Genomic DNA, 1,153,433 nt, shown 5'->3' on the forward strand with positions numbered 1-1,153,433 from the left:
AAGTCTTCCAAAAAATAGAAGAGGAGGGAATACTCCCAAACTCATTCTATGAAGCCAACATCACCCTAATACCAAAACCAGGCAAAGACCCCACCAAAAAAGAAAATTACAGACCAATATCCCTGATGAATATAGATGCAAAAATACTCAATAAAGTATTAGCAAACCGAATTCAAAAATACATCAAAAGGATCATACACCACGACCAAGTGGGATTCATCCCAGGGATGCAAGGATGGTACAACATTCCAAAGTCCATCAACATCATCCACCACATCAACAAAAAGAAAGACAAAAACCACATGATCATCTCCATAGATGCTGAAAAAGCATGTGACAAAATTCAACATCCATTCATGATAAAAAGTCTCAGCAAAATGGGTATAGAGGGCAAGTACCTCAACATAATAAAGGCCATATATGACAAACACACAGCAAACATCATACTGAACAGCGAGAAGCTGAAAGCTTTTCCTCTGAGATCGGGAACAAGACAGGGATGCCCACTCTCCTCACTGTTATTTAACATAGTACTGGAGGTCCTACCCACGGCAATTAGACAAAACAAAGAAATACAAGGAATCCAGATTAGTAAAGAAGAAGTTAAACTGTCACTTTTTGCAGATGACATGATATTGTACATAAAAACCCTAAAGACTCCACTCCAAAACTACTAGAACTGATATCGGAATACAGCAAAGTTGCAGGATACAAAATTAACACACAGAAATCTGAGGCTTTCCTATACACTAACAATGAGCCAATAGAAAGAGAAATCAGGTAAACAATTCCATTCAAAATTGCATCAATAAGAATAAAATACCTAGGAATAAACCTAACCAAAGAAGTGAAATACCTATACCCTGAAAATATAAGACACTCTTATGAGAAGTTAAAGGGGACACCAACAAATGGAAACTCATCCCATGCTCTTGGCTAGGAAGAATTAATATCATCAAAATGCCCGTCCTGCCCAAAGCAATATACAGATTTGATGCAATCCCTATCAAATTACCAACAACATTATTCAATGAACTGGAACAAATAGTTCAAAAATTCATATGGAAACACCAAAGACCCCAAATAGCCAAAGCAATCCTGAGAAAGAAGAATAAAGTGGGGGGGATCTCACTCCCCAACTTCAAGCTCTACTACAAAGCCATAGTAATCAAGACAATTTGGTACTGGCACAAGAACAGAGCCACAGACCAATGGAACAGAATAGAGACTCCAGACATTAACCCAAACATATATGGTCAATTAATATTCGATAAAGGAGCCATGGACATACAATGGGGAAATGACAGTCTCTTCAACAGATGTTGCTGGCAGAACTGGACAGCTACATGTAGGAGAATGAAACTGGTTCACTGTCTAACCCCATACACACAAGTAAATTCGAAATGGATCAAAGACCTGAATGTAAGTCATGAAACCATAAAACTCTTAGAAAAAAACATAGGCAAAAATCTCTTGGATGTGAATATTAGCGACTTCTTCATGAACATATCTCCCTGGGCAAGGGAAACAAAAGCAAAAATGAACAAGTGGGACTATATCAAGCTGAAAAGTTTCTGTACAGCAAAGGACACCATCAATAGAACAAAAAGGTATCCTACAGTATGGGAGAATATTTTCGTAAATGACAGATCCGATAAAGGCTTGACATCCAAAATATATAAAGAGCTCACACACCTCAACAAAAAAAAAGCAAATAATACAATTAAAAAATGGGCAGAGAAGCTGAACAGACAGTTCTCCAATGAAGAAATTCAGATGGCCAAAGACACTTGGAAAGATGCTCCACGTTGCTAGTTATCAGAGAAATGCAAATTAAAACCACAATGAGATATCACCTCACACCAGTAAGGATGGCCACCATACAAAAGACAAACAACAACAAATGTTGGCAAGATTGTGGAGAAAGGGGAACCCTCCTACACTGCTGGTGGGAATGTAAATTAGTTCAACCATTGTGGAAAGCAGTATGGAGGTTCCTCAAAATGCTCAAAGTAGACTTACCATTAGACCCTGGAATTCCACTTCTAGGAGTTTACCCTAAGGATGCAGCACTCCAGTTTGTAAAAGACAGATGCACCCCTATGTTTATCACAGCACTATTTGCAATAGCCAAGAAATGGAAGCAACCTAAGTGTCCATCAGTAGATGAATGGATAAAGAATATGTGGTACATATATACAATGGAATATTATTCAGCCATAAGAAGAAAACAAATCCTACCATTTGCAACAACATGGATGGAGCTAGAGGTTATTATGCTCAGTGAAATAAGCCAAGCAGAGAAAAACAAATACCAAATGATTTCACTCATCTGTGGAGTATAAGAACAAAAGAAAAACTGAAGGAACAAAACAGCAGCAGAATCACAGAACCCAAGAATGGACTAACAGTTACCAAAGGGAAAGAGACTGGGGAAAATGGGAGGGTGGGGTGGTATAAGGGCGGGAAAGAAGAAAGGGGTATTATGATTAGAATGTATAATGTGGGGGGTGGGGAAAAGGGAGGGCTTTGCAACACAGAGAAGACAAGTAGTGATTCTACAACATCTTACAATTAAAAAAATGTTAATAGGTAATAGTTGTAGCCACGGGAGTGGTTAATATTTCCTCTAGGGAATACAAAGGTGAGAATGAAAGATGTCCTAGGATTTTGCCCTGAGGAGCTCTAGCATTTAAAGCTTATATAGAGGAGATGAAACAAGAAATAAAAATGAGAAAGCACAATTAGAAAGGTAGGAGAAACACTGTGCCATCACAAACCATAGTGGAAGAAAATGTTTTCTGAAAAAAAGAAATAGTCTGATTGCTGTTGAAAGGCCAAGTAAGATGTGAGAATAGTAGCCATTGTAGATAGGCAAGCAGAAGATGTATTTTACATTATCAAGAGCAGATCAGAGGTGCTCTGGAGGTGGCAGCTAGAATGGGGTAGACCACATTTTAATTAAGGGCAAGAAATAAAGTGAGCAAGTGTAGATTACAGCCTGACAAGTTTTTCTAGGAAGGGAAAGAATATGAATATAAAATTATGATTTCCACTATAGAAATCTTATATAACTCCTGGAATATCTTTTTTTCCCTTTATCACATCAAGTAGTAAAATATCTAGATGTGGAATCGCTGGCCCTGAGTTTGACTCTTAGCCCCATGCATCACTAGTTATTTTATTTAACCTTTAAATTGTTAAATAAAATATGTAAAAATGGGCGTAATATTACCAAATTTACCGATGTCCACAAGTGTAAAATATATTATTCATGAGAGTATGACTGACTAGAGGAGATGCTTCAGAAGAATTTGATCCTGAAAGAGTAAACTTTAGAGAAAATATAAAAAAAGCACACTTTGTCAAATTGAGGGCCTTTTATGGTATTTAAATTTTTTTTCTTTTCTTTAAATTTCATACTTTCATTCTATACTTTGCTTTTCTGTGATAGTATTGTCATTTTTTTTTCTTATTGTTGCAATTCCCAAATCTAAACGTTCTAAAAACCATATATTTCTAAATTAATTTTCTGGCAGTAGAAACTTGACCTTTACATGATTTAGTCCAAGGGCTTAAGATGGCAGTCATATCAAGGGAAAGCTTTTGTTTGGACAGGGAGACCCAAAAGCGTTTGCAGGCAGCAGAGCAGTTGTTCATAGGAAAAAAGAAAATACATTATTTTGACACAGATATATTTACCTGTATCTTTTTCTACTTGACATTATGCTAGGTTCTGAGTATACAGCGATGAACTCAACATAGTCTTAGGCCTCATGAAGTTGATATTCTGCAGAGAAGGATCCCTGATAGAACAGATTTCAGAGGAGGCCAGAGGAGATGAGGCCTAAGCAGTATGATCCCTGCGGTCCCTGACAGCAGCATTACCATCTCCAGGGAGCTTGGAAGAAATGCACATTCCCAGGCCCTCCCTCAGGCCTACTGCATCAGAGTCTCTATCAGCGAGTACTTGGAATCTGTGCTAAGTCACTTTTTAGCTGATTCCTATGCACACTCACATGGGAAAACCACTGGTCGAGAGCACACATAGAGGAATGAGCCTTGTTGAGGAGGAAGGAGTGGATAGGTAAAGGCATTGAAGTTCTGATGTATGGTGAGATGAGACAAGGTAAATTTCACCAGAAGACCTTCGCTTTTCACTGGAATAGGAGTGAGGTCACTGATGAGCACAGGCTACATGCTTTTGGTCCCTCTGAAGTTCTATCTCCCACTCTGTCCCTACATAATCTCCACTGGAACCAGCATCTCCCAATACACCAAGCACCTGTCTATCTCTTAGCCTTTCTCGTTTACCTGAAGTGCCTTCCTGCGCCTCTGAATGTATTACAGTCACCCCTTCCCACAAGCCCACCTTGAGTCAGTGTAGCCTTCTCCTGGACGTGTCTTCCAGTGAATTCTTGTTGTAGCCTGTAGCAGTACAGGTACATATGAGACAAACTCTGGAGCCAGGTGACTGGATTGATATCAGCTCTACAACTTAGCATGTGATTTTGGGGAAAGTTACTTAAGTTTTTTAAACTTTAGTTTCTTCCTTGTAAATTGCAGATGATAATAGTATCTACCCCATAGGTACACTTGAATATGATAATAAGCACTCTTCAAATGTTAATATTTATTGTTTATGACCTACTCTGCTCTCCTTCAGCATATGTTGCCTATATAGTTATTTTCTTTATATCTATACTTATATACAAATATATATTTATGTAATACATATATATGTATGTATATATATATATATGCACCACATAAATGCATGTATACACATGGATTCTCTTCTTATTTGAAAGCAAGGGCTGAATCTTAATTGCTCAACTCCATCTATCCCCAGATAGCTGTTGGGGGACTTAATAAGTGTGTTGAATAAACGATGATGTAATAGTTCTCACTTTCATGCTTTCTGTTTTGAGTCCTGGGCCCCACCATCCTGCTTAATGTATCCTATACAGTATCTCAAAGCTGTGTTCGTGATTAGCCTCAGAGGAGAAAACAGTGGTGTGATAAGAACAATGAGCCTAGAGTGTGAATATCTGTACTTCAGGGTTTTCCAAGTTCAGCACTATTGGTGTTTTGAGCTGGGAAATTATTTATCATGGGCTGTATTGCAGGATGCTTTGCGTATCCCCGGCCTCTACATGCTGGATGCTGTTAGTGCCCCAGTCCAGTTGTGAAAAATATGAAATGTCTCCAGACATTTGCAGATGCCCCTGAAGGGTAAAATTGCTCTGAGTTGAAAACAACTGATCTACCACTGATCCCTTTATTTAAACTTTATCACTTTTTGGCTATATGCAATCTTGCTTCATTGACTGCAGTATGCTAAGCCTCAGATACCTCACCTATAAACTGTGTATAATAATGGCTACTGCACAGGACCATTACAAAGACTAAATGAGAGGCTGTATCGCAGAGCCTTGCACAGAATATATCAATATACAACTTGAAGTTGAACTTCAGAAGTCCCCATTGTTTATCTAGGCAGAACAATAGAAAATGCCAGAATGCCTCCAAAAGGATGGAGAAAGATCATGCCCGTTTCTCACTCTCCTACCTCTCTCCCACTGTGGTATCACTTTCCACTCGATTTGACCCATGTTTTCTGTGGAGCTAAAACTGGCACTGTTTTAAGAAACCTTCATGAACCATCTGCCCCTCTGGCAGCCTGAACATAAAGACAGACAGGTCAGAAGTGGAAGGCGAAACAACCAACAAGCAAAACACCAGCAGACAAGAGTAGATGGGATTCTGCAGTTAGAGAGAACACATTCTTTGTCTTTCAGGAATACAACACGTACCCTGGGGGGCTTCACACAATTCACATACCTAGACCAAATTTGAGGGATACTGTTTCTGATAGGCAAAAACAAAAATATTCCTTCATTAGATAAAATAATCATTATTATATAAAGTAGACTATTAAATATATTCCTTTTATTGCTTGGTGGATTAATGAAACAGCTATCCATGTAAAGTGAAGTTATTCTTAAGAAATTGTTTGATTCAGCAAACCCAATTCTATCTTCTTATTGGTATTAAAACTATAAATAAAACATTATAATTAGTGAAATAATTACAAATGCCTTAGAATGTAAAACCAAAATTAAATATATCAAAGGACACAGATACGGAGTTCTTTCCCAAAGGATGTGGTAACTCTTGGATGTAATGAAAAAGTTAATAGACTAATAATGTTTTTGTAGATTGAGTTATTCTGTTTAGCCTTAATTTTCTTTCTTTTTCTGTGGTTTTCAACAATTTTCGCATTGCTGTAAAAATATATTTGTGCATTTTCCTGCCTTTAGTAGCAAAGCAGCCTGACTTTCCTTGCCAATACATGTTCTTGAAATGCTTCAGGGGTCTGCCTTCTCATGAAGAACAAACAGTGAAGAGGTAGAAAACATACCCAGAAAACTGTTTTTAGCATTAAGCTCCAGTCTCACTGTTTTCTTATATGCATCTCTGTTTGATAGAAGCCAAGCACAAAAAAAAAAACCTACAAAGCTTAGAGTTTATTCTAGTAAAATGATTTTATCAGAAAGCATAATTTAAAATCACTGAGGTCATAAATCTCTGGCTTGATATTAAAAGATTTGTCTACTTAACTACAAACAGCCTTAAATTCCTGAGGGATTCTTGTTAAAAGATGTCACAACTGTTCTTTAACTTTCCCTTTCCTTCATTCTTTTTCCCTCCCTTCTATCCTTCCTTCTTCCTCTCTTCTTTCCTTTCTCTCTTCCTTCAGCTTTTTGAAAATCCAACAAATATTTATTGATTATTTAACTGATCCCATGGTAAATTTGATTACTATTGATAAACAGTAGGTTACCCACAAGCCTAGCTGCCTCTAGGAAGTAATTCATCTTATCACTAAAAAATAATGTCTTTGACACTAAATGTGTTATAGAAAGTAAGTGTGTATTTTATAGCTACCAGATATCTAAACATTATTATCATTCACTTCAGAATTGAAACTGTTTTATTCTGTTTGATTTTCCCTACATCTGCCTTTCTTGACTTCAAATGAATTAGAAGGAGAGAAAGAAAAAAATAACATCATGGCTTATAAATGGCAGGTAAATTGCCACCCTGCCCTATACATACACACATATGTAAATGAACATATGCAAATAAACATACATGATCCTCCACTTTGTGCATATGCTGGTTTGTTACATAAGGATTTATTAAAATAGGTTATTGCTCTGATGGAATACTTTACTTAATAGAGAAAGCATATTGTTTATTTGTGACTTAAAAAGAACTTTCATCCAGTGGTTTAACTAATTATTTGTAATTAATGTTCTCTGATTCCAACTATTTGTTATTTTTATTTAATTGTGAACTTATAATTGCTTCTCTGAGATTGCTCTGGGACTACAATTTCTTTGACCTTTGAGAAACAAAAGGTGACTAATTTTGCTTAATATTCCTTCCTTACATACATCTTTCTGAAATTAATAAGAAAACTTGCTCAGACTATATATCATAGAATTAATAAGAAATTAAATAGGAATGGCCTTGGCCTTTCCCATGACTGTTCCATATGGAAAATATACTTAATTTACTCTCATTTAATGAGGATAATTGTAAATATTTCTAAGATCTACTTAAATTATTTCATACACACACATGAACACACAGAGGCATCATGAAAATTCTAACTTAAGGATTTATACTTCTATACATTCTTACCTAATGTATATTTATACCCTCTGTGTTTGTGTGTATATGCATAAATGCACACAATTTTATGTTATATATTTGCAACAATGTATTTGCAATTATACGTATTTGAAATTTTTATATTGTATATAAATATATAATTCTATATATGTTTGCTTATATATTTGCAATTTGTAGTTTTTAGTACATTTTATGTATTTTAAATAATTTTTTGCATTAGATTTAAATCAAAATCTCAAAATATTTTCTCTCTGCTTGACAAACAGATAAACAGAACCCAATTTGCTTAAGTAGCTTACTTATGGTCATCTAATCAAGCAATGGCCAATCTGAGCCCTCTGTTACCTAGCCTAGCAAACTTTCTGCTACGTCTTTTTGTTGGATGGCGATATTACAACTCTTGTGTGGGCAGAACTCATGACACTGACTTGTTGGAGCTCAATGAGGTGCATTGGAAATGATCAATGTATAACAGTATAACCCTGACTAAGTTAAGTTAATAGAACACTATTAACTTAAATTTCATTTCGTGACTGTCTTGCCAAGCAACATGCAAGCAAATTTTTTCTTGCTACGTAACTACTATTTTTCAGATTTTAAGTCTGTTTTCCCTCTCTGTTCTCATTATGGCCCCAGGCTCACGTATCCTTCTGCCTCCCATTGCTTGCTTGCGTTGGGGTGTGTACATAGGTGTGTGTATGCATTCACGGCTGACCGTGTGTAGGCATATGTTGCTTTTTGTTTATCGTGAGGTGGTGCATCCCACATTCTATTTTTGAGTGGAGTGCTTTATAAATTGTTGTTCATGTTCTCATTAAAACTCTTTACAAATAGAATGTGGTACTCAAGCATCCTACCTGCCACAAAACAGGTAGACAGGGAGGCTAATTATTTGTCTTTGCATTTCTAATCTTCCTCAAGAAAAAAAATAAAAGAGGTGTGAGTTTAGAAAACACAGACAAGATGAATACAAAACGCCTGCTATTCTGAGACAGATGCCAGTGAATCAACTCATTCAAGAATAGCTATGAAATATTCAGAGAGCTTTTGTGCTGGGAAAGCAGAACAAACATGGTCATGCATAACAATTTGAAAAAAGCTGTTTCATATACAAATCTGCTATCGTTCCTACATCCTAGACATAAACTTGGATAATTTGAAATGTGATCTTGAAAATGGGAAAGGAAAAAAAACCTCTAAAAGTAGGGTTCATTTTTTTTCCTTTTATTTCACTTAGTAAGACCAGTTTTCATAACTTGCTGAACAAACTCTAAACTCAATGGGAAATATCACTTAACTTCTCTAACTTGTGTGACATTCAAAAACAAAGCTGTGCCATTTGTGTGACTAACATACTCCGGAACTGTTGATGGTGAATGTCCCAATTTGGACTTTGGGGGTCATATGTTGGGGTGTAGCACACACCCAAATTTTTGATTCATACTATTTCAGAGAAATGTGTGTTTCCTGTGATATTAATGTGCCAGGAGTTTTAATATAAATCAGTAATCATAAGATGTAGCTTTAGTAATATGGCTGATTATTTTAATAAAAAATAGTATCCTGTAAAATGTCTGGAGAATTATTATATTAAACTTTTTTCTTAATGTTCTCAATATCATCAATATGATACATTTACACTGTATTTTCTAAATCTTGCCTAAACTTTCAGGAAAATACAAATACAGACCCTATGAGTAATGTTATTGGACACCCCCAGCTGGGAATATCTAGTATTCACAAAAGCTTTCCAAACATTTTTTTTAGTAATTTTTTCTTGCACTTATTCACTTTCTAATGACTTGAATTCAAGGAGGAAAATGAAAAACTGGCCACCAAACATCAACTTGTTTTCTGGACATAAAACCAATATATCATTTAATTTCAAGGAACATAAAGTAGAACTTCTATTTCTTAGCCTGACTACTTCTAAGCATGACAAGTATGAACAAGGTAATGAATGATCTTCTAACTAGTCTTGAGATGGACTGCATGAAGCAAGAGGAGAAGTAATTAAATTACACTATATATATTGCAATGAAGTAGCTCATTTGTTATTTTCCAGTTTCTTACTTCCTATCAGAGTAGTCATAGCATCAAGAATTACTCTGACCATGGGAGTCTGATAGGTTATCCTGGCCTCACAGAGATGCCCCCTGTGACTAGCCTAAACTCTGGTGAATTAACTCAACAAAAAACTGGGGTACATTTAATTTATGCCCAGCCCTGAGTGGGAACTCACAGCCAGAGCTGCTGTTGAAGCGACACTGCAGAAAGCAAAATAAAAAGAAGTAATTGCCTTATATGTAGTAGGTAGACTTTTGAGAATTGATGTCCCTCACCCAGCCTATTTCAAAAAGTGATGAGCCATTGCCTCTTCTAAACTGCTGGGAACCTCATTCTGCGTAAACTACACTGAACACAAACTGTGGGAAGCATCCTTGTGAGCAACTAGGGAATTCTAGTTCCTCAGGGGAGCTACATCTGCTTGCTCATTTGCATCTTTATTTTACATATCATTTCCATTATTTATTTATAATCTGTTCATAAACCAAAGTGAAAGCAATTTACTCTAGTTGTGAATACCCTTATTTCAACAGACACTCTGAATGATGAACTAGATCTCTGTGGTTCATTTTGTGAATATGCAAGAACATGGATTCTAAATGGAAGAACTTAATCTTTGACACTAGTAGTTCAGTTTAAATCCAAAGATTTTATTTTGATCAATTAAATGAAAAGCAGGACGTTTTTATTGAATTAACTGACTCTAGTTGATATGGGATTAATTACATGTGAATTTTAAGTATAGGAGTCCTATATATACACTTCTGAGCTTTGCCTTTTAATTCTACATGATTTCTTCTTTAAAACCACAGTAGAATCAAGACGCCATATATAATCAAGCTCTTCTGGTTCATATTTTTTTATATTTTAGATGGCATATTATGTATAACAAACAGAAGCTTTTAATTTGGAGCCTATTTTTTTTAACTAATTGCTTCCTGTTTGATCTTTAAATACAAATTATTTAAAGTGTAAAAGGGAGTTAGTATACTACATGCATAGCTGGTGAATGCCTTCCACCTTTGGAGAATGCGCAGTGTCTCATCTGTTATTGCCTAATCTGGAATATAAGAGTTAAATTATTTGCCCAAGATAATAGAAAGGCCATCAACCTAGTCTAGATTATAAATGAAAAGTCTCACAAATATATAGATTTACCAAGAAAACATAAAATTCTAAAAACAGAAATTCAGAAATTTAAATACTTAAAGGTACGTAAAGCAGTATCGACATTTGACTTTGCATCAAATTCTTTATACTCTTTCTTTGAAAGTCCTGGAGATGTTTAGAGTAATTATTTTATGTAAGCAGGTGTTTTCTTGGTTAAATGCTGGTCTTTAATTTATCCAAGGCAAGGCTAGAACTGTCTGGTATCTTTGTGCAGAGAAAAAGTGCCTTACTCTGGGCGACTGATTAGGAAAAGAATCTCCCTTTTGGCAGATGTGCTCTCCCGTGAGTGTGGTGCTTGGTGAGCTGAGGGCTGGCTAGATTTGGGTCTCCACTCACATTCCAGCTGGTGGCTCTGTGCAGTGTCCTGTATGCATGGTGGCCCTTTTTTGCCCTCCGCTAGGTGATCATTATCTACATTCTCACTTGTTAAAAATTCCCTCCTTCAGTTCAATAACCTTGTCCTTTCATAAGAAACATCAATTGACCAATGGATTCCTTACCATATAATTTTAAATCTTTGCAGCCTGGAATCTAGTTTTAAACATCCTTGGATTTGTTAAGAAAATAATAGCAGCAAAAAGACAAAGCTAAACTCCCTAAGAGATAGCTTATTAAAACGTGGAAGTTTAAAGAGAATAAAAACACAGAAATTATCAGTGAGACCAAACAACTGAGACTTTTAAAAGTTTCAGCTTAAATTCAATCCCTTGAGGGCATCCATGAAATATTTATACTCTAATGTCCCTGAAGTAGTTTAATCTGATCTGCCAGGCCACAGCCACAGCAGAACACTGTGTCTCAGGGTCAGGCCATGTGCTGGCCTCAGCAGGACAGGCCCAGTTTCCACAGCCAAAAATATATGTCCTACAGGCTTTGGTGAAAAGGCTGTAGCTTAACATGTCTTCCAATGCTCAGCAATGAGTTCCCCTTAGAAATGGTAAAGAATTTTCTGTTTAGATCTCTTGACTTACTATTTCTTAATTGATATTATGAATGGAAGAGTCAGTATTTGCAGAACTGGTATGCAAGTAGCACACACACACACCCAAATAAGGTATTAACCAACTGTGAACAATTTCAAAGAATCATTTATAATTAAAGTTATCAAGTTGCTTCAGAAATTTAAATGCTGTTGAGCAATGAGAAGCATTTGTTAAAATGGAGGGATGGTGGAATTAATCAATCTTAATTCACTTATCAGCTACTCAGAATAACACCATGATAAACAATTATCACCTCAACATGGCTGGTTGTACCATTTTCTTTGAAGCGATATTTATGACATCTTATCAGTGTACACAACTTAAAAGCTTACACATGTTTTTCTCATCCTTGTAATCTAATCGAAGGTGCAAATCCTGGATCACTGCCAGTAAAAGCCTTCCTTGTTTCATGGTTGCAGCCTGCACCATCCATCTGGAGTTGCTGGTCTGCTTGATGTCACATGACAGATCTGACTGGCATGGAAGATGAAAGGATGTTCGGGCCACGTGCCTGGGGATGACAGTTTTCTTTGTGATGAACCACAGAGTCACAGCTTGTTAAATAAGCCTGTGACAGTGATAAAAGACAAAGCCATCAGTTTATAGCAGAATATGGCCTATCTACCCATGACAAACCATGCTATCTTTATTCACACACACTGACATTTCATAAAGCATTCCCACAAGTGGTGGCTAGAAATAGTCTCTGAAGACAGCTCCAAAAGAGAGTAATAGCTCGCTGCTTATCTTTGAGCCAATGAATGGAAAAAACCTGGAGTGCACAATGTAGTTCTCTTAGCCTCACAGATAAAGGTGTCTTTCTACTTAGGACATTTTCTATGGTAGGCCTATTTCACATAACATTAAAATCTTCAGCAGTGACATAAAGATGACCATGAAGTCCCTGTTTTCAAAGACATGCTCATTTTGAATTCTGCTATTATTTCATAAGTCCATAGGCCACTTAATGAGATAGTTTCTGTTTATTCATAAACAATATGTCTGTAAACCAAATAATAATAAAATCTATCACCTAGTCAATGGTCACAGCACATTAGGTGTAGTGTTAATCACACACTATATATTTCAATGAATCCTTATAAATATATCATCTAAACACAACTGGATGTACCATTTCCTTTCAAGTAATAGGACTATTTTACCAACTTCACAAATGAGGAAACTGAGACTGAGAGAAATAATTTATCCAGGTCACTCAATGGATGAATCAGAAATTGGGTCAAGCTCCTGCTTTACCACATCCTCTCTACCATAATAGTAACAAATATAGTGGGGAACATTATAGAAATGAATGTTTCCATATAGGAACTAAATGAATGTTCCTAGTTTCTTTCTAGCCACCTTATTTTCATGACCTCCTTTATTTTTATCTGATTCACTCAGACCTTATACTATCCATGGTGCCTTTGAACTTTGGTCCCTTCTCTTCCTGATCAGCCGTTTTACACACACACACACACGTTCTATTTAATTATAAGATGTTTTCACATAGTTCCATAATTGTTTTATATACAGGCTCTCTACTCTCTCTTCTCAACAAATTTCTTGAGAATGTAAATGGGTCAGACATTTCTCTTGTTATTTATATCAGACTTTGCAGAGTCCTAGACAACTGGAAGACACTCAGTGAATGGTTATTCTGCTGAAGTGCTTCTCTCAGCTAGTGGTTTCAGACACCAAAGAGGAGACTGGACCCTTAATATAAAGGAACAATACTGCTTGACAAATCCAGATTTTGAATGAGCAGCTCAATAGCAATAGAAGTTTGCTTTGAAAAAACAGACCTTTTCTAGTTCAGTAAAACTGAAAAAAAGTCCTTTCAGTACACCGGTTCCTACTCTTCTGAAGGGTCTGGCTAAACTATCTTGCTATTTTGGTTTTGATGGGCACTTTTCTAAGCCTATCATGATAAACCTTTAATAGAATTTGCAGACAAATCAGGGTGAAAATTAATACTGAAAACCACTGTTTTAATTATAAAATAAGAAAATGAGAAGTTTCAGGCTAGAATTGAATTTTTAAGTTCAATTAACTGATTGATCTTTATCTGTTTTCGACTCTGCATATTTGCATCGACCAAATTATACATGTGTGTGTGTATATACATATATAATTTTACATATTCATATTTATAATCTTCATATATATATATCCATGTTTATAATATATCATACATATAAATGAATGTGCTGTCTCTACAAATTTTTATTAAGGTAGGACTTAAAGTACCAAGGCATTTAAAAAAATATGTTCAGGTGATTCTGATGTGTATTCCTAGTAAACCAGTGGTATAGTTTAACCACAGATTTGTCCTAGGGTCTCTTCTATAACACCCGTTCTCAAGATCATGCAACCTATTTTTTTAACACCTTCAAATGGCAGAGCAGTATCAGTGTAGAAAATCACTCTAGTAAACTGAAAGACTTGTGGTCACTTGCAAAATGCATTATTAACAACCAGAGAAGATGCAACTCAATTCTGATGAAAACACACAAGGTTCTTAGATCTTAAAGTTCATGTGTTTTGTGAAATCAAGGAGAAAATTGTTAAGGGGAGGCCAGGGAGAAATTCTCATAGAGAAAGCAACAAAAAAGGGAGAACAAGAGATTAAGTTGGAAAAAGAATCATTACCTTAGCCATATCCTTTGCTTAATTTTCAGATGCAAGTCACAGGATAATACTAGAAATCAAATTATTTGTGCATGTGTGTGTGTTGTTTTATCACTCAAGAACATTGGTAGACTTGGTAGGAGAATATCAAAACGCACTATCAGGTGAGTCAATCAACATGTGCTGAACATCTCTTATATGAAAAGACTGCTAGAATCAGGACTGAGAGACAGGAGGACTAGCCAGGACCCGGGTAATTAGGCAGGCTTACTGCACTAGACCAGCCAGGTTTGAAAGAGACCAGAAGGAGCCTGAAGATGGAGACAGGTAGAAAAACTGACAATATCTGAGGGGAATGAGGAAATCAGGAAAGAGTGATTCTATGTGAGATGAGCTCAGTTTCCTATAGGAAACGAACAAGGTTGTTAGAAATTAATTGCCCAACTAGGAAGGTAAACTTCTGAATGCTTTGACGGTATTGATCTAATGATTTAAGACTCTATCTCCCTCCAGACTAAGAATTATATTTATAACACCCAAGTTGAAGTTTAAAGAAAGAATGGGAAGGATGATATTGTAAGTGAAGGGCAGGTAAATTTCAGCTGTAGTTATTTGAAGTTTACAAAGACATGCACCAAGGAGATCATCACAGACACTCTGCTATATATAATCAAAGATATTTTGGGGGTTAAAGTATTCTCTTCTCTCCAACAAATTCATAAGGAGATGATAAGAAACAACAGAATGAAGTTCAAATATAATAATAGAAGTGGTGTCATGAGATTATAGAAGATTAATGGCACAATGAAAATCATATCAGGTAATAATGGCTCTAAAAGCCCCAAAAGAGGAGCAGATCCCTTCATTCTGAAAGGCTAAGGAAATCTGGAGAGGATTGTGAGTGGGTTTAAATAGAAAGAAACATCCCAAGAGAGAAACATTCTGCCATTAAATGCTGAAATGCAGGATTTTAAGATAGTGATGTTAAATAATTGACTTGTTAGGAGTGGAATTTTTGGAAAGGATAGATAGGTTTAGGTACTTGAACACATAGTTTGGGATTATTTTGTAAACACTGGGAACTGACTAAAGGTTTGTACAGGAGTTATTTATAGTCATAATAGTGTTAAGGAACATTGACTTGATAGTTTCTACAGAATGGATTGGAGGGGAGAGAAACTGGAGGAATGAAGAACAGTAGGGAAATGATCTCAATAAAGACATGAAGCAATAAAGGTCTGAATTTAGATCATGCCAATGGAATTGAAAGAAAAGTTCCTATGCAGTAGTTATTCTAAATAAAGATCTGAGAAGATGTGACAACTACTTCTTATAACTTTAACACTGAGATCATTTAACTGTGATCAGAAGTCTCAGATAAGTTGATTTGGTGAAATACTAGCCCAGTTGAAATGTGTGATAATTTACCACTTAAAGGTCGCACAAATCAAACCCAAAAGCTTTCTCATTTGGATATAATTATTCAAACATCATTCGGAAACAGCAATGTGCTGCCTACCAAAATCTAGCCAGTTCCTTCAGTTAGACCTTTCATCTGTGAAATTTATCCAAGACAACAATGATCCTTGGCCTCTGATATTCATTCCAGATCTTATCTGACAGGGAAGAACCATCTATCTGTACCGAAGAAAGGAAATAACGTTACGTTCTAAGGTTCATTATCATTGAAAAGGAAATTTAAAAACACAGAGGTTATGATTTTGACCATACAGAAGCTCCATTTAGCTCGTCGGTCCTTTAGATGATGCTGTTCTGAGAGGTCAGCTTTGTAAGGGGCAAATTGGTAACAACAAAAACAAAACTTCAAAAGTACTTAAAACATAAAAATTAAAAAAAGAAAACACTATTTCACTACAAGTGAAATAAGCCAGGCAGAGAAAGACAAATGCGATGTGATTTTACCTGTATGTGGAATATAAAGCAAACAAACAAACCAGAAACAAACTCACTGACACTGAGGAGAGACTAGTGGCTGCCATGGGGGAGGGGCTAGGGTGGGTGGGTGAAACAGCCGAAGGGGATAAAAAGGCACAAAGTCTCAATTATAATATAAATTAGTCACAGGGATGAAAGTATAGCTTAGAGAATATAGTTAATAATATTGTAATAGTTTTCTATACTAACAGTGACATCACTTATTGGGGTAAGCATTTAATAATGTAGAAGATTAAAAAAAACACTATTGCATATCAGGATTTTTCAAGTTGAGTATTTTATCAGTAATTCTGTTTATGGGTAATAATTGAATAATCAAAAATTTGTTCCTTACCTAAAATGCATGAACTTTGAGAAGCATCTACCTCCTAAATATCTCCTAGAGATCTATTGTTATATGATGTAGATGGAGTCTTTAGTTTTGTTATTTTTGCCCTGTATTTTTTGAAAAGCCCCAGATATACAGGTGATACATTTATCTGTCTTATTTGTCAGTGATACACTCTGTAATTTGTTCTATGCAGAACATTCTAGGTTTATGCAGGCATGTTCAGCACATCTTGAGATGCTAATATGTCATAGAATCATGATATCTTAAATTTGAAAGACTTAGGGAATTACATAGTCAACTTCCCTCTTAATATAGAAATACCGTCTCTGAAAAGGATATTCTTCAGTGATCTCATCACCCAGACTGAATGTTTTGCAAGTATTCCATTCTGTAGCTTCTACTACCAAAAAGAATGTCTTTCTTCTATATACTTATACAAGGCATTGTAAAATTGTTGAAAAATCAAAGGCAAATCAAAGGTATATAGTACCAGGACCCATCAAAAATACCACCAGTCCTTGTTTTTATATTTGACCTCATCTTACCATCTTGCACACAATGACATGAAATTATAAGACCTAAGTTATTAGATATTTTTGAAGTGTTTTTCAAGAGTGAAGTAGGCACTCCATCTAGGGCATTCTCATCTGCCAGAGGAAATTCAATTAAGAGGGCATGACTTGTTCTATGTGAGTCCATGATGCCTTGTAGTCATGACTACTTTATTGTCAAAGTACTTACAAATGAACTATTTAATAATATTTTTGGAATTCTCCCAGGGCTTAATAATAAATTCATCAGAGTATATAGTTGTGGTACAATTTATTTATTGATCTATTCAGTTTAACAAATAGTCATTAAGAACCTACATTATACTAGATACTAGTATCTATGTTCTAGTAATGTGATAGTAAATATATTCTCTAAATTCCAGGAGCTTATGACCTAATGAGGAAAACAGAAAAGAAAACAGACAGGTGAACATTGTTTTAAATGATATTAAAGCAAAGAAGAAGAAACAGAAAGACTTTTGATAGTACATTGGAGGGGCATTTACTGAGGCTTTTAGGTTTTCCAGAGGATTTTAGATCTCAGATGAAACATAATCAATCAGTAGGAGTTGAGTAAAAGCAAGGATAAGCAATGTGGAGGAATCAGCATGTTTGGAGGGCCCAGTGATAGGCTTCATTTCAGTGAAGAAGTCCATAGCATATAGAGGTTATGGGGTTAGACTGGGGAAAAGGTGGTAATGAGCCTACAGCAAGAAATGAGACGAAAGGGGACAGTATCTGGAGGAGCCCTAACATCCTAGGAGATATATACTATGTATATGTGCATGTGTGTGTTTAAAAGACACACTGAGGTACAAGAATCACAAAGGTAGAAGAAAAACTAAAAGAATATGGTGGTATGAATGCCAAAGGAAGACCATTTTTCAAGCAGGAGTCAATTATACTTTATCTATGTTAAGAAATCAAATAGGCTTAAACTGAGACGTGTTTACTGAATGTAGCAACAAATAGGTGATGTGGCTAATTTCAGTAGGTTGGATGTGCTCCATCCAAATGGTTATAGATTGAGGAGTAACTGCAAGGGACAAAAGTGAATATGAGTATGGAGAACCCTATGGGTAACTTCACTGAGAATAGAGGGTTAATACATTACAATAGTTAAGCTAGGATATTACAAAGGAAAAAAATATCAAGAATTTTTTTAAGCATGGAGATTTAGAGTTAAAAAATGCTAAAATATAGAGTAGCTATAAAGAAAGAAAAGATTTATAAAGCTGAAGTGTCTGGAGAGAATACAAGCAAAATCAAATGGCAAAAATCACCATAGATAAGAGAAGAGACACTTCATCCCTTGCCTGGGAGGACATAGCCAGAAAAACATTAGTAACCTTGATGTTCAAGAGTGTAGTGCCTATGTTTTCTTCTCAGAGTTTTATAGTTTCAGGTCTTATATGTATTGGTCTTTAATTTAAAAAAGAAAAGAAATATCAAGTGTTGGTGAGGACGTGAAGAAAAAGGAAGCCTCCTACACTATAGGGAATGTAAATTGGTACAGCCACTATAGAAAGCAGTATGGAGGTTCCTCAGAAAATTAAAAACAGAAATATCATACAACCCAGTATAATTCCAATTCCACCTCAGAATTTATCTAAAGAAAACAAATCACTAATTCAAAAAGATATGTTCTTATGTTTATTGCAGCATTATTCACAATAGTCAAGATATGAAAACAACTTAGTCCATTGATAGGTGAATGGGTTAAGAAGATGTGATACATACATACAATGGAACATTACTTAGCCATAAAAAGGAATAAAATCTTGCCATTTGGGACAACATGGATGGTTCTGGAGGGTATTATGCTAAGTGAAGTAAACCAAAGATAAATACTATATGATATAATTTATATATAGGATCAAAGACAAAAAACAAATAAACAAACTTATGAACACAGAATAAGCAGGTTTTTGCCATAGGGGAGGAGGGAGCAGAGATGGGCAAACTAGGTGAAAAGGGGATAACGAGTACACATTTCCAGTTAAAAAACCAATTAGCTATGAGGATGAATGTACAGAATAAGAAATATAGTGAATAACATTGTAATAACTTTGTAAATTGACAGATGGTAACTACACTCATAATGGTGTGCATTTCAAAATGTATATAATTGACAAATCACTGTGTTGTACACCTGAAACCAATATAATATTGCATATCAACTATTTTAATCAAACAAAATAATAATAAAAATAATTTTGAAAAGGAAGAGGGGAGAACAAGATGAATGTATATTGTAGGTAAATCTGTAAATTTGATCATAGCTATTGAAAATCAAGGTAATGCTCATTGTATATCTTACTTTCTCTGTAAGACCAACAGTTTCCATGGAAACAGATGTTTAAATCAAATGTTTAAAAGCATGGAGAAGGTTTTGCAATGAAGAGGGCTGGAGATTAGAATGGTTTCTGAGAAATACCAAGTATTGAAAATTTTAAAAGTATTATCTGGTGTAATAGGGAACCCATCTGGGTATGATAACCATAAAGACATAATTTATGCAGTTTTGTAGAATTTATCCATCAATGGTATCTGATAGAGATGGGGGAAAAAAGCAAACACTAGATGAAAATGTCCAAGAAACTTTGACTAAAGTGGAATGATGGTCTGGTTTATTGGAGTTAAGATCAAAATACTAGCAGACTGGCAGCTGAAATGGCTTGATATTATTCACCCCCAAAGGATGACAGTTCCAAAGAAATAGAGACATAATGGCTTGGAATCAGCCCTGTGAATCTTGGCAGTCATGCACCTTGACTGTGTGGATGTGGGAAAAATAACAGATTACTCTTGAGGGATCTGCAGTGATTACATTTTACCCTATTTTAAAATTTAGAAATTGGAGCTGCAACTCCAATCTATGGTATCTCTGTGATTGAGCAAAGATAAATGATAAGGAATTTGCAAGGTGGCTAAGGTGTCCAGTTCCACAGAGTTGTGATTGCTAAACCATTATGAGTGATGGTTTAACCACCACCAGCAGGTTTTGCTCCATTCCACATTAGAGAATATTCCTGGTCACGTAACGGACAAGTCAGACCACATACTTGTGATATTGACTGAAAAATGATTATTTCTCACTACCGATCCAATAAAAGAGCATATCACCCTGCCCACTTATCAAGACTGTCATGTACCCTCAAGTCTCTTAAAAAAAATAACCATTTTGCATCAGTGAGTCTTTACTATGTGCAGCCACTTGATATGCTTTCATCAACTCCCTGAGAATCCTTATTAATATATTGTATTCTTATTAAATTATTGCAATGAAAACAAAACTTAGAGTCAGCAAATTACCCAAGTTCACAGAGTTGATTGGCTCCAAACCTCATGCCTTCTGTGACCATGAACCAATTTTCCTTTGTATCGGACTTTCCCAATTTCCACTTATTAGCTGCCTAGTCACCTTGTCTTTTGCTGGAAATTTTAAGTTCATGTGATTAGTTGTTCAATCTATCCATATTTAAATACTCCCCTTTGAAATTAATGTTCTATATATCCACCCTGTCTTTGTCTCTATAGATTTGCTTTTCAGTTCATTTCCCAGTCTGCCCATTCCTTAAATGTCCAGTTGATACCTTAGCTCCTACATGTCTCAACATGTGGCTTCAGCTTTCATCATATCCTTGTATTGCCTTACCATAATATCTGTCATTCCCTAGACCCCTGAACCTTGCTTTCAGCCACTATACTAGTACTAAGTGCCTTAATATGGAGCAGAAATAGAAGATGACTTCACTGCTCTTCAAGGACATTAGAAACCTAGCAGAAGGCTAAACAGATCTTCTCAAAGGCTCTCTGATCTAGAATCTTATAACAAGACAACTGGATTAAAAAAAAAATTGATGGTGTGGTAAAATGTGCTAACTTCCATTTACATGTCTTTAAAAACCTTGAAACTCCATGATTATGCAATCTAAATTTAGGGCAAGCACAATCTTGTTCTCCAAGATTCTCCAGACAATTACGAATTTAACAAATTCTAATTCCTAGAATATAAACTTGGAATTAAACCTTTTGGGCTTATAGGGCCAGAAAATCTACAACCCTTTGAGGCTGATTGCATTTTGCAAGACTGCAGAGGTTCATAGGCAAGTTATTCTATATGTCCATAGGCAAAACTTACTTGGACATAAAGTAAACATTTTTATGTCCACAGGAAAAGAAAACTTTCTGCACCCCAAGGGGACAACTTACTTAAACCTTTTACTTCATTCATTCATTCATTCATTCATTCATATTATATGTAATTTTAAATGATTACTATTAGCAAGGAAGTTAGAGAGTACAAAAAAGAATGCCACTCAAAGGGAACTATAAAGGTGATCTTTCCCCCATAAGAAAGTGTAGATATGAATGCAAATAACTGTGACTTGTAAAAAATATTAAAAAGGCTTTTAAGAGTCTCAGTGTAAATTTAGCTAGGATATTTAATGCTACCTATAAGGATTATAATTACTATTCCCAATTTTTTATATATTGATGGATACAAAAAACTGGCATTAATTCTTGTGAGGTGATAGGCTGTTTGGGGGGTGTATAGGAGGAGAATAGAAGAATGTGTACCAGTTGCTCTGTGGGTGGGAGGCATAAATACTTTTTTAAAAGCTTCCAAGGGATTAGGATATAATACCTTCCCCAGCTCCAGGCACAAATGCACATCATTTGAGGACTTCTGTGCTTTAATTTTAAAAAGGCTAAACTGAGATGTTTCTTCACTCACGGTTAGGGAGTAGTCTCTGATGGCTGAGAAATTTTTGTTGAGTTTAGTAGCTTAATAAGATTTGGAGTTTACTGCTTATTATTTCTCTAGTGAGTCCCCACACTAGAAAATATATTTAATTAAACAATAATTAAGGGATCATTTTAATAACAAATACTTTTGTTCCAGTTTTTTTTGTTACAAAAATTTTTTTAATGGATTCTGGGTAGAGTGGGGAAATTGACTTGAATTTCAGGTTAAAAATGTATAATAAGTTTATATAAACATAAACTGAAGAAAAGGTTAAGAACAGAAAACAACTAGACCTTCTCAGTGAATATGTTGAATTTTATGGATAAAGAACCAAAAACCCTACTAGTTTCAAGGTGCCGATTGCCATGAATTTAATGAGAGGAAATGTCTATCTACTGTATTAGCCTTATTAGTTCAGTGAAGAATAGGATGCTGATGAAATGCTCAACTTGATTAAGGGGACAGCTGTCTAATGAAGAGACTGGTGTAGCAAAAAGTGGAGAGAGCTTTCTCCTTGAAGCTCCAATTATCAATTATTTAGCAGAAGAGCCTTGTATTCTAGAGGGATGTTTGTCTGTCTTTAATAGTCATGTTGCAGACATAGGCATGTAGCATTAAATGGACAAGGATTTCTATACTTGCTATGATTTTAAGAGTACAGAAAATGTTTGGAGATTCTCTTTCCCATTCACCTCTATGTGACAGAACAAAGCAAATCCACAATTTCCAATACAATTATCAACCAACAAAAATGACCCTTCCTACTTACGGGCTTTGTTACCCTCTTTTCTTTCCTTCAATCTTTCTCTTGCTTTTTTATCTTTTATCTTAATCCAATACTGTCAGTCTCATCTACCAGATCTACAAAGTCCGCTTAGCTTAAGCCATATAGTTTATGACAAAAGACAAGGACAAAGAAAAATTGGGTTCATAAAAATACATACATATGCAACACAAAGTAATATGACAAAAATTAAATTCAGGAGAAGCATAAAGTGAAAAATATCAGTACTTAGAAATATAATGAAATGTATTCCATTTACAACAACAAAAATATAATTCATCTAGCAATAAACATATGAATACTATAGATTTATCATAAAATAAAAAATGAGTAAAATGAAACAAACTTTACTATGGCATATAAAATAAAACTTGACTTAATGGAGGTTATTAATAAATGCTATTGAATTGGAAATTTCAAAATTGTAAAGATGTTAATATCTCAGACACTGATCTGTAAATTGAATAAATTAGTGAATCCCCATACAAGTATTAGTTGTGCCATTTTTAATAACGGCAAGAACAAATTTTCCCTTTTCTTTTTTTAAATTTTTCTTAGATTTTTTTTGCATGTTGTATTTAATAATTTTTAAGATTATTTCATCAAATCACTAAGCAAATGGCCAACTTACTTGGTAGAAAATTATGCAGGATGCATGAATGTAGAATATAAAGAAAAAGAAAATAAATAAAAATGGCCAATTAATAGTTGTAAGGTAAATATGTAACTTCTGTAAAATATAAAACACACACAAAAAAGGATATAATACATTTTTTTCACTTCATATTAACATTACAATACTCTGTGGGTGAGGATGTGAGGAAGTGGGTAGTCTCTTGTACTGCTGATACAAACATAAGGTCCTAAATTAAAAAATCCTGAATGTGAAATGTAGTTACCCCCTTCCCTTTCCCTGTACATCAGCAATTCACATTCCCAGAATTAATCTGAAGGGCCTAATTGAACTAAAAAAAAAGATATATCTATGAAAATATTCTTTGGAGTGCAATACTCCACAGAAGATAGGTCATCAGTCAACATTGTAATTGATTAGCATGATTCACAACAAGTTACTTAATTTCCTGAATCTCTACGAACTTTTGAAATGGGATAGAAATTCCTCGCACTCTAAGATTATTGTTATGAGAAAATTGTGACAATGTATGTAAAACACAAAGCTTATTCCGTACATGGGAAGCAGTGCTTGATAAAGGCAGTTATAAGAAAAAGATACATGAATACATAATCTATACATACATGAAAAGTAAATATTTCTGTGTGTATAGATTTTTTTCAACCAACTATATTTTTTATTTCTTTTCTATTCAAATATAGTTTTTAACAATTGTAGATTGCTGACTTTTTTCTACCTAAATAAGACTGCTGGAAAAGTAGCTATGTTCCAGTCCATAAACCTTTTGCTGTGTAGGTTGAAACATCTTAATGATGGTGTGGAGAAAATGAAACTCTTGAATATTTAACTTTCCCTGCAGCCTTCCAAACCGCCACCTCCCATCACACTCACAGACTCACACATTGTGCTGAGAGATATGATCATGTTTAGTTTTATGCTCTACAACTTAATGCTTACTATTTCATAAGCTTCCCCCGAATCATCAGATGTACCCTTGTAATTGCAATATTTTTTAAATTTTTTATCTTTTAGGGGAGGCCCAAACATTTTTACTTGCTGTGGAGGAAATGGTTCATCATCAGCACGTCATGTTGAGTGCCAGGCAGGGCTCCAGTCACCTTCTCCGCCTGGGGGGAGCAGGAGGAGGAGGAACACAGCCCAGGGGAGGGGCCGCGTGCCAGGGTCTGAGCGACATGCTTTCCTTACACTATCTAATTTAATCCTTTCAACACCCCTTAGGATGTAGGTGTAATTGACTATTTCTTAAATTATTTATGGTTTTATATCTACAAAACACATCAATTAAATATCAGACTTCATTAGAATCCATTTTAATACGTTTTCTCCCTCCCGCCATAAAATTACTATAAGTACATTGCTTAAAAAACAAACAAACCATGAACCAATGTTTTGGTTTCCTCTCACTCAACTAATATGTATGTTAGGAAAAGCAGTTTGTAAGTCAGTAAGACAATAGGCTGAAGACTGAGGTTCAAAATATTTCCCATTTAACAGTGCTAACGAGTTTTGGAGCCTTCTCTTTCTATGCCTCTCCTATCCATATCTTATCATATGTACAACATTTACATAACAGGAAATGGAGGCTTATAGAAGCTATCACTTGCCTTACTCAACTCACACAGCTGGCAAAAGTTGGAATCCAGATTCAAATCCCAGGTCTGACTTCATAACCTTACCCTTAGAACTTTGCTATATTAGTTCCATAGAAAATTAAAATTCATTAAGCCTCCTCTAGCCTAAACTTTTTTTTAATTGAGATTTTCAGCCTCTTTATCCCTTCACCTATTTTACTCAACTACCCCAATCCCACTCCCATGGTAACCAATAGTCACTTCTCAGTGTCTGTGAGTCTACTGATGTTTTGTTTGCTTTGCTTTATTTTAGATTCCACAAATAAGTGAAATCATATGGTATTTGTTTTTCTCTACCTGGTTTATTTCACTGAACAAATTACCCTCTAGGTCCATCCATGTTATTGCTAATGGCAAGATTATTTTCTTTTTCATGGCTGAATAATATTCCATTGTGTATATGTACCACATTTTCTTTATCCATTCATTTATTGATGGCCACTTTGGTTGCTTCCATATCTTGGCTATTGTAAATAATGTGGCAATAAACATAGAGGTGCATATATCTTTCTGAATCAGGGATTTTGTTTTCTTAGGGTAAATTCCTAGAAGTGGCATTACTGAGTCATATGGTATTTCTATTTTTAGTTTTTTGAGGAATCTTCATACTGCTTTCCATAGTGGCTGCACCAATTTACATTCCCACCAACAATGTAGGAGTTTCCTTTACTCTACAACCATTTATTGTTTTTTATCTTTTAGATAGTGGCCACTGACTGGTGTGAGGTTGTATCTCATGGATTTGATTTTTATTTCCCTAATGATTAATGATGTGTTGCATCTTCTTATGTGCCTGCTAGCCATCTGTGTGTCTTCTTTGGAAAAATGTCTATTGAGGTCCTCTGCCCATTTTTTAACTGGGTTATTTGTGTTTTTTGGTGTTGAGTCATATAAGTTCTTTATATTTTTTAGATGTTAGCCCCTTACTGGATACATAATTTGGAAATAACGATATTCAGATATACCCTTACAATTGCATTTATACCTAAGACATTGAATGCATGTACTGCCACTGCTTTGGAGCAAAAATTACAGACTATGACTAAAAACTGACTGCTTCAAGAACAGGTGTACTGTTGTCTCTTCTGTTACATTTCTTTGTGTTCTTGGCAGAGCTGCTTACCTCACATAGCAACCTAGTATTTTTTATTGTTTATACATAAATCTCATTTTAGTTTCTTAAAAACTATACCAAAGTCACAGAGAGCAGCACACAGTGAATTGCGCCATTCTCAAGTGTCAGAACACAGGGTAATGCGGGAGCGAGACTACTTGAAGGAGAACTCTATTTAAGCTCGTGAGGACAGCCAAAAGTAGGTTGTACATTTCTGTTAACACAACCCAAAGAAGGTATCAACATCTCTATAAACTCTATTATTTTAAAATCTTTCAACAGCTTGCTTTATTTTAATCTAGAAATGATGCAATCCAGGTGTGAGCACTATATCTCTTTTACAGTTGCTTCAAATATATAATTTTTGTATAATCTGTTAAGACACAAATTGAAAAAAGAAGAAAAAGTGATTTTGAGTTGACGCAAAATGTTCTCAAATTTCTTATTAGCCAACCTAGACTATTTCTTAACGAATTTATGAGATACAAAATTTCTAAAGTTGCACCTTCAAGCCACCTTATCGTGAGTGACTAAGTCCTTCCTGATTATTCTAGTCTTCTCCAGACTGAAATGTAAACAATCTGCTGTTCTATTTCCAGTGTGAAGGTGGGATTCGTTTGGGTCTTGGTTCTCTAAGCTAGAAAGTTGGTCAAAATGGCCAGAAGTTCTTGCCCTGGCCTACATGGAAAATCCTCTTGGCTATTTGATCTGCAAAATATAAGGTTGATGATCTAAGGAACTGAACAGAGATCAGCAGGACAAGGCAAGGAATTGGGGTGTTCCCTAGAGTCTCCAGAAGGGAACACAGCTCTGTTGAAACCTTGATTTTAACTCGGTAAGGCTCAAGTCCAATTTCTTACCTACAGAACTTTAAGATAATAAGTTTGTTCAGTTTTAAGTTATTAACTTGATAAGGATTTATTACATCAGCCATAGGTAACTAATACTACAGAAATATAAGCTTCTATATATATTGTGCTTGCAGATCTAGTTGGTTCATTCTCATTGCTTCATAAAATTTCATTATATGAGTATTTTAAAATTGACTTAACCTTCAACTTTTGAGCACTGGTTGATTTTCTTTCTGAGATTATTAAAAACAATGCTGTCTTAAGCATTCTTGTAAATGTCTTTCATGAACATATATCAATATTTTTATGTCTATACCAAAGAAGGGAATTGCTGAATCATGGAGTGTATCTATCATGGAGTGTATGTACATTCAATATTAGTGTATGCTACAGTTTATCAAAGTTTTTGTACCCATTTTCACTCCTATCAGCAATGTATGAGACATTCCAATACAGTACATCTTCTCCAACAATTGGTATTTTTGTTCTTTTTAATTTTTTTTTTTTTAGATAATTATTTTTTTTATTGAAGGGTAGTTGACACACAGTATTACATTAGTTTCAGGTGTACAACACAGTGATTCAACATTTATATACATGATAATTCTAGGTACCAGCTATCACAATACCAAGTTGTTACAATATTTTGACTATATTCCTTATGCTATACATTACATCCCGGTTACTTATTTACTTTACAATTGGAAGTGTGTACTTTTTTTTTTTTTTTTTGTGAGGGCATCTCTCATATTTATTGATCAAATGGTTGTTAACAATAAAATTCTGTATAGGGGAGTCAATGCTCAATGCACAATCATTAATCCACCCCAAGCCTAATTTTCGTCAGTCTCCAATGTTCTGAAGCATAACGAACAAGTTCTTACATGGAGAACAAATTCTTACATAGTGAATAAGTTACATGGTGAACATTACAAGGGCAGTCATCACAGAAACTTTCGGTTTTGCTCATGCATTATGAACTATAAACAGTCAGCTCAAATATGAATACTCATTTGATTTTTTTTTTTGAGAGGGCATATCTTATATTTATTGATCAAATGGTTCTTAACAACAATAAAATTCTGTATAGGGGACTCAATGCACAATGATTAATCAACCCCAAGCCTAATTCTCAACAGTCTCCAATCTTCTAAAGTATAATGAACAAGTTCTTACATGGTGAACAGTGCAAGGGCAGTCATCACAGAAACTTTCGGTTTTGATCACGCATTATGAACCATAAACAATCAGGTCAAATATGAATATTCGTTTGATTTTTATACTTGATTTATATGTGGATCCCACATTTCTCCCTTTATTATTATTATTATTTTTTTTTAAATAAAATTCTGAAGTGGTAGGTAGATACAAGATAAAGGTAGAAAACATAGTTTAGTGTTGTAAGAGAGCAAATGTAGATGATCAGGTGTGTGCCTGTAGACTGTGTGTTAATCCAAGCTAGACAAGGGCAACAAAACATCCACGGATGCAGAAGATTTCTCTCAGAACAGGGGGGGTGAGGTTCTAAGCCTCACCTCTGTTGATCCCCAATTTCTCACCTGATGGCACCCCTGCGACTGTGCCTGTCTTAGGTTGTTCCTCCCTTGAGGAATCTTACCCGTCTCTGGCTAACCAGTCATCTTCCGGGGCCATACAGGGAAATGTAAAGTTGGTAAGTGAGAGAGAAGCCATATTGTTTGAAAAGGTTAGCTTTTTACTTCTATGCAGATTTATGCCCTGTGGCTTCTATGCCCAGCATTTGTCTTGAGATATCTTTAGCACTTGGAGGAATTATGATACTTGGTAAATTCGATATGAGGCACGAATTCTATTTAAGGGTTGTAATTAGGAAGGAAGAAGAAAAGCTATAGAGGTAGCAGATGGAAGAAAACATGGGGAGATTGATTATTTCTTTGACATATCTTCTTGTAGAGTAATTTAAGCATGTATAGGTTTTAAACTACTAATTAAATTGCACACATACATTAACATAACAGGAATACAGTTACATAACCAAAGCAGATCTATAAGTACCAGCCATCTCCGGTGAGGCCAAGAAAACCAGTTAGGCATCCTAGGCATTTGTGAAAATTTGTCTATGATATGATGGATATTGTCCAACTGTACTTGAACAGTCTGAGAGAAATCAGACAAATTGAAACAGCCCATTCCTGGGAATTGTTCACATCCCATATGTTCTTTTAACAGTAGATAGTCTATAGTCGCAAGATTTTGGAGCGCTGCAACTTGCACTTCTCCTAATTCTTGGTTGAGTTCCGACAGTATAAATCCAGTCAAATTTGTTGTTTTACTGTATGCACAGGCCAGCTTAGATATCTCCTTCTTCATTCCCATGGCAAGTCCAGGAACGAGTGGGATGAATGCAGCTACAACTGCAGCATCGCCTGGATCTTTGTTGAGGTTTTTTGATGATCATCTTCTGGTATGACTCTTCCAGAGAGTGCTCATGTTGGAAGTTCTTCATATCGTATCTTAGTTCATTTTCTGGGTAGCCAAATTAGGCTTTGATCCTCTGTATAAATACAAACAGACCCTTTGCCCACACTTTGATCTGCCCTTTATACCACTGTGTAGAACTCATTGGAGGTCACCACACAGAAACTGCTTTTTTTTTTAAGAGAAAAGAATATTATCAGAAAAGTATACCTCCATAGCCGATCATCTGACACCCTTTAAGTGATCAAAGTTAAGGATATTTAAAGCATGCATTAATCGTTGATTTACAGTTAGTTTTATCCTATCATGGAGTAATCCCCCTTTTCTTTCTTTTCTTTTTTTTTCTTTTTGTTATCTTTAATCTACACTTACATGAAGAATATTATGTTTACTAGGCTCTCCCCTATACCAGGTCCCCGCTATAAACCCCTTTACAGTCACTGTCCATCAGCATAGCTAAATGTTGTAGAATCACTACTTATCTTCTCTGTGTTGTACAGCCCTCCCCTTTCTCCCAACCCCCCAATGCATGCGGATCTTAATACCCCCCTTCTTCCTACCCTCCCTTATCCTTCCCTACCCACCCATCCTCCCCAGTCCCTTTCCCTTTTGTACCTGTTAGTCCATTCTTGGGTTCTGTGATTCCACTGCTGTTTTGTTCCTTCAGTTTTTCCTTTGTTCTTATATTCCACAGATGAGTGAAATCATTTGGTATTTCTCTTTCTCCACTTGGCTTATTTCACTGAGCATAATACCCTCCAGCTCCATCCATGTTGCTGCAAATGGTAGGATTTGCCCTCTTCTTATGGCTGAGTAGTATTCCATTGTGTATATGTACCACTTCTTCTTTATCCATTCATCTACCGATGGACATTTAGGTTGCTTCCAATTCTTGGCTATTGTAAATAGTACTGCAATAAACATAGGGGTGCACTGGTCTTTCTCAAACTTGATTGCTGTGTCCTTAGGGTAAATTCCTAGGAGTGGAATTCCTGGGTCAAATGGTAAGTCTGTTTTGAGCATTTTGATAAACCTCCATACTGCTTTCCACAATGGTTGAACTAATTTACATTCCCACCAGCAGTGTAGGAGGGTTCCCCTTTCTCCACAGCCTCGCCAACATTTGTTGTTGTTTATCTTTTGGATGGCAGCCATCCTAACTGGTGTGAGGTGATACCTCATTGTAGTTTTAATTTGCATTTCTCTGATAATTAGCGATGTGGAGCATCTTTTCATGTGTCTGTTGGCCATCTGTATTTCTGTTTTGGAGAACCGTCTGTTCAGTTCCTCTGCTCATTTTTTTATTGGGTTATTTGTTTTTTGTTTGTTGAGGTGTGTGAGCGCTTTATATATTCTGGACGTCAAGCCTTTATCGGATGTGTCATTTTCAAATATATTCTCCCATACTGTAGGATTCCTTTTTGTTATATTGATGGTGTCTTTTGCTGTACAGAAGCTTTTCAGCTTAATATAGTCCCACTTGTTCATTTTTGCTGTTGTTTTCCTTGCCCGGGGAGATATGTTCAAGAAGAGGTCACTCATGTTTATGTCTAAGAGGTTTTTGTCTATGTTTTTTTCCACGAGTTTAATGGTTTCATGGCTTACATTCAGGTCTTTGATCCATTTTGAGTTTACTTTTGTATATGGGGTTAGATAATGGTCCAGTTTCATTCTCCTACATGTAGCTGTCCAGTTTTGCCAGCACCACCTGTTGAAGAGACTGTCATTTCGCCATTGTATGTCCATGGCTCCTTTATCAAATATTAATTGACCATATATGTCTGGGTTAATGTCTGGAGTCTCTAGTCTGTTCCACTGGTCCGTGGCTCTGTTCTTGTGCCAGTACCAAATTGTCTTGATTACTATGGCTTTATAGTAGAGCTTGAAATTGGGGAGTGAGATCCCCCCTACTTTATTCTTCTTATTCAGGATTGCTTTGTCTATTCGGGGTCTTTGGTGGTTCCATATGAATTTTTGAATTATTTGTTCCAGTTCATATAAGAATGTTGCTGGTAATTTGATAGGGATTGCATCAAATCTGTATATTGCTTTCGGCAGGATGGCCATTTTTACGATATTAATTCTTCCTAGCCAAGAGCATGGGATGAGTTTCCATCTGTTAGTGTCCCCTTTAATTTCTCTTAAGAGTGACTTGTAGCTTTCAGAGTATAGGTCATTCACTTCTTTGGTTAGATTTATTCCTAGGTATTTTATTCTTTTTGATGTAATTGTGAATGGAATTGTTTTCCTGATTTCTCTTTCTATTGCTTCATTGTTAGTGTATAGTAAAGCTACAGATTTCTGTGTGTTAATTTTGTATCCTGCAACTTTGCTGTATTCCGATATCAGTTCTAGTAGTTTTGGTGTGGAGTCTTTAGGGTTTTTTATGTACAATATCATGTCATCTGCAAATAGTGACAGTTTAACTTCTTCTTTACCAATCTGGATTCCTTGTATTTCTTTGTTTTGTCTGATTGCCGTGGCTAGGACCTCCAGTACTATGTTAAATAGCAGTGGGGAGAGTGGGCATCCCTCTCTTGTTCCTGATCTCAGAGGAAAAGCTTTCAGCTTCTCACTGTTCAGTATAATGTTGGCTGTGGGTTTATGATATATAGCCTTTATTATGTTGAGGTTCTTGCCCTCTATTCCCATTATGCTGAGAGTTTTTATCATTAATGGATGCTAAATTTTGTCCAATGTTTTTCAGCATCTATGGAGATGATCATGTGGTTTTTGTCTTTCTTTCTGTTGATGTGGTGGATGATGTTGATGGACTTTCGAATGTTGTATCATCCTTGCATCCCTGGGATGAATCCCACTTGGTCATGGTGTATGATCCATTTGATATACTTTTGTATTCAGTTTGCTAATATTTTTTTAAGTATTTTTGCATCTACATTCATCAAGGATATTGGTCTGTAATTTTCTTTTTTGGTGGGGTCTTTGCCTGGTTTTTGTATTAGGGTGATGTTGGCTTCATAGAATGAGTTTGGGAGTATTCCCTCCTCTTCAATTTTTTGGAAAACTTTAAGGAGAATGGGTATTATGTCTTCTCTGTGTGTCTGATAAAATTCCGAGGTAAATCCATCCGGCTCAGGTGTTTTGTTCTTGGGTAGTTTTTTGATTACCGTTTCAATTTCTTTGCTCGTAATTGGTTTGTTAAACTTTTGTGTTTCTTCCTTGGTCAGTCTTGGAAGGTTGTATTTTTCTAGGAAGTTGTCCATTTCTTTTAGGTTTTCCAGCTTGTTGGCATATAGATTTTCATAGTAGTCTTTAATAATTCTTTGTGTTTCTGTGGAGTCTGTCGTGATTTTTCTGTTCTCATTTGTGAGTCTGTTGATTTGTGTTGATTCTCTTTTTCTCTTAATAAGTTTGGCTAGAGGCTTATCAATTTTGTTTATTTTCTCAAAGAACCAGCTCTTGGTTTCATTGATTTTTGCTATTGTTTTATTCTTCTCAATTTTATTTCTTCTCTGATCTTTATTATGTCCCTCCTTTTGCATACTTTAGGCCTCATTTGTTCTTCTTTTTCCAATTTCGATAATTGTGATGTTTGACTATTCATTTGGGATTATTCTTGCTTCTTCAAGTGTGCCTGGATCGCTATATACTTTCCTCTTAAGACTGCTTTTGCTGCATCCCACAGAAGTTGGGGCTTTGTGTTATTGTTGTCATTCGTTTCTATATATTCCTTGATCTCTATTTTAATTTGTTCATTGATCCATTGATTATTTAGGAGCATGTTGTTAAGCCTCCATGTGTTTGTGAGCCTTTTTGTTTTCTTTGTGGAATTTATTTCTAGTTTTATACCTTTGTGGTCTGAAAAGTTGGTTGGAAGAATTTCAATATTTTGAATTTTGCTGAGGCTCTTTTTGTGGGCTAGTATGTGGTCTATTCTGGAGAATGTTCCATGTGCACTTGAGAAGAATGTATATCCTGTTGCTTTTGGATGTAGAGTTCTATAGATGTCTATTAGGTCCATCTGCTCTACTGTGTTGTTCAGTGCTTCCGTGTTCTTACTTATTTTCTGCCCGGTGGATCTATCCTTTGGGGTGAGTGGTGTGTTGAACTCTCCTAGAATGAATGCATTGCAGTCTATTTCCCCCTTTAGTTCTGTTAGTATTTGTTTCACATATGCTGGAGCTCCTGTGTTGGGTGCATTTATATTTAGAATGGTTATATCCTCTTGTTTGACTGAGCCCTTTATCATTATGTAGTGTCCTTCCTTATCTCTTGTTACTTTCTTTGTTTTGAAGTCTATTTTGTCTGATATTGGTACTGCAACCCCTGCTTTCTTCTCGCTGTTGTTTGCCTGAAATATGTTTTTCCATCCCTTGACTTTTAGTCTGTACATGTCTTTGCGTTTGAGGTGAGTTTCTTGTAAGCAGCATATAGATGGGTCTTGCTTTTTTATCCATTCTATTACTCTGTGTCTTTCGATTGGTGCATGCAGTCCATTTACATTTAGGGTTACTATTGAAAGATGTGTACTTATTGCCATTGCAGGCTTTAAATTCGTGGTTACCAAAGGTTCAAGGTTAGCCTCTTTAGTATCTTACTGCCTACCTTAGCTCGCTTATTGAGCTGTTATATACACTGTCTGGAGATTCTTTTCTTCTCTCCCTTCTTATTCCTCCTCCTCGATTCTTCATATGTTGGGTGTTTTGTGCTGTGCTCTTTCTAGGAGTGCTCCCATCTAGAGCAGTCCCTGTAAGATGTCTTGTAGAGGTGGTTTGTGGGAAGCAAATTCCCTCAGCTTTTGTTTGTCTGGGAATTGTTTAATCCCACCATCATATTTAAATGATAGTCGTGCTGGATACAGTATCCTTGGTTCAAGGCCCTTCTGTTTCATTGCATTAAATATATCTTGCCATTCTCTTCTGGCCTGTAGGGTTTCTGTCGAGAAGTCTGATGTTAGCCTGATGGGTTTTCCTTTATAGGTGACCTTTTTCTCTCTAGCTGCCTTTAAAACTCTTTCCTTGTCCTTGATCTTTGCCATTTTAATTATTATGTGTCTTGGTGTTGTCCTCCTTGGATCCTTTCTATTGGGGGTTATGTGTATTTCCGTGGTCTGTTCGATTATTTCCTCCCCCAGTTTGGGGAAGTTTTCAGCAATTATTTCTTCCAAGATACTTTCCATCCCTTTTCCTCTCTCTTCTTCTTCTGGGACCCCTATAATACTGATATTGTTCCTTTTGGATTGGTCACACAGTTCTCTTAATATTGTTTCATTCCTGGAGATCCTTTTATCTCTGTCTGTGTCAGCTTCTATGTGTTCCTGTTCTCTGGTTTCAATTCCATCAATGGCCTCTTGCATCCTATCCATTCTGCTTATAAACCCTTCCAGAGTTTGTTTCATTTCTGCGATCTCCTTTCTAGCATCTGTGATCTCCCTCCAGACTTCATTCCATTTCTCTTGTGTATTTCTCTGCATCTCTGTCAGCATGTTTATGATTTTTATTTTGAATTCTTTGTCAGGAAGACTGGTTAGGTCTGTCTCCTTCTCTGGTGTTGTCTCTGTGATCTTTGTCTGCCTGTAGTTTTGCCTTTTCATGGTGATAGGAATAGTTTGCAGAGCTGGAACTAGTGACAGCTGGAAGAACTTCCCTTCTTGTTGGTTTGTGGCCCTCCTCTCCTGGGAGAACAGCGGCCTCTAGTGGCTTGTGCTGCGCAGCTGCGCGCAGACAGGGTTTCTGCTTCCTGCCCGGCTGCTATGGAGTTAATCTCCGCTGTTGCTGAGGGCGTGGCCTGGCTCGGGCAGCTGCTCCAAAGTGGTGGAGTTGCGTTGTAGGGGGAGCGGCTGAGAGTCTATTTATCTCCGTAAGGGGCCCCCGTGCTCCCTGCAGCCCAGGGGATTAGGGTGCCCATAGATCCCCGAATTCCCTACCTCTGGATTAAGTGTCCCACTCTGTCCCTTTAAGACTTCCAAAAAGCACCCGCCAAAACAAAACAACGACCACACACACACACACACACACACACAAAAAAAATTTAAATAAACAAATAAATAAATGAAAAATGGCCTCTCGTTTTTCTTTATTCTCCGGCGCCAGCCTCAGGCATCTGCTCACCGGTCTTGCTGCCCTGTTTCCCTAGTATTGGGGTCCCTATCCCTTTAAGACTTCCAAAAAGCGCTCGCCAAAACAAAACAGGAAAAAAAAAAAAAGTGGCCACTCGCTTTTCTTATGTCCTCTGGCGCCAGGCCTCCGGTACCCGCTCACTGTTCTTGCTGCCCTGTTTCCTTAGTATCCAGGGCCCCCTGCGCACACACTGTGTCTGCGCTCTGGCCCGGATGGCGGGGGCTGGGTGCTCGGCAGTCCTGGGCTCCGTCTCCCTCCTGCTCTGCCTGCTCTTCTCCCGCCAGGAGCTGGGGGGAGGGGCGCTTGTCTCCCGCGGGGCCGGGGCTTGTATCTTACCCCCTTCGCGAGGCGCTGGGTTCTCTCAGGTGCGGATGTGGTCTGGATATTGTCCTGTGTCCTCTGGTCTCTATTCTAGGAAGGGTTGTCTTTGTTATATTTTCATAGATATATGTGGTTTTGGGTGGAGATTTCCGCTGCTCTACTCACGCCGCCATCTTGGCTCCACCTCCTGGTCTTTTTAATTTTATCCATTCTTGTGTGTGGTGATCTTACATTGTGGTTTTAATTTGTATTTTCTCATTATTAAGTCTTAGTTTACTGTTTCTTTAAAATGAATAGGTGTTGAATTTTTCCAAATTACTTTTCTGCTTCTATTGAGATAACCATATAATTTTTCTCTTACTCTTTTATTAAGGTAGTGGATTACAACAATGGATTTGCAATTGTAAATATACCCTTTATTTGCTGTAGGATAAACTCTGCCTAGTCATAGAGGGTTCCTTTTTTAAAAATACAGCTGAGTTCCATTTTCTAATAATTTATTTAGGATATTTGAGTTAAAATGATGAGAGATATCAGCCAGTAAGTTTCCTTTCTTCTCATTCTCTTTGTAGGGTTTTCAAGGTTATGTAAGCTCCATATGAGAAGGTAGAAATGTCCCCTTTTATCTGTTCTCTGGAAGGTTCTCTGTAATATTGGTATTTAGAAGGATTCATAAGTTAACCTATTATGGCCTAGAATTATCATTTTCAGAAGTTTTTAAAAATGGAATTAATTTCTTTAAGAGAGATAAGACTTCATATTTTAAATTTCTTACTATGCCTGTTTGGTAATTTGGGTTTTTAGAGATTTTTTTTCCCATTTCATTCAAATTGTCAAATTCGTTGGCTTTTTTCATATTTAATCATTATAGTTTTAATATTTGGATGATTTATATTTATGCCTCCTGCTATATTCCTGATATAGGTAATTTTCAGTTTTAATCAGATGTGCTAGGAGTTTTTTAATCTTACTAAAAGTTAAATAAAAACAATATTTTTTGCTGATTTTCCCTATTGTATATTTATTTTGTGTTTCACTGATTTTTCAATCTTCTCCTTATTATTTGATTCCTCCTTCATTCTTATTGGTTAATATGCTGTTGATTTTTTTCTTTTTTGTTCTCTTGGGATGGATTTTTGGTTATTTTTTAATATTTCTTCTTTTCTATGATATGCACTTACGACTCTACATTGTATTTTAAGTACTGCTTCAGCTCTGTCTGGCAAGATTTTATGTGTTGTGTCTTTGTTATTATTTAGTTCATAACATTCTCTAATTTCCATTGTGATTTCTTCTTTGTTATATTAATTGGAATTTCCAAGCATATGGAGTTATTATAGTTTTCTTTTTATTTTTCAGTTTTATCTAAATTCGATTATGATGAAGGAATATGCTCTAAATGATTTCTGTCCTTTGACATCATTAAGGAAATTTTTGATGCCTTAACACATGATTAATTTGTTTAATGTTTCTGTGCACTTCAAAAAATATAAATGATATTTTTTGAATATCAGTGTCAGGTGCAGTGTTAGGTATATTTGAATTTGGTCAAGTTTTGTTACTTTTGTTGTTTAGATTATATCCTTACTGTCTTTTCTATCAATTATAGAGAAAATTCTGTCAGTTCTTCCTCACAATTGTGGAATTATATGTTGTCTGCTTAGATCTCAGAAAATACATATATATATTTTTAATAATATAGAGAATCTGTTATTATGCTTTATTTCATATATATGAAGGATTGTGATATTTTCCTAGTTGATTGAGCTCTTCATGGTTTTAAAATGTCTGTTAGTAGTGCTTCTTGCCTTAAAGCCTACATTCCATTGGTATAAACTTACCAGTATTCTCTTTATTAGTATTTTTATGTTAATCAGTTTCCATCTTTTGATTTTCATTTTGTGTGCTTATATTAAAAATGTTTATCTTCTAGCAGAAGAGTTATCCTTTATTTAAATCTAACAAGTGTAGTATCTTAATTAAAATATCCATTCCATTTACCTTTAATATAATTACTGATTAATTAATTGATATAATTTGATTTAAATCTACCATTTTACTATTAATTTTCCTTCTGTTTCTGTCTCTTTTAGTCCTTTGTTTTTCCCTCTAAGTTTTCTTTTGGATTTGCACAATATTTTTATCATTCCATTTTCCCTCTCTATGACCTTGTGAATTATACATCCTTTTCTTGTTCTTTTAGTGCTTACTGATTAAAAATTTATCATTGACTTATTACCATGTAATAGAAGTTATCAATAATTTCATTTCCCTGCAATGTTGGCATCTTAGAACACTTTATTTTCAATAATTCACCTCCCATTTTTGCATTATTGTTGTAATGCATTTTAAGTCTATATTTATATTATAAATTTCATAAAATATTATAATTATTATTCTATATAATCAATATGTTTACCCACATTTTTTACCATTTCCAGTAGTCTGAATTCCTTTATTCATTCTACTTATTTACTTCAGTATAAGAATTCCTTTTATGTGTCCTCTAATGCCTGTTGATGATGTACTGCTTTTGTTCGCTGAGAGTATCTTTATTTCATGTTTGTTTTGAACATTTTTATGAGGTATAAGATTCTTGATGAACAATTATTTTAACATTTTAAAAATATCAACCTATTATTTTCCAGCTTCCTTTGTTTCTGATGAGAAGTCATCTGTTAGTCTTGTTTTTGTTCTTTTGAAAATAATATTGCTTTTTTTAAACTGATTGCCAGTTGTGAGACTTTCTGCTTCTCTTTGGTGATCAACAATTTGACTATAATATTCATAGTTATATTTTTAAAAATCTTGATTTTGTTTTGCTGAGCTTCTTTTATCTATGGGTTGATACTGTTTCTGTTTTTAAAAATTCTCATCAAACATTTCTTTAAAAATATCTTCCTTTGTCTCCCATTTACATGTATGTGAGACTTCTTGTTAGAGTCACTCACCTGTACTATATTTTTTTGTTGTTATTCTGTGCTTCAGGTTGGATATTTCCTACTGATCTAATTTATCTAAATTTCTGTGAAAAACATTATTTTCTTAATTTCAGATGCAGTGTTTTTGTTTCTAAAATATTCATTTTATTCTTATAGTATGGAACCTCTCCATGTTACCATTTTTTCCATCTTTATTCTAATTTCTTGACTATATTAGTTATAGTCATTTTTAAGTCATCACCTCCTGATCCTAACATCAGATTCACCTGAAAGTCTCATTCTGTTGCATATTCTTCCTCTTGATTGTTGATCATATGATCATATGTATGCTTGATTATTTTTATATAATTATGAACCTGATGTACATAAAAACTATAAAGGTTCATATTATATATGCTGGGGTTTTTTTTCACCAGAAAGGTGCTAAGAAATAAAATGGAAGACAATTACTTTAATTCAATCAGAAATGGAGCCATGTCACAACTGCATGGAGTTTGGTCAAGACTCATTCTGTTTCTACTTTGTCTTTATTCTGAGGATGTGCCCACTATGAGTTAATTAATGGCCCAGAAAGAATTTTTCTTCTCACATCTGAGATATGTTTGGAATTTCTGCTCCACTTTTTAGAGAGTTTTAGATTAGTCTTGTCCTGTGCAGCTTTTGAATAGCAATTGTTTTATGAGGAAGTCTGGCTGTATATTTCACTGCCAAAACTTATGCTTATTGTTTAGTTTCCCCAAAACTCTGTGCCCCTAGTTATCTTCATAATTAGCCAATATTCCCAGAATGGAAAGATACTGATAAAATATCAGTGTCGGTTCATCACTCTCTCCAGCGCCATCAAAATAGTTTTGTATTGCTCTATCCTCTGGCGTAGAGACTTCAGTGTTCAGTAAAATAGAAAAATGTCTAGCTTCGTTCTTTAACCACTCACTCTGCCCATCTATATACTAAGTCACTATGCTCTTATGAGATAAACTGGTCATGCGTTTGAGGCAATTTAAGTCTCTAGCTCTGGATGACTGCTGAAAGTTCTGCTGGCTTATTAGTGCCTTCTCAGTGGTTTTCATTCTGAAGAAGCCCTGGTCCTCCCGTTTTAGATCACAGTCCAAATTATTGCATATGCCTAGGGAAAAGACAGCTGAAAATCCTGGGCTTCCCTCTGAATAATTTTATGAATATTTTCTCTAAAAGTTTAGTTCTTCTAATCTTAATTACATCCACAGCTCTCTGATGTCTTTAAAAATAAGATTTTTATACTTTAACTGGTGTCCCTAGGTGTTCACATTGGGCATGTTAGCCTCCTAAAAATTACTTCATCTTGCTTGTAGGTGAAAGTCTCCATAGATAATTCTTCGTTTTGATTTTGATATCATGAAGGAAGGCCAGTACTCTCCAGTTTCTCAAAGGTTTTACAAGTCTCTATTGTCCAAAAACACATCTTATACACTGCAGAGCAAGTTTTTGACCACTATGCAAAAGAAACTATAATTTTTCATATCCCCTGCTGCCCAGGTCTCACCAGTTTTTTATGGTTCAATTCAAGCCAAATTCCTCTGAGACATCTTCCCTGACTGGCAAGAGTTGACTACTTTCAATAAATTCTGTGGCACTGTTTTACTCAACAATAAATATCTGCAAAAAGCTTGTGTGTCTGTTTCATCTCACCCTTATAATTGAAAAGTTGTTTTAAACGACTAATAGTTATAGATTGCATGGAAGAAAAGCTAGTAATTTTTGAAAGAACCAGCTCTTGAACTACTTCGGAATATATATTTTCTAGGTCTCCCCAGTGCTTTGCTATTTGTGAAAACTGAACACAAAATGAAAAATAGAAGAAAAAATTGGTCTCGGTCAGCTGCCCCTGATAGCAGCATCAGATGTATCCCACTGAATCTGACTGTTAAGATGATCACTTAAATATTCTGCTTCTGACTATATATAAAATCTAAACCTTCAGAGTTGGGTGAAAAAGCCCGCTCTACTACTAATGAATTTTATTGTCCTAGTTTAGGTAGTAGGATCCCTCTGGGCCCCAGTGGCAATCAGCCAGTGCCCTGAAGCATGTAATTTAAATATAGTTATTAATGTTAATAAAATGTAAAAGTCATTTTGAGAAATGGCTTATACATAGCAGTATTGGTGATATTCCAGCAGCACTATTTGAAAGTGCAACCTTAATACCTTGATATTAAATTCTGTAGATTCAGTAGTATACATTTATCAATGCGCACAACACATGATTTATTCATACCACTCACCCAGTGTCTTCCATCATTGATCTGAAGACTGTTTTTTTAGCTTTATAATGAAACTTTAGAGCTTGAAATCCTATCAAGTGTCTTCATTACATTAAATCAGAAATACAGACTTAGGAGTTAAGGTAGGCGAGGCTCCTTTTGGTCGCATAATAAAATCTTGCCCAAATCTAATACTAAGAAAAGGGGGAAAGTGTTTCAGTGAATCAGACTTGCTGTCATCCTACCATTATCAGCATAGATTGGGTTCATCTTTCTGAGCCATGTGCTCCAAATATGAAAAAAAATGGTAATAAATGTCATTGTTCTAATGAGTAAGAGATGGTGTTTAACCAGGATGTATTTTTGGAAATATACTTTTAATAGAAAATAAACAAAAATTAATGAAAATACTGTCTAAAGTGAGGTTTTTATAATATGCTTCACAAGATAATGCATAAAATATAAACATATTTATAGGAAATATAAAACATAAATATATTTAGTATATAGTTAAACTGTAGACGTAAAAAACATTCATAAACAGGATATCTTATAATGATGAAACATAATTTCTGATTAATTAATTCCAGATGTCATAACATTTTCATCAAGATTAGGAAACACTAATAATCTTGAACTATATTTCATTAGTTAATGTTATGTTTGGAATTATAATCCAGAAAAATGTATGAGTTAAATCAGAGAAGCAGAATCAGTGGGAAATACAAGTTAAGATTTTGGCAGGAGACTGGTTTACCATTTGGGGGACTGGCTAAGAATATCTGAAATTTGCAGGGCAGGCCACAAGGAGGACCGGATGGCACTTTCAGGCACAGGGAGAAGTTGCTGTGCATAGAATTTATTCTTATGGAAACCTGGACCCTGCTTTTAACCCCTTTCAACTGATTGAATCAGGTTTACCAGACTATCTAAAATTATCTCTATTACTTAAAGTCAACTGATTATGGATTTTAATCTCACCTACAAAAACTTCACAGTAACATCTAGAATAGTCTTTGAAAGAATAATGGGACTAGCCAAATCAACACATCAAAAAGACACCATAGTAATATGGAGAGAATTTGAAAATCTAACCAAAATGACACATCATATACAGAATTTTCAAATGTAAGTATTGACTGATTTCCCCGAATCTCAAAGAGTATTGAAGATTACCCATTTGAAATTCAAACACTGCTTTCTTTAAAAAATGGTTATAAAAATATGGTACATATTATATCTCTGCTCTTTTCTTCTTATCTGGGTTTTATGGGAATAAAATTACATAAAAGTTCAAATCTTTACTATAAATTTTTGTGTCAATTTCTATAAATGGGGTAAAGAAGGTGTTTCTGGATAAAGAGTTTCCTATAACAGAGTGTCGCAGAACACACCTTTCCACCATCCCTCTTTAAAAAAAATAAAATAAAAATTAGGAGGGATAATTTTGTACTTATTCCATTTTGTTATTGTTTTCTGGCTGTTTTTATAGTTGTTCCTTTTTTCTTCTCTCTTCTCTTGTGCTTTGATAATTTTTTTAGTGTTATATTTACATTCTTTTTTCATTTTATTTTCTGTATTTACCATAGGTTTTTGCTTTGTTGTTAAGCATGAGGTTCACATAAATCTTCTTACACATATGTGTCTATTTCTTAAGTTGATAGCAACTTAAATTTGAACACATTAAAAATCTCTATATATCCCCCATCATATTTTAAGTTTTTAATGTCACTTTTTACATCGATTTTATTTATTCCTTAACTAATTATGGTAGTTTTAGTTATTTTACTACTTTTTAACTTTCATACTCTCCTTCAGTTCTGAGTGATAACCTTGATGGGTAATGTATTCTTGGTTGGAAACTTTTTTGTCTGTTATGTATTTTGTTTTCCCTTTTAGGACTTTGAATATATCATGTACTCCCTTCTGCTTCCAAAGTTTCTCCTGAAAAATCTGCTGGTAAACTTATGGAGTTTCCTTGTATGTAAAATTTGTCTTTCTCTTGCTGCTTTTAGGATTCTATCTGTATCTTTAACTCATGACATTTTAATTACAGTATACCTTGGTGTGGCTTTCCTTGGATTCATTTTATTTGGGATATTTTTGGATTCCTGGTCATGCATGTCTGTTTCTTTCTGTAGGTTAGGAATTTCAGTCATTATTTCTTCAAATATGTTTTCTGGTTTTCTCTCTCTCTTTTCTTCTCCAGGGACCCCTCTAATGTGAATTTCATTCCACTTGATGTTGTCTCATAGATCCCTTAAGTTATCGTAATTCTTTCAAAGTTCTTTTTTTACTTTTTGCTTCTCTATCTGGATGAATTCCATTGCTTTCTCTTCCAACTCACTGATCCATTATTCTGCTTTGTCCGATCTGCTGTTGAACCTCTCCAGTGTATTTTTTCAGTTCAGTTACAGTATTCTTCAGCTCTATGACTTCTCTTTCATCCTTTCTTATATTTTCTGTCTCTATGAATGCTTTCTCTGTAGTGAAGGTCTTTGGCTGAGGTTTGTCTAGTTATTTCAGTTGGAACATCATTATCTATTTCTTCATTTTGCTTGTGTTCAGTTCTGTGTATTAGGCAAAACAGCTACCTGTCTGTCTTGAAGAAGTGGTCTTGTGTATGTGATGAACCTTTTCATTTAACCTTGCCTTAGTGCTTAGTTTTCTCTGACACATTTTTGATGATCTAAACTACCTGATTTATTCTTGGTAAGTCCTCACTTTTTAGGATGTGCTAAGACCTATCGGTGTTCCAAGAGGAAGAATCTCACTTAGCACCTAGTTTCAGGACTATAAGCCACACCCTCAGGCAGTAGTTTTTAAAATATGCAAATAGATACAATCCTACAGAGCTGCACTTGTAGTCCCTGCTGCCTCTAGACAGGAGATCTGGAGGTGTCTTCCTAAGCCACAGTTGCAAAAATTGTGGCTCCAGGTGAGCATAAAAGCTTCTTTCTGTAGTGAGGCCAAGGGACAGTGCAAGCATGGTGTTTTCCTGCTCGTGTTCTCTGGGGGGCGGCTCCTTAGCCTCTACATGTGCGGGATCCTGAAGCCTGTTCTTGAGGCTGAAGCTCCAGGCTAAATAAATAGACATTTTTTTTTCCACAGGAAGACTTTTTGTTTCAGTCTGCTATTTGTGCAGTACCCTGTTTGGGAGTTGCAGGGGTTTGGGGGTGGCTGTGAGCTGTCTTTCCACTTGTCACATTCCCATGGAGCTCAGGAATTCCAGCCTCCTTGGCCACCAGAGGCAGGAAATCAAGAGGTGCCCCTGTGTGGACTGTGCATACCTACTGGCATTAGGTAGGCAGCTAGAGAATGTAGACAGCAGGGCATGCTTCCCATGAGCCTCAGAAAGGCAGTGGGAAAATGTCTTGACTGCATACATCCATGAGCTTCAGGAATACACCAGGGTATTGGCTTTTCTGTACACTTTCCAACTGGAGGCTGGGGGTGGGTGGGTGCCATGATCATTTGCATTTGCTGGCCCAAACCAGGACCAACTCCCCACACTCACCAACTTTAGCTGGGGAGAAGGAGAATGTCCTGACCATTCATGCTATTCATGCTTGCCTGTCCCACCAGGGAATGGGGCAGTGCTGCAACTGCCGATGCTCTCAGGTTTCAGCAAGGCAGTGGGCTCATGCCCCAGTCACTCACCCACCAGCAGCCCTAGCAAGGCAGTGGGAGGGCACTGTGGCTGAGCTCTCCCACCGGTGCTAGCAGAGCAGATGGAGAGTTTGTAAATGGAATCCCCTCGCATCTCTGTCTTTAGGGAGAGCTCCAGCTGTTTCCTATCCCTCTGGCAGGTGCTGTTAGGGTAACAAATGAATGTCCTTTACATATAGTCTAGGCGCTTTTGAAACTGCTGTTTTCATTGGGTCTCTGGGAGTGTGAGATCACATGTGAACACTTTCAGAGAGGATCTCGGTTTTCTATAGCAGTTTGGGGCCTTTGAATGTCAGCCTATTGGCTTTTTAAGCCAGATGTTTCAGGGCTCAGCTCTCCAGTTCAGATCCTGGGGTGGGGGAGTTGCCAGATGTGGGCACCACCCTTGCTCCTCTTGAAGAAGTGCTGTCCTGGTGCGAGCCCTCTCTTTTGTGTGTGGCTCACGGGGGTACTTTGGTAAGACCATGTTTCTGCCCCCTACCCTTCTCGATGTGGTCTTTTATCCTTTTTAGAGGAGAAGCAGTTTGTCTAATTGTCAGATCTTTGTTCAGAGGGAAATGATCCATATCTGTATAGCTATAGAATTGTTTTGTTCATGGAAGGAGACGGGTTCAAAATCTTCTTATGCTATCATGTTGTGGAAATTGTCTTTGAGTTAACTATTCTATAAGGAGTAAGTTTGAGGTTTAGTTTTCTTTTTAACTATGGATGTCAAGTTTTTCAACACAAGTTATTTAAAGGGTTACTCTTTCCATATTAAATTACCTGTATACCTTTGCAAAATTAATTGACAGTTCTTTGGGCCTTTTGCTGAAATCTGTGTGGCGGCCTTAGTATGTGTCTATTCCCTCCCCACTATCACACCGATACAATTACTGTAGCCTTATTTTAAGTCTTGACATAGTATGAATCCTCCAAATTTCTTCTTCTTTTCCCCCAAACTGTTTTAGCTATTCTACACACCTTGACAATTGATATAAAGCTTATAATCCAAATGTCTATGTCTATAAAAAATATTATTGGGATTTTTATAGGACTACACATCCAGTTGAGGAGAGTATCTTAAACACATGTGTTTTTAAATCTACGTATACTATTTATGTCTTGAATGTCATACTATTTCACTTGAATGTCACTGGTTGACTGTGTTACCAGGTGACTCACACCTGGTATGTCTTCTTTGAATTCTTTCATATGCATTCTGTAATTTTTCAGGATAGAGATCCTGTTTTTAAAGATTCGTGGGACCGCAGTTTCCATCCCATTTCCCTTCCCACTCCTCGCACCAGAAGCCAGAGGTCCTCCTTTGGCAGCCCTTCTACCTGCACAGAGTGAGCAGTTACAGGGCTTAGGTTTCCTCAGAGTCCAGCCTCGCAGCCAATAAAAGAAAAATAAAATGGGAAACTCCCTTCCAATTTAGTGGTACTTCAGATTCTGGTTTCTCCAATCTACCTACTCCCGTTATTTTTCAAAGGGCTCAGAGCGCATTTTCTGCATGCATTGAGATTTTAGTTGCATTTATGGGAAAAACAGAGTGGGATGTTCTTACCCCATCTTACCCAGAACCATAATGACACAGTTTTTGGGCAAACCCAGTAAATAAAGTAACCTTCATGCTCCTGAATAGAATATATTTACTGTTATGACTTTACCTTAAAATGCATTTGATGTTCCAAAGTGAAGATGGTGATTCCTCTGTGTGGTTGAATTGTAGAGATTCTTATTTGCAAACCTTAGTCCTCAGAAATTACAGTAGAAAAGAAAAGAATATCATATATTTCTAAATAAGAATCAAACATCTATCAGTTGGATTACATATATAACAAAAAATATCTGACTACTAGGTAATTTAGGATTTTGAAAATAATTGCATTTCCCTGAATTCTCATTAATAAGAAATGTTTCTTTTTAGGAACAGCTTTATGAGTCTGTCCTCAGATGCAGCGCATCGTGTGGCCTTGTATGACTTCTATCTACTTTTCCTTAGCGTATGATTTTCAGCAAGGTTGGAGCTTCTGCACTGCCGGCATCTCAGCTCTCTATGGGGGTGGGTAGGAGAGTGATGGTGAAAGAAGCAGTATGTTTGGAGTGTGAGCAGACACGCAGACTTGAGTTTTCCCCTTGAAAGGAGTTATTTCTCATCTGGCACCTTTTAGCTAAAAATATTAGAGGCTTGTTTTGACTGTTACTTCTGTTGCTGAACCTTGAGTGAAGAAAAACGAAAAGTTAGGTGTCTGTAAGTTGGAGGATTTCTAGGTTCATCTAAAGAACTGCTGCCTGGTGAGTTCCCAGGGAGCTACGGGCAGCCTGAAGAACTGTGTGACATGCCTGTGCCTAAATTGTCCAGGATCTACAGTATGCCCATGAGCAGGATTTCCTGGATTGAGTGGCACAGAACTGGACAGAGAACAGGACAGAAAAGCTGGAACATCTGGTGTTCTCTGCAGGGTCTCACCCTAAAGCAATGCCTCACCTCTCTATAGTGGATGTGAGTTTCCTAACACTTGAACTCCCATTGTCTTCTTTGCTCTGTCCAACCCTGCTGTCAGCAGCAAGCGCTCATTATTTTCCCAGTTCTAGGGATGAGAAACAAAGACTCAAAGTGGTTAAGACCTTCTGGCCTCTGTTACTCCAAGATTCTTTTCGCTTGAATGTCACTGGTTGACTGTGTTATCAGGAGATTCAGTTTCTTGATCTGTAAAATGAAAGATTTTCACTCCATTTTCACTCAAGTTCTCTTCAAGTTCAGTCTAGTCACATTCACTCATTGTAGACACCTATTAACCATAATCAGTTACTTTAAAAATCTTAGGAAATTTTTCACAATTATTCAGTCTAAAATATAGTTTCATATATTCTGTCACTAAAATATCAAGCATTTCTGATTACACTCCAGTGCCTAAGTCCTGGCTGTGGATAATAGCAGCATATATCTTAACACAGCTGAATAGCATCTGCGAGCTCATTGTGTTTATAGAATTATTTAATTTGGGCACTGTAATGTATTTTAAAGCCTATTAAATTTTGTTGATTCCAGTCACTCACCCAAATTCTCTTAATCTCATTTGTCTCCTTTAAAACACCCAATAGAAAGGCAAAGGATATGAATTGACTATTCATTGAAAGGATATATAATTAGACAAGATATATACAATTGATTCACTAAAAGCCAAGTAAATGCAAATTTAAATAATGAAAAACAATTTTTCATACATCAAACTGGAAAATTTTTTAAAGATTAACAAGACCGTGATGGTAAGGATATATGAAAATAAGAAACCTCATATACTGGATTATATTAGTTAATATTTACTAAGCCTCTTATAGAGTTCTGGCATATGGTAAGCACTTAAAATTGCTTAAAAGTTGATCAATATATTAAATAATTAAACTGTTAGTGCAAGTTTGAATTGCTTCACAATGTTTAGAAACTTTTCTGGAAATATCATAAACATTAAAGTTGCACTTAACCTTTGAATGCACATTGCTACTTTTGATAAATATCTTACAGAAACAAGAGCACTAGTATTTAAGAATATATGTAGAAGGATCTTTATTTCAGCAAAAATGCTGAAAATAAACTGAATGTTCATCACCAGGGGAACAATGGAATAATTTTATCAGAGTCCCAAGGAAACAGATGTCATGATAATTTGGGGAGAGTATATTCACAGAGGAAGGGTTTCAATGTATGAGCAGTATGTAGGGAATCCACAAGAATGCTTTCGATAGCCCAATTTTAATAGGAGTGGAGCTGTTACCCTGCCTGAACCTAAAGAGAGGAATCTGTGACCAAAGTTCAGAAGAAAATAGAGTACAGGAGGAGACCGTGAGAGAAGTGGCCTTCAGTTGGGGGACACAGCCAGGCTGAGGCAAATTGCATGAAAGGAGCCAGGGCATAAATATTCTGCCCTCAGCCTTCTTTCTTCCTTTAATCTCCCAGGACTCCCTATTTGTCAACCCAATCAGAACCAGAGGACAAGGGAAGCCATAAAAGTCTGCATAAGTGATTTACCAAAATCAGGATAGACATGGTGGAGAAAAGGATCTGGGTGGTCAAGCAGAAGACACCTAACCCAACACACATACAACATAGACATGAAGGAATAATACACAGCTTTGGAAAATAATTATGAACATGAGACAGATGGTCAATATCCGTGTATTATAACCTATTTCAGAAAAAGTGGAGTGTAAAGCTTTGAATATGATTCAATTTTTAAAAGAAATAATTGTGGGTAGGTATATGTGTGTAAATGTATAAACATGTCTACATATAAACATGTATGAAAAAATTTCCTTCTATTTTAATGTTTCTCCAAAGTCCTTTCATACACTTTAGGATGGCAGGTGTCATAAAGATTGTCCTAAATGCATTTTACATGTTCACTGCAGGTGACTGAGAATAGAGAATGACTGGCTAAGGTGGCTGAAATATACTATGTTTGTAATTTGCATGAACTAAATTTTGCTTTGTAATATGAGTAGACAAAATAGTGTGCAGATAAATGAACCTTCAGAAAGGGATGGTTCCAATTCTCTTTTTTTCTCATATCCACATAGTTAGAATTTAAATGGTGCAAAGCACACTGGGATCTGACCTACTTTTGAGTCAGAGAAAAATAACAATCATTTGCAGGCAACTCCAATGTGAAGGAATTCAAGGGGTCCCTGCTTTGCAGCAACATCTCAAAGTCAAAAAGTCACCCTAAAGTCTGGAACATTTGTTAGATGTTATCTGCTAACAGATCTGATTTCTTCTCTTCAATTAGGAGTCCCTAAATATTTGGGAAATTTTCTTATTTAGTGAAGGATGTTATATAAATATTTCTCCTTCATTTTTAATATATGCTTCTGTTTATGATACATGTTTTCCATTTTTGAGGTATTTTCAAATGTCATTGACTTTCAAATATCACCTTTTCACAAAGCAGCTTGCAGACCTTGTTGTCTTAAAAAACACATGCCAGACTTGGACTTGCTACAGATAACACACCACACTTGCACAGCGGTTTCACCAGCCTTACCTGGGATCATTTGCTAAATTCCAAGGCAAGACAGGAGCCCCACAACCAAATGCCTGGAACATAGCCAGTCTCACAGCACTGAGTCAGTGTGACGCAGACAAGAAGACAAAGCTACAATGTGAGTCTACAAGACACCAAACAACTCTGTTCTCTCTCTCTTTCTTCTGTCTCTATTTTAATCTCTTTCTTTCTCTAAAAGAAATACAGATGCACTAACACTATGGACACAGAGTATGTTGGGAAAAGTCCCTAAGAGAGCAACAAACTTTATGTATGAGTTCTGGGGGAAGGAACCTAAGTCACACTTGGATCTTTCCAGACGAGGCTGCCAGTGTGAACAGCATTAGCCATCAACAATGCCAGCTTTGTCTGTGAAAGGCAGCAATTATATGACTACCTTTTAAAAGGGGTAATTCAGGTGTGTCAGAGAATTTTCTAAAAGGATGTTAAAATATATGACTCTTACTTTTAACCCATAGGAGAAGAGTTTATCAATTAGGACATTTTGCTAGGACTTAAGCAATGGACTTGTGCACGTTAGTATGAGGAGCAACACTGTTGGGTATAAATTCTGATCTATAAATTAAAAATAAATTATCTACCAGATAGGAATTACACCCTTGACATTGTAGAATGATAACTTGAACTAAATAGCTCATTATTAACAAAATAATGCTTTTAAGATCATAAATTCCACACAGCAAGCTAGACAATGGTAATATTGAACCAGCTAATCAATAATTCCTTGCTCTGTTTCCACGATTCATCTTTGTAACTCTGGGTGCCTGAAGGTAGTAGTATAAGGAGAGGTTCATAAATGTGTTGCTTGGTTTCACAACATAGAAGAAACAGGTGATTATTACTGAAAAACTGGTGTAAAGCAGATCAAACTTTATGTATCTTAAATGTCTTCTCATACCTGAAATCCCTACTATGTTAGCACATAGGAGGCTTCTGTGCTGGGAGGAATTGAAACAGAAAGCAAACAGAGCAATAAAAAGTTAAGTGAAAAAAATAACCAGCCAGGTGAATCAAAGACTACTATTTTGTGGTGGGAGGGAAGACAGAACAAACTGCTACCAAACGAAATGACAGACTTATGAAATAAGCTCAAAAGCAGGATTCCAGGTTAATACCACAGGTGGGATGCTGGTAAAGGGGTCTTTACCTGAATAATAATCTTTCCTACTTCCTCTCTGTCCATGATTTTCTTTATTCCCACTGTTCCCTAGTGCAGAGACTATAGCAGGTAACAGTTGCAACAGTCATGTCACAGTATGTTTGCAGACTGAAACCTACTGAAAATACCTATTGAGCTAATGTTACATTATTACTGGCAGTCCATGACCCAATAATAATCATAGATAAAAATGTCTGTTATTGTCCCTGCTGCCTCTCAACACCACTGATTGTCTCTCCCTGTCACCTGCCCTTTCCCCACTCCTCCCTGCTGTGGTAGCTCTTAAGGAAAAACTAAAACTTTGCTACCCACTGGGGGTCTGTGAAACTGTGAAATCAGAAGCAGAGGAATACCTGAAGAAGTGAGAAAGCAAAAAAAAACAGATATTTTAGGGGAAGTGGAGTGTGGAGTTTCATACCTCCAGACGGGGCTGATATGCCTATTCAGTGACCCACTGCCAAAAAGGAACTTCTTCATGAGCTATGTGTATTTGTCACTTAGCTTCCAATTGAGTCAAAGGTCAAAACCCTTTGTTAGGTTTCAAAAATTAGCACAAGTGTTTAATATCTGTTGAGTGACTGCTAAGAAACAAACATTTTGATAGCCACGTTCTCATAATCACCGGTGAGCTATGATGCTATTAATCCAATTGAAGATATGAGCAAGCAAAAGCTCAGGAAAAGGTCAGGTAATTTACCAAAACCAGGGTGATGGAACCAAATTCAAAGACAGATGTCAAGCCCCGGAGCATCTCCTCTGTCTTCTGCTGTTGCACCCTGCCTTCTGCATTGCTATGAGTGCTTCATATTTTAATGTGATTTAAGGGCAGGATTCAACAAGCACTTGTTGAACACTGTGTGAGGTACTGTGTTACCTCCTGAAGCCTCTTGAATCAGGTACACTGGGAAGCTAAGTTTGGTATGGGGTCTGTCAGGGGGTTGCATGTTGATTAATTAAACAAGCATAGAGAGGGAGGGCCCCTAGAGGCTTTGTGGGCTAAGAATTGGAAAAGAACTAGATATCAGAAGGTTAAAAGGTGATAACTAGTTTTACACCTTTTAAAAATATAACTAGATTTGAAAACTTTTAATGTATCCATATGTCCAGGTTGAACCAGATTTCCCCAAATCCCCTGCATGTTCCTGGTTAGATGGGTAACAAGAACTATTTTCATGAGAGATTTGGAAGGCAAGAGTGAGGCAGCAATTTTATCTTCATGCCCAGGTTGGCAGGTGCATCTGTGGTTCATGCGTGTTGTCATCCACTGACTCACCTCGGCAGGGGGCAGTAGCCAGGCCTCCACTGCGCCACCTTCCCCTGATCCTCCTTCAGTTTCTCTGAATCATGAGACAGGTATGTTTAGCTCCGTAACAAAGGGTACCAGCTTCTCCTGCAGGAGGACACTCGTTTCATCAAGGTCGGAGGCAGCTCCACTCTGTCCTCATTAAGTTACAGCCAACTGGTGCTCAAAGGTATCACCCTGTCATTGTGCTCCCCACTTTCCACCCATCTTCCCTTCCTGACTGTCTCTGATGATCCAGCATCAGAAACAAGGGCAATAATCCTATAATCCTACTGACACTTTTTAACCAACTTCCACGTTGTGTGAAGCCAAATTCCTCTATCAAACCCTGCTTTCCTGATTGAACTCTGATACACTAGGCAAGGAGAGATCTAAATGGTTTCCCTCCCCACCTCTACATTACATCACATAACTGTACATAATACTCTGAATCTCAAATGTATATGTGCCTCAGGGATTGAACACCTCTTCTTTTTGGTCCATGCTATAGACCTAATTCTATATTCCACAAGATTCTTATGTTGAAGCCCAATCCTCAATATGATAGAATTGGGAAGAGGGCCCTCTGGGAGATGATTGGTTTACAAGGGTAGAACCTTGATGAATGGGATTCAGTGCCCTTAAAAAAGAAATACCAGAGGGCTCATTTGCTGCCTCCACCGTGGGAGTTATAGTTCAGAGATGGGCTTCCATGAGCCAGGAATTGGGCTCTCACCAGCCATTGAATCTGTCAGTGATCACATCCGAGCCTCCAAACTGTGAGAAACCAGTTTCTGTTGTTTATTGGTCACCCAGTCTATAGTATTTTGTTATCGCAGTTTGGGTGGTATTTTGGCTATATTTTGTTATACCAAATGTACTAAGACAGTCCACGTTCCCCTGGACCGTCTCATACTCTGCATGTGTCCACATACCAGCTCGAAGTCCCTGTCAGTTAACTAGTACCCCTCTGTATTGGCAGGCCACATTTTTCTTTTAAACTTAAGCTTGTATGTTGTGTTGCCTATTGAAAAAGCCCATGTAGATGTACTACATACAAAGTAGAATTTAGTTTGTTCAATATCAAACTTATTTTATATCATTCAACTTATATTCTGAAAAACAAATGAACTAAAAGACAAGCAAATGCCCCTAATGCTCTCCATTTTTTTATCAGAACAACCATTGAGTGCTTAAGCTAGAATGCTAGTTTTCTTTCATTCCTCACTATTCTATTCACAACCAATCACTCAGCTATAAATTCCCTAAGCATCTATCAAATCCATTCATTTCTCTCCCTACTCACAGCCACTATCTCAGCTCAAGCTAGCTGTTCTCCAAGAGATGGTCATTGTTAATAAATGTGTATAAGAAACATGCAATATGTATATTTTCTGCATATATACATTATAAGTTATATTTATAGGCAATATGTACTCTATATTCATATATGTGAGATAATATTACACATACTTTCATGAAACTTGCTTCTTTACTTAATATTTTCTAAAGTCTAAATGATAAATGTATCATTATTTACTTAAATTATACAAGTAATATATGCACATAGTCAAGAAGGCATGCAGAAAGCTATGAAATATAGAATAAAACTTGTCTTTCCCATGACCTAATTTCCAATCTGCTATTGCAATCACTTCTAAAAGTTCATTATATTACTCACACTGAGTTTAATATTACAACTTTATATCCTGTGCTGTACCTCTACTTCTTGATTTGTCAGCATCAAATAATAACTAGTCACTCCCTTAAAGGATGAGAATTCACTGTATTTAGACCATTTTCTATTCTCTTGCTACAAATTAGACATTTTCTCCTGATTTATTTTTAGTTTTTCACATAGTAATTTTAACTACAAGCTATATTCTTAAGCTTTTATTTCTTCTTTCATCAACGTAACAATATCTATTGATTTTCCTCTATGAAAGATAAGGAAATTAATTAACCCACTGACCCTTTGCTAGGTCTTCCGTATTTTCCCCTACCCCATGCCTCAGTTTCAGTCAGCCATAGCATGGTTTTTACAACATCTAGATTAATAATATTTATTAGACTAGAATGTTCAGTTCCGTCACCATGGTTAAGTACCCTCCTTTATTTCTAGGTTTGCTCTCAAGGGTGCAAACCAATAAATTACTCTTGTTATGCCCACACTTAAATATACCTATTTACTATACAGCCAAATACAGTATTTTGTCCATGAAAAGAGAAATACCATCCTATGTAACTGATGCTTCCAAAAGGTGAGGACTAGTGGCTTCTCGTTTTTTTTTCTTTTCCAGTGTTCTTCATTTCTTCTGGGTCATTTTCACATATGTGTCTCTTGTAGCCTATTTAATACTTCCTTAGATCACCAGGAACATATCTACAGGTGAACAAGTTAGGTTTTCACTTGTTATAGCAGGAAAACATGTCAATGGGAGTTGGAGGGCATCTCAGGAAGAGGGTGTTAGAATGAACTATTGACGATTTGGGTTTGGATTAGATGATTTAGGGAAGAGTCTAAATTTAAGTAGGGCTGTGCTTTAGATTGCATGCCCTCAGGAAGTGAGAGTGAATCTATGGTTGGCTGTCTTAGTAAATTGTTTCTGTAAGGAGAGACTGTTAGATGGAGATTAAAGCTGTAATTGATGTGGAAGCAACGATTACTCTTATTAGTCAGGATAGGAGGATATGGATCATTGTTGTTGTTTGGACAGCGTTCATGTTCTCTTCAAACAGGATTATGTAATGGTCTTAATTTGTCTTATTTCATCATATGGTCACAGAGCAGCTGTCTTGCCAATGGGTTTCAGCCCTGGGTAAGTTTGCTATGGATTCAATGTGACCAAAGAAATTGGCAGCAAAATGTTCTTGCGGTGAAAGGGTTATACTCAACTTTATTTCCAGGTGACAGGTCAGTCACTAAAATCCCGTTCACTCAGAGTGAGTCTGCATGCAGCAAGCCGGTCTCTGCCTCTAGGCTCCTCTGCCCACACAGCCATCCTCTGGGCCTCTCTGTCTGCACAGCCGTCCTCTGGGCCTCTCTGCACAGCTGTCCTCTGGGCCTCTCTGCACAGTTGTCCCCCTCAGCCATCCTTTGGGCCTCTCTGCCTGCATAGCTGTCCCACACAGCCGTCCTCCGGGCCTCTCTACACAGCCATCCCGCACAGCCGTCCTCTGGGCCTCTGTTCTCAGCACTGCCACCACTCCAGCCTCTGCTCTGCTCTCCTGCAGCCTTGCAGCCCTGCCACCATGTCACACCCAGAGCACTGGGTGGAGCTCTTCATACAGAGTCAACAGCCATGTATTGCCCACAGGTGTGCAGTGAGCTAGTCAACCAGGGCCAGGTGAGGATCCTGGCCACAGGAACTCTCATTTTATCGACAGTAGCCTTGTCTGATGTTGATATTCTCTGAAATTGTTCATGTTTATATTCATCGGTAGAAACCAAAGCCTGGCGATGATGGCCAGGCTAATTTACAGCAACACCAAGACTTATCTGATAATACCAGGCCACCTGAATGTTAGGGGAGTTGGTATCTATCTATTATCTAATCTTTTTATATATTATGTATATATAAAATCTTAGGTATATACACATATGTGTATGTATGTGTATATATATATATGTATATCAACATATTACATATATGTTTGTATGCTTCTTTTTTGTATTTGTGTATATGTATACATACATACATACACACATATATATACATAAAGATAGCAGTGATTCCTAGCTGGGGGGATTATGCCCCCCACTCTCCCACTGGTCAGGGAAGCTTCTAAATATCCTATAGCACATGTGATAAATCTTCACATCAAAGATCTATCTGGTCAAAAACATCAGAAGTGCTGAGGTTGAGCAACTCTGATATATACATATAAGTATGTGTGTAGGGGTATAAAAGAACATATATATATTTGTATGTATATGTGCATGGTATAATAGATGAGAAATCTTCTAGCTCCTGCCTGTACTCAATGTTTATTTTCTTCTCACACTCGATTAATAATTTGGCTAAGTAAAGAACTGTGGGCTAAGGATTTGAAAATAATTACTCCATTATCTTCTGTTATTCAGTATTGTTGATACAGAGGCTGAGGTAAATGTGGTTTTCATTTCTGGATACATGATTTTTACTAATCTTCCTTCCCTTGAATCTTTCAGGATTTATCTGGGCTTGGGTACTTCTCTATTTTTTCCATTAATTCCTTGGGTCTAGTCAACATAAATACACTATTCTTCAGTTTACAAAATTTTCTATTGGTTCTTAAATGTTTTCTCTTTGCCATTAACCATTTTCTTTACCTTTTGAGTCTATCCTCCACATTTGTACCTTTTCTTATATACTTTCTTGAACTTTATCTTTTTATTGTATAGCCTAGGAAACTTCTTTAATTTGGATCACTTTCTTGGTTTTCAGCCATGTTAATTTTATTCATTAGATAATTCATTATTTCTGTTTTTGAAAATCATATTAAAATTTTTGAGAATTTTTAATTTTGCTTTGATTTGCTCTTCTAGCATGTCATCCTGGTTTTATTTTAGAAACACAGTACCGTTTGAAAATCTCTGAAGTTACTAATTATATACTTTACCTTTCTCCCCCTAATGATTTGTTTCCTAGGCAGTTTTATTATTGCTATCAGTCATGATGTTGATTATCCTCAACTCTCTGCTTAGGCTTGATGGCCCATTATTAATTAATTGAATGCCGAGATTGATTAATATAAGCAGGGAGCCTGGAGACCCACACAACTGCCAAAAGAAAGATTGACTCAGAGATGGAGTCGAATAAGTTATTTCCCTCAAGGGAAGATTGTATTTTCTAGGTTCCCCCAACTTCTCTGCTATGGCAGTCAAAACTTGTTTAAAACTCCAGCGTGCTTCTGTCATAGGACCTTAAACCATTCTCAGATTAAAGATTTTCTTTAATTTGTGTGAGGGTTTTTAGCCTGAGGGAAAAATCCCTTCAAGTCAGCTGCTCAGTTTTCTTGCAGAAAGGAAGGGGTTACTCTCCCAGCTATTTTGAAATCAATTATTCAATGAGTTTTGCTGATGGCTCTGAGGCCACCTCTGCTCTGAGGGATTCGGTGGCTTTTATTTGGCACTCCTTTAGGAATCATTTGGGAAAACTGCTCCCTGGTACCTTGGGCTTCGGTCTCCAGGGCCTGTCTGGATGTGTGTGCAGGATAAACACTGCACAAGTCTGTGTGAATGGAGGCCCCCTAAAGTTGTGCAGTGCACAGCTTGAGCGCTATAGCTCTAGTATTTCATCTCGTTTGATTTCTCTAGCTTCTGAAATGTCTCTGAATTCTTATCTTCATGGTTTCCCAAATGATTTCATTTTTTTTCTTAAAAATATTAAGTATTTTACTATGACTTTGGAAGAAAGATAAAAAATGTATTCTTAGCCCAATGACTTGAGTCAAAAAGCATGCATTATCTTTAGTTTTATTATCTCCTCCAGTTATCTCTAATTAGATTAATCCCCTAAATATTATCACTCCAAAACTCACAGAAGGGGAGAAATAATAGACATTTTTGTATAAAATTTTCTATTTTATTTAGAAAAAACGATAATTTCCTTAGAATAATACAAAGGTCATTGAGAAATTTCCTGGGAACTGTCTTTATCAGCCTCTGATACTTTAGACATAGAAATCTATTAAATAAAGATATATGTACATAAGTGAGAGATAGTCATAAGGATAGAAATAATCTTTAAAAATAAATGATAATATTTATGTCTACAAGTTCCTCTACTTAAACAAATTTCAGGTAAAAAGTATTACATGGGCTTGAAACTTCTAGTTTAAGAAGAAGAAAATAGAGATAAAAGGAAGATTGATTAGCTCTTCCTTGCCTTTTGTAAACAATGGAAACAGTTGTGTCCTTGTCTTAATATTTGTCAACCAAAGAGGGATAATATAATGTGCCACAGGTGGGATTACCTGAGAAGATGATTCTGAGATGCATCTCTGCATGCAGGATATTTATGAGGAAGACTCAGGATCCACACCTATGTAAGGAAGGAAAAGGAAGCAGAACATAGTTTAACTAGGATGCAGTCTCAACCAGGATCTCAGATTGCCCCACAAGGAATATTTCAGAATGTCTCAAATAAGGATACAGGAGCTGAGACTTTATACACCCAGATTGATCAGCCATTCCATATAGGCACCCCTGAAAAGGTGTGATCTGGCTCAAGTAGTTTTCTTCTACTGAGGAGTGGATACTGATAGTTGACATCTGTGTATAAAATGAAAGTTCCTGTGGCCAGGCTTCTCACCTGGCTCTGGTTAGTAGCTCACTACACAGGTGTGGACAATACATTGTTATTGAGCCTATAGAAAGAGCTCTGCCCGACATGGTGGCATGGCTGCAAGGCTTCAGGAGAGCAGAGCAGAGGCTGGAGTGGTGGCAGCACCAAGGGTAGAGAGGCCCAGAGGCAGAGACCAGCTTGCTGCGTGCAGACTCACTCTGAGTGGACAGGATTCTAGTGACTGACCTGCCACCATGGAAGGTCATAAATAATAAAGTTGGGCACAACCCTTTCACCCCAAGAACATTCTGCTGTCATTTGTTTGGTCACATTGAATCCATGGTGAACTTGTCCAGGGCTGAAACCCATTGGCAAGACAATTGGCAACAGTCAGCAGGGTTCACTGTTGACCAAGAAAAAGGCTGCCCTCCTGGAAGGGGTGTTTCAGCGGTTGCCCCTATGGACGAGGAGACACTCGAGTGTCCCCCAGTGGACATGGGGTACTGGGAAGGGGTGGAGGACTGGGGTCCACCCCAAGAGAAAATTTGTTGCTGATTGAAATGGCGTCACCACGAAGGGCTGTGGAAATAGTAAAGGATGTCGTGGTGGCCCGAGAAGCAGCAGCAAGAGAGTGCGGGCTGCCAGGACCCGCGGGGCCGGTGGAGGAAGAGGCCCAAGAAGGGGCAGCACGCGGGCTGCCAGGACCCGCGGGGCTGGTGCAGGAAGAGGCCCGAGAAGGAGCAGCACGCGGGCGGCCAGGTGCGGTCGCAGGTGGAGAAAGAGCCGGAGAAGCAGCGGCCCGAGAGCGCAGGCAGCCAGGGGCCGCGGGGCAGGTGGAGGGTGTAGTGCAGCCGTCAGCCCCGGGAAAGGAGGGGCGGAGGCCCTGCCCGTGCCGGAGGCATCGGCCCCTCCTGGGTGGCGACCCCACCCGGCTGAGAGCTAGCGGAGAGACGGAAGGACTTGGCGACCGCGGGATCCCCCAGGAGAGGGGCAGCCCCCCTCGGGTGTGGCGCCCTCCAGGCCCCGCTTCTGCCCTCAGGCTCACGCGCAAAAGGGACGCGGTCTGCTTCTCGAAGGGAGAATTTAAAGGGCCCCGTGCAGGTGGCGAGGACCCAGGAGTGGGTTGGCCTGAAAACGCAGGCGCAGACGGAAGGACATTGGATGGCTGGAGCTGTGGCAGCGATTGGGACCGGAGCGGCGGTTCCGGGAGCTGAGGGCTGAGCAGAGGCAGAGGTAAAGCAACAAGACCGGCCTGTGTGTCTGCACGACTGTTTGCTGGAGAGGCTGGAGAAGGTGGGTATTGCAAGGCCCACCCGTGGTCCTTCGGGCTAACTCCTTTGAGTAGAACTGGTGTGAATACAGCCAGGGTGACCACTTGATGGCAATGGACCTCCTCAGGCTTGAGGGTTATTATAATTTGTTGTAATTTTTGTTATTGTATATTATCGTAGCCTCTGTTGTTATGGAATTTGGTTATAATGCTCCAGTTTTCTAGCATAGGGACCATTGCAGAGGATTGAGGCAACATAGATCGAGAGGAGAGAATCCTGGAGGGGCGGAGTGTGGATAAATGAAGGCTCCTGTGGCCAGGATTCTCACCCGGCCCTGGTTGGCTAGCTCACTACCTAGGTGTGGGCAATGTGTTGTTATTAACTATATAAAGAGCCCTGCCCAGTGCTCTGGGTGACATGGTGGCATGGCTGTAGGAGAGCAGAGCAGGGGCTAGAGTGGTGGCAGCGCTGAGGACAGAGGCCCATGGGACACCTGTGTATGTAGAGCGGCCCAGAGGCAGAGACCAGCTTGCTGCATGCAGACTCGCTCTGAGTGAACGGGATTTTAGTGATTGACCTGCCACCATGGGAATAATAAACTTGGGTATAACCCTTTCACCCCAAGAACATTCTACTGTCATTTCTTTGGTCACATTGAATCCATAGTGAACTTGCCTGGGGTCAGAACCCATTGGCAAGACAACATCTATCCTCTGACATCACACCCAACAGCCAGAAAAATAATAGATCCTTTATTCCTGAAAAGAGATCTAAGCAGCACATCATAAATCAACCATAACCCATACTTTCTACCACTTGGATGCATTTATTACAGATTCTATGAGTATCTTCCTTTTCTTGGGGGAAGGGGGACTTAAAAGAAGGTTAGCAGACAAACTAGCTCCAGCAGTAGCCCCAGTCGCAACAGCACACCAGATGATTCTCAGACACCATAAATACTAACTACCGATGCAACAGTCTTGCTGCAGAACCTTAGAAGTCTGCACGATACTCTCCTGCTAGGGCTTGCCATCAAGTCCATGTGGTGGTGTTTCCTACCACTAACATCTCTAATACCACAGAGACCTCTGGGTTGTGTGACCACTCCTCCAGCAGCATACTTGTTTACACAACACCTGAAATAGCTACAGGGCCCTTGCCTGCTCTGGGACCCACTCATTGCTGCCGGCTTTGCAGGCATCAGCTCTCTCCCCAGGTGTGAAATATGCTGCCTCCACACTGACCAGCCATTAGGTCTCATTCTTCGTGGTGGGAGGCACAAGATGTAACAGTTTTTCCTTTACTTGGAAAAATAATATTCTAGCATGCTGAAACCCTAAAATTTTTATTAATGTGGTGGGCCCCTGAGTCGTCATAGGTTGTATTTCATACTCTCTGGAGCACCTATGGCTTTCCAAGACTTTCGTCATGCTAGCCACTTCTTGCTCCTCCACTCCATTAGAATAATGTCATTTGTATAGAATGACCATCTGTGAGATGGTCAGACAGCCTGGATTTCTTCAAACTGTTATGACAGAAGACAGAATAGCTACCATAGCCCTAGAGCAAAACTGTAAATATATTCTGTTGTCTGTTGTTTTCTTCTGACAGAATTATAGAAGAAAACATTCACCAGAGCAAATCAAAGGCCACTTACCAAGCTCCTGAGGTCATTCTAATCTGTTCTAGCGAATGCACCACTCTGGCACCACGGCAATAATGGGAACTACTGTTTTCTTGACTTTGCAGTAATCCACTTTATCCTGCAAATTTGTTTTACGGTTTGTGTGTTTTTTCAGGGACCAGAAGTGTATTCAACAGAGTTCGGAGGATGTCTGTCACCCTGCATCTTTTAGGTATTTAAGGGTTATGCTAGTTTCTGCCATTCCTACATTGGGATATTCTGTCTTATTTACTATCTTAGGAAGGAGTGTGGGTGGAGCTGTTTCAGAGATTTCCACTGGGCCTTAATAGCTCCTCCACCACAGGCCAAGAACCCAGTGTGTGGGAAGGTGCCTGGTAAAAAATATAACCCTTTTCCATTTGTGAACTCTGGAAATAACCATTGGATGAGTCTGCAAATCCAGTGGACTCACTGCAAACTAAGTGTGGGCCAGAACCCTGTTTATTATCTATCCTTATGTGATCTCACTATAAAAGGGGGGCCATGATGGGCTTCAGTTCTCAGAAAATCACATCATCTCAGACCTGAGTCCAACAGTTCTTGAATTGTTTAAGATAGTCCTCTTTGCTCAGTGTGTAGCTACCTTAGTAAATACCTGAAGGTCCCTTTGGGACAGGACTTAGTAATTACAGCCGTAAAGCTCTTTCTTCTGTTGAGCTAATCCTTTTTCAAGTCAGTGGATTTGAGGTTTAAAACCTGGATCTGAGATGGAAACTGGGTAAAACATTGTAACTTCTTATCAGAAGATTTACCTTTACTCTCAGCTTCCTGATTTTTTATCACTGATTGCATCAATTGAGTAATATACTTTTGATTACTTATTATTCCCCTGGGGATACTATATTCTATTAACCATCTCTGTAACTGTGAATCGGGCTTCCTTGGCCCCTTGAATTCATTTCAGTTTTAATGCTCTTTACGGTAATGGCACCCCTCCACCCTCTGTTGGTTAAGTGCTGCTTAACTCTCATCCCCATTGCTATCAGCAATCTCAGTTCTGTAATGGTATTACCTGGCCCAAAGAGGAGAGCTAGAGATGGTCTCCTCGGCGACGTTGGGACCAGCCTCACCAGTTCATTATTGTTTTGGTAAATGGTGTATCCCATTGGCCTTCCCACGGAACAGCACTTCCTCTCTAACATACCTGTATCCCTGAGACTTTCATCTCTTCCTCCAGTACCTGCTATGGTTATTCCAAATTGTCACCTTACTTAGAATGGTAGTAGATGCCATCCTAGCTGTATGTTCACATCATTTCACAGGGTCTTCACCAGGGTAGTACATTCTATATTCTCGACAGACACTGCTTCAACATATTTTCCACCCTCCCCTGGGTCCAGAACCCTAAGAATCCAGTTGCAAGTACACTCTACCACCTCATGCTGGTACATGCTGGTCAAGTCCCAGTGTTCCTTTGAGACTTAATCCCTTCTTTTCCCTGAGTAGGCCTAGCACTTCCCTGTCTGGGCTGTTGTGAAATTTTTCCTAAATGATTGTCCTGGTGGCCAGAAGACAGGGAGATCCTGAAGACATGTTTCCTCTTACAGGAAGGGCCTCTGCATTTTGTTTAGGCAAAGAGGAATTGTTGATCCCGATACGGTTGATTGGGCCATTTCTTCAAGCTGGCAGAGTTTGGGAGCATCTGGAGACCCAAGGTTTGCAGTTGTAGCACCTCGGGTGTACCCGTTCCGGGCATCAGTGCCTCGTTCTTTGCAAACAAAGACACTGACCTTAGCATGGCACATCTACCTTGGTTGAGAATTAATCTTATTTCAGAGCCTGGAACTCTTACAACAGTTTGAAGCCCGGTTCTTGTCTTTCTCTGCCTTCTTGCTTTAGTAGATGAGAGACTCTTTCCTCTAAGGAGGCACTCTAGCTTTTGCACTGAGATTTAATTGCTTACTAATCATTCTTAGTTGGTTATTTTTTTGTTTTGTTCTGTTTTTGTTTTTTCTTCCTAAAGGGTCATAGAGCTTAGCAAGAGCAGCCTAATTCCATTGTCCTTAGAGTTACCATTTCCGCAGTAATTCTCAAATATCTAATCACTGTGCAAGCTAATGTGCTCTCCTCTACACTATGGCATTTCAGTTTGCCCCTGGTGAAAGTCTTAACAATCACACTGCTACCCTGTGCTCAGAGGCTATCTGTCCTTCCTCACCTACTACCAGTCATGGGCTCCTTATTTCCATCACCAGACAGGGACAGGTGATCCAGCTTCAATATCCCAGTCAGTGTCTTGTTTCTCTGACTGCTGCTAGCACAGTGGATTGGTTTTCCTGAGAAGCTTATTCCGAGACAAGAGATCAATGTCACGAGCAGATTGGTTAAGGAGCGCCCTGAAGATCAACACTGTGGAGGTAGGAACAGCAAAGAAAGTGATTAGGCAAAGGGAGAAGTAGAGCTGGAATGAAGTCCCAGCAGAGGTCTAGCTAGACCTACAGGGAGTTCTAGAAATCCAATGGCCCGCCAGTCATATTAACTTGGGATAAAGGAATCTTTTTATGCCCTTGTTGATAAGTCTTTGTATGCAAGCTTCCCCTCGAAGGAAGCTTGAAGTTGAATGAAGCAGTTTTCTTCAGCTGAGGCAATTCTAAAACAGGACTGAAGTCTCAAGGAATCTTCCAGCAGCTGGGGAGAATATCCTTCACTTGAAAGGGTCATCTGGATGACACATCCTTGCATCCATTCTGTGACATGATCCATTTTAGTTAAGGTAACATCTTTCAAACCAAAGATGAAAACAAAAATTTAAAAAAACTGGGGGAAAATAATTCCCGTGATCCACAGTCCCTGTTCTTGTTTTCAAAATGTGACTAGAAGAAGTAAACCATTAAAACAGGAAAGAAGCTCATCTGTTATTCACCCATTTCTTTAAAAATGTTATTTAATAAGGAAAAACTTATTTTAGGCACTTGTTGAGTTTCAGCTGTGAATAAGATAAAAGTCCTACTTTTATGAAGATGACATTCTATGAGAAGGGACAGATATTACATACGTAAGCAAGTAAATATATCAGAAAATTTAGTAATGATTACAAGTTATGTGGAAAATTTAGTATATCGGGGCTCAACCCCATGCATATTTTAAATAGTGGGTGGAACACCGAAAATAATATGTTCTGCCTGTTAATCAAACAAGAAGGCCATTGGACTGATGTGGCTGTGATGTCATGGCAGCCTGCCTAAAGCAAACTGACATCTAAGCTTGGTAAATGCCTCAAAGTCACTAAATCAAAACACTAAGGACATCCAGTCACAAAGAGCCTACTAGGTTTTAATCTATAGCCAATCAAATGATTTCTTTCTTTGCTCCTGCACTTTCTCTCCCCTAAATCTTTGCCCTGACTTCTGTCTGTGAAGCACTCCTAGCCATGCTAGTTTGGCATGTTCAATTTGAATAGATTTCTGTTCATATAAACTCTTAAAATATTTAATAGGCCTCAGTTTATCTTTTAACACCTCAATGAATTCAAAGTCTTATTGGGGCAAAGAGGCAAAAGGAAAATCTGCAAACTATGAATTACTGTGATTAAGATTCAAAGAAATGGGCCAGATAACTGCTATGTGATATTTCAAAAAGCATTATCACAGGTCTGCCGGAGTCTAAATTAAGTGTAGCTTTTGTTAAAAATTTAGGTTCTAGGGGCCTACCTCTGACTTACTGATTCAGAATTGCCAGGTCAGAGCCTGGGAATATTCATTTTATAATCATTGCAGATAATACTGATGTACAGATGTTTGAGAGGACTTATGAAAATGGCTCCTAAGGAGTTAAAATAATTGTCTGCAGAATGCATTAAAGATCCAAGGAGCTACCTGTCCTGAGAAGAATCATGAAAATAGTTGGAATTTAGATTGATGAAGAGGGGAGAATGTGTTTTAGAGAGGGGGATCTGAATCCTAGAGATGAATAAACGAGTAAGAGACATTTGAGATATTAAATTGATTGTACAGACTATAATGATGTACAAATTGGAGAACAACAGGAAATGAAGCTGGAAATAGAATTTGCATCAGGTGTTGGAGAAGTCTGAATGATGGATTTGGGAATTTTTACTCTATTTTGAAAACAATAGGGAGTACTTATTTATGTCAAAAGAGAGTATTGATACTCTGAGAACATTAACCTGCTGGCCGTGTGTAGGTAGGGTAGGATAGCCAGAAGTGAAGAAAGAATGTAAACAAGATCTCAGTGAAAAGACCACTGAGATAATCAAGATATTATGATTAGAGAGTGAAAGTGGGAGAGACAGGTGGGTATTAGAGAGATTAAAGAAAGACTACTTCACTTTTGTTCTTCACGAAAGCCAACATTTATTACTTGAAGGATGCAGAGAAGCTTAATAAGTATCTCACTTGCTAAACAGTAGTGCATGTCACATGCCTGGACTAGTCACTGGCACAGGACTGAGACTCAGGAATGCCAGCTCTAATCCTGATTCTTCATCTGTGAACTGTTGGGAATGGACAACTGATTATAGTTAGCAGTTCTGGGTTCAAACACTGGCAAAATCCTGCTTTACTGCTAGGCTTTTGCTGTTTCATCTAGCTTATGCAGAGAGTTATGCAAGTATCTCTAAGGTCCTTTAACATTGTGAAATTCTATGATTTTAAGAAATGATAAGCTAATATATGTTATAATAAACATCTTATGTATGAATATGTGTCATATGCCCATATAAATCATAGCATTGTTTGACTATCCTCTAGGCAGAGATAATTCTCTTCTTCTCACATCATTTTTTTAAATTCCTTTATTTATGCTATTTCAGTACATAACATAGCATTTGATCCTGAAGAAAATAATTTTATTTAGACTTTAAATAATAACTGAATTTTAGTGTTTCGTGAAGGAAAATAAAGAGTGTGGTATTAGAACTGGGAACCTTCATTTGTCTAGACTTTTAAGAACACTTATGGGAATCATTTTTAAAATTTTGTTTCAAAGAAAAAAGGTACAGAAACATTAAAGAATTTACAGATGAACTTCCAAATCTGAGAAACTGTAGAATACCATCTCTGCAAGCTAAGTTGAATAACTAAGAAATATGACTGTGAAATATCTATTTCACAATTACAAAGTGATTTGGACCTGACTTGCCTTATTGAGAAGTATATACTGCAAAGACAAAGTGCAAGTAATTCTGAATTTAGAAAAAAAAAAATTACTTTCTTCATCTTTGGTTTAAAATAAAGACAACTTACTTTCAGTGATATAATCTCTCCAGCAAAAAAAAACCAAAATTAAAGTGACGGTGGGGTGTGTGTGGCTGGAATCGTGTGCCTTGTAATGTAGTTTTATACAAGCTAATGAAAAAGCAACTTTAAAATAAATCAGGTTTACTATGTAGCACCCATCATAACTATCAAAAATTTTGCCGTCAACAAAGATTTTTTTAAATATATTTATTTTTTACTAAAAGGTACTCTTCCTGATGCATAATTAATAGATTAAGAAGAGATTCAATTACCCCAAACGTATTTTGTATTCATTTTTAAGGTTCACATTAATTGAGTTTATATATACCTGTATATTGAGTCCTATGCATTGAATCTTAGATATTTCAAGTCACTGCCTGGAATTTATCAAAGTTAATGAGCCCTGATCTTATGCACCAGTGCCTGCCAGGAAAATAAATAGATAAATATTTATTTATTATATTCGTAATATTATGGCATTTGTCTTGTTTCAAATCAGTTTTAAGATTCTTAGAATAGCTGTTTCTTCTATTCTTTTTTTCAACTTTTATTTTGTGTCTTTAAGTGCCTCAGTGATATAAGTTCAAGCTGTAATCATTATGAAATATGAAGAGGCATTTGGGATATGTAATTTTATCATCAGGTTTGTCTCTCAAACTCACTCTAACAGGACTGATCGGCAGTGAGAGATGAGGAAGTACCAGGTCTGCTATGTAGTCACAGGTGGGCAGGGGCTGGGAGGCACCACTGGTATAGAGACCTGTAAACAGATCACAGAGCCCTTCCAGCAGGACACAGAAGCTTCCAGGAATCACAGGCAGGATTTAGGCGAGGAGCCCTCTGTTCTCCTAGGGGTATCTTACAGGTACTATAAGGACCCTGTGACTAAGACACTTAGATTTTTCAGACCTTGAAATGTATAGGTTTCCCACACATTTCCCTCCAGTCCCACTTAGGATGAATTACTCCCCATTGATATTCTTTTGAGAAGAGAAAGGGAAAATGGCGGGAGAAATTTTAGTAACAAGTCAAGCAGGTTTTGAATTTAGAAGGCATGTGCCAGAACTAAATACTCACGTTAACCCCATAACTATGAAAAGCAATTCCTAAAAGAACAGTTTGAGATGTCAGAGGATTTATCGAATGATTTTGAATTTTCAGACCAAGCTTGATAATTTTTCCAGCAATGTTCATACCCACATGAGTATTTGACAAGGTAGGGGAAGGGGAGCAGAAAGCTGTCTTATTTGCATTTTTCTTTTTCAAGAAAATAAAGCTAAGAAACAATGGAAAAGTGACAGTAAAGAGCAGGAAATCTGGGCAAGACATAAATGCACAATGATAAATACCTGAATATGTTTAAATTATAGCATTCTGAATAAGTAAAGAAAAGTTGCTGAATTGTCAACTTGCTTTTGCTGAAGCTTTAATTTGTTTCAATTTGAGATCCTAATTTTTTAAATGCTCTGCTACAAATTGAGAGTGTTATTTTACTGCATTGGCTTAATTAGAGAAATAAGCCCATTGATAGTCAAGATGAAGAGGAAAACAAATATTCACAGTCATTTATTAAGATAACTTTGGTTACTTCTGTTTTCTTTCCTAGTTTCCAGCCCAGGGAATTCACTGTGCCCTGAATTGCACTTTTCTTGATTTTATTTTGTCGAATTTTATCTGTTTAATTCTTAAGTTCTCCCAGTTCAGGGAACAAGTGTTGTATAAATATGCACCATCTCTATTCAACACAGATCCTTGAGGCATGATGAGCAGATTATCTTCAATCCTATAGAGTGGAACTAGGCTTTTATGTTCTAGTAGCTGAGGCAGCATAACAAAATGTACTTCCTGTGCAAACAGGCAATCCATGTTTCAGCCCCTTGTTTCTGATGAAACAACCACATTCTCTTGCATGTAAGATCCATGGTCAACAAATTGCCACTCCTTAACTAGGCTGGCTAATGCCTGCCAGCCCCTAACTCCTCTTATTCCAGCTAACCTCCAAAAATCATCAAGTCAGGGAAAGGTTGCATCTGTTCAAGGCAGGATCACTGCTAGAAAAACAATCAAAACACGTGCCCGGCTGACAGTAGCCTGGCAGTGATATCTTTTCACAAACAATGCCACATATTTGTCTATTACTGCTCTGAATTCCATATTCAAATATTAAACTCATTCAAATTAGTGTGAGGATATACAAGAAAGAAGGGATTTGGAGGACAGTCAAGTGTATAACTCTCCAAATCTGGTTTTTAAGAAAAACTCATATTATCAATTTTAAGAGTTGTTTTTCTGTTGTTTTGTTTCTGTAAAGCCCTTCTGGATTGGGATCATGTACATTTAATTCATTGTTTACATTAGTCTCACAATTACCCCTAGAAGAAAGAAGGCATAAGTTTTGAAAGAGTCACTTCTACCTGCAAGACTTTCCTCTTCCCTATTAGCATCCTTCCTAGATCATCCGAAACAAACTCCCAGGTTCCAGTTGATGAATCCCTCAAGACCCATCTGGGCCACCCAATCTAAATTAAATCCCATCATAACGTCCTTTTTCCTTTCTTCCTCCCAACACCTTCCTAAATGTTCCACATCTTTTAACTTAGGTCCCGTCAGAATATAATTTCCAGGAGGACAGGAACCTAATATGTCTTGCTTAAAATTTTATCTTCAGTCTGATATCTACAATTTAAGCAGCACATTTTTTTTTTTGATAAGTAACTCATTCACCGCAACCAGTTTGAGCTTGTCATTAGAGTAAATACCTGATTCGGCTCATTTCTAACAGTATCTCATATTTGATAATAAATGACACTTCATAGGTATAGGAATCACTACAATGGGGTCTTGCAGTGGGACAGAAATTGGACTCAATTCTGAATGCAACAAGGAAAAGTGGGACTTTATAGCCAAGGAGAAGGGTTGGGGTGCGTGGGTAGAAAATTATTAAGAGGGAACATGAGGGATTCTGTCTGAAGCGACCTAACAGGATTCTTGAGAAAAGCAGGCCAGAGTGATAAGACATCACCTGGGGGATGGTAGAAGATGAAGAACCCGATTAGATATTGAAGGTGATCAGATATGGAGCATGGGAGCAGGGGGCATTCTGGCTAAACTGACTTAGCGGGATTCCTGCTATGTCTGGACAATGCAGAGATGAGCACAGAAGTCCAAAGGTCATGGTCTAGTTGAAAAAGCTCAAAGTCTGAGTAGTTTGGTTGAGGAAAGAATCTTTGTCAAAAGTCATTTCTAGACAAGAGTCAGCTAAGTCATGGTCTAAATTCTACAGTGGAAATTACAGTAGCATTTCGAGGTTTGCTTGACTTTTTGCCTAATGGTTTCACATTTTGACAGTATTTACTATCAACAGACTAGTTTGAGTTTTCATCTTTCTTGCTTATCCAGAACTATCAATTTATATACTTTTAGGGCTAGCTTGCCTGCCTTACTCTAGTATTAAGCCTTTCAAATAGCAAGATTAAAGCATATAAACTATCTACACTGCCTTTAACACTTAATATATTTCACTTACAACCAGAAGTCCAGAATTTGAGTCTGAAAGATTCACCAAGAATGTAGCAGTTCTTGACTCCTGCTTGTGACTATTAAATACCTAACCCAACCTGTGTGGATGATTTGGGGTGTTACATCAAAATATTACCATGATACAATGTTCCCCTGTGTGTGCTTAAACATTGGTAAAAATGAGGGAGAGATGTGTATAAACAAATCAGAAGTTTTACTGTTGATCCTGTATGGGAATCTCTCCAATTTTTCTGCTCTTACTTTGATTACGTATAAAGCATGTATTTTTCTATCAGGTGGTAGATAGTAAATCTAATGACTTAAACAATTCATTTGAAATTAAAAGGAGTATCAGAAAAGTCCTTGATTTTTTTTTTTCACATTGAGATGAATGCAAGCTTCCTGAGAGTTGGTGAGCAATTAAATGTAGGAAAGAGAAGCTGTGAGGTGAGAGAGGAGAATGTGCTGGTGTCCCAGGGCTCTGATAACAGAGGATCCCAAGGTGGTGGCTTCAAACAACAGAACTTGATTCTCTCAGAGCTCTGCAGGCCAGAAGTCTGAAATCAAGGTGTCCGTAGGGCCGTGCTCCTTCTGAGACCCTGACTAGAATCTTTTTTTGCCTCTTCCTCGCTTCTGGTGGTGGCCCTTGGTCCTTGGCCATCCTGGGCTTGTAGCAGCCTTACTCCTATCTTGGCCTCTGTCATCACATGGCATTCCCCCTGGGGGCCTCTGTCCAAACCTCTCTCTGCTTATAAGGACACCAGTCATAACGGATTAGCACCCACCATAAAGACTTCATTTTAATTTGATTACATCTGCAGAGACGCCAAATAAGGCCACATTCTGAGGTATTAGGAGCTGGGGCTTCCCCACAACAAAAAAGTGCAACGTAGTTTTGGACAACTGACATGTTAGTAAAGCAACTAATGTAAACTGAGAGTCTAGGAAGAAGGTGGGCTTGGGATAAAAGAAAGTGCAGGGAATGAACAAGTCTATAGGTGGTGATTTTGGTGCTATTACTTGTGCTTGCTGGAGGAAATATGGAGGCTTTCACTGGCCTGTGGGTTAACAATATTTTAATGCAGAAGAGGAGACAGAGAAGGAAGCCGAGCAAGAGAAGACAAAAATCTTTGGGAGGGAAATTAGGTGTATAAATTGAAACAGAATAGAATTTTAAAAAAGGAGAGTGATTGGTCAGACTGAGGTGTTTGTTCTACCTGGGGAGGAAATTCTAAAACTCAGCACAGCTTTGTTCCAAACATATAATAGATCATAAATAGACATTTTTTTTTAATTTAAATTACAATGAAATGGTCCTCCATAAAATCTGAAGCCATATGCAGACATCAGTTCAACTGAGTAAATTTCTAATCTTACCATCACCATACTTGTTGCCTTTACTATTCAATATAAGGTGGTTGGAATACAAATATTGAGACAAGCTGTGTTTGTGTGTGTTCATGAACACGTGGGCTGCTGTGTGGTAATTCAATAACAATCTAGCCAAGCCTGGACACAGACAAACTGGCCTCTGCCTCAGCCTGCCCTGTGGTCCTCACCTGGAGCAATGTGGCCCATGCAGATCGTGTCACAAAAATGGAGCCCAGAGTAATGATGTTCATGAGATGAGTTGGTCCTATAATTATAATGGAAGTTGCTAACTGGTCTTAAGATTGCAATTATAACCTAGAATTTTCTGGGCTTTGTTCTTTTAGTGAGGCCAACATTTAGAAGGCCAAAGCCATTACGTGTTAAGAAAATAGGCCATTCAGTAACCCTTCCACCACTGTGCCTCTTTACAAATTGAATCTGGGCTTCTTTTGCTTTTCATCTAAAATTATTAATAAACAAAACTTTGTAATCCATTGTGTGGCTTCCCGTTTACATTGAGGGAATAGAGTGTGGTGCAATTAACAGTGGGGTGGGAGTTAGCAATCCTGGGGTATGGTTCCGGCTCCACAAGTCACTCCCTGCATAAGTAATAATTATTCACTTACTTCTAACCCTAGTTTTCCTCATTTGCCAAAAAGAAAAAGAAAAAAAATGTGCTTTCAAATAAAAACTTCAAGAATATAAAATTATTCTTATGATGAGATAGATTGTCGAGGAAGTCAGGGAAATGATTATCAAACTTTATTAAACATGGACAGCTTATCCCCAGAGAGATTTGATATACCTTTACATTTGCATGAGTTGTTAAACAATTTTGAGGCTACTGCTAACAAAAAAGTGAAAAATACTTTATATTGACTTGATGACTTTTGTATCCAAGAACATGAAATCATTTTAGAAACTTTTTAGGAAGTTATGACCAGGAGACCAGGTTTTAAATGGTTTGGTAAGAAAGTCATTATATCTTGCCATCACAGGAAGCAAATTGAAAACATAAAATTTCCCAACTTACGGGGTAGTAGGAGTCAAAAAAAAGAGAAATGCAAAAATCCTGTCAATTAATATGGAGACACAGTTATACCAGCAGGAAGTAATTAAAAATGTATTTGATAAATACTGACAACTGATTGTTGATTACCACAGGGAAGGGAATGGGGAATGAGTGAAGAGGTGAAGGGGATAAAGAAGTACAAACTTCAAATTATAAAATAAATTAGTCATAGGAATGGAAGTACAACATAGAGTATATAACCAACAATATTGTAATATCTTGGTATGGTAAGAGAAGGTAACTACACTTACTGTGTTGAGCATTTATTTATGTATATAATTACTGAGTCTGCTATACATGTAAAACCAATATAATATTTTTATATCAACTATATTGCAATAAAAAAAGTCTTTGAATAGAACAGGAAATAGCAGGTGGTAAATTTAATAGTAAAATGCATCAAGAGTTAATAGAATTGTTCCCACCAAAACAGTTATGGAGTTTTGAACAAACACAAATATTAAAACCATTCATTCATTCATCCAACTTAAAATGATTTATTGAAATCTTCTGTATGCCTACTACCACTTTCAGTACTAGGGATAAGAAAGTGAACAAGCAGAAAGCATCTTTGCTCTTGTAAAGACTACATCCCAGTGGGGTGAAATAATAAATAATAAATGAGCAAATAAATGATACAAGATCTTTCAGAGAATGACTTAAGATTTGAAAAACTTATACTACAGGGCTGAAGCACAGAGTGACTGGTGATGTGGGTGAGATGATTTTATTGTGGAGGTGATATTTTTTTGAGATCCAAATGATGGGAATGAATGGTGTGGTAAACAAAACAGTGGCCCTGAGAGCTGTGCATGGTCCAATCTTCACAGCCTGTGAATATGTCACCATGCATGGTAAAAGGGACTTTGCATATGTGATTAAATTTGAGGACTTTGAGATGGAGAGACTATCCTGGATTTTTGAATGGAACCAGTGATATCCTATGAGTCCTGAAAACTATAAGAGGAGGGCAGGAGAGTGGGTCAGAGGGATGAGATGTGACAAGGAATCAACCTGCCACTGTTGATGAAGGCGGAGAAAGAGGGTCAAGAGTGTAACCATTGAGCAGCCTCCTGAAGCTAAAAATAGCTCTCAGTTCACAGGCTACAAAAGAAAAAAAAATGGGGACCTTGGTTATATAATAGTTATAAGAAGCCGAATTTTGTCAACATTACAAATGACCTGGAAGCAGATTCTCTCCTACAACTGCCAGAAAAGGAATATGGCCTATTCATATCTTGGTTGTATTCCAGTGAGACCTATACAAGACTTGTAACCTACCGAGCTGTGAGATAATAAACTAGTATTCTTTTAAGCCACTAAGTCAATTATTAGTTTGTCATGGCAATGTTAGAAAACCAACACTGCTAAGAGTCTTATTCCACTCAGGTTGCTCTAACAAAATACTATAGGCTAGGTAGTTTATAGAAAATTTATTTCTCACAGTCTGGAACCTGGAGTTCTGAGATCAGGGTGTAAGTGTGGTCAAGTGAGAGCCCCCTTTTGGGTCTATCTTCTAACTTCTTGCTCTCTCCTCACCTGGCGGAAGGAGCTGGGCAGCTGTCAGGGGCTCTTTCATGAAAGCACTAATCCTATTCAGGAGGGCGCCACCTCATCACCTAGGCACCTGTAAAAGCCCCACCCTTTCACGCTATCACATTGAAGATTAGGTTTCAACCTATGAATTTGAGGGGATGGGGGGGGCGGGATGCAAATATTCAGACTGTAGCATCTCCTTTGGTAAAAATGAAGTTAAATCCAAGAGAAGAGTGTCCCATGCAGAAGGAACAGTGAATTTCGAGGTCTCACAGTAGGAATGAGTTTGCTATGTCTGATCATCAGAACACACACAAATGCAAGTTGAGAACAGCTGAAGAAAGAGGAGTTTGGGGAGAGTGAAAATCAAGGAGGTAGACAGGGACAGGGTTCAAGGGCTTTACCGACTCTGGTACAGAGATCAGATGTGTTCGAAGTGAAATTCAAAGATATCAGAAGGCTTTACATTAAAGTATAACCTGATATCATTTATTTAAAAAATATTATTAGCCTGGCTGCTGTGTGATAAATAGATTATAGTAGGTAAGACTGGAAGTGCCAAGGACCACTAGGAAATACTTCAATTGTCTTTGTGAGATGATGGTGTGGCAGGAAAGGGCCACAGACACAGAAAACATAGGTGAACTTAGTATGTTCAGAAGTAGAGTCAGCAACATGAGCTGGTGGTTAAGAGGCAGGAAGTCAGTAAAGGAAAGAAAGATCAAGAATGACATGGATTTGCTTAATGGAATTGTCTGGTTGGCAAAGCTATATTTTTATATGGAAGAAACTGGAGAGGAATATATAGTCCCCACTGACTATTGATAATGATCAGGAAGATGGAATATCTAACACAAATTAACTAAAAGTAGTCTGGGAATATTTGGATATCATATTTTATTCCTCAGGGACTGTAGGAGTCTCTTCTTTCTCCTTCTCCAGCACCTTGGTGAAACTTCAGGACATTTATGCAAGTGTGAGTTCCATAGAATTCAGCTGAATCCCTTCAAGCATCACTGACAATACGGCAGCCAGAGCCTCTCGGGAGCCCGTATGCTGTGATACTCTTTACCCCCAGCAGCTATGGAATATACCTTACCTGGGGATTTGTTATACTAGCGGGTTTCTATTTTTCAGGGACTTGCTTTTAGACATGCTATTATTAGGATGAAAACAGAACTGGCAAGGTGGATTTAAAAATGATTGTCAACTATGCTTTCGGAAAAGAGCTAGAAATGATACTTAAAATAATAGTTATAATTTTTTTAGATCTTCTGTGTACCGAGCACTGCATTAAGTGTTTGATGCTTGCTTTATAACTGAGGTACATACTACATTTAATTCATTTGCTATATACAGCACTACACTTCAGGGAGGTCAGGTAATGTGAGGTCACGGAACTAGGAAGGGTGGGACTGTGATCAAACGCAGGCTTACCGCTCCTCATATTTCACATTCTTAACCCCACACTAAATATTTTTTCTTCCCTATATCTCCCTTATAAATGCCTAAAATTCTACCATTTCGTGTAACATTTTTACACACATACACAACCTCAAGTAAACATCGTAGCATTCTGTAAGGGAAGTATTATTATTTTACTCTATTTGATAAAGAAAGTGAAGTTTAGAGGTCCTACTATACTTTTCTAAGCTCACAGAGCTACATTTGGAGCTGCTGGGATTTGTTTAATTCTGAATCTCAATCCCAGTTTGTTTTCTTATTTCTCTAATGTAAAAGGTAATAAAAAATATTTCTATTCAAAAACATGACTTAGTGTTTATTATATGCAAGCACTCTTCCAAGAACTTGCACATAATAATCTTTTAAAAAATCAAACTCCTGAGACATTTGCTTCTTACCGTGATGACTAAGTAATTGGTACCAGATTTACCTTCCTGTCCTGAGCAATCCATGACTGGACAAAATTAAGAAGTCCATTGTTTGAGGTGCTGAATATCAGAAAGCACAGTACTGTGATCCCTCAGAGAGGAGAAACACACAAAGTGAGCCCTAGGTTCTTCCAAGTTTCTGCCTGGGAGAATTTTCTGGACCACAAAACAGGATTGATGAGCCCAAGAAGACAGTAGAGGTGTTAGGAAGTTGAGGAGTCAGAGTTTAGACTCACTGAAGTGTCTGGAGTTCGTGCAACAGGGCAATGGGAGAGAGGGGAGCACCAGGGATGGGTACAGAAGCCTGTCTGTGGTTTTCCTGTGATCCTGGATGAGGGCTTGGTTGTATACAAGCAGCACAAAACTCACTGTGACATACTAGAGAGCATATGTTGCACAACTGAAACCCGAATATGAGTATCAGAGATCATGCCAGGCTGAGGCTGCTGAAACTCTGTTTCAACCAAAGTGGAGACACTTTACTGAATACCTTCATTGAGACCCCAGAAAGACTGGACTTTTGGACTCTACCCTAGAATAAAGATGACACCCTAAGACTAAGGACAGAATTGAAACAGCCCTAAAACATTAAAAACAACAAAAAAAGGAAACCTGACAGTTTCAAGAGCATCTCCCATCATTTATCTATATGCCAGAACAGAACACCGCATCTTCTAGATCAATAGTATTGAGATTGTCTACAATACTACCTACAGTCTCTAGCATTAAATTAAAAAATGACTAATGTGAGGGGCCCAGAAAGTGTGACAAATAATGACAAAGAAAAATCAATAGAGATTGAGATGATCCATATGTTGAAATTCAGACAAGAACTTTGTAGTAGTTATTTTTAAAATATCTAAGGACCTAAAGGAAAAACCTAGATCAAGTGAAAAGATAAGTATTCTTAATAGAGATGTGGAAATTATGGGGGACAGGAGAGTTCTTTCTCTTCCCCAAGCTTATTGTCAAGGGAGACTGTTTCTCTAAAGGGGAAAGATATGCCTTCAGCATATCTTATCCCCCCCCCACTAGCCATCTGTATATCTTCTTCAGAAAAGTATCTATTCAGGTATGTATATATATATATATATATATATATATATACACACACATAATGAAATCTAGTCAGCCATAAAAAAGAATGAAATCTTACCCTTTGAAACAACATGCATGGACCTGAGGGCATATACTAGGTAAAATAAGCCAGACAGAGAAAGAAAGACAACTATATAATTTCACTTACATGTGAAATATAAAAGACAAAATCAATAAACAAAATAAAACAGAAGTAGACTCACAGACACAGGAAATAAACTATTGGTTACCAAAGTGGAGAAGGGTTGGGGGGGATGGGTAAAATAGATGAAGTGGATTAAGAGGTACTTCCAGTTATAAAATAAATAAGTCGTGGATGTGTAATGTGCAGCATAGGGACTACAGTCAATAATACTCTAATAACTGCATGGTGACAGATGATAACTAGACTTACAGGGATCATAACATAATGTATAAAATATTCAATAATTATGTACACCTGAAACTAATAGGATATTGTACATTGATTATACTTCAATTAAAAAAATATTATAAACCAACAAGACCTAACAGATATCTATAGAACACTTAAAAATAGCAGAATACACATTCTTCTCAAGTACACATGGATCTTCTTTAGGATAGATCTATGCTAGCCCCTTAAAGAAGCCGTAGTGAATTTATAAGGATTGAAAGCATACAAAGTATGTACTTTGACCATAATAGGATAAAATCAGAAATCAATAACAGAAATTTGGAAAAATCGCAAATATTTGGAAATTAAATATGTGCCTAAATAGTGGGCCTAAGAATAAATCCCATAGCTTATAAAATACTTTAAAATGATTAAAAATTATGAGATAACATAGCCAGCATATGACATGTAGCTAAAACATTTTGAGCATGTTGTAGAAGGGAATTTAGAGCTGTAAAAGTCTATATTAGAAATGAAGGAAATATCAAATAGTTACCAAATACTTCAATTTAAGATTATAAAAAAAGAGCAAACTAACAGGAAACAAGCAGAAACAAGGAAAGGAAAGATTAAAGTAGAAATTAGTGAAAAGGATAATAGGTAAATAGAGAAAATCAATAAAACCAAAAGTTAGTTCTTTGGAAAGATCATCACAATGACAAAACTTTAGCTAGACTGACTAACATAAAATAAAGAAGACTTAAAAATTAGAATCAGGAATAAAAGAAAGGATATTACTATCAATGTTATAGAAACAAAAAGGATTATAAAGAAATTTTATGGATAACTTCATGGCAATGAATTAGATAACAGACTAAGTAGATAAATTCCTAGAAAGACACAAACTATCACAGCCAACTTAAGAAGCAGACAGTCTAAAAAGATCTATAACAAATAAAAAGAATGAAAGAGTAATTAAAAAAATAAAATTTCCCACAAAGAAAACCCCAAACCTAGAGGATTTCACTGGTGAATTCAAACATTTAAAGAAGAATAAATATCAATTATTCACACACTCTTCCAAAACATAGAAGAGGAGAACACACATACTTTCTATGGGGAGAGTATTTCCTTGATATCAAAAACTATTCTATGTCTGCCAGTATTGCTCTATGAGGCCAGTATTACTCTGATTTCAAAACCAGATAAAGACATTACAAGAAAACTACAGACCAATATCTCCTGTGAATACTAATATAAAAATCCTCAGCAAAATACTGGAAAACTGAACCTAGCAACATATATATATTCCAGCCTTACTACTTTTACTGGCTTTGTATTGGACATTCTAGCCAGGGCAATTAGGCAAGAAAAAAAATAAATTCAGATTAGAAGAGAAGCAGCAAAACTATTTAATTTGAGATGATATGATCTTGTATATAGAAAATCCTAAAGAATCAACCAAAACTGTAATAGAAATAATAAAAGAGTTGTAGGATATAAGGTCAACATAGGAAAATGTATTACATTTCTATACACTTGCAATAAACAATCCAAAAATGATAAGAAAAAAGAGTTTCATGTCAATAGAACAACAATAAAAAAAATCTAAAGACTAAATTTTATGTAAGAAGTGTAAGACACATACAGTGGAGCTAACAAAACATCATTGAGAGTAATTTTTAAAAACCTAAATAAATTGAACTGTATCCTGTGTTCTTGGATTGGAAAACTTAATATTGTTATGAAGCAAATTCACCCACAAACTGATCTGTGGATTTGATACAGATAATATCAAAATCCCAGATTGCTTTTTTGCATAAATTGATAACCTGATCCTAAAATCCTTATAGAAATTCAAAGAAACCAAAATAGCCAACCAATTCTGACAAAGAATGTATTTCAAAATCTACTACTAAACTGCAGCCATAAAAGGAGCATAATACTGGCATAAAGATTGATAGAATAGAATTGAGAATCCAAAAATAAACCCTAACATTTGTGATCATTCTGGATAACCAGATATCCACATGCAAAAAAATGAAGCCAGATCCCTTGCTCACCCTTTATACAAAAATGAAATAAAAATCAATCATGCTTGTAATGAGATGGCCATGTGAAGACAAACATACACAGAAGAAAGGCAACATAAAGGCACACAAGGAAGAGACGGCCATATGATTGGAGTGGCATAGATTTCTCTGTAAGAAATATATGGCTCCAGAATTTATTTCAATTTATCCATGGATTTATATTTAAAATGCCTCTCTTATAAATTGTACATTTTTTTTCTTTTTCTCCCCAGTGTCATATAATCTCTACCTTTTATTAGAGTGCGTGGTCCATTTACATTTAATGTGATTATTGATATTATGATTTTAGTCAGCCATATTGTTCTGTTTCTCTTCATCTGCTTTTAGTTCTTCTGTAGTGTTAGAAGCTATTGATTATAACTTGGTTCATTATATTCTAATTCTATGATTAGTATTTATTTTTATCTATTCCCTAATATATCAACCAATGGGGGTTCATTTGCTTGCTTGCCTTTTTTATTTTTTTGAAACCTACAAACTCACATATTTAAATATATCAGAAGAATGTCAATCCATTGTAGTTATTATCCTCCATATATTATCCTTATTGATGCACAAATCATCCCATCTTCAGCCATAGGAAGCTTCTCAAGTTGGTTCCTGATTATTTTTACATGACCTCAGCATTTTTTGATAGCTTCCTTGTTTTCTGGTATGGTGAAATATCCAGGCCTATCTCAACATTTTCTGCCCTAGACCTAGCTTTATCCATTTGTAAAAGGAATTTTGATTAGGTTCAGTGGTAAATAGTATTTAGAAGCTACAATCTAGGCATTAGACATATTCATTGCTATTGGATTGATCACTTTTTCTAGACCTTTTAGTAAATAAAGGAAAATTTTACTCTCATTTTTGTGTAAAATAAAATATATCACAAGTTCATACTTATACTTGCAATTCAAATTCAGAACACTTTATATGAACTCATCAAGTTCTCTCCATTAGCTATTCTCTGTTATACTGAAATTTGTTTTCTGTAATATGCACATAAGAGCTTAGAGTGACAATAACTGTACTACCATGAAACATAACAATTACATTTAGTTTGAATTTCCTATGCAGTCCTTTTGTCCCAAGTCTATGTCCCACATACAATCAAAAGACTATGTGCTAATGTTTTATGGAATAAATCCTTTGATTAGATCATCAATTCAAAAGATAGGTTCATTTGTTTCATTTTTGTTTTCAGTTTTTAATGTTGCCTTAATAAAGTTAATTTGAACTTATAATTACATAAAATATTCATTTAGTTCCAAAGTCAAACACAGTGTATTCAGAGACATATAACTTCAATCCATGTGTCCTCAACCCCATTCTTTCTTTTCCTTTCAATAAATGTTTAAAACTTTTTTTTTTGGTTTATTGTATTTTTAAAAAACAAGCAAGCACATATATACTTTTGTAACCTCCCTTTCTTAAACAAATGGTGTCATAATACACACATTTTTCTTCCTTACTTATGTCCCTTAATATACCTTATAGATCACTCCATAGTCATATATAGAATTATTGCTCATTTCATTTTACAGTTGCATAATATTCCATTTTGGATATATCACAGATCATTCAGCCAGTCTTCTACTAATGGACTTTTATTTTTGTTTACAATCCTTTTTTGTATTATAGATCATGCTCTTTAACTGCATTAGAAGAAAAAGTTTACTGATATAAATTTAATTATATAATCTGAGTTTATAATCAAATTATCAACTTTAAATGTTATTAATGTCTGTATAAATGTGTTTTTGCATTTGGTTCTGAAACTAAGATAATTTTTCTTCCTTTCATAGCTGAACTTTGATAAATTTTAAAAGCTTTATAAAGGCCATAAAAGATTTGAAAGTACTTTGATGTTTGAAAAAAATCGATTGTTTCGCTTATGTTGTCAGCAGTCGTTCATCAGATAGATACTTTAAAGAATAAAAATCACCACAGAATGAGCTGTACAGTCATATACTGATTATAGAAACATCAGTTTCTACATAAAACCTAGGATAGTTGAATTAAATACGGGGATTAAGTAACATTTTTCTCCCCTGATTGTAACCTAATATATGCCTCTAAGGTATAGTTATTTAATAATGTAGTGAACATTATACATTATTTTAGTAAAAATATGCACACATACATGTGCACATGAATACATACACAAAATCGCTTACAATTTCAAAGTGAGAAGCAAAACACTGAAATCCTTTCTGGACTCTGGTTGAAGAATCTACCTGAAAGTGAACAGTACACAGAAATGAAACAGCTGCTGTGCATGGCACGAATTTCTCTGCATAAAGGTTAGCTTCATAACTGAAGCCACGTGCTTTCCTATAGAAATTATAGAGAATAGTTTACCCCTAAAGATAGATTTGGTTTTCTGTCGAAACGACATTTTTACCTTTCCAAAGGAATTTTGTAAAATTCCATCAAGTAAAAATGGAGAGGGAATTGCAGTTTTTCACCTTGTACTGTGAAGAGCAGTTACTATTAGTCAAACACATTTGTTCCCCAAACCCACATTATTACAATTTGTATTTCCAGTGATTGAAATGCTCACCCATTTTTTAAAACAAATATACATGTGTACATGTATGTGTAAGTGTGTGTATGTATATAGTGATGCTAGATGTGCTGCAGAATAAATGCTTATCAAAACTAGATTATTTTCTGCCACGTGGAGTTTAAAATGTACTGATATAGATATATATTAATTAAAAGCTCATTAAAATAATAACTGGATTGAGGAGTACAGTACTCTGAGGAGGGCTTACACTGGGGAAATCTGACCTAATCTAAGGCAGTAAAGTCTTCCTTTTAAAAAGAAAAGTACTAATTGAGTTGAGATAAAAAACAAAGAGAAATTACATAGATAAAGGGGAGAGAAAACATATTTACCAAAATCGAATCCTTCTATAAATGTTCCATGGCTAGAAGGACTATGGAATTGAAATCTTTCACACATTTCTTATTCTTTATGTATATAAAGTGCCAAATGGCAATTAACAAACCTTGTTTGAGTACTGTGTCTACAGATGGATCATTGTTCTTTGCTCAGGGTAATCTTGGTTACAAGCACAATATGTTACTATTAGTGCCCCTTTCATTTCCAGAAGTGTCCATGTCTATAACAAATGTCGTAGAAATCTATACCTCTTCTTTTGAGTACCTGGGCGCATTTACAAGTCTAGATCTTTGTTCTTTACGACTCTCTTTAGCTTTAAATACTATGGCAATAGTTTTGATAGCCATGAATTTCTGCCTATTTCTGTTTCCTTGTATTTCAAAAGTAGTTTATTCTTTTCATTGTTAATATGTTCATTGACAATGATTCTATTGTCTAAATAAGAGTAAACTATCTTGTCATGCTTCTGTGTGTGTTCATCCATGCATTTCTGCATACGTGATTGTATGTATAACTTAATGACCTTTTTGTATTACCTGAGCATCCTTGTATTAACAACCTGGCCTTGATGATTAATTCAGTGGTATCCTCAGTCCCTTCTTTTGCCATTTCATACTAAAATGTGAAAATTTACATGGTAAACCTTATGTGTTGTCTCACTGCCACCTGGTGGCAAGCGTATAGAAAAGGCAGCAAAACTAAGATGGATGACTGACCAGGGGGGTCATTTTCCCACAGCATAAAAATCACAGACTTTCCTCAAATGCCCCCTGGTAGAAGAATTTTCCATACCTAAGCTTTGTCTCTTTCAGTAAACTGTATACAAAGCCCTAAGAAATAGGAAGGAATGAAATCATCAATATATTTTTATTGAAGAAAATATGAAAATAGTTAGATACTAAGATGTGCTTTATGGAAGGATAACTTAAGAAGTACACATTCTTCAAGTCAAAAAAAATCGCAAGGATAAACTTCCTTAAGAGTTTTTGTTTTGTATGGCTTCACTCTTTGTAGTAAAGGAAATCAAACTTCCCAATATTTGGAAATATACCATAATATATAAATTTTTGAAATCAAATAGACATGACTCAGGACCTCCTTTTGTAGCTTAAACTAAAATCCCAAGGCTGAAATCTCTGGTTTGAGCATAAGTGTCTAGTCCTCATTATTAGCTACTCCCTTTACTATGTTCTTTACATCATGCTAGAGACAGAGGTAGACCGGTATTGTTCAATGTCTACAAATTTCATTATATCTTATGAAAAATATGTATTTAAGAAAAGGGCAACACTGAATACCCTTTTGGCTCTTGCTGTGCACATTTTTCTACTTCATTATGCTTTAAACGAATGAATCTCATGGGATACCAATGTTGACTTCTGTAATCTACTTCTTCTATTTCAGGAAATTTCTGAATTCAGGCTTCCACAGTTGTCACAACTGTACATATGTGTCAGTGTAACACAGATATCTTATTTGAGGTTTTCATGTATAGCATAATGTATTTCTGTATTAGAACTGAGTCTACATGTGTGTGTGCATTTAGTATCAAATTAGTTCTTTGTATTTTTTCCAGCTTTATTTAGGTATAATTAATATATAACATTGTGTAAGTTTAAGGTGTACAGTGTAACGATTTGATACACATGTGTGTTGCAAAATGTTCACCCCAGCATTCTTCACCTCATAAAATTACCATTTTGTTGTTGTTAAAGATGACATTAAAGCTCTAGTGTCATAGCAACTTCCATATTTCTTTCTAATTTTTTTAAAATGTTCTACTGCACTGGGTTCTCAAAAAAAACTTGTGAGGGAAAGAGGAAGGAAATTAGGATTAATTCTCCCTATTTCATAAATAAGAAAATAGAAACATAAATTAGATGAATAAGGAATTTTTGAACCTAGGAATTCTGCTGTCAACTCCAGAACTTGTTTCAATACATAACAACAAATAATGAGGCAATTCCTTGTATTTTGATGGTCCACTGAAATCTACCATCACTAAGGGAATTTGGCATGCTCCTGAACATACTCCCAAGGAGCTGGGAAAGAGTCAAAGACCGTCACCTTGGGTTTAACTAGATGTATGGCTTGGCTTCAGCTGAAAATTAGAATGATAACGCATTTCTCTCCAGTTCCATAAGAGGATTAGAGTTAATTTAGGCAAATTATAGTACAATACCAGGCATACAGTAGGTGTGTCAAACAGCTGTTATTAAGAAGAAAACATGAAGCTCATAAGATTGTTGAGGATCATCACACTTGCACTGAAGACAGGCCCTCTCAGATAAACTAAACTGACAGTGGATGACCTAAATGAGCTGCCAGATATTACTCCTGAATTACAAGGTCACATCATCTCCTGTTTGGTGCCTTGCAGAACTTTATCACTGCCGTATTTACACTAATCGAGAAGAATATATCAGTTATTAATGTTTGCACATTTAGTTTACTTATCTAGAGCCACATATAATTACAGTTAGTTTGGTTCCATCCAACCAGTACATGGGGCACATCTTAATCCTAGCGCTGGGCAACCGAGGTTTAATAAAACAAACGAGCAAGCAAGCAAATGAAACTCAGGGCTCTACCAAACTGAATATATCCAAGTAACATGGGAGAGAGTAAATTAATGCAGCAAATGAGAACTCGGTCTCATAATTATTTGATCATTCTGGATATGGTGTGTATGTTTGTGTGTGGGTGTGCATGTGTGTGTGTGTTTTCTAATGAAACAGAATACATGCCCTGAGCACATAAGCAAAGTCACACCAGGTGACGTATATTGCTTGCTTGCAGGCAAGGAAAGTGAGTGGGTTTTGGCCAGCACTTAGAACTGAGAAGACACTGCCAGCTGCCAAGAGATGCTAACCAATTCAGTATCTAAGAAAAGAAGGTTAGAGGGGGCAATAAATGGCCTGGGAAGGAAAACAGAAAGTATCACCTAGTAACCACTTTATAGTAACATGCTGAGGCCATAATATTCTCAAGAGTGCAGTGCCTTATGCAAAAACAGAAAAGGAACTTGTTGGAAAAAAAGACAAGGTAGGCCGGAGACAAATCTCCCATCAAATAGTAACCAGGTCCACCCCTGCTTAGCTTCAGAGATCAGACAAGATGGGGCGCATTCAGGATCGTCTGGCCATAGACTAGAATAATCTTTTAGAGAGGGAATCGGAGTAAAATGGAGCACTTGCATAATAGATACAAGAGAATCTGATAAATGACTAAGTTGTTCTTGAAAATCCAGGAAGTGCTTAATGTAATGGAAACAAACTTCCAATGTCTATGCACATATTGAAGTGGTGCATATTTCAGTTTATTACTTAAAAATCTCATAAACACATATAACTATTTTTAATCAAATATATAATATAGAAATTACAAAAAAAAATATGCATTTGGAGATCATTGTTTTCTTTGTATAACAAATCACTGAGCATTTCCTTTCCAAAGTAAGTGCTACATGTGCATTTAAGTTTAATTTTCAAAAGATGGTGAATTACAATTATGGTTGTGGCACACAGCGGAAGTTCTACCAGAGTCTCAGGCATAAGAATTATAATAAAGTAAAACTGCACACTTAGATTATGGCGTAAGTATCACAGAAGTCAAGCATTGTAGTAAATGGTCTACAAGTTAGACGAGGAAATTGCCTTGCTGAAAGGAGAATATAATACATCTCCAGGCTGAAAGAAAGATGAAGAAAAGTGAAAAGATTCAGGCTTGGGGAAGCTGAGTCATCAAATGTTGAATTGTTGGGCTATGATTCTTCTCTGATTCCATAACACAGAGACAGGAGTATTCAGTTCCTACTCAAAATTGATCTTCAGAGAAAAATAAACTACCAGAAGATTGAACAGAGACCTCTATAGTCTACTTATCAGGAAAAAAGACTCAGAAAAGAAGTGCATAAATCTATGAGAGAAAAGGACACCTACTTGTAACTTAACCTAAAAATACCGAGAATGATAAGGTGTGCAAATAAAAATTAACTCATAAAAAAGAAGTTTGACTTTAATGAATGATTTTTTTTATTTTAAGACAAAATATAGTGAGCAGAAGTGGTGGTTGTGTATTCCTTCTACAACTGTAATTTTTTTTTCCTACTCTGGCTTTACATTGTATCACCTGGACCACCTGGGGAGCATTTAAAAGAGAGATGCTATGCCTCACTCTAAAATAACTAAATCCAGTCTCTGGAGGTGGAACCTGGGCAGGTTTTAAAAGTCCTCCTGATGACAATATGATGCAGCATGGATAACAGTGACCAGCATCAAAAATCAGCAATAGTTCGGTCAGTATGTGTCGGGCACTCTTACCTAGTTAACTTCTGTGCTTTCACTGATCTTCACAACAGTGCTAGGGGGTTAGTATGACTTTAATTTCCTTTTACTAAAGAGTAAACTGATGCTTTAGAGAAATTAGGTAACTTGCTGCTAAAGTACAGGTATTGGAAAGGAGGATAAAAAAGGGTTTTTATCTGATTTCAGGAACTTACAACCTACTTGTATGACCAAATCTACAAATGTATTCAATTATTCACTCATTAATTCAATCATTAATGTAGCCAACAGCTATATATTGAGTGCCTATTGCATATTATAATTTGGAGATATGGACTGTCACTATGTCCTTGGGGATTCATTCATATAAGATTCCTAGCTTTTATGCCTAAAATGTGTGTGACTTTGATGTCCTTACACGTCTCATGTGTATGTTTCCCATCTGTCTTTAGCAGCTCTTCAGATAAGAATTTCACAGCAGCCGTACAAAGGAATTTTAAGTTGGTACATGTGTAGCATTCTCTGCTGGGACCTTGTAATGGTAAAGCATTGGTAGGTTATTGCCTGGCTAATCCTTAGTAGAAAGTTAGGTTTGAATGGGTTGAATTGCCCTTCCAAAGAGGATTATTTGGCATCTGTATCAGTTGGACATACCTGCTAACATTTAAATCCACAGTACCACAGCTCCTACCTAGCATATAATAGCTACCGAATAACTTTATTTCATTGAAGTAAACCAAATTGAATGCCAGTCTGAGTTACTGAAGGATTCAGAATTTTAGATTTCTTTTTCCTCTACAAGCTTAAACTTTCTGCTCCCAGACTTCTGCTAATGATGCCGGACAATTACATGAGGAATTCTGAAGGCAGAAGGCCTTATTTAGATAAATGGCAATTCAGTTTTGTGTCTTCTGGGGGATCTATTGATTCTCATGATTTGGTCCAAATTTGGACATTCACTAGGATGAGAGGTTTATAAAAGTACCCTGCCGCCATGTACCCTACCGTTCATTAAATATTAAGCAGATATTAATGGAATTAAACATTAAACTTACTTCAGAAAATTAAAATAAGCAAAGTCATCATTTGGTGGCCAAGATTTTGTACTTTAATGTTCATATATACAATTACAGGAAAGACTTTGGGCCATGAAAGCTTTTAACTTTGGGAGAGAAGAACTTGTTGTGAAGTCTCTGATGTAAGACAGAAATGTTTCCTCATAGAATGTGCACATCAACTCTTGGGATTTAAATGCTGTATTTTGATTTCTGTCTACAGCTATCAGTGAGGGCTTTTCTCCAACTAGACAAAAGCTGAAAGATAATAATATCTCTTTCATGAACTTACTTTTCAGGTCCTTTTCTCTAGGATTCAAATGAGGGGAAGAGCCTGAAAAGGAAACTTAACCTTTTATATTTGCATAAAAATACTGTTTCACATTTTTACATAGCAAAGTATGAGTGAAGGGAAAAAAGTTCATCTAAGCCATTCTCATTTGCACAGACCTTATCTGAGCAGCTAGCATCAATGGTGAAAAGCTGTCAGAATTTTCAGATCTGATAGCAAGGACTGGCTACAAGCCTTAACGGGCGATGAACCGGGCAGCACATTCAATTTTAATTAAGTGCCTGCAGGAAAGAAGGCTATGGGGAAAGCATGCGTTAGGAATGCCATGTGTTCATGGAGCTGCTCTATATTCATGGAACCATTTGAAATGATTGCAGCTGGTGTGGACATTTAACTGACCAATTAAAATAATTGTATCCTTTGACTCCTGCCAAACCCTTGACGTAACTGCAAAATGATCTTTGAATTATGCACACCTTGATGGCTGCTTGTTCTCCTGGGAGGTGAGGCTTACATCCAGCATTGCTGTCTCTGCTGAATTCAGGCCAGCTCTTCCTCTTTTAGTTCCCTGTCACAAGTAATAAAGGGAAAACAAACCATTCCATTCTTCTTGCAGAAACACCAAGGACTCAGAAGTAATGTTTTTACCCCAATTTCAAAGAAGCAGAGGAGGCCAGTTACAGCTGTCGATGGCAAGCTGGACTCCGTTGTTGCAGGTAATAAGATCTGCCTGACACTCACCATCTGCACCTTTGTAGCACCAGTTGCTATCAAATTACATTTCCCGTAAAGAAATTAAAGAAAAATTGAATCACACACCATATGTAGACCCATGTCCCCTGGTGTTATTTACATTCTCCTTTGCCATAGCGACTATTAGGGGAAAGGACGTTTGTGACCTGCTCTACTACTCGATTACAGCTGGATGACTCTCCCACAGAGGGTACGGCCCCATGCCGGTAATGCCCTTTCCACAGATCATGCTGACGTCTTACCAGTTACCTTAGGGACAGGGAACTAGAGTTTCAGTGAGCCATTTTTCCTCATTCGGGAGGGCAAAAGAAGATTGCTTAAAAGAACAAAAAGAAAAAAGTAAAGAAAGAAAAGAAATACATGCAAGTTGGGAGTCCTATCAGAAGTCTCCTTTTTATGCCAAAAGTTGGTACTATGGATAAAGAATGGGACTGACAAGGAATAGTTTTTCTTTAACAGCACTGAAAAGACTCAGAAAATGTCTTTTTTTTGGCTATGAGGCTGTGCTTTACATTGTGCATCAAGGAGAGGAGAGCAAGCAAGGGTGTGTGTAAATTCAGAAGGAGCTTAAAATCAAGGCTAATCTCTTCATTGTCACTAGTTATCTCATTTGCAGATCTTTAACCTCTTCCAGTGCATTGCCTCTTTCCCAAGCTATGTTTTCATGCTGCAATTCCTTCTGTCTTAATAAGAAGTTCTCAGGTCACGGCCGGCGCTGGGTCTGCTGTTGTGTTGTGCCTCTTCTCACCTTCACCATGACGGGTTTGAAAGTCTCCACGCCAGTGCCCCTTCCCATTTATCCTCAGCAGCTCATTAACTGGAGCACCCCAGTTCCATGCACACCTTTCAGCCAGTCATGCTCTCATGATCTGCCCCACTAGCATCTCCTGCTCTTACTCTATCAAACTCTAGCCCTCTTTACTGCCTCATCCATACTCTTCCCTGGACTTCCTACAACCTCTGCGGTCTCCTCTTCTTGACCCATCAAGTCCATCTTCTTTTCTCACTCCCACTGTGATCTTAGTGCAGGACCTTATCATTTTTATCTCTATTACCTCAAAACTCTCCAAATGAGTATCCTTCCACTGGTTTGCTGAACTTGTGATCCTTCTTTCTGCCTCGCCTATAGTTTCGTCCCGACATTCACTTCTTTGCCCCTTGCCTTATCCTGCGATGGTCATTAGGATAAAACCCAAACTTCTTATTGCGTCCTGGGTCTGTGCTCTCCAGCTCCACCCGATATTCACCTACAAATACGAAGCTGTACCAGACTGTTTGCGAGTCACCTGACTGCTCCATCCTCCTTAAATCTCCTACTCCACCTCCTAGTAAAGCCCTTATTCTACTTTTTCACCTGGCTCACTTCTGCCCATATTTCATGACATATTTCAAATGTTATCTCCTAAAATCAACCCAGACACCATATGCAGACAGTCCAACGTCCCTCTTCATTGCTTTCCTTGCCCTCTGCGCATGCCTCTGTAGTCACTCAGCATAAGGTTTGCAGTGGTCGGTGTCCTTCCATTAGACTCACCTCCTTCTAGTTGTGGACTGTGTTTTTTATTGATGTATCCCTACTACATAGAAGAGTTCCAGATACTAGTTACTCAATAGTTAGAAGAATGCAAAGAAGTAAAAGAGAAAAGAGGGAAAGGAATGAAGAGGAAAGGAGGAAGGAAGGAAGGAAGGAAGGAAGGAAGGAAGGAAGGAAGGAAGGAAGGAAGGAAGGAAGGAAGGGAGGGAGGAGGGGAGGGAGGGAGGTAGAGAGGGAGAAGTATGTGCTTTGTGCTAGCCCAGTATCCATCTATTTGTGCATCTATACTTCTGGTGGTAGGTTCCCTAGGAACCACCCTCTTCTATTCTTACCCCATGTAATTCAGGTAGTTATTTCATATTCAGCTTCAAGTTTGCACATACAGATTTTGAAAATATAGCTATTAACTTTGCCTGCCAATTCTGAATGTGAAAGCTTTGAAAACTCAAATATTTCAGAAATAAAAAGTTATAGTCTATAGTTTCCAAAAATATGTCAGATTGGAAGTGAAATTGCATACTCCTTTAGCATACATATCAACAAAGCTAAGATGTCTACTAAATATCCAGCAGGTATTATATCCCAAAAGTCTAACCTATGAATGAGCTCATTACCTTCAGTGATCCATAGAGTCTTTTATCCATGTAAATGAGTCCTTGGATGCAAGTTTACAGACTGCTTGTGAAAACTTCCTTGAACTTTTGCCCAGAATATCCTTATACATATCCTATATGTTGATATTGTTTTGCTGTTCATGGCAGAACAGCTGTTTTTTAATCATTTTTTCTCCTTTAATCAGCCATAAAATCCTTCTTCTGAGATATCTCAGGAATTCTATATTTCCTTTCCATCTCCAAAGTTCTGATTCACTATCATCTTACTTAGTTCTCCATGGTATCAGCTTTGGAGAAAAGCAAGGCACACCTACCTCTTCACACCCTCTTTACCCACCAACATAGAAGTGTCAAGTTGACAAAGCCAGAAACTGTACTCAGCCCACAGATGTGTTTTTTAAAAGCCAAATTATAACAGTCTGAAGACTTAACATGAAATTCCAACTTCTCTGGAAAAGCAATTATCTGAACCTCGAACCCAACTTCTTGCATGGTAACTGTTGAGGGTTGAATTGTGTCCCCTCAAAAGATACAAATAAAGTCCTAAATTCTGATACTTACGCATGTGACCTTATTTGGAAACAAGAGACTTGCAGATGTGAGTTAGGGTGAGGTAAAATGGGATTAAAGTGGGTCTCAATCCAATGACTGGTGTCCTTTAAGATGAGGAAAACTTGGGCAGAGACAAAGGCACACAGAGAGAACACCATATAAATACACACAGGCAAAGGGAGAATACCATTATGACAGAGATTGGAGTGACGCGTCTATAATCAAGGAATGACAGGGATTGCTGGCTATGAAAAGACAAGAAAGAATTCTCTCCTAGAGCTTTCAGAGAGTGCATAACTTTGCCAACACCCTTATTTAGAACTTCTAGCTTCCAGAACTGTGAGATAGCAAATTTCTGTTGTGTAAACCACACAGTTTTTGGTACTTTGTTATGCAGCCTAGGATACTAACATAGGAACATTGAGCTAAAAATGAACAAAGGCTGCTCTCTTTAGGTGGCGCTTCTTTAGATCTTCCACTCCAGGAGTTAAGGGTGGTCCCTACCCTGCCCTATGGTTGCTGTGTCACCAAGGCTAAGTGTTGATTGTCATCTGTCAACTTACATTCAGCCAGTTTCCCTTACTGACAGTATGTCATTGGTCTCTGTAAGGCTTTGAGTTTGTGATCTCTTATTGTTTGTATATTAATACATTTTTTATTTCAATCTGTGTATTTTCTTTAATACAACTCTCAACAATGTCATTTTGTTATTGTTGTGAAAGCTGCTGTCCTTGGTATAGTTGTTGACATTTTAGATATTGACTTCATCTTGACAAAAAAAGGAAGAGAAATATCTAGGTCTTCACCTAGATACTAATACTTTGGGCTGGATAATGCTTTGTTTTGGGGGTAGTCCTGTGCCTTGTAAGGTATTTATTGGGGTCTGGAGCCTCTACTCACTAGATGTCATAGGCATCCCTGTGGTTGTGACTAGAGCCCAAAATGACTCCAGACATTCAAATGTTCTTGAGGGGAGGAGAGTAAGATGGACAGGGGGCATCGTGGAGTGACAAAATTGCCCTCTCTGAGAACCACTGTCCTAAGCTGTTTTTCCTATCCTGTCTCATAAAAATAAATAAACACAGTAGCACACAATAACAAATATTTCAACATAACAAATGCCTCTCAGAAAATACTGCACATGGCTCAATGAAGCCAGCACACTTTTGTATTGCCACCTCTGTCCATCTAGCTGTAAGAATTCTTTCTTTAGTTTGTGAAAAAGAAGCTTAGTTCCTTCCCAGCATTCCTTTGGCTAGCCTGTCTTAATTAGGACACTGCTATTTATCTAGGCACGTTGCCATGAAGCTGAACAATTACGTCCCTTAGCTGAGGGTGACCAATCAGAACATCTGAATAGATGTTGACCACTGAGATCTGAGTGGAAGGGAGATATAAAACTTTCAGGAAGTGCTTTTAAAGAAGAGCTCACTTTATTCTGTTATTTGTTTCCTGCTGCCTGGAATTTTCAGATAATGGTTAAGTCTCTGGCAGCCATTCCAAGGTAAATCACTAGAAACAGAGGAGAAACAAAGTAGAAGCCCCCCTGCCAAATCATTTCAGGACTGCCTCCCTTAGGACTTCAATTCAGGAGAGAAAAATAAAAATTTACCTTGTTGACATCACTTTTATTTCAGGTTTCCTGTCACATGGGATGCAGTCTACTTCTAGTTATTACATAACCCTTTCTAATCGTAAGAAACTCTCTCAAAGTTTATTGGAAGAACATTTGCACTATTTCAATATTGGCTCATACATAGCTCTCTTCAAAGTTACAAGATTGCCAAAGTGTTGTTTTGTAATATGGCAGTAATAGTATAGATCTTGGAAGAGTATGTTTTGGATTAGCAATCACGTCTATAAAGCACCTAACACCCTGCCTGAGTGATGGGTCGGTTGCTATAATTAACCATAAGGACAATTATAATCATTGTGATTATTATTAGATCTAAGAGTGTCTCATTTTGCATTCCTATTACCTAAGTAAATGATTCCAATGGTCCTTGCAGAGTCTTCTTTGGGAGGCTAGGATACCTGGCTGGCTGAAATTTGTTTAACTATCTACTTTTGTATCACAGTCAGTACAATATTAAACTCACAAATCAACATTTAAAAACTTGTTTCCATTGCCACCAAAATGTTATAATATTTAGTCTTTTAAATTCAAACACAGTTATTACCTTTAAACCACTAGATCTGAAATTTGACATCACCAATAGTATTTGAGAACTAACAGCTTCCTGGGTACCACTCCTAGAGATACTGATTTAATTACTATGGCATACAGCCAAAAACTCAGGGCTACTTCTCGAGCTCCCCAGTTGATTAAAATCCACAGGAAATTTGAGAACCACTGCTTTAAACAGTAGTCAAGGCAGATAATTTCCTTACTCTTTGCTACAGTTGTCAGAAACCAGGGGGCTGACACACAGAAGAGGGGAGCAAATTCTAGCTCTCCAGGTTGCCTGGGTGCTGATCAAATAATTACAAGATTTCCTTAATTTTTTTCACCATATTCTTCTTTTCTGATAGCCTTCTCTCTCTGTCAATCATTGGCCATTCTAAGATAGGAGATGGATTTAGTATGTAATTTTAAAAAAAGCTGTATATGAATCCTCAGAGTAACCATTGAAAAGAAGAGAGAATCAGAATGGCTTGGCATCAGAATGGATTCCTCTGGCAACTTCTAACCCATCGCTTTGCTTTTCTCTGGTATTGACTTTTGTCCCCACCACCACCACTGTTTGTTTCACAATAAACTGAAGGGTAAATAGGAAAGCAATAAAATACATTTTCTTTTTTCAAAGCAGAAACTGCCTTCCAACAAGTTACAAGATAAAATAAAGCCATAGAATAAGGGAAAATATCCTGTTTTCTAAAGTCACTTGATACTTCTTCATATCCATTTTCTATGAGAAAGTCATTTATCAAACTATTCCAACTCCTTAAAAACTCAACTTGCCAAAAGATTACAGCTTATAAGAAGTAAAATCCAATTCTTATGCCTAGAGGTTGATTTTAAAATACACAGAAAGCATATTATCACTTGAGCTAAGTGGATATTGTGGTATAGGATTTAAAATGAAGCATTGCGTATATACAATTGCTGATGTCTAACGGGTTTTCAAGTGGTTCAGCTCAATGAGAGAAAATAGGATTTGAAAATTGAACACAAATATTTTTATGTGGAAGGTCAAATAGATTTTTAACTTGTTGGTAAAAACATTTTTACCTTGGGGGGAAACTCTCATAAAAAGTGCATTAAGTGAGGTTGTTTATAACAGGGAAATATCCATGTTAACACTCTCACAGGTCAAGAAAATTGAACATTGACAGCACCCAGAGCCCCCTCCTGTCATTTGTCAATCTCTACTCTTTCCTCCTGCAGAAGATAACCACCATCCTGAACTTTATGGTAAATTTTTTTTTTACTTTTCTTTATAGATTTACTAACTAAACATGTATCTATAAACATTATAATTACTTCTGACTTATAAAATTTATGTATGTGTTTGTAATTTATGTAAATGTTTATAAATTTTATATAAATGAAACTATGAAATATGTGACCTTTTGAGTCCATCCTCTTTCAGTCTATGTTAAGTTTGTGGGATTCATTCAGATGGTTTCCTTTTGCTGTCAATCACTTAAGATTGCTACATATTATCCCATTGTGTTAATGGCCACAGTTTATTCATCCATTTTACCCTGAATATACATTTGATTGTATTCAGTTTGGGGATATGATAAATAGGACTCCTATGAACATTCTTGAACATGTTTTTTGAAATGCCCAAGAGAGGGTGGTATGACAATTTAAGAGCCTGACCTGTGGGGAGATATGGAGATGATTAATTAATGGATGGGAAGTTAACAAGAATATTGCTTAATTTATACAAAGATGAATGTCCAGGAGATTGAACACAGTTCTCCCACCTCCCAATATCCTTATATATTCATAGATTCTGAGGATTAGGATGTGGATATTTAGGGAGGTCCACCTTCTGCCAGCCACACTCATTCTCTCTCTCTCCTGGTAGAGACCATAGATGTAACCAACAGAGAGGTTTTGGAGCAACAGTGATACATGGTATGAGATGTAGATCACATGACCATGCAGGTTATGTGCGCTCTTCACCCTTAATCTGTCTGATTTGAAATGAACCACTTTCCCTATGTGGGTTTTCTATGATGGATCATTGCTGGTTCCACTTGATTTTGTGACTTAATGTGTCTGTTAGAACTCAGCCAATTGGTTGCTCAATGGCCCGTAGTCAGACACACCTTCTCTACCAAGGCTAGTATCACACCAGGAGCTGCTTTTCAATTGGTGTATACTTTTCTACTTTCTCCAGCACCCCAGGAATGTATGTGTAATTTTCCTACGGGAGCTTGCCATAAACTCTACTCAGCATCTTTTCTCATCACAGGAGCCTGTTACATCAGAGGGCTCTATATGTCTAAAGTGGCAGTTCACGTGTTGTTTCAGTCTCCAGTGTATCTGCCTCTTTTGTTCATTTGGTCTGATGAATTGATCTTATTACTGTGGTGGACCAAATCGCACGTGGAGTGTCCAAGGAGTCCAGGTCTCTTTGCACAATATTATGATGAAGACTGAGGATATTAACGTAGCCCTGTGCAAGAATAATAAACAAATATTTTATTGATTCCATGTGAATGTAAACTATTTCTGGTTGTCCTTTCCCATAGACATGAAAAAGAGTGCATTTGTCAGATCATTGGCTGTATTGCTAAGACTATGTTAATCAATTCACTAAAATACTACATATGGCATCACAGTTGTAAATAAGCTGTTAGTTGGTCAAGTTTGGGGTAACTGACTATATCATCCTGGAGCTGTGTGTTCATGTAAGGGTCAGACTAGAAAATTAAATGGGTATATGGTGGGGACATTACCAGTGTTACGGCTCTGCCAGTGGCTGTGTGCTGTGTCTTACAGTTATATATTCAGGAGTATAAGGATGATTACCAGTTCAGTCTGTGGATAGTGTCCCCTAAAAAATTCTTGTCCACCCAGAACTTCAAAATACAGAAACAAAATCCTTGCATATATAATTAAGGCAAGGATCAAGATGAGGTAATATTGACTTAGCGTAGGCCTTAAATCTAATGAAAGTGTCCTCGTGAAAGACAGAAAAGGACAAACAGTAATACAGAGAAAAAGGTGAGGTAAAACTGAAGGCAGAGATTTTTAGAGATTCACCTATGAACCAAAGACTATCAAGGATTGCCAGCAACCACCTGAAGGTAGGTAGAAAACTTCTGGACTCTTAAAGTGGGAAAGTAAATTTCTGTGGGTTTAAGTCATCCAGTTTTTGGCAATTTGTCTTGGGAGCCCTAGAAAATTAATACACATAGCAAACAGGAATTAAGGCTGTAAATGGAATTAAGGTTGCTACTCAGCTGTCCATGAGGCAGACAGATCATCGTGGGTTGTCCAGGTGGCCCAGTGCCATCACAGGGATCCTTAAATGTGAAGGAGGGTGGCAGAAGACAGACATCTCTCTGGTTGAAAGACAACGCTTTCTCAAATTTCCTATAATATTAAGAGTCTATATTACATAAGCTAATATACTCATATATTTGTATTACATACTACTGATTAATGTATGCTAAGCTTGTCTTCCTATCTAAGTTTCAAGCTACATCAGAGTCCTAATCAGACACAGATGGTAATGGAACACACCAAATAGGATAATATGAGTAGGGTTTACTTGCAAAGGGACTACTAACAAAGATGTGGGTATAGGTGAGGTCTGAGTTACTGTGGGATAACCTGGGTATAGTAACAGCAAGTTAATACCATCCTCCGTAGGCAAGAAGATGTAAGAGATGAAGAACAGACACCAGAGCTCACAAAGAGAGACAGTAACTTATAGTTTGCTGCCTTGAGAGAAGCAGTGACCATTGTTTTGAGGGAGGCAGACAGCTTTGCAAGAAGCGTTGCTGGGGAATAAATATCTTGGTCTCACTCTCATTGACAAACCCAGGAAAAAATCATAAGGAAGGGGGTCCTGTTAATACAGTCCCTGTGGTTCAGCCTCTGGGGACAAAGAACAGGGTGGAAAATATTGGAGAATGGATCCATAGAAGCTAAGAGAATAAGGGCTTTACTATCATTCAAAGCATGATATGGTCCTTTGGTCCTGTCAGGACTGACTGTAGGAATACTGTATGTAAATATACATCTTCTAAGTATTTGCTAATTGTATTTAATTTAATACAAGAAAATTAAGCTGTGTGAATTATTAATTAAATTAATGTTTTGAAATACTTATCACGTGGTAGGCAATCTTTAAGCCCTGAGGATATAGTAATAAACACAATAGAAAGAGAAAAAAAAACAGCTTCGTGGAGATTTCACATGTCATATACCACACATACATGATAGCACTGTGAAATACTTTGTTATATGTTAATGAGGTACTCAAAAAGATTTCAAACCTCGTAACCAAAACTTTCATCTTAATAGTTGATTGATTTACCAAAGGTCACTTATGGGACAAACTAGATAATACATTTCTTTAGAAGTTGTACGTGGAAGTAAAAAAAAAATTAATGCTAAAAAGTGGTAGTAAATGATTTGTTAAACAATGTCATTGTTTGGTTGAATCCCTATTTTGTTTGCTTAATACTAGATGAACATGTACAGATTTCATCTGTAGATTAGGGCCCTCAACCCTGAAACTCAAGTGAGTATGAGTGTACTTTGATAAAAATACGTTCCACATACGCAAAGTATTCCAGCTGTCAACTCAACTCCAGCCAAACTTCAGCTGATTTAGCTCCATACATGAATTACCGCTTTGATGAGGATCTTTTTGCTGAGAAAATTAGGTATTAAATCCCTCAGTTTTAATGTTCAACATAGTCTCTTTAGGTTGTTCCATGATAGACCAATCGCTCCAATGGGAAGTGTAAAGGTTTTCAAATGTTAAATATGAGCATTGCATTAATTTAGCTACCATTTCAAATGTTAATTTTTATGTTATGATAAATATTTGTTAGCTCCATTTATCAAACCCAGTGAACTCTTCATTTCCCTATAAGTTTCCCCAAACCCTCTTTATCAAGATTCAGGGTCAGTAGGTATTTATTAATCAGAATGTCCAACATTCAGAACAAAAAGACCCCTAAGGACCTAGACTGAATCTTCATGGACAGGACCTTAATCACTTGCATTCATTATCAGTTATTTTCACACAGTCAGTCTAATTCCTGTTATTGTGTGCTAACTGTCTAAAGAGCACTATGTTAGGCACTGTGAGCAAAAAATGATGTATAGGGGATAGAAAATGCCCTTAAGTCTCTAATCTAGTTCTGGTTGAAACATGGGGTAGGGGAAAGAGAGAACTCTAACTCGAGGCAAAATGTAATTCTGAGGCCCCTAAATGCTGAAATTTTTTTTTTAACCTTTGGAATTTAAAAAGATACTAACTGTACATAAACAAGAAATTGCTTGCAGAGAAATGACAAACATCTAAGCTGATCCCTGCAGAATGAGGTTTTGTTTGTTTCTGTTTGTGTTTGTCTAAGATAGGAGAAGGTAACACTTCAGGAAGAGAAAGATAACCGAGCAGGAAAGCAGGTATTAGGAAGTATGGAGGCCTTTGATCACCCAAATTTTTTGCTCAGACAAATACATTTTTGTTTTTTGTCCATTAGAAAGATAACATGAAATTTTCCAGGACCACTTCTCCTCTATGTATCTGGAGGTATTTATATTATTCGCAGCCAAAATAATCACATCTGGTTGCTTCTTCTTAAAAGCAAATCATAGGTTGCAAGGTCAGTGGTTTGAAGCAATTAAATGTAATTAAGAAATTCATGAAGTATCAAATGTTAGCTATTTAATCAGTCATAAAACCTTTCCCCTTCTCTGCTCATCATCCTTTACGTATTTCCCCATCTGCAGACCAGAACTTCCCTAGCCTTACTTTGTATTTGTATGTGTTTCTGTGTCAAATAACCACATGATATATTAACTTTAGAATTTACACCCAATTAATATTGGTTTATCTTGAAATATTGAATTGTCTATCAAATGATAAAAATTATATGGCAGGTCATATTTGCCATTTTCCTTTGAATACCCAAAAGCATAAAGCTAACTTTGGTGCTCTATCACAGGAATTACATTAAGCTTTATAACCAGTGTATTTGTTTCTCCTTTCATTTAGATGCATTTATATATTGTAAGGACATCAGAATGTGTACTCACTTGTCACATGTATTTTAACACCATTATTCTATTTTTACTGTAGTCTTTCTCAAACACCTGAAAAAAATATAAATAATAAATTGCTTAAAATTTTATTTACATTTTGAAATACACTGATGCTTGTCAAATGTCCTAAATGCAAGAATGTCTTCCATGAATAATTTCTGCACATTTATGAACTGTTCTTTCTTAAGTAATGTAGCTACAAAGTAGTTAAAAATTATGACCCAACAAAATAAAATACAAAAAAAGAGGTAGAAGCAGAGAAAACTAATTGTTGAAACATACAGCTTTGTAAAAATTATAACTTAAATTAACAAATTGCCGTGACAAGCTGCCTATTTAGTTTCTCCCAACAACTCACTGTAGGAATTTACAAATATGTTTTATAACTTTAATTGAATTTTTACTCACTGCAAAAGTAATGGCTCTTAAAGCTATACAGTTTAATAGCCAAAGAGGTTTATGTACAATTACAGATGGTCTAAACATTTGCACACACAGACATATTTTATTCCCCATTTCCTATGTTATGTTCATGGACTATATACAGTCATGGTCAGTTTGTAGCATGATTGAAAAAGCAGCAAAAATACTGGTCATATCAACTGAGTCACCATGTAGTTGACCTTTAGTTGATTAATTTTTGACATTGAGTTTTTGTGAGAACAGTAGAGCAGCATTATGCTACCCTTTATACACAGTGAAAGACACAGTGAAAGAACTGGAAATCACGAGTCAGGTAGGAGGCAGTTCTGTGCATGTGCTGTTGTGTCTGTTAATACGATTTGAGACTTAAGGTGACAGAATTTGTGGGCCATTAAAAAATGATTTCCTCCAAATGATTTCCTATTATATCCTTTAAATTTTGCTTTTAGCAATTAAGTTTTTGATTTAAATATTGGAAATCTAAGTGCTTCTGAAATGTATTGTTTTAAACATCTTATAAAAATGTGTTTGTCAGAATAATGGGAAGAGCATAGAATGAGGATATCTATAACCTGAGCAAGTACAGGCTTTCTTGGGGCCTTTGCATTTGACAAAGAAAAGAAACTGTGATAGAAATTTCAGGTATCAAGCACAATTTGTTAAAGAATCTCTTTCTAGTCACCTTTCAGTTGAGGGTGGCCATTACGCATAGTTAGCTCAAGGAGTCCTAAGGGACGGTTTGCTAGGTGGGCTTTCTGAGGCTATGGAGGCTTTTTCAATTAAAAAGGGAAGGCAGATTCATCTGGCAAAACTCTTCTGCCTTTTTTTTTTTTACTTGTCTCTTTTTTTCTTCTTGCCCTAACTCATCTTACCTGGAATACTAATTAGAGATAATTTCTCAGCCATGAGGAACATGAGAAGAAGAATAAAGCGTAAGATGAGATAACTGTGCCTCTAATGGCTTATGCCGGAGCTGTCCTGCCCAGAACTCCCTAACAAGACTTTTCATGGCATAAGACTAATAGCCCTCTTCCTGAGTCGAGCACATGCAGATAGTTGCTTGCAGCTAAGTGCACTTCTTACAGATCCATGTGCAATCATACCATGCAGAGAACTGCTTCCTCCATCGCTTACTAAACTTGTTGCAATGCCAAAGCACTGAGGTAGCCTGAACTTCCCCTGAATGTCACATTGGCATTCCCCTGACACCAATGTTAGAAAGTCTTTGTAAAGGTGAAGGAGTCTAGAACTAACCTGAATGATTATTGTAGAACGTAACATAAAAAAATGCCACACATGAACAAAATAATACCCAGTGTGCTTTCACGGACTATTTAAACAATTATGTAGAGCAAAGAATTTCCATCTGCATAATGTCTTTTTTCTCCTAGTTGTATTCCTAGCATGTTTCATAATGTACAGTCTGCCAAGATAAGGTAGAAGAAACCTTATTTTGGCCTATAATGGTACATGATAAAAATATCATGAAACAAAAGTAGAAAAAAAAAAAGTGGAAAAAGAATTTCTTGACCTGAATTTATTCTTTAGATTATGTTTGACAGCATAATGAGAAATGACAGTGAAAAGTGATCTGCCAGGAAAAAGATGTGGTATTATTTGCTGCAATGTGGCATTGTGCTATGAAATAATAATCCCTATTACAAAATGGGAAGGAATTAAATCTCTAAAAATACAGTAGGAAGAATGTATTTAGTGGATGAGAATTTCCAGTGTTTATTTCTATCCAGAGCTAACAATGTTAGTGACTAATTCAATAGAACCAGTTTTGTTACTTAGGTTAACTCCCTATATAAGACACATTAACAGTATTTAGCAAAAGAATTTAATGCATAATTTTTGAAATAAAATATTACAGTTTCATAATTGTGTTTTGTCCAATAGGAGACAGAATATCCAGTCAGGACAAATTAGAGAAAGAGAAATGTAACTTTTTCTTTGAAAAGATTAAATATGTCCACATTGGATAAAAGCATCTCAAAGAATTTCAGGACCCAAAGTGCTGTAAAACATTACTAAAATGTGCTTGAATGTTCAGTATGACTTAGATATGCAGTGTTGGTTAAAAAGAAACATTCAAATTAGTATCAAATTTAGAAATTTAACAGATTTGGAAGAGGGAGTCTGTTTTAACAGTTAGTGAGGGTATGAGATTCATGTATTAGTTACAAGGCTGACAAATGAACTGAACTGAACTCACTGTGTGACCTAAAGCAAATCTTTGGATCTCAGCTGCCTTAGCTGGGGAACGGAGCTGAGACAACAGTCCTTGTTCCCTTACCCTTCTCACTCCATAGGCAGGAAGTTCCCTTCAGAGACAGAGCAGGGAAGGTTGAAGAGGAGAGGATACCAAAAACAAACATTAATGCCCATCCAATTGCTTTTATAAACTCTAGATTATACTGCTATGGTAACTTGCAACTATGATTATCTTTGATTTATATTCAAGCACAGCTACTTAGTTGCAAATATATCTTTTTTCATTTAGCAATTTCAAGGGGGAATTGATTTTCTATTGCCCATAAGTATTTTACTTTTCTTATGCACATGTTTATTCTTCTTCATAATGTTGTTAAAATGGATGTCAATTTGTAGTAAATTCTTTCTAGACATCTTTATAGTAGCAACCATATGATATAATTGTATATCAACCCGAATGAAATATGTTTATGTTTATTTAGAAATAGGATCTTATTGATACTTGGAAACAAGATAGTTCTTTCATGTCACGGGGGATGCACTGTTGTGAATTTTTTGGTGGTGCTGTTTTTAAATGGTCATTGGATTGTGTAGTGATAAGCATGGCCATTTTCCAGAAAAGATGGGGTGGGTTTGTGATTTGTGATTTCCTTCTTTCCTTCCACTCTCCCCTTCTCCTTCCTTCCCTCGTCTCTCTTCTTTCTCTCTTTCCTTCTCTCCATTATTCCTTCTTTTGTCCACCCCTCCTTTCTTTTCACTGTACCTGCACTTTTCCTTTCTCCTTCTCTCTCTTTGAATTTGTCCCCAGCTCTCTGCCTCCATCCCTTCTATCTTCCTTGCCTCCTCCTCCATCCCTTCCTTTTTCTTCCCCCCCGTTACCTTTTCCTCTTCTCTCCTTCCTATCTCCATTTGCTCCTGCTTTCCTTTTTCTTTCTTATCTACCCTGACTACTTTCCATCCACCCATTCATATTTTATCCTGTATGCTTTCCTTCCTTCTTTCTTACAACAAAAGTTTATTGGGTACTTACTCTGTTGCAGATGGCATGCCCAATGTCAGGAATCCTGAATTACAAGGAGGAAAGAGAAATTTAAAATGTATTAGTAAAATCATATAGAAGACTATGTAGAAAGAGATAGAGGGTGGAAAAGTAAGGATCGTGCACAGTGTTCCCTGTCTACCCCTGCTTTAAGAGACCTCTTGGACATGTCTAGGGCAGCTAGTAAGCTCCGCCCCCACCGCGATGCACTGTTAGATGTTATCACAACTATTAGGAATTGCTCTCCCTGCAGATCTTAGTTCTTTCTTTCAAGAGCCCATCATGTTGTCCTAAGTTCATTCTGAAAAGACCTTAGATTAGTCAAGCACCAGAGACCACCTACTAGGGCTTCTCAAACTCCATACATTCTCAAGAAAGGACTGTCTTGAGGACTGGCCCTTGGTTTAGCTCCTGGAAATTGACCTCAGAGTATTTGGAATATCCTGCCTACCTGAGGCCTCTGGCCATGCTGTATCAGTTTGACATCTGTGGGTGCTGGAGACGGAGCAGCTGAGGTCAATCACATGAGCATTGCCTGTCTATGTGACTGATCAGTGAGAACCTTGGTGGTCACATGTTGCTTTGGTAAAATTAAGCATGTCTCCATGTGGCTCCCCTGGGCAGGAACACCTGGAAGCTTGTACCTATTCTCTGGACTTCACCCATGTGCCTTTTTGTTTGCTGATTTTAATCTGTATCTTTTCACTGTAATAAACTGTAACAACTTTATGAGTCCTGGAAGTCCTTCTAGTGAATCACAGAGCCTGAGGGTGGTCTTGGGCTAACATGCCAATATGTACCTGCCCCCTTTACTATACTCTCTGCAGACCACACATTGTACTCAAGTTATGCAGGATACCACTGGGATCTACTGGGTGAAGGTGTGTGGGATCCCTGTGTTTTGTTTTTACAACCATGTGTGTTGAGTCTACATGTAGAATTGTCTCAAAATAAAACTTTTAAAAAACAACTCTTTAAACCAGACTCTTGAAATGGGCGCATTTTATCTTATGCTAATTATAATTCAAAAAATCTGATTTTAAAATTTTTGTATTCTGACATAAATATTCTAAGAACTAGGAGAACATGCCACCACTATCAATAAGAAATTAAGATGAAGAAAAAGCTCTAAATTGCCTTATTACAAGATTGTGGTCTTTGCTTTCCATATAATAGCCAAAAACACGTATTCCCTTGTTGTTGTTTTTTATTATAAAATCTTTTCATGCTATTCATTTAGGCTTAATGTTTTCCCAACAGGTTTCTGTCCCTCCCACAAGTAGGCTTTTATAGGATCTTTTGTCATGTTAAGGAAATTCTCTTCTATTCATAACTTAATTTGATAATTTTTTCTTAAATGCTAAATTGATATTTTATATTGTCATTTTTTTCTACATGTATTGAAAAGATCACTTTTTTCTTTTTATGTCAATGTTGAATTACAATGATTTTTAAATATCAAACGAACTAAATTTTTGAGAAAATTACTTAGTTTTCTATAACTTCAATAGGGGATGTTTGCCTCTATGTTCATGAGGGAGAGAGTTCTAAGATTTCATAAAATTTCTTCTCTGGTTGCAATATCTTATTGCTCTTTCATGATTTGGTAAATTTCTCCTTTCTTTCCTGTAAATGTTTCTTTTGAATTGGTATTACCCTTTCCACAAGTGTTGGGTAGAATTCACTAATGAAGTCATCTGAAATTGGAATTTTCTTTTGAGGAATGCTTAGCTACAAATTCAATAAATTTTCTCTGTAGATTTCTGTTTTCTATTTTATTACTTCTGCTCTTTATTATTTCCCCCTTAGGCACAATTTTTATATCTTCTTTTTGTGGTGGTGGTGTTTTTTTTCTAAGTGGAACACTTAGGTTATTGATTTAATAGCTTTCTTTTAAAAAAATGAGCATTTAATTCCATGAACTTCCCTATCTTCCCTGCCTTAGTTGCATGTCACAAATTTTGATATGTGATTTTTCTTTTTTCAACCAGTTGAAACAATACTCTAATTTTACTTGTAATTTCTTCTTGACTGTTTCAGGAAGGGTCCTATGAGGAAAACAGGGAGGAAGATAGAGATAGACAGATAGATAGATAGATAGATAGATAGATAGATAGATAGATAGATAGATAGATAATAGATAGATAGATAGATAGATAGATAGATAGATAGATAGATAGATAGATAGATAGATAAATATAGAAAGAATATTGCAAGGTAAAGGAATTGACTTCTGTGGTTGTGATGGCTGGCTAGGCAAGTCCTACATCTGTAGGGCAGGCCATCAGGAAAAGCAAGCTGAAACTCTCGGGCATGGACTAAAGCTGCAGGCAACAGATGGAATTCCTTCTTCTGCATGGAAGCCTCAGTTCTGCTTTATAGCCTCTTAAATAAGGCCTACTCTTGTTCTATAGGGTAATCTTCCTTACTTAAAGCAAACTGATTATAGACTTTAATTACATCTATTCAAATTCCTCCACAGCAACTCCTAAATCAGTTGTTTCATGGAATAACTGGGAATTATAGTCTAGCAAAGTTGATACATTACATTGACACAATAGTTACATAGAGGTATATTTTTTAACTTGTAAATATTGGGATTTTTAAAATATCTTTTGTATTCTAATTTAATTACATTTTTTCAGGGAACATACTTTGTATGATTTAAATATTTTGGGATTTATAGAGCTTATTTTGGTGATTTTTCCATGACTGCTTGAAAACAATGTGATTTCTGTTTTTCTGTGGTGGAGGGACCAATTAGTGTCAAATAGCTTAAATTGGTTGATAAGTGTGTTTAAGTCTTCTAAATCCTTACTAAAATTTCATTTATCTTTTATTGAAAGAGGAGTGTTTAAACGTCAGTGATAGACTTCTCTATTCCTCCTTTTATCAATTTTTGTTTAAAATTTTGTAATATGTTTTACTGAGATATAATTCACATACAATAAGATTTATCCTTTTAAAGTGTGCAATTCAGTGTATTATTGATATATTCACAGGGTTGCTTGTTATCAGCAATCTAATTTCAGAACATTTTTACCACTTCAAAAAAAGCTTTAAACCAATTAGAAATCACTTCCCATTCCTCCCTCTGCTACCCCTTGTAACCACTAATCTATCATGACTCTTGCAATTTGCCTATTCCAGATATGTCACAAAAATGGAACCACACAACATGTGGCTTTATGTATCTGGCTTCTTGCACTTACCGTAATGGTTTCAATGTTCGTTCATGTTATAGCATATATCAGAATTTCATTGTTTTTATGGCCTGATACTATCCATTGTATGAATGTATCACTTCTATTAGGCATGGATTCTGTGTGTTAGAACTCATTATAAGTGCATACATACTTAAGATTTTTATGTTCTCTTTATGAATTAATGTTTATTTCATTATAAAATGTCCTTCACTATCCCTGATAATGGTTCTTGTTCTGGAATTCATTTTGTCTGATATTAATATAGTAACTTAAGCTTTTTAAAAAAGAGTTTGCATGCTGTGTCTTTTTCTGTTCTTTGACTTTAAGCCTCTTTACATCTGTATACTTAAAGTGGATTTTTTGTAAATAACAATAGTTAGTCTTGATTTCAGGACAATAACCACTGCCTTTTAAATAGAATGTTTAGGTTAGTTACATTTAATATAATGACTGGCATAATTGGGTTAAATGTATTACATAGCTATTTTTCTTCCTTTCTTCTTTTACATTTGTTTGAACTGTTTTTTATGATTCTATTTTATCTCTACTCTTGGCAAATTAGCTAAACATTTTTTATTATTTTTTACAGTGGTTGCCTTAGGGTTTACAATATACATCTTAACTTATTACAATATAAGTTCACATAATAAAATCTTAGAGATAAATTATAAGAAACTTGTTAAGAGAATATTTTCATTTCCCCATGTTGTCCTTTGTTTTGTTGTGGTGTTATTATTATTTACTTCTATATTGTTATACACCTCTCAGTTGTTATTTTTGTTTTTATTTACTGAAGTATAGTTGATATACAATATTATGTTTGCTTCAAGTATACAACACAGTGGTTCAACAGTTACCCATATTATTAAATTCTCACCCGCACTAGTGCAGTTACATAGAAAGTTACATCTTTCTGTCAACATAGAAAGATATTACAGAATCGCTAGCTACATTCTCCATGCTACACTTCTAACCCTGTGAGCAACTTACATTATGATTGAAATTTCTGTGCCCTTTATCCCCATCACCCTCCCTGACCACCCACAACAGCCTCTTGCTCATGGTAACCCACAGTCACTTCTCAGTGTTGCTCAATGTACTGCTGTTTTGTTCATTTTGTTTTGTTTTTAGATTCTACAAATAAGAGAAGTCATATGATATTTGTCTTTCTTTGCCTGGCTTATTAATTTAAACATTAAATTATCTTATTTACATGTTTTCAAAATTATGGAGAAAGGCTTTTATTTTATTCTCAGATTTACCAGTTCTTGAGATCTTTGATTGGTTCTGAGCTTGGTGCATCAGTTCTACATAGGTCTACTTTCATATCTCTGTTAATGCAGTAAGTTCCTGAAGAGTCTAATCTGTATTTAAGGTATGAGAACAAATGTTTTCTGCTTTAGATGGTGGCATGTCCTATGTGAGCTTTGGCAATTGTTCTGTCAAATCCATTCCTTAGTTTTTTCCTCTATTCTTGGGTAGTTTAGTCACACACTTGTCCAAATCATACTCAGATGAAGACTTGAGTTGACCCCTATGGAGATACCTGAACTTCCTCCTCTCCATGATTCTGCTCTTGTAAACTTAAGCTTTGATTTCCCTGAATTCCAAACCTTGTCTCTTCAGTTCAGTCCGTAGAGGTCTGCTTGGTTTTCCAGTCCATGCGCCGTAGTCTGGAAATTCTCTTTAGCTGGTAAGCTGAGCAATCCTAGGGCTCACCTTGATTTTGCCCTTTTTTCAGGACACAGTCTCCTATACTTCTTGTCTCCAATATCTGGACACTGTTGTTTTCTGTATGTTGTCCAACTTCATAATTGTTAAAAGATATTAAATCCTTAACCCATTACTTCATAATGAGCAGATGTGGAAGCCCAAAACATAGCTTCCAAATTATCTGTACAGGAAAATGCTGCTTCCCAGTGTACAGAGTTGTTAAATATTAAGAATTTCTATATAGAGTAAACCTATCCAAAGATATAGAGACCATTTTTAAATAACTAAAATGAATTTATTCCAGAAAAGAAACAATGCAATTTAGCATAATTCTAGGAAAAAAATATGCATTTCCTCAAGGTGCAAAAAACAATCAAAGTAGACTTAATGTATACAAAAAATAACTGGTCTGGATAATGATAAGAGTTCATTTGTCAACTAAGAAGTAACTTTAAGTTCTACTGATATAAAGTAAATTTCTTACACTTAGTATTCAAAAAGTTATCATGTGTAACAATTGACCCAATTTGACCTCATTTGATAAATTACTTATAAATTGAGTAAAGAAATCATCTTCTAAAACAAACTTGCCAATGTATCCAATCAAATCTCCACCTAGAATACTATTCAAATTTTTATTTAACAAACTCAGATTTCATAAATTATAAGTGCTCAGTTACATCTGTATTTCATATGTCAATTATTGATGAATGTATTAACAATACAAATATGAACAGTTTCTTTCCTGCAAGAATAGGTGAAAGGTTTTAGAGAAATGTCTACCAATACCAATTCCTCACAGAGGAGACCTTGTTCTTACATATAAGAAGGTCTTTTATGTAATATTCACATGTACTCAATGAAATTAAGGCAAATATTTACCACCTGGATAAAAGAGTACAATGTGAAGTATGTTATTACAAAGTATCTCAGGTGAAGTAATAGCTATTGGAATAAAAACCGACATAAAGTATGTTATCAGAAGAGCATCTAAATTTTCAACATACTATAAATACTAAATGACTTGATTTTAAAGCAACTGGGACAATGAAGTAATTTTAAGAATATATCTGAATCTATTCTGTATCTTTGATTGATTGTGCTGAGTGTTAAACTGTACACTTGGTAGGATGTCAACAGTGGGGTTTATGTGCTTTGTTCAGTATTTGGACTTCCAAAGAAAAAGTACCAAAATACTAAAAACTTATGCAACCTGGACTTAGCACAAAGTCTAATGTTTTCTTTTTTAGAAGGTGGGAATGAAGGGAGGGGTAAATTTCCAGCCAGCGAGCAGGCATGATTACCATTCTCTGGTTTGATTCTATTATTGGCTGAATATAGATTGATGTACTTGTCTCCACTGTACCAATGTATAATGCATGAACACGATTACTAGGGTAATTTAGAAACAGGATGCCTTTAATCTTCTGCTCAGGTCAATCAATTACAATACATAGGTTATAGAATGTCCTATGATCTTACACTGAGTCCTTAATAGAACCAATCCTAGAGTTAAATGAGGTTGGGAAAAATGTGAAGCCCACAGAGATTACTAATATGAACACAGACAATGGAACTTTAACCATCACATGTTTAATTACCCAGAACAAACAAACAGAAACCACTCTGAAGGTTGTAGAGAAAGGAAGAATACTTCAGGGAGCAAAAAGCTACTTTTTCCTGTTGAAAAAGACCTTTTTTCCACCCTTAAGAGGAATTCAAGGGTTTAGAGACATAATAAATTTAGTATCAAACTCATAACTAGAGACATTATGCATTGTTACCTTCTGCATGTCAATGTATCTTGTTAGATGACAGATAAATGCTGTTTCAAACTACATTTGGAAATGTCTATTTCCCTTTAAAGCAATATTCACTACTGAATTTACATGTGGTTTAAAAAAAATTTTCCGTAAGACTTTGCCATAACTTACTATTGTGTCATTATGTCTTTATAATGTACATGAAATCTTAATTACAATCCATACAATTAGTTTATTCAGTTTTCTCTGGAGTCCTTGATGAATTTTGAGAGGAATGCATTTGAGCTTGGATTTAGTTAAAAAGCTAAGTAGTAGAAGAAGAAGGTGTTTCAGACTTAGGATGCAAATAGCATTCCGTGTTTCTGTGGGTATCTGGCGAAGACAAGCACTACTTGTGAATGTATCAGGGCCACTTGCCTGAGTTTGCAGTTCTATTGTCTGTGGCTGGATGTAGGCAGAGAGCAGTTGCGAACGGCAAGTCAGACTCAGCACCATGGATAGCTCCACACGTTTAGCACCTGGGAGAGAAACTCTCATTTCCAAGCCCAGCTGCAGCTAGGGAACAGAATGACAGAATGATCTACTTATACTGAAAAAAGGCAAAAAATAAAGCCATACACTGGGGGAGCGTGCCTTTTTATATTTGAGAGATGAAACTGTACAGACTGAGGAAAGCTCAAGCTACCATAAAAGCCTAAGGGTTGTCATAAATTGCTTCCTTTTAAGTAAAGCTAATTAACCAGAAAATTCAACATTCCCAGGCTATGTCTGGCATTTCTGATTCATTTTCATTACTCTGATATGAAAGTGTAAGAATTGCTTAGGTTCTTGTGTTTGTATTTTTCTTTTCTTGGCTTGTGTTTTCTGGAATGCAAAATGAAGTTGTCATGTTTATTTCCTCATAATTTATTACAGTACACATAGTTCACCTTCCTAATTTAACCCTCTCTCTTGTCCCTTCTCAGTTCCATCCTCATTTGTTTTACTTGAGGTTGTAACAGAAAATAGGAACACGACTGACTCAAGGCACAGGCAAAGCAGGTTAATGAGCTGCTAGAACCCACCCCTCCCCCAACTCTATCATGCATCCCCATGCTTTGATAAAAAGCTCTGAATCCTTATTATTGCCAACTGGAAACAAGCTATTTGTTGGTATTCCTCTTTCTGTAGGTTGTAGTGGTGGTAGATTCCATTTAGAGAAAGGGGTGTGGAGAGGGGCTGACTCTTAGGTTAAAGAGAGAGATAACATGAATGAAGGGAAGAAACAAGAAAAACTAGAAAAGCAACTTAGAAAACACTCTCTCCTGGCATGGCTTGTCACATTTGATTTCCTAATTCTCTACGAGGACTATTTGGATGGAAGTGCATGTATACCATGAGATTCCGCATTGGCAGGCTCCGGGGAGCAAGAACAAGAGGACTCTATTCTTTGACCCCTGTCCCATCCTAAACCAGACCATTCCTTTGAAACAGAGGAACATTGCAGAAGATGTGCCCAGTGTGTTCCGGGAATGAGTGGCATGGGAGGTCACAACACGGCTAGTAACTGTTAGCCCCACCCATCTTTTGTTCCTTCCCCCTACGCGCCCAGCCTTGCCCATTTCAAACTCTTTTCCCGTTTTTGTACCAGTTGCTCTCACAGTCTTTGGCCTTTTACGTTTCTCGCAGCCTTCAGTACCTAGAGACCCAATCACCCACCAGCCTTGCAACTCCTCAGGGGTTCAAGCAGTGAAACTGAGCACGCTCAGCGGCTGCACCACCAGCCTCGAGTCTTGGGAAAGAACCGCTCAGCACTCCTCAGCACTCCTGGGCCAACTCAGCCCGCGATTCGGCGCCCACCTCCGCCGAGCCCAGGGGTCAGAGCTGCACCCTGAGACCAAACCTCTGTCCTCAAACTCCTGAACGCCACCAGAGCTTGGAAACAGTCCTCAATGAGAGACTATTTTCCCACCTGTCTTTTCTTTGCAGCTAAGGGTGTTTTAGCTACTGCGGCGTGAGGAGCTCAGGGATGAAGCTCTGTGGCTGGTGGCCGTGGAGATCACCTTCCCAGAGTAGCTGTTCGTCACTGAGTTTTGGAGATTTCTTGGCTGGCTTTCGCTAAAAGCGCGCTTGAGTAATCCGAGCTGTGGCAGCGCCCCAGCTCTCAGGATAAAGGGAGTGAGTGAGTGTGAGTGTGAGTGTGAGTGTGTGTGTGTGTGTGTGTGTGTGTGTGTGTGTGTGTAAAGGGAGAGGGCGGGGATAGAAACGTCAACTACCCCCCCCCCCGCCCCAGTCGTCCAAGCCTCCTCTTCTTTCTCGCCTCCTGCAAAAGCCGCACAAGTCTTCCATCCCCCCTCGGGCAGCCTCGCAGCTCTGGGCAACCGCCAGGTTAAGCCCATTTGCACTGGGAAATTGGCGCTGCTCGGGAGAAGGGAAACGGATCGATTGCCCTTGTGACTCCCCGCCCCCTCCCCACCCACCCCGCCGCTCCCTCCTCCGCCCGGCCCGCCCCCTGCCCTCACCCCGCCTCCCAGCCTCTCCCCACCCCCACCCCCGCTCACCCGCGGCAGTCCGGCGCGAGGCCCCTCCGGAAGGCGCGGGGAATGGGGAGGACTCCGCCGGGGAGAGCGGGTGTCTCCAAGTGGTGCTAATGGGAAGACGCTGCTGGTTTCCAAAGAGGATGCTCTGCCACAAAGAGCGGCCGGCGCGCGGGCCTGGGCTCTAGCGGAGAGACACCCCGGGAGAACTCCAGAGCTCGCGGGGAGCGCTCCTCCGGACCCCGGGGCCAACATGCCTGTCCGCAGGGGGCATGTGGCACCCCAGAACACGTTTTTGGGGACCATCATTCGGAAATTTGAAGGGCAAAGTAAGTTCATCTGTTCTCTCCTGCCTCCCTCGCTTTCTGCTCTGACAGCGCGCCTGGCGCCCGCCGCGTACAAGCCGAGCAGACGGCAACTCCGGGCCGCGGCAAGTTAGAGGCTGTGAAACCGAGCCAGGAGCCTCGGGTGGCAGCGGGAGCGGTCCCCCTCCGATATTAATTTTGATTTACATTTTAGATTATGGTCTCCATTACGGGAGGCAATTTGATCCTCCTCTCCCACTGCTCCATTATCTGCCTTGCTACTTAATGCCCTACCCTTCTACTATCTTAAAGGGAACGTATTAGCATAACGGGTTTATGTTTTGTGGCTGTTTTATGGTAGACTTTTTCAAAGTCAGGAGCAGGGCAGAGCGTACTGCCGGAACAGGAGAATGTAAATGCTGGCAGCGCTGGATATGGCTATGCAAACTCTCTTTTACCTTGGTTAAATCGCAGGGCTGTGATATGACAGGGATGCTTGCTTGCGGTTAGTTTATAGAAGCTAAACTTTGCATTGAATCAATGCAAATATATCCCAAGCGGGATAATATGGAAAAAAGCAATATCTGATCTATGCTGGTTCCCAACACAAGCAGTTTGTTATTCAAAAGAGCATTTCTGCCCTTTTATTATCCCCTTAAATTTCCATTTAGAAATTTAAAAGTTGAAGTGTAATATAGTAAATCCCACAAAGGCTGAATGCAGAACAATTTAATATTCTCATGTGAACTAAGTGTAAGGGGTGAATGATTGTTATATAATATAATAAGTTTAAATCCTATACTTCTTAATTTATATATGACATTTCCTTGAAACTACATTAACACACATTTATGTTGTACATTTTGCAGTTATTTTAGCTCTGCATTTGGTGACATGAAGATATAATACTTTGTGTACAAGATAAATTTTATATCCTGATTCACATTCTATGTGGAAATAGTAAATATGATCTGTGATCAAAATTAATAAACCCTTTGTATTAAAGGCCCTACTGCCTCACACAAAAAATTCAAGGTTCTCCCAAAGTAAAAGTGAAAAGGTGTTATCAGTAAATAACATGAGATTTACTGCATGTGTGTGTGTTTTTATCCCGTGGAAAATAGGTATCATGAAAGGTGAAACTTTGTATTATTGAACTTCTTATTAATGTGAAATAGTTTTGTTGCTAATAGTTTCATGTTTTTTTTTAAATGATCAGTATGTAGTATGCCTCAGAAGGATAGAAAAAAGCAAAATCCAAGAATAATAACTACTTTGAGAAAGTTCTACTCTGAGGGCCAAGGTTGAAGTGACACATCTGACAGCTACAGGATGTTTCTCTGTCTTGGCTTTGAAAATATTTACCTTGCAATTAAATAGTATTCTGGAAATATCGATTGGCCAGCTGCTTCTGGGGTGTGCATTAGGACCCCCGGGAGTTAAAGGGCTTGACAACTAGACTATCTGGAAATTACATCGTTGAAATTCGTAGAGTAGTTCCTTCATACTTTTGTTAAAACTACTTCTTAAGACTATTATTAATTTCACATTTAAGGTTTTTGTGCGTTTTTTTTTCCCTCTTAAAAGCCTGGGCAGTTAGCAATTTCAGAAGCACCTGCATTTCAGATATCCTATTATGCAACAAATTGCTCCAGTGTTTATAAGAATCTCATGGGAGCTTTTTAAAAAATGCCTTACTATCTTCTTATTACAGATAAAAAATTTATCATCGCAAATGCCAGAGTGCAAAACTGTGCCATCATCTACTGCAACGATGGGTTCTGTGAGATGACTGGTTTCTCCAGGCCAGATGTCATGCAAAAGCCTTGCACCTGCGACTTTCTCCATGGGCCTGAGACCAAGAGGCATGATATTGCTCAAATTGCCCAGGCATTGCTGGGGTCAGAGGAGAGAAAAGTGGAGGTCACCTACTATCACAAAAATGGTAAAGTTTATCTACTTAGGATTTCTTGTATTTGATTCCATTGAGATGAAATTTTGACAACTTATTTCTGCAAGTTCATATGCAGAGAAGCCCTGAATATTCAGTTGTAGATATATGCTTTGCTTATAGTGTTACAGGATTCAAGAAATATGGATACTTTATTAGTGGACTAGTAGGACCAATTTCTTTCTTGAATAAGGGTACCCTGTACTCTTCAATAGGGCAGTAACTTAAAGTCACTGAGGACAAAATGCCACAAATTGGTCTTATACTCTCCCCTTTCTAAGGAATAATATAAAGGTCAATAATTCACCAGTTGCATTGATAGGTATTTTGTGGGAGAGAAATACAGTTTCATTTGCTTGAATGTGAAACTATTTCACAAAGCAAAGTCTTGTTGAAAGCTGTGTATCTGAAACTAAAACTATTGTAGTTATAAGTTCTTCAGCTTTATTTGATAGGCAGCACCTCTTGTTTCCTTTGCTCCTTTTTCACACAGTTATGGAGATATTTAGGAACTTCTGAAACTGGTCTAGTAAACCTATGTATATTCAAATATTAAAGGCTGTTCATGTATTCAAGATCTGTCCTAAAATAAGAAATGGGAAAAAGGAACTATGGTACTGTGGAGGTTTTGGTGTTCATTTTTACAGCTGCACCAAAACTGACATCTCAAATTTAAGGTCATACCTCAACTTCAAGGGCACTCCTTCTTCTTTGAAGCTTGCTATGGAAGCACAGTATGTTAAACCTATAATAGTTATCAAAAACAACCCCACACATTTAATGGACATGCATTCATTAATATACTATATATATATATATATATTAACTCACATATATGAATATTCAGATATACCCATTTAAAAGTATACTCATTCCCAAATGTGCACACTTCAATGATATTTGACAACTCAGGGCTTAAATAAGGTAAGTCATTTTAAAAATGCACATTGTCATTACTTTTGTTGATATTGCATTTCATTTTTTTTTCCATTGACAGAAGTTGGTGGGCAGCGGGATACTTAGTCAGATTTTTAGGTAACTCCTAAGTTTTGTAAATGAGTAAATGGGTGATGTGCTATAGCTTATATCATATGGTGACTAATCATTTGGTAAAATGCAGAGAACACATTCTAGCAAGGAAAAGGTTTAGCTCTTCCTCTTATTTACTTACAATTAAATGCTTTATGATAGAAAATTTAATTTTTCATTACTGGATTTTCCTTAACATCCACTGACAAGTGTGTATGCGTAACAAAGTATGATTGGAAAAGCAGGTTTGTATAACTTTGGATTAATCTATAAGGACAACAATTATATGACAATTATATGACTATCAACCAACATAGAGATTGTTTTTAAAGTTCTCATTCCCCCCGACACTTTTCAATCCATAGTGTCAGCATACTAGAAATAGCTTAATTGCTCTGTTGTCTTGAAAGCGTATTTTGGACTGAGGCTCTCACCACCCAAATGCAACTCATCTTTTTTTGTGTGTGTGTCTGATGCCAGCGATTTGGGCTTTTGGAATAATTTGAAGTCTGACTTTTTTCACATCTGCATATTCATCATGTCACTATGACATGTTGGTCCACATTTGGTCATTGTGTTTTCTAGGACACTTTCAACTTGTAGAATTTAAGTATAAAATGAATCTGACTGTCAGGATCACTTAAGTAACTAACTATATTTTTTCGGACAGTGTTTTCAAATAGAAGTTTTTACACTGCAAGTAGAATGGTGATATTTAAAAGCTGTATTAACTTGTACAATGTAAGTGTGTAAAATTATTTCACAATACTTAAAAAAGCAATTTAATGTGGAATCACAAGCATGAATTGACAAATTTCTACAGTACATTGAAGATGCTAGTACATTGAATAATGCAGATATTCCTATCCAAGTGATTTGGTTGGTTATAAGAATTAAAATTTCCCTGTTGTAAGCAAGGAATCTTTATTTGGAAGTTTCTTTAGGTGTATAAATAACAACCTTTGGTGAAGATTTTGATTCTGTTGGCTACATTTTCAGATGTGACCAGTCTACAAGGTCTTGAGTATTTTTGATGACAAATGCTGCCTATTTTGCTTTTATTGATATGAAAAACACGAGGTGACAGGCCAAGCTTTTTCCTTTTAATTCCAAAGAAAAAGGTTACATCGATGACCTTTTTAGATTGTGAAGACACACAGTTGGACTATTTGCTCTGAATGTAATCAACTTGTGTTTTTGCTACTAGTTCAGATACTTTTGAACAGATTCTTCACAGTGTTTTGCTTTCATTCACATGGCAAATACAAAATCAGTTGGAGCTTGTGAAGTTTAAATGCTTTGAAAATCTTGCCTCTTAAGGACCTGCCAGCGACGCTACATTTATAAAAGCAGGAAGGGACAGAATAACCAACATTTTCATTGGTTGTTTCTCAAAGTTTCCTATTTCTTTATTATTGAGGTCATTTAGTTTTGAGAGGTTCTTGGTTTCTCAAGTATATGCAGTAATTGCTTCCTTTACTTATTCTTTAATTAGCATTTCACAGGAATATGAACAGTAATGTAGTAGTACAATGAGCAAATTAACAGAAAATTGATATATTCTGTTTCCACTTTGTCCATTCACTCATACTAGAGTAGCAAAACTATGAGCATGGTATTATTTCCAAAAGCTTGTTTTCCAGAATAGCCAGAGGCTTTATAAGCAGTTTAAGCCTGTGATCTATGCAATGAGCTCACACCGATGCAGTGCATGATCACCACTGTGCAGCAGCATGTCCTACCATCCTACTTTATGCACTCTTACTAGGTACAATTGGACTTGCTGTTTACCAGACTATCAATTTTTAAAAACCTAGTTATTTGCAGTAGGACTATTTGACAGCCCTTCCTTTGAGGATTCTATTTTACAGTTTAAGTCATTATTGTATAAATCATTCTTGGCAGGTGTGAAATATTGCTTGAGGTGATAAAGCTATAAATCTTTTGACATGGAACTCTAATTATACAAAACTATAATTACATTGAGGCGTACCGGATGGGCATGTATTTTAATAGTATAATACATTCACTCTAAAAACATCTTCCTTTTAGCATCAGGTATGGAGAAATAGCAAACACTTCAGTTTATTAATTAGTGCATAGTTTAAAGATGATGTTGATAGTCAGGAAACAGAATTGTTCATCAGATTTGCTGTGTGTCATGGAAATGTTGAACAACTTCAGGCATCCTTAGATACGGCATATTTACCTTAAATTACCAAGCAGCCCTAAATATTTGGAAACTCAAAGTAAATTTCTCCAGGAGAAATAATGGTCTTAACACAGGACAACAGGACTTAAAATGCATTATTTTTAGAGGTCAGAGTGTTCCTATATTTTTGCTTTGTGCTTTCAGACATAGTACAATAGCAATTTTGTTCACAAATCAGAAGTGTCCCTGTCCTTGTTATTGCTTTTAAAGAACTAAAGGGTAAGGGGAAAATGAGGAAAGTTCCAGAGGCAGCATTTGATTCTCTAAACTCAAGAGGTTTTGGTTTGATAACATGGAATCTGCCATCTCTAAGAGTTATTCGGCAAGACCTTATACAGAGCGTTGGGCTGCTGTGAGTAAAGGTGAGGACGTGCACCAAGCACCACCTCTCCCTAAGATAATGTTTCAGGCACTAGAGCAACAAAGGAGAGGGAAAGGGGAGTACGGACTGATTTCTGCTTTCAGGATCTTCATATTACAGAGCAACTGATGTTCATTTCTATCTTCTAAACCTCAAAATGTTTTTATAAAATCATTTTTCAAGGAATAAAAGAATATATAGACTATGAAGTGAAGAAGTTTTAAATAGATGGATAACAGAAGTTAGGGTTGATCACCACTCTTCCTCTCTTCCCCAACTGTAAATAAACTCATCTGTTTCTTGTCACCTCTTCTCATTTACATGTAGTATTAACTTACTTAGTTAAAATGTTAGTAGCTGGAAAGAAAATTTTATAAAAGTTTCTGTAAGTTATATGGCATGTAAAATATTCAGCTGTCCTCATTCCTGAGCTGTGTAGTAGAGATATACAGAAGGTAGTTCTTAGAGAATGGAAGTATATTTTATGTGTGTGAAATGCAAGCAATAAGAAAACTCTCCAGAGAGTGTCAGTCTGTTTTGGTGATCATTTTATCTTTCTCTTCATACAATCTCATGTTCCCTCTAATAGAATATTGTAAAAACAGTGATCTTAAAATACATTTTCTTTTACATACCTAAACTTGATACTGTCTCATGAACTCTGGATATTATACAGAACTTAGATTTAATCAGTTGTCCTTGTTGATAAAATAATAATTTTCAAGAGATAGTGCTTACAGTTTAAAAACTATTTCAGCATTGCCCCAAGTGAAAATAAAATGTCCTAAAATTGTATGTTCATCAATCTCTTTTCATCACCCTCTGGCACCATACCTGTAAGCAGTTCTGGTGCTAAAAAGAAGCTGTGTTGTTTACCAGCTTGAGAGAGAACCACTCTATTATTTTCATATCCAAAGGGCTTGAGATCAGGGTCAGTTCAGGGCCATAGACATAGGCTAGACTTAGTGGGAGGAACCGGCTTCTCTGGCTTCTATTGGCTTCCAATGTTGTTCGTATTTTTTATTTTTTCTCTATAAATAGGCACTAAATCAGTTACTGGCAGTCAGCAGCTAGGAGACTCCTAGGATAATTGATTCCACAAGGAAGTAGTAATTGGAGTATGAATGCTAAGACATCAGCATTCATCTGACCATCTGAACTACAAACCTGGGGGCGTTTTCTGTTTCTCTCTTTCTCTTTCCTCCCTAAGGCCGCATGGTCACCAATACCTTTCAGTATTTACAGCTGGACTATGTCTCAGTGTTACCTCTGCTTTTCCATTACCGCCAGGTGCCTGAGGTGAAGCCCTCTTCGTCCTTCCAGGGTCCTGAGGGCTGCAGTGTCTCTCCCTCTGCAATTCGTTCTCCACAATGCTGTCAGAGAGCCATTTCTGAAACAAGAATCACATACACTGGTGACTTATTGGAGCCAAGCAGCACTGTAAATGAATTTCATGTATTTGGTAATGAGCATAACAATCCCATAATATACATACTCTTATTATCTCCATTTTATGAGCAGAGCACTGAGGCCCGCAGAGATTGAGTGATTTGCCGCATCACACATGACTCATAAGTGGTGATGCCTGGGCCCTTAACAGCTTCTCCTCATTTGCTCTTTAATGCATTTATGTCATACCTTGGCTTATAAACTCACCTCAACTCATTAAAACTCTCAGGATAAAGCTCTAGACTCTGTTAGGATGTCAGAGCTGAAATCACTTGGTGGGGCATCTTTAGAGGAACCAGTTGCTTTCCCAGTTCTGACAATAGCAAGGTGAACTTGACCAAGTTTGCCTTCTTGATGCCACAGCTTCCTTTTCTGACATTATGTGAAGAATAACATCTACTCTGTTAGTCTGATTGAATGTGTTATATAGAATAAAGGACAGAGCATTATTTCTAACAAGGTTTTTCTTCCCCGTAAGATGTGCTCTGTAAATACCAATTAGTCGAAAATCTTGCCAACTCCCTTTCTTTTACAAATTGTAAATTTCAATAATGCTTGAATCCTCCGTTTCTCAAGTGAGCCATATGCACTTTTATTTCACCAAGGCTTTGCTCTCCCTTCGGCAGTTTTCCTTTCTCTATAATAAACAGTGTAAAGTCTGTCTGAATGGATTGCGTTTCCCTCAGCTTCTCACCCTAAAGAAACCGTTATCAATCTTCCAGAAACAGATCAGAGACTTCTCTGCAAAGTCCTTCTTGATGCTTCCACTGGCTGCTTTCAGAACATTAATTTAACATTTTTTTGTGTCTGTACAACAGTTGGTTCTCTACTCCAGCGTAACACTAGGAGTGTGCTACACATCATTGCATATTATTGTAGTTAATTTTATCTGTGTTTTTAGCTCATTCAGGGACAATCCCAAGTCTTACTAATTTCTATGCCCAGAATGTATGGAAGAGTGCCTGTGTGAAGTACACGCTCAGTTAACATTCACATGAGTGACGAGAGGCTGAGCAATGGTACCACAGAGCTGGGGAAACAAGAAACTGATTGAGATCAGGAGATCTTGAGGAATGTGACTTATAAGGAAAATGTGACGTTTTGATTTTGTCTTATTTCTTAACACTTCCAAAATGTTAAGAATAATTTTCATCTTGATTTTATTGTTGGGCCTATTTCTTTGTTTAATAGGCTATGATACCATATAATCTTAATAGCTTGTAACTATGCAAAGCATTAGAAAAAAATAATAGAGTGAGAAAGAAGCTATTAACGACAAGTTATTATTTGGTTACTCAAGTATCACTCACTTGCCACTACATCAAAATGAGTCTCAGAGGTCTAACGGTCCCTCTGCAGTAGCCACCCCAAGGTTCTTGTCCATTCTCTCCTGACTTGAATTCATTGCTGTGTTTGCCGATTGCTGTTGTACTGACTATCTGTCAGACAGTATTGACATTGTATATCTAGTGCAATATTTTATCCTCAGTGTTTTCCTGAAAATTCTTAACTGTCCATGAAGCTTGATCTCAGGGTCACTCAATGAGAGTGTTCAATCTAAAATAATTAAGTTAGTGTATTAATAATATAAATAATAATTACTAAATAGTATCATCTAATGATGGTTTTTCTCTCTTTACTGTGCTGTCTGCATTTAGAAAAAATTCTGAACTACTGAGAAGCAATAGGATCATCCAGCAATAAGATATTAATCACCATAGTGAGGAAATGTGTCCTATTACTAAACAAGTAAAAGGACAAATTGCCACTTGTCACAGGTGGGTTATAAGAAAACTGAGTACCAGGCTAATATTGCCATTACTGTACATTCCATAGCTTCCTCTGGCTTCTATAATTTATAGGAAATACCTAATTTAAGAAAAACTACTCTTGCTGCGGACAGCTCCAGTGGTGGCTGGGGCAGCCACCTGGGCCCTTTCCTCAGTTAAATAGATCTGTGGGTAAACAAACTCTCCTTTTCATGGTTGGTACTATTTTGCATAACGTCTCACCCCAGTTTTTACTTCAAAACATATAAAAGCCTTTACTGATGCTTGGTGGGTAAGAATTGGGGAGAAGGAGTGGGAGAGGACTGTGGGTGCATTTCTGCCCTTGTAAAATAATCTCACACTACACTGTGCTGGGTGGGGCCAGGCTCGGCTGCCCAAGCCACACGGCTCCCGTTTCTGTGCCGATGCCTCTGGGACGACCAGTCACAAGACCTTGCAACAATTTACAAAAATGTTAGAGCTGTGCAACATGATATATTACACAAGTCATTTTTAATCAGGTACTCATTTACTTCTCTTAGCTGAATTAGCTAAAATTTTTTCTCATTTTGCTAGAAAATTACTATGTACACCATCCATTTTTAAAACATTTTTGCATTAAGGTGCATACAACAAAACATACAAAGCTTAGTGTACAGCTTGATGAATTTTGACTCATGTAAACATCCATTTTCCTTAATAGTGTAAATCAGTTATCTTTAGCTATACATTTAGGTCTTTTATACACAAGAATGTACTGTCCAGGTTTTAATTCCTGTGGTTGTAGTTCATAGACCATAGCCCTCCACCCAGTTTAGATCTTCTCTCAAAGGACTAATGTTAATTGAGTTCCAGTTCTGTTGCTGGCTCCATATAAATTACTTTATCTGATTTTCATTGCAGCTTTCAGAGTAGATATTACCCCATTTTACAGATTGAATTGAAGTTCAAAGAAGTTAAGTAAATGACTGATGATCGTAGAGCCAGGTGGAGATGAAGCTTAAAATCTTGATTCATCAATGCTTATAAACTTTATTACCTCTAAATGACACACTTTTTAAGCCTCACGCTACCCAATCATATATGTCGTAATTGTTGCTCTTAATCATAGATGCTTATTGGTTATCTGAGGTATGAATCTGATTAATTTAATTTACACCAAAGGGTGAAAGAAGCAATATTTATTCTAGGTATTTGTATTTTAAACAGAGCTATATCATTCGAAATGAACATCTGGCAGGACATTCAATTTCAGTAGAATGAGGAAAATTAATATGTGCCTCTAATCTATTAATGGCACTCTTTTTTTCCTCTTAAAAGTCCCCATTTTGGACTATAAAATAAGGTCAATTTAGATTTTGGAGACATTTTTAGTTAAGGGCATTTCGCTAGTACTATGTCTAGTCCTTATCCAGGTAGTCTAGAAGAAAATTCAAATAGTGTGATTTAGTAGTAAAAGCTCTATTGTGTTCTTATGCTCTCTGTTTCCCACAATGATGAAGTTACATAATTTGAAAGAATTCACCCAGAGTATTTAAAAGAGAAATCATAAATTAACTGGTGTGAAGAGTCTGGTTTATTTGAAATACTTCCAGTTTTCTTCATCTGTGTCCAAATGTGACTCAGTTCCTGCTATCCACCCTACTGTCTTGTGTCTCTGAGCTCCTTGCAGAGGCTGGCATCCTCTACTTTGCACGGACTTCTCTGAATCCCTCTATAAACTTGTCCACATTTCTTAATATTTATTTCCTGTCTCTATTAGAATTCATGAAATTATCTTGTAACAATCTGTTTCTATGCCTATCTCTCCCACTCAATGTTGAACTCTGAAGAGACTTATTAAGGCACTTATTTAAAAGGAGGAAATGGGAGAGAGTAAAAAAATAAGTTTAAAAGAATCCAGGAATATACCTGTTTACTAATGAAAATGTCAGGTGGCATACAGAGAAGTCTCATTCATTCGTTCATTCAACAGCCTGTGTCAGTCATTTGGTAGATATGAGAACTGTAAAATTTAACAACTTTCATTGTTTAATTAATTGAGTTTCTTAGTAACTTTCTGTTATATCGTTTATATATTACAAAGCAATTTATTGTAATACTTAATAACCTATAGCTCTTTCTAAAAAGACAGAATAACTAATCATCCTTCTTCAGTTATCCTGGAAGGAAAGAGATGAGGATCAGGACAGTCCAGATAGATCCTTAATGCCTACACGGAGAACTGATTTTGATTGGGCATCTATAAAAGAAAGACTATGTCTACATGTAAGAAACCTATATGTTCTTTTAATAATATATGTAAGTTTGGAAGCCATCCCTGCCCCCCATGGATCTCTTTGGTTGAATGTACATGATAAAACACTTCTATACCCTTGAAATTATTCTGATGTCTTTTAGGTCTTCCACCCTACAATGAGAACAGTCTCATACATACATTAGTTTCCCAACAGATTTCATTCTTTTTCCCAAACCTAGTGTGATGGGTTGAGATTATAAGGTCTGTTTGGTATCAGCAGACACTTCATCAGTCACAATCCTGATAGCGGATTTCACCACTTCAAAAAGGACTTCACATCTCTACTCTCTCAAAGTGATTTAACTCCACTGTTGAAAAATTAGAAAATACAGAGAACAGATAGAAAAAAAAGACCTATAATCTGGAACCTAAGAAATAACCACTGTTAAAAAATTATGGCATGTATTCTGTCTGTATTCTTCTACTCAAATACACACACACACACACACACACACACACTATTTTTTATTTTATTACAAGACTGGAATAGCAGTATATATACCAAACTGTAGCCTGTTTTCCTCCCTGAGAAATTTATCCTGAACATGTATATGTTTTAATGATTATATAATATTTAACATATGGACAGTCTGTAATTATTTTAATATCCACCCAAGTATTAGTTTAAAGAAAATAAAACATTACCGACAATACCTTATCACTGAACACTTTATTATTTCCAACTTTTCAGAATTGTAAAAACATACAAAGAGTCTGCACTACCATCTTGGACACCTGCCCTATGGTTCTCTTTAGTGTGTACTCTTAAGGGTATAATTGCTGGGTAAAACTGTATGTGTGTCTTTATAAACTTTTGGTACCTCTTTTCAAATTATACCCCAAAAGATAGTGTACTTATTCACACATTTACTGTGGGTAATAAAACTGACATTCTTTAAAACTTTTTGAGCCATTAAAAATAGCATCTTATCATCTGATCATTGAATTTAACCCTCAATCTTTATTGAGAAACACATGTAGAAAATATTCGAGGTTATGTTCTTATTTAAATAAAACAGTGCTCAGTATTACCAAACCATAGGGAGCAATGGGACACTCTCTCAGATAGCTGAATGTCTAGGCTGCATACCTGACTTCACACCATGGTCAGTCTTCCAAAAACCTCTTCACAGTCACGTTTTCATTCCAGTAATTTTCTGGCTGCTTTCCAAGCCTCAGATTTAGAAACTAGTACCAGTTATCGACTACTTAGCAGCATTCTGTGAACTTTTTCTCCTTTCTATTTGGGATAAGTTGTATTTTATTTTCAGTATTTCTTATTCTCTGTAAACTTTGGTGAAAATTTTGGTAGTGAAAGGACGTTTTATTTGGTAGTTTGTATTTGAAAATATATACACACACACACATACATATATATATATATGTATATTTAAATATTTATAGTTTTGCTTAGATTCAAAGTGATAGGCATAAATGTTAATCTGCTCATGATAAATAAAATACCCATTTAGCTAGGATACCATATACCAGAAATGAAATGTATTTACAAAACTTAAATGATATCACATGCTCAAATTACACAATAATGTGTAGGAAATCTATAAGCAACAGAGACTCAACATTACATCAGATAAACCACAAACTTCACCTTGGTAATACCATTGAAATGACTGCAAAGGAAGGTCTTTCTCTTCCTAGGCTGCTTTACTTAACCAAGCCATGCAGAGCTCAGGTAGATAATCTGTTTCTAGCTGTGACTCAGTTCTCCGGTCTTCCCTTCAGGTGTTCTTTATAATGAATGTCACTTAACCATACACTCTCAGTAAGATTTATGGATTTTCAGATTGCTGTTCTCAGAATTTGCTCCCCAAATGGACCACACAAAAATTCCAGTAATGATGCACCTCAACTGTCTTGTGAGCTGCCTTCTATTCAGTTCTCACTCTGAAACTGTGGGACTCATTTCTTTGTAGGTCATATTTCCAGAGTGAGCAGAAGGTGTCCTGAAATTTCATACCCACCAACATTCATTATTTTAAATATAGTCGTAACAGTGTGAACGCAGTGTGAGTTACACAGCATTTTGTTTTAATTATTGGCCTCTTTGAGGAAGCCAGTAACTCCAATGATGAATCTCTCTCTGGAGATTACTTCCTTTAAAAGAGCTGTGTTAGTACTTTTTGTTATTAATCTACATTTTCTTTTTGAAAATGTGAAGGATATTGATTATGTTCTCTTAATCTTTGCCAAGTGAGTTTTATAACATCATTCTTAATTTTTCTTCAATATTAGAAAATAAAGCTAAATGTCTGATTGCGCTATAGCTCAGCTACAAAAATGAAAATTAATCTCAAGTGTAAAAGAATAGGAAAGAGCATTTTCATAAATACATGGTTTTCAAAAAATCACTGGAAAATTTAATTTTTTTATAGAAGAGAAGGCTTAGAGATTTTAGTTAGCATATCTGATGCTATAGAATTTGAAACTTACAATATAAAGAATGAAGATGAAACTTGGATTTTTAACTATATTTTACCTGCATGTTGGAATACCTGGAAAAGCCAAACGAGAAACCCCAAGCATTTCATTTTCTTCTTTTAAATTTATTTTATTTTTATTAAGGTATCATAGATATATACTCTTATGAAGGTTTCACATGAAAAACACTGTGGTTACTACATTCAGCCATATTATCAAGTTCCCCCCCCATACCCCACTGCAGTCACTGCCCATCAGCATAGTAAGATGCCACAGAGTCCCTACTTGTCTTCTCTGTGCTGCACTGTCCTCCTTGTGACCCCCACCACACACCTTGTGTGCCAGTCATAATACCCCTTAGTTCCCTTCTCCCTCCCTCCCTACCCACCCTCCCCCACACCTCCCCTTGGTAACTGCTAGCCCCTTCCCAAGCATTTCATTTTCATTCTAGCAGAGGTTATATGTACTAACTTCTGTTAAAGGTTCCAAGAAACATGGGGTAATTTTTTATTTTTTAAATAATGGCATTGTAATATAATGAGGCAGGGCTTCCTTGCTACCAATCTTATTGTTCCAGAATTGGAATCATGACTTCCTCCCTATCCCACACCTAGCTAAGTATAACTGAAGTGAAAAATTAGATCCTGGAATGATATTCTTTTTGTTGATTTTAGTTTATCTACATCTGTGCTTACTGGTGTCTTGCTAATGTGTTCAAAGACTGGGCTTGTTAAATTATCAGTGTGTATGGCAACATTTTTTAATGTTATTGTGTAACTGGGATGGATTAAATAAGAGTGTGGTTTCAATCACTTTACATATTATTAATCACTCTCATACCCTGAGCACTTGCATTGTGCTAGTATTCTTCTAAAATCTCTTTTTATTCCAGTCCTCACAACGTCCCATAAAGTAGATATTTGATTGTTCCCATTTTACAGATTGAAAAGATGAAGTCCATAAACATTCCCAAGGCTACTCGAGCAGTTTGTAACAAAGCTTTGGTTTAAATGCAGGCTGTCTTCTTTCCAAGCCGGTGTCCTCAGAACTCTTACTGGACCACCCAGGCATAGCTCCTCTCCACAGAGGGACCCTGACACATACAGGGGATGCAGAGGTAAAAATCAAGTCCCATCTTGACAGACAGAAAAGTGTGAATTGTTTTTAAATTTTAGGCATTTAAGTGTTTGAAAATTGGATGCTTCTAATCTTCTTCTCTTAAATTCAATTAGACAAACACTTGCCTCTGATCTTTTAGAAATTAAGTCAAATTAACCTGTTTTCCTAGTGCCTAATTCCATGCCTTGCAAAAAATAGCTGCTCAACAAATATTTTTTTTAAATAAGTGAATAAATTAAAACCTGAGACAAACTCTCTTACGCATTTGATGTGTCAGTGACTTCAATAAAGTGGAAGTCATCTCTTGCCTATTTGAAAGGGATGATAAAAAGGGAGATAGCATAGTGGCTAATTTACCTACCCTGCCCTCAGGTTCATCATCAGTGAAATGGGACTTATGATAATAATACAACTTGTCTGACATGTTTTGCAAAGACTGAATGTGTTTATATTTGTCAAAGCTTTTACGACAGCTCCTGGTACCTAGTAAGTGTAATGTAAATGTTAATAAATAAAATAGTATGAAAAGACAAAAATATGTGAAAAGGAATTGGGTTAAAAATACATATTAAATTGGTATGTTCACTGAGTGTTGTACTCAAAAAGGAAGTTTGGAGCTCTGCATGTGTGACTGAGTAAAACATGTGAATTAGTTTGACATTGGTGGGTGAAAGAAGAAATCAGCAGTATTTCTTAAAAACATCAAGTGTGAAATCCCAGGGACTTTATCCTTGAGATACTGGCCTCAATCAAATTCTGCACAATTAAATTTATCTTTAGGCCTTTTTTTTTTTAATGCTGAAACCCATGTTAAGTGTGGTTGCCTTGAAATGGTTAGCAGTCTGGGCAGTTGGGATCTTAGAATTTTTCTGAGCACAGCAGTCTTTCAGCTGCATTGCAGCCAATTCCAGTAATGGCCTTCCAGAAACCAGCGTGTCTTTAAAGTGAGAGTTCTTCGAGTGACAATGAGGTGTAAGCCCAGTTCACCTCTTCTCCCCCTAGAATTTAGTGGGAATTGAGATAAATCTTAAATTTAAGACAAAGATGTTGAATAAATTGAAGCCCATTGATTTGGAGAAGATATGTAGATAAAAATATCCAAATATAGCTAAGCTAGCCATATCATTAATTATCCAAAGCAGGACTTCTTTTAAAGCAAGGGGGGAAGCAATCAATAATTATACTAGGAGAACAGGAAAAATCCATGACTGTCCAGACGAACAGGATGTATGTACACTTTAAATACAACCCATATCTGGGCCTGTGTGTCAGGTTTTTCCAAATGTGTAACATTCTATCGTATAGACTTTTCATGAATGTTTTTTTAGGTTCCTGAAACTGGTGAGTTTAAAAATGTAGCCACTCATTCTTGCAATGCCTAAAATGCTTACCATGTGGACAAAGACAGTATCTTGCAATCTGGAGAAATGAGTCAGAATTCCTCTGAAGAATATATTGCACCTGCTGACCTCTTTGAAATAAGACTACAAATGAATCTTTCTATAAATACCACGATGAAGTTTCTTAGTAAAGGAATTAACCTCTACCACTGTGAACCACAGTGAGTCATGAAAGCAGAACGGACTAAAGGTAAAGAGACTGAGTCATTGCTGAATGCCAACAGTCCTTTACAGGCTATCTTTGACTCTCAAAACTCCTATAATGGATCTTTATCTTGGAATCTTTAAAGCAAGGGTGTTCATGGTGTGTGTGGATAGCCATCTATTCCCCAGTTGCTCTATCACATTTTAATTGAATGTGCTAGTCTATTTGTAATCCTCTGATAAAATTAGCCTTCCTCTGTGTAATATTTGTTGTCAAAAGGTTGGGTGTAAGGAGAAACACTCTGGAAAAGTTGGGACAGACAGCATTAAAGCAGAAAGTTATCAACATTCTAATAAAAACTATTTAAAATTAATTAATTAATTCAGATTTTCAATACACAGTAAACTTACTAGTTCTCATGAGGTTACATGGAAATTGGGCTCTCCAAATTTAAAGTGAAAATGCAATTATCAAGCAACCAAAACTAAGGAGTAAGACACTGTTTTTCAGAGGAAAGTTAACTGAAAGTGATACAGCTGGTATTCTAGGATTTTTTATGTTTTTCTAGATCCAATACAAGCATAAAGGAAATCATCTTTGGGAAAATTGGGCTTTAAACAAATTTAGCTTGTCCAGTGCTACAATCCAAAAAGGAAAAAAAAAGCTATGAATAACAATATTTATAAAAATTCTTCTTCCCTTCCAAATTCAATTAACTCTTCCATTTAAATTACCCCTAGTTGTTGAAGTCACTACCAGAAAGATGTGGGAAAAAGAAATGGAGGCATGAGAAAATTCACCTTCCACACTTACCTGTTTTCCTGTTGATGTATGGTGTCCCGTTTACTTTATATTTGCTAAATAAATGTTCATGGAATAAGCAAATACCTGATAAATATATTGAAGAATGTATATGGTATGCAGAGCTGGAAGTTGCACTGTTGTGGATGGTCATGTTTTTGGTTGAAAATGTTTATGCCTCTTAAAGGAACTAGGATGGAAGAAACATGCACAAGCTCTCAGCATTATTTTCAGGTTAGCTTTAATGAAAAGTTGATCATAGAAAAAAGCAGCATATGTTCTTGGTTAAGGAGTGTTTCTTCTTGTCCCTTACTCTGAATTTTTCTTCAACTTCTTACTCCCTGAAAAGATTGCCCTGCTTCCAAACAAAGCATAGTGAGCTAGACATAGTAAAATCTTTGGCAGTTCAAAAGCAAATTTTACACTGTCTTTCCAGTGGCAACCAGATTAGCATTATTCTTGAAATACTACAAAGTTAATCTGTATGTCTAACTGCTATTATCACAGTAATTAAAAATTTTATTTGGAAAAATAGACCTACAGAAGAGTTGCAAAATACTATAATAAATCTCAAATTGCTTTATTAATACAGATCCAGCTATTGTTTCCAAGTTGCCACCTTTGCTTTATCTCTCTACATTTCCTCTATAACATTTCCTCAATGCCATTTTATGTCTATTTATGTATTTTGCTGAGCCGTTTGAAAATTGTTTGCACAGATCATGACCTTCATCCTTAAAGATTCAATGTTATATCTACTACTAAGAAGGAAATCCATTTATGAAACTGTAGCTTAATTATCAAATTCAGGAAACTCTACACTGATTCAACAATATTACCTAATATACCCTTTCTTCACATTTTGTCAGTTGTCCCTATACTGTCTTAATTTGTTTTAACAGCTCAGGATTTAAGCCAGTAGCATGCATTGCAGTTTGTTGTCACATCTCTTTAGTCTCCTGTAATCTAGGTGACTTCCTCACAGCCTTTCTTGTCTTTCATGACACTGATGTTCTTTAAAGATCTAGCTCATTGTTTTGTAGAATGTTCAGTTTGGGTTGCTTGACAAATTCTCATACTTGATCCAAATCGTGGAGTTTTGTCATGTATAATATATAAATGATGTCTCCTTGTCAGAACATTACCAGAGGCACTTACTGCCAGTTTGTCCCATTAGTGGTGATGTTGCCTTTCATCAGGTGTCTTGCCATTTTTTTGCAGGATATGACAAAAAAATTGGGTAATGGAATTTAAAAACAACCTTAAAATGAGCAGCAATATAAGAAATTTAACAAAAACATGAGACAGCTACACTAAAATGCTCACAAATATTATTAAGAGATGTTAAGGAGCAAATATGTCAATGGAGAGATATTCCATGTCCATGAATTGGAAGTCTCAATATTGTAAAGATGTCTAGTCTTTCCAAACTGACCTGTAATTCTCACCAAAATTATAATAAATTGTTTTGATATATAACAAGCTAAATCGAAAATGTATATAAAAATGCAAAGAATATATAATAGCAAAAAAAGAAAATTAGAGAAAAGAAAAAAGTAGAAGAACTCTTAACCACTTGATTTTAAGAAGAATTACGAAGCTACAATAATCATGACAGTGGAGCATTGACATAGATACAGATAAATATATCAATAGGACAGAATAATCCATAACTAGGTTCTCACATATAGAGTTAATTAATTTTTGATAAAGGCACCAAGGTAATTCAATGGGGGAAAGGCCAGTCTTTTCCACAAGTGAGCTGCTAGATTAGCTGGAAAAATACATGGGAAAAAGTGGATCTTGACCAATATGTTATGCTAGGCACAAATATTAATTTGACATGGTGTGTAGACCTAAACATAAAGGCTAAAATTATAAAATTTCTAGAAATAAGTGGCAGAAAAACCTTTGTAACTTGGAGTGGGCAAATATTTCCAAGACAGTATCCAAAAGATACATACATGGTGCTCATGTGGTCAGAGGCATCTCTTCACTGAAATACTGAAATCTCAAATGACAGAGCTTTCTTTGAAGATTGAAAGAAAGCATGTTTAAATGTTTATAAAAGTCAATATGGCTGCTCTGGAGAGATGGAATTGGTAAAATTTGTAAATATATCTGAACAGAACAGTTTATTTGTGGTTTCTAGAGCTCAAACAGACGTGTTTGAGATGCAAACTTAACATATTGACTTTGACACTAACGCAAAGGACAACTCGGTTTCCTAGTGATATCCCTTTGTGCTTCCTTTACTTTCCTGTGTGTGTAACCCGTCAGGGTGTTCTGACCCAAGAATTGTGTTTCTCTCTTTTATTATTCTTTATGTTTAGTAGCTTAAAATCAACTCAAAACCACACCTGAAACCTAATGTACATGCATTGCATTACTTGATAAGATTTTTTCTAATAAAGAATGTTTGCTCACATTTATCATAATAAGAGTTGAACTATATCTTAATTATATGAACACATATTTATATCTCTTTTGGGAAAAATTCATATGTCTCCTTTTTTAATATCATTCTGATTACTTCTGTAAGTTTGGAATCCTTAAAACTGCTATTTTAAGCAGAGGCTTCATTTTGAGACCTCTGTTTCTCTAATTATAAACTGGACTAGCATGTTTAGAATAAGTTGGGTGATAAGATATAGTTCTTCTGTCATTGTAGTAAAAAATAGAGGTCTGTTCTCTTTAAATTTGAAAGATTTCGAGAGATTCGTTTCTGTGAAAAAATAATGATTTTCAGAGGATAAAACACAAAGTTCATATTTGCTACTCAGATATTCAAAGATGAAAAAAATGGAGAGGCAGAAAAGAAGAGAGAAGGTTCAAATTCAGAGAAACAAAAGTGTGAAGTGCAGAAAAAGGCATATGGGCATATATATATAAGAGACGGTTGCTTTCTCCCCTCAAAAGAAAACATGCCATTGAAATCTCTGACAGGCACAAGTTCAGGAGGGTTATCTGAGACTGGACAACATGATCCTCAAAGAATGAATACTTCAGGGTGAAGAATATTTATTCCTTAGCTCTGTTTACTGCTCTATTTGGAGCTAAGGCAGAGTGATGAATAATGGATAACAGGACACCCGAATTGCTTCTGTAACAAAGGCAGGCGTGCTGGAATTCATTACATCTTATTGTGTGATGACCGTATATTGACAGTTATACAGATGAAAGTATTTCCCCTCTACAGAGAGCAGGTCTTTGCTTCAAACAACAGACTGACTCTTCCAGAAGTAGAAGCTGATACTTGGGGCTTATTTTGCCTTCCACACCTCATCTCTTTGACAGAGTAACTAGATTACACTTCATGGAAAATGAAATAATAATGATAATGGCATTTCCATCTTGGAGTCAATTTAAGACAGTATTTGCTAGAGATGAAATGCTGTAGAATCACAAAATTTTAAGATGGCAACGAACTGGGGTCACCCACTAAGAAATGTGCAAATGGTTCCTGGTGCAGAGGAGCTGCCCTCAAAATGCTAACTAGCTAGCTTCCGGCCTGCCTACTTCACTGACTCTTTCTCTTTCTTTCTTTTTCATCCATCCCTACCTCCTTCTCTTCCTTCTTTTTTCAGCAACCTTCAAATATACAGGCCAAAGGCCAAGCAGCGTGTCCAGGCTCACTTGGCTTGAGGACCAGGGCGTGCATATTCCAATTTCTAAACAGGGCTGGATTTCCCATTTATATAGTGAAAACATTGTCTTCTTGCTTATGCTCACAAACAAGCAATATTCTTACAAGTATAGATAAGGGTTCGGGCTTTCTTGAAGATGAAGAGCATTTGCCAGAATTTCAAGCCAGCGTTTCTCACTGAGTTTAGGCAATCACACAACTTTGTATTTTCTCACTTAGCATTTCATTTGCTCTTTTGGTGCTTTTTAAACAACCTTCCATGACACTTTTTTCCCAATATAATCCAGGAAGTGTATGAATCAATAAATTGATTGAAGCCCTGGGAGAAGGGATGATGCTATTCATACTGCATAGTAAAATAAAAAGGCATCACTATTTGCCATAAAAGGGTATTGTAATATTCTTTAAGGGGAAACTCAGATCTCATAGAACATCTTCAGGGAGATTAGAAATGAAACAGAAAGCAGATCTGTTTGAGTCAGTGAATCTGATTTATTCTGCTTGATGAGCTCTTGCAGGTAGTTTTGGGTAGTGAGCTGTTGCGGATGGTCTTGGGGAATGTTTGTATTTGTGTCCATAAGAAATGCTAACATCATCTAGACTTATCTATGCCATGAAGACAGTTCATGTTCACCAGGGAGAATAAAGTTAAATGAGGACAATACATTCTAGTTATAGCTAGACTTGGAGTTTGTGTGTTTTTGTGTCTTTTTCTGAGTACAGTTTCAGAAATTTAATACAATCCTTAGGAATTGCTCTGTACCCAGAGCAGCACCTTCCTGAAAACTGTGACTGTCCAGTGCCCTTCTGGCTCCCAGCTGTGCCTAAGAAGGCACTGGTGGCAGGACAATTATAGAAACCCTAGTTAATGATATTTTCTTCCTGCGTGCTCTGCCCTGCTGACTGCACTCTTAATTTGCCCAATTGTGGAAAATAACAAAACATTCAATGTTTTTAAACTCCATTTTTTGAGAGGATAAGTGTTTTGGTCAGAGTTTTGAAAATATACAATTCCGGTCACTGTTGCCTTCGTTTGTTAGATAATGTTTCTGTTCCTGTGACATTTTAATTGTGTGTATGTTCTGTTGAGGTTTTTCTGCCTCGACGTGTAAAAAAAAGAATAAATAATACTATTGAGAGCCATGTTATCTATTTCATTGAAAGTTTTAGGTGTCTGTGGCCTGCTTGTTTCCCAATATTTTTTCTTAAATTCCTAAATAGTAATCAGAGGAGGAAACTTTTATAATATATCAATAATCTACTCTTTTTCTTATTCATTCTTGGTGTTAAAGTACAAAGTGTTTGGGAAATCTAAACATACGAGGAGATCATTATCGAAGAAGCTTTCAATACAAATCACGTTACTCATTTTCACTAGAAACCAATTAAAACTCAGTATAATGGCCAGTAAAAGGAATGCATAGTATTTCAGAAGATAGAAGATTGTAAAGCTCGGGATCATAATAGTGATCTGACTTTTTTTTTTAGTTATATGAGAAGAGGAATGAAATATTAATTGGCCTGTAAGATGTGGGCTTAGACCCAAAAGATCACCAGTCAGAAAGGACTACTTCCCAGAAAGGTAGCGAGCCAACCCGAGTAAGCTGGAGCAGGTCCCTGGAGGCCTCTGGTGTGCCAGGAATAACCTTGTACCATCTGCATCACCTCGTGGTCTGTGGGAACCGGTGCATCCAAGATAGGGTGGGCAGCATACAAAGAGCCCTAATTTCATGGCTGTTTACCAAAGTATACAGAGGTACTCTGGAATTTCATTAACAAGAATAACTGTACTGGATGTAATTACCGATTATCATATATGCATATATCATCTACATGTATTACCTATGACTTACTGTTCTGTACCATTTATTATATATATTTTTTTCTCAGTATGAACACTATTACTAAGTTTCTCAGTGTTAACAGTACAAGCCTACTTGGTTTAAGTCTATAATGAGAAGAAACTATTACTTGTTAGCTAAGTCTAACATTACCTCCTAACAGTCATTAGAATTCTGGTATTACAACGTTTTCAAAATTCCTTGAAATGGAGACTACTAGTGGCTACATGGTGTTTAGCGATTTTTCACTATTGAATGCAAGCTTCCATTAGCAAAGCTTGGCATGGTAAATTTCTTACTCTCCTTCTATAGGAAATTCATTAGAGTAGTCATGTGGGGGAGTTAGGTAGTTAAAGAACAACAGGTTTTTGCATTTAAAATTCTTTGTTATCAAGAATGTATTGATGGCATGGTTCACAAGTTCTTTTATTGCAGCTTAATTGTTAAGCACACCTCAGTTTGTCTCTGTATCAGCTATTCAATAAAAACAATTGGAATTTTTCTGAGTCACTCTATCATGTCTGCTTAGAGAATTCTTAGTCAATGAAGTTTAGAAGATATTAGAGCAGATTTGGAAGAGATAGAGAGTACAGATGGACTGATAAGACAATTCACTACAAATCTGCTTTCTTCCAAAGTCCTAAATAATGTTAGCTCATGGCTTATTAAATACTTCCTTATATTTGATGTGCAAAAAATGTAAAAGAGAATACAAATATTAAAATCAAACTTTCCTAATGACAAGACTTAAGAGAAAGTCAGGACAGCTGTTAAATTTGTAAAGCTGTGTGAGCCATGGTTGAGGTAGATAGGAAATAATTAAGTCTCTCGGTGCCTTTATAGCTTTTCCCATCAACAATTGGGAGATAGTGAATGATGGACATAAAGTGCTGATCTAAAGGTTTTAGAAGTTTCACCAAGTTTTAATGAGCCTCACCAATCACCCTGATGGCAGCCTGATAGTTTACAGCCCCTCTAATAATGTTTTCTTCCCTAATGTTCAGTGATACTATCGTGTATATGAACCTCTAGGAATGTACCCAATGAAGGAGACTGTTCTAGCAGAGTGCCAGACTTGGCAAATGTGGCTTTGATTTCATCCATGATTGTCTTACCTTTCTTTGAATTGAAGTTTAGTGTGTGTCAGTTATCCCTGGGCCTGCTTGGGTGCTGGAGAGAAAAGCAATCTAACGTTAACTATCTAGGCTGCATGTTTTCTGACCTATCCTCTCACCTTCAACAGTTCCAACTCCCTGTCTCTGGGATTTTTGTCCTGCCTGACTTTGAACATGCAAAGACATCGCTTAAGTTTCAGAGAAGAGGAGATCCATTATCTTCTCTTTGATTATTCTCTGCTTCCTGTCTCTATTTTTTCACATAAAAAATTCTTAAATCTTTTTCTTTCTACCTTCTCTCTCTGCAGTTCATCACCACCCTCTCCATTCCTGAGTCACAGAAATCTTTGAATCCCAGAAATTCTAGTGAAGCTGCATTCTCAAAGGTCATTAAGGATATTTTCACAGCAAAGTCAGCCTGCCCTTCTTCATTGCACACTCCAGACAACTTTCTTTTCTCATCTTTCTTGATATCGCCATGTCCTTCTTGTCTGATTATTTCTTTGATTCTCATCTCCTACTGTCTTTGGATCTTTATTCTTTGTTATTATTGTTGATATTTCATCTGTGGTTTGACTTCTCGATTCCTACCTGTAGACCTGTTTCTTCACTCTAATCAAGTTCCATGCTTATTTCAATTTCATTCCCATTATTCTATATTTCACAGTCTGAAATCTCGACACTGTTTTCATTGTGTCATTTATTTTCAAGATATTCAAGGACCTCCCATTTCTTTGTGGTTCCAGCCTGAAGTCTCTGTTGATATGTTCAGTTTCAGTTTCTCCCAGAAATTAACTTTATTTTGCAACTTGGTGTTTTTCAAGTTTTTTTAACTATGTCAAGAAAAAAACAAATTTTATATTGCCACCTGGCATGTGTACGCATTTGCGCCCTCATAAACACACACACACGCACACGCTGACTGCTGTACACTCAGGTAAAGAGAACAAGTTTCCTGAAAGGATTTCCTCGTACAATTTACTTTGATTTATCTATTGTGTTTCCTTTAAAATGTGAAGCTTGTGAGTCCCTAAAGTAACTTCCTGTCATTATCCCATAGTTAGAAGTGGTCCAGCTTCTCAGATTTTTCGCCTTTTTCCACTGTACCCCCTCAACTCTCTCTAGAAGAGTCTTCCCTGCCCTCTGAGCCCAAGCATGCAGGTTTCTGAGTTTTCAGTCAAGTTTTTCCAGGTGAGCCTTCTAATCTCTGCCAGGTTCAGCTCTTGAAAATCCCCAGTTCCTCTGAAAGACAACATTTCTAAACTGTCTTACACAGAATAACCCATAGTCATCTGCTAATTTTTATAATGGTTTTATAATAGCAAATTTTATTTTTTCTATCTAGTCTGTAAACGCATAAGAATTGTACTATGTTCCCTATAGCACTTACTTTAAGTGGTCAAAACAAAGCAACTAGGTTATTTTTTAATTGACAGCATAATGAGATTGTAATTAATTCATTTTTCAAACTCTGGATTTATGCAATGATATAAAAATAACTGAATTTCTGAGGTCTAGGTACAAACCTGAGCTCTACTATTTATGAGCCATGTGATCTTGGGCAAAATTCTTAACATTTCCATCTCAGTTGTCAAACAGGAACACTAGATTCTGCCTCAGAAAACTGCTGAAAGAATGAAATGGGGATGCTTGTGTAAACCCCTGGCATATACTAGATGCTCAATGAATGTTTGTGGTTAGATATGCTGTCCTGACATACAACCATTTTATCACGTTTCTTGCTTGGTTTTCTTTCTGTTTATTTATATTTGCAAATAGAATCCTGCCTCCAGTCTCTATGCCAGTTATGTACACATTTTTGAAATGTTATGCTTGAGACAAAGTCTAATGAAAAATAAATGGGAAAGTATGCATCCCTTCAGGTTCTTGTCACTCCTTGTAGTACAATACATGACTTTCTGATGTTCTAGAGAAAAAAAGGTACAACCAGCTTCTATATTATATTTTCTTTGCAGAAGAGTCTTCATCATATTTCATGAAGTGTATATAAAACTTTTGCTGCCACTAACTCTGAGGGTTCATTATACCAAATTATTTTTTAAATGTTTTATTTAAAGATTAAATCAAAGCTTACAAAATATAAGAGGACATTTTTTTAGTGCATTCTTCATTTTGGAAAGGTAGTTGGTGTTCTGGCCTTTAGCAGATCTCGTTATTTGACCAATTAGAGAGGCTATTCTTGTTTAATTTGTGAAAGGGAGGTTTTTGTATTCTAAGATAAACTAGGACACCAAGTTTTAGAGGCACATATTGCATCAGATTTTAGAACTAAATTTAAATTCATTTTCAACTTTCTGTGCTATGAGATATGCAGATTAAAAGGAAAGTGACACACATAAAACCATGTCTGTTAAGCATTTTAAATTTAAAAAATAGTTTTTTACTCACCAAGTCTTCCAAGAGTGGAACTTGCTGGCATAAATTATCTAGCATCAGTTAGATGGCATAAGGCAATAGAGACTGATAGCAGATATAAAAGCTAAAGATGAGTGAGATAAACAAACATGAATTTAGACCTAACATTCCTGTTACTATTAGTTTACCTCTACCTTCAAATTAAATTCAGTGCAAAATATTTATCTTTCCTATTTCATTTGGTTTTTGTTATGTGTGGTAAGCATGGAACCGGTGATATCAAGACAAATTTATGACAGATTTTCTGCCCAACACCCGTTTCATTTCCTGATTTCCTTACCTGCATTTCTATTTTAGAAATGTAGTCCTAGCATAATAAAGTTATTCTGTATCAATCTGTTACAAGCATAACTTCTGTTGCATATATTTACCTGTAATGCGAATATTATAGTAGATATGTTTTATAGGTGTTAATTGTAGATGTATATTATTTTGAGAGTAGCTGAGAATGCATGATTTATGAATTTAAAAAAATCTGTATCAATCAAAATACTATAAAAACTGTTAGAAAATCAAATCAGTTAACGTTATTCTAGCTCCCACGTACCTCTGCTCATCTCAATTACTTTGGAAAATTTGAAAATTATCTTTTGCTTAAATATTTACTACTCTAAGGACATATAGAAATGTTTATGTATGTGTATGTGAAATAAAACGGTTAGACCTGGGTTATCTTTGGTTATCCTAAAAGATACATTTATAAAGGTTTAATTCATCTAAGATCCAGTGATCTTATCATGTTCCCCAAAATATTTCCAGCAAAATTTGCTTCTGATGTACAAGTCTGACATTTGTTTCTTAGCAATGAGTAATGATAGTTATAGGAGTCATAAGTACTAAATAAAGCTTTACCTTCAATGAAGTTAAGTTACATACAAATAAAGTTTTGACCTTATCTAGGAAGAAGTGAACAAGAATTTTAAAATGTCATTCCGATATCTTGTAGCGTTGCAAGTTAAAGGAATAGCATCTTGTGAAAAATCTAGTTCTTAATAAATTCATATCACAAAAAAACAGGAAGCTAAAGAACGTCAAAAGACCTGTAACTTAAGCTGACATACATTTTTAACTCCTTATTCAAATTGCCTGAAGAAAAGGTTGGAGATAGTTGCCAGGTAAATTGTTTTCTTTGAACTTTCTCTTTCTTATAACACAAGGCTTAATAATGATTTAGTTTCATATCATTAGTCAATGATAATAATCATCTTTAAGTTAAACTAACTCTCAGTTGATGGGTCTCAAAAATGACTCCTAGATTTAAATCTTGATTCTGTCTGTGGAATTCAATTGTTAGTGGGCTAGAAAAATCTACCAGGAGATCCTGGCTGATCACTAATATGCACAGAGAAGCCCACTCCAAGTGCTAAGGCTCTCGGAGCAAGCAGTAGACCATCCAATTCAGGACTAGTGGGATGGCTTATCTCAGACAAAATTCAGGTACCAGCTGCCTAGTCCTTCATGAACTAGAACCTTTCTCCCTATTGTTTTCCATTGTATGGCTGCTTGGACTGGAAACTAATTCGAAAAGTATATTATGAAAAATGCAATTAAGGTTCTTTCATTTTATATTTGTATGTATACCTATAAATATGCACATGCATGCATATACATATGTGTGTGCACATGTGTATGTTTCATACATTTCAAAATGGAAGTTATCAAGAGAAATATATGTAAGTATAAGACAGTGGGTCACATTTTCAAACTTAACTTGAAGTTGTATTCCATTGTTATAGTTCTTCTTGACCTGGTTTTCACAAGGGAATTGACAAATTCCAAGTTAAAAAATAAATGATTTTTTTAAAAATCATAAAATTTTGGTTTAAAAAGAAGTCCAAGCTGACTATATAGTAAAAGTAAGGGTCTATGTCCTTTTAAAATTCAGCCTTATTCCTCGAAGTTGAACTCATTTTAGCCAACTCCGTGTGAATTCCTTCCATACTAAAAGCTCTGTGGAGTAAAGATTATCACCATAGATTCAGAGCCTCACAGTGTCTAGCACATTCTAGGCATTCACCGAATGTTTGTTAAAAGGAAATACTGAATGCAAATAAGAACTAAATAAATGGAGAGAGGGTTCATGTTCATAGATAGGAAGGCTCAATATTGTCAATATGTCAATTCTTCCAAACTGAATCTATAGATTTAATGTACCTCCAATCAAAATCTCAGCAAATTATTTTGTGCATATCAACAAAGCAACCCAAAATTTTGTGGAGAGTCAAAAAGCCCAGAATAGCTAACACTACATTGAAGAACAAAGACGACTGACACTACCTGACTTCATGGCTTACTATAAAGCTACAGTAATTAAGATAGCATAGTATTGGCAAAATAATAGATCAATGGAATAGAATAAAAACCTCCGAAATAGACTAACATATATATAACTAATGGATCTTTGACAAAAGAGCAAAAACAATTTAATGGAGAAAAGATAGTCTTTTCAACAAATGGTGCTGGAACTGAACATCAACATTTAAAAAAATATGAATCCAAACACAGACACTGAGGTAGTTTTTGTGAAGGATTCACAAAACTGCCTCAGACTGAATCACAGATCTAAATGTAAAACAACAAAAACAAACAAAAACCCCATAGAACTTCTGGAAGATATTATTGGAGAAAATCTAGATGCCCTTAGGTTTGACATTGACTTTTATGTGCAACACAAGCAGATGATCCAAGAAAGAACTGATAAACTGGACCTCATTAAAATCAAAAAGTTTTTCCTGTGAAAAAGAAACAATAGAATGAAAAGACAAACCATGGACTGGGAGAAGAAAACTTACATAGGACTGTTTTCCAAAACATACAAAGAACTCTTAAAACTCTAGGAGAACAATCCAATTAAAAAAATGGGCCAAAGACCTTTAGCATACACCTTGCCAAAGAGGATAAACAGATAGAAAATACGGGAAACACAAAATAAAATAATAACAAGATACTAATATACATCTATTCAAATGGTCACACTGGAACACTGGCAACACTAAATGCTGGTGGGCATGTGAGTCAACAAGAGCTGTCAGTCATAGCTGGTGAGAAAACCAAATGGTACAAAAACTGAAAGACAGTTTGGCAGTTTCTTACAAAGTTAAACATGCTCCTACATATGATTCAGCAATTGTACCCATTGGTATTTGGCCAAAGGCGTTGAAAACTTATGTCTACAGAAAAAAACTGTACATGAGTGTTTGTAGTAGGTTTATTAATAATTATCAAAAATTGGAAGCAACCAAGATGCCTTTCAGTAGGGGAATGGGTAAATGAATGGTGATACATCTGTACAATGGAATGTTATTCAGAGTTAAAAAGAAACGAGCTATGAATCGATGAAAAGATATGGAGAAACCATAGTACATATTACTCAGTCAAAGAAGCCAATCCAAGGAGACTACATACCATGTGATCTCAACCACACGACATTCTGGAAAAAGCAACCCTATGGAGGCATTAAAAAGATCAGTGGTTGCTCGGGATTCATGGGAAGAGAAGGTGGAATAGTCAGAGCAAGGAGGACCTTTAGGGCAGTGAAAATATTGTTTTATATTATAGTGGTGATGCACGTCATTTTACATTTGTCTGAATCCATAGAATGTACAACACCATGAATGAACCTTAATGTTAACTATGGACCATGGGTGATAATGATGTGTCAATGTTCAGTTATAACAAATGTGCCACTCTGCTGCAGGGTGTTGATAGTGGGGGCGGGTATGCATGTATGGGGGAAAAGGATATATAGGAAATCTCTGTACCTTCCACTCAGTTTTGCTGTGAACCTAACATTGCTGTAAAAATAAAGCCTATTTAAATACATAAACAAATAAATAAATGGGAAAAAGAGTAATTGAATGAATGCAATAAAATAAATAGCAAATGGTTTCAAGGTCCATGGTATATAAATTATTGAAGCACTTTTCCACTTCATGTCTTATTTTTCTTTTTAACCTGCAGCGAAATGCTAGACTTGAGGTTTTACAAATGCAAATAAACCACAAGCTTGTTTTCAGAATCTCCACTTCCTATTAAGATTAATACTTGAGGTAAATATTTTTAGATTTTCTTTTTTGTTTTGTTTTGTTTGCATTAAGAGCACTTAGTGTTCGTCCATTACATTTCTATTACTATAGTTTTCTTGTTTTCTGTTTTTATTTCTATACAATTCTATTTCTATTATTATACTTTCCATTTCTGTGCTACAATTCCCATTTCTAATACTGTAGTTCCTTATTTTAATGATTTCCTATGTCGTCATTTTGAACACATAGGTTATATAGTGATTTATTTTATGGTCAATGCCAGATAATTTAGGTAATACTTTTAGTTTGTTTTAAGAGTTACTTTAGTTACTAATTATAATTTTTTCATTCCTTGTTTCAATATCATTAAAAAATAATACTTGTTACTCCTACAACTTCAATTTTACTGAAACCACAAATATCTAGTATTGCCAGTGGTGTGAATGCCTAATGGAATTCAAAATATAATTGCTTTGTTAGGACAACTTATATTGTCTCAGACTACTAGTATATATTCCTTTGATGACTTTAAGAGAATGCCCTAAAGTGCAATGCAAAGTGTAATATTGACTAGCAGAATTTGAGGATTCAAAGGCCAAATCATTTCCTTTTTTATTAACAGTAATGATGGTAATTGCCTGCTTTCTACCCATGAATTACTGAGATAAGGAAATCTATAAACTACAGTAACAATTTGTGTCAGTTACAATTCAGAGGCATTTGTTCTTTTCTAGTGTCACAGAACAGGGCACTTAGTAAGAACTCAGTAAGTAATGGGGTATAAATCACATTTTACTATCTTCATCCAAAAGCCTCTCTATTTTAGATGATGTATGGACAGACAAGCTGTTATTCCTAACACTGAGTTACCTAACCTTCAAATTAGTTTACAGTGGTTTTATAAATTTACATAATTTTGATTTGGTGATATTAGAAAATTCAGTGTCTATCAATTTAAGTATTTCCATTCTCATATTCATAGAAATATTATAACTGAAGGTGAGGGAGATGAAAACAAAATGAGGTCACTTTGATTTTAAAATAATTTTGGAGGAAAATTCCTTGATTTTTTGGAGATAATTGGAGACACCCCAGCAAATGTGTCATTGCCGTTGGGTCCTATAATGAAGGAATAAAGACAGAGGACGTGAGGAAAGAGAGCACCGTGGTCTGAAGAGCAACTTCAGTTTAGGTCCTAGTTCAAGTAAATTCCTCTGTTCATTTATTGCTCTAAGCATTGCGTTTTGAATCATACACCAAAGTAAAAACTGTTCTCTCCAGGCACTAAGATCCCAGAGGTGGTTCTATGGTTAGAATGAAATAGATGCCAATAATTTTGGTTCTCAGATTATTGGCCTATGAATAATAGACTTCACAAAATGAAATTCTATATTATCTTATGCTGCCAGAGTCTTACGGTAGAAAGAGCTTAGTCTACTCCGTGAACAGAAAAGGACTGTTTACTGGTTGTGTAACCTTGGGAATTTGACATAATCTCTATCACTTTCCTCATCGAAAAGAAGGAGGATAACCCTGTACGGGAGGAGAATTAAACGCAATGTAATAATTAAAATATCTCACAGAGGTAGATCAATAAAAATGCCTTAAATTTATTGTAAACATATTCGTTTATCAATGTAAGCTACTCCAGAATGATTTTTAAATTCCTACTTTTTCCTCTTATCTACTTCCAAAATGAATTTAATGGAAGTAAATTTATCATTAATGGAGTTGATCTAAAACTGAAATACATTTTAAATAATTCAACTGTTCCTTCTGGAGAAGTCTGTAGAAAGGTTTAGAATAATTTTATTTGTAAATAAATTTGCCATCTCACTAGAGATGTTTGAATTGTAAAATTCTGGATAATTTTCATTGGATTTAACTGTCCTCTCATATAGGATGTAGGCCTTCCAAGGTCTCCTACCAAAAGAAAAGGATCTGTCGTGTTAAATGTGTAGAGTTGTGCTGTCTTTTATGGTAGTCCATATGTAGCTAGGAGAAATTTGAAATGAATATCAGACTAGTATGGTTGAGAAATTCCTTTTTCTTTTCTGTTTCTCTGAATTCTTTTTACATTCCTTTAAATTTAATTAAATTGAAATAAAAATCTTGAAGCAGTCTAAATATTTTTCTGTTCAACAAAACTGTTGTTTTTTTTTAAAACTGCATTTTAATTTAAACCACTGAAAACTTAGCATCTGAATTGAGATATGCTTTAGGTATAAAATTGGTACCAAATTTCAGAGATTGAATATAAATATGTAAAATATCACAGTAGCAATTTTTATGTATTGTTACATGTTACAGTGACACTATTTTTTATTTATTGGGTCTAACAATAAAATACATTGTTAAAATTTCTTTCATCTGTTTCTTTGTACTTTTGGTTTCCTGTAGCTCCTAGAAAATGTAAAATTACACTTGTGGCAACCATCCTGTTTCTATTGGACAATGCTGGGATAGAGAGATAGCTGAAGTAAAAATACCCACTGCAAATTACATGTAAGCCTGAGATGAGTCAAATTAGGAGTAGAATGTGACCTGGGAGAGGAAGGGTAGCTTGTGGCAGAAGGAACAAAAGTCGTCTGTTCTTACAGATTCTAATTTAGAAACTGCTGTCGAGTTTAGTCTTAGCAACTAGTATATAAAACTCCTTTTGCTATAGTACTACTGACAACTTTATCTAATCTATAATTGCTTAGGTTTTCCCAATTCTCTTGAGTATTGGAAAACTTCTGATGATGCTCTGTTGCTCTTTAGAAACTAAACCAGAAGAGTAGTATTTTTCAAAATGGTCCTAAAACCAACAGTGTCAGCACACCTGGCAATCTTATTACAAAGGCACGTTCTCCAGCCCCACTCCAGATACACCAAATCAGCAAGTCTGGGCGTGTGGTCCAGAAATTCTGATGTAAGGCCTCAGGATGATTCTGATGCACACTAAGGTTTGCAGACCACTGAAATGGAATTTTCTTGTACTGGAATATAACATTCTTACTAATTGATGAATAAAATTCACTAATAGGATGAGATACCAATAAGTCTACAAGTATTTAGTACATAACTAACGGTGGGATATGATTAAGTACTGAGGCTGTACAGGACTCATTGTAGCATTATCATGACTTCCTCGTCAAACAACTTCTTGTATTACATCATTAATTTTCGGGATGACCTCTAGGTATAGATTTTCCTGGTTTAGTGTTTAGTTAATATTAACAATTGTCCTAATGGAGTTTACTATCATTCTGAAACAACTACTGGATTATTATGTGGCAAGAAAGTCTAATCTACCTCAATGCTTTTACTTCACATAATGTGCACAGAATTGCTGACTGGGATAATATATGAGCTTTAAGGCATCCCCCTATGCTTCATCCATTTTGATGAAAAATGATTGTGTTGCCTTTTAAGAATGTCAGAATGATTATGTAACTTTTATGGTGCTAAATTATTGTGGGTATGACATTCTTGGTAGGGGAAAAAAGGTGTTTCAAGAAAGTACTTCAGAATCTTACCATTTTTTAAAATTCCAGATTCTGCTTGAGTAAATTAAAAAGAAAATTACTTTGTTGAGAACTGCCATCCCTGATAATTTAACACTATTAATATTTAAATTTAAATATTTAAGAAGGGAAAGTTTGTCTTTTTTTGTATTTAAAATTCTCAGTAATACATTTTCTCCTTTATTACTGAATTTTTTTTAAATTTTAAGATGGTTTTATGTATCTGTTTCTAATCATATTTATCCCCTTCAAGTTAGTTCCAAATACATCAAAATGAGTTTTTTCTTCTTTTAAAAATGGACAACCATTGCCTCTATCCTCACATAAACCTAAATATGAATTTAAAAGAAGTAAAACATGAATTTCACATTAAAATGTGAAATTAAAAAGTCAATATATGCATGTACTATTTGAGTACATTTTCCCTTTCTTACAAGAATAAAAAAGCCAGCAAGAAAATCTGTTAACTGATGTCACCTTAAAGTATGCCTTTCCATACACATACCCATGAGGTACAATACAAAATGTTTAAATAAACAGGACAAGCATAAAAGAACACAGGATTACTTTTCCTCTAAAGTGAGGAGTTCTAAGAGCTTTAAACATCATGAATGTATCAAAGCCCCAGCACTTGGGCATGCAGCATGCATGTCAACACTGATGACTATTGTGTTTCACAAACTAAAGCACAAGGAATAATAAAAGCCATTGCAGCATTTCTCTTTGTTAGGATTAACAAGTGCTATTCTTGTTCTGCACAGGACTAGTGCCTTCTTAAAATGTAGTAATTTGACCCAAGAAGGCTCTATTCTATTATGAATGGGTAGTAAGGAAATAATATTCTTTACTGTGATAAGTGCGCTTAGTGTTTCAAAGGGCACTTAATGGAGTGTTTGGAATTAGGGTTTAAGGTATACTGGAATTAAACTGTTTTACTCAAAGGTTTTAAATTGGATAGGATGGATGGAAACAAACTAATTAACATAGGATAGCATATACAATAACGATTTAAAAATCCTAATGTTAATCATGACTTTCAGTAGAATGACCAGGCAAAGCCCTAGGCAAGCTATTTACTTTCATCGTCTACAGTGCAGCACCTGGTCACTTTTCTAAGCTGGTTTCAGTTCTTTTAGCAGCAGTCCTTTCTTCCTTCCACAGGGCTCAGTGTATGCCCTCAGGCTCCAGCCTTTGTTCGTTGTGATGATGGGTAGATAAGCCATTTCTCTTGTGAACTATAAAATATGTGTATTTATATTTTCTTGCATTCAGGGGCTTTGAGTTGGTCCCTCCCATTCTGAGTAGTTATCCATGCTGTGCGTGTTTGTACACATACAGATCTGTGTATAGATGTAAAACAAAATATTTTAGATTTTTAATACAAACCCTTCTCTCTTACACTTAGATAAGCACTGGGAGTAGCAGAAATACATGAAAGCCTAATGCATAATTGATGATGCCCTGGTCTTTCTAAAGTTTTGAAATGAAAACTAGGCATGCATATTGTTTCACCAGAAATGAAAATGTCCTCTTGTATGACTGCGGTTTGTTTCACTCATGCCTATTCTTTGCTATGATTCACAGACTGGTTGAAATTTGGCCCTTGGCATCCTTTCAGCCTCAAAATGTTTTAAATATTCTAGGGGAAAAAAAGGGACTTCAGCATTTATATAATCTTACATCTGATTTTAGATGAATTTTAACTTTATGAATATAAGATCATTTTTAATACAAATATTTGATGAAATAGGACAGATTACTTATAATTGTGATAGCACACAAAACAGTCTTCTTAGAGTTTAAGAGCTGGGTTATAATTGATGAAATCAATATTCAATCAATATTCATCTAATCTTCAAAAAATTAATTGATTATTACACAAGGAATATATAACTGCTTTATCAGACATGTACACTATTCAGTAATAAAATATTCTTTCCTGAAATTAAAACAGGATTTTACTCTTACTAAAAATTAAGTGGAAAATTTATAGAGGGAAAAAAATAACAAAATATATAGAGCACTCAGGCCCCACAATTGCTATTTTTAAACATTGAATTTGGCACTGAATTTCTTGACAGCTTAGGGAATATGCAGAAAGGGCCAGTTAAAAAGGATAAAACATCTGTTTCTCAAGGGAAGCAAAGCTCTCTGTAGTACTTAAAAAATAAAAGTAATTTCTTCAGTGGGTCTTCACCCAGAAGGTCTTTGGCTATGGATATTTAACTGACTATGTTCAAATTCCACTCAAGAGAAAATCTGACGAGAAAGCTCATTTCTAACAGGGCCCATCAATGAAAATCATCAGCAAAGCATTAAAAGCCTACTCATTGTTTTATTTTAAGAACCAAGCTTAAAATTTCTAGTGAAAATGTCTTTCCAAAAATCTTCTGTTATTCCCATTTCTTTCAGATGTATTTTTGCTGAATTAGAGACAGTTGAAAAATCTTTTATCTGGCCAGAATTAGAGATACAGGAAACCTCCCTCATTGATTAGGAACCAGATTTTTTTTTTAATAAAGAAAGTAAGACAAGAATATTGGTCACTTTCAAAAATTAAAAAAAATAACAAATGCTGGTAAGGATGTGGAGAAATTGGAACCCTTGTGCACTATTGATGACAATGTAAAATGGTACAGGTACAATGTTAAGCTCTATAGATGTTCCTCAAAAAATTAAAAATGGAACTACATATGATCCAGCAATCCCATTTCTGGGTATTTATCCAAAAAGAACTGAAATCAAGATCTTGAAGAGATATTAGCATTCTCATGTTTACTACAGCATTATTCACAATAGCCAAGCTGTGGGAAAGCCTAAATACCCACCATCAGATGAATGAATAAAAAAATGTGCCATATAACCTTTAAAAAGAATATGCGAAGTATTCTTGCAAGCATGTGGAACAACATGAACTAACCCCGAGGACATTATGCTAAGTGAAATACAACAGTCATAGAGAGACAAATACTATGTGATTCTGCTTTATGAGATACCTAAAATAGTCAAACTCCCAGAAAGGAGAATGATAGTTGCCAGAACTCGGCTCAGGGTGGAGAGGGAAATGGGGTATTGCTATTAATGGATATGAAGTTTCAATTATGCAAAATGAATAAGTTCTAGATATTTGCTGTACATCATGCCTGTAGTTAACAATACCACATTGAGCACTTAAAAATTTACAAGAGGATAGATCACACTTTAAATGTGCTTTACTACAATTAAAAAAATAGTATGTATCAGTGTTTATCCCATATGACCACTCAGAATTTGTAAGTGTCTATGATTATTATCTGTAAGTAGCAGATCCAACTCACATGGCCTGTTAGAGGAAAGAGGATGTCTGGTTTCCCACAGCAACTTTGTAATTATTGTTTATATTTCTATCACTGCTCTTGAACTGTGAGCTCCTCTGGGTGGGGACCATTTTCATTCTCAGTGTGGTGCCTGGCATGTGTTAAACCCTTGATAAGGAAAAGATATAGTGTTAAGATTGTTATAGCTCTTCCATCAGCAATTCTATGGGACATTTTTCTATTGTCAAGTCTTAAAAATATCATCACTTTAAGATAATATTTTTAAAAACATTTGAAAGAAGGATTTATTCATACTGCCTATTTTTTTAGGAAGTGACAGAATCAAATATAGACATAAGGAGTTCAATATAGAGTGTTGGTTATTTAGGTTAGAGCCAAAACTTTACCTATTATGCATTTGGGCTACTGTCATTATATTCCTATATAATATATTCCCTATATCAGGGAAAGAAAAAATTATTAGAAAAATGAATCCTAGAAGGTTGTTTGATAGTCTGTCATACAGTATGTAGAATGTGCAATGTAGACTTCAGGACATCTATCTATGTATAATTTTCTAAAATTCACATGTGTCTCTCTAGAATCTTACCATTATTTGTACAATTACAATGCGAATTCGGAAACCTTTGACCAAATTTATCTTGTTTGAAGTTCTTTTCAAAAGTGTTAACGCCATAATACTTCCTCTAGTAAATAAATGGGGCAGAAAATTCACAGGGAAAAAGTATAAATTTTATAAAGCCTTAGGGCCAACCGTTTTCATTTTCTTGTTAAAACACACTTTCTAGAAGGGAAGTTTCTTCTAAGAAAATGGAAAAGTGCTATCAACTATATATCTGTATCTATACATAGCATATGTGGGACACAAAGGGATAAATCTTTTTACCTTTTTCCTATACTGAAAGCAGATAAATTGACATTTTCTTAAAGATTACTTGAATTCATATAATAAATAGTATTATTATTATTATTGCCATTACTCACTTTTGTTTATTCTACCAAGTAGGAAGAAGGATCAGAATTAGTCTAGCTTTTAATTCAGTAGGGGTGGCAAATGCAACAGTATGTACTTCCGTTTCATAATGTTATACATTTGATTGATTTGCATAAACCCAGACTGTCTCCCTCTAAACTTCGCTGAATATCCAGAGATATAATTTGGCCTGCCCGTCTTGTTAAGAGCCTTAGTGTAGTCAGGCCCTACGTTGGGCAACACGGTGAACTTGCCACAGTGCTCACAGCTCTGCTAAGGAAGCTCTTAGGGCCAGTGCTGCCCAGTGAGCTCTCACATTTAAAGATCTGTGGTGCAACCTCATTGTCATTCCTTTAACGTTTATGTCACAGACAAGGGGCTGGCGAACAGTGGCCCATGGGCTAGAAAAGGTCCAGAGATTCCTTTAGTTTGCTTTCATTTAGTTCCTGACGGTGTTTCATCTGAATACCCTTGAGTCGGTTCTGCTGTCGCCCCCTCCAGCCAGCCCTTCTTTGTTTGCAGTTCCAGCCCATGAGACTCATTTATAAAGATCACGTGGTCTCCAAGCTCTGTGAGTTCTTCATCCCTATGGCAACTCTTGCTTTCTGCTGAGTGATGTTATAGACTTCCTTTTTCAAATAACGAATGTTAATATCCTAATAATTACTAATGAATGAATCCAATCTCTTAGGTAAATTGTGTGTTTTCCAGCAAGAATCCTGAGCATCATAATCTAGGGACACTAAATAGATTATCCACTCTGATCAAATGTTGTTTTGACAGAGCATCATTTTGGGAAGATCTGTGAGAACAATCCAAGTTCATAGGGAAGGACTGTAGTTATCAGCAACCACAGGCTGTGAGAGCTTAGAGTTTATCAAAGTTCTGTAGTTCCTATAGAGAAGAATTTACCATATTATGCCTTATAATTATGTGCTTACCATATTGCCCCACCATCCTTGAACTCGATGTAATCCAACTAGGTAAGTATGCATCCTAAACATATGTATCCTTGTGACACCTATTTCAGAACTTTATGCATGAAGGCTGGAATGAAATTAAGCCAGGCCAAATAAGATGTTTTCTGATGCCCATCTCCTGCTGCACCTTTACATTCAAAGGGATGCAAAATTAAAAATAAAACGTGATTAGGCAAATACAAGTTTTGAAAGAATCCCGAGTGATGACTATTACACAGATATACATACAGCTTATTTTTTTAAAGCTCCAGCTCCTTACAGATACCCTACAGTTGCTGGCGCATAGGAATCATGGCTTATTAAATGTTTACATATGTGCTCTGCTGAGCATAATGCAGAATGTGTTGTATATGGCTAAGGAAACACAGGTGGTACCTGTCCTTGGAAATATTTTCCTGATAATAAGGGATGTGAAATACCAAGGTGCATTTTACATTGTCTAAAACAAGCTGGGTAGTGTATGAGCACAGATCAGTTGTATTGCCTGGATTTATAAGGAAAAACCATTAAACTTGCTATCATTAGGAAATACTCCAGCCTACCAAGTCACCTGAGGCAGATGGTTGAGCCTCTCGCTGGACAAAATAATACAATCCCAATGGACTCTGTTCTCTCAATATCAATGGCCAGTTCTTCTTGTTAAATAGTGTTGGCTTGCAGCCTATTATGTACCGGACTCTGTCTTGGCACCTTACATACATTATCACATGCAATCCTCTCAAGACCCCTTTGAGGTTCAGATTGTTATATCCATCGTACAGATAAGAAACTAAGATTAGAGAAATTAAGTAACTTCCCAATGTCGTGAAGCTGATCAGTGGTAGGTACCCGATTCAGATCCAGGCCTCTGATTTCCAGAGCCCGCGCTCTTTCTTTGTTGCCATTCATGGTGTATATAAACATCTTTCCATTTAAGTAAAGCATAGATGTTATGGTAGGGGACAAACTTATTCTAGAATTTCAGATTTCCTGTTTGTTTGCTCATTGGGCCTGATTGTGTTTGTCTTCAGATTTATTTTTTGAGTCAGCATTCTTGCTCTGTGCTCATTTTTGTTTCCTTTTTTTTTTACTCCTCTTTCCTTTACTTACAGACGTCTGTCTGTGATTCTGTGTACGAAGCACATGCATAACCCTGTGCACTTAGACTTGCTCATAGGAAAGACACAGGGTGCTTTCCTCTCTCACTGTAGAAATGGAACCGGTCAGAGCAAGGTGTTTATAATGGTTATCTTAAATTGTTTATGAATCTCACAGGCACACACACTCCTATTGTGGTCCCATCTCAAGATAAGATGAAGAAACAATGGTCCCTATCCTATGGAGAAGGTTTCATGATGCATCTCAGTGTGACCAGAGGAGCCCTCAGAGTCAGAATCTGAAGGCATATACATGGACCTCTTTCACAGCTTCTTTAACATTCTCCTCATTTGCTAGGTTTGCAATCATAGATTTTGCAGAGCTAATAGGGACTCTCAAAGTGTGGGTCCTGAAGATAGAACCTAAGAGCTGCTAGGATCCAGTGGTGGGGGCTTACCCTCAGGACAGCCTTGCTACTTTAACCAGATGACTGCCATGTGAGGGAGATGTCCTTTGGATAAAAAAAGGTGTCCCTGGGACCAAAAAGAAAACGAAAGAAATTTGAACCACACAGTGTAGTCTAAATTCCTCATAATTGCTGCTGCTCCTCATTGTCTGTTCTTGTCTCTCCCCCTTCACCAACGAACTCTCCTGAAAGTATAAAGCTTCAAACAATTTCATTCCAATTTATTTGCTAAATTTCATGGTGATAAAAAAGATTTTAATAGAAAGTCATTGTATTATCTAATTAGTGAATCATATGACATTAAATCATTGATAATATGCATGAAAAACCCTAATCTACAACTAATTAATGAACCCCTTTCTCTCTATGAGAAAACTATCCAAGAAACAGATTTTGTGGTTACTTATTCATTATAATGATATTAAAAACTAAAGCATGTTCTTAATTGCTGATTATCTAGGCAAAATAGTTAATAGTGCAATGAATAGCTTAGAAAGGAAAACCTACATAGTGTAATTGCACCGACTCTGATATGTATTTTACTCAAGGTCATGAATCAGAACTTTAAAAATTATTGAAACTGCAGGATATCAAGAAATAAAATTAATGTGTTTCTATACATACTAATAAGGTCATTTTTCCACGTCAAGTTCTTCTAGGACTTAAGCCAAATTATAGTTTGAAGTTTTGAAGGCATTATCATGTATGAATAATAGGGACACATACAGGGTACATTAAAAACTGCTTGACAAGCCTAGATAGTAGGGTGGCTTTAGATAATTCATTCAAGTAAAATCCCTCTGAGACTTTCTTTTCTCACATGGCCAACAGAAGTAGGCTTAAGACTAGAAGTGTATCGATGTGTGTTATGTATGCAAGGAAAGGAGAAAGAGTAAATGTTATAAGGACGGTGGATGTGGAATACTGGAGGTCATTTTGGCCCTTACGTGTGACTACCGTATTGAATATGCAGAAGCCACAACTAATTTCTTCTCCAGTGTTTCTCGTAACCTTCTTGTTGCCCAGCCCTGCGTGCAGCTGTGGTTGAGAGGAAGGTGATGCTGTCTGCATGTACCTGTTGCTTATGAGCAAGAACGGGGAGTGATTTGGCAGGTACAGACCCCAGGTATATGATACGTCTGAGTTAGTCCCTGACACATCAAGTGATCAAACCCTTCCCTTTTCTTCCCTTCCCTTCTTCCCTTTTTCTTTCATCTAGTTGGCTGTACATCCAACTGTATCTACTTATTTTGCCACAGAATTACCATCAGGTATGAAGACCTTAAAGTTCTGAAAATATCCCTGCAAAATTCTGAAAGGAGAAACAAGTACATTTTTTTCCCATCGTTCAGCTTAAAAAGTTGAACATCTAGATAATTCTCAAAATTAACATACTTTATGTTCTGTAAATTCAAGTGCACTTCTGTTGGACAGCTAATATGTAGACTGCTTGCTTAAAATGAAAACAATAATTCAAAAATACTTTATTTAAAATATATTTAAAGTTTCAAAAGCATTTTGAAAGACACTACACCAGCATTTCTTCAAACAGTCTGTAAAACCAACCAGGCTTAAACTTTTGTTATGAATAGAAGTAAGAGCTCTGAAGCCACACTCCTAGGGTCCAAAATCCTGGCTCTGTGACTTCCTCCTTATGTCCCCTTAGATAGGTGTGCCTGTTCCCCTGTTTATAGAATGGAAGCTATACTGCCTACCTGCTGGAGTTGTAGTAAAAAGAACTTGGTTTGTATATCAAGCTCGTAGAATAGTACCCAGCACATAGTAAGTACTCTGTGGATGTGGGTTCATATAAGTGGGTTCAAAAGAAGTTTCCAGGACCGTTAACATGGAAAGTTCATTAAGTAATTGGAAATTAATAGCCCAATAAAAGTAGTACAGTCACAACTCAATGTCCATTTTCAAGGGGTTCTAAGCAGCACTGGTCTCAAACTCTTTCCTAGGAAAGTTGTCCCAAAATACATGCACAACAACAAGCAAAAGTGAGAACAAAAACAAAAATCCCACCCGGTCCCTACCCACCTCAAAAAAATACAATCACAACGACACAAACACATGCACAAAACAAAACAAAACAAAGCAGAGAAACTCCCCCTGCACCCTGAGGAGGGGGTGTGCAGTGGGGGCCAGAGGAAAAGAGAGCCAAAGCCCAGAATGGCTTCCTTTGCAGGCTACTCACTTGAAGGGCTAAAGCAAGTCTGGTTTAAGTAACTGCAAAAACTCTGATGAAGCAAGTCAGGATATCGAATAGCAGATCATGATCATGTATCCATAAATCAGTGAAATGTTGAAAAGCTTTTGATGTAAAATACTAAGTGGTAATGATATACTAAAAATCACCACATTAAGCAATAGCTGTAAGAATAGAGTAAGAATTGGAAAGTGAGGGTTTTATTAAAGTGTTATATTTAAGACTATCAATCTTAAGAACAGACATTGCTAACTGGTGTATTTATCTCCAGCTAAATGTGATTTAGAGCAGTGAAAGCGACTGATATTTCTTGGTTTACGCTGTTTCATGACAAGCTAATATTTTCTTTCAAAAGTGACATGTATGTATACGATGACAACATTTTAGGTGGATTTTTAAAAATAAAATTAAGAAAGAGTGCAGGCGCTTTGCCTAGCAGGGTCCATCTTTATCAGGCCCGTGTGAGTGGTTACTCGCAGATGCAGAGCCCAGCTGGAAGAGGTCTAGGAGTTATGAGTCTCCGATACAACCTCACCGCCTCTCCCTTCCCCATTTCTCCCCTCGTGGCCTGGTCATACACCGTGGGGATTAACCAGCAGTTAAAAGGCACTATATCCCACTGGCCCAGACTTTATTCTAAATTAAAAGCTTCTGAGATATATTGCTGTAGGTAACATGGGACAATTTTGTCAAAGATTCCCTTTTCCCTTAATTATTTGCTGAAATTATCCAAAACTATAATGGATCCCAATTAGTGCTGCCTTCTGAAATCTTTAGGAAAGGAAGGGAATCTAATGTTTATTGAGTATCTGACTGCATTTGACTGTCACTCCATCCTAGGGGTGAGGCGATGTGTCTGTTATTTTTGTGGATGAGAACAGTGATGCTTAGAAAGTCATTTGCCTGGTGTTGCCAAGTTTGCAGGGGGTGGTTCTGGAGCCCTCTGGCTTTATGTTCTCTCCCCTGCCTGACGGAATTAGAAAGAAAATTTAAGTAAAATTTAGCATAAAACCACTCAACTAGAAGTTAATTCTTTAGTGCTTGTGTCAGTGGCCACAGAATTTATGATTAGGGGAATTAATGCATCTACGGGGAAGGTTAAATGAGAAATGAGTAGAATAGTGGGCTTGTTACAAGAGAACATGGGAGGCCCTAGGCCCTGGGCCTCCATCACAGTGGAGGGTTCCTGACTACATGCAGGGTACAAACCAGATGTGTGCCTGGTACAGCATGAGGTGGATTCATTAAGACATAGAAGGTACAAATTGTACAGGGAAGCAGAGTGGACTACTCCGTAGGCAGGCAGCCCCTCCCTGGTGTCTTGTTAGTGCCTTTATTGGAAATATGATATATAAAGTAGGGGGTGTAATGGTCATGATTTCTCTGGGAAGAGTCTAAGAAGGGGGGTCTTTTCCTTATTAGGTCTCTTCTGGGGTTGTCATGACAATTGTAAACTGGCTTAGGGCTGATGGGTGTGATTTTTACTAGGGAAATGTGATTTTAATGAAATTAGAGGTCTATTCCCAGTCAAACCGGATGCCATCTTGGTTTGCTCTAGTTCCAGCCAGTTTCTGTCCCAACTTGTTTATCAGTCTCAGGCTGTTAAACAGTATAATTAGACAGTATCCCTGTTGCTCCTGTATCTAGCTAGTCAAACTAGCTCAGACTCTTGTCTGCTTCACCCGGCCATTCCCTTCCCACCCCAGGCTCAGTATTATTCGTTACCTAACATTACAGAGATTGAAGGAAAGAGCGCTGATTTGTATTCAGTATGTCAGGGGACGCACAGTAGCTCTGCCCCTCACTGGTGCTAAGAACATGGGCAAATGATCTCATCTGTCAGAGTCTCCATATTCTGGAAAACCAGCCCACAGAATGGTCAAGAGGATTAAATACAACCGTGTAATAGAGAATCTCTAATATGTATTAGCTCAATAATTGCTGTTGACTTTGAATCAATAGTATTGAGTGAACTTTTAAAAAAAAATCTTTCCTGAAGGCGTTTGCCGTCCTACAGCCAGTCTGCCTTTCACAAAATCCAAATGCTGGATTGTAGCAACAACATAAATTCAGATTAGATGGGAGTTTGGCTTGAATAAAACTCAAGGGAATTCCTCACAATTCTTGCCCTTTTTTTTCAAAGAATATGTATCTGTCTTTTACAAACATACCTGTTATCTGCTCTTTGAGTTGCAACTAGAATGCACTGAATACATTTAGAAAGGAGAAACACTGAAGGCCGGATCCCTGACGAACAAATCGGACATTCATTTACATTTCAAACTGAAACTGGCAGAAAGGTTCCCTTTCATGTGTGTATCTTTTGTTTGAAGCTGTGGTATTAAAGTACAGAAACTTTGCTGAGTTTTAATGACAATTATCCTTCTGTATTCATCTTAGAGATGTCTTAGGGGATATAGCTAGAAAAATTGGTAAAATAAATTGAAGAAAGGATATTTATTTAATCTAATCTCATGATATCTTTCCTTCAGAGAGTTTGCCAAGGCATCAGACTAGCAAACACATCTCTGTCAACATAGCCTCGCGTTTTCAAATTGACATTGACAGCTTCGGAATCAGAAGTTGGGCTTAGGTGTAATTTTTAAATCTTGGATCAGGCTATAAAACCACATTCTGTCCGCTACAGAAAAGCCTTCCTGGAAACATCTCAACACTTTTTTGGTTTGAGGCAAACAGGTCCTGCAGAGGACTTACGTTTATAATTTTCCAGAATTTGTGAATATATGCTACATCTATCAAATGTTAAAGCAAATGGACAGCTTTCCATAAATAGACTGGATCAGGCAAGTTACTAATGAGTGTTATGGGATAAAGAATATAGCATAGAAATTAGACTGTAAGCAATTGTGGATGGAACCGCGGAAGGGAAGGTCAGAAATGACAGTGGGATGATCAGAGAAGCGGTCAGTCAGAGAAACCACGCCCTCTGGACTGCCAAAGGGAAGTCTGCATAAGTTAGACTGATAAGTTACTACCGCTGTGGTTCCGGAGTGAAAGCCTGGTTGTAGCCCCGGCCACTGCTGGATACCAGGCCCCGCGCCTGGGAAGGTGCTGGATGCAGAACGGGGCCTTCCAGGAGCCGCTGCCCCACCTGTCACCGCATCTGACCCTCGTGCAGCAGTGACCGCTGCGCTCTGCTCCCCTTCGGGTCAGCTGTATTTGGCGATCATACAGGAAGAAGTTTGTGAAACACAGTTTCCAGCCTACCCAGGTACACAGTGCAAAACCACCCCATGCTCCGTAGTTTATGGGGTGGGTGTCCATTCCATTCTGGCCTTGGGGAAGGTCAGTCAGTCTCCTTTTGAAGAGATACGACTTTATTCTATTCTCAGCATAATGCAACAGGAACACATTTGGAATAATTGATTTTCTGACTCCTTGAATGTTTTCGTCGCCAGACCTCTCCAGGGGCTTCCTGTTTTGCCCTCGGTGGTAAAGCTGAAGTCCTTACAATGCCCTAGAAAGGTTGTGAAGATTGCACTCCCCAAATCCTCCCCGATCTCGTCTCTGAGCCTTCTCCCTTCCCCTGTCTCAGCTCCAGCTATCCTGGCCCCTCATCTTTCCTTGACAATAGCAGACATGACCCTGCCTGGTGCCTGGGCATTTGATGCTCCTGGAATGCTTTTCTCTGAAATGTCCACGACTCATTTCTGGTCTTCCAATATCAACTTCTCAGAAAAGCCTTTCATTGCTATTATATTTAAAACTGTACCCCTGACTCCCTGTTTGTCTTTGCTGACTTATTTTTCCCCATTGTCCTGTCCCTTTCATTAGCTAACAGACCACATATACTCCATATGTGTTTTGCATGCTATCTTTTATCACACGCTAGAATGTAAGTCCCATGAGGGCAGGAATTTTTGTCTATTTTGTCTACTGCTCTGCCTGGCACATAATGAACTGGTAGGACAGTAGTAACCCCACAAGTGTTTGTTGAATCCGTTCAATGAAATAATCAGAGTGACAAAATGGTTTGGTCTACCCATGAGAATCGTCAAGGGGTTTTGTGTTATGAGTGCAAGGAGTAATATTAAATGCCCGTTAATTTCAAAATTAACAACAGTAGGAAAAAAATCAAATTCCAATTAGTTTTTCATTCTGACTTGCATCTCACTGAGGATGAGACTTGCAACATGAAGGAATACGTGTTGAAATTTGCCTAGCTCTCTAAATTTCTACCTGTGCAGAGTTTTGAAACAGCCAGTCACCAAAGGAGATGTTCTCAGTCATGGGAAAACATTTGCTCTCCTCTGGAAGCCCTCAAGTGGTCACTTTTCTAACTGATGCCCCTGAACTCTTAAGGGCTTTAACAATTAAGGGGAGGATAGTTCAAATCAAAGTATCCAGATTTGCCTGTTGATTTCTTACATTTGTCTCTGTAGCCGCTAATCCTTAAGAAGCCTATGCTCAAAAAGTGTTTCTGAAAAATAAGTATAACTAAATCCTAAAACACCTTTAACTACCTATTAATACCATCATTCTCTTCCCTCCCGCAACTCCTTTCATCTTCTCCATTTTCAAGCCAAATTTTTATCTTCCTCACTATCTTCAGCCACATTTAGTTATTTCCTTTCTCTTAGGTCATAAGATCATGTGTAAAAATGTTGAGAGTTAATAAACATGGATTTAGTTATAAACATAGGGATGATAAATTAGAGAATTAGGATTAATAAAAAATCTGCACTCAGTCTTTATCTTAGAATTTACTACAGCCTCTCATTGTTAAAATGTTTTATTTTTCTAAGCCTCATCAGTTTAAATAATAATAGATAAGAATAGACTATCTTTATGAGGATGAGATGAGTAAATACACATAAGACATTTAACACAATGCTGAAGACATAGCTCACATTAAACCCATGTTATTGGTATTATCTACAAATATGAATATACACCTTATAAATACTACTTCATCTCACTGTAATCTCCTGTTCAGTTATAAAATTCTGAGTCTATAATACAAAGATTATGTGTGTAAATGGGCATGTTTGGATAAATAAGCATGATATAAATTCTGTTGAATTCTCAAATTAAACAGTGATGGTAATGGAATATATCACACCATCATACGAGTTTATTGCATTCATTATACATGACTAATAGCTATCCTAACAGTTAACCCTTTTGTAAAGGAATCAAATCATATTAATTCAAGGTTCTACACTTCTCAAAGTGTGTATAAGTAGTTAATAACTAATTAAAATAATGTTTCCTGCAGGAGAGCCTATCCTTACATATGCATTCCACCCCCAAAATTATACATCAATGCGAATTCCAAAACCTTTTGCGTAGGCGCAAGGTTAGATATGGAGGCCACATTTCTCTTTCCTTACAAAGAAGTTAGTTCAGTTAGGATAAATGTGTAGATGAAAATGGTTTTTCAGAGTCTGCAAAATGTTTTTAGATATTGTCACAAAACTTAGGATACTAGTTTTTAATCTTTATTTCATCTCAAAATGCTAATATGGTCTGCCCTTACTCTTAGCGCTCAGTGACTGTTCCTAGGCGTTCATTATACAATCCGCACACTGCACAATGCATCATTTTTTGTAGTCGCAAAAGATCAGGGAAAAAAACCCTTCCGTGGATAACTTGTTACATAAATGAAGCATGACCATATAGTGAAATACTGTGCAGCCCTTAGAAAGGATGAGGCAGCTCTTTGTGTACTTATATGAGGACATCACCAAGATATGCACAGAAAGGTCTGAATAATAAACTGTGTTTTTTGTGGAGAAAACAATATTTCTATGAGTATATCTGGAGTACTACTAACTATTATTACAGCTAAGGAAGGGAATTACTTTTCTGGAAACAAGGAGGGAAGAGAGGGAGACTTATTTTTGCTTTTTCTTATCAAAATGAATTCATAAGTACATAGTTTCACTTTGTAGTTTCCATCTCCTTGGATGCATTTTTACCACTAGCACTCTTGGTATACTAATCAACTATACACCAGAAGGTTTTTGTTTGAACAGAAGATTGTCACAGAGAGAAAACAGACATACACGTTGAGGAAATGGAGGCAACTGAGAGGCGAAGAGGAGGCAGGTTTAAAAGTTCACATGAGTCCATTGAGAAAGAGATTATTTACAGTTCAATTAATTAAGATGTAGACCAAAAGGAACCAGGAAAACAATGACACAGGATTATGCAGAATTTCTGATGGAAGAGACTGTCGGGGACCATGGCTGGGTCACACAGTTTTTTGCCAGCAGGTGGCATCATCAACCCAAGACAGTTTTGATGCTATGCCTTAGCCAGGGTTTCTGTGGGTGAGTGAGTTAGTAGACTGGGATAAAATGAAATGGCTTTTGGATTAATACATGGAAAGCAGTATATAAGCAATCAGTAAGAGGTTATTATAGCAAAAAATGCACACATAACAACTTAGTTCTTATACCAATAGTACATCTTATACCAATAGTACAAATTGTATCCATTTATTCTCCATCAACTCTGTATACATGATTTAAGCGATCAGTCAGAGGTTATTATAGCAAAAAATGCACACATAACAGCTTAGTTCTTATACCAATAGCACATCTTAGGAAAAAGTAATACCATGGGTATGTGTATAAAACTGTTTTATTTAAGACTTGATTCTAGCTATTGTTTTCCTTAATGTTAAAATTCATATTACAGCATTGGGAAAAAGAATTTTTCTCTGTAAATTTTTTCAGCAAAAATGAAACAAAGGGAATTGTGTATTAAAACTGAGTTGACCTAAGTAAAAAGAGGGCAACAGAGGTTTTGAGTTGTACTAAAATTTGAGTTGAATGACCTAAAGCTAAATCCTCCAAAAGGAGAAAAAAATACTGGACTTGTCTCTGAAAAGGTGTCAGGCTCATTGAGTCAGTAACTGACCTAGTAGTAAATGCACATAATCACCAGATAAATTTTCTACAGTAGATATGTGGGCCAGTTTTACACGATGTAAGTGAATTGTAATCCACTTATTCTCCATCAGCTGTATATACATGATTTAATAATTTTAAAGTATTTAGAGCATATTATAAAATATATTTTTTTGAAATCTATTCTGTGTAGTTACCTAATTGTGAAGTTATTTATTCAGAATACGTCATGGTTACCTACCCTGTGTCAAGTTCTCTGCATTCACTGATAACAATTTAAAGAAGAAATATACATAGATCCAACGTTCATGGTATGTGATTATGAAGAAGTAAAGGATTTGGAGTTTGACCTGACCAGTATTCCAACACATTGCTTGCTGATGGTGTTATGCCGACAAATTAATTAGCTTCTCTAAATCTCCACTTATTCAAAAAATATTCATGGAGCATCTCCCATGTGCCTACTAGAGTTGAAGGTGCTGGGCAAACAGGAGTGAATAAAACAGATAAAAAATCCTTGACTTTTAGGAACTTTTTTTATCCACATGGTATATTTATTACAAATGGTTGTTCTAGTTAAACAGGTTGTAATGAATAAAATATAATGCCCTTGGCTTAAAAAAAAAATACTTGTTTTGGGATGAAATCCTAATGATGCTATGATGAATTTTTTTTTACTGGATTGTATGGTATTTCATTTTTTTTTTTATTAAGGTATTGTTGATATACACTCCTGTTCCGTGAGGTCTATTCTTTTCTCCAGGTGTATGCAGTCAGGTGCAACCCTCTTTCCTGTTGCTCTTTCAGGATTAGTTGTATTAATTATATTTTCGTATTATATGCGGTTTTAGGAGGAGGCCTCTGTCTTACCTCTCACGCCGCCATCTTTAATCCTGTCTTGACCTTTAGAACTTAAATATGAGTTTCTTCATCAGATAAATAACATAATAATAATAATTTCATATAAATAAGATTGAGTAAAAAAAAAAACATATCTGCAGAGTACAAGATCAGTTCTAGGAAACAAACTGGCTCCCAACAAAGACCAACTCTCTTCTCCTTCAATCAATTCATGGCTCTTCCGTTAATCTTTTCTCCAAACCATCTTTTTGTGGGAAGAGAGAGTCTCTGTCTTTCCCGTCTTTGTATTCACAATAGGAGCTCAATCAAAGTTTATCAAACTGTTGTTATTTTTATTCAGAAAAATGTCTAACACTGGAAGGTTAGACAAGGGGCAGAACTAAGGAGTCTAAACTCCGTTCTGTGAGCAGTGAGGGATCACTGAAGGGTTTTAATCCAAGATGTTAGAGTTCATGTCACAGCTAAGAAAAATAACTATGTCAGCAGTTAAAATCAAGGAAGAAAAGAGAGGAGGCAAGGAAGAACTTAGGCTTCTGGGGGAAAAAAGACCAGTTCATGACTGGAAGACTTTTTGACCTCAAAGTTCTGGGAGTAGGTAATTTTGCTCAGCCAAATCTTGTAGAATGAGAGGAGATGTAGGTGAGGGACAGAACCCAGGGTGTATCGAGAAGTTGATACAATTCCATTATATAAATGCTCATTGAGTATCTGCTGTGTGCCAGATACTTTTCTAAGTACTGGAGAAATAGTGGTGAATGGGTGGTTGAGATACACATTCTGGAGGAGGGAGATAATAAACAAAGGAACAGGGAAATACCAGAAGAAAATATCAGGTAGTGACAAGGATTATACAGAGAGTTGAAAGAGGCTGATGTGAGAGTGAGGGAGTGTAGGGCCCACATGGGTCGGGTGATCCCAGAGGCCCTTCTGGGAGGTGATGGTTAAGGTCTGTGTAGTAAGAAGGGTCCAGGTCTGGGAAAATCAAGACAGCTGATGAAAAGGACTGAGAAAGAGCAGTCAGAGGGCTAAAGGTCAATGCTGTCTAAGATGAGGGAGGCTAGAGTTCAAAGAAAGAGTGTTCCCCATTGTTGAGTCAGAAAAATCAAGTTTAAAAAAGCTAATAAGCTGCCAATTAGGTTTGTCAATTGGTGGCTTTAGTGAGAGGAAAGAAAAGAGGGAACTCACATGTACTGTCCACTGCAATATATGTGTAGCAATATATATGTAAAATAAAATGTTACTTTGCATTTTATATAATTGGGTTTTTTGATACTCACAATGGCAATCGTATTACTCTATTCATTTTACAGATGTGAAGACCTAGAATCAAAGATGTTTAAATATGTTACCCAAGGGCAAACTGCTAATAAGCTTGTATATGGACCCCGTTCCGTCTAACTCCAAAACTCTCAGTGTCTCCGACATGAGTGGTGGCAGAAGTCATAGGATGTGCTTTGGAGGAGTGGGGATCAGGCAGAGAGAAACTGAATGTTAGTGTGTGTGATTCTCTGATGAAATTTGACCCTGAGAGAAAAACTATAGAGTACTGAGACAGTGAGCGATCTGACTTGCTGAATTGTTTCATTAGCTAAATTTCATTTCTTTTCTTTATTAATTTGTAAAGGGCCTTGAATAAATAAGTAGAGTTCTTATTTTTATTTTACCCTCTACCAAGGGTTAATAAACTGTATAGACTGTGTTTTTCTAGGGTATAATTTTACTGGACAGTGACCACACTCACATGAGTTTGTGACGCTTATTTACATATCGTCTATGGCTATGTTTGCGCTAAATCGATGAAGATGAATAGGTGCAAAAGAGATGAAGTGTCCTGCACAGCCTAAAATATCTTCTATCTGCCTTTTTACAGAAAAAAAAAGTTTGCCAACCCCATCTTACTGGGAAAAAATGGAGTTGTATAAAGCTGTTAGCAAAATGAAATAGGTTATATGGAACATATCAAATGGTACATGTATAAACAAGATGAAGGTGGTGGTTTGTGCAGGGTACATTTAAAGGAAATGATGTTACTGTTCCAGGAAGGAAGTGACAGAACCTCACCAAGGCAGGAATAGGCCAGAAAGGACAGATGTGGACTCGGGAGCTAACTGAATTCGGGAGTGGTGGGAAAACATTAAAGTCTGATCCAGAGAAACTTGGTAAATGAATGCAGAATTAGGAAAGTCAAAAAAGGAAAACAGTATAGGGGAAGATGGAGAAATTTAATTGAGAAATGTATAATGCATTCAATGTGGTATTGTAGAAAGAACATAGACTTCAGATCTGAGAGATCTGGGCTTGAGCCCCAGATCCCCCAACTGTGTATGTGTGGCGTTGGGAAATAATCTTTTCCAGCCTGTATCCTTGCCTGTAACTAGGGACAGTTATGTCTGCCCTTGAGCTTTTTGGTGACGTCAAAATGAGAGGCCATGTACTTAGCACTGTGCTCAGGACATAGGTAACTGTAGCAAAAATAAGATATTGTTGTCGTTCACAGAGTGGTTGTATTTTTAAAAAACTATAGAAATTAGGTCATCAGTATAAATATTACATTATGTTAAAGTAGATTTCATTTTCATTTGTGTCAAAAATGAAAAGTTAGCCTAACTTTGGCCTATTTCTTCATATTATTCAATCTTTTTTTATACTTCCTTGATAGACAATTTGTCATGGACGATCCCAAGTAGGAAACTTTATAGCATAACATCAATTTCCTTGGTATTAAATAATAAATTAAAATTATTCATTAACATTACAGAATTATTTGTTGTAACTGGTATAATTTTAATGGAATTATAAGATATGATCACATAATTCTCTTCTGAAAACAGTATTGCAATGTCACCTTTATTTTGATTTTTAATAAATGCTTCAACCTCACTAGTTGACTTTCTACAGCTGTCCTGGGGCATAATTAAATAGGCATAGCTACCTGTGTAGTCATCAAAGAATTCCTCCAAATAAATTTTTTCCACCTTTTTGCCATTCTAATCCTTACTGATCATTCTATATGGTTTTTATATATTACCCACAAAATAAAATATTAAAAACAAAATTAAAGCAAAACAACTCCTTTGTAATATAAATATCAATGAAGAGGCCTTATGCATAAATGAATGGTCATAATGTACAGTAAAAACTTGTTAGATACACACACAGACACACACATATACACACACACACACACACACACTATCAGTGTGAAAGTGACAAAGAAGAATACCTTTTCTTCCCTACCTGATTTAGAAACTAATTGAGAATTAGATACAGAGGTCAAATAGTGGGTCAGTTTTATTACTGATGAAAACTAAGTTTGGCAAATTGGGCTTAGATGTGAGTAAATGGACCTTATAATACTCCTTGTTAAACTGAACATTAAGCATTGCCACTTAAGGGAGGAGTGAAGGGCCAAGGGTGTTAATCTAGCAAAAGTTTATCTGTGTGGAAACATTAGGAGTAGGGAGTAAAATGTTTACCCATAGCACCCATTTCTTCACAACTCTTTCTTACACTTAGATGTATGTGACTAAAGAGTAGATAGTTACGGGCCCTAAGGTTATTTTGAGGAAAAGAGACAAAATGTTTATTCCAATCTATTTTGATATCGTTTCCCTCAAAATTTTAATTTTTGTTAACGTTCTTTTATCGTGTCTCCTGTGACACATAAATGCCTTTGCTTCAATTATTTTCAGTTGTGAATTCTGATGTTTCACCACACCACTAACACTGGTATTTATTTTATTACTAATCTTTTATCCCTCATGCAAATATGATTTGACTCAGTGTGATTTCACCTTGATGGGCAAATGCTCTGGGGACTCACCAAGCATTCATAGTCTTGCTGTACGTGTCTTTAGTGCACTGTGATTCATCTTTTTAAGCATTTGGCACTGGGTTTAACTTACTGCTGAACTCTTTGTTAACTTCAAAATCATTCCTAGTGCCCATTTGGTTTATATTTAATGATGCATTTACCTAACACATACCAGAAGGGATTATTATTATATGTCATATTATTATTATATGTAGTTTTCTTTTTATTTTAACAAATAACAATAACCAGTCTTAGAAAAATGATACTTGTGTTTTACAGTGTGCTTCAACTTAGTATTGTACTCAGTATGAGAACACAATCATTAGTTCAGTTTATGTCACTAGCCTACCTTGTTTCTCTCAAGGAACCAAATAAACCGTCTGGCGCTGTCTTCTCCAAGGCATCCTGTTGTAAATTTACTCAGAGCCATGTATTTAATCTCTGGTTAAAATCTTGGCTCTGTACTGGCCACTGCTAAGTTGCTTCACTTCATTAAGTCAGTTTTCTTCTTTATAAAATGAGGCTGATACAAACCTCACAAGGTAGCTGGAGAATAAAATTAAATATAGGTAATATGGATGAAGTACTTAGGAGAAGCCTTAGCTTATAAAAGACATGTTCATCACATATTTATCTCCTCAAATTCAAGATTTACTCTCCCACTTTTAATGCCACTAGACAAGAGTACCATATTGGTGATGCTTGTTTAGTGAGCAGCAGAATGACCCTAAAGATTCCAGGACCCCCTTACGTGATGAGTCACTCAGCCTATATGCACAGAGTCTGGGTCTGGGATGATGAGTGCACCTGGGCCCCAAGTACCAACTCCAACTACCGAGGACTGAGAAAAGTAAAAGAGGGACAGAAAATAATAGTTGGAGGGGAGAGTTTACATAGAACTTCTTGTAGAACAGCTGGAGCCATGCCCATACTCTACTAAAGCTAGGAAGTGATTTCATATCCATCTGCTTTGCATTGCTTTAGCTAAAGCTCTTTAAGGAATGAGAAACAAAACCGTGGCTTGATATCTTCAGTAAAAATGAGAGTGGAACAGCAGCAGATATTATAAGGATATGAGAGCAAATCAACATTATGAAGCAAAAATACAGTCATACCCATGGAAAAGGAAATTAGGAATTAAGTCCTACACTGACGTGCTCTCTCTTTCAGTGGCTACATGGTCTCAAACTTCTGTACCCTCTTCTTTCTCTTCTCTTTCCCAGACCACCCTCTGCAGCCCTTCTCTCTCCTTCTCTTTCTTTTCTCTCATCTTCTCTTCTCTCTCCTTTACCTCTTACTCTTCTCTCTCTTCCCCCTTCCCCATCCAACACTTTTCGCTTGTACTTGGTTCAAAATGCCCCTTCAAATCAATTGATCCTTTGGGTTCATCACCCAAAGATAGTCGGCTGAGCCTTTCTCTATTTTACCCTTCCCAGCAAGGACCTGGTTTGGCCCCATCACCTGTATCAGCCCACAGATCGGCTTCCCTGCGTGGGAAGTCTGGGTTTGTGCATGTGATGTCTATCTTAGGCCTCCTTTCCAGAAGCTATAAGAACAGGTTCACTAGGAAGGTATCAGTTACTTTCCTATCACTTCACACAGGATCTGGAATGTAGTATGTACTTAATAAATGTCTGCTGAATAAACAAATGATAATACTAAATCCATAGCTTATTTTAGTCAAAAACTCTGCTTTACTAATAATTGATAGCTAGTGTGTGCCAAGTATTTACCATTAGCCAAGCATTGTTTGATGCACATCCCATGTGTTCACTCTGTATTCTCACAACTGTCCTATGAGATGTATTTCATGATAAATTCCCTGAATTTACTCTCAAAAAAAAAGGAAATTACTACAGCATACATAGGAACTAAGAAGTTCAACTAAAATAGCATATTATTGTTTTCAATGAAAATGGTTTGCAACCAGAAGAAAAATGCTTAGAAATATTTGTGTTTTGAAACTAAATTATTAGAGTTGGCAAAAGGCATGATAAACATTTTTTTGTATTTGTATTTTTTAAAGAAAGACAACCCACTGCTTATCACATCATTTTATTATGAAAAACAATATGAATAATAGTAGGGTTTTAAACATTTGTAGACTACTGATACTTCTCAGAATTTGGTTTATCTTAAGTACTGTTTTGTAATGACACTGATCAGATAAAATAAAGTTTGATTTTAGCTACAAAATGCAGAGTTACTTAATAGTAAAGAACAAAGTCAAGTTTATACATAGGCACTATACCCCAGAACACAAATTTTTGATGACTCTCTAAAGGATAAAATGTGTATAGAAAGTAAGGTATGGTAGATGATAAAAGGAAAGCCTTTTGTGTAACAAAAAAGTCCCAATGACAATTTAATCTCAAAAACTCAAAACATGATGTAAGATGAAAGAAAATGAAACAAAAGCAAAAGGACAATATAGTTCAAGTTGAAATCAGACTTACTGTTAATCAAATAAAAACAGATTTTTTTCATTTTACTAAGCTAGTATACTTCAAAAAATATTTCCTGTTGTAGAAGAGGCATGTATTTGGAGAGCAGCATATTTCTATTGAACAATACACTGATGTGCAGTTAGGGCTTTAAAATATTCATTCATTCTTCTTTCAAAAATTATGTTCTAAGGCAATTATTTCAAGGGTGTCGTGTTTTTGTGTGCAACACTGCTCATTACTCTTATAGTCATACAAATTAAGCCTGGTGAGAATTTAAATGAGGAAATGTAGAGGTCAAATGTATAAATTATGATGCTACTATAAATTAGTACCATTGTTAAATGCTATTGAAGTGATGTTTATAAAAAATTATTCTGAAGTTGTACATAAATGCAGAAACATACACATTCACAAACAAGAAGAGACTCGAAGGAAATGCACCAAGATATTTGTAGTATTTCCCTCAGGGTAGTAGACTTATACATAATTCTTCTTTTCTATATATTTTGACACTCCAAATTTTCTATCATAAGCAGGTTGGTATGAGGGCAGTGTTCTTCCATTAAGTTGGTGTTGAAAGGAGTCTCCTTACTGCCTTACTTCTCACTGCACGCAAGCCTAGAGCATGCACTTGCCAAGCCATCTAGAAATCAGGCTTGCTTTTGGTACATTTGACCCCAAATCTATCATTCTAACATTCAAAGAAATCTGAGGCTGCCCACAGTGCATGTAGGAAAAGGGTGGTGAAATATTAGCCAATACTACCACTGAGATAAGCCTTTTCCCAAAATGAAATTCTTTGAGTTGACAGCTGTTTAGGAAAAACCTCAACTTTTCCTTTTCTATTCAGGGAAAAACACAGTTCTTCACTTCTGATGCTTCTGGTCACCAAAAGTGTGGAGGTTTTTTCCTCACAAAAAATTCTCTGTGGCAGCAGTTGAGTGTCCTACAATTTAACTCAATTCTGACACCATCCGTGCAGAGACAGAGGTAGATCCCACAGGTTAAGGGCTAAGGGCTCACTCCCACAAGACATCCCCTTCTGTCACAGACACACATACACACACTTCAGATACCAGTTGCAAGCCCAGGTTGTCACCTGTGAATCTGATTGACTGACTGTAGGTCAGGGATTCCCATGACCCCTTCTTGGGTTCAGTTAATTTGCTAAAGCAGCTCACAGAACTCAGGGAAAAACTTATGTTCACCAGTTCATTAAGGGATTTGCTAAAGGATACAGATGAACAGCCAGGTAGAGAGGTACATAGGGTGAGGTCTGGGATCATTCTAGGAGCAGGAACTTCTGTCCCTGAGGCCCTGGACGCATGCCCCTCCTGGTGTTTGCCCACTTCTCACCTGGAAGCTCTCAGAACCCCATGTTATTGGGATTTTCTGCAGGTTTCCTCATGTAGGCATAATCAATTATCAATGACATTTCCAGCCCCTCCCTCCTCCTTGGAGAATGAGGGATTGGGCTGAAAATTCCAAGCTTCCAAACATGGTTTGGTCTTTCCAGTGACTGGCCCCCATTCAGGAGCTACCCGGAAGCCCACTCAGAGTCACCACATTAGAACCAAAGATGTTCCTAGTGCTCTGTCCCTTAGAAATGTACCAGGGTTTAGGAGGCCTGTGGGGAGGAAGGACTGAGGGGGTTGGGCAACAGGGTTGCAGACCAATATGCATTTTCTTTTGTCTCGTAGCAGCATAGACACCAATGTATCCATCCAACCACCTCACTCTGCCCCTTCCCTGTTGAGGATAAGAGATCTCTCCACTTTTGATCCTTGTTTTACTGATCATTATAAAATCAAGTAATAAAATCAGTACAATATAAGATAAAAAAAAGAAAAGACAAGAAATCAGTACAAGTTTAAAGTAAGCATAAAGTAAAAAGTGAGTATAAAATGAGAAAATATTTTAAATAATGATTTTAAATGAGGAAATTAGAAGAAAGATAGGAAGTTTCTCTTTTTTATCTGAAATGCTGTAGATTAATGTATTTCACGATAAATTCCCCAAATTTACTCTCAAAAAAAAGGAAATTACTACACCATACATAGGAACTAAGAAGTTCAACTAAAACAGCATATTATTGTTTTCAATGAAAACGATTTGCAACCAGAAGAAAAATGCTTAGAAATGTTTGCATTTTGAAACTATATTATTAGAGTTGGCAAAAGGAGTGATAAACATTTTATTGTATTTGTATTTTTTAAAGAAAGACAACCCACTGCTTATCACATCATTTTATTATTATGAAAAACAATACAGATAATAGTAGGGTTTTAAACATTTGTAGACTACTGATACTTCTCAGAATTTGGTTTATCTTAAGTACTGTTTTGTAATGACACTGATCAGATAAAATAAAGTTTGATTTTAGCTACAAAATGAAGAGTTACTTCACAGGTATAAAAACCTTGATTTCTAAACTTTTATGTTCTTGTTTTCGCTATAAAAGTTTTTTTAAATTTCTGTTTCTCAATATTCTTTCTGCTTTGTTGTACTTTTGAGTCATAAATTAACACAATTCTTACTGCTTCTTTTTAACTGTCACTTTCCAACACCTTTAGTTCAGGTTGACAATTTCCTAAAATGTTATTGGTCTGCATACAGATGTATCCAAAGTATTCAGAGTAATATTTTTGTGTGTGTGTGACTGCTGTGTTCAAGGGCTTTTAGTTTGATATTGACTGAACTATTTCAGTCTGTAACCTTCTTTATATATATATACCTTTTTGGCCACTGAAAATTGTCCATCTGATTAAACTTGCCCTTGTCAGTTACTAATAATGAGACCCAGAGAAAAAAGTGGCTAAAGTGTCCACCAAAAATTTATTTAGAAATCTTCCCTTAATATGAGAAGAATTATTTGTTCTGCAAGTTTATATATAAATTCCTGAGGCCTAGTATTCATTTTTTGTCTTTAACCCAATGCCTACTTAACAAATGTACATTGAATACATTAATGAAATTCCAGATGCATATTATTGCAAGAGCATCATACTTACAGTTTCTGCATGAATTTATATGTATTGTCTTAATGGAGTCTCTCAGAAACCTGTCCCAAAGTATGAGCATCACTGTTTTAGTTTGTGAAACTGATCCTCAGAGGTTACACAATTTGCCCCAAATTCAAGCAGTCAGAAAGCAGAGAAACCAGAATACTTGTGCTTATTTTTGGATTTAAAATCTCACCTGTAGGAATTTATAATAAACTGAAGTTAGTACAAAATCTTTGGATTCAAAAACATCATTATTAAATAATTGAAATAGTTGTTTACATATGAGATCCAGTAGTAGTGGTTAGGAATTCTGTATTTAAATAATCTAAACATCTTTACATTCTAGATTTTGAATCAATTTGATTCCTTCCTTGATTCTAGATTTTGAATCAATTTGTTCATTCAGATTTTATGCTGTATCAGGATAAAAGGAGTGGGTTGTTGTGGTGCTTCTCAGGAAAATATATAATCAAATAGCCATGAACTGAAGCTTCAGATGTAGCACCTGTAAATGCGTGCACTTGCCAAATTGAATCAACCAAATACTTCATGGAAAATTCAAAGTTTAAAAGCCTCCTCATTAGTCAAATAATGAGTAAATTTTAATTGAAAAAGAATAGCATCACTTTGCTTTCACATTGCACTTTTCCAAAATCCCAAAGGGTTAGAAACACAATAGTACAACTGTGTTCAATATTGGTTTGTTTATAAGGACATCTGTGCCTTCTGCTTTGCTTATTTGCATCATAAGTTTGTGTATTTACAAAATTTGACTATTCAACCAGCAGATGCCATTTTTAATAATGATTTGTTTAAAAGTTCTTAACTCCTTGGGTTTCTACTTTATGCCATGTACTTACATATATAGATACACACGTATACAATATGTGGATATGTGTATGTTGGTAGGAACTTTGTACCTTAAAATGTAACCATATTGTTCTTTACCTTTCCCTTGAAATGGCCCTTCTCTACTAAGGTCTGTAGAAAATTTGAATAGCTGGATGTAATTGCAGTATATGGGCAAAAGGGCTGTTAATTCAGTGAATGTTATTAGTTTATGAATATTCATTAAATTTGTTTTTAAGCAGCAATACAACTTTGCAAATGGTTGCAGCCAGAAAAAGCTCTAATTAGTGGAATTAATTAGAACTTGGAAAGGTGAGCAGGGATTTGTGGGCATTTGAAAGGGTTATTTTTCTCCTGTTAAGAAAAATAGCTCCTAAGGAGCTTGCAGGACAGTTTGCATGTATACCAGGTAGAAAGAGAACAGGGAGTTTCAAGTCTTAAGGGCACAGGAGGGTGGAGGGCTGTTGTTCAAGTTAGCGGAAGGTAACTTGCCAATCAGAGCACACCTAGGTCTTTCTTGGTGTTTACCTTTTAAAAGATCTTGTTACCAACTTTCAGACTCCACATGTAACCCTCACGTTAGCTTAAACTCAGTTAAACAACAATAAACTGACTATGGAAACTATCTTCCATGGACAGAGTGGTGCTTTTCTCCCCCTTCAGTTACCGCCGGACTATCCCTGCCACCAGAAACCCCAAGGAAGCAGCTGTTGTGAATATGTACAAACAAAAGAAGCTGTTACTATAGCAACCACCCAACTCTGTGCAAGAGCTCTCCTTTTAACACTAGCCAGTCTTCCTCTCCACCCCTCCTTTTCCCTTTGTGCACCAGTCCAGACTGCCCTTGGGAAGAAATGGTGACTGGTGACTTGACTGCACCTGGGGGGCCGGGGGCTCAGTGAACACCTCAGCTTGCACTTACCCTTGCAAGAGCCGGAAGACTTGCCTGTAGCCTAAGCTCATGAAAAAGGCTGCAGAAATTGACACTATGAAGCACTTGGTTGCATGATTACCTAACTTCTCTTTCTCCTCCTTTAAAAAATACTACTGACCTTTCTCCCTTTCTGTTCAATGAAGGAATCATGTCTCTTTCACCTCTGCCTTTTATTTCAGTTGTTCTCCCTAACACCCACATATCCACGCCCATGAACCAAACCTAGCATGGCTGAATTGAATCAAATACCACAGTTGCTATTGAATTGATAGTACAGTTCTGACGTCAGAGATAAATGGATGGTGCCAGGGGCTCCAGGTAGGCCTGGTGTTTCTCCAGATGGTAGAAAACACAGGCATGATTTATCAAGATTAAACCCAGCTTTGGAAAACCTGTCCCAAATAATTAAACTTCTAGTCATCTCAAACTTAATGTCTTGTGAAGTTTTGTTTGAATTAATATACAATATCTTTCATTTAGTTTTATATCTCTTGGTAGTCAGCCTTCAATTTACTAATTGCTTATACTCCCAAATTAGTTCTGAAATCAGTAATCTAGGTGCTCCAAATTAGTTCTTAAATCAGTAATATAAAACCTAGAACATATCTTGATGTGGCTGCTATCTGTTAACACAAAGCATGACTATCTTGCTAATGCAAATATATTTATCCCTCACATCACTTGCTACTTTAACTAGGCAAAGAGATGTTATAGGATACTATTTTACTTTTGAATGAATAGCATGGCCTTTTATAAGTAAACCTTGAGGTCCCACAACACCTTGAAGTAGGCTTTCTAACTGAGGCTAACTCTGCTGTAATTTGTTCACATTAAAATTAAAATTCTGAATTTAAAAGGTAAAGAGTCTTATCAGTTATTAAAACATATTTTAAAACTTTATAGGTAAAACTATGATGACAGGTCCATGGGTCAAGATAAAAAACCTTGGGAGAAGACACAATTATTTATGAGGTTTTAGTATATAAGAGAGGTGGCTTTCCAAGCCTGGGAAACAGATGGATTCATCATTAACAAATGGTATGTGCATCATTTTAGCAGCCACATGGGGGAAAAAAAAGAGATGTGCATCTGATACATAAAAAGCTCCAGAAATTGGAGTTCTCTGAAATAAAAGGGTTTATTGAGCTCTTACAGATGCAGCCAGAATAAGCAGTAAGTCCTGGGATGGTAGGCTTCTGCTTCATCAGCAACAAGGCCAGTTCACATAAACAACTTGTCCACCAGACTCAAGAAACAGGGCACATATATGAGGGGGCTCAAGGGAAGAAATCAGCTTAAATTCACATTGGCCTTAGAAAAGGAAGGTGGGTTAACGTGAAGTTGGGAAAGCCCTGGGGATGGGTGGCTAGCCCTGAGAGAAAACTCATACATTGGTTGTTGATGATGATCAGACACCAGTCACCTAAAAAGGGTCTGCAGTGGTGCTGGGGACCTTCAAGGTGATTGTTGAAATGATCGTCCAGGAACGTGGAGTTTCTGGTTACCTACGGCCCATGGCTAGTGACTGATGGCCTTCTCTTGTCTCTCTCCCTCATTCTCAGGCCCTTGATAGGTCACTTAATTTAGGGCATTTCAGAATTTTTCCTTCTCACATCTTAAATCTCATAGTAAATTCTGAAATGGAAAATTGTTAAATATAAAACAAACTATAATCATAGTGTTGGGGAGGAAAATTTTCCTTTACTTGTCAAGGTTCTTGTACAGATTAATGTGAGAAAAATCTAATTTGATTACATGTGTCGAGGAACTCCATACAGACATAAAATTCTAAAGACAATCAGTCAAAATGAGGCATAAATGTCATCCAGAACTAGGGAGAAGTGGGTAGGGTTTGAGACTTCAAAGAGAAGGAAAGTGATTCACAGGAAGATGAGAAAGAGTAAATAAGTGTTTGGCAAATGACTGTTTGCTGGGCCACACAGAAACGATGGAACATAGAGAGGAACAAACAGACTTTGCTTAATTCTCCCTGCTGCCACCCCCAGTACATGGTATCCTGTAATTATCTGTGATGGTAGCTTTCTTCCTGGAGCAGGTCCTCCATTTAAATCACTTTAATGCAGTTAAGAGGAAGGTCAAAGGCTCTTTTTGTGTGTCTGTCTTTAGGGCTTTGCTTATTTTCATCTCAACATAATCATGTCAAAGTGGTACATATTGGAGCAACCTGCCCTTGGCCCCGACAATAGCAAGACCGTGAGAGAAAGATCTTCAGAACACTGGAAAACCATTTTTCACCTTTCACATTGATATATATGATTGAGTATATATATTTCAAATACATATATGATTACAAGCAGTGTTGATGAAGGTGTGGGGACCAAACGTTCTTACCCATTGCTGTTGGGAGTATAAATAGGTAAACCTTTTGTGAAGGATAATTCAAGTATACCTTTTGAAATCTCAAATATATATACCCTTTAAATGAGTAATTTCAATTCTAAAACAGTTTCCTGAAGGTACAGTTAGACACATTAGGTGACAGGAGTACGTGTTTATTCATTGCAACAAAAGATCAGAAATGGACATTCTATTTGTGTCTAGAATATGTTGTGGGTTAAATAAATTCTTTTACAGCCATTTGGTAGGCTAAGAGGAAGCCATTAGAGACACAGAGAGAGAAAGATGGGGAGAATAAGAGGGAGAAGCTCTTCATAAACTCTTATAGACAGAGAACAATCTCAGAGATCAACTGTTAATTGTTAAAAAGCAAAGTGAAGAATGCTGTATAGAGCATTATATCTTCTGCGCAAAAATAAAAGTGATGTCATCATATGCGTGTGTTTGAGTGTCTAATTTGGTTAGCACATCTCTGAAAGGGCACACACATGCAAACACACTAGAAACACCAGAAGTCTCTAGAGAGGTATCTGGGTATCTGGGTAACATGGGTGGGAGGGAAACTTCATTTTATACCTTTTGTACCTTTTAAAACTTTTGACGTTACTCATTCAAACACGAGTATATTCAAAATGGCCTGAAAACTATTGCTTTCCAATCTTTGTTGCTGAAATCTTGGGCAGAAAACTGAAAGGAGACAGCAGTGAGAGGGATCAAAATTAAAGTCAATGATAGGGCTTCCCTCTTTCCTCTTCAACTGGGCTTTGCCTGACATACCCTCTTCCCATTTTCTTATTGTTTCCATGTCTCATTGATCTTGGGGGTAAAGACAGGGAAGAAATTACATTTGTAAAAGATGAAAATCTTTTCCAGATTTCCTCCAGAAAATATGAGACCACTCTGGGTCAGAGAATAAATGTGTGTAATCTAGAAAGACTCCCTCTACAGATGGATTTGTGACAATATGTATTTCTTCTTTATTCATGGGTGGAAAGACATGAAATGTGTTAAAGGCTACCACACATGTAAGTAGGCATTGATATGATCACCTGAATCTTACCCCTCACCTTTGAGGCATGTCTGCTGTAAGACAAATATCATTTAGTACAATGTATGTAGTACTAACTCAACAAATATTCACTGATACTGAGGATCATAAATAAACCTGCTGTGCAGCCAGCATGACTCAGATCTATATAAAGCAGACAAGTTGTCACTTCTAGGGTCTTTTCCCTGAAAAATATGTGATTAAACTTTCTAAGTTACTAGATACAGGATCAAACATAAAACTGTGTGTCATGATTTTTTTTGGTTCTTTCTAGACAGAACCCTATGGTTCGAAATCATTAATCTTTAGATGAGTTTAATATGCACAGCTAAGGAGGTAATATTTTTAAAACCAATAAAAAATATAGAGATATGAATAGCAAAGCCAACTAAAATATGAGAAGGAGCCAAACTTAAACAAGTTCTGGTGATCAACCTTTTTCATTTTGCTGTTGAGGAACTCATTGATTTTTCTGATCAGTTCTGGAACTTGGACATATGAAAAATATATTTTGACAACAAAGAGAAGGTAGACAGATTTGAAAAGTTGGCAAAAGGGATTCTGTTTCCATGTTCTAGACTTTAATTTTACTAATAATCAAGACATGCATAAATTCACAAGCCCTTTCTGCTACTTGGATTTTTGATTTGTTTCCTTTTATGTAAACTTTTGTTCCATGTCAAAGTAACAGGGCAAGATGAAAGAAGAGTAGCCTGAACAGACTGTTGGTTAGTGTTGAAAGTCAACTTCCCAATCAATAAGGGGTGCAGATAATTTCAAGCCTTCTGGCCTTTTGTGTCACACACATCAACATACAAACGAACACAAATATTTTTAAAAGAAAGAAAAATAATACAGGAAAGTAAATGAAATATTAAGATTAAAAAAATAAAGTGGAGGAAGAAAGGAAAGAAGTTATGAAAAGCAGAACATTTACACAAAAGAAAAAAAATGGAGAATTTTATCATCAGGGTAAAGATACATGAAATCCATTTGTTACATTTTTCATTTTATATTCATTTCTCATTATAGATTGGACCAGCTTGATGAAAAGCAGTAATATGACCACTTCTCCTTTGTAGTAATCACATCCTCCATTATATTCAATAAACTTTTTCCTCACCTTTATAAACATCCATTGTTAGGAAAACAGTGTGGTGTCAACATAGTGAGACATATCACCTGCAGCCCCTATGAAAATGACCCTCAAGTGCATAGCAAAGACTTACTATATATTAGAAGCCCCACAAAACTGGAAAAATTAAAACCCAACAAGAACAACTATAACAGGGTGAGGTTTAAGTTCCACACCCTCAACCTTTGCAGTCTCAGTTATCATTCTTAAATATAATTTCAGAAGCAAGCTGGTGGTCATTTATACTTAGATAGTTAAGAAGATACAAGTGTAGTTTTTGGACTTGTACACATACCAGGATTCAAGTAAATATCATATCATATTGACAACTATATCTCTTATTAATTTTCCTCTTCCTGCACCTTGAATTCAGATCTGTTCAGTCTATCTCTTCTTCCACCTTGCCCTCTGAAGAGAAAATTATTGTTGAATGTTGGCATTAAGAGCAAACTGGTATATTTTCTGCTCACCTATGTTCTTTTCCCTCCTTCCATATCCTTTTCCTAGTAACACCAAACAAAATAAATAGCCAGTGTAAACATTCATGTCAGCCTCATGACATTTTAATAGTTTTTGAATTTCTTTTTATGGCTCTATTTGATGTTTATATGGTTATATATGTCTCACAATTTAAAAATATAACAGCTTTAAAAAATTATGTTTGCTAACCAGAACATGTTGGCTCAGCTTTCTTTGTCTATTTAACATAAATTTATTTTGGCTGGAGTAAAACCTATATATGATGTTTTGTAACAGGCTAAAATATCATGAATTTGGGAAAATAAATTTTAACTTGAAACTGCAATCTGTTTACATTGGATAAATGCCTTTAGTTTTTGAAAAATAACTCATAAATTGATTTTTTTTAGGTCTCTATATCCAAGCCTGTGTTGCTTATCCCCTGCCAGTTTTGTTCGAGCTATTGTACTCAATAGCTCACAGTAATTTGTAGAAGGAGTGAGTACGCCTGGGTGTAATTCAAGTGGAATGATCAGTCTGTTTTGTTCATTGTTTTTTTTTAAAGTTATGTATCATTTTGCTTTTTTATCAGTTTCCAATGATACCGAAGAAGAATCTTGTTTGTGCAAGATTTTATAAACTTTATCAACATATAGATAATTAGTGAAGAAAATACACATACTGTCAAGTTATAAGATGTTATAAAGGAGGCTGCATGGAGAAAAATGTTCCTTTGTAAAGGATTTACTTCTTAATATTTATATATAATATTGCGACCATGTGCCTTGAATTTTTATTGTCATACCAGCCATAAAATCAGAGCATCACCAGTTTTTATAGATGCTGATATTTTTCTTTTAAAAATGAAACTTCCTAAGATATCATAGTGACTGTAGATTTTCCAGTTATTGACTTACAGTTGGTTGTCTGACTTGAGAGTTACATGTAACCTTAGGGAATTTTACAGTTCTTGTAATATTTTACTGAAAAATATTTACTCATTTCTGATGTAAAAAAGTACAAGCAAAGGAAAAAGCTAATACTTGGAAAGAAAAAATACTAGAAAGAAAGATGTTCACAAACACCATCTACTCATATAAACCCTTTCCATCAGGTAGAGCATCTCCTTCTCTCCCCCACCCCTGCCCGACACACACACACACACACACACAGACACCTAAACCCTAAGGCATCTTTATTATGCTCTCCTTCATCCACTGTAGCACTTCTCACATTGTTTACACATCTGTCTAATTAAAAACAAGCTATATTTTATCCTTAGAGACTGCTGTGGTAGTTGACACACAGTAGGCACTGAATAAATATGTAATGAATGAAGGAGCTACTTTATTATACTACTTACAATGCGCAAGTAGCATGAAACACTCCTGTGGCAAAAGGTTCCTTCAGGGTAAATTTCCATGAGATGATCAACCCAACTCAGGCATAATTACCAGCCCTTGATGTCCCCTGATCATTCATCTCCACTAACCAATTTCTAAGACCTCCTTTCTTTTCCTTGTTAATTCAGAAGAAAACATTTACTATCTGCTGAGGCCTCAAGCTTTGCCCACTATTTCATACCAATTTTGGAATTTTTCTGATCACTTTAAGTATCAGTGTGGTGTTAGAAACTAGAAAGAGGCATATTGTATATCTTTCAATGTGGAATTTGCAATTTTAGGTCATACACATCCGCAGTGTATGGATGCTACTTGCATTGAACAAACCCTATCTACTTAGCTAATCATAAATAGGGAGCAAAATGGCATCGTGGTAATTGATAGAAGAATGAATATGGATACAAGATTTTTCTTTAAAATACTGACCAATTAAAAAATGACTCAGAAATAACATTTTTAGTGTTTATCGAGTACTTAGAATGATGCTTAATGAACTATGGTCACTGTCTTAAAGGAACATGTATTCTCTCATGTAAGTCAACTTACACAATTCAGACAAAGTTATGGAAGTCTAAAGAAATGTGTCCATTGAAGGGGATCTTGGGATACAGTTCCTGAACTACAGTTAGAAGGGTGGATAAAAAATTGGAAAGACAAAGGAATTATACTAGCAGTGATGGATCGTATCATCTCTGCCCTATCCATCATACAATAAAAGCCTTTCAAGATGTCATAAAGAACCTGTTATTTTAGTGGCTAAATGTCCTTCTTTCCTCTAAGCCAAGCTGAAAATAACTGCTGAGATAATAGTGTCTTAAGTGCGTAGAATATATTGAGTGTGTATTCTGGATAAAACAAAGGTTAAGAACCACATCTGCTATATTTAATTGTATCTTCATAGTTTTCTAAGCATAATCAGTGTTGTACACCTGAAACCAATATAATTTTCATATGAACTATATTTCAATAAAAAATGCCAATCTGAAAAAAAATATACTCATATTAATTTTATAACTTTATATCTCATGATTTTATAAAGTGGACAGGCCAGGAGTTAATATACTTATTGCATAAACAATGAGTATGAGACACAGAAATACTATGTCTAAAATCCAGTTCTCATGGCTCCAGCAAGCTTTCTTCAGACTCCCTCAAAGGAACCCAAACTTTCCTAAGTAACAAAATACAAATGCTGGAGACATTAGAATAAGTTCTAAATGAGTGATCTGTACAATACTGCTAATATTGAGAGAAGCATCCCAATTTGTACTGTAGGATGGTCTTTATCTATTCCTCTTTTGCTAATTGGACCAAACTTCTAAAAACACTCTGTTTCTCCCCAGTCCTCCAGAGAGCATAATGCTTCTCCCCGTATGTCCCACCCTTTCCCCTTGGTACTTGGACTTCCCTCCCCTCTAACAATATTTCATTAGCTCAAGGTATTTGCTGCTCAGGTGTTATAACAAGGACTCATCCATGCGTGTGTTATTTCATGATCCATTTAAACGAAATCATATAGTATGTAGAGGGGAAAACACTCTGAGCAAAGAGAAAAGTCTTAGCCTTGGGATGTAAAATGTTCACATGGGGGAAACCAGCAGAGAGGGATATCATAGATGATACATAGATAGGTGATAGACAGATGATAGATGGATAGATAATACTGATAAAGAGAGGGAGAGAAGGGAGAGAGAGAGAGAGAGACAGAGTATCTAAAGGAGACAGAGGGATGCAGCAAGAAAGGGGACCTGACTGCCCTTGGGAAGCGGAGAGGGCAGCACGTGATCGTGGCCTCCCAAATCCTTTATCCGTTCCCGAGGGACTTGCCGGTGTCTTCCCTTGGAGTATCAACAACCCAACTCAAAATACTTCAAGTGAAAGAAAAATAAAAAAGTTAAGACCTACTAAAAGAATGAAAGATTCTGACTGAATTAAAAGAATGTTTAAATGGTGGGAAGGGCAGAGTCAGATTTCTTCCCACTGGTAGGAAGAGAATGTACTGTGAAAAGTTTCAAGATTGACATCAGACCGCCTGACTTCAAACACCAGACCGTCACTCATTTGCACTAAGGTTTGGTTGACAGCTCTGACCTGCAGGATCCGCACTTATATGATGTGGGGACTAATGATGGGGTTGTTGTAAAACACTCAAAGTGTTTTGTACATTGACTGAACCCAACAAATACCAATTGTTGTTGTTGGTGGTGGTGGTGATGGTGACATTGAAATAGATATTTTGGCTTTGGGAACACAGTTCTTGTAGTGCTATTGACTGAGAGAAACTGTCTTCCTTAGGTTCTTTGAAAAACAAAGTCGCCAAATATCCTAGGTATGATCATGGGTTCAGACTGTAAGGATACAGGGACTTTGGAGCTACAAGTTTGAAGTGGGAAGGGCAGGGACATTTTCAGAGCAAGAGATGGAAGGGGTGCTGAGCAGGTCCAGTAATAGATGCTCACCCGAGGTGGAGGTGCACAATATCTGTCCTATGCTTACACTAAATCTCCCTTCATTAGTGAGTCACTAACTGAATGCTTGATATAGATATTCATGTAAATATAGTTATAAAAGTAAATGAAGACAAATAGAGACATAGGTAGATTATATAACTATTATATGGTCCAAAGATAATTGTTTTGTGAGTTTTTATAGGATAACAAAATCAAGCAAATGTTGCTACAATGTATCTGATTCTTACATGGAGAACTATTAGAAGGTACACACACTTAGAAGTCACTGCCAAGCAACGTGAATGATCTCTAAATTAAAATTAGCTGCTATTCTACATGTAAATAATGTGCTGTAAATAACTGAAAGAATAACACTCCAGGCTAATCTTTCTAAGGAAGTTTGATTAGCATGTATAGCTTCAGACGTTCAAAGTATGCTGTTCAAAAGACCATATTTATGTATGCAATAAAGTGTATATTTAAATGGGAAATCCTTGTTGAGCAGATGCTGTAATGAAATAAATGCAGTGAAATAGAATACTGAAGCTGAGCTTATTTGTATGCATACCAGACACTTAACATTTGTGGTATAATTAGGTTTTAAGGACAAATGATTCACTGCTTTTAATTACATTAAAACACTATCTACAACTCAGGAGATATACCATTTAGGGACTAATGGACCCTAAATTAATATACACTTAGCCCCAAGTCAAAATTTATAATATTTTATATTTTTGAATGTAACTAAATAATTATACTTTTTCAAACCTAAGGATCACAGACCCTAAATAGAGAATTATTATAAATCCATAAGAGAAATAATATTCAACATGAAGAATGAATAAAAGACATGACTTCTGCACATGTGAAATCTAATAAAAGAAGAAATTGTTGACATTGATAAAAATGTAAATTAGTTACTGAATAATGGTTTGGGGCACTAATTATGTCTTTAATCAGTGTAAATCAGAAAAAATTTATGTGTGAATCTGAGATTTTTTTTAATATGTAAAGCTTTTTAAAACTGGAAAATGTTTGAAGTCCGTGCTTTACATTCTCACTGAAAAATGTCATATTTCTAAACTATGTCAATCTATTGCTGAAGAAAAATAAATTTTCTGCCTAATATCAAAAACTATTTTACTTTATAGCATTAACAAATTACCTGCTGCATGGTTCACCATTGTGAAAATACTAAGACAGTTTCCACTGAAGCTACCTTGTTCTCTCCCATTTTCAATAAGCACATTATACACAAAGTGACCACATACTGATTCTTCAGGACTTTGTGTCTTTTGAATGTTTTAACAATTGGATTCTGGAGCCTAATTTGACAATATTAGCAAAGTTGAAAACAATTAATGGAAACAAATACTCATTATCATCTAGAAAGTAATTACTGATACATTTTAACAGGTTTAAATTGTTTAGAGAGTCTCTGGTTTTAAGAATTCTAAACATTTTCCTTTCTCTGCTCTTTTTTTCTTGTCTTTTCTTTACATTTTTCTCTCTTTCTTCCTTCCTTCCTTCATCCCTTTTCCTCCTCTTGTTTTCTCTTTTTCCCTCCTTCCCTTCCTCCTTCCCTTCCTCTTTTCTTTCTTTCTTTCCTAAATTTGTTCCTTAATCTAATTGAACCTCATTTCCAACTTCTTTCCAGTCCATGTCAATTGTAAGTCAAGAGCAAATGCTTAGTGCACCCATACTTTTTGGGCCAATTCAGTTCACTCCTCCAGCCTGGGCAACTTCCCTTAATTTACTTTCTTTTGTAGGTAAATTCACTTTCTATCCACTTTCTTATGTAAGTAAATAAAGTTTAATCATCCCTTCAGAGATCTAACTTTTCCATAACAAAGGACTATTGCTTCTTGGAGGTAAAAGAAGCCTAGATCCAATCCTTACCTACATCTTTAGGAAAGGGTGGGAAAGTACTTCTTTACTAAAGAGGCAAAATTTTCTTAGGTCACTCAGCAAGGAATTTTCACTGGATCATCCCTTTGCACTCTATTTGAGTATTTTTCATTGTCATCCTTTGCTTCCTTAAATAATTACCTACATTTCCTTTATATTTTGGCCTCAAAATTAGTTCCCAATGATAACCTTAAAAAAAATTTCCTCCTGTGCATAGCAAATCGTGACTTCAAAGTTTATCTAAAGGCAATAGAGTTTTTATTGCTTATTTGCTTTCAGTTATTTATTGAAACTTCTGTAAATTGAGTCACATTTTAAGAATACAGGATGAGTCTATGTGGGGATCCAATGGTAAAGTGTTTGGTGTAGGAAATAATTCCTTCTAAATGTAATGCTTTATCAGAGTTACTTGCATATATTTTGGAGTCAAAGCATTCACTACTATGAAAATATATTTTTCAGCAAACTAAAATTAAGTTACTACTTAAAGCTAAAGAGTTTCTCCAAATTTTGGGCCTGCTGTTAGAAAAATACTTTTTTTTTCAGTTTGATAAAACAATACATTCACTAGTACCAATACAACCTTGCTGCTTGCACTGGATCCTGCCCAGTCTTTAATGCCTGTCCAGTAGCTCAAACTATCCCCCTCCAGATAAAAGTGAAGTCTTAATCAGACTGCTGATGAACTAATACTGTGTTATTGCTAGAACTGAAATTTGCAAGAATGTGATTATCCTGACTTTCCCTTATCTCATGTATGCCCCATGTCTCCTTGTACAAACTCAGTAGACATCTATGCTTATTCAACAAAGGTTTACTAAACTCCTACTCTGTTCAAGGCACAATTGGTCTCATGGAAACAGAGATAAAATAGATTATTGACCCTTTTCTCCTGGTGTTAACAGACTAGATAGACATATAAAATCTCCAGTCTTATTTACTGTACCAACTTAGCTTTGGTTCTGCCGAAATAGAGAGCTCACTGAAAATAAGGACTCCTAGTAGCCAATGGTCCAAACTCACATGGATTGAATGGCTGAATGCAGGAAAATACAGTACATAATTATTGTGTGTCTGATAAATGCTAAGTTATTGGAAAAACTGTGTAACTTGACAACTGTCCCAAGAAACAGGCTCTTTGGCTGCCATTTGCTTGTACTAGAAGTGCATATACTAGTTACTACCTTGTGAAAAATCTAGGGTCTGATACCATGCTCCCAGAACATGGGGTGGGGATGGGGAGTTCCTCTGACATCTTTATTTTTAGCATGTTGTGAGCTCTGAAGAAATAATCAATTTTGCACTGCAGTTCCTTTATTTAGAAATCGTGGTAACCTAAGTACCTTTGTGATCAAAAGCTTCTAGGAATATACATTTTCAGGGGTAAGATGTTGGCTAAGTGCATAGTCCTTTCGGGAGATTTTAGTCTGTTTTTTGTTTCTTGCCAGATGTAAATTTTAGCAATAAAGGTGTATCATTTCATCAGTAGTCTGATCAAGATTATGCTTTTGGAAAAGAAAAAATGCATTAAATAGACTAATTGGGGAACCTTAAGGGTAGTCATTAAAATCAGCTGTCTTTTCAGTACGTGCTGAGGATTTATTTAGGAGCCTTTCTTTTAAATGATACTATTTCAATCATGCCTAACATTTAAATCTCTAAACACTGATATTCACATTTTAATTTTAGCTGGCACCAGAAGGAAATGGTAAAACAGCAGATGATTACTTCAATAATTTATTCCACATTTTCTAACAGCTTTACAGATTCAAATAAAAAATAATAATCTAAAAATGAAAAATACCCAACTAAAATTAAACATAGGATAATATTCTTAAACCAAGAGGTTTTTTTTTTTCCTTCATACTCTCCCAAATGGTGGAAAGTAAATGCCACAGTGAAATGTAAACAGGACCTGATTTTACCACTGGTTATGTTCTGATAACTAACTTGGACTTAAAAAAAAGATACAGATTTAAATTGTGTGATTATTTAGCTAAAAGATGAGTTGGTGTTTGGTTTTGAATTTGCATTATCTAAGAGCAAATCCCACTTTAGAAACATCCTATATAAATTAAATTAAAATGCTCTTTAAAACAAGCCCTCTGTTTTGATTTAGTTCAGTTAACAATTTCAACTGAAAGCAACAGAGATTTTCCTCAGATTTATTAGGAATGAGACTGTAGCTGAAGTGTCACTTCCAAAACAAGCATTTATTGAGAGTATAACCTATACCAGGATTTGTCCTAGATTCTGAATACAGCAGCGAACAAATGGGAGGCTCGCTGCTCTCACGTAATTTACATTCAAACATATGACTTACTAAAATTGGAACCTTACTAAGTCATTCTACCTCTTCTGGTTGTTTCTCTAAGTAATATTGACCTCCCATTTAATTCATACCATTGAAATTTTTATTTATCTTGAAATATAAATTTCAAGATTATATAAATTTCCAAATATAAAATTTTATCAGTTTCTTGAAGTCTACTGGGTAATAAAACTAATATTCTTTTTCTGTTTATTTTCTGATGACTCATTTCTGATGATTAAATTACGAAAACCCAAATAGAATTCTTTATTTAGTAAACAGAATAGAGCATATCCCTTGAAATAAAATATAAAACATTGAATTTAAAAATGTCCCTTGCTTCTTTTACTACTTCTTTTAACTTAGTATTTTGTTAATACTAAAATCTCAATTTACCTAATTCAACAAAGAATCTGATGTAAATAGTCCTAGTGCTCTGGTTTTAGAGCGCACCACTTGTAGATTTCTTTAAGATTGTCACTTAGAGTGACCAACTATAGGCCCATGATTTTAATTCCCCAAATCCAAGTCAATTGCAGCTCATGATTGGTATTTCCTGTCTTAGCATAATAGTATAGTAAAGGTTTTCACAAATCAATAATGAAATAGTGATATCTGTTTGGATGAATCTGTAAGTGAACCGTAATTTCTGTCATTACATCTGAAAGTAGATACACTGTGGTTCCTCCCCATGTGTTTGATTAGAAACTGTTCGCTGTGACCATTTTCACATTCAAATCTACATTCACACAGTACCCTAAGGGTTCTAACTAAACACTCCTGAGAAAAACTGCATTAAATTACGTTAAATGAAGCATATTGTGAAGTTTGGGCTTTTACTATAAATTGACATGTATTTAAAACATCAACTACATAGGAAATATCTTCTGTTCAAATGAAGGTAGACTCATTTGAAAACAGATTAATTTTATTACTATTTTTCTAGACTAAAAGTAATGACAGAGAATCCTAAATATCAACAGGAAGAATCCTATGAAGTAAGAAATATTTCTGATAAGACAGCGATTATAGCAGTCATTCAATACAGAGTGGAGTAGTAGATTTTCAGCCCAATGTAGGCCTTAGTAGCCGAGCAATTCACATATTTGTTTTGGGCCAAAATGAATTCCTTGCAAAGTGACTTCTGTTCTTAATATTCTGCCAAAGCTGTTTTCCAGTTTCCAGAAGTTTGCTAAATGCTAAATCCAATTGCTTCTTCATTGCTTGATTTTGTTTTCTTTGCATTTTATTCATTTGGATTTGAAGGAATTATATTCTTTTGCTTTGATTCTTCTGAATAGCTTTTAATCTTCCTTTCCACCTACTATTCTATCCATCTCTTAAATCTCCTGAGGTCTTAAAAGTAAATGTACAGGTACATGTAAATTCCCCCAAGATTTTATCTCTGGACTTAACTCTTCTTATTTTAGCAGTTATAGCTATTATATAATTTATAAACTTATAGACCCCCCCCCACCCCGATCTTTCCACCTGTCACTTGGATATCTCACAGGAGAAGCCTACTAGCACCACATTCTCTCCTTGTGTTGAATTCTGCACTAATTATTTTGATGATTTACTCAAACATTTTTTGTCTTAATTTCATTTCTGCTAGAATTTTTTTTTACACTTTCCACACCTTCTCCACACCTCATGAAATTAGTCGCCAAAGTTGTCAATTATTCACTCTGTGATCTTTCTTTTTCCTCCCCTTTCCTTTTTTGCCTTTTTTTCATTTCCAGTACCTGTGTACACTTTAAGAATTTTGTCAACTGATCTATTGCAACAGTTTCCTTTCTCTCCTCCCTGTTTTCAAATTCTGCCTTCTCAAATTTATCCTTTATTATTACAACAGTGATTGGGCTGGTTTAAGGTATGCACTCTGGGAAATAAAAGGCTATTTCTAAGGATATTGTACTGTAAATAATAAATACGACTATCATGTAATAAGTAATCAATATCATTCTCTCGTATCTTATCCTGTTGAAATGCTTTTATATACATAACCTATATAGGTTATCCTAAAGAATAAAGGCAAGCAATGTTATGTGATATAATGTTCAATAAGTTGAAAGTCATGGGGAATTATAAATGATTAACATATAACACAGGTTAGTTCATATACTTGTAAGGGAAGAAAATTACTTTTCTCTCTATCATTCTAGGTTCTTTGCTGAGATACCTCTGTAATAAAAAGTAAATTACAGGAGGAAAACAGAAATTTAGCATATACCTCCTGTGTATATGGGAGATACCCAGGAAAACTGAGTTAACTCCCCAAAATGGTCCAGGGGACCACCTTAAGTACCATCTCCAGTGAAAGACAAAAGAAATTGGGAGTTGAGGGAGCCAGTTTTCAGGCAAAACACAGTAAACAAGGGTGTGTTGTTGATGCAGATTTACTTCCATGCCTTCTCCATTGATAGATTCTAGTTCAGTCATCTCCCTCTTCCTGGTACAGAGAGGGAAACACCCTTACGAACTGAGGTTTACCTTATCAGTGTAAATTTCTACTACAAAAGGGTAATTTCTGCTGTTTTCAGAGCATTCCCTGTACCTGCACTTTCTTAAAAATAACCAGCTCAAGATAATCCTTATCTAGAAAAGCATATTTTGGGGTAGCAAATTCTGCTCCCCTTCACTGTGCAAATAGGTCTTTACCATTTGACAAAGTACCAAATACATAAGTTTGTTAAATTTGTAGAGAGGAAGAGGAAGTACAAAGACAAACTAAGAGGAAGGAGAAATGATTCTTAAACCCAAAGTCATTCATCTAAGAAATTTTATTAGCAAAGAAGTGTGAGCAGCTTGCTCCAAACTAATTTAAAAATTACAAAGTGAACTAGTCCCATCTGCAGCAGTTCGTCCTGGATGCCAACTGAGAGATGATAGAATTAGCATTTTGGTATGAGAAGAAATTCACTGCAAGAATATTAAGGTCTTGCCAGCTCTAAAGCTGAATTCATTTTAACAGCACTGTTTGGGTAGAATAGAACACCCAATGTTTTCTGACTCTCCCCTCTGCTCACAGTTCAGAATCTAGGGAATGAGCATTTTAATGGTCTGGTTTGACTCATAATCCCTAATCTGTTCTTATGAACATCTGCAGAATTGCAAGGTACATTTCAAATAAAGAAAATAATTATGACAGAAACTGTTGAAGGAAACTGAAATTGTTTCTGCACACTTTCCACATCTAAATGACCAAATTAAACAAAGAAACCAAAAAACAGTATTTGGAATGTTTGGGATGATACAAGAAAACAAGGAGGGCCCCAAAATTTTTTATCCATCTTCTAATGAATAAAGAAGCAAGAGAAAAACAGAGGTCAGGACCACATTATAAGCATTTGTAAAATTCTAGGTGGCCCTTGAATGGTTAAATGTATTCTTGATGGAGTTCAAAGAATTTCTTTAGAATCAAACTAAATGGACTGTTATCAGTCAGGGTTTAGTGTTCTGTTGTTCCATATACCTCTTTGGCATTCTGATGATGTCTGTTAAGCCCAACTTAGAATAATGTTCCAAATCCAAAATAAGTAAAATGTATAGGTAACTAAAGTTATTTAAACGGTTTCAAAAATATGGAATTTATGGTATATAAGTATATTTTTTTCTTCAATAACCTACTAAGTGAGAAGACCAAAGGCAATGAGTATAAAAAAATAGTTTAAGATACAACATTGTAGTTGATATGAAACAATCTTTACTTTCTATTGGTAACAAGGTGGAAGAGATTTTTAATTATGTCACTAGGTGACATTTTTTTCCTCTCCAACTTAATGGACTTCCTGAATCACAGGTAAAAGTCCCTGACATGGAATAATTTCAAAGTATAATTCTGTTCTCAGAGATGAGTCCTTGGTCTTTTCTCAAAGAAGAATTCAAGAATGGACACAAAAAATGGTTGAGAATTTATTTGGAGAGTAGCAATTTTTTAAAAAGGAGAGTACACACTTGAATGTTAAACATGGGCAGACACAGAGGGGGTTGCCTCGAGGAACAGTTGGGGGGGCTTTATTATGTAAAGAGAAATGAACATTCACTAAGTGGGGTAGGTTTCAAAGGCAATAGGCAGGGTGTTCTTGGAGGTCGGCTTGCTTCATCCTCAGGGATGGAGGATTTTTTTGACTATCTTTGGTTGTCATCATAACTGTAATGATGTGGGGAGGTATGCTTTTTACTGTTTTAATGATGGAGGGGCATGTTTCTTACTATGTTAATGAGTGTATAATGTATTTTGGGGAGAAGTTTGGGTCAACTGAGCCAGCTGGTTTGAGCTGGTCTGTTATCTACATACTCACTCCTCACACCCTATGAGAACAGCTTATGTGGACTGTACTGAATGTAGGCATCCAGGTGAATGTAGACACCAGCCAACTGTAAACTCTGGCTGAAGTCCCCACCCCCCTACCTGCTCATGACTGTCCATCTGCCTAGTCTAGCAGTCCTATCTGAGCACAAAGAAATTATTTAAGTGACTTGTGCTTGGTTACTTAACACTAGGTTTCCAGGTGAAAAGTGACTTACTTAAAAGTCAATAAGAGGAAATCATTAGAGAAAAATAGGAAGAACATTAGCTGACTTGTTTGCTTGTTTGTTTGTTTAAAATACAAGATGTAAACTAGAAAGCCAGAAAATACTTGAGAAAAAAATGAGTTGTATTTTCTTCTTGAAAATCCTTCTCTAGTTCTTCATGATCTTGAGTAGTTAGACATTGTTTTTGATTAGTCCTAAGAGAGATATTTCACCTTATATTAGCATTAAAAAATATTACTGATTTCTACTTAAAGTTCATTTGGTTATAGGAGTACTTTCCTTTTAATATTTTTGAGGTAATGTCTTATATAGTAGATTATTTTCACAATCACCATCCATCTTGGGTAAATATAACCATCGATGGCTTACTTGACATGTATACAATACAAATTATGGTAAGAAAGAGATATCAGAAGAAAAGTTAATACAGGATTTAATATAAACAAGAAAAAGTAAATAATTTTTCTCCAATTGTTTTTGCTAACCATTTTTATACATCATTCTTCTTATAGCACATTAAATGATGATATAATACTTCAGTGGAACACAGCTGTATAAAGCATATCATGAATTTCTATTTCCATTTTAACTCATTCTTTGGAAAATATGAATGCCTTCCTTTTAGGAGAAGGTGTGGGTTAAATTGCAGTATTTCCAGAATCTCTTGCCTGGCCTTAGTGCATCTCCATATCAATAGGTGTTTCCAAGGGGTGGAGAGAAGTAGTCCATCTCTGTATCAGTAGGTGATTACATGGGGGAGGGAGGGCGTATCTGGAGCAGAGAGGCTGGGTGGGGCCTCTTTTTCGGCAGCCTGGTTGAGAGAGAGACCCTGGAGGACTCCCTTGTAAGAAATAAACTGATTTCTCCCACTTCATTTCTCCCTTTGACTGATTTTGGTTTCAAAGGTACTTTGCCCCAGAATTTTACCCCTGGAGTTACAGAAGGTTAAACATAATGTTATATAGGATAAGAAACCTACGATATCCATAAGTTAGGAGGGACTCTTTTTCTGAGACCATATTATACTTGCAATTAGGAGTTGGCTCTTTTTCTGAGACCATATTATACTTGCAGTAAAAGAATTTTAGGGAAGAATCATGAGCTTAGGAAATAATTGGTTGTCCATGAACTTGTCTTTTTTTTTAAATGTTTTTTAACATGGCCTAGAAGTTGTATATAAGGAGACCAAATATTCACAAGTTCAAACATACAAACAAAAACTAGGCCAGTTAAATTTTGTAAATGAAGATGTAAAAATATGTATTACTCATAGCATAAAAGAAAGAGATACAGATTTTCAATGAGATGCTTTCAGATTTGGCTTTTTTTTTCCATAAAAATATTGGAAAGCATAACTTTTCTTTTCCTTCTTGTTCTCATGCAAGAGAACTAGAGCAAAAAATTATACCAAGGTGATACATTCTTATACCCTGTTGGGGAGGAAGAATTTTCCTCTGCCCTTCAAGGTTCTTCTAGTTGGTCTAAGAATCAAATTGATATGATATAGATTAACAGGGAGAAAACACAAAGTTTAATTACGAATGTATGGGGAATCCATAAATATCAATTCCAAAAACAGGGACAATGAGTCAATGTCCCATTGGTTCATACATACGTCAACCTGAGCCAAGGAGAAGGGAGCATGGGTTTGAGACTTCAAAGGAAAAGGGAAGCAAAAAAGAATTATGAAATATCATATGTTTGCTAAACAAAATACTTGATGGGCCACACAGAAACCATGGGTCAGAGAGGAATTCTGACAGACAGTAACATCCCTCCCTGTCTATCACACCTAGTTTTCATTATAATGTAGTTATCAATGATGATAATTCTCTTAGAGCAGTTCCTCCGCCTTAATTATCTTTAGATAGTTGTGAGCTGGGAGGGAGATCAAAGTGTCTTAGTCTTGGGACTTGACTGTTTTCGGCTCACATTTCACAGTAGAACATTTTGGGGCAGCCTGCCCTTGGCCCCTAGAGTCCCCAAAACCTAAGTCAAACAAAATTCAAATTCTGATGAAAATTATATAACTCAAACTGTCCTACAATGCTAAATATATTTATTCACCTGCCTTTTTAACTTTTATAAGTTGCTTAATGTACTTCTTGTACTTCTAAATCATCTCTAGTATATCATACAAGCTTGTCTCATTAAATATAACTTTAACTTAGAAAATATTCCATAAGTTATACTGTCTCTATTGCAAACACTTTATGGGTTATAATAATTATCTGAACTCTATAACCATTTTATTCATTTTCCTATGAAGTTATCCAATATTAAGTATCATTTTATTATTTTTAAAGCCTATCAAGAATTGCTGAGTCTCATATTTCTTTTACTACATAAGCCAAAATTTATTGAACAGTTTTTGTTTGCTCATGCAATTTTTGTTTTTCCTTTGTGAGATTAAAAATTAAATTCAAAGGCACTCTGTCAATCTCTGTATTTCCATCCAGATCATAGCAAGACTTGTGCTTCTCTCTTTGTATGCTATTGTACTGCCACCTCCTTCCTGGGGAACAACCTTGAAGATAAGGCCCCAGTGCTTTCTGTTAACTTCCTTGCTATACAAAGGCTGACTTGATGCCATTAACGATTTTAAAGTTTTCATCCTTATGCCTCTGTGTTAATGGGTTGAAGCCAAATTTGTCATTCCTTTTAATTAATCTGATTAACCTTCCTAGGCTCACGTAAGTCCCCAGTGTAAGGTTCGTGTTTGGAAGCAGAGAAATCCCACTTTGAAGGTCTTTCCAGGTCACCAGTAGGATAAAATTAAGTTTACTCATTAAAAAGACTTACTCACTCCTATCACAGAACTTACTTCTTTCTACCTTAAAACTTCACCCAACTCTCAGCATGAATGTTCCCTTCCCTTCATTCAATCTTTATTATCATCTTTAAATTCTAATTACTTCTATATTATGCATTCCTTTAGCACTCATAGATACCCACAAAAAATTCTACTGATTTGTTCTTTGAGATAAATTACCTTTTGGTATTTTCTGTCATTTTTAGTCTATCTATGTGTTTCCTGCCCAACTGCATAATTCAAGTGTCTTGGAGATCATCTAACTTGAGGACTGGCTGACCCCTTCAAGTCTTGGCTCCAATTTCACTTTCTAAAAAGGCTTATTGTTTAAAATTTCTATTTGCTCCTCACCCACCTCATCACACTTGTCATTCCCACATTCCTGAGCCCTCTAGCCTCTAAATGTTTCACACATTACTCATCATATTCCATAGCTTATATTGTAAAATTCACTTACATATCATCTTTATTATGTTTACAATCTCCCTTTATTACTAGGAGATAAACCCCATAAAGATGGGTATTTTTTATTACTGTGTTCACTAATATCTCCTATGAACCTAAAGGAGTACCTGATATATAATATGTGTTCCAGAAATAGTTGTTGAATGAATGAATAACATCAGTCTTCTGCATTATGTCCTGTTCCTATGCCCTGTAGTACATAGTGCGTCGTATTTCAAAAAGAGTGGTTTTGAATTAGATAGTAGCCAGTTTTTTTTAAAAAAAGATAAAAGATTAAATAGATGCCTGTTGACTTAAGTAGTGCTTTGTTAGTCACATATCTCCATTGCTTACTGTCACATTTCCCTAATTCTTAGGAGTCTTTTGAAAGTTATTTTAAAATGAGTAGAGCCAGTTGTATACTAGTATTAGAGGGTGTTTATATGCTGGCAAGATAAAATTTGAAAAGAAAAATGCAGATTTATGAGGGAGGCAGATGATGCTTGTCTAGCTAGCCAGATATCTAAATCATTGAGACTTATATTTCGACAACCCTCATGCATGAAAAGTCTTCTATTTTCTTTTCACCGTCAATGCCTTGGCATAGGTAGTCAATATTTCACATGCACATTATAGGACTGTTCATTTAATGGCTTGACTAGGCTGAAAAATAAGTTAAATGAATCTGGTGAAGAGCTTAAAAAGAGAGTGTATCTCTTCTCAGAAAAAGGACTATTGTTCTAGCTGCAAAAGATATGAAACATGAACAATTAAATTTGGATAGCCCTGGCTAGTGTGCGAAATTTTACAACTACAATGATGACACTAAGGACACATTTCACAGAAGCCATCACAATACTTTATGGTATAAGGAATCCTATAATGTGCTCTGAGCAGTGTGGTCCCATAGAATTTCCTTGAGGACTATCAAATAATGAGGCCACAAGGGCATTTGCATTTCCTTTGGGAAAGTCTACATAGACGTTGTTTAGTGTTTTTTGAAGACTTTTCAGGGAAAAGTGTTTTTTGTTGACATCCAAACATTATCATTTCAAGGTTCACTATTTACTTTGACTCCCAGGCAGCCACTCCAACCACATTATCTCTAAGCTACAGAAGAGCTATTAAGAAAGAAAAGAGTGAAAAATCAGAAGTGTTTGGGCACAGGGAAGATAGACATCATGATACAAATTGCTCCATCTTTTTTTCCTGGGCCACTGTAGTAAAAGGGCTTTAAGCAGTTCTTAATAAGAGTCGTGAAGTCATGGCATAAAAAATCACCTATCTCAAAAAAATGAATGATCTGAATAGTGAATGCATTTGAATATCAAGAATTCAATTGTACACTAGAAGTTATAAACATCAAACTCCATGGTTAGTTTTGATCTATTTCTATCATCCTAGGGTAGTCCATTTTCTGGGAAGTCTTTAAAATTAGTTCAACTGTTGGGTGAGCTCAATTAGCACGCCGCTCTACCATCTTGAACTAGCATGTTGGGTGGGATATTGAGTTTAGTTTTGCCCACACATTTGCTGTCACTCCACAAAATCCCAGCTGCTCAACCCACACCCAGCTAGAATGTACAAACAATACTTTTTAAATACATCAACAAAAAGCAATAAAAACACAAGCACTTTGTTCTCAACCACAAAAAGAAGAGAAGATGTACTTGCTTTTGAAAATTCTTAGAAATAATTCCCAGGAACTAAGATATTGGCTTCTGTCCTTTCCAGTGCTAATGAATCAACATTCTTGATGGTTTCACTTATTATTATTTTTAACTCTTATCGATGTTAAACCCTCCGAATGTAACCCCCATTTAAATAAAGCCTCTTTAAAGATTCTCAGTTTTCTTATGCAATTGCTGTTCACACCAGAGGGCTTTTTTGCTCCCTTACTTAATTTTTTTTTATTTTTATGACACTGTCCAGCTCCTGCTTCATGCAGTGGTATATTCAATCAGGCACCCTCTGGAGTTAAAGTTGAAAATTTTGAAAATAAATGCATTAAGGATATTTTTATAAGCAGTTTTTAATATCTATATCTAACAAAATGATTACGAATTCTCATACTTTTTTCATTTTTGCTACTTTGCCCCTGTTATTCCAGAAAAAGCTAAATTGTTAATTATTAATGGCTGATGACAGGATCATTTGGAACTTCATGGTAATCCAAGAAAGTTGAAGTAGAGAGCCTTTGCTTTTTTTCCTCCCATTTCTTTTATTCTGACATGACTATTTAAACAAGTTCCATGAATAACTTCAAGTTTTTAATATTGAAAATGTTTTTTAAATTTCCCATGTTAATTATCTGTGCTGCCCATATACATAGTCTGTAGAAATCATGATGAGCAAAAATCATCTACTTACCTGTTTTAGGTTTATAGCAAGGTTTATTAACATTTTAGGATGTTAGTGATTTCATGAAATTGGAGTTTTGCACAAATCTGGGCTGAATTTCAAGTTTTATTTATTTCAGGCACAAATCATGTAAAGTTTGGCAGTGTGAGTTGAGTTTTGAATTTAAGTTTTCTGGTTCATTTAAACCTATATCTCAAAGAAATCCCCAAGGGATAAGAGCCCACAGGAACTGAAGCCAAATTCACTGTAAATATGTTCAGGATAAAAATACTTTCTGACCTCTAATTCAAATTCCTTTATATATTAATATTCATAATGTTACTTTCCAAATCAGTCATCTTTTTACAGGCTGAGATGACAAATTACTGTTTGAAGACCATAAATTTTTACTGTAACATTATTAGGAATGATTCAGCTGAAATGCAGAGTCAGTGCAAGTTTGAAATTATTAAACCCATTTCCCAGAAATATTAATTACCATATGTATAATGCAGTGTTAACTTGAAAACCTGAAAAACAACATATCATAGAAAAGGGAGTTGAAGGGAAATAATTGTTATACCTATTGTAAAAGATATCAAGATATAGGAATTAGAATAGCAACTCTTTACCTTGGAAAATAACAAGCTCATGAATTTGTTTTGTAAACTCTACATACGTGAAAACAATAGTCTTTATAAAGTTACACATTGGCTCCAAGTATCCATGTGTTAACAGAACTGGGAGGTGGCAGACTGGTTTATAAGAAAAGAAATCGCACTTATGTGCTCTTTAATAACCTTTTCATACTTAAAAGAACAGATAAAAAGTAGAAAGCTTTTTTTTTTAAGGAAAAAAACTAAGAAAAAGACAATCGTAGAAGAAAAATACTTCTTACCACATTTTTTTGAGGGGGTCTTTTTGAGTTGTGATTAAAGACACTTCAGAAATACAAAATGGTATCTTGTTATCTATTATTTTATTCTATGTTTAATATGTAGTTAGTCCCACTGGAAAATACCTTCTGTGGGAATGTTGCTTTTTCAAGGAATATTCTGTTAAAGTAGAAGTCATACTCACTATGTTTTTGTTTAAAGAGACTTTAAAAATAATTGCCTGGTCAGATTCTTATTTTTAAACTAAAGGAAAATCTCAATTAGGAGGTTTAACCTACATCACTTTCTAGATATCCTAGCTAATATTCTTGCTCATTCATTCACTCTAAGTAATGGGCTCTTTACTTAAAACAAAATGCTTTTAGATAGTGATGCTTTCCTTTTGTCAGGTTGTAATTATAAAAGATAGGGTGAGTAGAGGTAAGTCAGCCTCATTAGGGTAAATGAAACTTAAAACAGAATGAAGACTGAACTGACAAATGACGATGTAAAATTCCTTATATTTCATGCCTGTTGACAAGACCCCTAGGTGTCATTTCTGTCTATAAGAGGCCTTGAAGCTCTACTAGTCAAGTTCAAATAAAGTCAAGGAGTTGTACAAGAATATTCTCAAATTTCAATGTTGTAATAGCTTCTAGGGACAAGGCATCTTTGAGCATTTTGACTATTTGAATGTCAAAAAGTAAATAGGTGAAAATCAATGAGCGTGTTGCTCCACGTACTCTTGCAAAGTGCTTAGTGACTGTGGGCACCAATCAGAAAGCTGAAGAGGGGTCTGGGTATCAGCAGGATTCTAGAATCATAGGTTATTGGAGTAATTAAAACTTCTGTAAATTAGAATAAAACTATACATGTGGAATTAAAATTGTCAGGACAGAGCTAGTGAAAATGTGGTGATTAGAGCTGGGAGGGACTGGGAATACCTGCCTGGTAGGGAAGCTTGTTTGCCTGAGGAGAGCTTAATTACAGTGAATTCAGGAAAATACCTGAATCATGAGGGAGAAAAAGGCTGTTGCTTAATCTGAAAAGGTTGTCCTGGCAGCAGTTAAGGTATCTTAGAGAAACTATCCAGAATTAGCGTTTGTTTAATACAATAAAAATGACATCATGTTTTCCATGGCAATTTGTAATTTGGAACTCTGAATAATGCTTTTACTAAGTAGACCTTTATGGTGTTTTAAATCCTCTGTGATTTGGGCTATGAGTACCTGGATGTGTTTGTTGGTTTTTTCATAACTGACAAATGGATATGTTCATGAAGATGACTTTTTTATTATCTCTTTATTAATTTCTCTGCCTCCTTAATGACTTCTAGATTATTAACATTTGGGTAATATGGGTGAACCCAAGAATTATGTAGAAATTGTAGTAAAAAAAGCATTCTCTTTGTGTTTGTAAAATACCTTGAAATAAATCCATTTCACCAGAATTTAGATGAATGAAAAGGTTTTCATATAATTTTGTGGCAGGGGCATCATCCTTCCTACACACTAGTACTATATATGAAGAAATGTGAAATATGTTATTTTTTCTTTAGATATACTTCTTGATAATAGGTCTTAATTCTCGTTCTGTGATTAAGGTTTTTATAAATGGCCCAGGCTCTGGCATTCCAGAGTGGCATCATGTAAATTCTAAGGACCTCTTTAGAATCAGTCTTATCTTATTTTTGCAGTCATTGTTGACTGTTTGCTCTAGATTACCAAAATTCTGGGCTCTAGTAATGTCGATTGGTTTACAGGGTCATTGCAGTAAAACATTTTACATATTTCTAATTTTTAATAACAGAAATATGATGTCTGGTATTCCAGTTTTTGAGCCTGCCTGCTGATTTCAGGTCTTAACCAAGTTTTACTTACATTAGTAAGTTAGTGTTCTGTCATTTTCCCATTTTTCTGCTAATATTCTATATCATATGGCATCATTTTTTATTTTGAAAATAGTGTGTTTTGCTTTCCTTTGTACTCTTAGATGTATTCATCATCATTTTACCATCTTTCCCTTTTTTCCCTCCATTTTCCTTCTTGTGATGTTATCACTTAGGAATTGCTCTCTTTAGAGTGTCTTTTAAATTATTCATTTATTACATTTTTTGAATAAATACACACCAAAGTTCAAAATGCCGGAAACAGTACACCAAGTAAAGGCTTTCATCTCTGACACCTTAGCCATCCAGTATTACCTGCCGGAAGTGACCACCTGTAAACAGTTATAGAAAGTTACGAAGAAAATAGACTCTGTCACATGAGTGATGTAGTGCTGAGCAGGCAGAGGGAGAGGAGCGTGAAGTATGGCAGTTCACTGGAACAATAACGGGAATAGGAAGATGCAGCAACTAGACAGAGAATCACAGAAGGAGAATTTGGATCCTAAATACAGCAGACAGCTAGCGTTCCCCCGGGCCATCTGAGCCCGTGGCGGATTACCAAAAGTGAGGAATAATATTCAGTTCACCTAAAGCCTGAATGTAATACTTCTGAGACATTTCTTACTTTTGCATATCATATCCTGATAATAAACTTCCATTACTTCTGAGGTAATTGGAGCATCGCTCTAATTCTGACTGCGAGAGCCTCTAACATATGTCACACACCAGAGATGTGGATGATAAATTTTGAGGGCACCATCAGCCATCACTCTCAATTTCTCTTATTCTCTTCCATAGCAGCAAGTTAATTCAGGGTGCAGTGTTGTGATGAATGGACTGAAACCTAAAATGAAAACATCTGTGCTGTTTTAGAATTGCAAAGAATTTGTCTAAAATATTATTCTTTTCTCCCTAAAAAAATATTTTAAAAACTTTTAGTTCTTGAGAGGAAAAAGGAAAGAAGAAAAAATAAAGCCTTCCTTTCTTACCAAGGAATGAAATATGAAGAGTATAATGTGCTGAAAAGTATATAAATAAAAAAGGAATAAGTATGCAAAGTATATTTGTATAATCAATAGATCCAAGTCAATATTTAACTTCTAAAAATAAGAAAAATTTTTGTTTCTGTTTTATCGTTAATAAAGAAATAAGAGGACAAACTTAAGTAATCTATGAAAATATAGAAATCACGTGAAAGGGAGCCCATTTTGCTTTCATTCCAGTAACAAATACAGGATCAAAGTTAAAAGATCAGTTAAACCAATTCCCTCTGTCACTCTTATCACATGCATTGTTATGGACCACTTTCAAGTCACCTGGATCTTCATTACTAATACCACTCCCAGTTCTGGGTTCTTTCATTCCTTGAAACTGTCTCTGCAACATAAATATCTGGAGATGTGGCTTTTGTGCTCAGAACTTCTGTCATAATTCTGACTTAAAGTCACCTGGTCTTAAAGACAACCTTTGGAATTCTCTGAGCAATCATTTTGAACATTGATTATCCCATCACAAGTGTTAAAATATATTTTCAGAACAAAGCATGAAGATAAATCCAACTGTCCTCTCCATCCATAAATCTCTTCACAAGCAACACAATTCCTTTAAAGAAGATAAATTACCTTAACTTTAAGAAAACAAGACTTTGAGCCTTTAAACTGAGCTTTAGCATCTTACATATATCTCACATTGCTTCATAAAAATGGAATGATATTTTGTAAATGGAGCAAATATATAAGAGTGCCTTGAGAAATGTAAACTTTTATAGAAATCTATATAAATTTAAACACCATTAGTTTTATGTTATGACCTGCTAGTTATCCTATTTCTTAAGAGGGGTACAATAAAGATTATGAAAGTTGAGATTTTCATACTTAAAATTTAATACATTTTCAAAACTTTAAAAGCTGAAATAACACTGCTGATTAACATTGTATTATAATCATCCATGAGGAGGTTAGTAAAACAGTGATGATACATAGATTAAATATACAATATATAACAGCTAATGTGTAATGTATAGCATATATTATAAGGTTTATAATGTTGTGTAATATTATGTAATGACTATAACATAATATAATAATATAAATTATATCACAATCCTATTTCATACATAACATAAAAATATAGAACAACTCTGTTACAAAAGTGGTTTTGCTTTTTCATTTTTTAACTTAACATGAAAATAACATATGTTAATATGTATAGTGCTAGTATACCAGTATGCCATAATACCAAACAATACTCCCCTGAAACATTGCTTGAATTTTATCTTGAGAAGACAAACTGGCTTGTGTCTGGATATACATTAAACCAATTGGTCATCAAATATTTCTGAAGTCGGTATCATATGTGAAGTTTTAAATTAAGATTCAGAGAGAACTCCAAAGAAATAATTTAAAAAATTCTGTCCCCTTGAGATGGTTACAATCTGCCATCTATAGCAAACTAACAATTCTAGGAAGTCCAGAAAAGTGCTTTACAGATACACTCTAACCGTAAGAGCTGTAGCTATAGCATTCTGATGTTACCTTGGGAAGGTAACAGAAAGAGGAAAGGACACCGCAGGTGAGGGGCTAGAGCAAAGTCACGGAGGTGGAAACAGCAGATAGTTCGAGGGGCTGTCTAGATGTTGGAAGGTCACTTCTAGAGATCTGGCCAGGAACTGAGAGGCCTGGGATCTATCATATGTTTGACAGGCTGGAGATACCAGTTTCAAGATTCAAATATCCCTAGTGAGGCATTGTCAAAGTCAATGAGCAAGTGTGCGACTGTGATAGTATTTCCTGTATCCTGTGCCTTTCTCTTTAATTGTGTGTGCTCTTGAATCCTGCCTACAGACCCACATTCACTTCCCTCCAGTCTGGGAGGAAGGTCAGCAACCTCACTCTCTCCGTCTGGTGCTACTCGGAGTCCAACTATGCTACCAAGCTCGTCAGTGCCTGATGTGCCTGGGACATGCCCTGGGATCACTTTGGCCTTCATTCACAATGCTTCCTTAACCCATTTGTCTGTTTTGTCAGCTACCTAAGGCCTAAGGTTTACCTAAGATTGGGACATTGCTCCAAACCCATTTTTATAGTAAGTCTTTTCTTCTCTGATCATTTGGCTCCTACTTTCTCTTTATTCCTCTCCCTTAAAACACATACACCTGCTCCCCAGTTCCTGGATGGGGTCCTGACATAAATGAATAGCTCTCTAGAAATGATGACTTGACATTACCATTTGTCCTTGATTTATCACTGCTTTCGTGTACCATCCACTGAACTGGAATCACTCACCCTTCATTCCAGGTACTGACCTGCCAAAACTTGTTGAGCCCCCTCCTGAGGTAGTAGCCCTTTGGGATTCCGGGCCTTGGAGTGCCTGGCTCCCCTTGTCTAAATTAGTTTTTGCTCTCCAGTTAACCCTTCCCACGTGTAGTGCTGTGATGAATGGGCACTTCTGGGGTCAATTCAACCCCAGGCTTCTTCACCCACTCACCGATTCCTTAATGTGCCCTACTTCGTAGCTGTGTCTGTTCTCATTATGTCCGGGTGCTCATGTCTGGGGATGTGGCTACTGATCTTACATTCCCTGTAGTAGAATGGGCAGGAGGGAATAGTTGGGGACCTGATATTCTTACCACTCCTTGAAACCAGAGCAAGCCACATGGAGAAATACTTATTGAGGAGGTATTCCCAATCACAAGACCTCAACAGGACCATGGCAGGCCTAGAGCGCCCGCATCACCATTCTTCCAAAAGAGACACAGAAATTATTTAGGGAAGGTCATCTGATGGCTGAGCTCCATGCACTACCTAGTGCACAATATCATACTCACATACACTAACCCTGGGGGTTGAAATTTAAACTAACAGCTAGAAAACACATGGTGTCCCAGATAGCAAGGCAAAAAAGAAAGCATCCACGTGCGTATGGCTAGTCAGCAAGGTGATCAAGACAAAGTAAAAATATGTCAGACATGGTGATAAAGCATCTAAGGATCTGTGGCTACAGCGCAGACATGGTGGTGGACAGCTGGCCGTGGAGATGAATCGTCTGGGAGGTGGACCTTAGCCATTCAGCAGGAATCTGAAACATGGTTCCATAGCCCTTTAGACAGGAAGTGGGGTGAGCACAGTGAGAAGAGTCAAGAGTAGAGCACCTGTACAGAGGAGGTTTTGAGAAGGGGACTTGAAAATAAGCATCACAGCAGAAGTGTGTTTAAAAGAAGAAGCACACAGGGGCTGAGGAGGTCTGAGACTCCCAAGCAGATGGGCATCTGTATTTCAGAAGGGTTTGAATGGTATCAGGTACTGGGGAAAGTCGATGGTGTGCACGAATGTGGGTTAGTATCTGGAAGCAGAGGCAGAACTCAGTCTCTCAGAGCAGGAATCCAGTGGGGTGGGGGGGGATCATGGACTAGGATTCAGGCTGGGCCCAGTCTAGACCCAAGGAAAGTGATGTTCTGCTTTTACCAAATTTATGTTGCAGTGGAGTTCAGCATAGGTTGGGGTGAAGGCAGTCATGCTGCTTGGTTGTCTAGGTCTTAACAAGAGGGGATGGCAATTAAGATGCATTAAATGCTGCTTTATATTTGTTATTTAATGTGGTAGATGTTACCTTCATTTTATGGGTTAGCTCAGTAAGGCTAAGAAATTGCTTAGTAGTTAAATACCAGAAAATAGGGTGCACAGGGCTCTGAGGTTAGTGTCTGAACATTTCTCCAATCTGCTTTGTCGGCATTGACTCAGTTCCAGTGTTTCCTCTATGATTCTTGTTCCCTGGGAGGAACTGGGTCAGATTAGGCAGCATTCAGCCTGAAGCTACAGAGTTCAGAGACCTCCTGACTGAGGTGGAAAGACTTGGTCAGCAAGTTCTACAGAACCCTGATTAATTTAAAACCACCAAGGTGAACTTCTCCTTTGGGAAATGTGGGAAATATCAAATTAGGGCACTGATCACCTTAAAATATGAGGGCTGTGCTTCTCTGTGCTGAAGAACACTGGGTGGGCAGACCACTTGGCCATCAACAAGGGAGGGTCATCAAGACCTCACTCAACTAGAGGTCATATCCACAGAGGGAGTAGGGCTTTGGCAAATGAGGACTATAAGCGTATGTATGTGCACATACATACATAGGTACTTATACATACACACATGCACACACAATGGCTTGACTACTAGCCTTTAAAATTAGAATTTTAAAAGGAGTTTATCATAAAATTGTGTTTCACTGTAGCAAGAAGAAAGTAGAGCTGTTCTCTTCTTACAACTATTTTCACAAGCCAAGCCAGTATCATCCTGTGTTCAACCTTTTTGACCTTACAGCAGGAGAATGCAGTTAATGGTAAAGAGAGCAAAATATCTGAGATTCCATAAAGTTCCAGACTGCATTTGTGATTGATTCAGAGTATTATTATAAATGTTGCAGTTTCTATTCCTTAGCATCATTTTCCTTCAATATAGTATGTAATTTTGAAGGCCTTATTTTCAAATAGTACTTTTTTTAGTCTTCATGCATATTTTCCCCCCAATATAAGACCCAATGTGTTGTATATCATAGATCCCTATTTGCCCTGACTGAGCTAATTCTTCTAGGATGGCCAAAAATTTCTCCCTCACATTTCTACCTTATTCTTCAATCACTTTATCTTTAATCCTAGAATATTTATGCAAAAATCATCTAATATCTATCCGACCAAAATTATCCAATAACCTACCTTAATCTTTTCTCTTACCCCTTCTCTGCTTGTGATAAAAGTAATTTATTAGTTCTAAAAGACTCAGGGGGTCTTATATAATTAAATATATGTAGTCTAAATATCTACATTTAATCTGTTCTTTGAATGACAAAAGAACCTTGACACCTCCTTCTAATATTTCTGAGAATTCTTGGGAGACTCACATTTTCACAATGCCCCTGCAGCCATGTCTCATTGCCTTCTTCCTCCTTGCGTGATCTCTCCTTGTCGTGTGCCAGTTACAAGGCTGTACCCTCTCACCGTTTGGATCTGGGAACGCAAACAGTGTTGTGTCCAAATCCATTAACAATTGCTTCTCTAGGGGCTCACAAGCTGCTCTGGTCTCCACAGCGCTCAGGCACGAGACCCAACTCATACAGACCAAGAAGACAACCAACCTCTCACTCAACGGTAGTTCAGAACTGATTACCTTCCTTTCCCAGATGCCTTTGATGAACTCAAAGGAACATACCAAACCCGTCTGAATCATTTCTTGGCTCGCTTCACAAAATACCACATTCTCACAAGTAATGTGAAGATATTAGCTGTCCAAATTTTGGCAGTCCCAAACAAAAACCGTATTCTCCAAAACACTACATTTTTCTTGCTAAAAACTGTAAAGACAGTTTCCTCTCGCAAGATTTCAAAGTTTTATATCATTCCATGTCAAGGTATAAATCAATACAGGATGGTGGAAATGGGCTTCCTGGTTTATTGGGAAGTTGCATATGGTTGTCTTACTGTTAAGTAGATCAAATTTTCGGTTCATTGCTGATTTTCTGTGAGACTCCTTCTCCCCAGGCTGCAGAATTTGTGGCATTGTCTTTCTAGAACTACAGTACTGGTTTTTTTTTGTGTGTGTGTATGTGTGTTTTTTCCTTAGATATCTGGATCTGTGAATATAACTGGGTCATGAAAAGGCTATATACCTCCCCAGCAAAGCTACCTTAGTTGCTGAAATTTAGAATAAGGTCATGAGTCTTTGTTAAAAAGTGTTGAATTGCCAACCACTATGAGGAAACACAATATGTTAATGGAGAAATACCAGAATTCCTACAGAGTCTTCTTCCAGCAATGGCTCTATCTTGTGCCTCTTTCCTTTGGGGAAGCCCAATGCAACTTGCTGTCATTCTTAGAATTCTGAGGACACTTCTTGATGCCTCTGCCACTGTCCAACACACGCATTTCCCCTTCTGTGTCTTTGGTTATGTTAGAAATTTTAAAAGTCCCTCTTACCAGAGAATGGCAATCATCATCTAGGACAGAGAGCTGTTTAAATGTGTCTTTGCCATAAATGGATCATTTTACTTTCTGAGTAACTTTCAATTGGAAACTTCCTTCTTCGTCTATAGCCTTCATCTTTGCTCTGTAAGGGCAAATCATCTTGAGTCATTTGTTGTCAGGACACTATTCCTTAAAGCTTCTATTTGGATGTAAATCATAACTGATAGAGACCACAAAGACATAGGCATCAAAAACCCTAAGTTCTCAGATGGCGGGGGGGTTATGTGTAATGGGTAAAAAAGTTACGACTTCTGAAAATGACACATTCAAAAAGTGACTTTATTTTCTAAATTGAAATTAATTTTGATGATGGGCTCCATTCTACTCAATCACCAGCTCATGGCATTAGGGTTTTCTTGGTCCGCTAAGGATCTCTACTCAGTGCAGGATTCCCTCCCTTCTTCTGGGGCTGTGCCAGTGGACTCAGTAGGGGAAGGCCGGCCCTGAGTCCTCCATCCCCTGCCCAAGCAGGCATCTTGGCCAGATAGAGTTATAGAGTTTACACTGTTTTGTCTTATCAACATCAATCCCAACAGACATCTGCTCAAAATGTCCATTCCTTCTATGATTAAGTCATTGGCCATCACAAGTCACTCAGCATCCTTCTTATCCTGACCACAGTGCCCTTCAGATCTGTCGGTCTTTTCTCAGTACTCCAAGCCCTTCTCAAGGAAGGTTCTACAGGTGGTGAAATGATTTCTGGAGTGCTCTGTGAGGCCTTGCTTGCCTGGATATGTCTCAGCCATTTCTTGCTACTTCACACCCCATGAGAGTGACTGTGAAGCTTGCCATGTCCCGGGGATGGAGGCACATGTTCTGTTAGCTTTAAGACTCCCCAAAATCATCTGTTGGATTTTAGATCCACAAACACCAGGCTTGGAGACAAGGTCATAAGTGTTAAGAATACGATTCAAAGCTCCTTTTCAAAGACTTGCATCAACACCTGAATCTGTTGCTTGTGTGTGGGATGCTCTTGAACACCACTCTCTGCTGTCCCTAGTTTTATTTGTAAATTTAAAAAGGATTGGTAATCATAACTGACTCCAACTAATCATAGGTTTTACTATGACTGTGGCTTATGAGACATGCTTTATGCCTTGTGTTCTACTGAGCTCAAAAAACAAGCCATAATTTTAAGACTAAAAACAAAATTGCTCTTAAATTATCTATGCCATGAGTTTTAAAAGTCCCTTTAGAAACTCAAAACATTCCATTTCTGTTTAAATTATCTTTCCCTGAAGCAAAGAGTGCCTAATGCCTAGTTTTCACAGGGGAAAGGACTTTCATATTAAAAAGGATGGGGGGGATGGACATCATTTTATCATGTTTCAAAATACATCCTACCACACATGGACAGGACAATTGTAATAATAAAAAAATGTGAGGGCTGATATTGTGGTGAATTAATGTTCTCAATAAAGACATTATACAAAATCAACATCTATGGACAATATTTCTTACAGAAAAAAGCATTTTTGCCATAAAAAACATATGAATGTCATAATCTAAAAATAAAGGGCAGCCCTTTCTTTATGGATGATATGAAGTATTATGAAAAAAAACACTGTATTTTTCTCTTTATCTCATTTATCCCTACCTGGAAGGGGGGGGTAATAAAACTTTGTCATAAATGTCACAGATGCATGATGGAATCATTGTCTCTATTCAAAAGTCAGGTAAAATTTAAATGCTGCTATGTTGCTGTATAGAGCTTTTTAAATAAGGCTTCCTAGGATCTACACATTGAAGAATGCAGTAAATTTTGGAGGAAAAAAACACAAACTTAAGACTAAAGATAAACACATTCAAATACAGTCACATCCAAATTTTGGAGAGGCTATTTATGTGAGAACTGGGAAGAACAGTAAATAGATATTATTCAAGCAATATTGATTGATCATTTAAAATGAGATAAAGATGAAAAACACCTGGCATGTTTGGGAAGGATGGTGGGACCTCAGTTAATATTAATTTACATCCATTTCATTCTAAATTATAAAACCAGAAAGGAAATATGTACCCCATTTTATACAACTGGATATTTCTACTATGCTTTATACTCCCCTTTCTCAAAAATTTCATTTAGATCACTGGATCAAATGCTGGTTTTCTTTTTAGTCAGGCAAGAGATTGCTTCTGACTCAGGTGCCTTGAGGAGCTAGAAGGACGTGTGGGTTAGTTAGCTTTGGTAGAGTATGACATCGCAGAGGCTCACAATGACAATCACGTATTTTTACTCTATATGCTAAATATGCATCGTGAGTCTGCTTCCGTTCTGTGTCTCCTTATCATTTTCCTTCTGGGACTAGACTCAAGCTGCAGCCCCCATCTGGGGAAATCCTCATCTTTTGGCTGAGGGAAAAAGGCAGAAGGCAGAGCCACATGATGTCCCTTAAAGCCTCTGCTTGGAAATGGCATATGTCCCAGTTCATTGGCCAAAGTAAGTCATGTGGCCAATCCTGATGTTAATGGATTGAGGAGGAATAACCTTGCAGTAGGTTAACATGGCAACTATTTTGAATGATGATACAATCTGACAAAATGAGTAAAAGCAGTTGAGTGTAAAGTAAACAAGATATAAACAACAGAAAACAGTAGGCACTATTGGCAGCTAACTGTTCAGCTCCAGATTATTTGCTGCCATGCTGGTGCAGACCTAGTGCTGGCAGATTTGTATTTTCAGAAGAAGCTGGGGACTGTGTCCATTCATGGTCATCAAAGCTTGTTCTGCACCAGATCCAGCATCTGGGTGGATCCTGCCCCTATAGGACTCTACTACTGGGTGTCATGTAAGATTATACCAGGGCTGGACACCCACTGTTGCTTAACATGCCAGATTGTCAAGACAAGCAGGGAATCTTGAATTTTATTTGAAATCTTTATATTTACTAATAATATCAGTGAATTCAAGTATTTTAAAAACATAATGACAGACTAACAAAAACATGGTTTGGGCAAAATCTGGCTCACTGACCACAGTTTCTGAGTAATGATGGTGGTATGGCTAGAGATCCTTCTACTTTCCTGAATTGGCCGCTTCTGAGAGGCACTCATCAAGCAAGTTCTTAAATGCTACCTGGGAAATGGGTAGACCGTTTTTTTCCCCGTTGTCTGGGGACACGAGCTTCTAAGGAAGCCATTGTGTGTGTGTGTGTGTGTGTGTGTGTGTAAAATGTTTAGAATATTTAGGTGGAAAGCAAAGGATTTATTCTAACACAAAAATCATTTACAGTGATAGGATTAGACACCGTATAATAAAAATGAACAATGATCAAGTGGTATTTTAAGTCCTTTCTCAATTTGAATTTGTTAATGTCCATAAAGCCATACTACAATGGAAATCTTCAAAATTTTGAAATTAATAATATGTGTGGCTTCATCATTAATGCAGCTTTATATTTAATACACTGTAAAAATCATGGCAGAAAGATATATTACCTGGATGTAAAATTCAGGTTACAGAACAATTAAACAGAGGCTTATAGCTATGTTAGGAAATCACTAACAGCAAATTAAAATAATCTAATTGAACTTTATTTTTCCTTCTATATTTAAAGACTTTTCACTTTCTTGGGCACATGGGGGAGAAGATCTCCCCTTCCTCTACATCTGTCTGTTCAGTATCCTAACCCTTGCATAGTCTAGAATTACTGTCACAGGGCCATATTTGAGGTTTATGAGCATTTAGGTAAAACGAAGATACCATATTTTATCTTTCTATCTTCATCACCTAGCAGAGTGTGTGATACAAAAATAGGTGCTCAATCTCCTGTTGAATGAATTAACATGCAAGATATTATAGATTTTCTATCAAATAATTGCCCCCCCCAGTTGATAATCTAATGATTTAGCAACTAGATACTTGAGAGCAAGGATACATTCCCAGATTTTATAACCTTCCTCTACATTACCTTCCCAGAGTTAATCTACTCTCCTGAATTTGATAATAGATTGTTTCCATAAATATTTATGTACTTTTTTTCATAGCAGATATCCATAAAAATAGTAAGGCATTGCTTTGCATGCTTTATACAGCATTATAAAATGTTTCTACCTCCTGCACTATACAGTTCTTTGTTCAATATTATGATTATTTATCTGTATTGGTACATGTAGCACAAGTTCATTTATTTTAATCGCCATATAAGATTCAATAGAATGAATATACCAGAATTTCTTAGCCAATATTCTGTTCCTGGTCATTTAGATGTTCCTTTCCTGTCCTGTGCTCCCTTTCCTTTCCTTTATTTTCCTTTCTTTTAAATCACTATTTCAAGCCAAGTTACAGGAGTAGCTCTTTGCGCACATGTGCAAGAATTTTATAATGTATATATTATAATTTTATGATATATATAAATTAGAAATAACATTGGTGCATTAAAAATATATACACCTTTAACTTTACTAAAGAATGCCAAATTACTCCAAATGGGTGCACCCAGTTCACCTTTCTTTCAGAAGCATATAAAAATGACACATTGCTTCACAGCCTCAGCAGTGTTTATTAGTATTAGATTTTTTAGTTTGTTCAATATGATTGGTACACACTTATATCTCATTAATGAGTATGAATTTATTTTTGTGTTTACTTGCCAGTTGGGTTTCCTCTTTGGGGAATTGTTTATTCATATCTTTGTGCAATATGGGGAAGATTATCACTTGTATTGATTTCTAAGGGCTCTTTATATATGTGCAGGACAGAAGGTCTTTAACATGCATTAGACCAACAGTCTCCTCAGGCTTTTCCTCCCCCCCCCCATTGTTTATGTTGGATTTATTTTTTTTTCTGTTTCTGAAATAGTAATCTCCAATCCTGATTGTCAGTTTTTACCCATTGTTTCTTTTATGTTTTGCATCTTATTTAAGAAACTCTCTTTGTTCTGAGGTAATGTAGATACTTGTCTTATTCTTTATTGTAAAGTTTAATCATCTCATCAGCTAATAATTCGCTGCAGTTAATTATGTGTAAGGATAGATTCCTTCCTTTCTGTTTTTCCTCCTCTCTTCCTCTCTTCCCTCCTTCCTTGTTTTTATAACCAGTTCCAACACCTTTAATTTTGTTTAGAATGTTTTTCATCCATGTTCATAAATGACAGGAATATCTTCCTTTTTCCTACTGTCTTTGTCAAGTTATGGTATCAGGTTTATATTAGACTAATTAAATGAGTTTATTTCTAGTTTTTGTCATACTTTATGTAAGATGATACAGACTGCCTATAAAACTGTATGATAATCATTGAAAAACTGGATGAGGGGTATTTGGGGAGAAATGAAAAGTTTTTAACCTATGTATTCAGTTGTTTTGATTGAATTAATCAAGTTTTTAATTCATTAGTCACATTCAAATGTAAATATAGAAATTGAGTATTCTCTTATGATTTATTAAATTGCTATAACTTTAGTTTTGTTACTTCCATTTCTAATACTGTTTATTTGTGCCTTTCCTAGTTTCCTTGATTATGATCAGAGTTCTACTTACTTTATTAGTTTTTAAAAGAATCAGTAATTGGTTTTATTATTGTTTCTTCATAGTCTAGCTCATTAGTTTCTTCTTTTCACTTTAATTTTTAAATTCATTTTTAGAAATTTCATCAGGTTTTCTGTAGTTCTTTTCCCAATGTTTGTGTTGCAAGCATAGTTAATTTATAGTTTATGATTCTCTAATGCAAGAATTTAGAGCTATAAATTTTCCTCTTAAGGACATTTTAGTTAGAATGCACGAGATTTCATTCCATAAATTTACTATGTATTAATCTTTTTAAAGATTTAAATATATTTAAATTTATTTCTAACTTCTGGTATGACTTCTGTTTTCACCTATGAGGTATTTAAAAGCACTTTCATTTTGTAAAATTTTCATATGTATTTTTCCTAGTTACCTTTCCATTATTATTTCCAGTGTAATTACAAGTGGTTAATGAATGCAGCTTGTATGGTATTAGTTCTTTAGCTATGAGATTTTTGTTGTAGTAGTCAAATAAGTTGTTATAATAGTAAATTCTTGACACATTATAACTTTTTAAAACCTATGGTTGCTTATTTGGCAATCTTTGCTTTTTCTGAAATGTTTGTTCTATACATCTTGAGGCTTTTAATATTAGTTGAATTTAAGTTAAACCTATAATTTTGGTAAATTTTTCTTCTTGGCATTATGTATTGGTGCTCTTTTATCCTTACTATCTTTTGCTTTTAAACAAATTTTGTCTGATGTTACTGTTGCCATAACCACTAGTTCCTCTTTATTGTATGTACCTGATATATATTTTACCATTCATTTACCTTTCATTTTAAATGTTTTTGAGTTTTTAATTTGCCTTTTGTAAATAGCATATAGATAATTTATACGTCTGTGTGGATGTAAGATAAGCTGTACTGTGGTGTTTTTAAATAAGTAAGCTTATTTCATATACATGTATTATGACCTGATGCATTTGGGTTCATTTCAGTTATCCTTTTCTGAGTGTTTCTTTTCTTGCCTTCTGCACTTACCCACTTTCTATCATAAGGGGAGTATCTTTTTTAATCCCCATTTAGGGAATAAAATTTTATAACAAAGTATCTAACTGTGTATTTGTTACTAATATTGTTTCAAACTTACTATATTTATAGACTTGGGATTCATGTTTTCACAAAATCTGGAAAACTTTTGACTAGAGTCATTTTCAATATTGACTCATTCTCCATTTTCTTTCTAGAAATATTAGAGTCATTTGGATTCATAATTTTCACTTTCTCTTTCATATTTTCCATTCAGAATCTTTCAGCTCCCCAATTTAGCTATGTCTGCTAAGATGTTTAAACCATACTTTTAGTTTCTTATTTTAGGGACTGTAATTCAATTTACACAAATTGTATTTAGTTATTTGTATTAAGAAGCAATCTTTCCAAGTTCAAATTGTCTTACTCTTTTCTTGTATTTTCAATTTCCTATTCCACATCTAATACATTTAAGTCTACTTATTTAATATACTTAAATCAAATATATTTAAGTGTTATAACATTCTTGTTAAATAATATTTTACAAATGTTATTTTATAGATGTTATTTTATAGATGGTACTTTATAACATTTTAGTTAGAAATGTCTTTATAAACTTAATTTTATTGCTAAAAAGTTAAACCATCTGATCATCTCAATGATGCAGAACTTTGAACAAAAGAATTCAACATTCATCCAGGATAAAAGCCAAAAGAAAACTACCAAAAGAATTTTCCCAAACTTAAGGACAACTAAGAAAAACAACCTATAAATAACATTATACTTAATGATAAAAGACTGAACGCTTTCCTAAATTGAAAATAATACAGGACACCCACTCTCATTACCTATATTCAACATTGTACTGAAGGTGTTATTTAGTTCAAGAAAGCATAGAAAAGAAATAGAAAATATGCACCGAAGAAATAAGACTGCAAATATGGAGGACAAAAATGTTACTGCAACTAATTAGTAAGATCTTGTGACTACAAGATCATTTTTAAAAATCTGTTATATTTCTTCATACTAGGAAAAAGCAATTAAAATTGAAATTATATCATAAAAGTATGAAATATTTTGGAGTGAATTTAGCAAAATATGTGCAAGAATAGTTCACTGCAAAATACAAAAGATTGAAAGATGCAATATTGTTATGTTGCTCATTTGTTTCAAACTGAGCTGTAGAGTCTATACAATCCTAATCAAAATCTGAATAAGCACTTTCAAAGAAATGGAGAAGCTGACTCTAGCATACATGGAAATGCAAAGGACCTAGCATAGCCAAAACAACTTTGAAAAAGGAAAAAAACCTTAAAAAGAACAAAATCAAAAGACTTCAAAACTTCCTATAAAAACTATAATAAACAAGACAGGGAATATTGATATAGGATATATGTAATAATCATATAGATTACAGGAACAGTATGAAGTTGGCAAATAGACCTGCATGTATATGACCAATTGATTTTTTTGACAAATGTGCCAAGGTAATTCAATGGGAAAGATGTTTTTTTAAGCAAATGGTGCTGTCAAGATTAGATATCCATCAAAAACAAAACAAAACAAAATAAAATAAAACCTTGAACTTTACTTCACACCATACAAAAAAAAACCATCTTGAAATAGATTATTGACCTAAATATATGAGGTCAAAAAAAATCTTCATAACTTTGGTTAAGGAAAGATTTTTAAGATAAGACCACCTTTAAAAAAATAACAAAACAAGAACAATTAAATAAAAAATGTGATAAATTGGGTTTCACCAAAATTTAAAATTTTTGCTCTTTGAAAGACACTGTTAAGAAAATAAAAAGTCAAGCCACCTGGTGATAGAAAATATTTGGGAAAATATAATTCTGATAAAATATTTAAACCCAGAAAATATGAAGACACTCGCAGCTCAAATTCATTTGAAAATAATGAAAAGCTTTGTACAGACATTTCATCAAAAAAGATATACAAATGGCAAAGTAGCACATGGAAATATTTTCAAGACCATTAGTCATTAAGGAAATGCACCTTGAAGCCCAATGAGATACCATCTTCAAAATGTCTAAAAATTTAAGTGTGTATATAAGTGTGTATTTCTAAAAATTTAAGTATGTAGACTAATTTTTAAGTCTAAGTATTGTAAAGTCTGTCAGTTAGACCTCTCATGTATTGCTAATGGGAAGAGAAAACAACTTTTGGAAGATTTTGGTACATAAATACCTCTCCTGGGTATTTTTCAAAGAGAAATGAAATCATATATACTCACAAAAATTTGCACATGATGTTCATAGTGATTTATTCATAATAGCCAAAACCTTGGCAACAACCAAGGTAGACTCTATCAGCAAGAAAATGGATAAACAAAAAAAATGCTTATAGTTATATAATTGAATATTCAGTTACTAAAAGATTAACAATCATGGACTAATTTCAGAAACATTATGCTACAGTGAGAATTTAGACAAAAAGAAATAATATATTATTCCATGTATATTACATTCTTAAAAAGATACAATTACAGTAACAGAAACCATATCAATGGATATTTGGGACCATGGATGGGCAGGGGGAAGATTGCCTGTAAAGAGATATAAAGGAAATTTTGTGGTGATAGAATTGGTCTTTATCTTGATTATGGCAGAGTATATACCATTGTCAGGCTAAACACTTAAAATGGTTGATATTGTTGCATTATTATACTTCAATAAGGAAGATTTTAAAAACATACTTAAGTTTGCTATACATCCTTAGTAGGCTATACCCTAAGACAAAATATATATATGTTTAAACTTTGAAGTAACCATATTTTTGTTCATAGTACTATCATTATTATTCTAAGAATTTTACAGGTGCACCGTGGAATAAAATATATAAATAATTTTGTTATCTTTGGAAACCAGGATTATTGATGGAAGGAAGGGGAGAAATAAAAGAAAGAAAACCTTACCTTCTTCCTTTTAGTGGCCTTATGCCTGAATAACCTCTGAGTGTATTTGTTGTTCTAGAATAGTGACATCAAATGAAGGAGGCAAAGGGATTTCAGCTTCAGATAATATCAGGTACTTTTTGTGCAAAGACTGCATGAATGTGCTTTGAATGCATTTTGGATGTATTTCCAGAGTGCTTGTGGTTATCCTCTGATTATTGCCATTTATAATTACTTTTTAAAGATATATTCTGCCCCAAAGAATATTCATTATAAATCTGTAAGCAAAGTTGATAATACCTGTTTCTTTCTAAATTTAAATACAATTTGGAAAAAAGCATTAAGGAAGACTTTTATGTCAATGTGATTTCACTTATACTATATATTCAACTATTGCAGCAGGAAGTAATAATCAATGTGAATGAATATTACCAATAATGCAATGTATTTTCATTATTAACATTGTTAACTAAATCTTCTCATGTTATCAAAAGCAGTTGAAATAATCTTATCTATATACAGTCGAATTGAGAAAAACAGAGTTATGGTTAAAATTAGGTTTATGAGCTTTCTTTTTCAAATTACAGAAATGTTCATCAGCAAGCTGTTGGGTGAAGTAACCCTAGCTTTTCAGAAGACATTCCAAGAATAAAACACACTTTTAGTGAGTCATGAAAAAAAACAAGTATTTTCCGGGGGATGGTATATGGGATTTAAAAGAAATAACCCTTTCTTTTGATGTAGTCAATTGCCATTATATCTATTTGACTATGTTCATTTCAGTGCGATGTGGCAAACACACACACAAGAGTAGATTTAAGTATGTTGACAGGTCTTGCAAACCATTTTTCTCAAAAAGGGTATTATTACACAGACAGAGTTTACTATACTTTATCATGACCTAAATACTCCAAAATACTTGATTTGATATATCTCTTTTTCCAACTCCATAATTTAAACTAGACTTATTAGGAAACTTTCATTCTAACTTTTCAACCGAATCTTTATCTTTCCAGTAAAACTTGATTAGGAATCTGTTTGAAACTGTGTAAATTGGTCCTTAGTTACTATTCATGATTCTAACCTCAGAACTAAAGTATTAATGTGCTTTTCTGTACTCTGTACTTTTTAAAGAAGTCCTTTTCCACACATGGATCACAAAATATTCTTCTATATTATCTTTTCATAACTATATTATACCTCTTACATTTGGGTTTTTCGGTCTATATGAAGTTCACTCCTGCATGTGTGGGAATTTTTTTTTCTCCATTCCGTGAACTTGTTTTAATAAGACCACCTACCATTCTTTTTCTGTCCCACTGATTTGTGGAGACGTTGCAAATTAAGTTCGCATTTAAAGATATATTTGGGCATATCTCTGTAATTTCTTTCTTTCCCATTGGTCTACTTGTTGATTTATGTGTCATTATCATACTGTCTTTATTGCTACAGTTTTAAGTATTTTTTACAATGCAGTAAAACAAGTCCCTCTCGGTTCTTTTTCAGACTTAATTTAGCTATTCATTGATATTTCTATACATTTTTAAATGTTTATTAAATTATTTAAAAAATATAACCAGAATTTCAGATTGAGATTTGGTGTTGCATTGAATATATAGATTAATTTAGTTGGTATTATATCTTGCTTTTATTAGAGGTGCCCTAATCAAAACCATGAAATGTTTCTCCATTGTTCAGAATTTGTTTGATGTTCTTAATAGAATTTTAACATTCTAAATGGGTATTGAATATTCATTGTTAAACTAGTTTCGACATATGTTAAGGATTGTTTTTTCTTACCAATTTTGAATGCCATCTTTCTCTCTCTTTTTTAAATGATACTCTTCTAAGAGATATATTATTTTTGTAAAATTTAACAATCTAGCAACTTTGCTAACCTATTTGACAGTCTGTAATTGTCAATTCTGTTGTGTTTTTTTCCTACATGATCGTGTCATTTACAAATCCTAATTTTAATTACCTTTCAATCTGAATACTTCCATTTCTTTTTCTTTTTTGGTATTTATATCTTGTATTTCCTATACATTAAACTAATAGTAGAGTTTTGGTATATGATCTTTAAAAATCACACTAAGAAAGTTCACTTCTAGTTCTAGAATACTAAATGTTTTATTTCCTTTTATGCTGTTACGTATAGAAATATATCAAATAACATTATAAACTGCTGGATTCAGTTAGCTAATATTTTATTTAGGATTTTTATATATATGCCTATGAGTGAAATGCCTTACGGTATTCTTCCATTTTATTGTTACCTAGTTTTGCAACTGAGATTACATGAACCTGATTTTTTACCCAGTTTTATCTTTATTTTTTGTTTTAATTTAACCTTTCTATATTCTTTCTATATGTCTCTTTTAACCAACATGCTGTTAAATATTTCTTATGCAATCTGAAAATCTCCTTTAGTTGGTTAGTTACACCCATTTATTTTACTCTTATTTCTGCCGTTTTATTTAATTTACTTTATTTCCTTGGGCTACCATATACATGTTTCTGTTTCAACTGTTTAGGTCAAGTTTTATTCAACTTATTTAAAAGTTAATAGTTCTACTTTTATTCATACGGTGGTTATATTTAAGACCCAAATTGGTATTTAGCCCTGTAGATTTTTTAAATGTATCACGAGTCATCCTCCTCTAATAAAGCACATATTTTAATATGCTCTCATCTCTCTCATGTTTCTCCCCGTCTCAGCCCCCAATTGGGCAATGTTTATATTGCCTAAAATTAAAATTTTGGTGTTTTATTAATGTACTTTTGATATGTTACTTCTTTGCTGTCTCCTATTTTAGAAAATAATAAACTTAATTTACTTCTTTTACTTTTAGTGTTCTCCTATATTTACTTTCTTTCTCACTGGATACTTATTCCAAGACAGTTTTAAAAATTAATCTTAATGGGGCAAATATTTTTCTGATACTTTCAGTATGAGAATATCATTATCCCTTTCATTTAAATGGTAATTTGGCTGGATATAAAGCCAGTCTTTTTTTTTTTCCATTTTTAAGCCCTAAAATTATTGCTCCATTTTTTTTTTCTTGTTTACAGTGTTTTTGTTAAAGAAAAAGATCTAATTAGCCTAATTTCTGGCTTTGTAGTTAATATGCTCCATTTTTCTAAATATTTTACAATTTTTTATTTTATTTTCTTACTTTATTTTATGAAGGTCTGATTACTTCAATTAGATGGACATTCTCAGAATCTTATCAATCAAAATCAGTTCATCTGTTTTTAATTCTTAGAAATTTAATATTATTTTTTAAATCTCCTTTTGGAATTTGTATTATCTGGGATGGCATTTCCTATCCTATCCTCTGCTTCTCTTAGCTTTTCTTTTAAATCTATTTCTTTATTACTATCTCTCTGTCTTATGTTGTGTTATCTCAATTTGATCTTTCAGGTCACTAATTTATTCTTTGGCTTTATCTGTCCTTCAGTTTACTGGTCTACTTTAGTATGTATTTCAACAATTGGGTTTTTTTATCCCTAAAATTATTCTTGAATCTTCTTTATGACTTCTTGTTCGTGTGTCATCCTTGTATCTTCTTCAAACTATTTTAGTATATTTATTACAGTTATTTTAACATCAATTTCTCTTTTCTAATAATTTGGCCTCATTTGGTAAATGAAAGTATGTGCTTATTTTGTCCCTTGGCTATCAGTTCTTACAGCAGTAATATGTTCTGGTGAAAGGCTGATGGCTGGCCTCCAAAGTCATCATAAAGAATAATATCGTGGGTAGGAATATATACATAGTAAAAATAAAATAGAGCATTAAAATTACTAAAAGTAACTCTTTTCTGTAAACACTTTAGTTCTTGCAACTTCACTTTTTCTTAGATTTCAATTATGTATAATTACTTACGTGTGTGCAAAATTATTCAGCTACCGGTTTTCTTACATTGTTGTCATACTGTTTTTTTTTCAATAAAAATAACCAAATACTTGAAAATTCTTAATCCTACTTCCTAATACTTTACATTGTTTTTACTTCCTTAAATGATACTGGGGGCCTTCTGGTATCTTTGTAGTCAATGTGAAAAATTTTACTTTTCAGAGCACTGGAAGTACAAAATAATTAAAGCATATTAATTACATGCTGTGAAATTTAGCTCATGAGAAGGAACGGCTAAGGCAGCGGAGTGGCTAATCCAAGCATAACTGGGCATGATTCCATTCTATTTTTCTCACCTTCCCTGCTGTGTTTAGATCAAATAGTATAGAATCGCTGAGGAGAGAGAGTGACCTGAGGGAGAATGACTGCAATGTGACTGGAGGAATTATATTAGTGTCTGGGTGTCTTTAACTTATGCAGATATTGGGGTAAGTAAGGGAAGGTGGTGTGTTTCAGACGTCTTTCCCTACATGTTGTGATATGCTGGCACCAGCTTGACCAATTCACTGGAGCTGACTTTTAAATTTTCAGGAATTGTGTGAGCCAGTTGTTAAAAGTCATTAAAAATTGTTGAAAGTCAAGGCCATTGTTCAATGCCAGCCATTATGAAAAATAAACTTACACAAACTCATAATTTAAAAATACATTCAAAGCAAAGGTAATCTTCAAAACTCATCAGTCACCCATTATTTTAATGCATTTGACTATTATCTATGCCCTTGAGGTTATTTATATCCACTGTATGAATGGTGGACTTACCATACAAAGGTGTGCTGCCAGGCAACTCTTCCCAGTTCACCTTTCTGACCTCATGCTAGTCGCTTGAAATAGGTCATCGTGTTAGTATTTACACTTCGGAATTCAGCCCACACTACAAACCTGGACTTTATTGTTTTGTTGATTGTCTTAATTTAAGAAAGTGATAGGGAAAATGCTCATAATTCAGATTATAGGTAAAAGTGTGTAGTGCTTGTAGTCATTGTATGTCCTTAACTCAAAAAAAATTGAGGAAATGTTCTTACAACATTCACAAACTAGTATCCAATTCAGCAGTCATGTTACAAACAAGCAAAGTTCCTACTCACATCTTCGCTTTCATCTTAGTCACTAACTGAAGGGAAAATGTCTATGAACATTTGAGTTGGAGCCATACTTATTCATCAGGTGTAAGCATATTTTGCCTATGGATACCAGGAGTCAGCAACATTCAACTAAAATATTCTGGGAGTCAGTTGGTTATATGGAATTTACACTAAAGTATCACTTACTGTGTTACTATTTTTACAGCATGTACTATTCAAACTTTACATCAGTAAAAGTATAGTCAATTTATGTATGTATACATATACACACTCTTTTGTTGTTGTTGTTGTAGAGCTGATAGTGAAATGCCTGTAAACCTGCCACTGCTCACACAGATTAAGTCAGGTAATTCCAGAAGACCTGATTTCTCCACATCATGTTTATTCTTTTTTCTTTTCTTTTCTTTTTTTTCTTTTTCTTCTTTTCTTTCTCATCTCTTCTCTTACCTTTTATTTTCCTGTCCTGTCCTTTTCTTTTTTTATTAAAAAAACACAAACATCACAGGCTTTTTAAGAACAGGGGAGGAAGGAAGGAAGGCTTTTAGAGAATTTGGGATTTTAGTTGATCCCCTGTGCTTGACTGAAAAAGACATTTTTTCCTTAGGGCTAAACAAAGACTAGCATTTCAGCAAACAGTTGCTGTAGAGATGCCAAACATTGTCCACCAAGGTGCAAGGAAAATACTTGATTCCTAGGCTTCTCGATAAAACATGATTCAAGGAAACATTGAGAGCCATGAATTTGTGACCATTATCTACATAGTGGTAAGGCAATAGAAACCTGGATTGACACGTTTTGGGGGCTTTATTTGTTTCTTGGCCATAACTAACAGCTCCTGGTATTTTACACATAGCTACAAATGAAGACCATATTATAAATAATCCATCAGGGAACGATACAAATATTGTTAATATGAAAGGAGAGGTGTGGTAAGTCAGAATGGCAAATTCAGGTAGAACTTTGTCTGTCTTGGGAGTTGTTTGTTTGTTTGTTTTTTCTTGATCCTGAGCATGTTGATTGAAAATAGCAAATGATTTAGGATACTGTGTAGGTTGAAGTCATCATGTTGTATTTAGTTTCTAGCCCACATATTCCTATTTAAAAACGAGGTTGCAAAAATTAGGGCTTTCACTCCATCTGTTTAAAGCTGGAATTTGCATAGTCGGGGAGTTCTTTTTTAATATCATAAAATTCTTCTTGCTAAAACATGATGAGACTTTTATTCCTAAGAAAATGGAGATACTTTTGTGGATATTAGAAAAAAGATCACAGGTCAGTTCACTTCCAGACAATTCCTCTCATAAATACCATTTGTTGTTTAGCAATTTGGCATTTCAACATTTTAGAACACGTTTGGATTGATAATATCTCCCTTATTGAGAACAAAGAAAGAAAAATCTGTGCAGCTTACACATTTAACATGTGCGTATTAAAAATAAACTATGTGACTTTACCGTGTTTCATGCAGTTACTACGTTTTCCTACAAAGGATGAAGTAACAATAAATATTAGCTTTACAGGATAACTTTACAGTAAGATTCTTTGAAATAACAAGCTCGCATTAATGCACTGGGTAAAAGACTAGCTAGGACTGGAAACGGTTTTAGTGAGTCATCCAGCACTCACATCCACACAGTGGGAACTGATGCCCAGAATACTTCTCTGTATCTTGTCTGAGACCTACAGCTGGTTTATTCCCAATTTGGGACAAGAACATGTGTCTTCTGGTGTCCCTTCTTTTAGAGGACGTGATATTACCCCTGAATTTGAAGACAGATGGGGAATCATCTACCAAGTTTTTTTCCTTCTTTTTTTAATTCTGAATATTTTTATTTATTCTAAATATTGGGGGAAAGGAATGTTCAGATTAACTGACTGTCACCAGCCATTTCAAATATATACATATATATAATATATATAAATATACACATATGTAAATATGTATATTTACAATTTATGTCATATGCAAAACCATATATTTTTTATAAAATATGTATTATATATAATAAATTTATGAAAAATTAGAATAAAATATGTTTTACATAAAACCATGAGGAACTAAATTTAATCTTTTTTTAATGATTTAGAGAGCACTTGAGTAACTTGCAGTCCTAAGACATTGTTATAAATGTAAGTTAAAAATTTAAATTCATTGTATATAAAATTTGTAAAGAATTAGACTGAACCTCGCCAATTGTGTGGCGTTCCCTGTAAGTCTTATATGAGAGAAAAGAATGAACATACAATTTGAACAGTAGGGAAAGGAATAAAGTAAAATACAAAATTCGACTGTAAACAACCCTAGCTTCCAACCTACTCTTTAGAAGTAACTATATTTTCTTAGGTGTCATTCTACATATTTTTTATGTTTTTAGAGCAGTTTTAGGTTCACAGCAAAATTAAGGGAGCAGTTAGGAGATGTCCCGAATACTCCCTGCCTCCACACTCTCGTGGCCTCCCTGTACCACCGGGCTCCGCTAGAGCGGTGCCGTTGTTGCAAGTGCAGAACCCACACTGACTCATCGTAATCACTCCAAGTCCACAGTTTACATTAGAGTTCACTCCTGGTGGTGTACATTCTCTGGGTTTGGACAAATATATCATGCCGTGTGTCTATCATTATAGTATCATAAAGAGTAGTGTCACTGCCCTAAAAATCCTGTGTTCCACCTGTGCATCCCTCCACCTCTCTTCCCAATCCCTGGCATCTACAGATCTTCCCCATCTTATGATGGAGTTATGTCCTGATAACCTCATCATTAGGTGAAAATGTCATAAGTCAAAAATGCATTTAATAGACCTAACCTACTGGACATATCATAGCTTAGGTTAGCCTAACTTAACCATGCCTAGGATGCTTCGACTAGTCCAAGGTTGGGCAAAATAATGTAAAACAAAGCCTATTTTATAATAAAGTAGTGAACAGCTCATATAATTTATTGGGTACTGTACTGAAAGTGAAAAACATAAACAGTAAAAAACCAGAATGGTTGTATGGATACAGCATGGTTGTGAGAGTATCAGTTTATCCTCGTGATGGTATGGCTGACAGAGGTGTGCTGGCTGTCGCTGCTCTGCATTACCAGAGAAGATTGGACTGTATATTGCTAGCCAGGGAGAAGATCCAAATTCAAACTTTGAAGTATGTTTTCTGCTGACTGCATTTTGCTTTTGCACCATTGTTAAGTAAGAGAATTGTAAGTCAAAGCAATGTAAGTTGGGGACCATCTGTACTGATCTTTTTACTGTCTCAATAGTTGCCTTTACCAGAATGAATTTCTTTTCTGCATTTTAAATTTTATAACACTGTTAAAACTAGGTTGCTTACAGCATGTCAGAAACACATCCATTGGGCAAAATGAGGTTTATCCACCTACCTAGTTAGTATAATTTTATAGAGAGCAACTAAAAAGATACCCATCTGTAGCATCAGAGCATTTGAAATTGAAGGTTATATGGAGACTGGAGAGAAAATGTTTTATTTTAAATTCTGTATGTGTTAACTATAAAGTGGATTGAAAATTTTAAAACACAAGTGGAATATATTGTAATTTAAACATCCAAATGAGTGTTGTTCCATCCAAAGTGTTGGCTGGGGACTCAGTGCCAGGGCTACTGTTGATGCTGTGACATTCAAAATGAGTCTCACAATCCAATTTTGAAAGTTGTTCCAGAACCACCGTATGAGTTGTCAGTGAAAAGGAGAGTCTCATTATGTTCTTGCCACATCGCTTTTTGATGAAAAATTCATGAAGTCTACTTACTATGTTCCTACCACGTTTCCCACCATGGGCTTTACATAACTTAGGGCTTTTTTTCAAGGCCAAGTCCACCCTTAATAGATAAAATATACCCATTACTGAGTATATTGAGTTAAATTTTCATAAATTCTGAGGTAAAGACCAAGAGTTCTTGCAATAAACATGTTTGGACAATGGTAGAGTCATTGGGGTCACTGCACTGCCTACCAAGCATTGGTTTTGAGGTGAAAACACGACCTAGAGTTGCACACCCTGGTATGTTCCCTTTAACAAGTCACATTGCTGCTCAGGTACACAGTGGATTTCATTAAATGTGGCATGAAGTTTAAAAATCAAATATGGGTGTCCAGAGTTTCTAGAGCTTCTTTTAGATGCAGCTAAGGAATTTCATTTCTTAGGTATCATTTTATAATTGTTCTCTTCAGGTAATACCAAATTCATTTTCCGCACACAGCTAGTATCTCGTTCACCTATTCATTCCGATGCTGGGAATATATCTGTGAACAAAACAGGTGCTTACCTTCTAGAGGAGGAAATTGACAACAAACATCTGAGTGAATGAGGCAAAGAAAGGTGGTAAGAAGAGCTCTGGGGGAAAATGAAGCAGGGTAAGGGTAGGGTGTGTTCCGGGACACCATTTCAGTCAGTGTGATCAGAAAGGTTTCTTTGAAAGGCCGAAAAAATGGTCACATGATCTGATTCCAACTGTATGGTTGGAGCGTTTCCCTACCAGAGGGAACAGATGCAAAGATCCTGAGTATTTTGAGGAACAGCATGACGCCAGTGAGGCTGAAGAGGACTGAACAGGGGCTGGTGGTAAGAGAGGCGGACCCTTTTTCAGAATGGTATACAGGAAACCAGTTAATGTCCAAGGCCTACAAATTAGCTTCATCAATTTTTATTTGTGTGCAGTTTACTTAACCTCTCCACATCTTGGGTCTCGAGCTGCCAAATGGGACCATCAGCAGCACCACCTCATAGGTGTGGCAGGGAAGATAACACGTGTGCAGCACTTGACATAATGCCGTCAGTGATGAAGTATTGATGAAGGAAGAGAGAGTGGAGGCATGAAATTGTGTCTTTCCAAAAAAGAAAAGGTTTCATTATCTGTTAACATATTACAAGGGGAAACCTTAAAAAATGAGCTTTCTAGCTGTAGCTAATGATTAAGGGTTCCCATGCAGCTGTTTCTCTCAATACCTCTCAGTTAGTTGCTTTTTTAAAAATTTACTTTTAGATTTATATATTTACTTACAAGTTTAGCTCCTATAAAGCAGCATTCCATCTTTTCAAGATCTTTATAGAAACACAACTTAAATAACATTTTATGCCTTTTTTCAAATCATAAATGTATTCCTTGGTTGTTAAATGAAAAAATATTTAAAAGCACAAAATTATAAATATTAGAAAATAATATACATTATGGCTCTAAATCAGAGAGTATCTTTCCATGTAATCAGAGATCAGTAATTTGAAACATTTCCAGTGATTCTCTATTATAGTAAATATTTGGCCATATCTCATGACTTCATTTTTTACATTGAATTTTCTAGTTTATCTCAATTTAATTTGATATCTGTTACAGTGGGGACCTAACTTTGCTTTCCCTCGAAGGCAAAACTTACCTCTTCATCAAATTGAAGTACAATATCTGTCAAATTCTAAATGTATAAAAATTTCTAAGGCCTGTTGACCTTGAAGTGTCCTTTCCCGAGCCAGCTGACATTATTTTATTAATTTTATATTAAAATTATTACATTACATATATAATAATATTATAAACATTAAATATCTAGTAGGGAAATTTATTATGTATCACTACTCGTTAACACAATTTTATTGTCTACTCTTAGTCTCTTACACCTCCAGATAAGGTTTATATTAGTTCTGCCAAGTTTTTTAAAAAAGTATTTTTAATGGCAATTGTATTAAATTTATAGATGAATTTGGGAGATCAGACATTTTTAGACATCTCATCTGGGAATATGTCATGTCTCTTTCTGTGAGTATGTGCACTCTTTTACCAAAACTCATATTTAAAGGGAATTCTTTATTGCGTAACTTACTTCCTCCACTTCAGCATCATCAGCTTGTAGGAAAATGTAAATTAAAACCACAATGAGTTGTCACTATGCCTATAAATTATATATGTATATATATATATAGAAAGCTAATTTAGAAAAAAAGAAGTTACACTATGAAAGGTTGGCAAAAATGTGGAGAAACTGAATCACTCATACATTGCTGATGTGAATGTAAAATGGTACATCCATTCTGGAAAACAGTTTGCTGATTAAAAAAAAAAAAAACAGAAAAACTAAACATGAAGCTATCATATTACCTAATGATTGCCTTCCTGGTCATTTATCCCAGACAAATGAAAACTTATTTTCACAGAAAAAAAACCTGTACAGGAATTTTGTAGCAGCTTTATACATAATAGCTAAAAATTGGAAACAGTTTAATTACCTGTCAATGGTTAAATGGTGAAACAGACTGGGGTTAATCTATAACATGGAATACTACTCAGCAATGAAAAGGAAAAAACCTATTTATTGCTATAACAACTGGGATGAAGTTTCAGTGAATTGTGCCGAGTGAAAAAAGTCAGTCCCAAAAGGCTACATACCGCCTGATCCTTTATATAACATTCTTGATATGAAATAATTATAGAAATGGAGAATAGATTAGTGTTTGCCAGGGATGAAGGGCAGAGTATGGATGTGAGCAAGTGGATGTGACTAAAAAGGACAACATGACAGATGCTGTGGTGGTGGAAATGTTTGGTATCTTGACTGTAATGCTGTCAATATACTGATTGTGATAAAGTGCTATAGTTTTGCAAGTTGTTTCCTTTGGAGGAAATTAGGTAATTAGGCTGTGAAGGATCTATGTAAAAACAAAAATAAATACATGAAAAAATTTTTAAATATGTTCTTATAATTAATTTTGATTAAAATTTGTTAAATTTATAGATTTGTTACTTGAGATTTTTGCAGTAGGGCATCTTAGGGCATCTCTCACTGTGTGTGTGTGTTTAACAAATCTTAGTAATTAAAAAAATTATTTTAAAGCAATTATGTTATTCCTCAACTTTTTTTCCTCCACTTCTGTGCTTTTAATTGTAGAAGTTTCAAAGAAGAATATTTATCTAGATAAAACAGGTCTAAAAAAGCTGAATTTCCACATGTTTAGTCCTTATTTCTGCTAATATTATCTCATCCAGTGTCCAAAATGAATCTTCTTAAATTCTGATTGGCCACAGACTTCAAAATTTTGTTGGTCCATGACTACTGGTCAGCCCATGATGTAATCCCAGCCAAAAATTATTGGCCTATTTGAAGTCCAGTCAAGTGACTAATATTTATTCTGTTAATAAGGGTATTTTCCTCAAAAACAGAAAAAGCACTGTATTAGGTTTCAAATTTGTGTTCTATGCTTTTTAATAGATTATATCTTCTCATAGTCCAGTTTTCTTGTCTGTAATATGGAAGATAATTTCTATGTGTTCTTTCATCTCTAGGATTTCTAGATTGCTAGGTATTTTACATTTTTATAGTCTAGTCATAAATCTCTAGGCAGCTAAAATAGTGCTGTAACTATGTCTTATGGTAGAGCATCTGAAATTATTAGCGCTTCTTAATATGTAAAGAAATCATTGTTTTTTCAGCCCTTTCTAAAGCTTTTTTGCATTCTAACATCCAGACCATTTTGTGCTGTCAACCTTGTAAAAAAGAAGGGACACAAGCTTGGGAGGGGACCAGTAAGGTTCAAAGCACAGTGCCACCATTTACTGGGAGGATTACTACTCTTTAAAGGTCACTGAACTCTTCTAAGCCTCAGGTTCCTCATCCCAAAATGGGGACTTGAGGGTTACAGATACATGTATGTGCCTGACAAACAGATCTTCATAAGTTATTAATTACTATTCGATGATGATGATGATGTTTATTCTTCAGGGATAACCTAGTTACTGTCCCAAAAGAAAGGTAAATCTCATATAGTTTCCTTATGATCCCCAAGTGAACTGTATGCCCTTGTTGCTGTCTAAAACATCTATGTAATATCACATAGTTATAAAACTATTTTAAAATGAAATAGTTATAAAACTATTTTAAAACTCTGTATTCAAAATGAGCCCATATTATCACTTGGTATATATTACTTTCACATAAGAGTTATCAGAGTTGTCTCAGATAAATTTTTATACCCCAGAACACTTAAAAAGCTATTATCAATCCTTTGGCGAGAGGCAGTGTTCAATCTAAGAAGTAGGTGTGCAGACCTTGTTCAATGCTATTGGTGGACTTTGGTTCTTTATATAATACAATTTGCATGAAGCATTGCTCTAAAACAATATTTGAGGTAAAAGTTTATAATATATCACTTTGGAGCATAGAAGTTAGAGTAGAATTGATCATGAAATTTAAATCTCTATAATCTAAGCAGAATTTATTTGAAAGGCCAAAAGGCTTGAATAAGATCTGATTTCACAATATTTAAGGTTAAGACTCATTTCTGAATCTCTTAACACATTCCCATTAACTCCTTAGGGGAATAGCTGAATTAGATTGTTACCTCTTATGTAAGAGTATGTATGAGTAAGTAAGTCTATACAGTTTGCTTTGAAAATATTTGTCAATCTATTACATGTAAATGTAGATCTTTAAGAAATAATTCTAGTTCTCTTCACTTGCTTCATTGTATATTCTTCTAAATAGTCACCATGCTTGCCTCTTGTATCTTATTAGTTTCTGTGCTTCTTTCAATTTTAGAATTTCAATTAAAGAACTTATGTTCTGATTCTAACTGTGCCAAGTACTAACTCTGTGGCTCTGGGAACACTTAGAAATTAGAGTTTTGAAAAAATTCTTCTTAGAAATTCTTCCAAATTTCTGAATTTTAGAACTTTTCACAAATCCTACTCAGATCCTGCCTGAATTTTATCTTTTTGTAAAGTAAACAAAAATACCTACCTTACTATAGCAGTTATGTATTGTCACAGTAATAACCCTTAATAAACAGACATAAAATTCAAGTTGCATACAGTTGTAAACATTTGTTTAACTCACAAAGAAAGGTCAGATGATCTTGGATTAACTTACTCATGTGCCTGGAACCAGCTATGCACTGGCAAAGTGACTGCTGTCTTTGCTGGTGTCCTCACATACTGAGCACTTGGTTGTTGACTGAACTAGGATGGCCTCAGTTGGGGCTATGGGAGTCTCAGGTCCGCGGTGTGTGTGTGTATTTTATCACGCCATTTTAAGAGCAGTTTTAGGTTCACAGCCAAAGTAAGAGGAAGATTTAGAGATTTCCTATACACCTCCTACCCCCATACATGTATAGCTTCCCCCATTTTAACATCACTCACCAGAACAGTATATTTTTTTTTTAACCAAGGATGAACCTATATTGCCTCACCATGATCACTCGAAGATCATAGTTCATCTAAGGGTTCATTCTTCTTCTTGTACATTCAGTAAGTTTGAACAAATATGTAATAACACATATCCATTATTATAACATCCTACAGAGTATTTTCACTGCCCTGAGAATCCTTGGTATTCTCCCCATGTATCTCTCTCCTCCCCATCCCACCCTTCCTGGCAACCATCAATTTTATTTTTTATTGTCTCTATAATTTTGCCTTTCTCAGAATTTCATATAGTTGGAATTATACAGTATGCTGCCTCTTAGATTGGCTTTTTTTTACCTAGTAATATGCATTTAAGATCCCTCCATGTCTTTTCATGGCTTGATAGCTCATTTCTCTTAAGCACTGAAGAATATTCCATTGTCTAGGTGCACCACTGTTTTTTTATCCATTCACTTACTGAAGGACAAATTTTCCAAATTTGGCAATTATTAATAAAATTGCAATAAACATTTGTGTGTGGATTTTTTATGCAGGTAAGTTTTTAGCTCCTTTCAGTAAATACCAAGAATGCAATTGTGGATTATGTAAGAATATGTTTAGTTTTATAAGAAACTTCTAAAACTATCTTCCAAAATGGCCATACCATTTTTCATTCCCACTGGTAATGAATGAGAGTTCCTATTGCATCAATACTTATGGATTTGGTGTTGTTAGTTTTCCAGATTTTGGCCATTCTAGTAGGTGTGTAGTGGTATCTCAGTGTTTTTTTAATTTGTATTTCCTTGATGACAGATGAAAAACATCTTTTCATATATTTATTTGCCATCTGTATCTCTTTTTTGGTGAGTTGTCTGTTAAGGTCTTTGCCCATTTTTTAATCAGGTTCTTTGTTTTCTTCTTGTTGAGAGTTCTTTGCATATTTTGGATAACAGTCCTTTATCAAATGTGCTGTTTCCAAGTATTTTCTCCTAGTCTGTGGCTTGTCTTTTCATTCTCTTGACTTTGCCTTTCACAGAGCAGAAATATTTCACTTAAACTAACTCTAGCTTATTAATTATTTTGTTCATGGATAGTGCTTGTATTTAAAAAGTCATCATCACACAAAAGATCATCATCTAGGTTTCCTTCAGTGTTATCTTCCAGGAATGTTATAATTTTGCTGGTATATTTAAGTCTGTGATCCATTTTGTGTTAATTTTTGTGAAGGGTGCAAAGTTTGTGTCTAATTCATTTTACTGCATGTGGATGTCCAGTGGTTTCAGTATCATTTGTTGAAAAGAGTACCTTTGTTACATAAAATTGTCTTTGCTTTTTTGCCAGAAATCAGTTGACTATGTATTTTGGTATATTGCTGGGCTCTCTCTGCTGTTCTCTTTATTTATTTGTCTATTCTTTCACCAAATACCACACTGGTTTGAATTTCTGTAGCTTTATAGTAGGTCTTGAAGTCAAACAATGTCATTCCTCCATCTTTGTTGTTCTCCTTTAATATTGTGTTGGCTATTGTGGGTCTTTTGCTTTTCTATATTTTAGAGTTAGTGTGTCAGTGTCCACAGATGTGTTTGGGATTTCATTTAATCTGTAGATCCAGTTTGAGAGAACTGACATCTTGACAATATTGAGTCTCTCTATCCATGAACATGGAATATCTCACCATTTATTTAGTTATTCGGCTTTGTTCATCAGTTCCATGTTTGTTTGTTTTTTTATTCTTCAGCCCACTACCTCCAGCATGTTCTTATATTAACATTAAGGGATAAGCACTAAGCAGAAACACTCAAGCATTTTTTAAGTTTCTGTTTGGGTCACAATTGCTAATATACCATTGGCCAAAGTAAATCACATAGCTGAATTCAGAATAAGGTACAGTGGAATATACTCCAAATTTATGCTGTTAGAAACTTCAAAGCCAGACAATGGGCATGGATACAGGGAGAACTGAAATGAGGGACCATTAATCTACCATATCAATTTATCACATAGGATTGTTGTAAGGATGAAATAATGTACTTAAAACCCTTAGTAAATTATAATGCATTTTTCACATTCTGTTTTAGTCAACATTCTCATTGTTACCACAGTGTTTATAATAAAGCTATATTGGCTGGCATAACTTTAGAATAGGTGTTAGCAAACTTTGGCTCACGGGCCGCCTTTGTCCTATGGCCTATTTTTATACACTCCATAAGCTAAGAATGGGTTTATATTTTTAAGTGTTTGGAAAAAATACAACTTTAAAGAATAACATTTTGGGTTCAAATTTCAATGCTTATAAAGAAAGTTTTATTGAAACACAGCCATGCTTATTAATTTACATATTGTCTATAGCTGTTTTTGCACTACAACGGCAGAGCTGAGTAGTTGTAACACAAACTGTGTGGATCACAGCAGCTAAAATATTTATTATCTGGCTCTGTATAGCAAAAATGTACTGACCCCTTGTTGTAGAATATTTATTTGGACTGTAGAAGTCTAGTATGGTTCTGTGAGTCACTTCCCTGAGTTCCTTGAGTGAATATTTAGAAGATTGAGGAGTGACAGGCAGTCCTGACAATATACTTTTGTGTCAGCTTATTCTCTTAACTCACTGCTCTTTTGCTTTATTTAGTCTTCCAATTGCACACTAGCTAGCTATCCCTCTGCAGTGTCCTTGCATCACAGGTTTGAACAATTAGATATGAGTCTCAGTGACCAGTTGTTCCCTGTAAAGTTCATCTCAAGGAGAAGTCCAGTTCTGGAAGCACCCTGCCAATACTCCCATCTGTCAGAAGCAGCAAGAATTGTAACCCCACAGCTGCTGGCTGTAACCTAACACTCTGGACTCCAACTAAACAGAATCCCTCAGAAATAAGCGGATAATTAGTAAAGGAACAGCATGGAGAACTCAGATATTCTGACTTTAAATATAGAGTAGTGCTATATCATCCTACAGGTACATTTAATTAGATGTTTAGCTCACATTACATTTTCCACTTTGACTTATTTAAGACGTTAAATATTAATGTTTTGTTAAATAATTACATACCAGAATTAAAACCCTACAGTGAAGCATGACATTATGCTTGCACCTACTTCCTTCCAATTTTTAACTGCCTTTACTGATCTATGCATTTGATTTTATGAGTAGTCACTAAATTCACATGAGTAAGTTTACATAATACTGCTTTTATCCTCACACTTGATTATAAAGTTCCTTTCTAACTCATCTCCATTTCTTACTTTGGAATTAGCTCCTTCTCAATGTTAACATAAGGTTCTAGGTGTTCAGCCCATTTTCGGATCAAAATACCACCAATTTTGCCTACAGCTCCCTGCCACAAGGCATGTTCTCTGCCTATCAGAGATTATCTGGGTCAGACAGCAGTTTTCTTAGCTCTTCTTTGTCGCAGAATTCACCTTGCAGTCACTCTCTCTCAACCAGTAAAACAGAAGTTTCCATCATATTCCTTCTCTTAACAGTGAATGCCTTGTCTATGACTACTTTCTGCAATCATAAGGAATTGTCATTCCAACATCCTGAATCAGTTATGTGAACTCTATACACATCTTTCCTTCTGGATACTGAAAAAGAGATTACAGCCAGTTACCTACATCTTGCAACAACATTCAGCTGGTATTTCACAATCAAAATGTGAATCAACATTTTCCCCCTTTACTTTAAGTAAAGTAAGACACATCTTCCTTCTACATGGTAAAATTCAATGAACTGTTCTGATAAGTGAAGCTTGAAATGTAAATGCTGATGTCAGCTTCTAATACTTTTTAAATTGTCATTTCAATCATGAGTTTTGGAAACTGACTGCAAACAGGTTAGTAGAAGGTAAGAACAAAGCATTCATGTGCTATAAAATACAAATATTTTTAGAAACTCTAACCTATGTCAAGAAAATTTTGAGAAGAGTTTATTCATTTAATCCATTATCTTCCTTTGTTTTCAAATCACTCTGACATTCTGAGTGTGGTTGAGTAAATCTATCTCAACTGCTCAAACCTGACGCAGCAGAAAGACAGTTGCTTGCTCCTGAAAATCGACAGCAGTGAGCGGACGATGCTGCAGAGATGGACTGTTGTAGAGCCCTTGCAGTACCAGAGAGGTGCATTACTGCGTTGGGTGGAGGTGGGATTTAGAGACTGATAACGAAGTAGAAGGGGAGGCATACTCACAAAGAACACCAACATGTGTGCGTAGAACTGTGGAGGAAAGAGTGTGTGTGGCTCAAAAGCATTATTCTGTGATTCCCCAAATCTGCCTTTGTTCAGCTGACAATAAAATTGCTCATTCTGTTCTGTAATTCTCAAGATGCCAACAATTCACAGGCTAAAAAATTTGATGAGAAAAGACTTACTACAGTAAAAAATTTAGCCAGTTAAAGTGCTGAGTAAAAAGTCTTGTACCTGAGAGCGAAGCCCTCTTTGATTAAAGTCCTCGGGTCCTGTTGGGATGCTGTGAGGAGAAAGTGCAGCATCCATCCTACATCAACAACAATGGAAAAGGGCAAAGGCAGCCAGGAAGAGGGTGAGCAGGCGGGTCTCCTTTTGTTGTCTCCTCACCCTTTACCCTTTCATTCTGGTTGCCTTTCGCCTGTTTGTTTGTGTGTTTGGGTCCTTCTCCTGTTTCCCTTTCTTTTCCCTCTCTGGAAGGTGATGGCTATTATAAAACTGCTTCGCTGCAGGAACTGAGGCTTCTGCTGTGTGCTCCTTCTTTTATGGGAACAAAACACATTTACTGTGTGAAGCCTTCAGAACGTATTCTGGCGCTCTCGCTTCCAAGTTGAGAGCATATTTTACCCTTTCCAATTTTTGAGTTACATTAACTGCCGAAGAGAAGCATGACTTTTGGTCCTGAAAAGGTCCTGTGAGGTTGTGTGAACACACAATGGCTCCAAAGTCATTCTTTTAATGAAAAGAAGATGAATTAAATTCCCTTTGAAGTCTGTTACTGAAAATGCAGGATGTAGGTGGAAGTGGGGCAATATTTGGGGACTTTTGCCGAGCAACACACGTTGTAAAAGCCTTTTAAATGTATAGCCTGTTTCCCTGCTTCTCCCATTTATACTTTATCAAAGTATTGCTGTTCAGAGACTATTTTCATAGCACCTTCCTGGGGAAGGCAGAGACTTATAGATTAATGGTGGCAATAGCAGTCTCAGTGAAAGAGTTCTAAAAATACAGTACCTTTCAAAATCTCTGCTGATACAGAAGATGCAGAGATGATATCTGGATTATTGTTTTAGGAAAAGTAACTCAGACCAGAGGGCATGTACTGAATGAAACAGAGGCGAGAATATCATGCAATCTACATTTCCCCTGCAAAACTCCTCTTTCTTGCCTCTTAGTTTTCACATAACATTTCAAAGCCTTTGCTGTTATTTTTAGATAAGGATTTTTTTAGACATGTGGAAGTATACTATAAAGAGTATAATGGTTATTTTAAAACATCTTACAAGTACAAATTTTCTAGGGAGTTATTGAATTGAAGTGTCAGTGAATAGGATCATCATGGGAATTGAAAGCTAAAATTGCAAAATAGTTGTTTGCAGGTCATACATATCAGGACCTCATATGTATTCAGTTTGATCCGTATTATTTTAGAAGAATTTGAGTCAACTTTTAGAATCTTTAATTTACCATTAAGGAGTGGGGGTTCCCAGATTCTCCTGAAAATGTGAAAGATCTGGCTACACTAGACCTATATTCTCAAATGGCAAAATTGGCTGGAGATAGGTAAATAATGGCTCTCAAAGGGTAGCTCTGGCCAGTGTTCCCCATCTTTACACAAAGCTTGTGTGTACCTGCCCTCTTCCCACTGCACTCAGGCTTGCTCCCGGACTAGAAGACTTCTGAGTGTATGATCTTTGTTCCAGTAAAACACTAGCATCAAAGTGTGTCTTCTCCTAAATATTAATGGCTAATAGCGCAAACATGCTTGTACTTTCTGAGTATGGTTATGTAAACACTGGTTTATGGTGACACTCTGAACAATGCTACCTCAAATTTCCCCATAGTGTTAGTACCAAAAGACTGATAGCGGGCATGGGTTATCAGCAAATCAGAAGGAATAAAAATAGAATGTTCTGAATTTATCTAAAATTTTGGCCACAAATATCTAGAAATAAACTAGTCTACCTTTATCAGACATGCATGTTTTATATTTTAAAGGTTTTTGTTTCAATTACTTTGGTGGTCTCCATAGTCATTTTAGTGCTGCAGCATTCATAAAGTGTTTATTGAACTAATTCTGAGAGCAACTGGCTTCCAAAGCTCTTTTTGAGTCTAGGAGTTTTGGGTGTCAGGTTTATGTCATGTGCCTATGGAGCAAAGCTATTTCAGCCTTTGACCATCTCTGCTTGTATGGTTGCCAAATTCTAGGCTCTCAATCTTAGAAACTAGTGCATTCCTACTCATTCTCTTCTGTCTTTTTGCTGGCTGACTGATTCCCCTATAGGTGCATAGGTCAAATTCCCACTACCCATAAAAGCCACTCATCTCTTCCGTAGTAGTTCTGTTTTGTACTTTATTGAACAGCTATTCCAATCTTCTGCCTCCCAGACGTCCCCGGTTTCTGCCCCTACCTCCTTCATTCTTAGTAAATGTCCTTGGAACAGATGAGCTCCACTCTTCAACATTCACAAGTCCCTCTTCATTCTCACTTATCTCTCACCTCCTTTGATCCTGTTTTGAGGGATGAGATGTTCCCTAGAGAGGGAGCTAATGGCTCTATGTAAGCTTGTTCTTTTAATACTTTGAGGGCTTTGATCCTCCAGTTTCCTTTTTATAAATTTTTATTTCTTTCTCTGGTCCCTACTTCATATTCCTTGGCTTAAAAATGTGTTGAAACCTACCTTAGATTTTTAGTAAACCAAGAATTCTTTGGACCCGGGTAATACTCTAGCTACTACCCTAAATCTTACTTTTTTCTTTTTTGCTAAGGACCTCCACCCTAAGCCAGTCACTGCTTCGTTTATTTATTCAGCAAAAACTGCTGAGCACCTACTTTATCTGGAGAACTATTCCAACTTGTAGTAAATTAACTGTAAACAAAATAAAAGTCTTTGCCTCTGTGGCTTTTAGATGGAGACAAATAATATATAAATAAGAAAATATTATAGAATGTTTGAAAATGAGAGCTAAAAAAGAAAAATAAGGTAGGCAAAGGTGATAGGAAGTGGGTAGGGACCTTGTAATTTTAAATAGGAGAATGAGAGACGGTATCATTGAGACCTACTGTTTGAGGAAAATTTAGGTGAAAGTGAGAGAGCAAGACTCATGCATATCTGGGCAAAGAAGAAAGCAAGTGCAAAGGCCCCAAGAACACTTCTTTCCTTAGGAAGCCACAGGGAGGTTAGTCAGCCTGGAACAGAGTAAGTGAGGGGGAGAATAATAGGACATGATGTCAGATGATGTCACTTACCTGCTTCTACTGTATCCCACTCTCTTTTTTTACCCTTTGAGTACTCTTTTAAATTCCAAAGCTATTTATACACATGCCCTGTGTCCTCTATTTGAGCATCACCTTTGCAGCAGCAAGGTGTGATCTTGCTCATTGCTGTATCCCTCCCAGACCCTACTTCTGTTCTTTTGATACAATAGAGGTATTTGATCAATGTTTCTTTATTGAAATTAAATGAAAACAAATGATGACTTTAAAAATGAAGCATTTCTTTGTAAACATATTTAAAACTATTTCAAATAAATTTTTTTCAGATGACAGTTGGGTGCTTAGCTACATAGTTTATGATAAAGACTCTAAATCACATTGTCCTGTTTTAAGCAGAATAATATCTAAATTTGGTCATTATAGATTGATGTCAGAGCCATCTCCCTTAAAGGTTAATGACGCAAGTTATTTTTATCTTTTCTGAATTTATGAATTCTCTGCCTGCTCTTTTAAATTTGAAGGAGTATCAAATGTAACCTCAAAGTTACAGCCACGATTTAAAAACCTAAACAAAAATGGAGTCAGTTAAATGTTTTTTATAGTCACATGGATTTGGATTCTCTTGCTTCGACTTCCAAATGCAAGTAGAAGAAATGACATTCTCTAAATATGAACCTCTTAGGGGACGAAATATGGACTGTCAGAAGATGTGTTAATAAGTTGTGTCCTTGCGCTTAAGGGCTCAAGTGCACGCCTATCCCAGGGCGTGTGAGGGAACACGGAGAAACCGGGGATGTTCCGTGGCTCTCAGCGATAGAAAGCTTCCCCGCCCCAGCTGTCTCATTAAAGCTCTCAGTAACACACGCTGTAAAAAATAAAGTGTTGGTTTAAATGGCCAAGCCAACCTCCAAACTGTGGTTAGTACCTTCTCAAGTACGAGATGCAATTTCAAGCAGTTTTCATTTCCTATGTGGCCAAGCATTATTCTAAGTCTCTTCCCTCCTTACAAGCAGCTGCATTTCAGAGGCTGCTCACATGACTTCCCTGTGACTGGAGACAATTAGAGGCAAATAGTTTATCAAGAGCTCTAAAACTTCTGAAATAAAAATATTGCAGAGTATACCAGATAGTACGTTTTTCAGAGGAGTTCAAAGACCCTTGGTTATGTAAAATGGCAGGACGATTATGGGTAAAAACTTTGTAGAAAGTCATATCTAAGCTCCTAACTGCGCTCAGGCACATGCTTGCTGTTGTGTGATCTTACCAGGTGACCGAACATTTCTGAACTTCAGTCTTCCCTTCTGTAAACTCAGGACAAAAGGACTGCATACTGTAGAGTTTTTACGAAGAATGACTAATTCACCAGAAGAACACAGCAGACGTTATTGAGAACTGTTCTATCATCGTCATCAACAAAATATCGCCACCATCATCTGTATAATTACTAAAGCCATTTTTAAGGAGATTATAGTTTTTTCCCTCTCAGGTTTTCAGTTTTGAAAAGTTCTTGGTATCTTAATGTTCGGGTAGGTTCAAAGGTGAACTTTAAACATCGCCGTGCTTTGCTAGGTTAGAGGCGTCATCCGAACTGCACCGGAACATCAGGATTTCCTGCAGGGCCCCCGAAGCCCTCCTGTCCTTGGGTCATGGAACACAAAAGATTTTTCATTTAGCAGATAAGTGTTCTGCTGTGACTCGAGAGCGTACCTCTGTGGGCATGCACAGCAGAAACTCAGCTGATGTATCAGAAACTTTGAAATGTAAAGTCTGACTTTTAAATGAAGTACATTTGTGTAGAGTGCGTTTTCCTTCCAATGTTCTAATTTTATTGCATCATGAATGCTCCAGCTGGGAGCCCTGGCTGACAGTTGGTGTAGGGTGTTCTAACTTCATTTTTAACACATTTTTAGGACTTCTGCAATTTGTTTCCCAACATTCATTGATAAGAAAGGGATTTTCTGACTTCATTACTGCATACCAACTTTTGCTGAATGCTCTCAGCAAAGTTTAATTTGAAGTCTGAAATAGTTGGGGCTTGCTAATCATTCATAATACAGGATTGTCTGTTTCATCAACCCAAGGATAACAATGGGTATCTTTAACTGGGCAAATCCCTGAGCACCAGTTTAGTGCATTTTCACAACTTAACACTATAACAAATTTGTACCAGACTAGGCACATAGTCCAAACATAATTCCCCTTAAGGCATGAGGCAAACAATTTAAATCCACCTTATTGTTTCAATGCTCTGCAGAAGCAAATGTTTAATGTTACAGTCTTCCCAAAAGTGAGGAGGATAGTTCATAATCGGTCTTATCTGTGTGAGCGGGACCCTAGTGATAATAAAATTGCCAATATACTTTAGTTCCTTAAATTTGCTATTTTTAAAATGCTTTAAAAATATGTCACTTTATACCTGCTTTCACTTAAACAGATTATTATCTCTAGTTTCTAGATAAAGAAATAGACATAGAGAAAGTGCCCATGTTTCCAATACAACCATGTTTTTGAATATGTTATTTGATTGGCATGTAAATTCCATAATATACACCTCAAGTTTTAGTTATTAGATTACTCGGGGGTAAATTTCCTAATTGTTATGAAATGTTTTTATCAGTTTTCTCTTGATTCTTGTATCATTTAATGATTTCCCTATAGGTTGAATTTTTAAATAGACTGTATGATAATAGTAATGAATTGTGATTTATAAATATGGTTTATAAAAAAAATCCATGACAAACTATTTAAAAGTGCTAAGAAATTTAACTCGATTATTTTATGTTTTACCTATCTTAATTTTGCCAATCCTTAGATTTTCAAAAATATGAGAACCTTTCTTGCTATCAGCCCTTTTCCCCAGAATTTCTCTCCCTTACCTCCAAATCTACTTCAAATCAGACTTTAGGAGGATAGAGCGGAAACATTCGTGTATGTTTCTGTTATCTTTGTATGTTCTGTCTGACCATAAAGCCATTTTGCCTTCAATCACTTAAAGATGCCAAGTAAGGGTCATGATTTCAGAAACAGCTGGTTAATACTCAAGCTCAGAGCAGCAGGGAACTAGGAAGGGGGACTGAGAAAAAAATTCCCAGTAGATTCTTTTACTGTCTTATGGAGCTGGAAAGAGAAAAACTGTAGCAGGATGAGGCTATGGATTTATTTTTGAGTCAAGTATTTAAAAGTAATAACTCTTCCAAAAGACAAAGATTTCTGAAACTGGACCCTTACTTTCATTCTGAACCAAGGCATACAACTCATAAAATACAGGCTATAATCTCTGTACAACCAAATGTTCCACTTTAATTCAGTCTAAACTCACAGGAAAAAAAAAATAATGTCCATAATGTATTTCCCTGAGATTTCAGTAACTTGGTTACTTCTCTAATTCACTTTTTTATTGAACATATTAAAGTGAGAATAATGCTTTGCCATTTATCTTTTAATTTTCAAATTTATCAATACCTGCTTACCACGGAAACAGGTACATTTCTCTAGGGGGAGAAAAGTGCAGGAAACATTATGTGATTTAGTTGAGGTCAAACATAATTTCCGTGACTAGGGAAGCATAACAGGATATCTAAGACTATTTCTACTCTGGAAAGTATTATTCCAATACTTTTCACGAAAACAAATTTTGATAGTTATTTGCTAATATTACAGTTTTCAGTGTAACCCTTTAAAATATATTTGGAAAGCAGAGTCACAGTATTGCTATAAACTGATATTTTGCACCTTTATGTTTTTCCATGTTAATAACAAACTTTCTATTATTCATTTTTCTGCTTTTCCTCAAGAAATTCACATACCATTTTTGAACAGTTGGCAGGTTGATTACATGATTGAAGCACCTTCTACTGTTTCTGTCATTTTCTTAAGATCATATATGGCACTGCAGAAGCGCTACAAGTGACAGCTGGAAGGTCATTGATTCACCATTTCAAATGACTTCCGTTAACCTTCTAGGACCATGATGGCTATGGTGACAGGTGATTCCTGTCTAGAAAAATTCAGTGTTAGTCCTAAGCCAAACTGTGAGGCAGTTACATTTAAGTTTTATACTTCTTTATTTCTTCTGTCAGGTTTAAAAAAAGCACCTGTTCCTTAAAAGAGATTGCTATCATATGGACATTCCATATATGGTGTAAAATTACCTGTTTTTATATAGGGATGTCATTTGAAATTATTTTTAATGCAAAAATTTACTATAAAATATGAATGGGAAACGTTTATATCCAAACTGTTTCCTCCTCTGATGGTTTATATTTCTGTCAGTTGTATTCTTTCAAGTATACATGTTTAAATCCTTGAATTTACTCAAGTTGTAATTTAAGTGCCTTCTATGTAGGGTTAGACAATGGTAGCCACTTCATGGACTGTTGTGGGGATCATATGAGGTATCACATAATGCATGGAGTATGGCGATATCTATGATCTGTTCTTAGCAGCTACTATTATTTCCCTCAACTACTGTACATAATTATCAAAAAACTTTTTAGTATCTATTACATGCAACATTATTTTTTTTTTTATCATTCATACAACCCTGATAGTAGTTCATATCCTTGCTACCCTTCTGAATGACTACTACATAGTGTTCTTTATGTAGTAGCATTCTTTAAATTCCTACAAAGATCCAGGGCATTTTGGGAACCCTAGACTTCCAAAGAGGAATCAAACACTGCCCCTCAAGAAACAATCAGGCTAATTCACAAGAAAGAAAGTAGGCAGAGACTTACAGTTAATATGGCTAAAAAGATTTCAAAAACTAATCTGGTAAAAAAGAAACAGGAGAGGGTACTCCAGACACAGAGATCAGTTTGTTGTAAGGACTAGAGCGCGAAGAAAGAAAGGAAAATTAGAGATGTAGTGCTTTAAATGCATGAATAATAATTTAACTGGGAATTTGACTTCTTTTCCTTAAAATATTGTAACACATGTCTTGAGTTCTCTCGTATCATATCTACAATACATTGACAGATTACCATGGGATAATTGTTGCAATTATTTTTAGAATATTTTAAGCAATTCAGGCAAATGATGAGTAATATCATTTGAGGCACAGATTTCAGTGATTGCACTGAAGTGATAGCACATTATCTTCAAGTGGGAATCAAATGTCTCTACCTGATGGTGTGTCATTTATTTGACAAAACAAAATGATATCAGACAACTTATTACTTTTACTTACAACTTTTGCTACTGTAATTAATCTAGGCAAAATATAGTGTAATAGCTTCAGAATTTCAATACTCTGTCAAGAAAGAAGGAGATACTGAATATAGTTCCAGCTTTATCTGATTTCCAAAGAATATTGTGCTTATCATAATCAATAATAACTATGATGATGATAATATGTTGAATGTTTTTTATAATACATGCTGACTGATATTTCTCTGTTCTCACTTTTAAAGGACTTAATCATTTTGAAAACAATATTTCATCTCCTTTTAATGACCTTTAGAAATTGAAATTGGTAGAGCACCAAGATAGAATATTTAATTTGATCTTAACTGTTTGAGGTTAAACTATAACCCTTAAGCCTAGTTTTAATTATCTAGTTAGTGATATTTAGAGGTGTTTTTAAGAGTTTATGAGATTATATTTTGAAAACAATATTTTGTATGCCCAGAACAGCCATTTCTAGCAAAATACAGCATATCTATATTTTGGTGCTAAAAATAGTAAGTACAATTATCTTAAAAAGAGGAAAATGCTATGTAAATAGATGTCAACCAGGGTAAAATTTTTGAAATGCCCTATAAGCATGTGTTGAGAATTTCTAACCTATAAAATAGACTATTGTAAATATATATATATATGTAAATATAGTTATTCCTCAGGGAACTCATCAATGATATACCACTAGCAAAATTTTTATTATGCATGTCTTACAAGAAAAATTTTTCAGATGTTTACACTAGATAAGCCTATAAGTAAAATCTAAACTACAGGAATGAGAATTATTTATATCTCATAATTATTTATGTCTGGCAATATTCAAAATGGCCTTATTTATCTTGTTCCTCAATGAATCATACACAACCATTATATTTTGACAAAGTCTTTAGTAACAATTCATTGACTGTATTATAATAGTTCTGAAGGGGCCAGAAGTACAATGCACATGTTATTCCCTATTAACAGAGCATCTGATTATGTGAAGAACTGCTGCTCCAGTCAGTTATGAAACCAGTATCCTGACACACAGGGCAAACACAAGAATAATTCCATTTCTAAGAACAACCCCCAGCCTTAAAGAGAGCAACCAATATTTAACTATTTTAATAAGCCAAAACTCTGATTTTAAAGACACCAAAACAGATTTGTTGTATCATGTTCATCCAAGAAAAAAAAATGCAACTGAATGAGCAACAATCTTCTAATTTGTTAAAAGCCTTTGACAGACTCAAAAAAGAAACAGATTCTTAAATGTTAAGGAAAAAACTGAGAGCAACAGTTTTTAAACCTCTGACACAATCACTAAGAAACAGATTCTGTTAGCTTCAAAGAAGTTGGAAAGGATCTTTATTTTTCAAATATGCTGACAGTCATAAAGTAATGGATTTTTTTTTTTTTAAAGAAGAGACTCCTTGCAAACATTTACATTTTCATATGTAGAATTCGGGAGTGGTTGTCTAGTAGAGCAAGGGATGGTAGTTTTGCGATATTTAATTAAGCCCTTTTTCCTTCCTCATGCACACCAAAAATATGTATTTCAAATCATGTTCCTCATAGATTAGAAACTTTCCTACTGAAAGGAAAGCAGAGAAGAGGGTCAACAGGGATCTCTCACCTCCTCTTCGCGAGGTTGGTCAGCTTGCAGCATGAGCAGGTATTCAGGGTAGCGTCTCATGGCTCCATAGCAAAACTGTAAATGGGTGGAAAGTGTTTGATTTTGGTCTTGCCCTAGAGTGATATTCAAAATGTCTCTTCTCTTCTCTTCCTCCTGGCTGGGGCCCCAGGAGATGGCATACCCCATTGTGCCTTGACCCCCAAAACTCACCACTTGTCACCTCTACCATCACAATGCCTGCTCCAGCCAGTGGGTAGTTAGTCTCACCATTTAATATATTTGCATATTCATTGAGAACTCTGAAAAGAAATTTTTTTGACAAGGAAAGGAAATATGTGGAGATTTTTATTGATTTGAGGATCCTTTCCACCACCCCTGAAATCATACTTCATAGAGAGATGCCGACTTGAAAGACTGGTAATAGTCACAAGGTATCACAGTTGCTTTTAATGGAAAAAATATTATATATGTATGTGTATGTGTGTATTTCTCTTTTCTTGGTTTCCTAGGTTACGTTGTTTGCTGTCCTTTCTTTCCCTTGTCACTTACACTAGAAAAATGGGCAACGGTAGTGTGGACACACTCTTAGAGATAATACAGCTGAGTGGTTCTATTTGTGCAATTCAAAGGGGTGTCTCTCATTTTATGAGATGTTTTGAGAGAGGAACGTTATGATAGAGGAAGCTGTGTTTGCCAGCTTTGGGAAACTATTTTTTTAAGTTGTTAAAGGTGATTACTGCCCATCCATTTGTCACTTATCCCTTGCTGAATTAAAAGAAAATAAAGAGGCCATCAAATTTCAAGCGGATCACAAATGTAGGAAATTACAAAATAGAAGTGTTTGAAAGAATAATCTGAAATAAAGAAAAGAATCCATCACTTGGGGATGTAGATTGTAGATTACTAAATACATATCTAATGTGGCTCTACTATGTCTTTTTTTGATCAAGACAAACTTATTGGAGAGTGAGTATAAGAAGTTTTTAAACTGTAAACATGCCTGGCCAAAGAAAATAACTTCCCCCCTAGTAACTACTTCAGAATTAAATCTACTCTAGCATAATACATAAACTGGAGAACATAATACTTAGGTAAGGTAGAATAATCATCATTTTGACAGTATCCAAAATGCATCTGAAATTTTAGATGTATCTTCTCATTTAACTTTTATAGCAACCCTACTGATGTTGGTCTTATGTTCTCCATTTTATAGATGAAGAAATTGAAGCTCATGGAGATAAAGTAATTTCCCCTCTAAGTAAATGCAGAACCTGGGAATGAAACACAGATCTGTTTGACTCAAAACTAGTGCTATTTTTGGTATCCAGGTCTTTGAATTTTTTTTCAAATATAATTGATTGTTAAAGATCTCTAATTTTGAACTATTATAAAAAAAAAAGAAAAAGCTTTGGGAAGATTAATTTATGCAAAAAAAGTAAAAATGGGGTAGATTACAGTTATCTTACAAAACAAAAACTTAGATTCACTGACAGAGAAAAGAAACACAAGTAGAAAGAAACTAAAAGGGAGATTTAATGCTCACCAGGTGTCATGGTTTTCAGTGCATCATCTTCAGTGCTGGAGTACATACTAGTTCTAGGCAGAGGCATTGATTTAACAGGATAAAAACCTCTTTCACTCATTGCCTTCTTAGTATTCCATTCATGTGTGTAAAATGGCATAATCTTGTAGGAATTACATCTTGTTTGGGAATGAAGTAAAAACAGCATAGAACAGGCTCAAGGGCTGAGGAACGGGGATTAAGATGAGCTAGAGGCTATGGTTTTCAGTTCAACTGTCCACAGTGTGTAAGCTCTGAGTCTAATCTGTAAGTGCTATGAAAACTATGAAAATAACGGGGTGCTGTTCATTTTAGGAAACCTAATACCTTACAACCAAACCATTAATAATCTACCTTGGGAAAATTAATGTTCGTATTTTCCATGCCCAGATAATTGAGACACAAATAATATGAACTTCCTTTTCTTGGAATGTGAGAGTTAAAGATTAAAAGTAGAAAGAACAAGGATAAAAGATAAGGCAGCTGGGGTAGGTCAATACTAACCATCCACTCATGAACTCTTTTCAGCAATAGATTGACAGTTGCTTATTATTTTTTTTATTTTTAAGTATTTTATTATAAATAAAGCACAGACACAGACTATACAAATGTATAGCATTATGAGTTATTATAAGACAGATATTCTTCTATCCCCACCCAAGTCAAGAAATATAACCATATCATCTGTCCCAGGAGTCCTAGCCATACCCTCAAACAATATCAACCCCTTCCTTCACCTCCCTACTAAATATTACAATCCTTAGTAAACATTATTCCTAGAATTTCTTTTTAGATTTATCATCCAAGTGTGTATCTTCAGAAATCATAATTTACTTGGCTTGCCCATTCTTTTTCAACTTAAAGTGTGTTTCAATCTATAGGTTCTAGCAGCCCTTGGTTTTTATTATCGTTTATTTATAAGTAAACTTTTGACTTTTATCATTCCCACAGTCTATCTTTTGCTGAATGCGTACTCCTGGTATAGTACAACATGATGTTCTGTCCTCTGTATTTCCTGCCAGTTGGCAGTTGGATTCAGACGCTGGATCAGACACAGCTCCATCCCTTTAGTGAGAGCATGGGTGGCGGTGAATTCCTTTCTCAGTAGGTATGTGAAGTCTGGTTGCCTCTCGGTCATTGATGCTCAATGTTTGATCTCTTAATTTATTGACAGTCATAATTTCTCACATTTCTTTTTTCATTTATTAATTTAAATAGCTTTACAGACACTTGGCCTCATCTTTTCTTAGTTAGCCAGTGGTACAGTTCATATAGAGAAGACTAACTAACTAAACAAGATTGGTTCTTTCCACTTATTTACCAGTTTTTAAAATAAAATGAATCAGTTTCCTGTCATCATTAAAGGCCAATTACTTAACATAATTCCCTCAAGTAGTTCCATCCATGTTGTCACAAATGGCATGACTAACATTACATTTTATATGTATATCACAACTTCTTTATCCATTCACCCATCGATAGACCCTTAAGTTGCTTCTATGTTTTGGCTATTGTAAATAATGCTGTTATGAACAAGAGGGTGCATATATCTTCTCAAGTTAGTATTTTCATTTCCTTTGGATATATTTCCAGAAGTGGAATTGCTGGGTCATATGGTAGGCCTCTTTTTTTGATGGTAGGACTTTAATTTTAATACTTCTAATTATGTACGGAACCTCGATACTATTTTCCATCATGGCTGCACCAATTTATACTCACATCAGTAGTACACAAGGGTTTCCTTCCCCCCATATCCTCTCCAACACTTGTTATTTCTTGTCTTTTTGATGTTAGCCACTCCGACTGGTGTGAGATATCTCACTGTGGGTCTGATTTGCATTTCCCTGATGATTAATGGTGTTGAGCATCTTTCCATGTACCTGTTGATCATCTCTATGTCTTCTCTGGAAAACGTCACTTCAGATCATCTGCCCATTTTTTAATCATATTGTTCATTTTTTCTACTGAGTTGTATGAATTATTTTCTATATTTTGGGTATTAACCCCTTATCAGATATATGACTTGCAAATATTTTCTCCCATTCAGTACGTTGTCTTTTCATTTTGTTGATAATTTCTTTGAGGTACAGAACCTTTCTAGTATGATATAGTCCCACTTACTTATTTTTTGCTTTTGTTGCTTTTGTTTTTGGTGCCAGATTTAAAAAATCATCTCTTTTCAGGGAACTTACTGCCTGTGTTTTCTCCTAGAAGTTCTATGGTTTCGAATCATATACTTAAGCCTTTAATACATGTGGAGTTAAATTTGTGTGTGGTGTAACATAGTGGTCGAACTTCATTCTTTTGCATGTGGCTGTCTAGTTTCCCAACATCATTTATTGAAAAGACATAAAGTAGATGCCTGCTACTCAGGCATAGCTTTGATATGAACAGGTGGGCCTCCTTCACTTTAAGTCTGGGCATGATTGGCTGCCTCTAAGCTGGACCGTGGGGAGAGTAACTCTGACCAGGCAAACCCTTTAAGAGCTTTCTTCCAAATTGCCAAGATCTCGTGGGTCTCAAGTTGCAAATCCCTGTTGGTTTTCAAGAAGATATGTTTGGAGACTTGTCTCTAGGTGCAGACCTAAAAGTTGAACTGCCCAGTATGAGTCTGAACCTTTTAATCCTTGGAGAGAAGCTCCAGGTTTTGAGTTTTCTCCCAGCTCTGGACTGCTGCAACAGGCATGGGGTTTCTGGAGAGATTGTGTCCTAACTTCTCTTACTTGCCTTAAAGTGGTTTTCTTCTCTTTTGTCCAATGTGTAGTCATCAGTCTGCAAGAATTTAGAATTTTTTAAAGAGGAAATTTTCCCATATTTGCTGCAGACTCAAATGTTTCTATGGGAAGAGGTGAGTTCAGGTTCCTCCTACATCACCATATTGAACTGGCACCTCCAGATTGTTAAAATATGGTTATGAACTTATGAATTTGAACAGATTTGAAGGGCTTCAATCAATCACAATTATTATTCATTTTGAATCTGAAATAGTCCCAGTTTTGGTGGAGGGAGCATCTTTACTTTGGCTCCTGAGTTCTCCTGACATGACCCTAGTGGTCGTTGCTAGTTTCCGCTGTATCCGATATGCCACGATTTCTCAGGCTCTTTTATACTATCACTACCCCAGACCTGAACCAGCTTTGTCCTTTGTGAGAAAGGGTATTTCAAGACCACAACCTGGGTGCAAGGGATGCTCACTGCATTGGTTGTTGTTTCCAGACCTCTTCGGTAGACATCACTAGAAAATATATCTGAAATGAAAGACCTCAGGAATTTCTATGGGTGCTTCCCATTCATATCAGGACTCTAAGATGTGTTATTATTCTTAATTATTTAAATGCTTATGTACAGATGTACAGTCCTCATTAAAAATTCTAGTTATAAAGGACTCAGGGATGATAGAATTACAATTCCCTATAATTACTTATTTAGTTTATACCACATTATACATGGAAAAGACTCAGAATAACAGTACTAAATATATATATATATATACTTTCCAAATATATACATACATGTAACTGTAATTATATTTGTTAAAGACATTTATAGAACCTTTTTAAACATATTGTTTACCCCTCCCTTTTTAATAATATCATATGTACATTACATAAATATGTAGCCTCTGCTGCCCTTTGTAGTTCTCACTGAGTCTTAGTTGTACAAGCAACCATGTGCTTAATGATTATCTCTGCCATTTTTTGCCTCCTTTAGTCTTTTGACTTGTTTGAAGATCATTCTGTGTGAGATTCCTAAAGAACAGCTTATGTGAACAATATTCTTTTATGTGAAATTTGTCTTTGTGAATCTTTAGCAAGAGATAAAGTCAAGGTATCTTTTCTAACTATAAAGAACCTAATTTTTGTTGCTTTTTTTTATATGATCCAAAAAATATGGCGGTTTGCTTTCCAGGAATTCCCAGAGCTGTTCCTGTCACCTTCTGTTACATGGGCCTTCTCTCTCCTTAGTCCCTTTTGCAAATAGCCAGTCTGATGTGATTCTTCTCCAATAGTTGCCCCCTAGAATGGAGTCCTGGGATGTCAGTTTTAGGACATATAGGGCCTGAACTGCTGTGGCCTCTTGGGCTCTGAAGACATACCTGGCTTAGGTCTCTTACACTCACTATTTTACTTGGCAAAACCATTTCCAGTTTCAACTGCCATTCTCAAGTTGGCCCACGGTGCTTTCCAGTTAAAGCCTCTTGACTGTTTTGGGTTTCTCAGAACCAAAACACACCCCATTACTTCCTCCTGCTTATTTCACAAAGACTCAACTAACCCTTGCCCATGACTGGCAGTAAGTTTGTCCTCAGAAAATTTATTTTGGGGTTCATGGGAATATCTTCTCACGTGGTTTTGTTTTCAATGTTGTCCGTAGGTTTTTGGTTTTGCTGTCTTGTTAATGTGTTTTGGTTTGGGATTCAGAAAAATCTGAAAACTGTGCTGTTACTGCTCATGTCACCATCCTCCCCAAATCCAATAACTGGTTATTATTGAATAGAGATGTAAGAACACTCCAGTTAATCGCAAAAAAGGAAAATTAATAGACTTACGCAAATAACACAGGCAACGAGATCACAAGTTTCTTCCTTGGGAAAAAGATGAAAGTTTATTCCTTCAAATATCATGATTATCCAAAACATTGCAAAGTAAGGTTATCTAGATTTAGTAAAACTCTTCTCCACTAATTGAGAAAATAATGACATTGAAAATTAGGTTTTTAAAAAATTATTTGGTTTTATGTTTATTCTAAGCTAGCTGGGAGTTATGTTGCAGGCAATCTCTAGGCTGTAAGGAATACTTCTTCTTTCCTAGCTCCTCTTAGGTATTTTGTCAGAACTCGTCCTCCATTCCTGGGAAGTGTCTCCTAGAACGAGCAGTAACCCATGATAAAGACTCTGATTTTGCATCCTTATTCTGGTTCTCTGAGTGTCCCACACTGTAAAGATCTAGGGACGTCCACTGCCTGGCTGCCAGAATGAAATAACCCTACTGACAGCTAGACTGGTAGGCCGGATAAATGAATCTGGGTTCAAGGTTAATGCATCAATGACCCATCGTAGATATCCTTCTCAGTGACATCAGACACCTTTTTGTTCAGTTGAGAAAAACAAGTCTCCAAATTATAGTAGAAGTCTGTTTGCTATTTCCCCAGTTCTGATGTGTGGATGAGAGTTCTTCGTAATACACTGTTTGCATTGTTGAAAGATAAGAGAATTAAAGTGGAGGCGATTAATTACAGGTCCTCAAATATGTTTTCAGGATGAGAATATATATCATTAAAATGTCAACACTTGTTAATAGTTAGAATTTATGCTTGTATAACACCTTTCTCTAAGGGACTTTGAAAACATTATCTCACTAATCCTCACAGGCTTTAATTAAATTATGAAATCACTGCACCATTCAAACTTAGCAGCAATAGAAACTGTTTCTTTTACCCATTATATGTTGACTGACCCCTTATCATCTGTAATATCCTCTGAGATAAACAGCGGATCTCTCTTTTTTTCTATATTTTTTAACATGAGAAAAGTCTAATATTTGTGTTCAGTCATTTTTACCACATATGTTTCAGAGATTTAGAAATTATCCTTATTCTTTTTATTCATTAAATCAGAAATGTCATTTTCCTTGAAAGACAAAGAAAGGCCTTTGTGCCATAGTTTCTTATGCACATGCTCAACAGTCCCCTACCCCTCAGCCACCTTTTTTTCCTAAGTTGTATTGCCAATACCTCCTGAGTACCATGCAGCCTTCTACCTCCTGCCAGCAGTGGTTTTTCTTTTCCTTAACTATTCTGATTTGCACTGAGAAGTACGTGACCATGTCATAACACATTGCACATTGAAAATGACCTTCCATTGATCTGATGCTGTTCAAACATAGTATAATAAATAAGTCAATGTTACTTTACCTGTTTTTAATACTTCCTGAATATATGGCATTCTTGTGATGTGTGATTAGAACTGATCTGAAGAAAACACAAACCTCAAGGTATCCTTGAAAACTACTGATTTAGCTTGACTCACCATATCCCTATTGGAAATGTAGCCACCTCCTTTCTTTTATAACACTTTTTGTCTTTAAGCAATTTCTAAGTATTAGAGATGCATGTGTGCTAAATGTGGTCATTTTTCTGTATGTGTGTCCAGTGTACTCAAAACCTTCTTTAAAATGAAAAATCATAGTAAAGCTTAAGGGCTCTGGATGTGTTTTTCAATTTGCAATTTTAACAAGTAAAATGCCATTAGCAAATAGTTCATGTAGATAAACGACTTACAGTCCCTTCCTCCAAAAACATCTTTTTCTCACTTGAGCATACTTGTATGTCTACTGTTTGGCATTCTTACATATGTAAATATCTAAATCTGATCATTTACCTTGTTACAAATTAAAATAAAGGACCATTCAGTTTTTCTTTCATGTACTTATTTAGTTCTTTTCTCTGGATTATTTGAAAGTTGCCTTTGGACCTCTAACCCTTCCCACCTTATCCATATCTGTCTTTCCCACTTTCTTTTGTTGGATTGCCTGCCATGTTCTGGCTACTTTACAATGTTTCCTTTTATTGGATTACGTTTATTTTTAAAGTAGCTTCCAAAATCCCAGTCGCCCTGAATTCTTGAACACCAATATTTGTTTTCTTTCCCAGTGATTGAAAATAGCAGACAAACATGAACTTTTCTTAACCCTTACCTCTTGACCTCCATTACTGCTTTTGTCCTTAATGGCCTTATGCCACCCTATACCACAAAATATTAATAGAGAGAAAGATAAAATTATCCAGAGACTCCCTTGTACCTGCTGGGCTTGTCAGTAGAAAATAAAGCAATAAACAATCTGTTCCCTGCTGTCACACAGTCTTTTCAACATTTGTTATGCTATATTTTTATTTAAGTACTCAAACACTTCAACTGGAATTCAGATGCAAAAATGTGTGTGTGTGTGTGTGTGTGTGTGTGTGGTGTATGGGTATGCACGTGTGTATGCATGTGCATACACTAGGGGATTTTGTTTTGATAAGTCTGACATGGATTCTAAAATTCACAATTCATTGTAACCATGGTGTAACTTTGATTATGAAATATAATGTTCACATTAACATTAATCTCCCTTAGACAATGATGTCACAGTTTTGGTGATGAGTAGGCACAATTATCCTATTAGCAGAACTAAACACGATTGGTCATGTCATGAGTCCAATAGATTAGCAGTAGAAGAAGTCAGAGGGGACAAGAGGTGAGGTTTTTCTTTAAAATTATTAAAAGAATATTATTCAGTGTCAACAACCTGAGAGCCGTTGTTGTTTGACATCTTCCTCAAAGGCCAGAATTGTTTTGCAATCTTGCAAATGGATGGTATCATTTTTTAATTAATTGATTTAAAAAGTTATAGAATAGCAATATTTAATTTGAAAAAATTTGAGACTATCTGTTAAAAAAAGGTATTTTTGGAGGTAATCATCAAATTGTACCACAGTCTTGGTTTTCTATTCAGTTAAAGGGTGGGTGAAGGAAATATAGGACCAAGAAACAGTTTTTAGCCTTATTGCAATGGAATTTTAAAATGGACCTCACACAAATGTGGAAAACAGAACTCTCTAGTCTGCTGTTTCCACAGTAACTATATGATAACTAGTCATAATACTCCTGAACTTGCTATAGTGGACTGACTCCAGTTGTAAAGAGTTACATGTAAAATATTTATTATTTTTTGCATAACACATCATTTTTGAGAGTTTGCTACTGTAAAAACTTTCATGGGAGAACAAATTTAGTGAGATTCCTGCAGATAAAAGCCTCAGCAGAAATGGGGACAGAACTCTTACCCTGCCTGCTGAACAACGCCCCTTGATCTATTTTCAAACTGAGCTTAGAGGTCAAAATTTACTCAACCTAAGGTCTCTACAGGTTAGAACAAAAAGACTAACTACAGGCCTAGAATGTTAACAAATAGAATATAAAACTTGAAAACTAAATAGCAATGATCTAAGAGGTAAATTACTAATATTGATCCTAGAAGCATAAAAAACACAATTTGAGATAGTCTAGAGGAAACTCCCAGTTCATCTTCTCTCTGAATTTTGGCACATCAACATGCTTTTTATTATGGTTAAGATGTTTTCACTGAATCTCAAGCTTGATACTTAAAGCAATTTAAAATCTATTGTTGTGTAATTTAATAGTGTGTCTCTATCATTCATGGTTAGAAATAACACGACTGAGTAAGTCTGTGGCCAGGAGAAGCAGGTGAATCTCTCTGTATCTCCACTGACAATGAGAAGCAAGATACCTACCTAAGGAGTGAAAACAACCAACTAGGAAATTCTAGAACATGGATAGTACAGAAAATAGGATAGCTGATAGGCTTCTTGTGTTGAAATAGTAAGCAGACTTTCCTGTGAAATTTTCCTCTCTCTAAATAAAAGTTAAAATGCCAATTATTTGAAAAGATATATTGGCTGAATTCTTTGTTTATAGACAGACATTGCTTCCTTCCATCTCTTCCCCCCTTGTTGTGTTATACAAAAAAAAAAATGCCTCGGATGCTTGTGGAAGGTACATTGTTCATCGAGCCACTGCTTATGAATTAAATAGCAATGCTTATTCTCATACTCCGTATTTTCCTTATCCTCAAATATATTTCTCTGAAAGTCAGGTTGAAATGTTTGCTCATTTCCTCTAGAAAATAGAGAACATTTAATTTTAGATGTCACAATCCTAGAAAAATGCGTGATGGATAAACACCATTGTTTCCTTTACTTGAGTCAATAAGGCCCTACAATATACATTTTAATTGGACACAATTCAAGCAGATTCAGCTGAACCTTGCATATTGTAATTCTTGAAATGAATTTCTTTTACTAGGCTTTATGTTCATCTTTTCAGAAGAAAATAGGTTTTTAAGATTTTTTTGCTACTGAATAAAAGAGAAGCCTAAATAACCATAATAATTAAATCTAATACAATAATTATTGATTTAGTATCACAGGAGTATAATAATAGATACTATTTATGTAAAATGAACTGTGTTCCTGGCACACATTTGGGAAGTTGAGGAGACTTATTGCATCATTACTTAAGTTTACAACTCTGGCAAGATAGCCAGTGATATGCCCATTTCACAGGTAAGAAAAATGAGTCTCAAAAGTTACACAGCTATTAAGTGGAAAAGAAAGGGTTCTTCCAGCTTCTTCTGATTCCATCTCTAGGTTCTTTGCACTGTAGCAGCTTATAAAACTGGGAGACAAATTACCTGCACCCACCAGTTGAATGGCTTTGAAATGCAGCATGTCATTAAACAGCAATGCAGGCAACAAGACCAAAAACAAAACAAAACAAAAAACAGGGTAGGAGAGGAGAGGTTAGTACATGAAGAGACAATGGTATAGAAACAGAGAATTACCTACAAAATACCTATATCTGGTTTAAAACGTATACCAGCAGAAGGATGAGGTGCACTAAATTGCTTGATAAGTCATAACTCCATTGCAAAATTGTGAATTCACTTTAAATGGAGTGTCCTGAACAGACTTAGTCCTATATTCCTATTAACTGCAGTAAAACAGTTTGGTAGGAGCGATTAACATCCTAATTGCTTAATGAGTATTATTTCATTCTCAAAACTTTAACACTAGCACTATAGTAAATTTGCTTTTTTATTGTCCCCCTATGCAGTGAAAAATTTGTTTCTGATGAAATGTTTGATTAAAGTAACTCAGGTCATGGACACAAGTAGTTGTTATTTACTAGGTAGGTTCCTGAGCCACTTCACTTAGAAACCCATCTTTCAAATGTACTCTTCTAAGAGTTTGTCTTAAAAACTGGTCTGGATCTATAAGACATAGACACGTTTTCAAAAGGGTGGAAAATGAAAAACATAGGGGATTACAGAAGGGATTTAAGGAAACATTTCACAGGAAAAATCTCACGATTGTTCTTTGAATGCATGCAGTCATGTTCAGGTGTTTAGATAACCCTCTCCCAGACTTTCCAAAGCCTAAACTGATCTGCATCTCTTACAGAGTGAGATTTACAAAAGGTCACCCATGTTGTCACCCTGGGTCCCTCCGGGTCCCTCCTGTGATCACACCATGGCTCACATTCACAGCACGACTAGCCAAGGTTGGTAATATTATCTCCGGCAATGACACAGAGTAGAGCTTGCACACACTAATCCTGGCTAATACAAATTATTATTATTTGTTTGGGAGGTAATATTAGCAAAACTCAGGATTAAAAATTAACTAATATGTTTACTCCTCTGGTTAGCATAGAAGTTAACCAGCTTGGATAATTCTTCTTTTTTTAACCCCAGCTAAAGAAGAAAGCCAACATGCTCTTAAGTTTGGGTTTTGAAATTGTGAGATTACTTTTAATGTTTTAGTGCTTAATTCCTTTGCTATAAAAGAGGAGTATATAGAGCAACAACAAAATCATGTAAGATCATTTGTATGCCCGTCAGAAGGTAAAGCCACTGCCTTCCCATACACTAAACTTTTCCCAGTGTCCTGATGAGCATACTTTTCCGCTTTATGCTTAGTATCCTGAACATAAGGGTGGCCCTGGGTGGCTTTCCATTAAACCTAGCTTACTATCTGGGCAGGAATGTCAGAGAACAATTGCTAAATTTAAGACTTGTTTTTATTCCCGTATAGTCAGATTATTGGTCACCTGATTAGAAAAAGAAAAGGCTAAGATTCAGTGAGCTGACTTCGCATGTTAGCATGGGGCATCTGTTTATTGCTCTGTTTTATCTTCCCTGACTGGATGAATGACAATAAATCATTATTAAGGTTTAAGTACGTTGATCTGTTTTCATGTCCTATCCAATGTTTCTTTCCCTTGATTTTTAGTTTTGTCCCTTTCCTTGGGTTTTGGGGCCACATCTTCGAATGACTTCATTTGCCCCATATGCGTCTCCAACTTGACATTCTGACCTCATCTTGCTTGTCTCAGTACATCTGAAATGTCCCTTCCCACCATGCACCTCTATCGCCGCGCCCCAACCTTTGCTCTACGTCCTTGCTAGTATAAGCTTTACACCTTGTCGCTCTGCCAGTCTCCCAGCCCCTGCACAACTCCAGCTTCACCACAGTTTTCCTGTGTTTCTTTCTGCCCAGCCATAACAAGTCATTTTCTTCTCAGCATCTGTCCCTAGAATATATTTCGTGGGACTTTGGTTCTATATTATATTATATATACCAGTTTTCTAATTATACATTTTATCAATATGTTTCTAATCTCCCTCAAAGTATGGTCCAAAAATTTTTATAATGATCTTACTAATAATTTTCTAGGTGTCCTGCAGGTAATAAAAAAGTTACTTGTTGATACCAGAAAGTACTATGATCGAGTTAGAGAAATATTATATCTAAATGAATTAGACATGCAGGGAAGGTCTTTTCATAGTAGGGAATTAGTTTCCTAAAGAAACCTCATGCCTCTCGTTAGAAATGCCTCCACTGTGTCCATATTTGTGAATTCCGACATACTGGTTATAGTTTACCAGAAAGCTTAAGTTGCTGTCAATGAGCCACATGAGATTGAGATTGGATTAAAGATGACTTTAAATGCATAAATAAAAATAAGTTGCCAAAATGGCATATTGGAAGCAGTTGGTTGAACGTTTAAGAATCATTTTAGATAAAACTTAACAGAAAGATTAACCAGGCTAAGCATAGGAGAACTAGGTTCAAGAGGGGACTCTGCCCTTTACTACTTAGGTACCTTTGAATGAGCCACCTAATTTCTCCATGGTCACTGCCTTCATATCAAAAATTAGGAAATTGTAGTTGTTGAATTCAAAGGCTATTTTCAGCCCTAAAATACCATAATTTCTCAGTGTAACATTTTTCTGAATGAGGAATGTTTGCCTTGAAGATCCAAAGATAAAATCACTTTTTAAAATATCTGTACTGAGTAAGGAATTGTATGCTTTTTTGAATAACAAAGGATAGATAAAAATTTAAGAAATGTGATGCTCTGATTTGCTTCACCAAGATGGATGTAAATCTCTACATCCTAAAATTCAATGTGTCTCTGTCTAAATAAATAGACACCATTATCTTTTCATGCTCTGTAATGGAGAGTTCTGCTTTGTTCAGCAGGAAATCCATTTCTATATTATACTTCCTCCTAACAACAATGCTCAAAGTTTCAACCATGTACATCAACACTTCTTATTCCATCCTTCTTCTGTGCCTATTTTATGATCCATACCCTTGAGAAGAGGAATGTAAAAATAATCTATACTTTCATTGATCAAGCAAGCCAAATTCAGGACAAGGCGCTATGTAAGCAAGTCTTTTTAAGCCAAAATGTATTGATTGGAAAAACATTCTTCATCTGGATATTTCCAGAAAGAACATTCAGGAAATAATGGTTCTCAGTGATTCTACCTAAACTTTGTGATAATGGTCATGACAGGTACAAGGAGGTCTGTTAGCACATTTTAAAATTTAGCTTCAAGGTCTATAATTTACAATTTACTGTTTCTCTATGATTACAAAAACAGTGAACGTCTCTTTATTTAAAATCATAACTTACAGAAAGTACAAAGAAAAAAGTAAAAGCATATATAGCCCCACTACACAGAAATAACCATGGATAACATTCTTTTGAACATTCTTCCAGGGTTTGATGTTACAATATCTATGTCTTTTGAAAAATAAATAAATATCACTTTATCAACCCAAAGCTATTGCCACAGCCCTGAAATACAGATTGACTAAACTATGACCCTGACATAGTAGGCCTAAGAATTTTGTCACAAAATTTCCCAAATTATTACAGTTGTTCTTCCCCACTCAGAACAACTAGACTTATTAATAAATCAGTTCTTACAATTGGCAGGAATGGGATGATAGCAACAGCCAGGCTTTATGCTTCTGAAAATGGTCCTTAAGTAACAGATTTCCATTGCTATGTCACAACACATGCATGTAGTACTCTCCTTTGCTTAGAATAGTAACCGACACCTATTGGCACTCAGATAAATATTTCTTCAATGAATGCATACATGCTGAATCGGAAGAAAGGGAGGTCTGACTACTCCATTCTGGCTCCATGGAATCCCTGAGCATTGGTGTTTTACTGTTACCTAAGTTCTAACTCATCACTTAGCAGGGTCAGAAATACACTTTCATGACTTCACCTTTCTGAATAAATCATGGGGGTCAATTCATTCCAAACAATCCCTGTAAAAAGAAAATTCGTTTTGAAAGAAAAAGGAAAAAAATTAATTACCAGTAACAGGAAGTAAATGATAAGTGCTATAGAGTTAAGATTTTCAGAACTTTCTTTATCTCCCATGTCTTTTGTTTTTTAAAGCCATTTTCTCCTGAGGCTATCAAAGTAAATTAGTAAGGGGTCCTTTTAAAGGAAAAGAAAATTGCAGTCCTCAGTTGAACTATCTTTATGTTATTAAATGTGCATACATTTAAAACTATTTGCAGACTCCTGCTTTTAGATTGCATTATATCTAAATTTACATTAACTCCAAACGAAACTGCAAAGCTAGCAACATTTCACTCAGCAACACTACTGGGTGATTTTTTTTGTGTCCAAAGTCAGTCACTTTCATAGCATGTAGAACATTAACATGGTGCTGCTTACTAAGGCATGAGTATTTAGCGAGGACCCAAGGGAGGAGTCTGCACCCTCTTTATTTTTCACTTAAGTTACCATATTTGTTATAATATACATAGAGAAAAGTATACAGATCAGAAGGGTACACCTACCTGCATTATCACAAAATGAACATGCCCACATAATCATCACCCAGATCAAGAATTAGAGTATTACCATCAACCCAGACACCTCCCTTGTGCCCCCTTCCCAAATGCTATGCCCACCCTCCTTCCCAAAGACCACCTGATACTAGTTTGTGTGTGTGGCATGTTTATACTACTGCATTCCCCATGATTATGCAACGTCTACCCTCTTTTCTCTTTGAATTGCAGGTTTTCCCTGCTGTCCAAAAATAGAGTGTTCCTGCAGAACCTTTCATAAACTGAAGTGACATAGAGTGAAGCACTTACCATTAATTTATATGGAAATTGTTTTGAGTTTCCCAGAACCCCAAAATAACTTCTCTTTGTCTCTTCTGATACTTCAGGACACATCCTGCTAACAGATGCACAAAATAAGTTGAGATAAAGCAAGATGCTCAGACACAGTTCAGAGCAATGAGGGCTCGAAGCTGAGATACTGAGTGTAGTGCCTGCGGAAGGGGCTTGAGGGAACCACTCTCACTGTTTGAGATGCGCGCTCTTCCCTAAAGGGTCACTGCAAAACAAATGCTGAATGCTATTTTTTTGCCTTTCATCTTCTTTTTGGAAAAGCGAAAATCCTGTTCAGGTTTCTTTTGCTTAGTGAAAACATATTATCGTAGGTCTTTCAGAAAAGCAAAGAAAGGTGGAAGGTACCTGTATTATGAAGCCTTTGTTTTTATAGCACTCTGTGATACCATTTGGCTTTTTATTTTGACACAAATTTTTAAATTTATGTGTTAAGTACTCATGTTTCCCATTAATAATGATAGTTAACATTTATTACATGCTTTGTGCTGAACACTATTCTGAGTATTTAACCTGGAATAAATTTACCTGTTCTTCAAATAGGCTTATGAAGCAGGTTACCACTATTATTTTCCTTTTTTAAATGAAGAAATAGAGGCGTGCAGATAGTAATTGGCCCAAGGTCATACAGCACATAAATTTGTGGTTCCAGGATTTAAGCTCAAGAGGTCAGCTCCACAGTCAACCTTTCCTTTGTGTCATTATCTTTATTTCATATCCATTCAGTAACACAGGAGTCATTTGAAAAATATTTCATAGTGTTTTTATAGTAAACTTTTTTACAAGTAAAAACACTTCCAGTGTCCATGTCCTTAGTTACCTCCTCTGCTATACCATTTTGAAATTTAAAGATTTTCAAAAGTACCATGTGGCCCTAACTTCGTGTAGAACCTGAACATAATAAGTATCCCCTGGCAGTACCAGCTATAAAGTGGTGATCCACATGATTTAGTAGAGACCTGTTTTAACTTTTTGATTGTCATTGAAATTCAGGCAGTTTTAGAAAACGTTCTAATACAGAAATTTTGGAAGCTATTCCCCGTATGTACACAAGTATATCTGTGCCCCTCGTGACCTGCCCTCTCTCCACTCCACAGCTCTACCATTGACCTCTTCTCTCTCAGGCTCCTAAGCTCCAGCCACACCCTCATATTTCAGGTTCAAGCCCCCTTGCTTAGGACCTTCACTGAAGTCCTCTGGGCTGAGCTTTTTACATTTCCTATCCTCTTTGTTTACCTCTCTTTCATCTCTTGATGACATTTTAAAAAATAGATATTGTATGTTCATTTTCAGAAATTAGAACTATTCAGAGATGAATACTACAGTGAAAGTTCCCCATAATCCTACACCACAGAGTAACAGACAAGTCTTCAGTTATCTTCCTTTCTTTAACTTTTCTAGGCATCGTTTTAAAACATTATGTATAAAGGAATCGATAAATACGAAGGAATAGAAGGAATATAAATCAGCATAAAAACCATCCTTCGTGGTCCGCTACACAGCCCATGCCAAGTACCAGTCAGTCCCACGGTTCAATGGCCTTGGCTGTTAACCATCCCCCAGCGCCCCTTGTTCAGAGTGCTGTCTCTGTAATTGTTACAGAAATTTTGTTAAGTAGATACTAGTATTCTAGTAATTTAAAGTGAGTACACAAAGGCTAAGAAGGTTTAAAATCCAAGAGCCACATAACCGGAAACCAAACCCGGGACTCTGACTCCAGAGCTCTGGCTCTTAACCATTATTCCACAGAGCTTTTCCTGGACTCCCACCCCTGATTTGAAGTCCTGATAAATGCTGTCATGGCATCTAGACCTTTACCTTCATAGAAGGATCATGACTATAATTACATAATTATTTGTCTACCTCTAAGCATACTGGCAGGTTCCTGCTCTCTGGTATGCCCGATTCAGCTAGAACACAAATGTGTCATAATCATTTTAATCCCGTTGCTGGAGGCCAGTATATATTTAGTGAATGGATGGGTAGATGGACCGGGCTCTGATTACTTATGTGGTTACTAACTTCATAGATGTCCAGCCAGTGCTATGGAAAAAATAAATAAATAAATAAATAAAGACTGAGTTTCTCTGGTACTATATACAAAATACATGTAATATATATATTATTTATATAATACCAGGAAAATCTAACTCCTTTCACGCCTCCCAGCTCTGCTCATTTCACCAGTGAGCAGCCTGTCCAGCAACTGCATCTTTGATTTCTGGTTTCTCATATTTTTCAGTTTGTAAGTTGCCCTTTTCATTACGTCGTCTTCTCCTCCTCCTCAGACTTTCAGACTTCTTTAACATGAGTGAATATATTGTTGGCGAGAGGATGGCCACCCTGCCTTCCATTTCCACATGGAAACAGCTGTGGTACAATTCTGGTGACAAGGGCGATTTTCAGGTTTGATCCTTAACAGTGAATCAGCACAAATAGAGAGAGTATACTGTTGAATACCGTATGTCCACTGAAATTCCATAATGTCAGTTAGGTACATAATGCCATTCTTTATCAACCAGGATGCTATATTCTTTATTGATTTTGTTTCCACAGTAGGTTTAAATATGGGCATGTTTTCTACTTCTATAAATAAAACATTAATTTTCTGTACTCTTAAATTATGCAAATTCCAAAGATACTATATACTTTAAAAGTTCTCAAATATGTTTTTAAAATGGGTTTTCAAAAGTAAATTAAATCAAATTCAGAAAGATATTTCAGAAGGTCATGAAAACTGAGAAGTGTGGGGTACAGACATAAATAAGGCATAATACATTAATTAACACAAATCTGAACCCTGCCTCGGTTTTCACCCTGAAAGGAAGATAATTAAAAACACTGTAAAGTATTTTTCAAATGGCTCCTGGGTTACTGAATGGAAATGAAATAAAGATAATAATATAACGAAAAAGTTGAATTTGAGACTCAGCATAAAAGCAAGAAAATGCATGATTTGCTGTTACTGTCTGTAGTCAACTCTCTAAATTACTCTTACATTTTAAACAACTGCTCAGAGTGTTTCAGTAATTAGCACATCAGGGATGCATTAATATAGAATAATGGTCTTAACTCTGGGAGATTTTTCAGCTATTGTAATCCCCCTACCCCAAAGCATAACATGCAAATAATTTAAATTGAAACAGTATGTCTCAATCATCTAACAACATACTCTACTATGTTAAATACATAATTAAACATTAACTTACACATGCAAATTGGAAAATATTGCAATATTACTAGCTGATCATTTCTCTGAATTGGCTAAATGTATGGCTACATGATAACTTCTTTCCACTCAGAACTGTGTAAAAAAGACTATTGCTCTGGGAAACTGCCATTTGCCAATCCTGTTGTCTTGGCTCTTTGCTTTCCTTTACAACTTAAGGGCATCTTATCAACTTGGCTAAGAAATGGTCATTCTGTTTCTGAAACCTTGCACTCCAGGATAATCTCTATGCTGCTGTTTCCAATTTCATATCTGTGCAGGTGTTACCTCAGCATGTATTTATACTTCTTAAAGTCGATGTTGAATTATTAAACTCCGGGACTCAAATACAATGCAAAGAAATCCAGTACCTATTGAATTCACTTCAAACTCCTTAGTCAATTGTCAAGTGAATTTGTAATCCCCCTCTTCATTAAATTTCAAGGCTACAGACTTTTCTCACTCTACATTTGGATAAATATCCTATATATCCTAATATTGCTCCTATCCCCAAATATGCCCACTACTTGCTAGGAAAATATGCCCTACCCCAAGAACTTTGAAAGAGTTTCTTAACTGTGATCAATAGGGAATGAGGTCACTCAACTCAAACATATCTCCAGTTTCTATTAACCCTAAGGGTTAAAGTTTCTTGCTTCCTAAGGCTGTAAAGCAAAATCCACACAGACAAAGCCCCCAGGATATACTCATTGAGTTTGCTATGTTGTGTAATGATGCCAGTGAAGCCGTAACCCTGAAGCTGCCAAGCCTTTCCAGAGCATTCTGAGGTTATTGGTAGCTTTCCAACATTGCCACTTCTCCCCAGCATGTGCAGAGTTAACGATGAAGAGACTTTTTTTTTTTTTTGGAAACAGTTCTCCATTGTTGATGAAAATCTTAGATCCAGTACAATTTGTCCTTCCTCTGGTTGAATACTGAGCTCCATCTCATTGAGGGGTGTCATCATTCCTTAGCAATGTTCTCAATACTCCAAACTCAAGTTAAATAATTAATTATAGTAAGAGCAGCTATCATTTACTGAGCTTGTACAACATGCCATATCCTCTTCTGGGGAACTTACATATATAGTCTCTCATTTTCACAAAAGGAATGTTGTTAGGCAAACAACACATTGGGAAAACTCACAGCCTTCATTCGATCCAGAAAGCTGCAGTCTTCCAGCATATGTGTATTCATATTGGAATGTGTAAATGTATAATTAATTAGTAATAAAAATGCTTTACATTTAACGCTTTCAAATTTATAAGGATCTTTCATTTATAGTGCCTTGTTTTATTCTCGAAATAACTTGATGACAATCCAATAAAAAGATGAGCCAGAAAACTTAAACAGGCATCTGAAAAAAGATATCTGAACAGCCAATAAATGAAGAGATACCACGACAAGCAAATTAAAACTTGAAGTGATACCACAACACACCCACCAGAATGGCTAAACTTAAAAGACAGAAGTTACCAAGCACTGATGAGAGTGTGGAACAAGTAGAACTCCCACAAACTACTGGTGTGACTGTAAACTGGCACAACTTGGTTAGAAAACTGTTTGCAGTCTCTATTCAGCAAAGTACATATGTACCTTGTGACCCAGTAATTCCACTAAAACACTTAATATGTTTGTCAAAAAGAAACATACAAGAATGCTCACACCGGTATCATTCATAATGATTCTGAACCAGGAACTCACATATATTCATCAAGAAGAGAACAGATAAACATGTTGTGGTATATACTGTAGAATATTACACAAAAATAAGAATGGACAAATTACAACTCCATGCAACAATACCGATGGCTCTCACAAATGTAATCTTGAGGGAAAGAAGAAGCAAAAGACACCAAAGAACATCTAGGGGGAAGGTATCTTGAAAGGATATGCTTTTGTAATGGTGGTAACAATCTTTCTTAATTTGGGTTGGTAAAATGGGTATGTTCAGTTTGTGAAAAGTCATTAGATTGTGCACTTATAGTTTGCTCACTCTTCTGCATTATACATTTCAATATAATGTAAGAACCAACATGATGGCATTGCCAATGTGAGCACTTATTACTTAATTAATGACCAAACAGTTAGGTAAACATTTTCAGAGTACATATTCACACACTGCTATACTTTCTGCTATACAATCTGTCAAAATTCACAAGAATTATGGATCATAATGATTTCAGTTATTTCTCTAATATTTTTACATTCAGTTAACCAACCAAGATGTATGGCACAATTGAACAAGTTGAGGTTAAAATAATAATTTTGTGTTACAGAATAATATTTTAGGAAATTTTGCACATTTAGATGAAAAATATTTTTCCTGTCTTCAAGCAACAGTACCAAATAATTTTTTTAAATAAATGATACCCTTGCACATAATTTAAACATAGGTAATTTTTCTGAAGGAAACATCAGGTGCATGAAACAAGAGTGAGCATCCCATCCCAAAATGAAACCTTATGTGATAGTACAGAAGAGGGAAAGTTTTCTGTGAAGTTCCTTTGGAAAACTTCATTTTTATTTCAAATTTAAAACTTACAACAGTAGAAACTACTGGAATTTTCCAAGATACTTCTATGTGCACCATTCAGTTCTGGATTTCTTTAAAATTCCTTCAGAAGCCCTAGGGGATGTCACCTGTAGCAGCTGCACACCTCCTGGACAAAAACAGAAAGCAGAAGTGGCTTGTTACTAGTGAAAGTTCAGTTGTGTTCTTTTCTGATTCATCTCTTTTTTGGTATTCAATATTGACTTATGCAACTATGTAAAGGGAGCAGAGGAACTGGAGCATTGGCATTTCTTTTGGTTGGTTTCCTGAGTCAGACATCCTAAATGCCCAGAAATTGATAACTATTTCATAAGTGGCTAAGAACATGAAAAACACCCATTTTACTGTAAGACGGCTTTCTGTGTAAGTCTAACAGAGATTTGGAAGTGGCTTCAATGAGATTTTCTATTGGATTACATGATAGGTTCCATTGTTGTCTCCAAAATCTTAAGAATTTCTTTCCAAATATTAACATGCTTTCCTATAAGTGGAACAGAGTCTTGGTGATAAACGTTCCTGCCTAAATGGAAGATAGCCTTTTAGCAGCATCACTACTATCAGATATGCAAGACAACACTATGTCTACTTTTAGGCACAGAAGTCAATTTACAATTTGGAGAGGGAGTGTTTAGGAAAGGATACTGGAGTTAAGCACAAGAAGATTAAATACTGGTAATGGAATCCTGGTAGTGAACAAGTACACTTTCAAAGAATTGATTAATAAATGCCATTGAGTCTGAAACTGCATGCTACCCTCATAATTTCTGCCCATATAAGACTTTGCTTAACTTTTAGTTTTATTGTTTCATTAAATGTATAAAATAATATATTATCTTAAACTGCAAGTTATCAAGAATAATAATAAACACCCAAGTATCCAAAACTCAGTTTAAGAAATAGAACATTTGAAATCCACTTAAATGTATCCTGTCTTCCCCGCCATAATATCACTATGTTTATCATTCTTTTCTTTTCCTTTGAAGTTATAAGATATCAGTAAACCAAATGGTAATATGTTCTGGACGTTTTTGAATTTTGTAGTAGTGAAAATATACCGTATCTTTTTATATTCACAGTTTTCACTCAAAATTATGACTGTTAAATTTGTCTTGTATTGATACATTTATCATAGTTTATTCCTTTCACCACCAAGTGGAATACCTTTGAATGAATGTGCTACAATTCATTTATCCAACATTCATTTCATATACATTTTTTTCTTAGTTTTCTTGCTATTGGTAACAATCTTGCAAGTTTTAATTTTATTAGATAGTTCAAATTATTTTTCCAACTTGTTGTATTGATTTATACTTCCTTTAAGATTCTAAAGGCTTCCTGTAGGTCTACATACTATCAGTACTTGTCACTATCTAACTTCTTAATTTTTGTCAATTTAATGAGTAGAAAAAGCTAAGTTGTAGCTCTGATTTTCATCCCATTTATTACTAATTGTGCTGATCATCTCTTAGTACCTTAATATATCTTCCATTGTATATCTTCCATATGTCTTTATATATCAAGTATCCTGTTCTGTAAAATAATCTGCTCTTTTTTGCCTATATTTTAAAATTAGGCTGTTTATTGTAGTCTTCCTAATCCAGTGTATATTCTGCAATCTAATGTTTTGTTAGTTATTTGCTATCTTTTTTCCAATTTTTAAGTTGTCTTTTTTAATTTCTTTGTTATCTTTTGATAAATAGAAGGCCTATATTATGTAAACAGATGGATCAATATTTTCTTTATGATTAATGCCTTTAGGTTCTTGGCAAATAAATCTTTCCTTATTGCAAGTTCATAAAGTTTTTTTTCCTGAAATTATCTTTTAAATGTTTTACAGTTTGCTTAGAATATGTAATCTTTAATCTACTTAGAATTGATTTTTAAGTGTACATTGAAGTTGATTCACGTATTTTTCCCAGTAACATGATCTGCTGTTTCACTCACCGATCTGCCACCCTTTTTCTGTTCTATAGGAATTTTATTCAAGTCTGCTAATGTTTCTGCAATTTCGACTTTTCTGAATTGCTGTTTGTCTAGCCTTCTGCTGATATCACATCTTTTAATCAGTATATCTGTGCAGTGAATATTGATGCCTGATGGAAAGAGTCCCCAGGTTTATTATTCTTCATTGGTGTCCAAGCCATTCTTAGGCTTTTGCATTTATACAGAAATTTAAAATCAGTATTTTTAATTCCATAAAGAATATATGTAAGGATTTTTATTGCACTTACGTAGATTCTGTACTTAAATTTAGGTAGAAAACATTTTGAGGATATTGACTTTTCCTATCCAAGAACCTAACTTATTGTTCCATTTACTTAGATCTTAAATGTCTTCCATTAAAGTTTAAAAATTTTCTCCATAAGTATCACATACATAACTCATTAGATTAGTATCAATTTTGTTGCTATTATTTTTGCTATATTTCCTAATGCCTTTTTTCCTGCTATATATAAGCTTAGCTGATTTTTATATTAATTTGTATCCAACAGAGTTGTTTAACTCTCATTAATTCTAAATATTGATCAGTACTTTCTTTGAATTTTCTTTCTACACAGCTATTGTGTTTGTAGATTCTTATTTTCCAACTTTTTTATGTTCAGTGCATTTTCCTTGCCTTACTGTTAGGGCTAGTTGGTCCGTTGTCATGTTTACTAGAAATGGTAATAGTGGACATTGTTTTCTTGTGCCCATCTTAATGATAAAGTAGGGAATATTTCATCATTAAAAAGTGTCAAATACTTTATATGAGACTTTTGGCAGATAAGCTTAAAGGATTTTCTTTAATTTCTAACTTAAGATTTTTAAAAATTATATGTGGATCTATTCTTTTAAGTTGTTTTTCTTCCTTAACTGGAGATTAACACAGGGTTTTGCTTCTTTTAGCAAACAGTATCTTTCTGGCATAACAAAAATATTTATTTCTTCCTGTGAGTGCTATGGGTCAAACACATATTGATTGAATTTCAAATTTCATCACTTTTCCAGAGCCCTATTGAATAGGCAACTTCTCTCTGGAACTAGATATTTTCATGGCAGAGAGCAAAAATGCAAGGGAGAAAGCAAAATCATACAAGTACGTTTAAACCTTCCTCTCAGACATGGTATATCATCTCTTCACAGTCTATCAGCCACAATAAATGGTATAGCCAATTCCTAGACCCTGGAGTGAGCTATGGCAGAACAGGGAGGAAATAAATAATTGTGAATAGATAATACAGTCTACTATAGTATATTAATATGATGAATTATAATTATTTTTTAATGTTGAACTGACTTTGCAGGGATGAAGCAAACTGATAATGTTGTTTTATCTTTTTCATACATTGTCAAATGTGATTTGCTATATTTGATATGTAATTATTAAGTATGTATGTGTGAGTGATATTGGTCTGTAATTTTACTCTCTGCTGCTGTCCCTGTCTCAATTTGATATCAATGTTATTGTAGCTTAGAAAAATGGGCATTTTATTAACCCTGCTTTAGAATTCTCTGATAGAATTTTTCAAATATTGCAATTATCAGTTCTTTAAGGGTCAGAAGAATTGTTTATGAAACATTCTTGATTGCATGTGGAATTATTGTAAAATTTTGAAACAATACTTTAATAATTAGTCTTGTCTTTTCTGCATTTCTTCTTCAGTCAATTTGAGTAAGCTATATTTTACTAGCAATTAGTTCAATATACATGAATTTGCATTTTGTTCTCAAAATGCTGTTTGGTGTCTCTCCTTATAATTTAGACCATTGCACCAGTACTATTGCACTGCTTTTCATTTCTACTTCTGTGTATTATGTTCTTTAGTTCTTGAACTAGTCAATCAAAATTTGTCAATTTTATTGTATTAATTTTGAAGAATCTTTTATTTTTATTTTAAAAATGTAATTGAAATATAATTTTTATGCAATATTATATTGGTTTCAGATGAACAACCGAGTGATTCAACATTTAGATGCATTACTAAATATTCACCATGATAAGTATAGTTACCATCTGTCCCCACACAAAGATATTACAATATTATGAGCTGTATTCCCTATGCTGTACTTCCATCGCTGTGACTAAATTATTTTATAATTTGGAGTTTGTACCTCTTTATCTTCCTCACCAATTTCACCTACCCACCCCCCTCCCATGGTAACCAATCATCTGTTCTCTGTGTTTATGAGTCTATATCTGTCCTGTTTGTTTGTGAAGAATCTTTTAGTTTATTGTTGCTATGCATATATATTTATATTCCATTTAATAATTTATCACACAACTGGTATGAGGAATTTAAAGTTAATAAAAATAAAAGACTTAGTACAATGTCCAACATACATCAGTATATGAAAGTTAGCTAATATTAGTATTTCTATTTTTTTCTTCTTTTTATTTCATTCACATCTGTTGTACTTCCATAAATTCTTGATTATATGCTGGGTTCATTAGTCTTTTTGTTTAATAAAAGGATATAGGGCTATAACTTTCTCCTCTAAATACTACTTTAGCTCTATTCCTCTCACTTTTAAATATTTTTGATATTACACATTTCTAAGTAAGTGTTCTTTTTCAACCATGAGTTATAGCTAGAAGTCACTTTCTGAAATTTTCAAATATATGAATATCTTCAAGTTATCTCCTTACTAATGACTACTGTAATCAGAAGATGTTGTATACAAAACCGCAACCTCCTGAAATTTGGCGAGACTTATTTTACACCTACTGTTTAGTCACATTTTAAAATATCTCAGGTGTCCTTGAAAGGGATATGTGCAATATTTTATACATTTCATTACATCAAGCTTGTTTTTTGATCAATGATTTTTTTCTTAGCATTTTTGTCTGCTTGATGTATTAATACCATTTATTAAAATCTTCCACAATGATAAAAGATTAATCAAATCTTTCTTCAAGTTCTGTTAATCTTGATTTTCTGTTAACTACATAACATTAATGCCATATAATTTTCTTCCTAGAGTTCTATAAATGTTTGCTTTATGTTTATTGGGCTATATTATTCATTAAATGTACATTTATAACCGCCTAATCCAAATTTTAAACATGTGTGTTGATAATTTTTAGATTTCTAATATTTAAAAATAGTTTTGTATATTAAGTATTGCTTGTGATGATATAGCTGTATCAGTTGTCTTTTCATTGATTTTATTTAGTTTGTATTTTTATCCTTTTAATTTCATTTGTACTTTTATTTGTATATCAGTCTAACAAACATGTCTTTAAGTATGTGTTTATCATGATAACTGTTATATTCAGTTTAGCTCCTTCATTTTACTTTATGCTTTTGATTTTTTCCATCCTTTTGGATGACTTTTCCTCTTTTATGTGTTTTAAGTAAGTATCTTTTGTCTTATTTTAATTGTTTTCTACATTAGCTTTCAGAATTAATCATCTACTGATTAGCCTAGGAAAAGTAACATGTATACATAATTTGATGCCGTATATCTCAAATCAACCTCTCACCTGCCTCCTGAACAAGAACAAGACATGGATAGCTAATTAATCCCTAATTTATGTGCTGATCATTTCCAGTAATTTAGTTTTATTATTTTACCCCATGAATTATTATTTGTACAATCAATATTTATGACTCCTGCCTTTTCTAATAATCTTTCTTGCATTGTAGGCATTCTTTCGGGAGTCCTTTTCCCTTCTTTCTTAAGCAAATATTTCAACATTACTTTAGTGCCGGATTTCTCATTCTCAAAATTGTTGACTGTTGGGACCAAATAATTCTTTGTTGTGGAGCCTGTCCTGTGCGACACAGGATGTTTAGCAGTTGCCTGGCTTCTACCTGCTAGATTCCGGTAACACCCTCCAGTTATGTGATCATAAATGCTCCAGATACACCAAATATTCCCAAGTGGTGAAGAACTGCAGAGGGGACCAAAAATCACTCCAGACTGAGAACCACTGCTTTGGAAGTGTCTTTGACATTCAAGTTTAAAATTTTGTTTTTCTGCAAGAGTTTCATTTTACCCTTGCTCTTGAAAGAGCTGATTGTACACTGTTGAGTCTACAGTTCTAGACTGCAGGTTACAGATACATTCCATGAACTTTTGGCTTTTATAGCAGCTTTTGAAACTTTTGTCATTCTCGGGAAGATAATACAATGGCTGCTGTGGTTTTGTGTCCTCTTTTGGCTACGATGTGTCTAGGTGTGGGTTTCTTTATATTTTCCCTACATTCGATTAATTTTTACTTTTTAATTTAAACAGTCATATCACTGCTACTAGAAAATCCTTCAAATATGATCTCTTTAATCACTTCCTACTCATTTTTCTTTATGATGTCCTACTGGATATATGGTTAAATATATATGATAACTTCTCACTCTAGGCTCAGCCTCTATAATTCTTAATCCTTTTTTCAGACTTCAAATCTCTCTAACCTGTTGTTTATCTTTTGTTACATGTTTCACATCTGTAGTCTATTTTTTAAAATATTTTCTTTAGCTACCTAAAATCTGCTTTTGAACACATCTGTGTTTTTACTTTCACATATCACATTTTGAATTTCTGTAAGACATACTTAAAATTTGCCAGTCATTTTTAAGGTCTGGATCTTCATATGTTTTTATTATGCTGTCTCTCCTTTTTTACATAATAATTATTGCTTTATAGTTTTGTCCAATGATACCAAGATTTAATATATCTGAAAAGGTAAATATTCTGTCATTTTTTTCTACTGCTTCTCATTCATTATACCTAGTTCTTATGTGTGTCCTGTGATTTTATTGTGCACTCATGGTCAATAGAAGTTTATCTTTGAGAACATTATATATGAGGCCCTGGTAGAAGATTTATATTCTTTTCCAAAGAGAAATGTCTCCTTATGTCAAGTACTTGAGAAAACTACAAACTTTGGATTATTGTAATTCTATACTTCAAGGTTTGCAGATAACTCAGATAGCTATAATTGGGGTCCAACCCTATATCGAGGATGGCTTGTGGTTTTAAAATCTCAATGAAATTCTCTTCTCTCCCTACCAACTAGAGCAAGTTTAAGACAAAGTTCTTTATTGTTGAATCACATTTGCCTCTACTTCGACTTAGTAGGTTTTACTGGAAGTGCAGTCCTTTGAGGTTCTGCATTCCATCTGTCAGATATTTAAAGCTTGGGAAACCCTAGACTATGTCTCTGGTTCTCTACACACTTAGTCAATGTTAAAACTGAAGCCCACTATCAACAGGATTGGTAGATACCTTGAAGGCAGCTGTTAGCTTTAGATAATAATTGCCTTTCTGGATTTTTTGCATTCCCTTATTTTGGCTTCCTGATATTTTTCCTGCTTTTTTTGCAGCTCAGCAATAAAATTAAATGTACATTCAATAACTTAGTAAAAACTTTTAGTTATTTTGAAGAGCAAATGTTAATCAGAGGGTTTTTCTGATATATGCTGATTTTTTTATTTTTGTTTTTAAGTATTAGTTTCTGAATGAACCTGTGTTTATATAAATAAACCCCAGCCTAAGAATGCTATCCACTCAGTTCATCCAATAAACATTTATTGAGCATGTACACCATTCTAATCACTGTTTTTAGCACTACAGATAAAATGTGAGTAGAACAGAATCCATACCTTCAGGTAAATTATTCCATTCCAGTGGGAGGAAAAAGATAATAAACACAAGCCAAATTCGTAAGAAGAAACTTTGGGTACCAATGAGTGCTATGAAGAAAATGAAATAGGATGATAAGATAGAGTTATGTGGGCTAAGGGGCCTGATTTATCTAGGGATTGGAACCAGTTGCTCTGAGGAGGTAAAATGTAAGTTGAGGCCTACTTGATGAGAACTAGATACTCTTTCAAAGGTGAATGATGTTCCAAGCAGAGGGAATAGCAATTGCAAAGGTCCTGAGATGGAAATGAGCTTGAGCGTTTGAAGAAATTAGGACAGCCAATGTAACTAAGCACAGAAGATGAGGAGATGAGTAGAGAGAGACAAGTTCAAAAATAAAGATACATGGCAAATAATAAAATTCATAGGCCATGGCCAGGAATTTGGATATTTTACTTTTAGTTGTTTTGAATGTTGAACAATTGGAGAGCTTTCTGCATGGGAGGGACATGATCTGATTTATACTTCTCCTGGCTACTGTATAAGGAATGGACCGAAGGGTACAAGAATAAAGGTGAATTTCTATGAATGTTTTTGTCATTCACACAAGGTCATATCAAACCTTGCATTAGGGTTGCAGAAGAGGTGATGTTAAGAAGCATTGGCCTGATATACATGTGGAATTAAAACTAATAGGTTATGTGTATGTGTAAGTAACTAATAGATTATGTGCCATTTAGATCTATAAAGGAAGCAGTTGCATGGTCCAGAAGTAGGAAGTCTAAGATGGAGATACAATTTGAGAGTCATTAAACTTTCATGTTTTAAGCCATTGAATTGGGTGAAATTTCTTACAGAGAATGAGTATAGGGAAGGGAAGAGAACTGACTACAAAGAGCAGGAATAGTTTAGGGATCACCGATCTGGTAGAGAAGAAAATGCCAGTAAAAGTAAATGAGGAAGAAAACGAGCTGGGGAGTGTACTTTTCAGATGAGTGTTCATAAAATTGAAGTGAGTCCAGTCAATCTAATTGCATAATTTCTCCAGCAATTTTCAGCTTCAGTGGTATACCTACAAGTGAAGTGTAAGCAGGTAATTGGATTAACCAGAATTGGAGTTTTATTAGGCAATTTTGATAGTAGTAGAAAGGAATTAGGTATTTATGATGTTTGCAAAAGGTGTTATAGTACTTACCATGAAATCTAGTCTAGATAAGGAAGCGTTTTTAGGAAGTAGGGTCACAGGTTGGGAAGTTACTATGCTCAGAGAATTGGTGGATTGGATGAGGTAGAGAAGAAGGCCTGGAAGGAGAGGAATGATTGTCAGTGGGAGGGATATCAAAGCCTACATATGAAAGGATGTGCCACTGTTAGAAAGAAGACAAGATAGAGGGTGTGGATCTACTAAAAGACTGGGATGGCTGAAATGTTGGAGGTAAATGAGATAGGATGAGACTCAACCTGAAAGTCAGGGGATATGGTAACGACAAGAGATCAAAGTAGAAAAAAAAATGACATTGTTTTCAAGAACTAAAGGAACTAAGAGGCCTAGTTTGGGATAGATCTTAATGACAACAAAAATCCCCAAGAACAGTGGAGAAGTCAGGAGCTAGTTGCTGACATCATCAGTAAATGATATAAAATGACCAGAAGTTTGATAGACGACAATAAAGAAGAGAGGTAAAGGATGGTAAGGTTTGATGATGTGCTTTAAAGGAGTTGAGGTTTTTTAAGAAGGAAGCAGTAGAGGCAGAGAGCAGCAATAGGAAGCAAAAAAGGCACCCAGTGTAGCTCCAGGGCCTAAGGCATGAGGCATGGAAAGAAAGAGGGAAAAATAACTGGATTTTATTTGAATATGTCAGGGAAATAATGTCTTCAGGAAAGAGTGAGGTTCATTAAGAAAAGGAGGTGAAGGAAACCATAGACGACTTTAAAGGAGAGAAATGCCTTTTGGACATCTCATGCAGTGAAAATTATAAAATGCATAGTGGGGTAGTTACAGGAATGAAGGACAGGAATTAGTAGGGATTATTCAGAGCATTCAGAAGATTTGGAAGGTGATCATCAATAAGGTGTGAGAGACTGAGAGGGCTGGGTTTCTGCTGCTGTTAGAGGTGAACACAAGAAAGAGGCATGATGCCATAAGTGCTGGAAGTCACGGCACACAGTGGTGACTGAAAACCAAGAATTAGCTCCCCTCCCTATTGGGCTTGTCTAGTTGTCCCCTGGAGCACAAGACAATGGAGAATCTTGGGGTAGCTGGTCATCCTAAACTCTATCTAAGCCTCATTTACATGGAAGAAAATGCTGATGTGATAATGCTTGCGCTTTTTTTAATCTACACTAAAATAAAGGTAAAATATCAAAAAGAAAAGTGATACTATACCTCATATATACCATTAGGTGTTACCTACATACCATACTTTGAGAAACACTGATTTCCACATTCATGTTCATGTTTTTAGGCAGCAAATCCCATGAAATAAAGGGAGAGTAAGGACATCAGTTAAAACTAGAGTGAAAAGTATGTAAACCAGTGAAGGCTGCCTGCATGTTACATTTTAACTGAATCAGAATAAAAAGAAATTATCAGGAAATGGGAACCAGGTAGAGAAACACTTGATTCTTGAATCATTGTATCATACCAACTAGAGGGGGAAACAGGTAAAAGATTTTCTTAGTAACAACTCAAAAATGAGTTACTTCCAGATAAAATACTAGGTTAGAAATGGCTCCGTTTTTTTAGTTTGCAACAGTCTCAGTGAGCATTTGGAATATTTTTCTTACATCAATTTTTTTAAAAGATTAAAAAATGGACTATTTTTTTAAGATAAATAATTCAGTTTTCCCATAATTCAACTTTATGTTGAGCCAGTCAAACATAACTTTTCATAAAAAGACATGAATAATACTGTATATGGACTAAGCCCACACAAACTCCAGTTAATCACCATTAAGTCTTTGGTATTTTGCTTTTTCTTCTCTGTGTCTCATTCTTCTTCTCCTCACCAAGTGTCCCAAGGCAGTGGGTGTAGTGGGAAAAGCACATATATAGAATTTGACTTGGATTCACATTCCAATTCCACTATAAATGAATTGTAATCTTGGACAAATCATTAACTTCTTTACCATTCAACTGCACCTTCTGTGAAATGCTGTTCATGAAGCTGGTGACAAAAAAATAGAATAGAAGGCATCTAGCAGAGCATCTGGTCCATGACAGTTTCTCAATAAATGGCAACCACTGCTACTGCTCTGAGAATTGGAAGGAGGCTGCTAAAGCAGTTGTTCTTTACCTGGGGTTTCTCCATGGTTGAGCCTTAGGCTGTCTGAGAATTCCTTAAAATTGTAAGCAAAACAGGTTGTATGGGCGTATACATTCCTCTGGGGAAAAGGGTCACAGCATTTGTTAGATCCTTAAAGAATTTAAAAAACAGTTTGAGATTATTAGAATTTAAAACAGTTAAGAAGAAAAAGTGATTGAAGAAAAGTTGGCAGAAAAAGGAGAAGGAATGGTATGAAAAGGGAAAACATGAATAGGGAGTAAGGACAGGAACTAAACAGGGACTCATAACTTTAAACAGGGAACCAATAATGGAGAATTTTCAAAGAAAGAAGACTATAGCATTGATATGATCTTGAGGAGTAGGTGGACGTGGCAGAAATGAGTAGATGAGTCAGACAGAATTAATAAAGCTGGGGAGAAAACACTTCAGCTTTGTGATGCGGTCTGTAGTAAGGGTAGCGATTCTGAAGATTCCTGGGAAGCTATTATATTTCACATTGCTTCTGTTTTATCTTTTCTTATTATTCAAAACCATTTACATACCTCAGTTGACTGTTTTACTTGTTTTATATTGATGTTTCTCCCCAATTTTGAGACATTTAAGCTATCTCATCACTATTATATTATCATGTTGTCTGATGTTACTTATTCTCAGCAACCCATATTAGGGGTTGATGAAACTTATTCAGAAAGCTCTTCCCTACACAGGTTAAATGTTTAGATTTGCATTTCAATTTCAGTTCTCTCTGGCAGTTGATCATCTGATTCTCTTGAACATTTTCAGAGTGGGAAAAGAAATAATGTTGGTTTTCTGGAAGAGCAAGTGTATCAGTTCTCTATTAAAAAGGAGAATTTAGTGATAATCAAAATTACGTGTTAATCTGAGAGGAAGGTAAATAAGAGAAGTTCTACTTGAATTTATTATCATTAGTAAATCATTAAAAGTTGCTATCGAAACATATATTAGGATAAGACTAAATATGGAAAGAAAAAGAAATACTGATGAAACCATAACAAGCAAAATTTTTGCAAATCCAAATTATTTTCTTAAAAATATAACATGAAGCTTTATGAGGAGTCCCGGAATCGGTATTAGAGAATATACCTTCTGAAAATGCATACTTGCTTCTCATTTCCTTTCTAAATCTGCAGTACCCCCTTCTCAGTGATACATAACCTTTATCCTATAAAATGTATGAACTTTTCATAACCTGAAATAGCTTCTTAGAGTTGTTTTGCTCTATTACAATTCACAGTTCCCTGTCTTTAACATAGAGATTGAGCTCCACCATATCAACAATCAACACTCATAGTTTACCCAGAAATTAATGATTTGGATGAATGGAGATGTTTAGATTCACAAATAAGCTTTGATTCTATACAATGACCTTTTCTGTTCTTTAACACAAAAAACATTATCTGAAAAAGTTAAATTTTCCCAGCCATATTTATTTCTGAATTGAATTTTGTTAAAGATGCCATACTCCAGTTTCTATTACAACTGTTTTATCTTTTATGACCTTTCTTTTTCTTTACTATTTTTATTCTGTTTGAATTTTCTACCTTTTCAAGTTCATATCTCAAAGACCAACTTTTAGCATTTTGGTAACCTTCTGCAAATATAGGGCATAAAAATTGATTTTGCTTTTGCTAACAGGTAAAGACTGATAGTTTCCATTCATGGAATTTTCCACATTTCTCTGTGCAAGCAGAAGGTAGCAACTGGACCATAACACTGTATGTTTGGGAAAACAAGATTATAGTATTGTTGTATTCCATCTTGCCTGTGGAAAATGTATTTATTCAAAGCATGTTGGAATAAATTTAATTTGTGATAGTTTCTTCATCATATCAACAAGTCAAACTATTTTAATAATTCTCTAAGATAGATCTCTTTTTCAAAGAAAAGTACTACATTATTATACACAACTTTTTGAGAATCAATGGAAACCAGTCAAGACTGAGGCTCTCCTGGTGACTAATGAACCAAGTTCTTGTCTCAGTCTTTCCATCAAATAGTTGCAGGACATACAGATTTTTACCTTCTCTTGGCCTTAAATTCTACATACACAATATGAAAGATTGTGTTAGTTTAAATCCACACTGTAATGTTTCACAGAATCTGTTTTTGGCTTGCCATTGTGTAAAAAATAAATGAATTAATTTCTAAAGTGAAAAATTGGGAGTTTTTTGATAGATGTGGCAGGCAGAAAATCAGGAAGGACATAGTTAACTTACCAGCATCACCAATCAATTGGGCGTAATAGGTATCCACAGAATGCTTCATCCTACAGCAGCAGAATACATATTTTTCGCAAGCTTACATGAGCAATCACTAAGATAGACCACATTGTAAACAATAAAAAACAGTTTAAAATTTTTAAAATAATAGGAATCATGTAATGTCTGCTCTTAGACTACACGTAATTAACATAAAAATCAAGAGAAGAAAATACCAAATCCCCAGATACTTGGAGATTAAATAACTCATGTTTCAAAGAAAAAATCTCAAGAAATAAAAACTAGTTTGAACTAAATGAAAATATTACCTCAAAATTTATGATTCAGAAAAACAAATGTTCAGAGGGATATTTATACCACTAAATCCATATGTTAAAAAGAAGAAGAATCTAAAATGAATAATTTAAGCTTCCATCTTAGGAAACTAGAGAAAGAATCAAATGCAAAGTAAGCAGAAGAAAAGAAATAATAAAATTTAGAGCACACATTAATGAAATAGAAAAAATGAAGTCAATAGACAATATTAACAAAGCCAAAAGCTGGTTTTTTGAAAGATCAATAAAATCAACAAACCTTTAACCAAAATACCTAAGAAATAAAAAGACAGAAAAGACTTAAATTACTACTAGCAGAAATGAAAAAGGAGACATCACTATAGATCCTATGGAAACATAAAGGATCATAAATGAGTAAATGAACATCTCTATGCTAACAAATCTGTTAACCTTGATGAAATGGGCCTATTCCTTGAAAGATAAAACCTACCAAAGCTCACACAGGAGAAATAAACAATAGGCTTACAGCTATTAAATAAATTGAATAAATAATTTAATAAACTTCCAAAATAGAAAATACTAGGTACAGATGGATTCACTGGTGAATTTTACCAAACACTTAATGAATAAATTATGCCAATTCTCTAAAATATCTTCCAGGAGATAGAAATAGAAGGAATACTTCCTAACTTGTTCTATGAGTCCAGTATTATCCTAATACCAAACTACATAAAGATATAAGACAAGAAAACCAAACACCAATATCACTCATGAACAGAGATGCAAAAATCCTCAACAAAATACAAGCATATCAAATTTGACAATGTGCACAAATGTTTATACTCCAACTAGCTGAGATTTACTCCAGGTATGCAAGGCTAGTTCAAAAATTGAAAATTGATTACTGCAAATCTATCATATTAACAGGTTAAAAAGAAAAAATTCACAATAATATCCATAACTATAGAAGAAAAAACATTTGGCAAAATCCAACACCCATTCATGATAAAAAGTCTCATGTAAGTTATCTATAAAATACCTACAGCTAACATTATACTCAATGGTGAGAAACTCAACACTTCCTGCTAAGATCATAACAAGCAAGGATGTCCCCTGTCAATACTTCTTTTAAATATCATATGAGAGGTCCTAGTAGATGCAATAAAACAAAAATAGGAAGCAAAAGGTATACTGATTAGAAAGGAAGAAATAAAACTGTCTTTGCCAATAACATGGTTTTCTATGTAGAAAATTCAAGCAAGTTGACCAAAAAAGCCTCTTATAACTAAGTGATTATAGTAAGGTAGATAGAAAATCAACATATAAAATCAATCATTACCTATATACTGTCAATGAACAATAGGAATTTGAACTGAAAACACAATGCCATTTATGTTGTCACTCCCCCAAAATGAAAAACTTAAGTATAAATCTTAAAAATATGCATAACATCTATAAAAGGAAAACTGTAATTCTCTGATGAAAGATACCAAAGAAGAACTAACTAAATGGATGATTTTCTAACGTTACGGATAGGAAGACTTTCCAACTCATTCTATGGATTCAACATATCCCAGTAAAATCTACCAACTTATTTTGTGGCTATCAATAAGCTCATTCTAAAGTTTATATGGAAAAGCAGAAGACTCAAGAGATCCAACCAAATATAGAAGGAAAACAAAGTTTGAGGCTAGAAGCTACCCAACTTCAAGATTTTCTATAAAGCTATAGTAATCAAGACAGTGCCATATTAGCAAAAGAATACAAAAAAATAGATCAATTGAATAGAAAAGAGAGCCCAGAATTAGATCTACACAAATATAATCAGCTGATCTTTGAAAAAGAAACTAAAGCAATTGAATGGAGAAATGATAGTCTTTTCACAAATGGTGCTGAAACAACTGACATCAACATGCAAAAACTGAATCTAGACACAGATTTTACACCCTTCACAAAAAATTAACAAAAATATATCACAGACATAAATGTAAAACGAAAAACAATAAAATTCCCAGAAGAAAGGAGAAAGTCTAGATGACCTTGTGTTTGGTGATGACTTTTTAGATAAAACACCAAAGGCATGATGCCTGAAAGAAATAATTGATTAGTTGGACTTTATTAAAAATAAAACCTTCTCTGTGAAAGGCATTGTCAAGAGAATAAAGAGGCCACATACTGGGAGAAAATATTTGCAAAAGAAATACCTACAAAAGAAATACCTGTTAAAAAACTATTATCTGCAATGTATGAGGAAGTCTGAAAACTCAACAGCGAAAAACAAATGGCCCAATTAAAAAATGGGCAAAGGATCTGGATGGGCACCTCATCAAAGAAAATATGGAGATACCAAGTAAGCAAATAAAAAGTCCTCCACATCATGTAGCATTAGGATATTGCAAATTGAAGCCACACACAAAAAAAGTACAACTATACCCTTAATAAAATGGTGACAATCCAAGACACTGATAACAACATATGCTGGTGAGAATGTGGAGCAACAGGAATTTTCATTTATTGATGGAGGGAATACACAGTTACACAGCCACTTTAGAAGACAGTGTGGCAGTTTCTTACAAAACTAAACATACTATTACCATATGATTCAGTAATCACACTCTTTGGTATTTATCCAAATAAATTTGAAATATGTTTACACAGAAACCCACACATGGATGTTTCTAAGTAGCCAAGATGTCCTTCAATAGGTGAGTTGATAAATAAACTGTAGTATATCTATGCAACAGAATATTATTCAGTGCTAAAAAGAAATGGGCTATCAAATCATGAAAAGACATGAAAGAATCTTAAATGCATATTACTAAGTGAAAAGGCTAGCTTAAAAAGCTCACATACTATATGATTCCAACTATATGACATTCTGGAAAAGACAAAACTATGGATAAAGGAAAGATCAGGGGCTGCCAGAGGCTCATGGGGATGGAGGGATAAGGCACAGCACAGAGAATTTTTAGTACAGTAAAACTATTATGCATTATTCTATAACAGTCAGTTTGTCATTATATATTTGTCAAAATACATAAAATATACAACACTAAGAATGAACTCTAATATAAACTATGGACCTTGGAAAATAATCTGTCAATGTAGATTCATAGATTGTCCTACAAATGTACTGCTCTGCATGGGATTTTAATAATAGACAAGGCTGTGTGCATGTGGGTGTAGAGGGTATATGAGAACTCTATGTACTTTCTGCTCGATTTTGTTGTGAACCTAAAACATCTATAATGAATACGGTATACTTTGAAAAATAGGAAGTTTTACACCAGAATCTCCTTTTCCGGCAGTGATGTGTTAAAGCTGCCTGATACCTTTAGAGAGGACACGTGCTTTCCAAATCACCAGTCCTTCCCAGGTTCCCCATTTTCCTCATCTGTAGTCATTTGTGTTTTCAACCCTTGAGCTTCATGATTAATCATCTCCAATATTCAGACTTTTTAAAAGCTGGATATAGCCATACAAATCACTGCATTTTTCCTGCCTGTTTTTCTACCCTCTCTTTTGATGCTCCTTAATGCACACCTACATGCTTCACCATGGATTTAATCTAATCATTTATTGATTTTCTGCCATAAAACCAAATGTACCAAACAAAACGCAGGGTCCTGCTAACAGGCCTAGACCCAGTCTCAGAGAAATGGAAAGGGGAAGAGATCATCTGCGGCCCTTGTGTTCATTCATTATCACTGAAGTAAAGTAATGCCTTTTCACCTGCTTACGTTTGCCCTGAACACTTTTAGTTTATGATTTCTTTTCTCATAAAAATGATGGATAAGAAGAAAGGGGAAGTCAAGCAGGAAGAGCAAAAGAGAACTGTATTCAAAGACCTACCTCTAAACACTCACTCCTCATATGTCATTTCAATTATGTACATATAGATTATGTTATATTCTGTATAGACTGTTTTATGGTCTATACAGACCTTATATGTAATTTTCATAAAACAATGGACACTAAGGTGGCATAGATACCTGAGTCAGTGGGTTTGTTTGTGTTTCTGTGTCTCCAGAGTAAATTTGTCATGGACAAAACAGGCACGATTTTGGGCTTCCAAAAGTGTGTTTACAAACGACAAAACTATCCACACAGGCTTTACAAATTCCAAGAAGGAATATATAAAATGTGTTGAAGTCTTCTATCTTAAGAACTGTATGTACAGCACAACAGAATCCCTTTTGAAGGGCTTTTTGCCTAAAGTTATTTTAAGTGATTGTAGATATACATAGTTGTATCTTTTTGTAGGTTTTATACTGTTATTTATGCCAATACATAGTCATAAAATTGTCCTATTAAAATATATACTATAATTCCCATCATATTATCACTGTAAAGTCAAACATTTATTGAGAATTATGTGTGTGTCAGTCACTATGTTAAAATTTTAAATACAGTATTTCAATAATATTTGCAATAACTCCAAACTAGACTTTATTACCCTCATTTTACAGAAAGAGCTTTAGATATCCAAGGTTTCATAACAAATAGTTGGAAGAGCTTGGTTTATAACCTTGTATATTGGACCTTTAGGATTTCAAATCCTGATACTTTGAAAATATTAAAATTCCACCAATAACTTCTGTTGAGTTCCACAGAGTACCTGTGAAAATATACCAACAGCAGCCACATGTGTTTAAGTTGCATAGCTTTACTAGGTCTACTATGCTACATTCTAAACCCAGAGCTTTAGGCTTTATGCCTGCCTGAAGTCAACTAAAACTAGGTTAAGGTCTGTGACGTCAGAGTCAGGCTTTTTCCTTAAGCCTCAGTTTCTCTCGAGTGAAATTATAACTCTGGGTTTTTTTGTTTTTTATTTTGGATTAAATGAAATAAAGTGAAGCCCTTGGCACACAGGGAATCACTCAGTGATACCTACAGTTACTTTAGTTCCAATGACACAAAGAAATTCCTGCCATGTAGATCCAGATTCCTTCAAATAGTCTATACATTTTAAGAAACTTAAAACCATGTGTTTGTTGTAAACAGAAAAGCAACTTTTGAGGTTTATTGTTATGAAAGTATTTAAAATTGGAATTCGTATTTATAAAGTATCTGTAGTACAGGTATTTTCTCCAAAATATCTCATTTAATCCTTGTAATAGTCTTGCTAAATGGTATTATTATTTTCATTTTGAGAATGAGAAGTTAAAGGTTTAGAAGTTTGGGAGAATTGCCCAAGAATCCAGGTGGTTTCAGACTCACTCAGATAGATTGTAAAGTCTCAGTTTTGTCACCACATCAAAAGCTTGAAGTTCACTACTGTTGCATTTTCCAAATCAAAACTGGAGATAACTATGAAGTGCTAGAAAGCAGAACATTTTCATTTGCTTAAGAGTTTGTAAAAAAAATCATACACTAAACTATTTATTTCTCTCCCACATTTTGTACATATTCATATTTCAGAATTAATCTTGAGCATACAGAAAAAAAATGCCATGGCTTACTTTTTAGTGAAGTCAAATGGTCAGTGCACATTAGGGCAATGTTATTCTTCCAAAAAGTTTCCAAAACTTAGCAAATCTTCTTCAATATGAAAACATGCATTTTTTAAAGATGATAAGTAGTTATTTGTATTTTTTTAATATACTTTCATCGAATACTATTTATGGTGTGGTTCTTTGCAGACTGGTTTGGGGAAGGGGGACAGCCTTAGTTACATGTACCTATCAGCTAAGTGATGGAGGCTTGGTTGCATCTTTACGTGCTCCTCTGTCAATTTATTCTAATTCATTGAATATTGGTGGAGGACCTTCCCCATACCAGATATTATGCTAAGAGAGTGAATACAAGAGAAGAGCATACATGGCCCCTGTCCTGGAGCAGGCATTACATAACTAATTATACTGAAATAATGAAAACTGCTGATTGAGATAAGTTAATGGAGGGTGAGATATAGATGCTACCATGAGAGGACCTGACAGGAGAATTGCACCTGGTAGGGAAGGTTGGAGAAGGTTTTGCTGAAGAGGTGACATTTGAACTGCGTTTTGAGGAATGAATAGGAGTTCTCCAAGTGAAGAGGGAAGAAAAGAGTCTCCCTTATGGTAGCATATTCCAAGGTTTCCTTGTTCGCTTCTTTCATACTTAATAGATATCATATACTGAAACATAGCCTTCAAGAATATAACTGAACACCCGGGCTCTGAATTTTGAAAACGATCCACTCAAGTGTTATAAATGAATTGCTGAAAGTCATTAAAAAGTCTTTATTTCATACTTATCTTTACACACACACACACACACACAGAGGATTTTTTTTTACCCTATCATAGGAACAATTGTGAAGCATTTCCATTGACATATGACATAACTATACTATTTGCTTAATGATTGTGGACAAATGTGCACAAGTTACAGCCGTGTGAAATTCATAAAGACCACACAAATTACCACAATGAGCCAGGAATTGTGCTAGGTTTTAGAGTCTCAAAGAAATACAAGATAATGTCTCTGTGTTCTGGCAGCCCATAATCAAACCAAAGATCCAGAAGAACAATGAGCAAAATATCATCTAATCATGCTGAAGTCAAACTCTCTAGTTTATTTAAATGCTCTCAGTACATAAAGGTGGGAGCAATTACTTTTTATTTCCTTTACTATGTACTGCATTGTTTGGCTTTACCTAAAATCCCAATATATTAGAAATATATTAAATATATGAGTAAACATGCAATCAAATAACCCTGGGTCATTAACGTATGACATATTGTTGTTGCTGTGTAATTGTAAAGGTGAATGCAAATAGCTGTATTTAATTTTGCTCCATTAACCAACAAAGAGCAGAATCACCTTTCAATTTGAAGTAAATTTTCTGAGTTGCAAATAACATCCGAAGATTCCACCTTCTCTTCTGTTTTTGGTACAAATATGTGATGGCAAAATATCATCAAAGAAGCCTTCAATGCAGAACTGGGAAATGAAGACCCATGATTTGTTCTCCGTTTCTGCCCTGTCTCATTGAGTTCTCATAAAGGTACCTCCTCATGTGTGTGGTCCCCAAAACAAGAAAACACGTGCAAAGTGACTTCTCACTCACTCCTCATGTGAACTTCCCTTCAGTGAATATTTTTAAAAATCTATTGAATGCAAAATAGTTGTATTACAAACCTAAAAGTAAAAATAATTTTCAAGTTTTTCTGGCAACTTTGATTCTCTAACAATTTACTATTTGTGTAGATTTGAGCCTTTCTCAAAACAAAAGCCTTGCAACATAATTATTTAAGTATAAGCTCTAAGAAATCTTCAGCATACCAAAAAAAAAAAAAAAAAGATTTGGGGCTTTTTATTTCAAAATCCACTTAGGCACAACAAGGAATATGCTCTTCCTCTGAGGTTTTGTCTTGACTAGGTTAGGAAGAGAAAACACTCAGGTGAATTTATTTAATAATTAATAGTGGAACTAGTGTCTTAATGAAATTTCCATCTTCCTGAAACGTGAACTCGGTATTTATTACTTTTATTATTGCCTAATACTGATGTGTGTGGTTACCTGACACAGCCTAGCTGAAACTCCAATTAGCAATATAAAGTATTTATGTTGGAAAATTTTTACAAGCACTGGCCTCTCTCCGTTAATCTCAAATAAAACCATATAAGCAGTGATGAAGAGAAGTCTCATGATAGAAGCATGTATTTATGCCCAACACACTTTAATTTAAACAAATATTTGTTTTTCAGTTTCAGAGACTGGACACTATTAATATTATTTCATTGAAACAAATTATTCTTGTGGGTATTCTGTGGAAGCTTCTAAATTCAAAACCACCACCCTGAAAGGGGTTAAATTATACTTTCATTAAATAAAATTCACAAAATAATCATTATTAGAATCATAACATTTGGAAAAGATTCTCAAAGGTTAGGGCCACTCCCATGCCAACACCTTTTATTAGACTAATCTGAAGATACTCAAGCTCAGAAAGAAATGAACTTCAATTGCCCAATGTTCTAGAACCACTAAATCAGAGACTATAAAAAATGAGCAGTGTCCTTAACAGCCCATCATCCCAATAAAGTTAACAACCCAGCATGCCAGACAAGTGACCATCTGGTATCTGCTGGAATTCTGCCACCGACCAGGAACCCCAAACTGCTCCCAAATTGTCCATTCCATTTTTGAACAATGCTTTATAATTTTTATTTGTAATTTTATAGTTTTTATTTATTGGTCCCTATTCTGCCCTCTGGAATCATACTAATTCTTTCCTCTTTTCTACAACTGTCTTTCAGCTCTGTTTGTAGCACTCATGGCCCTTTGGGAATTTTCTCTCCTTCCCATTCTTAATACTATAAGCCAAGCCTCATATGCTCCTTCCTGCAAACTGTAAATCATCCATTGCCCCTTTCTCAGAGGCGTTCATTCTATCAATTTCTCTTCCAGAATGTGACATGAAGATTGGAAGAATATAAGAGACTGATTATGATCTATTTAAACACTACAGAGTTCAGTGAGGCTATGACTATTCTTAGTATAGCCACTAAAATTTATATTATAAAATTGATGTAAAATTACATAATCTTATTTCAGTGTTATCTTATTTGTAAGTAAGGCTGATGTTACTTTAAAATATGATTATTAATGATACTATCCACATGATTAGCACATTTTATAAAACTCATATTCTGGGGATTTGGGACATTTGCAATGATCTAGAATGGATAAATTTAGGAAAAGTAACCCATTAACTACTTTAAGGATTGTAGTATTTTAAAATAATTGGAATCATTCTGTAGCAATGTATGAAGTAACAATTATGTGATTTCCACAGTCCAGAGAAACAGAGACTTTTTAAGGGCAAGATTATTGGAGCTTCCTTCCTAATAAGTAGGTCAGACATTAGCTGGAGGCATCTCAAATGCTGTTAAGCATTCATTAACATCATGTGATAACACTGCTGCTATAAGAAAACCATACATTTCTAAAGAATGTACCAGTATCTGTTAGCAGATTACTTAAGAAGGACTACTCTCTCCTCATCAGGGAAGTTTTAAAATGCTGATAAATAAAACTAATTGAGTGTTTACAGACACAATGCCAAGTCCTCTACATGTATTACTCTTTACTTCTCACAGTGTTTTGAATAAGATACTATTATTTAACCCATTTTACAGATGATGACAACATAAGGCTTATAGAAAATGTTTTGCCAAAGATCATAATTCTAGTTGATGACAAAGACAGGACTTGAACTATGTGTATCTGACATCCAAGCTCTTAACTACATTGCCATCATCCTTCCATTACTTCGTTATATCGATCAGGGCAGCTGGCTGGCTCAGAGCATCCCTAATTGATGATCATTCAGACTATTGATTTTGTGTTAGACACCGCACTGAGCATTTTATCAGAACCAATTTGCATCAATAGATACAGAGAGGGTTCAGTTGTGGCTTCCCAGAGTTGAGAGACTGCTGGTCCCAAGTAAAAAAAAGGTGGAAAATGTCAGTCGATGTGTCTATCTGATGGCATATGGGCCATGTGAATTAGTTAAACAACTCCTGGTCCAAGCAGCTGAGAGGATTGTAGTTCCTTAACTTGGTTCCAGTCTCCTAACTCCCTTCTTAACCAGGACTCTGACGTGTGTGTGTTGTTGTGAGCATGTATTTGAATGTGTTTTGGAGGCATAGATATATGTAATACATACAGTAAAATGTTGTGATTCTTATTTGATTGATACAGTAAGTTTGGAAAGTAAGCTGGTTTAGCATTATTTGATTTAAAAAAAAGCCATAAAGACACTGGGAGAGCAGTTCTAAGGGTCATTAAAATATTTCAAAGGAAGAAATCCCATTAACTCAGGGGTACCTCTCAGTAATAGCTTCGGCTGTGTATGGTTTCAAGTTTTAATTGCACAAATATTTCTATTTTCTCTCCATTGTATTACATAAAGTATTTTTAAAATTCTCAAACCATAAGCGTTCTTTCATCTACACTTACCCAAATGCCCATAATTTGACCACTATACCTTCCCTTGTTAAATTGTTTCAGCATAACTGTAAACACGTATTGAAATCTTTGGTACTTGGTGCTTGTCTGGTCACTTAGTGCTACTCCAGGCTCCTGTTTATCTACTCTCCATCCTGTAAGAACAGCAAGAAAACAACTGCATGTTGATGTGGAGTTCAAGTTAAGCAAGTGTCACTGCAACCCAAAGCACCTCTGTGGCCCCAGCAGACATGTGCAGGTGCTTCTGTTGACAAGTATCTTGTGCTCCTAGCAGTCAGTGATACAAATGAAAGAAGCATTCTGGCAGCAGAAATGATCCTGACTAAATCATTCAAATATTGCAAAACAAAACACTCTTCAATAACCCACAGTGCCTGCTAGGTCTTTCTTGAGAAAATACTGTAAAAAGCTCAACTGAGAATCTTAAATTCAATCACATAATTTAAAATATATGCTGTATGCCTGCTGCACATAAAACATTGTCATAGGGTCATGGTGGATACACAGACGAGATTCAGAGACAAGAATGCACCTGAAGGGCCTTACAAACATCTATTTTTTTTAAGCATGTGCAAATGAAAATTAAATACCATAAAAATTAGAATATAAGATAGCAATGCAAAACGTACTGTGTTCTAGTGCAGCACCTTACATATAGAGGCTAGTCAATATGATTTTGCTGCTATAGTTAATATACTAGCTGAGTTGTGCAGATAATTGAGTACTTTAAGGTTCAGACAGGAGCCATCAGGTACATCATTCATGTACAAGTTTGGTGTGAACATAAGTCTTCATTTATCTAGGATAAACTCCCAGGAATTCAGCTGTTTTATCACATGATAGTTAAATGCTTATTTCTAAGAAACTGCCAAGCTGTTTTTCAGAGTGGCTATGCCATTTAATATCCCCACCAGCAATGTATGAGTGATACAGTTTCTCTAAATCACTAGCATTTGGTTTTCTCCATGTTTTATTTTGTTTTAATTTTAGCTATTTTGAAAAATGTGCAAAGATTTTTCACTGTGGTTTTTAACTTGCGTTTTCCTAACAGTCAATAATATTAAACATCTCTTCATCTGATTATTTGCCATTTCTATATCCTTTCAATGTACCATCTCTGAATGCCCTTTGTCTATTTTTTAACTGAGTTGTTTCTTTTAATGTTGAGCTTTGAGACTTCCTTATAGATAGTAGATACCAGTCCTTTGCTGGATATGTGGTTTGCAAATATTTTCTCACACTCTGTAGACTGTCTTTTTTATCAATTTTTTTTTTAGTTTTGATGAAGTCAGAATTACCATTTTTTTCCTTTTATGTATCATGATTTTGGTGTCAAGTCTAATAACTGTCTAGTTTAGATCTTGAGGAATTTCTCTGATATTTTTTCTAAAATTTTCATAGACTTATATTTTATGTTAAAGACTGTAATACATTTTGAATTAGTTCTTGTGTTAAGTTGTGAGATTTATATAGAAAAAACAGATTTTCCCTTTTTTTTTTTTTTTTTTTGCCTATGGCTGGAATGTCCAGTTGCATCAGCTCCAATTGTTAAAAATCTTATCTTTCTTCCACTGAATTGTTTTTGTACTCTTGTAAAAAATCAGTAGGACTTAGTTCTGTGCTTTTGTATCTGAGTTCCCTCCCTGTTTCATTGATTTATGCATCTATACCTCTATTAATATCACATGTTCTTTATAAGTACATATCACATAGCTATGCAATAAGTTTTGAAATCATGTAGATTGATGTTTTCCACTTCATTCTTTTTCTAAGTTGTTTTAACTATTCTACTTCTTTTGCCATTACATATAAATTTTTGAATAAATATACCTATATCTACTTTAAAAAGTCTTCCTAGGATTTAGATAGCAATTATGTTAAACCTGTATCAATTTGGGAGGAATTGAAATCATTACTCTTGAGTCTTTGAATGCATGAACATAGAGGTATCTTGATTTATTTGTAAACATTTATAAAAATTATAAATATTTATAACTATAAATTTATACTTACATTTATAGTTATAAATCGTATTTGATTTCTTTCATCAGAATCACATCACTTCAAAATACAAGTCCTGTATGTGTTATATTTTCACTTAAGTATTACATTTTTTGTGTGTGATTACAAATGGCATTGTATTTTTAATTTTGGTTCATTGCTAATACATAAAAATATAATTGATTGTTTGCATTTATCTTGTATCCTGTAACCTTTCTTAGCTCACTTATTAATTCTTGGGATGTTTTATGTAGACAACTGTATCATCTATAAATAGGGACAATTTTATTTTCCTTTTCCAATGTAGATGACTTTTATTTCCTTTTCTTATTTCAGTGGCTAGAACTTCTAGCAGTATGTTAAACAACAACTATGTGAGTGGACATCTTTGCCTTGATCTCAGTCTTAAGAAAGCAATGTCTTTCAGACACTCTGATATTTAAATCTTAGCATTACAATTAGCTTTTATGTCAGTTGTTTGTTTTCATTATAGATTAAGTAAAGTAAAGGAATTTACCAGTGAATTCCCATCCCCTCTTTAACTCTTGGCCAGAACTACCTTCCCCATGATACCTTCTTTGGTTGCCTCCCTCAAATTCAGATCTGCCCTCTGTCACCATTTTACTAATACATTAATTTATACTCCTAGATCTAATTGGTATGCCAGTCAGAGAGTGAAGGTTTACAGTCAGAGACTGCGTATTTTGGGGGAGTCGCTCCACTTTTCTAGTACACATTGCTGATAGTCATCAAATGCATTTAATAACTCTTCCTTGACTTTGCGTTTTTGGTCTTGAATTCTGGTTACTTTAAAATCATGCTTTCCTTTATGCCTACTTCAGTAACTCCTCAGAGTTAATGATGTGGCATATTGTCTACCAATAAGATTCAGTAGCAGCACTAGAAAATTGCTCTTGTTTGTTTTCGATATAGATTAAGTAAAGTTGGTGTTCAAAGATCTTGTAATTCTGTGCTTGGATGCACAGACTTTAAAGTTAGATTAAAAATGCAAAAACCTACTTTGCTATATGCTCAAGTGATTATTATATTCTGTTAGACTTACTTCAAAAAACAATGTATGTAAAGTGATTTCATCTTGATAGGCAAATCAACACTTGAAAAATGGCCTCAAGATTGGTAGAAAAACTTTCAGTTGATGATTGAATACCAATCATTTCCCAGTGGTACTAATCTGAAACAGAATCTGAATTTATATACATCTAGGGACTATTTTGGTCTCCTGGGAGGTTGTTCCACTGACCATCAGCACTTTTACATCATAAACCCTAGATTTTGAAGGTGAAGCTGGAAACTTTCAGGTTCTACCTCCAGATTGTGTTGAAATGACCACCTCAGTTATCAAAAATAAACTAGCTAAGAATATTATCCTTAAGTTTCATACTAATAGCTGGAGTGTGGTTCTCTCGGAATGGTCAAATTTGAGAGATACACTCTATTCCAAAAAAGTTCTTCCACAAGCCTGCCACTGAGTCTCAATTCCCTTCATCATTATAACCTCTTTGAATTTAGACATTATGTTTCTTGTGTGAGACTATCAAAAAATAAATGCAAATATGAGCAAGAAGAGATGACACATTACAGTGGCTGCACCAATTTACATTCCCACCAATGGTGTAGGAGGGTTCTCTTTTTTTCAAATGGCCTTAATTAGATGGTGGAATCATTTGCTGAAAGGTGGGGGGTTGAGAGTTAAATTGCCAGTGACAAACACAAGCTCTGTTTTCCTGTACATGCGTCAGGGTGGCCTTGCAAGAGCGCAGTGCAGGACTGGGGCCTTTGGGGGAAAACAAAATGAGTAGCTTTGTTGCTTGCCTTCAAAGAGTGTATAGGCTGATCCAGTGGGGTTTTGTGGCTCCATTCATGTCCCTTGGATATATTGCTTCCATTTATACAAAGAAAGCAAATATCTCAAAAGCCTGACAATGGTTGGTTGATTAAAAACTGCACTGTGATGTGACATCCATAATAGATGATGATTTTATCATGTCACTGAACTTTCATGTTCCATCATTTGCTTGGCATTAAAATACTGGTTCTCTGTATCATCTAGGCCTGGAAACAAAAGAGAAAGCTTTTGTCTAGACAGTAAGGAAAAGAGAACATGAGAAACTAGCCAAAGGTGATTTTGCGTGGACTAGGAAAGCCAGTGAGTGTCCGGTAACTGGCAGGAAGCAGCAGTCAACGTGACACTGGCACTTGGGTTGACAGTACCTGGCAGCAGCTGTATTGAATGGCCTAAGCAGATGATGCAGGTAAAAGCTGGACGACATCCAGTGACAAATCTCATTACAGAGGAAGATGAATATTACAGATACATTTAATCATTTCTTTTCCATTGCTCTATTTGGCTAAGATTCTAATTTATCCCATATTTGATAGTGCTAATTTTAGTCTATCTTCATGAAATAATGTCATCCCATAACGTGTTCTTGTTGCCAAATAGGAAAATGTGCCAAATAAATACTACTAAACATCGATTTGGAAAAAAGACATTTTATGCACGGATTCTAAAATACTCAAAATAAAAGTAGGTGCCAGCTAGGTCTAATGAAATGGACAAGGCTTGTCCAACAATGATAAAATGGGTTTGTTATATTTTTTATAGTGAGAAACAAAATTGCCCTTATTAACTGGGGGTAAAGAGAGGGCCCACATAAAGGGCATATTGATAGCTTTTTGGCAGCAAGGTACTTCTAGAAACTCCTCTGGCTTGTGGATGAAAATTCATAGGAAAGCCAAGCTTTCTCTCACACACTGGGAGAACAGGGTTTTCCAACAGTATCACAAATAAGAAACTTCAAATGTCTTATTGTAAAGAATTGGACTGTTTTGCAATCATTTTATCAGTATTTATTTTGTACAAGATGAAATGGGGAGAATTCTAGGTCAAGATATCCTATTTTTATTAGGTAACAAAGACAAGATGTGAATAGATTACTCTTGACAACAAAGTTATTAGCTAAAAAAAAAAATAGTAGAAATCATGATTCAGATGCATGCTGCCAAGACAGCAGTTTTGGGCTTGTGTGGGTGGATTCAAAATCAGCACTAAGATTTGCAAACCTTTAAGGTCAAAAATCAGGACTAAACTTATAGAACCATAGGGCGATAGATAATTCAAAGCATCCCATTTCAATCTGGAATAGGAACAAATTATACACCTGTGCAGGGAAAGAGAGCAGAAAAAGTACAGTAATCTCTTTTGGACCTATTACTTATGATTCCCAAGAATGGCGGTTTTATTGCATCTGTCTCCCACTGGATCTTGGGAAACCTAAGGAAAGAGACTGTGTTTCCTGTTTTTATAAATCAATGCCTAGCTGATGTCATGGCCCATAGTGCATGTTAAATATTCACCAAGAAAATGAAATTGTACAGCAACTCCAGAAAATGATCTCTGGTTTGGAAATGTTAAAACAACACTGTTCAATAGAGTTTTCTGTGATGGAAATTTTGAGCATTGCCCAATTTGATAGCTACTAGCCTCAAGTAGCTATTAAACACTTGAAATGCGACTAGTACAGCTGAGGAATTGCATTATTAATTTTATTTAATTTTAAATCATTTAAATGTAAAATGAAGCAGCTACATGTTGGTGCTACATTTTGCAGGAGAGTTAAGGGGATTAAGGGTATTGGTTTTGTAGCCTGTTATTTGAATACTATTTGACTACACTATCTTCTCTTCTCAATGTATCATCCTTCATCAAGTAAAAAATCCAAAAGAAAAAAGAAATAGTCTCATATCTCAGGTTGCTTAAAAGTGACCAGTCTTTTCCTTGTTAACCAGCAGTGACCAAATATCACTCATCCATCTCATAATCCTTGACTGTGTCTACAGCAGAACGTAATAGAAGAGCACTGAGCATGCAGACCTGTTGGAATCCTGGGTTTGTTAAGTCTGCAGAGTATCTGTGGGTACGTTCCTTAAACCCTCTGAACCTCAGTTTCCCTATCAGTGAAATGGGGATTGTAATACCCACCTGATAGATTGTTGGTAGGATTAATGACATTCTTCTTAGTCCCTGTTGCAATGCCTGATGCATAAAGGATAGTAGACGATAGCTGCTACTACTGTAGTCATTGTTGAGGGTAGGATGATGTGCTAAGTGCTGTGAGGATATTGGAAGGATATAGTTTAGTCCCTGGCTTTTTAGAGCGATTTTCTGAAAATTTTCTTTTAGTCTATGTAGGTACCAATAATTTTTCTGTCCCTATCAATATGTCACTCATCCTAGCCTCTCACATAAATATTTCAGGTACTTCTGCCTGCCCTGCATGCCCTTGAGGAAGAGATTCCTGTCTTACCTGTACCTTCATGCTCCTAGAACAGAACCTATAAGTCAGTGCATAAAAATGACTAATGGATTTGATATAAAATACACTCTTCACTGCTGCTGCTAAAGGAGAACAATGTACTTATAATACTCAGCAACCAGCAATAGCAACAAATAGAAGATACAATAGAACAGATAATATCCCATTAACTATAGTAATATTCACTTTAAATGCAACTTCTGTGTCTTGTACAAACAGGAAAATAAGTGATCTAGGAAAATAGTTAATAATAGAAGGATCTATAGGAAGAAAGTTATCACATTTATAAAAGTTTGTATAAATTATCAAATATATATATATATATAAAGAAGATATGAATTAATGCAAAGGCATATCTTATTCTTAGATGAGAAGAGTGAATAATGTAGAAAAGCATAATCTTTTTCAAAACCAAAGGTTTGTGGAGAACTTACAGGAAATTTTTGAAACATAAGAATAATGAGCTGCTCTTTCAAGTATTAAAATATATAGAGTTTCAATAATAACAGAGGTAATAGAGGTACAAGAATAGACACATAATAAGTGAAATAAAGTGAATAAATTTGAAGTGGCCCCTAATAAAAATAAGAGTTTAACATGGAAGGGTCGCCTGCATAGGAAAAAAATTAGTTTAGCATCTCACCTCAGACTATATACCATATAAATCCTAGATGGATTAAGGGGTTATATGAAATGACACCAAGAAACAAGAAGAATATATTTTTCAGGGAAAGCATACTAGACATGCAAAGAAGTAGTTGCATAGATAATACTTGTATGTCCATAGACTTTTTCAACTACTTACTTAAATAAACATATGAACAAATTAAATTATAAACCAAAACCATGAAAAGTTTTCAAAGCACTATCAATAAGAAACTTGTAGAGTTAGAAATTTAATGCTCGCTGGGCACATGTAACTATGCAACCTCAGGCTGGTTATTTAATCCAAACTTATGTTTTCTTACTTTTAAAGTTAAAATGTGAAATAATGTACCTCTAAAGATTAACATGACAAATTTGAAAATGTGTAAAACATCAGTGCTTTTCATAAAGCATAGTAAAATGCTCAATAAATGGTAATCTTAAAATAACATGAGTTAATATCTTTGCTATGTAGTTTTATAGATCATGAATGTTAATATTACATTTTATCTGATATGAATTCTCAAAGATTTTTCCAGGATAGCTATTTGCTTTGACTTTTATTTTTCCTGTCTTTTGTAGAGAAATTTTTCAGTTTTATTTAGTCAAATCTATTAGGTTTTTCCTTCATGGCTCTGACTTAGGAAGTCTTTCCCTTCTTTTCAATTTCTTCCACATGATTATAAAATTAATTTCCTGTATTTTTATCTAGTATTTGGGGTGTTAATCCACATAAAATTTGTTAGCATAAGGCACTGTAAATGATCTAATTTTGTTTCATTTTAAATGACGAGCTGATTGTCACAATGCTATCTATTGAATAGTCAAAACTTTAAAAAAAGTTTTAAATGTCATTTATTCAACCGAAATTAGTATTTACTTAGAGATCTTTTTCTGGACTCCCATCTTTTCCATTGTCCTGTTTACTCCTCAGATAACCTCCCTGTTTTAATTATTATATGCTTTGATCTCTCTTAGGATTCTTAATTAAACATTTCTATTCTTGAATATTTTAACATTAATTTTAGAATAGCTACCAGGTTTTACAAATAGATGTTTAGATCTTGATTGGAATTGCTTTAGATATATAGATTAATTTGAGGAAAATATACATCCTAAAAAACTGAGTTTTTAAATCTGGAACTTGATATATTTCTCTAATTATTAAGTTATTTTTAGCACCACATATTCCATAAGCTTTGACCTCTCTTCTCATCATCATCACACATTCCCTTTTCAATTCATTGTCAAGCATTTTGTTTGGTTGTTGTTTCTGTTATTATAAATGATCTTCTTTTCCCATTAAACTTGCTAATTAGGTAGTCTTGACTTACAGAAAAGCTGTTGAGTTTGGTGACCTATCTTCCTGAAAAATTTTATTACTTTCAGTAACTTTCAGTTGATTCATATGGATTTTCCTGATAGATAATTTTATCATCAGCAAATATTAAAAGCTGTGTCCCTTCCCTTCCAATATTTACACCTTCATTTACTTATCTTTCTTTTTTCTTTAAATGATACCACCTACGTATGATGTTGACCATTAGTTTTGTCTCTGACATTTATTCGTAGGAATGTTTCTAATATTTAACCATTAAGTACATTTTTGGTGTTTTTTTTCTAAAAACAATCTTCATTAGGATTAGGAACCCCCTTCCCTTCTATCCCTTTTCACAACCACCCTGGATCTATTCAGGTGGAGAAAGGGATATTACAGTTTTTGCTTGGGAGATAAATGCCTGAAAAATCGGAGGAATAGGTGGTGGAAAAGAGAAGAACTCTGCTCAATGGTTTTATTCAAACAAACAAAAAAAAAAGAACAAAAAAGGAGCACTGTGTTGTTTTCATTATTTTAATTAATGATACTTTGCAACAGAATTCCTTGTAATGCTTTCATTTTATATTTCTCTTTTCAAATTTACATGTATATTCTTCTTCATCCTCTGTTAGTTTCCATTCTCTCTGACTTGAAATTCTTTCCTCTCAAAGGGCTATTAATTTTTTTTCTTTCTGTGATTCATTGTGATCTAGAATTTTTTCTTATACTTCCTCTTACTTCCCTAATGTTTCAGATACTTTTGGGGTATTGTGCTATCATTACGAATTCATTTGAAACTGAAATGAACTCATGTTAATTTGTGTTTTAAAAAATAAGTTTGTTTTTTTCCTTTGCACATTTTTCTATAGCGAATTCAACACTTTAAACAAAACCTTTTAAATTAAAATTAAAGAATATTATTTTATGAATCTATTTCAACTTCACTCTTATTCAGGAGTTAGATATTACATCTATCCATTGAAAAGAAACAGTTCAGATACAATTTTTTCCCCAATTTTTATGAGTCTGTTATTTTAATTTCCTTAGTTTTCTTGTGTTTTGTTAGAACAGCTTCTAAAATGAACACTCCATATCTTACCTCCTTCTGTTACACACCATTATCACAGGGAAATGTGCTTTGCTAGAAAGATACCCAGAGACACAGGGAAAAATTGAATTTCCTCAATGTGGAGAAATAACAAAAATTAATGTAATTGAGTAACATAGTGGCACCTACAATGGGGTGGGGGTGGGAGTAACTTCTCAGCCTACGAGTCCCCCTCAAGTGCTAGAGCAGCGAAACCCTGTCACAACACAGGTAGCAGCCCACAAAATTCAATTGTCTCAAATGCGCTTGTTGGAGGTAAATAAATATTGAGACAAACCTACTGAGTCCGGCAGTCTGGTGGTCTTGAGACCCAGCTATGAAACCTCAGCCTGCGTGCCCCAGCTGCCGGTGGTGTCCCCACGCAGCGGGCCTTCACTCAGGGTTTAATATGGACGGGGATGAGTCAGGGCCCGGGCAGGCAGGATCTTAGGAACAGGATCCTGATCTGGGAAATTAGGCTGACTGAACACCAAGAGACAGTTGCCCCCCTAAATCTGTACCTCTTCCTTCAAGAATATTAAAACTTTAGCCCAGGTCCATCCCTGATGGGAGACTTCAACTTTTAAACATCATTTTCCCACAGGTGCCATTATCCCCGATAATCCCAGATTCTAAGCCACAGCAGAACATATGCTTCCCTTCATCTGACAGCTGAGGCAGTGGGGCGGGAGGGGAATCCACCCACAAGCGACCGCACAGCACTGGCACACTGGTCACTTCTCGGCGGTGTCCTCACCCAGTCCGGTCCCTGCCATGGGCCACTTTCCGCCCCTGACTGTGTTACGTGACTCTCTCTCTGTGTTTCTACTAGAGTATCTCAGCCATGGTCTAGTGGCAGTGATCTAATGGAAGCAGAACCACATGGAGACACTCACCAGAGCCCTTGTGTGAGACCATTTTCCTTTTTAGGCAGCCCTTTGGTACCATGGGCACGTCAGCATTGGCCCAGCCACCTTCCCTAAGCCTATGGGGGAAATGTGTACCCCTCCACATCACCACACCACCATTCAGTTCCTGGCTCTACAGAAACTGTGTGTGTAATAGAGGTCTAGGCAGGGAGGGGGTGGCGGTTATTGGTTTCTACCTGGCTCCCCTCTTCATGCTGCAATGGTATATTACTGCTGGCCTTACCCACCCCCAAGAGGGATGAAAACTGTGTATGTTCCTCCATTCATCAACCTGGAGGTCAACAGTGTATACTCGCCCCCATGCTCAGAAATACCTGCCAACTGCTGTAAGGGCGTCTCTTTGGGAATAAAGATTCCTCATAAGGAGAGAGGATGAGTGTTCCCCACCCTACACAGAGGAAGGATGGCATGTAGAAAGGATAGGAGACCTCAACTTTCAAAGATCATTTTCCCACAGGTGCCATTGGTTGGGGAAAGTAAACAATCACAAAACCGTTTGGCCTGAAAACATTCTTGATATTTTTTATTAATATTACTTCTCTTCCTGGAGCAAGAGAAGGATGGAAACCTGCTCTCCTGTGGCTTCAGTAATCTAATTTCTTTGTTCCATGTGATCCTAGTAGGACACATCAAAGAGAAGGAAATTTTCTTTCTGTGCACCATATTTCAAAAACCCTTGTTACAATGCAATGCTTGCCAATTAAGAGAAAATAAATTCATTTTCCTCTTAATGTCAATACTCTCACAAAGAGATTATCTATCTACCTATCCGTCTGTCTACCCACCTATCATCTTAAATTTGGAAGCCGAAAGGAATATGTGTGTGTATATATATATTTATGAGTCTTGATTTTAAAACAACTCTATCATTCTTTATTGTTATAAAATTGATGCTTTTAATAGAAACTGCAAAGACAATATATATTTATCATATGATTTCCTTAAATTATATAGCTGATAAATCGTTCTTTTGATTAACAATTTCTGAGTTTGCATTATGTAGAAGTCACTACCATATTCTGAAACTAAAGAGGGAAAAAGATACAGTTTCTGCTCTCAAAGATGTTATTCACTAGAAAAAATTAAATATTGTCTGTGTCACTCATTCAGGTAATGACAGATATTCTGATCACATTATTCTAAAGTCCAGGCCAACCACTAAACCATCCCAAGTTCCTTAGTAGTAGTAAGTCAAGTATCAATAATAGTTCCAAGTCAAATATTAAAAGTTCATTGTACAAATGAGATGTGAAAACCACTGGCAGTTTCATATCCTTCAGTTTTTGCTTCATGAAAAAATATTTATCCATGTATTTTATAACATTTCTATAGAGCATATATTGTCTAAGTACGTATTACTTGTAATTAAAATTTTCAATTATCTCAAAATGTTTGCTTGAATACATGTTTAGAAATAGTTTATTTAAGGAAATAACATATTAATTTAGCTTCAATATACATGGATTTTATATTTTTCATATATTGAACTATAACACTGATAATGTAAGGAATGCTCACCTTGGTCAGACACGCTGTTTTATTCACCATCTTACCTTCTCTGTTATACCAGTTACAATACAGAGAGATGAAGATATCAGCTGCCAATCACAGACCTGTGCACTTACCCGAATCTGAAGCCCTGAGCAAATCTAGATTACAATGTACTCTCAAAATTCTTAGGTGCTGGAGAAATCAAGTCTGGATGTCTCTGGTAAATGTGAGAGGATAGACTTTGATTTCCTCATAGATGTAAAAGAATGCGGAAGTTTCAAAAGCTTCTCTTGGGACTATGAGAGAATTCATTCACTATTTCAACAAATATCTTTATTTGAGTGCATTCTAGGAGCATGATCTTTCAAACTGCCACAATGCAGGAACTCGATGGCAATGTATCTTTAAAATTCTCTTTCATTAGAACCAGACAGGGTAAGAATGAGGTTTTGGAGAAAAACTCCAGCATAAAAAATTGAAGTTCCTTCAGTTTATTTCCCCTCTATTTCCTATGTTGATAATTGACTTTTTAACTAATTGCCATTATGTCTATAACTGGGATTAATTCTCATTTTTTGAAAAGTTTATAATGACATAACTCTTTAATAATAATCCATAATGGATATAGAATGAACTTGCCTATGCAGTGATAAATAGCACCTACTCCTAATGACAGTATTGCTGGCTTACGTTCAGAAAAATCAGTATATTAATCTCAGCTCAGATATTATGACTAAATTTGTTACATCACAGAATCCATTACTCATTGAACTGTATTTAGATTACCATGTATCACACATGCCAATTACTTATTTCTGTAGGTAAAAAAAATTGGGGATCATCAATCACAGCAAGTATACCAGCCTATCTGACATCAGAATTCCAGTTTCCTCTAGTTATGCTACTCCTCTTTTCTACAAAACACAGCATGTGCCATTTCTAAAATTTGTTTTGTGATTAATATTAGTATTATAAGTATCTTACGAGACATCAGGCACAGCTAAGTATTACAAAGGCTATATAAAACTAAGTGTTTCTATAAAGCTTTTATCCAAAAATGTCAAAGCTTTCTGTGGCTACTCTGGGCCTCTAAATACTTATTATCTGAATTAACAAATGGCTTGTGTTTGCTGACATTTTTGCCCAGTTGTTTTTCCCACAATTAAAGTTGTGTATTTTAGAGTATAATTGAAATTGCGTACCATATGCATAATATATTTCTATGGAAAATTGAGATAAACAATCACAGATTCATATAAATTTTCCCCATATCCATAACACTCCACAGCTAAGAACAACTACACCAAAAATGTAACCAGAATGTTGACTAGATTGTCCCAAGTTCCCAGCCCTGTGGCAGGATGACATGCACATGAGCTCCACATGATCCACAAGAGGTTTTTGTTTGTTTTTGTTTTTAATTTTAGATTCATCCTAAGGTTCCCACAGGGAGAGTTTTCAGAAGCCCCCTTCCTCCAGGTCCCAGTCTCTTCTCCTCTCCCTCCTTCTCTACAACCCAGTCTACACCCTTTTATTTCAGCTCTTACCCCTCCTTTTCTTGATAAATTCTTTCCATTGTTATAGCTTTTCCTCTTTCCAGTGTAAACTACCCTGTGTGTCATCCCCAACTTTGCAGCTATTTCTACTTATTATCCTAATGCATAACAGGATACTAGAAAGCTAAGCAATAAAACTATGTGGGGTGTGTGGACTTAAAGTATTCTTATATTAATTTTTTTCCAGTTACCCAGTTCCATTTTTTTTAGTCATGTAGTAACTACAGACCATCCTTTTCTTTAAAAGGGATCTTGCTGCCTGTGGTGTTATTCTGCCTAAAGCAGTTGTAGCTCTAAAATTCTTCATTCACCGCTAATCACCTCACCCCCTACTATTCCTACCAGCCTAAAATGAGAAAATAAAAATGGGCACCATTTGTTGAAAACTTCTCATGTGGCAGGTAAAGTTCTAAGTGCTTTGCCTGTACTTCTTTCAATCTGCACAGCAGTGATATGAGGCAGGAACCCTTTTCTTTAATTTTTTCTGTCCTTTTTTTAATAGATGAGAAAATGGAAGCCCCAAGGAGTTAAGTAAATTGCCCAAGGTCGTAGGAAGTAACAGAGCCAGGGGTTTAACCCAGGGAGTTAGACTGAAGAGTTACACATTCAACCACCAGGCTACTTAAAGCCACCTGAAATTTTGGTACATTATTAGTGGTATAATGAATCGTTAGATTACTGATGATGGAAATAGAGAATAGGAGAGAAGTTTTAGAAATTGGTGAAGGAAATGGCACAGTTATATAAGGTGTTACTAAAAATAATTACAACTCCTTATTCTGGGAAGATGTGTATGATAGCAATCCGTAAAATCACAGATGATAGAGTTAAAATAAATAAGGATTTATCTATTAATTTTGGAATATCGAAATTTAAGAGGCTCTTGGAAATTTAGAGATGCGAGACTGTGTAAATAAAGGAGGGCATTGCACAGAAGCCAATGATGGACCAGACTCTGCACTGTATTATTATAGGCATTAGAGCTTCACATTTTTCAAATGAGGAAACAGATTTACAATTCACCTATGATCAACACAATTTCAACTGCACAGGTCCATCTACATGTGGATTTTTTTCTGAAAAATGTTTTGGGGATTCATGACAATGTGAAAAAAATTTTTTCTTTTTTCTAGCTTTATTAAAGGAACACTATATATAATACATAAAATATACAGTTTGCATGTTAATGATTGTTTATATTATTAGCAAGGCTTTTGGTCAAAAGTAGGCTATTAGTAGTTAAGTTTGGGGCAGTCAAAAGTTATACATTACAGAATTTCAATGGCACAGGGGGTGGTGCCCCTAACCCCCACATCGTTCAAGGGTCAACTGTATTATCGGTTAAGAACTCAAATATGAATTTCTCTGATTGTACACCCCTTTCTATTAATCCATGTTTTATGCTGCCACTTAAAGAGTCCTCAAATTATTGAGTCAAAAGATCATGATATATTGTCTGAACTAGATGTAATACATACATGGTATGAACTAGACGTATTCACTATTCAAAGAATTTTATAAATGTTAGCTCATTTAATATTTATCACAAACCCATAAGGTAATATTATGTCCATTTTATAGGAAACTGAGAGGTTATATAATTTGAAAAAAATTATATGGATGATTCACAATGCTAGGCTTTGAACCCAGTAGTTTATCTCTGAAATTCATGTTCCTAGCCTATACACTAAATCACAGTGAAAGGAATTTTAATTAGATTTGCGCTTTTCAATGTGTGCCCACATTATTAATAGACCACATACAAAACCCAGTTCTGTAGGCAAGCCATTTTATTTTTGTTGACATATCAGATACTTCAATAAGAAAATGGGTAATATAAACCTTGCTCAGTATGAATTATCACCATTACTTCAAACTATATGAAATTGCTAATATTCAACAATTTTAGACCTTCAAAAATGCCAGTAAGAAAGAGATGATGATATGCAGTTATCTCTAAGCAAATTGTTCAGTGAAATACAAACATTTTTAGAAACTAATGCAACAAGCTGTAAGTGATCGACAAATATTTGCTTCTAAAACAAATCCTAGAAATATGAGAAGACATCTTCAACTTTTCTGGGTTAATGCTGTGTGAACTCACCATGCCCCAGTACAAATCACTCCTTATCAAATGCAGAATGCAAAGCCAGATGAAAGTAGGTAAATGAGATGACAAGGTTATAGCATAAGGCATTATTAAAAATTATTACAATTCCGTATTCCAATCCATGAAGATTTTAACAGATGGCTTTGTGTTTTATAATGTGAAGGCAGTTTTTGAGCACAAAAAAAACACTATCTAAACATGTTATGTATTCTACCCATCTCAGCTATAAATTTGAAGTAGAAGATTACTTGCTCTTTTCCATCTTTAAAGATTGTTATTGCTGATGATTAGGATCACTGAAGAGGAATGTGAAATACTCTCCTAGTGCCCCTCCATTTTAAAGAATAGAAATCTCTGGAACAAAGAACAAAAATCTGTGAAACAATGAATAAGAGGTAAAGCCAAGAGCCAAAACACACATTCTATACCAGTCTTTCTTGTTTCCTGATCACATCCCCAATGGCTTTTGATTCTCTGGGCATCTGTAATCAGAAGTCTTTATTTTTTTGGAGCTCTACAACCAGATTTTGTGACCAGTTACAACTGGGCTTTTAGCATCACATACATAAATGTAAGTTGGAGAATTTACTACTGCGTTCCAGAAGTCTAGGTGTTCAAAGGCAACATTTTAGACCTAGAAGCAAACTTAGAGATCGATCCCTTCTTTTACCCCATCCCTAATAAAGGATGAAATTGAAACCGAGGGAGTCAGTAAGTGTTCCTTTGGCACATAGGTATTTAACAATAACTATTATGTGTTAAGAGTAAGCTGATTTAACCTCATTTGACATCTGCCAGCCTTGAAGGACCTGTTTGATGGTACTTGCTGTTGATTTGCAATAAAAGAATGACCAATATAGTTATGTTAGACCAAAAAAACCATTCTATTCAGTATGGTCCATTGTGATCAGGTAGCCAGTAGCCTTTTCCTGGTCCTTCACTGCTCATAGAAGCACAGCCTGACTATCATCATCTGAAGGGATGGTGCTGACTCACTTTTGCTACTCCCTCCTGTAATGTTTTATATGAATGTAGAGCTGATCACACTCATCAGCATGGCACGACTCCTATGAGCAGCCGACACAGGAGTGTTGTATATTTGATAAGTATACGTAAGGATGGCAGTTAATTTCTTTAGGAATTTAATTTAGGCCTTTCTGCAGTTTCTAAAAGTAAGTGGGGGAATGAATAGAACAGAATGTTCTCATTTTGCAGAAATAGAATTGCAAACTATATAGCAAGAGAGAAATTAGATGGAATATTCTTTAAAAAGACAACATGAGAAGTGGCAAGAGGAAAATACCTCTTAATAGCAATTTTGTCTTTTGGTATTTTGGTGATTTTTCTCATAAAAGAAATATTTATGCTACACATGTAACTATGATGATACAGAGAATAATGCAAACTGATTCTTGAACAAATACAGCTAAGTAAACTTCTGTTTTGCTAAAACAAAAGTTAATGGCTACTTTGTATACTGAACAACCTCTTATGTAAAGGAGGTTTTACATAAGATTTCAGCCTCTGGAGAAATTTAACAGGCTGATAAATATTTAATCCTTTTGCTCTTTCTATACATATACCCACAGGACAGAGTAGATACTGAATATATATTTATTGAATTGTTCTGAAGTCTGTGATTTAAATATATTATTAGATCATAATTCTGTGCTATTTTATCCAGCCACACACTTAATAGCATATAATCAGTTGTCAAGACAAGTTAAGGACAAGTTATTTGCAAAACTCTAGAGAACTATGTATGGAGGGGGAGGGGCAATACCTGTAAAAAGGTTCCAACCCTCTTCTCCACTTTGGAACACAAAGTGAGATAAGTTTGTATTTACTGACTTTAATGCTGATTTTACCCAGGATTTTTGAAGAAGAAAAACAAGAAATCAGAAAATAAAATTGTAGAATTGCCTCTACAGAAGCTACAAGACTCAAAATTAGTGATGTACTGTGGGGGTAACTAAAAATAATTGCCTACCTAATACAGTACACACACACAGAGTATGTGTGAAATAGAAGACAGCAGGGGACAAGCTAATTTGTGGAGGCATTTGGAAGTTAGGGAAAGATTTGAATCATTTCTGTTTAGAGTGATCATATGTCCAAGTAACTGGGGACATTCCCAGTTTATGCCTTTTATTTCAGAGTAATATCTAGTTCAAATAATATATTATGCTCATGCTAAATATTAGAGATTTCATGTATATTGCTGAGCAAAGGAATTATGTAACAGAGAATCTGTGACAAGAAGGCTATTCTGTGATTTCTTGGCATCCAGAATAAAGGGAGGCAGGAAAAACTTGTGGGAGACTTTAGCATTTGTATATATATAAGGTGACTGTTACTTAGTGATTAAGACACAAATAATGTGGAAGTTCCACGAGACCTCAGAGAGGTGTAATTGAAAGAATTTTTACACAATTTAAAAAATAATATGATGGATAAAGGATCTCAAAAGTAGACATATGTTGTAAATCTAGGAAACCTAAGAAGTAGCATTGTCAAAAACAGGGAGGAAATATTTAAAGAAAAATATTTTAAAGAAAAGAATAATGAGCCCTCTATCTAAAATATCATTTTCAGAGGTCAAAATAGGCAAGCCAAGGAAGTTGTGCCATCCTATAATAATTGACAAGTAATAGTCTAAAGAAGCAGGAAATACACATTTGAAATCATCAGCATAAAGGTAATTTTGCAGGTCTTAAAATTTCTAGTGGACATTCATATTTCTAGAAGGCACCTTAGTATTTATGTAGTCCAGTCTCTTAACTGATAGTGTCCAACATGGAGCCCGATATTGCTACCTGTATATCTTTACCCATATATCTCAATATTTCTCTACCTATTTCTCTATCTACTTATCTATCTATCATCTATCACCTATCTATAGAGAGAGACAAAGAGAGAAAATGATTCAATGCAAGATCAACAAACTAAAAAGCAATGGATCTGGGGACTGACCACAGGCCTCCCAGTACTTTGTACTCACCATTCCATTATAATTCAGCTGTCTTCATAGAACAGCTTGTCATAAACTCCCAAAATCTTAAAGAGTGGTAAATATTAGACTTAGTTTAGATGTTTATGCAAAGTTCTTACGTGCTTTGTTATAATAGAGCATAATGGTAAATAAAAATGAGTAAGTTAGATTGCAAGCTATATGCCCTGGAACAAAATCTCTGGGCCAAGGAAAGTTTAATTACTGTGAAGCATCTCTCAGGATGTGGAGATTAATTTGCAATTGTCAACAAAGTCTTTAGTTGTCAGCAAATACTTAAGTGAAAAGAGAATTATTTAATCGATGGTAGGGATATATCCTGGCTTATCTATAAAAAGGATCCCTTTGCGGGAAGGACATAATTGTCTTGTATTTTGTTTTCAGGTTGTGTTGTCACAGAGAGAAACGTTAATAAATCAACTATCACCTGGCATTGATTTTGGGAGATTTTCTAGATCGAGACAGGAAAAGGGATTTGGCTTTTTGGAAGAATTGAGTATTCTAGACCAAAGGACTAATTTTGTTTGTTGTTCCATCTTACTGAGAATGGAACAAGTACTGAGAGGGGAATTAATTGAAAGATTTAATTAATTCCCCTCAAAGACATCTCAATATTACCCTGGTCTTTTGTCCTGACTGCCCGTAGGATATACCCAATTAATGAAACTTTGATATTTTTTCTAATTCTTTCCTTATTCTCTTAGCAATATCTCATTCTTTGTTTGGGACATATCTTAATGAAGTGGAAGATATATTTATTAAAGCTGATGATTATTTTCTTAATTAATAACTTTGTACTTTCCATGGTTAATGAGAGAATGGCCTAGTGCAGCTGTTGACACACAAAAGTTGAGGAAGTTTAACTGAATGAATTAATAAATGAATCAGTAGACAGATAAGGTGTACATTCAGCAAAAGCTGGCCAAGATTATAATATCCTTAAGGAGAGGTATGTTTGCCTTTCATCTCTGTATTCTTAACAGTGTCTTGAAGAGAGATTTGCTCAGGCCAGAATTTTAACAGATGTGTGCTGGAAGAATGAATCAACACTTATATGAATGAATATGTTAATGAGTGAAAGCCAACTGCCTGGCCTAATGCCTCCTAAGTTAGCTCCTCTACTCTTTTGCATACCATTTAATTAATGGATATAATAATGTGACTTAAAATCAGTTTCCTGTGTTGGATAGTTTTCCACACCTCCTCTAGTGCACACAGAAAAGAACCAGAGACATTTATTAATATTTACTAACTACGTCAGTGAGTTTAAGAGCAGATTCAACTGATTCATCAATTCATTAACATCTGCAACTGTAAACTCATAGACTTACACACATCACAAGTAATGAAATAGAAAATACAAAGTAATTTTTATACCAAATGTGGCAGTTTATAAAATATTAGAGTTTCAAAAGTAAGATTTCATCTTTCCAAAATAGAATTAGATATGGTTTTATTTCCAAATCAGTCCTTGAGTTCGTTTTGTTAACTAATGATTTCTTTGTGTACATTTAAACTAAAATTCCGTGTAAACTTGTGTGTGTGTGTTTGGTTCCTCTAAAATATCTTTAAGATGCAGATTTGATAATAGCTTATTTAATGTATTAAAATCTATGTTATAAGTTTCAGTATTAGGGATTTAGGGAAGGAAAAAGTTTTCTTTGGCCCTCTTAGGATCCCCTACTGGGTCTGAAAAGTAGAATGATAAAGACAGAGTACCAGGGGAAAAAAGCCTATATATGTACTTAATGTAAGTTTAGATGACAGGGGAGCCTTCATAATGAAATGAAGAACAGAAGAAATGGTTAAATTGCATGTTTTTATGCTAGGTTTGATGACTAGTGGAAAGATGTGATAAGACAAAGTGTATGAATTAAGTATGGTAAATGGGGAAACTTAGTAAGGCCTGTTCATTCATATTTCTTTGTCTCTTTGTCTTCAAAGATAAAGATGCTCCTTCCCTCCAGGTATGGGGAAGCCACCTTTCACATGAGGGTTTTATGAGCAGCTTCAGGAAAAGGTCAGAAAGTCCTTCCTGCACGTGCCATTTCTCAAATTCCTTCAGCTTGAAGTCCTCACTATGCCAAGAAGCCATATTTTGGGGAAGCGTCCTGTCAGTGATGAGGAGAGTGTTTTGGTTTTATCCTTCCCAGTCATACTGCCTCTGAGAGCAACAGGCCATTTCTCATTTACCATATAAAGTGACCTGAGACTAAATAATAGGGGAAAGAAGTAGTTAAATCTCTAATAGCTGCAATAATCTATGATTATGAGACTTTATAATCATTTTTTTTACTATTCTTATGCAGCATTTACATAGAAAAACATAATCTTTTTTCCTTCGTTATCCTGCCTGATAGGATAAATTAATAATATACATCTCTTTACTAAACTTAGGTTTAAGTGGAAATATTATCATTAATTTCTTTTCTTTATTTATTGTAAATATAAACACAAATGATAAGAAAGCTCCCTAAATTTTAAGTTTGTGATTATCAGAATTAAGGAAGTGAGAGTCGTAAGCTCCAATCTCTAAGCTTCGCATAAGAACTTCAAGAGAAAAAATGTTAGATAAAAAATTCTAAATGGCATACCATTTTAATGAATGCAGCTTTTCTCCTTGTTTATAAATTTGATTTTATAGTTATTTTTTCAGGTTTTATTTAGAACTCATTCAGGTTGAATTCTAATAACTTCTGATTATTTTGTACATGGAAAACCCATTGAATCCACTAGAAATATTAGACAAACAGTGGCTGCCAAGCCAGTGCCCTCCAAACAATTTCTGTATATCTGACTTGAGATCAGCATTATCTCTACCAAAAATCCTAACTTCAGCTCAGCTTTACAGGCATGGCTTTGCTCTGTGGTTTTTCTCAGTGTTGTCCTTCATTCCTCAATCACCTGCCCCAGCTGAGCCTCTGTTGGAGAACCTGTTGCTTTGGTTTTCCTGAATTCTTTTTTTATTTTTTTTATTTATTTTATTTTTTATTTTTTTTATTATTGAAGGGTAGTTGACAACAGTATTGCATTACATTAGTTTCAGGTGTACAACACAGTGATTCAACATTTATATACATGATAATTCTAGGTACCAGCTATCACCATACCAAGTTGTTACAATATTTTGACTATATTCCTTATGATATACATTACATCCCGGTTACTTATTTATTTTACAATTGGAAGTGTGTTTATATATATATATATTCTATATATATTTTGTGAGGGCTTCTCTCATATTTATTGATCAAATAGTTGTTAACCACAATAAATTTCTGTATAGGGGGGTCAATACTCAATGCACAATCATTAATCCACCCCAAGCCTAATTTTCGTCAGTCTCCAATCTTCTGATGCATAACGAACAAATTCTTACATGGAGCACAAATTCTTACATAGTGAATAAGTTACATGGTGAACAGTGCAAGGGCAGTCATCACAGAAGCTTTCGGTTTTGTTCCTGCATTATGAACTATACACAGTCAGTTCAAATATGAATACTCATTTGATTTTTAAACTTGATTTATATATGGATACCACATTTCTCTATTATTATTATTTTTAATAAAATGCTGAAGTAGGTAGATACGAGATAAAGGTAGAAAACAGAGTTTAGTGTTGTAAGAGAGCAAATGTAGATGATCAGGTGTGTGCCTGTAGACTATGTGTTAATCCGAGCTAGACGGGGGCAGTAAACATCCATGTATGCAGAAGATTTCTCTCAGAACATGAGGGGGGAGGTTCTAAGCCTCCCCTCTGCTGCTCCCCATTTTCTCACCACATGGCCCCCTGCGACTGTGCCTGTCTTAGGTTGTTCCTCCCTTGAGGAATCTTACCCATCTCTGGCTAACCAGTCATCTTCCGGGGCCATACAGGGAAATGTTAGGTTGGTAAGTGAGAGAGAAGCCTTATTGTTTGAAAAGGTTAGCTTTTTACTTCTTTGCATATTTATGCCCTGTGGCTTCTATGCCCAGCATTTGTCTTGAGGTGTCTTTACCACTTGGAAGAATTATGATACTCGGTAAATTCGACATGTGGCACGAGTTCTATTTAAAGGTTGTGATTAGGTAGGAAGAAGAAAAGCTATAGAAGTAGCAGGCAGAGGAAAACCTGGGAAGATTTATTATTTCTTTGACATATCTTCTTGTAGAGTAACTTCAGCATGGATAGGTTTTAAACTACTAATTAAATTGTGCACACACATTAACATAATAGGAATATAGTTACCTAACCAAAGCATACCTGTAATTACCAGCCATCTCCAGTGAAACCAAGAAAACCAGTTAGGCACCTTAGGCATTTGTGAAAACTTATCTATGATATGGTGGATATTGTCTGACTGAACTTAAACAGTCTGAGAGATTTCAGATAAACTAGAACAACCCATTCCTGGGGACTGTTCATATCCCATATGTTCTTTTAACGATAAATAGTCTGTGGTTGTAAGATTTTGGAGTGCTACAATTTGCACTTCTCCTAATTCTTGGTTGAGTTCCAACAGTATAGATCCAGTCCAATTTTTGTTTTACTGTATGCACAGGCCAGCTTAGATATCTCCTTCCTCATTCCCATGGCAAGTCCAGGAACTGGTGGGATGAGTGCATCTACACCTGTGACAGTGCGTGGATCTTTGTTGGAGTTTTTTTTTTTTTTGCTGATCGTCTTCTGTCATGAGTCTTCCCGAGAGTGCTGATGTTGGAAGTTCTTTTTCATATCGTATCTTAGTTCATTTTTGGGGTAGCCAAATTAGGCTTTGATCCTCTGTATAAACACAAGCAGACACTTTGCCTACACTTTTATATGCCCTTTATATCATTGTGTAGAACTCATTAGAGGTCACCACATAGGAACTGCTTTTTTTTTTTTTTTTTTTTAATCCTTAATCTACACTTACATGACGAATACTTTGTTTACTAGGCTCTCCCCTATACCAGGTCCCCCCTATATACTCCTTTACAGTCACTGTCCATCAGCGTAGCAAACTGTTGTAGAATCACTACTTGTCTTCTCTGTGTTGTACAGCCCTCCCCTTTCTCCCACCCCGCTATGGATGCTAATCTTAATACCCCTCTTTTTCTGCCCCCCCTTATCCCTCCCTACCCACCCATCCTCCCCAGTCCCTTTCCCTTTGGTACCTGTTAGTCAATTCTTGAGTTCTGTGATTCTGTTGCTGTTTTGTTCCTTCAGTTTTTCCTTTGTTCTTATATTCCACAGATGAGTGAAATCATTTGGTATTTCTCTTTCTCTGCTTGGCTTGTTTCACTGAGCATAATACCCTCCAGCTCCATCCATGTTGCTGCAAATGGTTGGATTTGCCCTTTTCTTATGGCTGAGTAGTATTCCATTGTGTATATGTACCACATCTTCTTTATCCATTCATCTATCGATGGACATTTAGGTTGCTTCCAATTCTTGGCTATTGTAAATAGTGCTGCGATAAACATAGGGGTGCACTGGTCTTTCTCATACTTGATTGCTGCATTCTTAGGTTAAATTCCTAGGAGTGCAATTCCTGGGTCAAATGGTATGTCTGTTTTGAGCATTTTGATGTACCTCCATACTGCTTTCCACAATGGTTGAACTAACTTACATTCCCACCAGCAGTGTAGGAGGGTTCCCCTTTCTCCACAGCCTCGCCAACATTTGTTGTTGTTTGTCTTTTGGATGGCAGCCATCCTTACTGGTGTGAGGTGATACCTCATTGTAGTTTTAATTTGCATTTCTCTGATAATTAGCGATGTGGAGCATCTTTTCATGTGTCTGTTGGCCATCTGTATTTCTTTTTTGGAGAACCGTCTGTTCAGTTCCTTTGCCCATTTTTTAATTGGGTTATTCGTTTTTTGTTTGTTGAGGCATGTGAGCTCTTTATATATTCTGGACGTCAAGCCTTTATCGGATGTGTCATTTTCAAATATATTCTCCCATACTGTAGGGTTCCTTTTTGTTCTATTGATGGTGTCTTTTGCTGTACAGAAGCTTTTCAGCTTAATATAGTCCCACTTACTCATTTTTGCTGTTGTTTTCCTTGCCCGGGGAGATATGTTCAAGAAGAGGTCACTCATGTTTATGTCTAAGAGGTTTTCGCCTATGTTTTCTTCCAAGAGTTTAATGGTTTCATGGCTTACATTCAGGTCTTTAATCCATTTTGAGTTTACTTTTGTATATGGGGTTAGACAATGGTCCAGTTTCATTCTCCTACATGTAGCTGTCCAGTTTTGCCAGCACCATCTGTTGAACAGACTGTCATTTCGCCATTGTATGTCCATGGCTCCTTTATCAAATATTAATTGGCCATATATGTCTGGGTTAATGTCTGGATTGTCTAGTCTGTTCCATTGGTCTGTGGCTCTGCTCTTGTGCCAGTACCAAATTGTCTTGATAACTATGGCTTTATAATAGAGCTTGAAGTTGGTGAGTGAGATCCCCCCTACTTTATTCTTCTTTCTCAGGATTGCTTTGGCTATTCGGGGTCTTTGGTGGTTCCATATGAATTTTTGAATTATTTGTTCCAGTTCATTGAAGAATGTTGCTGGTAGTTTCATAGGGATTGCATCAAATCTGTATATTGCTTTGGGCAGGATGGCCATTTTGACGATATTAATTCTTCCTAGCCATGAGCATGGGATGCGTTTCCATCTGTTAGTGTCCCCTTTAATTTCTTTTAAGAGTGACTTGTAGTTTTCAGAATATAAGTCTTTCACTTCTTTGGTTAGGTTTATTCCTAGGTATTTTATTTTTTTTGATGCAATTGTGAATGTAGTTGTTTTCCTGATTTCTCTTTCTGTTGGTTCATTGTTGGTATATAGGAAAGCCACAGATTTCTGTGTGTTGATTTTGTATCCTGCAACTTTGCTGTATTCCGATATCAGTTCTAGTAGTTCTGGGGTGGAGTCTTTAGGGTTTTTTATGTACAGTATCATGTCATCTGCAAATAGTGACAGTTTGACTTCTTCTTTGCCAATTTGGATTCCTTGTATTTTTTTGTTTTGTCTGATTGCCATGGCTAGGACCTCCAGTACTATGTTAAATAACAGTGGGGAGAGTGGGCATCCCTGTCTAGTTCCCGATCTCAGCGGAAATGCTTTCAGCTTCTCACTATTCAATATAATGTTGGCTGTGGGTTTTTCATAGATGGCCTTTATTATGTTGAGGTACTTGCCCTCTATTCCCATTTTGCTGAGAGTTTTTATCATGAATGGATGTTGAACTTTGTCAAATGCTTTTTCAGCATCTATGGAGATGATCATGTGGTTTTTGTCTTTCTTTTTGTTGATGTGGTGGATGATATTGATGGACTTTCGAATGTTGTGCCATCCTTGCATCCCTGGGATGAATCCCACTTGGTCATGGTGTACGATGGTTTTGATGTATTTTTGAATTCGGTTTGCTAAAATTTTGTTGAGTATTTTTGCGTCTACGTTCATCAGGGATATTGGTCTATAGTTTTCTTTTTTGGTGGTGTCTTTGCCTGGTTTTGGTATTAGGGTGATGTTAGCTTCATAGAATGAGTTTGGGAGTATCCCCTCCTCTTCTATTTCTTGGAAAACTTTAAGGAGAATGGGTATTATGTCTTCCCTGTATGTCTGATAAAATTCCGAGGTAAATCCATCTGGCCCGGGGGTTTTGTTGTTTGGTAGTTTTTTGATTACCGCTTCAATTTCGTTGCTGGTAATTGGTCTGTTTAGATTTTCTGTTTCTTTTTGGGTCAGTCTTGGAAGGTTGTATTTTTCTAGGAAGTTGTCCATTTCTCCTAGGTTTCCCAGCTTGTTAGCATATAGGTTTTCATAGTAGTCTCTAATAATTCTTTGTATTTCTGCGGGATCTGTTGTGATTTTTCCTTTCTCATTTCTGATACTGTTGATTTGTGTTGACTCTCTTTTCCTCTTAATAAGTCTGGCTAGAGGCTTATCTATTTTGTTTATTTTCTCGAAGAACCAGCTCTTGGTTTCATTGATTTTTGCTATTGTTTTATTCTTCTCAATTTTATTTATTTCTTCTCTGATCTTTATTATGTCCCTCCTTCTGCTGACCTTAGGCCTCATTTGTTCTTCTTTTTCCAATTTCGATAGTTGTGACATTAGACCGTTCATTTGGGATTGCTCTTCCTTTTTTAAATATGCTTGGATTGCTATATACTTTCCTCTTAAGACTGCTTTTGCTGTGTCCCACAGAAGTTGGGGCTTAGTGTTGTTGTTGTCATTTGTTTCCATATATTGCTGGATCTCCATTTTGATTTGGTCATTGATCCATTGATTATTTAGGAGCGTGTTGTTTAGCCTCCATGTGTTTGTGAGCCTTTTTGCTTTCTTTGAACAGTTTATTTCTAGTTTAATGCCTTTGTGATCTGAAAAGATGGTTGGTAGGATTTCAATCTTTTGGAATTTACTGAGGCTCTTTTTGTGGCCTAGTATGTGGTCTGTTCTGGAGAATGTTCCATGTGCACTTGAGAAGAATGTGTATCCTGTTGCTTTTGGATGTAGAGTTCTGTAGATGTCTATTAAGTCCATCTGTTCTAATGTGTTGTTCAGTGCCTCTGTGTCCTTACTTATTTTCTGTCTGGTGGATCTGTCCTTTGGAGTGAGTGGTGTGTTGAAGTCTCCTAGAATGAATGCATTGCATTCTATTTCCTCCTTTAGTTCTATTAATATTTGTTTCAGGTATGTTGGTGCTCCTGTATTGGGTGCATATATATTTATAATGGTTATATCCTCTTGATGGACTGAGCCCTTTATCATTATGTAATGTCCTTCTTTGTCTTTTGTTACTTTCTTTATTTTGAAGTCTGTTTTGTCTGATACCAGAATTGCAACACCTGCTTTCTTCTCTCTGTTGTTTGCTTGAAATATCTTTTTCCATCCCTTGACTTTAAGTCTGTGCGCGTCTTTGGGTTTGAGGTGAGTCTCTTGTAAGCAGCATATGGATGGATCTTGCTTTTTTATCCATTCTATTACTCTGTGTCTTTTGATTGGTGCATTCAGTCCATTTACATTTAGGGTGATTATTGAAAGGTATGAATTTATTGCCATTGCAGGCTTTAAGTTTGTGGTTACCAAAGGTTTAGGGTTAGCTTCTTTACTATCTTACTGTCTAACTTAACTCGCTTGTTGAGCTATTATAAACACAATCTGATGATTCTTTATTTCTCTCCCTTCTTATTCCTCCTCCTCCCTTCTTCATATGTTGGGTGTTTTGTTGTGTGCTCTTTTTAGGAGTGCTCCCATCTAGAGCAGTCCCTGTAGGATGCCCTGTAGAGGTGGTTTGTGGGAGGCAAATTCCCTCAACTTTTGCTTGTCTGGGAATTGTTTAATCCCTCCTTCATATTTAAATGATATTCGTGCTGGATACAGTAGTCTTGGTTCGAGGCCCTTCTGTTTCATTGCATTAAGTATATCATGCCATTCTCTTCTTGCCTGTAGGGTTTCTGTTGAGAAGTCTGATGATAGCCTGATGGGTTTTCCTTTGTAGGTAACCTTTTTTTTCTCTCTGGCTGCCTGTAATAGTTTGTCCTTGTCTTTGATCTTTGCCATTTTAATTATTATGTGTCTTGGTGTTGCCCTCCTTGGATCCCTTGTCATGGGAGTTCTGTGTACCTCTGTGGTCTGAGAGGCCATTTCTTCCCCTAGTTTGGGGAAATTTTCAGCAATTATTTCTTCAAAGACATTTTCTATCCCCTCTTCTCTCTCTACTTCTTCTGGAATACCTATGATTCTTATATTGTTCCTTTTCGATTGGTCACTCAGCTCTCTTAAAATTCTTTCATTCCTGGAGATCCTTTTATCTCTCTCTGCATCAGCTTCTCTGCGTTCCTGTTCTCTGTTTTCTAGTCCATTAATGGTCTCTTGCATCTCGTCCATTCTGTTTTGAAGTCCTTCCAGAGCTTGTTTTATTTCTGAATTCTCCTTCCTTAGTTCTTGCATATTTCTCTGCAAGTCCATCAGCATGGTTATGACTTTTGTTTTGAATTCTTTTTCAGGAAGACTGGCTAAATCTATCTCCCCAGATTCCTTCTCAGGGGAAGATGTAGCAGATGCCGAAGCTGTCTGGGTAGTCTTGTCTGGATCATATTTTTTTGCCTTTTCATGTTGACAGGTGCTATTGACAGCTGGGAGGGCCAAAATTTTCACTTGCTACTGGCCTTTCTTTACTGGGACAACTGCGACCCCTAGTGGCTTGTGTTGGGTAATTGCGTGTAGACTGGGTCTTTGTGTCTTGCCCGGCCGGAAGGGAGGAATTTCCCTTTCTGTGGGCGGAATTTGTCTCAGGCTGCTTCTCTACTTTCGCAGCGCCCGGTGGGGTGATGGATGGGGGGGCTGCTTGACTGTTTGCCTCCGTGAGGGGTCTCAGAGCTGTTGCCCAGGGGGTTAGTGCACCCGGTTTTCCTTGTAATTTCCAGGTGCTGTACTGTGACCTGGGTTGTTTCCGTCAAGCTGTTAAGTCCCTGTCCCTTTAAGACTTTCAAAAAGCCCCCGCTTTTCTTTGTCACAGGGGCATCAGCTTCAGCACCCGCTCAGAGGTCTTACTCCCTGTTCCCCCAGTATCCAGGGCCCCCTGGGCATGTACTGTGTCTGCGCTCTGGCCCGGATGGCTGGGGCTGGGTGTTCGGCAGTCCTGGGCTCCGTCTCCCTCCCGCTCTGCCTATTCTTCTCCCGCCGGGAGCTGGGGGGAGGGGCGCTCGGGTCCCGCCGGGCCGGGGCTTGTATCTTACCCCTTTCACCAGTCGCTGGGTTCTCGCTGGTGTAGCTGCAGTCTGGCCACTGTCCTGCGTCTTCTGGTCTCTCTTTTAGGGCTAGTTGTGTTTGTTGTATTTTCAAAAGTATATATGTTTTTGGGAGGAGATTCCCACTGTCCTACTCACGCCGCCATGTTGGCTCCGCCTCCGTTTTCCTGAATTCTTAAAGCCAAGATGACAGTCTCTGCTGTGCTTCTTTCTCACCCTGGCTTTTCCAGTCAACACTGTTAACGGATTCACTGGCTCTCAAATCCACTGCTTTCCAACCTTAAGCTTCACCTTTCGGGGCTACCATTATATGTTGACTCTGAGAAACACACAAAAATATGAAAAACAGCACGCATGTCAGATTGGCAGCCATGTGCAGGCTGAGAGTACTGAATAGATGATATTACTGGATTTTCCTCTTTACTATCAATCTCTCTCTATACTTTTAGCATTAAAGTAAGTGACATTTTGGAAAAAAAATAGGGTACAAATTTTCTTTGTGATATAATTGCACCAATGTTTTCCATCAGTAGGCATTTTCCTCATTTCAAAGAGAAACCCCATGATAGAGGTTATCTCTACAGACTCTCACAGAGTTTGTTTTTCTGTGATGCTTCCTTTTTATCTTGCCACCCACACCAAGCTGGTATAAAGCTGAGACTGAGGCCAAGGACAAATCCTGTAGAAGGACAACGAGGCCAGGAAAACTGGTGGTATGGGAAGGATGGAAGAGAATTTAAACATCATACAATCTGATTTGCTCCTTCTGCAGACGAGGAAACCAAGACCTGGGAAGGTTAAAAGTGGTGCTAGTTTGGTGACACACAAGGACAATAATCCCAGTTTCTTAGCTCCAGGTTATTCTCTTCTCCACCAGATACGAAACAACTATGTGATTATTTTTTCACTTAAGAGATTTAGCATTCCCAACTCCTGTCTTCACTGAAAGCCTTCAAGAGTCCAGACGAAGAAGGCTATGTCATCCCCTCCATTTCAGCCACCACTTATATTAGATATAAAGAACGTAGGCTTTATGTAATATATATGAGTGAAAACTGAATTGAGTGTAATTGCTTTTCACTCATTAATTCCCATGAGTCATTAAAGCAAACTTTGGAAATGGAGGTCAGATCAAACTAATGTGGAAAAATTCAGTGATAGGCCATGCCAGAGTGACATGTCACAACCAGTACACAAGCAGAGTCTCTGGCATTTTTAAAGAAATTTGCCTGATTCCACTTGAGCAACACTTTGCATTTGAAAGCACTTTAGGAAACCATAGTATTAGAAACTCATCTCAGCAACTTTCCTATCTTTAATTCAGTAGCTTCAAATTTAGTGCAAAATAGGAAATCATTTTGTTAATTACTTTAAAACTAACTTATAAGCAATCTAGAAAGAAGTTGTACTTTTTTTTTTTGCCTGCGTATTTAAAGTATGGGTCATTTGTACATTTTTGCATGTGCATTCATAATTATAATTGCATTCATAAACATACTCCCACAGCCAAAACTTTTAGCTGATTGCAATCTTTAAAAAAAAGACAGTAAAGCAAAGAGAGATTTTAATAACCTGATTGTTTCACTACCTTCACAATAAATAAAACATCTCTAACTTACTCTACATTAAAAGAGTGCTGCATAAATGATAAGTAATTACTAATTAAAAGTAACCATTGCTTGGTTATATTTCCTGTGTGTGCAAAGCAGTAATACGATGCTTAAGGTAGGATTATGACTTTGCCTTGATACCTAATATCTGAGAACCTAAATAAAATTTTTAAACCTCAGGAGAATCTAACAAATAATGCACAATTCACCCCGACCACTGAGGCAAATCCTCACTAGTTTTAAGTTGTTAATTGAGTCCCTCGAGTGATATATTTTTAATATCTTTTCTTTTGTGTAAACAGTCAGAGTAAGGCAAGTGGACAATGTTTGAAGTGCTGAATAAGAAAATGAAAAGCATATAGTAGTTAAGCTTAGGTGGGAAGCACAGTGCTATTGCATGTTTATCAGAATCTTCTTGTAAAATCTCCTCTGATGGCCTCCATGCTGCCTGCACACTGGTGCCTAGAAAACACTTGCTTCAAGTAGGCATGAGTCAGGACAAGTAGGGTTAAGTGACCAGAAGCTACAGGTGATATACTCATGTTAGCTTGAAATAGTGACAGCGCACAATTTGAAGTTCTGTAAACTGTGAAAAACAAAATTCTACAAGTATGTTAAAGAATGGCAGACATCAATGATTGCTGACATTTAAACCATATGGCTATAATTTTTAACTCTCAATTTAAGAAATATTTTTATCATTGCATCTTTTTTCTTTTTTAATTATGAAATGTTTCAAACGTACTAAAAGATACAATGAATATAATCAACACACTTGAACTGTTATTCAGCTGAAGTACAATGATACAAATAGAGTTCAAGAATCTTCTCCAATAGCATTTTCTTCCTTCCCACCATCTACCAAGAAATAGTAACTATCCCAAATTTGTTGTTTATCATTCTTAGGCATGTTTTTATGATTCAATACAAATATGTGTATTCCTCATGAAAACATTAGCATCAGTTTGTATTATTAAATACTATCATACAAGATGTGTTTTTCTGCAAATTCTTTTTCCACTCAAATTATGTTTTTTAAAAATATTTATCCACTTTGATAGATTTACTTCTAGGTCATTCACTTACTTTACTAAATATTATTAGGTACATGAATATTCCACAATTTATGTAGTCATTCTTTGGGGAGCATTTATCTAGTTTGTTTTGTTTTGCTATTACAGGCAGTGCTGTTGTGATTACACTGGTATATTTCTCCCTATGTATGTGTTGAATACTTTGTATGGGCAATGTTGTTCAAAGTGTGGTGTGGACTAGTGTCAATCAGTGAATTACTAATTATCTACGATGAAGCAAGTACAGCCACCAAGAGAAGGCATTTGAAAATGTTCAGAGCAACTTGACATTGCTACATCTGTGTCTCTGATTTTGTGCTTTGCAAAATTATTGTTCTGCAGTGGATTACACATTTAAAATTTTGTTTTAGTCATAGATAGCCATAGATACTATTGCTCGAGTCTATGCATCTTGGGATAGAATTGTTTTGTCATGGGGTAGGCATGACTTAATCTTTAAGACATTGCCAATTATTTTTCAGCATACCTGTGCTGATTTAGATTCACACTGGAAGTGAAGAAAAGTCTTTTTTCCCATGTGCTCTATTTGCTCTGTTTTGTCTAAGCTTATGTTTAAAGCTTTCTTTCAGTGGAGGGATTTTTCAGTTTCTATTTCATTTCCCCTCTATGGTAGAAGTTAAATACCCTATTTTCATTCCTTTAGTGATAACCCTTCAAAAAAATAACCTGTATACTTACCTACAATCATTCTCACCTCTCTCACGTTATTTTTATCTTGTCTATTCTTTCATCTCATTTTTTGCCACTTGAATTAATAGTTATTATTGTTTTATGTCATCAATTGTTAGGAGCACCTAAATGTAACCAATTTTTACTTCAATACTTTTTGAGTTTCTTATCCTCCTTTTATAATTTTATCCTTAGTAACTAAGAAGTTTTAGTCCTCTAAAACTTTTTCCATTCACCAAAGGTGTGTTGATGGCAAATTCTTACTGCTGTTTTGACTAGAATACATATTCATCACTTGAATAAAATTCTATTCAACAGTATTTTCTCTTAGTACATGGAAGAATTGTTCTATTGTCTTCTCATTTCTAATGACACGATTGAGATGTTTACAGTCACTCTAATTGTAGTCTTTTGGAGAAAATGTGCCTTTCAGGCTGCTTTTGAAATATTTTTATTGTACTTAGTGTTCTGCAGTTTTGCTATGACATGACATGATGTATCTAGCTACGGATTCCTTTTTATTTACTTGAGATTTATTAGCTCCCGTGATCTGAAGACTTATGATTTTCAACTCTAGAAAACATCTCTGTTTTTTCCCTGTCTTACATTTATCTAATTATATAACATCTCTTCACCAGAAGCCTAATTAGATATATACTAAATCTTTTCATTTAGTCCTCCAAGCCCCTTAAATTATCTGTCATATTTTTCGTCTTATGTCTGTGTGCTAAGTTCTAGGTAAATATTTTGATACATATTACTTAATTATTACTTATCCCTTTGGCTGGTGTCTGAATAGTCTGTTATTTAAGCTTTCCATTGGATTTTTAATTTGAATTATTTTTTATTTCTAAAAGTGTTTTTTAAAATTATGACTATCTTTTAAAAAGATGTCATCTTTTTCTGTTTTAACTTGTTCTCTAAGCACATTAAATATATGTATTTGCATTATATATTCAATAACTAAATTAATTGATGTTCTTGTGGATCTCAGTTTAATTAAGCACTTTGCTGATTCTTCCTCATTTATTTTATAATTTACTTTAACTGTCCGACTTGAGTTCATGTTTGGTTGGGCTTTATCTCTGGGAATCCTGACAAGTGCCATTTCCTTCTGCCAGATGTCCTGGTAGAGTATCAATCAATACCAATTACTTATGGCATTTTTCTATTTGGGGTCTCCAAGATTACCTACAGACCATAAGTTTGATGTTAAACCCATGTGAATGTAGCTATGATTACAGATTTTCAAGAGGAGACTTTTTTTCCCTCCATTCAGCTTCAGGTCAAGATAAATGAGTTGACTTTTTTCCAAGTCCACCTCTCACCAGTGGCGTCCTCTTGCACGGGTCCTGGCTTTGTGTGGCGCTCTCTGTTTACACCTGCATAACCACTGATACTGAATCCACTTAGTCAGCCAAGATTGGAAAACCCTTTCAAGGCAGCCATGATGTCTACACCAGCTTCCACTCTGGATTTTAATGTATTTTTCACTTTTGATGCCTCACTGTTTCCCTTCATCTCTTGGAGGCTCAGTTCTGAGTCTAAAATGAATGTTTGCTGTATTTTCCCCAACATTTCTTGGGATTTTATATTCACCATGCTTTTCAGATTATCTCATATGCCATAATGTGAAAATGGAAGTGAAATTCTGTGCTTTCTATTAGCAACCTTGTCTGTGCGCCTGATTGCCCAGCTCTGTTTCAAATGTCCTCTCTTCCTGCAGTGACTTCCGCCATTTTCCAAAGTCCTGTGCATAAGATTCAGCTGAATTTCTGCCTCCCTTATAAAGCATCCCGTGATGATCCCACCCCTGGGTGAACCTTGCTACCTGGGATTAGAGTCAGGCATCAGTGAAGCAATAACATCTAGATTCCTACTCAATTTTAAGTGTCTCCAGAGAGGAAATAAGTGCTACTCTTTTTTATTATATATCTGGTACATTGCTGTGAGGTAAAATTGCAGGTTTAACTCTCACTATGCTCAATGTGCAAATATTTCTCCCAGTATGAATGATGCTTTTCGCCCCAACTTCAAGTACATCTTAGCCTTAGATAATAACTTGATGCTTAATCCATTCAGTCTTTTTAAAATCTTCTGCTTTAATTAGTCCCTTTAAATAATGTTCACTCTCTCTAAGAAAATATCTTTTAATATCTCATATTTCTTAGTTCATTATCCATTTCTCAGTTCCTGCTTAGAATGGCATCAGAGTATTGGAAAGCAGAGCATCTCTTGTACAACCTTGTACCAGAGAACAAAAGTCGAAGTCTAGAGGTGTGGTGCTATCTGGCCATTCATGTCACTAAACAAGATCTCTTATTCATTTGATGCCATTTTCTCTGCTAGAACTCTTAGATAATGAATAAGGACTGTGTAACTCAAGATATTTTCTCTTTTGACTCTGGTTGGGCACCTCTGCAACACGGCCACAACTTCCATTTGCCCCTTACCCTGGCAGCCCACCCACTGCCACCACTGCGAGCCCCATGGCTGGCCACCATGCTGACTCTCAAACTCCCACCAATGCCGAGTGTGACTGAAGGTGGTTGGAAAAGGGCCTCAGGGCCGTCAAATCTATTTTCTTATGCTGAACCCATAATCATAATTAATAAGGGACAAGGTGTTCCTCTTTGGGGTCCCTCCTCTATGGAGCAGGATTACCTCATTTTTCCCATATTGGCCAATACCATGTTTTCACGGAACCTGTCTTTCACATACACTCTCTCACAGCACAGTCTTTTCTGTTTGTTATTTAATACCTTCCCTAACAATCCTACTTCTTAGCACATTTCTCACTGCCTACCTTGAGGGAAACAAAGTGAAGGTCTAGTACTTAGAAGGCAAAAGAAAAAACACAGTACTGATTTTTTAGGATATTAACCCAATTATTATTTCGATAGCTTCTCAGAGGCAAGGTGAAATAAACATAAAAAGAGCTCAATCACCAGTCTTATGTTTTGTTTGCATGATATTGGCAGAAAATGGACTAGGAAAGTGGAAGATATTTTAATAAATTTTAGATCACGTATAAGATAACAAAATTAGGGAATCTTTGTTGCCTCCAGAAATATACCTATAAAAACAATTCTCTACCTGCTTGTATTTTCTGTCTTAGTGGCAGCATAGCCTTAATAGTTAGTGAATTGGGATAATCTCCCTGTATCCTAAACTTTGAGAAAACAGCACTCCATAGAGGCAAGGTTTCTTGAAAATGATGGGGGTAGCCAGACCTAGTGGGAAAGAGAACTCATTAGCTGTTCCCTAAAGGAACTGTGGTACATAAAATAAAAACATAAATGCCTTCCTAGGCAATCAGTTGAGGTTTGCTTGCTTAGGTTCTCTAGCCTCTCGAGTTATATTGCTATAATGTACTTCTGAAAAAGTTAAGAACAGTGCTCTAGTATGACATTGAACGGCATTGCACAAAAATGCTAGTGTGAGAGAGACACGCAGTGACCGTGCTCATCCCTGAGCGCTCCCTTCTAAGGACAGCTTAGAATTGAGGCGCTCCTAGGCATGGCCCCCTTGGCCTGAATTAGACTGAATTAGCTTGGATTCAAACTCTTCCGCACTGTGACCTCCTGGCAGGTTTGTCCCAGGGTCCAGCCAGCCCCCAAAGATGATAGCGCTGTGACACCTGCCCTGCGACCCTCCAACTCCTTTTAATCCTTGACTCTCTCAGAGTCATTGTTAGTGTCTGGCTCTCTTTTGGGAGCTGCTAGTCCACCTCCCAATTCTCCCCTCCCTTACCTTCACTTTCTGCCAAATCTCCCTTCAAAAGGAGGAAAAAACAGCAAGAAGTTTGCCTTAACTTCATTTATGCATTCTTAGCACTTTCTTTCTTAAATAACTCATCTTGCCTGGGGGCCAAAATACCTAAAATACCTCCAGAGTGGAATCCAAAGGAAATATCAACGAGAAGGTTGGACTAAGTGATCTCAGAGGGCCCTTCTAGAGAAGAGTTCTGTGACTTCATATGAGGACAACAATGCAATGGAAAAATCCAATGCAGCCCTTTAAAAAAATCCTATAACTATTGAAAATGCATTATGTGTGAAATGCTGAGTGAAAGCACACACAACAGAAATGAAAGAGAAGCCTCAACAACCCTAAAACCTCATTATCAATATAGAAGACCTACATGAAAGAAAAGTTAAATAACATTTGAGAAGTTCACTCATTTATTCATTCATTCACTTATTCACAAATGGTAAAGGAACTCACAGTTCTGTGGGACTTTGCTTACAGACAATAAAGTAAGCAATTCCAGGGGCCCAGAGGAGAAGCAGAAGAAACCTGGAGTTCATAGCACCCGACCACCTCCCACGCAGGGAGGTAGAAATGCATGGAATCTTCAGGGGACTGTAGCTAAGCCCGCTTGATTAAAGTTGGGGCACGAAAAGGAATTCACTGGGCAATATTTGCCACCTCCAAATATAACATGCTTTCTTCTTATTGCTAAATAAAGAGAATTTTGATAGCTCCACAGAGCCCCCCCACTTGTTCCCTGGGAGGAATGGGCAATTACACTAATTTATAAAATCAGAAGGCAATGACTTCTGAGTGTAGAATCGTGGTCACATTATGCACAGATCCCAGCCATACTGAAGGTTCCCTTGCTAGAGAATAGAGTTAAGCATCATCCTGTGCCTGTAGTAAGAACTTGAACACTTCTGCAAATTCCTTTGGAGGTAAATGTACCTAATCAGGCTGGCTGTGCATTTCTGGTCAGCTAATCTTGCCACTGACCGCCCACATAGAGTCCCTGTCTGCTCGGTGCCCAAGTGCTGTTCCACTGGCTCAGCCTACATAGAGATATGGTCAACACAAGAAAACCGAATTCTACCTGCAAAATATGACTTCTTTGTAAGCACACAGTACAACCCCAAATACTAACTAGATTTGGCACCTTACATAATGGAATGAACCTGTCTAAGAAGTACAGGTATGGAATATTTATTAGGTTTAGAAACATGTCAAGGAATAAACCAGATTCTGTAAACTAAGAAGCCTTGTAAGTCAGCAGAGTCCAGATTTAACACATGTTGCAGTTACATTCATATCATCAAGCTGGCTGAATGTGTTAGGTTTGGAGGAGAACAAAATGTTATTTTTTTTGTAAAATTTAGCACTTTAAAATATTATATTTTGATTCAAATATATGTGATGTATGTTCAGGAAATAATCTGTATCAACTATAATGTGTTTAGAATTTTCATTCAACTTAAAGATATACTTAAGGGTATTGAAATATTGTTAATAAAAAGAATAATTTCACAGTTTAAATTATTATTCATTAATGCCCAACTGATAATTCAAGATATTTTCTCTTTATTCCAAACAAGTTTTTACTCTCTCAAAATTTAATTTATATCTCAACTGAGGAGCCAGCTTGTTTTCTATTAATATATAAGCCATAATTCTACTAATTTTTGAAAAGGATTGATTTCCCTAATTATAAAATGAGTGTATGTTCATAGGCAAATAAAGACGTGAAGAAAACATAATTTGTAATCTCCCACCTATAAATAATCACTATCCATAATTGGACATATTCATTTCTAGTCTTATCTTTAATCTATATTTTAAAAATTAGGGTCCTTATGTATGCATGTTGTATCATCCTCTTCTTGTATCATTGTTTTTGAACATCATTCCATGTCAACAGGTACTATGGGCTAGCACCAGCTTCAGTAGTATCAGAATATTCCACGCTATGAATGCACCATCATTTATTTATTCATTCTCTGATTGCCATACATTCAGACTGTTCTTAGCATTTGTCATATTAGAAGTAATATTTTAATGGAGATATTTATTTAAATCCTTTAAGATTCTGGTTGGTTTAATAAGATAGATTTCCAGAATTACTGAATTCCAAATATATGAACTTTAAATATCATTTTACCACATCTTTTTCTCAGGAAGTTTTCATTTTTAAAACTAATGTATGATTAGGGATATATACTCAACAGCATGATGTTTTTATCTTGGTTGTCATGATAGGCAGAAAATGGTCATCTGCTCAAGTTTACCCTGAGCATTGATATGATCAATAGTAAAGTGGAATGTTTTTCACATTTGTAAGCCATTTATATTGCTTCTGTTAACTGTACATATCCTCTATTACATTTCCATCAGTTTCCAATTAATTGAAGAGAATTCAGGATTTAAAACAGCGAGTTAAAAAAATAATTTAAAAAATGATAACAGTAAATGTCACCTTGTAATTAAAGGAATACTTAAAAATTAATCAACTTTTAATTTACTGCCAGTTAACTCAATGAGAATTTTAATTAACACAATAATTTTTAACTTGATTCATCTTTTTTTTTTTTAAGCTTGGCTTTTACTTTTGAATTCCTAAATCAGGTTTCTCACTGAAGACTTGTACATTGTCACAGATTTCTTTCATTACTGCATGCTTTTCTCCCAGGCCATGGATCCTATGCCATATGTTCAAACTTATTTCTTACTGGCAGCCATAAAGGATCTGGAAAAATAAAAATTGATGGCCCCAAGAAAGAAATATTTAATGATAGAATTTGAAGGTGGTAAGGGAGATTTATTTACACACAAAGGGATCTTCTACTGTATAGTTTGCCATTGCTTATAAAAATCTGCCCTGAATAGCATATTAATCTTTCTAGCACAATTAAAATAAAATAAAATAAAATACTATGCTTGGCTTTTACTAAGAAGGCATACAATGTGACCTAATATGCTAACAGAGAAGTATAAAACACCTTGGTAAATTGGAGTAAACCTTAAATAGTATCCTGAATCCTAGTTGTATCTAAGGTATAAGTGGAGCCCCAGATTTTTTGACCTACAGAAGTTATGGAATTTTTCTCACTGGCTTTGTCAAGGGTCTACATCAGTATCAAGGAAAGCTCATGTCAACTTCAGTAACAGGGATGGTGCAAGCTCTCAGAGAGAAAGGGTCAAAGCCAAAAAGTGAAACTTGAAATAACCACACCATTTTCTTACATTTGGAGTATTTTCCATCAGAGAAATGATAACTGTGGGATTCACATTAAAGCAGAATTTTCATGCTCACATCTGTCCCCTTTGAGGAATATAGAAATCACAAGGAAATCCTTTCAAGAGAACGGTTTTATTATTTTCTAAAGATTTCAAAAATAAAAATGCATTCTGTATTCTTCTCACAAAGATTTCTATTTGTAACTCTCTAAGTGTCTGTTTATTGCTGGCCAATGGACCATTTTAAGTTTGATGGTTTCCAGAACAAGAATTCTAATCAGATTTAACAAATCTCCTCTGAAATGAGATATGTTGTCATAGCTCCAGAGCAGACTTAATTGAAAAGCAAAATTAATCTGCCTCTATAAAGGTGAACTCTAGCCTATCATGTAGTCTGTGACAGCAATTAATGCTGCTTTATCTTTCTTTGCATGCTCTCAGCCCAAGAAACCTAGTAATAACTTAGGTACGTAGAAAACCTGTGTTGAATTTCATTCATTTCAGCCACACAGAAGGAGGAGAGATGGTATGTTTACACACTTTCGATCTCTCCCAGAAAAGAAGCTTCTGATGGGTATTTCCTTTTTGCAATTTTCATGTGAGATTAGATACTTTTCTATTTTCTAGTATGAAAAAGAGAATTGACCAGGAACCTCTCTGGTAACTTGTAAAAATGCTGATAATTTGATATTTTAGGACTAATTTATAAAATATTTAATAAGTTTTTGAGGTTATTTTCTCCTGTGCACTAACACAGATAGGTAAAATCTTTGTAGCTGCTCAAGCAGTATTCAGTTCTCATATACCACTCCTGAAACACAGCTTTTAATATCAAAAGTTAGGGTGAGGGGATCTTTTTATTTTTGGACATAGTTTTTTTCTTACTTTACAGGTCAAGTGATAACTATTTTCCTTTGGTAAGGCACAATCACTTTCTGCATCTTCCAATAAACCTTTGAAAATATACAATAGAAAGAAATATTTGGCCATATAAATAATAAAAGTACAACATTTATACAAAAACAAAAACCAGTCTTCCAGATATATAATAAATCAAAGAACAAAATGAGAACTTGAGAGCACCATCAATGTCCCTACTAAGTAGAGACTTTGAAAAAGTAAACAATAAAAACCACCTGTTTCACTTAGTAGGTCATATTTATCTTCTTGCAATCTATAGATCCCCAAAGCATCGTACAGTCAAATTGTAACTGGCATACATTTTATACTGGCAATGTCTATAGTATACTTCGGTGGTAGTTGGGATTCCTAAAATTCAGCAGAAATGAAAAATAAGAAGACTCTATACTTTAAACTCTCAGAGTTGCCACCAAAACTCAGTCTCACACTCGCAAGCCCTGCCTGTTCTTTCCTTCTGAGCGTGGTGATGCGCTAGTCCAGCGCTGTGTCCTTACCTGGTTCCGATTTGAACTCAGTGCGGTTCTACAGGAACACAAAGCACAGGGGAGGCCAGCTTCTCCTCCTCACGCTTCAGTCTTCTGAAAGTCTTGACGCATCTCCTCCGCTTCATGACATTTCGTTGGGCTTTTGTCATGCTCAGCTTTTATCCTCACTGCTTATTTCTCGTTTTCTGGCCTCTTTGTCCATTCAGTCAGATAAAACATAATTTCATACAACACCAAATGGTGACAAGAGTTACCAAAAAACCTACCAATCCAGAGTAATGGAATAAATAATATTGGAATATTTTAGATAGAGTGGTCAGGGAGGGTCTTCGTGAAAAACAGAATTTGAACAGAGGCTTGAATAAAGTGAAGGAATGATTCAAGTAAAATCATAGGCAGAGGGAATATAAAAGTGTAAAGGTCCTGTGATGACAATGTTTCTGTATGTTTAAGAATAGAGAGAAGACTGGACTTCAGTGAGTGAGGAGAAAAGCAGAGAATAAGTTTGTAAAGGTAACCAGAGGCCAGGTCATTTAGGGTGTTGTAGGCCGTGGGAGGAGGGACTTGGTATTTACCACCTACCTCATATGTATTAGCTTGCAGCAATTTCAGACATGGTTTGGATTTTCCCACCAGAGCTCAGCTGGGCCCTCAAACTGTACCCCTTCTCCTGCTTACCTGTTAGGGTTTGGCAAGTTTCTTTCCAGGCCTCCTACTTTTATCCCTAATCTAACTTACCAGACCATGTTCCTCACCCATTTGGAAATAAGAACTAAAATAAAATGAAATTGCATTTTATTCCAAAATATTGTAATAGATTCTCCCATTTGTGCCCCTGCCACTAATCCCCCGAGACCTTTCCTCTGCAACAACCATCACACCCCAGTGGACATTTCTAGTTGTAGTTCCTTTCTGAGTTAGACTCAAGAGCATTTAATTTTTCATGTTTGGTTTATATTCTGGAATAGAATCTTTTTTTTTAACTCACAACTAAACTGTTCTCGCTTTTCTTAACCTTGACATCAATGTATTTGTTAGGGAATGTGAATTCAAAAAAATGCTGCAGACTTCATTCCTTTCAAGTGAAAGAGGTGCATGTCATGAAAATGTTATTAGGAAAATAAAATGCAGTCCATGCACACATGAAAGGGAGCGTTCACACGCCCGTGTTCACAATACTTAATGTAACTTGGTAAAGTCTTCCACAGTCTTAAAGTTGATCAGTTGTGATTGAGTGCATCCTGTATGGCACAGATAACTGTATGAATTATTAACCTTCAAAGAAGACAAGTTAAAATAAACTTTACCATTGATGGGCCACACAAAAAGTTAAGAAGATTAATTGTATCATTTGTTAGAGAATGTGACATCAAGTACAAATCGAATAAAAGATCATTAAAGGTCACCTGTGCCCTGATTTGGATGTTCAGCTTGAGATATGTTATTTAAAAAAAGTGATTTTTTTGTTTTTTAATTGAGAAGTCAGCACAGATGCAATAGGACAAAGAGGTTAGAGATGAATGCCCAGGACTTGGAAAGGTAGACTCATAGCCTAACGTTAAAGGGAGCGACCTCTGGTCTACTGATACCATTTTCCCTGATCTTCAAACCACTGGCCACATCTTTTTACTGGATTATATCGAACACAGATATTCTTCTCCAACTAGCTAGACGAGCAGAATTCCAACTAGGAACTCTTCCCCCAGGAGGATCAATGTGAACAATAGACATTATCTTTTTCTTTTTTCTTTCCATTTGACTATGTTCTCACTGAATCTTATAGCAAAAGAAGACTTCTAAAATCATCTAATTCTGGGATAATAAATAGCATGCATAGTGCCTCCTCCCTCTTTTTCTCTCCCCAGTGAAGACATCGCTATTCCATGGCATGTTCTTTCTCATGAGACATAGAATCCACCTCACAATTGCCAGGAGAGTACATAAGGCAGACATTACCAGCCAGTTGGCACTCCAGGGAAAAAAAAACACCTGCCACACTGGATCTAGTCCAAATTTCCATTTCACAGTTAAGGAGACTCAGAACTCACTCACAACTGGGCTAGAGATCCAGCCTCTCATCTTGGAATGGAGCTTTTCCCTGTTGAAAGTAAGTTGATCCAGACAATAAGTAAAACTTTAATCTCCTTTGCCCCATATTCCAAGTTCCTAAACCAAAGCTTACACATGGAACTGTTCACCACGGGCCTGCCTCCTTCTTTACCATTTCTACTTCACACAAAAGTAATAGAGCATTCAGGGAACTGTCAACTGAAACCAGTTCTCTTTGTATGGACAAAATAAAATTTTCCTACATAGTGGGCAACACGCTGCTTGTCTTGCAATCAAAAGGACAGTAAATCTAGCAGAGGCAAAACCTTCCACCCTCAAATTATCTGGTTTGTCCATGAAATGATGTCAAGGCAGCATGCCATAATTTGCAAAGTGCTCTGAGGGAAGATGCCACCTAAGGGTGATCACCTTTCTGTATCTATTTGGTTTCTTTTAACTCAGTGAGACATCTATTTGTCTTTCTCTGAGACTCAGTGTGGAGAATAAGGCAATCACCAGAGTTTAAAAATAACACAAGGCAGAACGCTTGCCCCTATGCCCGTAACAGGTGATGTTCTGCAGAAAGAAGTCCTGGATGCGTTTAACATCTCTGTGTGTGATTGATTACAAGCTGGAGAGAGTAGTCATTAAATTCGCAGGGTACATAATATCATCAGGATGGGTGAGCACCTTGGAAGACAAGATTTGAATTAAAAATGACCTTGACAGTTTGAAAAATGATTACAAGCAAATGAAATTGAGTTCCCTAGAATCAGCTCTGTGGCAACATACTTACTAAAGATACTTCCGACTGCACAAATTCAAGTTTGAAATGGATGAATTGAGCAGATATTAGTTGTTATCTCCTGGGTCATAAACTATACTTTTGTCAGCATTATTTTGCCGATTAGAAAGTACGTATCATTTGGGATTGTACAACTTAAAAAGAGCAGAGTAGTATGTACTTCATAAAATGTATAATCTAGTATTTGATTAAATATAGTTTATACTTTTGTTAATGACCTAATGAATATGCAGATTGATCGTTAAATAGTATCTTAAAGTTCATTTATGAAGTATATAAATTAAGAAAGTCTTGGAAACCCTGGAAAAAAATTCAGAAGCCTAGAATGGAAATAATAACAAGGAAAGCAGAAAAAGTTGAGAAAGTTTTAAAAGAAGTTAAGAAAGTTAGAAAAAAAAGTTTAAAAAAGAAGTTAGATAAATTATATGTTAGCAAAGGGATTTAGAAATATTGAGAGTGCAAAGCTGGTCAATGTCCAAAGAGAAATGAAGAGAAAAACATGTTGAATGATATTATAAAGACTTTAGACTTAAGTAAAATAAAAAGATCTGGAGTGTTAAAGCCCTGATTTGATTTTGGAATATTATTTCATAGAGATAGTATTGATCTAGGCTGTTAACTTACAGCTTTGTCTGAATCCAGTAGCATGAAAGAACTAGGATTCTGTCATCTTGTGAGGCTATAATATTGATGTGGAATATTAATTTGTCTCCTTGGAGATACGCTCATTTGTGAGAATAGTTTGAGTACATAGCCTTTCATAATAAGTGATTAGAACATCATGATTTCAACTAGAGAAATTATAAAATTCTCTCAAAACTCTTTCATAAAATATTTAATAATATTTGCTATGGAACTCCATAAAGAATATGTGACATGCCTGATAATGCTTTCAACAATATATTTATTGTGTTCAACAAGAAAAACTAAAATAGTTTGCCATCTTCTGTTCCCCATGAAACTTTAAAGCTAGAAAGGACTTTTGACCTAATCCCATTAATCACTTCATACGGCAAATTTAATGTAGCAACACCTCTAGTAATTATAAATACCTGAAGTTATAGCCACACAGTACTCTTCAGTGTGCAGTAGCATTTTATTAATTGACCAAACCACTAAGTAAAAGCTCCTTCAAAATTGTTTAAAAGCACATTAAAATATATAGTCTATATGCTGCTTTATAGCTGCCACTGTGGTTTTAAAATATTGCACTTCTTAAATATCTAGAGGGATTTGTTTTGCCACATGTAATACTGAAAGAATTTCAGCTGTTTTAAAAGACTATTTATGCATATGGATATCTATAGCTTCTATTCACATTTAACATCCTTCAGATGCATCTTTGTATCATTAAAGATATTTTTGTTACTGTTTTCTTAATTTGAAGCAAATGTCACTTTTTTGCAAGATTCCATCTCTGTTGCTATATCCTCAGCTTATAAACAAACAAAACTGTATGATAACTTCTGCATTAACCTTATAGATCTTCCAAGAATTATCTAGTGTCTTTAACACACAGGTAGATTCTGAACAGTTTAACATGTGTGGACAGTGTTGGTTTCAGACCCTTCTTTACCGTAAGAGAAACACTGGTTTCTGTGGAACTGTCTGTGCCTGAGCCATAGGGGTAAGAAGAGAGAGGGAACAAAAGAGCAAACACTGGAACAGGGAGAATAAACAGGCTGGAGGGTAGCTGGAAGTACTGGTACTTGGGGGTAGAAATGTCCTCTAGGAAGCAATGCACAAACAGAATTCTAACTGGGAATTCATGACAGACATACCTGAAAATGTTCCCATTTCTGATTACTACAAAAAAAAAATGGATTTTACACAATGTTAATCCAGCTTGGCTACATTTCCTTTTCCTTGCCCCCAAATCAGTGCCCACTGCCAGTAAGAAACCTTCTTGGGTTGAGGAGGAGTGAAGTATGAGGGAGAAAGAAGAGAGATTAACAAAGACTAGTAGTGGCTGAAGCAACTGCACGAAGCCTGTTTCCAAGAGGAATAATCACCGGTTATAAACCAGCATGTCTGTGAGAAGGACTAGAATGTTCTCAAAGACACTGATGGTGATGTGCCCTTTTCCACCCCAAATTCACAAGGTCTTCACCAAATTACAAGTCTAATTTGGAATGTGTTTGATAGAATGATTTTCATCTCTTTTTCTTTTCCCCTGCTTTCAGTCCAAATCTTCAGTCTTGGTAACTAATAATGACAACAATAGGGCTGTGTGCATACTTGACATTTTTGTTTGCAGAGTTCTCATTTCTAAATGAAAATGAGGTGACTTACAAGTCTAATTTGGAATGTCATGGGCTAGATGTACACTACACAGCTAGAAAAATTGCCACCAGATGAGAGAAAACTGTCCCCAAAGATTATGGGACAAAGGACATCATGCTCAAAATGTTCTACCAAGGCCATAGTCCTTCCCTCATCCTTCATGCATTGAATTAGCCAGTCAAGTGCAACTGCAGGACAGGAAAGATACCACTAGAATGAGCAGATGCAACATTTGAATGAAAGCGTGCAATATCTGAGTGCTTGTCTGTGGATATATTGAGGTAATAAATACATAAATTGGTCTGCTTTGAAGATAATTTGATTAAACTATCAGGGGGTTGAATCTTTGACAAGTATTATTAAAAACAAAAACACAGAGAAATCATCTTCATTTTCATTTAGAAATGAGAACTCTGCAAACAAAAATGTCAAGTATGCACACAGCCCTATTGTTGTCATTATTAGTTACCAAGACTGAAGATCTGGACTGAAAGCAGGGGAAAAAAGAGAAATGAAAATCATTTTATCACAGATGAGAAGTGGTGATTCTTATCTCTGCCCAACCTAGTCCAATTTAAGCATCACAAAAACTATATTGAAGATGGCATTTCAGAATTACAGAGGGTGCCTTTTCTGGAAACAAAAAAAATAGTTACCAATGATATATTGGGTCACATTTTTTCTAAGATTGTACTAGAGTAGACTAAGATTGACTTCACTACTGTGGGTATTAGAAGTGCCTAGTATCCCTACTCTCCAAGTGAGCCATCTCCCTCATAATACAGAATATCTGTCAATTCTGTCTGCTTACATTATTATCCCCCTTATGCTGAAGAGGAAAAGTGAGGCTATTTGGCTGAAGCAAAGCAAATGCTAGAGCATAATTTCCATTACTTATTCCGAGGGTCAGCAAATTAAGACCCGAGGGCCAAATTCACAGGCAGCCTTTCTTACACAGCCCTAGAACTAAGAATCATTTTTACATTTTTAAAGGATTGTTCAAAAGGAAAGATTATGCAGTGACAGGGAACTTTTGTGGTCCACAGAACCTAAAGTATTTACTATTTGGCCCCCATATTCATAATATCCTTTAAATGTAACTTAAGTGCTTGATTTTTAGTAAATGTAATGATTTGGGTAAAAATGGAATGTCTGTCTAAACCTAGAAAATAAAAATAAGGTGCAGACCCTCTTATTTCATTTACAAAATGCTCTGATATGCTTCTTGTACAGTTAGTTGATAAGATGTCAAAAACACATGTTTATTTTGATATCAAGAAGAAAGAAGCTTTTGTATTTGTAAATATGGCCAGTTCCACAGAAGATAAATAACTTGAGATGATGAACCTTTGCCATTAGAGTCAAATCATAGGAGTCATAAAATAAAATAATATACATGTAAATAAACATATATATGAATACAATATGCATCATATATAGCTTATTAACATTACTACAGTAACACAGACATACAAACAAGGTAGTGCTATATTTTCCTGTAAGTAAATAAAGGCTCTGAGGGTCACTGCAGGGGGAAATTGTAAGCATTAGCAGGTGCCCATTTCTGTAGCTTTCATCTGTCCCTGTTGAACGAGATCACTTAACTCTTGACACATGTTCCTGCTTTCAAATTCCTAAGGTTGCCCATTGCCCTTGGCCAAGAGTCCATTTCCCCACAGCACTCCAAATTTTGTGGAAAGACCCATAGGGAAGAACCGTTAAAACAAATATGCTCACTGTTTTTCCGTTCTCCCGCTCACACGCCTGGGGACTGTGTTTACTAGGCTGGACTCTTCTGATACTTAGTGATGTCCCGCCTGCGTCTAATGGCTTCCACCTCTTTCCCTGCCGATGTACTTAGAAATCCATCAGCCTCCTCTCCTTAATATAACTCCAGCGCTGATTGCAGATTGTGGGTGAAACCTTTGTCTGTCAGGAGACTAGGAATAGATCAGGAAACTCAGCACAGCTCTGAATCCAGTAACCTCTCAGCTGTGGGAGACTTGAATCACCCCACCAACCTTGCACACTATTCTTAACTGTTTCTTTGTCAGTGTTTTTGCTAAATGGAAGAGGATGAGACGACCTCTCTCCCTCTCCCTCTCTCGTCAGGGTAGTAGAAGGAAAAACTAAAAGTGAACTGAAATGCCTTGATTCTGCATGGAACTTTGACCATCACCTAAACATTCTTAAGTCTTGAACGTTTCTCACAAAGTTACGAACAGGTTATATGTAACCAGCTGCCTCAGAACACTGGGACTGGGAGCGTAATCTGTGAGAAGAGAAAGGAGTGCTGACAGGAATAACATGCCTTTAAATTGAATAGAAAAGAAACTATTACCAATGAGGGATCAAATTTCAAAAATAAAAAATCATCAATACTTCTGTAATATGAAAAAAGGTTCCCACCACGATTTTCAGGGTAAAAACTATTTTATAAATTGTAAGTCAACCACTTTAGATAATGGCATGACAGAACTATGAGGCCCAAGTCACTTGATGACTCGCATAGAGTTCGTTGTTCAGCCACTTACCAGCAGGTACATGTGGGTGTGTTCATGGCACCACTGTGAAGACCAGCTGTTACTTTTCATATCACTCATGGTTTCTATTTTGCTTTGCATGTCTTCCATAAAATATAGGTGGCTATTTAATTCTGGGGGAAAATTACCTTTGTAAAGTTGGAATTCTAAATAGGAACAGCTAGAGGTTTTTTAAAAATAATTCTTGAGCTCTTGTTATGTGCTTATAACATTTTGGACACAGTTTAAGGTCTATGGAGACACATGTGAAGAAGATCCTCACCTTGCTGAAATCACTTTCTAATGTGAGAAGACAGATCAAAAAAGAAAAAGAAAAGAAAAGTATAATTTCAGATAATATTATGAAGCACATAATACATTGGGTGATACAGAAAGAAAATAACCTTGTTAGGGGAGGTGGATTGGTTGGTTGTTCCAAGATCTCCCTGAGAAGATGATAGTCTGAGCCCTGGAGATGGAGCGGGGATCCAGCCATTGAAGAGCTGGGGAAATGCACTCAAAGAAGAGGGACCAGTCAGTACCCACGGGCCTGACCTGGGGTTGGGCATGTTGCAGGAAAAGAAAATGTACTGTGACTGAAATAGTGAGGATGGCAGTGATTGAGATGAGGTAAATGGTAGGCAAGGGCCAGAACATGACCCTTACAGGCTGGAGTCAGGAGATGACTTTTGGTTCATTGGGGAGCCATTATAGAGCTTTAATGACATGCTCTGATTTATATATTTTAAAAATTGCTCTGACAAATGTATAAGAAATATAAGTTAAATAAGAGTAGAAGGGGGACTATTACAGTCATCCAGCCTACAGAGGGCTGTCGCTAGAGTAATAACAGTGAAAATGGAGATCAACAGATGGAGTTCATATGTATTTTAGGAATATAACCTAGAAGGCTTGTTGCTGAGAGATTAGATAATTTTGTTCTGATAATCTGGGTGCTAGGAAATGAAAAAAATTGGACTGAACAATGTTTGCACTGAGCATGAGGAAGACTAGAAAACAGCCTTGTGTTTGTGTTCCTTTGCTATTTTTCTGGATATATGTCCCCTGTGACATGCTTCTCTGTCACCTTCCAGTCCAAGTCAGGTTGGGCATTGATGCATCAAGATCTCCGTAACTCTAGTCTTTTTCCTATTTAGAGGTAAACATGAATTTCAAAGGCACTTTCTGTTTTAAACTCCAATTGCAGTTTTTAAAATATTTGCACGAGCTCTTTGCTGTTTGCAGCTACTGCACTTGCCAGGACTTCAGGAGGAGCAGGCCTGCTCCCACTCAGATGCTCTAGGGTAGATGCCCCAGCACAAGGTGTATTCTTTCCTGCCACACTGTGCTTGGGAATTTTCGAAATCTAGGTGGGACAAAACTATTTTCAAGTGTATTTCTCCGTATAAGGCTCTCAAAGTCCATTTTTCTACAGCTGCTTCCAGGTTCTATCAATGAATATCTCCTTTCCTTCCCCTACTCCCACCTTTTATTCAAAACTACACATTTAGTGTCCAGCAGGGGTTTTATCACTTAACTAGTGTCTTCTGCATTGAATAAGCTAATCTAGTTTTCCACAGCACCTGTGTGGGGTTTTTTTTCTTTATTTTGCATTCTATTTCCCTCCATTCATTCCTCAAGGTATGAGTTTTACTTAAAATACAAATACTTCTACAACCATGCTGCATTTTTAATGGATTTTGTGTGCCCACGAAGAAACCACAGATAAATAATAGAGATAAAACAGTAATGGTACATTATAAAGCGTCCTTGTTATCCTTCTTCTCAAAGACCACCCAAATATGAAATCTGAATCTTTAGTTTCTTTTTATGTTAAATTCGTGGTTTTAAAATGTATTAGTGGAATTGTTCCTCATGCAGAATCATATGTGGAAGCCCAACCTCCAATATGTAAAACAGACAAGAACATAGCTGCTCTGTAGGAAGAGAAAGGTCAGTCACTCTTGGAGTCTCTTCCTACCCTACAATAATGCTGGAGGCATTTTTTTCTGTATGAAACCTTGTGCTCTACAAAGCACAATTTGAAACCTCCATGCTAAAATATTATTCTGGATCTGTTTCTTTAAAATGTCAGATTTTGGAGCTTTCCTAACTTATTCTTTGTTAGGACTGTAACCCCCTAATCCTGACACTGAGTGTCACACACAGGTCTTAATCCTGGGATCATGGTGATGCACCCAGTCCACCAAGAATATTCTATTACCTGCTTCTTGATAAATGTCAAAAAGATTGCTTTCCTCAGAAATAAAGTTTTGTTCAGTAAATAATGAGGCCAGCTTTCTGGGCCCTCCCCACCACTCTCCTGATTCATACGGTTTGTAAGACACTCTAGGAATTGTTTGGCTCAAAAAGATATAGAGTGCCATGGACACACTGCCCCTCTTCACTCAGAATTTTTGATGCTTTTACTTTTTTATCAGCCTTGTGAGGTAGATAGGGATGAAGTCTTTGGCACAGGTCAACACATGAAGAGCTAAGACCACATTTAGGGAGCCAGACTGACTCTCCACAATACCTACTCATGACAATGTGACGGGGGCAGGGTGTCAGAAAACCACATGGCCTGTCATGGGGGTCCTGGTTATCCAAGCTTTACTCCTTGACTGTGATAACCCACTTTCAGGACTACACTTGCAGTGATCACACAAGAGAGAGACAGGGGGATAGACGGGTTAACTAACAATTCATCATAATTATTGGAGAAATGAATCTAGAACATATCTAAATAAGTAATGGCGTAAGCAAGCCAACTTTGATTTCAACAAGAGGTTTGTAAATTTATTACACATTTCCCAATCTGACAAACACCCAACTTTTGTCCTCAGAGGTGTGTGGGAAAGACCATAGTAGTAGTAGAGTATTAGTTAATTGACCAGTTAACTTATAGTAACAAATTCATAAACACTTATACCTGCATCACATTAAATATGATAATGAAGCTACCTTGATCTATGCCAAACAGATGGCTCATTGAGTGACGACACTATAAAACTACATTGTCTTGTTTATTTTTTTCAGAAAAGTAACTAAATTCAGACTTGGTCCATTTTTTACTGTTTTCCTTAACTTTTCTTCCAAAAGTCACTTATCATAATTTGGGTGACCTTCAGAGGTAGGAAGGTTAGGAACTCAGTCGTTGTCACCAAACCTCTCCTCACATGAGACAGTGCTTTAGTTGTCTAATCTGTTGTCTGCATTCCGTGGTCTTTTAATAGCTTGTTCAGTGCCGGTTCAGTGGGAGGGAGAAGGGACAGTGCGCCAGTGGCACCACTGCTGCTCTTAAATAGTACGACCAGTTTCCTTGTCTTGGCAGCAAGGACAGATGTAAAGCTGCTGCCCGGGAAATGCGCTTTTTGGTACATGCAGCGCAACTTCTAAGTAGAACTCAGCTGCGCCATCCTGCTTTGCTATATATACTGACTCCTCATGTGTTCTTAGGGTGTGAAGGAACGTAAAGACATTGATAAATGAATTTGTATCTTCTGGGTACAAAGGCAAAACAAATGAAAGGTAATATATATTGTGATAAGAGGCGAATTTTTGAATATCAAAACCAGTTGCTACAGGGCAAAAAGGGACATGCTTTTTATTTGCTACTTATCCTTGCACATCACAATACCGGGAAAAGGAAACCTTATGAACCAAAACAGTCTCACAGGAACACAGAGAGTGGTGACACAGCATATTGTGTATGTAACTAAAAGTAAAAGTGTTTTTCTTGCTGCTTCTGCTATCTTATATTTCTAAAGAGATTCTACATGCCATAAAGACAAAACATTTGCCATAAAATTGATGTTACAGTCTCAGCAACTTTTTTTTTAACATGGACCATGTATTAGTTCTTTTCACAGCAAGCTTGTGATAGTTTGGGGAAGTATGGTATATAATAACCTAGAGGAGGTAAAAACACAACTTTCAAAGGAAACATTGTCACACTGTGTTCTAAAAGGTTTGTTTGGGTCTAACATCTCAATGACAGTGTCCCAGAAAAAAATAATATCTAGACCTTAAAATACCTCCCATCTAAAAAACTGGTATAGTCAAGGTATTTGATGAAGCCTATACAAATTTCCCTAATGACACTGATGGATCACTCATAAATACAAAGTAAAGAACATAATAAATAAGCAAAAAATTAAACACATGAATTACAGGCAAAAAATTACAGCCCCACCATGACAGTATTCATGTATATTAATTCATTTAATACCAACTGAAAGCTCTACTTACAAGTAACATTTCAGTAATAGAATTTAAGATAGACGGGCATGAGGATACTCCTTGCACTGCGGTGGGGGAAATGTGTTTGTAGTGTATGAATCAGGGCGTAAATTAGACATGTAATCTTCACTAAATTTGGTTGTGATGATGAGAAACATATGCATAACTAGGTATAGTAGAGATGACTCTTTAAAGTTAATGTGAATGTTTCTTATTTTCATTTAAAATTTTTAATGGGCCTCTAGGATATGGTGAAAATAATTTGTACCAATAAATCCATACACATCACTCTATTTCTAATTTCAAGTTAACTTACAACTTTGGCTTTGTATTGATTTCAAAGCCCTGCTTTTTATTTCTAGGGGGAAAATGAAAACAGAAAAGAAACTATTATCATTGCATTAGTTATTGAAATCATCAGTGATGTAGGCATTTCAAACCATCTCAGATTTAGTGCCTTAAAGCAAAACCTATGTATTCACTCATAATTCTGCAATTTGGGCTCAGTTCAGCTGGGCGGTTCTGTGGTTGGACTCACCTGGCATCTCTCAGAGTTACAGCCGTCAAATCAATTGGCTGGGAATGGGATGGCTAACATGGCTCCTGGTCTGAGGCTTAGCAGCTCGGAGGCCTCAGCTGGGGTGGCTAGAATGTTCCGGGAGGCTGAGCCTTCCTTCATCCCAGACTTCTCAGATCCAATGCTCGCAGAGTTCCAAAAGAGTAAAGCAGAAATTATGAGGTCTTTTGAGGTCTCGTCTCAAAAATTGCAGTGTCACCTCCTGCACATTCTATTAGTCAAAGCAAGGTGCTAAGCAGATTCAAGGGGCAGAGGTGGGAAAGAGACTACCTTGATGGGTACAATAGGGATGGCACTTTGCAAATGGGCATGCAAATAAGGAGGAAGTTACGACCATATTTTGCAATCTACCACAACCACCAAATTAAAAGAAGACTAATACTTTGATGAATTAATAGTAAATCAATCATGAATAAATAGGAAAAAAAGTCTGAAAACTTAAAATTTTATTTGAACACAAAATCTTCTATTGTGTAAAATAGAGTGATAAAAGTAGTCTGAGATTCTGGACAAATCAGTCTGTAGCTTTATGAATTCACACATTTGTTGTCTTCCTCTATTGTAATATGATTCCTTCCTTTCAAATAATTATAAATAAGATTTGTCAACATGATCAATTCCAGCACAATTTTAACTTGATTAATACTAACCTAGCAACTTTACTGAAAATCTTACTCTAAGTTCGGGCCAATGAGATATGACACAGAAAATTGTGCATTATTTAATCATTTACCCAGTTCTGTATTTTTATTGAATCATTAATCCAGTTTTGTCCACTTATATTGGAGAGTAACTATCTTTCACATGCACATTAGAAGATATTTAAGAAACTTATTAATATTATCAAAAGATTAATTTAACCTTGATTTTCTCCCAACATCTCTGAATTACTAGAATAAAAACTTACATGTGAGTAGATGTGTCCAAGTTTGGAAAATGTGGATTTTTAGATATCTTCCATTTTTAAAGGCCATATATGTTTCATTATATTATAATTTATTAAACAGAGACAGTTACTCAACTGTTGCTTTCTGCAAAGCAATTGGCCCACCATGGGACAGGAGTAAGACTATGAGATACAAATAATGAATAAACAGATGCTGACCAGAAGCGTATATAGTCTACCAGTGCACACAAAAACTGTAAATAAGTTCACCAAAATAGAAATCAAGAAACACATGCACTGCAAAGTAGTCATATTTATGTTGCCTGTCAGTGACTTTTAAGTTTCCCAGCTGAGTGAAGTAAGCTGATGAGGGAAAGAGCAGTTGACTCGGCATCATCTGGAGCCTCAGAGCACAGGCCAGCCGGAGGACTCCGGTCTCTGTTGGTGCCCAGAGGTGTGCTGGTTGGTAAGTATTCACTTAGATTCTCACAGTGCATCTCTTCTGGCAAAGCCCTTCCATGTACACCCAAACTCTCAGTAAACCATATGACACTCAGAGAGACAGGTAGAGCCCTTAGCAGATCAAAGAACAGGCGATGACTTAGGGAAAGTGACTTGCCCAGAGCTAAACACAAAATTAAAATGAGACAGAATTAGGGCAAAACCTAGGCCTCGTGCTCACTCCACTGCTTTTTTCTTTCTATATAGAGCGAACTGGAAACATAATTTGTGGGCAAAAACTTAATGTTGCTGTATCATTTATTCATTCATAAACACAGCAAAATGCAGTGGCTCTGAGATACAACACTGTGTGCCCTTGGAGTCTGGGTTCTTCAGCTCTAAGTTTCTGTGAGATAATGTGCCTAATACCCAAATGATGGGTCCTAGCATCTGGTATCTTCTCGAATACCTCCATCTTCACCTTCCATAACTCTAAGGTTCAGGTCACAAGATCAGCTCTCAAAAAGCTTTGTAATAGGTTATTGTTTTGGTATTTCAAGAGCTAAACCACTTTATGTGGTTTCTGAGGTCTACGTACTTGGTTTTCAAATGTATTAGATCTGGGTTCATTTCTCAAACTAGTGTCTGAGGTTTCTGAAATTTCCAGGACATTTCTTGATGAGCAGCAAATGCTCTACAAGAATTATTTTAACTGTATAGAAATTAATTTTAACTATATAGAAAGGATGGACTGTAGATTCTGCAAATAAATTTTTTTTAAATGGAGATGAACTTAGTATTAATATGATGTTTCCATCCCATGAAAACTGAAAGATTTCACATGGCGCTGTGTGAAAGAAGGTTTTACAGAATGTAAAAAAAAAAACTTACAAGCATATTGTAGTAAAGGCCTATGGACCTATATCCACAAATGTAGTAAGTTCTGAAAGTCAAAAAAAGGTAATATAAAAACTTTGACTCATTTGGTAGCAAGCTTGATCTGTTTGACTGTGAGGCTACTAATAGATTTTGTCTATTTTGCTGTGAACATGTTTGTATTCATATATTATAATGCAAAGAGATTAACATGCTTGATTATTGGGTCTTGCCCCTTTCTAAAATCTGAAAGACTTTAAATTCTGAAACAGACCTTGTCCCAGTGGCTTCAAAGGATGGATTGTAGATTCTACAAAGAAATTTACATCAGATGGCTAGTGTGGTAGGTAGTCTTTATTTTTTTATTTTTATTTTTATTTTTTTTTAACAGTGGGAAAATAACTTTATTTTGTTTGGGGCAGTGGGCAGGTGTCCGGTCTCAGAACTTCTGGAATTGCTTCTTGGTGCCAGCGGCCTTGGTGACCTTGAGCACGTTGAAGCGCACGGTCTTGCTCAGGGGCCGGCACTCGCCCACCGTGACAATGTCGCCAATCTGGACGTCCCTGAAGCAGGGGGACAGGTGCACAGACATGTTCTTGTGGCGCTTCTCAAAGCGGTTGTATTTTCGGATGTAGTGGAGGTAGTCCCGGCGGATGACAATGGTCCTCTGCATTTTCATCTTGGTCACTACGCCAGACAAGATCCGCCCTCGGATGGACACATTACCAGTAAAGGGACATTTCTTGTCAATGTAGGTGCCCTCAATGGCCTCCTTGGGTGTCTTGAAACCCAGACCGATGTTCTTGTAATATCGGGGGAGTTTCTCTTTGCCAGTTTCTCCAAGCAGAACCCTCTTCTTATTTTGAAAGATGGTTGGCTGCTTTTGGTAGGCGCGCTCAGTCTGAATGTCCGCCATCTTTCCGGCTGCCTGAAAAAAAGGGTAGTCTTTATTTTTAATGACAGCTTTACTGAAACATTAGTGCCTGTCCTTATTGATCTGTTAGTTCCACAAAGCAATACCAACCATCATATTAAATTACTAGTATTTGTTTTGTGTGGGTTTTTTTTTGTTTTGTTTTATGTTTACTAAACTTGTAAATGCATATTCATTGTAAATGTGTTAAGAATTGTGGATGTTTCAAAATAATCCTGAATCTTATGTTCTTAGTGCAAGTAAATTAATCACAGTTGAGAAACTTTGCCAAACATTGTACTTAGTAACTAGAACATGGATAACAAAGCGATGGTTTACGGTGACTTTCAATCTTTTAAAACTTTGTCTACTGACAAAATTACTCTGAGAAAGGTAGCTATAGCCTAAAATATGATAGTTTGCTATGTATCAGGGAAAACAGTTCAGAGTATCTAAGCTTTTCCCCTCACGGTTGGCATGACGACAATCCCCATCTCCTTACTCTAGGAAATGTGCTTCTGCGCTTTGCAACAAATAGCCAGCCTGTCTTTGCTACTAACCATCTGCTCACTTACCTGAAACATCTGTAGATTCTGGGAAATGAGAATTTTTCTAAATATATATAACTAATTACAAACAATTTCGAACTATTAGTCAATCAGCCTTGTTTAAATGAATGGGATGCTTTAAAGGTTCAAAACCTCAACCAGGGTTGCAATTTTGAAATTTAGCACTCATCACGGAGGTTGCCTCCATTGTTTATGCCAAAAATAGATAATAAATATCTCAGTCTTAATAAGCAACTAAAATGTAACATTTAGAATGTTACTCCGAGTGGCAAGACTTATGAGCAAACAGTTACAGCAAACTCCCAATGGAGTTGTTGCTAGTTTTACTTTCTGTCACCCAGTATCTAAGGCAATAATCATAGAACAATCGTTCAATCCCTTTGATTTGAGAAGGAAAATGAGATTTCTAGAGACTCATACGTTGTTCACTATCATGCAGCTCATTAGTACCAGAGCCTGGTCCCCTCATGTTGAGTTCAGTTGTTTCAACAGTTTTGTTACCACTTGAAACACTGTGCTCTAAATCTAAGTGGAGAGTGACCTTATCTGCCCCCAAAGCTTGCAAATCAGTTATCTCAGAGTGCCAAGGCTGTAGTGGAGCCCAGGAACAAAGAGCATGACTCAGCCAGACCCTCTTCAGCAGGCTGGCTTCTAAGGTGAGTCACTGAAAATTAGATTGCAGAGTAAAGGTGCTGTGTTCCTGGCCTTGTCAGTAAGCCTCAACCAAAATGGGAAACGGGGGAGTTTCTTTAAGGAGGCTTCCTGCCACTCCTAAAGTGTTTGTTTTGTGTTTTATCCCTGCTAATCCTTACTAAGGGTTAAATGCTGAAGTATCACATCACATAAGAGAGTTATGGGTAATGCTTCCACGTTTATTATTTTGATAAGTGACTCCAAAAGACTCTCTTCAATCCTAAGAAAACATGGCAGGTGTTTGAAGGAGCAAATCTCAGGCTAACATTCCCCAAAACCAAACCACAGGGGCAGCTAACTACATTTGGAGCCGAATGGAATCTTGCATCCTATCCCAGCAGAGATCCCCTTGGCCCTTTAAAATTACCTTCCTCATAAATCTCAGACTGCAAGGACAGTATTGTACGGCCGTACTTATCCAGCCCTCTCTAAATGTCCTGTCACTTTATCCTGCCCCTTTTCCTTTGCAAGCTGGCTTGTACATAGAAATCTCCCCATTCTTTAAAAAAACAAAACAAAACACTGTGCTTATCATCTTCAAATGAGAACCCTGAGGGGGGAACATAGGAGATTCCAACTCAGAAGTTGATTTACAATGAGTGTCTCATCTCATCACTGCTTTCCATTACTCTGGTCAGGGGGTTCCTTTTATAGTAGAAAGGTTTGAGGCATCTTTCCAGATTATTGCAGTTTTCTTAATTATACATCAAACCAAGTCCAATCAATTAAGATTTATGATATTACATTTGCATTTTTGCTCCTGTTATTTGACATTAATTTTTTCCCTGATAATTTTAAGTATCACTCAACCAAATAAATATTAACTTTCAATCAGTCTAGTGATCTAACAAGAAACCATTAAGTGAAACTAAGTTTGCACTTTGGGAAAAAAAACCTGTGTTTAAATATACTTTAAAAAACTGAAAGAGTTGCAATAAAACAAAATGTAACTTTCCATGGTTAGAAAGGACAGTCAGGGGATATGACCTGCAATGCCTCTTCTTATAATAAGGCAGAATAAGCTCTCACTTCCAAGAGAATGTGCCCCAAATACCTTGGTAATGGATTTAATAAAACAACGATTCTATTTTTGCTAAGCTGTTAGAGTACTGACCATTGTATTGTTCAGTCATTTACATATTCATGCATTTCTGAAAATAGCTATCCATTGTTGTTTGACTTATTTAAGTCTGTTTCATCACTTATGGTTACAAAAGAGCAATTAGCAAAGTAAACAGTACAGTGTGCTCTGCTGGGTATTGGAACTTAAAAAACAAAATAGGTTTTAAAGTTCGGGTTCATTGTGCCTATTGACTTGAATCTTTCATAAATAATGATCATAACCCTATTATTTGAAATCAAAACGGGAGTTCTTCTATTTGTAAATCAAGGACATATCCAGGGATTTACCACATTTCACTTGCCTAAAGCCTGCCCCCACTACCCGTCACAGTAACTCCACATTCTTCAAAACTTGGGAAAATCATGTTGTTGTATATCCTTTTTTTCCCTCACTATTAATTCTACTGAAATTAGAATCAGGAAACAGTCTCTGACTCTCATTGTGCCAGTGAATATAAAAAAATTCCGTGATTTAAAAACAAGATCTGTTAATCCCACTCTCTCCTTGCTCTATAAGAATATCACCCAGGCATCTTGACATCCTGAGACCTTTTCTGTACAGGAATCTTGGAGTTTTCTAAGGAGTTCTTTGTTGAGGCTGTGCTCTCTGCTTTCTTCCCCAAACCAAGCTCTCTTCGTCCTCCCTGGTTCCGCTCTAATTCTCCTATGTCGTCTCTGATGGTGACGTGGTTAGATCTCCTCTCTAAGTGGGTCCTCTTTCTCTCACCCAAGTCATTCATTGCTTTTCCAGGATGCGTGGCATTCACAGAGGGGACTTCCTTTCTACAACAACATGTGAAAACTCCTGCTGTATTTAAAGATTGTTGAGTTGAGTTCTGCCAAGTAAAACTGAAGTGAATTAAGTGACTTGAGTGCCACGTAATGGATTGGACTAAGATGGGAGAGACTGGAATGGGGTATTTTGGGGCTGGGTCCCTCCTCTTTGAAACCTCCTGTTAGAGAGCCCGACGTTCACTTCTTGGGATGATAGCTCCTTCCATGTTTTGGATTTATTTACACCCATTTTTATTAAAAATAACACTCATGAAATATTATATCTTCCTGAAGGATGGTAATTGGGTCCTAGTCATTTCCTGTAGACACTTACTTAGCAATTTTTTTTTGTCTAAAAATCAACTGATACCATTTCCAAGTGATGGATGTGGACAGGGATCCCATAAATAATGCAAACAAGTGAGCAGTGCCAGAGGACAAGAGTTCAGTTACGACCTAGAAAGACCTTCCTGGCTTTGAACCATGACGTCTATAACATAAGCCAGGAGAGGTCACAGGGTTGCATTATCTGAATACTTCTAAGCAAATAGCTTGGAAAACATGTGACCTGATCACTGTCTGTCTGCTTTGAATGAAGGTGGAGAACTAGTGCTACAAAGCAACACCAGCTCCTCCGGGGGTACCTTTTTTATTCATCCACAGAAAGCTAGTTTTACTTTTCCATAAAGAATTTAAAAATCATTATCAGAGTATTTCGCTAAGAAATCACTGTCTCTATGATAATCTTTTCTTTTTTCACATTACATTTCCTAAACTTTCTTGAGAAAAAGCATTTTCTATGATCAAATATTTTAACCACTGTGTATCTGTCTTGGCTCAGGTTCCTCACTAAACGACAGCCTCTGTGGCCGTGACAGGAGACACAGACCTTTGGGAAGGCTTGTACATGTTTCAGATCTGAAACACCCCACTGTGAGGGCTGAGCTGAGCAGGGCCAGTCTATCTGCCCCCATCCCTGACCTTGGCCCCTAACTGTTCCACGGCACCAAGGACACGAAGCCCTACAGGTTTCTGTGCTGCAGCTGCTATGCCAGGCCCTAGAGAATTTAAAGTGTCTCCAAGCTGTTTCTTGAAACCAGGGAAAACAGAACTTTGATGTTGACATAGCAGAGGCACAGGAAGGACATTACTTCCTTGGAAATGCACTGGTTTATTCCAGACACTTCCATCAGCCAAGAAATACTGCATCTCCCTCTACAGGAAGTAAAGTTGAACACATTCGCACGCAGGCTGATATTCTCTATTTCCCAGGATGGTGTAGAGTGGTTGAAGCCCACAAAAGGAGCCAGTGATGGGTGAATGTGGTCCTGGTTTTTCCTTTAAGGGCACTGTGTCCTTCGGTTCCAAGGAGTATTTACACAACTGCCGATGCTACAATATATACCAAGTCAAATGTGCCTGCAGAGATTCAATTCATTTTCTACAAATCATGTTCCTATGGCATCTCCAAAGCATGACACTCATTGGATATTCTCTTCTTCCGTCCTTTTCACTGATTTATTTGGGGGGTGATGAGCTTCATATGCAGAAGCAGTCAAATACCCCTCCTGACTCCATTTCCCCCCATTCAGCACAAATAAAAAATGTCTTGACTCTCTGTTCCAATAATTTATATGACTCTTACAGACTCATACAGCCCCCATAAGCATCATAAATGAACCCAGGAAAAACAAACCTAACATATATATATTTTTTATGCTGTGGCTGGATTTCACTAATAAATAGAATTATTTTATTACCCAATCATTCTGAGGGCAGGCATTTCAGGAAACAGGCAGACATAACATAAAAGTGATTACCTTGCCATACATAAAAATCTCATAAAGCTGAATGAAATCTTAAATTTTGTTTTGGTAGAATTGAAAATAATAATCATTGGGTAAGATCATGATTCTAAGAAGTCCATTTATTTTCCCAGGGACAGCAAAAGATTCCCATCAAGAGATGTAGGTCCCATTTCCACAGCCAGAAATTATTTTTTCTGTCTTCCATCTGTAAATGGGTCTATTCCGGCCCTCAGTTCCTGTGCCGTGAAGGAGACAGCATGACCTCTTTGGGTGCCTTCTTCAAAGTCACCCAAGAGAAACCCCTGAAGCAGGCAAAGTTCCCCAGTTTCTTCTTTCACCATCATCTAACTCAGCCTCAGGCCTGGCTTCCTCAAGTCCCAAGGGCACAGCCCTTGTCTGCCCAACTTGGGCAGTGAATTGACCCCAGACCCTGGCGAGAACCCAAACCTGGGGATCAGGCTTGGTTGTGTCCCCAGCCGGGTTTGTCGTATTGGCCATGTCATTGCCCTCAAATTGGGAGCAATACTTTACAGGGCCACGACGAAACCTTAAATATGTATGTAGAAACACATGAATGCTTAAAGCACAAGATAAACATAAATATTTAAACACCTTGAAATAACTTAATTACCTATCTCAATAGATACTCATTTCCTAAAAAAAAGTGATTGTTTAATAAACGTTACGTTCATCTCTCCCCCTTTGCTATCACCTCAGCTAGTGTGGAAGGGCCCACTGTTTTCTAAAAATCCCCCACATACATGCATGCATGCACACACATTACTTGAAAGCTCTCTTCTACTTTTTTGATTCATGAAATTCTTTGATCCAAAGATGAATTATTTCAGGCCAAATGATAGATAATGAATATTTCCAGGGCAGGGTTGCTTAACAACTGGATTTCTTCCCACTAAGATATAAACAATTAAAAACAGATGCCTTATGACATCAGTTCTGAAAGGATGAGATCAAAAGAGAGAAAAACCTAAAGGGAGAGGAGTGCAGACTGGATCCTGGACAAAAGATTTTAAAATGATGCTTGCCTTCTTGATAATTTTGTGAAAAAACCTAGCCCACCCTTTGCAAAAATGTTTCTGCCTTCTGTGCTGGTCTGCTCCCAATCTTTATTCCACTCAGTGTTGGTAGATGATCTGAGTCTGCAGAAATAAATCAGCAAAAAGGACTGAAGAGGAGAATATCCAATGAGCATCAGCCTTTAGAGATGCCACAGGATCACGTTTTGTGGAAAATGACTTGAATCTCTGCAGGCCCATTTGACTTGGGTATATATTGTAGCACAGGTGCTTGTCTAAATATTCCCTGGAACCGAAGGGCATGGCACCCTTAATGGAAAAACTCCAGTTAAGCTCTCTTGGAATCATAGCTCAGCCACTTAGCAACGCTGTGACCTTGAGCAGGTGACTTAATCTCATTAGGCTCTATTTCTTCAGCTGTGAAATGGAAACAGCAATGCCTATGTGGAAAGAATGTGACACTGGTAATATACATATATGATTTTTAAATTTATATAATGGGGATTATTTTTCATTTATATAATGGGGAACTTGCAGAAAATTCTAAATACTATAATCTTTTAAATAAAATTGTACTACCTTAGTGAGGATTAGGCAAATAAAATAAGTGAAGTATTTTCTGTTTATACAGACTTTTGTAGTATGTAAAATACTCTTTCTAGAAACCTTACTCCTCTAGGTTAATATCACTCTGTGAGGAAAGGAACAAATTATTCTTTTAATTTTAAAGAAGTACCAAAAATTGATTACATGCCTTAGCAAAAGTTTTAGGAAAATTCATATGAATGAGAAAGCTGGGTCCAGAGTCCAAAGCTCAATGCTCAAGGCTTTTAACCCAAAACCCTTTATTCCTTTTGCCCTATTAGGACAACTTGCAGCAAAATTTCCAGAGCATCAAACTTCAGGTTTTTCAGTATATGACCGTTCCCGCTGTCTTCCCTACCTACAAAACTAAAGATGTCAAATATCATTTTATGTGGCCTTCAGTGAGGGAGAATTAGGACAGAAATCGCAAGAGGCGCTTACAATAAGTCATCCTGATTGAAGGAGCTTCTGTTCTTCCGAGTTCTCCCAAATCAAATCCAAACTGACTTTTTCTTTCTTTTTCCATCTCTTACATCTTCATCTCTCTTACTTGCAATACTCTTTGGTCATCTTCATAGAATTTTACCAGCTCTAAAAATCTATTTCTCACCAGTTTTTGTTTTTATTCACTCTTGCAAAGAAGAAAAAGAAATTCTCAAAGTATTTTTTAGTTGTGGTGGACTTTTGTGGGTGGGGGGAGCAGGGGGAGACACCTTGCTGAGGAAAAATCACTTAGGTGGAGATGGGAAAAAGTTGAGACTAGAGAAAATGAAGAAGAGGCCGGTTTCAGTAACTCTTCTGGGTCTTCTTGTCTTCCGCCTTTAAGGAGCAGATTCCGGTAAGGGATGGGTTTCCTTCCAGATGGTTTGCTGACTTCTCATCTCTTGGTGTGAGGGAGTCAGAAGACATGGCACCTTCTCCCTTCTCACTGCACCCAAGTCCCCAGTTTTACAGACTGAGAAAACGCAAGCCACAGTGGCCACATAACTCAAACAAAGATGCCGCTAAGTTAAAGAAACAACCATTTTTCTTGTCTTTTGCCTCAAGAATGCCCAACTCTTGATCTCAAATAGTGTGAGACAAAAAGGCTTAACAAACCGTTGGTAAAGTCACAGAGAAAATTCCATGAGAGAATTTGAATTCTTTGATTAAGGGGAACAGAAAGTTACATGGTGTGCATCCATGACCTCTCTCCATGCAAAGAATGAATGTGCTCTTAGAAAAATGAGTGTTTGCCAAACTCAGACCTCTTCCAAAACTGATGGGTTCAATTTTAAATCACACCCAAATTATGTGGGTTTGATTTAGACCCAGACACCTAAAGCTGTTTATGCATGGCAAAACCCCATTTCCTGAAAGTGAGTCGGCTACCTGGAAGATCATTCATAATGCTTCAAGAACCACAAAAATAATTGTTTGGTTTAAATTAATTTTACAGTTCTATGGATAACTGAGAATGTCCATTGTAAATGATCTCTGTGATCCACTTTTGTTATGTTTTTTAACTAGAGCAGTGATTTTGTTTTAGAGGTTTTATTGGTTTTTAAAATATATACCATTATTTCTTACATTTCAACTCACATAAGCATAATCTTCATAGTTCTAAGGTAAAACATTTTACTCCCAGTTAAGGAAAAAGTAAGTTCTATTGTTTAAAACATAAAAAAGAAAATATTTGGAAATGCCCTTTGGTATGTACTCAGAGAGTGTAGTTACCTGCAGAAGACAGGGCCAGACAGCTGTGGCCAGAACTTGACAGTTCGTCTCTTCCCAGGGAAAGTCAGTTTCCAGGGTGTCAGATGTAGCTCTGGTGCTGGGAGCAAGTCTAGCCCATAATAGACTATGGCATGTGGGAATAATATACTATGACGTGACTGGAGGCAAAAGCTGACTGTCCAGGGTGTCATTTGGCATGAGGAGATCCAACAGAGGTTCAGAGAGCAACCCGACAGGCAGCAGAGCCCAGTGCCAGGAATTCCAGGCAGGCAGGTGGGCCGTTAGTCCCAGGCAGACCTGTCTACAAAGAGCAGAGTCCCAGACAATAGAGGCAGGTCCCCTGTGGAAGGAGTATCCTAGCAGAGCAGAGACCAAAGCAAGTGTGGATAAAATGAGAGTTCCTGTGGCCAGGATCCTCACCTGGCCCTGGTTGACTAGCTCACTGCACACCTGTGGGCAATACATGGCTGTTGACTCTGTATAAAGAGCTCCGCCCAGTGCTCTGGGCATGACACGGTGGCAGGGCTGCAAGGCTGCAGGAGAGCAGAGCAGAGGCTGGAGTGGTGGCAGCGCCGAGGACAGAGGCCCAGAGGACAGCTGTGTGGGATGACTGTTCAGAGAGGCTGGGAGGACAGTTGCGCGGGACCGCTGTGCGGACAGAGGGGCCCAGAGGCAGAGACCGGCTTGCTGCATGCAGACTCACTCTGAGTGAATGGGAGTTTAGTGACTGACCTGCCACCTGGAAATAGAGTTGGGTCTAACCCTTCCACCCCAAGAACGTTTTGCTGTCATTTTATTTGGTCACACTGAATCCATAGCGAACTTGCCCTGGACTGAAACCCATTGGCAAGACATCAAGTTACAAAGCCTGGGGTTTAGATGAGAAAGCAGGAGAAAATGTGGGAAGGAAGCCAGAGATGAGGAATAAAGCAGAAAGCCGTTTCTCTACTTGATCTTCAAGGTCAGGAGTAAACTTGCAGCAGGTGTGATTTGATCCTATGTCTGCAAATAGAAGGCTTTATGTGCTCTAAACCCTCCCACGTGTGGTCAGATCCCCAGCTCTGGATCCTGGGCTAAGCCTGCGTGCCTCGTGACTTAGCTAGAGGGATGGGGGCTGGGCTGTACAGAGGCAGTGCCTCCCATGAGCACTACAGTTTTGCCGCAGTAACTGAAAAATCAAGGGAGTGAAAGCCTCAGATGTCCAACACTTCCACTGGCATTTGATACTGTGTGCCAGGGATAGCTCATACAGTATTCACCATTTTCATCTACCTGAGCATTTAGCATGCTCAAAAAAAAAAAAAAAAACTGATCATGAGAAGAGACAATGGTTAATGATTTACTTTTGTAAACCCCGCCTGATAATACTCTGCAGAGGAAAGAGCATGGACCTGAGTCTGTAAGGAGCAGGCTTTAGCTCACGGACCTGCTGGGGCTGCCTGTGGTGGAAGCCGCCTCCGGGCTATGTCCTCATCGTGTGCACTGGCGGGATGAACTCAGGTTCCATTCAGCTTCGGCTCTCCATGTTTTCATTCCAAAACTCCAAGGGATAAACACTGCTAAAGTACCCAGGGACTTTTCTCCTAGAAAAGACAATAGCAATCAAAGCACTGCATGAAAAACAAACAAAAAAGGCACTTTGCCCTCAGTAGCTTCAGAAAGTCATTACAATCTACTAAGTAAATAGCTTACTTTCCAAGTGCATCTAGACAACTGTATTGAGACCATAATAAAGGAATATTACCGTGCTGCTGCACCAGGTCTCTTCCAGGTCGGGGTTGAGTTTTTGTCCCTCTAGTTTTGTTTTACAAAGACAAGAAATGAAGACCAAAAAAAAGCTATGTTGAAGTTATAAAAAGTCCATTAAAACACTGAAATAATGAGCTGAACCAGGCTCTTCTGTCAGCCTGAAGAATGACTAAATGGAGAGTCAGAACCCGCAGCCCAAACTTTCTCAAGAAGCCACATTTGTGTGAAACATGCATGTTTATTAATCATTAGTGTATATAGTTTGTAATGTCCAATGAAATACATAAATACCCATGCCATAGAGATACGAAATAGACCTGTGTTTTGTAGACTTGTTCAATGCAGTCAGTGAATTATGTGATTGAAGATAATTAAATACCAATATTTAAGATTAATTTCAAATTCTTAAAAACACCCACTTAAGAGTAAGAGATTTGATGGTAATTTGAATAAATGAAAATTTAAGATCCACAAAATTGCTTATTATGTTTTTCATAACATCCATATGTACACAGCAATCCATTCTCACAGGCATTTTTTTTCCTGTTGAATATATGCAGATGTGTACTTGAATATGCATTAAACTATGATACAAATATCTCTTTACATTTTCCTTAAAAAGTTGAAACAGAAGCTGCCTGTCAATAAGATCCATAGCAATATTTCTGTAAAACATTTATCATATATAAATGATAACATGTTGAACAATTCTCCCAAAGAAGGCCCTAGAATAAATTTGCTAATTTAGATTTACACAATGCAAACAAAGTGAAGGGTGACAGAAATACTTTTCTCTAATGGGCTGAAAAAAATAATCTTCTCTGAAGATATATTAAAATAAAAACCATTTTATAACACTTCCGTGAACACATAGTAAATACATTTTTTGTACTTTCCCAAGCAAAGTAATTACATAGTTTGCTATTTTCTAAGGTATTTCAGCTTAAATCTCTAGGTCAGATTTTTACTCCTATATAATTAAAAGTGCCTTTACTAAATATTAAATAGAAACTTTCATTCATTCTTGCATTTGTTTCTTCAATAAATGTTTACTAAGCTCCTCATTTTGAGCATTGTAAGGACTAGATACTGCCACAATACAGATAAATGAGCTATGATTCCTACCCATGAGGGTCTATCACCCAGTCATGGCTTGATGTCAAAATTCCTCCGTTGCCTATCGCAGTATCCCTTTGACCTTTCTATATCTGATACCATTTAACATATTCAACTTAGTTTATATAAAGATTTTTCCCTACCATTTCAGTGTTTCTTGAAGGGATTAGTTTCAGGGTATAAGGGAATCCAGTTTTCAAACTATTAGGCTATATTTGTATTTTTATAACAATTATATTCAGAACACAAAATTACGGCTTCTTTTGAAATTATAGTTGTATTTATATCATATGTGCAATATCCAAAAAAAACTATAAAGATATTAAAGAAGCCAAAAAATATTTTTTAAAGTATCTCATACTGCTTAGGTTGTTTATACTTGATTCTGTTTAAAGTCATTTTTGTAGAAGTCCCTAAAATTTTTAAATTTTTCTCACTACTTTCTAGCTTGACTTTTTTCTTTTATGTATTTCTTATATACTTTTAGATCTTCTTTTTTATTTCTATTTTCCTAAATAATTCGTTTTCATTCTTTGATCCAGACATACCTAAAACATTGACTTTGCTCATCGTGCAATCCAATAACTTTCAAACAAAGAAAAGATGCTTATTAAAATGTCACTAACCTTTGCTTCATTATAATATTTGTTATTTCATCAGCTAGAAAGAAAATTATGCAAACTGTCTAATTTAATACCTTAGAAGTTAAAAAGTTTTGAAAGTGGGTGGGTAAAATAAGGGAAGGGGATAAAGATGTACAAAATCTTAATCATCTATAAATTAGTCATGGAGATGAAATTACAGCATAGAGAATATAGTTAATAATTCTGTAACATCTTTCTATGTTGATACATAGTAACTACAGTAGTTGGGGTGAGCATTTAGTGATGTAGATAACAGTCAAATCATTATGTTGTACACTTGAAACCAATAATACATTTTATATCAACTATACTTCAATACAAAAAACTAAAAAGTTTTAAAATAAATGACTTTGTTTCATACATATATTTATATTGTCCAAATCATTGTTTTCATTTTTCTTAATTTGAAAGTTATTTATTGAGATCTTATTGTGTGCCAGGCACTATTGTAGTCAGTGAATAAAAGTAAAAAAAAACCAAAAACCCTATAAAGGCTTACATTCTAGAGAAGAGATCAACAGAAACAATAAGTTATCAATAAATAATTAATTACCACTAAACTGCCTTATAAGAAATGTTAAAAGGACTCCTTTAAACTGAAAAGAAAGGGTGCTGATTGGTAACAAGAAAATGTATGAAAGAATAAATTTCATTGGAAAACAAATATATTGTGAAGGTGTTGATTAATCACTTGTAAAGCTAGTATGGAGATTAAAAGAAAAAAATTAGTAAAAGTAACTATGATTACAAAATTAGCTAAGGGATACACAATTAAAATTGGCACTAAAAATACAAAATGAAGGTGAAAATAAAAATCTTGAACTTCAAAATGGGCTCAAACTTAAGTTGTTATCAACTTATAGTAGACTGTTATAGATATGTTGTTATATGTAAGCCATGTGGAAACCACAAAGTAAAAATCTATAGTAAATAAACAAAAGTTAACAGAAAAGAATATAAGTACACCATTAAAGAAAGTCATCAAACTGCAAAGTAAGATAGCAAAAGAAGAAAGCTACATGGAAGAATTATAAAAGCAACCAGTAAACAATTAACAAGATAGCATTAAGTACACACCTATCAATAATTACTTCAAAAGTGAATGGATTAAATTATCCAATCAGAAGACATAGCCTAACTGAATGGATAAAAAAAAACAAGACCCACCTATATCCTATATGCTATGCTGCCTACAAGAAACCCACTTTATTTATTTAATTGACATACAGTTGATATTAAATATTATATTGGTGTCAGGTGTACAACATAATGATTCAACAACTATATATATTATGAAATTCTCACCATGGTAAGTGTAGTTACCTGTGTTAACATACAAAGTTATTATAATACTATTGACTATATTTCCTATGCTATACTTTTCATCCCACAACTTATTTATAATTAGAAGTTTAAATCTCTTTTTCCTTTTCACCTATTTCACCCATTTCCCCACACCTCTCCCCTACTGCAAACCTCAATTTGTTCTCTGGTATTACGAACCTGTTTGTATTTTGTTTGTTTGTTCATTTGTTTTATGCATTCTGATTCTGCATATAAGTGGTATCACATGATATTTGTCTTTCTCTGTCTATTTCACTTAGCCTAACACCCTCTAGATCCATCCATGTTTTCACAAGTGACAAGGTTTTCCTTTTTATGGCCAAGTAATATTCCATTGTATATATGTGTCATGTCTTCTTTGTCCATTCATCCGCTGATGGACACTTAGGTTGCTTCCATATCTTGGCTATTGTAAATAATACTACAGTAAAGATAGGGGTGCACATATCTTTTCAAATTAGCAATTTTGTTTTCCTTAGGTAAATACCCGGATGTGGAATTACTGGATCATATGGTGTTTCTATTTTTGGATTTTTGAGGAACCTCCATAGTACTTTCCATAGTGGCTGCACCAATTTATATTCCCACCAACAGTGCACAAGTGTTCCCTTTCTCTCACATACTTGCCAACACTTGTTACTTCTTGTCTTTTTGATACAAACTAGTCTGACTGGTATGAGATGATATCTCACTGTGGTTTTAATTTGCATTTCTCTGATGATTAGTGATGGAGAAAATTTTACCTAAGAAACATAGGAAGTCAATAGAGACTGTAAGACTAAGGACTAAAGGAACTATACACAGGCACTATACTATAGTTAATAAAGTTGTTTCCCATGGGAGTATAGGTTAACAGTTCTAATGCCACTGTACACATATACTGGGATTTAGCGAAGAAGCAAATATCTGATGGATAATGGTTAAAAAAAAGAAAAAACTAAAAAATAAATGGAAATAACTATATATTGAGCCTTTCCTTTATAAATAAAATAGATAGATAAACAGATAAATAAGTAAAACTGACAGTGTGTATACATATAGAATTTCCTACCATAATCATGTGAATGTGCTACTTAAGCCATACATGTTTTTAGCTGTATTTGGGTAGGGTGGGTGGGGAGGAAGCCTAGGAAAACTTGCCATCAGGGAAGATACAAACAGATAACATGTAGGATAGTGATTATACCTTCTATTTCTATTTTTACTGAACTTCAACCTCCAGTTTTATATGGATGCCTATCTTTCTTAGCCTCACCTAATGGCTTTTGGACTGAGTTATTCAGAAAGGAAGGAAAGAAGAAAGGAGGGCTGAGAGGAGGCATCTCATGTGTCCCCAACCCAAATTTAAATTCCAGGTGTACTAGGAAAAGATCGTTTTGACTTCAGAGAATAATTATTTTGGAGTATCATACCTACATAAAGTGACAACTTTATAATTACCATCTTCCCTAGGGAATGATCATATTTTTCAGTTATTTTTTTTCATGTATTGAGTTCCTGCCATATACAGATGTAATAATAGTTCTGCTTTTGGTGAAAGATTAAACTATTGACATGGCATCAGTTGACGATATCCTTTGAATACCTTAGTCCTCCCATCCCCATCCACCTGGTCAAATAATAGTCATCTTTTAGGACTAGGCTCTCCAAAGGTTATTTGAACAATGAAGGCACTTCTGATAGTCACTACCTGGTAGAAATGTTTTACTTTCTCTTGGGGTACACTTGTGCTCAATATATCATTCTCTCATGGCTGCTGAAACAAAAATATTACACTTCGGTGTATATAGATTCGATCTCTCCCTGCCCCTCACCTTTGCTCACCAGAAGGAAAACACTTCAATGGGAATGACTCTCATCTGTGTTGGCAGCTTCAACCATAAATTATCTGGTCTTTATTAGATACTTAATAAATATGTCCTGATTAAATAATGAATTAATGTTGTTTACATGAGGCGGTCAATTATTTTTCCTTTCATGTACTTAATTATTATATGTTCCAGACAGCAAGTTCAGTTTAGGCAGACGGTTTGTAACAACAGGGTGGGCCATAAGGAGCTGAGTCTGTGAGGAGACTTTACTCTCATCTTATTATAAATACATTAGCACTGAAAATGGTGATGAAGCCTTTGTTGAGCGCCTGTAAATCCCCAAACAGTATGCTATCCCTAAATAAAACTGGACTATTGCAAGGTGACCATACTTTACACAAAAATATATATATATACTTAGAAAAGACATTAAACCCAGGTAAGTGTCCTGACTGTGAGACTGGTGAACTCCATGAAACATGATGGAAAGGAAGAACATGAAACAGCACTGAGAGACTCCTGTTTTGAGAAGGGAAGGGTTAGTGCTAGTCGACTCCCCAGAAGGCACTGACTTCTTATGTTGAGTTGTTTCAAAGACGTTTAGTCCTCCACTGTGAGCATTAACTGGGCAGGGCATGGTTCCCAGACAGACAGAAGTGACCTGTAAGTATGTTAAGGGAATACATAACAAGCTAACATTTAGTTAGTATTTAGTATACCAAATGATTTATAACCATTATTTTAATTATTCCTACAAAAACCCATTGTTATCCTTATGTTTATAGATGAAGAAACAGAAGCACAAAAGGCTTAGTAATTTGTCCCAGGTCATACACCTCAGAATAAAGAAACTAATATTTGAATCTGAGATGTCAGGACATTCCTCACCACTATCCTATTCCCAACACATCGAGAAAACTCTTCAGATGGTGAAATGTTATTAATACACTTTAATATCCTTTGTAACAATCTTGGGAGACCAAGCATTGACTTCAGATTTGCAATATTCTAGCAGGTTCTTAGAATCAATCAAGGGAGCAAGTCTCCACTCTACAGCATCATCAGGATAGCTAAATCACCACTCAGCAAGCGACAGTTTTAATGGGACAAGTTGAGATCTTTCACACAACATAATACTGACTTTTTCCATCTTCTTATATCATTCACTAAAAATTTATATCTTTGGTACTTCTTACCAAAACATTTTTGTACACTACTAATTTTTCTCAACATTTAATATGTAAAACAGACCTAGTGGGAGAATATACTAAATTATTAGAAATCTATTTAAATAGCTTATGTTACCTAACTTACAGAAATAGATTTATTTCCTAGGGCTAGTTTTTTCTTTCAAAGTCGTTTATTTACACACGTTATTTAAATAAGTGCTGATCAGGCAGAAACATATCTTATGTTGCTTTAGACTAAGTATCATGTAGAAAATGAGAAAAAAACATGGCAGCTGAAGGAGGCTGAAAATCATTACTCATTCACAAGGGCAACATTCAGATATGGGTATCAGGCATTATGCCAGTCTAGCAGATGGACATACTGAAACCCTTACTTGTCAGTATGAAATATTAATAGTGAGGGCATGATTCCAAGCTGAGAACATAAAAACAAATTACTTTGGAGGTTAAGGGGATATGCCATCACTAATCCATTGCTGAGCTGAATTAGCCTTCAGAAATAAAAATGCCTCCCAATAACATGTCTAATCTAATGCTAAACTTATTTTAACCAGATGGGGTTTTGGAGAAACTGTAGAAAGCTATTACGAATTTTCCAAGCTCATGAAATAGAGAATAAGAAGTTCAGCACAGAAGAAGCTATATTGACCTAGGGATATGGCATCTAATGAACTCAGAAGTACAATCATGTAGTAATTTTACAGATGTAAAAATACTATGTTGCACTTCCTTCATCCCAAATCAATAACCCTTCTCATTCTTAATGTTACAAAGAATTAGTGGTCAAGGTCACCCATAAAATATTCTGCAATTTATAATAAGGGAAAACAAACTGTGTAAATGTGTCTTTCAATTTACCACCAAGGGTCTGCCCAAGGTTTTCTAAGAAAGAAAAGCAGAACAAATCAATTGTATAAGTAATTTAAGGGTTAGTGAATTCTCTTTCACCTCCTTGGACCTCAATTTCCTCAGGGGTACATGGCCTTCTTTATGCTGGCAGAGCTAAGAAAATTCACTGAGAAGAATTCTGCAAATATAACATTCTCTTTCAAGGTTTGCACTAATGTTTTTCATGGAATTCAGCACCTATGAAAAGTCCACATTGTTCCTTAACCTTGGTGATGTCATTTAAACTCTCTGGGTCATATCTTTAAATCAGGCAGAAAAATATACAGGTCCTAACCATGCTACACATGGATTCTGCAAAGGAAGATTTAGAAAAAAAAACAAGTTGGAAACGGAGTTGGGAAAGCAGGATCAAAGAAGCAACATATATGTAGTAATAATTGTTTTTAAATGAATTATGTGGAGAGGAGGATAGAAGAAAAAAGTTTACTGCAGATGTTTTAAGTTTTGAGAGAAAGTAATTTTGAATTTTACTAGTTTATTGCTGTTAGGAAATGAATGCCCAATGAAAATTTTATACTAGATAAAGCCTCTGATTAGAATAGCTGTGAGTTTTATGGGAAAATATTTCCTAAATAAGTCCACAATAAATCCTTGCATTAAACACCAGGCAAAAGAGAATATTAAGGGGAAAAGAGAACTAAGAATTAATGCTTTTTTGTAAACTGACAGATTGCTAGATTCAGACACTGTCTATAACCATAAGGGGACAGTGCCACGAAGTTACCACTTAATATCTAAAAACATCTCATTTGCAGAACTTTAATTATATGTTTGCACCCAGTCAACATGCAGACTTCGTTCTTCCAGCTCACCCTTTATAAACTTTGAACTCAGTTTTCACTTCTTTTTTTTTTTTTAATAGTAGGAAAGCAGTCATATCTGAAAATTTAAGAACACAAGAAGTTGTTGAATCTGCAGAGGCATGCTTTTCTGTGACAGATTTTCTCTATTTCATCCTGGATTTACTATTAGCTAGAAAAAAGCATAAGTGTGTTTGTTCCAAGCCATGCAAATAAAATCACCGCTGAGAAGGTGCATGTGTGTGTGTGTAAATTTCCATTTTGTATTAATCAAGAAATACAAGATGGAGTAATTAAAATGTAAATGCCTGCATGCCTTAGAACTGTTAGCAGTTCTATGCTGCTTACTAAAGAGTACCATTGATGAGTCTAGCACTTTCATGTAAGTCATTAGACGCTTTTGTGATGAAAACCACCCACAAGGGAGTTACTGTTACCTGAGTTTCCCAGATGAAGAAAGTGAGTTTCCACAGACAGTGACAGAGATGAACTCAAATACTTGGCCATCCTTCCTGCCTGGGAGGTGCTCGTTATTGCACCTTTAACTCAGTGAAGATGCCGTCTTTCATTTAGTGGCAGTTACTTAAATTACAAGGGTTGAAAATAGTTACCCTATGAAAAGTGACCTTGTGCTTATGAGTCAGATAACTGACAGTTTGCAGAAAGACTAAAGCCCGACCCTCTTCCTCAAATATTAGCACTAACAGCAGGATCTCCCCAGGGCAAGCATTCTTCCCTGCTGCCATGACCACACTGGGCTCTGTGGCCAAGTGTGGATACCCAACTCAAAGGTGGATTCTAGGAGAGCTGAGTTCATGCTAGAACATTTAAATCAGACTTTGCTAAGGGCCCAGGAAGAGCAACGTGGGCAAGACAAAGAAAGTAAATAATGTTAAAAAAGAAAGACCCAGTTTGCAAGATCCATTTGCGTTTGGGATCCCCAGCAAGCTACTTCTCTTTAGCGGAAGCTGCCCTTCCCTGACCAACGGGCAGCACCCTTTGTTTCCTCAAAGCCCAACCCAAGTAAGCAGGGCACAGAGAGAGACGAGGCTAGCATCTGAGCTGCAGATTGACCTCTTTTCCATGGGTGGCCGACACGAGAAATACCTACTCCCTATGCTTTTGCTTTCACTGCCGGGACTCATCCCAAAGCCTCTGCTTAGCCAGTTGAGAATAATACACAGGACACTCCATCTCCATATAAGAAATAGGAGCAGTTTTCACACAGTGGTAAATGTGTACGTAGAAGGAACTGTCGGTTATACTGCTGCACCCATATCCTTACAGCTATAGCTAGTTGTATCCTCACAATTGCCTGAGTTACCTAACTCTTTAATTCTATATGAGCAATAGTTTCATAACATTTTTCTGTATTATAAATCAATAATAAATGTTAATTAAAAATTGGATTAAAATGTTGTGTATTGCAAGGAAAAAACAGTTTCCATTTTCACCTAAAAAAAAAAAATTGTTGTAAATGAGATGCTGATTCTTTTCAGCAACAATAACAACTGTTATTATTACTTGATAGTGGAAGTAACAGCCAGAGAAAAAATATAAATAAAAATAAAGGACGGAGAAAAAGGAAGCATACACATGAAGGGTGACACACATTTAAAGTATGAACTCTTAAAAGGAAAAAAGAAAAGAAGCGTACATGTTATACATGATGGATTTTCATTATAAATTAGATGCATAATTATGGTCTTTCTAGAATATAAATAAAAATTACAGGTCTGAGAGAAATCTGAGCAAAAGTTTTGATGCTAGAAAATCCACTACTCAGTGGAAACAGTATTTCCAGAAAAAAATGTTAACCCAGTTCACTATTTTAAGGATGAAGCTAGCCTACCACCCTGGTTCTATAGAAGAATCCTTCCAATTTGACAACAGAACCCTTGCAGAGACTAACTGGAAACACGGCTTGTACTTGGTTATTTCAGGAAGGGTGAATCATGGAATGAGCTATGGCCTGAAGAGTCACCTTTTAAAGAGTCTGATTACAACTCCTTTAATCTTCTCTAACTTTGCAATATTTCTATCTTGAACAAGCAACTCATGAAAGCACATTTGTTTTACCTGGCTTTTCTTTGGTTTCATTGTTAGAAGTATGATATAGACATTAAAGTGGATATTCCAAAAACTTCAAATTCCTTTCATACTGGCCCGGCTTCACTAGTTCAAAGGTGTAACACTTTTACCCTTGAATACTGAGGGTGTCCTTTTATACACAAAGGTTAAGCAGTCCAAGCTGGGTCATGACACATTCTCATCTGTCCCTCTGTCCCCTCTTTCATCCTGGTTGCTGGCCACCTGCTGATTCCTCGCTGTCCCCAGCCTGGCTAAGTGGGCCCTTCCCTTGCACCTATGACTTTTCCTTTCCCCAGAATTTTCCTTGAGATTTTTTTTTTTGGCTTCCACTCTAATGTTGTGGTTTTACGTTAGTGACTTGCAGGCAAGTTAAAAAGAGCTTTTCTGCACAGGCATCTCTAGAACCAGAGTCTTACACTCACAGGAAACTTTGAAATAGCATAGAAATGCTTCAGAAATGTGAACTTCCAAACACAAAGAGCTGATTCCCAATTCATGAATTTTGTAGCCATGCAATTTGGCATTTCTGTTATTGCATTTTGGGAACACGATGTTCTGGCTAGTTGTTCCATGGGAATTACTTTTACAGTTGGTGTCCTCATTACTTTTTGGCGTTTACCCCTCACTACTTTGGAGTTCACAGCCAAACATTTGAGTCATTATATGTCAGAAAACAATTATTTTAGAAAGCTATAACTACTGCTCACAGTGGGTGTTTCTAAAGATGAGAACAAATTTTACCCTGTTTTGTTACTAATAAACGTATGTGATCCAGCTCTACTGTTGTAAATTGTGTTCACATAATTCAGAGCTTCATTCATTAAATATAATTTGTGACAGTCATACCTCAGGCACACAATCACACCCTCTACCTGCCCAGACCACGTAGATACAACCACAGCTCAGCTATACAGTCTAGGCACACACATTTTGCCGGGCTACCTGACCTTGTCAATATAGATACCATTCTCATTTCACTGGTTCTGATTGCTTTCTTGTCATAGCCTATATTTATACCTAAAGCTTCCATTTTAAAATGGTTACAACAAAGACTGGTAATGGCAATGACTCTATAAAGAACCAATTGGGCAATTTGGAAGTATTATAAAAAGGTTATGGGTGTCTTGGATGCATAGTGTGAACTCAAAGAAATGGTAAACTGAGATTAGCTTTTGTTTTTTATGTACTTGCTTTAAACTTTCTAAAGTAATATATCTTTGCAAATTATAATATCAGCACTAAGATTAACAGTAAACATTGAGAACATTTTATTCAGTTTCTGGCAAAATTCAGCACTTTCTTTGTTACTAATTTTGCCGTTACTGATCATAGCTGCCTCTCACATTGATTTTCCTCCAAATGATTCATTGGGATTCTTTGATATAGAGTCCTTTAAACATGGTCTTGTAATTGAGTTCTTTGAAAATTGTCTCTTACTCTGGAGTCTCGCTTCCTAAATTGTTAAGTCCTAAATTGTTAAGTTCTTTGACTCAGATTGCTCATCTGTTAATAGAGGAGTTTAAACTTGATGAGTTTTAAAATGCTATGGTTCTATGACTTCTAAACCATTTGGTATCAAAAGATGTGTATGCCTTTCCCACCTGTAGAACATCTCCTTATTCTCTTATACCGGTAAAAGACTTAGAAAAGACTTTATTTTGCATTTTTGTTTTGCATCACACTTCATATACTTTATTCTGATTCCCTGCACATTTTTTTAGTGTATCAAAGCAGCAGGAAAAAGTTCAGGATTGGGTGTGAATTCCCCAAACAAGCATATTTGTGTGACTGTTTTTATCCTCATTTGTAAATACCCTACCACAATACTATTCACTTCTTTTGATTATTTATTTTATGTTGTAGACAAACTAAAATTCATCTAAAATAACTCACGACCATAATATCTATAAAGTGTTTCCTTTAACAGAGCTCAAAAGTTATAAGAATTTCAAAGCAAATTTTATTTTTAAAAACACTCAATTTGAGCACGACACATAGGACACAGTAGAGACACACTTAAAATGCAAATTTAAGTAGGACTTTAAAAATATTTATTTTGCTATTAATCATACTTTGTACATTGCAACATATAACTAGTTTGATTAATATAGTGTGGTACAGTTCTTCTTCACATGTTTGGTTGTAAACTCAAAACAAACATTGGTACCATAGCCCACTGTATTTGTGCTTTATGTGCTTAAAGCTGCAGTGGATAATTGCATTTTGAGGGTAAAAGTGAGGTACTTCTGATGATCACCTCAATTGGGTTTCACTATAGGTCTAGGGGAGGTGGTCAGAGAGGCAGAAAAAAGTTGAAGTCCTTAAAAAAATGCAGTGGAATGTAGACAGGTAACTCAGATCAAGAACACTGTGGGAGCAAATGGAAGTTCCTATGGCCAGGATCCTCACCTGACCCTAAACTACGTGATGATGTAATTCACCTGCTGCTAGGCTACTGCTCCCACACCCACAAGAATAAGCTATTACTGACTGAGTCACTAAGTAAAGAGCTCCGCCCAGTGCTCTGGGTGGAGGCAGAGATGGCAGTGGGTGACAGATGCAAATATGATTCTAGTGCTCAACCTACCCCCGGGAAAATAAAGCCAGGTATAAACCCTTTCACGCCAAGAACATTCTGTTATCCTTTCTTGGTCTCACTGAATCCATAGTGAACTTGCCCAGGGCTGAAACACTCAGGCAAGACAACTGCCATGTTGGTGAAGAAATGGAGGAGCCAGCTGGGAAGATGAACACCCAACTCAAGCAGTCTGGGGAGAAAAAGAGCCCCAGTCAGCTGCTGAGGAGCAGAGAGCCCCTGGGTGGCATGCGCACTCGGGTGCCCCTAGGATCACTGCCCTCAGCACAGGCCTCACTTGGCCATTTGACTATTGGGAGGAGGTAAACTTACTGTTGTATTTTGCTTACATATATTTCCAAAATTATTCTGTGGTATATGAGGGGAAAACATTTATTTTAAGAGCACTGATAAACTTCCCAAAATGACAGCCTAAGTCATTAACATCAAGTCATAATAATTTTAAAAACCATTGTTTGTGCTACTTTTTATTGTTAAAAAATCAAATGTGTCAATTTGTCATAGAAACAGATCCCACAGTTAAAACAATAAGCCACTTTTAAGAATGCTCTTTAAATGTAAAACTTTTGCCAGGGACATGATACATCTTTTGCGATTTTTTAATAACTTATTAGGCAATTTAAATATCAAAAACCCCATCTGTTTCATGTAACAGGTGGTTAATTAGGAAGATATTTTGGAAACTATAATTTAATTATTAATTATATTCAATATTTGCTTAATGCTTAAAGTTAGGTTTGGAAATATTCCTTTTGTTTCCACCAGTACCCACTCTGCACCCTCATTAGTGTCTAGATATCTCATTTCTTGGGTATGTAGCTGAGATATATATTGTTATGTTAATATAAGAAAGGGAAATGGAAAGTTCTTGAATATGGTCTCTTTGCAGAAGAAGGTGCTAATTACAGCACTATATGTTATTCTGCACACACATATGTCTTATCAAAATAATTTAGCATTTAAAATCTAGTCACAAGATGATGTAAAGTTGGAAGCTTGAACTCTAACACCTTGTGTATAAATGAATATGTTTTAAATAGTTGTTTCCCACATAATGTAAAGATAATATTGCTCATGATTTAGGAGGCCTCTTGACATCTGTGTACAATGCTACCTCCTATTTTTAAGCACATTAGAAAAATTTACCATGTTCTTTAGACTAGACAGATTATTCAAAGAATGTTCAAAGAATTAATTATAAAATAATTAATACTTGCACACAGACATACATCATACATTCCCCACTCTAGTCTGGACACTTAAAATCAAAACAAACTAATCTGCAAGACTTGTCACTATAAAACTTACTATGGACCAGATTAAGTGTTCCTACACCTCATGAAGAACAAGAGCTACCCCTGAATCTTATTCATCTTTAAATACTTTGTTCATTTCCTGGCATATAGAAACCTCTAATAGCCTGTTTGTTTAATGAGTGAATTAACTACTTTAACTTGACCTAATTGCCTGTAATAGCTTACTTTCCTTCATTATGATTGCAATCATATAAAGGACACCTTATTTATTTTCTGATTATGTTGGAATACACATCTAGATTAACAACAGAAATTTTAATTTTAATCATTACTTCAATTTGTAGTATGGGGAGATACAGGGTCACAGTGTTGCTGCATCTTTACCTATATCATGAACTCACCAATTAATATTTAATGAAATCCTACAGTGTATGAAGTTGTATGCTAGGCAGTGAGAAAGAAATATTTTTAAATATCTCAGATACTTCCTTTGCCTCCAGGAACTTTCAGTCTGACAGCCACATGATTCCTGTCTTGGACTGCAATAACTATTTTATTCTTTCTATTTATTTAATCATCTTCCTGTAAGAGAATTAAGCATTCTTGCACAGGGATGTCAAGCTTAACCATACCATACCTTGGGTTAATGCAGTGTGAGTATGACATATATCACATGTGAGTAAAACTTTTAAGAGCCATTATGTGGTTCAGTCATTGCATTTCCCTTTTGCCATAAGAACAGTGTGTCCCAAATAGTGACATCCCCTTACCCTGGATCCTGGACTAAGGGAGGGTCTTGAAGCAGAGTCACAGACAACCCACAGCTGCCTTAGTCTACATTTAACAGGAGCAAAAGATAAGCTATTTTTGGAGTAGGCCAATGAGATTTGGAAAGCTGCTTTTTCTATAATGTAGTCTTCCGAAGATGACTAATATACATCCAAATTCAACAGTTTCCCTGGCAATTTTAGTAACAGAAAGGTATTCTCACTAAATGGCTTTTTTTTAACCAATTACATTGAAATAAAAAACTAGATCACTCTGACTCCATACTTTGTAATGTACCATATTGTCTTTCTAATGTAATGTTAATGTAGCTGCCATAGTAGGAGTGTCAGATAACATCTATCAGAGGCCTCTCTTCAACTTTATTACACTTTCCAATTTCATCTTCCCAACAGTTATACAAGGCACGCCCTATTACTATCATCTCTATTATATTTATTGTCCAGTTAAAAAGGTCAAGTAGCTTGTCCAAAATTACATAGCTGTCTTTGCTTTTACCCACTGACACTTTCCATCCTTGTTTCTTCACCTGCTTTTTAAACAGAAATGTCTATAAAGGTGCTGTGATGCAAAAGGCAGGCTCCTGAAGACAGAAGACCTTCATTTCAATCCCCATTCCTAGCTATGTGACTTGAAGGACATCACCTAACTTATTTATCCCTCAGTTTCTTGATCCATACAAATTTGTTGCATCTCCAAACATGAAATATATAGGAAAGTTCTTTATAAATTACATTGTGCAAAATGTATATTACTCTAATTATATGGAAAGAATGATCTTCCCTCTATTTTTAGAATAATAGCAATTATCCTCAAACTTCTTTTAGGATTTTATGGTTTCTCTCTGTGGATTCACTCTACTGCAAACTCCATTCCCACTCTGTGCATCTATATTTCCCAACTTCCAACAATCAAAAAAAAAAGCAACAGAGATGGAAAAATAGACAGTCAGAAATATAAAGTGCATATCTAACATTATTTATAATAATCACTAGCAATGGGAGAGAGATCACTTGTGGTATCCAGGATGGATAACCCTTTCTGGTCAATGGCATAGTACGTTTTTTACATCAAATATAATTTGCGAAGTGTAGGTGAAGTTGGCTTTTTAATTAAATGCAGCATGTTGCATTTTCCAGACACACCTGCACCAGTATTCCGCCCCCCCCCCCACTCCCTTCTCTTGAACTGTTGCCTCAAGAGGGGGAGTCTGTTTCTCTAATCCCTTGAATACAGGCGGGTCCCTGGCCTCTTTGACCAATAGAATATGAAGGAAGTGATGTTATGCTGGTTCTGGACTTGGCAGTAATTGACCTGGCAGCTTCTACTCTGTACCCCTTCTAAATTTCACAATAACTGAATGCTCGTTTGGGGGATGCTTCCTCTAGAAACCAAGGCACCATTCTCTGAGAAACCCATGCCACTTGGAGAAGACGTATGTAAGCATACCAGTTTATAGCTCTACTTAAACTCCCAGCCGTCAGCCAGCTTCAACTGCTCGTCATGTGAAGTATGCCATCTTGTATATCCAATCCAGTCTAGCCTCCAGATGACTGCAGCCACAATCAAAATCCAACCGCAGCGACATGAGGGAATCTAAGTTAGAGCCACCCAGCTCAGAACTTAACCTACAGAACCATGCACAGTAATAATAGTCATTTTAAGCTACTAGTTACTGAGGTGGTTAAATACTAGTTACAGCAACAGATAACGAGAACACCAACAGATCTGAGGGTGTATGACTTGTCCTTCGTTTCTTCCCATGAATCCATTAACACAATTTGAGTAAAACCAACATGATTTTTAAACAAATCCTTTAGTGGTTTCATCATACTTATGCTATGTTTTTCAAAATTCGGTAAACTATTTTTAAAGTGAAGATATCATTTTATATGTTTTGCAGCTCATGAAAATTAATTTTTAGGACAAGATGGAATTTGCATGCAAACACAAACTATCATTGAATTTTTATTCAGTTATTTGTGGGGATTTTAGGATCTGTTTGAATTTATTTTTCAAAAGTATGAATTTTAAAGAGTCAGAGTTTTCACGTATCTGTTTCCTTACATTTTTAGTAATACATCATGTCAGGTGTTTGCTACAGGTTTCTTCTTTTGTGGAAATTGGTTCTTTTCTTGAATGAAAAGTACCAGCCTTCTTTTTCGTACTTGTAGAAATAATACACACTCATTACTGAGAATTTCAGCATAGACTGTGAACAAATGAGACGTAAGTGTCCTTCGAATATTCACATCCCAAAGATAGTGTTGGATAACCAAGTGTCTTTGGCAACTTCTTTAATCTCTTTGTGATTTGCTTTCACTTATACAACCAAGACAATAATAATAATTCATAGGCTTCCTGTGGGATTATGTAAAATGATACAAGCATAGCATTTAGAACAGAGCCTGGAATATAGTAAGTATTGAATATGTTAGTGTTAATTAGTAACAGTTTGATGTATACGTGTGTTTCCTTCCAGATTCTATTCTAAGCACACATAATTATATATATATATTTTTAGCAAAAATTTTTGGAATCATAAATGTTCAGTTTCCAAGCTGACTTTTGAATTCTTTACTGTAGCATGTGAACATGGTTTCATAACAAAACATAGAAATGTGCCTCATTCCTTTTTATAACCATATTATATTCTAATTAATGAACAACACAATATATGTGAAAAATGACCTAGGATTCTATTCGATATTTTTTTTAACAAATTAAGGTAGCATCCAAAACACTGCAATGAACATCCTTCTTTTTAAATTTATCTTACACAGACGATACTGTAAACAAGAAAACTAGAAAAATAACTATCCTAAAATGTATGGAAATTTTTACACAAATAGATTAAAATATTTTACGACTGTATAGCAAGTGCTTTATTAGATCTAAATCCTTATAGATACCATGAGACTGCTAATCTATATGCAGATAATAAATACTGATGAAACCAATATACAAAGGCCGCAACAACTAGAAAACCCTAAAACCTAAAATTCCTATAAAATTCCTATAAAAATCATGATTAAGCCTCCTATAAATCAACTTTCATGTAAAAGTCTGGATGCCTGCATCAAGGTTAAGCTCAGCATATCACAAAGAGAATTTTTGCCTTGTTATGCCATATAAAATTCTAATCAAAGGCTAAGTAAATCTCAAGTATACATGAACATCTGAAGACAGAAAGTGGATAAAGGTATCAAATCACAGATCCTGAGAAGCTGAGGTACACTGGCATTCTGTCATTGAGTTGACCTAATGGATAAAATGAAACTGTCAAAGAGAGTAGGACTTATCTGATCAGTGTTAACCCATGTAAAGTCCACACAGTGGGACAAGCTGCCTATCTTGTTTCTTGTTCTTCGTTCCTGTAAGCAGGATTTTCTAACGCTGGCAGTGGTAGACAAGGGTTTAGCTTGATGGGGGACAGATAGGGAAGAATTTTACAGTAGTTTCATTAGTCCTTGACCTCAGCCTGCCCACAGATAAACATAAAATCCATGTAAAAATATCAAGCTTGCTATGAAAACACAATTGGAAGTTGCCTAGCCTTCTCCTTCCAGTCAAGTTGCCACCCCTATGCTCCTCTCAATTGGCAATTCTGGGGTCCCCAGTGGCCGCTAGCTGTTTTGCTAACTTGCACAATGTATCTTTCACATGGAGTCATGCAGATGCACATTCAAAATGTCTTACCAGAAAATTCTCAATGTCATATGAAGTCTTTTCTTTTAAGAGTATTTTGGACAAAAATAAAGAAAATATGTGACCTGTGGTAGGATGAATAATAGTCCTAGAAAGAGATCCATGTCCTGAATTCAAGAACCTGTGAATATATTACTTTACATGACAGCATGAGCTCTTCAAATGTGATAGTTAAGTATCTGGAGAGGATGAGATTCTCCTGGATTTTCCATGTGGGCCAGCACAATCCCAAGTGTCCTTATAAAGTGGAGGCAGGTGCTATAACTCCAGAAGATGAAGGAGGAAACATGATGTGATGACAGAAGCAATGCTCATAGAGAGAAATTTGAAGATGTTACATTACTTACTTGAAAACAGAGGAAGAGGCCATGAACTGAGGACTGCAGGTGACTTCTAGAAGCTTCTGGAGGCAAAACAATGGATGCATCCTCAGGTCTTCCAGAATACGGCCCTGCCAACCCATTTTGAATTTTTGACCTTCAGAATTGGAAGATAATAAATTAATGTTGGTTTAACCTACCATGTGTATAGGATCTGTTATAGCAGCAATAGGAAGCTAAAACACTCCCAATGAGGTATATTTTGATGAATTAATAGCTCATTACTTCCTAATAAGTAGCCAAATATGTAAAGTTTGATAAGGAGAGTGTGACTAGCTAGAAACACCTGTCATACAAATATTCGCAATGTGTTAAGTTCTGATGAAAACACAAATGTGATTGATTGTAATTTCTACCTCTCTTTATAAATCTCACCCTCACTGGTTTCCCTCTCTTCCTGCAGAAGCTTTCATTCCAGTTGTATCCTTCCAAAATGGTACAAAGTTTACAGAGTAAATTCTACCTTCTTTATATTGCCTTTTTGTACTAATGATTTTGAACTCCCTGTGTGACTATTCCAAGGATGAAGTGCCTTGTTTCTTGAAGCCAGGGTCGCTAAGTCACTGATAATGACCCAATACTCCCTAAACAGCAAGAGGAAGTAAACCTGGGGTGTGTAGGCAGATGCGACAACATGGGTACTTGAGGTCTGAGCCCAGTATGAATCACAGCCATGTAGTTTCTGTTAGGACCCACTAGGGGAAGTTTATCTGTTCATTAAACTTGAATCAAAACCTTTTAGAGAGTTATGTGGTTCCAGTAAACTAAATAAACAAAAGAAGGAGAATAACTTCATCTTACACATAAACCGGCAAGTTAACTTATATTCAAATACAATTAAAAAAGCCTACAAAATAGACCATCAATGTATAATGGTATAATATAACTAAATACAGTGCAGGTACCTCTTAAAAGTGCTAAGGAGAGCAGAGAAAAGGGTAATTAGAGTCCTTTGGAACTGTCCAATAAATTGCTCTCAACTCCTTTAAATTCCTGCAGAGGAAAAAAATGCAACAGCTCTTACACTGTTTCCTCAATGAAGGCAGCATATTCCTTTCTCCCTGCTAAGTCCCGGGAACGATGATAACGAGATGTCTACCATGGCCACCTCCTCAGGGTCTTCGATTTAGATCTCCTTTTGTCATTGTCTTATTGGGAGTTTTGTGTTTAAAGGTCAGTTACTCTTTGTCATATGTTTCCTGTGGTTGAAGTGCTCATAACAACTCATAGGCGAATCATGAAATGGAAATCCACAGTATGTATCAAGAATTTGGTAATTAAAACCTGAATTCTAAAGTTAGTAGTGAATAAAGGAAAAACTCAAGAGAACTAGGATTGCAAATCTTTCTCGTTGAGGCTGAAAGGTAATTTTTATGCTTCACATATTGACACTAAAAATCTTTCCAACGGTGAAAATCTCTTTGAGTGTCAAATGCCACATGGGTTTAGACTGTTGCATGACTAATGAGCAAACAAATTAAAATATATCAGGGATTCTACACAAAATGACATAATAACCCAGTTATATGACCTCAAAAATGTGGGGATGTATCCAGAGCTTCAATCCTTTTCAAATTTAGATTCATTAAACAATTCTTGAAGTCCTTTGTAATCTCATCCAGTACAACTTCTTGAAGTAATAAGCTTCTTAAAGGTATTATCAATTGTGAATAAAACTATGCTTTTAGTTTCGATTTTTAGAATTCTTTGTAACATTAGGAGGAGCTACTGAGTTCTGTTAGGACCTTTAAGGAGACCCAGGAAATAGCACTTTTTCCCTACACACACCAAACTTTAAACTAGTAGGAAAATAAAACCAAAAACTGTGATTTCTGGAGCACCACTTCCCTTTTATTACTGAAAAAAGGCTAGGATGGAGTTTATGGCTTGTATTTTTGAGCTTAGACTTCTTCATACTAAGCCTCAGAATAAGAGAGACTTTACCCAGTTAGAGACATGCAGAGGAGGAAATGTGCTCTCTGTGGTCAGGTTTCTCCTTAAGAAAAAAAGAAGAGCTGAGTGAAGCATGCCCAATATATCATCCCAATTTTACCAACCAGATAAATCACACTGCCTTCCTATGGCCAAAGGGATGAATAGGGGTTGGGAGTATTATCCTAATTTAACTTCCTGAAAACATCCAGACAAGGAAAGAAAAAGCCTCCTTCACCACTAACTGGGCTTTCAGATTGCTGCCAATGCACTTCTTAATTTTTATAAACTTTGAGAATAATTCCTCAATCTTTAATTCTCCAGGTAAAGAACATTTGTAAAATGTACTTCCTAAGAAAGTTTGACCTGTTGCTTGTTTTAGTTGCTTATCCAGGAACTTTCTCTATCAGTTATGCATTTTCTGAAGTCTAGGTAAGAAGGGTAACTCTTCCCATTATACCGGGAAAGGGATGACCATATTTTTTCCCAGACCTTTTGTTTCAGTTTTAGCACCCTTCCTGAGGATGTACAGAAATGCTAGTCATCACACAAGTAGCACGTTGAGCCCATGTCTACAGGGAACAATGAAAATGCTCACTGTAACTCTTTAATGAATCACAGGTGCTGGTTAGGACCCATCCATCATCTTGCAAATATCACCTAGATTAATTCTTCCTAAAATGTCTTACCTTAAGCCCACACTGAACCTTCTGCCATTTCACACAGTCAACACAGCTCAATCTCCATTCAGTGCATTCCCCAAAGATCAAATGTTTACTCTATGTCAAGCTTTCCATAATTTTACTGTTCAGTCACCTGAACTTTTTGTAAAAATGTCAGAGAAGAAAATTCTAGAAGGAGTTCTCACTGTGTAATGGTTTTCTATAGCTGCATGATAAAATACTACAAATTAGCATTTTAAAACTGGGTTCCCTGCTCAGGGACTTCAAGGCTGAAATCAAGCTCTCACTCCAGGGCTGTGGTTCTTATCCAGGCTCCGGTCCTCTTCCAGTGCACTGGCTGATGGCACAATTCATTTCCTGCTAGCTGTCAGTTGAGCACTGCATTTAGTTTTTGAGGGCTTCCCCTCTCAGCTGTTCAAACATAGGTGGTGTTGCTTTCCTCCAGGACAGCAGTCAAAGACGGCTTCCCCCCCTGTAACCACCCAGAAAATAAATCTCTTCTCTTAAAAAGGCCTCACCTGCTTGTGTTAGCTTCAGCCGGATAATCTCCCTCTTAAAATCAACTGCGCCACATGACATAAACTAATTGTGAAAGGTGGATCCATCATATTCAGTCTTTAGAATTATGCAGGGTATGTACACCAGAGGCAGAAAGTCTTGGGGACTCTCTTAGAATTCTGCCTAGCAAACACTGTTAATGAGTCCCAGGCATAGAAATACCTAATGGTTCCTATCCTCTCTTCCTTCTTATTTTTGAATCAGCTTCTTATCTTTGCAAAATTCTGTCCAAATCAGATTGTCATTAACTTTCTAAAATCTCTGATAAATACCTGTCAAAAAATTTTTTTAAGTCTAAATAAAATTGCTAAAGGAAACAGGGTACTTAGAATCAGACAGACCTGGGGAGGAGTCTGGACTATACTTCTTCACAGCAATTCAACCTTAGTCAGCTAGTGATGTAATTATGGAGCCCTTTTAGTCTGCTTCCTTTTGTAAAATGGAGACAATAATTCTTACCCCTGGAACACTGTCAGTATTTAATGTGTGTGCTAAAATTCTTACCACAGTGTTAGGTCTAGAGTGGCCAGCTAGCAATTTCTTTCCTACTCTTTTGTTTTACTTCTCTTTTCTTTTCATTTTGGTTCTACTTGGTTTTTATTTAAACTCTAAAATCCCCAACAGAATACATTTTGCCTTGCAGAAAAATGTTACCTTTCTACCAACACATTATTCTCAACAGGGTTTCAGTATCCTACAATTGATTACCATTGTCAACAGCTGCCCGGCATGGAAGCCCTGCTCTAATCTGTCGATCCCTCTTAAATCCTTATCAGAGGAGTCACACTGACCAGCCCACTGATCATCAAAGTAATAAATAACATAATTCAGGAGCCAGCATCACACCTTGAATACTTTAAATATCAATCATGGGAGGTGATTTATTTATATTGTTTTTGTACAATAGATTTAATGCATTCTACCTATATAATGTGGTTCTAGAACTCCTACATATTTCAGGAAATAATTTTCAGCTGATTTTCGCTTTCTGCGCTGCATATGCCTTTAGTAATCAAGTTTGTTCCCCAGTTCATCTCCTGTTTTAATCTTCTAATAAGTTATTTAACTTAATCTTCTAAGAACTTATTTAACTTAATTAATTGCTTAGGAATTCTTTGCAGATGCCCCTCAAATTATTCTTGGCTTAATTTTTTTACACTGACCTTCAACTTTCACTAGGATGCCTGATTCTCTTTCACAGTTTTTTCTTCATTTTCTTGTTTGTTTTCTTCACCCGAGGGTATAGTTTGCCACTTCATCATGGAAGTCTTGTAGTCATGTTATTTTCTTGGAAATACATTGTGCTTATAAACGACTGAAAGGTTTCTCCTGGTATATTGATAAGGGCTTTTAAAAATATTTTAAATCTTCTGGCAGTTTTTGCTCTTTCTTTGTTTTCATTTATATCAGTAATCACTCTTCCAATAAGTATTTTTAGTTTTCTTCACTTTCACTAAAATGAATTTGATCATGTTATTACCACTTTGTAACTTGCCATTCTTTTGACCACTGCTCAGAAGGAAATCTATTATATTTCATTCCCCTTGAAATTCTAAAGGAATTTAATCTCAGTAAGTCATTTATCTTATCCAAATACATGACACTTAACATTTTGTCCTGATTAAGATTTCTACCAATCTCTATGGGGACAAATTAGGCCAAAAATAATTTGAGGGGCATCTGCAAAGAATATCTATGCAATTAATTATCTGGCCTAATTTTTTAGACTCTTTCTGTCTTATCTAACATATCCAACTGATTCTCATTATCCCAGTATTTTACTACATTCTTCATTCTTTAAACATGGAATATCTGTTTAACAAGTTTCTGCTGACTTTCTTTGTCCAGTAATATTTTTATCCTGTTTTTGGAACACTCACATTGGATAATGAAAGAACAATGTACAGAAGTGCAGGTAGGATTTACAAGAAGCCACCAGACATGGTTGGTGTCTCTGTCTTAGTAACAGTAAAGAGCAACCAGACAGGGCGAGCAGCAGGCATGATAATTACTGGAACCCTAGGATGGCACTGTCTGTTGAGCACGGACAGGAACTGTGAAGTTTAGTGAGAATGCATCCAAAACTATAACCCAGCCACGGATCCTAGGAAAAAATCCCCCATCCTCTCCTTCCTCCTCCCCATCTCTTGTTGAAAATTGCCACTGGATAAAAACCAAGAAGATAGGGGGATTCTTTTAGCATCTTATCTCCATTCTGAGCAGGGGGAGAAGGATGGAGAGTGAGGCTGGAAGGGCAAACTGAACAAACCCAGCAGGAATAACACCACTCCTTACACTCCCATCTCAGCACTGTCCCAGAGAGGGTGTGGTTTAGGAGCAGCATATGCCACTGTTCCATTATTTTTCCTCCAGCAAGTCTCTGAAACACCATTTACTGTCTATGTATGTGCCAAGCATTCTACATCAACTTGGCTTCAGAAATGAGTTTGGAAATATTTATTCATTCTCCATTAAAATGCACCTTGATGTCACCTCTCTGGGAAGCTTTCCATACAATCCACATGGAGACGCTTTGAAATACTGACTTCTTCTTAGGTGCAGTTCTTAGAAGGAGGAGTATTTTAAAGAATATCAATGAAATCAATTTAGTCTCCTCTTGTCATCTGAGATTGGGGGACAGGGCCTTCTGTTTTTCCATTGATGTTAGTAGATGACCAAACGTGGGCTCCTTCCTCATTCTTGTTCGTGTTAATGCCATGTAGTAGTGCCTGGTTGCCTTGTCACTGCCAATTTACAGTGGCAGGTGGGGATGGGGATCTAGGAAATTAATTATTTTCATCTTAAAAGTTTCAATCCCTTTCTTCTCATGTATAATACATAATAGATCAGCCTTGCTAGTGATGTTGTAAGTTCTACTGAAATCTTACCAGTGTGTTCCATAGGATTTTGTTTTCAATTCTTTACCATTCGAGTAGTGATAAACGGGTCCATCGCTTCCAAAATGTCTCTCCCATTGGTTCACCATAGTACCTGACATTTCTATCATCAGAGAAACTTCTCTGATATAGGACTTTCTCTCCAGAAAGTTCCTATCAAGTTGGCTTAGATTAATGAGGAGAGGTAATATGCTGCTACGGAGTCACTGACCGGCTTCAACGTTATCAGGCAGCAGGAAGGACCCATTGGTATTTTGATGGAAGATCCTGTTTAGAGAAGCTAAAGGTTTAAGCTTCATCTGATGAAATTAACCCCAGCTTCTATGTCCAATATATTTCTAGTCATGGATAAAACCAAATGAGCATAAGGCTCGTCTGCCAAAAATTTTCAGACACCAGAAATGAGATTTATTCCCTTATCTGAATATTAGACCCCATGTATATCTGTTAACAAGTGCTTAGGCAAGACTCTGAAATAAATACATAGAATGATAAATATTATTATTTTTTATTAAGGTGTCATTGATATACAATCTTATTCTCAGGTTTCACATGAGCAACGTTGTGGTTACTACATTCCCCCCTATTATCAAGTCCCCACCACATACCCCATTACAGTTACTGTCCATGAGCAAAGTAAGATGCTGTAGAGTCACTACTTGTCTTCTCTGTGCTATACTACCTTCCTTGTGCCCCCCCTGTATTATGTGCACTAATCATAATACCCCTTAATCCCCTTATCCCTCCCTTCGAACCCACCCTCCCAAACCCTTTCCCTTTGGTAACTGCTAGTCCATTCTTGGGTTCTGTGAGTCTGCTGCTATTTTGTTCCTTCAGTATTTGCTTTGTTGTTATACTCCACAGATCAGTGAAATCATTTGGTACTTGTCTTTCTCCGCCTGGCTTATTTCACTGAGTATTAATATCCTCTAGCTCCATCCATGTTGTTGCAAATGGTAGGATTTGTTTTCTTCTTATGGCTGAATTATATTCCATTGTGTATACATACCACATCTTCTTTAGCAATTCATTCTACTGATGGACACTTAGGTTGCTTCCATTTCTTGGCTATTGTAAATAGTGCTGCAGTAAACATAGGGGTGCATATGTCTTTTTCAAACTGGGCTCCTGCTTTCTTAGGGTAAATTCCTAGGTGGAATTCCTTAGTCAAATGGTATTTCTATTTTTAGTTTTTTGAGGAACCTCCATATTGCTTTCCACAATGGTTGAATTAGTTTACATTCCCACCAGCAGTGTAGGAGGGTTCCCCTTTCTCCGCATCCTTGCTAGCATTTGTTGTTCCTTGTCTTTTTGATGTTGGCCATCCTAACTGGTGTGAGGTGATATTTCATTGTGGTTTTAATTTGCATTTCCCTGATAATTAGTGATGTGGAGCATCTTTCCATGTGCCTGTTGGCCATCTGAATTTCTTCTTTGGAGAAGTCTCTGTTCAGATCCTCTGCCCATTTTTTAATCAGGTTATTTGCTTTTTGGTTGTTGAGGCACGTGAGCTCTTTATGTATTTTGGATGTCAAGCCCTTATCATATATGTCATTTATGAATATATTCTCCCATACTGTAGGATGCCTTTTTGTTCTACTGATGGTGTCCTTTACTTTACTGAAGCCTTTTAGTTTGACAAAGTCCCACTTGTTCATTGTAGCTTTTGTTTCCCTTGCCCAAGGAGATATGTTCAAGAAAAGTTGCTCATGTTTATATTCAAGAGAGTTTTGCCTATGTTTTCTTCTAAGAGTTTAATGATTTCATGACTTACATTCAGGTCTTTGATCCATTTCAAATTTACTTTTGTTTATAGAGTTAGACAGTAATCCAGTTTCATTCTCTTGCATGTACCTATCCAGTTTTGCCAACACCAGCTGTTAAAGAGGCTGTCATTTCTCCATTGTATGTCCATGGCTCCTTTATCATATATTAATTGGCCATTTATATGTGGGTTTATATCTAGGCTCTCTATTCTATTCCATTGATCTATGGCTCTGTTCTTGTGCCAGTACCAAATTATCTTGATTACTGTGGCTTTGTAGTAGAGCTTGAAGTTGGGGAGCATAATCCCCCCACTTTATTCTTCTTTCTAAGGATTGTTTCAGCTATTTAGAGTCTTTTGTGGTTCCCTATGACTTTTAGGACTATTTGCTCTAGTTTGTTGAAGAATGCTGTCAGTATTTTGATAGGGATTGCATTGAATCTGTAGATTGCTTTAAGCTGGCCATTTTCACAATATTAATTCTTCCTACCCAAGAGCATGGGATGTATTTCCATTTATTAGCATCCTCTTTAATTTCTCTCAAGAGTGTCTTGTAGTTTTCAGGGTATAGGTCTTTCACCTCCTTAGTTAGGTTTACTCCTAGGTACTTTATTCTTTTTAATGCAATTGAACAGTAAATTTTTATAAGGAATAAGACCCAGGAGAAGTTTAGAACTGGAGGCAAGGAAGAGGCAATGTCTTGGGAGGCAACTGCATGGTTAGAAGCCAAAAGGACCAGAAATATGGGTGCTCATAAGGGAAATGGATATACTACAAGCACATATTGTCCGCCCTCCACCCACCACAGTTTATTTTTTAAAAATCTCAGGCTCCATTTTTCAGTCAATCACTTGCTGTCTACAAAACTCAAAATTATTCCTTGGTAATTCCTTTATGATAATAATAACAGAGTTTTTTGCAAAATACAAGGCTGTGCTTTAAGCTTGATGCAGGTAATTGGCTCATCTAGTCCTCACAGTGACTCCATAAAGTGGCTGACCATTATTAGCCACTCCATAAATCCCTATTTTACAGATGGGAAAACCGAGTCTCACATCAGTTAAATAACTTATTCCAAGATCAAACACTGAAAAGTGGCAGATCCTTGAATTAACCCTTAGCAATCGATGCATGGACTTTAGGCTTAACCACTATACTAGGCAGCCTTTCACGGACTCAGGAAGTACATCCTGCTCCTCAGCTAAAGTATGTTGCCGTGTACCCAGATCGGGTCATCCCCATGTGCATCCGTCTCCGTCGTCTCCGTCTTCAGCTAGACCTCAGCAGCCATCACTCTGATACCTTGGAAGAGCTCTAGGCTGGGCCTGGAATCCTGGGATGGCTAAAACACGAAATCAGCAAGAAATGTCCCACTCAATTTGAAATAAAACATCCTTCCCTCTTGCTGTTCAACCATATTTGGAAAAAATATATCCACAGCAAGATGAACAACGATGAAGAATGCCTGCCATGAGGTGCCTGCTGCAGGGCCATGCCTCCCGCAGCGTTTGGAAGCAGACAACCTCTTAGGAGCTACGTGCCCCAAAAGCCTAGGGTCAAAGCCTAGGAGAGGGTGTCCCTCACTAACACTGCCGATGGGCAGGAAAGGCCCTGTCGTCGCTAGTTTCCAGGACATCCTTTCTGCTTCCTCTGCTCTTCTGTAAAAATAGTGTACACATTTAAAAAATAAAAATGAAAATCCTAAGTCATAGTGGTCAAACAAAAAAGACATTTTTGTGACAAGAAAGAAGGACTGTTACCTGGGGAAATACCTTCAATTTCACTCTTCTCTGCATCTGGTGTCCCAGACAGGCCCTCAGAGCCTAATTTTAACCCCGTCAAGTTCTGTACTCACGGCAAAGGACTCTCAGAGGAGCCGAGCCACTCTCCATGATTTGTTTGTTGTTTTAAATGCACCTTTTCCGGTGTTGGATGAAGTAGAAGTATCTCTGAGAATCCTGACAATGTGTGCTGAAGGTGAAACCTTAAATTCAACCAGAAGTTGGAAAAACATAGAGGTCAGTGTGGCTGGAGTCATTTATATCACCCCAAATAAGTAGAAACAAAGGCCTCATTATGCTGCGTGAAGACCATGGCATGCGTTAGATCATGTAGATTGGCATCCTGCTCTCCCACCGACCACCTGCGTTGCGTGACTTGGGGAGTTCCTTTTTCTTCTGTGTGTCAAGATCCTCTTCTATGAAATGAGGCTATTGAGCATAGTACTTCATTAAGGTTCTTATGAATATTAAATAAGATAGAGTATGTAAAGAACTCATCCTAATAACTAGCACATAACAGTTGCTTAATAAAAGTCTGTTTTTGTTTTTATCAAAACCAGAAATACCAGGCATAAGAGTAATTAAATTGGTTGCCCCTGAAGGGCCACACACCACTCAGTTTGCCCTAGAGTCACTACATTCCTCCGTCGCTCATATTTTTCCCTCAAGTTGAGATGCCTACCCCTCAATTTCTACCTATCATAATCATTTAAGACCCAGCTTAACTGATTCTTCCTCCAGGAAACCGTCCACATCCTGGAGCAGAATGACTTGCTCCCTTCCGAGGCACTCCAGCACACTGTCGTGAGAGGATTCTTCTTTTCACGAAGGGTCCCTGTTTTATCCCTGTTTATAACTCTTACAGTTTGTGGTGTGGTAACTTGAGCACATTAGGTACCTAACATGCTTGTGAAAGCTTATTTATTTAAAATATATTTTACTCAAACTCACATTACTTACAACTTCTCTTCCCACTCCAAAGTTGCAAACATAGCAAAAGCAATCAAAGTATAATTATTTTCAACAATCACAGATATGCCATGAGCATCATAGCGTACTACCCGTCCGGCCATGGAAAGCCCTAGTTTGCAATGACATCCACACAGTGGTGGCTGACCTCAGGATTCTAATTGTATTGAGTGTGGACATACCAGGGTGATGTGCACATTTACTCGTATTCTGTGTCAGTCCAGTAGATTCAGTGTTAGTACAGTTTTACTGAACAAATAGCAGTTTAGTGGGGTGGGCTTGCTATAGGCACATTTGAGGCTTGGTAACATGAATGTGTCTTATGAAAAACAAAATGACCCCAATAACCAAATATTTGCTTGAGTATAAAAGCCACAATCTTAAAAATTGTTACAAATATGTCCCAAAGTTCCTGATTACAAATACAGACCCAATTTGCCTGGATACTAAGAATAGCCTGTAAATCAGCCTCAGCTTGCTCTAATACCCGTATGTTCCAATACACTAATTTCAATCTCAAAAGCTCCAAATGAAACTGGAACTGGGGCTGGGAGGTGGGAAATCACAGTAGTACATTTTAAGAGATAATCTGATTCATAAATCAGACAAAGTGTAAGAGTTTTCCTTTCTAATTTCAATCTCCAAATAATTTATTAGTAGTTCATCAAGCATAGAAAAACAAATGAACTTGCTTTTTTCAACACTCAAGTTTATAAATATGGAGATAACCTAACACTTAAGCAAAAATGTTAACAGAAAATGTGTTAGTGGGAAGGAGGGAGAGTCAGTAAATAATTATAAGTTCACATATGCCTACATTTTGAGAATGAAGGGGAAGGACTCCTGAGGAAATACAGTGAGAATATCTCCTTGTAGGTGTCAGAATCATCTCATGCAGTTTTTGAGGGAGGAGAGGAATGGATTATTGAGTTAGGTCTTTTACATCCTAAAACCTGATCTCCATCAAATAGTATGAACAGGATCTAGGATGTGAAACAACCGATTGTATTTTAGTTAGTGATAACCTTGCAACTTAGAGCTAGCTTATGGAGAAATCATTGCTGCAAGATATGTGACCAAATATGATAATGCCATTTTAGTTGGGTTTCTGAGATCTCAGATCAGTGCTCATACCAAGCAAAATATATTGAGGAGGTGACACTGGCCTTTGCCATCATCTTCCCCCTCCTGCCTGGCTTATGTTCCTGTAACTCCTCTCTCTCTCCAATACGCATCTTGGCCACCCCTGATATTTGCTTTGCTTCTTCTCAGAAGGGTGTCTTTGAAACAGAGAAGGAGTGTAACACAACTCAGCATTTTCCATGACATTCCAAGAAGCTAGACTGCAAATTTCTCTAAAATAGGATTTCAGAGTCAAATAAATTTGGAAAGTGCTGCATTAAACAAAGTAACTATTTTTATTTATGCAGAATGTCTCAAAACCTCTGAAACAATAATGTGCACTGAGCATCTCCTAGAGGAGGAAACTTCCAAACTGGATTAATTACAGAAAGCCTTTTCCAGTAACATTTCACTGTTTGGGAAACACTGATGTGGGAGAAATAAGGAAAGCTGGACAGGTCCGAGTTCAAACCCTGGCGCTGCTCTACTTGAGAAACTTCTCTAAAATAATGGTTTATTATGCAAAACACGTGGTGCATGGAAAACATTCAGAAAACGGCAGTCATAGTATAATTCTGTAACTGTGAATAGTAGTATTTAAGATAATATATAGGCATTGAGGGAGCAGAGTAGAGCACCTTTATTCTTAGAAATCCCAAAGCTGATGAAATGGAAGGTCGATAGAAACTGTTAGGAGGCAGTATAGGACTGAAGAGGTGAAAATGAAATGCAGGATTGGGGCGGGTTGAGTGAATACATGGTGACTTGCTGCCTGCCAGGTGGTGGGAGAAGGGAATGGTGCTTAAGCATAAAGGAATGCTGCAGAAATGTGCAAGACTGAAAAAAGAAGTAGGAAGAATTTTAGTTATCAGGACTTTATTTATAAGAGACAAATCTTCATAGAATACACCGGATTGAAAAATCATGGAATTTAGGGTCTTAGTACAATGAAGGAATTGGAATCTAGACATTCTGCCCCAATCATGGAAAGGGGAAGAAGTGACCCAAGATCAAGGCAAAGGAGAAATTGTGCATGGCTTGCTTTTCATCTACATCATAGAGATGGTAATGGTGCCATCATCATTGGGCTTTTGTGAAGACGCAAATGATATTAAAGCATGTAAAGCCATTAGAATGGAGGCTGACCCTGATAAATGTTAGCTGTTATTATGACCCTTCTTCCTAAAATGTGCTGTCAAAGACTGATTGTGGTGCCCTAGAGCAAAACCAGAAGTCAGATCGTTTCATACATTTCTACTATATACCAAATTCCACTGACTGTGGAGCTTGCCGAAAGAGGCGGATTTCTGCTATCATTAAAGTTACCAAGTATATGGTGTAGTTTTTAAAGGTAACAAGACAAACCTCAGGGACCAGAGAAATATAGGAAGTAAACCAATGGCCTTATCACTGCAAAATTATGGAGACATATTTTAAGCCACTAGATGATAGAAGCTGCTTCTTTCTACTGAGCCCCTACCCCATTCAAATCACTGTTTTGATGCATTTTTGAAGACAAGATGCACAAAAGTTTGATGTGCTTTTGAGACCAGGAAACTAAGCCAATGAGTCCATCTCTGAAATTTCTTAAAAGTTGAATGGCTCAATTTTATCATTGAACCTTTGAAACAAGGTTAACCACCATTTCGAGCTGAGAAATTGATTTTTTTCCACCCCAGCTCATAAGAGTAACACTCATTAATTGCCCGGTTACTATCCACCAGGTTTCACTCTAAGGACTTTGCATGTATTATCAAATTTCACCTTCCCAACAACACTATGAAATGGAGGGCTCTCTCTTCCTTTCCTCTTTTTACAGATGAGGAATCTGAGTTTTAGGGAGATTGGAACCTGCCCAAGGTCTCAGGGAATAAAGCAGAGTCAGGTCTGGCCAATTCCAGAGGCTACAGAGCTACATATGTAGGAAATTTACTGCTCCGCCTCACCATTTCCTGAGCACTTAAAATTGTTTGGAATAAAAAGTAATTAAAAATAAATAATGCATGCTGCTGACATCTCACACAGTGCTAATAGTACCACACAGAATGTGACAACAAGGTTTGTGTCAATCAGGTTAGTTCTTAATTTTTCAAAGGAGATGTTTATACATAAGCTCTTCTGAAAATTCTGGAAGGATGTGTCTAGCCCCATCAGCTACATCAACTATCTGACATGCTCACAACTCTCGTAATTTGATTATGTCTGTGATTGTTGTGTCAAATGTACATACGTTGGTGATTATTACCTTAAGGTTGTTTCTTCAGACTGACTGTACTATCAGAAGGACTGGCAATTTTTTGTCAGCTCCGTCCTTTTGTTAATAATGCTTCTGTATAAAATGTTTTTATTATCTCACATGACTCCCTACTATTTGCTTTCACTAGATTCATTTAGGCTGGTGAAATAAAAGAAATGGACAGTATTAAAATACTAACCTCCCATAAACAATCAAGTTTGCTCTGATCCACAAAGTTAAACAGATCATATGTGCTCAATGGAACAGATGTACCATTTATTCTTGTCGATATGATATGAGTTAATAGTCTTTCTAAATGTCTCAGAAATGCCTCTGTCTCTTCAAATAAATAGTTCCTAAAGCTTTAGAACTAACTTCTCTAAGACATCACTAGTACTTAAAACAGCCCATGTGCTAAGTCTGTATGTTAAAATACTTCTTCTGAAGATACCTTCATGCTTAAAACAAACCATTGTATCCTCAACACTGAAAGACTGAATTATAAGAAAATAGAAGATCGTCAGGAAATGACCTCCTGCTCCTCAGTCCTCATCCGTCGCTTCCCAATTACAGTCCACACTCTAGTACACTGTTGGTCTGCTGAAATCAAATTGCTTAACCAACTAACAAAGCGTATCTGTGTCTATGTCTTCACAGAAGCCAGAGCCTAAAAATTGCCTCTCTCAATCCATCCAGTGGCTTCCCTTTGTTAGCCCAGGACATGGCAATGCTCACAAAGGGCTAGTTCCTCGGCCACCCTCCCCACTCCGCCTCGCTGCTGCTTCTCTGGCCGGGGTCTCCTGTTGCTTTCCCCTAAGCTTAATCTTGAGCTTTCCCCTCAGTTTTAGCCATGCTGGCAGCCTGTCCTGGCATGTGTTTCAGCCTGTCTTAGCTTGGGCTGCCATAGACTAGAGGGCTTTAATAACAGAAACATATTTGCCCATGTTTCTGAAGGCTCAAAGTCCATGATCAAGGTGCTGGCCAGGGTGGTTCCTGGTGAAAACTCCACGTGGGCTTCAGACGGCCACCTTGGCACCGAGTCCTCTCACGGCCTTTCCTCTGTGCGTGTAGACTCCTGGTCGCTCCTCCTCTTCGTGTAAGAGCACTAGACCCACCAGATTAGGGGCCCCCGTTATGACCTCATTTAACTTTATTTACCTCTGGTCACAGTGGGAATTAGGGCTTCAACAGATTTGGAAGACACAATTCAGCCCCAAAAGAGGGCTTTTCCTTGTGCTGTTACCTCTTTCCCAGATATCCTCATGACTCATGCCCAGTCTTCCTCAATTCCTCACGGAAACATGACCTTTTCAGGGAGGTCTTTCTCATTCTGCTAAAAGTTACAAGCATTCCCCTACTCCTGGCACTTAACTATCCCCTTTCTCTATTTTCTCCATGGTATTCTACACCATCTCCAGTTAACCTACTCTGTATTTTACTTATTTCTGGCTCCCCCAGCTCCACTAGATTGTAACTACACATTGGCAAGGATTTAAGCCAGTTCGATTCCCTGTTGAACCTATAGTACCTAGAACAGTGCCCAGCATGTAGTGGTTTCTGAATAAGTAGTTGTTAAAGTAGAATGGGTTTGAATTGTGCATGTGTTTCTTGTCCATGGAACTCCCATTATCTGTAACCTTACTCCTGCTCAGCCTTAAAAACTTAGGGCTAGCACTTCCTGGTCTCTTACAAGAGTAATACTTTGGGCATATCCATTTTCTACATCTACCTATTACATTAAAATGTCCCATTTCCATAAGCTACCATTTATTGAATGTCTATTATGTATTAGGCACATTCCAAATGTATCCTCTCATTTAGTGCTCAAACTTTAAAGGATAGATACTATTTGACCTAAATCTACAGAAAAAGAAGCCAGAACACAGAGAAGCTAAATAATTTGTCAAGTTTAGGAGCCAGGTCTCTAACTCCAAAATCCATCTTAAGACTACAGGCTACTATACCCACCACAGGCACAAATGCTGTCTGTTCTGGCTCAGAGGTCACCTCCTGTTGACAGCTTTTCATGAATCATCTCACTGTCAGAGAGGCAAAAGGAGTCATTATTAATTCAGCAGATATCTATTGGTTCTCATCATGTGTTGATAGGCTGATAACATCTTGTCTTTGGGGAGCTTATAGTCTGGTTATAAATGTGCTGTGAATGGAATATTTTCACTGCTCTGTTATTCTACAAACCTTGGGATGACTTCTGGAAGTGGATTATGAGTGAGGACGAAGTCCCTGCTGTGTTTATTTCTCTTTTCAGGACTGGGCTAATATCTGTTAAAAAATAATCAAATAGCTAAACAATATCAGACCCACTCTCCAATCATAGAAATTTCTTCCAGTTCTGTTCCAAGGCCCTGTCATGATCCTCTCCTGTTCTTTGGGCCACAGTTTATTCAAGAGTGACATCGATATCAGCATGCAGTTACTTACATGGTACAAATTAAGGACTATCTGGAAGGTCTTATCCACATAACCAAACTATTTCTTCTACATAGAGACTATAATTAGAGTTTATCTTGGGTTAATTGTTTTTCACTGCTCTCCTTAAAAACTTCTGAGAGTGGTAATCCATTATGTCATTAACAGTTCAACAAGAAAGTCATGTATGTTGTGATGTTCCTCCTTGATAAGAGGAAGTTCATAATATTTCACCTTGGAAGCCTGAAGAGAGCAGAAGAAGAAGGGAACAGTGCTGAAAGAAAGAAAGGAAACAGTAGATGCAGAAAAGAGAAGCACAATATTACTTGCTTCATTGTGGATCCACATTAAGTCATTCATGGCTGGGTAACTTTCTCCAAGGAGACATACCAGTCCCGTTGCATTTTTAATAAGATTTTCAATTCAAGATGAGCAATGCTGCCTCTGTGACGAGGCATTTGTATTCTGATTGCTTTATTTTTCTTCTAGGGTAGATCTCTAGTGGTATTTTTTCATCTTCAAAGGGCACCACAGTCTACTAGAAAGAAATGAATTAAAAACTGCTGGGTATTCACTAAACCAATCAGCTCAGAGAAAAATAATCTCCGCTTAGTGCCCCAGAATGCCAACCAGCAGTGGAACATGTGGTTCCAAGACTGGCAGAGCGTTGGAGGAAATTACAGAGAGAAGCATGAGAGTCGAGAGGCCCCTCTGGAGACCCTCCAACAAGAGGCCAAAGTAACAGCTCTAATTATTGAATTTCACTCCATGCCAAGTACTGTTCTAAGAGCCCTACACCTGCTTGAGTTCTACTCGACAGTGTGAAGCTCAGCCTGTGAAAAAAGGCAGCTTGTTTGTGTTTTTGTCCTCCCATTAAACTGTATTCTCCTGAGTAACCGACCACTGTCTTTAGACAGTGATTGGGCAGATCCTTCCCTCCCAGCAACTTCCAATTATAAAAACAGTGTCAGTTCTAAAATGCCAATCCGAACCTGCCTCAGGTCAGAATGCAGTGGGGACCCAGCTACATGCCCTTGACCTTCTCCACAGACTGGCTGCTGTTTCTTTCCTCCAGGTGGAAGGTGAGAGGGCTTAGGTTTTAGAGCAGTAGAATACAAACAGTGGCATAAAACATCTTTAAAGTAGATGAAAAGGAGCACGCCTGGCCTTTTATTTTAAAATGCAGCTAGAAGTATGCCACCAATTCATGGATAAGTGACGAATCATTCAGATTACCCTGAGTGTGCTCATTCTGTGGCTATAGTTAAAAATTAATATTCCGGACATTTTATTAAAATGAGCACTGTTCCTCCTAAGCAGGCTTTCCACCTTGGGAATGTTTTCACTCAGTACACAAAACATGCCAATGAACCTAAGTCTAACTATATATTATTACTATAACTGCATGATAATTTTATAATTATTAGATGATCTCATAGCAGATAAGCTTCTTCTTAACAAGCATTATTAATTTCATTTGAATACATGATCTGTCCTAACAAGGCCTGAATTTTTTATTTCTATATTTGGATGGATCTCTTATTTATACATTATTGAATGTGTCTAGTTTTTTCATTGCTATTTTTGCTGGATTATATTTCCATTTCCCTTGTCCCCAGTGTTGCATTCAAGAAAAATATTAAGGAGCACATGGTAATGACTTGTTAGGGTTATGTCACTTCATAAAAGTAGTATCTTGACAGAATTTGGAGTTTGTAAAGTTACACAGCTAAAAATATGTTTTTGTTCTGTGCAATATATTTGATTCTCCTCCTCTTCTAAATTCCATGTATCTCCTCTCAATATCTGCTTTCCAGCAGCTATGCAAGATTGATAGTGACATAAAACCCAAATACTAAAAGAGGAAAAAAATGTAAATGTGAGTCTTCAGTTAACTTTAGAGGAGATATATTGCTTAATAGAAACATGCAGGAAACAATAACAGTGGGCAGTAAATCCCAGATTAATTATGCTTATTCAATATGCTAACAAGCCAATGCTATAGCTGAACTTTTTTATAAAGCCCTATAATTTTATGACTTTTAGCCCTAGACAGTAAATTTACAAGCATTAGTATTGAAAGACATGATTCTGCTCTATTACAGACCTATTGGCTCTCCATCATCACAACTGTTTTTATGGATTTTTCCAAAATCTGTGCTTTATGTTTTGTTATACAATCAGTGATATGCTTCAATTGTTCAAAGATTTGAAACCACTAAATAACAAATCTGTAAATTGGCAATGATATTCTAAATGATCCAGGAAATGTCATTTTAAGTGGTAATATCAATATGTATTTTCATTCATTAGCAAAATACATAATGGCTATTTCCAGCATTTCCTCCGATTCTCCGTTTAGCCAGTTTGTATTGAGATGTCTGGTCTGAAGCAATTCTATTTTTAGTTCTAATGGAACAGCCTTAAATTGCTTATTTTCTGTTTACTAAAGTCATCCTGTTTGTTACCATGGAAACTATGACAAGTGCTCTAGCTAACTATTTTATAAAATGACTCGCAGAGATATCTGAAGACTGTGAAAGTGCCGCATGTCATTCCTAAAACATCCATTCCAACATCTGTAAAGCCATGGTCACATTTATAGAAAATCTGAAGTTAATTATAAATAATGTCTTCTATATTTCAAATCTGGGAGGCTATCCACATTTGAAAATTCAAATCATAACTAGCATGTAGGCATCCCCAACTTACAAAGAGTCAAATGTTCTAAAAGTACATTTGTAAATCAGCTTTAAAAATTATAATATGTTCACCCACAGAAATAGTTTCATAAGTAATAATTAGATCTCCAGGTCCACACCCTTCAACCTGTGATGTTTCAATCTGTAACAGTATTAGCAATCGTCTTTGTTCTCATTTCTGGTAGAAGGAGCCTTCCTTGTTATGCAGGCATGAGAAGAAAAAGTTTTCTCACATTTATTTTGTCTTTAATAGGACATAAATACAACACACCGTTTTTGGAACAGAAGGACCAGTTGGCCTTGGCAGATGCTGGGGACCCAACTACATTCTTCTGCTGTTTGCTCTAGTCTCTGTCCCTAGTCTCTTGATGTCATCTCACTTTCGCACATCTTCCTCTGAAATCCCATGCCAAACCCTTCTTGCTCCCAACCTTCTCCTGCCTCTGCCTTGAACCATCACTTTCCTCAAGATTCCACATGGTCCCAGCCAGATTTTAAAAGAATACCATAGAAATACACTGTACAGCCTGAGAAATTAAGAACTCTCCCTGAAGTTTTTGCATTTTAAAAACACAATAATTTTGACCCCAAACAAATGCTTAACCTGTGAGATTTCCATCGCCATGACTAGGGAAAATATTCCAAAGATAAAGATGTGAGGAAAGTGCTTTGAGGAAATACTCAGTTCTATAAGTCAGTCCAAGAAGTCAGTCAGAAGTCAGTTGATTTTTAAAAGTCAACATCTGGACTGTATTCTTTGAACCTTGAACCTGGGGTCATCTGTTCAAGGGTGTGTGGTGGCAATTAATTATAAATGAATCATTCCTATGTTCATTTCATTTCTAGAAGATTCTACTACAGTGTATCTTGTATGCCCTATAATTGTGCTTTTAAAATTTATCTTCTTGGTTGAAGGGATCAAATTAACACAATCACATAGACAGAATTTTGTTCTTATCTTCTAACATCACAAACCAAACAAAACGATTATAATGTGGGCATTGTGAACTTTGTACAGCAAAGGAAAGAATTATTGGAATACTTTTAAAACAGTCATTAAGTCACTATTTTATATTCAAGGTATTGAAGGAGAAAAAGTAAATGATTTTCTTAACACTAAAATCTAGATGACACAAAAAGTATGTGTTTATACAGCTATATTTTACATGGATTCAGAATTAATCGAAATAGAAAGGAAAGTCTAAGAGTTACATCTAGAAAGTTAAAGTATGTGTCTTTTTGTTTTTTGTACTAATTATTATAGTAGTGGGTGTGAAAACAAATGAGATTTGATATTCTGCTTTTCTATAATCTAGTGACTGAATCTGTAAAGTCTTTCTGGCAAAATTTGTGCATTTTTTAGATAAATTTATGTACAACAAAATATAAAATAAAAAATTTTAATTGAATTTCAGTGGTCATGTAAGGTAGAAAATTTTAAAGGGAATTACTACCGACACTTCAAAATGAAGGTGTACTTTTGACCTAATATTCATTTTTCACCTCCACAGGGTCCACTTTCATTTGTAATACTCACATAATTCCAGTGAAAAACCAAGAGGGCGTCGCCATGATGTTCATCATTAATTTTGAATATGTGACAGATGAGGAAAACGCTGCCTCTCCAGAAAGAGTAAACCCAATACTACCGATCAAAACTGTAAACCGTAAGTAAAAGGCAGTATACATAATGCTCTTGATATTCTGGTATGGTAGTAATTTTAATGTATTCCTTATTTTGATTCAGGTCTCAGAATATGTTTGCATATAAAATACTTTCATGTTAAAAAAAAGTCGTAGTAGATGTTACCCCTTCGTGCCTTACAGTATTGATCAGCTGCTCTCAAAGCCATCTGAGTTGCTTATACCATAGCTAATTCAACCAGTCCCTTATTGATGTGCATTTAGGTTGTTTCCAAAGTTTGACTATTACAAATAATGTCAGAGAGAATTGTGCACATGTATTTTTATATTTGTATGTGCATATCCTTGAACAAGTATCTTCCAAGTGAATTTCTGTAAGTGGAATTCCTGGGTCAAAAGATCAATGGTTACGTTAATCTTTTTGATATTACCAAATGCCCCCCCCTTATATTTTGAACCACTTTATATTAACCACCAGCAATCTATTAGATCTTTTCCCCAAAGCCATGCTACCAGAATAAGTTAGTTTTGCCCATTTTTGTCACTATGATAGGTAAGAAGTAGTGCACCACCCAATTGGTCTTAGTTCATATTTCTCTTATTATGAGTGAGGCTCATATATTTAAGCATTATGGACAATTTTTGTTCTGTCAACTGGGCATTTCTCACATGTTTTCAAATTTTCTGTCCTTTTCTTCAAATTGTAGGATATGTGGCAAATCATATTCTCAGAAAATAATTCATCTTTTATCTTTTTGCTGCTTTTTGTTGATTCTGGGTTTTTGAGTCATAATTAGAAAAGCACTCACCATTCCAAGGTTGCAAATAAATTCTTTTTTTTTCTAGAACTTGTATGGATTTTTTTTTTTTTGGAATCTCTGCTCTATTTTAATTTTAACTTGGCTTATAGTGTAAGTTTCTCATTTTATGAAGGGCTCTCCAATTGTTCTATCACTTACTAGAAAGTCAATCTTTTCACCAGTATTTGGAGATACCACCTTTATCACATACTAAACTTGCTTGTGTGCTTATGTGTATTTCTAGACTTTCTCTTCTATTCTATTTGTCATTCAGATTCATACTGCTTTAAATACAGTTAATCTTTGATATGATATGCTTCTTTTGATAATAATTTTCAGCGATTTGAGATTATTTCTTACTGAATATTTCATATTAAATTTAGAAACAAGTTGTCTTCTGGTATTTTTATTGGATTCACATTAACTTAACAAATCAACTTGAGGAAAATTAGCATCTTTATGAGGTTGGGTCATTCCATACAAAAATATTATTATGTATGTTAATGTTTCAAGTTTTATTTTTATGTCTTTCAAGAATAGATAAACATTTTCCTCCTTGTTTGGTTTGCTACTTCACATTTAACTTTTTTGTTTTTGCTGCTATTATAAATAGGATATTCTCTTTCATTGTATTTTCTGATTATTTTTAAGGCTACTGTTTTTTGCTGAGTATATGAATTTTGTATTTTATTACACTAGTGAGTTTTCTTAGTTCACAGTGGTTTTTTACATTGGCTGTCATGAGTTTTTCCAATGCTCTTATCATATCATATCAAGATTGTTTTACATTTTCCTTTCCAATTACTATATACATCTAATGGTTTTCTCTTGTCTAATTGAATGGCAATTACCTCCAAAATGTACCATTAAAAAAGAAATTGATGGTGAACATCATGCCTTGTTCCTGATTTTTCTGTGACTACCACCTGTGGTCCCCATTAATTCAAATGATGGCATGTAGGTTAAGTTGTGTGTGTTTTATAATTTTAAGAAGTTTCCACTGGCATATTCATTAAGAATGGGTGTTGAGATTTGTAAATTGCCTTTTAAACATCTGTGGAATTGAGTGTGCTATTCTGTTTCCTTGTTTATATGGTACATTTTCTTAATAGAGTTACTAACTAGAATGGAACCATTCTTGCAGCCCTGGAAGAAGCCACCGTTGAACTTGTTGTATTTCATTTTGTAATAAGCCGCTTGGTTCTTTTTATCTAAAATTAATTTAGGATTTTTGCATCAATATTCATTAGGGAAACTAATCTCTAAGTTTTGTGTTCATGTGTAATTCCATCAGGTATTGATACCAATGTGAAATAGTATGAGGATTATCTGGGCTTTAAAAGTTAAATGTGTTTCCCCTGCAGTATCATCTAGGCCTGGTACTCATCTGTGGTGTAGCTTTTGGCAACTGTTTTATAATTTTCTACTATTAGGGAATTTTTTCTGTATTTCCTTGTATCTCTGTTAATTTCTGTTTTATGAATATTGCTGCTGTCTTACTTATTTCATAGATACTCATCTAAATAATTTTATATTATACTATATGTTAACCTGTAGCCTCTAAGGTATCTCCTTTTTTTTTTTTTGGTATGGGTTTTTAAATTTTTATTGAGTTTTAGTTGATATACAATATTATATTGGTTTCAAGTATAAGACACAGTGATTCAACAGTTACACACATTATTAGATCCTCACCCCAACCAGTGCAGTTACTATCTGTCAACACTGAAAGATGTTACAGAATAATTGGCTATATTCTCCATGCTGCACTTGCATCCCTGTGACCAACTTATATTATGATTGAGACTTTTGTACCTTTTTACCCCCCTTACCCTCCCCATCCTCTCACCCCAACCCCTCCCCTATGATAACCACCAGTTCACTTGTTAGTGTCTGAGTCTACTGCTGTTTTGTTCACTCTGTTTTGTTTTGTTTTTAGATTCCACAAGTAAGTGAAAGCATATAGTATTTGTCTTGCTCCATCTGACTTATTTCATTTACCACAATACCCTCTACATCCATCTATGTTGTCACAACTGTCAGGATTTCTTTTTTTATGGCTGAATAATTCTTTTTTATTTAATAATTTTCCATCTAAAGTCTACTTATCTTAAATCATGACACACAATTTTTTTTTCCATTTTGTTGTTATAGCTTTAAACCACCTTCTATTCTTTCTTTGTTTTAGCTGTGTCTTTTTTATACATTGTGGAGTCTTTTTTTCCCTTGTCTCTTATAAGAAAAAATAGTATTTCTCTTTTAATTTATTACTATCACAGCTATTTACATTTATTGATATAACTAATATGTTTTTTCTTAGTACTAACATGTTCTATATTAAATACACCCTCTTAAAATACTTCGTGTCATTTTTTTTTTGCTTTTTTTAACTGTGTTCTTTGGTTTGTTTTGTCCTGTTTTTGCTTTTATTTTTGTATTTTGGAATATTTATATTTTTTATAGTAGTTTACCCTCATAAGAAAATTTTACATAACGTTATTAATCCTTCTCCCTTTTTCCTCAGACACTGTATTTTCATTTCTTACTATGAAAAAGAATAAAATTAGCTTGCAATTCTTTTCCTCCCCTTTCCACCTGCAATATTAGTTAATATCATTTCTCTTAATGCTAATCTTTGCAGTAAGTATGCTTGGTTTATTTGTCCTACTAATTTGTTTGTTTAAATTATATCATTTGATGCCCAGTTTTTACCAACAAGTCACCCAATGAGTTTCTTTTATATTATCTTCTTTCTCGTTCTCCCATTTTGTTTGTTTGTGTTTTTCTGGCTTGTCAGAGCATATGATGATTAAATACTTCTCCCTTCTGATTAGATATTTAATTTCTAGGGAAAAGTATTCAGTACTCAGCACTAACATTTTTGTCAAAATTTCCTCAAACATAACTTCTTGGGTAAAGTTCATCCTGTTGAAAATGTTCATAGGTTAAACTGTTTCCAGAGTTCTTTCATGTTCAACATTATTTTTCTGTAGACTTGATCCTTGAAGGAGAGCCTGGGTAGATATAACCTATTTGGCCCACACTTTATTGCCCCATGAACCTTGTAGATCTTGTTTTACTCTTGCATCCATTGTTGCTAATGGGAAGTCTGATGCTCACTTACTCGAGTGCCCTTTGTAATGATAATGAATCTCAGAAAATTTCAAAAATAAATAATAGGAGACCTTAATACTCCTTCTTCAAACCAAAATAGACTTAAAGTATAAAGTTATAATTTGTCCTTTAAAATGTATGACACTTCCTGGCTTTGTTTGTGTGTTTGCTTTTTGTCTTCTGACCCTTATATTCTCTCTCATATCAGAAAGGGGATCTTATATTCATCTGCTTCCTTATTTCCCCATTTTCAAGGGACAGTTCTACCTTGGAAGTACCCTCTACCTCTTCAAGAGTTCTTCCCAGTGCTCTGTCCATTCACGTCACAGACCCACTCTCGTTATTTCTTACCGAGTGTGGAGACCTCTTCTTCTAAGGATAAACCGCATTTGATATGTGTTCCATCACTGCAAGGAGGATTTGTCCTCCCCCTTTTTTCACTGACTTGCTGACTACTGCAGCGTGTTCTCCTGAGCCAATTCTTAGGCATTTATTCCCCGCTGACATAGAAATTAAATTTTGTAATTTCTCTTTCTGTAATTACTTTGTAAGCATAGTTTGTACATATTATTGACCTCCCTTCTTGATCTCCATGGTCTTTAGGAAGATCTGTGAAGAAACTGGAATTTAGGTATCTGTCATTGTCTGTAAGAAGACAAAAGCTTTATCAAAATGTTAATATTTGAAAAAAAGATATACCGTATATAAATTCTGATATATGTAAAATTAAAAAACAGAGTCCCAAAGCCTATGGCATAAACTCAAGTATAATACTAAATCAAATGTACACCAGCTGATAATTTTTCATAGGTATGTCTAAATGATAGTACAATATTCTGTTCAAGCAATATTGTGACAAAAATATTAATGAATATGAGTCTAATATTCTGAATATTTTACTGTGAACAATAGCACACTTGGGAAAAACTATCAAAATCACCAATTTGTCAGTCTCCCAGGTGACATACTTAAAAGCAAAATTGATGTACTATAAAAATCTATTGTAATACCAAAGTCTTGTTCCTTTAAGTTGATAAGTGTTTTGATTTCTTTATATTTTCCACTAACAAATTCAGTCACTACTGAATGATTCCTGAGAGTATACTTCAGGTAATGTCAGCCTGTGTTTTGGTCATAAATGTCAATAAAATAATTTGTTGTAGGGGGATGCCTAGTTTTGTTTCTTCATTGTCTTCACAAATTCTTTATTTCTCCCAGAGCATAGCTGCCTTGCATGTTCCATCAGGTCGCATGGAGGTGATAAAGGGAATGGGTGTCAGCAGCATGGCAAAAAGAGGGTTTTTTCTTTTTTAAATAAACTATTCATTTCAAACAAATATAAGTGGAGAATAGAAACTTTGATTTATTGGATGGAAGATATTCTGTACATAGCCTCCCAGGAAATTATACATAATATATGCAACTTTACACTGTGATTAAAATAGCATCTCATGTGTAAGTCATAGCAAATTAAGTAGAGATTATATCTTATTTTATGAACATGAGTGCAGCTGTCATTCCTATAGGGAATCACTGGAGAGAGTACAAATATGCAGATGCAACTGTTCCCAGAGCGTCACAGAAGCCTGTTATTTACAACCAGTATATTGGTTTTGATTATACCCTCTGTCATTATATCCTCCAAAGTTTCCTTTTTTGGTGTCAACTTTTGAAGAGTTGATTGAAATCGAACAGAAAAGTTAAAGACAAACAAATTATATTTAGTCACTTCTGATACCATCCAATTTCCCCTATGATCTTTGGCAAACTCCTGATGATTTTTTTTCCTTTAAGTGTAATTTAAAAAATAACAATGTTGGCCATTTCAAACACGGTTGGGCCCATGGTGGCCACTAAAACAAACAAACAAAAACAAAGAGATAAAAGAAAGTAAAATCTCAATACACCTTTTCTTTTTTTACAGAAACTTCTTGACCTTAAAAATGCTTAAGTTTTATTTAAATAAGGGGTGTGTAAGTGTGAGGTAGTGTGTGTGTATGTGCCCCCGAGTGATAAAATTTAAGTGAGAGTAGTAAGGAAAAGGCAACTGTCTGTTTGAGAAGATGTGGGTGTCTGTAATTTTAGCTGTCTCTTCTGAAATGTAGTCAAAATAAAAGAAAAAATATGTGAAGTCACACACAGGAAATGCAGATGAAAAAGAAGAGAAGAGAAGTAATAGAAAAAGAGCTAGATACACAATAGAAAAGATGGATCATAAAAAGGACTATGATAAATTGGGCTGAGTAAATCGGGGAAACCTGGAGATTTGTTTTGTAGTGAATGAAGTGGTGGATCATTTCTCAGTACACATGTCTAGTTTCTGGTTCAGATACAAAACAACAAAGCAAGAGTGAGCAACTTTCTCTGGGAAGAACTAATGTGTAGCAAATTGATGCTCAAAGATACAGGACCAGCCACAAGTACAAGAAGAGAATATTAATGTGATAGGTCTAACTATGAAATGGGTAAATACTGAACAAGTCGGTCAATTAATTGCTGCATAATAAATACAAATACCAAATGAAAGATAGAATTAAGTTTTTTCTCATTGATGGTTTCTGTAAAAATTCTGCGATATGGAAAATGGGAATAATACCAAGTGGAAGAGAAAATGTACATTTACTGCCAACTAAAAGGGGGCCGCATCTAAAGGAACTAAATGCAATGGGAAAATGTATTTTCTTTTTTTCTGCTCTAATATACATTGTTATGAAGTATTTGCTCATTGTTGAAGATAACAAAATTATGTGTTCTTGCTTGCACTGCTTAATTCTCATCGTCTAAGAGACTTTTGCTTTTATTATTTTTAATTATTTTACGTTTTAAATTATTTACAAGTATATTTGAGTTTTATACTTCTTCTATTTTATAGCAGGAATCTAAGATCACCAGTCTGGTGCACACACACACACATTTTAATTTGCTAAAAATTTCTCAAGGGGATTAGGGGAACCTGAATTAAACAAAATTATTGATTTAACAATATACATCCGAACAAAAAAATGAATGCATTCTATGTTTTTATCATGTTTTAAAGTCAAATATTCAATTGGAGTCAATATATAAAAGTTGACCTTACTTAAACTCATATCCTTGATTAAATTTTAACTAATAACAAGTAAACTCCTCTTATCAATTTGAAATAGCTTTTGCTTAAATTTAAGTCTACTTAATCTACCATCATTATCAAATATATATGAAGTATTCTCATTTTACTAAACTTGAAACACTTCCCAACAAGAAAACAGGCCAATGTTGCTTGCTTTACTCACAGGAAAATAATGAATTTTATCAGTTATTAATTTATAAACAATTATACTGCATTGTCAAAACTACACAAAAGATCCTAAATTTTTTTCCCAGATACTTCACCTCTTTCCCTCAACAGCATTTCAAGCTTTCACCAGGCTCCTCATGACCCTTACATCAAATCCATTCTTTTGTGTCCACAGATAACTTCAACTCCCACACCTCAAAGCAAAGAGGGCATGGGAGGCAGGGTGCGCAAACCTCCTTTAATCAGCCCATGATCAAAAAGTATAACCCAACCCCCGGTGACAAATCTTACCTGAAGCTCAAATCTGCACCTGAAAGCCATTCCCTCCTCAGTCCCTTGGGAACCTGGCCTACCCAATACCCCCTCACCAACGCTTTCTATTGGCTCTTTCCCTTTTGCTCATACTCATGGTAAGCGAAGATGAATTCAACAGACTTCAACAGACATACTCTGTTTATATCATGTATTTTCTCAAAGTTTACATTAGTTGAATTTGTTGCCAACACTTAAAAATTGAAAGACTACTTATAAAATTGAGACATCTGGCTTACTTCGAAAAAATATGAGTATCTGTCCACACGTCTGGAACAGGACACTGGCCACACCTTTAGATGGGGTGTGCACACTCTACTTGCTGCAGCCCTCAGCTCTCCTTTCTGTTTATTCCGGGCTTTCTTCATTCATGTTACTTGTCGCTTCCTATAGGCATTTGCATTTGCCACACCAGCTCATTCGTTCCCTCGTCTCCTTCATTCTTCTGCCCACTGTAATTAAGCTCTATGTTGTACTCTCTACGTAGCTCTCTGGGTTGAATGTACCTTATAAAGTTTGACTCCCCTCTCTCCCTTCTTTTACATTCCATGATATACACTCACTTCTTCTAATGTCTGTGACAGCTATTTTAATACCATTTTCTTGTTTCTCTTACTACTCTTAAACATGATTTGTTTACCCCCTAGCAGTTGCTTTTAGTATCCCTCTCTTCTTAGGCATCTTCTCTCTACACCTGCTTGGGTAAACTCATCCATGACCTACAGGGTACAACCCCCTCCCAGATCAGTGTCTCCAGCTCATACCTTTCTCTAGACTCTAGAGACTTCATATATCCAACTGCCCACTGTACATCTCCTTTGGAAGATTTTAGCATTTCTGGGTGATTCAGCATTTCAAGCTAAGTCTTATCTTTCCATCTCCAGCCACCATCCACCCCATACCATCAAAAACTCTTACTCTTCATGCACCGTAAAAGGTGTCATCTTCCATGCCACCTGAGCCAGAAACCTGGGCATTAAGTTCTCCTTTTCTCTAATCCCCCTTTCTCCCAACCAAAGAGTGGTCAAATTCTGTCAAACATGTCTTTCAGATATCTTATACAGCCTACTATAATTGCCTACTCAGACTCTCAACACATCTTTCTTGGGCTGATGAAATGGTCTTATAGTTGGAATCTCTTCTCTCAGACCCTTTTCCTCAGGACTGTGCATCCTACTACTGCACCCCAGGTCAGAGTATCCTACTGTTTATATCCTTTACAGAGGTTCTGGATGCCTATCATCATACAACTCCAAAGCCCTGTGCATCATACAGAAGACCCATTGTGGTACTGCCTCAGAAACTTCTTCCGCCTCATCCCCCATCACAGCTGCCCCCATCACATCCCAGATCTCAGTGTGGTCCCTTGAAATCACTGTACACTTTATACTACCTGGTTTGCATGACCTGGTGCCCCCTCGGCTACAGTGCCTTCATTCCTCTAGAATACCTCCTCCAGAGGACCCCTCGCCTCTGGAGCATGTCTAACTCACCCAGATTTACCTGCCCTGTGACTGGTCTTTACTACCACATTGTCACTTCTGCTGACCTAGTTGACAAGGAACATGAGTGACTGAAAAAGGCTCAGAACAAAAGAGGGAGGTGTGGGCTATGGAAAGCTAGAGAACACCTACCTTATTTACAGTAGCCAGGAACCCCTTCAGCTCCAGCTCCCAGCAGGGCTATTTGTATTTTCTTCCATGCATCCCCAAAATTTTGCAAATAATAATATTCATACTTTTTTCTACAATATATAATTAAATGTTAATTTTACATGAGTAGTTATTTTTTCCCTCTTGAGTGTTCATTAGCCAGACTGTCTAAATCAGAGATCATCAGCATCACTTTCAACATGTTTGAAGTGCAAGTTCTTTGATCTTACACCAGAACAACTGATTAGAAACAAAGAAATTCAACACTCTGTGTTTTAACAAACCCTTCAGATCATTCTAATACCCACTATATTTTGAGAACGACAGGCCTAAGTTGATTAATGCTTAGATGAAAGTATAAAGATAGATTTTAAGTGGAACTAAATGAAAAAATGTAATAAAAAGTAAAATTTCTATAGTATTTTATTCTCACAGTTATTTTCAAAAGTGAACTTTTTATTTAATCTTATTAAGGCACTATAAAGGAGATTCCATTATCTTTGAGATTATTTAAGTTATGGTCTCTAAATCAGAAGAGAATTTTTACTTCTATGCTTACTAAAATAAAAATTTGAGTTGCTTTAAAACCTTTGGCTGAAGATAAGTCCATACACACAAAATGCAGTTGGTAATTTAGGCAAATATAAACCTAAATTAAGCCACCAAAAATGTATTCATGTACTTTGGTCCTAATATTCTGAATAATTGACACATAAAACATATAGTTGCCTAAATAGCTACATTACTCCCTCAAATTTGTAATCTCAGTGTTTAAGCCTCAAGCTAAAAACAAAGAAATTTGCTGTGTATTCTAAAAGGGCATTCACAGTGCTTTTACTATTCTCCATTGGAGCTGAAAGTCATTCTTTAACTCAAAAACGGAAAGCTTCAGTAGTAATATAGAGTTTTCCATTCTGCAAGCATGACTTCAGAAACAGTCTATTGTTCAGATGAATTTAATTAAAGGCTTTACAATGTAACTAATGTTTACTATTATCATGCATTTGGAAGTTACCTCATTTTAAAGATTAAATTTGATATAGAAAAAGGAACCATGACATGCTTGCTAAAAGAAGTCTGGGAAAATTTCAGACTGCAGTCAGCTTTATATCATGTTCCTCCCCCACCCCCCAGGATTTGGGCAAAATACATATTTCTAATATCAAGAAAATTACTGATAATTGAAAAATATTGTGCTTTATTGCTTCATTAACAGTGAATGTTAATGACCACGTAAATTGGCGTATCCACACCAGAGAGTCCTCATGTGACTATCATTTGGAAGAATTTGTTACCTAGCAACACCCAAATCAGGGACAGTTCCTATGCATAAAAGCACTGGGTAACTGGCGTCTGTACCATTTGCGGTTAGAATACCTTTAAGAAAGGTCCTGTCAATGAAATGACTACATCCTGAGTCAATCTAAGTTAAGATACTATTTCTTTCTACTTTCATGGACGCTTTAACTTGGCATTTGGAAAAGTAAGAAATCTATCAAAGAGAAACAAAATAACAGTATTAGCAAATCATGCATGGATTTATTAAGCAGTTATCACAGAGACACCTAATTAGGTACATGTAATACCAATGTGATTGCTTTCATTTCCAAAGCCTCCTCACTGAGGAGTTTACCGGTGGGTGGCTAAAAGCAGTCCACTGCCTGTCTTGTTTCTGTCTTATCTCCCTTATCCCAAACCTGTGTTTTCTACTTCTTTGCTCCCATGAGGACACGGCCAGGTTGGAAGCAGTGTCTCAGACGTCGTCAGCCTTGGTGAACCTGTTCCAGAAGGTCTCTGCTGCTGCAGCTACGGTGATCACTCTCACCCCGCTGCATGCCTACTGAACCCAAAATTCAGGGCAACTTCTGGGCCTGTACTTACTGACTTATTGTAAGACATTGCTTTGCCTCTGGGGTCTCTTGCCCTAAGAAATGTCCCAGGAGTTTTAGTCTTTCGAGGCATTACTGACCACATCTTCTCCTTTCAAGAGTCCTAAATTTAGTTTCAGGTTGACTGGGTTGGTGTGCTCCCTGGTGATCTTTTGTTGTCACTACCAGGACTGCACTGACTGCCCCGCCCCGTTTGTCATCCTCTAAGCAGGCTCCCAGGTCAGTACTGAGTTCACTTGAATGGTCCTTGTTCCCAGCCTAACTGCCAAGTACTGCCTTTTGTGACAATATCATGAACTATCATCATATACTCCTTACCAATTAGAGAAGAAAAGACACATCTCCTTGCAGGGCGCCTCTATGGAAATTTCTCCCTAAAAAGAAGACAGATATGTCAATTATCTTCCCTGTTTCTCCCATCAGATTTGATCTGTTGCGCTCTCTGACTCAGAGATTAAAGTCACGTTTCTCCACACATCCAGAGCTATTTGGCTGGAGGTAAAGTTCTCACAGTGATTTTAAGGCTTCCAATTTAAGTGTCAGACTTAAGTGAATACCCTGATTTTAGAAAGGTGAATTGACACTAATTCACAAATCCTTATGCTGTGTGATAATAGCTGATTGTAGACCTAATTCAGATCAGTTTTTTTTTTTCAAACCAAGTGCTGACTGTCCTTCCGCCTCTGTACTGTGGACAGACACTGTGTCACTCAGTCAGACACCGTCCTCAGGCAGGGGCAACCCGGCCCCTAGAAATGGCTGCTGGGGGTGCACAGCTCCTCCTCCTCTCGCTGAGAATTGTAGTCAAAGGCAGGGAACGGTCCTACCCAAGGTTTGGCCTTTCCCATGGAATGGCTGTAGCCAGTGACTGGTGAGTGGGGGGCCAAGGCCAGATACTCTGACATCCATTTAGCCTAACTTTGAAAGGCTATTCTGCTCCAGAGCTCCCTGGAGGACTGACTGGAGCTTCAGTGCATTTGTATAACAGTTGAACTTCTGTTCAGTCCTGCCCTTCTCCCTTCCATGCCTATATATCTCCTGCAAACACTCCCCATAGACATTTTGCAGTCTTTTTTGCAGGGATCCAATCCGAGATACCACGCACCACCCCTAACCCTTTGTGCGGTGAAATATCTCCACTCATGGCCTTCACAACACTTACCCCACCTCTGCCCATACGTCCTCTCTTGACCCCACTATGTTCTCTAGTTTTCATGACCGATCTTAAGTTTCTTTCTACTTTTCGGCCCATAATTCAACAAAAGCAGAACCAAAAAAGGGCAAAATACCAGTAATTTATATTTAACTGGGTTTTAGGTAGTAAAATCATTAGATAATCAAAGTTCTAAGAGTTTGTAGAAGTGATTAGAAATTGAACCAAGGGAATGATTGGGAATTTGTGGTTGTGAGGAAATTCAATGATTAGGATGGTATGGAGCATATTTCAGAACTATTTGTTTTTATTCAAGAAATATTATTATTTGTAATATTCCTAGGTATATTCCTAAATTAGAAAAGGTGATTGAGGTCAAAATTGGCACAATAGTTTTCTTCCAAACTCTAGTAAATGAGAACCAGCTCCCAGAGAGGGAGAGAGAGCAGGAAAGAGAAGAGGGGAGGAATAACCCTTCAGACTAATGAGGTCTTCTCAATTTGGAAGTTCAGAAGAACCATTTACTATAATCTCATTTCCACTGAGATAGGGTAGAAATGTAGCAGTGATCATTACAATTTTGTGAGAACTGTGATTTAGCATAAACATATAAGTGAACAAACTCAAAACTGGAAAGAATATTAAAAGCCAGTGAATACTAGGGGATCCTAGGAGAGGTTAATGGAAGGCTGTTGACTGGGGGAAGCAATTTTGTTTTTCAACCTGTGAGATCATAAGCTAAATTGTGTGTATGTATTTATCTACATTTATTTGGAAGACAGATATGATTCTCGCTAGATTCTCTTATAAATCTTTATGGCCCAAGAAAATATAATATCTTAGGTAAAACTGAAACTAGGTATCAAGGAACCTGCTGTTTTATTCTGACTTTATTCTTATCTCCTATTTGACTTTGGGCCTAGTATTTAACATCTTTGCAAATACAGGTTGGAGTCATGATTCTACTTTTTAAAGAGAAAGATGATGGGATTATCTGTGTGCCTGATTGGTTGAGAAGTAAAAAGCTTTTAGTTAAATAGACACAGGATACATGGAGATGCAGTTTCCAAACTTATATTCAGTAGATTCACAGAAATGACATGTCCTGAGAAAGACACTTCAGTAGTCTGAATTATAAATGCACATATGTTAGAAACTATATGTCCTCTTAGTAAAAATGGTATATTTAAACAAAATCATGTTCATGCAAGGAGTTTATCAGTACTTATTATTGTTTGGGAGAATGTATAAAAAATCTTGTTATTGTTTTCTCATATTTATTGAACACTTTAGGAGATAATAGGCTAAATGTTATCTATTTTAGTTATTCAAGTCAGAAAACAAATACAGTCAACTATGGAGATCTAACTTATCAAGGGTGTTTATCAGTGTTAAGAACTGTAACAGGATTATACTCATCTATGTTTTATATTTTGTGCCTGAAAGTGCTTGCATTGAACAAAATTCTCAATATGTTTTCTCTCTGGGTGAACAACAGTTAGACAACTAAATCTGTAATGCAGTATAACATGGTCATATTAACCTAGTGATGCAGAAAAGACCATCTGTACCACTTTGGATATGACTAAACTATAGGAGAAAACTAAATGTCTGTGCAGTCATTAATTTAAGGAAGGCAGTGAATTGTTTTTAAAGGAGGAGGGTAATGTAGTTGATAAAGAATGAATAAAAGTAGGCACTGACCTTCAGTGCACTGTAATAAGCTTGCAGAATTGATTTGTAAACTGCTTTATAAGTCAATTCTGGGTGCATTAAAAACTAATCAGATGACTTTGATGCAGTTCACTGACTTTTAACTTGGCAATTCACTTGAGCCTTTAAAAGTTGTTAGTAGAATTATGTAAGAATGCTTACAAGACAGTTACCCTGATGCACTGTTATTTGATTTATTTGCACAGATTTGTTACTCTCATCTCCATTTTATTAATCCAGAGTTTCATGTTGAATGTACTTGGACTTCGTGTGCTGTGTCATGTCTTTCATCAGAAAAATTCATTTTATTTCAATTATATTTAACACTGTTAACTACTACCCACAAATGAAAGCTTATAGTAATAAATTAGCCTGCTTAATTGTAAAAACGGAGGTCTTATGTAAAATTCACTAGATGATGAGGAGTCTGGAAAAACATCTGTGTATTGCTAGAATCAGAATGGTAACAATTAGTAATTTCTGAAAAAAGATGAAACAATAGAAGTTGTGTCAAGTATATATTACCTAGTAGAGTTCATCATTTCCATCATCTGTAAGTTCTACTCAGTCAATCACTTTTGGTGAACAAGGCCAATACAATTCTAAGAGGCTACAATTCTCTAAGTTGGTCAAGGCAATTAAGTATTCTGTTATTCCGTAGTCAAAATCGAAGCACATTGTCAATTCAGAATCAGCTCATGGACGTTCAGATACCATGCTCGGGCATTCTGTCAGAGCTGGGATTTGAAGAGCAAAACAGACAGAGGCCCCATCCTTATGAGGCTTACAGTCCACTAAGAGAGAAAAATATTAATCAGAAAACCAACAAGTGTATAACTATATATTAACTGTGGTGAAAGCTATGTAGTCGGGGCTAATCCAGTTCAGAAGGAATGAAAAGCTCCTCAAAGGAAATGACTCTGGAGCCAAAATCCAAAGGATGTGGTAAGTTTAAGGGTAAAATGTATCAAATACAAGGAAACTGAATCTGAAAGAAGCACAAGACTGCAGAAAAATGAAAAAGTCTGTATGGCTGGGTCCTAGAAAGTAAGGGAGAAAAGATGGAGCTGCAGAGAATGGAGGTAGTGTTGTCTTCATTCCCGAAGCAGGAAGGTTCTGGGGGCCGTGAATGATTAAACAGTAGCCTACGTGATCAGATGTGAACTTTTTAAAAGATAAACGTTGTTTTAAAGGATAGTCAGTATGATTCAACCATGGAAAGTGCTGGTATCCTACTGCAAGAAATGAGGTGAACCGTGATGGTAGCTTACACGAAAGTGAAAGCAGTGGAGATAAAAGAGGTAAAACCATTAAAAAGATACTCAGGAGGTGAACACAATGAATGGATTAATCTAATATGGGGGATGGAGATGAGAGATAGAACAGTAGCAGCTAGAATTGCCCTCAAGTCTCAGGCTGATACAACTAGATAGATTGTGTGGCAATCACCAAAAAGCAGGGTTGGGCTTGGAAGGATAAAACATGAGATTGGATTTGATATGAGATTTTGGGGTATCTTTTAAACTTCTAAGTGAGGTAGTTGATGAGGACATTAGATATCCATGTTTGGAACTAAGAAGAGGTCTGGGCTGGAGACAGAAATTTATGAGTCATTGGATTAAAGATGGAATTGAAAATAATGTGTGTAGATAAGACTATCTACTGGAAGAGTATACTCAATTAAAATGCAGAAATGTTCATGAGTTTTGAGAGTGTTCTTCCATGTTTTAAAATTGACTTCAGTGTATGGAGGGAAAGTTCATAGTGAATATATTAAAGATAATGTTGCCCGTGACACTTAAAGAATATAAAAAGGTGATTGTGTAACCCCAAAACAACAACTTTCTGATTAGAATGGCAACATGTAATTATAAAACTATGGGGTGTTGTGGACCAGGGCTACTGTGCTGGCTTTAGCAATTAGAAACTGCATTTTCTTATAGAAAATACTTGGAAAGCTTTGAATTATGCAATATTGTTTGGATGCTTTCTCTCATCTTTTCATTTCTTTGAGGGATAGAAGCCTTCACAAGACTATATCAATGATACCTTGATTTTTTAAAAAATGGGAATACATAGTTTAGGTAATACACAGTAGAAATATGTAAAGAAGCATGTGATACATTATACTTCCCACACTTCTAAACCCACTTAGCCAATCAACATTAAAAGTTTAGAGTATATTCTTCCACATCTTTATCTACTGCCCTACAACTTAGAAATATACAGGTTTCTATTATTTTTAGTGAAATAATATCATCATAAACAAAGTAAGCTGAAACTTGCTTGTTCATTTACACTGTATTTGAATAACCTTCTGATCAAAACATATGCATATTTTTGTTTTTTAAAGAACATTGTAAGATTCCAAAGTATAAAAATGCCATACTCTGTTCAGCCATTCTCCTTCTAATGAATATTCAGATTGTGTCTAAGTTTTGTGCCTTTATAATATCCAAAAATGGGATCACTGAGTCAAGGGAAGTTTATTTTTTTTCATTTTAATAGATTTTATAAGATGACTTTCCAAAGAATTTGTAGCAATTTGCAACCCCACGAGCAAAGTGTCAGAATGTTCTCCAGCATTCTTTTCCAGCACTAGATGCTACAGTTCTTTTTTTTGTTTACTGCTAAACTGAAGAGAAGAGTGGAAAATACTATCCTCTTATTTTGATTTGCATCTTTGCTAAAGTGAGTTTATGTGTTTATTAGCTAGTATTCTAATTTTTAATGTCCACCTTTTAGTGTTTATATTTACTTCCCCTTCCAAGCATTATCCACTCTGAGATACATATAACATTTCATGCCATATTCTCAGATTTTGGAATTTTTAAAAAATCAGGATAAAGAAATTCTTATGTTTTCATCTTTGTGATCACAAGTCTGATTACGTGCTCAAGTGGTTGAAATGCAAGGAGAAAGCTCTCAAAAGACCAAAGAAAAGACCCAGAAATGCCGTATGAGACATGAGGGTTTACGGGACTTACCTACAGGGAGTCCAGGAGCAGCCAGCTGGATAGAGTAGGGCATTTTTATAGTTTGATCAGAATGTTATTCAAGGTTGTGCACCACTATTGTGGACAGGGAGGGAACTGCTTATATAGGGTGAGAAGACAAAGACTACATGTGTGCCAAGGGAGAGGGGACAGAGACTATGACATGCTTTGCTAAAACAAATCATTCTTGTGTGACCATTGCCCAGAGGGGCCTGCCTCCTAATAAGATGTTTCCATGGAGAAGGAGGGCCTGGATTTGGCCAACTCTAGCCCATCAAGGTACCATGTACTTAGCATGCGGCCTGAAGGAGAGAGCCATGTGGACACATGGTTATTCTGGGACAAAAGGTTGTAAGCAGGTAGTGCTTGTCCCCACAACATCCCTCTTTGGAACCAAAAGCATTTCAAGGATTCCAAATAGAATGAGAAATGTCTCATACACAGTTGACCCCACTTTTTCCAACCACACTTGACTCACAATATTATCCAATACAAACCTTCTAGAATAGTCTGGCCAACTCTTTCCCCTCCCCTTCCCTTCTACTTCTAATACAGTACCAGCCCCTCACACACACACAGACACACACACACACACACACACACACACACACACACACAGGCATACACTATAATTTTTTTCTGTGTCTAACCCTTTTATATATGATGCCCCATTCCTTCTTTTCCTTTCTACTGTTTTCCACCCTTCAAATTTCCTTAAAAAATGGATGTAGAGTAGATATATGTTTTTAATTTATTAAAACAAAAAACCTCATGTTACCCAAATAATGCTTTCATGTCACTTGAGTGAGCATCAGAAATATGATAAAGTTATTTTACTATTTTCTTACTGCTTATATGATAATTCATTTTGGTCTTGGAGAAGTTTTCTCTACTATCCCTCATTCGAACTGTAAACAACTTCATTAATATTGATTAATAATTCTTTTTACGTGGCATGTAAATATGAGTCAACAATGTCTGTTTTAAAGGATGTACCCTTTATCTTGTAATAGTGCTCTTTCTTGTCTCTCTTTGTAGGGAAGCTTTTTGGGTTCAAGTTCCCTGGTCTGAGAGTTCTCACTTACAGAAAGCAGTCCTTACCACAAGAAGACCCTGATGTGGTAGTAATCGATTCATCTAAACACAGCGATGATTCAGTAGCCATGAAGCACTTTAAGTCCCCTACGAAAGAGAGCTGCAGCCCCTCCGAAGCAGACGATACAAAAGCTTTGATACAACCCAGCAAATGTTCCCCCTTGGTGAATATATCTGGACCTCTTGACCATTCCTCTCCCAAACGGCAATGGGACCGACTTTACCCTGACATGCTGCAGTCAAGTTCCCAACTGACTCATTCCAGATCGAAAGAAAGCATCTGTAGTATCCGGAGGGCTTCCTCAGTTCATGACATAGAAGGCCTCAGTGTCCACCCCAAGAACGTATTTAGAGACCGACATGCCAGTGAAGGTAGGTTTATTTTAAATATGGAAATATATATATTAATGGGTAATGAAAGGTAATCTCCATATTGTTTTTAATTTTGACATTAATCTTTATTTGTTCAGGGAAGAAATGTGAGTAAAGGCTATTACAAATATGAATTCTGTATTCAGAGCTGTTACTGATTTCCACTTTAAATCCTAGTCAAATTTGGTTTCTTCTGGCTTCTTTATCTGTGTTTCTGAAATTGTACATAACCATCATCTGCCTACCTTATGGAGGGGTAACTATTCAGTGCCTCCTGTAAGATGCACTAGATGATGACGCCATCAGCCTTAGCATAACTAATCTTGCTGCATTTGACAAATAGTCAAGCCCTGGGCTGGAAGAACACTGTGCCAGCACAGGGCTATTTCATTGACCAACTCTTTCCAAAGGAAGAGATGTATGAAATGTGGTGTACTCAGTGATCAGAAAGCTATAAACTGATTGGGGGTGGGGAGGAGACAGGTAAGGGGAGGGGAGAAGGTTTAGAGGGGAAAAAAGCCTTAAATTCTTGATCTCAGCCAAAACCAACTTGAATTCATTTACTTCTCTTTGGCCTCTTCACATTCACATTCTTATATTAGCCAGTGGCGAAGAGCATGTTTAAAGGGCGGTGATAAAAACAATTCATCATTAACATGATAATGGATAACATTTGTTGATTATTTACTATGTATGAGGCTATGTATATGCTAGATATATATTCACTTTCATTTCATTCTTATAGCAACCCTGTGAGTTAGGAGCCATTATTAAGCTCCATTTTATAGATGAGGTTGCTGAGGCTTAGATGTGTGAAATAAATCAGTGGCCCAAGATTACGGAGTGCCAGAGCTGGCCTTCAAACCCATGAGCCTGCCTCCAGCCTCCACCATCCATCCATGCAATGCTCTTTCCCCGCACCCCTGCCCTGTGAAAGTTGCCATTAGAGGGGGTCTGCTGACTCATGAAACTTTTCCCAGGGGCTCCAGAGATTCAGAGTACCTGTTGCATGCATATGTCAGTCCCACTTCTATGAAGCCCATAGACTTGGGCTCTTGAGAGGCCCACTGTCCCATCCGTGGCACTCACTCCGTGAACGCCCATCCTCTCTGATGCTGCTGCTAGTCCTCCTTTTAAAACATAGATCTGATCAAGGCTCCATAATGCAGGGTCCCAGGCGCTTTGCCAGCTGGACGCAGCTGTTTTTCAAGACTCATTTCTGTCCCCTGCAAGACTCCTTCCTGTACTATGCGCTCTATTCTAAACCTGCCAAAGATAATCGCTTTTTCCCAAAAATGTAACACCCATTTTCTCACTTCCTTAGTGTGTTCTGGCAGGAATACTCACTTTGGCCCTCTTCACACTACGACTTATAGCCAGAAGGACCCATTTTCCCTTCCCAAATCAGAAGAATTAAATGATTTCACACCTGAGTGTGCACAGTGGTGTTTACATATATTATAGTATTTGTTACATTCTCTATTTAGTCCATATGTCTGTCTGTCATTCCTGTTAAATATACAAGCAAATAACACATTGCTGAGAGCTACCCGAGGATGGGAGCCCTGGCATAGCTGGCTTTGCACAACTTAGTATTTTGCACAACTGCCTGTTTCATGGCAGGAACTCAATAAATGTTGATGGGAAACTGAGGGGATCTTGTTCATGAATCATATTACAAAAACACACACATCAGGAACGGATGAGCTATCTACTCCATAATACTCTGAAATTAACCCAGAATCTTAGGGTTGAATCATGTGAAGGATCTTTATTAAGGGCACAGTGAAGTGGAGAAGGTAGAAGGGGTAAAAGAAAATGAATTGGCAGGAACTTTTGAAGAAAAATAAATCAATTTCACAAAAAAGAGAAGGAACAGTTTTCTATACAAAATAGTTGAGAAACTGTATATAGTGTAGGAGCAATTAGCACTTCCATTTTAATCTTTAGTCCAAAGAAAGTAGAAAGGGAAATAAATCAAGGACAGTTCCTAAACTGGATAATCATAAAGGCCCTATGCCATCTAGTGATGGCCTGCTCAGCATCCCCTGACTGAATGAAACCCCCAAAAAATGGAGCCTGTGAATGAACAACAAAAAGTTCAACACGATAATTCAAATGACCAACATCCATTTCAGTTAGTGAGCCCAGTCAGCATCCTCATCTTTAGGAATCATACTGATTTTTCAGGGATTGGTCTATTGCCTAGAGCCCAAATTACAGTATAATAACGTTCAGAAACAGTAAATTTGAATATTAAATGATTAATCAGTGCTTGCTAAAGACTCAGCCTGTTTTTTAACAGTGGCACTGAATAGGTTAGATCAGATTTCATGATTCAACTTCATTGTTTTCAATTTCACATAATCTCCATTTAGAAAGGATAATTTAATACTTTTGGATTTTTCAGTACAGGTTCTATATATGGAGGCTTGGTGTTAAGATCATTCTTAATTTTATTCCCCCACTCAAGCTATGTTATTTAAAAAGAAAAAAGTATCACTTTCTTGCCAATGCTACAGTCAATGTCTGGCTATTGATTGATAAATTCTGAGGGTATTTTTACAGCTTCAGAGCAATTTTAGCTACAAAATCACTTATCATAGAAGCTACACTTCCTAAGGCTACAGAATTTGATGTGTTTTAGAAAGGGAACCACTTATAAGTGAAGATGGAATACTTTGAAACTGATTTTAGTTTCATGAATCCATGTAACTAGTTAATCAGTTAAATCCCATGTGCTCTATATTTTGAATTTAGATTGTTGTCTCCTCATTCAGGAGAGAAGTTAGCCCCTCTATAGGATATCTTTATAGAACTTTAAATAATTTGAAAATATATTAATGCATAATGTTTTACATTATCCTTTCATTTAATCTACATTACCAGTATCTCAGAATTGTACTTTTCAAACCATTTGTAGGTGAAAGACCAGAATCTTTTTCTAATGTGTCATGGACCAACACATTTGTAAATACAATAAAAATGCACTACTAGAGAAATGAAGTTAAAAACACAAAGCAGGCATGAAAAATGTAAACCTCATTTGTTTTATTATTAGATTGAACAGACATAAAATTATTCTGTCAAATTGCAACAGAATTCTAAATTCTTACTTTAATTTGTGCACTATATTGTCATGGAAAAATAACAAGAAGATCTCAGCTAACACCAGACCTCATGTTCTACCTTAGTATGTGAAAGCAACATTAACCATTTAACTTTTGGTCAGGTTTTTTGAAATTTGCAAATATTTATGTATAATTTCAAGGTTTGATAAGAAGTTATAATTTTTAATCACTTGCAAGCGTTACTTTACTAATGATTTTGAGGACTAGCACCTGATGGAAATAATTAATCCTATGTAATCAAGGTCTCTTCCACTATCCCTATTTGCTTTTCATGGTTCCTTAAAGGGCATAGACAGTTGTCAAGTAAGGTCACAATTTTATTTGTGTTTCTCTGTCTGAGGCAGTGTCTGTGCTAACAATACAATATGCTTCATTATTGAAATTGCTTCAGTTTAAACTTTGAAAAAAATCACAATATATCCCAAGATTTTAAATATGCACACTTTAGAATAGATGTCCACAAGTGTGGAACAGATTTTTCAAATTGGGTATATTTGGATGGTTTTGACATGACTTCATTTATTTTAAGCTTGTTTGTTTCAAAACTAGTAAGGCATATTTTGTTAGTAGCAAATACGCAACAGAGTCAGATTGCTAATCTCAAAACAATTCTGAAAACATTCCACTCAGAGATTGGAATAAAAGCCTATTTTAATATACATGATTTTCCTGAATACTGTGCTTTTACACTAAGTGCACTGTAACAACATAAAGTTAAAAATCTCTTGTTATCTCAAAGAGTCAAATCTTTCACTGAGTTCCTTACAACTATTTTTGGCTGAGAATCACTCTTTGAGCACTCTTTAGTATTTTCTAAATATATATTGAAGAACATTTGTGGGAGGGGTAGTTAATGAAATTGTAATTAATAACACAAGTTGGTTTAAGGTAAATTGTCTTAGAAACATGTTTCCTTATTCACATACTAGGTTAAATTATATGAAAAAAGTTACTTCAAGTTACATGCAAAATGTGTGTAGTCTTTCTTTATAAACAATGGTTGAAATGACACTAAAAATTGTCTTCTGACAAGGTTGAAAATTTTTATCACAACTGAAGGCAGCTGGGGATCTCTTTCTCCAAACTATTCTAACTATAAAGAGGTGTCTTAGAGTTCATTTAAGTTAAGATAAATGTATCACCTAGTTGAACATGAATGCTTAAGATGGCAGGTATTTTTGATCGATGCATATAACTTGGTTGACTAGTACAAAATGTTAATTTTGAAGATAAATTTCCAATCATTACATCCTGTTTTCTCTGATTGTTTTTACAGAGATAATTCAGTGTACATAATTTTAGTCTTCTTTTTATATTTCTCTCTTTTTTATCCTTGTGTGCTCAAAACAGACAATGGTCGCAATGTCAAAGGTAATGTACGAACTCAAATTTCATCATGTGATGCTCCAAGCACCCCTTTACGCAGCATGTTAACTTGCCTGCTGTATGCCCTGTTCAGTGCATCATGCTGACCTTAGCTAGTCCAAGTGCCTGGTGGAGACATCACGGCTTGATTTTGCTGGAGACATTGTTACTTTCTTGGCTTGTTGCCCAAGTGATTATGAACTCCTTTTCCTGCAAGAAGGAGAAGTCTAGGTTGACAATGAACACTTCCTAGATATTTAAGCCATTTGGAAAGAAACAAATATTGTGTTAAATATATTCCCGGGTGAAAGAGGCACATTAGCCTATTTCAGCCAAAAAAAAAAAAAGTTTTTGAATACAAGATTAAATAATCAAAGTGCTACATGACAGCATCACTTCACTTGTTCCTCTTTTGTTTCCTTAAAACTAGTTTCACGTTCCTGGATGGCAGGGGGTATGGTTTTAAGCTTACTGTAGTAGTAAACTGTACATGCATGAGAGTCATCTTCTATTTTTCTATATTACATTTCAGTCATTTTAAATTGTGTCCTATAATAGTCTAAAAATCACTGGCATGACCTACAGCTACTGTAGGGTAATGTCTTAGGGGGCAATCCCTCTGGATAAATCTGGATTCAGCTAAAAATTTGAAATTTACCTGTTTTTCTACAATGTTGTCATAGATACAAGGAATCATAACATTATAATAATCATGTTATTCTCATCAAATTGAAAATTTGGGGGCTTTGTCTTAACATAGCAATGCATGCTGCTGTGGTTGTGCACATATGGTGACAGTGACTCATGTGTGCTTGTGTGTTGCATGAACACGTCTCCACCAGTAACCATTGTTATTTTAAAGTCATTGTTTGGGCCTCTTCTGTGTGTCACTGCTACTCTGATCACTCTGAAGTTTTTATATTGATTTATTTCTCAATTGCTTCCCTAATTAATTCAGAACTAGTGACAGTTATGAATTAATAGCACTAGAAACTAAAGATGTTTTCTGGTCAGCAGCCCAGGGTAATTTGTATGTAAGGGAAATTGTGGCAGCTCCTTTCCATCCCAATTTTATTTTGTAAGCACTTCATAAAGAATCCGTGCAAGTGACTTCCAGTAGTGGGATGCGATTTCATTGACATGATTATTCTCTCCTTGGCCTGTCCACTGTGATTTCTAAAAGGGAACAAATTAGTGTCAGCTGTGGTGGCGGTTTCGGTGTAATTCAGAATATAACCTCAAGAAACATAATACAGAGAGCTCTTGCCAAGTTGCCTGTGTGAAATATGACTGGCTTTGGCATTTAGCTATTAGATATAAAGCATTAGACATTAATTTCCCCATGATCTTTTAAATGCAGTGAGAAACAAATCTGATTTTTCTTAATAAATAGACATTGAGCTGGCTTAGCTTCCAAACTAGTAGTTCACATAGTTGTCATTCAAACTACATTAATATTTTTGTCTCATAAACTAATCCATTTAATCTCCTATCCTTTTCCCTCAATGACTCATTTTTTAATAGCAACAGTCTTAGAATAAAAATGAATCATCAAAGTCAGAATTTGGGATTAGGAAATTCTAAACCACTGTAGAAAGCTTTAACGTATTAGAATTTATGAAGTTAAACCCCCAAATAATTAGATAAACATGTACAAATTTAATACACACTTAATGTAAATGTGTCCTCCAATGTCTTCATTATTTATTTGTTCAGGTTCTGGTTTTGAAAACATTAAAAAATATTTGACTGGGTCGTTAAGATTTTTATAGAACAGTTATATCAATTAGATATGGACAAATACATTAAGTGTGCTTTAAAAAATTTTTTTTGGCTTTGTTTCTAAATCACATTTAAATTTAAAAGATTTAAAACAAAAGATGAATTTCTTCACTTTATTGAAGAAAGAAATATAAATGCATAATTACAGTTGTTTTTCAAGAACTAACTCAACCAAAAATAAATTTTTTTACCAAAATAAAATAAGTAATTGAGGCACACATATGAAAGACCTTCAAGATCATCTGGTTTATTACCTTCAGACCAGTGTGTGGGCTAAATCTCTTGCCCAGGTGGTGAGTGAATCTGTATTTCTAGAGGAGCCCATTTTTTAACTTTCTTGGGAAATCTATTTTACTTCTTTTTACACAAAAAGCTAACCTAAATCCTTCTTGCAGAAATGTGCATTTTTTTTTCCTTCATCTGTCCTCAGTGGACAGATTCTAGCTGGCTACTTCCAATCTTGATGTGATATTACAGTATAAAAACAGCAAATTGGTGCTCAGTCTTTTCTCCTAAAACAGAATAGTTTCCATTTAGCCTTCTTTCTTAAGATCACCTCTGTTTCCCTTTAATAAATTCCCTTAGCACTCTGACACTGAAATGTCAGAGATCTAAAAATATAGCCTATTATCGAAGAGTAAAAAAGTTAATTCAAGTAAATTTCATATACTATTTATATGTGTGTGTACATAATATTTTTTAACAATTTCTCTAACATGGGAGAGGTGAACCTTTTCCTACTTTAATCTCTCATAAACTGATTTTCACCTCAAATTTCATGGTTTCTCTGCCTATCTACTCTCCAAGTCATCAATAAAAATTAACCCCACTTGTCCTACCTAGTAAGTAAATCATTAGTGTAATTTCACTGTTCTCTTTTTTCAACCTCCTTACTATCCCAAGTAACTCTGTATCTCACCAACAATGGTTTATTGAGTTTCCAACTTGTCTATGAATCTACTTTATGAGCCAGAAACAAAACTATTCTCAAGAATTATTACAGGTTTCACCTCCTCTCTAGCTACAAAGCCTATCAGATTCGAAAAGCAAATCAGTTGATCTGATACAACATATTTCTCATAAAGTACATTGGCCATTACCGAATATTTGTAATCTTATAAGAACTTGCAAATTGATTTTCAAAGGTGAGAGTTTTCTTCTGTAAAGTGTATATCATGCATTGAAACACAATATGGATATTGATTACATATAATTTCATGATTACTTCTTATATATCTTTCTGTTAAACTGGTTGCCTTATGCTTACTGGCAGTGTTTCTCACAAAATCCAATTACTAAACACTGAATTTGCATTTCCTTTAATGGTAAATCATACCAGCAATTTCACTTGTATTAACTTTAGCCAAATAAACTCTGTGCCCTAAAAGATATTGTATAAAGACCTGATGATTTGGCAACAACTCAATCTTTTTGCTTCCCTCTGTCTTGTCTCATTTGGTCCTCAAGAGAAATTATCTTAAGAAAAGAAGCATTACTTTTTGAAAAAATTATCAGATATCCTTTCTATATTTCCAGTACCATCTAAGAGAGATCATATTCTCTTTTAGCATCTTGTAACTCATGATAAATTCAAGTAGCCCTATCATAAAAATTTTAAATACCTTTAATCTCAAATTCTTCACAGTTGTTTTAGCCTCTAGCTTGATCTCTAAATGCAGAACATTCCTTTGTAGCTGGGACTTGGCCTAATTTATATTTAATCAAACACTTGTAACACATTAGAGATTTACCCAGCTGTTGGCTGAGTCCACTTGGTCACCTGTTTTCTACCTCCTCCCAGTATATTGGAACATGTAATCTGGTCATCCATTTGGCAAAGGTTTCTCTAAAGAACATCAGGTCCTCTTATATACTTTTGCATCTATTGGTTACTTTCTATTAAATCTATTATTTCCCTTAATTTCTGTCCATTTATATTTTTTAAATTCATTTACTTTGTTTTTCAGGTTATTCTCTTTTCTTTCATTAGAATCCTAAATCCCCTCTGTTCGTGATCACTCTCAGGGAGGCTGGCTTTCACCTTAAAATCCTCAACCAAGGCCTCTCTGAATATAGACCTGGGAGGCAGGAAACCCTGTATTCTGATTTCTAGTCCTTGATTCTTATTCCCTTTTAGCCTCATATTCTGTCTGCTAAGGTTTACAATTGGTAAAATGAGCAAAGTGTTAGTACCTCTCTTAATTAAAGTGTTGGGAAGTTTTTTCATCAGAATGTGGACAGGTTTTAGAGGAACCTAAGCCAAAACGAATCAATCTTGCAGACACTAACAGACTTCCACATATGGACATCTGCTTCAAAATTGGCAGAAAAGAGCATGATGATCTCTGTTATGCAGGGTGAAATAGACTGTAAATGTCTTATCTAAGTAGTATGCATGAATTATTTCAAGTTCTGCTGAATTCTTTAAATGTATGGATTTAAAAGAAAAACTAGATTAAATATCTAACACTAAGAGCTTTAAAAAAAAATGTGGAGTAACAGTTTGGAAAGGTTTTCTACCAGTAAAGGAAAGAACCTAAAATATGGACTGTAATGAATGTGTAATATTCTGAGGCCAAATCTGAGCAGGACCAATGTCTTCTCAGCCCTGTCAGACCAAGTATCCTCTTGCTTTGTTATACTCATTTTACTATCCTGACAACATTCTGAGATAATTTAACCTATTTCTAAAAGATCAACATGACTCCTTACCTGTACTATAAAGAAGAAACAAAGGAAAACAGTTTATAATAAAATGATATTTCTCTTAATATGCTAATGTTCAAATACAACTACACTAGCAAACATAATACAATAATCAGACATAAGAAAAATAATTTGTATTAAGAGCATTAAAGACATGAAAAAACTGTCCCAAGTACTGTATAAAATGACAGAGCAGGAATATGGGTGGATAATAACAAAAACCATTATTGGAATAAATAATAATAGATCATACTTGTTTATACATGAATTTTTAAAGTAGGAAATAACCATAGTTGAATTATAAATACTATGCCAAGATAAACTGGGGAGCAGATGAGGAAGTACGACATTCTCACAAATGAGCTGGCCCTTGCTTTTAAGTGTAATGCCAAAACGATTCCTTTTGTGATAACAGGCAATAGTAATGAGCTGTACAGAAGAAAGAAATCCCACTAGATGTCAGGGCATATATTCACCCTTCACACTTCAAAAAAACCTTGTGAACCGTAATCCGTCATAAGCAATGAGAATTAGACGACGCACTGCAAGTACAAATGGCAATCAAGCCATTGTGGAGAAGGGGTGGCAGATGTCTAGGGGGTCATTAGGATGAGATTTGAAACCAACAGGCAATCCTAGAAAAAATCATTTCGAGTATTTAGTTTTTACCCCATGGAATTATTTCATATCCCTTTACAAGTGCAGGAGAACAATATGAGACATTTTTAAAAGAGATTTTATTAATAGTTTTTAATGTGTTTCCTGTAATTTCTCTACAAATTTAATAACATTTGGTTCCAACACTGTTAGAAAAAAGACCCAAATCTCTTCACTTGCATATTTTCACATGGCAGGTACCATCATGGTCTATAACGTGATGTCTGCAATTTCTCATTGCAACCCAACAGTCACAAGTAGTGGAGCTCCGAGTGATGTTATTTTCCAAAATGAACAGCTTTTGGTAATGTTCTGAACAAAACAATGTAAAAATCTTTACATGGTAGCTGTCGCTGTGGAAAGTTCAATGCATATTAAAATCATGTTAAAAGCACATTGTACTCTTTGAAATGGTTAGGTTGAGGACTGAGATTATTATGAACTGGCTTTTCACCTACATGAGTGCTCACTGGGATATAAGGGGAACTTTTCAAGGTGAGGGAATAGCCACCTCCCATCATTGTGACAAACAAAAATGCCCCCACTAATACCACTATGGAGATGTACTCTCTGAGACTATTTGCTTATCAGTGCGGCCAATTCAGTGGAGATTATTGGAAATGGTCATAATGACAAGCAAAGTATATTGAACAGCACCTTACTACCATGACGACATAGAGATCCCTGCTTTTACCCGATTTTTAAAACAACTCTGCAGACAGTCTGCTATAGAAGTCCAACATAAAAGATGATAGAGAATGAAAATGGAAAACTAAGCTTTAGTGTTTTAAACACAATTTAACTATCTATGTGGGCTCCATCTCCTGTAATCTCTTGTAAGGATCCCCATGTGCAGTAAAATTACCTAAGGAGTGAAAATATGACATTAGAGTTCCTATCTAAGAAAGCTGAAGTCCTGGAATGTTTTATAAATTTTAAATATTAAGATATAGGCCTGGAATGTAGCCATAAATGACACCGAAAAGGAAACACTCTCCAGGATGTCACAACAGCAAATTAATAGCGTGAGGTAGAGACTTGTACAAAGACCTGGAGAACGGAGCTTCTGTCAGAGATGTAGCTGAAGGCTAGGTGAATGTTGTACCACTTTGGCTTTTATTTCTCTCCTTGTCATATAAATAGAAAACAGTGAGAATCTATATGCAAATGAGAATATACTGGGCATTAAATGCCCAGAGAACTCAACGATATTTTTCACTTACATGGACTCTGTTTGCATCATGGATTAAAACCCAGGGAAAGAACAAAAATATACCTAAGGAAACACATGGTATTTGCTATGTAGATAAAAATCCTCTTAAAATCACTTTAAACTTTTATAATACCGAAACATAAACTTTCATAAATAAAAATAGTGTGATTTTTCTCCAAGGTAACTATGAACTAAGTGATGGATAATTTTCTTCTCAGCATTATATTTGACCTGAACCGACTGATCTCATTTCCAAGGGTTTATACCCCACTTGGAGCGTAAAGTACATTTTGATCACTAAATGCGATAGCTTCATTCTGAACAGGAAAAAAAATAACGAAAGGCAAAATGTGCTCACCAAGTTCATTCTTGTGGTTTGCATGTTTTAAACACTCTCTGAGGCAGAAATGATAACATCTGTACAACACTTGCGGGCTGAGGATATTTATAAAATTCTTCCTGATGCAACATATCGGTTAAAGTAATATCACTTATTGTGCAAGAAACTGTTTGGAGCATTTCCCTGACTCCATAAGCAACTGACAATCAGTTCATCTCAAAGGCTGTTGTTGCTTAGAGAACTCACCCTCAGTAGGGGCCCAGGGGTCCTGGCGCTCTGCCAAATTATGTTAGGAAAGCAATGTGAGAAGTGACTGGAGTTGGTCACTGGTCAAAGGGAACTACTTCCAGCTCCATGATGAGGAAATTCTAAGGAGCTAATGTACAATGTGTTTTCTAAAAAATAAGAAAAGGAAGTAACCAGGTCCTACCATGTCTAGGCATGTCCTATTAGCCAGCTATGGTCACTTCAATTGTAAGTTGTATTTGCCAAAGCATTCTTCTGGGATGGTTTTTATAGAAGCTTTTCTTTTCTTCTTCTTCTGAAAAAGTAGTCTTCAACCTAAATTTAAGAAAAAAAGAAGAAAGTAAAGGATAAAAGAAAGTAAAAGAGATAGTAAAGGCTTTACTATCCCGCACAGGATCCTAGAATCTTCCACAGTGTTCACCAAAAAAGAAATGACATTCACCTTCTCAGGCTTACCTGAAATGCTTCTGTCTGGGTTTAACTCTCCTAGAAACTCTGTGGACTGTCCCATGCAGGTAACAGAAACAGATGAAGAACCCAGCTGGTTTGTCAGTTGGTATGGCACAGAGAGGGCGATAATACAAATTGGAGCAGAGTAGACAGCCATGCCAACATAATTTTAACCATAGGCAAGTCCTTCCTTGAATAACCCTGGGATTATAAAAAGAAATTCTTGAGAAACTTTGAAGGTAGAATGTGGCCAGCAATAGGAAGTGGAGGTTTTTCTTTTATTCCAGCCATTAATGAATGATGCGAAGTAAGGGCTAAAGACTCAGTCTGCTCTCTGGCTGCACGCCGAGGACCCATCTTATCCACGGATATGCGTACACTGCTCCCACGTGGCAGATGGTGACCCTAACTCCTGTCAGGTATCAGCTGGTTGCATTCAGTCACTCTTGAATCAGAGTCAGATCAGTCACGGATTACCAGCAGGTCATTCAGGACCCATCTCTCTCTCCTGTTTCTTCTGCTCTGCTTTCACGAATGCTTTCCAATTTTTTTAGGGCCTTTTAATCATATCAAGTCAAGCCTCCTGGGATCCACATCGGATTCAAACCTCAACAAGTACAGCACCATTAACAAGATTCCACAGCTCACTCTGAATTTTTCAGATGTCAAAACTGAAAAAAAGAACACATCCCCTCCTTCTTCAGATAAAACCATTATTGCACCCAAGGTTAAAGACCGAACACACAATGTGACAGAGAAAGTTACACAGGTAGGACACAGTTTTGCTGTCAATTTCAACTGTTTTCAAGGTTCTTTTCTGCACCATAAAACACATTCTTTTTCCTCTGAATGACTATCAAGAGAGGTAAGCCATTTATTGCACTCCAGTTTATCTTGAGATCTTGGATGACCCTCAAATGTAACAGATAAATAAAACTATAGACTGTGATTTTATCTATTACAAGACTAAGCAAAAATCAGCTAACTTGGTGTTGTTCCCTTCATTGCAGAGGTGGTTAACCTGCTATTCATCATGAGTGGACGTTTATTGTTTTACTGCCAACTCTTGCATTATTAAAGCTTTATGTCTTAATATAATGGATGTGTTTGTTGGAGATTTAGGAGACTAATTGGAATATACTCTTAAATGTGGCCTCCTTTTTTTTGTACTTTACTAAGTAGACTCAGATATAAGGTAGTGGACATGGGGAAAAGAGCTGAGACGTAGAAACATCAGAGTAAATAATATATTTCACATGAACAGTATTTTATTATTTTGCAATTTATTGCAATATTTTATTGCAACTTGAACTAGAGTGAAGAAGTACTAGCAGGAGTCCTGCTTTAAAGAATAAATTACAATAACTTGTACTTATTTTATCAAAATACCAACCTAAGCCATACTGGACTTTTGGCTTACAATGCATTTATAGTGTTGTGAATTCATGACTCTAAAATTTGTGTCAAGTAAATAGTTCTTTTTCAATTTACTTACTATATTGGCTTAGCAAATCTTTTCATAAACTGTCAAAATTATAAAGGTAAACTTGGCCCCAATCTCTATCTCAAACATTGGAGGCTTTGAATTAATAAAGTTTTTTTTCTGTAACTATTATCACCACCAACAGCACTATAGTACCATTAATAACCTTTTATGTGTGAGCTGAAATAACTATGGAAAGACCATGAGTCAGCTGTAAATATACCTAGCAGTCGACATTTATTTGAAATGAGAAATCATATATGCCACACCCCAGTATATATTTTGATATTTATGTAGTAATGAGGTTTTCCAGCCTTGGTATTTTGCTTTTCTTAACCTATTTTTAGTAAACTGGGCTTAATAGTGGTAAATGAATAGTCTACTGTTATTCATGAATTGACACTGTGTTGACAGCTTGAATTTTTTTTTTTTTGGTGTCATTAATGTACAATCACATGCGCAACATTGTGGTTACTAGATTCCCCCATTATCAAGTCCCCACCACATACCCCATTACAGTCACTGTCTATCAGCGTAGTAAGATGCTATAGAATCACTACTTGTCTTCTCTGAGCTGTACTGCCTTCCCTGTGCCCTGCCCCCCATGTTATGTGTGCTAATTGTAATGACAGCTTGAATTTTAATTGCAATTATTTTTACCTTGGAGACAAGTGCTATTTATTGTGGGCCATTGAGGCAAGTTTTAGGGATGACAAAAATTATTTCTCAGCGCTGATGTAAGAAATAAATAGAATGATGTGTGGTAAGTGCTCATCAGTGCTAAGTTCATAACAAGCATTTTGTTCTGTTTATTAATCTTCTTGTGTGACTGCCTCCCTGCCCTCCTCACCATCTCTGCAGGATCCTTTTATCCCTACGTTGCCAGGGCCCAGTAGAAGATCATGACAGAGTGGGGATCATGAAATGTTTACTGAAGGAAGAAAGAAAGGGAGAGAGGACAGGAAGTAGAAAAGAGAAGTTGGCCAGTTGGACAAGGGAAGGGTGAGAATCCTGGGTAGAGAAAACAGCAAGAACAAATCTGTGGAGGCACAGAAGTCCATGTGTCTTCTGCGAACAAGTGGTTTCCTGGGCCAGGCAGAGACTAGACGGGGCAGGAGCTTGTTACAGGTGGACGTTTCCAGATGGTTTTTCACCACCTGTTTCATATTAAGTGCCTTGGGTGTCTGAGTAAAATGCAACCACTGCCTCAAAAGTCTGGCATTTGTTTAAGGTTTCGTACTTCCTCTTTAAAATCCCTGTGATTTTTATTTTTAGCTCCATAATATTACAGTATTTGTTACAACATTTTAAAAAGTGTTTTTCACTGCTCACCGCTTGGGGAATCTGAGGCCCACCAAAAGGACCCATAGTTTTCTTAGAACTGCTCATACTTCACCTGATTTGTCAAGCACCCCTCTCCACAATCTCCAAAGTACCCCAGTTGGAGAAATATGATGCAGGAGAAAAAGAATCAGTTTTTCTTTTTTCTTTTGAAAGATACAATGATAGGAAAAAGATTCTGGAAGCGGATAGAAAACTTAAACAACTGTGTTTTCTTGCCAGAAATGATGAGGGACTAGATAAAGCTTGAGACTGGTAATTAGAAGAGGATAAGGAAGAAGACTCTTATCTTCTTTTTAGTGCCACCTTTAGCTCTCAGTAACCAACCCTTCAGTTGTCTACATGTCAAACCAAACAAGGTAGAAATAACATGTTAAGGATTTCCTCCTGTAGACATAGTCTCTGGAAATTTTGTTTAATAAAATCCTTGAAAGCAGGGCAATCCTGTAACTCTTTTCTCACTTGGTATGTGTAAAGTTTCCTGGTCATACCTGTCTCTGGGATTCCCATATTCACAACATATAACCTCACTTGTGCCCTAGTCACTAAAAATAACGTGGCAATAACCCAAAGATTTGGCTGTGTGGAAATTATCCTTGTCAATATATTCTCACAGCAGTGGTAGTTGGGGGTGGAATATTCTCACAATATTTGCTATAGGCAGCCAACAGTAGTTTCTTTATCTATTGTTTTTATTTGTTTTACATCATTAATAGATTTGTATGGTAATTATATCATCAGAAAATATCAGAGTTTTATTTATAGGTCATTCAACAGTGAGTTTAAATACTGCTCTGAACACAAACAGTAAAGCAGATATTAAGAAAAAAAACATAATGAAAGGAATGACTAATCTCTCATGTTATGATCTCTTATCATTTGGATCTTATCTCTATTATACACTAATTTCTAATTAACCATTAGCTATTTGCCTTCTCAGCTAGAGTGAGAATCTTCAGAACAGGGACCTAGATGTTCATTCATTCATGCATGCATTCATGCATTTGCATTTGTACACTCAACAAGCATTTATTGAGAGTTAGTATGTACAGTGCAAGATTCTGGGAATTCATGGGAAATGTTAAATTCTCTGCCTTCAAGAAAAGAGGGAGATAAGTACATGTTGTTACAGTGTAGTATGAAGGATTAAACGCAGGGTGCAGAGGGTGCTGGGAGAGGAAACATTACCTATATTGAGAATTTGGGGTAGTGGTTGCAGAGTATAAACTCTTAGATGAGTTTTGAAGCTCGAGAAGTTTGTGAGGTTAGGAATTAGTATCTCAAGTGGGCACTGTGAGTACCAGTAAATGAATGGAGCAGGATGTGTCTGCATCACTAGTGCCTGCCATAGTATACAACACATAAGAAAAATATTAAAAGACTCAGAAATGGACCACTGAAGGTACTGGACAGAATAAAGTAAGAGTAAATCTGGGGGACAGAAACCCCCCAAAGCAAATGCTTGCCTCCTAAATTCTCCCCTCAGGCAAAATTCTGATTCTTGCTGTTGTTTCAGGTCCAGAGATTCCTTTTACTGGCTGGTCTCAGGCCAAACCTCTGGACTGATGCAGCTCTTTATGTCATATTCTATCTGATCTACTCCACTCATTGGAGAATACAGAAAATAACTGTCAGAAGGAGTGGGTCTTTTTTTTCCTTAACTTACAATCCAACTGGTACAGGTTGATATGTAATAGGGTCCACTTTGGAGGGGCAGGGCCTTGGTTAGCTAATTCCTACCAAATTCTAGTACAGTAGTGGGAAGAAAACAATGTATTGAAAGATAAGTTGGGTAGGTAAAGAACAAAGAATGTCTTTTACCATGCAAAATAGTGATTCTCAGTTGAGGATCAGATTCTTGGCTATATGTGCCCCCTTTTAAATAAAGGTAAACCAGACTTTTGAACTGTTGTCCATCCTTCCACAAGGCCAGTTCTAGTTCAAATGTTATGTTAATTTTCAGGATAACATGTATCATTTTGTTGTCATATTCAGCTTTTACCAGTTTTGTATTAACTCATTCCCTGGACATTCATAAACGTGTCAGGAGGGTTTAAGAAGATGGCACTGTGGGTTCCAAATCAGTTATCAGCCAGTCACATGAGACTTTATCAGCTAGTATGGTAACAGAATGCAAGTAACAGAAGCCCAACTGAAACCATCTTCAGCAAAGGATGAAAGGAGGTGGGGCAGTTTACTGGGGGTGGGGAGTAACATGACCTGAAAGTGTAAGAGCACATTTGCTTTGGGCGGTGGCTGCATTCATTGTTTGGAGAGATGATAGCATTCTCTCACTGTCTCAGCCATGCTTTCTTCTCTGCTGATTTCACTCCACATTCGATGGAAGCAAGGCCCTGAGACTCTTCTGTCCCATATAATGTTCACAGGTGATGATCTGGTGAACAGAGCCTTCTATCCTCTAGTGTCCAAATCATTCCCAAGGTGGACTATGGTTGGCCAATTTGAGTCCTTCGCTCATCCTTGAGGTGGAAGCATAGCCCTGTGACTGATGACCACGCCAGAAAAATGCAGCGGGGAAGGGCTAGAAGGTTCTAAGGAAAGAGAACAAAGCACGGTGGCCCATTACAAGATCAAGATAGTAATTCAGACTATGCATCAGTCATGCACATGCACATACACGCACATATGCAAGCACACTTATTAATATGCATTATATGCTGGATAGGCAGTAGAGACACAGAGGTAGAAAACTTAGTACCATACTCAAGGGGTTATAAACTTGGAGAAATACTATATAACAATATATAATACTAGCATTTACAAGTGTTAATATAATAAATGCTGGAAATAATAAGGTTTATTATAAAACTAAGATAGTTTGTATTTCCTTTACACTCAGTACTGCTCAAATTATGACCAAATTGTTCTACGTCTTATTACTTGATTACTTAAGGGGACTGTCTGGTAAGTTTAATAGAAACCCTTATGATCATAACAAATAAGATATGTGAAGGGCTAAATGAACCAATAGACTTTAATCTAGAGAGAAGATGATGGGGAGGAGAATTGCTGACAGTCCACAAGTATAATTCCCTATAGCTCCACAAGGACAGAACTCAAGAAAATAGTTTAGGAGTAATTGCAGAGACTTAGGTCATAAGAAAAAAGTTTCTGAATGTTTAAATGGCCATAAAAATCTTGAAATCTGCATAGAACTCTAAAGCCAGAATAGATTCTCATTTTTTAGGATTCATTTAAGCATATTATTGGCATGAAAATAGAATTATGAAGACTTAAGAATAGCTGACATTGATTGAACATTTACTATCTGCCAGGTTCTGTGCTACTTGTGGTTTAATGGATTATGACTTGGTACTATTATTATCACCTCCATTTCATAGAGGAGGAATCAGACTTAGAAAGAGGAAGCAACTTGTCTAGATTACATAGGAAATGGTGAAAGTAGCCTCTAAACCAAGGTCATCTGACTCCCAAAGAGAAGTTACTAGTCGCTTATGCATGCCTGTCTGTGATTCTGTTCTGTTGCCCTATTTGTTCCCTCAATCTACTCAGAAATTAGCAGGGCATTTGGATATACCTGTAACATTTGTCTGTATAGCCAAAATCTTAAATCTTGAATCTACAGAAATAGGGAAGAAAATGTGGTAGATTTTCTCCAGGCCTCCTCAAACTCCAAAAAGCCAAAGTAAACAATCCTTAACAGGGGAGCTTCATTTCAGCATTAGCTCTTGTGTTGAGATCTAATTTTTCTTATGCTAATTTTACATCAGGATAAAGAACTTTGTTTTTTGTTGGTGGAATGCCACTCAGTTGCAGGAAAGGAGAATTACACCGATAATACTGACATAAGAAGAGCTCAAGGATTATGGCTTTTTATTTTCCACTTTGATCCTCTCTAAATATGCTCATTATCTCTTCATGTGATTCAATGACTCTCATTTTATACATACTTTCACAAGAAATCCAAAACACTATTTATAATTCAATACTTCTTTAGAAATGGAGATTAATCTATAATGAAGAGAGAACATAGATTTCATTTTATTAGGTAATGTTTAAAATTATAAATGTGTACAATTTTTGTATATCAGTTATGCTCCAATAAAATTAAGAAATTATTTATCAGCTCAAGCTTAATAATAAAGAATTTCTTAACACTTTCCATAGTTTCCCTCATACTGGATAAATTTAGTCCTGAACTTTCTTCGATGATAGTATTAACAAATATCTTCCAGACACAACTACAAATTAAAAGTGGCTCTAAGTAGAGCAAGACTTTTCAATAATGATGTCGTCACAACACTGAGTCCAATTCAGAGTCTGACACCAGCTGGGTCTCCCAAAATTCAGCTCAGATCTGACGCTTCTACCTGGAGGTAACATCAGATTCCACAGGTTAAGGGCTCCATCCCGCAAAACTGTCCCCCACTTCAGAGGCCATTCGCAAGTCCAGGTTGTCATCTGTGCTACTGACCCACCGGCTACAGGCTGGAGGTTCCCATGACCCTCTTCTTGGGTCTGATTAATGTGTTAGAGTGCCTCACAGAACTCAGAGAAACAGTTATTTATGTTTATCAGATTATTATAAAAATACGTAATTCAGGAATGGCCAAGTGGAAGAGATGCATAAGACAAAGTATGGGGAAAGGGGTGGGGAGCCTTCATGCCCACTCTTAGCCCATCACTCTCCCAGCAAACCAACCTGCTTGGTTCCTCCTGAGGTGACCTTAGGTGACCTAGGGGCTTTCCCAAGTCACCTCATTAACATACCAAGGACACCCTTCTGGTTCTCATCACTTAGAAAATTCCTAGGATTTAAGAGCTCTGTGCTAGCAACAGGAAGACCAAATATATATTTATTATGAATCAAAATTAACACAATTATGATTGAAAAATTACACTTGATTGAAACTTCTATTTTCAACAGCTATTTTTATAAATCCTCATTGATGCTTTGCTCTTGAAATTTCAAAAAACAAAATTCACAGTATTACTTCAGTGTGTTTCAAGTATTTTCCTAAACTTCACTGCTTGCCTAAACTAATGCAAACATCCTGCTAACCTCAATAAAACTGTACAGATCATCTTGAACTGCCAGAAATAGTAATAATCACAAAATTCCAAATTAAACTTGAAATGCGATACCGGAGTCCAAAATTGCCTCTGAACACTTCCAGTTTAACATGACATTAGTTTTGCCTTCATTACCATACTGTGATTTGTGAAATAAGTAAACTATAACACTTGGATCAGCAAAATAGAAATCCCCACCCAATGTTTCTCCCATATTGTGGGTTTGATTTCAGTCAATACATGTAAATTGAAATGAAAAACAATATATGTAGATGCGGCCAGTAGGAATAAAGCACATTAATCAGGATAATTATAGATTCAGTATTTGTGAGGGCTTACTAAATGTAAGTCAAAATGTTATGTACAATGTTGTAACTCTGGGGACGGGGGGGAAATCCGGAGGCAAAATACCTTTGAAACTGAAATCAGTCAAAGGGAGAAATAAAGTGGGAGAAATCTATTTATTTCTTACAAGTACTCATCCATCCACTTCTGCTCCCCCATGTCTCTCAAGACCTGGCTGCAGAAAAAGGGGCTCCACCCAACCTCTCTGGTCCAGATGTTCCCTACTGGCCCTTGTAATTACCTATAGATACAGAGTCGGGCTACTTCTCTTCACCCCTTGGAAACACCTATTGATATGGTGATATACTAAGGCCAGGAGAGAGATTCTGGAAATATTGCAATTTTACCCACAAATGGTGGTACAAAACTGTGTAAGTCAAGGTTCTTGCCTTCAAGGGCCTTATACTGAATGCAAAGCTTTGATCTTCGAGATCTTTTGATCTTTGAGATTATGTTGTCTAGTTTTCTCTGGGCAAGTAAATATATTTTATAATCTAGTCAATGATGATGGAAAAATAGAAAGTAACTATAAGATAGTTAAGTAGCAATTGGTTACACCAAGAATGCTATACATCATATACATATTAAATATAAAATAAGGATGTTCATTATTTTGAAAAGAGAAATGTGTAATTTACAAAAGCAACAAATTTATTTTCTATTTTCACTAAATACTATATGCATATCAAAACCGATCATTTGCTTTGCTTACATTCTAAATTAAAATAAAATTTCATTTCAGTGTGAAACACCTTAACTAGCTCTAAAGTCATGCTTCTCCACACTCTAGCTGATGAAGAAATAACATCCATATAAAACCCTGGTAGACACTGATTAAAAGCCATAGGTTGTAGAGCAAGCTTTTATGTGCAGTTGCTTTCAAAAGCAGCTGTTCGGTTGTGTAGATTCATCTCACGTCTTAAAATGAAGGGAGGAAAATAATATCGCCTTCTTTAAAAGTTCTGTCAGCCAAAGAAACCAGGTTGAAAATAGATGCTTGAAGTAAAGAAGTAAAATAACAGTGGTCAGAAAAGACAGGTAAAAATAATTTAGCTTAGCATACATAGCAATAGCCGGGTTGCTATGGCAGCAGAGATGCATGAAGATTGTAGATATCTGCTGCCAAGATGGTTCAGTTTTTATCCCCCAACTTAGTGTGAGCTTTGGGCTAAAATCAGACCCAGAGACAGAAAGGAAGCACTAAAGGGAGATTTCCTTTGCTCATTTGCCCTCACGGCCTTGAGGTTGGGACAAGCATAAGTTTTTCATGTTTCACAGCATAAGAAATAGGGCAAGGATTTTTTATCAGTATGGAAATTCCAGAGCAGACATGGCGTATTTACGTACCCAGGGAGTCCGAGGTGTGGTGATGTTAAAAGACTGCGAACTATTTTCCCTGCGTTAGGAAATGAATTCAACCATGGAACCTTATTTAGAAAATAAGAGATAAGAAAGTGAAATAAAATAAAATACAATAAAAGGTTCCCACTGTTTATCTAGGTGGTGAAATTTTGGGTCAGATATTTTCCCTTCTAGCTCTACTTCTCCATATTGTGCAAATCACACTTATAAATGGAAAATACATAGATAATCAACCCTTTGAAACTCAATTGCTTGAAAGAGTTCATTAAAAAGCAGCTAATCATCAAAGAATTTTAAAATTCAAAGGAACCTTAGATATCATCTTCCCCAGGTTTTTTTTCAATACTTCCTTATCAATGGAATCATCTGGAACATCTCTCTCTCTCTCTCTCTCTCTCTCTCTCTCTCTTTCTCTCTCTCTCTTCCTCTCCCTTCCTATTTCTATGTCTATCTCTTTCTGCCCCTTCACTCCCTGGAAATTCAGGAAGTTTCAAAGAAGCCTGAAGATTCTGAATTTTTAACCATCTCCATTCCATTTTCAACCTCTACTTGCATATTATTAAGATCAGGCAAATTTGGGAAAAATGGATTGGCCCAATCCTTTCATTCTATAATTAAAGAAGTTAAAAAGAGATCCCAGTAGAAACCTAGGGTTTTTTTTCCTTTGTTATTATTGTATATTGTATCTCTTTCTGTAGATTTCTTAATAAGATAACTGGTTCAGTTATATATTCTTGTGATGTTTTAATTACAATATTTTTGTTGAAAAAGCATGTTAATTCCTATTTACACAATTCATATTGGAGAAGCAGGCTTACTTGCATGGGAGGACAACTGATTTCAAAGGGATCTGCTGCCATTTTGAAGTCGTGTGCAAGCCCTCTAAGAAACAATCTCCATGTAAAAGAATTCACCTAGTCTGGAGTGCTCCAAAGTGATTTCTCCAGAACATAGGTCTCATAAGTGTTTCCAAGACAAAAACTTTTCTTAGTCAAATAATACCATCCCCACCCAATTCACACAGCAAATGAGTATATTAAAATCTCTGAGAAGTCCTGAATTAAATCTAAAAAACTTTACCCAATATTCCTTGAACTTTTTTGAGGACAGACCCATTCTTAATTGTCTATTTATAAGTAACATCTATTGATATCCTGAGGAATTCATATTTGAGGGGAGATTCTTCAGGAAATACTAGCATAGACAAATGCTTTTTCACAGAGAACCATGAGCACTATAGTTCAGCCCAAATATGGATGTGTTAGAAATGTTTAAATAGGCATGAAGCACCGGCGGTGGGAAGGGGGCAGTACATAATGGGAAATACCCTTATCCTCCTTGTTTTAATGAAGTCCACTTAGGTTTCTTTCCAACCATGTACTAAATATAGAACTTAGAGAAGCTGGAGAAAATGCCATCTGTATTTTGTTCTCTGTTTTAAATACCATCTATAGTTCCTTGTCTGTTTTAAATATATCTGTTATAAATACACCTGTATTTTGAAGTGACTTAGAGTCACTTAGGTAGAAATAGAAAAATATTGCATGTAGATCATGGAGAAGAGAATTAAAAAGTATTGAAGTCTTTCTTCTAAGAGCAACAGAGTTAAATTCAACCTTCTTCTGTATCTTAGTGGCCATAAGTTGAGACTGGAGAACCCTCTTTTTCTGCCCCTTGTCCCAATATCCCGAGGTTATTGTTGGAGCTAAGCACATCAATTTAATGGTGGGGACAGAGGTGAAGTGGTCTGGGGTGTGAAGTGACCCAGGCCAGTGCTAGTTTCCACACGTCCTTGGCTCCTTTATGTTCTGTTGTTCTGTCAGTTCTCCTTTACAGCTTTAGCAGAAAATACTAAAAAATGGTCTGCAGCCAGGTCTAGTTCCTGGTGCCCATTGATCCTTCTCACATTGAACATGAAAAATCAGGCTGGCAAATCACCATGCCGTTTTGGGGAAGACAGTGTTAATTTTTAGTTCATGGCAACAAGGCTCGGTGAAATAGAATGAAGTCAAAGGAAAAGAAGAATTTAATAAAATAGTACTCTGGTGCTGTTTCTTGTTTGAAGGGTAGCTGTCAGTTGAGCTGTATCTCCTGTTTCAGGTGAAAAGCTATCATTTGTAAATTATGCCCATAGCCATCTCCATTATTCATGGGTTGGTAATAGAAAGTAGTGATTTCAGGCCCTTAAATTTTCTTACCTGTAGGCACTTGAACTCCTTCAGAAACTGATGACTATATTACTTCTCATGCCCTCTTGCTTTTTTTTTCGCCTCCCATCAGATCCCACCAGCCCACTTTGTGTCTCAAATGATGCATAGAAATGAGTGAATAAATCCTGATGAACAGAGTGCTTTAATTCCAGTAAATGGGCTACTGCATGCATGAAGTCTCAGATAAAGTTAACTGAAAAGACAAAAGTCTTTTGCAAAGGACAGGTATTATTGTCTTTTCCAAATAGCCTTTACCTGAAAGGGAGTAAAAACTAAGGCATTAACCTCTTGGATATTAAAAACAGATCACCATCACATTTTTACATTTTAGAATTATTTTATATTACTTACATAATAAAATAACCCCTCAGCTTGGACTCCAGCTAGTCATTTTAAGATTTTTGAGTATGTTATCTTACACAGATTCCCCCAAATTTGTCTGCAAGTCAAAGCTAAATTACACCTTTAGAAATCACTACAGTAGAGAGGAAAATAATCAGTCTTCAGGGAAGTTGAAGGAATCTCACCTTGGAGGCATTTTTGTTCCTTTCTGAACTTCCAAACACCTCCACACACATACACTTAAGGTCAGGGAAAATACCAGAGACACAGATTCCTTGGTTCCTATTTCATTTCCATGCAGTCATCTTCTCTGATACATCAAACTGCCAAAGATCAAACCGCACACTGTATGGACAGATGAGGGCTCGTCCTGACGGTTGGGGCTCCCCTGGTTTCTTCACTGTGTTATTGCTATAGCAATACAGAGAGAAAGAAGGTAAGAGAGAGTACTACTCTAGTGCTACTTGGAGATAATCTTTACAAAATATAAAACTGCCTTCATGCGATTGTTCCAGTAGTTTTGAAATTTGTGTTCAGTAAGAGTACCAGGTGCTGATTAGCACGTGAGAACCCCAAGGGGGTGGAGCCCCCATCCCACGCAGCACTGGGTCCTCCACCCGATGTCCAGATGCAGTCAGGCCAGCTGCATCCTATGTACTTTAGATAATGACTTTCTCTTAAGATTGTGTGTGTGAGCATGTGTGTGTGTTTTGAAGAATTTTTAATCAACCTTGGTGTAGTTCTGCTATTTATTTTGTGCTTTCTTCTATCTAAACTGCTTAGGCTTTTTCACTGATTCTGAATACCAAGTCTTTATTTTATAGAAAATGTTGAATTCAGTGAATTGTTCAGAGTCCCAAAAATTGTTAACTGCACACCCAAGACTAGAACCGTGGAGTTCGAGGGTCTTTCCCCTCCCTACTCCCACTCAGTGGCAGGGCCCTTTTAATTCATATATTCTTTCTTTTCAATCTAAACTGCCAGCATCCCAGAATCCCATCAGCCTCCTGGTCCAGCTACTACACCAATCCTCTTTTTTACAAGATAATTGGCTCAAAAAGTACAGAATCATTACCAGAAGTGAGTTTTCATAGCTGGGTAAATTCAAGTGATCAAATAGGCTATTTATTTTCAACTTGAATATTCTATTCTCTGCCTCAGGAATAGGACAGAAAATTAACTCTGTGGGAAAGCAAACAACTTTTTTTAACCCAGTCACTAAAATGTAGACTGTTATTACTCATTTGTTCTGAAGATATTCACAGAAAAAAAGAATCTGATGCTAGTTTTGTGCCAGTAGGTTCAAACATAGAATTGATCTTCATTGTCAAGAAGAGACACAGTATGTGAGAACATTAATAAAAAATGCAGTAAAGAAACAGGGAATTTCTGTTCCTTAAATTATGTTTAGTCATCTTATCATGAATAATAGGATTCCTAAGTGTTGTCAAGTATAGTTATTCCGCATTGCTGAACACCTCTTTTGGTGGATGTAAAATTGAGATCCATATCATAAGATTATGTAGCAAAATACAGAAATATATGCCCCATGGGTAGAAGAAATAACCTGAAAGTTTCAGGTTATTTCAGGATGGCTTCTTGTCCACACTGTTAGAAGAGCTTGAAATGTAAACTTTTGAAATTATTTGTTTTAAGGTAAGACTTTTAAAAATATTTCCTATGTATTTAATACATACATCTCTGTTTTCCACCCATATAGAGTACTAAGTTAGCTATTTTAAAATGTATGAAATTCAAGAATGAGATTTGAGAACATATTAAGATCAGAAATATGTTTTATTATTTATTATGCATCCTTTTTTATTTCCATAGCTTACGGAGAGTCTTTGCCCATCTTCAGCCCTTCAGAAAATACTCAGGACACAATTACTGGTGTATAACAGTTCCAGGAATTTTCAGTTACAACATGTGAAAATTAATCTGCTAATAGGATATAATTATATTTAGTTGGCATTTGACATTCACTCTGTGTTCCAGAAAACATTAAGAATAGACTCTGGAGTTTGCAGGGAAACATTTATTTTGGTATAGGTATCCAGTAGAGGAAAGAAAGATTCCTGATTAATCTGTAAAGATTAGGAGAACCTGCTTTTGCAACATTTTCAATTCCCCAAACTTCCGTAGCTGTAGAAAGCAGCAGACATCAATATCATTTTCTTCTCTTGCTTTGGCTTAATGCTTACCCTGAGTGATCTGCGGCACACCTTGCTTCTATTGCAACCAGTGAGCTTAATGTAGCTATTTAAAAGTATTGGCATTGTTTGAAATAGCTATTCCCAGCACTGCCTTAGAGAGAAAACTTTATTTTAATGGGTTAATTTATTTTTTTTTACATATGAACTCACTTTAATAAATACTTTGCAATCAACTTCCATCTTGTGATAAGACCTGGAGGTTTGCAGGCAGCAACCCTTAGACTTTCAAGAGGTCAAAGCCTCTTCTCTTTATATAAAATCTTACCCATTTCTAAAATCCTATGATCTTGAGGTAGCTTCAGGCTTCATGGTTCGTGTTCACCTCATCCTTAAACTCTAAGTCACTTGGTCTGTTTCCACACAACTAAATTTATTTCCATGCTTCTTTGTTTCTCTTGGGTGATGGACAGATTAGAAATAGGTAGGCAAGGAGGTAGGTAGGTTATTGTCTTCCTTGTTGTAAGCTCTCATAAATCTCCTAGTGCAGGTTCGGGGCAAGACCACAAATGATGCTCTCCTTGTCCAGATAGATATGGAGTGCCTACTCTGAACAGGGCACAGTGTTAGAAGGTCTGGTTACAATGGTAACACATCCCTGCCATCTAGTCAAGGGAACAAAGAAAGATTAATAGAACTCATAAACAAGTGAGATAAAGGTTACAGACTGGATTAAGGGGGGATCTGGGAGCAGAGATAGGGCATCTAACCCTGTCTGGAGAGGTCAGAGTGACATGCCTACACTAAAACATGAAGGAAGTGAGAAGGTAGAGGATGTTAGCCACCTAGAAACATGGGCAGTTAGGGTGCAATACACACAAAACACAAACATGGAGGTTTTGAAGCCAAGTGAACCTGGGAGGCAAAGTTCCAGAAGCTGCTTTGGGCTGAGTAGAATAAGATAGCTTCTGTTTCTGAACCGCCATTCTATTGCTCGCTCCTCTTCCTTGACCGTCTTGCACCTACTCACCTCTTGCCCTATAAGGTCAACCATTCTACCTGGCCTGCATTCTACACCATAAGGCTCCCTCTGTATCACGGATGACTATTTGATAGACTCTCCAAGTGTTTTAAAGTAATATACAAAATTATAAATAGAGTTTGGTTAAAAGGAAATTCCCTCAGTCCTTTTCATTGTGATAAAAATCCATGTTTTCTGAATGTTGCTAATTTGATTAGAGTAATTCATATGAAAAGCTACATGAAAGATTGGGAGTTGTGTTCGCATTGGGCTGTATTTGCATCTAGAAGGAGAAACTCGTTAACTCAAATGAATCTTTTCCTGATGGAAACATGAGGCAGGAGGAGAAGGGATGACAGGCGAGAGAAAAAATATTTTTAAGGAGCAGGTTTTCTGGTTCTGTCTGTACCTCCCCAGCTCCCTGACACTTCACCTTCCTCAAATGACATCTGACCCCCTGCCATCACCATGCCCCTTTCTTCACCTTACAAGGGGTTAGGGGCTCAGTAAAACAGTCTTCTCTTGATAAGTAAGTGTTAATCGTGATTCAATATGAAGTTTTGAATGTGGTGGGCTTCCTGTGTTTACTGTGGACTAGACCATCCGTATCTAGTGATTGGTCAGGAAAATTAAGAAAAATACATGCACCACAAGGTATCTATTAAAAATAGTATTTCAATAAACCTACATTTTTCTAAAAAACAGAATTCTTACATTAACTAATCAGAACTCAGGTTTTTTTTTTTTGGCTCAATCTAATGCCTGCCTTCAACTGCAGATTTTCTTTCCTCTTGTAAGATCTTGAAATAGCTTTGCTAAACCCTTGAGAAATTATGGTCTCCTTGGCAAAATCACTCTTCACAGAATATCAGGTTACATTTGAAATACCCTCAAATACAATCTAAGATGACATTGTCATATAGTAGAAATTAAAATAAAGTCTGTCCCTCTATCCTGAGAATCAGCCTGCACTTCTTTTCATTCTAAGATGAAAAGTCAGGAGTTAATAGAACTTTAAAAAGGGCTTAGGGATTCTTTAAAAGCCTCTCCAAAGGCATCCCATGTGGGGAAATTACTTTTTTTCTTCAGCTCTTAAGATCTGATTCCAGTCTGTACTTCTGTCATCACACTTAGTAGGTTAGGTACACATATACACACACAATTCCTTGATGTTATATCTCAAGTTTAATTCTGCTGCCTCTATACTTTGCAGACATTATTTGTACCTCTGACACATAAGACTCTACCTACTGTGCACAGTGACTTCCTTTGATGAGTTTAGTAGGGAACACTCTTTATCATATATGGTATCATTAGAAAATATACTATAGAGTTGTATATAATTAAAGGGTAACATGTATGGGCCAGACTGTGTCTGCATTTAGCATTCAGTTAAAGGTTATATCTGCATGGTCAGGAGAAGCATCCTGGAAAAGAGAGGGTTTGTTCTGGTCCTTGAGGGATGAGCAGCATGGGGAAAAGTGCAGAGGGTGTTACAGACATGAGGATGCAGTTGCACCAAGGTCCAGTATATAAGTGCAATTTCCATTTCTGATCTATACAAATTTAACAAGGAGCAAAATATGTATTATTATTACTGGATTCACACTTAAATTGTGAGAGCTAATTGCTCATTCCGTTGCATTTTTACTTTGGGTACTAGCCATTTGCTCTCATCAATAAATAATTATGCTTGCTTGGAACCCATAAGAATATATAAAGTTCATAAGCCTTCCACTTCACCAGAAATCTAAGCTCTGATAGTCCTGTAACATCAATAAGACCTTTGATCAATGCTTAAGAGTGTTTTTTAGCTAACAAATAATTAGCATTAGCTTTAAAAGATAAATAATTTATATTCAATGTATCAGTAAATATTCTATATAAATTAAAGATACTGAGTGACCTTTTATATAATTTAAAAGAAGGCTTTTAGCTAAATTCCCATATTCCCCATTCCTGGTAGGGAAAGTTGACATTTTCCAGTAATTGAGCCATCCCCCTTTACCTGCCTCTCTCCCCTCCCTCGTGATTTCTGTGAACAGATCTGAAGCTTACAAAATAAAAATTCCCCACATGTTTTATTTGTATCCGTTCTGCTTCCTTCTCAAAAGCACCAGGAAAGCCCCAGGAGTTATAATGATTAATGAACTGTTCTAGAGTCTAACCTGCTTTATAATGTTCTGCATTCCAGAGCATAAAAGGAACTCTGAAGTAGGTCAGGAACTTAAACTGCCCAAGGGCCTACCTGAGACCAAAGGCAAGCAAATTTGGAATTAAATTTGCCCCAGAAATTGCAATGACTCATGATTTGGTGGATTCATATTGGAATGGAAGATGGGGAACTACAATGTGAAATAAAGCCTTCAAAACCTAATTCATTCAGACTTATGCAATTCTGAATTTGAATTAATTCAGAAGATGACCTGGTTCCAAATAGTTTTGTGCATTCTCTAAAGAGGGTTGAATTGGGGTGGTAGGGAGAATTTGCAAAAGGAATTAAAGAAATATTTAGCCTGTGAGAGTGGAGGCCAACAAAATAAGTTTAAGGGTTACTTCAGAAGAGCCACAGACCGAATATGCTAATTACAAAGGATCTCATTAAACTTAAAATGTTTATACCAAACAAGTAGATCAAATCTACAAGATGTTCACCACTAGGTCACACGTGATGCTCTGTGGCTGTAAGCAGGTCACAGTTGCTTTCTGGACAATCTGTTGGCTCACTTCTATCTCCAATAGACCACAGTACTCCGATCCGTGTGGGCAAAGCACCAAAGCTCCCAAAGCTGTAAAGAACAACTAAGTGGGAAGAGATGGAGTGTTGGTGGGAGATGGAGATAGCTTCTTACCCGAGAAGCCGGGATTCCTGGGTCCAGGGAATGACTGGGAGCCTCAGGGCAGTTCCTCCAGGTGAGCCCTGCCTGTCTGTAGTCTCACCCCCATTGCCTACCACCATGTGTAGCCCTCTTCAGATTAAATACCATTTCCTCAAGGATGCCTTCCTTAACAACCCCCACCCTCACTAGACTCAGTTAAATTCGTCCCGTTCACATTCTAATTGTATCTCCTTTCTGTTATTTAGTACATATATCACAATTATAGTCAATCTTTATTATGGAGTTATCTGTGTCGTACCTGCCTTCCCCCACTAATATATAAGCTCAGTGAAGATAGGGGCTGTGTTTTTTCTCTTTCTAATGGCTTTCCTAGTGTCTGATACATTGTAGGTGTTCAGTAAACATCTGATGGATGGATGGATGGATGGATGGCTATATAGAAAGATGTTTGAGGATACAAGGTGGAACCAGATTCCTACCAAGCCCCCTCCTAAATCTATAATCATATTTAGCTTTCTAGGAGTTGAATATTTCATCCAGTAATATAAAGAGACTGCAAATAAGGAGACAGAGAACAAAGTATTTTGTCAGAGAGTTTATAACATTTTTGCTTCACATGTACATCAGTATTCCTGTGAAGGCAGAAATGACAGACTGCTTTTTATTAGCGCCTGCCAACTGTGGGAAGAAAAGTAAAACTTACCCCATTTAAAATCTTTCCTTCTCTATCCTCTCTGAAGTCTACAAGGAAGATCCTGTTGATTTTTTTTCTCAAGTCTGCTAGTCCAGGAAGATAGAACTGGTTTTGGAAAAAGAGTCAAAGTATTAAGAATGTGTCTGGTGAGGCCGCCAGGCAGCTTTGTACTCCACAAACCCCGGGTCTTGGCTTTTTTGCCTGTTGCCCCTCCCACACCCCACACCCCACCCCGCCCCCACCGCCCCCACGGCCTCTTTACTCTCTGTGAAGCTCTGAACACTTATGATGCCTGCGGAGTCTTAGTCTCCTACTGGGTGAGTCCAAACCAGGAGGTGAGAACTCTCAACCCCAAAGAAATATCATGGCAGGAAAATCTGGAGAATGGTCATAGCCCCTGAACGTTCAAGATGCTGCCTTTAATTGTTACCAAGTCCCAGAGTTTCACACTTCTCTTTTACTCTTCTTTCTCTTCTCATTGCAACCATAAGATAAATCTTATGGTTGCAATCATAAGTCAAAAACAGATTGTTACAAAGAAATCTGAATTCCTCGGGTCTTTCTTGGCAGTTAGAGGTAGGTACATCCTTAAGAAATGGGTTTTAACAGGTGTTAATGAATGCCAGAGTTGATACGCCTAACCCAAGTGTTAGATGTCCAATTTCCTAACTCCTGGAGTAAATGAAACATAGATGATGTTCAGGGGTTCATCTGTTTCCGACTAATGCATATTTTGATTGCTATGTTACAAGCTTCTATTGCAAATGTGGGACTTAATCATATGCACAGCCTCTTTTAATATCTGAGAAGCTATGTTTCTACTATAGGTAATAACGGGACCGTATTTTTTAAGCTTCAAATTTGCAAATCTTCTCTGGAAGGGCATTCTTTCTTCCACTCATAAGGGAACCACAAAATCTTTTCTGCCATTGTCATTAACTACAGATAGTGTAGGGGCTAACTTCTGTTTCACTGATTATCTCAAAATTAGTTGCATTTAAAGATGTTTTTTAAATGTATTAATAAAATGTACTAACTAATCTATAATCTTAAAGATACAGAGCAAATGATATATAGCTTAGCAAAATGGAACTAATTTGAAATGAACTTGTAAGAAAATTCTTCATTCATTTAAGATTTATAACCTTGATTTTAAATACATATTATGTTAAATGTATAAAATCTACTATAAAAATCACCTAATTTCAACATCTGTCATCATGACAAGGTAAATGATTCCTTCAAGATGATGAGTTTTTCTGAATTACTGAATGTATAAAGGTGCTTTCTGTGAGGTATTCTTATCTGACAGTAATCTAAGCAAATAATATGTTGAAAAAGCCTCTGGTATAATGAATATGTCTTGGAAGATTAGCACTAGAAGTTAGCTCTGTATATAAAATCCCAGTGTAATTTTGACCAGAAAGTTTTAAGGACATTATTTCAGTAGGTTACTCTGAGAAAGCCAAGGACTGATAGATTGAATTTCATTAATGGGCACCAGACTCCTTTAATGAGATGCCAAGCTTCAGGAGCTTTCTCCAGGTTCTCAGTATGAGGGACAAGGCTTGCCAGTTTGCTCTGCTGAAGGCACAGAATTCCCCCACAAAAAGGTCTTCTCCATTTGCAGTTTTCTGGGTTAATGTATTCTAGGCTGCATTATCCCACCCAGTGATTGCTGCCCTGGGAATTTCAGTGTTCGTGCAAACTAACAAACATCTACCAGACAAGCACCAGCAATGCCCAGCTGGCTCTTTGTCCCCCATGGGAAATTTTCTCAGTCAGAGCCTGGTAATTGTGCAGTGCAGCTGCTGCACTTTCAAGGATGCCAGCTCATCCGAGCCAACTGTGTGCACACAGCCCATGACTCACACGACTCAGAAAGTGCACAGCACGGGTGGAGGGGGGGCCTTCAAGGACTCCATTTTAAATTTGCCCTCTTTGTCAACTATTTCGGAGAGAATACATAATTAAAGGCAGTTATTTAAGGGTTATAAATATCCCATATAGTCATGAAATTCAGCCATAGGATTGCATAGTAATCTCATCTTTATCAATGTGCATCTGCCATGTATCTCAGCAGTCACTAACTTGGCCATACTGTACGTATTACAATATAAATATTACATATAACTATACACCCAGATGTGGGATCAAGAGCCGGCTTAGTTTCCAGGGTGCAGGGCAATTGCGGTGGAGGCTGGGGATGCAAGCACATTGTCTGGTCTTACACCATGCTAACTGACATGAGGATTCACTGTCAGATCTTCCAAAATTACTAGAAATACCCAAAATACATTTTGTTACAAAAGTAGACAAAAACAGGTTATTACAAAGAAATCTGAACTCCTCGGGTCTTTCTTGTCAATTAGAGGTAGTAATATCCTCTTGGAAAAATCCACCTACATAATATATTCTGTGCATAAATGGCATCATTAAACAGTGTCAACCTGCCACATCGATAGCAAGTGTCTCCAGAAGCTTGTGGTATATAAGATGATTATGGTGAGAGTCCCTGACATATTAGTTATCTGTTGCTGAGAAACAAATTACAAAATCTTAATGACCGAAAACATTTATTATCTCATAGTTTCTGTGGGTCAGGAATCAAGGTGAGGCTTAGCTAGGTGGTCTGCTCAGGGTCTTTCACAAGACTGCAAAAAAGTGACAGTCATGGCTGCAGGCATCTCAAGGCTAGACCAGGAAGGAAATCTGCTCCCAAGCTTTCTCATGAGGGCTGACGACTGGCCTCAGAAGAGCTGCCTCTGAGCTAACTCACGTGGGTCTCCCTCCAGGGCTCTCTCATACATGACAGCTGGTTCCTCTAAAGCAGAAGTCCAGGAGAGTGAGAGACTGAAGCCTCAGTCTTTTTATAATCTAACACTGAGAGAGATATGTATATTCCATCATATCTGCCATAGTCAGTGCATTAGACATAAGTCAGTAAGTCCTACAATCAAGGGGAAGGAATTACACTAGGACATTGACTACTGGGAGGCAGAAATCACGTCATAGGTGCTGTCTACCATACTGAAGGACTATCTTAATTCAAGACCCCAACATTTCTTTCTGAAATTGTAACAACCACTTCTAATTAGTCTCAGAGGTTACTTTTGATCCCCTCCAATCAAACTACCCTTGCTACAACAAAGCAGTCTTTAAACACTGCAAATCTCAATATCTCTAGCAACTCCTAATCGTCCTCAGAAAAATGTCTAAGATCTTAATGTGACAAACAAGACCCTTTATAAACAGTGTTTAAGGCAATATTAGGTGGTCTCTCAAGTCATGGGCTGTAAAATCAGGCTGCCTGGGTTCTAATCCTGGCTCCACAATTTCTCACTTTTATGCCCTTGGGCCAGAAATTATGAACCTCATCAGGCCTCAGTTTCATCACTGAAACCTGAAATAATAATAATACCTATTTTATAAAATTATTGTGAGGATTAAATAAGGCAATCCTTGTATAGCTCTTAGCACAGAGTCTAGCACATAGTAAGACCTCAAAAGGATAGGTTTTATTATAACTCCACCAATTTATCTGAATCCATTTCACATAATGTAGTGCAACTAACTACAACAGCCTACAGTGAGGAGGCCATTTTGGCCCCTTACAAGGCTGTTCCCTTTGCTTGGAGAGCCTTTTCCCATTCTTCTTTATCTGAAGAACTTTCATTTATGCTTAAATACTCAATTCAGGAGTTCATATTTCCTCCAGGAAACCTTCACAAATACACACACACACAATTCTGTGTTAGGTGGCCCTTCTTGTACTTCCTCAGCTCTCATGACTGTGTTATGGTTCTTAACCCATTGTTTATTTCTCTATGGCCCTATTGTGTGAGATTCTCAAAGGGAAGAATGAATCTTACATTTCTACATCTGCAGAGCAATAACAGGCACATAGCTAGTCCCTAACACGTGGGTTGAATGATTTAATGAATTAGGGAGGTGAGAGATTTCTAATGCAGTCTCTCTCCTTCTCCATTTCTTGATACTACTTCTCATCCTCACTAACTCATCCCTTCACCCACAGGTTCTGGTTCCATTAGAATATTTCAACTATGGCTTTGAAGAAACTATGGCCCAAACAAGAGTTTAGATCAAAGAACCTCCTTCCCTTCACTTGCAGTTATTAAAACATAATTTAGGTAAAAGGCAACATTTCTTTCATCGACTTCCTATTTCTTGAGGTTTTGAAGCTTACGGCTTCATAATAACTGCATCGCTCCATAAGCCAAACTCCTCAGCAAGGCATTTAAAACACACAGTCTTCTCCCCACAGACCTGCTCATCTGTGCCATCTCCGTGTTCCTTTCTTCCTTTTCATGCACTCAGACACACACACAGATAAACATATATATATATATACTAAATACATATGCAAGCATACACACAGACACATCCACAAACACAAATATTTACACAGGAGATGCTTGTTGAAATCCAGATTCCTCAGTTTCACCTTGACTCAGAGAACCAGCCTCTTAGCAAGCTTCCAAGGTAGTCTTCATACACAGAAAGGCTTGAAAGCCACAGCCTTTAGCCCACTGAGTGATTTTGATGAGCATTGTCTCCAAGCTTTACTAGTGCTGTGACCTCTTTCTGAAAAGGCTTCTGATTTCCAACTGAGAAAAAAATCCCAGTTACCCTTTAAGATTTACTGAAATAGCACCCTTATCCAGCATCCCTAGGTGGCCCCGTAGCAGTTGATGGATCCCGTTTGCCTGGCCCTTGGCTTTTATTATAATAATTATTAGTTGCAAATTCACTCCCCGGGTCATTTCAAGAGCAACTTGAGAGCAAGGACAACCTCAGAAGGTACATTTGGTACAAAGTCAAAAATAATCATTGCTTAGTCAGCCTTTCCTGAAATTTTAGCTATTACATTAAAATATGTTTTTTATCTTAAAAGTGTTGTCTTGTGTGAATCCGTAAGATTTTACTTTTTTCAATACAAAAATATCATAACAGTATTTAGCCATTACATTGCCACCTTAACTTTTCAAGTACATTATAATGCAGAATAAGTAACTTGCTCAATATATAATAGCAGGAAATTAAATTCTTATGCCGAGATATTTTGTTAACAGTCTTGCATGATTTGGAAGAGCTATCTGCAAACTAGATAATGTACAAATAATCTTATCTCCCTTAGTGCAAAGGCATAAGACAGATTGTGTTGACATTTTTATTTATATTTTATTGTCCTGATTATTTTAATGCTTTGAGATTGGTACTGAATTTTTCTTCTCTAATTAGAACGTGGAGTGTATCAGGTGGCCAGTAATCAAACTCCTCCAACTTAAGGTAAACAGTTGCCAGGATTCATAACCAAACATATTTAAGTGAAGTCACTGCTGAGCCCACTACCACCAGGATGGCTACTCCAGGACAGAGGGGACCAATGAGTAGGGGCTTCAGAACCCCTGAGCAGCTGACAGAGTGGCTCCTGGCACATTAGTGTACAAGTTCACCAACTGATCAAGCAAGGGGGATTACATTTAGAATTCAATTAGCACATTGATTTCTCAACCTTGGTCAAAGAATCGCTTTCCTCTTCTCTGTGACATGATGACTTCTGCTGACTACACTCTTCCCTAAAGATAGGTAATTTGCATAGCTTTCCAGTCCTCAGACCCTGTGGGGTCCTCTGTCTTTTAATATCCTTTGAATTCCCTGAGCAAAGCCTCCCGCTATCGTAGGAAGGAACTCAAATCTATCCTGAAGTCAATACAGAATTATTTGGAAATGATATGATGGTTATGGTAATCCACGTCTTTCTCTCACAAGTGGATATAAGAAAAGGTTGGAAAAGCAATGCTTCTCCTCCACTTGTAAGTGATTCTTTTTCTCTTTAAAACATTCACTATTACCCTGTTTTACATTTAATATATTAAAATCACCTCTCCTCATTCCGCAATTTATTTATAATGTTAGTGCTCAGTTAAATTGTCCCAGAATTTCCTGCAATCACACAATTTTGAGTATTTTATGTATAATTAGTTGAGCAGCAATCCCTTAAAGCCTATTATGAGTCCTCACCCTGAAGGAGGGTCCAAACTAGTTACCAGTGAATACTGTTCAAGATGGCATGTGAGCTGCCACCTGTTTTACTAGAGAATTAACCTTTCCTAATCTACAACGTGGATAGTTAATCATAGAAATGTGTTTTCTCATATGTTCTAAGTTTTTTTCATGATACAATACTGTCAGGTAAGAGTTTCCTAGAACATTTAACATGTAGTTTCTCTCTCTTGCTATTCTCTAATGAACATCTCAACATTGATAGGTATATGTATACACAAACACACGCACACATACTCATTTGCAACACAGTTATAACCTGACACCCTAAGCACTGAGCTAGGAAGGTGCATTCAGTTACACAGAGAGAGAGAGAAGACAGCACACAAATGAGATGTTAAGTTTGATTTCATGCAATGCTGGTAAGTTCTGATTATCTTCAGAGGTTGAGTTTAGTTCAAAGGAACACTCTATAAAAAGAAATATTGAAGATGGATTTGAAAAATAATTGAATGATGATAGCCAGTCTGTCATCTAGGAAAATAGATTCCTCCTCTTGATCTGTAGCTACGTAAAAAAAAGATGAAAAGGTAAAGAGATGTGTGAGTACCTGGCATGATACACATTTATGTGATACTTCATGGATTTGGGGGTAAAGGTATAAAGCTCACATACACAGTTAACTATAGTCAGGTCCTGCTGATACCCTCAGCAAGAACACAGTGCACACCATTACTCAGCAAAACTCACCAAATTATACTGGCACAGAATAACATCCTTGTGACCAAAATGATTGATCAGAGGCAGCTTTCACTCTGGGATAGTTGACTTAAACACAAAATAAACTTGAACAGAAATCTGAGTACTCAGTAGCCTGCCACTGTTAAGTCCTGCACTAACACAGTAATTGCCTCTCTATTAGTGTCTAGGATACAACTTTATGCCTAAAAAAATTACATTTATATATTGGAAATCTTCCATTTTACAATGAAGTTTGAATTCAATATCATCAAAACAGTAATGGCTCTTTACCAGTAATTTACAGTACAAAAAGTACAGTAACAATCAGAAACGTAGAGCATGTTAGGGCTGGAAGGGATTTTAGAGATCACTTAATTCAACCCACATATGTTATAATTGAGATAATTTGCATGACAATGTTTCCAAACCCTGGTCTACAGAACAGCGCTTGCTGATGACAAAGTTTATACTGTCCAGAACCAAATCAGAAAAATGAAAGAGTATAGTAAGGTTTACATAAAGCAGAATTTACTCACTTAAATTAATTGCCTTTTATTCTAAGATTTTGCCCTCCCTGATTCTTTGTATTAGCATACTTACATGAAGTGATGGTGATAAAAAAAGATAGTTGCTTTTCCTAACCTTTGTAACCAAATAAAAATCTGGCGATCCTGTGGTATACCCCATTTCTTTTTTATTTTACCAGACTATGAAATCCAAGAATTGGGGAACCATTGATACAGATGCCAATTAAATCCACTGACTATTCTAAATAGGAGAAGCTTAAACTTTTGAATAAAGCAAAATTATTAAGACACATTATTTATGAAATAAGTTATGTTAAAGGACATTGCACCTATCTACCTTGTAAAACTTAACCAAGTTTTCAAAGAAAAAATACATGTCACTTGCTATTCATGTCTCAGACAAGAGAACAAATGTAACAGTTTTTAGCTGTATTTGAAAAATATGGCATATTTTATCTACCAACAAGGTGTAAAAACTGCAGGAATAAAGAAACCAAGGAGATTGAAGTGTGGACATAATCATATTGTTACACATTTATTAGAATAGAGGTTGTGGAGATGGTGGCACTTGCCATCAGGGAACATAAATGGCTTGATTTTCATTTGTCCAGTGTGACTTGAATATTGCTTCTTGCTACAGACAGGTGTTTTCAGATTCATCCTCCCCCCACCCCAGGATATATGGGAAGGAGTCAAAAATCTTAGTAGGTTTTCTTTTTCCAAACTGTCAGAGTAAAAGATTTCTAATGAGATATAAAGTATAATATCAGCCAAGTGGAATTCAAGACCATTTAGAATCAGGATAAATTACCTCCTAAGAAGTTATTCCTGCCAGATATGTTGCACAAAAATAGGAAGCTAATGAATTGTGGTACAAAGTTATGCTTTTACATAAAGTCTTCTGAATAAGCAAGAATGCTGCATTTATTTCTTTTTTTTTTTAAACTTAATGTCCAAGAATGTTTTATCAGAAAACGATCAGACAAAATTTTGTCTTTTTTAACACCATACCATTCTAAATTTAGACACATTCTAAACATGTGTCCATTTTCTGTATTCCCCTTATTCAAATTAAAACTGTTTTTAACCATATAACTTAGTATATAATAGCAGTTATATTTCTAAAACTTGAATTAACTCCTGATATAAAAAGGAGAGTGCTGCTATTTGTCTATTTATACTCTTGAGGATATTAAAACAAAGTATGTTGTTCTATAGTTTTAGATCCAAAGTTTTGCAAACTCACAGTAAAGTATGTAAATTATGTTACATAGTAATTACATAAATATGCCTCACTAGTACACCAAGCAGTACTCTTAAACAGTAAAAGTAAGAAATTCCTCCAGTCTTATTTAATATCTGCACAAAAGAATCCTACATGGGCTGTTTATGGGTCCTATTTTTAAAATATTTATGTGAAAACTATAAGCTACCAATTTTTTTCTATGTCCATTTGGCAGGTTAATAGAAACACTATTTTTCAAACTTTTGTTGAAAATGAGCTTCATGAGGACCAAGGTTTTTTTGCTTTTTTGTTTTGTTTTTGAGGTAGAGTTGACATGCAATATATTAGTTTCAGGTGGACAGCATAGTGATTTGACATTTGTGTACATTGCAAAATGATCACCAAAAGTCTAATTACTATCTGTCACCATGTAAATTTATACAATATTATTGACTATACACCCCATGCTGTACATTACATTCCCATGATTTATTTATTTATTTTATAACTGGAACTTTTACGTCTTTATCCCTTTCACCTGCTTTGCTCTACCACCCTCATCAACAACCCTCCCCTCTGGTAACCACCAATCTGTTTTCCATAAGTCTTGGTTTTACTTTGTTTTATTTTGGGGAATTCCACATACAAGTAAAATCATACAGGATTTTTCTTTCTTCATCTGACTTATTTCACTTAGCATAAAATCCTCAAGGACCATCTGTATTGTCGCAGATGGTAACATTTCATTATTTTTTATGCCTGAGAAGCATTCCCATTCATACATATACCACATCTACTTTATCCATTCATCGATCAATGCATACGTAGGTTGTTTCCATATTTTGGCTGTGGTGAATAATGCTGCAAAAAAACATAGGGGAGTATATATCTTTTTTAATTAGTGTTTTCATTTTCTTTGGTTAGATACCCAATAAAGGAAATGTTGGATCATATGGTAGTTCTATTTTTAATTTTTTGAGAAAACTTGCTACTGTGATCTATAGTGGCTGCACCAATTTACATTCCTGCCAACAGTGCACGAGGGTTCCTTGTCTCCACATCCTCATCAAGGCTTGTTACTTTTAGTCTTTTTGATACTATCCATTCTGAGAGGTGTGAGATGATATCTCATTTTGGTTTTGATTTGTATTTCCATGATTATTGATGTTGAGCATCTTGTCTTATTGGCCATATGTATGTCTTATTTGGAGAAAATGTCTATTCAGATCCTCTGCCCATTTTTAATCACACTTTTTTATTGTTGCTAATGAGTTGTATGAGTTCTTTATATATTTTGGATAATAACCCCTTGTCAGATATGTGATTTGCAAGTGGATTTTCCCATTCAGTAGTTGCTTTTTCATTTTGTAGCTGGTTTCCTTTGCTGTGCAGAAGCTTTGTACTGTGGTATAGTTCCACCTGTTTATCTTTGCTTTTCCTTTGGAGTGAGATCCAAAAAATCATTTCAAATACTGATGCCAAGGCCTTTACCACCTTGAGTTTTCTTCTACAAGTTTTATAGTTTCAGATCTTACATTCGAGTCTTTAATCCATTTTGAGTTATTTTTTATATGGTGTAAAATATGGTCTAGTTTCATTCTTTTGCATGTAGCTTCCCAGTACCACCTATTGAAGAGACTATCCTTAACTGAATTTATATGCTTGCCTCCTTTTTGTAAATTAGTTGACCCAATACATGTGGGTTTATTTATAGGCTCTATCCTGTTGCATTGATCCAGATGTCTTTTTTTTATGTCAGTACCATACTTTTTTGATTACTATAGGCTTTATAGTATAGCTGGGAATCAAGGAGCATAATACTTCCAACTTTGTTCTTTTTTTCAGTATCGTTTTGGCTATTCAGAGTCTTTTGTGGTTCCATATACATTTTAGAATTACTTGTGATGTGATACATCTGTTAAAAATGCCTTTGGTATTTTGATGGGGACTGCATTGAATATGAAGATTACTTTGGCTAGTATGGACCTTTAAACAATATTAATTCTTCCAATATATGAGCACGGAATGTATTTTTTATTTGTGTCTTCTTCAATTTCTTCCAGCAATGTCTCATATTTTTCAGTGTATAGTCTTGCATTTCCTTGGTTAAATTTATTCCTGGGTATTTTAATCTTTTGATGTAATTGTAAATGGGTTTCCTTGATTTCTTTTTCTGATAGTTCATTACTAATGTATAGAAACCCAGCAGATTTTTGTACATTAATTTTATATCCAACAACTTTACTGAATTCATTTATTCATTCTAAAAGTATTTTGGGTATAGTCTAGGATTTTCTATGTATAGTATCATGTCATCTACAAATAGTGACAGTTTTAATTCTTTTCCTATTTAGATGCCTTTTATCACTTTTATTCTCTAACTGTTCTGGCTAGGATTTCCAATACCAAGTTGAATAAAAGTGGGGAGAGAAGGGATCCTTGGCTTGTTCCTGATCTTGGAGGTTTCAGCTTTTCATCATTGAGTGTATTTGCTGTGGGTTTGATATATATCGTCTTTATTATGTCGTGATACCCATTTTGTTGAGAGGTGTTTTTTTTATCATAAATGGGTATTGAATTTTGTTAATGCCTTTTCTACATCCATTGAGATGATCATGTGATTTTTGTCTTTCATTTTGTTAATGTGGTATATCATGTTGATTGATTTGCAAATATGGAACCATTTTTGCACCATGGAATAAATTCCACTTGATTATGGTATAAGGTTCTTTTCAAATATTGTTGAATTTGGTTTGCTAATATTTTGTTGAGGATTTGGGGATTTATATTGATCAAGGATATTAGCCTGTAATTTTCTTGTTGCAATCCTGTCTGGTTTTAGTACTAGAGTAATGCTGACCTCATACAGTTTAGAAGCCATCGGCTTCTTCAATTTTTTTTGGAAGAGTTTGAAAAGGTAGGCATTGATATAAGTGGGGTGTTAAAGCCCCCTACTCTTATTGCATTGTTGTCAACTTCTCCATTTAGATCTGCTAATATGTGCTTCTTTGAATGTTTGGTAGAATTCATCAGTGAAGCCATCTGGTTCAAGTATTTTCTTGGGAGATTTTTTATTATTGATTCAATCTTCTTACTAGCAATCCAGTCTATTCAGATTTTCTATATCTTGACAATTCAGTCTGGGAAGACCGTAAATTCCCAGGAAATTATACATTTTTTTCTAAGTTGTCCGATTTGTTGGCCTATAATTGTTCATTGCAGTTTCCTATAATCTTTTTGTATTATTTTGGTATTAGTTGTAATTTCTCTTTCATTTCCAGTTTCAGTTATTTGAGCCCTCTCTTTTTCTTGGTGAGTCTAGCTAAAGGTTTGTCAAATTTTCCTTTTCTTTTTCCAAAGAATCAGCTCTTAATTTCTTTGATCTTTTCCCTTGTCTTTTTATTCTCTATTTCATTTATTTACTCTTTACTCTTTATTATTTTCTTCCTTCTGCCAACTGTGGGCTTCATTTGCTCTTTTTCTAATCCTGCAGGTGTAAAGTTAAATTGCTTATTTGAGATTTCTTTTGTTTCCTGAGGTAGGCTGGTATTGCTATGAAATTTCCTGTTAGAACAACTTTTGCTGCACCCAGACATTTTGATATATCACATTTCTGTTTTTATTTGTCTCTAGGTATTTTTTAAATTTCTCCTTTGATTTCTTCCATGCTTCAGTAGTTGTTCAATAGCATGTAAGTTAATCTCAATATGTTCATTGTGCTTCCAGTTTTCTTCTTGTAATTGATTTCTAGTTTCATACCATCATGGTCAGATAAGATGGTTGATATGATTTGACTCATCCTAAATTCATGTGGCCTAACGTAAGATCTATTCTAGAGAATGTTCCATGTGTACTTGAGAAGAAGTGTACTTTGCTGATTTTGGGGTGGGATGTTCTGTATATATCTATTAAGTCCATCTAGTCTAATGTATCATTTGAGACTTATGTTTCCTTAATGATTTTCCTTCTGGATGATCTATCCATTGATATATGAAGGGTGTTAAAGTCCCCTACTATTATTGTATTGTTGTCAACTTCTCCCTTTAGGTCTGTTAATATGTGCCTTCTATATTTAGAAATGTCCTACCTTCTTGCTGGATTGACTCCCTTATTACTTTATAATAGTTTTCTTTTTATCTTTTGTTATAGCTTTTGTTTCAAGCCAGTTTTTTTGATGCAAGTATACCCACACCAACTTTATTTTCATTTCCATTTGCATGATATACCTTTTTTCATCCCATCAGTCTGTGTGTGTCCCTTCTGAGGAGAGTCTCTGGTAAGTGGTATAGAGGTGTGTCTGTTTTTTTTTCATCCATTCAGCCCTTTATGTCTTTTGATTGGAGTATTTAGTCCAATTACATTTAAAGTAATTATTGATTAGTATGTACTTATTGCAGTTTGTTAATTGTTTTCTGGTTGTTTTTGTAGTTCCTCTCTTCTCACTTCCCTTCTGGTTTCATCACTTCCTTTACTGTTATGTTTAGATCCCTTTCGCATTTTCTTTTGTGTATTTACTATAAGTCTTCACTTTGTGGTTACTTGAGGTAACCACACATATTATCATCTTATATATACATAAAAATCTATTTTAAGTTGGTAGCAACTTAAATTTGAACACATTCCAAAACTATACATTTTTATTCCTCATCATGTTTTATATTTTTATGTCACAGTTTACACCTTTTTATTTTATGTATCACTTAATTAATTATTGTAGTTTTAGTTAATTTTACTACTTTTGTCTTTTAACCTTCAGAGTAGCTTTATAAGTGAAGTTAAGTGATTGATCCACTACCTTTATTATGTATTTACCTTTTCCAGTGAGACTTTTTACTTTTATATATTTCTTATTATTAGTTAGTGCATTTTTTTTCCAGCTTAAAGAAGTCACTTCAACATTTCTTGTAAAGCCAGTTTAGTAGTGCTGAATTCCCTTAACCTTTGCTTGTCTGGTAAACTCTCTCTCTCTCCTTTAATTCTGAATGATAATCTTGCGAGGTAAAGTATTATTGGTTGGAAGTTTTTACTTTCAGCACTTTGAATATGTCATGTCTTTCCCTTCTGGCCTGCAAAGTTTCTGCTGAGAAATCTGCTGACATCCTGATGGGGTTTCCCTTGTATATAAAAATTTGTTTTTCTCTTGCTGCTTTTAAGATTCTCCATCCTTAACATTTGATATTTTAATTAGAATGTGTCTTGGTGTGGATTTCTTTGCATTCATCTTATTTGGAACTCTGGGCTTTCTGGATCTGGATGTCTGTTTCCTTTCCTAGATTAGGGAAATTTAAGCCATTATTTCTTCAAATAAGTTTTCTGCCCCTTACCCTCTTCTTCCAGGACTCCTGTAATGCAAATATTATTTTGCTTGATGTCCTATATGTCCTGAAGTTATGTTCATTTTTTTAAAATTACTTTTTCTTTTTGCTGCTCTGTCTGGGTAAGTTCCATTGCCTTGTCTTTCAGCTTGCAGATCCATTCTTCAGCTTTACCCAGTCTGCTGTTAAACCCCTCTAGTGAATTTTTCTGTTTGGTCATTGTACTCTTCAGCTCTGTGAATTTTCTTTGGTACTTTCTTATATTTGTCTACCTTTTACTTGAAGTTCCCACTGTATTTAGCATTATTCTGCCAAGCTTGATGAGCATATTTATGACCATTACTTTGAAGTCTTTAAATGGTAAATTATTTATCTCCATATCACTAAGGTTTTTTTTTCCTGAGGATTTTTTCTTGTTCTTTTGTTTATAACACCTATCTCTGTTTTTTCCTTTTGCTCAATTCTCTGTGTTTGTGTCTGTGAATTAGGTGAAGTAGCTATCTCTCTGTATCATGAAGGAGTGACCTGTGTAGATGATGAAATTTTTTGTTCAACCTTGCCCTAGCTCTTGGTTGTCTCTTGAATCTTTGTGATAGTCTATATTGCCTGATTTATTCTCAACATGTCCCCATTGTTGAGGGCGTGCCAGGACCTGTCAGTGTTCCAAGGGAAGGAATCTCATTTAGTACCAAGTTTCAAGCTGATTATAAGCTAGACCCTCAAGCAGCAGCTTTTAAAGTGTGCAAATATATGCAGTCCTTTGGGACCACATCATTATCCCTGCTGGTCTCCAAACCAAGAAATCTGGAGGTATCCCCTTGATGACACTGCAAAAACAGGAGCTCCACATGAGTGTGTATTTCTCCTTTCTGTGAAGTCTTGTTAAGCTATAGCAAGGCCTTTTTAACAGGAAAAGTAGGGTTCTGTTACAGTCTGCTGCCTGTGCAGTGCCCTGGGAGAGGAGGGAGGTGGCCCACCAAGAACTGTCTTTGCAATTGTTAAATTCCTGTGGAGCTCAGCAATGCCAGTCCCCTTGGCCACCAGGTCCAGGCAATCAGGGGGCATGCCTGTGGACACTACATGCACCTGCTGACTTTAGCTAGGCAGATGGAGAGTATAGGGGACAGGGCATGCTACTGGCTTCAGAATGGCATCAGGAAATTTCTTGACCATACACCCCCAGAGGCATCAGAAAAGGGCCTGGTCTGTGCATGCACCCTGGCTTTTGGCTGGAAGTGGAAGAATACTGCAACTGCTCACGACCAGGGACAGACCCAGTCAGGAAGTGGGGGAGCATCACAGTTGCCCAGATGTCACTGATTTCATTCAGCTAGAGAGCAGGAGAATGCTGCAGCCATCCAGCTTCAGCAAGGTGTGGGATGCCTCTGTGGCTGCTCACGCTGCCTATCCTAGCAAGGAGTGGGAGAGTGCTGCACCCCTCAGGGCTTGCCCTGGGTAAGTGCCAGTTGAGTGAGTGGCCTACACAGAATGGCATCCACCAGTGCCTCCATATTCAGGGAGAGTTGCACCTGTCCACCGCCCCGCCAGATGCTTTTAGATTAAGAAATAAATCTCATTCATATATAATCTAGGCACTTTTCCAACTGCTGTTTCTGCACTGAGAATCTGGGCGAGTGAGACCACATGAGCTCTAAGAATGGGGATCTCAGTTTCCTGTAGCACTTTGAGTCCCTTGTTTGGGTCCGTTGGATGTCAGCCCCTTTAGTTTTCCAGGCCAGACATTTTGGGGGTTCATCGCTCCAATGTAGATCCCATGAGTTGGGGTTCCTGATGTGGGACACCAACCCCTGCTCCTCTGGGAAAGCTGCTGGACTGGTGAGATTCCTTCCTATTGTCTGTTGTCACACTGGTGGTGGTTTTTGGCAAGACCACGTCTCTACCTCTCCTTCCCAATTCAATCTTCTTTTTTTCCCTTTGTTGTGGAGAAATAATTCATCTAATTTTCAGATCTTTTTCATAGAATAATGATCCACATATAGCTGTAGATTAGATGTGTCTGTGGGGATGGGTCAGTTCCTTCACTGACGTCTTACAGAAATCTCTCCCCATATTTATTTATTTTTATGTATTTTAGATTATTTTGAAAGCTACTTAAAAGATAAAAAGTGATTATTTTGAACACTCATCTACATGACTTTGAGACTTTGATAAGTTGGTTATCAAAGAGTCCAGAAGTTACCTTGTTGACCCTTCTAGCCATCATTTATGTATAAATCTTTCTTGACTATAATTGAATCAGCCTCAGATTTAATTCCAAGATCCATCAAGGCTTTCAGTAGAATATTTGGTTTGTTTTCTCTCTTAGAAGAACAGATAATATATCGAAATTAAAATCTAACATTATTTTCAAATTTTCCCTTATTGTGCATGCTTATTTAGTAATTTTTTAATACAGATTTTTTTTTACTTTTGTTGTTTGTTTGTTATTATTTTATTAACATGAAGAAGACATTCAGATTTTTAGTAATTGAATTGCCCATATCATATTTGGGGACTTGTTCTGAATCCTAGCAGGACATTTTGCATAGGACCTTTCAAACTTAAAACAAATAATAAGGAAGGAAGTAGGGGAGAAGAAAGAAAGAAAGTGAGGGTGAAAAAAGAGAAAACAGATGATTTAACACCTGATTCTGTAGACATTCTGATGTTTTCTATTCATTGATCTTCTGGGTCCCTAATAACCTTCAACTCCACAAGTCCAGGAGGCAAATAATAGCCTTCCAAGAGTTTATTATTGAAGTAAATGACTTGAGGGGGTCCCTGAGATGAGAGTCAGGTTTTTAAAAACTCTTAACTGACTCTTAATAATGAAATATGGCCCAAACAGGTAAAACTCGTCAACTAGAAATGTGGTGGGCATGTCACACTTGCTAAGGCTACTTAGTAATTGAATGTACTCAATCCTTGACCGGAAGATGTTTCTCATTTGGAAATTTAGCAGGAATTGGAAATTGTCCCTGAAGCCAAGTTATTTAAAAGCAAAGCATAGGGCTGAGAATTAGCAGACCATTATCTTGTAAATACTCAGAAAATTTTTATCAATAATGGGGAAACAATTTACCTGTGCTTCAGTCAAGATGCCACCCCTTAATTTCACTGTGGCTTGGAGACTTTCCTATTTCCTGCTGGTGTCATCCCATTGCCTTATGCTTCATCTACTCTTTAAACATTTCTTTTTCTTACTCTTTTGTCTCCTTCTCTCCATCTCTCTCTCACTTGATTATTATCAATGTATTTGTGGCCTTAAGGGATTCAGAGACCCATAGAAGTTCCTGGCCTAAGTCAAGGTTTTTAATTATTTACCTGTAGATCACAGATGACTGAGAATCCAATAAAGGACATGAACACATATTCCCTGAGACGTAAATAGCACCACACATCTTACATTCTTTTAGGATATTTCAGGAGCTCACAAAGCCCAGTGGTACATCCCAGGATAAAGCACTGTGGTTGATAATTATGTGCTTGTTCACATGCACATACACATATTTATATTTCCTCATCATCCCAGAATTTTCATGAAGAGTGTTTCTGATTTATTTTTTTTAATTACATTAATTTTTGACCTGTAGATGATGCAAACACAGTAAAATCTCACTAATTTAGTGTAACTGAGTAAAGAACTGTGTTAGATAAGGAAAAAATAGAATTGCAGAATCTCAGAGATCATCTATACTGGTTTTGTTATCTATATAATTCTACAGGATCTTCGGAAAGTATATTCAAATTTTAACTGATAGGGACTCTGTAAATACTGAATTCATTTTGAAGAAATACATTTCATTACTTGCAGCAAAATAGAGAAATCAATACACTCTCCAAAGATGCTGAAAAGTAATTTTCCCCAACCACCCCACCCATCAGATATTCAATTCTTTATAAGAATTTCAACCAGACCAAGTCAATGTTCCCTAAGTCCAGGACAAATGCTTTTATGAGGAAATATGCTACCGTTTGCTTAAACTGGTTCTTTTCAAAGTCTATGAAGGCTTTTAAAAAAGAATTGAGTCCCTAACTCACCATTTTACACAGAGCCCACAGCCCAATACAGCATAGCTGAGATGTTCATAAACAAAGAAAAATTGTTATATTACCAGCACAACCAAGAATTCTAACCATTTATCTTCTGCTGTCTCTATCTTTGAATAAATTGACTTGCTACAGGGCTCACTCAGAGAACTGGGTTCAGTCAATATTTATAATTGACACTGAATGTTATTTATAATTTAATTTTGACTTGTTCAAGGTAAATATGCCACATTTATAGTAACACTAACTTATTGGTTGCCTACGGTGAGACAAGGATTATCTGTGGAACTTCATATACACGTCTGACTGTGCAGTTCCCTATTGGGTAGATATTGCTGTCCTAATTTTGCTGCTAAGGAATTTGGTATTCAGGAAGATTATTTTTAAATGACCATGGCACAGTTGGGATATAAAGCAGGGCCATTTCGGTCCCCAGCCTGGCCTATTCAGCCATATTTGACAGATTATGGGTTTCCAACTAGTGGAAATGATATTCATTTTTATTTTTGGTGCCCATCATCACCATCTGACGTTTTTGTTGTGTTCTTGCTGTATCTTACACATGTGTGCCCATCCAAACAAGGGCCACGTAGGTTCTTGGCAAGAAGTGGTCCTGCATATTCTCTTTATTCACTATTTTGCCTAGGGAATTAGAATTTTATGAAAAGCATTTGATAACTATGGAAATGTTCACACAAACCCTTTAAAAATGTCTTCTGGAAACAGCATGTATAGTAAGAAAATATAGACTTTATCCCCATGAAGAAGTGAACTGAACATTCGTATGCTGCTAAGGAGAAAAGCACAGGCCCTGTGACACCAGACAGTCCTAGAAAGTTAGCTGACCTTGGTTTTCACATCTGTACAGTGAAATAAACAATAACGCCATTTCAGTTCTCTGGGCTGCCTTTCAAATTACCATAAATTAGGTTGCTTAAAATAACAGATGTTTATTCTTTCACAGTTCTGGAGACGAAAATTCTGAAATCAAGGTGTCAGCAGGGGCAAGTTCTCTCTCTGAAGGCTCTGGGGGGAAATCTGTTCCCTGTCTTTGTCTTAGCTTCTTTGTTGCTGGCAGTCCTGGCATTCCTTGGTTGATAGATGCATCACTCTGATATCTACCTCCGTTGTCACGTGGTGTGCCTCCTATGTGTCTTTCTCTTCCCCTCTTTTTATAAGGATAACCAGCCACATTGGATTAGGACCTACCTCAGTCCAGTAGGACCTCATTTTAAATTGATTATATCTATGAAAATCATATTTCGCAATAAAGCCACCTTCACTGATGCTGGAGGTAAGACCTTGAGTATATATTTTGGGAGGCCACAATTCAACCCACAGCAAGCATTGTAAAATTTTAACATTCAAATGAGATAATGCACACCAAGCCTTCAGTAAATAATAGATATTCACTAAGCTTCGGGAATATTATGCTTGATGATACCATAGTTGGCTCTGAGACCTCAGGTAAATTATTTAACCTCTCTGAGTCAATTTCCTTGTCTATAAAAATGGAGATAATAATGCTTACCTCAAAGAGCTGTTGAGAGAATTGAATGCCATAATTCAGTACTGGGCCTGGTAACTAACATAAAGGACACTTGGTTTTAACTATCCTCATTCTCCAAGACCAAGGATTGAGGAGCTGAGCAGGCGCTCTCTCGGGAATCGCAGTGTCATCATATGTACCATATTTCAAGGAGAAAGTTCATGTATTAGGGTAATGACAGCTGCTGGAACTTCTAACCCCCATAATACTGTGGTTTTACCCAGTTTTCTATTTCATTGTCAAGCAGTAGCAGAAGCTGGTATTCCTGTACAAAGGGCGATTTTCCTCCTCTTGGTAATTTGGTGACCCAGGTTTTCTACCTTTTAAGGCTCCACTGCCCCATAGGACTTAAGTGCCTGAGGCTTTGTAAGCACCTGGGTTACCAAGTAGAAGGAAAAAGGAAGCAGGGCAAGATTTACCCGCTTCTTGAAAGCTTTCAGCAGACACAGGGCCATACATACAAATGGGGCGGGGCATTGGTTCTAGGCTGGGCAGACACCTTCTAACAGCTCTACTCCACGGCAGGGAGAACACCACATTTGGGGGCACACCAGCTGTCTCTACCATAATCCTTTCCCTCAGGAGTCTTCTGTCTTTCCATGTCCATTGTCTCTTTTCCTTTAAGTTACAAACATGCCCATTGTACTTACTAGGTACATTCCAGGTGCTATGCTAAGCCCCAGGAATACTGGCTATGTATTTTTTTCTCAAGCCCACATTTTAGCAACTCCCAGTGTGTTCCTCTCTGTTTACAGTCTCTTGGCAAATAAATACACTTTCCAGAACTTGAGTCACTGCCTCTGCAGGAAGAAATCTCAAGTTCCAGTCCCCTTGGAAACTTTCCATATGTCAGGCCCCTCTTCCTAGTGGCACCTGGCTCACCAACCCCAAAGTGTCCTAGCCAAGCCTTCATTTTCCTCTCCCATCTCTAAGCCCATTCCTCGCTTATCTGTGCTTTTGAAAAACATTTTTGAAAGGCTTACTTACCAACTAGTGTGCTAAAGATAAAGGAAATGGAGAGAAGAATGCATGTGTACAGTTTCCATGAGAAAGGAAACTTGGAAGAAGCAAAGAGGTAAACATTAGGCCAGAGGGCAACTGGTATCAGCAACAAGATGCTGCTGCAAGTTCCTCAGGGGTGTCTGGCACAGGGCGGGGAGGCCAGAAAGCAGGGCCACTGTCCAGCTGGTCACTGGCATGGAAGCTAAGCGTTTACAGTTTACAGTAATTATGGTTTCCCGTAATTCTTAATATGACTATATTTGAAGTAATTTATGCATATTGTAAGTGTTTAACATATTATCTAACCTATGTCTCTCATATTCTGAGTAACATATTTTAAGAAGCAGCTATTTTTCATATTAGTCTATACTTCACAGCACATACAAAACACAACCTGACACAGCTGAACCTAGGTGACTCTGATTTTTTGCAAAATCCTACAATCATCCCAACTCGATCCAACACTCACACAAGCACACACATGTATGCACGCGCACACATGGTTAAATGTCGACTTTAAACTAAGTCTTAGGAGATTCTTTGAATACAGAATGCTACAATAATTCTCTACCTAATTTTAATATATCAGTTATTTTAAAAATCTTTTTATGTGTCAGGTTTCTTTAACTGTGTGAATGCGTTTCATCTTTTGATTTCTGTATCAAGGTAATCACCAATGGAGGTGCCTCTTTCAGTGAAAATTATTCAGGATTCGCTGTATTTCTCAAATCATTTGCTGAAAAAGCCAGGGGAGTTTAGATCTTTCCTGATGCTATATAATCTATCTGATTCACTTTGTTACAGACGACTCTTCCCGATAGATAAAAATACAACTAGCCTATTAGTTAACTGCAAGTCCCGAGTAAAGGATAAATAACAGATGAACAGTCTCTAAAAACACCTCAGCATGGCATTGAATTAGCTGCCAAAAGTACTGTATAATCTTTTGGAAGGCTTAATCGTTCCCTATTGCACTTTTCAAAAGAGAAGAGTAATTATTAATCCTGGTGTTCGCACAAAATTTTCACAGCAGATCTTCATTGAATAAATAGTGCTGTTTTATATAAAGAATGTGGTTTTATATAACACTTAGCTGTGAAAAGTTAAACAAATAGCAATGTGCTAGCAAGAAGAAAAACTGTATTTGCTAAAGAAAACCGTATTTTGGTCTGTATTAAACTGTACATTTAATTGGTGGTTTGAATGAAAATAGAAGTGTCTTTCTGGAGACCGTGGAGTTCCCCTTTTTTATATGGTGAGGTTTTTGTCCCCTCTTTTCTTTCCTTCTTAAAAGAAAATCCTTATAATAGTTCAATTAATCATGTTTTGTCTTTCTAAAGTATGTTATTTCTCAAATGTGTGGGACAAGTTGGCTCTCCTAAGGAAACCTAATAGACTGGTTAGCAACTGGGTTTTGTTTTTTTTGTTTTTTTAGTCACTGGCCCCTTAGAATCCTACTCACATTTTTAAAACAAATATTTACCTATCTAATATTTCATTTCTAACAGAATGGCTCCATAGTACTTTCATCATGAATTTTAACTTGCTTGTGACATATGACTTATATATTTATCCTATTTCCAAAGGAGTATGAGGAAACATTATAAAAGATTCGCATTTAGGCCATGAAAATGGAAATAGAGCGAGTAGAACACAGTAAGGGAAAGTAGAAATAATTGCACTGAAATTATAAACTCAGTGTTCTGCAGGAAGGCAAAAGGGACTATAATTAATGAAATAATTCTTATCACTTTATGAAACGAAAAATAGGTGAAACCTTTTGATTCTTCAAGGCAGATTAATTGTTTTCTGGAAATGAATTATAAAAGGAATATAGAAAGCAACATTTACCAAAATGACATTAAACAGCCTAAGTGTTGCATTTAGTGATAGTTTTATGGAGGGAGGGAGAGGAAATGCAAAAACATATCAATCCAGAATGAAAGCTTGAAGTTTGAGTATGACATGCCAACAAAGTTTTTAATAAGAGGTCTCACCTAATGAGTCTCTGAAAAGTGGTGGTATTTTAATCTAACTTGATGAGTAATGTAAATATACTCAGAGGATAAGCACCCTCACCTTTAGCATGTCTATCTTCTCTGTAAGGATTTGTCCCAGCTACCGATTTGACAGAAATTTGAAGGCAAACAGTTCAAGGCTGGGCAGAGTTGGTGTTGTGTGATGTCTGTGTGGCTGAATGGAGGTCAACATAATATGAATTAAATGTGCAGGGAGCAAAGTAAACATTCTGTTGTATAAAACAGTAATCAGAAGTTGCCTGATAAGGAACAAACTGAATTCTGATTCAGTGAACCCCTGTGATGTGTGTAGACTCAGATCTTTTCTCCACCAGGAAATTACACCTTCAAATGGCCGAGATCTTTCTGGGTGAAGTTTTAGAGATTTTTTTCTTTTTTGCTTTTTATTGTGAACCATCTTAAATATATTATAAAAATAGAGGAAATAATATATATTCATCACCCAGTTTCAACAAAGATCAGCATACAGCGGACATGGCATACAACCAGACTTTCTCTCCCCGTTCCATCCCACTCTGAATTGCTGTGTTCCCCATATACCTGTGGCTTCACTTTCTGGGGTTTCAGTTACCCCACAGTCAGCTGCAGTCTGGAAGCAGAATTGATCCTCTTTCTGACAATTGTCAAGAGGTCTGTAGTTGCCTAATGTTGTCATGAAGCCTAAGTCACCTCACGTAGGCATTTTATCATCTCCCGTCATCCCAAGGAGAAGGTTGAGTCAATAAGATGTCTGAGAGAGAGACCACGTCCACATAACTTTTATCGTGGCATATTGTTATAGCTGTCCTATTTTATTTTCAGTTGTTATTAGCTGTTAATCATTTACTGTGCCTAATTTATAAGCTAAACTTTATCATAGGTATGTATGTATAGGAAAAGCATAGTATATATAGGGTTCAGTACTATCCAGAGGTTTCAGGTGGGGTCCTGGACTGTATCTTCCATGGATAAGGAGGGACTGCTGTATATTGAAGCAAACCCCAAATACTATGACATTTTATCCATAAATATTTCACTCTGTACCCCTAAAAGGTAAGAGCTATGTTTTAAAAACATAACCGCAGTATCATCAAATAATAGTACTAATAATTGAAATAACTAAAAGAATTGTTAATAATTCCTGTGATAGCTTGTCTCTTAGATGACCACAGTTGATTCTTTCCCTCCCACATGCCTGCCACTCCCTGTCAAAAGGTGAACACTATCTGTCCGCTTTCTTGAGTCTAGGCTGGCCTGACTGCTTTGGCAGAAGAATATGGCAGAAGAGATGCTGTCCTAGATCCAGCCCTTAACTTGAAGACAACTGGATGTTTCCACTTATTTCCTGGGAGCACTGAGTTTCCACAGCAGACATCTTACAACCCTGCAATATGGGACAATATGGGGGACTCCAGGGGAATGGACTATATGGAGAAGTTAAATACAGAAACTATATAATATATATACATATATATATATGAGAGAGAGAGTTACAGATTATATCTATAGCTATAATTATAGTTCCAGTAAAATATGATATTTTTATACATATTATATATACATATATATCTACATACAGATGTAGATACATATTTTTAAATTATATTATATATCTGTATCTGTCTATATAGAGAGAAGGAGAGAAAGATAAAGACCCAGTTGTTCTAGCATCCTGATGAACTCAGTCTTCCAACTGTCCCCACTAAGTTACTAGACATGGGAGTAAAGCCTTCCTGGATTCTCCACCCAAGCTTAGTCACCAACTGAATATCACTGAGTGACCCCAGGTGACATTGTGGAGCAGAAGAATGGCCCAGCTGAGCCCGTTCTAAATCTCTCATCCATAGAACATGGAATAATAAAAGGACTATTGTTTTAAGCCATGATGTTTTGGCTCAGTTTATTCCAATGAGTGGATGACTGAAACAATTCCTTAATATTATCACTATATATTTAGGCTCTGTTCAACTTCCCCAACTGGCTCATAAATGTTTTGGTTATAGTTGGTTTGTTTGAATCAGGATTTAAGTAAGTAACACTAGAACTCTAAACAATAATGAAATTATTCTATGTAACTATTTCCCATTTTATCAGCTATGTTTATAGAAAGTATCTGATGGGACTTGATAGGTCTGTATAGATAGATGATCTGAGCAAAGATTATTATCACCATTACACAGATAAAAAAACTGAGATACAAGAGATTAAATAACTTATCATAAAAATTGTATCTGGAACTCAAACCCAGGCCTTTCAATTTGAAGTCTTGGGCTCTTTCCCTTATTCCAAATGTGGTTGAGCCTTCAGAGATTTGTATTACTAAGACTGCCTCTAATGAGACTCATTATTAGAACCATAAAGAAACAAACGTTTCTCTGCTCTCCATCCTCACACTGAGATGTATTTATTCCTCAGCTGTGTCCCCCTCTCCATCTCCGCCACCTGCCCTACTATACAGGCTTTCCTGGCCTCTTTTTATTCCCCTTTCTTTCTTAGCACCAAAGTCCTAATTATGTTGAAGCCCCTGGTCCTGCTCCCTCTGGTTTCTCCTCCCTTCCACTGCCAGATGCATTTACCTAAAACTAAACTTGGCCACCTTACCTTCTCTTCCTGGTACCCTGCGGCAATTCTCAAACCAGTATCCATGGCAAGAAACATTCTCAAACAGCCAGGAGTTCTCCTGGGAAATCTCACAAATTCCTGAGTCTTGGTGAAAACCTTACACAGTATAATAATCTTCCAAATGAATGATGCAATCACTTAATAAAAGAATACTGTCACCTATCTGACTCCAGTGCCTACGAATGCATTTGGATTCATAGTGAGAACTCGTGATACTAAAGCAGGCCATAAAGCAAGTTTTTGAAGTCCTCTGGTTAGTAAGATTTATGAGAGTTGAGTGATCATACTATACAGACAGAGGCACGCAGAAGTCAAAAGAACTTGTACCATAATGTTTGGCCCAAACCAATCACTTCAAATGCATTGTCAATACACACTCCATATTGTAAATACCAAATTTCAGTGGTTCAGTATTAACAAATTAATTACCTTTATGAACCCAATTCCAGAGATAATTTGATTAAATAACCACTTAATGTAGAATACAATAATCCCCCAAAGTTAATCTGAACTTGAAGTAGACAAAAACTTTTATACAGTATCAGGTAACACCACTTAAATGAGATTCTTAAGCCTAGTAGAAGAAAAATTTGAATTAAGGTTTAGATTGCCCTAAGACAGTCATAAAATCTGTAAGGATTGTGTTACTTTTTTAACAAGATACTTCTACAAAAAGGCATTGGGGTTAGAATAGAGGAAAATATTTTGCCTATTAGATCAAATCACATGAATAGCCATATCATTTTTGACATAACATATGTGTCAGTGATGAGAGTTTGAATTCAGTAGTTTTGCACATATTTTAATAACTTGTTGTCACTTTCTGTCATTGCATTAGTTTCCTGGGGCTGTCAAAACAAAATACCAAAAAATGGTGGCTTAAAACACGGAAGGCATTCTTTCACAATTCTGGGGTCTGGTACTCCAAAATCAAGGTATTGGCAAGATGGGTTTCTTCTGGTGGGTCTGAGTTAAAATGCATTCCATGCTTCTCTTCTGGGCTCTGCTGCCTGCCACCAGCCCTTGGTGTTCTTTGGCTTGTAGCTGTATCTGCCTTCATTGTCACATGGCAGTCCCTCTGTGTGTCTTTGTGTCTCTGTACTTAAATGTTCCTCTTTTTATAAGGACACCTGTTGTAGCATCAAGGTCAACCCCAATCCATTGTGACTTCATCTTTACTTGGTTACATCTACAAATAGGGTCATATTCACAGGTACCAAAGATTAGAACTTCAACATATCTTTTTGGGGTACACAATTCAATCCACAACAGTCATATTAAGAGGTATAAAGCATAAGAAGTTTTGACCTAGATTTTTTGTACATATTAACCTAACATTATAAGTAAAAATAATATAAATCATAACTGGGGTTCTGCAATAACTAATTTTCCCTTAAAAGAAGTCAGTATCTTATTCAAGTATGAGACACTCCGACCTAAAGGAAAAAGCCTGTGAATCCTATCACGTCACATTGGATTTCCCACAGCCTGTCGCTTCCCCTCTCCACTGCCCTCCCCCGTCACTATATCCCTTGCTTTTTATCCATCAGCAATGGAAGACAGCTTGTAATTCTTGAACACACATCATTTCTTGCCTCCCTACCTTTGTTCTTTCTGTTCTCTACCTCTACTGTTTTTTCCTTTCCAGTTTCTTCAGTCCCAGGTGCATTCTTTTCTGTCTCCTACTCAAAGTTTCAGTTCAAGTGCCATCTCTTCCCAAAAGTCCTCAGTGGAGACCTCCCCCTCATCAGTGCCATCACTTAAACCAGAGACAGTGCCCGAGCTCCGCAGGGCTCTCATTTTCCTTCATATCTGTCTCTTCTAATAGACCATGAACTCCATGATGTCAGCATTGTCTTCCCTATTTTTCTGTCTCCACCTCTTTGCCCAGTACTCATCCAACTGGTAAATGACTGTTGCATAGGTAGGATGGAACAAGTTCCATCTACAGTTTTTCCTTCTCAGAGGAAGTCCCGTGGTGCTGTATGCATTCTAACTTAAACTTCTGCTAAAAAACAAGTATGCAGTTTGCCCCATGTAAGAAGTTGGCATCAGAAGCATGTCACTTAGCACGGAGCAAGCTCAGATAAACAACCTCCTTTAAAAATGACTTTTATGTTGTTCTCTTTGGATATCTACATTCCCTTTTTTAATTAGATAAATGTATCAATTTAGGTACTTAGGAAGATTTCAGCAGCTCAAAAATGTTGGTCATGTCTTGCCAGAGTACACTGCATGCATAGAGGAAGCTAATGGGAGAAGGAGCTAGAAAGACTGCATATGTCCCTATTTTAGAAGACTTTGAAGGCCAAAATAATGTTTTGGATTTTACTTTCTATATTCTGAGTAGTGCTTGGTTTTTGAGAATGGAATATTATATAATGACATAATGACACCTTTAGAGACGATTCATTCTTTCTAGACTAAAATATCACCCACTCATTTTGTGTACTAAGCATAAGAGGACTGGAGTTCTATCAGTCTGTGCTTATCAAGTGACAAATTAGCCAAACATCATTCCTATTTGGATCTTGGAAGTCAGATACAAATATAGGTATGGATATAGGTATAGATACAGATTTTGGACTCTGAGGATTTTTAGTATTTCATAAGTAATAAAATCACTTTATTTTTCAGATTTCTATTTTACTAATAATTAATTCCTGTCATTCCTCGTAATAGCTTAAAATACAGCCCTGTATCCTCCATATACTGGCAGTTCACATTTACTGTGGGCCGAAAAACTGGCTAGATTCTCTATTATTTTCTTTTTCAAAGCTAATAAAATCAGTTTGCTGTTATCTAAAAACAGCTTTCCCTATTTTAACTGAACTCTTGGTACCTTTAAAAGTCATGTTGTACCTCATTTGAGGCTGTTATTTGATTTCTCAAGTTCTTTTTAAAATAGGAACGGTAACATTTTATGTGGGAAAAAAGGTATGAACTATGACTATGAAAATAAGATTTAAAATAGAAATTTGTCTGAGGTAATTTATTGTTATAACCAAGTTAAAACCTACATGGATAGAATTACGAAGAACACAGAAATAACACACTTTGACTAATCAATGTAGGTTTGCCTGAGATCCATGCTGCAAAGCTAATGTATCAACTGTGCTTAGAAGAATTTAGTCTCAAGAAAATTTATGTAATGAAATTAACTGAAATAGGGCCACTGCAGAGATATTCACAATATGAGATTGTAAACCACCCCTCCCTTTAAAAAAATGCTTCCATGTGCCATTTGTGGAGTGATTAAGATTTTTAAATTACTTAAAACTCATATATTAAAACTAATTACATTTCCTGGGTAGCTAGATACCTTTCTGTTTTGATCTTTATTCTTGAAACTTGGTCTAACATCATCACCTCATGAACTATTTTATTGGGTCACAGCAACTCAAGTTTAGCTCTCATTTTTTCAGATAAACTGGGACTATAAAAGGTGAACTATTTCACTACCCAACACCTTACTCTGTAGAATAAATTTTAGAGTTTAAATACTCCTCAGTGGCTAAGAATCTTGCAACATTTCCAGATTAAAATTCTGAGCATTTTCTGGTCCCATTCTCTCTTCATGATTCTCTAAATGTGATGGAGAAGTTGGAGTGAAAGTGTATTTGTCCCAGAAAAAAAAAGGGCTTTGTGTTTATTTTAATCTCATGTGCCTTTTTTTTCTAATGCTAAAAACAGATTGCAGGTGAGAAATTTTTAATTAAAGATTTGAATGAGTTGGGTTTAATTTATCAAAGTTTAATTATAAATTAAATACATGTAAATTAAATATGACCATGGATCCAAGTAGACTGCTTCAATTCATTATAGCCAATCCTTTTTTAGGTTTGAAAACAGAATTACTCATGTATCAAACTGATTTTATTATTTTCTAAAAACAGCTACAAATTTGTTTCCTGAGTAGTAGTATGTTTCAAAGTATCCAGTAACCATTCCTTGGTATCTCAGTGACAATATTCATTTTTCAGTGGAAGTCATATTTGTCAAGAAATGCCAGGGTCAAATACACTATATACTTGGGATGTTTATGGGTTCCTTTATATAGTGTGCTTTTCATGCATACTTCAAAACGACATGAAATTTTCTAGTACATTTTTCTGTATAAGAACTTTAATATTTATATAGGCTTGGAAATTAAATAATGGCATTTTTATGTACTGTAAGATTCTCTTTTATCTGTTCAGGTTCTCTCTTTAGGAGCAGATGTCCTGCCAGAATATAAACTGCAGACGCCGCGCATCAACAAGTTTACAATATTACACTACAGTCCTTTCAAGGCCGTCTGGGATTGGCTTATTCTGCTGCTGGTCATATACACGGCTATATTCACCCCGTACTCTGCAGCCTTTCTCCTCAATGACAGAGAAGAACAGAAAAGACGAGAATGTGGCTATTCTTGCAGCCCTTTGAACGTGGTAGACTTGATTGTGGATATTATGTTTATCATAGATATTCTAATCAACTTCAGAACAACATATGTAAATCAGAACGAAGAAGTGGTAAGTGATCCAGCCAAAATAGCAATACACTACTTCAAAGGCTGGTTCCTGATTGACATGGTTGCAGCGATTCCTTTTGACTTACTGATTTTTGGATCTGGTTCTGATGAGGTAAGAGCTGCTTAAGATGCTTAAGAATATTATTTTCTGAAAGATTGCAATTATGAAAGTGAATCTGCTATAACTGCAAAGAAAAAAAGGCATGGTTGCTTCATAGACTTCCTGTATCTCACAGATGAAATTCATTTTCAGTTGGATATACTATAAAATGAAATATGGAACCATTTTGCCATTGGAAATAACTCACAATTCTCTTTTTTGCTAAGAGTTACTAAAGACTATCCATTAGCCAACAAAATAAACCTTGAGACAAGTTGAATTTTGAAATTCAAGGTCCTTTTCTACCTAAAAACCCCTTACCCTCTCACCATTTTTTTTTCCAAAAGGAAATCAAATATCAAAAATGTTTTCTGCAGATGTCTTCTGCAAATGGTTGCTCCTTGATCAATTAATGCTTCAGGACAAAAGAATCTTCCTCCGCCAAGGGGAAGAATAGGTTTAGAAGTAAGTTTTTCCCTACAAAATATGTCCGTCAAACTGTGAGTCAGTTAAAAGCAAGGCACGGAACAATGTCTTCTTCCTGGATTCTACAACTTTAGACAAAAGTTTAAACCTGACTCTCACCTGTAAGGATGGTATTAACTTCCTGTCTTAAGCTGTTTTTTTTTAAACTTGATACTCCAATGAGATAATATGTGAGAAACTTTTAGCAAAATAGGTTTTTTTTCAAGTCAGCCGTTGTTAAATTAGTTGAACGTTTAATGTTAGAAACTCCTAACTTTGGTATTAATTAAAAGAAAGGAAAGCAAAGTACCTCTTTTTTGACATTGATCCTTATGAGTTTCTTACAATGGGTGATACACGTAATCACATCAGATAAGTCCTTACTGATAAACAATGGATAAACAATTGTATAACGTCACTCTTCCAAATTTTGAAATATATACACCAACAACAAATTAAATTTCATCTTAGTGAAATGAAAGAATGAACAAATAAATAGGCAAATAGCATTGTTGAGGGAAGTTGATTTACTGCTGATATTTAATTAACAACAGTCAAACTAGTGAGATTTAGATTTGCTGATTATAGCCATTAAGGTAGAATTTCTAGGCTGCAACACTTGATTAGTTTAATTTCATTTACTGTATCACTTGAAAATAATAAAATTCATTAAAATATGTAATTTAGATAAGCCCTATGAGAGACAGCAAGCACTTCAAGTGAGCTGAAGCAAGAGAATATTTGTGTGATTCACGTTAGTATGGCTTAAAATGGTCTTGGGATAAAATGGCGTACAGATCACCTTTCTCATGTAGCATCAAAGAAGAGGGGAAGTTTGCCACAGAGAAAGGAATGCCCACTGACCTCTCCAATATGAGTTCATAGATTCCACATGTTCCCCAAACTGCTTCTCACTCTTTTAAGATATGTTGTGATATGAAAAAGATCTGGCTTTGGAATCAGACAGACCTGGGTTTGATTCTCCTTTGTGCCTCTTAATTGCTGTATTCCGGTCAGAGATCTAACTCTAATAATTCATTTTTTTTCTGTAAAACTGTGAGAGTAGGTCCTTCTGATTTTTAAATATAAGGCAGTGTGTATGAAGAAACTAGCCCAGTACCAGGTACACAGTAATTGCATACCAAAGATAACTTCACTTTTCCTTCTCACCCCTAGATTACAGCCCCTGTTTGTTAATGAAGTCTTCCCTTAAAAACTTACATCTTACCACATTAACCCATAAATGCCTCGATTACTCACAATTGATTTACTCCACAGCACTGACTATAACTATATCCTATCAAACAAATAAGAATAAAATGACAATTTGACAATACAAAACAGATAACTCTCCTATTAATCATTATTCAACAAATAGCTATTGAGTGTTCATTACCTTACAGTAGTTATTGATTAGCCTAGTTAAAGCTAGGAATCCTGAAGAAATGGAAAATGGAAAAGAAGTATTTTAAGGATGGTTATTGGGTTACAAAGCACAGGAGCATGGGGTATGTGGTGGGGAAAGTATGTCAGCATGTAGGATGTGTCAAATAGAGGGGGATCTGGAAGGGCTGAGACTGGGCTGAGTCAGCTGTGAAGGGAACAAGACCATCAATGGATGGGACCACTTCATACATCGACAGGAGTGACAATGAAGATATTCTGCTTATATACAAACTATATTATATAGCTATTTACATATATATATATATATAGAAAGAGAGAGAGTCAGATGTTTTAGGACATAGTGATGTTTCAAAATAATAATTTTCCAAAAATGTATAATGTGTCACATAATAAATAAGAGTACTAAAAATATTCAGCATCCATGTTTGTTTGAGGCAAAAAAAAAAAAAAATGGAAATGCTTCCAGGGAAAGGAAATTTTATATTCAAATAGCCTAAGTTGGAAAGTTCTATTATATGAATATGAAAAAATATAACACCGTGTGCTTTTTACTCCAAGATGAACTGGCAAATCCTAAAGTCATTAAGCTAGAGATCACCTGGATGAACAGTCACCTAGCCCAGTGTTTTCCAAGCTGGGTTTTCACCGAGGTGCTCTGAACACTGTGGCCTGAGCTGGGAGTCCCTCAAGGATCCATAGCAGGACAGGCTGATGACACTCAGCCATCCACCTCCATTGCAAAAAGAGTAGCTTGCTTTTTCTGTTTAACTGATTAGAAGTCCATGCATATTTTCTCAAATGTTAATGAGAATTGACTTAATTCATTTTGCTGTTTCCAGAAAAGGCTTATGAGAATCCCCTCCTTAAGCAGATTCATTCATTCTATATGCATTTATTGGGAACTTACTGTGTGTCAGTGTGCTAGACACTAGGCTTGGAGAAGAAAGTAAGATGAGGACCCCACTATCTGGGAGCTTGCAGTCTAGAATGGGAGAAAATCAAATAAGCAGATAGAGTGCTATCTGAACAATGATCCATAGTCCGATGTGAAAGTGGACATGTGAGCATGGAAGGGGGGTCCTGATTACTAGTTTTTCAGCAAAGGGTAGGAAGATCAGGCAAGTTAGGGGGGAACTCATTAGAGGCATGAACCTATAAAGTGTTGCTTTCTAGTCCTATCAGACCCAATTTAAGAAATATTTTATACTGCTCCCTTTTAATATGGTTAAAGAAAAGTCATAGATAATATAGCCTTTTTACACGCATAATTTCCCAAGTAAGATATATGATGACTACACTTAATATAAAGAAGAAATAAATATTCATAATAAAATAGCTGATTGAATATATAAATGTTTCAGGCATGCCTACATTAAATGATATAATGAAGTTTTCAGATGAGGAAGTTTATATTTAAACAGTAAATTCAGTATTAAACTGAATGTGGTGTTTTCTTTACATTTTCATTTAAACACAAGAGTTGGGTATATATTGTATGTGTGTGCTTGTGTATATATATATATATGTGTGTGTATACACATACACAGGTAGATATGTACATATGCACATATGTGCATATATTAACATTTATACATGCCTACAGACCCTGTGACTGTAAGATCCACAAATGTAGACTGATACAGTCATGTTGTATACCACACAGTATACAGATATCATATGACCTGTTGTCACTGAAGATGTAATTTTATGAAACAGTGAACAACTCTTAGTGAAGGTACAAACTAAACAAGTTAATCATCTCTTAATTTACATGGTAGCTAAATTCCTGGAAAATGTAATGAATATTAAAGAATGCAAACATGAACTTCTGTTTATATATAAAACCCAGCTTTAAGGCTCATTAAGTATAAATGTGTTTTCTGCCTATAAAGATGAATGTGGGTCATTGAAAATTTATATAGGACACAAGACAATTTTTTGTTGCTGTTAAAGCTTACTCTGGGCATTATAGGACTTTTAGCTACCTCACTTTACCTGTAAGTAAAGGAAAATTCAAGAAGGTATCAAATAGTATAAAGACATAACGATGAGGGCTGAAAATAAGTCATTAGGTTTGTATGTGTTGGTATTAATCGAATCAGATGTTGGCCACTAGCCAAACTGAAATAGCTTCAGATATTAACAGGAAGTGAATAGGGTCTCCTCTTGCTAGGATCTTGGTAATAAACAGAAGGGAAAAGGGCAGTGATTAGAAAGCTACACATGGTGAAGGAATGGGTTATTGTTTTGATTTTGTTTTCCCTCTTAAAATGTTTGTGAGCTAACAAGAGCCATGTGATGCAGAATGACTTGGCTGGGTGGCTGATTTGGATGGGAACTGTAGGAAAGACCTCTGAGGAGGTGCCATTTGAGTTGAGACTTGCCCAGAAGAAACCAGTCTCATGAAACCACAAAGGGAGCATTTTGGGCAAAAGAAAACACTAGCGAAAATGGTTCAGCTGGTGAATAGCTTGATTCTGTTAGAAGAACAGAAAGCCAGTGTCAGGCAGGCTGAACCACAGTGAGTGAGGGGTGGAATGCAAAGATAGGAGGATGCAGAGACAGGGTCCAAATCGCTTGGAGCTGTCAGACTAGAGTTTATGCTGGTTATAGTGGGGCCTGCGGGGAGGGAATGATCTAACCAACAGATGGTTTTTAGTCAGAGTAGAACCAGGATAACCACTTCAGAGCTTTTGCTATAATGTAAGAGAGACAAACCAACATCTTGGACTATGTGGACTACAATAGAGATGAAGAGAAATAGAAACATTTGGAATATGTTAGAGGGGAGCTGTTAGGGCTTGTTGACTGACGAAATATTGTTAGAGGAGTAAGAGAAAAAGCAGGATTAATGATGGTCCAGAGATTTTGTTGTTTTTTTCTTGTTCTAAACATTATTTCAGCCAAGGGCAAGGGGACTTAAATAACCTTTATAAATGGTCATGCATTTATCCAGATGGGAAAAACCTGGGAAGAGGGAGGTGTATTATGGGGGTGAATCTCTGTTTGGAGCATGTTAAGTTTGAGATGCCTTTTAATCATATGAATCCAGATGTCACATAGGCAAGTAGAAAGACATATTATGTGAATATAAGAAAAAGAAATGAGATTCATAATTATAAATTAGATAAAATCATACCAAAAGTTGGTTTGGGTCAATGTTTCTACACCAAGACCATACACTCATATCCAAGTGGAATTTGTAAAAGAGTCTGAAGATTCATATTTCGTAGGTATGAAGTAAAATCTCGAACCCTGCATTTTTAAGAGTGGCAGGAATGATTCTGCTATTTAGATAAATGAGATCTGGTGGCCTTATCAGGGACAAAGAGGAAGTCCAGGAGAGAGAGGGCTTTCATGTGCACACAGATGAACATTTGTACAAAATGAATAAGTGAAGGAGTGATTTTTCAACTAAATAAAAGGACAGTCATGATTTCTTAACTGTTTAATTTAAACTGAATTATTAAAATGTTTTCTTCCATGCATCTCAGCATCACGGGTGACCTTAGAGAAACAACTTTGTCAATGTCAATTAAACATTAATGCTTTTCTTGCCAATTTCCCTAAACAGTTAGCTACTGTAACATTTTAGTTTTATTTATATTCACTCTGGAAAAGAAAAACCGTTTGAATTGTGGGTCTATATTATTTTATCTACAAAACATGTATGTGAACAGAATAGCTTAGCACATACATTTTTACTAAAGCTGACATATGAGCAGAATTGTTTATTATGTTAAAATAATCATTTCATTTTTTAGCTTAAGTATTGCAAATCACCTACTAATAACTATAGGATCTTCTATAATGTTCAAAAAAAACATGTTGAAGAAAATGAATATTGGCAATAACTAGGCTTGCCTATGTCATTAATAAATATCTTCCTGATGTTAATTCCATCCAGATAGACCAAGGAAAAGATTTTCTATTTTTCTTAATTTTTGCATCATCAAGCATCATGCCATCCATAGCAAATTACCTCAATATCATTGATTCAGAGGACTAATATTATTGGCTCAGTCTCCCAGAAGGTCAACTTTTCAGTATCTGCCTGAAATTTTCCCATATTTTGCTTATCTGTGGCAAATACTACTTTTAGAGATGTTAATGGAATCTAGAGCACTCTATTTAGTTAATACCTCCTTCAGAACATCTTCCTCCTCTGAAAATAAGTATTCTTTTGATTAATTACTTGCTTATCAACCTCTCTCTTTTCATACCTATTTTTCAAGAATCATGAATACAGGCAAAGCCTCTGAAATACAGTACTCTTTGAGAGAAAGTTCTGATTGAAAAGGGAAGGTTCTGATCACATTGATGTGTTTGCTTTACTAGTCTGGTAAATGAATCATCGAATGGGTACAAGGAAAAACTTAGCAGGCAGTCACATAGAACTCTGATCATCTGTCAGCATTCTTTTTTTAATCTGGTATCTACAATAGTTGTCATTAGTTTGTTGAAAGGAAATTCTAAAACATGAGACATACTCATGTTCAAATATAATTTACAAAGACCTGTATGCATCTATGTACAGAGTATGTACAGAGTAACTGTCTCTAGGTAGTTCTTGGGAGTTAAGGCAGAAGTTTCCATTCGCTTATGTTTGAGGCTGTTGATTATGACTCCAAAAGTCTGTGGCATGACCAGAGAGGCATGAGATCCCCAATGGAATAATTTTCTAACTGAAGCACATTCCACAAAAAAAAAGTTTTTTCATTAAGTTGATTATGTATATGGGATCTATTGACTACCATTTGCTAGAGATGGCATAAGATATAATTTCTGGTTAAACATTTCTCAGAACAAGTCAAATTCCCATTTTAAAAATATAATACCCCATAGTTGTTTATTTACTGTAACATTGCCTACTACTATTTAGAACCATTTGATGACCCCTTTTCCATGTTATATCACCAACATTTAAATCATTTGACAGCCAGTTTTCCACGTTATTGTAAATAAAGAAAGAAGGTGAGTTTAAATTGCAGCAAAACAAAATGCTAATTATAAACAAAAGTAAAAACATCTCAACAGTAAATGCTGTTCAGTATTGGAGTGAGTTTCCCAGAGAGATTGTAAAATCTACCCTTTAAAAGCCACAGTTTGTGGAGAACTTGTGAGGTTTGGTATGAATAAAGAAAGGATAAGCGAGGTGATTCCCCAAGGATTTTTATTAGAAATATTGAAGTAGTGTGACTCAAGTTGCACAAAAGACTTGAAACTAGTTGCAAAAGTATTGAGTTTTATTGGGTAAGTAATCCACTGAATGGCGTGGGCAAGTCCCAGAGCTTAGAGGGAAGGGAAATGAAACCTAAAGCAAAACACGAGTGTGCAGTTACAAAATGCAGTCCTCACTAAGTGTTCTCATTTCCCTACTTATTCCCAAATATCTCTTGACAAACAGGGCAGAATGATGGATTAGGTAGAAAGTTTCAGTGATAATTCATTCTATCAACCCAGTAGATAAAACCAAAGATCTCATACTTGTATTTTCTTACTATACAAGAATAATTCTATGCACTTCCTGTTGGCAAATCTTTTAAGTGTAAACCTCTGAAATGATACATTTTAAATGTAAAAGTCGAAAGTGCTTATTATAATGAAAGTAGAATTATTTTCAAAATTATTTTAGAAAAAATTTGATTAGATTTTCTCTTATTGATGATGCTTTCTCAGTTGAACTGTAGCCAAATTTACTCCTGCATAGAGTTTGCCTAATACTCCTCCAAAGTCACCTATTCTAATTTCAGGCCTTCAAAAAGAATTCCACTTATGTTAAGAAAAAATATTGCCTCATCTCTTATAAAATGTCTAGTTAAAAAAAAAAATCACGTGGTTTTCTTGAGTCTGGGTCCAGTATCTAAAATGTTTACAAAATTGTAGTTGTTTATAGTATATATTTTTAAAATAAAGTCTAGGAAGAAAGTTGTACTTAATAAAGGAAACTAACTTCTCCATCAGGATAAGAAAGCATCAAGGGCTTTAATAGCTATGAAAGTAGGTATGTTCTTTAAAAAATGAAATTGATGATATTCATCAGTCACCTAGAAATTTGAAAAATTGAGTCCAGGAGAAGAGTCATTTTGCATTAAAAAAGTTTCTGCCAAAATGTGCTAGAAATGAAAGTTTTAAATAGGTAGATTTTCTTTATTGTGGTATTCAAACAAAACATAAAAGTGTTTGAAATATCATTCAATCACAGTGAAGGAGCTGAGTTCTGGCCCCGACAAAGTGGAGACTAGACTTGCTTCCTTTGCTCCGTGCTTCATAGGCAGGATTAGCAAAGGACCTTGCTTCCGTCTACTTCAAAATGAGTCACCTCTTTCTATATCTTATTTATTATCATGATGTCTTTGTATTTCATAATAATAATCACACACTTACCTCTAGTGAGCCTTTATGCTTTTTAAGTTTCTACCAAAAGTAACAATAAGCAGACAGTATATTTCTAACACCAGTGAACATGCTAGAAAGAACATCTAAGAGAAAATTCTTTACCCCAACTATTTTTAAAATTGTTGTGATGGGTTTAAGGTAGTTTTATTTCTATTTTCAAAAATTGGAAAAATATCCCACAAAGGTAGATTTCCATGCTATGCCTGGATATTACGTGAAATTAGATATACTGTGAGATGACCATGCATTCTGAACACATTCTACTCAGCCAAATTCTGATGTTAACACAACTATATTATAAAGGGGCTGTTGGTCCCATTTTCCACTTGCAAATAATATGATAGCACGTTGAACTAAACAGTGGGGTCCAAGAGTCTCTAACAAGTCATCAAGAAGAAATTGATTATTCTTTAGTCTACTCTTTCTGAGATTTGGAGGCAATCACTTCTCTCTATTGTGTAATCTTGGGTAAAACACCTTTTATCTTTAAAGAGATGTTTACAGAAGAAGCAAAGAGTTATTGCAATCCTAAATGTCATCTACAAGGTGTGCTATACACAATTATAGCTGAGGAAGAATGCCCAGGTATATTAGTAGCATCTTGATAACAACAGAAAAAAAGGCAAAGTCATTTGTTACATTGTCAAACTAGCATATGCAGTTATGCTTGGATACATGTGTGGAATCACAAGAGAATGTCTTTATTGAAATCAACACTCACTCGTCCTTACAATGCTTAGTAGTGTCATCTCCTGTCTCTCTGTCTCTGTTTCTCTGTCTCTCTAAGTTATTTTGTATGAGTAATGTCAATTGGGTTGACACTTCATCATGTACATATTTCTCAAGCTTTCTTTGTCCAGAAAACACATCACTTGTGTGTTATTGTATTAGTTATATCCATTTATCTGCTTAAAGGACATACTGTCATCGAGGTTCTACCTTATTTTGATCTAAACCTAGAAGAAACATCAGAGGTTTCTTTGGGGGGTGGGCAAAAGAAAGGAGGTGGCATGCACAGCAGATCGGATTCCTTTTCTTTTCATAGCCTCATTTTTACTCTACCATCTTTGCAGCCAGAAGAGTCATTATTATTACAATATAATATTGAAACAGCTCATTTATTTTGAAGCATTTCATTTCATTAAACAAATACTTAGAGAATTTTCATTGTATTTCATTTATTTTGAGGTTCCAAGAGAAATTCGGTTCCAATGACAAGAAATTTTGAACAATAATCCTCAAATATTTCTGATTTTTCCACACAAGAAAATAGGGAACAGAGTTAGGAGACAAAGTAAACACACACACTTAAGCTGTGAAGTGCAGAAAGCTAGACTGAACCAGGATGGTTCCTGGGTCCAGAGTGTGAGTGGTCAGCACATCTAGATGATGTTCTTGTCTTTGAAATTCCTGTCATTTCCTGAGGTGGCTAAAGGGCTCATGCTGACAGGCCTCCTCTTGGAATTCCACATGTCTAAGCAATGCCTTTGGAAAATACGTAATTTCTACCAAGCTCCTAATGATAAAGTTCTGAGTTACTGATGGAAACAACAGTATATGGAATATTCAAATAGAGACACAAAGAGCTACTATTTACTGGCTATTATTTACAGCCCTCTGAGGAGACATTAATAATGCCCATCTGCAGATGAAGAGATTGATGCATAGGGATTAAATAAATAACCTGAGGTGACATACTGATGTGAATGCATAATTTGAACATAAGTTTGTTCCAAACCAGTAGAACACAATTGCTAAGCTAGAATATTGATAATACAAATAGTGTAAAGTTGGCTCTCTCCCCAGAACTGCCTAATACTTAGACTCTCCATTTATTCATTGAGAAGAGATATAATTTTAAACTTGTGAAGAAAAAAAAGAATAATGTTTCCTTCATTGCACCCTAAAGAATAATACCTCAGCATTGGAAACAGAGAAGAGCTACTCCTCCACCTACCCCTAAATGTGCAAAGGCCAGAGTTCAACTGTGATAAGCACATCTCATCTCCACTACAAGCCCCTCTCATCTCTGGAGGGTTCCAGTACTAACTGGGAAGAATTCAGGGGGCCTGGGGATTCTCCCTTCCCTGTGACCACTCTAGCACAAGAAGAGAAAACTGTAACACTTATTACACAGAAGTTTAATGAAAAGATTTTTCTTGATATTTCATGGTCTTTTTTATCAAGTCAGTATGAATAGATATAGGGTGAGAGTTATGCCATGTGCTCTGTCCTTAATTAAAATATGTGTTGTTAATTCACTTGGATGTACTTTGTGAAATAAACACCAACAATGAACATGAAATGACTCAATAATTGATTGGTAAACACCATGTTACTATGGAATAATTATATGCCCTGTGAATTATATAGTACTTATAGTTGACATTATTGAGGAAACCTAAGAAATGAACTTGTAATTTGTACTTATCAGATTTCAAATCCAAACAACCAGTTAAGTATCCTGTTATTATATGGAAGTGTCCTATCATTAGATACCTGGTCAGTAATAATCATACAATTAGTTACACATATCACACCCCAAAGCAAAATATATACTATCATTGGATATCAAGAAATAATTTACCAGTTTAACCCATTTGGGAAGGAAAAATGAATTTAAATATAGTGCCTAATGCATGCATGCAGCCATCCAAAAAGTGTCCCAGTCAGCTGCTTGACCGGCTCCTTCTCGCTACGCAGGACTTTCCCGACTTGGCTGCCAGTGCCTGTGGGCCTTCCTTTCGCAGGCTGTCCCCACCCCAACCCTTGCCCCCAAACCTCCTCTATCATATTACTCTGTTTTATCATCATCATCATCACACTTTTCACTCTCTGAAATGATCTCATTATTTATTTTGAAAATATCCATCTATCCCCAACAAACAGTGGATCTTATTTCTCTTCATTAGAGAAGACACTGTGTCTAGTAAATAACTGCCTCTTTCTATTGGAAACAGAGCATGTCTGTTTGTTCAACACCATAATGCCAGTGTTAGGCACAACCATAATACACTGGACCAATTGTTGATGAAGGAACGACCTATCGAGTACCCTTCATGTGCAAGGTACTTGGTTAAAGCATAAATAAAATAGAGTCTGTGTCCCATGGGTCTTGCATGTCACACTTTCAAAGTATTTTCCAAAGCAGGTGTAAAACACAAAAAAAACTAATAGTTAATTCGAATATATAGCTATCTTCAGTGCTGCCATATTGTTTTAGCTTTTTCTATTTACTTTGCTGCATGGGAACATTGCCCTCTGTTTCTGACCATGCACATTTATTTCCACAGACAACGACATTAATTGGTCTTTTGAAGACAGCTCGACTTCTTCGTCTTGTGCGAGTGGCCCGAAAACTTGATCGCTATTCGGAATATGGTGCTGCTGTTTTAATGCTCTTAATGTGCATATTTGCCCTGATTGCTCACTGGCTGGCTTGCATATGGTATGCAATTGGGAATGTAGAGAGGCCCTACCTGACTGACAAAATCGGATGGTTGGATTCCTTAGGACAACAAATTGGGAAACGTTACAATGACAGTGATTCAAGTTCTGGACCATCCATTAAGGACAAATATGTCACAGCACTTTATTTTACCTTCAGCAGTCTAACCAGTGTAGGATTCGGGAATGTGTCTCCTAACACCAATTCGGAGAAAATCTTTTCAATTTGTGTCATGTTGATTGGCTGTAAGTAAACTTCTCTTTTGTTATCTACTAGGATACAATAATATCACAAAATTGACATCTCTAGAACATTTAGCTTAAGGCAAAGAAAAAGTTATGGAAAATTGCAGAGATAATGGGATTACCTGTATGAGTAGTGTATTCTCTCAAATTGGGTTCTCTCATGAAGATGAGGCACCAAAGGTCTTTCAAGATCTTGGAAAACTACGAGCAAAAAACTGGAGTGACATGGGTGGTAGGATTCAGGAGCTGAAACGAGAAGTTCACTTTTGCTGCTGCAGAAAGGCTTCTGTCATTTATTATCAATGGTTATTTTTTATTTCAACCTGAGACCAGGTGAGAATGGGAAGATTAGCTTTCATTACACTACTAGGTAGATAGATATAAATATATTTCACCAGTACTAATTATAATGTAAATTATATTCAACTATACATTAAATTATAATGCAAGCTAATCTTCTGTATGTAAATATTTTCCTGTCATTGGCTAAAAATGATTTTCCCTGTGACATTATGCCAAGGCCTACACGATTCTGCTTTACCCTGTTATGGGGTATTAACATTAGCATCATTTATAAGGTATATACTTTAGAATAAGAAAAAAAGTCTGTGTTAAACTAATGTTTTAATGTTAATTTTTTTTTTAAATCACACCATGCTACCACTAAAGATAACCTTACTGATACCATGCAGCAATTGACAAAGTATGATGGAGTTTCAAAGCTTAAAAAAGAGCATCATCATTAGATTGCTAACAAATTTGAAAACAAATTCAGAAAACTGATTTTTAAATGTTAATATATTGACTACTGAAATGTGCTCAGATAAGCTTCATTTACAAAACTTAAATAGATTCACCCAGTTTACTGTTCACCGCATTTCAAATTTACTTTTCATATGTATCTCTTAGTGTTTTGATTTTAGTAAGATTTGAATAGACACATAACATTTTAAAAATTCAAGATATTCTATCAATTTGGGCTAAGTCTTGACTATAAACACAAAAGTAACATTATACCCAGAAGGAAATAGATGTGGAACCTACTGGAAAAAATAGAAAAACATTCCAAGAGACTGAATCTCTCAGAGAAAGTACAGTCTCAGAGAAAATACAATCTCTCAGAGAAAATACAGTCTCAGAGAAAATACAGATTATAGAGGTTACCAATTTTAATGGAATAGGTAAAGAAAAGAAAAAATGTTTTAAATCATTTAAATGCTTGTGTAGAAAAAATATGTATACATTTAAGAAAACAAAACCTCCTTGAAACAGAATTTGCCAAAAAAATTGAAGTTCACAGAAGTTTAACCTGTTCAACACTTAGAAATCCTTACCATTTGTGAGCATTGTGAGCTTTAAGTGAAATATATAGCACTGTTTATCATGTGAACTATTTTAAATTAAAGAAAACTCAGTTCTTTTCTAGCTCTATACCCAATGTCTAATTCCTAAATCAGAAGACAATTGGTAGTTTTTTTTCTTCCTCTTCTTCCTTCTTTCTTCTCTCCCTTCCTCCCTTCCTTCCTTCTTTTTTAAATGTAGCACTAGACTGTTTCCATTGAATCTTTAAGAAAAATACTTATTTACTGCAGAGGAATTTCACCTTTTAAGAAGAGAAAACAATCTAGTTAATTGGGTAGTGTAAGATACATCCACATTCCACATAATATCTTTTATTTAAATAGTAGACGTGGTTCTACAATCAAAATGGATAATGCAAAGCTTAATCTCTCCCAGGAAAAAGTTTATAAATATTCATAGAAATTCCATCATGGCCTATTATACCATAAATAAAGAAAAAAGGTGAAATTAGACTTAAAACTTAACAATAATAAGGATGCCCTAAAATTTGCTTAGTTGTTTGACGTTTATGGGCATATCCACAGGAAAATTTAAGCAGCTATTAAATAAGTGTAAATATAAGTTACACTCATTTATTTATATCTATGTGTTCTAATATGTCACATGTTTATTCAAATATTATCAATATAGTATAAACATTTAATTTTAAGACATACACACCAGTAAATAAAGGCAAATATTTCAGATACTGAGAAACAAACAATAGGGAAGTTTGATCCCAGAGAGAAAGAAAGCAAACAAAATGGGCCCCATGATATCCACAGCTTCCTGCCTGGGCCCCTTGTTGAAGTATTGTGAGGAGAGGCAGCCCAAGTAGACAGCAGCGGTCTCACTGCATCAAGAAAACAAGGTCAGAGGTCATGGAGGCTGAGGTGCTAAAATCAGCAAGACAGCCTGGCAGCTATGACAAAAGAAACCTCCAGAAACCTATATAAGTATCCCCTTGAGTCTAAAGATGAACACTAAGTTGCAAGTACATAAGGTAAAACTCTTCAAGTGCTGGCAAATAAATACAGAAGCACTGTAAGCTACAACATTTCCAGAGCTCATACAGGGGTGGGAGATACTCAACCTTCTGCCCCCAGAGTGGAAATCCTTCATTGAATATTGAGGGTATTCAATAGAAATCTCAGAAAAGTAGCACCATAGTATTAGTGCTAGTCTAGCTCTAAAAAATTAAACCTCAAAAGGAACTACTCTACAAGTAGTTCAACTATCTGCAAGAACACCATCTGACATTTCTAAAGGAAGATTAAAGATATACATAATGAAAATGTTAACTTTACAATGCCCAGCATACATTAAAAAATTAATAGATATGCTAGGAAATAGGAAAATGTGATGCATAAGCAGGAGAAAACCCCTTTTTTTAAAAACCTAGACCAATAAAGAAGAAGTAGTGTGTGAGATAGTGTGTGTGTGTGTATATATAGATATATATTGCATAATTATATATAAACTATAGTCACCATGCTATACCTTACGTCCTCCATAAATTATTTATTTTATAAATGGAAATTTGTACCTTTGACTCCCTTCACCCATTTCACCCACTCTCCACTCCCCACCTCAAGAAACCACCAATCTACACACATATATAAATATATGCATATATTTTTGTGGTTGAAATATATATGTATATTTCAACCATAAAAAGGAATGAAATCTTGCTATTGGTAACAACTGGATGGACATTGAGGGCTTTATGCCAAGTGAAGTAAGTCAGAGAAAGACAAATACCATATAATCTCACTTATGTGTAGAATCTAAAAAAAAAAGCCAAGCTTGTAGATACATAAAGATTGGTTGCCTGAGATGGGGTGTGGAGAGTGAGTGAAATGGGTAAAGGGAGTCATAGGTACAAATTTCCACCTATAAATAACTCATGGGGATGTAATATACAGCATGGTGGCTATAGTTAATAGTACTGTGTTTCATATTTTAAAGTTGTTAAGAAGAGTAAATCTTAAAAGTTCCCATCACAAGAAAAACTGTAACAATATATGGTGATGAATGTTAGTTAGACTTAGTGTGGTGATCATTCTGCAATATATACAAGTATCAAATAATTCTGTTGTGCACCTGAAACTAATAGAATGTTGCATGTCAATTACACCTTTAAAAACACAACAGACAAACAAATAAGCCCAGAAGTGGAATGACAGAGATGATGGAACTAGCAGGCAACAGGAAGTATTTGAACAAATGTGTATGTGAACTCCCAAAAAGTGGGAGAGGAAAGCAGAAAAAAAAAGTTTTAGCAGATGAAAATTTTCCAAAATTGAGGAAAACTATAGACCACGGATCCAAGAAGTTCAGTGAATCCCAAATAGGCTACACACACACACACACACACACACACACACACACACACACACACACACACACACACACACACACACACACACACACCAAGGCACATCATAGTCAAATCGCTGAAAACTAACAAAAAAGAGAAAAAAATCTTAAAAGCAACTAGAGGATCAAAGAAGGCACATCATGTACAAGGGGAAAACATCAGGTTGGTAGCATATTTCAATGCAGTTACAGAACACACATTCTTTTGTAGCATATGCAGAGCATTCACTAAGAGAGACAATACACTGGACTACAAAACAAATCACAAAGACAGATTGGATTCTGGACCAAAAATAAATCTCAATAAATCTAAAATATTTAATCATACAGAGTATTTCTCTGACAAGAGAAACCAGAAATTAGTAAGAAAAAAAATTAAAGGGATAGAGAAAAGAAAGAGCAACAGATAGATACAGTTGGAAATTAAGTAACACAAATCTGAATGCCCTAGTTTTAAAGAAAAAATACCACAAGGAAAATTAGAAAACAGTTTGAACTCAGTGACAATAAAATGTATCAAAATTTGTAAGAGGCTTTTAAAAAAGATCAATAAAATTGATAAACCTCCAACTAGACTAAAGAGAGAATAAGAAGGCAAATCTCCTACATGACAGAAAAGCTTTACTCTTCATTCTCAAGACATAAAAAGGATAAGAGAGTAATATCATAAATTACTTTATGGTAACAAATAGGATAATTTAGAAGTAATGGACAAATTCTTTGAAAAATACAAATTACCAAAACAATCCTGAGCCATAAAATAAGAAATGATAAACTGGATTTCATTAAACTTTGTAACGAATTTTTCAAAGGACACTGATAAAAGGAACAGACAAATGATAAACTGGAAGCAGATACCCTCAATACTCAGATCTGAGAAAGGACTTGTATCCAGAATATATCATGAATTCTCACAACTTCCTAATAAGAAGACAATTTAAAAATGAGCAAAAGATTTAAACAGACATTTCACAAAAGAAGATGTATGAATGGCTAATAAGTACATGGAAAGGTGTTCTCAGCCATCAGGGAAATGGAAATTAAAGCCCTCCTGCAATGTCCATCCACTGTGAGGTTAAAAGGAAAGGCTGACAATACCCACGTCAGAGAGGCTGTGGAGCAACTGATATTCTCATTTGTTGCTGGTGGGAGTGTGAAATGACACACTTGAAGAAATAGTTTGGCAATTTCTTTTAAAGTTAAACATATCACACAACTCAGGAATTCCACTCCTAGATAGTTAAAAAGGAAATGAAAATATATGCCCATGCACAAAGATTTGTACCCAAATGTCCATGGCAGTTTTGTTCATAACAGCCAAAGGCTAGAAACAATATTTCTGTCAACAGAGAGATAGGTAAACTGGTAGAGCCAGGCAATGCAAATCTACTCAATGATAAAAAAGAACAGATTACTGAAACATACAGCAACAGAAGTAACTTCAAGAATAACTATGCTGAGCAAGAAAAATCAGACAAATGAATATGTACATTAGGAGTCCACTGAGATGAAATCCTAAGAAATGCAAACTAATGTGTAATTCCATAAAGGAGCTCAGTGGTTGTCTAGGATCTGACATCAGTGGGCAGCCCTCCAAGGGACACAAGGGAACCTTGGGGTGACAGAAATGTTCTGTATCTTGTGTTCACAGGGATATGCTTTTGTCAAAATTAACTGAATTACACACTTAAAATGGATTCTTTTCATTATATGTAAATTACACATCAATAAAATGTATTGTTTAAGTTACAATGTTTTTTAAAGCTTAAATAATAGGTAGGAAAGCAAATGTATTTGTTCTATTACCTGTTTCAGCTAACACCCAATGACCAATTAAATTCATTAGTTTGGTTAGTATACCAAATTTTGGGTTTGGTATGCTGAAGGAAGTTTTTAAGATATACCTGTTTTATTCTATAATATCTAAGCCTAAAGCAAATCACTTTAATGAAATAAGAACTCTATTAAGGAAAGCTAAATAAAATATTGACTCAAGGAGAGAAATGCTTACATATGGTCGGCCAACGTGCTTTCAACTCATATTTTATGTCAGCTAATGGGCAGTAACTAAATAATCATACAAAATATAATCATTTTGTGCTTCTGTCTTGATTACATCCTTTAGTTCCATCTGCTTCCTAAAAAAATAGAAAAAAATTAACGCCTTCATTCATTCATCAAAAAAGATTCATGCCATCAGCATAGAATTTAAGAGAAATACATGTCATTCATGTATTCAATTATGTACTTATAAGATAGATTTTGTCATCTTGTCAATGAGTGAAAAAAAAGTGTTTATGACCCAAACTAATGTTTTGGTTCATTTTTATGGCAGTTTGAAAGTAAAACCCAGTGTATTTATTAAAAATGGAATAAGAATGTTTTCCCTGAATCTTCTCTGAGTAACTATGTGGTTTAGTTAAAATAACTAACATTGACTATGTGTCCTCTGATTAAATCATGTGAACTTAATGTGAATTAACTAAACTATAACCTGAGAACATGGCAGATGCTTTGGAAACATAACAGCATGCATAAATATTTCCAACACTAAAATTAGGAAAAGTAAAATAGTTTTCACATGAATCTCCTTAAGTACAGGAATCAGTTTCAGGCAAGTATTCCTCTTACTCTCCTCTTAATTAACTATTAATGTACTCAAATTTGGCTTGTGCCTTTTTTCTGTAGAAGATACAACCTGAACAACTTGTCTATTTTACTGAAAGTCACTGTCTTTCACATATTGCAATACATCTCACTACAGATCTCCCCAACTTTTATCCCTTCAAAGAGATAAAAACAAAGGGCCACCCCTTTCTCTGGAACATTCTTTCTTGGGACATCTATGGTAAACGAGGACCATAGAGACAAAGAGACAAAGATAAGCAAATGAACAAGAAGATAAGTTCTTTTAAAATACTTAGCCAAAATTGGGCCAGAATCTTCTTTAAGAATGATTAAGTGGTTTATAGAGGTAATGATTTATAAAATGCACTGTGGGGAAAAAAAATGGGTTGGTTGAATACAGTTGAGGCACACACTTCAAGCTGTTTTTCCCCCACCTTCCTGGTATGTTGCGGTTTCGGTGCCTTAAACATGTTACATCCTCTCTAAGGTCATGACACAGGCCCAAAGATCAAAATATACACTGGTTACGTGGTGTGACTTTCTGGACAAAATAGTTTTTAAGGACTATTATAAATTGAATACAAATCTAAAAGGAAAGAGAAGTTGCTTAAAAAGCTTAAATCATAAATATTTAGCCCCAGGAGCACTAAAAATGATATTTCACCTAAATACTAGATATACGGCAGGGTTTGTCATGGCAGTTTCATTCTTCCCACAGATGAAAGAACAAAATGTATTCTATTTTTCTCTATAAAAATAAAACTATATTCTCATATTCTAAGCCAGAGTATGTTTATCATGTAGAAACACTGGAAAATTGAATTTTGATAGATTAAAAATTATATATTCCAAGGAATCTGTGAGTTGTTTAAAACAATTTATCATTCCTTAGAAAAATCTGAAGTATTCAAAATAATCTTAAGGTTTATAATAATTTTATAAGGTTAGGTTTAAGGCTAAGAGGCAGAGATGTCCCAATTTAAAATTCAACCTTTTAATGCCTATTCCAGAAAAACAATCTGCTGTAACCCCATGACAGACCTTCTTAGTATATTACAAACAAAATATGATTGTCAGTGCATTTTATCTCTAGTCAGCCTTCTAGGTCACAGGCTGATACTGTAAATACTCCGAGTTTTTACTCTAGTTGAGAATCCATGGTGAATTTGGATACTGTCCCCATCCAGGTTTGTCATCAAAGTTCTGACATGTACAACAGTATTGGCTTGCCTTCGTTTTTCCACATGGACCAGTGGTAAAGCCTCACAACTGGAATTAAGATCATCAAAAACCTACAGACTTGAGAGTCTAACAAGATATAATATGCCCACGTGCAGTCTGCCCCCATAACTTTGTTTCTTATCCAATCCAGCCCTAATGTACGCAAGCATTTTTGGGAACGTGTCTGCAATTATCCAAAGACTATATTCGGGAACTGCCAGGTACCACATGCAGATGCTGCGAGTAAAAGAGTTCATTCGCTTTCACCAAATCCCCAACCCTCTGAGGCAACGGCTTGAAGAGTACTTCCAGCACGCGTGGACATACACCAATGGCATTGACATGAACATGGTATGTATTTCTGTTTTCCAAAACGGACGTGACACAGGCATTAGAGCTGCAGCCAGAACGGAAAAGCCGGTCTCACCAGCTTTGACCCCTTGCTTTTGTTTTCCTCTCTCAGATGTTTATTTTCTACCCTGGAGATAGTCTCTCATTTTCAATTCATGGCATTGCATGATGTTGTATCTAGTTATACTGTGTGGCAAAGGCATTATAACGTGATGCAAACTGATATAACTGTGTGTGTAGACCTCCCACTTCTCATTAGAGAGAGCATTGCTCAGCTGGGACTTGGGCTGTCACCACATGGCCCGCTGTCAGCACCCACAAAAATAGTTGGACCCATGTGCATGAAGATATGGCAAGTAAGCAGTAACAACTATAAAGCCCCAGACAGAAATCCAATATGAACAGTCTTTTAAAAACACAGGATGCTCTAAAGGTTTATTAGGGAGCTTAGGTACTTAAGCCATAAACATTTTATGATAGGAAATGTCATGCTTCTGTTTAAGGATCTTTCTATATTTTAAGCAATTAACGATGTGCCCTTTTATTGTATCTGGTTTAATGCATCTTTCCTTTCAAGGGGGAAATATGGATTGCTTCATAACTTTTAAGCAAACTTCTAAGCATAACTCTTCCAACCTCTGTCAATGCTCAAAAATCAACACAACATGACTGTGGTCTGAAGAGCTCTTTCTATTATTGGCATAAATGCACACATTCTTTTGACCTATCTGTTCACCTATTGAGATGGATTACTAAAGATAAATTTTGTGATAGATTCAAATTCTATGGCAAATCACAGACCTATTGAAAAGAGATAAAAAATATGATGCCCTACCACCTTGCTATTCCTTCACTGGGCAAGGACCTGTTTCTAAGAATTTCTCAGAAAATAAAACCACTCGCATTTAATGACATCAAAAATATAATATAATTTTTGCCTAAGTGAGCCTGTACAATTTAGTTTGTCATTTTTTTCTATTTAATCAGTAACATTCAAGCAAAAAACCAAAAGTTCAAAACTAGCAATCAAAATGCAGAAAGCATGGCAAATATTGCCTAATTTGGAAGACATTTTTATCTATGGATGTTTATCAAAGCTCTGTGTGATTTGTTTGACTGAGAAATAAGGACACGCCATTATAAAATTTTTATTTTACGAGCTAATCAGTAAGCACATTTCATATAAAACTGTGACTGAATTCCATGAGTTATTTCTAATTATCCCAAAAGTAGTTGTGGAAATTCATTTTATAGATGGTTCTCATAAAGATAACACTTAAATCTCATAAGAAAGGACCTGCAAATTGATCACTTCTATATATTCCCATCCATATGATTGTTTAACAAAGATATCAGCATTCAGAAATTGTTGGGGATTCTCTCATGCTGGGTTGACTCAAGCAGTGTGAAGAATTTTTAATCAAAACACATTGTGACTCAATTTTGTTGTTCCAAACTGCAGATTATTTCAATAACAGTAGAAAACAATTATTTATTGTACATCCCCTCTCTGTATAACTCTAGTTTTGTGGCCATTTTTTGTGATAAAGTCTATTTTCTGACAACTATTTACCTTTCATTGTTTGACTCTATTACCTATTAATATGGTTTATATACCACTTGCTATTTACAATGTACTTATGAAAGATTTATCTCTTTCCTGTCTGCTTCACACCTTAATACATGGAATCACAACACCCACCGGTAAGAACAGGAGGTATTTATATCCAATTTAATTCTCGTGTAAATTGTGGAGAACACTCTTGTTATCTGTCAGGTTTAGAGCTTGTTAAATGATTTCCAATGCTAGTTCTGATCTTTTTTGCATGATGTAGCAGAGGAAATACAAAGCAAGAAACTGGGGAAGACAACCTGGAAGTGGCCAAGTACAGAACAGAAATTCTTAACTTTAAAAATATCTTGACCTCTAGTAATATTTGTATACAGTTTCCCCATCCCACAAACAGCCACTTACCCGCTCCTTCCTCCACTCTGGTAAAGGTTATGGGTATACGGTTTGCATTAGATAATTGTCATAAAGAAAATGTCATTCTCTTTCATCATCCTCTATTTTCATGATGTAGGTGCTTTTCTTTCCTCTCATCTGCATGCCTGTCTTACATGACCCTGGAGTGTGTGAGCTCTAAACCATGTGCCACTGAGTCTTGCATGTGGTTTCCAGAGCTTGACTTTGCACGAACTTCTTGTTTGTACACAGTGTCTACATTTCTCATCTTGTGACTGCAAAGTGAGTAAAAAATTAAAGTGCAAGATAACTCAAAAACTCAGCAAATGGAAGATGCTTGCTTATTGAGCACGGTGTGCAAAACAAAACAAAGTTGATTAGGAAAAAGCAACTGTACTCTTAGACTATTGAGAGGTAAAAAAACAAAGTGGATTTTTTACCTCCAAAACCACATTGTTAAAATACCTGTGTCTCGTTAGTTTATTTTTAACTAATTTGTAATTTAATAATAATTTAAAGTTATTGTGATACATAAAAATACATCAAACTGTTGTATTTTACATCAACATTCCACACTATTTCATTTAAGTATAACCTTAAGTATTAATTTCTCATGAAACATTTCAGGTCATTTTTGCTGTTCAGCCACGTCAAAAGGAGGTACAAGGTTTCTAATCACATTGTATTCATTGACCTAAAGTTAATATTCATAACCCAAAACATCTGATTCCTTGATAGATCATAAAACATAGGAAAGAATTTATCTAAAATGTGCAGCCATATTCTTTATTCCCTAAATCTTTTGCTTTTGTGAAACAGCTATTGCCAGAATGTTCCAGAACCAAAAGCATTCTGGGAACACTTATGCACTTTCAGTTGAAATAAATGGTTCAGAGTTCAAACAGAAAAGGATCAGGATAATGAAGGTAGTGAAGGAAGATGTTCTTTTGTCTCTGGTGTCAGGCTTAGAAATAGCAAAAATTATCTCAACAATGTCCATAAGATCAATTCTGGAAAACTCTCTTCTACTCCCTGAAATTTGACTAATTAGGAAGGAGAAGATAGTTTCTCAGATTAGGATTTAGGTATCTCAAGGAATTTCCTCAAATCAAAGCTGTCTTCTGGCACAATCTGAAGCTTGCCATTATTCCAACTTTGTTTTTAGTTACAACATTGCCAAGAACTGAAAATCATCTTCCAGATCAGAGTAGAATCAAGTCTCTTCACATCACACACAAAAGACTGGCTTGAATGAAGAAGACCCCAGTAACCATGGCCTGTGCATCATTCTGAATGGAGAAAACTAAATATTTTATGACAGAAACCACTCAATAACTTAAAATTATATTGGTATGAGGAAAAAAAAAGAGCCTTTATGACCATTTAATGAAAAATTTTGTTACCTAAAAATGTCCCCTTTGTAATGCTTAAGTAATATAAATGAAATATGGAAAATCAATTCAGAAGACCCAAGAATTAGCTCTCTATCTGCCACTAATCTTGAACAAGTCACTTAACCTTTCTGCAATATTTTTAAAACACCAGAACCAAATATGTTAAATGTGTAAACAGTTATTACGGCAGTTTTTCTGCTTGAGGATGGAGAATCTAACTTACCTGCTGCCCACTGTCTTACTCCCTGTAGTGGGCCTCTATGTCTCTTCCGTGGAACATCTGCTTCCACATAGAGTATTATGAAAAAAACCACTGGAACCAAGCGGGTGGTAAAATTGTTGATAGCAGAGAATGGCAGGGGACCATTTCAGGAAAAAACTAGGACAGTAGAAGCTCATATTTGGGAGAGCATAAGGCAGAATTGAGGCAGGGTGTCCAGAGACAATTTTGTTTGACTTATTTTAGGAAGAAAGGGGAACAATTCAATATAATTTTTAGCCTGAGGCATTAATGGAGAAAATTTTGAGAGACAGACATAGAAAGGAGTTGGAATAAGCACCTAGGAAGAAGGGTGAATTGTTCAGCTAGGTACATAGACAGGTTTTCCTTAAAGACAGCCAGGAAAGAAAAGAGAAAGGTTTAAAGGCATTGGCTTTCAGGAGTAAAGGGGAAAGGGAACTCGATGGCATCTGCACTACTTGGTTCAGTTTTCTTTGTCAACCAGAGAGTAAATTAAGTCCCTGAAAAGGAAGAGATATAGAAGAGGAGTTGAAGACAGGGAGAATTTTTAGAGATTTCAATCCATAGTTAACCCAGTAAGCTAAGAAGGCTTAGAATCACAGTGGGATTCTGATGAAAAAGCATCATCTATAATAAACCCAATAAACAAGGCCAACTAAAATGGAGAAGAAAATGACAAAAATGACATATTGTTTAATAGAAGTTCTTACTTCTTGGGGCTGATGTGATTTCTAAGGAACATTTTATAATGAAAATCTGGTTTCCTCTCCTTCCACTACCCTTTTCCAGCTCCTCTGTCACCTGCCAGTATAGCCTCTGCTAATGCTAACACTGACCCTATTACTTACTGCTATTACTACTTACTACTAAGTACTGCCTACTTAACTGCAAACTACTGATGACATTATTTCTGCATCCATGATCTAACTCTACTCCATTAAAACTTTGCTGCATGCATTTCTCTACTCATATTTAAATGACTTCATCTGCGCTAGACCTTCACATTCAAAGATATTCTACTTATGGACTGTTTTGATACACCGTAGTGAAATATAATGATGAGCTCTTGCAGTCATGTCCAGGGCAGTGACTCAGATAAAAACAATCCTTGTCACATTAAACACCATTGGAAATACAAAGCAAAATTTATGAAATAGCATGGCTTGTTTTCACCATTATTGTTTTTATCCCCCTTACCTTTTTCTAATCATCCTTTATACACTGAACTTGACATATATGGTCAATGAGAAACCTTCGACTGAACAGAATCATAGAACTACAGTAAAATGACTAAAATATGGTGTCCTCATATTTGACTTCCTTTCTACTGGGCAAGGATCCAATTTCTGAGAATTCTTCAGAAAACAAAAACTCTCACATTTAAAGATATCAACAGCATAATACAATTTTTACATGGGTGAGCTTGTACAGTTTAGATTGTTATTTTTTGTTGGACCAGTAAAATTCTAACAAAAAGCATAGGTTCAAAATTAGTAGCCCATGTGCAGAAAGGATTGCAAATATTCCCTAATTTGAAAGAGATATGGTCATTCTCTACACTTAGATCCAAGTGACCAACAAGTAAATCCACACATTTAGAAATGGGAGCGTGGAGAGTGTCAAAAGCCTACATTTAAGTGATAGTGGACGTCAGGACTGGTGACATCTTTTAGCTCTCTGTTAAGAAATACCTAGTTACCATTTAGGAGTTGAGTTAAAACAACAATTGTCTATAATCTACTTTAAAAGATGTTTCATCTGCATGTAGATTAGTTGACAGGAATTTCCTCACTCTGCAGACACTGGCAGGTAGTAAAATGTTGCACTAGCAAGCATTCTACTTAGCTGGTGCCTGAACAGCAGGTGCTTAAGAAAAGGCAAGGTCCAAGCCCTTCCTATTTTTTTACCATGGTTATTTACCCTAAACTCTCAAAAGTAGCACAGAGTACAATAAATACCATCTGGAGCTCCCTGACATGAACAATATAAAACTAATCTTAAGACAGGCATCTGGTATTTTCAGGTCACAAATGGTATATTCTCAATCATGGTTCACAAATGATTAATGGCCACTTCTTCCTGGTTTCCAACCATCAGCAAGGACTTTTTCATACCTGCCACCAGGATGCCTCCGAGGGAATTTGTCAGAAGTGGGATCTAATCTTTAGCAGGTCCTGAGCCAAGCAATGTAATGACAGCATGGCCTGGGGCTTTACACATGAGAGACAGTCATTGCAGAAAGACCACACTGAGACTGTGAACACACGTCCATGCTTCAGCTTCTCCATTTATTAATAATGTTCCTCCTTCAGTGGTATGAAAATGGAAATGATGTCTCAAATTATTTTTTATCTCTTTAAAGTAATGGTACTATTCAAACGGGACTCTAGAGTGCAATTTCTTAGGCTGAAGAGTGAGTTGTGTTTCCAGATACTTTCCTTGCAGTGACGGGACTACGCAAGTAATTCAAACTCAATTCAAGTTAAGATCACTTAATATTCAACTCAGATTTAGGCACTAATAAAAAATAGAGAGAGATATCAAGGTTCAGTTTCAGAATATTCTTTGGAAGTAATGACTTTAAGTTCATTTTAATTAGAGTACTCACCCCATTTATCAAACTTAATGGAATCAAACCAATTTCTCCCAAAATAAAAGTCCAATGTTTTCTGTAGGGGACGCATTGTCTGAGACATTCCCAATGGCCTGAGAATTTATACTGAAAATGGATGTGTAAGTGCTCCACCCGATAGGTCAGATTTTTTAAATCATTTTTAAGAGTGAAAATAAGCATAAGCCAGTTGATCCTGCTGCCCTAAGGCAGCAAGAAAGTTGCATATATTTTAATGGTTTTCCTTGGTGTAGACATTTTGTTATCCATGGGGATGAGTGTGGATGGAAAAATATATATATAATTACTTCTTTCGTGCAGAATGTTCCTAAAGAACCTCTTTTAGATTGTGTCATGGGCTCCTATTGATTAGGTGAGCCACCCCGGTAGAAGTCTACCCTCAATTTAGGGACCACCTGATAATCTTCCTTATTCAGGGTCCAGCAACTCACAGGGTACATTTTAATACTCCGGAGCTATGCTAAACCATTTGCACATATGCTGCAGTTCATTTTTCCCACTCCACTGTTAATCTTCTGAGATCGGAATGCTCTACAAAACACATGGAACTGAAACATATCAGTAGTTAGAAACATCTACCACAGTGGAAAGATAAGCCACACACTCACTCTACACCAGTAAAATAATCGTATTTGAGTCACAGACACCTTTTTCCAGCCATCGTCTAGTTCTGACCATGAATAACAACATGTGTATGCAGGGGAAATGGGGCCTTAGTGTTATCTAAGATGGGAGTTTTAGCACTGAATCTAATTCTAATTTTATCTGCTTTATTTATATATGTGCTTAATATTTAAGAGTAGGTAACACCAGCACTGCGATCAGAGCATTATAATAAAGCAATTATGGTTCATTAAGACATTTCTTCTGTGACTTACCCATTCACAACATTTCTGCATAGCTTATGGTTGCCTTTTTCTTCTCATTTTATAAGAAAGCTTTGTGAATTATAGATATTGATGCTTTTATCAGTCATCCATATTGCAGTTTGTTCCTAATCACATCTCAGAATGTTGGTTTTGTCTAAGATATCTATCTATTGGATTTGTTTTTTACTTTTTAATATGGTCTAATTAGTCAACTTTTCTTGTGTAGTTCAGAGATCTTACCCTGTTTTTCAAAGGTCCACTAAACCCATGTACTAATATGTAGTTTCCTAGATTTTCTTGTAAGTTTGTTATATAATTAGAAAATTGTGTAATGTGTTCACAAGGTAGCTTTGTAAGGTATTGTCTTCACATGAATAGAGGATAGTACCTGTATAATTTAAATAAGTCATTTTTTGTGTATTGATTTAAATACTCTTATTTATATAATAAGTTATCAAACATAATTAGGATACATATCTTTACTCTCAAACTGGCTGTATTTGTCCATTCCTATGGCAATATAATAAGTTTTTGTACTTGGTGGCTTTATACCATGCTTTAATATCTGACAAGGTAGGTCAACCCTTACTAATCTTGTTTTTCTTATTTTTCTTGATGACTTGAGAGAACTCATTCTTCTATATAAAGCACATGACTATTTTTGTTCAGATACAAGAAACCCCATGTTGGCTTTTGACATAACCCAAAGATCAGATTGTCAACTCTGACTTACAAGAATCAGAAATTTTAACCGGTATCAACATTTACTAAAAATTTCAGGAATATTTGTAATCATAAGGCATAAGCAAAATGTGGAGAGCCTCTCTTGCCATATTAGTATGTGTTTCAACTCAGATTTAGCATAGGCTGTCCCTAAACAGTGTATGTGATGACACGACCCTTAGGCAGAATGGAACTCTCTTGGCCATTAAACATGCGCACTTCATAGTCAGGAAGTTACATAATGTACATGACAGTTTCCAGAAAACTGTATCCTATAAATCTACTGATGGAACGTTCACTTACCATAAGCAATTTATAGTAGATACATCCTGCTAAAGACACTCCATAGACGGGAACAACCCCATGCTCTAAGTGTTTTTAGCCAGAAGCAAGTCACTAAGATGTGCCACTAAGCTGTCATTAGCTGGTGACTTTTCTTTCCAGATGTTCCTTATGTAAGACAGAGTATGGATTGTAAGCTGGATGCTAACCCTTTCCTTCCTATGACTTGTGTATTAATTTTAACCTATTAAAATCATCTGAAATATGTTTAACCAATTCAGCACTTCAGTCCCACCCTACAGCAATTAAATCAGAATTGCTGAGCATCAGTGTTTTTATATGTCAATTCTGAAATGCAACTAGAACTGAGAACCACTGGTTTGCATCTTAAAAAAGAAAGTCCCCTTCAGTAAGATTTTATAATTTTCTGCTTAGAAATTCCTATTTCTGTTATTTAATTTATTCTTCAATTACAGTTTAGTCGATCAAACAAATGAAATATATTACATATTTCCATTTTTACCTGCTTAAAGATAATATGCAGTGAAACTATATATAGCCACCTTAACAAATTCTCTGCCTCATTCTGATAGTACTTTTTCTTTTGTTTGGTTTAATTTGGTTTTGGGAGATAGTTCCTTGAGGATTTACTCTAAGTATGCAATCATATAAGCAACCAAAACAGATACATCCGTTATCTTTTTTTAAATGTTATTTATTGTGATTGTGAGTCCACTAAAATCTCCAATTTTGATTAGTAACAGCTGATTTTTATGAAAGTAGCTTCACAGTTACGACTGATATTTTTTAAATTTCCTTGCATTCCTGAAATCAATCCTACTTGGTCAAAACTCTTTTCAATACTTTGTTGATTTTTATTGGCTAGTAAGTTATTTAGAATTTCTCATCTATTTTATAATGACATTGGTCAACAGTTTTATGTTCTTTAGGTGTTGGAAAGAAATCATCTGTAAAACCATATAGTCCCAGTGATTTTAATAGTAAATCTCTAATCACCATTTCAACTCTACTATGGTAATTATTCTATTTCTTCCTTGGTCAGTATTGGCAATTTATATTTCATGATTAATTCATCCATTTCTCCTAGCCTTTCAAAGCTGTAATAAAATTGCATGTAAGATTCTCTCCTAATTGATTTGGTCTTTTCTGTACCAGCAGCTGGATCTGCTTTCTCATTCCTAAACTTGTATATTTTTATACTCCCCTTATTTAGAAAGGCCTTTGAAAGATTTATAAATTTCATTGGATTTCTTTCAGGGAACTAACCTTTGGATTAATTTATCCTTGCTACTATTTATCTTCATTAATTTTCATATCCTTGGGTTGTCTTATTATTCTTATCATTTGTTTTAAGGTAATTTGTTGTTTTGAGTCTTTCTTCTATAATAACAAAAGCATTAAGACTGTATGTTTTCCTTCCAGTGCAAGTTTTCTGTAGTTCCATGGGTTTCTGTATGAAGTGTCCTTTTACTGCTTTCTAAATCATTTCTTTTTTTGATCCAAAGGTTATCATAGGGTATGGTCCTTAATTTCCATATACTTCTGATTTTCTGGTCACTTTTTAATAATCTTTTCCTTATTTTTTTCAGATTATAATCAGAGTTAATGGAGTATATAACATTTCTACTTTTATAAATGTGTAAGGACCACATCTAATGCAAAAGCAATCTGTGGTTACATTTTTTAAACAATTCAATGTTTTTTTATAAAATCATTTTCATTTAAGTTTCTAAAGCATTTAGCTCTCTTTTCCTGGGGATTGAGAAAGAGCTGCTCTCTTTCTTTACAAGATTTTATTATTTGAGCACAATATGATTGAGTTTTACAATTGCACTAAAAAGTACAACTGGCATAAATAAATTTCAGAACATACACAACTGGTTTGTAACTCTATTGGCCGAAGTGGAAATGTGCAGGAATGCAACAGTACTGGACTGTGCCAGACAACAAGGATCATTACATTTTACACAAGAGGAATCTCATTAGTGGAAGAAAACTTCTATTAATTTGAGAGCTTTGGCTATTTTGCAAAAAGTTACGTATTTTCTGATACATCCATCACTTTCCCTAGAAAACAACCGAGTTTTTGTCTGGCCTTAATCTTTTCTGACACTGGTACAAAGTGAAAATGACATTTATACTACATTTCTATTACGTTTTACTTACTGATAAAACCAATTAATAAAATGAATGGGAAACGTTTTTACCTTATGATATTGGGTGCAACTTTACAAATCCAATCTGATGGACCACTGTGGCGAGTCTTACTAGGTGGATGAATCCTGGACTAAATTTGGCAACTTAATTACTCCGCAAATAAAATCACTTAATGCATTTCTATTTCAGCTTTCACATACGAAAAATGAGGTAATCATAATTTTATATTCCTTATATAAAGTTAATAAGTCATTCAAAAAATTTGATTCTAAAATTTGATTCTACATGAAAAGTGTTTCGGAAACATAAAACAAAATCTAAGTTCAAAATGGTGTTTAAATCATTCTTTTCATCATCTGGCAGATTGCACCTCCCTTTTCCTTACTTTGTAAGCAAATTCACATCATCTACAATCATCCATTTAGGAAGAAGTATTTGCAAAGTACCCAGTAGATGCCACTATAGTTATATTTTGTTCAGGCCTTCCTCACTCCCTCTCTTCAGTAATTAGGGAGTTGAGGGCAAGTCCTGAAACTGCTTCTTGGGATGCAGATCTCCCTCCTGTTACCTTCAGAAACACTAATGGGTTCCAATGTTTCCCCCTGAGACCTTACTTTAGAAATTCTAATACAACTTTTAAAGTCAACCTTTTGCTGAATTAGCAGAAAGACTCCAGAATCTGGGTATCAAGGGCATGTATGTAAAAGCGATAAATCCCTTCTGCCTACACATCATCACCCACGCTGCAACTCACCCTTCGCCCTGGCTTCAATTAAGTAGGTTAAAGTTTGAGTGTCCTTCTGAAAGCAAAGAAACGTCTCATAGTTTTGTTGTTGACTAGGGGCAGGAGCTTCAGGAGAGGGAAGGGAAAGAGGCAGAGGGGAGGACTGTGTTTCATTGTTCAAGGAACCTTCACTGGAACCAAAACTGGTCCAGGATTTATGAATTCTTTTCCGCGTCTGTGTGTTGCAAGTTTTTGTTGTGCTCATCTTTTTCCATAAATGATGTAACCATATGATAAATGTTGAAATGTCACATGCAGAAAATTAATTAATTTCCCCATGGCTTATGAAAGCTCCTAGTCATAGATTCCATAATCCTGTGCTTTGTCAATAATATGGCAAGATATGACAGCCTTAGAGAATAAAATAATTCCTTATTCTCATCAGCTACTCGAAGGGAAAATTAAGTAGGTGGCAAATCAGTTTCAACTTCAGACTAATGTTATATATATTTGTAAGTTTAAAACTACTTAAGGAATCCACCTGTCATGATCAGTAGTTAAATATGGAGTATTAAATATGTAATCACCAAAGAAACGTGAAAAATATGTATTTCCTGGTCCTTAATGACAAATCATAACCACAGAAATAATATAATCTGGGATAACCTCAAAGCTAGAAAATCCATTAAGGAAGGACTTTGGTTTCTGGAAATGACAAAAGGCAAGGTTCAGTATCTTACAAGTGGTAAAGATTTATCAAACACTGAGTAGCCCACATGGCAAACAACGATTCCACAAGAATCAGAAAAATGCTATAAAATATTATGACTATATTATAGGTCAGAGACTTAAGATTTAATATATTGCTTGCACCATCTATTTGATAATCACACTTGAGATTTAGTGTTTCACAGGGAGTGTTAATTTGTGTTTTTATTAATCCTAATATGTTGATATTTAAATGTATTAATGGCCCAGAGAATTTCCCGAGAAAATTTCCTAAGTCAGTTATCACAGTTACTGAGGTCATTCTTATGATTAATATGCTGTTTAGGGGAACCATTTGCCACACTCAGACTGTCTTTCTCAATGTATCTTTTTCAGCCTGCCTTTAGGAATACCCTTTTCTGCAGCTACACCGAAAAAAACAAATCAAAAACCATTCATTACAACATAGATCAACACTCCAATACTATCTGAGTAGGGGTGTCTATTAGAAAATTCTCGACAATTCTATTAGAATGTTTTGAAAGCAAATGCAAGGGTTCAAAACACTGTAGAAGGAATCTGGAAGGAGTCTTGGTAAAAACTCAGTTGTTGAAGCTCTTCCCACAGAACCCTGAAGGTGTACCCACCATAAGAAAGTACTTTGCAATCCAGGCTAAGAAACAGCAAACACTGAATTTTGTGTCTTGAATTTGAGAAGGAATAATAGAGTTTATTGTCAATATATTATGAATATTTAACTTCATTTGGGCCCAGCAGCCAGGCAAAAGCTGAACAGGGAAAAAGTGTCTCTCCTGCAATCCTTTCTTTTCCTTGATCACATGGACATGATGAACATGTCTGGCAGCACAGAGACTGTGTCACAGGAACAAAGGGAGACCTTCCATCCTCTGGTGGGAGAAGAGAATCATGGTTGTAAGGCTGTAAATCACCTCTCCTAGCCACATGAATATAGTTACTATGAAAAAGACAAAATTATATTGAAATTTGACTATAAAAGAATTATTCCAAGAGGAAAATTCAATATAAGGCAGGCCTTACCTTAAATGGTGACATAACGTGTCACATTAAAAAAGAGAAAAATCTTCATTGATTAGGATCTTCCTCTACTCAGATGCCACTGACTGAAGCCAAGGACACATTTTTCTACTTGTGATCTACCATAGACCTGAGCCAAACTTTTTCATGTAAGGCCCAGTACATTAAATGCATGGTATAATTGCTTTATTATGTAAATTTAAATTTAAAAAGTTAATAGACTACTGTCATTTTGATGAGCACACATATATCAAATCAGAAGTTGCAGGTTTACATTATGAAAAATGTCAAATCACTATGATATACATCGGAGACTAACAGAATATTGTATGACAATTATACCTCATTTTAAAAAGTCAGAGGCTAATGTTAACTTCAGCATCCATTCATTTCTAGATGAAATTGCGCAATATAGGGAAAATTTGAATTCACACACCACATAATTGTAGACATTAACAATAGTGTAATATTTATCCCATTAGGTGCTGTATTAGCAAATATACATTTGAGGGATATTAACATAAAGTTGAATACTCCTCAATTAATGTCTGATCATATTTGATAGATGCTAACTATAGAATAGTTCATTATTTACATTTCTGCTCTTCATATTTTTGAAATATGAATACTTTTGAAAGAGTTTACTTTAATTTAATACTCTCTTGTTTTGTAGTTATTGGATTGTTCTTGGTTGAATGTCCTTAAACTTTGGGTCCTCTAGCACGAAGCTACCAGGTTGATTTCTTTTAACAATCACAGAAAATATTTCATTTAAAAGGACAAATGTCTCGTTTGTCTTGCATAATTTGAGAGACCCAAAGAGCTTTATCTAGATACATTCAAGTAAAGGGAAGTTAACCTCACATTGTAAAATAGTCCAGTGACCTTATACAATAAAAAAGACATGGGATTTTTAAATGTCTTGAAACATTTTTCAGGAACTTCAGGAAGTTTTAAAAATCTGCTCCCTTAAAAGCCAACATCAGGAAAGTGCAATTAGAACTTTCTATTCACCTTCAATTAACTGTTACATTAAAGATTCATTTGAACAGCCATTATTATAAATGTCCACACTTGGCATGAAAAGCAAAATGTGGGAGATTCTGGTTAAATTTATAATTTTTTTAAAATCTGGGAATCTATAGAAAGAGCCGGTATATTTGCAGAATATGTTTTATTCATTATTATGCTCCCATGCCTAGCATAGCTTCTGATATTAGAGTAGATAATTTATTACAGACTTGCTGAAAGACCAAGGGTTACTTTTCCAAGTGTCAGGCCATGCAAGTGATTCTGGGTGATGCTCCTTGGTCTTTGAAATCATACTAACTCCATAAACAATGGCTCTGGATGCACAGTGAAAGGTGCTATCTGTGCTCAGGGCTCCAGAGCCTGACAGGAAGGCCATAGAGAGCAGAGGGGAAATGACCGTCACCAAAGCAGCTGGTGACCAGGTCTGTACTCGCCTACTTGACATAGCTACGCTTTGCATTGAGATACACTAGATCCAGTAAAATGCCAATATTTGAGTGCTAAATGAGACAGTTCCAAGTCAGGTAATTTTGCAGAGGCACCAAACCTTTTTTTTTTTTTTAAGTACAATAATTGGGAAGCAAGGAAGGAAACACAGCTGAGACCAATGGAATGGGGTGTTGGGATAAATATTTACTTAATCCTACCGCCTTCTTGCCACTCTTTGCAATGTTCGCCCACCTCTTCTCCACTACAGCTCCCTCTCTTTCAACTTCCTTTTTCAAGTCCCATTACTGACGCATATCTCAGATTCCAAAGCTTCTGACTTATTTAGAACGTCTAAACCTCAGAGCTAGTAGGACATTCAATTATTGAATATTAACTTCTGAGGCTTATTTGAGTGATCTATGCACCTGACTCAGGGAAACTAAGAAAGTCAGTTATGGGCTAACACCACAGGAGAATTCCTTCATCTAGACAAGTCCTACATGCCAAGATCTGTGCACCTTCCCCCTGTGCAAACAAATAGCTCTCCATGAACCTGTATGGTTACCTCCAAGTTGGGGTCATTCCTTCTAACGGGTGTCCCGTCTAATAGAATGAATGTTAGGAAATCACATTTAACACGGACACTTGAGAATGATGTTGAGAACTTTCCCAAGTGCCTTCTAAGGTTTTGTGAGTGATTGTAAGACTACTGGAATTCCAAGAACGTGTTTGTAAATTCATTTAGTAACTGCCCACATTCAAAAAGGATTTAAGACAACTCACAGTGAAAACCTAAGTAAAATAAGCCAAAACATTTAATAAAAGTCAGAAACGGGAATCAAAAGTTAAAGAGATGAGTGGTAACGAAATTGTTAAATTCTTTTGAGGTAATGGAGCACAGAATATTTAGACTCTGTTGAGGCAAATGGAACACAAAACTTACTGGTGAATTTCTATTCACCAAAGAGACCAAAGAGAAGAACACCATGGATCTTGTATCTCTCAATTTCTAACTAAAGAGAACATACCAGTTCTTTAGGAATACCAGATATGTCTGACAATCAAGTGACAACAAAAAAAGCCAACAGAAAAAGTCAGAATTAAACCATCTATTGATAGATATCAAAAATGCATGGAATGATTTACACACATTATCACACTTAATTGTGGGAAAGACCTGGGAAGTAGATATTACTAATTATTTCTGCAATAGAAAAGAACTGAATTTCCCCGGTAATTGACTCAACCAAAGTCACAACTAGTAAGTGATGGGAACCAGGACTTCAACTTATGCCTATCTGATTCCACAGCTCATATAAAACACTCAGAATAATAATGAATGATGCCAAACCTCTATCTTATCTTCTTCATCCAACTCAAAGTGCATACCCACTCATGTGTGCACACACACATGCACACATGTGCACAATTTCTCCTTCTATAACCAGGCTATAACCAGTACTCAGAAAGTATTACTGAGAAACTTCAGGAAAAGGTCAGAAATAGCACCTACAAACTCAGTGTTCCCACCCCAGCTACGATGATGGTAGAAATATGGTAGCAGTATCTCCCCCCTTGATGGGAAATATAAAATCTTTTTGTACATTGTTACAGCCAAATCTTAAGAAACAAATAAGCATATCTAATTTGTTACTTGATTTAATGCCTTTACATTTTTCTCTCTATGGGGATGTCTAAGAGTTATGCTGAGACCACAATTGTGGGCTCCAGGGAGTACATGTAAGTCATATATGCAAGGAGGCCAGTGAACTGTTTGTTTGTTTCCTACTTTAAAGTGGCCCCATTTCAGAAAATAGTGTCCAAACCTAGTTTCTGACTCCCTTGTCAAAGAATCCAGTGTGAGAGTTCAGATGCGTAGAAGGGATCAGCGACCTAGACGGTTGGTTCCATGGAAGGAGCTGAATTGTTTGGGGTCCCCCCAAAAAAGCGGGAAAAGAACCACCAGCCCATAAAGTCAAGAAGGGACAAGAACTAGGAAAGCTGTCCTTTTGGAGAGGTCTTCAGTCCAAGTTGGAAACCTGACAGGGGTGCAGTCATGTATAGGAAGGCTGGTAGTTACAGATGGAGGGTTTCAGAGGAATGCCCAGGAACTCAGAAAACGGGGAGGCACTTGTAAGTCTGAGCCAGGCAGTGCAGAAACTTCAGGACCAGAGTCAGTTCCTAGAGCTGGGAGGAGTGGGGTGAGCAGTGTCTGACAATTGGCACACTATTTATTGGTGACTTATGACAAATTTCAATATTGTAAAGGCACTTTTTCAGTGAAAGAAACACAGACGGCTGAAGTGACTTGCACAAGTACCAACTTGTGGCAAACCCATGACTGGAACTCATGTTCTGTAGGTTGTCTTCTGAAACACCCTTGACTCGTTTCTGCGAGTGACAATAAAATAAAGGAAACAAGATCAGAAATAGTGGCTGTTATATTTCATGTCTTTGTCTAATTGACCTTTTTGTATTGGATCAGCCTGACCAATTGCATCACACAGTGTTCCTGCGGAAGCAGGATCCCTGTGGCTGCTTTAGGATTTAAAATTGAAAAATTTAAGATAGCGAGCTTGATCCAAAAAGGTAGGAAATCCTAAAATTGCATTATTAGGCACTTATATAAGGCCTCTTCCCTGTACCTCAAACTCATACTTAAATGGACATATTTTTACTGACAGAGGGAAGTCCTCATGGGAATTAAAATCTGTATATGACTCCCAAAATAGCTAAGACACATATAGAGAAGAAAGACTGGAGTGTCTTTGAGCCATTGCATACTGGGAATTTTATAAAATAACTTTTTAAAAAAAAATTATTTTGAAAAATAAAATTTTATTCAGTTTAAATTGAGTACCACTTGTCACAGGCAATTGTTTAATCTCTTCTGCAACGAATCAGTTGTCAAAACAGTAACACTGTTAGAAGCGTTATGTATGCACTGTAAATTGTGGCACAGAGGCCATTTCTGAAAACGGAACTGTACTTTTATAATTCTGCCCTATTTTCAGTGCTTATCAGAATATCAGAATACTTAGTATTGATAATCTACCTACAAAACACAAATACTCCAAGTATTGTTAGGTAAGAGCATTCTCTGGTATGACATTTACAAATACCATGACTATTTCGGGACCATCCTCTTTACTAATTATACTATGATGTTTACCAATCCAAATTGAGTTGAGATTCCTTCAGAAGTTTGTCTTTCTAGTTGTACCACCTTCCGTTAGTTGCGTCTTATTTATTGTCACATTGCGTCATATCCGTGCACAGGGTGCCGGTTACCTAACATAAGGCAGGGAATGAGACGCAGTGTGAAACGTCGTAGTCATTCCATTTTAATGAGACAGCATTTGTGTTGAGCCTGAGTGCCTGCAATTAATGCAGAGAGCAAGTATTTGAGTTAAAATTCTGACATGTTTAACAAACCAAGTGTCCTATTTAGGGGAGGCGAGGTAGAAGCATTGTAAGGACTCTTGCGTGACAGTTACTCTACTGCGGTTCTGTGAGCAAGAAATGCACTGTGTTTCACGTGGAAGTACTCTGTGCGCTGGTAGTATGAAACTCTGTATTTTTTTCTTCAGGTCCTAAAGGGTTTCCCAGAATGTTTACAAGCTGACATTTGTCTGCATCTCAACCAGACTTTGCTGCAAAACTGCAAAGCCTTCCGGGGGGCAAGTAAAGGTTGCCTCCGAGCTCTAGCAATGAAGTTCAAGACCACCCACGCACCTCCGGGAGACACCCTGGTTCACTGCGGTGATGTCCTCACTGCACTTTATTTCTTATCCAGAGGCTCCATCGAAATCCTCAAAGAGGACATTGTGGTAGCTATTCTGGGTGAGTGTTTTAACCTGGATGGTGACAAATTCAGTTATTAGCTGTTGCAGTGCATAGTTTAAATCCCCGAAAAAAAGGACTGATCTGTGTATTTATGAGCACTACTTTAAGACTGACAGGTAATTTTAAAGCTTTACTTAAAATTCCATTCAAATCATATTAACCTTGAAGAAAATATGTTTTCTTGACTCTCTCACTTTTTCTTAAATGTGTAAACGCTTCCATGACACTTCAGTTCTTGGCAGCTACTTACGCATTTGACGCCAAATATATAAAGATAGTCAGCATTTTCCTTTCATGTTAGAGGATCTTGGATTCATGCTTGATCTCTTAACACTTTAAATAAAATGTATACATTGTTAGCATACTTGCTGTGCCGGTGCCCTGTCATGAACTCAGTGTATGTTTTGATAAATTTCATTTATTTGCCATGTACTTTTACCTGCTGTGTCCCATCAAATGGAATTACTTGAGTCCTTACCTAGGTAATACAGAGCTGTGAACATAACACCTGGGGATAAAGGGGTTGAGATTGAAATTTGTAATAAATTTGTTTGGGTGCCAAAGAAAGTCCATCTGTCCAATCTGTCTCTTCAAAAATAAATTTAGTCAGTGTGAACGTGTAGGATTTGTTTGGAATATTAGGACAATGGGGAAGAACAAGGGAGGAGAGAGCAACGAGATCAGTTCTTTCCTACCACCTAGCCAGTAGGTTTAAGCCTCAGTCTCCCCACGAGAACACCTATCCTCAATGTCTGTGAACTCCTGCAAGTCTTTTTGTTTCCTGCGGATTAAATCCAAGTCCATTTAAATAGCAAACATGTAATTCAATGATTTCCTTTCACTGGGCTCCAAATGTTAACATCCCAAAGGACAAGGACATGCCTGGTCTCTTTGCTGCTGTGGGGACCCAGGTGATGATACAGCACAGAATCCAATACATGAACAAAGATGTTTGAGTGATCCCTATATATATTTTGATAATTTTATTATGTACAGTTTTTTTTATGATTTCCAAGATTTATAAGATGTGCAACTTGGTTTACAATCAATAAGAAGGCAAACAATAAAGACATATTCTACATCCTTAGCGGCTACACAATAAAGTTGGATTTTCACCATATTTAGCCTTAGTACTCTGGTCTATTGTGAGGACCAAAGCATTCTGCATTGCGTTCTGGTCTTCAAATCATCCAGCCCTCGCTTCTACAGGAAGGTAACAAGCCTTAGCTTTATAAAATAGCAATTCTGGAGTGTAGTTAAGCTCTACACAGTGACTTGCTTACTTTTTGTTCATGTACAGTCACATCAGCTAATTAAAATACAAAGCCTATGCTGAATTAGGTCTGAACTTCTCTTCGCTAATATCTATACTGAAGTATTAACTGTAAAGTGTTTCAAGAGATTCTCCTTTTCCATCCTCATTTCCATGTAAATCCCACCTGAAATCCTCAAAAATTTGTGAAATCCTCACAAATTACAATTATTCATTCTATTTTTAAAGATAAGTATTTATTTAAATTTAGTATATTCTCTCCACTATTAATTTTTCTTATAAAGATATAGTACCTGATTTCTCCCCATGAAATTCACATTTAAAATAAAACATTACAGCATTTTTCTTGACTAGTTAGAACTTACTGTTTACAAGTCTTTGATAATTTCCATAGTTTGAGCTTGTCTACCAAGAACTAATTTAACAGATCTAAGGAATTTTTTCTAAATCTGAAAAGAAGCTTCAGAATGTATGTAAGTAAGTACTATTTCACACTGCCACTCATGATCTTTAAAAGTTGTACAATCAATAATCTTTCGGTAGTTATTAAGCATGTACTACATGGGTAGAATTTTTAAGAGTCTCAATGTTCAGAGACAGAAATATCTAAGTGACCATAACATCCAAGGAAAATATTGAGAGGAGATTAAATACATCAGGTGTAAAGATTTTTACTTGAGTCAGAATTCATTGGATTTAATCAAAGCTACTCACTTCCTCTCTTCACTTCACCCAACTAGGAAGGTAACCTTGACCTAATCAGTTTGCCTTTTTAATCCTCTTTCCATATTCATAAAATTTGGATATAATTAATAATTTCTTCATGAGGCTATTTTAGGGATTAAATGAGATAATGCACCTAAGCATTTGATACAATGCCTAGCATGTACTTAGTCCTCAGTATTTGTTGTGGCTCTCATTATCCTCATCACTGAACAAGGCCTGGAACAGCAGGTGGCATGTGGCTAAGCAGAGGGGAGGATGGGGGGGTGCGGCGGGAGAGGTGCCCATCAGAAGCCAGACACTGAAATGACCCCAGGTTTGGCAAGAAAACAAGAAGGACATACTTTTAGAATAAAGCCCATATGACAAAAAAGCATGACTGCATATGTTACGAAACTACAACTAGATTTATTTAACAGTTGCGCAAATCCATTAAGGACAAATCCGAAAGGGGTTACTAAAGAAAACAGTATGTTCAAATTGTACCCCGGGTCCTCTAAGTGTTGAAAGTAGTCCACCAGACCCCCATGCCTGTCAGCTCCTCCGGAGACCATCCTCAGGCAGAAAGTTTGTGAATCTGACTCCCTGCAGCCTTTCTCAATATTCCTGCATTGACAAAATTAGACCATATCTATTATGTGGCAAGACCCTTTCCTAGCAATGTGGGGTATAGCTGACTTAAACCATGGTTGCTGCATTCTAGACACATAAAAAGAAAGAAAACTTAAGTTCAGATTCCTTTTACATCCTCATTTTTTTCTTTCTTTTTTTTTTCTTTTAGGAAAAAATGATATATTTGGAGAAATGGTTCATCTTTATGCCAAACCTGGGAAATCTAATGCAGACGTAAGAGCACTCACGTACTGTGACTTGCATAAGATCCAGAGAGAAGACTTGTTAGAGGTTTTGGACATGTATCCCGAGTTTTCAGATCACTTTCTCACAAATTTAGAGTTGACTTTCAACCTAAGGCATGAGAGTGCAAAGGTATATGTTAACCCCTTGCTTATTTTTTTAATACATTTTTTTATTAAGATATCCTTGATATACACTCTCATGAAGGTTTCACAAGAAAAACAGTGTTATTACATTCCCCCTTGCTTAGTTTTATACTTCTGATATTTTTCCTCTGAAAGATCAAGCAAAATAATGCAGCAAAACTTTACCAATTTTGAATATTTGGAAGGGAAAACCCACTTAATACCAGAACTTCTAAATTATAGAGAGGAAATTCAGTCTAATGACTTAAATATATTGAATAACAATTAAATTTGACCTTTTTAGGAACTCTTAGGTGACATACTTGTTTTAAAAAATTGCCTTGGTTTATACTTAGTGTGCCAATTATTTGTAAGATATGGGTGATTCTAGGCTATTGAAAATCCCCTAAAAGAGTTTATCTTACATAGAGGTTGAAATATTCCCTCAGCTATTATTTACACCATACTTTGGGTAGCAATCTTTTCAATAATAATTAAAAAATTAAACTCAGTCAAGTTAATATATTTGTCCATATTTAACACAATTTCTAAATCACAGAAAGATAAATTGATCAGGCTTATACCTGAGTCAAAATTAGTGCTGTAGAATGAATAACATATGGTCTACTAGAAATATTATTTTAACAGATTCTACATATAATTTGGCTACAATGAATTTTGAGTTTGTAGCACTATACTCTTCACTCTCTTCTGCTAGGAAAATATGTCCTTATGACCTGCCTGTATTCTAAGAATATAGAACTTAGGCTGCAGCCCACAATTTATTACTTATTTCTCCATTTCCTTGCCCCCCAAAAACCAGAACCCCAACTCCAATTCTAAATATTTTTTCCCATAAATCAAATGTTGAGCTTTTGACACATGCCGTTGTATTTTATTGCTACTAATGGACTCTCAGGAAAAAGGATCCTCAATAGTTAGGTAAAAGGTGCCAAATTCAATTCTCCCTGGAGTCACAGTCATTCCCAGGTACTGTGAGAGACTTAGAAAGATCAACTTTTAAGGTACCAGGGTTAAACGTTTAAGGTCACCCTCTTCATAACCTGAAGCACCAAACAATTATGTCTTTTCAAAACATTAAAATGTTGAAAAATATTTAGATGGCAAGAGGTTCAAGTTATCAAGAGCATGTTTTTTTATAATGGGTTTAATTTGGTACTTTATCAAATTCCAGTTTAATGTCACTAACCTCATTCTGATTTTGTCTTGAAAAATACGAACATCTACCTAAGGTAACTTCTTCACATAAAAAGTGAAGCAACCAAATAAATAAAGCAGGAGCTTCCATTTGTTCCCTGTATTTTGGAGCTTCTATTTTTATTTAAAAGGCTGATAATATTTTACAGAGTGAACCAGACAGGAAGGAAAGAGGAACTGGGAACAAAAAACAATAAAGGGCTCAAAGCATCGTGTTTATTGAATTCAACCTCATATTTATTGTTGTGAAATTTAACCTTGCAATCATTACCATGTAATTTAAACATCATAGCTAATTACAATTAGTTTATACTTTTTTCTTTTCAGTAATACAGATTCTGCAGTGTTTTTAAATTATTGTTATTTTTACTTTAACTTTACCAAGATACATAAAATACACTCTACTGGAAGGAATATGTTGTTTCTACACATTGACAAGATCATCCCCAAAATTTCTGATAAATTACTTCTATAACTATGATTTCCCCATCACATAGTGAAGCTACTAAAATTATTCTATCAGTTTATTTTATAATAAAGAGACACCATTAAGCAAAGTAATGTAGCTATTTGACTACAATCTAATAATTAAATCTCAAAATGGTTGAAATTATGAGATAGTAAAGAGTTTACCAATAATACATTATGTTCAAATTGAATGATCTTCCATTTCATCCTCATTAACAAAGACTGTTCTCTTAATACCATCACAGTCCATGAATGACTCTGAAGGAGACAACTGTAAACTCCGAAGAAGGAAATTATCATTTGACAGTGAAGGAGAGAAAGGTAATTCACTCTTTTTCTAAAGTTTAAATGTAGAGCGTATGGTTATTAGCTCTTCTTACTCATTATGCTTCAGATTTGAAGAGTAAACTTCTTTCAGGTTTTAGGAAGGTAAATCTTTCGTTTTTTTCAGTAGCTAGTGATAGGGTTTCTGATTGATAGCCCTTGGTGATGTCATTCACAAATCCAGCGGACAGCTACCAGGACAACACAGATAGAGAAACAGAGTAAGTTGGCTTAAGATTTTTAAAAAGTGGGCCAATTAATAGCAGGTGAATAACTATGTCTCCAAGGTTGAGCAGAGAGTTCTGGAGGGAGGGTTCTGGTTACAGCCTGAATTCTCAGTCCTCTCACACGTGTGGATGACGTGGATGAAGGTGTGAGGCCTCTTTATCCTCTTGCTCTCCACAGTTCTCGCCACTTCTCCTCTCTAGGTTTTTCTGCCCCTCTATTCTTTGTGTTTCATTTATTCCACAAATATTTCTTTCACACTTCACATTTTTAAAGAGCTACTCAATTTGTGAGAAATAAATTGTGTAAAACAGCCCCTGCCCTCCCTGGGAAGGGAAATGGTTATCATTTCATATACAAATAGGTAGTGCTGTAGCAAGAATAAGCACCCCTCAGTGGAAACCCAGAGAGGGTACATTTAATTGTGTCTGGCCAGATGCCACAAGGCTTCCCAAGGCAGCCTCCACTTTTGCCTCAGCTGATGCAGCAAACATTCTCATCTGCCTGTTTTCTCTCAGCAGAATCTGACTCTGAATCAATTCCCCTCTTTCCCTTGAATACTGTTGGCATCCTGACACTGTACTCTTCCTATTTTCCTCCTACTTCCTCTAATTCCCTGCAGATAATTGCAGGATCATTTTCTAATAAGCCAGTTATTAGAATTTCTCGAGGTACGACCCTCGGCCTTCTCTTCTCATTTTGTAACATATTCTTCCCTGGGGGAAATCATTTATGGCCATAGTTTAATTTTATTCTCACATAGATGTGTATATTTTCATTCTAAATCCCAAATCATCTGAGCTTCCATCTCAGATAGCTAACCACCTATTAAACCATCTACTTGAAATCTCAAATGCTGTTCAAGCTCAGTATTTCCTACATTGAACTCATAATGTTCCTCTGGAAACCTGTCTCTCCATCAGTTGCTGTGCCTCAAAATGTCACCATCATCCAATCAATTGCACAAACTAGTATCCAGCTAGGAACCAGCCCCTCCATTATGTCTGGCAACAAGTCTTGTTATTGTCACCTTCAATACATTTCCACTTAGTCTTTGAAATAGGTCCCTTTTGGTTTGTCTCTATCTTCACAGCCACAACTCTGGGCCAAAACTATCATCATCTGTCACTCACCTTTACCACATCCAACTTGCCCCTCTCTCATCTACTCTCCGTACTGGTGATTATTTTTTAATGCAATCATGTTATGTCATCCACATATTTAAAGCCCTCTAAGGACTTAATGTTTCCTAAATCCTTAGTAGGTGGATTTATGCCTATTCTGCAGTCTTCTCCACACTACCCTCTGCTTAACTTCCCTAATCTGGCCTTCCCCCAGCAGCTCCTCTCTTTTGCAGCATTTATTTTTTCTGTTCATTTGCATCATTATTTAATCAGCGTTGTCTCTTAGATCATAGGCTCCATAGAGGTGAGAAATACTCGGTCATCTATAACTACAGTGCCTGCCTGTAGCAGATTCTCAACCCAATATGTGTTGAAAGAACGGATTAATTAAATGAAATAGAATTCGAGCATTTTTCTTCTGATTTTCTTCCTCCTTCCACCTTCTTAACCCAAGTTTTTTTCTTGGCCCTCTATGCCCTCCTCTTTTCTCTCAATTCTCTCGATAGGGGAGCTCAACTACTAGCTTCAACTTGCTCTACACTTCAAGTGAACTAAAGTGCTCTCTCTTCCATGTAAATTGTTTTTTGTGTCTTTCTCATATCATTTCCCTAATTGGAATTTACCTTCCATCCTCAAATACACATACATGCAACCACGCCATACCACTTTCTCATCCACTAAAAGTACAGTATTTTGGTCATAGTTAATCTAGAATGACATATTCAACATGAACTTTTTTCTTGATTTCCTCAAACGTATAGGTTTTCTTCCTCTTATGAATTCCTAAGTCACTTTTCTTTTGTATATTGTGAAAATCTGCTCTGTACAGTGGTTATTGGTGTGTTTGTTCTTTTCTTCTACCAAACTGTGAATTCTTTTAGTCAAGAATGGTTGAAAATATTTGTTAAATTGGGCTAATTGTTCAATCATCTGGCTGATTGTGGAACAATAAGCCACTCACAGATAGGTGATAATTTATTTCTGCAATGTCGTTCTTTATTCCCTTGGTGACTTTTTCTAAAATCAGAACCATTATTGTTAAGCTGTTCTTCCCTAGACTTAAGCTAAATCCCTTATCCTGAAGTTAATCTCTTATTTTGATTGCACTGGAAATGAAGAACAGCTTGACAAGTTGTCTACTTAATAATGTCCCCCATACAGTTGAAGATTTATTAAATCCCCTTTCAATCTTCAGTTTCCTCATTCTCAAGCTAAATAATCTAATGTTTCTATCTCCTGATAAGGCCCTGAGAGCATGTCACCATTTATATTGTGCTCATGCAAGTAGACATTTCTATTGATTCTGAAAACTTTTCCTTTAATCACAGCCTTGGTCTGTGAGACCTATTTTATATAAAGTATAGATGGTAAGGGATTTGTCTGCCTGCCTACAGCTTGTTAAAGTTTCCTGGTATGTCAGTAAGTGAGTATGATTCCCTTGATGTGAAAATAAAATTAACTCCAATTATCCAGAGCCTGAGAGCCTATTCCAGTCTTCAGGACTCCAGGGAGGTATAGGTGCATATAAAATTTGCTGAAAGCAATTTAGTTCCCACCACTCCAATCTAATAATCTGAAGGTGGCTACTCATTCTATACTTCTTGATGTAGAATCAATAACTAGGAGAAAAACACACACAGAAGTTCTGTATAAAGCGCAGAGAGCTTTCAGAAGATGCTAAATGATATGGGAATACATAAACTGAAAGCTTCCCATGAAATGCACTGATTATTTAAGTTAGATCACGGCTCCTGTGAAACAGCGCCTTGAAGGCAGACAGACATCCACGAGCGCCGACTGTGAATCCGGCAGCAGAAGCATCCGCACCAGAGGGAAGAACACGTTCCTGAGCCCTGGAGATGGAGGCTGAGCTCTGCATCGCCCCTCACTACCTGCATATCAAGGCCCTGGAACTCTCCAGACTTGAGTCCCCACCACCCCATTCCCCTTCCAGTCATGCTAGCCACATGGTGCTAAGCATTCAAAAAGATTCACTGTAAAAGATACATGGACTATCTGGCAAGTTAACTTGAACAAAATAGAAACTTAGCATTGAATCACCTCTCTTTTATAATCAGTTTACTAATGAAAGTGGTTTATCCTCATCGATTTCACATTTCTTCTGAGGAAATAAACCCACTTCCCAACAGTATACAGTTGTCAATTTAGGAATGAATTTGAAGATATCTTGACTTTTTTGAAGGATCTTTAAGTAGTTCTCATTCCTTCCTAAAATTCTAGCCTGGATATGCCCAGGACCTCCCCAACTTGACTAAGGTCATTGTAGGAAAAATTGTTACAGTTCCTGAGATGGAAATAAAGCTATTGCTACAGAAAGTGAAGAACAAAACTGCTGTTTTAATGGTCTTTTTAGTGAATATGAGCATTGTTAAGATGGTTGGACAAAAATAAATGATGTATAGCTATTTGGAACAGCCATTGTTGCAAAATAGGCTCTATTCAAGTAGTCTTCAGAATCGGGTTGTGCTTACTTCAGAGTACGCCAATATGATTCATTGGGTGATGGAATAGTTCTTTTAAAATTTTATGTTGTGTGCTATGTATAATATATTCAAGTAGCATGCATAATAGCACACGAGAAATGCACACATAAACATACACGCACACAAATGTGTATTTTTTTACGGATAGGGTTTTGTGATCAAACATTTGGAATATTCTGCTCAATTCCCTAGAGACAGAAAATGCAATATCCAAGTACCTACTAATGGCTAATTTGGGGGCCCAGTGATCTTTTAGCAGAGAATAATCTAACTAGAACAGCAATATAACAGGCAAAAAAAAAAAAACAGGGAAAAATTTAAATAGTGTTATAGATGTGAGTGTGCCGGGCAAAGGGGTGATAATCAAGGCAAAAAATGTTTAGCATCCTCTTTCCACTGGACTTGGATGGAGTCACACATGTTATAAAAAACAGGGACCCATTTTAAGAGATATATACATCCTAAGAGTAGGGAAGAAAGACCAAAATTTTCTTGTTGCATTAACCATATAATTTTAATTAAAATGAGCACTTCTATATATTTCACTGGAAAATCTAATATTCCAGAAAGTAAGAGTGGAAATGTCTTGAACTCATTGCACATTGCATTTCAAAGGACAGCAATAAGCTTTATCTCTTTGTAATATTAGTTTAATGATTTCACAGTGTCATTCAAAAATCAGTATTTTGAAAATGTTTCTCCAAAACAACTTCTATAGAATATATTGAAGTCAGGAATAAATACATCATTCTTAAATTTATTCCTGTAGAAAGAAGTAGTCTAATTCTAATTTTATTAAATGAATACTTTAAATATGTTGATATTATACTTTGGCATCTCTTTGCAGTTACCTTCTCTAATAACAAATAATGATAGCTTCTTTTTTTTAACCCATTTTAGCAATATATAACTGCATCTTCCTTTATTTAATTTTTATGATAGTTCAAATATTTTTATCTTCTATTTGAAAAGAAAAATCACACTAGTCACCTTTCAGCAGTCTTTGAAGCTAAAAAGGAACGAAGGTACTTGAAATCAAATGAAGAAATTTATTTTAGACCCTAATTTTCCAATGAAATTAATTTTTAAATGCATCTGGCTGGAAAATGCTCAGCTTGTCTCAAAATTGTTACCAGTAGGAAATCTAAAATTCAAATGCTGAAAGATCACAATCAATGCTTCTCTTTGACCAAAAATTGGATCTACCTGTTGGGTCTTACAAATAAAAATAGTAATTGATCTGAGAGAGAGACTCCATAAAAGATGAGCAAGCACAAGCTTTTGTTCCCAGATTGTTTGAAAAAGAAGAATTTTATAGTATCATTCTTAAGATGGATGGGTCAGCCACTCCACCAGGACACTCTTATTCTGTGCTCTTGAATTGCTTCTGAACCCAGAGATAGGTCCCTATGACAAATCACAAGGGCTTTAGAACTGTGTCTTATGAGAAAAAGGGAGGAAATGAACTGTTAGCCCAAAAAAATAAGGCATAAAGAAAAAAAGGTTTTCAGTCATCTACATCAGAAGGAAAATTTGATGTTTAATTAAACAGGAAAAATTTTTCTTTGTAAAATGGTGATTATAGGAGTGATTATGTATCTCACTTCTAGTGCAAGGGAAAATGTAAAACTCCCTCAGATTACTGCCCTCAGAATACAATTTCTACACAAAATAAGAGTAGGATTAAGAAGAAAGAATGGCACTGAGAAAGAAATAGTACCTAATACTATATAATAGCTATCAAATAAACCAGTTAGCTAGAGAAAAGCAGAAATGGAACAGGCTATCAAAATCTAGAGGTATCTGGAGGCTAATTATAATGGACTTCGGTTCAATTTCATGTATTCCATCAGCCAGCCTCAAACCTAAACTTGAGCAGTTTCCATTTTTAACCCCCGAATAGATTGTCATTTCAACTGTCATTTTGTATGATAGACTATGATTTATCTTGTAAGGAGGAGAAAAAATATTGTTGCACTGGGGCTGCCTCAAAGAAACTGTTCCAGTGGTCTGGGTTCCAGGAAGCAGAAGACTGATTATCTGATGGCAATGAGCACAGAAATACATGTACAGTAATTCCCTTTACAGGTTGAAAAAAATTCAAGGATCTCAAACCTTCTCTTCTTTCATGATTTTCTTTTTACCTGGAATATTTGCACAAGGATTTAGATACCACATGTATGAAGTCATATGCTCCATTTTCACTATCATCCTAAATTATAATCACTCATGCATCACATTTTGTGAGTACCCGTCCTAAGTTAAAATCAGCAAGTAATCATTCAATTTAATAATATATATTAACTGATGAATTTGTGTCTCAGCCTCCAAAATCAGCCATAGTTACAAAGACCAAGGCCTGTAGTAGGTGGGACAGGGCATTTTACCGTGTGTGGGGATTTAAAAACCTACAGAGAACTCATAAGACCTCTCAAGTCAAAAGGACAAAATGGTTTAATAATTTATAATGCACATTCATTGCAAATATCCACGTTAGCATTGTCCGTGCTTAGATCGGATGTATGTGACTTAATGGTTAGTTCAGTTGACATTTTAATCTGCTAGAAAAGACTTCATGAAAAAGTTTAAAAGACACTTTGGGGAACCGAGAAGCCCAAAATGATCCAAATTCCCCTGGGACCCACACTGCACAAAGGCTTACTTAAGAGCAGCAAACAGGTGTAATTCGCCAAGCAGGTATAAGGATATTTTAGAAAAATGAGGCTTTCTTTTTTTTTTTTTTGACTCATTTACTAGCATAAAATTGGAAACTACTATTTTCAGGGGAATGAAATATTGTTGAACAAATTTTCAGGAGTTAAAAATCAAAACAGAGGGAAGAAGGGATGACAAGAATGAAAATGTAGAGGCTGAAGGTAGACTATCAGTGACAGTGTAGAGGAAAGGAAGAGCTGATATAAGTATCTGTAACCAATTAGGTTAGTGCTTAGTGGAGAAACACAAGTGGTACCAAGTTGTCAGTGATGGCTAGAATACTTGAAATTGGAAAATTTCTCATCCTCTTAGCAATGATGAAATCATTGAGCAAGTCTGAAATATTAAAGGAAATTAAGCACTCCACTTATGCTATATTTACCTTTCATTGACAGAATGTAAACTCTTTTTTTAATTTTATTTTGGTATCATTAATCTACAATTGCATGAAGGACATTATGTTCACTAGGCTCCCCCCTTCACCAAGTACCCCCCACATACCCGTTCACAGTCACTGTCCATCAGCATAGTAAGATGCTGTAAAATCACTACTTGTCTTCTCTGTGTTGCACAGTCCTCCCTGTAGCCCCCACACACTATACATGCTAATCATAATGCCCCCTTTCTTTTTTCCCGCCCTTATCCCTCCCTTCCCACCCGTCCTCCCCAGTCCCTTTCCCTTTGGTAACTGTTAGTCCATTCTTGGGTTCTGTGCTGCTGCTGCTGTTTTGTTCCTTCAGTTTTCTTTGTTCTTATACTCCACATATGAGTGAAATCATTTGGTACTTGTCTTTCTCCGCCTGGCTTATTTCACTGAGCATAATACCCTCTAGCTCCATCCATGTTGTTGCGAATGGTAGGATCTGTTTTTTTCTTATAGCTGAGTAATGTTCCATTGTGTGTGTATATGTACCACATCTTCTTTATCCATTCATCTACTGATGGACATTTAGGTTGCTTCCATATCTTGGCTATTGTAAATAGTGCTGCGATAAACATAGGGGTGCATCTGTCCTTTTCAAACTGGAGTGATGCATTCTTGGGGTAAATTCCTAGAAGTGGAATTCCTGGGTCAAATGGTAAGTCTATTTTGAGCATTTTGAGGAACCTCCATACTGCTTTCCACAATGGTTGAACTAATTTACATTCCCACCAGCAGTGTAGGAGGGTTCCCCTTTCTCCACAACCTCGCCAACATTTGTTGCTGTTTGTCTTTTGGATGGTGGCCATCTTTACTGGTGTGAGATGATATCTCATTGTGGTTTTAATTTGCATTTCTCTGATGACAAGCTATGTGGAGCATCTTTTCATGTGTCTGTTGGCCATCTGAATTTCTTCTTTAGAGAACTGTCTATTCAGCTCCTCTGCCCATTTTTTAATTGGATTATTTGCTTTTTGTTTCTTGAGGTGCGTGAACTCTTTATATATTTTGGATGTCAACCCTTTATCGGATCTGTCATTTATGAATATATTCTCCCATACTGTAGGATACCTTTTTGTTCTATTGATGGCGTCCTTTGCTGTACAGAAGCTTTTCAGCTTGATATAGTCCCATTTGTTCATTTTTGTGTTTGTTTCCCTTGCCTGGGGAGATATGTTCAAGAAGAGGTCACTCATGTTTATGTCTAAGAGGTTTTTGCCTATGTTTTCTTCCAAGAGTTTAATGGTTTCATGACTTACATTCACGTCTTTGATCCATTTCGAATTTACTTTTGTGTATGGGGTTAGACAGTGATCCAGTTTCATTCTCCTACATGTAGCTGTCCAGTTTTGCCAGTACCATCTGTTGAAGAGACTGTCATTTCCCCATTGTATGTCCATGGCCCCTTTATCGAACATTAGTTGACCATATATGTTTGGGTTAATGTCTGGAGTCTCTATTCTGTTCCATTGGTCTGTGGCTCTGTTCTTGTGCCAGTATCAAATTGTCTTGATTACTGTGGCTTTGTAGTAGAGCTTGAAGTTGGAGAGAGAGATTCCCCCCCACCCACTTTATTCTTCCTTCTCAGGATTGCTTTACCTATTCAGGGTCTTTGGTGTTTCCATATGAATTTTTGAACTATTTGTTCCTGTTCATTGAAGAATGCTGTTGGTAATTTGATAGGGATTGCATCAAATCTGTATATTGCTTTGGGCAGGATGGCCATTTTGACGATATTAATTCTTCCTAGCCACGAGCATGGGATGAGTTTCCATTTGTTAATGACCTCTTTAATTTCTCTTAAGAGTGTCTTATAGTTTTCAGGGTATAGTTCTTTCACTTCCTTGGTTAGGTTTATTCCTATGTATTTTATTCCTTTTTATTCTATTGTGAATGGAGTTGTTTTCCTGATTTCTCTTTCTATTAGTTCATTGTTAGTGTATAGGAAAGCCACAGATTTCTGTGTGTTAATTTTGTATCCTGCAACTTTGCTGAATTTCGATATTAGCTCTAGTAGTTTAGGAGTGGAGTTTTTAGGGTTTTTTATGTACAATATCATGTCATCTGCAAATAGTGACAGTTTAACTTCTTCTTTACCAATATGGATTCCTTGTATTTTTTTGTTTTGTTTAATTGCCTTGGCTAGGACCTCCAGTACTATGTTAAATAACAGTGGGGAGAGTGGGCATCCCTGTCTAGTTCCCGATCGCAGAGGAAAAGCTTTCAGCTTCTCGCTGTTCAGTGTGATGTTGGCTGTGGGTTTATTGTATATGGCCTTTATTATGTTGAGGTACTTGCCCTCCATACCCATTTTGTTGAGAGTTTTTATCATGAATGTGTGTTGAATTTTGTCGAATGCTTTTTCAGCATCTATGGAGATGATCATGTGGTTTTGGTCTTTCTTTTTGTTGATGTGGTGGATGATGTTGATGGATTTTCGTACCATCCTTGTATCCCTGGGATGAATCCCACTTGGTCATGGTGTATGATCCTTTTGATGTATTTTTGAATTCGGTTTGCTAATATTTTGTTGAGTATTTTTGCATCTACGTTCATCAGGGATATTGGTGTGTAGTTTTCTTTTTTGTTGGGGTCTTTGCCTGGTTTTGGTATTAGGGTGATGTTGGCTTCATAGAATGAGTCTGGGAGTATTCCCTCCTCTTCTATTTTTTGGAAAACTTTAAGGAGACAGGGTATTATGTCTTCTCTGTATGTCTGATAAAATTTTGAGGTAAATCCATCTGGCCCAGGGGTTTTGTTCTTTGGTAGTTTTTTGATTACCGCTTCAATTTCGTTGCTGTTAATTGGTCTGTTTAGATTTTCTGTTTCTTTCTGGGTCAGTCTTGGAAGGTTGTATTTTTCTAGGAAGTTGTCCATTTCTCCTAGGTTTCCCAGCTTGTTAGCATATAGGTTTTCATAGTATTCTCTAATAATTCTTTGTATTTCTGTGGGGTCCGTCGTGATTTTTCCTTTCTCGTTTCTGATACTGTTGATTTGTGTTGACTCTCTTTTCCTCTTAATAAGTCTGACTAGAGGCTTATCTATTTTGTTTATTTTCTCGAAGAACCAGCTCTTGGTTTCATTGATTTTTGCTATTGTTTTATTCTTCTCAATTTTATTTGTTTATTCTCTGATCTTTATTATGTCCCTCCTGCTGCTGACCTTAGGTCTCATTTGTTCTTCTTTTTCCAATTTTGATAATTGTGACATTAGACCATTCATTTGGGATAGTTCTTCCTTCTTTAAATATGCCTGGATTGCTATATACTTTCCTCTTAAGACTGCTTTTGCTGTATCCCACAGTAGTTAGGGCTTTGTGTTGTTGTCATTTGTTTCCATATATTGCTGGATCTCCATTTTGATTTGGTCATTGATCCATTGATTATTTAGGATTGTGTTGTTAAGCCTCCATGTGTTTGTGAGCCTTTTTGCTTTCTTTGTACAATTTATTTCTAGTTTTATGCCTTTGTAGTCTGAAAAGTTGGTTGGTAGGATTTCAATCTATTGGAATTTACTGAGGCTCTTTTTGTGTCCTAGTATGTGGTCTATTCTGGAGAATGTTCCATGTGCACTTGAGAAAAATGTGTATCCTGTTGCTTTTGGATGTAGACTTCTATAGACGTCTATTAGGTCCATCTGTTCTAGTGTGTTGTTCAGTGCCTCTGTGTCCTTACTTATTTTCTGTCTGGTGGATCTGTCCTTTGGAGTGAGTGGTGTGTTGAAGTCTCCCAAAATGAATGCATTGCAGTCTATTTCCTCCTTTAGTGCTGTTAGTATTTGTTTCACATATGCTGGTGCTCCTATGTTGGGTGCATATATATTTATAATGGTTATATCCTCTTGTTGGACTGAGCCCTTTATCATTATGTAATGTCCTTCTTTATCTTTTGTTACTTTCTTTATTTTGAAGTCTATTTTGTCTGATACTAGTATTGCAACACCTGCTATTTTTTCTCTGTTGTTTGCATGAAATATCTTTTTCCATCCCTTGACTTTAAGTCTGTGCATGTCTTTGGGTTTGAGGTGAGTTTCTTGTAAGCAGCATATGGATGGGTCTTGCTTTTTTATCTATTCTATTACTCTGTGTCTTTTGATTGGTACATTCAGTCCATTTACATTTAGGGTGATTTTTGAAAGGTATGTACTTATTGGCATTGCAGGCTTTAAGTTTGTCATTAGCAAAGGTTCAAGGTTAGCTTCTTTACTATCTTACTGTCTAACTTAACTCACTTATTGAGCTATTATAAACACGGTCTAATGATTCTTTATTTCTCTCCCTTCTTATTCCTCCTCCTCCATTCTTCATATGTTGGTGTTTTGTTTTGTGCTCTTTTTAGGAGTGCTCCCATCTAGAGCAGTCCTTGTAAGATGCCCTGTTGAGGTGGTTTGTGGGAGGAAAATTCCCTCAACTTTTGCTTGTCTGGGAATTGTTTAATCCCTCCTTCATATTTAAATGATAATCGTGCTGGATACAGTATTCTTGGTTCAAGGCCCTTCTGTTTCATTGCATTAAGTATATCATGCCATTCTCTTCTGGCCTGTTAGGTTTCTGTTGAGAAGTCTGATGATAGTCTGATGGGTTTTCCTTTGTAGGTGACCTTTTTTTTCTCTCTGGCTGCCTTTAATACTCTGTCCTTGTCTTTGATCTTTGCCATTTTAATTATGTGTCTTGGTGTTGCCCTCCTTGGATCCCTTGTCATGGGAGTTCTGTGTACCTCTGTGGTCTGAGAGGCCATTTCCTCCCCTAGTTTGGGGAAGTTTTCAGCAATTATCTCTTCAAAGACACTTTCTATCCCTTTTTCTCTCTCTTCTTCTTCTTCTGGTACCCCTTAATGCAGATATTGTTCCATTTCAATTGGTCACACAGTTCTCTTAATATTCTTTCATTCTTGGAGATACTTTTCTCTCTCTCTGCATCAGCTTCTCTGCATTCCTGTTCTCTGTTTTCTAGTCCATTAATGGTGTCTTGCATCTCGTCCATTCTGCTTTGCAGTCCTTCCAGAGCTTGTTTTATTTCTGTATTCTCCCTCCTTAGTTCTTGCATATTTCTCTACAAGTCCATCAGCATGGTTATGACTTTTGTTTTGAATTCTTTTTCAGGAAGATTCGTTAAATCTATCTCCCCAGGTTCCTTCTCAGGGTAAGATGTAGAAGATGTCGAAGATGTCTGGGTTAATCTTGTCCAGATCAAATTTTTTTGCCTTTTCATGTTGATAGGTGCTATTGACTCGTCTGTCAGCTGGGACAGCCAAGACTGTTTCCACTTGCTCCTGGCCTTTCTTTACTGGGACAACTGCGACCCCTAGTGGCTTGTGTTGGGCAAGTGCATGTAGACTGGGTCTCTGTATCTTGCCCGGCTGGTATGGAGGAAGCTCCCTTGCTGTGGGCGTGGCCAGCCTCAGGCTGCTGCTCTGCTAGGGCGGGGCCCCGGAGGGGTAATGGATGGGGGCCTGTTTGGCTGTTTACCTCCGTGAGGGGTCTCAGAGCTGTTGCCCAGGGGGTTAGTCCACCCAGAGTTCACTGGAATTTCCAGCTGCTGGACTGTGACCCGGGATGCTTCTGTCCAGTCGTGGGGTCCCTGTCCCTTTAAGACTTTCAAAAAGCACTCGCTTTTCTTTGTCACAGGGGCACCGGCTTTGGGAGTCGCTCACAGGTCTTACTGTCCTGCTTCCGGCACCCCACGCATGCACTGTGTCTGTGCTCTGGCCCGGATGGCTGGGGCTGGGTGTTCGGCAGTCCTGGGCTCCGTCTCCCTCTCCCTCCGACTCCTCTCCTCCCGCCCGGACCTGGGGGGAGGGGCGCTCGGCTCCCGCGGGGCCGGGGCTTGTATCTTACCCCCTTCGCGAGGTGCTGGGTTCTCGCAGGTGTGGATGTGGTCTGGCTGTTGTCCTGTGTCTTCTGGTCTCTCTTTTAGGGATAGTTGTATTTGCTGTATTTTCAAAATTATGTGTGTTTTTGGGAGCCGATTCCCACTGTCCTACTCATGCCGCCATCTTGGCTCTGCCTCCCAGAATGTAAACTCTTTGATAACAATTTTACATGAAGCTGATTTTTAAATCCTATCCATTTTTTTACCTTGGGCCGCTTTCTGGTTTCTTATATTTTAAATTATGATTTTATTGAATGAAGGAAAAAAATGTTTAATTTTGATGGTATTTGGGAATTTTATAAAAATGTAAGGTTCTCTGGCGTGGCCTTAAATCAGTTCACGTGGTCTTTTATAAGTAACAATGTAAGCACAACCAGGCATAGGGTAGTTGGGGACACTGCTTTAACCACTTCTTTAGAAAATGATATACCTTTTAGAGTTGATTGGTTAGTTATTAGCAGTAACCAGATGGAGAATTATCCTGTCTCCCCAGGACACTAATGGAAACAAGTTCTAGGATTTGTCTCTGAGTTTTGCCTGCTAAAATATACTCTCACACAACCTTTAGGGCTGAAATTATTCTGATATTTCAGCATAAAGCAGCCAAAATATGCACTGCTGGCTGTAATGTAATTAGGTAAACCTACCTTAATTATTATATTTAAGCTATATATTCTTTGCAATACGCTAAGCTGCCTGGAATCTCAAGGTCATTACATGCCTTGAACTAAGGTTGAAATTCAGCCTGTCAGTCCTTACTATGAGAAAGCTTCCAGTTTTGACCTTTGTAATGTGTAAATGGCCTCCACAGATGAGAGGGCATGAAGGTTAAAATAAACAAACAACGAACTGCACAGTGGTGATATTTTAGAACTGGGACACGTTTTCTCTCCCTTTTTCATTTCTTTAAAGAGTGCATCGGATTTTAAGAATAGAAATAATTGTTGAACATGTATAAATAAGGTTGTAAGGTATAGATTTTTTTTCCTCAGATACAAATTTCATTACTATTGCATATATTCTTTTAATTTTGAAAAGAATCATGTATTTCATTATAATCTAATGTCCCTCGAATTCAGGAAAGAAATCTCCTTAAGTAGTTACATTTTCAATTGGAAAAAGAAAGAACAGCTTTTCTGGTGGTTTTATAGAAAATCCTATGTTAAAGTGATTCCAGAAACATCACTACCAAAAATGTACTTTATACATAGCTAGGTAGTGTAATATGCATTGAGTCTCACCTTTGATTATCTTCTATAAAATAAATTTTCTTTGATAGATTTTGGCAGAGGAAACAGTACGAATGGTCCTGAAGACTCCATAGATGCTCTAAGACATTATCAGAGTTCCCAGAAACACTTTGAAGAGAAAAAAAGCAGATCTTCGTCTTTCATCTCATCCATTGACGATGAACAAAAGCCTCTCTTCTCAGGAGTAGTAGATTCTCCTCTGGGAATAGGAAAAGCAACTGGCCTCAATTTTGAAGAAACAGTGCCCACCTCAGGAAGAATTCACATAGAGAAAAGAAGTCGCTCTTGCAAAGGTAACCAAGTTTCTCAGGAATCAGGTAATCTTTCTTTGAGGTTCATCATAAAATGGTGGCTTTTCACAAATGAGGAACTGTACTAGCAAATGTTAAGATTTTACGATTTCATGAAATGTTTGCAGTTCAGCTCTCAGATCACCTACAAAGTGCACAATTCTGAAACAGTGGTAATTATTCCCAAACAAACATAGCAGAAAAGGTTTTTTGTAGCCAGACTAAACGTAATGTCACATAGAACATCGTGGGAATATCTCTTTTAGTAATTCCAATAGAAATAGGGCACTACTGAGTATTTTAAGAGAACCAGTCGATTCTTATGTATATCTCCTGTACCCTTCCTTATCCCTACTCAGTCATTTTACGGTATGAAAGACCAATACAATGACACTGTACAAATGTGAGAAAGAATTTCAGTTTACTGGGAATCATGAGGAAATGGGGAGAAATATCCCTAAATAAAGTATGCTCTTTATCTACCTCATTTGAACACATATATTGAACATGTCTGCCAAAAGAAATACCCAAATACATGGGTTTTGTTGTAAAAACATATGCATGAGATGGATAATAATGTTTGATTAACATACACATATTTGATGCCAAAGGATGGTGATCTTGGGTAAATGGGAACTCTTACAAGGAACAACAATTAACTTGGCATAACAGGAGCTAGATGCACAGATCTAGTTAAATTTAGGCATTAAGTGGGTGCAAGAGCAGGTGTGAGCAGACCGCTTGGCTTCTAGCCACGACTACCTTCATCTCTTCACTTGCTCACTTGCTCCCTTTGTGTCTTTGAATAAATGACTTAACAGACCCCACTATGACTCAGTTTGCACATCTGTAAAGTAGGAATAATATTTCCTAACTAACTAGTTGGTTGTATTAAACAAGATAACATGCATAAATTACCCTCTCTGAAATAAAACCCCAATTCAGTTTAGTATTTTCTCACATGTTTTGTTTCTAACCCTTTAATCATTAAATACAGCTCTGTATCTGTAGAGATGAAGAAGGCATAGCAAATAACCAAAAGAATATAAAAGAAATTTTAAAAAACAGAATGTTCTTATCCTAGCGGGATAGAAAATTACAGCACAGAGTAAATAAATATTACCCATCATCATCACCATTATTCAAAGTGCTACATCTCATAACAAACGTTTTATGAATTCTAGGCTGTTTAGGCTTTAAATTTTTCCAGTTACTTTCCCTATCTTAAGCTAAGAATATATGCAGATGTTCTCTGGACAATGTAAAATCTTGATGTAGTGAGTGAAAATAGTACCTCATTTATCATCAAGGAAGAATGGAATATTAGATGTGATTAACAAATGTCCTACTTTAGTTATTTATGAAAACGGATTCTGGGAAGTACTAAAAAATAGAAAAAGGTTGTATCACGGAAGTCAGAAGTTCTGAAGAGCCTGCCGAACCATCCCTGCTTCTCCAAAAGTCAGCATATTGTAGGCCTGATTTTTTTAAAAAATGCTTTCTGTTGTTTTCATCTTGAGTCTCAGAATCTCAAGTGACACGTCATTAAAGATGCATTTTGGGGATTTTATTTGAATTTATAATGACTCAGTGACAGTGAATTCTCATGCCCTTCATCTTGTATTTTTCTTTGCCACTTCTTCCAATTACTTTAAATTCACAATTCTACATGCACAATGTAAAATCATATTCTAATAAATAATTTTAACATCTACAAATTTTTAATTATCAAAAATTTGCAGTGCAATCTCTATTCAAAGAAATAATTACCCTGAAAATGCATAACCAAACATTCATGTCAATTGAATAAAATAATTGATGTCATATAGCATCAATGAGTGTGACATATGGTTAACTCGATTAGTTAATATAATTAACCAATGGAAAGTTCTAAAATTTCTCACTGCAAATTTCATTTCCTAATAATTTTTTAAGGTGAAGTCCCCTGGGATGTTTAAGAATGTATAATATGTAAGGATTAGCTATAACTGCTATAGTTTGAAGTACTAAGTCACCACAATTTTAGTTTTATCAATAAAAAGAAATTTATTTCACTAACATTGCTGGCACTTGTCATGCTGAAGCCAACAGAAGAGTACCTTTAGGCAAATCTAAAAAGACAAAAAAAGTTTTAAATGGACTCTGACCCTACGTAGATTGAGGTCAAAATTTGACTCCAGAAAAATTGTGTACCCGGAGCAAAGAGAAAGTTTACTTTCTCTTTATCCATTTCCAGAAATGTGTCTTGCAACTATAGCAACATTTTCCAAGGCAACCAAGTGCAGATTCCTTCCGAGCTATATTTAGAAAGTGTCTACAAGGATGTTCATTTCGATTAAGACCACTAACTGGGATTTCCCCTCTAAGTCCCCTTTTTTCATATTGCTGTTAAAACAAGTTAATCACACATATCCAGATTTTAACAAAAAAGTAAATTATAATCAAGGAAGCCTCTGTTTAATAGTTTTCATTTTATTCATTTCTGCTGAGAGAAGATAATCAGTTTTTGTCTTGAGTACTGAAGAAAAAATATAATCCTACATAATTTATTGTGTGATTCACCATTGTTATTTAAAAATCAGTTTATTGTATATGATTTGAGAATGAGAGAGCTGTTAAGCAAAGGCAGAAATTCTGTAAGCCTTTTCTTGACACAAAACTTCAGAGCATAGTTTTGTAACTTCCGTCCTGTCGGTTCTTACCGTCTAGTGGCCAAACAGGGCCAGCATGGAATCTTTGTGTGGTATTGCTGCTCCAAAACTGAAAGCTTGGGATACTAAGATATTATATTATTGCTTTTCATTTTAAATAAACTCATGTCTGAAAATAATAAATCATACTTTTCAGTAAAAATCAGGATCCCATAGGCTAAGGAAGCCCTAATCACAGAGAAGAGTTCTGGAATTGATAGCATCTCTATGAAGTCTGTTAAGCCATTTCAGAAGAACAAGGAGTCTTGACCACATATTTTTCTAATGCTGATTTTGGATATGCTACTGGGCTGTGTTTGTTCTCTTCAGTTCTTGTCCTTGCTGAAACAAAGAATTGAAAGGCAGAGTCACAATAGTGAAGCCAAGCGTTAAGTTTTATTTGAATACACTCCAACGCAGGAGCAGGTCAGAGTCAAGGTAGACAAAGGCCTTCACCCAGTGGGCACGAGGCAGGAGGCCTTTATATTATATTCTGGCTGGGAGGCCCCCCTTTGATTGACAAGGGGGCGTCATTTGATTGACAGGTCCATCTGTACAGCCGTCCTTCTGAGTGCACATGCCCTGTGCACTCAGGTGTGGTTTGGGCAGTTCTTAGTTTTGTTCCATTGTACCCACATTGGGACCTGTTTGGGACAGGTTTGGCCTGGTCCCAATAGGCAAGGAAGTTCTCTCCCTTCAAAGCTTTGTTTGTTCTTTTTTTTAAAATAGCCACGGATATAAATTCCTTAACTTTACATAACTTTTGTCCATGTTTAATCATAGCTACTTGTCCAAACAAAAAAAAAAAGTCAATCAAACCAAATCACTTTCTGTAATTCAAATGTATTCCCATGTGAAAAAGACCAGTTTTAGATCCCCTTTTCCTCCTACCAGCTTTCCTAGTGAGGAAGAGATGTTGCCCTTTCTTTTCTCTGAAATAAACTCCCAAATCCACTAGTATTTTTTTATGGGCTTTGTTTTCTAGCCCTTTAGTCATTTCAAGTTCTTCTCTGGACATGTAAATATGATAGAGGATAAAAAATATAGCACAAGCCATCAAAAGTATATGACAAAATAAGAGGAAAGATATTATATTTGCCCTCAAATACTGATAACTTGCAAATACAGATTACAGGAAAAACAGCAAATTAAAAGAAGCTCAGAAGGTGAATTTCTGTATGAAAGATGATAAAAAGCTTGCTAGATTGACTTCTTCAAGTATGGGGTCTATGTCTTCTTTGCCTTTAATTCCCCCACATTTAGCAGAGTGTCTGGCACATTAACAGACATGCAGAGCATTTGAAAAGTGAACTTGAACAGATAACCAATATGTTTTAAAGTGTAGCGACATTAAAATAATCTAAATAAAAGAGCTACCAGAAAACATATTGGAAATGAATGTGAATATATTAAAGCGCAGTTCAGGAGCTGCAAGGAAACATAAAAACAAGAAACTATGTCTTAGGGCTAGAGGACCTTTTCATTTTTAATGGCTTGTGGGTCCTTGGCTCTACCTTGGGTTGGGTGGGCCTGAGGGAATTCTCTGGAAGATTAGCAGTTCCCCAGGGCTCTTGCCTTGGGCCCACCCTGGATCCTGAAGTATGAAAATTACCCTGAGGGAACAACCCTAAAATCTTAAACCCAATATGAAGAAGTGCAAACAAAATGTGCTGTTTCTATTCAAATGTAAAAGTTGTGGTTGACAATCTATGTTTCCTTTTAACACAGAGGACAAAATCATGTTCAAGATTCAAGACCTGCTATGAGTTTTTACACCTGTGCAAGAGGGCAGGGGAGGGATCAAGCAGGGTCAAAGTGGGACTCAGCTACTGATTGGCTGTGGCCCCTATGCAGGTCTCTGCATCTCTGGATTATACTCAAGTTCCCTTCTGCTCATCTTGCAGATGTCTCTCTGTGTTATGATGCAAAGAACCATTCAGAGAAGCTGACATTCATCTTGGCTGTTTCCCACAGATACTGCTGATGCAAGAAGCTGGGAACAAGAAAATGTCGGAACTCAGGCTGACGAATCCAGCCCCTCAGCTCTTCAGCGAGCTGCCTGGGGAATTTCTGAAACGGAGAGTGACCTCACGTGTGGGGAAGTGGAGCAAAGATTAGATTTGCTTCAAGAACAACTAAACAGGTATAAGCAGAGAGAGAGAGCATAACCAAGCTTTTAGCTGGGTCTAGCCTTACTCCTTGTAAACAGCAAATTCCTACTATCATAATGTCATTTTTTCTTTATACCCTTGCTTATTTAAAATAAGACTAGAAATTGACAGATTTATTAATCTGTGTTGCAAGGAGCATTTATTTAGAACACTTCATACTCAGGCAGTATACATCCTATTTTTTTCGTTACTTGTCATAAAATTGGGATACCCACACCAGCTGCTTAAGAAAACTCCTTTTCTTTCCTCAAAACAATTCATACTGAGTCTGTTGACTAGCACCCTTCCTCATTTAAATTCTTCTTTTATGCCTATTTAAACATCTAGTTATTCAGCCTTGTTAAAAATGTGATTGAACTGAAAACCCAACTCAAACAGAGTTGAAGCCCAGATCTTCTTCTCTGTCTTCCCTCCATCTTTGATTCTATACCCTTTTAAGATGAGGAATACATTTTGGTTTTAGGGAAAATGGAACTCCTTAACCCAAATGCATGGATTCCTTAAAATTAAACTAGTCAATAAGACTCAGAAAGAAAAATACATGAATAGTATGACATAGCTTCTTTAGTGGTGTTTCATGTGGGGATTGACATGGATCAAGTTCAGCCTCTGGGTACACCACCAAGGATGGTATTCCAGTGGTTCCAGAAGGAAAACTGCATGGATTAAACTATAATGTTCAAATAGCAGGAATTGCTAAATCAATTTAAAACATGCAATGAGAGATGAGGAGAGCCAGATGGAGCGATTCATACTTTTCTAACAAGCGGAAAGCAGGGTTCAAGGACCATGCTACCTGAATCATAAGTTACACAATGTGTAAATGCTGCGCCACCCTACCCTGTCAGGGTGACTACTAGGATCAGAGGTGAGGCTTGCACGAAAGGGTTTACAGACAAAGAAAAGAAATCCTATGCCAATGACACACATGTGCCTGTTCACAGATGTGTAAGAACAAGTAGAGCTGGTTACAGCTCTGGCTCTACAGTTAGCCTGCTCAAAAGCCAGGTGTTTTATTGCCCTTTTGTAGGTAAAGAACATGTGGAGCCAAAATGAGCCTAAATCGTATGTCACTAGTGGGTGACCAAATTTGAGGGTGACAGCTGTCTGCCCGGAAGTGACATGAGAATAACCTGTTCTTCCCATTTCTCTGTGCAAGCCACAGTCCAGTTTGTTACATCATACTTCTATTTTACCTTTGGCATATATTACAGGTTACTAGCATGCTGTCTATATTTTTTACAGCTGATGAATTCTGCCCGTGCTGAAGCAACTTGTTTACTCATTATCTATACTTAACTCATGCTATGATTTTTGCCTATACCACATGCTACTGGTTTACTTCATATCTTAACATTTCTTATGTGTTTTATCCATGCTGTTTGTTGTTTTATTGTTTTTTTTAATGTTTATGTCAGCATAGAATAGTGTCAAAGAATACAGTAATTGCATTAAAACATGTGCACACAAAATACCTTATCATGAAAGATGAATTAGGAATTAAGACAGGGAAAAAGAATTAGAAAACTTACACATTTTAAATTGAAATAAATTTGTATGCCTTAATTTCAAACAAAAGTGTGAAAATATTGCATGAACTGAAGATTTAATTTTATATTTTATTTTTTTCATGTTAGTTAATTGAATTTAAAGTCTCCTGGTGCTAAGATCTGTATCCCATTCCCAAATGTCAAATGCAAGTCTTATGAAATTGAAACATACCTGAGAAAATTAAAACAGACTATCATTTACTCAGAACCAGTAATCCTTAATTAAAGTGTAAGAACTTGGCATGATAATACTTATTATTGGTCAGAGAAGCATAGTTTACTTGACTAATACATTTATTTTTTCTCTCACTATTTATGCCAAGCCATACTGATCTTTTAACCATAGCATATATAAAAATATATACTATACATACATAAGAATTAATATGTGTAATCTCTGAACCTAAACTTCTATTGCTCTTAAAGAGAGAAAAATAACTGCCCATTTCTTTACTGCCAGGACATATGGTATGTATTCAGTGTATTGAGTAAATTAAAAAAGCAGTGAATGAATGGGTGAATGACAGAGATTGCAGTGAAATCTTTAGCACAATACTTGCACAGCACTTGCAATTGGTTGGTCTAGATTAAAGTCATAACTCTGCTACTTAACTACTTACAGAATGGCTGGATTAAATCATTCAGATTCAGTTTCTTTCTTTGATTCATACCTCCCTGTAGTGTTGTTGTAAAGACTAATACAATAGCTGTGGGACTGTGTATGCTGTACAAAATGGGAGGTGTTGTTCTTGCAGCCAGATAAAGTCTGATTAATGCTGAACTTCACTTCTTTTATTAGCATTTCTCTGAGTGAGTTCTACTTTACATATATTTACTGATTTGGACCTTTTTTCAGGACTAAAATGGAAATTTTAGGGTCCCTTGTTGCCTTGCCATAGGTACCAATCACTGCTGCTACGATAAATCAATGATTACTGAGAACTTATGTTTTCAATGTGTCCCAGGGCTGAAAGTTCCCTGGGAAACATTTAAGGGCCCATACAACAAGGACCTAGATGCAAACAACTGCCCTTCATAATTATAATTGTTATTGCTATTTTAATGCCTTAGTTGTTATTATTATCACATGAAACTTTTCCAACTCCAAAGTGCAATTCAAACTTTTTGACATCTTTTGACTTGTTCCCAGCACCTGTATGTCCTTTGATATACTTCTTCTCACTTTGACTAACTCATATTTATCTCTGATATTTTCACAAACATTTTATTGCCTAACTCCTTAGCCACTTTTGGACTGAAAACCTAAAACATTGCATTTCCACTGCACCGCCATCTCCAACAACATCTTTCCTCCACTTTACTCTAAGAAGGCAAAAGTGTGGAAGACAAGTTTGAAGAAGGGAGCGCCATCTAGACTTTGACTTTGCAGGGTGAGAATCCTGGGACCCTTTCTGGAGTTGGCTCTATCCCCCTGCTTCACTTTAGCGTTCTGTTCAAATATAGAACTGTGAATCCCTATCCCGTTTGTCTCATCTCCATATGCAATGTATTAAAAATGAACACAAATGGTCTACTTTGAATCAACTTTGCTGCTATGCTGCTGTTTTTCTGCTTTACCAGCAATTAAACTTCATGTAGAGTTAAAGATTTACATAAGAAATGTTCTTACCAGCAATTAAACTTCATGTAGAGTTAAAGATTTACATAAGAAATGTTCTTATATTTAATATTATTTCTATTATTTTATCATTTATATTAATATCAATGGAATATATATGTATATATTAATATATCTGAAACTAATACTGATATTGATATACTATGCCTAGATGTACACTTAGGGAAATCATTGACATGTGATCCTAAACTGGTGGCTTCTCAAATTTTAATGTGCATTGAAATCATCTGGGGATTTTGTGAGAATGCAGATTCTAAGTCTGGTAGGTCTGGAGTCTGCAGAGATTCTGCCCACATAATAACAAGCTCCCAGTTTTTTTTTTAATGTATATTTTTTAATTTTGTTATCATTAATCTACAATTACACGAAGAACATTATGTTTACTAGGCTCTCCCCTACCCCAAGTGCCCCCACAAACCCCATTACAGTCACTGTCCATCAGCATAGTAAGATGTTGTAGAATCACTACTTGTCTTCTCTGTGTTGCAAAGACCTCCCCTTTCCCCCACCCCCTACATTATACATGCTAATCGTAATACCCCCTTTCTTTTTCCCAGCCCTTATCCCTCCCTACCCTCCCATTCTTCCCAGTCTCTTCCCCTTTGGTAACTGTTAGTCCATTCTTGGCTTCTATGATTCTGCTGCTGTTTTGTTCCTTCAGTTTTTCTTTTGTTCTTATACTCCACAGATGAGTGAAATCATTTGATATTTGTCTTTCTCTGCTTGATTTATTTCACTGAGCATAATACCCTCTAGCTCCATCCATGTTGTTGGGAATGGTAGGATTTGTTTTCTTCTTATGGCTGAGTAATATTCCATTGTGTATATGTACCACATCTTCTTTATCCATTCATCTACTGATGGACATTTAGGTTGCTTCCATTTCTTGGCTATTGTAAATAGTGCTGCGATAAACATAGGGGTGCATCTGTCTTTTTCAAACTGGAGTGCTGCATTCTTAGGGTAAATTCCTAGAAGTGAAATTCCTGGGTCAAATGGTATTTCTATTTTTAGCATTTTGAGGAACCTCCATACTGCTTTCCACAATGGTTGAACTAATTTACATTCCCACCAGCAGTGTAGGAGGGTTCCCCTTTCTCCACAACTACACCAACATTTGTTGTTGTTTGTCTTTTGGATGGCACCCATCCTTACTGTTGTGAGGTGATATCTCATTGTGGTTTTAATTTGCATTTCTCTGATAACTAGCGATGTGGAGCATCTTTTCATGTGTCTCTTGGCCATCTGATTTTCCTCTTTGGAGAACTGTCTGTTCAGCTCCTCTGCCCATTTTTAAATTGGATTATTTGCTTTTTGTTTGTTGAGGAGTGTGAGCTCTTTATATATTTTGGATGTCAAGCCTTTATTGGATCTGTCATTTACGAATATATTCTCCCATACTGTAGGGTACCTTTTTGTTCTCTTGATGGTGTCCTTTGCTGTGCAGAAGCTTTTCAGCTTGATATAGTCCCACTTGTTCTTTTTGGTTTTGTTTTCCTTGCCTGGGGAGATATGTTCATGAAGAAGTCGCTAATGTTTGTGTCCAAGAGATTTTTGCCTATGTTTTTTTCTAAGAGTTTTATGGTTTCATGACTTACATTCAGGTCTCTAATCCATTTTGAATTTACATTTGTGTATGGGGTTAGACAGTGATCCAGTTTCATTCTCTTACATGTAGCTGTCCAGTTCTGCCAGCACCATCTGTTGAAGAGACTGTCATTTCCCCATTGTATGTCCATGGCTCCATTATCGAGTATTAATTGACCATATATGTTTGGGTTAATGTCTGGAGTCTCTAATCTGTTCCACTGGTCTGTGGCTCTGTTCTTGTGCCAGTACCAAATTGTCTGGATTACTATGGCTTTGTAGTAGAGCTTGAAGTTGGGGAGTGAGATCCCCGCCACTTTATTCTTCTTTCTCAGGATTGCTTTGGCTATTTGGGGTCTTTGGTGTTCCCATATGAATTTTTGAACTATTTGTCCCAGTTCGTTGAAGAATGTTGTTGGTAATTTGATAGGGATTGCATCAAATCTGTATATTGCTTTGGGCAGGATGGGCATTTTGATGATATTAATTCTTCCTAGCCAGGAGCATGGGATGAGTTTCCATTTGCTAGTATCCTCTTTAATTTCTCTTAAGAGTGTCTTATAGTTTTCAGGGTATAGGTCTTTCACTTCTTTGGTTAGGTTTATTCCTTTTGATGCAATTGTGAATGGAATTCCTTTCCTGATTTCTCTTTCTATTGGCTCATTGTTAGTGTATAGGAAAGCTACAGATTTCTGTGTGTTAATTTTGTATCCTGCAACTTTTCTGTATTCCAATATCAGTTCTAGTAGTTTTGGAGTGGAGTCTTTAGGGTTTTTTATGTACAATATCATGTCATCTGCAAATAGTGACAGTTTAACTTCTTCTTTACCAATATGGATTCCTTGTATTTCTTTGTTTTGTTTAATTGCCTTGGCTAGGACCTCCAGTACTATGTTAAATAACAGTGGGGAGACTGGGCATCCCTGTCTAGTTCCCGATCTCAGAGGAAAAGCTTTCAGCTTCTTGCTGTTCAGTGTGATGTTGGCTGTGGGTTTATTGTATATGGCCTTTATTATGTTGAGGTACTTGCCCTCTATACCCATTTTGCTGAGAGTTTTTGTCATGAATGGATGTTGAATTTTGTCACATGCTTTTTCAGCATCTATGGAGATGATCATGTGGTTTTTGTCTTTCTTTTTGTTGATGTGGTGGATGATGTGGATGGATTTTCTAATGTTGTACCATCCTTGCATCCCTGGGATGAATCCCACTTCGTCGTGGTGTATGATCCTTTTGATATATTTTTGAGTTCGGTTTGCTAATAATTTGTTGAGTATTTTTGCATCTACATTCATCAGGGATATTGGTCTGTAGTTTTCTTTTTTGGTGGGGTCTTTGCCTGGTTTTGGTATTAGGGTGATGTTGGCTTCATAGAATGAGTTTGGGAGTATTCCCTCCTCTTCTATTTTTTGGGAAACTTTAAGGAGAATGGGTATTATGTCTTCTCTTTATGTCTGATAAAATTCTGAGGTAAATCCATCTGGCCCAGGGTTTTTTTTCTTGGGTAGTTTTTTTATTACCGCTTCAATTTCTTTGCTGGTAATTGGTTTGTTTAGATTTTCTGTTTCTTCCTTGATCAGTTTTGGAAGGTTGTATTTTTCTAGGAAGTTGTCCATTTCTTCTAGGTTTTCCAGCTTCTTAGCATATAGGTTTTCATAGTAGTCTCTAATAATTCTTTGTATTTCTGTGGGGTCTGTCATGATGTTTCCCTTCTCATTCCTGATTCTGTTGATGTGTGTTGATTCTCTTTTTCTCTTAATAAGTCTGGCTAGAGGCTTATCTATTTTGTTTATTTTCTCGAAGAACCAGCTCTTGGTTTCATTGTTTTTTTCTATTGTTTTATTCTTCTCAATTTTGTTTAGTTCTTCTCTGATCTTTATTATGTCCCTCCTTCTGCTGACTTTAGGCCTCATTTGTTCTTCTTTTTCCAATTTTGATAATTGCCACATTAGACTATTCATTTGGGTTTGTTCTTCCTTCTTTAAATATGCCTGGATTGCTATATACTTTCCTCTTAAGATTGCTTTTGCTGCATCCCACAGAAGTTGGGGCTTTGTGTTGTTGTTGTCATTTATTTCCGTATATTGCTGCATCTCCATTTTAATTTGGTCATTGATCCATTGACTATTTAGGAGCGTGTTGTTAAGCCTCCATGTGTTTGTGAGCCTTTTTGCTTTCTTGGTACAATTTATTTCTAGTTTATACCTTTGTGGTCTGAAAAGTTGGTTGGTAGGATTTCAATCTTTTGGAATTTACTGAGGCTCTTTTTGTGGCCTAGTATGTGGTCTGTTCTGGAGAATGTTCCATGTGCACTTGAGAAGAATTTGTAACCTGTTGCTTTTGGATGTAGAGTTCTGTAGATGTCTATTAGGTCCATCTGTTCTAGTGTGTTGTTCAGTGCCTCTGTGTCCTTACTTATTTTCTGTCTGGTGGATCTGTCCTTTGGAGTGAATGGTGTTCTTAAGTCTCCTAAAATGAATGCATTGCAGTCTATTTCATCCTTTAGTTCTGTTAGTATTTGTTTCACATATGCTGGTGCTCCTATGTTGGGTGCATATATATTTATAATGGTTATATCCTCTTGTTGGACTGAGCCCTTTATCATTATGTAATGTCCTTCTTTATCTTTTGTTACTTTCTTTGTTTTGAAGTCTATTTTGTCTGATACTAGTACTGCAACACCTGCTATTTTCTCCCTATTGTTTTCATGAAATATCTTTTTCCATCCCTTGACTTTTAGTCTGTGCATGTCTTTCGGTTTGAGGTGAGTCTCTTGTAAGCAGCATATAGATGGGTTTTGTTGTTTTATCCATTCAGTGACTCTATGTCTTTTGATTGGTGCATTCAGTCCATTTACATTTAGGGTGATTATCGATAGGTATGTACTTATTGACATTTCAGGCTTTAGATTCGTGGTTACCAAAGGTTCCAGGTTACTTTCTTTACTATCTAAGAGTCTAAATTAACTCACTTAGTATGCTCTAAAGGTTCTTTTCTATTTCTCCTCCTTTTTCTTCCTCCTTCATTCTTTATATATTAGGTATCAAATTCTGTACTTTTTGTCTATCCCTTGATTGACTTTTGGGGATAGTCAATTTAATTTTGCATTTGCCTAGCAATCAGCTGCTCCACCCTCCCTACCATGATTTTACTACCTCTGGTGACAGCTATCCAACCCTCGGAACACTTCCATCTATAGCAGTCCCTCCAGAATATGCAGAGATGTTTTGTGGGAGGTAAACTCTCTCAGCTTTTGCTTATCTGGAAATTGTTTAATCCCTCCTTCAAATTTAAATGATAATCTCGCTGGATAAAGTAATCTTGGTTCCAGGCCCTTCTGCCTCATGGCATTAAATACATCATGCCACTCCCTTCTGGCCTGTAAGGTTTCTGCTGAGAAGTTTGATGTTAGTCTGATGGGCTTTCCTTTGTATGTGATCTTATTTCTGCCTCCGGCTGCTTTTAACAGTCTGTCCTTATCCTTGATCTTTCCCATTTTAATTACTATGTGTCTTGCTGTTGTCTTCCTTGGGTCCCTTGTGTAGGGGGATCTGTGGATCTCCATGGCCTGAGAGACTATCTCCTTCCCCAGATTGGGGAAGTTTTCAGCAACTACCTCCTCAAAGACACTTTCTATCCCTTTCTCTCTCTCTTCTTCTTCTGGTATCCGTATAATGCGAATATTGCTCTGCTTGGATTGGTCACACAGTTCTCTCAATATTCTTTCATTTTTAGAGATCCTTTTTTCTCTCTGTGCCTCAGCTTCTTTGTATTCCTCTTCTCTAGTTTCTATTTCATTTATTGTCTCCTCCACCGTATCCAACCTGCTTTTAATACCCTCCATCGTGTTCTTTAACGATTGGATCTCTGACCTGAATTCATTCCTGAGTTCTTGGATGTCTTTCCTTACCTCCATTAGGATGTTGATTATTTTTATTTTGAACTCCCTTTCAGGAAGACTCATGAGGTCCATATCATTTAAATCTTTCTCGGGAGTTGTATTAACAATTTTACTCTGGACAAGGTTCCTTTGGCGTTTCATGTTTGTATATGGCGCCCTCTAGTGTCCAGAAGCTCTATTCTGGAGCTGCTGAGCCCCTGAAGCAATGTAGGGGGTCGCAGGGGAGCAGTACTGGGGGGAGGAAAGAGCTGTTCCCCGCCTCATGGCTCCCGTGCCTGTCTTCACTGCCTGAGCCAGTGGGCAGGTCACACAGGTATAAGTTTTTGTCCCAGAGCAGCCGGATATGGATCCCTGCTTTCCACAAGCAGCCAGAATCCCAGTCTCCCCAGGAACTCTGCCTGTATTAACTTTCCAACCCCGTAGTCATGCGAGTCTCATGAAAGCACCATGAAATGTAGGTTTGTGCTCCCAGAGCAGATCTCCGGAGCTAGGTATTCAGCAGTCCCAGGCCTTCCACTCCCTTCCTGCTCCGTTTGTCTTCCTCCCGCTGGCGAGCTGGGGTGGGGGAGGGGCTCGGGTCCTGTGGAGTCACAGCTCTGATACGTTACCCCGTTCGCTGAGGTCTGCTCTTTGCTCCAGGTGTGTGCAGTCTGACGCGTCCTCTTTCCTGTTGCTCTCTCAGGATTAGTTGCGCCAGTAAAATTTTCTAATTGTATCAACTCTTCGGAGGAAGCCTCTGTCTCTCCTCTCACGCCGCCATCTTTAATCCTCTCTCAACAAGCTCCCAGTTTTGACCACACTTTGAGTTGGGAAGCCCTAGAGAATGTAAAAGCTTTTAGCAATGATTCCATCCCTTGCAGAACACCCAGAGCAATTTATCAATGCTTTTACTCTGGCATTGAACACTGGATTCACCTGACATTATAGGTATTTATGCATTTCCTCCATTTTTCCTTCCTGTGAGGTCAGCACTGTCAGCATTTGAGACCAGATTCCATAGTTATTCATCACCACTTTCTCTCCTCTCCTACCAACACCATGCCTATTACATTGTGGGTCTTTGAACAAGTGAATGAAAATACACATTTTACACAGTTGTATAGCTATGCTGATGTAAAGGAAGAAAAACAGTTTTCCCACTCCCCTTCCGAGTTTTGCCTGAGACCCCTGTAATAAAGAACAGATTAACAAGAGAAAAACAAAGAGAAATGTATTAATACATACACCTCATGGGAGATACCCAGGGGGAAACGAATAACTTCCAGAAGTAACTTAGAATTCAAGATTAAACATCATCTTCATAGGGGAAAGGGTGAGGGAATGTAGGCCTCTTAGGGGAGGGAGAATAAATGAGGTTTAGGGAAGATGAGCAGCCCCTTAGAAAAATACATAGGAAACATGAGAGTTTGTGACATTGTCTGCCTGAGATTGGTGTCAATTCTGGTCTCCTTTACTTTGACAACAGTCAATCTTCCCTGGTTGATGAGATTCCCAGGGAGGCGACTGATGACAATTGAGTTCCTTTTGGAAGATATGTGTTTAGGCAGATAAGGAGAATCCAGAAAAGTTCTCTCTCTGCATTTGTTGCTTTTGCTTTTCAAGTACCTCCAGGTCAAAAGACTCAATATGGCAAAGTAGCATATTTTGGGGTGGCATATTTAAATACTCTTTACTGACCAAAAAAAAAAAACAGTTATAAAACTCGGTTATTCTTTTCCCTTTTAAAAACCAAGCTGGATTTGTTTTTTAATTCTCTGTAGTGCATTCTGAGTAAAGCAGATTATTTGTTCTCAGTGGAAGAGTCTATTCCAATTAAGCCAACAGACCCTACTCATAAAACAGGAAAATGTAAGTGATGCATAGTAAAGAAATTCTTCACTAGAGCTCCCCTTTGTTGAATGTCTTAGTCTGTTCAGGCTGCTGTACTGAAAATACCATAAACTGGGTGGCTTATAAACAACAGAGATTTATTTCTCATGACTTTGGGGGCCAGGAATTCCTAGGTCAAGTTACCAGCAGTTCAATATCTGGTGAGAGCAGCTTCCTGATTCATAGATGGCTGTCTTCTCACTACATCTTCACAAGCAGAGGAAGGAAGAAAGCTCCCAGGTCTCTTTTATAAGGGCACTAATCTCATTCATGAGGCCCCACCCTCATGTCTCGTCACCTCTCAAAGGCCCCACCTCTTATACCATCACATTGAGGTTAGGATTTCAACATAGGACTTTTGGAGGGACATGGCCTTTCAATCCATGGCACCTAAGTATCCAAAATATCAGATGACCAGTTAATAAACCTAAGTATTCAAAATCACTGCAGCAAGTTTGACCACCACCTTAACAGAGTCTAAGTGGTGTCTCAGAAGGGAAAGTAAGAAGTAGGATATTTATAGGATTTCAGAATCTGGGCTTTTCAGGGTGGGGAACTCATTGGAATTGGGCAAAGTTCATGACATAATAGTTCAGGACTGATGGACACAGTGAGGTGAGGATCTTGGAGAAAGTCCAGATCAATAACATTTGTTTGAGAAACAAGCAATTTGCTCACATGAACAGACTGCTGTCTCCAATGAGTTGATCTGTAAAAAATGCCTGAAAGAGTGAAATTATTTTTTGTTTAGTCTTACTTTTTTCCAGGTGAAGTTTCCCTGGAACACACAATAAAGTCATGTTGACACAGATGGTCTCAGTTCTCACCTGTACCAGCCCCCTCACCTGCACAAGACATGTGGGTGAGCCCCACTCATGACAGCATGTGGCACTTACTGAAGCCCCACCTTCCAATAGATTTTTTCTTCACGGACACTATTCAAATAGATGGAATCCATGATTCTGGGAGATCACTGCTGTTTGACAAAGGCTTTACAGGACTTGAAAACAGTATTATGATTTTTGAGTCTTAATTGGGTCTTGAATCCTATGAATAGATGGAAGTTTTATTCTATCCCTTACCCTAACTCCCTGAATCCTTTTACATTCAAGGTGATAAACATTGTGTGAGCTATCCACTAAATATTAAATGCTGTTAAAGGTAGAAAAATTTGTACAAACATATTTACAATGAAATCTGAATGTAGGGTTTTCTTTGAAGACTCAGAGGAGAGAGAAATTAATTCTGAACTGGTCAAAGAAGGGGAGATTTTGGGTGCAAATAAAATTTGAGCTGAACCTTGAAGAACAAAAGGAAAATGTGATGTATAACAAGTCTGCTCAGTTTAGTTGGTGCCATAAACAAGTAGCTAAGTAAACTAATTGATAACTCAGTTTTTTGCTTTTCAGTGTGTGTTTTTGGTATTTGCAAGCTGCAATCATGTATAATTTATAGCTATTGGTTTAGAAGACAGAACACTATATGGCTATATATGCCAAATATAGAAAACCTGAAAAAAAAATGTTCTTATGATACACAGAAGGAAAATTTGTAGTGTCAAGTAAAAACTAAAAAGAGAAAAAATTATCTTTTCTCATGTTTTCCAGGTTTACACTGTTCTTTTTCAAATTAAAGGCTAAGTTCTCTCCACTTTGAATTCCACAAATACAGTATGTATATAATTGGGCACAATTAGTTGTATGATTTTAACTTTTTTTAAGATTTACCTTTCTTTGCATTTTCCATGCAGGGACAAAAAATAAGCACAAATATGTAAGGAGTTAAAATAAGGTTTTCTGAAGATTTTCTGGTCTTATGTTCACAAAATCTCTTTTTAAATGTTAACACATGCAAAGAAGGGAAATTAGGCCTATTGTATTTTGCTATTTTCTCTTGAATTTTAATTTAAAATGAGAATGATATTAACAGGACAGGTGAGCTTTGAGGAAAAAATCATTAGACTGGTATTTTGCAAGCCAGACAGCTCATAAAAGCAAGTGAACTTACACATTTGGCCTGTTTTTTAAATATCAAAGACCTTGAACTATAGATGGCAAAAGAATTTAGCTTTTAACAGCACTTAGCATGAAACAAAGAATGCAATGAAAAATACGTGGAATTTGTGAACCAGGAGAGAGGCAAGGTAAAATAAAGGTAATTTAAATTTCGAACACTTAAGAAATTATCCAGTGGCTGCGACTGTGAAAGAAATGAGCTAGCAAATCTCTTTTTTAAAGAGTAAATAAAATGCTCACAAGAAACTGAGCAAAGCCTGATTAAAAAGCAAAGCAAAGTACTGATTAAACACAGACTGCTAGTGTGTTTTACATTTAGAAATCAATAAAGGTTAGTAAATATGTGCGTATTCCATTCAGCTGTTTTCTGCTACGATCTATTACATGAGCTGGAAGGCGATGGTTTTTATCAGAATCATCAGACACAGAAAGTGAGCATCAGCTGGACAGAATCTCCCAGCTCCCTCTCCTGTCCTTCTTGTTTAAAGCAGGGTTAGTGGTGCTGAAATTTTCTCCAATGTTCTGCAATCCTGCGCTGCTTTAGGACTGTCTTCCCCCATTTCTGTCTGTCCTGCAGACTTGAATCCCAAATGACAGCTGACATCCAGACCATCTTACAGCTGCTGCAGAAACAAACCACCGTGGTCCCCCCAGCCTACAGTATGGTAACCGCAGGAGCCGAGTACCAGAGACCCGTCCTCCGCCTGATGAGAGCCAGTCATCCGTCAGCATCCATCAAGACAGACCGAAGTTTCAGTCCTTCCTCACAAGTGAGTACAGTGTACTCCTCACAGTCCTTCCTCACAAGTGAGTGAGACACTCAGCCGAGTGTCTCTCAGTGTTCCCAGGGCCCCCCCCAGAGTCAGAATCCCCTGGGCCGCTGTAGAAAATAAAGACCCACATCCCCATCTCTATTCCTGCACAATTAGTGTTTTATGGACTGACCCTTCCATCTGCATTTCAACAGGCTTCAAAACACTATATTTTATTTATTTGTTTTTAAGAAAAGGTTCTTTTTGAGAATCGATTTACTTACATTTCTGTATGATAGAGCCTTAAAATCTAATAACCCTGGGTCCAAAAAGTATTTCAGACAAAGGCCTGTAGTTTGCTATGGCTGACAAGAGGCCATGTCAGGAAGTGAACGGACATAGCAGCTGTCCAGAGAAGCCCGGAGTCCCAGGGCAGGCCAACTAGCAATCTGGTCTGTACCCCACCCATCACGAGATCCCTAAACTTTCCTCACTTTGATGACAAGGTAAGAGGAGGAATGTGTAAGTGTCCTTTTTCCTGCCTCTGAAGTCCTTGAGGCCCTTTTGAATTATGTTCATCTGAAAAGTCTAACTCCCTTGGAATTTTGTTTAGGAAATATTCTTAATAACTTACACGCTATAGCAAAACTGTGCCTAAAAACAATGATTTGAATAAGGATTTACAGAACGATTTTGTAAAACTTTTCTAGAAGTTTGGGAATTCAACGAAAAATGTTCTGGGAACAGAAACTACATTAATAACGGGAAGAAATGTACAGAAGGAAAATAATGCAGTCTTCCTGAAATACGAAAGTAGAAATTTATTTATTCCTAACTAGCTTGGAATGTCTGGGAAACAAGCAAAAGCATGTACTGTGTTTTCAGGGGATTTAGATAATATATTCTAGTTAGAAATGGTGATTTTCCTTCCTTTTTCTTTTATCTCCATCTTGTACTCTCTATTCAACGGATGACCCACATTTCCAATGCCAGTTTTGTCTTAAATGTTGAAAAAGATGTGAAGATTAGTTAATACCACTAATCAAATACAGGTTAATGGGCAAACAAACCATATTTAGATTTCATGAGTGTAGTTTTTGAAATCTGTTCAAATGAATTATAAAACATGTTTTCTCTTTTCCTATCAGTGTCCTGAATTTCTAGACCTTGAAAAATCTAAACTTAAATCCAAAGAATCTCTCTCAAGTGGGGTGCATCTCAACACAGCTTCGGAAGACAACTTGACTTCACTTTTAAAACAAGACAGTGATCTCTCTTTAGAGCTTCACCCACGGCAAAGAAAAACTTCCCTTCATCCACTTAGGCACCCTTCTTTGACAGAGTCATCCCTAAGCACTGTAGGAATCTTGGGTCTTCATAGGCATGTTTCTGATCCTGGTCTTCCAGGGAAATAATTATTTTGTACTATTTACTCCACATACAATGTAAGTGCTTTTAATGGCTGTTTTCCTTTTTGTATTTCAATCCTCTCTACTTGACTCAGGGGCTCACAAGGTACCATTATATGCAAAAGTACTGTATATTTTCCTAAATTGAAGCTTGTAAGGTAAAATTGAGCAGTTAGGTTGTAAATATACATATGAATTCTTCTGTTTCAAATGTTACAACTGCCAGCATCTCAAGGCACCTATTTTTTATTTTTATTTTTTAAATCATGTGCATGTTAGGAAACTCCACTTTCTCTTGCATGGAGACTCCTATTTATTGCTTTTACTAAATCAGTACTTTGTTATGAAAATGCCTTCCACGCAAGTAAGAAACCAAGGGATAAACTGTTCATGGATGAAACTCAGATGATTCTCAAGTTCAAGGGAGAGAAAGGGAACTCGGTCACTTTTGAGAACAGATACCCTTCTCCATCAAGATGTTTATAATTAATAACATCCATGCCACCACACTGAAAAAAAAAATACACTTTTAGAGTTACACATCTCTGACAATACAGAAAGCTATCTCCAGATGCATGAACACAGGGCCAGCTCTAATGGAATGGAGACAAAAAGGCCTATTTTAAATTCTATCTCTAACCGCCCTCACAAACTACCTAAAATACTTTCCACTGGCAATTTCCTCGAATGCTTAGAAACCAGTTTCTCTAATTTTTCTTTTTGAGGGGAGGTGGGCAGGAAGGAAGTCTCCTTAAGAACTGTGAATGTGTGATTGACACAAAGTAGTATCTTCAGCTTTCTCCTGGCTCATTTTTAGATTAATCCTGAATTTGATCAACAGACTAGATGCACATAGTTTTCTTTTCAAAAAATGCAGTCTGAGTGAGTCTGCATGGCAATACCAGCTTCCATTAAGTCTATGTTGTTCTATGGCTTTCTAATCCCAGCTATGGAGAAAACAATGGCATTTGCCTGCCTATACAGAACATGCACACACCAGCAGTGAAGTTTCGTTTGGCTATTCAGACACGTTTGCTAATTGAAGATTAAATAAAAATCTGTTATGTAGAGATTGTGCTGAATATATGTCAACCCCAGAATATCAAACATACAATGGAATATATTTTAATATATTCAACTGTTTGGTTTTGGGGGTGGGGTAGGGTATATGCCTCTCATAAAATCGGGGTTCAGAAAATATTGCAACTTATTTTATGATTCTGATTAGTCAATTCTAGTTATAAAGTTTTATTTTACAATTCATTTGAGTACAGTTTTAAACTTATTATGGACTGATCCTTTATAGCCTTTCCCTTGAACAATATTTTGAAATTCTTTGGAAGTTCTTCATTTCTTACACTCACATATATTTTTAAAGAAACATATCTGTGTACATTATTGAATGGATTGATTTCTAGCCCTTCAGGTTAGAAATATAAGCAATTGACTTACCTTTACATGTGACACTAATATGTTAGTTTCAAATACAAGCAGTTTATTTAAATCTACAAAAACTGTTGCACTATTTAAAATATGATTAAAGTGACCTTAAATCCCTCCCTATATATTTTTAAATGGTCACATAAATTAATAATCTGGGTGGGAGGCATGTTTTTCTCCCCATTTAGTTTTTGAGAAATGAAGACATAAGCAATCAAGTATGTATGACAAAATGACTAATCAATTCAATACAAGTATAATCATTTGAACCAGCTTCCAAGCCATTTGGTGCAATGCAGATACACATTTAGGGACTGATACTTTTCTTTCCTCATTAAAAACATTGATGGGTACCTTGCAGGGTAGAGAGAAATGGCTAACTGTGATTCACAGGACAATTTAGGGATTTTATGACCATATTTAGGCATATTTTTGCAGCTGCAACAAATTTCAGAAGGATTGCTGGCCTAAATTCCAGGGAAATACAAAATGAATTCACCAGAGACGGTTATTTGTAGGGAGAGGATTTAGCAGGTGAGAAATTTAGATCTGATTGTTTGATTAGTGAATGCTTCAGCTGCAACATTTGATACGACATGCATAAAACTCAGCCTTTCACATCAAGCCTTGAATACTTCTTTATAAAAATTGAGCATTAAGGAATGGGAAGAGGAGAATGGTGTGCAAGCATCCAGCTAATTTAAATTCTAGCATAACACAAACCTTTTTTATTCTTAATTTCTTGATGCAAAATAATTGCTTGATATTAAAATATAAATCTCAAGAGAGTTGGACAGGATTAGGAAAGTCCCCTCCTACAGGATCTTAGCTTAATAAAAACCTGAGCAATATAAAGATGCAGGAGACTTTATGTTGCTTTAAATGTCAGAAGACTCAATGGTTAAAATGACTTATACATGATCAAAACAATTACCTTAATTTACAAAATGAAGTTCCTTGTCCCAGCCAAAGATCTAAAGCCTAAAATCACTGTCACTTTCCCCAGGGGCTGTATCAAAAACAGTCTGACCCATCCATCTTGGAATCCTGATGAGAGTTTTAACTGCTGCAGCCAATAATAATCCCGTATAACAACTGCTCAGTTTCTAGGTAATTAAAAGCACTAACATAACACCTTCTGCTTTCCTTCTAAAAGTGTTACCTGGTCCCCAGGCCTAAATAAAATGCCATCTAAAATCTAAAGTTGATTCGGGCTGGATGTTTTCATGCTGCTATTAATTGCTGGGTGGAGAGCTGAAAGTTAGACTTAACATTTTACCCTAAAGGGGACTCCCATACTCTAATTAGCTGATGAAAAAAACCTAGGAATGAAAAATGCTGAAGCAAGGTTCTTGCAGAGTTTTTAAATTAACAATCACTCAGCAAACATGAAGGCCAGGGCAGAATTGGGACAGCACCGTTTCTTAAATCCGTATCATGGGTTGGTCATCAGAGCTGAATTTTCCAACTCATTTGGACAGAAGATATGGAAACTAAGTCAGGACATAGCAACATTTGGTGTCAGGTTGAATATGTGTGTTTAAGGGTTGCTTATAAAATCTTTTTTGGAGGTTGATCTTTAGCAATGGTTCCAAAATGCCTAAAAGAACAATGGCCTTGTCCAAATGTCATTTAAAATCCCATCATATATTACCAAAGGATAAATTCTATCACCTCATCAGCATATCTAAAATTTTAACAATCTTTTTCCTCTAAATGCTTTTCATGGTTAAAAAAAGGAATTTGTAGCTCTAGTTATAAAAAATGAACTGCAACATTGACTAATTTATAATATAGTATCTTTAAATTGCTTATCCAAATTTAAAACCAAAAGTAGATCAATATATTTAAGTAGACTTCTTGCTGCAAATCAAAATTTTTTGCAAATTATAAAAACAGTTCAAATATTGTTAGGTTTCTAATCCTATTTTTGCGGGAAAACAAATGTGCCCATCAAGTGAGTCCATAGAAGCACTTGGATGTCAAGATGATGGGTGTCCCCCAGTGTGGTCCTATAATAAGCAGCACTAACACCACCTGGGAACTTGTTAGAAATGTGTATTTTGGGCTCCACTCAATGAGAAACTCTAGGGTGGGATTCTACTATCATCCTTTAACAAACCCTCCTGCTTATGATCCTGATGCACACAAAGATTTGAGAACCACCAATGTAGAGCACCAGCTCTGTGCTTAAACCAGCTGGGGTCTCAGTATGAGTTCTTTCATTACTAACTGTGTGACAGTGAGCAAGTTCATTAACTTCTGAGTCTTTTTCCTGCATCTGTAAAAATGAGATGCTGGTCTCTGCTTCAAAGAAGCTTGAGGAGGAAATGAGATAGCAAAGTGGCTGGCACATAGTAGGTGCTCAAAAAAATACTGGATTCTTCAGTTGTCAACTAGGAATGTGACATTAAAAACAATCAGGAGAAAAACAATTTCCCACAATTTAGCTTTTCATTATAGGCTATGAGTCCAACTAAATAAATAGCTGTTGCCAAGACTAAAGTTTTTGATTCAGAAAAAGCAAGTGGACCTGTTTTCTCTCCCTTAATTGTATTTTGCACTGTTAGGTTTATAGCTTTAAGGTAGTACTTATTTATAATAATAACAGAGTATGAATCTCGTTACAAACATATCTACTCTGAATCCCCATGAAATGCCGAGTATGCAGAGGTGATCTGAGATTCAGCACCATGAGAACGTGCTCTGCACAGGCTGGCTCCCTGTGGAAACCCCTCTTTAGACTCATGATGGAGTTCCCAAATGGATCTTTGAAAACACATTTTCAAAATACAATTTTTATAGAAAATACACCTTCTATTTTTTTCCAGAAAAAGACTTTTACAGTGATAATGATTCTCTTCAGGCGTCTAAACCCACTCCTTCATTGCACAGATACATTATAAGACTTAGACTGCCTCAGCTCTAGTGTGCAAGGATGGAAATGGGATGATTCAACGTGGTAAACCTGAATTTAAATCCTACCTTCTCCACTTACTCTCAAAACAAACCCTCAGTGAGCCCTAGTATGCAAAACTATAAAAATGGGGGTTACATCTTAAGTATCCTGAGGGGGTATTGAGAACCCTCTTCAGTTATACATGTGCAAATGCTTTGCAAACCATCAAGCAACACATAGCTGTAAGGTCATCATGCAACTTGTGCATCATCAAAAAGATGGTATTTGGTGGCAGTGCACTTCCACGGCCCTTTCCCCTACCCAACCCTGACTGTATTTACCCTCTGGGACAAAAATCTATACAGTGATTCCTACACAACTCTCAAAGACCCATTTGCTCAGAATAGGAGAATACCAGTAGGGAAGCTTCCTGTGCTGTAGCATACCAAAATTTGTCAAATATCAACTTCATCCTACATGCATAATTATAAATTTGCATCACAGTTGTTTTCTAGGTCTGCAATGGCTTCCCCCTCTCCCTCTTTTTTTTTATTAAGGTATCATTGATATACACTCTTATGAAGGTTTCACAAGAAAAACAATGTGGTTATTAAATTCACCTTTATCAACAAGTCTCCCCCCCATGCCCCATTGCAGTCACCGTCCATCAGTGCAGTAAGATGCCACAGAGTCCCTATTTGTCTTTGAGGTACACTGTCTTCCCCATAACCCCACACACACCATGTGCACCAATTATGATACCCCACAATTCCCTTCTCTCTCCCTCCTCACCCACACCCCCTCACCCCTTCACCCCTCCCCTTTGGTAACCACTATTCTCTTCTTGGAGTCTGTGAGTCTGCTGCTATTTTGTTCCTTCAGCTTTGCTTCATTGTTATATTCCACAAATGTGGGAAATCATTTGGTATTTGTCTTTCTCCGCCTGACATTTCACTGAGCATAATACCCTCTAGCTCCATCCATGTTGTTGCAAATGGTAGGATTTGTTTCTTTCTTATGGCTGAATAGTATTCCATCGTGTATATGTACCACATCTTCTTTATCCATTCATCTACTGATGGACACTTAGGTTGCTTCTATATCTTGACTCCCTCATTTCTTAAGAATTCTCATTCAAAGCTGTTTTCTTACGGTTCTACTTAACTTACAAAGGAGTGATATTAACATTTTAAAAACTGAAAGGATCGTGCATTAAAATTCTTTATAAAATATTAGGTATTGTCATTGATCAGTGCTCATGCTTAGAATAATTCATTAAATGCTCTATACTTTGCTTTAAGAATTTGCAATACAGAAAAGAAAATTCACAGTAAGACTTGAATTATTAGTAACCGAAAGCACAAAAAGAAATGATCACAAGACATGTATGTAAACTATTAAGTGTAGGTTGAGAGAGATTAACAAGAAAGCTTATTAAAAATAACTCATTACTATAAATAGAATAAAACATCTATAGAAATGCAATGTTAGGAAAACAGAACCAATCAATGACCAAGCTCATTGTCAAACTTTTTAAAGAATAGCAATGTTATTACAGAAATGCTCCCAATAAAATATTTGTATAGTAAGAACTGACACTATTAATGTGGTTATTCTTGAAAAGCTAATATCAAAACTTAGTTGAACTGCTAAATTGTAGTCATGATATCTTGACTTCCATTAGTTAATTTATATTTTGAGAGAAAATAATTTGGTATACCTGTGAGTTTTAAAGCATTCTATACATTTAACCTATATTCTTTGTATGTCCTCTGTATTTATTTTTAAATGAAAATAATCACAACTGTTACCTTTTAAACTATTTTTTTCTCATACTGACATTATATTAAGTGTTTGAGTATATAAGAACACTCCACATCATTCCATCATCCTTATTTAGGAATAAAATGTAAGGATCAATAATCTTATAATTAATTCTTCCATATAGTCTCATCAAAATGCCCCTATAATTAGAATAGCATTGAAATGATTTGGTACCCTTTATTCCAAATAAGATAAGAATAGTGAGGATTCTCTAGTTTTTAATCTCCTAGATACCTGATTTTAATTAAAGGCACATTACCTCTTTTTAGCTGAAATTTGCATTCCATAATTTTGTTTAGGAAAATGTGTATCAGAATGTTTACAGTTAAAGAATACCGCATTTCAAAAAATAATATGTAATCACTTTGAAATGTCAGTCATCTGATATAAAGAAGCTCATTCACACTGGTTAAGTAGTTTAACAGCTTGGAATGCTTTAAACATAATGAAACAATCTACCAAAACACTTTTTTCCTAGTCTTTATGCACATAATGTAGCATGAAATCATGATGCTTTTGAAATACTTTGTGCAGAAATATTTATTTTTTAGCAAATATTTTCTTCAAAGATCTTTAGGTGGTATTGACAGTGTCATCTACTTGCACAACTAGTTTTGCAATAACCTACAAATAACTGTAAATAAGAAAAATGTAAATATCATGTACAAATGGTTGCAAATTTTTGGTAGCTCAAAATGTACAAGTTAAATTGAAAATAATAGTATATATACATAATTTAAAAATGAAGCATATAATTTCTGATCTATTTATACATGAAAATTCAAGAATTTGTAAACAAAATTATTTTGGGGAAAACGAAAGTAAATCTCATTAGCTAGTTAGGATACTTTTATTAGAGAAGCCAACTATTTCCAACACTTTACTAAGTGCAATACTAAATATAGGCATGGTGGTGCTGTCGTATTTCACAAAGTCACATTACTTTAACAGTGCTACCACATTGCTGAGTTCCACCAGGACACTAGTTAAGCTGGATTGAGTGGCAGAAAGCATTATATCTAAAATCAAACAAACATAAAAACATTTCACTTTTATTATTGCCTGGCAAGAACACAATGGCAATTTACTAAATCATCTATTGTTTGATTACTTAAAATTTCTGGTGGCTAAACAGGCGCTAACTTACATCTAAGAACTTTTAAAATAATGTATGCTTTTTTTGCAAGAATGAGAATATCCAGATAACATTATTTTCATTGATCTAAATTTCATACTGTCTTAATTCCTCCCCTAGGATCATTTCTCTCTTATTTAAGAAGAAAAATCCAAACTATCTTCAAAGAACACTTGTAAGTAAGCTATTGGTCATAATATGACTTCTCTAAGCTAAAGACTATTTAGTCTGTTCAGTGGTTTAGATTCCCCTCCATTTTTAAGGTTTGAAAAACCAGAACCAAGAGTACATTGCCCTGTGTAATAAATGAAACACCAAACCAAATACAGATTAACAGAAAGCACTGTATTGGTAGCTATAAGAGAGGCTGTTCAAAAAATGAGAAAGTATGAACAAGCTTTGGGAAATTAAGTACACATCCAAAAGTTCCATTATTCCTAAAGTTGTTTTAAAATGGCCTGACATTTTCAAAAGAATATGGATTTTTAATTAGTCTGTTTCTTAAATACACTAGCACTGTTCAGGTTATCCTTTGAAATTTCAGTAATCACAGTAAGATAAAATGTGACTAAATAGTCACTTAAAATACAAGAGATTGTATCTATTTGTAAAGTATACTGTGTATATTTTAATGCTTGAGGGATAAGGTTGAGACAGACACCCCAGTCTCCAGCCCCAAAGCACACACACACACACAATGTATCAGAAGGTACTAATTCCTAGCATACTTGTCTCTGACTATAGATATTAAATAATGACCTAGCCCAGTTCTTCTCACTCCTGCAAACTTTCCAAATTGCCAACATCTCTGAGGTTGCAGAATAGAACACCTGAAAACACACATAGCATACAGGCAAGGACTCTACTCATCCCCCGACTGTATGGCACATGTAATATCAGAGAAGTGCTGCCAGTGTCTACTTCTTATATATTCAGATAGACAGAAGCACCCCTAGTTTTGAATGCCTGCAAAATAAAACACAAAGCTGCGTACTACCAAGTTACCTGGGTAAAGGAATGTTAAGTAATATAAGATTTTCTTTACTGCCAGTGAAACATGTTTTTTTAAAAAGCAAGCAGGGAAGACATGGCAAGAAACAATTAAAAGCAGAGATTTCCAAGGATTCAAATAATGAGCTGATAGTGAGTCAGATGAGAAATTTTTCTTAAGTTTCCCAATGTTTTGCTGGAAAGTACTTTTGTGCTCAGTATTCTAAATTACAAGAGAAGTTTAAATTTAATAGATGGACATATTTGATGTTATGACCTTAGTCTAGGCTACAAATTATTTGAACAGTATTCATTTAAAATTCTGTCTGCATTCATCACTACAATAACAGAAGGTCTAAATTTTCATTTTTTTCTTTATATCATGTATTATTATGAAGTCTAGACATACTCTTAGACACCTTAACATTTTACATTTGTTTCACAGTGCTTGCATAATTTACTATGTAAATGATTAAGACCAAAAAAATATGATTTTTAATATGTTTCAACGTAATAAGACACTCACGGTTTCATTTTAAAATTTAAGAGGAAAAAAACGCTAACACAAAGAAATCTTTACTCAATAGATTTGATTTATCCTGTTTTTACAAACTTAATTCTATTAATTTCACCAAAAATGGCTACAAATAGAAAACATATCATCTATGAGTTTGTCAAACATAAAAGGACAAAGAAAAGCACATTTCTGACAAATAGTATTTATTTTGTTTGTCCAGTTCAGTTATGCCATAAGATTACAAGTGAACTTCATTTGTTTTATTTAAAAAAATAATCACAAATTGATGTTTTGTCACTTAATTACACAGACCTTAAGCTACTTTAATAAATTCTTTCTTCCAGGGTAAATGTCTTTTCTGGAAATAAACATATCACTTGAGATTGATTTTTATTACTTTTTGTTTCTGAATGCATGCTTAAATAGATCAAATGAGCACATCCTTGAAATTATATTTGAAGTGGACCAAATTAAGATTTCAATCGTATTGATTTCCCCTTGATATAATTCAAAATGTGTAAACTGCCACTTGAAATAGAAGGGCAATACCTGACATTTAAGCCTTTGGTAGTTTTTTTAGGCATAGATGAATTACTGCACTGTTATTTGAACTGAAGCATCTCAAAATATATATGTGACAGATTTTGTATGATGAAAATCTTTACAGCAAGCTATTTGAATGTTTATTAAAAAAATCTCAAAATGACATGGAAACATGTTTATGGTATAAATAAAAGCACTTAAACACTGAGTGTACATTATTCAATAATTTACATCATAAGAAAACTGGGTGTGAGTTAACCAATACAAACCACCATACAATATTCATATTCCAGTGATATGTCATAAAACTATTTAATTATACCATAGTAAGGGGTGTCTGTTTACAATTATCTTAAAAGCATCAAAAACTGAACTGCATTTCAGTATAAAAAACCCAGTAAAATATTCTCTAGGCTTAATGTATTTAATAAGATTATCTATTTAATACAAAGGATAAAAGAACTGTCTAACAAATAAGTTGGATTGGCATTGTTAAAAAACAGCAAAATTCAACCCAGTAAATTTGAAAATATAATTGGCTTTATTAAGTAATTCATGAATCTGACAACATCTCATTTAGCAAGTAGAGATGCTCTGATAACTGCAGAAAAGGAAAGGTTTTTAAAAGTAGAGAGGGAGCAGAAAAAATGGAAATTAGCAGTAGATAATCCATTGTTCTAAGCCAGGTCACCCTCCTAGGGGGAATAAAAGGTGTCTATCAGGAAATTTTCTAGTGCTGACAAGGGAAGTCCAAGTTGACTAATTAAAAGTTGTATGTCTGGTGACTGGGGTGGGGGTTCTGAGACTTCAGCTGGGTTAGATACTCAGTCTTGGTTTGCTGACATAGGGATATTAACATATGTGACTGTGTCTTTGGGCCTGTAGTTTTCCTTTTAATATCATGGAACATTAGTATGCTAGAGAAAGGAGTTTTCTGGTCAAAAGTTTGGGAAAAACTGGGTCAAAAAAAATTAAGCAGGAGTTTATGTACAGTAGGATTTATCAAGCTTCCTGAGGAAGATTAGAATTTCCCATATATGTTTGGCCATGGACTCCTTCTTCATAGATCTTTTATGACCAGAAGTCATGAGAACACTTTCGGAAAAAGATGAGTTAGAGAATTGTGTACAGTTCTAATACAAAGTGTCGTTTGGCAGAAACATATGAATAATACCATATGTCATTTTTAAAGTTTTACCCCAACCATGAACACCTCCAAGTAAGAAAAACTATAACTGATATCAGAACAGTATAGTAACTCAACTACCTATAAGCTGAATGTTAAGGTTCCAGTCTGCTGAGTCACATTATCAGCCTTATTCAACATGAGCAATAGTGTTTATGTTAGCTTTTTCCTATAACACTTCTAATTAGAATTCTCTATTTTTTTATGGCTGCTAATGTCCTCTCACATTATCAAATATATGTTCATGAAAAAAATTAGTAGCCAGAGGACCAAATTATACGGATTATTTATTCACACATTTTTATGAAGCTGACCAATGAATTCAAAAGCTAATTAAATAAAATTATCAATGTCAAAATGGTTACACATTTCTTTCTTTCCAGGACTGTTAAAAGTGAAAATTGATTTAAAATTCTTTAAGTTTATAAAAGACTTTTTTCAAGATACTTCTATTTATCCTCCATCTTTTAAAAAACATGGAATTTTATAAAAAGCATGTATTATTTGGTCACCAGCCATACTATAATTATATTTTGTATTCACCTTTAAGCTGAAGACACTCAGATAAAGTGTAAGAAAAATATGTGATTTATTAAATCTTCATTAAGAAAGACTTAGAGTGTTTGCCAATTACAACAGCTTATATCAGGGATCTTAAATGCTAAGGACCTGGTGACTCGACTTTGCAATTTCCATAGTAACACCACTTAGAAATTGTTGCTGTGGTGTCCACTCTACTCAGGACCCACATACATAGATGGGTTCAAAAGACTGGTTCAAAAAAAATGCCCAAACCCCCAGCTAATGCTGTCAACAAAGTAAAACTTAGAGTTTCTGAATATTTAAACAAAGTGGTAGATTACTTGATTTTTAAACTTTATACGCAGTTGCCATTATGTGTGAACAACAAGGTACTTAAGAGAACAAACCTGAAAGTTGACATTTCAAAAATGTATCATTCCCAAAGAATCAAGACTTAGCAGAAGATGCTATTTTAGGTTATCTATGTCTCCATTAACAAAATGAGGTACAGAGGGAAAGTCATGTTTATTTAAGAACTTCTTTTCCACAAAAGACAACAAACCACATCAAAGAAAAATACACAATTTGTAAAAAATAAAAAAGGAAAAATAATAGCTCCTGTAAGTCTTATTTCACTACAGATTAATTTATAGTCTACCTAAAGTGATTTAAGATAAATCTAGGACAGACAATTTTCTTCTACAGAGGAAAAAACCTGTTAGTTTCTGTTCTCTAATTATGTACTTAAGGAATAAGCCCTATTTCAAATATGGTACAAAATCCAGGCTCCCCTTCTAGCTCATTCTACCAACAAAAACCAACTACCAACAAAATTTCAAAGTATAATTTGCAATCCACACAATCATAAATTAGTTTTAGTGAGGCTTTGATTATTTGACTTCTTATATAATCTATCTTGTAAGTACATTCCTCTAGGGTTATAATGTTAAAAATTAAGAGATATTTACATCAATTAATCACATAATATTTTGTCACTATGCACATATCAGGAAAGTCATTACGTTTTTAAAAGAAATAATATCCCAAATACAAAAACATTTCTTATATTGCTTTGAACTGTGCACTAACATAAAAGCATACAGAAAGGAAAGAGAGTTTAACAAGTAGAAACATGCTTAAAGCCCCAAAAAGTTTAATTCAAATTAGTCCAGTTCATTTCTTCCAGGTAAAAATATTCACAGTATCTCTTCATCTTTCAAATTCTAGACATTTAAATCGCCATCGTACCCTGCAAAAACTAATATATAAGCAATATCATCAGCTGGTAATAATAAAATGTTTTTTTTTATTAGTACTATTTTTAATACTCCATAAAAGCATTTTCACAAGAGGGGAAATTTAAGTCTCCAAAGTGTAATTCAAACCAACATATCCTAAAACTTTCACATAACAACAAAAAAAAACCTTGAAACACTAAAGCACATGCGAAACATAATTTTCCTATAGCTTCAACTAAAAAAAATGGAATCATCAACTTTGAAATGAGAAATGAATAGCTTGTTAACCTATCATAGATGAAAATTTCCTGTCTCTCTTAGAAGACCAGCAAAAGCAAACTACTTTTTATGAAAAAGGTATTTTTACCTTAACAAATCATTTTGAAGATGAACTGCCAAAACTGTTCATAAAATTTATGCATATTTTCATGTTTAATATGAAGTCAAGATTGGTATTTGTACCTATATTGAATCTTACATATATGCATTCAGCTGAAAAATACAAGAAAGGAATAATGGTCTGTAAAATATACTATTCCCAGTGTTGGTACCAGAGAGCATTTACAAATTGTTGACAACTATGAACACATCAGAACACTGTAAATACCAAATGTTAACTCAGAATACTCACATCATCATACATGAAATTCACAACTCCTTGCTGCAAGTGATCTCTTCTCCTAAAGAAATCTTTAAACAAAAAAGGTACTTTTTTATTATGATTTAAAATCTATAGTTTCAAATACTTGGTGTTCCCAGGTACTAAAAAATGACTAATTTCATACTCAATTACATTTTAAGTGATTCCATGTCCCAGGCAACTGAGACATGAAGAGAACTGCAAAACTGAGCTATAACAATTTTTCACTATTTATATAATCCTAAATTTTTAAAGCCGTAAAACTCTGATTAGGTCTAATGGTGAATAAAGGGGGAAGATACATAATATAAACTTGGTGAAGGAAATGAGAGACACTATTCAGAAAAGTAGCTATACAATACTGTACTCATTTTAAAAAGGTCATTACCGGTCAATGCTCGAAGCTTCACACAGCAAGCAACATAATCATCAAAGAAGATTCTGCCATTCTTACTATACCGTTTAACAATAGCAGTTAATGTTTGAGGACTCAACCTATAACCTAGAAAAAGAGATGGGTAGATTAAAACTTCTAAAACTAAGTACCATAAGAACACCATTAACACAATTCATTTTTAAAAAATCATAATTTTTCAAAATTCATTCCACACATATACTAGAAACAAAACACACACAGAAATGATCACAGTCTTCATTATTAATAGTTAAGTGTTACATAAATATCACAATACTAATTTTATAATAAAGAAGCTAAGGAGGAAATTATTAACTTTTTGTGTTTTCAAGATGTATTTTGATTGAAATAATGTCTAGAGTATTTCACACATTTTAGTGCTTCAAATTTTCAATTCTGTAATTTTATAGTTCTTTAATGAATATCAAGAATTAATAGTGATCTTTACTATCATTTAAAGCCTACATTTCCCCCTTTTTTAATAGATGTATAATTGACATATTAGTGTCACATGTACAACAAAATGATTCAATACTGTACATATTGCAAAATGATGACCATGATAAATCTAGTTAACATCCATCACCACACAGTTAAAATTTTTTTTTCTTATGAGGTGAACTGAGATCTACTCTCTTAGCAACTTCTATATATGTATACACTTCACTGTAAAAATATTGACCTAGAATTATTGTCTTATATATTAATGGATGAGATTTGGAAAAAAGATAGTAATCCATTCAGAGTGGAAAACAACAATAATAAACATAATAGGAAAAAATTCTGTGTGTAGCTATAATTAAAATATAATCCAGGAAACTTACTATAAGTAAATAAAAGGCATAAATTAATAGAAGTAGCAACTAAAACATGCAAACTGATACAATTATATGTAAATGGTACTGATAAAATTCTTAAGATTTCCCACAGAATTCTCAGCAAAATACCTTGAGTATTTTTAAATACAGCTGAAGAGCTTAAATTTGAATAACATACAATGCTTCTTTGTTACATTCAACTGCCTATGTGAACTCTTTGGTAGCTTTTTTGGCAAAAGGTTATATTTATTTTCCAATGTTATGCTGAATTAAGAAGCAAGTTTAATTCACTAGGTATTAATGCTCTATAACTGAGCTACACATGATATAGCCAGGATTGTCACTAAAATGACCATCTATTAAGCTAAAATGTCTAATTATAAGATAAAACAAACCATTAGTTTTAACTTCTTTAAGTTGGAATTTGAGATAACTTGCACTGGGTTCAGATTTTAACTTCCAAGAGTTTTATTTTCTTACAAATATATTTTGTTTAGAAACGAATGTAAATAATATCACAAGGGTAAACAATTAAGAAAATGACATAAAACTATATTAACTGTAAACAAGTTAAACACCATTTTATATTATCACTTTTTGAAAGAAAGTAGACTGAGAACATTAGTTTATCAGAAATATGATTTTTAAAAGTTGTTCTTTAAAAATATTATAAAATGCAGACTTCCCACTCTGAGGCATTTTGGAGTCTACAGTGTATTCCACACTACATAACAAGAAGAGGAAAAATGAAAAATATGGTTTTTATTGCTGAAAAGCTAGACTACGATATGGAAACCTGTACTTGATTTAGGTAAGCTTTTCTTGTCAAATTAGAGATCTCACTAAGTTGCAAAAGAATGCAACACTAGTGGTGAGTACTAGCAATGAAAGTAATAAATTTAAATATACTCAACAGAGGAAATGCAGAAATTATTTTATTAATCAGAATGTATAACAGATCATCTTTTGAAAAATCATAAAGTGGTTTTTTTAAAGATCTTTAGTCAGAATTTATAATCTTCAACTTAACAGCTGGTGAAATAATGTATCTTTTTTTAGTTATCAAATTTAAACAGTCACGATTCATCTGATCATGTGGATTCTAAAGAATTTTAATATTCTTACCCATAGCAGCAATGGCTTGGTTCAATTCATGATGCTCTACTGTGCCACTCTGGTCTTGATCAATAGTTATGAAGTTCTGCTTCCAGGCATTAAGAGCTGCCCAAAGTTCTTTGAATTCATTAAATCCCATTTTTCCTGTGTAATCTCTCTGATAGTTTTATTAACAAAAATTAATTTTGATACCAAAAAGAACTGACCCAACCCAAAACTCCAAATAACTGACTAAAAATTTGTTAGTATGTTTCTGCAAGAGGTAGCCAAATTTAGCATGAGTAGATTTCTATGTAGAATGAGAATATGGAATTCAAACAGGATCTCACAAACTATGTTTAAACTCTCAGGTTTACTATGGTCATTTATAATCAAAATTGCCTTAATATTCAGAAGGCAATTATTCTATATTCTCCTATTTTCTATTTTTATTCAAGGATACATCCAACATGGCAATCATAATTCTGCAGGTTTCCAGACTGAAGGCTGTAAAACATATTTATTACTTGAATTGGAGTCTGACCAAGTAAAATTATGACAATTTCTATTTTATAAAACAAAACATTTAAAAACTGCCCAAAATACGCAACCACCCCAACCAACAAACTTTCATTGTTTATTAAGTGTCCATGGTAAAAAAAAAAAAAAAGTTACTAAAATAAAAATTACTACCTTCAAACTACTCACTTCTCATAAAAAAGACCTCATAATTTAATATGTGATTATAAAAGCAAAACCAACAGGGGGAAAAGGAGGACTTAAGTCTTCCTAACACAAAAGACAAGATGGGTTTTGGCTGAAGTTACGGAGTCAGGGATTTGGCTAAAGCTCGGGGTGAAGAACTGGTATGTGATGACATCAGAAAGGCAGATGAGGACCAGATCATGGAAGTCTTCAATGCCACCCTAAGATTCAGAGCAATGGAAGTCACTGAGAAGTTTCACTAAGTAGAGGGGCAATTCTAAAATCTCCATTTTAAAACATTCATTCACAATCAACAAAATACAAAGTAAGATGAAACTGGATGTTTCATTCCTCAACTTGCAATAAGAAAAGTTGAGAAGAAATCTAGTTATCCTAGACCCCAAACATTGAAGAATTAGCAGTACTTCTGAAAATGGGTGTGAACGTAGAGATCTGAGTGAAGGTTGAATATTTAGGAAGAATTTAAAGCCCCAAATCCCCTCCGTGTCTCAGCTCCGTGGGTGCTACCATGCTATTCCCACACCCAGTACAAGTCTGGGGCCTTATTCTCCGGAGAGGTCTCTGGACTGCAGGATAGCAGGCACGACTGAGAACAGGGCTGTCTACTAAAAACAAGGCAATTAAATGACAATTTACAACAGACTGAGAACGCTGCTGAGTCCTCACTCCTTCTTCCCAGACACAAGATCAAGTGGACAACCCGCCCCAAAGGAAATCCCTAAAGATACCGATACCAGAGCTGAACAACAACTGCCTGGCCAAACCGCCAGACACTGAAGTTACCATCAGCACCTAAGCACAGCCTCAGGGCTTCCAGCCAGCCTTTGAGTTGAACATGAGCAGCTGAGGATCATCAGACCCCTGAGAAAAAAGCATCTAATAAGAAAGACAATCAAACAAATGGGGGTGGGGGAGGTAGGGGGCGGATCTGGAGATAGCAGAAATTTCCCCAAAAGTAGAGAGGAAAACAAGACACAGAAAAGAAAAGGTAAGAAAAGTGATGCCGTCCAAATGATAGGCATTCCAGAAAGAGGAAAGTGCACGCAACATCACAACGATGTTCCCAGAACTTAAACAAATGAGTTCCCAGGCTGGGCGTGCCCACTGAGTCCCCACGCAACACAGCCCGGCACAGTACTGTGAAATTTCAGACTAGGGGCAAAGAGGAGACCTCACAAGCCTCCAGAAAGGGAAACAAGTGACACACAGGCAGGAAACAGAAAAATAAGGCAATAATGGAAGCTAGAAACAATAATTGAAGCTAATGTGAAGGCACAATACCTTCAAAGTTCTAAGTGAAAATGATTTGTAATCTAGCTTTCTATACCTGGCCAATCACTTAATTCTGAGCATAGAATAAAAGCATTTTCAGATGAAGACTCAGAAAATTTACCTCTCATGCACTCTTTTATTAACAAGCTAATGAATGTTATATTTTATTGAATTAAAAAAGATGGCAAGAGATGAATTAAAGGGGGGATCTAATTCAAAAGAGAGGGGATAGATGGTTCCAGAATGAAGGTGAAGGCAGGCCAGTAGGACAGCTATGCAAAGTAGAGCACAACCAAAAGATCCAGGATGGTGATTAATTTCAGGAAAAGCAAAAAGCCACACCTAAAAAGGAAAATCAGTCATACATTATCACAAGATACAGAAAGAGCATTTTGATAGTAATAAGGCAAATACTGATTACTGACCTATTTACTGAAATTACTACCTAGCGACATTGGATGGACGGGAGGATGGGATTTGTTCCTGTGTGGAGTGCAGGGACAGCATTGAGTTAAATAATGAAAAATAGTTAAATCTTTATCTTCCAAATCAGGACATCAACTGAGAATCATTCAAAATGAAAATCAATAGTTAAAAAAAAAAGAGAAAGCATGCTATTTTGAGATCAGGTGGGAACTTTCACAAGAATCCTCTGAATTGAAAAAGCACAAGAGATTTTCCCCTATAAGTAGTTCACACTGGAGGGAGAGGAACGCACAATGAGCAGTTGTTTCTTGTTTTTTTAAACAAGCCTTGCAGAATCTTTTGACTCTTTAAACTATGTGCATGTATATCTGTGACTTAAAATTTTTTAAAGTATTTTAAGTATGGGATCAAAAAGCTAGACAATGTATTTCCAATTCCAATTTCAAGGGGCAGGGGAGGGAGGGGAGAAGATCTCACGAGAATAAGATCCACTAATTCCAGACTGGGTCAAACATTTTTGAAGTTCTTCAGCATCCACTTCACCATCCTGTTAAAAAATAATTATAACCTGGTGTAATGCACAGTTGTGTAAAAGCATATTAAAACACTAATTGGCTATCCTAGGCCAATCAATAAATATGTATTCTTCAAAATATTACTCTATTATCAACTATAAAATTATAGAGAGAATTATTGACAGAAAAGGCACATTACAGATCATACAACACGAGTAATTTTTTCACAAATTATAGTCTATTAATTTTTCAAGTATTTCAAATAAAATTTTTTGTTTCTGAAAAATAGCATAATCACTTTTTCTTATAATAGCTCAAAATACTATCTTGCAAGAATCATTGTATTTCTATTTAAAATAGTTAGAAATGCCCAAAATGTGTTCAGAAAAGTGTCAAAAAATGTTTCCGTCATGTTCATTTTGGGGGAAATTATTTCTAAAGAATACTGAAGCTTTTTTAACTGAGAGGAAAAATTATCTTTTTCCCCCCAGCATTACCTCCAGCAAACTTTAGAGTCCCTTGCATTTTGTTACTATTCTTCAGATTATCACCCAAACATTCTTGTGTGAACTTCTTATGGGAAATAAAATTTTTAACAAACAAGAAATCACAATAGAAGTGAAACAGGTTGAATATTCTCATTATATTTCAGTACTTCATCTTATTTTCTACAAAAATACAGAGTAATTTACTTGGAAGCATCACAAACATTATCACAAATGTAAAACAGTAGCTCTGAGAAAGGATCAAGAAGGCAAATTTAAAATGAGCTTTGTAAGAGCCCCAAGAAATAAAAATAACTTTTACAAACTATTTCTAAGGAACACTCTAAATGTTCATATTCTAATAGATCTTTAGCAAAGAATTCACTGTAACAAAACTTCCAGTGGTTCTAACAGGAATAAATACTGAGAAGCCCTCTTCTCAATAGACTATCCATGTAGTTTTCCCTACATGGGTACATATTTGGGAGATTTTGCTTATGAAATTTTTAATTCAGTAGTTAGAAAATTAGACTTTAAAAAAAAAACTACAGATATTTTTAGATAGGGAGCTAGGTTAGAAATTTTTTCTCTGATACTTTTTTCAATTTCCCTCCAATTACTATATTTCAAGATAATGAAAAACTATGAGCATATTTCTAATGTCACCCAAAAAGGAATTATGGATTAAAAAAAAAAGACCAATCAATGAAGTCTACAGATACCAGTGTCAACAATATCTCAGTGAAATGATGACACAAATGCCAGGTCACTGTCAATTAGAGTAAATTTTAAAGGACAATCTTTTATAAATTATTAAAATAGAAGTAGAGGTAGAAAATGATTTTCTTTCTTTTAATTAAAAAAAAATGTTTCCAGTCTGCTAGTACACTGAAAATAATATAATTTTTTCTTTAACCTTTCTTAAGTGGGAAGATGGTATTCTGCTTGAGAATTACTATGCTTCATTGATTGTTATCTCAATTATAAGAATAATATACTGTGCAAACAAAAGGCTCAAATTTGAAGCTTTCTAGAAAAGAGAAATTCGAATTTACTAAAAATCTGTGCCAATCCAATTAAAATAAAGGGAAATCAATCCTATGTGGTCTGATAATATCTGTTCTAGTAAGAGTTTCTTCTATGTTTTCTACAAAAGTCCACTTAGTGCACAGAAGACCTCTCTCTAAATTCTCTTTCCAGAGACAAAGAAGGAACCTTGAAGAAAGAGTATGGAAGTTCTTTTGTAGAGAAAGAACCAAGTTTATAGAGAAGCAAAACTGAAAAGTTTTAGGCTTAAGAAATACACATCAAAGGTCAGTATAAATTCAATTTGAATTAAAGAATATGAAATTATTTAGCCATTGTTAACCCTTTTGGAATGGAACGAAACTGAGAAAATCTTATTATTTCCCCTCCCACAAAATAAAAAAGAGTTTTAAACTTCATTTGTCAAATTTCTCCTTGCTCCTTTACGTGCAAGGCCCACATGTCCTTTCCCCCGCTTCTCGGTCCTGTGACAAGGTGGCTGACAGTCTGTTTATATGTCTCGTACTACAGACATGATTGTGTCATTTTTTCATGAAAAACTAAGTTTATTATTTTATCAGACTCGAGAACTAAATGCTGTAAAACTCAGGAAATTTTCCATTAAATTCATGAAAACATCCCAGAGCAACATAAGTTCTTATCTTTTATAAACTCTTCATCTTACAAAACTTTTTTAAGTCACTGAAATATAAAATCCTTTACCTTACATTGTTCTAATAAATATTTGGGCTTGTCTTCCAAGAACAAGCAGATTAAAACATAAGTAAACTGGTATATATATGCATATCTTACACATACAAAATTGTTATATAAGTCGGACAGGCTTTACAGACTTAAACAGGGTCAATATCAAGGGGCAGCAACTGAGTTGAGTGCTACATCCTTAATTTAAAAATTGGATATCTATTCATCATAGACTTTTTGCCACTAATATTATGTTTTTTAAAAAGTAATGCTATTTTATATAAATGCTTAAGGAATGCCTCACTGATAAGGTATGTTTTGAGAAAGATATGAAGAAAGTAAAGGAGCAGACGTCTGAGGGAAAGAGTTCTAAGCCTGGGTTGTCCAATTTAGCCACCATTAACGATTATGTTCCACTGAGCACTTAAATGTGACTAGTGAGAACTGAGAGGTTCTGTAAGTGAAAAATACACACAGATTTTCAAGACTTAGTAACAAAAAAAGTAAAATATTTTGTAAGTTTTATATTGATTTCATATTTATATGCTAGTATTTTTTTATATATTGGGTTCAATATATCAAATTATTATTAAAGTTAATTTCACCTATTTTTTTTTTTTTTTTACTTTTTAAAATGTACTACTTGAGACTTTAAGCCTACATATGTGGCTTGCACTGGGGGTTCATATTATATTCATTTTGGACATTGTTGTTCTAGGCAAAGAGAGTAAGTATAAAGATCAGAGTATGTTCTTGGTGTTGCTATAATCTTTATCCGTTCACCTTTTACCATTTCTTTACCTATGTCATTTTCATTTCATACGTGTCAATCCCTCTGAGTAGAGAGATCTTTGTAAATTTCATTCATCTTTGCATCCTCTGGTCCTGGTACAAAATTGTTGCTCAGTAGAATGGAGACAATTACCATCGGTTCTTGGGTTAAACTATAGACATTTTTTACAGTCTGTGGCCATGTTCATTTACTATTCCAAAAGGTTGAAAAGATTAAAATTTTTCATTGAAGTGTGGATTTAATTAAAAAATCTAAAATCTAATTAGTTAATTAAATTCTATTTTACATGTGCTTTCTATAGAATTTTTGGAGTCAGAAAAACAACCTGAACAGCTTTGCCAAAAGTTATCACCATCAGAAAGCATTCTCCTAGCACACTACTTCATACTAACATTTCATACATTTTATGAAAACTTGTTATCTTAGTTGACTGACAAATAAGAAATGTCTTCCTAAACTTTATGGAGAAAATCCAAGTGATAGTTTTGGATTTCTTTACCTACAGTTTGAGCTGATGTTCATGATCAACTGTATACCCTCAACTGAATCACACAGCATTAGTGGTAGAAAACAGGATTTTCTAATTAAATAATAAGAGCTTTAGGTAGATCACTATTAAAAAAATCAATTGTCATTGGTTAGCTTAACTAATAGGAAGATTTTGAGAGGATATTCAAGTGTAAGTCCCATTTTTTCAGTTACTCAATCTTAATCACCACTTATTCCCTATATTAATTCCTATCTGATCTACCTCACAGAGCTGCTTTGTGGAAAAGTAGAGGCAGCATGCATACTAGAGTTATAGTTGTTAGTACTACTGACATGCACATGTGTGTATTTATATGGGGTACAAAACAGAATTTCCCCTAATCAACTAGTGACTGAATCACTACTGTTCAGAAAACATCATCCCATAAAAAGGAACACTGCAGAAACCTTTAAGTGGATATTTGTCATAGAGCATCATTATTCATGAGGCCGATCAAAAAGACTCCAGTTGCAGAGAAGAGTTAGTAATTGGGCTCTAGGACCATAATGTCTGTAGGTCTGGTATTATACCTAATCTTTTAAAGCTAGGCAAAATTCAACATATGAAATCTACATATGTAGACTAAAAATTGAAAATGAGATAGTTTATGCATCTATTTGACACACTGAATGACAAATATATTTCTAGTGCCTACTTGATAAGGGGGACTATGACAAAGGCTAAGTCCTCATGGAATTTAATTACTCAAAAGCACAAGACTGTAGATAATTTAAGAAAAGTGTCAAACAGTAAAAACATAGCAAGTTGTTGTTGACAGCTGTAACAGATGTCAGATATGTCTCTGAATATGCATGTCCAGTTACTTTTAAGTTGTAATCTCATAAAACAGATTTATTTTACTGTCAGTAAATAGGTAGACCTATTCCCAGTATTCTACTACTTACGAATTCCTTACAGATAAAAATAGTATAATGTAACAGGACTGCATTTAGCTGCGAACAGAAGAAAATGCTATTAAGGACAATAGCATTTATTGTTTAATGCAAGATGTCTGGGGCTAGGCGGAACAAGACTGTATGGCACTTTAATGATGCAATCAACCTCTTCACATTTTTCTACATTTCCTATCTATGAGTCTTTATCTCAAGCTTGTTGCCTTAAGGTCACTACCTCCAAGTCTCCTTTCTAGGCAGGAAGAATGAAGGAACACAAAGGACAACACTAATTTCCATGGTTTTTCTCATTTGGAAAAGGAAAGCATCCCAAAGAAATTGCATCTACATCTCAATAGCCAGGCCTATGGCACATGGCTACCTTTACTAGTTACAAAGGGGTCTGGGACGGTGAGTGTTAGGGCTTTCTAACCTCTGCTACAGAAGAGAAGGAAAAAGAAGGTTATGAATGAAATTGGGGTCACAAAAACAAAGTGTCTGCACACATATATTAATTCTGTGTCTATCATCTGTTTCTAGCAAAGCATATGGGACCTAGTGAATGCTTAAGTGAATGAATAATGAATGAAAAATGTTATCAAAGTTCTATGAGATTCAAAACGCAATAAATTTTTCGTGAACAGTATAAAAGAAAGGAGATATGGAATGTGACTAAGACTCAAGTGTGAATCTGGCTCTGCTGATTAGTCCGATATTTGAACCTCCATTCTGCCCTGTTGTCTTTACCTGCTCCTGATGTACTCTACTATCAATCCTCTCCCAGAACCATCCACAATTTATATGTCGCCCTTTTGATACTCTGCCTAGCTTCCTCAAGATTTTTATCTTGAGATCTCTGTTTTCCAGATCGTCTCTGACTCCGTTTCCTCTTTTAGTGCAATGAATAATGCGTCATGGATCATACTAACAGACTCTTAAAACTGAAATAATCTCACCACCCTTATCTCTGATCTCAGGAAGAAGATTAGTCTGGATCAGTTTATAATACAAATTGCGTACATATTTAAAATGATACCCTAAATAAAAGAGTTGATATTTCTTTTAAACAGCAATCATTTTTTTCAAACTGATATTTGTGCATTACACTGAGAATCTCACCTGCCCGGCAATAGCAGAGAAATACGTCCACATGGGGTCTCCTGCTGCGGAATAACTGTCTGAATATGCAGGGTACCCAGAGCACGCACCAGGGAGTAAGATAGGCCCTGGCAGCGGCTGTCCCCTCTGCATCTGCATTCCTGCCACATAACCGCTAAAGTTTCCAAACTGTAAGAGTGAAAAAGGAGAAATCTAGTAATTACAAATATTATAAAATTTACACAAATATAAATGCAAATTATTACCTATAACCCACCAAAGTCAGTTTAAAAGAAAACATTTATGAGGAGTACACTGAAAAGCAGGAAAAATTATCAGCTACCAAATTCACTATCCCAAAAGCTGTTACCTACAAAATGCTAGATATCCTACATGAAGACATAATTCAGGACATTAATATGTTACCCAGCATCAAAAGAAGTATAAAAGAAAAAAAAAACCCTCTAGCCTCTAAAAACTTCATCTAATAGATGAATATGAGGCACAATTTAAAAAGAGTTTGCCATCGTATCATTAGGGAAAAAGTAAAAAAAAAAAAAAAAAAAAATTTCACCTGCAGTGAAACTAATAAGTAATGTATCTCAAGACACATACATAAAAGAATCAATGGTAAATGCAATATGCAATGAAATTGTGAATTAATCATGGGAAACTGCATAAGCTTGAAACACTCTCTCTACTAGAAAATACTCATTTTTTAAAAAGCAAGACGCCAAAAACAGATCATTAAAGTGATAATTCCAGCAACAGTCCTCTTCAAAACCAGTAAGCATAGAACAACAAAAATACCAACAATAATAATATGCAGCTAATATTTACTGAGAGCTTTATATATCCCAGTACTATTCTAAGTACTTTTCATCTATTATGTGATATATTTTCCAACAACTCTATGATGTATGTAAGTATTATGTCCTTTTTGCAATTGAGGACCTGAAACTTCAGGTTTCCTGACCTGTTAAGGTCAAATAACTAGTAAGGAGATCACTGTTCACATATAGTCTGACCCCAGAGGCCACATACTGTTTGTCTCCTGCTATGGCTATGGGCCTCTCTTATTTTCTTCTTCACTTTGGAACGTTGTATACGTATTTAATACCTTAGAAAGGCATTTTACTCAGCATTTTTATGAGTCTGAAGGAGGAATTAGTATCGTGATTGTTCATTATTCCATTTGGAACAAAATCTTGACCTGCATCCTCGAAGGATGAGCAGAGATTTCCAAAAGGCAAAAACGGAAAAGAATTCTAAGTATGAGGTTAGGAAAGGACAAAGAGTAAGAGACTACAAGTAGTTTGAACAGCTGCGGTGCGGGATGTGTTAAGGGCAAAGGCATGCAAGAAGTATGGGAGCTCCAGGAAATGCATTCAAGGAGGTAGTTAAAAACTGGATTATGATGCAATGAAGGACAAAAAAGGAAACAGTAAACATTAAGAGAATGGATTAAAAACATAAAAAATAGATGTGATGGTTAATCTTGATTTTTGAAAAGCGGAGACCATCAAAGGATCTGTCACCTTCAAAAATAGAGTATATAACCACAAATTACAATTTCCAACTTTCAAAAGAGATGCAGAATAAACAGGTATGTAAAAAAGAGTAACCCTACCCCAGCCAAAGAAAAAAAAAAAAAGGTCTAGGGGAACAGACTGCCTTTGGACAGAAAAAAAGAAGTGGTCAAAAAATTCGGAAAGAGGATGTCTACAAAGCTAACGGCAGGGGGCGGGGGGATGGAGGAACCACAAAAGATTACTGGAACAAGAAAAGGGTGCTTTGTTCCCCCAGTCCAGGAAGGAAATTTCTAATAACACACTACATCGCTGGCCCAATAAGGACGCGTCTAAGCGGCCCTGAGGGATCGGAACCCCTGCGGCTCTCCGTGGGATCCCCGGGCTGCTCCGTACGGAGGCGGGCGACGGGAGCAGGGGCGGAGGGCGGGCCCGGCGTGTAGGCACCGCCCGCGGGGGCGGGGGCGCAGGACGCGACGAAGCGGACAGGACTCACCCCTCCTCCGTATCCCGGGTATGCCATGACAAGCCGAGCGAGCGTCACCGTCACCCGCCACCCGTCACCCTTCGAGTCAGCGCACGCCTCGCTGGCACAAAGGCTCAGATGCAAACAGGCGCAGGTGCAAGGTGAGGCGGAAAGACGCGCCGGCCGCGCCGTGTGCTTCCCCGGGACCGCCCCCTCCCGGGCAAACCCCGCCCTGCCCGGCTCCTATTGGCCGAGTCCCGCCCTACGGAGTTCACCCGGTCGAATCCTGACCCTACCCTGCGTCCAGTCCCACCCTCCTGTCTCTAATTGGCCTCCAGAGCCCAGCCCCTTCCTCCTCGGTTCCTATAGGTTCCTTCAGGTCTCGCGCGCTCTCCGCACTAAAACGCGAAGGAGCCTTTGCTTCGGTGATTTCCACCTGGGAAAGGCTCCCAGGGCCAAAGTTTCTCTTCTTCTGCGGGAACCCCCAAAACCAGCCCTTCCATGACTTCTGTTAACCTACTCCTCTACTCTTTTCAGCGGGAGTTCCAAATACATGTGTGTAAGTTTCAAGACTTAGCAGTTACTCAGATTTATATTTGCGTAAGTTGATGTCACATTATCAGAAACTTTGAAGCCTTGACTTCTGCTCCAAGGTGAGTGCTTCTGAGCTAAAACCAACTTGATGCCAGTTTTTCCCAAAGGGTTATTTGTATTTTGGTAGGTAAGTGGTGACTAGAGTTGCCAGATTTAGCAAATAAAAATACCAAATGTCTAGTTATATTTAATTTTCAAGTAAACAATGATTTTTCTTTTAATGTAGGTATGCCCCAAATATCGCAGGAGACACGCACTTACACTAAAAAATTATTCGCTGGTTTTCGTTGGTAATATACAGGGGGCAACCCTACCACTGACTCAACCTTTGGGCAAAGTCATGAAGATGTTCCTCCCAATTATATCCCCCTGGAGGAATAACAGCTCAGTGAGAAGTTAAATGCTCAATTATTTTAATGTATTAGGCAATAGTAATGGACAATTCTGCTTTTCTCTGGAACTCAAATGAATTGTATACCTCTCTCTGGCTTTGAAAAAAACAGGACAGCAGTAGCTTTACCTTAAAATAAGGAAAGATGAGGGTGGTGTTATTCTGGGATATCTCTGAAGAATATGCCAACCACTAAAACATTTCTTAAAAATAAGAATGTGGACAAAAAAGTGTTAACTATCTATTAGTAGGGGAAGTCAGCCTTGCAAAGCTGAGTAACAATTGCTTGGGTACTTGCAGAGGAGGAACACGTTAAACCTTGTGAAACCTAACTATCAGGAAGAGGCACACAGAAAGGAAGATTGCTAATCTACAAGCTACTCTGGAGAAAATGTGCATTCGTTCCCTTAACATCAGATGATACCACATCCTTCACAGTTCCTGGCAGTGTATCTTGCTTAGAGAAGGAGCTACCCAAGGAGTTGCTACTGAACAGCTGCAGAATATACCATCCCCAAAACACTTTGGCCTAAGGGTTATTTTGAATTGAAGGCAGTGAGAAGCAGCAGCAGCAAAAAAAAAGGCTCTGCTCTCCCTCTGTCTGCCTAAAAGCAGGAAATTTATGAAAGTGTCCCTCTTCCCCTCTCTGCCGGGAAGGACAAAGATTATTGCTCTGAGGCAACTAGACCCTTATCCATGAAGACTGCACACACATTTGGGTCGGCATAACAAACCTCGCACTTGTTCACACCGCTTTTCCTGGTAACCTGCCCATAGCTCTTCTGCCCAACCCCTTTCTCCCTTTTCTCTTTTGCTGAAGATGGTATCTAAACTGGGGTTCTAAGCCATTTAGAGTTTTAGTCATTTCTCCCTGAGTACTTAACCAGGTATACATGAAAATACATGTTCATAAACTTCTGGGTTTTTTCTCTTATTAATCTGTTTTTTGTGACGGGGGTCTCAGCCAAGAATTCAGAAGGGTGAAGGGAAAATTATTTCACCTCCTGAGCACAACCGTGTACCGTGAGATACAGAGAGGGATTTCAGCACCACAGTCTGCAGCACCTCTCTCTCTAAACCTAGTATTTCAAATTATAAATTATCTATTGTAGGAATTTAAAAATTCAAATGAGCCTATACAGAGTTAAAAAAAAATAATAGTAATGAAAATTTGCCTTTTGACTCAAGTAGTATTGTATGAAGAACATCATTTTATGAAACTACTGTATAAAAATAAATTTTTAATTATATATTTTTCTTTTCCATTATTATAAAAAATATTCCATTATTCCATAAAAATAGATATTTATGGACTGACAGTGATGTAACAGGCACGGTATGTTGTGAGGTGCTATTCTCCCCAACACTACCGTCAGGTATATACAATTACTATTTCCATTTTAAAGGGTGAAAATGTTGGTAGTTGCATGTCTCTTACCCATCGTTGCATAGTTGTTAGCAAAGCTGAGATATTTACCCAGTGTGGCTGAATAATATGGTCTCTTAAACACTGCATTTCCTCTTCCCTCCCCACCCCCAACCATACTATTTCCAAAAGAGAATAAATATAATTTACATGATGAGAGGAAAGGGTTTAAAGAGTACAAAAATAACACCAGAAACTAGATGAATAAACAAGAAAATGCATTGTTTTTACTAAGTTTTGCCAATCACATTATTGATTTTACACAAGATACATGTTTTCTGGTGACTGTGAAGCCTTCATGATTATGTCTACTCATGGTATTTCTTCCGAACTTTGGTGGCCTTTGATCTTATCATAAATTTAGATAACTAGCTCCATTTACCAGCATAATATAAACAATTAATTATGTTTTCCTTTCCTGTTCCACCTCGTTTCCTCTTTCCCTCCTTATAGAATGGCAGTGGAGGTGGGGAGGGAAGAGCCATGAGAGGACTTGAGACAAGAGTAAAGATTTCACTGCTCAGCAAACCTCCTTTCCAGAGCCAGAGCCTACCTCTGTCTTGGAATTTGTTCATATGCTAAATACAATAACTAAATAAATAAGTAAGCACACTAACTACTGAAAAACAACATTGATAGAGCTTATTTTATATCACTAAGAAATTGCACTTAGAGTAATGCATTTACTCAACAAATATTTATTAAATCTCTGTGATGTAGTTTAGAAGGAAAAAAAAAATACCAAGGTGGGGGGAATGTCGTTGCCTTTCTGGAGTATACATTCTAGCAGGGGGAACAGACAATAATAAGTAAAGATAATGAATAAATAAAGTGTATGGCCTCTTAGATAATGCTGTGGAACAAAAGGAAAATGAATGCAGGGATAAGGGTAGGGAGGTGAAAGGGTAGGTCACAGTACTAAATGGGATGTTCAAGGTGACCTCTTTAAAAAGATGAGGTTTGAGCAAAGACTTAAAGGACATGAGGGAGTTAAACGTAATTATCTATAGGAAGAATATTCCAGGCAGAACTAGTGCTACAGTCCTAAGGCGGAAGCCTACTAACCTGTTTAGAGAACAAGTGGAGGCCAGTGAGTCCGGTGTGGACTGAGCAAGAGGGAAAGTCATGTCGTGAGGGTGGTTACAGATCAGGGACGTTGGGACAGATCCCACTGGGCCTATGTAGGCCAGTGGAAGGACTTTCTTTTATACTCTGGGTGCGATAAGGAACATTGAAGGGCCTGGAGCCTTAGGGAGATATGATGTGACTTAATTTTTAAAGGACCACTCTTTCAGCTAAGTTGACGATAGACCAAAGGAGGTCAGTTAGCAATCTGTTGGTAACTTGGAGATGATGGTGACTTACCAGGGGCATGCCGTAGATATGGTGAGAAGTGGTGAGATTTTTAAGGTACAGCCCTCAGGACATTACTGATGTTTTGGATTTGCCCTTTAATGACATGGTGACAAAGGTTCTCTCCTTGACCAAACTCTAGCCAGGTTCTCCTGATCCCTCTTCTTGACTAGGCCTTAATCCTGGCCTATAAACCACTTGAGAAATGCTCATACAGATAATGACAGCTCATGGCTGCCTCCCTAGGATGCCTCTAGCTCCTTTTAAAGGGCCTATGTGAGAAAACCGAGAAAACCCGAGACCACCACAAGAATGGCTCTGAGGAGGCAGGGGGCCTGGAGAGGGTTCACAGGGACTAAATCCCTCTTCCTGCTTTTTGTCATTTTTCTCTTCCCTGACTCCACACAGAGAGCTTCTACTTCTCTCCCTCTTTATTCCCTCATTCTCCCTTTAAAAATGTCTAGTCACCTCTGTACAAATCAAAGTTGAGTTCGGTTCATGCTGGAATCTTTTCTCTATCATTATTATTATTATTTCCTTATTATTAGTGGTATATTACCAATGAAAATCAATCTTGCCACCTTAGTATCCAGCTTTGTTTATCTTTGCCAATGGTGGAGACTGGGGGGAGAGCTGTTGGGACGGCCAGATCAATGTCCGTGGTGGACATGTTGCTCTGAGACGACTATGAAACTAAGTGACAGTGTCGGGTAGGCTGTTGATAAGAGGCTGGCTGGAGTGAACAGCTTAGCTAGTGAGGAAATCAACCAACCACCCATAATCTGCATCTTAATAAGCCTTGTTATTCTCCACTTGATACGTATACAGCAACTGTTGAGAAATATGGAAGAACTCAGTGGGAGGCAGAGGGTGTCCTCCAAACTGGCCCTAAAATGAAAATTAATTGCTAATTCCAGTAATGAAAGTGAGAGGGGCCAAAGATTAATGCCTCTTTGATATCATTGTCTGTAAAGAGTAATAAGTAATAGAAATAGCTTTCATGGATTAAAGATGCAGTTTATTATGCATGCATAATGATTCTGGTAACCTTTAAATCCATGTAGCTTGAGAAACTACGCACACATATACAACATCTTAGTCAGCTCCTGCTGCCTTAACAAAATACCCTAGGCTGGATGGCTGAAACAACAGGAATTTATTTCTCACAGTTCAGAAGACTGAGAATCCTAGATCAAGGCGCCAGTAGAGTTGGTGTCTGGTGAGGCCGCTCTCCTTGGGCTGCAGATGGCTGCCTTCTCCCTGCCTCCTCATATGGACCTTCCTCCATGCATGTGGGTGGAGAGGGACAGAGGTGCAGCTCTGTGTGGTCTCTTCTTATAAGGACACTAATCGTGAAGGTCACTCCTTCTTAACCAGATGTATATCTCATTACCATCCAATGACACCCATCTCCAAATACCATCACACTGGGGGCTGGGGTTTCAACAAGTAAGTTTTAGGGAGACACAGTTAAGTCTATAGCACACAAAATCTGAAAGGTGAAGAACAGGAGACATTTAGAACATCTACTATTGTCCCCTAGGATCCTCCCTATTTTTTATCTACTTCATGGTAAGATGTATAGCCATAGTTTTAATTGATATACGTGCAATAATTATCATACTTTTTCCAGAAATTATTGACTGTGTTTTTAATATGGAATAATGAACTATCTGTATGTGTTATTTATATAAAGCATAAAAATATGACAGTATAAAATGAAGCCATCAGTAATAATTTCATTTTAAGTCCAAGACTGTTTCAGCAACTTCCCAAGGGTTGCTGCCCACTAGTGAGGAGAGGACAGAGAAATACTAAGCTTCCCAAGTAAGACAAAGGTAAATATCATTTGCCATTTATTACCGAGACCAACCACTTGACAAAATGACCTTATTTGGCTAAGCTTTCAACAACACTATTTTCTGTTTCTAATTTTTGTAATATTAAGTACTCTCTTGTCAGAAGCATAAACTGAAAAGCAGTTTAATAGTAGTAATGCATATATGAAAACTGTCAACAAGGCTCTTCAGAAAGGTGGGGAATGATAGTTTCTGAATATATACTTCCTCACTTGGATTGTTAAGCCCTATTAAATAATTTGGATTCAATACAAACATTTTTAGAAAAGCTATATATATATATATATATATATATATATATATAGGATATATATATATATATAATATGTTGACCACAGTATGTGTCCACAACTATTGTTCTATAAAAACAGCACCACTATGATTAATAGGCTCAATAAAATACTCTGTTACTCAGGCAATACTGAAAAATTACTGGAAATTTTAAATCCGGGTGTCATGCTTATAAATATCAATTAGGCTCAATATTGATAATGTAGTATCCTACACTCACGAAACTGATTTTCTAGAAAGATACAAATGAAATAATGTTGACTGAATACTTTTTGTGCTGATGCTTATCCCTTTGGTTCATAACTTGCTTACCTATAATGTGAGTTAAGTTAGAGTAGTCTTGTTAAAAAAACTAAAAATATTTTAATCAAAAACATAAAAGTGGACCGTAGCTTCAATAGACTATGGACTGGCTAAAAGCTAAGATCATTTCATATCCACACTAATCCTCAAGTGTTTTGCATATGTATGAAGATAAGATTACCCACCCACATGTCAATGTAAACCTATTGGTGGGAATAAGACTTGGTAATAAAAATGAAAAATTTTAAATCTATTTATTTATGCATCACTTGATGGTCTTCACAGCTGTTTTGCACATTACTACATTTGAGCTTCACAAAAATTTTGTGAAATAATAACACCAATTGCATTTTAAAAGGAAACTAAGATAGAAATAAGTTGTACTATGGATGTAGACCCAAATCAGAATAGTTGCAAAATATAACAAAACATGACCTGACTAATTTTCATACTTGGAAAATGACAACCTACAAGGCCTCTGTAGTTCTGAATGAACGAATGAAGTCCCATGCTTAGAATCTTTTAAGTTGCTTAAAATTTAAGAAAAATCTTTGAAAAGCTATTAAAAAAATCTAAGAAATCTAAGAAAAGCTGTCTGCATTTCATTGCTTGAGATACTTCAAATTAAAAATTGAAGTAAAAGAAGATGAAACAAGTTTGGCATTCTGTTTATAAGGTCCCCAAGGGTAGGAATCATGACATATATGACATAGATGAGGATGCATGATCAGTGATGGTGCCAGTGGCAACCTGGGTGGGCGTTTTCAGCCTAGTTAATGCCCCATCCAAGACCTGCTCGGTTTAGCCTACCTTGCACACTTTGCTTTTTGACCGTTAGCCATAAACCTCAGCTGTTGCCACATCCGCCAGGAAAAAAATGAGGTAGCACACTCCAGCTCCGTAACCGAGGGGCTGTAGTAGGTCATTATTTACCAAGGTGTTGACACAATTAAGAAGCACCAGTAAAAGACTATTCAGCATCTGAGTACAAGCCACAGTGACGGTCTGTTACCACCCGTAGGCTGAGGGGCAAGGCGAGGAGGTAGTTACGGAATCCTAGAGAGAGCAGCTGTGTGCGGAGTCGGGCCTGACATACGACCTTCAGTGGAGGATGCACAATGATCTGGATGGAATGGAGCTGGGGGCACATCTACTACCACCTCACTCTCTGCCCCTGACTCTGATCTGCTGGTGCTTCTATTGGCTGATCCCAATTAGAACCCAAAGGAAAAAAGAGTTCATGGATGTAGTCCACAGAGGTCAGCCTCCCGGGGCACTCTGGATCTTCAGGGGGAAGGGGCAAATACCAAACACAGCGAAGAAGAAGTTCCACAACTTACACTTACAGTCTTGCCATGTACTTAATCCATGTAATGTTTCTGTAAGATAAGAGGGAAATACAGGTAAAATGCATAAAGTCAATATTTATAGAATAATTGTATTGAATGACGAACCTTTAATTAAATATAAATACTTGATTGAGCAAGTAGGCTATATAGAAAAGAAAGAGAGAGAACCTAGGTTTCTTATTCAGCTATCATGATCCCAATAAGGGCTTGTACTACCCGTTATAAGAGGCACTATGGCAACCAGGCTGAAAAGGGGTGGAGAAAGGAGAGGCAGCACGGTCTTGAGGCTGCAGTGTACTCACATATTGTCAAAAATGTAGTTAGTGGTATCAGAAAACATAGTTAAATAAAGAGACGGTACCCAAAAGGGGTGGGTGGGGAAATAGCGAGTATCTAGGTATATGGGTAAGGAAGATCAAAATATTTATTTAAATTAAAATTTTGATGTGAAATGTCTTCCTGTATACTTTTTAAATAAATTTATGCATAAAGTAAAAACTGAAGGAAACAAAGTAGATTTCTATTGGAAAAGCATGTATCTAAAATGTAGCTTTTTCAATATAAATTTGAAAAATCAAGTGACTATGCTGTCAAGCTTGAAACAAAAGTATGCCCCTATAATAGGTTTTCAATACTAAAGAAGACAATTGATAATTAGATCAATTTTTATATTTCCTCCTGATTAATATTTGGGACACATTCAACCAGATAATAAATTAAAACCAACATTAGAGTTAGGCCAATTTCTCTTTAGTAGTCCTACTGAATTCATTTATTCACACACACATTATGAATTCAAGAGAATATGTTAATGGGTGTGTTAACTGTGTTTTCTTATTTCCTATAGTCTGATGCTCTGGCCTCTGGGCCCTCTCTGACTGGGGAGAATCTGTCCCTCCCAGGACCAGCTAATTCTTAGAGACAGCAGATGACTCACCTTTCATGCGCAAACTAGCCAGTCCACAGTCCTTGTTCTGCACAACTGCCTCTCTCTGGCTGTTTAGGAATGTTTCTCTGCACTACACTCCCCAGGGTCGGATACCACTAGGCAACTAGGGACAGCCTCTATGCCTCAGAGCCCAGGGATTATTTAAACTAGCCAATTATTCTTTTTAATTTTTTCTATTGAAGTATAGTTGATATACAATATTCTGTTGGTTTCAAGTATACAATGTAGTGATTCAACAGTTACCTACATCATGGAGCCAATTCTGACGTTGCCTCCCCTGCCCTGCCTTGCCCTTGGAAACCCTGATAAAGGCCCATGCCCGTGCTTTGCCCATGCTCCTGCTGCCTTCTGACTGGCCCTGGGGCTTCTCTGTGTGGCCCTGAGCAGTGTGGTGCGCCCCCTCCTCTTGGGCACTGTAGCAAACAATTTTTTCAGTGATAATCACCTCCTGATCTGTTGACCTCACCATACTGGAAAAATAATGAAATGTGCATGCTAAACAATTGATTCTAGACATTATTGTCTAACTCTTGAAGGACTGTGTAATAAAAATTTTAGAGAATGCAGATTGACTCTGAATTCATGTGCTGGCTGTGTGACATTTGGCAATTTAATACAGCTTCCATGAATCTTGGTACCTTCTTTGCAGAATGGGATATTCCCTAGTAGATCAATTTGTCCTCTTTATGTTGCTTTCTGCATTTATAAAATACAGTGCTTTAAGTTTATACTAAATTATAGCCACAGTTTTATCTTCCCATTGGGAAATACAGATGACTTCCCTTTTCTGTTACCCGTTCACAAATCTGTAATGGTACATAGTTACAGTGTTGCTTACTTTATACCAGCCAAACCAGTTCTGATGCAGTTAGGAGTTGACAGTGAAAATGCCACAAGGTGGCGGCAGAGTCAACACCATCCTGGGCGGGTAGTACAGACACGTCTGAGGAAGGAAGCAAGCGACTTCCCCACTGAACACCCTTTCTGAGATCGGCGTGGGTGCCGCTGAAGGTCTAGCACTTGGCCTGCGCTGCCTTGTGACTGCTGGCTCCTCAGAGGAGACACATTGCCATGAGGTTCCAGGGAACACAGTGAGCCACAGGCAGCTGTTGAGAACCTGGGTCAGCTTTCAGAATTCATTTTGTCGGGAAGCACTGGTTTTCTTTACAGTTCACTGTGGCATTCCACAAATACTAAATCTATTCCTGAAAATCAAAACATTTCTGAAATATGTAAAAATCAATATCACTCACAGTCTACGCTTGCAACCTTATTTACACTCATACCTCTATTAAAATAATAAATCTTTCATCTTGAAGTATTTTTAGATAGATCATTTGTAGCAATGAAGTCACTGGGACCACCATTCTTATAATTAAAACAAAATCTTCCGCATAGCACAGTATGTCCCTCTTGAGGTTTTCACTGCATTTGAGGGAGAAAGAATCAGTGAATGAAACCATCTGTGCTAAACTCTAAAATTTTGTTCCAGTTCTAAGGGTTGGGAAGGACTATACAAGCTGCCCCAGAGCTGCTGAATTCTAACATGCTCGACACAGATATGAATATAGACACAGAAATGCAGCACATACACACACATTCTAAATGAGAATTCAGAGGAGAAAAAATTAAGTTCTTTTAGAAGTAATCAGGAAATATTTTATTAAAATTATCTTAAAATATTTTAAAATTCAATTCCATTTTCCTTATAACAAATGAAAATTTTAGTATAATACTACTTTACATAATGTGGGAAAATTTGTAGCCTCAATAACTTGGTGTGTCATGCTTCCATTCATTTACTGATTTTACTTAATGTATTCTTTCATTTATAACAGCAGCATAATGTAATCAAAGTCCCTTTGCCTCCCTCAAAAATATGGTATACTGGTTCCAGAATTTGCCCAATTATTCTGATGTTTGGTTCTATGAGAAATGATGGAGGAAATACTGGTTCCAGAATTTGCCCAATTATTCTGATGTTTGGTTCTATGAGAAATGATGGAGGGAAGGCAGCTGCCTAGCCTGAAATCTTACCTTTTCCTTGTTGGGGGTATATCCATATGAGATAGTTTAAGAAGGCTCTGATACAATATTTCTGTTTTTGTAAGAATTCTTTATATATCATGTTCTCATCTCTTATCACAGGGATCCTCAAATACCTTTACGAAAATATGGAATAATATGACAATTCTTGTCCTGACAATTTTATGTTTATTTAAGAAAAATGAGTCCCTTGATTTAGTCAAAGCCTTGGGGCATAGGGTATTAGCCACTGTCCTATTCAAAATGATGCATTTATTCAGGGCAAATCTTAATTTACCTTGTCTTCCTCAGATGAAGGAGCCACAAGAATGCCTAAAAGAGGGAGTGATGTCCATTTAAAACACCTTTACTGCAACTTGATTCCTTGAGCCAAAGGAAGATCCTTAACTCTAGTTGATGGTACAAGCAGATCTTCTCAGGTACTGTTTCCAGGTGTCACTGCCAGACTCCCTGCCACCACCAGAGTGTTCTTCTCCCTCCAAATGCACCTGCAATCTCAGCCCCCAAATATAAAGCCAGTGGAAGCCAACCTGCTCTCTTTGGAGTGGGGGACAGATGGGCCCAGAACCGCCCATTGAGCTGCTCTCCATTCCCTTGGCAGGTTTCACTGAGTCACACTAAGGGTCCTCAAAACACAGTTTGAATCTTAGTCACCTAGGGTATGATAAACTTGCAATAAAAGTGGCTCCACTGTGGAGCTTATTTTGCATGGAACTTGAGTTTCCTGTTAATATTCCTAAATTCCCTTCTCATGGTTAGAAAATGTATAGGGAACACCAATTACTGTAAGCAGGACAGCGCTTTGGGTGACATAGGAGATACCCTCTCTCTTCCTCATCCTCACATCCTCTTGCTGAACCAACAAGTCGGAGAACTACCAGGGACCTAGGTAACAGGCATAGGATGAGCAAAACTTCTTCTGAAGCTACTCAGATTCTGATGTCCTGCACTTGTTACTGTGTTAAGTTTACAGATGTCATATGCTGACTTTTTAGTTGAATTCATACATGATCCAAGTTTTCCAAATTAAGGTGAAGATTTTTCATTATGAAGTGTTCAGGGTGCTACTGCCATGAAAGTATGTATTTTCTAGGACACATAAAACCATCTAAGCAAATACCTGACAGTGCCCAGGTCAGCAGATTTGGCTGATGAATGTCACAAGTCAAAAATTCTCAGGTTGTAGATTGCTGAAAATGTGTGTCCATTTCTGTCATAGCTTTAGCTAAACTGAATCAGTACGAATGATTCAGGAATATGTTTACAAAGCACAATCAGGTTTTCCATATTCTCCTGGTTAGACCAGACATTTATCTACTCATTAAAATGCATTTGTAACACCAAATCATGACTTCCGGTGCTTGCATGGTCCTTTGTGGATGTGTGCAGAGCACTTGGAGTTGCCTGATTCGCATGTTCCTAGAGGAACTCAAACAAGGCGAAGTTCTGCCTTCTTGTTTTAGTTCTCATACTGTAAACAGGGATCCTTTCCAGAGTTATTTAGTGCCAGTTTTTCACATTTTTTTGTGATTTTTATAATGGTTTCACTATTTGAAATGGCCCCCAAGCACAGACTTGAAGTGTTACCTAGTGTTTCTAAGCACAGGAAAACTGTGATGCATCTCACAGAAAATATGTGTTAGGAAAGCTTTGTTCAGGGATGACATGTTAATGAATCAGTGTAGTAAGTAAGGTGTTTTTAAACAGAGACACACACAAAACGAGGTCATGTATTGATTGGTTTTAGAAATGTGATCAGAGGCTCGCAGGAACCTAATCCTGTATTTCCCCAGGGGCAGTGGTTCACTATTTGCTAATTTAGTGCATCTTTATAGTGCATAACTATTGCAAATAATGAGACTCACCTATGCACTCCCTTGGCCCTAGTTCTCAACATTGGCTGGAGAGTGGACTCACCAGTGGAGTTGAAAAATAACTGACACTGAAGTTCCAATGTAGGAGATGCTTATAATTCCACATATACATCATCCCACATGAGTCTAATATGCAGGTGGGCTTGAGAACAACTCCCTAGCTTGCTCTGTGACCACCACAAGGGATTGAATGCCTGCTTACACTTCCTTAGTGGAGACACTCTTCACAGGCAGTGTGTGTTCTCAGGTAGGGAAAACACTGGGAAATCGAGTTTATCAGTCTTCCTTAGGTTGGCTTTGTATTTCAATATTTAAATGAAGTGGCTTGAGCTCCTATAGCAAACAATGCCTTACTATTAGATATCAGAATTTCTTAATGTCTTGAGCAGATACCACTTTATTTCAGAAGGGGTGGTGGTCACAACCCAGTTCTAGCTAATAAGGTATATGAGAAATTCTGCTGGGGCCCTCGGAGACAATTTTTTTCCTTCATTGTTGGGAAGAAGCAAGTGGGAGAAACTCTGCTCCACTCCGTTACAGCCTGGTTTTAACTGAAGTTTGAGGAAGTAATGATATTTGTAGCCAATAGTTGAAGTCAGTTTGCATCTGTGAGAGAAAACCAGGAAAATTACAGGGTATACATCCCAGAGTTCTGACCAGCCCCTCCAGCTGAGTCACACCGACTCAGGAATTCTTTACCTTGCAGCTGAAAGCATGCCCACTGAGCTGGCCCTCCCCTCCCCACAGAGCACTGGTAGGTCTGGCACAATTCCTAAAACATTTGACAGTTTCTCGAGGGCTTGTGCTCTCTTGGTCTCCCTTGTGTGGAATTCACAGTTGGTGCTCCCATGTCAGTTTCCACAGATGCGCTTTCTTTCTACACAGCTCCTGTCCCACCAGATGGGGCCACTGCCTCCCCTGTGTTAACCAGAGCACCACAGCCCAAACCTGGTATATGTGGCCGACTTGTATGAGAGATCTGGGATCAAGAAGGGTCAGCACAACTTGTGCTACACAGGAATAAACTTGTTTGTTCCTCAAAACTAGGCACTGCTGCCTGCACATCCTGGCCATCCCTGCTTTAGGGGATCACTCAAAGGTTCTCTTGGGTATCAACTCCCTTTGGAGATCCCTTCTTTAGAGATCTCATCCTCGTGGCTGAGACATCTCAGGTCCACTGTCTGCTGAATGGATGTTGAATGTGTGCACTCATGTGCACAGAACATGTACATACACATATATTTACACAAAATATTGGTAATATACTTAATATAATAGTTTAAGTATTAACAATTCCTATTTCTGGGTGGTAGGATTGCAAAAAATTCATATGATCTTCAATATTATGTGTTTTCCTCCCAGAATTTCTACAATGAACAAATTATTTTAAAATAATTAATTGTATTAAAATATTCTGTCATGCATGATTTCAAGGAAAAAACACTGGCATTCTAGTTGTATTTGACTGTAGTTTGCTCTTCAACATTTATTTTAAAGTAAAGTGAAAGAAACATGGCTAATCTATGCCTTTGAGGTAAAGGTGCTGCTTTAGCAAAAACATGTGCAAGTAACTGTTTTTTGAAAGATCCTAAGTATGGAGGAAGCATTTGAAGAAATAGATGTTTGGAAAACTTTTGAGTGACACCTGATTTTTTTTCCCCAAACCGTTATGTAGACTTTTATATACTTAAAACACACTAAAAACTAAGACTTTACAACTGATTTGGTGGAAGTAATTAAGAAATGAGTATTTTAACACTTATCTAATACACTAGCCAAAATTTCTTTTTGTATTTAGACCTACTTATGCTTTTTGAACTATAAAGCTATGATAGTATCCTTTCAATAAACTTTTTTGCTAAATCAGACTATCAGCTTCTGCTTCTTGTCAAAAGCAATCCAATCTAAAAACTCAATTACACGGCTAGTTATTATAAAGTATTTCTGTATGTAACTAGCTTCGTTCTCTATTAATTGTGCATTCTTTGAGACCTAGTACTATGTCTTACTCAATGTATGAGAATGCTGGCAGTCACTTCTTAGACATATAATATGCCAGGTCTGGTGCTAAGTGCTTTGTCTTGTAGTCCATACTTGGCACAGCCTTAAGACATGGCATTGGTATCATTCTCATTTAAGTGAGAAATCTGAGGTGATTTTCCTAAAATCACACTGCAATCAAGAGGCAGTACTGAGATGTGAATCTTGACATCTTGAGCTCCAGTCTCTATGCTTAATCCCAACTCTGTTTTCCTAGGTTAAGGGCATATAACTTTACAGAGTAGGCTCTTTACTGATGCAATATAGTAAACAAATGTAGGAACAGAATAACAATTCTAGAAGATTCCCTCATCAAACTAAACTCATCATTTTCTTTGGAAAAGACCTTCCTGCCATGTGTGGCCATTAAATTGTAGTTAAAATTTGCCAAAAAATGGCAGCTATGATTTTTACTACTTTTTAATTATAGAAAAAGCAAAAGAAAAGTTGGATAACAGCAGGAGTCTGTTATCTCTTATCTTCCTGAATTCCTATTTAAAGAATAGGTTGCTAAAAGGTGACTTTAAAACTGATGGAGACAAAAATGTTTCTTTTGAGTTTAAAAAGAAAAGGCACGTCTGGAAAAAAGGAAAAGATAAAGGTCAACAAAATTTCCTACTTCAAAGAGAAAGGAAACAGAAACTTACATTTGGAAAATAATGATGGTGAAAATGAAAGTTACTAGAAGAAACTTGGCAGACGAAAACATCTATTCAAACAAAAACCAGAAAATAAACTAAGTCATTATGCAAAACTGTAAGGAAAAAGAGGTTAAAGGATACATTTTGAGAGATGGTGGCTTGGCTTTTTTGCCCTTAACCTCCTTCCTCCAGAAGGGGTCCCATCAAGATTATGGTATATTCCTTAAAAAAAGATTCCTTTTAATTTTCCTTCAAGTGCTCCCACCTATGCTCTGTCCTTATCACTCAGTGCTCACCCAGCAAAGTTACGCTTGCTTGAGAGTAAATGTAAATTGTTATTGATGGATATATTATGTGATGGTAACTGTCAGGATAAGGAAAGGATATCTACATGGAAAAACACCAGAGAAACTATAATGTGCATTGTTATCTAGATCTCACCAAGATCAGGAACAAGACAAGGGTGCCTACCCTTCCCACTTCTATTCAGCACAGTGCTGGAAGTTTTGACCAGAGCAATCAGACAAGGAAAAAAAAAAATCAGAATTGGAAAGGAAGAAGTAAAATTGTCTCTATTTTCAGATTACATAATTTTATACATAGAACCCTATAGACTCCACCAAAATCTAGATCTGAGCAATGAATTCGGTAAAGTTGTCAGATATAAAGCCAACACACAAAACTCAATAGTGTTTGTATACAGTAATAATGAATTATCTGAAAGAAATAAAATGATCCTATTTACAATAGCATAAAAAACAATAAAATACTTAGGAATTGAACTTATAGTCTTCATACCATTTATCCTTATCTGGAACATTGATTCTTTCTAATGGTTTTTTTTTTTCTATTATCTGTCTTCCTATTCCCATTAAAGTACGAGCTCCATAAAAGTAGGAACTTTGTTCAGTTTTAACAACTGCACTAGAGCAGTGCTGGTCAGAGAGTAGCTCCTTAATAAATATTTCTTCGAATGAATGACATAATCTGAATACTAAACTTTTAAACGTTTACTTTTGACCCTCTCTCACCATTCCCATGGTGTTAAGAAGATGACATCGTTTCCCCATATTGAACCAGCAATCCCTTCTTATTCCCCTGCATTTGAAACTGCAAGACAGAAGGGTGGGTATCGGGGACAGTGTTTTTTTGGTTTGTTTTATCTGTTTTTGCTTTAACAATGAAACCCGCTGACACCTGAGGAGTTGAAGGTTGGGGACTTTCTGGTAATAGCTCTAAAGATACATTTGTAGACCCAGTAACTACAATTAATAATGTGAATATTTCTGTTGAAATATCTAATTTGTCTTTTTCTACCTAGGCACAGGGTCAATTCCCAAAATTAAGTAAAGAAACAACGGTGTTTTTTGAAGAAACAACAAGAACAACTATGCAAATCAGGCCCACCTACAAGACCAAGGTTTCCTTTCACTTCAGGAATTTTCACTGTGTTTGGTATTAGACCAGCTGCTAGAGTCAAGGTAAATAAAATTCCCATTCAGGGGGAAAATCATCAAGGGCCTACTGTTTTGATTTTACTGGTTACTATGTAAATATGTCCTCTCTTCATGCAGCTTACAATCCTGCTGGGAAGAAAAAGGTTTAGCTTCATAATTACAGCATAAAATTAGACAACATGCTATAAAGTGCTCGATTGGATATTTTATATGCCTCTAGTAAATGCTCACAGACTGTATTTCTTTTACCCTGTGGAAAACATGACCAGGCTTCCCTGGCCAATGCAAACGTCATTGAATGTGCTTTGCTAGTAGATGACTTTTCCTAACTATCTTTTTGATAACCTAAATAACTCCTCTATCTTCTGTATAATTCTGGACAGTCAGGTTCTAATTATGAAGCATATATATTACCACCCACAGTTACCAAGGGCCACAGGATGTGAATGAGTAACAACCTGAAGGATTCACATTTATGTGGCTTCTGTACTGAACTGAAGCTGCCATTTTTCAGTGTGTTTTTCCCTCATGACATAGACAAATGTTGATGTTTACTACAAGTTGGTACATTAGTTGCTAATTAAGTTCCTAGCTGCTTCAGCCAAAACTTGCTGTACTGAATCCAAGAAAAGAATGGCAGCTATGTAAAAAATAAGTTGTTAGGGATTTTGTTTTGTTTTATTAAAGGGAAGTTGTATATTAAAGAATATGGAGAACTTACACACCAGGAGATAGGAATCCTTAAGTCTTGGCTTCCTCCTCCTAAGCTGAGTTGTGTATCTGTCACTTTTCCCTGGTCAAAGCGAAATAAATACTACAGTCTGTACTTAAGGCAGTAAAGTTAACTGTTTATCATTACTCACTCTTTTCACACCCACAACTTCCAAGAGGAAAGTGTTCTTGGGGGCTGGGAGGAGGTCAGTTTCATGCTGGAAGGAGTGCAGACGTTACTTTACCTTGGGGTCCTGTGCTTACGCGCCTCTGCAAAGATGTCTTCATCTCTCTACCTGTCTGTCCCCTGGCAGTCTTCCCGCCCTGGGGGCCAGAACCTGCCAGCATTGACAGTCTAGGGTGACTTCTTCCTGCTGGCAGCAGGGTCCGGCAGTTTCACTCCAGTTCTGGACCGGGGAAGTCCCAAATAACGCGCTTTCACGCCGTCCACATTTTTGCCGACAAGGGGTGATGCGAGGCGGCTGCGAGTAGGAAGCCTGATTTTTGAGGCAGCACCTGGGAGGAAAACAAAATACCCGCAGCAGGGACATTGCTGGAGCGTTGCCGGAGCATCGCTGCCCTGCTCGCTGGGAAAGAGAATCCGCCCTCCTTTCTGTTTCCCACGGGGCCCTGAACCAAAGGACTCTCCCCGACAGGCCCGACCGAAGGGGGCCTCCCCCGCCCCCCGACAGAACAGACGCTCCCAGCCCGGGGATAACGTTTGGCAAGTCCTGAAGAAGAGAATGGAAACGCGAGCCAAAGCCAGCCAACTACAGGAACTGCCTGGCGGAGGGCCGGCCTCAGCTTCCCCGGAGTGTTCGGGAGTGCGCATCGCCGGCCCCGAGGCCCCAGGCCACCTGCCACCTGCCCGGGCGCGACAGCGCCCCCGCGCGCCGACCTGGGGCTCCGCGAGCGGCCCGGTGATCAGGCACGTGGCTGCGGAGCCTCCCTCCCTCTCCAGGGCGGCGATGGCCGCACACATCCCTCCTGCCGAGCGGCCATCAGCCACCTGTCGGTCCACCTGGGAGAATCCTCTCCCTTTGCTGAGAACCAGCGAAAGATGTTGAACGCATATTCCGCAGACAAGTTTCCGCTCTCCCATCTCGTGCTTCACACCCGGAGGTAACAGGGACATCCAGGCGGAGCCTGTGCTGGACTTCCTGGGCTTTCTGCCTGCAGAAATGAGGGAGCCATTCAGAGGCCGGCTGCCCCCGCTGGGAACCTGTGCGCGGTTGAACAGCTCCTGAGCACCTTGGAGAACGGGGTCTGGCCCCTGGGCTGGACCAGGAAATTTGTGGAGGCCCTGGAGAGAACAGGGAGCCGTTTAGCCGCCCGCTGCGTGAACCCTGAGCTCGTCTCCGTCCTTTGGGAACACTCATGATGAGTGTCCCCAGCTGATGAGCCGCCTTCAGCCCACTCTGGTGGACACACTTGAGGTCAGAGACGTTGTGGATAAACGTGCGGAGGAGGACCTGTGAGCAACTGAAGACAGAAACCGGGTAGGTGTCAGTTTGGTTGGAACTGGGCCTTTAGGCAGATTTTGCAACTCAGGGTTGATCCTTCATTTACCCCATTCTCGACGTTCTCTGACATGTTTGAGTAAATTTGGTTCCCTCCTACCTTGAGAAGAAAATATTTAGACACTTAAAAACATAACTTAAAAAATTAAAACGCAAAGGGCTATTTTTTTAATCCCTTCCCTGGAACAGTCTACAGAGGAGTTAACTCTAGAATAATAATTGATAACATTTATTGAATAACTTAATATGTGCAATTACACTTACAAAATGTATTATCAGAGTTCCTGCTCACAATAATCCATTCAGGTTTTTGATGTCATTAACTCTGTTTTACAAATAAAAAACTGAGGCAGGTTAAATAATTTGCCCATAGTTTCTCAGGAAAGCAGTGACAGACCTAGTGATTTAAGTCCTGATGGTATGCAATTTTATGTCTCCTTTTATATAGTTCCAAACAACAGAGGCCAGCAAACCGTTACCCATGGGCTAGGTCCAGTCTGCTACTGGCTTTTGCAGACCCAAAAACTAAGAGTGGTTTTTAGATTTTTCAGTTTTAAGTGTTCATAAAGACAATTTTATTAGAGCACAGATGTACTCATTCATGTACATATTATGACTGTTTTCTGCTTTAAAAACAGTTGGACAGACCATATAGATCACAAAGCCTGAAACATTTGTTATCTGGCCTTTAGAGAAAAAAATTTGCCAATCGATAGCCTATATTATACATTATGCCATTTAATCTTGGTCCAAATAGTGAAACTATTAAAACACACACACACAAACACACATACACTTTTTTTTAAATGAAATTTTCAACATTTTCTGGGAATCAAAAGTTGGAAATAATTCATTGAAAAAAAGATTGCCAGTTGCAGTTTTTCATATTAGTAAAGAAATAGTGGATTTTTTAGGTAGCATTTTGACAGGGTGATTTTTACAGGTGACTTTACACAATGTAATGTTCTATTGTTCCTTGTTTACTGATGAGTGAGAATGTACTGTGAAGTATAGGAATGCTGACCTATTTGAATCTGACTTACTCAGGGTGGTAAGTCAAAAACATCTTACTTTGAAAGGCATACAGGCAAATAAACCCATGACTGAAAAGTCAAAGGCTTTGTCTAAAATGCTGTGATTTTGATGCTTCCTTCCTTCCTTCCTTCCTTCCTTCTTTCCTTTCTTCCTTCCTTCCTTCCTTCCTTCCTTCCTTCCTTCCTTCCTTCCTTCCTTCCTTCCTTCCTTCCTTCCTTCCTTCCTTCCTTCCTTCCTTCCTTCCTTCCTTTCTTCCTTCCTTCCTTCCTTCCTTCCTTCCTTCCTTCCTTTCTTTTTCTTTCTTTTCTATTCATGAATTTATTGTATCCTCATTAAAAGTTCTGGGCATTGGTCTCACATCAGCCTATGAAGTGACTTGGTTTTTAGTGCCTATAAAGTTAATGCCCCTTTGTAAACTCGACAGCCATAGGGTGTGTCCAAAGACCCAAGCATGCATCTAATTTTGACAGCTGGTTTCCCAACAAGTAAATTACTTTACACTGTTGTCTGTAATGTCTATGTAGTTTTGTGTATTGAGAACCAGCTAGAACGCATTATAGTAGTCCAGCTGGATATGACAAATGTGTACATCACTGTGGCAGAATCTTAATTTGGAAGACAGTATGCAGCCTTCAAGCCAGCTGGAGATAGAAGATGGCATTTCCAGCCACAGTAGCTGTTAGGAAGTCCAGAAGCAACAGAGTCCAGTAACACCACAAAGCTGTTTGTGTTTGGTGGGGATGATGTCCCGATTGCCAGCAACACAGCACTTCTTCTTGTTTACTCTAAATACTTCTGCCTATCAGCATCACTTTTGTCTTGCCTGGATTGAATTTCCGCCAGCTAGATTTTATCCAAGTTCTTGATTCTGGCAAGCTTGGAGGCAGCTAGCAGTAATGCAAGGGATTTGACACAAAGAAGATACAGAGTAAAGGGACATTTGTGTACTGGTAGCAGTTCAGACCAGAGCAGCCCAAACTCTCCCTCAGATTCATATTTCAGAGGAGGCTCTGAAAGTTGGAGGATCCATGTATTTGAGGATCTCTAAAGATGAATAGTATCTCTGTGAGATTCTGGAATAATTTTTGTACACATCATTTTACATGTATCATCAGTCTCAAAAATAAGCTATGGTAGGTGATGGGAAGGAAGTGGTAGGTTTAGAAGAATCTATTTTGATAAGGGTCATCAATGAAATTTTATCTGTAACAGCAAGTGTAAGGAGCCAAACATGGGAATTTGGAATATGAAGACCCACATTTGAGGTATGTATTTCATACTATATGTGTTACTTTGGGCTAAGTTATTTAAGTTCCTCGATCCTAACTTTACCTAGGAAAATGGACATAATTTTTCCTCTCACAGTATTTTAGTGTATATGAATGAGAAATCATGATTATAAAATAGTTTTATAAATAATAGCTATTTTGATATAATGATGACTGTTATTATCATTCATTTGGTCATATTTCCTTGTGAATTCAAAGTTTAAGGGTTTCAAGTGAATCTCCCAGGTTGAAATTGAGATCTGCTTCTTAAAGTCCTTGGATTAAATTGTTATTCAAAGGAAAATCTATGTCTTTCATCTCTAAGAACCTTGCCAGGACTAGGTTTAGGGTTGACACTCAATAAGTATTGATTGATTGGGTTGATTTCCAAAAAGTCTGAGATGAGAGATGAGGACACATGGTTCAATGAATTGCCCTGCCAGGTACTAGGAAATGAGCGGATGATGGACAGAAGATCCTCAAATTTACTTTTTTGACAGCTTAAAGTAGTATTTAATCAAGAAACCAGGGCTTCTAAAAAAATTATTTTAATTCTTTTCCTGTTTTCCATTAGACATTTTCTACTTATTTTCATTTAGGATTGCCACATCCCTTCCCCTCAAACCTTGCCCCCCATACATTAGAGCTTCTGAACATGATCTTAGATAGTTTTGTGTCTACCAAGTATCCAATGAACTTACTTAACTGATTGATTATTAATTCATTTGGTTTAAATTTAAGGAGTGATATCACCTCTAGACACCATGCTAGTAGTGAAAAGATTAGATAGCAATACAGATATGGTCAGTGCTTTCATGGGCCTTATGTTGTAGTGTTGATCAGTGTTCATTCTTCTAACAAATAAAGAATGTCTAGTTGTATGCAAGGCACTATTGGAGTTACTGGAGACTCAGCAATAAATACAAGAATCCCTTTATAGATCATTGTAATATGATCCTTAACAAGTCTGTACTGGCCTGGTTCTATTTCAGGATGCCTGTTGACATCTTGACACATTCATTAGCTTAGACAGCCATGAACTCTGGAAAAGAAGTGATCATTTAAACATTCCCACAGTGTCTTAATATCAATCTGAACAGCTGAAGAGAGATTCATGTTTCAGCCCTGGTCAGTTCAAAGCATTAAACATCTATAGTCCTAGAAGACCCCATACACCCTTAATTTACATAGGAGAACCAGAGATACTATGATCAGTCCAGCTAGAAACTGAATCTAGTTTCCCTACTTGAAGTTGAGTACTTGAGTTCATCTCCCCCATATCATTGTATAAGAATAAGAATTTTATCAGCAAGAAAAAGTACTTCTTAAAGTCCTTGGATTAAATTGTTATTCAAAGGAAAATCTATGTCTTTCATCTCTAAGAACCTTGCCAGGACTAGGGTTAGGGTTGACACTTAATAAGGACTGATTGATTGGGTTGATTTCCATGCTGTATGCTTCTGTAGTAAGTGGGGTCCATTGATGAAATGTCTACCCAATGTAGAATGAATTTATATTGGCACCTTCTTCAGGGTTTCTGGTTTCATATATACAAAACTGACTTTTTATGGGGAACTAGCTCTTTAAAATTCTTTGTTTTCAATGTACCAGCTGTGCTTCCTGACTTAAAATTACTGAGAGTTGAGCTCTGCTGTATTAAAAAATCAGTATTATATTTAACTAGCTATCTAACGTCGTTAAGAGGGAGAATAAGCATTTTTATCAAACTTTGCAATTGTGTTGGCAAACCATTGCTTAATGGAAATATCACTGGTTTCTTCACTGGTTTTTGTTGGAAAGAACAAACATAGATCAAAGAATTTAGAATATGAAAGCATTGAATTACATTACCCACACATTCATATTTATTTTGTATTCCATAAATTAGCTATCTAAGGTCATTAAATGTGCATAGACATTTTTAACTTCATTTTCAGAGGAAGTAGGGGAGGAACATGAGTGGAAAATCATTGTATGTCCTGTTGCAGTCTCAGGTCTAAATAGTCACCTCTCAAGAATTTCAGTAATCGAGTTTATATATTGGGATCTAATATCTTTACTATGTTTTAGGAGAACAAATTAAGTATGAAAAAAAAATATGGCTGTTTCAAAGGGAATTGGTCTACTTTCTAGCACCAAACCTGGGAAGACTTCTTAAAAATTCAGACTCCTGATGAAGCTGCTAAAATTGCATAGGTATTATATGAAGTTCCACGTTCAAATAAAATACTCCCAGGAAATAATGGCATACTGGTCCTCAAACTTGAGCTCATAAGAACAAAGCAAACTCAACAAATGGAATTCTACAGTAAAAAATAAATCAACTATTAATAGTTGAAGAAAATCTAGTGGATATAATATGCTTAGGTATTTAATAAAATATTCATTATAGTGCCTCACTTTTTAGAGAAATTCTTCCTGATTAATTCTGTCAGGTAAATTTACAGCTGAATCAAGGACGGAATTGGTTGAATTAAAAGTAGGTGCTCAAACCAGTTTTACTTAATATCTTTAGCAAGTATCGCCTAAATTAGCAGATAATACTAAAGATGCTACAAACACCAGAGCAGACAAAGAATTTCCGTTACAAGATTAATAGAGTTAGAGAAAAGGGAGGAAATAAGCAAGAATCTGCTTAGAAAATGGTGTCGGAGAAGTAGATGGAAATCACCTGAATTTTATTAAGTCAAATTGTCATTTTAATGACTTTTTGCCAGAATGTGAACTTAAAGTTGGAGACAGTTATTACCTATAATTATAACTCAGGAAGGTGGTGATAGCTCTGAAGCCAACTGCCTGAGATCAAATTTATCTCTGCCATTTACTAGCTTTGTGGCCTTAGCGATGTAACTGGACTTCCCTGCACCTTGCATTTCTGATTTGTAGAATGAATTTATATTGGCACCTTCTTCAGGGTTTCTGGTTTCGTATATACAAAGCCTTTATAACAACATTATTAACTATTAGCTAATATGACTAATATGCATTGGGTAGAGGTCATGCTGTACACTTGTGTAGTAAGTGGGGTCCATTGGTGAAATGTCTACAAATGTAGATACTTTCCCAAGTCACCCGTAACAGCTAACACTGAATTTGTAAAGTGTTCCCAACATTGTTCCAAAAAATGAAAAATTCCTGACCCTAAAAGGTTATGGGATATATTGATAGGACTAGAAAATACACATATTTTATAGAAAACAATTAATCTAGCTAAACCATCCAGAGTACACCTGAGAAGACAGATGGATGTTGACAAAGACCTTTGAGAGTAGGTAAGTCAGTATTTCTCATCGAAGTTGCCGGTTAGAATCATGAGATGCTTTCAGAAAATTTTCTGGTTTCCCAATATAGACAAGTCATAATCTTTGAAGGTAAGTCCCAGTATTTTTTAAAGCTACCCAGGTTAGTCTAATGTGCAGCTAGAGAAACCTTGGAATTTCTTTTCATTTGCCTCATTTGACACATGTAGAAACTGAGGCCTGGAGAGGTGCAGTGGCTTGTGCCATTAACACAGCAAGCTGATAATGTCCTAATTTCTTTCTTGTCTGTATGTGGCTTATATTAGTCTTTTCTCCAAATATTTGGTGCTATATTAGAAACTGGGGAGATGCACTTGATAATGATTATACAAATGATCCACAGTTAAAAATACTTGCTGGATCAATCTAAAAGGGAAATTAAATAAAGGTTAAAGATTATAATGAATGGACAGAAATAATTCTTCCACATACTTTAAAAAAGGAATAGATACAGATACAAAGTTGCCTTATAATTTAAATAAATACAAACTTAAGAGAAAAATATTATAGTAATAATAAATGTTGCAGATACTAAATAGGCAAGAACATAAATTTTGTGATAGTAATTACTTCATAATGGTAATTATGAAGAAAGAGGAGTTGGATAAGAAATGTTTCATTTCCTATTTGTAGACTCCATGGGTTGAAAAGAAATAGCAAGCCTCAGGCATACAGAAAGAAATTGATGCAAACAGACATGACATAGCTGGGGAGTAAAGACGCTTTCTCTTGTACCCCTTATTCAGGACTTCTGAGGTTAAATTTATTTCCTAAGTGTCAGGTTTGACTATCTCAATGGCTTTAAAAATGGGTACATATTTAAAAGGGGGCTTGAACCAGATATTTTCTTCTCCCTTCAATCCCTCTTATTATCATGAGGGCATCCTATTTTCTTTAGTGTTTGAATATATGCCTTACTTAATATTTATGCTTAATTGCTCAATTTTTCTAAAGGCTAGTTCCTGTTTAAATGTGTTCAGGAGATGTTTGATATTCTTTAATTCTACTTTTCTCTTAAAACAGATTGTTGCTGCAGAAAACATTGGAAATGAATCAGGTATAAGAGAGTTACTGAAAAGGATCATGGAGAAACAAAACTGGTTTTCTACGTTTCTGACTATTCTACATTTCTAAACGGGATATGATGGGCTTGTCCAAGAGCTAACAGGCCCCAGTTGCTTTGAAAGCAATGCAGGTATTTCTAATTTTGCTAAAGAAGAGAATGTACATTTTGCCTCATGATTGGGAGTTCAATGAAACCTGTAGACACAATGCCAAACACTAAGATAATTTAGAGTAAAAATTTCAGAACTGGACATGATTTGAGAGATCACCATTTCATCCCCTTCACAAATGAGGAAGCTCTACCTGGGAAAAGATTAATTTACCAAAGATTACAAAACTCAGCAAACTGGCTCAAACGCTGACTGCTGACCCCTAGTCCAACACTATTTCCACTACCCGTCTTATTTTGGAAACAAGGTAATTGCCTGATATTTTGTCAAGGTAACTTTAACATGGAATAGACACTAACTGGAAGAAAATATTTTAAAGGTATTACAACTCTGTTGCATAATATCCTGGACATTCATACAAATTTTAAGGAATTTATTAACAGTTGCTAAAGGACTTGTAATTGTAACACATCTCAATATTTCTTCTGTGACTTTTTAAAATTCAATTATGATAAAAGTAACATTGTATAGCCCTTTCACATACATTATTTACAAAACTAATGTAAACTGCCATTTTATTTTTCTTTATGGAGTCTGTACCCTATGTTTTCAAAAATACTGTAGGTACGGCAAATTGAATGTTAATTGGCGATGAATGACTTAGATGAATTACAATCATTTCAAGCTTACTTCACTTCTATTCATTCAGTCATTCAGTCAGTCATTCAATATGTAATAAGTGCCAATGATGTGCCTGACATTGTTGTAGGTGCTGGAGATACCAACTTAATTGAGACATATAAAGTCCCTATCCCCATATATCATGCTGTCTAATAGAAGAAGATACACAGTTGACAATTTTGTAGTTACTTATGCAAAATGAAAAGTTACTAAATTATTAAACAACACATTATGTTTTTATGCTGTATTATTTAAGAAATAGGTTAATTTTGCCCAGTACTTAGGAATATACATACATATATATATATGTGAGAGAGAGAGAGGAAGTAAGAGTCGAGTATTTTTACTATGAGATATTAAAAAGTTCTAATGACTTCTAAAATGGCATTAATGGACCTGTGTGCAAATGAACTGTGGGAAGTGAAGTATAGTCAAGATATGTAGGCAAGGTCTTTTGACTTCACCCCAAAGCAAATGCTGTACAGTATCATCTGGTCGAGACCACCACGATGAGATACACCCAAGAGGCCTCGCAGCTCTCCCTTCTCTCTGGAATCATCTAAGGGTTTAGGGAAAGGGGATGCTGACTCAGTCAGAAGTGGCTAATCCCACTTCTAAAAGCCTGGCAGTAATTCCATGATCTCTACCAGCAAGTTCCATTGTTTCTACTGTCATTGCTTTGTGTCTACAGCCAAGTCTAACTATATAAAAAGTCCTTCTCAGTTGTAAGCATCTTCATTTTGCTTCAGTCTCTGGAGGGGCCTCAGCAGTGCCACTGACTTGTAACATCAAGGTTCTGGTTTTTTGTGCTTATACATTATGGCCCAGCCGTTGTCTCCATAGCATAACTCTAAGGTCAGGTTGCTGAGTCTGAAGAGACTTCCGGCCAATGTTACAAACAATGATGGGGCCAGATTGCTTCTGCACACTACAAGGATGAGCTGGACGCAGTCAATGGAACTGTCATGACGAGTTCCCTTTCAAGACTTCGTGGGAAAGACCATGTCCACCCCTAACAAACAGGCTAGGACTCAAACTTCGAAGAGAAATGGCTGCCATCTAGACCTTTTTATTTCCCATGGAATTTTTGTCCTCAGTGTGTCAAGGGATATTAGAGCAGCCATTTGGATCACAAAAGACCTCATACCCATCTCCCAAATCAGGGAATACCTACTCATTTTACAGTCATGTGCAGTGGCACACTTGCTTAGGAAAGAATCCAGGAGATTGGCTCTCTAGTGTCTTCTAGATTCTCCTGACATAGACAATGTCTGGCCGTATTTCTTTATATTTTTAAGTTCCGTTTTAAAAGGTGACTTATTAGAAGTTTAATGTAAATTTTGAAATTATGTTTTTGAACAATAGCAATCTAGGCAGAGTATATATAGTAAATCCCATGTGATATCTGTGTTATAACACACCTCATTACATAGATCTTCCACTTTTCTTTATTATATGCCATAACTTTGTATTTTGATTAAGCTCTTAGGTGTCTGTTTCAGAATGACATAGGGACTAGAATATCCAAATTCTCCCAGCTCACACACATATCCTGGCTGGCCAAGGCCAAGCACTTTATGGAAGGGGGAAAAGCCTTGTGAAAAGAAACAGTGTGACACAAATTATTCATCACCCTCTTCGCCCTCCCCATCCCCCATCAGGATCCTCTCATAGCTGGGGCTTCTCCCTCGTTCAGCCAAACTGGGTGATGACGGAGGGTGACTGACTCAGCTGTGTGGGCTTTTACAAGGGCAGGAGCAGAGTACAAAGGGGGCTGTGACCTTCCTTTGAGTGTTGGATGGAAAGTGGCAATCTCTCTGTGGGGCTCAGCATTCTTACATTCGAACATGCCATCAGGTGGTTCCTGACCAACTCATCCAAAATCAGTAAGGTTTACTTTTCATCTCCTCAGAAAATTCCATCAGAGGAGGTGGGGGGTGAAGTTTTGCTTGCTGAGCTGTACATCTTATTATGGGACTCTGAGCATTTTCGGGCAGGCCTTGGTGAGCAGAACAAAGCTAGCTGTTATTATTCTTGTGGTTAGAAGCTGCCGTGGACTGATTATTTCCCCCAAAATTCATATATTGAGGCTCTAAGCCCCACTCTCCCCACTGTGGCTGTTCCCAGAGATGGGGCCTGCTAGGAGGTAATGAGGGTTGAATGAGGTCAGAGGGGTGGGCCCTAATCTGATAGGACTGTGGCTATGTAAGAAGAGGAAGAGAGACCTCTATTTTTCATTCTCTCTACCATGTGAGGATATAGTGAGAGCTGGCCTTCTGCAGCTCAAGGAGAGAGCTGTCACCGGACAGCAGCTCTGCCGGCACATTGATCTTAGGATTCCAATCTCCAAAACTGTGAGAAAATAAAATTCTTGCTTAAGTTGCTTAAGCTACTTAGTCTATAGGATTTTGTTATGGTGGCCCGAGCTGACAGACACGGGAGCATAGGCTGTGGATCCTGATGTTTATTGAATCTGGGCTCCTTCACTCCTCTGGATGTGTGGCTTTGGCCAACGATTCTCCTCTCTAGGTCTCAGTTTACCCCTCTGTGAATGAGGATAATATAACATTTCTTAGGGTTATTTTGAGGATTAAATTTAACGTTTGTAAAGCGCTTATATGGTAGGCACAAAATAAGTACAAAATAAGACACTCGTGATTATAAACCCCAAACATACTAAATAGGTACTTGCAAACATTGTCATGCTGTCCAAAAACAAAGTCCGAAGTCACAGTGGTTTTCTTCAGGAAATTCTCCATACACAGGACATATTTCCCCTTATTCGTTAAATGGACTAACCCAAAATGATACTTCAAGACATTTCTTTATAGCATCAGTCTTGTCCGACTGACTGTAACTTCAGAAGGACAGAAACTCTTGTTCTTTGTAACCCACATTGTTCCTTAAGAAAACATTTCAATATATGTTGGTTGAAGGAAGAAAGGCGGAGAGGAGAAACGGAGGGAAGGCGGGAGGAAGGGTACAGAATATTTCATGGAATTTCTAAAAAATCTCCAGAAATTTAGAATACATGAATTTAGGCTGACATTAAAGCATATGTACATCTCATGTGGAACGCACAGCGAGGGAATGAAATGGCGAGAGCACAAGCTAAAGAAAAAACACCACCAAATTTGCATTTTCATTAATTCAGCCTTAAATCACCTTTGCATTACTAATAAGTGGCTTACTTCCCAAAGGTGATGGTCAGATAGGAAATCATTGCATTTTTCTTGTGATTAGCATAAACCTTATTGTTTTTTAGATAACATGTAATCGTTACAAAGGAATTACTCACTGTGTCCATATTAAAAATAAAAATATTGTGTCATAGCAAAAAACAGGGTCCAAGCCTTTTAAAATGTCAAAGTATTAAAATTCATTCTACTAGGGACCCCTACTTGGTTTTCAAAATAACAGTAACAGTCATTGCACTGTATAAAATTTTACATTGCACTTCTGTTTATATTGTAATACTTTTGTTCATAGAAACTGAGAATTTATCACAAGATGGTCCTGAAGTTAAGGAGTCACATCTTTTAGCCACAGTTCAGCCAAGTCCAGAGAAAGAAGCCTGGGACGTGGAGAATAACCCCCTGGAATCATCTTTTATGGATTCTTCTATAGTTTCAGGTACTTGGAATACATACATACTTTACATACACTAATTACTACTTCTGGAAAAATCAATTCATTGGTGACATCAGGACCTGTTAAACAGAGAGAGAAGATATGCACTTTGGGGTTTTGTGAGTATTTTTCATTAAAATAATACATCTAGAAGAGATTAAATAAAAATAGTTCTCTGTGACTAAAAATGTTTCCAAAACTAATGCGATATTAATCTATTATGAATACGAACACACTTGGTTCTAATTATACTTTTTAAGATATTCATGTTCCTTGTAATGTAGTATCAGAAGCATGCTCTGTATTTCATCTACTTTCAAGTATATTAATTAGTTTGATTCATAAAAAGCTATGAGAATTAAATAAATTCAAAATACCTTTTCTCTCTTTTACATACTGGTATGTCTAAGAAAGATTCAGCTAGGTCATAGAGATCAAACCTAAGGCTGTAGAAAGAAAGGTGAACATGTGCTCAACTGGGCTGGCTTGAATTGCAGTAACTAATTGGTGTGAGAACTAGATATGTACCACCAGAATATCAAGCATACCTGAAATAATCAAATGATTTAACTATGCTCCCCTCTATAATTTGCTCATGATAGGAAAATTCTTCTCTTTACCCCCTTCCCCGCTAAAGGGCCAAATTCTATTCTCACAAGAAATAGCTCTATAAAAGAAATCGTTATTTAAATCTTTAAAACCTTGTGTATGCTAGTAAATGTTTAACAAGTAGCTTTCTGGGGAAAAGAAAAAAAAAAAGCCCTGATTTGTAGCATTTGCCAATTGCTATGATGTAAATATTCCCACTAAAGCTGATTTCAAACCTGCAGCATATCACTGAACACAAAGTTGGGAAGAGACGTGCAGTAGCATTTCAACCATACAGCTACAATGGACATAAAAATAACCTCAATAGCACAGATGTTAGTACAATACAGGCAGTTGTCTAACAATTTATGGGTTTCAAGTAATTATGACATTTGTTTTAATATAATTTATTTAGCTGTAAGTTTATATAACTTAGTTTTTTAGAACGGCTATGCTTAACAATTGACACAAAATTCCTGAACTTTTAACAATTGGCTCTTGTGAGCCACCTCCATCACACCACTGTGAAGTTTACTATTTTCTAATCAGAAAAATCATATAGCTGCACTAGGAAATTTGCAAACATAGAAACCTACAAAGAAAAATATCACTGATTATCCCACAGTATAGATAGATATATTACTCTTAACATTTGGGTATCCACCCTTCTGGTCTTTTTATATATCTGGATGTTTATATATGATGGCATTTCTCCAGTATTCACTAGATACTCTTCTACATCGTGTTTTTTAACAAGTGAATAATAGTCCCACCCACTGGCTGCTGTATAATTAATAAACCAATTATTGAACATTTAGGATGTTTCCACATGTTTCTACCAGGTGAATAATGCTGCAATAACTTTCTTTGTATTTATGTCTCAGTTTAATTTTTATAAACATTGTTTTATACCTGGAATATCTGGATCAAAAGATTTCCACATCTAAGACATTTCATACTTATTCACTCCAGGATCTTTTACCAATTTTCATGACCTCTAACATACAGAAAAGTGTCTATTGCCCTCAAGTCTCTTCTGAAGAAGATACATTTCTACAAAATATAACTTTCAAACTTTGTCAATTTGGCATTTTTCTCCTTAAATCTAAATTTTTTTATTTCTAATGAAAAACACATTTACAAGATTATCCTTGTGATGTTGCTACTTATCTCTTTTTCTGTTGAAGTATTCGTATTCTTCTTGCTGGCTTATATGAACTATTTAGATATATAAGATAGCAATCGTTTGTCATAAATAATATCAATATTTTTTATAGTTTGCTTGCTGTTGAGCCTTGTTTATGGTGCTTGACTTTTTTTTTAAACTACAATGCTTCTGAAGCTTTCATACACCTGTGAATCACCCGAGGAGAGGTCTTATTAAAATGCAGATAAATTCAGTAGGTCCTCTGCTGGTCTGAGAGTCTGCCTTTCTCCCAAGTTTACAGGTGAGGCTGCTTTTACTGGCCCTGGGCCACATTTTAGAAGCAGGGTTCAATGCATTAGAATAGCAAAGCTTTCTGAATTCTAACCTGAATTCTACAGAATTTTGTTTTTTTCATTTGAGCAGTTGTACTTTTTTTTCAGAAATCGTGATTTTTATTGGAATGTAAAAATCTACTGTCTGCGTGTGGGTTTTTCACATTTTGAGATAACTTCCTTGGTAGACTATCTCACATCTCTATGGGTTGCTGGCTATTTTCTAAATCCACACTAGAAGGAACTGAAGAGGGACTGAGGGTGGGAGATGATCCTGCATATCAAATGAGGGTTTTTCACCCAAGGTTTTTCAGCTTGCTAAGGTTAGGCACCCAGGGTTGCTTGATGCATTGTGTCAGCCTGTAGTTTGTCTATCTGGAGGAATCTGAGTTGAAAGTGGACTCAAGTGAAAGCAAACTAAAAAATTTGTATTTTCTTACTATTTAATGTACAGCTTAAAGCTGCTTCTTAGGATAAAAAATCTGGATCTTACCGGCCTTAGGGGACAAAAAGGGGTGTTTTATTCTTGGGTTCCCTTTTACCCTCCTTCCCTTTACTTCTTTCATTTAACAAATATTTATTAAACTCCTGTCAAGTGCTAGGCATGTACTGCACAGTGTTCAGCTCTGTCAATGCAGGGGGGGAGCATAACAGAGGCAGTGTCAGCCCCCATGAAGCTTTCAACTGAGGGGCCTGTCAGCCAAACCATAGTTGCTATACAGCTACACAGCAAGTGCTATGCAGGAAAAGTACAGGCTATTGCAATACAAACTAGTCTGAGAACAAATGAGAGCGTAGCAAACTACTGAAGTCTAAGTACCCCATCCAATTCCTAGATTTTAACTAGTCTGCAGAATCTTTGTGAGGTCTGGACTTCTCATGAGGATTTGGGAGCATGTTGGTCCAATCCATTCTGGCCTTTGCAGAACAGTGAAGGGTGACATATTTGTGAAAATGTAATGCCTTTACGCTAGGCCTTACACTGCTACTGATAGATGCTATGGATCATTCCAAGTTTTCTTATTGCTCTTCAGAACCCAGAATTATTTATATAAATAACTTGTGAAGTACCATTAGCCCAAAGAAGTTATTGGAGTTCTTTTGATTGAAGTGTTTGTTGCAAAGTGTACCATAGAAGGATTTTGCCTACATTATCATGCTTTGATAGAGTTAACAATCAAAATAAATGTGAAAATATTCCATAGTCCCTACTAAGAATTGCATGGTTTTGTTTTATGTATCTTATCCAAATTGATAAGATATAATCTTTATTTTGAATTCTAATATATTGGGCTAAGAGTTCAAGTATAATTACCAAAGTAGCATGGAAAGAAACATATTATGGAAACTGCACACATTCTATATATATGAATTTTCCTGTGCAGAAAGAAAATAGTGTCACTCAAATTATTTCTAATTTTAAGTTAAAATATCTCTTAACTTTTATTTTTGAACCAGTTTCTAAATTTTTTTTTTCAGTGCATAGTCGCCTTGGTGCATACAAATGTTAATTATTTATGGTTTTAATGAAATGTTTCTTTATATATTGCTTTTTAACCTTTCTTCACTCCTTAATATACCTTATGGGTAAGACACACTACCGTTAGTAACAGTGGCCCACCCTGAAACCAACTTTGACCTCTCTATCCTTCACCCTGGGAGTGATAGATCAGAATTCCCTTATGCATCATTCTGGAGAGTGATTTTGTCAAACCTCCACAGTGGGGGCTGGCATTTCTTCATCCTCCCTCCTTCCAACTGCTTCCCATGAGACAGTGGTTAATAATTAAGATATACCAAAATTTTTTTGGTTAATTTGCCTTCCAAATGTACACAATAATTTCTAAGAGATGGTTGAATAGTTGTCAGATTACCAGTGGAATTTTCATGCTGGGTATTATCACTCTGTCTTCTGAAGTCACTGGTCATCTTATAACAAGAAAATATTGGAACACTTCTGGTGTTTCTCTAGACCACACTTCCCTAGTAAACATCAGAGGGACACAAAGCCCACATTCATCTTCTTCTATTAAAAATATCTTAATTATAGCCAACTCACAATAATATGGATTATTGTAATGCTATATGCTGACAGCAAAAATGGGTTGTAGAATCATTTTTAATGATCGGCTGTTGTGCTTTGTCAAAATAAGTGAATAGTTATTTTACATTGACCTTAATTTTTATTATACTATTTTAAGAATTAATTCTCTATTGTAAAATAAAAGTAAAGTAAATGAGATTAAAAACAAAATGCAATTTATTATATCTGGAATGAACTTACTTTTACACAGAGTTCCGCAGAAAATCCCCCCAAATTCTTTTATCTTTCTATGCTGGAACCTTCCCTTTATGAAACTAGAACATTCAAATACCTCAGGACCTCCAGCAGAGGGCGCTTTCACCTTTATAAAGAGAATGGAATGTCGCTGTTGAGTGTGAAAGATTATAATGTAAGTGTAGAGTTTATGTGGGAATATACAGTGCGCATGACTGTGAATGCATGTGTATATTTTGATTTATATATTCGTTCACGTGAAGATTTTAAAATTCCACCCCAGCTAATGAGCTTACCAACCTGCTTGTTTTCAGACTTTAATACCTTCTTTTTCATATTCCCCCATATGTTCCACTCTTTAGGTTTATCCGGTGACATTATGCTTTGGAATATATTGTGGATATATTTTGCATAGATCATGTTCTGTAGGAGGGGTTTAAAAATTGACCTTTATAAAACAGCCTCCTTCTCCCTTGCCCAATCTGTTTTAGCACTTTTTTGTTGTTGTTTTCTTTTGCCTTTTTATAGACCAAAGTCCAATCTTAGATTTGGTCTATACTGATTTCTGTAAAAATGCCACAAAATTTATCCTTGCACTTGCAGACCAGAAAAACATTTTGTAGCACTAACCTCTAGAAATCTAGAGATTTTTAGAATCTCTAGAAATAAGTACCTATAGGACTTGAAACTTTAGTAGAAAAGATAATTGATGCAGCAGTGCACAATAATACTGTTTCAGATTCATGCACGGTTTGAATTAAGATAGCTCTTTATCTGTATTTTCTAAATGTAGTTACATTGATTATTGGGATCCAGAATATTTATCATTGAGGCAGTCAAAAAAGGAAAACCTTAATTTTAACTGAGAAAGCATAAGAGAGCGAGCTGCTACTCCTGATGTGGCTATTGGTGTTTGTTAAAGGATAATCTAGATTTGGGTTCCATTTGAAACCTACCAGGAGCCACCTATTTCACTTCAACTGTATAATTGTTTTCTGGGAAGCTTAGGGTTCAGATCTCAGGAATGAGGACATCTGTATTTTGATGGAAAGAAATCTCCCTAGCATGCAGCTAATACATGCTGGGTTTATTTTCATGACATCCTTTTATGGCTGCCTCCTTAGAACTTTTTATAGCAGTTTAACAAATGTGATTAATTTAATTTCAATTTGATTATTAGACCTTCCCTTCTCTATTTTGGCTAGTGAATGAGGACTAGAAGTCAGAGGTTAAGTTAGCCCGCTCATATTATTGAGAGAACCAAGTACTGAGGTATTATCCTCACCTTCAAAGCATTTATAATGTAGTCCAGGAAAACAAGTTATGTGTCCCCAAAGAGAAGCAGCAATCTATCTAGAGCAAAAGAGAAAGTATTGAAGTATGCGGAGTGAAGAATTGGAAGGAAGACTTGGAGAAAGCTTTCCAGAGGGGGCATAGGAGACATTTCATGTGAGCCTTGAAGGGCCTGTGTTAGATTTGTAAACAAAAGGGGAAGGCAGCATTTCAGACTGCATGGACATCATGAGGGAAAGTGCAGGCATAGGAAAGTTAAAGATACGTTCAGTGTGGGGGATGTTGATAATGGGGAAGGCTATGCTTCTTGGGGGGAAAGGAGGTATATGGGAAATCTGTGCACCTTCCATCCATTTAATTTTGCTGTGAGCCAAAAACTGTTCTAAAAAATAAAGTATAAAAGATCAATCCAGCTATAATAAACACATCAAATTCTGGCTCTAATAAACACAGCAAAATTCCGTAAAAGAATTTGTGTAGGGGAGCCATTTAATTAGAAGAGAACATTTATGGAGGAGGTCAGTGAGAGATAAGACTTGTGGGACCAATGAGAGTTAATGGGTTTCTCAAACTATGATTTTTTACAAGTGCTTTTCCTAAGGCAAAAACAAAACAAAACCCCAAAAACCATGCTCTTAAAAGTGTATCATTCGTTATTTAGATGACTGTGAAACACTAGCTCAGTGCATGTGTGATTGTGTCAGGTGTTTGCAGGCAAGTCCTGAGTTAGACAGATGTGGCTGCTGGGGTGCTGGAACTGGCTTGTACTGGTTTGCAGGAGCCAAATGTGCAAATCTTTTCCCATCTCCACTCAGTGATGTCCCACTGGTAACTCGAAATCAGCCATGGGGGAAGTATTTACACCATTGAAACTAGCAAATACTTTTGTGTTTCCCCCACCAAAGAGCTGATTACTGAACATTTACCAGGATACCCTTAAATGTATCTCTCCCAGTACTGTACTAATGTTTGCTTAAATCTGCTTGACTCAAATTATGTTCTTGAAGGATGCCTATCAACCAAAGTTTCCAGTTCATTCTTTCCTATTTTGCCATTCCCAAACCTTACTGTTACTAAGACTTACTTCCCATGTGGTCATCTGCCTTATCACTCATAACTGATTCTGCTCGGGCACTTTTTGCCTCTGGTCCTGGCAGTCACAGGTCGTTCTAGTGGGCACGGTTATCCGCACCACCCTGTACTCGAGACCCAAGTCCCAGTGCTAAAGGGCACAGATGATTCAATTTGAGCTGACAGCATTACACACAATTAAAATTTATATTTGATTGAAACATTTCAGCAGTATAAATTCTACAAACAGGTGCAAGGAGCTCCGTGGATAGCTATGTGGGCCTGTGGCTCTCGGAGAGATTTTTCTCTTTGGGGAACTCATTTCCTAGAAGCTTGGATCCAGGAGAGAATATGCAAGGTGGGTGGAGGTGGCTTCTCTCCATTCTGCGGGAACACATGTTCCCTGGCACAGAGAGCAGAATCTGACAGACCAAAATGTGAGCGCGTGTGTGTGCGCGCGCACACGCAAATCCATATACATAGAGCTGAAAATAAAAGTCATCTATTTCCTCTCAAAAAAGATTAAGAATAAGTTATTTTAAAAGAAAAGGAGTGTCTGAGCGTTAGGATATTTTGCATTTTAGAAAAAAAAAAGACAAGAGGTCTCAACAACGTGTCTGATCCAATTTCTGAGCCCACAGAAAAGCACAAGAAAGGTTCAAAGGAGTCTGAAATGACAGAAGAGCCCAGAGTAACTTTACTGGTGATCTTGAAGAGCTGGGCTAATACACCTCATAGTATGAAATTAAGCACACTTACGAAGCCCATGCAGTCTTTGGCCTGCATATGTGCACGTGGGTTTGAAGCCTTAGGGATGGTCTCTCACATCCCAGGCTGTGGGGATTTTGAAACTGGAGGGAAGGTGGGAATAACCAAAGAGGTGAAGCTACACTGCATCAAGAGCTCAGAACTGGAATAAACATAATACTACCATGACAAGTGAAATTAGACTATTTGCCAGCCTTGAGCTTTGCCTCTCTAGAGCATGGGAACTGTTGGTGCCCTTCGTTCCTAAGGCGAACAGAGGCCCGACTCCCGGTACTGCTTCCTGCTGTAATGGAAAACCACTTTTCCACAAAGAGGATGCATGAGGCAAGGGGTGAAAAAGGAGAAATCTTCTTGGGGTGAGAACTACATCTAGGCTGAGAAGGAGGGACACTCGTTGGCAGGAATAGAATAACCCGTTTATACTGGCTCCTTGGGCTGAATAAACAATGTACTTATCAATTAACTGTTATAATAGCATTTTCCAGCAGAGGGCATACTTACATTGAAATAGATCTAAAAAGGTCTGCAAGAGGTTTTTTTCCTTTGGAATTTTTTTTAACTTCAATATTTTTGGTTTCTACATGGTTTAAAAATATTTCAAAGTATTTAAGGTCCAGAGGATGTTAAATATGAAATTTCTCAAATTCCAGTTAATATTTCTTCCTTATTGGTAAGATGTGATTGCTAAATGAGGCAATTTTCCCATGGCTTATAGACAGGTCTTAGGCATTTACTATTATTGTAAGCAAAGCAGTTTTTTTTGTTGTTTACAAAATTATTGGAAAATACTACCTTTTAGGATGAGTATTGTTTTCTGTCATTCCAGTAGAGTTTGATACAAGTTACAGCTTTTCTTTAACAGTGAGAAATTACCAGTATTGTCTAATCTGTTTCATAGCTAGCTTTGTTAATTTTCCTAGAGGAAATGGCACCTATATAAGTTAACTAAACTTATTATATAATATAACCTCAGTATTCAAAGTCCATTTAAGCAGCAACTTCATGAGACTTTAAGATTTGTCTCTCGTCCAGATATATTTCCTAGATCTAACAATCAGGGAATTATTATTTTCACAATAAATAAGAGGGTAGACACTATTATCTATATTAATTTTTTTTTAAAAAAGGTTAAGTCCCTTGTTAGCAGTGGCTGAGCTCAAATCTGGAGACTGATTTGTTTGACACCATAGTACATGTTCTTTCCCCGCCTCCAATTGACTCTTTTATCACATCTGCTTTAAAATCATAGACTTTATTCATCAGGACGTAAGTCCAGATTGACAAACTGTGAAAAGTACAAAAAATGTAACAAAGTAATGCTATATAAACCAATTGCAGGAATTCTTGGCTTATAAACTCAATAAGTTGATTTAATTTTGGCATCATGTAATCACTTTATGTGGCTTTTTGGTATGTGTGTAAACCATGATTTCTTTAAGTGAATGCAGAAAGAAAAATCTCTGGGGAAGAAATTCTCAATGTTAGGGGAGATACAATGTATTTCATTTTATTATTAAAGTTGTCTCCTTTAGTGCTTCTCTTTCTATGGAGTCAGAAAAAATATATCAAATGCATAAAAATTTGCTGCCTAGGAAACAAATTTATTTTTGTGTTGAGAAACTGGAGATTTATACATCCTTAAAATTACAAAGAAATAGACCTCTATATATTCACTTTCATTTTCATAATGATCTCTAGAAGAAGTATTCCAATTAATTTTGTTCTATAAGGATATGTGTTCTTGTTTTATTTGTGTACAGAAAGAAAAGTTTCAAAATAAGTGAGGATGTTTAAATGTAAATGAAATTCTATTGATGAAATAAGGCATGTTAGTAAAATAAAACAATCCTCACTTTTTATCTTGAGAATATTAACTGCTTCAAGATTGATAGATAATTTAACATTGCAATGAAAATGTCTATATGCTTTAAAAAAAAGCCCCAACTTTCATGTCACTTAACACTGTGGATACAGGATACTTTGATTGTTTACCAAGTTTCACACAGACCATCACCACGCTTGGTATTGAGTAAAAAGCACTGCAGTATTAGACAAGAATTCAGAATATAGGACTCTTAGGTCTGCCTCATTCTAACTGTGTGATCTGGATACATCATTTAACCTCTCTGAGCCTTGGTTTCTCATCTGTAAAATGGAGGTGATAATGGGTAGCCAAGGATATTAAGAGCTTAAAATGTAATTTACATCACATCTGTGAAGCCACTGCATTCAGTGTCTTCCTGATGCACTGCAGATTTGCTTGTTAGATCAAAATAATCCAGATAATAAGCTTAATTGGCAACACCCTATTTTGGTAGCAACTTTCTTTAATATTCATAAATTGTTTGTGCACATTGCCTTAACTAGCTCCCCCAAACCTTATATATGTTAGAACAAAGCTTGGGGAAAATCACGGAGTAGGTTTAAGATTATGGTTTAACTGCTAGTGATTAGGATATGAAATGAAAATCAAATATAATTTCCCTTTGTATTATACTTAATGGGAGACTTAAAGATACAGTGTTAGATTTTAGATAATATTTACTGGTATTTTTCAGTATTTTTGGTATTGTCTTCACTTCTCAATACCACATTTAAAACAAAAGTAAAGCATGTCAAAATTTACTTTTTTACCTCAGAAATCTTGGTCTGTATTTCTAGATCTGCAATCACTCTTGCAATGACATTTTCCCCATCTCATTTTACACCTTGCCTTTTCCTTACAAATCATATTCTCTTTTCATCAGTACATCTGCCCAAAACGCTCTTTACTTGACAGTTCTATCCCACACTCGCCTCTGAGCTCCCAACAAGGCACCTTTGGGAATTGTCAAGTGCCATGTTTAAAATCTCTCAGTGAGATATGCAGGTTTTCCCGTGTGATCATGAGGGATTCCTCAAATCTGAGTTTTAGAGCTAATCTACAACAACTGATAAGCACAGTATTTTCACATTAGTATATTTATGTTGTGCTAATATACTTAAACAGTATGTCTGTCCATTGAGAATTTTTCTACAAATTTCTTATCAGCTTTCTTTTAACTTTTAAGAAAGATAATCATACATACTTGATTGGCATTGGCTGTAATTCTATTATATTTCCCAAGCTGCGTAGGCTTCTCCAAGTTGGAAGGGAGATAGTGTAGATGTCACAGATGCCCAATGGAATACTAGTTGGCAATAAAAAGGAACGAATTACTGATGTAAACAACAATGTGGATGCATCGCGAACGTCTTATGCTAAGTTAAAGAAGCCAAACGTAAAGGCTACATATTGCATGAATCCATTTGTATGACATTCTGGGGAGGCAACACTGTAAGGATGGAAACCAAATCATGACTGCCAGGGCACAGCAGGAGGGAAATAACAAAAGGGGCTTGAGGGGTCCCCTTTTATCTGAGGTGATGGAAAAATCTTGATTGTGAGGGTGGTTATGAAACTGCATATATTTGTCAAACTACCTAAAAAGATGATTTTTACAGTATGTAAATTAACCCTCAGTACACTTAAAAAAATGCAACGGGTTAAACAAAAACAAGATGCTTGAAGTTTTGAGTTGTATATTGTCTTTTTTCCAGAGTCTTATTGATAACATACCATGTATGCTTTTCACCCATTTCTATTTCCAGCCCTAAATGTGTGATGCTCACATTAGCTAAAGGCTACTTTTAACATAACTTATTAGTACATTTGGGAACTTTAGCATGATATAGCAATCATGCAGCAAATATTATGAAATGTTATTGATTGTAAGGACATTATTAAATGGAACTCTTGCCTGGATAATATGCCAATACTTGATTTTTATTTCACTTTCCAATTAATCTGCAATGCTAAGAGCTTATTGTACCTAATATTTCTTAATGATTGCTAGTTCCTGTGAGGTGAATTGTACTACCCCCGTTTTAAATAAGGGGAAGTTACACTCAGAGCAACAGCAATGGCAACTATCACAAGTCCTTCTGGTTCCGAAGCCAACGTTTGTAACGTTGTTTCATTTATTTTTACCAGTTTAGCAGCAGTTCGGATCCTTGAGGGTGGGATTGCACAAATCCTTGGAGATACACTGTAAGGAGGGAAGTGTTCTCCTGAGGGGAAGAAGGCTCACAGAAGACACTGATACTTAGTACTGCAAACAGAAAATTGGGATTAACAAGAAAAGGATATACCCTTGCATCTTACCTTAACTGTAACTCCTTGATGGAAGCTTAGTTTATTTACAATAAAGAAACAAAGTTTATTTCCATCCTCACATAAGCTTCTGGTACAACTGCAATGCTAGGCTTTGATAATATTCTTTTTGAGATTTTAAAATTACGTTTATCACTGAACTGTTATTTTCATAACTGACCGAACCATGTACTTTATTAATATTTTTTATACTTTATTAATTCCCTGCCACTTTACATGAAGATAACTCAGTGGTTTCTGTAGGATACTTTTTCTTTACATGACATTAGCAAACCTAGGTCATTTTTTGGACACAATTTATATGTAGAGGAATGACAAAAGTGATAAACCCCTACAATTTTCGTTAGCTCTCACATTGGACAGTGGTACTTTAAGTAGGTATATGTTTTTGATTCCCTCCGTGGCAGCTGCTCATCCATAGTGGAGTTTTTAAAGGTCGCTTGCCAGAAACTTTTACCTTTTATTCCTAACTGTCTGGGTGTGCCTTCCCCACTTGCGTTGAACTGTATGTATGTGCTGTGTACTGTAGAGGTGTGCAGTTAAAATACGTTTATTCTCAGAAATATTTTTAAAATATTTTAAAATGTTTTCCTTTGCAGAATCAGACACAAGTTTGGCAGAAGGAAGTGTCAGCTGCTTAGATGAAAGTCTTGGACATAACAGCAACATGGGCAGTGATTCAGGCACCGCGGGAAGTGATTCAGGTACTGCCTGACTGTTGTGTAAACCTTAAAAAGTGTGAAGTAAGACGCCATATAGTGGAAAGCGTGGGGGCTGTTCATACCCTCCCTAATGTATTTATGCAATTAAAGCAATTCTTTTCTACAGTTGAACTAGTTTTGGAACTTTGCCATTCACTTTCTTTAAAAGTACAACTTACAAAAGTCTTAGAATCAAGCTCTCTCGTTTTGATCCAATATTTGTCTTTTTGGTCTGGCATATGCCACGTTCCATAGAATCATGTTATCTGTTTTATTTATGCTATCTTTTTCAATTAGTTTGACTGCATTCAAATTATGTATTCAACTTGGTACGTGTATTCCCTACTTTTTTAAATTAAAATACAGTTCAAATAAAAATTATACTATCAATGAGTGTGACTCTGTAGATAACTGCAGATAACAAGAGTCCCTCTTAAAAGAAAGAGCTAGAAATCACCCATATAATTAATAGTTCCATTTGTATAAATATCTTTTGCATAGAAGTAGAGTTTGAAAATATTTTTGTCATTTAGTAACAACTTTATTAGGTGTTTCCCAAATTGCTTTGCCTATTAGTTGACTATCTGACCAATAACAAATGAGAGTGCCTCTTCTCAATTCCACACTTCAGCAATACTCCCCACTATCAGACTTCTGAACTTCTGTCAGTCTGATTTCTAATCGCTTCCTTCTGTTCTTGGTGCATTTCCATGATCACGTCTGAGCTAAACTGTTAACATCTTTTAGGAATGGGTGATGAGTCCTTGGATATCTATCATATACCTTGCTGTACTTGTCTGTATGTTTGAAATACTTCAGAATTAAAATGGATAAATTACAAACAAAAAATGCTTTGCAGTGTGATCAGCTCAGGATAGGTAAAAAGTTGGCAAATTAAAAAACACAAGTACACAAATTACTTTATTCCTCATTTCTCCTGTTATTAAGTTGTAGAAAACACTTAGAAAATATTGTGTACTTCGATTTATCCTACACTGTCAGATAATTATAAAAATTTAGATTTACAGTACATCTAAAGGGGCAGAATAATTTACATAAGATGGTCATCTGCCCTAAAAACTTTCCAAGCTTTTAATAGGTTAATTCACCTTCTGTTCAATTCTGTTAGTGTTTATTAAGTTCTTACCCTGTGCTTACAATTTCTGTGGATTGTATTTGTTTTTTCTATGCTTGTTATACAATTGTTAAATTTAATAGTTAGCATTTCTATTAAATGATATTGAGCCTAACACTCAGAATACACTCTAGCTAATATTTAACATCTTTACAGTTGTTTTAAACTTCTAGACCTCATCATAATTTTTGTTTGTCTAAGTAAGGGCTTTTCAACAATATTCATTCATTCAACAAACATTTAATGGGTATCCTTTATGTGTAGGGCGTTTTGTCTATTTAGAGCTGTTAGCAAATGTAGCTACTTAACTGATTTTCAGTTCTCAATGTGGCATGAAAGACGATAAGTCTTTTTGCAACCTACTTTTTAAAAGCAAATACACTTTCAAAGGCAAATACATTTAAAGACAAACACATTTTCAAAGGGCACCCATTGATGTTCTCTATGGGGTCAGTGCTTAGAAACAAAGAATTACTTTGCACAGTGGGTACTAAAATTCTGAAATTATAAAATTATGAAATTCCTTTCCCTCAGGTGCATGATATAGATGAAATAGCAATCAATTAAAAGGGGGCTTATATAAATTGTGAGTTGTTAAACATATTGAATTGAGAAAAGCATTACAATGTTTGAGATTACAGAGTTTGAGGTTGACATCAAAGGGACCTTATTCCACATGTCCTTTGTCCACCTCCAAAAATTACATAATGGTCCATAAGGATCACAGACATGACCCAAAGCCATAGCATTATGTTCCTTTGTGGAAGTATTTTGCTGTGGAAAAACATAATTAGTGGTTCTCTTACAGTTTAAATATTCTAATTACACTACGGAAGGCTTTTTGTTTTTCTGTCTCTCATTTTCAGAGGGATATACTGCACAAAGTGGCCATATTTTTGGCAATACATCTTGGCCTGATATGTAGAAAGTGTTTCCTTACTATTTCGAGGTAATACCTATTAATATTTGTCCAGCTGGAATGGCGTATTTTTCTGTGGTTACAGACTATAGGTAAAAGAATACTTTGTCGATTCCAAACACATGCAGTGACAGACCTTTTCTCTCCAAGAATAACTCAGCTGTCAAAATCAATGTGAGAATGAAATTTGCCACATGGTGTAGTTCCAATAAAATGTTATTATTTAAGCCCTATTTGATTTCATTTTTGACCATTTATATGGAAGAGTATAATTTTAAGGTCTTTAATCAGTATTTGTTGTAGAGGAAGGTTACAATATTGTTCAAAGCCTGTGCATATTTTAAATAACGTTTTCATTATTGCATTTCATTGATTTTGCTTTTCGAAGAGAGCTAAAAAGACACAACAAACAAACAAAAACCCAAACATTTCTTTTATAAGGGAAGTTGGCTCCTGGCTCATTGACACCAGCCCAGTTCTCTCCTTCTGGTACACAGAAGAGAAAATTCTCTTTTCATTGCTATGTGGATAAATTCTCCCATCCCTATGTCAGAGGATGTGATAAGGCAAGAATCAGGCTGAATATTTAGCACTCACCCAGTTCTTTTTCTTTGGATGCTATTCTCACAATGAATCCAACTCTTAATTTTTTTTTCCATATTCACTCTGTACTTGTCTTTTAAACTTGGGGCTACCCATCAGGTTTCCTAGACTTGACAGGAAAATAAGGAACCGTATTGAACTATCTATCTAATATCTAGATAATTTTAGTGACAGCAGTACAGTACCTTAGACTCTGAAGTCCTTGAGGATAAGGGGTGTATTCTTGGGAGTGCATGGCATATAATAGGTACCCCATAAGTATTTACTGCAGAATGAGTTAGTGGCACATGATTAGTTAAGCAGCAGTAAAAATCATAACTTTAGTTCTAGAATTAAGTTTTGAACACAATAACCCTTTCAACTTGTTAACTCATTTTAAGTTTATTAGCACAATAAATATCTAATATGCATAAGTGGCATTGATGTTTTACTCATTTGACTTAGTTTTAGATTCCTAGTAAAAACACTTAGAAAATTTCTCTTTATATTGTGTTACCCAAGGATATAGTAGCAAGCATGAAATACGAAGTGGGAAAATGATTCTTTTTAAGAAGTGCATGCAATTACTATAAGCAGAACTTTATTATTTGATTAAAATCTGTGCAAAAATCTTCCTAGAATGAAATTAAACAAAGAGAATTTGTTAATGTCTTTTAACAAATAGATCAAATAGCAGTTTAGCAAAAGGAAATTCCTGGATTTTCAAATGAAAATATTTATCCCTTTGCAAATATGCTGGCTCCTTTGGAAAAGTTAGATGACAAATGCTTGTAATATTAGTGGAATATTAGGATTTTGATCACCTAAAAAATCCACTTAGCAGAGAAGTTACAATATTCTTAAATAAATTTGAACCTTGCATGAATATAATAGAAGATAAGTGATTATAACTGTTATAGAGTTCAAAACAAGTATAAAAAGAAAACTTGTAAGTGTGTACTTTTGAGTGCTGGTAATCTTGAATGAGTTTTTCCTGAAAATCGTATTAAGTGAATCAGCAGATGATCCAATGATCCCTTAAATGTATTGTGCCTGTACTTACTCATCCAGACAGAAGGCAAATTTCCTGTCAAGTCAGTAGGCAACTCTTACTAAGTGGTATTTGGTGTGAATTTTCCTACCTGTTCAGATAGTCCTATCACAAGTTAAAAACGCAGTTAAATAGAAGTATCCAGTGGCTGAAATGGAAACGTCAGCAACTTTTTTGAAGTTAATGGAATTATGTTAGTTTAGTTTTATTACAGTCGTTGATAAGAGAAAGAACACTTGCTTCATGTGTAATGAAATAGTGATAAGTGCTGTCATTTCATTTTTTATGATTACATAAAGCATAGGATGGGCTTTTAAATTGATATGATATTTATTTTAGTGCATTCCACATAATAAGTTATACATTTTTAGATCTTTTCCTCCTGGCTAATATAGATAAATATGGCCATTCTAAACAAAATATATTTAAACCAAGATATGTTATAATGATTTGATTCTAATGTTCATAAAATTAATGTATCTTAGTATTTACTTTATCAGTATTTTAAATTTAGAAAACTAGGTTAATTGGAAATATTTTACTATACTGTGCTTTGAGTTTTAGGAAAATATGAATACATGGAAACATACATGTAAGGACATCATAAAGATTACAGTTCAAAACTAAGTGGCAAAATAGTCACAATTCAGGTTCAACCAACAAAATTGTCTTCATCTGTCAATGAAAACAAATCACTTAGAGGCTAGAATGGGACGAGTGTTTCCCCTTCTCCCTAAATATGATTTCTATTTAATCTGTTTGCCTCAAATGGCAAAAATGGGACTTTAGGGGTTATTTTTAGATATTTGAGATACGTAGACAGGTAGGTAGAGATTTATGCTCTTGGATATTAGATCGTCACTTTTTCAAATGAAGGGAAATAGCATTAGCTATAATATCTTCATTGCAATAAAAAAAAGGAGGATACAGAATGAGGGGGACTGACTCCCACTTTCCCAATCCCTGTTGATTTGTAGGTGGAAGGACTAAGAGAAAGAAGTAGAATATAGTGGCTCAACAAAGAAATAGAGAGTCTGATGTGTTCAGCACCATTACTGCCAATTCTTCACCACTGACTGTTCTGTAATTTCCCCTTGGTTTGCCCACTCTGAAAAGACTGCCCCATGTTGCCCCCCAAGTTGTGCATCCTGTTCCTTCACTCCCTCTGCACCCCCACAACCCCAGACCGCTTCCATGAATCAGCACCTGGCTTATTTCCTGCCAATGCAAGCAGAGAGCTGGCATCCATTTGGTGAGAAAACAGAAAATGGTTGGTTTGGACCACACATGAAAAGGAATTTAAAGCACAAGAGGCCTATGTTCAGCGTCAGATGGCTTCCCAGCCTTAGTTATGTTGTTTCCCATTCCCTTATTTTTCCTTCTTATAACTTCCTTCCGTTGAGGAGAATATGCCAGGAAGGTCATCTCCTGAGCCAGAACTGCCTCTCGGGCCTTACCAAATGGAAGTGGCCTACCAGCCTTGGAGGAGAAAAATACCATCATATGCCTCCTCCCTACAGGGAGCGGGAAAACCAGAGTGGCTACATGGCCAAGGATCACTTGGACAAGAGGAAAAAGCATCTGAGCCTGGGAAAGTCATGGTCCTGGTCAACAAGGTATTCTAATGCCACATAGTATAAAATTGTCTGTTTTTTCTATTTTATTATTCTGAAACATTGGTATAATGACATATGTAGCAATGGGTCACCCAGATTTAGCTTAATCAGGAGGAATATCAAAATAAGTAATTTATTTTATTTTATTTTTCCAGTTATGTGTAATATCTGTTATTAGCCTTTGAAGCAAATTTTCCATGAAACCAGAGTATTAAATCAAATAGCTATAATCGATGTATATTTATCCAGGTACTCTTTAAGATTAACTGCTACAAATTCAAGTTTTCATTGTCTGTGGACATGAATGGCCTCAAAGTATCACTGGAATCTATGATCAAATACTGTCTCTCAGAGGCTAACTGTTGACCCTTAATCAAAGTTGACAAGTCTATCCAAAATATATAATTCAATTTGAAGATAAAGAGAAAATTAAGTGATTATTTGGCTGATCTTTGGCAAGTTAAATATAAAAATAATTAACTTTCAAATATCATATCAGAATATATATATAATATATGTCACAGAACTATATAGATATACATGTTACATTAAATACAACTGAGGTTTCCTTTGTTAGTTCATATTTTGGAGTATTTGAAGACCAGTCTTCATAAACAGGTATAATTCTCTTTTGCTGTAAAACAAAATCTAGTTATTTGAGCTTTATTTATATAAATGAGTTTATTCACTTATAAATTAGAGATACAACCTTTACTTTTATGGAGTAAAATTGAGTATACTTTTCCATGACCAGAAATAATCTTTTTTCCATTACTTATAGTAACTAGATTCTCATCTTTTCCTTTGTAGAAAATATAGTAATAGACTATAGAACTTTCCTATACTATTTGGATTTCCATTATGCTAAAAGTTTTAGTTGCAACTTGCTTTTCAGTACTAAAGAAACATTCTCAGAATCCATGATCTGAATAATTTCCATTATATAGTTCCAAATGCATTTTGTATGTATCTACTAAGTCTAAAGACTGAATTCACCTTTATACTTACGTGCCTACTATTAGAATAGTTTTATTTCTTTGTGATAATGGTGATACATTAGAATTTAATTGTTCATAGCCTTTCATATATTCCCATTATTGAGGGTATTATTTTTTGGAATAAGAGAAATCTAGTTTTGAATACTCTTTCTACCTGACAATAGTCTGACCTTGGACAAATTGCTAGTCCTGTCATTTTAGTTCTGTCATTTGTAAAATGAACAAAAGAGTGTTACGCTATACAATTGCCCTGAAGTTTTTAAGTTAGATAATCTGTCATAAGCCTAGTATGACCCAATACATTTTAATTATTTCTACCACTCCTTCTTCTTCACCTTTTAAACTAATTAAATGGAATTCCTTAACCAGAGAACAGGATCGTAAGTGCCAGGTCCAGAGAAAAGAACAAAGTTATGTGATTTGAAGCTACTTAAGCTGATGTTCTTGATATCATTCGAATGTTCTGCAATTTCCTCAAACTCAGCCTCATTCTCTACCCTCCAAAAAGATTCTCACTCCCTACTTAACAGTATTTCTGTTTGTTGTACCACCTCTTCCAAAGCATGTCACCTGAAAACCTAGGAGTTGTTTTTGTTTCATCTGCTTCCTTTACTTCTCCTATCAGGTCACAGGATCATGGACTAACAGAGCTGAAAGAGGACTTCAAGGTCAAGCTTTAAACCATTGCAGGATAGTCCTCTCACTCCACTGAGTAACTTCCAATATCAAGGAGGGCTCCCTTCTAACAAGACAACTCAAGCCATGTTCTGAACAACTGAAACTGTTGGAAAATCCTAACAAAATCTTTTTCTCTGAAATCTACACTCATTGGTTAGAGTTCTTTCCTTTGTGATTATGCAGAATAAGTCTTAATTCTCCTGCCTTATAAGAGCCCTTCACATAAAGAAGGCAGCCTCATGTGGCTCCTACGTTATTTTTCTTTCTGTTCTCTGGGAAACATATTCCCAGTTCCTTGAACTGTTTTTCATATAACAAGGTTTCTAGACTTTTCATCATCCTGAGTGTTCATACTTTTTGAGACATTTATTTAGGACCTTCTAAAATACAGTGTGTGCGGAGCTTGACAAAATATCATAGACATGGTCTGATCAGTGCAGAATGTCGGAGAAATGAGATGTGATCCTTAGCCCATGACTGGACTTGCCTGTGTCACCAGGCTGGCAAACACAGATTCACCGGGAGGTGCCATAAACTAAAACCCTCAGTTCCTTTTCATTCATCTGAGTATCTATTAAACTAGATCTCGTTTAAGTTATTTTTGTGCAATTAATTTTTGAGCCTAAATGCAAAACTTTTATTTACTTCTTAGTATCATTCATGTCAGTTGATCGTTTCAGGGCCCATGTTTTTGCGTGCATCTGATGGACCTTCCTTTCTGTAATTCCTTCTCCTCTTAGTGCTGTGTTCTAGTCACAATCTTTACCCGGTCAGATCTGGATGATTCTTAAGAATCCACATTTGAAGCTATGTTTAAATGTTAAATTATCCTCATTAGTTATTCTGCTTTGTTTTATAGACATTTAAGGACGTAAATCTAATTTATGATCTGTTTTCCTGTTGTTTTTCCCCAAGAATTACTAGAAATCCCTCTGCTAGTTCTTCCATCTATGTCATAACTGTTTACTTTATTATCCCATTTCTTTAAATTTTAAAGTAAGTCAGCTTTAATTCTTTTCGATTGAGTCAGAAAATCTCTGGCCCGACTTTGACTGTAAGTCAATATAACGCATTTTGTGTTCAGCCCAATAGCAAGGTATTATAACCCTTGATCTAGAAACAAGAAATCCTGTGCCCTGACACCGTTTAGTTTCATCTCCCTTCCTCCATCCTTTCCGAAGTTATCGCCTTCAAATGCAGGGAGAAATGAAAACACCACCTGTGTTCCCAGACTTTCTATTTCCTATCTAGGGTTTCAACATCACGAGAGAGAAATCCCAGGTTCCTTCAGATGCTGTAAGGCAGCCCCATATGATTCAGCAGAAGTGGGTAGCAGTTGGGTTTGATTAGTCTTGGCAGGCACTGTGTCACATCTCAGGAAAAGGCTCCAAGAGGACCCCACACCTCCCAATTAGCCATGTCACACTTGCATCTGGCTTTCTCTGTGTCCTTCAGTAGGAAGTCAACGCCGCCCAGAGTGAGAATCAGGATTTCCAGGGCCTGCTACCCCCTGTGACAACTTCTTTTTGTTCTGTAGACCAGAAGATGTTGCTTGTTTGGAGGCTCTTGACTCACTCCTGTGGCCAGAACCCCATGTTGTGATGTTTCTCCATGGCATGGAGATTCTTAAATCATGCAACAGCATGAGGGTATGTAAAGATAAATAAAATGCAGATCTTTTCCTCAGGAATCTACAGTCTAAGAAATAAGCTAAATGTGTTTAATAATACTGTGTTTTTATGTGTATTAATATGTAAAGTTCAATGCAATATTAACTATTTTTATTGTACCTCATTAAGTCCACACAGCTACTCTATGAAGTAACTATAATTATCCCCATTTTACCCATCAGAAAACTGAGGCTGGACGACTTTTAATTGGCCCATCAGAGATCATCTAGCCACTAAGCAGCAGAGCTGGGGCTTGAACCCTTATTTTTCTGAAGTCAAATGGTCTTTTTCCACTATACTCTACTGATAGAATAAAAAGATACATAAAATACCAGGGAGGTTTTCTAAGTATTGAAGATGTCAGCCTCTATTTCATATAATTTTTTACAACTACCCTACCATAGGTTAACATTAAGGTAGAAATTGAGATGATTGAGATGGTTCAATAACTTGTCCAAGGTCATATAATAAGCAAGTAGCTGGAGTAGCTATTTTCAGAGCTGACTTTTTCCTCTGGGTCATGTAATCTCTTTCCAATAAATTTAATTTTTCTTTCCCTTTCTTACTATCTTTCTGACTTCACCCTTAGATTATATCCTCTGTCTTGTGTAAGCAGAATGAAAATAATAGTTCTAGAGAAAAATATGTCCAAAATGACTTTGTGGAAGAGAAGAAAGAGTTGTGGTTCTCACATTTCAAAGACAATCTCAAATAAGAAGTTTCATAAAAGCATAGGGGCCAAGCCTCTGGCCCAGAGGTGGTCCCTAGATTTAGTAGTTCCTGAGTAGGACCCACGAGTCTCCATTTTCCAGGTCTCTCAAGTGATTTGTGCTAGGTAGACCAGAGACTTCACTTATGCAACACTAACTGAAAGTTTCTCTTCTTATTCTTTGCCCTGTGTTATTTTCCTTCACTTGCCAAACTTGCTTATTGATTTTAGGTCCACTTTGCTTGTCTGGGATTCATGGATTCCATCGCACCCTCCCCACCTCCACATTCGCTCTTAGAAAACGACATTATTTTTATTAAATAATGGCACAAAGCAGTATTCTTCATACACTGTTCTCCTTAGCCAACCCTCCTTTTACACATAAGTGGGGCTCAACTCAAATAAAAAGATGAATAGCATACCTTGCAGACCAGTGGAAAGATAACCACTGATCACATTACTGGGTAATTGCATTATGAGAAATAAAATGCATATTCTTTGATAATTGCTCTTGAAACTCTTCTTGCCAACTGTCTTTTTGCCACATTGTACACCTCTGGGCTTCCACTGTATAAATTTTCCTAGGATATTACTTTCAACATGTCCTGGTTGTTCCTTTCCCCAAATCCAGGAGGTATTCTGAATGACTGGTACTGTTTAACATTGAGGTGTCAACTCACCTAGCTTCAGCAGATACTATGACATATAGTAGCCAGCTGAAAAGGAGTCTTTTTTTGGTACCATGCAATAAAACTTAACATTTTGAACAGGTTCACCTGTTACTGAAACTGGTAATTTTGAAACTTCAACTGAGGCAAAAGGGTATAGTGTGGACTCATGCCATTAATGGCCACTGCGAACACAGGCTAGAAAATTAACAGCAGCCTCTCAGTCAGAAGACCAGGCCTAGGGTCGACTCTTCCCCAGTAATGACGTGTCTGAGCGTGGCCATCTCCCAGTGGCTTGCCTGCACAAGAGAGCCTTTGCTGGTGAGGCGGGTATCCTCTCTGTTCTGGACTTCATGGTATCGCTGAGTGCATCGCCAAGCGATGGTCTTGCAGGTCAGGGTCTTCACAAAGATTTGCATTTGACCTGATACAAAATGTGAAGATACTCCGACTTGCCAGTCGAGTTTTCATCTCAGCACAAGCACGTTCTCACTCGGCAGTGCCAGTTGTCTGGAAGAGTTTCTGCCTCTTTTGCCAAGCCTGTTTGCTATTTTCCCAGCCACCAAAGCTGTCCCAGCAGCACCTCTCCTCCACTCCCCTGGGCAATGCCTTATTACCTCCTCACTTTTGGTTCTCTGCTCCCTCCAATCCTTTAAGCATGTTGCCTCTGGCCTGACCCCAAGAGAAACAGTAATAAATCAACTTGACAACACAACTCACAAGTGTCCTGTGAACTGTTACACTACATTTAGAAAACTGTGCATAGCCTGGCCCTGCTCTACAAATTCAAAATCTATTTCCTATCCAGCCTTAGTGTTAACTTATCTGTTCCCGGACCCATGGCTTAGGAAATTACAGTTCTTTCTGAACTCTTCTTTTGAGCAGTCAGGTGCTTCTTCCTCTTTGTTATCACTTTGTATGTGTTTCTATGGGAGAATTAATATATTGTGCTGTAATCATTTGTTTTATTTTATTTAGTCTTGGTCTCTGTGCTCAGGTAGACTGAATTCCTCAAAATTGTCAACTGTATCTTAAACGTGTTAATGTCCCAGATACACTGTCTACACCTAATAGGCATCAGTCCATGCTTACTGACAGATGAATGAATGGAATGATGGGTAGGTTGTTCGACCTAATTAGCTGATAATGTAAATACCTCTGACAGTGCTCGGCACACGGTAGGCCTTTCACCAGTACTCCTTCGGCTTTGCTTATGCTCCCTTTGTCTCTTTTTAATTTCAGCATTTTTAAGTACCATTAGTTAAACAGCTCTTCCGCAAAGAGTTCAAACCCTTTTTTAAAAAATGGTATCAAGTTACAGGATTAAGCGGTGATACCCGACTGAAAATATCATTTCCAGAAGTTGTCAAGTCCTGTGATGTTATTATCAGTGCAGCTCAAATCCTCAAAAACTCACTTTTAAACCCAGAAAATAGAGAAGATACTGGTGTCCAGTTTTCAGGTTGGTTGAAGTGTTTATTTATGAAAAAATAAGAATTAGTAGCAATATTAGTGATAGTAGCAGAGGCTGTATTAGTTAAATAATTTTTGAAAATTGATTGAGATTAATTTTGGTTTAGATCATCTTTCATTGCTTATGTTTTCATTAAAATCTTGTACTTCCTTGGGAAACAGACAAAAGATTTGATAAGTTTTTATTAAATCACTTTATTTTGCATAAGAAAACACTATTAAATCAGGCACTCACTGGATTTTTGCTTATTTCTAGCTACTAACAAGTTATTTTTATATGCTTATGGGTCCTATTAGATCTGCCTTTTCTCTATACAATAAAAACAGAATCCTTTCTATTTTGTGGGGGATGAGAAGAAAAGGTAGAAGACAGGAAGGAAAAGAAGCATAAATAACCATAATATCAAAATACAGTGCTAAAACATGGCAAAATTATCCCTCTTTAAATAAGTGGTTTTCATTGATGTAATAAAAATATAATTCAACAACTTAAAATTAAATATTTTATCAAAGAAAAAAACTGTAATCTGGAGAGTTTTGGGGAATAGACAGGGTTTCAATTCTTTCCCGTAACACTTCTTAGCTCTGTAAACTTTCTGAAACTACCTTGTAAGCCAGGATAATATTTTACAAGGGTGGTTTCATTATTAATGTACATGAACTTGTGTAAATACAGGTGACTCGCATAGTTACATTTCCCTCTTAATAACTGAAAGAGGCCTGTGCCAGTATTCTTCCCAAGAAAAGACATCCCATGGTGGCTCAGTTTATGAGCTTAAAGGTTCTTTTTTCCCCCTTACCTTGTGGGTAAAAACAAATGAACCATTTGAATTTTCTTTTAAGACTTTTCCCTTATTATCATTGATGAATGCCACCACACCAAGAAGGAAGACGTCTATAACAACGTCATGAGATGTTATTTGAAACAGAAGTTGAAAAACAATAGACTCAAGGAAGAAAACAAACCAGTGATTCCTTTCCCTCAGATACGGGGCCTAACAGTGTCACCAGGTGTGGGAGGGCCACAAAGCAAGCCCAAGCCAAAGAACATATTTTAAAAGTAAGTGATCCACTTTTTGTACAACCAAAAAAAAACCAAAGCTAAAGGACATGCCAGGGCTTCTTGGGCTTTTTAAGGTTAGGCCCAAGTACCATGGAGCCCAGGACGGAAGGTATTCCACAATCACTGATTAAGTGAAATCTACATGCTTTAGTTCAATTAAATATCCTCAGTCTTCTACAAAACTCATAGGCCTTAATAAATAACTATGGCATGAAACAACACTAAAAATGATTGAGAGCAGATATTTACAAAAAAATGAGACAAGTAAAATATCCTCTTCTAAATGTCTGCTCATTTTGTTAAACTTACTTCTCTGATACAGGAATATGCTTAAACAATGAAAGGTTCTAATTTTCATATGTACTCCATGGGTTTCAAAATTGCGTCTCTTCTTCTGTGCCTCTTTTGTGTAACTCTCAGAATCTGGGTAATTCAAATTAGATGGGAAAATGGAGATAGGGGAATCTTCAATTAAAGATGTACTACCTTCAGCCGCCCCCAAATGGCAGTACCACATAAATCTCTGTTACTGTTCTCAAGTAGTAAATGAATTCAGAGTAACCCAAGAAGTATGTTGATACCAAGGCAATTGGACTTGTGTTCTGAGTCCCTTACTTGAAGTTGAATTCAGTAAAAATCATGTAGAGTAGACAGGCACGATTAATGATTCCAAGATATAATCTATTACTGGGATTAAAGACTAACACTAATGTAGATCCAGACACATGGGCTTCTGCTGTTTCCAGCTTTACAATGTCCTCCGTGAGTGTAGAAGGGGGTGGAAATAGAATCCATGAATGTCAAGTCTACCTTTATAAAGCCTCATGCACTAAGGTCATCTTTGAACCATTATTGGCTGTCTCTGCAACTTGCTTTATTCTTTCCATGTCAGTTTTCCCATCTGGAAAATGGAACTTAAGAAATGAAAATAAGTGTACTTCTTTTCTGGAATTATCAATAAGCATAATTTAGAAGCCCCTTCTTATTCTCTCAGGATAAATGTTATCGGTTAATCAAATCCACAGTAAAGCAATACTGAAAGGGTATGTTTAGCAAGCCATGCTACCTATCTCTTACATGAAAAAGAATTCTACACTGAATTAATAGAAAGGGAAAAGTAATTATTTGAATATTGAAAAATGTCTCTTTTTCAGATATGTACTTATCTTGATGCATTTACCATTAAAACTATGAAAGAAAATATTGAGCAACTCAAAGACCAAATAAAGGAGCCATGCAAAAAGTTTGTGATCTCAGATGACACCAGAGAAGTGAGTGCTTAAAAGTCTACATTTACTTGATAGGTGATGTCATACTCAACTAAGAGGTGCAAAGATGATTTTATACTGACCATATGAAAAATATTATTTAAAAATTTTAACAAAAGAAGTTATAGTGTTTTTTTTCCATTGGTATTAGGCAATAAGACACTGCTGTGAATTCTCTTTCATCATTTTTATTTTCTAGTTTAAATGAGGAAAACTCAGTAGTTGGTTGACGACATATGAGCCATGAAGGGTGAGGATAGGGAGGGTTGTATAGCTAAACTAGAGGGATTACCATAGTTCATTTTATTCTCTTTCTTTTTTGGTGAATTACTTCCAGGGTTAGTTTTCTGACATTTCACAGAGCCATTTTGTGGTTTCCAGATTGCAGTTAGCAATGACATTGAGAATTCTACCTAATTTGTATATTTTCTTTCTTAGGAAAACACTGAAATAGTAAAGGAGTGAAATATTTACTTTAATGGTGCTTTTGTGAGACATATTTTAGCTGATTATAAAAGCCAACCAAGCCATTTTGGGCATTATGACCAGCCTGTTATGTCAATACTTTCTTTTGTAAAATATAAAAAGCATGATAAATTTTAGCTATTATGTATTTAATAATAAGTACAATCATTGAAAACTACCTCATAAGGAAGTTAGAAATAAATGATATGAAATAGGCATAATAGATAATATTGTATTTAGAATTCAGTAGAACCAAACCCACATTTGTGACCAGTCTCCATAGATCAGTGTTTTTGGCAATTCTGGAAAAGAGTACTGCCTGTTCCGGCTGAACTGGCACATTTGAATGGACTTGGTTTTCCTTCACTTCTTGTTAATTATTCAGTTTTACTGACCAGTTTCTCTTTATTTACATGTGTCTACTCATAATCATTAAAAAATAAAAACCCACAACATCCTCAGGATATATTTTAAAAGGAATTTGCCATCTAATTTTTTAACTTACTTACCTGTGGTATACTTTTTATTGAAGTGTAACACATGCACAGAAAAAGTACAAACTCATAAGTATACAGATTACTGAATTTTCATAAACCGAACACACCTGTATAAGCAAAACCCAGATCAAGAGACAAAGCATTGCCAGCTCCCCGAAAACCCTCATTCCCCTTACCAGTCTCTATCCTCCAAGGATAACTACTATCCGGAGTTCTAACACAAAGATGGGTTTTGACTGATTTTGAACTTCATGTAAATGAAATCATATAGTATGACCTCTTCTGTGTCTGACTTTTTTCAAAACTCTACCTCTTAATTTTTTATTTTGGTAGAAATAATACTGATGCCAGTTCTTTGAAAAGGAATGGTTCTTAAATTAGACTGCAGGCTTTCTACATAATTGGGGCATTACTTTAATATATATTTTAAAATTATTATTAGCACTCAAGGTGTATGTCATGCATTAATTTTACTTCAGAAAGACCTTTAAATTGGAAATTCCAGCAGGGTACATGGTGTTGGTATGCGTGGGACTTAAGGCAAAAGAGAATCTGATGAAAAATAAATGTAGAAAGAGGTGGTCAGAGATAAAATGGTTACTTTGTCTAGACAAAGATTCTGAATCAATTTTATTATAACATGGAATTATTTTAACAAAGATAATATTCCTTTAACAGTATAAACATGTAAAATAAAAGTATAATTTACTTTTAGGATCAATTTAAAGATAAAATTATAGCAATAATGACAAGTATTCAAAGTTTTTGCCAAGTGTGTCCAATGCCAGGTTTTGGAACTCAACCTTATGAGCAATGTGGCATTCAAATGGAAAAAAAAAGTAATTTGGTTTTTGACCTAACACTTAGTTTATCATGTGTTTAGCCAAGATTTCAGGTGATATATCACATATTCCCAAGCAAAATGAAAGCAAATGTGTTTTCAAATGGAATTTCTGTGTTCTGAATAGGACAAGGATAAACATGTTCTAATCCCTAATCTAAAGAAAGAGGCACCAATTCACTCATTTTCTCTTTATCTCCTGTTTTTCACTTATTGTATATTTAAACTGTTAAGGTAAATATTAACATTTCTATCTTCAAATGCAAACTCTGGTAATGTGTTTTTCATGGCGTTTCTGAGTCAGCATGATCAGGGATGTGTTCCTGCCAACACAGAACTCATGCAGCAAGTCTATGGGTTGGCAAGCTTGCCACTTGTAGAGCTCATGGCACATTTTGAGCCTAAATGTCCCCATTTCAAGAACAAGGTGAAAGCCCAATTCGGAATCAGTATCATAAACACATTCAGGTCCACAGCACAACTTTAGGGGGTGTCTTCTACCATTATTTCCCTGTACGTGTATTCTTTCGTAGCTGCCAAAGAAGGAAACCACAAAGACCGTGTGTGTGCAGAGCATTTGAGGAAGTACAATGAGGCCTTACAAATTAACGGTACAATCCGAATGATTGATGCATATCGTCACCTTGAAACTTTCTATAATGATGAAAAGGAAAAGAGTGGTGACAGTGGTGGCAACGGCGATGAAGGGGAGGGTGACAAAAAGAAAGCTTTGAAACTGGATGGGGCAGATGATTTTCTCATGAATTCATTTCTTGGTAAGAGTCAATATAACATTTATTGTGCAGTCTCATGCATTTACGTCCTTGTCCTGAGCCCACTGCTGCTCAAGAGCTCTTCAGAAGACCCTCTGATGAAAATCTCGTTTGGAAGAAGAAATCCGACTCATAGTGAGACAGTTTCTCATTGATGTGATCAGATTAGCCGTGAGTTATATGACCACAATCGATCGTTTGACTACCTGGTTTTATTGTCAAGATGCCTGCAGTACCTTTATTTACTAAACTAATCTGGTCATTAGGTATAGCCCAAGATGAATTGTATTGATCTACAGGTCAGTGCATCATTACATAAAATCTTTTTAATGTTAATTTTTCATTAAATTTTATGTAATCATTCACGTATTTTACTAACTTTAACTAATTTTTTCTTAAAGATAATAAGAAAACATTGAAAAAGCTGGGCAGCAAACCCAGAACATGAAAATGAGAAGCTGACCAAATTAAGAAGCACTATCGTGGGACAGAGCGCAAGGACTGAGGAATCAGCCTGAGGAATAATTTTCACAAAAAACATGACAGAGTGTGTATGCTCTTTCCCAGCGGATCACTGAACTCAACAAATTTGCTGAAGTAGGTGTCAAGGCCCAGCACCTGATTGGAGCTGCACACAGCAGTGAGTTCAAGCCCGTGACTCAGGTAGAAACAGCCTTTGGGATTTCTTACACTGTCATTCCTCTTCTCAAATGAGTTGCAGCAGTAGTCTTTTTTTTTTTTTTTTTTTTTTTTTTTTTTTTAGATAATTATTTTTTATTGAAGGGTAGTTGACACACAGTATTACATTACATTAGTTTCAGGTGTACAACACAGTGATTCAACATTTATATACATGATAATTCTAAGTACCAGCTATCACCATACCAAGTTGTTACAATATTTTGACTATATTCCTTATGCTATACATTACATCCCGGTTGCTTATTTATTTTACAATTGGAAGTGTGTACTTTTTCTTGGTTGTTGTTGTTAGGGCATCTCTCATATTTATTGATCAAATGGTTGTTAACAACAATAAAATTCTGTATAGGGGAGTCAATGCTCAATGCACAATCATTAATCCACCCCAAGCCTAATTTTCGTCAGTCTCCAATCTTCTGAGGCATAACAAACAAGTTCTTACATGGAGAACAAATTCTTACATAGTGAATAAGTTACATGGTGAACAGTACAAGGGCAGTCATCACAGAAACTTTTGGTTTTGCTCATGCATTATGAACTATAAACAGTCAGTTCAAATATGAATACACATTTGATTTTTATACTTGATTTATATGTGGATACCACATTTCTCTCTTTATTATTTTTAATAAGATGCTGAAGTGGTAGGTAGATACAACATAAAGGTAGAAAACATAGTTTAGTGTTGTAAGAGAGCAAATGTAGATGATCAGGTGTGTGCCTGTAGACTATGTGTTAATCCAAGCTAGACAAGGGCAATAAAACATCCACATATGCAGAAGATTTCTCTCAGAACAGGGGGGGTGAGGTTCTAAGCCTCACCTCTGTTGATCCCCAATTTCTCACCTGATGACCCCCCTGCGACTGTGCCTGTCTTAGGTTGTTCCTCCCTTGAGGAATCTTACCCGTCTCTGGCTAACCAGTCATCTTCCGGGGCCATACAGGGAAATGTTAAGTTGGTAAGTGAGAGAGAAGCCTTATTGTTTGAAATGGTTAGCTTTTTATTTCTTTGCATATTTATGCCCTGTGGCTTCTATGCCCAGCATTTGTCTTGAGGTATCTTTACCACTTGGAGGAGTTATGATACTCGGTAAATTTGATATGAGGCACGAATTCTATTTAAGAATTCGTTGTAATTAGGAAGAAAGAAGAAAAGCTATAGAAGTAGCAGGCGGGAGAAAACATGGGAAGATTGATTATTTCTTTGACATATCTTCTTGTAGAGTAACTTCAGCATGTATAGATTTTAAGCTACTACTTAAATTGCGCACACACATTAACATAATAGGAGTATAGTTACATAACCAAAGCATACCTGTAATTACCAGCCATCTCCAGTGAAACCAAGAAAACCAGTTAGGCACCCTAGGCATTTGTGAAAACTTATCAATGATATGATGGTTATTATCTAACTGAATTTGAGTAGTTTGAGAAAAATCAGACAAATTAAAACAACCCATTCCTGGGCACTGTTCACATCCCATATGTTCTTTTAACAGTAAATAGTCTGTAGTTGTAAGATTTTGGAGCGCTACAATTTGCACTTCTCCTAATTCTTGGTTGAGTTCCAACAGTATAGATCCAGTCAAATTTGTTGTTTTACTGTATGCACAGGCCAGCTTAGATATCTCCTTCATTCCCATGGCAAGTCCAGGAGCTGGTGGGATGAGTGCATCTACAGCTGTAGCAGTGCGTGGATCTTTGTTGGGGTTTTTTGATGATCATCTTCTGGCATGAGTCTTCCCGAGAGTGCTGATGTTGGAAGTTCTCTTTCATATCGTATCTTAGTTCATTTTCGGGGTAGCCAAATTAGGCTTTGATCCTCTGTATAAACACAAACAGACCCTTTGCCTACACTTTTATATGTCCTTTATATCATTGTGTAGAACTCATTAGAGGTCACCACATAGGAACTGCATTTTTTTTTTTTAATCATTAATCTACACTTACATGACGAATACTTTGTTTACTAGGCTCTCCCCTATACCAGGTCCCCCCTATATACTCCTTTACAGTCACTGTCCATCAGCGTAGCAACCTGTTGTAGAATCACTACTTGTCTTCTCTGTGTTGTACAGCCCTCCCCTTTCTCCCACCCCGCTATGGATGCTAATCTTAATACCCCCCTACTTCTCCCCCCCTTATCCCTCCCTACCCACCCATCCTCCCCAGTCCCTTTCCCTTTGGTACCTGTTAGTCCATTCTTGAGTTCTGTGATTCTGCTGCTGTTTTGTTCCTTCAGTTTTTCCTTTGTTCTTATATTCCACAGATGAGTGAAATCATTTGGTATTTCTCTTTCTCTGCTTGGCTTGTTTCACTGAGCAAAATACCCTCCAGCTCCATCCATGTTGCTGCAAATGGTTGGATTTGCCCTTTTCTTATGGCTGAGTAGTATTCCATTGTGTATATGTACCACATCTTCTTTATCCATTCATCTATCGATGGACATTTAGGTTGCTTCCAATTCTTGGCTATTGTAAATAGTGCTGCGATAAACATAGGGGTGCACTGATCTTTCTCATACTTGATTGCTGCATTCTTAGGGTAAATTCCTAGGAGTGCAATTCCTGGGTCAAATGGTAAGTCTGTTTTGAGCATTTTGATGTACCTCCATACTGCTTTCCACAATGGTTGAACAAGTTTACATTCCCACCAGCAGTGTAGGAGGGTTCCCCTTTCTCCACAGCCTCGCCAACATTTGTTGTTGTTTGTCTTTTGGATGGCAGCCATCCTTACTGGTGTGAGGTGATACCTCATTGTAGTTTTAATTTGCATTTCTCTGATAATTAGCGATGTGGAGCATCTTTTCATGTGTCTGTTGGCCATCTGTATTTCTTTTTTGGAGAACCGTCTGTTCAGTTCCTTTGCCCATTTTTTAATTGGGTTATTTGTTTTTTGTTTGTTGAGGCGTGTGAGCTCTTTATATATTCTGGACGTCAAGCCTTTATCGGATGTGTCATTTTCAAAGATATTCTCCCATACTGTAGGGTTTCTTTTTGTTCTATTGATGGTGTCTTTTGCTGTACAGAAGCTTTTCAGCTTAATATAGTCCCACTTGTTCATTTTTGCTGTTGTTTTCCTTGCCCGGGGAGATATGTTCAAGAAGAGGTCACTCATGTTTATGTCTAAGAGGTTTGTGCCTATGTTTTCTTCCAAGAGTTTAATGGTTTCATGACTTACATTCAGGTCTTTGATCCATTTTGAGTTTACTTTTGTATATGGGGTTAGACGATGGTCCAGTTTCATTCTCCTACATGTAGCTGTCCAGTTTTGCCAGCACCATCTGTTGAAGAGACTGTCATTTCGCCATTGTATGTCCATGGCTCCTTTATCAAATATTAATTGACCATATATGTCTGAGTTAATGTCTGGATTCTCTAGTCTGTTCCATTGGTCTGTGGCTCTGTTCTTGTGCCAGTACCAAATTGTCTTGATTACTATGGCTTTATAATAGAGCTTGAAGTTGGGGAGTGAGATCCCCCCTACTTTATTCTTCTTTCTCAGGATTGCTTTGGCTATTCGAGGTCTTTGGTGTTTCCATATGAATTTTTGAATTATTTGATCCAGTTCATTGAAGAATGTTGCTGGTAGTTTCATAGGGATTGCATCAAATCTGTATATTGCTTTGGGCAGGATGGCCATTTTGACGATATTAATTCTTCCTAGCCATGAGCATGGGATGCGTTTCCATCTGTTAGTGTCCCCTTTAATTTCTTTTAAGAGTGACTTGTAGTTTTCAGAATATAAGTCTTTCACTTCTTTGGTTAGGTTTATTCCTAGGTATTTTATTTTTTTTGATGCAATTGTGAATGGAGTTGTTTTCCTGATTTCTCTTTCTGTTGGTTCATTGTTGGTATATAGGAAAGCCACAGATTTCTGTGTGTTGATTTTGTATCCTGCAACTTTGCTGTATTCCGATATCAGTTCTAGTAGTTCTGGGGTGGAGTCTTTAGGGTTTTTTATGTACAGTATCATGTCATCTGCAAATAGTGACAGTTTGACTTCTTCTTTGCCAATCTGGATTCCTTGTATTTTTTTGTTTTGTCTGATTGCCGTGGCTAGGACCTCTAGTACAATGTTAAATAACAGTGGGGAGAGTGGGCATCCCTGTCTAGTTCCCGATCTCAGCGGAAATGCTTTCAGCTTCTCGCTATTCAATATAATGTTGGCTGTGGGTTTTTCATAGATGGCCTTTATTATGTTGAGGTACTTGCCCTCTATTCCCATTTTGCTGAGAGTTTTTATCATGAATGGATGTTGAACTTTGTCAAATGCTTTTTCAGCATCTATGGAAATGATCATGTGGTTTTTGTCTTTCTTTTTGTTGATGTGGTGGATGATATTGATGGACTTTCGAATGTTGTGCCATCCTTGCATCCCTGGGATGAATCCCACTTGGTCATGGTGTACGATGGTTTTGATGTATTTTTGAATTCGGTTTGCTAAAATTTTGTTGAGTATTTTTGCGTCTACGTTCATCAGGGATATTGGTCTATAGTTTTCTTTTTTGGTGGTGTCTTTGCCTGGTTTTGGTATTAGGGTGATGTTAGCTTCATAGAATGAGTTTGGGAGTATCCCCTCCTCTTCTATTTCTTGGAAAACTTTAAGGAGAATGGGTATTATGTCTTCCCTGTATGTCTGATAAAATTCCGAGGTAAATCCGTCTGGCCCGGGGGTTTTGTTCTTTGGTAGTTTTTTGATTACCGCTTCAATTTCGTTGCTGGTAATTGGTCTGTTTAGATTTTCTGTTTCTTTTTGGGTCAGTCTTGGAAGGTTGTATTTTTCTAGGAAGTTGTCCATTTCTCCTAGGTTTCCCAGCTTGTTAGCATATAGGTTTTCATAGTAGTCTCTAATAATTCTTTGTATTTCTGCGGGATCTGTTGTGATTTTTCCTTTCTCATTTCTGATACTGTTGATTTGTGTTGACTCTCTTTTCCTCTTAATAAGTCTGGCTAGAGGCTTATCTATTTTGTTAATTTTCTCGAAGAACCAGCTCTTGGTTTCATTGATTTTTGCTATTGTTTTATTCTTCTCAATTTTATTTATTTCTTCTCTGATCTTTATTATGTCCCTCCTTCTGCTGACCTTAGGCCTCATTTGTTCTTCTTTTTCCAATTTTGATAGTTGTGACATTAGACCGTTCATTTGGGATTGCTCTTCCTTTTTTAAATATGCTTGGAGTGCTATATACTTTCCTCTTAAGACTGCTTTTGCTGCGTCCCACAGCAGTTGGGGCTTAGTGTTGTTGTTGTCATTTGTTTCCATATATTGCTGGATCTCCATTTTGATTTGGTCATTGATCCATTGATTATTTAGGAGCGTGTTGTTTAGCCTCCATGTGTTTGTGAGCCTTTTTGCTTTCTTTGAACAGTTTATTTCTAGTTTAATGCCTTTGTGGTCTGAAAAGTTGGTTGGTAGGATTTCAATCTTTTGGAATTTACTGAGGCTCTTTTTGTGTCCTAGTATGTGGTCTATTCTGGAGAATGTTCCATGTGTACTTGAGAAGAACGTGTATCCTGTTGCTTTTGGATGTAGAGTTCTGTAGATGTCTATTAGGTCCATCTGTTCTAGTGTGTTGTTCAGTGCCTCTGTGTCCTTACTTATTTTCTGTCTGGTGGATCTGTCCTTTGGAGTGAGTGGTGTGTTGAAGTCTCCTAGAATGAATGCATTGCATTCTATTTCCTCCTTTAGTTCTGTTAATATTTGTTTCAGGTATGTTGGTGCTCCTGTATTGGGTGCATATATATTTATAATGGTTATATCCTCTTGATGGACTGAGCCCTTTATCATTATGTAATGTCCTTCTTTGTCTTTTGTTACTTTCTTTATTTTGAAGTCTGTTTTGTCTGATACCAGAATTGCAACACCTGCTTTCTTCTCTCTGTTGTTTGCTTGAAATATCTTTTTCCATCCCTTGACTTTAAGTCTGTGCGCGTCTTTGGGTTTGAGGTGAGTCTCTTGTAAGCAGCATATGGATGGATCTTGCTTTTTTATCCATTCTATTACTCTGTGTCTTTTGATTGGTGCATTCAGTCCATTTACATTTAGGGTGATTATTGAAAGGTATGAATTTATTGCCATTGCAGGCTTTAAGTTTGTGGTTACCAAAGGTTTAGGGTTAGCTTCTTTACTGTCTTACTGTCTAACTTAACTCGCTTGTTGAGCTATTATAAACACAATCTGATGATTCTTTATTTCTCTCCCTTCTTATTCCTCCTCCTCCCTTCTTCATATGTTGGGTGTTTTGTTGTGTGCTCTTTTTAGGAGTGCTCCCATCTAGAGCAGTCCCTGTAGGATGCCCTGTAGAGGTGGTTTGTGGGAGGCAAATTCCCTCAACTTTTGCTTGTCTGGGAATTGTTTAATCCCTCCTTCATATTTAAATGATATTCGTGCTGGATACAGTAGTCTTGGTTCGAGGCCCTTCTGTTTCATTGCATTAAGTATATCATGCCATTCTCTTCTGGCCTGTAGGGTTTCTGTTGAGAAGTCTGATGATAGCCTGATGGGTTTTCCTTTGTAGGTAACCTTTTTTTTCTCTCTGGCTGCTTGTAATACTTTGTCCTTGTCTTTGATCTTTGCCATTTTAATTATTATGTGTCTTGGTGTTGCCCTCCTTGGATCCCTTGTCATGGGAGTTCTGTGTACCTCTGTGGTCTGAGAGGCCATTTCTTCCCCTAGTTTGGGGAAATTTTCAGCAATTATTTCTTCAAAGACATTTTCTATCCCCTTTTCTCTCTCTACTTCTTCTGGAATGCCTATGATTCTTATATTATTTCTTTTATATTGATCACTCAGCTCTCTTAAAATTCTTTCATTCCTGGAGATCCTTTTATCTCTCTCTGCATCAGCTTCTCTGCGTTCCTGTTCTCTGTTTTCTAGTCCATTAATGGTCTCTTGCATCTCGTCCATTCTGTTTTGAAGTCCTTCCAGAGCTTGTTTTATTTCTGAATTCTCCTTCCTTAGTTCTTGCATATTTCTCTGCAAGTCCATCAGCATGGTTATGACTTTTGTTTTGAATTCTTTTTCAGGTAGACTGGCTAAATCTATCTCCCCAGATTCCTTCTCAGGGGAAGATGTAGCAGATGCCGAAGCTGTCTGGGTTAGTCTTGTCTGGATCATATTTTTTTGCCTTTTCATGTTGACAGGTGCTATTGACTGTCAGCTGGGAGGGCCAAAATTTTCACTTACTACTGGCCTTTCTTTACTGGGGCAACTGCGACCCCTAGTGGCTTGTGTTGGGTAATTGCGTGTAGACTGGGTCTTTGTGTCTTGCCTGGCCGGGAGGGAGAAATTTCCCTTTCTGTGGGCGGAATTTGTCTCAGGCTGCTTCTCTGCTTTCGCAGCGCCCGGTGGGGTGATGGATGGGGGGGCTGCTTGACTGTTTGCCTCCGTGAGGGGTCTCAGAGCTGTTGCCCAGGGGGTTAGTGCACCCGGTTTTCCCTGTAATTTCCAGCTGCTGTACTGTGACCTGGGTTTTTTCCGTCAAGCTGTTAAGTCCCTGTCCCTTTAGACTTTCAAAAAGCCCCCGCTTTTCTTTGTCACAGGGGCATCAGCTTCAGCACCCGCTCAGAGGTCTTACTCCCTGTTCTCCCAGTATCCAGGGCCCCCTGGGCATATACTGTGTCTGCGCTCTGGCCCGGATGGCTGGGGCTGGGTGTTCAGCAGTCCTGGGCTCCGTCTCCCTCCCGCTCTGCCTATTGTTCTCCCGCCGGGAGCTGGGGGGAGGGGCGCTCAGGTCCCGCAGGGCCGGGGCTTGTATCTTACCCCTTTCACCAGTCGCTGGGTTCTCGCTGGTGTAGCTGCAGTCTGGCCACTGTCCTGCGTCTTCTGGTCTCTCTTTTAGGGCTAGTTGTGTTTGTTGTATTTTCAAAAGCATATATGTTTTTGGGAGGAGATTCCCACTGTCCTACTCACGCCGCCATGTTGGCTCCGCCCTCCCAGCAGTAGTCTTTTTTCATTGATTCTCTCACCATTCCACAAATAATTTTACAGAATGAAACACTTGTTCTTAAAAAAGTATATGTGAGTTCAAGAGCAATCTAATCTGTAGTATTTGATGGGCTAAGCCATGTTCTAGGAGTCATTTTTTTTTTCACCCACGTGGAGGAACTTTCAAAATTGACTTTCCTTTGGAAAAATTGATGGACACTTAAGCTTGCTAACGACATGAGAAAATGGTTAATGGATAAGTGGAAATATTAAGTGGAAAAATCAAATCCCACAAAAAGGTGTGCACTGACATTAGAAGTTTGTAAAATAAGTGTGCATAGATGAGATGTGTAAGGGAACTTGGAACACTTAAGGCATTTTATGTGTTAGAGATTTGGGACTATGAGATATTTTCTTTTCCTTTTTGAGACTTTTGTTTTGTTTTCATTTCATTATACTAATTTTGTGCACAGGAAGAACACTTGGTAATGAGAAAAAAAGGCACTTATAGGTATTATAAGCATAGGTGAAGCAATGATGGCTTGTTAGAGTAAAATGTTCTTCTGAAGCCATATTGATCTGGTGTCTTGCTAGACAAGGGGACATTTCAGTTCTATTATGCTCATCACCATTTGAAGAAAATTAAATGTTTCCCTGTTTCCTGAAAAAAAGTAGTTCTTGAAATTGCCCATTTTAACTCTTAATATACTCTCTACATGTACTCCTGTTAAAGTTACCTCTAAAATTTATGCCACAGAAAGCATTGTTTTCCTTCAGTAAAGAGTTTACTTCCTCCTTTGTGATGAGAGCTAGTAACATGTTTCCCTTTTTGCCTTAGCTTCCAGGAAGCTCATAGGCAAAACAGAAGTTCTGTGTCACAGCCTCTGAGTTAATCCTTACAAGTAGTACATCTATTCTCTTTCACTTTTGGTCCTGTTTTTAAGTTTCTATTATAGTAGTTTTAGTTTTGTGACTTTGATAGTATGTGGCCTCAGCTCCTCTTTGAAAAGAGATGGGGTACAAATGGAAAATGTGTTTTCAAGGTACTTTTTGCTCCTTATCCATTTAAAACTTGGGTGCTGCATGTCAAAATATAGAACATTTCCCAATCCTTACTTGCCACATGCTCACTGACAATAAACTGAGTTGGACTTACTCTTTGGGAGAGGGAGTCGGCATCTACTTGATGTGATTAGAGGGTCTGACTCTGTCTGAATTTTCATTATTAAAGTTATTCCTTTCAATTAAGGCACAGACATCTTCATCTAAAGTCCAAAATCATGTAAGTTTTTATCAGTGGACATGAGTGCAAGAGGGAGAAATTATTAAAGAAGACTGGAGAGACACTTTTCTGCAAGATTCCCCAGCAGTTAGGAGTCACATAAAGACACATGGTGTCTCAGAGAAGAAGGGAAGGGGATGGGAGAGCGTGCTGTTGGTCTCATGTGCTTGTTTTTATTTTGCATACAGAGGCAAAAGATAGTATGAATGTGCACCAAAGGCCAACTGGGCCAACAGCTTTGACGACAGTGATTATGAAAATAAAACGACACTGCTTGTGTCTGGCTAGTTTGTGCTTGTCTGTTCCTCCTATGCAAGGCCCAGAGTGCATATTTAATTTCTTTACTTACATTAACTTTCAAAATTCAGATTTTTTTCATTTAAATACAATTTTTAAAAAGTGTGTTTTTAATGATGTATTCTTTCACTGTGATTCATATCACCCCTTTGAACAGATAGTATATTTACCCGTTTCAGAGGAGTAAGGCACAGGGCATACCACTGTCCTCCAGCCTTCCACCACCTCCCTCCCTGGAGGCAGCCAGTGTTTTCAGTTTCTCCCATGTCCTTCCAAAAATGTCCCATATACATTTCTTCCTGTGTAAGTCTTAAAGTGACCAAACATGGTATGCAGGGTATATTTTCTCTGTGACTCAAAACTCAATAGTCTTTAAAAGTGTCACTGCATCTTATTCTCTGCATGTTAAAGATTTTGAAGGTAATGTTGTGAAAAGCAAAGCCCATTTTAGTTTCTCATTGCCTTATCCTTTTCCTAACTGCAAACATCTCATCCTCCCTGCCTCCCAAGCCGCCCATCAGTTTATTTCCTTGGCATAAATGATGGTCTTCCCACCTCCAGACTGGAGGATGGAAATATTTTTGTTATTGTGTGGTAATCCCAGATTGGAAATCAAATGTTGTCTCACCATCATGTCTTTGTTCAATGCCAAAAGCAGATGGCAGTGAATCCGTGTATGATCTAATTCTTTGATTTACACTGACCAGTTGCAATTTATTATTTCTTCTCCTAATTAGAAGATTTTAATGTGTTTAGCATCACAAAATTTAATTTATTAAAATGTTTCTACAGAATGAACAAAAAGAAGTCATTAGTAAATTTCACACAGGAAAAATAAATCTGCTTATCGCTACCGCAGTGGCTGAAGAAGATCTGGATATTAAAGAATGTAATATCGTTAGCCATTACGGTCTCACCACAGGTGAAACAGCCCTGGTCCAGGTACATTCAAATACCTCTAATATGTTAACTTTTGGTTTTGTGTTATTTTAATTGTTTTATTTTAGTAAAACAGCACAATTTAAAAAAATATACCTGTTTTCCTACCAAAAGACAAATCATTTCACAATGCATACAACTATCAAATCATTGTGTTGCACCCCTGAGACCAATATAATGGTATGCCAGTTATACCTCGGTAAGAAAAAGAGAAGAGACTGTCTTTTATATTGTTATTTAATTCAGATGACAGCCAGATACCTGTTGTGCTTTTAAACAACAACTCTTCTGCGGTTGCCGTTTCTATGTCCCGAGACTTCTCAGGAACATGACACAGGCCCTTTACTCCTGGAGTGTATGTGGACCAGGAATGTCTGATACGTCTGATAAAGGAACACATCCACACCTCAGGGATCCCTACTGTTTTTGCATGTTTCTTCCTTACTCTTTCAGTTTTTCTTTTTGTTTGAAAATTTTCCACAACAAAATGTGGGCGGTCTTACATATGCAAAAACAGAAAAAAATAGTGAGATGTCCTGGTTTTCATGCAATTTCACTTTATCTTTTACCCATTCTGTGTTTACAATGTAACTGCTACCTTCTGTTGTGTATGTTCTCAGCTGTGCTGGTTAATAGATAGAATATATTCTTTCTTTAAAATTAACCAGAGTTACCTTTTAATAATCTAAATCACATCCTGAAATGGAAGGCAACTCATGGAAGACTAAGATAACCAGACTGCTACTAAATTAGGAATTAATGGCATTTCAGGAGTTGATTTGTAAGTCAGTGGTTTATTGCCTAGAATGCATTTTTCATGTGGATAATACTACAGTTGATAGCTAGGTTCCTGGGCCAGGCTGCAACACCCTCAAAATGTACCTAAATGTCGTTTTATAAAAAGGAATACAGAAATCGATCACCATGTTGAGCATTTTTCATGGGTCAAAGCCCTCCAGTGCCCTGAGGTGCCAGGAACGGAGCTGCACTCCCAACTGCCCCGGGGTCAAGGTCAGAGATGCTCCGCCCACTCATCCTTCCTCCCCAGTCCAAGTCACAGTTGACAGTTTCCAGAGTTTGAGGGGTCTAGGGGACAAAACTCCTGGTCAGGATGGTGTTGTGGAATTGAGATTTTGAGGCTAGGTCAGGGGACCTAACTGTCTTCATTCTAGAACATTGTTTCTGCATGAAAGTCCATTTTGAATTTCCAGTAACTAACTTGCAAAGAATAGATAATAACCAACTTTATAGACAATAGATAACTCGTTTGAGGGGACACTGAATAGTGAATACATTCCAGGCCCAAACTGGGAGAGTTCTCAGCAAGGCATAGCCCTTTGTTAACTGATTTCCCTGTGTCCTCAGGCCCGAGGTCGAGCCAGGGCAGAGGAGAACACCTAAGTCCTGGCAGGCCACAGCGGCTCAGGAGTTTTTGAACTTGAGACGGTTAATGATTTCCAAGAGAAAATGACATATAAAGCCGTAGACCATGTTCAAAATATGAAACCAGATGAGTATGCTCATAAGGTATTGTTTTTGGCCTCTCTGAAGTTGGTTTTCACTTTAAAATAGCTGCACATGGTTGCCATTGATATTTTTGTGGCTAAGTCTCCAGACAGAAATTGTACTGAATTTGAAGCTCCAGTTTGGTGAGCTGTGCTTCATCCAGACTCACATACAAAGAATCAAGATCCGTGGTTAGCAGAGATTGTCAGGCAACCATTCCAGAGCAACCAGCCATGAAGTCCGATAAAATTAATTTAGCCTGCCCTTGATTCAGGAAGGCCAATGCAACTGTCCCATTTAAACCAGCTTCGTAATTTTGGTTTCATCCACTCTGTTTGTATAGACACAAATTGCTCATTCCAGAAATATTATGAAATGCCTACTACATGCCGGGTAACGTTCTAGAAACAGAGAGCAAGGTGACAACACAATCACCTGCTGCCTGAAGCTTATATTCTAGTTTGTAAATGGTGATATTTGAGGAAAAGAAATAATAGAACATAAACAAAGCAAGAAATACATCACATAGAGATAGATACTGGAGAATTAGAATAGGGTGATGTGAAACACGTCACTAGATGGGTACTGTAGATGTAGTGATTGGGGAAGACTTGCCAGCCCCATCTAAGTTGGGGGGTAACATTGAGGCCAGATCTGAGTAATAAGAAAATACATACCATGTCATCCAGCCTCATCGCAGTTCACTAAAGTAGGGTTATTTGGGTTGTGAGAGGAAGGCAGTGAAGGAAGAATGCATTTCTACAATATTCCAGGAAATCCCCCATACCACTGAATTAAAGACTGTAACTACTATAATAGCAAACAATCCATTTAGAAGAAAATTCACACCCTTGCATATGGGTGTGAATGTTAGTTTCTTAACATTGGAATTGGCTCTACCCTAAATAGGCTTTCATGAAAGCAATGCCTTTACATTGGTGTGCTTTGCTATAACCAACTCCGTTTCCTGGCCAGGTTTCTACACAAACTTATATTTTAAAACCCCTTTAAATGTAAGGCAAACCAAACATTTTTTAGTGTCAAATCAAACTTCTGTGGTCAAATAATGCCACTAGAGAGTTATTGCCTTACATTTAATGTCCTAGATGAATGAATCAAGTGGGTGTTTTCAAAGATTGATGTTTTAACACCAGTTTTTTGGAGTAAACTGTAGGGCAGTCTTTGGCTTTTATGAGTCAGATTTTTACCAGATAATCTCTAGAACAAGACACAATCCCTTTGGGAGCCCCAGAATGGACTATCTTTTAGGTCTCCTTTGGCTAAAGACCTGCCTTGCTTAAACTTCCCTAAGCAGTAATGGCTACGGTGTGGGGGTACATTCTACCACTGCTTTGTTCAATGCCCCCAGGAGACACTGCTGCAGGGTCACAGCACTCCTTTCTTCTGAGTTGAGAGTCCTCAACACAGTGTTCAAGAAACCACTAATGAATGGTGAGAGTCAACACACAAAGTGAGATCATGTGCAGAGTTTATGCATAATTGAAATCTTCCTAAATCAGACTTCTAGGAGCAAGTTGAAGATCTTTAACATTTTCCTTGGCATTGACCCAACAACTTTTGCTGCATTATTTCAGTTTATTGGATGTAGACTGATTATAGTTGAGCTTCCTTGTATATTTACTCTGATTTTTTTTTCTCTTCTTTTCTTTTCCTTTCTTTTCCCCTTCTAATTATTTCATATTCCTTACTATTTTAGAACTAATCTTTTACTTTCCAGTGTCCTGGTTACATTTCTGGACACTGACCTTGGTTTTATTTGTATTTGTTTTTGTTGCATTCATTACGTGTTTCTTAATTGCCCATACAAATCTTTTAATCAGCTTGCTGAACCATAAATACATTGCAAGAACTACCTAATTAAGCCTTCAGGAAACAGAATACTTCAATTTATTATATTTATCATTTATATAGGAAGTTATTCTTTGTACTTGTCCGACTAAACTATCCCACAGCCCGCAGGTTTCCTTGCAAGGTTTTGTTCTCTTTTCTGTGCTAAATAAAAGCCAAAAACACAGATGGGAGAGCCAAAGGGGAGGGCTGCTTAGCTTTGTTGGTCAGCATTGATGATTCACTTTTACTGAAAAATTCCCTTTGGTCTTAAGAAAAGGAATGGCTTTTTCCACAGTTTAATGTGAATTCGTCATCTATGAGAGGTTCGGTTTGGAGTTAAATTGTTTAGGAACTATATTTTTCTACTGTGGAGTTGCCTAGGTGAGAGAACTGGCCAGTCCCTATTTCAAGTTTGCACCTCTCACAAACTACACCGTTTCTGCTATGAACTAAGGTCCGCTGCTAGTCGCAGAGCTGGAAGACAGGGCACTGGGGCTTATGCTTGCACGTAAAGAATGTGGGCAATCTAGACTCAAACCATAGCTCCATGATGTCATGAGGAAGTCAAAACCCCTCTTTCCTCTGCCCTTTACTACATGGCTTCCATTGCTGAGGTCAAAGATAGTTTTAGAATTTCAGCTGCCACATTCTCATCTTTGACAGGAAGGAGGAAGAAGATGGGAGAGGCCAAAAGTGCACATGGCAGCTACCTGATCCCCAAGGATCCTTTCTGGAAATCCTGCTTGAACTCTTCTTATATCTCATTGGCCACTAGCTTGGAAATGTAGTCATTTAGCTAGCAAATTTCCACCCAGAATAAAATTATAGTTCTGTTTCTAGGAAGAATGGACACTGGGTAGCAAACTAGTAGTTTCTGCCACAAACATGCAAAGAAGAGATTGACCAAGATAGTGGAGAGCCTGGCAATTCTAACAGGAGGGAAGATGGAAGAAACTGGGGCCTTATTACGGATAAGAGAAGACTGGGTAATGTGATCATAGTGCTTAGTTCTTTAAAGCCATTCCATATGGAAGAAGGTTTAGACTTATTTTATGAGACAGAATTAAACCTAATGGGCAAGGGGAGGTTAGAGGGAGAGATTTGTTGTTGTTGTTGAATGTTGCTAAGGATTTTCTCACAATAGAACTTTTCTGAAATTGAAGAGGCTGTTTTATGAACAACCGAGAGTCCCACGTATCCACGATTACAGAAGATTATATACTAAATTCTTTAAGGACTATTGCCTCATTTTTTTTACTTCTAGACTATGGGTCAAGTGTATATTTTCATAACAACCTAAGATCTCTAAATTCCAAGAGACTTACTTCAGTGAAATATGAAAAACAATTAAGTATTTTTTCTTGATGCAGATTTTGGAAGTACAGATGCGAAGTATAATGGAAAAGAAAATCAAAATCAAAAGAAGTATGGCAAAGCAATACAGGGATAAGCCATCATTAATAAGTTGCCTCTGCAAAATCTGCAGTGTGCTGACCTGATCTAGTGAGGGTATCCACATAATTGAGAGGATGCACCAAAGCCACATGACAGCAGAATTCAAGTAAGACCAGAAAGGCTCAATTTTAAGTTTCTTTATAAAGGGTGAAGCAGGTTGTATTGTAAATGTCCTTCCAAAACAGTACAAAGGAGGTTCATTATTTTTCAGAACTTCCCCTCCATTAGTCTACAAATTATATTCCTATTCCAAATGTCAGTTTTTCAAATATATTGCACTCAGGCAGGGAGGGAGAAGTATAAGACCCAAAGCCATTTTGGCCCAAGGTTCATTGGTTTGGTGTATCCTCAAATTTCTGAACAACTTAAACCTGGTTAAAATAATCAACAGACTTGAAAGAAGCCGCAGAAGGCAGCATGCCCCTCAAGAGGCATGCATGTGGACAGGGGACACCTGTCTGCTGACCTGGGGAGGCAGGAGGGAGAGGGGCCTGAGCTGTGGCATGATGCCTGCATGTGGCTGAACTTCAGGGCCGCTAGCACGTGCCTTTGGGCTGCATATCGGTCCTTTGCAAATTCTCAGGGATGTTCCTTCCTCCTTGATAATTTTAGGGAGCTCTACGTCGTGAGAGAAAACAAAGCACTGAAAAAGAAGTTTGCACACTGTCAAGCAAATGGTGAGATTATCTGCACAAAATGTCGCCGAGTGAGTAACTGGCTGTTGGCTTCTTTTCACTTTGGCCTAAAGGAATTTTTAATTGAATGTGCATCTAATTTTTTCCTCCCACTCTCTCTTTTGTTTTCCAGGCTTGGGGAACAATGATGGTGCACAAAGGCTTAGATTTGCCTTTTCTCAAAATAAGAATTTTGTAATGGTTTTCAAAAATAACAAACCAAAGAAACAATACAAAAAGCGGGTAGAATTACCTGTCATATTCCCTGGTCTTGAGTATTCACTGTATTGTTTGCTTAGTGATGAGGATTGACATTTAATTCAAGATTCTTTGAAAATATCATCAATTTAACATTTAATATGATTTTGATTAATGTTTTCATTGTACTCCAGAACTGATGTAAAAATTAAAATAATCGCTTTATTCTGCATTGGGCTGTATAGAGGAAGACAGTATATTATGCTTTCAGTCATCTATCTTGTTAGTGGATATCTGTAAAGAAAATCTACCAGTGTCACTTATTACTGTGGAGCATTAGAGTACTATGGGAAGAATGCTGGAGTATAAATGAGGATCCAGATTACCAGTCTTAGTCCTTAATGGTGAGAGTTATCACATTATCTGCTTTCGCTTTTATCTAGTTTCCTATTGCTGCATAACAAATTACCAGAAACTCAGTGGCTTAAAACCACACTCGTTTATTCTTGCACATGTTCCGTGGGTCAGAGGCCTGGGCCAGGGCCTGTGCTCAGGGTCTCAGGAATCAAGGAATCAGACAGATGATGTTTTTACCTGGGTACTCAGGGAAGCAATCACTGCCAAATTTTTCAGGTTGTTGGGGGGCCATTCCTTGAAACTGAAGACTGGGATTCTGGTTTTCTTGCTGGCTGCCCACTGGGGCTCACTCTGAGCTCCTGGGGCCACCCTTACCACATGTCCCATTCACAGGGCCTTCTGTAGCCCAGCTATGTGGTGTTCAAGGCCTGCAGAAGAGTCTCTGCCTTACATCTGTTAAGATGAAGTCCTAACTGCTAGAATGAAGATGAAGTGACTGTCTCATCACATTCCTAGGTGCTGCCCACACTCCAGCGAGGGCATTGTTCAGGGTATGTACACCAGCAGGCGGAAATCTTGGAGGCCATCTTAGAATTCCATCTCTCTCACTGCACCAGTTTTTGTGATTTAGGGATATACGTGTACATAAGAAAGTACTTCAAAAAATATGAAGCTCCTTAAAAGGGAAGGTATTATTAGGCAGTAGCATCAGGTAGCTGAAGACTTACCTCCTCAGCATGCCCTCCATGAATGTAACAGCATGCTCAAAACTGCCTAACAACGGGAATGGTGGTTAAATCCTGACTAGTTATTAATATCTACAAGATGACCTGTATCCATGGAGATGTCCAGGGTTCACATAGGATTTATCCATGGATAGGGATTTATTTATTTAGGGAGCAGATACTGGACATTATTAAGGAATAAAGAGGAACTATCTACCTCCATCCGTCCCTAGTCCCAGGCAGAAGAGTAAGTCTGTGGCTGTGACATTTTCAGCGTTTCTGAACTGAGTGTGATCTTTTGGAGATGGACACGGGGCCCAGCACTTCCAAACATTCTCCCAGTAGACTAGCAGCCTGTTTTTGCACGGAAGAGTTACACGACTGAGACAGAGCCACAGCTGACCGTTGTAACCACACTTACTGATCCAGTCTCACCGATGGTCTGCTCCACGGAAAGAGTTACCTCCTATGGCTAAGGAGAAAAAAGTTATTAGAGGGAGTAAAAACAAAACTTTTCTGTGGTTTTGATAGATCAATTAAATTCAATATAACAGTAGCCTTGAATTTTTTCTTGATAAGACCTAAGAATTAAGGTGAATACTAACCAATCAGAGCTCTTGGAAAGCAAGAGCACAAAAAGATTGTGGTTTTTCTGAAAATATTTTTAAAACTCCAGCTGACTCCATTTAAAGTACTGTTGTCTTCTAGAACATTTTGGAAACTATGCAAGAAACCAAATGCATAAAATAGCTAAATGTACTACTGTAACTTATATAGACTCTTTGAGGTATCAACAAATATCAGATTTTTTCATCTATGTTTTCCAGACATTTTTTTTTCAATAAAGAAGTGTCATTTCTACTTCAAAGTTTTAAAATACATGCTTCAAATGGTACAAACTTTAATAGGAGGTGGTACCTGAAAACTCAAACTATGGTGCATGTATTTCATTCAAAAACAGTTGCAATAGCCCTAACATTTTGATGGACTGTTACTGAACAATTTAACACTTACTGTATTTTAGAGTCATTTACAGAATACGTCCATGACATGGAGATACCAGCCTGGAGTTAGAATGCCCAAGTTTTAGTCCCCACAAAATTTTCAGTTAGTTAGGTAACTTTGAGAACTTTATCTCACAAGTCCTGTGTTCTCCTAGAAAATGAGAGATAGGATTAAATGATATCAAATGTCACTTACTGTTCTAGCTTTCTTTTTTTTTTTTCTAGGTTTCTTATAATCCATGCTTTGAATGTCCAGGCTGCTTTCATTTTAAGACCTTGTCCAGTGACTGGTTATAATATCAGCTGTGGGCTAAATATCTGCTAAATACATATTTAAAGGTAGCTCATATCTGCCAAAGGATGTTGCAAGCATCTCATAAAACAGGTACACTGGCTAAAGGCATGTGTCTCAAGGCAGGTTTAAAAGGCCTGTAAGTATTAGGAATTTTAGAACAAGTTTTTCCAAAACGGTAGATCATTGGCCAACTTTGTACATGAGAAATGTAAGGTTTATGCCAGAAGTTTGAGATCATTTCAAATCATGTAAAATTAAAATACAGTAAATTGTAGTTTATATAAATACCTTGAATGTAAGGCATTGAGGCAACACAAAATGAGTAACAAATGGTTCCAAAGGACAGTTAGTCCATATCACAGGCAATTGTTAAAAGTGAAAAATGCTATCAGAGAGGTAAATATTTCCTCTCTGCAATTTAATAGTCTCTACATCTGAGTATTAAGCCTTAGGGGAAAAGAGGCTTTTGGTGGTGTGTTTTTTTCAGTTCAGTTGAACATACAGCCAAAGAGGATTTGGAGTTTCTGGTAGGAATTGTTGCTTTTAAGATGTAAAACAATCAAATATACTTATGCGCTGATAGGAAAGAACAATAGAAAGTGAGAAAATGCTAGCAACGTTCTACCCCAAAGTAAATTGCTTATTGGGTATTGTTGATATTTTCTACCAAATACTCTTGCTACAGTCTTTTCTCATCACCCTGATCCTCCCTCAAATGTGTGCCTTTGCAGTGGCTAGAAGCCCTTCCTCTCCACCTCTTCGGCAGACATCCTTCATGTTCTCCAAAGAAAAAGCTCATGTGTCCCTCCCCAGCCTCAGTGCCCGCCCGTCAGGTTTTCAGAACTTAAGGGAGAGATACACAGGGAAAGCAAGCATCACTCACCCTGAGCGTGACAAAGTGCTCCTTTCCCAAAGCTGCTAAACAATGGCATGAGTCACGGCAATAAAGAGAAAAACAAGAGAAGTATTTTGTTTCTTTCTAAGAGTTATGAAGTTAATTTGAAACACAATAAGCTTCAGTCTTCTCCCATTTGTGAATTCCTCTTTAATTAGTTGTACAGGATACGCCATTTTTTTAATGAAAGTATCGTTAATATACACTCTGATGATGGTTTCAAATGTTCGTCACAGTGGTTCAACAGTCCCCATGATCAACTTATATTGTGATTGCAAGTTATTGTGCCCTTTTTCCCCCCTCCCCCACTACCCACCCCAGCCCCTCCTCCTTGGTAACCACCAGTCACTTCTCAGTGGCTGTGAGTCTGCTGCTGTTTGTTCCTTCTGTTTTGCTTTGTTTTTATATTCCACAAGTAAGTGAAATCGTATGGTATTTGTCTTTCTCCGCCTCGCTTATTTCACTGAGCATCACATCTTTGTTTTTATGGGGAGAGCGTGGAGCAAGAAAAACTGGGGTTCGGATCCTCACTAGTTTTGTGACTTGAGCAATTCACTTAATCGCTCTTGGACTACAGGGAATTAATACCAACCTTGAGGTACTGTCATGAGAATTTGGGTATTGTTGGCACTTAGAAGGAATTAATGTATAGAATACAGTAGCAGGGGCTGCTGGTAAAGTAGCAGCACTTGTAGATTAGCTGAAAGTGTAGCACAATAGCAAACTGCAGACCAGTGTTTGCTGATAAGCAGGACATATACAGAATTGGAGCCCCCACATCCAATGTTTAATCTAAGCAGGGCTTAATCCAAGAAGTAGCAGATTTAATGAAGCATAGTTTATATGAATATGCTATTCAGTGTAGCTAGAGGGAAGGTATGAAGTCCATGTCTTCTGTATGTGCAACAGAGATGGGTAATAATATAAATATAGAGCTCAACACTTATTTATCAAGTTGATTATAGGACCTTACTAGGTCTGTTATGTAAATACAATTTTAGTTATATTCTGTCTTCATCTTCAAGACTAATATAATAATGTTGTTGTACGCCACCCAGTCAGAAATGCCATGAAAAAGAAAGAGAGATTGGGTTGTAACACCTAAACATTAATTATTGACCAAAAGAGTGGTGGTGGTTTTTATTTGTTCTAAATCCCTGAACTTTTTTCTCAGGTCATAGGTTATAAAATATGAAAGACATATAGAAAGCATTGAAGACATCATTTGTAATTTTTAGATATATTCCAGAGTATTACCAATCCCTTTTTAAATGAAATTATTCATTCCATAAACATCTCATTTGCAGATGAAATTGAACAGTGATGAGCTCTATTAGTTCATAATTTTTAAACCAAATTAAAGGCCATACCCTAGGTGGGGCCATGGGAAGAGGAACAGACTATTTATAGGCAATAGTTTTTAACCATGCAGTTGTTAGAATATGGATGGTACTCTATTTAAGATGTATTATTTGATGAAGTATAAAGTGTATTATTTTTTATATACTAATTTCAAAAGTTGACATTTTGACATTTATGAAAAAAATTTAAATGTTTAATTCAGTTATGTATGTATAGAGTAATGAACCAAAGATGAGTATTTTTTCAACTGAAATATCCGTTTCAAACCCTGTCTTCTGCTGTCCTTTATGTATTTTATTGTATACACATAGGATCAATGAACTGTTGAATGGTTAGTTCTTCCATTTTGAATCCCTTCACAAAGTTGGAAATGATCATGATTCAAGCTATAAAAATCTGTATAATACTAAATTACCAAAACAAATGATACAGTGTTACATTGACTAGGGCTGTCCACCGGAGATTAGTATTAATTCAATACCACACCAAGGTTTCTACTACCAAATTTACTTTTTTCCTTGGTATTTGACTTAGGTTTATAATTTCATGACTTTACTTTGCGTAATTCATGATAAATAACCTGTTGAGTTCGAAATTGCAACTTACCATAACCTTCAAAGTATTTATCTCATTTGACAAGTAAATCCCAAATTCTTCCCTAAAACATGATGTTTCTTGTGTTTAATTAGACCAAATAGTTTTTTCTGTTGAAAGCCATTAACCTCATGGAGAAAGATAAGGCCTTACATAAACAGCTTAATTCAGTGTTTTGATTTCTATCACTCATTTATTTTGAGATAAAATGTGAATCTCAAATAACTATAACAAACATATTTTCAAAAGTTTCATTTCATGTAAAATGTTATGCTCTGTTCAAGAGAGGAAAAAGAGAAAATGAAGGTAAGAAAGGGAATAAATAGATAAAAAGGGATAGACACAAAGAGAATAAAAAGATAGCCACACTAAAACATATAGACAAAGAAATGAGGAGGGAAGAAGGAAAAATAAAATATACTTAACTGAGACATGTATTTATACATACACCTTATAATACACCTTATAAATGACCAATTCTTTCTTTAGCTATTAAGTATTTTTAAATCTTACATTTTTAAGATGCCATATTTTAGGCATAGAGACTAGTGAGTAAAATAATGATCTTACTCACAAAATCTCTTGCCCAATAGTGAGGATCTTTTACTCAATAATGAGTAAAATAAGAATGTTGCTTTTAGGATTCACTTGTAGAGATTAGCCATGCTCAAAAGTATCAATAGCATATGGAAGACAGTGATCAATAACATAAGAGAAGGGAAGGAGAGAGATTGAATTGGATTGTGGAGTGTCCAGGAACTTTCTCAATGTGTTTTTGGGGTTATCCCATTTGTAGGTGGAAGTGTTGAATATGGAGAGTGTGGACATAAGAAAAAAGGAAAACATGTGACAATCCATAAGGGAGAATTTTACCATCAAATATGGTTATGATAAACTCCCTTTAGAAAAGACAGTCATTCTAGCTATGTTTAGATATTTTTTGGCTTAAAGTGTTTATACACTATTTTGAGATAATTTTGTAGACAACATTTGATTGTAAAATCTTACTAAACTTTACCTCATTAATTACACAATAGTAAAATTGTTATTAAGGTTCACTCCTCTGTAAGGGTTTGTGGAAAAAACAAACTAGTGAAAGAGGATGCTGACTTCTGATGTAACAGTCATGGGGAAAGGCCAAGACTTCCTTTTATAATGTAAATCAATATAATTTTACTGTGTTCATTTTCCTCTCTCCATTCGTTATCCTTGGCTTGACTGATGCCTGAACCATAAGTGAGTTTTCGTGCCAGGAGGTGGGAAACTTTTGTGAATAATCATATTAAAAATTTTTGGTTCCTGTACTATCAGAAACTAACAATGCCAGTTATCAGTGTATTTGCCCCTCATCTCCAAATTCAACCTTTTTATCTGTTCCCTAAACATGAATCTGTGCCCTTTAAATATTTTTGCTCTGCATGAGGGCATAACTTAAACTTTGCCTGTAGAGGGCGCTGGTGAGAAAATATATAGAGAGAGAGTTTCGCTTCCTGGTTCTGCTGCTGTCTTGGCAAGCTGCTGCAGTGTGGGTGGCTTCTCCAGCATCCAGTTCCTGCAGTACATGTGTCTTCCTCCAGCGCCATCGTCTTGCACGGCAGCCAGCGGTAGTCAGTAGCCAGCAACTGCATCTCCTCAGCCAGTTTTTGTGCACAATGCCTTTAGTGAGACACCTCTCCTTGAGCAGCTTTCCTTGGCATCCGGAATGTACTTTCCTGCAAGCTCCAAAAAGGCAGCTTCAGGCAACTTCTTTGCTTTCAGTCATCTACAATTGTCCTCTCCAATAAGGTCTGAATCTCAGCCTTGGGCGCTCTATCTCAGCCAAGGAAAGTGGCTACTTCAAATCTCTGCTACTTCTATATTTTTTGGAGTTCTTTTTACTTCTTATTAGCTAATCCTTTGTTACTCCAATCCCGTCGTAGTTATTTGTATTAAATTTTATCTCTTCAGATCACTCTGTAGTTTCTCCCACCAGATTAGACTCAGACTCACACAATAATATGTAAAAGAAATATGAGAATTAGTTCATAAGAAGTTATAATTTTCAAATATCCAACTACTCTTATATATAGCACTGTATTTCACATAGGAAATGAGTCAAATGCATCTGACCAGTCTCTAACCAAACGATTTAGAATCAGGACAGGATGTATTTTGGAACTAGGTAATTTCATTTTCTGAATCCAAACAACCAGTTTTATAATACCAATAACGGGACCAAAACATCCTTTCTTACATAAAAGACCATGTGACTGATTGTTGAGAAGATTAAATGAGAAGAAGTATATATAACATCTTTAAAATTATGTAACACTCACAGAATACCTCTTAAAGAAAACTATCTTTGTTTTAGAAACCCCCCGTGTGGTTTTTTTTTTTTTTTTGAAGATGAGCCTGCCTTATAGCTCCTTAAACTGTTTTGCATAAAGGAGGATCAGTTAGAAGGAGCTAGAGAGGAAAGAAGAAAATGTTCAAGATAGAAGGGGTTCCAGGAGCAAGACAGTAGGCTGCAGTCAAGTGGAAATTACTGGTGGAAATTCCCCTATCCCTGTCCCTACACACCAGTAAATCTGCTGCTTGCATACTTGAGTCAGTGTTCCTTGGCATCAGGCATGAGGGCGGCCTGGCAGGGCCATATGGAAACGATGAAGGGAGAGCACACACAGAAGGAAAAAGGAATGCAGAGGATTCCAGATAACAAACGGTGAACACAGTTTGCAGAGACTGACACAAAGACAGCATTCAGTAAAGATTAATTTCCTTTTCTGATTTGAACTGTTAAGATATAATCCCTGAGATTCAAATTGGTTGAGAGTTCAATGATTATAGGCTCAAAAAATCAAAGAAAGAAAAATAAAATAAATGTTCAAAAAAAATTTTTTTTAATAGGAGTATACAACAAACCATGTGGCATGCAGATTATAGGTATTGTAGAACTCAGAGAAGTCAGGGATCAATTGAAAAAAGCTTCTGAATTAGAATAAGAAATGTGAATATTGCCTTATGAGATGTTCGCAATTCTCTGAAAACAATTTAAAAAAGAAAGAAGAGGAAATGCATTCCAAAAAGAGGTAATAAGGAAGAAGAAAGACAAAAATGAATGCATTTTTGCTTATCTATTGGCATGCCAACCTGCAACTGGGCTTAACAGAGTTACTTAATATGAAGTCATTCTAGTTTCTGAGCAGTGGCCTGGCATGTTTTAGGAAAGATGATCTACAAGGAGTTAATAGGCTAAATCATATTGAAAAAAAAAAAAAGAATTGGAAGTAGAAACATCAATTAAGGAGCTGGTTACAGCTATTCAGGCTGAGGTAATAAAAAGCCGGTCTTAGTCATTGGCACTGAGAGTGGGAACAATGATATTCTGGACTATGGTAAAATATAAAGTCATGACTGGGGGGAACATAGCTGCACGGAATACAAAGTACAGTACAGTTGGTGATAGAAGCACATACAAGAACCTTATTTTTGCTTTTAATAAGATCCATAGTTCTGCTTGGTCGTCATCTAATGCTACAGGTAGTCTTATCACTGGCCTATGGGTAACTGTCTGCACCCTAGAACTTGCTCACCAGGCTCCAGCTGTTTCCTCATCCACCCACGGTGATCACTGAGCTGTGGCAGATACAATTCCCTTGTCCTGAGGAAAAGGTTTAAAATGAGACAGAATTTCTTGATTTGTGAATAAAGCAAATCCTTTCTCTTCCCAAGGCTCTAGTTCCCTCCCATGGGACAATGACTCTCGTCTGCTTCGGACATCCATTCCCCCACTCATGGGGGCAAACGAGTTGTATGACCCAGGTCCTATCTCAGTCTCTCGAGAACTGAATAAGCTGCTTTGGGGTTACTGTTCTAACAAGGCCAGGGAAGTGAGTTTCCGGGAATATGGAGGAGAGCGTTTCTGCTCTCCCCATTCAGTGGCCCTTTTTGGTGCTGCTCTGTCTGAGGCTGTGGCATGAGATAATTCCACCTTTGTCAGACTTCAAGATTATTCTAGGCCAGCTCTGTCCAATAAAACTGTAGTATGATACACATACTACTATAAAATTTGCTAATAGCACATTTAAAAAGTTAAAGGAAACAGATGAGATTATATAACTTTTTTATTTAACTCAATATAGAAAAATACTAATAATGGCATGTTATCAATATAAAAATTATTAATAAGATATTTCACATTCTTTTCCCAGTTAAGTCTCCAATACTTGGTGTGCATTTTACACTTTGAGCACATCTCAATTTGGACTGGCCACATTTCAAGGACTCAATAGACCACTGTGGCTAATGGCCTCTATAGTGGATAATGCAACTGTAGACATTTATTTTATTTTTTAAGAAAGACATAAATAAAATTCAGTTTAGACATGAAGTTCCACTTTTCTTCCTGCAAGTTATCACTTAGCTTTGAATTCTCTAATTTTCTCTTAATTCTCTGAAGTCTTCTTGCCTTCCTGGTTGTACATATCTTTATATCTGAAAAGACAATTACTTGTAAGAATATATAGTGGGAACCCTCCCCTGTATCTCAAGTGCCCTAAATAAGAGGACGTAGTCAAAACTTAGACCTGACCTGAGAGTTAGGAGACAGGAGTCTCCATCTGATTTGGGCTCTTACTGAAGTTTTTGTTACTGGTTTCATATCTTGGGTGTTCTGCTACCTAACTGTTACACAGACTGTAGCAAGACAATGATTAGAAGTGCTCTTTCATTCCTAAGAGAATTTATCTAGCCTATAAAGTCAGATTAGAAGACTGGATAAAATCTTATACGAGGTGGGAGATGTTTCCTATCCTTAAAAAGCTTGCTGCCACTTTAGTCTTGGTATAGTTCAGAGGGGTGGTGGAAAAGAATTCAAGAGCAGATAGATATGTTCCTAAAGTATGAAAAATATGTTTTTTTCTGAGTGTTTTTATTGTGTCTATTACTAAGATATGACTTAGAAATACTGAAACCATGGAAGTTTCTGTGCTTCTATGAAATCAGGTTTGACCAAGAGGTCAGTGATGAGGGGTCTTTCAAAGGAGGGGCCCTACATTGTGAAGGATAAATTGCAGGAATTATAGGGATAAGGAGATTCTGGAATAAAACCTACTTCAGGACCTGAGAGTATGTTTGAGAATGTCTCACAGTGGAAATTGGGTACTTCCGTTAGTTGAGTAAAAGCAAAACTAGAGCAGGCCTTCATGCAGCCACACATGGCCCCTCTTACACTCTTCAGAAGAGATTTCTTTGACCTTTCATCAGACGATAGAAGGCCAGTTGGATGAAGGGAATGTTGTTGGTCCTTTGTACTGTGACAGTAGGAACAAGATCACAAAAGGATAAAAGGTGATGCCTCAATATCACAGAAAAAGCAATTTCTCTAGGCTTCAGTGTTCATCAAGAGAGAAATTTTGGGTTTGAGCTCAGGCCTCACTGTGGCAATTGCTGTGGAATCACACTATAGGACAATAAATCAATGCCTGGGCAGATCGTGTGGCTCCAAAAAGCAGAGTCTGCCTTCTGCTCCTCCGTTCTCCTGCCCACTGCTTTCTCTTTCCTTCTTCCTGACTGCCTCCTAGGTGATGATGCCTCACTATGAGCCTGGAGGTGGAGGAGGAGAATGAAAGGGAGAACTTAGTGCACCAGAGTTTGGGCCAGTTACAGGAAAGGCCCCATCCCTCAGCTGCCTGATGGTCCAGATAGTCCCACAAGCTTTTCAGAGCCCAGAGGCTCCCTGACTCCATCATCTTAGCCATTCACCACAAGCATGGAGAATCACTTGTCAAAAAGATAGTACCACAATTCTGGCACATGAACCCCACAAAGATTTTTTTCTAGATCTCTAGCATTTCTAGAAGTTAATCAAACGATTTCTCTTGTAACTAATTGTAATATTCTGACGATTTTATGTATACATTTTTAAACTACAAGTTGCTAAAGAAGTTATGAGATTGCAACACGGCATTGATTAAATTATGTATTCATTGAAATTTCACTAAGTAGAATGTCAAGAGGAAGTAGACATGGAGTTCAACTGATTCTCACTTTACTAATCCATAAAACAGATACTTCTCATAAATAGCTGGTAATCGTTCCTCAGTTCTCAGGAAACATATCTGAATAGCAGCAGTAAAGTCTCCTATTACTAATGCTCCATGTTATAATGAACAAAACTGCAATTCATGTTGAAAGGCACGCTGAGGCAATAGCACAGGGATTAAATGACTGTGTTAGATAACAATGGTTAATATCTGATCGTTTAACAACAATGAGCTTGGCCTTTTATTAGTCACACCTGGAGGTGCTCTCCTTGAGCATTATCTAGCTTGGACCCACAGTGAGCAGCAGGTGAGCTCCATATCCTTTATCTATTCATTTATTCATTCATTCATGCATGCATGCATGCATTCATGCATTCAGACAGCAATATTTATTAAGCCCCTATTTTATGCCAAGCGTTGTTCCTGTACCCTTGACATATGTAAGTGAAACAAACCAAAAATGGAGCTACATATGGGGAAAGAGGAATAAGCAATAAAAATGTTGCATGCATACATAAAGTACACCATATTGGGAGCTGGTGAAATCTATGGGGAAAAAAAAGAAAAGTAAGCTAAGAAAAACTTTAGGTTGAAGTGAGTGATTCAGCCCCACTGGGAAGGTGATATTTGAGCAAGGACTTGAGCCCATGTTGGTAAAATCTTTCCTATTTTCTTATCTATAAATCTTATTTTGCTACTAGTATCTTTCCTCATATCATTTACTAGACACATATGAAAGATAATTTATATGTAGGCTTAACACTGCATAGACCTCAAGTCAAGGCCAGTTGATTTTTTCATGATAGCATATGATTTATCTCTTGAAAACCTGAGGCTTGGCCTTATTTATGGTAGCAGTATATGGTTCCTAAGTGGTAAGATATGCTTACTGTTTTAAAATCTACTTCCGTGGCTTTCTCATCGGTCAGACAAACAGTCTGAATTCAACACCATTAAGATACTCATTATACCAAAGTATAGCATTATTAACAATTCTCTTTCAAAATTCAAATTTACCACGGGAGTAAATGCAAGAAAAAACATCCACATTCATGCAGGAAAAAGCCTGTGTCTGAAGCATGGGCTGGCAGGTTTGTAGACAGAGGGTCGCAGGCTTTCACTGGTACACCAGAGCTGAGCTGGGGGCAGAAGCTACAGGCAGAGTATAGACAGAGACCAGACAAGAATTGTCAAGTCTTGAACTTGGCCTCATATACTTTGTGTAATATAACATAGGAATATTTTTTACTCCCACAAAGAAATGTAGTGCCTTGCTATTTTTTTGACCAACTGACCCTCTGATCTAATTTTATTCTCTCAGTAGGCTGCCGCAGTGGTGGGGGGGGTATGGAGTGGAGTGCTCTGCTTCAGGAGAAAGGAGTGTTTTATCACTCCAGCTTCCTTCCTATGAAAAGATATTTGGGGTGTAAAGTTTCTGAGTTCTCACTCACCTGAAAATATATATATATATAATTTTTCTTCATATTTGACTGGTTTATTGGCTAAGTAGATTCTAGCTTGACAAGCATTTTCTCTCAGAACTTTGAAAACAATACTCTACTATTTTACAGCCTCTAGTTTGTTGCTAGTCCAATTCTTGATTCTTTTGTAAGGGACTTGTTTAATCTCTGGAAGAATTTAGGATTTTCTCTATATAATTAATATTCTTGAATTTTGCAATTGTGTGTCTAGGTCTGAGTCTTCTCATATTTGTGCTGGGTATGTGATGGGCTCTGAAGACGTATTTCAGCTCTGGGGGATTCTCCTGTGTTTATTCTGTAATAATAACCTTTATCCCTGTTTTGTTTGACTCTTCCTCAAACTCCTACTAACTGAATGTAGAACTTCCTGAGTTTATATTCTGTGCCTCTTACCTGTTCAGTCTATTTTCTGTCTTTGCCTTCTTGTTTTGAGATATTTCCTCCATTTTATTTCCCAAAACCTAAATTGATTGTTACAAATTTGGAAAAATATTTTCAATACATAAGAGCTTTTTTTAATGTCATTTCTTCATAACCTGGTATCTAAATTCTGGTAATATCTTGTTGAAACTGAGGACACTAATTCAAGCTTTTTTATTCATTTCTTTATACAGCTTGATTAAGGTATAATCAACAAGTAAAACTGTAAGATACTTAAAGTGTACATCATAGTGACTTGATATACACATACACAGTGAAAGGATTCCCCTCACCTAGTTGATTTACACACACATCACCTGACTTATTTATTTATTTATTTGGTGAGAACTTTTAAATTCCACTCCCTTAGAAAATTTCAATTGTGCCCTATAATATTACCATTTGCAGTCACCATGATCGACATTACATCCTCAGAACTTTATTCCTCTTACAACTGAAAGTTTGTCACCTTTACCAACCTCTCCCAGTTTCCCCCTGACAAAAAAAAAAAATCACCATGAAGTAGCTGAGTGTTTTCCCCACTTAAAAAATAGTGGGAATTTCTTAAGGAAATTTCTTTTTTTTTAATCTCCTTCACATATTTCACCCACCCCTCCCCTGTATGGTAACCACCAGTCACTTCTCAGTGTCTGTGAGTCTACTGCTGTTTTGTTTTATTATGCTTTGCTTTTAAATTCTACATATAAGTGAAACCATATGGTATTTGTCTTTCTCTGCCTGTCTTATTTCACTTAGCGTAATACCTTCTGGGTCCTTCCACATTGTCACAAATGGCAGGATTTCTTTTTCTGAATAATACTCCATTGTATATATGTACCACATCTTCTTTATTATTGATGGATACTTTGGTTGCTTCCATATCTTGGCTATTGTAAATAATGTAGCAATAAACAGGAGTGCATGTATCTTCAAATCAGGGATTTTGTTTTCTTCTGTTAAATTCCTGGAAGTGGAATTACTGGGTCATATAGTATTTCTATTTTTAGTTTTTTGAGGAACCTCCATATTGCTTCAAATAGTGGCTGCACCAATTTACATTCCTACCAGTGTCTTTACTTTTCTTTCATGTTTCTGGGTTTTGAGTCCCCTTTTTTTAAAATAAAAAAGCATTTATTACCTAGTCTAGTGATTCTTGATTTTTGAAGTAGATAAAAGACTGAGGTAAGAATAGAGAGACCGTAGTATGTAGGTGGGGCTTATAGGCTAGTGGATTTTGCTTAAGAATAAAAGGTCAGGAAGCCAGTAAGTCGGGGGACTGGATTTGCCCTGATGCACTGACTACCCAGCTAGAAACTCTAGTACTCTCCAGTAATAGTTAAATATCTCCTAAAATTAAATCTCCTATTTTTTTGCCTGGAATAAATGCCTAACTACAAATTGTTCTATATCCAGAGGGGAAAAGTCCATACACAGATGTCTAACTAATTCCCTTTTCTCAGCTCCATTTCTCTCTCCTGTTCTCAGTTTTAAATGCCACCTCAATTCTGGAACTGTTCCATGCAAGTTCCTCTCTGGGTGTGTCCCAGGCAGTTGCTATCTCTGTTTTGCTTTACCCATTGATAATGTTTTCTCCATTGTTGTATGTTTTAACCTTTCCTCCCTTTACAGTAAATTTAATGGTGCTTCAGAAGGCAAAGAAATTGATCTGCATGTTCAGTTTGCCATCTTGAACTGGAAATGTCTCCAGCTCTTTTGTAAAGAGTTTAGAATGTGACTCAGCATATTTCTCCCCTACTCACAAGCATTACCGTAATTGGGGGTGAATTCAGTTCCCAAATAGATATCACAATGACACGCTAACCTCTCACTATTTTGCCAACTGTATCCCTAGTTATCTTCACTTCCTCTACCTCTGCCAACCACTCTGTATTCACACCCTAGGCTTTGCCAGCACCTTGAGCTGAGATTTTTAAACTGAAATGTGCTGCTTCCTGGTAACAGCTTTTATGTTCCACTCTGTCACTAAGCTACCTGAACAGCACATGCTTTCGGCCTTGTAAAGATACTCCAGATTATTAGTCCATCTAATTTCTCCCATTTCACCTACTTCTAGATCCAGCCTCAACTACACATTCCATCATTGTGCCCCTCCTGTCAGAACCCTGAACATGGACCAATCAGACTGCACTATAGAGTAAAACTCTCTGGGTTCATGCCCCATCTCTACCACCCACATGGCTTATAAGTCCAGAGACTTTGGAGAAGCGACTTGTATTTTCTGTGCATCCATTTCTCATCCTTAAGGTGAGGATAATAATAGCATTATGTTCTGAGGATGACATGAAATAGTATATGTAAAGCGCTTAGAGAAATGTCAGTCTCAATAAAAGTGTTCAATAAATATTAGCTAGTAATAATATTCTCTAATCTAAAAATGCTTGTGAAGTAGCAGTGTGCTCTATTAAGTTGTATCAGACTAATATAGGGGCTTATACATTCAGTATAAACTATTTAATCAGTCTTCCTATTGATTAACCACTTCTAAAGAGATGTGATATTTGTACTTTTCAACTACACCAAAGAACCCAAAGAAATGGGTTATTTCTCTTATTTTTTTTTCCTAATCCAACTTTGAGAGTTAATTCTCTTCACCTCCAAGAAGAACTTGCCCTAATTACAATAGGATAATAAACTACTGACATCTAACTGAAACATCTATTAAGGTAGCAGGTACCAATTACAAACTGGAAGGCATGTTGCTTCATATTTTCCCTTCTGTAACAATTGTGGCTCTAGAAAATAGACCAGATTCAAAAAGGAGTTTAAACTCTATCATTTCTCATTGATGCTGTGTTATACTACTGCTTCCAGATCTATAACTATGTGATAGTTATTCGAAGATCTCAGTAATCTTCCTAGCTTAGATCTCAAAATCTCTTTGATGTGGTTCTTCTGCTGAATTCCTTAATTTAAGTAAGGCACTGGAGGAAGTCCCTTTAACCCCTGATACTCTATAACTATTGTTCTGATTACCAGAACCCAATTGTAAGAAAACCTACCCGAGTTCATATTTTGGACACCAGCTCTGTAGCATGAAACTGTGGTTGGTGAAGACATATGTAACAGTGGCCTCTAAAGATGTGAGGATTGTGCACACTTTAGTTGTAATGATTCTAGCATCACACTCTCAGGATGTCTCTCAATAGATTATCAGTGAGATGTCAATTAAAATTTAAAACAAATCTATTACTTTAGTATCAGCTTCAGAAAGTATCACAAAGAAACAATATAATAAAGTAACAGTGGGTCTTGTTGGAATCTTGGGCAAGTTCCTTAATTTTTCTGGGCTCTATCTCCTAATCAGTAAAATGAGTTTTGGGATGAGTTAAGTAAAATAATGCATTAAAGCACTTTGTATATAACAGTGAACAGGAAACTACTTGTTGAATATAAGGAGGCAAACAGACAGGCATAACCTTTTAAGGAGCAAATTCCTGTTTGAAAGAGTATAAAACCAAAGCTTATATTGGTGTCACTCCTGCTTTCATACCCTTTATTTATCAATTATCCTTAAATAATCTGTCTTAACTTTTGGTTAATAGATGCATCATCTTTCTTTATCTCCCCACCCACAAATAAAAATACAACATCCTTATTTATGCTTTCAGCATAGTTTTACTTTCACACTCTAGGAATGTATAGCCGAATGTGTTTTCTGGGAAAACATCTAAATCAAAAGCATTTTTGGCAGACATACAATGGCTATTACTATATAGTTATAGAAAGCTCATGTAAGTTAGTAAACTAAGGATATGTATTATAGCTAATTGACCCTGTGGGCTTGCCAGAATGTAGCCAAATGCCAAATTAAGCCTTATAAGTTCTATGTCTGGAAAAGCTCAGTAGAACCTTACTATCCTAATTCTTGATCACAATTGTTTTACAAGGCCTAAGTCACACTTCCTTTTTTTATCATTTGAGTAGATCTAGAGTTGCTTTCTAAGAAAAGCCCCAGTCCTGAAAAAAATTAGACTTGGGTGAAGAGTTATAAACATGTGCTATGTGTACTTTCTGACCCGCCTGCAAAATCAACAGCCAAGAGGCACTCTTTCCCACTAAGCCCAACCCAGCTTCACACTCATTCTCTGCACAATCTCCAGGAAAAGAACCAAGCATGGAAGAATTTACTTGCCACCTGGAACATAAGCTCCCTGAAGACACAGACTTCAGTGTATTCATATTTGTTTTCCTGACAAAAATGCTATTTGTTAATAAACTGTGTAAACTAAGAATAGTAGTCACTTCATGCAATATTTTTAAAATACTAGCAGAAACATTTTAATTTACTCTAAAAGGAAAAGCCAATAAAAGTGCTATAACATTAGAAGAATCCAGTTTATGGTGGGAGTCCCTGTTTGGATAAAAGTTAGAACACTTACACGTTATCTCACAGAGATGGACATGTGTAAGTCTATTATGGACAGAATTTTTTTCTAACCCCTGACATCAGGTGGGAAAACTCTTAACACCTTTATTTCTATAGTCAGTCTCATTTCTCTTAAAGCTGTTTAAACCAATAAGAAGTTTCCAGAAGCTGCAGTCTGAAGGACCTAACCTTCCAAGGAAAAGACAAACAAAATGAAATAAACATGTTTCAGCCTCATAGTTTTTTCCCCCCTCACCAACAGTTTCAAGTTAAATTTGTCCCCCTTAAAGCACCCCCATTTCTCCACAGAGACTGTCAAATAAATCTGTCATGGACGCCCACACTTGGCTTCAATTCTAAGTGGTACTCAGACCAGTCACATATCAGTGCATTTTTAACTGCTAAAGTGAATAATATCCATTATAATTATACCCTAATCATTTCTTACAGTCAGTTTCTCTTCAGAACGTAAAGTCTTGGAAATAACCCATTAAAAAGTACTGGAAGACTTTAGGGCTTTGGCAGGCTGCAACAGAACTTCTGAAAAGATGCTGTGTGAATTTTCCAAAGAAGGTAATCAATCTGAGAGGACACATACAGGAGTGGTTCATTTGGGAGCTGGCTGGTGGCTTCTATCTTGGATTTGAGGACCTCACAATCTCATGACGACACCAGCAAGTGTATAGCATAACTTGGACATCTCTCTTAATGATTGCTTCTGTTTGTAAAGACCAGGCTCTATCAACTGCAAAGGAGAGGGGCTCATCTAGAAGCCAGTAAGTGCTCAGTGACTCATTTTCCTCAACAGAATTTTCATAAGGCTGGAATTCTGGGAGGGATGTCTGGAGAATGTCTGAGAGGAAGTTCTCAAGCCACTGTCCGGCTGTTTGCTGGAGAAAGCCTCCTGTGGTTGCCAGACCAGTTGACTAAAGCAAACAGCAATGGACTTCAGTGATGTTTCCTCATTAACTTTTATGAACAATTCATGCAAGGTTACCATAGAGTTTGTTTTCATCAGATTGAGAACATTATAAACTTCCAAAGAAGAAAACCATTAGTGGAAAAACTAATGATGCTGTAAGGTAACAACTGTATTTATGTGGAACCACAGAATCTATTCAAGTGAATTGCACTGAGCCAGCCAAAATACTCCAAGAAACTATGTGTGTGTGTGTGTGTGTGTGTGTGTGTGTGTGTGTGTGTGTGTGTGTGTGAATTCAGCCATTTTATTGATCTGTAAAGTTGAACAATTGCTCGGGTTTATGTGGATTTTGCCAAAATGAAATTGTACATAAAACTTACTTCTCTTTTTCAAAAGCTTTTTTATTTATGTTGAAGGCTTTATAATTACTGAATGTTCTTCTCTCTCAGAAGATATTCTGAGAGGGAAGCAAAAATACCACTTTTGCAAAGCCATTTCCATTCTTCCAAAGGTCTGCTGGTAAATTATTCTTACTGATCTTTCCATCTTTCTGGCCTGTGCATACACACCTAACCCATACTAAATTTCACCAGATGGCATTTTATTTCTTTCAAGTAAAGCAGTCATGGATTTACACAGTTGAATTTTTAAACTTCTGTATTTACTGAAAGTGCATATGGTGCTATATGGACAAAGAAATTGTGCTGGAAGAAATACATTTCTGACTGCAGTACCTCATAATCTCCCAGAGGAGGAAAAGAGTGCAGTTATGTGGTGTATTTCTCATAAAATCTTACACAGCTTTATTTTTTTCCTCTGCTAAAACTTCAGATATATACTGTACATACATGGAAGTCATGTGACTTTTAGTTCTTCCCTTGGTCACAAATAGAAAGTTTATACAAAACCTAATCATCTGCCAAAATGATCCATGAGTGATTTCTAGAAGAAAACGAAACATAAACCTGAACTTGCAAAAAAAAAAAAAAAATTAAAACCTCTGCATGTCAACGTAAGCAGATGTTGGTGTAGAATTTACAAGGATGAGAATGTTATAAAACCTCCCTTGAGCCACTCACAGTTCATTTCGAGGCCAAGAACGCCCCCAAAATCTGTTTCTAATTTTACAGAAATCTTTTGAAATTTGGCCCGGTATTCAAACGTCCATGGAACGAAAAAAACTTTGTTCTAGCTTCAGCTCCCAGCTCTGAAGACAGACTTGTTCTTTTCAACGGTTTTCACAGATCCGGTGACCCACGCTCTGAAGTCAGACTCAGCTAACTTTCAAAAACATCTGGAAAAATGAAGGTCAGTATATGCAGCTTCAGATACTGCTAAAGAACGAGGACTGACCGAATTGAGCGATCAGTTTTCTATTGTTTAGAAGGAAAGGATTTGTACATAAGTATGTACTTCCTGGAGTGGGTTGGGATTGGAAAATTTTTCTAAATATACTGTTGAAACATTTGTCCTTGTGGAGCTGGAAGCATTCCAGCAATTATAGCCAGATCAGTGGAAGACAAGCAAAACTTTGTGGGGAGGAGGAAATAGGATTTAGGTGTAAACAAAATCTTGCCATTTCTACTATTATCAGAAACTGTGTATATGTCGACTTTTCTTTTATGCAGACATGGTTAAAAATTGTGTTCGGAGTTGCCATCTCTGCTGTGCTTGCTCTATTGGTGATGTGCATTGTCTTACGTCCTTCAAGAGGTAAGAGTTTTCTCTAATTTGCTCTGCCTAGAATAGCTTGGAAAATGCACTAATGCACAGCCACGAGTGATTGAACATTTTCCAACTGCTTATTTTCCAAAGTAAGTCTGTTATTTCCAAGAAGACATGTAAGCTCACAGATAAATTGTTGAGCAACCGGAAGTCCTAAAGAATTTAAGGCATGGATAAAAAGAGATTTCCAATATTATTTCAGCAATAGAAAAACCTAAGCACTATTTTATATCAACTCCACACCCCCCACCAAATATATGCTAAATTACAAGCTTTGACAGGCCTTTAGAGACAATATTTTTAATTAATATTACTTTCCACTTTTGGATTGCCTCATGGACTAAAATAGTAAAATGAGTAAGAATGGAGAAGTTAACCTAGAACTTAGAGTTTTTTATTATGAGACTTCCCAAAAATTTAGAAAGGCAGATGAGAATAGAAATCTTGGAAACAGCTGTATACAAAAAGTGAAATTGTTGTTTTAGATGCAGTAGCAATGAGCAACCAAATTAGAAGACTAGATAGTATTAAGCAGGCATTATATTTAATGATAAATCAATCCTTTAAAAAAGATTAATATTGATCTCACTTTGCTGAAAGTTGGAAGATACTATATTGTTTGAAGACTACTATTGGGGATAGTTTGGATTTAAATGAAGCACCACCTATAAATAACCCAGTGACTTTAGGGGAATAAGTTTCATGAACCAATTTATGAAAAGAAGCTCAAGTTCTAAAACAGGAAAAAAAGACCTCATTACTACCAGGTCTTGTGCCTTGGGGTCTAGGGAAACAGGAGAAGTTTGTACCAATAAATATTTAAAGTTTTTGATAGCTAAGGTGGGAAATTTCTTTGGTTAAAAGTTCATAGACAGTAAAGGAATATCAATGATAAACTTTCAGCTAAAGAATGTTGAGTTCTGAATAATCTGTTGTTTTAAAAAATGAAATATAGAAAAGTATTTTGAAACACCCAAAATGCTCATGGGATTTTTACAGAATTATAAAATGCAGAGGTTAAGCAATAAGGTGAAAGTAGTGTTCTTATAACTTTGGTGTTAATCTTCGGTCCTTATTCCTGCCCTCTGCTACTACACAATTATTCTTAGGCTGAACTGTGTAGTGCATTCATATTTTTCATATTTTTTTAGGTTAAAGTTGTTTTCAGACCAGTGTTTCACCTCAGTGGTTTGGGGGCCATATTTCCCTCTTATCAACAATTGTCAGGTGACAGATTAGGTCCTACTGACCTGTGGAATGCTAATCTGTTCAAATTTAACTCCGTATTTTTGAAAGTAACTCACCAGTACTTGAAATTGATACTTTGCTCAGAAATGTTCTGAGAACAAAAGTGTGTGGATTTTACCGACAACTTAGCTCCATGTCCACAGGAGAGGATGGCTTGCATTTGCACTTTGGAATTTCAGGCATAATTTCTAGTAGAAATATACTATAGTTATACATTTTCAAATGGCATATGAGTATGCCCACAAATAGACATTGGGGTAACTATGTATAACCTTAACCCTTACACTCCCAAATTTAGATATGCCTATTATACATATAAATATCTATTATAAACTACATATATATTATAAAAGTCCTATAACTTAGTTTTACAATTCAACCAACAGATTAATTCTCAGAACAAGATTATTTCCTAATAGAGTGAAATAAGGAAATTAAACTTTGGATGAAATTTGATTACTCACTCAGAAACAGAGATACCATGAAAACACTAAAAACTGTGTTTTTTTTATCCATAATATCATTCTTTCCATTCTAAATTGGCTGAAGAACTTCTCAGAAGGTCACTTAATAACTCACACATGGGACTGTTCATCCGCCGACTTTCCTGAGCAGGGCCGGGTGGAGGCCCCCCTCCGCCCCAAATCAGGGGACAGGCAGCCCTGGCGATGAGTTCTCCCCGACCTCCCTCCCTCCTCTTCACACCCCGCTCCTCACCCGTCCCCAGTCTCCGGCTTCCTGTCCACTTCTCACTCGTACGCGTGCCCGGGCCTGGGGAGGATGGGGTCTAAGGTGGCATGAATGGAAGGAGGAAGGCGCAAGGCGATGGAGGAACGGAAAATTCAAAAAGCCAAGTAAGCTTCTAGCCAGGCTGCCCACACCTCCTCAGAAATCCCATTACCTCACATTTGCCTTAGGTGCCCTCGGGTTCTCAGCCCGGGATTTATGCTCCAGCCTAACGGCGGTCTCCCTTTGAGAGGCTTACCGCCCACTTAAGGAACGTTCATTCCCTTATTTATACATGAATGAGCCAAGTCCCACCCCCTGCCCATCGCTGCGCCAGGTGGTGAGCACACAGGGGGGCAGCGGGCCGGACTGCCCTGGAAAGGCCGGGCCGGAGCCCCGTGCGCAGCGCGGTCACCGCCGCCAGCAGGGGGCGCGGATTTCCGTCCTTCCCCGCAAGGTCTCGGCGGACGTGGCAAAGAGAGGAGCGCTTCCACTGGGGGAGAGGGGCCCGGCAGGGACCCCAGCTCGGGATTAAAAGGGCTCTGGAGGAATCAGGCAGGATTTTAGGAACAAATGAGAAAATGTAGTCGTGAAATGAGAAAGATTCATTGAGATCACTCACATAATAATAAAAATAAGCGACATCTTTTTTTGAAACTTTCGAATGTTCTGATTTATATTTTCACCATATGGGGAGTATATATGCTTTTCTACCCCATAGTACCAGGCTAGCTTCTTGACCTTGGCCTACTCCCCTACCCCCTACCCCCTCCCATTCTCTGGCCTCTCGTCACTTGTTCTCGCCTTCCTAAGCATCACCCCTTTTCCTGTGTGAAGATGCACCCAGGCTAAGAGTGGCAAACGAATTCCATGCCTTCCCCTCACTTTGGCGCACCCCCAAGGACAAACACACAGACCTTCTTCTTTCAAGAGATATACAAGGGTGATAATAACAGAACAAAACAAAAAAATCCTAGCATTGGAAAGTGATAGCAGCTCCGGAACTTCAAAAGTACATTCTATACAGCCTTGCTTCATGATTTATAGTTTCTGAGTTCCTGGACCCGAATTTGTGAAGTTCATTTGTGAAAGGAAACATAGGCATTACCTGCCCTCTCCTTGAATTCTACGGAGTGCCTGGGAAGGAATAAACACTCAAATACCAGCTATTATTTTTATACAATTTCTAACATGTAGTAGCGACTTAATAAACAATAGCTAGAATTTCATTGTTCTTCCTCCCAATATACTATACATGCAAAGATGGCCACAGGGCCCTTCTGTGTGATGTTTTCCAATTTCAACAATGTTCTTAATTCTGAGAGTAGGGGATCTTTATCTCCGGTATCACCCCGTGTGCCTATCCCCCACCTCCTTGGATCGAAAGCAACAAATATTTTTCAGAAACTTTTGCAGGCAAGGCACTCATACAGGATGTTGGCAGCTCTGAGGCAAAAGCTAAAGACAAGAAGGGGAGAGGAAAGACAAAGGAAGAGGGAAGTTGGGAGGCAGGAAATGGAGAGGAAAGCTAAGTGACAGAAAACGCAGAGGGGTGGTGTGTGGTGTGGAGTGATGACGACTCCCCCTGGGCGGTGCCTCCAGCGACTCTCCAGGCACCAAGACCGTGGCTCACCTCAGCTCAGGCCTGCCTGCGGGCCTCTTGTCTACCTTTAATCACTTTCCTTTTTATTGTGGCTGCTTTGGGCCTGCCATATTAGTTGCCAATTTAAAACAATCAGACAATATCACATAGAAATTTAGATTTTTGGCTTCTCTTTAAACACTGAATCTGACAACATTGGGCCCATGGTAATAGGTAGCTGAGGAGCAGCCACTGTCTTTAGGTGGACAACACATTCCCCAATTTGCCACAGATTCTACAGCTTTCTATTTTATTATATGTAAGATACCATATTCGTTTACAATATCTACCTGCTATAAACATTTGGATCTTTAACACTTGAACTGAAGAAAGTATAGGATTCCTACTAAGATAAAAAATAACAATCTATTGAATATGAAAAAACTGAGGTTAGCATCCCATGGTCATCCGTCATCCATGCTGTCCAGTCTGCTGTAGATCCTGGTCACTGGCTATCCAACAATTATTTACTTAAACACCTTCTAAATACCAGGTCTGGTCTAAGGCATGAATAGCAAGGTCTCTGCATTCAGGAAAAAACAGTTTGATAATAAACAAGAAAGTAAATAAATTCATAGCATATGGAGCTATATATAGGCAACAACTGGAGTGGGGAGTATGTTAGACATCTAGGGCTGCCCTGACAAAATACCACAGACTAGGTGGCTTAAACAACAGAAACTGGTTTTCTCACAGTTCTGGAGGTTAGATGTCCATGGTCAAGGTGTAGGCAGGTTTGGTTTCTCTGGAGGCTTACCCCCTTGTCTTACAGATGGCTGCCTCCTTGCTGTGCCCTTACGTGGCCTTTCTCTGTGCAAACACATTCCTGGTGTCTCCTCGTCTTCTTATAAGGACTCCAGTTATATTAGATTAGGGCTCCACCATTATGATCTTCTGTAACCTTATCTACCTCCTTAAGGTAGTAACCTTAATTAACTCCCGCATGTCCAGATACAATCACACTGAGGGTTAGACCTTCAATCTATGAGTTTTGGAGGGACACAAGCCAGCCTATAACCAAGGTAGTCAGTGAAAGCTTCTCTGAGATGATATTTGGCCTGAAATCTTAAGGACAGGAAGGACACAGCTGGGGGATGGGGTATGTCCTCATACAGAGCGAAAAGCAGGTACCAAAGGCCCCGACCCAAGAAAATGTTTGGGAAGTTCAAGGAGCTGAAAGGACACTGAGAGCTGTGAGGCCAGTATTATGTAAGGAAAATAACACAGGAAAATATGGACATTTATATGTGTTTATGATTTTATACACACATATATAAAACTTAAAAGTGATTGTTTACTTAGCTGAACAATGCCTTATATAACTTATTTCAGAAGATGTCTCAATCACAGACAAGTTAGATAAAACAGAAATCAACATTTTGTAAGAAGAGATATCATTTAGGATGCTTGCATTTTAGGTAGAAATCCACTATTGTTGTTATCACTATTATTATTATCATTGCTACTACTATAACCTCAGCAATCACTTCTTGTAAAAGAAGATGTACGTGAGATGAAAATAATCATCAAAGGAGAAGTGAACATATTTTTAAGGCTTGAAATTTTCCCAGTATCAACATTCAGAACTGTGAAATAGACTCCTTCAAACATCTTAGGAGTTTTAAGCTTATTTATATTCACTGTTCTTTTTGAGGAAATATGGGGAAGTCTAAAGGGTTGGGCAAAAGGTTCAGAAAGTTCATGGACATAAACGAGCTTTTGAGTTGAGTGTAAATAAATCAACTTTGCAGATTATATTTCTTTAATTTGCACTTGAATTTTTAAATCAAAGACAATGTCTCTTGACAAACTCTTTTTGAGCTTGGCCAGATTCTAAGTAATTTTGAAAATAATCCATGTATTTGGGTGATTTCTCTAATGCAGAGGAGTTTACCTGTCTCTGATTTCCAAAGGGTGAATTATGTTACAACTTATACAAGAATATCTAGTCATAGATACACCTTGAGAAAAACATGTTCTAAAGCTCAAATCAAGAATGTGGAATCAAGACTGAAAGTTTGTAGCATCCAGAAACAGTCAAGCTAAGTCTTAAAATATAGCAATAATTACCATAGTAGGCACAAATCAAAATGATCTTTCCATAGAATAATCAAATAATAATCAGTCTTTTAAAAAAATTGTCATTATATATACAGCAAAGAACTTACCTGTCATTTCAGTATCCTTGTGAGTTAACAAAAATTATGTAGTAAAACAGAATAACAGTACAATAATTATCAACTCTTATTCCTATTAATAAAAAAATAGGATTTCTTAGTATCTAAATTAAATTTTTCCATACAGATTATTATTTTATACTTGGTAGAAAAGCTGGTGTGAGAAGACTCTTTAAAAGAAACAGGATAGAAAGATTGTATATCAAAAAAATCAGATAGCTTAGATTAAAAGGGCCAATTTCTGCAAAGATACAAACTACCAAAATTTAGTCAAGACTAAATAGAAAACTGAATAGAACTAACTTTAAAAGAGACTGATCTGGTGATTTTAAAACTTCCCCCAAAGAAAAATTACAGGGACAGATAGCTTTACTGATAAATTCTGCTAAGCACTTAAAAAAGAATTATTACTAAATCTTCACAAACTCTTCAAAAAAGTTGAAGAGTAGGCAACATTTCTCATTTTATCCAAAGTAATACTGTGATACCAAATCAAATATGTCACAAGAAAAAAAGTTATAGACCAATAGTAGTTAGAGACCAATATTTTTATGAATATAGATGAAAAAGTCCTCAGCAAATACTAGCAAAGTAAACCCAGCAAGAGCTAAAAAGAATTATAGACCAGAACCAAGTGGGATTTACCCCAAAAATACAAGTTTGCTTTAAAATCTGAAATTCAGTTACTGTAATAACTGCATTGATAGAAAAAAAGGACAAAGACCACATGTACAAAGAAAGGATTTAACAAAATCTAGCACTCTTTCATTATAAAAACACTCAGAAGACTAGAAATAGGAATCATTTTCTCTAGCTGATAGAGGGCATCTACAAAAACTCATAGCTAACATCACATTGGTGAAAGATTTAGTGTTTTCCCTTAATATCAAGAACAAAACAATATGTCTGTTCTCACCACGACTGTTCAATATTTTATTGGTTGTTGTAGCCAGGGCAATTAGTAAGGAAAATAAATAAAAAGTATTCAGATTGGAAAGGAAGAAGTAAAACTATCTCTATTTGCAGATGACATGATCTTGTTTATAAAAAATCCTGAGGAATTAACTAAAAACTACTAAAACTAATAAAGAAGTTCAAAAAAGTTGCTGGACACAAGATCAATATATAAAATCCATTGTATTTCTACACATTAGCAATATGCAATACAAAAAGAAGAGGAATGACATCCTATACTTGTGAATCAGAAAACAATATTTTTAAATTGGCAGTATTCCCCAAATTTATCTACAGATAAATTTGTATACAGATAAATTTGTCTACAGATTAAGTGCAATCCCTATCCAAATCCCAAATGACTATTTTGTAGAAATTGACAAGCTGATCCTAAAATTCATATGGAAAGGCAATGGAGGAAGAATAACTATCTTGAAAAAGAAAAACAAAGTTGAAGGAATCACACTCCCTTATTTCAAAACTTACTACAAAACTTCCATAGACAAGATAATGTGGTGCTGGTATAATGAGACATTGATCCATGGAATAGAACTCAGAGCCCAGAAATACAGCCTTACATTTATAATTAATTGCTTTCAATAAGAGTGCTTTACTATTTAATGGGAAATGTCTTTTCAGCAAGTGGTTCAGGGACAACTGGATATTGAGATGCAAAAAATGATACTGGATCCTTACACCTTACATAAAAATTAACTAAAAATGGATCAAAGACCTAGATGAAAGAGCTAAAACCATAAAATTCTGAAAAGAAAACGGAAATAGATCTTTATGTCTAGATTAGACAATAGTTTCTTAGAGATGATTGAAAACACAAACAGCAGAAAAAAGTACATAAATTGGGTTCACTGAAATTTAACACCCTTTGGTCATAAAATGAGGAAAAATATGTTTGCATGTCACATATCTAATAAGGGACTTGTATCCAGAATATATAAAGAGCTCTTATAAATCAATAATTAAAAGGCAAATAAGCCATTTTAAAGATGAGCAGTGGATAGACATATCACCAAAGAAAATATACAAGTGACCACTAAGCATATGACAAGATGTTTAACATCATTAGTCATTAGGAAAATCAAAACCACACTGAAATGTCAGGAGTGAAATTGCAGGTGGAGTGTTTAGCTACCCATTAGAGCCTACATAGTGAGAAGTGGCTGGGCCTTGGGGATGCAGTAGAAATAGGTAAAAACAGACACACTAGGGAGAGATTTTGGAGACAGAGTTGTCAGGCTTGAGTGATGGACAAAGGTGGTAAGTAATTCAAAACACCACAGTTCAAAGTAGAGATTAGAGGAAGATGAGCTGTCAGAGGAGACTAAGTGGGCCTTCAAAACTACACAAGATTTACTTTCATCTCAGAGTCACTGACATAGCATTTGCCATACCTTTTCTGATGCATTATATGTCCTATGATCTTTGAAGCTTTAGAGATCATGAAAAAAATAGCCCTAAATAAAATAGCATAGGGCAACAGTAACATAATACACAAATGGACTAAAAATAACCTGAGAAAACAATTCCTTTGAATAACATGTTGTTCAGTGTTGTTTGTAGAGAGAATCATGGAAAATTGCTTTCAGAACTGAGACTTAAACTACATTCTGCAATGAGACATTAAAAGCTTTAAAGTGACCCCTTTGCTTTGACAAAGTTCAAATTGCCCAATTTTCTCTTAACTTACATTTTGAGATATAATTATTCTACCGTCCTTGTGTGTTGTTTGGTTTTTGGGCTTTTTTGTGTGTTTGTTTTGTGTTGTTTTTATATGTGGGATTTCACTTTCAATCATAGTATAGTGATAAAGTACTCAGCCTCTAAAATCAGATGGAGCTGGATTTAAATCTCAGCTCTGTTATGTGTTAGGTAAGCTGCTTCACCCCTCTAGTTTCCATGTCCTAACCCATCAAGTGATGTTAATAATACTACTTATGTCACAGAGTTGCTGCGATTATTTAATAGGACCATACATGTAGAGACCTTAATACCTTATAAGAACTTTGTAAATTATTACTGGTCTAATGTTACCTGATACCCATTTTTTTCAAAGTTGTCAGTCTTTGCCCAGAGATCATATTAGTATATGAATAGTGTATTTCCCACCCTAGTATTTCCTACACTTGGCCCTGTGGTGCTCATTCCGTGAGCAAACGTGACCCAATGTGATCGCTGGGGATGATGCCCCCTGATAAACAGCATCTCTGTAGAGCCAGCAGAAAGACAGGTGTAGTGTGCTGGGATCCCACCTCAGGGGTGAAGTCATAAGCATCAGTTCTAAATCAAGTAACAAAGTGAGAACAAAAGCCATTTGTGTGCTCACTTAATAAACCATATTTTCTCATTGCACTTATAATGTGTATGAAAGCTACCGTCAGATGTCCCTGCTCTGACACACAGTCCCAGTTTTTCAGGACCAGAAAATTAAATGAAAGAAATAGAAACAAAATTGTAATAAAGAATAAGCACATAGTTCTTACAAAAGAATCAGGGAAACAGTAAATCATTCCATACTTGTGATTCATTTCTGTGAATTGTAATTCCTTGGATTCCAAATTGAAATAACTTCAAGCTTGCTTTAATAAGTTGAAAATGCAAATAACTAACGTACAGTTAATTAGAGTGTTTAAGTGGTATATGAGTAACTGTGCTAAAGACGGGCCAAACTGAATATAAAGGCTCTATCAGGAATTAAGTGTTAATCAAGTGTCAGCTATGTATAGAAGAGCGATATGCTTTTCAGAATTCATTTCTACTTCTGCTCAGCTGCTTAGTTTTAACATTCTACACGCCAAAACTAAACATCTAAAATAATAAAAAGATTTTATTTCAATATGAAAGCATTATTTGGAAAAAGACATGAAAAACAATTTATTCATTCAATAGTTATTAGTGGAATATTTTTCAGGTGACTGGAACTTGTTTATTGTGATTGATGTTATGGAGATGCATTTTATACTGATTTACACACACACACACACACACACTCAAAACACTGGAAAACAAAAGCACCCCACCCGCACTCCCAATGCTTTCCCTGCAGTCTTGTTTAAAAACTCATCTGGGCAGAATCAATCCCCTTGCCCTCTCTCCATCCCTCAAGGATCAGCAGCGGGAATGTACCTGGAGAAGTGTCCTTCGGGACATAGCCTCCAAAGACAATGAACCGGAGGACTAAAGAGGGGCAGAAACACTGAAAGAGACTATTAACATTCCTTTAACGCCATGATCAACGCTTAGGTGTGGGGAATCTATGTCCATGAGGTGTGGATATTTATGCTGGCCGGCCCCACCCACCTGCCAGAAGTAGGCAAGGAGCAACTATGGATAGATGCAGGAGTACATTGAACTGAGTAAGTTCAGTGCAATCACTAAATTTGGATTCTTTGTGTAAGAATCACCTGGGGGTAGGGAGCTTGGTAAAACTGAAAACTACTAAGGCTTCATTCCCAGACTAGCAATCTTTTTCAAAGAAGCATTCCAAAGACTAAATTTTGATACATATGTAAATGAAGAAATGTCCAGATAGGAGAATGTACACATGAAATTTACAACATGGACAGGATGGTAGAGAGTAAGGGCAGGTATGTCTTTGGGGGAACATTACTGAAAAACAAGTTGACATAAAGTCTATCCAGTTGATTTATTTTTTTCATGCAACAAATATTTATGGTGTTTTTACTCTATGCCAAACACTATACTAGCTACTAGGTGCATAATAGTGAGCAAAAAAATCAAGCACAGACTACCCTCATGGGTATAGAACTATGCCCTATACAAGTCACATAAATATAGAGATGAAAAAGATTCATGTTCAGTAAATTTAGGTAAGTGTGGGGAAAGCAATATGCCTATGACATTTTCCTAGAGCTCAAAGGTAAGGTCATTTCTGCTGGTGGCTGATGGAGGGGTCAGCATTGATAGTTTAGTGAAACATTATTATGTTTATTATCTTTCCAGATATACAAAGAATGAGAGCTTGGATTGGAAATTCTAAGTAAACTTATGCTTCATAACTCTTAATATGTGACTAGTGCAATATTTCAGGGCAGACATATTACTCCATTACATTTATTAACACATGGTCATTTTCAGCAGAAAGAAAAGAAAGCCTAGTTCAAATTCTTCCCAATTGATTTGGCATCACTCTGAGCCCAGCCTGACTCTGGCATAACCACTCCTTGAAAGCCCTGGCAGCACCACATGTGAGGTCAGGAGTAATTGCAAATCCCAGTCTGTGCCTTGAACCCTATTTCCACAAAAATAGCTGGCTCTTCTGGATATGTTTTCTGTACATTCACTCATCACTTCTTGGGTACTGGTAAAGCTTATTATCATTATGGTAATTAGCAGTACAATTAATATGTGTTTAAAATTGCTTCACAGATATTTTGAGTCATAGTACAACATATACATATAAGTTCTCCATATAGATTATTGGCATTTATAGCTACTGTGCACCGATTTAAAATAAATGACTAACTAGGAAGGAATATGATATATGCTCTCATGTAACTTCCTTAGATCATCCAAGTTACAAGTTCTAAAAGAGTAAATAACTAACCCTTGAAATCTTTTTGAGAAATCTGGTAAGGATCAGCATGATTATTAATGACATGAAAAGGAAAATGAATAGGTACTTAAAAATAATGCGGAACTTACGTTTTATGAATTTTATATACCCATATATGTGACATTAGTACTAAATGTATTTATGATCATAATTGTGATATTTCAGTTATGAAGCTGAACAATGAGCACAAGAGTTCAAGTACAGCTGATGAATTTCACTATAATAGAATAAAAGTAAACATTTATTATATGTATAATAGCCTAATCTAAAACTGCATTTCCCACTCTATGATTTTACTAGATATTTTAAAACAAAAATGTAGAAGTCCCACTGGTCAAAATCAAATTAGTTTGTGAAATACTGATCAGAATTACTTATTTTAAGAATACTGACAAGTTATGGCAACAGCAAAAGCTACTAACATTATTGACTGCTGTGTGCCAAACCTAGAGCTAAATGTTTCTCTTGAATTAGCCCACTTAATTTAACCTTCCATGAAAATTAAGATAAATCGAAGCTATGAATTTCTCAATTAAGCATAATTGCAAGTAAGGAAAATTATATGCAAGGATACTTAAATAGGAAATTTCAGCTATATGTTCATGGTATAGACACAAATTAAATGTATCTCAAAAGGAAAATGATTTCCACTGCAAATAGTGTTAGAATTTCCCCTTGACTACATTAGGAACAGATTGCAATTTGCTTTAGTAGAGTAAAATAAAATTGAATTAAAATAGTTTGCAATTATTCTAATCATGTTGTAGTAAAATGATCTTTTATTCATTGAATGGGAATTATAAAATCAGTGGTATGAATTTTGTTCAAGACCATTTAATTAAACGGAAGAGCTTTTATAATAAAAAATTATATGGCATGTACAACTTTACTTAAAATGCAAAGAGAATTTAAGATGATTATTTTAAAGAATACAATAACCTAGGGTTGTTAAATATTTTGTGTCTCATTATATGATGAAGAACAAATGAGACAAAGGCTTATTATTTACTTGAGTTATTTATCTCATTTTTAGTAATAATATATTTCCTCCTCCCCCAAAGTTCCTGACTCTGAAGGAAATACAACAAGAGCACTCACACTGAAGGATATTTTAAATGGGACATTTTCCTACAAAACATTTTTTCCAAACTGGATTTCAGGTAAGTAAATTATTTCTTGACTTTTTGGGATTTTTAAAAATGCATATTTTTGGTTTTTGTTTTTAGTGCCAACACATCTCTATGGTAACAAGTTATATCAGTTGAAATGGAAAAAAGAACAATTATTTGATCAGGTCACCAAAGCACTTTGGACAGAACCATTTAGAGTGGACTTTCCCAGTAGTAATGATGTCAATTGGAGCTTTAGCAAAAGAAGTAATAGTTGGGAATACGTTATGAGAATAATCTTGAGTTTATTGAATAGCTTTTCAGAATGGTAGATATGCACTCATGTAGGAGAGGTCATGAGAATGTTGCCAAAAGAGAAATTCCATTGTTCATCTGGATAATCTGAGGAACAGACAAATCCCATCTCAACAAAATATCCTTACAGATTATCAAAACGGGATGATGTCAAGTAAGTCTCATCAAACAAATGGTAAGGTCAACTAACATGCTTATGACATTATAGGTATTATCTACAGTGCCACTAATCAAAATCAAATATTTTCATTTTACTCTATAGGAAACAAAATAGAAAAAACACATAAATATAAAATACACTTTAAACTAAATCAAATACAACCCAAATGTAATGTATTTTCTCACTGCAAAAGAAGCATACCATTTTAAACTTGTTCATCCCTCTTGTAACACAGAGAAAACCCAATTTATTTATAAGCACCCTGATGTGGTTAAAATAGAGCTGCTACTAGCATCTATTGTATTTTTGGTGTAAAGTAGAAAAAAACATCCTTCCCGCATTCCACCGTTCATTTATTATTTTAAATCTTACAAAGCAATATACACTGGGCAGGGAGAAAAAACAAAGTAAGTCTGTGAAACCAGAGAGGTTTCTTTTTGTTATAAATGTATTATTTCCTGTTACGGAGAATATTTCATGCTCTGTTTTCCTTCTTGTTTAAAGGACAAGAATATCTTCATCAATCTACAGATAATAATGTAGTATTTTATAACATTGAAACAGGAGAATCATATACCATTTTAAGTAACACCACCATGGTATGTATCCCACCTCATCTTCCACCTCAAAAACTTTCTTGCCAGCACTTCACTGACCAAGAAACAGAGTCTACATTCTTACACCTGAACTGGACCTAACCTGCCTTGTCAGCTCCCTACCCCCCTGCAATTCCCCAGTTCTCTCTTTTAGTCACACTAGACTACTGCCCTAGGCTCCTCTAAGTCACCTAGCATCTCTCTTCCTCTGTGGAAATAGTATGGCATGAGATAAGAGTGAAGAACTCAGTCCTCGTAGTCAGGCAAACCAAGGTTCAAATCCTGGTTCTATTACTTACTACTTATGGAACCCTGAGAAAGGTTCATGACACCAGCATCACTGTGCCTCAGTTTCTTCCTCTGTAGAGTAGAGATAATAGTACATCTTTGGCTTAATGTATGAATTAAATGAAGAAGCATTTGAAAATGCTTAGACAGTACCTAACACAATAAATGCTCCATAAATGGTAGTGATGATATATAGACACATGCTACTCTGCCCTCCTAGACTCTCAGTCTTCCCACTTTCTTCACCTCAACAGCCCACTAATCTTTCAAAGTCAAACTCAGAAGATACTTTTCTTCTGTGCAATCAATGAACTTCTCTTTTGGGTTTAATCACTTCTTCCTTAATGTTTTTTCAATGCTACATTTATATCTCTTTTATAGAACTTTCTAATTTGTAATATAAGTTGTTTGTTTTCAAGTTTAACATTGTAAGCTTCTTGAAATCAAAAAGTATATCTGATTATCACATCCTCCTCCCACAGTATCTAGTAAATTTCTTTGTATCTAGAAAGTACTAAATAAACATTTTTTAAATTACATTGAAAATATATGTATGTAGGAGTATATCAGTGATACATTATTATTTTATATATGTATGTAGGAGTATATCAGTGATACATTATTCTTTTAGAACTACAAATTTACATGACTCTGGTATTTTTTTCTGTACTCTAATCACCTTCTTCATAATTTCAGAAAAGTGTGAATGCTTCAGATTATGCCTTATCACCTGATCGGCAATTTGCATATCTTGAGAGTGATTATTCAAAGGTATTGACTATTTAATTTGGGTATATTATATTGCCTACTAATCCACAGGTTGAGTTAAAAAAGTGAAAGGAAGCAAGAGTCTACTTTTCTCCCTAAATATTCAAGAAGTTAATGTGGGTTCTAGAAGAGCCCAGAAAGCTTAACTGAAACACGCGCAATTGAGAATTTGGCATACTTGTCTGGTATAATCTAGTGGTAGAAAGTACTTTCCTCAGATGGAGAGAAAACATCTTTTGGGAACACTGATATTCATCAGAAAGGGAGACTTATACTGATGTTTCTAAAGCTATAGGACATCATAAATCATTAGTTAATCCCCCCATATTTTAATCTCATGAAAGTTTATTACTGAAAATGAAAATATAAGTATACTGCTTATTTTGCTCACTTGCTCAAGGAAGATTAATGAACAGTAGTCAGTTATAGACCAAGATTTAAATCTGTATCTTCAAAAGCCGAGGGTAGGAATATCCCACCGAACCAGACCACGTACTCTCACTTAATTTCCCTTTTCTGAATGAACTTATAGAGGGAAGTTCATCATCTTATCTTTTCTACATATACATCTTCAATATGATTTTTTTTTTGCAAAAGGGCAAAGTAATGTACTGTTGAATTAAAATTCTAACAATTACTTTTAGATCCTAGTCACCATCAATCTTCAGAAAGACTTGTTTCAAGGAGCTAGAGTTTCTTTACCAAAAGTTTGAAAGCATTTTAAAAAACAAAATCCAAGGTAATGCTTGCATTATTCACCAACCATGGCACAAATATACTTAATGAGAAAAAGAGCAGGAGGAATTATAAACTATATATCTCCTATTTATTTCTTCAATTTATATTATTAAGAAAAGGATTATAGTCAAAGAAAGGCAACCATTTTACATTAAAACTATACATTGAATGAAATTCACTTTACCCATTTTTAAAGGGTATTATTATAATGAATTACCCATGTAGAGAATAATCCTTATGGGCCATGGAAATCATAGTGGTTTTACTTCAATTAAGGTAAAGAATGAAAGGAAAATTCTTAGGATAATAAAGCATATTAAAGAAAAAGCTTTTTATATTAAGAAATGTGTTTGGATATGCTTTTTATGGAGTGAGGGTTGAATCATTGCTTAGATTAGTTCTGGAACTTGGACAAACAGTGCAAAAGTCCACAGTAAAACTCTTTAAATGCAGACTTGCTTGGAACTGAAACATACCCTTCCTACTGCTGTGTGAAAATAGTCCTTTTACAATTCTGAGCCTTGAACTGAATAACCTACGATTATTCATTATTGATGTGTCTTTTAAGAATCATAATTTGTCTTTACCTCTCTTCTTTCTGACAGCTTTGGAGATACTCTTACACAGCAACATATCACATCTATGACCTCAGGAATGGGTAAAACTTCATGTCTACTTATTAATACACTTAAAATCTAATGTACATAGATTTTTTTCATTCCAAACTCTGACCTGAGGTTAAGACTACATTATCTTGTTACTGATCTTAGTTTCTTACTTTACAATATATATGTACCCATAAAACTTAAGAATTCAAGAAAGTACTTCTCTGGAATTTCACCGTTTTATTTGACTGATATTTTGCATTTTTATACACAATATAGTTTATTTTCCCTACTTTTGAATGCTAAATTATAAATATACAATTTATGGAAGTAAGTTTATATAGTAAAAGTACAAAAACATGCATGGGAATGAAACCCTATTTGTAGGACAGTGGCTACTTCATTGAAAGGAAGAAGAAGGGAGGAAAATACAACATTACTTGTATCTATGCACATATTCCATTACTTCAATCTAAATTAATTTTTTTGAAATTATAGAATGTTAGTATCTCTTAAATTTAGACGGTAGATAAATTGCCATCTACTATATTATTTTCTTTATCTGTATGTTTAACTATTTGAAATATTTACAATTTAAAAGAAAAAAATTAAATGAGTAGTTGAAGAACTGAGGAAGAGAATTCCTGGTGAAAGTAATAGTATGTAAAGTCCCAAAGGGAAGGAAGAGCATGGGGTGTTGCAGAACTCAAAGCAGATCAGCGGAGTGGGATTTGGAGGAAGGCATGCTGACTAGTGGGAGGTGGTATAAGGTTGGGAAGGGGTTGAGGCCAAGAAGCATGGGCCAAATAATAATAAGGAAACCATTAAAAAGAGAGTTTAGACATCGTTCCGGTGACAATAGGAAATCACTGGAGGGTTTTAAATGGGAAATGACATGATCAGATTTGCACTTTAGAAAAACCACTCTGGGGGGTGGGACTAAGTATGGACAATGAATTGGTTTAGTTACTCATCTTAATGTGATATCCTATTTGCTGTTATGTAAAAGGGAAAAATAATTATATGGCTTGAAGAGGTATTGAAAAATTTTATGGTCTATTTCCCCTTTTGTCTAGCAAGAGTACAAAAATTCAAAAAAATTTATCTACTTCTTTTAAATGTTCAGAAAAGAGTAACACTGATCTCCTTAAACTGTCAAATTAAGAAATAGGAACTGCTTTGTAAAGTACAATCTAAATCCATCTAATGCACTCTCAGTCTCTCTTCTGTGTACCCACATCATCACCAAATTCAAGAAGAAGTATTTATTGCTTTTTGTTGAGCTCAAATATGTGAAAAGCATATAAGGGAAAATACAAATGAGCTGGACATGCCAACCCTACTCTCAAAACACCTTTACACTGGTGACATGGAAGCCTAACTTCTCCAGCACAGTTTCTGAAGTCTTTAATCATTCCTTGTTTGTCTTTTAATCATTTTGAAATTCCCCATGTCTTACCTATGTTGAGGGGCACCGAATTAAACAACATTCAGAAAAGAAGATGATAATACTAATTTTAATAATGGTTCTATAAGCTTTATGGCCTAGGGTAAATTAAATATTTTGCTTTTGTGCAGTTTTTTTTTTTTCTGCACAACTATCTAGTTTGGCAGATTGGTTTTTTGTCAGGTAAATATAGCATACTTTAGAAATGAGGGATGGCAAGTTTGCTGAGATTCAAGTCAAGACTGAATACTGCTAATTCCAAGTCTTTGATGTGCCTCTGAAGAGTTTATTAAAGTCTACCACAGAGAAAATAAAGATGGTTCTGGTTTTAAGCAAGAGAAGGAATAGTGAGGCGATGGCAGCCTTTGTGAAGCAGCCTTCCCCACTTCCTGTCACACTGTTAATTACTTAGAAAACAGAAAATGGCAGCTGTGGTGACTTGCCAGTCATGAAGAGACTGTGTGCTGAGATTTTCAGCTTGGCGCTATCTGTATGATCGCATCGATGATTCCACGGCATATGGAAGCCTAAGGCAGTGTTACAATGTCAAAGGGAACGTGAATCCTGGTTTGAGGCAGAATGGTAAACCAGGTGAAGAATGTCCTCCCTCCTGGGTCATTCCTTTGCGCCCTCCCATGCCTTTCAGTAGGCTCGGGATCTTCCCGTGAGCCTGATGCTCATCACCTGCCCTCTGGCAGTCAGCGCCAACGGTCTGCTTCCTCCAAGGGGCCGCACTCTTTCTCCAGTCAAAATTGATATGTCTAGTGCCATGTTCTCTCATTTTCATTAGGCTTCATGCTGCACGATCTAGTAAGTTAAATAAAATTAATGGTTATTCCAAGTCTTCATAGTGTCCAAACCTTAAAAAAAAAAATGAGAAAAGTAGAAATATCAGGCATATGTTAGATCCAAGTTGAAGAGATTTTTTTTTTTTTGGAGACGCTGATCAAGGAGTCTTTTTTCAAACTCCCCATATAGTACTTTAGAGGCAGGCATTGTTTTTTGTCTCCACAAAAGCATCCTTGATGAAACTATTAATGCACTCCTCAACAAGATAATAATCAAAACTCAAGCATGGCATCCTATGACTTGTTAACTCCAAAAAATCTGAGCACATTCTTGCTGAAGAACTACGAAAGCTCCATAGCGCAAGACAGTTGATTGAGTATTTGCAGGGTGACTCTAAGCCTCAAAGTGAGATTTTTGGCCAGTAGGCTATTTGAAATTTCCCCCTGGGTGGAGGACTTTGCAAGCCTAAGGCATACTGCCCAGTATACGATCTGTTTTTCAGTTTAGCTTGAGATCAGATGTTCCTTTCCTTTTCTGATTTCAAGTCAGATCCCTGGGGAGATTGTCAAATGGCATCTTATTTTCAAAAATTTGAAATGCATATGCATTCACAAGGATGGGGGTTGTGAATGAGAATGTGGAAGAGTACATATTCAACTGCAGCACGATTACAGAGTTTCAGAGCTGGAAGACACTCAGCGACCATCTCAGCCTGGTGTGTACAAATTTTACAGCCCCGTGGGTTAAAAGATTTGAGTTTAATTAGGGGTCTGCCAAGAACTAGCAATGTGCTTTAAAAAATTCTTATCATCTCATAACATTTTCTATAAAATGAGGGGGTTCCATTAGGTGATTTCTAGAGATAATCCCATATTCACCGTCTACCAATCTTTCATCCTTTCACTTCACTAGAAAGGTCAGAAAATTGAGGCCCAGAAAAGTTAAGTGACTGTAAGTAAGGAGAGAAGAGCTTACGCGCTGTTCTGCGTTTTCTATCCCACGTTGCCACAGTTCTTCCATTTGGATGGAAAAAGCAGAGGGTGATCCTTTGTTTTCACTGTGTGTTTATTTTCTGTCTACACAGGTTTTTGCATTGAACAGCAAGGCTTCTTTATTTATTTGTCTTTCTTTCTTTCCTTCTAGAGAATTTTTAAGAAGTGAGCTTCCTCGTCCAATTCAGTATTTATGCTGGTCGCCTGTTGGGAGTAAATTAGTAAGTGTTTAAAGTATAGAAGTGTTTAATCATTTAAATAAAAAAGGAGCCATTTGATTTTGGCCTTTGTTAAATAACCCTGCCTGGAAGAAAAAAAAAAAATCATGACTATTTTAGTGGTTAAAAATGGGAAGAGTTTTGATAAATCGAAACCCATCTGAGAATTCCGCAAAATCTCAACCTCATGGATAGACTTCTTTAAATATCGCAGTCAAAAACTTTATCCTTCTATTCAGCCAGAATGCGCTGTGCCAGAAAGCTCAGGAAAAATATGGTTTTCACAAGTTTCCCAGACTAGCTTCAGACAACATGAAATTTTGTCCAAGCTCTTATTTAAGGACTCTAAATAAAGATTAGATCTGGCTAACTATTAATATTCAGAGATTTATTTCACTTCCTGTCAATATGCACATTTATTTGGGTAATAAAACAACTAATAGTAGACTTTATTCTTTATTTGGTATAAAATTTAAAAATCATAATTTATATTAATATGAGTTTGTTGGGGTTTTATGGCCTTTTTTAAAAAAGATATTTTAATTATATTTTCTGAATATGGATTATCACTCTTCTTAAAGGTGTCAGGTGAATAATTAACAAAAATATACAGACTTCATTGTAAATTTTGTTGTATATTTTATGGAATTTCCCCTTATTAACTATCTTACTACCACTTCTAGGCCTACGTCTATCAAAACAATATCTATTTGAAACAAAGACCAGAAGACCCACCTTTTCAAATAACATACAATGGAAGAGAAAATAAAATATTTAATGGAATCCCTGACTGGGTTTATGAAGGTAAGCTGTATTCTTTTTCTATTGCTGCTGTTTTAGGCTTTTAATAGAAAATAACTATATACATTTAGTAACATTTAGATATGTGGATGTTACTGTGATGAATGGTGGCATTTCTGAAAGCTATTATCAGGTTATGAACAGGATCATGTGTTCTGAAAGAAAATCTTATCAAACTGGTAGAATTTATTTTCAGGAGTATTTTATAGAGTAGTAGTAATAATTTATATTCCAAGAAGTATCTGGTCCTTAGATGCTGTTTTAGTACAGTTTCTAGAGTTTACTTTTTCTAGAGAAATAAGTCTTTTTTCAAAAACTAAACAACTGTCTATATTATTTTGTGGGAAAATATTCTTAGTTTTTGTTACTCTTGTGAATTTTGTCCTCTTTTTAGACTAGGTAGGATCCAGGACTGAGCTGGACTTTAAAAGGTCTTCTAGTCTTTGCTTTTACTAAAACATATATAGCTGGACTGTTTTTGTTTTGTTTTGTTTCTTAATATTCCCTGGAGAGAAAGTCACCTTTCAATATTTATGTCCCTCTGTAGTATATTTACAGTTCTTGTTTAGGCCACTTTAGGTGACTATAAAAACCAGTAGCTTTCCCAAAGGGAAAAATTAATTATTGTTGAGAGGTTTATTATTCATTTTTTGTGACATTTCTGTTGAATATCAATTCCTTAAAAGACTGATTGATGTTTGATATGGAGTATAAGGTTAAACTATTCCTTTAGACCCAGATTATTTATCTTTAAATAACCAAAGGATGACATATATCACATCCTCATTAAAAAAATTATTTCAGTCAGTAAATGGCTATATACATTTTAAATTATGTACATTGATTTTAAGAGTAAGCTATAATTATAATTAATATGTTAGTATTTATTTTTCAGAGGAAATGCTTGCTACAAAATATGCTCTCTGGTGGTCTCCTAATGGAAAATTTTTGGCATATGCAGAATTTAATGATACTGAGATACCAGTTATTGCCTATTCCTATTATGGTGATGAACAATATCCTAGAACGATAAATATTCCATACCCAAAGGTATGTTAAATACTTTTAGCAGATTTTTTCATTTTTCTGGTGTCAAAATGACCAGCCAACACCGTGAATAGAGGTGGGATCAACAAGTTTGGACAACTTCCTACCCGTGCATTGTAAGGCAAACATTGTGCAGTGCTCTGTCGTTTATGTGGACATCTGTTGCTTTAGACATCTGGTTGTGCTGGATGAAATAGTCTTTGCAAAATCTACTGCAGAATCTATGAAAAACATATGGTTTACATGATGGAGAAAAAAGAAGCTTAACTTAATTTTTTTCATATTTCATGCCTTACATTCAGGGTAAAGTTCTGCTTTGCAATTCCCTCCTGCATTCTTATGTTAATGCAGACTAGAATGGGAAACACAAATGTTGAACTTGATGTTCCTGTTAGGGAGAAGCAGACATGGGTTATGATCTTCACTGGACATACAAAGTAGGTTAAACCTGTGAGCCCAGTTTCTTCCCTGAGGGAATTAGACATGGTATGAACCCAAAGTTTCTTACATAAAGACTTGAGAACTCTTAGTGTACAGACTTTTCATTCAGTTCCACATGTGAAGAGAAGTAACACATATGTGCAGTAGAAGAATGGCCAGGTCACAGTGAAGAAGCACTGTTTCCTAATTTAATTTAGATAAGAAATCTGAAAGAGAATCAAATCGTAAGATCTCTTGCACAGGGACTGGAAGTGATTTTAGATTGCAGTTCCTTGTCCTTTAGTCCCCATTGTTTTTACTTGCCAAGGGGAACAGAGCCAGGGATGGATCCAATGGGTCTCTATATGTGACGAAGATGAGATCGATTGGCATACACATGGCGGATTGGGAAGCAAGCCAAAGGGGGCATGGTGAGAGAAATAGAAATTTTAGATAGTCTAAAATTTATGTAAAATTTATGTTAAAATTAATTTAAGAAAAGGCAATGGACAGGAGATGAGTATCTAGGTAGGAGTCCCCTTAAGGACTGTGTTTAAATCCTGAAAGCTGGCGATGTTGGGAAGTGAGAAGTGTGATACTTAGTACCCAAGATGGGAAAGACCTTGAATCTATAGGAGGTTGTAAGGGATCAGGAAGAGATGAAGAAACCCAGAATTGATGAATAACTAACACACAGAGAAGTAGGGACCCAAAATCTCATGTTTCTTTGAAGACTGAAGTTGCTGAAACATCTGACATTAGACTGAGAGGTGAGATATCTGGAAAGAAGCAGGGTGTCCCAGCTAAAGGTCAGAGAGATAGGGAGGTCAGAGAAGGTCAGTTAATTCTTCAGATAAATCCAAACAGCATGGAGTCATTTAAAGCTATGTACCTAAACTTTGTGGATTTAAATTTTTTAACAATTTTAACATTCTCTTTTTCTGTAGTAAAATATCAGAGGAACTCTTAAGAAGCTGTCTGGATGTGACTATTCTTTTACATAAATTTAGGGCACATGATAGCAAAGAAAGCACAAAGCAAGAAAAGTGTAAATCCCATGGACACTTAATTTGAAGGTTAAATTTCTCTAATTTTGGTAGGATGATAGCAGTAGTAATATGACCAATGAGATAGCGAGTGTTTGGTGATTGTCCTAGACAAAATTATAGAGTAAAAGCAAAAAGTATCTTTCATCATTTTTTCTTTATACTCTCCTCCCCAAACCAATTCCACTCTATACTTCTACTAGCACAGGTAGAAGTGATTATTATAATTACCCTAATAATGAATAAAAATAATGGGAAATATCTGTCTTGAAAGTCAGGAGAGAGAATATCAGTTGTGGAACTACATTTTCATATCCAAAGTATTTCTTCTGTGAGTTAAAGTTCTTTCCTTAATCACTTAAAATATGTGTTTTCACTGTAGTTGAAACAATGTAAGTGCCCTGCAAGTGAAAATGAAATGAAATTCCTGGTCATGTTATAATTAGAATTTTCCAACAGTAATGTACTTAACAAAATTAGCTTATAAAATAAGCTTATAAAAACAGGCCTAGGTTTCTAATGTATCTTTAAAATGTTGGTGATAATTAGAATTGTGTGAGTTTATAGATCTCCATTTTCTTGGCAGGCTGGAGCTAAGAATCCTGTGGTTCGGTTATTTATTATCGATGCCACTTACCCCGAATATGTAGGTCCCAGAGAAGTGCCAGTTCCAACGATAATAGCCTCCAGGTAACTAATATCAGATATTTCCCAACTTTTAAACTGAATTTTCACATTGTGCTTTCTTAATCAGTATTTGCACTTCTTTTCTAGTGAGTTTAAGATATGTATACAACAAACAAAAATAAATACATAAAGAAAAATGGCATGCAAAGCTAAATATATACAAAATTGAAAATTACAAATAAGTTTCTTAAATTGGTTTTTAAACAGTGGCCCCTTGTTACACATATAAAGATGATCATGTGGTGATTTATCTAAGTGACATTGCCTTCAGACATGTGAATGCAAATTGGGACCAATGGGCAGAAAGTAAAATTTGTATCTGTCTTCTTCCAATCTTCTTTCAAGTTTGACCTACTTTCTCTCCAACCCAGGGTCTTTAGATTATGGTTATCACATGTGCATAACAATCAAGAGAAGATAAGCCAACCATCTCCAGATATTAGCATTTTTCACAAGAATCCAGTCTACTTGCAATTATCTGGTTATAGAATTATCTGTTTGCGGATTCACTGTAGGCAGACAGGGCCATGAAACACTCTCAAGTCCCCAGAATGGTGCCCTGTATGATCATATCTGATTAATACTGATCATAGCAGCCTCCCAGCCCCCTATTAGTCCTCTGTGGTCATTCTGGTGGAAGCAGATAAAGAGGTACCTTTCCTGGTGGGCATCCTTACCACTCCCCAAACTCCAGCAGGCCAAAGCTTGACTTCTCCTGCTTCATGAAGGAGAGTCAGCCAGGGCCAAATGATTGATCACTAACGAGGAAAAGAACTACATCAGATTCCCCTGCTGGACCTTGCCAAGATTAATCCACTCTGGGATAATAAAAAATGACTTTAATTTTTTGAATTATATGTCATTTCTCCACCCTAATCTAGTCTATGAAAATTCAACTAAATACATTTTTTTAAGTGCCATTTTCCTTAGGAGAAAAACAGATAAAAAAGTACACCACACAGAGAGTCAAGAGCTTTGTTTGAGCATCTATAAAATGCTAATAGTATAATAGTAGTAGCTAACATTTTTTGAGCACTCATTATCAAGTTGGGCATAGTGTTCTCAGCAAATCTTTATAGCAACCTTTAAAACTGGTCATATTATCATTGCCATTTTACACGGCAGCAGAGGCCCAGATATGTTAACTAGCTCACGGTAATAGAACTAGTAGGAGGTAAAGCTAGAATTTGAGCCAGACACCATTCCTAGCTCCATGATTTAATTTATATCATATGTGCCAGTCACTATTTGAGTTACTTTGTATAAATCATTTCTGATTATTATACCAACCCGAATTTCAATCCGTAACCACGCTCACAGTTAAAACTCAGCTTCCAACATAAACTTGCCTGAAGAGAAAAATATTTGGCTCTCTCTCAACTATTTAAAAAGTGAACATTTAAGTTGACCTATACAAAATAACTAGTTTAATGCTTTTTCATCTCTAGATTGACCATAGCTATAGCTTTATGTCTTAAAGTCTTTCCTGAAATGTAAAACTCCAGAATGGGGAGGAAACTCAAGCATAATCCAATTTCTTAGATAAAAGAACTCTCTTACAGGTATTCTTTAAAAGTCAACACGTATAGTTAAGCTCTCTCTACGGAGAAAGGAAAGTTTTGCCTTCCTTATCTATAGAATAAGTATTTCATAATAATAAAATACATCCTTTAGAAAACAGAAATTAAGAAATTATTTGAATATAATAATAGTTTATGGTTGTGACTGTCCTTTTTGATTTATTTGCAGTGATTATTATTTCAGTTGGCTCACATGGGTTACAGATGAAAGAATATGCTTGCAGTGGCTCAGAAGAATCCAGAATGTTTCAGTCTTGTCCATATGTGATTTCAGGGAAGATTGGCATGCATGGGATTGTCCAAAGGTAGGGTACCATGGACGTGTATTTCTGAAGATGCAAATACAAGAGTGGGGGCTTATTTATAGCTAACTTTTATACAGTAAAGCCAGAATTACTGCATTCAACTTGGGATTGTATTGCAAAAAACACTTTCAACTCACATGTCCATTATTTGTATTAAATAAATAAGGTGCTTATTGTTTACTTGAATGACTTTAGCATTGAAGTTGAAGAGAGAAAATGACTGCATGAACCAATATAACACTGGGAAAATCAGGTGTCTTGTTCTGAGTTAGGATAGAAATCCATCCTTTTGAGACTGCAAGATTGGCAGTCAAAAAAAAGCAAAATAGTGAAGATGAAAAGATAAGGCGGCTTATTAGGGAAATAAATGTCTTCTAGTCAAAAGAACCAGAGGGAAAATACAAATAGCAGCATGTCCTGGCCAATGTCAAAATCAAAAAATTCCAAAGAAAATGTATACTATCAAAAGAAACCAGATATTCTCATTTAAAAATAAAAAGTAGCCAAAAAGATGACATGAAATATCAGATCAAATTATCCTGCTATCCCATTATCTTAGAACAGCATTCCATAATGTGCTAATTTTAAGGAGAAAAAATTTGAAAACTACACAGAGTTGTTGTTGAGTTTTAATTGTTTCTATTGTTCAAATCCGAACATAATCTGTTGAATTAATGAGTCAGAAAACTATTTCACCCATCTAAAAGCTTTAAAATAGGCTTGTTCATAAGTACTCATTTTAGAGACTAAGAAATACAAAATGCTTTTTTTAAATAGGAAATTTGATGGGTACATTTCATGAGACTTCTAATTATGAAGAAATGCTTCATTAAACCAAATATAGAATAAACCTATTTTATAAAGTAAGAAAAAAAGCACAGAGCAATCAAAGTAAATCACTAAATTCCATCTAGAAATTAGGATATTATGTTTTGCAAGGAAAAAGTCATATGAATCTGTTTGGAAATATATCAGGACTTTAATAGTCAACATTACTCAGGCTAAAAATATTTTTTAAAATCACTGCTGTGTCTGTAAGAAGCTTGACTAATTTCAATGGAATATGCTAGAAGCTTATTTTTATCTTATTTATAGTTTGATATACAAAGCAGAAAAATTTGCCTTTAATGAAGTTTCAAAGGCAAAAAGAGAAAAAACGATGGAATAAGTTTGATTGTGCCAGTTAATTAGAAACCATTCATCTGATTAGTAAACTTTCCGTGAATGTATCTCTAATGTTTTTGAGTCTAGGTATTAGGAATTATTACTTGAATTGTATTAGTTTGAAACTATAAGCTTGGTGTTTTAGATACAATTTTTAGCTCTTAAAACTAGGCATTTAAAAACTGTGATTGCTTTGGAATCTGAAATTCTAATTAATCAAAATCTGAGACAACTTTAATCCAAACTGACAGAACATATAAGATGCTCATTCAATGAGATATGAAATTCCCTGGAATGTAAACTTTAGTTTTATGGTCCAAAACAATGATTAAATTTAGAATACCAGGTTTGAATGATTTTAGGATTTCAAAACAACCTCTGTTGCAGATAATCTGGTAAACACATGGAGCACATTTTCAGATTTAAGAACAAAAGTGTTGGATTTTCCAGCAACCATACTTATACCTCTGTGTGTGTGTGTGTGTGTGTGTGTGTGTGTGTGTGTGTGTGTGTGTGTGTGTGTTTGAGAACAAATAAACAATAGGGTTAAGTGACCTGACAACATTTTATTCATACTGGGAGCCACGTCCCAAAGAGACAAAGGAAACTGGTTACTTGCAATATCATTTTATTAGTGAGATTTATTAGGAAATTTGAAATTTGGGAAAAAATCATATTATTCCTTCTTCTCTGAAAGGGTGATTAAAATTAATTCTATCTTTATGGCTAAAAATAAAAAATTTTCACTGCATTTTCAAGTCTTAACTTGTCTCTGAGGCACTGGTCTATTCCTTTAGGAGAAAATCCAAAGTATGTGTTTAAAATTTGTTATTCCCTGCTTTTTATGACAGTATGCTCTTACCATGCTTTTCTTTCTACTTCACTGACTGTTCCTTTCCAGCCCCTCTTCTGATTTCTCTAGAAATCTTATTATTCTCCAAATTAGTATATTTGCAAGGTAGGCTAACTGCTGTAACAAGAACAACAACAAAGCCCTTCTGATAATTCAGTGGGTTAATATAATAGAAATATTTTGCACGTTTATGTAGCCATCCAATAGGGAGGCCAGGTAAGTGGGGAATGGCAAGGGGTGGGGGTGCTCTGCTTCACATAGTCATTCAGGAACCCAGGTTGAGGGATTTCTGCTATCTTCATCCAATGGCTTCCAAGGCTAGTCTAAGGTCATTCAAACCTGACTGTCAACATCCAGCTGGACAATGTAAAAAAAAATGCAGGATCGTGTACGAGAGGTTTTTATAGGTCAGGTCTAGAGGTAGAATGAGTCACACTGCTCACACGCCACTGGTTAGAACTTATCACATAACCACGTACAACTGGAAGGGGTCCTGGGAAATGTAGCCTAGCCATAGTCCAAGCAACAAGAGGAAATGACTGCTGATATCTTACAGTCTCTACTTGCTCTCTTTAAGTGTTTTAACTATGCCGCAGGTTTCACTTATGACATACCCTAGAATTCATTCTGAAAATCTGAGCTTTTAAATATTTCTGGCTACATTATCTCTACTCCATCCTTACTACCTCACTACTGCTACCTAGATTTGGGTCTTTATCATCCTTTTTCTGAACATTATAATAGTCTTCCAACTGCTCTCTATGCCTCTTTCTGCCTTACGCACTTCTAATCCACTTCTTACCCACTTCGTGTATCATGTTCACAGTTATATTTTCTAAATTGTGATTTTGAAATCTTTCAAAGGATTTACCTACAGGAGAAACCCAAACTTACTAAGGTGACATAAAAATTTCTCCAAGATCATGCTGATACCTCTGCAACCTCCCTCACCTTCTAACTCTTACTCAGAGTCACCCTCCACTCAGCCATACTGAATTATCTATGGTTTACTAAGCTGGCCTGGTCTCTATGCTGTCTATTCTACCTAGAATGTTCTTTCTCTAAACTATTTGTCTAGGAAACCCTATTCATCCTTTAGGTTTATTAAATATTTGTTCAATAAAATGATTGACTGTATTATGCTGAAGTATATACCAAAGTAAGATTCTGTGAAAATTTTAAGATTCCTAGCTACCTCATAAGACTGAGAAAAGAAAAAAATTGAACCTGAACTCCGCTGAGAAATGCCTTTTTACCAATATAACACCAAGTGATTAAGTTGTACTAGACCTCCATAGATATTATAATTCCAGTCACTGCTTCATGGAAAATATAATCATAATTATTAAAGGTTTGCAGTATGATCCAATCCTTAGATTATCTATATGTATGTAATAGTGGTGTTGTATAAAATCTTGCATATAAATCATCTTAAACTCAACTACATAGTTGACTGGCAATAGTGCACTCTGACAAGGAAGCTTAACCAGTTCAAACATCCAGACTATATTTTGGAAAAACTATCCTCCTCATACTATGCTTGATGTGATCTTTTTTTCTTTTAGACCCAGGAGCATATAGAAGAAAGCAGAACTGGATGGGCTGGTGGAGTATGATTTTGCTATCTTTTCCTTATATTTTAATGAAACTTAACAAATTCTCAAATATAGAAGAACTACTTGAATGATTCCATACTGGCACTGCTTATTTTCATAGAAAAAAATAACAAGGTAGTGATCCATTCAGTGATTTTGTGCCAATCTTCATATCTATGTATTTAGAATTCTCTCGAGAACAAATCATATTCCTCATGTCCCAACATTTACTTTTATACCTGACCCTCTGATATCCATAATTAATATCATTTTTAAACAAATGCAGTAAAGACCACTTTTGAAAATGGAACATAATCCCTGATCTGCTTACAATATCTTAATAATTGTTAACCATTTGAATCCAGGAAAAATAAATATATCAGATATCCATCATAATTTAGAGACAAACTACCTTTTGTTAAAGTTGATATAAACTGAAATGAATAAGTCAAGTCAATTTCATAAATATACATATGTATATATGCATAAACATATATATATATATATATATATACATATATATATATCATTGTAGTTTTTAAGTAAAGTGATATCAAATAGGAAAATGTGTGTTTGTTATGGTCTATTATGTACGTTTCTGGATCCAGGAATTTTAGTTTATATACATTTAATCTCTGTCTTCAACTAAGATACTTCAGTTTTATTCATTAACTAAAGAATGGTTATTACATTATTAACTATATACAGTAAGTGAATATTACATTCTAAATAGCTAGGTAACAAGGATAGGTAAGAGCTAAGTAATTCAGAAAAAAAGAAAGAAAGGGAAAGTCCTATCCACTCTTTGCCACTGTGCTAAATAACACAGGGAAACTTCAGGAAGGAACAAGATTTTCTAAACTTTTTGGATTCTTGTCCCTCAGAGGCTCACCTTCCGGAAAGTTAATTCCTAGATCAGCATTTGAAAACTTGAGGAAAAGGGAAAATTAATCTATGAAATCACTCCTATTGTAAAGATTCCCAGTAAAGAATGGGGAAGAACAGATACTAAAAGCTTCTTTTAGTTGTGTTTTCAATGTTGATAATGATAATCAATGATACCCACAATCTTCTCAAAGGCAAGGTCTTAGGAATCCATACACACTTATTCTCCAAAAGCTACCAATGTTCAAAACACTGAAGTGTTACACAATGCATCTTTTGAAACTCCCTATTCATCATCATCTTGAGGTCAATAATTGTAACTTACTATTTTTATAATCTGCATAGCACCAACCTTGCAATTGAAGCAAACATTAGCTGGGTAAATGAATTGATTAATTGTCTTCTAAAGCTGTAGAACATTGTTTTAAATACCCCTAGTGGAGGCACATATGTATCTTTTGAGAAATGAGGTCCCTACATTAAATCAAAAGTCATGCCAAAAGAAAACTAGTGAATAAATGAATTATTTATCTGCACCATATGATTTTATGTTATAAAAGTTTAATATCTATAGCTTTAGAATTCTATTAGGAAAAATTACTTTTCTTATGTACTAGTCTCAGTCTCTTAAGATTTATACAGTAGTCAGTAATTTTTTAAATACCAGAAGAGAAATGGTCAAATATTCTTTGCAGTAACAGCTTTCAAAAGTGAGTTTACATTCTCCCAAGGCAACAGCTTTGATGGAGTCATTCATTAGATTTTCTAAGTTCTGACATATCTTTTGAAAACGCTAGGCCACAACTTTATATAGTCATAACTCATATGTTGTAATATGCTATGTAGCTTCCTTTGACCTGTAATCAAACCAGTGACTTAATAAAATTACTCAGAAATAACCTAGAAATATGTGTGTCTTTCAGACATTTGTTCAAGTAATATTTATGAGGTTTTTAGATAAAGTATAAGGACTGGTAATATTAGCACAAATTTTTTTTTCACTATGCATTTTCCTTTAATTAAGAGTTTTGTCTATATCTCACAAATTAAGACAGTTCTTTTACAAATTTAAAGAGCAATTTCAGAGCAGGTGTTCCTGTAGAATTTACCAAAGAGATTTAAACTGAAAATGTCCTTCAGAGATTACCCATGAATTAATGAGGTGAGATTAAATGACTTGATAAAATTGACCTGTTAGTTGAAGGCACAGAACTAGTGAATAGTTTCTTGAAAAAGTTACCTATCACTTTCTTTCTTCCAGCATGAGACAGTCAGTGTCTTAATTTGTGGGAAAAAACCAAACTTCTTCTTTGGTATTTGATCAGAACAATAACAAAAAATTCACTTAAAAAATTTTTTTTCCCTGTAGAGGCAAACAAAAAGGAGGATCTAATCAAAGAATCTAGTGTTTAATCGCTAAAATTTGGAAAACAAACACAAAAAACATACATAATGCTTAGACTGAAAAGTCAATATACTACACCTCCTTTAGGCTGTTGGAAAAATCCCTTGGTTCAGAAAAAAAAATTTTCTCCCTTATGCTTGAAAGTCTGTGCTTTTCACTAAATGTGAACCCAGTTGAAGCATCGGTCTTTGATAAGTAGGACTTCAGGTCATTTATCAACCACAGCAAGAAATTACCTGGTGGTAAATAATCTTACCTTCCAAGTAAAATATCGTAAGTGGCTTTGCACATAGAGATGAGTAATTTGTCAGAAAATCTAAGTATGATAAAGGGGCCTGTGAAGAGGCCTTGTTAAAAACGAGGATCACCTAGTTGTGTGTACTTACCTGACGTCCAGGTGTGAATTGCTGCAAGAAGCACTTAACTCAAAATGCATTACAGGCCCAGCTCTGGCAAAGTGAATACGGAAATATTTCACACTCTCTTTACTTCACCCAAGTTACACATTCATCTAAAGCAGCTCTCCTGGTTGTGTGCAATAAAAAGGGAGAAGATAAAAAGTCTCTGCTTAGCAGAAATAGTCTTCCTGTTTGCCTGATTCTAATATCTTAGAATATCCCACCCTGCCCTGTTATTTTTTGGTTTTCAAGGAAAATGAAATTTTTAGTTTCAACCTAGAACAAAACCTTTCTTTAAAGTTCCTTAACTAACTACAGGGGTGAGGGGAATATCTTTATTCCGGCACCTTGAAATATTTTGTGATCCTCATTCTATTTCAGTGGCTAAAACAACATAGGCATTGTCAAGTGGTCCCTAGTTAAGAGTATCATTTGTCTCAGAGGGCAAAGAAAGCTTCATGCTACAATGAAAGAACTATTTGTCGGGACTGTACTAATGAAATCCCATCCTCAAAACCACAAGTCAGAATTTCCTGCTCAAGGGTCTCTTGGCTCTCTAGCTCACTTAGAGACATTAGTCTCCGTGATGACACAGACACAGAATCCTACCAAAGCTGGTCGTCTTATTAATGAAACTGTTGCTGGTTTCCCACAGCCAGGTCACTAGTCTCAGTGCTATGCAAGTAACACTGAACTCTAAACAGTAGATCAGGTGAGGCTTACTAAGGACAGTTTGTATACAAGGTTGCTGACAGAAAGAGGGGAGTTGGCTGCCTGGAAAGGGCATGGTGTGGAGTTTATAATGGCACTCTTTGAAGGTCCGGGGGTTTGGAGGTGTGACAATGATTGATCTTTCTTGATTTCATGCAAATATGTCTCCCTGGTGAGGCACTACTTTGACGTTTAACAGACGTCCGGTTATAGTCTCACAGTCTGTTAGTCTGTTGGTCAAAAGGTTTTCCTGGAACAGAGGCTTTCTGAGCTGAACCATCTCCTTAAAGATTATTTTGAGAAATAAGCAGAAGAAAAACAGAAGGAAAAACTGAAAAAAAAATCGCCACAGGTCAAGTTAACCTAGAACTTGGGCTTGACCAGGTGCTATTCTTATTTACAGGTGACTGATTGAGTGCCATGTAACTATGTCTATCCTACATAATATAACTATTCCCTTCTCTGAGAAACTTCTACAAGGATGTGTTCTCATGTCAGGCACACTTCCCAAGATGGAGGCTCATTCCAAAATGGAGTTCCTCTTTTTTCAATCCCTGCCTGCTTCAAAACTAAAGGGAATCATGTAATTAATCCCATTCAAGGCAGATCCACCTTTACAACCTCATTTAATTCTAATTACCTCCCAAAGGTTTCACCTCCTAATAACATCCTAATGGGAGGGTAGAATTTCAACATGTGAATTTGTGGGTACACAAACAGTCCATAACAGTCATCATCTGAGGTTCTTCTGCATGGGAATAAATTTTGGGGAGCACTTTTCAGAACACTACAGACCCCACATCAAATAATTGCACTTTATTACAACACAATCATAATCTTCAGTCTTATCAGAAAGCATCAGTTATCGGATCACACATGGTACCATCATTAAAGAGGTCTGCAGTAACTTCCTCTGGCTCAAAAGTGGGTCTCAGACTGGGTGTCAGCTGGATAGGGGTTTATAGCTACAAGATACTGGTGGTCTTTTGATTGTTGCTGCTTAGTTGTTTCTAAAGGAGCTGAATGTCTTGGTGCACGGTCATGTGGAAGAACACCAGCTAGAGAGCTGGATATGGATTATTTGGGGGAATATTGACTTTGCATGATATAGAACAGCTCTTTGCTCATGCAGCCATTTCACCACTTTACTGTATTTCCACAACTGATGACCAGGAAAAAAAGAAGCCAGCAAATGTAAGATGAGTCAGTTTTTTAATGGGAGAAACTACTAGCTAACATTTGGTGCAAAGACATTTGTAGGATTTTATTTAAAGGCAGCATTCAGGATGTTGAGGTGTAGCTTGCTCTATTCCAGGGAACATTAGAGGTGAGTGTTAGGCTGTCTTGAGGTGGCTTCCAGCAGGTAGCCAGCCAGACCCCTAGGAAGCCATCAAAGATGTACAATGTCTGCTCTGCTCTCTGAGCACAAAGAATAGACCTCCCACTTGTTTGTTATGTGAAACATGTTTCTCTCAAGTCTAAAAGACCCCTCCCTACCATTAAAAACTGTGGCTGGCAGGCCATATTTTAGTCTTTAAAATGTCTTCCTTGAATCATTGATGTTAGGTACTTGGCACCAAACAAATCACAAACTGAAAGAACTAATGGCCTTCATTAGAGTCACACTTTGGTCAAATACTGCATTTTAAAGTTTGATTTGGTTAAATGTCAACATTCATTTGTGATTCTTTTAATTCAATGTCAAACCACATGATCTCAGAACATAGAAATTCAATCAAATTAAGCATCATATATTATATGTTCCTACTACATATATTAATGGGGTAACAATTAGGAGTAGTTGGAATGTGCAGATGCCTGTTGGAATCACCAGAACAGCTGTCTATCTGAAAGAATGGAAAGTCAGGTGTGAGTGATGGAAGGTAACAGAAGCAAGACGTTCTGATTCCTGCGATCACAGCTGTACAGTGCTTTGAAAAATCTGTAGTTGTAGTTAGGTTTGTCTTTTGAACATAACCTCTGTTCATTTTTTTCAGTTCTTTGTTTCAACACCAGTTTTCAGCTCTGATGCCATTTCATACTACAAAATATTTAGCGACAAGGATGGCTACAAACATATTCACTATATCAAAGACACTGTGGTATGTTCCTTCCAAGATTTATCTCCTCAAAGATCATTCACTTGAGGTTGCTCAAATAACGCTCAGCTTCACACAACATAATGTTTGTCTTTTTATAGGAAAATGCTATTCAAATTACAAGTGGCAAGTGGGAGGCCATAAATATATTCAGAGTAACACAGGATTCACTGTAAGTATTGCATGAAACATGATGCACCATTCAGGTTTTAATTGGCACTGATGGACATACAAATGATACACCACCTCCTTTAGTTAAGGGCGTTTTGTTACTTACTTTATACTTCAGAAAGCTGTAACTCTTTAATAACCAGTCCACAGGATTTCCTTTTGGAAAGAATATTTAGTAGGTGGTCATTTCTGAGACTTGGTAGGTAATTATATAAAAAGTATAACATTTTTTAAGTAGTAACTCATTCTAAACCAATACTTGGAAATTTAATTAACTTGGCCAATGCCACTTAGTGACAGAACTGGAAGCCAAACTCAAAACATATTCCATCTCAGGTTCTTGTTGTTAACCTCAGCACAGGACTTTTTCCTTCAAGTTCTTTCCTTTTCAGTCCATCCTACATACTGTCTAAATAAACCATCTTAAAATAATAATTTATGAGCAAAGTCCTCCAACCATGAAAGTAGAGTTCCTTTCCCTCAGTTCTAATAAAGCCCAAATCCAGGGTACTCTCTTATAATCTGCTTGCTATTAGCTAGAATAGTAAGAGAAAAAAAACCAAGGATCATTAGTGTAGGCTCATTGGATAAAAGCCTGACCGAGACCTATTGCCAATCTATGGAATTCTTTGAATGGTCCGCAAAGGAGCTTGGACATCACATGGAGCAGGCGTGAAAACAACCAGTGTAAGAGGAGCGGCTAGATAAAAACAGATGAGACATGTCGGACGCACTCGGACGGGCGTAGGAGGTCGGGGGACAGAAGGCGGAAGACACAGCTGTGGTCCCAGCACGGACCTGCGGTGACAGGACCTGAACTAGAGCAGCCGCCACGGAAGATGAGCTCTGGGGGAAACTGTGCCTCCTTTCTTATTGCATCCCTGGCCCAGTGCCTGACACAGAGCTCGAGTTCAATATCTGATAAATGAATGAGAGGACGGGTGCGTAGGCAGTAAAGACATGGTGAGGGAAAAGGGAACGTGAAGAGGGCGAGGAGACTCTGCTGCAAGTGTTAGAGATGGAGACAGTGCGAGAGCTGCGACGGAGCAGGAGGACTGCGGCGGGGGCGGGTGGGTAGGTGGGGGGAGGCTGTTTGGAAAGATACTGTTTGTTCACAGGTACTTTGGGAGGCTGTGGGAAAGGCTAGTGCAGGTAAGCGGGGTCTGGAGTCACGGGGCGTTAGTAACGGCCCGGAGGAGGAGGATGCCGGTCTGGAAAATAAATCTAATTCCATGAGTGGGTTGCGTTCTGCTGTCTTTTCCTTTTCCTTGAGAATAACAAAGTTTTCATGACAGTGAGGATCTAAATGTCCTAAGAATTAAAAATTGTTAACCAAACCTTGGTTATTCCAAACTTTTCACACCCTGTTTTTCTCCTCCTTAAACAAATAAAAGATAGTAACTTTGTGATATTCAGATGAACTCACAGAAGAGTGAAAATCATGCCGTTCAATTGGATTTCCCACCTCATGGTTATATTAAGACAGGTTAGAACGGGGACCTGATACTCAAGTAACAAGTATGTTCTTTTGTGACTTTTTTTGCATCTGGGTAAATTAATATGCCCCTTTGCGTGGTAGGCCCGCGTGGATGAGTTTCCTAAATTTTTGCAAACTTATCTACTGTCAGGGCTTCTGTAAAATAAATTCAAAGAGTGTTCAGAATCATAGACCAAAGATAGCATAGAGAAACCAGTAAATTGGTAATCATGGACAAGAAAAGGGGTGATCTTAGTCAAATAGCCTAGTTTATTTTGCATAACTTATAACTAATGAATCAGAATGCAATATACGGAGAATTGAAAGTACTCAACATAATTTAATCTTTTTCCTATGGTTTGAAGATCAGAGTAAGTACACCAAATTCAGAGTTATGAACAGCAGTGATATATGTCCATAAATGTCAGTGAACACTGGATGAAAATTGTTTGCTCTTTTAGTACTAACTGTACTAACCGTAGTGTCAGCATTTAGTCATCAAAACCTATTGAATAACTTCTGCATATGTTTTCAGGTTTTATTCTAGCAATGAATTTGAAGGCTATTCTGGAAGAAGAAATATCTACAGGTAATATTTGTCAACTCACTCTGGTTTTATAAATTGATATTTGAATAAGAAAATCTGTCAGAGTCTTCAGGATAATATAAGGACTCAAATGTAATAAAAATAATTTATGAATTTAGATAGAAATTCAGATAATGTTGTATACTACGTCAATATAAAAATATACACCTCTAAAATATTAGCTAATTCAAAATGTTTCTTTTCAAAAAGAAAAACCAAGGAATTCTAATGCTGATACAAACATGATATTAAATATGTTCAACCAAATTTAGAGGTAATTGAGAACCTTCATTCACTTAACACACATTTACTAAGTACTTACTATGTACCAGGCATTGTATTTATTCCCATAATGTGTAATTTCTTTTAATATGGTTCACATTGACATGAGCTTATTATGATTGGAAGGAATTCATCTCTGTTTCTAACTTAATGTTTAAGTTAACCCACTGGTCCCTTTGGTGATAAGAATGGTTTCTTCAACAACCTCTTCTAGATGTAGAAATAAAAATAATATAATAGGGCTGATAACCTGCTATATGCCAGACACCTTTTATCTGTTTTACATATGTAAATTTTAATCCCCACAACAATTCTATGATGTAGGTGACATTGGAGCCAGGATTTGTACCTAGGCATGCTGACTTCAACCCTTATTGCTAACTACCTACCTAATATTTCCAAGATCACATCAAAATATGAACATGAATACTAACCATAGCAGAAGAAATAAATTTCCCACTACTGCATCCCTCTGCTCCCTCCTGGATCATGGGTCCTTCTCTGTGGGAGAGATTCCTGGTGCCCAATGCCTCTGGTCGCCCTCTACCATGCCAAGGCGAGGTCAGGGGCAGCAGCAGAAGGGACACTGTGGCAGCCACAGGTAACCTTACCAGCCTCAGTGAGGTTTCATCCTGGCACAGGACCCCCTCGTCGGCCCCAAATGACACCCTGATTCTGAGGGGTAGGGTCTGGGAAGCCGCATATTGAAGCCAGTCACCCCACTCAGGAACCACATGAGGGTTCCACTGGAGGAGCGGGGTGGACCCACTGTGGGAGGTACAGGTGGGCTGGTGTATGAATGTGTGGAGCGAGCATTCCCAGGCAGAGCTTTCAGGAGCCCACATTTCCTGCCTAAAGGAAAGAGGTACAGAGGAGGTGCTTAGAACTATGGCTTCTTATTTCTGAATTGCCTTCCACTGATTTCCCCTTCCAGAAACATGGTAAGAACAGGGACCCCTTTCTTGGTGAGACTGCCCAAGTTTCCCTGTCTGTTTGGCCATGAGAGTATGAAAAGAGAGAAGGGAAGGTAATGAACTCTGCATTCTAACCACTCTGTGGAGCGTCAGAGCTGAGTGGCTATGAGGCATGATTACCACACTCCCGTTCCAGGGGGTAGATGTTTCTCCCATCCCCGGAAAACCTCAGAGCGCTTCTCCCTCAAGGCTCGTGCCTATTTAGGCAAAGAGGTATTGAAAATCAGGCTACATGAAAACACTGTGATTCCCCTTCACTTTAAATGATATTGGCAACAGAAAAATAGAAAGGGTTTGATGTCAATATGTAAATTAGCCATTTTACATGGAGTAGTGCATCTTGATAAATACAATCTCAAAATTTCAGCTTCGCTTGATTTTCATTTTCCTCTAGAATTAGCATTGGAAGCTATCCTCCAAGCAAGAAGTGCATTACTTGCCATCTAAGAAGAAAAAGGTGCCAATATTACACAGCAAGTTTCAGTGACCACGCGAAGTACTACGCACTCGTCTGCTATGGTAGGAAACAGACCTGGCCAAGCCCTTCCACCCACTGCCACCCCTCATTTCGTTACCACCATCTTCTGCTCAATCCTTAGCTGTAGGCTTTCAAATGCTTCTTATATGTGAGGGACTTATTTGCGTTATTGTATCTAATGCTTATGGAAAACAGTGAAAGGAAGACAGGAGAGCATTATTATCCCCATTTTTTGCAGCTGAGGAAACAAAGTGACGTGCCCAAGGTCCACACTGCTGCTAAGCACCAGATCCAGAGTGACAGCAAGGGTCTGTTGGCTATAAGTTCCAAGCTCCTACCCACCGTGTACCACAGCACCATGATATATGCAGACCAGCTATCATAGCAGGATTTGAACAGAATCATAAAAAGAAGCATTCTCTGATAAATGGGTTGCTGGACTTCAGCGCCATTTGCCTGGAGAAATGCCAAACTCCTACAACCAGAGGCAAAAACAAAGACCGAGTAACCTGAGCTCCTTTCCCTTAGATGCCAGTAATTCTTTGAACTGTAGTTTCAATGGGCATGAAAAAATGAACATGTATCACCCAGTATGTCCTTTCTAAATTTGGGAAACGTAGTAAGTAATTCATTCATATATGAAAAAAGCATAGGTGATAGAATATACTAAATATTTCCCAGTTGTTTAAGTCATGTATATATTTAGTAAGTAATTTCTATCCAAATAATTTTATTTTATGCGTAATATTTCATCTATCTTGAACATGTGGCAAGTAATAAAACAGGTTAGGTCAGGTGATCGGTAGATGGATGAGGTATACTGGGGTGTTGGAAGTCTTCAGGGAGATTTGAAAAACCGATTTGGGAAATATCCACTTTTCTGTTCTCTGTCCTGTCCCTCCCGTTAACAGCTGAGTTTCCCCTGTGGGGGACAAAAAGCAAAGGAGGCTATTACAAAACTCAGGCCACTCTTCTGCTTCTGGTATCAACTCCCCAGTTGGGGTGGGAAGCTTGGGGAGCAAGTGAAGTCTTTGAGTGATTGAGGTCCCTGTGGAACATGGTGGCTAAAAGCTTGGAATTTACAGTCCACAGACCTTTGCCCAGTTGCAAAGGACCCCAAGGTCCCCTTTGTTCCCAGAAGAACGGCCACCCTAATATGACACATCTCTTATTCTAATCACATGGCCCCAGAACCTGAGCCCCAGCTCATTTGACTATGTGAAAATGTATAAGCATTTTAACCCAAATGCTTCCTCCAGGAGGGCACAAGATGTAAGTTCAATTCAACACTTCCACAGGATGTTTGGTCAAAGGCATCTTTGAAAAGTCAAAAGATCGTTCTTCAGGACTAAATGTGCTGATTGCAGTTGTGGCATTTAAAGGTATCCTTAAGTGTCCCTCTCAGGTTATATGCAACATTTTTCAAGTCCATGCTATGTATTTACGTGACATATATTAAAAGCTAACATGCCAGGCCTTTAGTGTCATTGAACTAACTGTGTTGTTTGTTCATCTGTGTGTCTGTCCTTCTCTCCGAAGACAGAGGCTGCTTTCTTTTAATCATTATGTTCACAAGGCCAAGAAGAATGGCTGGTGCATAATAGACAGTGAATGCTTACTGAGTGGACATAAGTTCCAGAGACGATCAAAGCATGTCTGACTTTTACAAAGTCTATCGAAAAACTCATTCTTAGGCTGATGTGTTTCCTTATAAAGACATCAGTGACCCTCCACTTACATACCTGTGTTTATATTTATATGCATTCTGCATTTTAACCCTTTTTGAAAGCACTGTACCCTTCATGATGGCCACACCTTATCATCCTAATATTGCTTGAGCCTGAATGCCCACTGAAGAGAGACGGAAGCAAAGACCAATCGCTTATCAAAAGTTGGTGCGAGAGTCCTTTCTAGAACTTGAATTGCCTGACTTTTCCACGCTCCCTCTTGCTCGGCAGTATGGTAATTTCCCATTTAGCAAAAAATACACCGTGTGGGAAGCATCACATCGTCTGGTGTTTTTGAAGCTCCAGAGGAATGAGTCATCGTGCCATCATAAGAGAAACCTTGAAATCTTTCCCTTTAGGACTAAGAGTAAAGCCTCATTATGTAACTTCAAACTATCCAAGAGAGATGATGAGTAAATCCCAGATAATAGGATTAAAATAGGTAAAAATCATAATCGCGACCGGATGAAACAAAAGCAGTGCAAAGCAGGGATTCTAGACAATGCTTATGCCACTGGGACCACGCCCTCCAGCAACCTGTGTCCAGGGTGGTCAGTCATCGCTTGTCTCACAGTCTGTAGGAAAGGGGATGCTGGTTGTCGCTACAAGACTGCATAGCCATGAAAACCCCGTAGGCGGGTGCTGGCGGACTAACATCAAGGAATTCAGATTTATGTCTCAATTCCTTATACTCTGACCCTTCTCCTCCCTTCCCCACAAGTGAGCATCCCTAGTGCCACCCCCCAGATAAGCTTCTGGCCCTCAAAACTCCTTCCGGGTCTATTTCCCGGGAAGTGTAACCTGCCACAGCATATCTGAAAAGGCAATATGTTCCATATGAATTTTTTTTCTGTATGTATTAATTACATTAAAAAAAGATGCAGGGTCCTACCTACCAAAATGTGCTGAACATTAAACCAAGAAGCCAAGTTGAAAATACAACCTAGGAACTGGTAAAAGTTGCTTGATCATAAAGATGCAGCTAAAACTAGCCTATCCAGCGTGGCATCTTCCAGGAGGCTGTTTCTCCCTTCAGCTTCCAGGGCCCATTTGTGTGATCAGATGCCAACTGGTCAGGACCAGCGGACAAGGCTCCCGGCAACCCTTCCCTCGCATCTGTGATTGGGCTTTGATCTCATGTGTTGTTTAAATGTAACTTAGAAGGTGATGTTTATTTCTCAATGGGAAAAAATAGCTGCAGCATTAAAAGATGCACTTGACCTGGACACTAATCACAGATACTACTAACAGTTCTTACTGAAACTGGTATTTTAAAACTAAACCTTGTTTTTGTTTCTGTTCTGTGCACAGGCCCAGGCCTCCCCATTTCTACCCTTCACGATGGCCGCACAGATCAAGGTACTGTCTCGTGTGCTATTACCTTGTGTACACAAACCCGGAACCCCCGGTGACACTACCCCAGAGGAAGCAGGACAGTTTCCCCATATCAGCAGGAGGAGTCGTGATAAGATGCTGTTATCACGTATCTTATTATGATGCAGATTTGGATATGCTTTGAATCAAACTTGATCAAATGAAATTTATTAATTATATGCAGTAAGAACCTGCCAAAACAGATAAGTTACATCATAGGGATTAATCCTGTCTTCCCCCATCAGCCTTATAAAAAACACAAAAACTTAGAATTAAAAGAAAACTTAGGGTATATAATATAACCTCCCTCCTCAGTGAGAATGGCTGTTTTGTTTTGCTGTTTGTAACATCCCAAACTGGAGACAAATTCCAGATATAACTCCAGTTCAAAGCAGAGGGTGACTCTCACACTAGCTTTTTTATTTTAACAGCTTTATCACACTGTTGCCACTTATGAGAATCCTGAAATTTGGAGACTCTTTCCATTTTCGACTATTATCCAGACAGTCCTCCTCCATCCCCTATTTGCGATATCCGCTCACAATGGTTCACAGTTCAAAAAATGACCATTTTTGCTCTCAACAGAGTTACCCAAGTGTATAATTGCCCTGATACTCTTCCTGCACTTCTTGGTTATCTTTTGATTTACTATTAAAAGACATTGTGGGGTTGGAGTGGATGGAGACTGGGGGACAGGGAGGGACGTCAGCACCGAGGACTGTGATTGTCCCCGGACAGCTCTGGCGACAAGTCAGGAGGCTCCTTTGGGATTAGTTTGGCTGCCAGCTCAGGACCAAGTACAGGTGAAAATAAGGTACTGAGGAAAAACAACAGTCAGTTCAGGAGCTCTGGGCAGGACAGGCATTGTAATAGTGGGACTGTGAGTTTAGTTTCATTTTGAAGGTTTTTTTTTTACCTTGTGTCTATAATGAAATACTTTTAATAACGCCAGATTATATTTCTCAATCTTTCTCACCTTAACCTTGAGTTTGAGACATTTTAAAGCAACACTACATTCAAATCTGTTTTTGTTTTGATAGAAATCACCATCAATATATAATTCCCATTTTGTTATAACTGCAAAATAAAGGTTAGCTTCTGTTTTCCATGGCATCAGTTTTTACTTTCTTACCATCCTTTTCATATTCCTTCTGGATACCAGTATCTGTCCTGCTTACAAAGCTTTATTACTTCATTCAGTACTTATGAAATAGGTGCCATGTCCATGTTACTCTCACAAACAGCATATGTATTTACATGTTTTCTAACTCTCAAAATAAAATGTAAGTTCTTTTAGAGCACACTTCTGCAAACTTGCCTAATGGTGAAGTTCTCCCAAGACATATCTGATAAATACAAACACGCAGGCCTTCCCCAGAAATTGCAAATCAGTAGATCTTGGATTGAGTTCGGGAATCTGTATGCCTTATAAATTCCCAGACGAGTCTGGGAGCTGCTTTTTAGAGCAGGCACTTTGTCTTCTTTTTAATGATAATTTTATTTCACACATTTGGCATTACATTTGGTTCTAGAAAACCTTCTTCAACAGATAGTCATTAAGTACCTGTCACCTTAAGCCAGACACTGTACTGGATACTTAAAATGAGCAGATACTGGGTTGGATATGGTCCCTGTCCTCAAGGACGTTATAGATCAATAAGGAATATAACTATGTGGATGGGTAGTTACAACTCAGTGGGGTAAATTATTAAAGTAGGAGAAAGAGAGGGAGCATGAAAGCACATAAGCAGAGCACCTCCTTTGGTGTTTGGGATCAGGAAATGTTTCCTCCTGATAATTACATCAGACTGGAACCTCATAAATGTGAAGGAAGGATTAATGCTGCTTGGATGTCTGGCTTGATCAAGTGGATTGATATTGATGCTTTTTATTGAAAGAGAGGATTCACAGTGGAGAGCATGTTTTTAGGGAGATGATGAATTTTGTTTTAAATGCTGAGTTTGAGGTGCTGATGGGATATCTAAGTAGAGCTTTCCTGGAGTGACATAGTTTGGGGTCTGGATATTGGAGGATCAGTTTGGACTGAAGAGGATAATCAAGAAGTCATTCATTTCTGGAATACATGTTTACAATAGCCACGGAAGTGGCTGGGGTGGGGGTCATGCAGAGTGAGCCTAGATACAACTGCGCAGAACACCAACATAAGAAATGGGAAGAGAAACGTGGACCTGTAAGGGAGACTGAGAGAGAACAAAAGGAAGAGGACAGCTTTGAGACAATGGTGTCGGGGAAGGCAAGGGAGAAGAGGAGCTCAGAAAATAGGGTGTGCTCCTCCATGTCAAGGACTGCAGAGAGGGAAGCAAGAGTTGCTCTCAATCAGTGAGCTTAGGAAGGGGGAGATTGGCCTTAGGTGGGTCAGAGCAGATTCAGTGGCGCAGTGCGGATGGAAGCCAGGTCGAAGTATGTAGGCCTGTCTAGAAGGAAATAAAAAGAGACGGCATTTTCCACAGGTCTGAATGACAAGAGGAGACAAGAGGTGGGAAGATGGCTGGAAAGGATTGATAGAGGTTTAATTTTATTAATTTTGGAAGATGATAAATATTTGAGCATGGTCAAGTGTTGATGGAAGAAAATAGGGGACCAGAAGGTATAAAAGAGGAAGATCCCTGAGAAGCTGAGAAAAGATGGGAGTCCAGAGACAGGTGAGGGGATTGATCATTTCTGGCATTGCAATTAGAGAGAAAAAAAAATCATTAATGTCATTGTATGAAAGTTTGAAGACATTGCAGAAAACAATGCAATGGCTTCATTTTCTCTGCAAAGGGGATAGGTCATTTGAAAATAAAAGGTAGTACGTGAACCAATTGCTATAGAAACCAGAAGACTTGGCACTTACTGAGGGCTCAGTTGAGGTATAGCTTCTGCATAGCAGGTGCTCATTAAAATTGCCCAACTGATTGAATGGCCTGTGTCAAGAGCTTTTCCAAATATTCTTCATGTAATTTAATTAATGAGTAGTAGATCTTAGTTAATATGATTCAAACAAAAATTTCATACATGGTCCATCATTCTTACTCCTTGATTTCATCATGATGAAGAGTCTACAAATGTATAAATGGAAAGCATATACTACGTGTTGCCTACTAGGTGCTAAGTATGCTGGGTACTGAGTGTGCAATGAGAAGTGGAGGAAGGTAACAAGTGCAGTCTGGACTTTAACACTCTTTGCCATGTTACAGGCTTTTAATGCAAAGCTACATAGAGAAGCCCAACTGCTATCCCTCTTTTTACTCACAGCCCCATGAAACTCCATTTTGTTCCATGGGTTGTAGAAACATTAATCAGTTCTTAAATTAAATTTGGCCTCTCAGTAAGTTGTGAATAAGAAAAGTTCAGTAGCTGGGAACAGAAAGCAGTCAAAGTCAAACCGACGTGGCAACACCTGCATAGTCTCTCCAACGTCCAGAACCTGTCGGTGAAATAAATAAATAATGTGGCCGCTCTGTGTACTTGCTCAACACAAGACTCCTTTATCCCTGACAGCTCCGCATCCAGAATCCACACGCGGAGAATGAAGAGCCAGCGCTACTGTACTTAGAATTCTGTAATCATTTTATTTACTCACTTACTTATTTATTTATGTTTTAACTTTTAAGATACCACAAGAATCTCTTTCTTGATGGATTATACAAAGTTCAAATGAAATTTATTATGCATCTTAAAACAACTCTCACCAAAACATCTATACTCGTTCTAAGTTTAAACATAACATGCTGGAGCAAAATGCCATGCGTACATGAAAAACAGAGTTACAAAGGAAGCAGTCCGGAGAACCTAGTGTAAGTCACAAGTACTGCTCCAGTTCCCTACCTTCAAGGGCCACTTTTTAAAAAATGCATAAAACCAAGAAGTCCACAAGATGTCTTTTGTAAAAACTGCCATATCTCAGAACTCATCCAGATCCTCTTGAAAAAAATTAAGCTGCCAAGTCTGAATATTATATGAAAGCCTAACTTTTCTCTTGAAGATACCAGCTATCGATTCCAGTTCAAAACAAAGCTTACAAAAGCCCTCTATTGCTAGAAATCCATTTGCATATACCAGCAATCTACAGCATAGGGAGATGAATGCATTATTTCAAAGAGTAAAGTGTGAAACATAACTAAGCTAAAATATAAATAGTAGTTTATTAGAAGATTTTTTTAAGGTGAAAGAAGGAGATCATACTGTGTATATATTGTTATTTTACTAAGATATGTAACTGCCTTGAGTGAAAGGCCTGGAAGGAATAGGATGCACAGTAATTCAATTACAAAAAAAAGGAAAAATATTCTATATCAAACAAGTAAAACAGGAAAACGTTAAGAAAGAAATAGTTTTAGAAAATCATAGAAATAATATTCAACTTCACACATTGAAAATTCAAAAGCAAACTTTGTAAGTATATTTTAAAGTAGAGGTTTCTGATAAAAAAAAATGTCACCTACTCAGGTCATAGCTTCATGTTAAAAATGAAAGGAAAAGTTGGAGATGGAAAAATGTGGTTGAATAAATACTGTTGCTTCTGTGATTCTGCTCAAAATGTATTTTGCTGCCATAAGGATCAGTCTAGAAGACAGTGATTGGTGTCCTTCATAAGCTCACACCTGCTTTAAAGGAAGATAAAAAATATGCTTGTTAATATGAAACTCCTTAAGAAATCCTTACACAGTTTCTGTTTTATACATATTAAACACAAGGGAATTTTAAGAAAGGAAATTTCTTATTTCTTATGGAAAAGCTATTAATTAAAAATGAACACTTTATTTTTTTAAAGAAATTAAAATCCTGGAAGAAAACAAGGAATTAGAAAATGCTTTGAAAAATATCCAGCTGCCCAAAGAGGAAATTAAGAAACTTGAAGTGGATGAAATGAGTAAGATCTTCTAAAAACTTTTCAATGATAGATATGAAGCTGAACATACATCTTGCTTTTTAGAAATAAATTGTAAGGTTAACATTATAGTCCAAATCCTACAATATTATAAGATCTTAATTAAAATGATCTCACTGTAACAACAATTGGAGTTTTACAAAATATCTTTAGTGTGTTTGTGAATAGGGTTGATCTATATTTTTCTATAGCTTCATTTCAACACTGGCATTTTTTAAAAACAGCTTATCTCTTTTTAAAATTTTAATTTTAGAATGTGTGCTTCTAGAAAAACAGTAATTCAAGATTTCTAGTAATTTGCAAATTAGACAGCAGTATGTAATAAAAATCAAATTAAAGCATTCTTGATTCTTAACAATTCACTAGTTATGCATTGATGTTATATTGTATGTTGCTATTAAGGAAAATAATGCAATGAGTATAGTGGAATGAAGATTTTTTTTCTCCTTTTCTCCCCCTAAGCTCTATGGTACAAGATGATTCTTCCTCCTCAGTTTGACAGATCAAAGAAGTATCCCTTGCTAATTCAAGTGTATGTAATTTTTCTTTGCTGCAAAAACTATTTACTGAAAATATGTTGGATTAAATACACATTTATGAGATAGAATGAACCATTCTCCTTGGTAACAGTTCCTATTGATGCTGTTTTTATATATTCCTCAACTAATCAGAGTAAATAAAATATGGCTATTTAAAATAGATTGAGGAAGTTTTGAGATTTTTAGATGGACCTGCTTGCATTTGCTATGTTGAATTTCCTTTGTATGGCAAATTGCCTAATGTGTCAGAATACCTTTGAGATAGAGAAATTGCAGCCAAAAAGTATTGTAAAGCATCTTAACATCTTATGTAATTGAGTCAGAAATGAAATAAGGGAATGGAATACATTTAGTGGAATCACACCCAAAATCAGGGCTGACCTACACACAATTTGCTTAAAACACCATGCATTTTTTTTAGTATATCTTATGCCTGCTTTTAGCAAGTGGCAGGTGGCAGAAATGACGAAAAACCCACACATATTCCTTGAAATGCCAACCCTAGATGTATCCGTTTTGGGGAATAGGAGAGGCTGTGTCCCAAAACAACTTCCTTATAGCAAACCTCTGGGAAAAGCCTCGTCCTCTCTTGATTTTGAGCCAATTCTAATGCCACTGTTATTGAAATTTTATCATACAAATGTACTGGGAAATACTAAAGGCATTTCTTGGCCATGATGGGAAGTTGTATTTTACAAAGGAATCAGATTCTTTCTTTTCTTTTTTCTTTAGGTATGGTGGTCCCTGCAGTCAGAGCGTAAAGTCTGTGTTCGCTATTAGTTGGATATCTTATCTTGCAAGTAAAGAAGGGATAGTCGTTGCCTTGGTTGATGGTCGAGGAACAGCCTTCCAGGGTGACAAACTCCTGTATGCAGTCTATCGAAAGCTGGGTGTCTATGAAGTCGAGGACCAGATCACAGCTGTCAGGTGAGCACCTTCTCTTTCAAACAGAAATCGGTGTGCAAAAAAAGTCATGCAATCACTACTGGGTTCCTCCATCCTTAGTGATTTAATTCTTTTGTCTATTTTCCTACCTTCACCTAAAGCTATCATTAATCCTGATGGGATATTTCTACCAGATGTGAGAACAAATTACTCTTGAAAGAGAGCTTATAAATGTGTAGAAAAATAATTTCTAATGATAAGTGACAAATACTGTCTTTTGCTGTTTGTCATTTTAATGTCCTTTCACCTATTAGCATGGCTCACAATTAGCACAAATATTTGTGTCACTCTAGGGATGGCCTCCAGGAGCCCAAACATCTGAATTTGCTCAATCATTGTGGATTCTGACTCATAAATTTAGAAATGTCTCAAGATTTCATCAGTACTGTACACTTACAGATGTTAGTCATTCATTTGTAATTAAACTAGTCGTGAAGTTTGGCTATATTCGCATGAAAGTGTTTCCCTCTCTTCTTGACAAAAAAAAAATCACTTTACCTAAGAGAAACTACATTATGAAAACATTTAGAGGAAAGACAGACTCACAGTCTGACTTCTTCCCAATCACATTTTCACTACAATTTATAGCTCAATCATCTTTTCCTGAAACAAAAGAATATAGTCACCAAAATTGTTGCTTATTTGGAAATAGTGTAAAGGGTTCTACTGGTTATTTGTCTATAGTTGTTGGGTTTCTGTTATTAAAGTGTGAGTGGGTGAAGTCAGAGAATAGTAGTCTATAAATGCTAAGCTAAATACAGGCCAATGGCACTGTTAGTCATGGATACGTATGGATGCATGATTGCTAAAGGTCAAACACTGCCTCACAGCAAAGAGCAATTTAGCAAATTCATTAGTACATTTTTTTTTTATCATTTTAACGTCATCAGTAGTTACTGATTTCAATGCCACATGTACACACATTGTATTTAACAACTAGGAGCCAGGTCCAGACAACACTTTTGTGTATTTTTTTCTCTCATTGAAACAAAAGAGCTTAGACTCACAAGTAATCATTTTTTAAAATAGAAAAGTAATCATAACCCCTATCTTTTCAAATTTTCTTCCATTCTGTGAACGGTAATATACACATCCTTAGACATAATATTCTATCAAAAGTACAGTCTCTACTTGAGTAAAATCTGACAAATTAATAAATAATTAAATAACACTTTGCAATCTGTAGGCATCATTTACACCTAATTTCCAGGAGGCTCCATCACTCTTATTGATCAAGATTTTTTGCCTTTCCACCATTAACTTGTTTGGAATCTTCTACCTAATGGACAGACGTGGTAGAGATAGTTGAAAGAAAAACCCACTGAGAGATCAGTTTCTCATATAAAGATTGTAGTGTGCCTTCATGGAATATTAACAAAACTATCAGCATTATAGACTTCATTCCTTAAGGAATTTTTTCTACTTGTACTTATACCTGGCAATAAATATACCAAGGACATGTAATCCTGGGGCTACAACAAAAGACAAAGATGTAAGTTGTGTCTCATTTGTAATTCAATTAGATCTTTTCCAGAGTTGGTATAGCTGAAAGTGGTTAAAAAACAGTCTCATCAGCATCACCATCTCATTATCACAACCTACCAATAACAACAAAATGTCATTATATTTTTGTGCATTTATTTACCACTGAAAAAGCAGCATCCAAATTTAAGAATACCTGAAGGAACAGAACAGATAGTGTTTTAAGGTGTTCCCTGGATGGAATGAAACTTTAAATCTGAAACCCACGTACAGACCTTAATGAAAAATATCTCCGTTGTTCAACACATAGAAAACAAAGTCACAAATTCTACCAGTTTTCACAATAACATAAATGTCTTTGGCATTTAGAATGGAGATGGACCAGAGGTGGTAATTGGCTACCTTTATTTTCCCTGATCCACTTTTAGGATGGTACCTGAGGAAAATCTTCCTGCTACGGAGCAGGCATGTATTCACTCATTTACTCAGTCATTCAACAACAGATCCAATATTAATATGCCACTGCAATACACTCTGTATAAAATTGTGCAGTTTACAATCTCCACCTTCAATACATGCATTTGCAGTCTTTGTAAAGTGGATAAACCACCTGTACTCTAAAGGTATGGCATTGCTGTTAGATGGAACTTGGAGTAAACACCCTATTGAATGAAGGGCAGCTGTGTGACCCGGGCAAAGCATACATGCAACAGTGGAGATGCCAGTGGGGTTGGCCTGGACTTTGCTTGAAAGCATTATTCTGCAACGTGAAAGGGAAGACTTGGAGCCCAGTGCTTTGAGAAAACAAAAGCCAAAAAGGATACATTTATAATGATAACCCTGGGAATTATTCAACCACATGTCCCTCCCAGAAGTATTTTAGGAATCTGACACTGAATGTCTGATATGGGGAATTAGGATTATGGTAGCCCTCAAACTACCTCCCTCCAGAAAGAATAAGATGTGTGCCCTTAAATCCCATAAAATGCAATCTGGCTAAATTCTCTACATACTGAAAGAAAAAAAAAATCCTATGTCCCTATCTGAAAACAACAGGAAATACTAGTCAGGGTCAACAAATAGATTCAAACAAAGCAAAGGAGGAAAAGAAAAAGAAGTCATACAACCTCACAACTTTTGACTGTACAAAAGAGAATGCTTCAGAGAAGATGCTTGTGAAGTCAAAGCACAAGGGAAACTGGGACCTGCTTTCTTCAGGCTCTGCAAATGGTACATATGCGAGACCCATAAAATTTTGATACTTAGGGTCAACTTTGCTCATTGGGGGTATATTTGGCATTTTGACATTCCCACAATTTTGAAATTTTACATAACTTGAGGGCATATTACACTATTATACATGGTATGATTAAGAACTTTACCAAAATAGAATAATGATTGATCATTAGGATTCCCAATTGGCCTTTGGTCCAGGGCCATTTTTATGAGAGAAAAGTTGCAAAGTTTAGTCCAGCTCCTCCCCACCCCCTGCCAAGTTAGAAAAAGAAGCTTTTTCATTTGTTACTAACGTTTTGTTTATCTAATACATTATCAACAGTATTTCTGATCTCCCTCCTGGAAGCTCTTCAGAATTTGAAGGTAAATTTTATAGAGCTTTGCTGGTCTCAAAGTGCTCAGGTTATCCAGCCAACCTGTAATCTGGTCCTGCCACATTAACCGTTAATGTTTCATTTCCATGTTAACTATTACACTATCATTTCCTGTAAATGTCATCCTTACAGAAAAAAATCTGCGAAGGGAGCTGTTAAGCATTTCCTGTTCCCGTGGATCACCTGCTATTTGCTTTTACCCCAGATGCAAGCAATCTGATTGCTAGCTTCTGGGAGATCATAAAATCATGTTTGAGTTTATGGCCCAGAATTGTCTTCAAGCACCAGTAGCAAGATTTTTTTTTTTTGATAAAGAAAGTGAACCTTCACATCTTTCGTTTGATTTTTGAAGTTTATAGAAGAATCGCCCAAAAGCCACAATTTGCTGCACATTTCCTCTGCTTTCTCATGAACAGCATCCACACAGGTAGCCCGCAGCCATCTCAGGGGCCCTCCGACTCAGCGTCGGGTAAACTGTGACTGCTGGGGCTTCTTCCCATCTGCTTGTCCCGGGCATTTGCCCAACTCCTCAGTGCATCGGAAACGTGCATGTTGAATCGATGTAACGAGCAAAATGGTTGCTGTGAAATCCCTTTAAGAAACTCCATTATTCAACTAATGAAAATCACTCTGCCCTGCTAACAGAGAACAATGAAAACGGTCTCTTACCTCACTAAAGGGAACAAAAAAAAGGGTATTTCTGGATCTGTCTGGGTCCCTCTGGTCCCCTGCCCGCCTTCCTGTGACTGTGGCATCCAGGCCTCTGCGATGGCTCATCCCATTTGCCTTCCTATTCCACCGATTCTATTTCTCTGTGAGTTTCTTGGACTTCTATCCAACCATTCCCCAAATAAATCACAATTGCTCTAGAACATTAGCCCTCAGGGGGGCAGGGAATAAACCAGCCAAAAACACTCCTGGTTTGCAGCAATTTTGCAAAGTTTCTTTTCTGAGGGCTTCTCATGACTTTTTAAAGGTTGCCCTTTAGCATGGCCCCTTGCTTCTAAGGGAAGATATATTTTCAAACTAATTTTCAAAGGGAGGCTTTCCTGTGATGGAGCACAAATGAATCATGGCCATATCCTCAAAGACACATATAATTGTCCATACCATGATAAATTAAAGGTAACTGAGTATGAAATGGGAGAGGGATGGATATTTTTCCATGGATGGATGTGACCAAATATGAGAAGGTGATTATCATTAACTGCTAAGCAAACAAGATCATAAGAAATGAATGAAATTTGGGATGACAATAACAAAAAATGTTTTTACCAAAATCTGGGGTATTTGGAAATGTGATCCTAGTAATGTTGTTATTACTTCTGGTGTTACTGTGACCCTGTCTGTTGACCTGAGTCCCAAGTAATTCACCCACATAATTAGGAGGCCTGGCCTGACAGTCCTGAAAGTACTATTCAATAGAGGTACTGTAGAGTCTAAAGAATCCTTTTCTCCTTTGCAGAAAACATGATAATAGTCTTTTAATTATTTGTAATGCAGCCTCAATATGCATGTGTTTAAACAAAGAAAATGTTGCGTTTCTATTAAAGCTTTGGATTAAATATGCTTGTGTAATGAAGTAAATGTCATGTGTATACACTTAAAATTCTAAAAATTTGTTTCTTTTACTTTAGAAAATTCATAGAAATGGGTTTCATTGATGAAAAAAGAATAGCCATATGGGGCTGGGTGAGTTGTTTTATATGTTTTATGCCTGTTATTCAGTTCAGCAATCATCATTTTCTAAAGTGTTCACTTATAAAATTTCTCATGAAATGTTAATGTTGTAACATAATTTAATCTGTCAGTGGAAACAGTCAGTGTGGATAATCTGGGCTTCAAAGTGGTGGCTTTAAGTGTTTGTTCCTTTTTCCCAATGATTTGGTTTCTTCCCTATTTGATATTTTTGCTTAACTTTTTGGTATTAGGTATAGTATGCTGAACTGAACCATATTCCTCAGCTTTAATTTTTTTTGTTATTTTAGAGTTTATGTATAACTTTTATTTTTTTAGTTCATCATTGTACTTTTATGAAAAGCTAAGCCAAAGTTTGAAATTACAGGAACTTTCAGAATATAAAATTCTCCAGTCCCTAGCCTATCCCAGTCAACTGCTTTAATCCCTCTTTTTTTTTTTTTTTTTGGTAATCAAATTCTCTTACCAGACCTAACATTAATTTGTGTGAACTGGAGAGAGAAATATAATTTTGTTTCCTAGTTACAGGTCATGGAGATAATTTCCCATGTTTGAGGAGCTGAGCAGGTTTTCAAATACACATTAAGAGGAAGTGGCAAAACTTAACCAATCAGGGGCACGCAGTCACTGGAAAGTTTAGAGAAATACTGGAAAGAGTTTAGACTTGCCCATTATAAATTATGATAATTGTCCTTCAAAGAAGATTTCCCGTTTCACTTTTTTTGGTCTGATTTTGTACATCTGCAAGTCAGTGAACAGCCATTTGTGCTTGGGTTGTTTTTCTTGAATGTTTTCCTTGAGAGTGGCCTGCACAAGACAGAGGGAATGAAACCCACTATTGAAAGGAATCTGCAGGCTTCGGCTCTACTCTCAGCTCCGTGACCAGATGAAGAGCTGTTAGGAATTTGTGGAAAGTCGTTACTTCAAGCCAGTTGGTCCTTCTTAAAACTATAAAATGATAAATACCTAAACAGAATGGAATGCAAGGGTGGAAATAAATGAAATATTTCTTTAGCAAGATATTTCAGGTAAAACCTTTCCTATCCATTTTTGTGAAATTTCCTAAAGCAAATCTTTGAATGACTCTAATTTCTAGCTGAGCACTTACTTATGAGCTTAACATTTCTCTTGGAGTTTTACCTTGCTTAACTATAAAGGGGAACTTTAAATTTCATTTCTACAAATTCTAGGTATTCATTTGGTAGAGAACCATCTATGTGGGATGATTCAAGGAACCCACTCATCACCCCAAAATACATCCATATCAGTCTGAAATTCTCCAATAAGAGATTCTCACCATGTCTGTGCAAATGCTTCTGGAAGAAAGAGTATATAAGGCTCCCTTTACTGCTTACTTTCTAAGATGCAGTGATTGTGAGAAAAAAACCTGAGAGCATGTGCAGGAGAAGAAAGTAATGAGGGGTCTACCAATGCATACAGCCCTTGCGTGGCCCCTGAGTTGGCAGGGGAACCCAGAGGGTCCTGAGGAAAAAAGACCTTAATTCTATATGGTTTTTTTCAGTTCTGTGAGTTCAAGACCAATCCATATTTATTAATCTATCCATCTGAGCATGGACTCTTTCATTCTTTCATCCAGATAGTAAATTTTTGTTGGATCTCAACTAGGTCTTCTGTTAGGCTCTTTAGAGGATGAAAAATGATAGCTCTGGCTCTCTTGTAGAGAAAACACAGAGTAAAAAAGCAGTTGGTCTGCAATCCTCTAAGTGTTAAGAGAGACGCAATTCATTTTGGGGAACACCAGGGAGAAGAGTGGTTAATTCTGTGAGAGCTAATAGGAAGTTCAGAAATGAGGTAGCATTTGACCTTGGTGAAGGTCGGTTGGTAACAGGGCTTTCATTCCAGGGCTTGAAGACAACATTGCCCAGGCCCCGAGGTAACAGAGTAGGATGTACATGGGGACTCTGAGTAGGTCAGGAATGCCTGCAATTTCAGGAGTCTAAGGCATGTGGTGGGGAAGGTGTAGGAAATGGGTCTGGGTAGGTGGGTAGTCAGATATCAGGAAGCCTTCTGGGCCACATAAAGGAGAGTGGGCTTTATCCGTGGCTCTGTGACATAGTGCCCTTCTTATTTTTCTATGTCCCTAAGGTCATTATATTTCACTCATTCTTTAAATCTCAGTGTTTTTCTGAATCTGGCCTTGACTGTCATTGTTCTTCACTTCCTTGGGGAAACCCTGTGATTTCAAAGATGACGAGGGCCACCAATCCCTCCCATTAGCCCCCACCTCTCTCCATATTTCAAGTGCTACTGAACATTTCTCCCAAATGTCTTACAGGAGCCGCTAGCTTAACCTGGCCAAGCTGAACTTGTTATAGTCTACTTTAAAATAAGCCCTTATCTTTACTAAGGACCTCCCCCACACTTAGGCACCAAATTGGTAAATTCAGAGCTATTTTCAGCTTCCTTTGTTCCCCTGACACCAACATTCTGTTGGTTAGTAAATTTTGTCAATTCTACCTTCAAACATCTAAGTCCGTGCTCTGTATCCCCACTGACATGACCTTAGCTCATGTTCTTCATATATAATTTAGGCCAGAGCTTCTCAAACTTTAGCTCACATAAGCATCACCTGCAAAACTTGTTAAAACAGCTTTCAGGGGGCCCTACCACCAGAGAGACTCTGATTCAGTTCTCCGATGGGGCCCAGGGGTTTGTATGTCTGCCGCTGTCCCAAGTAATGATAGTTCTTTTGGTCCATGGACCGTAGATCGGGTCGTACAAGCTCAGCTATTCCACTTGCCTCTTTAACTAGTTTCCCTGCTTTGGCCTCACAAGGTCCAGTGCTGCTAATGAAGTGATTTTTCCAAAACACAGTTTTTCCCATGTTGCTTCTCTGCTTATGTATTTTCTAGGGCTACTCATTGACCTCAACATAGCGCCCAGCCATATTTCCTTGTATGCAAGGCCCTTGGCAGTCTGGCTGCAACCTCCTTTCCAGTCTTCTCTCTCTCCACATCGCCCCACACTTATGAATAATTCGACTTATATTTGTGCTTCCATGTCCCCATAATTTTGTAAATCCTATTCCCTGCACCTGCAATGTGCATCCTCATCTTCCATTCCCACCTCTTCCAAACTCCAAAATTGAAAACCCTTGTTTTTTAAAACCCAACTCATATATATGACTTCCTTGTGCTGCTCCTATAGGAGTTACCATGTTTTGTCTTTTCTGTCTATTGGTTTCTCCTACAAGAATGTAGGCTCATCAAGGAAAAGGATTTTTTCTTTTTTTACCTTTGATTCTCAAATGTTTAACACGGTACTTGGCCATCTTACACATCTCTGATGTTTAAAGTGAAGTTAATCCTGTATGTCTATTTTCCCCCAAACGTGTCCTATTAGGAACAGGAAATTTTTTCAGGAAAAGGTTCTCTGATTTAGTAATTTGGTAAATAATGAATTCTCTATAATGGTGTATATAAGCTCTGTGAAGGAATAGTAAAGACTCCTATTACATTTTGTTTAACACAGTATTACCAAAAAGTATTTGATTCCTTGGGTGCCTCTTTGAGAAGTACCCTAAAGGTAATAGTGAATAGAATTGTTGTCTTAGAAAGACTCTTGGCTGCAGAGTAAAGGATGGCCTGAGATGGGAGGGTGAGAGCAGGCCAAGGGTCGGAGTGCAGTAATCCTGGCGACATACACGAAAGGCCCAAATTTAGGAAGTGAAGTCAAAGGTAGGAAGAGGTCGTAGCTCTGAGCGCTCTTTTACGGTGGACCGCGCGGGGACCTATGGGAAGCTGGAGCTGGGAAAGGGGGGGACTGACAAGGACCAGGAGCATCAGTCAGCTGCTGTGCCACGTTCTATATCAGGGAAGAAGGTATCTGTTTCTATGAAATGTAAAGCGCTTTAGTGAGCTGAGAAATATATTATAGCTAAACACACACATTTTTTTCTAGTCCATTAGTAAATAACCTGTAAATCCTACATTTTGCTCCATTATCCAGATTAAAGGTTTATCTTACTCCTTCATTTTTCTGACCCACACAAACCACAGTCCGGTAGGCCTGTTTTGTTAGCTGCATATTCGATATCCGCTCTGCATTCAGCACTCTGCCTAAGTATCTGTTATAACAGTGGTTCTTCCCTGGGCCATTTTCCCTTACAGGGGATGTTTGGCGATGTCTGGAGATATTTTTGGTTGTCATGATGGGGAGAGTGTGCTGGTGGCAAGTGAGTAGAGGCCAGAGGTTCTATTAAATATCCCACAGTGCACATGACAGGTCCTCATAAAAAAGCACAGCCCAGCCCCAAGTACCAACAGTGCTAAGGTTGCAAAACCCTGGTTTATACAAAGAAAAACTGAAGCAATTATTCTGCCAGTTGAAGAGAAGTGGGGGTTTTGCCTAAATTATTAGAATAACAACCTCATTTATGGGCTCTGCTTTGTTAATATAGACCTAGCCAGGTGGTGTTGAATAAGCATTAGTTCATGATTTAATCTTAGTTTCTGTCTCTTCCACTGACTAATTATAAGCAATTTGAATTGCTATGTGTGATCAACGTTGTAAGAAAAGTAGGACAAATGTACCTCTAAAGAGACTTTATCAGACTCTGAACTTAAAGTGCCCCAAGGAGGTTGCCCTAATGTCGGGACAGAGAGGAAACGGCGTGGATGGTAGAGTCAAGTGTTCTGGGTTTGAGACCCATCTCTGCCACTTACTGACCTCATAACTACTCAAGTTCACAGCTAGCCTCAGTTCTATCATGAAATGGAGCAGTAATTTCCTCATCAAGTCCCTGTGTGGGTTAGGTGGGTTAAGAGGAAAGTCATACATTCAACAGATATTTGTTCTATTGCCTTCGGTGTTTATTCTGTCTAGTGCTGGGGATGCATTCAGTAACAAGACAGATGAAAATCTTCACCTTTACAGAGTTGGGAACGCTTGGGGAGAAAGATAATATGCAAGATAAATAAGTAAAATGTGCAGGATGTTAAATGGTTATAAGTGCCGTGGAGGAAAACAAAATAAAATAAGAAAGGAGCATAGTGCAGGGCTGGCACAATGTTAGATTAGAAGGACAGTTGAGCTTTTTTTTCTTTGTAGTGAAGACTTGAAATTGGGAGGCAGTGAACCATGCCAATCTCTGGGGAAAGAGCATATCTAAGCGGAGGGTGTAGCATCTGAAAAAGTCCCAGAGCTAGGTCATGCTTGGAGAATGCAAGAACATCAAGAAAGCCAGTGAGCAGGGGGACATCCGAGGTGGGAGAAGGGAGCAATTGCCTGGGACCACCGAAGAACATTGCAATAACCTTGGCTCTGCAAACGTTAGCTAGTTATTATTATTGCCAGGAGATAAAATGTTCCAATATGCGTGATGGCTCACATCAGAGTGTTCTATAAACCCCTCAAAATTCTGTGCCCTTCTGAGAATGTTTTTAAAGAAATCCTTCATTTAAACAAAATGGCAAAGCGTCTAAGTGCAAAGGACACAATTCTAGAATTCTCATGGCCAATCTGCTCCGTGGCTTCTTTTCTTGCTGCAGCCACCCACTCTGCTTTGGGGCCCCACCCATGCGAGAGCAGAAAAAAGTCAACTCGGGCTTTTTTTTTTTTTCCTTCCTCTTCATTTCCACAATAAGAACTGCTTTTCTAAGCTGCCTGAAAATTTAAAGTACACCTTCTTTGGTTGTGCTACTCTACTAGTTTTGCTCTTACAGATTCCTAGACACAACTTGTATTCATCCTGAAAACATGAACATTTTATTTAGAGCACGAGTATCTAATCATTGAGTAGATACAGATTAATAATTCCTGAGATTTTGAACAGAAATGTTCAAAGACCGTTTTACTGTATGTGCAAATGCTTTCAATGTAAACTCTCCTGTCTTGCTCTTTCCTGTTCTGGAGCATAGGAAAGGAGAAGCAAGAACCAGTGTTGTTATTTGCAGTGAAAGCACTTTTCCAATAAAACCATAAAGAGTGATAATATTTCTAAAGGACGCAGGCTTACTCTACTCTCATGTGAACCTAAGATTGAGAAAGGAGGGCTCTTCCATTCCAGTAAGAGTTGTTGCTAACCTGCTAATCAATACAAATTATTTTTGTAAGTGAAAGTTTGAACCTGAAAGAGAATTTTTATTTACCAATCTGATTTTTCAACCCCACGGTTCCTTCTGTTTTTAAGATCCATTTTTCCCCTACTAAAACATGTTTTAGTTTGCCAAATATCATAAAAGGAGGCCCTGGTATAATTGGAGATGCCTCTGTTACTTTGTATTTTGTATCCAAGGGGCTTCGCTAAAATTCCCCAGAGCTGGAAACATAAAACTGTAAGCTAGCTAAAGAAGTCTTCCTTTAACTGTTGACTTCAGCAAGATTGGTTCTCTTCTTATTCCCTCCTTCCACGTACCTCATGGATTAGGAATAGACCCCTGCCACTCACCTGCTGCTGTCACTGTGTCTGTCAGTCTCTCTCGGGCCCTGTGGCCCTCCCTCTCACTCTTTCACACTAAGGACTGACTTATCTGTGACCAAGGGTGCTAGGCTCTCTCCTGACCTGAAGGAAAGTGATTCCCAGAAGTTTGTGGTAATAAAAACAAGGTCCTAAAAACTAGGCATGCCCTTGGTTGGAGGGTCTCACTGTCCTTAGGACTGTAGGGACCTCCCTGTGTTTAAGGAAGAATGAATGAAGAGAACCACTTCCTAGTCTAGCATACACATTCTTGTGGGTCCATGTGCCAGAACACTGCTTAATCCACGTTCCCAGAAGAAACATCTCCCTTCCAGCATGTTCACACTGACTGGATTTGCCTTCCAGAGGGAGATGCCGCCCCAGGGGGATACTCTGCTCGCGTCTTTATTGTTAGGAAAAGGTTCAGATTTCCAAGTGACAAGGGCAGACATCTCTGTTGTCAGTGTTGCATTCCTGAATCAACAGTCGGTTCCTTGGGGAAGGAAATCGACGAGAACTAAACCTATTCCTGACTCAGCAGTCTGTAACCCCTCTTGTATTTCTTCTTTTTTCCATTACATTTATGGGAGGATATGCAAGATTTTTAAAGACATCAGTGGCTTTTCCTCCTTTGAACTGCTCTGCCAGAAATCCTCAAGACAGAACATGTTACATGAGATTATACACAAACTGGCCACATCCTAAACTGTTCAGAAGGTTCTTATGTCCTTCTCTTGCTGTTCTATTATGAAAATACATAAGTACATAGATCGATATATGTCTGCCTCACGGGACTTTTGCAAACTGTGGGAAGTATCTTGCCTTTACGTTTTGGGAGTAATGTCCTTTTTTGCCTTTCTTTCAAATAAAATCCCATTTTTGCTCCAGCAAGGTCCTGGTTGGAAAAACATAGGGTGGAAAAAAAGAAGTTTTTTTTTGCAGAAGAACTGCAATCATATCTGTCTCTTAAATTGTCCCACCATGTCGTGGTCAGCTCACCAAGTATTTATAATTAACTAGGGAGGAAATTACTCTAATGTCTGGTGGAGCTCGCTGCCAAGGGTGCAAAAGAGACATTTAATTTACCCTGTCCATAGCCTCCAGCTCCCATCAGCACATACTGTGAGCAGAGTTGCTATAAAAATATGTTGGAGAGTGTATTAAAGTCAATCTGGGACTGACTGGGAGCAATGTCTTCACAGTCCTACGGAGGGTATGTTTCATCGCTGGCCCTGGCTTCAGGAACTGGTCTTTTCAAATGCGGGATAGCCGTGGCTCCGGTCTCCAGCTGGGAATATTACGGTATGGAAACACTTCATAAATGTTGCTGCGAAAACATTTAACACATAATTACTCTATATTTGAGGTTGCTAGGAAAACAAATTATGCAGTAAAATTCACCCCAGCATCACTGGGAAAAATATAATCTATAAACGAAGTTGTTTAGATGATTCATGATAGTCATGTTGCAACAAATCAAAGAAATCTTAGGAGTGAGGAAGGACTCCTCTAATATCCAATGTATCTTATTCTCTCCCAGAAACCTTTGGCCCACTGTGGAACCACATCTTTAAAAGCAGAGCTAACTCTGTGTTTTTGCAGGCACACAGGGACAGCATAACTGGCTTGTAAGCACATTTTATGCAAAGTCAGGTCAAGGATTTCACCTCCATGCCCCAGCTTGCTGCTGCCGGCTCCATCACCCGAAATCAAAGAAATAAAAAGTTTGTTTGAGAAATTCACCGCCCGTGTGTGTCTGTATTTATGATCAACATCAGTGCAGGATGGTTATTTGAAATTAACTCTGATAATTGTACAAAAATCAGTTTTCATCGTACCCTCTTCCCTCTGTTGGGTTAGAAATGGGACAATGATGACTCGTAAGGAATATTTATTCAGAAAAAAAATGTGTGTGTGTTGGAGGAGGAGGATTTGGGGGATATAGTTCCATCTCAGATTAATTAAGACAGCAATAAAGAGTCGCTGAGGTGGCTGCATTGGTGATTTCTTTTAAAATGTGGTGAGGTCATTCCTTTCTCAACATTCCCCCCAATGAAGGGCTTTGAGTAGCACTGGAAAAGCTTGAGACCAGCCCTTTCTAACGTCAGCTGCTCCAGTTCCCATGATCTCCTCCTCCATCGCTTCTCTAGCCCTGAGGCAAATTGCAGAGCAAATGACTTGGGTGGAGTGCTACAGGAAAGGAAAGGAGGACCCGTCCTCAGAAGGAACCTCCCTTCACAGGTTGAGGGCTTGATCATTGAAATGACACACAACACATGCAAACAGATATTCTTATATATTTTGTAGCATCTATCTACACAGAGCGATTCATGGGCTTCCCAACAAAGGATGATAATCTCGAGCACTATAAAGTAAGCATTCTCTGTTTCTTCTCAGGTCATTAATTTATTTCAAAAGTGCCAATTAATTTTAAAGCAGTCGTTCAGAATCTACACTTTTGTCAGGTCCCCAAGCAAATGCAATGATCTTTTGTGCGCTACAAAACACCTCACTAGAAAGCACTGACTCCATTTGGATTCTATTCTCTTTCCCCATCCCCCTTCCCCATCCGCCCTGTTCCCCATCCTCGTCCCCACCCCCACCCCTACACAGCTTGAGCGGGCATCATTTATGCCTAAGGTCTCACTCATATGTAACATATGACACATAAACTTTCAGTTTTTCGAACTAAGAATCAGATGGAAGCAATGCAAATGATCATGAAAATGTGTTGCTCTGACTCTTAAATATTTATCAACCAAAGCAATACATAATTTCAGTATTGGTGCTAAGTCCATCGCACAATGATTTAGCTAGTTTTCTATTAGAGCTTGCAGCAACTAAAATGTTAATTTTTCCTCTTTTCCAGAATTCAACTGTGATGGCAAGAGCAGAATATTTCAGAAATGTAGACTATCTTCTCATCCACGGAACAGCAGATGGTGAGGTTTAAGCAAGACTCTTACACATAAAAATACTGAGCCAACATCACTTTGTTTAAGAAACATTAAGCATCCTCCTATGCCTGCGCTCAGGGTCAGTACCTAAGAGTCAGGGACATTTCCATAAATGAGTGTGATGACTCACTGCTGACAATGTCAACGGCATGACTAGATAATTGTTGGTGTTCATTTCCAGGCAGTACATTGTCACTCTCTGCTTTCTGGTATTTCGCAGCACTTTAACTCTCTCTCTCTCTCTCTCTCTCTCTCTCTCTCTCTCTTTGTTGCAGATAATGTGCACTTTCAAAACTCAGCACAGATTGCTAAAGCTCTGGTTAACGCACAAGTGGATTTCCAGGCAATGGTACATAATTTCATTTTACTCATGATCACGGCCTTGGACCCCTAAGCTAAATGGAGGAATCTTCTTCCTTTCTTTCTTTAATTTACTAAAACCTGACAAAAAGGCTGTAGGGTAGAGCAAGCAGAACATTAGCAACTGAATCTTGGCTCCGTCATTAACTCTCTGAAGGACACCGGGCAGTTCATACCACCTCTGGGGATCCCAGCTGAGGCATATATAAAATGAAGGCAGCCGCAAGATTAGCTGATCTTCTAGCTCAAGCACCCACTACTTCTGTGATCCTATGAGCATCAGCATAGCTGCATGTTTAGAGTCTCTGTAAAATCTGGGAGCCCCAAAGCAGCTAGAAGATTCTGTTTATTCAGTAAGAAGCAACTGCAGGATGTTAGCAGAAACCCGGCAGGCTCCGGAAGTCATGCAGCTCCAATCAGTCCGAGGATACTCTCATCGAAGTGCTTGTTCTCAGCCCCGGGCATATGCCTGGCCCATCACAGAAGCTCCTGTTTCTACTGAGCAAAGGAATGAGTGACTTAGCTGTAAAATCCAGGTTATATGAGGAACGGAGGAAATGGAAACAGGAAAACAAGGCCAGGGCGACAATCCCTGGCAGCTGCTCTTCCCCCTCTTCTGTGAGCAGAAATCTCCCTCACTGGCTTATCTTGAACAAGAACCCAGAAATGGAAACCCCTATCTTTTGGAAATATGGTTTTTTAAGATAGTTTATAAAAGGTAAGATGAGATTTTCTGGTTTTTTTTTTTTTACTGCAATCCCAAGGAAATTCAACTTGTAAGTATGTTTTTATTACATCAGGACCACCAGCCACCTTTCTTCAGTAAAAACAATAATCTTAATAGCATGTCTCCAATAATAACGTTTACATTTAGAATACACTTCTGGTTTTTTTTTTAATGATACTATTTTTAGCTCCTATACAAGGCTACTCTTCTATGTGTTGTAGATTTTCCACATTAGAGAGGAATTAGATTCAGAGGCCAAAAGCCTTGTGGGATTTTGGAGCTAGAAGGAGCCTTAGAGAAAATCCAATTCAATCCCCTCATTATTCAAATTAGGAAACCAAGCTCCAGAGAAGTCAAGTAATAGGTTAAGCGCACCAGCTCTGCGACCTGTGCCTGATTTCTGATGCCCCAGGATGCTGGCCACCAGGCTCTATAAGTTTAAAGAATATGAAACAGTAGGGAAGGTTAATAAAAGGTCTTCCAATCTTCCTGTTCTAAACCAGTGCATGTAAACTATTTTATTTATTGAAGTGTTTATTTATTAGAAAAATTACAAGGTCCTGAGGGCCTAAAAAAGTCAAAGCTAAATGCGTTGTGCGTGGCTGTGGGACTAAAACAGGTTCCTTCCCCTTGTGTTTCAGTGGTACTCCGACCAGAACCACGGCATCTCCGGCCTGTCCACGAAGCACTTATACACCCACATGACCCACTTCCTAAAGCAATGTTTTTCTTTGTCAGACTAAAAATGGTGCAGATCCAAGCTGGACCACAATCTGAACACTGCTTATAAATGCCTCAGACCATTTGCTTGTTTTACTTTTTATGCTGTTAAATGTTGGTATAAACAAACAAACGGATGTTGTTCTAAAGGCTGGCAAGAAATTAGGAGGACTCAGAAGTTCAACCTAAATATTGTTTACATTTTCTGGCACTCTGTGGAAGAGGAGAAAAAAGCCATGCCTTGTACTTTGGACATGAACCGCATTTTCCCCTGTTCGTCTGAGGAATAAAATAAAGTCAGAAATTAAAGTGCTCTTGTTTTCTCTCTGTGCATTAATTTCAGGTTCCAGTTTCTACCCCAGGAAGAAATGCTTGTTCTAGGGAAGTACGGGAATGATGTTAGGGTGGTCATGGAGGAGGAGAATCTAGACGCTGTTTTGGATTTTTGTAGTTAGAACTCCAAATGCTGGCATGAATGGCTCAGAGTAGGAAAAAGTATTGTTCAGAAATCAATTTTGAGATGCACTTTGTGGAGGTACCCTGAAGGCGGCACTCAATGTTTACTCAATTTCCCCCTGAGGATTTCTTCAGCATTACCAGCAGCTTTGGATAAGGGTGAAGTTGGAATTTTGAATTCAGGCTCCTTTAAAGAAATGCTTCAAATTTGGAAATATTCCTATTTTACATCCCGTTTTAGAATTAGTAATGATAACTGCCCTCAGATCGGTAAACCCACACCAAACTAAACCAAAGGGTAAATTAAATGGATGTCACTAGTTGGAGAGGAAAATTGTTATATGAAATTTTTCTGGGGTTTTTGGTTCTAAGTAATAGAGATCATTTTGAAAATGAAAACCAAATAAAGCCCTAATACCTGTAATCCCAAAGGCGGTGCTCTGCCAGTAACCGTCCCCATCAAAGCGAAACTTACGGGCAGCTTGCCATCTCTGTGATTGCCACAGAATTTTAAAAATCTACACCAGGGCACCAGAAGACATTTCTTAAATGAATGCTGGAAGTCTCCATGAAGCCACTGCCTAGGGGATTTTCATTGACACGTTTCCCAGCACGGATTGCCCCAGATGATTTCCCCATCCCTGGCGTGATTGCCCCGGTGGTGGGTAGAAGGCCCCATGCCTTCTCTCATGTTCTGCAGCTGGAAGCACCAGTCTAGGCCTGGAGCATCACAGCCAGAATGGCCTCGAAGGGCACACAGACCACGGGCTCCTCGAGGGTTTTCAGGCACTTCTCAGTCTGGCACTCATCTGCCTCCCACTCAGGCCACGTGGCCCCACCTGACCCTTCAGGAGCAGATGCTCTGCAGTGGTCGGGGAGCCTGCTCAAGACACTCACAGATTCAGGACTGGCCACAGCCTCTTGTCTCCACATCCGTGCAACTGCTGACACCGAGGGTGAGAGACAATGATTAGCTTCCCTTTCTGTTCTGCATGGGGCAGCCTGTGATGCAAACCCAGATTTCTCAAAATGTTCTCGTCATTTATTCTCTCCAACTAAGAAGAAAACAACCAACAGTTATTTCCTAATATTCTATCTAGAGAGACAAGGGGGCAATTACAAATAATAAGAACATCTTGCTACTCCACCTTCTTTTCTGCCTTTGTGGAATACATGAAGCCAGCATTTACTATATTAATGTAATAAGGAGTCTCCAGCTTCATGCCTGTGATCCTGCTGCCACAGAGGCAACTTCTGAAAGACAAATCTAACTCCATCATTTTCCCATGCACAAAGTTCCAGTAATTCTTAATGCATCTAAAAAATAATATTGTAGGTATTAGGTGTACAACATTTCCATCATTACAGCAAGTGCTATTGGATGGTGCTATCCCAGAAGAATCTTCATGACCATATCTTGGAACTTAGCATGTACTACAGTTCACCACCCGATACATGAGTGAATGCCTGTGTTCATGGAATACTACATTATTATATTTCTCTACATTACTATCAATGAAGCCTTCCCTGACCCCCTCAGGTAGAATCAGCCAGGTGCTCCTCAGGGTTGAGAACATGTGTTTTTGTATTTATTCATTCATTCAACAAACATTTATTGAGTCTGTCTATACACCAGACACTGTGCAAAATTTTGAAGAAACAGTGATGGCAAGGTAGCAATTTAAAAGGCAGGGTTTATTTTTCAATGTTCACATTTTGTACAGCTTTGCTAGATTCTTCTTTTGGTTTGGAAGATATAAGATACATAAATGACAAAGAGGAAAGATTTTAGTAGAAAATATCAAACTAAAAGGGATGATTTTAAAATATCTTATCTTCTCTATTTGTAGGAAGCAAGTTGTAGTAATTATCCTTTAACACATTATGTTCTTGGTATGAGATATTTGGAAGGACAATGTCCAAATACCTTAATTAATGCTGCGAACTATAATCATTCTTCATAGATCACAAACTTGAGATTTGTATGCTTTCATTTGACAAATACAATTGCATGCCACTGTTTTAGGTACTATAGGTGACTCCCCTCTTCCAAAAAAAAAAAAATGTAGCAGGATGCATGTCTATAGGCAGGAACTTAAAGTCTTGTATAGGTGAGAAATGAATATAACTACAATGTAAGTTCAAATGAGATCAGCGCTCTAGGTATAAAATTCTAGTATGTATAAGAGGGAAACTGTCACAAAATTATACCATCTCAAAAAATAATCTCAAATTTGGTACCACTATGCTGTCCTTAAAGCTATTTTAAAAGGTTCCAAAATTCTAAGTGACCATCCAATATTTCTTAGAGTGAATGAGAAAGAAGCAGCAGGAAAATGGGTATTTTGTTAAATTTAACACAAATGAGGAAACTTTGATTAAGGTTTGAGTTCTTTTGAAAATCTAAAAGTACAAAATGTGTAATTTATTTCCTTTATTTCATCCTCAAGAAACATTTTTCAATACCTATGTTGTGCGTGGCAGTGTTCTGGGAACTGCAGGGGTTGCAAATATGAATATATATGACAATTTCTCCATTTCTAGACTCTTTCAGTAAAGGCGACTAACGAATCTGATTTTCCCAACATTTGAGCATTTTTCAGAAACTGACAGATCTTTATGCAAATGTTGTTGCCAAGCTGTTTGTAATGGTGAAATTATACTTTGACAGTAACTCTTTAAAATATATTAAACCCAGCTAAGGTTTTTTTGGAAATGTTGCCAATTAAGTGACTTTAATGAGCTTCTTGATGGTAATGTAATTACAATTCAGATGTTCTAATTGTAAAAAAAAAATACAGTTCTGGGAAAGTTAACAGTAAAATAAGCAAATGTAAAATGAATTATGGCTAATTTAAATTGTGATTATGTGGTCCTCTGAGAAGACTCTACCAAAACAATGCTTTCAATTACGCTGTTTGTAAAGTAGAAAGAAGGCATCTAACAGATATGTTAAATTTATCCAATAAAGCAGATATTTTGAGTTTAACCAATAAAACAGATCAAAAATTTCTGAACACAGTAAATCATTCTAGCTTGTAAAGAACTGCTAAAACACTTCCTTGCCATTATGGAGAGGTACCTTGGCAATTTGAAGTAGAATACTTTCTAATTCAGGGAGAAATAAGTGCCTGGACCTTACCAAGCTATTCATGGGGAAAACGATCTGGCTCCTAGCAAAAGTCTCTAATGACCACCTGCTCAGATTATTGGCATGCGATGCTAACATGCTGGTCATAAACACTTTTTTTTTGATGCACAGGTAATGTCTTTGTCAAGCTAGAGCAGTATGATTTCACTCTGTTGGCCTCTAATTAATGCTCCATTACTTAACACTACTTAAGAAAAATTGCTTTGACAGTGTATGTTTTACCAAATACTCGTTGGTGCAGCATTAAATCCTTCACACTATGGTTATACAGTCTGTGTCCTGTGAATAAAAGAGCAGTAAGCAAGCCGACACGCCACAAAGATTTGACAATTCATCTTCCCTCTTTCATAAGTACTGCTCACTGATAAGCAAGACAGGAGCATCTTTGCTAGCCCTTCATTATATATATATATTGGGGACAGGAATTTTTCTCACTGTTACAGAGGGTGAATTTCTGAAATGTCTTCATGAAACATTTAAAATGATATAAAAATTATTTGTATGTTCAAAACCTACTCTCCATACATACATACTGAGTTTGTTATTGGAACATCCTTGCAGATAGATATTCATGAACATAATAGAAATTTTAGATATGTCATAAAATTTGCTTTTATCACACAGGCACTAAGCTAAACTTCCAGCCTCAAGAGATGATAAAAAGTGATGACGCTTTATATATCAACAGGAAGCAGGTCTGCTCTCTTATTTTCTTTAGTAGATCAAAGTCATACTTTGCAATATTTATAAATACCTTCTTTCCAAATGAAATACAAGATAGCTCATATGTTAAGTCTTTTAAATATAATATGTTCATTAGAATGCATTTTAGAGGGAGTGGGCGGGAACAGGTAAAGGTGTGGATACTAAAGTCAGGCTACCTGGTTTGAATCCTAGGTCAGTAACATACTAGCTGTGTAATTTTCATACTTACTTCTGCTTCAGTTTCCCTATCTGTGAAATGGGGGATAAAAATAGTTCCTACTCCATAGAGTTATTTGGAGTTTCAATTAGTTGTTATTCATACACCTAACAATGTCTGACCTACAGTAAGTATTTTGTAGGGGGTTGCTAGATACATAAAGTAAATCACTTTTTAAATGACATTTTCAATAAGTTAATTCGTAAGAAATTAATGGTCTGAGTCAGAAGCAAATCGTTTTTTTTCCCATAGCAGTGAATTTAGTGTATCAGAATCAGCACTTATCAATGAATCTCTATCTTTTCTGAACCAGTGCAGCCTTTTAAGAATAACCAAAATAGAAGCCATGAGTGTCCAAGGAAGCCCATTGACCGTGGTGCTTTATTTTGAATGAATCGCCCATCACTGTATTTCAGTACCTGTTTAAGGAGTCACACATTTGACAGTGGTGACAGAAACACCTTTGGGGAAGGCAGACCTCCAGGGAAACGTGTGATCGAAGGACAAGCACAGTTCACCCACCCAGCTTCACGCACAACTTACAAAGCCCGCACGGGCCTTCCGCGCTGGCCCCGTCCCCTCCGCTCTCCCATTGACTCCCGGGCTCCGGCCACACTGGCCTCCTTTCTGGATTTTTGTGCAGAAAGCTTCTTCTGTTTCAGGGCCGAGAATTTTCAAATTTTCACTTGTCTGTGTTCTTGTCATTTAAGTCTCAGCTCAAGTGTCACCACCTTCGAGAGAACTCTGGGCACTAGATTTAATGTGCTTCTGCCACAGCCAGAGACTTCTAACAACATTATCTAATTTTGTTTTCTTAGTAGCACCTATAAGCATCAGAAATTATTTTATTTATATATGTGCTTGTTACCTCTTTCTCCCATTCCAATAGCAGTTTCTCTGGGCAGTGACCCTGGCTAACTTTTCACATCTCTACATCCAGGGCCTACACAGCCACTGGAATAAGGTAGAAAGAGCTTGATAAATACTTGCTGAATATATTCCCAGGTTCTGGGATGGGAGGCCCATGAAACTAGGATACTGATGTGTGATCACACAGTGGAAATAGACCTCATCATTTCTGAGATGTAGTAGGTAGTAGGAACTTACCGTTTCCCCCTCAAAGCAAAGAGAAAGAAAATCTCTGAGTAGCAAGTGACTCACAGTTGGGAGAAAAGGGCTGGGAAGGACATGAATCTTAGCCAGAGACCTAAAAAATGCTGGTCTTTGAAACAAAAATAACTTGGATTAGGAAATGGAAACAAAACCCACCACACTGTCCTACCTTTGATATTTACTGTCTTTAGATGAATCACCAGGACAATGCAGACTGAGGAAGTTTGGCACAAAATGTTCAGACTGGAAAAAGTGAAATAAATCTCTGGTATGCTATGACCACTCCACCAGCTTATTAAAAAAATTTGTTTTGCTTAATAAATCTATTTAAAGTGTTTGTGGTTTCTTTCACATTGTAAAGCCGGCTACTCATGCCTTCTACTCTTTCTGTCTCCTAATCAGGAAGGTCATTAATTCAAACCCTGAAAGATTGGTTTGTTGGCCTTTTAAAGCTCAGATTATAAACTTGGAGTCATTAAAAATAAACCAGTCTAATATATTTTCCAAAACCTGTACATTTTAGATCACATTTTTCTAATTGACCATTACGCCTGGGGTGAATTGGACTTTCTAGGATCCCATTGACAGAGCCGAGTGTGGCCTTGTTGATCTGCAAAATTGCCAAACAGAATCAAAAGAACTGAACTCTAATCCTTGTGATTTGGAAAGCTCCTTTCTTCCTGAGATTCCTTTCATCTGTGTACCACGATCAGTGGGCTAGACCCATGGCTTTGCAAGCCCTAAGAATTCTTCTGCGTTCAATCAGGTGATAATGCAAAGTAATTCCTAATCCCTAAATCATCTTCCAAAAACAGAGGCCTATAGCTTGGATAATAGGAGTCAATTCTGTTTGGATTCACTCTTCTTTCCCCTGCATTTCATCTTCTGCAATTACAGTGGTTACACTGAGGACTTCTGTTTCAATGTAGAATCCTCCTGGTCTCTTTTGAGGCTCTAACTGTAGAGATGGGGTGGGATGACAATCTTATATCCCCTAGAAATACTGAGGTTGATGAGTTCTCCCTGACTTAGATAGTAATATTGAGGCCAGGGACGTACTATGACATCTTGCTTGATGATGGTATGATAACAGTCTCGAAGGAATTGCCATCACCATTATCCTCCATTATCTTCTTTGATGAGACAGATTTTATATGAATTAAATTGATAGTTGAAAACCTTGCATTGGGCAAATGTAACAGCGCCCTGGAGTAGAGTTCCCACCCCAAAGCAGCTGCTAAGGCCGGCCGAGACAGCAGAATGAATGAAGCAAAGCAAGCAGGGGTCAGCAAGTTCTCTGCCAACCTAAGGACTCTGGTGAGCCCATATTTCTAACCAGGTAACAACTCCTGGTTCAACTTGTTACCATGTGGAAATATGGGCCTGTTGTTTCCCAGCCTGACTTTTGTCTTGAAAAACCATAAAATGACTTTTAAGTGTAAACTCTCTTTCAATTCTGAATTCTTGAAAACTAACTTACGAGTAAAGAAGACTCATCCATGTGCCAGATTTGACCTGTGGTTATCAATTTCTATTTTAGGTAATAATTCAGTCACCTTTTTTTGATGCCAATTGTATACCAAGTACTCCGCACACATTATTCCATATAGTTCTCTAAACTCTGAAAATTAAAAATTCTAATAATGTATATTTCTGATTAGGAAAATGAGGTACAAGTTATGGAACTTGCGTAAGATTTCCTAGGCTCAGGTCTGCTGGACCCTTGTCTTCCTTCCACTGCTATACCTCTACGTCATACAGGCCGTGGGTGCCCTTGGCCAGGTATTCCGGGAGTACGTGGGGTGCTTTTCAGATGGCTTTCTTCCGTATTTACCATCATTAATCAAATGCTCAATACAGAGTATAAGTAAACACGACCATAGCAGCAGGCCCTTGTCAGTCGTTACTAGAATTTAAGCACAGTTAATGAAGTAAACGATAAGTGACTGTTTATTTAAAAAAACATTTGTAGGGTGGCTTTGAAAATGGAGTTCTGTGCCCGCCCTATAATTAATGACTTCTATATGGATTGAAACTTATTTCTGGCCTCAGCAATACTTTTTGAGGCAAACCATCAACTATGTAAGTCCAACCCATGACTGGCCATAAAATGACAGGTTTCTAATCTCAGTGTCACTTCTTCTCCACTTAGCAGTATTTCTTCTGGATCCTGGATGTCTTCTCTCTAATGCTATCCCTGCTCTGTGGCTTCCAAGACCTGTCTCCACCAACTCCCATACCATGGCCATGGAGCTACGGAAGGCGTCAAGATGTGGGGAAGCTTCTAAGATTTCATGCAAGGATGGTCCCCAAATTGGCATTGGCCGTGTCTTGCCAATGGCACTCAGACTGCCAAAGCAGAGGCTCTGCAAGTAAAGCACAATGCAAGTGGAAACCTGAGATTTTATTCCTGCAGATTAGGTTTTTGGAGAAACAAAAAGTAAAATTTTAAAGATTCCATGAAAATTTTAAAGATTCAAATTATTTTGAATCTCTACCTTATTTTAGTTAGTGGAGATCAATGTATGCTTTACAAAAAGTCCTGTGTGCCTCCACGTTGACAGGTACTGTCAGAGTACCCAGACTACTTTTATTACTTAATTTTTCAAGTACAGTATCAAGAGCCATAATATATTATTTTCATAACCTTTGGTGAAGAAGCCATGCCTAGTGAAACCTGCTACAGGAAACCCTATTATCGGTTCTCCGATGTAGACCTAGGGTCTTTGGCATGATATTTCCTCTTAACAAATAGTAGGAAATTATCATTCACAAAATGTTAAAAACTTGAGGTAACTTGGAACCCTGGTAGAAATGTAAAATTTTTGACTACTTTGAAAAATTGTTCAGCAGCTCTTCAAAAAGTTGAACATAGAATTACCACACAATCTAGCAATTCCACTCCTAGGGAAATACTCGAAAGAACTGGAAATAGGTTCTCAAACAAATACATGTACAGGCATGTTCATTAAAGCACTAATTGCAATAGTCAAAGGCTGACACAGCCCATGTAACCATCAACAGATGAATGGATGAACAAATTGAGGTATATATACACGGTAGAATATTATTCACCTTTAAAAAGGAATAAAGTACTGATTGATGTTACAATGTGAAAGAACCTCAAAAACATGTTATGTAAAAGAAACCAGACACAAAAGGCTGTTGTATGATTCCATTTATATGAAATTTTCAGAATAGGTAAATCCATAGAGATAGAATACAGACTGGTGGTTGCCACAGGTTGGAGGAAGGGGAAAGTGAAGAGAACCTGCTTAACAAGAGTATTTTATTTTGCAGTGATGGAAATGCTGTTCTAGGTGAAGGTGGGAGTTGCATGACTTCGTGAATGCACTAAATACCACTGAATTGTTCACTATGAAAAGGTTGATTTTGTCCTGTGAACTTTGCCTCAATAAGTTTTTTTAAAATCTGTTCTAAAAAACTACTTGTACTGATTTTCAGTATAAGTAATCTATAATAATGATGGCCTTTCTAGAATCTATCGACTCAAGCTTTTGATATAAGCAAATAATACATTCTAGAAAGTTAGACTCTTGAGTGCTCCATAAATATTTATTTGATCCATCTCCATTGCCAGTAGAAGGAATATTTTCATTCTCAATTTTAGAAAATTAAAATCTGTTATACAACCTATTTTAACCAGTTGCCATTCACACCACCACACCTTTGGACACAGAAGAGAGGAAACCCAGAGTATTCACCCCCCTCGGTCACCACAGATCCATACCCTGTGCCTGAGGAGCCATGCAAAACTCTGAGACCTTTAAAATATCAGAAATTCCCTTGTTGGACTCTCAAATTCTGCTCTTCAACTTTTTACAGTCAGAACAACAGCTCTTTGAAAGTGATTTTCATATACCTAACCTCAGGCAGCCTCTTTCTTTGCCGCTCCCATTATGCTTTCACGTCAATGTAGAGAGAACCATCCGAATGGTATCTTCTTGGCCAAGGCCTGTCCCGCCCTGATGCCCTGCCCTGTGTCCTAGGCTCTTTGATTGTCCCCAGCTTCTTCATCAGAAAGTGAAACCTGCAGCTGTTTGGAAGGGTGAAAAGTCAGTTGTATGACAGACATATCCAAAGCTCATGGATCTAGATCTTTAAAAAGAGAATCTCCAAGATCAATTTGTTCTGGGAAGGCAGTTTGGCAGTCCCTCAAAAAGTTAAACATAGAATTATTATATAATTCAGCAATTCTACTTCTAAAATTCTTTGGGATTCCTAGAATTCTACCTTACCTAAGAGAATTAAAAACATAGTCCAGACAAAAACTTCTATTTGAATGTTCGTAACAGCATTAGTCAAAAGCCCAGAAGTGGAAGCAAACCCAAATGTCCATCAACTGATGAACAACTGGCGGTATGTGCATATTATGGAATATTATTCAGTTTAGAGGAACAAAGTACCTATTCAATCTACAACATTGATGAACCTTAAAAATATGCTGAGTTAAAAAGTCAGAAGGAAAAGGCCGCATATTGAGTGATCCCATTTATATGAAATGTATGGAGTGTGCAGTATGTAAAAAGAGAAGATGAGAGGTCATCCAGGGCTGGGGAAGGGGCAATGAGAAGCAACTGCTAATGGATGCAGGGCTTCTTTTAGGGGGAGATGAAAAATTTCTGGCAGTAGACAGTGATGATGGTTATACAACATTGCGACTAGCCTAAAACTCCCTGAATCATACGCTTTAAAAATAAAAGCTCAACTATAAAATACCTGGAATTGCCAATGGTTTAATTTTTAGATGTCTTAACTATCTCAGCCATCTGGCATCTGTGAATGGATTCAGAGAGCTGTCAATGCAGACTATCAAGGAGATTAGGAGATTTTGCCTGGACTCTCACCACCATTTTGCAGAGCCTTGCTCTATAAAGGCAGCATGGTCTAGATTCAAATCCAGATTTGGCTTTAAGCAACTTGGTTGCCTATTCTAAGCCTCATCTCATTATTTGTTAAATGATGCAAAAACATTGAACTTACTTGAACTTACTGTGTATTGTAAGGATTAGACAATAATGTATTCAGAGAGCTTTGCTTAAAATAGGCATTCAATAAATGGGAGCAATATGTATTATTTTAAGAGACTTACTCCTCATTCTTGAAGTGTTAAAAATTTTGTCATTAAACAATAGAAGTATTTTCTATTCCATTCAAATTATTATTTTCTAAATCTGTTTCCTGTAATTATCTATATGACTTCTAGGTGAAAACTAAAAAAAAGTGATTACCTAATCAGACGTTGGTACTACATGCTGACCCCTGGAATCAATGGCTATTACACTTTCACCAGGTATGTAGTCAAATGCAGTCCTGAAATTGTGATTTATACTTTATTATTTTCATCAGTGTCAACTGCCTAAATGATATATTTATGTAGGATAAGTGTCAAAAAAAATCAAACAAAAATTTAAGCTATTCATTGAATCACCATTTTTGCTATACATTATTATTAGTATTGATAGAAAGGGGTGTAAAAGTAAAAGGATTCATGAGCCACGGTCTTTGACTTCTAGAATTTAGATGATTAGTGTTTATGGAGGAGGATGCTGATGAGCATGGACCAGATTTGTGAGAAAGGGAGAATCTACTTGCCTCAGCATTAGGAAGCATTCACAGTTAATAAGGTAGTGTACTCTTTGAAGACAGGAAGGCTTTTATAATAATTGAAGTGAAAAATCAGTGTTTGCCTCCTCTGAAAATGTGGCCACAAAAATGGTTTACTTTTCAACAAGAAAACTTCAGGATCAGAACACAGTACTGAGAAATTCCTGACTACAGAACTGTTTCTGAATGCAGAAAGCAACTACTTTGGGTAATTTATAACAAAATGAAATTGCAGAAATTAATTATGTTTGAAGAAAAAAATAGCCAAAAACTGAATTCCAAAAATTAGCTAAAATTCTACTTAAAAATAGGATAATAGCCTAGAGGGCTTTATAAATTATCTTCCTCTCCAAACATCAGTTCAATATCACCAAAAAAAAAAAAACAAAACACTAAGCATATCTTTACGATACAGCTGATAAAATATGAGTTGGCAACACTGAACAAGTTTCAGGCAGGGGGCAAGTCTGATTGCAGGCATAATTAATAGGAAAAAGTGTTTCTAACTCCATTTTGCATTTTTTGCATTTCTTTTATTATACAGATTTCAAATTTTAATTTTCTAATGGCTGAAGTTACTTCCTTTTACAGAAGGATTTGAAAAATTGCAATGTTTTAATTGGTTCACATTAAACACTCTTAGAAGCTTGAAGAAAAAAGTCTTTCCAGATGAGCAAGAGGTTGGATAAATGCAATGACATATGGTTTGTTTTTTTATAGCTACAATATGCAAAAAATAGAAGCATAACACATGTATTCGATGATATATATGTATTTATACATACAAATATATATTCTGCTTATAAATTATGGGATAAGATTATTTTGTACAAATGTGATTTTGTTTTCTTTTTCTTTCTTTTTCCCTTTATGAATAAAAATAACAACTGAAACTTAGAACAATTTTAAACATCTCATTATAGCAGGGATCTAACAAAAGATAAAACTGATGTATGTAAAGCTGTGATACCCCAAGTCCCCTGCTCAGTCTTGTGGGTGGGGAATGTCCACTGGGTCTCAGAGCCTCAAGGCAGGAAGACTGTCCACTGATCTTACTACTGAATCTTCCCCACCCTCCCCAAGCAGGCTTCCTCGGAATCATTCCAGATGAATAGGTCACAAACTGTTTCTTAAATATCTAGCAGTAAGGACATTTATCATATCCTCCGGCAAACTCAGAACTGCCCCAGGAAGTTCTTCCTATTTTGTCCCTTCGTCCCTGAGCCAATCGTGTCATTCTCAGAGAGGTAAAGGGCATCTGATTATTGGTGTCCATATACACATGCTATGTACTCAATTTTTTAATTTTCAAAGGCTATTGTTAAATGACTATACTTTTTTATTCAAAGCTAAAAAATAGTCAATTAATGTAAACTTTTCTCCCATGTGCTATACATAATTTATTATTTGGTAGATCTTTTGAAGGGTCACACCTATTTTTAGAAGGTGTTTGTCATGGAGAAGAGTGTTCTAACCTAGGAACAGCATGATGTATTCAGGGGATTGCCTCCAGCAAAAATAGACCTCAAACTCATAAGGAAAGTTTTGCTGGCCACTACTAAATTTTATGTAACAGAGTGGACATACCATGAGGACAGGCCTTAAAAAATACTGAAAAGGGAGGTGTAATTATTATTCCATTACCTCTGAGTGGTGGCCCCCTCCCTCTACCTCCAGTGCAATTGTTTTTCCATTACATGGGCCATGCCCTGTGCTCTGATTTTACCTCCAAGCCTTGTTGCTATCCTATGTCTATGAACCAGATTTACTTTACCTAGCTCATACTTAGTAACTGAAAGATCAAACTTTTTTTAAATTGAAGTAAAATTGGTACATAACATTATACAAATTTCAGGTGTACAATATTAAAATTCAATATTCATATGCACTACAGAGTAATCACCACCATAAGTCTGGTTACCAACTATCACCATACAATTGACCCCCATCACCCGTTTTGTCCACACCCAACCCTGTTGTCCTCTGATAACAACCAATCTATTTTCTGTATCTTTGAGGGTTTTTTTAGTTTGGTTTGGTTTTTAGGTTCCACATATAAGTGAAATCATACCATACCAAATTTATCTTTCTCTGATTTATTTCACTTAGCATGGACCTCAAGAACCATCCATGTTGTTGCAAATGGCAAGATTTTCTTCCCCCCATTTTTGGCTACATACTATTCCATGGTATATATGAAAAATATGCACCACATCTTTGTCCATTCATCCACTGATGGATACTTAAGTTGTTTCCATATTTTGACTATCATATATAACAATGAACATAGGGGTGCATATATTTTTATGAATAGTGTTTTCATAGCCTTTGGATAAATACCCATAAGTGGAATAACTAGATCTTATAATAGTTACATTTTTAATTTTCGGAGGAATCTCCATACTGTTTTCCATAGTGGCTACACTGATTTACATTCCCAACAGCATACAAGGGTTCTTTCTCTCTCCATTTTCTCCAACACTTGTTATTTCTTGTCTTTTTGATAAAATCAATTCTAACAGATGTGAGGTGATGTCTCAATGTGGTTTTGATTCACACTTCCCTGATAATTATCACTATTTTGTAATTAATTATTACTAATTATGTTGGACATCTTTTCATGTGCCTATTGGCCATTTGTATGTCTTCTTTGGGAAAACGTCTATTCTGATCCTCTGCCCATTTTTTAATTGGGTTGTTTATTGTTGAGCTGTATGAGTTTTTTATAAATTTTGGGTATTGACCACTTAGCAGATATATGATTTGCAAATATCTTCTCCTATTCAGTAGTCGCTTTTTAATTTTGTGGATGGTTTCCTTCCCTGCACAGCTTTTTAATTTGATGTAATCCCTTTGTGCATTTTTGCTTTTCCTGCTCTTGCCTAAGGAATTTTATGGTTTCAGGTCTTATTTTTAAGTCTTTAATCCTTTTTGAGTTAATTTTGTATATAGTTTAGGATAGGGCTCTAGCTTCATTCTTTTGATGTGGCCATCAGGTTTGCCCAAGGCTATTTATTGAAGATATTGTCATTTCCCCATTGTATATTCTTGCCTTCCTTGTCATAACTTAGATGATCACATATGCATGATTTATTTCTGGACTCCCTATTCTGTGTCTGTTTTTGCCAATACCACACTGTTTTGATTGCTATAGCTTTTTAATATAGTTTGAAATCAGGTAGACTGATACTACCAGCTTTGTTCTTTCTCAAGATTGCTTCATCTATTTGGGATATTTTGTGGTTCCATACAATTTTTAGGATTATTTGTTCTAGTTCTGTGAAAAATGACATTGGTATTCTGATGGGGTTTGCATTGTCAGTAGATTGCTCAAGGTAGTATGAACATTTTAATAATGTTAATCCTACAAATCCATGAGCACAGGCTATCTTTCCAATTATTTGTGTCTTCTTCAATTTCTTTCATCAGTGTCTTGTTTTCAATGAGCAGATCTTTCACCTATTTGGTTAAATTTATTCTTAGGTATTTTATTCTTTAATGCAATTGTAAATGGGATAGTTTTCTTGATTTCTCATTCTGATAGTTTGTTCTTAGTGTATAGAAACATAACATTTCTGTATTTTGATTTTTTATCCTGCAGCTTTACTGAGTTTCTTTACTAGTTCTAACAGTTTTAAGGTTTTTTATAGATAGTATTATGTCATCTGTATATAGTAACCATTTTATTTCTCCTAATTTAGATGTCTTTTCTTTATTTTTCTTGTCTAAATGCTGCGGCTAGAACTTCCAATACTATTTTGAATAAAAGTGATGAGCAAGGGCATCCTTGCCCTGTTTCTGATCTTAGAGGGAAGAAAACTTTCAGCTTTTTACTATTGAGTATAACATGGGCTGTGGGTTTGCCATATATGACGACCTTTAGTGTATGGAAGCACAGTCCTTCTATACTTGCTTTGTTGAGAATTTTTTATCATAAATGGATGTTGAATTTTGTCAAATACTTTTTCTGCATCTATTGAGATGATTACATAATTTTTATCTTTCATTTTGTTAATGTGGCATGTCACATTGTTTGATTTGTGAATGTTGAACCATTTTTCAATTCCTGGAATAAAATCCCACTTGATGATGATGTATGATATTTTTACTGTATCATTAAATTTAGTTTGCTAAAATTTTGAGGATTTTTGCTTCTCCCATGTTCACAAGTGATACATTTTTAGTATCTTTATTTGGTTTTGGTATCATGTAATGCTGGCTTCTTAAAATGATTGGGTAGAATTCACCAGTGAAGCCATCTGGCACTGCACTTTTTTGTTTGTTGGGTAGTTTTTGATTACTGTTTGAATCTCCTGGCTAGTAATCAATCTGTTCAGATTTTCTATTTCTTCATCATTTAGTTTTGGAAGATTGTATGATTCTAGGAATTTACCCATTTCTTCTAAGTGGTCCAATTTTTTGGCCTATAATTTTTGACGGTAGTCTCTTATGACCCTTTGTATTTCTGTGGTATCAATTGTAACTTCTCTTTTATTTTATTTTGTTTATTTGCGCCCTCTTTTTTTTTTCTTGCTGAGTCTTAGCTAAAGATTTGTCACCTTTGCTTATTTCTTTCAAAGACTCATATCTGAGTTTCACTGATCTTTTCTATTGTCGTTTAGTCCATACTTTAATTACTTCTGTCTGAATCTTTAATATTTCGTTACTTCTGCTAACTTTGGGCTTTATTTGTTCTTCTTGTTCTAGTTTACTTAGTTGTAGAGTTAGATTGTTTATTTGAGATTTTTCTTGTTTCTTGAGATAGGCCTTCCCTCTTAAACTTCCTCTACCACTTCCCTCTTAAAACTGCTCTTGCTTCATCCCATAGATTTTGGACTGTTGTATTTCCATTTTCATTTGTTTCCACGAATTTATTTCTCCTTTGATTTCTTAATTAACTCATTGGTTTTTCAGTAGGATGTTCTGTTTAATTTTCATGTATTTGTGATTTTTCTAGTTTTCTTTCTGTAATTGATTTCTAGCTTTATACCACCATGGTCAGAAAAAGTCCTTGATATTTCAATAATCTTAAATTTATTGAGACTTCTTCTGTGGCCTAATATATGATCTATCCTGGAGAATGTTCTACATGCACTAGAGAAGAATATATGTCCTGCTGCTTTTGGATAGAATGTCTGTGCATATCTATTAAATTCATCTGATAGGATGTGTCTTTTAAGGCTGATGTTTCCTTATTGATTTTCTGTCTGGATTATCTCTCCAGTGATGTAAGTGGGGCATTAACGTTCCCATTATTTTCATATTGCTGTCAATTTCTCCCTTTAAGTTTGTTAATACTTGCTTTATGTATTTGGATGCTCTTATGTTGGGTGCATAAGTATTTACAAATGTTATTTCCTCTTACTACATTGACTCATTTATCATTATGTAATGCTCTGCTTTGTCCTTTATTACCATCTTTGTTTTAAAGTTTATTCTGTCTGTTAATAGTATAGCTACATCAGCTTTCTTTTTGCTTCCATTTTCATCCCTTTCATGGCCTTTTTCCATCCCTTCATTTCAGTCTGTATGTATACTTAGATCTGAAATGAGTCTCTTGTAGGCCATGGATAGATGCATTTTGTATTTTATCCATTCAGCTATTCTATGTCTTTTGATTGGATAATTTAGTCTATTTACATTTAAAGTAATTATTGATAGGTATATACCTACTGCCATTTTGTTGATTGTTTTCTGACTGTTTTTCTAGTTTCTGTTTCTTTCTTCTTCTCTTACTCTCTTCCCTTGTGGTTTGGTGATTTTCTTTTGTGTTATATTTAGATTCCTTTCTCATTGTTGTTTGTGTATCTACTATAGATTTTTGCTTTGTGGTTACCATGAGGTTCACATATAACATCTTATCATTTAAGTCTATTTTAAGTTGATGATATGTTAAGTTTGAGCACATTCTAAAAACTCTACATTTTTACTCCCCACCAAATGTTGTTTTAATGTCATATTTTACATCTTATTTTGCATATCTCCTAACTAGTTATTATAATTATAGTTAATTTTACTACTTTTGCCTAACTTTCATATTAGCTCTGTAACTAGTCAATCCACTACCTTTACTATATATTTACATTTGACGTGAGATTTTTACCATCATATGTCTCCTTGTTATTACTTAGTGCCTTTTCTCTTCAGCTTAAAGAAGTCCCTTTAACATTTCTTTTAAGTCCAATTTAGTGGTGATGAACTCCCTTAGCCTTTGCTTATATGGAAAACTCTTTATCTGTCCTTCAATTCTGAATAATAAACTTGCTGGGTATTCTTGGTTAGAAGTTTTATCCCTTCATCACCTTGAATATATCACGCTACTCCCTTCTGTCCTGCAAAATTTCTGCTTAAAATCCAGCTGATAGTTTTATGGGGATTCCCTTGTATGTGGAAAGTTGTTTTTTTCTAGCTGCTTTTAACATTCTCTCTGTAAGTTTAACTTTTGATATTTTAAATGCAATGTAAATTGGCATGGATCTCTTTGGGTTCATCTTATTTGGAACTCTCTGTGCATCCTAGAACTGGATGTCTGTTTCCTTCCCCAGGCTAGGGAAGTTTTCAGCTATTATTTCTTCAAGTAAGTTTTCCACCCCTTTCTCTGTCTCTCTTTTCCTTCTGGGACCCCTGTAATACCAAAGCAGATGTTATTCCACTTGGTGTTGTCCTACAGGCCAAAAATCAAACTCTAACTCCCAAAGTAATTGATTAGTTGGTACTAATGCCGCACCACACACACTTAACATTATTGTTTTAATTTAACTTTATAGTTTAGAAAGTTTCAAACATATGTAAAGTAAGCAGAATCATATAATAAACCCTATTTACTCATTAGCCAATTTCAGCAGTTATCAATATTCTATTGTGTGTGTTATTTTTACCTCCACTCACATCCACTTTTCAAATTTCACTGTTTTTTTCTTTAAGTTAAAATTTACATGAATTGAAATCATAAATATTAGCTGCACTATTTTGGCAAGTGGATGAACCTTAGTAACACACACTCCTTTCAGGGTACAGAATATTTCCATCTCCCCAGAAAGTTCCCTCCTGGACTTCCTCTTTCCCCCTCTCCCCAGTAACAATCACAGTTCTGAGTATTTTTAACCTTAGTTTTTGCCTATTCTTGAAATTCTAAAAATGATTTCATATACTATGTCGTTTTTGTGTCCAGCTTCTTTCACTCAGACAGTAGCTGTGAAATTCGTTCATGTTACTGCCACTATCGTTTATTGGTTCTTTTTGTTATGGTCATTCAGTAGTATTCCTTTGTATGAATTCCTTCCATGCTTTAATTTGTCCATTCTTTCTCTTGTCATGGGATAGTTTGCTTGTTTCCAATCTTCAGTTATTGTAAATAAAGCTGCTGTGAATAATTCTGTGCAAATATTTCTGTGGATATATATTTCATTTCTCTCAGGTAAAACACTTAGAGGTGGAATTATTAGATCAGAGGTAGTTGTACCTTTAGCTATAAAGTTTAACCTTTTCCCAAAGTGGTTGTACCGTTGTTCCTTTTTAAATTGTATTTTTCTTTCATTTTGAATAGAAAATTAAATCAAGTGGTCAAAAAAACATCCAAAAGCATAACATATGTATTGATAAGTATCCTCTGTACTTTGTTCCCGTCCACCCCGCTGCTCCACACTGTCCCCTACAGGCAAGCATTCCCATTAGTTTCTTGTGCATTTCTTCAAGTTTTTTAAATACAGTGATGAGTAAAAGTAAACATATATTTGTCCTCCTCCCTTTCCTGATAAAAAAAGGTGGCTTGCTTTATATGTATATATAGTTTACAGTCTTTCCATATTGGTGAAAGAGCTTCCTCATTCTTTTTCCAAACAATTCTCTTTTTGACGGCCTCTTGGATTGGTTCCCCTCTGTTTGTATCATTCGCAATGCTGCAATGAAGAACATTGTGCCTACATCATTACATGTAGAGTAGGGATATATATGGAGTAAAATTTTAGAATAGAGTCTTAGCATTATCAGAACAAAGGTTATAGGTTGTAATTTTGATAATATTGTCAGATTGTGCCCCCAAATATATTGTAATATTTTGTACTACTGTCAGCAATGCATGATAGTCCCCCTTGTCTATAGTCTTGCAACAGAGTACACTGTGAATGTGGATTGTTACCGTTCTCAAATATTTCAACCCAAGCATCCTGAACAGCTAAGGAAAATATGCAGAAAACCCAAACCCCATGATTTTGTGAGTTGAAATTCTAAGTAGGATCTGCTACATAATTTGTGAGGACAAGTATAATACAAAAATGTGGATCCTTTGCTCAAAAATTAACAATTTCAAGATGGTAAGAGTAGAGCACAAAGCCAAACATGGGGCCCTTCTAAGCATGTGGCTCCATCCAACAGCACAGGCGGTGAGCACCTGGAAGTTGTCCCTGATCCTAAGCAATATAAAGAAAACAAGAAATCTTCAAATAAGTGCCTATTTTATCTTAAAACTTGATGCACATTTTTGCACTCCATATGATAATTATGTTCTAAATTACTTGCATAGATCCAAACTGACCTTTCAGGATGGCATATCATATTGTGTGGCATTGCTCCCTGGCAACCACATCGCCCCACATACAGTCTGATGAGAGAACTCTAGGTGAGAGTTCTCAGAACTTCTTTGTTCCATATAAGCTTTTTAACACAAATCATATAACTACAGGGTGACCACTTCCCCTACCTCACATCTAAATAACTGAATAACTGCAATGATGGGAATTGAATACCAAGTGGAAGCTGGTATTCGGATAGTCACTGAAATAAAAGCCAAAGTCCAAATTGCACCTGGCGTTTGTCTTAACTTCTACAAACACATGTGCGTTAAGGAACTTGATTTGCCCCCCTGCAGAGGAGAGCAGTGCCTGTACAGTGGGGTCTGAATGCTTCTGCTTTCTCAGAATGCTTACCGTTATGGTGTTGGGAACCCCCACAAATCAATGTTGGTGGGCTGGAGACAGAACTAGAGGGAATTTCCTGAAAGACCTTGGAATGGTTACTTTTGAAATAACAGAAAGCAAGTGGGATAGAAAGAAAGAAAACTTTCGGAGTGAGATATTGGGAATGGGCATTTACTGAGATGCCAGGTGCTGTGTTAAGTGGTATATATACATCATCTGCAGAGCTCCCTGCTTAGGGAGCTTACCTCCATGAACAGGTAGCATCTGAAAAGGAAGAGAGACAGACAAGGAGACAGAGACAGAGAGATAAGGAAAGAAAAAGGAAGCGAGGGGGAGAAAAACAGAACTGAATGCCAAACAATTAGTAAAAATATAACCAGCATACTTATGAGGATTGAGGTGGGAGAGGACAGTTTGATCATACATTAAACTAAGCCACACTTTCAAGCCATTACCGTATTTATAAATCTTATTCCAGTTGGCCCTGAGGCCTGCCACCATTCTCTGCTCTTTCACCCCCTCTGCTGGTAGTGCTAAAGAAGCAGCCTCAGGTCAAAATACAGCAAGCACCAGGGAGATGAAGAAAATGAGATGGGCATTTTTATACAGTTCGTGATTGTCAAACTTTAATAAGCATATGACTTGTCTGGGAATCTTGGTAAAATCTGATTCTTATTCAGTAAGTCTAGGTGTTGGGCCTGAGAGTCTGCATTTCTAGCAATCTCCCGGGTGATGTTGGTCCTCAACCCACTCTGAAGAGCAAGGCTTCATGCCTTCAGGAATCACTGGCCCAAACACCCCTTCCGGAGGTCCCCCGATTTCACTGACCTCTATGGCCTTTACGGACCTCTGCCTCCAACAGGGGGTCCAATCCACACTGAACAGCTCAGTTTAGTGGGGAGGTTTCTCCAGATGCCCCAGTGATTCACTTTTGTGCAAGTCATCAGCTTCACCATGCAGCTCTGGTACTGGAATATTGGAACCTAATTAGGAAACGTTGTGATGATTTTGTCAGAAGAATCAGGTTTTTGTTTTAGAGGCACCCTTTAACCTGCCCTTTCATTTTATAAATCAGGAAGCTGTGGCATAGAGTATGTGACGTGACTGCACGGCTTGTTGATAGCCAGACCATGATCTGGTTACACTGACACTGTTCCATGTTGTCTATCCAGATCATTTCCCATTTTTCTCTGTCTCTGAAGTGATCACACTCTGTCTCTTAAATCAAGTAGATCATTAAAGTCCTAAATGGTAGACCACGAAGCTCAGGAAGTATGACATTGAGTATCTCACCTCAACAGTTTTCCTCACATCTTATTCTTTTGGAAATTAGTGTCCAGGTCTCTTATTAGTAGAGAGTCTTTAAATACCTATTAGAAGGAAAAAGAAATACTAGTCCATGTCTTATTATCATCACCTATCTTGGATGGTTAATCCTGATTTTGCATTACTCTTCTGCCTAAATCAAATTTACTACAATAGGACACATTAGGTCTTTACTGATATTCTTTAAAATTCCCAACCAAAATAACACAAATTAATTCCGTTCAGTGGGTAAGAGAATATTCTTAGTATGTGTTGAGTGAACGATTTATTATTTGGGTGGGTGAAAGGATGAATTGATTATTATATTCAGATAAATTCATAACTACATAGGAAACAGAAGGACTTGTAAGACCCTCATATGAGGCCATGGCTCAAAGTGCGGTTTGCCGTGGACTAGGTAAGAGCCAGTTCTTTTGTCTTCAGCATCAAAATTCACCTTAGAGCACTTACGTGATTTCATGCCTGACCGAGAGTGAAAGTGAATTTCCAAACTGCCCTTCCCATTCCGAACAACAGCGGAAAAAAAAAAAAAAAGGCACAAAAGTAAATATGAAATTTCCTGGTCTCTGAGGTTCCACGCAATGTTAGCGTAGAATGCAGATGAGCAAAGTGAGTGGGCGAGTGAAATCATTTGTGACAATAACTCATTATTTACAGATGAGAAATTTATATTGTCAGCGTAATATCTGCGAAGCTAAACAACTCTGGAGTGTATATAAAAGCAGGGCGTTTGGGTGCAGAAGTGCGGCGCTCAGGACCAGCACATCCCAAGTTCCGAAAGAGGGTTGGCTCTCTCTGCACCTGCTCCGCGCCACGTCTGGGTCAGAAGGTAAGATTAATATCGAGTGATTGTTAAGATTAAGTCCTTCTCTGGGAAAAGCTAAGTATTTTCTTTTTAGGGACAAAGCATTATACATTATAGTGTTGTTCTTTGATCTTATACTTTATTACTAAGAATATGCAGGACAGAATTGAGATTAAAGAGTGATATAAAATGTGTTTACACATAGTTCAATAAAACCGCAAAGTGAGTCGGAGAAATAATTCAGTGCGAAGATAGAAAAAAAAAAGAAAAACAATGATTCTAATCAACGCACTTGTTACAATATTCAACTGTTAGGAGAACTGCATTTTTAAAATAAGTGGTAACATTTTGAAAAATAAATATTTTTCCTTGGATTTGATAAATGTGTATACTGCTTTGAACAGAAGGCGTCTTTTAAATTCAGCAGAAATGTGTCCATTAGAGAGGCTATAACAGCAATTGCTTCTTACCAGTGAAAATGTATGGTTTTCCAAAAGAGCAGAATCAATACTATCTTTCAAATGTTCAAATTTCTGATAAGTCTATCAAAAAATCAAAGTCCATGAAATCAGCTCTTTGTAAATAAGACAGCATGTTTGGTGCGGAGAACAAAGATTGCCGATTTGGGGGGATTCTTTGGCTGTCACTGAGTAAAACCGCAGATTAATAATTATTTACTATATATTGAGGACCAAGAGTAATAAATAAAATACCTAAAATGTCCATATTCTGACATGAAATGTTAGTAAATCTCTTTAGAAAAAAAAATCAGATGTTCTAAAGTACCTGCTTAAGCTCTTAAGGACCAAGAACAATTTTACAAAGATCCTCAATGGAGTAAATGATTAAATGGTGTGTGTTTTTCCACACATATAGGACCTATGAGAGAAAATGAACTATCAACTTAGAAAGTGTTTATTTGGCCTAAAACACCAATATAGTTAGGGATACAATATAACGTCTCCTTGCCTAGGTCTTAAGGTTAATCTTTCCAAAAGACTTTCTACACAGGGGATACTATTCTTAACATATTTTCCTTTTACATTTGAGTGGAAATGTGTGAATTTGCAAAACTGCAGATTCTCTCCTTAGGCTACTTAGGAACTGGAAATTATTCTCTTACTGAATAAGATGTTGATACTGAAATAACAAATAAAATAGTTGTTTTCTCGTAGTGGTATTCAATCAATTAAACTTGCTTTTATATTTTTCACAGTTCTGTAGTCTATCATGAAATGAATAAATAAGATTTTCAAAATCACTTCCTTCTTCAGTAGAACTCATTTTACTGCCCATAGAGGACTGACTGTTCACTTCTGAATGGTTGTTTCTTCTTCTATCAGCTCCCCCAGCAGCAGAATATTACCTGCTCTAAACCTGCCGCCATAGAACATAATAAAAGCTACTGTAAAACCTTTAGAGACTTTTCATGGAAGGAATGACTTAGGACTAAACCAACTTTCCAACAGTGGTGAAATCTTAAAAAGAAATGCTTGATTCATTTTTTTTAATTCCTGAAAGCATGAATTTATAATTAAGGATTATAATCAGAAGACTCTACCTACATATATGGCAACATTTTCACAACTCACCTATTGGATAAACTCAACCACAGAATGCCTAATTAGCAATATAATGTTAATGAATGAAGAAGGGTGAATATGTAATTCCTATTTTTGTTGCTTTGTCTAATTGACCTCTTAATCTAAAAAGACAATATTTCAAAGAAATACTGCAGGTATTACAGCCTTCATGTTTTAGTACCAAAGAGAGATAGTAAATATGGCTATGATGTTACAGAAAAGATTGATGGTTTAAAATGATAATATTTATAAAATCCTTATTTCAAACCAAATGCCATTTGCTAAAAATACTCTTTCAAATTATTTATGGTTAAGCACGATCAAACTTGGATTGAAATCCCCACTTCTCAAAGTAAACATGGTCGGATTTGAAAGTAGCAGAATGAAGTCCAGGACAAATACTGGACTTGAGGTTTCCATTCAGAAAATAGAGGAGCTTTCCCTGGGGGAGACATGCTGCCCCACATTCACATGGGTCCCCGTCCCATCCAAACCGCATCATGTCCATAACATCCTATGGCTTCACGGGGCATCTGCTTGTGATATGAGGACAAGCAACCAGGTGTACCCTACAACCAGGTGCAGGGGGTCAGAAACGGCAAATGACGTGTCCTGGACTGAGTCCAGTTATAAAACAACCTGGGGACTTCTGAGACTTCAGACTCAGGCATTAATTTTCTTTCTGACAGTGATCTCTTCGTTTCTTAGTTGTGACTGTTCAAGTTGCCAGAAGCATTATTTCTTGTTGCAAATTGCTTGTCTTTAAAATGATTTTTTTCCCTTTAATTTAGAACAGGTCAAATCACCCTAAAATACCTCAAATCTGTTGGCCGCTTTATAATTACAAAGTCTAGACCAAGTTACACTATTTAAAATATAAATGAATAATACATCTGAACCGACAGCTGGTATGCCAAGTTGTAGCCTGAGGCTGCTTTAAGCTGGTTGAAATGCGGTATAATGTAAATGCTTGGAAGTGAAGGACTATTAATTGAAAGCCAGACTGATAGTGAAAGGGGTGGCATTATGGATAAGGTGCCATTCAGGCGAACCATATGTAGCATATCATCTACAGAGGATATTTTAAATGTTTATTGTGGACATTTTTTATTTCAAGTCTGGAAGTGAGCCTTCCAATCATTAACACAAGTGTCCTACCATCAAGAAAAAGCTTAATGGTGGAACGTATCTTTTGTGTCCTTGTTTTTCACCACCAAGAAAATCTGGGGAAGAATAACATCTACTATTTGAAATGAAGCTGAAAATATTATCAAAATAAAATTGATGACTAGCCTTTTCTTCCTATTTGTAATATCTACTCAGTGAGAATAGAGCTGATTTCACCTGATATGTTGAAATATGGTTGCTTATCTTCCCCTACCTACTTCCCTGCCCTTGACTCTGTGCTCCAACAGGCAGCAAAAATGAAAAGCATTTACTTTGCGGTTGGATTGCTTGTCATGCTGGTGCAAGGCAGCTGGCAACGTTCCCTTCAAGACAGAGAGGACAAAGCCAGGTATGACATCTTTATACTAACAAAGCGCTGTCGGTTAGAGCACAGCCTGTAAAAACTGTGACTAGTGAGTAGGTCTCAGTAGTTAAGAGTAAAGACTCTGTACAATTTCCAAATGTTTAAGGTCTCGTTGGGATAAAGGCTTTTCTGAAGTAGAATCAGAGTATGTGTGTTTTGTGACTAAAGGGGTGAGCAATGTGGAAAATGTGTTACATGGGAAATTATAGCTCTTTGAAATCTTCAGCTGATCCTATCTATCCATCCACTACTCACACACTGCATGGCAGATTATTTAATAATTCATACCAAGTTTTTCTTTTTTGTTTGTTTTAAAAAATAACATTTCTTGCTAATTGTAAAAGTCATAAATGTTCATGGTAGAATATATGAAAAAAAACCAAATACTCAAAATTTACTATCTAGAAAAAGCTATTCATAATTTTAAAATTTGATGTATTACTTTCCTGTATTCTATGTGTAAGTATATAAATATACCTCAGATCATTACATAGCTTTATATTATTCTTTTTCTCTTAGCATTGTATTATTAGCTTGTCTTATATAATTAAAATACCTATTAAATGTATGATATTTAATGACTGCATACTATTTCATCTCATAAATGTACCATATTTATTTAGCTATTCTTCTTTATTAAACACTTTAGAGTTCAAATTTGCCTACAAAGAATGCTGCAAATAACATTTTTTTCCTACAGTTCTTACTATTATCTGAGGATAGATTTCTAGTAGTAGAATTACTGTGTCAAAGAGTTTAAATGAGTTTAAATCTTTAATGATATCTTACCAGTTTGCTTTACAGAAAAGTCATACACCCACACACTCCCATTAGCAGCATGGAAGTACTCCTCTTATACCATCCTTCCAAGTAGTCAATCTTTAATAACTTGACAGGTAAAAATAATGTCTCATTTCTGTTTATGAGTATTGATCACATTGAATATTTCCCCATATTTGCCATATTGACCAACTGTTGATTACTGGCATGCAGATTATCCACTATACAGTGTCAAATTGCCGAGTACACTTTTTCTGGTCTTTCTTTAAACTTTTAATCATCTTTATTCCACAATCAGTTACCACATAGCCAGGTAATTGAGCTACTTTTTTATATTAATATATGCAAAACTGAATTGGGACCATACATCTACCCCAAACAAATGATGTGGCATTCTTCACTCTTTAAAAATAATCAAATGATTGCTCTCTTCTCTCATTATAAGCATGATCATGAGTAGATGCATTAGTTGAGGGAGAAAAAAGATTTATTTAATCCTATTTCAGAAAGAGAGGAAACAGTTGAAAAATCTGTTATTGGAATTCAAAATCAGAGTGTATTCAACTCTAATAAAATTATGGGATGCCTAAGGCAAGCAAGGTCTCTCTGAACCACCCGCTGAAATAGTCCAGGCACCTGCCTTCCAACTTCATGTGGTCCTGCATTGCGTAGAAAAGACGCTCCTCAGTCTTGCAGAGAGATTTAGTTGCACTAATCACTGTCTTCTCAGATCATTTCCGGCTCTGAGGTCAGACCAGCTCACTGACCTGGAGCAAATGGATAAAGACAAGCGCCATTCTCAGGGTACATTCACCAGCGACTACACCAAGTACCTGGATGCCTTACGTGCCCAGGAATTCGTACAGTGGCTGATGAACAACAAGAGGAACAGGTAAGCTCCTGAACCCAGTCCTAAATTCGCACGTGAATGTAGTATGTCCAAAATACCTCCTAACTTTCTTACCACGTTCATCAATCAAACAGTGCACATAAGCTCTTTTCAATTTGGGTGATTTTCAAGGTTAGTGATGCTATCCTTTGCATTATTCCACAGAATGGCCCACATCCTCACCCTGCCAAACCCCTTACCCACCCTGCAATGGAACGTAGACTTGAGATTATTTTCCCAGCTGTGGTCTTGGCAATATTTACTCTTGCCCATTTCCCTTTACAACTGAAAGCTGACTTGTTGGACCTACAAGGTTAGAAATCCAATTTCTGACCAAAAGATAGAGCAAATTCCACATTCTCTTGTAGGGCTCAAACTCATGACTGTGATCACATTCAGGGTATCCCCTCGCCAAGTTAATCATGGTAAGGAGTGGAAACAGATGCAGTCTTTTTCTTGTAGAATACAATCCAAGATACACATTTAAAATTACAGCCTAGCTGCACAGCATAAAGAGAGAAGAAGGCAAATAAGAACACAAGCCATGCGTGAGGCATACATTTTAATGTTGGATTTTCTCTGACAGTGTTTGGTTTTTTGCTGCATCTAGGCTACTGGAGGAAATCATCCCCAAGGGTTTCACAGAGATGGTGGAATTTCACAATTTCTTTGGAGTGTGTCCCACAAGGGGAAGGGACTTATGCATGCAAAGTAGCTGAAGGAATCTAAAAATCAGGGAAAGGGCACAGATTTGTCTGCAAAGAATGGAAAAGGGAGAGAGAGGAGCATGAGCTAGCAGGAGGAAGAGGAGGGATGGAGTAGTTGACCCAAAGTTCTGAGTGGGGGTGTGTGGCTGCAGGAAAGATGGTGCTCACGGTCAGAGCAGACACTGGGAGAAGTGCCCGAGAAGGACTGAGGATGGGTCCACTGGTGAAAAGTGGGGTTTCACCGATCTGAAAAAAAGTGGAAATGGTTGTCATTTCTAGAAAGGGAATGCCCCACCTTGGTAAACTAATGTAAAACGGTCCTCACTCTCAGGTGGTTTCTCTTGTGTGTCTGAAATGAAAGCTTCTAGGGATAATGTAGGCCAGGGAAGCTGAGGAGAGCTGACCAGCCACCCCCACAGAGCGCTCTGTGCACACTTGAGGCTGTATGGGGTCCTCTTCTTAGCTCTCCTTGTTGCTAGCCCCATCACGTGTTTCCTTTAATCAGTATCATGTGATCCTTTTGATGACATTTTGAGGTGGTCCTCTGCTTTCCCTTGAATCAATTAGCTGACTTGGACCCCATACTACTGAAAAGAAACAGCTGTCTTGTTTGTAAGTAGCATAGCACAGTGGGTAGCCCTCATATACTGCAACTTCAGTAAATGCATCTTTAATAATCAATGGCACAGATAAGCAGGGTTGGTGGAAATGGGTGCCCTGGGTGGAGTGCGGGAGCATCGGCCCCTCTGGTCGTTATTAGTTCTCTCCCATCAACTTTCAATCCGGATAATGCAGCCTTCGGATAAGTCCCCTAGCCACCCTTGTCTCCCAGATCTCCTGAAGCCCTTCTACACAGAATCCCGACCCCAAAGCTGCCTCCGTGGCTAGGTGAGAACCATATTGCCGAAGAGACAGATCTCCAATTTAACTTTCACATTTCTTTCAGGAGTAACATTGCCAAACGTCATGATGAATTTGAGAGACATGCTGAAGGGACCTTTACCAGTGATGTCAGTTCTTACTTGGAAGGCCAAGCTGCCAAGGAATTCATTGCTTGGCTGGTGAAAGGCCGAGGAAGGCGGGAGTAAGTCTGTATATTCTTATTTAACATTTTTTTTTCTTGCTTGAGGCTAAAAACTTAGACTACAGTTATCTATATATGGATGTGGATTACAGAAGCAATTAGGATAGTCTCACAAAGTAAGGAAATAATTCCTATTGGGGGAGACAGTCTACAAACGTCTAGTGTTTTATCTTTGGCAGCAAGTGTTCATTTTACTTATGATAAATGATTATCTCCTCTAATAGTTTTGTTACAATTAGGGTATGAATTTGTCAGTCCAGGACACTTTTGATAATAAATAGAATGCTTTTGATGAATACCCCAGGACAACACACTGCAGGTAGTTCTGTCCCAGGAAAACCAGGGATAAGCAATAGGAAGAAATAATGCTGAAAACTTAAGGTTTAAATATTTACATATGGGACAACATATATTTATGTGTTAGTAAATATTCAGCTAAAAATGTAATGAAGACTAAAAGGAACCAAATTTAAGATGTTGAAAATGAGGCTAAGGCTTTTAGAGACTTTCTTGGAACTTACCACAACCAAACAGACCCCTGAACCATCTCATTTTCTCATGATCATTTTGATTGACATTTGAAATATTCCAGGCAGGAAATTCATGTCCAACTCCATGTTTTTTATAGTGAGATTTAAAACAAGCTTACTGAGACTTGAAGAGATCCCAAGACAAAAGGGAACTAGTATCGTTGCTGATTTTTAAAACATTAATGATCAAAACCAAAACTAATGGTAACCTAGGCATTTACACTTGAGATTTTGCAGTGTTCTAAGGGAATACCAAAAAATTTGCTCCATTAAAACTGATCAAAGAAGAAATCTAATACAGATTAAGCTTTAATCCCTTAATACTGCATTTTGCAAGGCTGCTCTGATAATCACTCATTTTATAAGATACACATTTTTCTGCATTAAAGACAAATGAACAGTTTCAATAATAACTTCTGCATTGCTGATGTACTGAAATCTTTGAAGTGGCCTGGAAGATTGCAAAGGGCAGGAAGTTTTGAAGGCTTGGCATCAGATCCCAGCTCTGCTTTCAGCTACCTAAAACATTTCCTTTCCCGCACGCTGGTTTCTATGAGGCTTTTCACAGTAGGCTGTCTGTAAATAAAAGCTTGCTGTTTCCTCAGTTACCCTCACACTTGCTACCAGGGGCAGCCAGTCGATACGCATCTGCTTCAAACATTTAACCAAGTACCGTTTTTACCCCTCTTCCTCAGCTTCCCAGAAGAAGTCGCCATTGTTGAAGAACTCCGTCGTAGGCACGCCGATGGCTCTTTCTCTGACGAAATGAACACAGTTCTTGATAATCTTGCCACCAGGGACTTTATAAACTGGTTGCTTCAGACCAAAATTACTGACAGGTGACTATTTTATTCAATCTGAAAACCAAAACTTCTATAAATATTATCACACTGCTACAGGTTGTTCTCTATGTGGGGGAAGGAGTCCGCTCTTTTGATATATAATCAAAATTATGAATCATTTAAGAGGACATCATTATATTCATTTTTTATCATAGTTTTATCCAATCACCCATTTATTCCAAAACATTTCCTAAATGTCAAAAAGGGGCAAGGCATTAGGAACACAGATATTAATAAAACATGGAGATGTTATGTCATTAACATATTATCACATTTCAAATTGCCACATATATGTCGAAATTTTAGCACAGAGCAAAAGCTTAGTATTTATGGTATTATAAACTTAATGCAATCATGTAACAGCAAAAATCTAAACACCAAAATTAACTTATCTTAATGGGTTGTAATTGCTTTTTATAGTTATTCATAAATTTTACATTTATTGTTAGGGGAACTTTAGGATAAGTCATCTTTAAATGCAAATATTTGAAGATTCCAAAAGACGAAGGGATTTGTAAGCTGAAAAGATTGATGAGTGACTTCTAGCAAAATAAATCATTAAAATAGTTCCTAAATTAACTACATCATCTGGGCATTGTAGCTATATTAAATCACTGTCCTTTTTTTTCTTTTCTCTCTAGGAAGTAAGTATGTCAGTGTTCAAGATCATCTTCACAACATTACCAGCCAGCTGCATGGGATGTTGGAAATTTTAAGCTCTGTAGATTTAGGAAGTGTATTCTGAAACCATATTGCTTTGCATGCCATTAAAGAAATACTCACTTAATATTGTATAGCCAAATATTGTAAAAGGAATAAACCATATCAAAATATTCATCCAATAAGAGCCTTAATATATGAAAGTTCAGAATTCTCTGTATTTTCTTCTTATTTTGGATGGTACCCTAACCTGCTTACATTTAGCAATGACATCACTTTTCTATGATATAGTTTGTACATACAAATTTTTCCAGTCACAACGTCTCTGCATTACGGGGGAAGGACCAGAAGCCACACTGGTGAAACTGCAAAGTGAACTTCCTTCTTGAAACTTTTGTCACAAAAATACTCAGCTTTCAGTATATCAAAGGTAAACTTTAATAAAATTTTCAAGCTTCTTTACCATTGTCTGTTTTCTCTCTTCTTCATGTTCCTACTCCTTCCAAACACTGCTTCTTCCTTAGCTGATAACTTATAAGCCACTCTGGTGCCCAGACACGGCTTCACGTTTTGAGTGACTGCACGGTGCTTTAACGTATTGAACCAACACTGGAAAATCAAGGTGTTTTTTTATATAGATATATTGATTTCTGACTTCTCTTGAAAAATTAGGTCATCAGATAATATTAGACCTAGAAAACAAATCTTTCCTGGAGCTTGAGTCCCAGCTGCCTCCTTCTGAAGCATCATATATATGCTCTTTGGTTCACTATTGGGCCCCCTACACACAAATTCACAAGCACACACACACACACATGCACACATGCACACAGCGCATACATGTGTGTGCTCACACACCCACACCAAATTATGTAAGAATGTAGGCACTTGCCCCTGGCCCACATTGCTTGTGTATCTCATTTGCATGTATCTTTGTCTTTTATACCCTGTACTTTTAATCTCCGTGCCTTGCAGTGTACAGTATCTTGGGCAAGTTTAGTGCTAATTGCCATGCTGGAGACTTTTTTTTTGCTGTATTCAGCATTGCTAACTCCCTTTCTCTGTCTCCTTTTTTTGCTGAGATATAATAAAAATACAACATTGTGTAAGTTCAAGGCATACAACATATCAATTTGATACACTTATATATTATGATATGATTACCACGATAGCTTTAGCTAACTCTTCTATCACATCACATAATTATCATTTCTTTTTTTTGTGGTGAGAACACTGAAGAACTAGTCTCTTCAAAATTTTGAAGTGTTGACTATAATTGCTATGTTGTGCATTAGATCTCCAGAAATTACTCATCTTCTTGTCGTACGTTTGTACCTTTAACAATGTCACCCCAATTGCCTCACACCCCAGGCCCTGGTGACCACCATTCTACTCTCTGTTTCTACAGTTTAGCTATGTTAGAGTCCACATGGAAGTGATATCATACAATATCTTTCTCTGTCTGGCTTGTCTCATAATGCCTTCAAAGTCCATCCATGTTGTCACAAATGGCAGGGTTTCCTTCTTTTCAATAGCTGAGTAATATTCTATTGTATATAATATTCTATATATAATACCACATCTTCTTTATCGATTCATCCATTAATGAATGCTTAGGTTATTTCCATATCTTGGCTATTGCGAATAATGCTGCAAAAAGTACTGGGAGTACATACACATTTTCAATGTCTTGTTTTATTTCCTTTAGATATATACCCAGTATTGGGATTGATGGATCATATGGTGTTTGTATTTTTAATTGTTTGAGGAACCTCCGTACTGTTTTCCATGGTGGCCAGTTTACATTCCCACCAGCAGTGCACAGGGTTCCCTTTTTTCTGCATCCTCATCAACATTTGTCATCTCTTGTCTTCTTGATGATTGATACTCAGACAGGTGTGAGGGGGCATCTCACTGTGGTTTTGATTTGTAGTTCCCTGATGATTAGTGATATTGAGCTTTTTATTTTTCATGTCCCTGTTGGCTATTTGAATGTCCTCTTTGGACATCCAAATGTTTAGTTCCTCTGCTCATTTAGGCTTTACTGACTTTTCTGTAGCTCTGTTGCCTTTTGGGCAGCTATAGGTAAGGCTGGTGGGGCGTCAAACATTTTGCCAACACGTGGAGTTGAAACCTGAGCTCCCCCACCTGAGGCCTTCAGCTTCAGTGCATCCTTAGGAGCTACCAAGTTTCCTGGTCCTCCGTTTTCCTTAACAAAGATCAGAGTAGCCATTGTGGATTAGGCAAGACTCGACCTCTTCTTCCTTTCTTTGTCTTTTGTGAATCTACTCTAGGTTTTTGCTTTGTGTCTGCCATGAGGCTTACATAAAACATCTTACGGATAAAACAATCCATTTTAACCTGATAACAACTGAATTTCAACCACATACAAAGGCATCACCCTTTAACTCCCCACTTTTATATTTTTGATGTCTCAATTCACCTCTTCTTATATTGTGTTTTTATACAATTAACAAATTATAGTAACTTCTCTGCTGTATATGCTTCCTATGACATGTTTCATTTTATTCAATGAATTCTTCAGCTCTGGAATTTGATTCTTTTGAATGATTTCTATCTCTTTGTTAAACTTCTCGTTTTGTTCATGTACCATTTTCCTGATTTCGTTGACTTTTCTTTCTGTATTTTCTTGTACCTCATTGAACTTCCTCAAAGCAGTTATTTTGAATTTTTATCAGCTAGATTGCAAAACTCCTCGTCTCTGAGTGTGGTCATTGGAAAGCCAGTGTCGCCTCCCGGTGACGACATGTTTCCTTGGTTCTTCACGTTCTGAGCAGGTCGCCCTGCTGCTCTCTCCCTTTAGCAGCAGGGACAGCCTCAGATCTTTACTAGCTGCCTTCAGGATGGACGCACTTCTCACTGGTCGTCTTCTATCTGGGGCCTCTCTGACCTTGTAAGGTACACCTGCTCCACAGTTCTTGCTCCTTCGAGTGGCAGAATTCTTAACCTTCTACAGTTCTTGCAACTCATCAGGAGGGCTGCTAGAAACCTAGTGTTTGTTTTCCAAAAGGCGGCGGCTATAGGTCCTTTGTGATTTCTCCTTTCCCCAAAGACCCTGGTTTTCTGAGCACTTTGTGGTGGCGGGAGCTCACCCTTGCACTGAATGCACGCCCAAGGAGCCGGCTGCTGAGTTGGGGAGGGGAGATGAGGTTGGCACTTGCATTAAGGGTACCCGCAGGCCTGATGGGGGGGATCCTCGGGTGAGGTTCTCCCGGAGGCTCAGGCTGCAGTCCTGAGAGCAGTCGGCAGGAGCCACGTCCCTTCAATACCCTTTGAAACTCTTACCTGCCTCTTTCCACACTTCCTCACTTCCCCCAGTCATGGAGGCCCCACCTCCTTCCTCTGGCTGCTGCTGGAGAGAAATGGGTTTCTCCAGAAGTGACCCGCCTGGGGCACCCAGGCCCTCACCCACCACTCCCTTCTCCCCACTGCAGAGGTTGCCAGCAGCGGTTCAGCTGACGGGGTCTAGCGGAGAGACAGAGCTACCCAGCAAGGTTCCCCTTCGCTCGCCAGTGAGCCCAGATGTGCTTTGTTTTGTTTTGTTTTCCCCTGTGGAGTGCTGGAATCTCCCCGTAGGAAGCCTCCATTCCTACAAAGTCCCTCTTACCTGTGGTTGAAGGCTCACCTCAGAGCTCTCCAAGTTGTCTCCCACCACAGCCCTGGAGTATTTGGGGCAGGTTCACTGGTTCCTGCTGGTTCTGCAGAGTAGACCAAGGTCCGTCTCCCTGTTACCAGATGCCCAGGTGGTGGGATTCCTCCCGGGTCCAATTTGGTGTCAGTCCCACAACTGCCACCGAGGTACTTTTGTTCATGAATGGCTGCCACTTTTTAGTTGTTAGAAAGGGGGACAAAAAGAGCAACATCTAACACACTGTGACGCTGAGGTCACTTTGAATAGGATTCTCTTTATCTCTAAAGTGCTCCTGTAAGCTTGACACTCCTAATTGTCCACCAGTAAGGTTCCAAAGTTTATAAATTATTTATATACTTTGATTGATAGGAGTGAACAGAAATCTCTCTTCCATTCACCCAATGATGAACTTTTCCTGAGCTGGATAGAAAATTTTAAGATTAGTGTTATCTAAGGAGGGTGAGTGCTGGCTGGTGGACCCTGAGCAGATAATTTAAGCTCTGGGAACCTAAGTTCCTCATGTGAAAAAATAAGGCTAAAATTGACTAATCACCACCACACTTTGCAGAACTTTTTGCTTATAATTCTGTTTTTGCCTTAAAATGAGGTCTCAGTAATAACAGGACGCTTAACTATTCATCCTAAAATCATTGTTATGGAGCTTCTCAGGGTAGAAGTCTCCTTTGTACGCATCAAGATTTTGTCTGTCAGTTTCTCCAGAACCAAAATCATTATGTTTTCCCCCAAGGCACCTGAGTGGCAGAGGCTCATCGGCCAAACAAATATATCCTCAAAGTAGGGTTTTGTTTTTACATTTGCTTGATTTTTAGATAAGAGATAGCATTGTGGATTATTAAGGCATTCAGTTGATAAGATCAAAGTACTATATTTTTCAAAGTTCAGATCTAAGGAATTTAAAGCACCTCTACAATGTTCATCATCTCTTCTTTAATACAAATTGTGGCCTTTACCACTCCAAAATCCAGTGTACCCATAGGTGATCTGAAAGTCTCCACATGGAACTGAAATTTGGTTTAGAAACTGAGTAGATATTTGTTCTTGTGATACCAGAGTCAAAAGCTTGAGTCCACCTCTGTGCACACACCAGTTAAGCCGCAACATTTAGAACCATAGGATGTGTTCATACAAAAGAAGGGACGTAGTCAGTAAAGAAAACTGGCACCCAGCTGGTGTGAACAGAAAAAGGGAACATAAGACAGCAAATGTAAGTCAAGCCCAAAAGAATGTCAAAGGTCAAAACCAGAGAAGATTAATCTTCTTTAAAGTTCAAGATGCAAACAAAAGGATGACAATGGAAAATAAAGCTAAGGAAGGAGCCATGTAAGTATAGAAATGAAGTTGAATATATTCACATATGTTTAACTGCGTGTAATACAAACCCAAGCCCAGAGACTTAAGAGAATAGGTGGTTATATTTTTTTGCAAAACAGAAAGTCCAAAGGTAAGGATGTCAGTAATAGCACATGGTATTTATTCTTCTACTCTGCCATCAGTAACAATGGCTTCCCTCCCATGGTCATCTCAAGATTGAGATGACTGGTCCATCTCCCAGTTTCCCATCCATTTTCCAAAGATAAAGAAGAAAAAAGAAGATGGGCAGAAGGAGAAAAAGGAAGACAGGAGGAAACATGAATAATGAGTATAGGGATGGAGAACTGACAATCAGGAAGGAAATGCACTGATTTTGAGAAAGCAAAACATTCCTAGAAATCCCCAGAAGATTTTCAATTATGTCTGGTTGGCCAGAGATGTGTTCCATGACCACATCCTGGCTATAAGGAAGGCTGGACAATGTTGTCTTTCAGCTGAACTATTGCGGCCTATTCAAAAATCTGGATTCTATTAGAAAGGAAAAAGGAAAGAATGAATATTACATACAGAATTAAAATCAAAAAGCATATTACCACAGTCAGGGTTCAGATGCTCAAGCCTCATTTTACCAAGTGTCACCTTTGTAGTTTAGGGTTTTGTTGGCCTAACTTAAGTCCAAGCAGGTTTACAAATTGCTGAACTCCCTCTGAATTCAATGAAATAAAAGTAAAACATCCAACAAAGAAATAATTGGAGACTGTCCAGGGAAGACTTACATGAGGATTTCATATCTTTAATTATAAAACTAAGATTAAATAATAGGGAGAAAGGTGTAAAGCAATCAGGTTGAATGAATCAGGCAGATAAAAAAGAAAGCAGAGGTTGCACTCTCGGCATCAGAAGGTGAAACTCAAGTTAAAAATATTAATGAAGGAATAGAAGGACCCTTCAAAAAGCTGAGTGTTATGAATCTTAACAGCAATTCATATTTATGTACCCAAAAGCATATCAACCACTTTCATAAAACAGAAACTACATGACTTCAAAGAGAAATAGTAAAAAAACCCAGTAATAATAGGAAATATTATCCCTGCTCTCTTAACCAAAGATAGATCCAGTGAAGCAAAAAAATTAGGGTATGGAATACCTGAACAACATAATCAGTTAGGAAGATCTTATGGATCGAAATTGACCAGGAATTCTGGTGAAAGAGGATCACATTCTCCAAGATGGAATGGAAAATCCTCAAAAACCAGCCACATAACCACAAAGAAATCCTCAATAATTATACAAATAGTCTTCTCTGGCCACAATGCAATCAAACTAGAAATGAATAACAAAAATATTTTTAAAGCCTTCTTTACACCTGGACTTTAAGACATATGATGTTAAACAATTCTTGGGTCAAAACGAAATGACAATACAGAATTTCCAGTATATAGAAAATGGCAAAAATATCATCACAGATCAGAATCTAACAGACATTTTCAGTCCCTATCACCTCTTGAAACACGCAACCCCACCACTAGGTCTCTGGCTTTTGGTCTCACGGAGCAACGCTGTCCCCTGTACTCCCTTTTCAGATGTTATTTCACGAATCCACAAAGTTTGCCACTTGTTTTGCACTCAGGAACATTAGATAACCCTTCAACTCTACACTTGGGGATCATTTAACCAAAGAAATCACAAACAAAAAGTACAAAATATGAAAACTTTGGCACTAAATAGATCACAGAGAAAGACACTGATTCACAGTACAAGAGCTAAAACATAAGGCAGAGTCACCTTTTTTTTTTTTTTTTTACCTCAGCCGGGAATGTGCTCACAGAGCTACTTAAATCATTCATCACTCTCTGGGTATCCTGAATGACCACGGAATTGTTGTGAGTATTGATTTGGGTTTACAAATAAATTTTGGTGAGTAGGTTAATTCTAAGTGTGGATCAGCAAATAAAGAAGATCGACTATTATTCAAATAGAAACCAGAATAAGAGAGCAGCTATAACCCCAAATACAATATTTTTATGCTAAATGTAAATCAACTAAATATTCATACTGAAGACTATGGTCATCTTTGGATTAAAAACTCCAGCTAGAGACATGTCATACATATAAAGACATAAGAAGTTAAAATACGACTATAAAAGTTTATGACATGCAAATACACAAGAAAGCTTGTATAATATATTAGTTTCAGGAAGTAGATTTTAAAACATGAGTATTCCTAAAGACAAAGAAAGGCATTTGAAAATAATAAAGGAATAAATTAATCAGGGATATAACAATTCTAAATCTTTATACAACAAAAACATAACTTAAAAGTAGGTGATGTCTAAAATGACAGAATTAAAAGTAGATAAACTGGCGATCATAGCGGAAGAATTAACTTGGTCAATAGTTGACAAAACAAACAGAAAGATCAGCAAGACCTGATAAACACAATTAACAAAATAAACATTTATAGAACTTTATACCTGGTAACAATAGAATGAATATTCTTTCCAAGTGCACATAGAATATTTGCCAAGATTGACTTTATGCTGGATCACAATTCTTCAATACATTTCAAAGACTGAAATAATTCAGAGCATGCTCTCTGACCACACAGTGGAATTAAGCTAGAAACAAAAAACAAAAAAAATCTTAAAATTCACAACTGCTTGAAAATAGGCAATCAGTTATAAATAACCTATTGGCCAAAAAAAATTAAAAGGAAATCAAAAAATACTTTTGAAATCTATGGTAATGAAGATACAATAAATACAAACTGGAGATACAACTCATGCAGTGTTTGAGGATAAAACACAGCTTTAAGTGCATTTGTGAGGAAAGAAGAGAGAAAATTAATAGCCTAAGCTTTTACCTCAAAACATCTGGGAAATAAAGGAACAGCAAATTTCAAAAAGTAAAAGAAAGGGTATTTTAAAAAGATAGGAGAAAGTAATGAAACAGAAAAAAATGACAATAAAAATAAGCAAAGCCAAAAGCTGGTTCTTTGACTAGAACTATAAAATTAATAAATCCCTAGAAAGACTAAACAAGAAAAAGGAAAAAATTAATAATACCTATAATAAAAGGGCTCATCTCTAAAGATGAAAGGGTAATAATAATAATAACAATAACAATAATTGGATAATAAAGGGATATTAATATATTATATAAAATTATATGCCTGATAAATTTGACAATCAGAAGAAATGGACAAATTACTTTTTAAAATGTTATTAAAATAGACACAAATAATAGGAACACTCTTAAGAGTTCTCTTTTATGGAAACTGGGTCTATTATTTTTAAATCATCCAGGAAAGAACTACAGGCTTAAAAGGCTTAAAAGGCAAATTTTTCTCAACACTTAAGGAAGAAAAAACACCAATATTACACAAACTCTTCAAAATAAGGGAGAAATAAAGAATATTTCCCAACTCATCTTGATACCAGGATAATCTTGATACAAAAATCTGACAAATATTTTACAAAAAATGAGAACAACAGACCATTCTGACTCAGGAACATAGGTGAAAAATCCTATATAAAACATCAATGAATCAAGTCTAGCAATATATAAAAGCAGGTGTACAGTACAGAAAAATAACATGTATTTCAGGAATTCCAGGGCAGTTTATCATCTGCAAACAAAAACAAAAAGCACCGTAATTCACAACATTAACAGAAATAAACAGGAAAAATCTCATATAACTGTCTCAATAAGTGTAGTAAACACATTTGATGAAATTCAAAACCCATTAACAATTTTTTAAACCCTCAGATGGAAATAATAAAGTTAAAAACAGAAATGGATAGAAAACAGAACAAATGTTAAATCAAAATTAAGATTTTAAGAAAAGAAATAACAAAATAGAATACCACTAGTCAATCTAAGAGAGGAATAAAAGAAAACAACAATATTTAAAATACAATGACCTGGGAAATGACCACTGAAACAGATGAAATTTTAAAAAATGCATAAGACTATTGAAAATGCTGAGCAAATATATTTGAAAATCTAGAAGGATAAAATTTGAAGGAAAATGCAATTTTAGTGTCAAAAGTTGACACTAGTAGAGATTAAAAAGCTCAAATAAGCCAATTCCCATAGAAGAAATGGAGAAAAAATATCAAAGAACTATCTCATAAAACGGCCCCAGGGCCAGATGGTTTCAAGCTTTCAGGGTGGCTAATTATGATATTTTGTAAATTATTCCAGAGGCTAGGGGAGAGAATGGAGAATAAGAAAGTCCTATTTTTTTTATAAAATAAGTATAACATTGATATCTAAACTTGATAAAGATTAGAAAAAGAAAACTATGGGTTAATTTCACTTAAGAATATTGATTTTGAAATCTGAAAAAATATCGGCAAATAGAATTCCACAACATATTAAAAATATTAATACACTGTGACCAAATGTAATTTATTCCAAAATTGTCAAGGGTGGTTTAATGTTAGGAAATCTAGTAATGTAATATAGCAAGCATATTAAGAGATCTAAAATGAAAAATTTCATCATTATCTTGGAGATACGAGATCTTGTACAAAAATCAATACCCATTCCTCATATAAAAAAATTCAATAAAATGGAATTAATGCACTATACATTTATCTTAAATTTACGAAAGCCAGTAAGAAATGGCGACAAAGATGTGGGACAACTGCAAGTCTCATTCATTCCTGGTGGTAATATAAAATGGGACAACCACTTAGGAAAACTGGCAATTTGCTATAAAGCTGAACATACACTAAGCTTATATATATATTAACCATAAGAAACATATTATTATAAACAACCTAAATCTCCATATTTCTGTCCATAGGATACTGTTTGAATGAATCAAGCAATGTCGATAAAATGGAGAACTATATAGACATTAAAAAATGTATGTGTATGTGTGTATATGATTTAAACAAGGATGTCCCCTGTCACTTTCATAATAGTAAAAAAAACTGTAAACATCCCAAATGCTCATCAACAGAATAGACAGAAAAACCAGCATATTCATGCAATGAAATGTTACACAGCAATGAGAAGGACAAATTATTAATGCATGGTGCAACAAAGATAACAGAACAATCTCACAAGTAAAATACTGCTCAAAAGAAGCCAGATACAAAATAGAATATGCTACATCATTTAGTTCTATTCATATGAAGTTTAAGAATAGTACAAACTAAGCAATAGCGGTAGAAGAGTGGCGGTCTCTGAGGGAGGGAGGGATGGGATTTGAGTAGAAATGGGCACAAGAGAGCTTTCCGGAGTAATGGAAATGTTCTATTTCTTGATTGAGATGGGGTTACATGGGTGCATGTATTTATCAAAAGTCAGCAAACTGTACCCTTAAGATTCTGTGCATTTCACTACGTAAAAAGTAGGCCTTAATAAATAAATTTAAGTATACAAACTCTATTTGAATAAAATGATACTGAGATATTCTTTCTAACTCAGACGCTTGGCAATGCATTTTGTTGACAAGAATGTGGGTACACAGAGTCTTCCGAACACTGCAGATGAGTGTGCAAAATGATATTACCCCTTATGGAAAGGAACTTGACAGTATATCAAAACTACTTATGCATTGGCCCTTTGACCCAGCAACCCCAGTTCTAGAAATTCACCCTGAAGATACACACTCAACAATAAAAAAACTACATATAAACAAGACTGTTCTTGGCAGATATTGATTATTCATTGTAATAAATTGACAACCTGAATACCTATCCATAGGGTCTTGGTTGACTGAATCAAGAATACGTCCACAGAATGGGGAACTATATAGCCATTTTTTTAAAAAGAAAGCATTTCAGTTCATAAAGATAAGTTTGTTTTTAATAGTATTATTAGGGTAATAATTCTGAAACGGTTAAGAATCAGATTCTCACTGCATGAGAAGAGAGAAACAAATCTGGAATAGAAAAGGTGGGGAAATACTGTGAGGGTATATATTGGAGGTATTAGTATGTGTATGTGTGCATGAACATACATGTATGCATATACAGATACATGAATTATACATGTGTGTATATACATATATATATAAGTGTACATATCTGTATATATATGTTGAAAATTTAGCTGAACTATTCCACTGTACCCTAGGTATTCCCTGGAATGCAAGATCCAGATAACAGCCAGCAGTCATAATTAAATATAAGTCCCTGATACGACTCCCCCGACAGCCCTCATGATAAGCATTCCCCCTGCCTCCTTCAGCCTCGCAGAGGGGAGAGGGGGTACAAATGGGACAAAATGCTGCCAATTGGTGTATCTAGAACATGAAGCACATATGAGTGTTCATTACACTATTCTCTCAACTGTTTTGTAGGTTTAATATTTCTCTATGTTAAAGATTTTTTAAAATATTTATTGTCATTGAAGATAGTGAGATATCAACACAAACGCAGAGCTGGACAAGGTTGGTATTAAAATGGCATTGCGTTGTCTTCTTTTTTAAATAGAACTAAGGGAAAGAGGACGGCGCAGAGATAAAATAGTACCAGTCCTTACTTAACGTGTTGAGCTGCAGAAAATGGACTAAAGAACAACACAGCTTCAGAGACTTTCATTACACAGCATGTTGAGTTTGAACCATAACTTTGCCGGAAACTTGTTCTGAAGTTTTGCTCTTTAGACATTTATTTTTTTACCCAAGAAAATTATAGGTTCCTGCTAAAACAGAAGAGTTCCTGTTTTCCTCCAATGTTTTTAAGTGATCAGTCTCACTTTTCCAACAATTATAATTTCAAGTTTGATGTCTGAAATCATTCCATCTGACATCTGGAACAAATACATGGCATTTCCAGGAAACTGGACATTTTTTTCCCAAGCAAGTCCATCTATAGTAACACAGCTTCCTTGAAAATTCATGATGCTGTGAATTCTTAACAATTTTATACCCCAGCTAAAGAAATTGAGCATAGAGCAGTGGTAGATCCACATGGCAGAGAGAAGATGAGCTTTCAGATGAGGCAGAGAGGGGCTCAGAGGTCAGCTTTGGCAGACTGGCAGGACGCCTGACCTCTCCAAGCCTCAGTAGAGAGGCTAATAATCCTCACCTCATGGCTTTGTTGTGGCACTTAAATGAGATAGCACATTCCAAATGATGGTACAGTGCCTGGCATGCAGAACCTTTTCAATAAATGGCATCCTCTATTACCTAGATAAATTTTTAAATAATTGATGAGAAGTTAAGGTCATCAATAGTCAGTAGATACCCACTAGTTTTGTTGTGGTTTTGGATGATGGGAAGATAATACTAAAGAATACATAATAAACCCCCAAATGGTCTGCTAAATAAAATCACGAAGTTGAAGACAGGCACAGATATTTTCATGAGTCACGCTATATTAGTTTCTCGTTGCTGCTGTAACCAATTACCACAAACTTAGTTTCTTAGAACGACACAACTGGTTACCTTGCAGTTCTCTTGATCAGAAGCTCAAATGGGTTTCAGTGGACTGACTTCAGTGGGAACAGAGGGCCACACTCCCTCCAGGGGCTCTGGGGAAGAAACCCTCTTATAAGGACACTTGTGATTACACCAGCTCCACCTGGATAACTCAGGAAAATCTCTCACTGCAAAATCTTTAACTTAATCACACGTGTGAAGTCCCTTTTTCTACATCATATTCACAGGTTAGGGGATCAGGATGTGGACATGTTTGGGGGTGGGGGGGGTCATTGTTTAGCCTGCCACAAAACCCAAGGCAAATTACACATTTGGATATGTAGAAAGGAGCAGTTGGACAGTAAAAGGCTTGAGATTTATTGCGGAAGATAACTGTTAGAAACAAACAGGCAACGCTGTATTTTAAAAAACAAATACAATACCAGGGTAAGACAAGAAGAAAATTTTGCTCTTTATTTACAGCTGATTAGGACTTGAGGAAAAATGCCATTATCAGTCTTACATGGTGAGCTATGAAATAGACTCCCAGAGAAGAATTTGAAATCACAAAAATCATTGTACAGGGAAGAAAAATAAGTCTTCTGAAAAATAAGAGACTTGCATCCAGGTACCTGGGGTGGAGGGCAATAGCATAAATCTTAATAATTAATTGCAAGAGTATGCAGTGTGGGCCACAGATAATTAAGAGGAAAGGTTGCATGTACTTTCCATATTCACAAAGAACGGGAAAAAAAAGAGGAAATGGGCCAAACTGCAGTGAGAAGCTGGGCTTTTAAAAAAGGAAGTTCTTGACCAGAAAGATCAGACGACCAAGGGAAGCTGTGTAATCTCCATCCTTAAAGAGCTTTAAAAATAGTATAAACAGCCATCTGCACAAGATGATTTATGCATTGACCTTCAGGAGGCGGGCCCAGATCATCTCATGAAGTCCCTTCCAAGTGTGGGATTCTATGATTTAATCAGTATGTGATTTTTTTTTTTTTTTTTTTCTCAGCTCCACATTTTGTGAGATAACCAGCAGATGGAAGCCACAAATTCCCCAACATCATACCAAAATCATGGATCCTCACCCTGGTAGGGCCCGGTCAAGCTTGCCAAATTGGCAACAGTTGTAAAAATCATTGAAGGACCCACCTCAAACATTTATTTATCTCCTTGTGGGTGTCTGGACCACCCATGTCCACAAAATACAGATAATCCTTACTTTGAGTCATGTGCCTTTAGCTTTGATTTAGCATAAGAGAGAGTTGCATATGTTAGAAGTATTTGTCTGGCTTTGAAGCCTGAGGCAGTAGCTCTCAAAAACATTATTAGAAATTTCCAGGCCCTAGTCTAAACAGAAGTGAGACCAATTGGACACTTTTTTCTGAAAGATTCACAGCTCCCTTGGGCCTTAGTGTTTCTCCCTCAGATAACAGATACAGTTCTCTGTGTATATTCATTTGTTCACTGAATGAATGTTGGAGTGCTGACTGTATTCTAGGTTCTGTACAAAGCACTGGAATGTAGCAATGAGGCAGATTGTCCTCTCAGGGAGCTTAGAGACTCCTGGGGGAGAGAAGCAAATAGCAGGACATTTTGATGCAGAACAATAAAAGCTGTCGTTGGGTTAAGGACATGGTGCTAACACAGGGGACGCAACCAACTCAGTTTTAAGAGACCAAACAGGATTTTCTGGAGGAAGTGATGTATAAATTGTGTCTGGAGGATGAATGGGCACTGCTGGGGGAAGAGGGTGGTGGAGTGGGAACAGACTGGCCAAGAGGCCGGGAGAAGGCCGCGGTGTGGGAGGCGAGAGCCTTTTCTCGGGGCTGGAGCCCAGAAGGCGGAGAACGTTGGTGAGAGGTGGGTGGGAGGAAGGGGAGAGGCCGGGAGGCCAGCAGGGAGGCGTGGCGATCGCGGGAGGCCTCACCGGCCATGCTGGGGACCCGGGACTTGATGTGAAGGTAACGCTCAGCCGTGGAAAGAGAGAGACCAGGTTTGTCCTTTCAAAAGATGTATTAGCACAATTGGGAATTCAAGGGACAGTAAAACATTTACCTTTGTTTCAGCGAAAGGAAGAATTTATCATAAGAATATTGGAAATATACGGAATCCAGGTAGGAACTGAACATCCGAGCTGAGTGAACGGCAAAGATATTCGTTGCGAGCTGCCGAGCCGACCCAGAAGCGTGGCGGCCCTTCATTCATGTTCCATGGCTGCTCCTTTGGGCTTCATCCCCTCCACTTACGGTTCTCCAGTTCTGTCAGTGGTCCCCAAAAGCTCCTAATTTAAGCCCTTAGTCGTGCCACCCCCGTAAGAGACTGGTTCAGTTCTCTCCCCCCTAAATACGAATGCCAGTGCAGGGGACTTTGCGGCCCAGCTTCGGTCTAGAAGCTCAGCTCTAACCAAAGAGCTTTGCTGGGCAGCAGAGATACAGGACAAGGGGGCAGCTTTGCTGCAGCCACTTGCGTGGAGTAGGAGGGCTGCTCCCAGTGGAGGTGCCGCTTCGCAGATTTGCCCACGTGACCGTGCTGCCCCTTTGACAGACTGATGTCAGGCACCGAGGCAAAGCCACGGTGGAGATGGTTGTATGCGTGGAGCTTGCACCTGGACTCGACAAGGAGAGCTGAGGCCTCCATTAAGCCCAGGAACTATGCAGCCACACTAGTCACAAGCCAGGGCGAGCTCTGCCTCCCTATCAGGCTCCACAGTCCAGAGAACAGGTTTCTGGAAATGTGTTCTTATTCAAAACTGTAACTACTGGCAGGTTTACTCTCACATATGAATTTTCAATCAGCATGCTTTTACTCAAATTGTTCCTTTGTTTCATCGTGTTACTAAAAAAAGTATGACAGGTTGGCATGCTTGTTTATGTGCATGTCTGCAACCATAATTTCTTACATGTTAATTTAGGATCACTAGATAGACTGCCTCTTGTAATATTTTCTGAAACAGTAAAATCATATTATCAGTATTATCAAAACTTCCCTTAAATTTCTGAAGTGTGAGACATCAATCTTTTTATTAATGAACAATTTACCTCCCTCAAGTCCCCATACCTTTAAATTTCTGTCAATAGATGCTACGTTAAGTAAATTCTATGCAGTTACCTATTTTACCACTAGATGGCACCATACATCTTTCCTTCTAATTTTATCTCAACTAGCTTTTTAGAAACGGGATTTGCTTTTTTTGTTTTTGTTTATTGCCCAAAGAGTTAATGGCATTTTTGCATCATTTATTGCATATTTATCAGTGTTATAATTATCTGTGATACTACCTTTAATCATATACTAAATTTCTATATATGCTACATTACATTTCCAAGCAATTTTATTATTTTACCTATCAATCTTTATTACAAAACCGTGCTGTTTTAATTATTTTAGTTTTACAATACATTTTATTATCTTTGACCATGGCCATTACTCCTCAATTATCACTTCAATTTCCAAATCTTTTTATCCGTTAATTTACCCACATGAAATTTAGGCTCATCATCTTTAAAAAAAAATCTCACTATCACTTTTATTGGAATTGACAATAAATTCAACAACAAATTGAGGTTGTTCAATACTTCCTTCCTTCAATAGAATGAATGCTTTTGAACCAATGATGAAGATAAAAACATATGCATAGTTCTTGGCATGTGTATGATTGTATGCGTGTGTACAGAATAAATGACTTTACAGAGGAGGACACATCCAAATAGTCTTTATAGAAGAGGAAAAATAGGGAAAATCTCATGTTTAGCTGTGGCAGATTAGCTAAAAATTCATTGGATAACCTGAATGGAGTATTTTGCTCCACTACATATAATAATTTCAAATGATTGCCAAGAGAAAATGCTCATAATGAAAGGATAAATAAATATAGTAGATGTAAAATTACATACGCAACATGATAACTTTGTTTAAAAAATAGAGACAAAAGGAAATAGTTAATGTGCCAACATTTTCTTTGGGAGGTAGAATAACAACTTATTCATATTTTCTTAACAACTTTCAGAATTTCCTGTATTTTCTAAAGTGAACATGTATTACCTTCACAATCAGAAAAGGAAAACAAACTTCTAAGCCTTTAAAACAAATAGGCTTCATGGAGATTGCAGAGGGATACCATTTTCTTATATCTAGATAAACATATCTATGCATACGGACTGGTTTATTGTTCAGTATTTCATAGCATCACTTATTGAATAAATACTTTGGTATTATTTAAAGTCAGGATGCCCCCAAAGCTCCAAGAGCACTGATACTTTCTCTGATATTTTTTCCACGTGTGTTCCCTGCTGTTCCCTCAGAGAGACGATGTGACTTATCTTGAGTTGTAGGTTACAGTTGCCAGAAAGTTTACTGTTATAAGACTCTCCAACTTGGCTTCTTTTTCACATGTTCAACCTCTCAACTTTTCTCTGAGAACAACTCTTCACTTATAGTAAGTGATAAAAATCAGTGGGTCTCAAACTTTTTGGTCTCAGGGTCCCTTTACCCTCTTAAATATTATTGACTCCCCCAAAGAGCTTTTGCTTACTTAGGTTTTAGCTATTAATATTTAACATATTCAAAATTAAAACAGAAATTTCCAAGTATTTATTTAATTCATTTAAAATGAAAGAATAAGGAGGGGCCAGCCAAGACGGTGACAGCGGCGGCTTCTGGCCATTCTCCCTCCCATGGACGTGCAGGATGTACAGCTCCACACAGAGAAACTTCCTCTGGAAAAAATACATAAATGAGCTGAGCAACTCCTACACATCAAGTGAACAAGAAAACACCTACATGGAAACAGTTAGGAAATGCGGAGACACACTATCTCCTAAACCCCAAACCCAGCATAACATATACAATTGGAAAGGTACCCAAACTCCCAGTTTCTCTCTGAGGAGTGAAGGGCTTGAGCCCCACATTCAGTGCTTCAGTTTTTAAGACTTTCACACAAGAGATGGGAGCCAAACACCTACGTTTGAAAGCCAGTGAGGTTTTTTTGTCCACAAGATCCTCAAGACTACAGCAAACAGAGGAACAGATTTTTAACAGGTCTGCAAGTATTTGCTACAGCGGTCTCCCCAGGGCTCAACCTAGAGGGAGCAAGGAAAATTTCCATCTTCCAGTCTTTCCCTAAAATGGGTCCATCTCCAAACTTGGAAAGCCGCTGCCTAAGGGTCAGGCTTTTAATTTAACATACATCTAGGGTCTAGCTATGATCCTCCCCAGAGGATGCCCATTCACTACTTTTATTCATAGTACTGGAAGTGCTAGCCAGAGCAAGTATTCAAAAGAGAAATAATCCAAATTAACAATGAAGAAACAAAATTGTCTCTATCTGCAGATGACATACTATATACAGAAAATCCTAAAGACACAACAAAGAACTGTTAGAAGTCATAAAGAAATTCAGTAAAATTGCAGCATACAAAAATCAATACATGAAAATCATGTGCATTTCTATACACTTACAACAACTATCAGAAAGAGAAATTAAGGAAACAATCTCATTTATAAAATAATCTAAAAGAATAAGATACTTAGGAATAAATCCAGTGAAGGAGATGAGAGGTCTAAACACTGAAACTATAAGATATTCATGAAAGAAACAATAAAACAGAAATAAATGAAAGGATATTCTTTGTTTATTGTTTAGGGAGAAGAGATACTATTAAATGTTTATATTACCCAAAGTGATCAGCAGTGATCAATCCCTATCAAATCACAATGGCATTTTTCACAGAAATAGAAAACAACAATCCTAAAATTTGTATGAAACCCCAAGGACCTCAAATAGCTAAAGCAATCTTGAAAAGAAGAATAAAGCCAGAAGAATCACACTTTTCTGATTTCAAACTACATCACAAAGCTGTAGTAATCAAAATAGCATGGTATTGACATAAACACACAGACACATAGCTCAATGTAAAAAAGTGCCCCAAAATAAACCCATATGTATATGTTTAATTACATATAATTTTTTACAAATGAGTCAAGAATACACAATAGAGAAAGGGTAGTTTCTTCAGTAAATGGTGCTGCAGAAATTGGATTTTCACATGCAAAAGAGTGGAACTAGACTCCTATCTTGCACTTTACACAAAAATTAACTAAAAATAGACTAAAGACCTGAATGTTAGACCTGAAACCATAAAACTCCCTGAGAAAAACCCAAATGCTCCTTCACATTGTTCTTGGCAATGACTGTTTTCCCATGTTCATTAAAGTGTTAGTCACAATCACCAAGATATGGACACAACCTAATTCTCAAGGGACAAATGGATCAAGAAAATGTGGTATGTGTGTATATATATATATATATATACACACACACACACACATACACACATGCATATACAATGAATATATACTATATATATATGAGAATATTATTCAACCTTAAAACAATAAATTCCTGTCATTTGTGACATGTATGAACCTGAAAGACATTGTGTTCTGTGAAATAAACCAGGCACAGAATAACAAATACTGCATACTATCTCTTACATGTGGAATTTTTTTAAAAATGGTCTTAGAAACAGAGAGTAGAGAAGTGGTTGCATGGCCTGGGGTGTGGGCAGAAATAGAGATTGGTAAAAGGACATAAAGTTTCAGTTATAAGATGAAATAAGATCTGAGAATCTAGTGTATAATATGGTGACTATAGTTGATAACACTGTACTGTATAACTGAAATTTGCAAAAGAATAGAACTTACACATTCTCACTAAAAGAAAGGTAAATATGAGAGGTTATGGACATGTTGATTAACCTGATGAGAGAATTCTTTCATGATGTGTACACACATCAAGCCATCACATTGTAGACTTACAATTTTATTTGTCAATTATACCTCAGTGCAGTTGGGGGGCAGTGAGGGAAGATGGAGGCTGACACTCGGCCTCCTCTGAGCCTATGGAAGGGTGTGCTTCCAGCCTCACTCAGACTGTTGGCACAACTCAGTTCCTTGCAGTTGTAGGACTGAAGGATTTGGTTTTTTGCTGACTGTTGAAGGCCACCCTCAGTTTCTTGAGGCCACTTACAGGTTCTTGCAACACGGGTAATGTCTTCAGGTGTATTTATGGAACAGGATGGCGGTGGGATACTGCAGACAATTCATCTGGTAAAGTAAGGAAAACCCTACCTGAGGAGGGGCTCTTTTAGCTGAGACCTGAAATGATGGGGAGCCAGCTGTGAGAAGATGGGGGTCAGAGGGGAGTCACGTTCTGGGAAGGGGGAACAAAGGTGGGAAATTCAGCAATGACTACAGACAGAAAATATTACTATTCCACTCTATCATTTCTTATTTTTTCTGTGTCTGTTTTCTCCATCATCCAGTGAGCTATCTAAATTATCTCAGAATCTTCAATATTTATTACATAGTAGACACTCAATAAATTTGTTTAATAAATAGGTGGATTTTAAAACAGATAAATAAAATTAAAAGAATAAGCCCAAGTAAACATAAATAAAAATTTTAATAGGGGAAAAAAGTCCCTGATGTTTTCCAAAACAGAAAAAAGTAGCAAAGAAATAATATTGTTTTTCATTTTTTGACTCAGTAAAAGACAGCTGGATTCTGCTGTCAGCTTCTGCATCCGATCTGTTGTGCTATCATATACCACGTAGCCTCTGAAAAATGCTTCTGTACATTCGTAAGACAAAAACTAATTACGGAAAATGGCTTTTCTGTATTATTATGCAAATAGTTATGATCTGAAAGAGGTCTTGGGGAACCACAGATACCCCCCCACGCACACCACACTTAATGACTTAGCTGGTTAAACTAACTGAATTACCATTAGTCTAAATTCCCTCCTCTCTCTCTTTTTCAGTACTCTTACTCAACTGAAACTGATAAAGTATGATGTGGGGGATAAGAGCACCAGCATCCAGCAATGGCCCCTCATTATCCACGTGCCTGCGTGGAACAACGAGGAGAACATTTTGACCAGACCTGGGTGTCCCTCTGGAGGTGGCTGGGTGTGCCGCAGTCATCTAGGCGCCCCCCACCTCTGCCCCGCCACTACTTGGTTATTCTTTAAAGAGAATTTACCGTCCACACTTTCTAATTCTACCCCTCTTATACTTTGCAGAGCTCAGTTCCACACAGATGATGCTCCCACGTCTGTCCTCTGAATCCCTTGCCCTGTCCACCTCCAGTGGCTTGGTCCTCCCCTCTGCCTTAGCCACTCATTCCCGTGGAGATGTCACTGGACTTGTATCAGTGGCTGCAAACCCTTTATAATCACAATTTTAAACAGCCTACTTTCTGGCCAGTGACAACTGTTTGTTTGTTTGTTTCCAACTCATTTTCTATGCCCCACTTCCAATAATTCCTCAACTCCACAAATACCTCCAATCCGTCAGTCTCATAACATTTTCTCTGTTTCTCCTTATATCCTCCTTGTACCTAACTTCCACAAAGTTCTTTCACATCTATTGTTTCTTCACAATATCCCTGGACAACACAGCTGTGTTTATTCCAATTGTGTGGATGAAGAAACTGAGGTATGTGTAGAGGTTAAAACAATTCTCTAAAATTATCCCAAGAGGGACTGACAGAGTTGAGGCTAGCCCCAGGTCCAAGAGAACCGAGGAGCGCCTAGGCCGCTGCAACCAAGGCCCCAGCAGACCTCCTGGGCGAAGGAGCCGGGAGCTCCACATGGCTTGGTCCAGAAAGGCCAGGGAACTGGCTGACGTCTGATCTTGAAACTGGGTGCCAGGTATGGGTGGGTGGAGGAATGGGGTGTGAATAAGTAGCAGTGCTGACAAGCCAGCAGGAAGGGGCACTCCCTGTGTACCAGAACGCAAGAAGCAGCAGATGATCTGAGCTGGGCACACGTGGAGGTACAGGTGGGTCACCTGGCTGACAGGGGGTGGAATGGGGGTGGGGGAGCTGCGTCACTTCTGACAATCGTCCTGCAGAATAAATGAACCCACAGTTCTCTGTGGAGGATCTGATACTTCTCTCCTACAATCCTTTGGCATCTGGCCTAAGGAAGAAGCAAATATTTGGCATCTAATGGATGGCCATTGGGTGCTGTTGGGAGCTGAGCAGGGGGTGGGAAGGGTGGAATTTTTTCCTGCCTTTAACTAGGTCATCATCCAAAGGATGTTAACAGTTCATGAAAAATACATAATGTTGAACAAAAGTGGAGGAAATGAATTGACAAAATATTTCTTTGCTGTGCAATTTGTTACTTCTATTAGAGCAGGAGTTTTGAAATTTCAAGTGTGATAATACACTGAACAAGCACAACCCAGGACGCGGCCACGGCACCTGTGTTGTCGGGATCCACTCCCTCTGCACGTGTTCGGTGCAGTGACCTTCACTTGCCCCTGGATGAACACTCAGGCACATGCCAGGGTGTTTCTGCACAGTCCCAGGTGTCCATGTCAGGACAAGGACATCCCACAGTCACTTTAGTAACAAATAGAGCTAAATCCAGTCATTAGAATGTCTTATATCATCAGAAACTGGAACTGATTTAGCACTAAACCTTCTCCGGCCCCCTCACTCGGGCTGTTTCTCTTCGGGTAGCTGATCTTCGATTTCTCCCCCTTGTGCTTTCTCTCCCCCCTCCGCTGCTCTTTCCGCAGGTTGCTTGCCAGTTTCTGGGTTGGAGTCAGACCTAGAAGACAGAAAAATGGTAAGAGGATAGGAAATGTCCTTCATGAACTGGCTTTGTTTAAATGTTTAAAATGTTTACAACTGAGTCTTTATTTCATGAGCACTTTCACAGACGTCCTGTAGTGTCTCCTGGACCCCCTCCCCTGCAGTCCCCTTATCCTGGGGAGATGCATTTTATTATGGGTTGTCAAGGGGAGGGTGACCAACCATCCCACTTTGTCCGGGAATATGCCTGCTTTAGCTCCAGAAGTCCCAAGTTCTGGGAAATCCCTCAGTCCCGGGGAAATGAGAAGAGTGGATCACCTAGTCACGGGGCTTCAGCAGCCCATGACTCATGCGGTGTCAGCTCCAACTTCTGGCTTCTCGTCCTTCTCCCCTCCAGGGCCGCACTAGACAAAGTCAATGATAAACCCACATTGACTTACTCACCCACGTGACTCTTACCTGGTCCACTGAAAACACTGCCTTTGCTCCTTTGCGATATGGACGTTTAAGCCTTCCATCCGCCTGAACCCAAATATTTGCAGCCATCATCCTTGTCCAAGTGCACAGGGAAAACAGGACCTCTACGTCCCTTCCCCTTTCCTGGAAAGATTCAAGCGTGCCCTGGGCCCACCGGACCAGATTGTTTCCCATCACCTCCGTGAAGTAAATGGATTTTTTACTATAGTAAATTTATTCCATGCAACAACTTACTAAATTATCTCTCTTCTTTACTTGTTAGTTCCCAAAATTCAGCTGTTTCTAAGCAAAGATGCCTTTTTCCCCCTGACTTTTCCTTTCAGCCATATATTAGTCCATGGACCATGCCGAAGTCATGTAAATATTAACTTATATAACACATACTTCTAAAAAAATCTAAATATTCTCAAATCTTGAAAATATTTCTTATGCTTCTCTTTGGTATCCAGTTGCCAAACAAACTTAACGCTCAGATTTCTACCAAAACTTGCTTTCCATGCCTAAACTGCCCTCTGATTACTTGGAATACACCAAGCATAATAACATTTTAAATAAAAATTTTAAATAAAATGGAATTGTATCCTTGAAGGATTATGTTAAATTAATAATTTTAAAAAACCTGTGAAGTTTCTTTTTTTTTTTTTTCTTTTCTTTTTCCTGAACTACATTCAAATTAAGTGAAGCATGATCATAAAGAAAGATAATCAAAATATGCAGCTCAGGTTCCTTAAGGAAGCATTCATATTGCTTTAATACTACTAAGCAGTCATACCAGTAACTATGAGGAAATGTGAATTCCTTGCTGGAAAATCCAAAACCAGGATGTTAGAGAACAAAGAGCTGCCCTGCCTGGTGGGGTATGTCCAGTTAGGGAAATTGGCCAACCACATTCTCATGGAAATCTAATAAATGGAAACAGTATCATTTTTAAACATTTCGAAAAGCTTTCACACTATTTGGCTTCAAGTGGACACTCAGTTACAAGCTTGCTAAACAAAATAACATAGCGTATCTCATTTTTTTTCTCTTCAGCAACCTGGCAAGATGGTCAATAGCATCACTGTTGTGAAGTGAAGTATGGAGCTTATACAACTTCTTGTGCACAACGTATTTCCAATGTTCCACACATCTGACACTGTACTCAAGCAGTCATTCATTCACTCATTTGTTCACTCATTCACTCTTCAAAGCTGAATTTGTGGTTAATGCATATGCATGGTACCCAGTCAAATGGGGAGCAGAGACAGGTAACTAGAACACATCATTATGCAGTAAGTGGGTACAATAGAAGTAAGCAAACTGTCGTGGGATCAGGCAGAACTCCCTGGAGGAGATGATACTTAGCTTAATCCTGAAGTAAAGATAATATAATGGCACTGTTTCAGTGTATGCTGTCTAACTCAGTGCTTCTCAAACTATGCATGAAGGAACACTAATGTTTGGCTTAATATCAATAAATATTCTGGGAATGACAGAATATCCTGGTCAACCGCAGTTTCTCTGTGGCTTGACCTACCACTTTGTTCACTGTAAATAATTTAAGTTGGCCCACTGTTTCCCCAACCAGCTGAGTTTGATCATTCAGAATTAGTTTGTCATAATCTGGCTCAGCTATGCAGTAAGACCCCAGAGGGGGCCCCACAGCTGAACATTCAGACCCAGAATGAAAGGGACAACTGTTAAACATTGCCTCATATCAATAATCCTCAGCCTTCCTGTAGCTAATAACCTGGGTGGCTTTTCTTAATTGCTTAAGGAGAAATTAGATATTCTTTGGATGAATGTAAGGGAGTATGATTTTAAAAAAAAAGAACTCATTTAAAAAACAAACTAGAAGTGATCATAAGCTGGACTGTTTGGTATTTAAGTAAGAAACCAAAAACAACTTGTCAAAGGAGCCTTTTGAAGTTGGACAAGGCAAAATTTTCTCTGCTCCAGGCTGAGATCAAGCAGTGTTGTACTGCGGAAAGTCACTCAGCATCCACATTTCCTGGAAGAACAGAGAATAGAGCCCAGCCGGTGGGTTTTCTGTTTAAAGTGGATAATCTGAGCAGTGTAATGCTGAAAGGCGAAATCAGAATTAAGTAAGTTAGAAAAAGCGTTCGTATGAGAAGGAGCCTCTCCGGGTCTCTCCAGCTGTTCACGGCAGGGAGCCAGTCCTCACTGACAACCCTGAGAAAGCACGCCCCTCTGTGAATCAGAAACAGGGCAGCCATCTAAGGAGGCCCACCTTTTTCGGTGTGTTTCATGTCGTTTTTATAGAAGTCTCAAATGGGGACTGGTAATTTCCAGTAAAATTTTCCCTCAGGATAAAACTGGCAGTCATGGGAATACTTTGTAGGAGTTCTAAGGTTTGTTTATGCTTGCTAGGTGTTAAATGTTTGGAGCAAGACAGCACAAGCTCAGGGTGGGAGGGCTGCTGTCTTCCTCACGACAGGGCGCCCCGCAGGGCCCGCCAGTCTAACATCTAACGGGGCTTTGATATTGGATAGCGCGGGTGCCCTTGGCGGCTTCGGCCACGCTTCCAGCTCGCGCATCCCCTGCGGGGACCCCGGGCAGCGGGACTGCGCTAGCGCCGGGGCTGCTGCGGGCCGCGGGCGCAGAAGCAGGGAGAACACGACTCGGTGAGCGTTGGCCACAGGGGCCTCTTTACCTTCCTCACTGCCCACCTTGGCGGAGAGCCGGGAGTCTGATCGTGAAGTCCCAAAGCCCTGATGGCCGCGCCTGCAAGTTTGTCCCCACAGCACCTGGCTTAGGGTAGAGCAGAAACACACTGTGTCCCTCAGCCAAGGTCCCAGCTCTTTCTGCAACTCGTGGCAAGGCTAATGGCCCTTCTTACTCTGCTGAGCTTCAGCTACAGGGGGAGGGAAGGAGTGGGAGAAAAGAAGAGAGGAAACAGCGCTCACTTTCCATGCGTCGCTGCAATTTTTATTTCCTTGGAGAAAACGCAAACTGCGCAAGTATATCCTGTTCCTCCTCGTGCTGCATCTAGCCTCCTCCATCCCTATTTTCTTGGCTCTTTTTCTAAAAACCATCTTTTGCCCCAAGAAGGTAAAAGAATGTTTAAAATCGATTCTAGTTCTTATTTCAAGTTCCAGAAGCCATGTGAAACCATGCTTTTTCTTGCAGGTACCGGCCTAAGCACCTGCCAGGATCGCCCCGGCGCCGTGACCCCTGCGCCCCCGCACCTCGCCTGCCCCACTACACGTGGTGGAAAGAGGGACGACGACACACACCATTTCCACACCCTTGTGTGCGATCGGTTCCTTTTTAAAAAAATTCTGGAGTTCCAAAGTAAAACCAAACTGTACTCATTAAAAAACAGGTTTCCCAAACCAAATAATAAACGATTTTGAAAAGGGAAATTTTCTAATTGGCAATTTGTGATATTTGGCTTTACTCGGTTTTACAAATATCAAATCACTCCATGCCGATTCAATCCAGTGGGGAAAAGGAGACTGAAAAACGAGAAATAGCAAAATAAAAAGTGACTCATTTTTCTAGCATTCCAATTATAAGGAAATTTCACAATTATACACACACACATATGTGTGTGTGTCTCTGTGCAAGTAATCTTGTAAGTTTATTTACTCATTTAACAAATGTTTTCCAGTCATCTACAATATACCAAGCATGCCAGCTCATGCTAAGTGCTGAAGATATAGGCGTTAATATAACACTGTTTTGATTATCTGCTGCTGTATAACAACCCATTCCAAACCTTCATGCCTTAACTCTGTAATTCATAAAACTCGGCTGGGCAATTCTTAGGCAGAGTCTCTTGGGTAGTTAGAGCAGGTAGGGTGGGGCGTGGAGTCCTACGGGAGGCTGGACGGGTCTGGACGTCCAAGTTGGCTTGTTCGCTCACGCTTGGGATGGCTGCAACAGCTGGAGCTGGCTGGACATACCCGTCTCTCTCTCTCTCTTCCTCAATCTCTGTCTTTCTCACCATATGGCCTATGCATAAAGCCAAGCTGGGCTTCCTTACAGCCAGGCAGCCCCACAGAGTCAGACTTATGATTTCCTCCAGAGCACAGAGACCAAGGCAGACGCCACAAGGCTTCAAATGACCCAGCCTCCGAAGTCAGGCAGCCCTGCTTCCACTGACAAGCCCAGATTCGCTGGGAGCACCACCCGAGGGCGTGAAGGGAGGGAGGTGTGGTGTGTGTGTGGTGGGGGCCATCTTTGGAGAATAGCCAAGATAAACAACCCTGGTCCTTAACTTCAAGAAGCTTATAGTAGTTATATAAACAGTGTTAAATAATAAAACTGGAGACTACAACAGTCCTGACTATTGATTTTGGCTTTGTCCCATGCTAGTCAAAGTCATTTTACCTTTAAAACTAAACAGCAAGAAATTTAACTGAAATCCTTATGGAGTTTTAGTGGTGTACACAAGTAAGTTCTATGCAGCAATTTAAAAACCATACTTTCAAAGAATATTTATGGATGGTAAGTGGTCAAATCAAGTGACAAGCAGAACGCATAAGCAGTGTATGTTTGTAGAATATTCCTAATTTTGCTTAAACCACAAGTCTGTATACATACATATACATACATGTGTAAACTCACAGAAACAAGACTAGAAAGAATCCCATGAACATGTTCAGTGTGGTTAGGATATGAGTGGGGTTTTTCTTCCATATTTATACTTTGTCAAGTTTCCACAATGTACTGCTTTTATAATAAAAAATTATATAATACAGTGTATTTATAACTAACATCCTGAAAGGAAAGGAAAGCGAGTAGTTAATCTTTATGCTTATTTCTGGAACTTGGGTTTCCCAAAACAACCATACGAGAATGGCAAATTAGCATTGAATCCTATATGATTCTTGGTGAAAATGAAGACTTCAAAGTGGCTGAGCTGTGGCCCACAGTAGTTCAGTGGTAACATCCTTATATAAGTGGAGAAAGGCAGCAGGGTATTTCCTACATTCCCTTACAGGCAGAAATCACATCTTGACATAGGAAAGAGTCCAAGGTCCCTGGGCTTTGTCCTAAAATACTGAGGTTCTTAAGAGAGAAATGCTTTGGGCCATGATACTTCTTTGACCTATTTGACCTATTTCTCAGGTTTCACAAAAAGGGTATAAGAATAGCAGAAAGTGAAGGAGTAACTATAGTTAAATGTATTTGTCTCTATGGTGTATGAGAGCCGGAGATCAAGGCCATGCACTGGGGAAACCACTAAGTTGGAAAGATGGCAGGGAGAAAGTCCTTCCCTGCTCCGCAGCTGGTTATGCAGATGAGAAGAGGAGGTATTTCCCATCTGAATATTTCAGCCCATGGCAGTAACCAGAAATAAAAACATATAGGAGACCTTGGTGAGGTAGTGGCTAGATGAGTACCCAGCCAAGGTTCACGGGGCTCAGCCGCAAATCTACATCATAGGCAATGAAATATAGTGCAGAAACCAAAGTTAAATTTCAGAACAACTCAAGGTCTTTACTTCCTTTCTCAAGGACTTTGAAAAATATTGTAAGCAGTTCACAACACCACTTTAAAATTCTCTTTTCCTTCTGTAGGATGTCTGCTAGTCATCTGCCCCAATATCCATTTTCCTTCTGTTCATTAGAAGAGGAACCCCTGATTTAGCTGGACACCTAGAGTAAAATAAAACATTTCCCAACTGTGACCATGAGACTAAGTGCTGGGCAATAAGTTTAAGTACAAGTTTTGGGTGCAACTCCCGGGAAATCACCTTAAAGGGTGTCAGCAGGCTCTTCTTTGTTGCGTTCTTCTTTATGCAGGTGAAGGACTTCAGAACAAGCCTCCCCAAAATATGCCACTTCGGCAGGTAGAATATTTTTGAGCAGGAACAATCAAGATCCTGTGGGTTTAAGAGAAACTTTTATCCCTCCCTTAACTACCTAGAAAAATGTAAATTGGAGTCTTTCCCAAAATAAGGGTTATAACCAGAGATAAGTCTTATCTGAGTGGCCTATGTGTTTGGTAGGGCAAACATCTAATTACCATCTTCTTACTGCCTTATGAAATCCCCTCCCACCTCTGAAGCCTCAGGTCCCATCCCATTTAGCTCAGGATGGCACATATACCTAATTTTACCTTTCTGTCTTTGACCCTCTCATGTATGTCACCCATAGGTAATGAAATTTGATTTTCTCTGGTTAATCTTTCTCATGTCAATTTCATTCTTAGACCAGCTGGAAAGGATCTTTGAAGAGTGGAGGAAAATCTTTCCTCCCCAACACTGGCAATAATACAGATGATTTGGCTAGATGAGAAAAACCTGTTTTGAACTATGTGGGATCATGCTGTAGATGGTGGGACGAGAAGAGACAAGGATCCTGAGTCCTTGATGGTCGTGGAACTTCCTAACCCAGGAAGAGCTACCTACCTGCGTTTGGACTTCTAAAGTGATTGAGGAAGAGGAACGATCTTCTGTCCTAAGTAAGTAATTATTATTCAGAGGATTTTCTATTGCAGCCAAATTCTTAACTGATTCAAAGTCAAATCCCTTATGTTCTACATCTCTATATACTTCTTTTCTAAAATCCCCTAGAAAAACTCCCCCCTACTTGCAGTGTCCAGGATCCCAGCCCCAAGAGGCTTTTCTTTCCAATGACAGGGCTCTGACAATTCCAGCAGTTCCTTTCTTTCTGAGCCTGAGGCTGTATGTAGCTGCCTGTCCTCACTCTCAAATGCTGCGGCACACGTTCCACCTGGCAGGTGAGCAACGGCAGGGCACCTTTGGAAGGCGGTGGGAAAGCCGAACAACAATCACAGCCAGACCTCTCTTCAGGGGGAAAGGGACAGGGGCCAAAAGCTGTGCAAAGACTTACACATTCATGACTTTCACCAAATCACACGACTTTTCTGGAACTGAAACAAAGAATCGTTTCCATGTTGAAAAGGCACCTTTTTACATGTGCAAATAGCTTTATTAAAAATGCATATTTTTTCTTATAATTATTCCCTGTATTGAATAAAAATTTGATGAGGGAAAAATTACACAAGTTTTTGAGATGATAGTATTTGAGAAAGAGCAATTATGGGGCAGCATTTGAATTCTTTTAGCTCTCATACTTACATGGCATTTAAATTAATTCCTTCATTTTACCTTCTAAACAGTACCGAGGGGTAAAAGCTATTATCATCCTTTCTCTATACACAGGAGAAAGCTGAGACTCAGAGAGGTGAAATGCCTTGCGCGGGCACATAGAATACAGCAAACTATTACCATTCTCAAACACTGTTTTAGGGAAAGCTAACATCCAGGCCAGAGCAGCACCAGGACATCAGCCATGGCTGCCATGGAAACGCCGAGGTCTGCAGATTCCATGGCAAGGTTAAGGAGTTTGGGAGCTTGTTGGGGGCAGGGGGTCCCAGCAATCCCACTGGGTGGGACACAACTTGGTCGTCCTCTCTATGGCTCGTGTAGCCTGAAAAGCAGTTTACATTTCATTTGCCAGATATCCTGATTCTATTGGTCACACAGCAGGTGCTTTGTCGCCAAAAGTATCTTCCCACCACTAACAAATGCACGAGCTACTTTGAGCTGCATGACCTTCCCCACATCTTATTATCAATAGTGGCATTGTTATTTGCTATAAAAGAATAATGGGGAAGTTTTCAACATCTACAAGGAAACAAAACTATTCCAGTTACAGGGCTTTTAGACGAAAACTATCCTTTGGCTTCTTTTGTTTGTTTTTTGGGAACCATTATGAGTTCAGTGATGCCCTGTAAAGTTATTTAAAAATCTCATTTCCTATAAAGCTTTCTATCAGGCTTTTAAGAGTAAAATAGGTGAGAAAAAAATAGCTCTACCATAGAGCAGCTGATGTGAGATGTGGGGAAAAGTCAAGATATCTGTCTGCTGTTTTTTGTGGACAAGGAGATCTTCTCTGGAAAGGTATTTGTGACTCACTTTGCCCCTCTTCCCCCAAGCAGAGGCCCCACAATTTAGCTATTCGTTCCAGTCCTCCATCTGAAGAGGGTGATGCCTGAGGGAAGTTGAGGAGGAATAGAAATTCAAACAGGGGATTACCCAAAGATTCAAAGGAGGAACTTTTGGGTCCAGTTAGTGGGACAGGTTTGACTTGCAGTACAGAAGTGATACCGAGGTCACTTAGGGCTCCACATACTTTTACTGTCTTTAGAACAGATCAAACATGTCTTATAAATGGATCCATTTCTGTGGTTGCATATTCTGCTGAAGTCCTTGGTGTGGGTGTGGGCATGGGTGTGGGTGTGTGGCAGTGTGTGTATATTTCCCAAAAGCCAAGGGGAAAGGGACTTTCCTCACTTTGGTGAAGCTAACTGAAGAGCTATTTCTAGAGGCTGTGAATGGTGGGGGTATAGCAGCTGGCCCGACTGCGAGAAAGTCAAGAGGAAGAACAGGAAGAGCTGTTACAGCTGATACTCCACACCCCATAGGTTCCTGCTACTGGTTCTTAAAGTCTTTTTCACTTTTTTACGTGACATCTTTCCCCAGATCTCCTCACAGTTCCCCCCCTACCTCAGGTCTTGCCCAAACGCCACCTTCTCAAGGACCCTCTCTGACCACCCCATTTAAAACTGCAGCCCTTGTGTCTTGAATCCAATGTTCCCTCCTCCCCTTTTCCACTTGTTTTCTCCACAACACTATTTTATCCTTTTTAAATGTGATATTTAATGCATGCAGAAGAACATACATAACATATATATGTGTAAGTTATAAGTCATACTAATAAACACCTATGAAGTTCACCACAACATAAGAATTAAAACATTTTAAATACATCCTTATTTTGGTAAAAACTCTTCCTTGTTGTATCCCTAATAATGCACCAGGAGAATGTCCATGGTGGCATGCACAATTTTAAAACAAAACTGAAAACAACACAAGTACCCGTCAAACAAAGAATGGATAAGTGAATTATGATATATTCACCCCATTGAATACTCATCAGTGGAAATGAATGAACAATAGCCATATGCAACCGAGCATGATAAACCTTAAAAACTTAATGAGTAGAATAATTAAGTCCCAGAACATCAAGAAGAATGCACCATTTACATAAAGCTCTAAAACAAGCAAAACAACATGATTAGCATGAATCTTAATAAATGTTAACACAATGAGACATATTCATCATCTTTATCTTAGTTTATTATCCAGCAAGGATTCATCCAACTTCAACATACATGTAAAATAATGTCTTCTAAATTTATGTCAATTTAAAAAACTCTTAGTTCCAAAACACAAAACTATATTTAGCATCCCACGTTAGAAAATAGAAGTTAATCATGACACCTTTTGTTTCTTGTCCACTAAATAAAACTGATCACCCAGTCAGGTAACTTCGCCTCTTGAAACTGGTCCTGGTCTCCATTCAGCTTCCTGTCTACCACGTCCTTAGATCAGATGTGCAACTTCCACTTCCGGACATTGAATCATTTCCTAACTCACCATCGCATTCCAGTCATTCATAGAGTGTCTTTCTGTAAATTATCCAGAAGATTAATTTCTTTGATTTTTATTTTGATAAATTTTTGATAATCAACTTAATGTGAGCAAAATTGATTTACTAGTCTGAATTTGGTGGCAGTTCAAACCTGAACCAGGTTTATTTTTTTCTCCAACTGCCACATTCATTTGTGCTAAGATAAACCCTCCTTTCCAGCCACTTCCAAATGACTTCCAGTCCATCCATTTTAACCAGTTAAAATTCCACTGCTGCAGAGCTCCCCGTCCGCTGGCCCCCAGGCTTTGCTTGAGCCTTGGCCTGAAACCTGCGGGACACAGGAGGTGGGATCTTCGCCTCTTGAGTGTCTCCACTGCTCAGGAGAGAGTGGGTCGGAGGACTTACAGGAAGGGATGGCGGCCCCCTGAAAGGGTGATGGTGTGGTTCTCGCAGCCGCACTTGCTGTCCACCCGCTCCCCTCCATGTGGCAGGAGCCCAGCTGAAGCCTCTTTTGGGGAAACATGTAAATGCATTTTGGAACACAGTACGTTCTTGTGGGAGGGCCCACCTCACCATTTAATTCTGAGTATGGGAGATCTGACCCAGCTCGACTTATTCCAGTCTCTTTATTCAGTCGTATTCTGGAGCCAGCTCATACCGGCCAGTTGTTACATTTTCAGCAATCCTGTGAGCTCGTTGTTACTCCATGGGTAGCTTGGCATTTACTAATATTTCCTAGAAAGTCCTCTCCCCACTGATCTACCCCAGAGCGTCTTGCTGCCGGGACTCCCCCACCCCAGTCCTCTCGAGGGGGTTACGGACAGAGTGGCTGCAACCTGAGCACCGCACAAAGAGTTTGAGTCACTCCGAAGAACACCAGGCACCCTTGCCCCATGGAAGGTGGTGAGTGCCAACAGCTGCCCTGCGCTGCTGGCCCTGCTTCTACCCTATCATCTCTCCCCAGATCTCTGCTCTTTCTGTTCAAACTAGGACAGGAACAACTCAGCAATCAACTTGCCTAAGCAAGCATACAGCTCAGAAAAGAAATACTGATCTTCCCTTCTTAGGGTGTCCTCAGTGTGTGGAAGCGATTCTCCTGGCACCTTCATCCCACTCAGAAAGGGGAGCAACTCACATCTCCTACACACATTCAAGGGGTCTGCCTCCCAATGGTTTTCCTGGGGGAACAGTTCCCCAACTTTTTCATCTTAGGGCTCCTTACAACATGGAGGACCCCAAAGAGCTTTTGCTTATGTGGGTTATGTCTATTGAAATGCCTGTGTTAGAAATTAAAATGGAGAAATTTTAAAAGCACATAAATACAGAAGCACACATTCTGTTAACCATCCAGGGTGATGATGTCATCTCATTTCATGCACCCTCTGGAAGCGTGCGCTGTACTTTCATGAGAGGATAAGAGTGAAAAAGGTAAATAATGCCTTAATACAATTATAAATGTTTTGCCTCATTGAGCCCTCCATTGTAGAGGTCTCAGGGAATTTTAGAGTTCCCCGGGGACTGTTGGAAGACAGTTCTCCATGAGTCTGTCATGGTACTGCATGCCTTGTAAGCACAGGTACCAACCTCCTTTGATTGCTAATCTTTCCAAAGTATTTGTATTGTGAACAGTCTTAGAAAAATAGAGACAATGTCTCACTCTAGAGAAAAGGGCTGGTTGGTTTGCTGTTGAATGTCTCTCTCTGGAGCAAAAACATACGGGTTCCTCTCCTGTAACACAGTCCAGATGTCACCTGACATTGCTCATGTTGCCACGTGGGAATCAAGCTTTGGTGAACTTGATGCAAAATTGATGACATTATGGCTACTGTTATGGTTGTGAATAATAGATTGCCCTTTGTCTCTGACTCAGAGTCTCATGTCTTCTGTCAGCATATTTGAAACTGTGACAGGCTAACCTATTGATCTGCAGTAAGATAAATCTCATATCCTTCCTAGTTTTTGACATCCACGTTTTGAGAACCAATGGCCCTAGAGATTTCTCAACATTTCATAAACTCATAAAACCAATATTAGTCATAGGTATATCAAGGATGAATTCCAGGAGTTTGGGGGATTGGTAAGAAATTTATAATATTTTCTTTGTATTTCTTTATATGCCATTGTAGTGTTACAAAAATACAGCACAATGCATGAGGGAGGATACTAAATAGTGAATACCCATAAAATGTCCAAATAAAATCATTTCAAAATTTTAAGAAACTTGAGCTTGTTTCCTTGAACATAATTTTTATATCAGATTTTTAAAATAAAGTGACCCCATCCTCTTCTTAAACACTTTTCACGTACTAGTTATTATAGTTACATATTTCAATAAATATCACATTAATATAATAATGTTTTAAAAATAAATTATTTTACTATGAAAGAATAAAGTACTTTATGGGAATGAATTGCACACTCTGCTGTCCTTGCCACAATTCTCATTTCTAGGCATCCCTGGATCGTCAGGTAGAGCAATGACCATTATGAACTTTTGGACACATCACTGAGAACTAGGGTTTGCATGATATTATTTTGCCTTTTTTGTGTGCTTTCCTAAAAGTAAAACCTACTGAAGCATCATATACATACAGAAAAGCACACATGTCCTATGTGCCTAATAAATTTTCACAAAGTGGGTACATTTATGTTGCCAGCAGCCAGATCAAAACAACAACGTCAGGGTACACCCACGCCTCCTCTCAGTCACTCTTACCCATACCCACGGCAGGAAAATCTTTATCCTGACTTCCAACTTTATGAGGTACTTATGCTTGAGTATTTTTTAAATAGCTTTCTTGATATATAATTTATATGCCATACAATGTATCTATTTAAGTTGTATACGTTAATGATTTTTGACATACTGTTAGGTCGTGCAACCTTAGCCACAGCCTAATTTTAGAATTTTTCATCACCTCACAAACATACTCCACACTCATGAAGAGGCACCCCTATTCTTTCACTCCTCCCTAGTCCTGAGTAATATTTTTGAATGACTATTTCTTCACGTTCTTGGTATCTGACGTCAACAAAACTTCGTTCACTTAGGTAGATGATAAGAAATTTAAAATCATTTATTGGCTATTAATCAAATATCTCCAACAGCTGAAATTATAAAGAATCTAAAAGGCATTTTTTTTTCCTTAACAAATCTAATGGTAACATTTCCTATGAAATGTGAATGGGGTTTTAAATGCTACCAAACTTTTCCATTGTGTATTGGTTATCTGTTGTTGGGTAAGGACCCCCAAATTTAGTGGCTTACAACCATACTTAAAAGTATTATCTCACACAGAGTCTATGGATCAGAAATTTAGGGATGGCTCAGCTGGGCACTTCTGCCTCCTACCTCTCATGAGGCTGAGGTTAGGCTGTCAGCAGAGGCTGCATCACCAGATCACTGGATTGTAGCTGGAAGATCTGCTTCCAGGGTAGCTCGCTTATATAGTTGGCATGGTAAGCTGAAAATGGCCCCCGAAGATGTCTGTGTCCTGATCCCTAGGACTTGTGAGTATGTTACCTTACATGGCAAAAAGGACTTCGCAAATGTGGTTAAAATAAGAATCTTGAGCTGCAGAGATTACCCTGGATTATCCACGGGGGTCCGATGTAAGCAGCAGGATCTGTATAAGAGGGAGGCCAGAGGATCCGGGCGAGTAGTAGAAGGTGTGAAGACACTGGCAAGAGGTTGCAGCAATGTGAGGAAAGGTTCCTAGGCCATGGAACGCAGGCAGGGAAATGGACCCTCCCCTCTGAGCTTCCAGAAGGATCCAGCTTGACTAGAGCTCACTGAGACTAACTGTGAACCTCTGACTTTTGTAACTGGAAGAAAATAAATTTGTATTGTTTTGAGACACTACACTTGTGGTAACTTGTTATAGTAACTATAGGAAAGGAATGCAGGAGAAAAGCTGGTGCTAGCCTTTGACAGGAGGCCTCGGTTTCTTGCCACACCTCCTCAGAGCCCCTTAAATATCCTCATGACATGGCAGCTGGTTTCCCTCAGAGCAAGTCATCCAAGGGAGAAGAAGGTGGAAGCCACGGTGTCTGTGCTAAGGGTTTCACTGATAAACCCCATACGAGGCGGGAGGGGACTGTGTAGGGCATGCATCTGAGGAGGTGAGAATCATGCAGGTCATCTTGGAGCTGGCTAGCACATACAAACATTCAAATGACGATGACGCTCCAGCTTACAGAACACATTTATGCCTTGAAAGGAAAATCACCTTGTCTAGTTTCCATGCCACTAAAGGGCACATCAGCCAGAAGTGGACAGACGGCCAGTATAGGTGAAGGGGCATCTCGATTACAGGAGACCCAGCCTGGTCCTCTGACATCCCTCCTTTCCTCCAACTACTGACCTCCGTTTGGGATCATGTTCCCTGGGCTCCTGCAATCTGAATTAATCAAGCAGCTCCACGGACCCTGCCATAATCTAGGACTCTGGAAGCAGAGACTGAAACAAAGGCTTGGATGCAGGTGGTTTATTTGGGAAGTGAGTTCCGGTTAGGACCTGGGGTAGTCAAGCAAAAAGGAGGAAAAGTCAATAAAAGGAAGTGTTTACAAATCGGCCACCATTATGGGACCCTGATGTGCAACCCCGTAGGACCCTCTGGGGACCCTTTTGAAATGTATCTCAGAATGATGTCGGGCGATGAGCAGCGCATCATTGATCCATCACTTCCACCCGCTTGGTTGAAGATCGCTTCACAGACGCTCATTTCCCAACACTGTCAGGTTGTGCATGCTTAAGTGCCCGGCTGATCTGCATAGGAGCCCAGAGCCATGCCCCTGAGGAACCCGGGGCAGTAAGCCAGAGGCAGACTGGAGAGTTTCCCGGAAGGTGCGTCAGGTTGCGTCTGGTGGGAATTCTGTGACGAAACTGGTCACAACAGTGGCTGAAGAGGTAGCCTGGGGGGACTGGGAGGGATCCACAGCGGTGCTGGATATCAGCCCCTCATCTAGGACGGGTAATATGCAACTGGCTGAAGTAGACACATGTGTGTCCAGATGGCAGAGAGCTCCCTTGGGCATGCTGAACATGCAGTATGGTGACAGAGCGACAAGTGCTGTATGTCTCTCCATGGGGACCGCGTGGCACTCTGTCTTCCAAAAGAAAGCAAAGTTCTTCTGACCTTTTCTGAAGTTTTAAATAGTATATCCAACAGTAAGCCCTCTAAAATGGTAGATACCACCCATTTGTCTTCAAATTTCTGCATCATCCAGATGACCACCACATACCCACACACACAAAAAGATGCTTTTTAGTGTCTTACATTTGTGTTTGTTCAATAGGATTAATTAGCATAAGCCATGGTAGTTTTGAAAAGTGGCTGAAAATTCTTTAACATTTCTTCCGGCAAGATATGGTGTTTGTGTCCCCTCACCCTAAGTCTGGGTGGTCTTGTGGCACACAGTAACCAATAAAATACAATGGAATGACTTTGCATGAACTCTGAAACTAGGTCACAAAATGGGAGGTGAGTCCTGTTATGAGCTGAGACACCCGGGAGGTCTGAGCTGACTACCCTGAGGGTCCCAGGCTATGAGAAAGCCGAGGCTGCCTGGAAAGGCACGTGTTAAAGCTCCAGTTCACTGCCCAGTTGAGGTCCTGGCCAGTAGTCAACATCAACTATCAGAGTGGAGATGTTGACTTACTTCCAGGCATTGAGTCTTCTCAACTGAGCCCCAGATAATCGTGCAGAAAAAAAACAGCCATTCCCACTGTGTTCACTCTGAATTCCTTGACTTACCCAATCCAAAAACATAATAAAATGGTTGTTTAAGCAGCTATATTCTGAGGGAGACGTGTATTAAATAAAGGTCAAAAGACTTTGTAGCATGTTGTATAAATGATACACAATAGTTTGAGCAGCAAAAAAGAAGTGGAAAAAAGGAATTATCTTAAAACACAAGGTATCATAGGCATGTGGATTGTTTTATGATTAATGAAATTCATTCTTTTCACGAATTTATTTCAGCAAAACAATCCTTCACTGTAAATTAACGTTAATTTGAATTTTAGAATTCATATGGCTTTGTTTTTATTTATTATGTAAATTAATTTTGGTTCTTTACTTGTATAAAAGTTATAAGCAAAAGGAATTTATATATAACTCGTTAAAGCTGATGTATATAGGATACATATTATAATAAAAATAATTAAAGTCCAACCCTGAAGAAGTCCTCAAATACATTTCTGTTAAAAGTATACATGTGATAATCAAGTTTGAGAAACACTGCTTTACACCGTTATCAGCTAATCTGTACTTAAAAACCCACCCTTTGGATTAAGTCTAAATATCTCTATAGGAAACACAAGGTCCTCCACAAACTACCCAAATTTGTCTTGGTTTCTTCCTTCCTTTCACCCACTTGCCCTGGTCCAGCCTTCTCAAATTTCTCCCCATCTCCTCAGGTACTCCTGCTCCTCCTTAAAGAGTCCACTTCCTCTGTGAAGTCTTCCTGGATTCCCCATAGGACTCCTCTCTCTGTATTCTCACAATGTTATCAGTCAGGGCCTGGCAAGAAAAAGGTGGTGCATTCAGGTAGGTGATTTGAGGACATTACCTGAAAGAAACTCTGACCTGTCCCGCAGGTGCAGGAAGCCCACTGTAGAAGGAGCTGGGGGATTCAATACCTCACCTCATGCTTATCCTTTCCTCTAGTCTGCTGTCGGCGGGGGTGGGGGTAGGAGGGGTGGGGGGGTCCCAATGGCTGAGCCCAACCAGAAGCCACAGGGCAACCCAAGAAGATCAGCCTCCCAGGGGAAGAAAGCAAAGTGGAGAAGGGTAGAGAGTGGCTTTGGGGAGCAGGGGGAGGACAGAAGGTATCCAGGCTTTTTATTAAACTTGAGTGACATTCTACTGCTACGACCTGCGCTCATGGTGCCTTTCCCCTGGACTCTGACCCTGCCATCTCTGTCTTCATATTCTCTGCACTAGGAAAAAGGTTTGGACCAGAGTAGTCTTAATAATTGTTAATTGATTTAATGAGCTAATAAAGGAATGATATAGATGAGAAACCAAGAACATAACCAGTATTCTTTAATATTCCTTGATATTTATTTGAAAATTTTTTCTCTATAGTTGCTCTGTTTCTATCTTTTAGAATATATACCCTTTCCCTTCTGTAATAAGTTCTTACAGGTTTTTACTAAACAAACCTATTTGTATTGTATTTTTGTTTGATTCCTGTTTCTAATATTTTAGTTCTTCAAGCCAATTAGGATTATATCCTATAATAAAGCTCATCTTAATGCTTTATTTTTGTGTATACGACTGTGGGGCAATTCAGTTTATAAAACAGGACCCATTTATGGCACATGCTTTAAAATGTTCCCTTCAGTTTTGTACTGATTTCCTAAATTCCTTTACACTATTTGTAGGGATCTTGTCAATCAAATTTTATTCCATATAAGAGATTAATAGAGGAACGCCACATTACAAGACTTCCAGTTTCCTTGAATGATTTTGAGTATTCTGTAACACTTTTTTGTAATTAAGATTTAAATACCCAATCCCTCAAGACTTGCCATACAGAGAGCTGTCAATCAAAGAATTGGCAGGCTCTATGAACCGCATGAGGAAGTCTTTATCCCTATTCTCTGATGCCTTGAAGACCAGCTTTTGCGAGCTGATCCTTCATTTCACATGTCTTAGAACTCACTCACACTTCTTATGCTTGGAAATGTAACACACAAAGTGACAACGTAATCCACAGCTAATAAGTTAGCGGCTATAAAAATGAACATTCACATTAACTTGCCAAGCATGGAGGCTGGAGGTGTTACACTGTACTTGTGTATATATGTCTGCCAGGGCAATAGTACATATGCCTTTGGAGATGCTTCTAAGTTATGCAGAGAAGCCGACAATAATTCTTGAACTTTGTTGTCAGGATCCAGTTTCATTTAAGAGCCAAACCAACAGCATCAAAACACTTGGCCATGATCAGCCACAATTCAACCGGTGAAGGAAACATGTAAAACTAGCCCTTGGGTTGTAAAATTTGTGGAAAAGGGCTATCTCTGCATACTGTGTTATGGCCTAGCTTAGGGCACATGCTTTCGCAGGAAAAATAATAGCAATGGAGGAGTTCTTAGATCTAATTTCTGCCTGTCTTTTAACTCATTACATAGTCAAGTAAAATGAATAATTACTATTTAGAGAAAAATTTTGATCTAAAATTTATATCATTATTACCAAGTATCAAAATATAATTCTAATATTTTTTGAATTTACATTCAAAATGTAAATTTTAAAGAGTTTATTCAGCTACAGTTAATACTTAAAATAATTCATCATAAAATTTAATAATGGCCTAAAATTTGAGCCTCACACACAAAAAAACTGAGCTCTGCCCATTAAAATCTAATTTTAAATTCACTTATCCTATGCAATAAGATAGGATATTTGACATACAGTGCTGTAAAAATTTAAAAATTCTTGACATATGCACATTCTTATAAGGTATAGTATTTATAAGTATTGTTTTAAACAAATACTCTTACCCTCTTCTCAACACAATTTTTTAAATTGCATGAGCTTGTGATCACATACATGAGGAAGAACATCTCAAGTCCACCAGAAAGGAGTCAGAGAACTGGAAGCAGAGCTGAATGTTGGTAGAGGAAGGAAGCCAACATTATCATGTGCTTATTAGAGTACAGGTTTAACATATCTTATTTTAGTTCTTACAAGATCCCTAAGATTCTTTTACCCCTATACTGACTCATGTTAAACCTCAGAAGGGTTGTATAAATTACTCAAATTCACAAGGCTGATAAGTTGTAAAGTTGGGATATAAGCCCATATCTAATTAAAAAATGCATTCTTTTAATTATTCCATGTAGATTTCCAATGCACAGAAAGGAAAATAGATGATAAGCTTTTCAAAGATAGGAGCTCTGCCCAAAACACCATTGTGCGTGCAGCTGTCTGCCTGTCTGTCCTTGTGCATGTATGTGTTTCTTCATTCATTCAACAAGCATACACTCAGTGTTTACCCTGAGCCAGGCATGTGCTAGGCCCTGGGAATACAATGGTGAGCAAGACAGACAAGGGGCCCTGCCCTCAAGGAACTTGCAGAGGGGTACAGAGAAACAAAGAGGCTATGGAAACATAATGTGGTCACTGCTGCAGGAAGAGGAGCCTAGAGGTGCTCAGTGAATTCAGATTTTGGGGATCTGGGAAGGTGACTTGGAGGATGTAGCATCTAAGCAGAGACTTCACAAACAAACAAGGTTTATCCAGGTGCAAGAAAGGTAGATGCCGCTGGGAGAGAGTTCCTGGGAAGGGTACTGAAAGAGCTAAGGCCTTGACTGAAGAACAGGGCCACACAGAGGGTGGAGGGAATGATGGGATGGGCGGGTGATGTGTCAAAGGAATTTGTAGACATGTTCAAGGGATTGGGAACAATAGGACCACGCTTGCATTTGAGGGCAATCTGGGCAGAGTACAACAGTCCTTATCTGCAGTTTCGCTTTCTGCAGTTTCATTTACCCTGGTTAACCCTGATTCAGAAGGAGGTGCTCTTCCTGCGGCATCATCATCAGGTCAATAATAGCCTAACAGTCCCTCACAACATCTATACCATCCACTTCACCTTATCATGTAGGCATTTTATCACCTCACCTCATCACAAGAAGAAAGGTGAGTACAGTCAATAAGACATTTTGAGAGAGAGAGACCACATCTACATAACTTTTATTGCAGTATATTATTATAATTGTTCTATTTTTATATTAATTATTATTGTTAATCTCTTACTGTACCTAATGTATAAGTTAAATTTTATCACAGGTATGTATGTACAGGAAGAAAACATAGTATATACAGGATTCAGGACCATCTGTGGCTTCAGGCATCCACTGGGGGTCGTGGAATATACCCCCCCCCCACCCAGATAATGCAGAACTACTATATAGAAGCTACGGAGGGCAAAGGACAAGGATCAGAAGGGACGAGGTGGTAGTGGCCTGCACTCCAAGTGGTTCTAGGCCTGGTAAGGAGGATGGCTAGGCCTGAGGACTGAATCTGAGACAGGGAGGGCACACTGCAGGCTGTCGGTAAAGGTTTGGAAAGTTTCTCAAGAATATTGAGAAAAAGCCCTCAAATGGTAATACAGGTCAAATCCCATCATACAGAACTCCGTAGGAAACAATTATAAATAAACACACCCCACGGATGAAAATGGAGACTTTGCATGAGCTCTAATGTATAACTCTTCTTTAAAAATCTTAAACTGTAGCATCTGCAGGGAAAATCTTTGCCAATGAAGTCCTCCAGCATTTTAAGATATTTCTCTTTGAAGAGACTAGGATCTTAATCTAACCTCTCGCATCGATAGGAGTGAAGGCATCCTTCCTTTTCTAGTCAAGGTGAAGGTATTCTGACTTTGCATTTCCTTGTTTTCCGTGGAAAAATATCTACACCATGATTAGTGAGCCTGTTGAGGTCCTCCTTTGGTGTGTGCAGTGCATGCCATCAGAGAGTCACTAATTTCAATACTAAGACTGTTAGAATCATAGAAACTGAAGAAGAGCATTTGCTCTTTTGCATAATTCAGAGTTGTGAGTTATTACTATACCTGGGACCAAAATATAAAGAAGGGGAATTGTGTTGAGACATCAGTTAAAATGTTTGCAACCCCAAAATGTTCGACATATTTCTCAACATTCTTGTTATAACACTTAATTAAATTTTTTATCAATATTTTTAATTGACTTCATGTACTAGCACTGTTTATTCATGTACAGAGTAGTTTTTTAAATTTTTAAGCATTTCATTCTGAAATTCAGTCCTTCATGAGATACAGGAAGATTTCCTAAACCTCCTCAACACAGTTCACCTTTTCCTTAAAGAACACAATGAAGAATTGTTTCATAAAATGTTACCGACTTCAGGGTTTATTGTAAACTAATTTTTAAAAATAAATTATAAGGTTAATATTTAATACTGGCTACAAAAGGGCATAACTGTGTCTTCTTTCATCAATTTCTGGTTTATTAAGTTGGAATATAGTGTCATGTTCCTATGTTGCAACTGTATTTAAAGCAATTTTTGAACGTATCTTCTTAAGTGTACTCTGTTACTATTCCAATGTCAATTTTATATCTGACATCTAAAATGTATTTTTTATGAGTAAAATCTAGACATATTAGATTGTACTATATTAAATAATTATACTGTATGTCAAAAATGGGCAAGGATCAGCAATTTCACATGGTTCAAATATGATCTTTAAATACATGTTTTCCTACCCCTTCCCATTATCAGGAGGTTTTAGAAATGGGCACCTAATCATTAAATGAATGCCTAAAGGAAGGAGCATCTATAGAACATATATCTCAGTAACCACTTGTTAAAAGTAGTTCACCATTCCATAAGAATTAACTACCCACAGAGATAACCAGGCAGATGAGAGATCCAGAAATCTGATTCTATGTATGCTTGAGTTAATTTAATCATTTTCAATAAAATAATAAAGACTGGATTGTTTTACAGTAAATTTTGTGCTTGAATAAAATTTCAAAGGGCAATTGATAAACATAAATGACCTACTTCCTAATCAATGCCCTTCAAAACAATAGGAAGGAAAAAGCTACTGAAAATTATCTCCCAGCAATGCTTTCAGTAGAATATAGGAAAAAATAAAGGCTCTTCTTGGGAAAACAGTGGAGTTTAATTGGAGGACCTGTTTTGTCCTGATGGCTTTATTTCACTCCCCTCAGAAGTGAGAATGTCCTGGTCACTCCTTGCAAAGCAGTCTTAAGGCCTGGAAGAGAAAGGAAGACCTTAGGGGTAGAGATGCAGGGACATTGCATCCTTGACCCCTGAGAATCAGGAAGGAGCTTAGATCTGCTGTGTGGAGGTCTCTGTAGGGCTGAGGGTCGCCCCGTTTTGCCACTGCAGGTGGCATATCAGGGGTCGCACAAAATCATTGGGTGGAAAGAAACTCTTGCCATTTATACTTTTATGAATTATATTTATATGAAACTCTACATGTGCTTAGCAATATAAGTAGCTTGAATTTCTGAATTTGTTTTATCCATATGTGCATTCTTGGTTCCTGAAAACTCTGAGGAAGAAAAAGAAAGGTTATAAATACAAATTAGAAGACATGGTCCATGCCCATAAAATGTGTACATTTTCCTTGAGCAGGAAAGATAAATCCACATGAAGAATTAGAGAATGAATCCTCTCCCACAGTTATCCTCCCCCCTCAGGCATTCATCATTACAGCTCGCCTATATAGCACCTCCCTTCTCAACAGGTCAAACATCAGCAATGGAACAAAAAATGCTCAATAAAATACTTCTCACAATCCCTTTGAGCCAGTGAGTCCCTATGGGACACCAGTTCAGTCCCTCCATTCTAATCAAAAGCTTCTTTGACTTTGGGATCTACCTTAATCAACTTTTGTCATTGTGAGGCAATACCTCAGAATGCCTAGTCAGAAAATTAAGAAAGTAATATCAGTGAAAAATAATGCTAATAATCACTTCCCTCCCATTTGCAGAGCCTACCATGGACCCGGTAGTAAGTGCTTTACTTATTGTCTATACCTCTTTGATCCTTACAATACAGCTTGCAAAGTGCTGGTCAAAAAAGTCAATGAGGCACAGCCTAAGTGAGCAATTTGCTCACTCTCTCTACTGTACCAACGTGTCTCTCAAATGTTAGCTACCAATAAGTCAGATTGGATCATGACATTGTTTGTATGACCATGAAAGTCTGACCTCCCTCCTCCACCATCCCACCCAAAGTCTTCAGAATTTCCAGAGAAATTCTGCAATGCATTTAAAGAAAAAAAATCTATAGGGATTTTAAATCTACTGGAAAAGAGAAATGCAGAATATACTCCCTATCCAGGAAATGCCAACGTTACTTATGCACCCCTTTTCCCCTCTGCCTGGGTCACAGGGAACTTGAGGATATTCTTTTATAATGTTTTGCTGAAGCTCAATCTTTCTTTTCTCTCATAAAGTTGTCCCTTTCCCCCTGTCCCAGCTCCTCAAAGGGCAATCCAGGCCTGTTGCACATCCTTCTCCTGTTTGAGGCCTGTGAACATCTGTTTGACATCCTTCAAACCGGAGCCTGTTCAGGCGCAGCCTTCAGGGCACTGAAACATTGACTTACAGCTTTTTCTTCTCCATACTTGATCGTAACTATTTTTAGCCTTTGGACTGTATTTTTCAACAATTTTAATCATTTTTATGTCTCTGCTTATTCTCTTATTTCTCTCCATGTTGAGTAATACTCCTTTGAGTTATCTTTTTCCAAGAACTCAAAGAACTTGATGATTCAGCTCTCCGCCCACATACCCGCATGAGGCAGGAGGCCCTCCTCCCTGCTTCCCTGAGGTACAAAATGGTTCAGCTCCCATGTGGCTCTGTTTTTCCAGCTGTCAAGCAGCAGCTGACCAGACTTTTTTCTATACATGAAAACTTTCAGGCAGCAAAGTGTTGTTACAGGGCGGTAGGGTGGATGCGAGATCTCAGAAAAGGCACGGAGGTAAAAAGGAATTTTGGAACTCAGAGTGGCAATGAGCCCACGCAGAGAGAGTACCTGTGCCAGGTAGGTACTAGGCTAGCCACCAGGAATAAATGGAATAAGACCCAGTCCTGGGCCCTTCTGAAAGGAGAGACACAAATAAACCAGCATTTATTCATTCAGTGGGTCTGTAAACACTTAATGAGCAGCAATTACATACCAGAGTTTATTCTAGGCCCTAGAAGTATATCAGTGAACAACATAGACAGAAAAATCCTGGACATTATTGGATGTGAAAATGCATCGTAGTTAATTATACAGACTATAGAGTCAGACCTCTTGGGTCCAAATGCTGGCTGTGTAATATTGGGAGAAGTATTTACCTCTCTGTGCCTCTGTCTTCTCATCTGCAAGATAGGGATGATAATGGTACCTACTATATAGGGTTACTAGGAGGACAAATGAGCTATACAAGTAAAGAACTTAGAAGAATGTCCAGCACATGGCATGGGGGCCTAATCTCAGTTATTATCATGTTAAATAGTTTTATTATGCATAGATAATTAATTATATTCTTTTGTTGAAAAGAAGTGAGGCATGTGGCTCTCTGGGAGCACAGAGGCAAAGCCCCTCACTTGGACAGGCTTAGAGGAGATGACACCACAGTCCAGAAGGGTGACTAGTACTCAGCCAGATGACAAACAAGGGGAGTGGAATACCAGGCAGAGGGAACACTTGGAAATTTTGGAAGCAGATGAGAGAGCAACAGTGCTTGGAAATGCAAGGAGCTTGGTACAGGTGTGGAAGGGTGGTGAGGACAGTGAGAAGAAAGGTCAGATGGAGACCAGATCATGTTAAGGAAGCTTGACTTCATCCTACTGCAAGGGTAGCCACTCGTCTTAAGCAGGAAGAGAACAGAGGCCGCACTGAAGTGCAATGACAGGCTGAGTGGCTAGTCAGAGGTGGTCAGCACACTGATGGGGACCAGAGGAGAGGAAGGCCTGAACAAAGGTGGAGAAGTGAGCTAACAGGTATGTGGAAAAATCAAAAAGATATTAAAGAGGTCAAGTCATGGAGGTAAGAAATGAGGAGACACTAAGGAAGACTCCTGGGTTTCTGGCTTGGGCTGTGTGGCAAGTGACATCACTGAAGTGGGGCGTGAAGTGGGGAGTGGAGAAGGATCGAACTGGTGGGGGGCTGGGGAGTGGAGAGGAGTGCAGTGCTGGCAATGATCAATCATTCACTTACTCTTGGGTGAACTGCATTTAATAGGCCCACGAGTCATCCAGAGCAGGACGTCAAGGAGGCTCGAAAGCCAACAGAGAAATCCCAATGAAAGACATGTGGAGAAATCATCTGCATAGAGATGAATTTGAGAGCACAGGGAGGAGCTGAAATTACTCAGTTATTATCTCATTAAATCTTCACAACTCTGTGAAGTAAGTTTTACAAAAAGACCCCTGGGCATAAAATGATTGGATGACAGACCTAGACTTGTCTGACTTTCAAATCATCACTCTTGCCTCTTGTCCACGCTGGTTATTTCTGGGTTCAAGGCTTTGAGACACTGCTGGGTTCATCCAACCCAACACCGCTGTGGTCTCTAGAAATACAAAAATCAATCAAACAGGTCGGCCACAGTCAAAGCAGGAAAACATAGACAGAAAGTCAACAATATATTTCAATCTAATACCGTAAGGGCAGTGAAGGGAGCAAGTGCAGGATTATTTGATGCAACTTTTAAGAATTAGGAAGGGCCTCTAGCCTCAAAGTCCTGGTAAAATGCACCCTTCAATGCTGTCACCCTCCAATCAGTCTGTTCCCCGGCACAGATGGAGCCTGAGAGTGGAGAGAGGGTGGAGAGGTGGGGCCTTTGCTTGTGGGACTGACTTGAAAGAGGTATTATTGAAGGGGATACTTGGCATAGAAGGGATAATGGAAAAGAAGAGACAGAAAGACCTGGGTGGGAAACAGAAGAATGGGCATCTGCAGGGAGGAACCAGGAGTGCCACACGCTCCAGGTGGCAAACCACAGCCAATGCCTTGGGGAATATGGCCTCCTCCACCACTCTCTGCCCAGAAATGCCTTCTCAGAGCCAGGAAAGCCCAATTGTCTCTGAGATTTGCTCTTGGGTTTTGCAACAAGCTTGGGTGGATTAGCAATTGTAAACTTGTTTGTAATCGCTGTGATCCCTGGGATGGGCCTGGTCCCAGTACAGTGTCTGGCCGAATAGTATCTCAGGAAGTATGAACTTGGTCTTCCTTGAGAGGAAGACAGAGCCCTGAGTTGCTCATTGCTCACTGAGGAGTCTCTGACTAATTTTTATTCTCTCTCCATATTCACGGCCATCTTTTGGTGGTCTTTGTTTGCACTGTTACTCATAACCACTTGACCTGATTTAGAATCCATCTTCTAATTAAATTTACAATCATTCTTTCAGTTTCTTCTGCAGTATTCTAGTTTAACTGCTAACCTATTAATGCTAATACCACTGACGGGTGTGACCCAAAGTATTCATTATAAAGAGACAAACATATGTAATGAAATCCTCAGGAAGCAGACACCTAAGCACTGAGCCTTTTTCTGGGCCCCATCAAATGTCAAATATATAAATATTCAGCAAACTCAGTCAAAGGTCTTTATATGTATAAGACTCCTATTGAATGACTTACCTTTTAAGCCTTGCCTGCATTTCCAAGCATCTTTTAAAATTATAACTGTTGTAGTCAAAATGGCTGAAAAATGTGGAACATCAATTTGAATTATGAAGATAGTGTGGCTGATAAAGGACAAGACAAATAACGTTATAACAGCCTTTAGGGTGGTTGGGGAAAAAAAACAAAGACCAGTGCATGAGCCATGCTTGCTGTTGAAACACGGAAATGGAGAATGTCTATGGTGTCTTTTCAAATGTGTAAGGACTTCCATGACTGCATCCTTCTTCCATATGACGGAAATAAACAAAGACCACCCAAATGAGAACAAGCGAGGCTATTTTTCTCAGAGCTTAATATAGCAAAAGAGTCAGCCACCATAACTTGGCATTTGGGCTCAAAGGCAGGCAGGAGAGTGGGTGTGCTGTATAGTGAAAAGCATATGCTTTTCTTGGAGATTATGCTCTGATTGGAGATTATTGGCATGAAGAAACAGGAGGCAGGCTAACTAGGAGAGGAACATCTGAAAAGATTGGATTGGGAAGCATATCGATCTTTTTCTAGTTGGTCCTCAGTTGGAAGCAAAGGCCAAAAATAAGGACCCTGACAGCCATTGACCAGGTCCTGCTAACCCTGGGCAGATGGGTAGAGGCTGTGAGTCAGAATCCAATTGTTATACATGATCTGGCCATTGTCAGTTTACATGCTATCTCTCAGCATTAAGATTTCAGAGATTAGCTTTCCCAGAATGAACTCAGTATTTCTACCATGCGCTGGAAACAGTGCTTTAAAGAAGTAATGATGTTCCACTGATTCTGAGCAATTGCCATGTGAGTGTTGGAACTGTCTAACTGTAGGTACACCTCTACAGTGAGGGTGATAGTGCCCCCAAAGGAGTGGTTCTTGGGGGCAAAACTATATCACTTCCCTTATGTATGACACACAGATACATAAACAGACATACAGTTATATCTGTGGTATTTAAGTTCACAGCAATTGGTTAGGGAAAAATATCTAAAGTAAGTTTGGAGTGAGGGAGGGTAGAGAATAAAGAACAAAAAAGTTTGAGAAACATGCTACAGAGCCTGTGTAAATACGTCTACCTAAAACTATGTTTTTCAGCCACGGAGGTAAATAGCATCTGATCATCCCTCTGCAACAGCACTTGTCTTGTACTTTATGGCTCTCCAAACTTCTCTGAAATTGGTTTAGTTTCTCTGTGAAATACTACTACTATCCTTTCTTTTCTCAAGGCACGAGGAGTATCACTGGAGAAGTCTTGGCATAGACAGCCAGACCCCTGTGTGGGGTCACTAAGAGGATCTAATTTCCCATGTAGTCATTCCTTCCCATCCTTTATCCCCTATATCTCCTTATATCTACTACATCTTCTATATCTTATCTCCTATTTCTCCTTTATTTTCTTATATCTCCCACATCTTCAATATCTATATCTTCTTATCTCCTATATCTCCTATATCTTCCTCTATCTCAGGAAGAGAAACTTAAGTGGCAAAAACCAGATGCCAGTCCAAAAAGTGTACGAAGAGATGAGCCAAGCTTTATTCCACCATCTTGCCAGGAAAAAAGAGAGTCCTAAATGAAAAATTCTAAGCTGTTTATTTCATCCACTAAGTTACATTATAAACTTTCCATTACTCTGGATAAAAAAATAAGTAACTGTACACTTAAAATGGTTAAGATGGTAAATTTTATGTAATGTATATTTTTCCAAAATTTTAAAAAATGACAGATTAAATTTTTTCACCTTAGTCTAATACTAAGCATGAACTCCTTTTCCCCCTTATCACTGTTATTCATAAAATAGCATATAATAAAGTCAGAAGGCCCTTTTACATATGGCTTTCGATCATGTGATCTATCACTCAAAAGAGAATAGGTGGCCCCTCCTATGGCAAATTAGAACTCTACTGTTAGTTTAGTTTGGGGCCCCTCGCCATGTTCTACTGGTTCTTGCTATTTCTCTCCTTAAGTTATAGCAACCACTGCCCAGCCCTTCCACTCCATATCTAACTCCAGCCTTGTAAACAGACATCACCACCATCACATCTACCACATGTTTACAGTTTGGAAAATGCTGACGAGGGGATGTCATCATAGCCACAACCACACGTGGGAATCTGATTCTAAGGATCTTGAAGACATTTCCTCATAAAGTCGTATAATTATTTCTTAAGTCAGGGGCTAATACAAGCAATTTCTTCAAATTAAAAAACCCCACAAAACGTCTAAGGGACACCAACAAAGGAAGCACAAAAGTCTCCTCCCCCTTTGCTGCTGTCTGGCCTAACAGGTAGCAAAAGATCTTTACTGCACTCTGAGTGTAAAAGGAGCTCTTTAATTGCTATTACTGATAATTGGGGCAGGGAAAACACCCCCACCCACAGCTGAGCAATGGTTTTTAAAGAGTTGTATGTTAACAAGTATATGTCCACATTATTTAAGTTCTTTCTTGACAAGTGCCACAGAAACACTTTAATTTTGCAAAATTGAATTTATTGACTCTCATTCCATCTCTAGTTCTTCCTTTCTCATCTAGCTTGTGCTGGTGCCTGATCATTGTATCTGATGTTCAAGCCTGCTTCAGTTCTTTTCCTTGGCTAGAGCTTTCATTGGCTGCCTACCACACAATGAAGATTGAATTTAAGACTTGAGGACCATGTCTATGACTGATCCTTATTTCCCAATATTCTAGAATACCCTATATCCTGGTGAAAGTAAACTAATCGATATTCCCTAAAGGCATTCCAGCTTTCTCACTCAGTCTTCGGGTGTAGTTATTCCTTTGGCCTGAAATTTCTTCTTTCCATATATCTAAATCTATAGAATTATCCAGGTAGCTGTCGATCATCCATGTATCTCTTGGTAGAAATGAATTTTGTTGTAAATAGGTTCTACCTAGAATTCAAACAGAAAAATCTTCCAAACAATGGTTGGTAGGAAAAGGAGAAAATTGAACAGAAACAGATAGTGTCAGTGTTGAAGGTAACCTGGAATAAAAGAGTTTTGATCTTGACTCCAAAGGAGGTGAGATATGAGGTTTATCCTTGGGGCACCAAAAAGATATTTCCAGATGAGTGGGAGAGAGTTATCTGATTACAGCCAGGGCAGGTGTCCACTGATTGAGAGAGCAAATAAATACCTTTGTAGTTCTTTGTTCTACCCTCCAGAGCCATGGGCCAGGAAAATCTGTTCAACTGGTTCACCACTCCCTACCCCACCCCCATCTTCCCTCTCTCCAGTCTTTCCACATGTGATATCTCATTTTTTCCATGCCTCTGGGTCCAGCCCCTAAGAACACAGAGAAAGATCTGATGTTATTTTTTTCTTCATTTATCATATAGTTTTTATTCATTCAATCAACACTTATTGACTACCAATATGTTCCACGCATTTTACCGGGCACTGGAGAGAAAGGATGGAAGAGAAAGATAAAAGAATAAAAGGAACACTTCCAATCTTCATGAGGAGACAATTTAGCAAATAATATGTACTATGGTGTTGGACTACTTGGATATATCTCATTTGGGCCCTCCTACCCATTCTTCGCCCAACTCAGTGAAGAATGGCAGCTGAGATTTATCCATAACCTTTTTCTGTAATCCATTTTACCTTTGCACAGCTAAACTGCAAAGTTAAGTATAAGTTGAGTATAAGATAAGGAACCAGCATTCTTATGTCTTCCAAGTTTTTAAATAGTGATACTAATCTCTGCACTTGCTTTAGTAGGTGCAGTATTGCTTTAGTTTACCCTAAGGCTTCCCTCCTCGGCTTGCAGATGAGCATCTTCTTCTCTGCATGTCTGTCTCTGTGTCCTAATTTTCTCTTCTTATAATGACACCCACCAGTCACATTAGATTAGAGCCCAACCTACTGACTACTTTTGAACCTGACTTCTTCTGTAAAGACCCAATCTCCAAAGAAGGTCACTTTCTGAAATATTAAGGATTAGGACTCCAACATATCTCTTTTTTGGAAGGGACACAATTTAACCCAATTACCCATGCAACCTGAGCTACCTTTAATGAACTTGTTCTCTGAGCCACCAAATGGTACAGTTGGGTGTGCTCAGCAGCATCCCAATAGTAAGTGAAAATGGTGTCTGTAAGATTTAGCAAATGGGCACAAGGGGTCCAGAACACACAAGAAAATCACATGAGCAAAGAACTTAGACTCCACGGTGCCTTCTCCCACTACTGTATGTGTCTCCTTCAACCTACTGCTTCGTGGACAGCTCTCTATAACCAGGCAACAGAAGGGGGAAAACAGTCAGTCTTATGCAAATTAAGCTGATACTAGTCCAGTCCGAAGTAGATGGCTGTTGTATCACAGCCCCTCTCAAGGACGTCCTGAAATACAGAAAGAGAAGAATTTGAAATAGAGGAAGTAGAGTGGAAAGAAAAGAATTCAGAATCGAAGAACACAGAAGTAGAAAGAGAAATCTTCCCAACAGACAGAGCTTCGAGTAGTACATCTGTTTTTTCCATTTTGCATGCAAAGAGAGATGGCATGATCCAAGATCTACACTGACTCATTGGTGGCGGCTAATGTGTTGGCCAGCTGGTTCCTTAGGGACTTGGAAAGAAATCAAGATTGAACAACTGGTGACAAAGAGGTTGGGGTCAGGGGAAGATTTGTGAAAGAATCTCTTGAAGAGGGCAGAGTGTGAAGATATTTGTGTCTCAATAGTAACTGCACTAGTGGGGCTAAGGATTTAACAACATGAAAAACTGTTGAAGTGCTGTAACAAGCAATATAAGATTGTATATCAACTATACTTACATTTTTTTTTTAAAGAGGTTATTTGTGTTTCATGGAATGCCCTCCAGAGAACAAGATGGTCTGTCTCACAGGTCATCCCCCTGGGGTTGCTGAGGGTACCATACAGAGTGGAGAGGAGAAACTGAGATGACTGAAGTTCCTGGTTTTTGTAAATGGTGAACAGAGACACTTCTAATGAAGATAAGATGATCTAAGGTGGGTGGGGCAGGGCTGGTGGAGGAGATCAAGAGCTCAGTTTGAGGAGCCTCTGGAGGTAGGCGCGGGTGAGTGTGTGTAAAATGAGCAACTAGTAGTCAAGAGTGGAAAAGCTCCTTGAGTTCAGGGGAAAAGTCTGGCTTGGAGGCAAAGGGTGGGAACCTCATTCCTAATCACAGGTCAATGCCCCACAGGACTTCCATTTTTAATCTTTTACCTCTACCTGTGAACAGAATGGCTTTGCTTTCCAGCTGCAGCAAACAAGCTGAAGTGACCTTGCAGGGGGAAAGAGTGCTCGTGTCCTCAGGAGACAGGCAGGCGTGGAGGGGCCCTAAAGACAAACGCTTGCCTGTGTGTTTTATACTGAAAATGCCAAGTGCACAGACCTCCTGAGAGTCTTGTCCCACTGCTCTCTCTCCAGCGTCTAGGAGAGCACGGCACTTGGAAGACACGCAAACATTAGGGAATGGTTGGAATAAATGGGAGGATGTGGGCATGCATGGATGAAGAAGCCCAGGGGCCTCGTGGAAACTTAGGGAAGGAGAAGACATTGGCCCTTATCCTTCTGCAAATCCTCTTTTCAAGACTGAAAGATGAGTGACCCTGTGGAATAGTGGTTAAGAACATGGACTCTGAATTCAGGCTCCACTGTTTCCTAGCTGGAATTTGGCCAAGTGATTTAAGTTCTCTGTGCCTAAGCTTCCTTCCTGTTAAACAAACAGCAAATGCTGAGGGCAGCTGCTAGAAAAAAAAAAGTTCAATATAAGTGTTAATGTTACTATTTTTGGCAATTTAATGTAAGGTAAGTCTGCAAAACAAGCTGGAAATTCCCTGCGGAGGGTGAATCCAGATACTTCGCCTCTAAGTGCCATCCACAAGAGAACAATCACCATTTCTTCTTCTTTGCCTTCAGAAGCTTTAAAACACCCCACTATTCCCCAGCATATCTTTCACTGGCAAAAGACAGAGGATCTGGCTTTTAGTTCCAGCGGCCAGCAGTGACCTGTGTGCGTTTGCGGAGCCCCATGCCCCCTCTGGGCTCGGGTCTCTTGCCTGTCCACGAGGGGCTGCAGGAGCTGAGCGTCTTAGCCTTTCAGCCCAGGCGGACCCTGTCGGCTGGTCGGCAGCCTCGGGTCCCGGCGTCGGGTGCCCGGGGCCAGCTCAGCGCGGTCCGGGCTCTCACCGCCCCTCCGGGGCATCCCCGGGGCCCACGCGCCCCGCACAGCCCGCGGGGAGGCGCCTCTGGGGCGCCGCCCGGTCGGGATGCCAGTGCCCGGCGCCCGGCCGCCTTCTCCCGCAGCCTGCGCGCGTCCCTTGGCACCGAGCGGGCCGGGCGCTCACTAATGTTTAACTCGGACCGAAACTTGGGAGCGCCCAGTGCCTGCGCGGCCCGCGGCAGCCGAGCAGGACCCGCGGCTCGCCGGCCTCCTGCCTGCGCCCCTGCTGCCCAGGCTCAGTTCCGCGGAGACGGCCGACCATGAAGGTGAGTGCTCCGCGCGCCTCCCACCTCGCCAACTCCCGGGTGCCTCTGCGCCACATTCTCCCCAAACTGACCCAAAGGCTCGCGGAACGGGACCAGAGGCTCCTACCAGGCGGGAGCTCCAGGGCCACCCTCTGGCAGGTGGGGGGACGTCCCAGAGCTGTCGCCTCGCTCCCAGACCCGCGGGGTTTCTGCTAGCAGCCAGGTGCTGATCCTGGGAGGCCCCGAGAGTCACCCACAGACGCACACCTGGACCCTCCTATGGCTTCTGCCGGGCAGGCACAGAGAAGCAAAAACTAATGTGATCAGAGGCCGCAAGTTCAAAGGCAGCCGCACTTGCAACCTTTGACTAGCGCACACCAAACGCTCCCAGCCCAGCGCGCGCCCCCGGGGCAGCCCTGGCAGGGCTCTCCCACCCAGACGGGGGCCAAACGGCCCGTCCTAACTGGACGCTCATCTGACCCGCTTGCAGACTCTGTGGAAGGTGCTCGTGGGACTGCTGGGGGCTGCTGCGCTCGTCACCATCATCACCGTGCCCGTGGTTCTGTTGACCAGAGGCAGTAAGTCTGAAACACCTGAAGAAAGATAAGACAGTTGGAGGCCAGGTTCTGTCCTGCCACCCTGGGAACAGGGATTTTGCTGGGGGCTGAACCGGTGCGCCAGGCTGTCTTCGCGTTTCCCCGGAGTTAGCGCTGCTTCTGGTGCGGGGCCGCCTAGAGTCACTCTGTGGGGTCTCCAGGGTTCAGGCTGCCGGCACTGACGCTGCCATGCTTTGTCAGGTAGAGCACGTACATACTAATCAAATCAGGGGAAACTCTTAGAATTTTCTTCTATCAAATTTAAATTTAATACATTTTTAATTTAAATTAAGTAATAACAGTAATAATAAACTTTCTTTTTCCTGTGATCTTCACAGATCTTCACAGTTCTTAAGGACCCCAAACAGTAGTAAGGACGTCTTACATGTTGGGCCAAACAATTTTTTAAAGCTCTAAAATACACTTTTGAGAAAAGACAGCTCACAGGGAACTGAGGGAATTCAACTGATGATGGGAATTCACCAGCTGGGGAGTTGGGGTGCAGGGAAACAACCATTGGACCACTTGAAAAAGTACTGCAGAGCTAAATCATAAAGCTGGTGCACCTGGTGATATTCAGAAGGAGGAGCAATCACTCATGTGTTGGTGGAGTCTTTCATTTAAAGGCCCCTTCATTTCTTTTGGCTTGCCTGACTTCCTCTTTAGCCCTGGCTCTTAAGACATTCCTTTAACAGAATACACAAAATTGCTTGCAAGTGACAATAACTAGTTTGACTTTCCTCTGGCCTGACTTTCCTTTTAAATGTATACTTTCAATTTCAGTGTCACATGCAAGTCAGTCAACTGACATATTCTCTCTGGATGGTCTACAACCATAAATAGGTAGACGATGCTGACATGTTAAAGGGTATTAACCAGATTTCAAGGCGACAGATCAGAATTAGTTTGTAGAGCTGAAAAATCATGTTTGCCCTCACTTTTCAGGGCCAAGGCAAAGGGGTCAAAGGCTAAATAACTGAGTGGGTTGGCCTCTTGATAATGATTTTAGTTACTTAGGCAAGCAATGGTTACCAACGTTTTAGACTATTAATTAGCAGGCATCAGGTCACAGTATATTGACCCTTTGTTGTGAGGTGTTAAAATAGAATTTTTCATAAAGATATACTTTGTATCTTTAAACAAATCTTCTCTCACAGGGCTTACATGATGTTACAGGCATTGTGCACATTGCTATAAATAGGAAGACTAATCTTACAATTATAATGTCTTTGACCTCAAGAAGCTTATAGTGTACTGAGAAACACACAACTAAACAAATCAAAGTAACCTGGATAGCCGTTTGTCTCCACATCAAGGAGGCACCATAGAATCACTTCAAGAATGCATAAAACTGTCATTTTCAGGACTTGCATTAAGGAAAGTTGAAAGGAACACTGAGCTTTGGCAAGCCCCTCAAGATAGGCAGTGAATCGGCCTAAGGACCCCCTGCCTTCCCTAGGGTTTCCTCAAGTTGACTGCAAGGATTTTGTTTTCCTGGGTGGGGTGCACAGACTGGGGAGGGGCTGTTTTGCCATTTCCCTTGAACCACACCTAGTCTTTTCTGCAGATGAAATTTGAACAAATATGTGAAGAATGTTTCTCTTGATGGGGAGTTAAGATTCATGTGTTTCCATCTGCCTGGTAGGATGCAATAAGATAATTTGGAGAGGTTTAGACAAACTTTCCAGGGTTGGAAGGATCACTTCTGGGGAAGTCAGGAAGACTTCTTACAGGAGGTTTCTTTGGTGGGGAGGCATGAATAGTTAATATCAGTTTCAGAAGACATGAGTGGCTGTGAGTCAACACAGAGACACAAGAGCACATCCTCTAAGCTGGTATCATAGAAGGAGAGGAGGTGAGCAGTGGGAAAAGGAGTCTGACTATAACTTGTAGGTGAGGGAGATCTACTTTAGAACTCTGAGCATGTCTGCATTGTTGGGCATGACAGTGGGAAGGTAGATGGAAATGGGGCAAGGCTAGAGGAGAAGCAAGGGAAGTATCCCTAGAGCCTGACAGTGCAGAGCAGAATTTGGGGGCTATCGAGCTCCCCAGAAATGTAAATGATTAGACTTTGATCATTGAAAACAGAACAGGGGGTGGTTGGCGAAGGGTGTCCCTTGGCCAGCTGGGTAGATATGTGGTTTCATTGTGAGCTTTATTTACATGTACACACTCAACTTATTTCTCTTCTCATATTTATTAATTGGCATGGTGTATATTTGAGGAGAAAAGGGAAAGCACCTTGTTTCAACTCCTGCCTTATCAGGAAGGACAGAGATAAAAGCTCAGGATCTCAGCATTTTCACTAGGTCAGCAATACCTTTCCTGGGCTGTCCCACAGTAAGGGACAGTATTCTTACAAAGAATCCAGTCATCATCTAAGAAATGTCCTCAATGTTGTCAACAACCTAGGTTTAAAGTCAAACACATACTGGGAAGGAAGAAATGAAGAGAGGGGGAAGGGAGGAAATATGAATGGAAAGGAAAGGGGGAAAAAAAACAAGAGGAGGAAGAAAGGAGGAAGAGGGGAAGGAAGACTTTGATAGGAAAACAAAACAAAACAAAGCCCTTGACTAAGTGGAAAGCAAAGAAATAAACAGCCAAAAAGAGAGGAGGGAGAAATGAGCGAAACCAAGTCCATCCCCTGAGAGGTTGGTTTAAGAGGCCAAGTGTTTCCTATGAAACACTGATTTCAGCAGAACTAGACACACCCAGAGGGGGAGAGAGGGAGAGAAAAGGAGAGAAGGAAGAAGAGTGGGAGAGGCTCGTACTTAATATTATTGGTGCTTTTTTTAAAGAATAAAAACCCCTTGAAGTCAGGAATTATGCATTTCACCAAGCAAAATGAAAAGATCACCTCATTCTGTATATATAATAAAAGATGGTGTTGTTTTAAATCTCTCAAATATAGAAGGATATTTCATATTAAACATTCAGTTTCCCAGAGAATCAGCAGTAAATATATATAAAAATACTATCCTCCCAGTGGAATTTTAGAAACCCTCAGGGCTTAGTGGTAGTGAAACCCTCACTCTAGGTGTGATCCTTTTATTTCCTCCTTTACATTATATTGGAGGTTGTGCTTTTTAAATATTTGTCTGATCGTTTTATTACTGAGCCTTGTTATTTGTCCAATAGTTTTATTATTGAGTTTTATTATGGGATAGAAACATATCTGTTCTTTTCACCGCTTTAGTAGTAAATTTCCTCAGTATCTTCTTTCAGTGCATAGGAAATTTGACTGCACCCATCCATGCATAACAGAAGAAAACCCAAATGTGAAGGAGACAGAAATAATCAGAGAAAGAAAAGACCACACCTATGAAGTTTGCCTGAGGGAGTCTAGGATCCATTTCAGGTTTAAAAGCACAGAAGTGAGCCTGAATGGAGGCTTTGTATATTTCAGAGGACAGTATCTAAACCACTGAAGCTCGAGTAGCCTCTGGCTGGCTCAGTTAACTTGTCAGCCTTGGTCCAGTGCTGGAGGCCAGTGTGTTGGTTGTTTCAGGCCAGCTATTTTGGCTTTGGTTCCCAAGCCAGACCATGTATTTTAAGTTTCTCTTGCTTAGACATCTTGCCCCTCATCCTAAAGAAAGAAAAAGGGAAGACTGCTCACCCCACCGATGGTTAGAGAAAGATGTTGGAAAGGGCCTGGTGGGAGCTGGATCAGCGTACTTGGAATTTCATGACTTGAGGGGAAGTTGAGGCCTATGGGAAACATGACTGTAAATTCGTGCAGCAACACCTTGCTATGGAAGAGAGGGTATGCCAGGGTGTAACAAGAGCCAGCATGTATCGCTCTAGGCCAGGTGCTGGGCTGGGGGCTTTCAATGTACTGCTCAATTGATCCTTAACAACTCTTTAAGAGAGGTACTAGTATCACTCCATTTTTACAGAAGATTTACAGAAACTCTGAGAGAGCGTTTTAGTTATTTATTACTGCATAATGAATTACTTCAAAACTGAAAACAATAAATATTTGTTACCCCAAGTTTGTGTGGATAAGGAATTTGACAGTGGCTTAAGTGGGTGGTTCTGGCACAAGGCCTATCACGTGGGTGCGGTTGAGATGTCATCCAAAAGCTTGACTGGGGCTGATGGGTCCACTTCCAAGCTGTTTCATGTGGCTGTGAGCCAGAGGCTTCAGTTCCCCACCAGCCGGGCCTTTCCATAAGGTGCCGGTGCAGCTTAGAGGGAAGGATCCATGATCCTTAGTGTGCACAGTCAACCTTAGAATGAATGATCCAAGAGAGCAATCAAGTGGCAAGCCGCGGAGCCTTTAGGACCTAGCCTCCGAAGGCCTGTGCCATCACTTCTGCTATGTTTCTATTGGCCACAAACCAAGCCTGTCACAGTGTGAGAGGGCATCACATAAGGGCATAGATACTAGGGGTGTAGCTCCTTGGGACCATCTTGGAGGCCAACTGCCAAAGAAGTTAAGGAACTCGCTTGCAGTTCCTCAGAAATGGGATTCACACTCAGGCCATGTGATACCCCAGAACTGGTGCTTCTAAATTCCACATCACTTTGTTGACTTGTGATCAGATATAAAAGTAATGTGGCCATGTTCGCATAAATATTACAGCTTCCCATTTTTACACCTATATAATCATTTCATATCTGATGATCCTTGGTAATGATTTCCAGCCCAATACCGACATCTCATGCTTTTGACTGATCTTATTAAGTATTTCAGTACTAGTAGTAGGTCCAGATACACTACTTGCACTGAATTGCATTTGCTCTTTTTCTAATGCATGTTGTATGTTCCATTTGATCTTCACAGACCAATCCATGTCAGAGTAGGTATTAATATCTTCACCTGTTATATGGAAGAAACTGAGGCAGAGAAGTTTAGGGCTTAATGACTAAGGAGTAGAATTTTGGAATCCAGATCTTTCTTCTAACCTGCCCTGAGTCCGCTGGTTCCCATAGTAACTGTTTTAAAGAAATGCTTCAGTGGGAATTTTTTAAGCAAATGATTCATCATTGTTTTATGACTTGATGCTAACCCTTTCATTGTTGTAAATCAATTACATTTTTACCTTTAGTCTTCACAGATCCACTGTGACCTCCAAAAGAGGGTGTGTCTCTTAATCTGAGAATAAACTGAAATCCCAACATTAGAACTTCTGAGTTAGCTGTTTTATTTTTGCCAAGTACTGTGTTTGCAGTTTTATATTGTACTTCAAGAGTATAACTTCCTAGGAAGTTTTTTTAAATTAATGATAAGCCATTTGCTTTAGTTAACTGCACATTAATGTGCACATGTCTTCATTATTTGGTTCACTGGGGAAGGAAATAGATCCATGAGCTTCAGTCACATATTCTAGCCTCTAAGGCCCAAGAAGCAGAGGTGATGGAAGGCAGAGCTAAAGTCAGCAGGGACTTTGTTCCTGGCATCCTGAGGGCCACAGTGCCTTAGGCTGTGAAAAGGAGGAAGAGGGAGCTGGAGGAGTGAGTATCAAGTGGGTGCTACCCCCACTGCTCGACACTGGATCCCCCCAAACTGGTTGGGTGGCCCCTGTAGCCTTAACATCATCCCTGTAGGGCTGAGACATCCTCTTTTTGATTTCCTTCAAGCCTGACCTGCTCAAGCTCAGGTCCACGAGTTTTATGCATGGCACCTATTTCCCTGTTATTTTTCTGTATTCTTGTATTCCAGGCAGGAAACTCTTTCAGTATGAAATTTAAACCGTCTTCAGGACCAAGGTCCTACAGTGGCCAGGCACATGTTTGTTCACTCACCAACATGCACTAAATGCTTACTGCATGCCCGGTGTTCTTGAAGGTACAGGGGCCCCGACTCCAAACCTTAGAGACCTTTACAGTCCATGGGGCAGGCGGGCAGGAGCAGGCACAGGGGTAGTTTCGGACAGTGACAGGTGCTAGGACAAAAATAACAGTGTGAGAGAGAAGATGGAGGGACACAGAAAGGAGTTTCTCTTCATTCCAGGCATGAATGTGGCATGATCTTGTGTCTATTTCTAAAATATGACTTCTGTGTAGGTAATGATGGGGAGTGGAGGGGCATTCGTCCAGGTGAGAGAGGATGGCAGACTGGACAGGGCGGTAGCTTTGGAGATGTAAAAATGAACGGGGACATGAATAGGGAGGGAAGAAGAGGAGATAAGGATGGTTCTGAACCGCTGGCTGCAGAGCTGAATGGAGGGTTTGCTCCTGCCCTCATAGCTGTATCCTTCCCTTAAGAGCTAATCTGCAGCAGTTTGAGAGCGAAGCCCCTCCTCTTCCTGGACCTGCTTTAGGAATCAGGTCATGGGCTCCGGGGGCCTGCCGCATCGTGCACCCAGCATGCCCTTGTGCACAGAAGGTAGCTCTCCAATTCAGCATGTATTTATTGAGCAGTTTTTTCTAGGCCCTTTATTGGTCACTAAGGATTTTGAAATGATAGATATGGCCCTTGCCCTCAAATAATTCACAATATTAAAGGAAACATAAACAAGCCCCAAAAGTGTCCTTCTAGTAAATGATCAAAGTGAAGCACTAAAGAGCAAATGATAAATGCTGCCCAGGGAAGTTTGTACAGAAATCAACCAAGCATAAAGGGTTAATAATTAATGGACCTGAACACAGTCCTTTCAATCCAGCCAGGTCTGATTTCCAAAGAATCTGATCATCTAAGCCTCTTTTTCCTCTCTTCTTACTTTCTTTCCCAACCCCCTGAGTTTAATGCAGATCAGGGTGTTTTGAAGTTCCCTTTTTGATCCTGAAGGCATTGTGAGCCCAACCTTTGCTTTCTTTCATCATCCAACATGATTAAGAATAGGAAGCAATTGAATTCTCAATATTGAAGTTACAAATCTGACATAATAGAATGGGTCAAAAACATCTGAGGGGAATTTCCTTATAAAAAAGCACACATAAACTATCATATTTTTTCCAATTCGTAATGGGAAAATATGTCCAAAACAGTCAACATAAAATAAAACGGGCAAAGTTTAAAATATACCTGTTAACCATTAGACCTGAAAAATTGGCCCAGGAAAGTAGGATTTGAAATAATCAATGGAATTAATCAGAGGAATCATCATAGAGCTCATGAGAAATATACTCTTGATGAATTTCCTTAAATGTTGCTTTAAATCTGATCAAAATACTTAGAGTCATAACTAGGGAGTCAAGTCATGCGGTACTGAATCGTGTGCTCCTCCTATTCCTGCAGTACAGTGCTGGCAGCTGTTTGATAAAGATAAAATGAATTCATCCTTTCAGCTTACTTACAGTCCGGTTATGGCAAGACTATTCAGATTTAACATTTAAATAATGATATGTAATTACTTGATTAATCGGAGAGGGAGGGAGAAACCAGCGTGGGGTAAACAAGAAGGGATAGATCCATAGGCATGAAGAGGGGCCATAAAGAAATGAAGGTGTGGATTGTGTTCAGAAACACTTACTAATGTAGAGAGGAAGAGAACTAAGGAGACGACAGCAGGACAAGGTAAATGCTTCTTAAGGTGAGTGCGCCATGCACACGTCTAAGGGCAGTCAGTGCAGAACTAAGCAATGAGGAAACTGAAGATGCTGAGGGGGAAGAGATGGAAACAAGCCCCTCCTGATGAGGAAGGGGAGGATCCAAGGCCTCCCAGAGCCGAGGGAAGGGGTGAGAGCACAGAAGAGGAGAGCGAGGTCGGGTACATGCCCCGTAGGGTGGCTTTTGCTGTAAAGGAGGAATCACTGTATCTTTCCATTGATTCGCTTCCCTCATTTGAAAATGTTTACTGCAGGGCCTGAGTTCTATAAGATTACACTATGTGTAAAATATAGGAAACATGAGAAAAGACAAGGAAGAACAGAATCATGTTTTGAAGCTCCCGTGACTACTTTGTAAGAGTTTAGGGAAAAGCTGATGAGTGACTGGATGTATCACGGAAGAGAGAACAAAGGTGGCACTGGTTCCCTTCCAGGAAGCCATAGAGTTGCCATCTTTCATACTAGTCCACAGAGAAAATTCTAGGGTTTTCAGAAGGAATTGGTACCCCTCTGACTTTAAAGCACTAAAACACATTATCTGCGAATGCAACCTACCACCTGCCTGTTTGGATGAGCTGCAAACGTTGAATTCCAACACTTCCATGATAATTCATCTATACCAATTCACAGCACTGCTCACGTAGCATCTACCATGCATGCAATCATTTTCCCAAATACTGATGTTATTTAGAAGGATGGTTATAATCACAGGCTCTGCAGCCATATTGCCTAGTTCAAATATGGCTTTGGTGCTTATTAGTCATGGTTATTAGTCATGGGACCTGAGTCCAGTCCCTGTCTATGCCTATCTGCACCTCAGTTTCCTTACCTGTAAAATGGGAATGAGAATAAGTTAAGTATACAATGCCTAGAACAGCCCGGCACACTGGAAGAACTCTATAAGTATTTATAATTATTATCCTTTATGTCATCTTAATTTTTTTGTTCTTTTAACAGTCTGAGAGGAAGATACTTTAATAACTCACACTCTTGAAAGTTGTGCCTAGAGAATGCTGGAAAGGGCAATTTTTATGGCAGTTTTATTTACGGGGATCCTTGCTCCTTGTATCCTGTAAGACAAACAGCTGTCACAGAGTAGCCTTGTTGATTATGTATATAATCCTTTCTGGAAAGTTCTTCAGTTTTCAAGCTTTAGGCTTCCCCAGGGCTGATGTTCTCTACTCAGTTTTCCTACACCATTGAACACTAATTATTCTTTGACTGCAATTGATCACCTTCCAGGGATGTCTCCCTACAACTATTTCTGAGTATTTTTCAGGAGAAACCAGCCCTTGGCTAAAATAGTTGCATGTCTCCCTGGCCTGTGGGTCCTTTATCCACACAGTTAACATGTTTCCACCTTCCCACTGTTCCTCATCAACTTGGAGGAATGTCAGTCAAAATAGCAGGGCATCACAGCCTTGTAAATATTCATTCTGACCATTATTATGCCAGTCTTACTCAAAAGAGTCTCAACAAAGGAAGAGGGACTGACTGTCTTCAGAGACACACAAACAAACCAACTTCCCCTTCAGAGGGAAGGATGGAGCCCTCATGCCCTGTTTAGCGCTGGCTTCCTGTGCGCTGAACTCCCGGCTCTTTCCTGGGGTGGAGGCAGAGTGAATCAGGCAGTGAACCGGGTTTACTTCAGGCCATCCTCTGGGCCTTGCTTTCCTACACCAGTAGCTGTACATACCTTCATCTTGGCCTGAATTTTGAGACATGAATGCTTTGACTGCTTTCACTTTACTGCTGTATATAGTGGAGTCTTAGGAAGATATACTTAATGTTTTGAGGCAATTAGAATGTTCATCTCAACATCTGTCTTCCTAAACCGATCCTGGGAGCAGTTCTGTTTCATTTTGTTCTTTGGTGGGGTTTGGTTTTTGTTGTTTGTGTTGCTCACAATCCTGAGGAATGTCTATATTGGGTTGTCAAACTACAGCCAGGCCCGGCCACCTGTTCTTGCAAACAGAGTTGTATTAGAACACAGCCACATCCTTTCATTTACATGTTCTCTGTGGCTGCTTTCAGGCTACAACGGTAGACTTGAGAAGTTGCAACAGAGAATTACGCCCCATCAAGCCTAAAACATTCACCATCTGGCCCTTTAAGGAAAACTTTACCAACCCCGGGGCTAGATACGATATCCTTACACCCTAAAGAGACCTTTCTATTTTATATATATACAGATGAAATGTGCAAATCCTTAAGTCAGTTAGGGGCCAGTGACGAGACAAATACAGAAATCATACTCAGCGTTGATTCAGCAGAGGATTGAATATGAAAATGGGTTCCACAGAAGAAAGAGCAAAGGAGGAATTCTGAGGTAACCCAGAGGCAGCAGCTGCAGGAACACACTACCTGTAGGGGTTGGGGACGAAGAGGAAGAAGAGGGACACAGAGCTGGGCACCAAGCTGTAAGGGCTGGGCGGCATCCAGCCGCCGTTGGTGTCCCTCTTCTCTCCTCCTGAATCCAGGCCTCCATCTGGACCCGTCTGGCCGAGCGCACCCCGTTCCTGCTACAGTGGTCACTGGGGTTCGCAGAGATCCTATTGGGGCTGTGTTTGGAGCTGTGTTCCTGAGTTTGCATTCCCGTGTTTGTATTGTATGGCTTTTATCTTTTCATTCAACAAACATTTAGGGCGTGTCTGTTATGCATTACGGGCTGTTCTAGACTGCAGTGATGTAATAGTAAACAAAATGAAACAAAATTAGGGTCTTCCTGAAGCTTTCTTTCAGTCGAGGGAGGCAGACAGTAAACAAGACAAACACGTAAAATACATGGTATGTTAGATGGTATCACTGTTAAAAGAAAAAAAAAAAAGGCCAGGAAGGGCAATAGAAAAATGCCATGGGGCAGGGGTTGCAGGGTGGGTGTGCGGGTGTTAGTCCGAGGAAGGAAGGTGACACTTAGGTAAAGGAGGCGAGGAAGCAAGCTTTGGGCATATCTTAGAGGAAGAACATTTCGGCAGAGCGCACAGCACATTCCAAGTCCCTGAGGCAGAAGTGGGCCAGTGTCCGGGGAACAGCCAGGAGGCCAGTGCAGACGGAGCAGAGTGATGAGAGGAGGAGGAGGAGGAGAGGTTGGAGTCTTGGCAGGCAATCCCTTCTAAATTCCCTTTTTCCCAAACTGCTGCTATTCTGGGAAATGTTTGATTGGCCTTTCAGAGGAGACTTTTGAAATTACAGTGAGTACATCCCTAAGAAAAGTTTGGTCATCTGACCCTCTGATGTTAGGGCAAATGCTTGGAGTACAGTCGTAGGCTCACAGGCTCCAGGTCAGTGCCCTGCATTTATCAGCTGCTGCTTAACGTACCTTCATGGACTGATCTGCGCCGGGGAGGCTGAGGCAGCCCTGCCCCTGAGGCGGAGGAGAGCGGCCGCAGCAGGTGTGGCGGCGGTCCTACTCCAAGGGCATCAAACAGCCCCTTGGATGTGGTGCAGTTTAAGGGCAGCTGATGGGGCTGCAGCCTGCCCAGCCCTTCAGGCCAGCCCTCTCCTGGCTGGGGCTTGGGATCCACGGGATTGCACCGCCCTGACCACGAACCTGGGGCCGGGGCACCTTCCTCCACGTATGCCTGGGTGGGATGAGAGGGCAATTTCTTTTATGTATACATATGCAAAATAAACATAATAAAAAGAATATTGGATGTTTCTCCAGTTGAAGGAAATCTGGCACTGCCTCTAATGTGTAACAGTCAGAGAAACATCACTCATCACAAATCCCTGAAGTCCACTAAGCCCAGTGACTTCCCTCCGTGCCGTAACCTGCCCACTCCCGCTCTGGAGGGCATTAGACCTGTGGAAGGGAGAAAGCAATGTCCATTACCACTTAGCAAGTTATTAGCTTGTACGTATCTGAGCTGTTTTCTCAATGTGATGTTCTTATGCTGGCTGCTGGGATCATTTGGGATGTGAACATAAAGAAAACTTAATTGGCTATTATTTAATTGCGGTGACATTCCTAATCTCAGCACCATTGCTAGATATTCCAGGGGAGAGACTCCTGTATTCATCTTTATATCCTGATTGCCTAGCACATCCTTGGATCAAACTATAAATGATATAACATATCTGGAGGGCTTCCTAAATTCTAAGTCCTGAACTAAGCTCTTTATATACATCACCTCATTTAATTGTGGCAAATCCTTATGGGCTAGGTAATGCTATTATGCACATTTTATAGATTAAAGTATTGAGGTTTTGAAATATTCAGTAATTTCCCAAGGCTCTAGTGCAGAATTAGGCCTGGGAACAAATCCAGGCTTTCTGATTTCAAAGCCACCAGGAACCCAATCCTTTGTGGCATTTGTTGAATCAATGGAGATGGGGGACCGCCTGCATGTGCTGCTGGGTAATACAGGTCATGAGGAGCCTTCCAATCAGTTTCTTCTGCCTTCTTGATTTTTCTTCCTATGTCCCTATGTCAAGATTGCTATTTTGCTATAGCAAATTCTAAAGTAACACTTATTATATTTCTTTAGCATCAGTATAAAATGTTAACTGATTACCATATGGAACACAAGAACTCTGTAACCAGATATCGTTTCCCCATGTTTAACAACTTTATGAGTTTATGAGCTGTAAAGAGCACATTTCTTTTTAGTTGCATTCCATTAGCCATTTATTTACCACACCAATTTATCTTTGTGAAGTAGAAATATTATATATATATTTCATGTTTATGCAGATAAAAAAGTTCGTTATTAATGAATATATGTAAATATTCAAAATGTCCTGTATCATAAAGGCACAGTCGGTCAAAGGAAGGATATTCAGTGGAAGTTCACTACTCTCTGACTTGGGTCTTATCACTTTAAACATTATTTTATTCAGAAATGGTTTTGTTCCTATAGCAAGGGCCCATTAAGATATCATACACTTTGATGAGAATTTATTATTGGGTTGAACCATTAAATACTGCTCTTCTACCATTTTTGACTAATCAAAATTGGCATTGCATATGGTTTGGCCGAATTGTGGTTCTCCCCAAAGAAAAGTATAAAGTTGTTAACCTTGTTTTAACAATTTTAAATTAAAGAAGACTTGTGTTTAAGAGTTTCAGTGTAAGCTGACGGGTAACATATGATTAACTGCTTCACTTGGCTAGCACCGTGCTTTGAACTGATAAGTCAAATGAACGACATGTCCCAGGCCCACCAGGAAAACCACACAAAGAGCCGAAGCCCTTCATCTGTTGCTGCAGCAGTGCCCTGTCAGGGAGCAAGTAGACAAGGAAGAAGAAACACGAGTGTGTCCTCTAAGTGTCTGACATGATAGGTTGTAACTTGGCAGCAAACTATGAACTTGCTAAAGGTCAAAACCTGGACTTGGCACGCATGTCTCACAGACTCTCTTATCTAGATGTTTCAAAAGCGTCTTCCAATGCGTGCTGCTTGTCAAATGGCAAGGCAAAAAACAAGGAACATTTGTTGCTCTACTTGCTCCAATTTAGCAGTGCTGCGCTGGGACTGGGTAGCCAAGATATGGAAACCAGTTTTCAGGGTCACTGTGGAGTGGCTGAATGAGCCTGACACAAGCCAAGGTGGCACTGGGCCTTCACAGCTGACCTGGGCTGTGGCAAAAGTGCGGCATCAGTGTCAGTATCTGGAACATCAGCAGATGGATGGAAAGCACACAGGGCCCACTGTGAGCAGAAGGGAAGCCGAATGTGGTAGAGATGAGGAGTTTAGAAAAGCTATAGCCTGCCGAGAACGCCGTGGGCAGGAGAGGTGAGTGCTCAGTAAGGAACGCATCATGAAGGTGAAGAGCAGTACCCGCGGCAGCAGGGAATTCTGCCTCAATTACTTTAATATTCTAGATTTAAGTGTGTTATCCTGATAAAACTGGGCAAATCCCCTTATATGAGATAGCATCTAAATGAAATAACACTGTCTGTGATTTATTTTAGGTACTCAGTTAATTATCTTCTTATAAAACCAGACATCACTGATGGATGTTCTATGTTGCTATGTCTGTTTATTATATATATACATCTATACAGGCTGCATGAACAAAAACACAATAGACTGGGTGGCTTAAACAGCAAACATTTATTTCTCACAGTTCTGGAAGCTGAGAGGTCCAAGCCCCTGGCAGATTCAGTGTCTGGTATCAGATTCAGTGAGATTTGGGCTATCTAAAAGACTTTAGGCTGTTTATTCTCCATGCAGGCTCTGGGACTAGTTAAGAGAAATCACTGGTTTCATTACTGTAGATCAGTCAACAAAAACTTGTTTTAGAGGCTTCTCCTAAAGCGTGGAACTGTGCCAGGTGCTAAGGTTCATGAAAAACAAAAATGCAAGAAAGCAAAAACCCAAGGCCTTGTCTACAAAGAATTGATGGCCTCAGGGAGTAGCCCACACAGGTAGGCATGGAAGACCAGTTATCATTTTGTACAAGTTATTAAATGACAAGAGTAGTGTGGGGGCAAAAGTCAGAGGAGGCAAAACTGAAGCCTTTATGAAAGAGGTGGGCATTGGAGGGTGGGGTACCGTGATGGTCAGGGAGGCAGTTGACAACATGGCAGGGAAGTGGCTTAGAACGAGGAGCAGAGGCAGCAATGCCCAAGGTGATCTCCTGGGCTCAGTAGGCAGATCCGTGTGACAGGTTAGAAGGCTCATGCATTGAGAGCGTGGAAATGAGCCCCAAGAGAGCCTCCTGTCAGACCGTGGAGGCCGTGAGTGTCTTTTTTTAGGCTCTCCAGGATGAAAGGGGCATTTTAGAAAGATCATTCCAGTGGTGGTGCTGTGCAGGATTGGACTAGGAGAACCTGATTTCACAGGAAGCAACAATGGAGCTGCTTGGATATGGGCAGTGGTAAGAGCGAGACATCAAAAACGATTTTCAGATTTTGACTGTGGGCCACCAGTAACAGAATATAAACTAGAGAAAACTAGTTTTGGAAGGGGGAAGATTATTTTAGGTAAGGTAAGTATAGGGCTAGTGTGGGACATGTCAAGTAAGAAGGCCAGTGGAACACGAGAAATATGAGTTTGGGGTGCAATAGGCTAAGGTCATGAGTACAGATTTTGTCATTTATTTAAATGGAAAATATGCCTGAAGCCCAGGAATTCTCTGAGAGGAATAATGTAGAGAGAGAACAGAAAGCTCAAGGCTGACTATCAGGGCATGTCTCTCGGTCATTGGAGAAAAGGAAATCAAAGTAGGAGATGGAAAAATAATGGTCAGAGAGTTAGGAGAATGGCAGTATCACAAAATTCAAGAGAAGGGTTTCAGGAAAACAGCCTCCAAATTCAAGGATAAGTGTGGATGAAACAAAAATCCCTGGTTTGGGTGATCAGCATGTCTTAGAGGTCTATGTGGAGACAAGAGGGCTTGGAAGTGGCGTCGAGGCCTCGAGGAAATAAGCCAGCCTTGTGCCATCCACTACCTGGCCACATGAAGGCACTGACTGGGAGTGTACCTAGTTGAGTTGGGGTATGCTGTAATTGCAAAGCACATACAGTAATTCAAGACTTAGAGTGAAAAAAAAAATGTCAAAGATCTCATTAATATCATTTAAATATTGATTACATGTTGAAGTGATAATATTTTGGATATACTGGCTAAATGATATATGCCATTCAAATTAATTTCACCTTAAGAATTTTTAATTATGGCTACTAGATAATGTACTCACATTGTATTTCCATGGGACGTTGCTGAGCTAGACCTTGATGATGAAGTTCGTTCATGTGGCACTCACAGAGCACAGGGAAACAAATACTCACATACGCTTTCACAGTTAAATGCATTTTAACTCCATCCAGCCAGTTTGAAATCTTCCAAAATGTATTTTGCAGTTTGTGAGTACATTTCTGTATTTCGTGACCAATATATATTGTAGAGATCCATTTGTTTATTTTATCCAAAACAGGTTATTCCATTTTACTGAATATTTGGCTCTTTTTTCCAACCAGCAGATGACACTACAGCTGACAGTCGCAGAACTTACACTCTAACAGATTATTTAAAAAATACTTTCAGAGTGAAGTTCTACTCCTTGAGATGGGTTTCAGGTAAGGACTTTTGGGGGGAGCGGGGGCAGGTTTTTATGCTTATGTTCATTCTAGTTAGGTCGTGGGGCACTTTTATGGCACTGAGAACACGACCTTGTTTTTTTAAGCCATATGGTAGAGTATTTTTTTTTCTATCTGAGGGTGCAAAGGGAGAAAAGACAGAAACTTTAACTTAATTTCTTTGACATGTACTATAAAAAGTTAAATGTGAATTGAAACCCTGACGATAATGCTGGAGGAATGAAGGCACACGAGTATAATATTGGTCACTTAATGTTTTTCCAGCTTAGAAATAAATAGTTATGAGTACGTGTGTAAACTTAGATCAAATTTTTATCGCAGTTTTTAGCTTACGAAGATGTTTAATAGCAACTTCAACTACTGACCTGGCCATTTTCTCTCTTTAGATCATGAATATCTCTACAAACAAGAAAACAATATCTTGCTATTCAATGCTGAATATGGAAACAGCTCCATTTTCTTGGAGAACAGTACATTTGTATGTTTAATCACATAACTAATTCATACTTCAAGGAAATTCTGGGGATTTTTTCATAACCTTTCAAATCATGAATACTATCATTTCTCATCCTGTTGGACTCTCTCTGCAGCATATGGTACAGTGGATCTCTCTCTCCTTCTTGGAATGCTCCCTGTCTTGGCTCCTTTTTAGTCTCCTTTGACGACTCCTCCTCCTCTGCCCCTACTCCTAAGTGTAAGTGCTCCCCAGGGCTCTGTCTTCGCTTGCCGGCCTCTCCCCTCACTGTGCTTGCTCTCCTTCAGTGGTTTTTCCTTTACTTCTGCAGCATCAGCACACTTTTTTCTGGGCTTGATCCTCGAATACACACTTTTAACACTACTTCTCCCAAGATCTAAGCCTCCATTTCCAATAGCTTACTGGCTTCTGCAAACGGATGGCCTGCAAGTGTTTTAAACTCAGTATCCCAAGCTAAGCTGGTTAATCCCCCTTCCCTCTCCTAGCAAACTGAAAGCATCCGATCCCTCTTCCTGAGTCCCCAAGCTTGGTAAATCCTGCTCTCCTCCAAGTCACTTACGCTAGGTAACCCTCAGAAAGGTCCTTGATTCCTCTGTCATCTCCCTTTGCAAGCCACTCAGCAAACGCTATCAGCCCCCCCTCTGTAAGGTCAAGTGTCTCTCAGATCGTCATTGGCACTGGCTAGTGCTGATTCAGGGCCTCGTGTGATCAGGGATAATGAGTATTCTAGCTTCAGTCTGCACCTCCACTCTGTAGAGTAGATGGCCTCCTCGTGCAAGCCCCGGGCTGGTGCAGCTCCTCTCACCTCATCTCAGTCACTGCATCACCAGAGCATCTTTGTAAAAGACAGATAAGATCTTCTCATGTCCATGTGCAAAAAAGAGTTCATACTTTCACTTCTTATATTTTGACCCCAGCTATTTTTCTAATTTTATGTCCTCTCACCTTACACTTTGTATGATATACCCTCTACTGCATTCAGGTAACACCTGACCTTTATACACTCTCTAAGTATGCATGCACCCTTCCACCTCTGGGTGTTGATCATGCTGAAAGTTCCCTCTCTGTTCTTGCTCCCCACCCTCACAGCTGTCTTTCCTTGGTTAGAATTAATCCTTCCCTCCCTGGTGCTGTAACCCCGATCACTCTTCGCCTTGTGTCATGGTGATTTGTATGGGGGAATGTGCCATCTCTGCTAGACTGGGAGCTGCTACAGCATGAGCCACACATACCCTCTGCATAAGTGCTCAGTGATGGCAGTTAAACGGAATTGTTCAACAGTTCTTTTTTCTACTTGATCGACAGGATGAATTTGGACATTCTATAAATGATTATTCAGTATCTCCTGATGAACAGTTTATTCTCTTTGAGTACAACTATGTGAAGGTAAAAGAAATGTTTTTTTTACTGTGACATTTAAAGAACCTATGAGTATGTTATTTTATAACTGATTCCAAGCCTATGAATATATGAGATTGATGCCTAAATAATATAATAGGCACTAAAAATTCACTAATTCAGCGTCAAGAGGAGAAATGGTCATTTTCACTTATAAAAGATAAGCCCAAAAAGTGTTTGGAAAGAAATTCATTTTGGGTGTTTTCAAATACTAAAAAGTGTAAGAAATATATATCATAGATACTAAAACATAAATTAATGAAATGGAGTTTATACTTTAAGAGTAGATTTGCATGTCTGACTTGTACATCCAGAATAGAACCCCACACTCCTTGGCCTCAGTTCTCCATGAAATAAAATTCTCAATACACATTTGCTTTAAAAATAGTTAGACTTCTCATCCCCTGAAGAGGCTCTGAGAGGTGGCTCTGACCACCTGCCAGCCTTCAGATCCCACTGCATACAACCATTCTGGAGGCGGTGCACCCAGAGCCCGGGTCATCAGTGCGCTGCCTGGAGCACTTGGCTGCTGCCAGTCACGCAGTCCAACATCAAATCTGCACACCCTCCGGGAAGGTTACAGCTTACTCACACCTCCTTTTCAGGTTTAGGGTGGCTGCAAATCACCAGTCACTGTAACTACAGCTTTTTGGCTATTCATGGATTTGACAATGGTTGTCAACTATAGGAAGTTTTGAGACATGTAGTAAAGATAAAAAACCTGGAGAGATAATTGTGTATTGAAAACAAAATACAAAGCTGGGGATCCCTACCTCTGCTTCTTTTTTTCTTTTTTTAGAATAAATAATAACTCCTGAGGGGCTTTATCTCACACACCAGCACTGCCAAGCAAACATCCTCCTCTCCATTCCCCATTTCAGGATGGTGACGCCCAGGTGTAATATTTACACTGGATTCACTGTGCTGGGCTCCGTTTCCCAGACATGAAGAAGACTCATTGACTATGTTCTGCTAAACTTGTCAACTATGAGCAAATCAGAATGCTATGCCGACTTCGGCATGCCTCTTCCCAATCCACGGATTATTGTTTGTTTAAGCCAATGGTTCTTATGTATAGATGAAAATCACTCGAGGAGACCTTAAAAATTCCTAGTGTTCAGGTTCAACCCTCAGATTATTAAATTGAAGTTTCCATGGTAAAGTTGGCATCAGTAATTTTTCTAATGAGTAGATTATTTTAATGAGCAACCAGAGTCAAGAACAACTGTATAATAATTGTCCAAGTTAAAGACAAGCATATAAAGACTGTGAGGTCAAGGTAGAAACAGAAAGGTTCAGTTTACTATTAACCAAGTTCAACAAGTGCCATCTGACTTGCACTAACGTACATATTTCACTGGCAGACCTAGTGGGACAATCGTCATTGGTAGTTTCCATGTGTTGTGTCACTAGAGTTTACTTGCGTATTTAACTGCTTTTGCTCTTTCACTCTGTCCCTTTCATCCCTCTATCCCTGCATTGCAGGCAGTATCCACAATGCACCCTTTAAAACCAGAGGTAGATTATGTCATGCCTATGCTTAAACCCTCATGATGAATGGCTTCCCATCACCTTTAGAATAAAACACACACTCCCCCCATGGCATCCTCAGAAGCTTGTGTGATTGGGCCTCAGTGTGCCCCTCTGAACACATCTCCTAACACCTTCTCTATACCCACCATGCTTGGCCAGTGCTTCCCATCCCTGTCTGCACCTGAGAATCAACTGGGGAAGTTTTTAAAAATACAGATGCCTGCCACTTACTCCAAACCAATTCACATGGCAAAGTGATGGGTAGGGCCCAGGTATGGGTAGATTTAAGGGCTCCCAGGTGACACAGTGATCCAAAGTTAAGAACCTGTAAGTCACAGCTCCTTCTGTTTTCTCAAGCCTCACTTTCATCCCAATCTAAGGACCAAAACATTTGCTAACTGTTTCCTGCTGGAACTTTCTCCACAGTCATCACATGGCTGTCCCTTTGTAGTAATTCAGGTCCAGGCTTTCTTGATGGCTTTATCTAACATTGTCCCTGCCACTCTGTCCCCCACACTCAACCACTCACTGTCTCTCACAGTAGCTCATTTTACTTTCTTCATACATCTGATTGCAAAGCACTCGATTATAAGATTGTTGAAAGTAAGGAACTCTATCTTCCATTTTACTTCCAAGGGTAGCCAATGGAATTTTCTGTACAGCATAAATGTGTTGACTAATCAACTCTCAAAAAACACATCCTGGATAGAGAAAACTGTAGTTTTATGCCATTTCTGTGGAAGTCTACTGGGCAGTGTTCTTTAGATCTTACTCCATTGCTTCTCCAAGAAGGAGTTAGTGAACCCAGAACGATTAATTATTACTTCTAAATTGTGGCTGCAAAGAAATGAGGAAGTAAAAACAAAAATAAATATGTACCAGGCAGCCTGGTACAGATGTTCTCCTGGCATCTCCACTCATTCCCTAGCACTCTTGAGAGAATAATAGTTGCTTCATTTATCACATTGTGACAGTGTTCCAGGGCCCTGCGCCTGAGATTCTCGTGTACCTGAGATGGTTGCTGCCATCATCCCCATTTTCCTAAAGATAAATTTGGAGCTTAGAAAGAAACAGTCCTGATATTACACAGTGGAGACTTGGCATTAGTCCATTTCTGCTACTGTCACAGAATACCACAGATCAGGTGGCTTAACACCTGAAATTTATTTCCCACATTTCTGGAGGCTACAGAGTCCAAGATCACAGTCCCAGCAGATTCCGTGTTTAATGTATCCTGCTTCCTGTACCACAGTTGGCCATCTTCTCCCTGTGTTCTCACTGGGGGAAGGGACAAGAAAACTCTCTGGAGTCTCTTTTAGAAGGGAGCTAATCCCATTCATGAGGGCCCCACCCTCATGGTCTAGTCACCTTCTAAGAACCCCACCTCCAAATATTATCACGTGGGGGTTAGGATTTCCACATACGAATTTGGGAGCAGGTAGGAAAAACAAACCTTCAATCCATAGGAAGACTTGAATCCAGGTCAGAAGACTCCACAGCTTGCGACCTTAAATATGACCTTTCCCATCTTGTGCTTCAATTTCTCTGCTCTGATGGATTTTTTACCCCCTTCTTTGTGTGGCAGCCCAAGAATTACCTTTTCCACTGGCCTCTCTCCCCACCAAGGCCTGATTTATGATTCGTGCCTCTCCCTACCCACCTCCATTATATCCCTTGCGGCTCGTTTCTTATATTTACTTGTCCATATTCCCCATTCAATCGTGAGCTCCTCAAGGACAGGGAGCCTGTCCTAAGCAGTAATGCCTGCTTCAGGCTAGCGGCCACTGTTTATAACCTAAATAGACTGAGGGGTCTCTGCCAAACATTTTGGGTTTCCTTTTACAACCCATAGTGCATCTGTCCCCCTGAGTGATCTCAAGCCTTCTTAAACCTCTTAGTATTTTTAGCCTGCCCCACGCCTTTTGGCCCCAGCAAGCATTATATTCAGACATTTCCCAGAAACAAGCGTGGCCTGTGTCAAAATAATCCAGGATTCAAAAAGGAATGTAGGACTGGCAAAAAGTGGGGGCTTGATAAATATTTGTTGACAGAGGATAGGAGGATGATGAATGATAAGTGGGAAATATTCTTCAAGGTTAAGAACACTGGCTTATGTCTCAGCTCTGCCATTATACAGCTGGGTATTCTTAAGTTACCCATTTTATCTATATCAGATTCATAGGTACAATTTGATTTTATTTTAGTTGGTTTATTTCTTGAACACATACTATGTGGCTTGCACTAGACCAGACTCTAGGTATTTAAAGATGAATAAGACACAATTTCTTACCTCTAGCAGTATGGTAGGGAACAGACATACAGACAAGAAACTTCTTTTAAAATACCTTTGATTTATGTATGCCACCACATATAAACATGATTTTCTCGTAAGTGCAAACCTGCAATCATAATATGTATTTTTTGTCTTCAGTCTTACCTGTCTTTCCTTTTTTGCTTAGCTCCTCACCCTAATGCCTTTTCCCCAGGTATCTTATGTTAAGAATCTAGTGTATGTCTCTCCATATTTTATATTTTTCTCCTTATTCATATAATTCTATGAAGATAGAATATTCTTTTTAGTTATTGCATATTCTAATAAAAACAGAATCCCATATTCCATACATTTCTCATTCAATGATAGCATGTAGATTTTCTTCCAAGTCATCTGGTATACCTCTAAGTCATTTATTTTTAAATTAATAAACTTTAATTTTTTTAGAGAAGCTTTAGGTTTATAGAAAATGAGCAGAAAGTACAGAGTTCCCATATACTCCTCACCACAGCCCCACCTCTGCCCCAGTTCCCCCTGTTGACATTTTGTATTAGTATGGTACAATTGTTACAATTGATGAGCCAATATTGATACATTATTGTTAACTAAAGTCCAGAGTTTACATTAGGATTCACAATTTGTACTGTGTATTCTATGGGTTTTGGCAAATATATACCATACAGTGTCATCATTACAGTCTCCTACAGAATATTTTCACCCTCATAAAAATCCCCAGCGCTCCACTTATTTATCCCTCTTTCCCCACAAACCCCTCACAGCAATCTGCCTCCAAAATCTTGCCTTCTCCAGAATGTCATGCAATTAAAACCTATGCAGTATGTAGCCTTTTCAGACTGGCTTCTCTCACACAACAATATGCACTTAGCAATATGCATTTAAGCAATTCCTCCATGTCTTTTTGCAATGTGATAGCTCATTTCTTTTCATTGCTGAATAATATTCCACTGTCTGGGTGTACTGTGGTTTGCTTGTCCATTCACCTACTGAAGGACATCTTGGTTGCTTCTAAATTTTGGCAATTATGAATAAAGCAGCTGCAAAATTTTTGTGTGTAAGCTTTTTGTATGGATATAAGTTCTCTACTCACTTGAATAAATAACAAGAAGTTTACTGGTAGTAATTTGTGTTTGGAGTTTTCTTTCTGTAAAAGTTGTTATTTATGGGTTCAATTTGTTTATTATATGTAAGACTATTCATATTTTCCATGTTTTTCTTGTCTCACTTTAATGTTTTTCAAGGAATCTGGCCTTTTTCTAACTTGTATATTTATTGGCAAAAAATCTTTATGGTAGGGTCATAATCTTTTAATGTCTCTAAAGTTCATTGTGAAATCTCTTTTTTCATTTCTGAAATTGGTCATTCATGCTATTTTTTTGCTCATTCTCACTATGTTAGTAAAATTTTCAGTGTTTTCAAAGAACCGTTTTTTTGCTTTGTTGATTTTTCTCTGTTGTATATTTTCTATTTGTTTACTGCTTTTACCTTGATTATTTTCTAATTTATTTGGATTTGGCTTACACTTCATTTTTTTTTAATCTTCTTGAGATGATTGTTTAAAACACTGATAGTATATGTATTGTGATTTTAATATATATTGCCAGGTGGCTTTCAAAAAATCTATAGCACTTTATATTTTTATCATTAATGTAGGTAAGTAAATATTTCCCCACATTATCAACAGCAGTAGAATTATACACCTTGTAAATATATTTGCCAGTAAGATGGTTGAAAAGTGAAAATTTGCATTTCTTAAGTAGGGGGATTTAACATACAGTGGAAAGTGTTAGGAATAATGTCTGCATAGGAAGTGGCATTTCAGCCCACTGTGTCCTGGGAAGGCTTCTTGGCAGGGCTGATGCCAGAGCTGGGTTGCAGATGAAGTTCAGAGGGGTTTGTAGTAAGATAGCTTCTAATTCCAAAATTCTAAGCATCTGGATAGGGAATTAAAAGATATGATAAGAGCTGAGAATTATACCATATTATATTCCTTTATTTCTCATCTTGAGCTCCTAAGTCAAGTGGCCAAACTGTTAAGAATCACAGAAGCCTGAAACATGTTTTCTTTTATAGAAATGGAGGCATTCCTACACAGCTTCATATGACATTTATGACTTACATAAAAGGTCAGTGGCTTCCTCAAAAAATCTACTACACTTCTGTAGTATAATGACAATTAAAAAAAAAAAAGCAACCCCACTGTGATTAATTCACTTTGTTATTTTTTCTTTTATCTTTTTTTTTTTTCCAGACAGCTGATTACAGAAGAAAGAATTCCAAACAATACGCAGTGGATCACATGGTCACCAGTGGGTCATAAATTGGTTAGTGAGTCTCTCCTTGTCAGAAAAATAACGGCTCCTATCTCTCATAGGCAGGAGCTATGCACCCTGAGAGAGCAGGCTCTTAGGAAGCCAATATTTCACTGTCAAATATGGTATTAATGCTTAGAATAATATTTTTACTAGTCTAACATGCTAAATGCAATTTCTGAAAGTTTCTGAGCTACTGTTAGGGAATTGTTAATTTATAGTTTACAGGGGGAAATGCTCATTAAACTCTTAAATTCTAACTTTGGTTGTACTTTTTGTTTCTTTTTTTGAGGCATACCTGCTTTCTGCTACTTCTGTGACCTTCTCTGTGTCACTCTAGATATGGCTTCATGTTCTATAGTGCTAGGAGAATGTCAAAAGCCCCAAAGAATATAAACAGGAAGACAGAATGTTTATCTGTACTTGAACTTCTCCCTCCCTACATACAACAGCACTCCCGGCTCCAGAAAGAAATGCAAAGCACAGTGTTTTTTGGGTTGTTTGTGGGTTAGAGCTCCGATACTTACAACTTAAGAATGTGAGGGAGAAGGAGCGAATTGTTCAAATTGAAAAACCTAATGTAATCTGTACACTTGTACACCAGTTTTTTTAGGATAAAATAATTGATGATGCTTTTTAAATCTCCAGGATGACGTATAGGATGCTATTGTTTATCAATATTTTTTTTCAATCTTTCTAGGCATACGTTTGGAATAATGACATTTATATTAAAAAGGAACCAAATTTACAAAGTCAGAGGATCACATGGACTGGGAAAGAAGATGTCATATATAATGGAATAACTGACTGGGTTTATGAAGGTAGAGACTTTCAAGCTTTTTCAAATTCAGAAAATCTCCAAGTTTTTAAAAATAGTTAAACTTTTTTTTTTAATAAGGAAGTTCAAACGGTATTCAAAGTAAGTTGCATCTTAAAAAGTCATCAAATTTCTTTTAGGACTTACACCACCAGATATCTCGTAGAACAAGAATTTCTTAGCAGTAGCTAGGTCTGCTTCTGGCCTCATTGCCTCTCAATGCTCCAACTGTCTTCTGTCTGCTGCTACAAAGAACCTTTCTGTTTTAGGTAACTTTTCTGCTTTACTGGAGCATAAAGGCCTCCAGATTAGCATCAGGTGTTTCTCTAGCTGGACCTACCTGACCCAGAAATTACTAAGGAAAGGTAAATACTCCCACAACATCCCAATAGATGACAAAATACTGTCCAGAGGTTGGGTTGTAAAGAGGAAGAATTGTCTGTTTTATGGAGGATTTGTGTTCATTTGAGCCTGGAGAAGTCGTAACATCTTGTTCATAAAGAAGAAAAAAGTAATTAGAAAGGCTTAGGGGGAAAAAATAGGTAAAAGAGAAAAAAACTAAAATGTTAGAAAAAGATTATTCTCTTTTAAGATGAAGAGTTTTAGAAAACATTAGAAAAATATTTTGTCATGTCTGTAGTTGCCAAGGTAGGAGGCATTTTGAGGGTTCCAAGCTGTTCACAAGGTTGTCTGGTGCTTATTAAAGACTCATCCTTATTTCATCCTATTATTTCTTTATGGTTTAAAAAAAAAAGCTTTTTTTCATGACTTAATTTTGGTTTTTACCCAGATCAAATCAAGTTCCATTAAATGGATAATATTATAACAACAATTCTAAAAATCTTTTTAAAACAAAGATAAATTCCCATGGCTCAGAAATTAAGTGTTTGATTATCTTCCCAAAACTGTGACCAGACCCTTCCTCCAAACATCCGGGCATCTCTTAAGAACACGCTTAGCACTCACACCCATTCTCGGGTACATAATAGCTAGAGGCTCTCATTTTGCTAGTTGGTGACTAAGCCATTCACAAGCAGAAGAATGGCTTCACAGTCCTAATGGAGACCTGTCTCTATAAATGAGACTTTGGTCTCTACAGGGAAATTCCTACAACTGGTTTTGTATATTTACAAATAATCCATACTTAGAAAAGAGCACACCTGTTTCCCCATATAGCAGGTCCACCCCCAGTTGAAGTCAGGGTCTCCACCATGCCATGAAGACTGGTTGGGATCAAAAGAGACTACATTTTGAGAATCTGTAGGTTCATAAGTAAAGAACAAATAAAGTTGCATGGTCCATACAGGGCCATGTGCCACACTGTGGAGGGACACTCACAGGGCAGGGACACTTGTCCCCCCTCCCCACCCATGTTCCCAAATAGCTTTCTCTCTCAATTTCTGTTTTCACTTTGTCTTATTTCATGACACCTATTACTTTAGTTAGTAAGTGTCTTCTTTTTCAAATGATAATACTTTGTCTCCCAATAGCAAGTTAATTACAGGACAATCACTCTTTAGTATAAATGTGGTTTACCTAACCCAGAGCTGCAAGTGAAAATTTGGTGAGAGCAAGGATGAGAATGGATAGAGAAAGAAACCGTTTTGGAAGACGGAGCACTCGTTACCCACCTTGAAGTAGGAGCATTGACAGTGGGGTGGGCGATTCAGCGCAGTTCACGATGAGTGTCGGCCACCTCCCAGAGGCTGTGCCCGGTGCTGGGGACACAGAGACAAATGCCACCCAACTGGTGCTCTCAGGGAATTCATCCCAGAGAGGCGGAGAAAGATGCCAACAAATTGTCACTGAGCGAATTAAGAGCCCTCTTCAGGGAAGAATGTTACATCAAGGGGCACATGAGGATGGGCAGAGTGGCAGAACGGGAGGTATCACGGATGCTGTGCTCACAGCTAGCTTGGTATCACGAAGGGCTGGAAATCTTTTCCTTTCTTTGCTGTTCTCTTCTTCCTACTCGTGGTCTTTTCATTCTCAGGACTTTGAGTTTGACCAGAAGTAGTTTTATAATAATGATTTGAATACATCATCAATAGCCAAAAATATATTCTGTATTCTAAGTAACTACTAATTCAAAACACAGCACACTACCTGCTACCTGTACTTGAAAGTATTGTTAAAAACCTCAACCTTGCTCTAATTGTTTTTATTTTATGTAATTGTATCTTGATCTTAGTTTACAACCAATGGGTGGAATCCACAATAATGAGACATCAGATACTCAGTATATGAAGAAGCTCTTAGTGGGAAACCCTGTGACTTGGGATCACAAGGCCTGTGCCTTAGTTCTTGTCTCTGGCAATTAGTTCAATCCCTCTAAGCCTTTGTTGCCTTGTCTGTAAAATGGGCTATAAATAGACCCACCAAGGGATCTTTATGTAAACTAAATTAGATAAGGCTTTTATCTAAATTGCTATGTAATGTTATTCAACGATACAGGTATAAAGCAGGCAAAGGGGGAGCAGGCTGCCTTACCCAGCAGAAGGGTTCTTTGTTACAAGAAGTGCTGAAATAAGCAGAGACAGCGGAGCATGGAGATGAAAAGCATGGCCTCATGCCAAGGAGGCCTGGATTCACTCATGATTCTATCAATTATTGCCCATATGACCCCTGGGCAAATTAATTATTTTCTTTAATCCTGCCTGCCTCTCTTGATCATTGGCACAATGAGTTATTTTGAGGATTAACTGAGATAATAGATGCCAGGTGCTTTTCAATGTCTGGTGCATGGTTTGCACTCACTAAATGTCAGCTGCTCATCAAGATAATTACTATTATATTATATTACTATTGTTACTGGAACTACTATTACTATTATCATTATTATTAAAAACAAGCATTTGGAAGAAATTTGTACAGATTCCTTGAGAATCAGAAAAGTGATAAAGATAGATGATTTCCTAACTCTAAGATTCAAGTGTCTATGCTTCTGCTTTTACATTTACATTTGCAACAGAAGATGAGATTTGTGGATTATATCTGCAGAAAGGACCAGGAGTCTCCTTCTACGACTTCTGGAAACCTCCTTTCCAGTTGGCAAAAGAGGTTTTGGCATTTTAAGAGCCGGAGATGGGGAGCCCTACAAACAGACTCCGTAATAAACACGGGAAGGAGCTCCAATTGCCAGAGACTGAGGAGGAGTCCAGTGGCTTCCCTTTCATCTGCCTCCTCCTTGACCCTCTCCCCACACCCACCGGTGAGGATTAACCAGAGGAGACGCTAATCCAGGGGAGTCTCTGGTTCCTAGGCTAGGCTGAGGAGGTGTTTCTCATTAGGGGTCTCACAGAGCTCCTTGCTATTCTAAATCCACCCTTCCCACACCCTGCTTGTGCCAAGAGGAGTAAACTCCAGACACCATATTAGTTTGATAGCCTGGAGCCACACGCCACCCACCAGTACCCTGCAGGCTCAGTATAGACTGAGCCCAGTTGGGGAGAGGATACTGGCATGCTGACTGTTTGAAAATCAGAGAGGAGAATCAGCCCCTGTGTGAAATTTACTTTTAGTATGTTTTGCAGCATAAATTTAGAGGATTATAAGATAAAGAAAAAAAATGTAGAGCATATATTAAATATTGTGTGCTAAAATATTCTCAAATGGTCCAACGGGTTACTTATTTTTACAATCGAGATCTATCCTTGAAGAATTTATTTTTAGTCATTTGTATTACTCTGATTTTGGAAGCCCAGCAAATGCAAAGCGGTTCATTAGTTGAACTCTGCTGTAATTACTAAAGCTAATGAGAACAATATTTTGAATGCCAAAGCCAATTTATCAGCTCCTTCTTGTAACAGAACAATTTATGTCTCTTTTCAGAGGAAGTCTTCAGTGCCTACTCCGCTCTGTGGTGGTCTCCAAACGGCACTTTTTTAGCATATGCCCAATTTAACGACACAGAAGTCCCGCTTATCGAATACTCCTTCTACTCTGATGAGTCACTGCAGTACCCAAAGACCATGCAAGTTCCATACCCAAAGGTCTGCGCTCTTACCCATGTAGTAGTTCTGTGATTTGATGGGAAAAGAATGGTTTCATTTAATCCTTTCCTGCTAATGAAAATATTGTCAGTCTCTCTTCAACAGCTTGCTGTGATTACTCTTGCTGAAGTCAACAGCATCTGGCAATTTTAAAGTATTTTTATTATCCCAGGAAAGAGTGTGATTTAAGGTTTTGTAATTTCTCCAAAAACTTTGAGGAATGACAAGCTGAAAAAGATGGGGAAAATGCTTTTGAAAGAGGTAGGGGGGATGAAAATGTTTGAATGGAGGAAAAGAGAGGCTGTAACTGAATCACAACCCATCTCATTTGTAAAAGGTGGAATGTGCCCTAGATGAAGTTGAAAAGCTTGGTTATATATCAGGGTGTATTGTGGATGCATGATTATAGGTGCATTAATGACAGATCTGTAATTAATGGATACATGACTAGTTTTAGTGGTTCTATTATAGATTTGGCGCTAATGTAAATGTCACCCACCCTACATTTGGAATAATAGTGTCACGTTTTGGTTTTCAAGGCTGTTCTTCCCTCCAAGGTGCAAGTCTATAAAAACTGAAGAGCTTTATCAAGCAGCATAAGCTGGGGAAGAGGAGGCTCCGGAAGGGGACCAGGTTTCCTCACCTAGTATAATAACAATGGCTGCAGTATCATCTGTAGGAAAACCTAACAGCAAAGTGTTTTTGCTGTAAGCAGTTTAAGAAAAGGAATTTTAATTTTTACCAACTCACTCAATTTGCTTTATGAAGAGCTGCCATTTTAGGAAGACAGAGGAAGTTAAGGAAAAAAAAAAAGATGAGAGACTGAAAATGGAGATGGAACATTTTTTTTTGATGAGTGAAACTGGCAAAAACTCCACAAACCTTAAATATCCGCATTTAAATTTTATATTATTTCTAACTAATTTGTCGATCGAAGATCAATGTGTATATATAAACAGGTTTTATAGATTTCTGTTCTAATATTGATTGTAAAGATCCAACATGGTGAATCTGAATTTGGAGTGGAAATAATAGCTCCCTAATTAGCATTACTGGCTCTTGGCTGAGGTAAACTAGTTTTCTTGTGGATTGTGTGTTTGCTGAATGAACCCAAGGTATTCTCTCTAGCTGTCAATCATCACACATTTTATCTTCTGGAGTCAGGGTGTATTTGAAAAATAATAGAACTGATTTTAAGAAGCTTATCTTTGTTTGCTCAAGTATGCAAATTACCAATATTTATTATTTAAAAGGAATGCTGTGGCCTTCACATCACATATATATATGTATACACACACATATATGTGTTTATAACATGTATATATATATATATATGTACACACACACATATATACACACATGTAAGTTTCTACCTGAACACCAAAATGTGGCTTTTCATGATTTTCCCTTATGTTCATTTTATCTCTATTAAATTGTTTGTGCCTGATTATTATAATCTTATGGCTGCAATGTAGACATTTTTGTAGTTTCAAAGTTGTGCAATGATGTTATATTTTTTGCCAATACCAATTCCATGATTGTTTTTTCATAGGCAGGCGCTGCGAATCCAACTGTAAAGTTCTTTGTTGTCAATACTGACACTCTCAACTCAACGGCCAATGCAACTTCTGTACAAGTCGTCCCTCCAGCTTCTGTGTTAATAGGGTAAGACTCTTGACCTAAATGCTTGGGTTGTGAAGTGTCACAGCTGCCAGCTACCACAAAGGACATTTTAAAAGTGAATGGCAGCATCAGTGGTAGCATTCCATTGTGCCACCTGGGCAGGAAGCCATTCATTCCTTCATTCAACCAGTTGGTTGAGCACCCATGTCATGTCTTCATGCTGAGCAGCCAGTGATGGGGCTGCATGGTGAATGCAGAGCCCACCCAGAGTCCCTGGTGTCATGGAGCCTACACTCAAAGTTGAGGAGGCCAAAAACATCCAGGTAAACAAAGATACATAATTGCAGGTGGTGCCAGCGGTTGTGAAGACAACCAAAGCAAGGCAATGGTGATGGTGATGGTGGCGGAGTTCAGGGAAACACTCCCTGATGAGATGACCTGTGAGCAGCGACATGAAAAAATAAGGGCCTCTAGTCACACGCATAGCTGGGGGCACAATATCTGGGCAGACGAAGAGCGAATGCAAAGACCGAGCAGAGGGAACATGCTTGGTGCCTTAGAGGGCGTGGAGGAGGCCACGGTGACTGGAGCCATCTGTGTGGAGAGGGGAGGGATAGGAGCAGGTTCAGATCGCACAGGGCTTTGCAGGTCTTTGTGAGAACCACAGAAATTCAGAGATACTATGGATCAGATTTAAGGAGCTCTGTGACACCGATGTGCTTTAGGATGTCACTATTTAAATAATCCTTGGTGATTTGAAATGCTGCCATTGAGTACCCTCAGGCTCCTCTTATTTTCCAGTAAAGATTAACTGTAGTATTGCATGAAATTTATGGCTACCAAGTTGCTGTCTGCTCATTTCTGTTACTTATGTTGGTTTTGTTGTTGCTTTTAAATAATAACTAGTATTTTGAGCATTCACTATGTACCAGACACAGGGCATTATTACATGCTTTATCTTATTAATCTTTGAAGTCACTCTCTCTTTCTAAAATTATTATTACATGCCTGTTTGGAGATTAGAAAATTAGGTCTAGAGCTTAAGACAATGACTGAGTAGCATCTGTATTCAAACTTATCTCTCTGACTTAAAAGGCAAAGCTCCGAAACCCTCTCCCAGGGGCGCCCCGCTCTGTGAATGCAGCTGGTGCGCTCAGGTCCCTTAAGTTGTCATCAGAGCAGTACGGAGGCATCTTCCTCCGCAGGGTTGCATTTACTACAGTTTGCATGCCGTAGGCTAGGCTCTGTGGTTATTTGCACCAAACTTGGTTAGAAATATCTATATTAACATAGTCATTCTGGAGGAAAATCAGTTATCAGTAAATTTAAAAATACTTATTTTGCTGAGTTTGTGCAAGGATACAGAAATTTGCCCAGAGGCTCTCAAGTCTGCTGTTAGGTCCCATCCGGCCATGTCTTCGATCAGCATTGACTGAACGCCCACTGTACTAAAATGTCTGTGGAGCTGAGTGCTCTGCAGTGAGCAGCTATGATCAGGTAGAGGATCTACCACATTGTGGTAAGTGACTCCAAAAGCAAATATGACAGAGATATAAGCCAAAGGCTGCAGGCATTCTGAGGAGAGGGAGACGGGATTTCCATGACCCTGGGGATCAAAGAAAGCATCCTGGCGGGGGTGCGGGTGCAACAGGGGGCTTCCGGCAGAGCGCTGCTGTGGAAGGAACACAGAGCGAGTGAAGGCCCAGGGCTGGCCAGGCGCAGAGCAGCAGGGCCTGGTGTGACCTCTTGGTCTACCCATGTGCGTCTATAGGCAGGGTGAGCCATGAGCTCCTGCTCTGAGAAATATTTGGCCTGGAAGGGGCTTTAGACTTCACCAGTGGTTTACAGACTTTTAAAGACCCAGAAACCTTTGTTCAACTGAAGTGTAATAGAAGGGAAGTGGCAGGTAACAAACGCAGGAGTGCACATAGGCTGCGGCCCAGTCCTGGTCCCCTCCCCTCTCTCAGGAGTCTCAAGAGGTTAGAACCTGCAGGGGTTCCAGGAAACACTCAGAACACCCCTGTGAGACACCTATGGGAAAACTGAGGCTCAGAGAGGTAAACCCATTTGCTCAAGGTCACACAGCAAGTCCGCATGGGAGCTGGGGATAGGAGAGAGGCCAGCATCTGCCAGGCTAGGGTACTTGAATAATCGAGTTAAAATGTACTGTGTGTTTCCTGTGCTTAGTGCCCTGCTCAGATCTCGTTTACTCCCCCCACACCCTCTATGTACCATTTATATGGCCATCTCACAGATGAAGAGAGAGAATCTTCTCCACATCAAAATCACTCTGCAAGCACAGTTTGAATTGCTGAGCTCAGAAAACTTCAGCAGTTCTAAGGATTTATTTTTGCCCAGAATGAATCAGTACATCTTTGTTCTTTGTAATTCTTTACACCACACTGACAGTGAGGTCTGCCTCACTCACTGGGGAATTGTGTACTGAATGCATTTTACCGAAGAATTGTTTTTGGAAATCCCACCACAATGTGTCGTACAGGGAATTGCAAATCCAGCAACCCGAGCCTGAACTTGACTCGAGAGCTTCCCCACCACCCTCATGGATTTAGAGCTCATCTTGATTAGATTCGTTAGGCTGTTTCCTTGTATTAACTATTCATAATGGGAATTTGAGAGCTCAAAACTTTGAGAGAAAACAATATAATGTAAAAGCATTAATCTGCTAACTGCTTGATTTAGAGCCATGCTTCACAGGTCAGGGCCAATCTTATGATATCTCCAGTGCCTAGCAGGGTGCCCGGGACCTAGCAAGTGCCCAGTCAGTATTTGTAGAATGAATGGGTAAACTGATGCATAGATGGATGAAGTGCATTTTACATGTGACTTGTGTGTGTGGAATAGGAGTTTATATAGCCAGCACCAAAGGTGGCCTTCAACATGACTCTGCATAGTAATCTCTCTTTTCTGCCTCCTCCCAGCCATCTGCAAGATCTGTGGTCTGAAGTTAGGGGACTGGGGAGGGTGTGGTCTGCTGAGGTGACCACACCCGACATCTGCTGCATGGCTGGGGGGCCCAGCACACTCACTACCCGATCCACTCCATTCTTTTTGCTCCTAAGGGATGCAATAAATATCTCTTCTGAGCAGTTGATGACCCTTGTCTTTAGGTTGGGACATCAAGGACTGTGATCATGGCCCAGGAGATAGAGGAACTAGACTGACATACCCTGGAAGCTAGGGACACCTGCGAGAAATAAGGCAGAGTGAGAGTGCACATGCTGTGGCGCCCGATGCCTCAGACCTGCTCCATCTCAGCCTGCCATTCCACTCCGCAGTGGTCCCTCACCACCCAGGATGGTTGGCATCCCTATCAGAGTGGCGGGTGGCGTGGAACCCATGGCTACCACTGGAGGAACGCCCGCTTCCTTGGGTGATTCACTAAATTAATCACTCCACCGTCTGCAATCACTCTTAGTAGCTGTTTTCTCTCCAATATTCTTCCTAGTTAGGAATGCATAATTTAGTGCCTTAATAACAAAAAAAAAAATTTACTCAAATTAGGGGAATTAATGTCACTCAACAGACATTTATTAAATGCCTATTCTTCACAAGTTCACAGTCACTTTACAAAGGGATTCCCTGTAGTACGACTCTCCGAGCACATGTCTCCCAGTGCATTCAAATATGATTTGCCTCATAAAATTCAGTTATTTCATTTACACACACTCTAGGAATAACTATATTTCATGGAGTGAAGAATTTTATCCCTGAAAAGAAGCAAAGAGGATGAGGCTAGCTAGCAGGGTTTACTGGACAGGTGGGTGGAGACCCAACCAAGGAAGCAACTTCAGAAAATCTGATGCCAACCACCTGGTTTGAATCTTAGCTCCACTTTCCAGGGTGTGACATTGGACAAGTTACTTAACCTCTCTAATCTTCCCTTTCTTTGTCTGCAAAATATGAATTCTAAGGTAGGTTCCTACCTAATAGAGTGGTCATAAACTTTATGTCAAGCACTTTGCACAGTTCCTGGCACATAGTAGATTCCACATGGGTGTGGATATTTATTACGTCCAAGAATTACTCATTGCTTTAATATTCTAATCCCATCCCAGAAGCTAGCAGAGCTTGTTGAATGGCTATGTCTAACATAGTCCGTGCCAGGCTGCCTGTTCCGATGCCCTCCCACCCCTCCCCCAACCATTACCTGACCAAAGTCTACTCAGTATTTGCCTCTCCGTCAGTACAGAATAAAATAAGCATGTAGTACAAAGGATAGTTAATAATGCTGTTTGTTGGGCTTTTCCAGTCTTCAGTGGAGATTTTTTTTTATTTTGGTATCATTAATGTACAATTACATGAGCAGCATCATGGTTACTAGATTCCCCCCAATATCAAGTCCCCACCACATACCCCACTACAGTCACTGTCCATCAGCGTAGTAAGATGCTATAGAATCACTACTTGTCTTCTCTGTGCTATACTGCCTTCCCCATGCCCCCCCCTACATTATGTGTGCTGATCGTAAGGCCCCTTTTCCCATCTTATCCCTCCCTTCCCACCCATCCTCCCCAGTCCCTTTCCCTTTGGTAACTGTTAGTCCATTCTTGGGTTCTGTGAATCTACTGCTGTTTTGCTCCTTCAGTTTTTCCTTTGTTCTTATACTCCACATATGAGTGAAATCATTTGATACTTATCTTTCTCCACCTGGCTTATTTCACTGAGCATAATACCCTCTAGCTCCATCCATGTTGTTGCAAATGGTAGGATTTGTTTTCTTCTTATGGCTGAATAGTATTCCATTGTGTATATGTACGACAGCTTCTTTATCCATTCATCTACTGATGGACACTTAGGTTGCTTCCATTTCTTGGCTATTGTAAACAGTGCTGTGATAAACATAGGGGTGCTTATGTCTTTTTCAAACTGGGCTCCTGCATTCTTCAGTGGAGATTTAAACCTTCAGGTAAAAAAATAGGATTGAGCTGTTGGTTCTCTTATCTATAAGTTTTTCATGACTCACTGACATCTCGGCATGATCTCAGTTCACAGCTGGGTTATACACCCACATTCTGTCTCCCCTAATTTCAAGTTCTAAAGAGAAATTATATTTGTAAGGGAAATATGTTTATATAGAAATTAAAAACTTCCTTTCCACTTTGCTGGTGAACCACCTGTATTGAGCGCTTCCAGGGCACAGAGGACACCTTGGGCTGCAGAGAGTGACAAACGTAGTGGACACAGGTTTCTGACCTTCGATCTAGAAATGCACAGGGAAGACACCAGATGCACGTGAGTTTCCTGGCAGACTTCCCAAATTCCATTAGGCAATGTTTTCTACTGCTGATTTCTGAACCCGGAGTATAATTTATGGCTTTTAGTAGATAAAGCAGTTAGTGCCAGGTGACCCAGTAATCCTATTAAAGTATCTTCTTCCCCCCCCCTTACCAGCCCTTCCCCTAACAAGGCCACCTTAGAAAAGGGGAAGGCTGTTTCTACACCCCCTGTTCCTAGTTGATGCCCATGGAATCTTTGGAAAATGTGTGCATGTATGTGGAGAGGCTTTTCTTTTTTTTCTTTCCCTGCAAAGAGAGGCACATGATTTTTATCAGATTTACAAAAGGCTTTTGACCTAAAATAGTAAGAACTACTGATGTAGAGCAGAGGTTAGCACACCAGGGCCCACCAGGCAAATCCAGACCCACCCCCTGCTTTTGTGCCTGGTTTGCAAGTAAGAATGGTTTTTACATGTTTGAATGGTTGGGAAGAAAAATCAAAAGAATATTATTTCATGACATGTGAAAATTACATGAACTTCAAATCTGAGTGTTTCATCGGCAGGCAGCCGCACTCACTTGGTTACATGAGGTTTTTGTGCTGCAAACGGAGAGTTGAGTTGTTGTGACAGAAAACATGTGGCCCCAAAAGCTTAAAATATTTACTCTCTGGCCCTTTAGAGAGCAAGTTTTCTGACCCCTGGTCTAGAAAATTCACTTCAGAAGTTTCATTTTCTATCTTGCGTGTCATTCTTCATTCCCTTTGTCTTTCTTCCCTACCCCCGGTTAGATTAACTTGCCTTCCCATTTTCTCAGTTAACGCCTCTGCCCTGTGTACAATGCAGAAGAGTAAGTAAGGCTAGATGAGGCGCCCTTGCTCCTGTACGTGCAGAGAAGCATTCACACCCTCAACCCCGCAGCCTGACAGTCTGACATACATGCTTTACGTCTGGTGAGCGCAGTGAAGGAGGAGGGGCTTTCCAGGAAAGCATCATGGACAGGGGATATTTGAGTAGGACTTGAAGTGAGAGCATGGCAGTCGTTTCAGACTGCAGGCCAGGCTGAACAAAGGTGGGCAGCTGGGAAGCCTCACGCGTGTTCGTGGAGCACCAGCCGTGCAGACTCAACGGTGGACAGCAAGAGGAAGGACCGAAACAGAGCGGAGTCCCCGATTACGGGAATGTAAGGCTTTGCTGCGGGTGAAGGGGCTTGGTCTTCTCTTAGGACCTGCCACCTGTGGTGGGGACAACCCGCAGGCTCAGGTACCCTGGGGGCCTTAAAGCAGTGACAAAAGGCGGGTAGTGAAGTTTTGAAGGGTTTGAAATGCTTTACCCTGCACTGGATCCATCAAATATTTGTCATTTGATTTAGCGTCTGTGAAAGGAGTGGTCTGTGATTTCTGAGGCAGGACACAGCTATTGAGGACAAAAAGGACAGGCCGGGGTTTGTGCCTGTGTGCAGCATTCCAGAGAATTTTAGTGAGAGTTTGTTTTGTGCCAGGTATTCTGAGAGGCCCTGGGGGATAACCAGTGAGTAAGATAGCCGCAGCCCTGCCAGGGAGAGCTGGCAGTCAAGCCAGGAGAGCAAAGGGACCGGAGGAGCTGGTGGCACAGCCTGAGCAGGAAATGGCAAGGTTGCGTCTGGGGGCATTTGGCATGACAAGAGGGAAATGGCCATAGGGCCAAACAGGAAGGAGGGGGAAGAAACGATGATGCCTTTGTAATCCTGACAACAGGGAGCAAGGCTTTGATCAAACAACAATTCCACTGGAATCTTGAAAAAAGGGAGCAAGGCTTTGATCAGACCCTGGAGACAAAATCACCCTGGGGGGTTGGGGGAGCAAATAAAATAAATTAAACTATCCAGAGCTAATATTTAGGGGAGACTAGCAGAAAAGTAAATTATCAATTCCATGCGTTTTGCTGTCAATCAAAATGGAGTTCCAAAAATTTGTAAAGATACGTGTTGGAGAAGGACGCACTGTAGGGATAATCTTTTTGCATAAATTTATGTTAAAAAAGAAACACCAAAAGGCCCCCTAATTTCTTTGCATGGCTCATGTTTTGACTCTTGAGAAAAGTTTTTTATAATGTAACTGCTTGATATGCAAAGTTGGTAAAGATGTGAGTCAATTTTTTTCCCATTTCAAAATGAAGTTGAGAAAAGGATCAGCTGTAGTTTCACCCCAAAAGGAAGAGTTTTTGTGAGAAGCATTTCAAATTACCAGAAAATACTCGAATCTCAGCCAGTGTCCCTGGCCTCACTGTAATGCTCCTTAAAGACAGCAGAAAAGAGATGGGAAAATGTCACCCCTGACTCCCTGGCACCCGCCAAAGGCGGCGAAGTTAAGGACTTAAAAAATCCTGAGCCGCGCGGTGTGCCTCATGTATGCTCACCACTGTATGTTAGCTGCTGCTTTTCCTGTTAGATATATTTTAATTTTCCATTCAAAATTAAATTACACTTTAAGTTTTAAGAAAAGGATAAATATTATAGCATTAAATGGTTTCCGCAACATTTGGAATTATATTGCCATTAAGATTGATTTCATTGAGTGAAATGTCTATTTGGGCCAAGTTCTGGACATAATTATTCTCTTTTCTTCCTTCCTTCTCCCATCCTCCATCTGTCCCCTGCTTCCCTTCCTCCCTTCCTTCCTTCCTTCCTTCCAGGGATCACTACTTGTGTGATGTGACGTGGGTAAACGAAGAAAGGATTTCTTTGCAGTGGCTCCGGAGGATTCAGAACTACTCAGTCCTGGCGATCTGTGACTACGATAAGCCCACTGGCAGATGGGCTTCCCACGTGGTAAGGTCGCATGGGCATGTGCTGCTTCTAACGCTGCGTGTGATCCGAGGGCTGGGTGAAAATAGGGACACAACTAACTGGGAATCAGAAAATGAAGTTTGAGCTTCTGTTCTTTCTGACTCTATGCCTGACCCTGCAGCAGTGGGTACGTCTTGACTGGCTTGTAGATCATCGGCCATCTGGTGGTATTTTATTTTGCCTTCGCTCACTGGTCAGGGACCCTGTCTGGTTGTGGATACTATCACCTGGGATTGGGGGTGGGAAGGGTGGGGCGGTGGTAGTGATGGGAAACCCAGAAGATAGAATTTGATGGCAAACTTCAAGAAGTCTAAGAGGGCCAGGGACCACGAGGCCAATGCAGTGTGTTTCAACAGAGAAAACACAGTGTGTGAGGAACAACTGGCTGAGTGTATAGGAAACAAAACAAATATCAAGCAGCCACAAACTATTACCATACCAGAGGAACTCTCTTTAAGCAGTAAACTTCAGAATGTAAGGAGATAGCTACCCAGCGGAGAGGGCGGCCACATGAAGGTAAAGACAGGTGCTATTCCATCCTTGAGGTGCTGGAGGGGTTCCAGCCAAGAGACCACAAGATCCAGCCAAGCTGGTGGGTCCGAATTAAAGCCCCGGTGGGAGCCAGCAGCCCCAGGAAGGGTAGAGCCTGGGGAAGGTTTACTAGTACATGTCAAGGATACCTGCACAAGCCCTTTCCTGGTAATAGGCTCTGTGTCTACACACCTCCCCTCCCTGCTCCCATCCTGGTTGGCTACAGGGCAGATTCTCATATCAGAAAGCCTGAACACCCCTACCTTGATTCCCTCACTCATTTATTTATGCAGCAAACATTTAATACCTGTTATGTTGCAAGCTTTGCGCATAGCTCTGGATATTTAAAAAAAAAAAAATGAATTAGCATGCTTGTCCCCAAAATGAAATCAATAGAAGTAGTTACCATTTCTTTAAAGCTCACAGTAGCCAGATATTATAGAGACTGAGGCTCAGTCAGGTAAAGGAGCTTGTTTAGGTCACATGAGAGCAAGAATCCAAATAAAAAAACCCAAGCTCTTTACTTCCTGCCTAATAAACCCTCCTAATATCAGGATATTGTGCCCTAGAAAGATATAAGCAAGGTAAGAGGGAACTCAAGGTGTAAGAAGGTGAATTTGAGTGGGGGTGGGCACAGTGGGATGAGAGAGGCCTGTAGCAGTCTGGGAGAAGGTGCTAGATGCCAGGCAGATAAGGCACAAGGACCCCAGGAGCAGAGGCTGTGCAGAGGCATCCAGGGTGAACACTTGCAGCATGCAGGGTCTCGGGGCACAGAGGACTGGGGCTGGGCAGAGGCCCTGTGATAAGAACCGGGGTTAGAGATAGGCTAAGGCTCGGGTGCCATTGTGAGTGAGGTGTTGGGATTCATATTGGAAGAATGGGGAGCTATTTCAAGGTTTTGAATCAGAGAGGCTCGTAATGAAATAGAACTGTGTGTTGTCAGATGAGGTCAGCTGGGGTGTGAGCAGGGTGGAGAGCAGAATGGAAGGAGAGAAGAGCAGCAGGGGCTCCAATCAGGTGATCAGGACAGTGGACCAAGTGAAACATGCGGAGGATGTGAATGTAGGCAGTGTGGTGGCGAAGGGCAGCAGGAGTCAGAGACCCGGCTGATGGGATCAGCGCTGCTGCGGGAAGAGCAGGCGTCTAGAACGGTCCTGAGGTCTCTGGCTTGGGTGAATGGCGCCACTGGCCTGGAGGAGAATGAAGGAGTACAAACAAGCTGGGGGAGATGGAGGAAAGATAAGAACATCATGTTCAGTTCTGTACGTGTTGAATTAAACATGCTTGCAGAGCTTCCAGAGCCCAGGACAGGGCTCTGGCAAAAGAGGTACTTGATCATTATAATGTAATTCTATACAAATTAGTAACATAAATATAAATGTATGAATGGAGATAGGTTTTCATTGTTTCAAGTATAATTTTGTTTATCTTACCACAAATTGCAGCTAAAGAATGCAATTCATGCCTCACTTCTCTTTGAAACACCACCTTTGTATTTTTCCACCCCCAGAGACAGCAACACATCGAAAGCAGTACCACCGGCTGGGTTGGAAGAGTAAGTGTTTAAGAGCTATGGGATTTCTTATAATATGGATCAGATACTCAGAGCTATTTAATATACAGATATATCCCCATATTATTTATTATTAATAGAAATATTAGTTGACTTTTTACTCAAAATATTTAAATGCTTCCTGTAGAGCTATCTTTTTGTAGAGAATATATGACATGCTCATTTGGAAAGAATAAAAGGAAAGTGAAAAATCAGACGGTCAAACAAAACCAAAGACACACTCTAGGCCAACTGTAACTCCTGGAAAGTTATAAAGCCATGGTTGCTGTAAGGCAGCCAAGATGCCCGGTGTGCTCCTTGACCCTATATTTGAAGTTCTGTGCTTCAGAGGCAAAAAACGGTTTCTAGCCAAAGCCTGCACTAATGCATAAGGAAATATGATGATATTCAGCAGAAACTCAGTGGCACACACACCACACCGCTATGCACCTCTCTTTGGAGGAAAACACACTCATGTGGGTTTGCACTTTACTAGACCCCAGATGCAGAGCTTCATCCAAAAAAGCACAGTGACCCTCAGGGACTTCTTAAGCTTGCACTCCCACTGCTCTGTACCTTGGGCAGAATCACCACCATACACGTGGCTGCAAGACGGTGGAATGAAGCAAGTCGATGAACGAACTCCAGCCATCATGGCATCTCATGGGAAAGATGAGGAATGAATCTCACCTAATTCTTATGATCATTTCTATTAAGCCCTCTTTAAGAGAAAAACAAAGTGACACAGAGAAATGTAAAGATTTCACATCTCTTGGGGCCTAGAGGTGAGGCCCCTTGGTCCAGAAACAGCACCCTTCCAGCTGGACTCGGAGCTCGGATCGCACTCACACGTCCTTTTCCTTCAGGCATTCATTGGGCAGAGGGAAGAGGTTTGCCAACATGATAAGTGGTTTCCTCCATGGCAAGAGACACGCTACACTTCCTCACGACTCTTTGAAAAAAAATATGTTTTTTCCTCTCTGTATTTAACCAGACAGATGCCACTTTTCACACATTTCTACTAGGCACAACTCCATCCAGGGGAAACAGGGAAATGTATTAAAAAGATAAGGCTGTGAACACAGGTCTAGAGAGGGGAATGTGTTTCAGAGCTCTGTAATGAGAACACCAAGTGTACTGCACGCCTCAGCTTGCTCCATAAATGAATTCGCTTTGAATCACTAAATAGAAGGAAGTATTTTTCTTCCTTCCCAAAATGGGAGCTGATGAGAGAGGAAACATCGAGGGTGAAGTGAACCAACAATTTTAAAAGACCATCTCCTACCTGCTCTCAAATGCAGTAAGGAAATTGAAGTTGTAAAGCAACATATTCCTTTCAGGCTGGGATAGCTACTCTTCTGCTTAAACTAATTATGTTCTGAGAATGATCTTTTATCAAACAGTAAAAAATGGAAATTTTGTTCTATATTTCCATACAACTTTTTTTAAAATTGTTGATCCTATTTAGCAAAATGAAGAGGCTTATAATAAAAATGATATATGAATGTCCCCATATGAAATATAAAACAGACAGTCCTTATAATAACTAGTCCAGAAATGGTTAAAGACTTTCTAAGTCTGACTTTGAAAAGAAGTATGTGTAAAAAACAAGTGGGAAAAAAAAATCCTTCAAATTGCAGACCATCTCCAGCCTGAAACAGTCAAAAGTAATACTGTGTTTCAAGAAAGCACTTTTGTGACATTGAGGAAACTTACTTCCGGAAACTGAAGGCTCGTGTTAATTTTTGCACATTTTCAGCCAGAAGTCATAGCTTTATCCTCCACAGAGAGAAGACGCCCAATAACAATAACCATCACTATGTGTTGTGTGTCCTCTTTACATTTGTTCTATCATTTACTCGGCACACAAAATTCCCTAGGACTTAGATCTTTTTGTCTGCGTTCTCCAGAAGGGGAATTTTCTTTTGAGACACTCTGGTTTCCTTTGGCAAGTAAATGAAGCATGGGTTTTGAACATAGGTGTTAGTAGGACTTTTTTAAAACTAAAGTTGGTACTGAGATGAGACTCACGTGCTCTAATGTGATCTTTCTGTTTTCTATTATTCTCAAGTTTAAGCCTTCGGAACCTCATTTTACTTCTGATGGCAATAGCTTCTACAAGATCATCAGCGATAAAGAGGGCTACAAACACATTTGCCATTTCCAAGTAGACAGGGAAGTGAGTACTCTTACATAATTTATTTCAGGTTAATTTCCTTTTTATGAAAATAACTTGGAATGGAAATCATTTGACAAGGTTGATCAATGTATACAAATAATCAGACTAATTGAAATTTCCTGGTGGTGTCTGGAGTAAGGTGGGTGGGGTGGAGAGACCCAAGAAGAAGACCAGAGATTATCTGAATTCTTGATACAAATGACTGAATCCTCTGCTTAACTTTGATCAGAGTCTAATAAGCCTCTTTGTAAAAAATCTTATCAGAATTGCACATTTATTACAAAAGGAGTCTGGGAAGTCATCGGGATAGAAGCTCTTACCAGTGATTACCTGTGAGTATTCTGCGAATCGATAAGATGTGAACACACTCGTCATAATCATGCCCTCTTTGGCCAGAAATAGGGAAAAAATCTCCTACAAATAAAAAACAGTCTATTTGGAGTGCGTTCAGTACTTTTTGCTTTTTAACATACGGAAGCCTTAATGATTTTCACATATGCTTCGCAGATTTGATTCCATGCCACCAAGCAGCTCTACCTCTTGCTCTTACCTGCTTTGCATTAGAAGAGCTGAAGCCTCTTTTTCTTTAACATCTTGGAACACTGAACTGATGTTCAGGGGCATTTGGTTAAATTTCAGCTGGCAGTGAATTTTTGGAAGGCTTGGAGAGGCTATTTCATCCATCCACGTCTTGGCCTCACTCTTTGGAAAATGGAAGGCTTTGCGGAGGCTGTCAACCTCCACACCTGACTTGGGAAAGGGAGGGTTATTTTTCATTAGAATCTTAGTTTTTAATGTTTGTTGGTGTCACACGGGAGGAATTTTGCCACTGCCCAGAGCAGTTTGAGGGGTCCTCTTTAGAAGTGGTTCTGCTCCTCTTCGGAAGATGGGACTACTCCTGACACTTAGTAGTTTGTGTTATGATAACAGAAAATATGGAAAACAGCATAGATAAACAAGGTCTCAACTTCAGGCTACTTGTCCAGCCATATTCTTCCAAAAGACTTCTTCTGAGATTTTACTTGTAACTTTAATTAAGGGAGCAATCCCTGCATTTAGATAGTTCAGTCTATTAAAAAAAAAAGACTCTTCTATTTAGAGATGTTGGGGGAAATGCCTTCTTAGGGAAGAGGGTACAGGAGATTAAGATAAAGGAAGGGCATGCACTAATGGTTGTTGCTGAGTTAAATGGAGTGTATTTGACTTACTGAAAAATGTGACTAATATATATTTCATTTGCTTTCTTCCCAGATACTACATTAGTAATGAATATAAAGGAATGCCAGGAGGAAGAAATCTTTATAAGTAAGAGCTCTCTCAAGTTGTTGACTTGAGTTTTTTAGTGATGAATTATTTCTGGGTTGTGGGGTTTTTTCTTGCCTTGTCCTAACTGGAATGGCTATGAGTGCTTTTATTCCTTTATAAATCAATCCTCCATATGTCAGGAAAAGAGAATGACTTTATTAGATGTTTTTTCCAAACAATGGGACATTTGAGGCTATAATGAATTAATTCATATAATTTTTCACACTTAAAAAAGTTTTTGAGCATTGTTTTGGCAATCTGATATTTTTTAAACCAGAATACGGCATTATTCAATTCCTTTCTTTCATTTACTCTCTCATCAAGCACTTAATTTCCACCATTGATTTTACAGAATCCAACTTAATGACCACACAAAAGTGACGTGCCTTAGTTGTGAGCTGAATACAGAAAGGTGTCAGTACTATTCTGTATCATTTAGTAAAGAGGCGAAGTACTATCAGCTGAGATGTTCAGGTAAGTGTGAACTGCCTGCGAAGGGAGAGCAGAGGCAGCTACTCACACCGGCTCTCTGAGGTAGCTCCCTCTGTCTCTGCAGCCTGCGTGCCCTCCCTCCCATCTCTTTCACCAGCTGATGTGCCCTGCTCTCTCTGAACCACCTTCTTTCCATTTTCTGGCTCTCTCTTCCCATCCCTCTCTGCATCCAGTTTGGGAAACATTCTTTTCTGCCCTGCGCAGTGCACACCTTTTGAATCTGCAGAGTTCTTGAAATCAAATAAGACCCTTTCACTCACATGTAAGTGGTGAGTTAACCTCCTTTCCCCCCCTTTCTAATCAACACACTTGCATGGCTTGCTTTAGACTGAAAACACACACAAATGCACACACACACAGAGCGTATGTATAACAGGCACATCATCCCCATATACACATGTATTATGGATTTTTTAATCATTATTTTATGCACTTGCTACTTTAACTGAGAAGATGTCTTGGTGGCACCTGCCACTCAAACTGCTCACTGCCCCATCTTCTGTGGCTATTGTTATTACTGTGATCTTCATTGTAAATGAGGAAACCTGGGCAAGGAGTGGTGCCATGATTTCCACAGGTCACACAGCTAATAAGAGGCACAACAGAATTCAAATCCAGACCTCTGCCTCCCAAGCCCTCCACTAATCACTATGCTAGATTACTTCTCAAAATGAGAAAAAGATTCTGAATATTCTGGAAAGAACTGTTCATTGCCAAATAACCCAGTTGTCTGAATCTTTCCTAGCATACTTTCTTAACTATTATTAATTTTTTCTTCATGGCTTTTTACTGCGACTGTTTTTAGTCACCATTTCTTGGTCATGTGTTTTATACGAGGCGCTGGGCTAAATGTTTCTATCCGTGATCTTGTTTGATCCTTAAGAAAACCACGTATGATCCTTATTATATATGTGAAGTGACTGAAGCATAGATATGTTGTAAATCACACAGCAGGTAAGCCAGGGTTCAACTCCAGGGCTGGATAATGCCTTCACTGTGGTTCTGATCAAGTGTGAACATTAATATTATCCAAATTTATCAAAATTAAATAGCTCACGAAAAGCTTTTCGGTGCATTACCTTCCTCTCTGCAACGACCACAGTTGGGATAAATAGTGAGGATATGTGCGTGTGAAAAAAACACTTTTGCTTGCCAGGAAGGAATCGCTTATCCAAGTCAGGCTCTGTGCAAACGTGCCCCGACTCCGGGACTCCGCGGCGAGGTGGGGGGCGGCCCCGGAGGGTGACCGCCCCGCCGCGGCTGCGAGCTCCGCCCCGGGAGGCGGGGCCTGAGCGCGGGAGCCGCCTTCGCGGACTAGCGGCAGCGAAGCCTAGCAGCTCCCCTGGGGTCCCCACAGCTTAGTTAGCAGATGAGGAAACGGGCCAGGGGTGATAATGTGCCAACGCACCCAGCAGGCCCAGAGGTTCATTTTCTGTTTCATTCTGCCGCACCCTGTGACTTTCTAGTAATACTTCTTACAGCCAGATTGCCCGCCCTTTTAAGGAAAATGAGAAACAGCTAACACTTATTAAGCCCCTTATCCACTATGATATTTATTATATCGAAGCTAAATGGTATCAAAATTATGTCAAAGTTAAATGGTAACACGCGATTTTGAAAAATAGGCTTCTTTTTTTTTTCCTCATCTAAAACATGTTTTTCCCTGATTGTGTTAACAGGCCCTGGTCTGCCCCTCTACACTCTGCATAGCAGCAGCAATGATAAAGGTATTTTCTCGATTTCACCCTTCATTTGCTTCTTAGGAAAGTGTGTGTGAATAGGACCAATACGTACCTAGCGCTGTAGCATTTTCTCTGGCTTTGGAGCGCCTGCCTTAACAATGAGCTGGGACACAAAGCTTATAACCTGAAGGACATATAGTGCCCAGTGAATTGCTCGTTTGTACCTCGTTGTTTTGCACAATCCAAATTCCTCACATTGTAACGAATTACTGCTGTCCCACGTATTTGTTTAGAACTCAGAGTCCTGGAAGACAATTCAGCTTTGGATAAAATGCTGCAGGATGTCCAGATGCCCTCAAAAAAACTGGACTTCATTATTTGGAATGGCATAAGTAAGTTAAGTTTCTCTGGGAACAGGACTTTGCATAAAAACACCAATAAAAATATAAATATGATAACTTGGTCTAAAAATATGCATTTTCTATTATATATTAAATCTCATTTAAGGTTATTTTTAGATGATGTACCCTGTCACAGAACTGCTGGTTTTACATACTTTTCTTTAGAAAATACAGTACCATTCTATGTAAAATTACTCTGTTAAGGGAAAAGCATTTGGTTAAAGAGAACTATTGCAAAATCAGTTTCATCCCATTAGTTATTCCATTCTACTGTCAAGTATTAATTGTGTGTAAAACTTAATGGTATTTTAATACATTTAACATTTAACCCAAAGAGATAAAAAAAAATACCTGAGATGGTTATATTAAGAAAATTAAGTTGGCTATAAAATGTTGAAACTTAAGTCTCCAGAGAGAAATCTTGACGTTTTCCTAACCTAGTCCCCCCCCCCCACACCCCACTGTGTTTATTCTAGTCCTGGCCTGATCATGGACTGTGCTCAGGGAGCGCTAAGAACAAGGGGTTTCTTTGAGTAGGAAATCTTGTAATGTGTTTGTTCATTTTTATTTGTTTGCTTGCTTTTTCCAAAGGGCTAACAACTCATAGGGGAAGGGGAACTCCATCATGATTGATTGATTGATTGATTGATTGATTGATTGATTAACATAGGATAATGATAGAGAAGATTCAACTCATCTAATTTAATGGCAGGAAAAGCACTGGGAAGCGTGGGGTACTTCAGAACAGCTTAGAGCAGCTCTGCTCAAACTGAGTGTGCGCAGCAGTCACCGGGGACCTTGCTCATGTGCATGTTCTGACCCAGAGAGCCCGGGTGGGCCAGGAATCTGCTCCTTTGTGTTGTCAGTGCTGCTGGCCTTTGCATCAGGAGTGACCGGCAAGGGCTTAGGGTTCTGGAGAGCTGACTGGCCCGCCTCTTACAAAAGGCATTGAGTACTGGCATGTGACATTCTAGTTCAGTCAGTGAGCAGTGAGAAGCCCCTGAAAGTTTTGGGGTCAGGGAAGCTACATGATTGGATGGATATCCTGATCTGGAGTGAAAGATGGAGGGTCCGGTTGGGAACTCAGAGTCCAGGAAGACAATTCAGCTTTGGATAAAATGCTGCAGGATGTCCAGATGCCCTCAAAAAAACTGGACTTCATTATTTGGAATGGCATAAGTAAGTTAAGTTTCTCTGGGAACAGGACTTTGCATAAAAAAACACCAATAAAAATATAAGTATTTTTATATTTTTGAATTTCCTTGAAGATGTTTAGGATTTTTAGTTGGCCCCAACTCTATTTTAAAATTCTGATTTAATAACAGAATTTTATTATATACCCTTCAAACTCCAGGAACGGAGGGCTTGTGGGAGCAGAGGGAATGGGCCTGGTAATTAGAAAGACACTCCCCACCCCCCATAGAAAAGACGGTGCACCTTCAAAAAGGTGAAACTGAAACACTTTTAAACAACTAGTGCTTATTCGAACAAAGGACAGATCAAAGGATCAAATGGTGGGTTTGGCCTATTTACTAAAAACATGATCAATATCAGTTTGACATTCTATTGAAATTAAAACAGAGACTTACAATTTTTGTTCTTATAAAATATAAGTAATCAGAAAGCATAAAATAATTGGCAATTTACAAGTTGAAAAGAAATCTACCTATATAAAGATTTTACTGCTAAACCATTTTCTTCAAAATAATTGTGACAAAAAGAAAGATTAATATAAAGAAGAAACAGCACTAGAGATAAGGATTTTTTTCTCTACAGGTTAAATTTACTGAAACTGGATATAATGTTATTAAAATATGGAACAACCGCCCCCTGCCCTTTTTTTTTTTTTTTTAATTTATTAGTCTAACTGATCCTGAATTTGGGGGCAAAGGAAACCAATTCATTATTTAGGGACAAATTCTATTAAAGTGATGTTAAATCAAGCACAGAGAATTAAACAGATCTTGGAAGATCAGACAGAATGTACACAACAGTTTGCTCCATGTAAACCTGATTTCCTTCTGTGAAATGCAGAGCTGAAAATGGGAACTCGGCTTTGCGGTCTGGGATGGCAATAAGAATTACAAAAATGTTATTAAATCAGAATTTTAAAATAGAGTTGGGGCCAACTAAAAATCCTAAACATCTTCAAGGAAATTCAAGAAGAGGAAAACATTTTGGAGAAAAACTTAGAACATAAGCCATAAACAAACTAGATATAGATCAGGAGCCAAAGAACGAATCATAAAAACAAAACATTAGCAATTCTAAGATGTCCTTTTATTTTTCAAGGCACCAGTGTATTTAATAGATACAGTAAAAACAACTTTATTGCTCTAACTAGTATTTTAACCTGAAAGAGAATGTATTTATATCTTAAAAACGTGCTGAAACCAAGCAGTTCATTTTCTTGTTCTATTCTAATTTAACAAATTGTAAGCGCTAGATATGACTTCTCACTGACACAGATAAGAAACCACAATCAGGCAGTAAGAATTGTTCTTAATCACTAATTGATCTTTCTGTTTGTTTAGAACTTTGGTATCAGATGATCTTGCCTCCCCATTTTGATAAACTCAAGAAATATCCTCTACTAATAGATGTGTAAGTATTCAAGAGAAGGGAACAATTTATCAAATCTCATGTATCATCGTACATTTTTTTGCCCATCGCAGCTTACTGAAAAATCAAACTGAATGCATCCTTTCTCTCTTCCTGAATCGCTGGGAAGCAGTTTTAACTTATCCATCTTCCACTTCCACTTAGAGTCACAAACCCAAATCTGTGTTTTTAGCCATCTTTCTAAGATAGGCAGGCACTCCTCCTGGGTCATGGCATATGGATTTTGTTTTTAGTTGTTTCCCTGAACTACAAGAAAGTTCCCAAGGAGTTCTCAAGTCCCCATTTCATGGACATTTTAAGAACCAAGAGATGGACATGAAGAGTTCTCACAATTTCCTTACCCCCCAACTTGCGCAGATATCTCCCCTTGGTGGCCTCTGATTCATTAGGACATCTGGTGTCTCTTCCTTTAGTTCCTGAAATATCACTGCCTGGTATTTTCCATTCCCCTTTTTGGTCAAGAGAAGATGTGATAGGAAATTATTCATTATAATCCAAGCTTATTCAAGTCTTAGAGAAAGTTCTGAAATCACAGCTCTTTGAACAGTAAATGTGAACTAGTGCAAATTCTGAAGATGGCATCTTTGTAAAATATTTTTGATAACTATTAGAAATATATTTTTACTTTAATCCTTCTAAAATTGCCCTCACCTCACACATAGTGCCACAATGTCACTCATCCTGTCCTAGCTTGCCCCATTTCCTTTACTAAAAGCAAAACAAACCAGTGTGCTAGGTGCCTGCTGCACGCCAGGTAATTTGCCTTATTTCATTCACACGGAAACTGCAGTGGAGAGTTCTGTTGGGCCCTTTATATAGAGAAAAGAAAACTGAAACTCAGAGACATCAGTTTTCTGTTGTAACTAGCACAAAGAAATAAAAGGAGGGGTACAGATATTAGCATCAGATACATATCAGAAATATGAACAGTTTCATATAAACAAAAGCTCAAGAACAGAGACGACTATTTAAATTTGCAGATGTACTATTTGATTCTCATTGAGCCTAACTTTGACTATAGTGACATTAAGTTGCTTTAGGCTTTAGCCCCAACACTGAAAAAGGATCCTTTAAACAAAGAATCTTCTTTGATTCCCCAGTAAGTAATGGTTAGACCTCCCTTCATTAGGAAACCTAAAGAAACATGGTAAATGTAGAGCCCATTTCTTTTCAGTTATTTTCCTCTTCCCATTCTTAAATGCCTAACTCATTATTTTCTATTTTTAAAAATATTGTCGTTTAATCTTAAGAGGTTAAGTGACTTAAGATATAACTAATACTAAAGGAAGCTATTACTCTACCAAACTGAATGCCATTGAAAGGACCAGGGTATTTCATGTGTAGGTAAAAAAATGTTGACTAACCCAAAATATGCATGAATGCATTCTTCTTTTTAAAGTTAGAATGTTACAATACTTACTTTAAAATTAAAGCAATACAATATTTTGTTTATAACTGAATTTCTTTTGACGGCTGTCCCTAAGGAGAGGGTGGAAAATGTTAGCAAAGTCATGCAAGCAGGACTTGTCCAACCCTGTGGAGGCGACGGTGAGCAGACAGAGAGGAGAGAGGCACTGGGAGGCACTGGGGAAGCTTTGGGTCCACAAGTCCTGTGGATGCTGCACAGATGACATATTTAAATGAGATGCAACAAGCTATAGGGAGCTTCTCTTGGTGAACAAAGGAGATGAGAGGGCTTGGTGCAGATGGTGCATACAGCTGTGTGTGTGGAGGGGGATAAGGTACAGCCTGTGAAGACTGCTGATGTAAGGAAGGTAATAAATAGAATGCCAAACAACATGCCCATTTCCCAAGACAGTCTATTTCTTTCTCCTTTGAAGTTTTAAGGAAAAGTGCTCATTCATACTTTGGCCCATTCCACCCAGTGGAGCTTTAGTGAGCAACACTGTGCTGGGCACTAGGGGAAACACAATGTGTGTTACACACAGCAGTCAAGGCCCTAAGGAAGTCCCAGCATAGGAAATGCACTTGTAGTCTAGATGTGTTTGTAAGCCGAGATGAAAGGTACAATCAAAGCTTCATTTATGTGCATCCTCATTTTTTTTCACAACTCCCCTATCCCAACTATCAGAGTATTTATTTCTTTGACTTCCAAGATATGGATATGATTTAGAAAACGTGGGCCTATGACATCTGTGTTTGATAACACAATCTTCAGAGACAAAACTGATGGACAGCTTTGAAGACCACACGCAACCCTTACAGTCCCATTAACAAGTTTTAAAGGACCCATTGTACGCATCCCTGGGGGCTGACACCATTGCAGGTCCACGATTTGGAAAGCGCACATTTCCTGTCCACCGGGATAGAAACGCAAGCACTCCTCCTTTGAGTCAGGAAACCCACAAAGGCTAACAGTTCGGGATTCTTCACAGATATGCAGGCCCCTGTAGTCAAAAAGCAGACGCTGTCTTCAGACTCAACTGGGCTACTTACCTTGCAAGCACAGAAAAAATTATAGTAGCTAGCTTCGATGGCAGAGGAAGTGGTTACCAAGGAGATAAGATCTTGCATGCAATCAACAGAAGACTGGGAACACTTGAAGTTGAAGATCAAATTGAAGCAGCCAGGTGAGTGACTAGGAGATGAATTCAAAGGTCAGCTGATTATTTCTCCCCACCTCAATTGATATTTTATAGCTGTAAAGTGTAGAGAATTTAAGATGTCCTGGAATGAATTTGTAATCTTTCATCTTTGGGGTGGATTTTTAGGGAAGATGTCATGTTTATATAAAAATGGATGTCATTATAGATGTATATAAAACTAAAACAATTATTAGGAAGTATTTCTTAAATTCTTCTCTCTGTGTGACTCCAGAAAGGGAGTTGGCATATGTACTATCGCCTTTAGAAATGGAGACTTGAAATTCATCAAACCATGTGGACAAACTGAGGGATAAATGTACCCCTGAGTAAACAACTAGCTACACAAGCAGACCAAAGCTATAGTCAAGGATAAGTAAGGGGTGCAGTTCATTTACACTGTAGAACGGTGCTGGCTGTGAAATCCTAGCCTACTGTCTGGATGTGCATTATTCCTTCATTTGGGGAAAATGGTTGAAACATTATCTTTGCTCACCACTATAAGGGTTTTGCTAAGTATGAATCACATCTCGTTCTTGTGCTAGCCAGTGGCAGGACTGTAGATAGATGTGATCTGGCTAAAAAGAGATTGCTACCACGAATGATGGTTACCCCCATAGTGCATGTGCAACATGGACAGTGCTTTACCTGCACTGTCATTGAAGAAGCACAGCAGTCCTGGGAGGTGGGTATCCATACCCCAGGTGAAGGAACAGAGGCTCTTAGGTTAGTAATTTGCCAAGGTAAAGCAGAATCTGAATGCAGGTCTCACTCCAATTTGTGTTCAATTGCATTCAACTGGTAAATGGGAAATGCAGTCTTTGAGTTTCTATAACCAACCACATGCATGTCTGGGGAAGCATAAATAAGTGGAGGGTTTAAAATAATGTGAAACCATAAAGTAGGAGGTACAGAAAAATTGTGAATGACTAAGCGGAAGAAAATGCCTTTAAAAAAAAAAAAGAACAAAGAGAAGAGAAGAGGACAGGTAATTGATTAAGTTTCCTTAAGTTTCTTAAACCAAAGTTAATGATTAGCTATTTTCCTTAAACATAGAAAAGAGAGGTTTAGATTGGAGAGAACTTACTGGTTCAGGAGTAAGAGTGACATTTTAAAACTAAATTTGTATTTATCCCAATTTGTGGTCTGTGAGAGAGGGCTTAGTTTTCAGAGCATCTCAAATCTAAAATTACAGAATTGGGTATGCACAAATACAGCTCCAGTGAAAAAAGTATGAGGTGTAGCATTTTATACAATCAAATACTATTTCAGCAACTATAAAGAACTACATAAACAGCCTGGAGGAATCTCACAGGCTGTTGAATGAAAGAAGGCAGGCACAAAAGTGTATATCCTGCATGACTCCATTTATATAAAGTTCAAAACCAGGCAGAAATTAGGTGAAATTTCTGTGGAATCCAATAAAAGGGAAACATTTCATTGTTTCCTTTTGTGAAGGGAGAGATGTCCCAGGGGCTTCTGGATGAAACAAGCACTGTATCTTAGAGGATTTTGTAAAAGCTTATCAACTTGCACATTTAGGATTTGGTACACATTTCTGTATATATTCTAAGTTTTAAAAGTTTACATAGATAATGAGTTGAAAACTACTTAAGGACTTTTAATTTTTTCTAATATTCATAAGTCAGAGCAGCCTAAGACATATACAATCAATTGAGAACACAAAGATTCTTAAAGTCATTATAGATCAATGTAAGGGTCCCCTACCCCCTTGAATACCACAAAGTTAAGATCTCCATTTGCTTGAATTTTCTTTTTAAGTAAACTAACTGCCTTTAGATGCAAGGCTAAGATTAAGAAATAAGCACATAAAAGAGTTTTCTTATTTCTTGGATTCCAATCCTGAACACAATTTAATGGCAAAATGACTTTTTAATCCATCAAGGAAAAATTGTATCCTATTTAATGGTGCTGAGCTAACTAATCAACACCCGGCATAAGAAAGGATTTATTTAGAGAGTGGTGTTTAAGTTGTCAGGTAGGGAGCCCAGAGACATTTCTAAGCCCTACCCAGATGTTCTCCAAGCCCCTCTATTTCTCCATTGCAGGGGCCTCCTCTCACAAACAGAAAAACATCTGGAGAGATTTAAATTCAATTATGTAAAGAAAAGTGCATCTGGGCTGCAAATTTTTACATAAAGCTGTGAAAAAAACTGCCAGGATTTGTTTTCTGTGAATCAGACACACAACACACACACACACACACACACACACACACACACACACACACACACACAGCAACACACACACCAATTTTATGGACTCCAACAAAAGTATATTTTATTAATCTGGTTCTTAGGTTAAAAATGACAGACATCAATCAGAGGTATTTATGTGACTGCCGGTAGTAATTAATCTTAGTCTCTAACAGAATGAAAAAGAGAACAAATAGCACAGGTTCACATTTGTGCATTCATCTTAGTTTATTACACACAGTGCATTACTAATTTGTGGACTTCCTCCGTGTATTTTAGACAATTTACAAACATGGGATTTGTGGACGAGAAACGGATTGCCATTTGGGGCTGGGTGAGTAGCTGTTTGGCTGATGAATCTGTATGCATATGGTTAGTGACTATAACCCAGAGCACGTTAGTTTATCTTTTGTATGTAAATATTTGGAGATGAAAACCATGCCTATGATTGTAACCTAGGTGGGTCCAAATAACATGTCTTAGATCTCTGGGCAATGAATCCCTACTAGCTCGGCTTATTCCTTGGTTATGATGAGGAGACAGGTGAGGAAGGGAGGGAAAGAGGAAAGGAAGAAACTGGGGGAGAGGGACGGAGGCAGGAAGACTTTTTTTCATGAGTCAAAGTCAGTAAGGATTTCCTGTTGTTTGTTTGTTTTAACTAGTGCTACCCAGCAAATTGTCAATGCTTTTCCTCCTTAACCTACCAAGAAAAGGGTCCAGGGCTCTGAAAGCGTAGTCTTTAGATACCGTGCAATTAGGGCCAGTTTAATGTTTTCTGTCTCTGAAGAGGCACAGTATAGAAAGATGTGAGAAACATGGAAGCCGTGACTCACCATATGTCTTTAATTCCTTTACCTCCATAAAAATAACTGCTTGCATTCCACAGTCATATGGTGGATACGTAACCTCAATGGTCCTGGGAGCAGGAAGTGGCGTGTTCAAGTGCGGAATAGCCGTGGCACCTGTGTCACGGTGGGAGTACTATGGTAGGTGATTGCTGTCAGGTACAAAGAGATGCTGAGTGTTGACCTGAAAATTTCAATGATAAGTGTATTCCTTTTTGAGTTTCAGTGTTTCTACAGCACATACGCTGATTCATCTCAGAGGTACTTTAAGGCTATCGATAAAAATGATCTCATTTATTCTGCGATTGTGAAAGGCTGGGTAGTAGTATACATGATCTACACATTTAGTTATCAACAAAGTCTGTTTGCCAAATATGAAAATTTCCCCAATGCTACATTTCTGTAGGTAAACCCTTCCTCATCTTTATTCTAATTTGAGTTTTGAATTTCATATATTAGAATAAATGAAGCATGTCTTTTTCTTCTGGGAAAGGGCAAATATAAGTAGTCTTTGGAAGGAAGGAGGAGAGTAGGGACAGAGGATTTCCTGGGGGATGGTTTTTTCCACTGTTCCTAAGTAAGGGGCCTCCTAAGTAGGAGATTGCACTCCAGAATCTTCTCATCATGAGAAAATATTATTCAACAAGGCATTGTACACATGTAAGAGTATAATTCCCAGGGGGAAGGCAATAAGCAGTGGAATCCTGCTTATGAGGGAACCCTGCTTAGGTAGGGGGGAAGCGTCAGAGGTGATGAGAGAAATTATTTTCCTACGCTTCTTCTGACTCTGTCTGAGGTCCCTTATGTAGTGCAAGAATACAGCCATTGATAATGAATACGCTCGGTAAATAGTTTATGTCCTGATATACGGTAGTACCAATCCTGCGGAAAACCCTTTTTAAAAGCCTCTCCAAGTCAAGAGAAACCAGTGTAAAAAATAACAATTTATTGCTGTCTTTCCGTCAAAAAAAAATTGGGGAGATTAATTATGATTTGATCTACACACAGTGGATTTGTTTTCATAGACTTTTCGTACTTGCTATTTATTGTTCTGTTGGATAGCTTGTTTTTGGAGACCTCTGGTGGCCAAAAAAAATAATAGAAACAATCTTTGTGAGTTTAGAAATGGTAAGAGAACTACATTTAATGTATATGAGCCAACCTAACACATAGGAAATTTCTAGAATTCTTATATGTGTGTTAATTTGAACAATTCTACCCAAAGATCAGATAGAAGGAATACATAAATGGTATTTCAAGGTATATTTCTAAAAGTTTACAGTAACTGTATCATGCATTTTTTTAAATACTATTGTTAAAATTTCAGATTTTCTTACACAAACTTGGTTAACATTACAAGAAGTGGGTATTACGTTCTAGGACACGAAGAATTGAGGTCTGCTGCTCTTTGGGGAAAAATTTACTTTGCCTTTAAAGGCCATTTTTCCCCTATCAAATTTACAATCTAAGGTATTCATGTTTACATTTAAGATATGAGCATTTTATGAAGATCTTATATTTTTAAATGTACTTTAAAATATTATATTTTCTACATTAGTGTCCTAGAGATACGAAAAATTATATATAGTCTATTAATTTTAATCCAAATAATAAAATATTGCTGTTACTCATTTTGGAGGAAAATATTTTGACTTCCATGGAAATGGCATGAAGAATAGATGTGGAACAACTAACATTCATTATCACGATGCCAGTCATTCAACAAGAGTTAAAATGTTGCTTAAGGTTGTTGCTTAGATGAGGTATCCATTTAGAGAATTAATGAGATCAGTACTGAAATACCTGTACAATTACATTCAAGCCAGTAACCAATATAACACAATGGCAGCGCATTATTCTTATACTTATTTACTGTAAGTTGGTCACTTACGGAACATCTTTCAAAAACAGTTACTTCGTATTTTTAAAGTTATATTGGAATTAAGCCACAGTAAATTTTCTCAATTAAAATTTTAGGGCAAATATATATATATATATATATATATATATATATATATATATATATATAATTTATTTTATTTTTCTAAATAGAACAAAAATATGTTTACTTATCTGAAATAATGAAACCAATTCCACAACCTGTCTTTTTCTGCCATATTTACAGATAAAAGAGCTTATGTCATATCAGCAGACAGATATTACTATAACCTGTTTCCCAATACTCAACTGTCACAGCACCAAAACCAAGGCCCCTCTGCTTTTAAAATAAGAGAAAACCAATGTTGGACTTGCATTTGATGGAGCAACCGAGCTAACATAGCGATATGCAGCAAATCAAGATAACTGAATTCTTTCTTTTCATTACAGTGAATTTCAACCAGCCAAAAAAATAAAATAAGATTTAATTAAGAACTAAAAATTGAACATTGTAAGGGGTTTCCAAAAGAAAAGAGTGCACGTAAATTAAGGCAAGCATTTGGTGTCAGGACCAAAAAATTCAAGACAGTTGAGGCAGCGACTCCCTAATGAGGATTCTCGAGAGGGTCAGATGATAATAGAAAGGGCCCTTACCTGTCAGCACTTCACATTTGATTTTTCTGCAGATGGGTTATGGATTGAGTTTTGGGTCATCTAGTTGGATCATCTCTGCCCTCACCATAGGGCTAGGAAGATAGGGGTGTATCTCCCTCTGAGTATGGGAAAGGCGTGAGTCTGAGCAGGTGTCTGGCTGCATCAACAAGTCAAATAAAGATGATTGCAAGGAGATACTTCTGAGGGGAATGTTATAGATCAATGCACAAATTAAGATATATGGGAGTACATAAACTAACCTAATAGAAGAAGAAAAGCTTTATTGTATGAATTAAGTTTTCTTTCCTTTTTTCCATCACAGATTCAGTATATACAGAACGTTACATGGGTCTCCCAACTCCTGAAGACAACCTTGAGCATTACAGGGTAAGAGATGAGGAAATAGATCCTTTCTGTAACCTATTTATAAGTGATTTAAGAACATTTTAAGTACATCTATTCTAGAAAACATATATTTTTTATTTCCAACAAAATTCTTGTTAAAAAGAAATAACACAGGTGGTTTAGAGATACTCCAATAGCTTCCCCTACTATATTCTGCATAATTACAGTCTTTATCGTATGCTATATAGGTCACAATATGCATTCATTTGGAAATACAAAGCAACACCAGATAATTACTTTAATTATAAAAATTTCAGTTTAGAAAACATGTCAAATTCAACATATTCCTTTAGAGCTCTGAAGACTCTCTAAACCTTTCGCTATATATTAAAATTTCTTAGGGTATTATCATAATTAAGATGTATGTGCAAGCCTATAATTTTGTTATTCACAGCTAAATATGTACAGACTTTCACACAAGATTTGAGTAAAGCAGGTGAGGAGTGGGTACAGTTGGGCAATACCCTGAAAAGCCCTTGAACCCAAATTACTGAATAGCATCCAACAGGTTGGTTGCCTGATGGGAGACCCAGAGGGCAGGTTGCTCTTCAGGTGGGCTGCAGCATTTGAAAGAAGGGCTGGGTGCAACCATCACTGGCAGCCCCACGTGCTAGTGTGGACACCACCTCAAAGCCAGAGCACCCTCTCTGGTGGGACGCTGATGCAGCTGACAGTGCTAGCCTGAGCACTAGAGGCGCTTCTAGCACTTTGCTTTGGCCCTTCCAGAACTTTCCTGATCCTGACCTGTTCGTTGAAAAGCCCTGAAACTTAGCATGACAAGATAAAATTATCTGATGTTGACATTCTCTAAAGAAAATTCAAAACTCTTTCCAGGATGGTGAATTAAAAAGAAAAACAAAAACAAGCATAATTTAAGAACACAATTTCTCATCTGTGGCACAATTCTCAGTATGTGGGCTTCATATTAGTACATCACTCTGAGCAATATTTGTATGTTTTTGTAAGATGCCATCATTACTATGCATTCTGAAACCATTTGATCAAAACAATAAAATTCAAGTCAAATGTCTAGTTTTGCAGCATAATATAGGCAGTTAAGTTTTACCTCTTACTTTCAGCTTTATTTAGGAAGGCTTGGGGTGGGGTCAGCAGGGCGGGGGTGCATCTGTGTTTGTGCCTGCCTGCATGGTTTCATCTCTGTTTTTCAGTCAAGATAGAATAGTAACAACCTGTAAAGTAAGATGCATAAATCCTCTTTCACGGCAAAGCAGTCCCATAATCAGGTTATCCCTATTTTTTTGCTAATTGTCCCACATGATACTCTGGACTCATTTTTTCCCATTCTTTCTCCTCCGCGTCCAACAGGCTGCTCTGGACATCCTTTCCCTTCTTTATAACCACACTGCTGCTGTCACACGACCAACTCCTTCTGTAACAGTCTCCCAGCGCCCAAGTGGTATCCCTTTAGCTCTTTTTTCTACCCTTCAGTCTATACCACAGGCAGCTAAGAGATCAACCCCGTCCCCAGCACCTTCCTGGACCTTTCCTGTGGACTCAACTAAGTCCAGCCCTCATTGTTTAGCCAAGTGTTCAAACACCCTTCTTACAATGGCCCAGTTTACCTAGAACACTCATTGTTCTCTGAATATTTCTGAGCCATTCCCTTTGGCGCCTGTGTCGTCTTCCTTCCGCCTGAAATGCCATTCCCCCTCTGCCTGCATCTGGTAGGAAATGTGTACTGCTCTCCCTGTGGACTACCTCCCCCTTTGACTCCCATGACACTTCCCTTGCACATCTCTTAACCCTCAATTTATTTATTTGAACTCATAGTTATTTTGTGATCTCTTTTCCCCACTACAGTATTATTAGCTACTCAGGGCTTTACTCAACGGTGTATTCTTTAGATTACCCAGTACAGAAGTAGAACCTTGAAAGCTCTCCTGATTTAACTGAAAAACTTCCTGAAGGGAAACCCTGTTATTAAAAAATGTGTATCTCCATCACTTCCTTCATTTTATAGCTGGAATTTTCCCATTAATGGCCTGTCCGGACGTTTAAATTTGAAAAACCATTCGTTCCTGTGGTAAAGCCATATTTGCGAGTTGCTAAAGGGCTTTCTCAAATATTCCAAAGTACTAAAATCTCCTGGAACACCAAGAATGTGCTGCCTGGGACCCTACCCCTGAGTCTAGAACCCGGTGGATGATGAGTTGAAAGTTCAGTTGCAAATTCTCATTCTGAAAAGTCTTTGAACATAGAAGCACAAGATCGAATCCAAACCCTCATCTCCGAGGAAGTCCACGGCACCTATCCCGCTTCCCCTGACGCACAGCGGCCACCAGGGTGTTTCTTCTTGAAGCAGCCCTTCCCCTAGGAGATAGTTAGTTTTATCTGCCATTGCAACCTGCATCTTCTCCCAGGTTTTCCCACAGGCTCCTCATTCCCGCACCGGGACCGCCTCCTGCCCGCTCTACCACCACCACCCTCCCCCCACTGAGGTGGCCATTTTCATCTCTCCCCTTAGGTGTTCGCTGTGTGAGGTAGTCATGTAAATAGGAGTCACTTCCTACTGCCAATGGCAATACACGCACATTGGGTGAACAAAGTCACTCTCTCACTTCACTGCACAGATGGCACCCGAGGACTGTTGAATCCTTCCATGCCAGGAGTCGAGTTTTCTTGGCACAAAATTCACTGCTGGCAATGGACACATTAAAACTGCCAGTACCAGGGAGCTAAAGGTTCCCAATGTGTTACTCGGAGGAATTATTTGGGCAGGCGAGAGTTAAGGTGGGTAGGAGAGAGTCAGGCAAACGCAGTAACTGAATTGTTTCTACCCTGGTAAGTTGCTTCCTCAGAATGTGGGAAACTGAATCTAAGGGCCTATATTTGGTGCACAGCAGGCTTTAGAATAAAGCTGCCCTCCTTTGTTTTTTAAATAAGCCTGTGCTTTTGTCTCTGGCAAGAATACATTCAAGGATTCTATTTTCCTCCAAGGTCCCAGCTGCCCCTCTGGACCCCACCTTATTTTACTGTTCTTTCCCAGGTTGTTTGTATTTCCCTCTCACTCCTCTCTCTCTCCCCATTTATTTTCCTCCCTCCTCTCACCCTCTTTGAAAAGACAAAGAAGGTAACACCTTAGAGGTTTTCACTGCCCTGTGCATTTCCATGGGTCAGAAGGAAATATTTTGAAAATGATACACATCTAGTTTGGCCGATTGTCTTCAGCACATCGAGGATAGGAATGACTAAAGTGTGTAAAAAGCAAGGCCCTGATCTTTGTCCACATTTTCAGCTAAAGAACCATCGATAAATCAGCCAGAGTTATAACCTTTGGAAGAGAGGACAATTTTTAATAAAACACAAATGAGAAAATGATTCATTATTTAGGTCATTGATGATCGAGATTTGGAAGAATTTAGAGAAACCCACATCCCCAAGAGAAGCACATTTTGTCAAATAGCAGTCCTATTTACCATTTAGGAAAGGGAACTGAAGGAACCATTTGTATACACAACCGAACAGGCAGGGATACCATGTACAGTGGTTCAGCTTGTGCACTGCTCTAAGGCATACACCTCTGGGGCTGCATCCAACCAGAGGCAGTGGCCTTTCCTATTCTTACAAAGCTGCCATACAGATTAGGAGACCCTGGGACTAGGGCTTGGACCCAGTGCAGTGACTCCATATGACTCTGTGTGGATAAGCCCCCACCCACTGTCAAGTGTCAAGGCAAGAGCCCTTTAATGGATACCAGGGAATCAAAGACAAAAGATGTTCATCTCCCTGAAGCTCCCAGGAGCTGGTCCCAAAAGCTCTAAGTAGGCAGCCAAAGGGGAGGGGGGACAAAGCATAACTAATAGGCAGTGTAGCTCATGGAAACACCTTTTCCACAGCAAACAGAAATGCGGACAGATTTGAGCAAAGGAATCAGACAATGAGACAACCCTCACCCAAAATAGCAATAAGCAAATAGCCACTGTGGCCAGACCTTGAAGAATGGGGTCCTGACTAACACTGACAAATGGTTAAGCGTAGGTCTTTTAGTCAAATCAATAAAAAATATTAACATGCAGTAGACATTTTTATTCACCCATTCAAGGTGACTGGTGTTTTAATTGTTCAGAAGTTTATTACCTTGTTGATGAGATTAAAACACGCACACACAAGTTTTGAAGAGAAATAAAAGTAGGTAGTAATAAAGCATGAACTTGAATATGAAAAATGCCCCGTGTGTATGGAAACCACTAGTAGTTTCCACACTGGGACTGTGGGCCCCAGAAGTTAGTACCTTCTGAGGATACAGCTTGGGGAAGGAAAGTGCTCAGAAGTTGGGGTTTCACCTCCCCCATTCCTCTCAACCAGGGGGTATCCAGTTCCATGTATTTCATTCATGTTTTTCCATTCATTTATTAAATACTTCCTTCTATGGCCAGACAGGGCTCTAAGTTCTTTACATGGATGATTAGGTGAATTCTTTCTTAAACTCTCTGAGATAAGTGCTCTAATTATTTCCATTTTACTGACACAGAAATGGAGGCACAGAACATGTTATATAACACATAGACCCTGAGGGGCGGGAAGAGGAGAGGGCACTTCTCTGAAGCCAATCAAAAAAGATTTAGGAAGACGGGGGGCAAGGCAGCACACAGGTGCTCTGGCTGGTTGCGTGGAGGGAGGGGCCGAGCCCCACAGTAGACCCAGGAGTAGCAGGTAGAGCTGGTTTCGCGATTCGTGAAGCAGGTGGGATAAACCTGGGGACTGGAGGCAGGGCTCGGGGGGAGCAGGCCAATGGCAGCCAGTAAGGCAGGCGGCACGACTGGACAGGGGAGGGATTTCCGAATCCACACAGAGAGAAGTCTGAGGCGGAGGGCAAGAGAAATGGGACCCAAGTCCCGAGCGCCGTTGCCAAGAGAAGGGGGCAGCCTGGAACACACAGAAGGGACTGATTTAACTTGTAGAGGAGATTTATTTTGCATTTTGCTCAAAATTTGATAGGCTTTTGGCAAGGGTAGGAAACAGTCATGGATTTGGCAGTCTTGTGCTAGCAGATTTGAAATGTTCAATCCTTAAGAACTGGTGCATCGTTAGGTTATGCAAAACAGGGTGCGATTTTGTAAATATGCCATCTTGTACTGATTTGACATTTGTTCTATTATCCCAGAATATGCCAAAGGGAGAGAGACCTTCAGATGTAAGCCAAACCTTAACTTGTTTGTTGAGTGCTGATAAAATGTTGACTGCTGTGTGATCTTTAAAAGAAGCCAGTGTTGCCTGGTGGGGCCTGAGGTAGAGCCCCCTGGCGGATTGACAGGATCTCTCCTTGGCATCTCCTGGGTACAGTTGTTTGATAGAATGTAAACAAGTAAAACATCTGTTAGAGTGGATTGAATTCTTTTTCTCAAGATTTTTCTGTGGCCTCTGTTTTCTGTGGCATTAATGGTGCCTCCCAAAATAGCATCATTCTGTGTTATTTATGAGGCTCTGGTTGCAAGGGTGAGAATGTGTAAAGCAAGTCGGTACACCTGAAATACCTCACTGAAGGGCTGGGTTGCCCATTAGACCAGCGGCTGTTCGCTCTTTGTACAGGAGCCTGGAAATGGTGATGAGGGTTTAGCTGTGACGTGAAGGGACATTAGAAGATGGTGTTAAGGGGAATGGGCTCTGGAGCTAGACTTGTGCTCGCATTTCATTTCTGCCCCTCACTAGCAGTATGAGCTCGGGGAGGTTACTTATACTCGCCAAGCCTCAGTTTCCTCATCTGGATAATGGGGGTAAGCAGATCGACCTCACAGGGTTAGTGCAAGGATTAAATGGGACACCTGGGCCTTCCAGAAAGCCAGCTTTCCAAACGTGTCAGCTGCCCCCATTATCTCCAGGAAGCCAACTGTCCTTCTGGTGCCTTGATGGCACAAGGGCTAGCTTAAAATCGTTAGACCTTCTGTTCCTCGCAGTGCGTTCCAGTCCTATCAGCTCTCTCTTTTATTTCAAAAATACAAAGATCTATTTGTTGGAAGTAACTGAGGAACCAGCATGATCCAACAGGCAGCTACAGATGGTTCTTCTCAGGGCTTGAAGGAAAAGCTCGCAGAGATGCCGCGGAATCGGCACAGCCACTGGACCAATCCTTCCCACTCTGCTTCGCCAGACTGTTGCTGACAGCGGGGTTCTCCGGAAGTTTCTAGCCTCGGGAGGGTGCCAACTGCTCCACCATTGCATCCTTGCCCATTTATCACTCCGAGCTTCCTTTTTAGTAGTTGGTGATAGACTCTTCTGCTTCTAACTTAGTCATCCATTTCCTTTTCTATTTCTGTTCCCATCGATAGGCAAAGGGGGATTATCCTATTTTAGGGGGTTCAAGTAGCACAGTTATATTATTTTGGATCTGTAATCATACCTTCGCTGAGGGCGTGTGTTTCTTTCACTGGCTTTGGGGGTTGCCTTTTGACAGGTTAAAGTGCACCGCACAGACCATGGAGAGGCTTTCTTGACGGAGAAGTCAGGATGCACCGTCTTGTAGGGAAAGATGGGGCTCGTTGCAGAGGCGAGGGGGTGCAGCTGCGCCGCGCCGGGGGAGTCCTGGGCCGCCTGACAGCGGGCACGTGCCCGTGGGCCGCCTGCCTGCGCCGCGAGGTCCCGCTGGAGGCTTCTCCCAGTGAGCTGGGGAAGTGTGCGTTGGGAATGGCACACTTCTCTTGCAGTTGCAGGGGAAGCTTTTGTTTTATTTTTCTCTTGCTGCATTAAAGTATTTGTCTTTCTTTCTTTGTAGTGTAATATTGTTAATGTAAAACAATTTGCATCATGACACTTTTATCACAGTTTTCGTCTTTTTCTCAGTATGTTGCATTTCTCACCATGTCTAGTTCATCACAGCTACAGTGTGTACATCACAACATTTATCTTAGGCTCAGGGTTTTACTTGTTTATAAAAATTGTCTTCTTTCAGCCTGTATTCACTCCATTTAAGAAAAAAAAAAGGCAGCCAGAAACTGTTTTGGTCCAAACTCCAGTAGTTATCACATTCCTTGCTAACTGTCCTGTGTATTTATATGTCTCCTAACTATTACTTTATGTTTCGGTGACATTTCTCAGTTTTATGGCTCATGGAGGTTGTAGGAGCAGCTTCTGCTGTTCAAGCTGTCAAGGAGCAAAGGCCCATGAGGCTTTTAGAGGTGAGGTGAGGGGACCCAGCTGTGTATTTGGGTCAGGTCTAGGTGTCACAGTGGACTCTCTTCAGTGCGCAAAGAGCTAGGTTTACTGCGGAGAGAAACAAGGCAGAGGAAAGCTACCAGTGCGGGAGGCGCAGGCTGAGAGCAGGGCGAGCAGCGGCATCCCCAGGGAGGACTCTACAGGGAGCACCAGGGCCTGGGGCCCAGATCATTAATGGTCACTGTCGGAGTTCAAGCGCCAGCCTCTGCAATCCGAGCTTTGAGTCTTACCCTTGAGGGAGATTGATTTTGATCCTTTCTTCTTGGAGGAGCAGAAAATTGCTCAGGGTTCTGTGGCTGCGTTACACTCTTATCAACTGCACAGCTGGGAACATGCTCCCAAACCCCACAGTGCTGTGCAGACCAGCTCTCTCCTGGTTATCCTTCAGCCAAAAGCAGCATGGGAACGCAGGGGCCAGGGGACACCCAGAGTATTTGTGTCCTACAAATTCCAGGACAGTTAAACAATTTATTTCTCATTGTTCTTTTGCTGGAAGACCACATCATGAGCAGCTTGGAATTTTAGCAGCAACTTGAGGTAGCATAGGAGGTAAAAGAGGTTCTGCCTTCAGACTTTGTGTCCAGCTCTGACACTTCCTATAGATGTAAGTTGGTGCAAGTTGCTCACTTCTGAATCTTAGTGTCTCCGTGTAGAAAGCTACAGACCTATCTCACAGGAACACTGTGAGGTTGACATAGAGCAGGGCTTTTATAAATCCTTTTTGATGCAAAGTGACTAGCACAGAGTAAACATTCAATAAATACTAGCTATTATTATGAATTTCACAGTGCATGGGTTGAAGTGGGCAAAACGTATCTCAGTGAATTTCAGAATATTTACTCTGCCTACCCTAGCTGTTCCCACTAGCCTCTGCAAAAGTAGGACTGAATATAGTAAACAGTACAATGTAAGTGCTTAAATTTCTTTCATTTATTTATTAGATGAATATTTAGCACTATATTCACCCTGAGAATAGAGTAATGAACAGTACAGGCAAATTCCTTTTCTCATGGACCTTATTGTTTAGTTGGGTCTGTAACAAATAAATATTGACTAGATAAAAAAGTGAATGAATGGAAGAATTAATAGGGTAATGTTCAGATGGATGGATGGACTTAACTTGGATATCTCACTAGATAACAGGTTTCTTAAAAGTAAAGTAAAATAAAAATATGACTTTTAGTGAGCCCCAGGTGTTCATTCTAAAAGTTCATAAATTCTCACCTGGGGTCAGAAATGCACTTTAGTCAGGGCAGGTGGGTACCAGCCTGCACGTGAGTGGGGGGACACTTGCTTTCCAGAACAAGGTGACCTGGGGAGGCTCAGTCAACTGACACAAGTTGGGTGACTCTGTTCTGAAAATTGAAGACAGAATGTCTTCTTTTCCAGAAATACTGTGTTACAGCATTCTGACATCAGCATCAGAATTTAACTTGAAAGGAAAAAATAAAAACACCTAGTCTCATGATTCCTATTTCTGTGAGAGAGTTGTAAGAGTTTACTTTTATTCCCATTTTACAGAAATCAAGGCTCTGAGAGCAGTATGTTTCCAGGTGCATAGCTCACTCTATAGAAGCTGGGACTAGAATACAAACACTTTGACCTCTGCCCCATCCCCTTCCTGCCAGACCCCCTAGAGCTGTCATCAAAAGTATTAAGCTGGTGTTAGCTGCAAAGGTCACTGCAAAATCCAAACCGCGGCCCTCATAAAGTTGGCTTTGAGTCACAGATACTGCGGGACTAGCTGGCTGATATTTAACCCAGAGCGAGGCTACTGGCCCTTCCTCTACTCAACAGAGAACAAGACAATAGAAGCGGCATCCAGCTCACCCCCTCCCAAAGGTGCTCCGCTGTCTGTGCGACATTTTTATCCTCATCCCAACTTTGTAAGCATCCCAAATAAAGATCAGAGGGCCAGTCTATGCTTTCAAAGGCTTTTTTCATCCAAGACCTCCCCCTCATTCTAGAAGTTCTACCTGATTGAGGCCACGAAGCAGTCTTCACAAAGCTGACCTCCCAATTTTTTGTCCTGTTTTCCTGGCTGATTTGGGAACGCTTTGATCCAACAGCAGCATTTTCCCCCGATACAGAAGGACGCAGACAACAACCCTCTGATTTTCTAAGGCCACTCTTGATCTTTTTCACCCCTCTCCCCTCCCATATGTTACATTTGCCCAGGTTTTAAACATCTGTTCCCAGCGAGGTAATACTCATTTCTCATTCCGAGCCTAGCAATGTGAACCAAAGTTCATATGACATATTGCAGAGTATGTTTAGTTGCAAATGCTATGTACAGGCTCTTTGAAATGTAGCATGTATGGTACCATGTGACACATGGTTGCCATGGCAATACACTTTTTGGCTGAACTACAGCATAAGCCCATGGAACATACATTGCTAATATGAGACTCTGCCCTGTGCTAATGCATAGGACACAGCCAATCTGGGATCTGGGACTCAAGGGGTTTTGTACGCAGCCGGGGTGGCAGGTGCCCTCTTCCTGCGTTGCAGGGAAGATGCGGCATCCTCCCTTTCCAGCCCTGTCTCCCAGGCACAGGGCATGCTGTGCATTCTGCCATGCATGGAGACAGCATTTGCTTGAATATCGGTTTGCTCTATTTTGTATCAAAGGGGGCCCCAGCTGAAAACATTTTATTTTGTAAACTGAAGTGAAAAATCAGTTTATGGCAGATCTTTTTTTGAATAATGACATTCTTTTTCCCAATTCCAGAATTCAACAGTCATGAGCAGAGCTGAAAATTTTAAACAAGTTGAGTACCTCCTTATTCATGGAACAGCAGATGGTGAGTTTCAGTTAATTAGACTTTTTAGTATCACAGACAGGTTTGCAATTTCACTACTGACAAAACAAAAGCATGAGGGGCAAGACTGTTACATTTACTTCAATAAAACAGTGTTGCTTTCCACAACTCACTTGTCTTGGGCTAAATGGGATGCTGAGTCCTAGAACTTCAAATAGGCCCTTTTTTCTTGTGCCTTTCCCACCCTTCAAGTATCAGGGAACTGGAGCTCTTACTACTTTGTTTCTTTTTCCTCCCTGCAGATAATGTCCACTTTCAGCAGTCAGCTCAGATCTCCAAAGCCCTAGTGGACGCTGGAGTGGATTTCCAGGCGATGGTACAGCAAAACTTGGTTCAAGGGGAGGAACTTGGTGGTGGGGTCTGGTTTTCCCTCTCTGGGCTACTTCTCCTCACAGAGGTCTCAGGCGACAGGGACAGAATTAAAAGGGTTTTTAGTTTTCCATTGAGAAGTTGGAGAAGTGATATCCTTGAGCCATAGACAGAGTCATGTTCAGTATTAGAGAGTTGGGAGTTGACAAGCACAGTATTGCATATCCCGGGAGTGTCAAAACACTGTTCTCCTGTTCATGCGATTGTTCAGTCTCTCCCTATTTTGATTCAAAAGTAATCACTTACTCTGTAAATGTGGGGCAGAGTACTTCTAGAGTGAAGCCAGCATGACAGTAGCTCAGCTCAAGTATGAAAATCCATTTCTGCCTAGTGTGTATTACCAGCCGTTCTAACAACAGTGGGATATTAATAATCAGCTCCCTTCAGTGTGGGCAGGTGCCATTATCTTTTGTTGAACAACCATAGGCAATAAATAATTAGGCTTGTTTTATAAAGTCAGAAATGGCTAGAGCTGCTGCGGCCTGTACTGAAGGTTGTTTCTAGGTATTAAATCAAATGCGTTTTCTGCACTAGACCTTTTCAGATTAAGAAGAAAAAAAACTGTACTCATACACATGCATATATATTGTATATATATAATTACATATAGTGTGGGGGGAATACTAAAAATTTTTGCATGAAATGCTTTCTTGTCTGTATTGATATATCCTTTAGGTCAGATTCTTATTAAAAGGTTGAGGTTTATTTTTCCACTACTCAAAGAAAACAAATGATACTTCAGCAATTTTAAGAAGTTAAATTTATGTCTCCATAATATATGTTTGCTTGGCAGTGGCTTCCCACTTGCTTAATGAAGTATGAGTTGATACATTTTTGCCTGAGGTCATCAATTCCTTATACATACATGTCAGACATATAGATAAAAATTCCAGTTAAAAATCAAAGTATTGGCAAATAATACATTTGAGTTTTGACTTCACTTATGTTAAACATATATATGGAATATTGAAATAGATGTTTCCAGTTCCTTAGTGACATATATAAGGAAAATTTGCTTTTAAAAAACTTATTTGTTATAATATAATTTATCTTACTTCAGTGTAGGAGAAATTTGACACTTGATAACACTTACTTAAAACTAGTGTGCTTAATGGGCTTAACATTCCTTCCTATGCATGATGTGGTTCAGTGTCCTTTGAGTCAAATTTGAAAATGGATTTGGATATTTTAATTAGCTTTATATGCCCTCAAAATACTGCAGTTAAGCCCAATTCACAGTGAGTCCTCTCAGCACCTACAAAAGACGATTAGAGACTTCTGCAGCCAGAACACCATGCTCTGGAAAAAGCTCTGGGGGTAAATTAGACATCCTTCTGATCACCTTTCAGTTTATAAACTAACTCAGGAGTTAAAACATCCTGTTTTATTCCATGTATGTTCAGGAGAGCTCTTTTGAATAGACTAAAAAAAAAAAAGACAACTCACTTTCTAAATCTGACCTTTTTTTTTCTGTCTCCAGTGGTACACAGACGAAGACCATGGAATTGCTAGCAGCACAGCTCACCAACATATATACAGCCACATGAGCCACTTCATAAAACGATGCTTCTCTTTACCTTAGCACCTTCAAATACCATGCCACTTAAAGCTTATTAAAAGCCATTTTTGCTCTCATGTTCTCAAAACTGCACTGTTAAAATGATGATCTTAAGAAAAATACACTCAGATCAAGAAACGCAAGGTTACCTTTGTTCCCAAATTTCTTATCTATAACCCTAAGTAGGGACTTCTATGGTCACAAGAGATTATTACCTTACAGAAGTTCGAATTACTCAGTGTGGTTTTGTTTATTATTTAAAGTTACTTCCAAATCAGTTGCTAGTACAACAAAGAAGAACTGGTTTTGTGGCGGCTTGGCATAGGTTCCCTGGGCAGCATTTTATTTTTTTTTCTAACTGGACTAGTCCAAACCTTGTTCTCTTCTTTAAAGGGATGGCAAGATGTGGGCATTGATGTCACGGAAGCAGTGAAAAGACGGGGTAGGGACAGAAACTGGCAGAGCAGGGCTGCGAACCTAAGACCGAGCACGCTGACCCGACCAGGCTACGGTCAGCTCCTCACGGAGAGCTAGCTGTTCACAGCCCGAGTGACACAGTTTTCTGAGAAAGACTCCTCAGACAGTCTCAGGAAATCATATATGCAAAGCACTGACTTCTGAGTAAAACCACAGCAGTTGAATAGGCTCCAAAGAAATGAGAGGGAAACTGCTAACAATGCAGGGCACCCGGGTGTCAGTTAGGGCTACCGGCACTGTAAAAACACAGCAAGGCGGGTGGGGGAGGGCATGGTCAGTGGGCTTTGAAAAATACTGCTGTTTCCTAGTGAAAGAGGTAGTTTGGACCTGCGAGGTGGGCACATCAGCCTGCCCTGCTAAAAGATGAAAATATTTGTGTTGCAAATCCTAACTTGAAGGAGTCCTTGCATCAATTTTTCTTTTTTCATTTCTTTGAGCCTCTTAATTAAAAGAATATTTTAACTTCCCTGGGCTTGTTTTTAAAAATGGAAAATAAACTACAAATTTATGTATTATTATTCCCATTCTACATGCTGTGGAATTTCTCCTGGTCATTTAATAAATGTGCCTCAGTTTTTTCAGAGGTATTGCATTTTGTGTCTTGAATCAGACCTAACCCACCTTGGCATAAAGACACATTTACCCAGAAAGGCTTTATAGACGGGCTTGTAAACATGGAGAGAGTTCTGCCTTTGTAAAAAAAATAATAATAATACATAGAAATGTGTTATATTAAGGAGTTCCTAAGATTTTTGTCTAATACATATACAATTTCTGTTATCATACATACATATACAACTTGAAAAATCAATTCAAAATAATTTTAGTTGTATTATACATAATTTATAATGTTATTCCAAGGAACTATGATGAGCCTCATATTATAAGAACAAATAATATCAACAATATCATCTTGGTAGCTCTGACGGCTCAGTGGAAGTTAAAAAAAAAAAAAAGTCTTATTAATCAGTTTAAGTGTTTGACTATTTCTGGGTGACACAACCATATTAAAGAAAGCATAGATCTCAGATGCTGAATTTAGCTTAGCAAACTAATGCCTGGATAACTCACAAATTTTTTTTTTTTTGCTCGATTATTTGCAAAATGGCCTCATATTTTAAAAATTGACTTTAGGAACTTAGCTTCAGATCATTTGCTGGAAAAAGTTACCCTAAACAGACAGAGGTACAGCATAAAACTCTAAAAATGGGAGAAATGGGAAATATCCACCAACTCAACGTAAGGCTGGTAAGTCATGCATGGAAGTAGTGGACAGAGCATTGTGAAATTCAGCTTTCACTGTATTTTCAGAGTATGCCATCATGTAACGTCACCTTAAGTCTCAAATCCTACTCATCCATTGGAACCATAAACAAACCTTCAAACCTTAGGGCTTTTGTCATAATTCTATTTGTTACTAGAATTCAGTCATCATAAGTAGCTGGACCAATCTTTGTAGAGTTCTATTTCCAGAAACAATAGTCATAGATCATGTGTTTCACATCCTGAACTGAATTAATTAGTACAAAAAAACCCACAAATTAAATAAAAATTTTCCTTTTATCTTAATTGAAATCAGATATTGTGCAATATCAGATATTATACTGGTATTAAGAGCATTTGACATATCAGATACTAATAAGACTAATGTACAATAGTAGACGTATATCAGATACTGTACAGATATTAAGACCATTGCATGATATCTGATACTGTACATCTGACTTGATATTGTTCAACTACTGTGCAATATCAAACTATATGAATTCATCATTCCTTTTCTTTCAACATAGTACATGATTTCTCTGGAGCCCAGAGAAAAAGTGCCAGCACATATTTTTCACATAATTAAGGTGGTAAATAGTAATGATATTAAAGTTCAAGTAGATTTCATTTGACCCTCATAGAATAAGTTTTCCTCTCCAATAAGAGTTTTAAATTAGCTTATTGGAAAAGGAAGGTAGAGGAATATACAAGTAAATTAGAGATAAACTTAATCTGAAGGTAAGTTTGAAAGACGCGGGGACCCATCACACCACTAAGATGTGCCAACTTCCCCGCCACTGACAGTTGCAGCTTCAACAGACACATACCTGCTAAGATTCCTCTGTAAACAAGCTGCTGGAGTGCCCAGGAGCATAAGCACCAAAGGGATGCAGAAACGTTCACATCTCCTCTATGCTTTTGATTAAGATTTTTTAGCATATCACTTAAAAATCGTTTTTTAATATTTTTTTTTGGAAATCTTGCTAAAGATGATTACATACCTCCATTCTTTCTTGAATAGCAGGCATAGAATATAACTCAGTGCCTCCTCAATGACTCAAGGCCACCACCATACAGACCAGTTATCACAAGCTGCAAGTCATTCTGAATGTTTCCTGTCTTACCCGTAGGTGGTCACTGAGGCCACCAGTTCCCCTACTTCGCCCTTGCTCCTTTTGCTCTAAGCTAATATGAGAATCCAATGTATAAAACTACTAGTATGGTATAATAGTTAAGAGTCAATAAACCTTAAATGAAAAATATACCAAAATGCAAGAATGTTTATTTTCATAAAGTAAGAGAACTTTGTCAGTTCTTTCTGCAGTGTCCAAGAACCTTTTCACATACATCCTGAATGATCTGGAGTGTATATTCAGGATGTCTGAGGGATACAGATTATTGAGAATGAAAGACGAATGTGGGTAATAAAACATAATGTCACTACCCATAAGAAAAGCTTAGCGCCTGGTATTAATAAGATCAATGCCAGGCGCAGTAGAAATTTATCATCCTTCTGCATGTCACCTTTTTGTAACAATATTAGTATTTAAATTCAATAATTTGAATAAAAAAGATAATTTCCTTACTGCTAAATTGAGAAGGGTATCTTTTCTGGTGTTACAGTCTCCAAATTTCAACAAACTCAATCAAAGTTCTCATTCTACATAATCTTTCTCTTGGAAAATTACCCCAAGTTTGACAGATTATTTAAAATGCATATATAGTGAGATATATGACCCATCAAACAACCAAAACCCCAGTTACTCCGCGAAATGTCTCCTATCCAAAATCACAATATTTCTGACTCGTGAGGAAAATAAGTATATCATTGCGTAAGTTTGGCTTCCAATGTTAGTGACAAAATGACAAAGAAAATGTAACATACTGAGAAGAAATATTACTCATCTTAACTCTGGTTGCCTGAGCCAGAACAGAGGGCCCTGTCAGAGGAACGCAGGCACACCTTGCCTCCTACTGGAGACTCAGTGCACTGCAACCAAGGTGAGCTGGGCATGGGTCAGAATCTTGGCATCACCACTAGCAGTGAGGAATGTTTTAAAGAACATTACTTAGCCTCTTTGAACCCCACTTTCTTAATGTGAAAGAACTACTAAAATACTTCACAGAACTGCCACATTGCTGTGAAGATTTGTCTATTCTATGCCTGGCATTTTATCCACGCCTGGCATCTTCTTTCCTACCTAGTCACAACTATTTTGCTGCACCACCTGGTTTGATGACTCCCTGTTACACAGGTTCTCACCTTAGGCATCTGTGTCCACAGGTGCTGGGCACACGAAGGTGCTCAACCCATAAGCATTTGCTCTTGTTCCAGTATTGGATACTGACATGCCAGTGAGAACATTCTTAATAAACTGAGCAGAGGCATCTACTGATATAGTTTACTTATGATTCTGGCCACAGCTGTTGCTGGTTGAATAAAGAGCAGAGTACAGAACGAGGCTCTGGAGAGCTACAAAGGAGGAATAAAACATGATCCTCCTTTTAAGGAGCTGATAAACAAATGGAAGAAATAAGTCGTTTGGCAGAAATCTATGACTCTGCACACTAGAAGGCAAGTACTTAGGTACAAAGTCAAGTTCCTGGGAAAAATGGACAAGATGGGTAGGGTGAAAAAGGTGCACAGGGAGCAGGTGGTTTCTGGACTCATATGAGACAGCTGCTGGTTGCATTCTGTATTGCACTTACGTTTCTTTAAGAGCCTCAGGGTATCAACAATACCGTGCTTTTCCGAACATTTTTTTCAAATACATCCCAAAATATATGAAAGGATTTATAATTGTATTGTATTGTATCTATTTTATCTGGAGTTACTTATTAAATCCCCAGGGAGTATGCTTGAGCCTGTTTGGTTTCAATCATAACAGTTTATAGACCACGGACAGTTTTGCCTGAGCCTCTGAGAGTCATCTTGGTGCAAGGCCCTGAAGAAATGATTCCACTTTTCCCACACTGTATTCTCTCCTGGGCTGCCAAACTAATCCGTCCAAAAATTCACGTCTTTCCAGTACTCAAAACTCTTAACGGATAAAGTTCAAACGTTCTAATATGGAATTTAACATCATTTATAATGTGCCCAACTTGTATTTCTACCTTTTCTTACAGGTTTCCACCACTTTCCTAACACTCCACCATATTGGGTTGTTTGCTAGATTCCAAATATGCCATACGTCAAATATGTCAGGTTCCAGTTATACCACATATATTTGCTTTTTTATTTCATTTTTATTTCAATACTAACATGTGTTTGAGGATCTTTGCAGTTCTTGGAGTAGGTTTCCATCCCCATTTCCATCCTGATTAATATGCTACCTCTTACATAACATTTTCCTCAAGCTCTGCCCTAGTCTGTGCTCCATCCTTGAGTCAGTCACTGCTTTCATCATATAATCAACTCAGTACATACCACCTTATGCTATAGTGATGTGTCTACCCTGCCCTTAGAAACAAGAATCCTTTGAAACAGTCCTATTTTCAAAGTCCTAGTACAAAGGGTAGTGGCAATACACCAACAAAAACTGAATTGGAGTGACAGTTGTGTTGGTAAGCTGCCACTTCCTAAGGAAAACACCCAAAGAAATCTCTAAAATAAAGTATTACCAGTTATCCTTAAATATTGGGCTTCTTCAAAATGACTGATTACAACTATGCCTTACAAAGTGGATATTTAGAGAATCATCATATTATCCAAATTTCTCTCATAAAATTTGCAAGTTGTAATCTTATACCATTGCATGAATATTTGAGAGAAATACATTGAAAAATCTGGAATACACTCTTGCAATGCTGGTAAAATTGTTTAGTGCCCAGGCACAAACAGGCTAAAGTTGAACAGAAACAAGGATATCAGTGCAAATAGGAAAAAAATAAGCCACACTTTTTAAGAGCCAACAAAACTCCTAAAAGATCTCGGGATTGTGTTGAAATACAAATTGCTTGTGAATATCAGTGAAGAGTTTCTATCAGGCTGTGGGTTTAAACTACATCAAGGAGATAGTCAGATTATATCTGATATCGATTGTATCTGTTCTAGATTGTATCAGAATATTATCAGATTATATTTAAGGAAAAACTACTGAATATCAAAGGCTGTTAAATGGTTTCCGTTATTTAGTAAACTCACGAACCAAGCGAAAAATACTAATGAATTCCGAAATGCAACTACCTCCACAACATACTGCGAGATGGCTACAAAAGAACAGTGACCTATTGCAGCAAACAGGGAGGGGACAAATTTTTGGAATGCTTTTCCTGGGGTGGGGTAAAAACAGAAGTCCAGTGACCCTGGAAGCTTTTCCTAATCATGGGAGAAATTCCATGTCACTGTTCTCTGGGAAAATGAAGAGATACATTCTAATCTAGCTCTCATAATATTCTGTTCATAGAGTTCAGATTGCTTAAATACTCTTGAAATGTCTCCATCACCAAGTTTTCTTAACACCGAAACTATCTAAATTTAAATATTATGTTCAATCAAAATGTTCGCACTGATTTACTGATTAACACTGAAGAAAAAAATAAGCTTTACATCACAATTTAAAATGTGCAAGGAAATTAGTTAGGATAAATATTTATTTTCACATAACATTTCTTAGTTGTGAAAAACACAATATCCTAGTCACATTTACACATGACTAAAACTTTGCAATAAATTACATTCAAGATATTCAGTAATTTTGACCAGGAATCTGAGATTAGGAGGAAATATGTAACATTACCTTTTTCTTATATTTTGTACGATTTCAAAACATTAGGATTAACATAGGAATAGCATTAAAATTCACGCAAGAACAAAATGACTATAAAAATACTCAGAAAACAGAATTTCCTTGGATATGATTGCTTATTCAAATAGGTGATCATGTGAAGGCTTCTAATTCACTATGATCATTTTTTAACAGAACAATTACTAATATATTAAAACACTAGGAGAGGCTGCTTTGGGCGCTGTCAGATACAGCTGGTCTGAATCATAAAATGATGGGAATGTTTGCAATGTGGCATCTATATTATAAAATACACAAAGGAAACACATTTGGAATGGAAAGTTTCTGTATTTTTCCTTGACATTTATAAACACAGACTTAATCAACTGCAAATTTTTCTTATATTTTTAGACTTATGTTCCATAAAAGACATGGCTCCTTAAAAGATTGTGAGGGGAATTTTCCAGAAGGTATCAAAATGTTGAATCTAAGCAAAGCTTTGTGGGGTTTTTTTATTTTCCGCATAATCTTAATCACAAGAAGATTTGTTTTTTTTCACTTTTCATGTGCATATAAACACAGAATATGCAATTAATAGTTTAGAAAAGCCACAGGGCTCTGAATTATTATAAAACTGGACAGTGAAGATTATAAGATTGATGATCACTGGTCATTCTTAGGAAACAAAAGCATATGAGACTTTGTCTTTATTAACTTCACATTCATCTAAAATGAAATGAAATACTGTATTTTTAGTATGCTCAAAAATTCTTAATTTTCCTTCCTCTTGTATAAACTTAGTAAAGATGGATTATTTCATATGAACCGAAATATCTACAGAACCTTCTCAAACAGAATCTGAAATTTCCATTTAAAAGATTTTTTTCTACAACATGCATTAAAATTAAAAAGTGGAAAAGAACTCTACAGAAAAAAAAATACAATTAGAGAACTGTCAGTCTAACATTAGAACATGATTCAGGAGCAGCATTAAGCAGTATGTGACCTTTAGCAGCAGAATAATTGTACAGGAGTAGAATTTCATGTACAATGATTCATGGGGCATTCCACAAGTTGTATATAGTAGGTTTATTTGGAAAACATTTGTTGTCAATGGGAAAGAAACTTAATAGTGTATTCTTGATAAAGGTTTATATTGAAAATTGCACAAAACTTACAAAGTTTTTCTAATGCATTTCATACAAGCCTAGTACTTGGTCATATAATCACAACTTGAATTTTAAGCAAATACTACTTGACTCTGCACAAGCTGTGAGCAGGTTTCCATATATTTTTCCAAATGGCTTTAGGTTTTAGTAACATACAAATTTTTAAGTATTAAATGTATCATATTAAATCAAGGAAATGCATAAATACAATTATTAAAAATGCTTTCAAACTAACTTTCTGATTTGGGTCTTTTGACATAAGTCACTGATGCTAAGCTATAAAAAATAAAAAGAAGTAAGACTACCTTTCAAAATTCTTCTGAATGAAATTATCAGGTATCTTCAGGTCACTAAAGTAGGAAAATACAAACTGGGTAAATATGACTTATCTCTTTAAGAAAGCGGTTGCTCCCATAAAACTAACAATGAGAATCCAGTGCTTACAAATGTCCAACATACAGCAAGGAACACAGAGATTCTTTGATCAGCTATTGTATATGCTCACAAGGGTGTCTCACTGCTCAGAAGTTTAAACACAGAAATGAAACAAGTATAGCACTACTTACAGTATGAAGGTGGATTTGGGATGAGAGACAGAATTTACAATACATGATCAAAGCAGTTTTATTAATAATTGTGGCACTCTTCTCATATATATGTAAAAAATAAATTGAAGATCAAGTCATAGACAAGTCTCCCTGTCAACACCTTTCCCTGAGTCAGCTTTCTTCTCTTTTCGGCTTTCAATGCTACAGGGAGAAAAAGGAGAAATTTATTACTGCAGTCCAGCATGGCGACTATGAGATCCGCTTGCTCAGACAGAAACCCATCAACCCAAAGCACCACCAGGGCCCTTTGGCTTTGCTCTTTCATGCTGCGAAGCATAGATAGATAGCAACAATTAAAACCCTCCGCACTCAGGGAGATGGCAACCAAGCACTGCAGAGAGGGGTGAAATCAAAAAACAGACACTAAAAAACAAAAACCAGACATTTTAAAAACAGTTTCAAGGCATGCAAGGTTAATACCAAGGCCCTCATTTGGACAAATGAATCAATCACTGATGATTATTGGAAATGCTAGTCATGCCGTCTTCTTAAGATAAAACTGACACTATAAATGACACAAGCGAGATGTCCCCGTAGGTATTTCTGGACCCTGCTGCAAATGGCTCATCCTTTGCACACAGACAGGATCCTGATCTTTGGGGAGCATCGTGTCATGACCAGTAGGTCGGATCTGTCTCCTCTGGTCTTGGGGAGGTGGTCACCCTGCACGCTACCCTCCAAACACCTGAGCTGTATCTTCACAAGGCAAACCCTCACCCTGTCCATCAGAGGAACAATGTTTCCCCCCACACCTTCCAGAATAAACACATTCCCAAGGGGCTTCTGCTGCATCTATTCTCCAATTAAACTTTACCAATGAGAAGGCTGATGATCTGACTACATTGTTGTCTATTCTAAAAAATATTTTTCCAGTGTACACTCTTCCTACTCTCACATTGACGTTTTTCATGGAAAATTCAAATAATGTGCTTACATGCACGAACTCACACCAAGAGCACACGCTTTCACAGGGGCAGGCAGACCTGCTCACTCCCTGACGACCAACCGCACCAGGCGGAGGGGGCCTCTCTCTGTCCCTCCCTGCTGCGGACATGAGGGGCAGCCCGCAGCCCACCTTTGGGGCCCTGGGCTGGAAAACTTGACTGTCAACTTTTGGCCCTTAATATAAAGTAACGAAATAGTTGGTGGGGAAACCCTTGGTTTTGTGACTCTTCCCCAAGTAATAAAGTGACAGTTAAAAACCCCTTTTTTCTATGGGGCCTCCTGTGCAGCTTTCTTAGTGGTCAATAACTTAGACACATTCTAAGAGTGTGTTTTTAAAATTGTTTTTCCTCCAATTCAAGCTAGAAACAGCCCTTCTCAGTTGTCACCACCACCCGGCACCATCAGGTAAGAAGTGCCGGAGCTTCTGCCGTCCGTGGCGCGCTGCCAGCGCTGAGAGCTGGTGTGAGCGAGTGTCTATGGCGCCCGGTCTATGCCTGCCACACTTCTCAGCTCACACTCCTTACAGGTCAGAGCAAAGCCACTTTTCTCCCTTTTCTTTTCTCCTTCCATGAGAAGAGATGACAGTGTGCGCATGATGTGTTGAGAGCCTTAACTCTGTATTTTTAACTCTTCTATCTGCATGACTCACTTCCTTCTACTTTAAGTGCTTTTCACAGGACAAGTGTCTGCTCCCCTACTTTCCAAAGTAACTTTTCCGCGGTCTCTACCTGGCTTCCAGCCTCTTCTGCCAAACAGAGCCGGAGCAAAGGGGCTGCCCGGGGCAGTGCGGAAGCGCAGGGCGTGGAGTCTAGAAACTACATTCAGTTCCCCAAAGCCAAGAATGAGCTGTATGACCTTGGACTAGTCATCTAACCTCCCTGGGACTTGGTTTCCTCATCAGTAAATGAATTTTGGACTAGACGGCCTCTGAATTCTCTTGTAGCTTCACCTCCAGAATTCTGAGGCCGGCATTCTCCATTCCAACTAGCTCTATCTTCTGAAGGATAGAATAACAGCTCTTATGCAGACATCATGGGGACAGAGACACACTGGTCCCCACACACGCACAGTCCTATGTGCACAATGCTCTGCTCCATGCCCTTTTTATAAGTGAGCACATTCCCAATGGCACTTTTAGTCAGCAAGCAGTGCAATGAGAGATTCGGAACGTTGACTTGATTCATAGCTGTGCTTCCTCCTGATATCCTATTTTGGTTGTATTGGTTGTTTGGTGACAAAATAATAACTAATTAAATGATTGTTTTTTATCTCGCCTCTCCTTAGAGCCTGTGGTTCTGGTATCACATTAGATTCCATCAAACTATGAAATAGAAATGTTGTAACCAGATCTTGACTTCTATGAAAAATATTATCAGTTTGAATCTTTTTACTGTATGGCAATTACTCTCTTTATTCCTTGTTACATTCACTTTTTGGGATGCCAATCAATGCTAAACTTTCATTGTAATAAATATATCACATACATGTCTTAAATATATATCATGTCTATTATGTGCTATTACAATAAACATATATTGCACACATATTATATACCAGGTGCTCTGCAAAGACCAAGGGATGTAAAGATGGGAGAACAGTGTCCCAAGCTCTTGGGGAATTACAATTTAAAATATAAAGAAGTGACCCTTCAGGAAAGAGCAAAACTGCCAAGCAATCTATGAAACTGTTATTTTTCAATGACATCAAAACAGTTGTTATGAACAACATTTACCAAGTAGTCATGAGAGGGCCTAGGCCTAGGGAATCAGAGCAAAGAAGGAGAATCCAGCACAGAGGAAGGTGGAAGTCAGACAGAAGGTGGAGGAAGCCAGGGGACAGAAGGGAGCAGGGAGGATGGCCCCAGAGCCCAGCGTCTGCCACCAGGACAAAGCCCAAGCGCTGCTTTTCCTTCTGCAGTTGTCAGGCACCTCCCCAAGAAACGTCAGTCTTGGGTGCCAGTTTCACAAAACATAGCAGTTGCTCGCTTACTGTGATGCAATGGGGTTTTTAATGAGACCTATTTCCACCAATCCATTCACTAAGCTGCAGAGGAGCATGTCACGTGCATGTATAATAGCACTGATGAACTAGGATTAAGCTAGACAAGCTACAGATGTGGGAGAATTCAGTTCGTTCTCAGATCCTTCACCCAGTTAACCTGGATAAAATGTCTTTGGCAACAAAAAAAATGAATGAAATAACAAAGAAAATATAACTACTATTCCAAACTTCAGTAAAGAACAGTATCTAAGCTTCTCTGATAAGCATGCAGGTCTGTAGCAAGGAATAGAATGGAAAACTACCAGGGGTGAGGGATGTCAAAGATGTGGCATGGAAGCCAATGTAGGTCTCAAGAGATACAGACCCTGGTAATGTGGGTCTTTAAGCCTTTTTTTGGCCAGGGGATACTCTAGCAGACACAGTATCTTTACAATTCCTCGTTCTCATACTTCAAAGTCTTCAATAGATACCAATGGAAAGAGATGGCCTTAGAAGAGTACTACCGTTACTGGTATTGGTGGTTTTAGGATTTTTGGAAGCCACACTCATTCTTCCAGTTTCTACCACTGCGAACACGAAACGCATTCACGTCTAACCAAGAGAGATTTTTCACATGGAAAATCTAAAGGTAATTTTTACATCTAACGGTAAAGAAAGTGGGGTAACTTTCATTCCACAAAAGTTTAAAATCTTACATTATTGGGAACATGAGTTCAAAGAATAAGCCGCAAGTGGTTATATCAAAATATAAAGGATAGTCTATTTAAAATTGGACCTGCTTAAAGCACACTACATTTTTCATTATAGTTAATCTACTGTCTTCTAGACACATATTTTTAAAACAAGTAGGTTCTTCTGGTGAAAAGCATCACTTGACTTCATTATTTACTTTAAGGATTTACCTAAAATAGCACAGCATGAAAACTTTTGCTTGAACCAAAGAAAAACAGAGAAAGAGTCTGCACTATGGATCCATATAGTTCAGGAAGAAAATCAATCTTAAATTGGATTATCTCAAATTCTCCATGTATTTCAAAGGCTGGCATTTTATTTTGAACCCATACACCTGGAGTTCACATTTTAAAAATCAGAGAAATGCTATATTTTTTCATGTAAAAGGGCCCACAAGCACATATTTCAATTGGATTTTTAAAACTACCCTTCTCATAACTCTGGTTTGCTTCCAAGACTTCTAGCAAAACAGAATGACTGTGAGGATAAGGCTATCAGACTGAAGCAGGGATCTTGGAGAAAGGAAGATAGAGCATGGCTTAGAATAAAGTATTGCTTCTGCTTAAGCCAAGCAAAGACATACATGAAGATTTTAAAGCCTTGGTAAATGACAGACAGCATCAATCAAAAGTCTTTGAGAGAGCCTACTGAGTAACTTATATCAACCTTCTCCGGAAAGCACTGGAGGTACTTGATGGTGGGTGGGGGTTGGGGAGAAAGAGATGATGAGAGAGAGAGAGACGATTAATCCCTACTTTCTGGGGTGAGGGCTCCCTGCACATCCACTGTTGGATTGTTTACACTGTGATAGAGATGACACTGAAGCAGCATGCCATTTTGGGGTGACAAAAACTAGCAACAAGAGATATTCTCTAAGCTGAATGTGGCCTCTTTTTCCAGCCCATGTTTCCAAATACATCTCATGAAGTCAGGTAAAGTTTGGAGGCTTGGAAGCATGGTGGTGCGTAAATGGAAGCCCCCAGCTTGGCAATTTCTTAATTCAATGGTCAGATTTTCTTTTTCCAGTACAGAAATTTGATATCATTACTAATATAGTCTGTGCGATTTGCTGATTTATGTATGGTGTATCTGTACAAGTCGTGCAGGGAAAAGAGTTTACTCAAGTTTCAAACCCTCTTAAAGAGCTGAGTAGTTATAGAAACACCATAAACACTCTAATACTTAATCTAAGCCAGACTCTTCATGCCTTTTGCCTCCCCAAAACTCACACGGAGAACATAGGCTGACCAGGTTTCTAGAAGACACCATTTAACATAAGGACATGCAGTGAAGGAATAGGTTTGAGGGAGAGGGTCTTACCTTTGGGGAATCAGCTTCTAGAGTGATTAGGAAGGGGAGCTTATGACAAAAAATGTAATATAAAAATTAAGTAGAAAAAGTTAATTTAAGGTCATGAAAATAAAGGAACTTAATAATTAAACACTGTCCCAAACCCCTCCATCACTCTTTAATAAGAAGAGATATTAGCATAACAAACAAATTTTTTCTCAGATCAGCATCTAAAAAAGACTGGATGATTTGAATTCTTATTTATAAATTCTGGAAAATTCATTTGGAAATCCTGTGGTGACTCTTGATATTTAAGGACACAGTCTTCCCCCAGCATGCATTTAAAACTACCATCCATAACTACAAGAGTTGTTTGTAATGTTTGTATTCAGAGAAATAAGAATGGGTAAAACTTTCTGGAGTGGAAAGTTTTGGGGTAAGCAGTTTAGGGAAGATTTTCTAGGGGGTTGGAATAAAGGACTGGAAAAATACGAAATACAAAATCATCATGGCATGTACCATATGGGTTTAAAAAAGGACAATGGGGGAATGCAAAATGTGGTCAGATATCTAAGGGGGTCTTGGAAAGTGGGTGATGAGGGAATACAATAAAATCTTGCTGCAAGAGTAAGCCAAAATGCATCTCCAAAAATGTCATAAACCCCCATCATGCACTCCTTTATAGCACCATTCCTCCCAAATGCCATAGTTTGGGGATGAACTTTTAATTTGAAAGGGGGATGGTGAAAAATATACTCACAAATGTGATAATTACAATTTATACCCATTTTTTAAGGAATTTTCTGATAAGTTTTAGATCTAAATCTGATGGAAACCAAAATAATCTTTTGCAAACAGATTCATGTTATAAAATAACTGGGACCAGCTTAAATTTACATTATTTTAAAATTCAAACCTTTTAGAAGGAAAGCTTGACTCCTTATCTTTAGAGTTGTCGGCAGTAATCAGAAGGTTCCTCCACAAGGCAGTCTTTGACATTTCATCAGAAATATTGATCACAGATGGATCATCTCTAGATAGGAGATTACCAAAAATTAAATAATAAACACTAAAAAAGTAACTGTAGTTAGCTAGTGATAGAAACTAAATACAGGGCAGCCTTACACCTTTGCACAATATTTTTGATAACTAAATGTTAAGAAACTGAAGTTATTAAATAGTTGAAGAGTTATTAAAATTATTTGACAAATTATGTTTTCATTTTAAAAGGTATGAAAAATAAAAATGTAAGTGACAGATTCTGGTTATATAGAAACAGGTTTTGGCTATACTTTTCCAATTCATTTCAAATTACAGAGATTATGTTCTGTATGTTCATTGCTTAGCCTCTTGCCTCTGACTTGCAGAGAATGTCAAATCACTTTACTGTTCTGCTCAGACTCTACAGTGGCTCCCAGTCACTCAAAGCAAAGGCCCACTGCAGATACTCTGTGGCTCTGTCCCCTCCACTAACTTCATCTCCTGCTATTACAGCCTGCTCCCTCTTCTCCAGCCACAGGCAATGACTCCCTGACTCTTCTAGAACTCTACAGGCTTACTGCTGCCTCAAGGCCACGTACTTGCTCTTCTTTCTATCTGTAATATTCCTTTACATGGTGCAACCCTGTCTTCCTTTGTTCAAATGCCTACTACTCAGGCAGGCCTTTGCTGACTACTCTCTTAAAAATTTCTATTTCCATACCCTCATAGCAACCTCATCCCAACGTTTTGCTTTTGTTTTTATTGCCCTTTTACCATCTGAAATACTATACTATCTTACCCATTTATTTATTTTCTCTCTCTACCTACCTTTATTGTACATGAACATATGCTTCACAAGGACAAAGATTTTTGGCATTTCTCCACTGCTCTTCCCCCAAGACCCAGACCGAGCTTTGCACTTGGTACCCACTCATAAATATTTGTTGAATAAATGAAAGCAGCCTGTGAGTTGGTAGAGATCTTCCAAATGGCAGGGGAACCTGTAATGTCAGGGCCTGTACTATGCTGGGCATTCTTTTATATTTTAAAATGGCACCGATTACAGGTGACATTTGAAACTCTCTAAAACATTCCCAGGGCTAGGAACACAACAAAATAGCAGCAGAGATAAATCACAGGCCAAGTCAAAGAAAGTTTCATTGAGTGGGGAAACAACACTCTTCTTACTACATGTAAGAAAGATAATCTGCTGTGAAAAGAATAATGTTCTACAGAAATCCTTAGGCTGACCTCATATGACTCTCCTTGGTCATTGTTCCCAAGAGGGCAACAAATTCAACTTTTAAGAGGAACACTAAGGGTCTGGAGCAAGACCTTGCATCTCACAGGCTCCCTCTCTTGCCCAATCTGGACATGTGTTCTTTAATTCCTCCAATCCACCCAGCCCTTGGCAATTCAAAATATGAGATCCACTTGTTTCCAAAAGTGTCATGTGGAATATAAGGGTTTCACAATATTATGTGACAAAGAGTCTTGTGAGCAAAACAAGTCTAGAAAATGCTGGATTAAACAACGTTAGATTCTTTAATATCCCAGTGTAGATTGTGAATCTCCAAGCCGGGATGTATTGTGAAACATTTTCCAAACTTATTGAAGGAGAAAATCCTTTCAAGAGGAAGTACATATGAGACCAGGTTTCAGCAGAACACACTTGGGAATATGCTGATTCAACTATGCAACTAACAGGATTTTAGAACTTAACTATTGTAAAAAGTAATAAATTATTTTTAAAAGATAGATAAAATGTTTTCTGTTCTGCTGTCCGACCCTGAAGATCCAGAAGATTTTCTCCTATTTTTTTTTTGTTAACACTATGACAAATTCCATCCTCAGAGAAAAGTTTTCTCTGACTCATTTTTTACTGGTATGTTCTTAACTTATCCTTAAGTGCTGTTAAACCACACGTAATATTTTCATCAAAATACTTTCAGAAGTTTTTATTTTGACTTACAGGAGTTTGCTTTCCTTTGCTATGTCTTTGTGCAAATAAAGATTAGCATATTTTGGAGAGGTACCCAAGTATTTCCTGCAATGACGGGTATAACTGAATCCTTCAACTCGGGAAATAGATTATCTCTTTGGAAGTGCCATTTTTTAGGGGTAACTTCCCAGAGTTCAGACATTTACCTGTGATCCATTTAGTGAACACCTAGCTCATTTGTCACAGAACTGAATCTTGATCTGTCTTCAGGTGCTACTATCAGAGGATATGAAAGAGAGCTTCCATATACATGATAAAACGTAAGAAGAAAAGACTTCAGACAACATCTCTCTGCCCACCTTCATTTTAAGCTAATTGCCTATGGTCACACAGCTCTTAGTGTCAGAACTTGTACTGGGTCAAAGAAATCAAATCGCTAGCTTCAGTTCTTTCTACTCTAACACAACTTCAACAAACCTCTATAGGAATTCACACAGTACAAAATTCTTAAGTAGAGTATGTAACAACACTTTTCATTACCCAAATTGGTGTGTTTTTATATTTTTATCTTACCTATAGTGCCCTTCCAATGGGAGCTGTACTGTGCCCTCATCTTCCATAGCTAGCATACTTTGTTCTTCCTGGAGAGACACATGTAAAATACATAAAATGAACCTGATGAGTCTCCATTTTACATTAAAGAAGAAACACAGATTAATGTTTCACTATCTCATTAACCTCAGGACCTTCCACTTTGTTTGCATTTATTAATGCTAACACAGGTCCTTTCAATGAAGCATCGGCTACCAAGAACATAAGTAATTAATGAGAGTCTCATACAGCAAAGTAATTTAAATGCTAACAACAATCTTCTTCATGTCACTCAACGTAAAACATGGTTATTTTCCAAGCAGATTATTTAGAAATTAATCTAAATTTTATAAGGACAAAAGTAGGGGTAATAAAATAATTTTCATTGTTATGAAGTTGAAATTACATTCTCAGAATGCTCTATTAGAAAGGAATGAGGGATGTATTTAGAGCAGTGGTTCTCAAGCTTTAGTTTATATCAGAATCACCTAAGGGCTTGTTAAAAATACAGATTGCTGGGCCCCACCTACATAGTCTCTGACTCAGTAGGTCTGGAGTGGGACCCAAGAATTCACATTTCTAGTAAGTTTCCAGATGAAGCTGATTATATTGGTCTGAGCACCACTGAGAACCACTGCTCTAGAGACTTGAGGAAACAGTGGAAGATAGTTTCCTGTATGGACCAAAACACAAGTGTGTTTTCCACTTAGATGTATTTTAGGTTTTTGTTTTATGCATCATATTTCTTCTTATAATAACAATAACCCACCCTTCCCCAAAGGGTGGAAATGCTTCATATATACATTTCTTTATATACAACATTTTAAAACTGTATCTTTGGAATGAAGATAGTCTTGTGCTACCATGCTGAAATATCATGGTTCAGTTTTCGACGATGTCATCAACCTTTTTTCATGCACCAAAAAATAAATTTAGTTATCTATAGGTTATAGCTCCTATTTAATGCATTCATTTTCAGATGGGTCCATAAGCAATGCCCAAGTTCAGAGAACCATTTTGGGCCATTTTAAATTGTCAGAATTATTGGCCCTAACTCCAGAAATGGAATCTTAAGTTGTATAAAGATGACCAGCTAAGTGATTCCGTGACCAAATGCGGACTGAAGAAAGAAAACAGGGGGTGGTCCTGGAGACGCACAGCTTCCCCTTTCCGTAGCTCAGCAGCAGCCTGACTGGTCTTAATCAGCTTCCGGAAGACATGCCTTTGGCTGATGTCATTATTCCTGGAATGCAAGGTTGTTCCTATGGTCTTTGTTTTGCAGACCTTGGCTCTCAGTTGCATGCAGCCCAGTCTGAAAAGCCCTTGCCATATTTTTTGTTACGTAAAGAAACAGTGTTTTCTAGAGACTCCTTAGCTAACCTATGAACATATAATGTAAGGTAGGGGCAGGTCTCGTTCTCACCCTTGGAGTGCTCTCTGCACACGTCCAACCTACTGGCCAAGGTGGGTTCCCCTCTGCTGGGACCTTGGCCATGCTGCATATGGAATATCCATGCGCAGCCTATGCTCTGGAATAACGGAGAGGCCAAGGGACTACCCGAGCTCCGTTACTTCTCTGCTTACAACCACCCCCACCCCCACACCCCACAACGCACACACCCCTGCTGTATTTATACTCTGTGGGACTAATGTCGTGTGTCTGATACCTGTCTGCCATTATAGGAGCTAACTCTATTATCATTCTCTGTTGTTCAAAAAAATATTATTTTAAAACCCATCAGATGTATTTTATTACTTGTATCTCATGCCCATTCTTCTTGTTGCTGCCTGTTCTGACAAATGATACAAGGTGAGTAAAACGTACCACTAGTTTCAAATTACACAATTAAGCATTTTAGCTGAGCTAATTTGTAGACTCCAATGAGGCATGCCTTGCAAATGGGTTAGTCACTGTATATAGAATATAATGCATGTCATATTAATTTATATGCATATCATTGAGGGCTTAGGCAGAGCATATGTATCATTTCAGGCATAAAAGGTTACTTTTTCTAGACAAAAGTTTACCTTAATGCACATGGAGAGACATAAAGAGAAAACATTCAGTGATTCCAAATCCCAGTTAAGAAAAACCAAGATATAAGCAAAATGTAATTCTTTCCTTGGTTGTCCACTGAAAGGGAAGAAACCAGGTAGAAAGGTTTAATAGAGTCAACTTCAAAAGTGCCATCCATGCCTAGGTTACCTGGCAGCAGAAAACTAGGCTTAAGTTTCAATCGAACAGCAAAAAATTGGGCCAAAGCTTTGGGAACAATTTTGTTTTTTCCTCAGATGATTTTCCACTTTTCTCTCAAATTGCTTTCAATAATTATTTTGCACTCTGTGGCTTGTTAGCATGTGTGGGCTTTATACTAGTCATAATTCTATCCAAACAAAAACTCATCACCTCTAAAGATAGCATTTCCAAGCCCTGCTTATCTGAAGAGAAGGGTGGCAGAGCAGCCGCTGCCTTCCGTGCCAGAAGGAAGCTGGGTGGGCCCAGAGCTCAGGGATGGAGGGCCGGCTGCGTCCCAGGCAGCACTGTGAGGAAGCCAACAAACCAAAACTTTCTGGGGAGCCACAGGCAAATCAGGCTCTAGCGGTCACGACAGCCACAGCTTGGTTTATCTCCATCGTAAAGAAAAAGAGAGTGAAAGCAGAAAGCGTACTGGGCATCCATCACCTGGGAAGTCAAACAGTACCTTAAAATGAGTTCCATTCAGCACTTCGTTTACACAAGGCCCACCAAAGATATGTCGAGTTCTACAACATGGTGAAGATGTTAAAAGGGTTATGATCACAGTTTACCCAGAACACTTGAGGGGGGGTTTCGCCGATTTAACTAGAGGAACAGTCATACTGTGATTTGAATGCCATCTTTTAATTAAGGTAGTCAAAGCAGCTTTGAATACTAATTAAGTGAAGGACAGTTAATGTCATATCCAGTAAAAGGAAGAAAAATTGAAGCTTGAAAAATGTAATATATTCAACAGTGCTCAAAGGTTTCCTAAGCATGTATTATGTGGTAGGCACACAGTGAATAAGTAGAATAATCCAGGGACTGTTCATAAATTCATTCAACAAATATGTACATAACCGGTAGTATACCAGTAGTACTGGGAGTACAGCAATCAAAAGATATAAATCCCACTCTCAGAGGATAAGGATCACGCATAAAAAGTACATAAAGAGAAGTGGCATCTGAGTCAGTCTTATTTGATCAGTTTCGTAGTAGAAAGGAAGAAATTGTAGGCAGGAAGAAACAATGTGGGCCAAGGATGAAATGCAGGAATAAATAAGATGTGTTTGCATGATAATAAAAGATAAACTGAACTGTGCTAGGTAGAAGTGGATAGTAAAATTGGAGTTAAATTGTGGTATGTTTTGATGAAGAAGACGTTACATACAAGATTGCATCATGAATCTGAATTGTATTTTGTTATTGCATCAGAAATATAATTCATATATCATGATACCGTCCTACCTTTAGCGAAATAGTGTCTGTTACTATACCCATTTCTCAGGTAAAGTCTGTACCTATGTGGAAGCCTTCAAGTTGCTCAGAGTACAAACAATAACAGCAGAGAGCCAAGGTTCACAGACATGCTTAGAGTATTAGAGAAAGAAAATATTCAGAAATGTTCGAATTCACAGATCTCAGATGGAAGGAATTTCAGAAATCAAATTTACACCTTTATTGTACCCCAAGAGGAAAAGAAGACCTACGGAATGTAGGAAGTACCTGGCTGTTTCCTTCTAGATCACCAATAGAATAGATACTGCTATAAGCATCACACACACACACACACACGCACGCACACACACACACACACGCACACACACGCACACACACGCACACACAATCAATACTTTGAAAATCATAAATTATGTTTCTAAGAGGTATTTCTTAAAATTTCCAACAGAGAAAAGAGCGAGTGCATCAACTACAGTATTCACTTTAACAACGAAAACCGAAAAGAAAAAATGGGAAGGAGCCATTGGCCATACAGAATTCCTATAAATAGATGGATGGAACATATGTTTTTCATCAGATATTTGATTCAGTGTCTCTAAGAGACTTATTTAAATTACTACAAAATACAAAAATTCTTATAAAGTTAACTTTGGATTTAGAAGATTCTATTCTGGGGATACAGATTCAGGGCGTTAGGAAAGGTGAGTTATCTCAAATTTTAGCAGCATTAGAATCACCTGGAGGTCTTGTTAACATGGATTTCTGGCCCTATCCCCAGAGTTTTGATTCAATAGGTCTGAAGTAGGGTCCAAGAACTTGCATTTCTTACAAATTACGAGGTATAGGCTGGTGCAGCAGAGGTCCTGGGACTAAACTTTGAAAAGCCACCGCTTGAGGAAGAAGAATATGCTTGCCTGACTCTATGATTCAATTAGAAACAACATTTGCCTGTGTAATAGTTAGGCCATGCCTCCCAAATTCACGATCAGTTCTGATCTTTCTTAGCAGTGAGACGTGCTCTGTAATTCGTTTAATTGCACTCGTTTTTAGATTGCTTTTGCATCTTCCTGGCCTTTCTCGTGATGCTGCTTCATTTGGATCAAAAGTCCCACTTGTCCTCTTTTTTTTTTTTCCTATAGCATATATGTTAGAGTGAATCCCCCCTTAAACCAAGAGGTGTAAATATCACGATCACTGCCCAGAGCTGAATTTCCAGGATTTATCTCACATTAGCTGCCTCTGCCCCCTCCCAGGAGCAAACATTCTGCTGAGGCTTTCTGCTTTTAACAGCAGCCCTTTTGTCAAATGTGTACAATGTCCTAGAGAATATTTAAGTAGGAAAGAAGGCATGTTGGTACTCTGAGCACATTTGGACATCCAGAATTTGATTCTGCAGCCTTCCCTTTACACAGAGCAATGTGCAAAATGTCAGGGTTCCAATATTCATTTCTATCCTGATTATAATCCTTTCTTTCTAAAAACTGAAGCATATGCATATGCATATGCATGAAGTACATGAAAATTTGGAACAGAAGCTCTGCGACCTTGGACTGGCCTGTGTAGCTATTTATTCTGCTTAACTCATTATTGAATTTTAAGGTCAAACTAATGTTTTCTCAGTGCCATAAGACCAGAAGTGGGCTACTGATTAGGAAAACCCTGGGGAATAAAGGTACAAGCTTTAAACTATCATCAAAAGGACAAGAGGTGAGCCTACTTTAAATTCATGTCTCAGGGAGCCGAGACATTTTCTTCTATTTACCATCTTTCCAGATCACAATCAAAGTTACTCAATTAATTTGAGCAATTGCAGAAATGCAACATTTCTGGAGAACTTGTCCATTTACCACCTTACTATACAATTTCTCGAAAGACTGGGCCTTGATATAAGATGCCACAGGAAGATCTCATCCTTCAATAGAGTCCATTGCCTCTCAAGAAAATGAAATATTGACATTGGGGTGACCAAGTAGAAAATCAACCAGAATTTAAGTTTTAGTGTAATCCTTCTTAAATCTTGCTACTCCCTATATGATTATACTCTTTTAATACTAATTCCAAGATAGAAACTGAAACTTGAAACTTGCTTTTCTATCTCCATTGTCAGAATGAGCATCGCCCCTTTTTGAACTATTTTTTGCACTAGTCATGGCTATATTTTGATGTTCAATTATGGATTACTTCTTCACTGTATTATTGATTTTCTTGATTATTGCATTATTATTGATTATTGTTTCTTTCCATGTGCTAAGAACTATATGAAAAAATAATCATCATATTTATCTAGCTGATATTTTAAGGGTCTTTTAAGCATCCTGATTAATATATCACAAAGTATTTCCCCCCACTTTTTCTCATACTCAGATCTGAAGGATACAGCTATAAATTTGCCTCAATAAATCTTTAATCTATTTTTATATACTTTTGGAAAACATGAATTATAGGAAATTTAGTAATATTTAATTACTTCTAAAATCTTTATGTTCATAATCAGAAAAGGTATATACCCACCAGAGTACAGTGAGTCCATAAAATGAAAAGGTTAGGAGCTCATTAAATAGGATCTCTGCCTGTCTGAGATTAATTAATTCCCAAATGGGTATCTGGCATGTGTACATATAAGAATCATACAAATGCAGTGGTTCTGGGCAATAGAAATAGCAGATTCTAATAAATTTATGATTATTATTAAACTGTATTCTTTTATTTCACAGACATATAAAGGGAGAATTACAAAATTTCTTTGAATGATAAAAGGGAAGAATATTAAACATATGTTATATACACATATCATTTTTATTTTACAAAGTTCTAGAAGGGCAAGGATGCTCCATGGCATGGATATGGCCTAAGGAGACTGCTGTAGAAGGGGTGATTACATGGCTGGGGATGTTTCTAGCTTTTTCATAGAGAAATAGTAAAGACATTTGACAGAAAATCAAAGCAGGAGAATAAATAAAAATTACATTTATAAGTTACTGCATTAATAAACTTAGCAGTACTGTCATCAGAAAGACTGAGGAGAAGCTCAAGATCAGAAGGTTTTGTCCTCTTTGGAATTAAAACTTCCTTGGAAATTGTTTTCAGCCTGAATAACTTTAATTACATCAAGTATGGATATTTAAGCATTTGGAATATCTACATTCTGGTGTCCATTTTATTTACACTTAATTGATGCCAAATTCTGTCATTTTTTTCAACAGTATCTAAAGATGAGAGCTAATCTTAGGAAAGTCCTAAAAAGAAAGACTACCACAATATCCTAATTAAAGCATATTTTTAAAAAAAATCTCACTTAAATAAGAATAAATCGAATAGAAAGATAAAGAAATAATAATTTTATTGTATATTTTAATATTATATCACTAGAAATATGACTGTTCTGTCTGTAGTATTTGGGAAAAGTGAAATATTCATACAAAATTAAGATGTATCATCATGATCAATCTCTAAATGTGGAAATCCATTTGCATGTCAGTGATGGGAAACCATGAAAAACTGAGGGAATGCCAGATAGCCACACATCATGTAGCCATATTTGTAGGAACATCTGAGCAGAAATCTCATTAGATGTTGTGGGCTAATCTTGCTTGACCTAATGACTGAGTAAAACCTAAAACCACTGAAATGTTGTCAAACAGATGCTCCAAAGAAGAGAAGAACGCATATACGGTTTGAGAAAATATTCTGTAGATAGAAAAGTAAATACATTCACTAACCACCTTACGGGAGAAATAATGAATGATTCTTACCAGTATTTTATTTCATCTTCATTTCTATACACACAGAAATTTTGTTCTTGTTTCATAGGCTATAGGCTCAGTTATTCTACTAAGTGACACACCAGTCATTTTTGAATTTATACTCTTTGCAGTTTTTCTGTACTCTCAAAAATATTATGACCACTAGCCTTCAAAAGACCCACAATCACACATGAACTCATATATGCCCTAAAACTTGAATTGTTTTAATATAGCAAACAGAATAGACCAAATTAGAATAGTCCACGAAAGTCATTAAATCCTAAAAGCTTTCACTTACTCAATCTTAAATCAGCCTGAAAGCTAATAAGGTCACATTTTCCTCTTAAGCATTTCATTTATTTAAGAATAACTGATTTTATCTTTTGATTAAAATTAGGAACTTTTGATGAAAACCTTGTTCCCTAGAATACCAAGAGTAACAATGTCAGATTTTTTTCTTCTCACATTTACAACCAAACAGCAATTGTGGCATGACCATAACTTTAAGATAGTTAAGCATCAGTGTGTTTCTGCCATCCACAGGGAGAACTCAGCAACATTAACCTTATAATTTGGAGGATAACGAAGCACAAAGCATTTGCATATTACACAAGGTTTGGTTTCCTGAGGGAAGATCTGTGCTCTCTTTCTGTTCAAGCTGCAACTTTATGATTTTAAACACTGATCTTCCAAACCAGTCCACCTGTGGTTGTTAGTAATCACTATCTGAAGATAAACACAATAATTTGGTTTTGCAAAGAACTATTACCATCTAAGGGCTCCTTTTCCTTTTCTCTATAAAGATACTGGTTTTGCTCCGACTTACTTCTTTTTCAGCATCTTCTAGCTTCTTTTTCTTACTCTCAGGCATTAAGTCATCCAGCCAGCTGAGTTCCCGTTTGGTAAACAAAAGGTCCATTAACTTTCTTACGAATACCAGAGCTAACACCTGCAGTAAACAACAAAATAGCTTTAAAAAGCGAAAAAATAGAAATGGGAGATGTAGGTTTGTTTATTTTTTGCAGAGACAAAAGATATATGTGCATAAAAAATATTGTCTATATTTTTACCTCCTTCATTTCCTTTTCCTACCACACCCCAGAGTCATTTAAAGAAGCCATTAAAAAAAACTACAAAACATATTTGACTGTTTTTCTAGATAGTTACTAGTTTTATAATTTGAAATGAACATTAAATACCATTCTTATCTATACTGATAGTATTTTTAATTATTTATAGGTATTCAAATTCACTATATTTTGGGAAGTATTTGAAACTTATCTGAAATATTTAATGAACTTCAATTTTTTAAATCCCCCTAACTTTCAGATTTGCTAGTGTATCTTTAATGTTCAATATTGAAAGTTTACATTTTTCCACCCAACTTCAATTAAAAAACCATTACCAATAATCAGAACGATAGAGACAAAACTAATATGAATCACGGAAACCACTGAAATTCTTGTATAATCTCAAACCCTCCTTAGTCACTAGTTTTAGTAGCTGAAGTTGATGCAATGGTTTCTCATGATCATTCAAAATGACTCTGTTGTTCTGATTTCAGTTCATGTGTTCCAAAGAGAGAAGAGAATCAGAGAGAAAGAGTTGACTTAGAAGTTTCATACCATCATGGGAAAGACAATAGCAGCTCTTGAAACTTTTATTATCCACAAAAGGCCAAGGCAACTCATCTGAATAACCGTGAAGAGATGGACTTTTCGAAGTGGAACATGCCTTAGATATATAAAATCTGGTTGATGTTTTGCAGGCATCCAGAATAGCTTTATTCTATCAAACAACTGAAAGATAAACAGACTAAATTGGTTTTTGACAACAGCGAAAGTAGGACAAGTAGATATTCAACATGCTCCCAAATATGATGCATCTGGGTCACACTTAAGTTGACATCTTAGCATCAGGAAAGGGAATTGTCATGCATACTCTCTGAAATGCTATTTCAGTTTTCACAATAGCCCACATCTCTGGAACATGGGGACAGGTTATAATTTAGAAGAGTTTAAAAATATTAAAGCTAATGCTAAATGTTGCTACCTGGGAGAGTGTAGCCTTGAAAGACAAAACTATACTCCTCCTCCTCCTCTTCATTATCAGATCACAATCTCTTCCTTTATTTGCCCACTAAGCACCAGTGCTTCCTGGACTCTCACTCTGTCTTTTCTCCTGGAATAAGCATATCCATAACCATGGCTTTAGCTTTCACAGGGCGTCTTGTGAAGACGCCCTGACCTACATTCAGCCCTCTCCCTCCTGAGCTCTTAACCCATATCCAGCTGCTGAATAGGGTGTTTTGACCTCCTTATTTTGACTCTGCTGTTCTCACCTTGCTGCATTGATCCTTGACAAGGTTTAGATGCTGTCTTTACAAACACAAACGTCTTAGCCATAAAGATTTAACCTAGGTGAATTATTGTTGATACAGTATTTTCCAGAGCAAACTTTGTTAACTCAATTTAATATTTTTTACCAATTTCCTATCTGCACTGTATTTATTTTATAAACTTTAGATGTTATATATAATGTTATCTGTTATATATTACAAATACATATATTTTTTCAATCATATTTTATTGAAATTATTTTCATCTGATCAACTGTATTTCTGTTTAAGTTTAACATAAAGACAGTATTATTACTTGAGGACTACATATTATTGCTACAGCTTTGATTTTGAGGCCATTTTTATCTACCAAAGCAAATTCTCTCAATTCAAGTTTTATAAATTAAATTTTCACAAAAAACTTAAATCTTCAATGACATTTTGCTTACAAATTATACTGCCTGTTAGGTTTATTTTATGTGAATCATTTTGTTAAATTTTCTCAGGCCAATTTTTGCAGTTTTCAATGTTTCCAAAAAGAAGTGATTATTTAGAAAATGATGGTTTCAATCACTGTCAGTTCTATTTCATGCCATTTGTACAGTAATATCTATTATGCATTTTCAAGAGAGTGATATTAGATTTTCTTTCTTAGCTAACTTATAGGAAAATTGCAAATAATCATCATCAAATATTCCAAAATTACTATTATATGCCAAGGGAGTCAAATGTTAGGATCAAGACATCCTGTTTTACCAAAATCTTGCTTGCATTACAATAGGAATCCCAAACAAAACATAAGCCAGTCTTTCCTTGTCTGTTGCGTGTCTTTTGGCATAGCATAACCTCTTCCCTGAGCCTTCTAAACCAAGTCATATGTCGTTAGCTGTTCATTTATTTATTCATATTCACTAGTACCTTCCAGAAATATTTATTGAAAGCCTTCTACGAAAGTACTAAGTGCTGAATTTTTTCCTGGTACATCCCTCTCCATACTGCCCACAAATATTTTATTAGGTCTTATTTCTATCCCCTATGTATCTCTTAAAATTACATGTCATTAAACAAATAAAACTTGGTGCATGGTGGAGATGGGAGTAGGGATGAAATAAAGTAAAATCCTCTGACTTATAACTGAATGCTTCAGTTTCTACTGAACTCCTTTTCCTCTGCCACCATTTCTCCATTTGTGAAGCTGTGTGATTGTGTAAGTGTACTTCGGTGTGTGGGTGCTTCAGTTGTTATTGTTTATATGGCACATTTGCTTTCCTTTGGATTCCTGAAGTATTGCAATGAATATAGATGTGGTAATATATCTGAGTACAAAAACAGCATCCGTGAGAACACTGTGATATGTTTTTTCTGCCATGTTGCACAGTGAGAAGCCTAGATCTTAAGTTCCTTAATATTGCCAATCAGGTAACATATCATTTCCTTCAACATAGAGGGTAACTAATTAACATGCTCCTTGAACTGGTGGTATTCAGCACATATTTATTGTTACTCAGGCAATGATAATCATGATACCTGTATCCTGAGCTTCACATTTGGCTTTTATCTGGTTCTAATAGCAATACCCCATTTTCCCATCCAGTTAGCCACAAAATTCAACTTTGGGGAATTTCAACTCCCTGAGTTTGGGGCTCACTTAAATGTCCACTAACCCTGTTTCTCAGTGTGAGACCCCGCTTGCTATTTCATTTGTGCTATTTAAAGCTTATTATACTTTTCTCATGGGCCTTTGATAATGTTTTCCTCAATTTTCACTTGAAAGATTCACACCCTAAATAATTCCAAAACTTGACATTCTTGTTTAGTTCTAAACCTCATGGGTATAAAATCATGTGAGTAGAATTAGGGGGAAAAAAATCTGTTGAAACCTATCAAAATTATTTTACTTTGTTTCTTAAACTTCTGCTGCTGTATTTATGTAAGCCTGGGGCCTAATAATAAATACTTTTCACTTACAGATGAAATTAGTACTCGTGGAACTTTTGCCAAAGGCAAAAAAAAAACAGCAAAACAAATAAACAAAACCTCCAGTACTCTTCCCTATCTGCCTTACCAAACCAAGTCTTTCAATATACTATGAAAATATACTTTTATAGGTGAAATTATAAATGAGGAAATAAAATCTAATTTGAATAAAATTTAAATGCATAACACTTCTCAAACATCTCCCTCTCCCAGGTTAAATTCACCCAGTGTCAGGATGCACAGTCATACTATCTGCTTTGGGTGTACGGCCATCTTACGATGACTTCTTATTGAAGTTTTGTCTCACTTCTGACATCCAGCACCAGCCTAAGACCTAAGTGCTTGCCTTTGTCCCCCACTCAGAAGTGGGTTAGTTGTTCATTCAGGACAAGAGTTCCTGTGCTGTCTGTCCCTCTGTGTCAAGAGTTTAACTAAGCTACACTATAGTTTTGGAGCCTCAGCCACCATTTTGCTTGGCCAAGCAGCTTGCCATCACCATAAACTGACACTGGCCCCTCCTGTAGGCACATGCCTTGAACATCAGCCTGCAGAGGCACAAGGAAACGTTAAGCTCCTGATAGGACTTCCCCAATAGCCTTGTGACCCAAAGTCTTCCCCAGCCCCCAGAGCCTTCCCCGTATATGTCCGTTAGATAAGGTCCCCGTGGGACTTACCAAAACCCCATTCTTTTGATTTGAATTGACCAATCTGGCCTTAACCCAGGAACCCAAACCACTCCATCCACAGATCCTAGGTCCTGTCTCTCTATGTCTGTACTCTGCCTTGACCTCCCCACGTGGCCCCTCCGGGTGTTCCAGGTACTTCCTTCAGGACCTGAGAATAATAACTTTTTTTAAAGTCTCTATTTCAGCTTCTCTTGCAGTCAGTTGTTGCACTGTAGCTCACCGTCCAGCACCCTGTGCTCCACTTAACACGTGTTGATTTGACAAATTCAAAACACTCAGTCAGGTGACTTTCTATGTCTCTGAACAGCAATGAACCTCGCTGTGTCACAGAAAAAGCAGCAATTTACACTTTCCTTTCCGTCAACAAAAAATACACTATACTTTTCTAAATAACCCTCAAAATTAGTTTCAAGAAAATTTAAATATCTTGGATTATGAAAGTCAAATTATAAAACAAGATTATTCAAAGGTAAATTTCAGTAAAAATCTGTATTAGTTTCCTAGCGCTGCCATAACAAATCACCACCGTTTGGTGGCTTCAACCAATAAAAATTTGTTTCTCTGGCAGTTGTGAGGCTCCAAGTCTGAAACGAAGGTGCCGGCAGGGCCGTGGGTTCCCTGCAGGGCGTAAGGGAGGGCCTCCGCTGCCCTTCCTGGTTCCTGGGGGCTCCGATGTGCCTTGGCTTATGGCAGCAAAGCCCCAGTCCCTGACTCCGTCTCACGTGGCCTTCCTCCCTGGGTCCCTCTGTGTCCTCCCCTCTTCTCGGAAGGACCCAGTCAGTGGATTTAGCCACTCAATCCTAAATCCAGGACGAGCTCACCTTGAGATCCATGACTAATTACAGCAGTAAAGGTTATTTCCAAATAAGGTCACAGCCTTAGATTCCAGGTGGATATGAATTTGAGAGGAACACTATTCAACCCACTACAGTATCATAAGCAGGGATAACTGGCCAACAATCGCTGTAAAGATTTAAGATACTTGTGTTGGTTTTAAAATGTGTCCTGAAATTCTTTGATATGATGCTCTTCAAGAGATGGGGTCTAATTTCCCTCACCTTGTGTGTAAAATGGACATAATGACTTAACTAACAAACACAAAACAAGTGGAAGTGGCCGTGTATGACTTTGGGGATGAAGTTAAAAGGCCCAGTGACTTGGCCGTCCCTCTCTCTTACTGCTCACTCTGAAGGACTTTAGCTCCCGAGTCATGGAAGCATCACACTTAGTGTCCTATGGAGAAGCCCGTGGGGCACAAAAACTAGGAACTGGTGTCTTTTGCTGTCAGCTGTGTGATAAGCCCACTGTGGACAGAGCTCCTGAAGACCTAGTCAAGCCTTCAGAAGGTTGCAGCCCTTGTCCATGTCTGACAGCAACCCCAAGAGACATCTTAGCCAGAACAACCTTGCTAATCTGTTTCCAAATTTAGGACCCACAGAAACTGTGAGTTAATTAATGTTTGTTGTTTAAAACCACAAAGTTTTATAGGAATTAGTTATGCAGCAATAAAAATTAATACAACAGTGGTGATCTAAAAAGCTAAGTTTTCCTTTATACTCTGAAATTTCCTTTCTTTATCCCTTTATTTTTAGCTTAATTTAAAAAATAATTCTATAAATACAAGTGCAATGGTAACAGAAAATAAATATGAAAGGAAACATTGGTCATGATTTCCCTATGTTAATAAGTTGTTTTCAATTATTTCACCTTCCTTTTTAATCTACCCATACTCATAGCTCTATGACAGTACAACTTGTTTTCACTTTGCATTATACCATAAGCAATTCTACCATGTTACTTTCATGTTCATCATAATTATCAATTTTAAAGGACTGTACCTAATGTTTTTACTGCTGTTGGACAATAGGGTTGTTTCCAGTATTTTGATGGTATCTGTAACAACAAACATTTTTGTGCTGGAAGGTTTTTTCTATCCGAAGGAATAAACCATTTATTAGATTGCAGTATCAAAGACTAACGGCATTTGGATGTATTTTGCAACATACTGCTATTGGTTTTCTAAAGGGATTGTAAAGTCTAAATCTTTGACAGTTTTAATATACTTATGCTAAACAAATGACCCTAAGATTATGGACCTGCTTGAAGAAACTTATTTGTGGTATGAAAGCTACTCCTCAGATGATGTCCTTTTCTTAGTTATCCCATGACTCAGCATTAATAGACCTTAAGATAAGTCATCACAGATGGTTTATTATAATTTACCTGAATTCCCTTTAAAGATGAAGTACCCATATAAAGAAACACTCCATACAGAACTGGCATGGGAATAAACTACAAAAGAACAATTTGGAAGAAAGACACAAGTTATTTTCAAATGTAATATGGTCATGCTATTTTGCACTTACCAAAGAAAAACACAGTAAAATAAATAAATATTTAGAAGCAGTATAAGACAGAGCTAGGACACCTGGGTTCAAATCCCAGCTCTAGCACTTTTTAGCTGCAGTACCATAAGTAAGTTACTTAAGCTCTCTGTGCCCTAGATTCCCAATATTTAAAAAAGGATGATAATAATAGGGTTTTTATGAGTATTTAACAGGTCAAAACCTATAAAAGTACACACGATATATAGCAAACAATAAATGTTGGCTATTTTTATTATGATACTTTAGGGCAATTTGAATTTTGTTTCACAACGGTGAAATATTGGGATTAAAGGTGAAGATTGGAGTTAACATTTGGATATTGCTCCTACATTATACCAAATATTTGTAAACATATGAATTGTTCAATTTTTCTCTTTTAGTTGGAATAGCTCAGCATCATTCTATCCCTATATATATAACATAGAAATTAATTCTTGACATGTACCTGCATAAATGATTAAGAACAAGTAAACTTGCATAAATGATTCAATAATTCAATTAGAAATTTCAAATTCTAGAGAAATAAAATGAGTTATCATTTAAAATACAATTGATAAACCTTGGAAATATCTTCCAAAATAGTATGACAAAATAATTGCTCTTCAAAATGGTTCAATTATTTTAAATGTGAAAAAAAGAAGTATATAAAATGATGATATCCCTATAGCAGTTTTATGGAACATTTAAAATACAAAACTGCATTTGTGGGCATAACTAAGACATTGCTCATCTCTGCACCTGTATCTCATACTAAGTATGCTAATTGCAGATACAGCTGTCCAATGACAAGAAAATGGAAATCTTATTTTGTGTGCACCTGCAGTGAATTCAGGTCACAAGTCAATCAGAAATAATGAGTGACTTTTCCCACACCCTGATCACCATTTCAAAACTGCAATACCAATTTGCACATCAAATTTTCCAGACTACATTTCTTATGCACTTAAGGATTCTAAAATGTAGCACGTAATTTGCCCTGTTAACTGTAGAAGTTATATAAACATGGTAAAGAAATTCATCACTTTTCATCACATGCCATACAATATTTGCAAACTGATGGCTTAGATTCAAATGAAATTTTTTAAACAGTAATAAACATATTCTGCCTTCTCTCAAATTCATAAAGGCAGATTTCATTACCTTCAGAATGCTGGTCATAAAGACTGATGAACCCATAAGAATAAAAATCAAAAGCCCCGTAACCCTTTGCTCCCGAATGCCAAGAAATCTGGGTTGTTCTCCTGGAGCTGAACATTCTGATTCCAGTTTCAGGCTGTTGACGTGAGTGATGGAGAGGACAGTGGCAGCCACAAACCACGGCAGGCCCATGATGGAGCACACTCCCAGCATTAGAGCCACCATTAATAGGTCCAGATGGTACCCGCAACCTTTCTGTGAAAAGAAAGAAAAGAGCATTCTCACAGGACCTGAATGCAGTCCACAGGCAAACACCAGCACTATGGACCAGTAAGAATAGAGATAAGACCTTGAGTCTTATATAACTAATTCTAAAATGCAAAATAAACTAAAGATAAATAGGTGACAGTCTCAAAATACATAATCCACTTAAAGAAAAGTTGCCAATGTTCCTATTGCAATTGAGATTATTGTGATTTTTACATACTTTAATAGGTTTCATGCATTTCTGGGTTAATGTTCCATTAGTTTCCATTCTATTTCTATTGGGTAAGTAAAGTCATTATCAAAACAGTCACTTCCCTTAGTTTCCTTAGATGAGAAAGTTAATTGGCCATTCGTTCATGTAGGTAATCGTTCATTATTGATTCCTATAAAAATTATTTAACACCAGCCACACACAAGGCATCAGGCTGAGAAAACAAAGTGAGGAGTACATTAATAATAGAGCTAAGAATGGTCTGATTGAAAATAGAAACCACTGCCTACCAATACTCAAGGAGCCCTTCGTACCAGATCTCCTAAAGATAAACTCTTCCTGAACACTGTACCCATTGCCCTCCTTTGTTTCAGCAGGTGACTTTTTACGGATGAAACTAACATCATGGAACTTCAGCTTCCTGAAATATATTCATTTTTATCTTAGTATATAGTATCTTGTTCTCTTTTCTTTCCATTTCAGCACCTGAAAAAAATGTGGCCTCTCCTTAAAATGACAGTTTTTAAGTGTTTTCTATCTCTCTGTGTGATACCACTCCACTATCACTGACCTCCAGGCATTGTGAACTTGAGCACTTTCTAGGACCAGGCAAGAAATGTGCATGAGGAGAAATGGGTGCACATGGAGATGAGGTGATGGGGAGCCTGCTCCCTTGGAGGAGGCAAGGTCTCCCTGAGGAGAGAAACTGAAGACAGACAAGAACAGCAAGACCCTCTCCCTCCATCACCCCGGCAGGAAACTGACATTGTAAATCAAGCCTCAGAGGCAGCAATGGCTTGGCCTCTTCTGAATCCCAACTCAACAACTACTTCATGAGGGATGGCATGATATAGTGGTGAAGGGTTCGGGTGCCCCTGGTTCCCTACTGAAAAATGGCGTTGATCTACAGGAGGCACCTCAATGGGATGTTGTGAAGATTAAATTATTTAATTTTAACTTTTAAATTTTTTTTAATTGAAGTATAGTTGATACACAACATTATATTGGTTTCAGGTATATAACATAGTGATTCAATAATTATATACATTACAAAATCTCACCACAAGAAGTGGAATTACCGTCTGCAATTCTGTGAATCATTTAGAATAATGTCTGGTACATAGGAAGCACCCAGTAAATATTAGGGACTATTATATCCTAGAAGTTGAACCACAAAATGTCATTTTGTACTCATTTGTTTTAAGGCTTCTCAATAAAAGTATGTTTCTTAGGGGCAGGCAACATCTTGTAATTTCTCAGTATTTTACATTGTTTTTAGCATAATCACTGGCACACAATAAGCAATCAATAAGTTAAGATTCACTTTTTAAAAAGAAATATACACCACTGAAACGTCTCTTAGAATCAAATTTAGTAAGTATAACTTTAAATAAAGCTGTTACATTTTGTTACTATGAACATGAGCAGAAGAATTATCAATTCTTCTAGAGGAAGAATTTTGGCTTTTTTTACAGGCAGTTTTACCAAACTGCAAGCAGTTTCTATTTAATATGAAAACTTGCGTAGCCTGGATGAAACATCTGAGTATTTGTTGCATATATGTCATGGTGGTGTTTTCTTCTCTGCTATTTTGTTTATTGCTTTACTAAGAAAAACAATCTTAAAGTTAATTGTACTTCCTCTCCTTTCTGATTATCCCTGCGAAATTATAAAAGTGCAGGAGATGATAATGAAGAGAAATGGGAGAAACCAATACGAGCACATTTTTTCCTGCCCTGTCGCCATTTCAGGGACACCCATTGGATCAGCTTGGCTGGAGCAATGCTCCAGTTAACCCAAATGCCTGAACTCAATTTCCCTTATGAATATGACTCTAGAAACTTTTCTCTGCAAGTGAATCAAGAAAGATTTGCATAACTAAGAGCTGGAAAGTGGGAAGAGAAACACCCTGGTGTCAGCTTAATCCAAAAGGCAGAGAAGAAACTTCACCAGGGACATACCATGGTCCTCTGGTCCTTCTGCAGAACAACCGGGAAGATGAATAGAGCTCAATTTTTGGTCCCTTTCAAGGACAACCATTAAAAGGTTAGCCATTAAAAGGGTGTTTTGTCCCAGGGATCTGGAGTGAGAAGAATATAGAACAGTGAAGGATCACACAAGAGCCTGCCTCTGAGGGAGCGCAGTGTGAATATTGCCCCCTGGGCTGTTTTGCAAAGTGGCGGTGCTAAGAACGGAAACGGTGCTAGTACAGCAGCCTTGAGATAAACGTCGGGCGCGGGCAGAGGACGGGGTCTTTCTAGCACACTCTGGCCTTTCGCAGGATCCATGTTCACGATGGCTTCACGTTATAAGGAAGGCCTTCAGATGCCGGGTTCCTACGGCTCTTACTCAGTGTTCTAAAAATGCGATACATTTATAAACGGTGGGATTCTGGATTGCAGGGGTCAGACAAAATAATGCTTCCCAAGGGAATAATTTCCTTTCTGAATTTAGAAAGCTAGCTTTGTAAACCACAAGTACATGACAAAAACAAAAACACGATTTCCCCCTGATTATGTTGTGCAACACCAGGAGAATCTTAATTGAGTTTGAATCCAGGGAAATAAAGCAGTTCTGTCACTTCCACTAATTAATCATCCTCGTCTTTCTTGCCTTTCATTAAATATCATTCAAAGCTTGGTCTCTGTAACCAAATTATTAGCGGATAGGCATGGCAGCCAAAGGGAAGTATCCCTTTGTCAGAGAGAGAACTCTGCACCTTCTAACATATTTCTCTAGATTTTTTTTTCTGAAATAAAGACAGAACCAGAGTTTTTATTCTCACATTCATCCATGAATCATGGGAATGGACATATGGGAGGAAAAGGGAGCATAGCAACAGGTGATGCTACACCAGACCCCACTAAAACCAACATGCAGCAAGACAAGAGGCCAGCCAAGAGGACCATCTGATACCCAGATGCCACTGCTGAAAAAATTCATTTCAAAGCTTGGCAGCAATTTCCTGCATCTGTCAAGTTAACCACATAAAAGACTATAGATTGACATGAAGAACCAGGCTGACAAAGAGGGCAAAAAAGAACATATCAAATGCCATAATCATCAAGAGAATATGATGCCAAATGAATGTTGCAAATGCATTCATTTACTCAAGTGATCTGGGATTGTATTGCTGTTTATTAAAAATGATGTCAAAAGAAGACTGAACTGTCTACAGAAACATGTAGAAAATCCCACAGATGTATCTTAACAGAAGTTTTCTTTTCTGTAAGATAATATCTCTCTTTCCATTTATTGGGAAAGTACTTTTTTAAAAAGTGGATATTTTAATGGTTTTCAAAGGGATTCAGTTAACCCGTGCCTAGCCTACTTCTGTAGGATGAAACGAACAAAAATTGCTAGAGAGAGTATGGATTCACATCTATCTATGTATCTCTCTATCTATTTATCTATGAAAATTTGCATTCTCAAATTTTTACATTTGCAGCTCCTATCACTCTTGAGTGACCCAGAAGATCATGAGGTGCAGTGAGCTGGAGTTTTGCTCATTCTGAGCTTCTTTATTCTGAGGGAGGAGTAAAGTCACTTAGGCAGTGAATTGAGCCTAGCACCTTCCGCTCAACACAGCTTTACGGTGTGTGTATGTAGTAACACTCTCAAAACGATAAAGACATTTTTAATGGCACAAAAAATATCCTCCCAAAGAAAACCAATTCACTAATTTTGTTAACTGAAGTAAAGAAAAAGTGAAAAGCTGTTTAATACAACTTTGGGAGAGATAAAGAATGACATGATGAATTCTGAAGTGACTTGGATATATGAGGGAGACTTAGATATGGAATCTACTAAGTGCTTTATACAGAACTAGATAGACAACATGATTGATTAAACAATTTCAGGCAATGCCCCAAACAAGGCAAAAATGTGTTTTCAAGTGAGAAAAGAAAATTAGTAAAAGCTAAAAATGTGGTTAACTCGTGGTCTGTGGATATACTCAAGAAACATGTGCCTTTTCACAACAATGAGGTTTAAGTCAAAGCCAGGAGAGTATGCAAACATTTCAGTGAAGCAACAAGTGGGGAGGGCAGCTATGCAACAAACCATTACTCTGAGTAAAGAATGTTCTGAGAAGATGATTTTTGTTGTTAACAGAAAAATAAGCAGTGGCAGGCCACACTATACTGAAGCTCATAGAAGGCAAGGGTTATAGCACCCCCCCAGACCCCCAAAAAATTCAGTGTAGATAAAGCATCTTCCCTGGAACTTGCTTTGCAAATGTCCTTATCCAAGGAGGAGCATGGGGTGTTCAGACTCACAGTGGCCAAGAAAAGACTGACTCTCCTACTGGTGAGAATGTAGCAGAGTTTATGGAAAGGCAGATGTGCTCTATTGTTTACTAAATCCAGGCTATTAAGGGGTAAAATATGAATCTTCTGGCTATATGATCATTTGTTTGTACAATAAAAAAGGAAATGTACAAATAACACAATATAGCCTCAAGTTTATTTTGGTGATAAAAATATTAAGTGCTTTAATTCTAAATTTGATTCTATAAATGCAAGTACTTGATAGGACCACTTAGAGAATGCTTTGTTGTGTTTTATTTGTTCTATGCTATATGTAAAGGGGAAAATATAATATATTTGTTTAATTTGGAGCTTTGGTAAGCTGTGAATGCCAAGGGCCTACCACAGGCTCATGAAAAGCAAGGAGCAAGTGTCTATTTAATTTATAAGGTGGAGAAACCTGGAAAGAGCAAGGGTAGAGAATGGCCAGAAGGTAATATCACCCTCAGTAAATATTGACTTACTTCCACATTTAGCTTTAATATACTCCATTAGTATTTGGATAAAATACCACCTACATCAGTTTAGCTTAACAGCCTTTACAAAGGATAATTTTTCTATGAAATAAGTAGGATTTAAAGGCTTAAAAAAAACCCTTCTTCAAAAGGAAAATAATGACTATACAGCTAACCTTATTCCTCAAACATTAGTCTTTCAGTTTACTTTAAAACATACCATACAATAAAATATATATGCAGCCATTAAAAATGACAATGAAGATTTTATTGTTGACATGAGATGATTACCGTGATAATGATCTTATGTGAAAAAATAATACAAGCAACAACATGGTATCAAAATATATATTTGGGTATATATATCAAAATATTAACAACGTTATCTCTGAGTAATGAAATTTCAGTGTTTTTCACTTTTGTCTTTTAACTTTTTATATTGTCTAATTTGTTATACCAAAACCATATATTACCTTACAGTGAGAAAAATAGAGGGGTTTTTAGCTCTAAAAAATAAACTGGTATATAGGAAAAATGTTTTCCTTCTTCTTAGGGATTAACAGTCTATAACAATATTCAACATAAAGTATTTATACTTGTTTTATAGATCTATTTAATCAACTATGTAACTTTAATAGTTAAGCTGTAGTGGTATTTGCTTTTGCAGCATGTTGATATTTTTAAAATAAATAATATTTTTAATCAATTGATATCGATCCATAAGCTATTAAACTTGGAAATCTGAATTCCTTGTTTTGAAGGCTGTAAGCGACTCAAAGTTTCCAATGTTGAATGGCGCAGTTCAGTGTTTGGAGCCAGCTTTTATAGGCTTATGAGAGCCAATTGTTTAATTTCAAATTTTTTTCCTGCCAGTTGATGTCACATTGGTAGTTTGAAATGGGCCACGGTGGGAGTATTCACACCATGGAAATCAGCAAACATTATAAATCAGGGTCTCTCTCTCTCTTTTTTATACACAGAGAAATGGTTGTTAAACATGTGCCAGCATACCACTGGTCTAGTTCCTAAGACTTTATGAGATATTTTTGTAAAATATATCTTTAACAAGTGATTTGAAGAAAATCTTTTATAAAAAGGCTTTGTGCACTGTTAAATTACTGTCTACAAAGAAAATAAAAAGTGCTCTTTAGGAGACACTCCCTAATATATATACAAATTTCCTTTTTGGTAAGATTTATTACAAATAATTATGCTTTCTTATATTTATAACATTACTACTTCCCACCAAAAAATTCAATAAAAGATTTTCTAAATCTTTCTAATAAACATACTTATAAAATCCTATGAAACATGATTTCTGTTGTTCTGACAATGAATCTTTTCCTAGGGTTTAAGTAGCATATGAAGATAGCTGGTAAGTATCCCATGATACTAGGACAAAGCATGATTGTATACATTCTCTTTTATAAGGTTTGATTCTGATTTTTTTTTTAGCTATTCAATGATTTTGTTGATTTATTTAACATATTCCTGTAATTGATAGTGCTCATATTCCATATCTCAAATTGCATAACAGTAAACAACTTGACTATTCACAATTGCAAAATGTCAGTCAGAAAATGACATAGTAATAAGATACACCTATATTTATTGTCTTTGTAAAAAAAAAAAGAAATCATTGAAATCTGTGAAATCTGTGATAAAACTCTACAAAGATGTCACAAACTTAACATTTACGGCTGGACTTTATTGTTATTGGCATACAGACAGAGAAATAACTAAGGAAAATGAGAAATATCTGAACATGTAATTAGCTCCAATAATGAATGCAATCTAATAGACACACTTAGGGCCAAAGAAAGAAACAGAGGAACCCCAGATATATGATAAGTTGACAAAGTTGCACTTCACCAGAATGGATTGTTATTTCATTAAAATATGTTAAACTTGGTAAAGAAAGTTGTAACATTGGCATTGTTTAAGTGCTGTAGGTAAGGTTTCAGAGTTTACAGCTCAGCCAAGTGTTATAAATTAATTAATTTTAAACTCATTATAAGACAAAGTATTATGAATATGGACAGTAAAAATTATGAACCTGAAAAGATTATTTTAATATCTTAATGTACAAACGACTACAGAATATAGGCAAAGTATAATGAGTATCAGTTGATGCCAGTTAAGTCATAGTGATTTACACTAAAACAGATGTTAAAATATACCTTCAGTTTATGCTCTTTCCTGTTGATGATGACAGCTGTGATCTGTTGGTCCATAAAAATTAGAATAGTACAAAGCAAAGCTGGAATAATAGCAGCTATTACTGTCCACCATGGATTCGGACCTAAAGGTGTAATAAACCAGCCACGATCATCTCTGGTGGGCTGTGAAAAATAAAAGAATGTACATAGTACTTAACTGGATTCATGAATACCTAGTCAAATTAAGTCTTACAGATGATACCAGGAAAGCCCTCATTATTAGTGATATGCTGAGGGAGCTATAATACACAATAATAATAACATTCACAAAACATGTATAAGGTAGAAGGCATACTAAGTGCTTTAAATACTTTAACTTATTTTTTTCTTCACAACACTCTGAAAAAGATAATAAGGAAACTGAGGCAGAGAGCGGTCCAGTAAATTGCCTAACGTCCCGAAGCCTGTAAGTGATGGAGACAGTAGTTCAACTCTGACTGGCACAACAGTCTGTGTTCTTAATCAATGCCTTTATTAAATACATTAATATTAATATTTTCCATTTGCAATTGGCAAATTTATTTACATATATAAATAGCACGTTTACAACTGTGTGTAACTCTTATTTTAGATGTGTGCACAGGCCAGTATGTAAAAATGGCAAGGAGACACTCAGTCGCATCAAGGGCTCAGAGAAGTGTTCTAAACATGGCTGGTGCCAGAGATGAGTTACCAAAGGAATTCATTTTGACAGTTCTTTGAGGAAGTCCCCAGCCCTGTTTGACAGGTGAGAAAACTGAGGCTCAGGGAGGTTACGTAACTGGTCCAAGGTCACATACTTAGTAACATGGTTAGAAGTCTATTCCAAATCTAATTTTATCTGTTTTCCAAGCCCTATCCACTGTGCAATTCTGCATCAAGATAACGCATTTTCTCTTAGTTTCGAAATCCTTCTTCATCTTTTAGGAGTGTCGCCTAACAGATATTCCAACTGGAATAATTAACAGAAAAACTTCTTAAGCGACCTCTAGGTTTCTATTTCTGTGGTTCCTATTCTTTTAATATTAGACTAATATTTCAGTCATGCTGTGGGCATTTTATTTATTCCTCTATTAATTTATGTCCTTTATGCTTTCATGAAAACGCCAAGTACTAGGATCACAGTCATTAACTAAATGAAGATTAGATCTAATGGAGAAATAGTAAATGCTGTAACTTCACCTTGAAAACGCTTGGAACTTGTAGTTTTGGAGATGGGATCCCAATGGCATAGTCAATTAAAACCATACACAGAATGGTAAGAAAGACAGCAAAGTCACTCACTATGGATCGAACCTAAAAATAATGAAAGCACTTGTCACTTGAAAGAACTATAAATAGTGAGGAATACTCAGGAACATAATCTAGAGTCACACATTATAAACACTTTATGACACCATATCATAATATTATATTTTATGCATACTGTAATATTAACATTAGTTCTGTCAGAACCTGAATATGTATTCATGTATCTCTGGCATTAAGATGAATACATGCTCAACTTTTACGGAATGACGCATGATGGAATAGCTATAATGGTGATCATGCTATTTTCAGTATTTATTTAAAATCTAAGTTTATTATGAGCCCGAGTGAATATTTTAAAAGTAGGATAACGTTGAATGGCCAGAATTTGGATGAATTTTAACACTCTTTCTCACATAGACATTTTAACATGATAAAGCTGAAGTACCATAAAATAACATTATTTTTATTGAAGCATAATAATATTTCAGTTCATCTGAGATATAATACAGTAGCAGGGAATGTACACAACAGTATGGACAAATTTAAAAGTTATTCTAAGTTAGCTACTTTGGAAAAGAGTACCTTTTTTTAAGGCCATTTCTCATTTATAAGAGCAAAAATCTTTATACAATTATCAACAAGATCTGGCTTCTGTTAGGATGCCTTTATGACACACAAAATGCAGAATTATGGTTTCAACTTGCAAAAAATTTTTTGTATTAGTCAAATTAAGCTTTCATGGAAAAGAAATGAATCTTCCTCCTTAAGAAAGGAAAAGGTGACAAAAACAGAAGTTTTCTTTGGGAGAAATTGCTCTTAAAATATTTTCCCAGAGTGGAATTTTGATCATAATCTTTAGCTCACCCCTAAAAAGCTTGTTTTCTTGTTTCTTTTCTTTTCCTTTTTGGCTGAGTCAGACATTATAGGTGTTACTTTTCAGTGTTAAATATTGAACTAAGCTGTTTCTCTGTTTACTTTCCTTTCCAAATATGCAGATGCAAACGTGGTGGGTTAGGGGGAGGGGCTGACACTTTAAACACGAAAAAGAGAATGGTGTTCCAATGAGTCTTGCAGGGGCTTTCCCAATTAGAGAATGTAACAGTGGCTCCTGTGAGTATCTGTCACGCTGGAATAGTTCCCGCTGTTCGCTGGGCAAGAAAGTGACAATCAGTAAAGCGTGCGTGCTCTTGATTTCCAAACGCACAAGTGGGAGAGTGGGAGTTTTATCTTTGGGATTTGAAGTCAGGAGAAAAGCATGGAGGGCAAGTGCACTCCTTGCACGTGAATCACAGAACGCTTCCTCTTCACCTGCCTCACTGCACCCCACTCCTAACCCGGCAGCTCAGTCCCACAGAAACCTTTTAGCACCTCCTTCTAAGACAGCAGTTGCTCTTTCTTTTGTCCTAAAACATGTATGACTCAATAACATGCTTTATGTTGGTGTAAAGCTTTGATTAGGAAATTTTGTTTAGGAAAATTATGGTCTGTGTACCTTGGTTGGAAAATAGCGACTAGTCTTGAACTGCTTCAAGGTGGCTGACAGAGTAACTGTGGAAAAGAACAGAATCACTGACCAAAAGAGAACATCTGGAACATACGGGTGATCGTGGCCGCAGGCTCGTCCAATATACTCTCCATGCAATGATTTGCATTCCTGCCAGAGGAAGTAAAAAAAAAAAAAAGGAAATAGAGCTATTGAGAAATAAAAGGACACATTTCTTTCAGAAAACAAACATTTTTAATGTCAGTTGCACTTGTGATGCTCAAGATATTTGTTTATGGATTCCACAATGATTTAATAGCACACTACACTTTCTGAATTATATTTGGATATGTAGAGAGCAATATCAAAGAGTTATGTTAAATTTGAACATGAACCCACTTACAAACTTTTTAAATTTTTTCAAATTAAATTTAAATCTATAAAACCAATGGATTTACCAATCAATGTGTATGTAATTATTTACTCATTTTTATTGAAACCAGATTTATTGAAAATGTGACATACTTTATAGTGAGCGCTTACTGGGGTCAGACCTTATGTCAAATCATTTAAATACGGCATCTTAATTTTCACATCAACTTTATAAAATAGGTAGATGCTTATTATTTCTATTTCATGTCTGAGGAAACTGAGATGTACAGAAGTCAGGTAATTTGCTATAGTCTTACTGATGCCGGGTGACAGAACTGTGATACAAACCGGGTGCCTACCCTGGGGGCATTATTGCATATTAAAGAAGAGCAGTGACTTCATAGAATTATCTAGTCTAGAAGCTACTAAGAAAGGCAGAAAAGGCAAGAAGAAAACCATGACATATTATTGACCAGAATGACTGGGAGTAAAAAATGGGGTTTGAACTTAGATTATAGAACAAAAGAGAAAGCGTTACTACATGAACAAGGCAAAATTCATATTTACTATGACCTCTCCATGGTCTTTTTCCTGGTATAAATTTGTATAAGCCCCTGAGGGATTGTATCTAATTATTACCTTAGCCATGAGGTGGCAGCAAAGTCAAAAAAATTTCCTCTTCAAGAAAAACTGAGCATTTTAAACATTAATATTTTGAAATAAAAATTTTTCTTTCAAACTCATTTTGGTTTCTCTTATTTTATTTTAAAGATCATATCACTGAAGTATTGATTTTTTTATCTCAAAACTGAAAAGAATGGCTTAAGTGATCCAATGACCTCATTAACACTTGAGATAGTTTGGGACCTGAACAGAAATTGAATTGTGCCGTGGTATAGAAAGCTCTCAGAGAAAAATATGGATGAACGGATTGATCAACAACATAGAGTCTGCCCAATGAACAAAGCCTCAGGCCCTAGAGACCTTGTACAGCAGAAAATAACTACCTTCAAAAAATTCTAGAGTAAAATCAGAGATAACTACATTGTAATCCCAAAACAAACAGTAAAATCTACATGGGGCAGCTACCCCTAAGGCTAGGATTCTTGAGAATATTGTTAGTGTACCCTGTAATTATCTGACAGAATTCTGTCCTTTTTTCTAATCTAACTGCAAATACCTTCCTTGCTAGCTACAGTTGAATTCCAACTATCCATGTTAAGCTAATATAGAGCACAATAACTTGGCTAACTGAAAAAATCAAAGAAAAATCTCCCAGGCCTTAATTTTCCTTTAAATTTAGCTTTAATTTTCCTTTTCTCAAAACTCCATAAAATTATATAAAGTACCAAAAGCAAATCTTGTGTTTTTTAGTCCCTTCTCTTGCCCTTGACCAGAGATGCTAGTACAGCAATTACTAAGCAAAGCAATGGTTAAACAGAATGGCTAATTACAAAGAGGAGCTAGATGCTCTATTGTAAACACATTATCTATAGATTTGTGATCATCTTCAGTTTTTGTGCAGATATAAAAGTCTTCTAAATATACCTAGAATTTGGCTTGGTCTTGTTCTCAATTCTTAAGAACATAGATGTCATTTAAAGAATCATTTAACTGTCTTATAATCTATAATAAATAGCCGAAAGTTTGCCTTGTCACCTTCATTCAAAGCAAATCTGAAAAGAGTATTTTTGTCTTCCTTTTTGGAGGACAGTATGTTATTTAAAAAAGAAAAACTGTGACCTACTAAATTCTACATTTATTTTCCGATTTATACCAACTGTATCCCTAACACACACACACACACACACACACACACACACACACACACACACACACACACACACAAGAAGTCCTGAGATTTAGAAACGAAAAGCAAAATCATCTTCTCTTATTTTGAGTCTAACATATGGTTTCACTTCCAAAATGAAAAAAATGCTTGTTGACAAACTCATTTCTACTAATTATTCTTCAAACACATTCTAAGTTTCAACAATTTTATAAGTTGGTAAGAATGAAGTTTGATAAAATAAGAAATTGAAGTTGGCATTAGTATCCTGCCCCTCATATATGTACAAGCTAAATATGTGATTTTGGCACTGAGACAGTTCTTAACCAATTGCTAGTTAATTGCTTGTGAATATTTTAAACCTTGCCTAGGAATTCCTTATAATGACTGATTTTGTGATACTGTAAAAAATATATATAAAAATAGAAACTAAATATTCTAGCTTGCCATAGGAAACTTGAATTAAGCATTATTCGCAATAGCCAAGATATGTAAATAACCGAAATGTCTATTGATAGATGAGTGGTTTAAGAAAATGTAGTATGAGTATACAATGAAATATCATTCATCCTTAAGAAAAAAGAAGGAAATCCTGTCATTTGCAAAATAATGGATGAGCCTAGAGGACATTATACTAAGTAAAATAAGCCAGACACACAAAGACAAATGATTCATGATTTCACTTATACGTGGAATCTAAAAAGAAGTCAAATTCATAGAAGCAAAGAGTAGAATGGTGGTTACCAAGGGTGAGGGGGAAAGAGGGGAAACGGGGAAACTATGCAAAGGGTATAAAGTTTTGATTCTGGAGGATGAATAAATTCTGAAGTTCTAATTCTAACAATGACAATGGTTAATAATACTGCATTATATAGCTGAAATTTATTAAAAGAGAAGACCTTGATGATTCTCACCAAAAACAGAAAAAAGAAAAAGGTAATTATGTGTGGTGACAGGCAGATTAATTAGCTTGATTGAGATAATCCTTGAGTAAGATAATCATTTCACAATATATGCATATATCAAAACATCATGTTTATAACTTACATCATATATTTAAAATATAATTTAAATACAACTTAAATAAAATTGTTGTTTGTCAATTATACCTCAATAAAGCTAGAAAACAAAATGAACCAAAACAAAACACTTGCATTAAATATTAAATTTGTGATATAGGGCTATTTTTCCAAATAATCGTCACATGTTTACTGAACACTTACTATGCATACTGCAGTATAGGGGAATCAAAGAAAGCTAAAGTTCTTTGGCTTTTCTGAGTTAGCAAATCATAAGTTACAATTCATGAGATATGTAACAACTCAATTAAAAAATTGTCAAATGAACAATATATATGAAATAAATGATATATCACTATTTTTACAAAACTAGTTATAATAGCCATTAGCACAATGCTTTATTAATGAAATGCTTTTAGTGATACTGAAGATAATACTGAGGAAAAAAACAGCATAACAATTAAGACAAAAATTTTAATGGTCTTCACTGACTTAGAAAATTACAAGATATTTTCATTATGTAGCATTCCCTTTGGTGACAAAGGCTATTTCTGGTCAAGATTAGCAATTATCCATTGCAAAAACTGCTTTTAACTAATGAAAAATAATATGAAAATTTCTGCCAGAATGTTAACACCTAGTACAGAACTAGGAAAACAAAAAAAACACCCACAGTGCTAGATCTGCTTTGATTGCAAAATATTTTTCACTGTCCTCTGCTTGACCCTAAAACTTTTAATACCTAAAATTAACTCATGGCTAGCCAGATCAATTATGCTGTGAATCTCTTAGAAGATTATTATTCAGGATTTGCTATTGCATAGAATGAATATTATTATTTAACATTACACTACATGGAGTAAATTATAAGTTATATAATTTAGAAATGGGATTATTAGCTTTCTGCTTTGAACGGGACACCAAGGTGAGAGACGTAAGCAAAGAACTCTTTAGTCATAATATACTTAAAGTTTACAAAAGGGGAATATAGATGGAAGATATATTGATGAATGCATCGACCATAATCCCATGTCTAAATTCTGAAAACAGTAGCATTCTTTTTTGTTCAGCCCATCATTTCATTTATTGTTCAATTTAAATATCTCTCTGAGAGGAAGCAGTCTAGTAATGTTATTTTTCTCAGGAAAAATCAGTGAGACAGAATAAATGTTAACATAACAGAAGAAAACAATAAGAGTAAGTGAAGGCTTAGTCTACAGAAGATGCCTAAGATAAGAAAAAGAGGTAATAAAATATAGGTCAAGTTAGAATTTAAAACAGGATAAGTAATTTGATTTTGATCCTGAAAAAAAAATATTTAGTGGGGAAAATTGAGAGAACAGGCAACAGCTCAAATGCTCTTGCAAGAATTATGTTTAGAGTTCCTTAATATTTACAACAAAAAGGATTTCTACATTCCACTAACTGGCTTATTTGCTAAAATGCTATGTGTTTCATAAAATGAACTAGAATTTTATAGGGTTTTATGCTGATGGTTATAATGGGATTTGAGTTTATCTAGGTAGGTAAAGTAGCAGAAGATTTGGATTGTAATGTTTGTAACTAAGAGGAATGGAAAAGGAACCAAGGTAACTCATATTTTAATGTTTACTAAAAGAAGAACACTTTCATCTCTCCCAATTATGAGATTTGGTTGAAGAGAAACAAAGAATGCAAATATAATGGGAAAAGATATGCACAAACATGATGAGATTAAAAGCATTAAGAAATGTAGTTATGAGATACAAAAGAAATCATAAAACAGAGGAAAGTCAAAAAAACTTTGGGAAAGGTACAGGACCTCATCTTGATAGGCGAAAAGTAGGCTGCCATCCCTTTCTTGAGAGGGATAAGAAGAAAATGGAAGTAACAAAGCCCTTCTGGAGGGAAGTGTCAGAACTATGTTAAGAATCGTGATTTTTGTTCTTCCCAAAGATTTCAATATTTACACTAAAATATTAACAAACCTCCCTTCCCCCTCAGCATATTCTGAACAGCTGGAGCAGTATCACAGAGCAAAAGCATTCTGGGTCCTTCACACAGAAGGCCAACTTAGTTCTGCCATATGGTTTCATTTAGGGCAACACCACTCTTACTTAATGTGCTTTCAGTTAATCTGGTCACATTATGCTGTATACACGTGTACTTTCAGAGCAACTCAGGCCTACTATCAGACACACCTGCTGTTGAACAAAAACCTCAGTTTACTAATGAATACCTGAAATGAAGAAAATTAAAATTAAGACAAAACTATCCTTTTATAATAGTATGCACTTGAAACAATTTACCTTAGTGGCAATAATTCATTCAAAATGTCAGCCAAAGCCCTTATAGTAAGAAGATTCAAGCACTGACCTATTTTACAGTGGTTCACTCACCGACACAGTTAGGTTCTCCCAAATTATGTCAGAGGCAGAAATATTGGACTCTCTCCATTCCTGCAATGTGTCATTGCTCGGATTATGTGGTTCCACACAGTTACACCTGAAAAGGCAAAATAGCGTCTTTTCTGAAATAAATGCTTGTTGCCACTGTACTTAAATCAGATGTATATCGGGTCCTCTTCCCCAGTCATAGCCTTCTTCCAGCTGAGAGATAAGTAGTCAGGTGATCCTACTTTCCAAGACACACTATTTTTTAACAAGCAGGAGAGATATATTACTAGAGCACTGTAACACTCTATGATGTTTTCTGCAATGAGAGGTCATTCCCTCTCTATTTGATTCAGAGGAAATTTATAAAATTGTAGGTTAAAACACAGATCTTTCAGTACCTTTCCAAATGAAGATGCTCTGTAGACTTTACAGTGACTATTTGTCCCCATATTATAAATGGAAAAAGTCATAAATGTCCAGATATATCACTATAATTTACTTATTGTTATTAATATCATACAACCATGTCAATCATAATCAGAGTTTTTAATTTATATTCTAAAGATCACTTATAATTTTGCTATGTAATTCAAGATTAAAGCTAGGTTGAAGGATCCTAGGTGTCTAAGGATATACTATTCTTTGTGATGAGTGACAGTCCTATTAGGAATCAAACAATTGATATGCAAAAGTTTCTGGAGTACCTACTACATGAAAGGGAATGTGATGTATGTTGGCTGAGGATAAGAGCAGAGAGAATAAGAAAGCATTGGGCATAGTGGTATATCATGTAATAGAAAACAGTTTTTCACACTGTTCTTTTTGACTTTATAAATAAATGAGAAGATACAAGTAAACATTACTAACAAAGTAATGGGTTTTGATGTTGACTTCATTTTACAGCTGGTTTGTTTCCAAGAACTCATTCATAAGCCTAATATTTGCCCTTCAGAAACCATTTTCTTATAGAAGCATTTCATGGGGTGGTTGAGCTCCCAGATTAACCCACATAGATGACATAATTTGAAAGTTGGACTGGTGTTGTACTGTTGCTGACTGAATCATAGACCCTAACCACCAATATGAAGAATAAGTAAGATGATACATATTAGGCGCATGGTTCACATGTAGGCGGTTTTGAAATTGTGGCTGCTATCATCATCATCATGATTATCATCAGTATTATTTTATGGCTCATTTTTCAGTCTTTCATAAGATGTAATAAAACTATGATCTTTCACCATGGTATTAACACAAAAAAACCCACTAGGCTTTCTCTAACATTCTGATATTCTTTTTCATTTTACTTCCAATCTTTTAAAGAGAATTAAATTCTGACCAGCATTAGGACAGTTTTGCTACTATCACTAAGAATCTATCAAAAGAAACAAAATTCCTGTTTAATTTTGACTCTGGGTCATTAGATCACTAGGAAATATATTAAATGTAACCATAAAGAGAGAATAATTTAGTTGGAAAAGCTTTAAAAAAGAATTAACTCTAAAACTGTTAAATCACTGAATAATTTCTAAAATTAAGTATCAGATTTGGCTTCTGGTTTAAGATAGAGCACTGAGCACACATGTTTATTTTCCCTCATTATCTAGAATTCATTAAACAAAGGAATAATTTTTTTAAAAAACATTATGGGGAACACTGACAAAGGAGAGACATAAGCAAATGGAATATGAAAAGCATATGAAAACAGAATGTTTGAAAAAAGAACAGAGCAATAATAATGCTAGTAGTATTTTACATTTAATTCTTAAAATAGCATTATCCACATGAAAAATATTGAGGCACAAGTGACTTGGCCAAGGTTACACAGCAAGAAAAGCCAGATTCAGAATTTAAATCATGGTAGTAGACTACAAATCACTATATAAAATATATATCTCCTTCCAACTACAGTAAAGGAGGGGCTGGCCTGCCCAGTAGAATCCCAAGAGGGTTTGGACTAGGAGAAAGGCTCATACTCAACAAAGAAGTAGAGTAAGAGCTGAAAATATGGGAACTAATGAAAGTCTGACAATACAACAGTTGATTTCAGAAATCTTCCCCTCTGTTACTACATACCCCTTCTCCACAGAATAACAGCAGAATTTTCTCTCAGCAATACCATCAACATTATGAGGCAAAATTATTTTGTACCTTGAGTTCTATATTGAGCCAAACCATCAGGTCAAATAAGGAAGAATAAAAAGTTAATTCGTGGTAGATTTCAGTTTTTCTTGCATGTATTCTTACTTAGAAAACAAATGATAAATAAAAAAGCAGATATGGATGAAAGACAGTATTTCCAATCCAGGGAAGCAGTAAAAGGACTCTCAGAATAACAAGAGAGGATCAAGAAAAGAATGACATCACTAGATGGCTGAATAGAAAGTCCCAGCCCTCATTTTCCCCAAATAAATACGAGCTTAACAGCAATATATGACCCTGATACTGTGATGAGAATTCCAGAATCCAGTTAAGTTGTTGCAGAAGCAGAGGTGAGCATAAAACAGAATAGCCACATTCAGATACGTAAGAAAAGCAATTTTACTTTAACCTCATCATCCCCTTCTCCAAACCAGCACAGCTCAGCAATGGTAGATAACACCCTGACACACATTTTCTACACTGTGGGGAAAAAAAGTAGAGGCTGCCTCTGACATTCCAACTCAACAGAGGGTTGTCCAAGGGAATGGTATCCGTCTTGTCTGACTCAGGGTGTTGATAGGAATTAAGCATACTGTGGATACCCAGTGGCCTCTAAGAACAAGGGACAGAAGGGTGCCTTGCTGCTGCCATAGAACCAGAGAACTTGCAGTGCTGCTGATAGGCACCAAAGGAAGCAAGAGGCATGATTTACTGGAAGGAGAAACCAGAAGCCCCCTCTGATAAAGAAAGAACACACACAGGTCCAGAGAAGTTGCATCCCCTCCACAACAACAACAAAAAAGTTTACAGAGACCCCAGAATCTCTAGTCAGGCTGATTAGTAAGGGTCTTCTGCTGTGTAACACCAATCCATAAAGACTAGAAGTGGCTGTTATTTCAAATACACCAACTGCAACAGAAGGTTATGAGACATATGAAGAAACCGGGAACAATAGCCAACACAAAGGAACAAAATAAATCTCCAGAAACTTATCTTAAAGAAAAGGGGATATATTAATTACATGACGAAAAATGAAAATAACCATCATAGATATTTTATGATCTCAAGAAAATAATGCATGAACACAATGAGAATATCAACAGAAAATACTAAAAAGAACCAAAAAAAAATTTTGAGGCTGAAGAATACAATAATGGAATGAAAAATGCACTGGAGGGGATCAACATTAGACTCCAAGCAGAAGAAAGAATGGCAAACTCGAAAACAGGTCACTTAAAATTATCCAGTCAGAGGAACAAAAAGAAAGAGAATGAAAAAGAGGAAAGAAAGCTTAAGGAATGTATAGGACACATTAATAGTAGATTAAATATGCATCATAGGAGTCCCATGAGGAGAAGAAAGAGAATAAGGAACAGAAAGATTATTTAAAGAAATAGCGGACATAAACGTCCTAAATCTGGAAAGGAAATTAATATCCAAATTTAAGAAGCCATGGAACTCCAGTCATAATGAATCCAAAGAAATCCATACTGACACACATTATAATCAAACTGACAAAAGTCAAATTTGAAATTTGAAAACAGCAAGAGAAACATGATTCAGCACCATGCACAACAGAACCTCTGTAAGACCATCAGTGGATTCTCAGCAGGAACTTTGCAGGCCACAAAGGAGTGGAATGATATATTCAGAGTACTGAAAGGGAAAAACTACCAACAAAGAATATTATGTCTTGCAAACACACTCTTCAAAAATGAGGGATAAATAAAATCTTCTCAGATTAAAAAAAACAACAACACTGAGGGAGTTTGTCACCACTAAAGCTGCCTTATAAGAAATACTAATGGAAATCTTCCAAGTTAAAACAAAAGTACACAGAACAGCAATGTAAGAGCAGATGGAAGTATAAAGCTTGCTAGTAAAGGTGACTACATAGACAAATACAGAATACTGCAATGGTGGGTGTAAATCACTTTTAATTCTGGTATAGAAGTTAAAGGACAAAAGTATAAAAAAACACATTACTAGAAAAAATGTTAGCAGATGCACAACACGTAATTTGTGACATCAATAGCATAAAGTGTATAAAGGAGAGGAAGGTGTAAAGTATTTCTGTGTGATTGAAGTTACCACCTTAAAATACATTGTCATAACCATAAGATGTTTGATATAAGCCTTACAGTAGCCACAAAGAACACAGAGAACATAGAGAAAAGAAAAGGAAAAGGAAACAAAACATGTCCTACAAAAAATAAATAAATAAAACACAAGAGAAGAAAGAGAAGAAAAGGCAACCAAAATGCTAAAAGACAAAAAACAATTAACAAAATGGCAATAGTAAGTCCATCTCTATCAGTAACTACTTAAATTTAAATGTGTTTAGCAGCCCAATTAAAAGACAGAGTGACTGAATGGCTACCAAATCAAGATCCAACTATGCTGTCCAGAAGAGACTTTTAACTTAAGGACACACACAGGGTGAAAATTAAAGGATAGAAAAAGATATTCAATGCAATGGGTAACCAACAGAGAGCAGGAAGGCAGGGAGATAATTGCATCAGACAAAAAAGGCTTTAAGTCAAAAACTGTAGAAAGAGACAAAGGAGGATATTATATAATGATAAAAGGGTCAATTCACCAAGAAGATATAACAAATTATCTATTCATTTATAGCAGAGCACCCAATATATGAAGGAAACATTGACAGAGTTGAAGGGAAAGGTAGTAATACAATAATATTAGGAGATTTCAATACGCCATTTTAAACAATGGATAGAGTCCAGACAGAAGATATACAAGGAAACAAAGGACTTGAACAACACTATAGACCAAATGAACTTAATGGACTGTACAGAACATCCCACTCAATAGCAGCAGAATACAGTTCTCTCAAGCACACACAGAACATTCTCTGGAATATATATTACATTAGGTCACAAAATTAGACTTAAATTTAAGAAGACTGAAAGGAGTTTGTACTATTTGATAGCAACAAAATAAGTTGATAAAAATGAGCAAAGGACTTGAAAAGACGTTTCTCCAAAGAAGCTTACAAATGGCCAATAGGTACATGAAAAGATGATCAATACCACCAAAATCATCAAGGAAATACAAACTAAAACTACAATAAGGTATCACCTCACACCTGCTGGGATGACCATTATAAACAAAACTAAACAATAGAAAATAAGTGCTGGTGAAGATGTGGAGAAATTGGAATCCTTGTGCTCTTTTGTTAGGAGCATAAAATGATGCATGCAGTACAGAAAACAGTACGTAGGTTCCTCAAAAAATTAGAAATAGAATTACCATATGATTCAGCAATCCTACTTCAAAGAACTGAAACCAGGATCTTGAAGAGATATTTGCATTTCCATGTTCACTGCATTACTGTTTACAATACCAAGAGGTAGAAATAATTGAAATGTCCACCATCCACAGATGAATGATAAAGGTCTTTACATACAACAAAATACTATTCAATCATTAAAAAAGAAGCAAATTGTTTTATAAGCTACAACATAGACAAACATTGAGGACATTATGCTAAGTGAAATAAGCCAGTCACAGAAAGACAAATACCTCATGATTCCATTTATATGCATATCTAAAGTAGTGAAACTCACAGAAACAGAAAGCAGAATAGTGGTTTTCAGGGGTCAGGAGGAGGAAATGGGGAGTTGCTGCTCAATGGGTATCAAGTTTTAGTCATGTAATATGAAAAATTTCTAGAGATCTGCTGTACAATGCTGTACACTTATAATTTTAATAAAGAATCAACAGGATAGAATTACTGAATTCAAGGGGAACTTAAGGACATTCAAGCACAGAAAGGAAAAGACAAAGAAGGTAGCCAGCAATTCCAGAAAAAATAAAAGGCTTTACAAGAAAGACATGTTTCAAAGGGGAAGAAAACTGAAATGTGGAATGATTTTGAGCAGCTCATGAATGGCTGAAAAGGACAATTCATTTGACTACATATATTTTGAATTATTTTCCTAGAGGTTGCTATAGGGTTTATCACATATGTCCATCTACTAATAGCTGGCTGATTTCTCTATTGTTTTTGACAATAACCTGAGGCATAATTGCTTGATGGTCTGATCCAATTAAATTCCAGCTCCTCTGCAATTGAGGTCATGTCTGAGTTTTTTTCTGACACCAGGAGAGTTCTTGGTTGTCTCTTCTCCTGTTTCTTTCTGGTCCACTAGCTGGAATGTATCTTTTATAAAGTTACCTACCTCCTCTTAATTGCTTCACACCAAAACTTTCATTATTTTTCAGAGCATATTAAGGCTATATTTTGTTTCAAATAATACTAGTTCCTTCAGAGAGAGCTTTAGAGTTCCCTTTGAGGTTTAGTTCCCGAGCTGGGGGCAGAGGCAGTGGTGTGGTTTTTTCTGAATGCTCTAGGAACAGGAAGCTGGGCAGGGACAACAGTTAGGGGCTTCTTATTTTGACAATAGGGGCCTTGGTATTTTCAGTGGTTTATGCCTGAGATAGAACCTGCACCCTCTGTGAGGGGCCAGGGGGCTGGGTGAATGAAAGGAGCCCCAATGTCTTGGATGCGCTAATTCAGAATTTAGTTTTTGCAACTAGGTGGGGGTGGGGGAATGAGTGAAGATGAATGCTATCTTCCTGGGAAGACGCCATGCCCTCTTCTGGGAGCCAGGAGGAGAGGGAGCCCTGTGTTCCTGGCCGTACCTACCGAGTGAAGCTTCTGTCATGCCGAGCTGGGAGGGGTGTAAGGAGGAAGTGGGTTGTAGCTTGAGTGTCACAGACTTGCCTTCTTACCAAGATTTAGTAGATTTCCTTTAGTAAATGTTCCTTCATTTGCTGCATGCCCTTAACACAATTTCTAGAGACTTTCCATTACAGCTTTTTAAAATGATTTGCACCGGTATGGTTGTTTCACCAGAGAGAATGTCTGCAGACCTCCGTATGCCACCAGTCTGGTGGTATCTGTTCAGAATATTGTTCTTTGGATGGCGCAGAAGTCTCGCTACTAGAGCCACAGAGAAGGAAATAGCGCCATCGCGTACTACTTGGCTCTAGTGTGAGCAATATTTACAAGACTATTAATTATGTGAAGGTTTTAAAAATGTGTGCATTTTTTAATTTTTCAAATCGACCTTTAGGAAAATCAATATTTAAGTATGGCTACAGAATAAAAGGTGTGTTACCAACCATTACAATAGCATCAGCACTGGGGAGATAGAAGAAGGGACAGAGTTAGTTGGAAGGAGAGGTGAGTTACCTTCTCTTACAAGGTAGGGAGTGAAGAGAACTGTCTACAGCTGAAGGAACAAGAAATGTTAAGTTTTTTAATGTTATCTGTGGTTATTTGTTTATTAATGGTTACACAGGTTGCAGGAATGAAGGCATTTAGGATGTGATATAGTTACATTGGAAAGAGAGGTAGAGAGAGAAGGAAAGTTGGGGGCCAGAGTAGAAAGTGAGCCGAATCCATATTAATAAGAGCAAAAGTAAATTAGTCACATAGAACTTGGGTAAACCAAGAAATACTAATATAAGCATATTATTTAAAGATATGTAGGTACCACAAAAAACAAACAAAAAACTTAAAGAGTTTGCCTTTGGATGCCCTGGTACTTCAATTGTAATCTTTCAATACTATTTTCATTTTTCAGAAGATATTTGAATTGTTTTGATAACAAAATTTTTTAAATAAATTAATTGGTTCTCCCTGTGGCAGGTCTAAATTTACTTTTTTATTTCAGTATGAACAAATTTTCTCAAGGTTTCTCCTATATCTAGCTTTGTCTTTTATTTTCTCTCTTTTAAAAATTCAAGAAGTTCCTATCATGGGGAAACTATACCAGTATTTCTCTTAAACATACCCTACCATGCTCGATTAGAATTACATGCTTAAGCTATTTGGATTATTTTCAACAGTAGAAGATAATTTGTCATGTCATCAAGTAATGTTCAAAAAATGATAATCTTTTGGAAGTATCTGTCTCTGGTAGCTTTTAAAACTAGTTATTTCTCAATGTCATTTTCACTACAGTTCAAAGCTTATTGCTTCTGTGACAAAGAAACATGCCAAACTTGCTTTTTGATCATCAAATTAGTATATCCAACCTGTTTGGATTCTGAGATAAACAATGCTCAGCCATAATCATTTCTTCTGTCATATTGAAAAATGATGTCTAAATATTCTATTTGTAAGCATCACTAAAATACTGTCAGAGTCAGCATGTACTTGTACCCATAATTATTTTTCCACTTCAGTTCACAAAAACGGTCTCATTTCTTTTTCCATGTTTAATTAGCACCATAGAAATACTAAAAATATGAAATTTGTTTAAAAATCATGTTACAGAATTAATTACTGGTGAGTATTGGATTCATGATATCTCTGTGGCAGTCTATGCATCAGACGATTTGTGTGCCTCTTCAAATCCTGGTCATCCCACCTCTTCTTCTAGGCTCTGCTGCAGGCCCAGTTCTTCACAGGCTTCAACTGGTCACTTGCAGGTACAACCTCCATGTGCTCTTTAAATTGCACCCCTGTATCTCTTGCTTTCTGCTCTTCTGATACCATCCTTAACTAATAAGTGAAAGGGGATGATGGATATGCTTCCCCTTTTCGTCCCCAGGGCAAAGAGTTGTGAGTTGCATTTCGTAAACTTTCTTAAAGATTCCATCAAATCGAGCATTAGTCACCTATAATTATGACCAACTAGCAGCACAATTTCTTACTGACTTTCTCTCCTTTCCTATGCCACTGTATTAGTGTGCTTGGACTGCCATAACAAATTACCATAGACTGGGTGGCTTAAACAACAGAAATTTATTTTCTCAGAAACCTGGAGGCTACAAGCACGGGGTCTGGTAAAGGCTCTCTTCCTGGCTTGTAGACAGCCACCTTCTCACGGTGTCCTCACACGCCAGAATATAAGCACTCAGTTCATCAAATTTGGGCCCCACTTTTCTGACCTCACTTGATTACCTCTTAAAGACTCTATCTCCAGATACATTCACTATGGGAGGCAGGGCTTCCAAACATGAATTCTGAGGGCGGGGCGGACACAATTCAGCCCATCCCTATCACTCTCCCCACTCTTCACTCCTGCTCCTTAAGAGCAGTTAGCTTTCGAGGAAGTCTCTGTCTTAGGCTATTTCTTCAGAGAAACTCAGGTTACAGTATGTTTTGTTCTGTATGTGTGACAACACAGGAAAAAGGATTCATTGAAAGTTTAGTCAAGAAGGCAATTTACACAATGCGTAATTTACTCAATAAAAAGTTAATGAGTGTCACTCAAGACTTCATGCTAACTGTACTATTAAATAAGATAGACATGACCCTGGTGGCTCTCTTTAAATGCAGGAGAGAAATACTAAGCTGTCAATTACAACATCAGTACACAAACCCTCTCTTCTGTTATTTCACGCAACCCAAGTAACAACAAACAAAGCGAATTGCTAGTTCTGGCTCATTTGAATAATAGGCAAGTCAACTTAAGAAAATTGATTCTAAAATAAATTCTTTAAAGTTATAACTCACGCCTTTACTTTTATTTATCCTAGGGAAATTTAATCATCATTTCAAAAGAAAATTAAGTAACTGTTTAAGGATTAAAGTACTAACACATTTTTAAAAAGTAAAAAGAACAAATCAGGCTCTGATGCCTTCATCTTGCCACGGGTCCCATGGGGTAACTTGGCTCTTGGGAACTGGTACCATGGTGTCCAGCTGCAAGACCGGCGCATCCATCCTCAACAGCAATGGGGCCAATTGGGGGCTGAGAACCTAAAGATGCTGGCCTCCAGGGCCAATTATCTGCACCTGGATGTACCAGATGGGTATTTTGTTTAGAACATCACCTTCGGTCACTCTGTGGTACAGTCTCCAAACTAGGCCAGGATCCTTTCTTTGACATGCATAGGATGATGTCCAGGCTGGAACAGTCAGAAAAGCCAATAGCTTCAGTAGGAGCCAACCAACATTCCTTTCACTTTGAGGACACTGAGAACCCAGGGGCTTTGATTAAAGACATTTGGGAGAATTGGATGAAGATTGGACTGGCCATCAAACTAGAAATGATAGTTGAATATTTAGCACCATGGGCTAACCAGATAGATAGGGCCTTGGTTATGCCAGTGGAACCTGGGTTTGGAGGGCAGAAACTTATGGAAGAGATGATGCCAAAGGTTCATTGGTGAGAACCCAGTTTCCTGGCTTTAGACATAGAGGTCAGTGGTGAAGTGGGTCATGACGCTATTATCCATATGCAAACACAGGCCTGACACAGTTGTGTCTGGCAGCACTACTACGAGAAGTGAAGACCCCAGATCTGTGATCAACCTATTAAGATATATTTGCTCAGAAACATTCTTTTCATTGGTAAAATCTCAATGTTTCTGCTCATGAAATATCCCTTTTACTGGAAAACAAGAGTGTTGACTACCAAATGATATTGCACGAGGCAGGGCTGCTTTCCTGAACAATTATTCATTCCAATGATTAAAACCTATTATGAAAAATCTTCTGAGAGGTTAGGAATTGGGGTGTATACTTAATAGTTTTAGTAATGGAATTTAAAGATCAGTGTGGTGAATTATACTATTTTTACTGGGAGACTTGATTTTTGTAAAGAGTAAAAATATAGTTTTATTTAGATTATAAACATAAATGTACCTTAATGCCTAAAAGAGGCATATTAACTATTATGGAAAAAAAATGATTTGCCTGCATTTCTGGAAAGAATTCTTTGTTGTTTCCCATCTGTTTCCAAAAGCGAAGGAAGTCCTTATGTTTTTCCTATTTCATGTTGTGGTTTGTGTATATGCTTGATAATATGAGTAGGATGGAACATATTAAAAATCTAAGCTTGGAATCTGGCCGGGATGGCATACCACTGTAGGGAACAAGGGCAGGCTTGCCCAAGATGTGCCACTTGGGCGTGCAGATTATGTTGAGCTAAAAACAATCAAGGCCCAAGAGACTCAGAAAGGAACTCTCACCTTCTCCCTAACTGCATAAAAAGGATTTAGATGGAGGACCTGCTGCAGGAAGAGAGCTGTTACCACAGATACCTACATTAAAAAATAAACTAGGGGGTGGTAGACAAGGGGGAATTTAGCAAAGTCTGTTCATAAAAATTCCTCTCTGTGTCCCATAGTTTCTGTATGGCCCAGCAAACATTTGTTTACCCAAACTTTGCTCTTCCACATTCCTGCTATTGCTTCCTTTTTCCTTTGAAGTTCCAGATACCTATCCACTTCTCCTCAGTTTGGGATGACATATATGCCTCATTTCGTCTGATTGTCTTTGGAATCTCATGTCTGTGTGGATTCCCTGTATATATGTAATTAAAGTTTATTTTCTCCTATTAATTTGTCTCATGATAATTCGATTCTTAGACCAGCTGCAAGAACCCTGAAAGGCAGAGGAAAATTTTTCCTCCCCAACACCATATTCTTCTTGCATCTAAAACACCTATTTTTCCCTTTTAACTTTATGCACAATAAATAAAAACGATTTCTAAACTGTGTGAAGCTTAGGGGTTCTCAGGTGGTCTAAAATATAAGCACTGATTTTGTCAGGGTGTTTCGTCAGCTTTGTTGAAGCAGCAGGTTTTGTTTTTCAGGGAGTTTTTTTCTCCCTTTTCTTAATGCCGCCTCCCGTGCTTAAGGACATTAAGTAATGCCGTTGCCGTAGTTCTGAGTGGAAAGAAAATGAAAGCCTCAATTTTAAAGTAATATTGAGCTGAATCATGACTACCCTTCTCAAACCTATTTGACCTGACAAAATCACAGGCTTTTTGAGCTTCTATTAACTCATTATACAACAAGTACAATCCTAACAACTGGGCAGGGCTATGCCGAGGCTGAAACGAGATACTGTAATGCATGTAAGCTTCCAGTACTATTCCTAGAAATTAGTAGATGCTCAAAACGTGTAGTTATCATTATATAACTGTTATGTGGGTTATAAAGCATTTTGATATAATCTCCTTAAATCCACAAGTCATTCCTGTGACTGGAAGGACAGGTATTTTTGTCCTCATTTAAAAATGAGAAGCCTCAAATCCCTTCCCCAGGCTTCTACCATGGAAAGGATCTAGTGTGGCACAGGATTTCTGGTCTGTACTCCTTTTACAAATGAGTCCATGAGAGGTGGAATGGGCAAAGGAGACTTCTTTTACCTAATATTGTTTTACTTCTAGTCTAACTTTAACAGAACTAGCTGACTCTTATTTCAGATATCTGCCCAGGTAGGTATATATGCTATGAGTCAGGTTTAAGTCATCTGAACATACAGAACTCCCTCAAATCCTTACCCAGTCTTGTCATGAATTCAAATAATGATAATGCAAAGGACTATTGTGGAGTAGTGCTGCCCAAAGGAAAACCATTAATATCATTAGTTAGGAAAAATTGTCTCTTTCTTGTTAAAGTAAATCAGTAATATGTTGTCTGAATCTGTGACATCAGGAGGAAAACATTCGACTTTTTAGGTCACTAATAATTAGAATTCTCCAAGTTGGTCATCCTGCTAATGTACTTCAGGAGAAAAAAGCCCAATGCCATAATTTGAATCATTTGAATATTCTGAAAATTGAGTGAAAGTAAATTTATATATGATAAAAGCAAACTAAAATGTAAAATGGAGCATGTATAGCAAGTTTCTAGCAGAAGTAACACAAAAGGGGTGAAGGTAACAGTAGATACCTGACTACATCTCTGCAGCGTGTGTGTGTATGCATGCGTACACACATGCTTTCTCTAGCTGCGGTACCTCTGTGCATATAGACAGGACATGCACATGGCTACCATATGCATGGCAGGAGGCACTTTCTTTTCTAGTTTAATAGTTTGATTTCTGTATCTTCTAGTTGGAGGAAACTAAGTGTTGGATACCTTATCCAAGGCCATATTGATTAGATTTGAATCCGGGTCTGCTTGACCCTGAAACCTCTGCTCTATAGCTACGATGTACTTGGAGATGTGACTCGGTGCCATTTCCATCAGCAGAGCCTGAAGAGTGAGACGGCCGCAGAATACATTAATCTACACGTTCCTGGATGGTGTTCTTAGCTTCCCTTTTCAGGATCCCTCTCCTTTAAGATATTTTCCCCAAACACCCTGCAGCCCTGCCCTCATATCATGACAACCACACCACCACCCCTTCCCTGGGCCCAACTGTCCAGACTCCTATTTCTCATAGCTTCATCTAAACCTGGCCACCAGGCTGGCGTCCCTTCTCCATTCTCTTTGCTTGCTGTGTGTCGCATTCGCTCCAGGCCGGGGCCTCTGTTCCTGGTGACTTGCTGTATTAGTGAGGACAACCGCACAATGTGCTACTCCATTCCTGGGATACAGTTACACTTCAGCAGTGACTTTCTGAAGGTACTAAGAAATTTGGCATAAAAATGGCAAGCTCACAGGGGAGACAGTTTTGGAGCGTCGGGTCTGTAACTGGGTGTGTATGCATGTTATGCCTCCTTGCCAGGCCTGTCTCTGGTTTGTAACATTCCTCATCCCTAAATCAATTCCAAAGAAAAAAATATGTTGTTTAACCTAAAAGACCTACTTTATACATCACAGGTATCATATATAGCCAAATAAATCATTGTTCTTTCCTGCCCCTGCACGTCTGATATTTGAACTCTCAGCAGGTAGTTCTCAGAGGTAGCATGCTTCTCCAGGAAGTTTGAGAAAGATCTCTGCACCAACCCTTTCTGGCTCAAAGAAGGCTCTTGCTATTTAGATAGTCTGTTCTTAAACATCAAAAGCAGATATTCTAGATAAATAAATCAAGAAAAATGATTTATTACTTTAATTGCATTATTGGGCAAATCTCACTTTCCTGTTTTCACCTATACTGATGGACTGAGTCCAAATAGCTCAAATCTAAAACTACAGAAAGAAAAAAAGAGAAAAAAGCAAAAGAAAGAAAAATTAAAGACAGCAATGTGCAAAGATGGAGAATGAGTTTGGAATAAGAGCCTATGTTAATTTCATCCAAAATGATTTTTAGTGACTCTGGCCATAAGATTGAAGTATTAATAAAAAATAAATCTTCAGGTACATAAGATAGCCTGGTGCCTAGGACAGTGAACTTTGGACTCTCCAGCCAGAGTTCCTTCCTATATTATTCGAATCCAAGCACTTAGGTAAGTGAACTTAGACAAGTTACTTAACCTCTCTAAATTTCAGTTCTCTTTAAGTGGGATAATGATAGCAACCAACCTCACAGGGCTTTGTAGAGGTAAAGTGAGTTAGTATAAGTAAAAGCACCTAGAAGAGGGTCTGGCATAAGTAAAAAATACTAAGTGGGTGTCAGGTATCATCATTGTTGTTATTGTTATTATTATAACTGTTGCTACCACCAGCCTACAGACTGGAAAGTCCAACTATCCAAAGGCAAAAAACAGGCAGTATATGCACTATATCACATTTTTTAAAACACCAGTGTGAAATATCAATAATATGCATTGTTGTGTTGGATTATGTAGCTTAAAATACACTCTGCACCACACATATCCTCTACTATGCTTTACTGCCCAGAGAAAAGCATGTGCTCCAAGCGATCTTATTTTTATAAATGGCTACAGAGCGATTAGATAAACATTGTAATTAAATGCCCTCATCCAGAAATCTCTGCTTTTGTTTCAAGGCTAATGGAGGTGATCAGTCTTCCTTGCACGAGGGGAGCCTGTGGCTGTCTTCTGGATAACATAATTTGGTAGAACTCCCTTCAACATTATTACTAATTTTAGTTTCTGGGTTGCAGATGCTCTTCCTTTGCCTTGTAGTTATTATTAGTACCTTCCTGTGTGCACTGAACAGTAATGGTTTGTGATTCATTTTTCTGAAGTCTCATTATTGACTAAATTAGCCCCCGGAGTGCTATCTAGCAAGTTAGGTATTAATATAAAGCATAAAAGCAGAGAATTACGATCTATCTGTAGAAGTCAAACATGTTTTTATGCCTATTCTTTTTTCTTTTTCAAAAAAAACATTTTGAATTGTCAATATAATAAAGCCACACCACAGAATATTTATAAAATTAAAAAACAAAAAAGGAAATCTCTCACTGTATTTCCACCAGTTACTGTAATTTTTTGCTATATTTGTTTCAGTTTATCTTCTCATGTATATTTTCAACATATTTATAGGCATACAATGTTTTTCATCTTTTTTATATAGTGCTATAATGTGAACATTTTCCATGTCCCACTACCCTTCAGAGTTCTCATTTTTAATGGTGTCACACAGTTTATTCTTTATTAAACATTTAATTTGTTTCTATTAAGATGACTATTTAAATAGTAATGATAAGTCTTTTATGAGTACATTTCCATATTTTGAATTCTATTCTCAGAAGAGATTCTCTAAGTATTTATACTTTTTATTTAAACTTTATAGCTATATTATATTGAGAAGAAAATACTGCTTCAAAACTATGTAAAGTAACTTTATAAAGCACCACTACTACTAGATAATACTAAAAACAAAAATGCTCTCTTCACTAAATTCTTCTTAAACCTTTTCTTATTTGAATTTTATCTCCATTCAAATAGCCATATCCTCCCCTTGGCTTCCAGTAGTTGGAGAGTATTACTCACTTCTATGGTACTCTGTACCTTTATGAGATAGCACTTATGTCAACTAGAATAAGTACCTATTTGTATAATATTTAACATATATTATGCTCTTTCAATAGATAATATTCCCCACAGGGGCAGAGACCCCATGTACGGTGTCACTTTTATAGTCAAAGTATCTGGACCATAGCAGGTAGTCATGTTTGTTCATTCATTAATTTAGTGGTTTAAAATTACTTTGTACAGAGTCTATGCTAAGTGTTATGGAAGATACAGAGAAATATATGGTAGCCCCTTGCCTTTAAGGAGTTTATAATAATGATAGTCTTTTACTGTTATTATTTACAATTACTATTACTATTATGTTGTAGGAGGAAGTTCATGGACCTTGAATCCAAATGCACCAGTTTGACCCTCACTTACCAGTCACAGGCTATGCGTTATTGGGCAAATTACTTACTTCACCTGTTGGAGCCTCAGACGGGTCAACTGTAAAGTGGGGGTACCACTTGTTCCACAGGTTAATATGAGGTTTAAGTAAAATCATGTATGCAAACTTTCTGTGATAGCTCATATAATCTAGGAGGCACTCCATAATTACTCACTCGCTGAATGAGTGAAGCCTTTCCAATTTTTGCTTTTCTTCCTCTTTCCAGTTTGTGTGCTTTCTTCCCGTTACCATTGTCTGAGTCAATAATCAGTACCAACACCTTTCACACTGAGTGTATTGCTCTTTTTTTTACTTCCTATGATCACCTTCTAATCTATTATCACATAATTCTTCCCAGAGCTTTATCATTATCACCAACGGCCTTTTTACCAGATAAAATTTATTACAATTTTTAAGAACCTCTGCCAATTGCCCCCAGGAGGTCCATTCTATCTACCTAAGTGCCCTCAATCCCATTATGACCTGCTGGTGCAGAACCCGGAGAGACAATGAAGAGAGAGGCAAACACAGATATGCCACGTATGATAAACTCAAGTGGCAGGTACAGCAGAGAGGGTGGCAACTTCGGGTTTACTTCTTCTGTGAATGCTCTAGCTTCCCAGGGTAGTTTGTTACTTCATTCCCTGGATATACATATATCTGGTATAAATATTTATTATGCCATATTGCAATCATTTGCCTCCTTTTTATTGATTCAAGAAATACTCTCTGTGTAGCCACTATATGCAAAGCACATCTTGATATGGTTCTTGATAACCACTGAGCTCTGAAAGCGGAGAACATATAATAGTCATTTCCATACTATCAATACTAACACTATACAGAGGAGATCAATGGATGTTGAAGGAATGAGCCGAGTGACTAAGAGAATTTATGAACAGAATGGCAGATTTACTTATTGTAGCTTAAATGTTTTGCTCCATTCTGCCTTTGAGTTTTATAGGTTGCTATTTTTCTGAATTATAAAATAAATTTGAATACATGGAAGCTGATTCGATGAGCCCCACCTTGCCCTCATTAGTTCTTCCTAGGACTTGCCATGGGGCTTAAATTTCACATCATAACACTAATTCTTAGAAAGAAATTACAAAACAAGGCATGCATACATTGCCAGTTGAACACTTTAAAATATGCAAGGAAAATAAGCCTATTTTCTTACAAACTTTTCTTCTGTCCCCAAAGTGTCATAAATATTGTAGGTATCCTTCCAGATCTTAAAAATAATAAGATGAAGTAGGGCTTCAATGTGATATAGTAAAACTTATTTCTAACCAAGATTTTTTTCCCTCCTTGTCAAATATCTATTTATGGGAAGTTGTTAATAATCAAAATAAGCACTTTTATGCTCTAACAAACTCTAAAGTTAAGAATCCACCTCACCTCTTAAGTATAATATTATTCATATCCTCTACTTTTAGATTTTATACCTCCTGTTGGAAATTAAAAACTGCTTGAAGGTAATATCTAAGAGACCTAAATAAACTTAAAATGTATCCAAACTTCCCATAGCCTATGTAATCATCATAAAAATAATTTTGGGCAAACCAGTGGCCTATAATGCAGTACAGTGTCACAAGTGGTCAACCAAGTGCTAGATGTCTTGAGTTTTAGTCCCAGTTCTTTCACTTGGGTAAGCTATAAACCTTTCTGAGCCCCTGTTTGTTTTTTAGCTCTAAATGGAGGTGTAATTAGTTCAACATTCATTCACTTATGCAACAAATATTCATTGAATATCTGTTTTGTTTCAGGAACTGATCTGGACACTAGGAAAGCAGTGATCAACACAGACTAAATCGCCTCCCCTCATGAACCAATCACTCTGGGAGGGGAACAGACAATAAATTAGCCTGATAGGTAGAGGTACGGTTATATATAAGCAGGACAGTATGCGCTGGTGAAGATGCAGAGCGATAGGAACCTCTCACACATTGCTGATAGGAACGCAGAATGGTACAGCCATATTGGCAGCTTCCTATGAAGTTAAAATACACACTTTTCATATAACCCAGAAACATGCGAAGTGTGTTTAAGAGAAGGCAAGATCCGTGTGGCTGGAGCAGAGGGAAAAAGTAGTTGAGGAAGAAATGAAAGGTATGGAGGAACAGATTGCACAACACTTTGAAGGCAACAGGAAGGCAGTAGACCCTAACTCCAAACACAGTCACATTCTGAGGCACGAAAGGTTTATGCTTCCACATACGAATTTTAAGGGAAGGCAAATCAGCCTACAACACCCAGTGACATGATCCCAGGGTGAGCAGGATCACCTCTCTTATCCTCTATAAAACTGCTCTTGCAACTGAAAAAAATTCTACCATGGTTGTTTCATTCTTTTAGATATCAAAACGAAAAATTGGGGGAATAAAATTAGCTTCCTATTATTTATCTTTAGAGAAAGTTCTGATAGGCCGAAAAGACACCAGGTACCCATGTGATGAAGTGAGCAAAGCAGCAGAACTCGCTTATATACAAGCTTCACTGAGACCAGCAATGAGGATTCGTTTACAGAACATATTTGTTACCCTTCGGATAATACCTGAACAGTCTTCCAGACAGAGTATTTATAAAGATAGCTTTTGGGTAGTAGGGAAAAAACTGTTTTGACTGCAGCTAAGAGCTATAGCCATAGAATGTTTTTATAAAGTTTTCCTTCCCAGAGTTTCATGCAATATATACTTCTTCCCTTGATGTTTTCCTGTTTTTTAAATAATAAAATGCATAAGCTACATACCTTATAGTATCAAGAATTGCATTTATAAATAGAAAAATATGCTACGCTAACTGAATTTCGCTAGTTCTATAAATACCTAGGCAGAATAGTGTTCAGAGCAATTAACATATTAATTTCCATAGTTAAAGGGAAGTGTTTCTTTCTCCAAAACATGTTATTAGCAATGTCTCTAAGCATTCATTTAGCATGGCTAATACTATAAAGTATGTAGTGGTGATACTTGAAATATTCAGCAAAGTAGAAATGAATGAATAATGTAGCAGCATTTTACGTGAATGAGAATAATTTGCTCAAAATTTCCCAATAAGAATGGCAGATACCCTGAGCAAGATTATGAAATCATATACAAAGTGCCAACACTGCTGTTATATTAATCTCATGAAGAATTCATGGCAATCTGCCCTACAGGTGGCAGACCAAGATAACACTATCTAATAGAGAAACCATAACATTAAGTGGATTCTAATCTTCATTATGTTTTGATTACTGGTAAGTCATTAGTCATTAACTCAAACATTAATATTAAATAAATCTTATCTGCTCCATGAGATTTCAGAAAGTATAAAGTGAAATATTTAAAAGGACCTTGAGTAAAATAAATTAGACATAGGAATGGAAGTACAACATAGAAAATTTAACCAATAATACGGTATAAACTTGGTAGGATATTGGGGTAACTACACCTATTGAGGGAAGCATCTAGTAATGCATATAATTATCCAGTCACTGTGTTGCACATCTGAAACATAACATTGTACACCAACTTTATAGCAATAAAAAAATAAAACATCTTCATAAATAAAACACAGTATTTTAAAAACTCAAAAATACATAAATAAAGGTCTTTGAAAAGAAAAATTGTTACTTTTCCTGGAATTAGAACATTAACAAACTTATTTTAACTGAAATTGTTAGGTACTTGCTAGAGTAATGGTTCATAACTTTTTATAGCTATGTATTTCTGTTCTGTCAAATATCTACATGCTTTTATTATTCATTATGTTTTCATTTACTATGGGTTTTAAGGATATAAAAATCCAGTGGAATTTTTGGAGGATATTTTATTATGAATACTTGATTTAAAAAAAGAAAACTGGGTTGCTTATTTAAGCTTTATCTGCTTTCCTCTGTTTATATGGGAATCAGTAGTTGAGAAACAGTGCTTTAAAGAAATTTTAAAATTTCAGCAATTAGAAGAAATATCAAGAAGCTGATGATCTCACAGACTATAGGCTAATTATGCTCCAATATGTCTCAGAAGGCAAAAATGAGGGACGCTGTATTTTCAGTTGCACATACAGACATAAACATTAAACAAGCATTTACTGGGAAATGTGGCAAAACACTTCCTATAACCTGTTTCACCAGTTCTTTGAAACTCAAGTTTTCTTATTTTAGATATTTTGACTTCATCTTTCATGAAAGGTTCATTCAAGAATGATCTTAGAATCTTCCATATACAGGGTTCTGGTAATGTTGCAGCTATCACCAGTCACCAAAAATGTCTGGACAATGAATCAGTTAGGAACTAAGCTTCAAGTGCAATATCTAGGATTAGAAGCCACACGACTCACTTGTTAGATTCCTATGTATCATGTATTTTAATCACCTTTAATTTTTTTTTTGACTTTATTTTTTACAGTTTTGTGTTCTCAGCACAATATTTTTGTTGCCTGGTGCTTTCTTTTTTTGGAAATTATTAATTATTGATCGATTTCTTTAATTATGATTCAATTAAACAGGCCTACTTAGGTTATTTATATATTCTTGTGTGCATTTTGGCAGATTTCATCTTTCAAGGAATTGGCCCATTTCATCTAGGTTATCGAATTTGTGGGCATAGTCTACATAGTATTACTTTCTTATCTTATTAATAAAAAGGACCCATGGGATCTTTAGCAACATCCCCTCTTTCATTTCTGATATTAGGAATTTGTAACCTTTCTCTTTTTTTCTTAGTTAGCCGAGCTACAGGTTTATTTATTTTACTGATCTTTACAAAGCAACAGTTTTTTGGTTCATTGATTTTCTGTATTGATTTCCTGTTTTTAATTTCATTGATTTCTCCCTTCATTTTTATTATTTCTTTTCTTTTGCTTACTTTTAATTAGCTTTTCTTTTTCTAGTTTCTTAAGGTTGATACTTTGATAATTAACTTAGATACTTCTTCTTTTCTAATATATGCAGTCAATGTTATAAATTTCCCTTTAAGCACTACTTTCATTGCATCCCACAAATATTAAAATCTGTGTTTTCATTTCATTTAGTTCAAACTGATTATCTTTAATTTTACCAGTGCAGTTCAGTGCACTGATTAATAAGCCAGTACTTTCAACAATGAAATTCATTTCTGACATTTAATAAGCCTTAGAGTTCATTGAGATGTAGGCAGTAGATGGGTTTGGAGTAACCCATTCTGGAGTTTAGGTTCTCTGCTTTAATGTTAGCTAAGCACGCCTGGAGCTTTGACTCCTGACAAAGATACTATCTGCCCATGGTTGCAACTTAACATCCACAGTGTCTACTCTGAGGCATTTTAATGTAAATTAAAACATCATTATATTCTACTTTAAATATTTTAGAATACATCCTTAAATCTGGGTCAACTCAGAAAATAAAGAGAAATGGGGTCAGTAATTCAAAAATTGTGAATTCTGAAAGTGGTCATCACATCTCAGTGAATGAAATGCTATATATCTGAGGCACAGCCACATGAACGGTGGCCGTTCAATGCATCTTAAAGAAGAAACCACCAACGCCTGCTTAGCACTCTCCTCATATTGGATGCTCATGGAAATTTCTGCCCTTTCACAGAGGACAATTTGACAAGAAAGTATGAAAAATAATTCTATTCAAGGTCTTCAAATCTATAGTTATAGAGAAGGAAAATAGCTAATGGTGGATCTGTAACTTTGTTGAAAGACCCTTAACAAAGGCTTATGGTATCTATCCACCCGCTAGTTCTCTGGAGACAAAAAAATAGCGAGCCATTAATCTTATACATAAATGACTCATAATCCATTAGGAACAGTGAGGATAAAATAGGTAATAAACTTGTACTGGATACTATTGCTACTAGAGAAAAGACTTTACCATTGAAATAAAATTTAGTTCAAAAACAGGAAGGGAAAACAAGGATAGCAAGGGTTCGGGTTAATCAAGAGTGACGTGGGTTTCCAGAAGTTTATTTTTTAAATAATCACTTATTGATTGCCTACTATTATATTTACTTGATTCTAAGATGTCATATAATCCACTTTCTTAATATTGGTTTTTAAGGGAGAAAAAAGCTCTTATTAAATGTACGTATCAGTTGTAAGAAGTATTTTCAGAAATGTAGAAATATCCACCGACACGCTCATTTTACAATATGTGCCAAGCACTTTACTAGTACAGTGGGTACAAAGGTGTGTCTGACAGTCATGGGCCTAGCATTACAGAGATTAATCTGGTGGAGTTGCACATACATTATACAAATGAACACATACAAACATAAAGTTATGTTGCAAGCATTCTGGATAAATTTCATCATGTAAATAGAAGGGTTTCTCTAAATCTGAGTTTTATGCTTTATTGAGTGGTGAGTGCTGACAGGTCAATGAGCTATGAGAATTTACCTTCCATCTCCTTCCTCCATGTATCACTAATCAACCTCTGGAGTTCCGCTGTAGTTGCAGTCTGCCTTCCTCTTTCTTCCAGATGACCTCATCATGCTGACATCCTCTCAAATTTTCAGTCAGAACTAGTTTTATGGATCCATATTTGTACATCTTTATCCCACATTAAGATAACATCTCAAGTTTATTCAAAACTTCTAGTTGAAATCTTTTATGGCAGTGTTAAGAGCACAATTGTCTTTACTTGACAAACAAGATTGTCAGTCATGTCAATCATTTTCTCAGTCACCATGTCAAGTCAGGAGATGTCAATTATTTTACAACATGTTCAGTTAATCAATATGCATTAAGTATCACTTGCTATATGTACAATATTAGGCTAGGACTATAGGGTATAAAATTGTTACATGTTTTCTACTTTAAAGTAGGCCCGAAACCAGTTGAGGAGATAAGAGAAATAATATTCCTTTCTGAGTATAGTGTCAATCAGTAAATAACATTTATTCAGAATAGATCACTGTCCTGAGTTATGTGGAAGGTTGGGTATTGGAAAAAACAACAGAGAGATAGGAACACAAAAACAAAAACAAAAAACTTCCCATAACCTTGTAGTGAGATCACTCTTTCTAATGGCTTGGTAATTATTATTTAACTATTGTCTAATATATTGGAATCTAGAGTAATAGTCAGACCCGGCTCTTTGCTTTTGACCCAGCCAATGGAAAAGAGTTAATACAACTCCAATCTTTCTTTAGCTAGCCATCTTTCAAAGCTTTAGATTATTTTATATTGAAGGAGCATTTCATCTTACATAAACAGAATGCTTTATTCTATTTTTGCCATTTGTTACAATCCAAGCAACCTAGAAAAAGTTATTCCCACAAACTCATTACTTATTGCTAACTTGACATATTCAGCTTGATCGTCTGGTGTAATATATATATTCTTGAAACGAAGTTGATTATGTTGACACTTGCACTTGGCACAATGAAAGGAAAGCGTATAGCTTCAAATATAAGGTCTACATACTATCACATTATAAGGTTAGGATGCCAGAAGAACTAGGAAAGTCTTTTAAAAAAAATTGAAGACATTTTGTTATTTGATTAGTAAAACTATGAATTTCAAGAACGCTGAATATAGGATCCCCAACTAGGAGAATATATGAAATGTAGATCCTAAATATGATGCCTCTTTTTCAATATCTTACACCTAAACAAAATATGTGGGAACACGGGCAATTAAATTTGCAGAGATTGCACTGTTAGATATATGGCATCCTAGCTATGACATTTTCTAAAAATTTTTCTCAAACAAACTGTGAAAGCATGGAGCCAGCAACATCAGGAGAAAACCAGGTGAGCATGAGTGCAATGACACTTTAAAACTGATTAAAAACAGGGACAATGACAAGAAAATCACCAAAAGTGTCATGGGGACTTCATGAAACAGAAAATGCTTTGTGCAGAAGTGTGTGTTTATACACTATATTAAAGAAGCCATTATTATTAGCAATAACTTTTATTTTCTTTAATGTACATGATTAAAAGTATACTAATAAATTTATGCATTATATGCACAGCAGGAAAGATGGGTTTTGTTTCTCCAAAGAGCAGCTAATGGCAACACCATTATTGCCATCAGATCAGATTCATGTATACAACACGCGTGGTACTAGAAGCCAAGGAATCATGGGGTGAAAACCAAAGTGAAGACAGTGCAGCAGGGTACCTGGTCAGCACTGCATTTCCCAAGGAGGTTTATTCTCCCTGTTTCTCTTACAACCATTTCAGTGCCAGGTGACACTAAAACGTCACCGCTCATCAGGATGAACCAGTCTTCCCATCCCTTCTACCTCCCTGACTTGGGTTGAGAAGGGCACCTTAGGCCATAGAACATATTCCTGCTCAGCCTTCAAACAGTTAGGTTTCAGATGCACACACTGTGATTAAAGCATAACTTTAACTTAAACTTGTAGGGATTTTTTTTTCCATTTTATTTATTTTTATTTTTATTTTTTTATTTTGGTATCATTAATCTACAACTACATGAAGAACATTATGTTTACTAGGCTCCCCCCTTCACCAAGTCCCCCCCACATACCCCTTCACAGTCACTGTCCATCAGCATAGTAAGATGCTGTAAAATCACTACTTGTCTGCTCTGTGTTGCGCAGCCCTCCCTGTCCCCCCCACGCACTATACTTGCTAATCGTAATGTCCCCTTTCTTTTTCCCCACCCTTGTCCCTCCCTTCCCACCCATCCTCCCCAGTCCCTTTCCCTTTGGTAACTATTAGTCCATTCGTGGGTTCTGTGATTCTGCTGCTGTTTTGTTCCTTCAGTTTTCCTTTGTTCTTATACTCCACATACGAGTGAAATCATTTGGTACTTGTCTTTCTCCGCCTGGCTTATTTCACTGAACATAATACCCTCTAGCTCCATCCGTGTTGTTGCAAATGGTAGGATCTGTTTTTTTCTTATGGCTGAATAATATTCCATTGTGTATATGTACCACATCTTCTTTATTCATTCATCTACTGATGGACATTTAGGTTGCTTCCATATCTTGGCTATTGTAAATAGTGCAGTGATAAAAGGGGAATATGGAAACGTTGAGAAAGTCAGGAACTGTGCCCTCCTCTTGGTCACCATGACACGTAGGAATCATGGCAAACAAAGCTATTTTTGCTCTCACATTATCCACTCAGCATTTGTCTTACTTAACCCCACCATTTGTCTTGATCTCATCACTGGTTGACTCCCTGGAGGTTGCAATCCCATTTTACTCACTCTTTCCATCATTCCTCTGTCTCTAAGCTCATTTGCAAACACACATAGCTCTTTTCTATTAGGAATTACCGTTCTTGGGGCCTCTTTGCCCTGTCTGGAAGGCTATGGGTTTTTTCCTTGTCAACATCAAAGGGACCTGTGCATACTTTTTCCATTTCTTTATCACCTACTCCCTTCTTAATTTTTTGGAAACTGGCTTCTACTTCTGCCAATCCCCCCTCCACCCAATACTGTTCCTTAAAGTTAAAAGTGATCTCTTCTGCTTCAGCTGTTCGATTTCTATACCACCGTTGTCTCTAAAGATTTCCTGATACAGTCTAGCCCCTTGCCTTTTACAATCTGACATTATCCATGGTTCTCTTCTAATGCCTCATTCTTATTTTTTATCAATGGCACATTTTTTTTTCCATTCTTCTTCCTTCACACTGCCACTATTATCCAGGGCTTAGTCCTTGCTTTTCTGATCTTTCCTTTTCTAGACCAGGGGGTTTTAAACTGTGTTCCTCAGACTGAAGAACTTTAGAAGATGCCACCGAAGGTTCAGGAAATAGCTGGAAGTATAGACAACTGGTGCCTCTCCACCACTTCAAACAGAATAGTTCTGCTTTTACGTCTTTTATGTGTTCCATGTTGTTTCTTTTGGAGAACTTATTTGTATTCATCAGCATAATTTAAGTTATATCACAGTCATAAAGTCTGAGCAATTTCTTGTTTTACCACTCCCTATATGATATGGGACAAATATTTCAAAGCATTAATGTATAATTTTGTATCCGATCCTATGCCATTCCTTCCATTTGAAATGTGTTCCTGCCCTTTTCCCCAGTTCTTTCCTAACTCCGGTTTTTTCATCTTCTATGTCACTTCCTCCAGAAAGTCATCCCTGAACCTGAAATCCGGGTTACATACTCCTCTGATGTGGTGCCATAGCATTCTGTACCAGTCCCTTAACCCAGCACTTATTTCACTGTGTTGTCTCTTTGTCTACATTCCCTGCTAAACTGGAATCTCATTGAGGACAGACTGTTATTTACGATTTCCCTAGCACCTAGCAGAGGGCCTGGAATGTACTAGGTTTGAAAATCCAAGCAAAGATAATTTTAAATGGCCCAAAAAAGGATATCAAAACTAGGTGGCCCTGCTCTCTTTTCAACTAAAGATAATTGAGAAGGCCTGTAGCAATGCTTTCCCTCATTCTGATCCAACTGCTTTTCACATCTGCTCACTTTCTGAGTGTCCCTGACACTTCCTTCATCCACTTCTGAACCCTGCTCACAGCACCGTCCCTATTTGCTTTTATTGGGAAAGTTATTTTACATTTCCACTCTAGCTTTTCTTCTCTAAAACAGAGGTGCTCTGTGGACAAAAGATCTCCAACGACCAAGAAAAATTCAAAGTACTAAAAATCAGGTTAGTTTCAACAGCATATCATTATGTAATTCTTCCTAAAAAATGCAACATTGCACTATTTTGGCCTAATTTCAACAATTTAAACTTCTTCTAGTAGCAAATAAAGACAATAAATCTTCAAATGACTTGAGGTCATATCTAAGCAGTTTATAAGAAGAGCACTGGTGGTTGGCGCAAAGGTTCTAACTACCTTACAAAGAACATACTGCTTCAAATATTTGCTGTTTAAAAATATATACATAAACACAAGCAAAGAAATCCTAAAATTAAATCAAAGAAAGGCATAATACAGTATCCACATATACTCTGCAAACACGGCCTTAGGAAATTCCAAACTGCTATCACACTAAAACTAGGAAGTACAATAGACCAATCCTGCCTTTAATCCTAAACTGTGATTTTATCTTCAATAGGCAATTCCTGGGTGTTACTCTCATAAATGTCCTAAGTTTCAAAAGAAAATTTACATTTCAACTCAGTGATTTTAATATATGTTTTTATCATATTTTCAAACATCAGGCTAGTACAATCTAGACCCAATGAGTCTCTTTTACCTCATTGCTCTAAATCCAAAATCTTATATTTTCACTGTTACGATTCTTTGGATTATACCAAATCAAACGTTTTAAAGGAACCAAAACCATGTATATTCTGTAAAACCAAAATCTCTGTATAGTTAAAATTAGCCTTGATTTAGTGTCTACTTAATAAGGAATGCCCAACAAATAGAACTTCAAAATGATATTCTTAGCAGAATTTTTTGAATGAGAATTCAAGTATCAGATGAATGGCTGATTAGATGACTTTTAAAATCCTTCTCCATTCTGGAAGTCCAGGATTTCAGGCACTCTGACTGCTGAGTAAGTTCCTCATATTTCTTATAACAATAGCAATATTTATAAAAAGAAAAGCCCCATAGCCAACAGAGGAAATGGTACTTACGAGTATTGTGTTAGCAGTTCCAAGTCATTATGCATGTTGATTGGATAGGCTTCACTGAGTTCAAACAACTTCTCTAGGGCCTCATAAATGAAAATGAGGCAAATAAGAGAAGCGAAAGCTTCTTCAGTAAACCGGGTGATGTAGCAGACAAGAGAGCTCGCATCAGTGGCCACAAGTATGATACACAGAGTTGCAGTCCAAAGTCCAATACTAGCTCTTAAAGACAGGTAGGACAGCCCATTTTCTCTAGAAGGGGGAAAAGAACAGTGGAAAGAAGGTCACCTAACAGCTTGTTGCCATTTTAAATAAATGGAAATAAGCCTAATTCAGGAAATGAAAGTAAATATGCTTCACATCCCATGAGTATCTAAACTCAGAACTTTGTCTAAAAACTCAGAACATTTAAGGGGCCAAAACTAAAAGGGGGTTTTCAATGCTTAGAGATGCATACGATTTTTTTATGGATATTATATACCAATACACACAAATCTTTTCTTCTCCTTTATTTCCACAGAGAGACAAATATGTCAAACCGAATCAAACCAGCCACCTCCACGTCTCCCAGAAGACCTCCAAATGTGATGCTGGGAGAAGTATAGATTCAGTAGAGAAACAGAAAGGGGCTAAGGGCCACAAGTATATAACACTTACTTGCAAAATTTAAACAAGATCTTTTCAAACACCAAAACTGGTCCTGTACTGCCTAATATGGTGAGAGGCTGTCCACCAAAGAGAGAATAGGCAATCCCAGTCATGGATGCTCCAAAAAGAGATTCGATTGCACTCTGTGTGGAGATATAAATGATCCATTATCTAAGCTAGACAGGAAGCCAGTGCAACTAGGGAAAGAATGCTCAAAATACATGGACATATTCTTTTTCCTTTGCTATGAAAAGCCAGGAATGTCAGGTGGGAGCATAAGAAAAGGGGCGGGCAGTCAGCAGAATATGAACGGTAGTGAATAGGGATGTGTCCTCCCTACCTTCTTTGTCTTGCTTTTATTTCACTTTCTAAAAGTTTACATATATTCATGGTAACTGCCTGGACATAAGCACGGCCTGTATAAATGGGAAAGGAACCAGTGCCCAAAGCTAGCCTAGGACTGGGGGGCCAGGGATGAGGTCAAAACTTTGTGTAAGACTAAGAAATAATTATCCTGAGATATTTCACTCCTAGATTAGCAGTTCCACCTAGCCAGCTAGGAAATTCATATGAAGCTTGTCTGTCAGACTATATACCAAATCTCTCCTCATAAAGGAATCCGAAACTAAATGCTCATTTATCTAACTACAAATCTTAAAAACTAGGTTTCAAAGTTCAGAGAAAAGCAAGATACATACTATCCGTCCTTCAGTTGCTTCTCCCAGCAGTCCTCCAAATGTGATGACAGGAGACATACAAGCGCAGTAGAGAAATAGAAAAGATGCTAAGCACTGCAGGCTGAAAGCATCTCTGAAGTCACTCCAGAAGTATGGAGCTTTTCTTTTAATATCTAAAATAAGGCCCCCAAAAATCCTAAGACAGGGGGAAAAACACAACAGTGAAATCCAAATATAAAAAACACACAAATCAGAATGCTCATTTACTTTGTTGCCAGGTCACAGTATGTTTTCCACCAGCAGAGATGAGGCTCACATAAACCTTGCATCATCATGATCTACAGAGATGGTTTTGCACCACTGTGTCACCCAATTCCTAACCAAATATTGTGTCAACAACCAAACAATCCTAGGTTCTTTCACACAAGGTTCAGAGCTATTCATGCCAAAATTCAAATAATGAGATTTAATGATTACTTCAGTCTCTGTTGCATTTCTGTATCAGCCAATCCCTAAATTCAGGCCAACTACCTTCAACCATTGGTAGTATTTTCTAATTGTTTACATCCCATGTAGCATAGCAGGAAGTGAAGGAGAGAGGGTAAATTGGCTTTTACATACTCCAATAGTGAACATCACCCTGGAGAGAAAAAGTAGAGTTTAACCATGGCTCCAGTTACCTACTCTCTGTGCCAAAAATATTCCTTACCAGCTATTGTTCCAGGCAGGCACCTAAATGGCCTTATGAATGACAGTAAAACTTAGTAGAGACAGATAGGTTCCACAGTTGTTTTCATTTTTAGGAAACTAAGAGGGGGACCTTATAATAACCAACCTAGGTAAATGTAACTGATCTGTATTGTCTAAACATATTCCAACATCTATCACTCACAAGATGATAATGACCTTACTTGGTATAAATTCATTTATTCTAAATATATCCAACAAGCACACTGAAAGAAGATTTGGAGTGTGCATGGGAAGGGTAAGTATTAAGTTATGAAATGCTGTCTAGAATATGAAGATGAACAATTTTTAATCTACTTAGGAATGAGAACATTCATGAACAGATATTTTTATTCTTTGGACATTTGATAATAATATGCATACTTAACCCCTGACTACTAAAGGTTCTTTGTGCTCCATGTAATAAAAACGTCATGTTAAATTAATAAGGCTATGACTAAGTTCCTACATGGAGGCTAAAAAAATTATATTATGTTATAATATTCTGCCAATATGCTGAATATACTTGGCTTATGCAAAAAAAATAACTTCTAATAGGAATATTTATTTGACAATCTAAGAAGCACTTCCCAAAACAATCGTTTCCCTGAGAAACAAATTGTGGCTTGCCTTGAAAAACGTATATTTTCAAAAGAACTAAAAATTTTGACTGTTCTTTCTAATTGCCCTAATCTGACTGACATAGACACAACATTAACGGATTAGTAACTATCTTACTATTATGAGAGTGAATGAGTCACCATGTCTTCCTAGTGATTGGTTCTACCAGAGGGATATGGAGTAGGAGAGGTTGAGAAGGATGAAATTTCAATTGGAAAATGGACATTTAAAACTCAGAGAAGCTTGGTGACAATCTGAGAAACACACACATACGAAGATTATCTTAGATTCCCCTACCTGGTGTTAGGCAAAATACATGCATTTTTTTTATTTGGGGGATCATTTATAAATGATTTCTCAACTTGTCAAAGTCACAATTCAAAATTGATTTAATCTACTAATCTATTCATTTATAATTTATACCCCACCTACTCCCAAAAAGAATTTGAGATGGTTATGAACTATTATAGTTAACATTTATAGGTTTGATAGCAGTTTTTATTAGACATTGTTTTCTAATTAATTACTTATCAGGGTATATATTAGTCTAAATGGCTATTATATTACTGTAATAAACGTGCTTTTAGCAGCAAAAATCTAATTCCGGAAGTGGGAGGTCATTGCAGAGAACAGTGCAAGAGCAGCCCGGATGGACACCAGCAACTCCAGGAGAGCCGATGAGCAACGGACACTTCATGTCAGCAACAGAATCTGTGGAAGAACTGGAGAAGCGAAGATACCGGACATTGGTGACCTGGGAGGATTCAGGAAGCAGTAAGGAAAAGTGAACTTGGAAAAACATCTAAACTAGGTGGCATGTTATACCTGAGAGAGAGAGAGAGAGAGAGAGAGAGAGAGAGAGAGAGAGAGAGAGAGAGAAACCCCACCAAAAATAAAAAGACAGCATTTGAAAATATGAAAGCGAGCAGGAGTCACAATGCTTCAGTAAAGGAAAAAGGAAAAAAATGGTTTGAACCTTCTCAAATTGTGTATGGAACCTGAGGAAAATGTTAAAGGACATTTCCTCAGAGACAAAATATAGATAAAGGGAAAGAACAGAGAATTAAAGGCAGAGCTGTCAGAAACTAAAAAGCCAGCTTAGAGGACACAGTGAAAACCGTACAGGAAATGGCCTTAAAGGGAGGGGGGCACCAATCCTGCAAAGCTTTCACAGTTGCCTTCAATTATAATGGAGGCTGTGTGCACAAATTCCCTGAAGAGAGACCCTCCCAAGGGTTTCTGATTTTCTGCTCACACATTGCTTGGAGAGAGACAAGCTGTCAAAAAACCATAAAGAACCATTTTAAGAAATAAATTGAAGCTTTCATCTCTTCGAGGATGTGTGATTAGAAAAATAAATCATATAGCTCTTTCAAATTACAGCCGTAAAAATAAAAAATACTATTATATACATCCTACTTGCATGTAATGAGATAGGGTCTATAAGACTGAGTTCTTGGTGTTTATTTTTATTTCCATCTTGAACTTGAAACTTTTGACAGGCTCTTTTGGAAAGGACAACTGACAGTTTTCTGATTCATACTGAGAAACTGTGAATGCATTTTATGCATAGCAAAATGAAAGACTAGGTAATAAGATAAAATGGAATGGTATATCCACTGTTCTGGTTTAATAGTAATGACAATCAGTAATAACTAGAGAAAAATCAAATGAATTGGTATTTTCACCCCCCAAAAGAGTAGGTATTCAAAGTATTAAAAAAATATTAAATTTCAAAACAGCAACTCCTGACACATAAAATTCGAAATCCCACACAAGGTCTTTCCGCTCACCTTCCAGTTCGCTGGAGTTCAGGGCCACTATGTCCCCCGTGGGGCTCTGCTTCCCCAGGAGCTGCTGTTCCATTTGGCACAGCAGGAATCTTCCTCTTCTCCTGTGGGAAGTTTTTGTTTTTGCTTTTTAGTTTCAGGTGCTAGTTGTAAAGTACAGAAACATTCTTTTCCCTTGAATCAATATGCACAGTAGCTAAGAACCCGGGTCCTTGCTACTTATTTGCTGCATGACCCCCAAGAAGTCATCTAGAATCTGAAAACTCCAGTTCTCTCCTCCGTTTACTGGTGGTAGTAACAGTACCAATGAGCATGGTTGAGAGATTAAATGAGGTGTTGGACATTTATTCAGTCTTTCAGCTAATATTTATTGAGTGACTATTGTATGCCATTCATTGCTATGGATGTGAGAGATAGAAAGATAAGCAAGAAAAATACATTCTATTTGTGGAGACAGTACCTGGTGTCAAGCAGAGATAGAGCTACAAAGAAAAATGAAGTAAGAGAAAGGGACTAAGAGAGGCCAGTGTCGGGGTTGGTTGGGATAAGGAGGTGTCATTTATGATGGTATTATTTGCCTGGCATAGTTCAACTGTTGCATAAGAAATAACTTTTATCATTAGCTAATTTTTAAGTGTATTCTTTCTTTGATATTGGCTGACATCTTCCTACTCAAGGAATGATTTACAGTATGATTCTTTCAGACTAATAAATATCCAAAAGACTATATTGCAAAAGGAAGTTTCTAACTGAGCCAATGACAAATTAGCTGAGGTTTATGTAAGTGCTATTTTCCCACAGGTCTATTCCACCCACTTTTATTAATGACAGAGATTTTTAAAGATCAGAAAATCCTACCTATTGTGCATACAAATATTCTCAAAAGTGCTTAAAGAGATAATAAAAAATGTTAAAGTGATACAATTAAAGTTTTTATTTGACTGCCATTCCAAAATAAACATGTAAGCATGTTCTCCATGTTTAGTGTAAACTTGAAGAACAAAAAAAAAAGTGAATTATCAAATGATCTTATGTACAATGAGACATTTAGATATAATGGTATGGTTTAAAACATGAGAAAATAGCTTTTGAAATGCACAAAATAAAGGAAAGTTCATCGCTTAATATTTTTACAATTTCCCAGGCATAACAGATACATTGATCTGAAGTTCAAAGATAAAAGAGAGGTGTCTGTCAATTTATGAAGGAACCACCTCTATAGGTAAGTAATCAGCATACATTAGTGAAGGGCTTCAAGAGTGACCCTCAAAATCCAATAATCACCTAGGGGACTATTCTTAGCTTCCACAGTCTCAGAAAGCAAATGATATCATTTGGTCTTCTAGGTATCACCCGTTACCAGGTAAGTCAACTCATTGTTTTACAATGCGAAAAACTATACATTGATAAGGCAAATGATAAACTATGAAAGATATTAGCGTTTCTAAAATACCTGTTTCTTCTGTGAGTGTTCACCTTATAGTAAGGGAAAAGGTGTTTGAAAGAGAAGAGTGTGCATAGTACCAAGGAAAATTCTGAGGAAAATATAGGAAATATATTTTTGTTCAGAAACACACGTATTTTTATTATATTATAAAACAATGAGTGAGTACATATTTGACCATTCAAATTATACATGTTATTAATTCACTCAACAAATACATATTGAGAGCCAATTTGTGTTATACTCACCCTGGCCACTGAAATGCCAATGGACAAATCAGGCCTGTGGAATTTACATTTTAATGTGGAAGGCAAATAGTAAACAAAAATATAAGCAAATTAATTCTATAGTGTTTAAAAAAGATTAAAAACTATTGAAAAATATTTAGAGCAGAGTGAGAGGGGGTCTGAGGTACAGGATGGGTGGGGGGAAGAGAGTCACAGTCATAACCAGAGTGGTCAGTCAGGCTCAGTGAGAGAGTGTTGTCTGAGCAAACCTTGGGGAGGCAAGGGAAGTAGCCATGAGGCTCACTGGTGGGTGTCCAGGCAGAAGGAAGACGGAGGGACACACAGAAGGCGGGACTGTGGCTGCAGGACGTGCAAAACAAGGAGCAAGGAAGCCAATAGGGCTGGAGAGGAGTGAGGCAAGGGAAAAAGCGGGGGGAGATGACTTGTGGAGGCCAAAGGAGGCCAGATTGTACAGGTGTCTAGGCCATTGCAAATATTTGCCTTTCATTCTCTGTGAAATGAGGAACTTTTGCCAGTTTTGAGGAAAGAAGTAGCAGGATCTAACTTGGAGTCACTCTGGCTGCTGTGCTGAGAACAGATTCTAGAGGCCAAAGGGAGAAATAAGGAGACCAGTTAGGAGGCTATTTCAATGACCCAGGAGAAATATGATGGCAGTGCTTGAACTGGGGTGCTGACAATGGCAATAGCAAGAAAGGGTATAATTCTGGATAAAATCGAAGGCAACGCTGAGTATTTTCTGGAAGGAGGGAAGTCAGGTATAAGAGAAAAGGATATACGTTGTGGGTAAAATTGCAATATTTCCAGAATCTCTCACCTGGCCTTAGTGCTTCTCCATATCAATAGGCTATTCCAAGGGGTGGAGAGAAGCAGTCCATCTCTGCATCAATAGGGGATTACATGGGGGAAGGAGGGCATGTCTGGGCCGGAGAAGTTGGGTGGGTCTTTTTTTGCAGCCAGGTCATGAGAGACATGAGCGGGCAGAGGTGAGCAACTGCTGGTCAGCAATAAATGGGCTCCCCCCAGTTTATTTCTCCCTTTGACTGATTTCAGTTTCAAAGGTAATTCCCCTGGGCTGGGAATATATTTTCCCCTCAGAGCTACACGTTTTTGGCTTGATCAACTGTAAGTATGGAGTTAGCATCTAGTAAAATGGAAAGGTGCATATGGAACAGGTTTTGAGGGGAAAAAATATCAGTTTCTTAACATTTCAGGAAGCATTACACTGCCTTTTCTAATAAGTGCAAAGATGTGCACAAATACAGAAATAGAATGAACTACAATTCAGTCCTTATTAAGTTTCAGAGATCTGCAGGACATCCTAGTGGAGACTCCGGATAGGCATTTGGGCGAATAACTCTCAAGTTAAAGGTGAAAAATAAATTTGAAAGAGGATTTAAAGCTTATACCAGAATGGATGATATTACCAAGAGAATGAGTGCAAACAGAGAGGAGACAGCTAAGGACTGAGCCCTCCATCACTTCTTAAAGAAATCAGAGAGAAGAGGAAGAAACAGCAAGAGACACTGAGGAATGGCCAGGGAAGGATGAGGGAAATCAAGAATGCGGTGTTTTGCCAGCCAAGCAAAGGAAGTACACCAAGAAAAAGGAAGTCATCAGGTCTGTCAAATGTTCTGATTGATAAGCTAAATAAAATGCAGACAGAGTATTAAGCATGGGATTTAGCATCGTGGAGATTTTTGGTGGCTTTTCTGTATGTAATTTCAGTGAAGTAATTGGGGGCAAAAGCCTTATTGGAGCAGGTTTCAGAGAATTAGCAGACAGGAGTTGGAGACAGGGTAGTAACGAGAACTCTTCTGTGGCATTTGGTTGCAGAGGGGAACAAAGAAATGGGTGAGTAGCAGACAGTGGCAGTGGTGTAGAGGGCTCTCTGAGATTTGTAAATTAATGACATTGCATGCTAACAAAGATGACAGAATACAGAACAAAAAAATTGGTGATATATGGGAGAAAGAAAGAAGTAATGGAGTAATGTCTTTGAGTAAGTGTGCAGCCAAGAGATGGGATCCAGTGCACAAGCAGAAGTCTGCCATTGGGTAATTCAACAGAAATGTAAGGGAAGGCAGAAGATGTGGGTGTAGGTGCAGGTAGGTGGATACATGTGGTGGCAGGCATCTACGGAAGTTCTCTTTTTAATCATTTCAAATTTCTTAGGGAAGTAGGAAGCAAGTCAACAACTGAAAGTGAGTGTCAGGAAGGATGTGCTGGAGGTCTGAGGAGAGAAAACAGGTGTGCAGTAGCCATCTACAGAGAGTGACTGGACTAGAGTGGTGCAGTATGATGAACTTGCAACATTAAGGGCCCTCCTGAGGTATGTGGTCATGAATTACATGAGGTCAGACAGTGTAGTTACAGGCCCTTCGGCCACAGTCAGTTGCATCAGTGCAGCACACACTAAAGAGTTAGAGTCACAGAGGGTTGTGGTTTCAACAAGCAAGTAAATGGGGTGAAAAAAAAAGCAAAGAGGTTGAGAGTAGACAGGGAGTAATTATAATAATTGACACAAAGTTCTAATGAATATTTTCAGGGTTGTTTCTTGAGGTTACGGGTTATTCTCTTAACTGAAAAGAAAAAGTATTAAAAATTCTGTGATTGAGACACATCAAAAGAATAAACCATGGAAATTATCCCATGGGGGAAAATATGTGAAGAAATATGAAGTTAGAGTGCTTAATATGTTTTAATTCATTTTGTTCCATTTAATAGAAGAAAACAGTTTCGTAGTAGTTATGATTCAATTACAACATATTTCTAAAAAACACTAATGTAAAGAAGCATACAGTATATTTCGAATTCAAATTCATTGTATAAAACTTCTATTATTTAAATAGCCACTAACTACATGTGGTTATTTAAATGTAAGTTAATTAAAATTAATAATCAGTTTCTCAGTTTCAATAACCACATTTCTAGGGCTCACAGGTAGCTTGGCTTATTAGATAGCACAGATATAGAACATTTCTATCATTGTAGAAAGTTCTATTGGATATACCAATATAGAACGCCAATACAGAGAAGTTAGGGCATCTGTTCAAGATAATACAAATAAATAACAGCAGGATATAGGCGCCCTGGTTCTTAATTCAATGTTCTTCCTACAACTGCTTCTCAATACCCACAATCTAATAATTAATACTGACTTTAAAGAGTCTCATCAAAATAATTTTAAAAAATACAAAGCTCATATGCAACTTTCCTCAAAAACATAATTCCTCAAATGCAAGGTGTTTTCAAAAATGCCTGACTTCAATTCTATGTTTGAAAAACTAATAGGTGTTAATAAGTAACTTTAAAAGTCTCATCCTTAGTGTATTAGCATTTTCAATGGATTTCCCCAAATAACATCAATTAAAATGTTTCTTTCTTATTACTTCAGGAAGCATTATATTGCTGATTTCTTAATATTATAAGTGCAAAGATGCATACCAGTACAAAAATAAGACAATCTATAACCCTTAAAATTACTCCTTAAGTGACTTCTTTTAGTTTAGTAACAGATCAGCTGAAACTATGTGGCTGCAATTATAGAATCACACAATTGTAATTACTGAGAAAAGGAAAGCAAATAGTCTTTAATAATTATGAAATAGTGAAATTGAGGTAGCCCTTTTACATACTCATGGTTGAGTGATACACCTGCTCATTTGCCCACCTCTGGCTAACTAGAAAAACTTCTAGGTACAGGGCTGGGTCAATTAAAGCCACCTGTTACCTTAATGCAGGCAGTAGAGTCAGACCAAGCTGGACTCCACGGCACAAATGCCAAAGCCAGGCTGAGTAGATGACAACTGGGAGGGTTGTAGGAGGCAGATTCAGTAGAAATAGAGGTGGCAATATGACGAGTGGGCTTAACAAACATTCGGCCACCAATCTTAACAAAAGTCGTGCCTGCAGCTAGAAAATGACTTCGAACTATATTGTCTTTATTTCTCTTTCTGGTTTTGTACCATGAGTAAAATGCATATTAGTTTTTTATAGGCAGAATTTTTACATTTTTTATACCATATGCCCACACAGAGATAATATAAACATAAGAATTATAATAAAAAATTCTTCCCAGTCATAAATGTGATTAGCAGTAACAGGGAGCTTTCTACATAATATGACTAAGCCATGCCTTTGAATTTTCCTTATCCTTGCCAATTTCAAAATGATGTATCAGAATATAGAAATACACTAGAGGGCTTTCTCTCAAGCCATATTATATTTCTTTATTAAAACTTTAATTTTCCTCCAGTATAATATGTTTTAAGGTATTTCTAAAATTTTTGCAGGTATATGGGATTTGTTTGATTTCATAGCATATCATCAATACACCAAACATCTCCGTGAGTTGTGCTGGACAGGATCAAGGAAGATTGTAACCTCATGGTCTTGCTTTCATAGAGATCAAATAGGTCTGGTGCCAATTCCAACGTGAGAAGAAGAGGGAAAGCATTCCCCATCTCTACAAGCAATGCTCCGGATACCAGCTGGGTGTCCTACAACTCAATTCTGACACTATCTCCTGGAGATAGCATCGGATCCCACAGGCTGAGGGCTCAGTCCTGCAAGACTCCCCACCCTCCAAACTGGCTATGACTCAGAGGTCCTCAAGTTGCTCCTCATTGGGTTCAGTTTCCTAGAGTGATTCTCAGAACTGACAAAAACCTTTACTTATTAGGTCACTAGTTTATTGTAAAAGGATATAACTCATGAACAGCCAGATGGAAGAGATGCAAAGGGCAAGGTGTAGGGACAGGGCAAGGAGCTTCCATGCCCTCTCTAGGCACACCACTCTCCCATGGGTTCACCACCCAGAAGTTCTCGGAACTCTGTCCTTTTGGGGTTTTATGAAGGCTTCATTACACAGACATGATTGATTAAACCACTGGCCACTGATGACTGAACTCAATCCCCCAAACACTCTGCCCTCTCCAGAGGTGGGAGGATGGGACTGAAATTTCCAGCCCTCTGGTCACACGGTTGGCTCCACCGGCAAGGAGCCCCAACCTTGGGTGAATTACAAAGCTCACCTCATTAATATAACAGAAGACATCTGTGTCGCTCTCGATACCAAGGCAATTCCAAGGGTTTTTAGGAGTTCTGTGCCAGAAACCAAGGATGAAGACCAAACACATGTTTCTTATGATAAATCACAATATCACCGAGGTTATAATTTAAGTCATTTGAATCTTTTTGATGGGTCATGTTATTTCAGTACACGTATCCAGAAGACAATAAAATGATGGGATTTTTTAGTATTTTCAAATGTATGTACCTGGGAAGGAACGTTTTTGGGAGGCTCTATTCGAATGCTTGGATCCCACTCCCCCGGAGGGAGAACAGTGACCTGATCCAGAAACTCATCAATTCCGGATACCAAGTCATTACGGTCTTTAGCTTTGTAAGCAACATCATGAAATACCTATGAAAGGAAAAGATATATCATTATAGATAAAAAAAATTATAAAATCTTAATGTGCTCAGTGTTTTCATTTCCTTGTTATCTTACATGTGATTATAATAATTTGAAGAAATAGGTAGCTCTAAAGAATTTTTTAATGTAAAATATTATTATTTTGTTTATTCTATGAATACACAGTAATACATATTTTTCTTAGAATGTTGGGATAAATGTTGAAATTTCCAAAGGCAAGAATTAGAGAAAGGGAAAGGAGGATGAAAAGAAGCTCATTAAAATATAATTAAAGATTCAAGCTTGGCAAAGCTTATTTATGCGTGGGTAAATCAAACTTTCTAAAAGATGCCCTTGCTGAAAAATAGAGATAAAAATTCCTAGAACATATTAGAAATGTTAGCAATATTTATAACTGGGCATACATAAACTAATTAAAAATGTCAATTTGGTTCAATTTTTAAATAATAAGGTTATAAATATAAACAAAAAGGTTAAATAATAAGGTTATAAATTAGTATTTTCTGGATGTATATCATATACCTACAGGGCAGAAAATATATTTCCATTCAAAGTATGTTGCATTTGCATGTGCACACACGGCATGGTACCCAGGCTATTGACAGACACGTGGATCTTCTAGACACATGGTAGGATTGCATTCCTTGCCTCCTTTGATACTGGGATTAGGTGGTGTTCTTCTATTTAGGTGTATATATGTCACTTTCAAATGGAAGTTATGAGTGCCAGTGTGTGACTTACCACATAGCCTTTTGTCTGCCAAAGTGAGTAACTGAGAAAATGGGTTGAGATGGAATTTAAATAATTCTGGGTTCCTGAATGACTATAGTGACCAGAATCCCTCTGCCAGTTTGTGATGGACACATGATATGATAGAAATAAATCCTTGTAGGCACTGAGATTTTAACTGGTCATTCTGCAGCATAACGTAATCTCACCAACTAACATCCAGAGGAATGATATATTTAACTTAAGTGGGAAAAGTTAAAGATAAATGGGAAAAATTAATGTATACTAACATAATAAAAATATTCTGAAACTTTCTGTATCTCACATAATATGAAATGGAACAGAAAAATAAAGGGCCTACACAGCCCAGCCCATTATTTCCCTGACCCTACTGCCCACTGTTCTCTCCCTTTTTCCCTCCTGCTTTGCCACTGTTGTCTTCTTTGCTGATCCCCAGATATTCCAGGCACACTCCTGTCTCAAAGTTTATATCTTCATGTAATGTCCTTGTCTTAGATGCAGAAGCATACTGTAACATGAAACATATGTGCATGTAAGTGACAATACTTAAACTGTGGAATACAAACTGTGGTGCCATTTATTTTTCAATACTATAAATTTGCACATATTAATGAATATGGAGACACTGAAAGCACAGCTACAGTGAATGTCCACTCATAGAGAGTTCTGCCAGAAGGCTTGTGTTCCTCATGGAGCCCTTTTCTCACTCTGCCGTCCTCTCTGAGATTTCCTCACTAGAATGTTACTAATCACAGCAGATTGAGTAGTGAGTGCCCTCTCAAAATATATGTCCACCTGAACCTCAGAATGTAACCTTCCTGGGAATCAGAGTCTTTGCAGATGTAATTAAGGTAAGGATCTCAAGAGGAGATCTTCCTGGGAGGGGTGGGCCCTCAATCCAATGATGAGTGCCCTTATCAGAGACAGAACAGGAGACAGAGAGGCAGGGTTGAAGTCCATGTGCAGATGGAGGCAGAGATTGGAATTTTGCTGCCACAAAAGCCAAGGAATGCCAGGAGTCTCCAGAAGTTGGAGAGATAAGGAAAGATTCTTCCTTAAAGGTTTCAGAGAGAGTATGGCCCTGTTGACACCTGGACTTCATACTTCTGGACCCCAAAATGTGAGAAAGCGAGTTACTCTTGTTTTAGCCACTTAATGTATGGTAATTTTTTATGACAGTCACAGGAAACATATACTCCCTAAATTGGCTCTTTCTGAAACTGATGAAAAAAATGTTTTTCTTCTAGATTTTGGTTTCCTGCTTATAAATATCTATAACTGATTCACAATAAAACCATAAGACATAATTTGAACAGATAGTATTTATATTGAACTCCAAACACAAGCTCAACTTTTCAGATTTCATTAACTTAGAAAAATTTACATACAGATAATGCCAATTCACACTTTTTACAGATTTCCAAGTATCCAAAGCCATGTATTTCAATAAATACATGATTAAATTACTGAGATGAGTTTCTAGAAAATTTATAATCCCATTTGTTATTTACTGCTGAATTTTGAATTTATGCCCCTTCTATGATCTTTTGCATCTGTTCTTTAACAAAAAAACAAAACAATCAACATAAATTTCATAAGGTGTTGGGGAATTCAAGAAACCAGTTAAATAATAGTACTTTTTATGTTCTTATTTTTATGACCTTATATTTTTGAGATATACACCTCTTTGCAAAGCTGATGAAAGCTTTTCTCAGTCAAAAAAAAATACATAGAAATTTTTTCTATAGAAAAATGTATGTGCTTCATCAAAGAGATGACAGGCCCCTTGAAATCCACCTACCACTCCTCTAATGGTTCAAAGATTCCCGGGTTAAGAACATTCAGGCAATTGTAAAAAGAATTGATAAATGTTTGCATGGCTTTTGGTGTCATGTATACTATTCAGATAAATTGTCATTGTTTTTTCTTGAGACCTTAAAATTATTTTGCCTCAAACAAAATTTGCGGTGTCACTCACTTTGGCAGTATATATAAGGAGAATAATAGTAAATACATTTTAAATGTCATTAAATATGGAACTTTCTTTAGAATATGAGGTTTTAAAGTATTTTATTCATATGTGTGAATTTATTATCCCTTTTGAGCAAATTTTTCCAAAGAAAATTTTATAGTTGAAGCATAGAAAAAGGGTATACAATATGAAGAAATATGATTCACAGCAAATTGTCATGAATACAGGAACTCCAGAAGTTTGGTATACTTAGTGGGGGACAATGTTCCCAATGAAATTGAATAAATACCTCATCTGTCATTAGGGTTGCAATTGATCTGCCAATCTCATGGTACTGTTGACCCTTTCCCAGGGGTCCCAGAAGAATAAACAAAAATCTGTAATTAAGAAGACAAAAAACAAATGTTTCAAGGCAGAAAAATAAAAATAATTTCAGAGTACAGAATCACTCATCTCAAAGGAATTATTGAAGATGGAGATTTTGACTATTTTTCATAGTCTATTATTTTGAAACATTTCTAATGATTGACTCATGCTTAAGATCCTTGAGCAATGGGAATCTGTGGTTATTTTGATCTCAGTGTTTCCCCCATTTAGTTACCTGAAAATGAGGGGTTAATTATCTACTAATTCCAATGCTGGAGGAATAAAAATACAGATGCACTGTGATATTTCAACTAAATAAGGTTGAAAATCTGGCAGACTCATTATCACAACTGGAGCTTTTGAAGAAATCGATATGTGCTCTTACTATGAAGGATTGGTCATTGTGCTGCCTATGAAAAGGTCGCTGTTGCAGAGAAATTGTGAAAATTTTAAAACGCCTTATATTCTGCAATATAATTCAATGGTATTACTGTGTTAAATGATTTATGCTCTTAAATATGAATATTAGCTTTATAAGGTATATTGAAATAGGTATTATAATCTTAGCCTTCATTTAGTTGTAAACTTTAAAGATGGTACATGTTTTTACATGAAGCATATAGTACACAGTCTTAGAAGGTCTTGTATTAATATTTCTTTTTCAGGTGTAACTGAATCCAAGTCAATTTCCTATATACAGAAATGTCCACTATACATTTAAAATTGGAATAGTTTAATGTGGTGGCAGATGCTTATCAACTATAATGCCTTTAAGAAATTTCCTAACCTATGCACATCTTGCTATTTTTCAGGTTTCCCTTCCATGGGCTATTTATAACTCCTAAAAGATTATTTCCTGACATTTTTACTATGTGCTGCTGTTATATTCATAGTGTGCCCTTTTGTCCTCCTAAGAAAGGATAATTAGGAACCCTGAGTGGCTTTCTTTATTCTATTTGTCTAACTAATCTTCTTCCATTTTTCACCTTTCCTAACTAAATAGTCTAGTCTTTTTAATCTCTCCTTAGACAGTGGCTCTACGTGCCCCTAATTTTTCTTCTATTGTTCTCTACCCATATTTTGCTCTACAGTATGAAATGAGGTCAACTAAACCTTGACAGCTTTCAAAGTGAGGGTATGTGACCCCATTATGGCTTTTCTCGACTTGTGGGAATTTTTCTTTTCTTTCCTTTGAAATACAGGAACTATCATTGTCATAAATAGCCATCATTTTCTCCGAATTCATCAAATACCTTCCTAAATGGTAGAACAAAAAATTCACTGCTTGGAAGACTGGAAGGAATTTTAAACTACTAAAATAATACCTCTACAATTAGTAAGGTTGACATCTTAAGTCTGAGAATACAAATTCCCAGAAACTCTGAATAGGTTACAGGCAGTGTATAGAAAAATAAAGCCTTAATCATACAGTCAGGTGCCATGTCAGTGTGCTCGGCCTATTCTTCTCCTTTTTAAATAAAACTTGGTATTGGAAATCACAGCAGCCTTCCCTCAGGAAGAACAGATACTTCTTTCCATAATCTGAATGGTAACCAGGTTCCTGCCACAGATTCACGCATAGGTGTTCCAACGCTGACCTCAGTTCCAGTCTGCTGAACACTTATGAAATGAGGCCCCTCCCACCTGAACTATTCCACATTTTTGGAATATCTTATCCATAATCAGAGCACAGAGAGATATAATCTGCTATTCTAAGTTAAGAACAAAGGTCCATAGAGGAAATACATCCTACAAACCCAGTTGCATAGCACCTGAACTTTTTCATCATTTTAACTTGGCTAAAGCATTCGATGTTGGAAAGAGCAGCCATACTAACAGCATCTGAAAGAGCTACAGCGTCAAACAAAGGGCACCAGTCAGGCGGGGATGGGGCCTTAGATAGATAAATCTTGCCATAGGAATAGGATTCAGAGTAAATACTGTCTGAATCACATTTGATGGAAGAAAACAAGGTCCTTGGGATGATTTGCTGGGAACCTAATGTGCTAAAGTCAATGTTCTTTTTTTTTTTCTCCTCACAGTTTTGCCTGTGAACTGTCTTAAATCTGTAAAACAGAGATAAATGATAAACAACATAATTTAGTTTGCATTATCCCTAAGTTGTTAATGTTTATGTACAGTTAAATGAAAACAAGTTCAGGTGATCAAATTAGATTTGTACTTTTGATTTGAATTCACCATAGTGCCCTGACACTACTACCAGAGATTCTTCAGTCTCTATGCACAGGCCGCGTGTGGTGCCTGGGATTGAAACATAGCACATTAGGGACAGCAGGAACAACCCTGATACTTTGTACTTGGAAGTCGTACTCACTCAAACGAAGCCAAGCCTTGGAAACAGACCTTTTTGAGTGCGACCACACTAATACACAGGATCCTCTTTAGCCCACCATCTAATGCATTCTTTGAGAAAAGCCTAAGACTTTATCACTTTTTGCTAAAATTGTAAGAAAAGAATTCACGTGGTTATGTAGACCAGGGTTTTCAGAACGGTGGAGCATTGCTAAAAGGAAACATGGAAGTTTGAGGGTAAGGAGGAAAAGTAGAATACTTTTTAAAGCACTTTTCCCCTCCTTCACAAAAAGAAGGAAAAATAGTTTTGTGCAATATGCATTCGTGTCCAGAAAAAAAAACTCTCAAAGGAAATCATACTTACTCCTCTTTTTTTTTCCCCCCAACAAAAACAATGGTTTAAGAAAAACGCCAAAGATACTTTAATACTTTGTACCTCGTTGGAATCGGGACCTCAGCCAGTCCTTGAAGCAAAACAGCTGGAGACAACCTGACAAACGCAACTACAGTCCTATCCAAGAACTCTAGTTCTCCCACTAAGATGTTTGAAGCTTCCGCACCTGGAGGAATCTTTTTCATAAAATGCAGATCAACCTGAGAGCATCACAAAGTGAAAGAAGATAAATCAAAACTGGGAAACTTTGTTCAATCATACCCTCACACGGTGCTTCACGCATGGTAATCCATCAATAAATATAGCTTAAATAAATGTAGCTTTTATATAGACTAAGTAAATTTTAAAGATAGTTAAACATCTCATTTGCCCTCTAATCATAGTAATTTTTCTTATATATTTTTCTGGTTTGTTACCAATAAGCTGAATACTCTAGTTGCTCTCTTCAACATTTTTAAAAGAAGCTTCTTTAGCATCAGCAATCTTGAAATTTTGGGGAAGAAAAGAGGATGTGCTGAATTAAATGAATGTACTTTAAACATAATTTGATTCGCATTTGCCAGTAGATTTACGTATTTTTAAACTACATTATCTTGATTTTGTACACAATACATTTCAATCAAGTAATAGTCAGTATGTATCTATTTCAAAAGAAATATAATCCTGTTTCTCCTTACAGTATAAATCATGATTTTAGTCTTCAATTTTTATTCTAGCTATTCTATATCCTTCACATTCTATATTTGGCCTAATCATTCTTTAACTTTAATTCCTCATCAGGAAATTTCAATATGGCAGAGTGAAAAAAAGCAAGAATAAGAGCATTAACATTTGGAGCCGCTGAAGAGCCATAATTGAATTACTGATATGAAATGTCTGTGATTGAAATGAATGCATACAAAACAAAAAGCGATTAATAACAATAAGAAATGCTTAAGAGTCAAAGGTGAATTCTGAAAAATGAGTGTAAAATATTCTTAAGAGTAACTATCAAATTTTATGTACATGGCCTTACTGAAAATCAAGTGGTGACTTTAAAGTAATTTTACAAGGCCTATTTCTTGTTTCTAATTCACTTGAGTTGCTTTTCATAGAAATCTTTTTGTAGGGAGAATAAGAAAAAAAGTTCATCTGATCTGGTAATTGGTTTTATGCTCTCATCCTAATGAAATGAGGGCCTAAGATCAAAGTGGGAATTGCTGAGAGAGAAAGAAAAAACCTCTGAAAAATATAGGTGAGCCTGAGATTTTTTTAGGTCAGATATTTATTTTGCAAGTGTAACGATTTGAGAATATTTTGTCCAAGAAGTTTAACGTGAAAAATATTAAAATTTTTAGTAGTAGTACCATAGGAAGTCCACGGCTGGCCTTTAGTTACTACATTAAATATGCTGCTTTCTGAAATCAAGACCTTGGCTATTTAGGTTTATAACTAGTTAATTTTCTTCAAGATGGTGGTGCCACAAAACATAAAATCTATTATATGGAGTATATATTTTATCACAAGGATTAAATATAAAAATTATCTGCAGTACTCTACTTAAAGTGTCAAATAGAACCAATGTTCTTTTTCAAAGAAAAATAAACAATGGATTTAAAAAAGCAAAACTGCCTACAAAAAAATTATGACAAATATTGTAAATTCCAAAGTTTTTACCTACAAATACACTTCCAAATATAAATTTTTAATCTCATAAAACATATACAATAGGACTTTATATGGTAAATATTTTCCTTTTAGAGACACTAACCTTTTAATTTACAGATACAAAACTTTTTATCTTAATAATACAATCTTGGATTTTATGGGAATATTACCATATTTTTTGTAATTATTTTTCTAGCTAGGGCAAATATAAACATTGAAAATGCTTTAAATTAGTAATGCTTTCAAATTTCACTATAATGCATAAATTCTCAAGACAGGAATAAAAGATTACCTATACATTACTATCCCTGTGAGAAAAATATATAAATCTTCCTAAGTCTTTCAGAGCCTAAAAGAGTAAACAAGTTTTTCCCCTAGTGGAAATAACAATTATACAAAGTTAATAAACTGAAACAAAATTTAAAATGACAAAATAGCTTTTTATGATAATCTACAATTGATAAATAATGAGTTATATTAATAATACCTGTCATAATTTTAATGAGAAATTTAAATTCTACATGGAAAACATTCTATAAGCATGTTTATTGCTTGATAAATGCCATAGCCTTAATTATTGAAGCTGGTGTCTCAGGCAGGTGGCAATTATACAAATAACTGCTTTAAGATGCAATTTAATTATATCAAGGAGGACCCAGTATGCTAAAATAGTTCAATTTTAAAAAAGGAAAATATGGTCCTTACATATGATACTTGCACTAATTACATAATACCTAATCTATCATTGATTAATATTTGTTATTTTAAAACAGTATAAATGTACAGAATTTAATTTCAGGATTAATTTATCTTTTGATTTAAAATATAATAAGTTGTAGTTAAATAACATATATCTGGGGTAGCCATTACATTATATTATTCTTGGAGTAGTCATATGTTTTGGGGTAACAGGTTATATAACACATTATCTAATTATATTATTATATTATACAATTACATACTATATAATTCCTGGGTAGCCTTACATTTTTGTATTTGCAGTAATACTCAATTCATAAATAACCTTATTTGGCAATCTACCTTTTAATATAACAAAAAAAAAATCACACTTAAGGACCATAATTTACTCTTTTATAGAATTACAAATACCTAAAATATCTCTGAGGAACTAGGTTGAATTATATCCCCAAAATAATCCTCCAGTGGACACAAGACACTTGGAATGAACATAAAGAAATTCTGAAATGTTCTGGTCCTCTGAACAGGACCTTGAAGAATAAAGCGATACTCTTACAGATCTGAATTTATACTCATGCTTTGGGCTCTCCAGGCCTTTACACTAAGAAGGGAAAGATACTTTATTTTGGGCAATTGGTCCTTAAGTTGTGGGTGAGAAACAGTTCTTTCTCTAGGGAACAGAGTTAGGCAGATGATCATGGTGGAACTGGAAGTGTCTGGACAAGATATACACTGAGATGTGAAAGAAATACAGATGGAATTTAAGGAGACAGTTTAAGTCTTAAGCCCGTTATAGAAGGTACAACAAAATCAATAGGGAGTCTCTAGGGAGAAATGGTGTTGTGACACTAACCAGCCTGCGATCCTGAGCAGCTCTCTCAACCTCTCTGGGGTTCAGCTTTCTCACCTTCTAAAGGAGGAGATTTCTAAGGTTTCCTACAGTTCTGGGATTTAATAATCCAACTCTTTGTAATGTGTTTCACATACTGAAGATAGATATAGAACAAAGTTCTTTCTACATAGAAAATACTGTGAAGGCTTCTTTGGGCCATGAAATAAAAGAAACACGACCTATATTGGGAAATATTAAAATATCTAGCTTCTACATGTAAGTTTGAAAAACAAAGAGACAGAGACAGAATGTTTTGACACATCTGCTTTTCAAAGGCATTTTAGGAAGCACAAAACTGACAACTCAGCTTTTATTAATAAACATTCCTTAAATGAATAAGTTTGATAGACTTATCCATTGGAAGGGTTAATCGTATGTAGATTGAATGGAGATAGAATCTATGATTAAGTCACACGAAATGAATACTCTTTTTCCTTAACATTTCAAAATTCTACTGGGGTTTCTAATCTATATTTTAAAACTTAAAATATTTAAATGGACAGAGTATCCTGGAGAATAGCTAAGCTCTGATAAATTCACTACCAAATTGAAATCATTATGCTAAAAATCCTTAACTCATGTATCTGCAAAATCTGGCACTAAAATTTTTTCCACAATGATAGGTCATGTTTGTTCTTTTGAAAGCCTACTACTCTGCCATCCCAAGTTATAAAGTAAGAACTGTTACTTGGTGTTTCATAAAAATGCTAGAACTAAAGGCTTAAATGATTTTGAATCTCACAGGATTTATTCAACATATACATCCCAAGCACTGTTCGAGGAATTAGAGATCCAGTGGAGACCAAAACATACTATGTTCTGGTCTAGTATTTATTTTTGACACTATGATTTTTACTAATATTAATAATAACAATAACAATGTAGTAATAATAGTAGCCACCTTTTATTCAACACATACTATATGCCCAGCACTGTGCTGGGCTCTCATGCTCCATTATCTCATTTAATCTTCACAAAAAAATTATAAATGGATGTTATAATTCTCATTTTACAAATGAGGAAGCTAAGGTTCAGAAAACTCCAAGATCAGAGAGCTTATAAACTGTGGGTGAGGATTCAAGAATTCATGCTCTTTCTCAATAGCCACATTCTTCCAGTGCTCCATGCTATGGACAAGGGGCAGGAGTATAGATGGTTGGCACTGAGTAGAGAGCTCTAGAAATTTAACTTGCCTACCAAAAGTTGAAATGGACCAGTTATTGGAAACACAATAAGGAAGAAAAGGTAAGGACAGTTATTTTTCACTCTTCTATGGTTCTAATTGTTTTGAGGAACCTGAAGGTAAGACTACTGTCTCCAACTGGCAATATTCATTTCCTTTCAAATGTGATGAAGCATTTTTGAAGGCTGCAAAGATAGGTCAGACACCTAGAAGTGAAATGATATGGAAATATAAAATTTAGCGTCAAGGGTTATATCCTTTAAAAAAAGTTAAAAGGTAATTCATTTGAAAGTACCTGATTGATGATCAGTTTTTGAAAATGTTAAATATGCCCTTGTTATACTGCTAATGCCTGTGTAAATAAGTAAGCCACTTCTTATGTCATTGTTTTTAAGACATTGTTTCAAATGAAGAAATCAGAAATTAAATATATGGTAGTTCGGAACAATTTTATTTCAACTGGCAGATGAATGAAGATGTAATGTTTTAAAAAGATTTTTTTTGGAGTGGCAAATGGATACATTTGAACTGGTTTAATATTTGAATCACATGCCTCCATACAGTGAAATGAGCTTGGAGCCACTGAAGAAACAGCCCAAGTATGCCCTCACCTCTCTCTCTTGCTGGTGTGGAGCTCCTTTGTCATGCCTTTGTTTCATGCCACATGGACTAGTGTGCCCCTTTTGTTGGCCTCCCAGTCCCTGCACGCATAATTAACAGACTTAAGCTGGTACGCCCGTGCTCCCAGGGGAGACTCCACCAGGCACCCAAGGGGGAGCATGCACACAGAGACCTAGACCACTTAGGCATCGGCAGCAACAAGGAGCTGATTGCTATTACTCTTCTCACATCAGGCAACTTCCTCTACTCTACCTCCCATCCCACCTCCACCCACTGTGACAGGCATTGCCAGTAATAACTGCTTTATGAAAAAAAGAAAAAGAATCACTCTGAGTTACTACTGTTTCAGCCACTCAGATAAAGAAAATTGTTGATCCCCTTTATTTTTGGTCAATATTGAAACTCCTCTTTCCTGTTTAAGTGTTAGTTTGCCATCACCTATAATAGTGCACATAAATGTCAGGGATTCACGAACTAAAATTACATTATTTTTACAGAGACATTATTTTCTTGGAATACAATCAAGTAAATGATTTCATATGAACTGTCTCCAGTTAGATGTGCCCTCAACAGAGTCGATCTTTATTATGTTTTTCTTCAAAACTCTGCTCTTACTCTGTCCTTGCATTTCCTTACACTAATATCTTTCTTTGAATTATGACAGTGAAACTTTATTATATGATTTGCTTTTCCACAAATAGAGGAAAAACAATTTTGAAAAAAAGCTAACAAAAGTTTTAAACAACAAACTTTTGTTAAATTCTCTGTGAAGTCATTACTGCTTTTACTAGACGAGATATATTATACCAAGTGGCTGAAACCTGAAGACTATGCATAAAATTTACGCCTTTGGTTTTGTGAATAAGCAACACGTTACATGTGAACTTAAATGCTAACATTATCTATAACAATATCAAGCTTTGGCTAAGAAACAAAAAAATGTGCATGCAAGAAATTGTGTCAACACCTCTTTAAATGGGTAGTAATTTCTAGTAACAATTCAGCTGATTACTTAAGTGAGAGGGAGGAAAGCTTACCTTGCTGAAGTCAACAGTACTGTTCTCCCTGCTCACATCATTTTTATTTTCAACACAGGCTGGAGCAGAATGAGGAGAAACAACCTGACCTGCTAAGAGAGATTGTTATTACAGAATACAAACAATTACTTACAGAATTCTAGACATACTGGGTGACACAGCAATTGAATTACACTAACAAAGGTTTCTTAATGAGTTTATGAGGTAAGCATGGGGGGTCATTATAATTAGATCTATATAAATACAAATATTCTTATTTATCAGTTACAGATAGAAATGGGAGAGTTCAGTCAAGAAAATGTAAACCAATTCTCTGATTAAAACGCTATCACTGAATGGTTATTCCCAATTAAGAAAGAACACCTACAAAATTTTCTAAATCTGATCATGGTTTGAAGCATCAGTGATTTGTAAAGTTCATCCAAAACTAATGAGATATATATTTTTAATTTTATATACTTAAATATATATATATATACATACATATATGACAAGATAGACATCTATCTTGATTTAAGCTGAGATTGTAGAATTTAAAATGTAAAGTTTTTAAAAAGGAGCAAATATTTATCTGAAAAGTACACAGTGTATTTATAGCTTCTATTGCACCTGAAAAAACAAACCAATGAGAAAAAAATCCTTGACAATAACTTTTAGAGATTTCTATATGAAAGCTTCCATTAGAAATACCTCTTTCCCACACTACAAATACTGTGAATATGATTTTATGCTTATCACTATTCAATTGTGCAAGCATGTTGATATTGGTCTTCGTGAGAAAAGATAAATAAACTTGAATTGTATTCGTGTTCCACTAATATTAACCAGCAACTTCATTATTTTGTACTCTTTTCCCAATTTTGAAATTAGTTAAGTGGACAACAGGTGGGAATTTAACAACACGTAATTAAATTCCATTTTCACCAAATATGAAACATTCTTTTCAATCACAACTTATCCGAAATCTGCCCATATTTAGTAATTAAATGATAAAAATTTATGTGGTTTGCCTAATTTCAGATGTATCTGTCTTCTTCCCCAATCTTTACCCATGCCAACTTGTTACTTTTGCTGTGAAATTATTAACAACAATCCAGCTTTGAAGCTTTGAGCATATTTATGATCATAACTTAACGGCTCCAAAATACTGATCTTCCTCACAACAGTCTCAGACAGGAATGCTCTTCACTCTGCCTTGTTTTTCTCTCCACCTACCTGAATTCCAACTTCATTCAAAATTCACCTGTAGGCTCATTTTCCAATTACTGCTGTCTATACTAATTGGAACTTCCCTAAACTACTAGTGTATATACAAATAAAACCTTTTCTTTAAATTCTCTCCTGAAATCCCACTTATTCTTTGTTACTTGGAAATTACCAAGTATGATTTAAAACACTAATAATTTATTTTCAAACATTAGTATAATTTTTCTTTTGGAACTACTAAGCCTCTCAGGCAGGGAGGGGTCATTTATTAATAGGCACAATATTTTATGGTTTAAAATTGTTAGATTGCCAGAAAGCAATGGGCTTAAAATTCTTCTATGACTTACATGTTTCTCTGATTTCACTACACAAAGTAAAATAATACATCTGGTGAAGACTTTGGAAATGACTTTTTAAAGCAAATTCACCTCAAACCATGTACACAAATTCTGGTTATAGCATATTCCAAGAACTATATGAATGTTGGAAAAGTGACAGACTTAAGCTGCATCAATTATTTTCATTCTCCCATTTCTAACTGCAATGTGCAGCTATGACTGTGAACTGTTCATTAGCAGCCATTTAATTTATCATTCTCAAAATAATAACTGTAATCTTTTAAAAAAACCTCTTACATAATGCATTTGTGCTACAAACAGATGTCTTCAATCACCAGTTTCACATCATTTCTCCATATTTTCATGAGTTAGAACATTAGATATATTTAAACCTAAATTTACTGAATGTTCTATAAAATTGAGTGGTGAAATTCAAGGCATGGAAAAATTAAACAGACATATATCTATGTTCTTATAGTTATTTCATGTGGTATAGAACTACATGGAAGAACAGCCTTTTAATTCAGTCACCACACACATACAAAAAGAGAGTCAGCCCAATGCAAAACTATCAACTTTAAGATGTTTAATTGGTTAGAAAATAAGCTATAACTTAAAATTTGAGAAATTGAGTGGTCTATGTTTTCATATGCATACTTTAAAAGCAGAATATTTTGTAAATTACTTTCAGCTCATGCAACATGTTCAAAACACTGGCACCTGTATTTCCTCTTCTAAATATTAATATATTTTGAGTTATTTTCTATGATATTTTGCTCTAAGATGATGAAAATTTTATAAAATATTACCTCAGAAAGTTGATAATTGAGAAGGGATTTGGAAACTATTCTCCCTGAATATTTTAAGTGATATGGAATAATGACTTCATGGAGAGTACTTAACTAACAGGAGACATACTAGATGACAGTAAATTTCTTGCGAGTTCTAGATACTAAATATGTGCTAATGTAGGAAAAAGGCATAAAAGCTACCAGCCTATAATAGAGGAATATAAACCACAAATCAGAAATCTGATACTTCAGAGGTAACAGTTAACTAACGGTAGTAAATATTAGTAGTTAAATGTATTTAATCACATCAAAAGTCCTGCAAAGTTTAGAGTACTCCAAACTTTATTTCTCAATATGTACACTAATTTTTTAAATGAAACAATGCACATTAAATGTATGTATCTTCAAGGCTGAGTCTGGACACTTGGCAGGATACAGAAAATTGTTTAGGATTATTATTTAAAACTTAAGCTTACAAGTTTAGTTTGGGTTATTTTTAAAAAAGAGAAGTCTTTAAATAAAGCTTAAATTTTTATTTGATATATCACCATGGCTATGTTTATCTATCTACCTACCTAACTAGATAGATAGATAAATAGATAAAGCTAAAATCCACATATAAATGAGCCTAGTGAACTACTGGAAATCTCACAGATTAAAACAGTTTTTATAATTGTTATCTACTATAGTCTTTATCTTTCTAAATGCAGAATTCTTTACCTTATTCCAATTATTACTGCCTTTCATAAAAAGGTGATGGGCTTGAATTTCAAAATGACTTTAATTAACTCAAATACTACATAAGAAGAATTTTAAAATTTAGGCTTCCAAAGGGCATGCCTTTATTTTCTCACTGATGTCTAAAACAATAGTAATTCACAGAATGGAACTTTTCAGGTATAGAATTTTACCTTCAAGTGCATGTTTCCTATAGAATGACTAAGAATTTTCTAGTATATTTCCCACTCCAGGATAGAATAATATAAAGTTAGAATTTGGCATTTACATATATGTATGGAAGCTTTATGAATGCTAATTTTTCTAACCACTATGCCACAATGCTTGTGAATATACATGTTTTTGCCAGTTTTCTTATATTACCTTCACTTTGCCCACTGGTCATTGTCCATATTAATATATCCTATCAGTAAATGCCATTGCAATCACATCTGTTATATCTAAATAATTTTGAGGCATGAAGGTAACTATATAAAAATAAAGAAATGCTTATTAACTCAGTAACCTTATTATAATTCAGGGTAAATTATTCAAACACTGATGAAAAGTGGACACACATGGAAAGGGTTTGTAGCTATTTAAATACAAGCATTTGAGAAACCTATCATCATCCTCAGGCATTTATCATATATGTTTATTTTTCCAAAATTTTAAACTCAAAGAATTCATCATCTTAAGCCCAAAATTCTAATATTTGCTATATATATTATCAATTAAAGTGCATATTATATAGCATTTATATTGGCAACTGCTTGAATTAGTTTTCCATTGAGTCATGAACTCATTTTTCCTCTGGACCTCCAGGTAGGGACAAATAAATCAGTCAGATAAAATTCACTATAGGCCATGTATTTTTCCAAGGCAAATCATAAAAGATGTGGGCCAAGCATAGGAGAAAACAGATTAATTCATGTGATTTACTAACTAGAAAGTGGGAGCTCCACCTGTCTGCTTGTTACTTCATAAATATTTCACTGAGTCCATTGTGATAATGGCAAAGTCGTTTCCCTCATCATAAAGTTGTAGGGGAGGAACATGATATATGTCCAAAGTACTACGTTTTGACTTTAAGTAATGTCAGCAACATTAAAGCAACTAATTATTGAAACATAACTGCAAACTATGTTCTCTAAATATCTGTAAGTACTGTACTGACCATTTCTGTCCTTACCTATAATTTCCTTATTTAAATTAATTGTGTATATAAGTATTGTAAAAGAGCAGCTTTTAAATTTCTATTCGGCCAATTCAAATCAATAGGAGATAAGATATTGCTTAAAAATATCATTTGCTACTGCTTAATCCACTGAAAATCATGTACAATAGAAGGAAACTGGGATGAAGACATGGAGGTACATTACTATTAACCTAGAGACCAAGCTGGTTTACACTACCTCAGAAACCTTCAACGCATTTAGAGTACCCAAAGGGTAGGAGATGAGGGAGGTACAGAGATGAGATGAGCCTGTTAGGGACAGACACAAGACAGAGCAAAATAAAGAAATATAAAGATGAATGACAAAGTTACATACATGTGTAACAATACATTTGTTCATGGGAATAGAAACATGGAAAAAGAAAAGCTAAATATTTAGAATAGGTTGATTAAGTGAGCTTCCATTCAAAAATATGAAAATTATGCACAAAATTAAACTTGGAGAAAAATTACTATGCCTAAAAATAATCAATATAGAAATAACAAATTTAAACACATCATACTAGAGATATTTTTGCTGTTATGATTTTGTCTTGACACCAGAGCTCAGTAGCAATAATACAGCCTCTGAACAGACTCATCAGTTGTGTCAACAATGTCATCTTGATTTTTTTTGGAACAATAGAAAATACCCTTATTATACAATGTTTAATTCTGTCTTTTACATGAATCTTTGAATAAGTTTTCTCTCAAGTATTATTCTAAGAATTATTAATCCAGGTTTTTATTCTTAAAGGTAGAACATCATGAAGGATAACTTTTAAACTCTTGGTATCTCATGAAACCACAATATTTAAAAAACAATAAAGCATCTAAATATCTAAACACACATAAAAACATTGTGCATCTGAAAATAAGAAGTACAGCATTTTTAAAAGAAGTGATTATAAAGCAATAAAACTGATTTCCAAAAGCCATAAATAAAAGTCACTCACAATATATATGTGTACATTATTTTAAGGGCTGGAATCTGTGCAGGCCTAAAGAGTCAACTCGTGTCCCATCCTTAAATCTAAATGTTCTCCAGGACCCTATGACTTTAAAAATAAATCAGAGCCTGTTTGTTCTGTAACTCCTTTTGAGATCCTAAATAAAAGGTACAACTGGGAATAATCAGAATAAGAGGGAGAAAAAATATGTGAAGGAAACAGAATTACTAGTAAAGAACACAGTGGAATAAAGACAGCCCACACCTAAGGAAAATAAGAGTTCTAAATTATATTTTTAAATATAAAGGTTATCACACAGATAACAGTTGTAATTCAAATATATCAAAATATAATTGAACACATGACCTAAATGATGAGTACGAACAATGATATGTTTTTCTTTCTAGATCATTTAATTCAAAAGTCTTAGTTTTATTTTCAGAAGTTTTCCTAGCTTCAAGGAATCATTTGAATATTCTTGATACATTTCTTTCGAGTACTTTCTACTCATATCCATTTCAGGGACCTAATGTTAAAGAAGATACTCTTTTTCTATTATTTTTTTGCTGTTGTTTTGCCAACTATAACTGTCACTTTGTATTGAAACATCAGAGTCAGACATTTAATTCTCACAGTTTTGATGCTTAATGAAAAGTGAAAGTTAAACACAGCATGGTTACATTAAAATGCATGGTGAATCCATAGCATCCTGTATCTTAGCCCTTAAGAGAATGTGCAGAACACAAAGAAAACAATTATACAAAAAGCAAAACTAGTGTATTTGGAGGCAAGACTGACAAATTTTCACAAATCACCAAAAAAGTTATGAACAAAATACTGCAAACTTGGGGAAGAAAAGAAAAAGGAAATCCCTATGTTATACATCATCTAATTAATAAGATGGGGAAGATTCATATTTGACATTTGAATTGAAATGTCTGATTGTTTAATCCTTGGGTCTACTACCAAGGTAGTATGCTCAAGGACCAAGTCAATTCAGGAAGAAGAAACCTTTATTCTATATAACTACTTTAGACTTTCTAAAAATAATCATTGGTTAGTTTTTGAGATAATTTCTATTGTTTACCTCTAAACTAAAAGTATATTAAACAAAAGGGAGATTATTACTATCCTTATATTGGGAAGAAAAATGTTTTCTGTTTTCAAGTTCCTAGAAAATCCTTACTCCATTGAATTCCTATTCTATAATTTCAAAAGAAAAAAAATCAACCTTTTTGCATGAAATGCTACTGAAGAGATTTTTTCAAAGAGTAAGATTATGATTTTTACCATTTTGAATGTCTCGAAATCTTTGCATCTCTCTGTACGACTGCACAAAAAAATTAAAACTATTGCATATTTTGAAACAATGTCAAATCTTTATTTACAGCGATGAATTGTGATTTGTTTGTTTATGTAGAGTTTGTCAGCTTCTAGAGTTCATAAATAGATTGAAAACCTTAGTAATAAAGGTCTTTCACACTTTTTTTTCATTTCTGGATAGGAGATTTATTTCTAAATTGGTTAAGTCTATACATATTTCCAGAATTCTCAGCACCCATAATTATGCAAAGTGTATAAGGAAGTAAAACAGAGTCACAGGAGGTGTTATAAGCCTAGGTTTAGAAAACCACTTCTGACAGCATACGCTACAACAATACTTAATTGGATATATGAATCTTATTACAAATGTTTCCAAGTTTTTATTACCCTAACATTTGCCTCAAAAGGATCTGTATGTGTTCAGATAAAGGCTGATTGTATAAATGGTGGCAGAACCACTTCAGAACTTTCTAGTTTTCAGAAAAACTAAGCATTTGCCTGAATAAGACAAAAAGTCTCTCAGAAAACTTTGTACCTATATATATCTATTTGTGCAGTTGCGAATCAATGCTCTAATTCTATCATTTCTTCTTATGTTTAACAGAGATTTAAGGCAATAACAGCGTACGTCTTGGTCTACGTGATACTACAATGAATGGTTCATCCAGTAAATTCAGCACACTTTCCCTTCAAGAACAAAATGAAGTAAAATTATTTTATAGTAAACATCACCAGTGAAATCTGAGATAAAATTATGGTTAGTTCACAACGCAAGATCCTTGCTTCGTTGAATAAAAATATCATCCTTCTTACAGACATACATTTTATTGTCTGATTTCCAGGAAAAGTAATGAAATGATGGCAAAAGTCTATTTTCTTTAGATGTGTTTGCATTCATAGAGAGATAGTTCATGGGAATACTTTAAATAAGGTATTTAGACTCACATAGACATAAGCCTTTAGTCAAAATCGGTAAATACCTCAGTGGGTTCTCTTAACATCATCATATCAAATAAATACTAGTATTGCAAGCATAATAAAAGTGCTACATTTGTCAGTCTCAGAATATAAAGCCTTCACTTTGTCACTTTATATGTAACATAATTTAAGGTAAATTGTGATTAAGAATATGAATGTATTTTAAATAAATGATGTGACTCAAAGCAAGTTAAACATTCTCAAAATGTCCAGTGGATTCTACAAACACAAAATGTTACATACTATAAAGTACTCATAGCACTTAACTAACTTAATACAGCCTTCTCTCACTATCTGAAATTATAGTGCTCCTATGAAAACTTTCATAAGCAAAATGACATAAAGTGAAAAGTATCCTCTACTTTCCAAAAGTTCATATTACAGCACTTCACTTTTACAGAAGACCTACCTTAATACAACAGCTTTTATTGTAAAAATGAAAATCTTCTTCAGATTCTTTTTGGATAGTGAAAACAGGTACTAAGATAGGTCTTTCTAAAAGCAAAGTGGTGAAAAGCAAATTTTTGGAAGGCAGAGATTACCTGTATGTGCACAACCACACTCATCTTTACAACAACAATGACACAATCATTGAAGGGTTTTTAAAGGGTTTTAAAGGGTCTTTAAAACACTGAGTATTTCAAAAATCATTTTGCCACTAAGAACTTTTTCTAGTTCTGAGATATTTAATGATCATTGAGTTGTTAAAACATTTCTTCTATTTGTACATATTTGATTCACTGGTACAAAAACTGGTAAAAAATACCCATATAAAGCAAAGACTTGAGAAAACTGATTTTCATGCATTTGTATTTAAGGCATCTCTGAAGTTTTTGAAAATAGGAGTGAAATTATATAATATAGTCCATGTCAATACATATACTTCAGTCCATTTGTAGAAATCAGAATCTTTCTAGTAAAGCATTTGAAATTATTTCTCATTAATTTTTATCTTTTAAAAGTGGGAACTGTTAGAGCTGAAGGAAGTTTAACAAACTCATATCATCCTCCTGATAACTTTATTTTGCTTCAAAAGACTAATGGAAAGGATGGATAATAACCAGAGATCACTAAGCAACTCGCTTAGTGTCAATGTTGAAGGAGATTTGCAAGGGGAGAATGCAAGAGAGAATAAAATACACTGGAAGGATAAAACAACTTGAGGCATACACCATAAGGGGTAAGTCATGATTGTTAGAAAACAATGGTTGGTGTCATCTGTGTTGATGTTGCAAAGATAGTTAAGTGTAGAGGCTTCATGGACATTGAAGATGCATGACTGCAAGCAGCAATGGGCCCATCAGCTGGAAATCAGGCTTAGTATGTAGAGCCACAAGCAATGCACTAGCTGGTCTTTTCAATTGAAATCTCTAATAGAATTTGTTGACCATGAGTTACATGAAACCAACATCTTTTTCCACAAATATTAAATGGTAATCATTATTCATTTTAACTAAAAAAAAAAACCCCTAAGTTAAAGCATTGTCTTATATTTAAACTCTGGGACACAGAATAGGACCTTGTATAGGAAGCAACGAATGCTCAGTTTATATTTGCTGAATGAGTTTATAGCTTATTGGATAAAAATTTCCCTTGCATTCTTTCACGAACTGCTCAGAAAACTTAAATTCTTTGCTAAAATTTCTACAGTTTGATGCTTGATAATAAGGCTTTCTATGTACATGAAAAGAAACAATTCTACTAAAACAATATGAATTTCAATAGATCATTTTCAAACATATTTTAAAAGATTTAGAAGCACTTTGATATATCAGGCACTTATAATAAACATAAAGAGTACAATAAAGAAACAGTTACCATTTTTATCCATGGAATTTGGTTCTGATTGTTTCTTGCCAATATCAGCAAAGGAACGAACAATGGGAATCCTGTTGGTGAGTTTTTTCTGATTCTGGTGGTGATGCTGTTTCATCAGTGCCTCGTGAACTCTGTGACGTACATCGTCATTGAGCTGACCTGAGCTCACCTGTTGGTCAAGGACCATATCTGAAGAGGGATGGCAGGAAGAAAATTAGCACAGCTTTCCTCTGATAAGAGCAGCGAACCACTAAATCCAAATATACATACCCTAGATAATCATATACATCTTAAAATAGTAATGAATTCCTTTAAAAGTCTCTAAAGTATGGCCTCACAAACAAAAGGTTATCTTTGTAGAAATGTGGTACAAGAAAGATGGGGAAGTTTTATTATAAACTATTCTATTTTAAAGACATAATGATTTTATGGAGAATTATTTTTCAAATGGATGTAGTTGTATTGAGATCAAAGTGCTTCATGTCCTTCATTACTCACACTGATGGGAGGGAGCAGAGGTAACATCAATATAATTAATATGTTTACAATTGGAAAGTGGTTTTGCATTTATATTTTTCATATTATATGTGTTCTCCCTTTTTTCTAATAGAGAATAATTTCCCTATTTCCTCTTAAGCAAACAAATCTTTTTTTTGCTTAATCTGTAAATATTTCATGCAAGGAGGCATAGGCAGCTATCTAGATGGTTGCATTTGGAGAGTAAACAAGTTTTAACATTGATATAAATTTAGTCCTCACAAACCTTCCTCAAAAACATGTTTACATTAAAAAGGTATTCTATCCCCATAAACCAAAGAATGAAAAGTGAGTTTCAGAAGGCTATAATTAGACTGATATTTACCATACAGACTGTGAAAAATGCCTATATAAAAAGTAGATGAATAAAGGTATTCTAAGATTCTTGGCAATACAAAGATCACCTCAGTAAATCTCAATGTAATTTATCTGCTTTCAGATTATCAAATATTAACACTATTTGATTTTTCAAGGCACTAACTCCTTCTGCAGATCACAACAAATTGACTTCCACTGCCTTTCTGAGTTTACTGAAGATTTTAAATTAGCAGAATTCTCCCACACAAATAATTTTTTCCTTCAGTGTGAAAGGGAAATGGACAAGGGATACAGGCTTGGATCGTGGTACCACATGTGTCACCTTGTAAAGCTGAATAATCTCAGGATCCTTATTTGTAAGATGGAAATAATATCTGTAACATATGTGGTTGCCAGGACTAAGGAGATGAAGCACCTAATGCACTGATTGGAATATTGAGGCCCTCAGTAAATATTTCCCAGAACAGGAATTTCTTTGCAATTTCCATTAAGTAGGTTATGGGTCCTTGCTGGGTTAGCAATATTTGTATCAGACAAAATAGACTTCAAGACAAAGTCTATAACAAAAAAATGAACGGTATTATATAATGAAAAAGAGGTCAATCTAAGAGGATATAACATTTGTAAATATTTATGCATCCAACATTGGAGCATCTAAATATAAAAAACAAAATATATGAAACAAAAATATAGAACAAATATTAACAGACACTAAGGGAGAAATTGACAGCAACACAATATCAGGTGATTTTTAACACCCCACTTACATCAATGGATAGATGATCCAGACAGAAAAACAATAAGAAAACATTGGCTTTAAGTGACATATTAGACCAAATAAACTTACAGAATATTCCACCAAAAAGCAGCAGAATACACATTTTTTTAAGTGCAAATAGACCATTCTCCAGAATAGAGCAAATGCTAGACCACAAATCAAGTCAATAAATTTAGGTAGATTGAAATTATATCAAGCATTTTTTCTGACCATGTGGTAAGAAACTAAAAATGAATTACAAGAATAAAATTGGAAAAACCAAAAACACATGGTTTCTAACAATGTGCTACCAAACAACCAATGGGGAAAGCAAAAAATACCTTGAGACAAATGAAAATGGAAAGACAACATTCCAAAATCTATGAGGTACAACAAAGATAGTCTGAAGAGGGAAGTTTGTAGTGATACAGGCTTACCTCAAGAAACAAGAAAAACCTCGAATAAACAATCATACTTTACACTAAAGAAACTAGAAGAACAAAAAACAAAGCCCAAAGTTAGAAAAGAAAGGAAATAAAAACCAGAGTGGAATAAATCAAATAAAAACAAAAAAAAATCAGTGAAACTAAGAGTTGGTTCTTTGAAGAGATAAAATCGATAAACGTTTAGCCAGACTCAAAAAGAAAAAAAGAGAAAGGGCTGAAGTGAATCAAATAAGAAATGAAAGAGAGTTCCAACTGATACTACAGAAAAACAAAGGATCAAAGAGTTGACAAAACAATTATATGCCAACAAATTAGACAACTTAGAAGAAATGGATACATTCCTAGATGCACACAATCTTCAAAGACTAAATCATGAAGAAAGAAATCTGAATAGGCCACTTACTAGTAAAGAGTAGTGGGAGTCAAAACACTGATAAAAGTCCAGGATCATCTAGCTTCACTAGTGAATTCTACCAATCAAAGATTTAACACCTGTCCTTCTCAAACTCTTCCAAAAAAATGGAAGAGGAAAGAACACTTTCAGGCTCATTTTAAGAAGTCAGAATTACCCTGATACCAGACAAATATGCTACTATAAAAGAAAACTATAGTCTAATACCTCTGATGAATATAGATGCAAAAATCCTCCACAAGATATAACCTAACTAAATTGAACAATACGTTGAAAGGATCATACACCACAATCAAGTGGGATTTATTCCAGGGATTCAGGGATAGTGCAGTATTCACAAGTCAATCAGTGTGATACACCACATTAACAGAAAGAATAATAAAAACCATACGATAATCTCAATGGATGCAGAAAAAGCATTTAACATTCAACACTCATATACAATAAAAACTCTTAACAGAGTGGGTATAGAGGGAATGTACCTCAACATAATAAAGGCCACATTTGGCAAATGCACAGCTAACACCATGTTCAATGTTAGTCAAAAGCTGAAAGTTTTCCTTTAACATCAGAAACAATAGAAAGATGCCTAATCTTGCCACTTTCATTCAACATAGTAATGGAAGCTCTAGCCACAGGAATTAGGGAAGAAAAATAAATAAAAGGTATCCAAATTGGAAAGGAAGAAGTAAAACTGTTCACTATTTGTAGATGACATAAAATCATATATAGAAAACCTTAACAACTCCACCAAAAAGCTGTTAAAACTAATAAATGAATTCATAAACTTACAGGATACAATATTAATATACAAAAATGGTTGCATTTCTATACACTAACAGGAAACTATCAGAAAAAGAAATCAAGGCATAAAAGTTCAACAGAGGAGAAAGAGAGGAAGATGGCGGCGTGAGTAGAGCTGCAGAAATCTCCTCCCAAAACCACATATATCTATGAAAGTATAACAAAGACAACCCTTGCTAGAATAAAGACCAGAGGACACAGGACAATATCCAGACCACATCCGCACCTGAGAGAACCCAGCACCTCGCGAAGGGGGTAAGATACAAGCCCCGGCCTGGCAGGAGCTGAGTGCCCATCCCCCCAGCTCCTGGCGGGAGAAGAATAGGCAGAGCGGGAGGGAGACGGAGCCCAGGACTGCCGAACACCCAGCCCCAGCCATCCGGGCCAGAGTGCAGACACAGTGCGTGCCCAGGGGGCCCTGGATACTGGGGGAACAGGGCAGCAAGAACAGTGAGCGGGCACCGGTGGCCTGGAGCCAGAGGACACCAGAAAAGCGCGCGACCATTTTTTTTTTTTTTTTTTTGCTATTTTGTTCTGGCAAGCGCTTTTTGGAAGTCTTAAAGGGATAGGGACCCCAATACTAGGGAAACAGGGCAGCAACACCGGTGAGCAGATGCCTGAGGCTGGCGCCGGAGAATAAAGAAAAACGAGCGGCCACTTTTTTTCTTAATTTAAATTTTTTTTTTTTTTGTGGTCGTTGTTTTGTTTTGCGGGTGCTTTTTGGAAGTCTTAAAGGGGCAGGGTGGGACACTTAATCCAGAGGTAGGGAATCAGGGGATCTCCGGGCACCCTAACCCCTGGGCTGCAGGGAGCAGGGAGGCCCCTTACGGAGATAAATAGCCTCCAGGCCACTCCCCCTCCAACGCGACACCACCACTTTGGAGCAGAGGCCCGGACCAGGCCAAACCCACAGCAAAAGCGGAGATAAACTCCATAGCAGCCCGGCAGGAAGCAGAAACCCTGTCTGCGTGCAGACACCCAGCACAAGCCACTAGAGGTCGCTGTTCTCCCAGGAGAGGAGGGCCACAAACCAACAAGAAGGGAAGTTCTTCCAGCCGTCACTCGTCCCAGCTCTGCAAACTATTCCTATCACCATGAAAAGGCAAAGCTACAGGCAGACAAAGATCACAGAGACAACACCAGAGAAGGAGACAGATCTAACCAGTCTTCCTGAAAAAGAATTCAAAATAAGAATCATAAACATGCTGACAGAGATGCAGAGAAATACGCAAGAGAAATGGGATGAAGTCCGGAGGGAGATCACAGATGCCAGAAAGGAGATTGCAGAAATGAAACAAACTCTGGAAGGGTTTATAAGCAGAATGGATAGAATGCAAGAGGCCATTGATGGAACTGAAACCAGAGAACAGGAGCGCATAGAAGCTGACATAGAGAGAAATAAAAGGATCTCCAGGAATGAAACAATGTTAAGAGAACTGTGTGGCCAATCCAAAAGGAACAATATCCATATTATAGGGGTTCCAGAAGAAGAAGAGAGAGGAAAAGAGATGGAAAGTATCTTAGAAGAAATAATTGCTGAAAACTTCCCCAAACTGGGGGAGGAAATAATCGAACAGACCACGGAAATACACAGAACCCCCAACAGAAAGGATCCAAGGAGGACAACACCAAGACACATAATAATTAAAATGGCAAAGATCAAGGACAAAGAAAGAGTTTTAAAGGCAGCTAGAGAGAAAAAGGTCACCTATAAAGGAAAACCCATCAGGCTAACATCATACTTCTCGACAGAAACCCTACAGCCCAGAAGAGAATGGCATGATATATTTAATACAATGAAACAGAAGGGCCTTGAACCAAGGATACTGTATCCAGCACGACTATCATTCAAATATGACGGTGGGATTAAACAATTCCCAGACAAGCAAAAGTTGAGGGAATTTGCCTCCCACAAACCACCTCTACAGGGCATCCTACAGGGATTGCTATAGATGGGAGCACTCCTAGAAAGAGCACAGCACAAAACACCCAACATATGAAGAATCGAGGAGGAGGAATAAGAAGGGAGAGAAGAAAAGAATCTCCAGACAGTGTATATAACAGCTCAATAAGCGAGCTAAGTTAGGCAGTAAGATACTAAAGAGGCTAACCTTGAACCTTTGGTAACCACAAATTTAAAGCCTGCAATGGCAATAAGTACATATCTTTCAATAGTCACCCTAAATGTTAATGGGCTGAATGCACCAATCAAAAGACATAGAGTAATAGAATGGATAAAAAAGCAAGATCCATCTATACGCTGCTTACAAGAAACTCACCTCAAACCCAAAGACATGTACAGACTAAAAGTCAAGGGATGGAAAAACATATTTCAAGCAAACAACAGCGAGAAGAAAGCAGGGGTTGCAGTACTAATATCAGACAAAATAAACTTCACAACAAAGAAAGTAACAAGAGATAAAGAAGGACACTACATAATGATAAAGGGCTCAGTCAAACAAGAGGATATAACCATTCTAAATATATATGCACCCAACACAGGAGCACCAGCATATGTGAAACAAATACTAACAGAACTAAAGGGGGAAATAGACTGCAATGCATTCATTCTGGGAGACTTCAACACACCACTCACCCCAAAGGATAGATCCACTGGGCAGAAAATAAGTAAGGACACGGAAGCACTGAACAACACAGTAGAGCAGATGGACCTAATAGACATCTATAGAACTCTACATCCAAAAGCATCCAAAACATTCTTCTCAAGTGCACATGGAACATTCTCCAGAATAGACCACATACTAGGCCACAAAAAGAGCCTCAGAAAATTCCAAAAGATTGAAATCCTACCAACCAACTTTTCAGACCACAAAGGCATAAAACTAGAAATAAACTGTACAAATAAAGCAAAGAGGCTCACAAACTCATGGACGCTTAACAACACGTTCCTAAATAATCAATGGATCAATGACCAAATCAAAATGGAGATCCAGCAATATATGGAAACAAATGACAACAACAACACTAAGCACCAACTTCTGTGGGACGCAGCAAAAGCAGTCTTAAGAGGAAAGTATATAGCAATCCAAGCATATTTTAAAAAGGGAGAACAATCCCAAATGAATGATCTAATGTCACAATTATCGAAATTGGAAAAAGAAGAACAAATGAGGCCTAAGGTCAGCAGAAGGAGGGACATAATAAAGATCAGAGAAGAAATAAATAAAAGTGAGAAGAATAAAACAATAGCAAAAATCAATGAAACCAAGAGCTGGTTCTTCGAGAAAATAAACAAAATAGATAAGCCTCTAGCCAGACTTATTAAAAGGAAAAGAGAGTCAACACAAATCAACAGTATCAGAAACGAGAAAGGAAAAATCACAATGGACCCCACAGAAATACAAAGAATTATTAGAGAATACTATGAAAACCTATATGCTAACAGGCTGGGAAACCTAGGAGAAATGGACAACTTCCTAGAAAAATACAACCTTCCAAGACTGACCCAGAAAGAAACAGAAAATCTAAACAGACCAATTACCAGCAACAAAATTGAGGCGGTAATCAAAAAACTACCAAAGAACAAAACCCCCGGGCCAGATGGATTTACCTCGGAATTTTATCAGACATACAGGGAAGACATAATACCCATTCTCCTTAAAGTTTTCCAAAAAATAGAGGAGGAGGGAATACTGCCAAACTCATTCTATGAAGGTAACATCACCCTAATACCAAAACCAGGCAAAGACCCCACCAAAAAAGAAAACTACAGACCAATATCCCTGGTGAACGTAGATGCAAAAATACTCAGTAAAATATTAGCAAACCGAATTCAAAAATACATCAAAAGGATCGTACACCATGACCAAGTGGGATTCATCCCAGGGATGCAAGGATGGTACAACATTCGAAAGTCCATCAACATCATCCACCACATCAACAAAAAGAAGGACAAAAACCACATGATCATCTCCATAGATGCTGAAAAAGCATTCGACAAAATTCAACATCCATTCATGATAAAAACTCTCAACAAAATGGGCATAGAGGGCAAGTACCTCAACATAATAAAGGCCATATATGATAAACCCACAGCCAACATCATATTGAACAGCGAGAGGCTGAAAGCATTTCCTCTGAGATCGGGAACAAGACAGGGATGCCCACTCTCCCCACTGTTATTTAACATAGTACTGGAGGTCCTAGCCACGGCAATCAGACAAAACAGAAAAATACAAGGAATCCAGATTGGTAAAGAAGAAGTTAAACTGTCACTATTTGCAGGTGACGTGATATTGTACATAAAAAACCCTAAAGGCTCTACCCCAAAACTACTAGAACTGATATCGGAATACAGCAAAGTTGCAGGATACATAATCAACACACAGAAATCTGTGGCTTTCCTATACACTAACAATGAACCAACAGAAAGAGAAATCAGGAAAACAACTCCATTCACAATTGCATCAAAAATAAAATAAAATACCTAGGAATAAACCTAACCAAAGAAGTGAAAGACTTATACTCTGAAAACTACAAGTCACTCATAAGAGAAATTAAAGGGGACACTAACAGATGGAAACTCATCCCATGCTCGTGGCTAGGAAGAATTAATATCGTCAAAATGGCCATCCTGTCCAAAGCAATATACAGATTTGATGCAATCCCTATGAAACTACCAGCAACATTCTTCAATGAACTGGAACAAATAATTCAAAAATTCATATGGAAACACCAAAGACTCTGAATAGCCAAAGAAATCCTGCGAAAGAAGAATAAAGTAGGTGGGATCTCACTCCCTAACTTCAAGCTCTACTATAAAGCCATAGTAATCAAGACAATTTGGTACTGGCACAAGAACAGAGCCACAGACCAGTGGAACAGACTAGAGAATCCAGACATTAACCCAAACATATATGGTCAATTAATATTTGATAAAGGAGCCATGGACATACAATGGCAAAATGACAGTCTCTTCAACAGATGGTGCTGGCAAAACTGGACAGCTACATGTAGGAGAATGAAACTGGATCACTGTCTAACCCCATATACTAAAGAAAACTCAAAATGGATCAAAGACCTGAATGTAAGTCATGAAACCATTAAACTCTTGGAAGAAAACATAGGCAAAAACCTCTTAGACATAAACATGAGTGACCTCTTCTTGAACATATCTCCCCGGGCAAGGAAAACAACAGCAAAAATGAACAAGTGGGGCTATATCAAGCTGAAAAGCTTCTGTACAGCAAAAGACACCATCAATAGAACAAAAAGGAACCCTACAGTATGGGAGAATGTATTTGAAAATGACACATCTGATAAAGGCTTGACGTCCAGCATATATAAAGAGCTCACACGCCTCAACAAAGAAAAAACAAATAACCCAAGTAAAAAATGGGCAGAGGAACTGAACAGACAGTTCTCCAAAAAAGAAATACAGATGGCCAACAGACACATGAAAAGATGTTCCACATCGCTAATTATCAGAGAAATGCAAATTAAAACTACAATGAGGTATCACCTCACACCAGTAAGGATGGCTGCCATCCAAAAGACAAACAACAACAAATGTTGGCGAGGCTGTGGAGAAAGGGGAACCCTCCTACACTGCTGGTGGGAATGTAAATTAGTTCAACCATTGTGGAAAGCAGTATGGAGGTACATCAAAATGCTCAAAACAGACTTACCATTTGACCCAGGAATTCCACTCCTAGGAATTTACGCTAAGAACGCAGCAGTCAAGTTTGAGAAAGACAGATGCACCCCTATGTTTATCGCAGCACTATTTACAATAGTCAAGAATTGGAAGCAACCACATATATCTATGAAAATATAACAAAGACAACCCTTCCTAGAATAAAGACCCCAGAAGATGGCTGGTTAGCCAGAGACGGGTAAGATTCCTCAAGGGAGGAACAACCTAAGACAGGCACAGTCGCAGGGGGGCCATCAGGTGAGAAATTGGGGATCAACAGAGGTGAGGCTTAGAACCTCGCCCCCCCTGTTCTGAGAGAAATCTTCTGTATACGTGGATGTTTTATTGCCCTTGTCTAGCTTGGATTAACACATAGTCTACAGGCACACACCTGATCATCTACATTTGCTCTCTTACAACACTAAACTTTATCTTGTATCTACCTACCACTTCAGCATTTTATTAAAAATAATAATAATAAAGAGAGAAATGTGGTATCCACATATAAATCAAGTATAAACACCAAATGAGTATTCATATTTGAACTGTTTATAGTTCATAATGCATGAGCAAAACCAAAAGTTTCTGTGATGACTGCCCTTGTACTGCTCATCATGTAACTTATTCAATATGTAAGAATTTGTTCTCCATGTAAGAACTTGTTCATTATGCTTCAGAAGATTGGAGACTGATGAAAATTTGGCTTGGGGTGGATTAATGATTGTGCATTGAGCATTGAGTCCCCTATACAGAATTTTATTGTTGTTAACAACCATTTGATCAATAAATATGAGAGATGCCCTCACAAAAAAAAAAAAAAAAAAAAAAAAGTATACACTTCCAATGGTAAAATAATAAGTAACCAGGATGTAATGAATATAGTCAAGATATTGTAACAGCTTGGTATGGTGATAGCTGGTACCTAGAATTGTCATGTATATAAATGTTGTATCACTATGTTGTACACCTGAAACTAATGTAATGTAATACCATGTGTCAACTACCCTTCAATAAAAAAATAATTATCTACAAATAAAAGAGAAATCAAGAAAAAAAGTCCCACTCACAATTACATCAAAAAGAATAAAATACCAGGAATAAATTTAACCAAGGAGGTGAAAGACCTGTAATTTAAAAAGTTTGAGATATTGATTAAAGAAGATACAAATAAATAGAAAGACTTACCATGTTCATGGCTTATAAGAATTAATACTGTTAAAATGTTCATACTGCCAGAGCAGTCCACAGATTCAATGCAATCTCTGTCAAAATACCAATGGCACTTTTTTACAGAACTGGAACAAGTAATCCATTAATAAGTATGGAACTACAAAAGACTCCAAATAGTCAAAGTAATCTTGAGAAAGAACACAGTGGTGGTATCATGGTCTCTGCTTTCAAACCATACTACAGAACTGTAGTAATCAAAACAGTATGGTACTGACACAAAACAGACACATAGATCAATGGAACAGAATAGAGAGCCCAGAAACAAATACACGTATATATGGCTGATTAATCTCCGATAAAAAGAAGCAAGAATGTACAATGAGGAAAGTACAGTATCTTCTATAAAATGGTTCTGGGAAAACTGGACAGCTACATGCAAAAGAAAACTTGACCATTATATTACACCATATATGAAAATTAACTCAAAATAGTTAAATATTTAAATATAAGACCAGAAGCCACAAAACTCCCAGAAGAAAACAGAGAGAGTTAGCTCCTTGATGTCAGTCTCCACAATATCTTCTTGGACCTTTCTCCAGAGCAAGGGCAATAAAGGCAAAAATAAACAATTGGGGCTACATCAAACTATAAAGCTTCTGTATAGCACAGGAAATTATCAACAAAAGAAAAAAGCAACCCAATGAATAGAAGAAAATTTTACAAATCATACATCTTATAAGGAGCTAATATCCAAAATACATAAAGATCTCATTCAACTCAATAGCAAAAATACAAATAATCCAAATAAGAAATGGACAAATCTGAACAGACGTTTTTCCAAAGAAGACCAGTATTTCCAAAGATGGCCAATAGGCACATGAAAAGATGTTCAACATCACTTACCACATGAGATATCACCTCAACCTGTCAGAATGTCTACTATCAAAAAGACAAGAAATAAAAAGTGTTGACAGGGTGTAGAGAAAATGAAACCCTTGTACACTTGGTGGGTGTGTAAATTGGTGAAGCCATTGTTGAAAACAGTATGGAGGTTCTTCAAAATAAAAACAGAACTATTATTCAATCTGGATATTCTTCATTTGGATATTTCTCCAAAGAAAATGAAAACACTAATTTGAAATGATACATGCATCCCTATGTTTATTGCAGCATTATTTACAATAGCCAAGACATGAAAGCAACCTAAGTGTTCATCAACAGATGAATGGATAAAGAAGATATGGGAGATATGTGCATATGTATATAGATATACACATATACACATATGGGAGACATACATAGATATAGATACAGATGTAGATATAGAAATAGATCACAATACTACTCAGTCATAAAAAGAAGAATTAAATCTTGCCATTTACAACAACATGGATATACCTGGAATTTATTATGCTAAATGAAATAAGTCAGACAGAAATAAACAAATACAATATGATTTCTATTAATATGTGGAATCTATCAAACAAAACAATACCAGATTCATAGATACAGAGAACAGATTGATATTTGCCAAGGAGAAGTGGTTGGAGTGTGGGTGAAATGGGTGAAGGGGATTAAGAAGTACAAACTTCCAGTTATAAAATAAATAAGTCATGGGGTTGTAATGTACAGCATGGGTAATGTAGGCAATAATATTTTTTTAACTTTGGTGAAGATGGTAGCTAGATTTGTTATGTTGAACAAATGTATACAAATATGGAATCACTGTGTTATATACCTGAAGCTAATGTAATACCGTATATCATTTATACTTCAATAAAAATTTTTTAAAACAAAAACACCCAAATCAAATATCTAAAAGGATGAATTTCATTGGTTCACATAATGGAAATACTGAAGTTAGGCTGGATTTAATTCCATTTCTCTGTTATTCTATCCATTTCCCCTTCTCTAGGTGAGCTTTAACCTGAGGCTAATTTTTCTTATAGTCATAAGGAGGAAATACATATCTTCATTCACATCTATAGAAGTTTTGCCTTTTTGTGACTTTTTTTTCCCTGCCCAATAAAAATTCTCCCAAGTATAATTGACATAGTCCTACCTATGCTGAGCCAATCACTGGTAAAGGAGATAGGCCTCCCAAGACGGGCTTAGACTAATCAAAATCCATATTTGCCCTGGAGGCAGTTTTCTAAACCAGAAATTTTTTCTGTAATGGGACAGATAATGAATATTTTAGGCTTTCTGGGTGATACAATCTCTGTAACAACTTCTCAACTCAGCCTTTATAGAATGAGAGTAGCCATAGACAATGTATAAATAAATGAGAATAGTTACTTTTTGATAAAACTTTTTGATGGACACTGAACTTTGAATTTCATGTCACAAAATATTAACCTTTTCATTATCTTTGCAGTCATGTAAAATGTAATAACCATTCTGAGCTCTTAAAACTGATAAAATCAGGCAGTGGGCCAAATTTGCACATAGAGTATAATCTACCAACCTTTGCTGTATCACTTTGCTGTTTACAATGGAAAGAGATGGAATGCATGATTAGGAATCAGCCATAGTGTCCACTATAATTACCTGCAAACTACCTTTTAATTCCAAAAATTTGTAATAGTACAGAACATTTAAATCTGTGTTTCTCTTCTTTGGAGATCAGTAATTATAATATCCCTGAATTAATTTGAAATAAGGAAATGATATATTGCGACTTTACACAACATAACATGACTTTACACTGAAACCTTGTTATGATGGAAAAATGTATATAAAATATGTACTACATATTTCATAATGGGAATTGTAAAGTAGGTCATTAAAACACCAAAAGGACACCACTGCATGGAGTTTCATCTGTAAGCCATGATGTATCCCCAGTTCAATATTCTAACCGGAATCAAAATCATATAATAATCCCCTTGCACAGGTTATGATTTTTAATTCCTACCAAAGCACAATCTTTCCAGTTTTGAACACTACAAAAACTCAAAAGTCACTAGTTTTACAGTTTTTCAGAGATAAGTTCTTTACTGGAAACAGTTTTGTATGAAAGAGTAAATAGAAAAAAAAACCCTCAATTGCTCATTAGTCACACAGAAATACACAGCAGACTCTTCTTTGGTATTCCTGCAGCAATAACATCTTAATGAACTGGGAAAGTTAATCATTTATCTTAAGAATGTAACATACTGAGGTGAGATTTAAGTACCAAAAGGAGTCTGACTGGCTAATCTCTGACATTGTTCTCTTCGCCACTCTATTATGTATTAGTATTAGCCTTCAAAAGTAGGAAAGGATAATGGACCCTAATGGCTTTGAGCCCAGAGTCACGTGCTACAATCTCAGCAAGCTGATGCCTAAATAACACAGTCTAGCCTGCCAAAGCCCGATGCCGGGATCTGGATGGTAAGAGAAGCAGGAAGAAAGAGAAGGATAAATAGGTCACACTCTTCCAGCACTAAGCAGGCTCTGGGGAAAACTAGTACTATTTTGTAAAAAGGCCTCAGAATATTTTTAAAAAATTAATTCTAATTAGGCAGGGATTTTGTCATCATCAATCCATATTGCCTGCTGAATGAAAGCATCTAGAGACCCAGGTTTTACAGGTTCTGTGTAAATCTCTATCTACTTAAGGATTATCTTATAAATGTTTTACCTTAAGAACCCATTCATTGTCTTAACTTTAAAAGATGCTGGGAGAGGAATGGGGAATGGAAGACGTCTAAATTCTACAGATTGGTTGACAGCATTAGAAAGAGTGTATGTGCTTAAAATGTATATTACCATAAGAATACTTACTTTTCAGACCAAAGATGGTAATAGGATAGGCATGTTAAAAAATATATGGCTATTCCTTTACTCCCTAATCTGAAGATTGCATTCAGTGGAGTAAACTATGCAGTTTTCCTTTGGGGAAAGATTTTTAACAACAAAAATTGTTTTAATGAATGGAGAGCTATGATAATCTGTCCACGGAACTAACTTTGGTTTAGTTTTAATTTCTTACTCTTATAGACAGAATTAGGTTAAGGTATACACACTGCAGAGAGAATATTTTTATTATTAATCTTTATAGTGATGAATTTCAAGATTAACATAGCCCATAAAATTGCCTATAATTCATGTAAATATAATTAAAATGCATTTTCAATACAATTAATCCCCATATCAGAATAAGTCATGGTAAGAAAATGTACCTGGAGAATTCTGGATTTGAAAAGGTTAAGTAATAGTTCGAAGGAAGAAGTTCAAATTTATTCTGAGTTCCATGAAACATTGGGAAATAGACATTTTTAAATTAACTTTATCCAAAAGAAAATCCTATTTTAATTATACCAGAAATTCTTGACAGCCCTGCCAGATACAAATGGGATTTTCTCCTGCTAAGTCTATAAAAATCTCTTTAAAGAATTATCTAAGAGTCTATTAAAAACATATCAGAACACTGATATAAAAGCCTTTCATCATTCTAAAACAATATCTGAGTCATATTCTTCTACTAGGAAATATCTAGAAAACATTAATGCTGCAAAGCCTGTGTCTTCACAAAGTACTAGGGTTTAGAGCCCTGAGATACACTATTATATTGTTAGAAAACTGAAACTAGTGATGTTAGTAACTGTGTAACATATAGAAACATATAAATAAGAAGTGAAGAAAAAGGTTTAGGTCTTATCATTAATTGCTATCATCACAAATTATCATGAAATAGAAAAAAACAAAATCTATGATTATAGGTTAATCAAAAGAAATGATTCCCATCTCTGCAAGTATTGTCACTTTTTGTTTATCAGTTCTTAAAATAGGGGAAATAGCCTCCTCCGTACCTCATAAGGTTGCTATGATAAAAAAATACAGTAATAGATGTGAAAACACTAAGTTAGAAGTCTTAAAATGAAAAGCATACTTTTTATTACACACTTAATAGTAATATAACTCAATTGTCACTAAGTAAAAATAATAGTAACACAATAAGAAAATGATTACAAGCTATGGGAGAAAATGTGTTAACAGTTTTATTAAGGGAGAAATAAATACCTTTGGGTTAATAAGTGAAACTGAAATTACTCAAAGAAAAAGAAAGGATCTCTTTTCATTAGTGATTGAAAAGGAATCTATGGTAATAATGATCAGACAAGTATTTCTAATCATATATTTCTATGTGATATTATGTCTAAACTACTGACCTCTTCTGAATGGCATTTTTACAAACTTCTGTACACTAAAAATGGGACACCCAAATTGGGTTACTTTTGAGATAGAAAGATACAGACCAGTTATGAAGAGCAACTATGAAGAGCATTTTCTGTTTAGTTCTAAACTGAATTATTTTTCCTTTTCACTGAAATTTTTTAATTTGGTTATTTCATATATTTGAATATTGAAAAAAATAAATTTCAAGCTTTATGGGTTTTCCCTTCAATTATCTCATGGTGGTGATTTAATTAAATATGACAGCGCAAACCACTAAATACTAAGTGGGAGCAGGATATCTAGGTTCTTACTCTAGAGTTGCCACTGACAAGGTAGGCCATATTTCTCTGAGAATCAATTTCTTTTATATTAAATAAGGGAGGAGAAGAAAACCATTTTTAAGGTCATTTATGCTAATCATGTGAATTCATTTTCTAAAGGTCACACAGATAGAGAGTTATAAGGAAAAGGGAATAGCAAAAATCAGCTGTACCTATGAGTGAAGAAAAAAAGAAGTGAGAAAAAAGAGACTGAGAAAATAAGATATACCTGCAATTTCTTCTAAAGTGTTGGCATGCATGTCCAGCAACACAGTCCCATTCAGAATACAACTTCTTAACTCAAACAAGCTGTGCAGTGAAAGAGTAGCCACATAAGGCTTGCTCCATCTTTCTCCTCCGTCTTCCACATCTTCTTCAAACTTCAACCACCTAAACAAACGCACATTATGAGCACACTGGATATTTGGTTGCATGAGAACAATCCTTTATCCCAATAACAAAAGGTAGACATAGAAAAATATTCATATTGTTTCTTGGTTTTGTGGGTGTTAGAAGTAAGTAAAAGTTAACCCAAGTCATTTGGCTTATTTCACTTTCATCCCATTTAATAAGCAATCTTTTTGTCATTGAAAACAAAGAGAAACATATGTTATTTGCATTAGTCTAGCTCTGAAAAAAAAATTTTAATACAAATCTTAAAGCAGTGGCCACAGTGAATCTGCTTTGTAGAATTAGTAAAGAGAATTAGGCTTCATGGAAAACTAATTGAAATTGAAAAATATTCAAGAGAAAATGAAATCATGTTCATTTTTTCTTTAACAGGAGGTCTTAAAACTAATTATTTTGAGTATCCTGATAACTGCTCTGGTTTTTAGGGCGGCTAGTACAACTTACCTATTCTACAGGAAAAATACTTGTTAGGCATGTCTGGATAAAATCTAGTGAGAGCAGTTGTTTCCAAGGCACTAAACCTGTGAGAACTGAGCTCAGCCCCCATTCCCCGGGCCTTCCAGGGATGAGGAAAGCAGACCCTTCATATCGTGGTGCCGAATGGGAGACCAACATCTTTTTGGAGTGAAATGAAATGTAATACCTGTTTCTAGGATAAATGAAAGGTATAAAGGAAAACCAATGATTTTACTGCTCTGGCACAAGCTCTAACCCTTGTTCTTCAGGGACTTGCTCTCTAATCCCAATAGATGACCAATTTAGTTCCACTGTTCCTAATGAACCATAGGCGAAACTGTCTTTTCTTCCCCACCCCTACTATTTTCCTCATTCCTTTTCTCCTTAGTCATTTGTCCTCTTAATTCCTCTCTCAAAGCACTATCACTCAAATTCTCTCTGTATATTATATTACTGCTTATGCATTATGCAGTCCAACTCCAATAGAGGACCAGTATGTTGCAGTAACTAATCAGAGGATCAGTGGACTAACCAAACCAACTTAACAAACAGGCTACTTGGAATGATTAATATGCAGCGTTCCAAGAAAGCTATGGATCTGTTCTCAGTGTTCAGGGAGCAAAAAGTGAGGAAGAATAGCTGTGCCTGCAAAGAGTTTATAGATAGGTAATAGCTATGCCTATCACCTGTTTACAGGTTGAAAAAATTTACATTTAAGCCCCAAATCACTGATGGTATCCCTTGAATCCTGGCAATTTTACCGAATACTTATGTCTACACAGTTGGGAATTTTTCATACTAATGAGTCTAAACAATTTCAGCCCTTAACATAATACTGCATTATTATGGACCATAATACTTCATAAATCATCTGATGGTCATAATACTGCTCATCAAGTATAACTAATTCTCCCTTTCTTCCTAGTAGAGTAGAATAACCCTATTTGGCTCCCTTTTAACTTGTTGACTGTTGACAGGCTTTGAACAGTGAACTGTGAGCAGAAACTATGTGTGTCACTTCCAGACTGGAGTCTTTCATTGCCAGGATGAGACTTTTTGGAGCTCTCTTTTCCCCTGATGTGGTCACCAGCAATGCTGCTGTATCATCCGGGGTCTCTAAGTAGCCATGAAGAATGGATGTGCAAAGCCTCCACTGATTTATGAATGGACATGTATCATGAGCCATAAATAATCCTTTGTGATTTTAAGCCTTTGAGATTGCAGGATTTTAATAGCATAATTTAGTCTATCCCAACTGATACAGATGACCATTTCTGTAAATGATTTTTGTGTACACTGTGAAGTTTAGATTGAGGATATTTTTTACCTTTAGATCTCTTAGTGTGCCAGTCCCATTTGCTGAAAGTCAACTCTTCCTCCACTTAATAGCTTTTGCTGTTTGTCAAAAATCAGTTAGCTGTACTTTGGTTGCTCTTTCCTAGTTCTCCATTTTGCTCCATTAGTCTACATATCTACCTGACAGATATTTTAAAAACAACCTTTAGAATAATTTCCTTCAAATTGGAGGCTTAGGCTTTTAAAAAAGAAGAATGGAGTCTCATGGAGGTCTAAGCAGTTTGGGGGTTAAGATGACCAAATCTAAGTTATGTGCATGGATGGTTTGATAACTCACAGGTTTCATGAATATTACAGGAGGAAGCGTAAAATACTTTCCATAAAAAGGAAACCACAAGTTACAAATATGAAGTTACTAAAAATGTCAAGACTCAACTTCAGAATGATGCCAAAATCTTTAAGAGGTATTTAAACGAACATTTTTAAAAGACTATTTTAAAAATCATACACACACACAAATATATCTTTCTCTTTCCTGTTTTATTTTATCTTTTTCATTCCATTTCATACTTCAAAGATAGAAATGAAGAGGTCTGGCAACACAATAAATCCTGTTTCAAAGTTTGTAGTCACTAACTAGACTGTCAGCTGCAAAATGCCTGATTGCAGTTAATGACCTAAAGTGCTGCAATTTATTCTAGTTTTCAAATAAACTCAGTTGACATTTGCTTGAATAGCAAACCAAAGCAAACAAGAGCCTCACAGGCATGAATGAGATGTGATGGGCAAGGAAAAAAAAAAATCAAAATTTAGGCCAATTGCATGACATTTTCTATGGCAGATTTAAACTCTGATGAGATTATTTTCATTTCCTTCAGTGTGTCTGAATATCTTTTCATCCATGATTAACATATTGGAATCTCTCTCTACTAAACAACACAAATTATGAGTTTCATTAGTTCTTTGAGGATTAAATTGATGATTCTGTCCTCTGTAATACTCATGTTAAAAGTCTGAAAAATAAAAATATTCTGCAAAATTTTCCATGGAAATTAACACTTTCTGTTTATTTTATTCCTACTAATTCAGTTTAACCTAAGAATTGTTATTGTCTGAGTCTATCCAAATAGGAAGTAAAATATCATCCAGAAATACAGATTTAAGGGAAGTCATGAATTCTTAAAACAAATTTTTCTTGGGTAGAATTGAGGATATGGAAGATGAAGGGGGGACGTGGTTAGAATAGAGATTAGAGAATAACATATGCAATCATAAAGTGCCTATTTTAAGGGGAAAGAGAAAACGAAATACATTCAGACCTAGTGCTTATTGACATTAGCAGTCCTCAATACATATAATATCTTCATATCTCACACTGCACTAAAAATCTTTATGACTTAAACCTTTACTAATTTTGAATATCAAATGCCTCACGGCATCAAGAAAATTGTTTTGATGTGATAATCCTTTTCTACATTACCATGTATCAGAGGCCTGTTACCCCCTGCTTTGCCTCTTCTGAGCTCATTGTGGGAAGCACTTTTAAAGGGCAAGCACAGTGAGTCAAGCATGTCTTCACAATTGCACAGTGTGCTATCATTGCATGCTTTTCTATTAATAACATTACATGTTATTTATACTGAGGACATTGTAATTGTGTTGATTTCATTAGCCCTTGTCATATGGCTTCTTTTTTTGGGTTTTTAAGAGTGAACGGCTGTTTTCCACAAACATTTATTAACTAATTATGATTCAAAAATTTAGTTTCAAAATCTAAAACTTTGCTTAAGTTTTACTTGGCAACAGTGAGCATGAATTATTCAAGATGTGATATGTGACAGGTGCAATGTGCTGATAAAATATCCTTTCTATTTCACTATTAGGGAGGAAATTTATTAATTCCCCCTGGAATATTAATCAGGAGAAGAAAGTGTTTCAAATGGTTATGCAAATGATTTATTAGAACTAAATTGCATTTGAAAAATCAGATGGAGCTATGAATTAATTAAATTAGTCTGTTTTAGATGAACTAGGGCAACCAGAACAAAATTACTTTTACCACTTTAAAACTCACTACATTTCTACGTCCTCACTAAATACATTCTGTTCTTCTCTGACATATTGTATCTCAGCCAAAATTCATCTACCCTCCTCTTCAATGTCTGTTACTATTTTTATTGCTCATCAGATGTCTCCCTGAATATGAAATAGCTGCACCATGCATAGAGTTCCAGAAGCATGGCTAAAAACACAGGTCTTAACTAATAACATTAGAGAATATTAATAATTAACTGGATAATCTCTTATAAAATGCATTTTGTAGTTTAGTAATACATTTTAGTAGTTTAGAATAAACATGTTGTTCAAGCTAATCCATTAAAGCATGATAAAACTCTACTTGCTCAACTATGACATAATGAAAGAGCTAGACTCTAGTATTGTTCTGCCACTTCCTAGGTTTTATGAAAATGGGCAAATTATGAGGAACTTCCTGGTTAAAAGGAACAAATCATTATGTCATCAGGAAGGTGAAAAATCACTAGCCACCTTAAGAATAAGGGAGTTACTCCCACCAAAAAATATATTCCAGTCTTATTTCTCAGCTCTATCATGTAGGATTAGAGTATAGAAAATAATATTAAAAAATGCTTTCAAAAAGTAGCTCTCAACAATAAATTAAAGAGACTCAAACCAAACACAGCTGTATAGTCATCACAACTACCAAATAACCTTCCTTCAAGTCGTCCAGGAACACCAACAGGCACACCTCAAAGATATTACAAGTTTGGTTCCATACCACCACAATAAAGTCAGTCAAATGAATTTTTGGATTCCCAAATGCATATAAAAGTTATGTTTACACCACCTGTAATCTACTAAGTATGCAATAGCATTACATCTAAACAAACAGTGCACATACCTTAATTTTAAAATACTTTATTGTTAAAGAATGTTAACCATTATCTGAGTTTCCATCAAGTTATAATCATTCTGCTGGTGGAGGGACTTGCCTCGATACTAATGGTTGCTGAAGGCTTAGGTGCCCCTGGCAATTTCTTAAAATAAGACAACAATGAAGTTTGTCATATTACTTGACTCTTCCTTTCACGACAAGTTCTCTGTAGCATGTGATGCTTTTCGATAGCATTTTACCATAGAACTTCTTTCAAAATTGGAGTCAATCCTCTCAAACCCTTTTGTTGCTTTATTAACTAAGTTGATGTAATCCCTTATTGTCATTTCAGCAATCTTTACAGCATCTTCATCAGGAACAGATACCATCTCAAGAAACCACTTTATTTATTCATTCATAAGAAACAACTCCTCAACCGTCCAAGTGTGATCTTGAGATTACAGCAATTCAGTCCCATCTTCAGGCTCTACTTCTAATTCTAGCTCTCTTGCTTTTTCCATCATTTCTGCAGTTACTTCCTTCACTGACGTCTTGAAGCCCTCAAAGGCACCCATTAAGGTTAGAATGAACTTCTTCCAAACTCCTGTGAATGTTGACATTTTGACCTTTTCCCATGCATCATGAATATTCTTAATGATGTGTAGAATGATGAATCCTTCCCAGAGATTTTCAACTTACTTTGCCCAGATGCATCAGAGGAATCACTATCTGTGGCAGTTACAGCTTTATGAAATATATTTCTTCAATAAGACTTGAAAGTCAAAACTACTCCTTAATCCATGGGCTGCAGAATGGATGTTGTGTTAGCAGGCATGGAAACAACATTGATCTCATGGTGCATCTCCGCAACATCTGGGTGACCAGGTGCATTGTCGGAGAGCAGTAATATTTTGAAAGGAATCTTTTTTCTGAGCAGAGGGTCTCAACAGTGAGCTTAAAATATTGTAAATCATGTTGTAAACAGATGTGCTGTGATCCAGGCTTTGTTGTTCCATTTACAGAACATAGGAAGAGTTGAGTTAGTATAATTCTTAAGGGCTCTAGGATTTTTAGAGTGGTCGATGAGCACTGGCTTCAACTTAATGTCACCAGCTGCAGTAGCTCCTAACAGGAGAGTCAGCCTTTGCTTTGAAGTTTTGAAGCCAGGTATTGACTTTGCCTGTCTAGCTCTGGAAGTCCTAGATGGCATCTTCTTTCAATGTAAGACTATTTTTCCTACACTGAAAATATGTTGTTTAGTGCAGCGCCTTCATTAATGATCTTGGCTTGGTCTTCTGCATAACTTGCTGCAGCTTCTCCATCAGCACTTGCTGCTTCACCTGCACTTTGATGTTATGGAGACACTTCTTTCCTTAAACCTCATGACCCAACCTCTACCAGATTCCAACTTCTCTTCTGAAACTCCCTCTGCTTTCTCAGCCTTCGCAGAACAGAAGAGAGGTAGAGCCTTGCTCTGGATTAGACTTTGGCTTACGAAAATGCCAGTGGCTTGTTTGATCTTCTATCCAGACCACTAAAACTTTCTCCATATTAGTAGTAAGACTATTCTGCTTTCTTATCATTCCTGTATTCACTGGAGCAGCACTTTCAATTTCCTTCAGGAACTGTGGCTAACTGGTGTCAGAGGCCTAGCTTTTGGCCCATCTTAGCTTTCATATGCCTTCCTCGCTAAGCTTAATCATTTCCAGCTTTTGATTTAAAGTGAGAGACGTGACTCTTCCTTTCACTTGAACACTTAAAGACCACTGTAGGGTTTTTAAGTGGTTTGATTTCACTATTATTGTGCCTCAGGAGTAGGGAGGTCTGAAGAGAGAGAGACGGCTGAGGGAAAGGCCACTCTGGAGAGCAGTCAGAACACACACGTTTATCAGTTAAGTTTTCTGTCATATACAGGCAAGGTTCACGGTGCCCCCAAACAGTTACCATAATAACATCAAAGATCCCTGGTAACAGATCAGCATGAAAAATATAGCAATAATTTAAAAGTTTAGGGTATTGCAAAAGTTACCAAAATGTGACACAAAGTGAACAAATGCTGTTGGAAAAATGATGCTGATAGACTTGCTCGACACAACCCTTCAGTTTGTAAAAAACACAGTATCTATGAAGTGCAATAAACCTAAGCTCAATAAAAAAAGGTATGCCTGTATTTCTTTACTTCTTTATCAACAGCTCTTTAATCATGAAAGAGCAAAAGTTATAATGCTAATTGATGGGGAACATAATCATATATTGCTTTTGTGTCATCAAATGAAAACAAAAACTTAAGTTTTTGAAAACCTTGCAAGTATTTAGTTTTTGATGCAGTTGAAAGAAAAAAGTAAGATAGTTCTTAATCTTAAAATTTATCAGATCATATAAAATGACTTAAAATTTAGTTGTATTTTGAAAATATTATAATAGAAAACATTAGAAGGAAATTAATATGCAATTTTTTTCATTAAAGAAGATAATTTATACAGAATAACATACCACCAATTTAAGGTATTAAAAAAGACAAATGAGGAGAATAATGAATGATTTGACATAAAACAGATAAAGGAAATAAACAATTGACTCAAAGGAAAAGATTAATTAAAATATATAAAAAGATGTTCAGTCTCACTAATTAAGGAAATACCAATGAAAACAATGAGATTTGTTCTATAAAATCAGTAAAAAAAAATGTTAAGTTTGAAGATTTAGTGTGGCAACTATTTGGGAGAAATAAGAACTCTCATACACTCTTGATGGAAGTGCAAATTATTAAAACATTTTATGAATACAATTTTGCAATGTCTACTGAAGTAAAAAAGTCTGCTCTTTTTGGTATATAAGTTCTACTGTTTGAAATTCACCCTACATAAATACCTACAAAATAATGCCAAAACATACTGGTAAGCAATCACTACAGCAATGTTGATAGCAAAAAAAAAATAAACATCCTAAATCCCTATGAAGAGTGGCTAAATAAAGTTCACCCAATAATTAAATGTAGTTCAGTCATTAAAAAGATTGATTAATCTATATTGATAACATGGAAAATGGTCCAAATATGTTATTAAGTGATGAAAGTAAAGCATGAACACTGTTTATAATCCTTATTATGTAAATTTTAAAAAGAGCATACATTTACATACAGTTCGGTATTAAAATTTGTATGAAAAGTTGTACAAGAAACTAGAGGTACTAAGAACAAGAGTAGAGGAATACTTTTGCTTTTTTACCTTTCTATGCCTTTTGAATTTCAAATATTAGCAGTCAGTTTTATTTTTTAAATGTTAAGAGATGAACCAGGTGATAGCCATTTTGATTTCCTTCTGTTTACTATTAGTATTTTTTAAATGAAAGAGCTGTAAAGACACTCAAAATATATCAAACAAGAATTAACTGGGCCAGTATGATTCATAATATCATCACGATTGAACATGTAATACCACAGTAACTCTGTGTAGAGGCAATGACTAAATGCAGCCACAGGTTTAATATGGAGTACTGTGGCTTTCAGAAGGCTGTTGCAATCTGAGGGTCACTAACAAATATACGTTCTACAGAAAGAATTCTAACAGAGCTGTGTGACCAGAAATATCCTACCAATACTGTCAAACCCGTGTCGATGGATGTCTCCCGGTACATCTGCTCCCTCTACCTAGAGTACTGCCCTCTGCTTTTCTTCTAGGTAACTCCAACTCACCCTTCAGGAGGCAGCTCGGGAATTACCTACTTTATGGAAGATATCTTGATCTCCTCTTTTTTTACCCTGTAGGACAGATCCTTGCTATTCATAATGTGGTGCTCAAACCAAAGCTTAATAGAAATGCAGGATCTGAGATTCTATTCCTGAGTCCCACTGAGTCGACATTTCAACAAGATCACATGTGATTCACATGAAATGTTGGGAAGCAGCAGGGAAAAGAGAACCCTAGGTGTGCACGCAGTTCCTTGTGCATACCTGTATCACAGCAATCACTCTACAGTATTTGCTACTTTGTCTAAATCCCACGTTAGACTGTAAGATTATTAAAGGTAGGATTTAAGACTTCTGTTGTTCTGTATCCATTGCACCTGGCACATGACAGATACTACATAAATGTTTGTTAGATAAATGAGCAAATGAACAGAAATTAATGAATGAAAAGTACCTAAAAATTTAGTCTATTACTCTTTTATAGCAATTCATCAATTATATGACAGTATAAAAGTATTAATTACAAACAACAGAAAAAGTAATTTTTAAAAAAATGATTTTGAAAAGCTGCCATGTTTAAAAATATACATATACTAGAAACACACTGCAAAATACTTTTGTCCTCACCAAATAGCACATAAATGCAGGACTATACCTAAAACCTTTTATAATGTTTGCCCTTTCAAAAAGTCCCACACCCAAATTATCATATAACACTGGTTTGGGCATAAGCCAACAGTTGAAAAGATAGAAAGAAATTACTTTTAGATTTGTATTGTTTTCCTGATGACACACAAGTTATGCTACTGTTTATCTTTAAAACTGCAGCTGTTGTGGCTTTGCATCACTGTTTACTATAATTATTGCCTTCAGATTTCATTCTGACCCATATCCCATTATAGGGTATGCACAGGCCAGATGAGCAATTTCAGAAATCAGCAGCACTCAAGGATGTTTGCAGAATTGCATCATTAGATATCACTTTTTCTTTTTCTAATAGCATGAAAATTCTATAGTATACCTTTGTCCTTCAACAAAAATCCTCACCTGGCTGTTTCTCGCCACTCAGCATCTTCACCTTCACGCCAGCAAATCTCATCCAGTTCTGTGAAAAGGTCATGAGGAATATGTTCCTCATCATCATCCTCAGTTCCAAGAATAAACTGTACTCGCTGTGATGGGGTATCTATGGAAAATCAGACATGAACATGCATTACCATACTTTTAGCTTAAAATATCCTGGTTACCACCTTCAACACCACTCTAAACTCACACCCCCAACCCCACCCCTACTGCAACACTCATTCAGAGTAGATTTGGGAAATTAAAACTAAATTTAGCATTACATTAAATCTAGCATAATTCGGGAGTATAAATATGTAAAATGTAAATATGAAATATATATTATCAAAAATAAAATCAAATGTGATGATTATTATGGATGACTTACAACATTCATCATGGAAACTATTTCTATATCTCTCTCACATACATTTTCTTTCATCATATATGCTATACTTGATAGTAATATTCAAAAGAGTAGACTAGGGTAAAATTCACTTATACTAAAACTACGCTGAATAGAATTCATCAAAGCTCTTGTGGTGCTTCTTTGTAGTCAAAACTTGCCCCTCCCCTAACATCTGGCAACCACTAATCTGGTCTCCACTGCTATAGATTGAACTATTCAGAATGCCATATATATGGAAACACATGGTATATAACCTTTTAGAGACTGTCATTCACTTAGCATAATGCCTCTGAGATTCTGAAATTTATCTGTGTCATTGAGTGTATCAGTAGTAGTTCATTCTATTTATAACTAAGTAATATTCAATTATTACAATAGTCAAGAAGGAATGTACCACAGTTTACTTATCCATTCACCTATTGAAGGATATTGAGTTTGTTTTTAGTTTTTGGCATTGCTGTGTAGAACTACTGTAAGTATTCTTGTACAGGTTTTTGTGTTAACACAAGTTTTTATTTCTCCAAGGTACACACCTAGAAGTAGGATTGCTAGGTTTTATGGTAAGTGTATATTGAACTTTATAAGCCACTGCCAAAGTGCTTTCTAGAGTGTCTGTGTTCTTTTGAATTCTTGCAACATATGAGAGTTCTAGGTGCTCCACATATTCATCAGCATTCAGTGTTACCAATTGTTTTTTAGCCATTCTATGTAGTGCTATCTCATTGCAGTGTTAACTTACATTTCCCTGATGGCTATTGTTGACAATTTTTCATGTGTTTATTTGCCAACCATATGTCTTCTTTGGTGAAGTGTTTGTTGAAATATTTTGCCTATTCTTAATTGGGTTGTTTGTTTCTTACCATTGAACTTTGAGAGTTCTTATATATTCAGGATATAAGTCTTTGTTGAACATGTGACTTGCACATTTTCTTTTCTCCCTTTTTAGCTTGTCTTCACATTCTTTTAACAGTGCCTTTCACTGAGAAGAATTTTTAAATTGACAAATTCCAATTCATCATATTTTTCTGTTATGAATTATACTTTTGGTGTCAAATTTAAAAACTATTTTCCTAAAAGTCAAAGGATTTTTCTCTTATGCTTTCTTCTAAAATTTTATAGCATATTTTACATTAACAGTGTCCATTTAGTTCAAGGGCTCTTTATTTTGGTATATGGATGTCCAGGTGATCCAACACCATTTGCTGAAAAGACACGGGTAACATATATTCTCTATTAAATTGCCTTTGCAACTTTTCCATAAAATCAACTATTTGAACTAGCCATATTTGAACTATTTTTTTCTAGCCTTTCTACTCTGTTCCATTCATCTCTGTGTCTATACCTTTGTCAATATCAGACCCTCTTGTTGACACTACTTTATAGTAATTCTTAAAATCAGGAGGTGAGTCTCCTAACTTTGTTCTTCCTTTTCAAAACTGGCTATTCTTTTTTTTTTTTTTTTTTTTTTTTTTTGCTTTTCCATATGCATTTTAGAATCACTGTCTTTTCTATCTACAGAATTCCTGCTGGAAGTCTGATTGGAATTGCACTTAACCAAAAGATCATATTGGGGAGAATGATATCTTAATTATTATGATTTTTCCAATCTATGAAAACTGTATATATCTTTATTTATTTAGGTTTTCATTGATTTCAAACCTATTTCATTAGGTTTTACAGTTCTCAGAAAAAGATCTTCTACATGTTTTGTTAGAATTATACCTTGATATTTAATTTTTTAGAACTATTGCAAGTTGTACTTCTAAAATTTTGTTTTCCAATTTTGCAAAGTTTATTTATAAAACTGTGATTGATTTTTGTGTGACCTTGTATCCCACAACTTTGCTAAACTTATTAGTTCTAAGAGCTTTTTTTATAGATTACAAATGATTTTCTATACAAATTGTCATGTCATCTGTGAATAGGGATTGTTTTATTTGTGAAAATAAACCAATCAATTATTGAACAAATTAGGTTATAACTAAGTCACAATTGAGAGGATTTCAGGAATCAAAAGTAAAAAATACAAAATATAGTGTCATACTTTCTGTATAAAGAAGTGTTTGTGTGGGGCCCTAGCTCCTGCCTACTCATTAGCCTTACCTTGTAACTCCTTCCATTCCAGGTACATTAGCCTTCTTTCAGGTTCTTAAAAACACCATACTCTCTCCCACTTCAGGGTCATTACACAAATGGTTTCTTTTAGCTCAATTGCATATATTCCAGCGTCTGCCTCAATGTAATATACTTTGTACTTGGGTAAGCCTACCTAATCAGCCTTTCAGAGCATACACAAACACATACGTAAATACATTCATATGAAAAATATTAAGTCACGTACCTGTTCTCCTATTTCACAGCACTCTATACTTCTCCTTGTTACATTTATGTCAATTATAATTTTAATGTATTATGGACCAAACCCCAAAGAGGAAATTATGCATCCAAAAATACATTTCAAATTATAATGCATTATATAAATATTATTGATGAGGATGGATGCTGATGTTAGTGGTAGGTGATGGTCATATTGATAATAAAGGCCTGTCAAAATGCAGAGATTAGAATCTGAAGCAAGGAAAATGAGAAAAATAATACTTTTATTAATTAAAAGAATGTCCTCACATGGATAGGCCTTGAAGGCATTACACTAAGTCAGACAGAAAGACAAATAAGTATAATCTCACTTATATGTGGAATCTACAAAACAACACAAAAATCCCCACCAAAGTTATAGAAAAAGATCATATTTGTAGTCACTAGAGGCAGGGAGTGGGGTTGAGGGGGAATCAGAGAAGGGTGGTCAAAAGGTACAAACTTCCTGTTACAAGGTAAATAAGTACTGGGATGCAATGAACACCATTACGACTATGGTTAACACTGCTGTATAAAATATAGGGAAGTAGTTAAGAGTGTAGATTCTAAGAGTTTTCATCACAAGGAGAATTTTTTTTCTCTTTTTATTATGTCTGTATGAGATGGATGTTAACTAAACCTATTGTAGTAATCATTTCACAATATATGTATATCAAATCATCATGCTGAACCCCTTAAACTTATACAGTGATATGTATCAATCATTTCTCAATAAAACTGGAAATGAAAAGAGTATTTCCAGAATGAGGAGCCAGTGCTGCAGGCTGGGAGGTCAAAAACAACTTTTAAATATGCTGAGTTTTAGGTGAATATAGGACAAACACATGCAGATGGTCATAAGGTATCTGGAGAAGTGTTTCTGGAAAAGAGGACAGGTTCGGAGGCAGAGACATGGGTGGTGTTTAACTGGAGAAGTCACATGAGAACCATGTATGAGGACTCAAAAGTGGAAGAACCAAGAGAGAAGACTTAATATCCAAGGAATAATAAGGTTTAAGACAGGAGGAAGAACAGTTGATAATAAAAGCATCAGAAGAGAAATAGATGGATATATAAAAGAACTGGTACATTAAACAAATATTTAATGAGCACCTTCCATTGGTCAGACACTATTCTAAGCAGTGAATTACACAGATATTAAAAAAAAAAACAGACAAAAAATCTCTACCTTCATAGAGTTTACATCTGATGGAGAGAACAGTATACCAGGAAACAAGATAGAAAAAGATTCAGTAAGTACTGAAGTCAATAATGTCAGATGCTGTAGAATCAATGATGAGAACAAATAATACAACAGGGTTTTCTAGCCTTATGTTCAATAGCACTGGAATTCCAAGGGCCACATATTACTTGTACAATCAGAAATAAACAAATTAGCTATTTCCATTTGGAATGTAGACCATTTTTTTCAATAAATGGTTAAAAGAGAAAATCAAATTTACATAGTTAAACTACTTGAGAAAAGCCACTAAGAGAATAATTGGAATTAAGTAAGTTTCTTATCAAACTTTCATTATTAGCTTTGTTACTCATATTGCTTTAATTACTCACATATTAATTAACCAGGGTCCAATAATACATTTTTCCTAATAATCAGTGAAAATATTCTCCTTTGAGTAGGCCTGTCCAAAAGTTCTCTATTTTTCGAGCCTTTCTGAAAACTAGTCAACAAATATGTCAAGAAATACATTTCTTACAACAAAACAAGGACAATGACAGGAGTGAATTGGGAAATTTCCATTTCACATATGTGATCTTACTGTAATAAAAACCACAAGCCTCATGCATTATAACATTAACTCAAGGGAGCAAATTCACAAAATGTTTAATGCAATGGTAATTTCTGAATTACAGACACTTTTCTTCCTCTTTATCCTTGTTATACTTCAGATAAATCAATATTCAGATACTCTATCTTATAAAATCATGAAATGACAAATTTAATGAATCTGTTTCAAATTCATGTCTCTAGTCTCCTTGTAGCTCAATAATATTTTTCATCTCCATTTGAACTTTAAAATTTTGTTCATATTATTTGAATGTCATATACAATCTGTTCATTTGGAATCCTATATTTTAATTCATTTATATAATTGAAATAATACATTTATTATTATTAATGCTAATTAGTTAATTTCATTATAGGTCAACAGATTGATAAAATGAATGTTGCAGCTGAAGCACCAGGAACCAATAGGTATTTCTCTCCAAAGAGGATGTAAGACTATATGCAGAATTTATAAATCATGTTCCTGAAAACCTAGCTATCTAAATCTTAGCTCCTTACCCACACTAATGCTATGAAAGTCATGAGCAGGAAACAGTAGACACATTCTGGAGAGAATTCCTTCAGAGACAGCCGCAATGTGAGCCCCAGGCTTCCTTACTCCCATACCAAGGGAGGGTAGTTAGCTGTCTGCCCCTCCCTCAAGCCAAGTGAGTAGAGCTCCAAGGGCATCAGAAGAGCTTGATATGGTGGACTGGGGCATAATTACTGCCTAAGAAACAGGAAGTCTACCTAGCTGCTGATGGCTGAGATCGCTGCGCTGAATAACATGCACTCCTAAAATTTATCAAGGCAATGAGTGTATGTGTGTTTCTGTGAATCATGTATAGGCCACACACGTGAGAGAGAGAGAGAGAAGAGAGGATATGCAAGTGAGAAAATGTGTAATGTGTGGTCATCTTAGACCCTGTCCAAAGGCTGCTCTGGGGTAGTGATAAGACATCAGCAGAAAGAATTGATCACTGTGGCTGAATGCCTAGGAGATGAGAAAGAATAAGTAATAAAGCAGAAGACAGTGCAGGTAAAAGATGCTCTAGAAGAGAATGAGAAAGTTCAATTCTAAGCCTAGAGAGTGTGACAGCAGCTTGCAATGCTGCCAGTTAAGTAAGAATTTTTCTGCCCTATCCCCTTTAGTTCTTTTCATTTCCTCTGTTCCAAATCATTTGAAACTAGGTTAGGGAGATGATAGAGAATCTAGAAGGAGAAATTCAAGATAAGAGAGGGGGAAAAAAAGGCAACTACATTCTCTTTCCTCAACTGATGAAGGCCTGGGCAAGAGAAGTGGAAAAGAGACTTATGGTTAAAGCAAGTTAAAAGTCACTATTACATGACACTAAACATTTTAGTTACTGACTAGAAGACTATGTCTCAAAATAACCTAGCCTTAAAGACACTGATATTAATCAGTCTTAAAATCCAATCCAAATAATGAAGGAACTTAAAAAATAAGGTATCCATGTTCATGGATAAAGAGACTCAATGTTATCAAGATGTCAGTTCTTCCCAACTTGATCTACAGATTCAATGCATTTCCGATCAAAATCCCACAAGGTTATTTTATGGATATCAACAAACTGATTCTAAAGTTTATATGGAGAAGCAAAACACCTAGAATAGTCAGTACATACTGACAAAGATCAGTTAGTGAACTGGCCACCCAACTTCAAGACTTACTATAAAGCTACAGTAACCTAAACAGTATGATATTGATGAAAGAATAGACAAACGATCAATGAAACAGTAGACCCCCATAAATATAGTCAATTGAACTTGATAAAGGAGCAAAGGCAATACAATAGAGCAAATATAGTCCTTTCAACAAATGGTGATGGAGCAACTAGACATCCACATGCAAAAACAAGATTGTAGACATAGACCTTACACTCTTCCGCAAAATGAACTCAAAATAAATCATACTCCTAAATGTAAAATGCAAAAACTCCTAGAAGATGACATAGGACAAGACCTAGGATGTACTGGTGCCTTTTTAGATACAATACCAGAAACACTATCCATGAAAGAAATAATTGATAAGGTGGACTTCATTAATATGTGAAACTTCTGCTCTATGAAAAGCAATGTCAAGAAAATTAGAAGAGAAGCCACGGATTGGGAAGAATACTTAGAAAAGACACATCTGATAAAGGAATGTTGTACAAAACACACAAAAATCTCCTAAAACTCAACATTAATCAAACCAACAGCCTGATTAAAAAATGGGCTGGAGTTCTTAATACACAGCTCACCGCAGAAGTTATGCAAATGGAAAATAACATATGAAAAGATGCTCCACATCATAAGTCATCAGGGAAATGCAAAGTAAAACAATGAGATACCATTATACACCTATTAATATAGCCAAAATCCAAACCATTGACAACACGAGATGCTGGCAAGAATGTGGAGCAACAGGAACTCTCATTCACTGCTACTGGGAATGCAAAATGGTGCAGCCACGTTGGAAGACAATTTAGCAGTTTCTTACAAAACTAAATATACTTTTAATATACAACCCAGCAACTGCTGTCCTCAGCATTTATCTAAAGGAGCTGAAATTTATGTCCACACAAAAACCTGCACACATGTTTAGAGCAGATTTATTCATAATTTCCAAAACTTGGAAGAAACCAAGATGTCCTTCAGTAGGTGAGTGGAAAAATAAACTGTAGTACATCCAGACAATAAAATATTACTCATCACTAAGAAAAAATGAGATACCAAGCCATGAAAAGATGTGGAGGAATCTTAAATGCATATTAATAAGTAAAAGAAGCCAATCTGAAAAGGCTACATAGTATATGATTCCAAATATATGATGTTTTAGAAAAGGCAAAACTAGGGAGAGAATAAAAAGGACCCAGGTAGGGGAAGATAAATAGGCTGAGAATTTTTAAGGTATTAAAAATACTCCATATGATATAATAATGGATATATATTATATGTTTGTCCAACCCCATAGAACATACAACACACAAGAGTGAGCCCTAAGGTAAGCTATGGGCTTTAGATGACTGATGTGTCCATGTAGGTTCATCTTTGGTAAAAAAAAAATGTACCATTCTGATGAGTGATGTTGACAATGGGGGAGGCTGTATATGTGTGGGGCAGGGGGTGTATGGGAAATGTCTGTACCTGCTTCTCAATTGTGCTGTAAACTTAAAACTACTCTAAAAAATAGTCTTTAAAAATAGGGGATCTCCGTTTTTAAATGTTAATTGTTCCTTCCAATACATAGCAGTATATCTTACACATGATTATAGATGTTCAAGAAATTATAATACAGAAGAAAAAGAAACTACATTTATATAGCACATTTGCTTTGGGCATTAGTAAGCCATTTCTCTTTTAGAATGTTAATAATATGAGATTTGGTTTTATTACCCAATATTTTAAGGAGTTTTTCTAATTTCTAAATTTTATAGCAAAATAAACAAGAATTGAATCAATAGCCAAGTCTCCTACTTTACCACTTCTTTAAAGGAAGATGCCAATTTCCCAGCTGTAACATGAATGTTGATTTTGAAATGAGACTGATGAATTCCTATAAATAGCAGATATCCTTCAGGAAATCCATAGTGCAGCATATACATTTCTGATCCAGTTTATCTGCGATCAGAAGCTGGCACTATCTTTTTCCTGTAAGTATCCTATTTGGGTGATAGTTATCTAGTAACTACTAAACCCACTCTCATCAGAGTCAAATGAAATACTTCTAATCGGCCTGTTACCAAAAAAAGAAAACTGTTCTTTGGACAGCCATAAATTGCAGTTTTAGACTTACACTAAGAAATCAATTAAATGTTTTGTTGAGACCTACCCAGCAGGAGCAAACATAGCTGTGCTGTGTTGCATGACTGCCTATTCTATTTGCTCACCTGTCGGCAACCACGTCCCAAGAGCAGCCATGCCTCAACCTTGGTAATAAATTCCTCATACTTTTTTAACATTTTTCTCTCATCATTGTTTTCAAAGGCTTATTTCAGTTTACTTAGCATCAGTAATCTAGGTATCTATAATATTTATGAATCCAGACCCCCAAGTTCAATTGCTATTTGCATGAACTTTACATTTAAGATTTGTTAGTGTTCCCCTCATAAAGTATGAGGGTCACTCACCACACACCTTTGAAATACTAGTGATACAATAAACATAAGGAAATAAGACCAACATTGTGAATAAAGAGAATTTGAAGGTCTGAGTAGGGTACCAGGTATTTAAAAGACTTCTTTAAGACACAACGATAACAGCAATAATATGAGAAATAATGATTTATTAAATTTGGATAAGCTATTCAACGAAACAAGAGGAAAACATTCAAGGAAACATTTCACTTGGGTTTAAAAGAACATATGGGTCCCTGTATCTGGCTTTTCCTTCTTTAGAGATGATTTTATAGGCATCAGATTATGCTTAAAGAAAGTTTTCATGATCATCCTACCAATACTTTGAACATCTTAAAGAGACACACAGATTATGTTTTGATACAACAAATGCTCAAAATGTGTTATTCAGTGACTATTGTTTTTCATGTCTATACATCTTAAAATTCCATGACAGGCATCATGGAAATTATAGTTCTATCAAAACTAGAAAGAATTTAAGGATAAATTCTTCTTCTATGTTGATAGGCATTTTGGATTCTAAAACTTTTTAAGATTGTCACAATTCAAGCACTTCTACAAACATCCTTTTGTTAATTAAAATTGATGCTTACTCCAGAAATATGAAGTCGAATTATTCCATGTCTTCATCGACCCATCCTCCAGTTTATAATATAATACCTCCAGGATCCTCAAAGAGAGACCTGCTATTTCCTCACATTGTCCTCTATCCTATACTTCTTTGGAAGGTGAATTCTTAAGAATTTTAAGGCACGTGCAGAAATGTCTTCAAAAGATTGTCTTTGAAATCTTTTCAAGTAAAATAAATATTTAAGTGGTCATAAATTTTCTTTGAAGACTTTAGCAAGGTAACCTCATATATCCTCACTATGCAGAGTATTAAGCCCAGATCAGGTGGGCCAGTGTTTTATAACATGGTTTCAGTCTCAGCATGTGACAGGGTACTTGATTATCAGGGCACCTGAACTGACTGTAGAATAGGAATAAAGGCAAATGATTAGTTCTGATAACACTGAAAAAAGTGAAATCTAGAAAGTTCTACTGCTTAGAGACCACCAAGGTGCCCACACATTTGTCCCTGATAAAACAGATCTTATGTCTAAATGAAAATAAAGATACTTAGACGGTTGGGGGAGGAAGGAGGTAGGTGGTACCCAAAAATAGTCACTGACATCAGAGGAAGGAGAATCTGGGGCACCTGATTTATTTCCAAGTTTCACCAAATAAAGAGGAGGATCAAAGGTTCTTGATCTTAGTTGGATGTTAAATCACCTGATACACTTTTTAAAAATACTAGTGCCTAAGGAAACATCTAATGTTAATTACATTCTTGTTGGGTGGGGCCCAGTATCAATTTTTTTTAAGTTCCTCAGATGATTCTAACAAGTAACAAGATTTGACAAGCAATGTTCTAGAGCACTGCTTGTCAAATTTTAACGTGCATATAAAGTCGCCTAAGGATATTACTAATGCACAAATTCTGATTCAAGAGGTCTGGGGTGGGGCCTGAGATTCTGTATTTCTAACAGGTTCAAATGTGATGCTAACATCACTGGCTCATGGACCATACTTTGCATGACAAAGTTTCTGGAAGAGTAGATCTCAACCTTAGCTGCGAGTTAGAATCACTGGGGCACTTTTAAAAATACCTATGCTTGGGCCACATCCAAGATATTCTGATTGGTACGGGATTTGGCCATCAATATGTTCTTAAAACTCCCAGATGTAGTCGATGTTGAGAACCACTGTTCTAGAAGAACTGACTTAATTCATCCAGCTATGGGAAAAAAGAAAAAGAAATGGTGACAGAGGCAGAGGGAAGAAGCTGTTTTTGTTTGTTAACTAAACATGTCTAAGATGATGTGAATATATTTTCCGAAATATTAGAAGATGAAAAGTCAAAGTAACCATTAAAGTTTAGTCAACATAAGCCATTCCCAGGGTCTTAAAGGGAGTGCTAACCACAAGCAGATGGAGCTTGAATGAGAAAAATCTAACCAACTGTCTCTTTGTGACACTCCTGGTTCCATGTCATGAACCAAAAGCACCTGAAAATGTGAGACACTTGTTTCTACCTCTACTCTCTGCTCGCTGACTCAGTTACAACCATCCTTCTATGCCAGTGCAAAAGGATGCCCAGGGCACTTTTCTTTACACATTCACCACCAACAATCATTGTACCTCCGGCATAAGGACACGGTATTTGGGGAAGTTTAATGCCGTAACTATACACAGTTACGGAGATAAGGAGCACAATGTTGGCAGTGCCTCTGTAAGAAAAAATGAAGGGAGTCTATAAAAATACTGCAAATCAATGGAGAGCCAAAGTAATCTCAGTGGCCCAAAGGAAGGTCATAACTCGGCAAATTATCTACTTCAGGATGAAAAGAACATGTCCAGAAATATCTGAGGATCAGCAATAGACTAAAAAACACAGACTCTATCAAGCACACACACAAAAAAAAAAATTAGGAAAGGAAAGGAGGAAATGAAAATAAAATGGGATAATATAAGAAAGAACTTCAAGGATACTAAACATGCAACTGCAAAATCAAACCCCATAACAAAAGTAATAAAATGAAGAAAAGATACTACAGATAATCAAATGAATAAGATGAGAGACTAATTTTAAACTACAAAAGAAAGGACAAATAGCAGGTGTCGTAAGTCCAACATGCAGATAATTAATATCCACAAAGAAGGAAGCGAAGTAAATGGGAGAGAATCAGATAAAATAGGAAGATGTTCTGTAAGTGGAAAAGTATCAGCATATATACATTGGAAAGGTTTTTAATACGTCCATTAGGCCTATCTTGGCAAGTTGTCTTAATTAAAGAGACAAAAATATCTGGAAGCTTTCAGTCTTAAAAGAAGTAACCTTAAGAAAAATGAAAAAAATATGGGGACTATAGTCTTCTCTGAAACACTTACCAAAAACATACTGAAAATAGCAATATCTACAGAGTATTAACAGCAAAATTGTTACCCATCTTGCATGAGGGTTTCAGCCCTGGGCATGTTCACTCTTGGTTTTTTGAGACTGAGAAATGACAATGGAACATTCTTGGGGTGAAAAGGGTTTATACCTGGCATTATTCTCAGGGCAATAGGTCAAGCACTAGAATCACGTCTGCATCCAACAGTCTGCAGGTCTGTACTCCTCCTCGTGTCTGCCTCTGCCCAGAGCAGTGGGTGGAGTTCTTTTTATAGTGACTCAGTCAATAAAAGCTCATTGCCAGTGGATGTGGAAGCATTAGCCAGCAGTAGGCCCATTACATCATCAAGTAGTTTAGGATCAGGTGAGGATCCTGGCCATAGGAACTTCCATTTCCCTACACCCCAAACTTTATATGCCACTAACTTACTTCATATCTCAACACAATGTAATGACTAGAGGGGGGATGTGGGTTTGAGGGATACTGGGGAACTGTTTAAATGGGAGAGGCTCCATCACATTTAACAAATGAGAATAATCCATTTGAGAGGAAGAGGTCAGCTAGACTTTAAATTATGTAAATTTCCATGTGGTAGGGAATAGGAAATAAACGCAATTGAAAAGAAAACTTCCTTACTGAAACAAGAGAAAAGTAGTTGCAGATGGAGACATACAGGTCTGCATGTTTCATAGAAGAGAAATAGAATGAGTTCTTTCTAACTATATTTTTTTCCCTCTGAAATAGAAAGCATCTGCTAAGAGATGGTGAAAAGGAGAATGTTGGAGAAAGACAAAGAATGTTGAAAAATAATTACTTCAAAAATCAAAGAATGTAATTGAACTGAGAAGAGGTGTTGAAGGTCCATTTGAGTCATACATGTAAATAATTACAATCTGCCCTGTTGAACGACTATGTCCAGCAGAGCTTGCTCACTGGAGAGGCGGGGAGAGAGCAGAGACATGGAGGAACCCCAATGTAAGTATGGTTTTTAAAGTGGGGGTGAAGGTTTGAATAAAATAAAACAGGGCACCTCAGGTATTTAGAATGTCAGCAAAAGTATTGCTGAAATTCTAGGCTATGAAATCAGAGTAGGAAAAGGAAAGAAAGAAAGAAAGATGACGATATGGATAGAAAAAAAGTAGAGAGGCCAAGTAGCTGCACAAGAAGGAAGGAAAGCAGCTGTGATCAGAGAGCAGGGTGAATGCCTTCCTGACTCCAGGGGCGGAGTGATTATGGATGAGTAGGTGAGCCAGGGCGCAGTGGAGGACAGGATCACGGGAGAAGGGGGGGCCGAAGAACTGAAAGCCAGCCTCTTGGTTGTCATGTGCACAGGCTCTCACGGCACTCAGGAAATGTTGACAACTGCCATATCATTGTATTTTGATATTCCGCATATACTTTCAAAAGACGAACATTCAAAATGGTAGAACATTCATGACTTAAGAGTGAAACTTGGGCAGCATCAGCAATAGTGTAAGAGGCAACCTAATCCAGGCATTTCTCTCTGGATTTTTAAACTACTTAGAGCAATGATTTTTATCTGAACAAATTATAAAGGTTTATACAACTAAATTTTACTAGCGAAGTGTATTTTTCTCAATCACAAATCTAAGTCACTTCTCATCCTCACAAGGCACCACACAAAAGAAAAGATCAAGGTTTCTCTCTCCCACTTCTCCCTAATATGTCCAGCCTGACATCTCTCATAAAAGTATAAATAATTTATGAGTATGAAGTATTACTGCTAATTACAGGTTATACCAGCAATCATGATATTATTACAATCATAAATGTAATAAAAACAAGGAGAAAGATTCTTACCAAAGGAAGGTGACTCCCTTCCATCCTCTAATCCCGAATCTCTCTCCCTGTCTCTCTTTCGGTGCTTATGACCACGATGCCTGTGCCGTCGATGGCTTTTTCTTCCTCCCAGGGGCACATGAACCCCAATAAATAGTGTCCGATGACCTTCATCAGAAGAAAACGCAAAAATTAAACTCCAAATTATTCAAGAGCTCAGAAGATAATTATTTTCATATTAACAGAAACTTAATTCAATTCAATCCAGCAAACAGCTTTTGAGTGTTTATGTAAAGCTTGGAGACTGACACTACATTTTGACATCATACCTATTTTTGTATACCACAAGCCCATCACAGACATGTATAATACTGATTATTTGGTTATATATTTAAAAATTGCCATTAATTTATTAATTGTCTTAAGAATCTCTCTGTATCTATTACCCATAGTTATAAGCATACACTTCTCATTTTAAAAATATTGTTCTACTTTCTCCCCACCCTCAACTAACCGTGTTATCTCACCGATTCCCTTCCTTTCACAGTTAAGTGTGTGGAACAATCACTACCCCTAATGATACAGGCTTCACCAAGTTCCCTGGAAATGCCAAATCCCATGCAGTGTTTTCAGTTCTGCCTTGCTGCTCTGTGTCACTTGACACGGTCGGCCACTCTCTTCTTACGACTGCTTTCTCTTGGTCTTCCTCCTTCTCCTCCTCCTCTGTTTTGTTCGTATCGGTTTCCTTTGCTGGTTCTTCTATTTACCCATTCAGGGTTGGAGATTCCCCAGGGTTTTCATTTGACCTCATGATTTCAAGTAATACATATACATTGCAGTTCTGAAACCTGTATCTTGATGCCAGATCTGTTTCTTGAACTGCAGACCTATGTATCCACCCACCTACTGGACATATGACTTGTACATTCTTCCCACAGACATGCCAAACTCAACGTGTCCAGGAACTCATCCTTTTCTTTGCCCACCAAGTATCAACTATCATCTAAGCACACCACCTATTCAGTCACCTCAAAGCCCATCCAATTTATCACCAAGTCCTCATTTATATCTCCTGAGTCTATCCACTCTTTAACATCCCTATTGCTAGTGTCTTAGTTGAGCCCTCACCATCTCTTACCAGGACTTCTGGAACATTCTCCTTACCATTTTTTTTCCTAACTCCGATCTTGTCTGACCTCTTATGCATCCTGAATGCTGATGGCTCTTTTCGTCAAAAATGCAATTCTGAAATTACTCCCCTGCTTTAAATTTATTGACTGCTCTCTGTTGCCTATATGATAAAGCTTTTAGTACTCTATAAAGCCAAACCATATCTGGACCCTGCCTATTCTCCAGCCAGGCCTCTAAATACGCTCTGCCCCACACACATGCCAGTGCATGCCCCTTCATCCCTGAATAGCCAGATGTTCTCAGGTTTCTCTTTAATTAATGCTATTCTTATTCTTCCAGACATATTAAATATCTTTGTCCCTTCTATCTGATGACTACCTATACTCATCTCCCAAGTCTCATTTCAAGGATTTTGCCATCTATAACATTTTTCCATATCCCCTAACCTTAAATATAGTTGGCCACTTTCCCACTAGGATACTATAGTACTTAAGCATATATATCAAAACATACAAACTCTTGATGGTAATTAGTTACTTATATATAGTTTTCCTCTTATGAATCTTCTCTAGAGAAATCCCATTTGTTAGTCATTTTGTATCTTTGGCCCCTGAGACAGTGCCTGGTATACAATAGATGCCTAACAACTATTTACTAAAATGATTAATCTTGTATCAGGTGGCATTGTGCTAGGTATCAGGGATACAAATATAAATAAGACATTATTTTATTCTTATAAATCAGCAGGTTTCAGTTCTCCCCAACTTATATAGAAAGAGCCATTCCCAACTGTGATATATTGCCCTGGGCCTCCTCTGCATGAATGTATCAGAATCAATGAGGAGATGTAGGAACCCCTTTTCAAAAACAAAGATGCATTAACTTATGCATTCACCACAATCACAAATTTCAAACATCATTATTTTACCAGAACTTGAACAATCTAACATGTATAAGAAAAAACTTGAAAGAAAAATAACCAATATTTTGAACAAGCTCAAAGAGGGAGAATTTACCTTATCAGGTAGTAAGACATACCATAAAGCTGAATACTTAAAACAATTCACAAACTTTGGAATCTTAAACATTAGTAATTTCAAGTTACTTTGACCATCCCAACAATGTAGTCCTCTAATATGTTGAAGGCTATCAAGCAGGGAGAATGTGTAAAGCAAGAAAGAGAATTCAGATGTAGTCTTGCATAAAACTAGTATTTAAGAGTCTGGAAAACAGCAACCAAAGACTTAAAAACAATTTTAAAAAATGAAAGCATGGAGTTCCAATTAAACTGGAAGATTAAATATTTACTTTTATCACTATTCTATCTGGAAACTGTATTCTTAATGCCAAGTTAGGAAACAATTGCTTAAACAGCACTGACGATAAAAGAAATGATTAATAACGTTTATTATGTTAAAATCAGCAACTTCTCTTCACTACCAGAGAGTGGAGAAAAAAAGCCAGAAAGCATGGAAGTATATTGGCAACAAATATAACTGACAAAGGACCAATAAACAAGAAATCCTATAAATCCTAAGAAAAAGATGAAAGCCCAATGAGAAAATGGACAAAGAACTTAAATAAGCACTTAAGAGAAAACCCAAATGGCTAATAAATGTAGGAAAAGGTGCTCAACTCCATTAGTTCTCAAGGAAATGAAAATACAAACCATAATGAGGTATCTTTACACTTACACCACCTTGGCAAAAATCAAAGTGGTTGACAGTGCTGTCTTGGTGTGACGCAGACCAGTTTTTCATATAGTACTAGTCTTAGTATGCTACTGACAGAACTACTTTGAAACTATGGCATTTCCTACTGAAATTGAAAATATTATGACCCAGCAATTTCCTTGGACCTTAGAGAAATATATGCTTATGTATATATGTGTAAGAGATATATGTAAGAATGACTACACCAGCACTGCTTATAAAGACAAAACACTAGAAATAACCACAAAATCCACTAACATAATGTATGAAGTAGGGTATATTCACATAATGGGATATATCCAGCAATAACTTTTAAAAAATACACATACACACAATATAACCTTAAAAAGAGAAAAACTAGAATATATTGTCCAGGACATATACACAGAAAAAGGATGACATAAAAGTCAGAATAGTGGTTGCCTCTGGCATAAAGAAGAGTAGGCATTGTGATTGGGGAGAGGCATGTGAGGAGCTTTCGAGGTGCAATAAATATTGTTTCTTGATACGTTTTTTGCTTTAAAAATACTTATTATACATTATATTTAAGCTTTCTTCACTTTTCTGTATGAATGTTTCATTTCACAAGTTAAAAACTTAAAAAAGAAACCAAAGGAAAACAATTCCAAGTAGGGGGAGCAGTATATATGGTGTAAAGGAGTCAAACAATATTAAAAGACTAAAAATTAGCCACTACAAGAAATTAATGTTTATCTGTGATCTTCTTGAGAGCACTTTCAGTGAGTGGGGGAATGAATAAAAATTAAGGAAGTTTAAACAGTGAATATTTCCTAGAGTTGCAAATAAAGGCTTTACAGAGAAGTGGTACTTGAACTAAACCTTAAAATTTGCAAAGGTGTCTAACCATTACAGATTAAGAAAACTATTCCCAGGTGGAGAAAGGTAAGAGGCACTATGGACCTGGCTGGCAAGTGCAAAGGGCCTGGCTGGGTAGAGTGAATATTTCCTTTGTTTGTGGAATGTAGATCTGAGAGTAATTGCTAGAAGTAACATCCTAAGAAGTTGTCAAGTCAAGGCTACAATAAATAATCTGAAACCTTATCCAAACATAATGAGATAAGAAGAAGATGCCAAGACACAAAACTTAATTGCTGTCTTGAGGATATTAAATTCAAGGAAGACCAAGATGAAGAAAATTCCTGAGGCAGAATCTTGCACAGTTGGTTAAAAAGTCAAGATTCATTTGAGTAAATAACTATGAGTGTAATGGTGGGATTATATGGTAAGCTTATGTTCTTAAAAAGATTGTCTTTCAAAGTGATAGCATCTTTTTGCATTCTAACCAGCAATAAATGGGAGGCCCTGTTGCTCCACATCTTTGTCAACATTTGGTGATGTCAATGTTTTAGATTTTAGTCATCCTATTGGTATGTAGTGGTATCTCTATTTTAATTTGCAATTTCTTAATAACATATGATGTTGCATCTTTTCATATGCTTATTTTTTCTTTGGTGAGGTGTCTGTTCAGATTTTTTCCTATTTTGTAATTGGATTGTTTTATTACTTAAATTTAAGAGTTCTTTTTATATTTTGGATGTATTCCTTTATCAGTTCTGTTTGGCAAGAATTTTCTCCCACTCTGTAGCTTGTCTTTTCAGTCTTGAAAGTGTCTTTCAGAGAGCAGATGTTTTAATTTAAAGAAGTCCACTTTATCATTTTTTCTTTTATTGAATGTGTTTTTTGGTGTTGTATCTAAAAAGTCATTGCCAAATTCAAGGTCACCTAAATTCTCTCTCATGTTACCTTCCAGAAATCATACAATTTCATGTTATATTTAGGTCTATGATCTATTTTGAGTTAATTTTTGTGAAATAAATAAGGTCTTTATCCAGATTATAATCTAATTCCTAATTCACTCATCAGGAATTTGTCCCAACGAGTTGAAATCCAATATCCACACAAAAGCCTACACACAAATGTTTATTGCAACTTTATTCATAATTATCAAAAATGGAAAACAAGATGTCCTTTTATTTAATAGGTGAATGAATAAACAAACTGTGATACATCCATACAATGGAATATTATTCAAAAATAAAAATAAATGTGCCATCAACCACTAACAAACATGGAGGCAGCTTATATGCATGTGGCTAAGTGAAAGAAGCCAGTGAAAGAGCTTTACAATTTAGGATTCCAACTATATGACATTCTGAAAAAGGTAAAACTATATAGATAGTAAAAATATCAAAGGTTGCCAGGGGCTCATGAGGAGGGAGAGAGATGAATAGGAGGAGCACAGGGCATTTTTAGAGAAGTGACACTGTCCTGTCTGATACCATAGTAGTGGATATGTAATATTATACATTTGTCAAAACCCATAGAAATATATAAAACAAAGAGTGGATCCTAATGTAAACTATAGTCCTTAGTTAATAATAATTTATTAATATTGGTTCATCAATTGTAACAAATGTACTGCACTAATAAAAATGTTACCTTACGTTTTTTAAAGGATGGAAACTGTGCAGTGGGGAAAGGGAGCATATGGGCCCTATCTGTACTTCCTGTGCACTCTCTATGAATCTAAAACTGCTCAAAAAATGGTCTTTTAATTTTAAAAAAGTCAAGACTCATAAGTACTCATAGTACTGAGAAGCCATTGAGATATCTATTTTATGAGGAATCAAAAGCAAAAGCAAATAAGGGAGTAGTAGTGTCAGCAAGTGGAGCGCAGGTAAATGGGTAAAGGACTAACACTATTCTCATGGTCACAGATTTTAGGGAAATTTGTGAGTGTAAGATACATACATAATGGGGGACACTTGAATGTGCACATCTCGGGTAACTTAGAAGAAACAGAATTGGAGATGCATTAGGTTGGCTTTAATGAAATATATTTATTTGATTTATAGTCACTTCCACATATGAGCGAGTTATTGTTAGCTATCCTGGAGTCCAAATAGCTTCTGGTAACACTCCTAGAAAGCACTATGCCAAACTCACCTAACATTGGACACAAAGGTTCTGGGGGTGAAATGGTGTCATAATCCGCCTAGTGCTCTAAGTAAGTGGGTAGTGGAGAAGAAGCAAGGCTTTCAATTTTATGGAGCCAGCATTATAGTCTCTTGAAAATTCTTCATTTTTTAAATATGACAGGTCATATATGCAAGAAGCTTGATAGAGGTTTTCTTAAATTTTAAGACAACTATGAAAATTTTCAGGGAATTGTAAAGTCATAAAGACAAAAAAAACCTTTCTAGACTGTTGTTAATAAAAATAGATTTTAATCATGATAAAGACTGAGTTAATTTTCTATATTCTCAACAAAAAATATTAAAAATTCTTGACATTAGAGATCAAAATCTAAGAGAAAAAGTATTACAGTGGTATGTCAAGCAGTTAATTAAAAGTAGCATACAATTTACCCAAATGTTATGATTTTGCGCTATTTATCAGTTTCCCAAAAGTATTGATTTTGATTCTTTTCTCACGCTAAACAAATATTCATCTGTACCTAATCTGTACTCAAAGCCTTAATTTGCCCTAATACTATCTATATGTGTGCAGCTCCCAATTTTGCACCTCCAACTCAAACCTCTTCCCCAAATTCCACACTGGAATATCCATCTGCTTGCCTGACACCTCTGCTGCATGTCTAAAAGCCACCTTAAAAATCATCATTTTCAGGACTGAACTCCTAATCTTTCCCTCACAACTCTTCCAATAAATACCCTGCTCTCCTATAATCTTGTCCATTTCAGTTCATTACAAACATTTTTCTAGGTGCTCAGATCCCTAAATCTTCTCATCATTGTAGACTCTTTTCTTTCTCTTAAGTCCACAACCAATCCACAGAGACATCTGCTGGGACAACTTTCAAAAATCCAGAATTTGTCCACTTATCATTTTACTTCGTGAGGGCCGCATCATTCCCGACCTGGATTAGTGCAAAAGACCCCTCACAGGTCTTCTTGAGTCTACCTTCAGCTCCTACGGTTTGTTCAAAACCCAGCAGCCAGTGTAGTTCTCTTAAAATGCAAGTCAGATCATGTCATATCTCAGCTAAACCTTCTAACGTTACCCATTTCACTCAGAGAAAAGGCCAGCAATTCTCTACGGCTCTGAAAGACTGTGTGATGTGCACTCTCCATGCCTGTGCGCTGTGTGAAATCCTCTCCTGGTCATCTCCCCCTCATTCTGCTACCTGGGCCTCTTTGCTGTTCTTATTGCCTCCCTCGGAACTTCACCATCTCTGACCCTTCATGTCCCTCATTCTCTATTTTTATTTCTTCTATAGCATTTACATACCATGTAATTTACTTATTATGCTTAGTATTTAATTTCTAGTTTCTCCCCAGTGTTTTTAAATTTAAGAATAGGAACTTTTGACTTGGTCACTGATGTATCCCAAGTATCTAGAACATTGTTTGATAGTTCTTGGTGCTTAATGAATATTTACTCAGTATATAAATCTTTTGCATATAGAGATGATAGTTTTAAATAAAATATATAGAGAACAAACACAATCAATGCATTATGCTACTAAACACATTAAGACACTTAAGGATGGAAACAAAGCTATGACCACAGGTTTCATAACAACAGCACTGAAACTGCCACAAATTTATGGTTATGAAACTATGGAAAAAAACATGTTTGTGTTTCTGCATCGCTAAAGACTTCTAAATCAAAGAAAACTGGAATCTGGGCTGAAGGACAGGCCTCGGAACTTAAAGGCTGACTGAACAGAGACTTTTAAAGATATGTAGACACTTACCACCCAGATTTATGTGCTTACATTTCAAAAGATTATAAAGCCCTGGAGCTACTGGTTTATATTCCAAAGGGTTTAAATTAGGGACTTTCCCCTTATCATGCCTGATATTTGCTTGCAAAAGAGAGAGAAAATTTCCCTCCCTCTCTCAGGAGGGGAGAAGACAGTTGGACAGCAATTCCTATATGAACTCCCAGGTTCATAATTTTAGGGCTCCCCTCCTGGGAGTAAAACCATCTGGTCATGTTGTATTACCCTAAAGGGGAAGAATTGGTGGGGAGGGGGGATTGGGAACCACTGTCGTTATTGCTGTAAGTAATAATAAGACTATGCCTCTGATCCAGACACTTCGTGTTTACTTTTAGGACACAATAAATAAATGTAGCTATTAGAAACTTAGCAAAGGATTTATACGATTTTCTACAAAACTGTATGATAATATAATAGATATAAAGTAGTGATCATGATGCCTGTTACACAGCAGACCCTCATTCATCATTTCCCTTTCCCTTATATACGGCTCACTTTCACTGGCTTAAAGGAATAAGAAGGCAAAATAAAAATTTTCTGCCCCATTTCATTGTCTTCCTGATTCTCCCTATATTGCCAACTGTATCACCACAGCCTACAGAAATAGGGAATTACCTCAGATCCTGTGGAACAAATAACATTTCCAAGTTAATATTACCATACATTTTTCCTACAATATTTTATCCAACATTGAATTTTATGTCCTGGTAGACATCACTCAAGGAAACAAATAATTCAAGAGGCTTAACAATAAATGGCATTGCTCTGAAATGACTTGACAATTATTAAACCTATTCTGAATTACTTAACACATGATATAGGGAACAGATTTTATTTTATGACTACAAGTAAAGGCCAAAATTTAGTTAAAAGAGGGAATCCTTTCAAATGGGCATTTCTTAAATTAATCAAAATGGTCAACAAGAATTAACTTTATATCGTGTTTAAAAAAACTAAGAATTATTAAAAATACAGAATCATTTAGATACGAATATATTTTCAAAATACTGAGAATGGAACAGTACTGCTGAAAGAAAATAATTTTTAAAGATAAGCATAGAATACTAGAATTTATTCAGAATTTAGCTGTATGTCAATTGAGAGAAAATATAATTTCCCCACTAGAAAAACCAAAGTGTTCATCAAAGGTAACGCTGCTTTCTGAGAATAGATTCTGTTAACAAATTCTGGATTTTCGACACTTAAATTGTATAGATACTACCCTGTTGAGCAGGTGCAGAATTACTGTAAATATTTTCATTGTATAAGTACCAGTACCAAAACAACTGTAGGCTGTAGCCATAGGACACTGAATGTTTACAAAATGCAATGAGAAAAGAGGTGCATTTGGGGATGGAAGGGAATCTTACTATGACTCCTTTAATAATAGTACTAAACTGCTCTCCTTTATTTAACTGGCAGAGAAGGGGTCAGGCTATCTTCTATTGCAGAGAACTGGGTATTGTTTCCATGAAATAAATATAACACAGCTGGTACATAATTACTGAGTGCTACAGCCATTTAGACATGTCAATCATGGGGAAAGGTCAAGTACATTAAGCTGAATAAGCAAGGGATCTTTAATTCCATGGAGACTCTAACAGAGTCGGAAAACACAACAGGGCATCATTTATCACAATATATCAAAGAACTCTAAGTCCAACAGAAATTCTCTGCCAAGGGTGAGCAATAGAGAGAAAGACAAGAGACCAAAAGAGTCTACGTAAATGTGTGTGTATAGCAAAGAGATACTCTTAGAAGACTGCACTGTTGTTTCTCATGTTGTTTTGCTGAAAGAAAAAGAAAGTGCCGAACCAGCGCAGGTCACGGTCACCTGACCCTAGGGCAGTATTTGCCTTCCTTACAAAACAAAGAGCCACATGACTATGACTACTGTACACATAAAATACAAATCTTGAAAGTGCTAATGTTTCTCATCCCAGAAGCCGCAGTCTAAAATTTACTACTTTGAAGATACTGTGACATATTTAAAAATATATATGTATATATTTCTTATAAGTTTATAACACTGTCCTAAGCAAAACATAGAAACTAAATTACTTGGTATTTAGTTTATTTAGGCAGTTTTATTTTTTGTCTTGGAACATGAAAATCCTCAACACATAAGCCTCCACACTTCTTGAATAAATTAATGAAGTACATATGAATACATATGAAATAAGATGTACTTTATTTAAAAAAAAAGAAAAGAGAATTCCTAATTTTGATAGATTGTAAGACAGTATGATATTGGATGTTTACAGTGCTCAAAGAGATACTGGTGCTCAAACCAGCAAGAAATGGGATAATAAGGAATGCTTATAGGATATGATCCCCGCCCTTAAGAAAGATAACCCTCCAATTGCTTAGGACACAATCCCAACAAAGGAAACAGCAGCAAATAATACTAACTAGAAAGCAAACAGAATGCATAAACAATGCCCACCTGTAGTCAGGCTAATGTTCTGGTGTAGTACTGACTATGAAATGATGTAGGAGTTCATACGGAGTAAAATCAAGGAAAACCTGGGCAATCAGGGAACGTTTCATGGAGAGGTAGGACTTCACCTGAGTCTTAAACAGTAAGTAGGTTTTGGATTAGCAGAGGAGTAAGGAAATCTAGGAAAAGGAGATCACATGTGCCAAACAGAAGAGCAATTTGGGGGGGATAATGTGAGGAACGTGTTAGAACAGGGGAAAATATAAGGTGAGATAGGATACGAATTTTCTAATCACAAAAGCTTGCAATTTCATTATTATTTTAAAACATTTATGTTTTGTTGTTTTGCCTTACAAGGAAGAGAAAAAAAACAGATCAATACAGGTTCTGGGATACTGAAATGAACGCAAAAGAGAAGGTGTTACCGTCCTGAACCCATTTTAACTACGTCATGGTTTTTTGACAGCCTGCCCTTTTGCTTCAGAGAAACAAGTTAGGAAATGATCAAAAGTGTAAAACTAAAATTTTCCAGATTTCGTTGTGTATTTGTGTTAATCAGAAAGACGACGTACACTTGATGAAAGTGGCTTATTCTGGAAATCGTGGTCATGAAGGACAAAAAAGCTTGCTTGGGAAATCTGAAGAGTGTTTCAGAAGAAAACCCAGGATATTTCCAAGGAACAAAGTTGAGGAATTCAAGGGCAAAACTGAAGGAGTAAAACAAAACATCTAAAAGCAAAAATGAAAGACATTTGGCATTTCTGTATAGATGTTTACAAATGATAATAATGAAGTAAACTGCTTTTAATGGTCACAGTATTTCAGCAGCTTCTCCCATCAAAAGGTGGAATCCATTCTTCCAGCACTTGGATCTGGGCTTGGCCAGTAGTTTGCACTGTTCTTCGGAACATGAGCAAATGTGATGCAAAGGCTTGCAGGGTGCTCGTGCGTCGGTTTTTCCTTCTATTGATTCTGGGAACTCTTACGCCACCATGTAATCAGATCTATCAAATCTGTCTAATTTCATCACATATAAAACTACTAGTATACACTCTTCTAGCATCTTATATTTCCTTATAAAGCTTTTCAAAATTTCAGTTAAATAACTAATTTATAACCAGTCGTATAAAATCTATGATAAGCTTTATAGGCAATAATATTGTCTGTCTAATTATGTTTATATTCCCAGAACCTGGCATATTAAAAGCTCAGTAAGTATTTCTTGAAGAAATAAATGAGTGACAACAAATCCAAACCCTTTTTCATGGCATTTTACGCTGTTGTAGCCTGGAAATTTAAGAAATTGGTTCACAGAAGGAGAAAGGAGTTTAGGAAAGACTGGATTCGCCAAGTGAAAAATACATAGCATGGCTTATAAAGAGAATCACAGGAACACAGAGGGTCCAGAGACATGTATTAGCATACTTGACCTATTTTTATCAGAAAGTAAAGGGAATTTTAACTTCCTTAAATATTCATTGCAATAAATTTGGAATTATGCTGACCTATAGAAACTATGTTTCTTACTATCAATTTTTTTCACAAGAATTTGAGGTGAAAACAGTGACTTGCACTCGACCATATATAACCTGGCAGCAACGGCATGGAGCTGGTACACACGTCAGCCAGAGCCGGCTGTACACATCCCCTCCTAACTCCGTGTTCAGTGAAGAACGCTTTGACAATATGAAATCAACAGAGAGCAAGTATTTAATCATGAAAACTGGCAAATGCTACAAATCAATGCTATTCGGGGACTGAGGGGCAGAAAGTGGTGGGCTTATCAGAACACCACTACCTGGTGCTTGGTTGGGACACAAAGGTATAACTTCCTAATTTTTCTTTCTTGTTTCCTAAAGTTGCTGACAATTTCCTGTACCCAGAAGTGATCTGATCTGTTTGTCTTAATAAGGTTGGCTTCACTTTCTAGAAAGATCCATTGTGAAATTTTGTAATTATGTGGATATTGAATAAGTACCCACCTCTGAGTGAAGAGAATAAAATAATTCATTTGAGCAAGTAAAAGCACAGAGCTGAGATGATATTGGAAAATGAAATTAGGGGTCACCTTCCTCCTGCATCCATGTTCATCCTCAGACATATGTAGGACCCAAGGGGTCTTTTCAGAAGAAGAGAAGCTGAACCAAATCCCTTTGCTTTCAGGTTTAAAGTAATTAAAGCATTTCTGAGGGACTACAGTGCCCTAAATGAAGACAATCAGGAGAGGATAACAGCTTCACACTGCCCAGCCTCCAAGAGGAAACACCTTTGCTGGAAGGAGAATCTGGCGCATTACCCAAAACAGCAGCTACTAAATTATTGTGTATGTTGTGTGTGCATGTGCACAGTGTAGCTAGTTCTAGGCCCCATTACATGACTGACGGTAAAGGCCTTTCTGAAAAAAATCACTCGGGTACTAAGGAACTTAACTTGAATGGGGAAAGGGGATGCCTGTGTGCCCTTACAATGTGGACAGTGAAACACTTGGGTCACTAAGAAGTATAAAACCTATGGCTCAAGGTAGGGTTTGGCATGGGTATACGTGGAGTAGCAAGTTGTGTGGCTGATGGGACAACCCTGTATGGATAAACCAGGAAGGATCGACAGCATTAGCAGACAGGGTCTTGCCCTGAATGATGGTAGGTAGTAGCCACATGCCTGTGGTGCCAGTTGAATCACTCCAGCTCCCAAATGCCACCAGCCTTCTGCCTAGTGATAGAAGAAACTGAAACTAATAGGCTAGGCTGTGTTATTTGTTAGTGTTAATTTGTTGAGATCCACAGTGAGGGGCATATCTACTATATAAGATCCATATTTCTATCTTTTTTGTTATTGTTTTTTCACTGCTATATTACTAGTACCTGGAATCATGTCTGGCATTTAATGATAGGCACACAATAGAGAGTTGGAAGACTGGATAAATGAATGAATGAATGAATGAATGAATGAATGAATGAATCTGAAGTCCCATTCATTCTCACTGAGGGTGGCAAGAGATTAGAGACAGCAGGACTGATTCAACAATTTAGTCTAAACCCTAGGAAACTGGAAAGAGAATTGCAGGAGAAATACCTTACTTCCGTCATAGCCACACAGGTAGCACTTCTGAGTTTTTATATTTCCAATGTTAAGCAAATACGACCTATTTTATATCTCAAGATGATGAAGTCAGGCATATGTTTTCCATAAAAAAAGAAGTTTATGTTTGATGCTATTTTTTGCAACATCTGTTCTACTTCAAATGGCTTTCTTCCTCAAGAAAGGTATAGAATAAGTTTCTGTGGTTTTCAAGAGTCATGATTTACAGGATTTTTTAAAAACCCTTCATTTATACAGAGAGCAGCTTTTTAAATTTATAATGAACTTTTCCTGTCAGTCAGAGAAATGAAAAACATCAAGGTATTTAAATATTAAGCAAAGTTAAGAAGGAATTTATGTTTTAAAACATAGTCTAGAAGTTCACTTAAAGATCATAGAATTCAGAACTGGAAAATTCTTTAGAGATCACCTGATTGAACTCCCTCATTTTAGCATGTGAAATAAACAGGAGTTGAATAAGTTAACTCAGTATTCTAAACCAAGCATTGCTAAGTAGATATATCCACTAATACAATTTTAATAACTTTATGTTTTTTTCTCATATGAAATCTTACTATTTCCATGTAACATAAAATGATAGTATATTTTATCTTCCATATAACAATCATTCAAATACTTTAAGTTAGCAGTCATGTGCTAAGTATCCCCTTAGCATTTTCCTCAACTAATATTGGCATGATATGACCTAAACTGAGGTCACAGTCATTGTCTTCAGTGCATCTACCTTAGGTATAGTCAGTGTATGAAAGTCTCCCAACCACATCGGGAGCATTTTGGTTATGTCTGTCCAGACTCCTACAATGCTGATAGGTGGAAATAACATTCCAGCAAGTGAATCATCTAGGGAGAGTCAAAAGGAAAAAAAATCAAGGACAGATATGGGGAGAAACCAACATTTAAAAGCTATACATAAGAATTGGCAAAGGTTTGAAGAAAGAGATGGAACCTCTCACATTATGTTTATGGAGGTGGGAGTACATTTTGGTACATCATTCTGGAAGACAATATTAAAAACACGTTTGAAAATTTTAACTTTATCTTTGATCCAGTGATTCTCCTTCAGAGAATTACATTAGAAAGGTCAAGTGCACAGAGATATATATACCATAATGTTCATAGCAGTTTCATTTATAAGAAAAAAATGAGAAAAAATCAAAATGTCCATTGTTAAGGGATTAAAGCATTGTAAAATCATGCAAAGAAATGCGAAGTAGTAATTAAAATGGATAATATCTATACTGACAAAGAAAGATATCGATTTTCTTTTTAATTACAAGAGTAGTTTAGAAGATAAAGTACTATACATAATTCCATTTATATGTAATTTAGTTACAATCATGTATCTGTTTATGACACATAAGTTGATATTCTGTTGATAATGTTAATTCTGCTATTCTTGTCAGAATATTAATAATATTACTTCTAGGTGGAGGGGTTTGGGGGTTGTTTTGTTCTGCATGCCTTCTTTATGCTTTTTTACATTTCTTGGATTTTTCTGAGTTTACATTAATAATTTTTAAAACAACAAAACCATTTTAATTTGGTGAGGGGATGTAGAAATGTCAGGCAGAATAAGAGGGTCCAGTGGGTAAAATAGAAAAAATACCAAGGAAGACATGATCTGAGAAAAGAAGAAACCCAGGCAAAAGAGAAGAGAGAAGTGAAGGGAGATCTAAAGTACGGCAGAGTCAGAAGTATTGAAAGCAACAGAGAATTCAAAAGGATTGAGGGTCACTGTAGTTGGCAATTAGGAGCACTGTTTTAACAATTAGATAGAATAAAAGTTAATAAACCGTAATAGAAATTTAAAGTGAGATAGCATGAGAGAAGCCATTCACACAAACTCAATAATATCTCAATTTACTAAATACAGCTTTTGCTTTCATGATCAATATTGTTATTAACTGCGCTGTTGTTGCTGACACTATAGTTTTGTATTAATCACTGTGATGTCATATAACAATCCTTGTGTGCTAATTAAATCACAGCAATTTATCATTACAAGAAATAACTGAGTTCTGCAAAGGAAAAATACATGTACTTCTAAATTTAGCTAGAAATTAGTTATCCTTTTGCTAGTAAGACTGAAATGCCTTTTTTTTTTTTTTACAAATGTTCCTAAGGTAATTTAAAAGCAGTTTTGAAAGTAGCCAAAAAAATCTATGATTTTCCTGTTGCCAAGAAAAAAGCACAATTTATCAGCAGGAAATTAAAATTTGACATTCATCAAATCATGATTTCAATCATTTTGGTTTCCTTTATTATCTTCTACCTGAAGCTCCTTAAGTAGTAGAAATGCTAGAGGAAGGAAAAAAAAGAGAATGAGGGTTGTTTTCGGGGTTTTTTTCGTTGTGATGTCAGCAGTAGGAATGACGAGGGAGCTGGGAAAGAGGGAAAGTAGATGGGAGAGCAGACCAGGCCACTGGGAGAAAATAGAAAAGAGCACGTTCAGATAAGTCATCTCAGAATACTGGTACCCAAATTCTATTAAGGTTCCAGTGATACTGGTACTGCTAAAATTATGGGTGTATATTATCCAAGAAATCAAAAACATCACCTCTTTCAATTATTACTTAATACTTTTTCATTATTATCTATATTTACATCAATTGATGTTTTAAACATAAGTATTTATGCGCAAAGCAGTCACTGTGATTTTCTTCCAAGTTCCCTATTGACAGCAACAGTATCTAAACTTACAGAGAATGAAGAGCATAAAACAGAATCTAGTCCAGTGCTTGTACCCCAATAGCACTTAATTAAATATTAGGGTATGATGATGATTTCCTGAGAAAAGTCCTAAATGACTGGTAGCCTACCCCTGCTTATTGTGAGAGGATCCTGTAGAAAAGATATAACCTATGGAGGCTATGATCATGTGCGACTCAGGAGTTTTAAAGTAGGATAGCATTGAGGGTGAAAGATTAGCAGCTGAAATAGAGATTTAAGAATTTAATCAAGAAGTAGACAAAGTTGATCTTCACAATGTCACCTTCATAGCACTACTCCCACACTATTACACTGTATAACTAAGTAATGAACACACTTAAGTCTCAGATGTCTAGAAAACTCAAAACAAAAGTATAATTTTAATGTACACGTATCTAGTATATACTAAGAAGGTTTAAGTCATTTGTGGTTTGTCTTGTTCAAAAATCAGGTACCTAAAAACTGACATCCTAAGCTAGGGATGCAAAATGTATAAGCAGGACTCCTAAATTATGAAACCATAAATTTGCAGAATTTCATAACCACATCTACATATTAGAGTATATGTTACTATCCTACTGCAAGCATATTTATAACTACTTGCAAATGGTGTAACAAACCAAATTTAGAAAAATATTGTAGATTTTCCAAATTTACTTGGAATTACAATATACTGTGGTAAAAGCAGACTATAAATAACTACCAGGTTACCATTCAATTCAAATAGACAAAATATCATGAATAAATTATATATATAAATAAATTGATATGGATCACATACAAAAATTATGTTAACAATTAAACTGAAGAAACATGGAACATAATGTATAGTTCACATGAGAGCTAACTTTAGGAATAAAAGTAAATTCCATTCAATTAGAGACTTTAAAAGAATATTCTCTTATTTGGTTCTTATATTTAAGATACCTGTGAAAAAACAGAAGAGTTCATTATAAAATGTGCACAGGGGGCAAAAATAAGGTAATGAAATTTACCATTTGCCTTTTTTTTTTCTAAAATCTCCAGTATCAGTCTATCTGGCTAATTCCCATCCTCAAATATCTAAAGTGTTTGGCAGGCAAAATGTATGATTTCAAATGGAGCCTGTGTAATTAATTAACTCCACTGATTATCACCAGTGGACCACATACCACTTAGAATTGCCCCATTAGTTGACATAAGGCCTATATCAACAATACTGAATTGCACAAAATTAATCAACCAATAATAGCAGGAAAATTATTCTTTTTCAAAGAAAAGTTATTTGGAATAAGGAAAAATAAGATTATTCATTTTGTAACACAGCAGACATGATAATTTAAATGAGAGCATGAGCTTGTAATAAAACTAGTGTCCAGTAGGAAAGAGGCTTCCCTATTTGTGGGAATTAATCTGTCTTATGGAAATATACTAACTATAAAATTTTTTGCAAAATTTTTGCAAAATCATTTGAAAACTATTGTGATATGGGTATACTAACTAATTATAGAATTCCTTATTGCTTCAAAAAAAGGACAGTCTTAACTTTTATTACACAGTCATGACCAAGTGAGTAAATATGCCCAAGTCTTCCAGTTAATAATTATCTTGGGCTATTCAGTCACCTAGAAAACAAGGGTCAGCATTATCTTTAATTCTTTAATGTAGTAGTTCAAAGCCCAAAACTGAGTTTGAATTCTTGCTCTACCACTTGCTCATCATGTGACCTGGGCAACTCATCTTTTGTGCTTTAGTTTCTTTACCTGTAAAATGGAGATAATGATAGTATTTACCTCACTGAGTAATTTCAAAGGATTAATTCATTCTCCATTATCTGACCTACCTCATGCAATGGCATCTTCAGTCATTCTTTACCCCCATGCACACAATCCCTATGCTTTAGCCAAACCATACCTGTCATTCCAGAATATAATGGATCCTTCCTTCTTTACCCTCAGAACTCCTATTCATCCTTCAAAGCCCACCTCTGTCTCTGTAAAGCCAACTTTGGTTTCTCTCAACAGAATACACCTTCTCTTCTCCTTCTAGTGGAAAGTTTTGGAGATAAAGGGTTGAAAAGAAAAGACCTAGGCCTAATATTTGGCTTTTTCTTTTCTTTATTTTTTCAAATTATTTTTTTTACTTTGGTTGCAAAATGCTGTTATCATAATTAAAGGATAAGCACTCATTATCTTTGGTTTTTTGGTGATAAACACTTTGACATTATAATGTTATGATCAGAAAACCATTTTAGTTATCTTAAGAAGTCAGGAATGCATTGGTTGAAAGGAAGAAGTAGGTGGTACTACCATTGACAGATACATTGTATAATCACTTTGTGGCAGGCACTTTACTTATATACCTTTGGACTTTGGATCTATAATATATTAAGTGGTCGCCAAAGGGAATAAACAACTTTTTTCCCAAATGAATGAACAAAAGAATATCAAGATAGGGGTAAAATTTTCTCTATTAAATCTTTGACTTAAAAGTATTTTAGTATTTGCTAAAAGCAACACAAGATAAAGAAAATGTGTTTTTTATTTAATTTGTAGGCCAAGATTTAAAGATTAGTTCAACTTTTCCATTAAAGTTGTAATTTGTGAATTCCTGAAAATCAGACTAAAATCTAACTACATTTATTTATCTTAGTACAGTGCAACATAATTAGAAACTCCTGTATTTACATGTTAAATATCTGAAATATTTGATGAGTGTTAATTATACACCTAATTACATTATGTAAATTTAACTTGTTACATGATTAATGACATATTATGGAATTAAATATAAATGAGATTCAATGCAAACATTTTTTAGTACCTGACTGGTTTAAGAAGAAATGCTGAACACTGTGGGAGAAAGCAACTATGTGTAAGATGAAGATTTATCCCTCAACAAGCTTATAATCAAATTAGAAAAATATGCATAAATGTAAACTCAGAAAGAGAGATGTGAGAAAGAAAGATAATTACTCTGCCAGGAGGGATCACACAGTGCTACTGATGGGCAGAAGGGGCATTCGCTTCCTGTGCAGAGGGAAAGCACTAGCACATGGGGACCAGGAGAAGGCACCAGTTCGGTGCAGGGGTGATCTCAAATGTCTTAAACAAAGTCCTTAATAATATCCCTAAGGTTTTACTGCTCTTCTGTGTTCTCAGACTGTATAAATACATGGAAAATAACAGTTTCTCACTAAATAGGTTCTTTATATGTCACTGATTTGGGGAAAACTTTAACCTGTAAGGAGGAATGTGAGTTCTAGCATGTGTAATGATAGGAAACAAAGGAATATGAAGGCTAAAAGTTCAGGCATTCCACACCAAAGCCAAAAATTAACTTAAAATGGATCGAAGACCTAAATGGATTAAGACCTACAAATTAGAAGGAAAAAGCTACAAATTATAAGGAAATACAGCAAAAAGTTTTATGACATTAGATTTGGCAAGGATTTCCTGGATATGACACCAAAAGTATAGGCAACAGAAGTAAAACTAGACAAATTGGACTACATCAAAAATAAAAATTTCTGTGTATCAAAGGAACAAAAAAGTAGTGAAAGTCAACCTATGAAACAGGAGAAAATATTTGCAGATCATATCTGAGAAGGGGTTAATATCTAGAATATATGAAGATTTACAACTCAAAAACAACAAAACACAATTAACAATGGACAAAGAACTTGAATAGACATTTCCACAAAGATGATATACAAATGGCCAATAAGCATATGAGAAGAGGCTCAACATTACTACTTATTGAAATGAAAATCTAAACCACAGTAAGATACACATCACACCAATTAAGATGGTGCTATAAAAATAAAAATTAAAAAAAAAACAGAAAATCACAAAAGTTGACAAGGATATGGAGAAATTGGAATCCTTGTGCTATTGGTGGGAATGTAGAACTGTGCATCCACTATGGAAACCAGTATGGTAACTCATCTAAAAATTAAAAATAGAATTAACCTATAATCCAGCAATTTCATTTTATGGGTATGTATTCAAAAGAATTGAAGGCAGGATCTCAGAGATGCCCAACTTCATTACAACATTATTTGCAATAGCCAAGAAATGGAAGCAACCATGTCCAGCAACAGGTGAATGGATGAACAAAATATACAATATACATACAGCAGAGTATTATTAAGACTTAAAAAGGAAGTAAATTCTAACATACCACAACATGGATGAACCTTGAGGACATTATGCTAAGTGACATAAGCCAGTCACAAAAAAACACTGCATGATTCCACTTATACGAGCTATCTAGAGTAGTTCTGTTCACAGGAACAAAAGGTAGAATGGTGGTTTCTAGGGGTTAGGGGAAAGAGGAAATGGGGAATTATTGTTCAATGTGTACAGAGTTTAACTTTTCCAAGATACAAAAGATTTGGATATTGGTTACACAACAATATAACCCAAGGCCCAGGGCAAAACTGACCCCAGCTACCCATCCATCCGCCTTGGAGTTCCAGGTTCTTTACATGTTGCACAGTCTCATGTTCTTTCATCAGATTCACTGCAAACCCGACTTTGTAATGCATCTGACTTGTCCAGGCCTGCAACATACTTACCACTTCAATACAGTGGGACACCATGATGTTCTACAGAACATTCTCCCAGTCCAAACTCCTTTGGGATGAAGTGGGTAGGAAAATTAACACAGCCCTGGAGCAAGACCGTAAATATTTTAGTTCCCAAGGGAATGCTTAGTTCTGGTACTCCTTCTTAATAGTAGGAGAAAGAAATCATTTGCCCAATCAACAGCCGTACACCATGTACCTGCAGCCATGTTAACCTGCTCTGAAAAGACTCCACATCTGATCCAACAGCTGTGATTGATGCTACACTTGGCTGAGTTGGCAGTGGTCTGTTACCATCCTTTAGGATTTGGCATCTCTGTAGGGGCCAGACTAGTCCCTACTTTAGGTCTTTCAAGATGGCACTAATCTCTGCCATAATACTGATTTTCATTTACTATCATGGCCAAGTCATTTCAGAGCCTTCTCACCCACTATTACAATGCTTAACACCACAGGCTAAGAAACCAGTGTGAACGTCCTGCCCGTTACAGGTATGTCTATTAGTACTGTTGAGGGACCAGAAAAATGATCAGTGAAGGTCAGGTTCTTCAAGAAACAGACTCTGAGGCAGAGATTTGTGCTCAGGGAGTTTGCTGAAGAGACCTGTTAGTAGTAACACCTGGAAGGAAATATGGGCAGCAACATGAGTATAGGAGGAAGTCGAATTATGGGACAGTTGTAATAAAAGCCTCAATTGATTCCACAGGCAGATTTGAAGCTGAGACAGCCTTTCGGAGTTGTACCAAGGTGAGGCAAGGGAGCAAGGCCTTTATACTCCTTCATTCTTCATTCATTGAATTCAGAAAGTCACAGGGGAGGCAACTCCCTTAAGCTGAAAGTAATTTCTGAGGAGAAACTCGGATATGGACAATAGCAGGCAAAACCCATGGCAACTGGGGAAAAATGTGCCTCAGGGCTTAAGGATATTAGTGATTCATCATAACGTCTACTACTAGGGTTACCAGATTTAGCAAATAAAAATAATAAATATTTTGCATGGTATACCTATTCTAAAAATTTATTCATATGCCACTTTATCCACCACACATGTATTAAAGGGCAAGAAGAAAGAAATTTCAAGGGCATTAACACATTTCTCCTTTTGTAATCTTAGACTTTAGACAGTATTAATCCCATATGGACATGAGAGACCAAAAATAAAAATTGGTTTACCTCAAAGATTTTTGCTCTATTCAGAATCCTGGAATGGTCTAATTATAGGAATTTAGTGTTACTCTACATTTTACCATAGGAACAGAAGCATGCTTAGAAAGAACACTCTAGCAATATTATAGAAGGTGGATTGTAGGAAAGACACAGTACACAATACACACACAGAGAGAGAAATAGAGTGGTGGTAGTGAGAATGAAAAGGAATGAGAAGGGACACCCCTGAGACAGATTCAAAGAATTTACTGATGGCATGATGTAGAAAAATAGAAGATGAGCAGAATCTAATAAACTGTATGCTCTTGGTTTTAGGTAATAAGAGGAGAAGAAAGAGAAAAATGGTGCAAGATATATGTACACAAAAGATTAAGTAGGCTTGAAGGGAGAATATTATACATTTGGTGTACCATTCATCAGAATGTGTAATATATGTGACTACATTAACTAATAGATTGCACCAAGCTGTTTGCATCGGTCAAGTGATCATTTTCCATTAAAAATATTTCACCTGAAACTTTATAGATATTTTTACCATCTGTCATTTCAAGCTGTACTCTGGATGTTAAATTATACCAGTAGTTCTATTAGTTAAGTGTATATGCTTAAGTCCTGAGGAATACTAATTTTCAAAATTATAATCTTATTGAAAGAAGGACTTACAAAAGGTGTTTGCCTTCAATAGCAATTCCCAAGTCTATTTCATTTAAAATAAAAATCTATTGGTATGTTTTATCTACATTACTAAAGATTAGAGAGTCAATATAAATTTTTCCTATTTTCCTTAAAAATTCTAAAATGTAATATTACATTTGCATTCTATGATGTTGGTTTCAATCACCAATGACTTAGCCACAGTTATTCACTTTTGGGATTAAAATATCTACTGTAGACATCAATTAGCAGAACAAAATCTGACTTATCCAATTGTGTTTTGCTATTCAGAAATCTCTTTTAATAAGCATTATACACTGTCACCTATATTCCTTAACCACAGTAAAAGAAAATGTACATATGTTAATATAATAATTAAAATAACCTTATTAAATCCTATTTTTGTATTATATATTTTCCATCCCAAGGGACCATTCAGTATTTTACTGCAATTATTTATAAATTATTAACTTTTAACTTCCAATTATCTGCGTGTGGATTATCTAGCACAATCTTTAAGCCCAAGATGGCTTTTTCCTAGAATTGAGTACATTTTTAGGTTAGCTTCTTGCTTTGATAGGTTTTCTTGTGTGTGTTCAGTGAATAAAAGCATAGCTTAAGTCATGGCACAACATAAGTAGGAAGGTAAATATACTGTCAAATATAAATACAATATAATGGCATTTCAAATACAAGGAGAAATTATATCTTTACATTACATATTATCGGTTTAGCTTTTCAAGTTTCTTCTTCCTTCAATTCGTGTAATGAATATGGATAGCACAGCAAATCACTACATCCACCCAATAAGTATAACCTTCCCAGATCTGGGTATTTTCTATGCACCAAGCAAAATGTCAGGCACAGAATACGTGTAGTTGTTGAAAGCAATCTCTAAATAACATATCAATTCTCCTATTATTGAATTGTTGCAGCTAAAGATAAGACTTAAGAACACAATGAATTTATTGTATTCAACTGGTTATATTATAATTCTTAAGGGAAAGAAACCCTTACTTCTCAGCTGACTGAATTATTAGTAGCTATCTCTGATTAGTTTTACTTAAGATACCTGGGTTTCACTTTTTAACCAAAAGATGAAAAATACCAAATACTTTGGATCTCACTAGTAATAATTTCTGGTTAAATAGTTAAAAATGAACTAATGGTGAGTGTACATTAAGTTGTGGTATAATAATAATTGGCAATACTTAGGTAACTCTTATGCCAGGTACTGTTCTAAGCATGTTTTTCCCTTAATTTTCTTTTTTTATTAAACTATAGTTGATATACAATCTTATATTAGTTTCAAGTATACAACACAGTGACTCACCAGTTATCCACATTATTCAATCCTCACCCCAACTAGTGCAGTTACTATCTGTCGATATTTCCTTAATTTTCATAAAAACTTTAGGAAATACATTTCATTGTTATCCTTACTTTAACAATTGGAAAAACTGAGGTGCAGGATAGTTAACTAGGTAAAGGTTCCATAGCAAATAAGGGGCAGAGAAAGTATTTGAATCCCTTGTAGTTTGGTTTCAGAGCCTGTACACTTAACTACTAGACCATCCACCTCGCTGTTGAATTATCTGACCTTTGTCCTGTTGGAGAGAACACACAATGATGGTTCACCCTGTCATATATACCTGTGTAAAACTAGGATACCTATTGTCTTTAACACTCTCCCGTTGACAGCCTACTCTGACAACATCGGCTGGCTTAGATGCCCTTCCTGTCCTATTCTCTCTCGCACAGCACCTACTATGCTGGTCTGTCATAATTTTTTTCATTTAATTTCCCAACTGATTGTAATTCCTTGAAACAATGATTACTGAAAGACTGGCACACAACACAGTGTCTGGGGTACAGTAGAAGTTCAACAAATGTTTGTCGGACAAATAAACGCTTCCCATTGTTTGTAGATCTGCCTGCTGGCATTCTGGACTGTACCAGAACCACCATATCTACCACCCACTACCAGCACCATTACTGTGATATTAACTTTCACAATTCTCCACATTGTGATAAACTTCACATTTGCCTTTTGAAATACTTCAGGAAAGTATACCAATAGCTATCCCAAGAGGGAAAAAGATCTTACCTTCTAAATCTTCTTTCTCAAAGTGTGTTTTGAGAATAGAACGAGTTCCACCTCTATCCACAACTGCCTCTTCATCATTTCTCTGTAAAATGGGAAGAAAGAAGAATAAATTGTAGTACAGTAGTCCCCCTCTTGTCTGTGGGAAATACATTCCGAATCCACAGTGGATATCTGAAACCTTGGGTAGTAGTGGATATCCTATATATACTGTTTATTTCCCTATACATACATACATACCCATGATAAAGTTTAACATCAATTAGGCACAGTAAGATATTAACAATAATAACTAATCATAAAACAGAACCATTATTACAATATACTATAATAAGTTAAGTGAATACGGTCCCTCTGTCTTTCCTTCACTCTCTCTTTCTCTCTCTCAAAATACTTTATTTTATTATACTCACTCTCCCTGTGATGATGTGAGATGATTAAATGACTACAAGATGAGATGAAGTGAGATGTATGACAAGACATTATAATGTGTTAGACTACTATGGGCCTTCTGACAATAAATAAAAAGGAGAATCATCTACTTCAGGACCACAACTAACCACTGTAACTGAAGCCATGGAAAGTGAAACTACAGATAAGGGGGTCTATTCCATATATATATTCTCTTCATCTCAGAAAATAAACTTTAAAACAATCTAATATTTTAAGAGTTTATATCACTGACTTAGACCTACTTGTACATGACTATTCTATTTGATTATCAAGTGTTAGTTTTTAAAAGGAGATCAAAATTAATTTGACTACATATTCAAAGAATGTCATTTGATTTTCCATGAAATCAAAGACAGTCAAACATTCCAGTTGGCATCATTTGTTAGTGAGATGCAAAACAGAAAACAAACAGTTATCCTGTCAATTTAATAATATGAATTTTTATCTCCGATATAGAATTCTGTTAACAAGATGACACTTCAAACTGTAAAAAGAAAATGTGGAAATCACTAGTATTAACACCACTAATGCTATGGCAAGGTGAAATCATTCTACTGCCATTAAAAATGAGACTGGGTGATCTAACCTCTTAAAGCAAATAGTAGCAATTATTAGGTAAACTACAACTCTAATTACTTTACCTCAGTAAAATGCATTTTATTCAAACTAAACTAAATTGCAATTATGATAATGTGAATTAAGCCTCCATTCACTTTATTATTATTATTTTTTTACCTCTTTAGACTGGCTCCGAGAGAGGCTCTGTCTTCTGTACATTATACATATGCTCAAAACAATACACCCTCTGATTTGGTACTCAATAAAATATTGGAGGAGTGGAGAGTATAATCCATTTTGACCATGCGGGAATGGACAGAATACACAACACTGAATGAAGTGAAATACACATTATTTCCAACTTTTATCTGAACCCCTATGTAAAAATTGCCTTAAAAGGTAACAATGGGCATAAAGTGAGAAAGTAAAAAGTAGATTAAAAATGAATGAACCTTACAAGGTCTATTTCTAGGACTATTCTAGTATATGACCCTTGGAAAAGTAAACGATATTTGTTTCTTTTTTTATTCTTCTGTTTCTTCTTTTTAATTCCTGAACATAATTCTGATAAAGATTTGGCCTCCGTGTTTTATAAATCAGTAGTTTCAACTGTAAGATTACAGACATATTTCAACCTAGAAAGATCAGCTTTCATGTGCTTATCATGCAGCAAAATATACAGTAGAAAGATCTGTTTTATAGCCTGTAGTCTACCTGTCAACATGTGCTGAAATGGGTCAGGGCAATGGGTTGGAAATTAGAGTTAAAGAAACTTGGGCCATGAATGAGTAAAAATGGAAATGAGGATTGGATTCAGAGCTCATTGCTTTTCTATTTGGCAAAGTTTTAAAAATCTGTTGGCTTAAGCAAAATATCAATAGAAAAAACTATGAGATGTAATTTTCCTGAACCAGACAGATGCAAGTTTCAACCTATGCAGAATCTGTTCTTAATATATTTGTAAATAAAATTTATTCTCTGTATACAAGACATATTCAAATATATGTCACACTATAATGCATCTCTGCCCTCTGGGGTTGTGAGGAAAAATGCCAATAGCTAAGTCATGCATCCATGTTCAAAGGTCAGAAGGAGCATTATTATATTACATCTTATAATGGCAGTATCTTAAAACAATTGCAAATGGTAATCTTATACAGAATATGAGATGTTTTTTCTTCTATATACTACTCAATTTTGATTCTAAGAACCTTAACAATTTTCAACTTACATATAATCGCTTTCCTCTTTATAGAAAGCATGTAGACTGTTACATACAAAATATAACTGTTGAATAGCTAATGTTAAGATATTGAGATAAATGAAATTTTGTAAGAGAAGTAGAAGTGGAATCTAAATAGGAAATGGTTGACTATTTAATTACAAGTTACAAGTAGAAGGAAGCTACTTTTAATGTTTCTTTGAAAGAATAGAAACTAGAAGCTAGAATATGAATGAAACTCAATATAAGTGACCCATTTTGTGATTTCATATACATCCTCCTTAAATATTTCCTGGATGTTCCAGAGTAACATAAATATATGATCTTTTAGACTGAAATTTCCCAAAATACAAATTAATACTAACACATATTCCTCTACTTGGTTATAATAGTTTAAAAGATTATTTCAATATTATTCAAGAATTCTTAATAGGGTAATTCCCTTCCCCCTTATTACCCAGAGCAAGTAAACATGGGGTGACGAAAGGAATGCAGAGAAATACAAGACACTGGGTGCCGGTCTGTGTGGTAATTCAAAATGCACCAAGATAATTTTTTTATTTCGTGTAGTTGTGTTACTCACTTTAGATTTCTTGAACATCAAATACATTAATGCACCACAATTTCCATACATGTAAACTCTTTTAAAAGCAAATTTTAGCACTATGTAGGGAGAGAACACATAAATGTATTACATTGCCACACAGTACAATTTATCCTTGTTACACTATTGGATAAATATTTATAAGATGATTGATTCCAGTAAATAGTACAGAACAGTATTGTATATTTGGGGGACATGACCCATAGTGAGAAATACAGTGCATATCCCAAAAGTCACCTACTCATAAATGTGTAATCAAAATAGTTTCACACACCAACATATACCCTACTATAAACAATGTTCTGTGATATTTTCTATTTCAGAGTATTCTATTTCATTTAAAAATGCTAGTCACTATCCATTAAGTTTATTTCAAGGCTGAAAAATGGATTGTGACCTGCAATTTGAAAACATAGGTATAGACTATCACCCTGGGATAGAGTAACAGTAACCAATTCACATGGAAATCACATCTTAAATCTATTAACATAAGCATCTAAACAAAAGAACAAACAATAATACTTTAATTTTCAAATAAGTATTTTCAATTTTTTGTCAGGTTAAGTTTAAGGATATATTATTGTAATTGCATAAATCACTTAACTTTTCCTGATCTATTTTGACTTTGTTTTTCCTTCCACCAGGAGAGTAATAGTTTGCTCTTCCTAGGTTCACTGAACTATATATCTCCCATGACTTCCCAAGAAAGAAAGAACAAATAGTATTGGAGAGGGGTAAAAAGATGGCAGAGAAGGAGGGCAAAGCCAAAACCTCCCCCAAGTACACAAAGGAAGCAACTACAGAAAATGCAACTAACACTGAAAATGACCTGAGGACTGTAGAATAGACAACCTACACCCTGGTGATGAAGAAAGGATCACACAGAGAAGGGTAAATTGGCAGAGTCATGATCAATTAGACCCTAGCCCTTCCCCCAGCACAGCCCACAGAAGAGGAATACAGCTGGGAAGGGATAAGGGCTCAGAACCTCTGCACAACTGGCCCTAGAGATCTGCTCTGGGAACACAAGTCCACACTGCATCAGGCATTGGTGATTAACAGACCTGGACACCAGGGATAATTGGAGCACTCTGAGAGGCTGAGACACCTGCCACTTGTGGAGAACAAGTGCACTACCTTGATTCTGCTGAGGCCAAAAAGAGAGGCAGCAGTTTGGAAGACTTACCAACAGCAGGAAGGAGGCCAGAGGAGCAAAGGTGGGACAGAGCTCTCTCCATGGAGAAGGGTCAGATGGACAACACTTCCCAGGCCTTCTCTCAGCCCATTGGTCAGGTGCTTGCCAGAGCCCCAAGCCATCTATCCCCCTTGCTGGTAGCTCAGCTCTGAGGCACTACCCTGAGCACCTGCCCTCCCAACTCATTCAGCCTGCTAGCATCAGACCTTACTGCCTGGGAAGCAGAGGGAGACTTTGCTGCCTGGCAGGAATAGGGAGGCTTTCCCAGCTTTCTCAGCACTCTCTCAGCCCAGCTGGGGGGGGGGGCACCTGTGGGACCCACTGCTGGCACTCCTTCCTCTTTGTGGACCTACCACCATGTGCCTGCACACCCAGCCACCACATAACCCAGAGATGCCTGCCCACCCCACCTACACATTACCCCAACAGTACCACCATTGCCACATGGCAGGCAGAGGGCAGCCCCACCCACAACCCACCGACAGCGACTAGGGCTCCAACACAAAGGAGAATCAGGCACTGGAGAGTAAAGAATCTTGAGCTTCTGGCCACTGCAGGACACCTTCTTTATAGAGTCATTACTCTCTAGCCCAGAAAGCACAGAAGATCTAATACAATGGAAGGAACACAGAAACCCTGACAAAATGAGTATACAGAGGAATAGGTCCCAAACAGAAGTACAGGAGATGACACCAGGAAGAGCTAAAGGAAACAGGGATCACTGATCTTCTTGACAAAGATTTCAAAGTATCAGCCACATTTCTCACAGATCTGCAGAAAAGGTTTGACAATCTCAGGGAAGACTTCAACAAAGAGAAGAGTTGAAAAAGAGTCACTCAGAGGCGAAGAATATAGTAAGTGAGAAGAAATAAACAATGGAGGGAAAAATAATAGATTGCAGCAACTAGAGGAGACAATCAATGACATGGAAGTTAGAAAACAGAGAAACAATGAAGCTGAGAAACAAAGAGAAAAAAAATTCTCTAGAAATGAGAGGATGCTAAGAGAGCTGTGTGACAACTCCAAATAAAAAGTATTTGCATAATAGGGGTACCAGACAAGGAAGAGACAAAGGGGTAGAAAGCCTCTTCAAAGAATTAATTGCTGAAAACTTCTCCAATCTAGGTAAGAAAATACATCACGGAAGCACAGAAAACCCCTAACAAAAGGAACCCCAGAAAGACAACACCAAGACATACAATAATTAAAATGACAAAGATTAAGGATAAGGAGAGAGTACTGCAAGCAGCCAGAGAGACAAAAAAGACTACTTATAAGAAAAATCCCATCAGGCTATCAGCAGATTTCTTATCAGAAAATTTCCAGGCCAGAAGGGAGTGGCATGAAATAGTTAATGTATTGAAACATAAAGACCTTCAACCAAAAATCCTCTACCCAGCAAGGTTATCATTCAAATCTGAGAGAGCTTAAACATTTCCCAGATAAATGAAGGCTGAAGAAATTCACCACCAGTGAACGGGCATTACAGGATATGTTAAGGAACTTCTGTAGATGGAAATGTTCCTAAGCCTAAATAGTTTTGAGTAGTGAAAATAAACCCACAGTAAAAGTATTAGACCAATTACTTACCAAGCAAGTATGATATTAAAACAAAACTAAAATAGTAAAACCAACTTTACACAAAATCTGTCAAGGGATACACAAGAAATGCAGATTATGACATCTAATACATAAAGTGTGGAGGAGGAAAAAGAAGAAAAAAAGAAGTACTTTTAGGTATGTTTGAAATGGAGCAATCATCAACTTAATATAGACGGTTATATAGTTAGGAAGCTATCCTTGAACCTTATGGTAACCAAAGCATATAATAGATACACAAACCTAAAGTATATAATAGGTACACAAAAAATTAAAAAAGAGAAATCCTATCACAACACTGAAGAAAATCATCAAATAACAAGAGAAGAGTATTAAGAGAGGAAGAAAGGAACAAAAAAGAACTATAAAAACAACCAGAAAGCAATTAATAAATGGGCAATAAATACATCCCTATCAATAATTACCTTAAATGTAAATAGCCTGAATGCACAAATCAAAAGACATAAAGTGGCAGAATGGATAAAGAAACAAGACCCTTCAATATGTTTCTTAGAGGAGATCAATTTCAGACCCAAAAACATATATAGAGTAAAAGTGAAGGGATGGGAAAAGATTTCATGCAAATAATAGGTAGAAAACAACAGGAGATGCAGTACTTGTATCAGACAAAATAGAATTCAACCAAAAAAAGTAACAAGAGACAAAGAAGGACATTACATATGATAGAGGGATCAGTTCAAAAAGAGGATATAACCTTTATAAGTATCTATGCTCCCAACATAGGAGCACCTAAATATGTAAAACATATACAAACAGAACTAAAGGGAGAAATAGACTGCAATTCACACCTATTAGGGGACTTTAACATACTACATACATCTAGACAGATCAACCAGATAGAAAATAAATAAGAAAACAGAGGCACTGAACAATACATTAATTAGATCAAATGGACTTAACAGATATGTATGGAACATTCCATCCAAAAGCAGCAGTATACATATTTTTTTCAAGAGTAAATGGAACGCTCTCTAGAGCAGATCACATGCTAAGCCACAAAATGACCCTCAACAAATTCAAAAAGACTGAAATTGTATCAAGCAGCTTCTCAGATCACAATGGTCTGAAACTAGAGATAAATTACATGAAGAAAACAAAAAAAACCCACAAATACATTGAGGCTAAACAACATGTTTCTAAGTAAATCAATGGATCAATGAATAAATCAAAACAGAGATCAGGCAATACATGGGTACAAATGAAAACAAAAATACAGCAGTCCAAAATTTGTGGGATGCCACAAAAATGGTCCTACGAGGAAAGCCCATAGCAATACAGGCCTACCTCAAGAAACAAAAGCAATTCCAAAGAAACTCACAATTAAACTCTAAACTCACAATTAAAGAAACCAGAAAAAGAAGAGCAAATGAAACCCAAGTTAGTAGAAGGAACATAATAAAGATCAGGAACAAATAGTATTGTCTGTGATCCTCTCCAGTTAAACCCTTCTTATAACTAATTTGAATTTGTATTACCCAAATGTGTTCTGTGATTTTTACAATTGATTACTTCAAAACATTAAGACTTTTGTGTTTTGGATCCAAATGTATATAAGTATAATTGGGAATATATTTACCACCAAAAAAATGTTTTTAAAGGGAAGAGTTTTGTTGTTTATATTATTTTGCTGAACAATTAGAGAGCAATAGCTGACAAACAGAGCTTTCTAGTTCAACTCTCACATTCGAAGTGACCCTGAATCTGTATTCTCTCATGAAAGAACAATATGGACCAGCACATTTTAAGTGTTAAAATATTCAGATAAAAATATCAGCAATTTCTTCTAGAATTGTTTGCAATTATCATTAAGCCATCTATGAATATGTAGAAAATGCATATTTCTGATTTACCATAACTCTTGAACAGTCTTCAAAGAAATAAACTTCTTTTTTACAAACCAAAATCTAACAGTAATCCTGTGAACAGGAAAAGTCGCTTTTTCACGTCCTTTTGATAATTCTTATCTCATTTGAGAATGGATTAATAGTGGAGAAAGCAGTTCATTTCCAATTCAGAATTATTTTTTCCCTAGAACTATTATCCTATCAATTTTTAAAAAGCAATCACTTTCTCTGCCTTTTTCTTGGGTATTAGGATAGTATGGTGTGCTGTATATTTTCCACTAGCCCCTACAGATTCACTTTCCACTCTTCTCCACAACGCTCTATGTCTTTATGAACTGCATCTCCAGGTTCCCTTGCCTGCCAGCTTCGACTGACTTCAGCCAATGAGATGCAATGATAGAGGCCTGGAGCAGGGAGGAGAGAGACATGGGACCCGTTGGGCCATACTTTGGCCATGGGTTAAGATATTAACATGTTTTAACAGTTCTATAAAACACCAAAGCTCTTGTCATATGACTGTTCTATAGCTACAGATCTTCTCAGTTTGCATTAACTGCCCCCACCCCTTGCTCCTTTAGGCCTAAAAGTAGTGACAGTTCCTAGCTGTTCTAGGTTCCCGCGATTACATTAGCCCTAGTTGATTTCCTTTTATGCCTACACGTTTAAAAATAGTCCCTTCATTAAACTCTTTTTATCACCCTTTTTGAGTGACCATCTGTTTCCTGGTGTGACTCTGACCTATACATATGTGTCACGTTTATTTTAATGACTAAAAATCCATGAAACCAAACTTTGTAGTGATAGACATAAAACAAAATGGCAACTTACATACATAACTTTGACTAAGAAATATCTATCCCAAAATACTATCTAAGAAATATCTATCAAAAAAAGATTGTAGAGGAAAAAATGGTAAGAGACAGAATCATCAAAGAACTCTCAATGGAATGATTAGTTCTACTATCCTTAATTTCTGAAAGAAATTAAAAGAAGATATAGACTAAACTTCTAGCAATATGAAAGGAAGTGAAAAAGAGTAATCAAATGTAAGTATTTAACACTTGCAAAGAATGTTCCTCAAACTTTAGGAATATATGTACACATTACTCATGAGGCTCCCTGCAGACATTACCTTTAATTCAGTTTACAGGATCTCTCTCAACCTATGGATTAATATCTTGCTTAATATGAATTAACATTTTGTAGTATTTATTTAAGGGTAGTAGAAATATATAGATACATGTATTTTATAAAAAATTTATACCTGAGAGATAGTTCTTTAAGAGTTTATCATTTACAAAGGTTCCAAACTTGTCAATTGTCATTAATGTTAAAATATGTCACAGAAAACTAACGTTGATTTTAAACACATCGCTAACATTAAAACATGCATTTTCCAAACTTTTAACATCTCACATACTACATTATTTTCATACTCCAATACTGTTTTGCTACTATTTCATTAAATAACAGGTACAAAATTTTAACATTTATTATCCTACCTGTCTCTTCATTGCCTTGTATTTTGAACTTTTAATTGAACCATTAATACTTGGATTCAATGTTAATATTCAACATGTGCATCCATTATTTATCTATAGAAGTTACTCTTTTTCATTACCAAATAGATGCAGGATTTAAAATTTTTGGTTTTCTAACCCATATCCTCATTACTTTTTATTTTAAATTATGAGACTAAGAAATTAAGAAACTTTAACATTAGCATTTAGATTCAACGTTAACATTCAACATATGCATCCATATTTACTCTGGAGGTATTCCGTTTTTTTCATTACAACATAACCTAAAGTATTACACAAAAATATGAAGGTCAACGGTTTAACCTCTAATTGTAATATGTTGTATTAAATAGGAAAATAGATGTGAAGGCATCAGCTCAGATGTTAACATTTTAACAGTTCAATAAATACTAGCTGAACTGGAATCTAAGCATAAGTCAAGCCTAACTTTGATTTTCACTTAGCATACTGTATTTTCATAACATAAGTGAACTCATCTATCTTTAGAAGCATATTATTTTGAAATTAAGTATTTAAAATTTGATATATACTCTAAAATATAGACTTACCATCTCACGGCAATAAAAGTTAAATCTATTTTATGTACTGTATTAAAATACATGAAATGTATTTATTCTAAAGTAGCCCAATAAATCACTCTTTCTCCTTCCCTATGTATTTTTTATAAAGAAAGAGTTGAGTTCCTTTCTAAAGTATATAACTGGGTAGGTGAAAATTAGGTTTCATTTACTTATTCAGAATAAATGTGTTATTTCATCTTTATACATAGAAGAAAAATAAAACTGGGAATCAAAGACTTGGTGAGTAAAATTCTCTGTCATAGGAATAAGGCTAAGGCATAAACTAAATTATGCAAAACTTTCAATATTTTTCTTATCTCATTTACTTGGAAAACTCCACCAATGAAATATTTAAAGATCAGTTGGGGACTACATAATTAACTCACTGAAGTTTATCTGTTTAAATGAAATAGTCCACAGTGAGATACAGAGTTGAAAGGTTCAGGGGTGAAGTCTTCCAATCCAGGATTAACTCCAACAGAACATACACTATTGTACTTATCACTGCTACTGTGACCTAAGGAATATTATCTGTCCTAGTGGGTCTGTATCTAATGGTTTAATGATAAAAAATATTTGAGAATTATGAACAGTTTTAATTAGCCAAAAGTATTTTAAAGGGTACTGATACCTGCATAATTGAGTTCCTGCCTTGTTTGTCCACCTGATTCTCCAGATTTGTTTGTTTTGAATTCTGGACTTGATTCCCATGTTGTTCTTCAGAGTTCTTCTAGAGGCTTTGTTCTGCCTATGAACCCAATTTTGTACCCAGGAAATGATGTTAACTGCTATTAGATTTCATTACCAAGGCCTGATGCTGTCTACTCTCTGCATGTTGCTTGCTCATAAATGCCCTACCAGGCTCCATCTGTCTTGTAAGTCTTCCTTCATTGTCTCACTCTGTCTTTCCCTAAGAATCTACTATAGCCCCATGAGCTTATTTGGTGCTCATGTCCAAGTTCTTGCTGGTATGACCTATCCCTCTGCTGCTGACACTCCCATTTAGGAGGTCAACAGAAAAGTAGTGTTGGATAAATGCTGAGTCTTTGTATGTGGGACCTATATACCACCAGGATTCAGGTCTTCTTTCAATTAATTCCTAACTGTGTAATATTAGGCATCTTATGAAATCTGTGTCTCAAGTGACTTATTAATATATGTAAAGTCCTTGAATTTGTCAAGCATGTATTAAGTTCTCAGTAAATTTTATTGACTATTATTGTTATTTATATTATTATGTATACTATTGGGGACATAAAAAAACAATATGACATAGATTCTTCTCTCAAAGAGTTTATAGACTTCACATTAAGTACAGTACACGATGTACTGTGAAAGAAATTTATACAGGTGACACTCAACTATAAAGGTATTATTTTTCTCTAAGATAGTAAAGACTCCATTAATGGAAACACTTGAGCTGATTTTTAAAATATCATTATATTGATGCCAGGCAGACAAGGAAGCAAGGTGGTAGTTTGGTCACAATTATCAAGACAAGAGCCTAGTTATTTGAACAAGAGTGAAAGACATTCGTTGAACCCAGAGTGGGACTGATCTAATACTAAGCTATCAAGCTATTCAGTTAGTTCTCCTTATAATCTAAATGCCTGGAAAGAAAACTTCTAAAACTGGGACATGACTGAAAATCCTGATGTGAAAAAAGTAGAATGTCTAGAAATTCGAAAAATAATTAAAAAATATATATAGATATTCTTTAAAAGTAAAAATGTCACAGATGGATAAAACAGTTGACTGGATAGATGATGTAAGAATTAGAGAACTGGGGAAAACGGTATAAAAAATTACACAGAATATAGAAATAATGACAAAGATATGAAAAATACAAAATTGCTCATTTTTAAAATGGAGGATAATACGATAAAGTGTAACATATACCTAATCAGAGTTCTAGAAGATGAGAATAAAGAAACTGAGGTAGAAGTACTGTCTGAAAATAACTGATGAAAATTTTCCAGAAGTGATAGAAGACATGAATCCTCAGATTCAGGAATCACAATAAATCACAAAGATAATTAAAAGACAATTCACACCTACACACACCAGGTGAAACTGCAGAATGACACATTTTCAAAGCAGCAAGGAAAAAAGAAAAGGATTACCTATGAAGGAATGACAAACTAACAAAAAGAGACGCCAGAAGACAGTAAATAATATCTTCAGATACTAAGGAAAAATAATGGTTCATATAGAAGTGAATAGTCAGCAAATCTATCATTGAAGAAAGATGCTTCAGACAAACAGAAACTGAGAATTTATCATCAAACAATCCTTTCTGAAGGAATTTCTAAGTATACACTTTGAGAACAAATAAAATGATCTCAAAAAGGATGTCTGAGATTCAAGAAGAAATCCTGAACCAAGAAACTGAAGGACATCAACAAATATAAATAAGTAAAATTACTTTAGAAATTCAACTTCATGATCTCTAAGACTTTTTCTAGTTATACAAAACTTGAATTTTTTTAATAGTAGGTTGTTACCACTGCAGTGTAAGTGTCACTTATTTGTCTCCATTCAAGTACAAATCTGGGCTTTAGACTAAGATTTATAACCCTCCAAGATATCAATACCCTTCTCCCTCCCTGCCACTCCAAATCCTGATATTATTACTGATGGACTTGTAGGAAACATAAGTGTCAATTATAGGAAGGGGATAGATATATAAATATCTATATTCTTAAATAAAATTAGCAATTTCCATCTTTTCCATCATGAGTAAAGGCTTGTTCTTTAAAACTATGGAAGAATCTATAAAATAAGAGTACTTCACAAGTTTTTAGCTTTTTTATCACAAATTAGGACAGTTCTGAGTTGTCCTACATACATAATAGTCAATTATGTGAATTGTTTAAACTAAAATGAGCCTATAGTATCTGTCTCTTAATGATTTATAGGTGAATTGGACTTAAGTATTCAATAATTTGCCAATTGAAAATGGAAAGATATTTCCTAACATAAGTTAAACCAGCAAATGAAGCCAGAAATTTTGAATAATAAAACAATAGTTATGTCATTATGGATCTTGAGGAAAAGATGGCAGAGTAGGAATGCAAAGCCAACACCTCCTCCCCTGCACACACAAACAAAGCAACTACATAAAATACAACTAAGCCTGAAAATGACCTGAAGACTGCAGAACAGACCATCTACACATAGTGAAGAAAAGACCACACAGAGAAGGGTAAAGTAGCAGAGCCACAATTGAGCATGACCCAAGCTCCTCCTTCATCCAAGCCCACAAGTGGGAGGAAGAAAAATGAAGCAGGGAGGAGATAGGTACTCAGGAATTCTGCACACCTGGCCCTGGAGATCTGCTCTGTGAATAGTTCATATTACATTGGGTTCTGATGATTAGCAGGGCTGGACACCAGGGAGTTGGAGCATTCTGGGAGGCTGAAACTCCTGCCACTTGTGGAGTACAGGTACACTCCTTTGTACTGCTGAGATCCAAAGCAGGGGATGCAGTTTGAAGTATTTTCCAGCAGTGGGAGTGGTGCCAAAGGGGTGAAGGTTGGACAGAGCGCTCTCTGCAAGAGAAACGACAGGTGGATGACTTCCCCAGCCCTCCTTAGCCCAACAGATCAGGCACCCTTGGGAACCCCAAACACTCCATCCCACCACTGGTGGCTCATCCCCAAGGCAATTCTCCATGTCCAACACACATGCCCACCTACTCAATCCAGCAGCATCAGACTCTGCTACATCATAGGAAAAGGGAGGCTTTCCCAGCTTCTGTGGCTGTGTCTCAGCCCAATTAGAGAGGCTCCAACAAGAGCCAGCTCCAAGTGCTACTTTCTCCTCGCAGGCACATGAGCCAGTGCCTGGTGCCATGCTGCCCCAGCCACCACTGCTGTCACCTCAGCCACCACTGGCTCTATGCAACCCACACAATGCCACCATTCAATTCACCATCTCTGTGCCCAGCTAATAAATGACTTGCTAATGCTGCACAACTGCCCCACTCACTCATGAAACTGGGAGCCCTGACATCACTGCAGAACAGGCACAGGACAGCTGCATCTAGAAGGACCACAGGAGAAGCACTGCTGGTTGAGGTGAACTACCATCTGTGGCACACTGATATAGGCTGCTGGCAGATAGAAGGGGAGCTCTGCCCATAGCCCACCAAAAGCAACTAGGGCTCTACCACAATGGAGAACCAGGCACTGGAGAGAAAAGAGTCTTGAGCTTCTGTGCACCACAGGTCACCTTCTTCATAAAGTCATGACTCCCTAGACTAGGGAGCATTGAAGATCCATCTAATACAAAGGAAGAAACACAGAAACCCTGTCAAATAAGGAGCAAAGGAATATGTTCCAAAGAAAAAATACCGCATAAGACATCAGAAAGAGGAATAAATGAAACAGAGATCACCAATCTTCTTGATAAAGATTTCAAAGTATCAGTCATAAATATGCTTACTGATCTGCAGAAAAGTATTGACAATCTCAGGGAGGACTTCAACAAAGAGACAGAAGAGCTGAAAAGAGCCACTCTGAGCTGAAGAATACAGTAGCTGAATGAAATGTGCAACTGAGGTAATTAATAATAGACTGCAGCAAGTAGAGGAGATAATCAATGAGATGGAAATTAGAGAACAGGGAAACAACAAAGCTGAGAAACTGAGAGAAAAAATAATCTCTATAAATGAGAGGATGCTAAGAGAGCTGTGTGACAACTCTAAATGATACAATGTTCTCATAATAGGAGTACTAGATGGAGAAGAGACAAAGGAATAGAAAGTCTCTTTGAGGAAATAATTGTTGAAAACTTCCCCAGTCTGGGGAAGCAACTAGACCTCAAGTTATAGAAGCACAGAAAGTCCCTAACAAAAGGGACCCCAGGAAGAGAACAAAGGGACATGTAACAATTAAAATGACAAACATGAAGGATAAGGAGAAAATATTGAAAGCAGCCAGAGAGAGAAAAGCATTACTTATAAGGGAAACCCCCATCAGGCTATTAGCAGACTTCTCAGCAGAAATTTTACAGGCCAGAAGGGAGTGTATGAAATATTTAATGTATTGAAATGGAAGGACCTTCAACCAAGCATCCTCTACCCAGCAAGGTTATCATTCAAATTTGAGAGCGAGAGAGATTAAACATTTCCCAGATAAATGAAAGCTGAGGAAATTCACCACCAATAAACCTGCATTAAAGGATATGTTAGGAACTTTATAGATGGAAATGTTCCTAACCTTGAATAGTTTTCATCAGTGAAAATAAACCCAAAGTAAAGGTAGTAGACCAGCTACTTACCAAGCAAGTAGGAAATTGAAACAAAACAAAAAAATAGTAAAACCAACTTTACACAAATCTGTCAAGGGATACACAAAATATGCAGATTATGACATCATACATAAAGTGTGAAAGAGGAAGAAGAAGAAAAAAGAAGTATTTTTAGATTGTGTTTGGAATGGAACAATCATCAACTTAATATAGACTGTTATACTATTAGGAAGCTATCCATGAACCTTATGGAAATCACAAATCTAAAGCTTATAATAGACACACAAAAATTTGTCAAAATAAATCTAATCACAACACTAAAGAAAACCATCAAATAACAAGAGTAGAAGAGAAGAAGAAAGGAACAAGGAACTATAAAAACAACCAGCAAACAATAAAATGTCAGTAATTACATACCTATCAATAACTACCTTAAATGTAAATGGGCTGAATGCACCAATCAAAACACATAGGGTGGCAGAATGGATAAAGAAACAAGACCCATCTGTATATTGCCTACAAGAGACTCATTTCAGACCCACAGACATATACAGACTAATAGTAAAGGAATGGAAAAAGATATTTCATCCAAATAATAGGGAGAAAACATCAAGAGGAGCAGTACTTCTATAAGACAAAATAGAATAGATTTCAAAACAAAGAAATTAACAAGTGAAAAAGAAGGATATTACATAATGATAAAGGGATCAGTTCAACAAGAGGATACAACCATTATAAACATCTATGTACCCTCATAGGAGCACTTAAATATATAAAATAAATACTCATAGAACTAAAGGGGGAAATAGACTGCAACTCATTCATATTAGGGTAATTTAACACATAACTTACATCAATAGACAGATCAACCAGACAAAATATAAATAAGGAAACAGAGGCACTGAACAACACATTAGATCAGATGGACTTAACAGATACGTACAGAAAATTCCACCCAAAAGCAGCAGGATAGACATTTTCTCAAGTGTACACAGAATATTCTCCAGAATAGATCACATGCTAGACCACTAAATTACCCTCAAGAACTCAAAAAGATTGAAATTGTATCAAGCAGGTTCTCAGACCACAATGGTATGAAACTAGAAATAAATTACAAAGAAAAAAATTTTATAAACACATGGAGGCTAAACAACATGCTTCTAAATAATCAATGGATCAATGAACAAATTAAAACAAAAATCAAGCAGTACATGGAGACAAATGGAAACAAAAATTCAATGGCCCAAAACCTGTGGAATGCAGCAAAGGCAGTTCTAAGAGGAAAGTACATAGCAGTACAAGCGTACCCCAAAAAACAAGAACAATCCCAAATAAACAGTCTAAACTCACAATTAAAGGAACTAGAAAAAGAAGAACAAATAGAACCCAAAGTTAGTAGATGAAGGGACATAATAAAGAGAAGAGCACAAATAAATGAAATGGAGAATAAAACAATAGAGAAATCAATAAAACCAAAAGCTGGTTCTTTGAGAAAATAAACAAAATAGATAAACCACTATTCAGATTTATAAAAAAAAAAAAGGAGAGCATACACACATAAACAGTTCGGAAATGAAGAAGGAATAATCACAACAGATACAACAGAAATACAAAGAACTACTAGAGAATACTATGAAAAATTATATGCCAATAAATGGGACAACTTAAAAGAAATGGACAACTTCCTAGAAAAATGCAACTTTCAAAGACTGACCTGGGAAAAACAGAAAATCTGAACAGGCCAATTACAGCAATGAAATTGAATTGTTTCAAAAAAACTCCCAACAAATAAAACCCAGTACCAGATGGCTTCACAGCTGAATTCTGCCAAACATTTAAAGAAGACTTAATATCCATCATTCTTAATGTATTCCAGAAAATTGAAGGGGGTGGGAATACTTCCAAACTCATTCTATGAGGCCAGAATCACTATAATACCAAATCCAGACAAAGACACTACTAAAAAAGAAAATTATAGACCAATATCCCTGATGAACATAGAAGCAAAAAGCCTCAACAAAATATTAGCAAACTGAATTATAAAATACATCAAAAGGATCATCTATCACAACCCAGTGGGATTTATTTCATGGATGCAAGGATGGTACAATATTTGTAAATGAATAAATATGATACACCACATTAAAAAAAAGAAGAAAAAACCATATGATCATCTCAACAGATGCTGAAAAGCATTTGAAAAAATCCAACATCAACTCATGATAAAAACTCTCAACAAAATGGGTATAGAGGGTATGTCCCTCAACATAATAAAGGCCATATACCACAAACCTACAGCTAACATCGTACTCAATGGCCAAAAGCTGAAAGCTTTTCCTCTAATATCAGGAACAACACAAGGATGTCCACTCTCACTGCCTTTATTCAACATAGTACTGGAGGTCCTAGCCACAGCAATCAGACAAAGCAAAGAGATAAGAGGAATCCAAATTAGTAAGGAAGAAGTTAAACTGTCATTATTTGCAGATGACATGATACTATATATAGAAAACCCTAAAGGCTCCACCAAAAAACTTAGAACTAATAGCTGACTCAGCAAAGTTGCAGAATACAAAATAAATACATAGAAATCTGTTGCATTCCTATATACTAACAACTAACTAGCAGAAATGTAAATCAGGAAAACAACTTGTTTTAAACTGCATCAAAAGCATAAAATACCTAGCAATAAACCTAACTAAGGAGGTGAAAGAAATGTACTCTGAAAACTATAAAACACTCATGAGAAAAATTAAATAAGACACCAATAAATGGAAATCTACCCCATGTTCATGGATAAGAAGAATTACTATTGTCAAAATGGCCACCCAGTCCAAAGCCATTTACAGATTCAATACAATCCCAATCAAGATACCAGTGGCATTTGTCAATGAACTAGAGCAAATAATCCTAAAATTCATATTGAACTACAAAAGACCCTAAATAGCCAAAGCAAATATGAGAAAGAACAGAGCTGGTATATTATACAAGCTGACTTCAAGCTATACTACAAAACTACTATAATCAGAACAGTGTGGTACTGGCACAAGAACAGATTCTTAGATCAGTGGAACAGAATAGAGAGCCCAGATATAAACACCCATGCATATATGGCCAATTAATATACAATAAAGGAGCCATGAATACACAATGGGAAAAGAGAGTTTCCTCAATAACTGGTATTGAGAAAACTGGACAGCTATATGCAAGAGAATGAAACTGGACTACTGTCTAACTCTATACACAAAAGTAAACTCGAAATGGGTTAAAGACTTGAATGTAAGACATGAAATCATGAAACTCTTAGAAGAAAACATAGGAAAAAAATATCTTGAATATCTTGAGCAATTTTTCCTGGACACATCTCCTTGGGAAGGGAAACATCAAACTAGAAGATTCTCTACAGAAAAGGACACCATCAGCAGAACAAAAAGGAGAATATATTCATAAACAAGCTATCCAGTAAGGGATTAATATCCAAAATATATAGAGAACTCATACAACTTAACACCAAGAAAAACAAATAACACATTTAAAAAATGGGTGGAGGATCTGAACAGACATTTCTCCAAAGAAGAAATACAGATGGCCAACAGGCACATGAAAAGATGTTCCATATCAATAATCATCAGGGAAATGCAATCAAAACCACAATAAGATACCACATCACACCAGTTGGAATGTTCACTGTCCAAAAGACAAGAATGGTGAGGATGTGGAAAAAAGGAAACCTCCCTACACTGTTGATGGGAGTGTAAATTGGTGCAACCACTATAGAAAGCAGTATGGAGGTTCCTCAAAAAATTTATAATAAGAATACCCTATGACCCAATAATTCCATTTCCAGGAATTTACCCAAAGAAAACAAAATCCCTGATTTGAAAGGAGATATGAACCCCTCTGTTTGCTGCTACATTATTTACAATAGCCAAGATATGGAAACAGTCAAAATGTCCATCAATAGATGAATGGATAAAGAGGTGATACATATATACAATGGAATATTATTCAGGTATAGAAAAGCAAGAAACCTTGTCACTGGCAACAACATGGATGGACCTAGAGGATATTATGCTAAGTGAAATAAACCCGGCAGATAAAGACAAATACCATATTATATCACTTATTTTTGGAGACTAAAAACAAAACAAAGTGAACAAAAAAGCAGTAAACTCATAGACACTAAGTAGTGACTGGTGGAGGAAGGGCTGGAGTAGGTGGGTGGGAGGGGCATAAAAGGGCACAAAAATTCTCAAGCACAACATAAGCTGGTCACAGGAATGGTAATACAGCACGGAGAATATAGACAATGATTCTGTAACATCTTCCTATGTTGACAGATACTAACTCCAAGAGTGGGTGTGACGATTTGATATGGGTAACTGTTGAACCACTGTGTTATATAGTTGAAACCAATATATGATTTTGCATCAACTATACTTCAATTTTTTAAAATCCTTTAAAAAGGAAAAATAAAATAGCCTAAACATGGTGGGGGGGGGGGGGGGTGGCAGGAATGGGATTAGATTTGAAATGGGAAATGATGAAAAAGAAAAATGATGAGTAAATATGTATATAACATTCTTAATGAATGTATGTAACTTCTGAAAATTCCTCAATTACTTATTACCCTCACAAGACAAAAAACCTGTTATTTATTTTAAATTTGTGTATAAAAGAAATGTAAGCATGTCTTCTGCCACTTGGAAGAACGATCTCCAGTTATTAGAAATATATGGGAGTAATCTGCTACTCTAGTTAGTATACAATACAAATAGACTAAACTAACTTATAGCTAGCATTATAGCTATAAATAGCTCTTATTATTTAATTTACACTATCTATACTAAGCTAAGGTCCTAAGGCAAAGCAGAATGGTGGCTAAGATGATCTCTGAAACCAGAGGTGTAATACAGAACAATTTCAATTTTGTAATTGAAAAAGTCATATGTAAACCTCTCTATTTGAATGCAAATCTGTCCACAGGTCTATTTTGTAATCCCTAAGATTAAACCAGAGGGTGCACAATTTGAAATAGACAGTATATTTCAAGAGGTAACAAGCAAACTATTAAAGAAGAAAGGACCTTAGAATTTCATGATTTGTCTGGTTTTACAAAGTGCTTGAGAGTTTTATGAAAGAGCCTCTGCCTACAACTTACAGATTTTTGTAGTCATGTAGCAACAGAAGAAAAGTTAAATAATCAGGGAAGTTCAATCATTCCTTTATCAATCATTCCTTCATCAAAATTTAAGACTATCACTACTACTGCTGCTATAGACTGAAAGTTTGTGTCTACCAACAAATTCACATGTTGAAACCTAATCCCCAATGTGAGAGTATTTGGAGGGGGGATTTCTTGGGGGTGAATAGGTCATGTGGTTGGAGCCCATTTCAATGGGATTAGTGCTGTGATCAAAGAGACCCCAGAGAGCTCCTTCACCCCTCCTGCTGTGCAAAGACACAACCACAAAAATGGCCATCTATGAAGGAAGAAGTGGCCTCTCAACAGACACTGAATCTGCAGGAGCCTTAATTTTGGACTTCTCAACTTCCAGAACCGTGAGAAATAAATCTGCATTGTTTATAAGCCACCCAATTTTTGACATTTTTTGTTTTAGCACACCAAACAGACTAAGGCATTTACTAATACTAACGGCCATGGGCAATATGAGGTGCTTTCAAAGATCACCTCACTAAATTCTATAAGATATTATCCCCATTTCACAAGTGGGTAGTTGAGGCTCCAAGTAATGAAGTAACTTACCCATGAGTATAGACCTACTGTCAGAAGTAGAATTTAAACTTTGATCTGTTTAAACTCCAAAACCCATGTTTTTTGCCTCAACAAATCTTCGGAGAAGAATTTGAGCTGAGCTGTTTTGAAAAATATATAGTTTTTAAAATATTGAAGAGGATGGGAAATGAGGCAGGGGGATCAGCACACACAAGGCAGAGGAAAAAGATCGGCTTACTTAGAAAATTCCCATTGTTTTGGTAGGATTATTAGAGCTCAAGGCACCCACTTAAAGTATAAAAATGAAGCTGGAAAGTGAGGTTGTATCTACATTAAAAAATCCATGCATGACTCAAGTATTTTGCACCCTACAAGCAAAGATTACAATTATATTGACAGTGACTTTGACATGGGGAGGTTAGGAGTTAGATACACTTGGTTCATGAGTAAACAGGTATGCATTTAATAGAATTTCATATTATAAAATACCTCTTATTTGGATTATTTGTTCTTTTATATGATCTTGACACCTGCTTTTTCATTTAATAGAAGCAATTGGAGGACACTACATAACTTAATGGCATTTTTCTAGGGAATTAAAAGAGAAGATTAGACTGAAGAAAGGCATTTATAATGAAACAAAAGCAATGCCTTTTATTTTTGTCAGTCATTGATGACTTGATTAAACAAGTAAACTAACCAAAATACAATTTCAATTCATAAGTGTAAGATAGTAGCCAAATTATCAACCATGATTAATTTATTAATGTATCATTCTGGAGAATACATCTTGGACCTCTGGTTAAAATGCTCTTTCAGTCTTTCCTCTCATCTGTGGGCCTTAGGATTCAGGTGCCACACTGTTTGGCTCTGCAGAGCATCAGTACCCCAGTCAGCCATCACTCAGTTGGCTTGACATTCCGGCAAACTTTGGACAGCCACATACACAAGTGAGGACTAGCGGAAACCAAACGCTAATTGTCTCACCAATGAAATGAGTTTCTTCTCGTCCCATGGAAAGGCTCTAGAGAAAGATGGTAAAAAGGCCACAACAGCATCTTAATACATTTCTAACATCACACTTTTTAAAGGTATTTCTCTATCTGAATCATCTTTCCTAGAAATTCCAGTCAACATCTTTTTTTTACATGCAGTTTCCATAACTGAGCACAAACTTCCACATATGATTTAACTGTCAAGGAATAAAGAGGAATTACTTTCTCTGGTAAAAAAAAAAAAAAAAAAATTCTATTTCCCTTAATTCCATCTAAGTTTGTATTGGAACTTTTGTTAGGTATTAAAAATGATTTACTCATAAAGATTAAAACCAAGAAAGCTTATTCTCTGTAAGACTAGGCCATAAACACAAGAAAATAATACTTTGTGCTATCCCTTTTTAACCACACTTTTTTGCCTGTTGACCGTATATCCAGAAACTTTGCTAAATTAAGTACTTTTATGAGTTTTATTTGTTACATTCCTTGAGATTTTCTACATAAACAACCATACTGTCCGTGAATAGGGGCAGTTTTATTCCTTCCTTTTCAATCTGTATGGTTTTCTCTCCTTTTCTTGTCTCTTACACTCACTGGGTCTTTCAGCACAATGTTGAACGGAAGTGGTGAGAATTCACATGCTCCCCTTCCTCTCGTCTCAGGGGCAGACCATCTAGTCTCTCATCCTTAAGTATATTAACTGTAGGTTCTGGGGAGATGTCCTTTCCGGCTGAAGAAAGAAGTTTTCTTCTGTCCCTAGTTTTCTGACAGGTTTTTTTGTTTTTTTCTAGAATGGATGTGGAATTCTGTTAAATGCTTTCTCTGCATTGCTGAAATGATCGTGTGGTCTTTCTTATTTAGTCAATTAATATCATGGATTACTTTGATTGGTTTGAAAATATTAAACCAGCATTGCACTTTTAGGATAAAACTCATTTGCTCATGATATATTATTATTTTATAAATTAATGGACTCAATTTTGCTAATATTTTGTTGGGGATATTTGCATCTATGTTCATGAGAGATATTGGTCTATGTATTTTCCTTTCCTATATGCCTTTGTGTGATTGTGGTAGCATGGTCATTCTAGCTGGGGTAATGAATTCTTATTACCCATTCTATTACTAATCTTTATTCTATTACTAGTATAGCTAACTAAAATTATTAACACATTTGTTATGTCTAGTTCCACAGTAAATAACCTCTGAATGAACTTCAGAAACTGTTTTTTTGCTGCCCAAAAGCATATAGCAATATTCTTAAATTTATATAACAATCTATTTATTGAATCAGTATTTACTAATCATTTAACATGTGCCAGAGTCTGCAAATACTGGGGACACTCAATTAAAAGACAACTTTGCCTTCTAAGACTTACATTCTAAGAGAGAAGACATACGTGTATATTTTTCAAATGCTACACATGGTGAAGGTTATACCAGAAGTGGACTTAGTACTCTAAGGGATATATAAATGACCACCTAATCCCACTAACAGATGCTTAAACGGAGTCTTAAAGGACAAATAAGATGATCAAGGTGAGGAAGAAGAATATTCCAGACAAATGACACAGTTTGTACAAAAGCATGATGGTGGCATCAGTGACTTCAAGGACAGAAATCCCCACTTTTTAATTTCACAACTCAAATGATTACAACATCCTGGTTGCATTAATACTGTAATTTTTTGAATGACAAAATTAAGATACATTCCAGCTTTAGAGTAATCCAGTAGCAAAGCTAGAACTAGAACTAAAATTTTTATTTTTTGATTGCCATCTGAATGGTCAATCATGGGATAATTCTAACTCTATGTTATGAAACTGTAAGTCCCATGTCTGATTTTTCTCAGCGCTGCATGCAGTTGCTATAATAATAAGGTTCCAATGTGCCAGGCACAGTGCTAGAACTTAACACACATTTACTCATTAAAAATCTTCTAAACAGTGAGCATTCTGAAACTTCAAAAGGCAAGGAGACTTTCCCAGGAATCATCAGCTACTAAGAGGCAGAGACTGGGTTTGAAGGCAGGTCATTACTCTTAACCTACATGCTACACTGTACAGGTATTATCAGGTAAGCATAAAATATAAAATTTCTTAATTTAACTTTAAGACACTTCAGAGTCTCATCCAACCATATTTATATACCTCAGCTAATATGATTTCCTAATGGTGTCCAAAGTGACATAGGCCTCAGTTCTCCATCAACTTTCCTCATTTTGTTGTTCAACAAAGGTTTATTAAGTAGTTATCATGTGCCAGGGTATTAGTGCTGGCTCTAAAGAAATGAAAGGCATTTCCTCTTAAACAGTTTATAGTCAAGACAGGAAAATTAATGACAATACAGTATATATTGTGCTTCAATTAACGTAAATACTGGAATCCAGAAGAACATAAGGAAAAAAACACCTTATTCACACTGAAGGGATGAGGACTGTTTCAAAAGGAGGTGAAGCTTAATCTAAATCACTCTTGAGGCATAAGAAAGAACCAGAAAAAGAGGAACGAGGGTCAAAGGCATCATAGGCAGAGAAGACAGCATTTTAAAGGGTCTCTATCTAACAGAATTTTAATGAAGTTTAGTGATGGCCAAGATTAAATGTCACTTTCTCAAAATCCCTCAAAAACTTAAAAATAGAACTACCACATGATCCAGGAATCCCACTTCTGGGTATATATCCAAAGGAAATAAAATCACTGTCTCAAAAGAGACATTTGCATCCCATGTTCACTGCCACATTATTTATACTATTCAAGGTACGGAAATAACCTAGGTGTCCAGTCATGGATGAATGGATAAAATTAAGACAATGGAATATTATTCAGCTATAACAATGAAGGAAATCCTGCCATTTGCAACAACATGGATGGACTGAGGGCATTATGTTAAGTGAAAGAAGTCAGAAAGAGGAAGACAAATACTGCATGTTATCACTTATTAGAATTCAGAAAATTATGAAAGTAGTTGGTAAAAGTAAAGCCTTAGATGAGTTTAAGTAAGCAAATGCCTTTCCTGGTTTACATTTCAGGAAGAATACTGTGGCAGCTGAGTAGTGAGTAATTTGCTTTGAGGATGAGTGATGGGAAGAAAAAGAAATACCAATTAAGAAATGATTACAATAGTCCAGGTAAGAAACAAATATCAACTCACACTAAGGTGAAGACAATGGGGAATGGAAAGAAGGGATAAATTTTGAGTTCCTTAGGAGAAAAATTCTTTCTTTACGTAACTTGGTGAGTAATTGGTTCTAAGGTTGGGATAGAAAAAAGCTGAAAATAATTAGCAAGTCATCATGCTAAGGAAGACAAAGATTTTGAAGAGAAAATAATAAGTTTAGTTTGGAACAGCCCAAGTTTGAGATATTTGTAAGATAAATAAGCAGAGATGTCTAACAAGATGCAGTATCTGGAACACTAGATAGAGGTTAAGATGTAGATTTGAGCTTTTGATTTGGAATTCATCACCATGTAAAGCAGCAGTTCTCAACTTGGGCTGCCCATCAGGTTCACTTGGAAAGTCTTTTGTAAATATAAAAGCCTGGGTTCAACCTCCATAGACTTTATTTAGTACTCCTGAGATAAGCTTGGGACATCAGTGTTTTCAGAAAGCTAAACATTCTATTCTAATACATAATAACAATTAATAGCGGGTAATTTAAGTCATGAGTATAGATGAAATTCATGGTTTTCAAACAGTCCATTGCACCAATTAGGGTAGACTGAAAATAAATTATCAGAAAGGTTATGATAACAGTAATAATTTACTGAGCACCCATGGCAGGAACTATACCGATGACTGTACATGTATTAGTTGTAGTGGAAGGAGTCTAATGAAGGCCACCACACCTCTTCCATAATGTCTTTTATGGCAGTTTTAGCTTGCCTTAGCGCCTTTCATCTCAATTTGGCATTTAGAATACACTAGCTTATACATGCCTATCTAATTCAGATGTATATAATCCTAAACAGAACAACACAGTGATAAAGAGCAAGAGCCCTGGGGTTAGACTTCCTATTTGAATCCCGTATTATTCTATCCTTTGCTGGCAATTTTGATCTGCAAGCTACTTAGTTTCTTTTTCTGTGTGGGTGTATATATACATATGTATATGTAGTATACATGTGTGTAAATATGTAGCAAATATGTGTATACATATTATACTTTGTAGTATGATGTAAGTTCCTTGAAGGGTGGATTGTTTTATATCTTTTGAAGCTCAACTTTATGTAGTCCAGTGGGGAGTAATTATAACTAATATTTGTTAAGCTAAGTACTATTTCAAGAATCCTACTTATATTAATTCATTGATTCAATTGATTCTCTAGAGATCAGCATATTACTATACTCATTTTACAGATGACAATACTGAGGAAAACAGAATTCAGTAATGGTCCTAAAATAAACATTGCCAGTGAAATGGAAGATAGGGGATCCAAACAAGGAAGTCCAGCTTATAACTCTAGCTCTTCAACGACTACCCTATCCTGCTTCCCTCCATATTATATAATAGACTCAATAAATTCTTATGAGGCTGAATAAAACTTGAAAAAAAGACATGGCTAGGAATAGATGCTATATATTTATATGCAGCACATTTTACAATATATTTCACTAAAACCAGTCTCCGCTGCCTTTTAGAAAGAAGAGTTTGATAAATACTCAATTGTCTTTTTAATTTATTCTTTGTTTATATTTCTGTATTATCATTTTTTAAAAGGTTTGGGGTAGGGAAAGGATCACTTCACTAAATGCCTTTTATCTGATTTTTGAGGGGAAAAAAATGTTTAAATGTCTAAAAGTTTTAAAGCAACCCAAAGCCCAATGATCTCTAACGTTTCTCACAGAAATGGGTCTATGATCCTAAAACAAGTACAGAAAACTTATCGGGCCCCTATCATATATATGGCTCTTTCATAGACAAGTGCAGTCACAAGGATTAATAAGAACAACATCACAAGACTTCTAAAAAATAGGGATTTCAAATAATGCAGACTTCTGCAGGAAGAAACAGGATATTCTCAATTGTATAGATCTGCTACTGCTCTAAATTTAGAGCCAGAAGAGCAGTTGTTTCTGGTTTCATTTTTACTCACCCTTGTGGAAGTCCATGAGTTTTACTTCTGACATATTTTATATGGATAATATACTAACTGAGAGTATTCCATTTCAATTTTCTCACAATTCCTATGCACGAATATCATCTTCCTGGGTCTGATAACAAAAGTCATATCCCAGCTGTCCCATCCAAAGGAAATCTGCTCTTGAATGTTACCCAGCTTTTCTACTAACCTCAAGCACCACTGAGATGCTTCCAGTGTGTGCAGTAGAAGATTTAAAGGTGATATTAGAAGTATTAGCAATGACGGTTTACTTTATCATTTCTAAATGAACAAAGAGCAAAGCTAAAATATCACTGTCTTCCATGATTATAAACAGCAATTTTATTTCAAATTTTCCCTAAGACAAAGTCCTTATTATCCAAATATTCACCATAGTGACATGTGTATTCATTGAATTAATGATCCCTCTAGATTGTCCTTGGTCTAGAAAATGTCAAAAATAAAGCCAAAGCTAAATAAGATTGCCTACCAATAAAACAGAGTTTACATCAGGGACAAGCGGGAGGTCTCTTAGGATCTGAAATCTAGGACTTTTGAGTGGTTGTGGATAGACTGAGAAATGCTCACACGTGCAATTTTCACAGAGAATTTTATTAAAATCCTTCCTTTTGTTTCTACCCCCTACCTTGTCCACTAACTACTAAATCTACTCAGGAATTTAATTTTCAAAATGTCAAGAGGGTTAGAGCTCTGAAAATGACTGCAAAATATAGGTACTGCTCTTTTGGTTTTGATTTTATTTTCTCCCAAAAATAAACAGATCAGCACAGAAATGTTCTCCATCTAGAAGTCATAATCTAACGTCCAAGACTCTGCAGAATCTGGTCCCAACAAACCTTTCCTGGGATAGTGTGAATTACCCCACTAGGCTACAGCCAAAATGAACTATTCTGCACTACTCAAGCGTTTCTATTTGCATTCTGCCTCCCTAGACTTCCCTCTGCCAGACATGACTTTTCCCCGCTCTCTTGGCCAGTCTTCAAGGTCTACCTCTTCTACTATCTTTTTGTACTTCCCCAACTCCTCATCTAGCCTCTCCTCTGCTCTCCCTCCTCAGCTGGAAATATGCTGCCCACCGAGCTCACAGCAGAGTAATTTTGCTTCTCTCATCTCTCTTGAATCTCATGGCACTCACTACTTTCGACATTCTGCTATATTTACTTATATTTAGTGTTTATGACTCACTACCTGCGACTTCCTGAAGGTAGGGGCCCAATTTGTCTTTTATATCGTTTCTCAGTTCTGTGCTTACTAGAACACTGTGGGGTTTTGTATGTTCGTTTGTTTGCTTGTTCTAACAAATGGCATTATGCTCAGGTTCGATGAACTCCATGCCAGTTTTTGAGAAATAGCTGCACATTGAGAGAATTGCTCAAGTACTAAAATGCAAAGATGCACAAAGTGTGACACTTCAGCATTTAGATTTCACTCATATATCAAGTGATTCATTTGTACTTAGGAGCTTGACAATTTTTAAGCAAATAGATGTTTTTACATTAAATAATCACTAGCAATTCAAAATTAAACTATCAAAAAGGACCTTGAATTTTTATATACACTGTATTTAAACATATTTCATTTCATTCTTTTACCTAGAACAAAAATATTCGTTAACAAAATTACCCAAACAAGTTGCATTTAACATTCAATGAAGTTTTATGTCCTGGACAGCTTTTTTTTTCATTCAATAAATGTAGATTTATTTTAAATCAGTTTGGTACATGATATGGATTCGTTTTGCAGTTTATCATGAATGGAAATAAAAATTCTAAATGCAGTGTCTGCCTATGCACCAAACAAGTCTCTGTAAGGCAAAATAAAGTGTTTTCATGGAACTGCATCAGCATAAACAAATCAGGAAAAATCTGAACAGGTTTTTACATACCATCTGGATTAAAAAAACAATTATTAATGGCTGAAGAAATAAAATTGCTAAAAGAAGGGGAGAAAAGACAGTGAGTTCTATTGTAAGAGCTCTTCTTGCAAAATCTGATTTCCTAGTATAATTTTGTTGTTACTCAAAGTTACAGAGAGGCTTCATCAGCTACATTTTCACAAAAATGCTGTGTCCTGGACATTTTTAATAATTAAAAAAAATAACATCATTAAATCTAAACTATGTATCTTGTTTCTATATAATTTTCTTTAAACCTTGATTTTTACTTGAAGAATTTTAATCCTCAAGTATAACTAAAAAGACCTGACATCGCTCTTAAATATTTGCCCAAAGGCCCCATAATCTTTGTCATGAATGAAGTGATTGGTATAATATAGAAAAGCAAAGGATCTATACACAACTTAAGTATATGCAAAAAACTTCAAACACAATATTTTTCGCCACAATTCCCATAGTCAGTAAATGTTATAATTTAATCAGGTGTAGCATGTTTTTCTTTGTTTGCATTTTTATAATTGTCTTTATATCAGTATATATTTTTGACTGAATTTCTTATTTGATAAGGAGGATAAGTGAGAGGGAATGAAAATAAAGTGCATGACTACCATTACCAACACCTGCCAGTAGACTGTCCTAGCGCTTACGATGTATATAACATCCGCCAATAAATCGTGCTGGCACTAATGCACTTGGTATATACAAGTTCTTATATACCTTAACTCACTAGATCTTCACAACGCTCTGAGGGAGGTACCATTATTATCCCTATATTACATATGAAAAATCTCATATGCAGAAAAGTAAGTTGCCCAAGATCATAGAGCTGGTAAGTGGCAGAGCTAAGATTTGAACCCAGTGTACGTGGTGGTCCAGATGCTTCACCACCATACTACACATCTCTTGCTACAGCCAAATGTAATGAACCAGAAGAATTTGCAAATAAATCTTCTATTGCTGTCATACAAGACAACAGGCACTTTGAAGGCACTATTGGGCAGCCTGCCCCAGTACTGGATTCTGGGTGCTGCAAAGTGCTTTGCATCTGCTCTGTCCTGCCCCTGGCTACTTTCAGCCAGCATACTGGTATGAAAGAAAAAAGGACCGTATGTAGATATCCACAGTCAGCTGGCTCAGACCTGCTTCCATACTAGTTCCTCCCAGAACCCTTTCTCAGAGCCTGAGGTGAAATCCCATCTCCCCAACCATTTTACTCAAAGAACTCCCCAGATGACCTAGTTAGTATCAAACACAGCTAAAGTTGTTACTCTTTATTTCCAAATTTAATCCCAGTGAGGCCAAACCCCTTTCCATAACACATAATTACTGATGCCTAGACTTATCCACTAGACTGGTCATATCCCTGTTTTGAGCCAATTCTTGAGGTCCCTGCTTTGCCTCCTGCCAGTGAGTAAGACCCTCCTTCACTCTCAAAACAAATTGATGATAGCTTCTAAAACTTACAAGGTTATTTTATTGATTCATAATTTATAATGCCCTGCTACAATAAATTATGCATCATAAAAGAACTTTATGCAGTTGTCAAAATTATGACATGCTATATTATACAGTTTGACCCAATGTTTTATTTCTGTAATACCAAGAAATCAGCATGAGAAGAAAAAGTTATCTGTAACTCATCCTAAGATTCATCAGTTTATAAATTAACTTGAAACTGATTGTACCATCTTTGAAAAGCCAATTCAAAATGCAAGCATAGCTCATTTGTATACAGTATCTCATAATCTCCTTAAGACCAGGAAACAATTTTTCTTTATTCCTCACAATACCAAATACAGTATTGTGCAAATGACCAGCTTTACATAATGTTACTGACCTACACAATTGTTCAAAGAACTGCTTATAAACAGCTTACCTTTAGAAACCTTTTTGGTGTATAATGAAATGTATGTAAAATAGTACAGACAGAGGCAACCACTGTAAAAAGAAAATGACTGATCACTACTGGGCAAATTTACAGTCAGTTATTTCACCATTCAAAAGGGCAAGGCCTCACAGGAAAAAAGGTTGACATTACACTTATATGTCTGTGACATTTTTACCAGTCTTTACTTTCTAATGTAACATATTCTGACAAAGCAACAGAGAGAAATTTCACTCTAATTTGTAAAAGAAATGACAACTGTAAAACAGTCATTTTTTTCACCTTACAAAACTATTGAGATATACTCATTTAAGGGCCACTAAAGGAAAATAACCAAAAATCATCTTTATGGTTTGGTTCTTCTGAAAGGTCACAGATACAGTGAAAAATAGCAGAATTCTGTGAAACCAATACCTAGAGGAATCCTAAAGCAATGCCAAGAAACAGAATGTACTCATGGTGACTAATACATGCAAATACTGGAAATAAATTCTAACAGATTAAATAGGTTTTGTAGCAACTAAAAGGTATATTCAAATCATTCCAAAACTAATCAAGCTTAAGACTATGGCAATCTTCCCTACTAATAAGAATATAAGCTGGCTAAGTAGCATGAATAACATATAAATTATAACCAATATCAGTAGATATAATTTTTTCAATGTGTTTTTTATTTAAAAAGGAGAAACTGACCCCTTCACTGAATTAAATCACTGTATCAGACTTCCACTTCAGTCTTCTGATAAACATGTTCATTTTAATAGTGTATCATTTCATCCTGATGAGGCATTAAATCCTCATCAGGCTACAGAATCATGAAGACAAAATTGTATTTCTGTTGAGAAATGCTGCAACATTTTATCTCTTTTTGCTCATTTCATGTGGAATACCTGGCCATGGATCTGAAATCCTCTAAAACTGAGGCAGAAATATGTATAATATTAAAAAAATAAAATACATTTCCTTCAAAATCTGAATGCCAAACACAGGCACAGTTTCTTTTACCCAGGCATGTAATTCTGAGGATTTGCTATAACAAACCAAAAGTAAATGCATGACAACTTGACTAGAAAATGTGATTTAAAATAAATAGCAGAGTTTCAGGATAAAATGAATATATAAATCCAAATTCTTTGCTGTCATGATTCTCTATTCTTTGTAGTTAGCATGTTTAATGTAGTCAAGTCCTTTCATTTTGAAAATGAAAGTAAGCAAATGCAGAGTATCTCTGGGTCCAAAAATCTTAAGGAACCTTAAATATCACAGGCTTTGTAAAAAAATATATTTGTCTGCTTTCATGTATAAGCATCTATAAGCAGATATCTATATTAAGAGACCATCAGCATCATTCTTTCAATAGACCTGAAAAGTGATTAAAACTAATGCCTTTCAAACTGTTCAGATACTGAAATATAAATTTTAAGAAATTAGCTTATAGCTCAGATGCTGATAAACATGATTCTCCTCATCAAACTTGTATTGCTGTGTGGTTGCACACTACAATGGTAGCAACATTTATTTCTACACTTAAAAAATTAAAGATAAAAAATTTTTTATATGTCATTATCTATAAACAGCTAGCTATGATAATATCCTTTAAAGTCTGAAAATGTTATGCCATTTTTATCATTCAAAATAAGATTCAGTTTGACTGTATTCAGGCTTAATCTGGAAAAATCTGTTGAGCCCCAACCCTTGGTTTTAATCACATACAAAGAATCTCTTTGCTTGCTCTCCACTTCGCCCCTTTAAAAAAGCTAAAGTAAACACAAAAGCGAACACATATACATTTTTAAAGTTCATATTGTTTAGCTGATGTCTATCATTATAAATATTTGTTCCAGTACACTAAGGAAATATAATAAACAATAACATTGATTAATAGATTATAAATGATTAAGAACTAGAACAAGCAATAACTCTGCCATGTAATAGCATCATCATAATTTGTGAGGTCATACCTGATGACTTAGAGATTGAAAAGGCTCACAGGTTCCAGACTGCATGACCTTTCTATTTCCAGAAACCCCTAAAGATTGCATTTCCTGTCTTACAAAAGATAATCACAGCCATCTCTATGTCTCAGCATCTTCAAGTATTGTGAAGAAAACATCAAAACAGCAGATCTGTCCATCAGTATCTGTTTAAGTCATCATGGAGCTGTGAAATCTCATATACTGTTTATCGTCTCCCCTTTGCAGTTACAAACACCCGTATTAAGAGAGAATGACACAGTTGTATTTGCTGAAGATGCTAATGCTTTCTGAAAACAGTAGCTTACTGCTTAGAGCAATTCTGCATCATCCAAACAGAGAATGAGCCACATCCTTCTGGTTTCCCACGTCTGCTACTAGAAAGATTTCACTTGCTAAGGAGGGTATGACTTTTTTTGTCAGTCCCTTAAAAATAAGCAATGTTATATTTAATTAAGTATCCAATGTGTCTGTTGCATATACCATGTTAATTGTAGCTTTCTCCATACATGACTAAGCTTTAGCATAATGACTAAACAAGCAAAATTGTACTCTCTTTTAAATGACACTTTTCTCCAAACTGTATGTTTCATCATTCATCCAATCCATCAAAATTAGAAGTCCCTAAAGAGAAAGAACTGTTATTCTCACAATCTTTGATAACTGTGAATAAAAGTAGATAAATAGATAAATACATATTCACTTTTAATTCTCAGGAACTTCATTTTTATTTCATATTCATCAGACCAAGCTGCTTCAAATCAAAATATTTTTCATATTTTTATTTAATGTCTTCATCTACAGAATTTAACATGCAAAAACAATGTGCTATTATCAAACTCCTAAGCTGCATGCTTAAATTTAGGAAGGAAACTTATGTGACTTATTGGCATTTTTTTTCATGATGTTTTTCATTGCATCTTATTTGCATTCATCAAGGTTCTTATAATGCTTTATTTTACACAACATAGTAGAATCAGGAAAATTTAAGACTTAAAAAGTAGTCTGATAATAGAGGATTAACATCTTTTAAAATTATAAATGGAAATACTTTCTATTTACCATGTGAAAAAGATTGTGTTTTTAGAAATAAGGCAAAAGATAGACTAAAATTATAATCAATTTAACTGAATTGAAAATTAGGACACCAAGTACAATATTATACCCTAAAATAGCCCTCAAATTATGTATAGCCTGAATTAATGAAAATTTTATTTATATGCCTATGAACACTTTATTTATGAACCTGTGAAGTAAACTAAATGAAACTTAATGATAGCTAAAGTGCTATGCAGAAAATGTTTTAGATAAATGTAGGCTAATAACAAATCAGCATAATTTCCCTTCTCCCACTCACAACATTTGATAAGCATAATATGTATTATCATGAAAACTAGTCAAAATGAGTCCTAAAGACTGGGCATCTTTTAGAGGTTGGGAGGTGAGGAAGATATTAGCCAAAAAATACAAACTTGCAGTTATAAGATGGATAAGTTCTGGGGATCTAGTGTATAGTACAGTGATTGTAGTTTCTAATATTATATTATGCACTTGAAAGTTGAGCTATGGTAGTAATCACTTGGCATTATGTAAGTATATCAAATCAATATGTACAACTTAAACATACACAATATGTTAATTATATCTCAATAAACCTGGGGGAAACAATTATTATACCTTAAATATGTACAATTTTTATTTGTAAAAAAATTAACTGTGCTTCCTTAATAGCCAGATCCTACTATCCCTTTAAAGAAATTACTGCCTCTAATTGTACAGGTTCAGACTAAGTTTTCAGTGCTTGGTTGTATGTATACAATGGCACACATGGATGAAAAATCATATTCAGGGAAATCTGATTTATCTGTGCAGTATTTATTCTCCTACAATAATCAAAATAGGTACTCATTCTCAAAGACCTATCTTCTCAGTAAGACCCTCCTACACTCTACTATCTCCCTTTCTATATTCATTCTTTCATGTATAAAATATTAAACATATTCTATGTGCCAAGCATTGTACAGGTGCTGGAGACTCCATAAAAACACAAAATACACCATCACATGTTTTGTTGCCCTTGTCTAGCTTGGATTAATACTTAGTCTATAGGCACACACCTGATCATCTACATTTGCCCTCTTACAGCACTAAACTATGTTTTCTACCTTTATCTTGCATCTACCTACCACTTCAGCATTTTATTTAAAAAATAATAATAATAATAATAATAATAATGGAGAAATGTGGGATTCACATATAAATCAAGTATAAAAATCAAACGAATAATCATAATTGACCTGATTGTTTATAGTTCATGATGCATGATCAAAACCAAAAGTTTCTGTGATGACTGCCCTTGCACTGTTCACCATGTAAGAACTTATTCACTATGTAAGAACTTGTTCACCATGTAAAAATTTGTTCGTTATGCTTCAGAAGATTGGAGACTGTTGAGAATTAGGCTTGGGGTTGATTAATGATTGTACATTGAGTCCCCAATACAGAATTTTATTGTTGTTAACAACCATATGATCAATAAATATGAGAGATGCCCTCTCAAAAAAAAAATACACCATCACAAAAGCAGATAATTAAACAAGTATGTTTTGTTATAAATAACAGAAGAATTAAGAGGAAAAGCCACATGTGATAACAGGGTAGCTGACTGTAACCAAAGGGGATATAAGATACCTCCCTAAGGAAGAACTGTTTAAACTGAGAAGATCCTGCACAGGTCACATTCGAGGTACATTAAATAGCATGGTTATACCATGAAGTGTACATAGGACAGAGGGGATCAATGAGGCTAGAAGCATAAGACAAAGTCCAATCATAGGAAGCATCAAAACCCATTTAAAGCCATTTATCCGTAAGCTGTCAACATACTCAATTTTGCAGTTTTAGATTATACTGGCTATGGTGGAGAAGCAACTGGGTAAAACAAAACTGGAAAAAGACAAGTCACATAATTTGGGGCTGGGGATAATGATAGCCTAAACCAAAGTGGTGGCAGTAGGAATGGAAAGAAATAAATAGATTCCAGATACACTTTTTGGTTAAAAGGGATAGAATTTGGGGATTAAATGTGAGACATTAGGGAGAAAGAAATGTCAAGATTCATTCCTAACCTCCTATATTATTACAGGTTTCACTTGAACAATCAGTATAGTTTCAACATATGCTTTGTTGTATTGTTATTTATCCTTTTCATGTTCTGTGTTTAGTTTTTATAAAATAACCTGAAAATTGTTATAAGAATCATCTTACATTCTTTTCGTGTTCTCTCATAATGTGTGTAACTTTGAAGAAACTTACTATAAGTGAATAAATAAATGGGAAATACACAGAAAGTTGAGATTTTCTTTCAGCGATTTTGCCATAGTATAGATATAAACTTTGTATTCATCAGTCTCTGGACATTATTAATTAGCATATGCAATCTAATTTCCTTCAGTGCTTTCTTGCCAAACACTTAATTGATCTTTGAAATAAAAATACAAAACCCAGTGCACAAACAAGCTCTTAATCTCTCTACCATCTAGTTGGTAAAATCAATAAACAATTGTTTATTTGTAATTCATTTGTATAATCCAATTACTATCTCCTAGTAATTTAGTATAGGCCAATCAATTAATAGTGACCCCCACTTTTTAGTAACTATTGCTCTGTGAAAAACAATATTCATACAATATGCTACTTATTGCAATGTTTTTAAGGTATTTGTTCTCTTTATAGTAAAGCACAATGCCTCTACATTTTCCTTATCAAATCTACCCAATAAAGGTTTGATAAAATGGATAAAGAAGCAGCTAAAAGATAGCAAAGAATCCCTTGGTCTGAATGAGGAAAGAACCAAAAGGGTGAAAAGCATAAATCAAAAGTAACTTTAGTGTTTTGCTAAACATCAGAACATCCCAAACAATAAAATATCAGCATCTTAAAAACAGCAAGAGCATTATAATAATTACTACATATTTAGCTCTTGCTTTTCCTCTTTCAGGGTCTATGAGATCTAATGCCCTCATTTCACAGCTAAGGGAACTGAAATTTGGAGAGACTCGTTCAAGGTCAGTTAGGAGCAGAACCAAGATCAAAATTCAGAATTCCTGCTTCCCAGTTTCATGGTTTTCCCCAATATAAGTCACTATGTCTTTTATTTTTGTAATATTATGTTTTATCTTTAGTAATTAAAATAACTTCCATTTTAATATTGTTTCATACATTCTTGTTAGAGAGACAAAATATTTTAGAAATATGTCCATGAGAATTAAAGGTTTTTACATAAAACTTAATTTTTATCATAAAGCATTTATTTTTATTTTCATTTAAAGATAACTTATTTCAAATAATACCTCTGAAAACCTACATAAGTCATGTTGTTTTATATATTGATGCTTTAAAGAGTGTGAGTTAGTTCAACTTTTCAAAGTAAATTGGCAAAATGAATTAAGACCCTTTAAAGATATTCAATCCTTTCCAGTATTTCCAGTTTGGAGAATCTGTCCAAAGGAAATAATGCAGATGAAGGTTTATGCACAAAGATGTTTGGTGCTACATTAGAAGAGAAAAAAAAGGAATAGTAGAGAAAATTAATTAATTTATAGTACAACAAAATGGAATATCATGTAGCCATTGAAGATTATGAAAGATATTAATGACAAAGGAAAATGTAATTCTCATATATTAAATGAAAAACAAGATCCCAATGTATTTGTGTCATACAATCTCAACTATGTAAAATATACACTGAAAAAAATAGACAAAAATGTTGAATTTTAAAAGATATCCCCCACCATGACTCATCTTATACATATATACCTTCAGACTGCATGTTTTTCTAATAAAATTAGGGAAACGGTCCTGAGTATTTTAATAGTTGAACAACTACTACTACTTCTCATGTACTTTCTCTTTCCACTAAAAATTATGCCTCAAATTTCAGTTTTCCGAATATTTCATTCATATTTCTGCTCTAATTTCACAGAAACATTTAAATCTACTTCTATTAAATTATCTATGCTTTAAAAATCACCCTTTATGTGCCTTGCAAGTCATTTATAATATATGTGCATGTGATGGTTTATTTTCACACGATTTATATTGAACTCATGCTGGTACAGACTGTTTTTGGCAAATCAGCTCTCATAGAGCTTCAGTCATGAAAACGAGGAAAGAATCTGTGTGTCATGACCTTTCGTCATTGACTGTTTGCCTGGCATTGCGGTGTGGTCTACACTGATTTTCTACAAGACAATAGGAATCACTACGAGTACCACAGAGCACCCACTTTTCCTTGTCTGAGAAGCGGTGAAAACTGTCTGATTTTCACTTGTACAAGGAATATTGGTTGAACTTGAGGGTACAGGTCCCTAAGCATATATAGCATACAGCAAAGGTATCAGGAAACAAGACCTCATAGATGGTGAGGAAGCTGACCATCCCCGCTGAAAGTCTAATTATCATGATAAATAACCATTGCCACCTGATGGGGTGGATGCTGTGGGGGGCCACAAAGCTTCAGTTCAGATGACATAGTTGAGCATCCCTCTGCCTGTCTAAATATCAAGCCTCAATAATATACCATGTCTTTTTCTCCTCCCAAGTTATTAACAGGTTGCATTTTTTTTCTAATTTCATCACTATTCTACTAGTTCTTATAGTAAGCCTGTATAGTGGGTCACACAATACAGGAAAATAAGAGACGTAACAATTTATCAGATAATATTGACTTTGTATTTTAATATTCACACCAATTACAAAAGTACTTCGTAACAATACATAGAATTTTTGAAGAAATCTAGATGACCAGCAGCAGGGGAGATCACTCATAAAATCTCATTATACAGAGATAAGCATTATTGGTATTTTACTTCCAGTTTTTAATTAACACAAACTTAAAAACTATATTAAACTATCCACCTTCACCTAGTAATATACTATGAACATTTTCCCAGAGCAAAAGTATTTTCTATAACAATGTTTAATGGATAAATGGTGTTTTGTTAAATAGAGGTACCATACTTTATTTAACCAACCTATTCTTAGAGGTTTTCTTTTCTATTTTTCAATGTTATAAATAATGGTGTATTAAATTTGTTCCGTAAAAGCCTTATATATATCTTCTAGGATAAACTCCAGTAAGTTAACTTACTGGAACAATGGGTATGAGCATTTTTCAAGTTTTGGATAAAAACTGCCAAGTTACCCTCCAGAAGGGTTATATGCATTTACATTCTCCAACAAAAATATCGTTTCCACATTGTCTTGCCAGAACTGGGTGTTATCACACAGACTTTGTAAAGAATAATTGTCTGAATTGTTAATATGAAAATAAAGGAAAACTGGGCATCCATTAAGACAATGACTTAAATTATGGATAATTAAACCGTGTGGGGTTATCTTCATAAGTTTTCTAACAGCAACAATAACAAAAGCCTAGGAAAAAAATCAACCTTCCTTATTTCTAAGCATATACATAAAAATTAAATTCTAGTCTCTAGAGAATATACCTAGGATTGTAAAGCAAAACAGCAACCTTTGGAATAAGTGGTACTAAACTATGGCAAAGGAAACTAATTAAAACTGATGCTATTATAAATACAAACTTAGGCTTTATTTTTTCTCTGAGACATCTGTGAAATGACTGTAGACGGAGGGAATCATTCACCTCAGGCAATGCTATTTTACTCACACAAAATATGAAATATACAAACATACAAAGAAACAGATTTTATAGCTTAGGAAATCTTTCAAATGGCTATCAAATACACCTCTAACCAGAGAGACATTCAGGGGGACCACTAAGCCTCCAAAATACCATGTGTAAAAACCAATATTTTTTGTGTAAATTCATTTTCTCCAAGCACTGTTCAGTCCAGTGCTCAGTAAATGGGGAGGGGGTTGACGTAAATAAAAATTCACAATGTGTTTGATCTTTAAAAGCTATCATTGTTTTAAAAAATCAACAAAATAATGATCTTTGATCTTTTGAGTAAAATTTCTTGATAGATTTAGCCATTATTAAAATGTAATTTTGGCACTACTACATTGTACTTAAAGTGATAGTTATGGAAAACTGAAGACAGGGCTGTCCTTTTTAATTCTAATGTACACTGGGTCACAGATCATAAACATATATGATTTTAACAGCACAAAAAACCATGAAAAAAATAATCTCAAAACCCACCCTTTATTTGTCAGAAGGAGTTATAAGTCTGTGGTTTAAAGTACAGGCTGTAGAGGAGAATGACAGAATTCAAATCCTGGTTCTATGGCCTCTCAGTATCAGTTTCCTTATATGTACAATTATGATAATCCTACTAAGTTGTTTCAAGGGTTAAATATGATTAATACATGTCAAACAATTAAAGCAGTGCCTGGCACAGAGTGATTACTGAGTAAATGTTTGCTATTATCATTACAAGAAAGAATGGCTTGTTATAGTATCAAAAAGAGAGAAATAATAAAGAAAAATATGTAAAGTAAGATTATTAATCAAAAACATACACATGATTGAGTGAATTATCCAAGATTTGAGGATGACACTGGAGACACTCCAGACCCTTCAGACTCCATATATTCCAGATGCTGTATAGACACAGCAGAATACACTTTTTTGTTTGTTTGTTTAAATTCAGGCATATAACACAACTTTGATGTCACAATGGCTTTGGAGTCAGACAGATTAATCTTAGATTCACCAATTAGTAACCACGGGCAAGTTGCTTCAGCTCCTAAGCTCAGTTTCCTCATCCCTAAAATACAGTTAATAATGTTATCTATCTCCTAAAGTTGTTTTAAAGGTTAAATAAGAGAATATACATAAGGCAATCAGCACAGTCTTCCAATATATAAAATAAGTAAGTAAATAAATAATAATAATAATGACAATAATGGTCAGTGGAGAGCAGAATCAGTGGGTCGTTTAAAAAGTTGATAAGCAAAAGGTGGGGGAGTGTATAGAATGGAATACAGTCAGTCCCTTTCTCCTTACCACATCCAATGGCCATTTCTCTGCCCTCATTACTCTCAATGTTGGCAGCATTTGCTTCACAATCCTGGCACAGAGTAATTGCTACATAAATGTGATTGATATACCAATGACCAGCTAGTTATCAAATCCAGCTACTTTTTTTAGTCTTTATTATCTCTGACCATCAGAAACCACTGCATCACTACCTAGACAAAATCTATCTACAAATGCCCCACTCTAGCACTTGGTGACCCCCAGGTTCTCATCCGGACAGACCTTCCCAATCTTATGAATGGTAGTTTCCTTTAGTTGTCTGATACTCCACCTAAACCCAGTAGCTCACCATTCCCAAAAATCATTCTGTGGTGCTGCCATTTATTAGCCACGGGATACTTTGCAATACAAAACTCCAATGGACCTCAGTTTCCTATTAATAAAATGTAGATAATCAGAGTACCTATCTACATAGTGTTCTTTGAGGATTACAGGGATTAAAAATGTAAAGCGCTTAATTAACACAGCGCTTATCTCCAACACAAGCACTTTACAGAGTTTGTAGAATGCATGCCTTTCTCCATAAGTCTAGATCCTATCTCTTGATCAAAGTTTAACGGAACACATCTTCCAAGAAACCTTCCCTGATCACATGCTTTCGGTCTTACCTCTCTCTCTCTCACAGCTCTTTAATCCTCGACTTTCCTTCCTGACTTCTCTGAAACATTTGTGCTTTCTTTGAGAGTAACATATGGCCTCACCTTACCTCTCATTTTCAATTATCAAGTTCGAGACAAAAATCTATTGAGAAAAATTCATTTTCATATTTCATCTCATACAGTTCCCTGAATTTAATATGTACTTGAAAATATTTATAGAATCAGTGAAAGAATGAAGTCCATTAAAGAAATTCACCACTAAAATACACCTTTCTTCTCTGGGTTGGTTGTTTCAAAGCCAGTATTCTAATGGCAAATAGGAGAGCAGTTTCAAAAATGATTCAAATAAGGGAAATATGATAAATGTCAGGTAGCCATGAAATTTGCTGTCACCAAATATTTGTTCTATTGAATTCTTGTTCTCTTTAGTGTGGTTGTAGAATACATGAATTACCCTACTACAAGGCTCTTGAAAGACAGCTCCTTTAAGCCTAACTATAAATAGAGTTGTAATAATTTTAAAAATTTTACCTCTTGGGACTATATCCTATAAAAATATCCTAATGAATGAAAGCACAAAGATATAAGCACAATGATGTTTATGGCAACAGTACTTATGACAGCAAAAATAGATTCAAACCATCCAGAAAATGAGATTTAAAAATCACCAACACTACCCTCTTTGCCTCCAAAGAAACCACTGTTGGATATACAGGAGCAAATGAAGTGATATAAATGAAACATCAGCAACAAGAGTCCATTTGTAAATAACAGTCAAAATGGATGCTAATTACAGGTGTGGTAAAAATCAATTTCAGTCTATGAGAAACGACAAAAAAGTCCAGAGACACAGAAGTAAGGGAAGGAGGAAAAACAGTCACTTCTCTACTCAACTGACCTTAGGAGTCTTAATTCCCTATATTTAAAAGTTATGATATTTATTTCATCTCCATTTTATTGAACTAAAGATATCTTACAATTATTACCTTGAGGACAAAAGTAATTGCTACATCATATTCACACACTCAAATATTTTTACTTAATTACAATTTCACATTGAATCCTTTTTGTGTATATATTCATGGAGAATTCAATGGATTATTGAAATCTAGTCTAAAGGCTGTAACTTTAAGTATAGGACACAGAGATACAAAAAAATTACTTAATATTGACAAACTAAGATCTTTGAAATAATCTATCTCCATACCATTTTCATTCAGCAGTAATTTAAACTAAAATAATTACTTGTATTAGAAGTGCAAAATACTGACATAATGAGTTGTTAATATTCCTTCCAAAGAGAAATTCTGTAAATTTATTTTCTGTTAACCAATGATTACCTTTCAAGTCTTAAGTAGGGTTAAGAAGATTTTAAATCCTGTTTTAAATTAATTTGGTGAAGTAACAAACACGCCTAAGAATCTAAATTGTTCTTGACACAGCCACAAAGAAAACAGTATGTTATACCTGCATTTTTCTCCATTAAAGCCCTTGTCCTTAACATGTTTTTTTCTTTCCCTTTAACATAAATTCTATAAAAGAGTATACACAGAAACAGAAAAGCTTTATTCCTTTTTTTTTTAAACTTGCTGTAGTTTCTAAATTTCATTCCATTTATAGCATGCTTCTTTAACACTATGAGGTCTAAAAAAAGGTAGTATATGGTATCTGACCTTAGGCAACTAGTAGTATATCTGGGGAGATAAAAACCTTGTGCACAGACAAGAACAGTGCAAACATGTGAGTTGTACATACATATCTTATGGGAGTTGAGGGGGCTGAACTTGTAGAGTTTTTCAGGGCTAATTTCTAAATTCATATTATTTGTACCCCAGGCCCCATAATTTTAATTTATTTATACTAAGCAGCTATGATATCAAGTAATATCTACTAAATAAAGTTTCACACACGTTTTAAACAAAATTATTGGAGAATGTAGGTAAAGTGAGTAACAAAATGTATGAAGAGTAACAAAAGGCTATATCACCCAGAAAAGCCAGCGGTCTCTCAAGAGTCCTCAAAGCTTGGCATTACCTTAGTAAGGTGTCAAGTTCCAAGAATTTTTCTTAAACTTATACCCTAAGAAATAAGTTTTGTTTGCTTTCCAAGATTGATTACTTTATAATGTATGACTATTGAGGTACTGCCTCTTCAGTACATCACCAGGGAAAGCCAAACTGTTCAGAAGTTTGTTTAGTGATTATAGCATCAAATCAATATGAGTTAGCTCTAAGATTCAAATACTTGGTTGTTATCTCCTCTAGAGAGATTAATATATCCCCACTATGTCTCACCAGGTCCTTTCAAGTTTTAGGTCTATATACACATGAAAATAAAAGTAATATCTATATTAATGTTGTCATCACCTCTTTTAAATTCCAGTTTAAGAAAAATCCCATGGTGTTGATCCCAGACCTTTTAGGATACCAACGGCACCTCCATAAGTATAGAAGGACACCAAATAAGCAAGGTTCTATATGAACAGAGTTGGGGACAGAGCAGATGAATTGGGCAGGTTCACATACTATGATTTAAGACACAGGAAAAATGCCAACCCTGCCTGAGATTTTCAGCATCAGCTGTCATGCTGTATTTTGCTGTATTAAGAAAGTATGTTACTTAGATGGAACTTTTAAATTCATTTTGAAGATTAGTATATGCTATGAGTCCACTACTTTCTTTGTCTAGCAGCATGGGGTGCTCAGGGCACAGCATGCCAAAAAGAACATGGATAAAAAATCTGAATGGAATTCACCAAAAGGTGAAAGGTTCAAAAATGTATTTGTTTTATTCATGGTTTTGCCAAGGGCCTGCCATACTTACAGCAGAGCTGAATTGCCCACTAAATCAAATTCCTGTTGATTTAACTAGCAGAAACCTTTGGTGTCCAAAGCATTAATAAAAAATACACTGTAACATCTGAAAAGATCTTGCTTTTAAAAGACTATGATTTCTAAGCCTTAGTTACTGGAAAATAATCTCTGATAGGACAGCACTTTGTTTATTTCCTTAATTATCTCTTTATCCCTGCCTGATTAATGAAGTCAACCACCAAGTTACATTAGCAATATTGTGAATATAAGTTATTCTTTAGCTGTGCATGGAAGACCAAAGAAAAGACATTAAAGGGTCAAAAGAGATACTTCAGTCAGTTCTATCCAAAAAAAAATGTTATTTTCCTTAGTGTTAAAGAGATAGTTCCAAAACACAATTTTTGAAATATAGGTTTGATGATAAAATAGTTTTACCTAATACATTTAGGAAATGAAGTGAAATAATATAATAGTTATGATTTTAACTATCAAACTTCAGTGATTTTTAACATATTTTAGACTACACAAGAGATGTATTTAGAGATTCTATTTGGGTCAATCACTTTATAATAATTATTCTAGATACAAAAATAAGTGAAGAGAATATTCTTTCCTCAAGACTATAAAATTACAAAATTATGAGCAATAACAAGAGGTCCTTCAGTCAAATGATTCTACCTCAGTGAAGATTAACACCTAAGCCTTCTAAAGCAGATGATCTTTTTATCCCATCTTTAGTCAAGACAGAATGCAGAGCCTTCCCTTGGCAACACTATTTAGTGTTTACTTTGAAAACAAAATTTTTAAACCTTGGTTTGTAATTTCTCACTATAATTAAACTCATTTCCTTTTATTCTGATCCCTGAATAAAATATTATACTAAATAAAAAATAATTACATAGGGAGAAAGATGAACATCACTTACCATGCTTCTTAACTTGAAGACATTGCTTAACAAATGTCGAAAAAATATTTTCTTTGGAAAAAATACTGATTAGAAGAAAAACCAGTGAAACCAAAAAAGGCTATATTAAAGTTTTAAATTACTATAATTCACTCAATTACATAAATGAACTGACACTTGCTAAGTGGATTTATATAATCATTCCAATTTATAAATCCAAAATATTAATATCCAAAAAACTACTTTTAAATAATCTATTCTTTTTTCCTAATTACTTAAATAAAACAAGTTTATTATGTGAACCAGGAAAACAAAAAGAGCAGAGAAGAAAAACTAACCTGTAGTTTTAACACATTGATAGGGCTACTACAAACATTTTGATGTATGTCCCTCCAATATTTAAAAACACACACAGAATCATAATATACATATTTTTGTAACCTTTTTTATCACTTAGGAATTCATCATGCACGTTTTCTGATATTTTCTTGAATGGTCTTCTACAACCTAATGCTAATGGCAGGACGATAATCACAAAGACATACCTGATTAACCAACATGATTTCCTGTTATTTTGCTGTTGTACACAGTGCTGAAATGCAGCCCCTACACACAATTTTGCTCATACTTCTGATTATTTGTTTCCTTTAAATGAATTAATAGAAGCAAAATTTCTCTGACAAGAAATTGATGCTCCCTTATGCATACTGCCAAACGGTACTATCTTAGAGAATGACACCATTTCCTCTGTACCTGTAAGTGAATGGTTTGGCCTCTTTCCCTTATCCTTGCCTCATAAATACTGGTTAATATCAATCTTTTAATCTTTAACAAACTGACATTTGAAAAGCATAACATCATTTCTACTACTATTGAGGCCATTTGTAATTCTGAGAATTGCTTGTGCTCTTTGTTCTTCTACAAGGATATTGACAATGTGCTTTGTGAACTTCCTCTCTCAAATCCCAGCCTAAGAGATTTGATTTGTTGGTTTTCTTAAGAGATTTGATTTTAAGATTGTTTATGAAAGTGGTTTATACACTAAAATATCAATACTTGAGTATAACATATGATGTAAATCTTTTTTCCAACTTGTCGCTTGGTTTTTAACTTTATTTATTCTATTTTAATAATTCCCCCTTGAACCTCAAGAAGCTCAGCTTCAACCCAATTCTCTCTCCTCGAGCTTCCCTTTCTCTACCCTGGGGCCAACTCCTCCGCACCCAGGACCTCGTACCTCATCATAGTACTTTATCGTCCTCCATGAGGACACAAGACTATGACCTCCATGAAGGCAAGACTGTGTCTTTCTATTATTAAATTATTTTGTACCTTTATAGTACATAATCTCCAGTAGATGTTCAATAAATACTTGCTGAATGAATGAAATGAAAGGATATGCTTTTGCTCTGGTTCAATTTCTAGAGAAGCAAACTTCTTAATAACAACACTACTACTTGAAAAAGAAAGTATTTAGTGACCTCATAGTATCTTCTCCAGGCGGAACTATAATATCTTTGACCTTGAATTATTTTGATGTATAGTGGCTCTCTTTGTAGAAATGCAGGAATTTTTTTAATCAATTTTCCTAATCAAAAAGAAAATTAAGTAAAATTTTGATTCTTGTCTCATTTTAACCTTCCTGATTACACCTATTATAACTTAGTAATTGAGAAACTTCTTGATAAATTCTGTGTCAATGCAATTGGAATCAATTCAAATAACTTTGGATGATAGTGATAGGATATAAAAGGAAGGAGGTAAAAGCACGTTGCTCTGTCAAAGCTAAAGCAGTTAAAAGTCAATGTGCTTGAGCTCAAATACCAATTAGTGTATAATCTTGGACAAATTACTTTACCTATCTAAACCTCAATTTCTTCATCTATTAAATGGGATTGACAATGTACATTCACAGAATGATTGTAAGGATTATATGAGATTACAAAGATAATGTACTTAACACAGGGTCTAGAATATAGTCAATACTCAATAAATGGTAGCTATTACTAGTTTTTAATTAACTTACCCAGTGTTTCTTGAAGAACCATTAACCTAACCATAACTGAACAAATAAATCCCTGCTGGAAATCACCCTGGATCTAGCAAAATTGTATTTCCCAGGTGATAAGCAGCTCAATACAAGTCAACGCCTGCAATTAAGTTGTCTGCTCTTATGTTTCTCTATGGGGTCCAAATGTGAACCAGTTGCATATCTTCTCATCCTACAGCCACATAACATGCACAGCATGTGACTCTTCAGTAGACTTCTTTCGGACCTCAGAATCAGCAACTCTGGGAGATAACTGACCATTCTGGCTATACTCTCCCCAGCCCCTTGATTAATTATGAAACAAACCTGTATTTTAAGTTATATCATTTTAAGCATTTGGTCTATATTTGTGAAAATCCACAATCCATGATGCAGGATCGAAGACACATGTGCAGAAACCTCATTTTATTTACTAACCTCTTGTGAACCAAGTGCTTACATTTAATCCCTACAACAAACCAAGACAGAAAGATCAAGTACATTGTTTCAGGTAACACAGCTATCAAAGTGGTAAAACTCACTCCCTTTCCTTTTATAAAAACCCCATCCCCAGACAAACATCACCTTCTTCATTGAAGTCCTTGTTTGACCATAAGAAAAGCATGACTCTGCTTTCTACCTACAGCTGAGAATATTCTCTGTCCAAGTGTTCTCTGCAGGACACTTTTCCAGAATATTCCCTGAATGAGCAGAACTAGAAAAGGCAATACGGAATATTCAAATATACTGCAAAAGGAGGAACAAATGTAAAATTATTATTCTAATGAAGAAAAAAATGGCCACAATAACCCAAAGGTGGAAACAATCCAAATGTCCATCAATAGGTGAATGGATAAACAAACTGTAGTGTATATATATATATATATACAATGGAATATTATTCAGCCTTAGAAAGGAATGGAATTCTGATACATGTTTCATCATGACTGAACTTTGAAAATATTATGCTAAGTCAAATCAGCCAAGCACAAAAGTAAAAATACTACATTATTCCACTGATGTGAGGAGCCAAGAATTGTCAAATTCATAGAGAAAGGAAATAGAATAGTGATTACCAGAGATTGGCGGGGGGAGAGGGAAAGTGGAGAGTTAATGTTTTATGGGTATAGAATGCTAGAATGGGGTAATAGAAAAGTTCTGGATATGGATAGTGGTAATGGCTGCACAACAAAGTGAACATACTTAATGCCACTAAATTGTTACACTCAAATGGGTTAAAATGGTAAATAAAATGGTAATAAAGGCTATGTATCACAAGCCCACTCAAGCTAATGTCATACTCAGTGGCAAAAAGCTAAAAGCTTTATCCTGAAGGTCAGGAACAGGACAAGGATGCCCAATATTGCCACTTTTATTCAACACAATATTAGAAGTCATAGCCAGAGAAATTAGGCAGGAAGGAGGACTCAAAGGCATCTGAATTGGAAAGGAAGAAGTAAAACTGTCATTATTTGTGGATAATATTATTTTCTTTACAAAAAACCCTAAGGACTGCCAAAAAACTGTTAGAACTAATAAACAAGTTGAGTAAATTTGCAGAATACAAAATAATATATAAAAATCTGTTGTGTTTTTCTACATTAAAGATGAACTACCAGGAAGGAAAATTAAGAAAACAATAGCTACAAATAAATGTAACCAAGGAGGTGAAAGACCTGTACACTGAAAACCATAAGACATTGATGAAAGAAAGTGAAGATGACAGAAATAAATGGAAAGATATTACAAGGTCATGGGTTGCAAAAACTAATATTGTGAAGATGACCATACCAGATGGGGAGAAGAGATGGCAGAGTAGGAAGTCAAGGAGGAAACATCTCACATGCACTAGGAGAGGAACTACAGCAAACACAGCTAAACCTGAAAGTGTCCTGGAGACTGCAGAACAGACCACCCACAGCTGGTGAAGAATAGGGGACCTCACAGAAACGAGTAAATAGTGCCACGAAGGACTAGGATCCAAGCCCTTCCCCCAGCCCAGCCCACAAGCGGGAGGAAGAGGAACAGAGCGGGGGCAGGGCAGGCACTCAGGAACTCTGCACGCCTGGCCCTGGAGATCTACTCTGGGAACACACTGAATTGGGCTTTGGTGATCAGTGGGGCGGGACACCGGGAGAGATGGAGCAGTCTGGGAGGTTGGGACTCCTGCTGCTTGTAGTTGACAGGTGCACTGCTCCAGTCCTGCTGAGACCCAAATCAGAGGCAGCAGTTTGGAAGATTTACCAGCAGTGGGAAGGTTTTTTTTGGTAAATCAGGAAAGATTGACCAGCCAGAGGGGCGAGGTTTGGATGGAGTGTTCTCCTCAGGGGAAAGAGCAGGGGGACAATACCTCTAAAGACCTCCCTTGGTCCAGCAGGTTGGGCACTCTTGGGAGCCCCAGGTGTTCCATCCCTCCCAATGGTGACTCAGCCTCAAGGTGTTTCCCTGCACACCACCAGTGCACCAACCCACTCAGGGCTGAATCAGACTTCGCTGCCTATCAAAGGTTTCTTGGCCCTGTTCAGTCCAACTGCAGAGGTGCCTGTAGGAGCCAGTTCAGGGGTGCTCCTTCCTCCTTGCAGGTGGCCAAGCCCAACACAAAGGGGAACCAGGTACTGGAGAGTAAAGAGTCTTGAGCTTCTGGGCACCACAGGGCACCTTCTTCATAAAGTCATTACTCTCTAGACCAGGAAGCATAGAAGATCCATCTAATACAAAGGAAGGAACACAGAAACCCTGACAAAATGAGGAGGCAGAGAAATACGTGTCACACAAAACTATGGGATAAGACACTAGAAAGGGGGCTAAATGAAATAGAGATCACCAATCCCCTTGATAAGGATTTCAAAGTAACAGTCATAAATAAATATGCTCACTGACCTATGGGAAAGTATGGAAGATCTCAGGTAGGACTTCAAAAAAAGAGAGAGAAAAGATGGAAAAGAACCACTCAGAGCTGAAGAATACAGTAACTAAAATGAAATGTACAATGGAGGGAATGAAAAAATAGATTGCTGCAAGAAGAGGAGACAATAAGATGGAAATTAAAGAACAGGAACACAATAAAGCTGAGGAACAGAGAGAAAAAAGATTCTCTAGAAATGAAAAGAATTATAAAAGAGCTGTGTGACAACTGCAAATGAAACAATATTCACATAATAGGAGAACCAGAAAGAGAGACACAAAGTGATAGAGAGTCTCTTTGAGGAAATAATTGTTCAAAATTTTGCCATTCTTAAGGAAAGGAAATAGAGATTCAGGTGATGGAAGTGCTGAGAGCTCCTGGCAAAAGAAACCACAGGAAGACAACACCAACACATACAATAAAATAAAATGACAAAGATTAAGGATAAGAATAAGGTAGCGAAAGCAGCCAGAGAGAGTAAAAAGATTACTTGTAAGGGAAACCTCATCAGGCTATCAGAAGAGACTTAACAGCAGAAACTTCACAGGCCAGAAGAGGGTACCATGAAATACTTAATGTATTGAAACAGAAAAATCCAATACCGAGCAAGATTAGCACTCACATTCGAAGGAGAGATTAAAGATATCCCAGATAAATAACGAATTTATAACCACTAAACCAGCATTCCAGGATACATTAAAGGGAATTTTGTGGATGGCCATGTTCCTAAGCCCAGATAGTTTTTACCAGTGAAAACAAACCCACAGTAAAGGTAGTGGACGCATTACTTACCAAGCAAGTAAGAAATTAAAACAATTACAAAAGTGGTAAAACAACTATACACAAAAACAGTAAAGGGATATACAAAAAATAAACACTATGACATCTAATACTTGAAGTGTGGAGGAGAAAGAAGAATAAAAAAGAAGTACTTTAAGATTGTGTTTGAAATAGAATGATGATCAATTTAATATAGACTGTTATAGTCAGGAAGCTATCCTTCAATCTCATGGTAACCACAAACCTACAGCGTATAATAGATACACAAAAAATCAAAAAAGAGAAATCCAATCACAACAATAAAGAAAAAAAATAACAAGAGAAGAGTATAGAGAGGAGGAAAGGAACAGACAGGAACTACAAAAACAATCAGAAAACAATTAATAAAATGGCAGTAAGTATCAATTATTACCTTAAATGTAAATGGACTAAATGCACCAATCAAAAGACATAGTAGCAGACTAGATGAAGAAACAAGACCCATCTATGTGTACCTACAAGAGCCTCATTTCAGACCCAAAGAAAATACACAGACTGAAAGTGAAGGGATGGAAAAAGATATTTCATGCAAATAATAGAAAGAAAGCAGCAGGAGTAACAGTAATTATATCAGACAAAACACACTTCAAAACAAAGAAAGTAACGAGACAAAAAAATCATTACATAATGATAAAGGGGTCAGTCCAACAAGAGGATATAAACTTTATAAATACCTATGCACCCAAAAAAAAAAATCAATGCACCCAATATAGGAGTACCTAAATTTGTAAAACAAATACGAACAGAATTAAAGGGGGAAATAAATTGCAACACATTCATTTAAGCAGAGTTTAAAACACCATTTACATCAGTGGAGAGATCAAACAGACAGAGAATAAATAAGGAAACAGAGGCAATGAACAATACATCAGATCACATGGACTTAACAGGTATCTACAGAACATTCCACCCAAAAGCAGCAAGATACATATTTTTTTCAAATGTACATGAAACATTTTCCAGAATTGATCACATGCCAGGCCACAAAAAGACCTCAACAAATTCAGAGATTGATATTGAATCAAGCAACTTCTCAGGCCACAATGGTCTGAAACTAGAAATAGATTTACACAAACAAAACAAATAAGGCCACAAACACATAAAGGTTAAACAACATGCCTCCAAATAATCAATGGATCAATTAATAAATTCAAACAGAATCAGGCAATACACAGAGACAAATGAAAACAAAAATTCAATAGTCCAAAATTTGTGGGAGGCCACAAAAGCAGTCCTAAGAGAGAAGTATATAGCAACACAGGCCTACCTCAAGGAATAAGAACGATCCCAAACAGTCTAAACTCACAATTAAAGAAACTAAAAAAAAGGAGAAATGAAACCCAAAGTTAGAAGAATGGACATAATAAACATTGGAACAGAAATAAATAAAATAAGAAAAAAGTAATGAAACCAAAAGCTGCTCCTCTGAGAAAATTAACAAAAGCCAGACTTATCAAAAAAAAGAAGAGTACAAATATACAAATTCAGAAGTGAAAAAGGAATAGTTAGAATGGGTAGCACAGAATTACAAAGAATTATTACAGAATTCTGTGAAAAATTACATGCTAATAAACTCAACAGCTAGAAGAAATGGACAAATTCACAGAAAAATGCAACCTTCCAAAACTGACCAGGAAGAAACAGAAAAACCGAACAGACCCATTAATAGTAACAAAATTGATTTGGTAATCCAAAAACTTCCAACATAAGAGTTGATATCCATCCTTCTTAATGTATTCAAAACTAGAAGAAATGGGAATACTTCCAAACTCATTCTATGAGGCCAGCATCACTAATAACAAAACCAGACAAAGACACTACTAAAAAAGAAAATAATACACATATATCCCTGATGAACATAGACGTAAAAATCCACAAAAACATATTAGCAAACCAAATTCAAAAATACATCAAAGGGTCATCTATCATGACCAAGTGGGACTTATTTCAGGGATGTAAGGATGGTAAAGTATTTGTTAATCAATGAACATCATATACCACATTAACAAAAAGAAGGATAAAAACCATATGATCATCTCAATAGATGCTGAAAGAGCATTTGACAAAATTTATCATTTCATAATAAGAACCCTCAACAAAATGAGTATAGAGGGTATGCACTTCTACAAAATAAAGGCCATATACAACAAACCCACAGCCAACATCATACTCAAAGGCAAAAAGCTGAAAGCTTTTCTGCTAAGATCAGAAACAAGACAAGGATGTCCACTCTCACCTCTTTTATTTAACATAATACTGGAGGTCTTATCAATGACAATCAGACAAGATAAAAAGATGAAAGGCACCCAAATTGGTAAGGAAGAAGTTAAACTGTCACTATTTGCAGATGGCATGATGCTATATAGAAAATCCTAAAGGCTCCACCAAAATCTGTTAGAACTAGAAACTGGATTCAGCAAAGTTGCAGAATTCAAAATTAATACACAAAAATCTGTTGCATTCCTTTATACTAACAACAAACTAGCAGAAAAAGAAATCAGGAAATCAATTCCATTTACAATTGCATCAAAAAGAATAAAATACCTAAGAATAAACCTAGTCCAGGAGATGAAAGACATGTACTCTGACAACTATAAGACACTCATGAGAGAAATTAAGTAAGACACCAATAAATTAAATCCTGTGCTCATGGATAGGAAGAATTACTATTGTCAAAATGGCTATCTTGCCCAAAGCAATTTACAGATTTAGTGCAATACCTATCAAAATACCAATAGTACTTTTCAATGAGCTGGGGCAAATAAAAGACCATAAAAGACCCTGAAGAACCAAAGCAATCCTGAGAAAGAACAGAGCTTAGGGTATTATGGTCCCTGACTTCAGGCTCTACTCAAGGATATGGTAATCAAAATAGTATGGTAAAGGCACAAGAGCAGACCATAGGTCAATGGAACAGAATAGAAAGCCCATAAATAACCCATGTGTATATGGTGAATTAATATACAATAAAGGTAAAGACAGCCTCTTCAGGAACTGGTGTTGGGAAAACTGGACAGCAACATGCAAGTGAACAAAATTGGATTACTGTCTAACTCCATACACAAATGTAAACTCATAATGGATCTAATACCTAAATATAAGACATGAACCAATAAAACTCTTAGAAGGAAACAGAGACAAAAAATCTCTTGAACATAATCATGAGCAGTTTTTCCTGGAAACATCTCCTTGGGCAAAGGAAACAAAATTAAAAATGAACAAGTGAAACTACATGAAACTGAAAAGCTTCTTTACAGCAAAGGACCCATCAGCCAAACAAAATGGCAACCTACAGTATGGGAGAATATATTCATAAATGATTTATCAAAAAAAGGGTTAATATCAAACACATATAAAGAACTCATACACCTCTACCCCAGAAAAACAAATAAACTGATTAAAAAATGGGCAGAGGGCCTAAACAGACATCTTTTCAAAGAAGAAATACAAATGGTCAACAGGCACATGAAAAGATGCTCCACATCACTAATCATCAGGGAAATGTAAATCAAAACCACAATGAGACATCACCTCACACCAGTTAAAATGGCCACTACCCAAAAGACAAGAAATAGTAAGTGTTGGCAAGGATGTGGAGAAATGGGAACCCTCCTACACTGTTGGTGGGAATGTAATTTGGTGCAACAGCTTGAAAAGCAGTATAGAGGTTCCTCAAAAAACTAAAAACAAAAATACCATTTGATCCAATAATTCCACTTCTAGGAATTTACCCAAAGAAAACAAAATCCCTGATTTGAGAAGATACATGTACCATGCTTGTTGCCATATTATTTACAATCTAAGATATGGAAGCAACCAAAGTGCCCAACAATAAATGAATGGATAAGGAAGAGGTGGTACATATACACTGGAATATTATTCAGCTATAAAAGAGAAAGAAACTGTGCCATTTGTAACAACATGGATGGATCTGGAGGGTATTATACTCAATGAAATAAGCCAGGTGAAGAAGGACATATACCATATAATTTCACTTATTTGTGGAATATAAAAACAAAGACAAAATGAACAAAATAGTAGCAGATTCATAGACACTGAAAAGTGACTGGTAGTTACCATGGAGGAGGGGTTGGATGGGTAGATGGGGAGTGAGAGGAAGATAAAGGGGCACAAAAATTCTGAATCATAATATAAGTTGTTCATGGGGATAGTAGTAAAGCATGGAGAATATAGCCAATGATTCTATAGCATCTTCCTAAATTGACAGAAAATAACTGCACTAGTGGGGGTAACGATGTAATAATATGGGTAACTGTTGAACCATTGTGTTGTATATTTGAAACCAATATAAGATTGTTTCAACAATACTTCAAATAAAAATAGATGTCCATACTACTCTAAGCAATCTATAGATTCAATGCAATCCCTATCAAAATTCCAATGACATTTTTCAGAAATAGAACAATCAATCCTAAAATTGGGATAGAACCACAAAAGATCCTGAATAGCCAAAGGAATCCTGAGAAGAACAAAGTTATCATGCTCCCTGATTTCAAATTACACAACAAAGCTATAGTATTCAAAAGAGTATGGTATTGGCATAAAAATAAGACATACCCACAGATCAACAGAGCAGAATACAGAGCCAAAATAAATCCATGCATATATGGTCAATTGATTAATGTCAAATGAGGCAAGAATATGCCATGGGGAAAGGACAGTCTCTGCAATAAATAGTGTTAGGAAAACTGAACAGCCACATGCAAAAGAATGAAACAGGACCATTAACTTACACTATACACAAAAAATAACTCAAAATTGATTAAAGACTTCAGTGTAAGACCAGAAACCAGAAACCATAAAACTCATAGAAGAAAACATAGGTGGTAACCTCCTTGACACTGGTCTTAGTGATATCTTTTTGGATTTGACTCCTAAAGTAATGGCAATAAAAGCAAAGATAAGCAAATAGGACTACATCAACCTAAAAAACTGCACTGGAAAGGAAATCACCAAAAAAATAAAAAGGCAACCTACTGAATGGGAGAAGATCCATTTGCAAATGATATATAGATAAGGGGTTAATATCCAAAATATATAAAGAACTCATACAACTCAGTAACAAAAACAAACAATTTGATTAAAAATTGGGCAAAGGATCTGAATAGATATTTTCCCAAAGAAGACATACAGATGGCCAACAGACACATGAAAAATGCTCAACATCATTAATTGTCAGTGAAATGCAAATCAAATCCACACTGAGTTATCACTTCACGTCTGTAAGAACGGTTATTATCAAAAAGACAAGAAATAACAAGTTTTGGCAAGGACGTAGAGAAAAGGGAACTCTTGTGCACTGCTGGTAGGAGTACAAAATGGCACAGCCACTATGGAAAGCAGTATAGAGGTCCCTCAAAAAATTAAAAATAGAAATACCATATGATCCAGCAATTCCACTTTGGGCATTTAACCAAAGAAAATGAAAACATAATTTGAAAAGATACATGCACATCTATATTACAGTATTATTTACAATAGCCAAAATATAGAAACAACCTAAATGTTCATCAATGGGTGAACAGATGAAGAAGACATAGTATATATGTATGTGCATATGTGGTGTTCATGTGTGTGTGTGGTATGTGTGTATACACACATACACACACCATGGAATACTACTAAGCTATAAAATAAGAGAATGAAATCCTGCCATTTTTGACAACATGGATGGACCTCAAGACTATTATGCTAAATGAAGTAAGTCACACAGATAAATAGAAATACTGTATAATTTCACTTACTTCTGGAATTGAAAAGTCAAATGAAAAAAAACAAAACAACACTCATAGGTACAGAGAACAGATTGGTAGTTGCCAGAGGGAAGGGGAAGTTGGGGTGTGGACACAACAAGGAAAGGAGATCAAAAGGCACAAACTTACAATTATAAAATAAACAAGTCATGGGGCTGTAATGTACAGCATAGGAACTTAGTCAGTAGTGCTGTATTGAAAATATGAATGTTGCTAAGTAAGTCTTAAAAATTCTCATCACAAGAAAAAAAAGGTGTAACATTGTGTGGTGACAGATGGTGAATATACTTAAGTGGTGATCATTTTGCAATGTATAAACGTGGAATCATTATACTGTACATCTGAAACTAATACATGTATCGATCTCAATTATATGTCATAAAAAATTGAATGTGATTTCTACTTCTGATTGTTACTCTAGAATCTGCTGTCTTCTCTGATCTTATTAGTTTTTATTTTCCCCACATATTATTAAAGATTTTATAAAATGTTTTAGTTACTTATCAAGTATTATTCCTCTTCAGTCTAATTACCTTAATATAGATTCACTGGGGCCATTAAACCTTAAAGTGTCTAAAAGTACAAAATTTGTTCAGAGATTTAAAAACTTGAGAATTTTCTAAAAATATTTTAACCAACCAACAAAGGAAGACAGAATAAAGAATGATATTTGCAGCTTTAAGGAAAGCGAATAAAAGCTTATAGTCTTTACCTTAATTCTCTGACTTTTCTACTACAGTGAATACTATCATCTGCCATCCTTTCCTTTGAAACTCTCCCTTTGGCTGATTCTCACTGTTCCCTATATACCTGACTCTGTGAATCACTTCTGTAGGTTCAGTACGTAAGCCTCTACTCTTCTCTTTGTATAATTAATTTATTAAATAGAAGTTTATTGAATCCCTCCTAAGTACCTCACACTGTGCAAAGGGCTAGGAATGTAATAGTAAACCAAATACAGTCCTTTCCTCAATGTTCTAGTGTGGGAAACAGACAACTAAATAGGAACTTTGAATCGATGATCTACTTTCTACTCCATTCGCTATGTGGCATCTGTGGTAGTCCGCCGCACGGTGGCCCCCAATCAACCTTGCTACCCCGTATTCCCATCCTTCTGTAGTCCCCTCGGCTTGAACCTGAGCTCAGACGATGATTTGCTTTAAGCAATAAAATGTAGCATAACTTACGCTGTGCCAATGTGCCATGGCCTTCAGGGATCCTGGCGGCTCCCACTTTGGCACTGTTGTGAATCATAAGGTGCCATGTAAAAAGTCTGTCTGCCCTACAGGGGACACCATTAGGAGAGAGCACGTGGAAGGGGAGAGAGGTCCTAAGACTACAAGGAAAGAAAGGAAAAATAAAACAGCTCCTCAGCTGATTCCAGATGAGAACCCTCAAAACAACAGTGAGACAGCCGTACAGATGAGCCCATCTAGACTGCAGAACCGTGAGCAAATACAATGATTTTTTTTTATTGCTGGGTGGTTTGTCCCACAGAATTAGATTAAAAAAAAAAACAAAAACAGCATCTCACTGAACTTAAATCCTGTAACCTTCTACATATATGTCATCGTCTCAATCTTAAAACTAAAAACTGAATTTATTTGTCTCTCCATTCAAGTTCCAACTAACCAATGTCCTTTTCCGTGTATTACCTACCATTCTTGCAAGTATAGAATCCTAAAAGCATCATCTATATTCATGTACTTTATAGTACTCACATTAAGATTCTTAATGAATGGTAGAACAAAAATGGTTCCATAGACAAGTAAATATGAAAGACACTGGCTCAAATGAAATTATGAACTGTCTTTAGTATTAGATTTCTTAGAGACTTTGCTATTGAGCTTATTAAATTCAAGAAAGGGATATAAAATGAACATTTCCAAAATATATTTGATATGGAATTCTGTCTTCCATAAAGAACTTAATGAGATGAGTTTTTACGAAATATACTTTGGGAAAATGGACAAAGAACAAAATGACACATTAAGGTCAAGAAAAAAGGATAAATGTGTTCCTGGAAGTTTTTTCTCAAAAGTCAAAAGCAAAAGCACGTTTTTCTATATGTATACCACGCTTTAATAAAAAGTAGTGAAAAAAAGAAACATCAGCTCCAGGTAGAGATGGAAATAGGCATAACAACACTAAGAACCAGTAGCAGTACTGGTTCATGTCGGCATAATTGCATAATGCTTTGTTTCGCCAGTTGGACTGGCATTCTAGAAACAGAAACTCAACATTGGAGAAGAGGAAAAAGGAGCCACAGTGATCACATCAAAAGATTAAAAAGATGAGACAGCTTAGTATACTAGTAAAGAGAATTAAAATCTCTACAAAGGTCCTGCGGACCGAGTAAGCCATCGTATGTAGTGAGACAGGGTTTAGTGAAGTACAGTAGCTCCTGAATAAAGGGATCATAGTCAAGATGAGGAGCTTGTTCACTGAGCACAGGATTCAAGGAGCAAAGTTACTAAATTTTTTTAATTTAGCTAATCATGCTTTGGAACGTAGAAATTTAGGGTTAGAAAATAACCTTATGATGTAAATAATGGAAAGCGTACTGGACTAAAATTCAGAAGACTTAAAACGAACTGGCTGTGTACACTAGATATTGTCACTTAATTTTTCTGGCCTCAGCTTCTCATCTCCAAAGTGAGTATGAACTGCAGAGTCCTTTCTTGTTTCAGAATTCCGGAAGCCTCTGATTCTGGGTGGATTCATGCCACCTGATGAACTCCCTACCGGTGTGTAGCTGATGTGAACGGCTGACAGTGAGGAGTTACGTGAGTCACGAGCATGAATGTTAGCAGCCAACTGCAGGGAAAGGAAGACTGTGAGTCCTTTGTGTTCCCTATGATAGTTGTAAATGGATCTGGGTAGACAGCAGACCATAATGAGGATTTGAAGTATGTAGCATCAACTTCACACAAGATGAAAGAGAAAAAAGGCTGCTATCTGACATTCTTTAAGTAAAACTGGGTAAGCCAATAACCCCCGCTTCTTACTGAAATGAGGAGAGTTAAAAAGAAATGAGCTTACAGCATCTTACTACGCTGATGGACAGTGACTGTAATGGGGTTTGTTGGGGGGACTTGGTGATGGTGGGAGTCTAGTAAACATAATGTCCCTCATGCAATTGTAGATTAATGATACCAAAATAAAAAAGAAATGAAGTTATATCTCAGTCTATTGCTAAATCGTATCAATGTAGCCTTTAAGTATTACTTCTCTCCCCTCTTCCTCTATATCTGCCCATCCATGACCATTATCTGAGTTATCATCTCACCTAGATTACCTTGGAAGCCTTCTATTTTACCTCATTGGCACTAGTATCTCCTCTAAAATCTGTTATGCAGATAGCTATGAAAATAATATTCCTTAAAAGTTGCTTTCATCGCATTATACTCCTATTCAAAAATCTATAATGACTCACTCCTTTTAACCATATCAAGTATAAATCTATAAGATTCTCAAGGTTCTCCACAATTTGACCTCATCCTTTTTTTTTTTTTTTGGCTTCTACTCCTGTATTTCTCAACATAAACATTCACTCTAGCCAAGTCAACACAAGCCACCCTTCTATACACCCCCTTCACTTATTTCTTCTATTTTCCCATACATACAATGTTAATTCCCTCCTCTATGCTCTTGCTATATGTTCCACCTCTTAGAAATACTTTATCCCATCCTATTCATTTATAAAATTCCTATAGTGTAAGTGGATAAAAATCCAGATAATGTACATATTTATTGGCCATCAGTCTATGAATGACAGCAGCCTTGCCCTCAAGAAATTTGCAGTCTAGTAGAGAAGATGAATAAATAAACCAGTAATTACAACAGTCTGCGAGAAGAATGCATGGAGTTCTGAACACATGGAGCACAGACAAGGGGCATTTAAACCAAACATAAACCAGAAAAGCCTTCCTAGAAGAAGTAAACCTTCATCCAAGTCTTTAAGGAAGGGAAATACTATATGCGAAAGGCTAGAAATAGTGGTCAAAACTAAAGTACAAGAAAGTCTTAATGACATGCCAAAGACTTTTGATTTTGCCAAAAAAAAGGGGAAGCAACTGAAGAATATTTAGTAAGAAAGTGCCTTCAAGTGATGGGACCTAGCTTTTAGGAAAAACATAACTGATAGCTGAATGGATTAAAAGTGACTCAAAATGAAGCCAGAAACCACTTACAAGTCAATTTTAATGTTCTACACACAAACAGACAAACCAAAAATGCTGACCTGCAACTGTTGTAGAAAAGCAAGGAGATTTCAGATATTTAGAATGCAGAATTGGTAGTACTTAGTGACTGATTAAGTATGGGAAGCTAAGGAACAGGAGAACTTCTAAAGGTAGCCTAACGAACACCAATGTCAATTCCTTCTTCCCATACTATTTATAGTCTACCCCATACAATTTAGCACTTACATGCCATCAAGTCATTTTGGATTTCTCACTTTATATGAATTGTTTTCACCTCCCTAAACAGATTGTACAATTATTGAGAGCAAAAACTAGGCTTCTATTTTTACTTTTTATATCCTCCTCAGCACTAAGCACACTATTAAATACTTGGCACGTATTACTAAATGATCATTTAAGTAAAGCTGGTAAGCCAAACTGGGGAGGATGGGTGGGAAGGGAGGGATAAGGGGGGGAAGAAGATAGGGGGCCTTATGATTAGTATGCATAATGTGGGGGGGGCATGGGGAGGGCTGTGCAACACAGAGAAGACAAGTAGTGACTCTACATTGGATAAATGATTTTATGCTCCATAAGCAAAACTTACTTAAGTCCAAGAGCTTGGGCTATGCACATTTGGGCACCTTGAACACAATAAGCTCAAAATAAGTATTTGTTGAACTGAAAAACAAACTAACAATACACAAGTCTTGGATTCCTACCTGTGCATGAAATATCTATGTCATTGTGCAATCACTAAAATGGCTAAAATTTAAGACTGATAATACGAAGTTAGCAGGTATGTGGAGCAACTGAACTCTCACATATTACTGGTGGAATGTGAAAACACTTTGGGCAATAACTACTAAAGCAAAATATGTGCATACCCTATGACCCAACAATTTCACTCCTAGTTATATACTCAAGAGAAATGAATTTATGTGTTTACAAAAAATAAATGTATAAAAATGTTCATATAAAGTTTTATTCTTAATAGCCAAAAACTGAAATAATCCAAGGTCCACAAATAGTAAAATTGATAATAAATCTTACTACATATTCATATAAAACAATACTACATAGAAAAAAAAGAGTGAAATACTGCTAACATCCAAGATCAACAATGAATCTCAGACATAATGATAATCAAAAGAAGTCAAGCACTAAAAAGTTCATATTGTATGACTTCAATATATATATATATATATATATATATATATATGAAGCTCAAGAATAGGTAAAACTAACCTATGGTGATAAGATACTGGAATTAATGGTACCTCTCAGAGAGGATATTGGCTCGACAGGGCATGAGAGATCCTTCTTAGGTCGTGAAAAAGTTGTATATCTTCATCAGGATGGTAGTTAAAAAGGAATGTGTATATATACATATATTATATATATATATATATATATATATATATATATATTATGTATATGTGAACATTCGCTTATTATACACCTAAGATTCATGCACTTCATTGTGAATATGCCAGAATTCAATAAAATGTTTAAAATATCTCTGTAATCCCTCATTTTGGCATTATTAAAAACAACTTGTCACATCTCGGGGGAACTGATGAGCACTTAGCTTCAGGTGTACAGTGCTTCCTCTCTATAAATGGAAAAATTGAGCCAGTTTTCAAGTAGGTAAAGCACTTTCTCCATCTTTGGAGGTATTCAGAGCTTGAACGCAACGCTCTATTCCCATTTTGTATTCAGTCACTTCCCTACTACCCCCCCCCGATTCATTATCTAAGCCAGTCACCCAGACTGAGTCTTCAAAAGAATTCAGTTGGGTCTAAGGGAAGTCAGGATATAAGGAAAGATGAATCTGTCTAAAGTTAATATTTACAATGCACAGTGCAAAGAGAAAAGCAATAAAATGAGATGGGTGAAGACAATGAAGAAAAAGGCCTCCCATCTAAGACTGGATATTGAGAGACCCCTGTGAGAATGGCAAATGGGGAAAGGGAGGACCAGGGGATTTCAGGATTTACTCTTTACGCTCTCTACATCCACGACTATCTCTAAAAGTAGCATGCAATTGCCATGATTAGAAGCAAATATTTGGGGGACAAAACAGATGAATTACACTCTATATGTAATGCAGGTTCATTTCTGACTCTACCATTGGTTAACTGTGCCAAATGTTGTCAAGGCACCTGATTTCTCTCTGTCTCAGTTTTCTTATGTATAAAATAAAAATAGTAATAGCACCTATCACATAACTAAGATAATTGTTTAACAACACTTATCATAACCACTACTTGGCCAAAGATATATAATGATTCTGGGAAAACTGTCTAGGTGTCTGCCCAATCCATTAAACTGAACTGAATATTTCAAAGTAAGAAACATTCCATACCTCAAGAATAAAATATCTGGTTGAGTCCATTTGTAATAATTCCCTAGTGCTCTACAGATCACTAGCTTCACCAAATTTTTAACAGATATGATTTTTTAAGTCATACAATCAAATACACAAAATTAAAACCTTTACTGCAGGGCTTCTGAGAGTCTTTAATAGACTAAAATGTGTACATAGCATTTGCCCAGGGTCGCCACAACAGCACAACTCCAAAGGGCACCGTTTACATACAACTAATAATATGAGGGCAAAAACATGACAGCCCTACATTTCAAAACATATCTGAATTTTTTCCTGGGAAGCAACTCAATGTGTAAGTAATCCTCAGAAACTGTGGATTAAGGTAAATTTCTGATATCAATATTTTTCAACATATTTGACATCATATTTCAGTATCATTTTGTTTTGTTTTGTTTTGGGGAATTTGTTTGGTCCTGAGGACCAGCCCCAGTCCAAAATATATTTTTTTTTTATTAGTTCATATATACATGTAAATACTCCAAAGTAAAGAGCCAAACCATTCTATTTTGTAGTACTTAGTTACACTCAGTTTATTTCAATATAGTTTTTAAAACTTAATGCCTTATGAAATAAGCCAGGCAGAGAAAGACAAGTACCAAATGATTTCACTCATATGTGGAATATAAGAACAAAGGAAAAACTGAAGGAACAAAACAGCAGCAGAATCACAGAACCCAAGAATGGACTAACAGTTACCAAAGGGAAAGGGACTGGGGATGATGGGTGGGAAGGGAGGGATAAGGGGGGAAGAAGATAGGGAGCCTTATGATTAGCATGTATAATGTCGGGGGGGGCGTGGGGAGGGCTGTGCAACACAGAGAAGACAAGTAGTGACTCTACAGCATCTTACTATGTTGATGGACAGTGACTAGTGGGGTATGTGGGGGGGACTTGGTGAAGGGGGGAGTCTAGTAAACATAATGTTCCTCATGTAATTGTAGATTAATGATACCAAAATTTAAAAAAAACTTAATGCCTTGCCCTCTAGGATAAACTACTTTATCTAATTTATAAAATAGTCTTAAAAATCTGTATCGGCTACAAAGTGAGTTTCTTAGCAAAGATAACCAAACTATATGTCTGTATGTCTAAATTTGACATCAGATGAGTAAGGAAAAGAAATGAAAACTCTGACAAACACCAAGAAAAGAACAACAATAAAGACAATAAATGATCTTTACGTTACTTTAAATGGCACTTCAGCAGTTGCATCCACGGTCCATGACACAGCCCATATTCTTCTCAAAAGGGAACATCTGGTGATGATTCCAATCCTCCTTTATGCCATGGTAATATTATAAATGCTACCAAGAATCTCTCACAATAACACTGATCTACAGAAAGCACAAGTAGTTCTTAACTTTGGGAGGATTATAGGTTCTTGAGATGATCTGATAACAGCTCTCTGCCCCCATAAGCATACAAGGCACAACCACAAAGCTGTTGTGCCTATAATTTCAAGTTATTCATGAAGCCCTCAAAAACCTATCCATGATCTCTGGCCCTCAGTTTCTAGTCTAGAGGTTTAGCATAAAAGATATTTTCCCAGCCTACTTAATTCAAAAAACAGAATTCTAGTTTTGAATAAAAATTCAAAAGAAAAAAATATATTATTTCATTCAGGGTTTCAAATACTTGTGGCAGAAGAATAAAAAGATAGGCATAGAAGAGCAAAGCCAAGATACATGGTATTTATTTTGAAATAAAAATTTTTAATAAATAGCATTTGCTTTAGACATTTTTCATGATTTTTTGGTAACAGTGGATTGGATCAGAGAAATAGCTATTCTATATTTAAGTAAAAAAGTGTAGAAATGTAAATGAAAATATAAGCAGAAGGGGTCTACCAAATTACAGAAGTATAGAATTCTTTGGGAGTTAAGAAGGAGCTTAGAAAAGATCTAGACTAGTCATCTTAAGTAGATGAGGAAAAGGAGAAGCCGAAGCAGTTACGACCCTTGCCTAAAGTCACATAGCTAATAAGTGTAGCATATATTATGGTTTCTTTACTTTTACTTCTTAGTTTTTAAAATCCTGTAACAGTTTTCCAAAATAAACAATAAAGCAAAGTGCAATGAAACTCATTTTTTTGGTGGGGGAGGGTTGAGGGGAGAAAATATCACTTGAAAAAAGTTACAGAGGAAGACATGGTCCCAGAAACGCTTGGGCACCATGTCTGTGCTGTCTGACATTCCGAGCCCCCCAAGCTGGGCAGACAGGCCCTGGGTGAGCAGGCTTCAGGTCTGTCCTCCCTCTGTCAGAAAGATATTTACTATGATGAAAGTCACCTTTGGTATATGGTAAGGGGAATCCAGTATAAAAATAGAATGAGAGGATACTCAGGAGGTTTCAAGAAAGACTCAAGGGCACAATTACGTCAGTGGCCAAGCGAGAGTTGCTCCTTCATCGCATAATGCAGGCTCTGGCCTTAGAGGCCACAGTCACACCAAGTTAATTACAGCTACAGTAAGCTGGTCTGATTGCAACTTCACAAGTCTAAGCTGAAATGGATTTTATTTTCTTAAGATCATTGAAATGGGATAGGTCTGCTGTGTTAAGAACTTTTTATTAAAAGTCCCATTAAGCTGCTGCAACTTGGAAGGAGAAGCAAGTACTAGTTGCTTGCCCATTTTGAGAAATATCATGCTTAAAGGTATTTGGTTTCTTTCTTTCTTTTTTAATGTTTGAATTAACAAAATTAGTTCCCTTAATTCTTTATGTAGTTCTGTCTCCCTGGAATGTAGGCTGCTTAACAGCGGGAGCCATTTCTGCCTTGTTCCAGGACAAGCAGCTGGTAGCTGTGTCAAGTAGGTGCTTAACAAAATGATTTACATGTTTGTAGAAGAGAAGGCGAGAGGAAGAACGGGAGAGAGTAGAACGATTTTCTTTCCCAATTAGGGTATATATAAACAAGGCTATGTATATATTTCTTCTCTTTACCACCATACTATCGATTTCCAATAATATTAAGGAAATGATAACATTGTGTGAAATAATTTTAGGTGATCAACTAGATATCTCCTCTTTCATTAAAATAGTGTATTGAAAAACGAAAGGAAATCCTTTCCCTTTGGTACACAAAGACTAGCACAGTGCTTAGCAGCAATGTCAGCAGCAGCAGAAATATTTATAAAAGACAGGAAACTGAAATCTCTGGGTTACAAAGTGAGTTAGGGGAAGAGTCCAGATACAGTCTCAGACTTTCAACATCCATCCAAGGATTTTGTGGCTAATTCCATGTAGCTAATTCCATTCTTGATTATTCTACAGCTTCAATTTATATTACATATTTTGGTATAAAATATAATGTAAATTCAAATTTGTCTGAGAATAATTAAATGATGAAATCTTTTCACAGCATTTTAGTATTTAGGGGATTTTTAGCTTTCAAATTATAATCAGTGTTATGACACTTGCCCACATCCCCCAGTTCCTTTCAGGAGTAAAAGCGCAGCTCAACTTTCTCATTATAGCATTTAGTTCACCCAGTGAAAATTAAATAGTCCTTTCCCCACACCATCAAAACACATTACTACTTCTTAAGGAGCTATTTTCTTCTGCCTTGATTTATGTTTTTTCCCCTTCTGAACTTTAAGTACTTTAAGATCAAAGATCATTTTAATCTATCTACATGTCCCCAAAGTACCTACTACTATGATTATAATTTGAAAGCTAAAAATCCCCTAAATACTAAAATGCTGTGAAAAGATTTCATCATTTAATTATTCTCAGACAAATTTGAATTTACATTATATTTTATACCAAAATATGTAATATAAAGAAACCACTCATTGTGTCAACAAATCAAAGCAAGTGATATTTACTGAAGATTTATTATTACTGCACCTGTTCTATACCAAATACTGGGAAGAAAGAACAAAAAAATATTAAAATGGTTCCTGAATTTGAAGGATACTCCGCAAGGACCATAAAGATGAATACAACAGATGCTCAAAGGAGGAACAGACAGAAAGCTTTACAGAAGAGTGAGGTTTAGCCTAGACTCCAGAGAATTTAATATCCTGACTACAGGAAGTGCTATAATCACATAGAAGAAGTTATGTGGGCAAAGGGATGGAGACAAACATGCTCAAGAAAAATAAACGTATAATTTTTGCGCAACTATAGAAGAGAAACTGGATTGGACCAGACTGTAAAAACCCTTGCAGATAGAGTTTATCTTACAATCTTGATTATGATCTGAAAGCAAGGTTAAAGGGGAGTAAATTATGTGGACTTATGACATAAACTAGCTAAGAGCAGAAAGAACTCAAAACTTGAAAGATAGGAATAGTTGGGGAATCAAAGATGCCAATACTCTTGCTTCATTCATTCTGGAATGACTGGACAACTCAAAACAAGTTGCTTTCTAGAGCAGCAGACTGTTCAGTCTAAACACGGGAAATGAACATTTTTCCCCCTCATATGAAATGCCTGAAGCATGGTAAATGCTTAATGAATGCTGTGGAAGGAAGGAAAACAAGAAAGAAAGGAGGGAGGGAGAAGTAAGGGAGGGAAGAAAGAAGGGCTTTAAATAGTAGCAACTTAAAAGGCTGCTTCTCAGAAAACTAGATACTGTGAAAAACCCTACAGTCTGAAATAACAATGATCATGTTATTTATTATGATCAGTGTGTGCCAGGCACAATGATCAGTGTTGTTATAAACTCTGTATGTTATAACTCATTTAATCCATACCATAACCCAAGAGGTGGGTACACTATTATCATTTCTGGATGCAAAAACTGAGGTTCAGAGAGACAGCAAGACATGCATAGACAGTAAATTGCAGAACCAGGGTTTTTAACCCAGACCATTTGACTCTGGGACTCAGCCTTTGGAGAATAGATCAAACCACGGCTTCAAAATGAGTCTAGTCAATCTCACTGAATCACCCAGTTGGAGGCCTGGATTGTAATCTAAATTACGACTCCCCACACTAATATTTTACAGACTGACAGCAACAGAGAACATCTCTTGACTCCTCTTTAAAATAAAAATCAGAGTAGCTTACTTTCCTCTGCCTACTCTAGATGAATAGTGAGGGTCAATCATATTTCGAAAAATTAACTATGCCCTATGTTTATATATCACATGATAATCTTATTACAAATTTAATACAATTAAAGATGCCCATGATTATAAAAAAAAAACAATCTCTAAATCCAAGTGTGTTACTCACCTTAGCATTGCATGTAATGGTACCCGTGTACCAAATTAATCGCACCAAAAGTAACCATGACACATTTAATTACCAAATTAATCTGCTTACACTTGAAAGGGCATTGTCCAAGAAAATACTAATCTGTATTTTTTAATATATATCTCAAATAAGTGAAACAGAGCAGTGCCTTTTCACTTGGATACATCCTGAACAGAAAAATGTTTGTCTACAAAAGCCACAAATCCTACCCCAGGCCTGTAACACCAATTTGGTAGCAAAGACATGGAATTTAGCTTGTCTCTTCACAAAAATAAAAGACAGCCAACATAGTGGGCTAAAAACAAGTTGTTTCATCTGATTAAATAGAACTTGTTTTCTAGTCATGTAGCACATAGCTTGTATCTAGCATTTCAAATGATATTCAGAAGATAATTTATCACAAATACCGACAGAAGGCAAGCTTCAACATGAAGCAGATACAAACTAATTCACTTAAAAGGGGGAAAAGACCTTCTACACAAAATCCTTAGCATAAAGCATGAAAATCTAGAACTTGATAGCATGACAGAATGCTTTCATTTAAGAATAAAAGATGGCATCTGTAGAATATTCACAGTAAAACAAATTGCAAGGTAAAGATGCAGCCTCCTTTGTGCATAAACTAGATGTAGAAAACCAGGAATAAGGATAAACTAATCCACTCAAAATCTTTCATGAAAGACTCCTCTAAAAAGGGAAAAAATATACATATGCATATTTTCTGGGGATAAAAAATCATATCATGTAACGTGTTTCAAAAGACTATCTTATAATGAGATGTGAGAATTGAAATGTATGTAAAGAAAGTTATGGATTCCCTGCACCAGTAAAATCTATTTTGGAAAGGAAAATCTTCAGCTGTCATAGATAGAATCTCAGGATTGATAAAATACCAGCATCTAATATTTCAGTTCCCTCCTCAATATAATCGTGTGTTCTCTACTTGAATACTGCTAGTATGAGGAACTCGCTGCTTCTGAGGCTGCCTGCTCCCTTTGGGGTTAAGTTGTTTCTCTGTATCTATCACCCACTCACTGGCTCTAGTTTTCTTTCTCTTGACACACAGAATAAACCTAATCCTACATGCAAGCCCTTTAGATAATTTCAAACAACCATCAATTCTCTCTGAATTCTCTCCTCTAGGCTAATTTCGTGGTCTTGTCACCCATTCCTCGGTTGCACATTCAAGTTTCTTCTCCTCCTGCTCAACCTCAGGTGCACTCCTCTTGAATGCAAAACTCCAGGCACACAGTCAGACCAAACCAGGGCTCATGTAAATGTTTTGTCCTTTAATCAGTGGAGTAAAGTTCTGTAGAGTCATTTATAAGTCAGCCCACCCATAGATACCATAACGATAAAGTTCCGGTTACTGAAGCAACTTATATCAGCACTGATGCTAAGTACAATACATTTTGGTACTGCCTTTGTGGCAGCTGCCTTCAGAGTCAGTTGACAAGTACAGGTATAGAGGAATATTAGACCTTTTGCTTCATAGTCACCCTCTTGTTTGACTGCTGTATCTATTATTCTATTCTTATTTTTAAATACCAAAAATAATTTTGCACTGTTATTCAACTCCATATGTGACATTGTATATATGTTCCAGATAGTTCCAATTCTTTTGAAAAACTAGGTCTACCCTCAAAGCATGAAAATCTGCTACTACAATCAAGACAGTTTGCACCAGGCCCTGAATAAAGGCCACAAGAAGAGAAAAAATAGTTTGGATGATGGCAGTTTTGCTTGAAAACTTTTTTTCCCCTCAAAGTAACTGATAGCAACTAATTGTGATAAGTATATTTAGATATGTTAAAAGTCCACATTAGCTTATAGATTATATTAAATATATGGCTGACATGGTAAGTAGGGGTGTCACAATGTCTTTCTGTTCTAGTTTGTGCATGTCAAATTAGACTTTCCTTCTTATTGTTGAATCATAAATGATTGTACATAATAACCTCCTTCATAGATCTTGCTATATTGTATTTCCTTCCTTATTAGTGTCTAAAACTCCTTGAGGGCAGAGATGTTGGCTTTTATCTCTATTTCACCAGCTCCTAAAACAGAACCTGGAACACAATCATGTTTCTAGTATCTTTAATATTTGCAAAAATAACATCATAAAATTAGACAATTTATCCATATTTCTCTGTCCTTTTATTCAGTAGGATAAAGAAAATGGAAGGAAAATAGATCCTAACACCCAGATGTTACCTTAAAATGGGGAACTTAAAATTCTCAAACCTGTTATACCCCCCAAATATAATGGTACATATAGAAATGAATACAAAAATACATGTCAGTACAAATCAATGAAATTACCAATATCATAAATACTCCTTCCAACCTCAACAGTATAAAAAATAATTTTTTATGAAAGAAATGTTTACTATTCACATGATTAAACTAAAAAAGACTTTGCAGGCCAACCCAATAGTGTCAAGTAACTGAGTCTATTTATAGAACATAACTTAAAAACAGTGAGTTTAACCATTAAATGGTTCATTGCATTTTAAAAATCATTAGCATGAACAGAAATATATTTACATAAATTACATTGTTTCTTTCAAGCTATTATTAACTAGAATATGCATTTCAATAGATGCTGGAAAGAATTACACTATGCTCAAGGAAGTATATAGCAAATCTCTAAGAACTCCTTCCATATTAACTGTTTCATATTCTTTATTATCTGTTAGTTGAGAAATACTAGCTCATGAATTATTCATAAAATCTAGCCAGATCTGTTACATCAGGTGTCAGATTAATCTAGGAGGTAGAAAGTGCTGAGTTTTACATGAAGTATTCATTAAACTTGGTGAACTCATTAAAGTATGTTAATTAGGTAATAGACAAAGGAACTTGGTATTTGGTAGAGATTGGGCACTGTTAATACCTTGTTTTGCGCTAATACCTTGGCTGCAATTTTTCCCCCTTAATGAGCACAGGGAAAAGCTGATTATTCCAAATGCAGAAAAAACACATCACATGTGTTACGTGTTGGAAAAATTGCCCCAGGTGACAAAAGGAAACACATACCAAAGGCACTGGCACTCTAACAAAGAGAGTATCATTTCAAAGCTAAAATTTTTCTTTGGTTCAATATTCTGTCATAAGAAAACCACATGTTAATTTTTATATTCTTAAAAATATTTCATTGTTACCAATTACTGTTTGAATAATACAGCTTTTTTTATCTCAATCCAGGTCTGCCTATCACAAGAATATGAGGCTTGTCCTTGTTTTATTGTTTGGGGCTTCTTTTTACACTGAAATTTTAAATACTTGAGAGCATGCATGTTTATTTATAGGTAAGGTCAAAAAAACAGTACCATTTTACTGAACTTTCCTTTTACTGATTTCCTATTAAGTAATAGTTTTTCAAAGGCTATACGAAGAATTTTCCATGGAAAGACCTGAATTTGAACAAAGAAAAAGCAAATATTTAGATGTTTATGACACACCAAACTACACTGAAAAGATGGTCTCTGGGCTCTTTCTAATTTTACCTATCTACTGCAAATATCACCCACCATTTAAATTACACAAACCAATTTTCTATGTCTCGGTGTCATATGTGAAAGTCTGTGCAAAATTCTTAATTTTTACACTAAAATGGAGTTAATTGTGATAATGAAAATAAAGGTTTCTTTCCATCAACCAAACACTTTAGGACTTGGCCCTTTTTCAAGAAGTGGTCTAAAGTATTCACTACTATATATTCAGCCTCAATTGAAAAACTTAGACCCCAACATGAAAAGCGAAACCAATAATTTAAACATGTTTTTTCATAGGACTTCACCCATCTTGTTTCCTCCCATTTCCCTTTTCCTGTGAAAATCCTTGCCACTTTACACACATAATTTAACTACATATACAAAATGACTCAACCAAGATTAGAACATACGTGTCATATTTAGCAATACGGAACACCACAGCTAGATCCACTCAAAATATGACCTTATTCATGCCTTAGGCCAGGCTAAAATATTAATCTATCTTTGGCATAATTATATTATACAATCTCCAAGGTATATAGTCCAGAAAAGTAAAGTAAAATAAACTCTTTTGAAAAGTTAAAGTTACATGATTATTTCCTTTATCATCAGTTCCAAGAGTGAAATGTACTCGTTTGGAGGATTTATCATAGTAGCATTTCTCAGAAGAAGCTACTATTTGCGGATTAAACCCATCCTTCATAGGATGATGCTCCTGAAATTCTCCTTAAGGAAATACGTTCTGAAATAATTCACATATTAAATGTCTTATGAGACTTCTCTAGGAATATATTTCAAATAATTGATTGTATTATATTCATTAGTATGAAATAAATGTCAAAATATTCAATACAATTTTTTGGTGTTGCTGCTTCTTAGTTTGCTTCTCTAAACTTTAAAAACTCACACAAAATTGTGTCCACTAAGAAAACCATGTGTATATATAAAACCACATGAATATGAAAACAGAGGTCAGTTAAGAACCTAACTCTGCCTGTACAACTACAGTACTATATAACTTTCTGATGTTACGTGAACTCACTCCGCTAAAGAATTAGAAAGAACAAAGGGGGAAATATCCCCATTAAATTTAGACTCTAAGAAGTCAATGCTTCCCATTATGTTTTCATTTTCTTTCTAAATCCTTAAATGTTCTACATAGTACACTTTTAAAAGAGAAATATTACATAAAAAGGCTGTTTGCAAATATCTAAGCACTCACATTTGCTCTAGCAATGGATATCATAGCCTCTAAATATACTAGGAGGAGTTTATTTACACCAAGCTACTACTGTGATGGAATCTAATAGCTCTCATATGGGTCATTATCTCTGGTTACAAATTCTAAAAATGCTTTCCTATTGGTTCATTCTTTAGATATCAAATATCCAATTTTACCTTGTATCAACATTCTACAATTTTCTAATGTTTAAACACGAATGCTGTTTTGATTATTTGCTAGCCCAGGTAACTTCTAGATATTACTTCAATAACACTGCACAGAAGTTTCAACTATTCTTTTCATTGCTTCATAATAACTTCTGTGACAAGGTCATAGCAATAGACTATGTCCCCCCAAAATTCGTATGTTGAAACCTTATCCTTAATGTGAAGGTATTTGGAAATGGGGTTTTTGGGAGGTCATTAGGTCATGAAGGTGGAGGTCTGATGAATAGGATTTAGTGCCCTCATAAAAATACTCCAGAGAGCAGCTTGCCCTCTCTGCATGTGAGAACACAGCAAAAAGACAGCTCTCTATGAACCAGGAAGTGGGCTTTCACTAAACAATGAATCCGTCACCACCTTGATCTCTGACTTCCCAGTCCCCAGAACAGGGAAAAATTAATTTCTATTATTTATAAACCACCCAGTCTATGGTTTTCCTGTTATAGCAGCTCAAAGGAACTAAGACAGTCATAGAGATAGCCAAAACTCTCATACAATTTATTAAGAAAATATTACATGCAAGATCAAAATTCAGAGTTAGAATCCCAGAGCTTCTTATTTCCAGTTTTTCTATGTCCAATAGACCATAGCCACTATTAAAAAACATTTCCTAAATGAAGCCTAACATTTCTCTAGTGCAATAAAGCAAATTAACAGAAATGCTCCTCAAAATCATGTTCCTTTGCCTCAGAAAATTTCTGGGTACACTGAAAAAAAGGTTTAAATATCTATTAAGAAAAACTTATACAATTATGAAATACACAGCCTCCACATTTCTACAAAAATATAAAAGTATCTTACGAAACCAGCAGCTGTTTAAAAAAAATATTATAGTCTAGCAATAATTTGATAGGATTATACTGTTTTATCAAGATCTCTAGAAACAAATTGAAACAAAAATAATGTAGAGATCAAATGAATTTTTATTACTGCTTCAACTTTTTAATAGCTTGCAAAACAGAGATAATGCAATCACATGTTAACAGTTTACTGCTTCTCCTTCTATACTTCACGCCCACCCCACAGTTTTCTGGTCTTTACCTACTTTAACTAAATAGTTTTATAGCTTACATTTTCCTCCACTTTATATCATCTTTTTCCATTAATAAGGATTAAATCTAGAGTCAAATATGCTAAAAGTAAGTATTAGATAATATTATACATCCTAATGGGATGCAATAATCAAAATATCACATCATAACATATAGTCTTTAAAAGATAAAGCAAGAACTCAGAAAGAACAAAAATGGTGGGAAATGGTCACTTAACTGAAAGAAATGGAACTCTAATACCAAGCCACCAAAGAAAAAGATGAGTGCCTATAAGCACAAAATAAGCAAAGATAAATTATCATTCTTTGCTTCAGTTTTTGGAGAGACTTTTTCTGGGGGGGTGGGGGTGTTCCTATTTCTCTTAAATTGATTTACTGAGTGGCTGTTTTCCTCTGGAAAACTTAGTTCCAGTGTTTTAAAAAAAATTCTTTCAGTTCTTTCAGACACAAAGCAGGAGACAAGTAGTTAAACTGACATTATAAGGAGATTCCTAAAAGCAAGTGAGGTTCCATGAACAGCAGCACGGTACTGTAATCTTAATCTGATTTGCAGCAACAAATTATCAGACTGGCTACAGGGACCCCACCAAGACACATAGCCAAGCAGAGGGAGCACAACACCCTACCACCACCACTGGGTTCATGCCTATCTGTCCTCTCCACTGGAAGTTAAATCTGTCAACCTAACGATCATCCTCAACAATTAGCTACTCTCATTAGTATCTACTTCAAAACACCATACAAACTTCCACAAAGCTTATTTAGGACATATACAGATAACAATGATTTTTCAGTTTAGAGACCAATAGGTAATTGTTACTGAGCATATGCTCAGTGGTTCAGTTCCTGGGTAAAGAAACTGGGATATGGATTTACTAAGTTTTGTTTTAAGTATGCATATGGCTTTGAAAGATCCTACTGTGGCCAAGGCTGACTATTACTGGCTTCAATCTTAAGTACACAGGCCTATACCTGAGTAGCAAATCATATGGAAATATGAATAACCATGGGTCAGGATTCTGTGGAGAATAATAAGGGATTAAAAACAAGTGGAAAGTAGTGGTTTTATTACTACTACTGTTGTATTGTTTGTAATATAACCTACCTATTTTGACAGGGTAAAATAATTTATAGTCACAGGAATTATTGGCAGATAGCGTTTTTAAAAATCGTGTATTCTTAGAAAGAAAGCTCTTTTAAATACAAACTAACTATAATAAACTACAATTTTAAAGAGGCTAGAGAGTCACTCTGTATTTGTCTCCTCAGCGTACTGCATAAAAAGGTTTGATTATATTAGCAGTTTTAAAATTTGAACAATGTTTTTAAGTAATTTTTTTACTACAGAAAATACAATTTCTGAAATAATTTTGACATAATGTACCCAAAGATAAAGAAAGGGCCTAGATGATCTCTTAGGGTCTCCTTAGCCACTGTCTGTGATATCAAGGGAGGGAGAAGGGGATTGAGGGGCATTATGATTGGTACGCATGGGGGGGGCAGGGTCATGGGGAAGACAGTGTGGACCGTGGCTTCAGTGAGGTGTGGTAGGCACTTGGTGGTATGGGTGAATGTAGTAGCCACAATGTTTTTCATGTGAAATCTTTGTGGGAGTGTATATCAATGATACCTTAATATAAATAAATAGATGATAGATAGATAGATAGATAGATAATAGATAAATAGATAAATAAATAAATAAAATGAATATATCAGCTTTCCAGGTCTAAAAAGAAAAAGAATGTATACACCACTTAACACACTCATATTAGGCCATAGCAATGGGAAGATTAAAGATCCCATAGACATAGAGAATATAGTCAATAATTCTGTAACACGATTCTATGTTAACAGATAGTAACTACACCAGTTGGAATGAGCATTTAATAGTGTCAAATAAACTGTCAAATCACTATGTTGTATACTTGAAACCAATATAATAAGTCAACTATACTGCAATTTAAAAAAAAAGACTTCATAGAATCAGCATATCATTCACTTTAAAAATAATTTCATAAATAGAATGTCTCCATTAAGCATATTTCTTAAAGAGTACTATTTTTACTTTTTAAAAGTAACAGATGAGGTCCTCTATTTAGCTTATAAATATTGAAAGTTTAAATAAAATTTTATTGCCTAAAGTAAAGTATCCTAACGTTCTAAAATATTCATTTGTAGTGAAAAAAAACTGTTGCTGAAAGCTTACGTTTCAACACTTCTACTGCCTATTCAGTTTTGGACAAATATTAGCTTTGCAATTTGAGTAATTCAATCTGCAAAATGGGAATGAAACCAGCAAATAGAAAGTCTAAAAATATGAGAGAATTCCTTAGAGATCTATAAACAAGTAATACTAAAAGGCAAGTCAGTACATTTTCAGAGGCATTCTAAGAAAATCTCTGAAAAAATTCCATAAATAATCTTCAAACGAAGCTAAGTAACCGGTCTGTCTTGAAGATTTCTACTCTGAATCTGTTCAGAAGAAAGGCTTCTAGCACTGTGTTTTAATGTCATCATTCAACTTTTCTTATTTGTCTTTCTATGCTTGCATTAGAAGAGAAACAGAGTTAAAAGATCCTAATGAGCAGCATGAGAAAATAAAATCACACAATGTAAATTAAAAACTGTTAAGGATACAATTTTAAATTGACAACATGTGATCTGGGGTGTACCTGAAATTCTATTCATAGAATCAGAGTTTATATTTAAGTTTACTTCAATAAAATAGGTCCTGAAGTATTTAATGAATACACAAACATGGTACTTCTGTCCTTTACTTTCATCCAAAAGGGTTATATACTGCTTTTGACCAAATAATGCTTTCACATACTTTCACTGGTTCTTACTGAAAATTCAGCAATAGAGAATTATGTTTTTCAATTTTGGATTCTCATGCGTTAGCAGATGGAACATGCCACACAACAAAATGCTCAGAACAAAGTCAGGAGAAGTAAGGAGAGCAGTAAATAAATTAGTTACACTAAAATGTTGGGATGCCATGCAATTCCACATTTCTTGGAATTTTGTTGCAACGTAATTCACATGCCATACAATCCACCCATTTAAAGTATACAATCCAACCGTCTTTGGTATGTTCACAGGGTTGTGCAACCATCACAATCCATTTCAAAACACTTTCACCATGTCAGAAAGAAACCTGTTTCTTCAACATTGTCATTGAACATTATTGTTACTTTTAATATTACTTCTCTTCCCCGGCCAACCCTCTCCCACTTTATCAGTCCTAGGCAACCATTAATCTACTTTCTGTCTCTATGGATTCACATAATCTAATCATTTCATATAAATGGAATCATTCAATATGTGGTATTTTGTGACCAATTTCTTTTAATTAGCCTGTTTTCAAGTTGTTGCTTCAATATGTGGTGTTTTGTGACCAATTTCTTTTAATTAGCCTGTTTTCAAGTTAGCCTGTTTCATTCATGTCATAACATATATCTGTACTTAATTCTTCTTTATAGCCACATAATATTCCATTATATGAATATACCACATTTCATTTAACCATTCATAAATTGATTGGCATTTGGGTTTTCCCACTTAGTAATAATGTTCCTATGATCATTCTTGTACAGCTTTTTCTATAACCATATGTTTTCCTTTGCAATTCCATTTTTGAACGCTTATTTTTAAAAGATACATAAAAGTACTTAAACACATAGAAAAAATACTTTAAAAGTGCCCCTGTACTTTTTCTTGTAGTTATAATCATCAACAAAAGTAAAGTTCACCATACTTTATTGCAATTCCAGTTCCCCTTCTTTTTCTTGGTTGATTTCAGTTGAAATTCTATAAATTACTAGATTTAAGTTTCAAGAGACACAAAGCCAGGATTTTTTCAAGAACTCTTATCTCCAGCTCTCTACCAAACAAACCAAAAAGTCATGAACCTACTGAACAGTAAAGTGAACACTACCATTTGTTTTATTCTAAATGTTTTTATTCATCTGAGTTTTTCTTTAATTTTTTTTTTTTTTACTTTTGGGTAAAGGTTCTATGTTTAACGCACTCACAAAGTAGAACTTTGCAAGTCATAGAAGTTCTTATTTGTTAACATTATTTAAAACTCGAGACACAAAATTATATCAACAGTGTGGTGAGCAGAATCCTAAAACTGCACCATGATTCCCACTCCCTGATGTTCACGTCTTTCTGTAATCCTCTACCCTTGAGGGGGATATGTCCTATAACTGCTTCTAGACAAAGGAATATGGTGAAAGTGAAAAGATATAACTCCCATGATTATATTACGTTATGTGGCAAAGGCAAAGGGAATTTTGTACATGTAAATTAAGGTCACTAATTAATAAGTTAATCAAAAGAGAGGTTATTCTGTGAAGGCCTGACTTAATCAAGTGTACCCTTTAAAAGAGGGCCTAGAGATGCCAGACTTGAAGCAGCAACATTACAAAGATGACCAGCACTCCTGGAGACATTGCTTACATGTGTGTGCATGAGAACAGAATCCAAAAGTAGATGAATCAAAACTTGAATTTATAGATAACCATCTATTATGCAGTATAGATATGAACCATTCTTTAGAGTCAAACTGAAGACACTACCAAGCACAGAAGCTTCATTCAGAACTTAATTGGTAATTCCTCTAATACAGTGAACATTTATGACAAACTGCCAATGATCTGTGCATGATGAAGAGCGTAAAGTGACAAGATGGGTTCCATCTTCCAACAACAGCGTTTATTGGCAAAGCCAGAAATATACAGGTAACTATAGTACACGGCATTTAAGTTATAAGGAACAGAAATACAAAGTGGGTTGTGGTGCAAATGAGGTACATATAAATAATGAGTAAAGAAATGGAACCACACAAATCAACCAATACTCATGGAGTAGATTTCTAATGTCACTACATAAAAGAAGGGGCTCATATTTATCACCTATTGTGATGATGTCGAGATATAATCTAGAATCCACTACATTATTCACACTTAACACCATTTTTAATTCTCACAATCATATAAAGTAGAGTTATTATGTATTTACTGAGAGTCATTTATCTTTATTGTATAAATAAGAATATTTCTAATCAGAGAGGTTAAGTAACTAGGCCAGTGGGGAGAGGGGAATACCAGATTCATACTTCTCTAAGACTCTAATACATTGCTTCCCATTAAGTATTTAATGAAAGAAAACTTTACATGTTGTACATTTTTTTAAGAATTTTCAAAAATATTCCAGCATACACTAAAATAGTCCCATAACATAGTAATATAGTTATTTCTACATTGAAGCTATAGGAACTGCCATTCAGAGGTTGACTTGTCAATCAGTAAATGAGAACTTGACCCCAGCCTTCAATCACCTAGTCTCTTACATTTCCCACAACATTCTTTTCTACAGCGTTTTAAAGAGAATCCAAGGACAGAATTGGGGGAGAGAGTAGAACAAGGAAAAAAAAACACATCTGGAGCTCTGACAGTAGCTGGTCTCTCACAGTGACGAAGCCCCATTTCCTACAATCAAGCAACTATTTACTTCCATCAGTCACTAAAAGCTCTCTATTCACAATCTATGCTGTCCTTTCATTTTTTTGTAATCCTGAAAAAAGTAGATGCAATTCACAGATACAATGTCACCCAAAGGATCTAGTGGCATATTCTTCAGCCTTTATTATTCTTTATCACTCTCCAAACTGCAACAGTGACACACAAATCTGTCTGCCCCAGTTTCTCTAATTACTTTGCTCTTTCCTATGCTTTTGCTAATTATTGCACATCCACAGATATTTTTAAATATTTTTCCCTTCCTATCTGCTACATATTTTCCTCTAACTCTTTCTTCAAACCTCTCACACCCTTATCTTCTCCTTTTTCCCTGTAAGATTCAGACTGCTCTGTTATAGTACCTGTTCTGGAAGCCCTCCTCAGTTCTCTAGGAACCAGATTACCTGTAATACAAGATCAAAATGTTTTTGACTCAATATTTTTTCTGAACAACAAAAAAGAAGCCAAAACCGGTAAGTGGTTTGTTATTGAAGGACAAATGGGTTTTTAAATGTTTGAAATAGTAAATATTTCCTTGATGCCTACATGTCTATCAGCTAAGCTTTTATCAAATTAATATCACTTGCTAATCTTTTCTTTGAATGCCCTGCTTGGTTCCCTACTCACTGGTCCACATTGTAAATACATAATGTACAGAAGTACTATGAACAAGACAACAAGCAGGGTTAAAAACTCTTCCTGACCAAAATTCTGCTCGCTGACTGCCTCTGCCCTATACACTCATCAGCAGAATAACTTCTGCTGGTACCTACAAGTACCGTGAGAACATAAAGCTCTGTTAAGATCTAAATATGTGGTAACCATGTGACCCAGGAGAAGGAACAAAGGCGCACAATGTTTGGTAATAAGTGATGAAGTTAAAGATACTCTCCTTCTAAAAGTTAATGAGAAGGATTCTCTCAAACACGAACTAAGGAGATATTTCTTTTACTTATTCCTATAAAAGTTCTCAAGTTCTCAAGTGATTATAAAAGTTTTTTCTAATTTTTAAAAATTTAAATAACTAAATCCATCATTTCATAGCTGTTCATCATGACTTTGACATTTTACTTTTGATGAACATGCATGATTGAGTCAAATGGAAGTTGTAAAATCAAATTTTACACCTTAGACAAGAACTAACATTTTATATTCTTTTACTAGACATAATCTGATTACTGTGATGCTATTTTCTGACTCTTAGCATTATACCATCTTTTCAAAAAATGTCAGAACAAAGGAGGTTTCAAACTTACCTCAAATGTTTAAATGTGTTTTAAATTTTATTCCTATCAGAATTGCATGCCCAGCTATATGCTAATTTTTTGCCTTAAAAGTTACTTAGTTATCAGAAATACTGACTCCTGTAAATTTTTTAATTTACATATAGTTATCCACTTTAAGACATTCTGAGTAGGAATAGATCTCAGCTTGAACTAACAAGTAGCAAAAAATAGCTATGGGAATTTGATTTTTATTTTCAATATACAATAAAATCTTATTTCTGTGTCCATGTCTTCCTGTAAAGAACCAAGAAATATAGTTTAGTTTCAGTGTAAACATTGTGGAGGGACTTGCACTTCTGGTAATGGGGGAGTAGGTAATTCAGATCAACCCTCCCACTGATAACTCTAAAATCCTTTATATGAAATTTTTAAAAATATGTATGAACTACACATCTTTCTAACAGGATATAAGAGCTAAAAAATAAAAAAAGACAGTAAGGAATTACTTGGCAGAAATAGAATGAAAATCAAACAGGTGATTGCAGATTTCAGGACACTTGCTGCTCAGAGCTGCTCTGATCTGGTTGCAAGACTGAATAGTACTTCTGCCGGCCTCTTAGGATTCAAGAGCAGAATTTGGTGGGCTTGAGGTCATGACTGAGATGTCAAAAAGCTGTAACCTAGATGTAAAGATAAACTGGAAGTAAAACAGCCTTCACATTGACTTCAGTCGTGCACTGAGTTACCAGAAAGGCACAGAAAATCTCACACATTGAAATTGGGTTAAAATGAGCTAGAATTTCTGGTTCCCTGGATGCCTGGCAATAGTAGAGATTTATATTATCAACTTAAACCTTAAATTACTTCCATGTGTACAGGATCAAACCTAACAAGACAAAAGAGGAGCTATAATAATATGAATAAGAACCACTATAATTAATGGACAACAGAAACAGACCCACCAGTTCCCCCATGGACTTAATGATTTACTTCCGGAGAAAAGAGTATTGGAAGGATAAAATAGTGACTTCACAGTGGAGAAATCTGGCAGACATTATTTTAATCAAGTGATCAAGGTTAATATCACAGTGATAAGTCATGTTGATATCACATACCACCTGATACGATATAAAGAGAAAAGCACTTCACTTCTGTGTTCTTCCCAAAACCACATAACCCCAATCTAATCACGAGGACAGCATCAGACAAACCCAAGTTGAGGGGCATTCTAGAAAAGATCTAATACTCTTTGAAACTATCAAGGTCATGAAAAACAAGGAAAGAGACTATCATGGATCAAGGAGAATAGGGAGATATGTACCCTCAATGTAGGTGATGAGATACCAGAACAGAAAAAGAGCATAAGTGGATAAACTGGTGAAATTTGAACAGAGTTTGTAATATATTTAAAATTAATATACCAAGGTTAATGTATTTTATTTGACAAGTGTTCCATGTATGATATTAATATTAGAGGAAACTGGGTGAAGGGCATATGAGGACCCTATATTTCTGCATCTTTTCAGTAAATCTCAATTTATTCCAAAATAAAAGATTAGTTTTTTAAAAGTAATTAGGTTTTAAATAATAACATCAATACCTGCTTCACAGCACTACAAAAAACGAATGTCTGGTTAGGCTTAATATCAATAAGTATTTTTAAATACTATATATGTAGGAAAATATGGTAGCTTTCCTATTGGGCGAGAACAAAGCAGGTGAAAGAGTATTGTTCTGTCTTTTAAGAAATGCAGCAAGGAGCCCACCCACTTAGGAAGGTATAAGAAAATGTTCCAAACATGGGCATTGTTTACAAAAGGCAAAAAAATTGAAAACAACCTAAATGTCTATAATAAGAAATAGTTACATAGACTATGAAATATGAAACAATGAGGTAGATCACTCATCAACTTGTACAGATCTCTAAAATATATTGCTTAAATTAAAAAGTTCATAAAGCAATTACATAATGCCATTTTTGGAAACATCCACAATATCATGTATTATCTCTGGGTACATATCAGGAGTGAAAGCATACTCCCAAACTGAGAATAGAAGTTAATTCTATGGAGAAAGGAGGGGTTAGCACTCAGGCTGGTGCTCAGCTGTAACTTAAGCCTCTATACATTAATTATTTTATAGCTTTGGGAATTTCTTGTTTTTAGTACTACTTATCAATTACTAGAGTATCAGCAGTAACAATATTCCAATAAATATCACAATCATCCCTTCAAAGTTCTTACCAAGGAAGCGCCAAGCTTAAATGGGAAACTGAAAGCAACTGAGCCAAGTCCTTCACACTCAGTGGTACATATTGTATGTCTTCGATAAATGTCTGAATAAATGAATAAGTGAATGAGTGAGCAAGTGACTACATAAGGTAGCTGCTTTGGGAAGTACTGTTTCAGTCTCACCTGAAGAAATTATAGGGGAACTCTGCCATTTCACAAAGTAACCAAAAAATGTTCACCAAACGAAGATTTAAGACATAGAAGTTCTAGTCCTGATATTGCCACTAACTAATTGCATGATGGTCAAATACCCAATTAAGCCTGAATTTGTTGATCATATTCTCTGGGAAATTTACCCTACCTACCTCATAAAGATATGGGGGGAGGAGGCAGAATGAGATCACAGATACAGTATTTTTTTTTAATGTGTGGATACTAGTGAAAGAACTTGTAAAGAGCTTTGAAAAAACAAAAATTATGCTGTTTAACTGAGTGGGTATCATTGCTATGCCCCAAATACACTGGGACCCACCCCTCTAGTCCAGTCTCTCTGATCTGTATGACATCTGGATGATGGAAAGAAGTTTTTAACATATAAAATCCAGAAACAGAAATTATCTACATTCAAATCTTTAACAAACTGAATCTAGAAAAATAACAGTTTGAGAGAGAATTACTATAAATTCCAATGTCATACTAATATGTTTATTTTAGCTCCATCAGCCTGGGTTCCCCTTTTTTCTCTAATAGGAACATATTAGGTAAATAATCACTCCCATAAGTATGTTGTGCTTGCATTTTTTTCCAGTTCTTTTCTAAGACAAATTGATTTATACATTTATTCTAAGTTGGCTTTGAATGAATTTCAAATTTTGGTGGATGCCTACACCAAAATATACAATTTACTTTGTATTACATGTTCTAAAATATTGGTCAAACACAAAATCGATCAAAAGTTAATTTTATTACAGTCATGCACATAAAAAAGGAGACTTGTACACTGATTTGGACATATCATCTTGATCATCAATTAATATTTCAAATTCTTAATGGTTTAATCACCTCTAATTTGAACATGAAAATAAATATGTTCCTTGACAATCACCCTGACAGACAATGGAATACCTGAAATTGGTTTGTTCAGTTTTTTGAAGAATTACAACACTATTAAACATGATAGGCATGTAAATGTTGCTAAGTACTTGGTTACAAGGGCAATTAAGGAACCACGTAGTTTTGAAGTTAAAGCAGCATAATTTGATTTCTCCAAATGCGAGAACAATCATAATAGATTTTTTAATAGTCTTCTATTAAAAAGATACTGTATAAAAAACAAAATCATTCCAGAAAAGAAAGAGTTGTTTTTTTAAAAAGTTGATTGCTCTAAAATCTCTGAGCATAAAAGATATGCAGCCTCTACAAGAATAGCATCTATTTTAACTTGGGAATAAATGAGGAAAAAGAAATTATGCTGTCATAAAATTCTCATTACCTAAGATAATGAAAATTCCAGAAACAATATATATCAAAACTGAGCAAAAGAAAGGATTTCAACAAATGTGGAATGTTTTTATATCATAGTAGCTAATCTTTCCATAAGCTTTTGTCAACATATCAAAGAAAACAATATCTGTGGCATTGGTTAGATCTAATTTTGAAGCAACAAATTTAATTTTCAAAGGAGAGATCATTTACTAGTTAAAATTTTAGAGTACTGCCAACAGTGCTGACTATAAAATATATATGTACTTATTTACAAATTTGAAAACATGTGAATTCTCTTTTGATTCCTACATAGAACTTTCAAATCATTAATGGCCTGTACAAGGATGAATTTGAGCTCTAACATGTAACTATGAAGACTTCTACACTATCTGGAATTATAGTGTGAAAATTATTAATTTAGCCTAATGTTTTTTGCTTTATAGCATCAAAATATTTCCCATACATTTCTAATTCAAAATTCCAACTGGTAAAAACAAGTTGAAGAGAAATTTTGGCATTGTTTTATTTTTAGCATCCTAGGAGTCAATATGGCTTAAAAGAATCATTAAACAAATTTTAACTGCCCAAACTGAAGAATATCACAAAGAAATGTAGCTAGTCTTCAATGAGATTAAGCCAACAGACCTAAACAGAGTACTCTAAATTTTCTCTATGAACCACAATTTTACTTTTGTGCATTGCTACCCTGATTCTGAACCTGACTCTTAGAAAACAATCAATTTATCTGTTTAGCCACTTTATAAATTATTACAGAATGACATGGAATTTCCAGAAAAGCTAGTATAATAGATGCTAGTTAAAAAACTAGAAGTTTTATAAAATTTCAGAGAATAGCTCAATTTTCCAATCAGCTAACTATTATATTCAGTGGAAATTAAAGCTTCTGTCAAACTTCTTAAAAGTTTGGTTTAATTCATAGAATAGTCATGTGCATTAATAGAAGTTGTCTCTATTGAACTATATTATCACCTTTTCCTTTAGGCTACTCCCCATCTGCAGGCAAATGTTTACCAGTATTAAAGGGAATTTTGTATATACCTCAAGTGAATAAAAATGAACAACATTTAAGAAGATTCCAAACACCGTCTTAGCAGTTGATAAATGTTCATTGCTTTTTATTTTGAGTGGGTCTCATATTTATGTAAAATTCCTTTACTTCGTTATCAATTTGAATGTTCAGCCAAAACTAAATTCTTTGGGAATAGAGCATTTTTAAAAGTCTTAGCTTCCTTCCCCCTGAAATTACAATAAAGTCCAAACAATATGTGCTTTCCTGCACAGGCTCTATCCAAAATAATCAAAGGTGAACTCTTGTATCTTTATTCACGTAATATAAAACCACTATAATGGCTTATCAGAAAGGAATATGTAATTAGAAAGTCAGGCAAATATGAAATAATCTTTAATCCACTTGTAAAAAGCTGGGGAGAAAAATCAGCATGAGGCTAATGAGAATTATATGTTGTCTTCCCTATATATTTCTCTTTATTACAATTTTTGCTTATATATATATATATATATTAGGCACAAAGGGAAAATATCATGAGGTTGTGTGTATAAAGAATGTTACTGGTACATCTGCAATTTTTAACAAAATTCTATCAAAGTCCATGGTTCCATGTAAGCAAATAAAACCAAGAAAGAAAAAATTATTGGGAATTCCCAAAATCCATCCTATACATGAACGCAGATAATGTGGGGGATGGTCATACCTGGCCAGATAGGCACTCTTTTCCGATTTCCTTTTTTTTTTTTAAAGAGAATTTATAGATTACTACAGGATATCCATTTGTTCTGTGTTTTCTTAGATTCTGTATTTGTCTATTTGGCACCCATTCACCACACAGCCAATCATAATAACTATGCTTTCCTATTTTCTGTATTATTGATGCTCTGGCCTTTAGGGCTTTGCAGACCAGGGAGAGACTGTCCCTTTCGGGGCTAGCCAAATTCTAGAAGATAAACAACTTTCCCACAAACATACTTTCCATATCCTAAATCTATATCCCCAGCTTCCCCCTCATCTAACTCACACACCAAGCCAATATTTCCCCTGCCCAAAATCATCCCATGGCCAGGTATCAGGCAACTGTGAGACCACCCCTGCAGCTTAAAGCCGGCCAAAAATTTCAAACTGGACAATCATAGACTGTTTACCCTGCCCTGCCTTGCCTTCTTCCTTGTGCCTGTCTCCTGCCACGTGACCAAAACCTGACACTTCCCCTTGACCCTGCGCGGCATGCAGCCACTCCCTCTCCAGGACCTGTAAGCTAACATGGTTTTCTGATCCTCCCTGTCTCCCCTTGTGGCCATACCTGACTATATCTGTGTTTTACAAGTGACAATGCAAAATAATGAAATAAGAAAAGATTATTAAATAAGTGACACAGAAACAAAAAAAAACACAGCACAGAACTTTTCTTTTAGGGATAAAAGAAAGTTTGACCAATTCTCAATTGCTTCAACAGACAAGACAGACAGATAGGTAGGTAGATAGATAGATGGATATTATATAGATATGTTCATTTTCTGTTTCCTTCTACCCCAAAAAGGTATATAGATCCCCACATCTATTTCTAGAATAGTGCTAGTTGAATCTGGAATCTACTTCAATCTGGAATTTAGTTTGAAGTAGATAGATATAAGAATCTGAACCTAATTTCCAAAATAGCTAAGTATCCTAGCATCACTTATTTAATAATCTTTTCTTATCTCAGTATTTTGCATTGTCACTTGTAATCATATTATTCCAGACACAAGCATAATTTGGCTTGATACATTTATCAATACTTACCAACTGACATAACAGCTTCAGTCATCATCTTTTACTATTCACAAGTACTTTGTATAAAAGTGCTCCTCTAGTATTTTATATATTTTTTGTTCACCTTCTTCTCCAGTAGATCCCCAGAACTTATTTTGCATAACTGTAACTTTATACCCCCTGACCAACACCTCCCCATTTCCCTGTTTCCCTAACTACTGGCAACTATTCCTTTACTCTCTGCTTCTGTGTGACTATTTTAGTTTCCCACATATAAGTGAGATCATTCAGTATTCATCTTTCTGTATCTGGTTTATTTCACTTAGCATAATGTCCTCCTCAATTGCTTCTGATTATTACATTATTACTTCTGAAAATCAAATGGTCTCTAACTCTTTCATGCCCAATCACTTACTGTGAAGCGTTAGATAAAGATTGTTTTTATTTTATTGTAACCTTATTATCATTTCAAATTGTAGCCTAAAAAGTCCCCAAGACATTTTAATAAATAAGTGTTACTTTGTTTAGCTTGTGTGTTTGCTTGTTTTTTCCTTGAAAAATGGTAGATAGGGATGGAATATTTTGTTTTCTTTGACCTCGCCTGTGTCTATTCGTGTAGCCACACCTGACTGACCATCTCATAAAAGACCACAGAATACTGAAACCAGTGCCTTAAAAAGATAATCTGAATTAACTTTTGAGTCTTATTTATTTGTACTGATCTTTTTCTCCCTTTATCCTGGATCATCTGCACAAAGACATCATGATCAAAACAGTGCGAAATGTTTTTTATGCCCATGATTGGAACATTTTATTATACCTCTCTGAGTGGACTCCTTGCTGCATTTCTTAAAAGATAGTAACACTACTCTTTCACCTGCTTTTGTTCTCATCCAATAGGAAAGCTACCATAAAGGTAATTAATGTAAATGAATTTGTTACAATTTCAGATTCATTAAATTATATGACCCATTCATATATTAATGTCTGAATTAAAGTTCAATTGCATTTTGTCAAGCACTCTTGCTTCTTGCTTTCTATTTGAACAGGTATTTTAAAGATATATGTATTTATAAATTATTGAAACATAATCATAAATTATTATTTTATGGTACAATCTGATATTCTATGAACTTTTGAAGTGTTTCCATTCCCTCTCCAAGACATTTTCTGAATTAAGAAAAACATCAGGAAAGTGCTTTTCTAATGTCAAAAGTTTCAATGTAACCATGACAGTTAGGTGGTATAATTCATTCTAAAATATCTGGCCTATTTGAAATCAAGAGAGCTATTGAGCTAACTAAATATTTTGCATTGAGATACATCACTATCCTAAAGAATCAAAGATATGTTCTTTTTTGTCCTATGCCAGACTATGCAACCACCTCCCAAGATGGGAGAAATCTGTTTAAATAAGATGAGAAAGTCCTATGATTCAGTATTCCTAGTCTAAGAGATACAGTAAAGGTTAGGTATATGGAATAAAGTAAAATGTCTTAAAATCATAAACGGGAACAAGTGAAATTATAAGCTACTAAAAGTAATTATGTAAAACATTGAACTTTTTAAAGCTGAGTTCAAGACTGATTCAATATCTTTTAAATGAAATGGGTAGAATTTCCTGAATTATGAGAAAGCTGCATGGACTTTTCAAAAGACAGAGTTGATACTAATTTCATTATTTATGCATTTTTGTCCCCATACAGATTTGGTGAATAGTATGACCTTACTTTATAGTAATGGCCTGACTGGAAATTCCAACTCCTTTTATTAGACTGCCACTCGCATCTAAACAGTTTCTCATATCTAAGAGAATTGACATTCAGGATTTGTTGTTGTTTAACTTCTATGATAACTATCTATAATGGTTATTTATGTTAAAGACATAAATAGAAAGTACTCTCTTAACTCAAAATGCCAAGACAAATGTAAAACAATTGCTGTTGTATAACTGTTAATGAATTCCTTGATTTAAAATAAATTAAAATCTCAGTTCTGAAGAACTGATTTTATTTTTCAAACCACATAAAGATAAAAAGAATTATTAAACCAAGGAATTTTAAGCAGGGCCCAAGTCACCATGTTTTATTTAAGAAACAACATATAGGGAGACCTAGAAATTTTACTTGTGTCAAGTTTGTCATTTATCAGGATCTTCAGG

The 1,153,433-nt window shown here is 36.7% G+C and overlaps 8 protein-coding genes and 1 pseudogene across 18 annotated transcripts in view; 6 read left to right on the plus strand and 3 right to left on the minus strand.

Annotated features, from left to right (window-relative positions):
• The first annotated feature begins 112,873 nt into the window (after positions 1 to 112,873).
• KCNH7 (potassium voltage-gated channel subfamily H member 7) lies at positions 112,874 to 552,958 on the plus strand. The gene is made up of 16 exons (XM_036884332.2): positions 112,874 to 113,170; positions 114,861 to 115,091; positions 395,758 to 395,913; positions 413,835 to 414,263; positions 418,745 to 418,765; positions 426,708 to 426,922; positions 474,275 to 474,700; positions 486,253 to 486,652; positions 494,373 to 494,572; positions 512,397 to 512,649; positions 515,430 to 515,635; positions 517,560 to 517,635; positions 531,776 to 532,039; positions 536,701 to 536,869; positions 550,036 to 550,228; positions 551,359 to 552,958. The coding sequence occupies exons 1-16, from the start codon at positions 113,095 to 113,097 to the stop codon at positions 551,623 to 551,625; spliced, it is 3,582 nt and encodes a 1,193-aa protein (XP_036740227.2). The 5' UTR covers positions 112,874 to 113,094; the 3' UTR covers positions 551,626 to 552,958.
• Positions 345,969 to 346,517, minus strand: LOC130684531 (40S ribosomal protein S11). The gene has a single exon (XM_057505484.1). It carries the CDS (start codon positions 346,491 to 346,493, stop codon positions 346,017 to 346,019), a length of 477 nt encoding a protein of 158 aa, XP_057361467.1. The 5' UTR covers positions 346,494 to 346,517; the 3' UTR covers positions 345,969 to 346,016.
• Positions 552,959 to 560,606: 7,648 nt separating the features above from the next.
• GCA (grancalcin) lies at positions 560,607 to 577,565 on the minus strand. Its single transcript, XM_036884235.2, has 8 exons — positions 577,375 to 577,565; positions 575,371 to 575,538; positions 569,783 to 569,852; positions 567,345 to 567,388; positions 566,912 to 567,059; positions 564,942 to 565,055; positions 564,545 to 564,603; positions 560,607 to 563,933 (listed from the first exon to the last, which is right to left on the minus strand). Exons 1-8 carry the CDS (start codon positions 577,399 to 577,401, stop codon positions 563,907 to 563,909), a joined length of 657 nt encoding a protein of 218 aa, XP_036740130.2. The 5' UTR covers positions 577,402 to 577,565; the 3' UTR covers positions 560,607 to 563,906.
• An 18,005-nt stretch (positions 577,566 to 595,570) lies between these two features.
• IFIH1 (interferon induced with helicase C domain 1) lies at positions 595,571 to 656,185 on the plus strand. The gene is given in 28 exon segments (XM_057505487.1): positions 595,571 to 595,714; positions 595,716 to 595,816; positions 595,819 to 595,981; positions 595,983 to 596,127; positions 602,774 to 602,945; positions 607,096 to 607,239; positions 619,505 to 619,614; positions 624,697 to 624,763; positions 624,766 to 624,834; positions 624,837 to 624,866; positions 624,869 to 624,909; positions 630,875 to 631,094; positions 631,949 to 632,125; positions 632,128 to 632,165; positions 633,323 to 633,439; positions 635,114 to 635,237; positions 635,773 to 636,015; positions 636,414 to 636,439; positions 636,441 to 636,545; positions 636,547 to 636,675; positions 647,015 to 647,164; positions 648,527 to 648,688; positions 651,889 to 652,079; positions 652,586 to 652,679; positions 652,781 to 652,829; positions 652,832 to 653,249; positions 653,596 to 653,753; positions 655,157 to 656,185. Coding segments are annotated over 26 exon segments (3,021 nt in total). The 5' UTR covers positions 595,571 to 595,688; the 3' UTR covers positions 652,960 to 653,249; positions 653,596 to 653,753; positions 655,157 to 656,185.
• Positions 656,186 to 672,408: 16,223 nt separating this feature from the next.
• FAP (fibroblast activation protein alpha) lies at positions 672,409 to 737,127 on the plus strand. 5 transcript variants are annotated; one of them, XM_036884128.2, is made up of 26 exons: positions 672,409 to 672,618; positions 672,939 to 673,023; positions 685,435 to 685,533; positions 686,462 to 686,556; positions 687,538 to 687,612; positions 688,953 to 689,005; positions 692,332 to 692,401; positions 693,082 to 693,202; positions 694,095 to 694,249; positions 696,299 to 696,402; positions 698,149 to 698,284; positions 701,867 to 701,911; positions 707,293 to 707,397; positions 707,496 to 707,566; positions 709,578 to 709,631; positions 711,279 to 711,403; positions 714,401 to 714,448; positions 719,241 to 719,339; positions 719,820 to 719,889; positions 720,629 to 720,823; positions 725,571 to 725,625; positions 733,252 to 733,351; positions 734,357 to 734,421; positions 734,919 to 734,991; positions 735,282 to 735,355; positions 736,735 to 737,127. In XM_036884128.2, the coding sequence occupies exons 1-26, from the start codon at positions 672,613 to 672,615 to the stop codon at positions 736,834 to 736,836; spliced, it is 2,280 nt and encodes a 759-aa protein (XP_036740023.2). In that variant the 5' UTR covers positions 672,409 to 672,612; the 3' UTR covers positions 736,837 to 737,127. The 5 variants fall into 5 exon arrangements, 4 of the variants coding, with proteins under 4 accessions (XP_036740023.2, XP_057361468.1, XP_036740024.2 ...); XM_057505485.1 differs by lacking the exon at positions 736,735 to 737,127 and adding an exon at positions 736,315 to 736,679 and having other exon boundaries at positions 672,441 to 672,618; XR_008998809.1 differs by lacking the exon at positions 734,357 to 734,421 and having other exon boundaries at positions 672,441 to 672,618; positions 736,735 to 736,800.
• Positions 737,128 to 758,911: 21,784 nt separating this feature from the next.
• Positions 758,912 to 767,920, plus strand: GCG (glucagon). 2 transcript variants are annotated; one of them, XM_036884330.2, is made up of 6 exons: positions 758,925 to 759,153; positions 762,128 to 762,228; positions 763,754 to 763,915; positions 765,566 to 765,703; positions 766,929 to 767,072; positions 767,717 to 767,920. In XM_036884330.2, the coding sequence occupies exons 2-6, from the start codon at positions 762,137 to 762,139 to the stop codon at positions 767,721 to 767,723; spliced, it is 543 nt and encodes a 180-aa protein (XP_036740225.1). In that variant the 5' UTR covers positions 758,925 to 759,153; positions 762,128 to 762,136; the 3' UTR covers positions 767,724 to 767,920. The 2 variants fall into 2 exon arrangements, with proteins under 2 accessions (XP_036740226.1, XP_036740225.1); XM_036884331.2 differs by lacking the exon at positions 767,717 to 767,920 and having other exon boundaries at positions 758,912 to 759,153; positions 766,929 to 767,076.
• A 53,876-nt stretch (positions 767,921 to 821,796) lies between these two features.
• DPP4 (dipeptidyl peptidase 4) lies at positions 821,797 to 893,195 on the plus strand. Its single transcript, XM_036883979.2, has 26 exons — positions 821,797 to 822,234; positions 822,704 to 822,791; positions 838,229 to 838,327; positions 838,735 to 838,826; positions 840,129 to 840,209; positions 846,118 to 846,170; positions 846,296 to 846,368; positions 847,057 to 847,177; positions 851,005 to 851,165; positions 852,718 to 852,830; positions 860,698 to 860,833; positions 862,893 to 862,937; positions 865,006 to 865,113; positions 865,378 to 865,445; positions 866,365 to 866,418; positions 866,771 to 866,892; positions 868,590 to 868,637; positions 868,886 to 868,984; positions 871,528 to 871,597; positions 874,012 to 874,206; positions 876,714 to 876,768; positions 877,321 to 877,420; positions 880,134 to 880,198; positions 890,118 to 890,190; positions 890,451 to 890,524; positions 892,058 to 893,195. Exons 1-26 carry the CDS (start codon positions 822,229 to 822,231, stop codon positions 892,157 to 892,159), a joined length of 2,301 nt encoding a protein of 766 aa, XP_036739874.1. The 5' UTR covers positions 821,797 to 822,228; the 3' UTR covers positions 892,160 to 893,195.
• A 5,915-nt stretch (positions 893,196 to 899,110) lies between these two features.
• SLC4A10 (solute carrier family 4 member 10) overlaps positions 899,111 to 1,153,433 on the minus strand; it is a 268,072-nt gene continuing 13,749 nt past the window's right edge. Inside the window, exons 1-27 of one of the 6 annotated variants that reach the window (XM_036884248.2) lie at positions 1,096,368 to 1,096,661; positions 1,063,926 to 1,064,007; positions 1,039,593 to 1,039,739; positions 1,026,129 to 1,026,267; positions 1,016,567 to 1,016,727; positions 1,000,755 to 1,000,943; positions 991,418 to 991,509; positions 990,371 to 990,460; positions 985,381 to 985,538; positions 982,555 to 982,642; positions 979,385 to 979,531; positions 972,418 to 972,518; positions 969,299 to 969,473; positions 968,610 to 968,743; positions 967,959 to 968,204; positions 940,338 to 940,443; positions 934,789 to 934,950; positions 933,228 to 933,341; positions 932,028 to 932,189; positions 924,611 to 924,862; positions 923,307 to 923,375; positions 917,708 to 917,881; positions 916,909 to 917,031; positions 908,847 to 908,914; positions 906,267 to 906,383; positions 905,381 to 905,419; positions 899,111 to 900,523 (exon numbers count right to left, since the gene is read on the minus strand). In XM_036884248.2, the coding sequence (XP_036740143.1) occupies positions 905,407 to 905,419; positions 906,267 to 906,383; positions 908,847 to 908,914; positions 916,909 to 917,031; positions 917,708 to 917,881; positions 923,307 to 923,375; positions 924,611 to 924,862; positions 932,028 to 932,189; positions 933,228 to 933,341; positions 934,789 to 934,950; positions 940,338 to 940,443; positions 967,959 to 968,204; positions 968,610 to 968,743; positions 969,299 to 969,473; positions 972,418 to 972,518; positions 979,385 to 979,531; positions 982,555 to 982,642; positions 985,381 to 985,538; positions 990,371 to 990,460; positions 991,418 to 991,509; positions 1,000,755 to 1,000,943; positions 1,016,567 to 1,016,727; positions 1,026,129 to 1,026,267; positions 1,039,593 to 1,039,739; positions 1,063,926 to 1,064,007; positions 1,096,368 to 1,096,448 (3,390 nt within the window). In that variant the 5' untranslated portion in view covers positions 1,096,449 to 1,096,661 and the 3' untranslated portion in view covers positions 899,111 to 900,523; positions 905,381 to 905,406. Of the gene's footprint in view, positions 900,524 to 905,380; positions 905,420 to 906,266; positions 906,384 to 908,846; positions 908,915 to 916,908; positions 917,032 to 917,707; positions 917,882 to 923,306; positions 923,376 to 924,610; positions 924,863 to 932,027; positions 932,190 to 933,227; positions 933,342 to 934,788; positions 934,951 to 940,337; positions 940,444 to 967,958; positions 968,205 to 968,609; positions 968,744 to 969,298; positions 969,474 to 972,417; positions 972,519 to 979,384; positions 979,532 to 982,554; positions 982,643 to 985,380; positions 985,539 to 990,370; positions 990,461 to 991,417; positions 991,510 to 1,000,754; positions 1,000,944 to 1,016,566; positions 1,016,728 to 1,026,128; positions 1,026,268 to 1,039,592; positions 1,039,740 to 1,063,925; positions 1,064,008 to 1,096,367; positions 1,096,664 to 1,153,433 lie in introns of those variants that run through there. The other 5 variants (XM_036884246.2, XM_036884245.2, XM_036884247.2 and 2 more) reach the window with 5 other exon arrangements.
• Positions 950,147 to 951,020, plus strand: LOC118911825 (ribulose-phosphate 3-epimerase-like; annotated as a pseudogene).

The sequence above is a fragment of the Manis pentadactyla genome, chromosome 8, assembly GCF_030020395.1.
Source record: "Manis pentadactyla isolate mManPen7 chromosome 8, mManPen7.hap1, whole genome shotgun sequence".
In the NCBI taxonomy this organism is placed as follows: domain Eukaryota; kingdom Metazoa; phylum Chordata; class Mammalia; order Pholidota; family Manidae; genus Manis; species Manis pentadactyla.

What these genes read in the sequence shown, in the direction of transcription:
- KCNH7 (XM_036884332.2), top strand. Translation starts at nt 113,095, where the DNA reads ATGCCTGTCCGCAGGGGGCATGTGGCACCCCAGAACACGTTTTTGGGG. An exon ending in AAGAAGTCGCTCTTGCAAAG is followed by an intron (nt 532,040 to 536,700) that starts GTAACCAAGTTT and finishes TGTTTCCCACAG; the next exon opens with ATACTGCTGATGCAAGAAGC. An exon ending in GTTTCAGTCCTTCCTCACAA is followed by an intron (nt 550,229 to 551,358) that starts GTGAGTACAGTG and finishes TTTTCCTATCAG; the next exon opens with TGTCCTGAATTTCTAGACCT.
- LOC130684531 (XM_057505484.1), bottom strand. Translation starts at nt 346,493, where the DNA reads ATGGCGGACATTCAGACTGAGCGCGCCTACCAAAAGCAGCCAACCATC.
- GCA (XM_036884235.2), bottom strand. Translation starts at nt 577,401, where the DNA reads ATGGCATACCCGGGATACGGAGGAGGG. An exon ending in AATTAGTGGATCTTATTCTC is followed by an intron (nt 567,389 to 569,782) that starts GTGAGATCTTCT and finishes TATGTTTTACAG; the next exon opens with CCTTCAGTCTGGAAACCTGC. An exon ending in GAAGCTTCGAGCATTGACCG is followed by an intron (nt 564,604 to 564,941) that starts GTAATGACCTTT and finishes TTTTGTTTAAAG; the next exon opens with ATTTCTTTAGGAGAAGAGAT.
- FAP (XM_036884128.2), top strand. An exon ending in GAACTGGATGGGCTGGTGGA is followed by an intron (nt 701,912 to 707,292) that starts GTATGATTTTGC and finishes CATTTTTTTCAG; the next exon opens with TTCTTTGTTTCAACACCAGT. An exon ending in ACTTGAAGTGGATGAAATGA is followed by an intron (nt 719,340 to 719,819) that starts GTAAGATCTTCT and finishes TCTCCCCCTAAG; the next exon opens with CTCTATGGTACAAGATGATT.
- GCG (XM_036884330.2), top strand. Translation starts at nt 762,137, where the DNA reads ATGAAAAGCATTTACTTTGCGGTTGGATTGCTTGTCATGCTGGTGCAA. An exon ending in GACAGAGAGGACAAAGCCAG is followed by an intron (nt 762,229 to 763,753) that starts GTATGACATCTT and finishes CTGTCTTCTCAG; the next exon opens with ATCATTTCCGGCTCTGAGGT. An exon ending in AAAGGCCGAGGAAGGCGGGA is followed by an intron (nt 765,704 to 766,928) that starts GTAAGTCTGTAT and finishes CCTCTTCCTCAG; the next exon opens with CTTCCCAGAAGAAGTCGCCA.
- DPP4 (XM_036883979.2), top strand. An exon ending in ATTTATGACTTACATAAAAG is followed by an intron (nt 846,171 to 846,295) that starts GTCAGTGGCTTC and finishes TTTTTTTTCCAG; the next exon opens with ACAGCTGATTACAGAAGAAA. An exon ending in GGAGGAAGAAATCTTTATAA is followed by an intron (nt 866,419 to 866,770) that starts GTAAGAGCTCTC and finishes TTGATTTTACAG; the next exon opens with AATCCAACTTAATGACCACA.